The 1,109,392-nt window shown below is 45.6% G+C and overlaps 7 protein-coding genes, 2 long non-coding RNA genes, 82 other non-coding genes and 29 pseudogenes across 102 annotated transcripts in view; 115 read left to right on the forward strand and 5 right to left on the reverse strand.

Moving 5' to 3' along the window:
• The window catches only part of LOC143768036 (uncharacterized), a 22,921-nt gene extending 19,387 nt beyond the window's left edge, over positions 1–3,534 (forward strand). The window contains exon 6 of the mRNA XM_077256693.1: positions 1–3,534. This exon is cut by the window's left edge and continues 555 nt beyond it. Within this exon, the coding sequence (XP_077112808.1) occupies positions 1–200 (200 nt within the window). The 3' untranslated portion in view covers positions 201–3,534.
• Positions 3,535–78,897: 75,363 nt separating this feature from the next.
• Positions 78,898–360,031, reverse strand: LOC143768012 (oocyte zinc finger protein XlCOF7.1-like). Of its 11 annotated transcripts, none has more exons than XM_077256637.1 (7): positions 111,774–111,887; positions 90,235–90,384; positions 89,930–90,109; positions 89,723–89,846; positions 89,545–89,639; positions 89,256–89,346; positions 78,898–80,436 (listed from the first exon to the last, which is right to left on the reverse strand). In XM_077256637.1, the coding sequence occupies exons 1-7, from the start codon at positions 111,798–111,800 to the stop codon at positions 79,247–79,249; spliced, it is 1,857 nt and encodes a 618-aa protein (XP_077112752.1). In that variant the 5' UTR covers positions 111,801–111,887; the 3' UTR covers positions 78,898–79,246. The 11 variants fall into 11 exon arrangements, with proteins under 11 accessions (XP_077112752.1, XP_077112751.1, XP_077112758.1 ...); XM_077256636.1 differs by having other exon boundaries at positions 78,898–80,439; positions 111,774–111,861; XM_077256644.1 differs by lacking the exons at positions 78,898–80,436; positions 89,256–89,346; positions 89,545–89,639; ... (2 more) ...; positions 90,235–90,384; positions 111,774–111,887 and adding exons at positions 328,306–331,045; positions 333,204–333,294; positions 334,160–334,257; ... (2 more) ...; positions 334,847–334,993; positions 359,827–359,985.
• Positions 196,923–775,989, forward strand: LOC143768002 (uncharacterized). Of its 2 annotated transcripts, none has more exons than XM_077256622.1 (7): positions 196,923–197,030; positions 204,151–204,300; positions 204,430–204,609; positions 204,693–204,816; positions 204,900–204,997; positions 205,196–205,286; positions 223,689–225,794. In XM_077256622.1, the coding sequence occupies exons 2-7, from the start codon at positions 204,220–204,222 to the stop codon at positions 225,068–225,070; spliced, it is 1,956 nt and encodes a 651-aa protein (XP_077112737.1). In that variant the 5' UTR covers positions 196,923–197,030; positions 204,151–204,219; the 3' UTR covers positions 225,071–225,794. The 2 variants fall into 2 exon arrangements, with proteins under 2 accessions (XP_077112737.1, XP_077112736.1); XM_077256621.1 differs by lacking the exons at positions 196,923–197,030; positions 204,151–204,300; positions 204,430–204,609; ... (2 more) ...; positions 205,196–205,286; positions 223,689–225,794 and adding exons at positions 742,369–742,410; positions 751,659–751,808; positions 751,938–752,114; ... (2 more) ...; positions 752,700–752,790; positions 773,003–775,989.
• On the reverse strand, positions 274,224–274,652 carry LOC143769352 (uncharacterized). Its single transcript, XR_013214367.1, has 3 exons — positions 274,579–274,652; positions 274,387–274,497; positions 274,224–274,310 (listed from the first exon to the last, which is right to left on the reverse strand). It is a non-coding gene; the product is annotated as an uncharacterized LOC143769352 (long non-coding RNA).
• Positions 280,004–286,670, reverse strand: LOC143769353 (uncharacterized). Its single transcript, XM_077257834.1, has 4 exons — positions 285,602–286,670; positions 281,786–281,836; positions 281,187–281,585; positions 280,004–280,776 (listed from the first exon to the last, which is right to left on the reverse strand). The coding sequence occupies exons 1-4, from the start codon at positions 285,614–285,616 to the stop codon at positions 280,246–280,248; spliced, it is 996 nt and encodes a 331-aa protein (XP_077113949.1). The 5' UTR covers positions 285,617–286,670; the 3' UTR covers positions 280,004–280,245.
• LOC143766712 (uncharacterized) lies at positions 351,037–353,554 on the reverse strand. Its single transcript, XM_077254569.1, has 2 exons — positions 353,509–353,554; positions 351,037–353,034 (listed from the first exon to the last, which is right to left on the reverse strand). The coding sequence occupies exon 2, from the start codon at positions 352,814–352,816 to the stop codon at positions 351,386–351,388; it is 1,431 nt and encodes a 476-aa protein (XP_077110684.1). The 5' UTR covers positions 352,817–353,034; positions 353,509–353,554; the 3' UTR covers positions 351,037–351,385.
• Positions 420,338–422,254, forward strand: LOC143768043 (uncharacterized). The gene is made up of 3 exons (XR_013213782.1): positions 420,338–420,597; positions 421,738–421,934; positions 422,100–422,254. It is a non-coding gene; the product is annotated as an uncharacterized LOC143768043 (long non-coding RNA).
• LOC143771229 (U2 spliceosomal RNA) lies at positions 448,815–449,001 on the forward strand. The gene has a single exon (XR_013215039.1). It is a non-coding gene; the product is annotated as a U2 spliceosomal RNA (small nuclear RNA).
• LOC143770725 (U2 spliceosomal RNA) lies at positions 455,184–455,384 on the forward strand (annotated as a pseudogene).
• LOC143771086 (U2 spliceosomal RNA) lies at positions 456,376–456,569 on the forward strand. Its single transcript, XR_013214982.1, has one exon. It is a non-coding gene; the product is annotated as a U2 spliceosomal RNA (small nuclear RNA).
• LOC143770726 (U2 spliceosomal RNA) lies at positions 462,750–462,950 on the forward strand (annotated as a pseudogene).
• Positions 463,940–464,133, forward strand: LOC143771088 (U2 spliceosomal RNA). The gene has a single exon (XR_013214983.1). It is a non-coding gene; the product is annotated as a U2 spliceosomal RNA (small nuclear RNA).
• LOC143771089 (U2 spliceosomal RNA) lies at positions 465,124–465,317 on the forward strand. The gene has a single exon (XR_013214984.1). It is a non-coding gene; the product is annotated as a U2 spliceosomal RNA (small nuclear RNA).
• LOC143770728 (U2 spliceosomal RNA) lies at positions 471,496–471,696 on the forward strand (annotated as a pseudogene).
• Positions 472,688–472,881, forward strand: LOC143771090 (U2 spliceosomal RNA). The gene has a single exon (XR_013214985.1). It is a non-coding gene; the product is annotated as a U2 spliceosomal RNA (small nuclear RNA).
• On the forward strand, positions 479,064–479,264 carry LOC143770729 (U2 spliceosomal RNA; annotated as a pseudogene).
• Positions 480,256–480,449, forward strand: LOC143771091 (U2 spliceosomal RNA). Its single transcript, XR_013214986.1, has one exon. It is a non-coding gene; the product is annotated as a U2 spliceosomal RNA (small nuclear RNA).
• LOC143770730 (U2 spliceosomal RNA) lies at positions 486,632–486,832 on the forward strand (annotated as a pseudogene).
• LOC143771092 (U2 spliceosomal RNA) lies at positions 487,822–488,015 on the forward strand. The gene has a single exon (XR_013214987.1). It is a non-coding gene; the product is annotated as a U2 spliceosomal RNA (small nuclear RNA).
• LOC143771093 (U2 spliceosomal RNA) lies at positions 489,006–489,199 on the forward strand. The gene has a single exon (XR_013214988.1). It is a non-coding gene; the product is annotated as a U2 spliceosomal RNA (small nuclear RNA).
• On the forward strand, positions 495,378–495,578 carry LOC143770731 (U2 spliceosomal RNA; annotated as a pseudogene).
• Positions 496,568–496,761, forward strand: LOC143771094 (U2 spliceosomal RNA). Its single transcript, XR_013214989.1, has one exon. It is a non-coding gene; the product is annotated as a U2 spliceosomal RNA (small nuclear RNA).
• LOC143771095 (U2 spliceosomal RNA) lies at positions 497,752–497,945 on the forward strand. Its single transcript, XR_013214990.1, has one exon. It is a non-coding gene; the product is annotated as a U2 spliceosomal RNA (small nuclear RNA).
• LOC143770732 (U2 spliceosomal RNA) lies at positions 504,124–504,324 on the forward strand (annotated as a pseudogene).
• On the forward strand, positions 510,509–510,709 carry LOC143770733 (U2 spliceosomal RNA; annotated as a pseudogene).
• LOC143771096 (U2 spliceosomal RNA) lies at positions 511,701–511,894 on the forward strand. The gene has a single exon (XR_013214991.1). It is a non-coding gene; the product is annotated as a U2 spliceosomal RNA (small nuclear RNA).
• Positions 518,077–518,277, forward strand: LOC143770734 (U2 spliceosomal RNA; annotated as a pseudogene).
• On the forward strand, positions 519,269–519,462 carry LOC143771097 (U2 spliceosomal RNA). The gene has a single exon (XR_013214992.1). It is a non-coding gene; the product is annotated as a U2 spliceosomal RNA (small nuclear RNA).
• On the forward strand, positions 525,645–525,845 carry LOC143770735 (U2 spliceosomal RNA; annotated as a pseudogene).
• Positions 532,030–532,230, forward strand: LOC143770737 (U2 spliceosomal RNA; annotated as a pseudogene).
• LOC143771098 (U2 spliceosomal RNA) lies at positions 533,216–533,409 on the forward strand. The gene has a single exon (XR_013214993.1). It is a non-coding gene; the product is annotated as a U2 spliceosomal RNA (small nuclear RNA).
• LOC143771099 (U2 spliceosomal RNA) lies at positions 534,399–534,592 on the forward strand. Its single transcript, XR_013214994.1, has one exon. It is a non-coding gene; the product is annotated as a U2 spliceosomal RNA (small nuclear RNA).
• Positions 535,582–535,775, forward strand: LOC143771084 (U2 spliceosomal RNA). Its single transcript, XR_013214980.1, has one exon. It is a non-coding gene; the product is annotated as a U2 spliceosomal RNA (small nuclear RNA).
• On the forward strand, positions 538,101–538,300 carry LOC143770720 (U2 spliceosomal RNA). The gene has a single exon (XR_013214714.1). It is a non-coding gene; the product is annotated as a U2 spliceosomal RNA (small nuclear RNA).
• LOC143770751 (U2 spliceosomal RNA) lies at positions 544,781–544,952 on the forward strand (annotated as a pseudogene).
• On the forward strand, positions 545,942–546,135 carry LOC143771100 (U2 spliceosomal RNA). Its single transcript, XR_013214995.1, has one exon. It is a non-coding gene; the product is annotated as a U2 spliceosomal RNA (small nuclear RNA).
• Positions 547,126–547,319, forward strand: LOC143771101 (U2 spliceosomal RNA). Its single transcript, XR_013214996.1, has one exon. It is a non-coding gene; the product is annotated as a U2 spliceosomal RNA (small nuclear RNA).
• On the forward strand, positions 548,298–548,491 carry LOC143771102 (U2 spliceosomal RNA). The gene has a single exon (XR_013214997.1). It is a non-coding gene; the product is annotated as a U2 spliceosomal RNA (small nuclear RNA).
• On the forward strand, positions 549,477–549,670 carry LOC143771104 (U2 spliceosomal RNA). Its single transcript, XR_013214998.1, has one exon. It is a non-coding gene; the product is annotated as a U2 spliceosomal RNA (small nuclear RNA).
• LOC143771105 (U2 spliceosomal RNA) lies at positions 550,660–550,853 on the forward strand. Its single transcript, XR_013214999.1, has one exon. It is a non-coding gene; the product is annotated as a U2 spliceosomal RNA (small nuclear RNA).
• Positions 557,333–557,504, forward strand: LOC143770752 (U2 spliceosomal RNA; annotated as a pseudogene).
• Positions 558,494–558,687, forward strand: LOC143771106 (U2 spliceosomal RNA). Its single transcript, XR_013215000.1, has one exon. It is a non-coding gene; the product is annotated as a U2 spliceosomal RNA (small nuclear RNA).
• On the forward strand, positions 564,869–565,069 carry LOC143770723 (U2 spliceosomal RNA; annotated as a pseudogene).
• On the forward strand, positions 571,252–571,452 carry LOC143770738 (U2 spliceosomal RNA; annotated as a pseudogene).
• Positions 577,637–577,837, forward strand: LOC143770739 (U2 spliceosomal RNA; annotated as a pseudogene).
• Positions 584,021–584,221, forward strand: LOC143770740 (U2 spliceosomal RNA; annotated as a pseudogene).
• On the forward strand, positions 585,207–585,400 carry LOC143771107 (U2 spliceosomal RNA). Its single transcript, XR_013215001.1, has one exon. It is a non-coding gene; the product is annotated as a U2 spliceosomal RNA (small nuclear RNA).
• LOC143771108 (U2 spliceosomal RNA) lies at positions 586,391–586,584 on the forward strand. The gene has a single exon (XR_013215002.1). It is a non-coding gene; the product is annotated as a U2 spliceosomal RNA (small nuclear RNA).
• Positions 587,574–587,767, forward strand: LOC143771109 (U2 spliceosomal RNA). The gene has a single exon (XR_013215003.1). It is a non-coding gene; the product is annotated as a U2 spliceosomal RNA (small nuclear RNA).
• Positions 588,758–588,951, forward strand: LOC143771110 (U2 spliceosomal RNA). The gene has a single exon (XR_013215004.1). It is a non-coding gene; the product is annotated as a U2 spliceosomal RNA (small nuclear RNA).
• Positions 589,941–590,134, forward strand: LOC143771111 (U2 spliceosomal RNA). Its single transcript, XR_013215005.1, has one exon. It is a non-coding gene; the product is annotated as a U2 spliceosomal RNA (small nuclear RNA).
• On the forward strand, positions 591,123–591,316 carry LOC143771085 (U2 spliceosomal RNA). The gene has a single exon (XR_013214981.1). It is a non-coding gene; the product is annotated as a U2 spliceosomal RNA (small nuclear RNA).
• LOC143770760 (U2 spliceosomal RNA) lies at positions 593,637–593,850 on the forward strand (annotated as a pseudogene).
• LOC143770754 (U2 spliceosomal RNA) lies at positions 600,329–600,500 on the forward strand (annotated as a pseudogene).
• Positions 601,481–601,674, forward strand: LOC143771112 (U2 spliceosomal RNA). Its single transcript, XR_013215006.1, has one exon. It is a non-coding gene; the product is annotated as a U2 spliceosomal RNA (small nuclear RNA).
• LOC143771113 (U2 spliceosomal RNA) lies at positions 602,663–602,856 on the forward strand. Its single transcript, XR_013215007.1, has one exon. It is a non-coding gene; the product is annotated as a U2 spliceosomal RNA (small nuclear RNA).
• Positions 603,848–604,041, forward strand: LOC143771115 (U2 spliceosomal RNA). The gene has a single exon (XR_013215008.1). It is a non-coding gene; the product is annotated as a U2 spliceosomal RNA (small nuclear RNA).
• On the forward strand, positions 605,032–605,225 carry LOC143771116 (U2 spliceosomal RNA). The gene has a single exon (XR_013215009.1). It is a non-coding gene; the product is annotated as a U2 spliceosomal RNA (small nuclear RNA).
• LOC143770741 (U2 spliceosomal RNA) lies at positions 611,411–611,611 on the forward strand (annotated as a pseudogene).
• Positions 612,596–612,789, forward strand: LOC143771117 (U2 spliceosomal RNA). The gene has a single exon (XR_013215010.1). It is a non-coding gene; the product is annotated as a U2 spliceosomal RNA (small nuclear RNA).
• LOC143771118 (U2 spliceosomal RNA) lies at positions 613,779–613,972 on the forward strand. The gene has a single exon (XR_013215011.1). It is a non-coding gene; the product is annotated as a U2 spliceosomal RNA (small nuclear RNA).
• On the forward strand, positions 614,959–615,152 carry LOC143771119 (U2 spliceosomal RNA). Its single transcript, XR_013215012.1, has one exon. It is a non-coding gene; the product is annotated as a U2 spliceosomal RNA (small nuclear RNA).
• LOC143770755 (U2 spliceosomal RNA) lies at positions 621,631–621,802 on the forward strand (annotated as a pseudogene).
• LOC143771121 (U2 spliceosomal RNA) lies at positions 622,792–622,985 on the forward strand. The gene has a single exon (XR_013215013.1). It is a non-coding gene; the product is annotated as a U2 spliceosomal RNA (small nuclear RNA).
• LOC143771122 (U2 spliceosomal RNA) lies at positions 623,974–624,167 on the forward strand. Its single transcript, XR_013215014.1, has one exon. It is a non-coding gene; the product is annotated as a U2 spliceosomal RNA (small nuclear RNA).
• On the forward strand, positions 625,157–625,350 carry LOC143771123 (U2 spliceosomal RNA). The gene has a single exon (XR_013215015.1). It is a non-coding gene; the product is annotated as a U2 spliceosomal RNA (small nuclear RNA).
• Positions 626,336–626,529, forward strand: LOC143771124 (U2 spliceosomal RNA). The gene has a single exon (XR_013215016.1). It is a non-coding gene; the product is annotated as a U2 spliceosomal RNA (small nuclear RNA).
• On the forward strand, positions 627,519–627,712 carry LOC143771125 (U2 spliceosomal RNA). The gene has a single exon (XR_013215017.1). It is a non-coding gene; the product is annotated as a U2 spliceosomal RNA (small nuclear RNA).
• LOC143771126 (U2 spliceosomal RNA) lies at positions 628,703–628,896 on the forward strand. Its single transcript, XR_013215018.1, has one exon. It is a non-coding gene; the product is annotated as a U2 spliceosomal RNA (small nuclear RNA).
• Positions 629,882–630,075, forward strand: LOC143771127 (U2 spliceosomal RNA). The gene has a single exon (XR_013215019.1). It is a non-coding gene; the product is annotated as a U2 spliceosomal RNA (small nuclear RNA).
• Positions 631,065–631,258, forward strand: LOC143771083 (U2 spliceosomal RNA). Its single transcript, XR_013214979.1, has one exon. It is a non-coding gene; the product is annotated as a U2 spliceosomal RNA (small nuclear RNA).
• On the forward strand, positions 637,760–637,931 carry LOC143770756 (U2 spliceosomal RNA; annotated as a pseudogene).
• LOC143770757 (U2 spliceosomal RNA) lies at positions 644,412–644,583 on the forward strand (annotated as a pseudogene).
• Positions 645,569–645,762, forward strand: LOC143771128 (U2 spliceosomal RNA). Its single transcript, XR_013215020.1, has one exon. It is a non-coding gene; the product is annotated as a U2 spliceosomal RNA (small nuclear RNA).
• On the forward strand, positions 652,244–652,415 carry LOC143770750 (U2 spliceosomal RNA; annotated as a pseudogene).
• Positions 653,401–653,594, forward strand: LOC143771129 (U2 spliceosomal RNA). Its single transcript, XR_013215021.1, has one exon. It is a non-coding gene; the product is annotated as a U2 spliceosomal RNA (small nuclear RNA).
• On the forward strand, positions 654,580–654,773 carry LOC143771130 (U2 spliceosomal RNA). The gene has a single exon (XR_013215022.1). It is a non-coding gene; the product is annotated as a U2 spliceosomal RNA (small nuclear RNA).
• LOC143771131 (U2 spliceosomal RNA) lies at positions 655,761–655,954 on the forward strand. Its single transcript, XR_013215023.1, has one exon. It is a non-coding gene; the product is annotated as a U2 spliceosomal RNA (small nuclear RNA).
• LOC143771132 (U2 spliceosomal RNA) lies at positions 656,941–657,134 on the forward strand. Its single transcript, XR_013215024.1, has one exon. It is a non-coding gene; the product is annotated as a U2 spliceosomal RNA (small nuclear RNA).
• On the forward strand, positions 658,120–658,313 carry LOC143771133 (U2 spliceosomal RNA). Its single transcript, XR_013215025.1, has one exon. It is a non-coding gene; the product is annotated as a U2 spliceosomal RNA (small nuclear RNA).
• On the forward strand, positions 664,492–664,692 carry LOC143770742 (U2 spliceosomal RNA; annotated as a pseudogene).
• LOC143771134 (U2 spliceosomal RNA) lies at positions 665,679–665,872 on the forward strand. Its single transcript, XR_013215026.1, has one exon. It is a non-coding gene; the product is annotated as a U2 spliceosomal RNA (small nuclear RNA).
• LOC143771135 (U2 spliceosomal RNA) lies at positions 666,863–667,056 on the forward strand. The gene has a single exon (XR_013215027.1). It is a non-coding gene; the product is annotated as a U2 spliceosomal RNA (small nuclear RNA).
• On the forward strand, positions 673,537–673,708 carry LOC143770704 (U2 spliceosomal RNA; annotated as a pseudogene).
• On the forward strand, positions 674,716–674,910 carry LOC143771053 (U2 spliceosomal RNA). The gene has a single exon (XR_013214949.1). It is a non-coding gene; the product is annotated as a U2 spliceosomal RNA (small nuclear RNA).
• Positions 675,914–676,108, forward strand: LOC143771054 (U2 spliceosomal RNA). The gene has a single exon (XR_013214950.1). It is a non-coding gene; the product is annotated as a U2 spliceosomal RNA (small nuclear RNA).
• LOC143771055 (U2 spliceosomal RNA) lies at positions 677,116–677,310 on the forward strand. Its single transcript, XR_013214951.1, has one exon. It is a non-coding gene; the product is annotated as a U2 spliceosomal RNA (small nuclear RNA).
• LOC143771056 (U2 spliceosomal RNA) lies at positions 678,314–678,508 on the forward strand. Its single transcript, XR_013214952.1, has one exon. It is a non-coding gene; the product is annotated as a U2 spliceosomal RNA (small nuclear RNA).
• Positions 679,512–679,706, forward strand: LOC143771057 (U2 spliceosomal RNA). The gene has a single exon (XR_013214953.1). It is a non-coding gene; the product is annotated as a U2 spliceosomal RNA (small nuclear RNA).
• On the forward strand, positions 680,710–680,904 carry LOC143771058 (U2 spliceosomal RNA). The gene has a single exon (XR_013214954.1). It is a non-coding gene; the product is annotated as a U2 spliceosomal RNA (small nuclear RNA).
• On the forward strand, positions 681,908–682,102 carry LOC143771059 (U2 spliceosomal RNA). Its single transcript, XR_013214955.1, has one exon. It is a non-coding gene; the product is annotated as a U2 spliceosomal RNA (small nuclear RNA).
• LOC143771060 (U2 spliceosomal RNA) lies at positions 683,106–683,300 on the forward strand. The gene has a single exon (XR_013214956.1). It is a non-coding gene; the product is annotated as a U2 spliceosomal RNA (small nuclear RNA).
• LOC143771061 (U2 spliceosomal RNA) lies at positions 684,304–684,498 on the forward strand. Its single transcript, XR_013214957.1, has one exon. It is a non-coding gene; the product is annotated as a U2 spliceosomal RNA (small nuclear RNA).
• LOC143771062 (U2 spliceosomal RNA) lies at positions 685,502–685,696 on the forward strand. The gene has a single exon (XR_013214958.1). It is a non-coding gene; the product is annotated as a U2 spliceosomal RNA (small nuclear RNA).
• On the forward strand, positions 686,700–686,894 carry LOC143771063 (U2 spliceosomal RNA). The gene has a single exon (XR_013214959.1). It is a non-coding gene; the product is annotated as a U2 spliceosomal RNA (small nuclear RNA).
• On the forward strand, positions 687,898–688,092 carry LOC143771064 (U2 spliceosomal RNA). The gene has a single exon (XR_013214960.1). It is a non-coding gene; the product is annotated as a U2 spliceosomal RNA (small nuclear RNA).
• Positions 689,096–689,290, forward strand: LOC143771065 (U2 spliceosomal RNA). The gene has a single exon (XR_013214961.1). It is a non-coding gene; the product is annotated as a U2 spliceosomal RNA (small nuclear RNA).
• On the forward strand, positions 690,294–690,488 carry LOC143771066 (U2 spliceosomal RNA). The gene has a single exon (XR_013214962.1). It is a non-coding gene; the product is annotated as a U2 spliceosomal RNA (small nuclear RNA).
• On the forward strand, positions 691,492–691,686 carry LOC143771067 (U2 spliceosomal RNA). Its single transcript, XR_013214963.1, has one exon. It is a non-coding gene; the product is annotated as a U2 spliceosomal RNA (small nuclear RNA).
• LOC143771068 (U2 spliceosomal RNA) lies at positions 692,690–692,884 on the forward strand. The gene has a single exon (XR_013214964.1). It is a non-coding gene; the product is annotated as a U2 spliceosomal RNA (small nuclear RNA).
• Positions 693,888–694,082, forward strand: LOC143771069 (U2 spliceosomal RNA). The gene has a single exon (XR_013214965.1). It is a non-coding gene; the product is annotated as a U2 spliceosomal RNA (small nuclear RNA).
• LOC143771070 (U2 spliceosomal RNA) lies at positions 695,086–695,280 on the forward strand. The gene has a single exon (XR_013214966.1). It is a non-coding gene; the product is annotated as a U2 spliceosomal RNA (small nuclear RNA).
• Positions 696,284–696,478, forward strand: LOC143771071 (U2 spliceosomal RNA). The gene has a single exon (XR_013214967.1). It is a non-coding gene; the product is annotated as a U2 spliceosomal RNA (small nuclear RNA).
• On the forward strand, positions 697,482–697,676 carry LOC143771072 (U2 spliceosomal RNA). The gene has a single exon (XR_013214968.1). It is a non-coding gene; the product is annotated as a U2 spliceosomal RNA (small nuclear RNA).
• LOC143771073 (U2 spliceosomal RNA) lies at positions 698,680–698,874 on the forward strand. The gene has a single exon (XR_013214969.1). It is a non-coding gene; the product is annotated as a U2 spliceosomal RNA (small nuclear RNA).
• LOC143771074 (U2 spliceosomal RNA) lies at positions 699,878–700,072 on the forward strand. The gene has a single exon (XR_013214970.1). It is a non-coding gene; the product is annotated as a U2 spliceosomal RNA (small nuclear RNA).
• Positions 701,076–701,270, forward strand: LOC143771075 (U2 spliceosomal RNA). Its single transcript, XR_013214971.1, has one exon. It is a non-coding gene; the product is annotated as a U2 spliceosomal RNA (small nuclear RNA).
• On the forward strand, positions 702,274–702,468 carry LOC143771077 (U2 spliceosomal RNA). Its single transcript, XR_013214972.1, has one exon. It is a non-coding gene; the product is annotated as a U2 spliceosomal RNA (small nuclear RNA).
• On the forward strand, positions 703,472–703,666 carry LOC143771078 (U2 spliceosomal RNA). The gene has a single exon (XR_013214973.1). It is a non-coding gene; the product is annotated as a U2 spliceosomal RNA (small nuclear RNA).
• LOC143771079 (U2 spliceosomal RNA) lies at positions 704,670–704,864 on the forward strand. The gene has a single exon (XR_013214974.1). It is a non-coding gene; the product is annotated as a U2 spliceosomal RNA (small nuclear RNA).
• LOC143771080 (U2 spliceosomal RNA) lies at positions 705,868–706,062 on the forward strand. The gene has a single exon (XR_013214975.1). It is a non-coding gene; the product is annotated as a U2 spliceosomal RNA (small nuclear RNA).
• LOC143771081 (U2 spliceosomal RNA) lies at positions 707,066–707,260 on the forward strand. The gene has a single exon (XR_013214977.1). It is a non-coding gene; the product is annotated as a U2 spliceosomal RNA (small nuclear RNA).
• On the forward strand, positions 708,264–708,458 carry LOC143771082 (U2 spliceosomal RNA). The gene has a single exon (XR_013214978.1). It is a non-coding gene; the product is annotated as a U2 spliceosomal RNA (small nuclear RNA).
• On the forward strand, positions 709,969–710,145 carry LOC143771189 (U2 spliceosomal RNA; annotated as a pseudogene).
• LOC143770807 (U2 spliceosomal RNA) lies at positions 711,129–711,271 on the forward strand (annotated as a pseudogene).
• LOC143770702 (U2 spliceosomal RNA) lies at positions 712,544–712,726 on the forward strand. Its single transcript, XR_013214709.1, has one exon. It is a non-coding gene; the product is annotated as a U2 spliceosomal RNA (small nuclear RNA).
• On the forward strand, positions 718,794–718,970 carry LOC143770703 (U2 spliceosomal RNA; annotated as a pseudogene).
• LOC143770696 (U2 spliceosomal RNA) lies at positions 739,192–739,385 on the forward strand. The gene has a single exon (XR_013214707.1). It is a non-coding gene; the product is annotated as a U2 spliceosomal RNA (small nuclear RNA).
• Positions 775,990–835,074: 59,085 nt separating the features above from the next.
• Positions 835,075–902,165, reverse strand: LOC143767996 (uncharacterized). Its single transcript, XM_077256601.1, has 7 exons — positions 902,128–902,165; positions 846,981–847,130; positions 846,672–846,851; positions 846,486–846,597; positions 846,316–846,407; positions 846,029–846,119; positions 835,075–840,296 (listed from the first exon to the last, which is right to left on the reverse strand). Exons 2-7 carry the CDS (start codon positions 847,056–847,058, stop codon positions 837,763–837,765), a joined length of 3,087 nt encoding a protein of 1,028 aa, XP_077112716.1. The 5' UTR covers positions 847,059–847,130; positions 902,128–902,165; the 3' UTR covers positions 835,075–837,762.
• A 29,030-nt stretch (positions 902,166–931,195) lies between these two features.
• LOC143768000 (uncharacterized) lies at positions 931,196–977,093 on the forward strand. Its single transcript, XM_077256618.1, has 7 exons — positions 931,196–931,369; positions 936,213–936,362; positions 936,492–936,671; positions 936,770–936,893; positions 936,977–937,074; positions 937,255–937,345; positions 973,847–977,093. Exons 1-7 carry the CDS (start codon positions 931,343–931,345, stop codon positions 975,364–975,366), a joined length of 2,190 nt encoding a protein of 729 aa, XP_077112733.1. The 5' UTR covers positions 931,196–931,342; the 3' UTR covers positions 975,367–977,093.
• Positions 977,094–1,109,392: the final 132,299 nt, after the last annotated feature.

Here is a 1,109,392-nt window from a genome sequence, read left to right on the forward strand (position 1 = left end):
CTCACACAGGGGAGAAGCCATTTTCATGTTCAGAATGTGGAAAGTGTTTTACAAGTAATAGGAGTCTTATCACACATCAGAGAACTCACACAGGGGAAAAGCCATTTTCATGTTCAGAATGTGGGAAATGTTTTACAGAGAAAGTAACTCTTGCTAAACATAAGAGATCTCACACAGGGGAGAAGCCATTTTCATGTTAAGAATGTGGGAAATGTTTTAGGCTGGGTTCACATTGCTCTAGTGGCGTCCATTAGACGGACTACGTTACACCGCGGCATAACGCGGTGTAAGGTAGTTCGTTAACGCCGCCATTACTTCCTAGGTCGGACGCATCGCTAGTGCACGCCCACAATGGGCGTGCGCTAGCCACGTGCCGTCATTGATTGATGGACCCTGGAACATGGGCTGCAGCGTTTCCGGGTCTGTCACTGCTAGCGCAGATAGAGCTAGCAGAACTCTATCTGCGCTAGCGATGTGACAAGTCGGCACTTGCGTTAACAGCTGCCCGTTAACGTATGTGCTGAACGGGCTGCTGTTAACGCAGTGTGAACCTAGCCTTACAGAGAAACCAACTCTTGCTAAACATAAGAGATCTCACACAGGGGAGAAGCCATTTTCATGTTCAGAAGGTGGGAAATGTTTTACAAGTAAAAGTGGTCTTATCAAACATCAGAGAACTCACACATAGGAGAAGCCATTTTCATGTTTAGAATGTGGGCAATACCCTCTGATGAAGGAGACAGCAGTATCTCCGTAAAGTGTAAGAGAAACTACGACCCTTTGGACCTCCATACACGAGCAATGAGTGATGTTACACGCCGACTACTCCTACACGTGGCACAAACCACATCTGTTGAGTCACCGACTGGGGCTCCCTACTTTGAGATTTGCTGCAGCGAACTTTTGAGACTTATTTCCAACAGGTCGTGCGAGTATCTTCCCTATACCAGTGGAAATGTAGATGTACAGTAAGTTATTTCCCACAAGGATTTCTACTTGTGTTACAAGTTTAACACCATGCTTCATTATTTGCAAGTATCAATATAAAGCCACTGACACATGACTTTATAATTCGTGCTGCATAGAACTGACACAAGATTAAATGCTACATTATTTTGTTGTCCTGTGGCTAAGGCAACATGGAGAATCAAAACTGTGCATGACTATTGAACTGTGTCTGCCAGCTGTGGCTCATAACTATTAAAGAATTGTCCCTACAAAGGTTTTAACTAAAATTAAGGAAAATTATATAGACAACTCCATTAACAATTGATCTTAGTAAATAACGAACTGTGCCTGCCAACCGTGGTATTCACTTTATCAACTACGGCTATTGGATAACGAATTTTCCTTGCATGGTGTATGATGTTTAACTATATGTGTTTGCTGTTTTGAATATATCCTTTTTATTGTAATTTGCTATGTGTTACTAACCATTCAATTTATCAAGTAGGCATTTGCACAATTAATGGGGATTAGTGTGGATGATATTTTATAGGACTAAATTCAGCAATTATTCACACTATATAACGCAGAGAAGATTTTTATTTTCATTTTAATCTCATTAGTATTACACCACCTCATTAGTTTTTTTTGTCTTGTGCAACATTTATATATATATTTGTCTTTGCGCATATATCCCTTTCCCTAAATGTCCTAAAGGTGAGAATAGCGTGTGTAACAATATCTAAATTCTTGTTTCCAATGAAAATTTTTAGTTGGCTCTTGTTTCTGTGACAAAGAGTTTTCCTGTCAATGCTACATATTATTAATGCATAAAAGTTTCAGTACTTTGAAACATTATTATTTTTGCAAATATAAAGATGCAGAATATTTTGTTGTGCCATTTTCCTGATAATTATTTAGAGGAAACTTAGCAAAGATTCAAATAACTAAAACCTGTCTAAACAATATTGTAAAATACAGTTACAGAAATTGCACTACACCATTTGCTCCTTATTCATTGACAACTCTTTTTTGCTCGTCTCTTGTACTTCTGCATTGGATCATCTCTTACAATTGTCCAACAGTAATCTGCACGCAGTGATGGATTCCATTTGCCTTGATATCTTTTCTCCAAAGTCGCAAAATTTTGGTGAAATCTCTAACCGTGCTTGTCACTCGCTGCTTCACATTTTGGTGGAAAAAAGTAAAGATGCGAATGTAAAAAATTATTCTTGAAGGACATGTTACAGCCAAGATCCTTATATGTTTTGAGGAGATTTTTCACCAACTCTTCATAGTTATCTTCTCTTGAGTTTCCCAAAAAATGTAATTACCACTAATGTGTATGCTATTGTGGAGCCCCAGTGTCCTGGTCGTCACAGTGTCATTGCTTTCCTCACGGGGAGAGTGATGTTACGTTTGGAAGCGATGAAGGATATCCTTCACAAGGTAATCACAATGCACACAACATGTTCACACTCCAGGCCACAAGGGGGAGCTTTTGATCCTATTCCTAGGTGACTCCCCTATACTGTATATATATTGTGGTTTGGAGGGAAAGAGGGAGTTAGTTAGTGCCGGACAGCAGACTGGAGCAGTCTGAGGCAGGAGAACGTATGAGCAGCCATGTAGCCACAATTGCTACAGCTCCTGGAAAGGAGATAATACAGAAGGAAAGGACATCGTTCAGTGAGCGTGAAGGTGAGCGAAGCACAGGAGAGTGATATCAGGAGAGACCAGATACGAGCAGGCTGCCTCCTTCTGAAGCGCAGATTGCCGGTAGCTGGAATACCGAGGTTGTAAGGGACTCTACGACTGACAGCAGAGGCCAGCAGGACAGCTGAACTGCAAGTTACCTGTCCGCCTTAATACCCAGGAGACACAGTGACACCTATAGAGTCCGGGGCATGATAGAGTCACTGTAAAAAGGCTCGATTCACCTGTAATACGGATTTATGTCCTATCCTATATAGGGACAGAGAAGAACAGTGAGGACCTTATCTGAAGCCATAGGCAGTAAGGGACTACAACACCACCGAGCTTTGAGGAAGTCTTTTAACTCCACCTTTTAAAGGGGACTCTGGTTTTGCTTCCAAGCCGGCCAGACTCTGCCTGCCCTGTGATCTGGTGCCCTGGACTGTGGCTGCCTGAAGTCTTCAGTAAACCAGGTAAAGAGACTGCAAACCTGTGTCCTCGTTCTTTACTGCACCACTCACCATCTGCCATCTACACACTGGGAGCCCTGGGGATATACTTCACCTGTGGAAAGTTATACCATCTAGCTGCCATAACATCACCCCAGAGGACCTCTTAAAGCAGCGTTGGTCCCCACTGACCGAATACCACAGGTGGCTTCACGAACATAAACTTTATTCAATTTCCCCCTTTACATGGGCGTTGTGGTGATACGCTACCTGAGTGTGTTGGGGGACACTCACTTGGCACGGGATTCAAGCACTAAGGCATGATATCTCACACAAATCAGTCCATTTTGGTTTATTAATTGTCATAAACCGCACCGTAAGTCGGGTTGTACATCACCAGTTTACATATACACATACTTTAACATGTGTGGCTTTACAAAGCATTCAATAGTCACGCCTTATCTCTCCAGTCACCAAGTGACTGCACAGTTCAGCAACTGTCATATGTTAGCACACAGTTCTTTTCGTTCATGTTATATATCAACGGAACACATTATCCTCGACAGTCTGTTCCAATGGCAGATAAGCTTCTCTGCCATATATTACAGTTCTTTCCCCAATACCAGGGGTTACCTCACAGGAGCTCACACACTGACCCCTGCCAGTGCTAATTCACACAGGGGAAACTGCCTCACTGGGATCACCGTCCTTGTGAGCAGGGCACCTAGGATAGTCCAGACCCACAGTAGGAACTGTAGCTTCCCCAACCCAGTAGCCAACACAGGCTCTAGATGCAGCCTCTCCGTATGCTTTCAGGAAGTCCAGTCACAGGCACTTCCAACACAGGCCTCCAGTCCATGGTCTTACCAGGTGATTCAGGACTCCAGTCCATCCCAGGACAATCCAACACCCTGACCATTCCAGGACTCACACTCTTACCCGGTGCTTGCAGGACTCCAGCCCATACCAGGACAATCCAACACCTCGAGCATTCAGTCCATAGCCTCAGCAGTGCTTCCAGGACTCCAGCCCACTTCAGGGCAATCCAACACACAGGCTATTGCAGGACTCACACTCTTACCCGGTGCTTGCAGGACTCCAGCCCATACCAGGACAATCCAACACCTTGAGCATTCAGTCCATAGCCTCAGCAGTGCTTCCAGGACTCCAGCCCACTTCAGGACAATCCAACACACAGGCTATTGCAGGACTCACAGTCTCTCCAGTGCTTCCAGGACATCTCCACTGCCAGGAGACTCCAACACTGACCGCCCACTCAGTGCCAAAACCCAACCATGTGCTATTCAGGAATCCTATTCACCAGGACTTCCAACACAGGCTTCCAGGGCCTTGCACTTGGACCATTCAGATCCACACACAGGAACCTTGTGACCAACACCCTGGTCACATTACATACCTGTAACCACTCCCCTGGGTGGGAATGTGGGTGTGTGTGGCTAGTTTGACCCTCCCATCTCTCATAACTAGCCCTGCCAATATCCCATTAGAACTACACAATTACTTGTGGGACTACAGGTCCCAGAACACAACATAACTTCAGACTGACAGTGGAGAGTGTCCTCTGCGACACACATACCGGCCATTTATAATCCTGCCGGACTTTCTCTCACCACCACAGTTATACATCCAAGCGCATCCTGCAGCGCGCACACAGCGCCCCCTGGCTGTAACACCGGTCACTGCACCACAGCGCCCAGGGCCACGGATCTCGTCGCCACCATGACATCCCCCTGTGAACACCGGATCCGGTACCGGGTACCCCACGGCCCTGGCAGGCGACTCACTATTCATGCACCTTTTTCCTTGCCCTGCAATAAACTTAGAAACTCCTTATCCTTAAGAAGCTTATGAATCTGAGGTCCAGTAAATACCCCTTCCTTTATCTTTGCTTCACTTAATCTTAAAAATGTATCAATGGGATACTTGAATGCTTTTACATTTTTATGCATTGCCTTTAGAAAGTTATTCATTAGGCCCAACTTGATATGCAATGATGGTACCAAATCTTATGTGGGTCAACAAGTGCTGGTTGCAGTACGTTTTTACTCCATGGCTGAAGTAAACATCAGAGAGTCTCTTTTATTGTAGTGACATACTCTAGCATGACTGTCATGATTCGACTGACGAGTGACCTGGGACCAGAGGCACCTTTCCTGGCTCTAACACTAGGGGGAGCCCTAGCTCACCCTGTTCCCTGGGATGTTGAAGGGCAAGGGCAAAGGTCCCGGCATCTATCTCCTAAATTAGCCCTTCATTTGTCCCCTTCCCCCATCCAGTGAAGAGGCGGCACTACTGTGCACCACAGTACACCAACCCGACAGGGTAACAAAGACAAAGGTAAACTGAAAACTACACACACATAAAATATACACTCACATATAACAGAGGTATTCCCCAGGGTGTGTAAGGAGGGGGAAGAAAGGAAAACAGGGAAGGGTAAGGAATCGCCAACAGTGACTAATAAACTCCTTCTCAAAACCAACTTCTCCGAATCCTATGTATTGCAGCAATTGCTAACTCAGACAAGGACTTGGTAATCGAGCCCAGATTTTATAGGGAAAAGGAGTCGCTAAACGAGCACAGCTAAATGCTGGAATTTCCAACATGGCCGATTTATCCCTTTGATGGAAATATATATAAAACATAGATTTCACTTGCATTTATACTAACAGCTAGTATGTACACTATAATCAATTGCTTAAAATGGCCGCCGCAAACCAGACAGCGTCTTGGGACTTTCCAGACATAAAGAGGAACTGAACATCAGATGTCTCGAGCTGATGTCTCAACTGTTATCCTAATTGCAGGAAAAGGCGACAGTTACACTTTAGTTGCTTATTCAGCCAGTTGCTATGCCTTAACCACAATCTTCCATGTATTCAGATAACCAATAACAGAAAAGATTGACGATATGATTAACTAACCTCCCCTTTCTATATGCAACTATAAAAAAACATGTATGTAGAATGAAACATCAGTGTTGGTGGAATGTTCTTCTTTCACTTTGGTGTACAGTGTCATTCTTGAGCGCTCAAATACATAGCCTAATTGGGAATGACTGCGGCACACACGGGATAGATTTATCCTAACCAAAATTCCTTCACATCTGATGCCTGAACGTGGGGCTGGACGAAACACACGGAGACCCTGCTGATTGGAGACACGGTGGTGTCGGCCTCGGCTCACGGGACAGAGACTGCAGCTCCATAGTAAGGTAAGAAAATTCTGTCATCTTGCCTGAATTTTCCCTGTGCCCATCCTGGGTCTATACCTCTTGCCGGTCAGGTGTAGTCACCACTGCATTCCCAGGTAGTTTAAAAAGTCCACACTAGGGTTGAGCGAAACGGATCGGACAAATTCAAAAATCGCCAAATTTCGGCAAAGTCGGGTTTCATGAAACCTGACCCAATCAAGCGATCTCCGCGCCCAAGTCGCGTTTCATATGACACTTTCACCGCCATTTTTCAGCCAATGAAGGAGGACGCAGAGTGTGGGCAGCGTGATGACATAGGTCTCGGTCCCCACCATCTTAGAGAAGGGCATGACAGTTATTGGCTTGCTTTCTGCGGTGTCACAGGGGGTATAAAGGGTTGTGCACGCCGACCGCCATCTTACTTCTGCCGTTCTTAGCATAGGGAGAGGTTGCTGCAGCTTCATCCGAAGAAGGGACATAGTTAGGGAGGGAAGATTAACCCCCTAACCGCTTGTGCTGTAGCGATTTCCACTGTGCAACACCACCTTTGTTTTGCAGGGACAGTGGAGGCTATATTTTTGTGCATCAGCTCTGTAGCTTATTAGGCTGCCTTATAAGGCTCCCTGATAGCTGCATTGCTGTTTGCATGCTGCTGTGCAAACCAACTGCTTTTTTAAAAGCAAAAATCCTGTTGCTCCTTTCTGCACAGTTATCTTGTTTATTTGTCCACAGTGCACTTTTGTGTGCCGCAGTCCTTTTTATTGCTGCCATACTTGTCATGAGATCATTGTTAGGGAGATTGAAATTGTACTACAGTCCTTGTATTTTTTTCATATATCTTCCAGCCACTTTCTGCCACTTACATTTTGTTGTTTTATACTGGGCCCGAGTTTTGGTTCAGCCTCCCCCAAAAAAAGGGAGAGTCAAATTCTCTCAAAGTGGATATACTACAGTCCTGCTAGTTTGTCGTATATCAGCCAGCCACTTTCTGCCACTTACATTTTGTTGTTTTATACTGGGCCTGAGTTTTGGTTCAGTCTCCACCCAAATAAAGGGAGATTCAAATTCTCACAAAGTGGATATACTACAGTCCTGTTAGTTTGTCGTATATCAGCCAGCCACTTTCTGCCACTTACATTGTGTTGTTTTATGCACAGGGCCTGAGTTTTGGTTCAGTCTCCCCCCAAAAAAGGGATATTTAAATTCTCAACAAGTTTATATACACCTTCTACCTTGTTTTACACTACCATATAACGGTTGTTATTTTGGTTAGATTTTCCAAAAAATGAGGAAGTCTGGTGGAAGAGCCCGTGGGCAGTCGTTGCCAGCTGGTACTGATGGTGGTGGTGGTGCATCTGGTGGTAGTGGGAAAAGCACAATAGCACCTAAGGCTGGAGGTGTTGAGCCAGCATCATCGTCTGGCTACACAAGGCCTCGAAGGCTCCCTTATCTGGGAGTAGGAAAACAGCTTTTAAAGCCGGAGCCAGGGCCGGCATTAGGGGCAGGCAGACCAGGCAGCTGCCTGGGGCCCCCGCTCCTCTAGGGGCCCCCAGCTAGCATCAAGTCATGCAGCCACTATGGGGCCCCTGTGAGGCAGCGGGCCCGCCTGCCACCAGCACTGACTCCCCCGCCACATTGAACTATACTGGCATCTGCCGGTACAGTTCAAAGCAATGATGGAGGAGAGAGCGTCACTTAACGCTCCCTCTCCCATCATTCCCCGCTCTGCCTCTGACACAGCGGGTGCGCGTCATTTCGCACTCGCTGTGTCAGGCAGTGCAGCGGGCTCGGGGAGAGGTAAGGAGCTTGTGTTTTTGTTTTTTATTGGCCTGTGCGGCCATTCTCAGGAGAGAGGCAAGCGGGGGATGTGGGCTGTGCTGTGTACTACTGTATGGGCTGTGCTGTATACTCCTGTGGGCTGTGCTGTATACTCCTGTGGGCAGTGCTGTATACTACTGTGGGCTGTGCTGTATACTACTGTGGGCAGTGCCGTATACTACTGTGGGCTGTGCCGTGTACTACTGTATGGGCAGTGCTGTATACTCCTGTGGGCTGTGCTGTATACTCCTGTGGGCAAGGCTGTATACTACTGTGGGCAGTGCTGTATACACCTGTGGGCAGTGTTGTATACTCCTGTGGGCTGTGCTGTATACTCCTGTGGGCTGTGCTGTATACTCCTGTGGGCTGTGCTGTGTACCACTGTATGGGCAGTGCTGTATACTACTGTGGGCAGTGCTGTATACTCCTGTGTGCTGTGCTGTGTACTACTGTATGGGCAGTGCTGTATACTAATGTGGGCTGTGCTGTATACTACTGTGGGCTGTGCTGTATACTCCTGTGGGCTGTGCTGTGTACTACTGTATGGGCAGTGCTGTATACTACTGTGAGCAGTGCTGTATACTCCTGTGTGCTGTGCTGTGTACTACTGTATGGGCAGTGCTGTATACTAATGTGGGCTGTGCTGTATACTACTGTGGGCTGTGCTGTATACTACTGTGGGATGTGCTGTATACTTCTGTGGGCAGTGCTGTATACTACTGTGGGCAGTGCTGTATACTACTGTATGGGCAGTGCTGTATACTACTCTGGGCAGTGCTGTATACTACTGTTGGCTGTGCTGTATATTACTGTGGGCAGTGCTGTATACTACTGTATGGGCAGTGCTGTATACTACTCTGGGCTGTGCTGTATACTACTGTGGGCTGTGCTGTATACTACTGTGGGCTTTGCTGTATACTACTGTGGGCAGTGCTGTATACTACTGTGGGCTGTGCTATATACCACTGTGTGGGCTGTGCTATATACTAAGTGGCTGTGCTATATACTACTATGTGGGCTGTGCTATATACTATGGGGGTATATTATATTCTATGGGGGAGGCTGTGTTATATACTATGTGGCTGTGTTATATATTTGGGGGATGCATTATATTCTATGGAGGAGGCTGTGTTATATACTATGGGGGGCTGCATTATATTCTGTGGGGGGCTTTATTAGATTTTATGAGGGATGATTGCATCATACCCTTTGATGGGGCTACATTATATTCTATGGGGAGGTGGGCTGTATTATATCTTGTTCGGGGCTACATTATATTCTATGGGGGGGGCTGTATTATATTTATATTCCTTGATGGGTGATTGCATCATACTCTATGAGGGGGCTACATTATACTATATGGGGGGCTGCATTATATTCTTTGGGGAGGTTACATTATACTCTGTGGGGGGGTTACATTATACTCTGGGGTGGCTGCATTATACTCTGTGGGGTGGCTGCATTATACTCTGGGGTGGCGGCTGCATTATACTATATGTGGTCTGAATTATACTGTATCGAGGACTATGGGGAATACATTATACTATATGAAGAACTATGGGGTGCATTATACTATGGGAAGTGAATTGTACTACATGGATGACTGGCGGTGGATGACTCCATTATACTATATGGAGCACTGTGAGGAGTGTATTATGCTATATGGAGGACTATGAGGAGTGTATTATACTATGTGGAGGACTGAGCAGTGTATTTTAGTATATGGAGGACTATAGGGAGTGTATTATACTATGTGGAGGACTGTGGTGCACATTATAATATATGGAGGACTATGGGGTGTATTATACTAAACAAGCAAAGTGCTGCATATTCATTGGGTGATTGGATTGTTTATGCCGGAATAAAAATCCTTGTTCTCAGCAGCACATCGCCGGTGTAAACTGTAGATGTGCTGCTGATAACATGATACTGTATGGTGATCTGTTAGTGATCGTTCTGTCCCCTTCATTCTTTCTCAGATGGTGGAAAGAGGCCGGGAAACAAGCGTCCAACGACTTCAGTATTGTCGATCACACTCGTTTAGCGGCCTGAGATCAGCGCATGTAAATACAACCGAAATGCTTCTGTATGATGTGCAGTATGTTAGCATTTGGGGCCCCATTTTCAACTTTGCCTAGGGCACCACTTTGCCTAAAACCGGCCCTGGCCGGAGCAGCAGGAAAAAGTTTTGGCTTTCCTTGCTGACTCAGCCTCTAGCTCTTTCGCCTCCTCTTCAGAAAGTTCCAAATATAAAAGCAGCGAGTCGTCAGTGGATGCTCCCAGTCAAGAACAAGACATTTCCTTGTGTCCTTCACCCAAACCAAAAGTGAAGGATGCGTCAGGTGACACTACAGGTTACTCCATGGAGCTCTTTACACATACCGTGCCTGGGTTAGAAAGGGAAATTGTTAACAGCCCATTACAAGATGAATCGGACATGGAGTGCACAGATGCACAGCCACAGCTAGATTATTATGCTGTTCCATTGACTCAGATCACTACATTGCCCTCGCAGTGTACTGAGCCTGAATCTGACCCTGGTGAGACTATGGTGCCCTGTCCCGAACGCTATAGCACCTTACACGGTGACACAGAGGAAGGTGCACATGACATTGAAGAGGAGGTGATAGATGACCCAGTTGTTGACCCAGATTGGCAGCCATTGGGGAAAGAGGGTGCCGCTGCCAGTAGCTCAGAAGTGGAGGAGGATGATCCGCAGCAGTCATCTACATCGCAACAGCTGTCATCTGGCAGGCCCATATCAGGCCAAAAACGTTTGTCAAAAACAAAAACAGTTTTAGGACAGCGTGGCCATCCGGTGAAAGTAGCACAGCGTGCAATGCCTGAAAAGATATTCCATGGTAGGAAGAGTGCAGTGTGGCAATTTTTTAACCAAGATCCGAATGATCAGTCAAAAGTTATCGGTAAGAAATGCTCAAAGACCTTTAGCAGAGGGAAGAATCTTCAAAATTTAAATACAATGTGCATGCTTAGACATTTAACCAGCATGCACTTGCAAGCCTGGACTAACTACCAAATATCCCGTACCGTTGGTGCACCTGCTCTGAATGAAGGTAGTCAGCAACGCTACATTGCTTCCCTCACTGTAAGCCCACCAGTTAGGACACCACCAGCAGCAAATGTGGAGGTATCATCGCAAAGCCAAAGCAGTCAGGGAATCACAAGGTTTTTGGTAGGAAACACTGCATGTAGGCCAACATCACGAATACCATCACCAACCCTCTCTCAATCCGCCATGTCCACCACCACCACCGCTAGTTCCACCATATGCAGCTCTCCAGTCCAACTCACCCTACAAGAGACTCTCGTTAGGAAAAGAAAGTACTCATCCTCTCATCCGCGTACACAGGGTTTGAACGCCCACATTGCTATACTAATCTCATTAGAGATGATGCCCTACCGGTTGGTTGAAAGCAAAGCTTTCAAAGACCTGATGGCCTACGCAGTACCACGCTATGACCTACCCAGTCGGCACTTCTTTGCGAGAAAAGCCATCCCATCCCTCCACCAGCATGTCAAAGACCGCATTGTCCATGCACTGAGGCAATCAATCAGTGGAAAGGTGCACCTCAAAACAGATGCATGGACCAGTAGGCATGGCCAGGGACGTTATGTGTCCATCACGGCGCACTGAGTTAATGTGGTGGATGCAGGGTCCACTGGGGACAGCCATACTGGGACAGTTCTGCCTAGCCCATGGTCTAGGAAACAGTTGGCTGTAGGTGTTCGCCACCCCTCCTCCTCTTCCTCCTCCAGAAGCAAAAGCTCGTCCACAGAGCGCAGTCGCACGACCACTCCATCCGCAGCTGCCAGTGTTGCACATGAGGTGTCCCATTATCGAACAGCTAGTGGTAAGTGTCAGCAGGCTGTGTTACAAATGAAGTGTTTGGGGACAACAGACACACCACGGAAGTACTGGCCGAGTACTTGCAGCAAGAAACGGTCATGGCTGGGCAGTGTACATCTTGAGGCAGGCAAGGTAGTCAGTGATAACGGAAGGAATTTTACGGCTGCCATAGCCCTTTCAGAACTGAAACACATACCTTGCCTGGCTCACACCTTGAACCTGGTGGTGCAGTGCTTCCTGAAAAATTATCCGGGGTTACCAGCCCTGCTCCTGAAGGTGCGAAGACTTTGCTCGCACATCTGCCGGTCGCCCGTACACTCCAGCCGTATGCTGAACCATCAGCGATCGCTGAATCTTCCCCAGCACCGCCTAATAATCGACGTTAAAACAAGGTGGAACTCCACACTGCACATGATTCAGAGGCTGTGCGAACAGAGGCATGCTGTAATTTATTTGTGGGAGGATACACATACACGGGCAGGCACTTGGATGGCAGACATGGAGTTGTCTGGTGTGCAGTGGTCGAAGCTACAAGACCTCTGTCAAGTCCTTCAGTGTTTGAGAAATGCACACGGCTTGTAAGTGCAGACGACGCCATCATAAGCATGAGCATCCCACTAATGCGTCTTGCGTATCCTAAAAAGGGACCCCCGCATTATCAAAATGATGACCGATGACGATTACTGGTTGGCCTGCCTCCTGGATCCACGATATAAAGGAAAATTACAAAATATCATGCCACATGAGAACCTTGACCAAATATTGGCTACCAAACAAGCAACTCTTGTAGACCGTTTGGTTCAGGCATTCCCAGCACACAGCGACGGTGATGGTTCTCACACGAGCCGTAGGGGGCAACATGGCAGAGGTAGGTATTAGAGGTGCACAAATCCGAAGTGGCATTGGACAGAGGGGTTTTATGACAAGGTTGTGGAGTGATTTCGCAATGACCGCTGACACAACAGGTACTGCTGCATCGATTCAAAGTGACAGGAGACAGCATTTCTCCAGAATGGTTATGAACTGCTTTTCCTCCCTTATCGATGTTCTCCCTCACACGTCATTCCCCTTTGATTACTGGGCATCTAAAATAGACACCTTGCCTGAATTGGCAGAATATGCATTACAGGTGCTCGCTTGCCCTGTTGCTAGTGTGCTATCAGACAGAGTCTTCAGTGCTGCTGGTTCAATACTGACCGAAAAAAGGACACGTCTGGCTACCCGAAATGCTGATGATCTAACCTTCATTAAAATGAACCAATCGTCGATTTCAAATTATTTGGCCCCACCTTCCCCTGCTGACACGTAGCTTGCCTGAGAAATGTCTTGCTATTGGCCTCCTCTTACTGACTGCTCCAATTCCTCCATTTGCAGCTGCTGAATGTCCACCATAGGCCATATTTATACCTCCCTAAATGGGCTGACTCCCCCCACAGGGCCGTGGTCACCACCTGGCGCAAGCACCCGTGCGAGTGCCGTTTGCCTGGAAAGGTGGGTGTGCCCACTCTTGGGCGACGGCACTGGCACAGGGTCCCTCATAGTACAATGAAGTGTCTCTGACGGTGGTGGTGCACAATCAACGTCAGACACACAGTTGTAATATGAGGGGCCCTGTGCCAGTACCGCCACCCACGAGAGAGTGTTCCCCCCAGCTCGAACAGTGCTCTACCACTTGCAATACTTACCTCTCCCTGCTCCACCACTGTGAATCCTTCAATGGCACTGCCAATACAAATTTGTTGAAATGATAGATGATAGTTAAAATATACAGGGGCCCTGGCCTCCATTTAGACCAGTTAATACTTTACGCCTACTACTACTGTCTGCTACTCAGCAGAGGAGCCCATCCCTGTACCTAGATATGCCACCTGTTTATGTATGAACAATTTTTTGGCAGACATTTAGCCCACTTTATTATTTGAGCCTACTAACTATGTCTGCCACTCATTACAGTTGTCCTCCACTGAACAAAGCAATGCCGCCTGTTTAGTCTTGTTACCAATTTTGAACTGCATTTAGCCCACTTTATTATTTGGGCCTATGTTGTGAATTCTGCTCTTGGGCTCCCATCGGTGGTTATAAGTGGTAGCGCTGCTGCCTGTCATTCACAGCAGTCATCAGGTGTGTCCACTTCGGACTGGGCTATTTAATCTTGCTTCACCCTTTGGTCAGTGCCAGTTGTCCATTGTTCCTGGAGGATTCACATCCTTTCCTGGTCTCTCCTGCTTGCTGTGCATTTCATCATAGATAAGTTCTGGCTTTGCTTTTTGCTGTCCACATGCTGTGGGCTTAATAGTTCAGTTCATTTTCATGTTTGTTTTGTCCAGCTTGGTCTGTGCAAGGATTTGTTCAGCCATGCTGGTATCTCTGGAGATGCAGATATACCCTCCATATCTTTAGTTAGATGTGGAGCTTTTGTATTTTTCTGTGGTGGATATTTTCTAGTATTTTAATACTGTATCTAGCTAGTACGGCCTCCTTTGCTAAATCCTGATTTCAGTCTGCGTATGTTTTTTCCCTCTCCTCTCACAGTCAATATTTGTGGGGGGCTGTCTATCCTTTGGGGGTTTTCTCAGAGGCAAGATTGTTTTCCCTTTTCTTATCTCTAGGGGTATTTAGATCTCCGGCTGTGACGAGGTGTCTAGGGAGTGTTAGGTACATCCCACGGCTGCTTCTAGTTGCGGTGTTAAGTTCAGGGTCTGCGGTCAGTACAGGTACCACCTTCTCCAGAGTGTCCCCCATGCTGCTCCTAGGCCACCATATCATAACAGTACAACTGGCCCACAATGAGTTAATCGCATCTCAGAAGAAGGAAAAAAGAGTGCTGAACCATTTTTTTTTCTGTAGTCTCTTGTGTTTTTTTTTCCTCTTTACCTCTGGGTGGCTCAGGAGTTAGGTGCTGGCATGGATATTCAGGGATTGGTTTCTCGTGTGGATCAACTTGCTGCTAGAGTACAGGGTATTTCCGATTATATCGTTCAGACTCCGGTTTTGGAGCCTAGAATTCCAACTCCTGATTTGTTTTTTGGGGATAGGTCCAAATTTTTGAGCTTTAAAAATAACTGTGAACTGTTTTTTTGCTCTGAAACCCCGTTCCTCTGGTGATTCCACCCAGCAAGTTAGAATTGTCATTTCTCTGCTGTGTGGCGACCCTCAGGAATGGGCATTTTCCCTGGAATCTGGGAATCCGGCTTTGCTTAATGTAGACACCTTTTTTCAGGTGCTAGGGTTATTGTATGAGGAACCTAATTTAGTGGATCATGCTGAGAAGACCTTGTTGGCCCTGAGTCAGGGTCAAGAAGCAGCAGAATCGTATTGCCAGAAATTTAGAAAATGGTCTGTGCTTACTAAATGGAATGAGGATGCCTTGGCGGCAATTTTTAGAAAGGGTCTTTCTGAATCCGTTAAAGATGTTATGGTGGGGTTCCCCACGCCTGCTGGTTTGAGTGATTCTGTCTCTGGCCATTCAGATTGATCGGCGCTTGCGCGAACGCAGAGTTGTGCGCACTGTGCCGTTGTCTCCCGAGCGGAGTCCTGAGCCTATGCAGTGTGATAAGATTGTGTCTAGAGCTGAACGACAAGGATTCAGACGTCAGAATGGGTTGTGTTTTTACTGCGGCGATTCTGCTCATGTTATTTCTGATTGCCCTATCATCTGTGTTTCAATCATTTATGCATGATATCTTTCGGAATTATCTTGATAAATTCATGATTGTATATTTGGATGATGTTTTGATTTTTTCCGATGATTGGGAGTCTCACGTGAAACAAGTCAGGATGGTATTTCAGATCCTTCGTGATAATGCTTTGTTAGTGAAGGGGTCTAAGTGCCTCTTTGGAGTACAGAAGGTGTCTTTTTTGGGCTTTATTTTTTCTCCCTCATCTATAGAGATGGATCCGGTTAAGGTTCAGGCCATTCATGATTGGATTCAACCCACATCCATGAAGAGCCTTCAGAAATTTTTGGGCTTTGCTAATTTTTATCGCCGTTTCATTGCTAACTTCTCCAGTGTGGTTAAACCCTTGACCGATTTGACAAAGAAAGGCGCTGATGTGACGAATTGGTCCTCTGCGGCTGTCTCTGCCTTTCAGGAGCTTAAACGCCGATTTACTTCTGCCCCGGTGTTGAGTCAACCGGATGTTTCTCTTCCGTTTCAGGTTGAGATTGACGCTTCTGAGATTGGGGCAGGGGTCGTTTTGTCTCAGAGGGATCCTGTTGGTTCCTTGATGAAACCGTGTGCCTTCTTTTCCCGTAAGTTTTCGCCTGCTGAACGCAATTATGATGTCGGCAATCGGGAGTTGTTGGCTATGAAGTGGACGTTTGAGGAGTGGCGACATTGGCTTGAGGGAGCAAAGCACCATATTGTGGTCTTGACCGATCATAAAAATCTGATTTACCTCGAGTCTGCCAGATGGCTGAATCCTAGACAGGCTCGATGGTCCTTGTTTTTTTCCTGTTTTGATTTTGTGGTCTCGTATCTTCCGGGTTCTAAGAATATTAAGGCTGATGCCCTCTCTAGGAGTTTTTTGCCTGATTCCCCTGAGGTCCTTGAACCGGTCGGTATTCTGAAAGAAGGGGTCGTCCTTTCTGCCATTTCTCCTGATTTACGATGGGTTCTTCAGGAATTTCAGGCTGACAAACCTGACCGCTGTCCAGTGGGGAAACTGTTTGTTCCTGATAGATGGACTAGTAGAGTGATTTCTGAGGTTCATTGTTCTGTGTTGGCTGGACATCCTGGTATTTTTGGTACCAGAGATTTGGTTGGTAGGTCCTTTTGGTGGCCTTCTTTGTCACGTGATGTGCGTTCTTTTGTGCAGTCCTGTGGGACTTGTGCGCGGGCCAAGCCTTGTTGTTCCCGTGCTAGTGGGTTGCTTTTGCCTTTGCCGGTCCCTGAGAGGCCCTGGACGCATATTACTATGGATTTTATTTCTGATCTTCCGGTTTCCCAGAGGATGTCGGTTATCTGGGTTGTTTGTGACCGGTTCTCTAAGATGGTTCATTAGGTGCCTTTGCCTAAATTGCCTTCCTCTTCTGATTTGGTTCCGCTGTTTTTTCAGCATGTGGTTCGTTTGCATGGTATTCCGGAGAATATTGTGTCCGACAGAGGTTCCCAGTTTGTTTCTAGGTTTTGGCGGGCCTTTTGTGCTAGGCTGGGCATTGATTTGTCTTTTTCTTCCGCATTTCATCCTCAGACAAATGGCCAGACCGAGCGAACTAATCAGACCTTGGAAACTTATTTGACATGCTTTGTGTCTGCTGATCAGGATGATTGGGTGGCTTTCTTGCCATTGGCCGAGTTTGCCCTTAATAATCGGGCTAGTTCGGCTACCTTGGTTTCGCCCTTCTTTTGTAATTTTGGTTTTCATCCTCGTTTTTCTTCGCGGCAGGTTGAGCCTTCTGACTGTCCTGGTGTGGATTCTGTGGTTGACAGGTTGCAGCAGATTTGGGCTCATGTGGTGGACAATTTGGTGTTGTCTCAGGAGAAGGCTCAACGTTTTGCTAACCGTCGTCGGTGTGTTGGTTCCCGGCTTCGGGTTGGGGATCTGGTCTGGTTGTCTTCCCGTCATGTTCCTATGAAGGTTTCTTCCCCTAAGTTTAAGCCTCGGTTGATTGGTCCTTATAGGATTTCTGAGATTATCAATCCGGTGTCTTTTCGATTGGCCCTTCCGGCCTCTTTTGCTATCCATAATGTCTTCCATAGATCTTTATTCTCGCTTTTCGAGGCGGAGGCTTCAGTACCTTGTCAAATGGAAGGGTTATGGCCAGGAGGATAATTCTTGGGTTTTTGCCTCTGATGTCCATGCTGCTGATTTGGTCCGTGCCTTTCATCTGGCTCGTCCTGATCGGCCTGGGGGCTCTGGTGAGGGTTCGATGACCCCTCCTCAAGGGGGGGTACTGTTGTGAATTCTGCTCTTGGGTTCCCTCCGGTGGTTGTTGGTGGTAATACAGTTGTCCCTGGGTTGCAATCCTGGGCAGGTGTCCCTGCTGATTGCAGCTCTGACTGGGGTATTTAGGTGTGCAGGATTCATTAGCCCTTGCCAGTTGTCCATTGTTCTTGGAGGTTTTGCATCTCTGTCTGGTTCCTCCTGACCTGCTGCCAAATCAGCCAAGTGTCTGGTTTTGTTTTTACAGCACACATGCTGTGTGCTTTACAATTCAGTGCTATTTATTGTTTTTTCTTTTCCAGCTTAGACTGTTTTTGGATTTTTTCAGTCAAGTTGGATTCTCAGGAGATGCAGATATACATTCCATGTCTTTAGTTAGATGGTGGAATTTTTGTATTATCTGCTGTGGATATTTTTAGGGTTTTAATACTGACCGCTTAGTATTCTGTTCTATCCTTTCCTATTTAGCTAGCGTGGCCTCTTTTGCTAAATCCTGATTCCTGCCTGCATGTGTCTTTCCTCTAATACTCACAGTCAATATTTGTGGGGGGCTGCCTATCCTTTGGGGTTCTGCTCTGAGGCAAGATAGAATTCCCATTTCCATCTATAGGGGTATTTAGTCCTCCGGCTGTGTCGAGGTGTCTAGGATGTGTTAGGTACACCCCACGGCTACATCTAGTTGCGGTGTCAGTTTAGGGTTTGCGGTCAGTACAGATTCCACCTACTCCTGAGAAAGTCTCATGCTGCTCCAAGGTCACTGGATCATAACACCATACTTACCATACTTCAGCACCTGTAAAAAATGTAAAATAATAAACCGTATACTACCTGTCCGCTGTAGTCCAATTAATAACGAGTGTCCCATGACGATCTCCTTTATAGAACAGTGACATCGGGTGATGTCAATGCTCTATAGGACCTACAGTGACACACTGACAGGAGACAATGGCTCCTGCAGTGCATCACTGAGGTTACCTGAGTTCAGGGTCTCACTTTATGGCATTGCTGTGTAAGAATTTTCCCACACAGCAGTGCCAGAAATGAGACTAGGGACTATTTTATCACAGGGGCATAGGAATTCATTGTGGGGAATACATTGTGGAAGGATACCTTCCATCATTGTATTCCTGGAGAGCGGTCGCATCAGCTGATGCTGCTGCTCTCCACGGGAGATCGTTGAGGGACACTTTTTTAATTGGATTTCTGCGGATCAGGGAGTATAGTGTTTGTTTATTATTTTAATATTTTTTACAGGTGACACTGGCTTCGGGGAACTAAGTGACAAATGGTGAGTATGTACTCTCTTATATGTACTGTATATCTATATGTATGTTGTATCTATGTACTGTATGTGGCATTTTGCATGTCGTATGTTGCATGTCGCCGCATGTCACATGTCGTTGCATGTCACATATTGCATGTCACATGTCGTCGCATGTCACATGTCGCATGCCACATGTTGTCGCATGTCACATGTCACATGTTGCATGTCGGATGTCACATGTCACATGTTGTCAACGCATGTCGTCACATTTTGCATGTCGTCACATGTTGCATGTCTCATGCCGCAATGGTCCCCAACTCTGAGGACTGTTTTTTCCAGCAGGACAATGCACCATGCCACACAGCTAGGTCAATCATTGTGTGGATGAAGGAGCACCATATCAAGACCCTGTCATGGCCAGTCCAATCTCCAAACCTGAACCCCATTGAAAACCTCTGGAATGAATCAAGAGGAAGATGGATAGTCACAAGCCATCATACAAAGAAGAACTGCTTAAAAGTTTGTAACAGGAGTGGCATAAGGTCACCGAAAAGCAGTGTGAAAGACTGGTGGAAAGCATGCCAAGACGCATGAAAGCTGTGATTGAAAATTATGGTTATTCCACCAAATATTGATTTCTGAACTCTTCCTGGGTTAAAACATTAGTATTGTTTCTACATGAATAAGAACTTGTTTTCTTTGCAATATTTTAGGTCTGAAAGCAGTTTCTTTACTATTTTGTTGATTTCTCATTTGCTGCAAATACAAAATTTTTAGCTTTAAAGTTTAAAAACATGTTGTCAGTAGTTTATAGAATAAAACAACAATGTACATTTTACTAAAAAAAAAAAAAAAGCTGATTACTTACCGGTAATGCTCTTTTATTATTGAGTCCATGACAGCGCCACGAGAGAGGGATCCGCCCATAGGAACAGGAAACCTACAGAAATAAAAGGAGGCTGTCCGCCTCTCCTCTTCAGTTGGACTTCAGAGTACCAGACCAACCGCCCAAGTATTAGGACAAAATATAAGTTGTTGTTTTTTTTAATAACCTAATATATATATATATACATACAACCACCATATAAGTGCTCTACTGATATCTAACCTAGGGAGCGTAGTGAGTGGGTGCTGTTGTGGACTCAATAAATGAGCATTACCGGTAATTAATCCGACTTTTAACTCTTCGCCACGACAGCACCCACATGAGAGATTTTCAGAGAACCATCACCTGGGAGGGACCACCATGCTGAGGACAGCTCTCCCTAAGGCTATCTCTGAAGATGAAAGATCCAGTCTGTAGTGGTTATAAAAAGGTAGATTGACATGGCCACGTTGCGGCTTTTTTTCAAGATCAATTGAGATGTCCGCCCTCTCAGCCCAAGAGGATGCCACCAATAACGCTGAATGTCTCTTTATACCCTCCGTAGAATTTTCCCCTTTCACGGAGTATGCCAGGTAGATTGCATCCCTGATCCAACGAGATAAGGTGCCCTTCGTGACCCCGTAGCACTTTCTGTGGCCCTGGAAGGATACAAACAGAGCCATACTCTGTCTCCAGGACCTAGATCTATCCACATATTTCAGGACAGCCCTACTCACGTCTAGGGTGTGAAACTTCTCTTCCTCTGGAGTGGAAGGATTACTAAAGGAGGAGGGAAGAATGATGTCCTGTGAAACTTTGCTGCCACCTTAGGTAGGTATAATGGATCTGGTTTCAGTATAATCTTGTCTTGAGATACTAACAGGAAGGGAGGATCTATGAAAAGAGCCTGGCTATCGCTAACACTTCTGTCTGAAGTCGATGCTACCAACAGGGCTGTTTTTAATGGTATGTATTTCAGGGGAATGGACTCTAATGGGGAACCTGTCAGGGCCTCCAGAACTAAATTAAGATCTCAGGGAGGAACTCTAGAAATGTGAACCAGGTCACTTTGTTCACAAGCTGCGATAAATCGAGAGACCCACCTGTCTCCTGCCACATTATAACCATAAAGGGCTCCTAAGGCAGATACCTGAACCGTTAGCGTACTAACGGACAGACCCAGTTCTCTACCTTTCTGCAGAAATTCTAAAATAGTGTGTGATTGGAACCTCCCTAGAGTGGGTGTTTTACTATAAATTTTTGTTGTAGATTCTTTCCTACTCTGCAGGAGTGTGTTAATTAAGCCCTCCAAAAATCCCCTTAATTTAATAACTGCCTCTCAAGTTCCATGCCGTCAAGTGGAGGCTCTCCACTCAAGGATCAAGGCATGGACCCTGAGAGAGTAGATCCGGGATTGATGGGAGAACCCATGGTCGGTCATGGACATGGCCCGCAGCCAGGAGAACCAATGACTCTTGGGCCAGAACGGTGCGATGAGGATTATCCTTGCTTTCTCTTCTCTGATCTTTCTGATGGCCAGAGGTAGCAGCATTAGTGGCTAGTGGCTAGTGCTAGTTTGAACTGCCAAGAAGCTTGAATGGCATCCAATATCGCCAGATGATCGGCTGTATTCAGGGAGGCAAATCTTCGCACCTCCTTGTTGTCCACCGTGGCAAAAAAGTCTATTTGAGGAATACCCCATAATTCTATGATCTTTCTGAATGTGGCGGTTGAGACACCATTCTCCTTAACGTAGCACATGACGGCTCAGGTAGTCTGCTTTTGAGTTGTCCTTCCCCTTAATATGGACAGCTCACAGAGAAAGTAGATGGGTCTTGGCTAAACTGAAAATTTTTATAGCGGAAGACATCAGCTTCTTTGATTGTGCTCCGCCTTGTCAGTTCACATATGCAACCCCCGTGGTGTTGTCTGACAGGACTTTTACATGCAAACCTCGAAGTTGTGGAAGAAAATGATGTAATACATGACTGATCACGTTCACCTCTTTCAAGTTTGAGGAGTCCTGCATCTCCTCTATGTTCCACTGTCCCTGGGCTAGGCTGTCCCCTATATGGGTGCCCCATCCTTCAGGACCAGCATCAGTGGTGATAATACTGGATGGTTTTATTATCCATGGGACATCTCTAGAAAGATGTGTATCATCCAACCGCCAGGCCAGGGAGGTTAACACTTCTGTAGACAAGGTTATTACTCCCCCCCAGATGACCCCACAAACTTTCTCCTTGCGGAGGACCAGAGGAGGTAAGGGATCCTAGAAGGGACATAGCCTCTCTTAAAGGACATCCGAGGTTTGTCCATTGCTGTCCCAACTTTCGACTTTATGACTGACTTCTTTACCTCTGGAAGCAGACATTTTTGACTTGTGGAATCCAGATAAAGACCCAGGAAAATCTGAAGGGTCTGTGGCACCAGCCTGGACTTCTCGAAATTGATAATCCATCCCAACGCCTGTAGAGACGAAATTGTGTCAGCAAGGCGGTTACTACATTGGGAGGTCGAGTTTCCTACTACTAGAAAATCATCTAAATATGGTATGATCAACGTATTTTGCTGACATAAAAAGGACATCACCTCCAACATTAGTTTTGTGAATACTTGAGGTGCCATAGAGAGACCGAAGGGCATCGCTGCGAACTGGAAATGGCAGACTCTCCCTGCCAAGAATACTGCCACCCTGAGATACCACTGGTATTTCACATGTATAGGAAGATGATAATATGCATCTTTTAGATCCAACCAGGCCATCATACATCTAGGAAATAAAAGTATGATAGTGGGTCCATTGACCCCATCTTGAATTTAAGATTGTAAAGAAAGGTGTTTAACTTCTTTAAATTTATAATGGTCCTAAATGACCCGTCCGGTTTAGAGACCAGGAACAAAGGGGAATAAAATCCCCTTCTTTCCTGACCCACCGGAACTGCTACTAGGATATTTTTCGACACTAAGTTCAGAATTTCTGATTCAAGAGCTATTTGTTGTCCTGGTGACTTAAGTGATGTCAAAATAAATTAATCATGGGGAATTCGACAGAATTCCAATTCCAATCTGAACTTCACTAGTTTCAGGACCCATGTACTTGCTGTTATCTCCTTCCATCTTCATTGGAAAATGTTTTAGTCTGCCTCCTACTGGAGGATCTGGGCTATTGGAACCTACTACCTTTCTGGGAAGAAGGCCCTTTAAACATAGCCCCTCTTTGTTTGACCTCCTTCATTGCCCAACGGTCTCGGCCTTCCAACATCTTCCTTTTGTTGAACGGACGTCTTTTAAACGCTCTCCTAAATAATGGAAGAGATTGTTTAGGGAAACCCTTTTTCCTTTCTACTGCTTTGGTGAGTATTTCATCCAGTACACTTCCGAAGAGAAACTCACCCTGGCACGGGATGGCGCATGTTGTGAATTCTGCTCTTGGGCTCCCTCCGGTGGTTGTTGGTGGTAGTGCAGTTGTCTCTGGGTTGTAATTCAGGGCAGGTGTTTCTGCTGATTGCAGCTCTACTAGGTATTTAGGTGTGCAGGATCCATGAGTCTCTGCCAGTTGTCCATTGTTCTTGGAGGGATTGCATCTCTGTCTGGCTCCTCATGCCCTGCTGTCAATTCAGCTAAGATAAGTGTCTGTTTTTTTGTCTCTGTAGCACACATGCAGTGTGCTTTACAATTCAGTGCAATTCATTGTGTTTTTGTCCAGCTTAGACTTGGTTTGGATTTTTCAGTCATGCTGGATTCTCTGGAGATGCAGATATACATTCTATGTCTTTAGTTGATGTAGAATATTTTGTATTATCTGCTGTGGATATTTTTAGGGTTTTAATACTGACCGCTTAGAATTCTGTCCTATCCTTTTCTATTTAGCTAGAAGTGCCTCTTTTGCTAAATCCTGCTTTCTGCCTGCGTGTGTCTATCCTCTTATACTCACAGTCAATATTTGTGGGGGGCTGCCTATCCTTTGGGGTTCTGCTCTGAGGCAAGATAGAATTCCCATTTCCATCTATTGGGGTATTTAGTCCTCCGGCTGTGTCGAGGTGTCTAGGACGGGTTAGGTACACCCCACGGCTACTTCTAGTTGCGGTGTCAGTTTGGGGTTTGCGGTCAGTACAGGTACCATCTACTCCAGAGAAAGTCTCATGCGGCTCCAGGGTCACCGGATCATAAGAGGCGCAGTTTTGTTTTTGACTGTGTATCTCCCTTCCAACTCTTAAGCCAGAGAGCGCGTCGAGCGGCATTAACTAGACCAGCTGATCTAGCTGCTAATCTTAACGAATCCGCCGATGCATCCTCCAGGAACACCGCTGCTCCCCTGATTAATGGAATGGCAGATAACAATTTGTCTGTTGCTCTAGCTGGTCTATCCATACCAGCATTGATCTTGCCGTGCATGTGCTGGATATGGCTGGCTTAAAGGGAACCTGTCACCCCGTTTTTTGAAGATGAGCTAAAAATAGCGTTAAATACGGGCAGAGCTGGGCGTTACATTAGTGTCTTTTGTGTGCCTTTATTACCCACCTATGCTGCTGAAATACCTTTGTAAAGTCGCCGTTTTCTGCTGTCACTCACGCTGGTCTGGTCCTATGGGCGTGGTGACAGCGCTGTTTCTCCCCCAGATCAGGCTCATCATTACGTTGGTGGCGTAGTGGTGTGCGCATGTCCAACAGAGAATATCCACTGCCCAGGAGATGAAAAAGAGCGCTATTCAGCCGTTTACCGGTGGGCGCGGCCATCTTTCCTGTGGCCACGCGTGCGCAGATGGAGTGCTCTGCTGCCCGGGGCTTCAGGAAAATGGCCGCGGGATTCCGCGCGTGTGCAGATGGAGATCGCGGCGGCCATTTTCCTGAAGCCCCGGGCAGCAGAGCGCTCCATCTGCGCACGCGCGGCCACAGAAAGATGGCCGCGCCCACCGGTAAATGGCTGAATAGCGCAGATCACGCTCTTTTTCATCTCCTGGGCAGTGGATATTCTCTGTTGGATAACAACCCCGCATTCTCTACTGTTAGAGTTGATTGTTTTGATGTGTGTAACAACTCTGCTGGCATCACTACATGGCCTTCCTTCCCTCACACACCATCTTACTCACTGCTCCATGTCATGTTGTGTTCTGTCTGTTGCCAGCTCCATATTCTGTGCCTCTGCTCTCTGCATGCTTCCTGGCTGTGTGCATAGGGGGGCGGCACCAGAACTCTCTGGTTCTTATAGGAATCAGGTGCACCTGTCTAATCTGTTCCTGACCAATTACCAAGAGGCCTCCACTATTTAGGACAGCTCCACCCTGTGGACTGGGCCTGTGCCATGTGTAAACTCAGTTAGTGTTTAGCTTTTTAGCTGCCAGGCCTTGCTCTGTGTTCCTCTTTCTCTGGAGGCTCTACTCCCACTCTCTTTGCCCACACTATGCGCCTGCACGTCCACTGGTGTGTGCTCCTCATGTTCACCTGGGGATGACATGTTTAGCACACTGGCGGATCTGTAATTACGGCTATTTATAGTTACCCAGGGCTTTTTTTTTGTGCATGGTTAATTCCCCACCTGACACTAACAGTACTGCCTCCACCGGCCCCTAGAAGCCATCCAAGTCACTTCTGGGGCACGGAGAGCTCACTGGTCCACCGCACATGCGTGGCCCAGCTTTTCGCTTCCCTGGCACCGCGGCACATTAATGGCCTTACTGCAGATTCTGGCAGCCGGTGCCCGACCCTTCGCTCCAGCATGAGCTAGGGCAGCCTCACCCGGACCCTGGCCTCGCACTATCAGTGACTGTGCTTCTGCCACCCGAGGAATATGGTGACCGGCCCTCCCAGATGAGCCAGATGAGGGGGAAGAATGATGGACAAGGCTCCCCTGACGCTGCTTCTGGAACCGCAGCCGCTGCCGTTCTCAATGGACACTGCACAGGCGGTTGCATTGACCCAGGTATTCTTCTTTCCGCAGGTCCTTCAGTTTCCATAGTAACAGAAAACCAACTGAGGAGGAGATCCAAATCCGAAAAGACTTGGCACTCTAGATTAATAATTATCATATGCAAAAGGTTTATTGATGTGCATCCATAAAGGCAAGTCGAACGTTTTCGGTCCACATCCGGACCTTCATCAGAACAAATATACTAACAAAAAAACAAAATATACACAAAGATATAAATGAATACACTTCATAGTAAATGGATCTTTTTGCATAATAGAATAACAATCATGCACATGTAAATCAAACGAGACAAAAATAAAGAGAAGAACAAACACACGATGTATGTCTTGTGCTAAATTCAAGAGTCCTGAAAAAGAAGAAAATAGTTCAGAGGAAGCCGTGAAGCAACAGTACATAGTGTGCTGGAGGAAGGCTCTATATTGAAATTGAGGAACAAAAACCATGGTGATAGACTGTCCGACGAAAATATTAGTGCTTGGGTGCAAAAAGGATACCGGTATAGCAATATACAAGGAGAGGGTCTCAAAGAGATATGGTGCAGGGAGAAACGCTAATCCTGTCTCTATAAATTCCAATATTGGTAGGGTAGCATGGGGAACAAAAGGGTAACTGTCAAGAAAGTCACAAGTAGTGAATCTGTTCATCACAAACAGATGTAGCACAAGGTATCATATGATAACAGTGGTTATAGACCTCGTCCCCGTGTGATACTGTCAGGGAAATACAGCATATGATAGCACATGGTAGCACATGTTATGGACTCAAGTTAGTGCTGCTGAAAGAAAATGGTTTACTGTGACCCACTGCACCCATGATAATACTGGACACTATTCAAGTCTACGGCAAAGATGGTACCAGAAGTCCAGGATGGAAATTATACAACCTAATATAAGGAACCCGCTTACTAACCAGTAACCAGTACAGACAGTATCGGGCAAGGATCGCTGGTACAGCCGGTTAGATTACCTGGATGCAGAAAGAAGTCCTGTCCACGTAGGCGCACGTGAGATACGACCGGAGTCTGTTTTGCATATGATAATTATTCATCTAGAGTGCCAAGTTTTTTCGGATTTGGATTTGTTGGGCTGGATACCCTACTTGAGCACCTACTCTATACACTACTACGAGTGCTGTGTTGTTCTATTATTACAACTGAGGAGGAGAAGCAGACTGGCCCCCTTTTATTTCTATACGTTTCCTGTTCCTATGGGCGGATCCCTCTCTCATGTGGGTGCTGTCGTGGCAAAGAGTAAAATATACCTATAAAGAGAAAAATCAGAGAAACTGAAACTTTTGCAGTGGTCTCTTAATTTTTGCCAGAGCTGTATGTCTATAATGGCAAAATTCAGTATGAATGTGGTAAACAAGTTATGCAGCAGAAACGGAGAGTGAAACACACGTTGTACCCCAACATCAATAATGAACCGCAGTGAGTTATTGCAGTTATTTTGATAGAACCCGTATTTTTCGGACTATAAGACGCACCCCAAATTTTGGGGTGGAAAATGGCAAAAAAATATTTTATAAGATGGGGTTCTGTCTTATTGTCTGAATATAAGGTATCTTACCTGCGGTCTGGTGGTTTTAGAGCGGGGTCACAGGAGCCATGGTCCCTTCCTCAGGATGTTGGCGGCAGAAGAATCGGGGCAATGCTGCAGTCCCGGGGTATCCCAGCGGTGCGATGCTGTGTGTCCGGTGTCGGCGGTGTGGCAGAGCAGAGTGTGTTGCATAATGGAGCAGGGTCCCTTCCTCAGGGTGCGGGCGGCAGAAATGTGGCAAAGCTGCGGCCTGGTGTCTATGGTGAGCTGAGCCGAGGGCATCATTGGTTTCTCGGCTGCCATTTTTCTGAGACCATGCGTGTTCATATTGAGATCTCGGCTGACCTCGGGATCAGGAAAATGGCCGCCGAAATCTCAATCTGCACTTGTGCGGCCTCCGGCAGCCATTTTCCTGAAGCCGAGGGCCGTCGAGTTCTCAATATGCACACGTACGGCCTCCGAGGACCATTTTTCTGAAGCCCATAGCTTTAGGAAAATGGAGCACGAGAGGTCAGCTGAGATCTCAATCCGCGCACGCGCCGCCTCTGGCGACACACGGCTTCAGGAAGATGGCCCCAGGGAGACCAATGATGCACTACGTACTGCTCACCGCTGACACCGAGCTTCAGCATCGCCACACTTCTGCCGGTTCCCTGAGGAAGGGATGCTGCTACACAACTGCTGCAACCCCAAGTAAGCCTGCGATTGGACTATAAGATGCAAAATACGGTACTTATAAACACTGCAGCCACAGAATAGGCCTTATTGCCCAGCAAAAGTATGGTGATAGCCACCGCCACAACACAATGAGGACTGTACAGACCAATATCGGCTGCATGTGCTTAATAACACAGGACTGTTCCTTCATCGGTCCTCCTGGGCTCAGATTAAACCTTGGATACAGACCAGCTTACCATATTAAAAGGAAACCTGCAGGAAAGAGACACTGGGCTGCTGGAAGATCAAACCAATAACAGTTAGTACATGGATAATAGCCAGAGCATTGAGATGCATGTACATTACTCATCCAGGAGGTCACGTCTATTCCGAATCCTTAGATGTCTAGGCCTCAAGTAAGGGCTGTATATTATGGAAACTAAGGAAATATGCAGCCTGGAAGGGAACATCCCTGCCGTTACCAATGTCAGGCTTCTCATTAGAACTGCTGAAAGGGAAATGTGGATAATCACTCCTGTTTTACTGATGTTAGACACAGAGAGTCTGGACTCTGGAATTGAAGAAAGTGGTGGTGTTTTTACTCGTAAAAATCTCTTGACATGAGAGATTATTTGAAACTGCCTCTATACGAGTCATTAGTCCAGACATTATATATGTTTATATATGTGTCAAATTTTTGTTTGTTTGTTTTTACACAGCCAGGACAGGCTATCCAATCTGGGCTCAGCCGGGGTACAAAATAAAGGCATAAAAGGCAATCTTCTCTGTGATATTTATACACCCAGCCTGCCATGGAGCCAGGAACCCTACTCTATAGCTAGAGAAAAGTAGGTTTCTTCCTATCACAGAGGGTGATTATCTACTGTGAGGCAGTGGGACTATTGGTTCTCAACTGTAAGAGTCCTGGATACAGATTCTTTATCTTAGGAGCCCTGACTGCTGTAAGATCAGCGAGTATGGGATCCTGTGCCACATTACAAGGGTTGCTGAATCGCGACAAGGTACAAAAGAAGGCCATGATGCCGTCCCTGGTAAACATAATACAACAGACTTACGGTACAAGAATCTCTCTCCGGATGTTGATTAAGGAAACTGATCAGATTGCAGTATGTGGAGTCGGGAAGGATTCTTTCTTTCTTTCTACCTCGTGGGATTTCCTGCTCCCAGAACAGTAGTATGACCTTTTATAGGATGAACCCAAAAGACCTATGTCTCCCTTCAAAGCTAACTATGAAAGAGACTTGCCCTTAGCACTCAAGGGCAATAGCTCACTTGAGATTTCTGTTCCAAACAGAAAAAATATTAAATTACTAGGCCAATCCAAGCATAGCTGTTCCCTCATCCAAACCCAGTTGCAAAGAATGAAGCAACCGAAGCTGGATCTGGGTCCAGAAACATGATTACTCTATAACCAGAGTTGAGGCCAGAGACAAAAATGTGAAGTGGTAGGCCGACGATACAATGTGTGGCCATGTTGCCATAGTAACGAGGCACAAGGCAGAAGGTCTAAGCCGGAGGCCCACAGCCAGAGGCAAAAAGCCACAATGCCAGAGGTACTATGAAGCACAGAGGCACCACAATGCACTATGAAGCACAGAGGCACTATGATGGAATTTGATTCACAGAGGCACTATGATGCACAGAGGCACTATGAAGCACTATGATGCAATATGATGCACAGAGGCACTATGAGGAACAGACAGACTATGGCCATTCTTGAAGGTACCAAACAAGAGACCAGGCCCACAGTTACATTCTAAAGAGCAATCTATCAGAATTCAGGATAATCCTCCACTTGTCAGACGGTAGGTGTTATGATTCTAGTGGTAGAGAATCACTGGTATTCAGACTAAGTCTGCAAAAACATAGAACTGCTCTTGGGAGGTGGAAACTAGGCTAACCGCATACCTTATCCTAACACACAACTAGAAGTAGCCGGTGAACGTGCCTACGTTGATTCTAGACGTCTCGAGCCAGCCGGAGAACTGACTACCCCTAGAGGGAAAATAAGACCTCACTTGCCTCCAGAGAAATTAACCCCAAAGATATAGAAAGCCCCCAACAAATAATAACGGTGAGGCAAGAGGAAAACACAAACGTAGAGATGAACTAGATTCTGCAAAGTGAGGCCCACTAATCTAGATAGGCAGAAAATAGAAAGTGAACTATGCGGTCAGCAGAAAACCCTGCAAAAACATCCACGCTGAGTAATCAAGAACCCCCACACCGTCTGACAGTGTGAGGGGAGAATATCAGCACCCTAGAGCTTCCAGCGAGCTAGAAAATCCCATTTTGAGCAAGCTGAACAAAAAACACTAATAATGCAAATGATCCAAAGTATGCAAACAGGACTTAGCTTTTCTTGCATAAGACAGATGGCAAGGAATCAGGAGGAGACCAAATAGGACTGAATACATCGATACCAGGCAAGAGACTGAGTCCTAAGGAGGACTATATAGGGAACACCCACAGATTAATGGAACAGCTGAAGTCCAGGCCTGCAGAAAGACATGACTCATACAATACCATTAGTGACCACAAGAGGGAGCCCCGAAACACAGTTCACAACAGTACCCCCCCCTTGAGGAGGGGTCACCGAACCCTCACCAAGACCCCCAGGGTGATCAGGATGAGCAGCGTGAAAGGCATGAACCAAATCAGCCGCATGAACATCAGAGGCGACAACCCAGGAATTATCCTCCTGACCATAGCCCTTCCACTTAACGAAATACTGAAGACGACGTCTAGAGATACGAGAATCCAAGATCTTCTCTACTACGTACTCCAACTCGCCCTCAACCAAAACAGGGGCAGGAGGCTCAACAGCAGGAACCACAGGCACCACGTACCGCCGCAACAAGGACCTATGGAACACATTATGAATAGCAAATGACGCTGGAAGGTCCAAACGAAAAGACACCGGGTTAAGGATTTCCAAAATCTTATAAGGACCGATAAACCGAGGCTTGAACTTAGGAGAGGAGACCTTCAAAGGAACATGCCGAGAAGACAACCAAACCAAATCCCCAACACGAAGTCGGGGACCCACACCGCGGCGGCGGTTGGCAAAACGCTGAGCCGTCTCCTGTGACAATTTCAAATTGTCCACCACATGGTTCCAAATCTGCTGCAACCTATCCACCACCGAATCAACCCCAGGACAGTCAGAAGGCTCAACCTGGCCCGAGGAAAAACGAGGATGAAAACCAGAATTGCAGAAAAAGGGCAAAACCAAAGTGGCAGAACTATCCCTATTATTAAGGGCAAACTCGGCCAGAGGCAAAAAGGTCGCCCAATCATCCTGATCAGCAGAAACAAAACATCTCAAATAAGTTTCCAACGTCTGATTAGTTCGCTCGGTTTGGCCATTAGTCTGAGGATGAAAAGCCGATGAGAACGACAAGTCAATACCCATCTTAGCACAAAAGGATCGCCAGAATCTGGACACAAACTGGGATCCTCTGTAAGACACAATATTCTCAGGGATGCCGTGCAAACGAACCACATTCTGAAAGAACAAAGGAACCAAATCGGAGGAAGAAGGCAACTTAGGTAAGGGCACCAAATGGACCATTTTAGAAAAACGATCACACACCACCCAGATGACAGACATCTTCTGAGATACTGGAAGATCCGAAATGAAATCCATGGAAATGTGCGTCCAAGGCCTCTTCGGGATAGGCAAGGGCAAAAGCAACCCGCTGGCACGAGAACAGCAAGGCTTAGCCCGAGCACAAATCCCACAGGACTGCACAAAGGAACGCACATCCCGCGACAAGGAAGGCCACCAAAAGGACCTAGCCACCAAATCTCTGGTACCAAAAATCCCAGGATGCCCTGCCAACACCGAAGAATGAACCTCGGAAATAACTCTGCTGGTCCATCTATCAGGGACAAACAGTCTCTCTGGTGGGCAACGATCAGGTCTATCAGCCTGAAACTTCTGCAGCACTCGTCGCAAATCTGGGGAAATGGCAGACAAAATCACTCCCTCTCTGAGAATACCAGCCGGTTCTGAGACTCCCGGAGAGTCAGGCACAAAACTCCTAGAAAGCGCATCAGCCTTCACGTTCTTCGAACCAGGCAGGTATGAGACCACAAAGTCAAAACGGGAGAAAAACAACGACCAACGAGCCTGTCTAGGATTCAGACGCTTGGCAGACTCGAGATAAATCAGATTTTTATGATCAGTCAAGATCACCACACGATGCTTAGCTCCCTCGAGCCAATGTCGCCACTCCTCAAATGCCCACTTCATAGCCAACAACTCCCGATTACCAACATCATAGTTCCGCTCAGCAGGCGAAAATTTTCTGGAAAAGAAAGCACATGGCTTCATCACAGAGCCATCAGAGCTTTTCTGCGACAAAACGGCCCCCGCACCAATCTCAGAAGCATCAACTTCAACCTGGAAGGGAAGAGAGACATCTGGCTGGCACAAGACTGGCGCTGAAGTAAACCGGTGCTTCAGCTCCCGAAAGGCCTCCATGGCCGCAGGAGACCAATTAGCAACATCAGAACCTTTCTTGGTCATATCCGTCAAAGGTTTAACTACGCTAGAAAAATTAGCGATAAAACGACGGTAAAAATTGGCAAAGCCCAAGAACTTCTGAAGGCTCTTAACAGATGTGGGCTGAGTCCAGTCATGAATGGCACGGACCTTGACTGGGTCCATCTCCACAGTAGAAGGGGAAAAAATAAAACCCAAAAAAGAAACCTTCTGTACTCCAAAGAGACAATTTGAGCCCTTCACAAACAAAGCATTATCACGCAGAACCTGAAACACCATCCTGACCTGGTTCACATGGGACTCCCAATCATCAGAAAAAACCAAAATATCATCCAGATAAACAATCATAAATTTATCCAGATATTTCCGGAAGATATCATGCATGAAAGACTGAAACACAGAAGGAGCATTAGAGAGTCCAAAAGGCATCACCAAGTACTCAAAATGACCCTCGGGCGTATTAAATGCTGTGTTCCATTCATCTCCCTGCTTTATGCGCACAAGGTTATACGCACCACGAAGATCTATCTTGGTGAACCAACTATAGGAAAAATCAGCCGCACTCAATTGGTTGAAAGTTCAGCAAACTGTGTAGTTTCTTTATTAACATATACAATAAACATCACCAGGTGCTTTTTTAGGAGGTAAATGGGTGGCGGACTATTCAATTCGGGTAACGTTTCGACCCCAGCGGGTCTTTATCAAAACCTCACTTATGCCAAAGAGGTAGAGGAGAGGAGAAAGAGCCGAGTTCCCATAGGGCAGCTCTGGTGCAGTTGTGTGGAAGCGCGTCCGCCTGGTGGGTGATGTAGCTACATCACCCACCAGGCGGACGCGCTTCCACACAACTGCACCAGAGCTGCCCTATGGGAACTCGGCTCTTTCTCCTCTCCTCTACCTCTTTGGCATAAGTGAGGTTTTGATAAAGACCCGCTGGGGTCGAAACGTTACCCGAATTGAATAGTCCGCCACCCATTTACCTCCTAAAAAAGCACCTGGTGATGTTTATTGTATATGTTAATAAAGAAACTACACAGTTTGCTGAACTTTCAACCAATTGAGTGCGGCTGATTTTTCCTATACTTGGACTATTTTTGTTCATGCCTGCACCAACCCAGTGACAGTGTGCACATCTTTTTCCTGGATTTGGTGAACCAACTGGCACCCTTAATCCGAGCAAACAAATCAGACAACAATGGCAAAGGATACTGAAATTTGACAGTGATCTTATTCAGAAGACGATAATCTATACAAGGTCTCAAAGACCCGTCCTTCTTGGCCACAAAAAGAATCCTGCACCAAGAGGGGAAGAGGATGGGCGAATATGTCCCTTCTCCAAAGACTCCTTAATATAACTCCGCATCGCGGCATGCTCTGGTACAGACAAATTAAAGAGTCGACCCTTAGGAAATTTACTACCAGGAATCAAATTTATAGCACAATCACAGTCCCTATGAGGAGGAAGGGCACTGGACTTGGGCTCACTAAATACATCCTGGTAATCTGACAAAAACTCAGGGGTCTCAGAAGGAATAGAAGAAGCAATAGACACCACCGGAGTATCAATTCCTCTAAGAGGAATAGGAAATTCCAAAGGCTCCAGGACAAAACCACAGCGCCTGGCAAACGACAAATCCATAAGACTCAGAGCAGCACCAGAATCCACAAAAGCCATGACTGGGTAGGAAGATAATGAACAAATTAAGGTCACAGACAAAATAAATTTAGGCTGCAAAGTACCAATGGTGACAGGATTAACAACTCTTTTTAAGCGCTTAGAGCATGCTGAGATAACATGCGTTGAATCACCACAGTAAAAACACAACCCCTTTTGACGTCTATGATTTTGCCATTCGGCTCTGGTCAGAATTCTGTCACATTGCATAGGATCAGGTGTCCGTTCAGACAGCACCGCCAAAGGATTAGCAGATTTGCGCTCCCGCAAACGCCGATCAATTTGAATGGCCAGAGCCATTGAATCATTCAGACCTGTAGGGATAGGAAACCCCACCATCACATTCTTAATGGCTTCAGAAAGACCATTTCTGAAATTTGCGGCCAGGGCACACTCATTCCATTGAGTAAGCACGGACCATTTCCGAAATTTTTGACAATACACCTCAGCTTCGTCCTGACCTTGAGATATAGCTAGCAACGCTTTTTCAGCTTGATTTTCAAGATTAGGCTCCTCATAAAGCAAACCAAGCGCCAGAAAAAACGCATCGACATTCACCAATGCGGGATCTCCTGGCGCCAGAGAGAAAGCCCAATCTTGAGGGTCGCCACGCAAGAAGGAGATAACAATTTTAACTTGCTGAGTGGAATGTGGAATCACCAGAGGAACGAGGTCTCAGAGACAGAAACAATCTACAATTACTCCTAAAATTCAGGAACTTAGATCTATCTCCAAAAAATAGCTCAGGGATAGGTATTTTTGGTTCAGACATAGGACTATGAGTGACAAAATCCTGAATGCTTTGCACCCTTGCAGCAAGCTGATCCACACAAGAAGTCAGAGTCTGAAAATCCATGTCTGCAGCAGAGCTCAAAACCACTCAGAGTATAAGGGGATGGAAGAAGCTAGACAAACTGCAGGAAAAAAAAAAAAAAAAAACCTCAGAACTTCTTTTTAATCCCGCTTCTGCGATGCATTAAACATTTCCTTTTGGGCCTGGTATACTGTTATGATTCTAGTGGTAGAGAATCACTGGTATTCAGACTAAGTCTGCAAAAACATAGAACTGCTCTAGGGAGGTGGAAACTAGGCTAACCGCATACCTGATCCTAACACACAACTAGAAGTAGCCGGTGAACGTGCCTACGTTGATTCTAGACGTCTCGAGCCAGCCGGAGAACTGACTACCCCTAGAGGGAAAATAAGACCTCACTTGCCTCCAGAGAAATTAACCCCAAAGATATAGAAAGCCCCCAACAAATAATAACGGTGAGGCAAGAGGAAAACACAAACGTAGAGATGAACTAGATTCAGCAAAGTGAGGCCCACTAATCTAGATAGGCAGAAAATAGAAAGTGAACTATGCGGTCAGCAGAAAACCCTGCAAAAACATCCACGCTGAGTAATCAAGAACCCCCACACCGACTGACGGTGTGAGGGGAGAATATCAGCACCCTAGAGCTTCCAGCGAGCTAGAAAATCCCATTTTGAGCAAGCTGAACAAAAAACACTAATAATGCAAATGATCCAAAGTATGCAAACAGGACTTAGCTTTTCTTGCATAAGACAGATGGCAAGGAATCAGGAGGAGACCAAATAGGACTGAATACATCGATACCAGGCAAGAGACTGAGTCCTAAGGAGGACTATATAGGGAACACCCACAGATTAATGGAACAGCTGAAGTCCAGGCCTGCAGAAAGACATGACTCATACAATACCATTAGTGACCACAAGAGGGAGCCCCGAAACACAGTTCACAACAGGTAGGTATGATAATGTCTTCTCCTCTGTGTGGGATTTTGACTTCTAATTCCTCATATTTGGTCCTGTTAAAATAAAAAACTTGTATAAACCTCCCATGCTGGCGCGGATCCAGCAGAGTCAGCACTTGCATTTTGTGGGCTCAGGTTATTATGTCACGTGAGCCCTGCGTACAATTAGCGCTCGCGTCACTGTTCTCACCTTCAGACAAAATGGAAAAATAAGAGGAAGTCAAAGAGAATTCGTAGCCCTGGCTTTCAGTTGATGTTCAATATGTCTCAGGGCAGGAACAGTGAAGCTGAGGCTGATTGGGCACAGGGCTCGTGCTATGTAACAACCTTATAGAGTCCCAGGAACATGATTGCCGATACCGCTGGAACAGCACTGACATGGAAGGTGAATATTATTTTGTAGATGAGTTCTAGGATCTCCTGATCATTGATATCCTCATATATCAGGGGGTGAGATGGAGGCCCTGTGATTGGGCTCAGGGGTCTTCCCCATCCCTCAGACACAGGGTCCTGACAGCACTCACTAGAGGTCTTCTTCACTACTGTGTAATCCTGGTTATGGAGAGACACATTAATAAATCTCACTACAGACATTACCAGAGTCTTCACTTCTCCAGTTCTGTCCATCTGTTATTCATATAGATAAGAATTATGTAATGTGACGTCATCACAATCTCTCACCTCTCCAGTAAGCCGGAAGAGGATCTCCAGGGTCAGGAGTAATATCCTCTCTGCCATCTTGTCTCTGTCCATATCCATCTTTGATGGGTAAATCAGGAAAATTCTCTTATATAGAAGATCTTCCCTGAGAGGATCCGATATTGTAGAGATCTGAATGAGAAGAAGATGAGCCAATGTAACATCATAAAATCCTGTGTAATAATACAATTACTGGAGATAATAAGGGAAACATATGAGGAGATTTATTATTTTACGGTATTTAGTTTTCTTCTCAGCTTCTCCTCTCTATGCTCCGCTCCATTGGCCTCAAGGACACCGTTCTCTCTTGGTTCTCCTCCTATCTCTCTGACCGCTCCTTCACTGTATCTTTTTCTGGTTCCTCCTCCTCTCATCTTCCCCTTACTGTTGGGGTTCCTCAAGGATCAGTCCTAGGCCCCCTCCTCTTCTCTTTGTATACCGCCCCTATTGGACAAACAATCAGTAGATTTGGGTCCCAATACCATCTCTATGCTGATGACACCCAATTATACACTTCTGCTCGACGAAGACAGGAGTTATTTGATGCCAATATCTCCATGTACAGTGTGTTTTTCTCTGGATATGATGGTTTTTATTTTAGCATTTTCGCTTTGGCTACTATATATTACATGAAAAACAAAAATATAACATGAATTTGGGTATGTCAGTACTTTGGGAACTTTAAACTGTGTGTGGACCCTGTACTATGAGAGTAATACGTGTTTTCTTGGTTCCCGTCTTTCATATTTGGCTCGTATCTATCAGTGTAAAAGGAACATAACCATGATTCTTATAAAGTGGCAACTAAACCCGAAAAGAGTCTCTGTGCTGAAGTCAGGGCCGGTGTCCACTGGCCATTGAGGACACCAACGCACTCAGGGGGCCCGGTGCATGTGCTCGTGAGTGGCCCAATCATTCTGCTTGAACAGTGCCTCGGGAATTGCAATACTTAGCTCTCCGAACAGTCACAGCACCGAGAGCCGATACATAGCGATGCTGATGAGTCCGGATCTGCGGCCAGCAAGAAGTGAGTATTTCATTATTGTTTTAATGTTTAGAGCTATATATGGGGCCCATAATACTGTATGGAGCGCTATGTGGTGCCCATAATACTGTATGGAGCAATATATGGGGCTCATTATTCTGTATGGAGCAATATATGGGGCTAATTGTTCTGTATGGAACATTATATGGGGCTCATTATTCTGTATGGAGAGCTATGTAGTGCCAATAATACTGTACGAAGCAATATATGGGCTCATTATTCTGTATGGAGCAATATATGGGGCTCATTCTGTATGGAATATTATATGGGGCTCATTATTCTGTATGGAGCGCTATGTAGTGCCAATAATACTGTATGGAGCACTATATGGGGTTCATTATACTGAATGGTGCAATACATGGGACTCATAATTCTGTTTGGAGCAATATATGGGGATCATTATTCTGTATGGAGCAATATATGGGGCTCATTATTTGTATGGAGCACTATGTGGTGCCTATAACACTGTATGGAGCAAAATATGGGGCTCATTATTTTGTATGGAGCAATATATGGGGCTCATTATTCTGTATAGTGCAATATATGGGGCTCATTATTCTGTATGGAGCAATATATGGGGCTCATTATTCATATGGAGCACTATGTGGTGCCCATAATACTGTATGGAGCAAAATATGGGGCTCATTATTTTGTGTGGAGCAATATATGGGGCTCATTATTCTGTATGGAGCAATATATGGGGCTCATTATTCGGTATAGAGCACTATGTGGTGCCCATAATACTGTATGGAGCAATATATGGGCTCATTATTCTGTATGGAGCAATATATGGGACTTATTATTCTATATGGAGCAATATATGGGGCTCATTATTCTGTATGGAGCACTATATGGGGTTCATTATGCTGTATGGGGTAATATATGAGGCTCTTTATTCTGCATGGAGCACTATATGGGGCTCATTATTCTATATGGAGCAATATATGGGGCTCATTATACTGTATGGAGCATTATATAGGGCTCCTTATTCTGTATGGAGCATTATATGGGGCTCATTATTCTGTATAGAGCAATACATGGGGCTCCTTATTGTGTATTGAGCATTATATGAGGCTCATTATACTGTCTGGAGCATTATATGGGGCTCATTATTCTGTATGGAACATTATATGGGGCTCATTATACTGTATGAAGTAATATGTGTCGTCCATATTCTGTATGGAGCAATATATGGAGCTTATTATTCTGTATGGAGTATTATATGGGGCTCATTATTCTGGATGGAGCATTATATAGGGCTCATTATTCTGCATGGAGAAATATATGGGGCTCATTATTCTGTATGGAGCAATATATGGGGCTCATTAGTCTGTATGGAGCAAAGTATGATGCTCATTATTCTGTATGAAGCAATATATGGGGCCCAATATTCTGTATGGAGCAATATATGGGGCTCATTATTCTGTATGGAGCAATACATGGGGCTCATTATTCTGTATGGAGGACTATACTGTCCAGTTTTTGACCTATCTATATATATAATTGTCTAAGGGTTTTTCTGTCTGTCTGTCTGTCCTGGAAATCACGTGTCTCTGATTGGTCGAGGGCGCCATGCCTCGACCAATCAGCGACGGGCACAGCATGGTGACGATGATGTCATAAAGGTTGCCTCGACTAATCAGCGACGGGCACAGTCTGCTGCGAATTCGCCTCCACCAATCAGCGACGGGCACAGTATCGACATAGATGTCATAATTGGTGCCATGGCGACGATGATGTCATAAAGGTTGCCTCAATCAATCAGCGACGGGCACAGTCTGCCGCGAATTCTGGAATCATCATTGTCCATATACTATGGGGACATGCATATTCTAGAATACCCGATGCGTTAGAATCGGGCCACAATCTAGTTAATAATAATAATCTTTATTTTTATATAGCGCTAACATATTCCGCAGCACTTAACAGTTTGCACACATTATCATCGCTGTCCCTGTTGGGGCTCACAATCTAAATCCCCTATCAGTATGTCTTTGGGATGTGGGAGGAAACCCACGCAAACAATGAGAGAACATACAAACTCCTTGCAGATGTTGTCCTTGGTGGGATTTGAACCCAGGACTCCAGCGCTGCAAGGCTGCAGTGCTAACTACCTATTGATATCACTCATGTAATGTAAGATGTAATTGAAATATTTTGCATTGTATTATACCGATATTTCTCTGCCGTATCTGTGCATCATGAATTGTGGTATGTGTTAAAGGGGCCACTGAGACTCTTTTGCCCGGGGCCACCGGAAACCTGGAGCCGGCAGTGACTGAAGGGGTTAATGTCCCCCACGTCTAGTAATGGGGAATCTCCAGCACTTACCTCCACCCGCAGAGCCGCACAACACATATATGGCCGCTCTGTGCACACAGGACCTGTGATGAGGTCACCTGAGGGGAGGAGTCAGGGGGTCACATGATCAGGGGCCTCAGTGTATGCAGGACTCTGCTGTGCTGGTTGTCATGGTGCTGGATGAGGGGAAGTTTATGTGTGGGGTCAGGAGGGGTTTACAGTGGGTTGCCTCTAGATCGGAGGTGATTCCTTGAGCTCCTCATACAGACTCCGTTCTCGCCTTCTCTTCCGGTTTTTTAATGCATTTCTATGGAATTTCTCAAGGTGTTAATGGTGCAGACATCACCGGTCAGACAGGAAGGTTCATTACACTGTTCTATATTTTATGTATTTGGGTAAAATTATTTTTTTTTCTGATTTATAAGTATTACGTTTTTATTGTAATCTAAATAATTATCATCAGCGCTGATTGTTCAGTGTCACCAGAATGTGATGTCTCCTGTCTGTCACTGGTCCTGTCTGCAGCTGCGGCATTGTGAGGAGTGGGCGGGGTTTCACGGAGAGAGGTGTAAAAAAGAGCAACCGACAGTCATCATAACAGAGCGCAACCGACTGTCATCATAAAAGAGCGCAACTGACAGTCATCATAACAGAGTGCAAACGACAGTCACCATAACAGAGCGCAACCAACAGTCATCATAAAAGAGCGCAACTGACAGTCATCATAACAGAGCGCAACCGACAGTCATCATAAAAGAGCGCAACCAGCAGTCATCATAAAAGAGCGCAACCAGCAGTCATCATAACAGAGCACAACCGGCAGTCATCATAACAGAGCGCAACCGACAGTCATCATAACAGAGCGCAACCGACAGTCATCATAACAGAGCGCAACCGACAGTCATCATAAAAGAGCGCAACCAGCAGTCATCATAAAAGAGCGCAACCAGCAGTCATCATAACAGAGCGCAACCGGCAGTCATCATAAAAGAGCGCAACCAGCAGTCATCATAAAAGAGCGCAACCGGCAGTCATCATAACAGAGCGCAACCGGCAGTCATCATAACAGAGCGCAACCGACAGTCATCATAACAGAGCGCAACCGACAGTCATCATAACAGAGCGCAACCGACAGTCATCATAAAAGAGCGCAACCAGCAGTCATCATAAAAGAGCGCAACCAGCAGTCATCATAACAGAGCGCAACCGGCAGTCATCATAACAGAGCGCAACCGACAGTCATCATAACAGAGCGCAACCGACAGTCATCATAACAGAGCGCAACCGACAGTCATCATAACAGAGCGCAACCGACAGTCATCATAACAGAGCGCAACCGACAGTCATCATAACAGAGCGCAACCGACAGTCATCATAACAGAGCGCAACCGACAGTCACCATAACAGAGCGCAACCGACAGTCATCATAACAGAACGCAACCGACAGTCATCATAACAGAGCGCAACCGACAGTCACCATAACAGAGCGCAACCGACAGTCATCATAACAGAGCAACACCGACAGTCATCATAACAGAGCGCAACCGACAGTCATCATAACAGTGCGCAACCGACAGTCATCATAACAGAGCGCAACCAGCAGTCATCATAACAGAGCGCAACCGACAGTTATCATAACAGAGCGCAACCAGCAGTCATCATAACAGAGCGCAACCGACAGTCATCATAACAGAGCGCAACCGACAGTCACCATAACAGAGCGCAACCGACAGTCATCATAACAGAACGCAACCGACAGTCATCATAACAGAGCGCAACCGACAGTCACCATAACAGAGCGCAACCGACAGTCATCATAACAGAGCAACACTGACAGTCATCATAACAGAGCGCAACCGACAGTCATCATAACAGTGCGCAACCGACAGTCATCATAACAGAGCGCAACCGACAGTCATCATAACAGAGCGCAACCGACAGTCATCATAACAGAGCGCAACCGACAGTCATCATAACAGAGCGCAACCGACAGTCATCATAACAGAGCGCAACCGACAGTCACCATAACAGAGCGCAACCGACAGTCACCATAACAGAGCGCAACCGACAGTCATCATAACAGAACGCAACCGACAGTCATCATAACAGAGCGCAACCGACAGTCACCATAACAGAGCGCAACCGACAGTCATCATAACAGAGCAACACCGACAGTCATCATAACAGAGCGCAACCGACAGTCATCATAACAGAGCGCAACCGACAGTCATCATAACAGTGCGCAACCGACAGTCATCATAACAGAGGGCAACTGACATCATAACAGAGCGCAACCAACAGTCATCATAACATGGTGACTGTCAGTGGCGCTCTAAGAGTGCAACCAACTGTCATCATAAAAGAGCGCAACCGACAGTCATCATAACAGAGGGCAACTGACATCATAACAGAGCGCAACCAACAGTCATCATAACATGGTGACTGTCGGTGGCGCTCTAAGAGTGCAACCAACTGTCATCATAAAAGAGCGCAACCGACAGTCATCATAACAGAGCACAACTGACAGTCATCATAAAAGAGCGCAACCGGCAGTCATCAAAAACAGACCCACCGACAGTCACCATAAAAGAGCACAACTGACAGTCATCACAAAACAGGGCAACCGACAATCATCATAAAAGAGCGCATACAACAGTCATTATATAAGAGCACAACCAACAGTCATTATAAAAGAGTTTAACCGACAGTCATCATAACAAGCGCATCCAACAGTCACCACAATACAGTGCCTCCGACAGTCATCATAAAAGAGCGCAACTGACAGTCATCATAAAATAGGGCAACCGACAGTCATCATAAAAGAGCGCATACAACAGTCATTATAAAAGAGCACAACCAACAGTTATTATAAAAGAGTGCAACCGACAGTCTTCATAATAGAGGTTAGCGTGCACTCGGTCAAGATTGCGAGGTGCCGGTGTAATGGACCAAATGGTCCCAGTAATAATAAATATAACTTCCCGGCACACTCATGGTGATATCATGCTAATCAATTTCAAATATTTATTACATAGAATAAATTGGGAGCAAAACAAGTATAAAGTGGAAGCGATATAAACAGACGTTTCAGCTCTGCCAGAGCCTTAATCACTTTCTCGCTTATTCCAAAGTCAAGAGTAAAGTGCAGAGGAAGGAATAGATTTTCCTGCAGTGACCTGAAATGGCTAATATTGTAACACTTCTCATGTGTTATTAATGGGTAGTTGCCCAGAGGTTTTTAAGCGTCTGATGTTGTCTTGATGTATAGTGGCGCTCCCGCGCCTAGCTACTGTGGAGGCCACTTGACTTTGGAATAAGCGATAAAGTGATCAAGGCTCTGGCACAGCTGAAACATCTGTTTATATCGCTTCTACTTTATATTCTTGTTTTTCTCCCAATTTATTCTATGTAATAAATATTTGAAATTGATTAGCATGATATCACCATGAGTGTGCGGTCAAGTTATATTTATTAGTCTTCATAATAAAGTGCAACCCTCATCATAACAGAGCACTACCGACAGTCACCATAACAGAGCGCAACCGGCAGTCATCATAACAGAGCGCAACCGGCAGTCATCATAACAGAGCGCAACCGACAGTCATCATACAAGAGCACAACCGACAGTCACCATAACAGAGCACAACTGACAGTCCTCATAATAGAGCACAACCAACAGTTATCATAACAGAGCACTACCGACAGTCACCATAACAGAGCGCAACCGGCAGTCATCATAACAGAGCGCAACCGGCAGTCATCATAACAGAGCGCAACCGACAGTCACCATAACAGAGCACAACTGACAGTCCTCATAATAGAGCACAACCAAGTTATCATATAAAAGCACAACCGACAGTCCCTCTAATAGAAAGCTACCGACAGTAATCATACTAGAGCGCAACTGACAGAGTCATCAAAACAGAGCGCAACAGACAGTCATCATACAAGAGTGCAACCAGGGTCGCACTGGGTGGACTCAAGAGAAGGAAGAAGGAAAAAAAAAAGTGATGCAGGCTCTTTAAAAATGCAGAAGGCAGAGGCGGGTGCGTGTACACAGTCCCGACCCACTGCAATGACCAGAGCCAGTGTCACCACTCGGCAAACCCAGGTAAGTGCTGGGGGCCCTGGGTGAATGGGGGATGGGACACACACTATGGGGTATGCGAGTCGGGGGAGCCCAGTGCCAGCGCTGGCACGGTGCCGCTCTAATGCTCACCTCCCCTGGTTTATGGCAGCTGTAGTGGCTTCAGCACCCTCTGACTCTGCAATGTCTGAGGGCAGAGGGAGCTATGACATCATCACTGCATGCTCATCCTCTGTGTCCTGAGCATTGCAAAGCCAGGAGAGACACTGAGTGTACCGGACCTGCGGCAGGAACGGCCGAGATGAGTATTTGTTTTTTGAATGTATGCAGCATTACATGGGGCACATAATACTGTATGGCGAAGCATGGGGTCCATAATACTGTATGGAGGAGCATTATATGTGGCCCATGATATACTGTATGAATGAGCATTATATGGGGCCCATAATGCTGTATGGCGGACTATGTGGTTGCCCATTATACTGTATGATGGACTATGTGGTGCCCATAATATTATATAGAGGATTATGTGATTGTCCATAATACTGTATAGAAGACTATGAGGTGCCCATAATACTGCATGGAGGACCATGTGGTTGCCTATTGTACTGTATGAAGGACTATGTGGTTGTCCATAATACTGTATGGTGGAATATGTGGTGCCCAAAAATACTGTATGTGAGGACTATGTGATTGCCCATAATACTGTATGTGAGGACTATGTGGTGCTCATACTGTACGGAGGACTATGTTGTTGCCCATAATACTGGATGGAGCACTGTGTTGTGCTCATAATACTGTATGGAGGACTATGTGGTTGCCCATAATACTGGATGGAGCACTACATGGTGCCCAAAATACTGTATAGAGAACTATGTGATTGCCCATAATACTGTATGTGAGGACTATGTGGTGCTCATAATACTGTATGGAGGACTATGTGGTTGCCCATAATACTGCATGGAGCATTATGTGGTGACCATAATACTGTATGGAGGACTATGTGGTGGCTATATATTGTATTATACCTGTATTTTTTATCTGCACCAGGAATCGTGGCATGTGATACTCATTCGCCCGAGGTCCTTGAAAGCAAACCCTGGCGAAGATGCACATCATAGTAACATAGCTATTATGGTTGAAGGAAGTCCATCTAGTTCAACCCCCTATCACAGCACTTTAAAGAATATCATGATGGCTCAATAAAGGACGTTGTAATTACCGGAATTAAAGTTGTCAAAAAGGACTGGCGGAAGGGTAACTTTATTCACAAAATGTCCAGGGAGGAGAGTCAATGGATTTTTGAAATGGATACCCTGATCCCAAATGGACTGAATAGCGAGATTGAACTTTTTGCGTTTAATAAATGAGTAATGCGCTTCCATGTGCTATAAGCTATATAAACTACTGCAATTTGTACTGCACTATCCCTGAGGAAGAAGTCCGCTGACTTCGAAACGCGTTGGATAGCACCTCTTTCGGTCCTCTGTGCAGTCTTCTCAGCCGTTCACGTGGAACATCACGTGATAGTGACGTCACACGAGGCCCTGCAGCTTCTCTGCGCCTTGTCGGCATAAGCATATGGAAGCGCTGACACGCGCTGAAGATTTGTGCTCACCATTAATGAAGTAAGGGGTGACTGTCACCGGCCGGGACAGACCCTTTTTTCACCCGATTTTTATATGCTGAGCAAAAAGAAGGAACGCAAGGATTTTGGAAGCACAGCTATATCGTCCATCTAGAGGATCTAGATCGTGTCACATGCGGCAACTCAGGTTACCAAGTCGGGAGACTCGGACTGCCAAAACGCCCGGTAAATATTAGTACATAGATTTTTAAGGCAACAGAACAATTGATTTTAAATTGTATAGCCGATGGTAGAGTGTTAAATTAAATGATATAAGCCTAATTCTCACCAACAGATAGAATTTGTGGTATTCCTATAGCGCGGATATATACATATTAACTTACTTCTGGTGGTTGTTCACTTGAATTTGGACTTTTTCGGTAGTTAGGTCCGTTTATCTGCAGCAGTAGGACCACTAGTGTCTAGACACAGTGTGCAGCGCCCGCAGTTGTTGTTTTTTATATAGTTCAACCCATAGCCTAACCTAACATGTTGATCCAGAGGAAGGCAAAAAAAAACCCATGTGGCAAAGGGTAAGCTCCACATTGGGGAAAAAAATTCCTTCCCGACTCCACATACGGCAATCAGACTAGTTCCCTGGATCAACGCCCTATCAAGGAATCTAGTGTATATACCCTGTAACATTATACTTTTCCAGAAAGGTATCCAGTCCCCTCTTAAATTTAAGTAATGAATCACTCATTACAACATCATATGGCAGAGAGTTCCATAGTCTCACTGCTCTTACAGTAAAGAATCCGCATCTGTTATTATGCTTAACCCCTTCACCCCCGGAGCTTTTTCCATTTTTTCGTTTTCGTTTTTCGCTCCCCTCCTTCCCAGAAACATAACTTTTTTATTTTTCCGTCAATATGCCCATGTGAGGGCTTATTTTTTGCGGGACGAGATGTACGTTTGAACGATACCATTGGTTTTACCATGCCATGTAACGGAAAACGGGAAAAAAATTCCAAGTGTGATGAAATTGCAAAAAAAGTGCAATCTCATACTTGTTTTTTGCTTGGCTTTTTTGCTAGGTTAACCAAATGCTAAAACTAACCTGCCATTATGATTCTCCAGGTCATTACGAGTTCTTAGACACCTAACATGTCTAGGTTATTTTTTATCTAAGTGGTGGAAAAAAACTCCAAATTTTACAAAAAAAAAAAAAAAAAAAAAAAATTGTGCGATTTTCCGATACCCGTAGCGTCTCCAATTTTCGTGATCTGGGGTCAGGTGAGGGCTTATTTTTTGCGTGCCAAGCTGGCATTTTTATTGATACCATTTTGGTGTAGATACATTCTTTTGATCGCCCGTTATTGCATTTTAAGGCAATGTCGCGGCGACCAAAAAAACGTAATTTTAGCGTTTTGATTTTTTTCTCGCTACGCCATTTAGCGGTCAGGTTAATCCTTTGTTTTTATTGATAGATTGGGCGATTCTGAACGCGGCGATACCAAATATGTGTAGGTTTGATTTTTTTTTTTAAATTGTTTTATTTTGATTGGGGTGAAAGGGGGGTGATTTAAACTTTTATATATTTTTTATTTTTTTATATTTTTAAACACTTTTTTTTTTAATTTTGGCATGCTTCAATAGCCTCCATAGGAGGCTAGAAGCATGCACTACATGATCGCCTCGGCTACATAGAGGTGAAGTACAGACCACCTCTAAATGGTGGTGTACTTTGAACGCCGACCACAGGGTGGCGCTCAAAGCAATCGGCAATCAACAACCATAGAGGTCTCAAGGAGGCCTCTGGTTGTTATGGCAATGCACCGCTGACCCCCGATCATGTGACGGGGTTCAGCGGTGCGAGCACTTCCGGCCGCGCGGCCGGATGCGGTAGTTAAATGCCGCTGTCAGCGCTTGACGGCGGCATTTAACTAGTTAATGGGCGCGGGTGGATCGCGATTCTGCTCGCGCTCATTGCGCGCACATGTCAGCTGTACAAAACAGCTGACATGTCACGGCTTTAAGGTGGGCTCACCGCCGGAGCCCACCTTAAAGCAGGGGATCTGCCAGCTGACGTACTATTCCGTCAGCTGGCAGAAAGGGGTTAAACCTTCTTTCCTCCAGACGTAGAGGATGCCCCCTTGTCCCTGTCTCAGTTCTAAACATAAAAACATAATGAGGTTTCCATAACAAATCTTGAAGAAGCCCTAATAGATGGGTGGAGTCATGAAGGTGGCTATTTAACTGTAAAACATGGGGTAGCACAATTCTATCTATATAGTGTGCCAGATTATAATAGGTCTACCGGGTGGATTCAGCAGGTGTTTATGCACTTTAGAGAGGTGGTAAAAAAATGGAATGCTAGGATTCTTTATACATAAAAAGTTTTTTCCTTTATTATTAAAAATATTAGACGTTAACCCTTCGGTAATAAGGTCATTGTATGCCCGTATTGAACAAAAATAATTATTATATGAACTTTTCTCATATTAATTTTCACAGACAGAATTCTGCATGCTTCGTTAATATAATCACACGTTTTGGACTACAATTCTTCCCCCCTTTTCCGCTGATCTGATAATAATTGTGTTAGCCGTAGATAGTGCTTTCAATGCCTGTCTTTCTTTTAGAAAAATATTTAGAATTGAGAGTCCTCAGTGGTTGATACCTTTTAATGGCTAACTGAAAAGATGGTAACAAGTTCATGGCAAGTTCATTAGTTGAACACAACAGAACGAGACCCTAATCACAGGACAATAAAACAATCCTTATCTAAGAATTGGCCCAATATTTATGGACGTAACTGTTTATCACCTATGGATGGTAATTCTGCTTCATGTCACCTGGCTTATCCATGGGTTTTTTCCCCTCATTTTTTTTTTTTTTTCCTCTATACTATGGTGTGCATAAATATGTGATTCTTCAGAATGTGTTTGTCTTTGCCTGATGAAGAGACGTATGTAGTCTCGAAAGCTTGCAATTTGTTACCATCTTTTCAGTTAGCCATTAAAAGGCATCAACCACTGAGGACTCTCAATTATGAATATTTTTCTATCCACTGGCTAACACGGTACCAAGATATATATTTTTCTTGTGTCTTTCTTTTAGGCACAGATTATTCTTTTTAGTAAATCTCTTCTTATTAATTTCTTTTGATCATACCGATTTGGACAATTGAACGTTCTGATGACCCTGAACACTGGCACTGTGTGTCATCTGATCTTTTGGTGCCGTTTTTTCAATTGTGAGCATGTATTTAAACCCTGTACTTCTCGGATTTCTGTATATTGTAAGTGGTATGTCCTGATGAAGGGGTCGCCTGAACCCTGAAATGCATTGAATAAACCACGTTGAACTTTTACTATTCCTGGAATTCTTCTTGCAGCAGCGCGGTGATGATCCTCTCCTCCTACTAAGTGTTCACCACGATCACCACTAAGCCCACCGGCATCAGGGACTTATCTTCAGCATTCTGTAATGCTGTAGATAAGCCCCCGATGTATCCTGAAAGATGAGAAAAAGAAGTTATATTATACTCATCCAGGGGCGGTCCCGCTCCGGTCCAATGGGCGTCACGGTCCGGTCCGGGGCCTCCCGTCTTCTTACGATGACGTCCTCTTCTTGTATTCATGCTGCAGCTTCGGCGCAGGCATACCATGTCTGCCCTGTTGAGGGCAGAGCAAAGTACTGCAGTGCGCAGGTGTCGGGAAAGGTCAGAGATGCCCAGCACCTGCGCACTGCAGTACTTTGCTCTGCCCTCAACAGGGAAGACAAAGTATGCCTGCGCCGGAGCTGCAGTGTGAAGACCAGAAGAGGACGTCATCGTAAGAAGATGGGAGGCCCCGGACCGGACCGCGATACCCTTCGGATGGGACCGCCCACCCAGGTGAGTATAATCTAACCTCTTTTTCTCATCTTTCAGGAAACATCTACAGCATTAAGTAGATAAGCCCCTGATGCCGGTGGGCTTAGTTAATTTTCGATTTTGGGGGTGACAGGTTCCCTTTAATGACGTGAGTGACTTTTTGCAGACTGAAGAGTAGGTGTCGCTCTTGTGTCAGAAGGTTGGTCTTGGTAGGAATCAGCAAGAAAGTAAATATGAAGTAAAAAAAATAAAAATAAGAAAAAAACAGTAAAATTTTAGTCCAAAAGTATATTTATGTGTGGCAGGGCTACTTTTTATCTAGCCTTAAGATCACTCTGGGTCTAAATGAGGCAGTATACTCCGTGCTGAAAAAAGAAAAAACTGTATCATGCCCCACAGTGGTTAATGCAAGGGAAAATGGCGTCGGCCTCTTGGAAGCACCGATGGGGGAGGGGCCCCGCTCCATACTGCGCCTCTCACCTCTATCTGAGGAATGGGGGATCTTCAGTCTGCCTCACTGGCGGCCACCGTACACTCCTCTTGCCTCACGCCACTCGGGTGTCGAAGCAGGCCGGGATCAGCGGGGCAGGTAGCCACAGATGTCGGGCACCGCTGTCGCATCACAGCAGGACTCACCCCCATGGGCGCCGCTCCTCTCAACTGCGGCCGGGAAGTCGGCTCGTCTGTGCGGTGACCGCAGACGAACAGTATGGTCGGAGCAACCACAGGAGCCGGTGAGTATCGCAGTCAGGCGTTATTAATGGGGGAGACCTGCGGCACTGTTCCAGAGGGGCCTGGGATGGATCCCGTACTCATGAGGCCCCCGCGCATGGCAACCACAGGGCGCACTCCTCCAGGAGCTTTCCATAGCCTCCAGGACAACCACTGCTGTTCGTTTCCCTCGGGGCACAGGGGGGAAGCAGTTCCCGGCTGATTTTATGCTTAATTGGTCTTTTTAGATCAGGAATTAATCAGGTTTTTTGGCCTGGGGACGGTGGCTAATGAAGCACACATCCGTCTTTGCAGCAACCCAGGCCACGCCCCCTGCTCTCATTTGAACATGGGCAAAATGCTACTCAGACAACATAGGGTGAGGGTAAAATAGTGCAGCAATGCTTTATTGAACCACAAAACAGGCAGATAACACATAGAGCAGTCCCAGCAAAATACCCAAGATGGGACCCATTACAGAGTCTCACTGTAATGCTGCTGCAGCGCAGTGTGCGCAACCTTCACCAGGGGGAGCTGGTGACGGAACAGAGGTTGCGATCTCAGTGTAGCATCACAGTGCAGTAGCGCAGATGCCACTAGGTGGCGAGAGTGGTCAGACGAGCCAACAAACCCCGGTCTGGATGATGACACTCACCCTTCCACGGACTCACTGGGAAAACAGCTGCTGTGACTTCCAGGGTCGCTACCCCACCTGTGGCACACACACACAGAGGAGGTAATGACAAGCATAGGAAGATGACAGTCCATACAAGGTACAAGGCCAGTTGATCTGAGGATCACAACCTGGCTTCTCCATGGTTCAGTGATAGTAAATGGAGCAGATCTGTATTCTTCAGAGGCTGAAAACCCCTATGTTGTTTCATATAGAATGATAGATCCGTGTCCCTTGTGATGATGTTGTGGCTGCTGTCCTGTCTCTTGTCCTTTGGATGTATAGATGTCTTGGCAGAATCTCTCTGGCTGTCTCTCTCTGTCTCTTTATACAGAGGCATGTAACCTATTTTTAGACTTAACAAGTGTCCCTCATTCAGTATTTACATAAATGATAAGAATGGAGATGAGATCAAGTAGGATTACTTGATTATTTAAACAATTTGCAGTTTTTTCTTCTCTGCTTTAGAAGTCAACAAACTGGCTCCATAACACAATGCATAATTAGCAAATCAGCAAATATCAAAAGTGATTTAAGGACAAGCACACAATAAAAGTTAGGCCATGTTCACACTTTGCGGGTTTTGCCGCGGATCCGCGGCGATTTTGATGCTGTGGGTCCGCAGCAGTTTCCATAGCGTTTACATTTACATGTAAACCCTATGGAAACCGCAAACCGCTGTGCACATGCTGCGGGAAAAACCGCGCAGAAACGCAGTGGTTTACAACCCGCCGCATGTCACTTCTTTGTGCAGAATCGCAGCAATTCTGCACCCATAGAAATGCATTGATCCGCTTACTTCCCGCATGTGGCTGTGCCCACGATGCGGGAAGTAAGCGGATAATGTGCGGTTGCTACCCGGGTTGGAGGAGAGGAGACTCTCCTCCAGGCCCTGGGAACCATAAATAGTGTAAAAAAAAAAGAATTAAAATAAAAAATGATGCTATACTCCCCTCTCAGCGCTGCAAGCGGCCATCCGGTCTCAGTTGCTGTGCGAGCAGGGCCTGAGATGACGTTGCGGTCACATGACCGTGACGTCACGAAGGTCCTTCTCGGCACAGCATCTTTGGAACAGGACCGCCGCATGCAGCGCCTAGGAGATCCGGACATCAGAGGGTGAGTATATAACCAATTTTTATTATTTTTAACATTACTATTGATGCTGCATATTGCTGCATATGCAGCATCAATAGTATAGGGGTAAACCCGCAGCGGAAATCGCAAAACAAACCGCGATAAATCTGCAGGGATAACTGCAGCGGTTTTGCCCTGCAGCTTTATCAATTCCGTTGCGGGAGAACCCGCAGAGCACGCCGCAAAGTGTGCACATAGCCTAAATATTCCAGGCTTACACAAACAAAAGTCTATTTTCTTGACCAATCAGAAATCAACACTTAAATTTAAAGCCAATATACAGATAAAATTTGTTTGCTAAAAAATAGTCATCTGGTCAATTAAGATAAAATGCTGCATGTCTTCACAATGCCAAAAGTAAAAAAGATGGTTTTTAAAAATATAAAAAAATATATAAAATCACCCCCCTTTCGCCACATTCAAAATAAAACAATAAAAAAATCAAACATACACATATTTGGTATAGCCGCATTCAGAATCGCCCGATCTATCAATATAAAAAAATAATTAACCCGATCGCTAAATGGCGTAACGAGAAAAAAATGTCAAAACGACAGAATTCCTTTATTTGGTCGCCGCGACATTGCATTAAAATGCAATAAAGGGTGACCAAAAGATCGTATCTGCACCAAAATGGTATCCATTAAAAACATCAGCTCAGCACACAAAAAATAAGCCCTCACCCAACCTGAGATTATGAAAAATGAGACGCGACGGGTATCGAAAAATGGTGCAATTCTTTTATACTTTATCTAATAAAGATGAGTTATTTTTACTGATACAGTGGGTATGGAAAGTATTCAGGCCCCTTTACATTTTTCACTTTGTTTCATTGGAGTCATTTGGTAAATTCAAAAAAGTTAATTTTTTTTTCTCATTAATGTAATGCACACCATCTTGACTGGAAAAAACAGAAATGTAGAAATTTTTGCAAATTTATTAAAAAAGAAAACTGAAATATGGTCATAAGTATTCAGACCCTTTGCTCAGTATTGAGTAGAAGCACCTTTTCAGCTAATGCAGCCATGAGTCTTCTTTTGAATGATGCAACAAGTTTTTCACACCTGAATTTGGGTATCCTCTGCCATTCTTCCTTGCAGATCCTCTCCAGTTCCGACAGTTTGGAAGGTGAATGTTGGTGGACAGCCATTTTCAGGTTTCTCAAGAGATGCTCAATTGGGTTTAGGTCAGGGCTCTGGCTGGGCCAGTCAAGAATGGTCACAGAGTTGTTCTGAAGCCACTCCTTTGTTATTTTAGCTATGTGCTTAGGGTCATTGTGTTGTCGGAAAGTGAACCTTTGGCCAAGTCTGAGATGCAGAGCACTCTGGAAGTGGTTTTCATCCAGAATATCTCTGTACTTGGCCTCATTCATGTTTTCTTCAATTGCAACCAGTCATCTTATCCCTGCAGCAGAAAAACACCCCCACAGTATGATGCTGCCACATTTCACTGTTGGGATTGCATTGGGCAGGTGATGTGCAGTGCCTGGTTTTCCCCACACATACCGCTTAGAATTATCACCAAAAAGTTATACCTTCATCTCATCAGACCAGAGAATCATATTTCTCGTAGTCTGGGAGTCCTTCATGTGTTTTTTAGCAAACTTGATGCAGGCTTTCATATGTCTTGCACTGAGGAGAGGCTTCCGTTGGGCCACTCTGCCATAAAGGTCCCACTGGTAGAGGGCTGCAGTGATAATTGAGTTTGTGGAACTTTCTCCCTTCTCCCTATTGCATCTGTGGAGCTCAGCCACAGTGATCTTTGGGTTCTTCTTTACCTCTCTCACCAAGGCTTTTCTCCCACGTTTGTTTAGTTTGGCTTAACGGCCAAGTCTAGGAAGACTTCTGATGGTCCCAAGCTTCTTCCATTTAAAGGTTATGGAGGTCACTGTGCTCTTAGGAACCTGGAGTACTGCAGAATTTCTTTTGTAACCTTGGCCAGATCTGTGCCTTGTCACAATTCTGTCTCTGAGCTCCTTGGCCAGTTCCTTTGACCTTATGATTCTCATTTGGTCTGACATGTACTGTGAGCTGTGAGGTCTTATATAGACAGGTATGTGCCTTTCCAAATCAAGTCCTATCAGTTTAATTAAACACAGCTAGACTCCAATGAAGGAGTAGAACCATCTCAAGGAGGATCACAAGGAAATGGACAGCATGTGACTTAAATATGAGTGCCTGAGCAAAGGCTCTGAATACCGTATTTTTTGGATTATAAGATGCACTTTTTTCCCCCAAATTTGGGGAGAAAATGGGAGTGCGTCTTATAATGCGTATGTACCTTACCGTTACTGCAGGCCACAGGCTGGGATGAAGGGGTGTCCGGTGCTGCTATCCAGTGCTCTGCAAGTGTCTCCAGTGCCTGGCGGCACTGCGGGGTGTCTGGCGCTGCTGTCCAATGCTCTGCTGGTGTCTCCGGTGCTGCGGGTTTGCGGTTGGTGCTGCCTGATGCTGCCGGGGCTCACCCCGGCAGTCCCATGGTTTCCTGTGAGGTGGACTCTAGGAAAATGGCAGCCAGCGGAGCAGTGCATGCGCAGATGGAAATCTCGGCACCGAGCTCTTGGGAGGTGAGATTTCAGCGCTGAAATCTCATCTCCTGAGATCTCGTCGCCGAAATCTCCATCTGCGTAAGTGCCACCCACCGAGCAGCCATTTTCCTGGAGTCCACCACACAGGAAACCATGGGACTGCCTGGGCTCTGGCCTTTCACAAAATGTACACCCAAGACCGCCGCAGCAGCACTGGACAGCACCAGTCGGGCACTAGCAACACCGGAGACACCAGCAGAGCACCAAGCAGCAGCACCAGACACCCACAGCGGCGCCGGGCACCGGAGACACCAGAAGAGCTCCGGGCAGCAGCATTAAACACCCACAGCATTGCATACCCCTTCATCCCAGCCTCCGGCCTGCAGCATCACCTCACTCCTGCCTCCTCCAGCAGCGACCCTTGGTCCCCGCTTCACTGCAGCCACCACCCCCAGTAAGCAATAAGACGCATGGATTATAAGAAGCACCATCATTTTATTAAAAAAAATGTTTCCTATTTTTCTCCTCAAAATTTGGGGTGCTTCTTATAATCCTGCGCGTGTTATAAAGCGAAAAAGATAGTCCGAATGACCATGTGATAATTCAGTTTTTCTTTTTTAATAATTTTGCAAAAATGTCTGTTTTTTTTTGTCAAGATGGTGTGCAGAGTGTACATTAATGAGAAAAAAATGAACTTTTTTTGAATTTTCCAAATATCAGCCACCAATTGTGCAAGTTCTCCCACTTAAAAAGATGAGAGAGGTCTGCAATTGACATCATAGCTAGACCACAACTACGAGAGACAAAATGAGAAAACAAATCCAGAAAATCACCTTGTCTGATTTGGAAAGATTTTTTTGCAAATTATGGTGGAAAAAAAGTATTTGGTCATTAACAAAAGTTCATCTCAATATTTTGTTATCTATCTATATTTGTTGGCAGTGACAGAGGTCAAACGTTATCTGTAAGTCTTCCCAAGGTTGGCACACACTGTTGGTTGTATGTTGGCCCATTCCACCATGTGGATCTCCTCTAGAGCAGTGATGTTCTGGACCTGTTGCTGGACAACACTTACTTTCAACTCCCTCCAAAGGTGTTCTATGGGTTTGAGATCTGGAGACTGGCTAGGCCACTCCAGGACCTTCAAATGCTTCTTACGAAGCCACTCCTTCATTGCTCTGGTGGTGTGCTTAGAATCATTATCATGCTGAAAGACCCAGCCATGTTTCATCTTCAATGCCCTTGCTGATCGAAGGAGGAATGCACTCAAAATCTCATGATACATGTCCCCATTCATTATTTCATGTACACGGATCAGTCATCCTGATCCCTTTGCAGAGAAACAGCCCCAAAGCATGATGTTGCCACCCCCATGCTTCACAGTAGGTATGGTGTTCTTTAGATGCAACTCAGCATTCTGTCTCCTCCAAACATGACAAGTTGTGTTTCTACCAAACAGTTCTACTTTGGCTTCATCAGACCATATGACAATCTCCCAATACTCTTCTGGATAATCCAAATGCTCTCTAGCAAACTTCAGATGGACCCAGACATGTTCTGGCTTAAGCAGGGGGACACGTCTGGCCCTGCAGGATAAGTCCCTGGCGGTGTAGTGTGTTACTGATGGTAGCCTTTGTTACGGTGGTCACAGCTCTATGCAGGTCATTCACTATGTACCCCCTTGTGGTCCTGGGATTTTAGCTCACTGTTCTTGTGATCATTTTTACCCCACGCTGAGATCTTGCATGGAGATTGGCAAGATTTGTTTTTGCAAATTATGGTGGAAAATAAGTATTTGGTCACCTAAAAACATGCAAGATTTCTGGCTCTCACAGATCCGTAACTTCTATAAGAGGCTCCTCTGTCCTCCACTCATTACCTGTAGTAACGGCACCTGTTTGAACTTAGTATAAAAGACATGTCCACAACCTCAAACAGTCACACTCCAAACTCCACTATGGTGAAGAACAAAGAGCTGTTGAAGGACACCAGAAACAAAATTGTAGCCCTACACTAGGTTGGGAAGACTGAATCTGCAATAGGCAAGCAGCTTGGTGTAATGAAATCAACTGTGGGAGCAATAAAAGACCACTGATAAACTCCCTTGACCTGGGGCTCCACGCAAGACCTCAGCCTGTGGGGTCAAAAGGAGATCGGCAAGATTATGATGGCAAGAGAGTCTACCTATGGAGGAAAAATAGACAGCTGGATGGTCAGATGAGACATACACCATCTCAAACTTCGATCTCATCTGTTAGTGATACCTCTGAACGATCAGCTTCCTCAGTGACCACTAGGTCAAGAATGACAACACGAAATCAGAGAGATTTTACATTCCACCCGTATAGACGTGATGATTATTCGACCATAACTAGAAAGCACAGTAATAAGGTAATTAATCTCAGTACACACAATTTTACTAATATTGACCTGGCACTGTTGGAAAAGGGTCTCTCCTTCTCACCTGCAGCACCATTTGATGTGTTTCAGGCTGTTAAGGATCTTCATCTGTTTGCCAGATCTTTGGTTTTTAAAAAATACTTCTTTGATGGTAATCTGGTCGCACTTTTTCCTACAGAGGAAGAACAAATAGCTCTTCGCACACTGGAAGAACTGGCTGCTGAACATGATACTCCTGAAGGAGGTATGATTCCTACCTCCATTCGTGCTAAGTCCAAAAAATTCCCTCCACTTTCCACATGTCCTAATGTGGATCTGTTTGTGCAATTGGTGACCAAAGAATTTCTTGAGATTCCCAGATACATCTATAATGATAACTTGACAAGGGAGGAGAGGGAGCATCTTCGTGTCCTTCAGTACCTTGGGGATGTAGTATTTAAGCCAGCGGACAAGGGGGGAAATGTGGTTGTGTGGCCCAACGCTATGTATGAAAAGGAGGCCTTTCGTCAGCTTAATAATCGTACTTGTTACAAAAAACTCACATTCAACCCCTTGTCCGCCTTCGCACAACAACTGACTGGTATTATTAGAAATGCTAGGGATGTGGGAACAATCACCAGTGAATTGGCATCAGCATTGGTTGTGAGTGAACCCACTATCCCTACTTTTTACCTTCTCCCCAAGGTTCATAAGGACATGAGGGCGCCCCCTGGTCGCCCAATAATTTCTGGTAGGGGAAACTATCTCGAGAAGGTGAATTAATGGATTGATTCTAAATTACAACCATTGGTGGAAAGTTTACCCTCATATCTTAAGGATACTGGAGAGTTTCTAAGACGCATGGATGGAGTACATCTTGAGGAGGATGAATTATTAGTGACGGCTGATGTCGAATCACTCTATACCAGCATTCGACATCAGGACGGTCTTCAGGCTATTGAGTTTTTCCTGGATATATCCAACTTTTCAATGGAGATCAAGAGTTTGATTTATAAATTGTTGGAATTTTCCTTGACGCACAATTTTTTTGTTTTCAAGGGGTCCTTCTTCCTGCAGCTCCAGGGAACAGCTATGGGGGCTCCCTTTGCCCCTGCTTATGCTAACCTGGTCCTGGGGCTGTGGGAGAGGGACCTCCCCCTGCTGGATCGTCCTGAGTCAATGTGCCGCGTCCTTTTGTGGACGAGGTACATTGACAATATTTTGATGATCTGGCAGGGGTCTATTGCTAGTCTGCAGGACTTCATGACATCTTTAAATAATAATGCTCGTAACATTAAATTGACATACAAGTTCGATGGTAATACCATCGAATTTTTGGATGTTACTTTAAAACGTGATGTTCATGGTGGCCTGCAGACGGCTATCTATAGGAAGCCTACTTCCACTAATCTTTTGTTGCACGCCTCCTCCTCACATCCTAACCATGTCATCCAAGCTATCCCTACAGGACAGTTTCTCCGTTTACGTAGTTTGTGCTTTACAGAAGCAGATTTTCTCTATCAGGCTGATGACCTAAAGAATAGGCTATTAGCCCGTGGTCACAGTAATCGGAGTATTAAAAAAGCGTTCAATAGAGCTAGATATACTCCGAGAGATTCGCTTCTGTATGAGAATAAGGACAAACAAGAACAGGATATTGTCCGGTTTGTCACGAAGTATCATTCCCAATTTCCAATGATGAAAAGGATCCTCCAGAGACCTTGGCATGTTTTAAAAGCTGATCCCGTTATTGCACGCTATTTGCCGGAGAGGGCTGGCATTGCAGTCAGACGGTCTAAGAACCTCAGAGACATGCTGGTCCACAGCCACTACACCGGCGAGCGGGTGTGTACGTTTTTGGACTCTATGGCTGTTCGCGTGGGGTGTTTTCCCTGTGGCCGCTGCGTTGCATGCCCAAACATTGAGAGAGTTGGAGTTTTTCATAATTTCGATGGATCCCGCGAATTTAAAATCAGGAAGAGGATTACATGTTCCAGTAGGAACGTCATTTATATGGTAACATGTCCATGTGAAAAAAAGTATGTTGGAATGACCACTCGCCAACTTAAAACACGTATACGGGAGCATGTTTTGGGCATCGGCGCGGCAGCGGCTGTGGATGACATCACCACACTTAAAACACTGCCACGCCATTTTAAAAGGTTCCATAACTGTGATGTCGGCCTCCTCAGGGCAAGGGGTATTACATAGTTACATAGTTATTAAGGTTGAAGGAAGACTGTAAGTCCATCTAGTTCAACCCATAGCCTAACCTAACATGCCCTAACATGTTGATCCAGAGGAAGGCAAAAAAAACCCATGTGGCAAAGAGTAACTCCACCATGGGGAAAAAAATTCCTTCCCGACTCCACATACGGCAATCAGACTAGTTCCCTGGATCAACGCCTTATCAAGGAATCTAGTGTATATACCCTGTAACATTATACTTTTCCAGAAAGGTATCCAGTCCCCTCTTAAATTTAATTAATGAATCACTCATTACAACATCATACGGCAGAGAGTTCCATAGTCTCACTGCTCTTACAGTAAAGAATCTGCGTCTGTTATTATGCTTAAACCTTCTTTTCTCCAGACGTAGAGGATGCCCCCTTGTCCCTGTCTCAGGTCTATGATTAAAAAGATCATCAGAAAGGTCTTTGTACTGTCCCCTCATATATTTATACATTAAAATAAGATCACCCCTTAGTCTTCGTTTTTCCAAACTAAATAGCCCCAAGTGTAATAACCTATCTTGGTATTGCAGACCCCCCAGTCCTCTAATAACCTTGGTCGCTCTTCTCTGCACCCACTCCAGTTCAGCTATGTCTTTCTTATACACCGGAGACCAGAACTGTGCACAGTATTCTAAGTGTGGTCGAACTAGTGACTTGTATAGAGGTAAAATTATGTTCTCCTCATGAGCATCTATGCCTCTTTTAATACATCCCATTATTTTATTTGCCTTTGTAGCAGCTGCCTGACACTGGCCACTGAATATGAGTTTGTCATCCACCCATATACCCAGGTCTTTTTCATTGACGGTTTTGCCCAGAGTTTTAGAATTAAGCACATAGTTATACATCTTATTACTTCTACCCAAGTGCATGACCTTACATTTATCCCCATTAAAGCTCATTTGCCATTTATCAGCCCAAGCTTCTAGTTTACATAAATCATCCTGTAATATAAAATTGTCCTCCCCTGTATTGATTACCCTGCAGAGTTTAGTGTCATCTGCAAATATTGAAATTCTACTCTGAATGCCCCCTACAAGGTCATTAATAAATATGTTAAAAAGAAGAGGGCCTAATACTGACCCCTGTGGTACCCCACTGCTAACCGCAACCCAGCCCGAGTGTGCTCCATTAATAACCACCCTTTGTTTCCTATCCCTGAGCCAGCTCTCAACCCACTTACACATATTTTCCCCTATCCCCATTACTCTCATTTTATGTAACAACCTTTTGTGTGGCACCGTATCAAAAGCTTTGGAAAAGTCCATATACACTACGTCCACTGGGTTCCCTTGGTCCAGTCCGGAACTTACCTCTTCATAGAAGCTGATCAAATTAGTCTGACATGAACGGTCCCTAGTAAACCCGTGCTGATACTGGGTCATAAGGTTATTCCTCTTCAGATACTCCAGTATAGTATCCCTTAGAATGCCCTCCAGGATTTTACCCACAGTAGAGGTTAAGCTTACTGGCCTATAATTTCCAAGTTCAGTTTTTGTCCCCTTTTTTGAATATTGGCACCACATTTGCTATACGCCAGTCCTGTGGTACAGACCCTGTTATTATGGAGTCTTTAAAGATTAAAAATAATGGTCTATCAATGACTGTACTTAGTTCCTGCAGTACTCGGGGGTGTATCCCATCCGGGCCCGGAGATTTGTCAATTTTAGTTATTTTTAGACGCCGCTGTACTTCCTGCTGGGTTAAGCAGGTGACATTTAATGGGGAATTTTTATCACTAGTCATTTTGTCTGCCATGGGATTTTCTTTTGTAAATACTGATGAAAAAAAGTCATTTAGCATATTGGCTTTTTCCTCATCCTCATCCACCATTTCCCCCCAGATTCTTTTTAAGGGGGCCAACACTGTCATTTTTTAGTTTCTTACTATTTATATAGTTAAAGAATATTTTGTGATTATTTTTACTCTCTCTGGCAATGAGTCTCTCTGTCTCAATCTTTGCTGCCTTGATTTGCTTTTTACAGAATTTATTTAATTTTCTGTATTTATTTAATGCCTCCTCACTACTTACTTCCTTTAATTCTCTAAATGCTTTCTTTTTGTCCCTTATTGCGCCCCTTACAGCTCTATTTAGCCATATTGGTTTCCTCCTATTTCTAGTATGTTTATTCCCATACGGTATATACTGTGCACAGGTCCTATCCAGGATGCTAATAAACATCTCCCATTTTCTTTGTGTATTTTTGTGTCTCAGGATATCGTCCCAGTTAATTGCACCAAGATCCTCTCTCATCCGTTGGAAATTTGCTCTCCTGAAGTTTAGTGTCCTTGTCACCCCCCTACTACCCATCTTATTAAAGGTTACATGAAAACTTATTATTTTGTGATCACTATTCCCCAAGTGACCCCCAACCCTTATATTTGATATGCGGTCTGGCCTGTTGGTTAATATTAGGTCTAGCAGTGCCCCCCTCCTTGTTGGGTCCTGAACCAGTTGTGAAAGGTAATTGTCTCTCATAGTTGTCAAAAACCGATTACCTTTGCTGGAACTGCAGGTTTCTGTTCCCCAATCTATTTCAGGGTAGTTGAAGTCCCCCATAATAATGACTTCTCCTTGAGTCGCAGCTTCATCTATTTGCTTTACGAGGATATTCTCCATTGCTTCCATTATTTTTGGAGATTTATAACAAATCCCTATCAGTAATTTATTATTTTTCCCCCTCCCCTTATCTCCACCCACAGGGACTCTACATTTTCATTAAATTCACCTATATTATCACGCAGGATGGGTTTTAAGGAAGATTTTACATATAGACACACCCCTCCCCCTCGCTTATCTGTACGGTCATTTCTGAACAGGCTATAGCCCTGCAAGTTAACAGCCCAGTCATGGCTCTCATCCAGCCATGTCTCAGATATCCCCACCATGTCATAATTATGCTCCAACAACATTAGTTCTAATTCATCCATTTTGTTGGCGAGGCTTCTGGCATTAGTATACATGCACTTGATGTTACTCTCTGTACCTCTATTCTTTCTTAAATTACTAACTGTTCTAACCCCACCCCCCATGCCACCGCCACCCCCAACTTCCTTATTTGTGCCCAGGTCTCTATCTGCACTATCTTCCCCTCCTATAAAATGAATACCCTCCCCCCCAATCCCTAGTTTAAACACTCCTCCAACCTTCTAACCATTTTCTCCCCCAGCACAGCTGCCCCTTCCCCATTGAGGTGCAGCCCGTCCCTAGCGTAGAGCCTGTAGCCAACTGAGAAGTCGGCCCAGTTCTGCAGGAACCCAAACCCCTCCTTCCTACACCAATTCTTGAGCCACTTATTAACCTCCCTAATCTCCCGTTGCCTCTCTGGCATGGCACGTGGTACAGGCAGTATTTCAGAAAATACCACCTTGGAGGTCCTTGCTTTCAGCTTGCAGCCTAATTCCCTGAAATCATCTTTAAGGACCTTCCACCTACCTCTAACTTTGTCATTTGTGCCAATGTGCACCATGACCGCTGGGTCCTCACCAGCCCCTCCCAGTAATCTGTCCACCCGATCAGCGATGTGTCGGACTCGAGCCCCAGGTAGGCAGCACACACCGTCCGACGATCCCTGTCTTTGTGACAGATTGCCTTATCTGTTCCCCTAATAATTGAGTCCCCCACTACCAGCACCTGCCTGGCCTGCCCTGCTCTCCTATTTCTCTCCTTACTGGAGCAGTCACTCCTCCGGCTTTCAGAGGACATGCCTGGCTGCAGCAGTGCTACCCCTGTACTGGCATCCCCCTCATCTGCCAACTTAGCAAACTTATTGGGGTGTGCCAGATCAGGACTAGCCTCCCTGGCACTCTTCCCTCTACCCCGCCTTCTATCTGTCACCCAGCTAACTGCCACACTGTCCTGCAGCTCCATCCTACCATCCCCCTCCTCATCTATCCCATTGAGCGTCTGCTCTGTGAGCAGAAGACTCCTCTCCATATTGTCTATGGATCTCAGTGTTGCCAGCTGCACATTTAGATCCAGTATCTGGGTTTCCAAACGCACAACGTGCTCACATCTCGCACAGCAGTATGCACCCTCGACCAGCTGGTCAAGGACTGCATACATGTGGCAAGATGTGCACTGGATGGCATTAACAATTGTGGAGCACATTTCCTAATGGGGATTGCACCAGACAGAAACGTTAATTAAAAATAAATACAAAGTATTAATTAAAAACAAAAAAAAAAAACAGAAGCAATTCCTCCCTTGGAAACTCCCTGATTCCAAAGTCACTGAATCACAAGTCACACACTTACCGCCGTTCACACTTACGCTCAGGTCACACTCAGCTCGCTCACACTCGCTGTGCTGAAGATTTATAGATTTTTTTTTTCTCTCTATCTCCCCTCAACAGCAATCCACCTTGCTGTTCAGATGCACTTCCAAAAAGGATCTCTTGGAGGTGGGGATTCGTGGAGGGGGCACTTTTCAGCGGTTGGCCCGTGTTGAGTCCAGGTGGATCTGGACTTTAAACACGGTCCAACCTGCAGGTCTTAATGATAATATCAGCTATGCCCCCTTCCTTTAATTATCTGCCGTCATTGGTACTTGTTGTGGTTTGGCGCCACTTTGGGGTCGTTGTTTTTGGTTTTTAATTGTTTTTAACTGTTTCGTTGTTATCCTAGTGTACTCTGACCTTGTGAAGTTTGCATACCTGTCAAGACCTATCTGAAATCGTCGGATCAAGTTTTTCCTGAGCTTCAAATCTACGTTATCCAGGGACTACGACGTATCCACTAGAAGATTTGTTTGATGGGTCCCTCTATATGTATTGTGCCACCCTTCTTATGTTTATGTATAATGATCTGTATATGGTGGGCATTTTGTATTGTTTGTATATATTTTTTAATTTAGATTGTGTATTGTTTATGGTGCTTAGTTGCGCATCCGTGACTTAGGTTTGCGCTTTAGATGGTTTATGCCCTTGTTGCCCTGGATTAATCCTGGTTGCCATGACGATTTGTTCCAACTTCCCTTTTGGGGTATATAGTTTTTTGGCATTCCCGAAATATGTATATAGGTATTTGGTATTGGGTTAATTTTTCCTTTGGAGGAATGTAGTATTGTATAGAATTGGTTTTTGATAGGTTTCACTCACGTGATTTATGCATACATTATCCGGTTATGGTGGTGTTATTCGTGCCGTCGGGCTCCTCTGCGCCGGCGCGTTCCTGAGGTGGTGGTTGGACGCTTTTGGTCACATGGGGCCCCTGTGATCTCTGGCGTCCTTCGGCTTTCTTTGGGGCACGCTGACGCTACGGTTGCCATGACGCTGTGTGACCACTTCCGGCCTCTCGTTTTTCCTCACTTCTGGGTTTCGTCTTTTTAAACTCCGTGTCTACACACTCTGCATGCCCCCTGACGAAGGTTTGACCACCGAAACGCACGTTGGGGCGGAGGCACTTCCCCAGGAACTTCTGTCCTCATTGCAGTGGGTACCTCTCTGCGGCAGCGTACTTATTATTATTATAGTCTTAATTACAGATGTTGGAGACCGGTAGTCTTATATTTAATTGCTAGTCTGACACAGTATATTGCTAGCTAATTAATACTTACATTACTACGGTCTTAGGAGATTTCCTCTGTTTTTCTCTGCTTGCTGCCTGCGGCATGGTTTCCCACCCTTGATGGATTAGTCCATATACACTCTTATTTATTTTGGGTTTGTTTATTTTTTAGGTTATTTTTTACATTTTGTTTATTTTTTCTGGATTTAGCTGGTATATACTACAAGTATGTGATTAGGATAAGTATTATATTTCTTGGGAACCGTTGTTCCTGTGCATGTGCCTCCTGCTTTTTATTACAGCATCTTCTTTGTGCTGCCATTTGTATATCTCCCTCCTTACACTTTTTTATTGCTAAAAATAAAGTATTTTTTTGATATAATTGTTTGACCATTTATCATCTTTTGCTTGTGTTATTATCTAGAGGAGATCCGCATGGTGGAATGGGCCAACCAGTGGCGTATCAAGGGGGGGGGGAGACGGGGCATGTGCCCCGGGCGCAGCCGACAGGGGGCACCAGCAGGCCGCCTGATGATGTGGCGGTCCAAGGAGGCTCCTTGTCGGCAGCATTCTGCCGCCCCCACACTGAGATACTCACCTACTCCTGGCGCGGTCCCTGCAGGCCTCTGGAGTGGTTCCTGTTGTGGATAAACTTGGCACACACGTGGTCAAATGAAAGTGAGATTTAATTGAAAGAGAGTACATACAATATTGACGTTTCGGTCTCAAATTAGACCTTCATCAATGTACCTCAGGACGAGCGGTGGATGCCGCGTCCGCATAGCACAGCACCGGCACCAAGTGTAGCCTGCTATTTATAGCTGTACCAGCCACAAGCAGAGGGATTAATCTCCTATTAGAACGTCAATCTGTGAAATACTCTGAGAGGTACATTGATGAAGGTCTAATTTGAGACCGAAATGTCAATATTGTATGTACTCTCTTTCAATTAAATCTCACTTTCATTTGACCACGTGTGTGCCAAGTTTATCCACAACATAAGTACGGTTTGGGCACCTACTTGTGCACCACAATTTATAGTAGTGCCTACGGCTATCTTCCACTCTGGAGTGGTTCCCTGACGCCGCAGCTTCTTCCTGTACTGAGCGGTCACATGGTACCGCTCATTACAGTAATGAATATGCGGCTCCACCACTAAGGGACCGCTCAATACAGGAAGAAGCTGCGGCACCGGGGAAGCAGGGACTGCACCACGCCAGGAGCAGTGAGTATAACGGGGAGGGGAGCACTGCGCTGAGCGATAGTCACCTGCTCCTCGTTCCGGCACCGCTGTCTTTAGCATCTTCAGCAGTGACACTGAGGTCAGAGGGCGCGGTGACGTGGTTAGTGCGCGCCCTCTGCCTGAACATCAGTGCAGAAGACGCTGAAGATGGAGCGGCACCGGAACGAAGTAAGGCGAATATTGAAAGTGCCGGGTGCCTGAGCGACGGAGAGGTGAGTATGTGATTTTTTTTTTTTAATCGCAGCAACAGCAAATGGGGCAAGTGTCTATATGGAGCATCTTATGGGGCCATAATCAAGGTTTGTGCAGGATTATATGGGGCTCCTGATTCAATATGGATATTCAAAAACACTTAACCTACTGATGTCTCAATTAATTTTACTTTTATTGGTATCTATTTTAACATTATGGGGATTCAGGAATGTACCTTGGCTTGGTCAGTTTCAATAGAGTTAAGGTTAAAATGGGGAGGTTTGGGGGGGCGCCAAACTGATCCTTTGCCCCAGGTGCAGGAAAGGCTAGATACACCTCTGGGGCCAACATACCACCAACAGTGTGTGCCAACCTTGTGAAGACTTACAGATAACGTTTGACCTCTGTCACTGCCAACAAAGGATATATAAAAAAATATTGAGATGAACTTTTGTTAATGACCAAATACTTTTTTCCACCATAGTTAGCAAAAAAAATCTTGCCAAATCAGACAAGGTGATTTTCTGGATTTGTTTTCTCATTTTGTCTCTCATAGTTGTGGTCTACAAATGATGACAATTACGGGCCTCTCTCGTCTTTTTAAGTGGGAGACCCTGCACAATTGGTGGCTGACTAAATACTTTTTTCCCCACTATATATATATATATATATATATATATATATATATAATTATCCCTTGATTAGAAGATTCACTGAGAAAAGCATAAAACTAAACTTTATCAATTCCAAAAGTAAAACTATACCCAAAATTCACCCCCTGAAGTTTATTCGGAAGGTGACTAATAGAAAAAACATGTACCCCACGTCGCTGTATATAGGGTGAGGTGAAGTATACACACTCGCTCTCCAAGCCTCTCATTTCTACTGGTTTCGTTGGCCTCACCAAAGATGACTCATCAAGAGACTATTTAATATTGACCTATATTCAAGCGAGACTAAACGAAAAAAAAAATAAAATCATGTATCATGTTATCCAAAACAGTCAGAAAACTAGGCATATATTGGCAGATCCCAGACTTCAAACTATATGCTTCGGAAGTGTATAAGCCACTCCAGTGTCAGGAATAGATAGTATGTCAAAATACAGTATACCGATCAGGGTACACTTAACTTCCAGAGATCATTTCCATATTCATACTAAATACCGTATTTTCCGCGTTGTAAGACGCACTTTATTTCCCCCAAATTTGGGGGGGAAATGGGGGTGCGTCTTACAAAGCGGATATACCGCTTACCTTTACAGGCTGGGATGAGGGGGTGTCCGCTGTCGCCCGCCACCACTGCCGCGGTTGTCCGCTGCTGCCCCGGGTGATGCTGGAAACTCTGGTGCTGCAGGGGGCTCTGGCGACATTTTGTAAAAGACCAGAGCCCCCCTGCAGTTCATCCATGCGTTCCTGTGTGACTGACTCCGGGAAAATGGCCGTCGGAATCTTGGGAGATGAGATTTCAGTGCTGAGATCTCATCTCTCGAGATTCCGGAAGCCATTTTCCCGGAGTCAGTCATACAGGAACGCATGGACAAACTGCCGGGGGCTCTGGCCTTTCTCAAAATGACGGCAGAGCCCCCCGCAGCACCGGAGACAGCCCTGCAGCCCCGGAGACAGCCCAGCAGCACCGGAGCCCCCCTGCCAACCGCCTCATGCCAGCCTGCAGCACAGGAGCCCACCTGCAGACCCCCTCATCCCAGCCTGCAGCACAGGAGGCCCGCTGCAGACCCCCTCATCCCAGCCAGCAGCAATGCTCCACTCTTGCCTCCAGAAACGACCCTGGGACCCAGATCCACCGCAGCCACAACCCCTGGTAAGTAATAAGACGCTGTAATAATTATCGGGGATAACTCAGGAGACTATTTGCGTGGAACAAGACAACTACAGTACACAGTTTTATAAGTGGTAAAGTCTATATTATCACACGGTGATTCAAACAGGTGCAGAGAGAAACTCAAGTCCACAACACTTGGTGCAAATAATAAACGCAGCTTAGCAGTCTATAGGAAACTTCAGAGGAAAATGCAATCAAGCAGAAAGTCTATGAAGCATAGTTATTCTTGAGGAAACTTGACACGAATAAATCCTTGTCTTAGTCCAAACACAGATAGATATGCTTATAAGGCAGTTCAAATCATATCTTAGCTCAACCAGGGAGGCCTGGTTAATAGTCTCAGGTTATTGCAGAGCAGAAACAGCTTACATGTCCAGCAAATGCAGATGGAAGTAAACACGAGCAGCAGATGAAGGAGGATTACTGGAACTGGTGTACGCAGCAGGAACTCAGAGCAGAGTAGCAGGATCACCACACAGGTTCACAGGAGCAGGTGTATAGCCAGGGAGTAATCAGAGGTCAGGAGCTGGATGCAACAGACTGAAGGCTGGGGTGGAGTTTTATAGCAGGAAGACACAGTGCACATGAGACAAAAGACGCCATCTTGGAAAAGGGCAGTAATGCACAAAAGGTAAAAAATGTTCAGAGCCTCGACTGGATAGATCGGTGGGCCTGCCTACTTCCTGCTCTGGTTCGGGACCTGGCCTGAATAATCTCATGCGTGACACTCCTTTGGTGGACATATGGCGAGTGTTGCATCCGACGGAGAGAGATTATACCTGTATGTCTAAGGCACACAAGTCCCTCTCACGCATTGATATGTTCCTGGTTGGTGAGTCCCTTTTGTCGGAGGTGGTGGAAGCAACTATAGGGGATGCTGGGATCTCTGACCACACACCTATTATTTTGCTTCTTCGCTGTGGCCGGAACGCACATCAGCCAGGAACATGGAGATTCCCAGCCTATTTGGCTAAGAGCAGAGAGTTTGAGACGTTCCTCAAACAGGAATGGGGTAATTTTGTTGATGACAATATTCAGCATTGGGATGATCCTGTACTCATGTGGGAGACGAGTAAGGCAGTTATGAGAGGGAGAATTATAGCATATGTGGCAGGGAAAAAGAGAAAGGCTGGACAGGAGACGAGAGACCTCCAGACTATGGCCATACTAGCCTATAGACGGTACCTGGGATCTGCTGATCCAGAGGATTGGACACAATGGCAGGATGCTTTATCATTACTAAATGCACATTTGACTAAGATAGCCCAACAGAAAGTGGACTTTGATAAACAGCATTTCTTCCGATGGGGTAATAAAATAGGAACCCTACTGGCTAGACTGGCAAATCCAAGAGGTCCCAGACAGAAAATCCCGCTTCTAGTGGACCCCATTTCAGGGGCTCATCTGACTAATAGTGAGGACATACTACAGGCTGTTCATACCCACTACACGGCTCTTTATTCTACACGGGGAGGAGACATATCTTCTATTACAGATTCTTTAAATTCTTTACAGTTACCTATATTGACAGACTCCCAGCGCACAACCCTTGAGATGCCTATTACATTAATAGAGATACGCTCTGCTATCAAAACAATGGCAAACTATAAATCTCCAGGACCGGATGGTTTACCTGTAGAATATTACAAATTGCTCTCCCCTGATATAGACCCCCTCCTCAAAGACCTACTTAACTATTATTTAGAAGGAGGTGCATCCCTAACCTCTTTTAACTCTGCATTAACTTCCCTAATTTTAAAACCGGGTAGAAGCCCAACACAGATAACATCATACAGACCCATATCCTTGTTGAATCTGGATTATAAGTTGCTGGCAAAGATTATGGCTAATAGAATACAGATGTTTCTCCCCGAGATTCTTTCGCCGAACCAGTATGGTTTTACCCGTGGTAGACATTCGACCATTGCCATCCGCACGGCAATTGCGGCCACTATAGTGTCAGCTAGAAACAAGAACTCTCCTAATATCTTACTCAGTCTGGACGCGGAGGCTGCGTTTGATAGTGTAGAGTGGCATTGGATGCACGCAGTGCTTGAGAATCAGGGATTTGGTGAGAAATTTGCGACATTGATTAGACTTTTATATAATTCACCTAAGTCCAAAATTATAGTTAATCAACAACTAACGGAAGGGGTGGAGTTAACCAGAGGCACTCGTCAGGGTTGTCCACTTTCCCCCATCCTATTTAATCTTGCCCTTGATCCTCTTATACGTGCTTTAGAGTCCCTGCCATTGTTTAAAGGGATACGGGTTGGGAGACTTAGTTTAAAGCTTACGGCATTTGCAGATGATATTTTGCTTTATATTGCCAACCCAGAGGAGGCCCTCCCTGGAATTATAGCCCTTATGGAAAGACTGGGGGCTATGTCCGGCTACTCTATTAACCCAACTAAATCTAAGGCACTTAACCTGCGCGCTTCGCGCAAACCACCATGGGCAGGGTTGTATGCTTTTGAATGGTGCAAAAAGGCATTGCCCTACCTGGGTGTACTTATAACTAAAAACCCTCATGATCTTCAGAGAAGTAATCTTTTTCCTCTTATACAAAAAATTAAAAAAGAACTGGAAGGATGGCAACATTTAACCCTTTCATATTTGGGTCGGGCATATCTGTTAAAAATGATTGCTATTCCACAGATACTTTATTTTATACAATCCCTCCCAATATTGCTTTCTCCTAGTGATTTGCGGGTAATAAATGGTATGTTTCGTACTTTTATCTGGGCAAAGAAACATCATGCTATTAGTATGGACATATTGGAACAACACCCATCAAATGGAGGTATTAATTTTCCAAATTTAGAAAATTACAACCTGGCGGCGCTGCTTCGTTATCTTAAAGACTGGATTCATGATACTTCCATATTCACTAACACTCAAGTAGATCAGAATCTGATACCTCATACCAACTTATTATATCTACTACATACACATAAGGAACTGTTACCCTCCTCAGTGCTAGATAATCCTTTGCTAATGGTGATATGGAGGGTATGGCATAAGTTACGACATAGACTTTCTCTTAATGCACATTCTTCACTTTTCTTACCAATATTTGGGAATCGAGATGTTGGGTTGAGAATGGGAAGGGAGGACTTAGATGCCAGATATCGGGTCGTGACAGTGGGTTCCATATTAGACTCTTCGACACGCAGACCACACTCCTGGTCAATTACTAGGAGATACCTTCCCTTGACAATGGGGTGCCTTGCGAATTGTGCGACCTTGGAAGTCTATGCTATAAAGGTCGGAGAGAGGTTATCGGATATAGATTGGGAAAACCCATTTGATACCATACTACGTAATAGGTCTTCACTATTCCACTCTACCTCCAGATTTTATCTCTTTTTGAAAAAGGGGATGGACTACACTAAACGAAAAGCAGGCCTTCCAAGATGGCTCTCTCGTTTCCCAGCCTTAACCCCAGAGCATATCCTTAAGGCAATGTTTTATGCTTGGAAGGCTTTACCGGCCTCTTCTTATAGGGAAATGTTGCTCAGATTGTACCATGGCACATATATATCCCCACATCGTTCGTTTCTCATGGGCCTATCTCAATCGGCTAATTGTTTAAAGTGTGCAGCTCCTGGGGCAGACCTTTTTCATCAATTTTGGGATTGCCCGGCTATTGTGAGGTTTTGGGGGGAAGTGAGGAGCTTCTGTTTAGATCACCTCTTGAATTATCTACCTTCCACGGCAGAGTGGGCGATTTTGGGAATATGGCCTGGGGAAGCTTTAAGAATTACAAGAGGGGCCAAACGTTTGGCATCTATAGTGTCCATGGTAGGGAAAAAATGTATATTACAACAATGGATAACAGCGGAACCTCCAACACTGATAATGTTTTTAAATAAGCTAAAACATGTGTTCCGTATGGAATGGATAGAGACACAGTTGGGGGAAGATCGTATGGTATCCCGCTTTTTTGATACTTGGGAGAGTTTTATTGACATGTTCTCTGAAGAGGTGAGAATTCATCTTATAGCTTGTTTTGAACAGTCCCCATGGTATATTACTAGGATGGTGGCAGGCGATCCCCCGATCCGATCTAATGGACAGGATAGGGTGGGATAGGAGTGACAAAGCATCAAATAATTGTTGCCAGTGGGTTGGATGGTTTTTACAATGTAAGGATATTGTTGGTTCGATTAATTGACATGATAGGGTGTGACGGAAGCGACATTACACTAAATAATTGTTACTTGTAGGTTATGATAGTTTCAATAATGAAAAGTTACTGTTTGTTTTATAATCTTTATTTTGCTGTTTAAAAATGAAACAAAAAATAAGTTAAAATGAAGGTTATCTTTCCTTTGAATATGTGATACTGTCGAGCTTACTATTCTCATGGTCACTAATTGTATTCACACATGTTTCAACTATTTGATGCCCATGAGACGCTGAATTGTATACTAATGCATGGATCTCTGTATTGCATAATTTTGTGAATATGAATATTATATCCTTCAATAAAAAACTTTTAAAGGAAAAAATGTTCAGAGTCCTGACATTACCCCTCCTTAGAAGCGGCCTCAGGACGATCCTGGACCTGGTTTCTCAGGGAATCTCTGATGAAAACGAGAAATCTTCTGTCGGGCATTGATGTTTTCCACAGGTTCCCAAGAGTCTTCCTCAGGGGGATATCCCTGCCATCTTATCAGATATTGGAGCCGATTCCAGCGAATCCTGGAATCGATAATTTCCTCCACCACAAATTGTTCTTGCCCATCAATCACCACAGGCTGCGGAGGTTGCACAACACATCCCTGGAAGGTATTAGGAGATACAGGCTTTAGTAAAGATACATGAAAAACTGGGTGTTCCTTTCATTGTCCTAGGCAGCCTCAGCCGGCAGGCCACAGAGCTCACAATACCGTTGATCTTGAAAGGGCCAATTAATTTCTGTCCAAGTTTTTGTGAAGGAATGTTTAACTTCAGATTTTTAGTTGCTAACCACACGGAATCTACTACCTTGAACATGGGTGCAGGCTTACGGAATCTATCAGCCGATCTCTTATAACATTCTTGAGCTGTGGTCAGGGATTCCTTCAGAAGCTCCAGATTTTGTCTCATCGCAGTCAGCCTTTCCTCTACTGCCGGAACCGGAGAATTAATTGGAGACCTAGGTAAAATACATGGATGATAACCGAGATTGGCAAAAAAAGGTGTAAATTTAGTGGAGGCGCTCTGAGAATTATTATATGAAAATTCGGCTAACGGCAGCAACTCCAACCAATCATCCTGGAGATGGCAGACATAGCATCTTAGATATTGTTCCAGCGTCTGGTTGGTACGCTCAGTCTGACCATTTGTCTGGGGATGGTAAGCAGAAGAGAGACAGACATTAATATTGAGTGCAGAGCAAAACCCCTTCCAGAATCTTGAAGTGAACTGTACTCCACGGTCAGAGATGATCTCATCCGGAACCCCATGCAACCGAAAGACATTCTGTATAACCAAGTTCACTGTATCTTTAGCTGAGGGGAGGCCGGTGCACGGAACGAAATGAGCAGCTTTAGTCAGGCGATCAACTACCACCATGATTGTATTCATGCCCCCTGATGTAGGCAGCTCCACAATAAAGTCCATTGATATAGACCCCCAAGGGCGGGACGGAACAGGTAATGGTTGTAGAAGACCCGTAGGTGCCACATGAGGAGTCTTGTAACGGGCACATACCTCACAAGAGAGAACATAGTCCTTGGTATCCTTCAGGTAATTCTTCTCTGCTGAGGTTAGTCTACGGGAAAAGAAAGCACAAGGATGTAGCAGACCCTTCTCTCCAGTTCTTTGGGAGAGAATAGCCCCCAAAGCATTATCAGAAGCGTCCACCTCCACAATGAAAGGATGTGTTGGATCTGGGTGTATCAACAGCGGTGCTGATGTGAAACAGATCTTAAGCCGATCAAAAGCTTCTTGAGCCTGTGATGACCACTTAAAGGGCTTTTCCTTCTTTGTCAAGGAAGTAATGGGACGGGGAATATCAGAAAAATTTCGAATGAAGTGTCTGTAGAAATTTTCAAAACCAATAAAACGTTGGACCTCCTCAACGTTCTTGGGTACCGGCCAGTCAAGGATAGCCGGAATCTTACCAGATTCCATGTTCAACCCCTGTGGAGAGATGATATAACCTAAAAACTGTATCTCAGAACGATGGAACTCGCATTTCTCCGGCTTAATATACAGATGGTTCTCTTTCAGACATCTTAAAAGTTTTGACATGTTCTTCATGTTCCTGTAGAGCAGAGGTGTCAAACTGCATTCCTCGAGGGCCGCAAACAGGTCATGTTTTCAGGATTTCCTTGTATTGCACAGGTGATAATTTAATCACCTGCACAGAATGATTCCAGCACCTTGTGGAATGCTAAGGAAATCTTGAAAACACTCATGGTTTGAGGCCCTCGAGGAATGCAGTTTGACACCCCTGCTGTAGAGAGTCAGAAAAGATTAGTATATCGTCCAAATAGATCACTACAAATTGGTCCAACAAATCTCTGAAAATGTCATTAGCAAGGTGTTGAAACGTTGCAGGGGCGTTACAAAGCCCGAAGGTTATCACAAGAGATTCAAAGTGTCCATACCGGCATCTGAATACTGTCTTCCACTCATCCCCTGGATGAATACTCACCAAATTATAAGCCCCACGAAGATCCAGTTTAGAGAACACCTTAGCATGGCGGACTCTTTCCAGTAATTTGGGAATCAGAGGCAAAGGGTAACGGTTTCGTACAGTTACCTTATTGAGTTCGCGATAGTCAACACAGGGTCTCAGGGTCCCATCCTTCTTCTTTACAAAAAAGATAGGTGCCCCTGCTGGTGAGGAAGAAGGACGTATGAAGCCTTTGGCCAGATTTTCATCAATATACTCCTTTAAGGCTTGAAGCTCAGGTGCCGCCAAAGGGTATACGTTACCAAAAGGAATAGCTGCCCCCGGAAGCAGCTCAATGGGACAGTCATAATGCCTGTGTGGAGGAAGCTGATCTGCATTCTTCTTGTCACAGATGTCAGAGAACTCTTTATATGCTGGAGGTACAGAAAATACCTGTACATGTGGTTCCGTAGCCGTGGACTCAGGGACAGCTTCTGTTAGCGCTGAGTTGCTCCTTGTTGGGAAGATAATCTCCTTGGTCTCCCAGTTGATAATTGGGTTCTGAGAACGCAACCAAGGAATGCCTAAAATCACAGGAAAATGAGAAGAAATTAGCAAGAAAGAAAGTTGCTCCTGATGATTAGGCTCCAACAAAATTTCAACGGGTACGGTCTCCCGATCCACAGGCCCAGAGATTAAAGGTGACCCATCCACTGTTTCCATGGTAATTGGAGAGGCTCTTTGCTGAATTTCAATACCATGTTCCTTGGCAAATGCGATATCCATGAAATTGCCACCTGCACAAGAGTCAATCATAGCTGCACTGGAAATCCACTGTCCTGAGCACAGGATCTTAATAGGGAGAGAACAGTGAGAGTTCTTTTCCTTCAGCTCCTTGGGGGGTGAAGTCATAGAAAGTGAATGGAATACAGTGTTTAAAGGCAGGCTACATTCAGAGATGTCAGATTCATCATCACAGTTGTCATACTCCCCTATTGCTGCTAGCACCTTTTTAGGCCGTCTAGGACACTTAGGACAATTGATCAAGAAGTGGTCAGACTGGCCGCAGTAGAAACATAGACTTTCACGAAGGCGATGCTCCCGGCGCTCATTGATCTCACGCCTCTGAACAGAATCAATTTGCATGGGCACCTCCTCCACCTCCCGAGAGGTTTTACCTGCAGGCTCTTTGGAAGGAAGGGAAAACTTAGAAACACGGTTATATGCAGCAAATTTCTCCTGCCTACGCTCAGTAAGGCGAATGTCTATGCGAACACAATGCTGTATAAATGTCTCTAGCTCTTGTGGTGACTCAGAGCGGGCTAGTTCATCTTTTACAATACTAGACAGACCCCTTTTAAAAATAGGCAATTGTGCATAACTGTCCCAATTGGTATCTACCGCTAATCTCCTGAATTCAGTGGCATACTCAATAACAGAACGTTTAGCCTGGCGCAAAGACAACAAAGCAGATTCAGCGGTTGCACGGCGATTAGGGTCATCAAACATTAATGCCATAGCGGCCAAGAAATCATCCAAGTTATTTAACCGTGGGTCACGAGACTCAATCATCGGATTCGCCCAGGCGAGCGCTCGTGAGGTCAGTAGCATTATTACACACAATACTTTGGATCTATCAGTAGGAAAACAGTCAGCATGCACATCAAAATATAGCATACATTGATTCACAAAGCCACGAAATTTGTCGCGATCACCATTAAATCTGAATGGGGGCAACTTAGGTGGGCTAGCTGGTGGCGGTTGCCCAGAGGGTAAAGTCACTTGTGCAGCTATTTGCGTGCTTATGTCCTGAAAAGCCCGTCCATACTGGGACTCTATGCCAGCAAGTTTGTTTTCCTGGGCTGCATGCGGTTGCTTAAGTCCTGCAAAGTTTGTCCAAACACTTGTTGATTGTGTTCAAAGCTTCCAAAATTCTTTTGCAGACCTTCCACATCTTTCTGCAGTGATATAATTATGGAAAACACCTGCTCTAATCTGCTTTCTGCAGTTATTGTTCCAGCAGTCTCCTTTTTTAATGGCTAGATTATCCTGTAATAATTATAGGGGATAACTCAGGAGACTCTTTGCGTGGAACAAGACAACTACAGGACAGTTTCATAAGTGGTAAAGTCTATATTATCACACGGTGATTCAAACAGGTGCAGAGAGAAACTCAAGTCCACAACACTTGGTGCAAATAATAAACGCAGTTTAGCAGTCTATAGGAAACTTCAGAGGGAAATGCAATCAAGCAGAAAGTCTATGAAGCATAGTTATTCTTGAGGAAACTTGACACGAATAAATCCTTGTCTTAGTCCAAACACAGATAGATATGCTTATAAGGCAGTTCAAATCATATCTTAGCTCAACTAGGGAGACCTGGTTAATAGTCTCAGGTTATTGCAGAGCAGAAACAGCTTACATGTCCAGCAAATGCAGATGGAAGTAAACACGAGCAGCAGATGAAGGAGGATTACTGGAACTGGTGTATGCAGCAGGAACTCAGAGCAGAGTAGCAGGATCTCCACACAGGTTCGCAGGAGCAGGTATATAGCCAGGGAGTAATCAGAGTCAGGACTTGGATGCAAGGCAGAATACTCTAGCACAGACTGAAGGCTGGGGTAGAGTTTTATAGCAAGAAGACACAGTGCACATGAGACCAAAGATGCCATCTTGGAAAAGGGCAGTAATGCACAAAAGGTAAAAAATGTTCAGAGTCCTGACATACGCATGGATTATAAGACGCCCCACCAATTTATTAAAAAAAAGTTTTTTTCTCCTCAAAATTTGGGGTGCGTCTTATAATCCGGAGCGTCTTACAAAGCGAAAAATACTGTAATTGCACAGATCTCCCAGGCATTATGGTTGCACATATCCCTAGTCTTTATAAAGATATTGCAATCATTCCCTGACAAACCGCAGCATGACCATTAGTTAGAAGGTGCAAATGATCTTTGGAGCAGGTAAGTTTCTGCAACTGGAGTGGCTTATAAACTTACAAAGCATATAGTTTGATGTCTGGGATCTGCCTATATATGGCTAGTTTTCTGACAGTTTCGGATAAAATGATACATGATTTTAGTTATTTTTGTCTAGTCTCGCTTGAATATAGGTCAATATTACATAAAGTCTTCTGAGTCGTCTTTGGTGAGGTCGATGAAACCCGTGAAAATGAGAGGATTGGAGAGTGAGTGTATAAACGTCACCGCACCCTATACACTGAGATGTTGGGTATATGTTTTTTCTATTAGTTAATTTCCAACTATCCTTCAGGGGGTGAATTATGGGTATAGTTTTACATTTGGAATTAATAACGTTTAGTTTTATCCTTTTTTCAGCAGTCATGAGTCATGACAAGAGACAACCCATTTAAGAAGATCCAATTTAGGTTAAAACTATTCCATCATTATGAACATAAAAAAGGCTTCTCCCCTATGTGACATCTTTGATGTTTATTAACCCCTTCCCGACCTGTGACACCACGTAGGCGTCATGAAAGTCGGTGCCAATCCGACCTGTGACGCCTATGTGGCGTCATGGAGGGATCACGTCCCTGCAGATCGGGTGAAAGGGTTAACTCCAATTTCACCCGATCTTCAGGGACAGGGGGAGTGGTACTTCAGCCCGGGGGGTGGCTTCACCCCCCCGTGGCTACGATCGCTCTGATTGGCAGTTGAAAATGAAACAGCCAATCAGAGCGATTTGTAATATTTCACCTATGAAAACTGGTGAAATATTACAATCCAGATATGGCCGATGCTGTAATATTAACAGCCATGGCTGGAAACCCTGAACTTCCCCCCCGCCACCGCCAATGATCTCCTCCCCAGTCCTCCGTCCTGTGCTCCACTCCCCTCCGTCCTCCTGTTTGCTCCCCCTGCGCTCCGATCCCACCCCCGTGCTCCGATCCCCCCCCCCTCATACTTACCGAGCCTCCCGGAGTCTGTCCGTCTGCTCCCGGGGCGCCGCCATCTTTCAAAATGGTGGACGCATGCGCAGTGCGCCCGCCGAATCTGCCGGCCGATTTGTTCCAGGTACATTTTGATCACTGTGATAAAACCTATCACAGTGATCAAAATAAAAAAAATAGTAAATTAATCCCCCCCCCTTATCACCCCCATAGGTTGTTTCCAAAATTGTGCTGATGTAAAGTAGACATGTGGGTAATGTTATTTATTAACTATTTTGTGTCACATAACTCTCTCGTTTAACAGAATAAAAATTCAAAAATAGAAAATTGCGAAATTTTCAAAATTTTCTCCAAATTTCCATTTTTTTCACAAATAAACACAAATTATTGACCTAATTTTCCCACTAACATGAAGCCCAATAGGTCATGAAAAACAATCTCAGAACCGCTAGGATCCGTTGAAGCGTTCCTGAGTTATTACCTCATAAACGGACACTGGTCAGAATTGCAAAAAATGGCCAGGTCATTAAGGTCAAAATAGGCTGGGTCATGAAGGGGTTAACAGTTGATTTCCAAGTAAAATATTTCCCACGTTAAGAAAACAAAAAAGGCTTCTCCTCTGTGTGACTGCTCTGATGTCTAACAAGACTATCTTTCCGGTTAAAACATTTCCCACATTCTAAACAGGAAAAAGGCTTCTCCCCTGTGTGAGTTCTCTGGTGACCAACAAGATGTGATTTATTGTTAAAACATTTCCCACATTCTAAACAGGAAAAAGGCTTCTCCCCTGTGTGAGTTCTCTGATGGGAAACAAAATGTGATTTCTGTGCAAAACATTTCCCACATTCTGAGCATGAAAAAGGCTTCTCTCCTGTGTGGGTTCTCTGGTGCTTTGCACAAACTGATTTATTGTTAAAACATTTCCCACATTCTGAACAGGAAAAAGGCTTCTCTTCTGTGTGAGTTCTCTGATGAGAAACAAAATGTGATTTCTGTGCAAAACATTTCCCACATTCTGAACATGAAAAAGGCTTCTCTCCTGTGTGGGTTCTCTGGTGCTTAGCACAATCTGATTTATTGTTAAAACATTTCCCACATTCTGAACAGGAAAAAGGCTTCTCCCCTGTGTGGATTCTCTGGTGCGTAACACAATCTGATTTATTGTTAAAACATTTCCCACATTCTGAACAGCAAAAAGGCTTCTCCCCTGTGTGAATTCTCTGGTGTATATCAAGCGCTGATTTCTGTTTAAAACATTTCTCACATTCTGAACAGGAAAAAGGTTTCTCCCCTGTATGAGATCTCTGGTGAATATCAAGAGCCGATTTCTTATAAAAACATTTCCCACATTCTGAACAGGTACAAGGCTTCTCCCCTGTGTGAGTTCTCTGGTGGGTAACAAAATTTGATTTCTGTGCAAAATATTTCCCACATTCTGAACAGGAAAAAGGTTTCTCCCCTGTGTGAGTTCTCTGGTGTATATCAAGCGCTGATTTCTGTTTAAAACATTTCTCACATTCTGAACACGAAAATGGCTTTTTTGCTTTAGGAGCAGTTTGTTTTTTATTGCCTCTTTTTGGACTCTGATTTTCCTTAGTAGTCGGTAATAAATCAGAAGATGAGACCTGCTTCATAGGATCGGATGACAGATCTTTGCTGTGAATTGATGATGCTATATCTGGAGTAATAGCAATCACTTCAGTTGTATCTTGCAGGATCTCAAGATCATTAGATTTAAAAATTGAAGATGTCAGCTGTCCCTCTAATCTCCAGGTACAGTCATCTGCTAAGATAAAAAAATATGTTTTAATAAAATATCCTTGAGTTTTATATTTTTTAACATTTCTACTTAAACTGTCCATAAAAATGGCAAGCTTTGTAAAAAAAACTTTAATAATTTACCAAGATAATGGCAGTCTTGCAGTGTGCTCAAACAACATTTAGCAATACTATAGCGAGAGGAACCCACTTAATTTATAGTGCGTGTCTCCTGAAGCCCAATTTGGGCACTATATGTTGGGTAATAAAATGGAAAATGTGTAATTTTTCACTCTCCAACATCACTACCAAGACAATGACAGTGCACAATCTAATAGAAAACCTTGTTGGATGAACCAGTAGTACATGGTGTTCAACTGTTTGTTCACTCTGCCTCCCAAATATCGAATAAAAAGAAACCAATCTTATGTAGGTGAAAAAAAATACCAATTCTCCTCTCACAAAAATCAAGTCTCCACTCAGGTCCATTATCTGTCAATGGAAAAACAGAGGTTCCCACACTATTAGTGGCTCAAAGGCTATTGAAAAGCAACAAGGTTTCCATAAACCAATTCAGCAAAATCCGCTCTCACTTCTGAGTCTTGCAGTGTGCTCAAACAACATTTAGTATCCCTGTATTTAGCAATACTATAGTGAGAAGAACCCACTTAATTTATGGTGTGTGTCTCCTGAAGCACAATTTGGGCATTATATGTTGGGTAATAAAATGGCAAGTGTGTAATTTTTCACTCTCCAACATACTTTCTGTACATTAACATGCAGTGTGACTGTGGAGTCAAAATATTCACTCCTAAGGATTATAACCCTCAGTGAATGAAAATGGAATCACTTTGTGGGGATTTGGACTGTTCTGGTTTTCTGTCATTTAGTTATATTAAGGCTACTTTCACACTAGCGTTAACTGCAATCCGCCACAATGCATCGTTTTGCCGAAAAAACGCATCCTGCAAAAGTGCTTGCAGGATGCGTTTTTTCCCCATAGACTAACATTAAGCGACGTATTGCGACGGATTGACACACGTCGCAACCGTCGTGCGACAGTTGCGCCGTGTTGTGGCGGACCGTCGGGACCAAAAAACGCTACATGTAATGTTTTTTGCTCACGACGGTCCGCATTTTCCGACCGCGCATGCGCGGCCGGAACTCCGCCCCCACCTCCCCCGCACCTCACAATGGGGCAGCAGATGCGCTGGAAAAATGCATCCGCTGCCCTCGTTGTGCGGCGGAGACAACGCTAGCGTCGGGAACCTCGGCCCGACGCTAGTGTGAAAGTAGCCTAAGGCTTCTGTATTTGATGTGTCTAATCTCATCTGGGATCTGTTCCTTCTGTCCAGCTGGAGTAATCTGCTCCCTACTTCACCCAATTGGAAAGTACCACACCCTACTAAAGCTCAAAGCATATTGCCGGAATCTGCCTGATACAGGCTCTGGTTCAGTCCTCAGTGCTCAGCTTGCGGCTTGTGCATTTGTTTCCTGTTGTGACCGTGGCCCGTTTACTGACTACTGACATTTGATTCTGTATTCTGACCTTCTATTTCTGACCCAGCTACCTGACTATTCTTCTCAACATCTAACACCACAGAATAGCAGGTAACACCATGGTCCAAGCCTAGGGGTCCCTTTGTAAGTCCAGATTCCATGTAAGGGTGCTAAAGGGTGATGAGCGAGGCATTCCTTGGGATATGGAAAGCAGAGACGATAGTGCCAAGCTTGTTCATGGTGGACATCTTTTGAGCTGCCAAGTGACCACGAATAGTGCTCGCAATACATTGTGTCTTTAAACTATTCCAGCAAGATCTGTATTCAAACAGCTAAATGGCGCTCCTTCCCTTCTGAACACTGCCATGTGGCCAGACAGTAGTGTACAACTGTATATAGGGTATTGAGCAAAGCTGGAAAATAATTTGTAAGATCCATTTGCTTTCTATTATTCTTTGTGAAGAATTCCAAACTTACCACTACATAAAGTGACACACGTCAGATATGAAAAATGGGGCCTGACTAGGAACTACTGAAATGATCAAGCTCAACAGTCTTCATCAGTAATAAATGAGTAACTAGTGGTGAAACCTTTTCATTTAATAACATCCGGTAGTGGCTGTTCTCCAGATAGGCAGCTGGAAACTTCATTATTTCTTTTGTGTCAAGCGCTAGTGGATTATCTCTTAATAGTGGTGAAACCTCTCTGGTGTAATTAGCATATGGGTCTCGGAGACTTCACAATCTAAACTATCGTAAGCTCCAATATTTTCGGTCAGATGAGTTTCAAGAAGAAATATTAGGCATCTAAAGAGAACTGTGTATAAGGCCGGTTGCACATGTCCTAATATTTCTGGTACCAGAAAAACCGGTACCAGAGATGTCCATGTGTGTAATACTTGTGGCACAAGTGTGGACACCGTGTGCCGCTCGTGTGCAGCATCAGTACCACATGGACAGCTGGCAGGGAAGAAGCGCTACAGTAAGCACTGTTCTCTGGCGGCGGGTGCTGAAGATGCTCTCATCATTCTCCCCCTGCTGGTGGGAGAATTATGAGAGTTATATTAAAGTCAGAATGATGACAGCAGGTGGGGGCTTTTGGGACTATTACTCCCATCAACCTATACCTGCTTCCGCTAAGAACAGTGACAGCAGGACCGGATGATGGGGGTATTACTTACCCGCCGCCTGAGCTATAACTAAATAAATTAGTGAAAAACCAGGTGTGGGTTCCCCTGTATTTTCTTTAACAAGTCTGGCAAAACTCACAACTGAAGGCTTCAACCCTCAGCTGTCAGCTTCAGCAAGGCTGGTTGTCAAGAATAGAGGGGTCCCCACACTGTTTTTTTAATTATTTAAATAAATAATTTAAAAAAATGACGTGGGAGTCCCCCCCATTTTTGACAACCAGCATTGCTAACAAGCTGACAACTGGGGGCTGGTATTCTCAGGCTGGCAAGGGGCCATAAATATTGACCCCCCAGCCTAAAAATAGCAGACAGCAGCTGCCTAGAAAAGGCATATCTATTAGATGTGCCAATTCTGGTGCTTTGCCTGGCTCTTTCCACTTGCCCTGTAGCGGTGGAAAGTGGAGTTCATATTTGTGGGGTTGATGTCACCCTTGTATTGCGATGTGACATCAAGCCCACTGCTTAGTAATGGAGAGGTGTCTATAAGACACCTCTCCATTACTAAACCTATAGTTATTTGGTAAATAAAGACAGCCAGAATAAAGTCTTTCATTAGAATTAAAACACAACAGTTTTAGTTTTTATTTAAAAATAAGAAACACAGAATTCTCATGGTGATCTGCTGTGAAGTCACTTAGTTTGAACTGTGGTGACCTCATCACTGAATATTTCCCATGGTCCTGATGTCACTGCAGCTCAGCTCGGCTGGGAGCCTCGATGATGTCACTGCTGGTTAATGATGCTGCACATTCACCAGTGGTTCTCAGCTGGGATAGTAACAACTTGGCACCATCCAGGTTGAAAACTAATTATCCCCAGACATGGATTACAGCATGGGACAGAACGACAGACAGGTATGGTATATTGTTGTTTTTTTATTTTATTTTTATTACAGGAGAACGAGGGCTTCACTGGAAATAGGTGTTAGGTGAGTATAACTGTTTGATATTCTTAAATAAAAAAGGAAAACTGTGTTTTGTTTTATTTCTAATAAAAGACTTTATCCTGGCTGTGTCTTTATTTACCATGTTACTATGGTGTTAGTAATGGATAGACACCTATCCATTACTAAGCCATGGGCTTGATGTCACCTGACATTACAAAGGTGACATCAACACCACAAATATAAACCCCACTTGCCACCACCACAGGCAAGTGGGAAGAGCTGGGCAAAGTGCCAGAATTGGCGCATCTAATAGATGTGCCTTTTCTCGGGAGCTGCGGGCTGGTTAATGTTTAACCTGTATTTGTAGTTTTCAGTTATTGAGATTCTCGTGCTTCAGGGTGGTGCTGTGGGTGTGGCTGTGGGTTGGGCTGTAGGCGGGGCTTTAGGTGGTGCTCTGCGTACATATTCATCTGTATTGGCTTATGACAGATCACTGATCCTTCAGTGACCTGCCACCTATTGTACATAAAAAAATTACATCCAGCAAAATGTCACCGACGATGGCGGCACCTGCGCAGTAGCATCTGTAAGTAAGAGATAGATACTACTGGACAGGTGCCGCCAGTGTCATTAGTAAAAAAATGTTTCTAAGCCTCACAATAGCCACAATATTATATACATTATCAACAATAATATAAACACTATTATATGCATTGTGTAAAATAGGGGGCAGGTCACTGAGGGATCAGTGATCTGTCATAAGCCAATACAGATGAATATGTAAGCAGAGCAACACAAAGCCCCACCCCAGAGGACGAGAATCTCATTAACTAAAACTACAAATAACGATTAAACAACAACCACAAGACGGATTTCGTCAACGAAGGTATCATTTTAAGCAGTATAACGGCGCTGACCTGACACGGTGTGTAAGTTACTGTGCACAACCCTGCTGACAGGTTCCCTTTAAATTTAGATCTTAAGCATTTGGAAGAGGCAATGAATAGCTTTTTTTTCAAGACTATCAGGGAGTTACAGACTTACATTAGTCAGGAAGACAAATCTTACCACAATCAAACTATCATACAGAATGAACAGGTAAAAATAAGACATAGAATAAAAAAAAAATGTTACATTCCCAACAACAATGTATCAAAGAATGAAGGAAAAGACCGGGTTTCTCAATGTATCCGCTCTGACCACACACGATGGAAATGTTCTTGAAAGCTTTATTGTGCTGACGCATTTCGTGGCAATCTGCCACTTCCTCAGGGCCATCATACTATATCATTTTTTAGGTGGATAGTGCCTTTCATCAGAGTTTAGATTTTGAAATAAAGTCATTGTAACTGGTGTATGACATTCTCACACTGGAGGGGGTCTTCCCACGGGAAGTGATGTCGGTTTGTTTATAATTGTGATGCCATGAAGATTCTGTATAAAATCACTGCTGTAAACAGACACTGTGAAATCATTGGCCCTGAGAAAGTGGCAGATTGCCACGAAACGCGTTGGCACAATAAAGCTTTCAAGAATATTTCCATCGTGTGTGGTCAGCGCGGATACATTGAGAAACCCGGTCTTTTCCTTCCTTCTTTGTCACATTGGTTCTGCAAGGGGTTGTGACTTTTCACAACCTCTAAAGGTGAGTGCTCCTACCGCGTATTGTCATCCAAATTATCACTTTTATCGTCCTATGTGCGCTCTCTCTCCTTAATTTCAACAATGTATGTAAGAGGGGAGAACACTAAACCTGAGTTGCACTCATTTATGGTGGATCATTGGAGCTACTATTAGTCCTGACCAAAAGCATAGAGAATGTATTAGCACCCCCCATTTCAGGAGAGATTGTGCAGTAATCTGAATTCCTTAGGATGGAAAACATAATGGAATTAATGACGTTTAAATAAATCTATGAAACCAGGACTCGAACCATGCCAACACATCTCCTGCAGGTGTGAATAAATGTATATTACAGCCATCAGCCACGCACACCCTAGAAATATACCATGTGTGATGCAGTGACCCATGCTGCAGCTAGGGGGCGCCATGTGGGCTCCTTAGGATACACATGGAGGCGTAACTGGGTTTGTGAAACAGTGTTCAGCTTAATTGTAAATGGCCGGTATGTGTCACAGAGGGAGTCTGCGCTGTAAGTCAGTATTGTTGTTGTGGGACTTGTAGTTCCATAAGAGTTGTGTTTGTGTTGCTTTAAAGGGAGGCTTACAGGGTTAGTCAGAGAGCTGCCCAGGTCTGACTAACCACACACACATCCCACCTATGGGAGTGGTTACAGGTACATAATGTGACCATGGTTTGGGTCATATGTTTCTGGGGGAGATAGAGTGTATGGACCTGAATGGTCTCTGTGTTCTAAGATCCTGGAAGTAGGATCGGATCCCTGAAGAGCACATGTGAGCCCATGGTTCTGAAGGCCTGTGATGGAAGATCCTTGGAGTAGGACTTCCTGAATAGCACATGGAGAGGCCGTATGTGCAGAGTCTGTGACAGCACTGCGTTGAGGAAGCTACCGTTTCTTCTGCCGGTCTGGACTGTCGTGAGTGCCCTGGTCACAAGGACGGTGATCCCACTAAGACAGTTTCCCCAGGAGAGAGGACTGACAGGAGGTGAGCGTGTGGAGCAGGAGCTCCAGGAAGGTAACCCAGAGTTGGGAGACTGTGTGTTCTGACAAGAGTCAGTTAATGAACTGTGCGGTCACCCATGGTAACTGGACGGAGTAAGGTCCAGCATGTTTAGTGAACGCAACTTAATGTCATGTTCCAGTACAGTGTGTAATGGAATGTTCACGGTACGGTTTATGACTGCATAATAAACCGCATACACTATTTAAGTGGAAATTGTTCCTGTGTGCCTTAAATCTCGCAGCCAAGTGAGTGTCCCCTAATACATTCAGTAAGCGCTATCTTACATATGGTGCTAGATTGCGATCAACAGTCCAGGAAGCACGTGTGGAGGTGGTAGCAGTAACTCGGCGGGATTATGAAGTTTGCTTTGGATTAGCATGTCACCCCAATACATTCAGTAAACACTACCTTACTTATGGCACAGGTGTAATGTTTTTCCTGTAGTTTATCACAATCCTCCTTTAAATTACTGTATTTTTCAGACTATAAGACACACCGCACCAAAGGACGCACCTAGGTTTTAAAGGAGGAAATTAGGGAAAAAAAATTGAAGCAAAAAATGTGGTCAATTCTGTACTTAATATCTCCTATCCTGGTATATATGGTCCCCTGATCCCCTTTTTGATATACATGGCCCCCTCATCCCTACCCTGGTATTCATGGCTCCATCCCATCCTAGTATGCATGGCACCTCATCCCTATCCTGATACGCATGGTCCCATCATCCCTATCCTGGTATGCAAGGCCCCCCATCTCATCCTGGTATGCAGGGCCCCATCCTTATAAGTGACCCCCACCCCCATCCCTATACTGGTATGCATGGCCCCATCAGAAAACAAAAAAAAAATTAGACTTTCCTACCCAGTGCTCCCTTGGAGCCTCCTGCTCCCGTGCCAGCAACTGCGTAATGCTTGTAAGCAGCGCAGAGAACAGCGAGTATTCATGAATATTCATTTCTCTTAAGTATCGGCACACGTGACCGCCGGTAGCAGCAGGAAGTCGGTGGCTGACACTGCGCGCCACTGAAGAGCAAGGAATACTCACTGCTCTTTGCGCACAGTCCCGGCAGCTGTGCTCTGCTTGTGAGCAGCACATGACGTCCCTGCCATGCGCTGCTTACAAGCATATAGCAGTTGCTGAGACCAGAGCTGGACGTTGGGAGGGAGCACCGAGTAAGTAAGTGTAGTGTTTATTTTAATGTTTTCTGATGGGGCCATGCAAACCAGGCTGGCGATGGGGGTGTGGGCCAATTATAAGGATAGGGCCATGCATACCAGGACCGGGGTTGGGGGCCAAACATAACAAGATATTATTATTAAAGAGAAATGAATATTCATTGCCTTCCAAGCCCATTGGCGTGGAATGCAGTGAATATTCATTTCTCTTTAGCAGCGGCAACAGGATTTAGCCGCAGCTGTCGGCTCCAGCCTCCTGTGACCTTCTACTCCGCCGATGATGTTCCCAGACCTGACACTGTCTGTAGGTTACTGTGCACAATCCTGCTGACAGGTTCCCTTTAAATTTAGGTCTTAGGTATTTGGAAGAGGCGGTGGAGAGCTTTTTTTAAGACTATCAGGGAGTTACAGGGAGAGGCAGACCGATCTCACCACAATCAAACTATCATACAGAATGAACAGGAAAAAAAAAAAAAGATGTAGAATAAAAATAATGTTACATCCCCAACAACAACGTATGTATGAGGGGAGAACTCCAACAGTAAACCGGAGTTGCATTCATTTATGGTGGACCATTGGAGCTACTATTCTGAGCAGAAGATTAGAGAAAGTATTAGCGCCCCCATTTCAGGAGAGATTGTGCAGTAATCTAAATTCCTTTGGATCGAAAACATAATGTAATTTATGATGTGGAATGAATCCATGAAACCAGGGCTCGAGCCAACACATCTCCTGCAGGGGTGAATAAATGTATATTACAGCCATCAGCCACGCACAGCTCAGAGATATATCATGGCACAGGGGTAATGTGTTTATGTAGTTGATCACAATCCTCCCTGAAATTAATTACGGTAGTCTGAATACAAATTGAAAAGTCAGGAGAAAGGGAAACTCTGTTGTTATTGTACAGAAATTCACACTTGGCCTCACTGCACATTCAATGTTTTTGATCATAAAAGCAAAGTTTGACCAGAAAGACTGGACCTGGTCTTGTAGGGACCATATGAGCACATTCAGGAGCACAGAAGGGAGAGAAGGAAGATTCATCCAATAAGATATCAGGGTTCTAGGAAGCCAACAGCATCATTACCCTCCGCTTTCTCTTACAGGCCCATTATAATATTTTTCTTCAAGTGATCATCTAACTTGTCAGCACATTCTACGTACGCTGTCATTTGACTTTGTAGTTTACAGATCTGGGTAGGTAACGGTCATCATCTCCTAATCCCAGAGGGTAGGTGGATCCTCCAGGAGGTAAGTTCTATAGAAAAGGGCTTTCAATGCCCAAAGTCATTTGAACAGTTTTGGGTGGTTGAATATGTTGTGGTCTTGAAGTCAATTGTGATCACACTATTGTAATACAGCTGGACTACACCACCGATAAAGCAGCCACAGCCGGTGACTGAGAGGAATCTGTGACTTCTCTGCATTTAGTGGTTACTACTCACCTGGGTTGTCATATGTAGGAATCTCCTCTTTACACCGCTCATCACCCCTCACATATGTCTCTGTAGTATTAATATGGGTCAGATCTTCACCCTGAAACAAATATTGTAAAAGTCGCAGACAGATGGAGAAGTCACATCTATGATCAGCTCTAATCCTGCCATCTCCACCGTTCTCATTACACAAGTATAAAACATAGAATACTGGTGGTTAAAACAAGACTGAGCACAAGACCTTCACAGCCGTCTACACATCATAGGGGAGATCTCATGACACCTTCTCTCCATCTACCTGATGATCAGGAGGAGCATTGGGATCTTGTTTACAGTCCTGTGGAAGAAGAGGACGGGGACATCTCTCTGGTGTTGTCCTCTTACTGGATAGATCTGGAGGAAACACATACAGGAACTGAATTCATTCTTTAAATACAGATAATTATAGGCCGTGTGTATTTAGTCCTGTCTATTACCTGGTGATGTGAGGGGCTGGGGAACCTCCATCATGACGTCCTTGTACAGATCTTTGTGTCCTTCTAAATACTCCCACTCCTCCATGGAGAAATAGACGGCGACATCCTGATACCTTATAGGAATCTGACACATACAATGATACCGTCATCCCCCGATCCCTTCATTAGTGTTACTGTATAATGTCCCAGCATTCCCAGCAGTGTCACCTCTCCAGTCAGCAGCTCAATCATCTTGTAGGTGAGTTCTAGGATCTTCTGGTCATTGATGTTCTCATATATCAGGGCGTGAGCTGTAGGCCCTGTGATTGGGCTCAGGGGTCTTCCCCATCCCTCAGACACAGGGTCCTGACAGCACTCACTAGAGGTCTTCTTCATTACTATGTAATCCTGGTTATGGAAAGACACATAAATCTCACTACAGACATTTCCAGAGTCCTCACCTCTCCAGTTCTGTCCATCTGTTATTCCCATAGATAAGAATGATGTAATGTGACGTCATCAGAACCTCTCACCTCTCCAGTAAGCCGGAAGAGGATCTCTAGGGTGAGGTGTAATATCCTCTCCGCCATCTTGTCTCGGTCTATATCCATCTTTGATTGGTAAATCAGGAAAATTCTCTTATATAGAAGATGTCCACCAAGAGGATCCGATATTCTAGAGACCTGAATGGAGAAGATGACACAATGTAACATCATAAAATCCTGTGTAATAATTCAATTACTGGGAAACATATGAGGAGATAGAACGTGTAGATGTTGTATTCTCTAGTCTTATATGGACTGGAACATAAGTTAAATTGCTGACATCTCCTCCATGTTCCTATTCACTGGCTATGTTACTCACTGCTATGGCAGCTGATTAGATGTAGGAATTACAAGTTCCTTAAGACTGACCAGAAAATACAAGCACCAATGGTATTTTTTTATTTTACAGCATTCTGTTTTTCCCTGACATCTCCTAATAAAACCTATATATTTAGGCCACAGACAACGAGCAGTTTCTTCCTCGGAGTCGGCAGCTGAATATGTTTCTCATAGACTCATCTTCCATAACGCTAATTCTCGTCTCATTTCCCGACCCTGGAATCGGCATTAGTAATACTGCAGGAGATATTCATTACACGTGACAGGAGAAATAACTACTTCATGATGAGGACGACATCTTCATCTTCTACTACGGCTCTAGGAACATATTTGGCCAGAGTCGGTCACTGACTCTATCCCCACCGGCCGTCTATGTGAATGTTTCCCGTCTTTCCCGCACTGTAATCTTCTATCATGTTAGATCTCAGAACAGGAGTTATTTGATGCCAATGTCTCCATGTAGGCTTCCATTTATTACATGAAAAACACCAAAAAAAGGGTGAAAATATTCCAAAAATAGTTATAGTGAAGTGCTGAGGCACCAAATAGAAAGTTTTGACCCAGTATATGGACACCTTGAACCAATATTACAACCTCCACTATAATAAATCTTCAGGGTGGTGCATAGACGTGAGACTATTTATAAGGCCGGGGTCACACTAGCGTATGTTATGTGATGCGAGAGCATCGGATGCAATATGCTAATGACTCTCGGCTCCTGCACTTCCTGCGAGTGGAAGCCGAGTGTCATGCTACTGTGCTCCGAGCCTCTCGCACAGAGAGGATTGGAGCACAGCTGTGGAGGAGGCGAAGAAACTAATTTCTCCATTGCCGGGGTCGGTGTATATCGATCAGCACTCAGATGATATCCTGTGCGCTGTGTCACTCACACCCATAGACTTATATGGGTGTGAGTGAGCCAAGACTCGGCCAAGTCTCGGTGCCAATCACAGCATGCTGCGATTTTCTCGTATGCCGATTCGGCATGAGAAAATAATTGCAGATGTGCGTTGGCCCATAGAGTAACACTGGTCCGAGTGCTATGCGATGTTTTCTCGCATAGCACTCGTCCATGTTATACGCTAGTATGACCCCAGCCTAATCAAGACAATGGAATGAAGAAAATCAGCACTCACCCCTTTTAAAAAATACTTCAGTCCTTTTTAATTTTTATTTGATTCAGGACAATGACAAAAAGTGCTACAGTGCTTTTATCATGGCGGCAGGTGCAGTGATTTAAAAAAAAGACATGACGGACAACGGACGTTTCGGACTTAATTTGCACTTCTACTAGTCCATGTTTCACTGGTCTATGAACATGAACCAGTAGAAGGACTGAAGTATCTTCTAAAAGGGTTGAGTGCTGACTTTCTCCATTCCGTTATCTTGAATACAAAAATAATATTGAGGACGGTGGTACTGTGGGAACATTATACGGTGTGTGGGGGCCAAAAAAGGGGCACCGTACTATGAGAGTAATACATGTTTCCATGGTTCCCATTATAGTTGGGTCGTTTGTATATCAGCAGAAAAGGAACAAAACCATTGTGATTCTTATAAGGAGGCAACACAAAAAAAACCCTAAATATAACATTTTATATCAACCCCACAGTTTGTGACTCTTCAGGGTAAATCGCTATCTCACCATTGGATTAGAGCTGATACTATGAAGCTAAAGTGACTAAAGTGTTCGTCAGAACTGTCCGAGGATTATTAGAGGTGATAGTTTCCACCAATTAGAAGGGACACCTGTGGATACTGGGGTCTTTATGATGCGCCCACAGGGCAATGGGGTACTCTGTACCGGGACCGTTCGCAAGGGGAATGTCACGGTGGCTGCGACCCGGTCCGCGGCCCTGGGCATCAACGTTCAGGCTAGCTTCACATTGCGTTAATGGGTTAACGATAACGGACTGCGTTGCATGGCGAAAATGTCGCAATTAACGCCGTGCAACGGGTCCGTTAGCGCACCCATTGACAGCAATGTGATTTTTGGCTGTAGCGCATCGCTAGCACATGCCATTTTCGGCACGCGCTAGCGATGTGCCGTTCTTTTGTGATGGACCTCGGACGCTGCTTGCAGCGTCCGAGGTGCGCCCGAGGTCCGTCCCTCGCTAGCGCAGATTCGGGATCTGCGCTAGCAGGGACGCTGAACGCTGACCCTAAACAAACATTGCGTTAGCGCAATCCGCTAGCGCTATGCGCTTAACGGATTGCCCTAACGCAATGTGAACCTAGCCTAAAGGGAAAGGTCTTTGAAGGGATAAAGTTTATGGTGACACCACCTGTGGGGTTCGGTCAGGATTGGGACCGACGCTGCATTAGAGGGGTCCCCTTGGGGATGTTGCGGCAGCCCAGATATTACACTTCCCACAGGTGAAGCGGGGTCCCCAGGGGTCCTATGGTGTGTGTGGCGTAGATGTTGTAGCCGTTTAATAAAATGGAGGAGACAAGTAATAAGACTGTACCTGGTTTACTTGTGGGTGACAGGCCACAGTCCAGGGTACCAGGCACGGATGATGGTGGTCCGGCCAGCTCAGAGGCAATTCAGAGTTCTCTTTCCCCAGTATAGGTCCATGAGCCTTTCCCACTTGTGCCTGTCTAAGTGGGGTCCCTGCTGCATGAAGCTTCTTACAGGGTCCTCCAGATTCCTCCTGTCCTGGGACAAGTACCTGCACGACTGGCAGCTTGAGCCTTTTTACAGAAACTCTCAGATGCCCCGGGCTCATCAGGTGCTGCTGTATCTCAGGCGTGGTGTGGGCAGGTGACGTATAGTATAGTGCCCTCTGGTTCTGCTCCGTGTCGTAGAGTCCACGTACGCCTTGGGCTCCCGGTACCCGGTTTCTGCGCTTTAGCTCTGAGGGTGCCCTGCCGCTGTTCCCCTCTGAGCTCTGCTTCTCTCCTGTGCTCCTTCCCTTCCAGCTGCTAAAAATGCAACCCAACAGGTTTCTCCTTCCCAGAGGCTGCAGCTCCCTCGTGGCTGCCAGGCCTCTCACATCTGCTCCAGACATCCTTCTACTTCATTGTCCTGTGTCTAACTGCCTAACTCCTCCTCCAGGTCAGGAAACATATCTGAGAGAAGCTCCCCTGAATCCGGGTATTGAGCTCCCCCTCCTGGCCTGGACTTGAAATGTGTTGCATGTAAGTGATTTACCTGGTGAAGAGAACCCCTTTGCCTCTGAGAATGACATCACCTTCCCTGAAGGAAAAGTAACATCACTGCAGCAACCGGTTACCTGGGGTGCTGCATTTACCTGCTAGAGTTCTCGTGGGGTTTACTCAGTAAAGTGCTGGAATTACTTTCTCCCAAAGGGTTAAATGGCATCTGTAGCTTCAATGTCTTTCTATGAAGCTTCTTCTCTGAACTTTCTTCCTGTTTTCTGCCGTATTTCTATTACTCTCCAGAATCAGGAATGTATTAAGTCTTATTGAAACTGCGGAGAAAGAATCATTTCTAGTTCTGTGTTTCCAGGATTCTTCTTGTGGGAATTGGCTGCGATATCCCCTGTGCAATATATTTCTAGTATTAAAGGGAACCTGTCACCAGATTTGGCAGATACAAGTTACAGCCACCGCCTTTCAGGGCTTATCTACAGCATTCTGTAATGCTGTACATAAGCCCCCGATCCGACCTGCAATAGAAAAAAATTACTTTTATTATAGTCACCTGCGGGGCGGTCTGGTCTGAGGGATGTTGCAGGTCTTGGTCAGGCGTCTCCCATCTTCTTGAGATGCTGCCCTCCTACTTGCTTCATGGCTACAGGGCATCACGCTCCTGAACAGGCATACTTATCTGCCCTGTTGAGGGCAGAGCAAAGCCAGGAAAGGTCAGAGAGGCCCAGCGCCTGCGCACTGCAGTACTTTGCTCTGCCCTCATCAGGGCAGATAAGTATGCCTACCCAGGAGCATGTTGCCGGAGAGCCAAGAAGCAAGCAGGAGGGCGGCATCGCAAGAAGATGGGAGGTGCCAGACCAAGACCTGTGACATCCCTTGCAGGTGACTATAATAAAAGTTATTTTTCTTCTCTTGCAGGTCGGATTATAGAATGCTATAGATAAGCCCTGAAAGGTGGTGGCCGTAACTCGTATTGGCCAAACCTGGTGACAGGTTTGCTTTAATAAGTAGGGGTCTAAGGGGTAACGTTTCTCCTTATGGAGAGTGACATACCAGCTGGCTTGTCAAGGTAAGGAGGCTTATTCGCCGTGCAATGCTCCTCTGGGAAATTAAATATGCAAATTGCCTCTTCTGAGAAAAAGAGGACTTAACTCTATAGCGCCACCTGTTGGAAGTAGCGATCCTACAAGTCACAATCAACCCTTTAACGAGTCGTGCAATATGACTTAGGATAAAAGCCAAATCAGTATCTCAATTTGCAGACACGGTGTTTCGGGCTGTTGGCCCTCGTCAGTGCGAAGCATGATAACTGATTTGGCTAGGTGAGAGGCTCTGGACATGGGGTCTAAGGGGTATCGTTTCTCCTTATGGAGAGTGACATACCATCTCTGGCTTGTCAAGGTAAGGAGGCTTATTCGCCGTGCAATGCTCCTCTGGGAATTTAAATATGCAAATTGCCTCTTCTGAGAAAAAAGAGGACTTTACTCTATAGCGCCACCTATTGGAAGTAGCGATCCTACAAGTCACAATCAACCCTTTAACGAGTCGTGCAATATGACTTAGGATAAAAGCCAAATCAGTATCTCAATTCGCAGACACGGTGTTTCGGGCTGTTGGCCCTCGTCAGTGCGAAGCACGAGAACTGATTTGGCTAGGTGAGAGGCTCTGGACTGGGGTCTAAGGGGTAATGTTTCTCCTTATGGCGATAGCGATCCTACAAGTCACAATCAACCCTTTAATGAGTCGTGCAATATAACTTAGGATAACATATTTATTGCAGCCACTTGGTAAATTCAAAAAAGTTTATATATTTTTTTCTCATTAATGTACACTCTGCACCGCATCTTGACTGAAAAAAAAACAGAAATGAAGAAATTTTTGCAAATTTATTAGAAAAGAAAAACTGAAATATCACATGGTCATAAGTATTCAGACCATTTGCTCAGACACTCATATTTATGTTACATGCTGTTCATTTCTTGTGATCCTCCTTGAGATGATTCTACTCCTTCATTGGAGTCCAGCTGTGTTTACTTAAACTGAAAGGACTTGATTTGGAAAGACGCACACCTGTCTATATAAGACCTCACAGATCACAGTGCATGTCAGACCAAATAAAAATTATGAGGTCAAAGGAACTGGCCAAGGAGCTCAGAGACAGAATTGTGGCATGGCACAGATCTGGCCAAGGTTACAAAAGAATGACTGCAGTACTCAAGGTTTCTAAGAGCGCAGGGCCATCATAATCCTTAAATGAAAGAAGTTTGGGACCACCAGAAGTCTTCCTAGACCTGGCCGTCCAGCCAAACTGAGCAATCGTGGGAGAAGAGCCTTGGTGACAGAGATAAACAAGAACCCAAAGATCACTGTGGCTGAGCTCCACAGATGCAGTAGAAAGATGGGAGAAAGTTCTACAAAAAGTCAACTCTCACTGCAGCCCTCCACCAGTGGGACCTTTATGGCTGAGTGGACCAACAGAAGCCTCTCCTCAGTGCAAGACATATGAAAGCCCGCATAGAGTTTGCTACAAAACACATGAAGGAATCCCAGACTATGAGAAATAAGATTCTCTTCTCTGATGAGACGAAGATAGAACTTTTTGGTGATAATTCTAAGCGGTACAAATGTGTAAAAAACCAGGCACTGCTCATCACCTTCCAAATACAATCCTAACAGTGAAACATGATGGTGGCATCATCATGCTATGGTGGTGGATTTCAGCTGCAGGGACAAGATGATTGGTTGCAATTGAAGGAAACATGAGTGCAGTCACGTTCAGAGATATCCTGGATGAAAACCTCTTCCAGAGTGCTCTGGACCTCAGACTTTGCCAAAAGTTTGCCTTCCAATAAGACAATGACCCTAAGCACATAGCTAAAATAACAAAGGAGTGGCTTCAGAACAATTCTGTGACCATTCTTGACTGGCCCAGCCTGAGACGAGCCGTGACCTAAACTCAATGGAGCATCTCTGGAGAGACCTGAAAATGGCGGTCCACCAACATTCACCATTCAACCTGATGGAACTGGAGAGGATCTGCAAGGAAGAATGGCAGAGGATCCCCAAATCCAGGTGTGAAAAACTTGTTGCATCATTCCCAAGAAGACTCATGGCTATGCTAGCTCAAGAGGTGCTTCTACTCAATACTGAGCAAAGGGTCTGAATACTTCAGACCATGTGATATTTCAATTTTTATTTTTTAATAGATTTGCAAAAATTTCTACATTACTGTTTTTTTTCAGTCAAGATGGGGTGCAGAGTGTACATTAATGAGAAAAAAATTAACATTTTTGAATTTACCAAACGGCTGCAATGAAACAAAGAGTGAAAAATTTAAAGGGGTCTGAATACTTTTCTTACCCACTGTATGAGTATTGGTTCTGGCATTTGGTATCTTCTCGTCATTTGACAATCACTGTATAAGGAACACCCAAGGGATAGGATGCATGCTTAAAAAAGGCATCCGACCCGGAAAAATCACAAAAGGTGCATTTTCACATTTTAACTCCCTTTCCATGATGTCCCCATGAAACGCTGCTTGCGCCGACAGCAGATGGATCTCACGTCACGGTTCTGACAAGATCTTCTCCTGGATTGTTTAATAGGACTTACAGGAGGAACCAGTCCAGAAAGCAGATTATCCAGCGAATATTGGCCACATATTCCTGCAAATTCCCTGATGTGTTATCAATTGTATTCACTAGTGATGAGCGCGCACTAAAATGCTTGAGTGCGCGTTATTTAAATCAAGCAGGTCGGACGCTCAGATCCGAGTACCGACTATAATGGAAGTCAATGAAAAAGCATTTTAACAGAAAACCCTAACAGGAGGGCCTGGGGGGCAGGGAAATCACTGAAATGGATGGAATCAGTGCTCAAATGGAATGTGAACAGCATGGTGAAGACACCTGGACACATATCAGACTCCAAGGTCACTCCTGGGTACTAAAGAAAAAATAATGCGGGGTCCCTTCCAATTTTTGATAACTACACTACACAGCTGACATCAATCCTCAAAATATTACCCCGATTGCCCATGCACCTGGAAAGAGCCAGGCAAATTGCCAGAATTGGTGCATCTAATGTGATGTGCCAATTCTGGGGCTGCTACTGGCTGGTATTTTTAGGCTGGGTAGGGACCAAAATCCATAAACCTTAATATCAGCCCCAGCTGTCTGCTTTACCTTGTCTGGTTATCAAAACTTGCGGGGATCCCACGTCAGTTTGTTTAGTTATTTAATAGGTTTAAAAGTTAACCCCTTCTCAACATGTGCTGTATATATACTGCTGAGCTCCCAAAAGCGCAGTATATATTCGGCGCTGCTATTTCCGGTCACTTCGCTGCATCGTGCAGTGATCGGGTTAAGATGGGATAGCAGACCATCCCTGCATGTATTCCTGGGGGTCTGTAACCCCCCGCTTCGGCAATGTGTCAATAAAGGGACTTTTTACTTAGCGGATGTCGCATGTAAGTGACTTCCGATTGTTTTTTTTAGAAAAAAAAAAATAATAGTAGTTAGTACAGTGTAGTTTTAGAGGAAAAAAAAATTGCACAGAGTAGTGTTAGTGTAGCGGATGTCACAGTGTTTGGTGATGCCTGATTTTGTTTTAGAGAAAAAATTGGACAGAGTAGCTGCATAAGTAAGGAGTTAGCGTCTTTTGTTTGCACAAAAAAAAAATTATCGGCGGGTAATTTCTAGTGCATTAGTGGAGCGTATGTCACATTGTTGGTGATGTTCATTTTTCTTTTCCAAACAAATAATTATTTGCGTTGAGTAAATTTTTAGCGAGTGCATTATTTTGGTGATGTCCGTTTTTCACTAGCACAAAAAAAAATATTTGCTTTGAGTAAATTTTTAGGTAGTGCATCGGGGGGAGCGTATGGTGTATTGTTGGTGATGTCGGTTTTTCCTTTGCAAAAAAAAAAAAATGAATATTAGTGCTGGGCAAATTTATAGGAAGAGGAAGGGCATTAGTGTAGTGAACGTCTTTAATTTTATTTCATACAAACTTTTTTTTTACATCAATTTTTTTCTTTTCAATTTATTTTGCTAAGTGCTTCTTCTAAATTGTTTCTCTCTACTTTTTATAATAAATAGTATCCTATATACAAGCTCCATACACGTGTAAAGCACCACTTACACACACATTCATGGGAAAGATAAAATAAAAATGGCCCATTCATCAAGACGGTATTCACCAGAGGAGGCATATGCTTTTCTTGCCTCCGACACGGATTCAGCCAGTGAGGAAGATCCCACATTCCTTTAGTCCTCCTCCTCCTCCTCCTCATCTAGTTAGGAAGAACCCCTAGTAAGGTGCTCTAGGACACAAGCAACCCCTCCAACAATCAATCCCATAGACATAGAGATTGCACCCCCAAAAAATTATCAGCCCGTCATTCCGGATTTCATCAGCAGCTCAAGAATCCAGTTTGACACTACTGGCCTCACTGAATTTGACTTCTTCAAATTCTTTTTCAGGGAGGAGATAATACATTTATGGTGGCCCAGATAAACTTGTATGCCCATCTATTTTTCACCCAAAATCCCACGTCATCATACACCAGCTGGACCCTTATAGATGCAGCAGAGATGATGACATTTTGGGGAATTGTGCTGCATATGGGCATAATCCGAAAACCAGAGCTTCGTCGGTCCTGGAGTACTGATATTCTCTACAGTACCAATATTCTGTATGGCCATAACAAGTACACGATTTGAAGAGATCCAAAAATGATTGCATTATAGAGATAATGCGCACTGTCCTCCCCGAGACGATACAAAGTTTGATGGTCTATATAAAATTCGGCCAGTGGTTGAACACTTCAGCAGAAAATTTCCTGAGGCGTACAACCTCCAAAGGGACATCGCTATTGATGAATCTCTGGTTCATTTCAAAGGGAAGCTAATATTCTAGCAATACCTGCCCAGTAAGAGGTCCAGGTATGGAATTTAACTGTACAAACTGTCCGAGAGTACCTCAGGGTACACACCCAGATTTAGGGTCTACAAGGGAAAGGACACCCAGATTAACCCCCCTGAATGCCATCCAGTCCTGGGGGGTGAGTGTGAAAATTGTGTGGGAATTGCTGCACCCACTGATGGATAAGGGTTATCACCTCTACATTGATAACTTTCACACCAGCATCCCCCTCTTCAAGGCCCTCTCTATCAGAAGTACAGTTGCTTGTGGTACCATGTGAAAAAATTAAGAGAGGCCTCCCTAAGCCACAAATTGGGCAAATGCTGAGAAAGGAGAAAGCCGAGCCCAATGCAAAAACAACATGCTGGTGGTCAAGGACAAAAGAGATGTCCTAATCTTCACCACCATACACCGTGACAACAGCTCCCTTGTCACTGTTCGTGGTACCACAACACAAGTCCCAAAGCCAGATTGTAACTTGGAATACAATCGGTACATGGAGGGTAGATCTCTCAGATCAGGTCCTCCAACCATACAGTGCCATGCGAAAAGCCAAAGTATGGTAAAAAAAAATTGGTTGTGCACATTGTATAGATGGCACCGTACAATGTTTTTGTGCTGTTCTGATCTGCAGGCAATACAGGGACCTTCCTTCACTTTCAGGAGGTAGTCATCAAGGTCTTAATGTTTGGCACTCAGGGAGGTGAGGGTTCCGGTACTTCTGAAATTGATAGTGCCCGTATTGTCCCAGGTCAACATTTTACAGAACCGATTCCCCAAACTGTGAAGAAAGGAAGATCACAAAAACAGTGCAGAGTATGCTCCAAGAGGGGAATCCAAAAGGACACAATTTACCATTGAGAAACCTGGTCTTTGAATTAAGGATTGCTTCAAAGCATACCACATGTCCACAAATTAATAAAATTAGTTTTTACCCTGTTGACACAACACACTTTTACAATCTGATGTACTCCACACATCTTACACATAATACCACATTATAAATTCATACACTAGTAAAACTAAAAATGTTATAATCATTACTATAAAACTATGCCTCTAGATAAATTCTTTGAGGGATGTAGTTTCCAAAATGGGGTCACTTATCAAGTATCCAAGCAAAAAAAGAGAAGTGTTTCTAGCGAGCGTAGAAGGAACAGTGATAGATCTTCCATTGGGTGAATCATCTCACCAATTGGAAGATTATTTATTATATGACGGGCATGACAAGAGGAAGCTTGTAAAATACTATTTACCTCTGTGAATTTTTTTTATGCGGTGTTACAGATACTATTTCATCTGCATAGCCAGATAAACTAATATCTAGTAAGTTCACAGTCTCGTTATGATGTTGGTAAGTGAATTTCAGAATAAAACAGTTATTATTCCAATAATCAATAAGCCTCGGTATTTCTGATACCTCCCCCTTCCATACTATTAAATACACTTAATTATAAATAAATAAATATATTTTTTTTAATATTGCTTTCAGTTTTGTCCTTATAATGGTTTTATTTGTAGTATACAGCTCTGGCAAAAATTAACCTCTTTCTGACATTAGACGTACTATCCCATCTAGGTGGGTTGGGCCAGTAAGACCACCGACAGGATAGTAAGTCTAATGTGATCAGCCGCGCTCACGGGGGAGCGCGGCCGGGTGTCAGCTGACTATCGCAGCTGACATAGGGCACTATGTGCCAGGAGCGGTCACGCACATTAACCCCTGAAACATTGCAATCAAACATGATGGCAGCGTTTCAGAGGCATAGGGAAGCATCGCGCAGGGAGGGGGCTCCCTACGTGCTTCCCGGAGACCCTCGGAGCAACGCGATGTGCTCCGAGCATCTCCTCCGACCTCCTCCCTGCAGGCCTGGATCCAAATGGCCATGGGGGTCCTGTGGGTACTGCAGGGAGGTCGCTTGCAAGCGCCTGCTCAGAGCGGGCGCTTGCAAGCCTCCAGCAGTGCACGTCAGATCACTGATCTGACACAGTGCACTGCAAAGTGTCAGATCAGCGATCTGACACTCTAGTGTAATGTCCCGTCCCCCCCTCCCGGGGGATGAAAAAAAGTAAAGAAAAAAAATGTACATGTGCGTAAAAAAATTAAAAAATCCTAAAAAAATAAAAAATACAAAAAAAGTACACATTTAGTATCGCCGTGTCCGTAACGACCCAACCAATAAAACTGTCCCACTAGTTAATCCCTTCAGTGAACACCGTAAAAAAAAAAAAAAAACGAGGCAAAAAGTAATGCTTTATCATCATACCGCTGGACAAAAAGTGGAATAACACGCGATCAAAAAGACGGATATAAATAAACATTATAGCGCCGAAAATATCATCTTGTCCCGCAAAAAACGAGCTGCCATACAGCGTCATCAGTGAAAAAATAAAAAAAAAGTTATAGTCCCCAGAATAAAGCGATGCAAAAATAATTATTTTTAAATTGTAAATTGATCTTCTATTCTATAAACTACTGACATGTCTCCGAAGTTCCAAGCAATAAATTTTGTATTTATTTTCTGAAAATGAGAAATTGTCAAAATAACAAAAAATGCATTGCTTGCAGACCTCAAATAATGCAAAGAAAAAAAAGACACGTTCATAATCATTTAGAAAGAACAATACTAATGTTTTAACTCAGGAAGAGTTCAGAAATCAATATTTTGTGGAATAACCATGATTTTTAATCACAGCTTTCACGCGTCTTGGCATGCTTTCCACCAGACTTTCACACTGCTTTTGGGTGACCTTATGCCACTCCTGGTGGAAAAATTTAGGCAGTTCTTATTTGTTTGATGGCTTGTGACTATCCATCTTCCTCTTGATTACATTCCAAAGGTTTTTAATGGGGTTCAGGTCTGGAGGTTGGGCTGGCCATGACAGGGCTTTGATTTGGTGGTCCTTCATCCACACCTTGATTGACCTAGCTGTGTGGCATGGCACATTGTCCTACTGGAAAAAACAGTCCTCAGAGTTGGGGAACATTGCTTGAGCAGAAGGAGTCAACTGTTTTTCCAGGATAACCTTGTATGCAGCTTGATTCATACATCCTTCGCAAAGATTAACATGCTCAATTCCAGCCTTGATGAAGCATCCCCAGATCATCACCGATCCTCCACCAAATTTCACAGTGGCTGCCAGACACTGTGGCTTGTACGCCTCTCCGTCTAACCATTTGATGACCAGGTATTGGGCAAAGCTGAAAAATAGACTCATCAGAGAAGATTACCTTACTCCAGTCCTCTATGGTCCGATCCTTAGGGTCTTTTTTCAAACTTCATCCTGGCTCTCCTTTGCTTCTTATTGATGAAACCTTTTTTCTAGCTTTACATGACTTGAGGCCTGCCTCTAGGAGCCTGTTAAGGACTGTTCTTGCTGTGCACTTCACCATGGCTGCCATTTGCCATTCCTTTTGTAGATCACTTGATGTCATCCTGCGGTTGCTGAGTGACATTCAAATACGATGGCGGTCAACCCGGTCAGTGGACAATCGTTTTCGCCCTCTGCCGGTCTGTAGCTTCGTTGTCCCCAATGTCTGCTGCTTGACCTTGTTGTAATGGACTGTCTTAGAAATTTTAAGGATGGAGGCCACATGACGCTCACTGTGTCCCTCTGCAAGTAAAGCCAGAATTGAGCCCTTCTTTTCCTCACTCTAGGACTTTTCTTTTCAACTCCTTTGGCATGGTTGAAAGTTATTTTTTCATTCCTATTGCTTTTGGGATTTTACTCTTGTTTTGCCATCCAGTCTGTCCTATTGCTAGAGGATTGTGAACACCACAGCAGGTTTTTTTTATACTTTCCTTCATTAAATAAGATTTTGTTCAGGTGATCACCTAATCAGAAGCGCATTAAGTAGAATGATGTGTTCTCTGGTTGGAATTCAACTGACACTGGAATGGAATGACTGTCAGACATGTAGAGAAGCTGATTTTTATAAAACTGTGCAGTGGTCTCTTAATTTTTGCCACAGCTGTAGTTTCCAAAATGGGGTCACTTATGGTTTGTTTTCACAGTTTGGGCACATCAAGGGCTTTTCAAATGTGATATGACGTCCACTCTCAATTCCATCCAATTTTGTGTTCTAAAAGTCAATTTTGTGTTATTTTCCAAGCCCTGCCATGCATCCAAACAGTGGTTTTCCTCCACATATGGGGTATCAGCCTATTCAGGAGAAATTGCACAACAACTTTTGTGGTACATCTTCTCCTGTTACCCTTGTGAAAATAAAAAAAAGGTTCTAAAAGATCATTTTTGTGACTACAGTTAAATGTTCATTTCCACGTTGCTTCAGTTCCTGTGAAGCACCTGAAGGGTTAATAAACTTCTTGAATGTGGTTTTGAGCATCTTGAGGGGTGCAGTTTTTACAATGGTGTCACGTTTGGGTATTTTCTGTCAGATAGGCCCCTCAAAGTCACTTCAAATGTGATGTGGCCCTTAAAAAAAATTGTTTTGTAAATTTGTTGTAAAAATAAGAAATCGCTGGTCTACTTTTAACCCTTATAACTCCCTAACAAAAAAAAATTATGTTTCCAACATTGTGCTGATGTAAAGTAGATATGCGAAAGATGTTATTTATTAACTATTTTGGGTGATATATCGCTGTGATTTAAGGGCACAATAATTAAAAGTTTGAAAATTGCAAAGTTTTCAAACTGACACATTTCCAATTTTTTCACAAAAAACGTCATATTGAAGAAATTTTAGGACTATCATGAAGTACAAACATGTCATGAAGAAAATAATCACAGAATAAGTGGGATCTATTGAAGCGTCCATAGTTATTACCTTATAAAGTGACAGTGGTCAGAAATGAAAAAAATTGGCCTGGTCAGGAAGGTGAAAATAGGCTTCGGGGTGAAGGGGTTAAATGCTCCCTATAGCGCCACATGAAAGACACTAAAGGATACAACTTTATAATCCTTAGGGGGCTGACAATAATCTAAGCGCTCCCTCCTATAACACCTCTCCCTGAGCTGCTTCCTGAGGACGGTGTGCCGAGCATCGCGTCACTGGGTCTTCTATAAACCCGATAACGTGATGTGGCCCGACAGTCACAGTAATACCAGTAGCCAACATGGCTACAACATTACCGTGAATGGCGGACAATCCCCGCATCTTTATTGGCTGGGAACTCGAGCATGGCGCTCCATCACCTGTGATACTCCAGTAACAAGCTTGTCTCGAGGTCCCAGGGGGGGTGCAGAGGGGGCAGTCGCCCCAGGCCCCATGTTCTGAGGGGGCCCACCAGGAGCTACACTACTGTAACTGTATAGGCTGTTATGAACTATACTTTTGGGCTCCCTCTTGTGATTACTCGCGGTATGGCTCTTGGATTTCTTTCCTCAGCTTGGTAGTCACCTGTTCGTTAAGACTCTGGGTGTTTCTATTTAAACTTCCTGGAGTCTCAGTCCATTGCCTGGCATCCATGTAATCAGTCCTTGTCTGGTTGCTCTTGTCTGCTGGTCCTGATTTTTGCAACATAAGCTAAGTCCTGCTTTCTTGTTTTTTGTTTATTTGTATTATTCTGTTTTTTGTCCAGCTTGTTCATAATGTGATTCCTGATTTTGCTGGAAGCTCTTAGGGGGCTGATATTCTCCCCCCATACCGTTAGTCGGTACGGGGGTTCTTGGATATTCAGCGTGGATATTTTAGCAGGGTTTTTCGCTGACCACATAAGTCCGCTTTCTATATTTCTGCTATTATTTAGTGGGCCTCTCTTTGCTGAATCTAGTTCATACTTACGTTTGTCTTTTCCTCTTACCTCACCGTTATTATTTGTTGGGGGCTTGTATCTACTTTGGGGTATTTCTCTGGAGGCAAGTGAGGTCTGTATTTTCTCTGAAAGGGTTAGTTAGATCTCCGGCTGGCGCGAGACGTCTAGAACCAACGTAGGCACGTTCCCCGGCTGCTATTATTTGTGGGCTAGGATCAGGTATGTGGTCAGCTCAGTTACCACCTCCCTAAAAGCTAGTTTTTATGTTTGCAGACTTTGCTGGAGACCCTGAGATCCTCTGCCATTAGGATCACAACAATAGGCATGTCCAGTGCGCCCGTACAGTTGCATTCTGCTGCAGTGCAGGGAGAATCGATCTCTCAGCTCTGCCACCCGGCCGCTATGAGGCCCTTGAGCAGGGGGGGGGGGCCCAGTGCCAGCAGTAGCCACCTCCATCATCGCAAGTTCAGCTGTATTGGCTACATGCCGATACAGCTGACCGCGTTACGCTCCCTCTCCCATCATCCCCCTCTCAGAGTCTGACAACACCGACACTGACAGGGGGGGTCACGATTACGTCATGACCTGGCACCAGCTGTCTGGAGATGTGCGGGCATTCAGAGCAGTAGAGGAACCAGGAAGAAAGGCAAGTATTGGATTTATTTTTTTATGGGGTGCAATTATGCTATATAGTCTTCCTTGGGGGGGTGCATTATATTAGGGGCTGCATTATGCTATAGAGGCTGCCTATGGTGGTGCATTATATTAAAGGGAACCTGTCACCAGGTTTGGCCGAAAAGTGATATGGCCATCACCTTTCAGGGCTGATATACAGCATTCTATAATGCTGTACATCTGCCCTTAACCCGACCTGTAAGAGAAGAAAAATAAATTATACACACCTGCAGGGCGGTCTGGTCAGAGGGGTGTCGCTCTTCTCGGTCCAGCGCCTCCCATCTTCTTATGATCGCCGTCCTCCTGCTTGCTTCATGTGGATGATGCATCACTGTGTTGTCCACACAGTCTCCTCGGCATCACGCTCCTGCGCAGGCGCATTTCTCTGCCCTGTTGAGGGCAAAGCAAATTACTGCAGTGCGCAGGTGCCGGGGCTCTTTGACCTTTCCCAGTTGTTCGCGGTGCCAAGGAGTCTGTGTGGATGATGTAGAGATGCGTCAGCCATGCGAAGCAACCAGGAGGGTGGCATCACAAGAAGAGGGGAGGTGCCGGACCAAAGCCTGTGACACCCCTTGGACCGAACTGCCCCGTAGATGTGTATAATAAAAGGTCTTTTTCTTCTCTTACAGGTCGGGTTGGGGGCAGCTATATAGCATTACAGAATGCTGCATATCAGCCCTGAAATGTGATGGCCGTAACTTATATAGGCCAAAACTGGTGACAGGTTCCCTTTAAGGGCTGCATTATACTATAGAGGCTACATATGGGGGTGTATTTTATTAAGGGCTGCAGTATACTATAGAGGCTGCCTATGGGGGGCTGCATTATACAATATAGAGGCTGCCTATGGGGAGTGCATTATACTATATTGAGGACTATACTGAGGATTGTCTGGTACATTATACTATATGGAGGCTATCTAGGTTGCCATCATACAGTGTGGAGATTGCACTGTTGGAGCTATCAAACAGTTTGGGGGGATACTAAGGGGTATATATGCAGTGAGGGGGCATTAGACTGTAGAAGAGAGCTTCATCCTGTGTCGAGGGGAGCTGTACAGGGGGGAGTCTCAGGACATTTTAAAAAGAAAAGTGGGCACTTACTGTTATAGGGGGAACTCAGGTTACTGTGACTGTCAAAGGGGCACACAGGGCATTATTACTTTCTAGGGGGCAAAATGTGGGCCCTGTTTTCTAGGGCACTTGCACCCAGCATTATCATATCATAGAGGGTTGCTTTAGAATTTAGAGGGCACAGAGAACTACACAGCAGGTGAAGTAATAGGGACACATACGGCAGCAGTGACTCAGTATTGGGGTATCAGGGGCAGTAGTAGGGACACATACGGCAGCAGCGACTCAGTATTGGGGTATCAGGGGCAGTAATAGGGACACATACGGCAGCAGTGGCTCAGTATTGGGGTATCAGGGGCAGTAGTAGGGACACATACGGCAGCAGCGACTCAGTATTGGGGTATCAGGGGCAGTAATAGGGACACATACGGCAGCAGCGGCTCAGTATTGGGGTATCAGGTGCAGTAATAGGGACACATGCAGCAGCAGCTCAGTATTGGGGTATCAGGTGCAGTAATAGGGACACATGCAGCAGCGACTCAGTATTGGGGTATCAGGGGCAGTAATAGGGACACATACGGCAGCAGCGGCTCAGTATTAGGGTATCAGGTGCAGTAATAGGGACACATGCAGCAGCAGCTCAGTATTGGGGTATCAGGTGCAGTAATAGGGACACATACGGCAGCAGCGGCTCAGTATAGGGGTATCAGGGGCAGTAATAGGGACACATACGGCAGCAGCGGCTCAGTATGGGGGTATCAGGGGCAGTAAAAGGGACACATACGGCAGCAGTGACTCAGTATTGGGGTATCAGGGGCAGTAATAGGGACACATACAGCAGCAGCAGCTCAGTATTGGGGTATCAGGTGCAGTAATAGCGACACATACAGCAGCAGTGGCTCAGTATTGGGGTATCAGGAGCAGTAATAGGGACACATATGGCAGCAGTGGCTCAGTATTGGGGTATCAGGGGCAGTAATAGGGACACATACGGCAGCAGCGGCTTAGTATTGGGGTATCAGGTGCAGTAATAGGGACACATACGGCAGAGGCTCAGTATTGGGGTATCAGGGGCAGTAATAGGGACACATACGGCAGCAGCGGCTCAGTATTGGGGTATCAGGTGCAGTAATAGGGACACATACGGCAGCAGCAGGTCAGTATTGTGGTATTAGGTGCAGTAAGGCTACGTTCACATTTGCGTTGTGCGCCGCAGCGTCGGCGCCGCAACGCACAACGCAAACAAAAACGCGGCAAAACACATGCACAACGCTGTGTTTTGCGCCGCATGCGTCCTTTTTTCTATTGATTTTGGACGCAGCAAAAATGCAACGTGCTGCGTCCTCTGCGCCCGGACGCGTGCGCCGCAGTGACGCATGCGGCGCAAAACGCAAGTGCACCGCATGTCTAATAGGGACACATACGGCAGCAGCGGCTCAGTATTGGGGTATCAGGAGCAGTATTAGGGACACATACGGCAGCAGGGGCTCAGTATTGGGGAATCAGGTGCAGTAATAGGGACACATACGGCAGCAGTGGCTCAGTATTGGGGTATCAGGTGCAGTAATAGGGACACATACGGCAGCAGTGGCTCAGTATTGGGGTATCAGGTGCAGTAATAAGGACACATACGGCAGCATTGGCTCAGTATTGGGGTATCAGGTGCAGTAATAAGGACACATACGGCAGCAGCGGCTCAGTATTGGGGTATCAGGTGCAGTAATAGGGACACATACGGCAGCAGCGGCTCAGTATTGGGGTATCAGGTGCAGTAATAGGGTCACATACGGCAGCAGGGGCTCAGTATTGGGGTATCAGGTGCAGTAATAGGGTCACATACGGCAGCAGGGGCTCAGTATTGGGGTATCAGGTGCAGTAATAGGGACACATACGGCAGCAGTGGCTCAGTATTGGGGTATCAGGTGCAGTAATAGGGACACATACGGCAGCAGTGGCTCAGTATTGGGGTATCAGGGGCAGTAATAGGGACACATACGGCAGCAGTGGCTCAGTATTGGGGTATCAGGGGCAGTAATAGGGACACATACGGCAGCAGAGGCTCAGTATTGGGGTATCAGGGGCAGTAATAGCGTCACATATGGCAGCAGCAGCTCAGTATTGGGGTATCAGGTGCAGTAATAGGGACACATACGGCAGCATTGGCTCAGTATTGGGGTATTAGGTGCAGTAATAGGGACACATACGGCAGCAGCGGCTCAGTATTGGGGTATTAGGTGCAGTAATAGGGACACATACGGCAGCATTGGCTCAGTATTGGGGTATCAGGTGCAGTAATAGGGACACATACGGCAGCATTGGCTCAGTATTGGGGTATCAGGTGCAGTAATAGGGACACATACGGCAGCAGTGGCTCAGTATTGGGGTATCAGGTGCAGTAATAGGGACACATACGGCAGCAGAGGCTCAGTATTGGGGTATCAGGTGCAGTAATAGGGACACATACGGCAGCAGAGGCTCAGTATTGGGGTATCAGGTGCAGTAATAGGGACACATACGGCAGCAGTGGCTCAGTATTGGGGTATCAGGGGCAGTAATAGGGACACATACGGCAGCAGCGGCTCAGTATTGGGGTATCAGGTGCAGTAATAAGGACACATACGGCAGCAGTGGCTCAGTATTGGGGTATCAGGTGCAGTAATAGGGACACATACGGCAGCAGAGGCTCAGTATTGGGGTATCAGGGGCAGTAATAGGGACATATACGGCAGCAGAGGCTCAGTATTGGGGTATCAGGGGCAGTAATAGGGTCACATATGGCAGCAGCAGCTCAGTATTGGGGTATCAGGTGCAGTAATAGGGACACATACGGCAGCATTGGCTCAGTATTGGGGTATTAGGTGCAGTAATAGGGACACATACGGCAGCAGCGGCTCAGTATTGGGGTATTAGGTGCAGTAATAGGGACACATACGGCAGCATTGGCTCAGTATTGGGGTATCAGGTGCAGTAATAGGGACACATACGGCAGCATTGGCTCAGTATTGGGGTATCAGGTGCAGTAATAGGGACACATACGGCAGCAGAGGCTCAGTATTGGGGTATCAGGGGCAGTAATAGGGACACATACGGCAGCAGCGGCTCAGTATTGGGGTATCAGGGGCAGTAATAGGGACACATACGGCAGCAGCGGCTCAGTATTGGGGTATCAGGGGCAGTAATAGGGACACATACGGCAGCAGCGGCTCAGTATTGGGGTATCAGGTGCAGTAATAGGGTCACATACGGCAGCAGTGGCTCAGTATTGGGGTATCAGGTGCAGTAATAGGGTCACATACGGCAGCAGTGGCTCAGTATTGGGGTATCAGGGGCAGTAATAAGGACACATACAGCAGCAGCGGCTCAGTATTGGGGTATCAGGGGCAGTAATAGGGACACATACAGCAGCAGTGGCTCAGTATTGGGGTATCAGGGGCAGTAATAGGGACACATACGGCAGCAGCAGCTCAGTATTGGGGTATCAGGGGCAGTAATAGGGACACATACGGCAGCAGCGGCTCAGTATTGGGGTATCAGGTGCAGTAATAAGGACACATACGGCAGCAGTGGCTCAGTATTGGGGTATCAGGTGCAGTAATAGGGACACATACGGCAGCAGCGGCTCAGTATTGGGGTATCAGGTGCAGTAATAGGGACACATACGGCAGCAGTGGCTCAGTATTGGGGTATCAGGTGCAGTAATAGGGACACATATGGCAGCAGCGGCTCAGTATTGGGGTATCAGTAGGATGAGGAGTTTGTGCAGGTTGGGGATAGATGGTGATGGGGCTGCAATATGAGAAGTGAAACGTGTCTTCTCTGCAGATGAGTTGTAGCTGGAAGAAGTTGTCATGTCGGTCTGGGCCAGATGGAAAAGATGGGAAAAATGAACGATTCCATCAGAAAGAACGTCAGCTGTAAGGCTACGTTCACATTTGCGGTGTGCGCCGCAGCGTCGTCACCGCAACAAAACGCATGCGTCGTGCGTCCCTATCTTTAACATTGGGGCCGCATGGCGCCGCATGTACATGCGTTGTCATGCGTTTTGGTGCGTTGTACGCCGCATGCGGCGTTAGGGCGCACCTGTCAGGGCGCGGCAAACGCAACATGTTGCATTTTTTTTGCGGCGCAGACTTTTTAAAAAACGCATGCGTCGTGTTTGCGTCGTCGATGCGCCTTTTTTTCCATTGACTTGTATTGACAACGCAGACGACGTAAGTACTTGCGTCGTGGTGCGTTGTACGACACATGCGTTTTCCAAAAAAAAAATGCAAAACATTGTCTAGACTTTGGGGGGGCGCATGCGGCGCAAAACGCTGCGTTTTTGTTTGCGTTGTGGCGACGACGCTGTGGCGCACACCGCAAATGTGAACGTAGCCTAAGACATTATCTGTAACTGTGCGGTGATCTCTTATATGTTCTGTAGGGCTGGTATCTACCACTGACCATATGGCGGGAATATCCATATTGGTCTTTATATAGAGATTATCTTCAGTAACAGCGCGGTCATCTGCTGAGGTTCTCCTCCACTTAGGGGCCCACTCAGAAGTTTCGCTCCCCTGAACCAAAACCCTAGCTACACCTATGTGTTACATCACTGCTCACACCACACAGAGACCCCAAAAGAGTCTCAGTGCAGAAGGGGTTAATGTCCCCCCCTCAGTAATGGGGAATCTCCAGCACTTACCTCCACCCGCAGAGCCGCACTCCACATATATGGCCGCTCTGGGCGCACAGGACCTGTGATGAGGTCACAGGAGGGGAGGAGTCAGGGGTCACATGATCAGGGGCCTCAGTGTATGCAGGACTCTGCTGTGCTGACAAATTTTAAGCTCGTCTGCTGGTGTTGCTCCTTTAAAGGGAACCTATCACCCCGTTTTTTCCGTATGAGATAAAAATACTGTTAAATAGGGCCTGAGCTGTGCTTTTACAATAGTGTATTTTGTGGACCCCGATTCCCCACCTATGCTGCCGAAATACGTTACCAAAGTAGTCGTTTTCGCCTGTCAATCAGGCTGGTCTGGTCAAAAGGGCGTGGTGTCTTCCCCCAGATCTTGCGTAGTTTTCCGTTGGTGGCGTAGTGGTGTGCGCATGTCCAAGGTCCCGAATCCGCTGCACAGGGGATTGAAAAGAGCGCGATGTGTGCTATTTCATTGGTGATCGGTGGGCGCGGCCATCTTCCTTTGGCCGCGCGTGCGCAGAAGCGGCGCTCTGCTGGCCGCGGCTTCAGGAAGATGGCCGCGGGATGCCGCGCGTGCGCAGATGGAGATCGCGGCGGCCATTTTCCTGAAGCCGCGGCCAGCAGAGCGCCGCTTCTGCGCACGCGCGGCCAAAGGAAGATGGCCGCGCCCACCGAACACCAATGAAATAACGAACAGCGCGCTCTTTTCAATCCCCTGGCAGAGGATTCGGGACCTTGGGCATGCGCACACCACTACGCCACCAACGGAAAACTACGCAAAATCTGGGGGAAGACATCACGCCCTTTTGACCAGACCAGCCTGATTGACAGGCGAAAACGACTACTTTGGTAACGTATTTCGGCAGCATAGGTGGGGAATCGGGGTCCACAAAATACACTATTGTAATGCACAGCTCAGGCCCTATTTAACAGTATTTTTATCTCATATCCGAAAAAACGGGGTGACAGGTGCCCTTTAAGAACAGGTAACATTGCAAAGTGTACAATCCCCCCCATTAAGTGATTGGATCCCCCAGATCTTTCATAGATCTCAGTGATATTACAGACGGGAGATTCCAAGAGCGCTAGATTCAGGGGTAATCCTAGAGCTGACTGAGCCGTGCGCCTCCATCTAAGAGAGCGGCCACAACCCCAGACGAGGCAGCGGCCGGAGCAATGTTATTGATGGAGGGAATTTCTGAGAGCAGCAAATTAATGAGAATGTTTTACTGGAACCTCCTGGGGCATCAAGGAAAACCGTCTCCTATTCCCACCTGGAATCTGAGCCATAATTGCCAAATACGCCGCTCTGTGGTCATCAACCAGAAGAGGCTTATTTACTGGGCCGTATTTAGAGTTTCTGCTGCCCTAGGCACTTTTAGCGCTGCCTCCCCCTTTGGTGAGTATGACACTATCGGCAGTGACTTTGGCAAGAATCGCTGATGTGAATATCGCCTTTTGCAGCAGATCCGGCAGTTTTTCTGCATGAGCCGCGTAACGGATCACTTACAGCAACACTGCGTTCGGCCTCATTCATTCCCTATGGGATTTGCGGCACTTGCCGTGATCTGGCAAATGTGGTACCATACCTCCCAACTTTTGAAGAAGGGAAGGAGGTATAAAGTTTGCGGCGCGCATAGTGCGCCGCGGCAAATTTTAGGCCATGCCTCTGACCACACCCATTTCGCAACTAGTCACATTCATATCCACGTCCCAACCACAGCCATTTAGCACTGCTGATCGCACTGTTTTATCTAATATATAATTGCCTAGAATACTACTTCCTGCAATTTGTGCCAACTTCTGTGGCTTTGTCCGGAGCTATTGTCCGGAGCTATTGTCCGGAGCTAATGTCCGGAGATAAGTGACGTCACCAGTGTCCTACACCCAGGCAGAGCACAGGGGCCCCAGGCAGCATATGGGGCCCCAGGCAGAGCACAGTGGCCCCAGGCAGAGCACAGGGGCCCCAGGCAGCATATGGGGCCCCAGGCAGAGCACAGGGGCCCCAGGCAGCATATGGGGCCCCAGGCAGAGCACAGTGGCCCCAGGCAGAGCACAGGGGCCCCAGGCAGCATATGGGGCCCCAGGCAGAGCACAGTGGCCCCAGGCAGAGCACACACCAAATCGGAGCCCGAGGGGCCCCGCCAACCAAATCGGAGGCCAAGGGGCCCCGCCAACCAAATCGGAGGCCGAGGAGCCCCGCCCACCAAATCGAAGGCCGAGCGGCCCCGCCCACCAAAGCGGAGGCCGAGGGGCCCGGCCCCGCCCACCAAAGCGGAGGCCGAGAGGCCCCGACCACCACATCGGAGGCCGAGGGGCCCCGCCTACCAAATCGGAGGCCGAGGGTCCCCGCCCACCAAATCGGAGGCCGAGGGTCCCCGCCCACCAAATCGGAGGCCGAGGGTCCCCGCCCACCAAATCGGAGGCCGAGGGTCCCCGCCCACCAAATCGGAGGCCGAGGGTCCCCGCCCACCAAATCGGAGGCCGAGGGGCCCCGCCTACCAAATCGGAGGCCGAGGGTCCCCGCCCACCAAATCGGAGGCCGAGGGTCCCCGCCCACCAAATCAGAGGCCGAGGGTCCCCGCCCTCCAAATCGGAGGCCGAGGGGCCCCGCCCACCACATCGGAGGCCGAAGGGCCCCGCCCACCAAATCGGAGGCCGAGGGTCCCCGCCCACCAAATCGGAGGTCGAGGGTCCCCGCCCACCAAATCGGAGGCCGAGGGTCCCCGCCCACCAAATCGGAGGCCGAGGGTCCCCGCCCACCAAATCGGAGGCCGAGGGTCCCCGCCCACCAAATCGGAGGCCGAGGGGCCCCGCCCACCAAATCGGAGGCCGGGGGTCCCCGCCCTCCAAATCGGAGGCCGAGGGTCCACACCAACCAAATCGGAGGCCAAGGGGCCCCGCCCACCAAAGCGGAGGCCGAGGGTCCCCGCACACCAAATCGGAGGCAGAGGGACCCCGCCCATCAAATCGGAGGCCGAGGGTCCCCGCCCACCAAATCGGAGGCCGAGGGTCCCCGCCCACCAAATCGGAGGCCGAGGGTCCCCGCCCACCAAATTGGAGGCCGAGGGGCCCCACCCACCAAATCGGAGGCCGAGGAGCCCCGCCCACCAAATCGAAGGTCGAGGGGCCCCGCCCACTAAAGCGGAGGCCGAGGGTCCCCGCACACCAAATCGGAGGCAGAGGGACCTCGCCCACCAAATCGGAGGCCGAGGGGCCCCGCCCACCAAAGCGGAGGCCGAGGGTCCCCGACCACCAAATCGGAGGCCTAGGGTCCCTGCCCACCAAATCGGAGGCCGAGGGTCCCCGCCCACCAAATCGGAGGCCGAGGGTCCCCGCCCACCAAATCGGAGGTCGAGGGATTCCACCCACCAAATCAGAGGCCGAGGGTCCCCGCCCACCAAATCGGAGGCCGAGGGTCCACACCAACCAAATTGGAGGCCGAGGGGCCCCGCCCACCAAATCGAAGGCTGAGGGGCCCCGCCCACCAAAGCGGAGGCCGAGAGTCCCCGCACACCAAATCGGAGGCAGAGGGACCCCGCCCACCAAATCGGAGGCCGAGGGGCCCCGCCCACCAAAGCGGAGGCCGAGGGTCCCCGACCACCAAATCGGAGGCCGAGGGTCCCCGCCCACCAAATCGGAGGCCGAGGGTCCCCGCCCACCAAATTGGAGGCCGAGGGGCCCCACCAACCAAATCGGAGGCCGAGGAGCCCCGCCCACCAAATCGAAGGCCGAGCGGCCCCGCCCACCAAAGCGGAGGCCGAGGGGCCTGGCCCCGCCCACCACATCGGAGGCCGAGGGGCCCCGCCCACCAAATCGGAGGCCAAGGGTCCCCGCCCACCACATCGGAGGCCGAGGGGCCCCGCCCACCAAATCGGAGGCCGAGGGTCCCCGCCCACCAAATCGGAGGCCGAGGGTCCCCGCCCACCAAATCGGAGGCCGAGGGTCCCCGCCCACCAAATCGGAGGCCGAGGGTCCCCGCCCACCAAATCGGAGGCCGAGGGTCCCTGCCCACCAAATCGGAGGCCGAGGGTCCCCGCCCACCAAATCGGAGGCCGAGGGTCCCTGCCCACCAAATCGGAGGCCGAGGGGCTTCGCCAACCAAATCAGAGGCCGAGGAGCCCCGCCCACCAAATCGAAGGCCGAGCGGCCCCGCCCACCAAAGCGGAGGCCGAGGGGCCTGGCCCCGCCCACGAAATCGGAGGCCGGTCCCCGCCCACCAAATCGGAGGCCGAGGGTCCCCACCCACCAAATCGGAGGACGAGGGGCCCCACCAACCAAATCGGAGGCCGAGGAGCTCCGCCCACCAAAAGTAAGTGCGGCCCCAAAAGTAAGTGCGCCCCCGGGTGCAAAAGTAAGTGCGCCCCCGGGTGCAAAAGTAAGTGCGCCCCCGGGTGCAAAAGTAAGTGCGCCCCCGGGTGCAAAAGTAAGTGCGCCCCTGGGTGCAAAAGTAAGTGCGCCCCCGGGTGCAAAAGTAAGTGCGCCTCCGGGTGCAAAAGTAAGTGCGCCCCCGGGTGCAAAAGTAAGCGCGCCCCCGGCCCCGGGTGCAAAAGTAAGCGCGCCCCCCAGTCCCGTGTGTGAAAAGTGCTGCTGTAAAGCTGGTAGCGCTGTTCAAGCACCATGTATTTCCTTCAGGAAATGCCCATCTAATATATAATTGCCTAGAATACTACTTCCTGCAATTTGTGCTAAGAAAGAACATACCAATATACATAGTTATTGATACATATTATTTATTATTTACATTATTGTTCTTAAGCAAAGAACCGTTGTTGTGGCATTTGCCACAACACGCAAAGTTGTTGTCTGATGTCTTTCATCACTCCCCTCATAAGCATGTTCATGGATCCTGTGTAACTGTACCTTAAATAACAAGAATTGTCAAGAGCTGGTGAGTGCAGCCATTTTTTGTTCTTTCTTACTATTATTTATTAATTGTATTATTCTTACATTTGAATAAATAAAGTATATATGGATTCTAGACTCCCGATTCTTTAGAATCGGGCTGCCATCTAGTATACAATAATTATAAACAAAAAAAAATATGGCCACACAGTGCTCCATACTGTATAATGGCCACACATGATGCTCCATACTGTATAATGGCCACACATGACGCTCCATACTGTATAATGGCCACACATGATGCTCCATACTGTATGACTGCACATGATGCTCCATACTGTATAACGGCCACACATGATGCTCCATACTGTATAATGGCCACACATGATGCTCAATACTGTATAACGGCCACCACACATGATGCTCCATACTGTATAATGGCCACACACAGTTCTCCATACTGTATAATGACCACACATGATGCTCAATACTGTATAATGGCCACACATGATGCTCAATACTGTATAATGGCCACACATGATGCTCCATACTGTATAATGGCCACCACACATGATGCTCCATACTGTATAATGGCCACACATGATGCTCAATACTGTATAATGGCCACACATCATGCTCCATAGTGTATAATGGCCACACAGTGCTCCATACTGTATAATGGCCACACATAGTGCTCCATACTGTATAACGGCCACACATGATGCTCAATACTGTATAATGGCCACACATGATGCTCCATACTGTATAATGGCCACACAGTGCTCCATACTGTATAATGGCCACACATGATGCTCCATACTGTATAATGGCCACACATGATGCTCCATACTGTATAATGGCCACACATGATGCTCCATACTGTATGACTGCACATGATGCTCCATACTGTATAACGGCCACACATGATGCTCCATACTGTATAATGGCCACACATGATGCTCAATACTGTATAACGGCCACCACACATGATGCTCCATACTGTATAATGGCCACACACAGTTCTCAATACTGTATAATGGCCACACTTGATGCTCCATACTGTATAATGGCTCCACATGATGCTCAATACTGTATAATGGCCACACATGATGCTCAATACTGTATAACGGCCACAACACATGATGCTCCATACTGTATAATGGCCACACACAGTTCTCCATACTGTATAATGGTGACACATGATGCTCAATACTGTATAATGGCCACACATGATGCTCCATAGTGTATAATGGCCACACATGATGCTCCATAATGTATAATGGCCACACAGTGCTCCATACTGTATAATGGCCACACACAGTTCTCCATACTGTATAATGATCCCACATGATGCTCAATACTGTATAATGGACACACATGATGCTCCATACTGTATAACGGCCACACATGATGCTCCATACTGTATAATGGCAATTGGCCACACATGATTCTCCATACTGTATAATGGCCACACATGATGCTCCATACTGTATAACGGCCACCACACATGATGCTCAATACTGTATAATGGCCACACAGTTCTCCATACTGAATAATGAGCCCACATGATGCTTAATACTGTATAATGACCCCCCTCCTGTATGCATGGCTCATATTCCCCCCCTGTATGCATAGCTCATATTCTCCCCCTGTATGCATGGCTCATATTTCCCCCCCCTGTATGCATGGCTCATATTCCCCCTCCTGTATGCATGGCTCATATTTCCCCCCCCCTGTATGCATGGCTCATATTCCCCCCCCTGTATGCATAGCTCATATTCTCCCCCTGTATGCACGGCTCATATTCCCCCCCCCCTGTATGCATGGCTCATATTCCCCCCCCCCCCCTGTATGCATGGCTCATATTCCCCTCCTGTATGCATGGCTCATATTTCACCTCCCGTATGAATGGCTCATCTCTCCACCCTACCCCCCGCTCCCATCTTGAATGGTGCGGCTTACCGTCCTCCTTCTTCCCCCCTCCCCTGTACCCCTGTCCCCCCGTCCCTCATATTTACCTGTTCCTCACCGCGCGGTCGTGCCTTCATCCCTCTGGTTCTGTCCCGACTTCCGGCGCAGCACCTTCTTTCTGCATGAGCGGTCATGTGATACTGCTCATTAACCCCTTCCCGACATTTGACGTACTATCCCGTCGAGGTGGGGTGGGCCCGTATGACCGCCGACGGGATAGTACGTCATACGCGATCGGCCGCGCTCACGGGGAGAGCGCGGCCGATCGCGGCCGGGTGTCAGCTGCATATCGCAGCTGACATCCGGCACTATGTGCCAGGAGCGGTCACGGACCGCCCCCGGCACATTAACCCCCGGCACACCGCGATCAAACATGATCGCAGTGTACCGGCGGTATAGGGAAGCATCGCGCAGGGAGGGGGCTCCCTGCGGGCTTCCCTGAGACCCCCGGAGCAACGCGATGTGATCGCGTTGCTGCGAGGGTCTCCTACCTCCTTCCTGGCTGCAGGTCCCGGATCCAAGATGGCCGCGGCATCCGGGTCCTGCAGGGAAGGAGGTGGCTTACCGAGTGTCTGCTCAGAGCAGACGCTTGGTAAGCCTGCAGCCCTGCACAGCAGATCGCAGATCTGGCAGAGTGCTGTGCACACTGCCAGATCAATGATCTGTGATGTCCCCCCCTGGGACAAAGTAAAAAAGTAAAAAAAAAAAATTTTCCACATGTGTAAAAAAAATTAAAAAAAATTCCTAAATAAATAATTAAAAAAAAAATATATATATTATTCTCATAAATACATTTCTTTATCTAAATAAAAAAAACAAAACAATAAAAGTACACATATTTAGTATCGCCGCGTCCGTAACGACCCAACCTATAAAAATGTCCCACTAGTTAACCCCTTCAGTAAACACCGTAAGAAAAAAAAAAAAAAAACGAGGCAAAAAACGCTTTATTACCATACCGCCGAACAAAAAGTGGAATAACACGCGATCAAAAAGACTGATATAAATATACATGGTACCGCTGAAAACGTCATCTTGTCCCGCAAAAAACAAGCCGCCACACAGCATCATCAGCAAAAAAATAAAAAAGTTATAGTCCTGAGAATAAAGCGATACCAGAATAATTATTTTTTCTATAAAATAGTTTTTATCGTATAAAAGCGCCAAAACATAAAAAAATGATATAAATGAGGTATCACTGTAATCGTACTGACCCGAAGAATAAAACTGCTTTATCAATTTTACCAAACGCGGAACGGTATAAACGCCTCTCCCAAAAGAAATTCATGAATAGCAGGTTTTTGGTCATTCTGCCTCACAAAAATCGGAATAAAAAGTGATCAAAAATGGTCACGTGTCCGAAAATGTTACCAATAAAAACGTCAACTCGTCCCGCAAAAAACAAGACCTCACATGACTCTGTAGACCAAAATGTGGAAAAATTCTAGGTCTCAAAATGTGGAGACGCAAAAACTTTTTTGCTATAAAAAGCGTCGCTGGTTTCACACTTGCGTTTTTGTCTGCAGCGTTTTTTGCACAAAAAAACGCATGCGTTTTTTCCCTACATTTAACATTGAAAACGCATGTGTTTTTTTGTACGGGTTTGGTCGCGTTTTCAAACGCATGCGTTTTTTTTCTGCATGCGTTCATTTTCAGAAATACAACCTGCAGTATTTTCTTGCGTTTTTAAGCACATGCGTTTGCGTTAAAAACGCATGCGTTTTTATCGAAAAAAAACAGAAAACACACTGAAAAGCCACCCACCACCATCAAGGTGATAAAGAGATCCAAACCCTAACTCTACCCCTAACCTCACCCCTAACCGTTTAATGAACATTTTCTGACAGTCATAGTGCCACGTATTTCAGTGCCACGTATTTCAGTGCCACGTATTTCAGTGCCACGTATTTCAGTGCCACGTATTTCAGTGCCACGTATTTCAGTGCCACGTATCACGTATTTCAGTGCCACATATTTTAGTGCCACGTATTTAAGTACCACGTATTTCAGTTGCACGTATTTCAGTTGCACGTATTTCAGTTGCACGTATTTCAGTGCCACGTATTTCAGTGCCACGTATTTCAGTGCCACGTATCACGTATTTCAGTGCCACGTGTTTCAGTGCCACGTATCACGTATTTCAGTGCCACGTATTTCAGTCACGTTTAGGGTTAGGGGTAGGGGTAGGGTTAGGGTTAGGGCTAGGGTTGGAGGTAAAGTTAGGGTTAGGGTTGGGGCTAAAGTTATGGTTGGGGCTAAAGTTAGGGTTTGGATTACATTTACGGTTTGGATTAGGGTTGGGATTAGAATTATGGGTGTGTCAGGGCTAGGGGTGTGGTTAGGGTTACCGTTGGGATTAGGGTTAGGGGTGTGTTTGGGTTAGGGTTTCAGGTAGAATTGGGGAGTTTCCACTGTCCAGGCACATCAGGGGCTCTCCAAGCGCGACATGGCGTCCAATCTCAATTCCAGCCAATTCTGCGTTGAAAAAGTAAAACAGTGCTCCTTCCCTTCCGAGCTCTCCCGTGCGCCCAAAAAGGGGTTTACCCCAACATATGTGTTATCAGCGTACTCAGGACAAATTGAACAACAACTTCTGGGGTCCAAGTTCTCTTGTTATCCTTAGGAAAATAAAAATTTGGGGGGCTAAAAATCATTTTTGTGGGAAAAAAAAGATGTTTTATTTTCACGGCTCTGTGTTATAAACTGTAGTGAAACACTTGGGGGTTCAAAGTTCTCACAACACATCTAGATAAGTACCTTGGGAGGTCTAGTTTCCAATATGGGGTCACTTGTGGGGGGTTTGTACTGTTTGGGTACATCAGGGGCTCTGCAAATGCAACGTGACGCCTGCAGACCAATCCATTTAAGGCTGCATTCCAAATGGCGCTCCTTCCCTTCCGAGCTCTGTCATGCACCCAAACAGTGGTTCCCCCCCACATATGGGGTATCAGCGTACTCAGGACAAATTGGACAACAACTTTTGGGGTCTAATTTATCCTGTTACCCTTGTGAAAATACAAAACTGGGGGCTAAAAAATCATTTTTGTGAAAAAAAAAAAAATAATTTTTATTTTCACGGCTTTGCGCTATAAACTTTAGTGAAACACTTGGGGGTTCAAAGTTCTCAAAACACATCTAGATAAGTTCCTTGGGAGGTCTAGTTTCCAATATGGGGTCACTTGTGGGGGGTTTGTACTGTTTGGGTACATCAGGGGCTCTGCAAATGCAACGTGACGGCTGCAGACCAATCCATTTAAGGCTGCATTCCAAATGGCGCTCCTTCCCTTCCGAGCTCTGTCATGCACCCAAACAGTGGTTCCCCCCCACATATGGGGTATCAGCGTACTCAGGACAAATTGCACAACATTTTTTGGGGTCCAATTTCTTCTCTTACCCTTGGGGAAAATAAAAAATTGGGGGCGAAAAGATCATTTTTGTGAAAAAATATGATTTTTTATTTTTACGGCTCTGCATTATAAACTTCTGTGAAGCACTTGGTGGGTCAAAGTGCTCACCACACATCTAGATAAGTTCCTTAGGGGGTCTACTTTCCAAAATGGTGTCACTTGTAGGGAGTTTCAATGTTTAGGCATATCAGGGGCTCTCCAAACGCAACATGGCGTCCCATCTCAATTCCAGTCAATTTTGCATTGAAAAGTCAAATGGCGCTCCTTCCCTTCCAAGCTCTGCCATGCGCCCAAACAATGGTTTACACCCACATATGGGGTATCAGCGTACTCAGGACAAATTGCACAACATTTTTTGGGGTCCAATTTCTTCTCTTACTCTTGGGAAAATAAAAAATTGGGGGCGAAAAGATCATTTTTGTGAAAAAATATGATTTTTTTTTTTACGGCTCTGCATTATAAACTTCTGTGAAGCACTTGGTGGGTCAAAGTGCTCACCACACATCAAGATAAGTTCCTTAGGGGGTCTACTTTCCAAAATGGTGTCACTTGTAGGGGGTTTCAGTGTTTAGGCACATCAGGGGCTCTCCAAACGCAACATGGCGTCCCATCTCAATTCCAGTCAATTTTGCATTGAAAAATCAAATGGCGCTCCTTTCCTTCCGAGCTCTGCCATGCGCCCAAACAGCGGTTTACCCCCACATATGGGGTATCAGCGTACTCAGGACAAATTGTACAACAACTTTGGGGGTCCATTTTCTCCTGTTACCCTTGGTAAAATAAAACAAATTGGAGCTGAAATAAATTTTGTGTGAAAAAAAGTTAAATGTTCATTTTTATTTAAACATTCCAAAAATTCCTGTGAAACACCTGAAGGGTTAATAAACTTCTTGAATGTGGTTTTGAGCACCTTGAGGGGTGCAGTTTTTAGAATGGTGTCACACTTAGGTATTTTCTATCATAAAGACCCCTCAAAATGACTTCAAATGAGATGTGGTCCCTAAAAAAAAATGGTGTTGTAAAAATGAGAAATTGCTGGTCAACTTTTAACCCTTATAACTCCGTCACAAAAAAAAATTTTGGTTCCAAACCTGTACTGATGTAAAGTAGACATGTGGGAAATGTTACTTATTAAGTATTTTGCGTGACATATGTCTGTGATTTAAGGGCATAAAAATTCAAAGTTGGAAAATTGCGAAATTTTCTAAATTTTCGCCAAATTTCCATTTTTTTCACAAATAAACGCAAGTTATATCGAATAAATTTTACCACTAACATGAAGTACAATATGTCACGAGAAAACAATGTCAGAATCGCCAAGATCCGTCAAAGCGTTCCAGAGTTATAGCCTCATAAAGGGACAGTGGTCAGAATTGTAAAAATTGGCCCGGTCATTAACGTGCAAACCACCCTTGGTGGTGAAGGGGTTAAGGTCATGAATATGCGCATATTCATGACCTTAATGAGTGGTACCACGTGAACGCTCATTCAGGAGCGCTGCAGAAGCTGAGACAAGGCATCGCTGGAGCAAGGTGAGTATCGTCTTCAAGGAGGGTGGGTGGGAGGTGGGCGGGCAGCCGGGGGGGGCGGGGACGGTCGAGAGGTGACCCAGCTTTTATAAAAAAAACAACAAACCTTGCTCAGGTGCCGCCCCCTGCATTGTCCCCGCCCTAGGCTCGTGCCCTCACGTGCCTAGTGGCAAATACGGCCCTGTCGATCAGTTTGCATCTGTTCATCTCCCAAACGGTAAATTTGTAAAAATGTTGGGTTTTGATTTCCTACACGAAGCCTCAAACCTATTTTGTGATATATTTGTCCCTGGACTTTAAAAGTCGGCATAAATCTTCTTCCTTAAGTCCAGCTGTCGTACCAAAGGATGTCATCTGGAAAGATGAATTGTATCTCCTAATAATTTGCAGTAAATGCTCAGACTCATGTGTTGTTCCCGACATGTATGAAACAAGTTGTTCAGGAGGTAGAGTTAAAGCTGGCAAACTGACTTTACCATTGACCACCACATACCAGGAGATTTATAGTTAAACTTTTTCGCTTGGCTGTGTTCTTATATTACGTCCATTTTGCTTCTTATGACTTTCAGATGTGACCTATAGTCCTGAATTGGGTCGTAGTGAAACGCTTCCAAACTCAAGTCAGCCTGGATACGTCATTTTGACGACATTCATCCTTTTGTTCAGATGTTCAGCTCTCCTTGATTCAGCCTATCTCATTTATTTCCTTTCAAGCTGGTATTTGCGTTGTTCACTTGTCTCACCTGCTTGAGACAGTTTTTGCTTTCTTAGCTTTTGGATTGACTTGCCCAATAGATGGTCGTTTTTTTGGCATTTAAAAAGAACAGCTCTTATAGTAGTATTATGACCCTTAGTAATCACCTCACACTGACTCACACTGATCAGAGCTATAATAAGTGAATCTATATACACACACACACACACAGCGGTAAATGTGAGACTGCCTCACAGTCAGACTGTTCTAGTTGTCCATAGCAACCAATCACAGCTCAGCTTTCACTTTACCTCAGCAGCTTCAATGCTGAAAGCTGCTCTCTGGTTTCTGTAGGTAACCATAACGATCTTATTATGAGTCAATTCTCATAAATGAGGCCCCAGTTGCTTCTACAACAGCCATTGCTATAATTACTAACTCTAGAGCAACTTATCAGGTTGCTCTACCTTAGTAACTATATGATTGTTGTCCCTTTAAGAGAGACTCTTTGGATGCTGTCCCACTAAATTCTTAGGACCTTTTGGGTAACAACTGTCGCTTTGAATTCATAACACAAACACCCATTTGCTCCTTTATTTCTATAGAGCCTAAATTCTGGGTTCCAAATCTTGTGAAGGGGGAAATTTTGAGTTTAAGGCCATGTTAACACATTGCGGATTTTACCACGGATCCTGTTATGACCTGGTGGTTAAGGAGCAACACTGATATGATCTGGTGGTTAAAGAGCAACATGGGACAAGCTCTGAGGAGGTGGTATCTTTACTGACCGCAGTTCCTAATCCTAACACCAACACTAGAAATAGCCGTGGGATGTTCCTGTTGCTCCCTAGACACCTCGTCACAGCCTGATAACTGACTACCCCTAAAGATGGAAACAGCTATCTTGCCTCAGAGAAATTCCCAAAAGGAAAGATAGCCCCTCACAAATATTGACTGTGAGTGGAGAGGGAAATGACATACACAGAAATGAAAACAGATTTCAGCAAAAGAGGCCAATACTAATCTTGATAGACAGAATAGGAAAGGATACTGTGCGGTCAGTATTAAAAACTAAAAATCCACGCAGAGTTTACAAAAAATGATCTCCACACCGACTCATGGTGTGGAGGGCAAATCTGCTTCCCCAGAGCTTCCAGCTAGCCTGAATATATCATAAAGACAAGCTGGACAAAAAGAAACATAACATGAGCTGAGCAATAAAGTCCACAGCAAATGGACAACAAAAGAACTAGCAAAAACTTATCTTTTGCTGAAATGGACAGGCCAACAGAGAAATCCAAGGAGAGATCTGAATCCAACCCAGAGACATTGACAGCTGGCATGAACTGAAGACCAGAGCCAGGTTAAATAGCAAAGCCAGGAGAGGTGATCAGTGAAAGCAGCTGCTACAGCTAAACTCAAGGAGCAGCAGTTCCACTCGAAACCACCAGAGGGAGCCCAAGGGTGGAACTCACAAAAGTACCATTCACAACCACAGGAGGGAGCCCAAGAATGGAATTCACAACAGTACCCCCCCTTGAGGAGGGGTCACCGAACCCTCACCAGAGCCCCCAGGCCGATCAGGACGAGCCAAGTGAAAAGCACGAACCAAATCGGCAGCATGGACATCGGAGGCAACAACCCAAGAATTATCCTCCTGGCCATAACCCTTCCACTTGACCAGATACTGAAGCTTCCGCCTCGAAAAACGAGAATCCAAAATCTTTTCCACCACATATTCCAACTCCCCCTCAACCAACACCGGAGCAGGAGGATCAACGGAGGGAACCATGGGCACCACATATATCCGCAACAAAGATCTATGAAAAACATTATGAATGGAAAAAGAAGCTGGAAGGGCCAAACGAAAAGACACCGGATTGATAATTTCAGAAATCTTATAAGGACCAATAAAGCGAGGCTTGAACTTAGGGGAAGAAACCTTCATAGGAACATGACGAGAAGACAACCAGACCAAATCCCCAACACGAAGCCGGGGACCAACACACCGACGACGGTTAGCAAAATGTTGAGCCTTTTCCTGAGACAATGTTAAATTGTCCACCACATGAGTCCAAATCTGCTGTAATCTGTCCACAACAGAATCCACACCAGGACAGTCAGAAGGCTCAACCTGCCCCGAAGAAAAACGAGGATGAAAACCAAAGTTACAAAAGAAAGGCGAAACCAAGGTAGCTGAACTAGCCCGATTATTAAGGGCAAACTCGGCCAACGGCAAGAAGGTCACCCATTCATCCTGATCAGCAGACACAAAGCATCTCAAATAGGTTTCCAAGGTCTCATTGGTTCGCTCCGTTTGGCCATTTGTCTGAGGATGAAATGCTGAAGAAAAAGACAAATCAATGCCCATTCTAGCACAAAAGGACCGCCAAAACCTAGAAACAAACTGGGAACCTCTGTCAGACACAACATCTTAATAAACCGGTCACAAACCACCCACCCAGATGACAGACATCTTCTGAGAAACAGGAAGATCAGAAATAAAATCCATGGAAATATGCATCCAGGGCCTCTCAGGGACCGGCAAAGGCAAAAGCAACCCACTAGCACAGGAACAGCAAGGCTTGGCCCGGGCACAAGTCCCACAGGACTGCACAAAAGAACGCACATCCCGCGACAAGGAAGGCCACCAAAAGGACCTAGCAACCAACTCTCTGGTGCCAAAATCCCAGGATGACCAGCCAACACTGAACAATGAACCTCAGAAATTACCTTACTAGTCCATCTATCAGGAACAAACAGTTTCCCCACTGGACAGCGGTCAGGTTTATCAGCCTGAAACTCCCGAAGCACCCGCCGTAAATCAGGAGAGATGGCAGAAAGAATCACCCCCTCCTTGAGAATACCAGTAGGCTCAAGGACTCCCGGAGAATCAGGCAAAAAACTCCTAGAAAGGGCACCAGCCTTCACATTCTTAGATCCCGGAAGAGCCGAGATATAGCTCCCTAAAGTTGCCCATGGGGGGTTTCGCGTCTTTTGACCCGGTTTTGACCCACAAAAACGCGTCCCAGCAAATTTACTTGGGGATATTCTGCAATGTTTTTTCACCCTGAATCCAATGGCACCATTTGTAAGTCTGTAGCTATTTTACTCGCAAAGTTATGGGGGTGCAAACGGGGTATCCCCTAAATGACCTTATATGGCCGCTCTTGGGGGGGTGATGTTCAGCCCCCCTTGGGCCAATGAACACAAAACTTGGTGGGCATGTACCCCTATATGTCTACTACATTCTCACCAAGTTTTGTGTTCATTGGCCCAAGGGGGGCTGAACGGCACCCCCCCAAACGGGGTCAAATGTGGCCCATGGGGGGTTTCGCGTCTTTTGACCCGGTTTTGACCCCCAAAAACGCGTCACAGCAAATTGACTCGGGAATATTCTGCAATGTTTTTTCACCCTGAATCCAATGGCACCATTTGCAAGTCTGTAGCTATTTTACTCGCAAAGTTATGGGGGTGCAAACGGGGTATCCCCTAAATGACCTGATATGGCCGCCTTTGGGGGGGTGCTGTTCAGCCCCCCTTCTGCCAATGAACACAAAACTTGGTGGGCATGTAGTAGCCATATAGGGGTACATGCCCACTAAGTTTTGTGTTCATTGGCCCAAGGGGGGCTGAACGGCACCCCCCCCAAAGGCGCCCATTTGGGGGTCAAAACCGGGTGAAATGGGGGTCAAATGTGGGGTGCCCCCAAACTTTTTACACCCCTGGCCCCCTAGAGTGAGTGTCCCTCTACCCCCACTGAAAGTTTGGGTCGATAGCCCCAAACCGGGCTAAGCAGTGACCTCCCAAATTGACCCCACGTTATCATTCGAGCTCCAGACCGGGAGGGGCATGCATATTGGCATTGTAGCCGTGTTATGGGGTGCATGTAAATCAATGTGCAATATGTTGGCGCTATACAAATATTAATAACAACACCAATAACAATAATAACTTTATTAACATTGTCATCTTTACTGAGCAATCTTTCTCTTCTTGACCCATGTGTGTCCTCTCGGTATTCTTGAGCTTGACATTTTTTGTTTCCTGCAACTCTGAACATCAAATGTGGTGTGTGTCTATATGTAAAATCTTCCTTAAAACCCATCCTGCGTGATAATATAGGTGAATTTAATGAAAATGTAGAGTCCCTGTGGGTGGAGATAAGGGGAGGGGGAAAAAATAATAAATTACTGATAGGGGTTTGTTATAAATCTCCAAAACTAATGGAAGCAATGGAGAATATCCTCGTAAAGCAAATAGATGAAGCTGCGACTCAAGGAGAAGTCATTATTATGGGGGACTTCAACTACCCTGAAATAGATTGGGGAACAGAAACCTGCAGTTCCAGCAAAGGTAATCGGTTTTTGACAACTATGAGAGACAATTACCTTTCACAGCTGGTTCAGGACCCAACAAGGAGGGGGGCACTGCTAGACCTAATATTAACCAACAGGCCAGACCGCATATCAAATATAAGGGTTGGGGGTCACTTGGGGAATAGTGATCACAAAATAATAAGTTTTCATGTAACCTTTAATAAGATGGGTAGTAGGGGGGTGACAAGGACACTAAACTTCAGGAGGGCAAATTTCCAACGTATGAGAGAGGATCTTGGTGCAATTAACTGGGACGATATCCTGAGACACAAAAATACACAAAGAAAATGGGAGACATTTATTAGCATCCTGGATAGGACCTGTGCACAGTATATACCGTATGGGAATAAACATACTAGAAATAGGAGGAAACCAATATGGCTAAATAGAGCTGTAAGGGGCGCAATAAGGGACAAAAAGAAAGCATTTAGAGAATTAAAGGAAGTAGGTAGTGAGGAGGCATTAAATAAATACAGAAAATTAAATAAATTCTGTAAAAAGCAAATCAAGGCAGCAAAGATTGAGACAGAGAGACTCATTGCCAGAGAGAGTAAAAATAATCCCAAAATATTCTTTAACTATATAAATAGTAAGAAACTAAAAAATGACAGTGTTGGTCCCCTTAAAAATAGTCTGGGGGAAATGGTGGATGAGGATGAGGAAAAAGCCAATATGCTAAATGACTTTTTTTCATCAGTATTTACAAAAGAAAATCCCATGGCAGCCAATATGACTAGTGATAAAAATTCCCCATTAAATGTCACCTGCTTAACCCAGCAGGAAGTACAGCGGCGTCTAAAAATAACTAAAATTGACAAATCTCCGGGCCCGGATGGGATACACCCCCGAGTACTGCAGGAACTAAGTACAGTCATTGATAGACCATTATTTTTAATCTTTAAAGAGTCCATAATAACAGGGTCTGTACCACAGGACTGGCGTATAGCAAATGTGGTGCCAATATTCAAAAAAAGGGCAAAAACTGAACTCGGTAATTATAGGCCAGTAAGTTTAACCTCTACTGTGGGTAAAATCCTGGAGGGCATTCTAAGGGATGCTATGCTGGAGTATCTGAAGAGGAATAACCTCATGACCCAGTATCAGCACGGGTTTACTAGGGACCGTTCATGTCAGACTAATTTGATCAGCTTCTATGAAGAGGTAAGTTCCGGACTGGACCAAGGGAACCCAGTGGACGTAGTGTATATGGACTTTTCCAAAGCTTTTGATACGGTGCCACATAAAAGGTTGTTACATAAAATGAGAGTAATGGCCTTGTAGGGGGCATTCAGAGTAGAATTTCAATATTTGCAGATGACACTAAACTCTGCAGGGTAATCAATACAGGGGAGGACAATTTTATATTACAGGATGATTTATGTAAACTAGAAGCTTGGGCTGATAAATGGCAAATGAGCTTTAATGGGGATAAATGTAAGGTCATGCACTTGGGTAGAAGTAATAAGATGTATAACTATGTGCTTAATTCTAAAACTCTGGGCAAAACCGTCAATGAAAAAGACCTGGGTGTATGGGTGGATGACAAACTCATATTCAGTGGCCAGTGTCAGGCAGCTGCTACAAAGGCAAATAAAATAATGGGATGTATTAAAAGAGGCATAGATGCTCATGAGGAGAACATAATTTTACCTCTATACAAGTCACTAGTGCGACCACACTTAGAATACTGTGCACAGTTCTGGTCTCCGGTGTATAAGAAAGACATAGCTGAACTGGAGCAGGTGCAGAGAAGAGCGACCAAGGTTATTAGAGGACTGGGGGGTCTGCAATACCAAGATAGGTTATTACACTTGGGGCTATTTAGTTTGGAAAAACGAAGACTAAGGGGTGATCTTATTTTAATGTATAAATATATGAGGGGACAGTACAAAGACCTTTCTGATGATCTTTTTAATCATAGACCTGAGACAGGGACAAGGGGGCATCCTCTACGTCTGGAGGAAGGAAGGTTTAAGCATAATAACAGACGTGGATTCTTTACTGTAAGAGCAGTGAGACTATGGAACTCTCTGCCGTATGATGTTGTAATGAGTGATTCATTAATTAAATTTAAGAGGGGACTGGATACCTTTCTGGAAAAGTATAATGTTACAGGGTATATATATTAGATTCCTTGATAAGGCGTTGATCCAGGGAACTAGTCTGATTGCCGTATGTGGAGTCGGGAAGGAATTTTTTTCCCCATGGTGGAGTTACTCTTTGCCACATGGGGTTTTTTTGCCTTCCCCTGGATCAACATGTTAGGGCATGTTAGGTTAGGCTATGGGTTGAACTAGATGGACTTACAGTCTTCCTTCAACCTTAATAACTATGTAAAAATGTACCATTTTGTCTTGGCAGTTGAGCTTTTTCCTCAGGGTAACTGTGCATACTGTTATCACATTGCCTAGGCTCCCCACTGGTACCCCCTTCTACTACTGCTATGCCAGCTTGGACTTGATTTCCATGGTCAATATCTTCAACAAGCTTGTAGGCCTGACATATATCTTGCAGTGTCTTCTCCCGGTAATGTTTCTCTGCTGTCACGTTTGAGTGTGTTAAATACCGGGCAAATAGATGCTTGTCAACATCACTGAACCTCTGCACAGTCCATGTCTCACATACTTTTCGGATTAACTGGCTCGTTATATTGGGAAGTCCATACTTACTGTGGTATAGTGCAAGGCTATTGGATAAATTGTAAATGGCTCGCCCAGTGGTGGATAAGAAGAAGGTTTCTGGGTTATTACCATTTATGAGCAGGGGTCTGACCTTTTCAAAGTATACTTCAAACCATCTTTCTTCTTCTTTGTTCAGGACAAAGGTGGCCACTTGCTGTGTTGCAGTTTTATGATTCGTTACGCCAACAACTGCAAGGTCCTCATTGCGATAACAGAAGGAGATCCTTTTCTTCCACTCAGAAACAGTCATATTTATCACTACTCCTGGTCTTTGCAGATGTTTCAGAATGAGTAAGGCCTCTAAGTAATGCAAGACCTCCAACTGATCTGTCTTACCCATGGATCCATTTTCGATGCTCTTGAAGGATCGCAAGAAAAATGGCTTTGCTGTTTGCAGAAGCTGACGGCATTCTGCTGGTGTCTGTTTTATTGTCCTCAGATCTTGGTGTCTTCTAACAACGACCTCTTTAGAGATCCCTTTTGTTAAAGAGACCTGTATGTCGTTAGTGACTTTAAGGAAGAATTCCATAGTCTTAAACATATCATCTTGATTTCCCCACGATCGATTGCTCCCATACATAAGGTAGTTGACATATCTTTGAATATTCTTCAGGTAGTTAAAGCGTGTCTGGCTACTAAGGCCATTGTCACGCAGCGCTGCAAAAAAGTCATGGACTCTACCTATGTCCTTTAAAAAAACAAAACTTACGCTGTTTGGATCAATGTAATAGAGAAAGCGCGCAACATCTTCCACTATTTGTTTGTATCTCTTTAAGTTACATTTGTCTCTTAAGTAAGTTGCAAACTTGTTCACTAATGGGTCATTAAGGGAATGACGTCTATATAAACCAGTCTGCTGCATCTTTACCCTGGTCATGACGGTCCATCTTGTCTGGGCAGCAGTCCTGTTTGTGCATTCTTCTAAGTTGTTGCTGCTGCTGCTGCTGCCGCCGCCGGTGGTGGTTTGATCTCCTCCGGTCTCTTTGTCATCACCACCATTGTCAGCAACCACAGAGCCGTCATACGCATTCTCTTGGCTAGGTTCATAGATATAGTTGTGATCACTTAATTCTTGAGTGTCAGTAGAGCCCTTTATGTCCCCAGCATCATCCGCAGTATCTGGCGAATGGTCCGACGAGGAACTTTCTACCTCCTCTGCCAGATCCTCCTCATTTCTGACAGTCCTTTCACCATTGGCAATTTTCTCATGGTCTGTTGTGGCTGACAGATTCTCAGGGGGGCAAGGAAACTCTTCCTCAACTGGAGCAGCAGATTGGCTGGTAGATGGCTCCTCGCGTTGGACAGTGGTAGTCGTCCTCTCCACTGTTGGCTTGCCTATTATCTTGAATCCTCTATGTTCTAGGAAGAGGACGACGGCTTCAAGGCATCCGAGTGACATTATATGATCATAACGTATAGTTGTTCCTTTGGATGCTATGAGAGCAAGATTATTTTTGGCCACAGAGCAAGCCTCCATCCTCTCCTTGACTCCACAATTTTTGAGACAGTGTCGACGTAGATGCTGTGCAAGTTGGTTTGACGGTTTGTGACAAATTGGACAGGTCATTGTCATTCTGAAGTGCCTAGAAAGAAAGAAAGTAAAAAAATTAAAAAAAATAAGTAAATGCATAACGGGGGAAATATCCCATAGATATATAGATAAGCCGGGACGCCCTCCCCTGGGCAAGCTCCATTAAACGGGCCTACTTTGGGGGGGGGGAGGATTATATCTCAGCTTTCGACCCTGTTTTGACCCCCAAAAACGCCTGCCAGCGCAATAGACGGGAATATTCTGCATTGTTTTTTTCACCATGAATCCCCGCGGTGGGAATGTATCCTTACTTTTCTTTTTTCAAATAAACTTTAAAAAGTATTTGTATTTGAGTTATTCCATGTTCTTTCACACGTGCCTAAAAGGCCCCCCCCCCCCCCCCCGGTATGTGAAAGTGTATATTTTTATGGTCATGCGTTCTAGAGGGTTAACATTAACAACAAAAAACACCCAATGGTTAAGAACAACAGTCAAGACATTAACCCCTTCACGACATGCGCCGTACTAGTACAGCGCATGCCGTGTCTCCCCCTTTGATGTGGGCTCCGGCGCTGAGCCCACATCAAAGTCGCGACATGTCAGCTGTTTTGGACAGCTGACATGTGCGCGCAATAGCGGCGGGTGAAATTGCTATTCACCCGCCGCTATTAACCTGTTAAATGCCGCTGTCAAACGCAGACAGCGGCATTTAACTACCGCATCCGGCCGGGCGGCCGGATCTGACGTCATCGCCGACCCCCGTCACATGATCGGAGGTCGGCGATGCATTAGGATGGTAACCATAGAGGTCCTTGAGACCTCTATGGTTACTGATCGCAGGTAGCTGTGAGCGCCACCCTGTGGTCGGCGCTCACAGCACACCTGCAATTCTGCCACATAACAGCGATCTGATGATCGCTGTTATGTAGCAGAGCCGATCGGGCTGTGCCTGCTTCTAGCCTCCCATGGAGGCTATTGAAGCATGGCAAAAGTGAAAAAAAAAAGTTTTTAAAAATGTGAAAAAAATATTAAAAATATAAAAGTTTAAATCACCCCCCTTTCGCCCCATCCTAAATAAAACAATAAAAAAAAACACAAACCTACACATATTTGGTATCGCCGCGTTCAGAATCACCCGATCTATCAATTAAAAAAAAGCATTAACCTGATCGCTAAACAGCGTAGCGAGAAAAAAATCTGAAACGCCAGAATTACGTTTTTTTGGTCGCCGCGACATTGCGTTAAAATGCAATAACGGGCGATCAAAAGAACGTATCTGCACCAAAATGGTATCATTAAAAATGCCAGCTCGGCACGCAAAAAATAAGCCCTCAGCCGACCCCAGATCACGAAAAATGGAAACGCTACGGGTATCGGAAAATGGCGCTTTTTTTTTTAAGCAAAGTTTGGAATTTTTTTTCACCACTTAGATAAAAAATAACCTAGACATGTTAGGTGTCTATGAACCCGTAATGACCTAGAGAATCATAATGGCAGGTCAGTTCTAGCATTTAATGAACCTAGCAAAAAAAAAAAAACAAAAAACAAGTGTGGGATTGCACTTTTTTTGCAATTTCACCGCACTTGGAATTTTTTTCCCGTTTTCTAGTACACGACATGCTAAAACCAATGATGTCGTTCAAAAGTACAACTCGTCCCGCAAAAAATAAGCCCTCACATGGCCATATTTACGGAAAAATAAAAAAGTTATGGCTCTGGTAAGGAGGGGAGCGAAAAACGAAAACACAAAAACGAAAAAGGGCCGCGGGGTGAAGGGGTTAAGCAAACGCATCTTTCTATCCGTCTATCTCCGGATAGCTCCATAGCGGGTTTACAGCTAATCTTCCTTCTCTGAAGTGAGGTAGAAACAGGGTGGCTGCTGCCATAAACAACTGTTGCTTTTGCTGTGCAGGAGGAAAAAAAAAAAGGAAGTTCCCAATTGATTCTTAGCCGCCGCTGCAGCAACTCACATGAACGACACAGGTGTGAGGGAGGGAGGGAGCGAGAGAAAAAAAAAGGACGATCTCATGCGGGAAGTGAGAGCTTCTTCCATCAGTGAGGCGATGCTGCCATCTTTTGTAACTTTGCAGTACTGCGGCCAATCGAGCGGGAACGGAGCGGTACCAGGCGTAACGTTTGCACCTACCACCTACCACCTACCACCCCCCATAACTTTCCGAGTAAAATAGCTACAGACTTGCAAATGGTGCCGTTGGATTCAGGGTGAAAAAACATTGCAGAAAATTCCCGAGTAAATTTGCTGGGACGCGTTTTTGGGGGTCAAAACCGGGTCAAAAGACGCGAAACCCCCCATGGGCAACTTTAAAGGACCGAGCGATTCGCTGCATCCAATAGGTGGCGCTGTAGAGTAATCGCACTTCTATTCCTCACTCACTGACTAGAACTCTATAGCGGCGGGCGCCCTCTATTGGATGTAGGCGCAATTACAAGGACCTTTACAGAGGCAAGCGATAGATTCGCTACATCCAATAGGTGGCGCTGTAGAGTAGTGGCAGTTCTATTCCTCACTCACTGACTAGAACTCTATAGCGGCGGGCGGGCGCCCTCTATTGGATGTAGGCGCAATTACAAGGCCCTTTACAGGGGCAAGCGATAGATTCGCTACATCCAATAGGTGGCGCTGTAGAGTAGTGGCACTTCTATTCCTCACTCACTGACTAGAACTCTATAGCGGCGGGCGGGTGCCCTCTATTGGATGTAGGCGCAATTACAAGGCCCTTTACCAGGGGCAAGCGATAGATTCGCTACATCCAATAGGTGGCGCTGTAGAGTAGTGGCAGTTCTATTCCTCACTCACTGACTAGAACTCTATAGCGGCGGGCGGGCGCCCTCTATTGGATGTAGGCGCAATAAGGCTACGTTCACATTTGCGTTGTGCGCCGCAGCGTCGGCGCCGCAACGCACAACGCAAACAAAAACGCAGTTGCGTTATGAACAAAAAACGCAGCGTTTTGCGCCGCATGCGCCCCCCCAAAGTCTAGACAATTTTTGCAATTTTTTTGGAAAACGCATGCGTCGTACAACGCACCACGACGCAAGTACTTGCGTCGTCTGCGTTGTCAATGCAAATCAATGGGAAAAAAGGCGCATCGACGACGCAAAAGCGACGCAAACACGACGCATGCGTTTTTTAAAAAGTCGGCGCCGCAAAAAAAATGCAACATGTTGCGTTTGCCGCGCCCTGACAGGTGCGCCCTAACGCCGCATGCGGCGTACGACGCACCAAAACGCATGACAACGCATGTACATGCGGCGCCATGCGGCCCCAATGTTAAAGATAGGGCCGCACGACGCATGCGTTTTGGTGCGGCGACGACGCTGCGGCGCACAACGCAAATGTGAACGTAGCCTTACAAGGCCCTTTACAGGGGCAAGCGATAGATTCGCTACATCCAATAGGTGGCGCTGTAGAGTAGTGGCAGTTCTAGTCCTCACTCACTGACTAGAACTCTATAGCGGCGGGCGGGCGCCCTCTATTGGATGTAGGCGCAATTACAAGGCCCTTTACAGGGGCAAGCAATAGATTCGCTACATCCAATAGGTGGCGCTGTAGAGTAGTGGCAGTTCTATTCCTCACTCACTGACTAGAACTCTATAGCGGCGGGCGCCCTCTATTGGATATAGGCGCAATTACAAGGCCCTTTACAAGGGCAAGCGATAGATTCGCTACATCCAATAGGTGGCGCTGTAGAGTAGTGGCAGTTCTATTCCTCACTCACTGACTAGAACTCTATAGCGGCGGGCGGGCGCCCTCTATTGGATGTAGGCGTAATTACAAGGCCCTTTACAGGGGCAAGCGATAGATTCGCTACATCCAATAGGTGGCGCTGTAGAGTAGTGGCAGTTCTAGTCCTCACTCACTGACTAGAACTCTATAGCGGTGGGCGCCCTCTATTGGATATAGGCGCAATTACAAGGCCCTTTACAAGGGCAAGCGATAGATTCGCTACATCCAATAGGTGGCGCTGTAGAGTAGTGGCAGTTCTATTCCTCACTCACTGACTAGAACTCTATAGCGGCGGGCGCCCTCTATTGGATGTAGGCGCAATTACAAGGCCCTTTACAGGGGCAAGCGATAGATTCGCTACATCCAATAGGTGGCGCTGTAGAGTAGTGGCACTTCTATTCCTCACTCACTGACTAGAACTCTATAGCGGCGGGCGGGTGCCCTCTATTGGATGTAGGCGCAATTACAAGGCCCTTTACCAGGGGCAAGCGATAGATTCGCTACATCCAATAGGTGGCGCTGTAGAGTAGTGGCAGTTCTATTCCTCACTCACTGACTAGAACTCTATAGCGGCGGGCGGGCGCCCTCTATTGGATGTAGGCGCAATAAGGCTACGTTCACATTTGCGTTGTGCGCCGCAGCGTCGGCGCCGCAACGCACAACGCAAACAAAAACGCAGTTGCGTTATGAACAAAAAACGCAGCGTTTTGCGCCGCATGCGCCCCCCCAAAGTCTAGACAATTTTTGCAATTTTTTTGGAAAACGCATGCGTCGTACAACGCACCACGACGCAAGTACTTGCGTCGTCTGCGTTGTCAATGCAAATCAATGGGAAAAAAGGCGCATCGACGACGCAAAAGCGACGCAAACACGACGCATGCGTTTTTTAAAAAGTCGGCGCCGCAAAAAAAATGCAACATGTTGCGTTTGCCGCGCCCTGACAGGTGCGCCCTAACGCCGCATGCGGCGTACGACGCACCAAAACGCATGACAACGCATGTACATGCGGCGCCATGCGGCCCCAATGTTAAAGATAGGGCCGCACGACGCATGCGTTTTGGTGCGGCGACGACGCTGCGGCGCACAACGCAAATGTGAACGTAGCCTTACAAGGCCCTTTACAGGGGCAAGCGATAGATTCGCTACATCCAATAGGTGGCGCTGTAGAGTAGTGGCAGTTCTAGTCCTCACTCACTGACTAGAACTCTATAGCGGCGGGCGGGCGCCCTCTATTGGATGTAGGCGCAATTACAAGGCCCTTTACAGGGGCAAGCAATAGATTCGCTACATCCAATAGGTGGCGCTGTAGAGTAGTGGCAGTTCTATTCCTCACTCACTGACTAGAACTCTATAGCGGCGGGCGCCCTCTATTGGATATAGGCGCAATTACAAGGCCCTTTACAAGGGCAAGCGATAGATTCGCTACATCCAATAGGTGGCGCTGTAGAGTAGTGGCAGTTCTATTCCTCACTCACTGACTAGAACTCTATAGCGGCGGGCGGGCGCCCTCTATTGGATGTAGGCGTAATTACAAGGCCCTTTACAGGGGCAAGCGATAGATTCGCTACATCCAATAGGTGGCGCTGTAGAGTAGTGGCAGTTCTAGTCCTCACTCACTGACTAGAACTCTATAGCGGTGGGCGCCCTCTATTGGATATAGGCGCAATTACAAGGCCCTTTACAAGGGCAAGCGATAGATTCGCTACATCCAATAGGTGGCGCTGTAGAGTAGTGGCAGTTCTATTCCTCACTCACTGACTAGAACTCTATAGCGGCGGGCGCCCTCTATTGGATGTAGGCGCAATTACAAGGCCCTTTACAGGGGCAAGCGATAGATTCGCTACATCCAATAGGTGGCGCTGTAGAGTAGTGGCAGTTCTATTCCTCACTCACTGACTAGAACTCTATAGCGGCGGGCGGGCGCCCTCTATTGGATGTAGGCGCAATTACAAGGCCCTTTACAGGGGCAAGCGATAGATTCGCTACATCCAATAGGTGGCGCTGTAGAGTAGTGGCAGTTCTATTCCTCACTGACTAGAACTATAGCGGCGGGCGGGCGCCCTCTATTGGATGTAGGCGCAATTACAAGGCCCTTTACAGGGGCAAGCGATAGATTCGCTACATCCAATAGGTGGCGCTGTAGAGTAGTGGCAGTTCTATTCCTCACTCGCTGACTAGAACTCTATAGCGGCGGGCGGGCGCCCTCTATTGGATGTAGGCGCAATTACAAGGCCCTTTACAGGGGCAAGCGATAGATTCGCTACATCCAATAGGTGGCGCTGTAGAGTAGTGGCAGTTCTATTCCTCACTCACTGACTAGAACTCTATAGCGGCGGGCGGGCGCCCTCTATTGGATGTAGGCGCAATTACAAGGCCCTTTACAGGGGCAAGCGATAGATTCGCTACATCCAATAGGTGGCGCTGTAGAGTAGTGGCAGTTCTATTCCGCAGTTAACTGACTAGAACTCTAGTCAGACCCCCATTTCACCCGGTTTTGACCCCCAAATAGGCGCCTTTGGGGGGGTGCCGTTCAGCCCCCCTTGGGCCAATGAACACAAAACTTGGTGGGCATGTACCCCTATATGTCTACTACATGCCCACCAAGTTTTGTGTTCATTGGCAGAAGGGGGGCTGAACAGCACCCCCCCCCCAAAGGCGGCCATATCAGGTCATTTAGGGGATACCCCCGTTTGCACCCCCATAACTTTGCGAGTAAAATAGCTACAGATTTGCAAATGGTGCCATTGGATTCAGGGTGAAAAAACATTGCAGAATATTCCCGAGTCAATTTGCTGGGACGCGTTTTTGGGGGTCAAAACCGGGTCAAAAGACGCGAAACCCCCCATGGGCCACATTTGACCCCGTTTGGGGGGGTGCCGTTCAGCCCCCCTTGGGCCAATGAACACAAAACTTGGTGGGCATGTAGTAGACATATAGGGGTAGATGCCCACCAAGTTTTGTGTTCATTGGCCCAAGGGGGGCTGAACAGCACCCCCCCAAAGGCGGCCATATCAGGTCATTTAGGGGATACCCCCGTTTGCACCCCCATAACTTTGCGAGTAAAATAGCTACAGACTTGCAAATGGTGCCATTGGATTCAGGGTGAAAAAACATTGCAGAATATTCCCGAGTAAGGCTACGTTCACATTTGCGGTGTGCGCCGCAGCGTCGCCGCCGCAACGCACAGCGCAAATGTGAACACATGCACAACGCAGCTTTTTGCGCCGCATGCGTCCTTTTTTTCATTGATTTTGGACGCAGCAAAAATGCAACTTGCTGCGTCCTCCGCGACCCGACGCGGGCGCCGCAGGGACGCATGCGGCGCAAAAAGCAAGTGCACCGCATGTCCATGCGCCCCCATGTTAAATATAGGGGCGCATGATGCATGCGGCGCCGCTGCGGCACCCGCCGCTGCGGCGGGCGCCGCTAATGTGAACGTAGCCTAAATTTGCTGGGACGCGTTTTTGGGGGTCAAAACCGGGTCAAAAGACGCGAAACCCCCCATGGGCAACTTTAGGGGGCTATATCTCGGCTCTTAAAGTGGGGTCACTTTGGGAGGTCACTGCTTAGCCCGGTTTGGGGCTATCGACCCAAAACTTTCAGTGGGGGTAGAGGGACACTCACTCTAGGGGGCCAGGGGTGTAAAAAGTTTGGGGGCATTTTGGGGGCACCCCACATTTGACCCCCATTTCACCCGGTTTTGACCCCCAAATGGGCGCCTTTGGGGGGGTGCCGTTCAGCCCCCCTTGGTCCAATGAACACAAAACTTGGTGGGCATGTACCCCTATATGTCTACTACATGCCCACCAAGTTTTGTGTTCATTGGCAGAAGGGGGGCTGAACAGCACCCCCCCAAATGGTGGATGAGGATGAGGAAAAAGCCAATATGCTAAATGACTTTTTTTCATCAGTATTTACAAAAGAAAATCCCATGGCAGACAAAATGACTAGTGATAAAAATTCCCCATTAAATGTCACCTGCTTAACCCAGCAGGAAGTACAGCGGCGTCTAAAAATAACTAAAATTGACAAATCTCCGGGCCCGGATGGGATACATCCCCGAGTACTGCAGGAATTAAGTACAGTCATTGATAGACCATTATTTTTAATCTTTAAAGACTCCATAATAACAGGGTCTGTACCACAGGACTGGCGTATAGCAAATGTGGTGCCAATATTCAAAAAAGGGGCAAAAACTGAACTCGGTAATTATAGGCCAGTAAGCTTAACCTCTACTGTGGGTAAAATCCTGGAGGGCATTCTAAGGGATGCTATGCTGGAGTATCTGAAGAGGAATAACCTCATGACCCAGTACCAGCACGGGTTTACTAGGGACCGTTCATGTCAGACTAATTTGATCAGCTTCTATGAAGAGGTAAGTTCCGGACTGGACCAAGGGAACCCAGTGGACGTAGTATATATGGACTTTTCCAAAGCTTTTGATACGGTGCCACACAAAAGGTTGTTACATAAAATGAGAGTAATGGGGATAGGTGAAAATATGTGTAAGTGGGTTGAGAGCTGGCTCAGGAATAGGAAACAAAGGGTGGTTATTAATGGAGCACACTCGGACTGGGTCACGGTTAGCAGTGGGGTACCACAGGGGTCAGTATTGGGCCCTCTTCTTTTTAACATATTTATTAATGACCTTGTAGGGGGCATTCAGAGTAGAATTTCAATATTTGCAGATGACACTAAACTTTGCAGGGTAATCAATACAGGGGAGGACAATTTTATATTACAGGATGATTTATGTAAACTAGAAGCTTGGGCTGATAAATGGCAAATGAGCTTTAATGGGGATAAATGTAAGGTCATGCACTTGGGTAGAAGTAATAAGATGTATAACTATGTGCTTAATTCTAAAACTCTGGGCAAAACCGTCAATGAAAAAGACCTGGGTGTATGGGTGGATGACAAACTCATATTCAGTGGTCAGTGTCAGGCAGCTGCTACAAAGGCAAATAAAATAATGGGATGTATTAAAAGAGGCATAGATGCTCATGAGAAGAACATAATTTTACCTCTATACAAGACACTAGTTTGACCACACTTAGAATACTGTGCACAGTTCTGGTCTCCGGTGTATAAGAAAGACATAGCTGAACTGGAGCGGGTGCAGAGAAGAGCGACCAAGGTTATTAGAGGACTGGGGGGTCTGCAATACCAAGATAGGTTATTACACTTGGGGCTATTTAGTTTGGAAAAACGAAGACTAAGGGGTGATCTTACTTTAATGTATAAATATATGAGGGGACAGTACAAAGACCTTTCTGATGATCTTTTTAATCATAGACCTGAGAGGGACAAGGGGGCATCCTCTACGTCTGGAGGAAAGAAGGTTTAAGCATAATAACAGACGCGGATTCTTTACTGTAAGAGCAGTGAGACTATGGAACTCTCTGCCATATGATGTTGTAATGAGTGATTCATTAATTAAATTTAAGAGGGGACTGGATACCTTTCTGGAAAAGTATAATGTTACAGGGTATATACACAAGATTCCTTGATAAGGCGTTGATCCAGGGAACTAGTCTGATTGCCGTATGTGGAGTCGGGAAGGAATTTTTTTCCCCATGGTGGAGTTACTCTTTGCCACATGGGTTTTTTTTGCCTTCCTCTGGATCAACATGTTAGGGCATGTTAGGTTAGGCTATGGGTTGAACTAGATGGACTTACAGTCTTCCTTCAACCTTAATAACTATGTAAGATACGAGACCACAAAATCAAAACGGGAGAAAAACAGAGACCATCGAGCTTGTCTAGGATTCAACTGCTTGGCAGACTCAAGGTAAATCAGATTCTTATGATCGGTCAAGACCACAACGCGATGCTTGGCTCCCTCAAGCCAATGTCGCCACTCCTCAAATGCCCACTTCATAGCCAACAACTCCCGATTGTCGACATCATAATTACGCTCAGCAGGCGAAAACTTTCTGGAGAAGAAAGCACACGGTTTCATCAAAGAGCCATCAGAACTTCTCTGAGACAAAACGGCCCCTGCCCCAATCTCAGAAGCGTCAACCTCAACCTGAAAAGGGAGAGAAACATCCGGCTGACGCAACACGGGGGCAGAAGTAAAACGACGTTTAAGCTCCTGAAAGTCCTCAACAGCCGCAGAGGACCAATTCATCACATCAGCGCCTTTCTTCGTCAAATCGGTCAGAGGCTTAACCACACTGGAAAAATTAGCAATGAAGCGGCGATAAAAATTAGCAAAGCCCAAAAATTTCTGAAGGCTCTTCACAGATGTGGGTTGAGTCCAATCATGAATGGCCTGGACCTTAACAATGTCCATTTCAATAGCCGAGGGAGAAAAAATGAAACCCAAAAACAAAACCTTCTGAACTCCAAAGAGGCACTTAGACCCCTTCACAAACAACGCATTAGCACGAAGGATCTGAAATACCATCCTGACCTGCTTCACATGAGACTCCCAATCATCGGAAAAACACAAAATATCATCCAAATATACAATCATAAATTTATCCAGATAATTCCGGAAGATATCATGCATAAAGGACTGAAACACAGATGGAGCATTAGAGAGCCCGAATGGCATCACAAGGTATTCAAAATGGCCTTCGGGCGTATTAAATGCTGTTTTCCATTCGTCACCCTGTTTAATACGAACAGATTATACGCCCCTCGAAGGTCAATCTTGGTAAACCAACTAGCCCCCTTAATCCGAGCAAACAAATCAGAAAGCAAAGGTAAAGGGTACTGGAATTTGACCGTGATCTTATTGAGAAGGCGATAATCTATACAGGGCCTCAAGGAGCCATCCTTCTTGGCAACAAAAAAGAACCCCGCTCCCAATGGTGACGAAGACGGGCGAATATGCTCCTTCTCCAAAGACTCCTTTACATAACTCCGCATAGCGGCATGCTCTGGCACAGACAGATTGAAAAGTCGACCCTTAGGGAACTTACAGCCAGGAATCAAGTTAATAGCACAATCGCAGTCCCTATGAAGAGGAAGTGAACTGGACTTGGGCTCATCAAATATATCCTGGAAATCTGACAAAAACTCAGGAACTTCAGAAGAAGGGGAAGAGGAAATTGACATCAAAGGAACATCACTATGTATCCCTTGACAACCCCAACTAGTCACAGACATATATTTCCAATCCAGCACTGGATTATGTACCTGTAACCATGGAAAACCCAGCACAACAACATCATGCAAATTATGCAACACCAAAAAACGAATATTTTCCTGATGTGCTGGAGTCATGTACATGGTCAACTGTGTCCAGTACTGAGGTTTATTCTTGGCCAATGGCGTAGCATCAATCCCCCTTAAGGGAATAGGGCTCCGCAAAGGCTCCAAGGAAAAACCACAGCGTTTGGCAAATTCTAAGTCCATTAAGTTCAGGGCAGCGCCTGAATCCACAAATGCCATAACAGAAAAGGACGACAATGAGCAAATCAGGGTAACAGACAAGAGAAATTTAGGCTGTACAGTACTAATGGTAACAGACCTAGCGACCCTCTTAGTACGCTTAGGACAATCAGAAATAGCATGAGTAGAGTCACCACAGTAAAAACACAGCCCATTCTGACATCTGAATTCCTGCCGTTCCGCTTTAGTCAAAATCCTATCACATTGCATAGGCTCAGGACTCTGCCCAGAGGACACCGCCATATGGTGCGCAGGTGCCGATCAATCTGAATGGCCAAAGACATTGATTCCTTCAAACCAGCAGGCGTGGGGAACCCCACCATAACATCTTTCAGGGCTTCAGAAAGACCCTTTCTGAAAATTGCTGCCAGGGCATACTCATTCCATTTTGTGAGCACAGACCACTTTCTAAATTTCTGGCAGTATACTTCTGCCGCTTCCTGACCCTGACACAGAGCCAGCAAGGTTTTTTCTGCCTGATCCACAGAATTAGGTTCGTCATACAGCAATCCGAGCGCTTGAAAAAATGTGTCTATATTGAGCAAAACTATTTGGTGAGGAGGGTGCTCACTCAATAAGTCAGAGGTGCTCTGGAAAATTAATACTATAAGAAAAAACTCCGGCACACTACAGTTCTTGAAATGAACAATTCTTTGTTTATTATTCTTTTTTCAAAATATTCTTTTTTCAAAATATTCTTTTAAACGGTGGGATTCCATATATGAAAAGAAACTTCAACAAACTTCTGATGGACATATATCACATAATTTTCAACGTTTCGGCTAAAGAGCCTTTATCAAGAAATAATGTGCTTCTGTAACACATATGAAAGAATATTTAAGACAACAAAACAAAAATAAGAATAAAAAACGTTCAAATGTCGAGACATTTAATGGCATGTCCCTTACTAACGTTATCCCCAACCACCGTGTGAATAATTTAACCATTACATGCTTCATATACCTGAGGAGAATCTTCAAATAACAATGAAAAAAAGAAGGTAAAGGAAACATGTGTACACAAACAAACGAAATAAGTGTTCTTTGATCAAAGGAACATGGATCATAATATGTTCAGCTAACGGCAATTAGAACCACATCATAACTGACTATGTGATGCGCTCTTATAATTCTCAACTTGTTGCTATTGAAGAAATAGAGATCCAGTGAGCATGTATCCCATATATTCAGGAGACTAATAGAACATATAGGGATATATAGGAGCTGTGGAATGGAGTGGAAAACAGGATTTAAAACACTTATGTGTAATGTGAATAAAGAAAGTTGCTATACTTGCAAATGTGCTCTATATATGTTCTATTAGGCTGCTTTCACACTTGCGTTTTTGTCTGCAGCGTTTTTTGCACAAAAAACGCATGCGTTTTTCCCCTATATTTAACATTGAAAACGCATGCGTTTTTTGCACATGCGTTTGGTCGCGTTTTCAAACGCATGCGTTTTTTGTCTGCATGCGTTCATTTTCAAAAATGCTACCTGCAGTATTTTCTTGCGCGTTTTTTTGCCGCGAAAAAACGCATGCGTTTTTTCGCGGCAAAAAAATGCATTGCTGTCTATGTAAACGCATGCGTTTTTAAGCACATGCGTTTGTTTGCGCTAAAAACGCATGCGTTTTTATAGAAAAAAACCAGAAAACACACTGAAAAGCCACCCACCACCATCAAGGTGATAAAGGGATCCAAACCCTAACCCTAACTCTACCCCTAACCTCACCCCTAACCGTTTAATGAACATTTTCTGACAGTCATATTGCCACGTATTTAAGTGCCATGTATCACGTATTTCAGTGCCACGTATGCCACGTGCCACGTATTTAAGTGCCACGTGCCACATATTTAAGTGCCACGTGCCACGTATTAAAGTGCCACGTGCCACGTGCCACGTATTTAAGTGCCACGTGCCACATATTTAAGTGCCACGTGCCACGTATTAAAGTGCCACGTGCCACGTGCCACGTATTTAAGTGCCACGTGGCACATATTTAAGTGCCACGTGCCACGTATTTAAGTGCCACGTGCCACGTATTTCAGTGCCACGTATGCCACGTGCCACGTATTTAAGTGCCACGTGCCACATATTTAAGTGCCACGTGCCACGTATTAAAGTGCCACGTGCCACGTATTTAGTGCCACATGCCACGTATTTAAGTGCCACGTGCCACGTATTTAAGTGCCACGTGCCACGTATTAAAGTGTCACGTGGCACATATTTAAGTGCCACATGCCACGTATTTAAGTGCCACGTATTTAAGTACCACATATTTCAGTTGCACGTATTTCAGTGCCACGTATTTCAGTCACGTTTAGGGTTAGGGTTAGGGGTAGGGGTAGGGTTAGGGTTTTCTTGTTTTTTCTTGTGTTTTCTTGTGTTTTCTTGTGTTTTTCTATAAAAACGCATGCGTCTAAAAAACGCATGCGTTTTACCGCGTTTACATGCGTTTTTCACACATGCGTTTTTTTTAAAAAACGCATGCAGACAAAAACGCAAGTGTGAAACCAGCCTTAGTCTCCTGAATATATGGGATCCTGAACCACCCAGAGATTAAGGGGAAAAAAAGACAAAACAGGCTGCAAAGGAAAAGAAAAAAAAAATGGCTCAGAACTTTTTTTTCCCTCTTTTGAGATGCATTCAACACATTGCGGGCCAGCTGTACTGTTATGACCTGGTGGTTAAGGAGCAACACTGATATGACCTGGTGGTTAACCCCTTCACCCCCAAGGGTGGTTTGCACGTTAATGACCGGGCCAATTTTTACAATTCTGACCACTGTCCCTTTATGAGGTTATAACTCTGGAACGCTTCAACGGATCTTGGCGATTCTGACACTGTTTTCTCGTGACATATTGTACTTCATGATAGTGGTAAAATTTCTTTGATATTACCTGCGTTTATTTGCAAAAAAAATGGAAATTTGGCGAAAATTTTGAAAATTTTGCAATTTTCCAACTTTGAATTTTTATGTCCTTAAATCACAGAGATATGTCACACAAAATACTTAATAAGTAACATTTCCCACATGTCTACTTTACATCAGCACAATTTTGGAACCAAAATTTTTTTTTGTTAGGGAGTTATAAGGGTTAAAAGTTGTCCAGCAATTTCTCATTTTTACAACACCATTTTTTTTTAGGGACCACATCTCATTTGAAGTCATATTGAGGGGTCTATATGATAGAAAATACCCAAGTGTGACACCATTCTAAAAACTGCACCCCTCAAGGTGCTCAAAACCATATTCAAGAAGTTTATTAACCCTTCTGGTGCTTCACAGGAATTTTTGGAATGTTTAAATAAAAATGAACATTTAACTTTTTTTTACAAAAAATTTCCTTCAGCTCCAATTTGTTTTATTTTACCAAGGGTAACAGGAGAAAATGGACCCTAAAAGTTGTTGTACAATTTGTCCTGAGTACGCCGATACCCCATATGTGGGGGTAAACCACTGTTTGGGCGCATGACAGAGCTCGGAAGCGAAGGAGCGCCATTTGACTTTTCAATGCAAAATTGACTGGAATTGAGATGGGACGCCATGTTGCGTTTGGGGAGCCCCTGATGTGCCTAAACATTGAAACCCCCCACAAGTGACACCATTTTGGAAAGTAGACCCCCTATGGAACTTATCTAGAGGTGTGGTGAGCACTTTGACCCACCAAGTGCTTCACAGAAGTTTATAATGCAGAACCGTAAAAATGAAAAATCATATTTTTTCACAAAAATTATTTTTCGCCCCCAATTTTTTATTTTCCCAAGGGTAAGAGAAGAAATTGGACCCCAAAAGTTGTTGTACAATTTGTCCTGAGTACGCTGATACCCCATATGTGGGGATAAACCACTGTTTGGGCGCATGGGAGACCTCGGAAGGGAAGGAGCGCCGTTTGACTTTTCAATGCAAAATTGACAGGAATTGAGATGGGACGTCATGTTGCGTTTGGAGAGCCACTGATGTGCCTAAACATTGAAACCCCCCACAAGTGACACCATTTTGGAAAGTAGACCCCCTAAGGAACTTATCTAGAGGTGTGGTGAGCACTTTGACCCACCAAGTGCTTCACAGAAGTTTATAATGCAGAACCGTAAAAATAAAAAATCATATTTTTTCACAAAAATTATCTTTTCACCCCCAATTTTTTATTTTCCCAAGTGTAAGAGAAGAAATTGGACCCCAAAAGTTGTTGTACAATTTGTCCTGAGTACGCTGATACCCCATATGTGGGGGTAAACCACTGTTTGGGCGCATGGGAGAGCTCGGAAAGGAAGTAGCACCGTTTGACTTTTCAATGCAAAATTGACAGGAATTGAGATGGGACGCCATGTTGCGTTTGGAGAGCCACTGATGTGCCTAAACATTGAAACCCCCCACAAGTGACACCATTTTGGAAAGTAGACCCCCTAAGGAACTTATCTAGATGTGTTTTGAGCGCTTTGACCCACCAAGGGCTTCACAGAAGTTAATAATGAAGAGCCGTAAAAATAAAACAAAAATTTTTTCCCACAAAAATTATTTTTTTAGCCCCCAGTTTTGTATTTTCCCGAGGGTAGCAGGAGAAATTGGACCCCAAAATTTGTTGTCCAAGTTGTCCTGAGTGCGATGATACACCATATGTGGGGAGAACCACTGTTTGGGCGCATGGGAGGGCTCGGAAAGGAAGGAGCGCCATTTGGAATGCAGACTTAGATGGAATGGTCTGCAGGCGTCACATTGCGTTTGCAGAGCCCCTAATGTACCTAAACAGTAGAAACCGCCCACAAGTGACACCATTTTGGAAAGTAGACCCCCTAAGGAACTTATCTAGATGTGTGGTGAGCACTTTGACCCACCAAGGGCTTCACAGAAGTTTATAATGCAGAGCCATAAAAATAAAACAAAAATTTTTTCCCACAAAAATTATTTTTTAGCCCCCAGTTTTGTATTTTCCCGAGGGTAACAGGAGAAATTGGACCCCAAAAGTTGTTGTCCAATTTGTCCTGAGTGCGCTGATACCCCATATGTGGGGGGGAACCACTGTTTGGACACATGGAAGGGCTCGGAAGTGAAGGAGCGCCATTTGGAATGCAGACTTAGATAGAATGGTCTGCAGGCGTCACATTGCGTTTGCAGAGCCCCTAATGTACCTAAACAGTAGAAGCCCCACACAAGTGACCCCATTTTGGAAACTAGACCCCCCAAGGAACTTATCTAGATGTGTTGCAAGAACTTTGAACCCCCAAGTGTTTCACTACAGTTTATAACGCAGAGCCATGAAAATAAAAAATCTTTGTTTTTCCCACAAAAATTATTTTTTAGCCCCCAGTTTTGTATTTTCCCAGGGGTAACAGGAGAAATTGGACCCCAAAGGTTGTTGTCCTATTTGTCCTGAGTACGCTGATACCCCATATGTTGGGGTAAACCCCTGTTTGGGCACACGGGAGAGCTCGGAAGGGAAGGAGCACTGTTTTACTTTTTCAACGCAGAATTGGCTGGAATTGAGATCGGACGCCATGTCGCGTTTGGAGAGCCCCTGATGTGCCGAAACAGTGGAAACCCCCCAATTATAACTGAAACCCTAATCCAAACACACCCCTAACCCTAATCCCAACAGTAACCCTAACCACACCTCTAACCCTGACACACCCCTATGTTGTGAATTTACCTTTTGGCTCCCTCTAGTGGCTACTAGTGATTTGACTCTGGGTATGTCATTCATCCCTTGTATGCTCACCTGGGTCGTTAGGTCAGGGGTGTTGCTATATAAGCTCCCTGGACCTTCAGTTCAATGCCTGGCAACGTTGATATCAGAGCTAATCTGTAGTGCTCTTGTCTACTGATCCTGGTTCCTGTGTTGATTAAGCTAAGTCCGCTTTCTTGCTTTTTGCTATTTTGTTTTTGTTTGCATTTCTGTCCAGCTTGTATATAATCTGTATCCTGACCTTGCTGGAAGCTCTAGGGTGGCTGGTGTTCTCCCCCCGGGCCGTTAGACGGTTCGGGGGTTCTTGAATCTCCAGTGTGGATTTTTGATAGGGTTTTTGTTGACCATATAAGTTATCTTACTACATTCTGCTATTAGTAAGTGGGCCTCTCTTTGCTAAACCTAGTTCATCCCTGTGTGTCATTTCCTCTTACCTCACCGTTATTATTTGTGGGGGGCTTGTATCCTACTTTTGGGGTCCTTTTTCTGGAGGCAAGAGAGGTCTTTGTTTTCCTCTTCTAGGGGTAGTTAGCTCTCCGGCTGGCGCGAGACATATAGCGACCAACGTAGGCATGTTCCCCGGCTACTTCTAGTGTTGGCGTTAGGAGTAGATATATGGTCAACCCAGTTACCACTGCCCTATGAGCTGGATTTTTGTACTTCGCAGACTTGCTGATATTTCTGAGACCCTCGCCATTGGGGTCATAACAGTTTGCCAGGCCATGGAATTCATGGAGATTCCCTGCCCTTGTCTATTGCTTCTTCTACGCCTTCGGAAGTTCCGGCGTATTTGTCTGATTATCAGGATGTCTTCAGCGAGTCTAAGTCCAGTGCACTGCCTCCTCATAGAGAATGTGACTGTGCTATAGATTTGATTCCTGGCAGTAAGTTTCCTAAGGGGAGACTGTTTAATCTGTCGGTACCTGAACATACTGCGATGCGTTCATATATCAAGGAGTCTCTTGAGAAGGGGCATATCCGTCCTTCTTCTTCCCCTCTTGGTGCGGGATTCTTTTTTGTGGCCAAAAAGGACGGATCTTTGAGGCCTTGTATTGACTATCGGCTTTTAAATAAGATCACTGTCAAATTTTAGTATCCTTTGCCGCTGTTGTCAGATTTGTTTGCCCGGATTAAAGGTGCCAAGTGGTTCACCAAGATAGACCTTCGTGGTGCATACAACCTTGTGCGCATTAGGCAGGGCGATGAATGGAAAACCGCATTCAATACGCCCGAAGGTCATTTTGAGTACTTGGTGATGCCATTTGGGCTCTCTAATGCACCTTCAGTTTTTCAGTCCTTCATGCATGACATTTTCCGGAAGTATCTGGATAAATTTTTGATTGTTTATCTGGATGATATTCTGTTTTTTTCTGATGATTGGGACTCGCATGTGGAGCAGGTCAGGATGGTTTTTGAGATTTTGCGTGAAAATTCTTTGTTTGTAAAAGGCTCAAAGTGTCTCTTTGGTGTACAGAAGGTTCCCTTTTTGGGGTTCATTTTTTCCCCTTCTGCTGTGGAGATGGATCCAGTCAAGGTCCGAGCTATTCATGATTGGACTCAACCCTCGTCAGTTAAGAGTCTTCAGAAGTTCTTGGGTTTTGCTAACTTCTACCGTCGTTTTATCGCAAATTTCTCTAGCGTTGTTAAACCGCTGACGGATATGACCAAGAAAGGCTCTGATGTAGCTAACTGGGCTCCTGCTGCCGTGGAGGCTTTCCAGGAGTTGAAACACCGGTTTACTTCGGCGCCTGTTTTGTGCCAGCCTGACGTCTCACTTCCCTTTCAGGTTGAGGTGGATGCTTCGGAGATTGGGGCAGGGGCCGTTTTGTCGCAGAGAGGCCCTGGTTGCTCTACTATGAGACCTTGTGCCTTTTTCTCTAGGAAGTTTTCGCCGGCAGAGCGAAATTATGATGTGGGCAATCGGGAGTTGTTGGCCATGAAGTGGGCATTTGAGGAGTGGCGTCATTGGCTCGAGGGTGCTAAGCATCGTGTGGTGGTCTTGACTGATCACAAAAATCTGATGTATCTCGAGTCTGCTAAACGCCTTAATCCTAGACAGGCCCGCTGGTCATTGTTTTTCTCCCGTTTTGACTTTGTGGTCTCGTATTTACCAGGTTCTAAGAATGTGAAGGCCGATGCTCTGTCTAGGAGCTTTGTGCCTGATGCTCCTGGAGTCGCTGAACCTGTGGGTATTCTTAAGGAAGGAGTTATCTGTCAGCTATTTCTCCAGATCTGCGACGTGTGTTGCAGAGATTTCAGGCTGGTAGGCCTGACTCTTGTCCACCTGACAGATTGTTTGTGCCTGCTAAATGGACCAGCAGAGTCATTTCCGAGGTTCATTCCTCAGTGTTGGCAGGGCACCCGGGAATTTTTGGCACCAGAGATCTGGTGGCCAGGTCCTTTTGGTGGCCTTCCTTGTCAAGGGATGTGCGGTCATTTGTGCAGTCCTGTGGTACTTGTGCTCGAGCTAAGCCTTGCTGTTCTCGTGCCAGCGGGTTGCTCTTGCCCTTGCCTGTCCCGAAGAGACCTTGGACACACATCTCTATGGATTTCATTTCGGATCTTCCGGTGTCTCAGGGCATGTCTGTCATCTGGGTGATATGTGATCGTTTCTCCAAGATGGTCCATCTGGTTCCTTTGCCTAAGCTGCCTTCCTCTTCTGATCTGGTTCCTGTGTTCTTCCAGAACGTGGTTCGTTTGCACGGCATTCCTGAGAATATTGTGTCGGACAGAGGATCCCAGTTTGTTTCCAGGTTCTGGCGATCCTTTTGTGGTAGGATGGGCATTGATTTGTCGTTTTCGTCCGCTTTTCATCCACAGACTAACGGACAAACGGAACGAACTAATCAGACTCTGGAGGCGTATTTGAGGTGTTTTGTCTCTTCTGATCAGGATGATTGGGTGACCTTCTTGCCGTTGGCTGAATTTGCCCTTAATAACCGGGCTAGTTCTGCCACCTTGGTTTCGCCATTTTTCTGCAACTCTGGTTTCCATCCTCGTTTTTCCTCGGGACATGTGGAGCCTTCTGACTGTCCTGGAGTGGATTCTGTGGTGGATAGGTTGCAGCGGATCTGGAATCATGTGGTGGACAACCTGAAGTTGTCACAGGAGAAGGCTCAGCGTTTTGCCAACCGCCGCCGCGGTGTGGGTCCCCGACTTCGTGTTGGGGATTTGGTATGGCTGTCTTCTCGATTTGTTCCTATGAAGGTCTCCTCTCCCAAATTTAAGCCTCGATTCATTGGTCCTTACAAGATATTGGAAATCCTTAATCCTGTATCCTTTCGCCTGGATCTTCCGGTGTCGTTTGCCATTCACAACGTATTTCATAGGTCCTTGTTGCGGCGGTACGTTGTGCCTGTGGTTCCTTCTGCTGAGCCTCCTGCTCCGGTGTTGGTTGAGGGCGAGTTGGAGTACGTGGTGGAGAAGATCTTAGATTCTCGTCTCTCCAGGCGGAGGCTTCAGTACCTGGTCAAGTGGAAGGGCTATGGTCAGGAGGATAATTCCTGGGTGGTCGCCTCTGATGTGCATGCGGCCGATTTAGTTCGTGCCTTTCACGCCGCTCATCCTGATCGCCCTGGTGGTCTTGGTGAGGGTTCGGTGACCCCTCACTAAGGGGGGGGTACTGTTGTGAATTTACCTTTTGGCTCCCTCTAGTGGCTACTAGTGATTTGACTCTGGGTATGTCATTCATCCCTTGTATGCTCACCTGGGTCGTTAGGTCAGGGGTGTTGCTATATAAGCTCCCTGGACCTTCAGTTCAATGCCTGGCAACGTTGATATCAGAGCTAATCTGTAGTGCTCTTGTCTACTGATCCTGGTTCCTGTGTTGATTAAGCTAAGTCCGCTTTCTTGCTTTTTGCTATTTTGTTTTTGTTTGCATTTCTGTCCAGCTTGTATATAATCTGTATCCTGACCTTGCTGGAAGCTCTAGGGTGGCTGGTGTTCTCCCCCCGGGCCGTTAGACGGTTCGGGGGTTCTTGAATCTCCAGTGTGGATTTTTGATAGGGTTTTTGTTGACCATATAAGTTATCTTACTACATTCTGCTATTAGTAAGTGGGCCTCTCTTTGCTAAACCTAGTTCATCCCTGTGTTTGTCATTTCCTCTTACCTCACCGTTATTATTTGTGGGGGGCTTGTATCCTACTTTTGGGGTCCTTTCTCTGGAGGCAAGAGAGGTCTTTGTTTTCCTCTTCTAGGGGTAGTTAGCTCTCCGGCTGGCGCGAGACATATAGCGACCAACGTAGGCATGTTCCCCGGCTACTTCTAGTGTTGGCGTTAGGAGTAGATATATGGTCAACCCAGTTACCACTGCCCTATGAGCTGGATTTTTGTACTTCGCAGACTTGCTGATATTTCTGAGACCCTCGCCATTGGGGTCATAACACCCCTAACCCTAATCCCAACCCTATTCCCAACCGTAAATGTAATCCAAACCCTAACCCTAACTTTAGCCCCAACCCTAACTGTAGCCTTAACCCTAGCCCCAACCCTAGCCCTAATGGGAAAATGGAAATAAATACTTTTTTTTTATTTTTCCCTAACTAAGGGGGTGATGAAGGGGGGTTTGATTTACTTTTATAGCGGGGTTTTTAGCGGATTTTTATGATTGGCAGCCGTCACACACTGAAAGACGCTTTTTATTGCAAAAAATATTTTTTGCGTTACCACATTTTGAGAGCTATAAATTTTCCATATTTTGGTCCACAGTCATGTGAGGTCTTGTTTTTTGCGAGACGAGTTGACGTTTTTATTGGTAACATTTTTGGGCACGTCACATTTTTTGATCGCTTTTTATTCCGATTTTTGTGAGGCAGAATGACCAAAAACCAGCTATTCATGAATTTCTTTTGGGGGAGGCGTTTATACCGTTCCGCGTTTGGTAAAATTGATAAAGCAGTTTTATTCTTTGGGTCAGTACGATTACAGCGATACCTCATTTATCTCATTTTTTTATGTTTTGGCGCTTTTATACGATAAAAACTATTTTATGGAAAAAATAATTATTTTTGCATCGCTTTATTCTCAGGACTATAACTTTTTTATTTTTTTGCTGATCATGCTGTTTGGCAGCTCGTTACTTGCGGGACAAGATGACGCTTTCAGCGGTACCATGGTTATTTATATCTGTCTTTTTGATCGCGTGTTATTCCACTTTTTGTTCGGCGGTATGATAATAAAGCGTTTTTTGCCTCGTTTTTTTTTTCTTACGGTGTTTACTGAAGGGGTTAACTAGTGGGCCAGCTTTATAGGTCGGGTCGTTACGGACGCGGCGATACTAAATATGTGTACTTTTATTGTTTTTTTTATATTTAGATAAAGAAATGTATTTATGGGAATAATATATTTATTTTTTTTTCATTATTTTGGAATTTTTTTTTTTTTTTTTTACACATTTGGAAATTTTTTTTTTAACTTTTTTACTTTGCCCCAGGGGGGACAATACAGATTGGTGATCTGCCAGTTTGCATAGCACTCTGACAGATCACCGATCTGCGAGAAGTACACGCTGCTTCACAGTGCCTGCTCTGAGCAGGCTTCTGTGAAGCCACCTCTCTCCCTGCAGGACCCGGATCCGCGGCCATCTTGGATCCGGGTCTGGAGCAGGCAGGGAGGGAGGTAAGACCCTCGCAGCAACGCGATCACATCGCGTTGCTCCGGGGGTCTCAGGGAAGCCCGCAGGGAGCCCCCTCCCTGCGCGATGCTTCCCTGCACCGCCGGCACATCGCGATCATGTTTGATCGCGGTGTGCCGGGGGTTAATGTGCCGGGGGCGGTCCGTGACCGCTCCTGGCACATAGTGCCGGATGTCAGCTGCGATATGCAGCCGACACCCGGCCGCGATCGGCCGCGCTCCCCCCGAGAGCGCGGCCGATCGCGTATGACGTACTATCCCGACCGTGGTCATGGGGGCCCACCCCACCTCGACGGGATAGTACGTCAAATGTCGGGAAGGGGTTAAAGAGCAACATGGGACAAGCTCTGAGGAGGTGGTATCTTTACTGACCGCAGTTCCTAATCCTAACACCAACACTAGAAATAGCCGTGGGATGTTCCTGTCGCTCCCTAGACACCTCGTCACAGCCTGAGAACTAACTACCCCTAAAGATGGAAACAGAAAGCTATCTTGCCTCAGAGAAATTCCCAAAAGGAAAGATAGCCCCCCACAAATATTGACTGTGAGTGGAGAGGGAAATGACATACACAGAAATCAAAACAGATTTCAGCAAAAGAGGCCAATACTAATCTTGATAGACAGAATAGAAAAGGATACTGTGCGGTCAGTATTAAAAACTAAAAATCCACGCAGAGTTTGCAAAAAATGATCTCCACACCGACTCACGGTGTGGAGGGCAAATCTGCTTCCCCAGAGCTTCCAGCTAGCCTGAATATATCATAATGACAAGCTGGACAAAAAGAAACATAACATGAGCTGAGCAATAAAGTCCACAGCAAATGGACAACAAAAGAACTAGCAAAAACTTATCTTTTGCTGAAATGGACAGGCCAACAGAGAAATCCAAGGAGAGATCTGAATCCAACCCAGAGACATTGACAGCTGGCATGAACTGAAGACCAGAGCCAGGTTAAATAGCAAAGCCAGGAGAGACGATCAGTGAAAGCAGCTGCTACAGCTAAACTCAAGGAGCAGCAGTTCCACTCGAAACCACCAGAGAGAGCCCAAGGGCAGAACTCACAAAAGTACCATTCACAACCACAGGAGGGAGCCTAAGAACGGAATTCACAACAGGATCCGCAGCGTTTTTGACACTGCGGATCTGCAGCAGTTTTCTATGCGGTTTACAGTACCATATAAACCTACGGAAAACCCAATCCGCTGTGCACATGCTGCGGAAAAAACGCGCGTGTTGTTTATTCCTTAGCATCTCAATTCTTTGTGCGGATCTGCAGCGTTTCTACACCCATAGATTTGCATTGTGTCAGCAAAACCCGCAGCAAAATCGCAGATATAAAAAAGATCTGCGGTGTTGCTGCGGATTAGGCTGCTTTCACACTAGCGTCAGTACAGGGCCATCGCGCTGCGTCGGCCCGACGTACCAACGCATACTGTGAAGAAAATGCCTGACGAGGGCAGTGTGGTGCAGTGACCCCTGTGGCAGCTAGGGGGCGCTGTGTGTGCTCTTTGGGATATGCATGGAGGCATATTTGTGGTTATAATGGTGGTGGAACAGAGTCTGGCGGTGTTGTGAATGGCCGATATGTGTCGCAGAGGGAGTCTGCATAGTAAGTCTGATGTAACGTGGTTGTTCTGGGACCTGTAGTCCCTCAAGTTTGTGTAATGATGTATAGTTAGTATGGGTGACTTACTAGGCTAGTTGTGTGAGATGGGCGGGACAAACTAGCCACACATCCACACTCCCATCCAGGGGAGTGGTGAAGGGTATATAATGTGACCAGGGTGTGGGTCACATGGTCTCTGAAGGTCCTGGAAGTATGTGTTGGATTTCCTGGGAGTAGGAAATCCTGAAGAGCACAAACCAGCGTGTTGGATTTCCTGGGAGTAGGAATCCTGAATAGCACCTGGTGGGACTTTGCTATTGGTGACCCGGGTATTGGACGGTCTCAGCTGGGGACGGACGTCCTGAATAGTACCCAGACTGGCCCCCTGTGTGATCCTGTGTAACCTGGGTGTTGGGAGGTCCTGGGGGGAGGACCGGATCCCTGAATAGCACGAGGTGAGGACCGGGATCTGCAGAGCCAGTGTCAGCTACAGTGTGGGGAAGCTACAGTCCTTCGGTGGGTCTGGACTGACTAATGTGTGCCGGCCAGGCAAGTTGGTGATCCCTGTGAGGCAGCTTACCCGGAGGAGTGGACTGACAAGGAGTTAGCAGGTGGAGCAGGAGCTCCCGCCAGGTACCTATACAGACTGTTAGTACTTGTGAAGTTCTATGAACTGTGTGGTCTCCCATGGCAACTGAACGGAGTGAGGTTCGGCGTGATTAGAGACTGGGACCCAGAGTCATATGTGCTGTATGTGCCTTGGGACATTGGTGAGGTGTACGGCATACGGACACCCATGGTAACTGGGAAAAGTGAGAGGTTCAGCATGTTTAGTGTCCGTGAGTCAAAGCCATAATTGAAGTGTTTAAAGCTGCAAGTTAATATCACCAGTTGGTGCCTATTGTGTTCTATGGAATGTATATAATGAACTGTGCATAACCCGGTTTATGAGGCTTAATAAACCGTATGGACTGCTTTGTTTAAAAAAACCGTGCCCGTGTGCTTGAATCCCGTGCCAAGAGAGTGTCCCCCAATACACTCAGTAAGAGCAATCTTACCGCAGCGGAAGCAGTCTTAAGACGTTTCCGCTGCCCCATTGCAAGGTCCGGGGAGGAGGGGGCGGAGTTTCGGCCCACATGCGTGGTCGAAAATGACAGACTAGACGCACAAAAAAAAGTTACATGTAACGTTTTTTGTGCCGGCGGTGCGCCAAAACATGACGCAACCGTCGCATGATGGTTGCGACATGTGGCACTGCATCGGAATGCGTCGCTAATAAAAGTCTATGGAGAAAAATGCATCCTGCGGGCAACTTTGCAGGATGCGTTTTTTCTCCACAACGACGCATTGCGACGTGCAGTGCCCCACGCTAGTGTGAAAGTAGCCTTAGGGTGTCAAAAATGCTGCAGAGGGAAGTGATGTCAGGTGGGAGGAAGTGTGTGGGTGGAGTGTATAGTCGGAAGTCACCGTCATGGAGTCGTATCACCGCATGGGATTGATGTCGGGAGTCTGATTGATCTGGTATGTATGTATGTATTGTAACATTGCGCTTACCACATATGTTTTCTCTCACTCCCGTACAGCGTGATATTGGGGAATACTCTCTTGACACGGGATTAACTTAGTCAGGCACGGTTTTTCACACAAATCAGTCCATACGGTTTAAGCATCATACCGTAACCAGGTTGCACATCAACGGCTTAAAGTATTCACTATTCAAGCCTGTATCACTCCAGTCACCGGGTGATTGCACAGTTCAGTAACTGTCCTTTACCAGGGCACATAGTGCTTTCCCCATACCCAGGGTTACCTCTCAGGAGCTCCTGCTCCGCAGGCTGACTCCTCGTCAGTCCAAGGTCCACAACACAGGTGACCTGTCTGTGTGCTATTCAGGACGTCAATCCCTGGCTGGGACAATCCAACACCCAGGCCACCAGTACCAGAATCCCACCACGTGCTCTTCATGGAAACAGCACTCCCACACCCTGGTCACATTACATACCTGTAACCACTCCCATGGGTGGGAGGTGTGTGTGTGTGTGTGGCTAGTCTGACCCGCCCATCTCTCAGAACTAGCCCTGCCAGCCTCCCTCTAAAACAACACAATTACTTGTAGGACTACAGGTCCCATAACATCCTCACTTCAGGCTGACGGTGCAGAGCGTCTTCCTCTGCGACACACATACCGGCCATTGAGCAGTAACCCAAGGCACACCACAAAAGCATAAAAATGATATACAAACTATATATAGTATCATATGGGGTGCAGATGAGTGGTAGACAACTATATGATTCAAGGAAAGAACAGGTATCACTCCAATTATGCACACCACATATAAAGAAATAACAACGTAATATTGAAAAAATGGAAACAAGATTTTATTAACACGCAACATTAAAACATAATTAAAAACAACAACCATAAAGCCCTGTCCATAACAGTCAATCAATACTCAATACAATAATATGTGCAGCATATAACAAATGATATGACCCAAAATGCTACATGCCTGCCTGAAACCCCCCTAAACTGGATACAGGCTATATATGGCCAGCTGGAGAGAGAACACAAGCCGGCCAAAAAGGATAAGCTCTATATGATCATGTAACTAGCAATGGGCACAAAAACCCCAGAGGCTGGCTAGATGCAAAAATAATGCGGTCATCTTTATGGCTCATGGGACACTAGTACAAGCATGACCTGAACCGACTGGATAATGAAAAAGATCTGAAGGTCACTATGCTAATAACAGAATGCAGCCCAGAAGCAGCCAAAGGGAATCCCAGCAATTGCTGAGATAAATATTACCCAGAGCAAAGTGGTGGCCACAACGGGGTCCGTAGGCAGGCAGGCAAGCAAGCAGGACAAGGGCCAGTGCAGCCCCACGCGTATCGCTTTTGCTGATAGGGCTTCGTCAGGGGAAGTGATAGCGTGTATCCAAAAACTCGTATAAGTACATACCCAATGATTAGAAAAAGACGGCACACCTGTGGCTCAGTGGGAGTGCCGCTAACCGCGCAAGCGCAGAGTGTTGTGATTTTGCTTTTTGCTCCCTCTAGTGGTCATTAGTGATTTGACTCTGGAGCGTCTGTCTTTTTCTATATCCTCACCTGGGCCGTTAGTTCAGGGGCGTTGCTATATAAGCTCCCTGGACCTTCAGTTCAATGCCTGGCATCGTTGAAATCAGAGCTAATCTGTTGTGCTCTTGTCCTCTGATCCTGGTTCCTGTTTTCCAAGCTAAGTCTGCTTCTTTGCTTTTTGCTTTTGTTTTGTTTGGTATTTTTGTCCAGCTTGTTCCTATCTGTATCCTGACCTTTGCTGGAAGCTCTAGGGGGCTGGTGTTCTCCCCCCGGACCGTTAGACGGTTCGGGGGTTCTTGAATCTCCAGCGTGGATTTTTATAGGGTTTTTGTTGACCAGATAAGTTATCTTGCTATATTCTGCTATTAGTAAGCTGGCCTCTCTTTGCTGAACCTAGTTCATTTCTGTGTTTGTCATTTCCTCTTACCTCACCGTTATTATTTGTGGGGGGCTTGTATCTTGCTTTGGGGTCCCTTTCTCTGGAGGCAAGAGAGGTCTTTGTTTTCTTCTCCTAGGGGTAGTTAGATTCTCCGGCTGGCGCGTGTCATCTAGCGATCACCGTAGGCATGATCCCCGGCTACTTCTAGTGTTGGCGTTAGGAGTAGCTATTTGGTCAACCCAGTTACCACAGCCCTATGAGCTGGATTTTTGTATCTTGCAGACTTACACGTTCCTCTGAGACCCTGTCCACTGGGGTCATAACAGTATGCCAGGCCAGTATTAAATGTTTAATGCATTGAAGAAGTGGGATTATAAGAAAGAAAATTTTGAGTTTTTTTTTTCCCTCTCTCATTTTTTTTTTTCTTTTCCCCTTTACCTCAGAGTGGCTTAAGCTTGCTGCAGACATGAATGTCCAGACCTTGATTACAAGTGTGGACCAGCTTGCCGCTCGTGTGCAGGGTATACAAGATTATGTTACCAGAAATCCTAGGTCTGAACCCAAGATTCCGATTCCTGAACTGTTTTCAGGAGACCGATTTAAGTTTAGGAATTTCAGGAATAATTGTAAATTATTTTTGTCCCTGAAACCTTGTTCGTCTGGAGACTCTGCTCAACAAGTAAAAATTGTTATTTCATTCTTACGGGGTGACCCTCAGGATTGGGCTTTTTCGTTGGCGCCAGGAGATCCGGCATTGGCTGATATTGATGCGTTTTTTCTGGCGCTCGGTTTACTTTATAAGGAACCCAATCTTGAGATTCAGGCAGAGAAAGCCTTGCTGGCTATGTCTCAGGGCCAGGACGAGGCTGAGGTGTATTGCCAAAAATTTCGGAAATGGTCCGTGCTGACACATTGGAACGAGTGTGCACTGGCCGCTAATTTTAGAAATGGCCTTTCTGAGGCCATTAAGAATGTTATGGTGGGTTTTCCCATTCCCACAGGTCTGAATGATACCATGTCCCTGGCTATTCAAATTGACCGACGGTTGCGGGAGCGCAAAACCGCAAATTCCCTCATGTTGTTGTCTGAACAGACACCTGATGTGATGCAATGTGATAGAAAAACTGCAAATTCCCTCATGGTGTTGTCTGAACGGACACCTGATTTGATGCAATGTGATAGAATCCTGACTAGAAATGAGAGGAAAATTCATAGACGCCGGAATGGCTTGTGCTACTACTGTGGTGATTCTACACATGTTATCTCAGCATGCTCTAAACGTATATCTAAGGTTGTTAGTCCTGTCACCGTTGGTAATTTGCATCCTAAGTTTATTCTGTCTGTAACTTTGATTTGCTCACTGTCATCTTATCCTGTCATGGCGTTTGTAGATTCAGGTGCTGCCCTGAGTCTTATGGATCTCTCATTTGCTAAGCGCTGTGGTTTTATTCTTGAACCATTAGAAAATCCTATCCCTCTTAGGGGTATTGATGCTACGCCATTGGCAGAAAATAAGCCGCAGTATTGGACACAGGTTACCATGTGCATGACTCCTGAACACCGCGAGGTGATACGTTTTCTCGTTCTACATAAAATGCATGATTTGGTTGTTTTGGGGCTGCCATGGTTACAGACCCATAATCCAGTCCTTGACTGGAAGGCTATGTCAGTGTCTAGTTGGGGCTGTTGTGGTATTCATGAGGATTCCCTGCCTGTGTCTATTGCTTCTTCTACGCCTTCGGAAGTTCCGGAGTACTTGTCTGATTATCAGGATGTCTTTAGCGAGTCCAGGTCCAGTGCATTGCCTCCTCATAGGGACTGTGACTGTGCAATAGATTTGATTCCAGGCAGTAAGTTTCCTAAGGGAAGACTGTTTAATCTGTCGATACCTGAACATACCGCTATGCGTTCATATATCAAGGAGTCTCTGGAGAAAGGACACATCCGTCCGTCTTCTTCCCCTCTTGGTGCGGGATTCTTTTTTGTGGCTAAAAAGGACGGATCTTTGAGGCCTTGTATTGACTATCGGCTTTTAAATAAGATCACTGTCAAATTTCAGTATCCTTTGCCGCTGTTGTCTGACTTGTTTGCCCGGATTAAAGGTGCCAAGTGGTTTACCAAGATAGACCTTCGTGGTGCGTACAACCTTGTGCGCATTAAGCAAGGGGATGAATGGAAAACCGCATTCAATACGCCCGAAGGTCATTTTGAGTACTTGGTGATGCCTTTTGGGCTCTCTAATGCCCCTTCAGTTTTTCAGTCCTTTATGCATGACATTTTCCGGAACTATCTGGATAAATTTCTGATCGTTTATCTGGATGATATTCTGTTTTTTTCTGATAATTGGGACTCGCATGTGGAGCAGGTCAGGATGGTCTTTAAAATTTTGCGTGAAAATTCTTTGTTTGTCAAGGGCTCAAAGTGTCTTTTTGGTGTACAGAAGGTTCCCTTTTTGGGGTTCATTTTTTCCCCTTCTGCTGTGGAGATGGACCCAGTCAAGGTCCGAGCTATTCTTGATTGGACTCAGCCCTCGTCAGTTAAGAGTCTTCAGAAGTTCTTGGGTTTCGCTAACTTCTACCGTCGTTTTATCGCTAACTTTTCTAGCATTGTGAAACCTTTGACGGATATGACCAAGAAGGGCTCCGATGTGGTTAATTGGGCTCCTGCTGCCGTGGAGGCTTTCCAGGAGTTGAAACGTCGGTTTACTTCGGCGCCTGTTTTGTGCCAGCCTGATGTCTCGCTTCCCTTTCAAGTTGAGGTGGATGCTTCAGAGATTGGAGCAGGGGCCGTTTTGTCGCAGAGAGGCCCTGGTTGCTCTGTTATGAGACCTTGCGCCTTTTTCTCTAGGAAGTTTTCGCCTGCGGAGCGAAATTATGATGTGGGCAATCGGGAGTTGTTGGCCATGAAATGGGCATTTGAGGAGTGGCGTCATTGGCTCGAGGGTGCTAAGCATCGTGTGGTGGTCTTGACTGATCACAAAAATCTGATGTATCTCGAGTCTGCTAAACGCCTGAATCCTAGACAGGCCCGCTGGTCATTGTTTTTCTCCCGTTTTGACTTCGTTGTCTCGTATTTACCAGGTTCAAAGAATGTGAAGGCCGATGCTCTTTCCAGGAGCTTTGTGCCTGATGCTCCTGGAGTCGCTGAACCTGTTGGTATTCTTAAGGATGGTATTATCTTGTCAGCTATTTCTCCAGATCTGCGACGTGTGTTGCAGAGATTTCAGGCTGATAGGCCTGATTCTTGTCCACCTGACAGACTGTTTGTGCCTGATAAGTGGACCAGCAGAGTCATTTCCGAGGTTCATTCCTCGGTGTTGGCAGGTCACCCAGGAATTTTTGGCACCAGAGATCTGGTGGCCAGATCCTTTTGGTGGCCTTCCTTGTCTAGGGATGTGCGGTCATTTGTACAGTCCTGTGGGACTTGTGCTCGAGATAAGCCTTGCTGTTCTCGTGCCAGCGGGTTGCTCTTGCCCTTGCCTGTCCCTAAGAGACCTTGGACACATATCTCCATGGATTTCATTTCTGATCTTCCGGTGTCTCAGGGCATGTCTGTTATCTGGGTGATATGTGATCGCTTCTCCAAGATGGTCCATTTGGTTCCTTTGCCTAAGCTGCCTTCCTCTTCCAATCTGGTTCCTGTGTTTTTCCAGAACGTGGTTCGTTTGCACGGCATCCCTGAGAATATTGTGTCAGACAGAGGATCCCAGTTCGTTTCCAGATTCTGGCGATCCTTTTGTAGTAGGATGGGCATTGACTTGTCGTTTTCGTCTGCTTTCCATCCTCAGACTAATGGACAGACGGAGCGAACTAATCAGACTTTGGAGGCTTATTTGAGGTGTTTTGTCTCTGCTGATCAGGACGATTGGGTGACCTTCTTGCCGTTAGCTGAGTTTGCCCTTAATAATCGGGCTAGTTCCGCCACCTTGGTTTCGCCGTTTTTCTGCAACTCTGGTTTCCACCCTCGTTTTTCTTCGGGTCATGTGGAACCTTCTGACTGCCCTGGGGTGGATTCTGTGGTGGATAGGTTGCAGCGGATCTGGAATCTTGTGGTGGACAACTTGAAGTTGTCACAGGAGAGGGCTCAGCGCTTTGCCAACCGCCGCCGCGGTGTGGGTCCCCGACTACGTGTTGGGGATTTGGTGTGGCTTTCTTCCCGCTTTGTTCCTATGAAGGTTTCCTCTCCCAAATTTAAACCTCGTTTTATTGGTCCTTACAAGATATTGGAAATTCTTAATCCTGTATCCTTTCGCCTGGATCTTCCTGTGTCGTTTGCTATCCACAACGTGTTTCATAGGTCCTTGTTGCGGCGGTACGTTGTGCCTGTGGTTCCTTCTGCTGAGCCTCCTGCTCCGGTGTTGGTTGAGGGCGAGTTGGAGTACGTGGTGGAGAAGATCTTGGATTCTCGTCTCTCCAGGCGGAGGCTTCAGTACCTGGTCAAGTGGAAGGGCTATGGTCAGGAAGATAATTCCTGGGTGGTCGCCTCTGATGTTCATGCGGCCGATTTAGTTCGTGCCTTTCACGCCGCTCATCCTGATCGCCCTGGTGGTCGTGGTGAGGGTTCGGTGACCCCTCACTAAGGGGGGGGTACTGTTGTGATTTTGCTTTTTGCTCCCTCTAGTGGTCATTAGTGATTTGACTCTGGAGCGTCTGTCTTTTTCTATATCCTCACCTGGGCCGTTAGTTCAGGGGCGTTGCTATATAAGCTCCCTGGACCTTCAGTTCAATGCCTGGCATCGTTGAAATCAGAGCTAATCTGTTGTGCTCTTGTCCTCTGATCCTGGTTCCTGTTTTCCAAGCTAAGTCTGCTTCTTTGCTTTTTGCTTTTGTTTTGTTTGGTATTTTTGTCCAGCTTGTTCCTATCTGTATCCTGACCTTTGCTGGAAGCTCTAGGGGGCTGGTGTTCTCCCCCCGGACCGTTAGACGGTTCGGGGGTTCTTGAATCTCCAGCGTGGATTTTTATAGGGTTTTTGTTGACCAGATAAGTTATCTTGCTATATTCTGCTATTAGTAAGCTGGCCTCTCTTTGCTGAACCTAGTTCATTTCTGTGTTTGTCATTTCCTCTTACCTCACCGTTATTATTTGTGGGGGGCTTGTATCTTGCTTTGGGGTCCCTTTCTCTGGAGGCAAGAGAGGTCTTTGTTTTCTTCTCCTAGGGGTAGTTAGATTCTCCGGCTGGCGCGTGTCATCTAGCGATCACCGTAGGCATGATCCCCGGCTACTTCTAGTGTTGGCGTTAGGAGTAGCTATTTGGTCAACCCAGTTACCACAGCCCTATGAGCTGGATTTTTGTATCTTGCAGACTTACACGTTCCTCTGAGACCCTGTCCACTGGGGTCATAACAGCAGAGGGTCCAAAGAGCCAGTGAATGAAAAAATGGGACCATACGGAAAGCATAGGATCCAATAGAACCATAGAGAGCCCATCTGTGGAACATCACAATCTAGTAGTACCCAATGTGCTGCTATACGAATCAAGCTATAGACACAACGTCAACATAATATGAACCAGTCCTCAAAAAGAGTTCCAGTTTAAACGTAAAGAGTCCATTTTATTTAGAAGAAAAGTAACTCCCACTCCGGTACGATCTTCAAAGTACTTCATGTCATGACTCAGAGAGAAGAAGGATCCAGGTATGTCCACTCCATAGAGGCACTAGACCATGAAGCAGAGGACCAAAACCAGATCTCATCCCAGGAAGCCCGTAAAGAGGAGTTCTTCATTGAGAACTGCTGGGGCAACAGAGGAAAGATTGAAAATCCAGCGAGATTCTCAACATAACAAGGATGGTTTAAGTGGACCCCCCTGTTGGAAATCTGGATACATTCCAAACCAACCACCTTGGTATTTGCTACCCGGCCCGCATGGTGGGTAAGGAAGTGGGCCGCTACAGGGGTAAGAACTTTGCCTTTAGAAAGATCATTGGAGGCCAGATTAATTGTAGAAAAGTGCTTCTGCACCTTCCTTTGCAACTCCTGCGAAGTTTGACCCACATATATGAGTTGACACGGGCAAATAAGAGCGTAAATAATGCACGTGGTCTTGCAGTTTATGTATGAATAAAGTCTGTGTTGGCTACCATCCCTGGGATGAACAAAAAAGTCCCTTGTGGTACCCATATGCAGCAAATACTGCAACCCCCACAGGCAAAGGAACCCCGGAGTTTGATTCCCCGGTTGGTACTCATAGTTTGTCTCCTATAGTGGCTCCTGGACAACATATCCCTAAAATTAGGAGCCCTTCTGGCTACCAACAGGGGTTGAGCACTGACCACATCAGCAGTTTGAAGGTCTGTCATAAGGATATCCCAATGCCTGCGTAAAATGGCCCTAAGGCTACCCCAGTTGTTATTGTAACCCGTGATAAACCTAGGTTTATCATCACGTACCTTGGTGGACACCAGTAATAGGGAGTCCTGGGTGTGAAGTCTCGCTCGTTGAAATGCTGCAGAGATACTCCTATGTGGGTAGTGCCTTTCTTTAAAGCGATCCATAAGCTTCTGTGCTTCCACTCGAAAGTCCTCATCGGTTGTGCAGTTCCTCCTCACTCTCAGAAATTGGCCAACGGGCACTCCATCCCTGGTGCGCTGTGGATGAAAGCTTCTATAATCCAGCAGGCTGTTTGTGGCCGTCGGCTTTCGAAATAACTTAGTGGAGATAGAACCACCCTCCTCAATCCTTATTTGTAGGTCAAGGTACGTAGCTACGGAGGATGACACAGAGTAAGTCAATAGAATATTATGTGTATTTATATTCCAGGACTCAATAAAACTCCTACATTCCTCCATAGTGCCTACCCAAATAAAGAAAACATCATCGATGTATTGTGACCAGTGGGCAATCCTACTCCTGAAAGCCGATGACGGGTAGACCACCAAGGCCTCCCACCATCCTAGAAACAAACTTGCCAGGGCCGGTGCACACCTGGCACCCATGGCCACACCTGACGTTTGCAAATAGTACGTTCTATCGAATAGAAAGTAGTTGTGCCTCAAGATAAAGTCGAGTAGGTCCACCACCAAAGAATCGTGCATACGATCCGAGTGTTCCACCAAATCCAGAAAATATAGAACCACCGTTATACCATCCTCATGGCTGATATTAGAATAAAGTGACTCAACATCACACGTCACCAATAAAGGCCCTGGCGGAAGTTTCAAAAAGCGACAGATATTAATAAAGTGTGCTGAGTCTTTCACAAAGGATGGTAAGTTCTTAACTAGAGGTTGCAAAAAATAGTCCACGTAGATACAGGCTTTCTCACACAGGCTGCCAATGCTGGCCAGAATCGGCCGGCCCGGCGGCCTGTGTATGTCCTTGTGGACCTTAGGCAACATATAAAACGTTGCCATGGTGGGATATTCAACCCACAAGAACTGAAACTCTTGGTAATTGATGATGCCAAGGTCCCTGGCCCTTTCCAAGAGGGCCCTAAAGCGGACACCAAAAATGGCCGAGGGATCTGACGGAAGCTTTTTGTAAAACCTCTGATCCCCTAGTTGTCGATTGGCCTCTTCCAGATAGAGGGCATGTGGCCAAAGGACCATATTGTCCCCCTTGTCTGCCTCTTTAATCAAGAGTAGGGTTGAGCGAAACGGGTCGATCATTTTCAAAAGTCGCCGACTTTTGGCTAAGTCGGCGTCTCATGAAACCCGATCCGACCCCTGTGCTTGTCGGCCATGCGGTACGCGACTTTCGCGCCAAAGTCGCGTTTCAATGACGCGAAAAGCGCCATTTCTCAGCCAATGAAGGTGAACGCAGAGTGTGGGCAGCGTGATGACATAGATCCTGGTCCCCACCATCTTAGAGAAGGGCATTGCAGTGATTGGCTTGCTGTCTGCGGCGTCACAGGGGCTATAAAGGGGCGTTCCCGCCGACCGCCATCTCACTGCTGCTGATCTGAGCTTAGGGAGAGGTTGCTGCAGCTTCGTCAGAAGCAGGGATAGCGTTAGGCAGGGTCCACTAACCACCAAACCGCTTGTGCTGTAGCGATTTCCACTGTCCAACACCACCTTCGGTGTGCAGGAACAGTGGAAGCTATTTTTTATTTTTTTTTCCTCAGCGCTGTAGCTCATTGGGCTGCCCTAGAAGGCTCCCTGATAGCAGTATTGCTGTGTGTACGCCACTGTGCAAACCAACTGCTTTTTTCAAAGCACATATCCTCTTGTTCCTTTCTGCACAGCTATCTTTTTTGTTTGTCCACACTTTTTATTTAATTTGTGCATCAGTCCACTCCTATTGCTGCCTGCCATACCTGGCTTAGATTACTGCAGGGAGATAGTAATTGTAGGACAGTCCCTGTTTTTTTTTTTTTGTGGGAGATTAAGATTGGCATTTCTGCTACAGTGCCATCCCTGTGTGTGCCATCTCTCACTGAGTGGGCCATAGAAAGCCTATTTATTTTTTCCGTGATTTGTGTTCTAAATTCTACCTCAACACAAAAACACTACATCAATCAGTGGTAGAAAAATATTGGCCTCAGTCAGGGCTTGTGTGCCACTGCTGTGTGTGCTATCTCTCATTCAGTGGGCTATAGAAAGCCTATTTATTTATTTATTTTTTTTTCTTATTATTTGGTTTCTAAAGTCTCCCTGAAAAAAAAAAAATAAATAAAAAAACAGTGGGAGAGTAATATTGCCCTTTCAGCTTGTGTGCCAGTCTTGACTCCTGGGTGTGCCACCTCTCTCTCATTCAGTGGGCCATAGAAAGGCTATTTATTTTTTTGGTTTTTTTAATATTATTTGGTTTCTAAAGTCTCCCTGAAAATAAAAGAAAAAAAACTTAAAAAAACAGTGGGAGAGTAATATTGCCCTTTCAGCTTGTGTGCCAGTCTTGACTCCTGGGTGTGCCACCTCTCTCATTCAGTGGGCCATAGAAAGCCTATTTATTTTTTTTTTAAAATATTATTTGGTTTCTAAAGTCTCCCTGAAAAAAAAAAAAACAGTGGGAGAGTAATATTGCCCTTTCAGCTTGTGTGCCAGTCTTGACTCCTGGGTGTGCCACCTCTCTCATTCAGTGGGCCATAGAAAGCCTATTTATTTTTTTTTTTAAATATTATTTGGTTTCTAAAGTCTCCCTGAAAAAAAAAAAAACAGTGGGAGAGTAATATTGCCCTTTCAGCTTGTGTGCCAGTCTTGACTCCTGGGTGTGCCACCTCTCTCATTCAGTGGGCCATAGAAAGCCTATTTATTGTTTTTTTTAAATATTATTTGGTTTCTAAAGTCTCCCTGAAAAAAAAAAAAACAGTGGGAGAGTAATATTGCCCTTTCAGCTTGTGTGCCAGTCTTGACTCCTGGGTGTGCCACCTCTCTCTCTCATTCAGTGTGCCATAGAAAGCCTATTTTTTTTTTTGTTTTTTTTAATATTATTTGGTTTCTAAAGTCTCCCTGAAAAAAAAAAAAAAAACATAAAAAAACAGTGGGAGAGTAATATTGCCCTTTCAGCTTGTGCGCCAGTCTTGACTCCTGGGTGTGCCACCTCTCTCATTCAGTGGGCCATAGAAAGGCTATTTATTTTTTTGGTTTTTTTAATATTATTTGGTTTCTAAAGTCTCCCTGAAAATAAAAGAAAAAAAACTTAAAAAAACAGTGGGAGAGTAATATTGCCCTTTCAGCTTGTGTGCCAGTCTTGACTCCTGGGTGTGCCACCTCTCTCATTCAGTGGGCCATAGAAAGCCTATTTATTTTTTTAAAAAAATATTATTTGGTTTCTAAAGTCTCCCTGAAAAAAAAAAAAACAGTGGGAGAGTAATATTGCCCTTTCAGCTTGTGTGCCAGTCTTGACTCCTGGGTGTGCCACCTCTCTCATTCAGTGGGCCATAGAAAGCCTATTTATTGTTTTTTTTAAATATTATTTGGTTTCTAAAGTCTCCCTGAAAAAAAAAAAAAACAGTGGGAGAGTAATATTGCCCTTTCAGCTTGTGTGCCAGTCTTGACTCCTGGGTGTGCCACCTCTCTCTCTCATTCAGTGTGCCATAGAAAGCCTATTTTTTTTTTTGGTTTTTTTAATATTATTTGGTTTCTAAAGTCTCCCTGAAAATAAAAGAAAAAAAACTTAAAAAAACAGTGGGAGAGTAATATTGCCCTTTCAGCTTGTGTGCCAGTCTTGACTCCTGGGTGTGCCACCTCTCTCATTCAGTGGGCCATAGAAAGCCTATTTATTTTTTTAAAAAAATATTATTTGGTTTCTAAAGTCTCCCTGAAAAAAAAAAACATAAAAAAACAGTGGGAGAGTAATATTGCCCTTTCAGCTTGTGTGCCAGTCTTGACTCCTGGGTGTGCCACCTCTCTCATTCAGTGGGCCATAGAAAGCCTATTTATTTTTTTTTTTAAATATTATTGGGTTTCTAAAGTCTCCCTTAAAATAAAAGAAAAAAAACATAAAAAAACAGTGGGAGAGTAATATTGCCCTTTCAGCTTGTGCGCCAGTCTTGACTCCTGGGTGTGCCACCTCTCTCTCATTCAGTGGGCCATAGAAAGGCTATTTATTTTTTTGGTTTTTTTAATATTATTTGGTTTCTAAAGTCTCCCTTAAAAAAAAAAATAAATAAAAAAAAACAGTGGGAGAGTAATATTGCCCTTTCAGCTTGTGTGCCAGTCTTGACTCCTGGGTGTGCCACCTCTCTCTCTCTAATTGTGGGCCATAGAAAGCCTTTTTTTTTTTTTTTTTTTTTTAATATTATTTGGTTTCTAAAGTCTCCCTGAGGAAAAAAAAAAAATAAATTAGGTGGGAGATTAATATTGACATTAGTGCTTGAGTGACAGTCCTGTGTGTGTGTCATCTCTGTGATTTTGTGCCACAGAAAACAGAGTGTGTAACATTGTGCCTGATTTTCCTTGTGGTCTCACCAACCTGTTAAGGGATATTGAAATCATACTGAAGTTATAGCTCACCGTGTAAGTTGTTTGACAGCAACAAATAAAGTTACTTTGGTTAAGATTTTAAAACAATGAGGAAGTCTGGTGCAAGAGGTCGTCGTGGGCGTTCATTGTCAGCTGGTAATGATGGTAGTGGTAGTGGAGCATCAGGTGGTCGTGGGGATAAAAATATTCCACCTAAGTCTGGAGCTGTGGAGCCAGTTTCGTCGTCAGGCTACACAAGGCCTCGAACGCTCTCTTTTCTGGGAGTAGGAAAACCGCTTTTAAAGGCGGAGCAGCAACAGCAAGTTTTGGCTTACATTGCAGACTCAGCCTCTAGCTCTTTTGCCTCCTCTTCCGAAACTGTTAAATGTAAAAGCAGCGCGTCGCTTGTGGATGTTCACGGTCAGGGACAAGTCGCTTCCTTGTCCTCCTCAGCAAAAACTACAACAAGAGAGAAGGATGCAGCAGGCGACACAACGGGTCACTCCATGGAGCTCTTTACACATACCGTCCCTGGCTTAGAAAGTGAAACATTTAACAGGCCATGCCCATTACAAGTAGATTCTGACATGGAGTGCACTGATGCACAGCCACAGCCAGAGTACTATGCTGCTCCTTTGACTCAGACCACCACATTGCCCTCTCAGGGTACAGATCCACAATCAGACCCTGATGAGACTATGTTGCCCCGCCACGAACGCTATACCACCGACCGACACAGTGACACAGACGAAGTTGCACACGAGCTCGAAGAGGAGGTAATAGATGACCCAGTTATTGACCCCGATTGGCAGCCATTGGGGGAACAGGGTGCAGGCGGCAGTAGTTCAGAAGCGGAGGTGGAGGAGGGGCCGCAGCAGGCATCAACATCGCAACAGGTTCCATCTGCCGGGCCCGTATCTGGCCCAAAACGCGTGTCAAAGCCAAAACCTGTTGGAGGACAGCGTGGCCATCCGGTTAAAGCTCAGTCTGCAATCCCTGAAAAGGCATCCGAGTCTAGGAAGAGTGCAGTCTGGCATTTTTTTTAAACAACATCCAACTGATCAGCGCAAAGTCATCTGTCAAAAATGTTCAACTAGCTTAAGCAGAGGTCAGAATCTGAAAAGTCTAAATACTAGTTGCATGCATAGACACTTAACCACCATGCATTTTCAAGCCTGGACTAACTACCAAACGTCCCTTAAGGTTGTAGCACCCTCGGCCAATGAAGCTAGTCAGCAACGCAACATCCCTTCCTTCACTGTAAGGCCACCATTTTCCGCACCACCGGCAGTATCTGTGCAGGTTTCTTTGCCAGCCAAAAGCAGTCAGGGTCAGGGAACCACCAGTTTTGTAGGAGGAAATATTGCATCTAGGGCACCGGCGGAAACAATACCGTCTCCAACCGTCTCTCAGTCTGCCATGTCCACCGGCACACCCGCAAGTTCCACGATCTCCATCTCTCCAGTTCAGCTCACGCTACATGAGACTCTGGTTAGAAAAAGGAAGTACTTATCCTCGCATCCGCGTACACAGGGTTTTAACGCCCACATAGCTAGACTAATCTCGTTAGAGATGATGCCCTACCGGTTAGTTGAAAGCGAAGCTTTCAAAGCCCTGATGGAGTACGCTGAACCACGATACGAGCTACCCAGTCGACACTTTTTTTCCAGAAAAGCCATCCCAGCCCTGCACCAGCATGTTAAACAGCGCATCGTCCATGCACTCAGGCAATCTGTGAGTACAAAGGTGCACCTGACTACAGATGCATGGACCAGTAGGCATGGCCAGGGACGTTATGTGTCCATCACGGCACACTGGGTGAATGTGGTGGATGCAGGGTCCACAGGCGACATCAATTTAGGGACAGTTGTGCCTAGCCCACGGTCTAGGAAACACTTGGCTGTAGGCGTTCGCACCCCCTCCTCCTCCTCCTCCTCCTCCTCGTCCTCCTGCAGAAGCTACAGCTCTTCCACAGAACGCAGTCTGCCAACCACTCCATCGGCAGATGACACTGTTGCACACCAGTTGTCCCATTATGGGCCAGCTACTGCCAAGCGTCAGCAGGCTGTATTGGCTATGAAGTGTTTGGGCGACAACAGACACACCGCGGAAGTTCTGTCCGAGTTCTTGCAACAAGAAACGCAGTCGTGGCTGGGCACAGTAGATCTTGAGGCAGGCAAGGTAGTGAGTGATAACGGAAGGAATTTCATGGCTGCCATCTCCCTTTCCCAACTGAAACACATTCCTTGCCTGGCTCACACCTTAAACCTGGTGGTGCAGTGCTTATTGAAAACTTATCCTGGGTTCTCCGACCTGCTCCTCAAAGTGCGTGCACTTTGCTCACATATCCGACGTTCGCCTGTACACGCCAGCCGTATGCAGACCTATCAGCGGTCTTTGAACCTTCCCCAGCATCGCCTAATCATAGACGTTGCAACAAGGTGGAACTCAACACTGCACATGCTTCAGAGACTGTGCGAACAGAGGCGTGCTGTTATTTATTTGTGGGAGGATACACGGGCAGGCAGTAGGATGGCAGACATGGAGTTGTCAGGTGTGCAGTGGTCTAAGATACAAGACATGTGTCAAGTCCTTCAGTGTTTTGAGGAATGCACACGGCTGGTTAGTGCAGACAACGCCGTAATAAGCATGAGCATCCCCCTAATGCGTCTGCTGATGCAAAGTTTGACGCACATAAAGGAGCAGGCGTCTGCACCAGAGGAAGAGGAAAGCCTTGATGACAGTCAGCCATTGTCTGGTCAGGGCAGTGTACAGGACGAGGTAGCGGGCGAAGAGGAGGTGGAGGACGAGGAGGATGATGGGGATGAGTATATTTTTAATGCCGAACCTTTCCCGGGGGCACAGGAAATTGGTTGCGTGTCACGGCCGGGTTCTGGTTTTTTGAGGGACACAAGTGACGTAGATTTGCCTGCAACTGCCCCTCAACCAATCACAACCGGAGATTTGACAACTGGAACTTTGGCCCACATGGCGGATTATGCCTTACGTATCCTAAAAAGGGACACACGCATTACGAAAATGATGAACGATGACGATTACTGGTTGGCCTGCCTCCTTGATCCACGCTATAAAGGCAAATTGCAAAATATTATGCCACATGAGAACTTGGAACTAATATTAGCAACCAAACAATCAACTCTTGTTGACCGTTTGCTTCAGGCATTCCCAGCACACAGCGCACGTGATCGTTCTCACACGAGCTCCAGGGGGCAGCAGACTAGGAGTGTTAGGGGTGCACACATCAGAAGTGGCGTTGGACAGAGGGGTTTTCTGACCAGGTTGTGGAGTGATTTTGCTATGACCGCAGACAGGACAGGTACTGCTGCATCAATTGAAAGTGACAGGAGACAACATTTGTCCAGTATGGTTACTAACTATTTTTCATCCCTTATCGATGTTCTCCCTCAACCGTCATTCCCATTTGATTACTGGGCCTCCAAATTAGACACCTGGCCAGAATTGGCAGAATATGCATTGCAGGAGCTTGCTTGCCCGGCAGCAAGTGTCCTATCAGAAAGAGTATTCAGTGCTGCAGGTTCAATATTAACCGAAAAAAGGACTCGTCTGGCTACCCAAAATGTTGACGATCTAACATTCATTAAAATGAACAACAACTGGATTTCAAAATCTTTTGCCCCACCTTGCCCGGCCGACACCTAGCTTTCCTATGAAAAGCTCTTGCCTGTGAATTACTTTTCTAATGTCTAATTTGCTGCAGCTGATTGTACAGCATACGACATGTTTACACCTCCCTAAATGGCAAAACTCCCCACACGGGGCCGTGGTATCGCGACTTGGCGCAAGCACCCGTGAGACTGCTGTTTGTCTGAAGAGGTGGGTGTGCTCGCTTTTGGTTGACGGCATTGCTACTGGGTCCCTCATAGTACAATGTAGTGTCTCTGGCGGTGGTGGTGCGCACCCAACGTCAGACACACCGTTGTAACATGAGGGGCCCTGGGGCGGTCCCGCCGGCCTCAAGAGAGTTCCCCCCTACCCCAGCTCAAAATGTGCTCTACCACGTGCAAAATTATGTCGCACAGCTCCACCAATCTTTAGTCTATTCGCTGACATCATTCAATGTCTGGCACTGACAATACAAATTTGTAGACATCTATGATGCAACTTAAAGTAGTCTGTGTCTGTGTCCTATATTGGCACCATTAAATAGTTACTGCCAAATTACTATGTCAGAAACTCAGTAGATGAGCCCACCCCTGTACCTAAGTATGCCACCTTTTTTTTTGTTTTGGTTGTTTTGCGAGACATTAACATCTATTTATATTTTGGGAGTACTGGGACAGACACTCCTTGCACTACTCCTCCACTCACCACCAAGCTGCCTGTGTATCCATGTAACCGCTGTAAAGCTGCCATGAGCCTATTGTTTGTTATTTTAGGCCTTTGATAGCCTGTCTGCGGTCCCTACTTTAAATACTCCTCCACTCACCACCAGCTGCCTGCCCGTGTATCCATGTAACCGCTGTAAAACAGCCATGAGCCTATTGTTTGTTATTTTAGGCCTTTGATAGCCTGTCTGCGGTCCCTACTTTAAATACTCCTCCACTCACCACCAAGCTGCCTGTGTATCCATGTAACCGATGTAAAACTGCCATGAGCCTATTGTTTGTTATTTTAGGCCTTTGATAGCCTGTCTGCGGTCCCTACTTGAAATACTCCTCCACTCACCACCAAGCTGCCTGTGTATCCATGTAACCGATGTAAAACAGCCATGAGCCTATTGTTTGTTATTTTAGGCCTTTGATAGCCTGTCTGCGGTCCCTACTTGAAATACTCCTCCACTCACCACCAAGCTGCCTGTGTATCCATGTAACCGATGTAAAACTGCCATGAGCCTATTGTTTGTTATTTTAGGCCTTTGATAGCCTGTCTGCGGTCCCTACTTGAAATACTCCTCCACTCACCACCAAGCTGCCTGTGTATCCATGTAACCGCTGTAAAGCTGCCATGAGCCTATTGTTTGTTATTTTAGGCCTTTGATAGCCTGTCTGCGGTCCCTACTTGAAATACTCCTCCACTCACCACCAAGCTGCCTGTGTATCCATGTAACCGCTGTAAAACAGCCATGAGCCTATTGTTTGTTATTTTAGGCCTTTGATAGCCTGTCTGCGGTCCCTACTTGAAATACTCCTCCACTCACCACCAAGCTGCCTGTGTATCCATGTAACCGCTGTAAAACAGCCATGAGCCTATTGTTTGTTATTTTAGGCCTTTGATAGCCTGTCTGCGGTCCCTACTTGAAATACTCCTCCACTCACCACCAAGCTGCCTGTGTATCCATGTAACCGATGTAAAACTGCCATGAGCCTATTGTTTGTTATTTTAGGCCTTTGATAGCCTGTCTGCGGTCCCTACTTTAAATACTCCTCCACTCACCACCAAGCTGCCTGTGTATCCATGTAACCGATGTAAAACAGCCATGAGCCTATTGTTTGTTATTTTAGGCCTTTGATAGCCTGTCTGCGGTCCCTACTTTAAATACTCCTTCACTCACCACCAAGCTGCCTGTGTATCCATGTAACCGATGTAAAACTGCCATGAGCCTATTGTTTGTTATTTTAGGCCTTTGATAGCCTGTCTGCGGTCCCTACTTGAAATACTCCTCCACTCACCACCAAGCTGCCTGTGTATCCATGTAACCGCTGTAAAACAGCCATGAGCCTATTGTTTGTTATTTTAGGCCTTTGATAGCCTGTCTGCGGTCCCTACTTTAAATACTCCTCCACTCACCACCAAGCTGCCTGTGTATCCATGTAACCGATGTAAAACTGCCATGAGCCTATTGTTTGTTATTTTAGGCCTTTGATAGCCTGTCTGCGGTCCCTACTTTAAATACTCCTCCACTGACCACCAAGCTGCCTGCCCGTGTATCCATGTAACCGATGTAAAACTGCAGTATTTTGCTTATAAAAAAGAAAATACTGGAGAGATATCAAATGCAGACATTTTAACATTAAAAACAAAAACACATACAACAAAAAACTGGTACAGTACAAAAATTGGCCACCAGCTACAAAAACTTTCTCCTGCAAGTAGTTAACTGAAAGGTTTTTTTCCATTGAAAACACAGATATGGCATCCACCGAGTGTTGTCCTGTCGCGTCTTCTTTATATTATTGCCAAGAAGCTGCAACTGAATAAAGCTGAGCTTCTACCTTCTGCCTCTTATTAACTGCTTTTTTTTTTATAAAATTGGCTGTTCCGGCCTACTAAAGGTGAATGTCTGCCCCTGCCTGGTGTTGTCCTCAACTGAATAAAGCTGAGCTTCTACCTTCCGGCTTTGATTAACTGCTGTTTTTAAACACATTGGTGGTGTCGGCCTACTAACGGTGTCTGCCCCTGCCTTCTGTTGTCCTCAACTGAATAAAGCTGAGCTTCTACCTTCTGGCTTTGATTAACTGCTGTTTTTAAAAAAAAAATGGTGGTTCCGGCCTACTAACGGTGTCTGCCCCTCCCTGGTGTTGTCCTCAACTGAATAAAGCTGAGCTTCTACCTTCTGGCTTTGATTAACTGCTGTTTTTAAAAAAAAAATGGTGGTTCCGGCCTACTAACGGTATCTGCCCCTCCCTGGTGTTGTCCTCAACTGAATAAAGCTGAGCTTCTACCTTCCGGCTCTGATTAACTGCAGTTTTTAAACACATTGGTGGTTCCGGCCTACTAACGGTGTCTGCCCCTGCCTTCTGTTGTCCTCAACTGAATAAAGCTGAGCTTCTACCTTCTGGCTCTGATTAACTGCTGTTTTTTTAAAAATTGATGGTTCCGGCCTACTAACGGTGTCTGCCCCTGCCTGGTGTTGTCCTCAACTGAATAAAGCTGAGCTTCTATCTTCTGGCTTTCGGCCTATACTATCAGATATTAAACTGCATTTGGCCTAGTAGTGTGGTTGGGCCCTTGAAACAGTGTCTGCTGCTCTTGGGTTTGCTACTCCACTGAACAAAGCAATGCCGCCTGTTTAGTCCTGTAACCAATTTTGAACTGCATTTAGCCTACTTTATTCTTTGGCCCTATATCTGTTTCCTCTTCATCCTGCCCATTGCCCAGCCACTGCTAGATGAGTCTGCTGGTACATTGACCTAGACCACTACATTCCCCTTGCACTCTACACAGCCAGAATCTGACCCTGCTGAAAGTCAGGTTCCCCTTCCCGCATGTTATACCACCTTACACAGGGACAAAGAGGAAGGTGCAGATGAAAGTGCAGGTTCCTTCATCAGGTGGGGGGGGCATACTCGTTGGCGACGTCACTGGCACAGGGCCCCTCAGAGTACGCAAAAGTGTCGCTGCTGGTGGGAGGCGCCCCCGCCATGCAAACACACATCGCTGTACTTTGAGGGGCCCTGTGCCAGTGCCAATGCGAACGAGTGGCCCCCCCCCTGCTTGCTCAGGATCACAGCACTTGCAACGTTGAAATACTTACCTCTCCCTGCTCCACCGCCATGACACGTAGTCCATGTTTCCTGGGCCCACTAAAACCTTGAACCAGCCCTACCCCCCCACAACTTTTGCCAAATGACCCCCAATTTCCAGTGCCCAACTATTATTATAAAGTTAATTAAGATTGACACGCTTCAGAAAACAAGAATGGATGTTTTTGGCAGTAAAATGTGCACTGTAGGTGTTTTCCTGGCCTCCACTCACTGCCGGCTATGCTTCCCCATTGACTTGCATTGGGTTTCGTGTTTCGGTCAATCCCCGACTTTTAGCGATAATCGGCCGACTTCACTCGACTCGACTCTGGACTAAATCGGGTTTCACAAAACCAGACTCGATCTTAAAAAAATGAAAGTCGCTCAACCCTAATCAAGAGCGAATCATTGTTCTTGAGGTCAGACAAAGCCCGTTTTTCCTCCTTACTCAAATTGGAAGGAAGCAAAGGTCGTAAGGGCATGGACATAATGTCTTTTTTAGTCAATTCAAAGAAGACCCTAATGGATGGAACTAGAGAAAAAGGGGGTGCCACGGTAGACCTGTTATGGTGTGGGAATCGATTCCTACCTCCACCCGACTCATTCTCCTGGAGCAACCGTAAAAGGTCCCGCATGACCTGCTGGTCTGTCTGGTCAAGATCCCTCATGGCCTGGGGCTTGTTGTGTAGGACTCAAAGAACCAGGTGCCTGCAAAACAGATACAAGTCTTTAACCAAAGTAAACTTATCCGCAGCCTGCGAAGGGGAAAAAGTCAAACCCCAAAAAATGACTTAGGGTCCCCCTAAATTTTTTCACCAGAAAGGCTACGCAGACAGCTGTGGGCTGATATTCATAGCCTAGGAAGGGACCATGGATATTTGCCCCCCCCTCCGGCTACAAATACCAGCTCACAGCCGCCCCAGAAAAGGTGCATCTGTAAGATGCGCCAATTCCGGCACTTAGCCTCTCTCTTCCCACTGCCCTATAGCGGTGGGATATGGGGTAATAAAGGGTTAATGTCACCTTTGTAAGGTGACATTAAGCCCGGTTAATAATGGCGAGCCGTCAATAAGACGCCCATCCAGTATCCTATAGTAAACTGTAAATAAAACACACAGACAGTGGAAAAAAGTAATTTAATGAAATAATTACACACACTTGTTGACAAGTCCTTTACTGTAGTCTCAAATCCACCTGAAGACCCTCGTCCTGCAAAAAAGGAAAAAAAAACAAACCATATTCATACTCCCTGTCTGCAGATATCCCATAACTAGTGTCCCACGACGATCAACCATGGAGAACAGACACATCCGGAGATGTGTCTGCTCTCCACAGCCGCAGCAACACTGACAGGAGCTACGGCTCCTGCACTGTGTAACTGCGCATGCGCGAGAGTTTACCGGAGTTCATTGACTCATTTGGTTTATTTTTTGTTTGTTTTTTTTTTCCTAGGGGACCAAGGGCTTTGAGTAGGTGTATGTGCTGTATGGTGAGTATGTACTCTATGTTGTATGTACTGTCTGTCATGTATGTTACATGTATTGTATGTGTATTGTATGTTTTATGTGTTTTACTATCAATTGTACTGAGTTGCCGGACACAGGAACTACTCTCCCATCCTAATACCGGATGGGAGCAGTAGTCCCATATGGCGACTTAGCACAATTACAGTCATGGCCAAAAGTATTCACACCCCTGCAATTCTGTCAGATAATACTCAGTTTCTTCCTGAAAATGATTGCAAACACAAATTCACTGGTATTATTATCTTCATTTAATTTGTCTTAAATGAAAAAACACAAAAGAGAATGAAGCAAAAAGCAAAACATTGATTATTTCACACAAAACTCCAAAAATGGGCCAGACAAAAGTATTGGCACCCTCAGCCTAATACTTGGTTGCACAACCTTTAGCCAAAATAACTGCGACCAACCGCTTCCGGTAACCATCAATGAGTTTCTTACAATGCTCTGCTGGAATTTTAGACCATTCTTCTTTGGCAAACTGCTCCAGGTCCCTGATAATTGAAGGGTGCCTTCTCCAAACTGCCATTTTTAGATCTCTCCACAGGTGTTCTATGGGATTCAGGTCTGGACTCATTGCTGGCCACCTTAGAAGTCTCCAGTGCTTTCTCTCAAACCATTTTCTAGTGCTTTTTGAAGTGTATAGAAGTAAAGTGTATAGAATACTTTTGGCCATGACTGTAAGTGGCGCTATCGTCGCATGGGGACAGATGCACACAGACAGACGCACACAGACACAGACAGACTTCACACACATAGACAGACACACACATACATACTGTGGTGCAGTGACCCCTGTTAAAGGTAGGGGGCACTGCATAATCTCCCCCAGAATATGCATGGAGGTGTATTGAGGCCATTGGAATGCATGGCAGTCACAGGCATAACTGTGGTGATAAGAAAAAGTCCAGCGTTGTTGTGAATGGCTGGTATGTGTGTGTCGCAGAGGAAGACGCTCTGCACTGTCAGCCTGAAGTGAGGATGTTCTGGGACTTTTAGTCCTACAAGTAATTGTGTTGTTTTAGAGAGAGGCTGTGGAGCAGGAGCTCCTGAGAGATAACCCCGGGTATGGGGAAAGAACTATGTGCCCTGGTAATTACAGTTACTGAACTGTGCAGTCACCCAGTGACTGGAGAGAGACAGGCTTGAATAGTGAATACTTTGTAAAGCCATATGTGATGAAGTAATGACCTATGTGTAAGCCGGTGATGTGCAACCTGGCTTACAGTGCGGTTTATGACGCTTAAATAGACTATATGGATTGATTTGTGTGAAAACCCGTGCCTGTCTACGTTAATCCCGTGCCAAGCGAGTATTCCCCAACACATGCGGTAAGCGCAACGTTACATATGGTGCTAGACTGTGGGCAGTGGTCCAGGAGGCACGTGTGGAGTTAATTGCTGTGGCTTGGTGGGGCCACGAGGATTGCAAGCGTCTGGCTGTAACTCGGCGGGGTTACGAAGCTGACAATCGTCTTGCTGTGGATCGGTGGCTCCATGAAGTCTGCGGTGGAGCTGTGCAGAGCCTTGTGCAAAGGAGCTGCAGTTGCAGCAAGAGGTTCTGCAGCAGCCGGAGCTGCAGCAGCAGCGGCTTGTGATCAGTACCTGGAGGTGCCAGTGATTTGTGACTGCAGCAGGAGCTGTGGTAGTACCAGCAGGAACTGGTGAGGTGTCGAAGAAAAAAAACATTGTGGTCCAGATCGTGCTGGCTCTTAAAGGGCCTGTGCTGACCTATATATATATATAGATATATATATATTTTTTTTGTGCGAACTGGTGCCTGAGAGTACCGTGGGGAGTCCGCGGGGTGTACCCCAGGGAAGGGTGGTGTCCCAAAAAAAGGGTCGGAAACCCAATCAGGGATGGTTGCCAAAAAAAGGGGCGGAGTCCCAAAATGGGGCGGTATCCCAAAAGGGAGTAGTTTCCCAAAAAGGGGTGGTGACCCTAAAGGGAGCGGAGTCCCAAAAGGGTGTGGTGACCCAAACAGGGATGGTGGCCCAAAAAAGGACGGCGGCGAATGCAACAATGGACTGTTGCGGAGTTCAGTGTTCGAACAGCACATGTCCAGGATGTTGTACTGACTTTTCGTCTAACAAGATTTCACAGAGCTCTTCTGTAGAAATTAATGGAGAGTGTGTGACTGGACTTCTGGACTCAGGGAGCCTGGTGACCCTGGTGAGCGCCACACTCCCTGTCTATCTGATTCCCGGAAGGAATATGGAAGTCCACTGCATTCATGGGGTCGCTAGGGATTATCCGGTGTCCAGGGTAATCATTGAGGCGCTCACTATTATTTCCAGCCATGATGTCCCTGTAGTCCCAGACTTGCCACTCCCTGCAGTAATAGGCCAGGACTTTGAAAGTTTTTGGGACTTGTGGGAGGAAAGGGGGTGACTGATAATGATAAGGATGCGCCTGCCCATCTTACTGACCTGACGTCACCCGAAGGGTACCACAATGTGACTGAAAATGATGTGGTAGATAAAACAAGTGGAGTTGACACCCGGTTAGAAAGCAACCGGATGGTTCACCATGTTGTGGGGTGGGAGACAGACTCCGGGGGTGACTGTGACATGTCAGTACCAGTAGCAATTGCTAGAGCTGAGTGCGATATTATGCTGTCAGAAGCATTGACACAGGGGTACGATAGTGCTCCACAGGGTGAAGTCAAGATGGCGGTGCCAGCCATACCTGAAAATGTGACCTGTTTAAGTGGGAACTGCTAGTTCCGGGATGACGGATTGGGTGGTGGTGACTCCCATTCAGATGATGACGCCAGTGGAAAAGAGTGCAGTAAGGCTGACTCAGGTACAAACGGCAAGTCTTCCTCCCATCGCTGGATACGAAAGAAAGGCTAAGGGGCTGAACCAGTTGGTGAAGATGTGAATAAAGATGAGGTGACGGAAGATGGTCAAGGCTCCAGAAAACTTTGTGCTGAGGACTTGGAGTGTGTGAGGTACTCTAAAGTCCCAGAGAAATGGGACGAAGCTAAGGATGTCACCGCTGAAACCCAAAAGAGGGCTGAAGGTGACAGTGCTGAGTTCAAGGATGCAGAGGTGAAAGAAGCCACCAAAGGAGTGGGGCCTGAAGCGGATACCTTCTCGTGTGATGAAAACTCAACCCAACCAGAGGATGGGAGAAGCGAGTTAAGGAGGATCGAGGAGGCAGTAGAAACCCGGTTGAAGCAAGAGGCGTTTCGGAGACGGGCTGCTGAGTGCCGAGTGGGTGCCTTGGGGAAAGCAGTGTCTGAGCTCAAAGGTCATATCTGCACCCCATATGATACTATATATAGTTTTTATATCATTTTTATGCTTTTGTGGTGTGCCTTGGGTTACTGCTCAAAGGCCGGTATGTGTGTCGCAGAGGAAGACGCTCTGCGCCGTCAGCCTGAAGTGAGGATGTTCTGGGACCTGTAGTCCTACATGTAATTGTGTTGTTTTAGAGGGAGGCTGGCAGGGCTAGTTCTGAGAGATGGGCGGGTCAGACTAGCCACACACACACACACACACACACACCTCCCACCCATGGGAGTGGTTACAGGTATGTAATGTGACCAAGGTGTGGGAGTGCTGTCTCCATGAAGAGCATGTGGTGGGATTCTGGTACTAGTGGCCTGGGTGTTGGATTGTCCCAGCCAGGGATTGACATCCTGAATAGCACACAGACAGGTCACCTGTGTTGTGGACCTTGGACTGACGAGGAGTCAGCCTGTGGAGCAGGAGCTCCTGAGAGGTAACCCTGGGTATGGGGAAAGAACTATGTGCCCTGGTAAAGGACAGTTACTGAACAGGTAACCCTGGGTATGGGGAAAGAACTATGTGCCCTGGTAAAGGACAGTTACTGAACTGTGCAATCACCCGGTGACTGGAGTGATACAGGCTTGAATAGTGAATACTTTAAGCCGTTGATGTGCAACCTGTTCAGAGGGCCAGGGTCCAAGTACAGGAGTTCCCTAGGAGTGCTGGTTTTACTTTGGAGAGTGATTTTTTATCATCGGCAGAAAGCGAGGTGGACGTCGGATCCGAAGGGGCCGTAAGCGCCGTCCCAATATCACCACGAGTAACCTGATTTGGGGGACGACGACCACAGACCCAGAAACAACACAGGAATCGTCGTAGATATTAGTGTGCCCGTCCTCTGGGGCTGTCTCAGGACCAACGGGGGCATTGGATAACACGTTACAGGTTATTAATCTTTCTGACCATGTTCTTTCCGCTACGGAATTGAGAGTCCTCCAGAATTGAACCAGAAGGGAACTGATGGTAAATGGCAAGTCACTGTAAACAATGTTTCTGTTTGTTTTCACTTTCACCTCTGTAATCTTTCACTTTCTGCTAACTCCCCTGATCCCTAGACCTAGTTAGGAACTGTTCATCTCTTCTTCAATCCTCCCCATCCATCTCACCTCCTCAGAACTGTTCCTCAACATACAATGTTCTGTCTCCAAGCACAGACAGCCCCATCATGCCCTTTCCTGCTCCCACCTGCTAACACTTTCTCTACTCCTTCTCACTGGTGGTGATATCTCTCCAAATCCTGGTCCTCCTCACCACATCCCCACAGTCATTTCTACCTCCCATCTACGCTCTATCACAAACTTCTGTAACCTCTCTAACCTTATACCCATTCACCTAGCTCCTGCTTCCCCAGTCCCACTAACAGGAGCTCTATGGAACGCTTTTGTTACTACCAAACGTTCCTTCCTCGCCATCACCGAAACCTGGCTCACCCCTTCTGACACAGCCTCTCCTGCTGCTATCTCTTATGGTGGCTTCCACCTTTCTCACACACCCCGACCCAGCAGCAAACATGGTGGAGGAGTTGGTTTTCTCCTGTCGGATAACTGCTTCTTCACCCCAATCCCACTGCCACCCTCTGTTACCCTCCCTTCCTTTGAGGTGCACTCTGTGCGCATCTACTCCCCCTCCAACCTCCAAGTGGCTGTCATTTACCGCCCCCCAGGGCCAGCCACCACCTTCTTTGACCACTTCACCACCTGGCTACTTCATTTCCTTTCTGCGGACATCCCCACTATCATCTTGGGTGACTTCAACATCCCCATTGACACTTCCTTCTCAGCTGCCACTAAACTTCTATCTCTCACTTGCTCCTTCGGCCTCACTCAATGGTCTTCTACTGTCACCCACAAAGATGGCGACACACTGAACCTCATCTTCATCCGTCTCTGCTCTCTATCTAACCTCTCTAACTCACCTCTTTCTGACCACAACCTTCTCACATTCTCTTCCCTCTCCATTCCATGTCTACAATCCCCACCCCACAAGCTTTCACAGAACTTGCAGAAATCTTAAACACCTTGACCTACACTCATTCTCTGAATCCCTCCTCCCTCTCACAGATATAAGTTCCTTACACAATGCGGATGATGCTGCTGCTCTATATAACACCACAATAGCTGTAGCTTTGGAATCTGCTGCCCCACTTAAACATACCAAAGCTCGCAAAATCAACAGACCGCCCTGGCACACCAGCCTAACCAAAGAACTGAGGCGAGCTTCCAGGGTTGCTGAGCGCAGATGGAAAAGATCCCACTCCAACGAGCACTTCATCGCATTCAAACAGTCCCTCACTACTTTCAAGACCACACTCGCCACAGCTAAACAAACCTACTTCTCATCTCTCATATCCTCACTGTCTCACAACCCTAAACAGTTATTCAACACCTTCAATTCTCTCCTCCGTCCCCCAGCACCTCCTCACCCCCCCCCCCCCCACTTATCTCAGCTGAAGACTTTGCCTCATTTTTCAAGCAGGAGATTGATAACATCAGAGACAGCTTTGGTCAACAATCCCGAGAGCCCTTCCTCCCTACTTCCCAGCCCTCCACCTCCAAAACCAACTTCTCCACCATTTCAGAAGATCGACTCTCCACTCTACTCTCAAGATCGCATCTCCCCCCCTGTGCACTTGACCCGATCCCATCCCACTTCATCCCAAACCTCACCAGTCTTCATCCCAACCCTAACCCATCTCTTCAACCTATCACTATCAAATGGTGTTTTCCCCTCAAGCTTTAAACATGCCTCCATCACACCTATCCTCAAAAAGCCCTCTCTTGACCCATCCTCTGTATCTAGCTATCGCCCTATATCACTTCTCCCCTATGCCTAAAAACTACTGGGACAACACGTCTACCTTGAACTGTCCTCCCATCTCTCTTCTTGCTCCCTCTTTGACCGCTTACAATCTGGCTTCCGGTCACACCATTCCACTTAAACTGCCCTAACTAAGGTCACCAATGACCTCTTAACCACCAAGAGCAAGCGATACTACCCTGTCCTCCTGGACCTGTCGGCTGCCTTCGACACAGTGGACCATTCCCTATTATTACAGACCCTCTCATCCCTTGGCATCACAGACTTGGCCCTATCCTGGATCTCGTCATCCTGGATCTCGTCATACCTAACAGACCGGTCATTCAGCGTCTCCCACTCACACACCACCTCCTCACCTCGCCCCCTATCTGTTGGAGTCCCACAAGGTTCACTCCTAGGGCCCCTACTCTTCTCCATTTACACCAATGGCCTGGGACAGCTCATAGAATCTCACGGCTTTCAGTATCACCTCTATGCTGATGACACACAAGATCTACATCTCTGGACCAGATATCACCTCCCTACTAACCAGAATCCTTCAATGTCTGTCCACTATTTCATCCTTCTTTTCCTCTAGATTTCTGAAACTTAGCATGGATAAAACAGAATTCATCATCTTTCCCCATCTCACGCGACCCCCCCCCCCAACGAACCTTTCCATTACAGTAAACGGCTGCCCACTATCCCCAGTCCCACAAGCCCGCTGCCTTGGGGTAATCCTTGACGCTGATCTCTACTTCAAACCACATATCCAAGCCCCTTCCACTTCCTGCCGACTTCAACTCAAAAATATTTCACGGATCCATACATTCCTCAACCAAGAATCTGCAAAAACCCTAGTTCCTGCCCTCATCATCTCTCGCCTTGACTACTGCAACCTCCAGCTCTGTGGCCTCCCCTTGAACACTCTCGCAACCCTCCAATCTATTCTAAACTCTGCTGCCCGACTAATCCACCTGTCCCCCCGCTATTCCCCGGCTTCTCCCCTCTGTCAATCTCTTCACTGGCTCCCCATTGCCCAGAAACTCCAGTACAAAACCCTATCCAGAACGTACAAAGCCATCCACAACCTGTCTCTTCCATACATCTGTGACCTCGTCTCCCGGTACGTACCTACACGCAACCTCCGATCCTCACAAGATCTCCTTCTCTACTCCCCTCTTATCTCCTCTTCCCACAATCGTATACAAGATTTCTCTCGCGTATCACCTCTACTCTGAAACCCTCTACCACAACACATCAGACTCTCTCCTACCATCGAAACCTTCAAAAAGAGCCTGAAGACCCACCTCTTCTGACAAGCCTACAACCTGCAGTAACCACCGATCGACCAAACCGCTGCACAATCAGATCTACCCTCGCCTACTGTATCCTCACCCATCCCTTGTAGATTGTGAGCCTTCGCGGGCAGGGTCCTCTCTCCTCCTGTACCAGTTACGACTTGTATTGTTTAAGATTATTGTACTTGTTTTTATTATGCATACCCCTCCTTACATGTAAAGCCCCATGGATTAAATGGCGCTATAACAATAAATAATAATAATAATAACAGGTGCAGGGGTTGCAGTTGCACCCGGGGCCTGGAGCCTAGGTGGGCCTACAAGTCTCTTTGGCCTATAGAAAAAGACTAATGCTATTAAAGATTTAAAATATTAGGGAGTCCTGTTACAGCTTTCACATCGTTGCCCATGAGTTTCAAGTTAGGACACTGGTTATTGTGTTTGGTCTACCGTTATGTTTTGTTTTTGTTTTTTTTTGTCTTATTTGGTGTTTGGCTTTCTTGTCTGTTCCTGGGTTAGGGTAGGGGTGATATCTAAATATATCCCACATTTTTTAAATATTTTCTTTACGATTATTTTGGTGTTGGATATAGTATTTAATGACATTATTGTATTCATTGTAGGTTCATGATTTTCCTGCCATTTGGGACACCGCTGACGAGTCCTATAAGGATAAGTACCACCGGGACATTTGCTGAACGAAGATCTTTAGGGACCTACTGTATATCCAGAATGGGATTCCTGTTCCAGTGCCAGGCAATTGCAAATTGGTAATTATAATGTTATTTCACAATTAATATTATACTTTCTTAAAAGATATTAAGCAGAGATGGAGGTCGGTGAGGGATCGGTTCACAAAATATGTGAACACATGTGACAAAAGCGGATCCTCTCCCAGTCGGAGAACCTTTCCTTTTTATGATGAATTTCAGTTTCTCATCATAAGCAGGACATTACGGAGGTAATTTGTAAACTACAAATACAGAAATCTTTAATTAACGATATATGTAGCCTCTATGTTTCCATGTTGCGTAGCACAGTGGCTGCGTATTGACTGCTGCGTACAGCCGCAGCGTTCAATACGTGGCCTCCAGATGTTATAGCATAGTGGAGGTGATCTTATGAAATCCTGTCTCCACTATGCTTCGAAAGATGGAGGTGTCAGACCTACGTCACCAGACATGCATCGCCTCTTTTGACACAACACCATGTCTATTTATCTTGCGTTGGCGCTTTGACTGCGCAAGATAACTAGCACAGTGTATTGATAGCATGTGGTGATAACGAATGTGTTAAATGAAAACATGCGTTATCACCACACAAACAAAAAAGTGTGCAGCGATTTGGGCGGAGCGGCCTTTCTGCTGCTTCCAAAGCGTTGCTCCTCAGCCGCCTTCTAAAAATACCGTCATAATTAATTATTGTTCTCTTTCTTTCACACAGGACTGAAGGCAACATTTCTCCCCCTGAGCCTCCTGCGGATGACGCATCAGAAAATGGAGCAGGCAGTTCCTCTGGAGCTGGTGGCACCAGTTCTCCATCCGTTACCACAGCTTCTGCTGGTGCCACATCTTCAGCAGCTGCTGCAGGCACATCCTCTTCAGCAGCTGTTGGAGCATCTGGTTCCGCAGAAGCTGTTGTAACGGAGAGGAGAGAAAGAGCTGCCTATCCGGTGGCAGGAGAGCCCAGTAAAAAAAAAAAAAAGAAAAAAAATGAGAATAAACCTGTTCAAATAGCCAATGATACCCTTGATTTGCTCAAAAAATCCTCAACTGAGGATCATTGTGATTTATTTGCATTAACAATTGCTAGGAAGGCTCGCTCACTTCCACCGGATAGGCAGTCAATTTTTAGGTCAATGGTGCAAATGTCCCTCACAGCTTTGGAGGACCCTGCTCCAATTCTTCCTTATGACGAGGTGTTGATGGGGGTGTTTGGACTTTTTCGGACCCTACCAAAACCGCAAGTAAGGGAACCCCAAGCAAGAGAACTTGGCTACTCATACAACCAACCCGCCAGCACTTATTCTTCAGACAGAGGAAACACCCAATGGCTGGGACCCTCACCGACTCCCACTTTCACGACAGATCCTGCTACCTCCTATGGGTACAGGACTATGGGATGGAGGTTATGTGTGCTGGGTATATGGGCACAGGACTATGGGATGGAGGTTATGTGTGATGGGTATGTGGGCATGGGAGTATGGGATGAAGGTTATGTGTGATGGGTATATGGGCACGGGACTATGGGATGGAGGTTATGTGATGGGTATATGAGCACGGGACTATGGGATGGAGGTTATGTGATGGGTATATGAGCACGGGACTATGGGATGGAGGTTATGTGTGATGAGTATATGGGCACGGGACTATGGGATGGAGGTTATGTGTGATGGGTATATGGGCACGGGACTATGGGATGAAGATTATGTGTGATGGGTATGTGGGCACGGGACTATGGGATGGAGGTTATGTGATGGGTATATGAGCACGGGACTATGGGATGGAGGTTGTGTGATGGGTATATGGGCATGGGACTATGGGATGGAGGTTATGTGTGATGGGTATATGGGCACAGGACTATGGGATGGAGGTTGTGTGATGGGTATATGGGCACAGGACTATGGGATGGAGGATATGTATGATGGGAATATGGGCACAGGAATATGGGATGGAGGTTGTGTGTGATGGGTATGTGGGCACAGGACTATGGGATGGAGGTTGTGTGTGATGGGTATGTGGGCACAGGACTATGGGATGGAGGTTGTGTGATGGGTATATGGGCACAGGACTATGGGATGGAGGTTATGTGTGATGGGTACATGGGCATGGGACTATGGGAAGAAGAATCATGATAATTTGTTTCAACAAACACCACTTATTATATAGAAAAATAACCACATGAAATTAACAAATAAATATTATTACATAGAAATCCAAATTGAAATTTAAAAAACAAAAAACAAAACGTAAAACACAATTTTATATTGATCTTGAATTCTTATTACAGATTTTCATAGTGATCTTGGCTTCTTCTCACAACTGTTGGTAGTGATCTTGGCATCTTCTTTTTGGTGGGTCAATCCTGATGCATTCTTCTCTGCTGCCCAACACCAGCACAGGAGTTTTGCCAGTGCACGGCACCTTCTGGACTCAAAGTAGTCAGCAAAGGTTTCTCTCAGACGCACACCCGAGTTGGACGGCCTTCCCAGACTCACGTTGACCACTGGATTAAATACTGGCTGCTGGTACTCCACATCTACGTCAGTGTTGTACTCACGAGCATAGTTGTGGAGGACACAGCAAGCCTTAATCACAGCGTCAATGGTGTCTGTCCAACTGGATGGGTGTGTGAAAGATCCTTCACTGACTACTCATGATCCCGAAGGTGCATTCCACATATCTGCGTGCACGACTCAGCTGATAATTAAAAATCCTCCGCCGGGCATTCAGTCCCCTTTGTGGGTATGGGCGCAGCAGGGTTGTCATTAAGGGAAACACCACACATCCAGTGCCCTTTGTGATCCGATACATCACAAAGGGCACTGGATGTGTGGAACCCGGCAAAGGTCGTGGGGCTGGGAACGTTCCGCAATCTTGAAGAATTTGCAGCCCAATCTTTGATGTTCGCAACACCCGAGAGTCCCCAGTACTACCATAGGCACCAACATCAATGGCAACAAATTTGTAATGTGCATCAGCCACCGCCATCAGGGCCACAGAAAAATACTTCTTATAATTAAAGAAGCATGATCCTGATCATGGTGGCTTCAGCACTCTCACATGTTTGCCATCAACAGCACCTACGCAGTTGGGGAAATTGGCCACAGACTGAAAGCCTGCTGTGACCTGCAGCCAAGTCTCCTCGGTTGGGGAAGGCATCACCATGGGCTGCAACTTCTGCCAGATCACGGTACATGTGCGCCTCACAATTTGAGAGATGGTGGATTTACCTACTCTAAATTGGAGGTGCAGTAATGTATGGCTCTCTCCTGTGGCCAAAAATCTGAAAAGAAAAAAAAAAGATTATTAGAAATGTCACACAAAAATGTAAGGAAACCTGTCAGCAGTTATGGGCAATATAATATGCGTCCAGCACCTTTCATGTCTTATCTAATGCATTCTATAATGGGGGCCTTAGCACCCTGGTCCAACACAAAGGGTATCAAAAAATAAACCGGCAGTCACATCAGATGAGACTTGCAGGTCTGTGTCTGGCCACTCCAGTCTTTTGCCAATGCCACCACACTCCTGCTTGCTTCAACGCTCTACTGCTCAGCCGTACTCATCTGGCCTTTTCAGGGCATAACTAATTCCTGCAGTGAGCAAGCACAAGGAAAGGTCTGAGAGGCCCAGCGCATGCACATCTGCGGAGTTTGCTCTATCCTCATCAGGACACAAAGGACATCTGCGCAGTAGAGCGATGAAGCAAGCAGGAGAGTGGTATCGCAAGAAGAAGGGAGGCGCAGGACCTGGGCCTGTGACACAGCTATCGGATAAGATCAGACGATAGCGCCCCACCCACGGGCATAATCCAAATTATTTTTTCAAATTTGTCTTATCTCCTCTGACCCAGGGGCTTCATTATAGAATGCTGTAGATAAGCCCTAAAAGACGCATCTTATAGCAGCCAAAAATGCTGACAGGTTCCAGGCGTGTTTGACACATGATATTTCAGGTAGCGTAAAACACTGCACCAGATATATCCATGTCCATGTGTCTGTGTGTGCGGCACACCCGAGGCAACCGTGTGCCGCCCATGTGCTGCATCATTCTCACACGAATGGCTACCAGGGAAAAAGCGCTACAGTAAGCGCAGTTAGCGGTGGCAGGTGCTGAAGACAAATCCCATTCTTCCCTGATGACGCTGAAATCATGCCGAGCAGGGGAGAATGATGACAGCATCTTCATCACCTGCCGCCAGGGAACAGCGCTTCCTGTAGCGCTTCTTCACCAGTGCGATGCGTGTCACAAAGAGGACATCAATGCGTGTTCTCCGCGTGCACGTGTGCGGGACACTTTTGGGAACGTGCTAAAGATAAAAATCTAGCATGTCATGTGCATAGACCCATTAATTCGAGTGGGTCTACGTTTGTCAGTGTCTCCGGGACATGTGAAAAATGTCATCACACGTACCGGACACACTGACGTGAAAGAGCCCTAATAACATTCAAACAAAAAAAGTCACTTACCGCAAGGTGATGAGCAGCCTTTCCTCAGCAGAGATGGCCTTCCTCATCACAAGGTCAGATGGGGTGACAAGAATTCCGAGCAGTCTGTCTACAGCAGGGATAGAGAGACGGCAGAAGGAAACGCATTTTTCTGGATATCTGAAAATTTTAAAAGAAATAAAATGGTTAGTTAAATTATGATAACATTTTTTGAAAAACAGTTCATTTGTCTTTCGAGGTTTTGCAACTTACCTCCTCAAATCGGGGTAAAGGACATAAAAGTGGCCCTTCTGTGTGCGCTCTGCTAACAGAGGGTGCACCCACAGTCTTTTGCCCGCACGCCTTCTCCTCTGCTGCTGCTGCCTCTAAAATAAAGACAAATATATATATATATATATATATATATATATATATATATATATATATATATTGGTTAGAACACAACACTGTGAAAAATAGTAAAAAAATACAGATTTTTTTGCATGTACTTTAGCTTACCTGCTGTCTATGATGATTGAGGATTTGCAGCAGCAACCCCAGCATTACAATCCTGTAGGGCCTGCGGAGCTGTATCTGCGGGCTGCGATTTTGGCTACGCTCTGCTCTCTGCTGAGCGCTCTCATGTTCTGAAATGCGTCCGCTCATTGTGGTGTGATTTTCCAAAATGGAGGATGGAAGAAGAAGGGGTTGGACAAGGAAACAACATCATTTTTTTTTCTTACTGAAGTTCAAGCTTTATTTGGTGTCAAAAACGCAGACAATCTGCATGGAAAAGCGCATTAAAAACCGCATCAAAAAGGCACAAAAAACCGCAGGCAAATATGCAACATGTGCACATACCCTTAGGCTGTGTTTCCACGGTCAGCCGCAGCGTCAAACACGCAGCGTCCAGATGTTACAGCATAGTGGAAGGGATTTCTTGAAATATGAACTATGCGTTAAAACATGAGGCAGAACCATGTAAACGGACATGCGGCGCATCTTTTCAAAAAGCAGCATGTCTGTTTACAATGCGGCGACGCTCCGTTGCCGCACCGCAAATTACCCGTGGATAATCATTAGATGCAGTAAAATCGCATCTAATGATTAGTCACATGCGTAGTAACTGCGTAAACGCAGCTTACTACTCATGTCTCCTAATTTACATGCCGGCTTACCTGTCACACCGCCGAAAGTCCCGCATCCACTGCAGTTCTTGCGGTAACTTATCACGAGAACTGTCGTGCACGTGACCGGGGGTTATCTCCGGTCACTAGTCTGGTTCTCACGGTCAGCTGATCAGCTGATTGTGAGAATGCTGCAGTGTAGGTGATCGCTGGAGAGTTATCTCCAGCGATCATCAACAAGCTCTGCTATGTCTGGATGTCAGGCATCCAGATGTCTTGGGACACTCGTTATTAAGGACTGCATCGGACTCAGGGAATATACTGTTCGTTTATTATTTTTCTTTTTTTCCAGGAGACGAGGGCTTCACTTGGATTACCAGTACAATAAAAATATGGTCAAAACTGTGTGGTGTTTTATTTCATTAAAATACTTTATTGTGCATGTGTGTGTTTTATTAACCCTTTCACTACTATAGGATTAGTAATGGTATGTACCTTATTGACGCCTCTCCGTTACTAAGCCGGCTTAATGTCACCTTACAAAGGTGACATTAACCATTTATTACCCCACATCCCACCGCTACAGGGGAGTGGGAAGAGAGAGGCTAAGCACCGGAATTGGCGCATCTTACAGATGCGCCATTTCCGGGGCGGCTGGTGACTGGTATTTGTAGCCGGGGGGGGGGCAATATCCATGGCCCCTCTCTAGGCTATGAATATCAGCCCGCAGCTGTCTGCGTAGCCTTTCTGGCTATTACTTATAGGGGGACCCCACGTCATTTTTTTGTGGGGTCCCCCTTTTTTTTATATCCAGTAAAGGCTAAATGTACCGCTGTGGGCGGATATTCATACCCTGGGCAGCTCCATGGGTATTAACCTCTTCCTAGGCTACAAACATCAGTCCCTCTGTCACTGGCTTTCCCTCTCTGGCGCAGAAAATTGTGCGGGAGCCCATGCCATTTTTCTTTCAAATTTTTTTAAAATTAAATAGATACTGCTTTTAAGGCCGGGGTCACACTTGCGAGAAACTCACACAAGTCTCTCGCCTCAATACCCGGCACTGCCACCACCACTCGGGACCAGAGCGTTCAGCTGCATAGAAATACATGCAGCCGCACGCTCCACTCCCGAGTGCCGGTGACAGTGCCGGGTATTGAGGTGAGACTCGTGTGTGTTTCTTGCAGGGGTGACCCCGGGCCTAACGCAGATTTCGTGTGTGTGTCTTTATTTAAGGCCGGGATCACACATGCGAGAAACTCGGATGAGTCTTGCATCTTAATACCCAGCACTGCTGTCGGCACTCGGGAGCGGAGCGTGCGGCTGCATGTACTTCAATGCAGCTGAACGCTCCGGTCCCGAGTGCCGGCGGCAGTGCCGGGTATTGAGGAGAGACTCGCGTGAGTTTCTCACATGTGTGATCCCGGGCCTAACTCTTCATTAACATTTTATTATGTTTATTGCTAAACATCGGGGTTGGTATTATCTATCTATCTATCTATCTATCTATCTATCTATCTATCTATCTATCTATCTATCATTTATCCATCTATTGTATCTTATCTGTCTATTATATCCATCTATTATCTATCGTATCTATTTATTGTTTCTACTGTGTATCTTTAGTTAGCTTACAATACACACAAATCCGCATGAAAAAAAAAAAACACATGAAAAATGCATCAGAAACACAGGTGACCTGTCAGTGACCTCAGGTGCAGAGTTTACCTGCCTCAAATCCTGATGCAATCCTGACAGTGGAAACATACCCTTACACCTCGTACACACATGGCTCCGCTCCTTACACCTCATACACACACGGCTCCGCTCCGTACACCTTGGACACACACGGCTCTGCTCCATACACCTCGTACACACACGGCTCCGCTCCTTACACCTCATACACACACGGCTCCGCTCCGTACACCTTGGACACACACGGCTCTGCTCCGTACACCTCGTACACACAAGGCTCCGCTCCTTACACCTCGTACACACACGGCTCTGTTCCGTACACCTCGTACACACACGGCTCCGCTCCTTACACCTCATACACACACGGCTCCGCTCCGTACACCTCGGACACACACGGCTCTGCTCCGTACACCTCGTACACACACGGCTCCGTTCCGTACACCTCATACACACACGGCTCCGCTCCGTACACCTCGTACACACACGGCTCCGTTCCGTACACCTCATACACACACGGCTCCGCTCCGTACACCTCGTACACACACGGCTCCGCTCCTTACACCTCATACACACACGGCTCCGCTCCGTACACCTTGGACACACACGGCTCTGCTCCATACACCTCGTACACACACGGCTCCGCTCCTTACACCTCATACACACACGGCTCCGCTCCGTACACCTTGGACACACACGGCTCTGCTCCGTACACCTCGTACACACAAGGCTCCGCTCCTTACACCTCGTACACACACGGCTCTGTTCCGTACACCTCGTACACACACGGCTCCGCTCCTTACACCTCATACACACACGGCTCCGCTCCGTACACCTCGTACACACACGGCTCCGTTCCGTACACCTCATACACACACGGCTCCGCTCCGTACACCTCGTACACACACGGCTCCGTTCCGTACACCTCATACACACACGGCTCCGCTCCGTACACCTCGTACACACACGGCTCCGCTCCGTACACCTCGTACACACACGGCTCCGCTCCGTACACCTCGTACACATGGCTCCGCTCCGTCCACCTCGTACACACACGGCTCTGATCTGTACACCTCGTACACATGGCTCCGCTCCGTACACCTCGTACACACACGGCTCCGCTCCGTACACCTCGTACACATGGCTCCGCTCCGTACACCTCGTACACACACGGCTCCGCTCCGTCCACCTCGTACACACACGGCTCCGCTCCGTACACCTCGTACACACGCCTCCGCTCCGTACACCTCGTACACACACGGCTCCGCTCCGTCCACCTCGTACACACACGGCTCCGCTCTGTACACACTGTAAACCCCTCCTGACCCCACACATAAACTTCCCCTCATCCAGCACCATGACAACCAGCACAGCAGAGTCCTGCATACACTGAGGCCCCTGATCATGTGACCCCTGACTCCTCCCCTCCTGTGACCTCATCACAGGTCCTGTGCGGCTCTGCGGGTGGAGGTCGGTGCTGGAGGCTCCATTATTCTCTGTGGTGTGCGGCTCTGCCGGTGAAGGTAGGTGCTGGAGATTCCCCATTACTGAGGGTGGGGGGGTCATTAACCCCTTCAGCACTGAGGAGACTCTTTGGGGGTCTCTGTGTGGTGTGATCAGTGAGGTAACCGCTGTGGACAGAATGTGGCTGCGCTGGTTCCACATTAGACCCAGTCAGACACCTGCAGGATGAGAGGACAGAAGCCCAGAGTTCTCCCACCATGCGATGATTCCTCTCCCGGCCCCAGCACAATAATGTAGATACTAGTGATGAGGGAGCCGCTCTCCACTACTCGATCGAGAATCGCGGGTGCTTGAGTCCCAAACATGTGGGGATTGCCCGCCATACACGGTAATACTATAGTCATGTGGACTATTATTATTTATTTCTATAGCACCATTGATTCCATGGTGCTGTACATGAGAAGGGGTTACATACAAGTTACAGATATCACTTACAGTAAACTAACAATGACCGACTGATACAGAGGGGCGAGGACCCTGCCCTTGCGGGCTTACATTCTACAGGATTATGGGGAAGGAGACAGTAGGTTGGGGGTTGCAGCAGCTCCGGTGTTGGTGAGGCGGTAGCTTCGGTAGTGGTGAGGAGGCAGCGGGGTCAGTGCAGGCTGTAGGCTTTCCTGAAGAGGTGAGTTTTCAGGTTCCGTCTGAAGGATCCAAATGTGGTTGATAGTCGGATGTGTTGGGGCAGAGAGTTCCAGAGGATGGGGGATATTCGGGAGAAGTCTTGGAGGCGATTGGATGAGGAGCGAACAAGTGTGGAGGAGAGAAGGAGGTCTTGGGAGGACCGGAGATTACGTGAGGGAAGATATCGGGAGATTAGTTCAGAGATATATGGAGGAGACAGGTTGTGGATGGCTTTGTAGGTCAGTATTAGTAATTTGAACTGGATACGCTGAGGGAATGGGGGCCAGTGAAGAGATTTGCGGGGGAGTAGCGAGGAGAGAGATTAATTAGTTGGGCAGCAGAGTTAAGGATGGACTGGAGAGGTGCAAGGGTGTTAGCAGGGAGGCCACAGAAAAGGATGGTGCAGTAGTCAAAGCGGGAGATGATGAGGGCATGCACAAGCATTTTAGTAGATTGACAGTTGAGAAAAGGATGGATTCTAGAGATATTTTTGAGCTGGAGGTGACAGGAGGTGGAAAGAGCTTGGATATGCGGCTTGAAGGACGGCAGAGTCAAGGGTTACTCCGAGGCAGTGGACTTCCGGTACGGGGGAATTGCGATAGATGGGTCAGGTAAGGAAGATCTTTGAGATGGAGGAAAGATGATGAGTTCAGATTTGTCCACATTGAGTTTGAGGAAGCGAGAGGAGAAGGAGGATATGGCTGATATACACTCTGGGATTCTGGACAGCAGAGAGGTGACATCTCGGCCAGAAAGGTAGATCTGAGTATCATCAGCATAAATGTGGTACTGGAATTCATGGAACTTTATGAGTTGTCAAAGGCCAAGTGTATAGATTGAGAAGAGTTGGGGTCATAGAACAGAGCCTTGGGGGACTCCAACAGAGAGGGTGGGTGGCATGAGTAGATAGAGTGGGAGACGCTGAATGTGCAGTTGGAAAGGTATAAGGAGATCCAGAATAGGGCGAGGTCTTTGATGCCAAAGAGGAGAGGGTCTGCAGTAGCAGGCAGTGGTCAACTGTGTCGAAAGCAGAGGACAGGTCTAGAAGGAGGAATAAAGAGTATTGTCCGTTGGCTTTGGCTGTAAGTAGGTCGTTAGTAATTTTGGTCAGGGCTGTCTCAGTTGAGTGATGGGGCGGAAACCAGATTGTACATTGTCAAAGAGCAAGTTAGATGAGAAGTGGGAGGAAAGTTCATCATGGACGTGCTGCTCCGGGAGTTTGGAACCGAATTGGAGCAGCGATATTGGGCAATAGCTGGACATAGCAGTTGGATCGAGGGTTGGCTTTTTAAGGATAGGCGTGATTGTGGCATGTTTGAACGCAGAAGGGAAGGTGCCAGAAGTTAGTGATAGGTTGAAGAGGTGGGTTAGGGATGGGATAAGTGTGGTGAGGTTGGGGAGGAGATGGGATGGGGTCGAGCGCACAGGTGGTGAGGTGCGATTTGGAGAGTAGACAATTAAGCCCCCCTTCAGTGATGTTGGATAGGGAGGTTATGGGGTTTGGGCATTGGTCTGGTATACAAAGGGGTTGTGGTGGTTGAAGACTTGCCTTGTTTGGTCGATCTTATTTTTGAAGTGCGTGGCGACGTTTTGAATAACTGGGGTTGTAGGATAGGGAAGATACGAGGGTTGTGAAGTAGGCCTGTTTAGCAGAGGTGAGAATAGATTTAAAAGCGAGTGTTGCCTGTTTGAATGCAGTGAAGTCGTCTTGCAAATGTGTTTTCTTCCAATGACGCTCTGCAACCCTGGACACTTGCTGGAGCTTTTTATTGGTGTTATTGTGCCAGGGTTGTCTATTGATACGTCGCACTCTGCCATGAACGAGAGGGGCAACCGTGTCAATAGCTGATGCGAGAGTGGCATTGTAGAAAGCAGTGGCAGTGTCTGTGTCGTTGAGTTAGGATATGGATGCCAGTGGTAGGAAAGCCACCTCAAGCCATTTTTATCCCCTCCATCACAGGGGATCGTACATTGAAACATTCCTGAATTTGTGGAGCTTGGTTACAACTTTTAATCAATCTCATGCTACTATCCAAAGACTTTTGAAAAATATTGGTTCATATTGGAAGGTGACCAGATATTCTCAGGTCACATCCCTACCCACCCCAGAATAATTTATAGGCGGAATCGCACACTCCGCAACCTAGTTGCACCCAGCAATACAGTTATTAGCCCCAGTGCCATATCCACGACCCAGCTAACAAAAAATCCCGGCTGTTTTGCTTGCAGATCTGCAAAATGTCTGTGTTGTAACTCCATCAGAAATGGTGTTAAAGAATTCACATCCAATATTAGTAATATTAATTACAGAATCAACTACCATGTTAACTGTCAATACTCATTTGTAATATATCTAATAGAATGCGAATGTGGGCTCCAATACGTTGGCCGTACTATACAGACCATGCACGCAAGACTGAACAAGCATCGCCAAAATATTAGGAATGGTTTTATGATGCACAGCCTATCAAAGCATTTTTTAACCAAGCACCAAAAAAATTTAGAATCTCTTAAACTAACGATTATAGATTTTATACCAGACAATGTATCTGATCGGTATAGGAGCTTGATTAATAGGGAAAGTTTCTGGATTTTTAAGTTGGGGACTCTGGCACCTGAAGGGATAAATATTACCATTGAAAGGGTTAACAAGTGATCTCTCTGTTTTTAAATAATTTTTTATAGTGTTATTTTATTATATGTTGTCTTATTTCGGCTTTTTATCATGTTTTATATTTTAATCAGGTCTAGGGGCTTTATTTAATCTTTTTTATACATGCATAGTTTTGTTCCTATTGTGTTTTTACCATGTGACCTTACTGTTTTATCATGGGACTTGTTCTTATCATGTGACCTGCTGACTGTGAATTTCATTGGATGCTATTTGTTTAAATACCCCTTCCTGCTCTCCATTAATAAACTTCCACCTCATGAAGATGGTTTAACCATTGAAATTCGTTGTGGTTCAACACTAAAATCCGGGTTGTTTTGGTCTCATTTCCAGCCCTCCTAGGACTTATATTACTATTCTTTACTGCATTTTGTATCCTCCTAGAAGGTTAACGGCTGGAGCTGCGGTGGACCTTTTGCGTTCAATTTTAACTGTGACCCTCACAGCACTGCCTAGTGACTGCTTTCTTTTCCCTTGAATTTCAGTGGTGGGATAGAGGCAGAGAGTGTGTGGGCATCTAGGTGTGAAAGGTTTCCGCTGGTGTGCGCATGTTGCTGGACATGGGTGACCGGTGAGAAGGGCAGGGATGACAAAGTGAGCAGACGGAGGCTGGATAGAGGGAGAGGGGAGGTGGTGAAGTTAGATAGAGAGCAGAGACGAGTGAAGACCAGGTCTAGGGTATGTCCGTCTATGTGGGCGGCTGCGGAGGACCACTGAGTAAGTCAAAAAGATGAAGTAAGGGTCAGAAGTTTGGAGGCTGTTGACTGAGGTGTATCAGCGGGGATGTTGAAGTAACCCATGATGATGGTGGGAATGTCAGCAGAGATAAAGTGAAGAAGCCATGTGGAGAATTGGTCAACAAAGGTAGTGGCCGGGCCTGGAGGTCGGTATATGACGGCCACTTGGAGGTTGGAGGGAGAGCAGATGCGGACAGAGTGGACTTCAAAACAGGGTAGGATAAGGGAGGGTAGAGGTGGGATTGGGTTAAAGGTGCAGTTTGAAGAAAGGAGAAGACCCACTCCTCCACCATGTCTGTTGCCGGGGCGAGGGGTGTGGGTGAAGGGGTGGCCGCCATAACACAGCGCATCAGGGGAGGCGGTGTCAGAGGGTATTAGCCATGTTTCTGTGATGCCGAGAAAGGCAAGCTTGTGAGAAGGAAAAAGGTAATGAATCACATGAAGCTTGTTGCAGATTGAGTGGGCATTCCAGAGTGCTCCAGAGAGAGGGAGTAGGGGGGTGGGCATTAGGGGCACGGGTTTTAAGTTGGAAATATTGCGGTAGTTCATATTAGATAGGGAGCGGTAGGAGGGGGTAGTAATGGGAGGCATGAGCTGTGGGGGTCCAGGGTTGGGAGATATGTCGCCAGCAGTGAGGAGAAGCAGAGAAAGGAAGAGCAGGTGGGATAAGGAGAGTGGCCTGCTTGTTTTATGTTTTATTAGGACAGATTTGAGAGGAGGATAGGTGGGTAGGTAAGAGTGAAGGGGAGATGATTATTTGGTTAGAGGGTGCTGGGTTTGTGGATAGCGAAGGAGAGAGAGAATTAGTGGAACAAACAGTGTAAGGGCATATTTAAACATGGTGAAGGAGTAAGATGGGTTAATACAAAAGCTAGATCCAAGTAATAAGAAGTGCTTATTCAGCAGACATACCCAAAAGAGACAGACACATAGTGTGGAGTCTTGACTCCTACCGTGACTAACTTCCGTTTAAATAACTGCATTTCACAATACTTAGCTGCCGTGATACTTTGCTGAGGGGAGACGCATGCCTGCCCCGCATGCATGCCCCCCTGGAATAGACTACTGGCATTACTGTGATTGGCCGACCACATCACGATATCTGGTTTATAGAAGACCCGGAGACGCGATGCTCGGCACACCATCCTCAGGAAGAAGCTATAGGAGGGAGAGCTTAGATTAATGTTCGCCACCCCTAAATATTATAAAGTTGCTTCCTTTTGTCCTTTCATGTGGCACTATAGGGTGTATTTAACATTTTTTAAACTTATTAAATAATTAATTAAAAAACTGACTTGGGATCCTCCCTATTTTTGATAACCAGCCAAGGTAAAGCAGACAGCTGGGGGCTGATATTATCCTGCTGAGAAGGTCCATGGATATTGGTCCGTTCCCAGCCTATAAATACCAACCCGCAACAGTCCCAGAATTGATGCATAACATTAAATCCACCAACTCTGGCACTTTTACTGGTACTTGCCCTGGCGCGTTGGCTATCAGGGTAATATTTTTGCGGATTTATGTCAGCTGTGTATTGTCAGGTGGCATCAATCCCAGCTGTTTGTATTGCAGAGACATCTATCAGACATCCCCATTGCTAACCCAGTAAGCTAAAAAATGCAAAACACACTCCCCTTTTTGCCTATTTATTAGTTTAAAAAAGTCGTGCTAGTCTGAAGCAGTTTACAAGTCCCGACCTGAAAGACATAAAAAGAGAGAAAATAATAAAGACAAGAGACAGTCCATCATTTACCAATTTATTATCTCCACAGCTCCGATGTAGTTCATGGCGTTCCCACGGCGTCCACCGATTCTGTAGTACAACCTATGGAGCCTGAGATAGAAATATAGAAAAAATAATGATGGTGACATTTGTCCAACGTCCACTTTACAACAAGTCACTTTACCGAGTAGATCCCCCCCAGAACTTTAGCAGGTAAAGACCCCAATATCCACAGGTGTCCCTTTAATTGGGGGGAAACTATCACCTCTAATAATCCTCGGACAGTTCTGACAAACATGGAAAAGTGCCCCTTTATGGAGGTGACAGAAAGTCTGTTTAGTCACTTTAGCTTCATAGTATCAGCTCTAATCCAATGGTGAGAGAGCGATTTACTCAGAAGATACAAAAATGATGAGGTTGTTTTAAAAATGTTATATTTGGGTTTTTTTTTGTGCTGTCACCGTATAAGAATCACAATGGTTTTGTTCCTTTTTCGCTGATATATACAAACGACCCAACTATGAAAAACAGGAACCAACGAAACCTGTATAGCTCTCATAGTACGGGGCCCTTTTTTGGCCCTTACACACAGTATAATGTTCACGGTACCCCCATCACCCCCCCACACACTGTATGATGTTGTCACAGTATCACCATATCCCTTCATACTATATGTTTCCACAGTACCGCCATCACCAGTTTTATTTTTTTACATGTTAACATCTTTTTTTGGTGTTTTTCGTGTAATATATGGAAGCCAACGACAAAATGCTAAACAAAATCATCCCAAAGAAAACAAAAACATTGTATATGGAGACATTGGCCTCTGTATCTTCTGTCTTGTTGTTCTTACAAACAATCTTTTCTAAAAGCCTCAAACTTCTGTGTGTGACTCAGACCTGAGATCTAACGTGATAGAAGATTACAGTGCGGGGAAGACGGGAAACCTTTATATAGAGGCCGGTGGGGATGGAGTCAGTGACGGACTCTGGACAAATATGTTTCTAGAGCCGTAGTAGGAGATGAAGATGTCGTCCTCATCATGAAGTAGTTATTTCTCCTGTCACGTGTAATGAATATCTCCTGCAGTATTGCTAATGCCGATTCCAGGGTCGGTAAATGAGGCGAGAATTAGCGTTATGGAAAATGAGTCTATGAGAAAAGTATTCAGCTGCCGACTCCGAGGAAGAAACTGCTTGTTGTCTGTGGCCTAAATATATAGGTTTTATTAGGAGATGTAAAGAAGGAAACTAAATACTGTAAAATAATAAATCTCCTCATATGTTTCCCTTATTATCTCCAGTAATTGTATTATTACACAGGATTGTTATGATGTTACATCGGCTCATCTTCTTCTCATTCAGGTCTCTACAATATCAGATCCTCTCAGTGAAGATCTTCTATAGAAGAGAATTTTCCTGATTTACTCATCAATGATGGATATGAACAGAGACAAGATGGCGGAGAGGATATTACACCTCACCCTAGAGATCCTCTTCCGGCTTACTGGAGAGGTGAGAGATTCTGATGACGTCACATTACATCATTCTTATCTATGGGAATAACAGATGGACAGAACTGGAGAGGTGAGGACTCTGGAAATGTCTGTAGTGAGATTTATTAATGTGTTTCTCCATAACCAGGATTACACAGTAGTGAAGAAGACCTCTAGTGAGCGCTGTCAGGACCCTGTGTCTGAGGGATGGGAAAGACCCCTGAGCCCAATCACAGGGCCTCCACCTCACCCCCTGATACATGAGAACATCAATGACCAGAAGATCCTAGAACTCGCCTACAAGATGATTGAGCTGCTGACTGGAGAGGTGACACTGCTGGGAATGCTGGGACATTATACAGTAACGCTATGAAGGGATCGGGGGGATGACGGTATCATTGTATGTGTCAGGTTCCTATAAGGTGTCAGGATGTCGCCATCTATTTCTCCATGGAGGAGTGGGAGTATTTAGACGGACACAAAGATCTGTACAAGGACGTCATGATGGAGGTTCCCCAGCCCCTCACATCACCAGGTAATAGACAGGACTAAATACACACAGTTTAAAATTATCTGTATGTATAGAATGTATTCAGTCCCTGTATGTGTTTCCTCCAGATCTATCCAGTAAGTGGACAACACCAGAGAGATGTCCCCGTCCTCTTCTTCCACAGGACTGTAAACAAGAAGATCCCAATGTTCCTCAGGATCATCAGGTAGATGGAGAGAAGGTGTCATGAGATCTCCCCTATGATGTGTAGACGGCTGTGAAGGTCTTGTGCTCAGTCTTGTTTTATCCACCAGTATTATATGTTTTATATTTGTGTAATGAGAACGGTGGAGATGGCAGGATTAGAGCTGATCATAGATGTGACTTCTCCATCTGTCTGTGACTTTTACAATATTTGTTTCAGGGTGAAGATCTGACCCATATTAATACTACAGAGACATATGTGAGGGGTGATGAGCGGTGTAAAGAGGAGATTCCTACATACGACTACCCAGGTGAGTAGTGACCACTAAATTCAGAGAAATCACAGATTCTTCTCAGTCACCGGCTGTGGCGGCTTTATCGGTGGTGTAGTGTGGCTTTATCACAATTGTGTGATCACCATTTTGCCTCTAGATCATAACATTCTCCTCCACCCAAAACTGTTCAAATGACTTTGGGCATTGAAGGCCTTTTTTAGAGATCTTACAACATGGAGGATCCACCTACCCCCTGGGATTAGGAGACGCTGAACGTTACCTACCCAGATTTTTAAACTGCAAAGCCAAATGACAGCTTACGTAGAATGTTCTGGCAAGTTAGAAAATAACTTGAAGAAAAATATTATGATGGGCCTGTAAGAGAAAGTGGAGGGTAATGATGCTGTTGGCTTCCTAGATCCCTGATATCTCCTAGGATGACTCTACCTTCTCTCCCTTCTGTGCTGCTGAATGTGATCATACGGTCCCTATAAGACCAGGTCCAGTCTTTCTGGCCAAACTTCACTTTTATGATCGACAACATTAAATGTGCAGTGAGGCCAAGTGTGAATTTATGTACAATAACAACAGAGTTTCCCTTTATCCTGAATGTTGAATTTCTTTTTAAAACCGACTAACTTGAAACAGGGTTGTGATAAACTACATAAAACACTTTACGCCTGGGCCATGATACATCTCTAAGCTGTGTGTGGTTGATGGCTGTAATATACATTTAAAGGGGTTGTCCCCTGTGATGTGGTGCTGTGACAGCGGCACTCAATCAGACCTGGCGTCACTGTCTCCGCCTTCGGACAAACTGAGCATGAAGGGGAAGACAGAGCTGCAGCTCATCCCGGACTTCTTCTTCATGTTCAGTTTGTCCGAAGGTGGAGACAGTGACGCCAGCGCTGATTGGGAGCTGGGCATCACTTGTCATTCTACCGCATCACAGCGCCGCTGCAGCGAGTGCCAACTCCGCTGGAACAAAGCCAGCATGGCAGTTGAGTTTAAGCTTTATTATTTTATCGGGGACGAACATTTAGTTTAAGAAGTGCTTGCCCTAGTGCTGGACAACCCCCTTAATAAATACTATAGATATGCATGTATTGCCAAGTTTTTAACACTAAGGTTCTAATATGGCTTTAAAGAAGGCTACTACTTGTGATATAATGCTTTTTATTTGAAAGTACAAAATTAAAGGAATAGTATGATTGCGAACACTTTGTATATTTTAACATCCAAAGGTTAAGTACATATAAACATCAAATAGATAAAATGATTAAGTATAAAGATTAACTACTTATACTCACATCATCACCAAGCCTCATCCATCTGGAATATCAGAGATACGAGCACCAAGACAGAGAACCCCTGAGAAATTCACAACACTGCATGGGCATCCCCACTTATGCAGGTATCACAACTCAGTACACGTGTACAGGTACCTAACTCTCTGCTTCTAGCTTAGTCATGTTTCTCTGGCCTTATATAGTGATTTACACTGTGTAACTCTGGTTTCACCTTGCCCTTCCCGTGGCCAGCTTTCAAGATAAGATGAAACAGAGATTCCTGGCGAACATCAAACGATGGGCCATAAACTCTGAATATAAAAGCCACAAGAAATAGGTAACTCCACCACAGACAGAGGTTAAATATACCTTCATGTTTTACAAAAACAAACAACAAACATAGAGAAACATAGAACTGTTTGTGAGGTGAAGGCTTTCAGACAATGCGCTAACAGTTCTCAAGATTGTCACTATAAGCGTTCTCTGTTAATGTATAACCAGCAATGCTGCTCTGTAAGGCTATGTCTCCACGTTAAGGCTACGCGGCGTTATCGCCGGAGCGGCGAAGCCCCGCCCCCTTAATGGGACGCGATGGTGCCGGATGTGTACAGTACACATCCGGGATCATCGCACCCCTCGCCATAGGGCCCTGTGATATGCCTTGCGGGGACGCTGCGTCCCCGCAAGGTGTACGGACATGCTGCGTTCTGAAAAGACGCGCAGCATGTCCGGAGTCGCAGGGCCGCCGCGTGCGGGTTTCCACGCATAGTGGAGACGGGATTTAATAAAATCCCCTCCACTATGCTGGAACATCTGGACGCTGCTTGTTTGACGCTGCAGCGTCAAACAAGCAGCGTTTACGTACTGTGGAAACATACCCTAATGGTCTGAATGCATTCTGTATATTTCAATATGGACTCAACATAGAGAAACATAGAACTGTTTGTGAGGTGAAGCTTTCAGACAATGAGTAAACAGGTCTCAAGATTGTGTCACTATGAGCATTTTCTGTCTGTCTGTAAATGTATGACCATCAGTGCTGCTCTGTAATGGTCTGAATGCGTTTTGTATATTTCAATATGGACTCAAAATATCCATTTTTATATTCACACTACAATCCACCCTTGGCTATTTTGAGCCATACATTATTTATACAAGATACCATTCCCTAAGGGGATGGTTTTAGTGGATGATTGACGTAAAGATAGTAATGGAAGTGTACACTGCATACAACAACATGCAAAAATTGCATGCAAAAATTACTATTGTATGTGAAGTTTTGAGTAACATCTTCCATGTCTTTATCTTGAGTAGATACCCCTATCAGCTTTGTCCATAACTGTAATGGGTCGGTATTACCACCGGACAAGTTTCTAATGTATTGGTAGCAGTAGTAGTCTTTGTCAAACACAAATGGCTAGTGTTCATCAGCTGATCCAAGTAAATCCATAGATTTTGTTTGATTTTCCATAAAGCTCCATTTTCCATATTTTGGTCACTCGGCTTTTGGTCTGAAGATCTCTTGGGTAGTGACAGAAGTTGAAATGACCATGCAAACGGTGGCTGCAACGATGCACCATTTCCAGATTTTGATCTAAAAGAAAAAATATATATTACTCTCTGAGATAAAAACTGTCAGTTAACATAAGTTCCCACTTTTATTGCTCGCGTTTCATAACTATCAGCACGTTATCAGCTCCATGAGCAATTACTTCAGCAAGTTCTGAAGGACCTTTCTCTCCCAGGTTTTTACACCATCATTGACAGAATGTGAGGATCCAAATCCTTTATCCAATTTAACCTGATGGGCACCCCTCTGATCTGTGCCCATTGTAGCTTTTTCTCCCAGGTGTCTATATTTCTGGTGTGCCCACTGAGTCAACCAAACAGTCCCTCAGCGGTGTCAGTCTTTTTACTGGATTCAGCGACTGACATTCTGGAATGTTCATCTGCTACTGAGTTGAGTCTTTCCAGTGTACCTGAAGCGCAATAAGCATCAACTTTAACCCCTTTCTGACCTCGGATGGGATAGTACGTCCGAGGTCAGAAGCCCCACTTTGATGCGGGCTCCGGCGGTGAGCCCGCATCAAAGCTGGGACATGTCAGCTGTTTAGAACAGCTGACATGTGCCCGTAATAGGCGCAGGCAGAATCGCGATCTGCCCACGCCTATTAACTAGTTAAATGCCGCTGTCAAACACAGACAGCGGCATCTAACTACCGCTTCCGGCCGGGCGGCCGGAAATGATGGCATCGCCGACCCCTGTCACATAATCGGAGGTCGGCGATGCTTCAGAATAGTAACCATAGAGGTCCTTGAGACCTCTATGGTTACTGATGCAGGCCTGCTGTGAGCGCCACCCTGTGGTCAGCGCTCACAGCACACCTGCATTTCTACTACATAGCAGCAAACATCAGATCGCTGCTATGTAGCAGAGCCGATTGAGTGGTGCCAGCTTCTAGCCTCCTATGGAGGCTATAGAAGCATGGCGAAAGTAAAAAAAAAAAAATGTAAAAAAATATGAAAAAAAAAAAATATATATATATAAAAAAGTTTAAATCGCCCCCCTTTCGCCCCAATCAAAATAAATCAATAAAAAAAATCAAACCTACACATATTTGGTATCGCCACGTTCAGAATCGCCTGATCTATCAATAAAAAAAAGCATTAACCTGATCGCTAAAAGGCGTAATTTGAAACGCCAGAATTACATTTTTTTTGTCGCCGCGACATTGCATTAAAATGCAATAACGGGCGATCAAAAGAACTGTATCTGCACTGAAAAGGTATCATTAAAAACGCCAGCTCGGCACGCAAATAATAAGCCCTCAACCGACCCCAGATCATGAAAAATGGAGACGCTACGAGTATCGGAAAATGGCGGGTTTTTTTTTTTTTTTGCAAAGTTTGGAATTTTTATTCACCACTTAGATAAAAAATAACCTAGTCATGTTAGGTGTCTATGAACTCGTACTGACCTGGAGAATCATATTTGCAGGTCAGTTTTAGCATTTAGTGAACCTAGCAAAAAAGCCAAACAAAAAACAAGTGTGGGACTGCACTTTTTTTGCAATTTCACTGCACTTGGAATTTTTTTCCCATTTTTTTAGTACACAACATGGAAAACCAATGAAGTCGTTCAAAAGTACAACTCGTCCCGCAAAAAATAAGCCTTCACATGGCTGAATTGACGGAAAAATAAAAAAGTTATGGCTCTGGGAAGGAGGGGAGTGAAAAACGAACACGGAAAAACGAAAAGGTCATGAAGGGGTTAAACACCGTCATTTTACTTCTTTCTACAAATGCCCAGATATCTTGCTACAACTCTTTTCCACACATTACAGGATTGTTCCATTCAGCAGTAGTAGGTGCAAGCACACCGGTCTCCTAATCCTGTAATTATTGCGCCCACTGAATGGTTTTGGATTTCCATAAATCAAACAGGCCTCCACCCTTGTATCTACCAAAGCTTTAACATGCTCTCTGCTTTTATTTTTCCATTTAATCACCAAATCTATGTGGGGGCTTCTAACCATTTGTGGGGTGTGGCCAGCAAGTCAATCAATCTTATCTTTTTCCCCATCGATCCTCCATTTCAGATGAAGACATCTTAGGAGGATAAAATGTTGGGATTTGAATTCCTGTCTCAACGATTTGATTTCAGCATAAAGATCCTCAATCCCCGGTGCTGTGGGCTTTGACAGAGATGAAGATGGAGTGGACCCTGTCTCTCCCCGTGTCCTGTCTCGCCCCCACTGTGGAGATTCAGAATCTTTTACTGTAACCTTTTTATTATGTGAAACCCCTGACTTTTTTTATTAAGTCCTCTCTTTTGATACAATTTCCACATCTCGTCCATACCAATCCCGTCTATTTTATCCCTGTGGACGCCATCCTTTATTAAGGTCCTAAACATATATTTCTGGGTAATACGGGTTCTAGGATTGTAATGACTTTTGACATCATCATGCTGCTCTTCAAAGGGAAAATTACCCTTTTGTTTGGGACCCCAATCTAGCAGATCCCTTAACTGTCGAATTGCCTCCAATGTATTAGCGATTGTTTTCCCACTCTGATCTATCAACAGCGTCATCGTGATATGTTCATATGCTGGAGAGGCATTTCTAATGATAAGATCTCTAACAGATACACTTACAACAACTGGCACATAATCATCATAGGTGTTTGCTGAAATAGCTTTTTTCATGACCTCCTCCTTTAGCCTCTGAGCACAATCTTTTAACGTGAACCATGGTTTCTCATTGTGTGGTCAGTCCGCCTCAGATGGCCGCAATGCCATAGCCACAACATCAAGCATACTGCACGCCACATGTAGTTGCTGGATTATCAAGGTACGGAATGCCTCCTTCACTACAGGTTCTGAATTGGACAAATTGTGGGTTATTCAGAGTCCAGTACTACATGAGCCCCCATCTCCCATAATCTGACTGCCCAAGCTGCCAGGGGTTCATTTGTCTTTTGAGAAAAATGATCATGAAGGTCATTAAGCTCCTACTGACTGTAATCTTTTACCACATTCCCATTCTGTTTACCTGTAGCTGTCCCTACAATCCATCTCCGATATATAGGATGGACTTTCACTGGGATAAGAGGAGCATCAATTTCTCTCTTCCCATGGAAATGTTCAGACATGGGATCGGTGATGTTTCGGAGTCAGTTGATTTCCAAACCTCACCATCCCACTGGTCTGGGTTCCACGCTATCCCTGCTTTCGCTATGGCCAAAGCTACTTTCTTTTGTTCACTTCCCCTGTACTCCTTCTGTACTTATACTCGGCCACACGTACGGCAGCCTTTTCTGCAACATGCTAATAACCATCACATCTGTCCATTGACAACTTATTCTGACATCGTGCTATAACAAATGCATTCTGGAAATCACACAGCTGTTTTTCCAATTCCTGGACTTTTGTTAACATATGCATTCTTTTCTCATGCTGTGTTCTATATGCAGACAACAATATCCATCCGGGCCGACCAATAGCAACCAACTCTTTATCTTTCTCCACTTTCACTTTCTGTAGGCATGCAACCACATCAGCAGGTTCAGCAACCTTCAAACATTTGTCCCATGCTTCACCCAAACCAGCACTGTGCGACCACTTGGTTGCCATAAACTGATAGGGAGCCTGTTCCCAACCTGGAATCTCAATAGACTCACTCACAGACACTTTTTTCATAAAGAGAGGCATGTTTTATGCAATATCACACAGAGCCCTGTTAATATTAATAAAAAACTTCTCAGCCTTTTGCGTATCCTGCCGACTATGCCAAATTATGTATTGCCAAGTTTTTAACACTAAGGTTCGGATACGGCTTTAAAGAAGGCTAGTAGCTGTGAAATAACACAATTTTATTTTAAAGTACAAAATTAAAGGAATAGTATGATTGAATAGTATGATTGCGTACACTTTTGTATATTTTAACATACAAAGGTTAAGTACACATAAAGATCAAATACATAAAATATAATAAATATAGTAAATATAAATATTAACTACATATACTCACATCATATTTAACCCTCATCCGTTAGGAATATCAGAGATGCGAGCCCCGAGACAGAGAATCCCTGGGAAATTCACAACACTGCACGGGCGTCCCCACTTATGCAGGTATCACAACACTGTACACGTGTACAGGTACCCAACTCTCTGCTTCTATCTTAGGCTTCTTTCACACTAGCGTCGGCACGGGGCCGTCGCTATGCGTCGGCCCGATGTGCCGACGCACGTTGTGAAAGTAATGCCCGATGTGGGCAGCGGAAGCAGTCTTACGACTCTTCCGCTGCCCCATTGTAATGTCCGGGGAGGAGGGGGCGGAGTTTCGGCCGCACATGCGCGATCGAAAATGGCGGAAACGACGGGCAAAAAAAGTTACATGTAACTTTTTTTGTGCCGACGATCCGCCAAAAGACGACGCAACCGTCGCTCGACGGTTGCGACGTGTGGCCATACGTCGCAATGCATCGCTAATGTAAATCTATGGGGAAAAAACGCATCCAGCAGACAACTTTGCAGGATGCGTTTTTTCTCTCCTAAACGACGCATTGCGACGTATTCAAAACGACGCTAGTGTGAAAGTAGCCTTAGTCATGTTTCTCTGGCCTTAAGGTACCTTCACACTAAACGATACCGGTAGCGATCCGTGACGTTGCAGCGTCCTGGCTAACGATATCGTTGTGTTTGACAGGCAGCAGCGATCAGGATCCTGCTGTGATATCACTGGTCGTTTAGGAAAGTTCAGAACTTTATTTGGTCGTCAGATCGCCGTGTATCGTTGTGTTTGACAGCAAAAGCAACGATGCCAGCGATGTTTTACACTGGTAACCAGGGTAAATATCGGGTTACTAAGTGCAGGGCCGCGCTTAGTAACCCGATGTTTACCCTGGTTACCAGTGTAAAATGTAAAAAAAACAAACAGTACATACTCACCTTCACGTCCCTCGCCGTCTGCTTCCTGCACTGACTGAGCCCCGGCCGTAAAGTGAAAGCACAGCACAGCGGTGATGTCACCGCTCTACTGTTAGCGCCGGCGCTCAGTCAGTGCAGGAAGCGGACGCTGGGGGACGCGAAGGTGAGTATGTACTGTTTGTTTGTTTTTTAATTTACACTGGTAACCAGGGTAAACATCGGGTTACTAAGCGCGGCCCTGCGCTTAGTAACCCGATGTTTACCCTGGTTACCCGGGGACCTCGGCATCGTTGGTCGCTGGAGAGCTGTCTGTGTGACAGCTCTCCAGCGACCAAACAGCGACGCTGCAGCAATCGGCATCGTTGTCTGTATCGCTGCAGCGTCGCTTAGTGTGAAGCTACCTTTATATAGTGATTTACACTGTGAAACTCTGTTTTCACCCTGCCCTTCCAGTGGCTAGCTTTCAAGATAAGATGAAAGAGATACCAGATGAACATCAAACGATGGTCCGTAAACCCTGAATATAAAAGCCACAAGGATTACATAACTCCATCACAGACAGAGGTTAAATAAAACTTCATGTTTTACAAAAACAAACAACAGAGAAACCTTAGGCCATGTTCACACTTTGCGGTTTTTACCGCGGAACCGGCGCAATTTTGCCGCTGCGGGTCCGCTGCAGTTTCCATTGCGTTTACATTTACATGTAAACCTATGGAAACCGCAAACCGCTGTGCACATGCTGCGGGAAAAACCGTGCAGAAACGCAGCGGTTTAAATTCCGCAGCATGTCACTTCTTTGTGCAGAATCGCTGCGATTCTGCACCCATAGAAATGCATTGTTCCGCTTACTTCCCGCATGGGGCTGTGCCCACGTTGAGGGAAGTAAGCGGATAATGTGCGGGTGGTACCAGGGGTGGAGGAGAGGAGACTCTCCTCCAGGCCCTGGGAACCATATTTGGGTGTAAAATGAAGAATTAAAATAAAAAATAATGTTATACTCACCTCTCAGCGCTGCCCGCGGCCGTCCGGTCAGAGTTGCTGTGCAAACAGGACCTGACGTGACGTCGCGGTCACATGACCGTGACGTCACGAAGGGTCCTTCTCGCCCAGCATCTTTGGAGCCGGACCGGGTGCAGCGCCAAGGAGATCAGGACGCCGGAGGGTGAGTATATAACCTTTTTTTTTTTTTTTATTTTAACATTACTATTGATGCTGCATATTGCTGCATATGCAGCATCAATAGTATAGGAGTAATCCCGCAGCGGAAACCGCGGAACAAACCACGATAAATCTGCAGGGATAACCACAGCGGTTTTGCCCTGCAGATTTATCAATTCCGCTGCGGGATAAACCCGCAGAGCACACCGCAGAGTGTGCACATAGCCTAAAACTGAGGTGAGGTGAAGGATTTCAGACAATGAGTTAGGCTACGTTCACATTTGCGTTGTGCGCCGCAGCGTCGGCGACGCAACGCACAACGCAAATGTGAACGTATGCACAACGCAGCGTTTTGTGACTCATGCGTCCACTTTTGCTTGGTTTTGGGCACAGAAAAAACTGCAACTTGCTGCGTCCTCTGCGCCCCCTGACGCATGCACCGCACGACACATGCGTCACAAAACGCAAGTGCAACGCATGTCCATGCGCCCCCATATTAAATATAGGGGTGCATGACGCATGCGGCGACGCTGCAGCGCCCGACGCTGCGGCGCAGAACGCTAATGTGAACGTAGCCTTAACAGTTCTCAAGATTCACTATGAGCGTTGTCTGTTAATGTATAACCAGCAATGCTGCTCTGTAATAGTCTGAATGCATTCTGTATATTTCAATATGGACTCAACATATCCATTTTTATATTTGCACTAAATGACACTGATATATGAATTGCCAAACGTCAATGTGTATGGCAGGGTAGAGTAGTCAGGGGCACACGTACGCTTAAGGAGATGATCAAATATATGATGAAGCCATACTGTGTCTTGGATTTGTACTGTGTTGGATGATGCAGAATCAGCATCGTTCCGGCCAGCAGCGCTAATCCTAAAACCTGCTTGAAAAGGAAAAATCTGCCACCCTGTGACTGCATGATATCACTACACTGCCGGCTCTCTTCTATTGCAAAAAAGAATGATATTATCCAGCATGTTCCTGAGACTTCGGTATCCCGAAGTCTCAGGGATAGCTTTTTTTTTTGCAATAGAAGAGAGCCCGGAGTGAAGTAACATTATGCAGACGTAGGGTGGCAGCTTTTTCCTTTTCAAGCAGGTGGCAGGATCAACGCAGCCGGCAGGAAGGCTGCTGACTCTGCATCATCCAACATAGTACAAATCCAGGACATAGTACGGCTTCATCATTGATTTGCTCAAGTGTACGTGTGCCCCAGGCTACTCTACCCAGCCATACATGTAGACGTTCAGTAATTCGTATACCAGTGTCATTTTTGTATGTAGCGCATATCTATTGTATATATTTACTGCATTTCTGCCCATTACGCACGAGAGCAAGCAGGTGCATCCGCATCTGCAGCTTCATAACACTGACAGGCAGTGGTAATGCCAGTGCAATCAAATTTATGTCCCTGTAATATTCAAAGTGCTGCCCATTGTGTTGGATTATCAATGCAACCCTCTTCTCCAACTCTTGATACACTGATAGCAACACCACGGAATAAATGATAGCATAGGCTTCCAGTATCCATTGTTTCAGATGCTGCACATCTTATATCTTCACAGCATAGACAATTGTCTTCAGATGACCCCAAAGCATCTGAAACAACGTATGCTGGAAGCCTGTGCTAGCATTTCTTCTGCTGTGTTGCTATCAGTGTGTCAAGAGTGGGAGAAGAGGGTTGCATTGACAATCCAACACAATGGGCAGCACTTTGAACACATTTTATAAGTGGTCATAAACTTGTAAATAACTCTTGAAAGAATAAAGTTACGTTAAACCCAAGCACACCATTGTTTTTTTTGTGAAATTCTTAATAAGTTTGTGTCACATGACCCTCTTCCCATTCAAAAAATAAAGTTGGATCCAAAATGGCCGACTTCAAAATGGCCGCCATGGTCACCACCCATCTTCAAACGTTTTCCCCCTCCCATATACTAATGTGCCACAAACAGGAAGTTGATATCACCAGCCATTCCCATTTTATTTAGGTGTATCCATATGAAAGCCCTGATTTCATGGATTCACTTCACTTCATCAATTCATTATGCTTTTGATCCTAAGGAATTCAGATTACTACACAATCTCTACTGAAATGGATACTTTCTCTACTCTTCTGGTCAGAACTCATAGTAGCTCCAATGGTCCACCAGAAGTACAACTGCGGTTTAATGTTGAAGTTCTTCCCCCAAACATTGTCAAATATTTCTTCTTGAAACTCATATAACAGAAAATATTGTCCCTTACGATAGTTTAGATTGCCAAGAGCCACTGAGCCCCATACTCTAATTACCTGTCAGGGAGAGACTAGGTGAGCGAGAGCTAATAACCCGGGCCCCTGCAGTTTCCCTCAGACTAGGGAAATCCTGACTGACCCTCTACCTGGAGTTTACACAGAAGGTGTGCATGTCCAGGCCTCGAACCTCCCCCTGTCTCCTGAGCTCAGCCCTAGGCTGAAACCTCCGCCCACCACTCGGTGAAGATGTTATTCCCCAGTACCCACAGTTAGCACAGACAAGGATAAAGGAAAATATACACCACGCCACAGTCACTCAGGAATACACTATAAATGTGCAGGGCAAAATAAATACAAATATAGGAAGGAGTAAATTAGACAAAGGAAAATACACCACCAGCAACGACTCTCCAACCACCAGCTCTCCTCACCAGACCGAGATAACAACGCACAAGGCAGAAGCTATAATCGGTGACGCCCAAAGATCAGGAGAACTATTTAAAGGCAGTGGGCATGGCCCAGCTTCCAATCCAAGGATTAGGTAAATTAACCCCGGAACAGCTAGATAAAATCTAGCAGACGCCAATGAGCAAATAGTGGTCAAAAGTGGAATTACCGCTGTCTGTCAGACGACCTGGTCTGAACAGCGTCCGACATGACAGTACCCCGCCTTCTACGAGGGACCCAGGGCCCTCACGGCTAATAGGACCCGGCTTGTCCTGATGACGGCGGTGAAACAACCTGACCAGCCGGTCAGCATGAACGTCCGAGGCTGGTACCCAGGACCTCTCCTCAGCCCCATAACCACGCCAGTGTACCAAGTACTGTAAAGTGCGACGCACTACACGAGAGTCAACCACCTTGGAGACTTCAAACTCCAAATTACCATCCACCAAGACTGGAGGTGGCATAGGCGCCACGTCCACAGAACCCACCACCTTCTTTAGAAGAGATCTGTGGAACACGTTGTGTATCTTATCCACCGTAGGGAGCTCCAATCGGTACGCTACTGGGTTAATGACGGCGGTGACCCTAAATGGACCAATAAACCGTGGAACCAATTTAAGGGATGGTATTTTGAGTCTTATGTTTTTTGTGGATAACCACACCCAGTCATCCACACTCAGGTCCGGACCTGGCACACGCCTACTGTCAGCCACACGTTTTTACCTAGCACCCACACTCAATAGGCGCTGTTTAACTCTCCTCCAGACTGATGACAATTGTGTTCCTAACTGGTCCTCCTCCGGAACGCCGGAAGAGCCCCTCTGACTCAAGGTACAAAATTGAGGATGTAGCCCGTAAACACAAAAAAACGGAGACTCCCCAGATGACTCCTGGCGGTGATTATTGATGGCAAACTCAGCCAAAGGAAGAAAGGTAGACCACTCCTCCTGGTTATCAGAGACAAAGCAGCGTAAGTACTGTTCCAAATTTTGGTTCATACGCTCAGTCTGACCATTTGACTGAGGATGAAACGCCGAAGAATGAGACAACTTGATCCCCAGCCGTGAGCAAAACGCTTTCCAAAATTTTGCCACAAACTAAGACCCCCTATCAGACACGATGTCAGACGGAACACCATGAAGTCTGACCACCTCCTGCACAAATACTTGGGCCAGAGTCTTAGCGTTAGGCAACGCAGGCAAAGACACAAAGTGCGACATTTTAGAAAACCGATCAACAATCACCAAGATGACCGTGTTTCCAGCTGATGAGGGCAAATCAGTGATGAAATCCATGGAGATTTCCATCCATGGTTTACCAGGTACCTCAAGAGGAAGTAGTGTGCCAACAGGACGGGAGCGAGGCGTCTTAGCCCTAGCGCACATGGTACAAGCTGACACGTATGAGACCACGTCCTGTCGGATCTTGGGCCACCGAAACCGACGTGACACCAACTCCAAGGTACCTCTAACCCCTGGGTGACCAGCCAGGACAGCATCATGATGCTCCGCCAAAACCTTTAGGCGGAGATGAAACGGTACAAAAGATTTGTTGACGGGAAGCTCAGATGGTACCTCCTCCTGAGCCTCGGCAATCTCAGCCTCAACCTCGGTAGTGAGAGCCGAAACCACAACACCCTTTTGGAGGATGGGTACTGGATCTTCCCGAGGTTCTCCCCCCAAAAAACACCTGGACAGAGCATCCGCCTTGATGTTTTTAGACCCCGGTCTGTAAGTGACCACAAAATTGAACCGCGTGAAAAACAATGCCCAGCGAGCCTGCCTGGGGGACAGACGCTTGGCAGACTCCAAATACAGCAGATTCTTATGATCCGTAATAACGGTTACCTGATGTACCGACCCCTCCAAGAAGTGTCGCCATTCCTCAAAGGCCAACTTAATTGCCAACAACTCCCTGTTGCCGATATCGTAGTTAAGTTCGGCGGACGACCGTTTCTTGGAGAAATAGTCGCACGGACGTAAACCACTCAAAGATGAGCCTTGAGATAGTACCGCCCCCACAGCTACCTCAGACGCATCAACTTCCGCAACAAAGGGTTTAGATACATCTGGCTGCACAAGAATGGGGGCTGAAACAAAACTGTTCTTAAGAAAATCAAATGCGCGCACAGCAGCCTCAGGCCAAACGGAGAAATTGGTACCCTTTTTAGTCATGTCAGTTAGCAGTTTAGCAATGATAGAAAAATCCTTGATAAATTTCCTATAGTAGTTAGAAAACCCAAGGAACCGCTGAAGTGCTTTCAGGTTATCAGGACGTTCCCAATGCAGCACCGCCTGCACCTTAGCAACGTCCATTTTAAAATCAGAAGCAGACACAATATAACCCAAGAAAGGCAACTCTTGAACAGAAAATACACATTTTTCAAGTTTAGCATACAGCTTATTCTCTCTGAGAAGCTTTAACACTTGCCTGACTTGATCTAAATGAGTATCACGGTCGCAAGAATATATGAGAATGTCATCTAGGTACACGATAACGAATTTCCCCAAAACATGCGAGAACACATCATTGATGAAATGTTGGAACACTGCAGGTGCGTTAGTCAACCCAAACGGCATCACCAAATTTTCAAAATGACTCTCAGTGGTATTAAAAGCCGTCTTCCACTCGTCACCTTGACGGACTCTTATGAGGTTGTACGCCCCCTGAGGTCAAGCTTGGTAAACCACTTAGCACCTGCCACCTGGTTGAACAAATCTGGAATCGGAGGCATAGGGTATGGATCACGAACCGTAATCTGGTTCAACTTCCTGAAATCCAAACATGGGCGTAATCCGCCATCTTTCTTCATCACGAAGAAGAACCCTGCTGCCACCGGCGAGGATGATGGCCTGATGTGCCCTTTGCTCAAGCTTTCAGCAATGTAATCTTTTAACGCTTGTCTCTCTGGACCGGAGATGTTAAACATCCTTGCTTTAAGCAATTTGGCCCCTGGTTTAAACCTGATAGAACAGTCATAAGGACGATGTGGTGGCAACTCTGAACAACCCTTCTCAGAGAACACATCCACAAAATCCTGAAGTGACTCCGGAACGCTTGAAGTCACCGCAGCCACACATGTGGCCAGGCAATTCTCCTGGCAGAACTCGCTCCACCGAATTATGTCCTGAGTTTTCCAGTCAATTACCGGGTTGTGCATAGACAACCAAGGAAAACCCCAAACCACCTGAGCAGGAAGATTTTTGAGCACCTTACATGTAACCCGCTCGGAATGTAGAACTCCAATGTGGAGTTTCACCTCAGCCACAAATTCAGTAATCTCCCCCTGAGAGAGAGGAGCAGCATTGATGGTGACCACGCGGATAGGATGAGAGTTTTTCAATCCTAAAACCTGCTGTGCGCGCAAACTCTTCATCAATGAGATTTGTGGCTGAACCACTATCCACAAAAACAGTAATTGGCAGCTCACTGCCGGCGATAAAAACCTTAGCAGGGAGCATGCACTGAGAAACCACCATGGAGGATATACATAAGCTCAGACTGGTCTCCTCCACACCCTCTGAGCTTAGAAGTTTTCCGCCTTTGCGTTTTTCTTAGGCAGCAGAGGACAGATGTTAATAAAATGACCCGTTTTACCACAGTAAAAACAGGCTCCCTGCTTCCTGAGCTCAGGGACTGGACGCTTCACATGTGACACCCCTGCGATTTGCATAGGCTCCGTGGGCTCACCTGCAGCAACCTCACGTGAACCTAAACCTTCTCCCATAGGCAGTGTCTCATGCTCCCCCTGACGCAAACGGCGATCAATGCGGACAACCAGACTCATAGCGGAATCTAGAGAAGCAGGAGTCTCGTACATCAGAAGGGCTTTTTTAACCCTTCCAAAAATCCCATGTATAAACTGACTCCGCAATGCTGCATCATTCCATTGTGTATCGATCGCCCAGCGACCAAATTCAGAACAGTAATCCTCTGCAACTCGCTCCCCATGGCGAATAGAGCGTATCTTAGATTCTGCTAGAGCCATTTTGTCAGGTTCATCGTAGATTTTCCCAAGACAGGAAAAAAAACTCTCCACAGAGTCAAATGCAGCAGAATCAGATGGCAAAGAAAACGCCCATGCTTGGGGATCCCCACTCAACTATGACAACACCAGGCTCACATGCTGATCCTCATTACCTGAAGATATCGGGTGCATACGGAAATATAGTTTGCAAGCTTCACGAAAAGAAACAAATTTACTGCGTTCCCCAGCAAATTTTTCAGGCAAAGGAAATTTAGGCTCAGCAACTCTTCCTGTCGATCCAGCTTGCACATTAGACACTGCTAGTCCCTGTTGCTGTACTGCCCCCCTCAACTCAGTGACCTGTAGGGACAGCGCCTCCAACTGGCGGGTTATGGAAGTCATGGGATCCATGACAAAACACAAAAAAAAACAAGGAAACCCCTTTTTTTTTTTTTTTTTGTGTGTTGTTGGGCCGATTTATAATGTCAGGGAGAGACTAGGTGAGCGAGAGCTAATAACCCGGGCCCCTGCAGTTTCCCTCAGACTAGGGAAATCCTGACTGACCCTCTACCTGGAGTTTACACAGAAGGTGTGCATGTCCAGGCCTTGAACCTCACCCTGTCTCCTGAGCTCAGCCCTAGACTGAAACCTCCGCTCACCACCCAGTGAAGATGTTATTCCCCAGTACCCACAGTTAGCACAGACAAGGATAAAGGAAAATATACACCACGCCGCAGTCACTCAGGAATACACTATAAATGTGCAGGGCAAAATAAATACAAATATAGGAAGGAGTAAATAAGACAAAGGAAAATACACCACCAGCAACAAATCTCCAACCACCAGCTCTCCTCACCAGGCAGAGATAACAACGCACAAGACAGAAGCTATAATCGGTGACGCCCAAAGATCAGGAGAACTATTTAAAGGCAGTGGTCATGGCCCAGCTTCCAATCCAAGGATTAGGTAAATTAACCCCGGAACAGCTAGATAAAATCTAGCAGACGCCAATGAGCAAATAGTGGTCAAAAGTGGAATTACCGCTGTCTGTCGGACGACCTGGTCTGAACAGCGTCCGACATGACATTACCCCAGAGATGTATCACCAATAGTTACTCATTTGTTTTACTGATGAAGATTGTTGATTTGGACAATAATACATCTAATGAAATGATCAATCTTCAGTTTTCAACTACAGTAGTTAGTGCCAAAATGCTCTGATTTAACCCCTTCCCGCAGCTAGTTTTGTCTTCCTAATCATACCTCATTTTTTAAATCTGACGTGTGTCACTTTATGTGGTGATAACTTTGAAATTCATTACAAAGGATAATATGAAACAAATGGACCTTACAAATTATTTTCCAATTTCTGTTGAATACGACGATACCATATATAAGGTTGTACACTACTGACTGGGCACATGGCAGGGTTAAGAAGGGAAAGAGCGCCATTTAGCTGTTTGAAGGCAAATTTTACTCGACTGGTTTGCCGACAAAATTTATTGGGGGCGTTGTTCGTGGTCACCTGGCAGCTCAAAAAATGGCTACCATGAAGAGGCTTGGCTCTATCTACTCCATTTTCCAGATCCAAGGGATTGTCTTGCTCATCACCCTTTAACCCTTCTACACGGACCTGGACTTCCAAAAACTCCTAGGCTTGGGCCATGGTGTTGCCTGCTTTTTTGTGGTGTGAAATAGCAAGAAGAATAGATAGTTGTGTCAGAACCAAGAGGGGAGAGAAAATACAAAGTCAGAATATGCAAAAGTACTCAGTAAACGAGCTGGGTTCACAACAGGAAGCAAATACAAGCTGAGAGCTGAGCACCAAGGACTGAAACAGAGGAGGCCAAGGCTGTATCTGACAGGTTTCAGTAAATCCTTCGAGCTTTAGTAGGGTGTGGTGCTTTCCAATTGGCTGAGGCAGGGAGCAGATTGCTTCAACTGGACAGCAGACTCAATCATACTGCCAGACTAGATGGTACTACTGGTCCCAAGCACCCTAATCATAGTGGCTGAACAGTGCCTATGCTGTCAAGAGCTTCTGTTTCTAACATCTTCTCCATCACCCCTGCTGCCTGCAGAATGAATAAGACAGCGCCTGGTGACAAAAGCAGAAATTGCCGGAGCAGATCCCAGAGAAAATGGGACACACCATTTGCTGAAGCCCTAATATGACAAAATGGCAGAAATCTAGTGCAGTAGAAATCCTCAAAGTGACTCCAATTTGGAAATTATAACCCTTAGTGAATTAATCTATAGTAGTAGTGATTATTTTGACTTCAAATGCACTTTGCGGAAATTAGTTTGCAGTGAATGTAGGAGAGTGAAAATTTCAAACATACCATTTCATTGCCCAACACATAGTGCCCAGATTGTCCTCCAGGACATACGCTCATTGTAAACTAAGTGGGTTCTTCTCATTATAGTGATGGCAAATACATGGATGTTAAATGTGGTTTAGGCATATTGCAAAGCTCAGAAGCCAGGGGGAGATTTGACTTTGGGAGAGCCAATATTGCTGAATTGTTTTACATAAGCCATGTTGCTTTTCAAAATTCTTTGAGCCACTAATAATGTGGACACCTGGCTTCCTCTGACAGATGATGAAATTGAGTAGGGACTTGTTTTTTTGTGAGATGAGAAGTTTTTATTGGTTTAATTTATACTTGCATACATTTTTGGTGGCTTTTTATTCCATATTTGGGAGGCAGGATGAACAAACAGTTGAACCACGCTCAACTGGTTCATCCTCTAGTTTTTTCTATTATTCTGTTAACTGTTATCGTCTTGGTCAATCGTTCAATATCTTTACATAACTTACCATTTTTACGGACAGTTTAAGTTGAAAAATTCAACGATGTTTTATTAAAAAATAATTGTTTTTTTTCTTACCAGATGACTGTACAAGAAGATCAGAGGGACAGCTGACATCTTCAATTTTTAAATCAGATGATCTCGAAATCCCACAGTATGCAACTGAATTGAATGCCAGTACTTCAGATATACCATCATCCCTTCATATCAAAGATCTGTCATCTGATCCTTTGAAACAGGTCCTGTCTTCTGATTTATTACTGACTACAAATGAAAATCAAAGTCACAACATAAGCATTAAAACACAATCTGCTCCTAAAGAAAATAAATCATTTTCACATTCAGAATATCGAAATAGTTTTCCCCTTAAAAAGTTGTTTCTTAAACATCAAGAAAGTCAAACAACGGAGGAAAGATTTTCTTGTTCCAAGTGTGGGAAATGTTTTGAAAGGAAATGTAGTCTTGCTGTACACCAGAGAACTCACACAGGGGAGAAACCTTTTTCCTGTTCAGAATGTGGGAAATATTTTAACCATAAATGTAATCTTGTTACACACCAGAGAATTCACACAGGAGAGAAACCATTTTCCTGTTCAGAATGTGGGAAATGTTTTATAAAGAAATCAGATTTGGTTAAGCACCAGAGAATTCACACAGGGGAAAAGGATTTCTCCTGTTCAGAATGTGGGAAATATTTTAGCAGTAAATTTAATCTTGTTATACACCAGAGAAGTCACACAGGGGAGAAGCCATTTTCCTGTTCAGAATGTGGAAAATGTTTTACAAAGAAATCAAATTTTGTTAAGCACCAGAGAATTCACACAGGGGAAAAACCTTTTTGCTGTTCAGAATGTGGGAAGTGTTTTATCCAGAAATCAGGTTTTGTTAGGCACCAGAGAACTCACACAGGGGAGAAACCATTTTCCTGTTCAGAATGTGGGAAATGCTTTAAGCATAAACCAGATTTTGTTGAGCACCAGAGAACCCACACAGGAGAGAAGCCTTTTTCCTGTTCAGAATGTGGGAAATGTTGTACAAGGAAATCAGATTTTGTTAAGCACCAGAGAATTCACACAGGGGAAAAACCTTTTTGCTGTTCAGAATGTGGGAAGTGTTTTATCCAGAAATCAGGTTTTGTTAGGCACCAGAGAACTCACACAGGGGAGAAACCATTTTCCTGTTCAGAATGTGGGAAATGCTTTAAGCATAAACCAGATTTTGTTGAGCACCAGAGAATTCACACAGGGGAGAAACCTTTTTGCTGTTCAGAATGTGGGAAGTGTTTTAACCATAAATCAGGTTTTTATAGGCACCAGAAAACTCACACAGGGGAGAAGCCATTTTCTTGTTCAGAATTTGGGAAATGTTTTAACCAGAAATCAGATGTTGTTAGTCACAAAATAATTCACACAGGAGAGAAGACTTTTTCATGTAATTTGGAAAATGTTTTACATGGAAATTAACTGTAAATAAACATCAGAGCAGTCACATAGGGGAGAAGCCTTTTCCATGTTCAGAATGTTGGAAATGTTTTTACCAATAAATGTATTTTCTTGAAGTGGTTGTACACTATTAAGGCAATCCCTTGTCATTCCTCATGTTTGGCTTCGTTAACCCCTTTCCCACCTTGAACGTATCCATACGTCCCTGTGACCTGGCCCATATTGATCTGGGACCTATTGATACGTCCTGGTGATTTTGTGCCCACCTGGGCTGTGCACGTGATCAACACCGGGAGTCAGCTGATTCTTACAGCTGACACCCGACACTCAGTGCAAGGATCGGTCCCGCACCACTCCCGGTACTTTAATCCCCTGAGTAATGTTATCGAACTCGATCACAGCATTTCGGGAGCAGACAGAGGGAAGGCGGCCCTTCTGCCCTTGGAGCAGACCACACAACGTCATTGCGAGGTCCCAATCGTTGCCATGGTGACCCAATGCTGTCATGACGACATACGGGTTACCAGACCTAGCAAAGTTGCTTGATCATGCTCAGAGCATAATCGGCAACTTTGTCTGTCAGAGAAGAGCTAACAGTTTAGATAGCATAGAGATGCTCCTGCATCCCTATGCTATACAAGCGATCAGCATGGAAAAAATGAAAGTCCTATAGTGGGACAAAGTAAAAAAAGTTATAAAATCAAGTTTAAAATAAAATTGTAAAAATATATAAAAAACAAAAACTAATAGAAAAATAAAAATATTGTACTCACAAATAAATATTTGTATTAAAAAATATATATACAGTACAGACCAAAAGTTTAAACACACCTCAAAGATTTTTTTTATATTTTCATGACTATGAAAAATTGTACATTCACACTCAAGGCATCAAAACTGCAATTTAACACATGTGGAATTATATACATAATAAGATTGCCTTGTGCAGGCATGTACTACGGAGGACAGAGAATGAAGTTCAATCCAATATTGCGGCCAGCATGCAGCCAGCAGGTAAGGAAAGGGTGAATCAAACACCCGAAAACCCCGCCCCTATGGCTGAAAATTGTTCCCTCCAAATTCAGGTGACAGAGTCCCTTTAATTACTGCTTTGCACACTCTTGGCATTCTCTTGATGAGCTTCAAGAGGTAGTCACCGGGAATGGTTTTATTCAGTCTCCATTACAGCACCAAGAGAGAGCGGATCCGGCCATCAGGGATAGGAAACCTACAGACATAAAAGGGCGGCATCTGTCTCCCGCATCAGTTGGTTTCCTGTCCCTGACAGGCGAACCTCTTCAGGCAGACCTTGTGAAGAAGGTTGAAGAAAAAGAAGACTACCCAGTCCTGGCGGTCCGACGCAGATAGCGAGAGGGCCCCCACCTCGGACTGGCCAGGACGCAGGAAGCAACACACAGCAGGGGGACTGCTTTATGTTAGGTGTCAGCAGAGGGAAGCAGCCTTTGGAACGGCTTGCTTCCTGGTGAGCCTTCGCTGCAGGTACCCGGTAAGTATATGGTACCTGCTCTTGGGGCTGTGTTCTGGTGGGTCCTTCCGGGGCTGGTCACGTCCTGCGGTGGTGGGCGCTTTGATCCGGATGGCGCCGGCATGTCCGGGTGTGTGAAGACTCGCCGCGGTCGTGACCGGAAGTGGCGTTCCCTGGCGAGACTAGCGGCGTACCCGGATGACGCGGCCGGCGGCGCAGTCTGATGATGCGGCCGGGCATGCGCGGTGGAGCCACACCGGCTGGGGGCATATCACTCGCGGTGAATGTGGTGGTGCGGCTGGGGGGGACCCTATTGTCGGCCGGGGGCACGGCCTCGGGAGGGGGAGGCCAATCCTCGCTTTGGTGCCGGGCAGGTCACATGGAGATCCTGCTGACCCACATCTGGGGGCGGTACCGTTGGGGGCATATTTAAAAAAGGAAATGGCGGCTGCTGAGTGTCTCAGACCCATTTCTTCAAATGGAGTCGTCGGAGGCACCGCAGCTGGAGAAGCGGCAGCAGCCTCAGGCCATAGAAGAGACCCATGCTACCTCCCAGCGGCGATCTACTGGCAGTAGTCGCGCTGGTGGAGCCAAAAGCATTCAGAAATTGAGCAAGTCCTTATTCCGTAAAACATCACCGGCCAGGAAGGTCCCCCCACTGACTACGGTACCGTGCACTACGCATCTGGGTAAGTGATCTACGTGAAAGTTCACTTAGTGATCCTCTGCCCCTCTTTATGTTCCCTCTCTCTTTATTAGGGGAGAAAATGTTCCACCAAGGCCAAACACAGGGAGTGTGGCGAGTGTGGGGAACCACTCCTGGATAGTTATGAGAAAAGGTTGTGCAGACCTTGCATACAACGCTTAATAGAGGAGGAGGCCCCTGACCTTACGTCTAAATTAAGAGATATGGTTAGACAAGAAATCAGGGGTTCTATTAAATCCCAAAAGACAGATTTTAAAAAGGGGAAAAAAATTAAATCCCCAGAGTCGGATTTTAGTTCAGACTCGGACCTAAGCTAGGATTCTTCTCCATCTTCCTCTTCATCCATGGACGCTGAATCGGGTCACTGCTGCTTGCCACTAGATAAAATTACTCGGCTGGTTAAAGCAGTAAATAATACAATGGGGATCGAGGAGCCCCAGTCACAGTGGTCCATGCAGGACATAATGTTTAAGGGATTAGATAAAAAACCCTGTAGGTCTTTCCCGGTGATTGATAAAATAAACGCTTTAATTACAAGGGAGTGGAAGAAACCTGAGAGGAAAGGATCGCTCCCACCAGCGTTTAAGAGGAGATACTTCTTCCTCAAAATGGATATCATCCTCATGGGATAAAGCCCCGAAGGTAGACACGGCAGTAGCCAAAGCGTGTAAAAAGACCTTGCTACCATTTGAAGATCTAGGGAATCTAAAAGACCCATTAGACAGGCTGACGTTTTTCTTAAGGGTACTTGGGAGATTGCGGCAGGGTCTCTGAGACCACCAGTTGCGGCTACTTATACAGCACGGTTGTTAATGGTGTGGCTTGGCCGCCTAGAAGATCAACTTAAAAACAAAGTTCCTAGAAATGAGATCTTAGGCTACGTTCACATTTGCGTTGTGCGCCGCAGCGTCGGCGCCGCAACGCACAACGCAAACAAAAACGCAGTTGCGTTTTGAACAAAAAACGCTGCGTTTTGCGCCGCATGCGCCCCCCAAAATCTATACAATGTTTTGCATATTTATTGGAAAACGCATGCGTCGTACAACGCACCACGACGCAAGTACTTGCGTCGTCTGCGTTGTCAATACAAATCAATGGTAAAAAAGGCGCATCGACGACGCAAAAGCGACGCAAACACGACGCATGCGTTTTTTAAAAAGTCAGCGCCGCAAAAAAAATGCAACATGTTGCGTTTGCCGCGCCCTGACAGGTGCGCCCTAACGCCGCATGCGGCGTACGACGCACCAAAACGCATGACAACGCATGTACATGCGGCGCCATGCGGCCCCAATGTTAAAGATAGGGCCGCACGACGCATGCGTTTTGTTGCGGCGACGACGCTGCGGCGCACAACGCAAATGTGAACGTAGCCTTATCCTCCCTTCCTATAATTCAAGAAGCAGCAGCTTTTCTTTCAGCAGATTCGGTGAAATTGGCAGCTAGATCTTCAGCCCTTTCTAATGCGGCCTGCAGGGCTCTATGAATAAAGTGTTGTCCAGGAGATTTGCAGGCCAGATCACAATTATATGGCATTCCCTGTGAGGGGGCGCACTTGTTTGGGCCAGTGCTTGATGAGCTGTTAGAAAAAGCAGGCGATAATAAAAAATGATTTCCCTTCCTAGGAAGACCCTCATACAGACAGGAATACAATAAAGGTTCAACCGCAGGAGATCAAATAGAGAAAGATCCAGATATGACAGTAACAGGACAAGAGGTAGAGGGTATATGTTTAACACCTTCTGGGACTATAAGAAGCCTCAATGACTACTGGGCCAGGTGGGGGGAAGACTTTTAGCCTTCTACCCTGCCTGGTTGAAAATTTCCAATAGCCTGTGGGTCCTTAGTATTATTGCAACTGGTCTAAAGTTCGAGTTCCAAAGGATTCCTCAGGACAAATTTTGTCTAACACCTATCCGTTCTTCTTCTGCAGAACAATTGGCACTGGAATCAGAGTTTCAGGAACTTCAGCAAAAAGGAGTGCTGATTATTGTGCCCACAATACAGAGAGGTAAGGGGTTTTATTCCCCCCTCTTCCTGATTAAAAAACCTGATGGATCTTTCCGTACCATCATTAATTTAAAAGGCCTGAATACATTTCTGCTGGTTCCTTCCTTCAAGATAGTCTGTAAAGATGGCAATAAAACTTATGTTTAACAATTGCTTCACGGTTGTCTTAGATTTGAAAGATGCCCATTATCATGTCCCAATACACGCAGACCACCAACAATTCCTTAGAGTGGCAGTTTCAATTAATGGTACAATAGAGCACTTCCAATACCGAGCACTTCCCTTTGGTGTCGCGGTTGCACCTCGTGTATTCACTAAAATAATGGTAGAAGTCATGGCGCACCTACATGAACAGGACATCTTAATAATTCCATATTTAGATGATTTATTAATCGTAGGACATTCGGAATCACACTGCAATGATCAATTAGGGAAGGAGACTTCAGTGTTGCAGGAATTGGGTTGGGTCATGAATTTTAAAAAATCCCGTTTACAACCCTCTAAAATACAGGAGTTTTTGGGTCTTCTCATAGATTCTAGTAGGCAGGAATGTCGTCTTCCAGATGCAAAAGTGGATAGGATCCAACAACTAGTAACTAAAGTGATTAAAAAACCATCAGTCTCTATAAGAAGATCAATGTCACTGTTAGGATCGCTTACATCGTGTATCCCGGCGGTCCTCTGGGCTCAATTTCACACCAGAACACTACAGTGGGACTTCTTATGTAACACCCGTCACTTGTCGGGTCACCTTGACAGTATTTTTTCACTATCCACTGAATCTATACAATCTTTACATTGGTGGACACATATTCCAAATTTACGTAGAGGTGTTCCCTGGACAAACGATGTGTCCCGAATAGTGACTACAGATGCTAGTCCCAGGGGATGGGGAGCGCACATGGAGGGTAGTTGGGTCCAGGGACTGTGGTCTCAATCTGAGCAAAATTCATCGTCCAACTTAAAAGAATTATTAGCGGTAGAACGTGCTTTAAAAAATTTCCTTATACCCCTACAGGGTAGACATAGATTTTTATCAGACAACCAGGTCACCGTAGCCTATATTAACCATCAAGGAGTGTTACAGAACCCCCCAGCACCCAGAATATGTTATGCAGTTATATGTATGTATAATAGGTTCCATGTGAGTCCCTAATGCATCATCCCACCGGCTGCGCCCCTGGGCAGAGGGAACAAGATATCCCCCTTCTGTCCTTCCCCATCTTTGTAATTCCCACAGTAAATATCGGCAGGCTCCGGCCACCTGCAGCTATTGTAATGTATGTCTGGCCTGCCGCTTTTGAATTGGCCTGCCCTCTGTATCTGTTGTGATATATATACTCTGTGTCCTGTGAGTAAAGAGTTGTCACACTGGAAATACGTGGAGAAGCAGTGATATTTTATATGCGCCCATGTAATGAAGCCATTCCAGTCAGCGTCCTTCATTCAGAATCCAGCCAAAGCAGAGTGGACCTCCTAAAACACGGGGTGGTACTGAAAGAGGTACTCCAGCACAGTAGACCCCGTTACACTGGTGGCAGACAGCGGGATGTGATACCCCATCTACAGGAGGAAAGGAATGAATGGAAAACAACTACCAGAAGTTAAAGTGGACTAAATTAAAAGACCTGGTGGAAGCTCGAGGGTTAATCGCCAGCAACAAAACAAAAGCGGATTTGATAGCAGCCATCATGGAACACGACAGTGCAGCGCCCCCCAATGTGAACGTGGAGGAGACTGAATTCCAGAGGGAGGTAAAGAACTGATTGGCGTTCTATGGCCCAAACTCTGCAGTAGAGCTCATACGAGAGGTGATGGCTGATGTGCGTACGGATCTGAAGGAAAAGATGGCAGAGCAGACCAGGATAGAGCTAGCCAAGATGGAGATGGCAGAGCGGACCAAAATAGAGCTGGCCAAGGTGGAGATGGCAGAGCGGAGAGAGGAGAGTCAGCGAGCAGGGGGAGCTCTGGCCTCCGCCCAGGTACCTTCAACAGTAAGCCACAAAATGATCCAGTATAATGCCTTCCAACAGTTGGGGGAGGCAGAGGAAGATATTGATGGCTTTCTGCAGGATTTTGAGCGGCAGTGTGCCCTTCTTCAAGTGAAGCCGGAGGAACAGGTTCAGATTCTGGCCAGCAAGCTGACAGGCCAGGCAGTGGACGCCTATTGCGGATCAAAGAAGTGATCTTGGCCCGGTATGCGCTGACACCAGAGGCATACCGCCAAAAGTTCCACGGACTTATAAAACGGGTAACCGATACCCACGCTGAATGGGCCTGTAAATTACGGCGGTCACTGCTACAGTGGGTACAAGAGAGCCAAGCAACCACTAAGGAGGACGTCCTCCAGCTCTTCTTGTTAGAGCGATTCTTTAATGGACTAACCCCCGGGACACAGGAATGGCTTCAGGACAGACGACCAATGACTCTTGAGGAGGCCGCTCGTCTGGCCGACGAACACCATGATGCCAGGATGTCTCAGTCGGCCGGATCAAAGATGGTCACTAGGGGTCCTCCCATGGGTCTGGAAGCCCCCAAACCACAGAAGATTGTCGGGGGACCAGCTCAAAACCCGACCTACCACAGTCCCCCTGGGGCGCGATGCCACACCTGCCATCAGCTGGGCCACCTGCAAAGACAATGTCCAAACCGGATTCAGCGTACCCAGTGGCCAAAGGCGGGAACAGCTACCTTCAGCCGGGCCGCTGTACACTGCTACCAAGGCGAAGCTGATCCGGCATTGGGGGCTATGACTAACCAGGGGATGGAAGAGATGGAGGAAGTGCTGCATGAAGTAGACCCCGTGCAGGCGGCCCGGGCAGATAATCGACAACAGCATCGACAGGTCGTTTGGGTTAATGGGAAACGTATGCAGAGACTAAGATTCTGGAGCAACTTTGACCCTTGTGAAGCCTCATCTCATCCGGGACCAAGAGAAGATGGACTGGACAGTGGCAGTCCGTGTAGCAGGGGGAGCTATACATTGACTGTCCACTGCCAGGATTCACCTGAACTGGGGAGTCAGGGATGGCCTGGTTGAGGTCAGCTTGATGGAGGAATTGCCTGCAGACGTCTTGCTGGTGGAAAATGACTTGGGGCCTATGTTGTCTGCCTGCTCGGTCGGCCCTCTGGCTGAGACATATCCTGTGACCACCCGGAGACAAGCTCGAGCTGCGGAGGCGGAATCACACTCAGAGGTGGCCCAGGTAAGACATCCCAGCCCTACACATATTCCCATAGCCAGACACATTTCTTGGGCCACCCCAGCTGAATTTAAGAAGGAGTTACTTGAGGATCCCTCATTAGAGGGATATCGTGGGAAGGCACAGGAGGGGAGAGGAGTACTGGAAGGGGAGCAGTTTGTATGGCAGCAGGGACTCCACTACCGGGTTACCAAGCAGCACCACACAGGGATGAACCCCACTATAAAACGACAGCTGGTAGTTCCCAAGAAGTACAGGCAGGAGTTACTGCGAATCTCTCATGACATACCCTTGGCCGGGCACTTTGGCGTCAGTCGCACCAGGCATCGTCTGACACAAAACTTCTTTTGGCCGGGGGTAACCTATGATGTTTTTCAGTACTGCCAGACCTGTGACAGTTGCCAGCGCATTGGCAAGAGAGGAGATCGCTGCCAGGCCAAATTACGCCCCCTCCCCATTGTGGAGGAACCATTTAGCAGAGTAGCGGTCGATCTGATAGGGCCGTTAGCCAAACCCAGTCAGTCAGGGAAAAGGTATATATTGACAGTGGTAGATTATGCCACACGGTATCCAGAGGCGGTTGCGTTACCTAACATACTGGCAGAGACGGTGGCGGCCGCCCTGCTCCAGGTTTTCTCACGGGTTAGATTTCCCCGGGAGATTATCTCGGACCAGGTACCCAGTTTACAGCAGAGGTGACCAACCAACTGTGGAAGCTGTGTGGCGTAAAGTCCATTAGAAGCGCCCCGTACCACCCGCAAACCAATGGGTTGTGTGAACGCTTTAACGGAACGTTGAAACAACTCATTGGGACTTTTACCAGGACCTACAGGGACTGGGAGAAATTCTTGTCACAGCTCCTGTTTGCCTTGGGGAGGTACCCCAAGAATCCACAGGGTTCTCCCCATTTTAACTGGTATACTGGAGGCGGGTAAGGGGACCCCTAGACTTAGTGCTAGAACACTGGGAAAGGGAGGGCACCATAGAAGGGGTACCTATTGTACCCTATGTGCTGGAATTTCAGGGCCACCTACAGGAGCTGACCCAGGCTGTACATGGGAACCTGCAGGTGGCCCAACGGCGCCAGCGCGTATGGTACGATCGGAGGGCCAGAGAACGCACCTTTGAGATAGGGCAGAAGGTCCTGGTGTTAGAACCCACTAGGCAGAACAAGTTCCAAGCTGCATGGCAGGGACCCTACCAGGTAGTGGGGAAAATGTGCCGACACCACATATAATGTCGCCGATTGTGACGATCCCAGGGTTATCCGCATGTTCCACGTGAACATGCTGAAGCCCTACCGGGAGCGCCCTGAAGAGGTAGTGGCCATCTGTACACCTGAAGCAGAGGATGTAGCCAGACTTCCCTTGCCTGATGTCTTAGGGGAGAGGACTCAGTCTAAAACATGGGACCAGGTACACTGGGGTGAAGACCTAGGTCCCCGGGAGAGACAGCAGGCAGAGGCGTTGTTGAGGCAGCGACAGAGGATGTTTTCAGGGAGACCGGGGTACACCCACCTGGCACAACACAAGGTTGAGACCCAGGATCAGACCGCCCTGAGACAACCCCCATCCGCGTCCCTGAGTCTGTACGAGAAGGGATGCGACAAGAGATACGAGAAATGTTGCGTTTATGGGTCATTGAAGAATCAGTCCCTGGGCATCCCCCGTAGTATTAGTGCCCAAGAAGGATGGGACTACATGGTTTTGTGTAGACTATCGCAGGCTCAATGAGAAAACGGTGACTGATGCGTTTGAATTGGCCTGCCCTCTGTATCTGTTGTGATATATATACTCTGTGTCCTGTGAGTAAAGAGTTGTCACACTGGAAATACGTGGAGAAGCAGTGATATTTTATATGCGCCCATGTAATGAAGCCATTCCAGTCAGCGTCCTTCATTCAGAATCCAGCCAAAGCAGAGTGGACCTCCTAAAACACAGGGTGGTGCTGAAAGAGGTACTCCAGCACAGTAGACCCCGTTACAAAGAGGTACTCTGTCAGGTTCGTTAATGGATGTTGCGGATCGTATTTTTCAGATGGCCGAAAAACATCTACTATCTCTTACCACTCTTCACATAAAAGGAAAGCTCAATGTCGTGGCCGACTATCTAAGCCGCAACAAACTCTGACAGGGAGATTGGACATTGAATCAGACCATCTTCAATCAGATTGCACAATTATGTGGGTGCCCAGACATAGACCTTTTCGCAAGCAAGGAAAACAGAAAGCTACATCGATTCTGCTCCTTAAACCCCAGGGAAAACCCATATGCAGTGGACGCTCTCTTAAATTCATGGCACTTCAATCTCGCTTATGCCTTTCCCCCTCTAAACTTAATCCCGATAGTTCTGAGTAAGATACGGGAGGACAGGGCCTGGGTAATCATGGTAGCCCCTTTCTGGCCCAGAAGGTCATGGTTTCCGTGGCTGAGGAAGATGTCCATTTCCCAGCCTCGGATTCTTCCAGAGATACCAGATCTCCTCTCCCAGGGCCCAATTCTCCATCCACGAGTCGCCAATTTACATCTAGCGGCATGGAATTTGAGAGGTCATTACTAAAAGTGAAGGGTTTTTCTCGAAACTTAGTAAATACATTACCAAAGAGTAGAAAGTTGTCTACGACAAACATTTATGTCAAAATTTGGAAGAAATTTTTAGAGGTCTCAGGGGCACATATTGACCAAAAAATCTGTATTAAAAATTTTTTGGAATTTTTACAGAAGGGATTAGAAATGGGTTTAGCCACAAGCACTCTACTCTCAGGGTTCAAGTGTCGGCTCTGGGGGTGCTGTACAACAGTAGGTTAGCCAGCAATCACTGGATATCTAGGTTCTTCAAGGCTGCAACTAGGTCCAGACCAGTCATTAAGCAGAAGTTGGTTCCATGGGACCTGAATTTTGTGCTCTCAGCTCTAATGGAAGCGCCATTTGAACCTATTGATACTATCCCAATTAAAATCCTATCTTTTAAGGTGGCCCTTTTAGTTGTAAAGGCACAGATGATTGGCCTCGGGGAGACCAAAACATCCAACACCACGGTGACACCATCACGTGTTTCTCAACGCAGTGATCCAGAACACTGCCCCCATCCCTTATGGGAAATATGCAAATGCATGTAGGATAGCTGTTGAGACACCATCACGTGTTTCTCAACGCAAGCAGTGAATAGCCAGACCTTTCCCCGGGAAGGAACAACCACGGGAAGGGCAGCATCCCATAAAGGAAAACATCCAATACAGGAAAACCACCTATGCCAAGCATGGTATCCATCCACAGACAGCTGTTTCGGGGTGTTTGCCCCTCATCAGTGGGGAATAGGAATCTGGCTATTAGGAGCAGTGCCTAGTAAAAGGCTGTGAAGGCACAGATGATTGGCCTCGGGGAGACCAAAACATCCAACACCGCGGAGACACCATCACGTGTTTCTCAACGCAGTGATCCAGAACACTGCCCCCATCCCTTATGGGAAATATGCAAATGCATGTAGGATAGCTGCGGAGACACCATCACGTGTTTCTCAACGCAAGCAGTGAATAGCCAGACCTTTCCCCTGGAAGGAACAACCACGGGAAGGGCAGCATCCCATAAAGGAAAACATCCAATACAGGAAAACCACCTATGCCAAGCATGGTATCCATCCACAGACAGCTGTTTCGGGGGCCCTTTTAGTTGCACAGTTGCACTCACATCCGCAAGAAGTGTTAGCGATCTACAAGCCCTATCTAGACAGCCTCCATACATGCAGTTTAGAGAAGATAGTTATTTTGAAGCCTGATCCTCTTTATCTTCCAAAAGTAGCTTCAAAATTTCATAATTACAGGAAGTGGTTCTACCTTCGTTCTGTTCTAATCCCACTAATGGTAAAGAACGAAAATTCCATTATCTAGATGTAAGAAGGTGGAGATAATTCCCTATTTGTATCCTTTCAGGGAGTTAGAAAGGGGCTTAGAGTGTCCAAAAACACATTAGCTAGATGGATCAGGGAGGCAATTTCTTTAGCTTATTCAGCAGGTGGCGTGCAGATCCCGGAAGGTATAAAAGCTCACTCCACTCAAGCCATGGCTACTTCCTGGGCAGAGAGATCAGAGGTGTCGATTGACGACATTTGTAAGGCGGCCACATAATCTTCTCCATCTATTTTTCTTAAACACTATAGACTAGATCTGGGTAGCTCCTCCGATCTCACGTTTGGGAGAAGGGTGCTTGAAGCAGTTGTCCCTCCCTAGTCTCTTTTACTTCTCTGAAAATCTCTTGTGGTGCTGTCATGGCGCCTGAATAAATACGTAAGCTACTTACCGGTAGCGGTGTTTTTCAGGAGCCCATGACAGCACCCTTATATTCCCTACCCCATTTTCTCGTATGGGTCAACACCCTCTTTTCATTAAGTCCTAAGTATTTTCATCTGGTGAATTGTACTATGTTGTAAATTGTTTATATGCTACTAACCAGGGAGGTCCTCTCATGCTCTGTAAACCAACTGATGCGGGAGAGAGGTGCCGCCCTTTTATGTCTGTAGGTTTCCTGTCCCTGAAAGGCGGATCCCCTCTCTCGTAGTGCTGTCATAGGCTCTTGAAAAACACCGCTACCGGTAAGTAGCTTACGTATGTCACTTCACAGTTGTGCCCTGTCAGGTTTAATAAGTGTGATTTCTTGCCTTATAAATGGGGTTGGGACCATCAGTTGTGTTGTGCAGAAGTCTGGTGGATACACAGCTGATAGTCCTACTGAATAGACTGTTAGCTGCTTTTTTTTCTTGCCATAATACAAATTCGACGTAAAGAATAATGAGTGGCCATCATTACTTTAAGAAATGAAGGTCAGTCAGTCAGAAAAATTGGGAAAACTTTGAAAGTGTCCCCAAGTGCAGTTGCAAAAAACATCAAGCCCTACAAAGAAACTGGCTCACATGAGGACCACCCCAGGAAAGGAAAACCGAGAGTCACCTCTGCTTATGATGATAAGTTTATCCGAGTCACCAGCCTCAGAAATCGCAGGTTAACAGCAGCTCAGATTAGAGACCAGGTCAATGCCACACAGAGTTCTAGCAGCAGGCACATCTCTACAACAACTGTTAAGAGGAGACTTTGTGTAGCAGGCCTTCATGGTAAAATGGCTGCTAGGAAACCACTGCTAAGGACAGGCAACAAGCAGTAGAGACTTGTTTGGGCTAAAGAACACAAGGAATGGACATTAGACCTGTGGAAATCTGTGCTTTGGTCTGATGAGTCCAAATTTGGGATCTTTGGTTCCAACGACCGTGTCTTTGTGGGTCGCAGAAAAGGTGAATGAATGGACTGATTCCCACTATGAAGCATGGAGGAGGAGGTGCGATGGTGTGGGGGTAATTTGCTGGTGACACTGTTGGGGATTTATTCAAAATTGAAGGCATACTGAACCAGCATGGCTACCACAGCATCTTGCAGCAGCATGCTATTCCATCCGGTTTGCATTTAGTGGGACCATCATTTATTTTTCAACAGGACAATGACCCCAAACACACCTCCAGGCTGTGTAAGGGCTATTTGACCAAGAAGGAGAGTGATGGGGTGCTACACCAGATGACCTGGCATCCATAGCCACAGACCTGAACCCAATCGAGATGGTTTGGGGTGAGCTGAACCACAGAGTGAAGGCAAAAGGGCCAACGAGTGCTAAGCATCTCTGGGAACACCTTCAAGACTGTTGGAAGACCATTTCCGGTGACTACCTCTTGAAGCTCATCAAGAGAATGCCAAGAGTGTGCAAACCAGTAATCGAAGCAAAAGGTGGCTACTTTGAAGAACCTAGAATATAAGACATATTTTCAGTTGTTTCACGCTTTTTTGTTAAGTATATAATTCCACATGTGTTAATTCATAGTTTTGATGCCTTCAGTGTGAATGTACAATTTTCATAGTCATGAAAATACAGAAAAATCTTTGAATGAGAAGGTGTGTCCAAACTTTTGGTCTTTACTTGGTCTTTACTGTATAAGCAATAAAAGTACAATTATTTGGTATTGTCGCGTCTAGAACGACCAGACCTATGAAACTGCCCCACTATTTAAACACTTTAGTGAACACACCATAAAAAAACAAATAAAGTTCAAGGCAAAAAAACATGCTTCATTATCATACCGTTGAACAAAAAGTGGAATAAAACGCAATAAAAAAAAACAAATATAAATAAACATGGTACCCCTGAAAATGTAATGTGGCCCGCAAAAAGCAAGATATCATACAGCTCCATCAGCAGAAAAAATAAAAAGGTTCTAGCTATCAAGATAAAACAATCCAAAAATAATTATTTTTTCTATAAAATAGTTTTTGTGTGAATGCGCCAAAACATGAAAAAAATAAAACTGTAGTATCGCTGTAATTGTACTGACCCGAAGAATAAACCTGCCTTATCAATTTTATCACACATGGAACAACATAACAAAATAAAAATTCCTGAAATACTGATTTTTTTTGTTCATTCTGCCTCCCAAAAATCAGAATAGAAAGCAATCAAACAGTGAGTGTCACGTGTCTGATAATCTTACTAATTAAAATGTCAACTCATCCTGCAAAAAACAAGCCCTCACATCACTCTGTGGGCTGAAATATAGGAAAATTTTAGCCTTCAAAATATTGCAATGCAAAAACTAGTTTTTGAAATAAAAAGTGTTTTTTAGTGTGTGACATCAGGCAAACAAACGATATAAATCTGGTATCACTATAATCGCAAAGTCCCCTAATCACTTATACCGCACGAGGAACTTCATTAAAAATAAAAACTATTTTTCACCTGCTGTTTTGTTCATTTTGTCTCAAAAAGATTGCAGTAAGGATCGGCTCACATTTATCCTGCACTCTGTGCTGAGCGCTTACACCAACGTAAATCCCTGAAATATGTGACTCAGACGAAATCCAGGCGGAATATTTTCTATAGTGAGGCAGATGGAGGCACTGTGGATCGGCGGTGTCAGTCTTTTTAGGATTGCATAAAAGTGCCGTCGGCCACAGTTTTGTGCACTTCTGAAAAGGACAATGCTGAACAGAGACCAGACAGAGTCCAGAATAACTCTGCTGCTTCATTATAGTGAATGGATCCCTCGGGGGTTTCATCTGAATCACATCACTCAGAGATTTAGATGGAAACCCCAAAGTAAGTGGTCAGCGTAGAGTGCCGGATAACTGTGATCCCAAACGTTATGTAAAATGTTCCCAGTAAGAGCTTCAAATCAATACACAAAAAAGCAAGTCCTCACTCAGGTCTCTCATCTGTTAATGGAAATATTGGGGGCTTCCACATTGCTGGTAGCACAAAGGCTCTGGAAAAGTGAAATGGCTCCTTGCTTCTGTAAAAAAAATTCAGAAAATTCTCCACTCCCAAATCCAAATGCCCCCGTCCCTTCTGAGCCCCAGTGTGCCTAAACCACATATAGCGTCCACATGTTTGGCATTTCTGAAGCACCGAAAGCCCACCTAACTTACTGGTGCATGTCTCCAGAAGCATGAGCTGGGCATAACATACTGGTCACTACAACATACTGGACACAACAATGACAGTTTGCAATTTTCACTCGGCAACAATCATTGCCGCTTGTTTCTGGAAAACACCCATGGAGTCAAAATCGTCACTACTCCTGTAGATAAATTCCCACAGGGGTATAATTTCCAAAATGTGGTCAATTGAGGGGGAATTCTGCTCTTCTAGCAGATAGGGGATCTGTACATGAAGTCCGCAAACTATTCTAAGAAAATCTGCGCTCCATGAGGCAAATAGCGCTCCGTCTCTCCCTAGTCTCTCCATATGGCTAAGCAGTACTGTACAGCCACATATGGAGTATTGCCACATTCAGTACTAATTGTGGGACAAACTATGGTGTCATGTTTACTCACTTCTTGTGTCAAAATGTAAAATCTGTGGATAAAACAAAGTTTTGGTTGTAAAAATGTAGTTGTGTTTTCTTCACTGCCCAATGATATAAAATTTTGTGACACGTGTTGAATCAACATGATCACTACACCCCTAGATGAGATCATTGAGAGAAGTAGTTTGTACAATGGAGTCACTTATGGGGGTTCTGCTTTTCTGGCAACTCAGGGTCTCTCCTAGAGGGTCAGGGCACCCACAAACCATAACAGTAAAATCTGCACTATAGTATGCGGTCATCCCTTCTGAGCTTTGCACTGTGCCTGAAAAATATTTCCCGATTACATGTTTGATGTAAAAATAATTTCTATTAGCCCGTAGAAAAATTAGAAACTTGGGGCTAAAACAACATTCTAGTAGTAAAAATGCAATTTATTCTTTCTTCACCACTCAATGGTATAAAATTCTGTGAGGCACATGTAATGCCAAAATGATTACTGCACCCCTAGATGAATTCATTAGGGAGTGTAGTTTGTAATATGGGGAGTTTCTGTCCTGGCATCTCAGGGGCTCCGCCAATGTGACATGGCACCCTCAAACCATTCCAGCAAAATCTGAACTCCAATGTGGCACCTCTTCCCTTCTGAGCTGGGCACTGTGCCTCAAAAGAAGTATTATCTCACATTTGGGGTATTGGCATATTCAGGAAAAATTGCACCATACAATTTGTTGTGCAATTTTTCCTGTTACCCTTGTGAAAATAAAAAATTGGGGCTAAAATAACATTTTGTAGGGAATTTTTTTTTTTTTTTTCACGGCTCAACGTTACAAACTTCTGTGAAGCACCTTGGTGTTCAAGGTGCTCACCACACATCTAAAAAAATGCCTTTATCGTTCTAGTTTCCAGAATTGGGACACTTGTGGGGGGTTTCCACATCGGGGGGTTTCCACATCAGGGACTTTCCAAATTGGACATGACGTCCGCTAATGATTCCAGCAAATTTTATATTCAAAAAGTCAAATGATGCTCCTTCCCTTCCGAGCCCTGACATGCGCTAAAATAGTAGTTCTCTCCCTCATATGGGGTATCAAAGTACTCAGGAGAAATTTTACAACAAATTGTATGGTGTAATTTCTGCTGTTACCCTTATGAAACTGCAAAATTTGGGGCTAAAATCAAATTTTTCTGGGGAAAAATGTGATTTTTTTTTTTTTTACATTTTTATTTTCACGGCTCAAAGTTATAAACTTTTGTGAAGCAATTGAGAGTTCAATTTGCTCACCACACATCTAGATCACTTCCCTGAAGGGTCTAGTTTCCAAAATGGTGTCACTTGTGGGGGATTTTCACTGTTTAGTCACATCAAGGGTTCTCCAAATGTAACATGGCGTCCACTAATTGTTCCAGCAAATTTTGCGTTCAAAAACTGAAATGGTGCTCCTTCCGTTCCAAGCTCTGCTGTGTGCCCAAATAGCAGTTTTCCTTCACATTGTCATGATCCAATCCGGGGTTTGTTTTCTGCCATCCTCTCTCTGGACTGGTCATGCAGGTGTTAATACCCTCTGCCTCGTTTTGGAGATGGCTAGCTTTTCAGTAATCTGCAGTCTGCTGGCCAGCATCAGTGATAGTTCATGCTTCCAGGCTAGAGCAGCTGAACCATATACCCTGGTGATCCTTCTGCCTCTGACTTACCATATTTGTGTGACCCGTTCCCCAACCCTGACTTAGTGTACGTCTGGTTAGTTTTCTTACAGTGTATGACTTGGCTTGATCTCTGCACCTCACCTCTTGTTTTCCGTCTCTGATGCCATGTTCCCCGACCGGTTTTCACTCACTTGCTTGTACCCCGACTTCGTCTGACATCTGATGTTTTCGATACCGCGCTCCCGTTTGGCTCTGACTTCTAGCTTGTCTCTGACTACGTACATTGCTGTGACCTCTGGTACTTCTGCTCCTGACAGTTTCTGACTCAGCTCGTCTGACCACTCTTTCATTACATGTGACACCTGTGCGGCTGCTCAGTGTTGCTACACTGTTAGTGTGCAACCTCTCTCACTAGCATCCCCTGGTGGAGGTTGCGCTATACTGCATTGCAGCCGCATCACACACATATGGGTTATTGTCATGCTCAGGAGAATTTACACAACACATTTTGAGGGCCATTTTCTTCCTGTTACCCTTGTGAAAATATAAAATTTGGAGTCTAATGTAAAAAGTTTTGTGGCAAAAAAGTTGTTTTTATTTTTTTTCAACACTTCAAAAATTCCTGTGAAGGACCTGATGGGTTAATAAACTTCTTGAATGTGGTTTGGAGCAGCTTGAGGGGTGCAGTTTTCGGAATGGTGTCACTTTTTGCATATTTTCTGTCATATAGGCACCTCAAAGTCACTTCAAATGTAAGGTGATCTCTAAAAAAATAATTTAATTTTTTGGGAAAAAGGAGAAATTGTTGGTCAAATTTTAACTCTTAACTTCCTAACAAAAAAAAAATGTTTCAAAAATGTGCTGATTTTAAGTAGACATGTGGGAAATGTTATTTATGAACTATTTTGTGTGACATCTCTTTGATTTTAGGGCAAAAGAATTAAAAGTTTGAAAATTGCTAAATTTTGCTAATTTTCACCAAATTTCCATTTTATTTCCACAATTAAACGCAAGTTATATCAATACATTTTAACTACTATCATGAAGTTCAATATGTCATGAAAAATCTTTTTGGCTTATACTATTTGTATATTGTGTTGGAAAATTCAATAAAAATTCTGTTAAAAAACAAAGTCTCCACTTCAATTGTACATGAGTTGTTTCATGTTAAAATCTAAATTAGTGGACTGCAGAACTGAAATCAAGATTCAGTGTCTGTCCAAATATTTCTGGACCTAACTGTATTCATATATTTACATTTTATGAACAAATATTGCATCTCTTGTCCCCACCCCCAAAACAAAACCCAAAATGTCCTCCTACCCCTTTTTCTAACTCCCAATCCCAAAATAGACAAGAACATTCAGTATTGTCAATCTTCCCTCTTTTGTAGACTTCTGGAGATAAAGCATCTTCAGCCTCAGCTTTTTACCTCTCCTACAGTCAAAATAGGGGGAATAAAACACTTTTATTAATCAGTTATGTTTCATTACAGTTTTTTTGTTTGTTTTTTAAAGGGCAAATACGATAAAAAGTCTCCTCCAATTCCATTTTCCCTTCTCCTAATCCAAAATACTTGGGTCAGATTATCTCTCCAGAGACCCGTGTACAGAAATATTCAGGCCCCAGTGCCATGAGCCATTATACAGGAGAATAGCGCTATCTCCATAGTTGTTACACAGGACACAAAGATCAGACAAGGTCTCATATTCAGTCCCCAGCGCCATGCCCCATTATACAGAAGAATAGCGCGATCTCCATAGTTCTTACACAGGACACAGAGATCAGACAAGGTCTCATATTCAGGCCCCAGCACCATGCCCCATTATACAGAAGAATAGCGCTATCTCCATAGTTCTTACACAGGACACAGAGATCAGACAAGGTCTCATATTCAGGCCCCAGCACCATACCCCATTATACAGAAGAATAGCGCGATCTCCATAGTTCTTACACTGGACACAGAGATCAGACAAGGTCTCATATTCAGGCCCCAGCGCCATGTCCCATTATACAGAAGAATAGCGCAATCTCCATAGTTCTTACACAGGACACAGAGATCAGACAAGGTCTCATATTCAGGCCCCAGCACCATGCCCCATTATACAGAAGAATAGCGCTATCTCCATAGTTCTTACACAGGACACAGAGATCAGACAAGGTCTCATATTCAGGCCCCAGCACCATACCCCATTATACAGAAGAATAGCGCGATCTCCATAGTTCTTACACTGGACACAGAGATCAGACAAGGTCTCATATTCAGGCCCCAGCGCCATGTCCCATTATACAGAAGAATAGCGCGATCTCCATAGTTCTTACACAGGACACAGAGATCAGACAAGGTCTCATATTCAGGCCCCAGCGCCATGTCCCATTATACAGAAGAATAGCGCGATCTCCATAGTTCTTACACAGGACACAGAGATCAGACAAGGTCTCATATTCAGGCCCCAGCACCATGCCCCATTATACAGGAGAATAGCGCTATCTCCATAGTTCTTACACAGGACACAGAGATCAGACAAGGTCTCATATTCAGGCCCAGCTCCATGCCCCATTATACAGGAGAATAGCGCGATCTCCATAGTTCTTACACAGGACACAGAGATCAGACAAGGTCTCATATTCAGGCCCCAGCGCCATGCCCCATTATACAGAAGAATAGCGCGATCTCCATAGTTCTTACACAGGACACATTATACCAAGTAGAGAAGCTTCAGGGACAAAGACCCCATCTGGTCCTAACACACAGGGGGCCTGGAGTATCCAGCCACGGGGCCCGAATTCTCTCATTTGTGGCTCCAGCGTTTCTTGTAGAATAAATCCCTTTCTTATACAGTCCTGTAGTAATGACTTTGTTCTCACGTTTTGTAGGAGGGTTCCTCTGACTCCATCTTATGTTATCAATATCTGTGCGAGAAACAAGAAACCGACCACTGCAGCTTTATCTTGGGTGTCCGGTGTAGAGATGCGCAAACTTGTTCAGAAAACGTTTGCCAATCGCAAATTTGGCACAAATGTACCACATTGAGATTCGTGTTCACTTTCATGAGCATTTTTACTCAAACTTGGCAAAATTCGGTCACAGTTTGTTAAATAATTGCATTTCCACTAATGCTTTTGTTATAACTTTGGCTAGGATAGTGTTGCTGGAAGAAGAGTGAGGGGCACGGGGAGACTCGTTTGATGAGGGGAGGGTCTGTGGAGAAGTTAGTTTTGCTGGCACTATTGTCACAGTGCAGAGAGGTTGCTCCTGCGCTAGTGTTGCTGCTGAAAGTGAACTTGTCATTTAAATAGATAGGATTCTGTCCTGTGTGAAATCGATCTTCCAGCATCAAAGTAGGTTGTGCAAAAACTGTGTTGCAGCCTCCACAGGTACTGTTTGCTCCTCAAAATCATTTGTGATAAAACTATTTCAGTGGCAAATCAAAGGTGAGATTCACCGCAGTTAACCGGAAGAATTTCATTGCCATGAATTTGAACTGCGGTGAACTCGCCCCTGCACCATGTTGAGACTTTCTCACGGTGCTAGCGGGGATCTCACATAGGTCACCGCAGTTCAGACCAGCTGGGATTCAGCCTCAGTGATCTGCAGTAACCTCTATGACGTCACCGCTTGTCACCGATATGTGCTCGCAGCAGCTCATTCACCAGTGGTTCTCAGCCTAGACGGTTGCATCTTGGCACTGTCCAGGTTGAAAACTATTAATCCCCAGAAATGGATTACGACGTGGGACAGAACAACGGAGAGGTGAAGAATATTGTTTTTTATTTCTGTTTTATTACGGGCGACAAGGGATTTCGTGAAATTGGGCGTTAGGCGAGAATAGCTGTTTGTTATTTTCAAATAAAAATGGAAAAATGTGTTTTGTTTTATTTCAAATAAAAGACTTTATTCTGGTTGTGTCTTTATTTACCATATAACTATAGGATTAGTAACGGAGAGGCGTCTTATAGGCACCTCTCCATTACTAAGCCATGGGCTTGATGTCACCTGACAATACAAGGTTGACATTAACCCCACAAATATGAACCCCACTTGCCACTGCTACAGGGCAAGTGGGAAGAGCCGGGCAAAGTGCCAGAATTGGCGTGCCTAATAGATGCCCTTTTATTGGGCAGATGCAGGCTGCTATTTTTAGGTTTGGGGAGCAATATCCATCGCCCCTTACAAGCCTGAGAATGCCAACTCCCAGCTGTCTGCTTTTGGCTTGGCTGGTTGTCAAAAATCGGGGGGACCCCACACCATTTTTTTTTTATTATTTATGACTGTTATTAGCAGCAGCTGATGGGAGCAGTAGTCGGGCTGACGCTGTCATTTGACAGCATGGGAACCACGGCTATCTGACTGGCGATGATGATTTTACTGCTCATCAGAAGCAGTGTTTGCCGCACTGTCATGCACATGACCAGTGTTCGATGGGCTGAACACGAACAGTAACACAGACTTCCTGGTGAGGTCCATGTTCGGTGTCTGTGCCTGAAGAGTCGGTGTTTAGTAGACACCAAACTTTACTGTTCGGGTTCACCATCTCTACGCTGGATGAAACAAATATCTTGAGGACTTGAACAATAGGAGTCGGCAAAACAACATAAGGGTGAGAGGCATTCCTGAGGCTACAGAACCTGAAGATCTTCATACAACACGTGAATTGGTTTTCAACTTCATCCTGGGTCAACCTGCATCCCATAAAATAAAACTAAACAGAGCACTCCACCCTATTGGCTTTCAGGCTCAACCGAGTGATGTGATCTCCTGTGTATATGACTTTCAATTAAAGAAGGCCATAATTAGTGATGAGTGAATATACTCGTTGCACGGGTTTTCCCAAGCACGCTCGGGTGGCCTCCGAGTATTTATGACTGCTCGGAGATTTCATTTCATCGCCGCAGCTGAATGATTTACTACTACTAGCCAGCCTGAGTACATGTGGGGATTGCCTGGTTGCTAGGGAATCCCTACATGTATTCAAGCTGGCTAACAGATGTAAATCATTCAGCTGCAAGTCTCTGAGCAGTCATAAATACTCGGAGACCACCCGAGCAACGAGTATATTCGCTCATCGCTAGCAATAATGGCTAAAGCCCGCACTCTTCGTACAACAGACTTTAAAGGGACTCCCAATCAATTATATTCTGACCTCTCCTGAATAACCATCCAAAGAAGAAGACAATTAAAACGATTAAACGGTAAAAAGATTTGAAGTAATGCTGAGGTTTCCCATTTGTGAAATGGAGAAAAAAGACCAAACGAACAATGGTGTGCGCACCTGACACAATGTTATATATCTTTAAAATTTCACCTTTATTTAGACACCTGAAGACATAGTAAATTAAAACACTTAAAACTATGTGTAGAAACATGACAGGAATACAACACCGCCAATATGTAAACAATGTGGGACATATATAGAGCCAAGCTCTACACTAGAGCAAGAGAACCTGGTGATAAACTGAGGCACGTGCTATGAAGACATGTATCCATATCAATTGTCCACAAAACAACATGCAAAGTAGAAGCACATACAACAGTATAGTTATCACTTGTAATGCTGAGATATGTCTGAAAATGTTAGACAATGCACTGAAAAGGATCTCCCTAGGTATATAACCACAAGACAGAGGAGTAACTAGGGTTTTGGTTCAGGGGGCGAAGCTTCTGAGTGGGCCCCTAACCAGGTAACCTTGATTTCAACTCGATAATGCGCCCTAATAGTGGAGGAGGACCTCAGCAGATGACCGCGATGTTACTGAAAATAATCTCTATATAAAGACCAATATTGATATTACCGCCATATGGTCAGTGGTAGATACGAGTCCTACAGAACTGTGATCACAGCACAGTTACAGATAATGACTTACCACTGACATTCTTTCTGATGGAATCGTTCATTTTTCCCATCTTTTCCATCTGGCCCAGACCAACATGACAACTTCTTCTACCCAGGACTCAGTCTGCAGAGATTACAGCAAAGACACGTTTCACTTCTCATGTTCCAGCCCCATCACTATCTATTACCAACCTGCACAAACTCCTCATCCTGCTGGTACTCCAATACTGAGCCGCTGCTGCCGTATGTGTCCCTATTACTGCACCTGATACCCCAATACTTTGCTGCTGCCGTATGTGTCCCTATTACTGCCCCTGATACCCCAATACTTTGCCGTTGCTGCCGTATGTGTCCCTATTACTGCACCTGATACCCCAATACTTTGCCGCTGCTGCCGTATGTGCCCCTATTACCGCCCGATACCCCAATACTGAACCGCTGCTGCCATATGTGTCCCTATTACTGCACCCGATACCCCAATACTGAGCCGCTGCTGCCATATGTGTCCCTATTACTGCACCTACTGTGTGGTTCACTGTGCCCTCTAAATTCTAAAGCACCCCAGTAGTAGAGAATAGGGATCTTTCGTCAAACATAATTTGACAGGTGGGCCCGCCCCTATCAAAGTGTATCAAAGTGTGTAACCCCTCCCCTCCCCGTCTGGCTGCTTTCCCCTTTTGATAGTGTTTGATATTGTTAGCACAGTATTTGATACATTGTTTTTATATCATATTAGATTTTTATTTTATATGTAGTTGATATGAGATTGCTGCTGTAATCAGAGCAATGTATTTTATTCCCAATGATCACATATAGTGCAAAATGATCGTGTTTCTGTGTGCATTCTGTGTATCACAGAGTAGATGTCATGTTCAAGAGCTATTCCATGTTTAAACACAACCAGATGTGCTCATGCAAGACATACAGCAAAACAGATGTGGGAGACATGTCTAGACATCCAGGACAGGTCAAACTCCCACTGTGGGACAGCGATATACCCAACATACATCAAACAGATCAATGACCCAGACATGGCCAGACAGACAGAGCAGATCAATCTCCCACTGTGGGAAATCGATATGCCCAACATACAACAAACACATCAATGGGTCAGATACATCCAGAGAGCCAGAACAGATCAATCAACACAGCGGGGCACCGTCAGAGATCAGCTTAAAATGTTTATTGAAAGATACCAGAAATACATAAAAATAAAAAAGCACATTATAAGGCAGCTTTAGCTAATTGCTAGCAGCCGCTAGCTATCAGCGTGAAACTGACAAAAGACAAACACATTTTTGTTGAAATAGATAATTCCTGCCAGAGCAGTGGATTAAACTTGAAAATTTTGATGACAAAAAATCTGATACGATTCTATCATTTCTCTGCAAGTAAGAAGTGAAACACTGTAAAAGCTTTTTGAATGGTAATCTGCACGCTAAATGATGTAATACATATATGCAATAATGACCCCATACAGTACTATACGTATCCTGGATTTGCTTGTTTTGGTAACAATAAGATTCACAGTTCTTCTTCAGGAATGTCACAAAATCGCGTGGAAAGATAATATTGTCCGGACAAAAGCCATAGCTATCAAAAAATATGCCCATCTTATCATCGCAGAGTACGATCAATATCCAGTGGCGACCAGCTTGATTCGACAGGTCTGTATTCACGATATATGCTGTGGGTCTCTGTGTCACTCTTTCTTCAGGAAGCAAATCACACGGAAACACACCGGCGAATATGCGTTCTGTATAATTATCAGCCTTCAGTACCGCTGTAAGCTGCAGACTGTCCATCGTTACTTAATGAAAATCGTACAAGATCTCTCTCCTATTATTAATTTCCAGAATGGTGTGGTTGACTGCAAAAAATCATATTTATCGTGTGGGGTGTGGGTAGCGCAAACCGGACTTCAGCACGCAGGTTACCTGTTTTAATGAGCGAGAAATGCCCTCCAGGCTCTTGATCAGGTGAGAAATCAAAAGCAAATAGAGTGAATCCAGCCATAAATTCTTCATGATCTATTGCCATGGCACAATCAGCCTTTTGCTTACCAGATATACGGGCAAGCGCCATATACTCTCTGATGGCTAAATCAACATTAAAATTAGGATTTTAAGGTCTCGCGGGTATCTGTTGGCCATCCAGATAGACCCGCTAAATGCTTCATTATCTACAAAGCCCAATATAACAGTTTTTGGTATCTGGCCTAGGAAGAGGTTCTCGTGGTTCGTTATCCGTGTCCCTGTGGCGATACTGTACACTTTCATGCATGTTCGGTCAATAGCATACTTGGCAGTTGCAGATAAGAGGGCTTGACTGTGACCGATTCGGACTGCTGGAGATACCTGCACTCTTTTCACATAGAGAGCCGCTTGTGAGATCTGCACCTTCAGCGGCTCGGCTTTTGCTGACATGAGGCAGAAAGCATCCTTATTTCTTGTTAATTTAACCTTAAGGTCTAGGCCATTCAATATTAACTTTGGTTGATTAAATATATCCCCAAAAATGGGCCCCAAGAGGTCGACGGGTTTTGAGTGGGAAGTTGCATTGGTTCTTTTGACAAATCCTGTATTTGCACCATCCAAGCCACGGTCATTATGATGGCCCGCAGTATCTTTATAGAACAAACCGGCTGTAAATTGTGATGACAGCATCTGCCGCTCCCAGATATGAAAAATTCCAACGGCCCATTGTCTGACAGTGCCGCAGTGTACTTCTACAAATAGTGATTTCTCTATACTTGTTTGTGTTGGTGATATGTCAAAAATATCCAGTTCAGATTTTGCGCACTCTACAGAAGCATCATGCAGGAAAGCCATGATAATTGATTAGAAGATGTCGTCCACAGAGCATCTTACTAGTTTCTGATGATCTGAACTGGATATTTTTGACATACCACCGACACAAACAAGTATAGAAAAATCTCTATTTGTAGAAGTACAACCGGTTGCGGCACTGTCAGACAATGGGCCTTTGGAATTTTTCATATCTGGAAGTGGCGATTATTATTATGATCTGAACAACATGCTGCTGTACATAAATTGCTGCATCGTCAAGCAAGATAATACGGCTATAGCGCGTGTGGCGCTCATAATCTACCCTCTAGCCACTCTTTTTAACCAGGTCGATATTACTCTGGGAGACCAACTTATCTCGCAATCGGACAATCTCTACAGCTATAGAGCGTACATAGAGACCCTTTTAAATTACAGCTCGCAGACGCTGTCATCACAATTTACAGCCAGTTTGTTCTATAAAGACACTGCGAGCCATCATAATGACCGGGGCTTGGATGGTGCAAATGCAGGGTTTGTCAAAAGAGCCAATGCAACTTCCCACTCAAATCCCTTCGACCTCTTGGGGCCCATTTTTGGGGATATATTTCTGATGTGGCTGATTGGTTGAATAAACAAGATACCTACACGCTACACAGACCTGCTAGAAAACGCTTTTTGACAAATAAAATTTACGTCTCGGACATTGATGCGCAGTGGCAAGCGGATCTCGTAAGTTTAATTGACTATTCAAGGGAAAATGATAATGTCAAATACATCCTGACGGTGATTGATACTCTATCGAGATACGCATGGTGCGTGGCCTTATCAAACAAGACTGGTGAAGCTGTAGCCAGATCATTCGAATTAATATTTCAAAATGATAAGCGCATATCAGGGAAATTGCAGATGAATCGCGGCAAAGAATTTATAAATTCATCACTCAAGCAACTATGTAATATGCATAATATTCACCACTTTTTTAACCAACAATGCCGTAAAGGCCGCTATGGTGGAGCGCTTTAATCTCACATTAAAAATCCGTGTGTGGCGCTATCTTACGAAGCATAATACCTTTAGTTACATTGTTATTTTACCAGATTTGACGCGTCTAGCGATATATTTCCAGAAAATACAATTGCAGAGTATACCAATAAATTATCTAAGCCGATTCAGCTTGGATGTCCGTACGAAGTTGCACTAACGGAAATTCAATATCCGCATACATGGTACACATTTGAACAGAATGACGGGAATTTCTATATAGGAAAACGTGGCGATGTGCTAAAGGAATATTACGTAAAGTCGGGGTTTTATTCAACAATCGCTGACCTCATGCGCGCAATTAATGAGAGAATTGATATTTTGAAGCTTTCCAGTGACGGATTTAAGCTGCGTTATGATGATGTGAAGAGGAGCGTCACCCTAACAGATTCGCCATCAATACACTTTGCCCCGGCCACAAATTGGCGCACATTTTAGGCCTCCAACCATACATTGAGGCTTCTGTAGATAATAGCCTGGTTGATCGCAAAAAGATTTATGCAGATATAAAAGATGGATTTTATACATTGTTTGTGTACACAGATATAATACAGCATCTGCTTGTGGGGGACAGCTATGTCCAACTTCTGAGAACCGCTCAGGTAACCGGCAAGAGCGGTGAGATTATCACCCTTCAGTACACAAGACCCGATTACGTGCCCTTATGCAAGCAGCATTTTGATTCTGTGACAATCTCTAATCAGACCAAGGCACACCAGTTAAATTCAAGAATGGAAAAAGTATTGTGCGATTACATTTTAGACCGCAACAGTATTGACACGATAAAATGGTGTCTCAAAGGGTGTATGGAGACCCCACTGTTTATGCCCGCTACTATATTGCTCAGTCGGGGCACGGGCTAGAGGGGTTCAGCGGCTGTGAGTACATGTATGGTTCTGGCCTGGCTGGGATATTTAAAGGCTTATTTTGCCGCGCCGTACCACTTTTCAGAAAAGGCTTAGAATTAGTAAAGCCACACGTGAAGACGGCTGTCAGAAACATTGCTAAAGATGCTGTCACTACTGTCTCATCAGCCCTTATGAATAGGATAAATACACAACCTCAGCAAGATGGTTCTGGGATAATTTATGTTGCTAAAAAAGCACAGAAAAGAAAGAGACGTGCGTGCCCGCCTTTACCGCCGATGCTCATGAATAAAACTACAACCAAGAGACGCCCCCGTCAGCAACGAGTAAGACGCTCTGTGGACATCTTCTAATCAATTATCATGGCTTTCCTGCATGATGCTTCAGTAGAGTGCGCAAAATCTGAACTGGATACCACCGACACAAACAAGTATAGAGAAATCTCTATTTGTAGAGGTACAACCGCCGGTTGCAGCGCTGTCAGACAATGGGCCATTGGAACTTTTCATATCTGGGAGCGACGATTATTATTATGATCTGAACAACACGCTGCTGTACATAAATTGCCGCATCGTCAAGCAAGATAAATACGCCTATAGCCGATGGCTCACTTGTGGCGCTCATAATCTACCCTCTATCCACTCTTTAACCAGGTCGATATTACTCTGGGAGACTGACTTATCTCACAATTGGACAATCTCTACAGCTATAGAGCGTACATAGAGACCCTTTTAAATTACAGCTCGCAGATGCTGTCATCACAATTTACAGCCGGTTTGTTCTATAAAGACACTGCGGGCCATCATAATGATCGGGGCTTGGATGGTGCAAATGCAGGGTTTATCAAAAGAGCCAATGCAACTTCTCACTCAAAGCCGGTCGACCTCTTGGGGCCCATTTTTGGGGATATATTTAATCAACCAAAGTTAATATTGAATGGCCTTGACCTTAAGGTTGTTAACAAGAAATAAGGATGCTTTCTGCCTCATCTCAGCAGAAGCCGAGCCACTGAAGGTACAGATCTCACAAGTGGCTCTCTATGTGAAAAGAGTGCAGGTATCTCCAGCAGTCCGAATCGGTCACAGTCAAGCCCTCTTATCCGCAACCGCCAAGTATGCTATTGACCGAACATGCATGAAAGTGTACAGTATCGCCGCAGGGACACGGATCACGAACCACGAGAACCTCTTCCTAGGCCAGATACCAAAAACTGTTATATTGGGCTTTGTAGATAATTAAGCATTTAGCGGGTCTTATGCTAAAAACCCTTTGCTGTTCTATCACTACCATGTCAGCCATGCGGCTTTATATCTGGATGGCCAACAGATACCCGTGAGACCTTATAATCCTAATTTTAATGTTGATTTAGCCATCAGAGAGTATATGGCCCTTGCCGGTATATCTGGTAAGCAAAAGGCTGATTGTGCCATAGCAATAGATCGTGAAAAATTTATGGCTGGATTCACTCTATTTGCTTTTGATTTCTCACCTGATCAAGAGCCTGGAGGGCATTTCTCGCTCATTAAAACAGGTAACCTGCGTGCTGAAGTCCGGTTTGCGCTACCCACACCCCACACGATAAATATGATTGTTTTTGCAGTCAACCACACCATTCTGGAAATTAATAATAGGAGAGAGATCTTGTATTATTTTAATTAAGTAGCGATGGACAGTCTACAGATTACAGCAGTACTGAAGGCTGATAATTATACAGAACGCATATTCGCCGGTGTGTTTCCGTGTGATTTTCATTCCAGAAGAAAGAGTGACACAGAGACCCGCAGCATATATCGTGAATACAGACCCGTCGAATCAAGCTGGTCGCCACTGGATATAGTTCGTACTCTGCGATAAGATGGGCATATTTTTTTATAGCTATGGTTTTCTCCGGACAATATTATCTTTCCACGCGATTTTGTGTCATTCCTGAACAAGAATTGTGAATCTTATTGTTACCAAAACTCGCAAATCCAGGATACATATAGTACTGTATGTGGTCATTATTGCATATATGTATTACATCATTTAGCGTGCGGATTACCATTCAAAAAGCTTTTACAGTGTTTCACTTATTACTTGCAGAGAAATGATAGAATCGTATCAGATTTTGTGTCATCAAAATTTTCAAGATTAATCCACTGTTCTGACAGGAATTATCTATTTCAACAAAAATGTGTTTGTCTTTTGTCAGTTTCACACTGATAGCTAGCGGCTGCTAGCAATTAGCTAAAGCTGCCTTATAATGTGCTTTCTTATTTTCATGTAGTTCTGGCATCTGGCAATAAACATTTTAAGCTGATCTCTGACGGTGCCCCGCTGTGTTGATTGATCTGTTCTGGCTCTCTGAATGTACCTGACCCATTGAAGTGTTTGTTGTATGTTGGGCATATCGATGTCCCACAGTGGGAGATTGATCTGCTCTGTCTGTCTGGCCATGTCTGGGTCATTGATCGGTTTGATGTACACTCACTGGCCACTTTATTAGGTACACCTGTCCAACTTCTTGTTAACACTTAATTTCTAATCAGCCAATCACATGGCGGCAACTCAGTGCATTTAGGCATGTAGACATGGTCAAGACAATCTCCTGCAGTTCAAACCGAGCATCAGTATGGGGAAGAAAGGTGATTTGAGTGCCTTTGAACGTGGCATGGTTGTTGGTGCCAGAAGGGCTGGTCTGAGTATTTCAGAAACTGCTGATCTACTGGGATTTTCACGCACAACCATCTCTAGGGTTTACAGAGAATGGTCCGAAAAAGAAAAAAAATCCAGTGAGCGGCATTTCTGTGGGCGGAAATGCCTTGTTGATGCCAGAGGTCAGAGGAGAATGGGCAGACTGGTTCGAGCTGATAGAAAGGCAACAGTGACTCAAATCGCCACCCGTTACAACCAAGGTAGGCCTAAGAGCATCTCTGAACGCACAGTGCGTCGAACTTTGAGGCAGATGGGCTACAGCAGCAGAAGACCACACCGGGTACCACTCCTTTCAGCTAAGAACAGGAAACTGAGGCTACAATTTGTACAAGCTCATCGAAATTGGACAGTAGAAGATTGGAAAAACGTTGCTTGGTCTGATGAGTCTCGATTTCTGCTGCGACATTCGGATGGTAGGGTCAGAATTTGGCGTAAACAACATGAAAGCATGGATCCATCCTGCCTTGTATGGAGCATCTTTGGGATGTGCAGCCGACAAATCTGCGGCAACTGTGTGATGCCATCATGTCAATATGGACCAAAATCTCTGAGGAATGCTTCCAGCACCTTGTTGAATCTATGCCACGAAGAATTGAGGCAGTTCTGAAGGCAAAAGGGGGTCCAACCCGTTACTAGCATGGTGTACCTAATAAAGTGGCCGGTGAGTGTATGTTGGGTATATCGCTGTCCCACAGTGGGAGATTGACCTGTCCTGGATGTCTAGACATGTCTCCCACATCTGTTTTGCTGTATGTCTTGCATGAGCACATCTGGTTGTGTTTAAACATGGAACAGCTCTTGAACATGACATCTACTCTGTGATACACAGAATGCAGACAGAAACATGATCATTTTGCACTATATGTGATCATTGGGAATAAAATACATTGCTCTGATTACAGCAGCAATCTCATATCAACTACATATAAAATGAAAATCTAATATGATATAAAAACAATGTATCAAATACTGTGCTAACAATATCAAATGGGGAAAGCAGCCAGACAGGGAGGGGACCACCTGTCAAATTAAGTTTGACGAAAGATCCCTATTCTCTACTACTCACCCCTCTAGAATATAGTAATGCCAGGTGCAAATGCCCTAGAAAACAGTTCCCATAGTTTGCCCTCTATATAGTAATAATGCCCTGTGTGCCCCTTTGATAGTCACAGTAACCTGAGTTCCCCTATAACAATAAGTGCCCACTTTACATTTAATAATCTCCCGAGTCCCCCCCCATCCAGCTCCCCTATACACAGTATGATGCTCTCTTATACACAGTATACTGACCCCTTATGAGCCTCTAAATTGTTTGATGGCTCCAACACTGTAATCCCCACACTGTATGATGTCCCTTTAGATAGCCTCCATATAGTATAATGCACCAGATCATCCTCCATATAGTATAATGCACCAGATCGTCCTCAACATAGTATAATGCACCAGATAGTCCTCACTATAGTATAATGCACTCCCAATTGGCCTACTCTATATTGGATAATGCACCCCCATAGGCAGACTCTATAACACGAGGCAGCACCCACAGTCAGACTCTATAGTATAAGGCAGCACCCCATAGGCAGACCCTGTAGTATAAGGTAGCAACCCCATAGGCAGACCCTGTACTATAAGACAACACCCCCATAGGCAGACCCTATACTATAAGGCAGCACTCCTATAGGCAGACCCTGTAGAATAAGACAGCACCCCCCATAGGCAGTCCCTGTAGTATGACAGTACCCTCATAGGCAGATCCCGTAGTATAAGACAGCACCCTCCCATAGGCAGACCCTTTATTAGGCAGACACCCCATTGGCAGACCTTGTAATATAAAACAGCACCCCCCATAGGCAGACCCTATAGTATAAGACAGACCCTCGATAGGCAGACCCAGTAGCATAAGGCAGACCCCCCATAGGCAGATCCTGTAGTATAAGGCAGACCCCCCATAGGCAGACCCTCTAGTATTAGACAGCACCCCCCATGGGCAGATCCTGTAGTATAAGGCAGCCTCCCCCATAAAATAAAAATACTCACCTCTCTTCCTGGTTCCTGTGCTGCTCTGAGCGCCCGCTGATCTCCTGACAGTGGGCGCCGAGTAGTGATGTCATCGCGCCCGCTGTCAGTAATGCCAACGTCAGACGTTGACAGGGGGATGATGAGGAAAGGAGGGCTCCTTCCCTCATCATTGTGGTCAGCTGTATCGGCTAAATGCCGGTACAGCTGACCTTGCGATGACAGGCGGGGTGCCCACTGCTGGCCCCACCTGCTTAGGGGTCCCATAGCGGCCGGTGGCAGAGCAGGGAGATCGATTACAGGGCTATAGTCTGTTCAGAAATGACGGTACAGATAAGCGAGGGGGAGGTGTGTGTCTATATGTAAAATCATCCTTAAAACCCATCCGGCCTGATAATATAGGTGAATCTAATGAAAATGTGGAGTCCCTGTGGGTGGATATAAGGCAAGGGGGAAAAATAATAAATTACTGATAGGGGTTAGTTATAAGTCTCCAAAAATAATGGAAGCAGCAGAGAATAGCCTCGTAAAGCAAATAGATGAAGCTGCGACTCAAGGAGAAGTCATTATTATGGGCGACTTCAACTACCCTGAAATAGATTGGGGAACAGAAACCTGCAGTTCCAGTAAAACTAATCAGTTTTTGACAACTATGAGAGACAATTACCTTTCACAACTGGTTCAGGACCCAACAAGAAGGGGGGCACTGCTAGACCTAATATTAACCAACAGGCCAGATCGCATATCAAATATAAGGGTTGGGGGTCACTTGGGGAATAGTGATCACAAAATAATAAGTTTTTGTGTATCCTTTAATAAGATGGGTAGTAGGGGGGTGACAAGGACACTAAACTTCAGGAGGGCAAATTTCCAACGGATGAGAGAGGAACTTGGTGCAATTAACTGGGACGATATCCTGAGACATAAAAACGCACAAAGAAAATGGGAGACGTTTATTAGCATCCTGGATAGGACCTGTGCACAGTATATACCGTATGGGAATAAACATACTAGAAATAGGAGGAAACCAGTATGGCTAAATAGAGTTGTAAGGGGCTCAATAAGGGACAAAAAGAAAGCATTTAGAGAATTAAAGGAAGTAGGTAGTGATGAGGCATGAAATAAATATAGAAAATTAAATAAATTCTGTAAAAAAGCAAATCAAGGCAGCAAAAATTGAGACAGAGAGACTCATTGTCAGAGAGAGGAAAAATAATCCCAAAATATTCTTTAACTATGTAAATAGAAAGAAACTAAAAAATGAAAGTGTTGGCCCCCTTAAAAATAGTCTGGGTGAAATGGTGGATGAGGATGAGGAAAAAGCCAATATGCTAAATGACTTTTTTTCATCAGTATTTACACAAGAAAATCCCATGGCAGACAATATGATCAGTGAATACAAAAATTCCCCATTAAAAGTCACCTGCTTAACCCAGCAGGAAGTACAGCGGCGTCTAAAAATCACTAAAATTGACAAATCTCCGGGCCCGGATGGGATACACCCCCGAGTACTGCAGGAACTAAGTACAGTCATTGATAGACCATTATTTTTAATCTTTAACCCCTTCACCCCCAAGGGTGGTTTGCACGTTAATGACCGGGCCAATTTTTACAATTCTGACCACTGTCCCTTTATGAGGTTATAACTCTGGAACGCTTCAACGGATCTTGGCGATTCTGACGTTGTTTTCTCGTGACATATTGTACTTCATGTTAGTGGTAAAATCTATTCGATATAACTTGCGTTTATTTGTGAAAAAAATGGAAATTTGGCGAAAATTTTGAAAATTTTGCAATTTTCCAACTTTGAATTTTTATGCCCTTAAATCACAGACATATGTCACGCAAAATACTTAATAAGTAACATTTCCCACATGTCTACTTTACATCAGTACAATTTTGGAACCAAAATTTTTTTTTGTGACGGAGTTATAAGGGTTAAAAGTTGACCAGCAATTTCTCATTTTTACAACACCATTTTTTTTTAGGGACCACATCTCATTTGAAGTCATTTTGAGGGGTCTATATGATAGAAAATACTCAAGTGTGACACCATTCTAAAAACTGCACCCCTCAAGGTGCTCAAAACCACATTCAAGAAGTTTATTAACCCTTCAGGTGTTTCACAGGAATTTTTGGAATGTTTAAATAAAAATGAACATTTAACTTTTTTTCACACAAAATTTATTTCAGCTCCAATTTGTTTTATTTTACCAAGGGTAACAGGAGAAAACGGACCCCCAACGTTGTTGTACAATTTGTCCTGAGTACGCTGATACCCCATATGTGGGGGTAAACCACTGTTTGGGCGTATGACAGAGCTCGGAAGGAAAGGAGCGCCATTTGACTTTTCAATGCAAAATTGACTGGAATTGAGATGGGACGCCATGTTGCGTTTGGAGAGCCCCTGATGTGCCTAAACACTGAAACCCCCTACAAGTGACACCATTTTGGAAAGTAGACCCCCTAAGGAACTTATCTTGATGTGTGGTGAGCACTTTGACCCACCAAGTGCTTCACAGAAGTTTATAATGCAGAGCCGTAAAAATAAAAAATCATATTTTTTCACAAAAATGATCTTTTCGCCCCCAATTTTTTATTTTCCCAAGGGTAAGAGAAGAAATTGGACCCCAAAAAATGTTGTGCAATTTGTCCTGAGTACGCTGATACCCCATATGTGGGTGTAAACCATTGTTTGGGCGCATGGCAGAGCTTGGAAGGGAAGGAGCGCCATTTGACTTTTCAATGCAAAATTGACTGGAATTGAGATGGGACGCCATGTTGCGTTTGGAGAGCCCCTGATGTGCCTAAACATTGAAACTCCCTACAAGTGACACCATTTTGGAAAGTAGACCCCCTAAGGAACTTATCTAGATGTGTGGTGAGCACTTTGACCCACCAAGTGCTTCACAGAAGTTTATAATGCAGAGCCGTAAAAATAAAAAATCATATTTTTTCACAAAAATGATCTTTTCGCCCCAATTTTTTATTTTCCCAAGGGTAAGAGAAGAAATTGGACCCCAAAAAATGTTGTGCAATTTGTCCTGAGTACGCTGATACCCCATATGTGGGTGTAAACCATTGTTTGGGCGCATGGCAGAGCTTGGAAGGGAAGGAGCGCCATTTGACTTTTCAATGCAAAATTGACTGGAATTGAGATGGGACGCCATGTTGCGTTTGGAGAGCCCCTGATGTGCCTAAACATTGAAACTCCCTACAAGTGACACCATTTTGGAAAGTAGACCCCCTAAGGAACTTATCTAGATGTGTGGTGAGCACTTTGACCCACCAAGTGCTTCACAGAAGTTTATAATGCAGAGCCGTAAAAATAAAAAATCATATTTTTTCACAAAAATGATCTTTTCGCCCCCAATTTTTTATTTTCCCAAGGGTAAGAGAAGAAATTGGACCCCAAAAAATGTTGTGCAATTTGTCCTGAGTACGCTGATACCCCATATGTGGGTGTAAACCATTGTTTGGGCGCATGGCAGAGCTTGGAAGGGAAGGAGCGCCATTTGACTTTTCAATGCAAAATTGACTGGAATTGAGATGGGACGCCATGTTGCGTTTGGAGAGCCCCTGATGTGCCTAAACATTGAAACTCCCTACAAGTGACACCATTTTGGAAAGTAGACCCCCTAAGGAACTTATCTAGATGTGTGGTGAGCACTTTGACCCACCAAGTGCTTCACAGAAGTTTATAATGCAGAGCCGTAAAAATAAAAAATCATATTTTTTCACAAAAATGATCCTTTTGCCCCCAATTTTTTATTTTCCCAAGGGTAAGAGAAGAAATTGGACCCCAAAAAATGTTGTGCAATTTGTCCTGAGTACGATGATACCCCATATGTGGGTGTAAACCATTGTTTGGGCGCATGGCAGAGCTTGGAAGGGAAGGAGCGCCATTTGACTTTTCAATGCAAAATTGACTGGAATTGAGATGGGACGCCATGTTGCGTTTGGAGAGCCCCTGATGTGCCTAAACATTGAAACTCCCTACAAGTGACACCATTTTGGAAAGTAGACCCCCTAAGGAACTTATCTAGATGTGTTTTGAGAGCTTTGAACCCCCAAGTGTTTCACTACAGATTATAACGCAGAGCCGTGAAAATAATTTTTTTTTTTCTCAAAAAGGATTTTCTTAGCCCCCAGCTTTGTATTTTTACAAGGGTAACAGAATAAATTGGACCCCAAAATTTGTTTTCCAATTTGTCCTGAGTACGCTGATACCCCATATGTGGGGGGGAACCACTGTTTGGGCGCATGACAGAGCTCGGAAGGGAAGGAGCGCCATTTGGAATGCAGACTTAAATGGATTGGTCAGCAGCCGTCACGTTGCATTTGCAGAGCCCCTGATGTACCCAAACAGTACAAACCCCCCACAAGTGACCCCATATTGGAAACTAGACCTCCCAAGGAACTTATCTAGATGTGTTTTGAGAACTTTGAACCCCCAAGTGTTTCACTAAAGTTTATAGCGCAAATCCGTGAAAATAAAAATTCTTTTTTTTTTTCACAAAAATGATTTTTTAGCCCCCAGTTTTGTATTTTCACAAGGGTAACAGGATAAATTGGACCCCAAAAGTTGTTGTCCAATTTGTCCTGAGTACGCTGATACCCCATATGTGGGGGGGAACCACTGTTTGGGTGCATGACAGAGCTCGGAAGGGAAGGAGCGCCATTTGGAATGCAGCCTTAAATGGATTGGTCTGCAGGCGTCACGTTCCATTTGCAGAGCCCCTGATGTACCCAAACAGTACAAACCCCCCACAAGTGACCCCATATTGGAAACTAGACCTCCCAAGGAACTTATCTAGATGTGTTGTGAGAACTTTGAACCCCCAAGTGTTTCACTACAGTTTATAACGCAGAGCCGTGAAAATAAAACATCTTTTTTTCCCACAAAAATGATTTTTAGCCCCCCAAATTTTTATTTTCCTAAGGATAACAAGAGAGCTTGGACCCCAGAAGTTGTTGTTCAATTTGTCCCGAGTACGCTGATAACACATATGTTGGGGTAAACCCCTTTTTGGGCGCACGGGAGAGCTCGGAAGGGAAGGAGCACTGTTTTACTTTTTCAACGCAGAATTGGCTGGAATTGAGATTGGACGCCATGTCGCGCTTGGAGAGCCCCTGATGTGCCTGGACAGTGGAAACTCCCCAATTCTACCTGAAACCCTAACCCAAACACACCCCTAACCCTAATCCCAACGGTAACCCTAACCACACCCCTAGCCCTGACACACCCATAATTCTAATCCCAACCCTAATCCAAACGTAAATGTAATCCAAACCCTAACCCTAACTTTAGCCCCAACCCTAACTTTAGCCCCAACCCTAACTTTACCTCCAACCCTAACCCTAACCCTAACCCTAACCCTAAACGTGACTGAAATACGTGGCACTGAAATACGTGGCACTGAAATATGTGGCACTGAAATACGTGGCACTGAAATACGTGGCACTGAAATACGTGGCACTAAAATACGTGGCACTTAAATACGTGGCACTGAAATATGTGATACGTGGCACTTAAATACGTGGCACTGAAACACGTGGCACTGAAATACGTGATACGTGGCACTGAAATACGTGGCACTGAAATACGTGGCACTGAAATACGTGGCACTTAAATACGTGGCACTGAAATATGTGATACGTGGCACTTAAATACGTGGCACTGAAACACGTGGCACTGAAATACGTGATACGTGGCACTGAAATACGTGGCACTGAAATACATGGCACTGAAATACGTGGCACTGAAATACGTGGCACTGAAATACGTGGCACTGAAATATGTGATACGTGGCACTTAAATACGTGGCACTGAAATACATGGCACTGAAATACGTGGCACTGAAATACGTGGCACTTAAATACGTGGCACTTAAATACGTGGCACTTAAATACGTGGCACTGAAATATGTGATACGTGGCACTTAAATACGTGGCACTGAAACACGTGGCACTGAAATACGTGATACGTGGCACTGAAATACGTGGCACTGAAATACGTGGCACTGAAATATGTGGCACTGAAATACGTGGCACTGAAATACGTGGCACTGAAACACGTGCAACTGAAATACGTGGTACTAAAATATGTGGCACTGAAATACGTGATACGTGGCACTGAAATACGTGATACGTGGCACTGAAATACGTGGCACTGAAACACGTGGCACTGAAATACGTGATACGTTGCCCTGAAATACATGGCACTGAAATACATGGCACTGAAATACGTGGCACTGAAATACGTGGCACTGAAATACGTGGCACTGAAATACGTGGCACTATGACTGTCAGAAAATGTTCATTAAACGGTTAGGGGTGAGGTTAGGGGTAGAGTTAGGGTTAGGGTTTGGATCCCTTTATCACAATGATGGTGGTGGGTGGCTTTTCAGTGTGTTTTCTGTTTTTTTTTTCGATAAAAATGCATGCGTTTTTAACGCAAACAAACGCATGTGCTTAAAAACACCAAGAAAATACTGCAGGTTGTATTTCTGAAAATTAACGCATGCAGAAAAAAAACGCATGCGTTTGAAAACGCGACCAAACGTGTACAAAAAAAACGCATGCGTTTTCAATGTTAAATATAGGGAAAAAACGCATGCGTTTTTTTGTGCAAAAAACGCTGCAGACAAAAACGCAAGTGTGAAACCAGCGACGCTTTTTATAGCAAAAAAGTTTTTGCGTCTCCACATTTTGAGAGCTATAATTTTTCCACATTTTGCTCCACAGAGTCATGTGAGGTCTTGTTTTTTGCGGGTCTAGTTGACGTTTTTATTGGTAACATTTTCGGACACGTGACCATTTTTGATCGCTTTTTATTCCGATTTTTGTGAGGCAGAATGACCAAAAACCAGCAATTCCTGAATTTCTTTTGGGAGAGGCGTTTATACCGTTCCGCATTTGGTAAAATTGATAAAGCAGTTTTATTCTTCGGGTCAGTACGATTACAGCGATACCTCATTTATATCATTTTTTTATGTTTTGGCGCTTTTATACGATAAAAACTATTTTATAGAAAAAATAATTATTTTGGTATCGCTTTTTTCTCAGGACTATAACTTTTTTATTTTTTTGCTGATGATTCTGTATGGCGGCTTGTTTTTTGCGGGACAAGATGACGTTTTCAGCGGTACCATGGATATTTATATCAGTCTTTTTGATCGCGTGTTATTCCACTTTTTGTTCGGCGGTATGGTAATAAAGCGTTGTTTTTTGCCTCGTTTTTTTTTTTTTCTTACGGTGTTTACTGAAGGGGTTAACTAGTGGGGCAGTTTTATAGGTGGGGTCGTTACGGACGCGGCGATACTAAATATGTGTACTTTTATTGTTTGTTTTTTTTATTTAGATAAAGAAATGTATTTATGGGAATAATAATTTTTTTTTTTTCATTATTTTGGAATATTTTTTTTTTTTTTTTTTTACACATTTGGAATTTTTTTTTTTTACTTTTTTACTTTGCCCCAGGGGGGAACAATACAGATCGGTGATCTGCCAGTTTGCATAGCACTCTGACAGATCACCGATCTGAGAGAAGTGCAGGCTGCTTCACAGTGCCTGCTCTGAGCAGGCTTCTGTGAAGCCACCTCCCTCCCTGCAGGACCCGGATCCGCGGCCATCTTGGATCCGGGTCTGGAGCAGGCAGGGAGGGAGGTAAGACCCTCGCAGCAACGCGATCACATCGCGTTGCTGCGGGGGGCTCAGGGAAGCCCGCAGGGAGCCCCCTCCCTGCGCGATGCTTCCCTGCACCGCCGGCACATCGCGATCATGTTTGATCGCGGTGTGCCGGGGGTTAATGTGCCGGGAGCGGTCCGTGACCGCTCCTGGCACATAGTGCCGGATGTCAGCTGCGATATGCAGCCGACACCCGGCCGCGATCGGCCGCGCTCCCCCCGTGAGCGCGGCCGATCGGCTATGACGTACTATCCCGTCGGCGGTCATACGGGCCCAGGTCACCTCGACGGGATAGTACGTCGGATGTCAGGAAGGGGTTAAAGAATCCATAATAACAGGGTCTGTACCACAGGACTGGCGTATAGCAAATGTGGTGCCAATATTCAAAAAGGGGACAAAAACTGAACTCGGAAATTATAGGCCAGTAAGCTTAACCTCTACTGTGGGTAAAATCCTGGAGGGCATTCTAAGGGATGCTATACTGGAGTATCTGAAGAGGAATAACCTCATGACCCAGTATCAGCACGGGTTTACTAGGGACCGATCATGTCAGACTAATCTGATCAATTTCTATGAAGAGGTAAGTTCCGGACTGGACCAAGGGAACCCAGTGGACGTAGTGTATATGGACTTTTCAAAAGCTTTTCATATGGTGCCACACAAAAGGTTGTTACATAAAATGAGAAAAATGGGGATAGGGCAAAATATGTGTAAGTGGGTTAAGAGCTGGCTCAGGGATAGGAAAACTGTAAAGGGGGAGGGTTTTACTCCACCATTTACTAAACTTATAGTTACCAAAAGGGGAAACCTCCTTACACCTCTATTGAGGTCCGATATTAACTATTAACGCCAAACTTGGCTATTAACAATTAATATCCACTTAATAATACCACAACGTTATCTATTCCTTATACTATACACTAACTGAGACAAAACCGTGTATCAATAAAGGATATTTATTACACACACACACAAGTCTGCAGTATATAACATACATATATATTTATACTCAAGCTGGTGACTATGAATATATATATATATATATATACACTCACCGGCCACTTTATTAGGTACACCATGCTAGTAACGGGTTGGACCCCCTTTTGCCTTCAGAACTGCCTCAATTCTTCATGGCATAGATTCAACAAGGTGCTGGAAGCATTCCTCAGAGATTTTGGTCCATATTGACATGATGGCATCACACAGTTGCCGCAGATTTGTCGGCTGCACATCCCAAAGATGCTCCATACAAGGCAGGATGGATCCATGCTTTCATGTTGTTTACGCCAAATTCTGACCCTACCATCCGAATGTCGCAGCAGAAATCGAGACTCATCAGACCAAGCAACGTTTTTCCAATCTTCTACTGTCCAATTTCGATGAGCTTGTACAAATTGTAGCCTCAGTTTCCTGTTCTTAGCTGAAAGGAGTGGTACCCGGTGTGGTCTTCTGCTGCTGTAGCCCATCTGCCTCAAAGTTCGACGCACTGTGCGTTCAGAGATGCTCTTAGGCCTACCTTGGTTGTAACGGGTGGCGATTTGAGTCACTGTTGCCTTTCTATCAGCTCGAACCAGTCTGCCCATTCTCCTCTGACCTCTGGCATCAACAAGGCATTTCCGCCCACAGAACTGCCGCTCACTGGATTTTTTTTCTTTTTCGGACCATTCTCTGTAAACCCTAGAGATGGTTGTGCGTGAAAATCCCAGTAGATCAGCAGTTTCTGAAATACTCAGACCAGCCCTTCTGGCACCAACAACCATGCCACGTTCAAAGGCACTCAAATCACCTTTCTTCCCCATACTGATGCTCGGTTTGAACTGCAGGAGATTGTCTTGACCATGTCTACATGCCTAAATGCACTGAGTTGCCGCCATGTGATTGGCTGATTAGAAATTAAGTGTTAACAAGAAGTTGGACAGGTGTACCTAATAAAGTGGCCAGTGAGTGTATATGCACATATACAGATACTGCAACTCTAATACAGTAATATCACTACAGTATGCAGTAATATAACAATATCACACAGTAATGATAATCCACAATATCCAGTAATATCACAACTATACCATAATATAAAAACCACAATTAACAGCCCGATTACCCATATCACACATGCAATATCAGCCCTCCCAATCTATAGCTTACTGACCCTAAGAGGTTACAGGCCCTAGTAAGAAAAGGGGATACAGAGTATACTTATCCACCATCCATGGTGATTGCAGGCACAGCCAGAGAGAGCTCTGAACACACGTGTTGTCCCTTTTATGTGACAACCAAGAAGAGGAGTGTCCAGCCCCAGGTGTGTGGGGATGAGGTCACAAGTCTATTGTCCACTAAGATACACCTCCTCAGTATTTTTCCAGCTCATGGTTCTACAGCAGGCTGGAGGGGGGAGGGCTTTGCTCCATGTGGTATACATGTGGGGAAATATACCCAAAACATGCACTAAACATATCTCTATGTAAAGATATACATTTTGGGTCATTTCCCTTCCTATTACATTCCCCCTGTTGTCGAGAACACGACAATGACATTTGAGGGAAGTGTTGTGCTAGGATTTATTTGCCTATTTAACCCCAAATATATTTATGACAATTCAGGATGGAATGAAGTATAATTCTGCACTTAGGTACCTAGACATCATCCACGAGGCCATCAGCTCTTCCCTGCCGTTCACCGTAACCCACATCTCCATCCACAGAGTACACCCTCTTCTTTCTTGGATTTTAATCAAAGTCTTTTGTTATCAAAGTCTTTTTCTTATGTCTTTTCTCTGTGGTCATGTCGTTACTGGGCTTCAGGTGTCGGCCTATCCCAATGTCATCTTTCTCCAGTTGTGACCAGTTAGGCTCTGGAACGGCTTTACCCTCACAGTCCATAAGTCAGTCAACATCATTCTGTGTGCACCCGCCACCCTGCCAGACTTCACGTTACTCTCCTATAGCTTGATTCAGCAGGATTGAGTATGTCTGGCAAGATGAGACTGCTGGATGTCACAGGCTTTTTTTGTTTTTTGTTTTTTTAACGGACTCAGGCACTGGGAACGACTTTCATCAGACATGCATCAGACACAACTTCCATCAGGCTCTTCTGTAATCTTGATTGAGGATAGTTGATGAGGTTCCTCTATGGACAGATACGCAGATCTTTACTAGGCAGGTCAGAATTTCTAAAGTAGGGAGTGATGTCACAATACCTAAGTGGACTGCGGGAAAATTACACCGTCTAATTCTAACCGACATTCAGTCCATCCCTTACGAACTTCACCATTGTTAGGGTTAAAGTGGCAAATAACTTAGAAGCTGTGGGGACCTGTCCCTACAGAACCTCACTCTTTTTCCCCATTCACACAAAACACATATATTACAATTCCAAAATGCATATAGAGACTTAAGCTAAAATAGCATGGCTGCTACTGATCCATAATGCACATAAAGATCATTGATCCACGTACAGTTGGAGTTATCTACTGGCTGTAAATGCATGAACACCTTCACATGAACACACTTACTGAGTATGTCAATGTACAGGTAGTCCTGGACTTACACCTAAAGTGTCTATATGCACACCTATGGAATTACTACCCAGTAACACAACAATGAATATAACAACATTATTTATATACAATATATATTGGATTCGGGGTAAAGGACTGGATTTTTCTTATGTCCTTAACCCCCTTCTCCGGCTGAGTAACTGGTGCTCAGCCTGACTTCCTTGCAGTTGGGTGTCCATCTTTTGGTTCTCCTGCAGATAATAACAGTCCAATATATATAAAATAATGACCAGAAGGAAAATGACAGGACGAAGTGGCGTTGGATTTTATTACAGTCTCCTCCTCATGGCTGAAATCTGAGAGGAGATGTTTCAGCTAGGCACCAAACGTAAGAGGGGTGTTCTGGAGTCTCTCAGGGGCATCTGGGCAAAGGTCAATACTTCTTCTCTGGAGTGATAGGTGCTCTTCTACATACTGTAGATACCTAAAATGGGACAAAAGGAACAATACGCTCTGGGAGATCTCCCAGTGGAGTTAATAAACATCCTTATTTGATGCTTCCCTGTCCCCCCAAACTCACTCCTTCTTTATACTTTTACTTCAGGGTGACCTCCCCCTGTTGACCTTTCTTCAGCTGCCCAGTAATTAGCTAATGCCTCAACTCTCCTGAACCCCGCAAAATGAATGCAATTTTCTTTTCCTAGTCAATTGCTTCTGTTTTCTATACAGACACCCCTACCAGTTTACCACAATTCAAAAGAGAAACATACAACCCTCGCAGCTACTTAACACCCTAGGAAAACTAAACGTTAAGCTAAGGTGCACTGACCAGGGCCGGCGTTAGGGGCAGGCAGACCAGGCAGCTGCCTGGGGCCCCCACTCCCCCAGGGGCCCCCAGCTAGCGGCAAATCACGCAGCCGCTATGGGGCCCCGGGCCCCTGTGAGGCAGGGGGCCCGCCTGCCGCCAGCGCTGACTCCCCCGCCGCATTGAACTGTACCGGCGTCTGCCGGTACAGTTCAAAGCAATGATGGAGGAGAGAGCGTCACCTGACGCCCCCTCTCCCATCATTCCCCGCTCTGCCTCTGACACAGCGGGTGCGCGCGCACTCACTGTGTCCCAGGCAGAGCAGCTGCAGCCGCCGACACAGGAGCAGCGCGGGCACGTGTGGAGAGGTGAGGAGCTTGTGTTTTTTTTTTTTCTTTTTACTGGACGGGGAGAGGAGAGGGGAGGAGGGGAGAGGAGAGGAGAGGGGGGGATGTGAGCTGTGGTGTACACCACTGGGGGCTGTGCTGTATACTACTGGGGGCTCTGCTGTATACCCCTGGGGGCACTGCTGTACACCACTGGGGGATGTGCTGTATACTACTGGGGGCTCTGCTGTATACCCCTGGGGGCACTGCTGTACACCACTGGGGGCTGTGCTGTATACTACTGGGGGCTCTGCTGTATACCCCTGGGGGCACTGCTGTACACCACTGGGGGCTGTGCTGTATACTACTGGGGGCTCTGCTGTATACCCCTGGGGGCACTGCTGTACACCACTGGGGGCTGTGCTGTATACTACTGGGGGCTCTGCTGTATACCCCTGGGGGCACTGCTGTACACCACTGGGGGATGTGCTGTATACTACTGGGGGCTCTGCTGTATACCCCTGGGGGCACTGCTGTACACCACTGGGGGCTGTGCTGTATACTACTGGGGGCTCTGCTGTATACCCCTGGGGGCACTGCTGTACACCACTGGGGGCTGTGCTGTATACTACTGGGGGCTCTGCTGTATACCCCTGGGGGCACTGCTGTACACCACTGGGGGCTGTGCTGTATACTACTGGGGGCTCTGCTGTATACCCCTGGGGGCTCTGCTGTATACCCCTGGGGGCTCTGCTGTATACCACTGGGGGCTCTGCTGTATACCACTGGGGGCTGTGCTGTATACCCCTGGGGGCTCTGCTGTATACCCCTGGGGTCTCTGCTGTATACCCCTGGGGGCTCTGCTGTATATTACTGGGGGCTCTGCTGTATATTACTGGGGGCTGTGCTGTATACTACTGGGGGCTGTGCTGTATACTACTGGGGGCTCTGCTGTATACCCCTGGGGGCTCTGCTGTATATTACTGGGGGCTCTGCTGTATATTACTGGGGGCTGTGCTGTATACTACTGGGGGCTGTGCTGTATACCCCTGGGGGCTCTGCTGTATACCCCTGGGGGCTCTGCTGTATACCCCTGGGGGCTCTGCTGTATACCCCTGTGGGCTTTGCTGTATACCACTGGGGGCTCTGCTGTATACCACTGGGGGCTCTGCTGTATACTATATGGAGGACTATGGCGTGTGCATTTTACAATATGGAGGACTGTGGTGCACATTATAATATATGGAGGACTATGGGGTGTATTATACTAAACAAGCAAAATGCTGCATATTCATTGGGTGATTGGATTGTTTATGCCGGAATAAAAATCATTGTTCTCAGCAGCACATCACCCTATGTAAACTGTAGATGTGCTGCTGATAACATGATACTGTATGGTGATCTGTTAGTGATCTATTAGTGATGGTTCTGTCCCATCATTCTTTCTCAGATGGTGGAAAGAGGCCTGGAAACAAGCATCCAACGACTTCAGTATTGTCGATCACACTCGTTTAGCGGCCTGAGATCAGCGCAGGTAAATACAACCGAAATGCTTCTGTGTGACGTGCAATATGTTAGCATTTGGGGCCCCATTTTAAACTTTGCCTAGGGCCCCACTTTGCCTAAAACCGGCCCTGGCACTGACTCTAGTTGTATCCTGCATCAGGTAAACGAAACCATGGTGTCCGTACAAGCTTCAAGGTCAGCACACAGTATAACATGACACTCCATGGTGTACATCCGTTATCTGTCCATGCTTAAGGTACCGTCACACTAAACGATATCGCTAGCGATCCGTGACGTTGCAGCGTCCTCGCTAGCGATATCGTTTAGTTTGACACGCAGCAGCGATCAGGATCCTGCTGTGATGTCGCTGGTCGCTGAATAAATTCCAGAACTTTATTTGGTCGTCCGATTGCCGTGTATCGTTGTGTTTGACACCAAAAGCAACGATACCAGCGATATTTTACACTGGTAACCAGGGTAAACATCGGGTTACTAAGCGCAGGGCCGCGCTTAGTAACCCGATGTTTACCCTGGTTACCAGTGTAAAAGTAAAAAAAACAAACAGTACATGCTCACCTGAGCGTCCCCCAGCTTCTGCTTCCTGACACTGACTGAGCGCCGGCCCTAAAGTGAAAGTGAAAGCAGAGCGGTGACGTCACCGCTGTGCTGTTAGGGCCGGAGCTCAGTCAGTGTCAGGAAGCAGAAGCTGGGGGACGCGCAGGTGAGTATGTGCTGTTTGTTTTTTTTACTTTTACGCTGGTAACCAGGGTAAACATCGGGTTACTAAGCGCGGCCCTGCGCTTAGCAACCCGATGTTTACCCTGGTTACCCGGGGACCTCGGCATCGTTGGTCGCTGGAGAGCGGTCTGTGTGACAGCTCTCCAGCGACCACACAGCGACGCTGCAGCGATCGGCATCGTTGTCGCTATCGCTGCAGCGTCGCTTAATGTGACGGTACCTTTACTCGCCTATCTTAGCTCAGTAACAACACCCTTTATCTAATCTAAGATGCACAGGAAAACAAACAAACAAAGTCAGTTTACAGCTGAACTTCAAAGCCTAGGTGAAAACACACCTCCCTACCTATATTAGTTCAAGCAACAAATCAGCGCATCCATGGATGTGACTCTATTATCCTGCGATCTGTGTTACTTTTATCATTATGAATTCTATGGAAACCTGGAGCTAAACCAGTAAATAACCTCATTTACTTCACAGGGGGTCTGATAGAAAACAGCAAAAAACCAACAACTAACAAATCCTATTATCATTGCAATCACATTGCACCTCAGATAAGGCCCTTCTGCCTCCTGTCTAAACCACACTGGTCTAACAATTCATTTCAATAACAAAAGAGCAAACTTAGCAAATAGAAGAAGAATAAAAGAAACAAAAACAAAGCAAACAATCAAAGACCAGATAGAAACTCTTAAGGTACCGTCACACTAAACGACGCTGCAGCGATATAGACAACGATCCGACCAAAACTCGATCGCTGCAGCGTCGTTGTTTAGATCGCTGTAGAGACGTCAAACACACCAACTTCCGAACGATGCAGGAGCGATACAGTGACGTAACAGCGACTCACGGATCGTTCTCGCTGGTTGTTTACTCCATGTCAAACAGCAGTGGTAACGATCTGACAGATTACAAGCGTAGCCAGATAGGTGTGTTTTTCCACTGGGAGACACCCAGGATGTGACGTTCCGGCGTCCCGGAATATAAACCGCGACTCTACAGCGACTGATTCATATTGTTTGAGAGCTGCGTCTTCACGTTCTTCTGCCTATCCAGCGTCCTTCACCAGCTACGATCTCTTCTCCCGTGAACGTTCTGTCCGGAACGCCGTACTCTATACAGCCAGCGTCTTCATTGGTTCTCTTCTTGCACATCAACGGTAAGAAAAATCTTTGAGTTGTTGTTTGTTTCTTTTGTGTATAGTTATGGCTATGTAGCAATGCTTATCTACGTACACAGTATAATGATGTATAAAACATCTCTGGCAGCTATCTTGTGCATCTGGCAAGCGGACGCACAAGATGGAGGCACTTTAGGATGTTGTTTGCAAACTCTTTTGCGCTGTCTGCCATTTTTTTGCACACTTTATGGAAAGGTAAACCAACTCTTTTGTGTCTGCCTTGGCTTGGCTGGCCCTGGCCTGCTCCGCTAGTAAATTGAAACAGCACACAAAATAAAGGTAATAACTTTTTTTTTATAAAACAACTTTTTAAACTTTTTTTTTTTTAAACAAAAAAAACCTAAATCCTCCCACGGCGGTGGGCTAACAGGTGTCGCAGCGTACGTCCCTGCTGTTTCACCTGCTTCAGCAGGCGCTCTGCTGTCCCCTCCAGCCGCTTCTGCTTGGCCAGCAGCTCTCTCACGGTGGACGATTCTGTGGATAGAAGAGGTCGGAGAACGGACGGTGATTACGCTGTAAATACGGCATGTGTGAACATTCCCTGAGATTTACTACACACTCAATTTGGTACTGTCCCAGAGGGCGAGAATGTTTTTTTTTTTTTTTATCGATCTTGTCATTGTCAAATGTAGTGTTGAGCGATACCTTCCAATATGCATTGGTATCGGTATCGGATAGTATCGGCCGATACCGGCAAAATATCGGATCTCGCCGATACCGATACCCGATACCAATGCATTTCAATGGGACGCAAAGTATCGGAATGGTTCCCAGGGTCTGAAGGAGAGGAAACTCTTTCAGGCACTGGGATCCATATTCATTTGTAAAATTAAAAAAAAAAAAAAAAATGGATATACTCACCTCTCTGGAAGTCCCTGGACCTTACCGATGTAACCGGGAGTCTCCGTTCCTAAGAATGAGTGCGTGACGGGCCTTCGATGACGTCGCGGCTTCTGATTGGTCGCGTGACCGCTCATGTGACCGCTCACGCGACCAATCAGAAGCCGCGACGTCATTGCAGGTCCTTCACGGGCTCATTCTTATAGGAACCGAGGCTCCCGGTTACATAGGTAAGGTCCAGGGGCCTCCGGAGAGGTGAATATATCCATATTTTTTATTTTAATTCTTTATTTTACATATGAATATGGATCCGATACCAATTCCCGATACCACAAAAGTATTGGAACTCTGTATCAGAATTCCGATACCGCAAGTATCGGCTGATACCCGATACTTGCGGTATCGGAATGCTCAACACTAGTCAAATGTGACATCCCACCGATAACCCCTCCTACTGTCTGTATACTTACGTAGAAGGGACGCCGGCTGTTCATCCCCGGAAGAGGTGGAAGAGCTGCTCACCTCCCATCCCCTCGCTCGTGCCACAGCTGCCGCAGCTAAAAGGAAGCAAATACATATCTGGTTAACAATTGAACACGCTGTGGTGAAGCACTCGCAGTTTTGGTCACTTACGAATGGTGGCCTCTGGGGAGAATGCCGCCGACCCGGGGGAGGATGATGAGTGGCGGAAGGGTGGTGTTGTGGCCTGCGGTGGGGTGCTATCGCTCCTGGTCCTTACTGCGTCTGTAATGTATACAATATTTTAGCTCCCCTCTAATTTTCCGTATGCAGTAATAAAATTGCAAAGAATGATGGTTAACATACGTGATGTCCCGGGCTGTGGGCTGCCGCTGGTGGCGGATGAAGGCATGCTGGCTGGTGCTGGTGGCTGTTGCCGGTGCCGTCTCTCTAAACAAACATTAAAGAAGCGCAATATTTTGACACCAAAAGTACAGGGCTCCAGAATCAATAAAAATACCTAGGCGCCATTGGCAGCAAAAGTTAGGAGCCAAATGAAATGCTCCCCTCTAATGTCCCGTATGCAGTAATAAAATTGCAATGAATAATGGTTAACATACGTGATGTCCCGGACTGTGGGCCGCCGCTGGTGGCGGATGGAGGCGTGCTGGCCGGTGCTGGTGCCTGTTGCCTGCGATGTCTCTCTACACAAACATGAAAGAACCGCAATATTTAGACACCAAAAGTATAGGCCTCCAGAATGTAAAAAAAATACCTAGGCGCCATTGGCGGCAAAAGTTAGGAGCCAAATGAATTTTTTAGTCGCCAAATGTACATACATATACAGAAAATAGAGATCACTCTTCCCAGTGATGCTAGACTCTGCATTGTCTGGGGGCTCTGGTGTTGAATGGTCTGCCTGGCCTGAGACACGTATTATTGCATAACTAGGAAGTGCCTCACGGCAGCGCGCGTCTCCTGATTCCCCCGCACGGCAATTGCGGACATCCCAAAATTTTATATCTCGGTGGAGATTCTGTAACCCCTGACCTGACCATTTTTCACATTCCAACCCAGAGGTGTATCTAGCGTTTCTAGCACCCGGGGCAAGAATTCATTTCGGCGAACCCACACACACACCGCGCCGCACACAGTACTACGGCATACACACCGCGCCACGCACAATACGGAGCACACACCGCGCCACGCACAATATGGACCACACACCGCGCCGTGCACAATATGGAGCACACACAGCGCCGCGCACAATATGGAGCACACACAGCGCCGAATAACAATACGGAGCACACACAGCAACGCGTCACATACAATACGGAGCACACACCGCGCCGCACACACTACGACGTACACACCGCGCCGCACCCGATTCCCCCATACTGGTACTTACCACGCCTTGTTTCCGTCCGCAACTCTGCCAGAAGCTGTGGGGTCTTGTAGCGGAGGTCAGCCCACTTATTCCGCAGCTGCAGCGCACTGCGGCGGATGCCGAACCTCCTCTCCATTATATGCCGAATGCGGCGCAGCACCTCCTGCTTGTGGAGGTTGGGGTGGGCAGGTCCAGTCTCCAGGCCCTCATAATCCTGGGCATACATTTTTTGCACAAAAAATACAAGTTCAGGCCGCCCCAGAGGAGCTGAACGTTGGCGCGCCGCCATTTTGCCTGTAACAACGCTGAACCACCTAACCACGCCCAGAGGAGGGACTCAGGCGTGTTGCCGCGCGATCCGCATCGCTATAGCGTCTCCGTTTCTGACAGCGTCGCTGTTGTTACGCCGGCTCCAGAAATCCCTTTTTGGCGTTCTTGTTATCAAGCCGCAGCGCTCATCGTCCTTGTTTCTGTGTTTCAGTGGCTTGGGTATCCATGGGGAACGGCTGTTGTGTCAACCCTGTTTATTAGCCATGTATATGTATTGTACCTTTAATCTTTTGTTAACATTTTTTGTTGAGCGGTGCAGCGTCGGACACGCAACGCAGAATGCAAATGTAAATGCATTACCAATGCAGCGTTTTGTGACACATGCATTAACTTTGAAATGGTTTTAGGGGCACCAAAAAACTGCATCATGCGGTGTCCTCTGCACCCTGACGCATGCGTCACAAAACGCTAGGGCAACACATGTCCATGCGGCCCCCATCTTTAGTATAGGGGCGCATGACACATGCATCGCCGCGGAAGCGCCAAACGCAACGCTAATGTTAACTTTGCCTTATAAGCGGCAAAAAAAAATATGTGTAAACGCTACATTACAGTATTGAATGTCTTGTGTCACTTAAACAAATCATATGTAGTAATTTTTTATTTATTTTATTTTTTTTCCTTTCTCAGGTTGCCATGTCTCTTTCGGATGTACCTGTGATTGTTGCGGCTGCGTTGTTGCTAGAAGCTCAGAACCTGCTGGAGGCTCAAGCGCGAAACAATCGTGCAAAGCGACAGCGCCGCATGTGGACCAGACAGTGGCTGCAGAAGAGGAATCAATTGTCCCATATGGGCCTTATAAGGGAACTGCAAGAGAACAACCCACATGATTTCCGGAACTACCTGCGAATGTCTGAGGATTAATTTAATGTGCTGCTTGCAGGTGTGGAACCTTATATCAGGCGGCAAAATACCAAGATGAGAGCTGCTATCCCTGTGGATGAGAGACTGGCTGTCACGCTGCGGTTCCTGGCGACTGGCAGGTCTATGCAAGACTTGCATTACTGCGCAGCTATTTCCCGAACCCTGCTCAGCGTCCTCATCCCAGAGACATGTAAAGCAATTATCTCTGCTTTACACCACACTTACATGCCTTTCCCGGAGACCCCGGATGATTGGCAACAGATTTCCCAGGGATTTGAGCAGCAGTGGCAGTTCCCTAATTGCGGTGGGGCCTTGGATGGGAAACATGTCCGCATCACCCAACCACCACACTCTGGCTCTTTTTATTACAATTATAAGGGTTATTTCAGCGTTATTCTCATGGCCCTCGTTAATGCTAACTATGAATTCATAAGTGTGGCTGTAGGGATCAATGGTAGAGTTTCTGATGGCGGAGTTTTGGAGCACACCGATTTTGGGGAACGCTTGAAAGAACACAAACTGGCCTTGCCGCCCAACAGCGACACTACTGAAAACCTGAACTTTGTGTTTGTCGGAGATGAGGCGTTCCCACTGCATCCCAACCTTCTGAAGCCCTTCTCCCAGAAAACTCTGACACCGGAGCGGCGCATCTTTAATTACCGACTTTCCAGAGCTCGCCGCGTTGTGGAGAATGCTTTTGGCATTATGGCAAACCGATTTCGGGTTTTCCACACTCCACTAAACATGAAACTAACGTCTATTGACTCTGTGGTGCTTGCCTGTTGCGTCCTGCACAACTTTCTCCGCCGCCGTGATGCCAGTGCATACAGCCCTCCACAGTATGTTGACTCTGTTGACCCTGCAAACGGAGATGTAACCCAGGGCGAATGGCGTCTAGACGAGCACAGGGTTTCTGGCTTGGAAAGTCTGGGATCCGGAAGGAACTCTGATGATGCTATGATCTGCAGGGAGAAGTACTGTAACTTTTTCAATGGGCCAGGGGCTGTCCCATGGCAGCATCTTCAGCAGTAGCACAACTGTTGTCATTACGTGTCATAACTTTTAGCATGTATTATGCACTACATTCTTTGGGGTAGATGTGCTCTCGTGTTCCATTTGGTTGAAGACCCATTAAATTCATTTTCTGTTTCAATGTCTACATGAAGATATATCTATCTAGTCACATTACTCAGATATATTTATTCTTATGATTGATACAGAAGCTATGTATGCAACATACTCTAGTTCTGTATCAGACATATGAATCTTGGGAGTCCGCAGCATTGTCTGTCCTCGTGCTTTACTGATTTTAAGATTATATATATATATATATATATATATATATATATATATATATATATATATATATATACACACCCCTGCCATTCCATATGTATCTCTCCCCCCATCACGCTCGCTATGTGTCTCACCCCTGCCATTCCATGTGCAGCGCCCCAGAGTCCTGGTCGCTGCAGTACCGTTGCTCTGCCGCTAAGGGGGGCTATGGTACGTCTGGTGGCACTGAAGGAATTCATCTGACCAGGTATCACATACACCAATGCATTTCACAGTCTACGTGACTATCCCGTAAGCACAGCAGGGGAGGACCGCAACACACAAGCGCTAGCAGGTAGACACAGATTTCCACCTGCAAAGGGAATTCTGGAGGTGCCATCAGACCGGCCGGACTTGCGCAGCCCGGTGAACCGTATTCCGGACTGAGGACCCTGAAACCTACAGTAAAGAGGTAAAGAGACTGCAACCTGGTGTCTTCGTTATTTACTGCGACCGGCACTTCACCCGCACCATAACATCATCCCATACCTCCACCTTTATTGTACGCCCCTCAGCCGGGTCACGGACCGGGCCTAGCCGCCGTGACTACCCCAGGACAGAGACCCAGAGGAACGGTACCGGGTGCCCCTTGGCCCTGCGGCGGTGGGGGCGCTACACATATGTATCTCTCTCCCCATCACACTCCCTATGTGTCTCACCCCTGCCATTCAATGTGTCTCTCTCCCCATGACGCTCCCTATGTGTCTCACCCCTGCCATTTTATATATATCTCTCTCCTCATGACGCTCCCGATGTGTCTCACCCCTGCCATCCCATATATATCTCTCTCCCCATGACGCTCCCCATGTGTCTCACCCCTGCCATTCCATATATATCTCTCTCCCCATGACGCTCCCGATGTGTCTCACCCCTGCCATCCCATATATATCTCTCTCCCCATGACGCTCCCCATGTGTCTCACCCCTGCCATTTTATATATATCTCTCTCCCCATGACGCTCCCGATGTGTCTCACCCCTGCCATCCCATATATATCTCTCTCCCCATGACGCTCCCCATGTGTCTCACCCCTGCCATTCCATATATATCTCTCTCCCCATGACGCTCCCGATGTGTCTCACCCCTGCCATCCCATATATATCTCTTTCCCCATGACGCTCCCCATGTGTCTCACCCCTGCCATTCCATATATATCTCTCTCCCCATGACGCTCCCGATGTGTCTCACCCCTGCCATCCCATATATATCTCTCTCCCCATGACGCTCCCCATGTGTCTCACCCCTGCCATTTTATATATATCTCTCTCCCCATGACGCTCCCCATGTGTCTCACCCCTGCCATTTTATATATATCTCTCTCCCCATGACGCTCCCGATGTGTCTCACCCCTGCCATCCCATATATATCTCTCTCCCCATGACGCTCCCCATGTGTCTCACCCCTGCCATTCCATATATATCTCTCTCCCCATGACGCTCCCGATGTGTCTCACCCCTGCCATCCCATATATATCTCTCTCCCCATGACGCTCCCCATGTGTCTCACCCCTGCCATCCCATATATATCTCTCTCCCCATGACGCTCCCCATGTGTCTCACCCCTGCCATTCCATATATATCTCTCTCCCCATGACGCTCCCGATGTGTCTCACCCCTGCCATCCCATATATATCTCTCTCCCCATGACACTCCCCATGTGTCTCACCCCTGCCATCCCATATATATCTCTCTCCCCATGACGCTGCCCATGTGTCTCACCCCTGCCATCCCATATATATCTCTCTCCCCATGACGCTCCCCATGTGTCTCACCCCTGCCATCCCATATATATCTCTCTCCCCATGACGCTTCCCATGTGTCTCACCCCTGCCATCCCATATATATCTCTCTCCCCATGACGCTCCCCATGTGTCTCACCCCTGCTATATATATATATATATATATATATATTCATTCATACACTATGTGACACAGTAAACAATAAATCAAAATAAATTGTTACATGTAAAGCTTACAAAGTTTATTAACATATTACAACCGTAACTTGGGAAAAATGTGGCTCAGTAACCAAAAGGTAAAAAAAAAAAAAAAAAAAAAAAAAAAAGGAAGGCATAAAGTGCTTATGAAATGGAAGTCTATTGGTTTCTGTCCAAGAACACTACAGCTGCTGATAGTAGTTGTCAATCTCGCTGTACGGCTGTGTGGCCGTAGAAGGTCCTTGCAAATAGTCACCAAAAGAAGGGTGTGGAGGTGGTGTACGGAACTGCAAATGAGGTGGGGCCGGTCTGCGGACAGGAGTGCTGTGAATGGGCTCCTGCTGGGGCCCCCAATAAAGCTGGCCACTGGGCTGACGGTCGCCGATGGTCATCATTGAAGTGTCACTCAGTTTGCCAGCGTCTGCCGCGTTCAACACCTCAAGTATCAATCTCTCCGCGTTTCTTCGCTGGGTCTGGTCCAGACTGTTTAACCGTTCCCCTACGAAGGTTGGAAAGCCGGAGAGCCGGGTTGTGTCATGCTGGATCATTATCTTGTTGGCCAGTGCCAGGAGATCCACCGGTTGACCTGCAGTTGCCTTTCTTTTGCGAGATGGCCGCTTTTCACCTGTCTGCTCCTCAACACACGGGCTTGCGGAGAAATGAGGGGTATTGCTATCGGTCCCTTCCAGTGTATCGAGCTGTTCAGGAGGCACCTGCGAGTACAGAAAAAAAAATAAAAAGTCAATAACATACAAACATCACAGCCCTAAAGAGCCCCCACCTCCCCAACACCTCTATGCCCGTGCGTGGGAAGCAATGAGGAACAGTTATTATCTAGGTAGAAAACCACAGGGGTTACAGAGCTTAACTACTTTTGCCGGCTATACTGCACGATTGTGCGGAAGACAAAAAATTTACATTATAGTAGACTTTAGCAATAAGACAGCATTGTAAGGTTGGGAAGGACTGTTTGGACATAGTTATCTGAACAGGAAGTGGCAACTGTTATTATCTGGTGGATTAAACATGAAAAACGTGAATTATTATAATTGGAAACCATGCAGTCTCACATACATATAAGACACACGGCATCCTACAAGCAGGGAAGCTAGGGGGTACTTACATGCTCGTCAGGAGACTCTTCAGCTGATGGCGCACAAAGACTTGTCACAGTCTGGGCCGGGCGAGGGATTTCCTGGTCCCGTGTGAACGCCAGCAGGTCAAAGTACCACAACTTTGGCACATACACGTCGTCGGCTCCGGCCCCAGACTTCTTGGACTTTTCAACCTTGTTCAGCTCTTTTTTGTAGACTGTGCGGAGAGCCTGTAACTTTTTACGCACAATCGTTTCATCCACAGATTCTGTGGGCTGATGCTCTTTGTGAAGGGCCACCAGCTTCTCGTATGCAGCTCTCTTCAAGTTGCGGTTGCTGTAATCCGCAGACTTTATTTTCCACAGACAGGGCAGGGAGCGGTACATATCAATGAGTGCCCGCACAAATTCATTGTCATTGGTAGACATCTGAAAGAAAGAAATAGTTAAGTTACATTAAGAAATTTAACGCTCAAAATGGCTGCCAACAAGCGCAACAGCGTAATTGTTTAAAAACTTGCACGCTCAAACGGATCTCTGCAGAGATCTCGTATACATCACTCTACAATACACATAAATTAGCATTGCTGCATGGCAAATGAAAAAAACAGCACAAAGATATAACTTACTGTTGTAGTTATGGGATTCAGAATGAAGACGTTGCAGAGTTCTGGATTGCACTGTTGAAGGATACAGAATGAAGACGTTGCAGAGTTTTGGTTTGCAAAATATGACGCACAAGTAGCGGAGGACGCACAAGTGATCCCAAAGGCAAGACTGTATAGAGTCGCGTTTTTATATTTCGGAACGCAGCTATAGATGATCCCACTATGGCCAATCAGCGTTCACAGGTAGATGGTGTCACAGCCAGTCATTCCAGGCCCATTTTAATTAATGTAATGTATTGTTAGAGCCCCCTTAATGTACATGACACCTCCCAGACCGTCATCTTTTGTACTGAAAAGCGTCACCTTTCTTAATTAAATGTTTTGGAAAAGCCCCCTTTTTGTAATGTTCAAAGGCGTCTCGTTTGGTATGTACTGTTATGAGTCATCACCTTTGTTTATGTATGTCACGATTGCATCTCCTTAAAATGAAATCCTATTAAAAGGCGTCCCGTTTTATAATCTCAGTATTGTATGGCGTCTCCTTTTTAATGTGATTTACGTTATAGTGTCTCCTTTTTAGTTGAAATTGAAAAGAAAAGACGTCACCTTTTGTGGCGTAATGATTTAGTCACCTCCCTTGCCATCACGACTGAGGGTGTCTCTTTTTGTAATGTTAAACGCCTACCTGGCTAGAACGAGACGCTGCGACGCCCCCTTTGATCGTTGCTGGCGTCGTTGCTTTTAATGTCAAACATGACGATACAAGCCGACCTAACGACCAAATAAAGTTCTGGACCTCTAGCCCCGACCAACGATATCACAGCGGGATCCAGGTCGCTGCTGCGTGTCAAACTCAACGATATCGTTATTTAGGACGCTGCAACGTCACGGATCGCTATCGTTATCGTTACAAAGTTGTTTAGTGTGACGGTACCTTAAGGGTACCGTCTCACTATACGATTTACCAACGATCACGACCTGCGATACGACCTGGCCGTGATCGTTGGTAAGTCGTTGTGTGGTCGCTGGGGAGCTGTCACACAGACCGCTCTCCAGCGACCAACGATGCCGAGGTTCGCTGGTAACCAGGGTAAACATCGGGTTACTAAGCGCAGGGCCGCGCTTAGTAACCCGATGTTTACCCTGGTTACCAGCGTAAAAGTAAAAAAAAAAAAAAACGTACATACTCACCATCTGATGTCCGTCAGGTCCCTTGCCGTCTGCTTCCCGCTCTGACTGAGTGCAGCCGTACAGTGAGAGCAGAGCGCAGCAGTGACGTCACCGCTGTGATCTGCTCTCATTTTCCGGCCGGCAGACAGAGCGGGAAGCAGACGGCAAGGGACCTGACGGACATCAGATGGTGCGTATGTACTGTTTGTTATTTTTTACATTTACGCTGGTAACCAGGGTAAACATCGGGTTACTAAGCGCGGCCCTGCGCTTAGTAACCCGATGTTTACCCTGGTTACAAGCGAACGCATCGCTGGATCGCTGTCACACACAACGATCCAGCGATGACAGCGGGAGATCCAGCGACGAAAGAAAGTTTCAAACTATCTGCTACGACGTACGATTCTCAGCAGGGTCCCTGATCGCAGTAGCATGTCAGACACTGCGAGATCGTAACGATATCGCTAGAACGTCACGAATCGTGCCGTCGTAGCGATAAAAATGCCACTGTGTGACAGTACCCTTATAATCTGAGTTTACATCAAGACCTCACTAGCCTCCCTGGTTGTAATCGGCCATTTAGAGGAGTCTGCACATGGCTGGGCACAGACTGAGAGAAAATGCCATTATGTCTGTGAAAATGCCTGTGCTCCCTGACAATATTGCTAGGCCCCTCACAATTACATGTGCAGTAACAGTTCCTTGCAATATGTCCAAAGTGACCACATTTAAAACATTTCACAGAATAATATTTCCTCTCCTTCATCGTACCCGGCCATTTGCAGTACCTGGCAATATGGCCGGAGCCAGCACAGACATAACATCTAACGCACGCCATGCCTGATTTAGGGGCCCGGACAGAACATACTTCCTTCTGTCTGGAACTTTTAAACTCTTGCATTACTAAGGATGCACTCTTAACAATGTCACGTTTGCACTTTCTTTGTATTTTGGACAGACTTTGAGCTGCGGTTTTCACAATGGCCACATGTTTCTGTGCCAGCGTTTGGAAATGTCCCTGATCTCTATCTGACTGCTCCCCCCCTGTTCTGGCATAATTAGGTTTCATCATGAAACCATTATTATTGCCAGATTTTTCAGGATCAGTCAGGTTCCGTATCCATCGAGGACAACTTCTAGCCGTGGGGTGAACAGCTGATTTATTTTTAGAATGGTGTACACGCTCATCTTGTGATCTATCATGTACTGGCACATGCTCCCTTACTTTCACGGACTTCTTATTATTGAGCAGTAGATCTTGTCTACACTGCTCAATAATGATGGCTGCATCAGTAAGCGATGGTTCCCTTGTTGCACTCAGCCGAATTGCAGTGTCAAGGTATGGGAATTTTTCCACAAACATGCGGATCATGCCATGGGGAATTCCGATGCCTTTATCCTTTGTAACCTTCCTGTACATCGCTTCAAACCGACTACACAGAGACAAATGCTCATCGTGTATTGTGGGTTTGAACTTTGTCAGAATTTCTGGAGTAACGTTCCAGTGTCCCGTCTCATGAGTAATGAAAGACGTTCTTTCTCATCAGGAAACAAACCATTCCTTGGTTGCGTTCTCCCCATTGCCTCATACCTCTGCACCAGGTGTGTAGGCAACCACAATTTGAACAACTCCATGCGATATTCAGGGACCACAGCATATTTACTGCAATGACCCTCGAATGTATCGCATGCTGTAAACGGATCCACATTGGGATCATATTTCGGGATCTCCTTACAGATCCGTAACAGGAATTTTATCCTTTCCATACTAGGTTTAAGATAAAATTCCTCTGGCCTTTCCGGACAATTTGGCGGATTGCAAGTGGTGTGATCCAATGTCCACCCCCTTCCATATTCCCAACTGTCGTCCTGGCCCTGGAAGCGGCTGCTATGTCTGTTCTCCAATGGGGTTGGAGTGAACTGTAGCTTCCGTTCCACCTGTCCCCTGGTCCCTGAAGCTCCGGATCTTTGATCCACAGGAGACGTGGACTCTGCTGTCATCGTCTCCTCCTGTGCTGTTCCTGAAACACAAACCTGTTTCGTAGGCACGGGCACCACGCTATTTATACCAGGCTGAGACAGATTAGAGATGACCTGATGCAATTCCGCAATGGTTTGCGTCTTTGCAGCCAGATCCTCTCTAAGATTATTCACCAGCGCATCTGTAGATGCGACTCTGTTTTTAAACTCATTTATGTCAGTGTACAGTCGGAGTAGCTCTCTGTCCATGTCAGAATAATAGGTCTCTTTCTCTGAGAGTCTAGATTCCAACATATAGATCTCCCTGCCCCTGTCGGCTGTACACTGGTCACTTTCTTGTAATTGTATTTCTAGTTTGCATACCTGCTTTAGGTTTTCCACACAACAATGGCAGTGGAAGCTATCCGGCTTGGAAACTTCCTCTGCCTTTCTTGTGTTAGCAAGTGTTTCCACATGTTCTGTCCTGCAAATGCTGTCCTCAAAGGTGTACACCAATTTAGCCAGCATTTGGAGGCATTTATTTGTTTTGTGGAATATACTTTTGTTGATAAATAGTTTATCATGTGCGTATGCCTGGTCAAGCAAAGCTGACCAGAGCATGTCTGTGGATTTGTAAGTGTTGGGAAGTATAGGGTTAAATGTACTATTCCTGGCCAGGTGTTTCAGTGTGGAGAAGTTCATACTCACTCGCTCAGTGGCCATCTTGTTCGGTGTGTCTGTTCCTCGGTCCCTGTGCAGCTTGGAAAAGGTCCTTTTCTCCGGATCGCCTTTTCTCCCGATCAGTTGGACTCCCTTGAGAACGACTATGACTCTTTGGAAGATTGGACTGGTAGAGATCACCCCAAACTCTCAAAGATTACCAAGCAAAGGAAAAAGAAAAACGTTAAAAATCAGAAGACTGGGTTCTCTGTTATTGATTTTGTTCCGTGTATAGCTTGTATTGAAAATCTGCGTCACCCGTCTGAACTATCAGCGCTCTCAACGCACAGAATTACACAACAGGGCCCTCACCCTGTATCAATGCAATCTGTCCACGTCCCTCCGGCCTGATCAGTTCACAGATGATGACCAGAAATTCTCACAGCTAAACATGAAAAACAAAAATCTAAACAGTGGGCCTGTAGCTCGCCATTGTAAAAGGGGGAGGGTTTTACTCCACCATTTACTAAACTTATAGTTACCAAAAGGGGAAACCTCCTTACACCTCTATTGAGGTCCGATATTAACTATTAACGCCGAACTTGGCTATTAACAATTAATATCCACTTAATAATACCACAACGTTATCTATTCCTTATACTATACACTAACTGAGACAAAACCGTGTATCAATAAAGGATATTTATTACACACACACAAGTCTGCAGTATATAACATACATATATATTTATACTCAAGCTGGTGACTATAAATATATATATATATATATATGCACATATACAGATACTGCAACTCTAATACAGTAATATCACTACAGTATGCAGTAATAAAACAATATCACACAGTAATGATAATCCACAATATCCAGTAATATCACAACTATACCATAATATAAAAACCACAATTAACAGCCCGATTACCCATATCACACATGCAATATCAGCCCTCCCAATCTATAGCTTACTGATCCTAAGAGGTTACAGGGCCTAGTAAGAAAAGGGGATACAGAGTATACTTATCCACCATCCATGGTGATTGCAGGCACAGCCAGAGAGAGCTCTGAACACACGTGTTGTCCCTTTTATGTGACAACCAAGAAGAGGAGTGTCCAGCCCCAGGTGTGTGGGGATGAGGTCACAAGTCTATTGTCCACTAAGATACACCTCCTCAGTGTTTTTCCAGCTCATGGTTCTACAGCAGGCTGGAGGGGGGAGGGCTTTGCTCCATGTGGTATACATGTGGGGAATATACCCAAAACATGCACTAAACATATCTCTATGTAAAGATATACATTTTGGGTCATTTCCCTTCCTATTACAAAAACAAAGGGTGATTATTAATGGAGCACACTCGGACTGGGTCGCGGTTAGCAGTGGGGTACCACAGGGGTCAGTATTGGGCCCTTTTCTTTTTAACACATTTATTAATGACCTTGTAGGGGGCATACAGTGTAGAAGGTCAATATTTGCAGATGACACTAAACTCTGCAGGGTAATAAATACAGAGGAGGACAATTTTATATTACAGGAGGATTTATGTAGACTGGAAGCTTTGGCTGATAAATGGCAAATGAGCTTTAATGGGGATAAATGTAAGGCCATGCACTTGGGTAGAAGTAATAAGATGTATAACTATGTGCTTAATTCTAAAACTCTAGGCAAAACCGTCAATAAAAAAGACTTGGGAGTATGGGTGGACGACAAATTCACATTTAGTGGTCAGTGTCAGGTAGCTGCTACAAAGGCAAATAAAATAATGGGATGCATTAAAAGAGGCATAGATGCTCATGAGGAGAACATAATTTTACCTTCATACAAGTCACTAGTGCGACCACACTTAGAATACTGTGCACAGTTCTGGTCTCCGGTGTATAAGAAAGACATAGCTGAACTGGAGCGGGTGCAAAGAAGAGCGACTAAGGTTATTAGAGGACTGGGGGGTCTGCAATACCAAGATAGGTTATTACACTTGGGGCTATTTAGTTTGGAAAAATGAAGGCTAAGGGGTGATCTTATTTTAATGTATAAGTATATGAGGGGACAGTACAAAGACCTTTCTGATGATCTTTTTAATCATAGACCTGAGACAGGGACAAGGGGGCATCCACCATGTCTGTAGGAAAGAAGGTTTAAGCATAATAACAGACGCGGATTCTTTACTGTAAGAGCAGTGAGACTATGGAACTCTGTCGTATGATGTTGTAATGAGTGATTCATTACTTAAATTTAAGAGGGTACTGGATGCCTTTCTTGAAAAGTATAATGTTACAGGGTATATACACTAGATTCCTTGATAGGGCGTTGATCCAGGGAACTAGTCTGACTGCCGTATGTGGAGTCGGGAAGGAATTTTTTTCCCCAAAGTGGAGCTTACTCTTTGCCACATGGGTTTTTTTCCCTTCCTCTGGATCAACATGTTAGGGCATGTTAGGGTTAGGCTATGGGTTGAACTAGATGGACTCAAAGTCTTCCTTCAACCTTAATAACTATGTAACTATCTGACACCTACAGACACTAATGACAGTCAGAGCAGGAGCGGCACATGGGAGTTTTCGTATGCCGCTCCTGTGCTATAAATAATTTAAAAAAACAGGTAATTTGAGAAACTTTGTAAGAGTCTTGTATGCAAATCCCACGGTAAAAATTAAAACCTCTGAACCTCTAGGAGTGTCCTTTGTGAACGTTTATATTTGATTTAGCACTTGAACCCTTGGCACACTACTGGGAACAACAGAGGGAATTTGAAGGGATAAAGGTAGGGGTCATGAGGATCAAAGCCTCATATTTTGTGGATGACATAATACTTTACATGGCAGATGTGGAGAGATTTGTCAGAAGTATTAGATCTCTTAGAAATTTTTGTTAGATTTTCAGGCTTCACCTTCAATAAAAGTAAATTTAGAAAATTCTACAATTGTCAGAAAAAGATAGAAATGAGTGCTGGAAGGCTGTGTGACACTCTTGTAGGGTGCTCAAATAGGGTTCCACTCCATAAATAGAAAAAAGGGAATTTGGCACTCCAGCATGAGATGCTGAAATCATAGTAATTTATTGCACATAAAAAAATAATCTAATTATGTAATTGACGTTTCGCCCTATACTGGCCTTCAGAACTAAAATACAACAGATAAATAAAATTATTTATATATACAGTATATCTAATATATAAAGCTGAATGTGTGGTGTGTATGTGTGTATGTCTGGGATTGGCATCTGCACGGTTGCAGCTACAGCCACAAAATTTTGCACAGTCACACGTCTGGACCCCGAGAGAGTCATAGGCTATGTTGTGAGGCGAAATTTTAACCCCGCGTGTTCCAATTCACCAAACAATTTTGCCCCTATCTACATAATGGGGAAAAAGTGAAAGGAAAAGTGTTGGAGGCAAATTGACAGCTGCCAGGTGTGAACAAGGGGGACTTAAAGAGTGAGAGCGATGGCGCCAAAGAGTATATACCGTACAGTTGCTAAGGTGGGGCCCCGACATGGGATACTCACCACACACGGGGATATGAACACACACACAAAATGCGTCACACACTACCACGTGCTTGAACACATATCACCCTCAGCACACATTTCACCACACATACACCAACCTCGCCACATAAAAGTCGAAACACAAAAGTCGCCGCTCAAAACTCGCCATGCGCAAAACTCGCCACATGCAAAACTAGGCTCACGCAAAGCTAGGCTCACGCAAAACTCGCCTCACGTGCAAAACTCACCTCATGGAAAACTCGCCACACGCAAAACTTGCACACGCGGAAAAATTGCCACATGCACAAAAGTTGCAACACATGCAAAAGTTGCCTCACACAAAGCTTGCACATACTCAAAACGCACCACACATAAAACACACACAAGTCTGGTATTATCCTTCAAAAATAAAAATCTGATTAATAAGCAGACAAACTACAAGAGCAACAAATGTACCATATTGGAAATCCGGCAGCTGTCAGTCACAAGACCTGTCTATTATGTGTATGTGTGAGCTAATATATACTGCCAGGGGGGAGGGCTTCCTGTTGGCTGGGGATTTATCAGGCTGCCAATTTAGCTTACAAATATTGAGGTAAAAATACTGAGCAAATAACGTGTGAACGGGGTCTAATACAGGAGCAGATGACACACAGATATATACTATATACAGGGGAGATGACACACAGGTACATACTATATACAGGGGAGATGACACACACATATACTACATACAGGGGAGATGACACACAGGTATATACTATATACAGGAGGAGATGACACACAGGTATATACTATATACAGGAGGAGATGACACACACATATATACTATACACAGGAGGAGATGACACACAGGTATATACTATATACAGGAGATGACACACAGGTCTATACTATATACAGGAGGAGATGACACACACATATATACTATACACAGGAGGAGATGACACACAGGTATATACTATATACAGGAGATGACATACAGATATATACTATATACAGGAGGAGAAGACACTCAGGTATATACTATATACAGGGGAGATGACATGTATATACTATATACAGGAGGAAATGACACACGTATATACTATATAAAAAAGGAGATGACACAGGTATATAGAGGAGGAGATGACATACAGCAGGTATATACTATATACAGGGGAGATGACATACAGGTATGTACTATATATAGGAGATGACATACAGGTATAGAGTATATACAGAAGAGATGACATACAGGTATATACTATATACAGGAGGAGATGACACATGGGTATATACAATATACAGGAGGAGATGACATACAGCAGGTATATACTATTTACAGGGGAGATGACATACAGGTATATACTATATACAGGAGATGACATACAGGTATATACTATATATAGGAGGAGATGACATACAGGTATATAGTATATACAGAAGAGATGACATACAGGTATATACTATATACAGGAGGAAATGACACATGGGTATATACAATATACAGGAGATGACATACAGCAGGTATATACCATTTACAGGGGAGATGACATACAGGTATATACTGTTGTGAACTCTGTTCTCGAACTCCCTCCTGTGGTCAGGAATGGTATTTCTGTGAGTTCTGTCCGTGGGTTCCCTCTGGTGGCTGAAAGTGGAGCTGCTGGTCTTGAAGTGGCTTCCTCAGCTGCATCGTTTAGAACTGGGCTGGTTCCTCTATTTAACTCTGCTCAGATCGTTACTTGATGCCAGCTGTCAATGTATCAGTACTGGTTCAGATCTCACTTGGATCTCCTGATGACCTGTCTACTTCAGCAGAAGCTAAGTCCCTGCTAAGCTCATTGTTGTTCATTTGTGTGCTGAATATATTTCTGAGTACCTGCTAAGTTTCTGTCCAGCTGGCTATCATGATATTGTCTCGCTAGCTGGAAGCTCTGGGTTGCAGAGTGGCACCTACCGCACCGTGAGTCGGTGCGGGGGTTGTTATGACCCCAGTGGCAGAGGGTCTCAGAGATTATAACCAAGTCTGCAAACATAAAAAACCAGCTCATAGGGCAGTGGTAACTGGGCTGACCGTATACCTGATCCTAGCACACAAATAGCAGCAGCCGGGGAACGTACCTACGTTGATTCTAGACGTCTCGCGCCAGCCGGAGAACTAACTAACCCTATCAGGGAAAAGATAGACCTTTCTTGCCTCCAGAGCAAATACCCCAAAAAGTTGGATACAAGCCCCCAACAAATAATAACTGTGAGGTAAGAAGAAAAGACAAACGTAAGAATGAACTAGGCTTTAGCAAAGAGAGGCCCACTAACTAATAGCAGAATATAGGAAGATGACTTATACGGTCAGCAAAAAACCCTGTTAAAGTTTCCACGCTGATTATTCAAGAACCCCCAAACCGTCTAACGGCACGGGGGGAGAATATCAGCCCCCCAGAGCTTCCAGCAATATCAGGAATCACATTTAGTACAAGCTGGACAAAAATAAGAGCAATACAAATAACCAAAAAATAAGGAAGCAGGACTTAGCTTATTTTGCAAAGAACCAGGACCAGCAGACAGGAGCAAACAGAAAGGAACTGATTAGAACGATGCCAGGCACCAGACTGAGAATCCAGGGAGTTTAAGTAGCAACACCCCTGGACTAACGAACAGGTGGGTGCCAAGCTGGGGAAAGACAATCCCAGAGTCATATCACTAGTGACCACAAGAGGGAGCCAAAAAGTCTAATTCACAACAGGGTTTTTTTTGCTCACTCTGCGTGGCTTTTTGTAGTTTTTTGTGCTGACCGCAAAGATCCCTTTATCTATCTTCTGTCTATTTAGTAAGTCTGGCCTCCTTTGCTAAAACCTGTCTCATTCCTGTGTTTGTGCCTTCCTCTTAACTCACAGTCAATATATGTGGGGGGCTGCCCTTTTCCTTTGGGGAATTTCTCTGAGGCAAGGTGAGGCTATATTTCTCTTTAGGGGTAGTTACCTCTCAGGCTGTGAAGAGTCGTCTAGGCAGAGTCAGGCAAGATCCACGGCTAATTCTAGTGTGTGTGATGATAGGATTAGGGCTGCAGTCAGCAGAGCTCCCACTTCCCAGAGCTCGCTCTATTTTGCAGTTTGACTATCAGGTCATTCCAGGTGCTCCTAACCACTAGGTCCATAACAATATACTATATACAGGAGATGACATACAGGTGTATACTATATATAAGGGAGATGATAACTATGTATATAATGAGGGGAAAATGAGAGGTGTGAGGTGAAAATGAGGGGTGTGAGGTGAAAATGAAAAGATGTGAGTGCAAAATAAGAGGAGTGAGGGAAAATAGTGGAGTGATCGGAAAATGACGGATGTTAGGTCAAAATGACAAGTGTTAGGGGGGAATGAGAGGAGTGAGGGGGGAATGAGAGGAGTGAGGGGGAAAATGAGAAATGTGATGGCGAAAATGAGAGGCGTGATGGGAAAATAAGAGGTGAGGTGCTATAACTAACCACAGATATTTACTATGCCCAGGCAACGCTGGGCTCTTCAGCTAGTAGATAGATAGATAGATAGATAGATAGATTCAAACAAAAGCCAGCCTTGAGGGCTTGAGAAAGGCTCAGTTAGAGCCGAAACGTCGGACAGACATGTGGGTGTAATTAAACACTGCACTATTGAATGAGAAACTATGGAGTGCTGCCTGGCTTTTGTTTGAATCTATGGACTGTGGATAGCCGGTGGACGGGCTTCCTGAAGGCTTTGCACCCAGAAGATAAGTTAAAGTGTTGTGCTGTTCCATTTTTTACTACTAGATAGATAGATAGATAGATAGATAGATAGATAGATAGATAGATAGAAAAAGATAAAAAAAGATCACAGCAGCACATGTATATGAATCGGCCATGTGAAAACAAAGACAAATACAAATTTCTCAAAAATATTTTTTCATAAAACTTACAGTTAAAGATGAAATAAATTGTAGGTTTAGCCCAGAGTGACATGTTTTGTCCAGATTCTCTATGGCCCAGCTCCTATCTGCTGTATTTTACTGATCCGTATTATATGGTCTTGTACGGCCGTAGAAAATCGCAGCATGCTGCGATTGTCACCGTATTGCGCAAAAAAAATCGCTAATGAAAGTCTATGGGGGCGAGAAAAATACGGATTACACACGGACCAGCGGTGTGACTTGCGAGAAATACAGACCGGTGTTCTACAGAAAAGCCGGCAATTCAGTGCGGTGTACAGTAAAATCACACTGACAGAATAGAATAGGTAGAATAAATGTGCACACATATGTATACCTGTTCTATGTCAGTGAGACACACATCATATAAATATATATATTATATATATATTTCATACAGCGCTAGATATCATAAAAGCCGGTAATTCAATTGCCGGCTTTTGATACCTCCTTCCCAAACCTGACAGGATATGAGACATGGTTTACATACAGTAAACCATCTCATATCCCTTTTTTTTTTTTTTGCATATTCCACACTACTAATGTTAGTAGAGTGTGTGTGCAAAATTTCTGCACTGTAGCTATTAAATTAAAGGGTTAAATCGTGGAAAAATTTGGCGTGGGCTCCCGCGCAATTTTCTCTGCCAGAGTGGTAAAGCCAGTGACTGAGGGCAGATATTAATAGCCTAGAGAGGGTCCATGGTTATTGGCCCCCCCTGGCTACAAACATCTGCCCCCAGCCACCCCAGAAAAGGCACATCTGGAACATGTGCCTATTCTAGCACTTGACCACTCTTCCCACTCCCGTATGGTGGTGGGATATGGGGTAATGAAGGGTTAATGTCACCTTGGTATTGTAAGGTGACATTAAGCCAGGTTAATAATGGAGAGGTGTCAATAAGACACCTGTTATGATCCTGGTGGTTAGGAACACAAAACTGGCCTGATGAGTAAACCAAAATTAAGGACAAGCTCTGGGAATGTGGGAACTTTACTGACCGCAACCCTGATCCTATCAACACATACTATAGGCAGCCGTGGAGCGTTCCTGACAGGCCTAGACGCCTCTTCACAGCCTGAGAAACTAGCTATCCCTAGAGAGAAACAAAGCCTCACTTGCCTCAGAGAAATTTACCCCAAAGTATAAACAGCCCCCCACAAATAATAACGGTGAGTTAAGGGGAAAACACAAACGTAGAAATGAAAACAGGTTTTAGCAAATGAGGCCCGCTAATCACTAAATAGTCAGAAGATAGCAAGGAATCTGTGCGGTCAGTATAAAATACTACAAAAATTATCTATGGAGAGAATACAAAAAAACCCCACACCGACTCACGATGTGAGGGGCGCAACTCTGCACCCCAGAGCTTCCAGCAAGCAAGAAAATAGCATATAAGCAAGCTGGACTGAACTCATCATATACTGAGAAACATTTTCAAAGAACAATGAGCAAAAATGAACTAGCAAGACTTAGCTTCTCCAGGAGGAGACAGGTCACAAGGGAAGTCCCAGAGAGATCTGACCAGTACTGAATACAACGACAGCAGGCAACAAGTAAAGGTCCAGGTGGAGTTAAATAGGCAGCCAGCATAGCAGAAAATGAGGCAGCTGGAGCCCAGCTACAGATCAGCCGTATCGCTCAAAGCCACCAGAGGGAGCCCAAAAACAGAACTCACAAAGTACCACTCATGACCACAGGAGGGAGCCCGAGAACGGAATTCACAACAGACACCTATCCATTATTAATCCAATAGTACGAAATGGTTAAAAAAACCACACACACATTATTACAAAGTACCGTATTTTCTGGTGTATAAGATGACTGGGCGTATAAGACGACCCCCAACTTTTCCATATAAAATATGGAATTTGGGATATGCCCGCCGTATAAGACGGGGGTCATCTTATACGCCCAGTCATCTTATACGGCGTGTGGTTCCCAGGGTCTGAAGGAGAGGAGACTCTCCTTCAGGCCCTGAAATGCATATTCATGTAAAAAATAAAGAATAAAAATAAAAAATATGGCTATACTCACCCCTCTGAGAAGCCTGGCTGTCACCGCTGCAAGCGTCTGCCTCCGTTCATAAGAATGCAGAGGGTGAAGGACCTGCGATGACGTCGCGGTCTTGTGATTGGTCCGTGACCGCTCATGTTACTGGTCACCTTTATTTTTTACATGAATATGCATCCCAGGGCCTGAAGGAGAGTCTCCTCTCCTTCAGACCCTGGGAACATCCAGGATCGCTCCCTGCACACGCTGTACCCGGCGTATAAGATGACCCCCGACTTTTGGGACAATTTAGGGGTTAAAAAGTCGTCTTATACGCCGGAAAATATGGTACTTTAATGAAAAAAAGACACAGGGTGCTGTAATATTTTATTATTCTCTTAATCCACCTGAAGACCCTCGTTCTGTAAAAAAGGAAAAATAAAAAATCAACAATATCCCATACCTTCCGTCGTTCTTGAACGTCCCACGATGTAAATCCATCTGAAGGGGTTAAATCATTTTACACCCAGGAGCTCTGCTAAAGCAGCTGTGCTCGTGGTTGTAAAACCCCGGGGAATGAATGTAATGCAGGGGAATGACCTGTAGTTACCTTTAGTCGCGGTGATGCGCCCCCTGCTGGATGTCCTCATATGAACTCGAGCCTGGGAAAAGTTCCCATGCTCGAGTTCATATGAGGACATCCAGCAGAGGGTGCATCACCGTGACTCAAGGTAACTACAGGACATTCCCCTGCATTACATTCATTCACAACATTTTACAGACAGGAGCAACTGCATTAGCAAAGCTCCTGGCTGTAAAATGATTTAACCCCTTCAGATGGATTTACATCGTGGGACTGAATGAACGACGGAAGGTATGGGATATTGTTGATTTTCTATTTTACCTTCTTTACAGGACGAGGGTCTTCAGGTGGATTACCAGTATAATAAAATATTAAAACAACCTGTCTTTATTTCATTAAAGTACTTTGTAATAATGTGTGTGTGTTTTTTTAACCATTTCGTACTATTGGATTAATAATGGATAGGTGATAATTGACGCCTCTCCTTTATTAATCTGGCTTAATGTCACCTTACAATAGCAAGGTGACATTAACCCTTCATTACCCCATATCCCACCGCTACACGGGAGAGGGAAGAGAGTGGCCAAGTGCCAGAATAGGCTCAACTTCCAGATATGCCTTTTGTGGGGTGGCTGGCGGCAGATGTTTTTAGCCAGGGGGAGGGCCAATAACCATGGACCCTCTCTAGGCTATTAATATCTGCCCTCAGTCACTGGCTTTACCACTGTGGCGGAGAAAATTGCGCGGGAGCCCACGCTAATTTTTTCCGTGATTTAACCCTTTATTTTAAAAAAGCTACAGCGCCCAAATTTTGCACATACACACTACTAACATTAGTAGTGTGGAATATGCAAAAAAAAAGGGATATGAGATGCTTACTGTATGTAAACCATGTCTCATATCCTGTCGGGTTTGTGAAGGAGAAATGAAAAGCCGGCAATTGAATTACCGGCTTTTCTGCAATCTAGCGCTGAATTAAATATAAATACAGTGTGTGTGTATATATATATATATATATATATATATATATATATATATATATTGTGATATATGTGATGGTGTAGTGACCCCTGTGGTAGCTAGGGGGCGCTCTGGGCGCTCTGCGTGATATGCATGGAGGCGTATCTCTTGTGGTGATATTCGAGGTGTACCTGTAATCGGCAGTGTTATGAATGGCCGATATGTGTCGCAGAAGGAGTCTGCGTAGTAAGTCAGATGTATTGTGGTTATGCTGGGACCTGTAGTCCCTCAAGAGTTTTGTTGCAATGTGTATAGTTAAGTTTGGGTGACTTACTAGGCTAGTCATGAGAGACGGGAGGGTCAGACTAGCCACACATCCACACACACATCCAGGGGTGTGGTTTCAGGTATATAATGTGACCAGGATGTGGGTCACATGGGAGGCGTGTCCGGCAGGTCCTGTGTGAAACCTGTGTGGTTCCTGTGTATGGACCTGGCCGGGGGGATTGTCCTAGGAATGACTAGGGTCCCGGGGATTGTCCTAGGAATGACTAGGGTCCCGAACAACGCTGACCGGTGGGACCGTCCTAGGAATGACTAGGGTCCCGGGGACTGTCCTAGGAATGACTAGGGTCCCGAAGATGCTGGACTGTCCTAGGAATGACTAGGGTCCTGAATGCTGCTGGATTGTCCTAGGAACGACTAGGGTCCTGCAAGCACCAGAGAACGAGGTGAAGGTGCTGGATTGTCCTAGGAACGACTAGGGTCCTACAAGCACCTGAGAACATGGACTAGGCCACCGGCGTGATCCTGGTAACCTAAGGTAACGGGTGGAGGACGGGGTCCAGGACCTAAGCTGATAGGTGGAGGACGGGGTCCAGGACCTAAGCTGACAGGCGGAGGACGGGGTCCAGGACCTGTTGTGACAGGTGGAGGACGGGGTCCAGGGCCTAAGCTGATAGGTGGAGGACGGGGTCCAGGACCTAAGCTAACAGGTGGAGGACGGGGTCCAGGACCTGTGGGTACGAGGTGAGCACCAGGATCTGCGGGGCCGGTGTCTGTTACTGTGTGGGGAAGCTGGAGTCCTTCGGTGAGGTCTGGACTGACTACTGTGTGCCGGACAGGCGAGTTGGTGATCCCGTTAGGCAGCTTACCCGGAAGAGGGTTAACAGAGTGTGGGGAAGCTGGAGTCCTTCGGTGAGGTCTGGACTGACTACCGTGTATTGACCAGGCGAGTTGGTGATCCCCGTTAGGCAGCTTACCCAAAGGCTGTTGGAAGAGTCGGCAAGGTGGAGCAGGAGCTCCCGTCAGGTACCAAAGAGACTGTTGGTGCCTGTTGTGTTCTATGTAATGAACTGTGTTTAAACCCGGTTTATGTGACGTAATAAACCGTATGGACTGTTTTGATATAAAAACCCATGCCGTGTGCTTAAATATCGCGGCTAAGCGAGTGTCCCCCAACACTCTCAGTAAGAGAAACCTTACAATTGGTGGAGAATTTTGGCAACGATCCCGCTAGCACGTGGAGTTAATTGCTGTGGCAGAGCCACGAAGGTGACAAGCGTCGAGCTGTAACTCGGCGGGGTTACGAAAGTGACAAGCGTCGGCTGTGACTCGGCGGGGTCACGAAGGTGACAAGCGGCAGCGGTGGAGCCGTGCAGAGCCGTGTGGAGAGTAGCCGCGGTTGCAACGAGAGGTTCCGCAGTAGGCGGAGCTGCAGTGGCTTGTGGTTGGCAGCACCTGGAGGTGCCGGTTGTGTGTGACTGCAGCGGGAGCTGTGGCGGTACCAGCAGGAGCTGGTGAACTGACATAAAAAAAATAAAAAAAAAAATGTTTTTTTCTTTTTGTGCAGACTCTTAAAGGGCCAGTACAAGCCCAGAGACAAAGGGGTGTACTGTGTGAACTGGGGCCTAAGTGCCATGGGGGAGTCCACGGGGTGTATCCCAGGGAGGGGAATATCCCTAATAGTGAGTGGTGACCCAAATGGAGATAGTTGCCCAAAAGGGGGCGGAGTCCCAAAAAGGGGCGGTAACCCGAAGGGGGGCTGAATCCCGAACCGGGGTGGTGTCAAAAAGCGAAGCACTTGCCCAAGAAGGGGGTGGAGCCAAAAAAGGGGTGGCAATCAGTGAGGAGCCACGTCTGTGTACTTTTTGGCTGGATGGAAAGTGTGTGCGGGGATTGATAGACCCGGGGAGAGAAGCGTCCGTGCTGAGAACCCATCTAGGAGACTTTCTGTCACCTGGGGACGCTGAATGTCTCCTGGTAGCCACTATATATATTGTCGCACCGGAAGTTTCCACATACCGTGAAGTGGCTGTAGATCCGATCTTGCCGTATCCTATGGTAATAGGACAAGATTTGGCAGCACTGTGGGAAAAGGGTGACGTGTTTGTGGGTATAATTTGGATGTCAGTTAGTAATGTTGAGAGTGCGCCCCCTAGAGGTGACAGTCCTAATGTAGGCCTGACCAAGGGAAAAGGTGCGATTGCCCAACTAACTGACCTGACGTCACTTGAAGGGTGCCACAATATGACTGGTAGTGGTCTGTTGGATAAGACAAGTGGAACTGACACCCAGACAGAGAGTGACTTGCAAGGTCAACGTACTGTGGGGTGTGACACAGACTCTACGGGTGACTGTGACCAGTCATGGCCAGTAACAAAGGCAGGTGCCGGGCTGACGGTTGGTGGGGACTCCCATTCAGACGGTGATGCCAGTGAGAAAGAGACAGTGAAAGAATATGCTGAACTCCTGAGACAAGAGGCTGAGCACAGGGTGAATGAGCTGGAGAAGGAAGTCTCGGAGCTCGGAAGTCACCTGTTAACCTGGCAAGGTGAGAGTCAAGCCTTAAAAGAAGATGTGAAAGGGCTCAGAGAAGCATTAAGGGGTCTTCTACAAGAGAAGATGCTGGTCGAAGACTCACATCTGCTAATGCCCATTTTGACCAGGGGTCTGGAAGAGGGTAAAGCTGAAGAAGAGTGGGCGTTAAGAGCCGAACAAGAGAGTCACCCGGTTGTGGCAGATGTCTTGTTGGAAAGGACGATGGCAAAACAGGGGCCGTCCGTTCCGGAAGAAAGTGAGGATCCACTCTTCAAGTGGGTGATAGATGTACCCGAAAAGGCGCAAGATGCATGTACCGGTGAGGGTGTGCATGAAGCCTTTGAAAAGTCAGTAAAAGCGTATGGTGTGCATTGGGCACTAGAGATGAAACAGTTGGTGGTACTGTCGACTAAGGAAGTCACAGTGAAGCGAGGACCTGTCCTGAGGAATACGCGTCTACGGTGCTTACGCATGGAACAGTTGGTCCTGTTGAGGAATGGTGAAGTAACTCGACGTTCGGAGCAAGCCAGCGAAGCTCAAAGTCGCCTGGGCTTGGTGGAATGGCTGATCGCCAAGGAAGAGTTGGAGGCAGTAACTCCTCAGTTAACTCAGTATTGAGTGACCTAGGTGGGAAACCTGGTAGAGAAAATGTAGTGACATTTGGTAACACAGACAAACTGTGACTTAAGGGCCAAAGCTTAAGGCCTACGTGTTGACCGCTGGGGGCGGGGTAACCCAATAAGGGTATGAGTGTGAATGTGGCTCAAAACCGACTGAGATGGTCTTCTTGACTGGTGGGACAAGAGAGTGTGTGTGACCTGTCTCGAGATTTCAGGTGTTTGTCAGGTGTTCAACCCTACGGGTGTGAACAGAGGGGGAGGATATGTGATATATGTGATGGTGTAGTGAACCCTGTGGTAGCTAGGGGGCGCTCTGGGCGCTCTGCATGATATGCATGGAGGCGTATCTGTTGTGGTGATATTCGAGGTGTACCTGTAATCGGCAGTGTTATGAATGGCCGATATGTGTCGCAGAAGGAGTCTGCGTAGTAAGTCAGATGTATTGTGGTTATGCTGGGACCTGTAGTCCCTCAAGAGTTTTGTTGCAATGTGTATAGTTAAGTTTGGGTGACTTACTAGGCTAGTCATGAGAGACGGGAGGGTCAGACTAGCCACACATCCACACACACATCCAGGGGTGTGGTTTCAGGTATATAATGTGACCAGGATGTGGGTCACATGGGAGGCGTGTCCGGCAGGTCCTGTGTGAAACCTGTGTGGTTCCTGTGTATGGACCTGGCCGGGGGGATTGTCCTAGGAATGACTAGGGTCCCAGGGATTGTCCTAGGAATGACTAGGGTCCCGAACAACGCTGACCGGTGGGACCGTCCTAGGAATGACTAGGGTCCCGGGACTGTCCTAGGAATGACTAGGGTCCCGAAGATGCTGGACTGTCCTAGGAATGACTAGGGTCCTGAATGCTGCTGGATTGTCCTAGGAACGACTAGGGTCCTGCAAGCACCAGAGAACGAGGTGAAGGTGCTGGATTGTCCTAGGAACGACTAGGGTCCTACAAGCACCTGAGAACATGGACTAGGCCACCGGCGTGATCCTGGTAACCTAAGGTAACGGGTGGAGGACGGGGTCCAGGACCTAAGCTGATAGGTGGAGGACGGGGTCCAGGACCTAAGCTGACAGGCGGAGGACGGGGTCCAGGACCTGTTGTGACAGGTGGAGGACGGGGTCCAGGGCCTAAGCTGATAGGTGGAGGACGGGGTCCAGGACCTAAGCTAACAGGTGGAGGACGGGGTCCAGGACCTGTGGGTACGAGGTGAGCACCAGGATCTGCGGGGCCGGTGTCTGTTACTGTGTGGGGAAGCTGGAGTCCTTCGGTGAGGTCTGGACTGACTACTGTGTGCCGGACAGGCGAGTTGGTGATCCCCGTTAGGCAGCTTACCCGGAAGAGGGTTAACAGAGTGTGGGGAAGCTGGAGTCCTTCGGTGAGGTCTGGACTGACTACCGTGTATTGACCAGGCGAGTTGGTGATCCCCGTTAGGCAGCTTACCCAAAGGCTGTTGGAAGAGTCGGCAAGGTGGAGCAGGAGCTCCCGTCAGGTACCAAAGAGACTGTTGGTGCCTGTTGTGTTCTATGTAATGAACTGTGTTTAAACCCGGTTTATGTGGCGTAATAAACCGTATGGACTGTTTTGATATAAAAACCCATGCTGTGTGCTTAAATATCGCGGCTAAGCGAGTGTCCCCCAACACTCTCAGTAAGAGAAACCTTACAATATATATATGTATTGACGAACATTTGAGCCCATAAATCCATTAGATGTCGGTTTTGCAAGCCTGCGAGAAAACATCGCAGTACGGATGCCATACGGATTACATACGGAGGATGCCATGCGCAAAATATGCTGGCACACCCAGCCTACGGATGACATACGGATCACTATTTTCGGAACCTTTCTGCGTATTACGGCTGTAAAAAACGGACCGTATTTTCATATGCTGAGTGTGACGCCGGACTAAAGAAAGGACTGTGTCCTGTTAAACTTCACAGGAATACACAGTAACTGCTGAGCAGATAGCAGCTTGTTGTCAGGCAGTCAAGGAGGCAATTATACAATCTCCTCATTAGGAGGAGCCGGTATTCTAAGTGGCTTATTTCAGCCGGGTCCCTGAATACACACAAGAGTGACCACATTGGCGCAAAAATCATGACATGAATTGATACTAGCACATGGCCATGCGGCCATGCGAACCTTTTATAGCTGCAGCAAGTACAGGGCCTTCCTGGAAAACCAATGGGTTTTGCTGCAGTATCTAAGCATGTGACCCTCGATCTCCAATAAGAAATCTTACCCTGGGCATGCTCAGAAGGCAAAAAGCAGGACTTAGTCCCAAAAGCGTCTGCTCGCCGCTGCCCCTCACTGGCTTCAATGGCAGAAGCTGGAAAAGCAGCTGTAACCCTTTGCACAGAGTCAGACTGAGCGAGATCCTTGGACTGACGTCTCCGCTGAGCAGGTTCCACCGGCAGAAGAAGAATGGGAGACCGCAGCGAAGATGGCTCGAGATTCCCCCTGTGCAGAGGTGGGAACTCGACCCCTAACATGGCCCCCTCCTTGGACCTTGCTACGCTCGAAGGCAGCAATGATGTGGGGAGCCTAAATGTGCTCAGCAGGCTCCCAGGACCTGTCCTCAGGACCATAACCCTACCAGTCCACCAAATAAAAATTTTTGCGACGTACCACCTTGCACCCCAAAATAGCGTTCATCTTGTAATCGTCCGTAGATGAACCCGATGTCCCGGCAGATGACTCGGAAACCGTGACATGTATACGGGTTTCAAGAGGGACACATGAAAGGTGATAACCAGGCGTGGCGGAAGGGCTAAACGGCAGACCACAGGGTTAAACTGTTCAAGGACCTTGAAAGGGCCCAAGTAACGTGGTGCAAACTTAGTGGACTCAACTTGCAGCCTTATGTTACGGGCAGAGAGCCACAAAAAGTCGCCAAGAGCAAAGGTCGGAGCGGGGTGCCGATGTGCATCGGCAGAGGACCTCATTCTCTCCTTGGAGGCCCGAGTGGCATCCTGAGGGCGGTCCCAAATATCCCGTGCCTCCACAGCTCAGTCTGCCACCCTGGAGTCAGCAGAAGACACAGGCATAGGCACAGGTACCCGCGGATGCTGACCATAGTTAAGGAGGAATGGGGTTTATGAAGTGAAGTTGGCTACGGCGTTGCTCAGCGCAAACTGCGCCCACGGTAGCAAGGATGCCCAGTCATCCTGCCTGGCTGAGACAAAATGTCGCAGATATGTGACCAAGGTCTGGTTGGCCCTCTCTACCAACCCATTAGTCTCGGGATGATATGCGGAAGAGATTAAACTCAATGCTGAGAAGACGACAAAGCTCTCTCCAGAACCAAGACGCACACTGGGGACCCCGGTCACTGACAATTTTGTCCGGCATACCGTGTAGGCGGAAGATGTTTTATAAATAACGCTGCCAAGGCCCGTGCAGAAGGTAGCTGTGGAAGCAGCACCAAATGCATCATTTTAGAAAAATGATCAGTGATAACCCAAATGATGGGCAGCCACGAGACTTGGGCAAACCCACCACAAAGTCCATCTCCCAGGGCCTGTCTGCCACCGGCAAAGGATAGAGTAACCTAGCTGGCCATTGTTGAGGATTTATTTTTGGCGCAGGAGACACACCCCCAAATATAATCTCCGATGTCACGGACCATATGTGGCCACCAGTACGTCCTCCTCAGCAGTTCAGATGTCCTCTTTGTCCCAAAGTGTCCACCCACCTTGGACGAATGAGCCCAAGAGAGAACCTCCGGTCGCAAATTAATGGGTACAAAAGTCTTGCCCGGAGGCACAGACTCTAGCGAAACCGGAGCTACGGTTCTCAGGCTCTCAGAAGGGACAATAAGCCGAGGCTCCCCTTCCTCCTCCTCAGATGACACAATGGAGTGAGAGAGGGCATCAGCATGAATGTTCTTCTCCTCAGTGAGATAATGGAGGGTGAAGTGAAACCGGGAGAAGAACAAGGACCATCTGGCCTGACGAGAATTTAGCCGCTGGGCTGTTTGCAAATATACCAGATTTTTGTGGTCCGTGAAGACTTGAAAGGGAAAGCGAGCCCCCTCCAAAAGATGTCTCCACTCCGAGAAAGCCAACTTCATTGCTAGCAACTCCATGTCCCTGATGGAATAATTCCTCTCCGCTGGTGTGAAGGTCTTGGAGAAGAAGAAGCAAGGATGCTTCCGACCTTGAGCATCCTTTTGGAAGAGGACTGCTCCTGCATCAACGGATGAGTCATCCACCTCCATTATAAAAGGCTTATCAACATCGGGACGATGTAGGATGGGAGCGCTAGCAAAATGAGACTTAATAGAAGAGAAGGCCCTGGAGACCTCTTCAGACCACAATTTGGGATTTGCTCCATTCTTGGTGAGGGCTACCAAGGGAACTACCAAAGTTGAGAAGTGGGGAATGAACAGGCCATAGTAATTAATGAAACCCATAAAGCGCTGCACCGCTTTAAGAGAATGGGGTTCTTGCCAGTCCATCACAGCCTGTAGTTTGGCAGGATCCATAGCCAATCCCTGGGCAGAGATGATATAGCCCAGGAAAGGTAAAGACTCCTGCTCAAACATACACTTCTCCAACTTTGCAAAGAGGGAATTTGCTCGTAAGATGTCGAAGACTCTGCCAACATATCTCCGGTGGGAATCAATATCTGGAGAGAAGATGAGAATATCATCCAGATAGACTACGACCGAGGTGGAGAGCATGTCCCGGAAGATATTGTTGACAAAGTCTTGGAAAACGGCTGGGGCATTACAGAGCCCGAAGGGCATCACCAGATACTCATAGTGCCCATCCCTGGTATTAAATGCTGTCTTCCATTCGTCCCCCTCATGGATGCGAATCAGGTTATAAGCACCCCGCAGATCTAATTTGGTAAATACCCTTGCTCCCCGTAGCCTATCAAAGAGCTCAGAAATCAGGGGCAACGGGTATTTATTCTTAACGGTGATGGTGTTAAGACCCCTGTAATCTATGCAAGGACTTAATTCTCCTTTCTTCTTCTGCACAAAGAAGAACCCCGCCCCTGCAGGTGACACTGACTTCCTAATGAACCCTCTTGCCAAATTCTCCTGGATGTATTGGGACATAGCTATCATTTCCAGGAGAGAGAGGGGATAGACCTGTCTCTGAGGAGGTTCTGCTCCTGCAAGAGATAAATAGGACAGTCATAGGGACGGTGAGGCGGAAGGGTCTCCGCTGCCTTTTTGGGAAAGACATCTGCATAGGACCAATAGCATTTGGGAAGGGAAGAAAGATCTGCGGGTATCTCGTGGTGGAAACCTGAACGCATTCTCTCACACATCTGCCCTTACATGATTCACTCCAACCCAATATCCTCCCAGAGGTCCACTCAATATGTGGGGAGTGGAAACGGAGCCAGGGTATTCCCAGCAGAATCTCGTTCATTCCCTCGGGAAGGACAAGGGAAATAAATTCCTGGTGGGAAGGGGACATGGACAATGTGAAAGGGACAGTCTGATGTGTGATTTGTGATGGAAGTGTCGACCCATTCACTACTCTAACAGTTACCAGTTTGGCGAGCATCACCAGAGGTATTGCATGGCGCAGAGCAAAAGCAGAGGACATGAAATTCCCCTCTGCTCCAGAATCCACACAAAGCTTGACTGTTAGAGAGGATGAGCCTAACATGATTGTCCCTTTGAAGGACAGTTTGGAGGAAAACGCTGCTGTGTCTAGTTAACCTCCTGCAATGGTTACTAGATGCGATCATTTCCCGACCGCCGTGGACATTTATTGGTGTAATGTCCGAGCTGTTGGCAATTTTTACAAACCACGGGTACTCTAGCGGTCCGAGACTTAGGTCCCGCTCGAGAAACCTCCATGGCCTCATGGGAGTCAGATGCCTGAACAGGAGATTCTAGAGGGCTGGAGAAGGTAGGAGCCAGCCGAAACCTCTGCCTACACTGGGTCCGCTCTAACCTCTGCTCGATAAAACGGAGGTCGATGCGGGTAGATATAGAAATGAGCTCCAGTGTGGAGAGAATCTCCCTGGTGGCCAAGGCGTCCTTCACATGGTCTGCCAGTCCTTTCCAGAACACCGGAATAAGGACTTTATCCGGCAACTCCAGCTCAGAGGCCAGAGTCTGGAATTGGACGGCGAACTAGCTGACCATGGACGAACCCTGTGTTATTGCCAACAATTGGAGCGCGGTATCGTGGGTGACATGAGGTCCCAAAAAGTCCTGTTTCAGAGCGTCCAGGAAGAGAGGAGCACTCTGTACCACACAATCATTACGCTCCCATAGCGGCGTTGCCCACTTCAACGCCCTGCCCGACAAAAGGGATAAAGTAAATCCCACTTTTGCCCGTTCCGTAGGAAAACGTGCAGCCAGGAGCTCAAGATGTATGGAACACTGACTCACGAATCCCCGACATAGCTTACTGTCACTAGCAAACTTGCCTGGAAGCGGGAGACAGGATAAAGTCGGAGCAGGGGTGGCAGAGGACAAACTGCCTGCAGCTAAATTGGCAGCCTCAGCAGCGACTGCGGTAACATCCACAGCTGAGGTTGTGCGCTCAAGAGCCGCCAACCTACCCTCCAGCTGCTGGATGTACCACTGTAGGCGCTGATTGTCCGCCATTTACCAGCCAGACCCTGGCACTAGTATACTGTTAGGGCTGGCGGAATGTACCGAGTAAATATAGAGATGTTATTTGGTGCATTCACAGCCCAGGGTCCACCGTGCAGGAAAAGAACCTGCTGCTGGCAAACGTTGGCACTATATGGCGGTAGAAGCAAACTCTGTTGCTTCACAGAGTTGCTATAAAGAAAGGACTGTGTCCTGTTAAACTTCACAGGAATACACAGTAACTGCTGAGCAGATAGCAGCTTGTGGTCACGCAGTCAAGGAGGCAATCATACAATCTCCTCACCAGAGGAGCCGGTATTCTAATTGGCTTATTTCAGCCGGGGCCTTGAAAACACACACACACACACACACACACACACACACACACACACACACACACACACACACACACACACACACACACACACACACACACACACACACACACACACACACGACTTAGTCCCAAAAGTGTCTGCTCGCCGCTGCCCAGCACTGGCTTCAATGGCAGAAGCTGGAAAAGCAGCAGTAACCCTTTGCACAGAGTCAGACTGAGCGGGATGCTGGGACCGACGTCTCTGCTGAGCAGGCTCCACTGTGGCAGGAAGATGGGAGACCGCAGCGGAGATGGCACGAGATTCCCCCTGTGCAGAGGCGAGAACTCGACCCCTAACAGAAACTAATCTCATATGCGATATACTATAGAGGTAGAAAAATTGGAGCGCCTAGGAAATAATTGTATAGTACATAGCAGAAAGTAGCAGGCAGAATAGTGAAACTCCAGATCGATTGTCAACATTGTAAATACATAGAGGATATAGCCAGAACTAAAGAAGGGCATATAGAGTCAAAAAGAATTAAATACGGTGAGAACAAAACTTTACCAGGTAGTGGGTCAATGCAGGTAACAGTTGCTGTAAAAGCTGAAAGAATAATAATGATTGCTATAAGTCACACAGCCCAGGTCAAATCTGTCCAAACCAAAGCTCAATGCTTGGTAAACAGGTGGAATCAAACAGCCATTCACCAATATAGTCCTGTGCAGAGAGAGGAAGAAGCACAGCCATGCTTGTGAAAGGGCGCTCAGTCTTCAGTTTTGTCCAGTCACATGATGCCGGCATGTGTATGTCACCAGAAGTGACGTGAATGATGACAGATGTCGCCACTGGGCGCCATATTGGTGAGTAACAAGTAACACTTCCTGCTGTTAAATTGTTTCTATGTTTGTTCACATATTATTAGCGTGCCTATATCATCAATGGTGACCTAAACAATGGTGAGCATCGCCCTTAGGTATCATACTAGTGAGAGACCAGGAAGAACAAGTATAGTAAGATCACATGAGCGACCTTTCGCAATGTTCATTTTTGTTATTTCCTGTAAAGTAGTTAAAAATGATATACGGTACATTTCTCTTCATGTTTAGAAAACTGTGTGCAATGTTCCCAATGCTGGAAATCAAAACTAGTATGAAGATTTTGTGATTAACTCATGTTTTTGAACACACTGCTATTATTTTCAACACTACTGTATTTAGGTAATGCTATAGGCAAATAGAGGGAGGGGAAATTGGGGAAAAAATCCTAGTAGGGTGGAAGGTAGGACAGAAGAGCATTTTCAGTGAGGTTTGGAGGGACGCATAGATTAGGATCATGCATAGAGCAATCTTGGCCTTTAATATACCAATATCCAAAAATATGAGAAATCTGACACATTGTCCAAAATGCAAACTTAACCCCTTAAGCCCCGAGGGTGGTTTGCACGTTAATGACCGGGCCAATTTTTACAATTCTGACCACTGTCCCTTTATGAGGTTATAACTCAGGAACGCTTCAACAGATCTTAGCGATTCTGACACTGTTTTCTCATGACATTTTGTACTTCATGATACTGGTAAAATTTCTTCAATATAACTTGCGTTTATTTGTGAAAAAAAACTGAAATTTGGCGAAAATTGTGAAAATTTTGCAATTTTCCAACTTTGAATTTTTATGCCCTGAAATCACAGAGATATGGCGTGCAAAATACTTAATAAGTAACATTTCCCACATGTCTACTTTACATCAGCACAATTTTGGAACCTAAATTTTTTTTGTTAGGGAGTTAAGGGTTAAAAGTTGACCAGCAATTTCTCATTTTTAAAACACCATTTTTTTTTTTAGGAAACCAAACTGATGCGGGAGAGAGGTACCGCCTTTTTATCTGTAGGTTTCCTGTCCTTGGTGGGCGGATCCCCTCTCTCCGTGGTGCTGTCATGGGGGACAGAGAAAATATCCAAGTGTGACACCATTCTAAAAACTGCACCCCTCAAGGTGCTCAAAACCACATTCAAGAAGTTTATTAACCCTTCAGGTGTTTCACAGGAATTTTTGGAATGTTTAAATAAAAATGAACATTTAACTTTTTTTCACATAAAATTTATTTCAGCTCCAATTTGTTTTATTTTACCAAGGGTAACAGGAGAAAATGGACCCCAAAAGTTGTTGTACAATTTGTCCTGCGTACACTGATACCCTATATGTGGGGGTAAACCACTGTTTGGGTGCATGGCAGAGCTCAGAAGGAAAGGAGCTCCATTTTACTTTTCAATGCAAAATTGACTGGAATTGAGATGGGACGCCATGTTGCGTTTGGAGAGCTCCTGATGTGCCTAAACATTGAAACCCCCCACAAGTAACACCATTTTCAAAAGTAGACCCCCTAAGGAACTTATCTAGATGTGTGGTGAGCACTTTGACCCACCAAGTGCTTCACAGAAGTTTATAATGCAGAGCCGTAAAAATAAAAAATCATATTTTTTCACAAAAATGATATTTTCACCCCCAATTTTTTATTTTCCCAAGGGTAAGAGAAGAGTTTGGACCCCAAAAATTGTTGTGCAATTTGTCCTGAGTACTCTGATACCTGATATGTGGGTGTAAACCACTGTTTGGGCGCATGGCAGAGCTCGGAAGGGAAGGAGCGCCATTTGACTTTTCAATGCAAAATTGACTGGAATTGAGATGGGAAGCCATGTTGCGTTTGGAAAGCCCCTGATGTGCGTAAACATTGAAACCCCCCACAATTGACACCAATTTGGAAAATAGACCCCTTAAGGAACTTATCTAGATGTGTTTTTGGAGCTTTGAACCCCCAAGTGTTTCACTACAGTTTACAACACAGAGCCTGGAAAAAAATTTTTTTTCACAAAAATGATTTTTTAGCCCCCAGTTTTGTATTTTCACAAGGTAACAGGATAAATTGGACCCCAATAGTTGTTGTCCAAATTGTCCTGAGTACGCTGTTGCCCCATATGTGGGGGGGAACCACTGTTTGGGCGCATGGCAGAGCTCGGAAGGGAAGGAGCGCCATTTGGAATGCAGACTTAGATGGATTGGTCAGCAGGCATCACATTGCATTTGCAGAGCCCCTGATGTACCCAAACAGTACAAACCCCCGACAAGTGACCCCATATTGGAAACTAGACCTCCCAAAGAACTTACCTAGATGTGTTGTGAAAACTTTGAACCCCCAAGTGTTTCTCTACAGTTTACAACTCAGAGCCGTGAAAATAAAAAAATGTTTCCCACAAAAATGATTTTTAGCCCCCCAAATTTTTCCCAAGGATAACAAGAGAACTTGGACCCCAAAAGTTGTTGTCCAATTTATCCCAAGTACGCTGATACCCCATATGTTGGGGTAAACCCCTGTTTGGGCGCATGGGAGAGCTCGGAAGGGAAGGAGCACTGTTTTACTTTTTCAACGCAGAATTGGCTGGAATTGAGATCGGACACCATGTCGCGTTTGGAGAGCCCCCGATGTGCCTGAACAGTGGAAACTCCCCAATTCTACCTGAAACCCTAATCCAAACACACCCCTAACCCGAATCCCAACGGTAACCCTAACTACACCTCTAACCCTGACACACCCCTAACTCTAATCCCAACCATAAATGTAATCCAAACCCTTACTTTAGCCCCAACCCTAACTTTAGCCCCAACCCTAACCCTAACTTTAGCTCCAACCCTAGCCCCAACCCTAACCCTAATGGGAAAATGGAAATAAATACTTTTGTTTAATTTTATTATTTTTTCCCTAACTAAGGGGATGATGAAGGGGGGTTTGATTTACTTTTATAGTGTTTTGTATAGTGGATTTTTAGGATTGGCAACTGTCACACACTAAAAGACGCTTTTTATAGCAAAAAGTTTTTGCGTCTCCACATTTTGAGACATATAATTTTTCCATATTTTGATCCACAGAGTCATGTGAGGTCTTGTTCTTTGTGGGACGAGTTGACGTTTTTATTGGTAACATTTTCGGACACATGACAGTTTTTGATCGCTTTTTATTCCGATTTTTGTGAGGCAGAATGACCAAAAACCAGCTATTCATGAATTTCTTTTGGGGGAGGCGTTTATACCATTCCGCGTTTAGTAAAATTGATAAAGCAGTTTTATTGTTCGGGTCAGTACGATTACAGCGATATCTCATTTATATCATTTTTTTATGTTTTGGCGCTTTTAAACAATAAAAGCTATGTTATGGAAAAAATAATTATTTTGGCATCGCTTTATTCTGAGGACTATAACTTTTTTATTTTTTTGCTGATGATGCTGTATGGCGGCTCGTTTTTTGCCGGACAAGATGACGTTTTCAGCGGCACCATGGTTATTTATATCCGTCTTTTTGATCACGTGTTATTCCACTTTTTATTCGGCGGTATGATAATAAAGCGTTGTTTTTTGTCTCTTTTTTCTTACGGTGTTCACTGAAGGGGTTAACTAGTGGGACAGTTTTATAGGTTGGGTCATTACGGACACGGCGATACTAAATATGTGTACTTTTATTTTTTAAATTTAGATAAAGAAATGTATTTATGGGAATAATATTTTTTTATTTCTTTATTATTTAGGATTTGTTTTTTCCTTTTTTACTTTGTCACAGGGGGGGACATCACAGATCGCTGATCTGACAGTTTCCACAGCACTCTGTCACATCAGCGATCTGACTTACAGCGCTGCAGGCTTACCAGCGCCTGCTCTGGACCCGGAAGTAGTTCCTGCAGGACCCGGATGCAGCCCCGCGGCCATTTTGGATCCGAGGCCTGCAGGGATAGGAGGTAAGAGATGCTCGGAGCAACGCGATCACATCGCGTTGCTCCGGGGGTCTCAGGGACGCACGCAGGGAGCCCCCTCCCTGCGCGATGCTTCCGTATACCGCCGGAGCACTGCGATCATGTTTGATCGCAGTGTGACGGGGGTTAATGTGCCGGGGGCTGTCCGTGACCGCTCCTGGCACATAGTGCCGGATGTCAGCTGCGATAGTCAGCTGACACCCGAAGAGGGGGCACATGATCTCACCACCCGTTTGTCAAAACGTGGTTATCCTAAAAAGACCATAGCACGTGCTTTTGAGCACTCTCGACAAAGTGACAGACTGAGTCTTTTGGAACCCCAAGCCCAAAGGAATATGCCAACCATCAATCTGATTACGGCATATAATAACCAATGGAGGGATGTTTATAACATCTTGGGCAGGCATTGGGGGATATTGTTGAATGAGCCCAGGCTGCGGCCTTTTTTATCAGATAGACCCAGAATCACCGCTAGGAGGGCCAAGAACCTAAAAGATGTCCTTACCAACAGCCATTTTAAAAGGCCCACTATTAGCCTGGGGACAGGACATAGGTTGAAGGGTACTTTTCCATGTGGAAATTGTAATGTTTGCCCGTACATGACTGCCACTGACTCCCTATCTTTGACGATTTTTCCAGGAGAACTGAAAACGAGGAGGTATTTTAACTGCAGGTCAAGGAATGTCATCTACGTACTGATCTGCACGTGTCCAAAGTTATACGTCGGACAAACATCCCAAGAAGTCAGGCGGAGGGCTCAACAACATATGTCGAACATTGTTAATGCCAAGACGGACATTGAAAAAGGAAAATCCATCTCGTCTGTTGCATCTCACTTTTTGACATACCACAACAGTAGGCACCAGCACATGCGGATTATGGTTGTCGACCAGGTTCTGAGTAATATCCGTGGAGGTGACCTAACGAAAGAACTTCTACGACGAGAGTCACGCTGGATCTTTGACTTGAAAGGTATGTCACCAAATGGACTCAATGAAGAGCTCTTATTTACTGGCTTTTATGCCTGATCTACCGCTTTTGGCTTACCCGGGGTGGACTGTGATTTTGTGATTTTGTCATCGGGTAGTCTTTGGACTGTAATATACTTATATATGTGGTTCACATAATATATTTTTTACTGAGTTCTTTGTACACAATGACATCATAGTACCACATGGCGGATTCCTTTTTCTTAGGCGTACTAGCTTATCATTTAAATTCGTACATTTGTTTGTTCCTATTTGGCAAAAACTTTTTCATCTGTGTTTTTTCTTTCATTTATCATGTGTGTCTGTGTCTTCTTCGCACATTTATATGTGTGGGAACTGTACCATAACGTTATTTGGCAAGTACACAGATACTTTTGTGCCTCGAGACTCCAGCAATACTGTGGCGCCTGTATATTTAGATTACGCTTTGTCTGCATATTTCCAATTTGTTAATAAGATTATATATTATTTATTCTGTTTACGCATCACTTACTCATATGCACATATCTATGTGTTGTCTCTGTTATGGTTCTTTTTCTGTGGTTATATATATATATATATATATATATATATATATATATATATATATATAGTACTGTGTGTATACTTTGCACTCTTGCTCTTAAATATACACAGAGATCAACCTTGCATTGCACTTTGTATATACTATACTACTCTGTTGCGCATGTGAAGTTTTGTATTGTGGGTGACACGTGCAGAAAATGTATTAGTTTTGCTTGGCCGATGGATTGATTGCATTATGCTGTGTGACTGTGGTGCGCAGGCGCATTTAGACACAATCTCGGTCCTATCCGACCGCTCTGCAGCAATCCTTCTGCAACATGCTTGTGCCCACCGCGCATGCGCAGTTCCGGCTATCAATGCAACTTTATTAGTAACATGCTGAGATCGGCGCTTAACAACATGGCCGCGGCCAGCCTACTCCTCGTGCTCCTCCGCTGCTGCTCCAAACAGGTGAATATCGTTCATCTCATTACGAACCTGTATATAGCTCCGTTTAGCATTTCTCACAGTATGCCATTTTTCCCTGAGGAAGCCGCCACAGCAGCAGCGATACGCGTGGGTTTGCACCCCACACCCCCTTCCCCCCTTCCTTTTGCCTCACTTTTTCTCCCATCAGCCTGCACTTGCTTGGTATTCCACTTGCTCCCTTTGGGACCTACAGGGCGTATGTATATACTCATTCAGGCTTTGATTGCAGTGTACTTCTGGTGGGCTCTACAATATTCCCTTGGCCACATAGATTTGGTTTATTGCATGCCCGTATGCATTTTTTCTTCTTTTTGTGCATCTCTCTAGGCCATGTGGTACTATGATACTAAGGCATTCTTCGCATATGCTTGTATTTAGTATTTTTTCAGCTATGTGTTGAGGGGCATATATCTACTGTTTATTGACTTTGATATAACAACCACTAGGCAGGGTGGATAAAAATCAATGTTTTTTAAAAAAAATCGGATTTTTTTGATTTAAATCGGATTTTTTTCAATAAACTGCTTTTTGAGGAAAATATTTTACCATCCAAAGGTTCTTCCATCATGAGATAAAGCTGAGTTGTTTAACTCAGTAGAATAAAGGCTGTATATGTGTAACATTCACAATGCCATGCTCTTCCAGAGGTTTCTGTAGGATGCTGACTATCCAACAAGTTTGGGCATGTCAACTGAATGGAAAAAGAAACTAAACCAAAAGTGAAACCAAGCTAGAAGTGTGGAATTAAAGGGGCAGTATGAACAAAATGTGGAGGCTATTAATAGTTTATACAATTAAGACATGCTGCTTTTAAACACCTACCTATTGCCATATAGTAAAACAAAAAAGATTTTTACTTACTTTGGGGTCCCCCCCTCACCCTGGCGTTAGATCGTTGCCCCTAGTTTCGTCCGTGTAACTATGGGCGCACATGCGCACTGCTCTCACTTCTCATTTTAATCGTGATTTATATTAAAAAAAACCTTTTGATTTAAATCAGTGATTTAAATCATGATTAAAATCATGATTTAAATCGATCCGATTTAAATAGAAAAAAATCTTTTGATTTAAATCGTGATTTAAATCATGATTTAAATCGGCGTGATTTAAATCAATCCACCCTGCCACTAGGTGTCCTTAGCTATACTATTCTATCATAGGTTATTGCACTTTACATGCATCTAGTCTCCCTCTTTGGCAGGGGCGGGGTTGTGGTTTGTCATTCTCCCTATATTAGGAGATGACTGTTTTGCAACGTTGTGCTGTGTTTTGCACTTTTAAATGTTTTTAGTCTTGGTTTCTGTATGAAATGTGTTTGCTGTGCTATTTAATAATAAAAACTAATTTTTTGGTACATATGTATATATATCTCTCCTGATATTTATTTGTGGTGCTCCCATATATATGGACATGATCTTTTGCTCTTTTTGATTATAGTCAGCTGACACCTGGCCGCGAACGGCCTCGCTCCCCCCGTGAGTGCGGCCGATCGCATATGACGTACTATCCCGTCATTGGGAATTAAGTCCCAGGTCACCTTGACGGGATAGTACGTCATATGGGATTAAGGGGTTAAAGATTCCGACTTACTACATGGATTGTGGAGTTGCCCTTAAGTACAAGAATTCTGGAATGACGTAAAGCGTATATTGGAAAATAGGAGTGTTCCTCTATATCTGTTACCATTTCTTTTCCATTACTGGAGAAGAAGGAAAAACGAACCCCAATCTATATATATATAATTGTCTAAGGGTCACTTCCGTCTGTCTGTCATGGATATTCATTGGTCACGGCCTCTGTCACGGAAATCCAAGTCGCTGATTGGTCGTGGGCGTTTTGCCGGGACCAATCAGCGACCGGCACAGTCCAGCAGCGAAATGGCCGCTGCTTACTGCCCTGCACTCAGTGTCCCGTCCATACTCCCCTCCAGTCAGCGCTCACATAGGGTTAATGGCAGCGTTAACGGACCACGTTATGCCACAGGTAACACTCCGTTAACGCTGCTATTAACCCTGTGTGACCAACTTTTTACTATTGATGCTGCCTATGCAGCATTAATAGTAAAAAGATCTAATGTTAAAAAAAATAATAATAAAAAAAAAGGTTATTCTCACCTTCCGATGTGGCCCGCTGTCCTCGGCAGTGCAAGCGGAAGGTTCCGGTGCCAAGGATGCTATGCGAGAAGGACCTGCCAAGACGTCATCACAAGTCCTTAGAGCATAGCATCCTTGGACTTCAAGGGGCCATCAGAAGGTGAGTATATGTTTATTTTTTATTTTAATTCTTTTTTTACCACGCATATAGTGCCCACATTGCTATATACTACATGGGCTGTGTTACATACTGCGTGGGCTCTGTTATATACTACATCGCTGTGCTATACACTATGTAGCTGGGCAATATACTAAATCGCTGTCCTTTATACGACGTAACCTGTGTTATATACTCCGTGCGCACTGTTATATACTACGTCTCTGTGTTATATACTACGTGGCTGTGCAATATACTATGTTGCTGTGCAATATACTACGTGACTTTGCAATATACAATGTGACTGTGCAATATACTACGTGGCTGTGCTGTATACTACGTGGCTGTGCTATATACTATGTGCTGTGTTATATACTACGTGGCTATGCAATATACTACGTGGCTGTGCAATATACGTGACTGTGCAATATACTACGTGGCTGTGCAATATACTACGTGCTGTTATATACTACGTGGCTGTGCAATATACTACGTGGCTGTGCAATATACTACGTGACTGTGCAATATACTACTTGGCTGTGCTATATACTACATGGCTGTGCTATATACTACGTGCATTGTGTTATATACTACGTAGCCATGTTATATACTACGTCGGTTGTGTTATATACTACGTGACTGCAATATAGTACGTGGCCTGTGCTATATACTACCTACATATTCTAGAATACCCGATACGTTAGAATCGGGCCACCATCTAGTATTCCATACAATCTGTGTAATAGCCAAAAGAGGCTTCTTACAATATTAGTTTTCTGAATCTATTCCAAATTGGAGAGAGACAATCGGCCAAGTGACGGCCATATTCCATCTGGAAAGGATGAAAGCAGAACATGATAAGGAGAGATATGGAAAATTGCTTATTATAAAATGGAAAGACTTTGTACTCAGTTATTATAAAAAGGAGGAACTGTTGTGAATTCCGTTCTCGGACTCCCTCCTGTGGTCATGAATGGTACTTTGGTGAGTTCTGTTCCTGGACTCCCTCTGGTGGCTTTGAGTGGAACTGCTGGTCCTTGAGGTTGGCTTTTTCAGCTGCCCTCGTTTATTACTAGGCTGGCTTCCCTATTTAACTCCACTCAGATCGTTACTTCATGCCAGCTGTCAATGTCTCAGTATTGGTTCAGATCTCTCTTGGACTTCTCTGATGACCTGTCTACTCCAGCAGAAGCTAAGTCCCTGTGAGTTCATTTGTTGTTATTGCTGCCTGAATATATTTCTTAGTACTGCTAAATTCTAGTCCAGCTTGCCATCATGATATTTCCTTGCTAGCTGGAAGCTCTGGGGGTGCAGAGTTGCACCTCCACACCGTGAGTCGGTGTGGAGGTCTTTTTGCATACTGTTGTGAATCCGCTTTTTGGGCTCCCCTGGTGGTTGCTGGTGGTACTGGTGACTTGTGTGTACCTTGCTGTCTCAGTTCACCTGCTCCCATCAGTGTTTGGGAGTTTCCTATTTAGCCTTGCTCTCCAGTCATTTCCTTGCCGGTCATCATTGTAACCAGAGCCTTTCGGTTGCATGTTCCTGCTACTAGTCTGCTGATCAGCTAAGTGGACGCTTAGTCCTTATTGTTTTGTATTTTTGTCCAGTTTACAGTTTTGTCATTTTCTGTTGCTGGAAGCTCTTGCGGTCTGAAATTGCCACTCCTGTGTGATGAGTTGACACAGGAGTCTTAAAGTAATTTCAGGATGGGTTTTTGAAAGGGTTTTCAGTTGACCGTGAAGTCCTCTTTTGTATCCTTCTGCTATCTAGTAAGTGGACCTCTCTTTGCTAAATCTACCTTCATACTGTGTATGTCTTTTCCTCTGAACTCACCGTTAATATATGTGGGGGCTACTATCATCTTTGGGGAATTTCACTAGAGGTAAGCCAGGTCTGTTCCTTCCTCTACCAGGCGTAGTTAGTTCTCCGGCTGGCGCGTGGCATATAGGCAGCCGTAGGAATGCTCCCTGGCTACTATTAGTTGTGTGGTAGATTTAGCTCACGGTCAGCTTGAGTTTCCATCACCCGAGAGCTCGTTCGTTATTTTCATGTTTCTGACGTTCCCTTGCCATTGGGAACCACGACAGCATACTCTGCATGGTTTTTGTAGTTTTTTGTGCTGACCGCATAGTTCTCTTTTCTATCCTCTGACTATTTAGTGAAGTCTGGCCTCCTTTGCTAAAACCTGTTTCATTCCTGTGTTTGTGACTTTCCTCTTAACTCACAGTCAATATATGTGGGGGCTGCCTTTTCCTTTGGGGAAATTTCTCTGAGGCAAGATAAGGCTTCTATTTCTATCTTTAGGGGTAGTTAGCTCTTAGGCTGTGAAGAGGCGTCTAGGGAGAGTTAGGTACGCTCCACGGCTATTTCTAGTGTGTGTGATAGGAGTAGGGTTTGCGGTCAGCAGAGTTCCCACTTCCCCAGAGCTTGTCCTTAGTTCTAGTTTATCCATCAGGTCATTCCGGGTGCTCCTAACCACCAGGTCCATAACAAGGAACTTCATAAAATCATGAGGCCTATTGACCAGACCAGTTCGTGTTTACTGGAAGACTTTTGTGGAACATTGGGGAACTTAAATATAGTTGATCCAAATATGGAGGGAAAAGGGGGGAGAGATACCGGCTAACAGAACATTGTATAGAGATTAAATAAGGAAGTGCAACATCCGAGGGGTTACTATGGTCAAGAGAATGATAGGATAGAAGTGAACACTGGAAATATAAATAGTATAGCCTGGATGTCTGGGTGGAGGGAGGAAGTTAGGGAATTATATGTTTGTTTATTTTATTTTTCAATTACTCCATTTGGGATCCTTTCATTTTGAATGGAAGAAAAGGAAACTAAATCTGAGAGTTTGTAAACTAAGTGTATATAATTTTGTTATTTAATTATAGATGTTAAAAATCAATAAAAAGCAATTTTGTAAAAAAAAATTGCTTTTTGTTCAGCAATGGAACCTTGAGTGGTGAGCCTGCATACAGACCATGGAGGTTGAGTGCATGCCTTACAGTTTTCTTTATATCAATTGTAGCTGCTGATTCCAGGTCTTTCTGTAGCTCTCCTCAGGTAATCCTTGGTCTTGGAAAATTTTTTTGTCTAAAACCTGGTCGTGGCCGGTTTATAGTAAAATCATGTTCTTTCAATTATCAGACCACTGCCACAACAGTACTCACTAGAACCTTCAGTAGTTTATAAATGTTTCTGTATCCAATCCCATGAGTATATTTTGCAAGAATAAGGTTGCAAAGGCCTTGAGACAGCTCACTGGTTTTACCCATCATGAGATTTTTTTTGTGTGACATTCTGGTGAGGATTTCATGTCAATAGTAGATTTCATGTCAAACAGAATTTAATATTTAGTACAGAAACCTTTGTTTGCAATTACAGAGGTCAGACGTTTCCCATAGTTATTGATCAAGTTTACACACACATTGCAGCAGGGATTTTGGCCCACTCCTCCACACAGATCTTCAGTTAGTTCAGGTTTCAGTCAGGGCTGTCACCGGGCAACATTAAGTTTCAGCTCCCTCCAAAGTTTTTCTGGAAACTGGCTAGGCCACTCCAGAACTTTGAAATGCTTCTTACGAAGCCACTTTTTAGTTGCCAAGACTATGTTTGGGGTCAATGTTGTGATGGAAGACCCAGCCATGACCCATCTTCAATGCTCTTACTGAGGAAAAGAGGTTGATGGCCATGACCTCATTCATCCTCCCTTCAAAAAGTGCAGTCATCTGATTTCTTTCGCAGAAAAGCACCATAAGGTTTTCCCTATCATGCTTCATGGTTGGGATGTACTCATCCTTCTCACTCAAAACACGGAGTGGAGTTTCTACCACAAAGTTATATTTTGTTCTCATCTGACCACATGACCTTCTTCCATTCTTCCTCTGGATCATCCACATGGTCACTGACAGATTTCCAACGGGCCTGGACTTGTGCCGGTGTGAGCAGGGGAAACTTGTGTGCCCTGCAGGATTTTAATCTATGACAGCATAGTAAGTTACTGACAGTAAGTTTGAGACTGTAGTCCCAGCTCTTTTCAGGTCTTTGACCAGGTCCTGCCATTTAGTTCTGGGCTGATTCCTGACTTTTCTTAGAATCATACTTATCCCTTAAGACGAGATCTTGCAGGGAGCCCCAAATTGAGGAAGATTGACAGTGATCTTGTGTTTCTTCTATTTTCTAATAATTGCACCAAGAGTTGTTGCCTTCTCACCAAGCATCTTGCCTATTGTCCTGGAACCCATGCAAGTCTTGTGCAGGTCTACCCTGGAGCCCATCCCAGTCTTGTGCAGGTCTACAATTTTGTCCCTGGTGTCCTTAGACAGTTTTTTGTTCTTGGCCATGGTGGAGAGCTTGGAGAGTGATTGAGTGTGGGGACAAGAGTCTTCTATACAGGTAATGATTTCAAACAGGTGCAATGAATACAGGTAATGAGTGCAGAATAGGAGAGCTTCTTAATGAAAAACTAACAGGTCTGTGAGAGACAGAATTCTTGCTGGTTAGTAAGTGATGCACTTTTTCCTCTAAAAAAGTGGAGGAAAATGGGGAGTGCGTATTATAGTCTGGATGTACCGGCTCTGGTTGTGTTGGGGAGGTGGGTGAGTGGCATCAGGGGAGCAGCGGGTCACAGGAGGCTGGAGCCGGCTGCTGTGGCTAACTCCTGGGCGCGCTGCTAAAGAGAAATTAATATTCACTGCATTCCACGCCCATGGATGTGGAGGGCAATGAATATTTATTTCTCTTTAATAGTATCTTGGTATGATTGGCCCCCAACCCCGGTCTTGGTAAGCATGGCCGCATCCCCATCTTGTCCTAGTATGCATGGCCCCATCCTTATTCTGGTATGATTGGCCCCCAGCCCGGTCCTGGTATGCATGGCCCCATCAGAAAACATAAAAAAAAGCCAAATCATTACACTTACCTTCCCGGCACTCCCTCAAAGCATTTTGTTCCGATGCCAGCAGCTGCTTTATGCTTGTAAGCAGCGCATGGCAGGGTCATCATGCGCTACTTGCAAGCCGAAGGGCAGCTGCCGTAATACTCATTGCTCTGCACACCAGGACTATGTGTGTGGTGGGCAGTGAGTATTCATTGCTCTTCCGTAGCGTGCACAGTGTCAGCCGCCGGCTTCCTGCTGCTGCCGGGCAGCCACGTGTCTCACTACTTAAGAGAAATGAATACTCACCTCTCTCCATGCCCAGAGAAGTGAATATTCATTTATCTTAAGCAGCTGCACATGTGACAACGGGCAGCAGCAGGAAGGCTCTGGCTGACACTGCACTACTGAAGGGCAATAAATACTCACTACTCTATGCGCACACAGTCCCGGCATGCAGAGCAGTGAGTATTCTGGCAGCTGTGCTCTGCTTATGAGCCAGGCATGACATCCCTGCCATGCGCTGCTTACAAGCATAAAGCAGCTGCTGGCACCGGAACAAGATGCTGCGAGGGGATGCAGGGAATGTAAGTGAAATGATTTACTTTCTAATGTTTTCTGATGGGTCATTCATACCAGGATGGGGGTGGGGCCAATCATAATAATAATGTTTATTTATATAGCTCCAACATATTCCGCAGTGCTTTACAGTTTCAAACACAACAGTCATAAGTAACAATGTTAACAATACAATAATTAAAGCAAAATAAGATGACCCTACTCATGAGAGCTTACAATCTACAATGAGGTGGGGGAGTGTTATGATCCTAGTGGATGAGGATCACTAAATTCCAGCTAAGTTTGCAAAAACATAGAACCAGCTCTAGGGAGGTGGTAACTGGGCTGACCGCATACCAGATCCTAACCGCACACACTAGAGGTAGCCGGTGAACGTGCCTAAAATTCCTAGACGTCTCGAGCCAGCCTGAGAAACTAACTACCCTAGAGAGAAAATAAGACCTCACTTGCCTCTAGAGAAATTAACCCCAAAGATATAGAAAGCCCCCAACAAATAATAACGGTGAGGTAAGAGGAAGGCACAAACGCAGAGATGAAATCAGATTCAGCAAAATGAGGCCCACTACTACTAGATAGCAGAAAATAGATAGTGGACTATGCGGTCAGCAGAAAACCCTGTAAAATATCCACGCTGAATATTCGAGAACCCCCGCACCAACTAACGGTGTGAGGGGAGAATATCAACCCCCTAGAGCTACCAGCACGCAAGGAAATCACATTTTGGCAAGCTGGACTAAAAACATGATAAATACAAATGATCAAAAGTAGCAAACAAAAACTTAGCTTCTCTTGCTAGAGACAGATGGCAGGAATCAGAAGGAATCAGATTTGGACTGAACACATCGATAACAGGCAAGAGACAGAGTCTCCAGGAGAGTTAAATAGGAAACACCCACAGCTTAACGAAACAGCTGAAGGCCCAAACCTGCAAAGAGACCTGACTATACACTACCGCTTGTGACCACAAGAGGGAGCCCAGAAACACAGTTCACAACAGTACCCCCCCCTTGAGGAGGGGTCACCGAACCCTCACCAAGGCCCCCAGGGCGATCAGGATGAGCAGTGTGAAAGGCAAGAACCAAATCGGCCGCATGATCAGAGGCGACAACCCAGGGATTATCCTCCTGACCATAGCCCTTCCACTTAACCAAATACTGAAGCCTCCGTCTGGAGATACGAGAATCCAAGATCTTCTCCACCACGTACTCCAACTCGCCCTCAACCAACACCGGAGCAGGAGGCTCAACAGCAGGAACCACAGGCACCACGTACCGCCGCAACAAAGACCTATGAAACACATTATGAATGGCAAACGACGCTGGAAGGTCCAAACGAAAAGACACCGGGTTAAGGATTTCCAAATTCTTATAAGGACCGATGAAGCGAGGCTTGAATTTAGGAGAGGAGACATTCAAAGGAACATACCGAGAAGATAACCACACCAAATCCCCAACAAGAAGTCGGGGACCCACACCGCGGCGGCGGTTGGCAAAACGCTGAGCCTGCTCCTGAGACAACTTCAAATTGTCCACCACATGGTTCCAAATACGCTGCAACCTATCCACCACAGAATCCACCCCAGGACAGTCAGAAGACTCAACCTGACCCGAGGAAAAACGAGGATGAAAACCAGAATTGCAGAAAAAGGGCGAAACCAAAGTAGCAGAACTAGCCCGATTATTAAGGGCAAACTCGGCCAATGGCAAAAAGTCACCCAATCATCCTGATCCGCAGAAACAAAACATCTCAAGTAAGTTTCCAACGTCTGATTAGTTCGCTCGGTTTGGCCGTTAGTCTGAGGATGAAAAGCCGACGAAAGAGACAAATCAATGCCCATCTTAGCACAAAAGGTTCGCCAGAATCTGGACACAAACTGGGATCCTCTGTCAGACACAATATTCTCAGGGATGCAGTGCAACCGAACCACATTCTGAAAGAATAAAGGAACCAAATCGGAGGAGGAAGGCAACTTAGGCAAGGGCACCAAATGTACCATCTTGGAAAAACGGTCACACACCACCCAGATGACAGACATTTTCTGAGACACTGGCAGATCCGAAATAAAATCCATGGAAATGTGCGTCCAAGGCCTCTTAGGGACAGGCAAAGGCAAAAGCAAACCGCTGGCACGAGAACAGCAGGGATTAGCCCGAGCACAAATCCCACAGGATTGCACAAAGGAACGCACATCCCGCGACAAGGAAGGCCACCAGAAGGATCTAGCCACCAAATCTCTGGTACCAAAAATTCCCGGATGCCCTGCCAACACCGAAGAATGAACCTCGGAAATAACTCTGCTGGTCCATCTATCAGGGACAAACAGTCTCTCTGGTGGGCAACGATCAGGTCTATCAGCCTGAAATCTCTGCAGCACTCGTCGCAAATCTGGGGAAATCGCCGACAAAATCACTCCCTCTCTGAGGATACCAGCCGGCTCTGAGACTCCCGGAGAGTCAGACACAAAACTCCTAGAAAGCGCATCAGCTTTTACGTTCTTTGAACCAGGCAGGTATGAGACCACGAAGTCAAAACGAGAGAAAAACAACGACCAACGAGCCTGTCTAGGATTTAGGCGCTTGGCAGACTCGAGATAAATCAGATTCTTGTGATCAGTCAAGACCACCACACGATGCTTAGCTCCCTCGAGCCAATGTCGCCACTCCTCAAATGCCCACTTCATAGCCAACAACTCCCGATTACCAACATCATAGTTCCGCTCAGCAGGCGAAAATTTTCTTGAAAAGAAAGCACATGGCTTCATCACAGAGCCCTCAGAGCTTCTCTGCGACAAAACAGCCCCTGCTCCAATCTCAGAAGCATCAACTTCAACCTGGAAGGGAAGAGAGACATCTGGCTGACACAAGACTGGTGCTGAAGAAAACTGGCGCTTCAGCTCCCGAAAGGCCTCCACGGCCGCAGGAGACCAATTAGTGACATCAGAACCTTTCTTGGTCATATCCGTCAAAGGTTTAACTACGCCAGAAAAATTAGCGATAAAACGACGGTAAAAATTAGCAAAGCCCAAGAACTTCTGAAGACTCTTAATAGACGTGGGCTGAGTCCAGTCATGAATGGCCTGGACCTTGACTGGGTCCATCTCCACAGTAGAAGGAGAAAAAAATAAAACCCAAAAAAGAAACCTTCTGTACTCCGAAGAGACATTTTGAGCCCTTCACAAATAGAGCATTATCACGCAGGACCTGAAACACCATCCTGACCAGCTTCACATGGGAATCCCAATCATCAGAAAAAAAACAAAATGTCATCCAGATAAACAATCATAAATTTATCCAGATATTTCCGAAAAATGTCATGCATGAAGGACTGAAACACAGAAGGAGCATTAGAGAGTCCAAAAGGCATCACCAAGTACTCAAAATGGCCTTCAGGCGTATTAAATGCTGTTTTCCATTCATCTCCCTGCTTAATGCACACAAGGTTATACGCACCACGAAGATCTATCTTGGTGAACCAACTGGCACCCTTAATCCGAGCAAACAAATCAGACAATAATGGCAAAGGATACTGAAATTTGACCGTGATCTTATTCAGAAGACGATAATCTATACAAGGTCTCAAAGACCCGTCTTTCTTGGCCACAAAAAAAAAAATCCTGCACCAAGAGGGGAAGAGGATGGGCGAATATGTTCCTTCTCCAAAGACTCCTTAATATAACTCCGCATCGCGGCATGCTCTGGTACAGATAAATTAAAGAGTCGTCCCTTAGGAAACTTACTACCAGGAATCAAATTTATAGCACAATCACAGTCCCTATGAGGAGGAAGGGCACTGGACCTGGGCTCACTAAATACATCCTGGTAGTCCGACAAAAACTTAGGGATCTCAGAAGGAGTAGAAGAAGCAGTGGACACCAATGAAGTATCGCCATGAATCCCCTGACAACCCCAATTTGACACAGTCATAGCTTTCCAATCTAAAACTGGATTATGGGCCTGTAGCCATGGCAGACCCAAAACGACAACATCATGCACATTATGCAGCACAAGAAAACGAATCACCTCCTGATGTACAGGAGTCATGCACATAGTCACTTGCGTCCAATACTGAGGCTTATTCTCAGCCAATGGCGTAGCATCAATTCCTCTCAGAGGAAAAGGAAATTCCAAAGGCTCCAGGACAAAACCACAGCGCCTGGCAAACGACAAATCCATCAGATTCAGGGCAGCACCTGAATCCACAAAAGCCATAACCGAGTAGGATGACAAAGAACAAATTAAAGTCACAGACAAAATAAATTTAGGCTGCAAAGTACTAATGGCGACAGGTTTAGTGACTTTTTTAAAGCGTTTAGAGCATGCTGAGATAACATGCGTAGAATCACCATAGTAAAAGCACAACCCATTTTGACGTTCGGCTCTGGTCAGAATTCTGTCACATTGCATAGAGTCAGATGTCTGTTCAGACAGCACCGCCAAAGGATTAGCAGATTTGCGCTCCCGCAAACGCCGATCAATCTGAATGGCCAAGGCCATTGAATCACTCAGACTTGTAGGGATGGGAAACCCCACCATCACATTCTTAATGGCTTCAGAAAGACCCTCTCTGAAATTTGCGGCCAGGGCACACTCATTCCATTGAGTAAGCACTGACCATTTCCGAAATTTCTGGCAATAAACCTCAGCTTCATCCCGACCCTGAGAGATAGCTAGCAACGCCTTTTCTGCCTGATTTTCAAGATTAGGCTCCTCATAAAGCAATCCAAGCGCCAGAAAAAACGCATCAACATTCACCAATGCAGGATCTCCTGGCGCCAAAGAGAAGGCCCAATCTTGAGGGTCGCCACGCAAAAAGGAGATAACAATTTTAACTTGCTGAGCGGAATCACCAGAGCTACGAGGTCTCAAAGACAGAAACAATTTACAATTATTCCTAAAATTCAGGAACTTAGATCTATCTCCAAAAAACAGCTCAGGAATAGGTATTTTTGGTTCAGACATAGGACTATGGATAACAAAATCCTGAATGCTTTGCACTCTAGCAGCAAGCTGATCCACACTAGAAGTCAGAGTCTGAACATTCATGTCTGCAGCAGAGCTCCAAGCCACTCAGAGTATAAGGGGATGGAAGAAGCTAGACAGACTGCAGCAAAAAAAAAAAAAAAAAAAATGTACTCAGAGCTTCATTTTAATCCCGCTTCTGCGATGCATTAAACATTTCTCTTTATGGCCTGTTATACTGTTATGATCCTAGTGGATGAGGATCACTAAACACCAGCTAAGTTTGCAAAACATAGAACCAGCTCTAGGGAGGTGGTAACTGGGCTGACCGCATACCTGATCCTAACCGCACACACTAGAGGTAGCCGGTGAACGTGCCTAAAATTCCTAGACGTCTCGAGCCAGCCTGAGAAACTAACTACCCTAGAGAGAAAATAAGACCTCACTTGCCTCTAGAGAAATTAACCCCAAAGATATAGAAAGCCCCCAACAAATAATAACGGTGAGGTATGAGGAAGGCACAAACGCAGAGATTAAATCAGATTCAGCAAAATGAGGCCCACTACTACTAGATAGCAGAAAATAGACAGTGGACTATGCGGTCAGCAGAAAACCCTGTAAAATATCCACGCTGAATATTCGAGAACCCCCGCACCAACTAACGGTGTGAGGGGAGAATATCAGCCCCCTAGAGCTACCAGTACAGGTGTGTATTTACAATGATGGTCCAGCCATCTTCAGGGGGTGGGGGATAGATGGAAGTAGTGAATGGGCTACACACACACACATGAAATGACTGATTAGTGAACGTGATAGGCCGCTCTGAACAAATGTCTTTTGAGGGAGCGCCTAAAACTATGCAAATTGTAGATGGTCCTAATATCTAGAGGTAGATCATTCAGAGGATTGGCGTAGCACGGGAGAAGTCTTGGAATCAGGAGTGGGAGGTACGGATCAGTGCAGAGGTTAGTCGAAAGTCGTTTGCAGAGTGCAGTGGTCAGTTAGGTTGATAGACCGAAATGAGGGAGGAGATGTAAGGAGGTGCAGCACTGTGGAGAGCTTTGTGGGTGAGAACAAGTACTTTGAGTTGGATTCTATAATGAATGGGCAGCCAGTGTAATGACTGGTGAAGAGCAGACACATCTGAATACCGATTAGCTAGATGGACAACCCTGGCTGCTGCATTAAGGATAAACTGGGACCATGCATACCAGGATCGGGATGGGGGCCAATCATACCAGAATAAGGTTGGGGACATGCATACTAGGATGAGATGGGGGCCCTGCATACCAGAATAGGGGTGGGGCCATGAATACTAGGACAAGATAGAGGCCCTGAATACCAGGATAGGGATTAGGCCATGCATACTAGGATGAGATTGGGGCCCTGCATACCAGGATAGAAATGAGGATGATCATTCCTGCCAGGATAGGGATGAAGAGGACCATTCCTATCAGGATAGGGATGAGGGATCCATGCATACCAAGATAGGGACGAGAGGGCCATGCATACCAGAGTAGGGATGAGGGGACCATGTGTGTCACGGTTCCCACCGTGCTGCCAACAATATGTCACGAATCCCAACAATATGTCAGGCATCCCGGATACCTTGATAACAAGGGGGTTGTTTGATTTCCCCTGGTTCCTTCCGAAGGGGATTTAGCTACATTCCACTTCCCAGTTCCGGTTTGGAACTTGCAGCTCTCAGGCACCCCTTTTACCCTCAGGTCAAATCAGGTACTGCACCTAGGGTAATTAGTCGCCAGAAAGGCTGCCTGCTATGTACTGGTTATTGGGCACACTGCAGAGAGGACGATATAACTACTCCCACTCAGGTGGGAACAATAATTATCTATGCCGCCGGTCACTGCAAAGACGCCCAATTGCACAGAACAAGGTCGCTGCAATCAGCTCCGATTTTCACCAAAGGTTAACGGGTCCAGAGCCAACCCAAATCAGTAGCGTTATTCACCTCAGAGGACCCACAGTTGTATAGAGCATGGAGACAAGTTAGTAAAATTATAAATTTTACTCCATAAAAGATAGGCAGTATTTACAAAAATATTAAAAAGATATTATAAAGAAGACGAATCATGTGTATATCGCAATTACAAATAAAAAGTGATTAACGTTGAAAATTGACTTACAATTCTTCTATATCATCAATGGTACACTGTATCCTGACTGGAGGAGGGGACCTTCCCCACTTATTCTCACGTCAGATTGCACAGCCTGTCGTAGCTGAATCCCCAGCAAAAGACACTGCAAGAATCCTGCTTTACACAGATATTCCCTGCCTAAAGCCCAGGCACTCCCAATGTGGTGACATCACTTAGGGGCTGAAACCTTCCCTTTTCTTACAATATGAAAACTATTTTTTATGCATAAATTGCTGTGTGAACCTCACATAAGTACGACACGATGCTCATGATGTTCCCCACGTCAGGGGCGTTCTGTTAAGTGTAAATATGAAGCCATTACATGAACTGCTTAAGGAGAAATCCGGAATTTGCACTCGTTGCGCATAGTTGCTCGCGCTTTCAGTGGCCGATAGGTCTACCGATAGACATCCGGAATATGTAATTCGTATAGTTCCAGCCCAAATCGGTGCCGCATAAGTGTAACATTAATACGACAAAGAAACTCATGTCTTACACCAGTTCCAACAAGTACTAGATGGGAGGAGGGACGAGTGAGCAGCCTTCGCAGAAACTGCTATTTGCCGGGGGCAATAAAAAATTTTCTTCACGCACACACAGGCAACCAGCAGAGAAAAGAGGGGGGGGCGGAATAGCCCGCAGCGTGTGTCTTATAAAGCTAGGCAGACTCAAACATGACATATTCACATTATCGTGACAATGTATATATCAGGATGTGGATGAGGGGACCATATACCAGGATAGAAGATATCAAGTACAAAATTTACCACATTTTTTGCTTCAGTTTTTATTTCCCTAATTTCCTCCTTTAAAACCTTTGTGAGTCTTATGGTCTGGTGCGTCTTATAGTCCGAAAAATATGTTATTTCATGCAATAAAATGCAATTTAATTATGCAAAAATCATACAATGTTATCACCTGGCTTTTATTTTTAGATTCTGTCTCTTATAGTTGAATTGTACCTTAAAAAAAAAAAAAAAATGCAAGTTTGTAGCTGGAAGAACTTCCAAAAATCGGTATAGTATCCAATAGTTATTTTCTCCATTGTATATATTTTCTCCAGGTCAGAGCTAGTTTTGACAGTGAACAAAAAAATTCTCTCAAGTAATTCATTCTTTACACTCTAGGAATGTTAATGACTTCTCGCTGTGTGGGATTTTTTTATGTTTAAAAGGGTTGTTCTCCACTTGGACAATCCCTTCTCAAGTCTTATATTTGATCCTGTCAAAATAAAAATAATTATTCAAACCTTCCATGCAGATGCAGTTCCAGCAGTGTCAGCACTTGCGTTCATGAAGCTCATGTGAGTTTGTCACGTCATGCGAGCCCTGTGGCCAATCAGCGCTGATGTCACTGTCCCCAACTTCAAATCAAACAATAGGAGGAAGTAGAGAGCAGTCGCAGCTCTGGTTTCCTGTTTATGTACAATACTTCCAAAGGCGGGGACAGTGAAGCCAGCACCGATTGGGCGCAGGGCTTGTGTACTGTAACAACCTCACATGAATCCTGACACCACTGAATTGGCGCTGGCAAGGGAGCTGTGTACGAGTATTTTTGTTTTAACGAGGCCAAACATAAGGAATGACAAGGTGTTGTCCTAGTAGTAAGACAACTGTTTTGAGAAGTTACAATCTTTGGTTAAATATTTCCAACATTCTGAACATGAAAAAGGCTTCTCCCCTGTGCAACTTCTCTGATGTTTATTAAAGAGTTGAATTCCATATAAAACATTTCCCACATTAGGAACAGGAAAAAGGCTTCTCCGCTGTGTGACTTTTCTGGTGACTAACAAGATTTGATTTCCGATTAAAACATTTCCCACATTCTGAACAGGAAAAAGGCTTCTCCGCTGTGTGACTTTTCTGGTGACTAACAAGATTTGATTTCTGATTAAAACATTTCCCACATTCTGAGCAGGAAAAAGGCTTCTCCCCTGTGTGGATTCTCTGGTGGCCATCAAGATGCCCTTTCTGATTAAAACATTTCCCACATTCTGAACATGAAAAAGGCTTCTCACCTGTGTGAGTTCTCTGGTGCTTAACAAAATTTGATTTGTGGTTAAAATATTTCCCACATTCTGAACAGGAAAAAGGCTTCTCCCCTGTGTGGATTCTCTGGTGGTTATCAAGATGCGCTTTCCAATTAAAACGTTTCCCACATTCTGAACATGAAAAAGCCTTCTCCCCTGTGTGAGTTCTTTGGTGTCTAACAAGTTTCCTCTTCTGGTTAAAACATCTCCCACACTTGGAACAAGAAAATCTATTCTCTGCTGTGTGAATTTTTTGATGCTTAAGAAAAGATTCTTTGAGGGGAAAATGATTTATATATTCTAAAAGTGAAAATGGCTTCTCTACTTCAGGACCAACTTGTTTTTTAATGCTTATTTTGTGACTTTGATTTTCCTTAGTAGTCGGTAATGAATCAGAAGACAGGACCTGTTTCAAGAGATCAGACGATAGATCCTTGCTGCGAAGGGACGATGGTATATCTGGAGTAATGGCATTCACTTCAATTGTATCCTGTGGGATCTCAAGATTATCTGATTTAAAAACTGAAGATGTCAGCTGCCCCTCGGATCGCCTGGTGCAGTCATCTGTTAAAAATAAAACCAATTAGTTTTCATAAAAAAATCCTTGAATTTTACATATTTTAACATTTGTACGTAAACTGTCCACAACATGACAAGTTATGTTGAATACGTAATTATTCACTAAGACAATGACAGCTTACAGTCTAATAGAAAACCTCATAGGATGAACCAGTAGAGTGTGGTGTTCAACTGTTGGTCCATTCTGCCTCCGAAATATAGAGCAAAAAGTCACCAAACAATGTTATGTTGAGGAAAATTATACCAATGAACCTTCTACTCATCTCCCCAAAAAAACAAGTCCCCACTCAGGTCCATCATCTGTCAGTGAAAAACAGGTTTCTACATTACAAGTGGCTCAAAGGCTCTTGAAAAGCACCATGGCTTCCATACACCAATCCAGCAATATCCGCTCTCTCAAAGTCAAATTTTCCCCTCGCTTCTGAGCCTTGCAGTGTGCCCAAACCACATTTAGCATCCATGTATAAAGCACGTGTAAAGCGCCATGGAATAAATGGAGCTATAAAAATTAATAATGATAATAATAATGTATTTGGCATTACTATAGTGAGAAGAACCCACTTAATTTACAATGTGTGTGTCTCCTGGAGCACAATCTGGGCACTGTGTTGGGTACTAAAATGGCATATTTGCAATTTTCACTCTCCAACATCCACTGCGTGCTAATTTCTAGAAAGTGGCTCTGGGGTCAACATAGTCACTACTCCAATACATTAATCCCCTGAGGGTTATAATTTCCAAAATGAAGTCAATTTATGGGGATTCCTACTGTTCTGGTTTTCTGCCATTTTCTCATATTAGGGCTTCTGCATATGGCATATGTCCTATCTCCTCTTGGATCTGCTCCTGTGATGTCTGGTTCTGTTACCAGGCACGACCTTACTCATTCTACAGGCGGCACTGGTAATGGAGGAGACATCGAAACCAGAAGCTTTGGGCAACGCAGGCTCTGCCCTGCCACTAAGATTAGGGTGCCTGGGATTTGTAGTACCATCCAGTCTGGCAGTATGGATGTGTGTTGTCCAGCTCCCTGCTCCAGCCAGTTGGAAAGCACCACACCCTACCAAAGCTCGAAGCATATTGCTGGAAGCTGTCAGATACAGCCTTCTCCTCTGGTTAATTCCTCTGTGCTCATCTCCCGGCTTGTTTATTTGTTAACTGTTGTGACCTCGGCTCACTTACTGACTACTCTTGTGTCTTCTGATTTTGTATTTTCTCTGCTCTCCTGGTACTGACCCGATTACCTGACTATTCTTGCTACATCTCGCATCACATAACAGACGGTAACACCATGGCCAAAGCCTAGGGGTCTCTGTCTAGGTACAGACCCATGTAGAAGGGTTAAAGTATGATGAACAAGGCGATCCCTAGGATCCGTAAAATGGAGTAGATAGCGACAAGTCCTTTCATGGTGGCCATCTTTTGAGCTTCCAGGTGACCACGAACAGTGCCCCCAATGCATCGTATCTGCAAACTATTTCTGCAAGATCTGCAGTCAAATAGCTAAATAGCTTCTTAACCCTGCCATGTGCCCAGACAGTAGTGTACAATTGTATATAGGGTGCTGTCAGATTCAAGAGAAGGTGGAAAATAATTTGTAAGGTCCATTTGTTTCCTATTATCATTTGTGAAGAATTCCAAAGTGATCACCACAAAGTGACACACATCAGGTTCGAAAAATTGGGTCCTGATTAGGAACAAAAAAGGACTGCAGGAAGTGGTTAAGTCAAAGGATTTGAGCAGTAACTACTGTAGTAAAACACTGTGACTGAAGACGATAACACATTTACTGAAATAATCAAACTCATCAGTCTTCATCAGTAATAAATGAGTAACTAGTGGAGAAACCTCTCTGGGGTAATTAGAGTATGGGGCTCAGTGGCTCTGTCAAGCGAAACTATTATAAGGGCCAATGGTAGATGTCAGATCAGTTTCAAGAAGAAATATTAGACATTCAAATACTTTTTTTATACCAGTTTAGAGCTGATGTGTCAAAGTTTGGATGGAGGAGAATGTTGAGGTCTAGAGGCAAAATGGTGAACACCCGATTGTGATATGGCCGGACTACACCACCGATAAAGCAGCCACAGCCGGTGACTGAGAAGAATATGTGACTTCTCTGCATTTAGTGGTCACTACTCACCTGGGTAGTCATATGTAGGAATCTCCTCTTTACACCGCTCATCACCCCTCACATATGTCTCTGTAGTATTAATATGGGTCAGATCTTCACTCTGAAAAACATCGTAATAGTCACAGACAGATGAAGAGAAGAGATAGTCACATCTATGATCAGCTCTAATCCTGCCATCAGTTCCGCCATCAGAGCATTACAGCCCTTACTGGCGAATAGGGCCTGGCGAGCAGAGAGGGCCCGCAGCAGGCCGCCTCTCCTCTACGGGCCCCAGCAGCTCAACTGATCATGCATCGTCAGACGCACGGCAAGTTAAAATCTGTTGCCTTGCGGGAGATCACAAGCTGGCAGCTGATGTCAGAGGGCACGATGCCGGCGTATAATGACACTCACATATGATGGCACACTCCTCAGATGTATCAGGTGGAGGACAGCGCTGGACCTCAGCCAGGTCAGGATAAACTTTTTTTTTTGTAAAGCTGCAGTATGACGCTGTATTATACTACTATGGGGGTGCATTATACTACTATGGGGCTGCATTATACTATGAAGTGCATTATACTGCTATGGAGGTGCATTGTACTAATATGGGGGTGCATTATACTACTATGGGGGTGCATTATACTCCTAAGGGGATGCATTATTCAACTATATATGACTATAGGATGCATTACACAGATACAGATTCAGAGTTTTTCAATGAGTGGGCAGTGGGACTGTGGAAGGTTCGAGAGTTGAAGGCGGAGCTGGGGGGTGTAGCCTGGGCAGAGTCCCAAGTGGCCGGAAAGTTTTGCCAGTATGGGACACCGAAATTCCTGGTGGCAGCCCTGCCTGCCATCTGCACCATTCTCATTTCACAAGTATAAAACATATAATACTGGTGAATAAAACAAGACTGAGCACAAGACCTTCACAGCCGTCTACTTATCATAGGAGAGATCTCATGACACCTTCTCTCCATCTACCTGATGATCCTGAGGAACATTGGGATCTTCTTGTTTATAGTCCTGTGGAAGAAGAGGACGGGGACATCTCTCTGGTGTTGTCATCTTACTGGATACATCTGGAGGAAACACATACAGGGACTGAATTCATTATTTACATACAGATAATTATAGACAATGTGTATTTAGTCTTGTCTATTACCTGGTGATGTGAGGGGCTGGGGAACCTCCATCATGACGTCCTTGTACAGATCTTTGTGTCCTTCTAAATACTCCCACTCCTCCATGGAGAAATAGAGGGCGACATCCTGACACCTTATAGGAACCTGACACATACAATGATACCGTTATCCCCCGAAACCTTCACAGTGTAACTGTATAATGTCCCAGCAGTGTCACCTCTCCAGTCAGCAGCTCAATCATCTTGTAGGTGAGTTCTAGGATCTTCTGGTCATTGATGTCCCCATGTATCAGGGGCTGAGGTGGAGGCCTTGGGATTGGACTCAGGGGTCTTCCCCATCCCTCAGACACAGGGTCCTGACAGCGTTCACTAGAGGTCTTCTTCACTACTGTGTAATCCTGGTTATGGAGAGACACATTAATAAATCTCACTACAGACATTTCTAGAGTCCTCACCTCTCCAGGTCTGTCCATCTGTTATTCCCATAGATAAGAATGATGTAATGTGACGTCATCAGAATCTCTCACCTCTCCAGTAAGCCGGAAGAGGATCTCTAGGGTGAGGTGTAATATCCTCTCCGCCATCTTGTATCTGTCCATATCCATCTTTGATGGGTAAAGCAGGAAAATTCTCTTATATAGATCTTCACTGAGAGGATCTGATATTGTAGAGACCTGAATGAGAAGATGAGCCGATGTAACATCATAAAAATCCCGTGTAATAATACAATTACTGGAGATAAGGGAAACATATGAGATTGATTATTTTACAATATTTAGTTTTCTTCTTTACATCTACTAATAAAACCTATTTACACTGCTCAAAAAAATAAAGGGAACACTAAAATACCATATCCTAGATATCACTGAATGAAATATTTCAGCTGCAAATTTTTATTCATTGCATAGTGGAATGTGTTGAGAACAATAAAACATAATTATCAATGTAAATCAAAATGAATATCCCATGGAGGTCTGGAGTTGGAATGATACTCAAAATCAAAGTGGAAAATCCAATTACAGGCTGATCCAACTTCAGTGAAAATGCCTCAAGACAAGGAAATGATGTTCAGTTGTGTGTGTGTTGCCTCCATGTGCCTGTATGACCTCCCTACAAGCCTGGGCATACTCCTGATGAGGCGGCAGATGGTCTCCTGAGGGATCTCCTCCCACACCTGGACTAAAGCATCCGCCAACTCCTGAACAGTCTGTTGTGCAACGTGATGTTGATGGATCATGCGAGACTTGATGTCCCAGATGTGTTCAATCGGATTCAGGTCTGGGGAACAGGAGGGCCAGTCCATAGCTTCAATGCCTTCATCTTGCAGGAACTGTTGACACACTCCAGTCTGGCATTGTCATGCATCAGAAGGAACCCAGGGCCAACCGCACCAGCATATGGTCTCACAAGAGGTCTGAGGATCTCATCTCGGTAGCCTATGGCACTCAGTCTACCTCTGGCGAGCACATGGAGGGCTATGTGGCCCTCCAAAGAAATGCCACCCCTCACAATTACTGACCCCCTGCCAAACCGGTCATGCTGGAGGGTGTTGCAGGCAGCAGATCGCTCTCCAAGGCATCTCTAGACTCCGTCACATCTGTCACATGTGCTCAGTGTGAACCTGCTTTCATCTGTGAAGAGCACAGGGCGCCAGTGGCAAATTTACCTGGTGTTCTGTGGCAAATGCCAATCGTCCTGCACGGTGTTGGGCTGTGAGCACAACCCATGAGGAAAATCACAGCTAGAATAAGATTGTTCCTGTACAGAAAAATTGAACAAAGAAATTCACCGTGTAAAAAATGTACTAAAACAATTACCTTTAATTATGTCTTAACGCAGTAAGGCGATAACAAGGACCACTACCACCATTTAAAAGATACCAGGAGGTGCCTGTACCTATCACTAAACTGAACTGTTCCTACCTACCAGCAGAGGTTGGCACCCTACACCTGCACAATGGCGCCCCCGATCACTGTCGACTGTCCCTCCTACCCCTATCCAGCCCTGTGGGATGGGGAAAGGAATAGGAGGAGAGATACTGAAATGAGAGTTTGTTTGGACAGTATACCACAATTATAGTGACTGAAGAAATTGCTAAGACCGGCACAATAGCAACATGGATCAACATGCACCGTATCATGCAGCACACTATGAAGGGGTATCGTTTCCTTATGTGCTTGAACTCTAAACCCTGCTATTGTTTCGGTCATAGCAATTTCTTCAGCAGCTAAGTAGTCTCTTTATACTATGTATACTTTATTCACTCCTGATGAACCTTGAAAGGGGAAAGGCGTTGAGTGTGTTTCAGAGCTCTTAGGTTTGTTTGTTTTTTTTATAAGTTCTTGATTTGATGACATGTACCTGTTCTTTAACACGCAGCTGAGCCTTATGTGGTTTTGAATATTTTTGGGCTTATTGCTTAACCCCTTTCTGCCATCAGACGTACTGTCCCGTCCATGTGACCTGGGACTTCATTCCCATGGACGGGACAGTCTGTCATACCCAATCAGCTGCACTCAGGGGGAGCGCGGCCAATCGCAGACGAGTGTCAGCCGATTATCACAGCTGACATCCGGCACTGTGACCGCTCCTGACACTTTAACCCCCGAAACACTGCGATCAAACATTCAGGTGGCACAGGGAATTATCACGCAGGAAGGAGGCCTCCCTGCGTGCTTCCCTCAGACCCTCGGAACGCGATGTGATCGCGTTGCTCCAAGGGTCTCCTTCGTTCTCCTCCCTGCAGACCCCAGATCCAAGATGGCTGCGGGGGTCCTTCCATGTCCTGCAGGGAGGATGGCTTACAAGCAAAGTGTCAGATCAGCGATCTGATAATATATAGTGATGTAAGTAGAAAAAAGTTAAAAAAAATTAAATATATACACTGTAAAAATATATATATAAAAAAAAAACCTAAATAAAGAAAAAAAAAATATTGTTCCAATAAATACATTTCTTTATGTAAATAATAAAAAAAAAATCAATAAGAGTACACATATCTAGTATTGCCGCTTCCGTAACAACCCGACCTATAAAACTGTCCCACTAGTTAACCCCTTCAGTGAACACAGTAAAAAAAAAAAACCACGAGGCAAAACACAATGCTTTATCATCATACCGCCGAACAAAAAGTGGAATAACACGCGATCAAAAAGACGGATATAAATAAACATAGTACCGCTATAAAACGTCATCTTATCCCGCAAAAAAAATCGAGCCGCCATACAGCGTCATCAGCAAAAAAATAAAAAAGTTATAGCCCTCAGAATAAACCGATGCAAAAATTATTTTTTATATAAAATAGTTTTAATTGTATAAAAGCGCCAAAACATAAAAAAATTATATAAATGAGGTATCGCTATAATCGTACTGACCCAAAGAATAAAAAACTGCTTTATCAATTTTTCCAAACGCGGAATGGTATAAACGCCCCCCCCCCCCAAAAAAAAACAAAAAAAAAACAAATTCATGAATTGCTGTTTTTTGTTCATGCTGCCTCACAAAAATCAGAATAAAAGGCAATAAAAAAAAATGTCACGTGCCCGAAAATGGTACCAATAAAAACATCAACTCGTCCTGCAAAAAGCAAGACCTCACGTGACTGTGGACCAAAATTTGGAAAAAATAGAATTATTCTTACCGTTAATTCGGTTTCTAGGAGCCTTCCACGACAGCCACCAGGAGGTTGTCTCCATACCCTAATGGGGGACAGGAAGCACGAGAGGTTAAAAGCCCCTCCCACCTCCCATTAACCAGTGACTTACAACTGAACCCATAGCACCGGTTACCTTTTAGGTTCTCAGAAAAAATTTATCCAAGAACATCGGGAGGGAATTAATGCTGTCGTGGAAGGCTCCTAGAAACCGAATTAACGGTAAGAATAATTCTATTTTCTCTAGTAGCCTTCCACGACAGCCACCAGGAGGAATGCCAACCAATTCTGTATTTAGGGGGGGACCACTGCCTGAAGAACCTTTCGGCCAAAGGCAAGATCCCGGTTGGACCAGAAGTCCAATCTGTAATGCTTAGTAAAAGTGTGCAAGGAAGACCATGTTGCTGCCCTGCAAATCTGCTCCGTTGAAGCACCAGCCCTTTCAGCCCAAGAGACAGACGTAGATCTGGTGGAATGAGCTTTTAGGCCCGCAGGAATAGCAATATTCTGAGATAGGTATGCTTCAGAAATGGCTTTCTTTATCCAGTTGGCAATGGTACTCTTCGCTACCTTCTTGCCCTTATTTCTGCCAGAAAGATGAACGAAGAGATTTTTGTCAATTCTGAATGATTTAGTATGTTCCAAATAGTATAGCACTATACGCCGTACGTCCAAGGTATGAAATTTGTGTTCTTCCGGATTTGAAGGATTGTGACAGAACGATGGAAGGACTATATCCTGTGATCGATGAAATTCTGACACTACCTTCGGGAGGAAACATGGATCAGTTCGGAACACAATGGAGTCGTCTCTTATGGTAAGATAAGGCTCTCTCACTGAGAGGGCTTGTATTTCTCCCACTCGCCTAGCCGTAGAAATTGCAACCAAGAAGGCTGTTTTGCAGGACAGAAGCTGTGAGGAACAAGATGACAAAGGCTCGAATGGAGGAGCCGTAAGGCCCTTTAGAACTATATTTAAGTCCCATGATGGTACGAAAATTTGTTTTCTTGGGCAATGCCTTGAGGCTGCGACCATGAACCTCTTTACCCAACGATGATTGGCAAGGTCTTGATCGAAGACAGAGCTCAAGGCTGACACTTGAACTTTCAAGGTACTTGGCTTCAGCCCCAACTCTAAACCTTTTTGCAAAAAATCTAATATCTGCGAGACATTAGGATGGAAAGGGTCAGGTTTATGAGGATGACACCACGAGGAGAATCTATTCCAAATTTTCCCATATATGGCGTTTGTGACGGGTTTTCTGGACTTCTGTAGGGTAGAGATTACAGACTGTGAAAGGCCCTTGGCCCTTAGTACCTGGGCTTCAATAGCCAGGCTGCTAGATTGAACCTTTGTGGTTCCGGATGGCAAAAGGGCCCCTGGCGGAGAAGACCTTCTGCTTGAAGAAAAATCGGACCATCCACCTTCAGTTCTTTTATGAGGTGGTACCAGCTTCTTTTCGGCCATGCCGGCGCTACTAGGATAGTTTGGACTTGATCGTCCCGGATCTTCTGGAGGGTCTTTGCCAGTAACGGTATAGGAGGGAAAGCGTACGCTAGACGAAAACTCCATGTGTGAGCGAAGGCGTCTACTCCTTGGGACCTGTCCTTGGAGTTTAGGGAGAAATATTTCTCGACCTGTGCATTCTGACTTGACGCTAGAAGGTCTATATCGGGAAGTCCCCATCTGTCTGTCAACATTCTGAAGATGTCCTCTTTCAGGCTCCATTCTCCTGGATGCAAGTCGTGACGACTTAGGAGATCTGCATGAATGTTCACTGACCCTCTGAGGTGTATTGCTGATAGTGAGAGGAGATGTTTCTCTGCCCAGCAAAATATTCTGTTCGATATTGCTCTCAACTGGTTGAACTTTGGACTTCCCTGGTGTTTTAGATGCGCAACAGTCGTCATATTGTCCGAATAAATTCTGACATGCTGACCTATAATGAGACTGCTGGCCGCCAGGAGGGCCCTCTCCACTGCCATCAATTCTCTGGAGTTGGAAGAACTGGAACTTTCTCTTCGACTCCAGTGACCCTGGAATGGGATCTGCGAGACAACTGCTCCCCAACCTTTCTGACTGGCATCCGTTGTCACTGTGATCAGAGGATCTTGTACCCAGTTTACTCCTTTTAGCAGGTTGGATTGGATCGCCCACCTGTTTTGTGGTATGTATACCGAAAAGTTCGTCCTGTATAGAATGAGGAACTGACTCCTCTTTAAGCCCCATGGTGTTCCTCACTGCTGATACCAATTCCTCAATGTATTCAGAGGAAAAGAGGTATCTTCTAATTTCCGCAGATTTATGGGGTAAGACCTCCTCCCACTTGGCAGAAGAGGACGTATAAGATGCCTCAGACTCTGACTCGGAATACTCCTGGATTTTTCTCTTTTTGGGGAGAGATGGACCAGGTGAGGATGGTGGCGGCGGTGGAGGTGGGGTGAGCGTGGCCAGAGAGGTCTGAACCTCCTGTCTAACCAGGGAGCGGATCTCCTCAATTAATGAGGGGTGTTCCGCCCGGACGATTTTATCCGTACAGGGTTGGCACAGCTTTTTCTCCCAATCTAGCGGCATTTTTACATTACAGGTGGCACATTTGCGTTTGGTAATGTTTTTAGGGCCAGACTTCACTGCCTGCAAAGAGAGAGGGAGCAGTATAAGAAGGTGTAATGTACTACCTTTAAATGGGACCCATCTCTGCCACACTTACTGGGGCTTGAGGAGCGCTGGGCTCTGCAGCTGCAGGGCAAGACGAATCCATGCTACAGCAGCTTACCTGAGACGTCTTCGCAGCTTATATAGAAAATAAGACTGCACCAGCGCGAGGCAATTTGCCGCCCCTCCCCCTCCGTAGTCCCAGGCAGGCGTGCGAGGATGCAGCGTGCCTCGCACGCCGTTCGGTAATCCATAGGTCTGGTCTGTATCGCTCCTGTGCAGGAGCGCCGACCCGGAAGTGGAGGATCGCCTGACTTCCGGGTCGCCGAACAGCGTGCGTCAGGAGGGGGAGACGCCGGAGAGCTCAGGGAGGCCTCCGGGTGGGCTCACCGGCCAGCTTTGTCCCCGCAAGAGGACGCAGGAGGACCGGGAACACGGTCCCAGAATCCGGAGGAGACGGGAGGCACGGAGTAGGAGGAAGCCCCGAGGGACCCGACCATAGTGCCCGGCAGAAGAATAGAAAAAAACAGGTACACTGCCTAGAGCCGCCGCTGCAGCGCACCCAAAACCTCTCCATGCCCCATGGGGGACAGGAAAGACACTGGTTAATGGGAGGTGGGAGGGGCTTTTAACCTCTCGTGCTTCCTGTCCCCCATTAGGGTTTGGAGACAACCTCCTGGTGGCTGTCGTGGAAGGCTACTAGAGAAATTATAGCTTCCAAAATGTGGTGACACAAACTATTTTTTGCAATAAAAAGCGTCTTTTAGTGTGCGACGGCTGCCAAACATAAAACCCGCTATAAATAGTAAATAAAAAACCCCATTATCACCGCCTTAGTTAAGGAAAAATAATAAAATTTAAAAAAAGTATTTATTTTCCCATTAGGGTTAGGGCTAAAGTTAGGGTTGGGACTAAAATTAAGGTTGGGATTACATATACGGTTGGGATTAGGGTTAGGGGTGTGTCAGGGTTATGGTTGGGATTAGGGTTAGGGGTGTGTTGGAGTTAGGGGTGTGGTTAGAGTTGGGATTAGGGTTAGGGGTGTGTTGGGGTTAGGGGTATGGTTAGGGTTGGGATTAGGGTTAGGGGTGTGTTCGGGTTAGGGATGGAGTTAGAATGGGGAGGTTTCCTCTGTTTAGACACATCAGGGGCTCTCCACACGCGACATGGCATCTGATCTCAATTCCAGCCAATTCGGCGTTGCAAAAGTAAAACAATGCTCCTTCCCTTCCGAGCTCTCTTCTACACCCAAACAGGGGTTTATCCCAACATATGGGGTAGCAGCATACTCAGGACAATTTGGACAACAACTATCGGGGTCCAATGTCTCTTGTTACCCTTAGGAAAATAAAAATTTGTGGGCTAAAATCATTTTTGTGGGACAAAAAAGATTTTTATTTTCACGGCTCTGCATTTTAAACTGTAGTGAAACACTTGGGTTAAAAGTTCTCACAACACATCTAGATAAGTTCCCTGGGGGGGTCTAGTTTACAAAATGGGGTCACTTGTGGGGGGTTTCTACTGTTCAGGTACATCAGGGGATCTGCAAATGCAACGTGATACCCGCAGACAATGCCAAAATCTGCATTCCAAACGGCGTTCCTTCCCTTCCGAGCTCTGCCATGCGCCCAAACAGTGGTTTACCCCCACACATGGGGTATCAGCGTACTCAGGACCAATTTTACAACAACTTTTGGGGTCCAATTTCTGCTGTTACCCTTGGTAAAATAAAACAAATTGGATCGGAAGTAAATTTTTTGTGAAAAAAAGTGAAATGTTCATTTTATTTTTTAAAACATTCCAAAAATTCATGTGAAACACCGGAAGGGTTAATAAACTTCTTGAATGTGGTTTTGAGCATCTTGAGGGGTACAGTTTTTAGAATGGTGTCACACTTGGGTATTTTCTATCATATAGACCCCTCAAAGTGACTTCAAATGTAATGTGGTCCCTAAATAAAAATAAAAAATTGTGTTGTAAAAATGAGAAATTACTGGTCAACTTTTAACCCTTATAACTCCCTAACAAAAAACAAACTCATTTCATTATCTCTCCTCCTATTTCTTTCCCTATCCCACAGGGCTGGATAGGGTTAGGAGAGACAGTCGATGATGAGCGGGGGCGCCATTGCGCAACTGTAGGATGCCAACCTCCATTGGTAGGTAGGAACAGTTCAGTTTAGTGATATACCAGGAGGTGCCTGTACCTCTTTTAAATGGTGGTAGTGGTCCTTAATATCACCTTACTGCGTTAAAAAAAAATTACCTTTAATTATGTCTTAAGTACAGTTTTTACACGGTGAATTTTTTTCTGTGAGTACAACCCCCATCTGTGGACATCGGGCACTCAGACCATCCTCATGGAGTCGGTTTATAACCGTTTGTGCAGACACATGCACATTTGTGGCCTGCTGGAGGTCATTTTGCAGGGCTCTGGCAGTGCTCCTCTTGTTCCTCCTTGCACAAAGGCTGAGCCCCTTCCACATCTCCTGGTGTACTGGCCTGTCTCCTGGTAGCACCTCAAGCCTCTGGACACTACGCTGAGAGACACAGCAAACCTTGCTACAGCTCACATTGATGTGCCATCCTGGATGAGCTGCACTACCTGAGCCACTTGTGTGGGTTGTAGAGTTCGTCTCTTGCTACCACGACTGTGAAAGCACAACCAACATTCAAAAGTGACCAAAACATCAGCCAGAAAATATTAGTACTGAGATGTGGTCTGTGGTCCCCACCTGCAGAACCACTCCTTTATTGGAGTGTGTCTTAATAATTGCCAATAATTTTCATCTGTTGTCTATTTCATTTGCACAAAAGCATGTGAAATTGGTTGTCAAACAGTGTTGCTTCCCAAGTGGACAGTTTGATTTCACAGAAGTTTGATTTACTTGGAGTTATATTCTGTTGTTTAAGTGTTCCCTTTATTTTTTTGAGCAGTGTATTTTAGGCCACAGACAACAAGCAGTTTCTTCCTCGGAGTTGGCAGCTGAATACGTTTCGCATTGACTCATCTTCCATAACACTAAGGATAGGTTCACATTGCGTGTTTGGCGTCCGTTAGACGGACTACGTTACACCGCGGCATAACGTGGTGTAACGCAGTCCATTAACGCCGCCATTAAGTCCTATGGCGGACACATTGCTAGCGCATGCTCACAATGGGCGTGCGCTAGCGATGTGCCGTAATTGAGTGACGGACCCTGGGACGCGGGCTGCAGCGTTTCCGGGTCCGTCATTGCTAGCGCAGATAGAGCATCTGCTAGCTCTATCTGCGCTGGCGCGCTGACATATCGGCACTGGCGTTAATGCATGCGTTGAACGGGCTGCTGTTAACGCAATGTGAACCTGGCCTAATTCTCGTCTCATTTACCGACACAGGAATCGGCATTAGCAATACTGCAGGAGATATTCATTACACGTGACAGGAGAAATAACTACTTCATGATGAAGGCGACATCTTCATCTTCTACTACGGCTCTAGAAACATATTTGTCCAGAGTCCGTCACTGACTCCATTACCACCAGCCGTCTATATGAATGATTCCCATCTTCCCCGCACTGTAATCTTCTATCACAGAGGTCCCCAACTCCAGTCCTCAAGGCCCACCAACAGATCATGTTTTCAGGATTTCCTTTGTGTTGCACAGGTGATGCAATTATCACCTGGGCAAGACTAAGGAAATCCTGAAAACATGACCTGTTGGTGGGCCTTGAGGACTGGAGTTGGGGACCTCTGTTCTATCACATTAGATCTCATGTCTGAGTCACACACAGAAGTTTGAGGCTTTTATAAAAAACTGTCATGCTGCTGCAGTGCAGTATAATGCAACCTCCACCAGAGGGAGCTTGAGAGGGAAGTGAGACTGCGTACTCAGAGAAGCACTGCAGAGCAGCAGCATAGGCACAACCAAGTGCCGAGAGAGTGGTCCAACAAGCAGAGTCAAAAGACAACAATAGGCAGAAGTAATAAAGGGATCAGCAAAACACGTGGTCATGAACAAGCCTCGAGGTTCAGCAACGGTCAGAAGCGGATAAGACAAAGTCAGGAGGCAGAAGAGAGTCCGAATACAAGCCAAGTCAGAAACCAAAGAATCAAGTCCGAAACGCTGGAAAAAGGGCAGACAGAGGGAGTCAGACACGGGGCAAGTCAGGGATCACAGCAGGACAAACCAAGAGCTACCAGAGTCAGGTTCACACGCTGAAGGCAGAACTATAGCTGACACCGCCAGCAGGATGTATGGGAGCTAAATAGCAAACCTGGACCCAGAATGAGGCAGAGCAAAATTAACTTGACATGATCCCCCTGGAAACAGGGCAGACAGGATTAAACTCTGGAATGGATCATGACAACAAGCTTTTTTGTTTCCACAAACACAGCAGACAGAAATTATCTGATCCCAAAGTCTCCATGTTTATGGGATTTATTTCTGGCCTTAGGCTTTCCTATATTACAGGAAAAACACCAGGAAAAAAACCCCCAGATATTAAAAATTATTTTTTTTGACACGATAAACATTTGTTTTACTCTTTTGGGCCCCAGAACAGATTTACACTGCAGGGATGGCACGGGGGCGGCTACACCGAAGCCCTGGCAGTTTAACCACTTGTTGCTGCCAAAATCAAACATAGCATCTAAGAAGGTGTGACAGAGTTTGGCTGAATGCCCTCTGCCCACAAGTACTCGATAGTATGGGGCGGCCTAGTTACTACGATACTTACATGCCTAATGGTGTCTGGGCCTGAAATGTACGAAGGTCTATTAGGCCGGGCCAGAGCCAGCATCCAATAGGACAACCCCTTCTTGATTAATATGTTTGGCCCCGATTATCATAATAAACCCTATTCTCAACTCCCGTGCTGGCGCAGTTTGTATTGTTTAAATGTACCTGTAAATTCTAAATGTACCTGCAATGTTTTCTGAATTAAATAAAATACCTGTAGTAAAACACCCATTAAAGTTCCCTCAATAATACAATACACACGTGTGTGTTTGCGGCGGCGGCGCTCAAAGAGACAAAGAAAACCCAGATATTGTGCAAAGAAAATAAACATTTATTTAACCCAAAAAAATAACTGGGTTTAGGATCGGGGTCTATCTGAGGGTGAGATGTGGTGGACCTTAGGCGTGTGGAGCTGAGGATTGGGTGGTAGTTGATGAAGGGGTTACAGGGGAAGAGGCAACAAATTAAAGGATTGGATCATGGGTGGAACTAGACACATTGGGAGTAGACAACACAGTGGAATCATGGGAATGGATAGACAAACTGGAAGGGACAGACACAAGGGAAGGTAGTGACACATTTGACAACAGAGACACATTGGTAGGTGAGGGTGGAGGTGGTGGGTCCAATTTTAGCAGGGTTTTTTGACTCCGGGTCTTCGTCCTGGTGGAAATGTTATTAGTTTTGGACCTTTGCTTTCTTGGCCGAGTGGGAGTGGTGGCCTCTGTAGCAGTCTTTTGGCGTGGTGCTGGACTGGGCAGCGTGGTGGATGCTTCTGGCTGCAGGGGTAACATAGTAACATAGTTATTAAGGTTGAAGGAAGACTTTAAGCCCATGTAGTTCAACCCAGAGCCTAACCTAACATGCCCTAACCTGTTGATCCAGAGGAAGGCAAAAAAAAACCATGTGGCAAACAGCAAGCTCCACATTAGGGAAAAAAGTTCCTTCCTGACTCCACATACGGCAATCAGACAAGTTCTCTGGATAAACGCCCTATCAAGGAAACTAGTGTATATAACCTGTAACATTATACTTTTCAAGAAAGGTATCCAGTCCCCTGTTAAATTTTAGTAATGAATCACTCATTACAACATCATACGGCAGAGAGTTCCATAGTCTCACTGCTCTTACAGTAAAGAACCCGCGTCTGTTATTATGCTTAAACCTTCTTTCCTCCAGATGTAGAGGATGACCCCTTGTCCCTGTCTCAGGTCTACGAGTAAAAAGGTCATTAGAAAGGTCTCTGTACTGTCCCCTCATATATTTATACATTAAAATAAGATCACCCCTTAGCCTAAATAACCCCAAGTGTAATAACCTGTCTTGCTACTGCAGACCCAGCAGTCCTCTGATAACTGAACTTGGTAGCGTGGTGGGTGCTGCTGGCTGCAGGGGTGCCGACCTTGGGAGCGTCGTAGATGCTGCTGGCCGCAGGGATGATAAAGATGGCAGCGTGGTGGATCTGTGAACTGGAGGCGGGGGTGGTGGAGGATAGTTCGGCACTCTGGGAGTTTGAAAGTAGATGCTCGGCTGCTGGTAATATCTTCCGGCCTGTGGATTGTAACATTGTGACTGCTGCAGCAATACTTGGCTGTAAGCAGCCTGGCAGGCCTGCACGACGTTGATCTGGAATTGAGGCGTAAGGTTTTCTGACATTTCCCGCTCTATTGAAGAAAAAAAATGTCACAGTCTCTCAAGGTCGACTTCCAGGCAATCAAGGCATTTGTTGACATCCTGTATAAGTGTGTTCACATGGGTAAATCCACTATTCAGTCTATCACCAAGCACCTTAATCCCATCCTGGAAGACCGAGCTGAAGTGCATAAACTCGGGCATGAGTGACCTCTCCCAGGCCCTCTGCCGCTGATGAGAAGACCCAACAAGAGCAGCGGCAGAGGGCTGGGAGGGGGGAAAACCGGATGCATCGGCGGCTGCCTCTTCCTGTTAGGCCTGACAGGTTGCTACATCGCTGGTGGATGATTGGGATTGTGCTTGTTCATTGGCTGGTCGATGAGGGTCCGCTCCAACAGAGGACAATCCAGGTTGTGTGGGGAAAAAAAAAGAAAACTTTAGTAAAACACCAAAAAGAGGTTAAATAATAGTAAGACAAAACAAAAGATACTCACGTTCGGGTAGCAAGCGCAGGCATTAGAAAAGCAAGTTTCCGGTGGTATTTGTATTTGCTGAATATCCTTTGAGCAGCACCACTTTTAACCTGGTTCTCCAGGCTCATGTCCTTGTTGAAGAGATCGTTCATCGAGCGCCAACGCACTCTTATTCTCTTCACTGTGGTGGGGAAAGAAAAAGGAAATAATGAATTGTAAAACAATGCACCTACATTTACAGTTTCACTGGTGCATCACACCACATTCAAATACTTACCAAAATCATTTCTGATACCTGGCGTGGCACAGTCCCGATCATGCAGCAGCGATCTGGCCACTTCTTCCCAGAGTCGAAGAATCCCAGCAATGTCGGAGTGCTGACGATCACGGATGTACCACAAGGTGAATTACGTCATCATCTCGCGAGACCGCAATGCATGGAGCGGTCACCAGAGCATCGCGAGGAGCGGGGAAGGCCTGTTCCTGATCCGGGGGCCGACGGACGGTGAGTATAGAATGATTTTTTATTTTTTTTTTTATTATTTTTAACATTAGATCTTTTAACTATTGATGCCGCATAGGCAGCATCAATAGTAAAAAGTTGGTCACACAGGGTTAATAGCAGCGGTAACGGAGTGCATTACACCGCGGCATAACGCGGTCCGTTACCGCTGCCATTAACCCTGTGTGAGCGCCGACTGGAGGGGATTTTGGAACAGACACTGGCTGTGGGGAGGAAGGAGCGGCCATTTTGCCGCCGAACTGTGCCCTCGCTGATTGGTCGCGGCAAAACGGCCATGACCTATCAGCGACCTGGATTTCCATGACAGACAGAGGCCGTGACTAATGAATATCCGTGACAGACAGAAAGACTGAAGTCACCCTTAGACAATTATATAGTAGATTGAATATATATATATATATATATATATATATATATATATATATATATATACACACATACATACATACATATATACACACGCACTGTATATATACTGCATGGAACCAACACAGCCTCCCCATATACTGCATGAGCCCCACACAGCCTCCCCATATACTGCATGAATCCCACACAGCCTCCCCATATACTGCATGAATCCCACACAGCCTCCCCATATACTGCATGAGCCCCACACAGCCTTCCCATATACTGCATGAATCCCACACAGCCTCCCCATATACTGCATGAGCCCCACACAGCCTTCCCATATACTGCATGAGCCCCACACGGCCTCCCCATATACTGCATGAGCCCCACACGGCCTCCCCATATACTGCATGAGCCCCACACAGCCTCCCCATATACTGCATGAGCCCCACACAGCCTCCCCATATACTGCATAAACCCCACACAGCCTCTCTATATACTGCATGAGCCCCACACAGCCTCCCCATATACTGCATGAGCCCCCACACAGCCTCCCCATATACTGCATAAACCCCACACAGCCTCTCTATATACTGCATGAGCCCAAACACAGCCTCCCTATATACTGCATGAGCCCAAACACAGCCTCCCCATATACTGCATGAGCCCCCACATAGCCTCCCCATATACTGCATGAGCCCCACACAGCCTCCCCATATACTGCATAAACCCCACACAGCCTCTCTATATACTGCATGAGCCCAAACACAGCCTCCCTATATACTGCATGAGCCCCACACAGCCTCCCTATATACTGCATGAATCCCACACAGCCTCCCCATATACTGCATAAACCCCACACAGCCTCCCCATATACTGCATGAGCCCCACACAGCCTCCCCATATACTGCATGAGCCCCACACAGCCTCCCCATATACTGCATGAGCCCCACACAGCCTCCCCATATACTGCATGAGCCCCACACAGCCTCCCCATATACTGCATGAGCCCCACACAGCCTCCCCATATACTGCATGAGCCCCACACAGCCTCCCCATATACTGCATGAGCCCCACACAGCCTCCCCATATACTGCATGAGCCCCACACAGCCTCCCCATATACTGCATGAGCCCCACACAGCCTCCCCATATACTGCATGAGCCCCACACAGCCTCCCCATATACTGCATGAGCCCCACACAGCCTCCCCATATACTGCATGAGCCCCACACAGCCTCCCCATATACTGCATGAGCCCCACACAGCCTCCCCATATACTGCATGAGCCCCACACAGCCTCCCCATATACTGCATGAGCCCCCACACAGCCTCCCCATATACTGCATGAGCCCCCACACAGCCTCCCCATATACTGCATGAGCCCCACACAGCCTCCCCATATACTGCATGAGCCCCACACAGCCTCCCCATATACTGCATGAGCCCCACACAGCCTCCCCATATACTGCATGAGCCCCACACAGCCTCCCCATATACTGCATGAGCCCCACACAGCCTCCCCATATACTGCATGAGCCCCCACACAGCCTCCCCATATACTGCATGAGCCCCCACACAGCCTCCCCATATACTGCATGAGCCCGACACAGCCTCCCCATATACTGCATGAACCCCACACAGCCTCCCTATATACACTGTATGTCACCCCACACAGCCTCCCCATGTGCAGCATGTCGCTCCCATAGCCTCCACATGTGCAACATGTCGCCTCCATATGTAGCACCATGTCGCCCCATGTGTACTGCACCATGTCACACCCCCATAGCCCCCCATGCCCACCCAAACAACCCATACACATGAAAAAAGAAAAAAAATAATACCACGTACTCACCTCGGTCCCGTTCCCTGGTGCTCTGCTTCTCTCCCTGCCTCCGCTCACACGCTCATTGGTGGAGGAAGTGGCCGGAGGTCTCTCCACCAAAGGAATCAGCGGCGGGTGCAGCACAGAGCCGCACATGGAGACAGCGAACGGGCAGGCACCGTGCGGCCCATGAACCTCAGATTTACAGCCCACGGCTGTCTCGGACTTTGCCCAGGCCTGATTTAGAGGGCACACAGTACCACACAGTAGGCGCAGTAATAGGGACACATACGGCAGCAGCTCAGTACTGGGGTATTGGCAGGATTAGGAGGTTCTTCAGGTTGGAAATAGATGGGGACGAGGCTGGAAATGTGAGAAGTCAGATATGTCTGGTGTAATCTCTGCAGAGGAGTTCTGGCTGGAGAAGTTGTCATGTCGGTCTGGGCCAGATGGAAATGACGTCAGCTGTAAGTCACCATCTACAACTGTGCTGTAATCTCCTATCTGTTCTGCAGGGCTGAGATCTATCACTATATGTCACCATATGGCGGTAATATCAGTGCTGGTCTCTGTATAGAGATTATTTTCAGTAACAGCACAGTCATCTGCTGAGGTTCTCCTACATCCACTATATATCTGCGAACCAGCAGAGATTGGGGGTGGGTTATGCTGTAGTGTCTCTGCTACATACAGTACATTCATTCTTGGACAATGATGGAACTGCAGTGCGCGACATGTTCTTTGACTTCTCAAGTGATTTCAATACCATAGAAGGGTGGTTTCTGACTTTGTGGATTGGTGCCGGACTAACTGTCTAGAACTAAATGTACAGAAAACCAAGGAGTTGGTGGTGAGTTATAGAAGGAAAAAAGCCGGATTACTCACCGGTAATGCCCTTTTAATGAGCCACGACAGCACCCACTTTGAGAGAGGGACCCGCCCATAGGAACAGGAAACCTACAGAGATAAAAGGGCGGCCCCCCTCTCCTCCTCAGTTGTTTTTCAGAGTACAAGAGGAACCGCCATTGTTAAATTAGTATACATTCTTAATTATTAGTACATTTTATTATATCTATAATCACCCATGAGAATATTTTGTATTAATAACTATACATATCTACAAGGGTGGGAAGTGACAGGGTGCTGTCGTGGCTCATTAAAAGGGCATTACCGGTGAGTAATCCGGCTTTTTACCCTTCGCCACGACAGCACCCACTTTGAGAGACTTTCAGAGACCCTTCACCTGGGTGGGATTACCGTACTAAGGACGGCTCTCCCGAATGCCAAGTCAGAAGCGGAAGACAGATCAAGCCTATAGTGTCTATAGAAAGTTGAAGGCGACGACCAGGTTGCGGCCTTACATATGAGCTCGATGGGAATGTCTTTATTCTCCGCCCACGAGGATGATACGGCTCGAGCTGAATGCGCCTTTACTCCCTCTGGAGGACTTTCGCCTTTTGACAAGTATGCAAGATGGATAGCCTCTCTGATCCACCGGGACAAGGTAGCTTTCGTGACTCCATGGCCTTTTCGATGACCCTGAAAAGACACAAACAGAGCCCTACTCTGTCTGCAAGAGCGGGTTCTGTCTATGTAGCCCAGGACTGCTCTTTTAACATCAAGCATATGTAGTTTTTCCTCCTCTGAATTTGCTGGATTATCATAAAAGGAAGGTAGAAAAATCTCTTGGGCTCTATGGTATTTTGTAGCTACCTTAGGGAGGTATGAAGGATCAGGTTTGAGAACTATCCTATCCTGATATGTTATTAGGAATGGAGGGTCTATAGAGAGGGCCTGGATGTCACCCACTCTTCTGGCAGAAGTTAAGGCTATCAGTAAAGCTACCTTGTATGTGATGTTTTTAAGAGGGATAGAATATAAAGGTTCAAAGGGAGGACCAGATAAGGAGTCTAGGACTAGATTCAGGTCCCAGGGTGGCAGGCGTGGAACATGAACCGGTGTACACCTCTCGCATGCCCTAATAAATCTAGTTACCCATCTATTACTAGCAATGTTAGCACTATAGAGGGCTCCCAGGGCAGACACTTGAACTCTCAGAGTATTAACTGATAACCCCATCTCACGACCTTTCTGTAAAAATTCAAGGATTGGTTTAATAGGAACCTTAGAGAAGGGTTTTGTATAGAAGTTGAGGAATTTTCTCCATACTCTGCTATAGATTAGAGTTGTAGATTTTTTTCTGCTCAACAGTAATGTATTGATTAGTTCTTGAGAAAACCCTCTTAAAGTTAGTATCTGCCTCTCAAGTTCCACGCCGTGAGGTGGAGGCCCTTTACTTGTGGATGGTAGAATGGACCCTGAAAGAGTAGGTCTGTAGTCACTGGCAGAATCCACGGATCGCAAACTGACATCGCTCGAAGACAGGAGAACCAAGGCCTCTTTGGCCAAAATGGAGCTATCAGAATCACCTTTGATCTTTCTTCTCTTATTTTCTTGATCACCAAAGGAATTAGCATCATTGGTGGGAAGGCGTAGGCTAGATCGTAATTCCATGGATACTGGAGCGAGTCTACTAGATCTGGACGATCTGCCACATTCAGGGATGCAAACATTGGTACTTGCCTGTTGCTCCTGGTCGCAAATAAATCTATCTGCGGAAGACCCCAAATGTCCACTATGTTTTTGAATATGCGAGGATTGAGGGTCCATTCTCCCTGGCGGAGCGTGTGGCGACTTAGAAAGTCGGCCCTTGAGTTTTCTATACCTCTGATGTGGACCGCCGTGAGAGATAGAAAATTGGGTTCTGCTAGATCGAAGATGTCTGCCGCTGAACACATGAGACTTTCCGATCGCGTTCCGCCTTGCCGATTTAAATACGCGACGACAGTTGTGTTGTCCGACCGGATCTTGACATGAGAACCTCGAAGCTGAGGAAGGAAAGAATTTAAAGCATAATATACTGCATTTAACTCCTTCCAATTGGAAGACTGCTGAGTCTCTAAAGGAGTCCAGCAACCCTGGGCTATATTTTGACCCAGATGGGCTCCCCACCCCTCTGGGCCTGCGTCAGTAGTAAGTATTTTAGGGGACCTAAATGCCCATGAGACTCCTCTGGACAAATGGACTTTATTTAACCACCAACGAAGTGAATGAAGTACGTCTTCAGATAAGGTGATTTTTGAATTTAGATGTTCCTGGAAATGAGACTGAGCATGAAGCACCTGGTGTTGTAGGGTTCTGGTATGGTATTGGGCCCATTGAACCGCAGGAATGCAGGAGGAGAGAGAGCCCAAGAGAGACATGGCCTCTCTGAGGGACATACGAGGATTTGATCTTGCCGTAGCGACCTTTGAAACTATGATTAACTTTTTGGATTCTGGTAAAAGACATTTTTGACTTACAGAGTCCAAGACTAGTCCTAGGAAGGACTGACGAGTTTCTGGAAGAAGTCTGGATTTTTTGAAGTTTATAATCCAACCTAAGGCCTCTAGCATAAGTTTCGTGAAGATCCGAGGCGCCATAGATAGGCCGAATGGCATGGCCGTAAATTGGAAGTGACGGATCCGGCCTTGTAGAACTACTGCAACTCTGAGATATTGTTGGTGTTCTATATGAATTGGAAGATGATAGTACGCATCCTTCAAATCCAGACCTGCCATAAAGCACCTAGGGAACAAGAGTTTTATAGTAGATCTTATAGATTCCATCTTAAAGGTGTGTTCAACCAAAAAGGCATTTAGTCTTTTTAGATTAATTATAGTACGAAAAGTACCATCAGGTTTTGGAACCAAAAATAAAGAGGAATAAAACCCCCTCCCTTCCTGGTTTATTGGTACTTCGATGAGAACATTCTTTGCCAAAAGGCTCAGAATTTCTAACTGAAGCGCTTCCTGTTGTTCCGGCGCTTTTAGAGATGTTACTACAAAGTTGTCTTGTGGTAATTTAAAGAAATCTAATCTTAATCCAGATTTTATTAGCTGAAGGATCCATTGATTCGAGGTTATATTTTCCCATTGATGATAAAAGAATTTCAGTCTGCCACCTACTGGGTATTCATCACTGATGGTATCTCCCCCGCTTAGATGTTTCAGGATTACTATATAAGGCACCTTTCGGTCTGGTTTCTTTTGTTTCCCACCGATCTTTTTGGGCCTCATACGGCCTCCTCCTGTTAAATGGCCGTCTTCTAAACGCTCTCCTATAAGAAGGAAGAAACTGTTTAGGAAAGCCCTTCCTTCTTTCTCCTGCCTTGTTAAGTAGGTCATCCAGAACCTTCCCAAACAAGAACTCACCCTGGCATGGGATTGAACATAATCTGGTTTTTGATTGTGCGTCTCCCTTCCATCCTTTGAGCCAAAGGGCACGACGAGCTGCATTAACCAGACCTGCTGACCTGGCTGCTAAACGGAGGGAGTCCGCTGAAGCGTCAGCTAGAAATGCTGCGGCACTTTTAATCAGAGGCAAGGATTGAAGAATCTTATCCCTTGTGATCTTGCCTTTCACCTGTTGTTCAAGCTGGTCAACCCAGACTAATAGGGACCTGGCTGTACACGTGCCTGATATGGCCGGTTTAAAAGCTCCAGTGTTTGTCTCCCAGGACCTTTTTAGAAGAGCTTCTGTTTTGCGGTCTAAGGGATCTAATAGAATCCCTGCATCTTCCACAGGTAGAGATGCCGGTTTCGAAGTTGACGCCACCGCTGCATCCACCTTCGGGACTTTAGACCACACTGCCAATTCCTCATCGCTGAAGGGGTAGCGTCTTTTAGAAGAGGATGGGAGAAACCCCTTCCCCTGTTTGTCCCATTCCTTCTTTACAAGGTCTTTAACGGCAGAAACTACAGGAAAAGCTCGCCTCTTTTTATGACCCAGGCCTGCAAACATAATGTCCTGTGCAGATTTAACTCCCTTAGTGTCTGGACACCCCATAGTGTTCCTTACAGATTTTATAAGGTTGTCAATGCTCTCAACTGGAAAACACGCTCCACCTTCATCCTCAGAGGAACTAGGAGATGATCCTGAGGTGTTGGAGGATCGAATTAGGCCCTCTTCAGACTCTGAGCTAGAGATTGGAGATAGGTGCTTAGTGCCCTGCTTTTTCAAGGATTCTGACCCCAGGGACTGTATTTCTTGCCGTATTAAGGCTCTAATATCTGTGGCTGTAACAGCTGCCTCATCCTGTAAGGTCTGGCTGATACAGGATTGACACAGCCTTTTAGAATATGTGTCAGGTAAGGGCTGCCTGCATAGAGCACATTCTTTATGCTTGGATTTACTAGTCCTTTTAGCCTAGGGGAAAATCAGAGAAGGAAGGGATCAGCTTATGGGAAAAGGATTATAACACTCACCCAGTGAAGCTATTATATTCATCATTATACCGGATTAGGAGATGGAGACACTGTGTGGGGTCTGAGTACTGCATCCGTACTTCTTGATTTACTTCTGTGAGTGTCAGATCCATCCATGGAATGACCACTCCGTTTAGCCGCTGACTTTAAGCTTTTAGCGCTACTTTTGTCAGCGCTATCACGTTCCACAGCAAGTGGAAGCTCAGTATCTGCCGGGGACGACATATTGAGCAACTAGCCCTGTGCCCCGGCGTTTTTGAATCGCGCGGTCCCAGGCAGCGTGCCGCGCCCTCCGCGAACCGGAAGTGCACCAACACTTCCGGTTCAATGAAGCAGCGCAGACTTACCCGCGCACCAGAGCCGGCGCTGCTGCTTTCTGGAATCGGCGCCCCGTACACACAGGCTCCCTCCATAGGCCGGGCCTTCCATGCCCGGAACCTGCCGGATAGTGCCCAGACGAGGGGGGAGGCTGCATGCAGTGGCTCCCCCGCCGCTGCTTCCGATGCCGCAGCCCCTGCTGTCACCGAGAGAACCACGCAGGCGGATGTACCGGCTCGGGTAAGAAAAAGTGGAGGCGCTCCAACCACCTCCATCTGTAGGTAATCCAGAGAGTTCCGATAGGAACAGGAAACCAACTGAGGAGGAGAGGGGGGCCGCCCTTTTATCTCTGTAGGTTTCCTGTTCCTATGGGCGGGTCCCTCTCTCAAAGTGGGTGCTGTCGTGGCGAAGGGTAAAAAGGAGGATTACTAAGGCCGGAGTCACAGTACAGGGAGATATGGCTGTGTCTCGCAGGTTAAAAACAAGCTCTGGCACCGGCACTCCGGAGCAGAGCGTGCGGCTCCATGTATTGCTATGCGGCCGCCCGCTCCGCTCTGGAGTGCCGGCACCAGAGCTTGGTTTTAACCTGCGAGACTTGGCCGTATCTCGCTGTGTGGGATCCCGGCCTTACTGATCACTATTGCTGGCCAGGAGGTGGAGAGCTACATATATTTGGGGGTCCACCTTGACAGTAAACTTGATTGGAGGTGTCATACAGAAAAGGTTTACAAGAAGGGAATGAGCAGACTGTACTTTCTTCAGAAGCTCGAGTCGTTCAATGTGCGCAGTAAAATGCTGGAAATGTTCTACCAGTCAGTTGTGGCAAGTGCTAGTGATGAGGGAATATACTCGTTGCTCCGAGTAATTGTTAGTGCTCGGAGACTTAGTTTTCTTTGCAGCAGCTGAATGATTTACAGCTGATAGACAGCTTGATTAAATGTGGGGATTTCCTAAGAACCAGGCAACCCCCACATGTACTCAGGTTGGCTAACAGCTGTAAATCATGCAGCTGAATCAACAAAAACTAAATCTCCGAGTAGTCACAAATACCCGGAGACCACCCAAGCGTGCTTGGGAAAACCTGAGGAACGAGTATATTCGCTCATCACTAGCAAGCGCCATCTTTTTTGCTACCATATGCTGGGGCAGTAGTGTGCGAGTAATGCAAATAAGCTCAAGAAACGTATCAAGAAGTCAAGCGTCGGCCTCCATCTGGACTCTTTTGAGGAGGTATTGGAGGATAGGATTCAGAAGAAGTGTAGGGCTATAATGATCAATAACACACACCCACTATACGAGCTGTCCTTGAGGCAGAAGAGCACATTCAGCAGCCGTCTAATCCTACTACGGTGCAAGAATGTAAGGTTGGGATACTTGTGCAAGTTATGTGTCCTAATATTTTATGTACTGCTGTTTGTATTGCTGCTGTAATACCGCATGTAACGGGGTCTACTGTGCTGTAGTATCTCTTTCAGTACCACCCCGTGGGTCAGGAGGTCCACTCTGCTTTGGATGGAGTCTGAATGAAGGACGCTGGCAGGAATTTCTTGATTACATGAGAGCATATAAAAGCTGACTGCTTCTCCACGTATTTCCAGTCTAAGAACACACTTTATTTACAGCACACAGAATATATAACACAGATACACAGGGTCGGCCAACAGAAAATCAAGCCAGACAAACATTACAATAGCTGCAGGGGGCCAGAGCCTGCCAATATTTACTGTGGTAATTACAAAGGTGAAGGTGGGGGAGGTCAGAAGGAAAATATCTTCTCCAGGAGCGCAGCCTGTGGACTGATGCATTTCACATGGAACCTATTATACATAACATATACTGCACAACATATTCTTGGTGCTGGGGGGTTCTGTAACACCGCAATTTCCTCTGGGATCAATAAAGTGTATCGTAAGGCCGGAGTCACATTACTAGATAACACGGCCGAGGGGTATGCGATAACACCTCACACAGCACTCGGCCCCGTGTTACTCTATGGGGCAGTGAAAATCTGGGATTGATAGCAATGCTTAGCTCACTCGCCCCCATACAAGTCTACAGGTGTCACCCGAGTGAAGGGGGCGCCACCATAGTGTAATCAGGGTTACCTGGTTATGGGGCCACTCAGAAGGTTCTCCCTGATCCAAACCCACTAGATGCCCCCAGAAATGGAGAATCTCCACATCCCTCCACCCGCACTCCACATAGAGAATAATGGAGCCTCCAGCACCGACCTCCACCCGCAGAGCCGCACTCCACATAGAGAATAATGGAGCCTCCAGCACCGACCTCCACCCGCAGAGCCGCACTCCACATAGAGAATAATGGGGCCTCCAGCACCGACCTCCACCCGCAGAGCCGCACTCCACATAGAGAATAATGGAGCCTCCAGCACCGACCTCCACCCGCAGAGCCGCACTCCACATAGAGAATAATGGGGCCTCCAGCACCGACCTCCACCCGCAGAGCCGCACTCCACATAGAGAATAATGGAGCCTCCAGCACGGACCTCCACCCGCAGAGCCACACTCCACATAGAGAATAATGGGGCCTCCAGCACCGACCTCCACCCGCAGAGCCACACTCCACATAGAGAATAATGGAGCCTCCAGAACCAACCTCCACCCGCAGAGCCCCGCTCCACATAGAGAATAATGGAGCCTCCAGCACCGACCTCCACCCGCAGAGCCGCACTCCACATAGAGAATAATGGAGCCTCCAGCACCGACCTCCACCCGCAGAGCCGCACACCACATAGAGAATAATGGAGCCTCCAGCACCGACCTCCACCCGCAGAGCCGCACTCCACATAGAGAATAATGGAGCCTCCAGCACCGACCTCCACCCACAGAGCCGCACACCACATAGAGAATAATGGAGCCTCCAGCACCGACCTCCACCCGCAGAGCCGCACTCCACATAGAGAATAATGGAGCCTCCAGCATCGACCTCCACCCGCAGAGCCATACTCCACATAGAGAATAATGGAGCCTCCAGCACCGACCTCCACCCGCAGAGCCGCACTCCACATAGAGAATAATGGAGTCTCCAGCCCGACCTCCACCCGCAGAGCCGCACTCCACATAGAGAATAATGGGGCCTCCAGCACCGACCTCCACCCGCAGAGCCGCACTCCACATAGAGAATAATGGAGCCTCCAGCACCGACCTCCACCCGCAGAGCCGCACACCACAGAGAATAATGGAGCCTCCAGCACCGACCTCCACCCACAGAGCCGCACTCCACATAGAGAATAATGTAGCCTCCAGCACCGACCTCCACCCACAGAGCCGCACTCCACATAGAGAATAATGGGGCCTCCAGCACCGACCTCCACCCGCAGAGCCGCACTCCACAGAGAATAATGGAGCCTCCAGCACCAACCTCCACATAGAGAATAATGGAGCCTCCAGCACCGACCTCCACCCGCAGAGCCGCACTCCACATAGAGAATAATGTAGCCTCCAGCACCGACCTCCACCCACAGAGCCGCACTCCACATAGAGAATAATGGAGTCTCCAGCACCGACCTCCACCCGCAGAGCCGCACTCCACAGAGAATAATGGAGCCTCCAGCACCAACCTCCACATAGAGAATAATGGAGCCTCCAGCACCGACCTCCACCCACAGAGCCGCACTCCACATAGAGAATAATGTAGCCTCCAGCACCGACCTCCACCCACAGAGCCGCACTCCACATAGAGAATAATGGGGCCTCCAGCACCAACCTCCACCCGCAGAGCCGCACTCCACATAGAGAATAATGGAGCCTCCAGCACCGACCTCCACCCGCAGAGCCGCACTCCACATAGAGAATAATGGAGCCTCCAGCACCGACCTCCACCCGCAGAGCCGCACTCCACATAGAGAATAATGGAGCCTCCAGCACCGACCTCCACCCGCAGAGCCGCACTCCACATAGAGAATAATGGAGCCTCCAGCACCGACCTCCACCCGCAGAGCCGCACTCCACATAGAGAATAATGGAGCCTCCAGCACCGACCTCCACCCGCAGAGCCGCACTCCACATAGAGAATAATGGAGCCTCCAGCACTGACCTCCACCCGCAGAGCCACACTCCACATAGAGAATAATGGAGCCTCCAGCACCGACCTCCACCCGCAGAGCCACACTCCACATAGAGAATAATGGAGCCTCCAGCACCGACCTCCACATAGAGAATAATGGAGCCTCCAGCACCGACCTCCACCCGCAGAGCCACAGGACACCACGTATATGGCTGCTCTATATGTGCACAGGACCTGTGATGAGGTCACAGGAGGGGAGGAGTCAGGGGTCACATGATCAGGGGCCTCAGTGTATGCAGGACTCTGCTATGCTGGTTGTTATGGTGCTGGATGTTTGGGGTCAGGAGGGGTTTACAGTGTGGATATAGCAGAGCCACCAGTGTACGAAGCGGAGCCGCATGTATGAGGTGTACAGAAGTCATTGAGCTGTAGGTTGGATTGCTGCTAAAGGAGAAAAAAAAACCTCTTTAAATCTTCTTCCTTAGCGAGTGTGACCGGAGCATAAGTGCGATCTGAAGTAAGTGTGTGTCTTGTGATTCAGTGACTTTGGATTCAGGGAGTTTACAAGGGAGGAATTACTGAATTGCTTTTTGCATTTTATTAATACTCTAAATTTCTTTTTACTTAACGTTTCTGTCTGGTGCAATCCCCATTAGGAAATCTGCTCCACTATTGTTAATGCCATCCAGTGCACATCTGGCCACATGTATGCAGCCCTTGAGCAGCCGGGCGAGGGTGCATACTGCTGTGCGAGATGTGAGCACGTTGAGCATTTGGAAGCCCGGATTCTGAATCTAAATGTGCAGCTGGCAACACTGAGATCCATAGACAATATGGAAAGGAGTCTTCTGCTCACTGAGCTCAATGGGACAGATGAGGGGGGGATGGTAGGATGGAGCTGCAGGACAGTGGAGCAGCAAGCTGGGTGACAGAAGGCCGGGTAGAGGGAAGAGTGCCAAGGAGGCTAGTCCTGATCTGGCACACCCCAGTAAGTTGGCAGATGAGGGGGGTGCCAGTACAGGCGTATCACTGCTGCAGCCAGGCATGTCCTCTGAAAGCCGGAGGAGTGACTGCTCCAGTAAGGAGGGAAATAGGAGAGCAGGGCAGGCCAGACAGGTGCTGGTAGTGGGGGACTCAATTATTAGGGGAACAGATAGGGCAATGTGTCACAAAGACAGGGATCGTCGGACGGTGTGCTGCCTACCTGGCGCACAAGTCCGACACATCGCTGATCAGGTGGACAGATTACTGGGAGAGTTAGGTGGAAGGTCCTTAAAGATGATTTCAGGGAATTAGGCTGCAAGCTGAAAGCAAGGACCTCCAACGTGGTATTTTCCGAAATACTGCCTGTACCACGTGCCACGCCAGAGAGGCAACGGGAAATTAGGGAGGTTAATAAATGGCTCATGAATTGGTGTAGGAAGGAGGGGTTTGGGTTCCTGCAGAACTGGGCCGACTTCTCAGTTGGCTACAGGCTCTACGCTAGGGACGGGCTGCACCTCAGTGGGGAAGGTGCAGCTGTGTTGGGGGAGAAAATAACTAGAAGGTTGGAGGAGTGTTTAAACCAGGGATTGGGGGGAGGGTATTCATTTTATAGGAGGGGAAGATAGTGACCTGGGCACAAATAAAGAAATTGGGGGTAGCATGGGGATGGAGTTAGAACAGTTAATAATTTAAGAAAGAATAGAGGTACAGAGAGATACATAAAGTGATGTATACTAATGCAAGGAGCCTCAGCAACAAAATGGAGGAATTAGAATTACCGTACTTTTGGACCATAAGACGCACTTTTTTCCTCCTACAATGTGGAGCAGAATGGGTCTTATAGTCCAAATGTATTGGCTCTGGCTGTGGTGGGGATTTGGGGGAGTGGTATCGGAGGAGCAGCAGGTCACAGAGGCAGGAGCCGGCGGCTCTGGCAAACTCCTGTGCCCGTTGCTAAAGAGAAATGAATATGCACTGCATTCCACGCCCATGGGCATGGTGGGCAATGAATATTAATTTCTTCCTGGTATGATTGATTGGCCCCATCCTAGTCCTGGTATCCGTGGCCCCATCAGAAAAGATATAAAAAAAAAAAAGAAAGCATTACTTACCTTCCTCCCAGAGGCATAGCTAGGATTTTGGTTCAGGGAGGGCAAAGCTTCTGAGTGGGCCCCTAGCCAGGTAACCTTGATTACAACTGGGTAACGCACCCTAATAGTGGAGGAGAACCTCAGCAGATGACCACGCTGTTACTGAAGATAATCTCTATATAAAGACCAACATGGATATTACCGCCATATGGTCAGTGGTAGATACCAGCCCTACAGAACATATAAGAGATCACAGCACATTAACAGATGGTGACTTACCGCTGACGTTCTTTCTGATGGAATCGTTCATTTTTCACATCTTTTCCATCTGGCCCAGACCGACATGACAACTTTTTCCAGCCAGGACTCGGCTGCAGAGAATACTACAAAGACACATTTCACTTCTCATATTTTCAGCACGTCACCATCTATTCCCAACCTGCACAAACTCCTCATCCTGCTGATATCCCAATTCTAAGCTGCTGCTGCCATATATGATGCTATTACTGCACCTGATGTGTGGTTCTCTGCCCTCTAAATTCTAAATCACCCCTCTATAATATAGTAATACCGGGTGCAAGTGCCCTAGAAAACAGTGCCCACATTGTGCCCACTGGAAAGTAATAATGCTCTGCGTGCCCCTTTGATAGTCAAGGTAACATGAGTTCCCCTATAACAATAAGTGCCCACTTTACATTTAATAATGTCCCGTCTCCCTCCTGTACAGCTCCTTTATACACAGTATTAACATAGTTATTAAGGTTGAAGGAAGACTTAAGTCCATCTAGTTCAACCCATAGCCTAACCTAACATGCCCTAACATGATGATCCAGAGCTAGGCAAAAAAAACCCATGTGGCAAAGAGTAAGCTCCACATTGGGGAAAAAATCCGTACGGCAATCAGACTAGTTCCCTGGATCAACGCCCTATCAAGGAAACTAGTGTATATAACCTGTAACATTATACTTTTCAAGAAAGGTATCCAGTCCCCTCTTAAATTTTGGTAATGAATCACTCATTACAATATCATATGGCAGGGAGTTCCATAGTCTCACTGCTCTTACAGTAAAGTAAACTATGATGCTCTCCTATACACAGTATAATGCCCCCTCACTGTATAGTATCACCCACACTGTATGATGGCCCCCTAGATAGCCTCCATATAGTATAATGCACCAGATAGTCTTCAATATATTATAATGCGCTCCCCATAGGCCTTCATATAGTATAATGCACTGCCCATAGGCCTACTCTTTTTTGTATAATGCACCCCCATAGGCAGACTCTATAGCATAAGGCAGCCCCCATACACAGACTCTATAGCATAAGACAGCCCTCCTAGGCAAACTATAGCACAAGGCAGCCCCCATAGGCAGACTCTATAGCACAAGGAAGCCCCCCATAGGCAAACTCTGTAGTATAAGGCAGCACCCCATAGGCAGACACTGTAGTATAAGGCAGCCCCCTAGGCAGACTCTGTAGCACAAGGCAGCCAACATAGGCAGACTCTATAGCACAAGGAAGCCCCCCATAGGCAGACTCTGTAGTATAAGGCAGCCCCCATAGGCAGACTCTGTAGTATAAGGCAGCCCCCATACATGGGCAGACTCTGTAGTATAAGGCAGCCCCCATAGGCAGACTATGTATCATAAATTTCAAAAACAGAGAAAAGCAAATTCGGCACTGCTGCACCACTATGGTCTCTTGAACGAATCTGCAGAGACCATTCACACACTATATTAAAGCCACACACCCCAAGGAACGGGTGCTCAATCCTGTATGAATATAGAGTCCAATGGCATAGTAAAATAAAAAAGGAAGGCACTCACCATTACCAAAAGTGGAAGCGCTCCTGCACTTAATGAGGACCCGTTGAAGCGCAGGAGCATGAAACGGCCTTTGTCCGCACTCTCTGCATTACTCCTGAGCTTATGCTTCTTTATCCATGAAATAAAGACTTCCACTTTTGGTAACGGTGTGTGCCTTTCTTTTTTTCTTTTACTGTGCCATTAGACTCTGTAGTATAAGGCAGCCCCCATAGGCAGACTCTGTAGTAAGGCAGCCCCCCATAGGCAGACTCTGTAGTAATGCAGCCCCCCTGTCATGATTCCAATGGCAGGGAATCACCAAAAGGGCAAGCACAAAAATAGGACAAGCTCTAGGGTGATGGAACCTGAGCTGACCGCGATCCTGAACTTAACACAAACACTAACAGCAGCCGGGGAACGTACCTACGGGGACTCTAGACGTCTCGCGCCAGCCGGAGAACTAACTTCCCCTAGAAGATGAAAAGCAGACCTCGCTTGCCTCCTAGAGAAATACCCCAAAGGGATAGCAGCCCCCCACATATAATGACGGTGAATTAAGAGGAAGGCACATACGCAGGTATGAAAACAGTTTTAGCAAAATGAGGCCCGCTACAGCTAGATAGCAGAAGGATACAAAAGAGATCTAGGCGGTCAGCGAAAAACCCTTTCTTCAAAAAAACATCCTGAAATTACTGGGACCCATGTGCCAACTCATGGCACATGGGGAGTAATTTCAGCCCACTAGAGCAACCAGCAGCAAAGATTCATATGTATGCAAGCTGGACTAAAAACATGATAAGGCAGAACACAAAAAACAGGAAAATCAGAACTTAGCTTGTCCAGCAGATTATAGGAGCAGGTAACAGAGGCAAACAGAGACACTCTGATTACATTGATAGCCGGCAAGGTAATGACAGGAAAGCCAGGTTAAATAGGAAACACCCAGCCTATGATGGACAGGTGGAAACCAGAGACAGCAACCCACCAAAGTCACCCAGTACCACTTGTAACCACCAGAGGGAGCCCAAAAACAGAATCCACAACAGTACCCCCCCCTTGAGGAGGGGTCACCGAACCCTCACGAGAACCCCCAGGGCGATCAGGATGAGCTCTATGGAAGGCGCGGACCAAATCAGTCGCATGAACATCAGAGGCGACCACCCAGGAATTATCCTCCTGACCATAACCCTTCCACTTAACCAAATACTGGAGTTTACGTCTGGAAACACGAGAATCCAAGATCTTCTCAACAACATACTCCAATTCTCCCTCCACCAGCACCGGAGCAGGAGGCTCAACCGAAGGAACAACGGGCACCTCATACCTCCGCAATAACGACCGATGGAACACATTATGAATAGCAAACAATGCTGGGAGATCCAAACGAAAAGACACAGGGTTAAGAATCTCCAAGATCTTATAAGGACCGATGAACCAAGGCTTGAACTTAGGAGAAGAGACCTTCATAGGGACAAAACGAGAAGACAACCACACCAAGTCCCCAACACGAAGTCGGGGACCCACGCGGCGACGGCGATTAGCAAACTGCTGAGCCTTCTCCTGAGACAACTTTAAATTGTCCACCACCTGATTCCAAATCTGATGTAGCCTGTCCACCACCACGTCCACTCCAGGACAATCCGAAGGCTCCACCTGACCAGAGGAAAAACGAGGATGAAACCCCGAATTACAAAAGAAAGGAGAAACCAAAGTGGCAGAACTAGCCCGATTATTAAGGGCAAATTCGGCCAGCGGCAAAAAGGCAACCCAGTCATCTTGATCAGCAGAAACAAAACACCTTAAATAAGTTTCCAAGGTCTGATTAGTTCGCTCCGTCTGGCCATTCGTCTGAGGATGGAATGCAGACGAGAAAGACAAATTAATGCCCATCTTAGCACAAAACGTCCGCCAAAATCTAGACACAAACTGGGATCCCCTGTCAGAAACGATATTCTCCGGAATCCCATGCAAACGAACCACGTTCTGAAAAAACAAAGGGACCAACTCAGAGGAGGAAGGCAACTTAGGCAAGGGTACCAAATGAACCATCTTAGAAAAGCGGTCACACACAACCCAGATGACGGACATTTTCTGTGAGACAGGGAGATCTGAAATAAAATCCATGGAAATGTGCGTCCAAGGCCTCTTCGGGATAGGCAAGGATAACAACAACCCACTGGCCCGAGAACAGCAAGGCTTAGCCCGAGCACACACTTCACAAGACTGCACAAAGGTACGCACATCCCTTGACAAGGAAGGCCACCAAAAAGACCTGGCCACCAAGTCTCTAGTACCAAATATTCCAGGATGACCAGCCAATGCAGAAGAATGGACCTCGGAGATGACTCTACTGGTCCAATCATCCGGAACAAACAGTCTTTCTGGTGGACAACGATCAGGTTTATCCGCCTGAAACTCCTGCAATGCACGTCGCAAGTCTGGGGAGACGGCGGACAATATTACCCCATCCCTAAGGATACCAGTAGGCCCAGAGTCTCCGGGAGAGTCAGGCACAAAACTCCTGGAAAGAGCATCTGCCTTCACATTCTTTGAACCTGGCAGGTATGAAACCACAAAATTGAAACGAGAAAAAAACAATGACCAACGAGCCTGTCTAGGATTCAGACGCCTGGCAGACTCAAGGTAAATCAGATTTTTGTGATCAGTCAAGACCACCACACGATGTCTAGCACCCTCAAGCCAATGACGCCACTCCTCAAATGCCCACTTCATGGCCAAAAGCTCCCGATTACCCACATCATAATTCCGCTCGGCGGGCGAGAATTTTCTAGAAAAGAACGCACATGGCTTCATCACCGAGCCATCGGAACTTCTCTGTGACAAAACCGCCCCCGCTCCAATCTCGGAAGCATCAACCTCAACCTGAAAAGGAAGTGAAACATCTGGTTGACATAACACAGGAGCAGAAGAAAACCGGTGCTTAAGTTCCTGAAATGCCTCCACAGCCGTAGGAGACCAATCAGCAACATCAGCACCTTTCTTAGTCAAATCAGTCAAAGGTTTAACAACACTGGAAAAATTAGCAATGAAACGACGATAAAAATTAGCAAAACCCAAGAACCTCTGAAGACTCTTAACAGATGTAGGTTGTGTCCAGTCACAGATCGCCTGAACCTTGACGGGATCCATCTCAATAGTAGAAGGAGAAAAAATGTACCCCAAAAAAGAAATCTTCTGAACTCCGAAGAGACATTTTGAGCCCTTCACAAACAAAGAATTGGCCCGCAGGACTTGAAACACCTTCCTGACCTGTAGAACATGAGACTCCCATTCATCAGAAAAAACCAAAATATCATCCAAATACACAATCATAAACTTATCCAGATATTCACGGAAAATATTGTGCATAAAGGACTGAAAGACTGAAGGAGCATTAGAAAGTCCAAAAGGCATTACCAAATACTCAAAATGGCCCTCAGGCGTATTAAATGCGGTTTTCCACTCATCACCCTGCTTTATCCGCACAAGATTATACGCACCGCGAAGATCTATCTTAGTGAACCACCTAGCCCCCTTAATGCGAGCAAACAAATCAGTCAATAATGGCAATGGATACTGATATTTGACTGTAATCTTTTCAGAAGGCGATAATCTATACAAGGCCTCAGGGAACCATCTTTTTTAGCCACGAAAAAAAAACCTGCTCCCAGAGGGGACGAAGATGGACGAATATGTCCCTTTTCCAAGGACTCCTTAATATAACTCCGCATAGCAGTATGCTCTGGCACTGACAGATTAAATAAACGACCCTTAGGGAACTTACTGCCAGGAATTAAATCTATAGCACAGTCACAATCCCTATGAGGAGGGAGCGAATTGAGCTTAAGCTCCTCAAAAACATCCCGATAGTCAGACAAAAACGCAGGGACCTCAGAAGGAGTAGATGAAGCTATTGAAATCAGAGGTGCATCATCATGAACCCCCTGACATCCCCAGCTTAACACAGACATTGTTTTCCAATCCAGGACTGGATTATGAGTTTGTAACCATGGCAGACCAAGCACTAGTACATCATGTAAATTATACAGTACAAGGAAGCGAATCACCTCCTGATGAACGGGAGTCATGCGCATGGTCACTTGTGTCCAGTACTGCGGTTTATTCATAGCCAATGGTGTAGAGTCAATTCCCTTCAAAGGAATAGGAACTTCCAGAGGCTCCAGACTAAACCCGCAGCGTTTGGCAAATGACCAATCCATAAGACTCAGGGCAGCGCCCGAATCCACATAGGCATCGACAGAAATGGATGACAGTGAACAAATCAGAGTTACAGACAAAATGAACTTAGACTGCAGAGTACTAATGGCAAAAGATTTATCAACCTTTTTTGTGCGTTTAGAGCATGCTGATATAACATGAGCTGAATCACCACAATAAAAACACAATCCATTTTTCCGCCTATAATTTTGCCGTTCACTTCTAGACTGAATTCTATCACATTGCATAGTCTCAGGTGCCTGTTCAGAAGACACCGCCAACTGGTGCACAGGTTTGCGCTCCCGTAAACGCCGATCAATCTGAATGGCCATAGTCATAGACTCATTCAGACCTGTAGGCGCAGGGAACCCAACCATAATATCCTTAATGGCCTCAGAAAGACCATTTCTGAAGTTTGCAGTCAGGGCGCACTCATTCCACTGAGTAAGCACCGACCATTTCCGAAATTTTTGACAATATACTTCCGCTTCATCATGCCCCTGAGAGAGGGCCAATAAAGCCTTTTCAGCCTGAATCTCCAGGTTAGGTTCCTCATAGAGCAATCCCAGTGCCAGAAAAAACGCATCCACACTGAGCAATGCAGGATCCCCTGGTGCCAAGGCAAATGCCCAATTCTGAGGGTCACCCCGCAGGAAAGATATAACAATCTTGACCTGCTGAGCAGGGTCTCCAGAGGAGCGAGATTTCAAAGAAAGAAACAATTTGCAATTGTTCCTGAAATTCAAGAAGGTAGATCTATCTCCAGAAAAAAACTCTGGAATAGGAATTCTAGGTTCAGACATAGGAGTGTGAACAACAAAATCCTGTATGTTTTGAACCTTAGCAGCAAGATTATTCAGGCTGGAAGCCAAACTCTGGACATCCATGTTAAACAGCTAAGGTCAGAGCCATTCAAGGGTTAAGAGGAGGTAAGAAGCAGCTAGACAGCAATTAAGGGCTAGGCAGCAAAACTCTGAGGAAAGAAAAAAAAAAATCCCCCTCAACACTTCTTTTTCTCCTGCTTCAGCCCAAACTTTCGGGCCGGCTATACTGTCATGATTCCAATGGCAGGGAATCACCAAAAGGGCAAGCACAAAAATAGGACAAGCTCTAGGGTGATGGAACCTGAGCTGACCGCGATCCTGAACTTAACACAAACACTAACAGCAGCCGGGGAACGTACCTACGGGGACTCTAGACGTCTCGCGCCAGCCGGAGAACTAACTTCCCCTAGAAGATGAAAAGCAGACCTCGCTTGCCTCCTAGAGAAATACCCCAAAGGGATAGCAGCCCCCCACATATAATGACGGTGAATTAAGAGGAAGGCACATACGCAGGTATGAAAACAGTTTTAGCAAAATGAGGCCCGCTACAGCTAGATAGCAGAAGGATACAAAAAGAGATCTAGGCGGTCAGCGAAAAACCCTTTCTTCAAAAAAACATCCTGAAATTACTGGGACCCATGTGCCAACTCATGGCACATGGGGAGTAATTTCAGCCCACTAGAGCAACCAGCAGCAAAGATTCATATGTATGCAAGCTGGACTAAAAACATGATAAGGCAGAACACAAAAAACAGGAAAATCAGAACTTAGCTTGTCCAGCAGATTATAGGAGCAGGTAACAGAGGCAAACAGAGACACTCTGATTACATTGATAGCCGGCAAGGGAATGACAGGAAAGCCAGGTTAAATAGGAAACACCCAGCCTATGATGGACAGGTGGAAACCAGAGACAGCAACCCACCAAAGTCACCCAGTACCACTTGTAACCACCAGAGGGAGCCCAAAAACAGAATCCACAACACCCCCCATAGGCAGACTCTGTAATAAGGCAGCCCCCATAGGCAGACTCTGTAATAAAGTCAGTCCCCCCATAGGCACTCTGTAGTGTTGGAGAAGGGATTCCTAACCTACTCAGGTGTTCTGTCTTAGTTACTCAAGCTATGAAGCAGTAATCAGAGAGACACACTGCTCGTTGTCTTTTCAAATAGTCTCTGCTTTCATGGGGGAGTTAGGGTGTTCTCTTATAGTACAAGATCAAAGGGAAATGAGGCATTACACAATACTCTGTCAGAAATATGTGTTATACAATGGGTTGTCAAACACATCCTGGGATATGAGATAAATTAGATAAGAGAATGTGGGGGTACTTCAAGCATTTCAATGTGTTCTGGTTAAAAGTTAAAGTTCTCAAGAGAATCTGGATGAAGAAATAGAATTCTTGGGTGATTACAGACCATATTGAAAACAACAACACGTATTTGACAATTTCTGGGAATTGTAGGAACTGACCGTTGGCGATAAGAATGTAGACAGATGATAACTGGAACCTAGGCCATTCTTGTATAATACTATTTTCTTCTATTTTATTCAGAACAGAAGTTAACCACTCCTTTAACAACTCGCCTCTTTTTTTCATCTGGTCTACATTGCCCTTGCTAATCCCTTCCTGTTACTCAGGTCTGCAAGATAACCCTACTTCACAATATACACAGCTTATCCTATAAATATCATGGGATACCAGTCTTACTGCTTATCCATTCAGATTATAATCGTGTTCCTTCTAACCCTATTTCTATCAAGGGATTAATATGAGGGGATGATATAGATATAGTTTTATGACATTATATAATATAGACATTTTTATTAATATATTAAACTATGTGTTAGAATATAGTTTGTTAGTATAATTCATAGAGTCCATATTGTCAATGAGTCTTTGTAAGTTCTCTGTGGGTTCTTTGTCTCTTATCAGACCATTGGTCTTCCACAATACATACAATCAGCCAAATCTACTGAAGTTTGCTTGTTGCAGAATATGTATCCACGTTGGAGTGCGGTTATCGAGGTAGTCATCACTTGGGTTTCCTTTATTATCAAGGTAGTCATCACTTGGGTTTGCTTTATCTCAGAGTCAGTATGGCTTTTAACTTTACGTTTACCTGGAAAACATTTGCAATTAGAACTGAGAATTTTCTTTAAAAGCATAACAAATAACTTTACCATCGCTTTATCATTTCAACTTGTTCTATATCATGAGTAACTCTCATTAGCCCTGAAGGATCTATATAGTGGCATCAGGCAGTTCTTACCACCCGACAGAAGACTCCTTGAGAGGCTGTGATATAATTGTATACCATGGAATGCTGATTAAATATAATAACTATAAGCTGTTTCATGTAGGCTGATTCAACATTTAGAGAATCAAATAAATAATCAGTTATACTATCAAAAGTGTCACCTAGTTGATGCATACCAACACATATTCATAGATGCCTATCTCTGGAAGCTGTATGAAATTAATTTGAGGTAGCTGGAGCAGGTACAATGGTCAGGCGGTGCACTTTTTTCCACATTTAGGCATACACAGATTACGCATCCCTATACGAATCTAGAAGCAGCACAATGGAATTCTGGGGCTTTTACCTGACTTAAAATTGCATTCTTAGACTGATACGTCAGTCCATGAGAAAGGGCACACATAATGAAGAATAGTGCCTGAGGCAAGCAGTACTTACTGTCCGCTCTCCGGTCCTTCCTGTTCTTTAGCACCTGAGTGCCTTTGCCATTCTTCTTTTTCCGGTGCAGAGGCCTGATCTTGCAGGCTCTCGAGTAGTTGTAGCATACGTCCTAACTTTTGAAGATGGGAAAGAGGGACAAAGTTAGCGGCGTGCAAGGCGCGCCGCGGCAAAGTTTAGGCCACGCCTCTGACCACAACCATTCATAACTAGTCACACCCATATCCATGTCCCAACCACACCCATTTAGCACTGCTGATCACACTGTTTCATAAAGAATAATTATAAACAAAAAATATGGCCACACAGTGCTCTATACTGTATAATGGCCACACATGATGCTCAATACTGTATAATGGCCACACAGTGCTCCATACTGTATAATGGCCCCACAATGCTCCATACTGTATAATGGCCACACATGATGCTCCATACCGTATAATGACCACATATGATGCTCCATACTGTATAATGGCCCCACATGATGCTCCATGCTGTATAATGTCCACACAGTGCTCCATACTGTATAATGGGCCCACAATGCTCCATACTGTACAATGGCCACACGATGCTCCATACTGTATAATGACCACACATGATGCTCCATACTGTATAATGGCCCCACATGATGCTCCATACTGTATAATGACCGCACATGATGCTGCATACTGTATAATGACTGCACATGATGCTCCATACTGTATAATGGCTGCACATGATGCTCCATACTGTATAATGACCGCACATGATGCTCCATACTGTATAGTGGCTGCACATGATGCTCCATACTGTATAATGACTGCACATGATGCTCCATACTGTATAATGACTGCACATGATGCTCCATACTGTATAATGACTGCACATGATGCTCCATACTGTATAATGACAGAACATGATGCTCTATACTGTATATTGGCCGCACATGATACTTCGTACCGTATAATGGCTACACATCTACTCCTACACACGTGGCTGTGCTCCGTACACTTTGCACACACGGCTCCGCTCCATACACCTCATACACATGCGGCTCCGCTCCGTACACCTCATACACACACACGTCTCCGCTCCATACACCTCATACACACACAGCTCCGCTCCATACACCTCGTACACACACGGCTCCGCTCCATACACCTCGTACACACATGGCTCCGCTCCATACACCTTGTACACATTCAGCTCCGCTCCATACACCTCGTACACATTCAGCTCCGCTCCATACACCTCGTACACATTCAGCTCTGCTCATACACCTCGTACACATTCAGCTCCGCTCCATACACCTCAGTTTACATCGGCGAAGTGCTGCTGAGAACAATGATTTTTGTTCCGGAAAAAACAATCTGAATATGCAGCATTTTACTTGTTTAGTAAAATATACCCCATAGTCCTCCATATATTATAATGTGCTCCACAGTCCTCCATATAGTATAATACACTCCCTGTAGTCCTCCATATATTAAAATACACTGCTCAGTCCTCCACATAGTATAATACACTCCTCATAGTCCTCTATATAGCATAATACACTCCTCATAGTGCTCCATATAGTATAATGCACCGCCAGTCATCCATGTAGTACAATTCACTTCCCATAGTATAATGCACCCCATAGTTCTTCGTATAGTATAACGTATTCCCCATAGTCCTCGATACAGTATAATGCAGCCCACATATAGTATAATGCAGCCACCACCCTACAGAGTATAATGCAGCCACCCCACAGAGTATAATGCAGCCACCCCACAGAGTATAATGCAGCCACCCCAGAGTATAATGTAACCCCCCATAGAATATAATGCAGCCCACCTCCCCATAATTAATAATGTAGCCACCCATACAATATAATGCAGCCCCCCATAGTATATAACACAGCCTCCCCCATAGAATATAATATACCCCCACAATAGTATATAACACAGCCACATAGTATATAACACGGCCTCCCCATAGAATATAGTATATAGCACAGCCTGCATAATATAGCACAGCCCGCGTAGTAGATAACACAGCCCACACAGTAGTATACAGCACAGACCACACAGTAGTATACAGCACAGCCCGCATAGTAGTATACAGCATAGCCTGTTGTGAATTCCGTTCTTGGGCTTCCTCCGGTGGTTGTAAATCGCACTTTTGTGAATTCTGCCCTTGGGCTCCCTCCGGTGGTTTTAAGTGGAACTGCTGCTCCTTGGATTTAGCTTAGCAGCTGCTTCCACTGATCGTCTCTCCTGCTCTGCTATTTAGCCTGGCTCTGATCTTCAGCCAGTGCCAGCTGTCAATGTTTCTTGGTTGGATTCAGATCTCTCCTTGGATTTCCTTGATAGTCGGTCCTGTTCAGCAAAGATAAGTCCTTGCTTGTTCATTTGTTGTCCTCTTGCTGTGGACTTAATCATTCAGTTTGCTGTTTGCTCTAGTCCAGCTTGTCAGTATTCAATATTCAGTTAAGCTGGAAGCTCTGGGGAAGCAGATTTGCCCTCCACACCGTTAGTCAGGTGTGGAGATCTTTTGTAAACTCTGTGATGGCTTTTTCTAGCTTTTAATACTGACCGCACAGTATCCTTTCCTATTCTGTCTATATAGTTAGAAGTGGCCTCCTTTGCTAAATCCTGGTTTCATTCTGTGTATGTAATTTCCCTTTCCACTCACAGTCCATATTTGTGGGGGGCTGTCTGTCCTTTGGGGATTTTCTCTGAGGCAAGATAGTTTTCCTGTTTCCATCTTTAGGGGTAGTTAGTTCTCCGGCTGTGACGAGATGTCTAGGGAGTGACAGGAACATTCCATGGCTACTTCTAGTGTTGTGTTAGGTTCAGGAACTGCGGTCAGTAAAGATACCATCTCCTCAGAGCTCGTCCCATGTTGCTCCTTAACCACCAGGTCATAACAGTACAGCTGGCCGGCAATGTATTGAATGCATCTCAAAAGAGGGAAAAAAAAAGTTCTGAGCCATTTTTTTTTCTCTGCAGCCTGTTTTGTCTTTTTTTTCCCCTTAATCTCTGGGTGGTTCAGGATTCTGGCGCTGACATGGATGTTCAGGGTTTGTTCTCTCGTGTGGATCAGCTTGCTGCAAGGGTACAGAGTATCCAAGATTATGTTGTTCAGACTCCGGTTTTGGAGCCTAGAATTCCTACTCCTGATTTGTTTTTTGGGGATAGATCTAAGTTCTTGAACTTTAAAAATAACTGCAGATTGTTTTTTGCTTTGAGACCCCGTTCCTCTGGTGATCCCATTCAGCAGGTGAAAATTGTCATCTCTCTGCTGCGTGGAGACCCTCAGGATTGGGCATTCTCCCTTGAGTCAGGGGATCCGGCATTACTTAATGTAGACGCATTTTTTCAAGCGCTCGGATTACTGTATGATGAACCTAATTCTGTGGATCAGGCAGAAAAAACCTTGTTGGCCCTGTGTCAGGGTCAGGAAGCGGCAGAATTATACTGCCAGAAATTTAGAAAGTGGTATGTGCAATTTTCAGAAAGGGTCTTTCTGAAGCCCTTAAAGATGTTATGGTGGGGTTCCCCACGCCTGTTGGTTTGAACGAATCTATGTCTCTAGCCATTCAGATTGATCGGCGCCTGCGCGAGCACAAGGTTGTGCACCATATGGCAGTGTCCTCTGAGCAGTCCTGAGCCAATGCAATGTGATAGGATTTGGACTAGAGCAGAACGGCAGAATTCAGACGTCAGAATAGGCTGTGTTTTTACTGTGGTGATTCTGCTCATGCTATTTCTGATTGCCCTAAGCGTACTAAGAGGGTCGCTAGGTCTGTTACCATTAGTACTGTGCAGCCTAAATTTCTCTTGTCTGTTACCCTGATTTGCTCATTATCGTCCTTTTCTGTCATGGCATTTGTGGATTCAGGCGCTGCCCTGAATTTAATGGACTTAGAGTTCGCCAGACGCTGTGGTTTTTCCTTATAGCCTTTGCAGAGCCCTATTCCCTTAAGGGGCATTGATGCGACACCATTAGCCAAGAATAAACCTCAGTACTGGACTCAGCTGACCATGTGTATGGCTCCAGCACATCAGGAAGATTGTCGTTTTCTGGTGTTGCATAATTTGCATGATGTGGTTGTACTAGGTTTTCCATGGTTACAGGTACATAATCCAGTGCTGGACTGGAAATCCATGTCTGTGACTAGTTGGGGTTGTCAAGGGGTACATAGTGATGTTCCTTTGATGTCAATCTCCTCTCCCCCCTCTTCTGAAGTTCCTGAGTTTTTGTCGGATTTCCAGGATGTATTTGATGAGCCCAAGTCCAGTTCCCTTCCTCCTCATAGGGACTGTGATTGTGCTATTAACTTGATTCCTGGCTGTAAGTTCCCTAAGGGCCGACTTTTCAATCTGTCTGTGCCAGAGCATGCCGCCATGCGGAGTTATGTTAAGGAGTCTTTGGAGAAGGGGCATATTTGCCCCTCTTCGTCACTGTTGGGAGCGGGATTCTTCTTTGTTGCCAAGAAGGATGGCTCCTTGAGACCCTGTATTGATTATCGCCTTCTTAATAAGATCACGGTCAAATTCCAATACCCTTTACCTTTGCTCTCTGATTTGTTTGCTCGGATTAAGGGGGCTAGTTGGTTTACTAACATTGACCTTCGAGGGGCGTATAATCTTGTTCGTATTAAACAGGGTGACGAATGGAAAACTGCATTTAATACGCCCGAAGGCCATTTTGAATACCTTGTGATGCCATTCGGGCTCTCTAATGCCCCATCTGTGTTTCAGTCCTTCATGCATGATATCTTCCGGAATTATCTTGATAAATTCATGTTTGTATATTTGGATGATATCTTGATTTTTTCCGACGATTGGGAGTCTCATGTGAAACAGGTCAGGATGGTATTTCAGATCCTTCGTGCTAACACTTTATTTGTGAAGGGGTCTAAATGCCTATTTGGAGTTCAGAAGGTTTCTTTTTTGGGTTTTATTTTTTCTCCCTCGGCTATAGAAATGGATCCTGTTAAGGTCCAAGCCATTCATGATTGGATTCAACCCACTTCTGTGAAGAGCCTTCAGAAATTTTTGGGCTTTGCTAATTTTTATTGCCGTTTCATTGCCAACTTTTACAGTGTGGTTAAGCCCCTGACCGATTTGACGAAGAAAGGCTCTGATGTGCTGAATTGGTCCTCTGCGGCTGTTGAGGCCTTTCAGGAGCTTAAACGTCGATTTACTTCTGCCCCTGTGTTGCGTCAGCCGGATGTTTCTCTTCCTTTTCAGGTTGAGGTTGACGCTTCTGAGATTGGGGCAGGGGCCGTTTTGTCTCAGAGAAGTTCTGATGGTTCTCTGATGAAACCGTGTGCCTTTATCTCCAGAAAGTTTTCGCCTGCGGAGCGTAATTATGATGTCGGCAATCGGGAGTTGTTGGCTATGAAGTGGGCATTTGAGGAGTGGCGACATTGGCTTGAGGGAGCCAAGCACCGCATTGTGGTCTTGACTGACCATAAGAATCTGATTTACCTCGAGTCTGCCAAGCGGTTGAATCCTAGACAGGCTCGATGGTCCCTGTTTTTCTCCCGTTTTGATTTTGTGGTCTCATATCTTCCGGGATCTAAGAATGTTAAGGCTGATGCCCTCTCTAGGAGTTTTTTGCCTGATTCTCCGGAAGTCCTTGAGCCGGTTGGTATTCTCAAGGAGGGGGTGATTCTTTCTGCCATCTCCCCTGATTTACAGCGGGTGCTTCAGGAATTTCAGGCTGATAAACCTGACCGCTGTCCAGTGGGGAAACTGTTTGTTCCTGATAGATGGACTAGTAAGGTAATTTCTGAGGTTCATTGTTCGGTGTTGGCTGGTCATCCTGGGATTTTTGGTACCAGAGATTTGGTTGCTAGGTCCTTTTGGTGGCCTTCCTTGTCGCGGGATGTGCGTTCTTTTGTGCAGTCCTGTGGGACTTGTGCCCGGGCCAAGCCTTGCTGTTCCCGCGCTAGTGGGTTGCTTTTGCCTTTGCCGGTTCCTGAGAGGCCCTGGACGCATATTTCCATGGATTTTATTTTGGATCTTCCTGTTTCCCAGAAGATGTCTGTTATCTGGGTGGTTTGTGACCGGTTTTCTAAGATGGTCCATTTGGTACCTTTGCCTAAATTGCCTTCCTCCTCTGATTTGGTTCCATTGTTTTTTCAGCATGTGGTTCGTTTGCATGGCATTCCGGAGAATATTGTGTCTGACAGAGGTTCTCAGTTTGTTTCTAGGTTTTGGCGGTCCTTTTGTGCTAGGATGGGCATTGATTTGTCTTTTTCTTCTGCGTTTCATCCTCAAATGGCCAAACTGAGCGAACCAATCAGACCTTGGAAACCTATTTGAGATGCTTTGTGTCTGCTGATCAGGATGATTGGGTGGCCTTCTTGCCGTTGGCCGAGTTTGCCCTTAATAATCGGGCTAGTTCGGCTACTTTGGTTTCGCCTTTTTTTTTTTTAATTTTGGTTTTCATCCTCGTTTTTCTTCAGGGCAGGCTGAGCCTTCTGATTGTCCTGGTGTGGATTCTGTGGTGGACAGGTTACAGCAGATTTGGACTCATGTGGTGGACAATTTAACTTTGTCTCAGGAAAAGGCTCAACGTTTTGCTAACCGCCGTCGGTGTGTTGGTCCCCGGCTTCGCGTTGGGGATTTAGTTTGGTTATCTTCTCGTCAGGTTCCTATGAAGGTTTCTTCCCCTAAGTTCAAGCCTCGCTTTATTGGTCCCTATAAGATTTCTGAGATTATCAATCCGGTATCTTTTCGTTTGGCCTTTCCAGCCTCTTTTGCCATCCATAATGTTTTCCATAGATCTTTGTTGCAGAGATATGTGGTGCCCGTTGTTCCCTCTGTTGATCCTCCTGCCCCGGTGTTGGTTGAGGGGGAGTTGGAATATGTGGTGAAGATTTTGGATTCTCGTTTTTCGAGGCGGAGGCTTCAGTATCTTGTCAAGTGGAAGGGTTATGGCCAAGAGGATAATTCTTGGGTTGTTGCCTCCGATGTCCATGCCGCCGATTTGGTTCGTGCCTTTCACTTGGCTCGTCCTGATTGGCCTAGGGGCTCTGGTGAGGGTTCGGTGACCCCTCCTCAAGGGGGGGTACTGTTGTGAATTCCGTTCTTGGGCTCCCTCCGGTGGTTGTAAATCGCACTTTTGTGAATTCTGCCCTTGGGCTCCCTCCGGTGGTTTTAAGTGGAACTGCTGCTCCTTGGATTTAGCTTAGCAGCTGCTTTCACTGATCGTCTCTCCTGCTCTGCTATTTAACCTGGCTCTGATCTTCAGCCAGTGCCAGCTGTCAATGTTTCTTGGTTGGATTCAGATCTCTCCTTGGATTTCCTTGATAGTCGGTCCTGTTCAGCAAAGATAAGTCCTTGCTTGTTCATTTGTTGTCCTCTTGCTGTGGACTTAATCATTCAGTTCATTTTATGTTTGTTCTAGTCCAGCTTGTCAGTATTCAATATTCAGTTAAGCTGGAAGCTCTGGGGAAGCAGATTTGCCCTCCACACCGTTAGTCAGGTGTGGAGATCTTTTGTAAACTCTGTGATGGCTTTTTCTAGCTTTTAATACTGACCGCAAAGTATCCTTTCCTATTCTGTCTATATAGTTAGAAGTGGCCTCCTTTGCTAAATCCTGGTTTCATTCTGTGTATGTCATTTCCCTTTCCACTCACAGTTCATATTTGTGGGGGGCTGTCTGTCCTTTGGGGATTTTCTCTGAGGCAAGATAGCTTTCCTGTTTCCATCTTTAGGGGTAGTTAGTTCTCCGGCTGTGACAAGATGTCTAGGGAGTGACAGGAACATTCCACGGCTACTTCTAGTGTTGTGTTAGGTTCAGGAACTGCGGTCAGTAAAGATACCATCTCCTCAGAGCTTGTCCCATGTTGCTCCTTAACCACCAGGTCATAACAATAGCCCGCGTAGTAGTATACAGCACAGCCCACACAGTAGTATATACAGCACAGCCCGCACAGTAGTATATACAGCACAGCCCACACAGTAGTATATACAGCACAGCCCACACAGTAGTATATACAGCACAGCCCACACAGTAGTATATACAGCACAGCTCACGTAGTAGTATACAGCACAACCCACACAGTAGTATACAGCACAGACCACACAGTAGTATACAGCACAGCCCGCGTAGTAGTATACAGCACAGCCCACACAGTAGTATAAACAGCACAGCCCACACAGTACTATATACAACACAGCCCACACAGTACTATATACAGCACAGCCCACACAGTGCTCTATACAGCTCAGCCCACACAGTACTATATACAGCACAGCCCACACAGTACTATATACAGCACAGCCCACACAGTACTATATACAGCACAGCCCACAGTAGTATATACAGCACAGCCCACACAGTAGTATATAGAGCACAGCCCACACAGTACTATATACAGCACCTCCCACATAGTACTATATACAGCACAGCCCACACAGTACTATATACAGCACAGCCCACACAGTACTATATACAGCACAGCCCACACAGTACTATATACAGCACAGCCCACACAGTATATACAGCACAGCCCACACAGTAGTATATACAGCACAGCCCACACAGTACTATATACAACACAGCCCACACAGTACTATATACAGCACTGCCCACACAGTACTATATACAGCACAGTCCACACAGTACTATATACAGCACAGCCCACACAGTAGTATATACAGCACTGTCTACACAGTACTATATACAGCACTGCCCACACAGTACTATATACAACACAGGCCACACAGTACTATATACAGCACAGCCCACACAGTAGTTTACAGCACAGCCCGCATCTCTTCTCCTGCCCCCCCCCCCGAGAATGGCCCCACAGTCCAGTAAAAAAAACAAAAACACACTCCTCACCTCTCCTCGTGCCCTGCATTGCTTCCTGCTCCTGTCTCAGCGGCTGCAGTCTGCCCGGGACACAGCAGGTGCGCGATGATATGACGTCATCGCGCACCCACAGTGTGAGAGGCAGAGCGGGGAATGATGGGAGAGAGAGCATCTGTAGATGCTCTCTCCTCCATCATTGCATTCAACTGTACCGGCATCATAGACGCCGGTATAGTTGAATGCGACAGCGGGGGGTGAGTCGGCGGCGGCGGGGGTAGGCGAATCGAGCGGCCCACTACTGGCACCGGGATGGCCAGTCCGGCCCTGCTCACCAGTATAGAGTGCAGTCACAGTCCAGGCTCCTCCATTGCAGACTGTGTCATCCAGCGACCCATACCGATCTGCAATTTAAAATGGCAGCCACCAGTGGCTGCATTAAAAAAAAAATTTTTTAATTAAACAAACTCAATATAGTCAAGCTTAGGTTAAAAAAAGCTGTCATTTTTTTTATATACAAAATAAAAAATCAAGGCCCCTTCCCTTCAAGGGTTCTTTACAGCTAGAGCCGTCAGACTGTGGAACGCCAACCACAAGAAATAGTAATGGCCGACACCATCTTTAAAAAGGGGGTGGATGATTTCCTCAGTACACAAAATTATGGGTTACAGATAATTTAGTGACAAAAATGTATAATTGGTGGAGAAAGGGTGAACTTGATGGACCTACAACTTTTGCAGCATCCCCATGTTTCTGTATGGCGACCCTCACCCCAGGACATTCAGAACTTACCATAAAAAAATCACAAATTGGGGAAAAAAACCATAATTAAAAAAATAATGGTAATGAACTGATTGAGCCGACTGTTAAAAGCGACCTGAGCAAGAGGTAAGAATGAAGAGCAGTCCTCCTGCTGAGCCCCAACAAAACACCTCAAAATGTGTCCCAAAGATTGATTTGTCCTTTCTGTCTGACTGTTGGTTTCAGGGTGTAGGCAATGACAAGTCACTCCCCAGTTTTTTTATAATTTGGAGACAAATTGTATTCCGTTATCAGACGCAATGTTAAGAGGAATTCCATGTAATCTCACACCATGAGAAACAACCTGGAGAGTGTCAGCATTAGGTAACCCTGACAAAGGAACACCCTGAGCCTGTGGACTGAATCACCCCCCGAATAACAGTCTTCCCACCAGACATGGGGGAGATACATGGACAGATAAGTTTATTGTCTTTCTGGAATTGGCAAAGGCAAACTTATGACAAACTTTAGCACGTGCACAAACTTCTCAAGCGGATACAAAATCTTTAATATCAATATTCATAGATGACCACCAAAAAAGCCCAGTAATAGCTTTCTGCATAGATGTGACCCCACTCAAGATGGAATCATGAAACTTCTGTAACAATCAAAAGTACACAACTACATAATATATTACATTTGGACCCAGGAGTGGCGGAAGGAGCCAATAACTGGACTTTATGGCTTTCAGCTTCAAATTCTGAGGATTTACCGAAATCACAATGCCCTTAGTGAGAATGGAGGATGGAGGTTCTGGAGGAGAAACTGAACCAAGACTGCATGATCATGGATATCATGCATCCACCTTCACATTCTTCGACCCGGCCTGAAATTCATAGAAAAATTGAATCTAGAGAAAAATAAGGGCCATCTTGCCTGTCTTGGAGTTAGCCCTTTAGCTGATCAATATACGCTAAATTTCTGTGGTCAGCGACCACAGTGATTTGATGAGCTGCCCCCTCCAGAAAATGTCCGTTCTTTCAGCAGATGAAAATTTTCTCGAGAAAAATGCAAATGACCGCAAATTGGTCAGAGTTTTGGAACCCTGAGATAGAACAGCCCCAACCCCGACCTTCGAAGGATTCACCTCCACAATGAATGGCCCTTAGAGATCAGGTTGGATTAGAACAGGATTAGAAATAACATCACAACAAATCTTCCAATGTAATCGGAGAAAATATCATTCAGAAAGTTGTTGGAGCATTGGAGAATCCGAATGGAGGACGAGATTTCCGAATAATCCTCAGACAGTAAAAACGCTGTTTTCCACTCATCTGCTCCGCTCCATACACCTCGTACACACACGGCTCCGCTACATCCACACTGTAAACCCCTCCTGACCCCACACATAAACTTCCCCTCATCCAGCACCATGACAACCAGCACAGCAGAGTCCTGCATACACTGAGGCCCCTGATCATGTGACCCCTGACTCCTCCCCTCCTGTGATCTCATCACAGGTCCTGTGCGCACAGAAAAGCCAATCCATATATATGCGGTTGTGGCTAAATCCCAGTCGGCTAAAGGCCCAGGTCCTTCTGTGCAGTGGGATTTCGCTTTCTCACACAGAGTCGGCTATTTCCCAGTCGGCAGAGGGACCAGGGCCTTTAGCCGACTTGGATTTAGCCTGCTCTATATAAGAATGCTAAATCCCAGTAGATAGAAGGACCCTCATTGTATATAGATATATATGAATCCTGTCATGTGATTTTTTGCAGTAATATTGAGCCGCAGACTAGATATGACATCTGATTACACATTTATTTATATGTGACAATTATACACACGAATTTTCCCCGTAATCCCAGTGTGTACAATATTCTGCGCCAATCTCATCCTCGTCCCGTTTTATTTACTGGTGATCATTTTTGTAGATCACACAAACACAGATTTTTTTCCATGCATGCACCTAGGAGTGTTTAACCCTCGGGCGATTTTCCGTTTTTTTTTTGTTTTTTTTTAAATTTCCTTCCCATAACTTATTTTTCCATCCACATCGCCATTGGGATTTTTTTTTTTATTTAGGCGGGACGTTCTTATTGATACCATTTTGGCGCGGATACCATGTTTCGATCACCTCATTTCATTTTATTGCAATGTTGCTGCGACCAAAAAAAACGTAATTATGGCGTTTCTAGTTTTTTTCTCATTATGCCGTTTACTGATCAGATTATTTTACATTTTGATTGGTCAGACCTTTCTGATCACGTCAATTCCAAATTTATTTTTTTAAATGGAGCAAAAGCGATATTTTTTTTTCTGATATTTTTCTGATATATGATGTAACTGCATCATGCGTTGTGAAGGGGTCAATACTATAATTATTGTCCAAATGGACCAGGTCCTTCTGCCGACCTGGAAATAGCCGGCTCAGTATAGAGAAAGCTAAATCCCAGTCGGCTAAAGGCCCAGGTCCTTCTGTGCACTGGGATTTCGCTTTCTCACACAGAGTCGGCTATTTCCAAGTTGACAGAGGGACCAGGTCCTTTAGCCCAGTGCTCCCCAACTCCAGTCCTCAAGGCCCACCAACAGATCATGTTTTCAGGATTTCCTTTGTATTGCACAGGTGATGCAATTATCACCTGGGCAAGACTAAGGAGATCCTGAAAACATGACCTGTTGGTGGGCCTTGAGGACTGGAGTTGGGGACCCCTGCTTTAGCCGACTTGGATTTTGCCTGCTCTATATAAGAATGCTAAATCCCAGTAGATAGGACCCTCATTGTATATAGATATATATGAATCCTGTCATGTGATTTTTTGCAGTAATATTGAGCCGCAGACTAGATATGACATCTGATTACACATTTATTTATATGTGACAATTATACACACGAATTTTCCCCGTAATCCCAATGTGTACAATATTCTGCGCCAATCTCATCCGTGTCCCGTTTTATTTACTGGTGATCATTTTTGTAGATCACACAACCACAGATTTTTTCCATGCATGCACCTAGGAGTGTTTTATCCCTCGGGCGATTTTTCCGTTTTTTTTTTTTTTTTTTTTCCTTCCCATAACTTATTTATTTTTCCATCCACATCGCCGTTGTGAATTTTTTTTATTTTGGCGGGACGTTCTTATTGATGCCATTTTGGCGCGGATACCATGTTTTGATCACCTCTTATTTCATTTTATTGCAATGTTGCGGCGACCAAAAAAAAGTCATTATGGCGTTTCTAGTTTTTTTCTCGTTATGCCATTTACCGATCAGATTATTTTACCTTTTGATTGGTCAGACCTTTCTGATCACGTCAATTCCAAATTTATTTTTTTTAAATGGAGCAAAAGCAATATTTCTTTTTCTGATATTTTTATGTTATATGATGTAACTGCATCATGCATTGTGAAGGGGTTAATACTAAAATTATTGGCCAAATGGACCAGGTCCTTCTGCCAACTTGAATTTAGCCTGCTCTCTGTGAGAAAGCTAAATCCCCGTTGGCTAAAGGACCAGGTCCCTGTGAGTGTTTTAATACTAGACCTAGCAGGCTAAAGGAACAGGTCCTTCTGCCAACTTGGATTTAGCCTGCTCACTGTGAGAAAGCTAAATCCAAGTGGGATAAAGGACCAGGTCCCTTGGAGTGGTTTAATACCAGACTTAGTAAGCTAAAACACCAGGTCCTTCTGCCCACTTAGATTTAGCTTGCTGTATATAACAAAGTCTAGTGGGCAGCGCAGTCCAACAGTGATTCACCAATCTGATGCACTGTAATGATCCCACCGGTTCACTGTCGGACTTCCGTACTGTAGTGCCCCTGTGTCACGCAGGGGGCAGTCCGGCAATCCAACCTACTACAATGTTTCCGCCAGGTTATGCGTATTGCCGGTCACTGTGCTCCTTGAGTTCACCTCAAGTGACAGCTCAGAGGGTGCTGTGATAACCGCAAACTGTAATCTCCAGTGACCTCAGAGATGGCGGCTTCCATGCCAGCCTTAGTGTGTGTACGGCGGACACGGGGAGGGGTCACGTTTTATGATGTCACTGTGGCTTCTGTATGTATTGGAGCAGGGGATCATCTTGGGACCTCGATGTGGATTACGCTGGACCTTGTGGATCTCATTGAACCTGCAGGTGGTTTTTTTTTGGGTAAATGGGTGAAAGAGGGTGTCTGTTTTTATATTTTATTTACATGTTTTTAATCTGTGTTTCTTTAGTTTTACTTACAGTGTTAGTAAACGGGGTGTTTCATAGACACCTCTCTATTACTAACCCTGGGCTTGATGTCAGCTGTGATTTTTGACAAATCACAGTTGTAATTATACTTACAGCCCTGGCAAAAATTAAGAGACCACTGCAAAATGTCCAGTTTGTCGGATTTTTCTCTTTATAGGTATATTTTTGAGTAAAATGTAAATTGTTCTTTTATTCTATAAACTTCTGACATGTCTCAGAATTTTCAAGCAATAAATTTAGTATTTTTTTCTAACAAAGAAAAATGGTCAAAATAAAAAAAAAACAGTGCTTTCAGACCTCAAATAATGCAAAGAAAACAAGTTCATAATCATTTAGAAACAACAGTACTATTTTTTTAACTCAGGAAGAGTTCAGAAATAGTGATGAGTGAACGTGCTTGCCACTACTCGTTACTCGCCCGAGTATCGGGGTACTCGGCGAGCAGCGAGCATTTCCGGTATTATTCGGCGGTAACTGCATTCTCCACCCAGCAGTTTTGGCGGACTTTAGAGACCCAATCACGGTGCAGGGATTGTCTGCCTTGCCATGAAACACGGCAGCCATCTTTGTTGTGTCGTGCAGTGATTGGCTGGGCCGCACAGCATCATCCCGAGTATAAGAGACCTGGCGCCGCCCTGCTCGCCGCATTCTGTTCCTGTTTCAGCGAGAATAAGGAGAGCTGCTGCCGAGATAGCGTCAGAATCGTGGTTTTAGAGTTAGTGTAGGTCTGCAACTCTTACATCCACAACTCCTCAGAAACCAACAGTCCTTTTTAGGGCTAATTTGTGAGTCCCGATATTGCAGCGCTAGGTAGGCAGGGCACAGCATATCCACATCAGTGCAAGGCCTGCAGACACTGCATGTGCGTCCATTGCTCCCACTGCATCCCTCCCAAAGCTCCATAACTGCCTGCTGCTGCAGCTTATTTACTGTCTATATACCTATTTTTCCTTCTTTTTTTTTCAAAAATTCCCCCCCCCCCCCAAAAAAAAAAAAATACAGTCTGTTCTGTCAGACTGAGGCCTGTTGAAAAGTTATAGATTGTCAGGCATACGCAGCATAGTTGTCTGTGCGACCCTTGTGCTCCCTTTTTTTTGGTGTTTTAAATTCACTGAAAAAGGCCTCATATATCTGCGTGCTCCATGTTTGGTCATTGGAGGCCGGTGTACTTATTTTTTGACTGTGTGATAGTCATATTCTATACAGCACTATTTCGTATCAAAAAAATTCAAAGGCCACAGATTTGTCAGTGTGGTATTTCCGTTACAGCCGTCATATATCTCTGTGCTCCAAGTTTGGGCATTGGAGACTGGTGTACTTATTTTTTGGCTGTGTGATACTCAAATTATATACAGCACTATTTTGCATAAATTAACTTAAAAAAAAAAAATTGAATACAGTCTGTTAGGTCAGGCTGAGGCCTGCCTGGTGTTTGGGTTTGAAAAATCATAGATTTGCAGGCATACTGATCAGATATTATTTTGCTACTAATAAAGACATTTATGTTGAGCATTTGAAATAGTGCAGTAGTCCATTTAAAATGGTTAAGGCAAAGGGCAACGGACGGGGAAGTGGACGTGATGCTGATGGTGCATCCAGAGGATGAGGCCGTGGGCAAGGTGAAAGTGGGCAACAACAAAGACCCACATCTTCTCGCTCGACATTCCTGTCCCAGTTTCTAGTGGACCGCAGCACACAACTATTGAAGCCAGAGCAGTGTGTAACGGTTGTTGGTTGGATAGCGGATAATGCTTCCAGTCACTTAGCCACCACCACCACCTTGTCTTCCGCACGGTCAAGTCTGAGTAGCCGTGAGTGAGGCCAGGATATTCCTCACCCTGATCCTCCTTCCTCCCACCATACCGAGTGCCCTGAAACAACTGATCCCACACTTGGACACTCTGAAGAGCTGTTCAGTTTTCCATTTCAAGATTCAGAAATCTCTCCCAGTCAACTTGAAGTGGGGAAAGATGAGATCGGATGTAGAGCTGCCCAAAGCTTTGACCAGCCCCAGTCACACGAAGGCAATGGTGGGAAAGTGTCACAAAAGGTGGACCATGATGAGACACAATTTCTAGAAAGTCAGGAGGAGGAGCAGGGTGCAGATGTGGAAGATGAGGTACTGGATGACAGTAACTGACCCAAGCTGGCAGGAGGACATGGGTAGCGAGGACAGCAGCACAAATGGGGAAGGAGGCATATCCCCCAACAGGCAGGAAGAAGCAGTGTGGTGGCCACAGACTAGTGAAGAGTGAAGTTGCCATTCCACCTGTGAGATCTTCCCGAGTCTGGCTATTTTTTACAGACTCTGCCGATAACCCTAAACAGGTCATTTGCAGCACCTGCCATGCCTGCTTCAGCAGGGGTAGCAAAACAACCAGCCTGACCACCAGCATGATCAGGCATATGTAAGCAAAGCACCTGACTTTGTGGGCTGAACCCCAGGCTCGAGGACCACTGCCTGCTGGTCACACCACTGCTTCTTCCACTGTTTTGCATAGAAGCCAATCCCCAGTACACCGTGCATGTGAAGATGCCTCTAGCCCTGCACCTGTTGTGGCCCACAGTCAAGCAGCACCATCAGCAAGCCCGTCCACGTCCTTGACCCAGCACAGCGTTCAGTTGTCTATAACCCAGTCTTTGGAACGCAAGCAGAAATACCCAGCCAACGCCCCACAGGCCACAGTCCTCAATTCTAATATTTCTCTTCTGCTTGTGCTAGAAATGCTGCCTTTTAGGCTTGTTGAGACGGAAGCATTCCGCAACCTGATGGGGGCGGTCATCCCAAGGTACTCGGTCCCCAGTCGCCACTATTTCTCCCGGTGTGCCGTACCGGCATTACACCAGCATGTGTCCCACAACATTACCCGTGCCCTCAACTATGCTGTTACCGGGAAAGTCCACCTAACCACGGACACGTGGACAAGTGCTTGTGGGTAGGGACGGTACATCTCAATGACGGCACACTGGGTTAACATACTGGAAGCCGGGACCCAGTTGGACCTTGGGATGGAACACATCCTCCCCATGCTGAGGATTGCTGGCCCTATGTCAATCAGGGTTGCCCCCACAGTCTACAGCTCCTGCACCTCCTCCTCCTCCTCTTCATCCTCCATCTCTGAAATCAACACATCAGTCAGAAGCTGGAAGCACTGCAGCACTGCCTCAGTCAAGCGGCAACAGGCTGTGCTGAAGCTAATCTGCATAGGTGACAAACCGCACAATGCAGAAGAGTTGTGGACAGCGCTGAAAAAGCAGTCAGATGTTTGGATGACACCACTGAACCTACAGCCAGGCATGGTCGTGTGTGACAATGGCCGTAACCTTATGGCTACTCTGAGGCAAGGTGAGCTCATACACACACCTTGCTTGGCCCATGTGCTTAACCTCTTAGTTCAACGATTTCTGAAAAGCTACCCGGAGCTGCCGGATCTGCTAGTGAAAGTATGCCGTCTGTCTGACCTTTTTAGAAAGTCAGCTACAGCTTCAGCCGCCCTTGCCATGCTTCAGCAGCGTTTTCAGATTCCAGCTCACCGACTATTGTGTGATGTCCCCATCCCCACGCGCTGGAACTCTACGCTGCTGTTATGATCTGGTGGCCCAGGAGCAGCATGGACGAGCTCTGGAGTAGGTGGCCTCTATACTGACCGCAAACCCTGAACTTAACACGCAACTAGAAGTAGCCGTGGGATGTTCCTGTCACTCCCTAGACACCTCGTCACAGCCGGAGGGCTAATTACCCCTAAAGAAAGAAACAGGAAAACTATCTTGCCTCAGAGAAATTCCCCAAAGGAAAGACAGCCCCCCACAAATATTGACTGTGAGAAGAGAGGGAAATTACATACGCAGACTGAAAACAGAATTTAGCAAAGGAGGCCACGCTAGCTAGAAAGAAAAGACAGGACAGAGTACTGTGCGGTCAGTATTAAAATACTACAAAAATCCACCACAGAGAATACGAAAATCTCCACACCTAACTAAAGGCATGGAGGGTAACTCTGCAACTCCCGAGCTTCCAGCTTGGCTGAATAAATCCTTACACAGACAAAGCTGGACAAGAAAAAACATAGCAATTCACTGAGCTATAAAGTCCACCGCATGTGGACTGCAAAAACAAAGCCAGGACTTATCTTTGATGATTTGGACAATCCAGCAGGAGAAACCAAGCAGAGATGTGAATCCTCCAGAAAACAATGGACAACTGGCACTGACTAAAGGATCCAGCCAGAATAAGTAGCCCAGTCAGAATTGGTAGTAAGTGAAAGCACCTGATGACTGCTGAGATCAGCAGCAGTACCACTTACAACCACCGGAGGGAGCCCAAGAGCAGAATTGACAACACGCTGCATATGTTGGAAAGGATTTGTGAGCAGAAGAGGGCCGTTGTTGACTACCAACATCAACAAGGCCATCGAATTTCAGGTCAGACTCCACACATAAGACCTCAGGAGTGGACATGGATGTCAGACATATGTAACATCCTCCAAAACTTTGAGGACTGCACTAAGATGGTGAGTGGCGATTATGCCATAATTAGCATCACTATCCCGCTTCTCAGCATTCTGAAAAACTCTCTGCTCACAATCAGAGAGGATGCATTGCAGGCGGAGCACGAGGACATTGAGCAAGGAAACATACAGGGGGATTACACTCAGCCCAGCCTCATGTCTTCTCAACCTGGATTGGTAGGCAATGAGGAGGAGGAGGAAGAACAGGAGCTACTTTCATGTGCTATAGATGGTACTACAAACACATCTGTATTAGCTTCTGTTCAGTGGGGATGACCTGAGGACAGGGAGGAGGAGGACAGCACCGTCAGTCGTCCTGTTGATGAGGACACGGAAGTGTTGCCTGTTAGCAGTCTGGCACGCATGGCTGACTTTATGTTGCACTGTATTTCACGTGACCCTCGGATTATCAAAATTTTGGGTGACACTCATTACTGGTTGGTGACACTTCTAGACCCACGCTACCAGGAGAACTTTCAATCTCTTCTGCCTGAGGCAGAGAGGTGTACTAAAATTTTGCAGTACCACAGGGCCCTTGTAGCGGAATTACTTAGAAAATTCCCATGTGAGAACGCTGGCAGCAGACGTCAAGAGTTTGTTGTACAACCAAGGACTCCAAGCAAGAGAGAGACAGAAGTACAATCCAGCTCAGGCAGGGGAACAATGGCCAAGTTCTGGGACAGTTTTCTCAGACATTCCCATCGTGGCGGCACAGAGGCAAGGGGCGCTGTCACAAGAAGTGCAATGTTTGGGAAGATGGTGAGGGAGTACCTTGCAGATCGTACAAACATCCTCCGGGATTCCTATGTGCCTTTGAATTATTGGGTATCCAAGCTGGACACGTGACATGAACTGGCTCTCTATACCTTGGAGGTCCTGGCCTGCCCTGCTGCTAGCGTTCTGTCAGAGAGGGGTTTTAGTGCTGCTGGTGGAATTATAACAGAAAAGCGCATCCGCCTGTTAACTAAAAATGCTGACAGGCTGACTCTTATAAAAATGAACAAGGCCTGGATTGGGAAAGACTTCTGTACACCACCAAGTGAAAACAGCAAAACATAACCTCAAATACATTCTCTCTTTTGGGGAGGCATATTCTCATGCACCTCTTCACAATCCCACATGGGTATACGCTTACAGATTTGGTCTGTTTGTTATTATCCTCATCCTCCTCATCCAGAACCAATATATCACCAGGGTGAACGTGGTCTGTACGGTGCATTTTGGCCAAGGATGCTGTGATGGCACTTTTTTTTTTTTTAAAAAAGGACAACACGTTGGGGAACTGGGCATGACATTACATTGGGCCTACTTCTTAACTCGGTCGCCTGCAATCTGTCCTGTATCTGCCAGTAAATCACCAGGGTGAACGTGCTCTGTACGGTGCATTTTGGCCAAGGGGGCTGTGATGGCACTCTTATTTTTTTTAAAAAAGGATCCCACATTGGGGAATTGGGCATGACATTCCATTGGGCTGACTTCTTAACTCGGTCTCCTGCAATCTAAAATGTTCCTGCCACTAGATCACCAGGGTAAACGTGCTCAGTACTGTTATAGGCCGTTGATATTTGGGCTAGGGGCATGCGATGGCACTAGTGCACTTTTAAAAAAGGTACCCCCATTGGGGAATTGTTTGGCAGATCATGCACTGCATTACAAGTCTCAGAGACCCACACCACTACATTGGCCCTAATTCTTAATTCTGTCTCCTGCAATGTCTCTTCCTTATCTCCGACGACATGACCTGGGTGAACATGCTTTGTATTGTTATAGGCCCGTAAAGTTTGGGCATGGGTGGCTGTGATGGCAATAGTATATTTTTAAAAAAGGTACCCCCCATTGGTGAAACCACATCCTTGATGGCAAACACTTCACATTTGTGTACCTTAAAGAGCTCACTGGAAAAGCTCCTTTTTGTGTTGCCTGGTTGCGCAAATTGGACACAAAACACTTCATATAAATTTGATAATGCAATGATGTTAGTTCGGCTCAGTAGTTTATTACAAATATTTCTTTGTCCACTATATTAGTTTCTCTCCTTGAGAGCCATAACTTTGGCTGCCTCAAATGTACAAATGGCGAATATACAAATGGCGATTTGTAAACAAGATTGAAATACTGTACACCAAATGCATTCAGACAATCACATAGCTGCATTTCTTGTAAAACATTTACAGATGTGACAGACAATGCTCATAGTGACACAATCTTGATAAATGTTTGTTTTCTCACTTCAGAAACAGTTTGAAGCCTCTATATGTTTGCTGTTTGTCATTGTAAAACATAAAGGTTTACTGAAAGTCTGCCTGTGGTGGTTTGATCTAAATCCTTGTGGCTTTTATATTCTAGTGGTTTATGGCCACTCGTCTGATGACTCCATGATATCTCAGTTTAACCCTAGAACGCATACCTGGGGCCTCGCAGGCCTGCCAGGTTACTTGTTTTCTATTTTCTGTAAAAGTACTTTAGTTAGAATTTTTAAACTCTAGGTATTCCTCAGGTATATAGTTGTTAGTAATTTCCAGTTAGTCATATTTTTATGTTACACACATTACAGTATAACAACCTTTGTGAAGGAAGCAATTAAGAAAGATTCTCCATTTTGTGTTTTTCGACTCCATTTTGTTGTTTTGATATAAATTTTGTTAGTAGGCTTAAGTTTACAGCTGTTATGAGACTTTGATGAGACCTTGATTGTTGCAACCTCGGTAGAACGTGAGACTGAGGGTGTATTGTTCTACAAGACTTTGACGCACAGATTGTTCCTGCATTCTTATAGGCTAAGAACTGTGAGCGTGTTCTTATGCTGATTGGTTGAAGTATAATTTCTATGACTATGATAAGGGGCTAGAGAGATCAGCTTGATCCCCCCCAAACAGAGACACACGTCTCCGTCTGGTCATTTTCAGTTGCCGGCAACACCTTGTATATTAATTCGGAAATCACTGAGTTAACCGTGAAGGATCACCTTAGATCCTCCCTCAACACCTTTTTTTGGGACTACCCCATATTCACGCACCTGGGGCCTTTTAGGCCTGTACTAGGTTTACATGTGATACTCAATCTTTTTGTCTGTATTGTTGCTGCGGAAGAACTTTTATGACTCTGCTATTGCTGGGAAGAGTGTGGATTCTGCATGACAGCGCTGCTATATTTGTCCAGCAAAGAAGGAAAGAAAATCGGAGCGTTTCTGTTCTACTTGCGGACAAAATGTATGCAAGGAACATTCAGCCGAAAAAATAATATGCGAGAATTGTCGGGGGAATATGTAAAGTTACAAATAAATATTCCTGCACCAAGTTTGCTACAACCAAAAAATGTTTTCATAAAAAATAGAATTATTCTTACCGTTAATTCGGTTTCTAGGAACCTTCCACGACGGCATATGGAGGTTGCCTCTTTGCCCTAATGGGGAACAGGAAATGGAGAGGTTAAAAGGCCCTCCCACCTCCCTCTCACCAGTGACTTATAACTGAAAACCATAGCACCGGTTTACCTTGAATCCCAGATTTAAATCCAGGAGTATAGGGAGGGAACTAGCGCCGTCATGGAAGGTTCCTAGAAACCGAATTAACGGTAAGAATAATTCTATTTTCTCTAGTCACCTTCCACGACGGCATATGGAGGAATACCAACTGATTGGCGCTAGGGAGGGACAACGGCCTGGAGTACTTTCCGGCCGAAGGCTAAATCCTTGTTGGGCATTACATCCAATCTGTAATGCCTGGAGAAAGTATGCAAAGAAGACCATGTGGCTGCCCTGCAGATTTGCTCTGCTGATGCACCTGCTCTTTCTGCCCAGGAGACTGAGGTTGATCTAGTCGAATGAGCCTTGATTCCCACTGGAGGAGTTTTGTCTTGAGCAAGGTATGCTTCTGCTATTGCTTTCTTTATCCAGTTGGCAATAGTACTTTTGGCTACCTTTTTTCCCCTATTTTGTCCCGATGGATGGATAAATAGATTGTGGTCAATTCTGTAAGAACTGGTTTGTTCTAAGTAAAACAATACAGTGCACCTGACATCCAGCATATGGAATTTCTCTTCTTTGGAATTTGCAGGATTTTGGCAAAAAGAAGGTAGAATAATTTCCTGGGAGCGGTGGAAGTCCGATACGACCTTTGGAAGAAAGGAAGGGTCTAGGCGCAGTACTATAGAGTCATCTCGAATGGTTAGGTATGGTTCTCTTATTGAGAGAGCTTGTAATTCTCCCACCCTCCTTGCTGATGTGATAGCCACAAGAAAAATTGTTTTGTAGATTAGGTTTTTCTGGGAGCAGGAGGATAATGGTTCGAAGGGGGGACCTGTGAGCCCCTGTAATACTAGGTTGAGATCCCACAGTGGTACTGTTATTTGCTTCTTAGGGTTCATTCTAGAAGCTGATATCATGAATCTCTTGATCCAGCGATGATTTGCCAGATCCTGATCAAATATTGAACTGAGGGCGGACACCTGGACTTTTAAGGTGCTAGGCCTGAGGCCTATTTCTAAGCCCTTTTGCAAAAAGTCTAGAATTTTTGAAATATTCGGGTTGAAGGGATCCGGCACCTCAGGAAGACAGAAGGATGAAAATTTCTTCCAGATTTATTATATATTGCAATGGTTACAGGTTTCCTAGATTTTTGAAGTGTGGAAACCATTGCTTCTGATAGTCCTCTGGCTCTTAATATTTGGGCTTCAGTAGCCATGCCGCCAGATTCCACTTGTGGGCATCTAGGAGATGGATTGGTCCTTGAGAAAGAAGGTCTTCTTCTATCGGAAAGTGGAGCGGCCCATCCACCTGAAGGTCCACTATCAGGTTGTACCAACTCCTCTTGGGCCATAGTGGAGCTACCAATATGGTAGGCGTTTGTTCTTCTCGCACTTTCTGTAAGACTTTCGCCAGTATTGGGATTGGTGGAAACGCATAAGCTAGCTGGAAATTCCACTTCTGGACCAGTGCATCCACTCCTTTGGAGCCGTCCCTGGGGTTCAGAGAGAAGAATGCTTCGACTTTCGCATTTCGGCTGGATGCAAAGAGGTCGATTTCTGGGAGACCCCATTTGTTCACCAGCATCTCGAAGCTTCGGTTGCTCAGGCACCATTCCCCCGGATGTATGTCTTGGCGACTTAGATAGTCTGCCTGAATGTTGGACGAGCCTTTCAGGTGAACCGCTGTCAGAGATAAGAGATGTCTTTCTGCCCAGGAGCATATCCGGGCAGATATATTCTTCAGGCAATTGTTTTTTGAACTGCCCTGATGTCTGATGTGGGCCACCGTGGTCACATTGTCCGAATATATCCGAACGTGATGTCCCTTGATCAGATGACTTCCTACTAGTAGGGCTTCTTCTACAGCTTTTAGCTCTCTGTAGTTGGAAGATTTCTTGCTTGTTGACTGGTCCCAGAGACCTTGGAAAGGGGTGTGATTTATCATGGCCCCCCAGCCTCTCTGGCTGGCGTCCGTTGTTACTGTGGTCAGTGGGACTTGCGTCCAGCTGACCCCTTTTTGTAGATTTTTTGGGGACATCCACCATGCCAGGGAGGCCTTGACACGACCTGGTGTGTACAACCTCTTGTTTAAAGAACTGGGATGACCGTCCCAATTCTGCAAGATATGTGCCTGAAGAATTCTGGAATGGGCCTGGGCCCATGGTACCGATTGAATGCAGGCTGTCATCGAGCCCACAAGAGACATGCCTTCTCTGACTGTAGGGGATCTGGTGTCCCTGAACGTTTTGACCTTTGATAAAAGGGTTTGACGGTGTTCCACTGGGAGGAAGGACATTTGTTTTGCCGAGTCCAGGAGAACTCCCAGGAATTTCCTGCATTTGGAGGGTCGTAGGTGAGATTTTTCCAGATTCGGCACCCATCCAAGAGATGTCAGGATTTCGAGAGTCCTGGATACATGAGACTCCAGGGCCTGTTTGGAAGGAGCTATTATCAGAAGGTCGTCTAGGTACGGCACTATACAGACGCCTTGCTTCCGGATAAAGGAGACTACCTCCCCCATTATTTTGGAAAATACTCTTGGAGCCGAGGAAATTCCAAATGGGAGGACGTTGAATTGATAGTGCTCTATTAGACGCCCTCTCTGTACAGCGAATTTGAGGTATTGGCGATGTCTTTGGTGAATAGGGATGTGAAAGTAGGCATCTTTCAGATCGAGAGTGGCCATGAAGTAGTGTGGACCTATCAAGGGGATGGCATTCTTCACTGATTCCATCTTGAATCTTCGGTACTTTATATGCCGATTGAGATTCTTTAGATTTATAATGACACGGGACTCGCCCGATGGCTTGGGAACCAGGAATAAGCGAGAGTAGTGGCCGTGATCCCGCTCCGATTCCGGAATCTGGGATATCGCACCTGACATCTTTAGGGCTCTGAGACCGGACGCCAATTTTGACTGATCTTTCAGGGAGGGTAGGGAGGTGACTTTTAGACCCCGTGGGGGGGAGGAAATGAATTCTATTAGGAGACCCTCTTTGATGACATTGAGGATCCAGGGGCAAGAGGTGATGTTTTGCCACTGGGAGTAAAAATTTGAAAGTCTCCCCCCCACTGGATCGAAGTCACCGTTTCTCCTGTTGAGACTGCTGCTGCTGTTGTTGAGGGATGAGGATGTTTCTCCCCCCTCCCTTCGGGTAACTCCACCTCCCGGACTTGCCTTTCCCTCTCTGAGAGGTTTGGGCCTGAAAGGGACGAAAAAACTTCTTTTTGGGAGTTTTTTGTTCTGGGAGGGCTTTCTTTTTGTCGGTTGCTTTCTCCAAGATGTCATCAAGAGAAGGCCCGAAGACGTACTTACCTTTAAATGGTATGGCGCATAACTTGGCTTTGGAGGTGATATCACCAGACCACATTTTTAACCACAGCGCCCTTCTGGCCGAGTTAGTTTGTACTAACGACCTTGCAGCAATTCTGATAGTTTCCATCGAAGAATCTGCTAGGAAACCCGTGGCTCTAAGGAGACTAGGAAGGGAGTCTAACAATTCAGCTCTTGAAGTGCCCTGGGATATGTGAGACTCCAGTTCACCTATCCAGCGGAATAGAGCTCTAGCCACGCATGTTGATGCGATATTAGCTTTGAGGGCTACCGAGGAGGTCTCCCATGATTTCTTTAATAGACTCTCTATCTTCCTGTCCATCGGATCCTTTAATTGTGACGAGTCTTCAAATGGAAGAGCCATTCTTTTAGCCACTCTTGCCACCTGAGAGTCAACTTTAGGGACATCCCATTTGGTCATTTCGCCTTCTAAGGGGAATCTACGCTTCATCTCGGATGGAGTACTGAGGCATTTTTCAGGTAATTCCCACTCTTGGTCAATCATATCAGAAATATTCTGGTGGATTGGAAACCCCACCCGTTTACCCTTAGTTATGCCACCAAACATCTGGTCCTGTATGGACTGGGGTTCTGGCTCCTCCTCCAGCCCCATAGTACTGCGTACTGCGGCTACTAAGTCCTCAATCCAGTCAGAAGAAAAGAGATATTTTCTGGCCTCAGATGTAATAGAGGATGCAGATTCCTCCTGACGACCTGAGGATGAGGCATAAGAGAGATCTGACTCAGATTCAGAATCCTCTTCCTGGATCTTCCTTTTTTTTTGGCTGGAGAGGGTGGCGGAGGGGGTGGCGGAGGGGTAAAGGCTGCTAGGGAGGATTGCACCTCTTGCTTGACCAGGGACCGGATTTCCTCTAGTAAAGAAGGTTGCTCTGCCCTGACAACTTTGTCAGTACAGGTTCTGCAGAGTTTTTTCTCCCATGAAGGTGGCAGCTTAATATTACAGATGGCACACTTCTTTTTAACAGTAGTTTTGGGGGTAGACCTTTCTCCCTGCAATGAGAGGGGAGAGAGAGAGTGATCAAGGATACCCCAAGTTTACTATCTAAGGACCCCTGTCCCTGCGGCACTTACTGTGGCAGGGGCAGCGCTGGGCTCTGCAAGCGCAGGGCAGGTACCGCTCTCCATGACAGGAACAGTCTTACCTGCGACGTTTTCTGGCAGGTTTTATACACAGCGGTATGCACCTGCCCCCAGCGATCACCTCTTCCCCTCCATGGTCCAGCGTGGAGGACGCCGTCCTGCACGAGACACCGCCGGCGGAAGTGCCTCCAGGGAGCGCAGAAAGGACCGGAAGTGACGCGCGCGATCACTTCCAGGTTGCCAGCAGCGTGTGTGGAGGGGAAGGAGACCGGAGAGCTCCAGGAGGACTCCGGTCAGAAACACTAGCCTGCTTTGCCCTCACGGGGGCGCGGGAAGGCTAGGCACAGGTCCCGAGGACACCGCAGCGCAGCGCGACGGGAGCAGCATAGGAGGGGAGGTAAGATACGACCCCATGCTGCCCGGTTATACACAAGCCGACGCTTGTAAGATGCAGCAGTCACCGGCCACCACTGCATACGAAAGTAAACCTCTCCTGTCCCATGGGGAACAGGAAAGACACTGGTGAGAGGGAGGTGGGAGGGCCTTTTAACCTCTCCATTTCCTGTTCCCCATTAGGGCAAAGAGGCAACCTCCATATGCCGTCGTGGAAGGTGACTAGAGAAATATTGCATATAAAATGCCTATATTTGGCGTGCCCATTTACTTACTTTTTTGTTGTTTTATGCACATAATTATGTTTTGAAATATACACATCTTAGGCTGTGTTCCCAGTAGCGCTGGGGTTCGCCAGAAGGGGATCCATAATGGATCTGACCTCCTGGTAACTCCAGCTAAGGCTGCAGGAATGGCGGGATTCCACCAGCCTTAGCTGGGGTCACCAGGAGGTCAGATCCATTACGGATCCCCTCCTGGCGGACCCCAGCGCTAGTTGGAATGCATCCTTACCTTGCAATTGTAAAATAAATTTTGAAAAGTATTTTTGACATTTCCCAGTGAATGCATTTGTAGTGGTTGAAAGCAATGTTAGGGTAAGTCTCCACGTTCAGGATTGCATCAGGATTTGGTCAGGATTTTCCATCAGTTTTTGTAAGCCAAAACCAGGAGTGGGTGATGAATACAGAAGTGGTGCATATGTTTCTATTATACTTTTCCTCTGATTGTTCCACTCCTGGTTTTGGCTTACAAAAACTGATGGAAAATCCTGACCAAATCCTGATGCAATCCTGAACGTGGAGACTTACCCTTAAAGTTGAAAAACGCTTCAAAAACGCTGCGTCTGAACTAAGCCTAAGAGGGAGAGGAAATTTTCGGTCTGGGGTTAAATATTTGGCCTTACAGGCAAGTGATTAACCTACAAAGGCATATTTCGCAGCAAAACCCGTTTTGGTTTCGTTTTAATGTGTTTTTTGTGGCACCGGGAAAAATGGCATGAATCTTGGAAAAAAATGATTAAGGCTGTGAACTAGGAGTCAGGAATTCTTCCAGGGGCGATCCCCATGATGTGCCTGTGTCTTTTGAGCAGTGTTTCCATCATTTTCAAATGTTTTTAGAAATTAAAAGGACCCCCGGGGGGATCGCAGTAAAAATACTCGGGTCTCCCGTAGACTTATATTGGGTTTGCTGTTCTGGCCGAGTACCCGAGTATTCCAATTTGCTCGACCCGAGAAACCGCGCATTTTAGTGCTCGCCCATCACTATTCAGAAATTAATATTTTGTGTAATAACCATAATTTTTAATCACAGCTTACATGCATCTTGGCATGCTTTCCAGCAGTGTTTCACACTGCTGCTGGCGCAAAAATGTAAGCAGTTCTTCTTTGTTTGATGGCTTGTGACTATCCATCATCCTCTTGATTACATTCCAAGTTTTCCAATGGGGTTCAGGTCTGGAGAATGGGCTGCCCATGGCAGGGTTTTGATGTGGTGGGTTCTTAATTTTGGCCAGAGCTGTATAGATTACCCCAATTGCCACTGCACACATGCAATCAGGAAGAGCTGAGTCGATGCTCAAGAATTAGCGCTTCTAATAGATGCTCCATTTCTCGTGCAGCTGAGGGCTAGTCTTATTAGTGTTGGTAGGGGCCAATATCCATGGACCTTCACAGCTTTTTAATATTAGCCCTTAGCTGTCTGTTTTGCCTTAGCTGGTTATTAAAAATGGAGGGGCCCCAATTTTTTGGGTGAGTCCACCCATTTTTTAATAACCAGCTAAGAAAAAGCAGACAGCTGTTCACTGATTAATAGGCTGAAAAGGTAAATGTTTATTGGGCCCTTCCCAGCATAATGAGACCAGCTCACAGCCAATGTGGTCTCGAACTTTCGTGCTGTAAAATGGGGGTAGTAAGCGGTAAAGGTGAAAAATAGAACAAAAAGGGGGAAAGCCGGACAATAGCCCTGAAAACAAATGTGGATAGTAAGATCACTTAAAACAACAGAGAATAAAAAGTAATAATAATCTTGAAAAAAGAGGCATAGGTCCAAATGTAGGAGGAGGTGTAGTAGGTGGATGAGCTTGAGGCGAATGTGGCGATGAAGGTGGAAGAGGCAGGGGATGAGGTATCCAACAGTTTTTTGGAGGGTTTATTAATTTTTTTTTTTTAGGGACAGCATTTAAAAGAACATAGTATAAAATAAAAAAGAACAATGTAGATACAGTAGTCGGATGTCCTAGTGGAGGAGGAGGTGGTGGAGGTGGACTAGCAGTAGGTGGACATTGCAGTGTAGGTGGAAGAGGCAGGCCTGATGGTATCCAACATTATTTTTGTGGATTTTATTTCTCTTCCTTTTTGGTAATGCCCCAAAATAAAACAAATGGCAAATAAAATATAACAATGTCTGGGTGCAGATGGTACATTTGTCTGGTTTGCCAAAGGCAAAGACAAGTCCTGTGGACTCCACTCCTGGTTTCTTTTAATGAATGTGAGAGTGCCCACGTTGGCTTTGGACAGGTGGATGCGCCCATGTGTGATATCCCCTGCTGTGATAAACACATGTTCCAACATTACACTTGCCACGGGGCATGCCGGCACTTCCACGTCAAAAAGTACAAGCCTAGGCCATGTGTCCAGTTTGTAAACCAAGAAGTTAAATGGGCAGACCCATCACTTAGTACATGCAGACGTGTGGACATTGACATGTACTCTTCCACCATGTTGTTATAACGCTGGCACCTGGTTGTATAGACCGTATCAGATGGTGGTGCAGGATGCTGTGGCATGCTGATTCATTTTTTTCACATTTTAGCCATGTTAACCCTCCCTTCTGAGGTGGTGCCACAGCTGCGTTGGCGACTTCCTCCTCCTCTGCCTTGTGTTTCTTCTGTCAGGTGGGAATGCCGTCAGTAGTGCCTCTACCAGCATGTGCTTGTATTCACACATTTTGCCATCCCGCTCCAGTGACGGAACAAATAATGTTACTTTGTCTTTGCAGCAGGGATCCAGCAGGGTGGCCACCCGGTAATCAGTAGGGAAGATCTGGGCAACTCTGCGGTCGTTGCGCAGGCACAGCAGACTGTATTGGCTCATTCCACCCTCTCTCTGTTGGAGTCCCTCAAGGCTCTGTCCTGGGGCCCCTACTTTTTTCCATCTATACCCTTGGCCTAGGACAACTCAAAGTCCCATGGCTTCCAGTATCACCTGTATGCCGATGACACTCAGATCTACCTCTCTCGCCCAGATGTCACCTCTCTGCTGTCCAGAATCCCGCAGTGTCTAGCAGCCATATCCTCCTTCACCTCTCGCTTCCTAAAACTCAATGTAGACAAAACCGAACTCATCATCTTTCCTCCATCTCGCGTATCCCCCCTACCTGATCTAGCTATTATGGTAAGCGGCATCACGCGCTCTCCCACACCTGAAATAAGCTGCCTCGCGGTAACTCTCGACTCTGCCCTGTCCATCAAAACGCACGTCCAAAATCTTGCCACCTCCTGTCGCCTCCAACTCAAACATATTGCCATAATCCGTCCCTTCCTCTGCCCTCAATCTACCAAAATATGCCCTCATCATCTCTCGCCTCGACTACTGCAACATCCTCCTCTGTGGCCTCCCCGCTAACTCTCTTGCACCACTCCAGTCTGTCCTCAACTCTGCTGCCCGGCTAATCCACCTCTCCTCGCTACTCCCGTTTCTCCCCTACGCAAATCCCTCCACTGGCTCCCAATTCCACAACGAATCCAGTTCAAACTACTAACACTGATCTACAAAGCCTTCCACAATCTGTCCCCTCCCTATATCTCTGAACTAATCTCCCAATATCTTCCCTCACGTAATCTTCGATCCTCCCAAGACCTCCTACTCTCCACCACACTTATTCATTCCTCACACAACCGCCTCCAAGATTTCTCCCCAATATCCCTCATCCTCTCGAATTCCACGCCTCAACACGTCCGATTATCCACCACCCTTGGATCCTTCAGACGGAACCTGAAAACCCATCTCTTCAGGAAAGCCTACAGCCTGCAATAACCATTCTGCCGCCTCACCACCACCAGAGCTACTGCACCCCCGACCTTTTGTCTCTTCCCCATTATCCCATAGAATGTAAATCCGCAAGGAAATGAAATTTCAACTCATAGCTGTCAAACAAGTTTATTACAAGACGAATAGTTAGAAATAAAAAATAGTAGTTACTCACCGATAACGGTGTTTCTCTGAGCCCATGACGGCACCACGGAGAGAGGGGATCCGCCCACCAAGGACAGGAAACCTACAGATAAAAAGGCGGTACCTCTCTCCTGCATCAGTTGTTTACTAGAGAACGATGGGAGACTATGAACGGAGACTTTATTATTATTATTAATTTAACATTACTTAGTTGAGATACCGCGTGATTATTTACACTATTAACATAAGGCACTATATTTCTGTGCACACCCAAGAAGTGAAAGGGAGGGAATGTACGGGTGCCGTCATGGGCTCAGAGAAACACCGTTATCGGTGAGTAACTACTATTTTCTCTGACGCCCATGACGGCACCACGGAGAGAATTGCAGAGATTTGTACATTAGGGAGGGACCACCGCTTCTAGAACCCTTTTACCAAAAGTAAGGTCCGAAGAAGAGGAAAGGTCCAATCTATAGTGCCTATAGAAAGTGGACGGTGAAGACCAGGTAGCAGCTTTACATATCTGCTCGATAGAAGCTCCGGCCTTCTCCGCCCAAGAGGTTGCCACTGCTCTTGTTGAGTGTGCCTTGATATTTCCCGGAACGGGTACGCCACTCGCTGAGTATGACAGGCTGATGGCTTCTGTAATCCATCTTGCCAGGGTGCCCTTAGATGCTTTCTTCCCCTTCCGGGGACCCTGGAAACACACAAAGAGAGAGGTATCCTCCCTACTCTCCCTAGTGGCTTCTATGTAATGCATCAGGCATCTCCTCACATCTAATGTATGTAATGCCTCTTCCTCTTTGTTTTTGGGATTAGGACAGAAGGAGGGCAGAGATATTTCTTGCGTCCTATGGAAACGGGATGCCACCTTTGGAAGATATGCTGGGTCAATTTTTAGGATGACCCTATCATCAAGGATTTGTGTGAAAGGGGGGTTAGCGGATAGGGCCTGGATATCACTGACTCTACGTGCGGAAGTGAGCGCCACGAGCAAGGAAGTTTTAAGGGATAAGATTTTGATAGGAGCTTCCGCTAAGGGTTCAAAGGGAGGTTTAGATAATGCTTTAAGCACTAAATTTAGATCCCACTTAGGGGTAACCTTCACAGGTAGAGGTCTTGATCTACCGGCTGCTCTGATGAATCTGGCAACCCACCGATTCCCTGCTAAATCATAGTTGAATAAGGCTCCTAGAGCCGCTACATGTACTTTTAGGGTATTTGTGGCCAGACCCAGTTCTAACCCTTTCTGCAGAAACTCAAGTATGGCTTTAAGGGGGACACCCTCCCCCATTTTGACACCAGAAGATGAAAGAAATTTTTTCCATACTTTCCCGTACTGCTTGGTTGTAACAGGCTTCTTACTTTTGAGCAGTGTAGATACCAGCCCCGGAGAAAACCCCCTGTTTTCTAGTAACTCCCTTTCAAATGCCAAGCTGTCAAGTGCAAATTCTCCACCCGTGGATGATGAACTGGGCCTTGGGAGAGGAGGTTCGGGAGATCCGGCAGTACCCATGGATCGGAGATGGACATTCTCATCATCCAGGAAAACCAAGGCCTCTTCGGCCAGAACGGGGCTATTAAGATTATGTGGGCCCCGTCCTCCCGAATCTTCCTCAGCACTGCTGGAATCAGAGCAACAGGGGGAAAGGCATACGCTAGTGGCTGGTTCCAGGGGATCAGGAACGCATCCAGAGATACCGGGTTCCCCCAAGGTGTTATTGAGCAAAAGGAGTTCACTTTTTTGTTTAGATGGTTTGCGAAAAGGTCTATATTCGGTTTGCCCCATTTTCCTGAGATCTGAGAGAACACTGACTGATTCAGTTCCCATTCTCCCTGTTTCAAGCGAGAGCGACTTAGATAATCTGCCCTGTAGTTGTCCACCCCTTTTATATGAAGGCCTGATAGTGATTGGAGGTTGGTTTCGGCTATGTGGAAGATCGATTTCGTTATCTCCATCAGACTCTGAGAGTGGGTACCTCCCTGGTGATTTAGGTACGCTATCACCACCTTGTTGTCCGACATTACTCTGACATGGTGAGACCGAAGGGGACCCAGGAACTCTAATAGTGCATACTTGACCGCCAGCAGTTCCTTCATATTGGAGGACACCCTCATCAGATGAGGTGGCCAGGCTCCCTGGGCTAACAGGTCGTTCAGGTGTGCACCCCACCCGCTGGGACTCGCATCCGTTGTCACTATCTGTGAGACTGGGGTTACCCATGGGATTCCTTGAGAAAGATTGTCTAGCGATGTCCACCAATTCAGAGACTGAATTGTGCTTGGAGACAAGTTGAGCCGACCTTCTAAATTTCCTTTTAGAGACTTCTTCTGACAAGATTTGCCATTGAAGCTCCCTTGAGTGTAGCTGAGCCCATTGGACTGCCGGGATGCAGGCCGTCATGGACCCCAGGAGGGACATAGCTTGACGGAGAGTTATGTAGGGGGTGTCTCGCCTTTTGGATACTAGATTTATGATGTTCCGAATTTTCCCCTCTGGGAGACGGCATTCTTGTTTTAAAGAGTCCAGCGTAAGACCCAGGTACTCCTGGATTTGACATGGTGATAACCTGGATTTTTTTAAGTTCACTAACCAGCCCAGATTTTCTAGTGAATGTCTGATTGTCTTTAGCTGTTCCTCGCAATGTTGCGGAGAGGAACCGACTCTCAAAAAATCGTCGAGGTATGGCACTATCAGGGTATCTTGCTCCCTCAGGTGAGCCATTACCTCCGCCACTAATTTTGTAAAGATTCGTGGTGCTATAGCCAGCCCGAAGGGAAGGGCTAGAAACTGAAAGTGGCATAACACCCCCCCAATGTAGATGCCTATCTTGAGGTATTTTTGGTGATCTTTGTGGATGGGGACGTGATAATAGGCGTCCTTTAGATCCAGGACTACCATGAAACACGATGGGAACAACATTTTTATTGAGGTTTTTATTGTTTCCATTTTGAAGGACTGAATCTCCAGAAATTTGTTCAGATTTCTCAGATTTATAATTGTCCTGAAAGAACCGTCCGGTTTCTTTCTCAAGAACAGATGAGAGTAAAATCCTTGTCCTCTTTCTTGAAGGGGAACTTCCGTAAGAACCCCTTTGTTTACTAGTCCCATGACTTCTCTTTCCAACGCTAGCTATTCTTCCTCCGAAGACCTTAGCGATGTTGTCATAAAGAAGGGGCGAGGGGTTTTTTGGAACCTCAGCTTCAGTCCTGACTTTATTATACTCAACACCCAAGGACTGCTGGTAATTTTCTCCCAGGCCAAGAGGAAGAGGGACAACCTTCCCCCCACCTGGGGCAAGCTTTCATTGGGCAGGCTTTTTGTTGTCGTTGGGGTTCCTATTGAATATGAACCCCTTGGTCTTGTTTCGCTTATCTTCCCATTTATCTTGATTTTTCCCCGGTTTCCTTCGGAAGAACCTCTTGCTCCGAAAGGGCCTCCTGTATGAAGGGAAACTCAGGGCGGGAAAGGATTTCTTTTTATCCCCAGCTTTCTCCAAGATATCATCTAGAGTGGGCCCGAATAGGAATTCCCCTTCACAGGGGATGGTGCATAATCTAGACTTTGTTTGGAGATCTCCCGGCCAACATTTAAGCCAAAGGGCTCGTCTAGCGGCATTAGAAAAAACCGCCGCCCTTGCTGACAATTTGATTGAGTCGGCTGAAGCATCCGCTAAGAAGGCAGCCGCTCCACGCATAACTGGTAAGGTATTTAGAATAGAGTCACGAGATGATTTGTTTTTGAGTTGGCTTTCTAACTGGTCTAACCATATCATCAGGGAGCGGGATGTACATGCTGCCGCGACTGCTGGTTTAAGGCCTCCACCAGCTGCCTCCCATGAGCCTCGGAGGAAGGCATCTGCCTTTTTGTCCATAGGGTCTTTCAAGACCCCCATATCTTCGAATGGGAGGGCATATTTCTTGGATGCCTTAGCGATGGCCACATCTAGCTTAGGTGCTTTATCCCAAAAGGAGCAAGATTGATCATCGAATGGGTATTTCCTTTTTGGTGTGAGTAGTGTCTTTCTTACGGGTTTTTTCCATTCTTTCTTAATTAAAGCCTGGATTTTTTCATTAAGGGGGAAGGCCCTTCTCTTTTTTTTGGTCAAGCCCCCCAAACATTATGTCCTGCACAGATTTTTTGGGGTGAGAGTCTGCCAACCCCATAGTGCTTCTGACAGCCTTAACCAGACTGTCTGTTTCCTCTAAGGGAAAGCAACTACGCCTCCCAGAGGAGGTCGAGGATGATGATGATGATGCCGAGGAGGAAGAAGAGGTGGAGGAGTCTGAATCCATATCCTCCCCTGAATCACCGGACTCAGGAGACGGGGATCTGTGCTTGGTCTTCCTCCGCTTTTTCCCTCCTTTAAGGGACTTGAAGGTCTCTTCTACCTGAACTTTGATCAGGTTTTTAAGGTCCGCTGCGAACCCGGGGAGGCCCTCTGACACTGTCTGTTGGATACATACACTGCAAAGCCTCTTTTCCCACGAAGATGGAAGATCTTCCCTACACAGAGCACAAATCTTATGCTTAGACTTGCCTGTGCATTTCTTCCCCTATAGTAAGGAAGCACAAAAAATAGGCCCTCACTATCACTAACATTCACGTAGATCACTTACCACCTTATGGACCCATAAATACCGGTTGGGAGTGATCCAATGTCGGTCTATCCTTAGGGCCGGATGCTGTGCTGGAGTCCTTGCTGCGCAGTGATCCAGAACGTCCTTTACCGGTATCCTGGTGCCCTTTCTGGGGACGCTGCCTCTGCTGCTGCTGCTGTGGCGGCGCCGGTGGAGATGCCCTGGACAGGGGAGATGCCTGCTCGACGTCGCTCATTGCTGGTGAACGCTGGTCGGATTCCATAGGAAGCGCTTGCCCCCATGTTTGTGCTCATTAAGTAGTAGTGGAAGGCGCCATTTTTTTTTTTTCTTTTTTTCTCCCCGCGCATGCGCAGTTCCGCCGAGATCGCGCAGAATCTCGCGCCTGCGCCGATCGCCGCGTGTAGCGTGCCACCGCGGCAGCACAGCGCTGTATTCCGCGCGCCTGCGCGGCCCTTCTGCCCGCGCGCCGACGGGAATCCCGGCACGAGCGGTGCCACAGCCAGCCGCGCGTGCGCAGAGACCCCTCTGTCATAATCCCGGGGAATCTCGCGCGTGCGCAGCGGAATCCAAGATGGCGCCGCGCATCACCGTACCTTGTTGCTGGCTTCCCGGAACCCCCGGGAGCTACAGCCCGCAGTCTTACGCCGGAGGAGCAGGATGTAGGCTCCTTATCCACAGAGGGACTCCCCTTGGATCATGCTGCTGCCGGTGAGTCTTACCTAGAGAGGTGGCCATGGTCCAGCCACCTCTCTTCGCGCACCCTAAAGGCCTGCCAGCCCCAGCGGTGGCGCTTCGGGTCACCACACCAGCCGAGGCAGGGGGGCCCCCGCTGCCTGAATCGAGCTGATTGGCCCCGGCATTGACCACGAAGAATCTCTCTTGACGACACCACGGAGGTGAATCTGTAGGTCTCCCATCAAGGACAGGAAACCAACTGATGCAGGAGAGAGGTACCGCCTTTTTATCTGTAGGTTTCCTGTCCTTGGTGGGCGGATCCCCTCTCTCCGTGGTGCCGTCATGGGCGTCAGAGAAAAGAGAAATTATATAAGTATGCATACATACAAATCAATAATAAAGAGTTTTAGAAATCAAAACAATGAATTAAACATTAAAGACAGATTAATGACAAAAACGAAACACATTTTGTACCAAAGTCCCCTGTGCTTTAGCTGCAAAAATTGTATTGTGGTGCTTAAAGGCAACCTGTCACCCCCAAAATTGAGGGCGAGCTAAGCCCACCGGCATCAGGGGCTTATCTACAGCATTCTGTAATGCATTCTGTAATGCTGTAGATAAGCCCCTGATGTATCCTAAAAAATGAGAAAAAGAGGTTATATTATACTCACCCAGGGACAGTCCCGGTCCTGTCCGATGGGCATCGCGGTCCGGAGCCTCCTATCTTCATCAGATGACGTCCTCTTCGTGTCTTCACGCTGCGGCTCCAGCACAAAGTACTGCAGTGTGCAGGCCCCAGGCCTCTCTGACCTTTCCCGGCGCCTGCGCACCGCAGCGTGAAGACAAGAAGAGGAAGTCATCCTAGCAAGATGGGAGGCCCAGGACCGGACCGCGACTTGGATCGGACCGCCCGCGTGAGTATAATATAACCTCTTTTTCTCATCTTTTAGGATACATTGGAGGCTTAACTACAGCATTACAGAATGCTGTAGATAAGCCCCTGACGCTGGTGGGCTTACCTCACCATCGATTTTGGGGGTGACAGGTTCCCTTTAACACAAAGACGGAGGCAGAGCGGACCGAGAGGCAGAGAGCCAGAGCGGACCGAGAGGCAGAGAGGCAGAGCGGACCGAGAGGCAGAGAGGCAGAGCGGACCGAGAGGCAGAGCGGACCGAGAGGCAGAGCGGACCGAGAGGCAGAGAGGCAGAGCGGACCGAGAGGCAGAGAGGCAGAGCGGACCGAGAGGCAGAGCGGACCGAGAGGCAGAGAGGCAGAGCGGACCGAGAGGCAGAGAGGCAGAGCGGACCGAGAGGCAGAGCGGACCGAGAGGCAGAGAGGCAGAGCGGACCGAGAGGCAGAGGGGCAGAGCGGACCGAGAGGCAGAGAGGACCGAGAGGCAGAGAGGCAGAGCGGACCGAGAGGCAGAGAGGCAGAGCGGACCGAGAGGCAGAGAGGCAGAGCGGACCGAGAGGCAGAGCGGACCGAGAGGCAGAGCGGACCGAGAGGCAGAGCGGACCGAGAGGCAGAGCGGACCGAGAGGCAGAGAGGCAGAGCGGACCGAGAGGCAGAGAGGCAGAGCGGACCGAGAGGCAGAGCGGACCGAGAGGCAGAGCGGACCGAGAGGCAGAGCGGACCGAGAGGCAGAGCGGACCGAGAGGCAGAGCGGACCGAGAGGCAGAGCGGACCGAGAGGCAGAGCGGACCGAGAGGCAGAGCGGACCGAGAGGCAGAGAGGCAGAGCGGACCGAGAGGCAGAGCGGACCGAGAGGCAGAGCGGACCGAGAGGCAGAGCGGACCGAGAGGCAGAGAGGCAGAGCGGACCGAGAGGCAGAGAGGCAGAGCGGACCGAGAGGCAGAGAGGCAGAGCGGACCGAGAGGCAGAGCGGACCGAGAGGCAGAGCGGACCGAGAGGCAGAGCGGACCGAGAGGCAGAGCGGACCGAGAGGCAGAGCGGACCGAGAGGCAGAGAGGCAGAGCGGACCGAGAGGCAGAGAGGCAGAGCAGACCGAGAGGCAGAGAGGACCGAGAGGCAGAGAGGCAGAGCGGACCGAGAGGCAGAGAGGCAGAGCGGACCGAGAGGCAGAGAGGCAGAGCGGACCGAGAGGCAGAGAGGCAGAGCGGACCGAGAGGCAGAGCGGACCGAGAGGCAGAGCGGCAGAGCGGACCGAGAGGCAGAGCGGCAGAGCGGACCGAGAGGCAGAGCGGACCGAGAGGCAGAGCGGACCGAGAGGCAGAGCGGACCGAGAGGCAGAGCGGACCGAGAGGCAGAGCGGACCGAGAGGCAGAGCGGACCGAGAGGCAGAGCGGACCGAGAGGCAGAGCGGACCGAGAGGCAGAGCGGACCGAGAGGCAGAGCGGACCGAGAGGCAGAGAGGCAGAGCGGACCGAGAGGCAGAGCGGACCGAGAGGCAGAGCGGACCGAGAGGCAGAGCGGACCGAGAGGCAGAGCGGACCGAGAGGCAGAGCGGACCGAGAGGCAGAGCGGACCGAGAGGCAGAGAGGCAGAGGGGACCGAGAGGCAGAGAGGCAGAGGGGGCAGAGAGGCAGAGCGGACCGAGAGGCAGAGCGGACCGAGAGGCAGAGCGGACCGAGAGGCAGAGCGGACAGAGAGGCAGAGAGGCAGAGCGGACCGAGAGGCAGAGCGGACCGAGAGGCAGAGCGGACCGAGAGGCAGAGCGGACCGAGAGGCAGAGCGGACCGAGAGGCAGAGCGGACCGAGAGGCAGAGCGGACCGAGAGGCAGAGCGGACCGAGAGGCAGAGCGGACCGAGAGGCAGAGCGGACCGAGAGGCAGAGCGGACCGAGAGGCAGAGCGGACCGAGAGGCAGAGCGGACCGAGAGGCAGAGCGGACCGAGAGGCAGAGCGGACCGAGAGGCAGAGCGGACCGAGAGGCAGAGCGGACCGAGAGGCAGAGCGGACCGAGAGGCAGAGCGGACCGAGAGGCAGAGCGGACCGAGAGGCAGAGCGGACCGAGAGGCAGAGCGGACCGAGAGGCAGAGAGGACCGAGAGGCAGAGCGGACCGAGAGGCAGAGCGGACTGAGAGGCAGAGAGGCAGAGCGGACCGAGAGGCAGAGCGGACCGAGAGGCAGAGAGGCAGAGCGGACCGAGAGGCAGAGAGGCAGAGCGGACCGAGAGGCAGAGCGGACCGAGAGGCAGAGCGGACCGAGAGGCAGAGCGGACCGAGAGGCAGAGCGGACCGAGAGGCAGAGCGGACCGAGAGGCAGAGCGGACCGAGAGGCAGAGCGGACCGAGAGGCAGAGCGGACCGAGAGGCAGAGCGGACCGAGAGGCAGAGCGGACCGAGAGGCAGAGCGGACCGAGAGGCAGAGCGGACCGAGAGGCAGAGCGGACCGAGAGGCAGAGCGGACCGAGAGGCAGAGCGGACCGAGAGGCAGAGCGGACCGAGAGGCAGAGAGGACCGAGAGGCAGAGCGGACCGAGAGGCAGAGAGGCAGAGCGGACCGAGAGGCAGAGCGGACCGAGAGGCAGAGAGGCAGAGCGGACCGAGAGGCAGAGAGGCAGAGCGGGCAGAGAGGCAGAGCGGGCAGAGAGGCAGAGCGGACCGAGAGGCAGAGCGGACCGAGAGGCAGAGCGGACCGAGAGGCAGAGCGGACCGAGAGGCAGAGCGGACCGAGAGGCAGAGCGGACCGAGAGGCAGAGCGGACCGAGAGGCAGAGCGGACCGAGAGGCAGAGCGGACCGAGAGGCAGAGCGGACCGAGAGGCAGAGCGGACCGAGAGGCAGAGCGGACCGAGAGGCAGAGCGGACCGAGAGGCAGAGCGGACCGAGAGGCAGAGCGGACCGAGAGGCAGAGCGGACCGAGAGGCAGAGAGGCAGAGCGGACCGAGAGGCAGAGAGGCAGAGCGGGCAGAGAGGCAGAGCGGACCGAGAGGCAGAGCGGACCGAGAGGCAGAGCGGACCGAGAGGCAGAGCGGACCGAGAGGCAGAGCGGACCGAGAGGCAGAGCGGACCGAGAGGCAGAGCGGACCGAGAGGCAGAGCGGCAGAGCGGACCGAGAGGCAGAGCGGACCGAGAGGCAGAGCGGACCGAGAGGCAGAGCGGACCGAGAGGCAGAGCGGACCGAGAGGCAGAGCGGACCGAGAGGCAGAGCGGACCGAGAGGCAGAGCGGACCGAGAGGCAGAGAGGCAGAGCGGACCGAGAGGCAGAGCGGACCGAGAGGCAGAGCGGACCGAGAGGCAGAGCGGACCGAGAGGCAGAGCGGACCGAGAGGCAGAGCGGACCGAGAGGCAGAGCGGACCGAGAGGCAGAGCGGACCGAGAGGCAGAGCGGACCGAGAGGCAGAGCGGACCGAGAGGCAGAGCGGACCGAGAGGCAGAGCGGACCGAGAGGCAGAGCGGACCGAGAGGCAGAGAGGCAGAGCGGACCGAGAGGCAGAGCGGACCGAGAGGCAGAGAGGCAGAGCGGACCGAGAGGCAGAGCGGACCGAGAGGCAGAGCGGACCGAGAGGCAGAGAGGCAGAGCGGACCGAGAGGCAGAGAGGCAGAGCGGACCGAGAGGCAGAGAGGCAGAGCGGACCGAGAGGCAGAGAGGCAGAGCGGACCGAGAGGCAGAGAGGCAGAGCGGACCGAGAGGCAGAGAGGCAGAGCGGACCGAGAGGCAGAGAGGCAGAGCGGACCGAGAGGCAGAGAGGCAGAGCGGACCGAGAGGCAGAGAGGCAGAGCGGACCGAGAGGCAGAGAGGCAGAGCGGACCGAGAGGCAGAGAGGCAGAGCGGACCGAGAGGCAGAGAGGCAGAGCGGACCGAGAGGCAGAGAGGCAGAGCGGACCGAGAGGCAGAGAGGCAGAGCGGACCGAGAGGCAGAGCGGACCGAGAGGCAGAGCGGACCGAGAGGCAGAGCGGACCGAGAGGCAGAGCGGACCGAGAGGCAGAGCGGACCGAGAGGCAGAGCGGACCGAGAGGCAGAGCGGACCGAGAGGCAGAGCGGACCGAGAGGCAGAGAGGACCGAGAGGCAGAGAGGACCGAGAGGCAGAGAGGACCGAGAGGCAGAGAGGACCGAGAGGCAGAGAGGACCGAGAGGCAGAGAGGCAGAGCGGACCGAGAGGCAGAGCGGACCGAGAGGCAGAGAGGCAGAGCGGACCGAGAGGCAGAGAGGCAGAGCGGACCGAGAGGCAGAGAGGCAGAGAGGACCGAGAGGCAGAGCGGACCGAGAGGCAGAGCGGACCGAGAGGCAGAGCGGACCGAGAGGCAGAGCGGACCGAGAGGCAGAGCGGACCGAGAGGCAGAGGCAGAGCGGACCGAGAGGCAGAGGCAGAGCGGACCGAGAGGCAGAGGCAGAGCGGACCAAGAGGCAGAGGCAGAGCGGACCGAGAGGCAGAGCGGACCGAGAGGCAGAGGGAGAGCGGACCGAGAGGCAGAGGGAGAGCGGACCGAGAGGCAGAGGGAGAGCGGACCGAGAGGCAGAGGGAGAGCGGACCGAGAGGCAGAGGGAGAGCGGACCGAGAGGCAGAGGGAGAGCGGACCGAGAGGCAGAGGGAGAGCGGACCGAGAGGCAGAGGGAGAGCGGACCGAGAGGCAGAGGGAGAGCGGACCGAGAGGCAGAGGGAGAGCGGACCGAGAGGCAGAGGGAGAGCGGACCGAGAGGCAGAGGGAGAGCGGACCGAGAGGCAGAGGGAGAGCGGACCGAGAGGCAGAGGGAGAGCGGACCGAGAGGGAGAGCGGACTGAGAGGCAGAGGGAGAGCGGACCGAGAGGCAGAGCGGACCGAGAGGCAGAGAGGCAGAGCGGACCGAGAGGCAGAGAGGCAGAGCGGACCGAGAGGCAGAGAGGCAGAGCGGACCGAGAGGCAGAGAGGACCGAGAGGCAGAGCGGACAGAGAGGCAGAGCGGACCGAGAGGCAGAGCTGTTATGGTTCTCAATGGCAAGAGAACATAGCCCTGCATACATAAGAACTAGCTCTTGGAAGGATGGAAACTAAAACTGACCATGAACTAAACCTGCCGCACAACTAACAGTAGCCGGGTAGCGTGCCTACGTTTTATCCCTAGACGCTCAGCGCCAGCCGGAGGACTAACTAATCCTAGCAGAGGAAAATACAGTCCTGGCTCACCTCTAGAGAAATTTCCCCGAAAGGCAGACAGAGGCCCCCACATATATTGGCGGTGATTTTAGATGAAAATGACAAACGTAGTATGAAAATAGGTTTAGCAAAAACGAGGTCCGCTTACTAGATAGCAGGAAGACAGAAAGGGCACTTTCATGGTCAGCTGAAAACCCTATCAAAACACCATCCTGAAATTACTTTAAGACTCTAGTATTAACTCATAACATCAGAGTGGCAATTTCAGATCACAAGAGCTTTCCAGACACAGAAACGAAACTGCAGCTGTGAACTGGAACAAAATGCAAAAAACAAACAAGGACAAAAGTCAGACTTAGCTGGGAGTTGTCTAGAAGCAGGAACATGCACAGAAAGGCTTCTGATTACAATGTTGACCGGCATGGAAATGACAGAGGAGCAAGGTTAAATAGCGACTCCCACATCCTGATGGGAACAGGTGAACAGAGAGGATGATGCACACAAGTTCAATTCCACCAGTGGCCACCGGGGGAGCCCAAAATCCAATTTCACAACACAGAGCGGACCGAGAGGCAGAGAGGCAGAGCGGACCGAGAGGCAGAGAGGCAGAGCGGACCGAGAGGCAGAGAGGACCGAGAGGCAGAGCGGACCGAGAGGCAGAGCGGACCGAGAGGCAGAGAGGCAGAGCGGACCGAGAGGCAGAGAGGCAGAGCGGACCGAGAGGCAGAGAGGCAGAGCGGACCGAGAGGCAGAGAGGCAGAGCGGACCGAGAGGCAGAGAGGCAGAGCGGACCGAGAGGCAGAGAGGCAGAGCGGACCGAGAGGCAGAGAGGCAGAGCGGACCGAGAGGCAGAGAGGCAGAGCGGACCGAGAGGCAGAGAGGCAGAGCGGACCGAGAGGCAGAGCGGACCGAGAGGCAGAGAGGCCCGAGCGGACCGAGAGGCAGAGCGGACCGAGAGGCAGAGCGGACCGAGAGGCAGAGTGTACCGAGAGGCAGAGCGGACCGAGAGGCAGAGCGGACCGAGAGGCAGAGCGGACCGAGAGGCAGAGCGGACCGAGAGGCAGAGCGGACCGAGAGGCAGAGCGGACCGAGAGGCAGAGCGGACCGAGAGGCAGAGCGGACCGAGAGGCAGAGCGGACCGAGAGGCAGAGCGGACCGAGAGGCAGAGAGGCAGAGCGGACCGAGAGGCAGAGAGGCAGAGCGGACCGAGAGGCAGAGAGGCAGAGCGGACCGAGAGGCAGAGAGGCAGAGCGGACCGAGAGGCAGAGCGGACCGAGAGGCAGAGCGGACCGAGAGGCAGAGAGGCAGAGCGGACCGAGAGGCAGAGCGGACCGAGAGGCAGAGCGGACCGAGAGGCAGAGCGGACCGAGAGGCAGAGCGGACCGAGAGGCAGAGCGGACCGAGAGGCAGAGCGGACCGAGAGGCAGAGCGGACCGAGAGGCAGAGCGGACAGAGAGGCAGAGCGGACAGAGAGGCAGAGCGGACCGAGAGGCAGAGAGGCAGAGCGGACCGAGAGGCAGAGCGGACCGAGAGGCAGAGCGGACCGAGAGGCAGAGCGGACCGAGAGGCAGAGCGGACCGAGAGGCAGAGCGGACCGAGAGGCAGAGCGGACCGAGAGGCAGAGAGGCAGAGCGGACCGAGAGGCAGAGAGGCAGAGCGGACCGAGAGGCAGAGCGGACCGAGAGGCAGAGCGGACCGAGAGGCAGAGCGGACCGAGAGGCAGAGCGGACCGAGAGGCAGAGCGGACCGAGAGGCAGAGCGGACCGAGAGGCAGAGCGGACCGAGAGGCAGAGCGGACCGAGAGGCAGAGAGGCAGAGCGGACCGAGAGGCAGAGAGGCAGAGCGGACCGAGAGGCAGAGCGGACAGAGAGGCAGAGCGGACCGAGAGGCAGAGCGGACCGAGAAGCAGAGCGGACCGAGAGGCAGAGCGGACCGAGAGGCAGAGAGGCAGAGCGGACCGAGAGGCAGAGAGGCAGAGCGGACCGAGAGGCAGAGAGGCAGAGCGGACCGAGAGGCAGAGCGGACCGAGAGGCAGAGAGGCAGAGCGGACCGAGAGGCAGAGCGGACCGAGAGGCAGAGGCAGAGCGGACCGAGAGGCAGAGGCAGAGCGGACCGAGAGGCAGAGGCAGAGCGGACCGAGAGGCAGAGGCAGAGCGGACCGAGAGGCAGAGGCAGAGCGGACCGAGAGGCAGAGGCAGAGCGGACCGAGAGGGAGAGCGGACCGAGAGGCAGAGGGAGAGCGGACCGAGAGGCAGAGGGAGAGCGGACCAAGAGGCAGAGGGAGAGCGGACCGAGAGGCAGAGGGAGAGCGGACCGAGAGAGAAACGGATTTTTTTTTAGTAATTATACTCATCTATCTGACATTATCAGACGCCCACAGTGTCATCCCTTTGGGTCCTGACATGGATTGCGGGGGCACCGCCATTCCACTTGGTGAAAAGAAGTCCAGTGATGTAATGACATCTGCAGGGAGGTCACTGCACTGGGGGGCACAGGATGGGGAAAAGTCAGAATACCTAGAATAAAACAGAAAAAAAAATCATGCAGAAAACTGGATACAAGTAGTGGCTGACACCAGTGGCCACCGGGCTAATACTGACCAGCACAGAGTGTGAGGGGAGGATAAAGCCTGGGACCTGGAGACATTGGTGTAAAGCTGTTTCGCTCCCAGAGGTCATAGGTCAGTCATCAACCTGACAGCATGTGTCCCCAATAATATTAATAATATTAACAGGACCGACTCCTCACCACCAGGCAGAGATTCTCATGCCAAGTAATATCAATCCCTCAGATCTCCATCATCATTCATCCCCTCCCCTGTTCGCCCCCACACACGTAGCACTATACTTCCCTGCACCCCCCACCGCAAGTGACATCACACACACTGACCTGCACAGCACGTGACATCAGCCCCCCACACCACACAGACCCATGCGAGTAACATCAGCCCCATTCTGCAGGTAGACCCCCATGCACGCAGATCCCCCACGCAGGCAACATGACCCCCTTCCCAACAGACACCCAGCACCGCTAGCAAGGAACATGACCCCCTTCCCACTGAGACCCCCAGCATGCAGTCACCCTTCCCCAGGCAGGCCCCTCCAGCACGCAGTCCCATGCAAACAACATCGCCCCATTCTCCCCAGGCAGCCCCATGCAAGCAACATCGCCCCATTCTCCCCAGGCAGCCCCATGCAAGCATCTCCCCAGGCAGCCCCATGCAAGCAACATCACCCCATTCTCCCCAGGCAGACCTCCCCGTCCAGCATGCACATGCAGCCCCATGCAAGCATCACCCCATTCTCCCCAGGCAGACCCATGCAAGAAACATCACCCCATTCTCCCCAGCAGCCCCATGCAAGCAACATCACCCCATTCTCCCCAGGCAGCCCCATGCAAGCAACATCACCCCATTCTCCCCAGGCAGCCCCATGCAAGCAACATCACCCCATTCTCCCCAGGCAGCCCCATGCAAGCAACATCACCCCATTCTCACCAGGCAGCCCCATGCAAGCAACATCGCCCCATTCTCACCAGGCAGACTCCCACTTACCTTATTGTGACTTTGGAAAATGACCCCAAAATACCCCAATTCTTGCACAAAATCCAGCCATGACATCCACAGCCTCCTCCTGTCTGCTCTGCTCTATGGAGGAAGAGGCAAATCCTGCACGAAATCCCGCCATGATATCCACAGCTTCCTCGTGTGTGCTCTGTCTGTTCTATGGAGGAAGAGGCGCCGCCCCTTCCGGTCACATGGGCAGAGGTCCTTTAGCCGACTTGGATTTAGCCTCAGCCTTACCACTAGGGAGCGCTGCTAACAACACAGAACATACACATCACAAGTGTGTGATACCAATAGAGGGCGCTGTATACAACACTGAACATATACACACAGCAGAGGCGAGAAATACCACTAGGGAGCGCTGCTAACAACAAAGAACATACACATCACAAGCGTGTGATACCAATAGAGGGCGCTCTATACAACACTGAACATATACATGCAGCAGAGGCGAGAAGGCTACCTGTACCACTAGGGAGCGCTGCTAACAACACAGAACATACACATCACAAGTGTGTGATACCAATAGAGGGCGCTGTATACAACACTGAACACATTCACAGCAGAGGCGAGAAATACCACTAGGGAGCGCTGCTAACAACAAAGAACATACACATCACAAGCGTGTGATACCAATAGAGGGCGCTGTATACAACACTGAACATATACACGCAGCAGAGGCGAGTAGGCTACCTTTAGATTTGCGTTGTGCGCCGCAGCGTCGGCGCCGCAGCGCACAACGCAAACAAAACACGCGGCAAAACGCACGCTAAAACGCTGCGTTTTGCGCCGCAAGCGTCCTTTTTGGCCGAAAGTTGGACGCAAAAAAAATGCAACTTGAAGCGTTTCTTGCGTCCAACGCTTGCGGCCATGCGGCGCAAAACGCAGCACAACGCATGTCCATGCGCCCCAATATTAAATATAGGGGCGCATGACGCATGCGGCGCCGCTGCGGCGCCCGACGCTGCGGCGCTGACCGCAAATGTGAACGTAGCCTAAGGCTACGTTCACATTTGCGTTGTGCGCCGCAGCGTCGGCGCCGCAACGCACAACGCAAACAAAAACGCAGTTGCGTTATGAACAAAAAACGCAGCGTTTTGCGCCGCATGCGCCCCCCCAAAGTCTAGACAATTTTTGCAATTTTTTTGGAAAACGCATGCGTCGTACAACGCACCACGACGCAAGTACTTGCGTCGTCTGCGTTGTCAATGCAAATCAATGGGAAAAAGGCGCATCGACGACGCAAAAGCGACGCAAACACGACGCATGCGTTTTTTAAAAAGTCGGCGCCGCAAAAAAAATGCAACATGTTGCGTTTGCCGCGCCCTGACAGGTGCGCCCTAACGCCGCATGCGGCGTACGACGCACCAAAACGCATGACAACGCATGTACATGCGGCGCCATGCGGCCCCAATGTTAAAGATAGGGCCGCACGACGCATGCGTTTTGGTGCGGCGACGACGCTGCGGCGCACAACGCAAATGTGAACGTAGCCTAATACCACTAGGGAGCGCTGCTAACAACACAGAACATACACATCACAAGTGTGTGATACCAATAGAGGGCGCTGTATACAACACTGAACATATACACAGCAGAGGCGAGAAATACCACTAGGGAGCGCTGCTAACAACACAGAACATACACATCACAAGTGTGTGATACCAATAGAGGGCGCTGTACACAACACTGAACATATACACGCAGCAGAGGCGAGTAATACCACTAGGGAGCGCTGCTAAGGCTACGTTCACATTTGCGTTGTGCGCCGCAGCGTCGTCGCCGCAACAAAACGCATGCGTCGTGCGGCCCTATCTTTAACATTGGGGCCGCATGGCGCAGCATGTACATGCGTTGTCATGCGTTTTGGTGCGTTGTACGCCGCATGCGGCGTTAGGGCGCACCTGTCAGGGCGCGGCAAACGCAACATGTTGCATTTTTTGGGCGGCGCAGACTTTTTCAAAAACGCATGCGTCGTGTTTGCGTCGTGTTTGCGTCGTCGATGCGCTTTTTTTCCCATTGACTTGCATTGACAACGCAGACGACGCAAGTACTTGCGTCTTGGTGCGTTGTACGACGCATGCGTTTTCCAATAAAAAATGCAAAACATTGTCTAGACTTTGTCTAGACACTTAAAAAAAGCACTATATATATAAAAAAGGGGTTTGGCATTGTCTTTCACAAGGCTATTCAGTGCTGACCAGACTGTGAGGAGAATCTGCTACAAACCTGTAAGTATATATTTCTCTTGAATATTTTTTATTATGTGTTTTATTTTTTGATTTTTGGTCTGTGATATTGTACGGTTATGGCACTGTGGGTTGTTAGTGAAAAATTGTGTTTTTTAATCTGGTTTTGATGTACTTCTGGCGTTATATGCTGGCGTTTCTTGTCTTCGGCCTTGCTTGGTTTAGGATTGGTTTTAATGGATTTTTGGTTGTTCTGGTGTCATGCGGTTGTTCAATGTATTTTTTTTGGCAGATTTTTTATTGTTAAATTTCTGGTGCATGTCTTTTTCTGGTTTCTATTGTTGGGGGTAACCGTATGGCGTTTTCTTGGCTCATGTCTTGCTGTGTTTTATTATGCTGTTGGCATTTTCTTTTTCTTTCCTTGGTTGTCTTTTCTTGCTGGTGGGGGGGCTACATTTATGATGTTTCATTTGTAGTGTATTGTTCCGTGCGGCTATATGCCATTCTATTTTCAATTGTATTTTCCCTTTTTGTTTTTTGTTTTTGTTATCTCTGATGGTTTTACGTCGTTTTCCGTATGGCATATATCTCCTTCCTTGCCTGTTTGCATTGCCAAGTGTGTAGTATAATTTTTTTTTTTTTTTTGGTGTGGCCATTTTTCTATGTAAAATTTCATGTGTTTTCTTTTCTATTTTATGGTTTATATTTTGGGTTGCTGTATTTTTAACAGCGGTTGTCCCGTAATGTTTATTGCTTATTATCTAGAATGGTATTTTTCTCCTTTTCCAGATGTATTTCTGTGGTAGATGTCACCAGATGGTGTTGTTTTGGATCATGTCTTGTTGCTATTGTAAAGTATGACGTGCAGTTTGCTATTTCATTGTGCCTTTTTTTTCCCTGTACAGTTTTTTCATATTTAAAAATTTGGACATTGGTGTCTTTTGTTGTAAAAAATTTTGTTTGTGTCTATTCTTGTATTGTTTCTTCTATTGTGTTCTCTTGCAATGTATGGCGTTGTGGTGTCGCTTTTTCAGTTTGCATTCCCATATCTATCAGTCAACAGTCAATTGTGCTTGTTTTAATTTTTTATGCCAATTTTATTGTTAGCTTTGGATGTGATTTTTTGCTCATTTTTTCATTGCAGAACAAACTTGCAAGAATGACGAGTGAGTCAGAGTGTGAACATAGGCAATCGGCGAGGGGGAGTGCGGTGAGTAATTATGTCCAGTTGCTTAATATTCGCTGCTATTTGTACCATTGACAATAATTTTTGTATACAATTTTTACAGGCTTCTTCAAGTGAGGAGGGGGAAGGCAGTCAGCGGGAGCAGCGAGGTCGGGGCCAAGGTGTTGCGTCAGGCCGGCGAGTGAGTATATATTTTTTGGGATCTTTTTTTTTGAGTAGCATCCTGCTGTGAGGAACATTACATTTGAGGAGCATCCTGTTTTCACTAGGGATGTTTACTAAGTTTAATTACATTATAGCTTTTCAGGGCAGCAAGTATTGGGGGAAGGTAAAGGCCCCGTCTCACATAGCGATTTACCAACGATCACGACCAGCGATACGACCTGGCCGTGATCGTTGGTAAGTCGTTGTGTGGTCACTGGGGAGCTGTCACACAGACAGCTCTCTCCAGCGACCAACGATCAGGGGAACGACTTCGGCATCGTTGAAACTGTCTTCAACGATGCCAAAGTCCCCCTGCAGCACCCGGGTAACCAGGGTAAACATCGGGTTACTAAGTGCAGGGCCGCGCTTAGTAACCCAATGTTTACCCTGGTTACCAGCGTAAATGTAAAAAAACAAACAGTACATACTCACCATCTGATGTCCGTCAGGTCCCTTGCCGTCTGCTTCCTGTTCTCTGACAGTGCCGCCGTACAGTGAGAGCAGAGCGCAGCGGTGACGTCACTGCTGTGCTGTGCTCTCACTGTACGGCTGCAGACAGTCAGAGCAGGAAGCAGACGGCAAGGGACCTGACGGACATCAGATGGTGAGTATGTACTGTTTGTTTTTTTACATTTACGCTGGTAACCAGGGTAAACATCGGGTTACTAAGCGCGGCCCTGCGCTTAGTAACCTGATGTTTACCCTGGTTACCAGTGAAGACATCGCTGGATCGGTGTCACACACACCGATTCAGCGATGTCAGCGGGACCTCAACGACCAAAAAAAGGTCCAGGCCATTCCGACACGACCAGCGATCTCACAGCAGGGGCCTGATCGCTGGTACGTGTCACACATAGCGAGATCGCTACTGAGGTCGCTGTTGCGTCACAAAACTTGTGACTCAGCAGCGATCTCGCTAGCGATCTCGCTATGTGAGACGGGGGCTTTACATAAAGTTGAACTCCCTGCACACAAACATTCCAAAATACAGGTGTTGAAAACATAAATATACATACATCAAATGTCCAAGGATAGGGCAAAGGTACAAATCATGCCAGGTGCTGGTGGTTGTTAATATTTGCATATTTGTAACCTTTTTGTTTTCTAATTTTTCTAGGTTTCACAACGGGACCACATGGAGAGTATTGATGTGGACCCTACTGATCTCCAGCATCCAGGAGCGTGGCCCGTTGTGGGACAGCCGTGACCCCCGGCACATGGACCAGGTGGTGTCGAGGCGTTTGTGGGCAGAGGTGGCAAAGTCACTGTGGGATGGCTTTGACAGTGCCTCAGCGAAGGACAAAGGCAACTTTGGTGAGTATTGCTGATACGCCATGCTGATACGCTGTTATGACCTATCTTGCCAGGATAAACACAACCGTATGTGATGCGATCAACGCCTAAACTTTGCATCGCACACGGTTGTTTTATCCTTTTAAAATGCTAAATATGTAACCTTTTTTTTGTTTGAATTCACAGTTAAAAAGTTGAGGACCAGATGGCGATCCATGAAGGACCGTTTCAATAAGGGGATCCGTGCTGCGGAGGAGCAAGCTCGGAGTGGTGCTGCTGCGGCCAAGTCGGTGCCATACAAGTACAGCAGGGCACTGCAGTTCTTAAGACCGGTCCTTACCCGCCGACAGTAAGTATTTAATCCACATAGCATATTGCACAGCCACATTGTACATTGCCCAGACACATAATATTGCACAGCCACATAGTACATTGCCCAGCCACGTACATTGCGCATACACATAGTATATTGCCAGGCCACTATATCGCAGCCACATAGTACACGTTCTAGCCACGTATCCACATAGTATATTTCCCAGGCACATAGTGTATTGCCCATCCATGCAGTCAGCGTAGCATATTGGCCATCCTTTTTCCCTAGTGGAATGGTATATAGCCCATCATTTTTTTGGTTAAGCGTGAGTCCTTGTAGTCCATGACAGGTTACGTTCTGAGTCAGGGTAGTTCTGATCGCAGGAATAATGATGACGTCTCGATCACATGATCCTAACGTCATGGCCATTCCTGCGATCAGATCAGCAAAGTCAGGGTTTTTTTTTTTGGTTTTTTTAAAAATTTTTCTTGACCTTAAATTTTATACTATTTTTGCGACATAGGCGGCATCAAGAAAGTTTTTTTTGACCAAAAATTTTTTAAAACAATGACAGGGGTATTCATTGCCTTTGGCAGCGGGAATGAACAGTCATTTTCTGCCGTCGGTATGTCCATGATCATTATCGTGAGCCCTAATGGTCATTTGACGATAACAATCAGCAATTTATTATAGGCCACACAGACTGAGAGACAGGGGATTGTAATGTTTTGTTGTGTCATGTAATGTTAATTTTTTTACAGGAGTTGGCGTATGTGATAGGTTATTAATTGAAGACTAATTTTTTCCTTATCTTTTCACAGGACACACAGCAGCACCCTCCAGCGAGCTCGCCCCGCAGGAGCGGACCTTCATGAATCGCCATCTGACCCGTCACAGCCCTCCCACAGCGACAGCAGGCTTGCACCACCATCTGGAGAACCGGCAGCCGGGCCATCAGGTTTTCCCCTGCCCGAGGCCTCTGGCGCACCTTCGTTCGGGAATTCCCGACAGCGCCAGCGTGCCTCGGACAGGCCAGCCATGCCCGAATTTATGCACTTGAGCACGGTTTTCCAGAACTGTTTCAAGGCGTTTAACGATAAAATGGACAGTCGTCTGGACAGTATCGAAAAGCGCCTTGAAAATGTGGAAGCCGAGCTCTCGAATCCGGCCAAACATTTTTTAAGTTCAATTGCTAAAGGCATGGTGGAAAACCTTACGCCGGAACTCCAGATTTCGGTGATGCAGTCCTGCAACAATTCCTACGTGAGGGCTCTGCAGCAGGCTCGGGTCGTGCAGTCAGCGACACTGCCCGTAGTACCGTCGCTGGCTAGCATGACTCCGACTACTGCTGCAGAGTCACTCCAGCCACCCCACCGAGGTCCACGTGCCGAGCGACGCCACCACAGGCACCATACCAGTGTGCCGCCGACTCCTGCTCCTGCCAGGCCCTCATCCTCCCGTAGGAGTGTTTCTGGGGGAGCTGCCGAAGGAGGAAAAAAACACAAACGAAAGAGGAGACACACAGAGGCACAAAGTGAGGTTCTGGCTGCTCCAGTACAGACACCAACATCTCGCCGTGGCTCTAGCCACAGCAGGAGCAGCCAGGGCCAACCAAGAAAATACCAAAGGCTTGTGTTGCCTCCTCCCTCCCCTACAGATGATCCGGTTTCCCCAGTATACCCTGCGGGGGGTTTGGACCTGCCTTCCAGCCTCCTTGACTATGGTTCCTCCTCCTCCTCTTCCTCTCCCCGTCCCCGTTCAAAAACACACACATACCATTCACCGCTGGTAGCGGATGTTGATACCCCCTAAGTTTTTTTCCCCTTTTTTTTCTGTTACCCCCCAATAAAAATTATTTTTTTGAATACAATATTTGTTCTTATTTTCCAGTATACTTCTCGGCAAGTCCCGCCGTGCGCCGTCTACACATTTTGTGCTTCAAACACCTCATATATGCAATGTCAGACACTATTTTTACCATTTTTATGTTGCCTTTTTTGGTGTGTCTCTCATTGCTGTATGAGGTGTTTACAAACAATAAAGTGTATGAGGTGTTTTCAAACACTAAAGGTACCGTCACACTAAGCAACGTCGCCAGCGATCTGTGACGTTGCAGCGTCCTAGGGAGCGATATCGCTGTATTTGACACGCAGCAGCGATCAGAATCCCGCTGTGAAATTGCTGGTCGCTGCTAGAAGGTCTGCACATTATTTGGTCGCTAGGTCGCCGTGTATCGCCGTGTTTGACAGCAAAAGCAACCATACCAGCGATATTTTACACTGGTAACCAGGGTAAACATCGGGTTACTAAGCGCAGGGCCGCGCTTAGTAACCCGATGTTTACCCTGGTTACCAGCGTAAAATGTAAAAAAAAAAAAACAGTACATACTCACATGCTTCCCCCGGCGTCCGCTTCCCACACTGACTGAGCGCCGCAAATTGAAAGTGAAAGCACAGCACAGCGGTGACGTCACCGCTGTGCCCTGCTACTGCCGGCGCTCAGTCATTACAGGAAGCGGACGCCGGGGGACGCATGTAAGTATGTACTTATATTTTACGCTGGTAACCAGGGTAAACATCGGGTTACTAAGCGCGGCCCTGCGCTTAGCAACCCGATGTTTACCCTGGTTACCCGGGGACCTCGGCATCGTTGGTCGCTGGAGAGCGGTCTGTGTGACAGCTCTCCAGCGACCACACAGCGACGCTGCAGCGATCGGCATTGCTGTCGCTATCGCTGCAGCGTCGCTTAGTGTGACGGTACCCTAAGGGTATGTGTCCACGCTCAGGATTGCATCAGGATTTGGTCAGGATTTTAAATCAATATTTGTAGCCAAAACCAGGCGTGGGTGATAAATACAGAAGTGGAGCATATGTTTCTGTTATACTTTTCCTCTAATTGTTACACTCCTGGTTTTGGCTTACAAATACTGATGGAAAATCCTGACCAAATCCTGATGCAATCCTGAACGTGGACACATACCGTAAAGGTACCTTCACACTTAACAATGCTGCAGCGAAACATACAATGATGCAGATCACTGCAGCATCGCTATTTGGTCGCTGGAGAGCTGTCTGTGTGACAGCTCTCCAGCGACCAACGATGCCGAGGTCCCCGGGTAACCATGGTAAACATCGGGTTGCTAAGCGCAGGGCGCACTTCCGATGTTTACCCTGGTTACCAGTGTTAAAGGAAAAAAAAACAAACATATACTCACAATCGCGTCCCCCGGCGTCAGCTTCCCTGCACTGACTGAGTGACGGCCCTAACAGCAGAGCGGTCACATCAACGCTGTACTGTGCATTCACTTTACGGCCGGCGCTCAGTCAGTGCAGGAAGCGGACGCCGGGGGACGCAAAGATGACTATATGTACTGTTTTTTTATTTACATTTTAACACTGCTAACCAGGGTAAATATTAGGTTAATGAGCGCCGCACTAGGCTTCTTAATATTTACCATGGTTACCATTGAAAAACATCGCTGGTATCGTTGCTTTTGCTGTCAAACACAACGATACACGGCGATCTGACAAACATTTATATGGTATGGTATAAATTTGGTCTTTGAAGCAGGGTAGAAAACTTAGAAAATATTTTTTTTAAACAACAACATTTTTAAAACAAAGGTTTCCAATTTTTTATATAAGGCACATTACATTTGTGAACCATAGGTAGATGCCAAATTTGACATAACAAAACCTACCTAAACGGATTACATTTATTGCACATAATGTAGAATTTTTAGCACAGTCACAGTAGAGGTATTTATTGGTGTAGTTAAAACCAGAATACAGTCCAACAGTAACATTAACACTACACCATTTGATCTTGCCATGACCCACGGCAAACATCTGACACAAAATAGGCCGCAAAACGATCCCTCATCTGCGCAATTTTCCACACTTGTCCTCAGAGGATGATCATGGTAATCGGGCAATGGGTTGGCTATTGGTTCATCGAGTTCCACATTCAGTCTCTCTTTGGCCATAATGTAATTGTGGAGAACCACACAAGCCTTCACCACCTCATCCACTGTCTCAGTTTTCAGATTAATGGCGGATCCTAATATCCGCCATTTGGAGACAAGGATGCCAAAGGCGCACTCCACAGTCCTTCTGGCCCTGGACAGTCTGTAATTGAAAACCCTTTTTGTATGGTCCAAGCCCCGACTGGAGTAGGGTTTCAATAGGTTGGCAGACATTTGGAATGCCTCATCCCCAACCACAACCAAGGGCATCGCAGGGCCTTCGGTGTGGGGAAGAGGTCGTGGCTGTGGGAAATTAAAATTGTTCCCATATAATTTTTGGCCCATATCCGACTCCTTAAATGTGCGTGAGTCATTTGCACGGCCAAACGCACCAATGTCCACAGCGAGAAAACGGCAGTCCGCACCGGCAATTGCCATGAGCACAGTGGAACAGTATTTTTTATAGTTGTAGAAAAGGGATCCACTTTTCCCTGGCTTGGTAATCTGAATGTGCTTTCCATCCACTGCGCCAATACAGTTTAGAAACGAACACACTTGGTCAAATTTCTGTGCGTTGGCCAACCAGATTTCGCTTGTAGGGACGGGTAAAAATTCCTCCCGGAGATTATCCCACAAAGCGCGGCATGTCTCAGCAATAATTCCGGAAAGAGTGGAGACTCCAATCCGGAATTGAAAATGAAGGGATCTCAAGGTCTCTCCGGTAGCCAGGAAACTGCCAAGAAATTACATTAAAGTACATTGCAATTTATAAAAGTACATTGACCATACCAAACCCAAATAAAAAAAAAAAAAAAAAAAAAGAAAAAAAAGGGAAGAACATATCACAGTCATTCAAACAGCTACGTACCGTAGAGTCACCAGCAGCCGTTCCTCTGCGGAAATAGCTCTCCGGAGCTGCGTGTCCTGCCTGCTAATGGATCCTTCCACCCGACGCAGAAGATAGCGGAAGCTGTCTCGAGACATCCTGGTATATTCATAATATTTTTCCAGGTTGTCATTCAGTTCGCCAAACAAGCTATGGTATGCTCCACGGCTCTCGCGGACTTCCACGATAGGGTGTATCCAAAAGCGGCGACGACTCCATCTCCGTTTTTCCCTTTCCCTTTGATGAAAACAGGCGACAGCATAGGCATGAGCCAAGGCAAATTCCATCTCCATATCCATGTAGATACTGTCCATGGGACGCTCCATCATGAATACCAGCAAAATGGGAGGAATTCATCTCTGCCAGGGTATATATACACAAATTACATAACACCAACCCTCTTCTAGCCATTGGTGGTCCTTATCTATTGTGTAGACACTTTTTTTGGGGGGTGGGATGAAGAATGACTCACTGCACAAAAAACGCATGCGGAGCAAAACGCTGCTTTTTTTGTTGAAAACGCAACTGCGTTTCCGCAAAACGCAGCGTTTTGCATGCGTTTTGCTGCGTTTTTGTTTGCGTTGTGCGTTGCGGCGACGACGCTGCGGCGCACACCGCAAATGTGAACGTAGCCTAATTTCATGCACTTGTACGGCGCCCTCTATTGGTTATATAACCTCTGTAAGGCTACGTTCACACTAGCGTTGTGCGCCGTTGCGTCGGCGACGCAACGCACAACGCACGCAAAAATGCGTCAAAACGCACGCAAAAACGCTGCGTTTTGCGACGCATGCGTCGGTTTTTGACGAAAATCGGACGCAAGAAAAATGCAACTTGTTGCGTTTTCTTGGTCCGACGCTTGCGGCAAAAAAGACGCATGTGTCGCACAACGCAACAAAAAAAAACGCATGCGTCCCCCATGTTAAGTATAGGGGCGCATGACGCATGCGTCGCCGCTGCGTCGCCGACGCACACCCGACGCACATTAGCTTAACGCTAATGTGAACGTAGCCTAATTTCATGCACTTGTACGGCGCCCTCTATTGGCTGTATAAGGCTGGTTTCACACATGCGTTTTTATCTGCATGCGTTTTTTAAAAAAACGCATGTGTGAAAAACGCATGTAAACGCGGTAAAACGCATGCGTTTTTTAGACGCATGCGTTTTTATAGAAAAACACAAGAAAACACAAGAAAACACAAGAAAAAACAAGAAAACCCTAACCCTAACCCTACCCCTAACCCTAACCCTAAACGTGACTGAAATACGTGGCACTGAAATACGTGCAACTGAAATACGTGGCACGTAAATACGTGGCACGTAAATACGTGGCACGTAAATACGTGGCACGTAAATACGTGGCACGTAAATACGTGGCACGTAAATACGTGGCACGTGGCACTTAAATACGTGGCACGTGGCACTTAAATACATGGCACGTGGCACTCAAATATGTGGTACTTAAATACATGGCACTTAAATACGTGGCACATGGCACTTTAATACGTGGCACGTGGCACTTAAATACGTGGCACGTGGCACTTAAATACGTGGCACGTGGCACTTAAATATGTGGTACTTAAATACGTGGCACTTAAATACGTGGCACATGGCACTTTAATATGTGGCACGTGGCACTTAAATATGTGGCACGTGGCACTTAAATACGTGGCACGTGGCATACGTGGCACTGAAATACGTGATACGTGGCACTTAAATACGTGGCAATATGACTGTCAGAAAATGTTCATTAAACGGTTAGGGGTGAGGTGTAGGGGTAGATTAGGGTTAGGGTTTGGATCCCTTTATCACCTTGATGGTGGTGGGTGGCTTTTCAGTGTGTTTTCTGTTTTTTTTCTATAAAAACGCATGCGTTTTTAGCGCAAACAAACGCATGTGCTTAAAAACGCATGCGTTTACATAGACAGCAATGCATTTTTTTGCCGCGAAAAAACGCATGCGTTTTTTCGCGGCAAAAAAACGCGCAAGAAAATACTGCAGGTAGCATTTTTGAAAATGAACGCATGCAGACAAAAAACGCATGCGTTTGAAAACGCGACCAAACACATGTGCAAAAAACGCATGCGTTTTCAATGTTAAATATAGGGGAAAAAAACGCATGCGTTTTTTGTGCAAAAAACGCTGCAGACAAAAACGCAAGTGTGAAACCAGCCTAACCTCTGTAATTTCATGCTCTTGTACGGCGCCCTCTATTGGTTGTTTAACCTCTGTAATTTCATGCATTTGTACGGCGCCCTCTATTGGTTGTTTAACCTCTGTAATTTCATGCTCTTGTACAGCGCCCTCTATTGGTTGTATAACCTCTGTAAGGCTACGTTCACATTTGCGGTCCTCGCCGCAGCGTCGGGCGCCGCAGCGGCGCCGCATGCGTCATGCGCCCCTATATTTAACATGGGGACGCATGGACATGCGTTGTGCTGCGTTGTGCGCCGCATGGCCGCAAGCGTTGGACGCAAGAAACGCATCAAGTTGCATTTTTTTTGCGTCCAACTTTCGGCCAAAAAGGACGCATGTGGCGCAAAACGCAGCGTTTTAGAGTGCGTTTTGCCGCGTTTTTGTTTGCGTTGTGCGCTGCGGCGCCGACGCTGCGGCGCACAACGCAAATGTGAACGTAGCCTAATTTCATGCACTTGTACGGCGCCCTCTATTGGTTGTATAACCTCTGTAATTTCATGCTCTTGTACAGCGCCCTCTATTGGCTGTATAATCTCTGTAATTTCATGCACTTGTACGGCGCCCTCTATTGGCTGTATAAGGCTAAGTTCACATTTGCGTCTTGCGACGCATGCGTCATGCGCCCCTATCTTTAACATTGGGGGCGCATGTACATGCGTTGTCATGCGTTTTTGTACAACGCACGACGCATGCGTCGTTTGGCCGCACCTGGCGGGGCGCGGTCGACGCTACATGTTGCAGTTTAGTAGCGTCGTAAAAACGCGTGCGTCGCACTTGCGTCACCCGTGCGTCGTAATTGCGTTACAATCCCCATTGAAAGCAATTGACAACGCACGGGACGCAAGTGCGTGCGTCGTACATGCGTTGTGCGACGCATGCGTCGTTAAATAACATTACACAAAAAGTGTCTAGACTGTGTCTAGACAGTGAAAAAACATCCCCCATATATAAAAAACATTTGTGCATTGTTTGTCACTTTTCTGCAGCATACCACAGAGACCAGACCTACCAGAGCTCATCATCTGCTTTCAAGAGATGTAAGTATAGAATGATTCTGCGCATTTTAATGTTTTATTTTAAATTGTTTATTGCAAGTTGTGTATGTAGTTCTGCACTGTGGTTGTGTAATGGACATTGGTGTATTTTTATTCTGGTTGTGATGTATGGCGTTGTATATGATGGCGTTTCATTGTCTCCGGCCTTGTTGATTTTATTGTAAAGTATGGTGGTGTATCCAGGATTGACTTTTCTTTTTTTTTTTTTGGGGGGGGGGGTTGTTATTTTTTTTTCTGAAATCTATTGTGCTGTTTATTTTGGGTTATTCTGTGGATGCGGTGGTTCCACTGTGTTTTTTTTTAAATACAAATATTTTCTTTTTTAATTAGGTTTTGATGAATTTCAGGGCTTCATATGTAGCCGTACTCTTTTATTTATTTTATTTTTTTTCTATTGTAACGTATGGCGGTATGGTTTGCCTTTTCTTGGGGCTTTTTGGAAATCAATGTTGTAAAAATTTTGTTAAAAAAAAAATCTTTGTCTTTTTGGATTAGTACATAGGGTCTGTTGTTTATTTGTTTTGTTATCTTTTCTGGGACTGTTGTATTCTGTTTTTGCTACACTCTGGCATTGTGCCGTCTCTGCCATTGTTTTTTATTTCAATGTATGGCGGTGTGGTTTGCTCAGCGCTTGTTCGGTTGTCATTGTACTATGAGTGCACTGTTCGTTGTGGTCGTAATGTTAATATTTTATTTATATTGCAAACATTAATGTTTTCCAATTATTCTAGCTTTCACAACGGGACCAGGATGAGGGCCTAGACATTGACATCATGGTCGCCTCTATCCAGGAGCAAGGCCCGTTGTGGGACAGCCGTGACCCCCGACACGCGGACCAGGTGGTTTTGAGACGAATGTGGGCTGAGGTGGCAAAATCGCTGTGGGATGGCTTTGACAGCGCTTCACCCACGGACCAAGCTAAATTTGGTAAGTATTGCCGAAATGCCGCTCTGACCCATCAGGCCAGGATACACAACCGTCTGTGATGTGTTCTACTTTTGTAGCATCGCACACGGTTGCGTTATCAATTAAAAAAAAAAGTTTTCTCACCTTTATTTTTTTGTTTGCCTTTTTCACAGTCAAAAAATTGAAGACCAGATGGCGCTCCATGAAGGACCGTTTCAATCGGGGCCTGCAGAAGGCGGGACAGACTCGTAGTGGTGCTGCTGCGGCATGGACATCAACATACAAGTACGGCAGAATTCTTCAGTTCCTGAGACCGGTCCTTGCCCGCCGACAGTAAGTATTTAGTACCTATTCCCACACATTGGGTATTGCACAACATGCATATTCACGTAGTATATTCCCCAGCCACGTAGTTTATTGCCCAGCCATTTATTATATTGCCTAGTGACGTAGTATACAGCACACAGACACATAGTATATTGGCCAGCCACGTGCAATATTTCATTGTGGCGTAGTATATTGCCCATCCAGGTTTATCACAGTTTCCAATAAAATATTAACATAATAGACACGGGAGACCTTGTAGTCCACGGCAGGTTCTGTTCCCAGGGTTGGTCTGATCGCAGGACCTGTGGTGACGTCTCGGTCACATGACCGTGATGTCATGGCAGTTCCGACGATAACCGTAAACCATGGTGGCCGTTACAAACGGCAACCATGGGTGAGTATAGCATGGTAGTTTTTTTTAAAAAAAGTTTTAAATTTTTAATATTGATGCGGCATAGGCAGTGTAATAGTAAAAATTTGGTTACATCTTACGGCGGCAACGGTTACCGCCAGTAAGTGTTTATCGATGACAAAGGGTGGAGTATGCGGGCGACAGGCATTCACTGCGGGGAGTAAGGAGCGGCCATTTAATTCAGGGCTGTGCCCGGCGCTGATTGGTCGCGTCAGCCATGACAGGCAGCTGGCCGTATCAATCAGCAAATAATACCGTTAGGACTGACAGACGGAAGTGACCCTTTACAGTGTGTGATGCAATGTTAACTTTTTATTACACACAGGAGGTGGCGAATGTGAAATGTTATATTTGGTATACTAATGTTTTCCTTATGTTTTCACAGAACACACAGCAGCACCCTCGAGCCTGTTCGGCCCTCTGGAGCGGTCCTTCGTGAATCGCCATCTGACCCGTCACAGCCGTCCCACAGCGAGAGCAGGCTTGCACCACCATCTGGAGAACCGGCAGCCGGTCCATCAGATGTTCCCCTGGCCAAGGCCACTGGCGCTCCTTCCTTCGGATATTCCCGACTGCGTCAGCGGGCCTCGGACAGGCCGCTACTGCCCGAATTTTTACATTTGAGCACGGTGTTCCAGAATTGTTTCAAGGCACTGGGCGATAGAATGGACATAGCTCTGTCCAATATCGACCGGCGCCTTGAAACTATGGAATCCGAGCTCTCGAGGCCGGCAAAACATTTCTTTAGTGCCATTGCAAAGGGCATGGTGGAACATCTTACGCCGGAACTCCAGATTTCGGTGATGCAGGCCTGCAACAATGCCTACGTGACTGCTCGGCAGCAGGCTCGGGTCATGCAGTCAGTGACTACAATGCCTGTAGTACCATCGCTGGCTAGCATGACTCCGACTCCTGCTGCAGAGCACCCACACAGAGCTCCGCGTGCCGAGGGCCGCCGCCGCCGCCGCCGACACCATAGAACCGAGCCCCAAAGTCCTGCTCCTGCCAGGCCTTCAAGGACCCAAAGACGCCACGCAGAACAACACCCAGAGGGAGAGAGAAGAAAACGGCCAAAAACAACAACAGCTCCGGCGGCTCTGGCTGCTCCAATAACAACACAGAGCTCTCGGCCAGGGTCTAGCCGGAGCAGGAGTAGCCAGAGCCAGTCCAGAGTGCCAAGGACACTGGTCGTGCCTCCTCCCTCCCCTCCTGCGTTGGCATTCTCGCCACCGTCGACCACAGGGTGGTCAGACGTCGGCATACCTTCAAGTATTGTTCAGTATGGTGGTTCCTCCTCCTCCACCCCCCCTCCACCCACTCCCAAAGTGGTGGATATCAATCTCCCTTAATTGCCGAAGTTCCTACCCCTTAGAACCTTTCCCCATTTTTCTTTTTGTGTCACCCTTAATAAAATTGTTATTTTGATAACAAAATCGGAGTTTCTTGTTCTAAAATAAGTTGGCAGCAACTCACACCGTGCGCCGTATACACAAATCTTGTGTTTTTAACACCTCATATCTGCAATGTATGACAGAATTTTATCCAGTTTGTTGTAATTTTTTTGTGGGCTGTCTCTCATTATACTATGAGGTGTTACAAACACAAAGAGGATTAAAAAATATATCAATTTTCAGACCTACTGTAAAGGTACCGTCACACATAACGATTTCGTTAACGATATCGTTGCTTTTTGTGACGTAGCAACGATATCGTTAACGAAATCGTTATGCGTGACAGCGACCTACGATCAGGCCCCTGCTGGGAGATCGTTGGTCGCTGCGAATGATCAGGACCTTTTTTTGGTCGCTGATCACCTGCTGTCATCGCTGGATCGGCGTGTGTGACACCGATCCAGCGATGTCTTCACTGGTAACCCGGGTAAATATCGGGTTACTAAGCGCAGGGCCGCGCTTAGTTACCCAATGTTTACCCTGGTTACACGGGGACTTCAGCATTGTTGTTCGCAGGAGAGCTGTCTGTGTGACAGCTCTCCAGCGACCACACAACGACTTAACAACGATCACGGCCAGGTCCTATCGCTGGTCGTGATTGTTGGTAAATCGTTTAGTGTAACGGTACCTTAAGGTTATTGGTCAGGTGAGGTGGTAGCAATGTTCACGTGGCCAAGTGTCGCCACTATTTGACTCTGGACGTATTTCAGCATCCTGAGTTCAATAGTGTTAACTCAATAGAGTTGAGCGAACATGATCGTCTCCCTCCTTGTCAATCAAAACACTTGCAGACTAGTAGCATATGGGCCTCGGCTTCATGGAGTGTGGATTATGATCTGCAGCCACATGTTCAGAGGCTGTGTGACAGGCAGAACACATGCACATCCAAGGCCTATTTGTTGGCCTCGCCATGCATGTGTAGTGCCTGTCACACAGCTGCGGCACATGCAGCGGCAGAAAACCTGCTTCAGCCATCACGCTCCATGATGCCAGGTTCCATATGCAAATAGTCTGCAAGATTAATTGCTTGACAAGGTTGGAGCCGATCATGTTCGCTATTAAAACTATGGAACACACGGCTATGTGAACAATTGGGTTGTTTTGTCAGAGTCAATTTGGGAACTGGTGCTCACATTACTACATTTTGTGGGACACACAGAACATTGGATTTGTTTTAACTTTTTTTTTATTGGCAATAACATTGTAACATAGGGGAGCATTTTTTTTTAAAACAGAAAGGCACAATAAAGAACTTTATGTCAAAACACAACACAGTAGAAAATCACGGTACATTACAACATTTAAAGAACATTGCATTAGGCTGGTAAAATGTCATGGACTCAATAGTGTTTAATTCTTTAAATGACAGTGTTTAGATTTTTATTAATCACAATAAATTTAGTTGCAGTTACAGCAGGATAAAGTACTGTTTCTACATTACACCATTTGATCTTGCCATGACACACGGCCAACATCTGAAACAAAATATGAAGCAAATCGATCCCTCATCTGAGCAATTTCCAAAGTTGTCCTCAGAGGATGATCTTGGTAATCGGGCAATGGTTTTGGTATGGGTTCATCTAGTTCAACGTTGACTCTCTCTTTGGCAATAACATAATTGTGTAGAACCACACAAGCCTTCACCACCTGATCAACTGTCTCAATTTTCAGATTTATAGCGGATCCTAAAATCCGCCATTTGGAGACAAGGATTCCAAAGGCGAACTCCACAGTTCTTCTGGCCCTGGACAGTCTATAATTAAAAATACTTTTTATGTGGTCCAAGCCCCGACTGGAGTAGGGTTTCAGTAGGTTACCACACATTTGAAATGCCTCATCCCCAATCACAATAAATGGCATTGCCGGCCCTTCGGTGTTGGGAAGAGGTCATGGCTGGGGGAAATTAAAATTGTTCTCATATAATCTTCGGCCCATATCAGACTCCTTAAATGTCCGTGAGTCATTTGCACGGCCAAACGCTCCAATGTCCACGGCGAGAAACCTGCAGTCCGCACCTGCAATTGCCATGAGCACGGTGGAAAAATATTTTTTGTAATTAAAAAACAGAGATCCACTCCTTGCAGGCTTTGTAATCCTAATGTGCTTCCCATCCACCGCTCCAATACAGTTAGGGAAAGAACACACTTGGTCAAATTTTTGGGCGTTGGCCTCCCATAACTCTGTTGTTGGATTGGTAAAAATTCCTCCCGGCGATTATCCCACAATGCGCGGCATGTGTCGGCAATAATACCCGAAAGTGTGGAGACTCCAATCTGAAACTGGAAATGCAGGGATCTCAAGGTCTCTCCGGTAGCCAGGAAACTGCCAAGCAGAAAAATAAATAAATTTAATTAAAGTACATTCTTATTAAATAAAATTACATTTTCCATCCCTCCCTCCACACCCCCCCCCCAAAAAAAAAAGTTTATTTAAAAAAAGGGCAGAACATAGAAAGTCCTTCAAATAGCTGCATTACGTACCGTAGAGTCACCAGCAGACGTTCCTCGGCGGAAATTGATCTCCGGAGCTGCGTGTCCTGCCTGGTAATGGCTCCTTCCACCAGACGCAGCAGATAGCGGAAGCTGTCTTGAGACATCCTGGTATACTCGAAATATTTTTCCAGGTTGTCATTTAGCTCGCCAAACAAGCAATGGTAGGCTCCACGGCTCTCTCGGACTTCCACTATAGGGTGTAGCCAAAAGCGCCGATGACTCCTTCTCCTTTGTTTATCTCTTTTCCTTTGCATGAAAGGCGATAGCGTAAGCATTAGCCATGGCAAAATCCATATTGAGGTAGATACTCTCCATGGGACGCTCCATCTTGATGCTGTATAAAAACAGGCAAAATGGGAGGAATTTATCTATGCCGGGGTGTATATACTAAAATTCCATTATACCCTCCCTCTTCTATCTATTGGTGGTATTATCTAGTGTCTAGACACTAATGGGGCTTTGCTTCATGCTATTGGGTGAAAAAATGACATCATTGTTTGACAACGCATGCGTCGAAAAACGCTGCATTTTTAACAAAAACGCAGCAAAAACGCACCAAAAAATGCTGCGTTTTACGACGCATGCCTTAAACGCATGCGTTGAAAACGGTGCATTTAGTGTGCGTTACTAATGCGTCATGCGTTGTGTCGACGACGCTGCGTCGCAAGACGCAAATGGAGCGCTGCTAACAACACAGAACATACACATCACAAGTGTGTTATACCAATAGAGGGCGCTGTATACAACACTGAACATATACACACAGCAGAGGCGAGTAAGCCTACGTTCACATTTGCGTTGTTGTGTGTTGCGTCGGCGACGCAACGCACAACGCATGCAAAACGCATTGTTTTGTGACGCATGTGTCCTTTTTTTGCATGATTTTGGAAGCAAAAAAAATGCAACTTGCTGCGCTGCGTCCTCTGCACACAGACGCGTGCGCCCAAAAAGACGCATGTGTCACAAAACAATGCGTTTTGCATGCGTTGTGCGTTGCGTCGCCGATGCGTCGCCGACGCAACACACAACAACGTCCATGCGTCCCCATGTTAAATATAAGGGCGCATGACGCATGCGGCGACGCTGCGGCGCACAACGCTAATGTGAACGTAGCCTAATACCACTAGAGAGCGCTGCTAACACAGAACATACACATCACAGGTATGTAAGGCTGGTTTGACACTTGTGTTTTGATCCGCAGCGTTTTAGCGCTAAAAAACGCATGCGTTTTTTCCCCCTATACTTAACATGAAAAACGCATGCGTTTTATAGCATGCGTTTTGACGCGTTTTCGGCAGCGCATGCGTTTTTTGATGCGTGCGTTCATTTGCAGAAATGCAACCTGTAGTAATTTCTAGCGGCGTTTTTTTGCCGCAAAAAAACGCATGCGTTTATTCGCGGCAAAAAAATGCATTGCTGTCTATGTAAACGCATGCGTTTTTAAGCACATGCATTTGCTTGCGCTAAAAACGCATGCATTTTTACAGAAAAACACAAGAAAACACAAGAAAACACAAGAAAAAACAAGAAAACCCTAACCCTAACCCTAAACACAAGAAAAAACAAGAAAACCCTAACCCTACCCCTAACCCTACCCCTAACCCTGACAAGCCACCCCCCACCATCAAGGTGATAAAGGGATACAAGCCCTAACCCTAACCCTACCCCTACCCCTAATCCTAACCCTATATGACAGTCAATACTCTTTGAGTTTATATTTTTAGTACTCTATAGCAATACCATATATCTTGGGGTGTCCACATTGAACAAAGCTTTTTAATAGAAGAGTGTCCTGTCACAAGGTCAACATAATAGCCAATTCCTATGGATCCCTAGGGCTAGGGTTAGGGGTAGGGTTAGGGTTAGGGGTAGGGTTTGGATCCCTTTATCACCTTGATGGTGGGGGGTGGCTTGTCAGGGTTAGGGTTAGGGGTAGGTAGGGTTAGGGTTAGGGGTAGGGTTTGGATCCCTTTATCACCTTGATGGTGGGGGGTGGCTTGTCAGGGTTAGGGTTAGGGTTAGGGGTAGGTTTACGGTTAGGGTTTGTATCCCTTTATCACCTTGATGGTGGGGGGTGGCTTGTCAGGGTTAGGGTTAGGGTTAGGGTTAGGGTTTGGATCCCTTTATCACCTTGATGGTTGGGGGTGGCTTATCAGTGACCTGGTGACCAGGACATGCTAATAAAAAGCTACCCCTAACCCTAACCCTAGGGATCCTAACCCTAACCCTATCCATAACCCTAACCCTAACCCTAGCTATTTCTATTTATAGTGGGTTTTCTAGTTGATTTTGATGATTGGCAGCTGTCACACACTTCTCAGCATGCGTTTAAAAAACGCAAATGCATGAAAAAATGCATGTAAACGCGGCAGAACGCCGCATTTTTTAGACGCATGCGTTTTTGCATGCAGAAAAAAAACACATGTGTTTTTTTTAAAAACGCTGCAGATCAAAACGCAAGTGTGAAACCAGCCTAATACTGCTCACCACATAGCACACGTGTGTAGGGCGCTGTATGGCTACGTTCACATTAGCGTTGTGCGACGCAGCGTCGGCGACGCAACGCACAACGCAAATGTAAACGCATGCACAACGCAGCGTTTTGTGACCATTTTTGCATGGTTTTGGGCGCAGAAAAAATTGCAACTTGCTGCGTCCTCTGCGCCCTGACGCATGCACCACAGTGACGCATGCTTCACAAAACGCAAGTGCAACGCATGTCCATGCGCCCCCCCATGTTAAATATAGGGGCGCATGACGCATGCAGCGACGCTGCAGCGCCCAACGCTAATGTGAACGTAGCCTATACAACACTGAACAGACACATCACAACGGTAATACCAATAGAGGGCGCTGCATACACGTCACAGGTATGTACTACAACAAACATTGTGAGGAATAGAATCCTGCTCTGAAATAATTCCACAAATTTTATAAAAACAAAACTGCATTAAAAGATTGGACGTTTTTCTCTGCAGTGGCCAAGAATGTGTGAAACCTTACTTGTTTGAGACCATAGCTTGTCGTTACTCCTAAATGTAATATCTGGGCACATAAATCCCGATGTTGGGAAGTGACATTGTCAGTAACAGGACAAATCCCCTCTTAATACATGAATTAATATGCATAAGACCACCAATAACTATATATATGAAAAGGAAATGAAATTAATTCTATGTAAAAGAAATACATAACATACATTGCAGTTCATCTATGATTTGATATTATACATCACGTATTAGTGGTGAAACAATCTGTTTTATCTAAGTATTTGCAGAGTCCACATTTATTATCGATCTTTACCCGGAAGGATGGTTCATGTTCTTTGTGAATGAGTCGGGGAAATTATATTCTGAATGTTTTAGCTTTTCTTGCCGATCTATAATATTTTGGATAGAATCTTAGGCTACTTTCACACATCAGGTTTTTTTGTTTCAGGCACAATCCGGCAAGTTTTGAAAAAAAAAACGGATCCTTTTTTTAGTCATAGACTTGTATTAGCGCCGGCCGGAGTGCGCCTGATGGGCAGACGTTTCATCCGTTATTTTCCGGATCCGTTCCAATAGTCGTTTCCGGCAGACAGAAAAAACATCTATAGGAACGTATTTTTGACGGGCGAAAAAAGCACACAGTGACAGAGCTGGCCAAAAACGTGCCAAAAACGTGTGAAACGGAGATGTGAAATGATGAATCCGGCCTCCAGATCCAGTTTTCCAAGCATTTCCCATGCAAATCATGCACATTTTTAGGCTACTTTCACGCATCAGGTTTTCAGTGTCAGGCTAAATCCGGCGAATGTTGGAAAAACTGGATCCGGCGCTTCTGGCTGTTTGCTACAATGGAAGCCTATGGGAGCCAGAAGGTGTCCGATCCGGATTCAATTTTTTTAAACTGACCATGCTCCAATTTTTTTTTTATCCAATAATCTAGAGAATCCAATAATCTAGAGATGCTAGCCGGATCCATCGAAGAAACAGATCCGTTGCATCAGTTTTTCACCATCTGCGCTGGATCCGTTTTTTCCAACATTCACCGAATTGTGCCTGATGCTAATAACCTGATGTGTGAAAGTAGCTTAATACCAATAGAGGGCGCTGCTTAGGCTACTTTCACATTTGCGTTAGAATCTGCAGCGCTTAATCCGCAAACGCAAGTACAGGAAAAAAACGCATGGAAGCGCGTACAAACGCAGCGGTTTTTAGGCACATGCGTAAATGCATGCGGTTTTAAAACGCTTCGTTTACATGCTTTTTTATGCGTTTTTTCATGCATTTGCATTTTAGAACGCACGGTGTCAAATTTTACAGGAGAAAAAACTAGATAACCAGACACCGCCAAAAGGACTACAGAGGGCGTGTATTATGGTATCTCTATATATAGACCCTTGGACTGCTGAAATCTTAACAGTTTGCTACTGTATCCTGTGTCATGATGATGGATCTTCATATGGAGAGCTTTTACTTCAACCTGGATCTCAGCATCAAGCTTTTTATTGCCTGTGCGTTTGCTTGGGAGTAACACCGAAACTGTGAAAGACGGAGAAGGACACGGCGTAGGCGTTTTTGGCAACACCCCATTATAGAACTACGTGAGAGCCGTGGTGCATATCACACGCTATATGGCGAGCTTAATGCCAACCCGGAGAAATTCCCGGAAAATACCAGGATGTCGCAAGACTCTTTTTTGGAGTTGCTTGCTCATGTTCAAGGAGTGATCCGGAGACAGAACACCCAGCTCCGTAGAGCAATTCCAGCAGAGGAACGTCTCCTGGTTACCTTAAGGTACGTAATAATTGTAAACAAATGCTAGTCATAATTATTGTTGGTCTGACATGTATTCTTTGCATTTTTGTAAATTATTTTTTCTTTATTTTATTACAGATTTCTTGCAACTGGAGAGAACTTATCATCCCTCCACTTCCAGTACCGGCTTGGAATTTCCACCCTGTCCGGAATACTTTTTGACACCCGATCACCTGTCGGGCTTTGTGGAATGTTCTCCGTGAAGAATTTATACCCATACCCACCGAGGACATGTGGATGGAAATAGCTGATAAATTCTGGACTGTGTGTGATTTCCCCAACTGTTTGGGTGCGGTGGATGGGAAGTACATCCGGATTATCAAACCAGCCAGAACGGGATCACAGTTCTTCAACTACAAAAATATTTTTCAGTAGTTCTCATGGCAATAGCCGATGTGGACTGTCGCTTCATCACCGTGGACACTGGAGCTTTTGGCCGTGGCAATGATTCACAGACTTTCCAAAACTCGTATATGGGTCGACGTGTTTATGGCCAAAAATTTAATTTTCCACAGCCACGACCTCTCCTCAACACCCAAGGCCCACCAATGCCATTTGTAATGGTTGGGGATGAGGCCTTTTAGATGAGTAAAAATCTACTGAAACCCTATTCACGTCGAGACTTGAACCGCATAAAACGGATCTATAACTACAGACTGACCAGGGCCCGAAGAACAGTAGAGTGTGCCTTTGGGATTATGGTTTTAAAATGGCGCATTCTTGCAACAGCCATAAATCTAAAAATGGAGACCGTGGATGAGGTGGTAAAAGCCTGTGTGGTTCTCCACAATTACATTCTGGCTAAGGAGCGACCCACCATTGAACTTGATGAACAAGTTGCAAACCCTTTGACTGATTACCGGCATCACCCGCTGGCTGCAGTCAACTGTTGAAGTTGGCTACATGCGGGACCAATTTGCTGCCTTTTATGATTCTGAGATTGGACATGTGGCATGGCAGGCAGGACAATATGGTGTAAAATGTCCTGTTGGCTTCGGGTCTGTAACAGTTATGTTTTAAATGTTACTAATGTTTGTTGTTAATAAAATACGTGTTTTATTATCTTGCCCATGAGTCCTATGTATTTTCTATACAAACCACTTTGTTTTTTTGGGCTTAGGTTGTTGACGTCATTGCGTCCAGACTCGGTTCACTAGTAGCTATTTGACGCAGACTGAAGAGACGATGGCTGTTTGGTGCCATCACATTAGCTGTATTTGTTCAGTACTTAACATCAGTATTTGTAAGCCAAAACCAGGAGTGGGTGATAAATGCAGAAGTGGGGCATCTGTTTGTATTATACTTTTCCTCACATTGTTCCACTTCTGGTTTTGGCTTACCAATAGTGATGTAAAATACTGATCAAATACTGACAGTGTGACGGCAGCTTACAAAACAGATCTATACTCATCAAGTTGGGTGTTAGAATTAATGAATTAATGATGCACAAATAAATGGCTCATGAATTCATTCTTTCTGACACCTGTCCCGGTGAGTATAGATATGCCTTGTATCACCTACATCGTCCCTTCACTTTGTGTGAAATAGATTTAATGTACAAAGAAGATAAAATGGAGGTAATACAAGGCATTTCTCACCTCACCAGGTCAGGTGTCATTACTAATGATTTTTTGAAGACACGACCTGAGAGTATAGTTCTGCTGTGTATTCAGCTGTGTATTACCACCATTTTGTCTTCAGTCTGCGACACAAAGTCACAGAGTAAACAGAAAGAAGAGGTTTTGGAGAAAATACAAGTACCGTATTTTCCGGCGTATAAGACGACTGGGCGTATAAGACGACCCCCCAACTTTACCAGTTAAAATATAAAATCTTCTTAAAAGTCGGGGGTCTTCTTATACACCCTATGTCGTCTTATAGGGCCGGTGAATATGTGCCTTTTGGGGGGGGGGGGAGTGATCCTGATGCCGAGGGGGCGTCTCACAGGAAAGTGAGTATCCCCCATTACCTTATCGTAGCGGTGCAGCGTGGGGGTCTCAGTGCTGGGAGTGGCGGCGGCGGCTGCTGTGCTCTGGTGCGGCGGCTGCTGTGCTCTGGTGCGGCGGCTCCTCTTCTGTGTGGGGCCTCTGTGCTGTGAGGTGGCGGTGGCGGCGGCATATCTTTATCCAGTTGGGGCTCCTCCGGCATCTCCTTAGCCCTGGAGGCCCCGCCGCAACTCCATCGGTGCAATGCAGCGGCCATTTTCCCGGAGGCAGCTCAATAGGTGCGATGCGGTGGCCTCCGGGAAAATGGCCGCTGCTCAGATTCAGATCTCGTCCCGAAATCTCGGGACACGAGATCTGAATCTGAGCAGCGGCCATTTTCCCGGAGGCCACCACATTGCACCGATGGAGTTGCGGCGGGGCCTCCAGGGCTAAGGAGATGCCGGAGGAGCCCCAACTGGATAAAGATACGCCGCCGCCGCCGCCGCCGCCACCTCACAGCACAGAGGCCCCACACAGAAGAGGAGCCGCCGCACCAGAACACAGCAGCTGCCGCCGCTCCCAGCACTGACACCCCCACGCTGCACCGCTAGGATAAGGTAATGGGGATTACTCACTTTCCTGTGAGACGCCCCCTCGTCATCAGGATCACTCCCCCTCCCCACCCACCATATACACCGGCGTACACGACGATTCCCGGCGTATAAGACGACCCCCGACTTTTAAGAAGATTTTCGGGGGTTAAAAAGTCGTCTTATACGCCGGAAAATACGGTATTATTTTTTTTGGCCACCTCATGTCTCTATACCAAACACACACAAAGCTTCAGTGTTGTACTAACTAACTACTGGAGCTAGGAGGTGGCCCAAAAAAAAGTGTTCGGCGCATTTTTTGATTTGGCGCACGGTGTGTGTTGCCGGCGGCGAAATACACAATTAACCAAACCTTATTGGGGGCAAAAAACATGATTATTTATTTTAACAAAACAAACCAAAATAAAAAATTAACTGTGCCTGCTTGGGGTTGATTGATGGAAATGGGGGGTGTGGAGCTGTGAGGGCTGGCTAACTGTCGACGACACAGGGGTGGCTGGAGAAGGTGTTATAAAATTACTGGGGTCTGGAAATTTGGGGATTGGGCTAGACACATGAGAGGGCAGAGACACACTGGAGGGGTGAGACAAACCAGACATTACAGACACATTGGGAGGTGGGGAGGGATAGCTATCGTCTTTGCGTTTTTTTTGCCTTTCCCTTTCTTAGATCGGTGCAGCTGTTCTGGGAGCTCATTGGTATTGCTCATTGGTATTGGCCTGGCCATGGTAGCCGACCTGTCACGGTGTGCCTGTGCAGCGGCATTGTTGGGGTGGCTGGTAATGTCAGGGCAGTGTCCGGCAGTGGTATTGCTGTTGTGGCGGCGGGGAACGCCAGGGCAGGGTCTGGCAGCGGCATTGCTGTTGTGGTGGTGGTAGTGAAGGCCATGCCAGAAGGCTATGCCAGGGTCCGGCAGCGGAATTGCTGTTGTGGTGGCGGTAGTGAAGACCATGCCAGGTTCCGGCAGCGGCATTCTTGTGGTGGCGGTAGTGAAGGCCATGCCAGTGTCCTGCGGCTGCTGCATGGTGGTGGCAGTGGAGGAGGAAGAGGTCCAAGCAGGAGCAGCGGTTGGTTGTCATGGTAGTGGCGGTGGGCTTTCCTACAGCACTCGGCATGGTGGTGGTGCTATAATGGTGTCCGGCAGTGCTTGGAATGGAGGTGGCCGTGTAGTGGTATGCAGCAGAGGTCGGCATTGAGGTAAAGCGAGGTGGCCCAAAAAAATATGTTCGGCGCATTTTTGGATTTGGCGCACGGTGTGTGTTGCCGGCGGTGAAATACACAATTATCTAAACCTTATTGGGCGAAAAAAACATGAATATTTATTTTTACAAAATAAAACAAAAAAAAAATTAACTGCGCCTGTTTGGGGTCGATTGCCGAAATTGGGGGGTGTGCAGCAGTGAGGGCTGGCTAACTGTTGACGACGCAGGGGTGGCTGGAGAAGGTGCTATAAAACTACTGGGGTTGGGAAATTCGGGGATTGGGCTAGACACATGAGAGGTCAGAGACAAACTAGAAGGTTGAGACATATCAGACATTACAGACACATTGGGAGGTGAGGGGGGAGGGATAGCTATTGTCTTTGTTTTTTTATTGCCTTTCCCTTTTTTGGATTGGCGCTGCCATCCAGGGAGCCTCGTTGGGCTACTGTAATGGGAAGACTAGGTGGGCAAGAGCTAATAACCCGGGCCCCTGCAATTTCCCTCAGACTAGGGAAATCCTGACTGACCCTCTACCTAGAGTTTACACTGAAGGTGTGCATGTCTAGGCCTCAACCCTCGCCCTGTCTCCTGTTTCAACCCTAGGCTGAAACCACCGCCCACCACCCAGTAAAAAGATAATACACCAATACCCACAGTTAGCACAGGCAGGGATAACGGAAAATATACACCACGCCTCAGTCACTCAGGAATACACTATAAATGCGCAGGGCAAAATAAATACAAATATAGGAAGGAGTAAATAAGACAAAGGGAAATACTCCACCAGCAACGATACTCCAACTACTAGCTCACCACTCCAGACCGAGATAACAACGCACAAGACAGAAGTTATAATCGGCGACGCCCAATGTTTAGGAGAACTATTTAAAGGCAGTGGGCATGGCCCAGGTTCCAATCCGATCACCAGGTAAATTAACCTCGGACCAGCTAGATAAAATCTAGCCGACGCCAATGAGCGCATAGTGAACAAAAGCGGAATTACCGCTGTCTGTCGGACGACCTGGTCTGAACAGCATCCGACATGACAGCTACTTTGTATTGGCCTTGCCGTGGTGGCCGACCTGTCACGGTCCATCTGCCGTTGTTGTTGCATTCTTGTGGTGGCGGGGAACGCCAGGGCGGGGTCCGTCAGGGGCATTTCTGTGGTGGTGGCGGGCAACAGGCCTGGGTCCGGCAGCAGCATTCTTGTGGTGGCGGGGAACTACAGGCCAGGGTCTTGCGGCTGCAGCATGGTGGTGGCAGTGGAGGAGGTCCAAGCAGGAACAGCAGTTGTCATGGTGGTGGCGGTGGGCTGTCCCACTGCACTCGGCATGGTGGTGGTGCTATAATAGGGTCCGACAGTGTTTGGAATGGAGGTGGCCATGCAGTGGTATGCAGCAGATGTCGGCATAGAGGTAAAGCGTGACAGTGTGGGCACTGGTGGAAATGCCCCCACTGTCTGCTGAAAATACCAACTCTGCTGCATAGCCTGCACGTAAGCAGCATTGCAGGCCTGCATCACATTAATCTGGAGATCGGGACTAAGGTGTTCCGACATGCCCTGTTCTATCTGATTAAAAAAATTATGTGCTGGCCTCTGGAGGTCGGCTTTCACTTGGGCAAGGGCTGTGGTAACCTCCTGGATATGTGTGCTCATATGACTAATGGCAGTATCCAGTCGGTCACCCATCGCCTTGAGTCCCTCATGGAAGACCGAGCTCAAGTGCAAAAACTCGGGCATCAGTGACCTGTCCGCGGCCCTCTGCCGCTGCCGGGAGGAGCCCATAAAAAATTGGCTAGAGGCAGAGGACTGGGGAAGGGGAACACCTGATGGACCAGCTTCCTGGTCTTCAGGTTGTGTGGCAGGCCCACTTGCTGCAGCGCTGGAGGATGGCTGGGACGGGTCTGTGGCTGACTGATGAAGGACCGCTCCAGAACCTGGGGCCAACAGTGGAGCTCCAAGTGCTGTGAAAAAAGGAAAAAAAAAATTAATACCAAACATTTACAAAACGATAACTCCTGTGGAATATAAACATCGAGATTAAGGCAGAGGTCACACTAGCACTATTTGGACTGAATTTTACATCAGAGTTTGCAAGCCAGGAGTACAACAGTAGGAAGAAAAGTATAATAAAACCACATGCTCTACTTCTGCATGCATCAACCACTCCTTGTTTTGGATTAAAAATACTGATGTAAAATATGAAGAGACGATGGAGGCGATACAAGCCATATCTCTATACAAGCCATATCTATACTCACCAGGACAAGTGCCAGGAAAAATGAATTGAGGATCATTTTATTTGTGCATCATGAATTCATTATTTCTGACACCTGACTTGATGAGTATAGATCTGCTGTGTAGGCTGCCGTCAGACTGTCAGTATTTGCTCAGTATTTCACATCACTATTGGTAAGCCAAAACCTGGAGTGTAACTATGTGAGGAAAAGTATTCAAAGAACACGTGCCCCACTTCTGCTTCTATCAATCACTGGTTTTGGATTCCTACTGATTCAAAATAGTGACCAAAAAATGCTAGCATTACAAAACATATTTTTTTTTCACCAATATACTTATGTTCTTCGTGCAAGGACCGGTCTCAAAAACGCAAGGATGCGGTGGTATTTGTATTTTCGGATCCTTGCTCCAGAACCACTTGGAAGCCGACTCTCTTGGTGCAGGTCCTTGTTGAAGCGGTCCTTCATCGATCGCCAACGTGTTTTGACTTTTGACACTGTTGATAAAACAAAGCATAATAGTTAGGACAATGGTCTTTTGACCGTGGTCACACAACTGTGTGTGCTGAGAAAAAGTAATGACTTTCTATCATCATACACAGTTGTGTGAGCATGGCCAAGGTCTTGGCTGCATCACACTGCATTGCGATACTTACCAAATGCAGAACGGACCCGAGCCGGGGCATTGGCCCAGCCATCCCACAACGCTGTGGCCACCTCATTCCAAAGCCTCCGGATCGTCACGTTGTTGGCGTGCAGTGGATCCCGGGTGTCCCACAACGGGACTCGCTCATGGACCAGGGAGATGAGGTGTTCATTCTCTATGAGGTCCTCATCCCCTTCTGGAACCTAAAAAAAAAAAAAGGACATTAATATTGGAGACATTAACATAAGGAAGACAGAAAACAGAATCAGAGGAATGGCATGAATATTGAAATAAAAAAAAAAATGGTGCTGAAGCAAAAGGGAAAGAAAGAGAGAAGTAGAAAGAAATGAAGAGTCAAGAATTGTAAAATGAGGATACAATAAACAGTCAGCCAGGTATACTTACACGCTGCCGCTGTGCCACCCGACCGTGACTCCGCTGCTCCTGCCCAGTCTCCTGCCCAGTCTCTTCCGCTGTAGAAGAAGTGGTCTGAAAAAAGGAAAATATACATTGTCATATGTGTAGATGTGACAGTGAATACTTACCAATCTGAGGAGGTGAATACTCGCTTCGCTGACATGTTCCCCTTGTGCAGGCCCAGGCGTTTGCTCATCATCATCAGAAGAAGAAGACATTCTGATGTGTGCAGAAAGAAAGAAATGGCAGAAATTAGGACATGTAGAGACACAAAATTGAAAAGAAAGGCATTGGCTAGGATATACTCACATTGTTCAGAGTCTTTTTTCCTCCAAGGTGCTTTCGTCTTTCTGGTATGGTTCTCTGTCTGCTGAGTAGTGAGCTGCAAATGTCCACTACCTTCCTTTATCACCTTCTATGTGGGGGGTGGCCTATCAGTGTCTAGACATGTTTTTCTCAATTGAAACGCATGCGTTCAAAAACGCAAACAAAGGCATGTGCCAAAAGCGCATGCGTTTACATAGACTGCAATGTGTTTTTTGGGCGCAAACCTTGCGCAATCGACCGCATACATTTCCAGGCGGCAAATTGACTCCTCTAAAAATTACTACATGTTGCATTTCCGCGCCCAGATACAGACAACAAACGCGGCAAAAAGCTAAAACACAAAAACGCATGCGTTCCTAGTATTCATTATAGGAATACACAACACTGCAGACACAACTGCAAATGTGATAGAAGCCTAAATTCAACACAGTGCAGCATCAGTCAAAAAAGTCTCACTTGCCAACAATACAGATGAGGTCCTAACATGTTGATTGCTTTCTTAGCACAGTGTATTTTAGTTAGAGAGAGAAAGTCATTTGGAGCAGCAAAGTAGTAATGGAGGACGTTTAGAGCTGAATACATTTTCTGAATAAATTAACAAATATTAGAATAATTATTCCAATTATTGTCATGCTACAGAAGTATCCGTAATGTAAGTTGGCATTACAGATGGCATGGAAGTAAACATTTAGAAATATCTTTAGAAGATATAGACAATTGCTTTTACATCCGTCGTCGTCGCCGCCGCTAAGATGTAGTGTAGTATCTGTTCTTGTCAGTTTAATATCTGATACGTCCCCTATGTGGGGACCACATATTAAATGGCTTTTTGGAACCGGGAGATGGACTAGGAGCTTGCTCTGTCCACTCCACGCATTGACCCGTTCTTGCAGACTTTCCGGGAACAGTGCACATCTTCTCTGATCCGGTTTCTAAAAACAGAATGAATTGAAATCAGCACGAGCAAGTTGTCCTTTAACCCTTTATGGGAATTTGTTTCAGGGTCAAAAAAGCACATTTCTCATGCCAAATGTAACGTTTTGCTTGATTTCTCCTGGCCAATTGCAACATTTTGTGTGCCGTGCCGTGCCGTGCCTTGCTTTCACCTAGGTATGTCAAGCATTGTATTGCATCCAATATGCAAGCAATCAATCAATCAATCAATTAATCAATCAATCAGTCTTTGTAGGTTGCAACAGGTGTGTGAAGATGTAGGTAGGCCTGAATTAGGCCTTTGTTACAGTGTTGATAATATATTGTGCCATCTACAAAATTAGGCGCCCGCCTGCCTGCCTGCCTGCCTGCCTGCCTGCCTGCCTGCTGTCAGCACTTGGTATTTAAATTGAAGTATCCAATGAGTACTTCTGCCATACATAGCACATTTGTGACCACCGCATGCATGAATTCTTTTGGAAAGCATTGTTTCCCTTTTGTGGACCAGACCACCGACTTTCAAATGCGGTGTAGATATGATATGTATTTGAAAAAAAAGGAAAACTGGTGTCTGTGCTGCTCTCGAATCTGCTTGTCTTGTCCATCTGCACCTGTGTGAGGAGGAGGAGTATTCTAATGCCTTTGACCAACCTGGTGCGCTGCCTGCAGTGGATAGAATCTTAGCACGGAACCTTCACGTGCAGTCACAATGGGAGTGGTGGGTGTGTCAAAGTAGGCGGAGTTATGCAGATTCAAAGCGCGTTGTGCGCAGCGTGAACGATCACACACAGAGACACACACACAGACACACACCCACCTACCCCCCCCCCCCACACACCCACACCAGAGCTGTCATTGGGAATACACCCAGAGTTTCTGAAAATGTCTTCCCTGCGGCAATCTTTGGCTATGTCTCCACCACGGGTGTCGGTTGTAGGCCTTAGTGCGGCCCACGCGGCAAAGTGTTTCCAGTATCGCTTCTCGGCCTCATGGCTGCGATCAATCAGTCTAACTGAGAGATTGTAGTCAGGTCGGGTGCTTTCGGTACCCTCTCTCTCGGCCTGGGGGGATCGCTCCTCTTCGGAGGGGCTTCACCCCCCTGCTGCTATAGGGAGAGAGGATTAGTCCGGAGCAACGAGTTGCGATCGCCTTAAAAGGGCGCTAGCCTTTTTTTGTGTGTTTACAGCTGGAGTTCTTTTTCGGAAGGATGCCGGCTGCACTTACCTTTGCATCGGGAGAACCCCGGATGAGGAACACGGTCCGTATCGAGGTCTTGGAGAGATACAGGAAGGAGAAAGAAATCCGCTACGTTTGCAACACCGTCCTTCTTGGGATCCTGGAGTTCGGCAGAGAGGACATCTTCTGTTTTCAGGACAATGAGCAGAAAGGTACTTATACTATTACCTTTAGGAGCCATGGTTGTTGTCAGCAGTTGGTCCAAAAGGTGAATGACAACATCTGTGCTGATGAACTGGAGGGCCTGGTCTTCTCCCTGCTTTTCGTCCAAGAGGAGGTACAAATGATTGTTTTCTTTCCAAATCCTTTTGTTGAAGTATTGGACATTTTAACCTGTTTGCGTCGCTATTGCGATGAAGTAACCTTTCAAGGGAATGTTAAAAACGCCGTTGGTTTCTGGTGTGGCAAGCGGAAATTCCTGGTGCGGCTGAAGAAAAATCCTGAGGGCTTTGGAGGAACAGAGCATCCCCCCTCTACCATCACCATTGGGAAGAGCCGTGGCTACTTATTCTACACAGGTATGCCTATGTATTGCAGGAACTGTGGCAAGATGGGGCATACCCAAGGTAATTGTGTGGAAAGAAGGGCATTCCGCTGCAATAATTGTGGCCAACTCGGACACTTAATGAAGGATTGCCCTCAAAAGAAGGCTTGTAACCTATGCGGGGAGGATGGACATATGTTCCGAGGATGCCCACATAGGACCAAAGTCCGTACGTATGCAGAGGCGGCTGAGAGACCCGTGCCAAGGCAGGAACCAGCTATTGTCCCGGTCCATGCTGTGCTGAATATCCCAGAGACCGGAGTAAGGCCTGAGCCAAGTCCCACTGTTCCTACAGCAGGGGAGGCGGCTGAGAAGGCCAAGGGCGCAGAGGAGAAGGTGGGGACGGAGCAGGAGTGTGGTGGCCCTCAGGGAGGCCCTCCTGTGTCGAAGTCCCGGAAAAAGGGCGGAGGGCGGACCACCCAGAGACTGGAGCAGGGGGACTCTCCCGTTGGGGAGGTAACCCTTGTGTCGAAGGTCTCGAATGAGACTGGTGTGTTGGAGCAGAGCGCCCCCACTATGTTGGCGGTGGGGGGCACTGTGGCGAAGACCCCAGTCTTTCCCAGGGACTCGAGCCAGCAGACCACAGTTTTTTCTCCTACAGGTGATGGTGTGGATACGGTCATCGTGTCAGATCTGGAGGTCCCCCAGGAAGTAAGAGGCCATGTAGCTATCACAGAGGACGACTGCACGAGTGAGCTGTCTGAGCCGTCTGGAAAGAAGCTGCGGGGGGATACTCTTCTGGAGGCCAATCCAGAATCTCCGGATGTGTGTTTTCCCAGCGGAGACATGTGGCTGAACACGGACTCTTCTGGGTATCCACTGCCTGGTTCCTCGGATCCCCAGAACATTGACTCTCTTCCTTCACTGCCAGAAGTGATTGATGATTACATGGAAACCATTGAGGATAGCTCTCCTCCCCCATGACATAAATGCCATCCATGAGGTGTCTCTCACTTAATGTGAGATCTCTAAAGAGCCCTGTCCGCAGGGCTGCTCTTTTTGATTTTTTTGAAACATTAGACTTTGACATATGTTTTTTACAGGAGTGTGGTCTGCAGCATGGAATCCGGTATAACGAGATAAAAAAGGACTGGAAACTAGGGCCCTCTGTATGGTCGGGCTCAAACGAGAACAAGTCTGCTGGTGTGGGTCTGCTCTGCCGAGGTAATAACATCATCATCTCCTCTGTTACTGAGATTGTACCCGGCAGAGCTATCCTAGTACATTTGTGTTTTAATAATTTTAATTTCCGTGTCATTAATGTGTACGCTCCACCAGATAAACAGGAGCGTATACGTTTGTTTGAAATTTTACCGGTTTTCTGTGTAGGGTCATCTCCTCTCTTAATAGCCGGGGATTTTAATTGCCTGAATGTGAATGAGCGCCGAGGAGGGGGTGACCCAATCCGTAAGATAGATAAGTCGTGTTTTTTACTAAATAGCTTGCAGACTGATTTTAAGTTATGCGATGCCTGGAGGTCGCTTTCGCCGACGGACCCAGGATTTACATGGTCCGGTCGGGGAGTGGCTTCCAGGATCGATTTTATGTTTTTATCTGAGGATTTTAGCCCTGTACAATTTGTTTTAATGCCTAATTTATTCTCTGATCATAAAATTTTAAGCTTAAAGATAGAGTATCAAGGAGAGCTGAGGATAAATAGAGGTTTATGGCGCCTGGGAGTCCATTTGCTGGAAGACCCTCAGGTGAGGTCAGACTTCTGTAACGCCTACCAGGAATGGAGACAGCTAAGGCCTCCATATATTAAAATCCTATCCTGGTGGGAAGTGATCAAAGATAAAATAAGGTTTTTTTTTATCAGGGCTGGAAAGAGGAAGGCGCGGCTGAAAAAGCAGATTTATGTAAATTTAAATATGAGACTGCAAACTCTCCATAAATTTAAAGAGATAGGACTAGAGGTGGAAGATGATATTGCAAGCCTAAAAACTGAAATACAATTGTGCCTAGATCAAAAAGGTAAAGAAATAATTTTTAATTCCAAAGTGAAACATTTAGAAGAAGGTGAGAAGTGTACACGTTTCTTTTTTAAAAAAGTGATGGAGAAAAAGGAGACGATCACCTGTCTTGATGGAGAAACAACTGTGGAAGGTATGAAGAAGGTGGCTTTTAATTTTTATAGAGACCTTTTTAGTAAAAAAAGTGTAAATAATGTGTTTTTACAAGATGCTCTTAATATCCTAGATTTTAAGTTAAGTTCTGTAGACCAGGGGTTTTTAATAGATGATGTCAGCATGGAAGAACTTTTTAGTGTTTTTAAAAGTTTTTCAAAAGGGAAAGCCCCAGGAGCAGATGGTCTACCTGTTGAATTTTATTTGACTTTTTGGGATGTTTTAAAGGAGGATCTTTTAGCACTTTTTAAAGAGGTTTTTATGTGTTCAGAGCTGCCGAAGTCATGGAGGAGGGGGATAGTGTCCTTAATTTATAAGAAAAAGGGCGCTCGTGATGACCTCAAGAATTGGAGGCCTATCACCCTCCTCAACATGGATTATAAAGTTTTAGCCAAAATTATTGCTTGTCGTTTTAAAACTGTTATTAATAAACTGATACAACCCGAACAAGTATGTGGAGTACCAGGGAGGAATATTGCTGAGATTTTAAATGTGATCAGAGATGTAATATGGTACTCTAGGGATAGAAGTCAGAGCCTGGCCCTGTTGGCGCTGGACTTTGAAAAGGCGTTTGACAGGGTCTCGCATGAGTATCTTTTTAAAGTTTTAAAACAAATGGCGATCCCCGACATGTTTTTATCTCGTATTATGATTTTATATAATAATGTGTTTTCTCAAATTTCTGTCAATGGCTTTTTAACAGATTTTATCCCGTTGGAATCCGGAGTGAAGCAGGGGTGTCCATTATCCCCAATTCTTTTTATTTGTGCTATGGAACCCCTGCTGTGTATGATCCGGAGAGACAAAGTGGTCCGAGGGGTTCCTATTCCGGGTGGAGGAGGGGCCCAAGTCAAAGTATTTGCCTACATGGATGATGTTACTGCCATCTGTACAGACCCTGCTTCACTTCGGAGAGTGGTAATGTGCACCAATTTTTTTAGTCAGGCTTCAGGTTTTAAAATGAATTTTAATAAAACTGAATGTTTGATTTTGGGTTCCTGGGATACAAATGACCTACCAGCAGTGAAATTGAAGCACGACAATGTTAAAATCTTGGGAATTGTATTTGACGCTAAAAATGATGGACACGTGAGCTGGGAGGAGGTACAACATAAAATAGTGAAAAAACTCTCCTTCTGGAATTTGAGAAGCTTGTCAATTGAGGGAAAAATTTTAATCATTAAATCTGTTTTGTTGCCAATGATGCTTTATATTGCCATGGTATATCCCCCTTCTGAGTTGATGCTAAAAAAACTAACTCGATGTATCTTTATGTTCATTTGGGGATCAAAAATGGAAAAGCTGAGGCGAACGGAGATGTATAAAAAACAACAAAATGGAGGAAAAGATGTCCCTGACTTGCATCTGTATTTGTATGTAAATTTCTTTTGTTTTTGTTTTAAAGTTTTTAACACTAATTCTACTTTTAGTCTGTTTTTAAAATATACTTGTGGTTTTATTTTTAAAAAATGGTTCAGACCATGTTTATCAGCACCCATTTTATTATGCCCGCCCAAGCATTTTATTGTTTTAGAAAAGGTGATAAGGACTCATAAATTAAAGGACTTGGATGCCGATCTCCTTCTGGACAGAAGAAAATTGATGGTTCATCTGAGAAGAGAAGAAGGAGTGTCCCCTGTGAGCAACTTCTCATGGAGTAGATCCAAGCGTGTGTGGAGGAACGTCTTTGGGAAATTCTTGGCCAACATTCACAAAGACCTTGCATGGATGGCTGCCCGCCAGTGCCTCCCAACCAGAGACTTCCAGCATAGGAGAGGCCTGGCGGCGCGGGCAAAGTGCCCAAGAGACTCTTGCCGAGAGGATGAGACTGTTTTACACCTTTTTTGGAACTGCTGTTTTGCACAAGAACTTTGGGGGAGATTTGGGATACTTTTAAAATGGGTATGTGGTCTTAAAGATTTTAGCTATGAGTATGTTTTATATGGACTTTTTAATTGCCCCACTACACACCAGTTCAAAATATGCTGGTGTATAATAAACTGTGCCAAAAATGCAATCTGGAAAGTGAGAAACATTCTACTTTTTAACCGTGATTTTATCTCTGTTAATGATTGTATTAAATTGGCTTTTAGTGAAATGTTTATTTATTTTTTAAAGGATGTTAAAGATGTGGGGAAGAAAGAAGCGAATCGTAGATGGTGTTTTTATATGTGGAATACTGTTTTATATTAAGTTGTTTCATGTTGTTGTATTTTATTATTGTAATTTTTTATGTTTCTTTTGCACAAAAGGTTTCAAATTTTCTTGTTCTATGTCTTATGACTAAATAAAATTTTGTTGAAACCTTATCTGTTCTTGTCAGTTTAATATCTGATACGTCCCCTATGTGGGGACCACATATTAAATGGCTTTTTGGAACCGGGAGATGGACTAGGAGCTTGCTCTGTCCACTCCACGCATTGACCCGTTCTTGCAGACTTTCCGGGAACAGTGCACATCTTCTCTGATCCGGTTTCTAAAAACAGAATGAATTGAAATCAGCACGAGCAAGTTGTCCTTTAACCCTTTATGGGAATTTGTTTCAGGGTCAAAAAAGCACATTTCTCATGCCAAATGTAACGTTTTGCTTGATTTCTCCTGGCCAATTGCAACATTTTGTGTGCCGTGCCGTGCCGTGCCTTGCTTTCACCTAGGTATGTCAAGCATTGTATTGCATCCAATATGCAAGCAATCAATCAATCAATCAATTAATCAATCAATCAGTCTTTGTAGGTTGCAACAGGTGTGTGAAGATGTAGGTAGGCCTGAATTAGGCCTTTGTTACAGTGTTGATAATATATTGTGCCATCTACAAAATTAGGCGCCCGCCTGCCTGCCTGCCTGCCTGCCTGCCTGCCTGCCTGCTGTCAGCACTTGGTATTTAAATTGAAGTATCCAATGAGTACTTCTGCCATACATAGCACATTTGTGACCACCGCATGCATGAATTCTTTTGGAAAGCATTGTTTCCCTTTTGTGGACCAGACCACCGACTTTCAAATGCGGTGTAGATATGATATGTATTTGAAAAAAAAGGAAAACTGGTGTCTGTGCTGCTCTCGAATCTGCTTGTCTTGTCCATCTGCACCTGTGTGAGGAGGAGGAGTATTCTAATGCCTTTGACCAACCTGGTGCGCTGCCTGCAGTGGATAGAATCTTAGCACGGAACCTTCACGTGCAGTCACAATGGGAGTGGTGGGTGTGTCAAAGTAGGCGGAGTTATGCAGATTCAAAGCGCGTTGTGCGCAGCGTGAACGATCACACACAGAGACACACACACAGACACACACCCACCTACCCCCCCCCCCCCCCACACACCCACACCAGAGCTGTCATTGGGAATACACCCAGAGTTTCTGAAAATGTCTTCCCTGCGGCAATCTTTGGCTATGTCTCCACCATGGGTGTCGGTTGTAGGCCTTGGTGCGGCCCATGCGGCAAAGCATTTCCAGTATCGCTTCTCGGCCTCCTCACGGCTAAGATGTAGTGTAGTATCTGTTCTTGTCAGTTTAATATCTGATACGTCCCCTATGTGGGGACCACATATTAAATGGCTTTTTGGAACCGGGAGATGGACTAGGAGCTTGCTCTGTCCACTCCACGCATTGACCCGTTCTTGCAGACTTTCCGGGAACAGTGCACATCTTCTCTGATCCGGTTTCTAAAAACAGAATGAATTGAAATCAGCACGAGCAAGTTGTCCTTTAACCCTTTATGGGAATTTGTTTCAGGGTCAAAAAAGCACATTTCTCATGCCAAATGTAACGTTTTGCTTGATTTCTCCTGGCCAATTGCAACATTTTGTGTGCCGTGCCGTGCCGTGCCTTGCTTTCACCTAGGTATGTCAAGCATTGTATTGCATCCAATATGCAAGCAATCAATCAATCAATCAATTAATCAATCAATCAGTCTTTGTAGGTTGCAACAGGTGTGTGAAGATGTAGGTAGGCCTGAATTAGGCCTTTGTTACAGTGTTGATAATATATTGTGCCATCTACAAAATTAGGCGCGCCTGCCTGCCTGCCTGCCTGCCTGCCTGCCTGCCTGCTGTCAGCACTTGGTATTTAAATTGAAGTATCCAATGAGTACTTCTGCCATACATAGCACATTTGTGACCACCGCATGCATGAATTCTTTTGGAAAGCATTGTTTCCCTTTTGTGGACCAGACCACCGACTTTCAAATGCGGTGTAGATATGATATGTATTTGAAAAAAAAGGAAAACTGGTGTCTGTGCTGCTCTCGAATCTGCTTGTCTTGTCCATCTGCACCTGTGTGAGGAGGAGGAGTATTCTAATGCCTTTGACCAACCTGGTGCGCTGCCTGCAGTGGATAGAATCTTAGCACGGAACCTTCACGTGCAGTCACAATGGGAGTGGTGGGTGTGTCAAAGTAGGCGGAGTTATGCAGATTCAAAGCGCGTTGTGCGCAGCGTGAACGATCACACACAGAGACACACACACAGACACACACCCACCTACCCCCCCCCCCCACACACCCACACCAGAGCTGTCATTGGGAATACACCCAGAGTTTCTGAAAATGTCTTCCCTGCGGCAATCTTTGGCTATGTCTCCACCACGGGTGTCGGTTGTAGGCCTTAGTGCGGCCCACGCGGCAAAGTGTTTCCAGTATCGCTTCTCGGCCTCATGGCTGCGATCAATCAGTCTAACTGAGAGATTGTAGTCAGGTCGGGTGCTTTCGGTACCCTCTCTCTCGGCCTGGGGGGATCGCTCCTCTTCGGAGGGGCTTCACCCCCCTGCTGCTATAGGGAGAGAGGATTAGTCCGGAGCAACGAGTTGCGATCGCCTTAAAAGGGCGCTAGCCTTTTTTTGTGTGTTTACAGCTGGAGTTCTTTTTCGGAAGGATGCCGGCTGCACTTACCTTTGCATCGGGAGAACCCCGGATGAGGAACACGGTCCGTATCGAGGTCTTGGAGAGATACAGGAAGGAGAAAGAAATCCGCTACGTTTGCAACACCGTCCTTCTTGGGATCCTGGAGTTCGGCAGAGAGGACATCTTCTGTTTTCAGGACAATGAGCAGAAAGGTACTTATACTATTACCTTTAGGAGCCATGGTTGTTGTCAGCAGTTGGTCCAAAAGGTGAATGACAACATCTGTGCTGATGAACTGGAGGGCCTGGTCTTCTCCCTGCTTTTCGTCCAAGAGGAGGTACAAATGATTGTTTTCTTTCCAAATCCTTTTGTTGAAGTATTGGACATTTTAACCTGTTTGCGTCGCTATTGCGATGAAGTAACCTTTCAAGGGAATGTTAAAAACGCCGTTGGTTTCTGGTGTGGCAAGCGGAAATTCCTGGTGCGGCTGAAGAAAAATCCTGAGGGCTTTGGAGGAACAGAGCATCCCCCCTCTACCATCACCATTGGGAAGAGCCGTGGCTACTTATTCTACACAGGTATGCCTATGTATTGCAGGAACTGTGGCAAGATGGGGCATACCCAAGGTAATTGTGTGGAAAGAAGGGCATTCCGCTGCAATAATTGTGGCCAACTCGGACACTTAATGAAGGATTGCCCTCAAAAGAAGGCTTGTAACCTATGCGGGGAGGATGGACATATGTTCCGAGGATGCCCACATAGGACCAAAGTCCGTACGTATGCAGAGGCGGCTGAGAGACCCGTGCCAAGGCAGGAACCAGCTATTGTCCCGGTCCATGCTGTGCTGAATATCCCAGAGACCGGAGTAAGGCCTGAGCCAAGTCCCACTGTTCCTACAGCAGGGGAGGCGGCTGAGAAGGCCAAGGGCGCAGAGGAGAAGGTGGGGACGGAGCAGGAGTGTGGTGGCCCTCAGGGAGGCCCTCCTGTGTCGAAGTCCCGGAAAAAGGGCGGAGGGCGGACCACCCAGAGACTGGAGCAGGGGGACTCTCCCGTTGGGGAGGTAACCCTTGTGTCGAAGGTCTCGAATGAGACTGGTGTGTTGGAGCAGAGCGCCCCCACTATGTTGGCGGTGGGGGGCACTGTGGCGAAGACCCCAGTCTTTCCCAGGGACTCGAGCCAGCAGACCACAGTTTTTTCTCCTACAGGTGATGGTGTGGATACGGTCATCGTGTCAGATCTGGAGGTCCCCCAGGAAGTAAGAGGCCATGTAGCTATCACAGAGGACGACTGCACGAGTGAGCTGTCTGAGCCGTCTGGAAAGAAGCTGCGGGGGGATACTCTTCTGGAGGCCAATCCAGAATCTCCGGATGTGTGTTTTCCCAGCGGAGACATGTGGCTGAACACGGACTCTTCTGGGTATCCACTGCCTGGTTCCTCGGATCCCCAGAACATTGACTCTCTTCCTTCACTGCCAGAAGTGATTGATGATTACATGGAAACCATTGAGGATAGCTCTCCTCCCCCATGACATAAATGCCATCCATGAGGTGTCTCTCACTTAATGTGAGATCTCTAAAGAGCCCTGTCCGCAGGGCTGCTCTTTTTGATTTTTTTGAAACATTAGACTTTGACATATGTTTTTTACAGGAGTGTGGTCTGCAGCATGGAATCCGGTATAACGAGATAAAAAAGGACTGGAAACTAGGGCCCTCTGTATGGTCGGGCTCAAACGAGAACAAGTCTGCTGGTGTGGGTCTGCTCTGCCGAGGTAATAACATCATCATCTCCTCTGTTACTGAGATTGTACCCGGCAGAGCTATCCTAGTACATTTGTGTTTTAATAATTTTAATTTCCGTGTCATTAATGTGTACGCTCCACCAGATAAACAGGAGCGTATACGTTTGTTTGAAATTTTACCGGTTTTCTGTGTAGGGTCATCTCCTCTCTTAATAGCCGGGGATTTTAATTGCCTGAATGTGAATGAGCGCCGAGGAGGGGGTGACCCAATCCGTAAGATAGATAAGTCGTGTTTTTTACTAAATAGCTTGCAGACTGATTTTAAGTTATGCGATGCCTGGAGGTCGCTTTCGCCGACGGACCCAGGATTTACATGGTCCGGTCGGGGAGTGGCTTCCAGGATCGATTTTATGTTTTTATCTGAGGATTTTAGCCCTGTACAATTTGTTTTAATGCCTAATTTATTCTCTGATCATAAAATTTTAAGCTTAAAGATAGAGTATCAAGGAGAGCTGAGGATAAATAGAGGTTTATGGCGCCTGGGAGTCCATTTGCTGGAAGACCCTCAGGTGAGGTCAGACTTCTGTAACGCCTACCAGGAATGGAGACAGCTAAGGCCTCCATATATTAAAATCCTATCCTGGTGGGAAGTGATCAAAGATAAAATAAGGTTTTTTTTTATCAGGGCTGGAAAGAGGAAGGCGCGGCTGAAAAAGCAGATTTATGTAAATTTAAATATGAGACTGCAAACTCTCCATAAATTTAAAGAGATAGGACTAGAGGTGGAAGATGATATTGCAAGCCTAAAAACTGAAATACAATTGTGCCTAGATCAAAAAGGTAAAGAAATAATTTTTAATTCCAAAGTGAAACATTTAGAAGAAGGTGAGAAGTGTACACGTTTCTTTTTTAAAAAAGTGATGGAGAAAAAGGAGACGATCACCTGTCTTGATGGAGAAACAACTGTGGAAGGTATGAAGAAGGTGGCTTTTAATTTTTATAGAGACCTTTTTAGTAAAAAAAGTGTAAATAATGTGTTTTTACAAGATGCTCTTAATATCCTAGATTTTAAGTTAAGTTCTGTAGACCAGGGGTTTTTAATAGATGATGTCAGCATGGAAGAACTTTTTAGTGTTTTTAAAAGTTTTTCAAAAGGGAAAGCCCCAGGAGCAGATGGTCTACCTGTTGAATTTTATTTGACTTTTTGGGATGTTTTAAAGGAGGATCTTTTAGCACTTTTTAAAGAGGTTTTTATGTGTTCAGAGCTGCCGAAGTCATGGAGGAGGGGGATAGTGTCCTTAATTTATAAGAAAAAGGGCGCTCGTGATGACCTCAAGAATTGGAGGCCTATCACCCTCCTCAACATGGATTATAAAGTTTTAGCCAAAATTATTGCTTGTCGTTTTAAAACTGTTATTAATAAACTGATACAACCCGAACAAGTATGTGGAGTACCAGGGAGGAATATTGCTGAGATTTTAAATGTGATCAGAGATGTAATATGGTACTCTAGGGATAGAAGTCAGAGCCTGGCCCTGTTGGCGCTGGACTTTGAAAAGGCGTTTGACAGGGTCTCGCATGAGTATCTTTTTAAAGTTTTAAAACAAATGGCGATCCCCGACATGTTTTTATCTCGTATTATGATTTTATATAATAATGTGTTTTCTCAAATTTCTGTCAATGGCTTTTTAACAGATTTTATCCCGTTGGAATCCGGAGTGAAGCAGGGGTGTCCATTATCCCCAATTCTTTTTATTTGTGCTATGGAACCCCTGCTGTGTATGATCCGGAGAGACAAAGTGGTCCGAGGGGTTCCTATTCCGGGTGGAGGAGGGGCCCAAGTCAAAGTATTTGCCTACATGGATGATGTTACTGCCATCTGTACAGACCCTGCTTCACTTCGGAGAGTGGTAATGTGCACCAATTTTTTTAGTCAGGCTTCAGGTTTTAAAATGAATTTTAATAAAACTGAATGTTTGATTTTGGGTTCCTGGGATACAAATGACCTACCAGCAGTGAAATTGAAGCACGACAATGTTAAAATCTTGGGAATTGTATTTGACGCTAAAAATGATGGACACGTGAGCTGGGAGGAGGTACAACATAAAATAGTGAAAAAACTCTCCTTCTGGAATTTGAGAAGCTTGTCAATTGAGGGAAAAATTTTAATCATTAAATCTGTTTTGTTGCCAATGATGCTTTATATTGCCATGGTATATCCCCCTTCTGAGTTGATGCTAAAAAAACTAACTCGATGTATCTTTATGTTCATTTGGGGATCAAAAATGGAAAAGCTGAGGCGAACGGAGATGTATAAAAAACAACAAAATGGAGGAAAAGATGTCCCTGACTTGCATCTGTATTTGTATGTAAATTTCTTTTGTTTTTGTTTTAAAGTTTTTAACACTAATTCTACTTTTAGTCTGTTTTTAAAATATACTTGTGGTTTTATTTTTAAAAAATGGTTCAGACCATGTTTATCAGCACCCATTTTATTATGCCCGCCCAAGCATTTTATTGTTTTAGAAAAGGTGATAAGGACTCATAAATTAAAGGACTTGGATGCCGATCTCCTTCTGGACAGAAGAAAATTGATGGTTCATCTGAGAAGAGAAGAAGGAGTGTCCCCTGTGAGCAACTTCTCATGGAGTAGATCCAAGCGTGTGTGGAGGAACGTCTTTGGGAAATTCTTGGCCAACATTCACAAAGACCTTGCATGGATGGCTGCCCGCCAGTGCCTCCCAACCAGAGACTTCCAGCATAGGAGAGGCCTGGCGGCGCGGGCAAAGTGCCCAAGAGACTCTTGCCGAGAGGATGAGACTGTTTTACACCTTTTTTGGAACTGCTGTTTTGCACAAGAACTTTGGGGGAGATTTGGGATACTTTTAAAATGGGTATGTGGTCTTAAAGATTTTAGCTATGAGTATGTTTTATATGGACTTTTTAATTGCCCCACTACACACCAGTTCAAAATATGCTGGTGTATAATAAACTGTGCCAAAAATGCAATCTGGAAAGTGAGAAACATTCTACTTTTTAACCGTGATTTTATCTCTGTTAATGATTGTATTAAATTGGCTTTTAGTGAAATGTTTATTTATTTTTTAAAGGATGTTAAAGATGTGGGGAAGAAAGAAGCGAATCGTAGATGGTGTTTTTATATGTGGAATACTGTTTTATATTAAGTTGTTTCATGTTGTTGTATTTTATTATTGTAATTTTTTATGTTTCTTTTGCACAAAAGGTTTCAAATTTTCTTGTTCTATGTCTTATGACTAAATAAAATTTTGTTGAAACCTTATCTGTTCTTGTCAGTTTAATATCTGATACGTCCCCTATGTGGGGACCACATATTAAATGGCTTTTTGGAACCGGGAGATGGACTAGGAGCTTGCTCTGTCCACTCCACGCATTGACCCGTTCTTGCAGACTTTCCGGGAACAGTGCACATCTTCTCTGATCCGGTTTCTAAAAACAGAATGAATTGAAATCAGCACGAGCAAGTTGTCCTTTAACCCTTTATGGGAATTTGTTTCAGGGTCAAAAAAGCACATTTCTCATGCCAAATGTAACGTTTTGCTTGATTTCTCCTGGCCAATTGCAACATTTTGTGTGCCGTGCCGTGCCGTGCCTTGCTTTCACCTAGGTATGTCAAGCATTGTATTGCATCCAATATGCAAGCAATCAATCAATCAATCAATTAATCAATCAATCAGTCTTTGTAGGTTGCAACAGGTGTGTGAAGATGTAGGTAGGCCTGAATTAGGCCTTTGTTACAGTGTTGATAATATATTGTGCCATCTACAAAATTAGGCGCCCGCCTGCCTGCCTGCCTGCCTGCCTGCCTGCCTGCCTGCTGTCAGCACTTGGTATTTAAATTGAAGTATCCAATGAGTACTTCTGCCATACATAGCACATTTGTGACCACCGCATGCATGAATTCTTTTGGAAAGCATTGTTTCCCTTTTGTGGACCAGACCACCGACTTTCAAATGCGGTGTAGATATGATATGTATTTGAAAAAAAAGGAAAACTGGTGTCTGTGCTGCTCTCGAATCTGCTTGTCTTGTCCATCTGCACCTGTGTGAGGAGGAGGAGTATTCTAATGCCTTTGACCAACCTGGTGCGCTGCCTGCAGTGGATAGAATCTTAGCACGGAACCTTCACGTGCAGTCACAATGGGAGTGGTGGGTGTGTCAAAGTAGGCGGAGTTATGCAGATTCAAAGCGCGTTGTGCGCAGCGTGAACGATCACACACAGAGACACACACACAGACACACACCCACCTACCCCCCCCCCCCCACACACCCACACCAGAGCTGTCATTGGGAATACACCCAGAGTTTCTGAAAATGTCTTCCCTGCGGCAATCTTTGGCTATGTCTCCACCATGGGTGTCGGTTGTAGGCCTTGGTGCGGCCCACGCGGCAAAGTGTTTCCAGTATCGCTTCTCGGCCTCCTCACGGCTAAGATGTAGTGTAGTATCTGTTCTTGTCAGTTTAATATCTGATACGTCCCCTATGTGGGGACCACATATTAAATGGCTTTTTGGAACCGGGAGATGGACTAGGAGCTTGCTCTGTCCACTCCACGCATTGACCCGTTCTTGCAGACTTTCCGGGAACAGTGCACATCTTCTCTGATCCGGTTTCTAAAAACAGAATGAATTGAAATCAGCACGAGCAAGTTGTCCTTTAACCCTTTATGGGAATTTGTTTCAGGGTCAAAAAAGCACATTTCTCATGCCAAATGTAACGTTTTGCTTGATTTCTCCTGGCCAATTGCAACATTTTGTGTGCCGTGCCGTGCCGTGCCTTGCTTTCACCTAGGTATGTCAAGCATTGTATTGCATCCAATATGCAAGCAATCAATCAATCAATCAATTAATCAATCAATCAGTCTTTGTAGGTTGCAACAGGTGTGTGAAGATGTAGGTAGGCCTGAATTAGGCCTTTGTTACAGTGTTGATAATATATTGTGCCATCTACAAAATTAGGCGCCCGCCTGCCTGCCTGCCTGCCTGCCTGCCTGCCTGCCTGCTGTCAGCACTTGGTATTTAAATTGAAGTATCCAATGAGTACTTCTGCCATACATAGCACATTTGTGACCACCGCATGCATGAATTCTTTTGGAAAGCATTGTTTCCCTTTTGTGGACCAGACCACCGACTTTCAAATGCGGTGTAGATATGATATGTATTTGAAAAAAAAGGAAAACTGGTGTCTGTGCTGCTCTCGAATCTGCTTGTCTTGTCCATCTGCACCTGTGTGAGGAGGAGGAGTATTCTAATGCCTTTGACCAACCTGGTGCGCTGCCTGCAGTGGATAGAATCTTAGCACGGAACCTTCACGTGCAGTCACAATGGGAGTGGTGGGTGTGTCAAAGTAGGCGGAGTTATGCAGATTCAAAGCGCGTTGTGCGCAGCGTGAACGATCACACACAGAGACACACACACAGACACACACCCACCTACCCCCCCCCCCCCCACACAGCCACACCAGAGCTGTCATTGGGAATACACCCAGAGTTTCTGAAAATGTCTTCCCTGCGGCAATCTTTGGCTATGTCTCCACCATGGGTGTCGGTTGTAGGCCTTGGTGCGGCCCATGCGGCAAAGCATTTCCAGTATCGCTTCTCGGCCTCCTCACGGCTAAGATGTAGTGTAGTATCTGTTCTTGTCAGTTTAATATCTGATACGTCCCCTATGTGGGGACCACATATTAAATGGCTTTTTGGAACCGGGAGATGGACTAGGAGCTTGCTCTGTCCACTCCACGCATTGACCCGTTCTTGCAGACTTTCCGGGAACAGTGCACATCTTCTCTGATCCGGTTTCTAAAAACAGAATGAATTGAAATCAGCACGAGCAAGTTGTCCTTTAACCCTTTATGGGAATTTGTTTCAGGGTCAAAAAAGCACATTTCTCATGCCAAATGTAACGTTTTGCTTGATTTCTCCTGGCCAATTGCAACATTTTGTGTGCCGTGCCGTGCCGTGCCTTGCTTTCACCTAGGTATGTCAAGCATTGTATTGCATCCAATATGCAAGCAATCAATCAATCAATCAATTAATCAATCAATCAGTCTTTGTAGGTTGCAACAGGTGTGTGAAGATGTAGGTAGGCCTGAATTAGGCCTTTGTTACAGTGTTGATAATATATTGTGCCATCTACAAAATTAGGCGCCTGCCTGCCTGCCTGCCTGCCTGCCTGCCTGCCTGCTGTCAGCACTTGGTATTTAAATTGAAGTATCCAATGAGTACTTCTGCCATACATAGCACATTTGTGACCACCGCATGCATGAATTCTTTTGGAAAGCATTGTTTCCCTTTTGTGGACCAGACCACCGACTTTCAAATGCGGTGTAGATATGATATGTATTTGAAAAAAAAGGAAAACTGGTGTCTGTGCTGCTCTCGAATCTGCTTGTCTTGTCCATCTGCACCTGTGTGAGGAGGAGGAGTATTCTAATGCCTTTGACCAACCTGGTGCGCTGCCTGCAGTGGATAGAATCTTAGCACGGAACCTTCACGTGCAGTCACAATGGGAGTGGTGGGTGTGTCAAAGTAGGCGGAGTTATGCAGATTCAAAGCGCGTTGTGCGCAGCGTGAACGATCACACACAGAGACACACACACAGACACACACCCACCTACCCCCCCCCCCCACACACCCACACCAGAGCTGTCATTGGGAATACACCCAGAGTTTCTGAAAATGTCTTCCCTGCGGCAATCTTTGGCTATGTCTCCACCACGGGTGTCGGTTGTAGGCCTTAGTGCGGCCCACGCGGCAAAGTGTTTCCAGTATCGCTTCTCGGCCTCATGGCTGCGATCAATCAGTCTAACTGAGAGATTGTAGTCAGGTCGGGTGCTTTCGGTACCCTCTCTCTCGGCCTGGGGGGATCGCTCCTCTTCGGAGGGGCTTCACCCCCCTGCTGCTATAGGGAGAGAGGATTAGTCCGGAGCAACGAGTTGCGATCGCCTTAAAAGGGCGCTAGCCTTTTTTTGTGTGTTTACAGCTGGAGTTCTTTTTCGGAAGGATGCCGGCTGCACTTACCTTTGCATCGGGAGAACCCCGGATGAGGAACACGGTCCGTATCGAGGTCTTGGAGAGATACAGGAAGGAGAAAGAAATCCGCTACGTTTGCAACACCGTCCTTCTTGGGATCCTGGAGTTCGGCAGAGAGGACATCTTCTGTTTTCAGGACAATGAGCAGAAAGGTACTTATACTATTACCTTTAGGAGCCATGGTTGTTGTCAGCAGTTGGTCCAAAAGGTGAATGACAACATCTGTGCTGATGAACTGGAGGGCCTGGTCTTCTCCCTGCTTTTCGTCCAAGAGGAGGTACAAATGATTGTTTTCTTTCCAAATCCTTTTGTTGAAGTATTGGACATTTTAACCTGTTTGCGTCGCTATTGCGATGAAGTAACCTTTCAAGGGAATGTTAAAAACGCCGTTGGTTTCTGGTGTGGCAAGCGGAAATTCCTGGTGCGGCTGAAGAAAAATCCTGAGGGCTTTGGAGGAACAGAGCATCCCCCCTCTACCATCACCATTGGGAAGAGCCGTGGCTACTTATTCTACACAGGTATGCCTATGTATTGCAGGAACTGTGGCAAGATGGGGCATACCCAAGGTAATTGTGTGGAAAGAAGGGCATTCCGCTGCAATAATTGTGGCCAACTCGGACACTTAATGAAGGATTGCCCTCAAAAGAAGGCTTGTAACCTATGCGGGGAGGATGGACATATGTTCCGAGGATGCCCACATAGGACCAAAGTCCGTACGTATGCAGAGGCGGCTGAGAGACCCGTGCCAAGGCAGGAACCAGCTATTGTCCCGGTCCATGCTGTGCTGAATATCCCAGAGACCGGAGTAAGGCCTGAGCCAAGTCCCACTGTTCCTACAGCAGGGGAGGCGGCTGAGAAGGCCAAGGGCGCAGAGGAGAAGGTGGGGACGGAGCAGGAGTGTGGTGGCCCTCAGGGAGGCCCTCCTGTGTCGAAGTCCCGGAAAAAGGGCGGAGGGCGGACCACCCAGAGACTGGAGCAGGGGGACTCTCCCGTTGGGGAGGTAACCCTTGTGTCGAAGGTCTCGAATGAGACTGGTGTGTTGGAGCAGAGCGCCCCCACTATGTTGGCGGTGGGGGGCACTGTGGCGAAGACCCCAGTCTTTCCCAGGGACTCGAGCCAGCAGACCACAGTTTTTTCTCCTACAGGTGATGGTGTGGATACGGTCATCGTGTCAGATCTGGAGGTCCCCCAGGAAGTAAGAGGCCATGTAGCTATCACAGAGGACGACTGCACGAGTGAGCTGTCTGAGCCGTCTGGAAAGAAGCTGCGGGGGGATACTCTTCTGGAGGCCAATCCAGAATCTCCGGATGTGTGTTTTCCCAGCGGAGACATGTGGCTGAACACGGACTCTTCTGGGTATCCACTGCCTGGTTCCTCGGATCCCCAGAACATTGACTCTCTTCCTTCACTGCCAGAAGTGATTGATGATTACATGGAAACCATTGAGGATAGCTCTCCTCCCCCATGACATAAATGCCATCCATGAGGTGTCTCTCACTTAATGTGAGATCTCTAAAGAGCCCTGTCCGCAGGGCTGCTCTTTTTGATTTTTTTGAAACATTAGACTTTGACATATGTTTTTTACAGGAGTGTGGTCTGCAGCATGGAATCCGGTATAACGAGATAAAAAAGGACTGGAAACTAGGGCCCTCTGTATGGTCGGGCTCAAACGAGAACAAGTCTGCTGGTGTGGGTCTGCTCTGCCGAGGTAATAACATCATCATCTCCTCTGTTACTGAGATTGTACCCGGCAGAGCTATCCTAGTACATTTGTGTTTTAATAATTTTAATTTCCGTGTCATTAATGTGTACGCTCCACCAGATAAACAGGAGCGTATACGTTTGTTTGAAATTTTACCGGTTTTCTGTGTAGGGTCATCTCCTCTCTTAATAGCCGGGGATTTTAATTGCCTGAATGTGAATGAGCGCCGAGGAGGGGGTGACCCAATCCGTAAGATAGATAAGTCGTGTTTTTTACTAAATAGCTTGCAGACTGATTTTAAGTTATGCGATGCCTGGAGGTCGCTTTCGCCGACGGACCCAGGATTTACATGGTCCGGTCGGGGAGTGGCTTCCAGGATCGATTTTATGTTTTTATCTGAGGATTTTAGCCCTGTACAATTTGTTTTAATGCCTAATTTATTCTCTGATCATAAAATTTTAAGCTTAAAGATAGAGTATCAAGGAGAGCTGAGGATAAATAGAGGTTTATGGCGCCTGGGAGTCCATTTGCTGGAAGACCCTCAGGTGAGGTCAGACTTCTGTAACGCCTACCAGGAATGGAGACAGCTAAGGCCTCCATATATTAAAATCCTATCCTGGTGGGAAGTGATCAAAGATAAAATAAGGTTTTTTTTTATCAGGGCTGGAAAGAGGAAGGCGCGGCTGAAAAAGCAGATTTATGTAAATTTAAATATGAGACTGCAAACTCTCCATAAATTTAAAGAGATAGGACTAGAGGTGGAAGATGATATTGCAAGCCTAAAAACTGAAATACAATTGTGCCTAGATCAAAAAGGTAAAGAAATAATTTTTAATTCCAAAGTGAAACATTTAGAAGAAGGTGAGAAGTGTACACGTTTCTTTTTTAAAAAAGTGATGGAGAAAAAGGAGACGATCACCTGTCTTGATGGAGAAACAACTGTGGAAGGTATGAAGAAGGTGGCTTTTAATTTTTATAGAGACCTTTTTAGTAAAAAAAGTGTAAATAATGTGTTTTTACAAGATGCTCTTAATATCCTAGATTTTAAGTTAAGTTCTGTAGACCAGGGGTTTTTAATAGATGATGTCAGCATGGAAGAACTTTTTAGTGTTTTTAAAAGTTTTTCAAAAGGGAAAGCCCCAGGAGCAGATGGTCTACCTGTTGAATTTTATTTGACTTTTTGGGATGTTTTAAAGGAGGATCTTTTAGCACTTTTTAAAGAGGTTTTTATGTGTTCAGAGCTGCCGAAGTCATGGAGGAGGGGGATAGTGTCCTTAATTTATAAGAAAAAGGGCGCTCGTGATGACCTCAAGAATTGGAGGCCTATCACCCTCCTCAACATGGATTATAAAGTTTTAGCCAAAATTATTGCTTGTCGTTTTAAAACTGTTATTAATAAACTGATACAACCCGAACAAGTATGTGGAGTACCAGGGAGGAATATTGCTGAGATTTTAAATGTGATCAGAGATGTAATATGGTACTCTAGGGATAGAAGTCAGAGCCTGGCCCTGTTGGCGCTGGACTTTGAAAAGGCGTTTGACAGGGTCTCGCATGAGTATCTTTTTAAAGTTTTAAAACAAATGGCGATCCCCGACATGTTTTTATCTCGTATTATGATTTTATATAATAATGTGTTTTCTCAAATTTCTGTCAATGGCTTTTTAACAGATTTTATCCCGTTGGAATCCGGAGTGAAGCAGGGGTGTCCATTATCCCCAATTCTTTTTATTTGTGCTATGGAACCCCTGCTGTGTATGATCCGGAGAGACAAAGTGGTCCGAGGGGTTCCTATTCCGGGTGGAGGAGGGGCCCAAGTCAAAGTATTTGCCTACATGGATGATGTTACTGCCATCTGTACAGACCCTGCTTCACTTCGGAGAGTGGTAATGTGCACCAATTTTTTTAGTCAGGCTTCAGGTTTTAAAATGAATTTTAATAAAACTGAATGTTTGATTTTGGGTTCCTGGGATACAAATGACCTACCAGCAGTGAAATTGAAGCACGACAATGTTAAAATCTTGGGAATTGTATTTGACGCTAAAAATGATGGACACGTGAGCTGGGAGGAGGTACAACATAAAATAGTGAAAAAACTCTCCTTCTGGAATTTGAGAAGCTTGTCAATTGAGGGAAAAATTTTAATCATTAAATCTGTTTTGTTGCCAATGATGCTTTATATTGCCATGGTATATCCCCCTTCTGAGTTGATGCTAAAAAAACTAACTCGATGTATCTTTATGTTCATTTGGGGATCAAAAATGGAAAAGCTGAGGCGAACGGAGATGTATAAAAAACAACAAAATGGAGGAAAAGATGTCCCTGACTTGCATCTGTATTTGTATGTAAATTTCTTTTGTTTTTGTTTTAAAGTTTTTAACACTAATTCTACTTTTAGTCTGTTTTTAAAATATACTTGTGGTTTTATTTTTAAAAAATGGTTCAGACCATGTTTATCAGCACCCATTTTATTATGCCCGCCCAAGCATTTTATTGTTTTAGAAAAGGTGATAAGGACTCATAAATTAAAGGACTTGGATGCCGATCTCCTTCTGGACAGAAGAAAATTGATGGTTCATCTGAGAAGAGAAGAAGGAGTGTCCCCTGTGAGCAACTTCTCATGGAGTAGATCCAAGCGTGTGTGGAGGAACGTCTTTGGGAAATTCTTGGCCAACATTCACAAAGACCTTGCATGGATGGCTGCCCGCCAGTGCCTCCCAACCAGAGACTTCCAGCATAGGAGAGGCCTGGCGGCGCGGGCAAAGTGCCCAAGAGACTCTTGCCGAGAGGATGAGACTGTTTTACACCTTTTTTGGAACTGCTGTTTTGCACAAGAACTTTGGGGGAGATTTGGGATACTTTTAAAATGGGTATGTGGTCTTAAAGATTTTAGCTATGAGTATGTTTTATATGGACTTTTTAATTGCCCCACTACACACCAGTTCAAAATATGCTGGTGTATAATAAACTGTGCCAAAAATGCAATCTGGAAAGTGAGAAACATTCTACTTTTTAACCGTGATTTTATCTCTGTTAATGATTGTATTAAATTGGCTTTTAGTGAAATGTTTATTTATTTTTTAAAGGATGTTAAAGATGTGGGGAAGAAAGAAGCGAATCGTAGATGGTGTTTTTATATGTGGAATACTGTTTTATATTAAGTTGTTTCATGTTGTTGTATTTTATTATTGTAATTTTTTATGTTTCTTTTGCACAAAAGGTTTCAAATTTTCTTGTTCTATGTCTTATGACTAAATAAAATTTTGTTGAAACCTTATCTGTTCTTGTCAGTTTAATATCTGATACGTCCCCTATGTGGGGACCACATATTAAATGGCTTTTTGGAACCGGGAGATGGACTAGGAGCTTGCTCTGTCCACTCCACGCATTGACCCGTTCTTGCAGACTTTCCGGGAACAGTGCACATCTTCTCTGATCCGGTTTCTAAAAACAGAATGAATTGAAATCAGCACGAGCAAGTTGTCCTTTAACCCTTTATGGGAATTTGTTTCAGGGTCAAAAAAGCACATTTCTCATGCCAAATGTAACGTTTTGCTTGATTTCTCCTGGCCAATTGCAACATTTTGTGTGCCGTGCCGTGCCGTGCCTTGCTTTCACCTAGGTATGTCAAGCATTGTATTGCATCCAATATGCAAGCAATCAATCAATCAATCAATTAATCAATCAATCAGTCTTTGTAGGTTGCAACAGGTGTGTGAAGATGTAGGTAGGCCTGAATTAGGCCTTTGTTACAGTGTTGATAATATATTGTGCCATCTACAAAATTAGGCGCCCGCCTGCCTGCCTGCCTGCCTGCCTGCCTGCCTGCCTGCTGTCAGCACTTGGTATTTAAATTGAAGTATCCAATGAGTACTTCTGCCATACATAGCACATTTGTGACCACCGCATGCATGAATTCTTTTGGAAAGCATTGTTTCCCTTTTGTGGACCAGACCACCGACTTTCAAATGCGGTGTAGATATGATATGTATTTGAAAAAAAAGGAAAACTGGTGTCTGTGCTGCTCTCGAATCTGCTTGTCTTGTCCATCTGCACCTGTGTGAGGAGGAGGAGTATTCTAATGCCTTTGACCAACCTGGTGCGCTGCCTGCAGTGGATAGAATCTTAGCACGGAACCTTCACGTGCAGTCACAATGGGAGTGGTGGGTGTGTCAAAGTAGGCGGAGTTATGCAGATTCAAAGCGCGTTGTGCGCAGCGTGAACGATCACACACAGAGACACACACACAGACACACACCCACCTACCCCCCCCCCCCCCCACACACCCACACCAGAGCTGTCATTGGGAATACACCCAGAGTTTCTGAAAATGTCTTCCCTGCGGCAATCTTTGGCTATGTCTCCACCATGGGTGTCGGTTGTAGGCCTTGGTGCGGCCCATGCGGCAAAGCATTTCCAGTATCGCTTCTCGGCCTCCTCACGGCTAAGATGTAGTGTAGTATCTGTTCTTGTCAGTTTAATATCTGATACGTCCCCTATGTGGGGACCACATATTAAATGGCTTTTTGGAACCGGGAGATGGACTAGGAGCTTGCTCTGTCCACTCCACGCATTGACCCGTTCTTGCAGACTTTCCGGGAACAGTGCACATCTTCTCTGATCCGGTTTCTAAAAACAGAATGAATTGAAATCAGCACGAGCAAGTTGTCCTTTAACCCTTTATGGGAATTTGTTTCAGGGTCAAAAAAGCACATTTCTCATGCCAAATGTAACGTTTTGCTTGATTTCTCCTGGCCAATTGCAACATTTTGTGTGCCGTGCCGTGCCGTGCCTTGCTTTCACCTAGGTATGTCAAGCATTGTATTGCATCCAATATGCAAGCAATCAATCAATCAATCAATTAATCAATCAATCAGTCTTTGTAGGTTGCAACAGGTGTGTGAAGATGTAGGTAGGCCTGAATTAGGCCTTTGTTACAGTGTTGATAATATATTGTGCCATCTACAAAATTAGGCGCCCGCCTGCCTGCCTGCCTGCCTGCCTGCCTGCCTGCCTGCTGTCAGCACTTGGTATTTAAATTGAAGTATCCAATGAGTACTTCTGCCATACATAGCACATTTGTGACCACCGCATGCATGAATTCTTTTGGAAAGCATTGTTTCCCTTTTGTGGACCAGACCACCGACTTTCAAATGCGGTGTAGATATGATATGTATTTGAAAAAAAAGGAAAACTGGTGTCTGTGCTGCTCTCGAATCTGCTTGTCTTGTCCATCTGCACCTGTGTGAGGAGGAGGAGTATTCTAATGCCTTTGACCAACCTGGTGCGCTGCCTGCAGTGGATAGAATCTTAGCACGGAACCTTCACGTGCAGTCACAATGGGAGTGGTGGGTGTGTCAAAGTAGGCGGAGTTATGCAGATTCAAAGCGCGTTGTGCGCAGCGTGAACGATCACACACAGAGACACACACACAGACACACACCCACCTACCCCCCCCCCCCACACACCCACACCAGAGCTGTCATTGGGAATACACCCAGAGTTTCTGAAAATGTCTTCCCTGCGGCAATCTTTGGCTATGTCTCCACCACGGGTGTCGGTTGTAGGCCTTAGTGCGGCCCACGCGGCAAAGTGTTTCCAGTATCGCTTCTCGGCCTCATGGCTGCGATCAATCAGTCTAACTGAGAGATTGTAGTCAGGTCGGGTGCTTTCGGTACCCTCTCTCTCGGCCTGGGGGGATCGCTCCTCTTCGGAGGGGCTTCACCCCCCTGCTGCTATAGGGAGAGAGGATTAGTCCGGAGCAACGAGTTGCGATCGCCTTAAAAGGGCGCTAGCCTTTTTTTGTGTGTTTACAGCTGGAGTTCTTTTTCGGAAGGATGCCGGCTGCACTTACCTTTGCATCGGGAGAACCCCGGATGAGGAACACGGTCCGTATCGAGGTCTTGGAGAGATACAGGAAGGAGAAAGAAATCCGCTACGTTTGCAACACCGTCCTTCTTGGGATCCTGGAGTTCGGCAGAGAGGACATCTTCTGTTTTCAGGACAATGAGCAGAAAGGTACTTATACTATTACCTTTAGGAGCCATGGTTGTTGTCAGCAGTTGGTCCAAAAGGTGAATGACAACATCTGTGCTGATGAACTGGAGGGCCTGGTCTTCTCCCTGCTTTTCGTCCAAGAGGAGGTACAAATGATTGTTTTCTTTCCAAATCCTTTTGTTGAAGTATTGGACATTTTAACCTGTTTGCGTCGCTATTGCGATGAAGTAACCTTTCAAGGGAATGTTAAAAACGCCGTTGGTTTCTGGTGTGGCAAGCGGAAATTCCTGGTGCGGCTGAAGAAAAATCCTGAGGGCTTTGGAGGAACAGAGCATCCCCCCTCTACCATCACCATTGGGAAGAGCCGTGGCTACTTATTCTACACAGGTATGCCTATGTATTGCAGGAACTGTGGCAAGATGGGGCATACCCAAGGTAATTGTGTGGAAAGAAGGGCATTCCGCTGCAATAATTGTGGCCAACTCGGACACTTAATGAAGGATTGCCCTCAAAAGAAGGCTTGTAACCTATGCGGGGAGGATGGACATATGTTCCGAGGATGCCCACATAGGACCAAAGTCCGTACGTATGCAGAGGCGGCTGAGAGACCCGTGCCAAGGCAGGAACCAGCTATTGTCCCGGTCCATGCTGTGCTGAATATCCCAGAGACCGGAGTAAGGCCTGAGCCAAGTCCCACTGTTCCTACAGCAGGGGAGGCGGCTGAGAAGGCCAAGGGCGCAGAGGAGAAGGTGGGGACGGAGCAGGAGTGTGGTGGCCCTCAGGGAGGCCCTCCTGTGTCGAAGTCCCGGAAAAAGGGCGGAGGGCGGACCACCCAGAGACTGGAGCAGGGGGACTCTCCCGTTGGGGAGGTAACCCTTGTGTCGAAGGTCTCGAATGAGACTGGTGTGTTGGAGCAGAGCGCCCCCACTATGTTGGCGGTGGGGGGCACTGTGGCGAAGACCCCAGTCTTTCCCAGGGACTCGAGCCAGCAGACCACAGTTTTTTCTCCTACAGGTGATGGTGTGGATACGGTCATCGTGTCAGATCTGGAGGTCCCCCAGGAAGTAAGAGGCCATGTAGCTATCACAGAGGACGACTGCACGAGTGAGCTGTCTGAGCCGTCTGGAAAGAAGCTGCGGGGGGATACTCTTCTGGAGGCCAATCCAGAATCTCCGGATGTGTGTTTTCCCAGCGGAGACATGTGGCTGAACACGGACTCTTCTGGGTATCCACTGCCTGGTTCCTCGGATCCCCAGAACATTGACTCTCTTCCTTCACTGCCAGAAGTGATTGATGATTACATGGAAACCATTGAGGATAGCTCTCCTCCCCCATGACATAAATGCCATCCATGAGGTGTCTCTCACTTAATGTGAGATCTCTAAAGAGCCCTGTCCGCAGGGCTGCTCTTTTTGATTTTTTTGAAACATTAGACTTTGACATATGTTTTTTACAGGAGTGTGGTCTGCAGCATGGAATCCGGTATAACGAGATAAAAAAGGACTGGAAACTAGGGCCCTCTGTATGGTCGGGCTCAAACGAGAACAAGTCTGCTGGTGTGGGTCTGCTCTGCCGAGGTAATAACATCATCATCTCCTCTGTTACTGAGATTGTACCCGGCAGAGCTATCCTAGTACATTTGTGTTTTAATAATTTTAATTTCCGTGTCATTAATGTGTACGCTCCACCAGATAAACAGGAGCGTATACGTTTGTTTGAAATTTTACCGGTTTTCTGTGTAGGGTCATCTCCTCTCTTAATAGCCGGGGATTTTAATTGCCTGAATGTGAATGAGCGCCGAGGAGGGGGTGACCCAATCCGTAAGATAGATAAGTCGTGTTTTTTACTAAATAGCTTGCAGACTGATTTTAAGTTATGCGATGCCTGGAGGTCGCTTTCGCCGACGGACCCAGGATTTACATGGTCCGGTCGGGGAGTGGCTTCCAGGATCGATTTTATGTTTTTATCTGAGGATTTTAGCCCTGTACAATTTGTTTTAATGCCTAATTTATTCTCTGATCATAAAATTTTAAGCTTAAAGATAGAGTATCAAGGAGAGCTGAGGATAAATAGAGGTTTATGGCGCCTGGGAGTCCATTTGCTGGAAGACCCTCAGGTGAGGTCAGACTTCTGTAACGCCTACCAGGAATGGAGACAGCTAAGGCCTCCATATATTAAAATCCTATCCTGGTGGGAAGTGATCAAAGATAAAATAAGGTTTTTTTTTATCAGGGCTGGAAAGAGGAAGGCGCGGCTGAAAAAGCAGATTTATGTAAATTTAAATATGAGACTGCAAACTCTCCATAAATTTAAAGAGATAGGACTAGAGGTGGAAGATGATATTGCAAGCCTAAAAACTGAAATACAATTGTGCCTAGATCAAAAAGGTAAAGAAATAATTTTTAATTCCAAAGTGAAACATTTAGAAGAAGGTGAGAAGTGTACACGTTTCTTTTTTAAAAAAGTGATGGAGAAAAAGGAGACGATCACCTGTCTTGATGGAGAAACAACTGTGGAAGGTATGAAGAAGGTGGCTTTTAATTTTTATAGAGACCTTTTTAGTAAAAAAAGTGTAAATAATGTGTTTTTACAAGATGCTCTTAATATCCTAGATTTTAAGTTAAGTTCTGTAGACCAGGGGTTTTTAATAGATGATGTCAGCATGGAAGAACTTTTTAGTGTTTTTAAAAGTTTTTCAAAAGGGAAAGCCCCAGGAGCAGATGGTCTACCTGTTGAATTTTATTTGACTTTTTGGGATGTTTTAAAGGAGGATCTTTTAGCACTTTTTAAAGAGGTTTTTATGTGTTCAGAGCTGCCGAAGTCATGGAGGAGGGGGATAGTGTCCTTAATTTATAAGAAAAAGGGCGCTCGTGATGACCTCAAGAATTGGAGGCCTATCACCCTCCTCAACATGGATTATAAAGTTTTAGCCAAAATTATTGCTTGTCGTTTTAAAACTGTTATTAATAAACTGATACAACCCGAACAAGTATGTGGAGTACCAGGGAGGAATATTGCTGAGATTTTAAATGTGATCAGAGATGTAATATGGTACTCTAGGGATAGAAGTCAGAGCCTGGCCCTGTTGGCGCTGGACTTTGAAAAGGCGTTTGACAGGGTCTCGCATGAGTATCTTTTTAAAGTTTTAAAACAAATGGCGATCCCCGACATGTTTTTATCTCGTATTATGATTTTATATAATAATGTGTTTTCTCAAATTTCTGTCAATGGCTTTTTAACAGATTTTATCCCGTTGGAATCCGGAGTGAAGCAGGGGTGTCCATTATCCCCAATTCTTTTTATTTGTGCTATGGAACCCCTGCTGTGTATGATCCGGAGAGACAAAGTGGTCCGAGGGGTTCCTATTCCGGGTGGAGGAGGGGCCCAAGTCAAAGTATTTGCCTACATGGATGATGTTACTGCCATCTGTACAGACCCTGCTTCACTTCGGAGAGTGGTAATGTGCACCAATTTTTTTAGTCAGGCTTCAGGTTTTAAAATGAATTTTAATAAAACTGAATGTTTGATTTTGGGTTCCTGGGATACAAATGACCTACCAGCAGTGAAATTGAAGCACGACAATGTTAAAATCTTGGGAATTGTATTTGACGCTAAAAATGATGGACACGTGAGCTGGGAGGAGGTACAACATAAAATAGTGAAAAAACTCTCCTTCTGGAATTTGAGAAGCTTGTCAATTGAGGGAAAAATTTTAATCATTAAATCTGTTTTGTTGCCAATGATGCTTTATATTGCCATGGTATATCCCCCTTCTGAGTTGATGCTAAAAAAACTAACTCGATGTATCTTTATGTTCATTTGGGGATCAAAAATGGAAAAGCTGAGGCGAACGGAGATGTATAAAAAACAACAAAATGGAGGAAAAGATGTCCCTGACTTGCATCTGTATTTGTATGTAAATTTCTTTTGTTTTTGTTTTAAAGTTTTTAACACTAATTCTACTTTTAGTCTGTTTTTAAAATATACTTGTGGTTTTATTTTTAAAAAATGGTTCAGACCATGTTTATCAGCACCCATTTTATTATGCCCGCCCAAGCATTTTATTGTTTTAGAAAAGGTGATAAGGACTCATAAATTAAAGGACTTGGATGCCGATCTCCTTCTGGACAGAAGAAAATTGATGGTTCATCTGAGAAGAGAAGAAGGAGTGTCCCCTGTGAGCAACTTCTCATGGAGTAGATCCAAGCGTGTGTGGAGGAACGTCTTTGGGAAATTCTTGGCCAACATTCACAAAGACCTTGCATGGATGGCTGCCCGCCAGTGCCTCCCAACCAGAGACTTCCAGCATAGGAGAGGCCTGGCGGCGCGGGCAAAGTGCCCAAGAGACTCTTGCCGAGAGGATGAGACTGTTTTACACCTTTTTTGGAACTGCTGTTTTGCACAAGAACTTTGGGGGAGATTTGGGATACTTTTAAAATGGGTATGTGGTCTTAAAGATTTTAGCTATGAGTATGTTTTATATGGACTTTTTAATTGCCCCACTACACACCAGTTCAAAATATGCTGGTGTATAATAAACTGTGCCAAAAATGCAATCTGGAAAGTGAGAAACATTCTACTTTTTAACCGTGATTTTATCTCTGTTAATGATTGTATTAAATTGGCTTTTAGTGAAATGTTTATTTATTTTTTAAAGGATGTTAAAGATGTGGGGAAGAAAGAAGCGAATCGTAGATGGTGTTTTTATATGTGGAATACTGTTTTATATTAAGTTGTTTCATGTTGTTGTATTTTATTATTGTAATTTTTTATGTTTCTTTTGCACAAAAGGTTTCAAATTTTCTTGTTCTATGTCTTATGACTAAATAAAATTTTGTTGAAACCTTATCTGTTCTTGTCAGTTTAATATCTGATACGTCCCCTATGTGGGGACCACATATTAAATGGCTTTTTGGAACCGGGAGATGGACTAGGAGCTTGCTCTGTCCACTCCACGCATTGACCCGTTCTTGCAGACTTTCCGGGAACAGTGCACATCTTCTCTGATCCGGTTTCTAAAAACAGAATGAATTGAAATCAGCACGAGCAAGTTGTCCTTTAACCCTTTATGGGAATTTGTTTCAGGGTCAAAAAAGCACATTTCTCATGCCAAATGTAACGTTTTGCTTGATTTCTCCTGGCCAATTGCAACATTTTGTGTGCCGTGCCGTGCCGTGCCTTGCTTTCACCTAGGTATGTCAAGCATTGTATTGCATCCAATATGCAAGCAATCAATCAATCAATCAATTAATCAATCAATCAGTCTTTGTAGGTTGCAACAGGTGTGTGAAGATGTAGGTAGGCCTGAATTAGGCCTTTGTTACAGTGTTGATAATATATTGTGCCATCTACAAAATTAGGCGCCCGCCTGCCTGCCTGCCTGCCTGCCTGCCTGCCTGCCTGCTGTCAGCACTTGGTATTTAAATTGAAGTATCCAATGAGTACTTCTGCCATACATAGCACATTTGTGACCACCGCATGCATGAATTCTTTTGGAAAGCATTGTTTCCCTTTTGTGGACCAGACCACCGACTTTCAAATGCGGTGTAGATATGATATGTATTTGAAAAAAAAGGAAAACTGGTGTCTGTGCTGCTCTCGAATCTGCTTGTCTTGTCCATCTGCACCTGTGTGAGGAGGAGGAGTATTCTAATGCCTTTGACCAACCTGGTGCGCTGCCTGCAGTGGATAGAATCTTAGCACGGAACCTTCACGTGCAGTCACAATGGGAGTGGTGGGTGTGTCAAAGTAGGCGGAGTTATGCAGATTCAAAGCGCGTTGTGCGCAGCGTGAACGATCACACACAGAGACACACACACAGACACACACCCACCTACCCCCCCCCCCCCCCACACACCCACACCAGAGCTGTCATTGGGAATACACCCAGAGTTTCTGAAAATGTCTTCCCTGCGGCAATCTTTGGCTATGTCTCCACCATGGGTGTCGGTTGTAGGCCTTGGTGCGGCCCATGCGGCAAAGCATTTCCAGTATCGCTTCTCGGCCTCCTCACGGCTAAGATGTAGTGTAGTATCTGTTCTTGTCAGTTTAATATCTGATACGTCCCCTATGTGGGGACCACATATTAAATGGCTTTTTGGAACCGGGAGATGGACTAGGAGCTTGCTCTGTCCACTCCACGCATTGACCCGTTCTTGCAGACTTTCCGGGAACAGTGCACATCTTCTCTGATCCGGTTTCTAAAAACAGAATGAATTGAAATCAGCACGAGCAAGTTGTCCTTTAACCCTTTATGGGAATTTGTTTCAGGGTCAAAAAAGCACATTTCTCATGCCAAATGTAACGTTTTGCTTGATTTCTCCTGGCCAATTGCAACATTTTGTGTGCCGTGCCGTGCCGTGCCTTGCTTTCACCTAGGTATGTCAAGCATTGTATTGCATCCAATATGCAAGCAATCAATCAATCAATCAATTAATCAATCAATCAGTCTTTGTAGGTTGCAACAGGTGTGTGAAGATGTAGGTAGGCCTGAATTAGGCCTTTGTTACAGTGTTGATAATATATTGTGCCATCTACAAAATTAGGCGCCCGCCTGCCTGCCTGCCTGCCTGCCTGCCTGCCTGCCTGCTGTCAGCACTTGGTATTTAAATTGAAGTATCCAATGAGTACTTCTGCCATACATAGCACATTTGTGACCACCGCATGCATGAATTCTTTTGGAAAGCATTGTTTCCCTTTTGTGGACCAGACCACCGACTTTCAAATGCGGTGTAGATATGATATGTATTTGAAAAAAAAGGAAAACTGGTGTCTGTGCTGCTCTCGAATCTGCTTGTCTTGTCCATCTGCACCTGTGTGAGGAGGAGGAGTATTCTAATGCCTTTGACCAACCTGGTGCGCTGCCTGCAGTGGATAGAATCTTAGCACGGAACCTTCACGTGCAGTCACAATGGGAGTGGTGGGTGTGTCAAAGTAGGCGGAGTTATGCAGATTCAAAGCGCGTTGTGCGCAGCGTGAACGATCACACACAGAGACACACACACAGACACACACCCACCTACCCCCCCCCCCCACACACCCACACCAGAGCTGTCATTGGGAATACACCCAGAGTTTCTGAAAATGTCTTCCCTGCGGCAATCTTTGGCTATGTCTCCACCACGGGTGTCGGTTGTAGGCCTTAGTGCGGCCCACGCGGCAAAGTGTTTCCAGTATCGCTTCTCGGCCTCATGGCTGCGATCAATCAGTCTAACTGAGAGATTGTAGTCAGGTCGGGTGCTTTCGGTACCCTCTCTCTCGGCCTGGGGGGATCGCTCCTCTTCGGAGGGGCTTCACCCCCCTGCTGCTATAGGGAGAGAGGATTAGTCCGGAGCAACGAGTTGCGATCGCCTTAAAAGGGCGCTAGCCTTTTTTTGTGTGTTTACAGCTGGAGTTCTTTTTCGGAAGGATGCCGGCTGCACTTACCTTTGCATCGGGAGAACCCCGGATGAGGAACACGGTCCGTATCGAGGTCTTGGAGAGATACAGGAAGGAGAAAGAAATCCGCTACGTTTGCAACACCGTCCTTCTTGGGATCCTGGAGTTCGGCAGAGAGGACATCTTCTGTTTTCAGGACAATGAGCAGAAAGGTACTTATACTATTACCTTTAGGAGCCATGGTTGTTGTCAGCAGTTGGTCCAAAAGGTGAATGACAACATCTGTGCTGATGAACTGGAGGGCCTGGTCTTCTCCCTGCTTTTCGTCCAAGAGGAGGTACAAATGATTGTTTTCTTTCCAAATCCTTTTGTTGAAGTATTGGACATTTTAACCTGTTTGCGTCGCTATTGCGATGAAGTAACCTTTCAAGGGAATGTTAAAAACGCCGTTGGTTTCTGGTGTGGCAAGCGGAAATTCCTGGTGCGGCTGAAGAAAAATCCTGAGGGCTTTGGAGGAACAGAGCATCCCCCCTCTACCATCACCATTGGGAAGAGCCGTGGCTACTTATTCTACACAGGTATGCCTATGTATTGCAGGAACTGTGGCAAGATGGGGCATACCCAAGGTAATTGTGTGGAAAGAAGGGCATTCCGCTGCAATAATTGTGGCCAACTCGGACACTTAATGAAGGATTGCCCTCAAAAGAAGGCTTGTAACCTATGCGGGGAGGATGGACATATGTTCCGAGGATGCCCACATAGGACCAAAGTCCGTACGTATGCAGAGGCGGCTGAGAGACCCGTGCCAAGGCAGGAACCAGCTATTGTCCCGGTCCATGCTGTGCTGAATATCCCAGAGACCGGAGTAAGGCCTGAGCCAAGTCCCACTGTTCCTACAGCAGGGGAGGCGGCTGAGAAGGCCAAGGGCGCAGAGGAGAAGGTGGGGACGGAGCAGGAGTGTGGTGGCCCTCAGGGAGGCCCTCCTGTGTCGAAGTCCCGGAAAAAGGGCGGAGGGCGGACCACCCAGAGACTGGAGCAGGGGGACTCTCCCGTTGGGGAGGTAACCCTTGTGTCGAAGGTCTCGAATGAGACTGGTGTGTTGGAGCAGAGCGCCCCCACTATGTTGGCGGTGGGGGGCACTGTGGCGAAGACCCCAGTCTTTCCCAGGGACTCGAGCCAGCAGACCACAGTTTTTTCTCCTACAGGTGATGGTGTGGATACGGTCATCGTGTCAGATCTGGAGGTCCCCCAGGAAGTAAGAGGCCATGTAGCTATCACAGAGGACGACTGCACGAGTGAGCTGTCTGAGCCGTCTGGAAAGAAGCTGCGGGGGGATACTCTTCTGGAGGCCAATCCAGAATCTCCGGATGTGTGTTTTCCCAGCGGAGACATGTGGCTGAACACGGACTCTTCTGGGTATCCACTGCCTGGTTCCTCGGATCCCCAGAACATTGACTCTCTTCCTTCACTGCCAGAAGTGATTGATGATTACATGGAAACCATTGAGGATAGCTCTCCTCCCCCATGACATAAATGCCATCCATGAGGTGTCTCTCACTTAATGTGAGATCTCTAAAGAGCCCTGTCCGCAGGGCTGCTCTTTTTGATTTTTTTGAAACATTAGACTTTGACATATGTTTTTTACAGGAGTGTGGTCTGCAGCATGGAATCCGGTATAACGAGATAAAAAAGGACTGGAAACTAGGGCCCTCTGTATGGTCGGGCTCAAACGAGAACAAGTCTGCTGGTGTGGGTCTGCTCTGCCGAGGTAATAACATCATCATCTCCTCTGTTACTGAGATTGTACCCGGCAGAGCTATCCTAGTACATTTGTGTTTTAATAATTTTAATTTCCGTGTCATTAATGTGTACGCTCCACCAGATAAACAGGAGCGTATACGTTTGTTTGAAATTTTACCGGTTTTCTGTGTAGGGTCATCTCCTCTCTTAATAGCCGGGGATTTTAATTGCCTGAATGTGAATGAGCGCCGAGGAGGGGGTGACCCAATCCGTAAGATAGATAAGTCGTGTTTTTTACTAAATAGCTTGCAGACTGATTTTAAGTTATGCGATGCCTGGAGGTCGCTTTCGCCGACGGACCCAGGATTTACATGGTCCGGTCGGGGAGTGGCTTCCAGGATCGATTTTATGTTTTTATCTGAGGATTTTAGCCCTGTACAATTTGTTTTAATGCCTAATTTATTCTCTGATCATAAAATTTTAAGCTTAAAGATAGAGTATCAAGGAGAGCTGAGGATAAATAGAGGTTTATGGCGCCTGGGAGTCCATTTGCTGGAAGACCCTCAGGTGAGGTCAGACTTCTGTAACGCCTACCAGGAATGGAGACAGCTAAGGCCTCCATATATTAAAATCCTATCCTGGTGGGAAGTGATCAAAGATAAAATAAGGTTTTTTTTTATCAGGGCTGGAAAGAGGAAGGCGCGGCTGAAAAAGCAGATTTATGTAAATTTAAATATGAGACTGCAAACTCTCCATAAATTTAAAGAGATAGGACTAGAGGTGGAAGATGATATTGCAAGCCTAAAAACTGAAATACAATTGTGCCTAGATCAAAAAGGTAAAGAAATAATTTTTAATTCCAAAGTGAAACATTTAGAAGAAGGTGAGAAGTGTACACGTTTCTTTTTTAAAAAAGTGATGGAGAAAAAGGAGACGATCACCTGTCTTGATGGAGAAACAACTGTGGAAGGTATGAAGAAGGTGGCTTTTAATTTTTATAGAGACCTTTTTAGTAAAAAAAGTGTAAATAATGTGTTTTTACAAGATGCTCTTAATATCCTAGATTTTAAGTTAAGTTCTGTAGACCAGGGGTTTTTAATAGATGATGTCAGCATGGAAGAACTTTTTAGTGTTTTTAAAAGTTTTTCAAAAGGGAAAGCCCCAGGAGCAGATGGTCTACCTGTTGAATTTTATTTGACTTTTTGGGATGTTTTAAAGGAGGATCTTTTAGCACTTTTTAAAGAGGTTTTTATGTGTTCAGAGCTGCCGAAGTCATGGAGGAGGGGGATAGTGTCCTTAATTTATAAGAAAAAGGGCGCTCGTGATGACCTCAAGAATTGGAGGCCTATCACCCTCCTCAACATGGATTATAAAGTTTTAGCCAAAATTATTGCTTGTCGTTTTAAAACTGTTATTAATAAACTGATACAACCCGAACAAGTATGTGGAGTACCAGGGAGGAATATTGCTGAGATTTTAAATGTGATCAGAGATGTAATATGGTACTCTAGGGATAGAAGTCAGAGCCTGGCCCTGTTGGCGCTGGACTTTGAAAAGGCGTTTGACAGGGTCTCGCATGAGTATCTTTTTAAAGTTTTAAAACAAATGGCGATCCCCGACATGTTTTTATCTCGTATTATGATTTTATATAATAATGTGTTTTCTCAAATTTCTGTCAATGGCTTTTTAACAGATTTTATCCCGTTGGAATCCGGAGTGAAGCAGGGGTGTCCATTATCCCCAATTCTTTTTATTTGTGCTATGGAACCCCTGCTGTGTATGATCCGGAGAGACAAAGTGGTCCGAGGGGTTCCTATTCCGGGTGGAGGAGGGGCCCAAGTCAAAGTATTTGCCTACATGGATGATGTTACTGCCATCTGTACAGACCCTGCTTCACTTCGGAGAGTGGTAATGTGCACCAATTTTTTTAGTCAGGCTTCAGGTTTTAAAATGAATTTTAATAAAACTGAATGTTTGATTTTGGGTTCCTGGGATACAAATGACCTACCAGCAGTGAAATTGAAGCACGACAATGTTAAAATCTTGGGAATTGTATTTGACGCTAAAAATGATGGACACGTGAGCTGGGAGGAGGTACAACATAAAATAGTGAAAAAACTCTCCTTCTGGAATTTGAGAAGCTTGTCAATTGAGGGAAAAATTTTAATCATTAAATCTGTTTTGTTGCCAATGATGCTTTATATTGCCATGGTATATCCCCCTTCTGAGTTGATGCTAAAAAAACTAACTCGATGTATCTTTATGTTCATTTGGGGATCAAAAATGGAAAAGCTGAGGCGAACGGAGATGTATAAAAAACAACAAAATGGAGGAAAAGATGTCCCTGACTTGCATCTGTATTTGTATGTAAATTTCTTTTGTTTTTGTTTTAAAGTTTTTAACACTAATTCTACTTTTAGTCTGTTTTTAAAATATACTTGTGGTTTTATTTTTAAAAAATGGTTCAGACCATGTTTATCAGCACCCATTTTATTATGCCCGCCCAAGCATTTTATTGTTTTAGAAAAGGTGATAAGGACTCATAAATTAAAGGACTTGGATGCCGATCTCCTTCTGGACAGAAGAAAATTGATGGTTCATCTGAGAAGAGAAGAAGGAGTGTCCCCTGTGAGCAACTTCTCATGGAGTAGATCCAAGCGTGTGTGGAGGAACGTCTTTGGGAAATTCTTGGCCAACATTCACAAAGACCTTGCATGGATGGCTGCCCGCCAGTGCCTCCCAACCAGAGACTTCCAGCATAGGAGAGGCCTGGCGGCGCGGGCAAAGTGCCCAAGAGACTCTTGCCGAGAGGATGAGACTGTTTTACACCTTTTTTGGAACTGCTGTTTTGCACAAGAACTTTGGGGGAGATTTGGGATACTTTTAAAATGGGTATGTGGTCTTAAAGATTTTAGCTATGAGTATGTTTTATATGGACTTTTTAATTGCCCCACTACACACCAGTTCAAAATATGCTGGTGTATAATAAACTGTGCCAAAAATGCAATCTGGAAAGTGAGAAACATTCTACTTTTTAACCGTGATTTTATCTCTGTTAATGATTGTATTAAATTGGCTTTTAGTGAAATGTTTATTTATTTTTTAAAGGATGTTAAAGATGTGGGGAAGAAAGAAGCGAATCGTAGATGGTGTTTTTATATGTGGAATACTGTTTTATATTAAGTTGTTTCATGTTGTTGTATTTTATTATTGTAATTTTTTATGTTTCTTTTGCACAAAAGGTTTCAAATTTTCTTGTTCTATGTCTTATGACTAAATAAAATTTTGTTGAAACCTTATCTGTTCTTGTCAGTTTAATATCTGATACGTCCCCTATGTGGGGACCACATATTAAATGGCTTTTTGGAACCGGGAGATGGACTAGGAGCTTGCTCTGTCCACTCCACGCATTGACCCGTTCTTGCAGACTTTCCGGGAACAGTGCACATCTTCTCTGATCCGGTTTCTAAAAACAGAATGAATTGAAATCAGCACGAGCAAGTTGTCCTTTAACCCTTTATGGGAATTTGTTTCAGGGTCAAAAAAGCACATTTCTCATGCCAAATGTAACGTTTTGCTTGATTTCTCCTGGCCAATTGCAACATTTTGTGTGCCGTGCCGTGCCGTGCCTTGCTTTCACCTAGGTATGTCAAGCATTGTATTGCATCCAATATGCAAGCAATCAATCAATCAATCAATTAATCAATCAATCAGTCTTTGTAGGTTGCAACAGGTGTGTGAAGATGTAGGTAGGCCTGAATTAGGCCTTTGTTACAGTGTTGATAATATATTGTGCCATCTACAAAATTAGGCGCCCGCCTGCCTGCCTGCCTGCCTGCCTGCCTGCCTGCCTGCTGTCAGCACTTGGTATTTAAATTGAAGTATCCAATGAGTACTTCTGCCATACATAGCACATTTGTGACCACCGCATGCATGAATTCTTTTGGAAAGCATTGTTTCCCTTTTGTGGACCAGACCACCGACTTTCAAATGCGGTGTAGATATGATATGTATTTGAAAAAAAAGGAAAACTGGTGTCTGTGCTGCTCTCGAATCTGCTTGTCTTGTCCATCTGCACCTGTGTGAGGAGGAGGAGTATTCTAATGCCTTTGACCAACCTGGTGCGCTGCCTGCAGTGGATAGAATCTTAGCACGGAACCTTCACGTGCAGTCACAATGGGAGTGGTGGGTGTGTCAAAGTAGGCGGAGTTATGCAGATTCAAAGCGCGTTGTGCGCAGCGTGAACGATCACACACAGAGACACACACACAGACACACACCCACCTACCCCCCCCCCCCCACACACCCACACCAGAGCTGTCATTGGGAATACACCCAGAGTTTCTGAAAATGTCTTCCCTGCGGCAATCTTTGGCTATGTCTCCACCATGGGTGTCGGTTGTAGGCCTTGGTGCGGCCCACGCGGCAAAGTGTTTCCAGTATCGCTTCTCGGCCTCCTCACGGCTAAGATGTAGTGTAGTATCTGTTCTTGTCAGTTTAATATCTGATACGTCCCCTATGTGGGGACCACATATTAAATGGCTTTTTGGAACCGGGAGATGGACTAGGAGCTTGCTCTGTCCACTCCACGCATTGACCCGTTCTTGCAGACTTTCCGGGAACAGTGCACATCTTCTCTGATCCGGTTTCTAAAAACAGAATGAATTGAAATCAGCACGAGCAAGTTGTCCTTTAACCCTTTATGGGAATTTGTTTCAGGGTCAAAAAAGCACATTTCTCATGCCAAATGTAACGTTTTGCTTGATTTCTCCTGGCCAATTGCAACATTTTGTGTGCCGTGCCGTGCCGTGCCTTGCTTTCACCTAGGTATGTCAAGCATTGTATTGCATCCAATATGCAAGCAATCAATCAATCAATCAATTAATCAATCAATCAGTCTTTGTAGGTTGCAACAGGTGTGTGAAGATGTAGGTAGGCCTGAATTAGGCCTTTGTTACAGTGTTGATAATATATTGTGCCATCTACAAAATTAGGCGCCCGCCTGCCTGCCTGCCTGCCTGCCTGCCTGCCTGCCTGCTGTCAGCACTTGGTATTTAAATTGAAGTATCCAATGAGTACTTCTGCCATACATAGCACATTTGTGACCACCGCATGCATGAATTCTTTTGGAAAGCATTGTTTCCCTTTTGTGGACCAGACCACCGACTTTCAAATGCGGTGTAGATATGATATGTATTTGAAAAAAAAGGAAAACTGGTGTCTGTGCTGCTCTCGAATCTGCTTGTCTTGTCCATCTGCACCTGTGTGAGGAGGAGGAGTATTCTAATGCCTTTGACCAACCTGGTGCGCTGCCTGCAGTGGATAGAATCTTAGCACGGAACCTTCACGTGCAGTCACAATGGGAGTGGTGGGTGTGTCAAAGTAGGCGGAGTTATGCAGATTCAAAGCGCGTTGTGCGCAGCGTGAACGATCACACACAGAGACACACACACAGACACACACCCACCTACCCCCCCCCCCCCCACACAGCCACACCAGAGCTGTCATTGGGAATACACCCAGAGTTTCTGAAAATGTCTTCCCTGCGGCAATCTTTGGCTATGTCTCCACCATGGGTGTCGGTTGTAGGCCTTGGTGCGGCCCATGCGGCAAAGCATTTCCAGTATCGCTTCTCGGCCTCCTCACGGCTAAGATGTAGTGTAGTATCTGTTCTTGTCAGTTTAATATCTGATACGTCCCCTATGTGGGGACCACATATTAAATGGCTTTTTGGAACCGGGAGATGGACTAGGAGCTTGCTCTGTCCACTCCACGCATTGACCCGTTCTTGCAGACTTTCCGGGAACAGTGCACATCTTCTCTGATCCGGTTTCTAAAAACAGAATGAATTGAAATCAGCACGAGCAAGTTGTCCTTTAACCCTTTATGGGAATTTGTTTCAGGGTCAAAAAAGCACATTTCTCATGCCAAATGTAACGTTTTGCTTGATTTCTCCTGGCCAATTGCAACATTTTGTGTGCCGTGCCGTGCCGTGCCTTGCTTTCACCTAGGTATGTCAAGCATTGTATTGCATCCAATATGCAAGCAATCAATCAATCAATCAATTAATCAATCAATCAGTCTTTGTAGGTTGCAACAGGTGTGTGAAGATGTAGGTAGGCCTGAATTAGGCCTTTGTTACAGTGTTGATAATATATTGTGCCATCTACAAAATTAGGCGCCTGCCTGCCTGCCTGCCTGCCTGCCTGCCTGCCTGCTGTCAGCACTTGGTATTTAAATTGAAGTATCCAATGAGTACTTCTGCCATACATAGCACATTTGTGACCACCGCATGCATGAATTCTTTTGGAAAGCATTGTTTCCCTTTTGTGGACCAGACCACCGACTTTCAAATGCGGTGTAGATATGATATGTATTTGAAAAAAAAGGAAAACTGGTGTCTGTGCTGCTCTCGAATCTGCTTGTCTTGTCCATCTGCACCTGTGTGAGGAGGAGGAGTATTCTAATGCCTTTGACCAACCTGGTGCGCTGCCTGCAGTGGATAGAATCTTAGCACGGAACCTTCACGTGCAGTCACAATGGGAGTGGTGGGTGTGTCAAAGTAGGCGGAGTTATGCAGATTCAAAGCGCGTTGTGCGCAGCGTGAACGATCACACACAGAGACACACACACAGACACACACCCACCTACCCCCCCCCCCCACACACCCACACCAGAGCTGTCATTGGGAATACACCCAGAGTTTCTGAAAATGTCTTCCCTGCGGCAATCTTTGGCTATGTCTCCACCACGGGTGTCGGTTGTAGGCCTTAGTGCGGCCCACGCGGCAAAGTGTTTCCAGTATCGCTTCTCGGCCTCATGGCTGCGATCAATCAGTCTAACTGAGAGATTGTAGTCAGGTCGGGTGCTTTCGGTACCCTCTCTCTCGGCCTGGGGGGATCGCTCCTCTTCGGAGGGGCTTCACCCCCCTGCTGCTATAGGGAGAGAGGATTAGTCCGGAGCAACGAGTTGCGATCGCCTTAAAAGGGCGCTAGCCTTTTTTTGTGTGTTTACAGCTGGAGTTCTTTTTCGGAAGGATGCCGGCTGCACTTACCTTTGCATCGGGAGAACCCCGGATGAGGAACACGGTCCGTATCGAGGTCTTGGAGAGATACAGGAAGGAGAAAGAAATCCGCTACGTTTGCAACACCGTCCTTCTTGGGATCCTGGAGTTCGGCAGAGAGGACATCTTCTGTTTTCAGGACAATGAGCAGAAAGGTACTTATACTATTACCTTTAGGAGCCATGGTTGTTGTCAGCAGTTGGTCCAAAAGGTGAATGACAACATCTGTGCTGATGAACTGGAGGGCCTGGTCTTCTCCCTGCTTTTCGTCCAAGAGGAGGTACAAATGATTGTTTTCTTTCCAAATCCTTTTGTTGAAGTATTGGACATTTTAACCTGTTTGCGTCGCTATTGCGATGAAGTAACCTTTCAAGGGAATGTTAAAAACGCCGTTGGTTTCTGGTGTGGCAAGCGGAAATTCCTGGTGCGGCTGAAGAAAAATCCTGAGGGCTTTGGAGGAACAGAGCATCCCCCCTCTACCATCACCATTGGGAAGAGCCGTGGCTACTTATTCTACACAGGTATGCCTATGTATTGCAGGAACTGTGGCAAGATGGGGCATACCCAAGGTAATTGTGTGGAAAGAAGGGCATTCCGCTGCAATAATTGTGGCCAACTCGGACACTTAATGAAGGATTGCCCTCAAAAGAAGGCTTGTAACCTATGCGGGGAGGATGGACATATGTTCCGAGGATGCCCACATAGGACCAAAGTCCGTACGTATGCAGAGGCGGCTGAGAGACCCGTGCCAAGGCAGGAACCAGCTATTGTCCCGGTCCATGCTGTGCTGAATATCCCAGAGACCGGAGTAAGGCCTGAGCCAAGTCCCACTGTTCCTACAGCAGGGGAGGCGGCTGAGAAGGCCAAGGGCGCAGAGGAGAAGGTGGGGACGGAGCAGGAGTGTGGTGGCCCTCAGGGAGGCCCTCCTGTGTCGAAGTCCCGGAAAAAGGGCGGAGGGCGGACCACCCAGAGACTGGAGCAGGGGGACTCTCCCGTTGGGGAGGTAACCCTTGTGTCGAAGGTCTCGAATGAGACTGGTGTGTTGGAGCAGAGCGCCCCCACTATGTTGGCGGTGGGGGGCACTGTGGCGAAGACCCCAGTCTTTCCCAGGGACTCGAGCCAGCAGACCACAGTTTTTTCTCCTACAGGTGATGGTGTGGATACGGTCATCGTGTCAGATCTGGAGGTCCCCCAGGAAGTAAGAGGCCATGTAGCTATCACAGAGGACGACTGCACGAGTGAGCTGTCTGAGCCGTCTGGAAAGAAGCTGCGGGGGGATACTCTTCTGGAGGCCAATCCAGAATCTCCGGATGTGTGTTTTCCCAGCGGAGACATGTGGCTGAACACGGACTCTTCTGGGTATCCACTGCCTGGTTCCTCGGATCCCCAGAACATTGACTCTCTTCCTTCACTGCCAGAAGTGATTGATGATTACATGGAAACCATTGAGGATAGCTCTCCTCCCCCATGACATAAATGCCATCCATGAGGTGTCTCTCACTTAATGTGAGATCTCTAAAGAGCCCTGTCCGCAGGGCTGCTCTTTTTGATTTTTTTGAAACATTAGACTTTGACATATGTTTTTTACAGGAGTGTGGTCTGCAGCATGGAATCCGGTATAACGAGATAAAAAAGGACTGGAAACTAGGGCCCTCTGTATGGTCGGGCTCAAACGAGAACAAGTCTGCTGGTGTGGGTCTGCTCTGCCGAGGTAATAACATCATCATCTCCTCTGTTACTGAGATTGTACCCGGCAGAGCTATCCTAGTACATTTGTGTTTTAATAATTTTAATTTCCGTGTCATTAATGTGTACGCTCCACCAGATAAACAGGAGCGTATACGTTTGTTTGAAATTTTACCGGTTTTCTGTGTAGGGTCATCTCCTCTCTTAATAGCCGGGGATTTTAATTGCCTGAATGTGAATGAGCGCCGAGGAGGGGGTGACCCAATCCGTAAGATAGATAAGTCGTGTTTTTTACTAAATAGCTTGCAGACTGATTTTAAGTTATGCGATGCCTGGAGGTCGCTTTCGCCGACGGACCCAGGATTTACATGGTCCGGTCGGGGAGTGGCTTCCAGGATCGATTTTATGTTTTTATCTGAGGATTTTAGCCCTGTACAATTTGTTTTAATGCCTAATTTATTCTCTGATCATAAAATTTTAAGCTTAAAGATAGAGTATCAAGGAGAGCTGAGGATAAATAGAGGTTTATGGCGCCTGGGAGTCCATTTGCTGGAAGACCCTCAGGTGAGGTCAGACTTCTGTAACGCCTACCAGGAATGGAGACAGCTAAGGCCTCCATATATTAAAATCCTATCCTGGTGGGAAGTGATCAAAGATAAAATAAGGTTTTTTTTTATCAGGGCTGGAAAGAGGAAGGCGCGGCTGAAAAAGCAGATTTATGTAAATTTAAATATGAGACTGCAAACTCTCCATAAATTTAAAGAGATAGGACTAGAGGTGGAAGATGATATTGCAAGCCTAAAAACTGAAATACAATTGTGCCTAGATCAAAAAGGTAAAGAAATAATTTTTAATTCCAAAGTGAAACATTTAGAAGAAGGTGAGAAGTGTACACGTTTCTTTTTTAAAAAAGTGATGGAGAAAAAGGAGACGATCACCTGTCTTGATGGAGAAACAACTGTGGAAGGTATGAAGAAGGTGGCTTTTAATTTTTATAGAGACCTTTTTAGTAAAAAAAGTGTAAATAATGTGTTTTTACAAGATGCTCTTAATATCCTAGATTTTAAGTTAAGTTCTGTAGACCAGGGGTTTTTAATAGATGATGTCAGCATGGAAGAACTTTTTAGTGTTTTTAAAAGTTTTTCAAAAGGGAAAGCCCCAGGAGCAGATGGTCTACCTGTTGAATTTTATTTGACTTTTTGGGATGTTTTAAAGGAGGATCTTTTAGCACTTTTTAAAGAGGTTTTTATGTGTTCAGAGCTGCCGAAGTCATGGAGGAGGGGGATAGTGTCCTTAATTTATAAGAAAAAGGGCGCTCGTGATGACCTCAAGAATTGGAGGCCTATCACCCTCCTCAACATGGATTATAAAGTTTTAGCCAAAATTATTGCTTGTCGTTTTAAAACTGTTATTAATAAACTGATACAACCCGAACAAGTATGTGGAGTACCAGGGAGGAATATTGCTGAGATTTTAAATGTGATCAGAGATGTAATATGGTACTCTAGGGATAGAAGTCAGAGCCTGGCCCTGTTGGCGCTGGACTTTGAAAAGGCGTTTGACAGGGTCTCGCATGAGTATCTTTTTAAAGTTTTAAAACAAATGGCGATCCCCGACATGTTTTTATCTCGTATTATGATTTTATATAATAATGTGTTTTCTCAAATTTCTGTCAATGGCTTTTTAACAGATTTTATCCCGTTGGAATCCGGAGTGAAGCAGGGGTGTCCATTATCCCCAATTCTTTTTATTTGTGCTATGGAACCCCTGCTGTGTATGATCCGGAGAGACAAAGTGGTCCGAGGGGTTCCTATTCCGGGTGGAGGAGGGGCCCAAGTCAAAGTATTTGCCTACATGGATGATGTTACTGCCATCTGTACAGACCCTGCTTCACTTCGGAGAGTGGTAATGTGCACCAATTTTTTTAGTCAGGCTTCAGGTTTTAAAATGAATTTTAATAAAACTGAATGTTTGATTTTGGGTTCCTGGGATACAAATGACCTACCAGCAGTGAAATTGAAGCACGACAATGTTAAAATCTTGGGAATTGTATTTGACGCTAAAAATGATGGACACGTGAGCTGGGAGGAGGTACAACATAAAATAGTGAAAAAACTCTCCTTCTGGAATTTGAGAAGCTTGTCAATTGAGGGAAAAATTTTAATCATTAAATCTGTTTTGTTGCCAATGATGCTTTATATTGCCATGGTATATCCCCCTTCTGAGTTGATGCTAAAAAAACTAACTCGATGTATCTTTATGTTCATTTGGGGATCAAAAATGGAAAAGCTGAGGCGAACGGAGATGTATAAAAAACAACAAAATGGAGGAAAAGATGTCCCTGACTTGCATCTGTATTTGTATGTAAATTTCTTTTGTTTTTGTTTTAAAGTTTTTAACACTAATTCTACTTTTAGTCTGTTTTTAAAATATACTTGTGGTTTTATTTTTAAAAAATGGTTCAGACCATGTTTATCAGCACCCATTTTATTATGCCCGCCCAAGCATTTTATTGTTTTAGAAAAGGTGATAAGGACTCATAAATTAAAGGACTTGGATGCCGATCTCCTTCTGGACAGAAGAAAATTGATGGTTCATCTGAGAAGAGAAGAAGGAGTGTCCCCTGTGAGCAACTTCTCATGGAGTAGATCCAAGCGTGTGTGGAGGAACGTCTTTGGGAAATTCTTGGCCAACATTCACAAAGACCTTGCATGGATGGCTGCCCGCCAGTGCCTCCCAACCAGAGACTTCCAGCATAGGAGAGGCCTGGCGGCGCGGGCAAAGTGCCCAAGAGACTCTTGCCGAGAGGATGAGACTGTTTTACACCTTTTTTGGAACTGCTGTTTTGCACAAGAACTTTGGGGGAGATTTGGGATACTTTTAAAATGGGTATGTGGTCTTAAAGATTTTAGCTATGAGTATGTTTTATATGGACTTTTTAATTGCCCCACTACACACCAGTTCAAAATATGCTGGTGTATAATAAACTGTGCCAAAAATGCAATCTGGAAAGTGAGAAACATTCTACTTTTTAACCGTGATTTTATCTCTGTTAATGATTGTATTAAATTGGCTTTTAGTGAAATGTTTATTTATTTTTTAAAGGATGTTAAAGATGTGGGGAAGAAAGAAGCGAATCGTAGATGGTGTTTTTATATGTGGAATACTGTTTTATATTAAGTTGTTTCATGTTGTTGTATTTTATTATTGTAATTTTTTATGTTTCTTTTGCACAAAAGGTTTCAAATTTTCTTGTTCTATGTCTTATGACTAAATAAAATTTTGTTGAAACCTTATCTGTTCTTGTCAGTTTAATATCTGATACGTCCCCTATGTGGGGACCACATATTAAATGGCTTTTTGGAACCGGGAGATGGACTAGGAGCTTGCTCTGTCCACTCCACGCATTGACCCGTTCTTGCAGACTTTCCGGGAACAGTGCACATCTTCTCTGATCCGGTTTCTAAAAACAGAATGAATTGAAATCAGCACGAGCAAGTTGTCCTTTAACCCTTTATGGGAATTTGTTTCAGGGTCAAAAAAGCACATTTCTCATGCCAAATGTAACGTTTTGCTTGATTTCTCCTGGCCAATTGCAACATTTTGTGTGCCGTGCCGTGCCGTGCCTTGCTTTCACCTAGGTATGTCAAGCATTGTATTGCATCCAATATGCAAGCAATCAATCAATCAATCAATTAATCAATCAATCAGTCTTTGTAGGTTGCAACAGGTGTGTGAAGATGTAGGTAGGCCTGAATTAGGCCTTTGTTACAGTGTTGATAATATATTGTGCCATCTACAAAATTAGGCGCCCGCCTGCCTGCCTGCCTGCCTGCCTGCCTGCCTGCCTGCTGTCAGCACTTGGTATTTAAATTGAAGTATCCAATGAGTACTTCTGCCATACATAGCACATTTGTGACCACCGCATGCATGAATTCTTTTGGAAAGCATTGTTTCCCTTTTGTGGACCAGACCACCGACTTTCAAATGCGGTGTAGATATGATATGTATTTGAAAAAAAAGGAAAACTGGTGTCTGTGCTGCTCTCGAATCTGCTTGTCTTGTCCATCTGCACCTGTGTGAGGAGGAGGAGTATTCTAATGCCTTTGACCAACCTGGTGCGCTGCCTGCAGTGGATAGAATCTTAGCACGGAACCTTCACGTGCAGTCACAATGGGAGTGGTGGGTGTGTCAAAGTAGGCGGAGTTATGCAGATTCAAAGCGCGTTGTGCGCAGCGTGAACGATCACACACAGAGACACACACACAGACACACACCCACCTACCCCCCCCCCCCCACACACCCACACCAGAGCTGTCATTGGGAATACACCCAGAGTTTCTGAAAATGTCTTCCCTGCGGCAATCTTTGGCTATGTCTCCACCATGGGTGTCGGTTGTAGGCCTTGGTGCGGCCCACGCGGCAAAGTGTTTCCAGTATCGCTTCTCGGCCTCCTCACGGCTAAGATGTAGTGTAGTATCTGTTCTTGTCAGTTTAATATCTGATACGTCCCCTATGTGGGGACCACATATTAAATGGCTTTTTGGAACCGGGAGATGGACTAGGAGCTTGCTCTGTCCACTCCACGCATTGACCCGTTCTTGCAGACTTTCCGGGAACAGTGCACATCTTCTCTGATCCGGTTTCTAAAAACAGAATGAATTGAAATCAGCACGAGCAAGTTGTCCTTTAACCCTTTATGGGAATTTGTTTCAGGGTCAAAAAAGCACATTTCTCATGCCAAATGTAACGTTTTGCTTGATTTCTCCTGGCCAATTGCAACATTTTGTGTGCCGTGCCGTGCCGTGCCTTGCTTTCACCTAGGTATGTCAAGCATTGTATTGCATCCAATATGCAAGCAATCAATCAATCAATCAATTAATCAATCAATCAGTCTTTGTAGGTTGCAACAGGTGTGTGAAGATGTAGGTAGGCCTGAATTAGGCCTTTGTTACAGTGTTGATAATATATTGTGCCATCTACAAAATTAGGCGCCCGCCTGCCTGCCTGCCTGCCTGCCTGCCTGCCTGCCTGCTGTCAGCACTTGGTATTTAAATTGAAGTATCCAATGAGTACTTCTGCCATACATAGCACATTTGTGACCACCGCATGCATGAATTCTTTTGGAAAGCATTGTTTCCCTTTTGTGGACCAGACCACCGACTTTCAAATGCGGTGTAGATATGATATGTATTTGAAAAAAAAGGAAAACTGGTGTCTGTGCTGCTCTCGAATCTGCTTGTCTTGTCCATCTGCACCTGTGTGAGGAGGAGGAGTATTCTAATGCCTTTGACCAACCTGGTGCGCTGCCTGCAGTGGATAGAATCTTAGCACGGAACCTTCACGTGCAGTCACAATGGGAGTGGTGGGTGTGTCAAAGTAGGCGGAGTTATGCAGATTCAAAGCGCGTTGTGCGCAGCGTGAACGATCACACACAGAGACACACACACAGACACACACCCACCTACCCCCCCCCCCCCCACACAGCCACACCAGAGCTGTCATTGGGAATACACCCAGAGTTTCTGAAAATGTCTTCCCTGCGGCAATCTTTGGCTATGTCTCCACCATGGGTGTCGGTTGTAGGCCTTGGTGCGGCCCATGCGGCAAAGCATTTCCAGTATCGCTTCTCGGCCTCCTCACGGCTAAGATGTAGTGTAGTATCTGTTCTTGTCAGTTTAATATCTGATACGTCCCCTATGTGGGGACCACATATTAAATGGCTTTTTGGAACCGGGAGATGGACTAGGAGCTTGCTCTGTCCACTCCACGCATTGACCCGTTCTTGCAGACTTTCCGGGAACAGTGCACATCTTCTCTGATCCGGTTTCTAAAAACAGAATGAATTGAAATCAGCACGAGCAAGTTGTCCTTTAACCCTTTATGGGAATTTGTTTCAGGGTCAAAAAAGCACATTTCTCATGCCAAATGTAACGTTTTGCTTGATTTCTCCTGGCCAATTGCAACATTTTGTGTGCCGTGCCGTGCCGTGCCTTGCTTTCACCTAGGTATGTCAAGCATTGTATTGCATCCAATATGCAAGCAATCAATCAATCAATCAATTAATCAATCAATCAGTCTTTGTAGGTTGCAACAGGTGTGTGAAGATGTAGGTAGGCCTGAATTAGGCCTTTGTTACAGTGTTGATAATATATTGTGCCATCTACAAAATTAGGCGCCTGCCTGCCTGCCTGCCTGCCTGCCTGCCTGCCTGCTGTCAGCACTTGGTATTTAAATTGAAGTATCCAATGAGTACTTCTGCCATACATAGCACATTTGTGACCACCGCATGCATGAATTCTTTTGGAAAGCATTGTTTCCCTTTTGTGGACCAGACCACCGACTTTCAAATGCGGTGTAGATATGATATGTATTTGAAAAAAAAGGAAAACTGGTGTCTGTGCTGCTCTCGAATCTGCTTGTCTTGTCCATCTGCACCTGTGTGAGGAGGAGGAGTATTCTAATGCCTTTGACCAACCTGGTGCGCTGCCTGCAGTGGATAGAATCTTAGCACGGAACCTTCACGTGCAGTCACAATGGGAGTGGTGGGTGTGTCAAAGTAGGCGGAGTTATGCAGATTCAAAGCGCGTTGTGCGCAGCGTGAACGATCACACACAGAGACACACACACAGACACACACCCACCTACCCCCCCCCCCCACACACCCACACCAGAGCTGTCATTGGGAATACACCCAGAGTTTCTGAAAATGTCTTCCCTGCGGCAATCTTTGGCTATGTCTCCACCACGGGTGTCGGTTGTAGGCCTTAGTGCGGCCCACGCGGCAAAGTGTTTCCAGTATCGCTTCTCGGCCTCATGGCTGCGATCAATCAGTCTAACTGAGAGATTGTAGTCAGGTCGGGTGCTTTCGGTACCCTCTCTCTCGGCCTGGGGGGATCGCTCCTCTTCGGAGGGGCTTCACCCCCCTGCTGCTATAGGGAGAGAGGATTAGTCCGGAGCAACGAGTTGCGATCGCCTTAAAAGGGCGCTAGCCTTTTTTTGTGTGTTTACAGCTGGAGTTCTTTTTCGGAAGGATGCCGGCTGCACTTACCTTTGCATCGGGAGAACCCCGGATGAGGAACACGGTCCGTATCGAGGTCTTGGAGAGATACAGGAAGGAGAAAGAAATCCGCTACGTTTGCAACACCGTCCTTCTTGGGATCCTGGAGTTCGGCAGAGAGGACATCTTCTGTTTTCAGGACAATGAGCAGAAAGGTACTTATACTATTACCTTTAGGAGCCATGGTTGTTGTCAGCAGTTGGTCCAAAAGGTGAATGACAACATCTGTGCTGATGAACTGGAGGGCCTGGTCTTCTCCCTGCTTTTCGTCCAAGAGGAGGTACAAATGATTGTTTTCTTTCCAAATCCTTTTGTTGAAGTATTGGACATTTTAACCTGTTTGCGTCGCTATTGCGATGAAGTAACCTTTCAAGGGAATGTTAAAAACGCCGTTGGTTTCTGGTGTGGCAAGCGGAAATTCCTGGTGCGGCTGAAGAAAAATCCTGAGGGCTTTGGAGGAACAGAGCATCCCCCCTCTACCATCACCATTGGGAAGAGCCGTGGCTACTTATTCTACACAGGTATGCCTATGTATTGCAGGAACTGTGGCAAGATGGGGCATACCCAAGGTAATTGTGTGGAAAGAAGGGCATTCCGCTGCAATAATTGTGGCCAACTCGGACACTTAATGAAGGATTGCCCTCAAAAGAAGGCTTGTAACCTATGCGGGGAGGATGGACATATGTTCCGAGGATGCCCACATAGGACCAAAGTCCGTACGTATGCAGAGGCGGCTGAGAGACCCGTGCCAAGGCAGGAACCAGCTATTGTCCCGGTCCATGCTGTGCTGAATATCCCAGAGACCGGAGTAAGGCCTGAGCCAAGTCCCACTGTTCCTACAGCAGGGGAGGCGGCTGAGAAGGCCAAGGGCGCAGAGGAGAAGGTGGGGACGGAGCAGGAGTGTGGTGGCCCTCAGGGAGGCCCTCCTGTGTCGAAGTCCCGGAAAAAGGGCGGAGGGCGGACCACCCAGAGACTGGAGCAGGGGGACTCTCCCGTTGGGGAGGTAACCCTTGTGTCGAAGGTCTCGAATGAGACTGGTGTGTTGGAGCAGAGCGCCCCCACTATGTTGGCGGTGGGGGGCACTGTGGCGAAGACCCCAGTCTTTCCCAGGGACTCGAGCCAGCAGACCACAGTTTTTTCTCCTACAGGTGATGGTGTGGATACGGTCATCGTGTCAGATCTGGAGGTCCCCCAGGAAGTAAGAGGCCATGTAGCTATCACAGAGGACGACTGCACGAGTGAGCTGTCTGAGCCGTCTGGAAAGAAGCTGCGGGGGGATACTCTTCTGGAGGCCAATCCAGAATCTCCGGATGTGTGTTTTCCCAGCGGAGACATGTGGCTGAACACGGACTCTTCTGGGTATCCACTGCCTGGTTCCTCGGATCCCCAGAACATTGACTCTCTTCCTTCACTGCCAGAAGTGATTGATGATTACATGGAAACCATTGAGGATAGCTCTCCTCCCCCATGACATAAATGCCATCCATGAGGTGTCTCTCACTTAATGTGAGATCTCTAAAGAGCCCTGTCCGCAGGGCTGCTCTTTTTGATTTTTTTGAAACATTAGACTTTGACATATGTTTTTTACAGGAGTGTGGTCTGCAGCATGGAATCCGGTATAACGAGATAAAAAAGGACTGGAAACTAGGGCCCTCTGTATGGTCGGGCTCAAACGAGAACAAGTCTGCTGGTGTGGGTCTGCTCTGCCGAGGTAATAACATCATCATCTCCTCTGTTACTGAGATTGTACCCGGCAGAGCTATCCTAGTACATTTGTGTTTTAATAATTTTAATTTCCGTGTCATTAATGTGTACGCTCCACCAGATAAACAGGAGCGTATACGTTTGTTTGAAATTTTACCGGTTTTCTGTGTAGGGTCATCTCCTCTCTTAATAGCCGGGGATTTTAATTGCCTGAATGTGAATGAGCGCCGAGGAGGGGGTGACCCAATCCGTAAGATAGATAAGTCGTGTTTTTTACTAAATAGCTTGCAGACTGATTTTAAGTTATGCGATGCCTGGAGGTCGCTTTCGCCGACGGACCCAGGATTTACATGGTCCGGTCGGGGAGTGGCTTCCAGGATCGATTTTATGTTTTTATCTGAGGATTTTAGCCCTGTACAATTTGTTTTAATGCCTAATTTATTCTCTGATCATAAAATTTTAAGCTTAAAGATAGAGTATCAAGGAGAGCTGAGGATAAATAGAGGTTTATGGCGCCTGGGAGTCCATTTGCTGGAAGACCCTCAGGTGAGGTCAGACTTCTGTAACGCCTACCAGGAATGGAGACAGCTAAGGCCTCCATATATTAAAATCCTATCCTGGTGGGAAGTGATCAAAGATAAAATAAGGTTTTTTTTTATCAGGGCTGGAAAGAGGAAGGCGCGGCTGAAAAAGCAGATTTATGTAAATTTAAATATGAGACTGCAAACTCTCCATAAATTTAAAGAGATAGGACTAGAGGTGGAAGATGATATTGCAAGCCTAAAAACTGAAATACAATTGTGCCTAGATCAAAAAGGTAAAGAAATAATTTTTAATTCCAAAGTGAAACATTTAGAAGAAGGTGAGAAGTGTACACGTTTCTTTTTTAAAAAAGTGATGGAGAAAAAGGAGACGATCACCTGTCTTGATGGAGAAACAACTGTGGAAGGTATGAAGAAGGTGGCTTTTAATTTTTATAGAGACCTTTTTAGTAAAAAAAGTGTAAATAATGTGTTTTTACAAGATGCTCTTAATATCCTAGATTTTAAGTTAAGTTCTGTAGACCAGGGGTTTTTAATAGATGATGTCAGCATGGAAGAACTTTTTAGTGTTTTTAAAAGTTTTTCAAAAGGGAAAGCCCCAGGAGCAGATGGTCTACCTGTTGAATTTTATTTGACTTTTTGGGATGTTTTAAAGGAGGATCTTTTAGCACTTTTTAAAGAGGTTTTTATGTGTTCAGAGCTGCCGAAGTCATGGAGGAGGGGGATAGTGTCCTTAATTTATAAGAAAAAGGGCGCTCGTGATGACCTCAAGAATTGGAGGCCTATCACCCTCCTCAACATGGATTATAAAGTTTTAGCCAAAATTATTGCTTGTCGTTTTAAAACTGTTATTAATAAACTGATACAACCCGAACAAGTATGTGGAGTACCAGGGAGGAATATTGCTGAGATTTTAAATGTGATCAGAGATGTAATATGGTACTCTAGGGATAGAAGTCAGAGCCTGGCCCTGTTGGCGCTGGACTTTGAAAAGGCGTTTGACAGGGTCTCGCATGAGTATCTTTTTAAAGTTTTAAAACAAATGGCGATCCCCGACATGTTTTTATCTCGTATTATGATTTTATATAATAATGTGTTTTCTCAAATTTCTGTCAATGGCTTTTTAACAGATTTTATCCCGTTGGAATCCGGAGTGAAGCAGGGGTGTCCATTATCCCCAATTCTTTTTATTTGTGCTATGGAACCCCTGCTGTGTATGATCCGGAGAGACAAAGTGGTCCGAGGGGTTCCTATTCCGGGTGGAGGAGGGGCCCAAGTCAAAGTATTTGCCTACATGGATGATGTTACTGCCATCTGTACAGACCCTGCTTCACTTCGGAGAGTGGTAATGTGCACCAATTTTTTTAGTCAGGCTTCAGGTTTTAAAATGAATTTTAATAAAACTGAATGTTTGATTTTGGGTTCCTGGGATACAAATGACCTACCAGCAGTGAAATTGAAGCACGACAATGTTAAAATCTTGGGAATTGTATTTGACGCTAAAAATGATGGACACGTGAGCTGGGAGGAGGTACAACATAAAATAGTGAAAAAACTCTCCTTCTGGAATTTGAGAAGCTTGTCAATTGAGGGAAAAATTTTAATCATTAAATCTGTTTTGTTGCCAATGATGCTTTATATTGCCATGGTATATCCCCCTTCTGAGTTGATGCTAAAAAAACTAACTCGATGTATCTTTATGTTCATTTGGGGATCAAAAATGGAAAAGCTGAGGCGAACGGAGATGTATAAAAAACAACAAAATGGAGGAAAAGATGTCCCTGACTTGCATCTGTATTTGTATGTAAATTTCTTTTGTTTTTGTTTTAAAGTTTTTAACACTAATTCTACTTTTAGTCTGTTTTTAAAATATACTTGTGGTTTTATTTTTAAAAAATGGTTCAGACCATGTTTATCAGCACCCATTTTATTATGCCCGCCCAAGCATTTTATTGTTTTAGAAAAGGTGATAAGGACTCATAAATTAAAGGACTTGGATGCCGATCTCCTTCTGGACAGAAGAAAATTGATGGTTCATCTGAGAAGAGAAGAAGGAGTGTCCCCTGTGAGCAACTTCTCATGGAGTAGATCCAAGCGTGTGTGGAGGAACGTCTTTGGGAAATTCTTGGCCAACATTCACAAAGACCTTGCATGGATGGCTGCCCGCCAGTGCCTCCCAACCAGAGACTTCCAGCATAGGAGAGGCCTGGCGGCGCGGGCAAAGTGCCCAAGAGACTCTTGCCGAGAGGATGAGACTGTTTTACACCTTTTTTGGAACTGCTGTTTTGCACAAGAACTTTGGGGGAGATTTGGGATACTTTTAAAATGGGTATGTGGTCTTAAAGATTTTAGCTATGAGTATGTTTTATATGGACTTTTTAATTGCCCCACTACACACCAGTTCAAAATATGCTGGTGTATAATAAACTGTGCCAAAAATGCAATCTGGAAAGTGAGAAACATTCTACTTTTTAACCGTGATTTTATCTCTGTTAATGATTGTATTAAATTGGCTTTTAGTGAAATGTTTATTTATTTTTTAAAGGATGTTAAAGATGTGGGGAAGAAAGAAGCGAATCGTAGATGGTGTTTTTATATGTGGAATACTGTTTTATATTAAGTTGTTTCATGTTGTTGTATTTTATTATTGTAATTTTTTATGTTTCTTTTGCACAAAAGGTTTCAAATTTTCTTGTTCTATGTCTTATGACTAAATAAAATTTTGTTGAAACCTTATCTGTTCTTGTCAGTTTAATATCTGATACGTCCCCTATGTGGGGACCACATATTAAATGGCTTTTTGGAACCGGGAGATGGACTAGGAGCTTGCTCTGTCCACTCCACGCATTGACCCGTTCTTGCAGACTTTCCGGGAACAGTGCACATCTTCTCTGATCCGGTTTCTAAAAACAGAATGAATTGAAATCAGCACGAGCAAGTTGTCCTTTAACCCTTTATGGGAATTTGTTTCAGGGTCAAAAAAGCACATTTCTCATGCCAAATGTAACGTTTTGCTTGATTTCTCCTGGCCAATTGCAACATTTTGTGTGCCGTGCCGTGCCGTGCCTTGCTTTCACCTAGGTATGTCAAGCATTGTATTGCATCCAATATGCAAGCAATCAATCAATCAATCAATTAATCAATCAATCAGTCTTTGTAGGTTGCAACAGGTGTGTGAAGATGTAGGTAGGCCTGAATTAGGCCTTTGTTACAGTGTTGATAATATATTGTGCCATCTACAAAATTAGGCGCCCGCCTGCCTGCCTGCCTGCCTGCCTGCCTGCCTGCCTGCTGTCAGCACTTGGTATTTAAATTGAAGTATCCAATGAGTACTTCTGCCATACATAGCACATTTGTGACCACCGCATGCATGAATTCTTTTGGAAAGCATTGTTTCCCTTTTGTGGACCAGACCACCGACTTTCAAATGCGGTGTAGATATGATATGTATTTGAAAAAAAAGGAAAACTGGTGTCTGTGCTGCTCTCGAATCTGCTTGTCTTGTCCATCTGCACCTGTGTGAGGAGGAGGAGTATTCTAATGCCTTTGACCAACCTGGTGCGCTGCCTGCAGTGGATAGAATCTTAGCACGGAACCTTCACGTGCAGTCACAATGGGAGTGGTGGGTGTGTCAAAGTAGGCGGAGTTATGCAGATTCAAAGCGCGTTGTGCGCAGCGTGAACGATCACACACAGAGACACACACACAGACACACACCCACCTACCCCCCCCCCCCCCACACACCCACACCAGAGCTGTCATTGGGAATACACCCAGAGTTTCTGAAAATGTCTTCCCTGCGGCAATCTTTGGCTATGTCTCCACCACGGGTGTCGGTTGTAGGCCTTAGTGCGGCCCACGCGGCAAAGTGTTTCCAGTATCGCTTCTCGGCCTCATGGCTGCGATCAATCAGTCTAACTGAGAGATTGTAGTCAGGTCGGGTGCTTTCGGTACCCTCTCTCTCGGCCTGGGGGGATCGCTCCTCTTCGGAGGGGCTTCACCCCCCTGCTGCTATAGGGAGAGAGGATTAGTCCGGAGCAACGAGTTGCGATCGCCTTAAAAGGGCGCTAGCCTTTTTTTGTGTGTTTACAGCTGGAGTTCTTTTTCGGAAGGATGCCGGCTGCACTTACCTTTGCATCGGGAGAACCCCGGATGAGGAACACGGTCCGTATCGAGGTCTTGGAGAGATACAGGAAGGAGAAAGAAATCCGCTACGTTTGCAACACCGTCCTTCTTGGGATCCTGGAGTTCGGCAGAGAGGACATCTTCTGTTTTCAGGACAATGAGCAGAAAGGTACTTATACTATTACCTTTAGGAGCCATGGTTGTTGTCAGCAGTTGGTCCAAAAGGTGAATGACAACATCTGTGCTGATGAACTGGAGGGCCTGGTCTTCTCCCTGCTTTTCGTCCAAGAGGAGGTACAAATGATTGTTTTCTTTCCAAATCCTTTTGTTGAAGTATTGGACATTTTAACCTGTTTGCGTCGCTATTGCGATGAAGTAACCTTTCAAGGGAATGTTAAAAACGCCGTTGGTTTCTGGTGTGGCAAGCGGAAATTCCTGGTGCGGCTGAAGAAAAATCCTGAGGGCTTTGGAGGAACAGAGCATCCCCCCTCTACCATCACCATTGGGAAGAGCCGTGGCTACTTATTCTACACAGGTATGCCTATGTATTGCAGGAACTGTGGCAAGATGGGGCATACCCAAGGTAATTGTGTGGAAAGAAGGGCATTCCGCTGCAATAATTGTGGCCAACTCGGACACTTAATGAAGGATTGCCCTCAAAAGAAGGCTTGTAACCTATGCGGGGAGGATGGACATATGTTCCGAGGATGCCCACATAGGACCAAAGTCCGTACGTATGCAGAGGCGGCTGAGAGACCCGTGCCAAGGCAGGAACCAGCTATTGTCCCGGTCCATGCTGTGCTGAATATCCCAGAGACCGGAGTAAGGCCTGAGCCAAGTCCCACTGTTCCTACAGCAGGGGAGGCGGCTGAGAAGGCCAAGGGCGCAGAGGAGAAGGTGGGGACGGAGCAGGAGTGTGGTGGCCCTCAGGGAGGCCCTCCTGTGTCGAAGTCCCGGAAAAAGGGCGGAGGGCGGACCACCCAGAGACTGGAGCAGGGGGACTCTCCCGTTGGGGAGGTAACCCTTGTGTCGAAGGTCTCGAATGAGACTGGTGTGTTGGAGCAGAGCGCCCCCACTATGTTGGCGGTGGGGGGCACTGTGGCGAAGACCCCAGTCTTTCCCAGGGACTCGAGCCAGCAGACCACAGTTTTTTCTCCTACAGGTGATGGTGTGGATACGGTCATCGTGTCAGATCTGGAGGTCCCCCAGGAAGTAAGAGGCCATGTAGCTATCACAGAGGACGACTGCACGAGTGAGCTGTCTGAGCCGTCTGGAAAGAAGCTGCGGGGGGATACTCTTCTGGAGGCCAATCCAGAATCTCCGGATGTGTGTTTTCCCAGCGGAGACATGTGGCTGAACACGGACTCTTCTGGGTATCCACTGCCTGGTTCCTCGGATCCCCAGAACATTGACTCTCTTCCTTCACTGCCAGAAGTGATTGATGATTACATGGAAACCATTGAGGATAGCTCTCCTCCCCCATGACATAAATGCCATCCATGAGGTGTCTCTCACTTAATGTGAGATCTCTAAAGAGCCCTGTCCGCAGGGCTGCTCTTTTTGATTTTTTTGAAACATTAGACTTTGACATATGTTTTTTACAGGAGTGTGGTCTGCAGCATGGAATCCGGTATAACGAGATAAAAAAGGACTGGAAACTAGGGCCCTCTGTATGGTCGGGCTCAAACGAGAACAAGTCTGCTGGTGTGGGTCTGCTCTGCCGAGGTAATAACATCATCATCTCCTCTGTTACTGAGATTGTACCCGGCAGAGCTATCCTAGTACATTTGTGTTTTAATAATTTTAATTTCCGTGTCATTAATGTGTACGCTCCACCAGATAAACAGGAGCGTATACGTTTGTTTGAAATTTTACCGGTTTTCTGTGTAGGGTCATCTCCTCTCTTAATAGCCGGGGATTTTAATTGCCTGAATGTGAATGAGCGCCGAGGAGGGGGTGACCCAATCCGTAAGATAGATAAGTCGTGTTTTTTACTAAATAGCTTGCAGACTGATTTTAAGTTATGCGATGCCTGGAGGTCGCTTTCGCCGACGGACCCAGGATTTACATGGTCCGGTCGGGGAGTGGCTTCCAGGATCGATTTTATGTTTTTATCTGAGGATTTTAGCCCTGTACAATTTGTTTTAATGCCTAATTTATTCTCTGATCATAAAATTTTAAGCTTAAAGATAGAGTATCAAGGAGAGCTGAGGATAAATAGAGGTTTATGGCGCCTGGGAGTCCATTTGCTGGAAGACCCTCAGGTGAGGTCAGACTTCTGTAACGCCTACCAGGAATGGAGACAGCTAAGGCCTCCATATATTAAAATCCTATCCTGGTGGGAAGTGATCAAAGATAAAATAAGGTTTTTTTTTATCAGGGCTGGAAAGAGGAAGGCGCGGCTGAAAAAGCAGATTTATGTAAATTTAAATATGAGACTGCAAACTCTCCATAAATTTAAAGAGATAGGACTAGAGGTGGAAGATGATATTGCAAGCCTAAAAACTGAAATACAATTGTGCCTAGATCAAAAAGGTAAAGAAATAATTTTTAATTCCAAAGTGAAACATTTAGAAGAAGGTGAGAAGTGTACACGTTTCTTTTTTAAAAAAGTGATGGAGAAAAAGGAGACGATCACCTGTCTTGATGGAGAAACAACTGTGGAAGGTATGAAGAAGGTGGCTTTTAATTTTTATAGAGACCTTTTTAGTAAAAAAAGTGTAAATAATGTGTTTTTACAAGATGCTCTTAATATCCTAGATTTTAAGTTAAGTTCTGTAGACCAGGGGTTTTTAATAGATGATGTCAGCATGGAAGAACTTTTTAGTGTTTTTAAAAGTTTTTCAAAAGGGAAAGCCCCAGGAGCAGATGGTCTACCTGTTGAATTTTATTTGACTTTTTGGGATGTTTTAAAGGAGGATCTTTTAGCACTTTTTAAAGAGGTTTTTATGTGTTCAGAGCTGCCGAAGTCATGGAGGAGGGGGATAGTGTCCTTAATTTATAAGAAAAAGGGCGCTCGTGATGACCTCAAGAATTGGAGGCCTATCACCCTCCTCAACATGGATTATAAAGTTTTAGCCAAAATTATTGCTTGTCGTTTTAAAACTGTTATTAATAAACTGATACAACCCGAACAAGTATGTGGAGTACCAGGGAGGAATATTGCTGAGATTTTAAATGTGATCAGAGATGTAATATGGTACTCTAGGGATAGAAGTCAGAGCCTGGCCCTGTTGGCGCTGGACTTTGAAAAGGCGTTTGACAGGGTCTCGCATGAGTATCTTTTTAAAGTTTTAAAACAAATGGCGATCCCCGACATGTTTTTATCTCGTATTATGATTTTATATAATAATGTGTTTTCTCAAATTTCTGTCAATGGCTTTTTAACAGATTTTATCCCGTTGGAATCCGGAGTGAAGCAGGGGTGTCCATTATCCCCAATTCTTTTTATTTGTGCTATGGAACCCCTGCTGTGTATGATCCGGAGAGACAAAGTGGTCCGAGGGGTTCCTATTCCGGGTGGAGGAGGGGCCCAAGTCAAAGTATTTGCCTACATGGATGATGTTACTGCCATCTGTACAGACCCTGCTTCACTTCGGAGAGTGGTAATGTGCACCAATTTTTTTAGTCAGGCTTCAGGTTTTAAAATGAATTTTAATAAAACTGAATGTTTGATTTTGGGTTCCTGGGATACAAATGACCTACCAGCAGTGAAATTGAAGCACGACAATGTTAAAATCTTGGGAATTGTATTTGACGCTAAAAATGATGGACACGTGAGCTGGGAGGAGGTACAACATAAAATAGTGAAAAAACTCTCCTTCTGGAATTTGAGAAGCTTGTCAATTGAGGGAAAAATTTTAATCATTAAATCTGTTTTGTTGCCAATGATGCTTTATATTGCCATGGTATATCCCCCTTCTGAGTTGATGCTAAAAAAACTAACTCGATGTATCTTTATGTTCATTTGGGGATCAAAAATGGAAAAGCTGAGGCGAACGGAGATGTATAAAAAACAACAAAATGGAGGAAAAGATGTCCCTGACTTGCATCTGTATTTGTATGTAAATTTCTTTTGTTTTTGTTTTAAAGTTTTTAACACTAATTCTACTTTTAGTCTGTTTTTAAAATATACTTGTGGTTTTATTTTTAAAAAATGGTTCAGACCATGTTTATCAGCACCCATTTTATTATGCCCGCCCAAGCATTTTATTGTTTTAGAAAAGGTGATAAGGACTCATAAATTAAAGGACTTGGATGCCGATCTCCTTCTGGACAGAAGAAAATTGATGGTTCATCTGAGAAGAGAAGAAGGAGTGTCCCCTGTGAGCAACTTCTCATGGAGTAGATCCAAGCGTGTGTGGAGGAACGTCTTTGGGAAATTCTTGGCCAACATTCACAAAGACCTTGCATGGATGGCTGCCCGCCAGTGCCTCCCAACCAGAGACTTCCAGCATAGGAGAGGCCTGGCGGCGCGGGCAAAGTGCCCAAGAGACTCTTGCCGAGAGGATGAGACTGTTTTACACCTTTTTTGGAACTGCTGTTTTGCACAAGAACTTTGGGGGAGATTTGGGATACTTTTAAAATGGGTATGTGGTCTTAAAGATTTTAGCTATGAGTATGTTTTATATGGACTTTTTAATTGCCCCACTACACACCAGTTCAAAATATGCTGGTGTATAATAAACTGTGCCAAAAATGCAATCTGGAAAGTGAGAAACATTCTACTTTTTAACCGTGATTTTATCTCTGTTAATGATTGTATTAAATTGGCTTTTAGTGAAATGTTTATTTATTTTTTAAAGGATGTTAAAGATGTGGGGAAGAAAGAAGCGAATCGTAGATGGTGTTTTTATATGTGGAATACTGTTTTATATTAAGTTGTTTCATGTTGTTGTATTTTATTATTGTAATTTTTTATGTTTCTTTTGCACAAAAGGTTTCAAATTTTCTTGTTCTATGTCTTATGACTAAATAAAATTTTGTTGAAACCTTATCTGTTCTTGTCAGTTTAATATCTGATACGTCCCCTATGTGGGGACCACATATTAAATGGCTTTTTGGAACCGGGAGATGGACTAGGAGCTTGCTCTGTCCACTCCACGCATTGACCCGTTCTTGCAGACTTTCCGGGAACAGTGCACATCTTCTCTGATCCGGTTTCTAAAAACAGAATGAATTGAAATCAGCACGAGCAAGTTGTCCTTTAACCCTTTATGGGAATTTGTTTCAGGGTCAAAAAAGCACATTTCTCATGCCAAATGTAACGTTTTGCTTGATTTCTCCTGGCCAATTGCAACATTTTGTGTGCCGTGCCGTGCCGTGCCTTGCTTTCACCTAGGTATGTCAAGCATTGTATTGCATCCAATATGCAAGCAATCAATCAATCAATCAATTAATCAATCAATCAGTCTTTGTAGGTTGCAACAGGTGTGTGAAGATGTAGGTAGGCCTGAATTAGGCCTTTGTTACAGTGTTGATAATATATTGTGCCATCTACAAAATTAGGCGCCCGCCTGCCTGCCTGCCTGCCTGCCTGCCTGCCTGCCTGCTGTCAGCACTTGGTATTTAAATTGAAGTATCCAATGAGTACTTCTGCCATACATAGCACATTTGTGACCACCGCATGCATGAATTCTTTTGGAAAGCATTGTTTCCCTTTTGTGGACCAGACCACCGACTTTCAAATGCGGTGTAGATATGATATGTATTTGAAAAAAAAGGAAAACTGGTGTCTGTGCTGCTCTCGAATCTGCTTGTCTTGTCCATCTGCACCTGTGTGAGGAGGAGGAGTATTCTAATGCCTTTGACCAACCTGGTGCGCTGCCTGCAGTGGATAGAATCTTAGCACGGAACCTTCACGTGCAGTCACAATGGGAGTGGTGGGTGTGTCAAAGTAGGCGGAGTTATGCAGATTCAAAGCGCGTTGTGCGCAGCGTGAACGATCACACACAGAGACACACACACAGACACACACCCACCTACCCCCCCCCCCCCCCACACACCCACACCAGAGCTGTCATTGGGAATACACCCAGAGTTTCTGAAAATGTCTTCCCTGCGGCAATCTTTGGCTATGTCTCCACCATGGGTGTCGGTTGTAGGCCTTGGTGCGGCCCATGCGGCAAAGCATTTCCAGTATCGCTTCTCGGCCTCCTCACGGCTAAGATGTAGTGTAGTATCTGTTCTTGTCAGTTTAATATCTGATACGTCCCCTATGTGGGGACCACATATTAAATGGCTTTTTGGAACCGGGAGATGGACTAGGAGCTTGCTCTGTCCACTCCACGCATTGACCCGTTCTTGCAGACTTTCCGGGAACAGTGCACATCTTCTCTGATCCGGTTTCTAAAAACAGAATGAATTGAAATCAGCACGAGCAAGTTGTCCTTTAACCCTTTATGGGAATTTGTTTCAGGGTCAAAAAAGCACATTTCTCATGCCAAATGTAACGTTTTGCTTGATTTCTCCTGGCCAATTGCAACATTTTGTGTGCCGTGCCGTGCCGTGCCTTGCTTTCACCTAGGTATGTCAAGCATTGTATTGCATCCAATATGCAAGCAATCAATCAATCAATCAATTAATCAATCAATCAGTCTTTGTAGGTTGCAACAGGTGTGTGAAGATGTAGGTAGGCCTGAATTAGGCCTTTGTTACAGTGTTGATAATATATTGTGCCATCTACAAAATTAGGCGCCCGCCTGCCTGCCTGCCTGCCTGCCTGCCTGCCTGCCTGCTGTCAGCACTTGGTATTTAAATTGAAGTATCCAATGAGTACTTCTGCCATACATAGCACATTTGTGACCACCGCATGCATGAATTCTTTTGGAAAGCATTGTTTCCCTTTTGTGGACCAGACCACCGACTTTCAAATGCGGTGTAGATATGATATGTATTTGAAAAAAAAGGAAAACTGGTGTCTGTGCTGCTCTCGAATCTGCTTGTCTTGTCCATCTGCACCTGTGTGAGGAGGAGGAGTATTCTAATGCCTTTGACCAACCTGGTGCGCTGCCTGCAGTGGATAGAATCTTAGCACGGAACCTTCACGTGCAGTCACAATGGGAGTGGTGGGTGTGTCAAAGTAGGCGGAGTTATGCAGATTCAAAGCGCGTTGTGCGCAGCGTGAACGATCACACACAGAGACACACACACAGACACACACCCACCTACCCCCCCCCCCCACACACCCACACCAGAGCTGTCATTGGGAATACACCCAGAGTTTCTGAAAATGTCTTCCCTGCGGCAATCTTTGGCTATGTCTCCACCACGGGTGTCGGTTGTAGGCCTTAGTGCGGCCCACGCGGCAAAGTGTTTCCAGTATCGCTTCTCGGCCTCATGGCTGCGATCAATCAGTCTAACTGAGAGATTGTAGTCAGGTCGGGTGCTTTCGGTACCCTCTCTCTCGGCCTGGGGGGATCGCTCCTCTTCGGAGGGGCTTCACCCCCCTGCTGCTATAGGGAGAGAGGATTAGTCCGGAGCAACGAGTTGCGATCGCCTTAAAAGGGCGCTAGCCTTTTTTTGTGTGTTTACAGCTGGAGTTCTTTTTCGGAAGGATGCCGGCTGCACTTACCTTTGCATCGGGAGAACCCCGGATGAGGAACACGGTCCGTATCGAGGTCTTGGAGAGATACAGGAAGGAGAAAGAAATCCGCTACGTTTGCAACACCGTCCTTCTTGGGATCCTGGAGTTCGGCAGAGAGGACATCTTCTGTTTTCAGGACAATGAGCAGAAAGGTACTTATACTATTACCTTTAGGAGCCATGGTTGTTGTCAGCAGTTGGTCCAAAAGGTGAATGACAACATCTGTGCTGATGAACTGGAGGGCCTGGTCTTCTCCCTGCTTTTCGTCCAAGAGGAGGTACAAATGATTGTTTTCTTTCCAAATCCTTTTGTTGAAGTATTGGACATTTTAACCTGTTTGCGTCGCTATTGCGATGAAGTAACCTTTCAAGGGAATGTTAAAAACGCCGTTGGTTTCTGGTGTGGCAAGCGGAAATTCCTGGTGCGGCTGAAGAAAAATCCTGAGGGCTTTGGAGGAACAGAGCATCCCCCCTCTACCATCACCATTGGGAAGAGCCGTGGCTACTTATTCTACACAGGTATGCCTATGTATTGCAGGAACTGTGGCAAGATGGGGCATACCCAAGGTAATTGTGTGGAAAGAAGGGCATTCCGCTGCAATAATTGTGGCCAACTCGGACACTTAATGAAGGATTGCCCTCAAAAGAAGGCTTGTAACCTATGCGGGGAGGATGGACATATGTTCCGAGGATGCCCACATAGGACCAAAGTCCGTACGTATGCAGAGGCGGCTGAGAGACCCGTGCCAAGGCAGGAACCAGCTATTGTCCCGGTCCATGCTGTGCTGAATATCCCAGAGACCGGAGTAAGGCCTGAGCCAAGTCCCACTGTTCCTACAGCAGGGGAGGCGGCTGAGAAGGCCAAGGGCGCAGAGGAGAAGGTGGGGACGGAGCAGGAGTGTGGTGGCCCTCAGGGAGGCCCTCCTGTGTCGAAGTCCCGGAAAAAGGGCGGAGGGCGGACCACCCAGAGACTGGAGCAGGGGGACTCTCCCGTTGGGGAGGTAACCCTTGTGTCGAAGGTCTCGAATGAGACTGGTGTGTTGGAGCAGAGCGCCCCCACTATGTTGGCGGTGGGGGGCACTGTGGCGAAGACCCCAGTCTTTCCCAGGGACTCGAGCCAGCAGACCACAGTTTTTTCTCCTACAGGTGATGGTGTGGATACGGTCATCGTGTCAGATCTGGAGGTCCCCCAGGAAGTAAGAGGCCATGTAGCTATCACAGAGGACGACTGCACGAGTGAGCTGTCTGAGCCGTCTGGAAAGAAGCTGCGGGGGGATACTCTTCTGGAGGCCAATCCAGAATCTCCGGATGTGTGTTTTCCCAGCGGAGACATGTGGCTGAACACGGACTCTTCTGGGTATCCACTGCCTGGTTCCTCGGATCCCCAGAACATTGACTCTCTTCCTTCACTGCCAGAAGTGATTGATGATTACATGGAAACCATTGAGGATAGCTCTCCTCCCCCATGACATAAATGCCATCCATGAGGTGTCTCTCACTTAATGTGAGATCTCTAAAGAGCCCTGTCCGCAGGGCTGCTCTTTTTGATTTTTTTGAAACATTAGACTTTGACATATGTTTTTTACAGGAGTGTGGTCTGCAGCATGGAATCCGGTATAACGAGATAAAAAAGGACTGGAAACTAGGGCCCTCTGTATGGTCGGGCTCAAACGAGAACAAGTCTGCTGGTGTGGGTCTGCTCTGCCGAGGTAATAACATCATCATCTCCTCTGTTACTGAGATTGTACCCGGCAGAGCTATCCTAGTACATTTGTGTTTTAATAATTTTAATTTCCGTGTCATTAATGTGTACGCTCCACCAGATAAACAGGAGCGTATACGTTTGTTTGAAATTTTACCGGTTTTCTGTGTAGGGTCATCTCCTCTCTTAATAGCCGGGGATTTTAATTGCCTGAATGTGAATGAGCGCCGAGGAGGGGGTGACCCAATCCGTAAGATAGATAAGTCGTGTTTTTTACTAAATAGCTTGCAGACTGATTTTAAGTTATGCGATGCCTGGAGGTCGCTTTCGCCGACGGACCCAGGATTTACATGGTCCGGTCGGGGAGTGGCTTCCAGGATCGATTTTATGTTTTTATCTGAGGATTTTAGCCCTGTACAATTTGTTTTAATGCCTAATTTATTCTCTGATCATAAAATTTTAAGCTTAAAGATAGAGTATCAAGGAGAGCTGAGGATAAATAGAGGTTTATGGCGCCTGGGAGTCCATTTGCTGGAAGACCCTCAGGTGAGGTCAGACTTCTGTAACGCCTACCAGGAATGGAGACAGCTAAGGCCTCCATATATTAAAATCCTATCCTGGTGGGAAGTGATCAAAGATAAAATAAGGTTTTTTTTTATCAGGGCTGGAAAGAGGAAGGCGCGGCTGAAAAAGCAGATTTATGTAAATTTAAATATGAGACTGCAAACTCTCCATAAATTTAAAGAGATAGGACTAGAGGTGGAAGATGATATTGCAAGCCTAAAAACTGAAATACAATTGTGCCTAGATCAAAAAGGTAAAGAAATAATTTTTAATTCCAAAGTGAAACATTTAGAAGAAGGTGAGAAGTGTACACGTTTCTTTTTTAAAAAAGTGATGGAGAAAAAGGAGACGATCACCTGTCTTGATGGAGAAACAACTGTGGAAGGTATGAAGAAGGTGGCTTTTAATTTTTATAGAGACCTTTTTAGTAAAAAAAGTGTAAATAATGTGTTTTTACAAGATGCTCTTAATATCCTAGATTTTAAGTTAAGTTCTGTAGACCAGGGGTTTTTAATAGATGATGTCAGCATGGAAGAACTTTTTAGTGTTTTTAAAAGTTTTTCAAAAGGGAAAGCCCCAGGAGCAGATGGTCTACCTGTTGAATTTTATTTGACTTTTTGGGATGTTTTAAAGGAGGATCTTTTAGCACTTTTTAAAGAGGTTTTTATGTGTTCAGAGCTGCCGAAGTCATGGAGGAGGGGGATAGTGTCCTTAATTTATAAGAAAAAGGGCGCTCGTGATGACCTCAAGAATTGGAGGCCTATCACCCTCCTCAACATGGATTATAAAGTTTTAGCCAAAATTATTGCTTGTCGTTTTAAAACTGTTATTAATAAACTGATACAACCCGAACAAGTATGTGGAGTACCAGGGAGGAATATTGCTGAGATTTTAAATGTGATCAGAGATGTAATATGGTACTCTAGGGATAGAAGTCAGAGCCTGGCCCTGTTGGCGCTGGACTTTGAAAAGGCGTTTGACAGGGTCTCGCATGAGTATCTTTTTAAAGTTTTAAAACAAATGGCGATCCCCGACATGTTTTTATCTCGTATTATGATTTTATATAATAATGTGTTTTCTCAAATTTCTGTCAATGGCTTTTTAACAGATTTTATCCCGTTGGAATCCGGAGTGAAGCAGGGGTGTCCATTATCCCCAATTCTTTTTATTTGTGCTATGGAACCCCTGCTGTGTATGATCCGGAGAGACAAAGTGGTCCGAGGGGTTCCTATTCCGGGTGGAGGAGGGGCCCAAGTCAAAGTATTTGCCTACATGGATGATGTTACTGCCATCTGTACAGACCCTGCTTCACTTCGGAGAGTGGTAATGTGCACCAATTTTTTTAGTCAGGCTTCAGGTTTTAAAATGAATTTTAATAAAACTGAATGTTTGATTTTGGGTTCCTGGGATACAAATGACCTACCAGCAGTGAAATTGAAGCACGACAATGTTAAAATCTTGGGAATTGTATTTGACGCTAAAAATGATGGACACGTGAGCTGGGAGGAGGTACAACATAAAATAGTGAAAAAACTCTCCTTCTGGAATTTGAGAAGCTTGTCAATTGAGGGAAAAATTTTAATCATTAAATCTGTTTTGTTGCCAATGATGCTTTATATTGCCATGGTATATCCCCCTTCTGAGTTGATGCTAAAAAAACTAACTCGATGTATCTTTATGTTCATTTGGGGATCAAAAATGGAAAAGCTGAGGCGAACGGAGATGTATAAAAAACAACAAAATGGAGGAAAAGATGTCCCTGACTTGCATCTGTATTTGTATGTAAATTTCTTTTGTTTTTGTTTTAAAGTTTTTAACACTAATTCTACTTTTAGTCTGTTTTTAAAATATACTTGTGGTTTTATTTTTAAAAAATGGTTCAGACCATGTTTATCAGCACCCATTTTATTATGCCCGCCCAAGCATTTTATTGTTTTAGAAAAGGTGATAAGGACTCATAAATTAAAGGACTTGGATGCCGATCTCCTTCTGGACAGAAGAAAATTGATGGTTCATCTGAGAAGAGAAGAAGGAGTGTCCCCTGTGAGCAACTTCTCATGGAGTAGATCCAAGCGTGTGTGGAGGAACGTCTTTGGGAAATTCTTGGCCAACATTCACAAAGACCTTGCATGGATGGCTGCCCGCCAGTGCCTCCCAACCAGAGACTTCCAGCATAGGAGAGGCCTGGCGGCGCGGGCAAAGTGCCCAAGAGACTCTTGCCGAGAGGATGAGACTGTTTTACACCTTTTTTGGAACTGCTGTTTTGCACAAGAACTTTGGGGGAGATTTGGGATACTTTTAAAATGGGTATGTGGTCTTAAAGATTTTAGCTATGAGTATGTTTTATATGGACTTTTTAATTGCCCCACTACACACCAGTTCAAAATATGCTGGTGTATAATAAACTGTGCCAAAAATGCAATCTGGAAAGTGAGAAACATTCTACTTTTTAACCGTGATTTTATCTCTGTTAATGATTGTATTAAATTGGCTTTTAGTGAAATGTTTATTTATTTTTTAAAGGATGTTAAAGATGTGGGGAAGAAAGAAGCGAATCGTAGATGGTGTTTTTATATGTGGAATACTGTTTTATATTAAGTTGTTTCATGTTGTTGTATTTTATTATTGTAATTTTTTATGTTTCTTTTGCACAAAAGGTTTCAAATTTTCTTGTTCTATGTCTTATGACTAAATAAAATTTTGTTGAAACCTTATCTGTTCTTGTCAGTTTAATATCTGATACGTCCCCTATGTGGGGACCACATATTAAATGGCTTTTTGGAACCGGGAGATGGACTAGGAGCTTGCTCTGTCCACTCCACGCATTGACCCGTTCTTGCAGACTTTCCGGGAACAGTGCACATCTTCTCTGATCCGGTTTCTAAAAACAGAATGAATTGAAATCAGCACGAGCAAGTTGTCCTTTAACCCTTTATGGGAATTTGTTTCAGGGTCAAAAAAGCACATTTCTCATGCCAAATGTAACGTTTTGCTTGATTTCTCCTGGCCAATTGCAACATTTTGTGTGCCGTGCCGTGCCGTGCCTTGCTTTCACCTAGGTATGTCAAGCATTGTATTGCATCCAATATGCAAGCAATCAATCAATCAATCAATTAATCAATCAATCAGTCTTTGTAGGTTGCAACAGGTGTGTGAAGATGTAGGTAGGCCTGAATTAGGCCTTTGTTACAGTGTTGATAATATATTGTGCCATCTACAAAATTAGGCGCCCGCCTGCCTGCCTGCCTGCCTGCCTGCCTGCCTGCCTGCTGTCAGCACTTGGTATTTAAATTGAAGTATCCAATGAGTACTTCTGCCATACATAGCACATTTGTGACCACCGCATGCATGAATTCTTTTGGAAAGCATTGTTTCCCTTTTGTGGACCAGACCACCGACTTTCAAATGCGGTGTAGATATGATATGTATTTGAAAAAAAAGGAAAACTGGTGTCTGTGCTGCTCTCGAATCTGCTTGTCTTGTCCATCTGCACCTGTGTGAGGAGGAGGAGTATTCTAATGCCTTTGACCAACCTGGTGCGCTGCCTGCAGTGGATAGAATCTTAGCACGGAACCTTCACGTGCAGTCACAATGGGAGTGGTGGGTGTGTCAAAGTAGGCGGAGTTATGCAGATTCAAAGCGCGTTGTGCGCAGCGTGAACGATCACACACAGAGACACACACACAGACACACACCCACCTACCCCCCCCCCCCCCCACACACCCACACCAGAGCTGTCATTGGGAATACACCCAGAGTTTCTGAAAATGTCTTCCCTGCGGCAATCTTTGGCTATGTCTCCACCATGGGTGTCGGTTGTAGGCCTTGGTGCGGCCCATGCGGCAAAGCATTTCCAGTATCGCTTCTCGGCCTCCTCACGGCTAAGATGTAGTGTAGTATCTGTTCTTGTCAGTTTAATATCTGATACGTCCCCTATGTGGGGACCACATATTAAATGGCTTTTTGGAACCGGGAGATGGACTAGGAGCTTGCTCTGTCCACTCCACGCATTGACCCGTTCTTGCAGACTTTCCGGGAACAGTGCACATCTTCTCTGATCCGGTTTCTAAAAACAGAATGAATTGAAATCAGCACGAGCAAGTTGTCCTTTAACCCTTTATGGGAATTTGTTTCAGGGTCAAAAAAGCACATTTCTCATGCCAAATGTAACGTTTTGCTTGATTTCTCCTGGCCAATTGCAACATTTTGTGTGCCGTGCCGTGCCGTGCCTTGCTTTCACCTAGGTATGTCAAGCATTGTATTGCATCCAATATGCAAGCAATCAATCAATCAATCAATTAATCAATCAATCAGTCTTTGTAGGTTGCAACAGGTGTGTGAAGATGTAGGTAGGCCTGAATTAGGCCTTTGTTACAGTGTTGATAATATATTGTGCCATCTACAAAATTAGGCGCCCGCCTGCCTGCCTGCCTGCCTGCCTGCCTGCCTGCCTGCTGTCAGCACTTGGTATTTAAATTGAAGTATCCAATGAGTACTTCTGCCATACATAGCACATTTGTGACCACCGCATGCATGAATTCTTTTGGAAAGCATTGTTTCCCTTTTGTGGACCAGACCACCGACTTTCAAATGCGGTGTAGATATGATATGTATTTGAAAAAAAAGGAAAACTGGTGTCTGTGCTGCTCTCGAATCTGCTTGTCTTGTCCATCTGCACCTGTGTGAGGAGGAGGAGTATTCTAATGCCTTTGACCAACCTGGTGCGCTGCCTGCAGTGGATAGAATCTTAGCACGGAACCTTCACGTGCAGTCACAATGGGAGTGGTGGGTGTGTCAAAGTAGGCGGAGTTATGCAGATTCAAAGCGCGTTGTGCGCAGCGTGAACGATCACACACAGAGACACACACACAGACACACACCCACCTACCCCCCCCCCCCACACACCCACACCAGAGCTGTCATTGGGAATACACCCAGAGTTTCTGAAAATGTCTTCCCTGCGGCAATCTTTGGCTATGTCTCCACCACGGGTGTCGGTTGTAGGCCTTAGTGCGGCCCACGCGGCAAAGTGTTTCCAGTATCGCTTCTCGGCCTCATGGCTGCGATCAATCAGTCTAACTGAGAGATTGTAGTCAGGTCGGGTGCTTTCGGTACCCTCTCTCTCGGCCTGGGGGGATCGCTCCTCTTCGGAGGGGCTTCACCCCCCTGCTGCTATAGGGAGAGAGGATTAGTCCGGAGCAACGAGTTGCGATCGCCTTAAAAGGGCGCTAGCCTTTTTTTGTGTGTTTACAGCTGGAGTTCTTTTTCGGAAGGATGCCGGCTGCACTTACCTTTGCATCGGGAGAACCCCGGATGAGGAACACGGTCCGTATCGAGGTCTTGGAGAGATACAGGAAGGAGAAAGAAATCCGCTACGTTTGCAACACCGTCCTTCTTGGGATCCTGGAGTTCGGCAGAGAGGACATCTTCTGTTTTCAGGACAATGAGCAGAAAGGTACTTATACTATTACCTTTAGGAGCCATGGTTGTTGTCAGCAGTTGGTCCAAAAGGTGAATGACAACATCTGTGCTGATGAACTGGAGGGCCTGGTCTTCTCCCTGCTTTTCGTCCAAGAGGAGGTACAAATGATTGTTTTCTTTCCAAATCCTTTTGTTGAAGTATTGGACATTTTAACCTGTTTGCGTCGCTATTGCGATGAAGTAACCTTTCAAGGGAATGTTAAAAACGCCGTTGGTTTCTGGTGTGGCAAGCGGAAATTCCTGGTGCGGCTGAAGAAAAATCCTGAGGGCTTTGGAGGAACAGAGCATCCCCCCTCTACCATCACCATTGGGAAGAGCCGTGGCTACTTATTCTACACAGGTATGCCTATGTATTGCAGGAACTGTGGCAAGATGGGGCATACCCAAGGTAATTGTGTGGAAAGAAGGGCATTCCGCTGCAATAATTGTGGCCAACTCGGACACTTAATGAAGGATTGCCCTCAAAAGAAGGCTTGTAACCTATGCGGGGAGGATGGACATATGTTCCGAGGATGCCCACATAGGACCAAAGTCCGTACGTATGCAGAGGCGGCTGAGAGACCCGTGCCAAGGCAGGAACCAGCTATTGTCCCGGTCCATGCTGTGCTGAATATCCCAGAGACCGGAGTAAGGCCTGAGCCAAGTCCCACTGTTCCTACAGCAGGGGAGGCGGCTGAGAAGGCCAAGGGCGCAGAGGAGAAGGTGGGGACGGAGCAGGAGTGTGGTGGCCCTCAGGGAGGCCCTCCTGTGTCGAAGTCCCGGAAAAAGGGCGGAGGGCGGACCACCCAGAGACTGGAGCAGGGGGACTCTCCCGTTGGGGAGGTAACCCTTGTGTCGAAGGTCTCGAATGAGACTGGTGTGTTGGAGCAGAGCGCCCCCACTATGTTGGCGGTGGGGGGCACTGTGGCGAAGACCCCAGTCTTTCCCAGGGACTCGAGCCAGCAGACCACAGTTTTTTCTCCTACAGGTGATGGTGTGGATACGGTCATCGTGTCAGATCTGGAGGTCCCCCAGGAAGTAAGAGGCCATGTAGCTATCACAGAGGACGACTGCACGAGTGAGCTGTCTGAGCCGTCTGGAAAGAAGCTGCGGGGGGATACTCTTCTGGAGGCCAATCCAGAATCTCCGGATGTGTGTTTTCCCAGCGGAGACATGTGGCTGAACACGGACTCTTCTGGGTATCCACTGCCTGGTTCCTCGGATCCCCAGAACATTGACTCTCTTCCTTCACTGCCAGAAGTGATTGATGATTACATGGAAACCATTGAGGATAGCTCTCCTCCCCCATGACATAAATGCCATCCATGAGGTGTCTCTCACTTAATGTGAGATCTCTAAAGAGCCCTGTCCGCAGGGCTGCTCTTTTTGATTTTTTTGAAACATTAGACTTTGACATATGTTTTTTACAGGAGTGTGGTCTGCAGCATGGAATCCGGTATAACGAGATAAAAAAGGACTGGAAACTAGGGCCCTCTGTATGGTCGGGCTCAAACGAGAACAAGTCTGCTGGTGTGGGTCTGCTCTGCCGAGGTAATAACATCATCATCTCCTCTGTTACTGAGATTGTACCCGGCAGAGCTATCCTAGTACATTTGTGTTTTAATAATTTTAATTTCCGTGTCATTAATGTGTACGCTCCACCAGATAAACAGGAGCGTATACGTTTGTTTGAAATTTTACCGGTTTTCTGTGTAGGGTCATCTCCTCTCTTAATAGCCGGGGATTTTAATTGCCTGAATGTGAATGAGCGCCGAGGAGGGGGTGACCCAATCCGTAAGATAGATAAGTCGTGTTTTTTACTAAATAGCTTGCAGACTGATTTTAAGTTATGCGATGCCTGGAGGTCGCTTTCGCCGACGGACCCAGGATTTACATGGTCCGGTCGGGGAGTGGCTTCCAGGATCGATTTTATGTTTTTATCTGAGGATTTTAGCCCTGTACAATTTGTTTTAATGCCTAATTTATTCTCTGATCATAAAATTTTAAGCTTAAAGATAGAGTATCAAGGAGAGCTGAGGATAAATAGAGGTTTATGGCGCCTGGGAGTCCATTTGCTGGAAGACCCTCAGGTGAGGTCAGACTTCTGTAACGCCTACCAGGAATGGAGACAGCTAAGGCCTCCATATATTAAAATCCTATCCTGGTGGGAAGTGATCAAAGATAAAATAAGGTTTTTTTTTATCAGGGCTGGAAAGAGGAAGGCGCGGCTGAAAAAGCAGATTTATGTAAATTTAAATATGAGACTGCAAACTCTCCATAAATTTAAAGAGATAGGACTAGAGGTGGAAGATGATATTGCAAGCCTAAAAACTGAAATACAATTGTGCCTAGATCAAAAAGGTAAAGAAATAATTTTTAATTCCAAAGTGAAACATTTAGAAGAAGGTGAGAAGTGTACACGTTTCTTTTTTAAAAAAGTGATGGAGAAAAAGGAGACGATCACCTGTCTTGATGGAGAAACAACTGTGGAAGGTATGAAGAAGGTGGCTTTTAATTTTTATAGAGACCTTTTTAGTAAAAAAAGTGTAAATAATGTGTTTTTACAAGATGCTCTTAATATCCTAGATTTTAAGTTAAGTTCTGTAGACCAGGGGTTTTTAATAGATGATGTCAGCATGGAAGAACTTTTTAGTGTTTTTAAAAGTTTTTCAAAAGGGAAAGCCCCAGGAGCAGATGGTCTACCTGTTGAATTTTATTTGACTTTTTGGGATGTTTTAAAGGAGGATCTTTTAGCACTTTTTAAAGAGGTTTTTATGTGTTCAGAGCTGCCGAAGTCATGGAGGAGGGGGATAGTGTCCTTAATTTATAAGAAAAAGGGCGCTCGTGATGACCTCAAGAATTGGAGGCCTATCACCCTCCTCAACATGGATTATAAAGTTTTAGCCAAAATTATTGCTTGTCGTTTTAAAACTGTTATTAATAAACTGATACAACCCGAACAAGTATGTGGAGTACCAGGGAGGAATATTGCTGAGATTTTAAATGTGATCAGAGATGTAATATGGTACTCTAGGGATAGAAGTCAGAGCCTGGCCCTGTTGGCGCTGGACTTTGAAAAGGCGTTTGACAGGGTCTCGCATGAGTATCTTTTTAAAGTTTTAAAACAAATGGCGATCCCCGACATGTTTTTATCTCGTATTATGATTTTATATAATAATGTGTTTTCTCAAATTTCTGTCAATGGCTTTTTAACAGATTTTATCCCGTTGGAATCCGGAGTGAAGCAGGGGTGTCCATTATCCCCAATTCTTTTTATTTGTGCTATGGAACCCCTGCTGTGTATGATCCGGAGAGACAAAGTGGTCCGAGGGGTTCCTATTCCGGGTGGAGGAGGGGCCCAAGTCAAAGTATTTGCCTACATGGATGATGTTACTGCCATCTGTACAGACCCTGCTTCACTTCGGAGAGTGGTAATGTGCACCAATTTTTTTAGTCAGGCTTCAGGTTTTAAAATGAATTTTAATAAAACTGAATGTTTGATTTTGGGTTCCTGGGATACAAATGACCTACCAGCAGTGAAATTGAAGCACGACAATGTTAAAATCTTGGGAATTGTATTTGACGCTAAAAATGATGGACACGTGAGCTGGGAGGAGGTACAACATAAAATAGTGAAAAAACTCTCCTTCTGGAATTTGAGAAGCTTGTCAATTGAGGGAAAAATTTTAATCATTAAATCTGTTTTGTTGCCAATGATGCTTTATATTGCCATGGTATATCCCCCTTCTGAGTTGATGCTAAAAAAACTAACTCGATGTATCTTTATGTTCATTTGGGGATCAAAAATGGAAAAGCTGAGGCGAACGGAGATGTATAAAAAACAACAAAATGGAGGAAAAGATGTCCCTGACTTGCATCTGTATTTGTATGTAAATTTCTTTTGTTTTTGTTTTAAAGTTTTTAACACTAATTCTACTTTTAGTCTGTTTTTAAAATATACTTGTGGTTTTATTTTTAAAAAATGGTTCAGACCATGTTTATCAGCACCCATTTTATTATGCCCGCCCAAGCATTTTATTGTTTTAGAAAAGGTGATAAGGACTCATAAATTAAAGGACTTGGATGCCGATCTCCTTCTGGACAGAAGAAAATTGATGGTTCATCTGAGAAGAGAAGAAGGAGTGTCCCCTGTGAGCAACTTCTCATGGAGTAGATCCAAGCGTGTGTGGAGGAACGTCTTTGGGAAATTCTTGGCCAACATTCACAAAGACCTTGCATGGATGGCTGCCCGCCAGTGCCTCCCAACCAGAGACTTCCAGCATAGGAGAGGCCTGGCGGCGCGGGCAAAGTGCCCAAGAGACTCTTGCCGAGAGGATGAGACTGTTTTACACCTTTTTTGGAACTGCTGTTTTGCACAAGAACTTTGGGGGAGATTTGGGATACTTTTAAAATGGGTATGTGGTCTTAAAGATTTTAGCTATGAGTATGTTTTATATGGACTTTTTAATTGCCCCACTACACACCAGTTCAAAATATGCTGGTGTATAATAAACTGTGCCAAAAATGCAATCTGGAAAGTGAGAAACATTCTACTTTTTAACCGTGATTTTATCTCTGTTAATGATTGTATTAAATTGGCTTTTAGTGAAATGTTTATTTATTTTTTAAAGGATGTTAAAGATGTGGGGAAGAAAGAAGCGAATCGTAGATGGTGTTTTTATATGTGGAATACTGTTTTATATTAAGTTGTTTCATGTTGTTGTATTTTATTATTGTAATTTTTTATGTTTCTTTTGCACAAAAGGTTTCAAATTTTCTTGTTCTATGTCTTATGACTAAATAAAATTTTGTTGAAACCTTATCTGTTCTTGTCAGTTTAATATCTGATACGTCCCCTATGTGGGGACCACATATTAAATGGCTTTTTGGAACCGGGAGATGGACTAGGAGCTTGCTCTGTCCACTCCACGCATTGACCCGTTCTTGCAGACTTTCCGGGAACAGTGCACATCTTCTCTGATCCGGTTTCTAAAAACAGAATGAATTGAAATCAGCACGAGCAAGTTGTCCTTTAACCCTTTATGGGAATTTGTTTCAGGGTCAAAAAAGCACATTTCTCATGCCAAATGTAACGTTTTGCTTGATTTCTCCTGGCCAATTGCAACATTTTGTGTGCCGTGCCGTGCCGTGCCTTGCTTTCACCTAGGTATGTCAAGCATTGTATTGCATCCAATATGCAAGCAATCAATCAATCAATCAATTAATCAATCAATCAGTCTTTGTAGGTTGCAACAGGTGTGTGAAGATGTAGGTAGGCCTGAATTAGGCCTTTGTTACAGTGTTGATAATATATTGTGCCATCTACAAAATTAGGCGCCCGCCTGCCTGCCTGCCTGCCTGCCTGCCTGCCTGCCTGCTGTCAGCACTTGGTATTTAAATTGAAGTATCCAATGAGTACTTCTGCCATACATAGCACATTTGTGACCACCGCATGCATGAATTCTTTTGGAAAGCATTGTTTCCCTTTTGTGGACCAGACCACCGACTTTCAAATGCGGTGTAGATATGATATGTATTTGAAAAAAAAGGAAAACTGGTGTCTGTGCTGCTCTCGAATCTGCTTGTCTTGTCCATCTGCACCTGTGTGAGGAGGAGGAGTATTCTAATGCCTTTGACCAACCTGGTGCGCTGCCTGCAGTGGATAGAATCTTAGCACGGAACCTTCACGTGCAGTCACAATGGGAGTGGTGGGTGTGTCAAAGTAGGCGGAGTTATGCAGATTCAAAGCGCGTTGTGCGCAGCGTGAACGATCACACACAGAGACACACACACAGACACACACCCACCTACCCCCCCCCCCCCCACACACCCACACCAGAGCTGTCATTGGGAATACACCCAGAGTTTCTGAAAATGTCTTCCCTGCGGCAATCTTTGGCTATGTCTCCACCACGGGTGTCGGTTGTAGGCCTTAGTGCGGCCCACGCGGCAAAGTGTTTCCAGTATCGCTTCTCGGCCTCATGGCTGCGATCAATCAGTCTAACTGAGAGATTGTAGTCAGGTCGGGTGCTTTCGGTACCCTCTCTCTCGGCCTGGGGGGATCGCTCCTCTTCGGAGGGGCTTCACCCCCCTGCTGCTATAGGGAGAGAGGATTAGTCCGGAGCAACGAGTTGCGATCGCCTTAAAAGGGCGCTAGCCTTTTTTTGTGTGTTTACAGCTGGAGTTCTTTTTCGGAAGGATGCCGGCTGCACTTACCTTTGCATCGGGAGAACCCCGGATGAGGAACACGGTCCGTATCGAGGTCTTGGAGAGATACAGGAAGGAGAAAGAAATCCGCTACGTTTGCAACACCGTCCTTCTTGGGATCCTGGAGTTCGGCAGAGAGGACATCTTCTGTTTTCAGGACAATGAGCAGAAAGGTACTTATACTATTACCTTTAGGAGCCATGGTTGTTGTCAGCAGTTGGTCCAAAAGGTGAATGACAACATCTGTGCTGATGAACTGGAGGGCCTGGTCTTCTCCCTGCTTTTCGTCCAAGAGGAGGTACAAATGATTGTTTTCTTTCCAAATCCTTTTGTTGAAGTATTGGACATTTTAACCTGTTTGCGTCGCTATTGCGATGAAGTAACCTTTCAAGGGAATGTTAAAAACGCCGTTGGTTTCTGGTGTGGCAAGCGGAAATTCCTGGTGCGGCTGAAGAAAAATCCTGAGGGCTTTGGAGGAACAGAGCATCCCCCCTCTACCATCACCATTGGGAAGAGCCGTGGCTACTTATTCTACACAGGTATGCCTATGTATTGCAGGAACTGTGGCAAGATGGGGCATACCCAAGGTAATTGTGTGGAAAGAAGGGCATTCCGCTGCAATAATTGTGGCCAACTCGGACACTTAATGAAGGATTGCCCTCAAAAGAAGGCTTGTAACCTATGCGGGGAGGATGGACATATGTTCCGAGGATGCCCACATAGGACCAAAGTCCGTACGTATGCAGAGGCGGCTGAGAGACCCGTGCCAAGGCAGGAACCAGCTATTGTCCCGGTCCATGCTGTGCTGAATATCCCAGAGACCGGAGTAAGGCCTGAGCCAAGTCCCACTGTTCCTACAGCAGGGGAGGCGGCTGAGAAGGCCAAGGGCGCAGAGGAGAAGGTGGGGACGGAGCAGGAGTGTGGTGGCCCTCAGGGAGGCCCTCCTGTGTCGAAGTCCCGGAAAAAGGGCGGAGGGCGGACCACCCAGAGACTGGAGCAGGGGGACTCTCCCGTTGGGGAGGTAACCCTTGTGTCGAAGGTCTCGAATGAGACTGGTGTGTTGGAGCAGAGCGCCCCCACTATGTTGGCGGTGGGGGGCACTGTGGCGAAGACCCCAGTCTTTCCCAGGGACTCGAGCCAGCAGACCACAGTTTTTTCTCCTACAGGTGATGGTGTGGATACGGTCATCGTGTCAGATCTGGAGGTCCCCCAGGAAGTAAGAGGCCATGTAGCTATCACAGAGGACGACTGCACGAGTGAGCTGTCTGAGCCGTCTGGAAAGAAGCTGCGGGGGGATACTCTTCTGGAGGCCAATCCAGAATCTCCGGATGTGTGTTTTCCCAGCGGAGACATGTGGCTGAACACGGACTCTTCTGGGTATCCACTGCCTGGTTCCTCGGATCCCCAGAACATTGACTCTCTTCCTTCACTGCCAGAAGTGATTGATGATTACATGGAAACCATTGAGGATAGCTCTCCTCCCCCATGACATAAATGCCATCCATGAGGTGTCTCTCACTTAATGTGAGATCTCTAAAGAGCCCTGTCCGCAGGGCTGCTCTTTTTGATTTTTTTGAAACATTAGACTTTGACATATGTTTTTTACAGGAGTGTGGTCTGCAGCATGGAATCCGGTATAACGAGATAAAAAAGGACTGGAAACTAGGGCCCTCTGTATGGTCGGGCTCAAACGAGAACAAGTCTGCTGGTGTGGGTCTGCTCTGCCGAGGTAATAACATCATCATCTCCTCTGTTACTGAGATTGTACCCGGCAGAGCTATCCTAGTACATTTGTGTTTTAATAATTTTAATTTCCGTGTCATTAATGTGTACGCTCCACCAGATAAACAGGAGCGTATACGTTTGTTTGAAATTTTACCGGTTTTCTGTGTAGGGTCATCTCCTCTCTTAATAGCCGGGGATTTTAATTGCCTGAATGTGAATGAGCGCCGAGGAGGGGGTGACCCAATCCGTAAGATAGATAAGTCGTGTTTTTTACTAAATAGCTTGCAGACTGATTTTAAGTTATGCGATGCCTGGAGGTCGCTTTCGCCGACGGACCCAGGATTTACATGGTCCGGTCGGGGAGTGGCTTCCAGGATCGATTTTATGTTTTTATCTGAGGATTTTAGCCCTGTACAATTTGTTTTAATGCCTAATTTATTCTCTGATCATAAAATTTTAAGCTTAAAGATAGAGTATCAAGGAGAGCTGAGGATAAATAGAGGTTTATGGCGCCTGGGAGTCCATTTGCTGGAAGACCCTCAGGTGAGGTCAGACTTCTGTAACGCCTACCAGGAATGGAGACAGCTAAGGCCTCCATATATTAAAATCCTATCCTGGTGGGAAGTGATCAAAGATAAAATAAGGTTTTTTTTTATCAGGGCTGGAAAGAGGAAGGCGCGGCTGAAAAAGCAGATTTATGTAAATTTAAATATGAGACTGCAAACTCTCCATAAATTTAAAGAGATAGGACTAGAGGTGGAAGATGATATTGCAAGCCTAAAAACTGAAATACAATTGTGCCTAGATCAAAAAGGTAAAGAAATAATTTTTAATTCCAAAGTGAAACATTTAGAAGAAGGTGAGAAGTGTACACGTTTCTTTTTTAAAAAAGTGATGGAGAAAAAGGAGACGATCACCTGTCTTGATGGAGAAACAACTGTGGAAGGTATGAAGAAGGTGGCTTTTAATTTTTATAGAGACCTTTTTAGTAAAAAAAGTGTAAATAATGTGTTTTTACAAGATGCTCTTAATATCCTAGATTTTAAGTTAAGTTCTGTAGACCAGGGGTTTTTAATAGATGATGTCAGCATGGAAGAACTTTTTAGTGTTTTTAAAAGTTTTTCAAAAGGGAAAGCCCCAGGAGCAGATGGTCTACCTGTTGAATTTTATTTGACTTTTTGGGATGTTTTAAAGGAGGATCTTTTAGCACTTTTTAAAGAGGTTTTTATGTGTTCAGAGCTGCCGAAGTCATGGAGGAGGGGGATAGTGTCCTTAATTTATAAGAAAAAGGGCGCTCGTGATGACCTCAAGAATTGGAGGCCTATCACCCTCCTCAACATGGATTATAAAGTTTTAGCCAAAATTATTGCTTGTCGTTTTAAAACTGTTATTAATAAACTGATACAACCCGAACAAGTATGTGGAGTACCAGGGAGGAATATTGCTGAGATTTTAAATGTGATCAGAGATGTAATATGGTACTCTAGGGATAGAAGTCAGAGCCTGGCCCTGTTGGCGCTGGACTTTGAAAAGGCGTTTGACAGGGTCTCGCATGAGTATCTTTTTAAAGTTTTAAAACAAATGGCGATCCCCGACATGTTTTTATCTCGTATTATGATTTTATATAATAATGTGTTTTCTCAAATTTCTGTCAATGGCTTTTTAACAGATTTTATCCCGTTGGAATCCGGAGTGAAGCAGGGGTGTCCATTATCCCCAATTCTTTTTATTTGTGCTATGGAACCCCTGCTGTGTATGATCCGGAGAGACAAAGTGGTCCGAGGGGTTCCTATTCCGGGTGGAGGAGGGGCCCAAGTCAAAGTATTTGCCTACATGGATGATGTTACTGCCATCTGTACAGACCCTGCTTCACTTCGGAGAGTGGTAATGTGCACCAATTTTTTTAGTCAGGCTTCAGGTTTTAAAATGAATTTTAATAAAACTGAATGTTTGATTTTGGGTTCCTGGGATACAAATGACCTACCAGCAGTGAAATTGAAGCACGACAATGTTAAAATCTTGGGAATTGTATTTGACGCTAAAAATGATGGACACGTGAGCTGGGAGGAGGTACAACATAAAATAGTGAAAAAACTCTCCTTCTGGAATTTGAGAAGCTTGTCAATTGAGGGAAAAATTTTAATCATTAAATCTGTTTTGTTGCCAATGATGCTTTATATTGCCATGGTATATCCCCCTTCTGAGTTGATGCTAAAAAAACTAACTCGATGTATCTTTATGTTCATTTGGGGATCAAAAATGGAAAAGCTGAGGCGAACGGAGATGTATAAAAAACAACAAAATGGAGGAAAAGATGTCCCTGACTTGCATCTGTATTTGTATGTAAATTTCTTTTGTTTTTGTTTTAAAGTTTTTAACACTAATTCTACTTTTAGTCTGTTTTTAAAATATACTTGTGGTTTTATTTTTAAAAAATGGTTCAGACCATGTTTATCAGCACCCATTTTATTATGCCCGCCCAAGCATTTTATTGTTTTAGAAAAGGTGATAAGGACTCATAAATTAAAGGACTTGGATGCCGATCTCCTTCTGGACAGAAGAAAATTGATGGTTCATCTGAGAAGAGAAGAAGGAGTGTCCCCTGTGAGCAACTTCTCATGGAGTAGATCCAAGCGTGTGTGGAGGAACGTCTTTGGGAAATTCTTGGCCAACATTCACAAAGACCTTGCATGGATGGCTGCCCGCCAGTGCCTCCCAACCAGAGACTTCCAGCATAGGAGAGGCCTGGCGGCGCGGGCAAAGTGCCCAAGAGACTCTTGCCGAGAGGATGAGACTGTTTTACACCTTTTTTGGAACTGCTGTTTTGCACAAGAACTTTGGGGGAGATTTGGGATACTTTTAAAATGGGTATGTGGTCTTAAAGATTTTAGCTATGAGTATGTTTTATATGGACTTTTTAATTGCCCCACTACACACCAGTTCAAAATATGCTGGTGTATAATAAACTGTGCCAAAAATGCAATCTGGAAAGTGAGAAACATTCTACTTTTTAACCGTGATTTTATCTCTGTTAATGATTGTATTAAATTGGCTTTTAGTGAAATGTTTATTTATTTTTTAAAGGATGTTAAAGATGTGGGGAAGAAAGAAGCGAATCGTAGATGGTGTTTTTATATGTGGAATACTGTTTTATATTAAGTTGTTTCATGTTGTTGTATTTTATTATTGTAATTTTTTATGTTTCTTTTGCACAAAAGGTTTCAAATTTTCTTGTTCTATGTCTTATGACTAAATAAAATTTTGTTGAAACCTTATCTGTTCTTGTCAGTTTAATATCTGATACGTCCCCTATGTGGGGACCACATATTAAATGGCTTTTTGGAACCGGGAGATGGACTAGGAGCTTGCTCTGTCCACTCCACGCATTGACCCGTTCTTGCAGACTTTCCGGGAACAGTGCACATCTTCTCTGATCCGGTTTCTAAAAACAGAATGAATTGAAATCAGCACGAGCAAGTTGTCCTTTAACCCTTTATGGGAATTTGTTTCAGGGTCAAAAAAGCACATTTCTCATGCCAAATGTAACGTTTTGCTTGATTTCTCCTGGCCAATTGCAACATTTTGTGTGCCGTGCCGTGCCGTGCCTTGCTTTCACCTAGGTATGTCAAGCATTGTATTGCATCCAATATGCAAGCAATCAATCAATCAATCAATTAATCAATCAATCAGTCTTTGTAGGTTGCAACAGGTGTGTGAAGATGTAGGTAGGCCTGAATTAGGCCTTTGTTACAGTGTTGATAATATATTGTGCCATCTACAAAATTAGGCGCCCGCCTGCCTGCCTGCCTGCCTGCCTGCCTGCCTGCTGTCAGCACTTGGTATTTAAATTGAAGTATCCAATGAGTACTTCTGCCATACATAGCACATTTGTGACCACCGCATGCATGAATTCTTTTGGAAAGCATTGTTTCCCTTTTGTGGACCAGACCACCGACTTTCAAATGCGGTGTAGATATGATATGTATTTGAAAAAAAAGGAAAACTGGTGTCTGTGCTGCTCTCGAATCTGCTTGTCTTGTCCATCTGCACCTGTGTGAGGAGGAGGAGTATTCTAATGCCTTTGACCAACCTGGTGCGCTGCCTGCAGTGGATAGAATCTTAGCACGGAACCTTCACGTGCAGTCACAATGGGAGTGGTGGGTGTGTCAAAGTAGGCGGAGTTATGCAGATTCAAAGCGCGTTGTGCGCAGCGTGAACGATCACACACAGAGACACACACACAGACACACACCCACCTACCCCCCCCCCCCCACACACCCACACCAGAGCTGTCATTGGGAATACACCCAGAGTTTCTGAAAATGTCTTCCCTGCGGCAATCTTTGGCTATGTCTCCACCATGGGTGTCGGTTGTAGGCCTTGGTGCGGCCCACGCGGCAAAGTGTTTCCAGTATCGCTTCTCGGCCTCCTCACGGCTAAGATGTAGTGTAGTATCTGTTCTTGTCAGTTTAATATCTGATACGTCCCCTATGTGGGGACCACATATTAAATGGCTTTTTGGAACCGGGAGATGGACTAGGAGCTTGCTCTGTCCACTCCACGCATTGACCCGTTCTTGCAGACTTTCCGGGAACAGTGCACATCTTCTCTGATCCGGTTTCTAAAAACAGAATGAATTGAAATCAGCACGAGCAAGTTGTCCTTTAACCCTTTATGGGAATTTGTTTCAGGGTCAAAAAAGCACATTTCTCATGCCAAATGTAACGTTTTGCTTGATTTCTCCTGGCCAATTGCAACATTTTGTGTGCCGTGCCGTGCCGTGCCTTGCTTTCACCTAGGTATGTCAAGCATTGTATTGCATCCAATATGCAAGCAATCAATCAATCAATCAATTAATCAATCAATCAGTCTTTGTAGGTTGCAACAGGTGTGTGAAGATGTAGGTAGGCCTGAATTAGGCCTTTGTTACAGTGTTGATAATATATTGTGCCATCTACAAAATTAGGCGCCCGCCTGCCTGCCTGCCTGCCTGCCTGCCTGCCTGCCTGCTGTCAGCACTTGGTATTTAAATTGAAGTATCCAATGAGTACTTCTGCCATACATAGCACATTTGTGACCACCGCATGCATGAATTCTTTTGGAAAGCATTGTTTCCCTTTTGTGGACCAGACCACCGACTTTCAAATGCGGTGTAGATATGATATGTATTTGAAAAAAAAGGAAAACTGGTGTCTGTGCTGCTCTCGAATCTGCTTGTCTTGTCCATCTGCACCTGTGTGAGGAGGAGGAGTATTCTAATGCCTTTGACCAACCTGGTGCGCTGCCTGCAGTGGATAGAATCTTAGCACGGAACCTTCACGTGCAGTCACAATGGGAGTGGTGGGTGTGTCAAAGTAGGCGGAGTTATGCAGATTCAAAGCGCGTTGTGCGCAGCGTGAACGATCACACACAGAGACACACACACAGACACACACCCACCTACCCCCCCCCCCCCACACAGCCACACCAGAGCTGTCATTGGGAATACACCCAGAGTTTCTGAAAATGTCTTCCCTGCGGCAATCTTTGGCTATGTCTCCACCATGGGTGTCGGTTGTAGGCCTTGGTGCGGCCCATGCGGCAAAGCATTTCCAGTATCGCTTCTCGGCCTCCTCACGGCTAAGATGTAGTGTAGTATCTGTTCTTGTCAGTTTAATATCTGATACGTCCCCTATGTGGGGACCACATATTAAATGGCTTTTTGGAACCGGGAGATGGACTAGGAGCTTGCTCTGTCCACTCCACGCATTGACCCGTTCTTGCAGACTTTCCGGGAACAGTGCACATCTTCTCTGATCCGGTTTCTAAAAACAGAATGAATTGAAATCAGCACGAGCAAGTTGTCCTTTAACCCTTTATGGGAATTTGTTTCAGGGTCAAAAAAGCACATTTCTCATGCCAAATGTAACGTTTTGCTTGATTTCTCCTGGCCAATTGCAACATTTTGTGTGCCGTGCCGTGCCGTGCCGTGCCGTGCCGTGCCTTGCTTTCACCTAGGTATGTCAAGCATTGTATTGCATCCAATATGCAAGCAATCAATCAATCAATTAATCAATCAGTCTTTGTAGGTTGCAACAGGTGTGTGAAGATGTAGGTAGGCCTGAATTAGGCCTTTGTTACAGTGTTGATAATATATTGTGCCATCTACAAAATTAGGCGCCTGCCTGCCTGCCTGCCTGCCTGCCTGCCTGCTGTCAGCACTTGGTATTTAAATTGAAGTATCCAATGAGTACTTCTGCCATACATAGCACATTTGTGACCACCGCATGCATGAATTCTTTTGGAAAGCATTGTTTCCCTTTTGTGGACCAGACCACCGACTTTCAAATGCGGTGTAGATATGATATGTATTTGAAAAAAAAGGAAAACTGGTGTCTGTGCTGCTCTCGAATCTGCTTGTCTTGTCCATCTGCACCTGTGTGAGGAGGAGGAGTATTCTAATGCCTTTGACCAACCTGGTGCGCTGCCTGCAGTGGATAGAATCTTAGCACGGAACCTTCACGTGCAGTCACAATGGGAGTGGTGGGTGTGTCAAAGTAGGCGGAGTTATGCAGATTCAAAGCGCGTTGTGCGCAGCGTGAACGATCACACACAGAGACACACACACAGACACACACCCACCTACCCCCCCCCCCCCCACACAGCCACACCAGAGCTGTCATTGGGAATACACCCAGAGTTTCTGAAAATGTCTTCCCTGCGGCAATCTTTGGCTATGTCTCCACCATGGGTGTCGGTTGTAGGCCTTGGTGCGGCCCATGCGGCAAAGCATTTCCAGTATCGCTTCTCGGCCTCCTCACGGCTAAGATGTAGTGTAGTATCTGTTCTTGTCAGTTTAATATCTGATACGTCCCCTATGTGGGGACCACATATTAAATGGCTTTTTGGAACGGGGAGCTGGACTTGGAGCTTGCTCTGTCCACTCCACGCATTGACCCGTTACTGCAGTATCTCCGGGACCAGTGCAAACTTTCTCTGATCCGGTTTCTAAAAACAGAATGAATTGAAATCAGCCAGCACGAGCAAGTTGTCCTTTAACCCTTTATGGGAATTCGTTTCAGGGTCAAAAAAGCACATTTCTCATGCCAAATGTAACGTTTTGCTTGATTTCTCCTGGCCAATTGCAACATTTGGTGTGCCTTGCCTGGTCTGGCCTGGCCTTGCTGCTTTCCCCTATGTATGTCACACATTGCATTGCAATCAATCAATCAATCAATCAATCAATCGATTTGTCTTTACTGGTTGCTGCAACAGGTGTGCTAAGATGTAGGCCTGTATTAGGCCTGCCTTTGTAACAGTGTTGCAAATAGACTGTGCCATCTACCAAATTAGGCCCCTGCTGCTGTCAGTACTTGGTGGCGTTTCAATTGAAGTATCCAAGGAGTAGTTCTGCCATACCTACCTACTGCATTTTTGTGACCGACCGCATGAATTCTTTTTGGAAACATTGTCTCCCTCTTGTGGACCACCGACTTTTCAATGTGGTGTATTATATGCATTTTTTAAAAAAAAAAAAAAGAAATAAGTTACAATGGTGCCTGTGCTGATCTTCTTCAATATGCTTGCTTGTCTTGTTCATCTACACCTGTGTGAGGAGTATTCTAATGCTTTTTCACCAACCAGGTGCGCTGCCTGCAGTAGATAGAATCTTAGCCCGAAACATTCATGTGCTGTCACAATGGGGCTGGAGGGTGTGGTCAAAGTAGGTAGGCGTAGTTATGCAGATTCAAAACGCGTTCTGCACCGCTTCAACGAACACACACAGACACACACCCACCCACCTACCTACCCCCCCACACAGCCACCTACCCCCCCACACAGCCACCTACCCCCCCACACACCCACACCAGAACTGTCATTGAGAATACACCCAGAGTTTCTGAAAATGTCTTCCCTGCCGCAATCTTTTGCTAGGTCTCCACAATGGGTGTCGGTTGTAGGCCTTGGTGCGGCTCACGTGGCACAGCGTGCTCAGTATCGCTTCTCGGCCTCATGGCTAAGATCAAGTGTAGTGGCTTGATTGTTGTTGCACTTGGTCTGGCCTGAGGTGCCCAGGGTACCCGGCTCCTTGGCCTGGGGGGATCGCTGCATTTAACAGTGTGGCTTCACCCCCCTGCTGCTATTGGGGAGTCGGATTAGTCCCTGGGCAACGAGAGGCGATCACCCCTGTCACCACACATAGCTGTGGGGGGCAGTCATAAGGACTTTTGAGATGGGCCTTTTCAGGAAGAAGAATTGTCTGAGATTTTTCGTTAAGAAGTTTTCGTTGGATGATCTTTTGGACGAGCAGAAGATTTTGGACTTATTGGAGAAGTACGGATCGGTTGGAAGAATGGACATTCTGTGCATGCAGGAAATTAAGGTGAAGAGAATTTTTGATGTTACTTTAAAGTCGGAAGATAAGTGCTTTTGTTTTTTGGACAATTGGAGAGAAAAATATTCAGATATTTTCAGTGTGAAGGCGTTATTTTTGGGAGAACCAAAGAAATTGATTGTTCAGATGGATGATCCTTATGTGGAAATGAGAGAGGTATTGGAGTATTTGAAAAGAGGCTACGGGATGGTGAGTTTTCACAAGGACTATGTTAATAACATTGGAGTTTGGAACGGTAAGCGGAGATTTCTATGGTGGAAGAGTGAAAATGAAGAGATAAAGACGGGAAAAATAATGGTGAATGGAAAGGTTGGCTTTTTGTATGTAGAAAAAGTTAAGGAAAAGTTGGAGGAAAATATATTTGATGAAGGAAAAATTGAAACGTCTGTGAAGGAAATGGCGGGAAAAAAGATGGCGGACTTAAAAAAGAAGAAAGAGGAAAAAATGAAGATGGAACAGAAAGAGGTTTTGAAGGACCCTAAAAAGGTTAAGAAGGTGGACTTAAAAAAGAAGAAAGAGGAAAAAATGAAGAAAGAACAAAGTGTGGAGAATGTGAGCATAGAGAAGGAAGAGGAAGTTAAAAATTTTACGTCTTTTAGTTTTGAAAGCTGGGAAGAGTTTGAGTCAGCTCTAATGTCTTCCAATGTAGAGTTAAAAGAGAATGTTTGGAAAAAGACGAAGAAAAAGGAGTAAAGGAAAATGTAGTTGTTATTTTTTGTGATGAAGTTTGGTGGTGTATTATACTTGAAAATGTTTAGGTTTCATATATAGAGCTATAGAGTTATTGTTTGTTTATCACAAATATTTTACTTGAGGAATTTTTGTTGTTTTGTGTTCTTATTGTTTTGTAATTTGTTTTATTTTTAAGAAATGGTTTCAAGATGATGAGTCAAACTCATGTTTAATATCGTTTAATACGATTAGTTTTATTTTGAGTTATGACACTGATGAAACTAAAAAAAAAAAAAAAATCTGTTCTTGTCAGTTTAATATCTGATACGTCCCCTATGTGGGGACCACATATTAAATGGCTTTTTGGAACCGGGAGATGGACTAGGAGCTTGCTCTGTCCACTCCACGCATTGACCCGTTCTTGCAGACTTTCCGGGAACAGTGCACATCTTCTCTGATCCGGTTTCTAAAAACAGAATGAATTGAAATCAGCACGAGCAAGTTGTCCTTTAACCCTTTATGGGAATTTGTTTCAGGGTCAAAAAAGCACATTTCTCATGCCAAATGTAACGTTTTGCTTGATTTCTCCTGGCCAATTGCAACATTTTGTGTGCCGTGCCGTGCCGTGCCGTGCCGTGCCGTGCCTTGCTTTCACCTAGGTATGTCAAGCATTGTATTGCATCCAATATGCAAGCAATCAATCAATCAATTAATCAATCAGTCTTTGTAGGTTGCAACAGGTGTGTGAAGATGTAGGTAGGCCTGAATTAGGCCTTTGTTACAGTGTTGATAATATATTGTGCCATCTACAAAATTAGGCGCCTGCCTGCCTGCCTGCCTGCCTGCCTGCCTGCTGTCAGCACTTGGTATTTAAATTGAAGTATCCAATGAGTACTTCTGCCATACATAGCACATTTGTGACCACCGCATGCATGAATTCTTTTGGAAAGCATTGTTTCCCTTTTGTGGACCAGACCACCGACTTTCAAATGCGGTGTAGATATGATATGTATTTGAAAAAAAAGGAAAACTGGTGTCTGTGCTGCTCTCGAATCTGCTTGTCTTGTCCATCTGCACCTGTGTGAGGAGGAGGAGTATTCTAATGCCTTTGACCAACCTGGTGCGCTGCCTGCAGTGGATAGAATCTTAGCACGGAACCTTCACGTGCAGTCACAATGGGAGTGGTGGGTGTGTCAAAGTAGGCGGAGTTATGCAGATTCAAAGCGCGTTGTGCGCAGCGTGAACGATCACACACAGAGACACACACACAGACACACACCCACCTACCCCCCCCCCCCCCACACAGCCACACCAGAGCTGTCATTGGGAATACACCCAGAGTTTCTGAAAATGTCTTCCCTGCGGCAATCTTTGGCTATGTCTCCACCATGGGTGTCGGTTGTAGGCCTTGGTGCGGCCCATGCGGCAAAGCATTTCCAGTATCGCTTCTCGGCCTCACGGCTAAGATCAGGTGTAGTGACCATATAGTTGCTGCCTTGGTCTTGGCTGGAAGGTGCCTGGGGTACCCGGCTCTTTGGCCTGGGGGGATTGTCTCACTTATGGTGGGACTTCACCCCCCTGCTGCTATTAGAGAGCTGGATTAGTCCCCAGGCAACGAGGTGCGATCCCCCGGCGAAAGGCCGAGCCCGTCGTGACGGTAAGCCTGAGCCAAGCCTGCTGCGATGCCATGTGAGTGGCAATTTTCATCTGGCGCCGGCCAGATAAGGAACTCGATTAAGGTCGAGGTTCCGGTAACACATGTCGGTTATGATAACCCTCGAGAGTTCTACGTACAGATTCTGAGGAATCTATTGGGAGTAAAGGAGAGCGACATCTACTGCCTGCAGGAGAAGGGGCAGAACTCGTATGTCTTAACTCTGGCAACCAAGATTGCCTGCCAAAACCTTTACGAGCGAGTTAAGGGCGAGCGTTTCAACAAGCTGTTGGAAGGAGTGGTTTTCACTGCTCTGTATGGCGAGCTTGACGTACCCCTCGTGGTACATATGTTCAATCCTCATGTGGCCCGAGAGGATATTGAACTGTTCCTGAACAGATATTGCACGTCTGTCAGGTTCACGGGGAACGTCAAAGGGAGAAGCGGTTTCTGGAACGGGAAACGACGTTTTATGGTACGTTTCAGACCTGACCCTATGGGTGTAGAAGGCCTTATGCACCCCCCCTCCACAGTGGTGCTGGGGAGAGACCATGGCTATCTGTTTTACAATGGGCAGCCGTTCAGATGTCGAAAGTGTGGCGATTTCGGTCACATGCAGAGTGACTGTAAAAATGAGCGGATGAGTCAGTGCCACAATTGTGGTAAATGGGGTCATGCCTCAAAGGACTGCAAAAACGAAAAGACCTGCAGTAGTTGCGGACAGGCTGATCACCTGTTTAGCAATTGTCCACTGCGGACAAGGTCTCATGGTGGCTCTAGGGCATCTGCGGCTAGTTCCGCGGGGGTCCCTGCTGATGCCAGCAGAGCAAGCTCAGTAGTCGCCGGTGTGAGCTTTGCGGACATCACTGCGGGTCATATGCGGTTTGACTCAGTTGAAGCTCGGACGGTACCCAAGTCTAATGACTCGGCTCCCACAGCCGTAGTGGTACCCGTGCCTACTCCTGCAGGTGTCCAGGTTCCGCCTGGCGGGGAGGGGGCACTTCCTCAGAGATATGAGAAAGATCAAAAAAAGAGGCGTGTATCCAGAGCGGTTGGTGCCATTCCTGATGCCCATCCAGAGGTCCCTGCTGATGACCATACTGACGGTAGATTGGATGCCTGCCCTGAAACCTGTCCGGAGGCCCAACCTGATGCCAATCCAGAGGGACGTCCTGATGCCTGTTTGAAGGATGGAGGCCATGAATCAACTGCTGATCCTGGAGCCGGACCTGCTGGTCACCCTGTTCCTGGGGATACATCTGGCCCTGATGGGGGTATGGACATTCCACAAGCTGCAGAGCCTGGAGAGAACCTTGCGGACCAGATGGATGTCAGTGTCAGTGGTAAGAGGAGCCGTGAGGAGACTCGGGAGGAGGAGTGCCATCCTGAGTCATCCCGTAAAATCTTTCTGGCTGTTTCCTCACAGAGTATTCTCAGCCCAGAAGGGACTAATCAGATAGAGGAATACACAGACTCCGATGATACTGCCAGTTTACTGACTGTGGCCACTTTATCACCTGCAATATCACAGTTTAATGAGTCTGATTCGGAGAGCCAAGAATCGTAAAAAAGACTTAACATGGCAGACATCCGTATTGCCTCACTGAATGTGAGAAGCCTAAAGAGCCCAACTAGGAGGGCTGCTTTGTTTGCATGGCTAATGACTTTGAGTTTTGAGGTCTTTTTCCTGCAGGAGTGTGGTATTGATCATGCACTATCATATCCCAACCTAATTAAAGACTGGACAGCAGGACCCTCTGTCTGGTCAGGGTCGAATGAAAATAAAGCTGCCGGGGTTGGGATTTTATTCAAAGGTCAAAATGTGAATATTTTATCTGTCACTGAAATCATTCCAGGTCGTGCCTTATTAATCCACGTTGTTTTAAATGGTTTTACATGTCGTTTTATGAATATTTATGCATCCCCAGAGAAAAATGAACGTGCCTCCCTTTTTAATGACATATCTTTGTTTTTAACAGGTCCATCTCCAATAATAGTGGGAGGGGATTTTAATTGTGTCATGTTGGGAGAGGGGCGGAGTGGTGGTGATGGTGTTGGAAGAACAGACAAAACGTCTAGTCTGTTAAAACACCTATTGACAGACCTTAAATTATTAGATGTATGGAGGAAGTCCCACCCTTCTGACCCAGGATACACGTGGAAGGGTAGAGGGCTGTCTTCCCGTATTGATTTTATTTTCTGTTCTAATGATGTTTTTAAATCCAGTAACGCAGGGCTGATGGAAAACATCTTTTCTGACCATGTATTACTACATACCAACCTGCAGGTTCCTGGGGATGCTAATGTAGGTAAAGGTATGTGGAAACTGAATACACTCCTTCTAGAAGATGAGTTGGTAAGGGCAGACTTTATAGCCAAATATAAAATATGGAGGGGGCGGAAACACCCAAAACAGAGTATGCTGGGGTGGTGGGAGTGTGTTAAAACTCGTATAAAAGAGTTTTTTATCAAAGTTGGCAAAAGAAAGGCACGTGAAAAAAGGAAATGTTTTAGAGATTTTAATGTCAGGCTGCAGACTCTCCATAGGCTTAAGAAGTGGGGAGTGCCTGGGGTGGATGGCGAGATGGCAAAAATTCAAATTGAAATCCATAAATTCCTGGAATGTAAGGGGAAAGAGGTAATTTTTAATGCTCGTGTAAAATATTTAGAAGAGGGTGAGTCATGCTCAAGGTTTTTCTTTAAAAAAGTCAATGACAAAAAACAAGTGATTGTGGAATTGGAAGGAGAGACTTCCACTGGGGGTATTTTAGAGAAAACCTTTAATTTTTATGATGATCTTTTTAGTAAAAAAAATATTGACGAGACCTCTTTTAATGGAAATCTTAATGTTTTATCTCAGTTTTTAAATAAGGAGGACCAGGAGTTTTTAGAAAGCGATGTTTCAACATCTGAAGTTGAAACTGCCTTAAAGAGCTTTGCTAACGGCAAGGCTCCTGGATCAGACGGCCTCCCTATTGAATTTTATATTTGTTTTTGGGATATTATTAAAAATGATTTCTTACAGGTGGTTAGTGAAGCCTTTATGGCCGACTCTTTACCGTACTCATGGCGAAAAAGCATAATCACCCTCATTTTCAAAAAAGGCGATAGAACAAAACTGGAAAATTGGAGGCCCATTTCACTATTGAATATAGACTATAAAATCCTTGCAAAAATTATCTCTGGCAGATTAAAGATGGTTATTAAAAATGTGATCCATCCTGATCAGGTGTGCGGTATCCCCGGGAGATCAATCTGGGAGCACCTTAACTTAATTCGGGATCTGATCTGGTATCAAAAGGACAGAAAACAACCATTAGCGATTTTATCTTTGGATTTTATGAAGGCCTTTGATAGGGTCTCCCACTTTTATCTTTTTAAAGTTTTAGAAAGGATGGGGTTCCCTAAGTCTTTTATCCAGAAAATATCGCTTTTATACAAACAGTCATGTGCACAGGTTTTAATTAATGGGTTTTTAACTAAAGAGGTGGTGCTTCAGTCCGGAGTAAAACAAGGCTGTCCCATGTCCCCACTTTTATTTATCTGTTCCATTGAGCCACTGTTGTGCCTGCTGCGTCAGGACAAGGTGGTCAGGGGGATCTTTATTCCAGGTGGGGGTGGGCAGCAAGTTAAGGCTCTGGGCTATATGGATGATATATCAGTGTATGGTACCAGCTCAGCATCCATTAATAGAGCAATTTTAATTACGGAAATTTTTAGTGCGGGTTCTGGTTTTAAGCTAAATATTAACAAATGTGACTGTTTGATAATGGGCCAATGGGAATCAGACCCCCCCCGGGTCCTAACACAAACAGTTGGAATCAAGATTCTGGGTATCTTGTTCAACCAGGATAATGATGGTAAAGAAAACTGGGACCTGGTACTCAATAAATTGAACCAAAAAATTTCCCTGTGGCAAATCCGCAAGTTATCAATGGAGGGTAAGATTCTAGTGATTAAAATGGTATTACTTCCCATCATTTTGTATGCTGCTATGGTCTTCCCTCCAAACCCCCTCTACTTAAAGGCGCTTATGAAACCACTGTTTTATTTTCTATGGGGTTCCAAAATGGAGAAATTAAGGAGGGTGGTGGTTTGTAAAAGTAAGAAGAACGGTGGCAAGGCTTTTCCCAACCTGAAACTATTTATTTTTATCAAGTTCTTTGTTTTTTGTTATAAAAACTTGAACAATGTTGGGGCTTTCTCGTGCTTCCTGAGATACGCTACAGGATTCACTTTTAGGAAGCTAAATTTTAGCATGAATACTAACTGCCCTTTCCTTTTATCACCCCCCGAACAATACAGGGTCTTGGAAAGCACCATTTCCGAGTATGATTTAGTTCATGTTGACCGTCAGTTCCTTCTTGACCAGCGGAAGTTAACCATTATCTGTAAGGGTCACGAGGAGATGGAGGACGTGTCCAATTTTTCCATCTCCAGATGCAGGCTAGTATGGAATAATGTTGCCTGTCCAGCCCTTAGTAACTCCCAAAAGGATCTGGCTTGGCAGGTAGTTCATCAGTGCCTCCCAACAAGGGCTTTTCAGCATCATAGGGGTTTGGTGGCCAGTGCCAGATGCCCTAGAGACAGGTGTGCGCCAGAGGAGTCTGTGTTTCATTTATTCTGGGACTGCTCCTATGCTCAGGAGCTCTGGCAAACAGTGGGTACCCTCCTAAAATGGATATGTGGGGTACAGTCCCTAACCTGTGACACAATAATATACGGTATTATTAACTGCCCTACCATGAAACAAGCTCGGGTGGCATGGCTAATGATTAACTGTTTCAAAGAATCAATATGGAAAGTGCGAAACATACTTCTGTTTAAACGTGATGTTATTTCTGTAAATGACTGTATTGGACTGGCACTGTGTGAGATGTATACATACTACCTGCATGACTGTAAAAAAATGGGAGTTAAAGAAGCAAAACGGTTATGGTGTTTACAAATCTGGAACATGTATTTACATATGTAAAGTATATGCTTATTAGTTGTATTTATTTGTGTTCTTAATTTTTTATCAGATTGTTTTAAGCCATGTTTTATTCAAGTGTGAATTTTATTTTACTTGGATTACTTTTAACAACAATGGTTTTAAAATCTGAAGAATTGCAAATGGGTCTCAGCAAGATAAAAGAACACAGTTTTATATGCATATGTATTGTACTGTTTTTATATTTTTACCCTGTTTTATAATCAGATTTGTATTTGTTTTTATGTCATATTTTATTCAAGTCTTTGATTTGTTTGGATTTATGATGTATGTCTGATTTTAATAAACCCTATTTGAAAAGTGATCTGTTCTTGTCAGTTTAATATCTGATACGTCCCCTATGTGGGGACCACATATTAAATGGCTTTTTGGAACCGGGAGATGGACTAGGAGCTTGCTCTGTCCACTCCACGCATTGACCCGTTCTTGCAGACTTTCCGGGAACAGTGCACATCTTCTCTGATCCGGTTTCTAAAAACAGAATGAATTGAAATCAGCACGAGCAAGTTGTCCTTTAACCCTTTATGGGAATTTGTTTCAGGGTCAAAAAAGCACATTTCTCATGCCAAATGTAACGTTTTGCTTGATTTCTCCTGGCCAATTGCAACATTTTGTGTGCCGTGCCGTGCCGTGCCGTGCCGTGCCGTGCCTTGCTTTCACCTAGGTATGTCAAGCATTGTATTGCATCCAATATGCAAGCAATCAATCAATCAATTAATCAATCAGTCTTTGTAGGTTGCAACAGGTGTGTGAAGATGTAGGTAGGCCTGAATTAGGCCTTTGTTACAGTGTTGATAATATATTGTGCCATCTACAAAATTAGGCGCCTGCCTGCCTGCCTGCCTGCCTGCCTGCCTGCTGTCAGCACTTGGTATTTAAATTGAAGTATCCAATGAGTACTTCTGCCATACATAGCACATTTGTGACCACCGCATGCATGAATTCTTTTGGAAAGCATTGTTTCCCTTTTGTGGACCAGACCACCGACTTTCAAATGCGGTGTAGATATGATATGTATTTGAAAAAAAAGGAAAACTGGTGTCTGTGCTGCTCTCGAATCTGCTTGTCTTGTCCATCTGCACCTGTGTGAGGAGGAGGAGTATTCTAATGCCTTTGACCAACCTGGTGCGCTGCCTGCAGTGGATAGAATCTTAGCACGGAACCTTCACGTGCAGTCACAATGGGAGTGGTGGGTGTGTCAAAGTAGGCGGAGTTATGCAGATTCAAAGCGCGTTGTGCGCAGCGTGAACGATCACACACAGAGACACACACACAGACACACACCCACCTACCCCCCCCCCCCCCACACAGCCACACCAGAGCTGTCATTGGGAATACACCCAGAGTTTCTGAAAATGTCTTCCCTGCGGCAATCTTTGGCTATGTCTCCACCATGGGTGTCGGTTGTAGGCCTTGGTGCGGCCCATGCGGCAAAGCATTTCCAGTATCGCTTCTCGGCCTCCTCACGGCTAAGATGTAGTGTAGTATCTGTTCTTGTCAGTTTAATATCTGATACGTCCCCTATGTGGGGACCACATATTAAATGGCTTTTTGGAACCGGGAGATGGACTAGGAGCTTGCTCTGTCCACTCCACGCATTGACCCGTTCTTGCAGACTTTCCGGGAACAGTGCACATCTTCTCTGATCCGGTTTCTAAAAACAGAATGAATTGAAATCAGCACGAGCAAGTTGTCCTTTAACCCTTTATGGGAATTTGTTTCAGGGTCAAAAAAGCACATTTCTCATGCCAAATGTAACGTTTTGCTTGATTTCTCCTGGCCAATTGCAACATTTTGTGTGCCGTGCCGTGCCGTGCCGTGCCGTGCCGTGCCTTGCTTTCACCTAGGTATGTCAAGCATTGTATTGCATCCAATATGCAAGCAATCAATCAATCAATTAATCAATCAGTCTTTGTAGGTTGCAACAGGTGTGTGAAGATGTAGGTAGGCCTGAATTAGGCCTTTGTTACAGTGTTGATAATATATTGTGCCATCTACAAAATTAGGCGCCTGCCTGCCTGCCTGCCTGCCTGCCTGCCTGCTGTCAGCACTTGGTATTTAAATTGAAGTATCCAATGAGTACTTCTGCCATACATAGCACATTTGTGACCACCGCATGCATGAATTCTTTTGGAAAGCATTGTTTCCCTTTTGTGGACCAGACCACCGACTTTCAAATGCGGTGTAGATATGATATGTATTTGAAAAAAAAGGAAAACTGGTGTCTGTGCTGCTCTCGAATCTGCTTGTCTTGTCCATCTGCACCTGTGTGAGGAGGAGGAGTATTCTAATGCCTTTGACCAACCTGGTGCGCTGCCTGCAGTGGATAGAATCTTAGCACGGAACCTTCACGTGCAGTCACAATGGGAGTGGTGGGTGTGTCAAAGTAGGCGGAGTTATGCAGATTCAAAGCGCGTTGTGCGCAGCGTGAACGATCACACACAGAGACACACACACAGACACACACCCACCTACCCCCCCCCCCCCCCACACAGCCACACCAGAGCTGTCATTGGGAATACACCCAGAGTTTCTGAAAATGTCTTCCCTGCGGCAATCTTTGGCTATGTCTCCACCATGGGTGTCGGTTGTAGGCCTTGGTGCGGCCCATGCGGCAAAGCATTTCCAGTATCGCTTCTCGGCCTCCTCACGGCTAAGATGTAGTGTAGTATCTGTTCTTGTCAGTTTAATATCTGATACGTCCCCTATGTGGGGACCACATATTAAATGGCTTTTTGGAACCGGGAGATGGACTAGGAGCTTGCTCTGTCCACTCCACGCATTGACCCGTTCTTGCAGACTTTCCGGGAACAGTGCACATCTTCTCTGATCCGGTTTCTAAAAACAGAATGAATTGAAATCAGCACGAGCAAGTTGTCCTTTAACCCTTTATGGGAATTTGTTTCAGGGTCAAAAAAGCACATTTCTCATGCCAAATGTAACGTTTTGCTTGATTTCTCCTGGCCAATTGCAACATTTTGTGTGCCGTGCCGTGCCGTGCCGTGCCTTGCTTTCACCTAGGTATGTCAAGCATTGTATTGCATCCAATATGCAAGCAATCAATCAATCAATTAATCAATCAGTCTTTGTAGGTTGCAACAGGTGTGTGAAGATGTAGGTAGGCCTGAATTAGGCCTTTGTTACAGTGTTGATAATATATTGTGCCATCTACAAAATTAGGCGCCTGCCTGCCTGCCTGCCTGCCTGCCTGCCTGCTGTCAGCACTTGGTATTTAAATTGAAGTATCCAATGAGTACTTCTGCCATACATAGCACATTTGTGACCACCGCATGCATGAATTCTTTTGGAAAGCATTGTTTCCCTTTTGTGGACCAGACCACCGACTTTCAAATGCGGTGTAGATATGATATGTATTTGAAAAAAAAGGAAAACTGGTGTCTGTGCTGCTCTCGAATCTGCTTGTCTTGTCCATCTGCACCTGTGTGAGGAGGAGGAGTATTCTAATGCCTTTGACCAACCTGGTGCGCTGCCTGCAGTGGATAGAATCTTAGCACGGAACCTTCACGTGCAGTCACAATGGGAGTGGTGGGTGTGTCAAAGTAGGCGGAGTTATGCAGATTCAAAGCGCGTTGTGCGCAGCGTGAACGATCACACACAGAGACACACACACAGACACACACCCACCTACCCCCCCCCCCCCACACAGCCACACCAGAGCTGTCATTGGGAATACACCCAGAGTTTCTGAAAATGTCTTCCCTGCGGCAATCTTTGGCTATGTCTCCACCATGGGTGTCGGTTGTAGGCCTTGGTGCGGCCCATGCGGCAAAGCATTTCCAGTATCGCTTCTCGGCCTCCTCACGGCTAAGATGTAGTGTAGTATCTGTTCTTGTCAGTTTAATATCTGATACGTCCCCTATGTGGGGACCACATATTAAATGGCTTTTTGGAACCGGGAGATGGACTAGGAGCTTGCTCTGTCCACTCCACGCATTGACCCGTTCTTGCAGACTTTCCGGGAACAGTGCACATCTTCTCTGATCCGGTTTCTAAAAACAGAATGAATTGAAATCAGCACGAGCAAGTTGTCCTTTAACCCTTTATGGGAATTTGTTTCAGGGTCAAAAAAGCACATTTCTCATGCCAAATGTAACGTTTTGCTTGATTTCTCCTGGCCAATTGCAACATTTTGTGTGCCGTGCCGTGCCGTGCCGTGCCGTGCCGTGCCTTGCTTTCACCTAGGTATGTCAAGCATTGTATTGCATCCAATATGCAAGCAATCAATCAATCAATTAATCAATCAGTCTTTGTAGGTTGCAACAGGTGTGTGAAGATGTAGGTAGGCCTGAATTAGGCCTTTGTTACAGTGTTGATAATATATTGTGCCATCTACAAAATTAGGCGCCTGCCTGCCTGCCTGCCTGCCTGCCTGCTGTCAGCACTTGGTATTTAAATTGAAGTATCCAATGAGTACTTCTGCCATACATAGCACATTTGTGACCACCGCATGCATGAATTCTTTTGGAAAGCATTGTTTCCCTTTTGTGGACCAGACCACCGACTTTCAAATGCGGTGTAGATATGATATGTATTTGAAAAAAAAGGAAAACTGGTGTCTGTGCTGCTCTCGAATCTGCTTGTCTTGTCCATCTGCACCTGTGTGAGGAGGAGGAGTATTCTAATGCCTTTGACCAACCTGGTGCGCTGCCTGCAGTGGATAGAATCTTAGCACGGAACCTTCACGTGCAGTCACAATGGGAGTGGTGGGTGTGTCAAAGTAGGCGGAGTTATGCAGATTCAAAGCGCGTTGTGCGCAGCGTGAACGATCACACACAGAGACACACACACAGACACACACCCACCTACCCCCCCCCCCCCCACACAGCCACACCAGAGCTGTCATTGGGAATACACCCAGAGTTTCTGAAAATGTCTTCCCTGCGGCAATCTTTGGCTATGTCTCCACCATGGGTGTCGGTTGTAGGCCTTGGTGCGGCCCATGCGGCAAAGCATTTCCAGTATCGCTTCTCGGCCTCCTCACGGCTAAGATGTAGTGTAGTATCTGTTCTTGTCAGTTTAATATCTGATACGTCCCCTATGTGGGGACCACATATTAAATGGCTTTTTGGAACCGGGAGATGGACTAGGAGCTTGCTCTGTCCACTCCACGCATTGACCCGTTCTTGCAGACTTTCCGGGAACAGTGCACATCTTCTCTGATCCGGTTTCTAAAAACAGAATGAATTGAAATCAGCACGAGCAAGTTGTCCTTTAACCCTTTATGGGAATTTGTTTCAGGGTCAAAAAAGCACATTTCTCATGCCAAATGTAACGTTTTGCTTGATTTCTCCTGGCCAATTGCAACATTTTGTGTGCCGTGCCGTGCCGTGCCGTGCCGTGCCGTGCCTTGCTTTCACCTAGGTATGTCAAGCATTGTATTGCATCCAATATGCAAGCAATCAATCAATCAATTAATCAATCAGTCTTTGTAGGTTGCAACAGGTGTGTGAAGATGTAGGTAGGCCTGAATTAGGCCTTTGTTACAGTGTTGATAATATATTGTGCCATCTACAAAATTAGGCGCCTGCCTGCCTGCCTGCCTGCCTGCCTGCCTGCTGTCAGCACTTGGTATTTAAATTGAAGTATCCAATGAGTACTTCTGCCATACATAGCACATTTGTGACCACCGCATGCATGAATTCTTTTGGAAAGCATTGTTTCCCTTTTGTGGACCAGACCACCGACTTTCAAATGCGGTGTAGATATGATATGTATTTGAAAAAAAAGGAAAACTGGTGTCTGTGCTGCTCTCGAATCTGCTTGTCTTGTCCATCTGCACCTGTGTGAGGAGGAGGAGTATTCTAATGCCTTTGACCAACCTGGTGCGCTGCCTGCAGTGGATAGAATCTTAGCACGGAACCTTCACGTGCAGTCACAATGGGAGTGGTGGGTGTGTCAAAGTAGGCGGAGTTATGCAGATTCAAAGCGCGTTGTGCGCAGCGTGAACGATCACACACAGAGACACACACACAGACACACACCCACCTACCCCCCCCCCCCCCACACAGCCACACCAGAGCTGTCATTGGGAATACACCCAGAGTTTCTGAAAATGTCTTCCCTGCGGCAATCTTTGGCTATGTCTCCACCATGGGTGTCGGTTGTAGGCCTTGGTGCGGCCCATGCGGCAAAGCATTTCCAGTATCGCTTCTCGGCCTCCTCACGGCTAAGATGTAGTGTAGTATCTGTTCTTGTCAGTTTAATATCTGATACGTCCCCTATGTGGGGACCACATATTAAATGGCTTTTTGGAACCGGGAGATGGACTAGGAGCTTGCTCTGTCCACTCCACGCATTGACCCGTTCTTGCAGACTTTCCGGGAACAGTGCACATCTTCTCTGATCCGGTTTCTAAAAACAGAATGAATTGAAATCAGCACGAGCAAGTTGTCCTTTAACCCTTTATGGGAATTTGTTTCAGGGTCAAAAAAGCACATTTCTCATGCCAAATGTAACGTTTTGCTTGATTTCTCCTGGCCAATTGCAACATTTTGTGTGCCGTGCCGTGCCGTGCCGTGCCGTGCCGTGCCTTGCTTTCACCTAGGTATGTCAAGCATTGTATTGCATCCAATATGCAAGCAATCAATCAATCAATTAATCAATCAGTCTTTGTAGGTTGCAACAGGTGTGTGAAGATGTAGGTAGGCCTGAATTAGGCCTTTGTTACAGTGTTGATAATATATTGTGCCATCTACAAAATTAGGCGCCTGCCTGCCTGCCTGCCTGCCTGCCTGCCTGCTGTCAGCACTTGGTATTTAAATTGAAGTATCCAATGAGTACTTCTGCCATACATAGCACATTTGTGACCACCGCATGCATGAATTCTTTTGGAAAGCATTGTTTCCCTTTTGTGGACCAGACCACCGACTTTCAAATGCGGTGTAGATATGATATGTATTTGAAAAAAAAGGAAAACTGGTGTCTGTGCTGCTCTCGAATCTGCTTGTCTTGTCCATCTGCACCTGTGTGAGGAGGAGGAGTATTCTAATGCCTTTGACCAACCTGGTGCGCTGCCTGCAGTGGATAGAATCTTAGCACGGAACCTTCACGTGCAGTCACAATGGGAGTGGTGGGTGTGTCAAAGTAGGCGGAGTTATGCAGATTCAAAGCGCGTTGTGCGCAGCGTGAACGATCACACACAGAGACACACACACAGACACACACCCACCTACCCCCCCCCCCCCACACAGCCACACCAGAGCTGTCATTGGGAATACACCCAGAGTTTCTGAAAATGTCTTCCCTGCGGCAATCTTTGGCTATGTCTCCACCATGGGTGTCGGTTGTAGGCCTTGGTGCGGCCCATGCGGCAAAGCATTTCCAGTATCGCTTCTCGGCCTCACGGCTAAGATCAGGTGTAGTGACCATATAGTTGCTGCCTTGGTCTTGGCTGGAAGGTGCCTGGGGTACCCGGCTCTTTGGCCTGGGGGGATTGTCTCACTTATGGTGGGACTTCACCCCCCTGCTGCTATTAGAGAGCTGGATTAGTCCCCAGGCAACGAGGTGCGATCCCCCGGCGAAAGGCCGAGCCCGTCGTGACGGTAAGCCTGAGCCAAGCCTGCTGCGATGCCATGTGAGTGGCAATTTTCATCTGGCGCCGGCCAGATAAGGAACTCGATTAAGGTCGAGGTTCCGGTAACACATGTCGGTTATGATAACCCTCGAGAGTTCTACGTACAGATTCTGAGGAATCTATTGGGAGTAAAGGAGAGCGACATCTACTGCCTGCAGGAGAAGGGGCAGAACTCGTATGTCTTAACTCTGGCAACCAAGATTGCCTGCCAAAACCTTTACGAGCGAGTTAAGGGCGAGCGTTTCAACAAGCTGTTGGAAGGAGTGGTTTTCACTGCTCTGTATGGCGAGCTTGACGTACCCCTCGTGGTACATATGTTCAATCCTCATGTGGCCCGAGAGGATATTGAACTGTTCCTGAACAGATATTGCACGTCTGTCAGGTTCACGGGGAACGTCAAAGGGAGAAGCGGTTTCTGGAACGGGAAACGACGTTTTATGGTACGTTTCAGACCTGACCCTATGGGTGTAGAAGGCCTTATGCACCCCCCCTCCACAGTGGTGCTGGGGAGAGACCATGGCTATCTGTTTTACAATGGGCAGCCGTTCAGATGTCGAAAGTGTGGCGATTTCGGTCACATGCAGAGTGACTGTAAAAATGAGCGGATGAGTCAGTGCCACAATTGTGGTAAATGGGGTCATGCCTCAAAGGACTGCAAAAACGAAAAGACCTGCAGTAGTTGCGGACAGGCTGATCACCTGTTTAGCAATTGTCCACTGCGGACAAGGTCTCATGGTGGCTCTAGGGCATCTGCGGCTAGTTCCGCGGGGGTCCCTGCTGATGCCAGCAGAGCAAGCTCAGTAGTCGCCGGTGTGAGCTTTGCGGACATCACTGCGGGTCATATGCGGTTTGACTCAGTTGAAGCTCGGACGGTACCCAAGTCTAATGACTCGGCTCCCACAGCCGTAGTGGTACCCGTGCCTACTCCTGCAGGTGTCCAGGTTCCGCCTGGCGGGGAGGGGGCACTTCCTCAGAGATATGAGAAAGATCAAAAAAAGAGGCGTGTATCCAGAGCGGTTGGTGCCATTCCTGATGCCCATCCAGAGGTCCCTGCTGATGACCATACTGACGGTAGATTGGATGCCTGCCCTGAAACCTGTCCGGAGGCCCAACCTGATGCCAATCCAGAGGGACGTCCTGATGCCTGTTTGAAGGATGGAGGCCATGAATCAACTGCTGATCCTGGAGCCGGACCTGCTGGTCACCCTGTTCCTGGGGATACATCTGGCCCTGATGGGGGTATGGACATTCCACAAGCTGCAGAGCCTGGAGAGAACCTTGCGGACCAGATGGATGTCAGTGTCAGTGGTAAGAGGAGCCGTGAGGAGACTCGGGAGGAGGAGTGCCATCCTGAGTCATCCCGTAAAATCTTTCTGGCTGTTTCCTCACAGAGTATTCTCAGCCCAGAAGGGACTAATCAGATAGAGGAATACACAGACTCCGATGATACTGCCAGTTTACTGACTGTGGCCACTTTATCACCTGCAATATCACAGTTTAATGAGTCTGATTCGGAGAGCCAAGAATCGTAAAAAAGACTTAACATGGCAGACATCCGTATTGCCTCACTGAATGTGAGAAGCCTAAAGAGCCCAACTAGGAGGGCTGCTTTGTTTGCATGGCTAATGACTTTGAGTTTTGAGGTCTTTTTCCTGCAGGAGTGTGGTATTGATCATGCACTATCATATCCCAACCTAATTAAAGACTGGACAGCAGGACCCTCTGTCTGGTCAGGGTCGAATGAAAATAAAGCTGCCGGGGTTGGGATTTTATTCAAAGGTCAAAATGTGAATATTTTATCTGTCACTGAAATCATTCCAGGTCGTGCCTTATTAATCCACGTTGTTTTAAATGGTTTTACATGTCGTTTTATGAATATTTATGCATCCCCAGAGAAAAATGAACGTGCCTCCCTTTTTAATGACATATCTTTGTTTTTAACAGGTCCATCTCCAATAATAGTGGGAGGGGATTTTAATTGTGTCATGTTGGGAGAGGGGCGGAGTGGTGGTGATGGTGTTGGAAGAACAGACAAAACGTCTAGTCTGTTAAAACACCTATTGACAGACCTTAAATTATTAGATGTATGGAGGAAGTCCCACCCTTCTGACCCAGGATACACGTGGAAGGGTAGAGGGCTGTCTTCCCGTATTGATTTTATTTTCTGTTCTAATGATGTTTTTAAATCCAGTAACGCAGGGCTGATGGAAAACATCTTTTCTGACCATGTATTACTACATACCAACCTGCAGGTTCCTGGGGATGCTAATGTAGGTAAAGGTATGTGGAAACTGAATACACTCCTTCTAGAAGATGAGTTGGTAAGGGCAGACTTTATAGCCAAATATAAAATATGGAGGGGGCGGAAACACCCAAAACAGAGTATGCTGGGGTGGTGGGAGTGTGTTAAAACTCGTATAAAAGAGTTTTTTATCAAAGTTGGCAAAAGAAAGGCACGTGAAAAAAGGAAATGTTTTAGAGATTTTAATGTCAGGCTGCAGACTCTCCATAGGCTTAAGAAGTGGGGAGTGCCTGGGGTGGATGGCGAGATGGCAAAAATTCAAATTGAAATCCATAAATTCCTGGAATGTAAGGGGAAAGAGGTAATTTTTAATGCTCGTGTAAAATATTTAGAAGAGGGTGAGTCATGCTCAAGGTTTTTCTTTAAAAAAGTCAATGACAAAAAACAAGTGATTGTGGAATTGGAAGGAGAGACTTCCACTGGGGGTATTTTAGAGAAAACCTTTAATTTTTATGATGATCTTTTTAGTAAAAAAAATATTGACGAGACCTCTTTTAATGGAAATCTTAATGTTTTATCTCAGTTTTTAAATAAGGAGGACCAGGAGTTTTTAGAAAGCGATGTTTCAACATCTGAAGTTGAAACTGCCTTAAAGAGCTTTGCTAACGGCAAGGCTCCTGGATCAGACGGCCTCCCTATTGAATTTTATATTTGTTTTTGGGATATTATTAAAAATGATTTCTTACAGGTGGTTAGTGAAGCCTTTATGGCCGACTCTTTACCGTACTCATGGCGAAAAAGCATAATCACCCTCATTTTCAAAAAAGGCGATAGAACAAAACTGGAAAATTGGAGGCCCATTTCACTATTGAATATAGACTATAAAATCCTTGCAAAAATTATCTCTGGCAGATTAAAGATGGTTATTAAAAATGTGATCCATCCTGATCAGGTGTGCGGTATCCCCGGGAGATCAATCTGGGAGCACCTTAACTTAATTCGGGATCTGATCTGGTATCAAAAGGACAGAAAACAACCATTAGCGATTTTATCTTTGGATTTTATGAAGGCCTTTGATAGGGTCTCCCACTTTTATCTTTTTAAAGTTTTAGAAAGGATGGGGTTCCCTAAGTCTTTTATCCAGAAAATATCGCTTTTATACAAACAGTCATGTGCACAGGTTTTAATTAATGGGTTTTTAACTAAAGAGGTGGTGCTTCAGTCCGGAGTAAAACAAGGCTGTCCCATGTCCCCACTTTTATTTATCTGTTCCATTGAGCCACTGTTGTGCCTGCTGCGTCAGGACAAGGTGGTCAGGGGGATCTTTATTCCAGGTGGGGGTGGGCAGCAAGTTAAGGCTCTGGGCTATATGGATGATATATCAGTGTATGGTACCAGCTCAGCATCCATTAATAGAGCAATTTTAATTACGGAAATTTTTAGTGCGGGTTCTGGTTTTAAGCTAAATATTAACAAATGTGACTGTTTGATAATGGGCCAATGGGAATCAGACCCCCCCCGGGTCCTAACACAAACAGTTGGAATCAAGATTCTGGGTATCTTGTTCAACCAGGATAATGATGGTAAAGAAAACTGGGACCTGGTACTCAATAAATTGAACCAAAAAATTTCCCTGTGGCAAATCCGCAAGTTATCAATGGAGGGTAAGATTCTAGTGATTAAAATGGTATTACTTCCCATCATTTTGTATGCTGCTATGGTCTTCCCTCCAAACCCCCTCTACTTAAAGGCGCTTATGAAACCACTGTTTTATTTTCTATGGGGTTCCAAAATGGAGAAATTAAGGAGGGTGGTGGTTTGTAAAAGTAAGAAGAACGGTGGCAAGGCTTTTCCCAACCTGAAACTATTTATTTTTATCAAGTTCTTTGTTTTTTGTTATAAAAACTTGAACAATGTTGGGGCTTTCTCGTGCTTCCTGAGATACGCTACAGGATTCACTTTTAGGAAGCTAAATTTTAGCATGAATACTAACTGCCCTTTCCTTTTATCACCCCCCGAACAATACAGGGTCTTGGAAAGCACCATTTCCGAGTATGATTTAGTTCATGTTGACCGTCAGTTCCTTCTTGACCAGCGGAAGTTAACCATTATCTGTAAGGGTCACGAGGAGATGGAGGACGTGTCCAATTTTTCCATCTCCAGATGCAGGCTAGTATGGAATAATGTTGCCTGTCCAGCCCTTAGTAACTCCCAAAAGGATCTGGCTTGGCAGGTAGTTCATCAGTGCCTCCCAACAAGGGCTTTTCAGCATCATAGGGGTTTGGTGGCCAGTGCCAGATGCCCTAGAGACAGGTGTGCGCCAGAGGAGTCTGTGTTTCATTTATTCTGGGACTGCTCCTATGCTCAGGAGCTCTGGCAAACAGTGGGTACCCTCCTAAAATGGATATGTGGGGTACAGTCCCTAACCTGTGACACAATAATATACGGTATTATTAACTGCCCTACCATGAAACAAGCTCGGGTGGCATGGCTAATGATTAACTGTTTCAAAGAATCAATATGGAAAGTGCGAAACATACTTCTGTTTAAACGTGATGTTATTTCTGTAAATGACTGTATTGGACTGGCACTGTGTGAGATGTATACATACTACCTGCATGACTGTAAAAAAATGGGAGTTAAAGAAGCAAAACGGTTATGGTGTTTACAAATCTGGAACATGTATTTACATATGTAAAGTATATGCTTATTAGTTGTATTTATTTGTGTTCTTAATTTTTTATCAGATTGTTTTAAGCCATGTTTTATTCAAGTGTGAATTTTATTTTACTTGGATTACTTTTAACAACAATGGTTTTAAAATCTGAAGAATTGCAAATGGGTCTCAGCAAGATAAAAGAACACAGTTTTATATGCATATGTATTGTACTGTTTTTATATTTTTACCCTGTTTTATAATCAGATTTGTATTTGTTTTTATGTCATATTTTATTCAAGTCTTTGATTTGTTTGGATTTATGATGTATGTCTGATTTTAATAAACCCTATTTGAAAAGTGATCTGTTCTTGTCAGTTTAATATCTGATACGTCCCCTATGTGGGGACCACATATTAAATGGCTTTTTGGAACCGGGAGATGGACTAGGAGCTTGCTCTGTCCACTCCACGCATTGACCCGTTCTTGCAGACTTTCCGGGAACAGTGCACATCTTCTCTGATCCGGTTTCTAAAAACAGAATGAATTGAAATCAGCACGAGCAAGTTGTCCTTTAACCCTTTATGGGAATTTGTTTCAGGGTCAAAAAAGCACATTTCTCATGCCAAATGTAACGTTTTGCTTGATTTCTCCTGGCCAATTGCAACATTTTGTGTGCCGTGCCGTGCCGTGCCGTGCCGTGCCGTGCCTTGCTTTCACCTAGGTATGTCAAGCATTGTATTGCATCCAATATGCAAGCAATCAATCAATCAATTAATCAATCAGTCTTTGTAGGTTGCAACAGGTGTGTGAAGATGTAGGTAGGCCTGAATTAGGCCTTTGTTACAGTGTTGATAATATATTGTGCCATCTACAAAATTAGGCGCCTGCCTGCCTGCCTGCCTGCCTGCCTGCCTGCTGTCAGCACTTGGTATTTAAATTGAAGTATCCAATGAGTACTTCTGCCATACATAGCACATTTGTGACCACCGCATGCATGAATTCTTTTGGAAAGCATTGTTTCCCTTTTGTGGACCAGACCACCGACTTTCAAATGCGGTGTAGATATGATATGTATTTGAAAAAAAAGGAAAACTGGTGTCTGTGCTGCTCTCGAATCTGCTTGTCTTGTCCATCTGCACCTGTGTGAGGAGGAGGAGTATTCTAATGCCTTTGACCAACCTGGTGCGCTGCCTGCAGTGGATAGAATCTTAGCACGGAACCTTCACGTGCAGTCACAATGGGAGTGGTGGGTGTGTCAAAGTAGGCGGAGTTATGCAGATTCAAAGCGCGTTGTGCGCAGCGTGAACGATCACACACAGAGACACACACACAGACACACACCCACCTACCCCCCCCCCCCCCACACAGCCACACCAGAGCTGTCATTGGGAATACACCCAGAGTTTCTGAAAATGTCTTCCCTGCGGCAATCTTTGGCTATGTCTCCACCATGGGTGTCGGTTGTAGGCCTTGGTGCGGCCCATGCGGCAAAGCATTTCCAGTATCGCTTCTCGGCCTCCTCACGGCTAAGATGTAGTGTAGTATCTGTTCTTGTCAGTTTAATATCTGATACGTCCCCTATGTGGGGACCACATATTAAATGGCTTTTTGGAACCGGGAGATGGACTAGGAGCTTGCTCTGTCCACTCCACGCATTGACCCGTTCTTGCAGACTTTCCGGGAACAGTGCACATCTTCTCTGATCCGGTTTCTAAAAACAGAATGAATTGAAATCAGCACGAGCAAGTTGTCCTTTAACCCTTTATGGGAATTTGTTTCAGGGTCAAAAAAGCACATTTCTCATGCCAAATGTAACGTTTTGCTTGATTTCTCCTGGCCAATTGCAACATTTTGTGTGCCGTGCCGTGCCGTGCCGTGCCGTGCCGTGCCTTGCTTTCACCTAGGTATGTCAAGCATTGTATTGCATCCAATATGCAAGCAATCAATCAATCAATTAATCAATCAGTCTTTGTAGGTTGCAACAGGTGTGTGAAGATGTAGGTAGGCCTGAATTAGGCCTTTGTTACAGTGTTGATAATATATTGTGCCATCTACAAAATTAGGCGCCTGCCTGCCTGCCTGCCTGCCTGCCTGCCTGCTGTCAGCACTTGGTATTTAAATTGAAGTATCCAATGAGTACTTCTGCCATACATAGCACATTTGTGACCACCGCATGCATGAATTCTTTTGGAAAGCATTGTTTCCCTTTTGTGGACCAGACCACCGACTTTCAAATGCGGTGTAGATATGATATGTATTTGAAAAAAAAGGAAAACTGGTGTCTGTGCTGCTCTCGAATCTGCTTGTCTTGTCCATCTGCACCTGTGTGAGGAGGAGGAGTATTCTAATGCCTTTGACCAACCTGGTGCGCTGCCTGCAGTGGATAGAATCTTAGCACGGAACCTTCACGTGCAGTCACAATGGGAGTGGTGGGTGTGTCAAAGTAGGCGGAGTTATGCAGATTCAAAGCGCGTTGTGCGCAGCGTGAACGATCACACACAGAGACACACACACAGACACACACCCACCTACCCCCCCCCCCCACACACCCACACCAGAGCTGTCATTGGGAATACACCCAGAGTTTCTGAAAATGTCTTCCCTGCGGCAATCTTTGGCTATGTCTCCACCACGGGTGTCGGTTGTAGGCCTTAGTGCGGCCCACGCGGCAAAGTGTTTCCAGTATCGCTTCTCGGCCTCATGGCTGCGATCAATCAGTCTAACTGAGAGATTGTAGTCAGGTCGGGTGCTTTCGGTACCCTCTCTCTCGGCCTGGGGGGATCGCTCCTCTTCGGAGGGGCTTCACCCCCCTGCTGCTATAGGGAGAGAGGATTAGTCCGGAGCAACGAGTTGCGATCGCCTTAAAAGGGCGCTAGCCTTTTTTTGTGTGTTTACAGCTGGAGTTCTTTTTCGGAAGGATGCCGGCTGCACTTACCTTTGCATCGGGAGAACCCCGGATGAGGAACACGGTCCGTATCGAGGTCTTGGAGAGATACAGGAAGGAGAAAGAAATCCGCTACGTTTGCAACACCGTCCTTCTTGGGATCCTGGAGTTCGGCAGAGAGGACATCTTCTGTTTTCAGGACAATGAGCAGAAAGGTACTTATACTATTACCTTTAGGAGCCATGGTTGTTGTCAGCAGTTGGTCCAAAAGGTGAATGACAACATCTGTGCTGATGAACTGGAGGGCCTGGTCTTCTCCCTGCTTTTCGTCCAAGAGGAGGTACAAATGATTGTTTTCTTTCCAAATCCTTTTGTTGAAGTATTGGACATTTTAACCTGTTTGCGTCGCTATTGCGATGAAGTAACCTTTCAAGGGAATGTTAAAAACGCCGTTGGTTTCTGGTGTGGCAAGCGGAAATTCCTGGTGCGGCTGAAGAAAAATCCTGAGGGCTTTGGAGGAACAGAGCATCCCCCCTCTACCATCACCATTGGGAAGAGCCGTGGCTACTTATTCTACACAGGTATGCCTATGTATTGCAGGAACTGTGGCAAGATGGGGCATACCCAAGGTAATTGTGTGGAAAGAAGGGCATTCCGCTGCAATAATTGTGGCCAACTCGGACACTTAATGAAGGATTGCCCTCAAAAGAAGGCTTGTAACCTATGCGGGGAGGATGGACATATGTTCCGAGGATGCCCACATAGGACCAAAGTCCGTACGTATGCAGAGGCGGCTGAGAGACCCGTGCCAAGGCAGGAACCAGCTATTGTCCCGGTCCATGCTGTGCTGAATATCCCAGAGACCGGAGTAAGGCCTGAGCCAAGTCCCACTGTTCCTACAGCAGGGGAGGCGGCTGAGAAGGCCAAGGGCGCAGAGGAGAAGGTGGGGACGGAGCAGGAGTGTGGTGGCCCTCAGGGAGGCCCTCCTGTGTCGAAGTCCCGGAAAAAGGGCGGAGGGCGGACCACCCAGAGACTGGAGCAGGGGGACTCTCCCGTTGGGGAGGTAACCCTTGTGTCGAAGGTCTCGAATGAGACTGGTGTGTTGGAGCAGAGCGCCCCCACTATGTTGGCGGTGGGGGGCACTGTGGCGAAGACCCCAGTCTTTCCCAGGGACTCGAGCCAGCAGACCACAGTTTTTTCTCCTACAGGTGATGGTGTGGATACGGTCATCGTGTCAGATCTGGAGGTCCCCCAGGAAGTAAGAGGCCATGTAGCTATCACAGAGGACGACTGCACGAGTGAGCTGTCTGAGCCGTCTGGAAAGAAGCTGCGGGGGGATACTCTTCTGGAGGCCAATCCAGAATCTCCGGATGTGTGTTTTCCCAGCGGAGACATGTGGCTGAACACGGACTCTTCTGGGTATCCACTGCCTGGTTCCTCGGATCCCCAGAACATTGACTCTCTTCCTTCACTGCCAGAAGTGATTGATGATTACATGGAAACCATTGAGGATAGCTCTCCTCCCCCATGACATAAATGCCATCCATGAGGTGTCTCTCACTTAATGTGAGATCTCTAAAGAGCCCTGTCCGCAGGGCTGCTCTTTTTGATTTTTTTGAAACATTAGACTTTGACATATGTTTTTTACAGGAGTGTGGTCTGCAGCATGGAATCCGGTATAACGAGATAAAAAAGGACTGGAAACTAGGGCCCTCTGTATGGTCGGGCTCAAACGAGAACAAGTCTGCTGGTGTGGGTCTGCTCTGCCGAGGTAATAACATCATCATCTCCTCTGTTACTGAGATTGTACCCGGCAGAGCTATCCTAGTACATTTGTGTTTTAATAATTTTAATTTCCGTGTCATTAATGTGTACGCTCCACCAGATAAACAGGAGCGTATACGTTTGTTTGAAATTTTACCGGTTTTCTGTGTAGGGTCATCTCCTCTCTTAATAGCCGGGGATTTTAATTGCCTGAATGTGAATGAGCGCCGAGGAGGGGGTGACCCAATCCGTAAGATAGATAAGTCGTGTTTTTTACTAAATAGCTTGCAGACTGATTTTAAGTTATGCGATGCCTGGAGGTCGCTTTCGCCGACGGACCCAGGATTTACATGGTCCGGTCGGGGAGTGGCTTCCAGGATCGATTTTATGTTTTTATCTGAGGATTTTAGCCCTGTACAATTTGTTTTAATGCCTAATTTATTCTCTGATCATAAAATTTTAAGCTTAAAGATAGAGTATCAAGGAGAGCTGAGGATAAATAGAGGTTTATGGCGCCTGGGAGTCCATTTGCTGGAAGACCCTCAGGTGAGGTCAGACTTCTGTAACGCCTACCAGGAATGGAGACAGCTAAGGCCTCCATATATTAAAATCCTATCCTGGTGGGAAGTGATCAAAGATAAAATAAGGTTTTTTTTTATCAGGGCTGGAAAGAGGAAGGCGCGGCTGAAAAAGCAGATTTATGTAAATTTAAATATGAGACTGCAAACTCTCCATAAATTTAAAGAGATAGGACTAGAGGTGGAAGATGATATTGCAAGCCTAAAAACTGAAATACAATTGTGCCTAGATCAAAAAGGTAAAGAAATAATTTTTAATTCCAAAGTGAAACATTTAGAAGAAGGTGAGAAGTGTACACGTTTCTTTTTTAAAAAAGTGATGGAGAAAAAGGAGACGATCACCTGTCTTGATGGAGAAACAACTGTGGAAGGTATGAAGAAGGTGGCTTTTAATTTTTATAGAGACCTTTTTAGTAAAAAAAGTGTAAATAATGTGTTTTTACAAGATGCTCTTAATATCCTAGATTTTAAGTTGAGTTCTGTAGACCAGGGGTTTTTAATAGATGATGTCAGCATGGAAGAACTTTTTAGTGTTTTTAAAAGTTTTTCAAAAGGGAAAGCCCCAGGAGCAGATGGTCTACCTGTTGAATTTTATTTGACTTTTTGGGATGTTTTAAAGGAGGATCTTTTAGCACTTTTTAAAGAGGTTTTTATGTGTTCAGAGCTGCCGAAGTCATGGAGGAGGGGGATAGTGTCCTTAATTTATAAGAAAAAGGGCGCTCGTGATGACCTCAGGAATTGGAGGCCTATCACCCTCCTCAACATGGATTATAAAGTTTTAGCCAAAATTATTGCTTGTCGTTTTAAAACTGTTATTAATAAACTGATACAACCCGAACAAGTATGTGGAGTACCAGGGAGGAATATTGCTGAGATTTTAAATGTGATCAGAGATGTAATATGGTACTCTAGGGATAGAAATCAAAGCCTGGCCCTGTTGGCGCTGGACTTTGAAAAGGCGTTTGACAGGGTCTCGCATGAGTATCTTTTTAAAGTTTTAAAACAAATGGCGATCCCCGACATGTTTTTATCTCGTATTATGATTTTATATAATAATGTGTTTTCTCAAATTTCTGTCAATGGTTTTTTAACAGATTTTATCCCGTTGGAATCCGGAGTGAAGCAGGGGTGTCCATTATCCCCAATTCTTTTTATTTGTGCTATGGAACCCCTGCTGTGTATGATCCGGAGAGACAAAGTGGTCCGAGGGGTTCCTATTCCGGGTGGAGGAGGGGCCCAAGTCAAAGTATTTGCATACATGGATGATGTTACTGCCATCTGTACAGATCCTGCTTCACTCCGGAGAGTGGTAATGTGCACCAATTTTTTTAGTCAGGCTTCAGGTTTTAAAATGAATTTTAATAAAACTGAATGTTTGATTTTGGGTTCCTGGGATACAAATGACCTACCAGCAGTAAAATTGAAGCACGACAATGTTAAAATCTTGGGAATTGTATTTGACGCTAAAAATGATGGACACGTGAGCTGGGAGGAGGTACAACATAAAATAGTGAAAAAACTCTCCTTCTGGAATTTGAGAAGCTTGTCAATTGAGGGAAAAATTTTAATCATTAAATCTGTTTTGTCGCCAATGATGCTTTATATTGCCATGGTATATCCCCCTTCTGAGTTGATGCTAAAAAAACTAACTCGATGTATCTTTATGTTCATTTGGGGATCAAAAATGGAAAAGCTGAGGCGAACGGAGATGTATAAAAAACAACAAAATGGAGGAAAAGATGTCCCTGACTTGCATCTGTATTTGTATGTAAATTTCTTTTGTTTTTGTTTTAAAGTTTTTAACACTAATTCTACTTTTAGTCTGTTTTTAAAATATACTTGTGGTTTTATTTTTAAAAAATGGTTCAGACCATGTTTATCAGCACCCATTTTATTATGCCCGCCCAAGCATTTTATTGTTTTAGAAAAGGTGATAAGGACTCATAAATTAAAGGACTTGGATGCCGATCTCCTTCTGGACAGAAGAAAATTGATGGTTCATCTGAGAAGAGAAGAAGGAGTGTCCCCTGTGAGCAACTTCTCATGGAGTAGATCCAAGCGTGTGTGGAGGAACGTCTTTGGAAAATTCTTGGCCAACATTCACAAAGACCTTGCATGGATGGCTGCCCGCCAGTGCCTCCCAACCAGAGACTTCCAGCATAGGAGAGGCCTGGCGGCGCGGGCAAAGTGCCCAAGAGACTCTTGCCGAGAGGATGAGACTGTTTTACACCTTTTTTGGAACTGCTGTTTTGCACAAGAACTTTGGGGGAGATTTGGGATACTTTTAAAATGGGTATGTGGTCTTAAAGATTTTAGCTATGAGTATGTTTTATATGGACTTTTTAATTGCCCCACTACACACCAGTTCAAAATATGCTGGTGTATAATAAACTGTGCCAAAAATGCAATCTGGAAAGTGAGAAACATTCTACTTTTTAACCGTGATTTTATCTCTGTTAATGATTGTATTAAATTGGCTTTTAGTGAAATGTTTATTTATTTTTTAAAGGATGTTAAAGATGTGGGGAAGAAAGAAGCGAATCGTAGATGGTGTTTTTATATGTGGAATACTGTTTTATATTAAGTTGTTTCATGTTGTTGTATTTTATTATTGTAATTTTTTATGTTTCTTTTGCACAAAAGGTTTCAATTTTTCTTGTTCTATGTCTTATGACTAAATAAAATTTTGTTGAAACCTTATCTGTTCTTGTCAGTTTAATATCTGATACGTCCCCTATGTGGGGACCACATATTAAATGGCTTTTTGGAACCGGGAGATGGACTAGGAGCTTGCTCTGTCCACTCCACGCATTGACCCGTTCTTGCAGACTTTCCGGGAACAGTGCACATCTTCTCTGATCCGGTTTCTAAAAACAGAATGAATTGAAATCAGCACGAGCAAGTTGTCCTTTAACCCTTTATGGGAATTTGTTTCAGGGTCAAAAAAGCACATTTCTCATGCCAAATGTAACGTTTTGCTTGATTTCTCCTGGCCAATTGCAACATTTTGTGTGCCGTGCCGTGCCGTGCCGTGCCGTGCCGTGCCTTGCTTTCACCTAGGTATGTCAAGCATTGTATTGCATCCAATATGCAAGCAATCAATCAATCAATTAATCAATCAGTCTTTGTAGGTTGCAACAGGTGTGTGAAGATGTAGGTAGGCCTGAATTAGGCCTTTGTTACAGTGTTGATAATATATTGTGCCATCTACAAAATTAGGCGCCTGCCTGCCTGCCTGCCTGCCTGCCTGCCTGCTGTCAGCACTTGGTATTTAAATTGAAGTATCCAATGAGTACTTCTGCCATACATAGCACATTTGTGACCACCGCATGCATGAATTCTTTTGGAAAGCATTGTTTCCCTTTTGTGGACCAGACCACCGACTTTCAAATGCGGTGTAGATATGATATGTATTTGAAAAAAAAGGAAAACTGGTGTCTGTGCTGCTCTCGAATCTGCTTGTCTTGTCCATCTGCACCTGTGTGAGGAGGAGGAGTATTCTAATGCCTTTGACCAACCTGGTGCGCTGCCTGCAGTGGATAGAATCTTAGCACGGAACCTTCACGTGCAGTCACAATGGGAGTGGTGGGTGTGTCAAAGTAGGCGGAGTTATGCAGATTCAAAGCGCGTTGTGCGCAGCGTGAACGATCACACACAGAGACACACACACAGACACACACCCACCTACCCCCCCCCCCCCACACACCCACACCAGAGCTGTCATTGGGAATACACCCAGAGTTTCTGAAAATGTCTTCCCTGCGGCAATCTTTGGCTATGTCTCCACCACGGGTGTCGGTTGTAGGCCTTAGTGCGGCCCACGCGGCAAAGTGTTTCCAGTATCGCTTCTCGGCCTCATGGCTGCGATCAATCAGTCTAACTGAGAGATTGTAGTCAGGTCGGGTGCTTTCGGTACCCTCTCTCTCGGCCTGGGGGGATCGCTCCTCTTCGGAGGGGCTTCACCCCCCTGCTGCTATAGGGAGAGAGGATTAGTCCGGAGCAACGAGTTGCGATCGCCTTAAAAGGGCTCTAGCCTTTTTTTGTGTGTTTACAGCTGGAGTTCTTTTTCGGAAGGATGCCGGCTGCACTTACCTTTGCATCGGGAGAACCCCGGATGAGGAACACGGTCCGTATCGAGGTCTTGGAGAGATACAGGAAGGAGAAAGAAATCCGCTACGTTTGCAACACCGTCCTTCTTGGGATCCTGGAGTTCGGCAGAGAGGACATCTTCTGTTTTCAGGACAATGAGCAGAAAGGTACTTATACTATTACCTTTAGGAGCCATGGTTGTTGTCAGCAGTTGGTCCAAAAGGTGAATGACAACATCTGTGCTGATGAACTGGAGGGCCTGGTCTTCTCCCTGCTTTTCGTCCAAGAGGAGGTACAAATGATTGTTTTCTTTCCAAATCCTTTTGTTGAAGTATTGGACATTTTAACCTGTTTGCGTCGCTATTGCGATGAAGTAACCTTTCAAGGGAATGTTAAAAACGCCGTTGGTTTCTGGTGTGGCAAGCGGAAATTCCTGGTGCGGCTGAAGAAAAATCCTGAGGGCTTTGGAGGAACAGAGCATCCCCCCTCTACCATCACCATTGGGAAGAGCCGTGGCTACTTATTCTACACAGGTATGCCTATGTATTGCAGGAACTGTGGCAAGATGGGGCATACCCAAGGTAATTGTGTGGAAAGAAGGGCATTCCGCTGCAATAATTGTGGCCAACTCGGACACTTAATGAAGGATTGCCCTCAAAAGAAGGCTTGTAACCTATGCGGGGAGGATGGACATATGTTCCGAGGATGCCCACATAGGACCAAAGTCCGTACGTATGCAGAGGCGGCTGAGAGACCCGTGCCAAGGCAGGAACCAGCTATTGTCCCGGTCCATGCTGTGCTGAATATCCCAGAGACCGGAGTAAGGCCTGAGCCAAGTCCCACTGTTCCTACAGCAGGGGAGGCGGCTGAGAAGGCCAAGGGCGCAGAGGAGAAGGTGGGGACGGAGCAGGAGTGTGGTGGCCCTCAGGGAGGCCCTCCTGTGTCGAAGTCCCGGAAAAAGGGCGGAGGGCGGACCACCCAGAGACTGGAGCAGGGGGACTCTCCCGTTGGGGAGGTAACCCTTGTGTCGAAGGTCTCGAATGAGACTGGTGTGTTGGAGCAGAGCGCCCCCACTATGTTGGCGGTGGGGGGCACTGTGGCGAAGACCCCAGTCTTTCCCAGGGACTCGAGCCAGCAGACCACAGTTTTTTCTCCTACAGGTGATGGTGTGGATACGGTCATCGTGTCAGATCTGGAGGTCCCCCAGGAAGTAAGAGGCCATGTAGCTATCACAGAGGACGACTGCACGAGTGAGCTGTCTGAGCCGTCTGGAAAGAAGCTGCGGGGGGATACTCTTCTGGAGGCCAATCCAGAATCTCCGGATGTGTGTTTTCCCAGCGGAGACATGTGGCTGAACACGGACTCTTCTGGGTATCCACTGCCTGGTTCCTCGGATCCCCAGAACATTGACTCTCTTCCTTCACTGCCAGAAGTGATTGATGATTACATGGAAACCATTGAGGATAGCTCTCCTCCCCCATGACATAAATGCCATCCATGAGGTGTCTCTCACTTAATGTGAGATCTCTAAAGAGCCCTGTCCGCAGGGCTGCTCTTTTTGATTTTTTTGAAACATTAGACTTTGACATATGTTTTTTACAGGAGTGTGGTCTGCAGCATGGAATCCGGTATAACGAGATAAAAAAGGACTGGAAACTAGGGCCCTCTGTATGGTCGGGCTCAAACGAGAACAAGTCTGCTGGTGTGGGTCTGCTCTGCCGAGGTAATAACATCATCATCTCCTCTGTTACTGAGATTGTACCCGGCAGAGCTATCCTAGTACATTTGTGTTTTAATAATTTTAATTTCCGTGTCATTAATGTGTACGCTCCACCAGATAAACAGGAGCGTATACGTTTGTTTGAAATTTTACCGGTTTTCTGTGTAGGGTCATCTCCTCTCTTAATAGCCGGGGATTTTAATTGCCTGAATGTGAATGAGCGCCGAGGAGGGGGTGACCCAATCCGTAAGATAGATAAGTCGTGTTTTTTACTAAATAGCTTGCAGACTGATTTTAAGTTATGCGATGCCTGGAGGTCGCTTTCGCCGACGGACCCAGGATTTACATGGTCCGGTCGGGGAGTGGCTTCCAGGATCGATTTTATGTTTTTATCTGAGGATTTTAGCCCTGTACAATTTGTTTTAATGCCTAATTTATTCTCTGATCATAAAATTTTAAGCTTAAAGATAGAGTATCAAGGAGAGCTGAGGATAAATAGAGGTTTATGGCGCCTGGGAGTCCATTTGCTGGAAGACCCTCAGGTGAGGTCAGACTTCTGTAACGCCTACCAGGAATGGAGACAGCTAAGGCCTCCATATATTAAAATCCTATCCTGGTGGGAAGTGATCAAAGATAAAATAAGGTTTTTTTTTATCAGGGCTGGAAAGAGGAAGGCGCGGCTGAAAAAGCAGATTTATGTAAATTTAAATATGAGACTGCAAACTCTCCATAAATTTAAAGAGATAGGACTAGAGGTGGAAGATGATATTGCAAGCCTAAAAACTGAAATACAATTGTGCCTAGATCAAAAAGGTAAAGAAATAATTTTTAATTCCAAAGTGAAACATTTAGAAGAAGGTGAGAAGTGTACACGTTTCTTTTTTAAAAAAGTGATGGAGAAAAAGGAGACGATCACCTGTCTTGATGGAGAAACAACTGTGGAAGGTATGAAGAAGGTGGCTTTTAATTTTTATAGAGACCTTTTTAGTAAAAAAAGTGTAAATAATGTGTTTTTACAAGATGCTCTTAATATCCTAGATTTTAAGTTAAGTTCTGTAGACCAGGGGTTTTTAATAGATGATGTCAGCATGGAAGAACTTTTTAGTGTTTTTAAAAGTTTTTCAAAAGGGAAAGCCCCAGGAGCAGATGGTCTACCTGTTGAATTTTATTTGACTTTTTGGGATGTTTTAAAGGAGGATCTTTTAGCACTTTTTAAAGAGGTTTTTATGTGTTCAGAGCTGCCGAAGTCATGGAGGAGGGGGATAGTGTCCTTAATTTATAAGAAAAAGGGCGCTCGTGATGACCTCAAGAATTGGAGGCCTATCACCCTCCTCAACATGGATTATAAAGTTTTAGCCAAAATTATTGCTTGTCGTTTTAAAACTGTTATTAATAAACTGATACAACCCGAACAAGTATGTGGAGTACCAGGGAGGAATATTGCTGAGATTTTAAATGTGATCAGAGATGTAATATGGTACTCTAGGGATAGAAGTCAGAGCCTGGCCCTGTTGGCGCTGGACTTTGAAAAGGCGTTTGACAGGGTCTCGCATGAGTATCTTTTTAAAGTTTTAAAACAAATGGCGATCCCCGACATGTTTTTATCTCGTATTATGATTTTATATAATAATGTGTTTTCTCAAATTTCTGTCAATGGCTTTTTAACAGATTTTATCCCGTTGGAATCCGGAGTGAAGCAGGGGTGTCCATTATCCCCAATTCTTTTTATTTGTGCTATGGAACCCCTGCTGTGTATGATCCGGAGAGACAAAGTGGTCCGAGGGGTTCCTATTCCGGGTGGAGGAGGGGCCCAAGTCAAAGTATTTGCCTACATGGATGATGTTACTGCCATCTGTACAGACCCTGCTTCACTTCGGAGAGTGGTAATGTGCACCAATTTTTTTAGTCAGGCTTCAGGTTTTAAAATGAATTTTAATAAAACTGAATGTTTGATTTTGGGTTCCTGGGATACAAATGACCTACCAGCAGTGAAATTGAAGCACGACAATGTTAAAATCTTGGGAATTGTATTTGACGCTAAAAATGATGGACACGTGAGCTGGGAGGAGGTACAACATAAAATAGTGAAAAAACTCTCCTTCTGGAATTTGAGAAGCTTGTCAATTGAGGGAAAAATTTTAATCATTAAATCTGTTTTGTTGCCAATGATGCTTTATATTGCCATGGTATATCCCCCTTCTGAGTTGATGCTAAAAAAACTAACTCGATGTATCTTTATGTTCATTTGGGGATCAAAAATGGAAAAGCTGAGGCGAACGGAGATGTATAAAAAACAACAAAATGGAGGAAAAGATGTCCCTGACTTGCATCTGTATTTGTATGTAAATTTCTTTTGTTTTTGTTTTAAAGTTTTTAACACTAATTCTACTTTTAGTCTGTTTTTAAAATATACTTGTGGTTTTATTTTTAAAAAATGGTTCAGACCATGTTTATCAGCACCCATTTTATTATGCCCGCCCAAGCATTTTATTGTTTTAGAAAAGGTGATAAGGACTCATAAATTAAAGGACTTGGATGCCGATCTCCTTCTGGACAGAAGAAAATTGATGGTTCATCTGAGAAGAGAAGAAGGAGTGTCCCCTGTGAGCAACTTCTCATGGAGTAGATCCAAGCGTGTGTGGAGGAACGTCTTTGGGAAATTCTTGGCCAACATTCACAAAGACCTTGCATGGATGGCTGCCCGCCAGTGCCTCCCAACCAGAGACTTCCAGCATAGGAGAGGCCTGGCGGCGCGGGCAAAGTGCCCAAGAGACTCTTGCCGAGAGGATGAGACTGTTTTACACCTTTTTTGGAACTGCTGTTTTGCACAAGAACTTTGGGGGAGATTTGGGATACTTTTAAAATGGGTATGTGGTCTTAAAGATTTTAGCTATGAGTATGTTTTATATGGACTTTTTAATTGCCCCACTACACACCAGTTCAAAATATGCTGGTGTATAATAAACTGTGCCAAAAATGCAATCTGGAAAGTGAGAAACATTCTACTTTTTAACCGTGATTTTATCTCTGTTAATGATTGTATTAAATTGGCTTTTAGTGAAATGTTTATTTATTTTTTAAAGGATGTTAAAGATGTGGGGAAGAAAGAAGCGAATCGTAGATGGTGTTTTTATATGTGGAATACTGTTTTATATTAAGTTGTTTCATGTTGTTGTATTTTATTATTGTAATTTTTTATGTTTCTTTTGCACAAAAGGTTTCAAATTTTCTTGTTCTATGTCTTATGACTAAATAAAATTTTGTTGAAACCTTATCTGTTCTTGTCAGTTTAATATCTGATACGTCCCCTATGTGGGGACCACATATTAAATGGCTTTTTGGAACCGGGAGATGGACTAGGAGCTTGCTCTGTCCACTCCACGCATTGACCCGTTCTTGCAGACTTTCCGGGAACAGTGCACATCTTCTCTGATCCGGTTTCTAAAAACAGAATGAATTGAAATCAGCACGAGCAAGTTGTCCTTTAACCCTTTATGGGAATTTGTTTCAGGGTCAAAAAAGCACATTTCTCATGCCAAATGTAACGTTTTGCTTGATTTCTCCTGGCCAATTGCAACATTTTGTGTGCCGTGCCGTGCCGTGCCTTGCTTTCACCTAGGTATGTCAAGCATTGTATTGCATCCAATATGCAAGCAATCAATCAATCAATCAATTAATCAATCAATCAGTCTTTGTAGGTTGCAACAGGTGTGTGAAGATGTAGGTAGGCCTGAATTAGGCCTTTGTTACAGTGTTGATAATATATTGTGCCATCTACAAAATTAGGCGCCCGCCTGCCTGCCTGCCTGCCTGCCTGCCTGCCTGCCTGCTGTCAGCACTTGGTATTTAAATTGAAGTATCCAATGAGTACTTCTGCCATACATAGCACATTTGTGACCACCGCATGCATGAATTCTTTTGGAAAGCATTGTTTCCCTTTTGTGGACCAGACCACCGACTTTCAAATGCGGTGTAGATATGATATGTATTTGAAAAAAAAGGAAAACTGGTGTCTGTGCTGCTCTCGAATCTGCTTGTCTTGTCCATCTGCACCTGTGTGAGGAGGAGGAGTATTCTAATGCCTTTGACCAACCTGGTGCGCTGCCTGCAGTGGATAGAATCTTAGCACGGAACCTTCACGTGCAGTCACAATGGGAGTGGTGGGTGTGTCAAAGTAGGCGGAGTTATGCAGATTCAAAGCGCGTTGTGCGCAGCGTGAACGATCACACACAGAGACACACACACAGACACACACCCACCTACCCCCCCCCCCCCCACACACCCACACCAGAGCTGTCATTGGGAATACACCCAGAGTTTCTGAAAATGTCTTCCCTGCGGCAATCTTTGGCTATGTCTCCACCACGGGTGTCGGTTGTAGGCCTTAGTGCGGCCCACGCGGCAAAGTGTTTCCAGTATCGCTTCTCGGCCTCATGGCTGCGATCAATCAGTCTAACTGAGAGATTGTAGTCAGGTCGGGTGCTTTCGGTACCCTCTCTCTCGGCCTGGGGGGATCGCTCCTCTTCGGAGGGGCTTCACCCCCCTGCTGCTATAGGGAGAGAGGATTAGTCCGGAGCAACGAGTTGCGATCGCCTTAAAAGGGCGCTAGCCTTTTTTTGTGTGTTTACAGCTGGAGTTCTTTTTCGGAAGGATGCCGGCTGCACTTACCTTTGCATCGGGAGAACCCCGGATGAGGAACACGGTCCGTATCGAGGTCTTGGAGAGATACAGGAAGGAGAAAGAAATCCGCTACGTTTGCAACACCGTCCTTCTTGGGATCCTGGAGTTCGGCAGAGAGGACATCTTCTGTTTTCAGGACAATGAGCAGAAAGGTACTTATACTATTACCTTTAGGAGCCATGGTTGTTGTCAGCAGTTGGTCCAAAAGGTGAATGACAACATCTGTGCTGATGAACTGGAGGGCCTGGTCTTCTCCCTGCTTTTCGTCCAAGAGGAGGTACAAATGATTGTTTTCTTTCCAAATCCTTTTGTTGAAGTATTGGACATTTTAACCTGTTTGCGTCGCTATTGCGATGAAGTAACCTTTCAAGGGAATGTTAAAAACGCCGTTGGTTTCTGGTGTGGCAAGCGGAAATTCCTGGTGCGGCTGAAGAAAAATCCTGAGGGCTTTGGAGGAACAGAGCATCCCCCCTCTACCATCACCATTGGGAAGAGCCGTGGCTACTTATTCTACACAGGTATGCCTATGTATTGCAGGAACTGTGGCAAGATGGGGCATACCCAAGGTAATTGTGTGGAAAGAAGGGCATTCCGCTGCAATAATTGTGGCCAACTCGGACACTTAATGAAGGATTGCCCTCAAAAGAAGGCTTGTAACCTATGCGGGGAGGATGGACATATGTTCCGAGGATGCCCACATAGGACCAAAGTCCGTACGTATGCAGAGGCGGCTGAGAGACCCGTGCCAAGGCAGGAACCAGCTATTGTCCCGGTCCATGCTGTGCTGAATATCCCAGAGACCGGAGTAAGGCCTGAGCCAAGTCCCACTGTTCCTACAGCAGGGGAGGCGGCTGAGAAGGCCAAGGGCGCAGAGGAGAAGGTGGGGACGGAGCAGGAGTGTGGTGGCCCTCAGGGAGGCCCTCCTGTGTCGAAGTCCCGGAAAAAGGGCGGAGGGCGGACCACCCAGAGACTGGAGCAGGGGGACTCTCCCGTTGGGGAGGTAACCCTTGTGTCGAAGGTCTCGAATGAGACTGGTGTGTTGGAGCAGAGCGCCCCCACTATGTTGGCGGTGGGGGGCACTGTGGCGAAGACCCCAGTCTTTCCCAGGGACTCGAGCCAGCAGACCACAGTTTTTTCTCCTACAGGTGATGGTGTGGATACGGTCATCGTGTCAGATCTGGAGGTCCCCCAGGAAGTAAGAGGCCATGTAGCTATCACAGAGGACGACTGCACGAGTGAGCTGTCTGAGCCGTCTGGAAAGAAGCTGCGGGGGGATACTCTTCTGGAGGCCAATCCAGAATCTCCGGATGTGTGTTTTCCCAGCGGAGACATGTGGCTGAACACGGACTCTTCTGGGTATCCACTGCCTGGTTCCTCGGATCCCCAGAACATTGACTCTCTTCCTTCACTGCCAGAAGTGATTGATGATTACATGGAAACCATTGAGGATAGCTCTCCTCCCCCATGACATAAATGCCATCCATGAGGTGTCTCTCACTTAATGTGAGATCTCTAAAGAGCCCTGTCCGCAGGGCTGCTCTTTTTGATTTTTTTGAAACATTAGACTTTGACATATGTTTTTTACAGGAGTGTGGTCTGCAGCATGGAATCCGGTATAACGAGATAAAAAAGGACTGGAAACTAGGGCCCTCTGTATGGTCGGGCTCAAACGAGAACAAGTCTGCTGGTGTGGGTCTGCTCTGCCGAGGTAATAACATCATCATCTCCTCTGTTACTGAGATTGTACCCGGCAGAGCTATCCTAGTACATTTGTGTTTTAATAATTTTAATTTCCGTGTCATTAATGTGTACGCTCCACCAGATAAACAGGAGCGTATACGTTTGTTTGAAATTTTACCGGTTTTCTGTGTAGGGTCATCTCCTCTCTTAATAGCCGGGGATTTTAATTGCCTGAATGTGAATGAGCGCCGAGGAGGGGGTGACCCAATCCGTAAGATAGATAAGTCGTGTTTTTTACTAAATAGCTTGCAGACTGATTTTAAGTTATGCGATGCCTGGAGGTCGCTTTCGCCGACGGACCCAGGATTTACATGGTCCGGTCGGGGAGTGGCTTCCAGGATCGATTTTATGTTTTTATCTGAGGATTTTAGCCCTGTACAATTTGTTTTAATGCCTAATTTATTCTCTGATCATAAAATTTTAAGCTTAAAGATAGAGTATCAAGGAGAGCTGAGGATAAATAGAGGTTTATGGCGCCTGGGAGTCCATTTGCTGGAAGACCCTCAGGTGAGGTCAGACTTCTGTAACGCCTACCAGGAATGGAGACAGCTAAGGCCTCCATATATTAAAATCCTATCCTGGTGGGAAGTGATCAAAGATAAAATAAGGTTTTTTTTTATCAGGGCTGGAAAGAGGAAGGCGCGGCTGAAAAAGCAGATTTATGTAAATTTAAATATGAGACTGCAAACTCTCCATAAATTTAAAGAGATAGGACTAGAGGTGGAAGATGATATTGCAAGCCTAAAAACTGAAATACAATTGTGCCTAGATCAAAAAGGTAAAGAAATAATTTTTAATTCCAAAGTGAAACATTTAGAAGAAGGTGAGAAGTGTACACGTTTCTTTTTTAAAAAAGTGATGGAGAAAAAGGAGACGATCACCTGTCTTGATGGAGAAACAACTGTGGAAGGTATGAAGAAGGTGGCTTTTAATTTTTATAGAGACCTTTTTAGTAAAAAAAGTGTAAATAATGTGTTTTTACAAGATGCTCTTAATATCCTAGATTTTAAGTTAAGTTCTGTAGACCAGGGGTTTTTAATAGATGATGTCAGCATGGAAGAACTTTTTAGTGTTTTTAAAAGTTTTTCAAAAGGGAAAGCCCCAGGAGCAGATGGTCTACCTGTTGAATTTTATTTGACTTTTTGGGATGTTTTAAAGGAGGATCTTTTAGCACTTTTTAAAGAGGTTTTTATGTGTTCAGAGCTGCCGAAGTCATGGAGGAGGGGGATAGTGTCCTTAATTTATAAGAAAAAGGGCGCTCGTGATGACCTCAAGAATTGGAGGCCTATCACCCTCCTCAACATGGATTATAAAGTTTTAGCCAAAATTATTGCTTGTCGTTTTAAAACTGTTATTAATAAACTGATACAACCCGAACAAGTATGTGGAGTACCAGGGAGGAATATTGCTGAGATTTTAAATGTGATCAGAGATGTAATATGGTACTCTAGGGATAGAAGTCAGAGCCTGGCCCTGTTGGCGCTGGACTTTGAAAAGGCGTTTGACAGGGTCTCGCATGAGTATCTTTTTAAAGTTTTAAAACAAATGGCGATCCCCGACATGTTTTTATCTCGTATTATGATTTTATATAATAATGTGTTTTCTCAAATTTCTGTCAATGGCTTTTTAACAGATTTTATCCCGTTGGAATCCGGAGTGAAGCAGGGGTGTCCATTATCCCCAATTCTTTTTATTTGTGCTATGGAACCCCTGCTGTGTATGATCCGGAGAGACAAAGTGGTCCGAGGGGTTCCTATTCCGGGTGGAGGAGGGGCCCAAGTCAAAGTATTTGCCTACATGGATGATGTTACTGCCATCTGTACAGACCCTGCTTCACTTCGGAGAGTGGTAATGTGCACCAATTTTTTTAGTCAGGCTTCAGGTTTTAAAATGAATTTTAATAAAACTGAATGTTTGATTTTGGGTTCCTGGGATACAAATGACCTACCAGCAGTGAAATTGAAGCACGACAATGTTAAAATCTTGGGAATTGTATTTGACGCTAAAAATGATGGACACGTGAGCTGGGAGGAGGTACAACATAAAATAGTGAAAAAACTCTCCTTCTGGAATTTGAGAAGCTTGTCAATTGAGGGAAAAATTTTAATCATTAAATCTGTTTTGTTGCCAATGATGCTTTATATTGCCATGGTATATCCCCCTTCTGAGTTGATGCTAAAAAAACTAACTCGATGTATCTTTATGTTCATTTGGGGATCAAAAATGGAAAAGCTGAGGCGAACGGAGATGTATAAAAAACAACAAAATGGAGGAAAAGATGTCCCTGACTTGCATCTGTATTTGTATGTAAATTTCTTTTGTTTTTGTTTTAAAGTTTTTAACACTAATTCTACTTTTAGTCTGTTTTTAAAATATACTTGTGGTTTTATTTTTAAAAAATGGTTCAGACCATGTTTATCAGCACCCATTTTATTATGCCCGCCCAAGCATTTTATTGTTTTAGAAAAGGTGATAAGGACTCATAAATTAAAGGACTTGGATGCCGATCTCCTTCTGGACAGAAGAAAATTGATGGTTCATCTGAGAAGAGAAGAAGGAGTGTCCCCTGTGAGCAACTTCTCATGGAGTAGATCCAAGCGTGTGTGGAGGAACGTCTTTGGGAAATTCTTGGCCAACATTCACAAAGACCTTGCATGGATGGCTGCCCGCCAGTGCCTCCCAACCAGAGACTTCCAGCATAGGAGAGGCCTGGCGGCGCGGGCAAAGTGCCCAAGAGACTCTTGCCGAGAGGATGAGACTGTTTTACACCTTTTTTGGAACTGCTGTTTTGCACAAGAACTTTGGGGGAGATTTGGGATACTTTTAAAATGGGTATGTGGTCTTAAAGATTTTAGCTATGAGTATGTTTTATATGGACTTTTTAATTGCCCCACTACACACCAGTTCAAAATATGCTGGTGTATAATAAACTGTGCCAAAAATGCAATCTGGAAAGTGAGAAACATTCTACTTTTTAACCGTGATTTTATCTCTGTTAATGATTGTATTAAATTGGCTTTTAGTGAAATGTTTATTTATTTTTTAAAGGATGTTAAAGATGTGGGGAAGAAAGAAGCGAATCGTAGATGGTGTTTTTATATGTGGAATACTGTTTTATATTAAGTTGTTTCATGTTGTTGTATTTTATTATTGTAATTTTTTATGTTTCTTTTGCACAAAAGGTTTCAAATTTTCTTGTTCTATGTCTTATGACTAAATAAAATTTTGTTGAAACCTTATCTGTTCTTGTCAGTTTAATATCTGATACGTCCCCTATGTGGGGACCACATATTAAATGGCTTTTTGGAACCGGGAGATGGACTAGGAGCTTGCTCTGTCCACTCCACGCATTGACCCGTTCTTGCAGACTTTCCGGGAACAGTGCACATCTTCTCTGATCCGGTTTCTAAAAACAGAATGAATTGAAATCAGCACGAGCAAGTTGTCCTTTAACCCTTTATGGGAATTTGTTTCAGGGTCAAAAAAGCACATTTCTCATGCCAAATGTAACGTTTTGCTTGATTTCTCCTGGCCAATTGCAACATTTTGTGTGCCGTGCCGTGCCGTGCCTTGCTTTCACCTAGGTATGTCAAGCATTGTATTGCATCCAATATGCAAGCAATCAATCAATCAATCAATTAATCAATCAATCAGTCTTTGTAGGTTGCAACAGGTGTGTGAAGATGTAGGTAGGCCTGAATTAGGCCTTTGTTACAGTGTTGATAATATATTGTGCCATCTACAAAATTAGGCGCCCGCCTGCCTGCCTGCCTGCCTGCCTGCCTGCCTGCCTGCTGTCAGCACTTGGTATTTAAATTGAAGTATCCAATGAGTACTTCTGCCATACATAGCACATTTGTGACCACCGCATGCATGAATTCTTTTGGAAAGCATTGTTTCCCTTTTGTGGACCAGACCACCGACTTTCAAATGCGGTGTAGATATGATATGTATTTGAAAAAAAAGGAAAACTGGTGTCTGTGCTGCTCTCGAATCTGCTTGTCTTGTCCATCTGCACCTGTGTGAGGAGGAGGAGTATTCTAATGCCTTTGACCAACCTGGTGCGCTGCCTGCAGTGGATAGAATCTTAGCACGGAACCTTCACGTGCAGTCACAATGGGAGTGGTGGGTGTGTCAAAGTAGGCGGAGTTATGCAGATTCAAAGCGCGTTGTGCGCAGCGTGAACGATCACACACAGAGACACACACACAGACACACACCCACCTACCCCCCCCCCCCCACACACCCACACCAGAGCTGTCATTGGGAATACACCCAGAGTTTCTGAAAATGTCTTCCCTGCGGCAATCTTTGGCTATGTCTCCACCACGGGTGTCGGTTGTAGGCCTTAGTGCGGCCCACGCGGCAAAGTGTTTCCAGTATCGCTTCTCGGCCTCATGGCTGCGATCAATCAGTCTAACTGAGAGATTGTAGTCAGGTCGGGTGCTTTCGGTACCCTCTCTCTCGGCCTGGGGGGATCGCTCCTCTTCGGAGGGGCTTCACCCCCCTGCTGCTATAGGGAGAGAGGATTAGTCCGGAGCAACGAGTTGCGATCGCCTTAAAAGGGCGCTAGCCTTTTTTTGTGTGTTTACAGCTGGAGTTCTTTTTCGGAAGGATGCCGGCTGCACTTACCTTTGCATCGGGAGAACCCCGGATGAGGAACACGGTCCGTATCGAGGTCTTGGAGAGATACAGGAAGGAGAAAGAAATCCGCTACGTTTGCAACACCGTCCTTCTTGGGATCCTGGAGTTCGGCAGAGAGGACATCTTCTGTTTTCAGGACAATGAGCAGAAAGGTACTTATACTATTACCTTTAGGAGCCATGGTTGTTGTCAGCAGTTGGTCCAAAAGGTGAATGACAACATCTGTGCTGATGAACTGGAGGGCCTGGTCTTCTCCCTGCTTTTCGTCCAAGAGGAGGTACAAATGATTGTTTTCTTTCCAAATCCTTTTGTTGAAGTATTGGACATTTTAACCTGTTTGCGTCGCTATTGCGATGAAGTAACCTTTCAAGGGAATGTTAAAAACGCCGTTGGTTTCTGGTGTGGCAAGCGGAAATTCCTGGTGCGGCTGAAGAAAAATCCTGAGGGCTTTGGAGGAACAGAGCATCCCCCCTCTACCATCACCATTGGGAAGAGCCGTGGCTACTTATTCTACACAGGTATGCCTATGTATTGCAGGAACTGTGGCAAGATGGGGCATACCCAAGGTAATTGTGTGGAAAGAAGGGCATTCCGCTGCAATAATTGTGGCCAACTCGGACACTTAATGAAGGATTGCCCTCAAAAGAAGGCTTGTAACCTATGCGGGGAGGATGGACATATGTTCCGAGGATGCCCACATAGGACCAAAGTCCGTACGTATGCAGAGGCGGCTGAGAGACCCGTGCCAAGGCAGGAACCAGCTATTGTCCCGGTCCATGCTGTGCTGAATATCCCAGAGACCGGAGTAAGGCCTGAGCCAAGTCCCACTGTTCCTACAGCAGGGGAGGCGGCTGAGAAGGCCAAGGGCGCAGAGGAGAAGGTGGGGACGGAGCAGGAGTGTGGTGGCCCTCAGGGAGGCCCTCCTGTGTCGAAGTCCCGGAAAAAGGGCGGAGGGCGGACCACCCAGAGACTGGAGCAGGGGGACTCTCCCGTTGGGGAGGTAACCCTTGTGTCGAAGGTCTCGAATGAGACTGGTGTGTTGGAGCAGAGCGCCCCCACTATGTTGGCGGTGGGGGGCACTGTGGCGAAGACCCCAGTCTTTCCCAGGGACTCGAGCCAGCAGACCACAGTTTTTTCTCCTACAGGTGATGGTGTGGATACGGTCATCGTGTCAGATCTGGAGGTCCCCCAGGAAGTAAGAGGCCATGTAGCTATCACAGAGGACGACTGCACGAGTGAGCTGTCTGAGCCGTCTGGAAAGAAGCTGCGGGGGGATACTCTTCTGGAGGCCAATCCAGAATCTCCGGATGTGTGTTTTCCCAGCGGAGACATGTGGCTGAACACGGACTCTTCTGGGTATCCACTGCCTGGTTCCTCGGATCCCCAGAACATTGACTCTCTTCCTTCACTGCCAGAAGTGATTGATGATTACATGGAAACCATTGAGGATAGCTCTCCTCCCCCATGACATAAATGCCATCCATGAGGTGTCTCTCACTTAATGTGAGATCTCTAAAGAGCCCTGTCCGCAGGGCTGCTCTTTTTGATTTTTTTGAAACATTAGACTTTGACATATGTTTTTTACAGGAGTGTGGTCTGCAGCATGGAATCCGGTATAACGAGATAAAAAAGGACTGGAAACTAGGGCCCTCTGTATGGTCGGGCTCAAACGAGAACAAGTCTGCTGGTGTGGGTCTGCTCTGCCGAGGTAATAACATCATCATCTCCTCTGTTACTGAGATTGTACCCGGCAGAGCTATCCTAGTACATTTGTGTTTTAATAATTTTAATTTCCGTGTCATTAATGTGTACGCTCCACCAGATAAACAGGAGCGTATACGTTTGTTTGAAATTTTACCGGTTTTCTGTGTAGGGTCATCTCCTCTCTTAATAGCCGGGGATTTTAATTGCCTGAATGTGAATGAGCGCCGAGGAGGGGGTGACCCAATCCGTAAGATAGATAAGTCGTGTTTTTTACTAAATAGCTTGCAGACTGATTTTAAGTTATGCGATGCCTGGAGGTCGCTTTCGCCGACGGACCCAGGATTTACATGGTCCGGTCGGGGAGTGGCTTCCAGGATCGATTTTATGTTTTTATCTGAGGATTTTAGCCCTGTACAATTTGTTTTAATGCCTAATTTATTCTCTGATCATAAAATTTTAAGCTTAAAGATAGAGTATCAAGGAGAGCTGAGGATAAATAGAGGTTTATGGCGCCTGGGAGTCCATTTGCTGGAAGACCCTCAGGTGAGGTCAGACTTCTGTAACGCCTACCAGGAATGGAGACAGCTAAGGCCTCCATATATTAAAATCCTATCCTGGTGGGAAGTGATCAAAGATAAAATAAGGTTTTTTTTTATCAGGGCTGGAAAGAGGAAGGCGCGGCTGAAAAAGCAGATTTATGTAAATTTAAATATGAGACTGCAAACTCTCCATAAATTTAAAGAGATAGGACTAGAGGTGGAAGATGATATTGCAAGCCTAAAAACTGAAATACAATTGTGCCTAGATCAAAAAGGTAAAGAAATAATTTTTAATTCCAAAGTGAAACATTTAGAAGAAGGTGAGAAGTGTACACGTTTCTTTTTTAAAAAAGTGATGGAGAAAAAGGAGACGATCACCTGTCTTGATGGAGAAACAACTGTGGAAGGTATGAAGAAGGTGGCTTTTAATTTTTATAGAGACCTTTTTAGTAAAAAAAGTGTAAATAATGTGTTTTTACAAGATGCTCTTAATATCCTAGATTTTAAGTTAAGTTCTGTAGACCAGGGGTTTTTAATAGATGATGTCAGCATGGAAGAACTTTTTAGTGTTTTTAAAAGTTTTTCAAAAGGGAAAGCCCCAGGAGCAGATGGTCTACCTGTTGAATTTTATTTGACTTTTTGGGATGTTTTAAAGGAGGATCTTTTAGCACTTTTTAAAGAGGTTTTTATGTGTTCAGAGCTGCCGAAGTCATGGAGGAGGGGGATAGTGTCCTTAATTTATAAGAAAAAGGGCGCTCGTGATGACCTCAAGAATTGGAGGCCTATCACCCTCCTCAACATGGATTATAAAGTTTTAGCCAAAATTATTGCTTGTCGTTTTAAAACTGTTATTAATAAACTGATACAACCCGAACAAGTATGTGGAGTACCAGGGAGGAATATTGCTGAGATTTTAAATGTGATCAGAGATGTAATATGGTACTCTAGGGATAGAAGTCAGAGCCTGGCCCTGTTGGCGCTGGACTTTGAAAAGGCGTTTGACAGGGTCTCGCATGAGTATCTTTTTAAAGTTTTAAAACAAATGGCGATCCCCGACATGTTTTTATCTCGTATTATGATTTTATATAATAATGTGTTTTCTCAAATTTCTGTCAATGGCTTTTTAACAGATTTTATCCCGTTGGAATCCGGAGTGAAGCAGGGGTGTCCATTATCCCCAATTCTTTTTATTTGTGCTATGGAACCCCTGCTGTGTATGATCCGGAGAGACAAAGTGGTCCGAGGGGTTCCTATTCCGGGTGGAGGAGGGGCCCAAGTCAAAGTATTTGCCTACATGGATGATGTTACTGCCATCTGTACAGACCCTGCTTCACTTCGGAGAGTGGTAATGTGCACCAATTTTTTTAGTCAGGCTTCAGGTTTTAAAATGAATTTTAATAAAACTGAATGTTTGATTTTGGGTTCCTGGGATACAAATGACCTACCAGCAGTGAAATTGAAGCACGACAATGTTAAAATCTTGGGAATTGTATTTGACGCTAAAAATGATGGACACGTGAGCTGGGAGGAGGTACAACATAAAATAGTGAAAAAACTCTCCTTCTGGAATTTGAGAAGCTTGTCAATTGAGGGAAAAATTTTAATCATTAAATCTGTTTTGTTGCCAATGATGCTTTATATTGCCATGGTATATCCCCCTTCTGAGTTGATGCTAAAAAAACTAACTCGATGTATCTTTATGTTCATTTGGGGATCAAAAATGGAAAAGCTGAGGCGAACGGAGATGTATAAAAAACAACAAAATGGAGGAAAAGATGTCCCTGACTTGCATCTGTATTTGTATGTAAATTTCTTTTGTTTTTGTTTTAAAGTTTTTAACACTAATTCTACTTTTAGTCTGTTTTTAAAATATACTTGTGGTTTTATTTTTAAAAAATGGTTCAGACCATGTTTATCAGCACCCATTTTATTATGCCCGCCCAAGCATTTTATTGTTTTAGAAAAGGTGATAAGGACTCATAAATTAAAGGACTTGGATGCCGATCTCCTTCTGGACAGAAGAAAATTGATGGTTCATCTGAGAAGAGAAGAAGGAGTGTCCCCTGTGAGCAACTTCTCATGGAGTAGATCCAAGCGTGTGTGGAGGAACGTCTTTGGGAAATTCTTGGCCAACATTCACAAAGACCTTGCATGGATGGCTGCCCGCCAGTGCCTCCCAACCAGAGACTTCCAGCATAGGAGAGGCCTGGCGGCGCGGGCAAAGTGCCCAAGAGACTCTTGCCGAGAGGATGAGACTGTTTTACACCTTTTTTGGAACTGCTGTTTTGCACAAGAACTTTGGGGGAGATTTGGGATACTTTTAAAATGGGTATGTGGTCTTAAAGATTTTAGCTATGAGTATGTTTTATATGGACTTTTTAATTGCCCCACTACACACCAGTTCAAAATATGCTGGTGTATAATAAACTGTGCCAAAAATGCAATCTGGAAAGTGAGAAACATTCTACTTTTTAACCGTGATTTTATCTCTGTTAATGATTGTATTAAATTGGCTTTTAGTGAAATGTTTATTTATTTTTTAAAGGATGTTAAAGATGTGGGGAAGAAAGAAGCGAATCGTAGATGGTGTTTTTATATGTGGAATACTGTTTTATATTAAGTTGTTTCATGTTGTTGTATTTTATTATTGTAATTTTTTATGTTTCTTTTGCACAAAAGGTTTCAAATTTTCTTGTTCTATGTCTTATGACTAAATAAAATTTTGTTGAAACCTTATCTGTTCTTGTCAGTTTAATATCTGATACGTCCCCTATGTGGGGACCACATATTAAATGGCTTTTTGGAACCGGGAGATGGACTAGGAGCTTGCTCTGTCCACTCCACGCATTGACCCGTTCTTGCAGACTTTCCGGGAACAGTGCACATCTTCTCTGATCCGGTTTCTAAAAACAGAATGAATTGAAATCAGCACGAGCAAGTTGTCCTTTAACCCTTTATGGGAATTTGTTTCAGGGTCAAAAAAGCACATTTCTCATGCCAAATGTAACGTTTTGCTTGATTTCTCCTGGCCAATTGCAACATTTTGTGTGCCGTGCCGTGCCGTGCCTTGCTTTCACCTAGGTATGTCAAGCATTGTATTGCATCCAATATGCAAGCAATCAATCAATCAATCAATTAATCAATCAATCAGTCTTTGTAGGTTGCAACAGGTGTGTGAAGATGTAGGTAGGCCTGAATTAGGCCTTTGTTACAGTGTTGATAATATATTGTGCCATCTACAAAATTAGGCGCCCGCCTGCCTGCCTGCCTGCCTGCCTGCCTGCCTGCTGTCAGCACTTGGTATTTAAATTGAAGTATCCAATGAGTACTTCTGCCATACATAGCACATTTGTGACCACCGCATGCATGAATTCTTTTGGAAAGCATTGTTTCCCTTTTGTGGACCAGACCACCGACTTTCAAATGCGGTGTAGATATGATATGTATTTGAAAAAAAAGGAAAACTGGTGTCTGTGCTGCTCTCGAATCTGCTTGTCTTGTCCATCTGCACCTGTGTGAGGAGGAGGAGTATTCTAATGCCTTTGACCAACCTGGTGCGCTGCCTGCAGTGGATAGAATCTTAGCACGGAACCTTCACGTGCAGTCACAATGGGAGTGGTGGGTGTGTCAAAGTAGGCGGAGTTATGCAGATTCAAAGCGCGTTGTGCGCAGCGTGAACGATCACACACAGAGACACACACACAGACACACACCCACCTACCCCCCCCCCCCCACACACCCACACCAGAGCTGTCATTGGGAATACACCCAGAGTTTCTGAAAATGTCTTCCCTGCGGCAATCTTTGGCTATGTCTCCACCATGGGTGTCGGTTGTAGGCCTTGGTGCGGCCCACGCGGCAAAGTGTTTCCAGTATCGCTTCTCGGCCTCCTCACGGCTAAGATGTAGTGTAGTATCTGTTCTTGTCAGTTTAATATCTGATACGTCCCCTATGTGGGGACCACATATTAAATGGCTTTTTGGAACCGGGAGATGGACTAGGAGCTTGCTCTGTCCACTCCACGCATTGACCCGTTCTTGCAGACTTTCCGGGAACAGTGCACATCTTCTCTGATCCGGTTTCTAAAAACAGAATGAATTGAAATCAGCACGAGCAAGTTGTCCTTTAACCCTTTATGGGAATTTGTTTCAGGGTCAAAAAAGCACATTTCTCATGCCAAATGTAACGTTTTGCTTGATTTCTCCTGGCCAATTGCAACATTTTGTGTGCCGTGCCGTGCCGTGCCTTGCTTTCACCTAGGTATGTCAAGCATTGTATTGCATCCAATATGCAAGCAATCAATCAATCAATCAATTAATCAATCAATCAGTCTTTGTAGGTTGCAACAGGTGTGTGAAGATGTAGGTAGGCCTGAATTAGGCCTTTGTTACAGTGTTGATAATATATTGTGCCATCTACAAAATTAGGCGCCCGCCTGCCTGCCTGCCTGCCTGCCTGCCTGCCTGCCTGCTGTCAGCACTTGGTATTTAAATTGAAGTATCCAATGAGTACTTCTGCCATACATAGCACATTTGTGACCACCGCATGCATGAATTCTTTTGGAAAGCATTGTTTCCCTTTTGTGGACCAGACCACCGACTTTCAAATGCGGTGTAGATATGATATGTATTTGAAAAAAAAGGAAAACTGGTGTCTGTGCTGCTCTCGAATCTGCTTGTCTTGTCCATCTGCACCTGTGTGAGGAGGAGGAGTATTCTAATGCCTTTGACCAACCTGGTGCGCTGCCTGCAGTGGATAGAATCTTAGCACGGAACCTTCACGTGCAGTCACAATGGGAGTGGTGGGTGTGTCAAAGTAGGCGGAGTTATGCAGATTCAAAGCGCGTTGTGCGCAGCGTGAACGATCACACACAGAGACACACACACAGACACACACCCACCTACCCCCCCCCCCCCCACACAGCCACACCAGAGCTGTCATTGGGAATACACCCAGAGTTTCTGAAAATGTCTTCCCTGCGGCAATCTTTGGCTATGTCTCCACCATGGGTGTCGGTTGTAGGCCTTGGTGCGGCCCATGCGGCAAAGCATTTCCAGTATCGCTTCTCGGCCTCCTCACGGCTAAGATGTAGTGTAGTATCTGTTCTTGTCAGTTTAATATCTGATACGTCCCCTATGTGGGGACCACATATTAAATGGCTTTTTGGAACCGGGAGATGGACTAGGAGCTTGCTCTGTCCACTCCACGCATTGACCCGTTCTTGCAGACTTTCCGGGAACAGTGCACATCTTCTCTGATCCGGTTTCTAAAAACAGAATGAATTGAAATCAGCACGAGCAAGTTGTCCTTTAACCCTTTATGGGAATTTGTTTCAGGGTCAAAAAAGCACATTTCTCATGCCAAATGTAACGTTTTGCTTGATTTCTCCTGGCCAATTGCAACATTTTGTGTGCCGTGCCGTGCCGTGCCGTGCCGTGCCGTGCCTTGCTTTCACCTAGGTATGTCAAGCATTGTATTGCATCCAATATGCAAGCAATCAATCAATCAATTAATCAATCAGTCTTTGTAGGTTGCAACAGGTGTGTGAAGATGTAGGTAGGCCTGAATTAGGCCTTTGTTACAGTGTTGATAATATATTGTGCCATCTACAAAATTAGGCGCCTGCCTGCCTGCCTGCCTGCCTGCCTGCCTGCTGTCAGCACTTGGTATTTAAATTGAAGTATCCAATGAGTACTTCTGCCATACATAGCACATTTGTGACCACCGCATGCATGAATTCTTTTGGAAAGCATTGTTTCCCTTTTGTGGACCAGACCACCGACTTTCAAATGCGGTGTAGATATGATATGTATTTGAAAAAAAAGGAAAACTGGTGTCTGTGCTGCTCTCGAATCTGCTTGTCTTGTCCATCTGCACCTGTGTGAGGAGGAGGAGTATTCTAATGCCTTTGACCAACCTGGTGCGCTGCCTGCAGTGGATAGAATCTTAGCACGGAACCTTCACGTGCAGTCACAATGGGAGTGGTGGGTGTGTCAAAGTAGGCGGAGTTATGCAGATTCAAAGCGCGTTGTGCGCAGCGTGAACGATCACACACAGAGACACACACACAGACACACACCCACCTACCCCCCCCCCCCCCACACAGCCACACCAGAGCTGTCATTGGGAATACACCCAGAGTTTCTGAAAATGTCTTCCCTGCGGCAATCTTTGGCTATGTCTCCACCATGGGTGTCGGTTGTAGGCCTTGGTGCGGCCCATGCGGCAAAGCATTTCCAGTATCGCTTCTCGGCCTCCTCACGGCTAAGATGTAGTGTAGTATCTGTTCTTGTCAGTTTAATATCTGATACGTCCCCTATGTGGGGACCACATATTAAATGGCTTTTTGGAACCGGGAGATGGACTAGGAGCTTGCTCTGTCCACTCCACGCATTGACCCGTTCTTGCAGACTTTCCGGGAACAGTGCACATCTTCTCTGATCCGGTTTCTAAAAACAGAATGAATTGAAATCAGCACGAGCAAGTTGTCCTTTAACCCTTTATGGGAATTTGTTTCAGGGTCAAAAAAGCACATTTCTCATGCCAAATGTAACGTTTTGCTTGATTTCTCCTGGCCAATTGCAACATTTTGTGTGCCGTGCCGTGCCGTGCCGTGCCGTGCCGTGCCTTGCTTTCACCTAGGTATGTCAAGCATTGTATTGCATCCAATATGCAAGCAATCAATCAATCAATTAATCAATCAGTCTTTGTAGGTTGCAACAGGTGTGTGAAGATGTAGGTAGGCCTGAATTAGGCCTTTGTTACAGTGTTGATAATATATTGTGCCATCTACAAAATTAGGCGCCTGCCTGCCTGCCTGCCTGCCTGCCTGCCTGCTGTCAGCACTTGGTATTTAAATTGAAGTATCCAATGAGTACTTCTGCCATACATAGCACATTTGTGACCACCGCATGCATGAATTCTTTTGGAAAGCATTGTTTCCCTTTTGTGGACCAGACCACCGACTTTCAAATGCGGTGTAGATATGATATGTATTTGAAAAAAAAGGAAAACTGGTGTCTGTGCTGCTCTCGAATCTGCTTGTCTTGTCCATCTGCACCTGTGTGAGGAGGAGGAGTATTCTAATGCCTTTGACCAACCTGGTGCGCTGCCTGCAGTGGATAGAATCTTAGCACGGAACCTTCACGTGCAGTCACAATGGGAGTGGTGGGTGTGTCAAAGTAGGCGGAGTTATGCAGATTCAAAGCGCGTTGTGCGCAGCGTGAACGATCACACACAGAGACACACACACAGACACACACCCACCTACCCCCCCCCCCCCCCACACAGCCACACCAGAGCTGTCATTGGGAATACACCCAGAGTTTCTGAAAATGTCTTCCCTGCGGCAATCTTTGGCTATGTCTCCACCATGGGTGTCGGTTGTAGGCCTTGGTGCGGCCCATGCGGCAAAGCATTTCCAGTATCGCTTCTCGGCCTCCTCACGGCTAAGATGTAGTGTAGTATCTGTTCTTGTCAGTTTAATATCTGATACGTCCCCTATGTGGGGACCACATATTAAATGGCTTTTTGGAACCGGGAGATGGACTAGGAGCTTGCTCTGTCCACTCCACGCATTGACCCGTTCTTGCAGACTTTCCGGGAACAGTGCACATCTTCTCTGATCCGGTTTCTAAAAACAGAATGAATTGAAATCAGCACGAGCAAGTTGTCCTTTAACCCTTTATGGGAATTTGTTTCAGGGTCAAAAAAGCACATTTCTCATGCCAAATGTAACGTTTTGCTTGATTTCTCCTGGCCAATTGCAACATTTTGTGTGCCGTGCCGTGCCGTGCCGTGCCGTGCCGTGCCTTGCTTTCACCTAGGTATGTCAAGCATTGTATTGCATCCAATATGCAAGCAATCAATCAATCAATTAATCAATCAGTCTTTGTAGGTTGCAACAGGTGTGTGAAGATGTAGGTAGGCCTGAATTAGGCCTTTGTTACAGTGTTGATAATATATTGTGCCATCTACAAAATTAGGCGCCTGCCTGCCTGCCTGCCTGCCTGCCTGCCTGCTGTCAGCACTTGGTATTTAAATTGAAGTATCCAATGAGTACTTCTGCCATACATAGCACATTTGTGACCACCGCATGCATGAATTCTTTTGGAAAGCATTGTTTCCCTTTTGTGGACCAGACCACCGACTTTCAAATGCGGTGTAGATATGATATGTATTTGAAAAAAAAGGAAAACTGGTGTCTGTGCTGCTCTCGAATCTGCTTGTCTTGTCCATCTGCACCTGTGTGAGGAGGAGGAGTATTCTAATGCCTTTGACCAACCTGGTGCGCTGCCTGCAGTGGATAGAATCTTAGCACGGAACCTTCACGTGCAGTCACAATGGGAGTGGTGGGTGTGTCAAAGTAGGCGGAGTTATGCAGATTCAAAGCGCGTTGTGCGCAGCGTGAACGATCACACACAGAGACACACACACAGACACACACCCACCTACCCCCCCCCCCCCCACACAGCCACACCAGAGCTGTCATTGGGAATACACCCAGAGTTTCTGAAAATGTCTTCCCTGCGGCAATCTTTGGCTATGTCTCCACCATGGGTGTCGGTTGTAGGCCTTGGTGCGGCCCATGCGGCAAAGCATTTCCAGTATCGCTTCTCGGCCTCCTCACGGCTAAGATGTAGTGTAGTATCTGTTCTTGTCAGTTTAATATCTGATACGTCCCCTATGTGGGGACCACATATTAAATGGCTTTTTGGAACCGGGAGATGGACTAGGAGCTTGCTCTGTCCACTCCACGCATTGACCCGTTCTTGCAGACTTTCCGGGAACAGTGCACATCTTCTCTGATCCGGTTTCTAAAAACAGAATGAATTGAAATCAGCACGAGCAAGTTGTCCTTTAACCCTTTATGGGAATTTGTTTCAGGGTCAAAAAAGCACATTTCTCATGCCAAATGTAACGTTTTGCTTGATTTCTCCTGGCCAATTGCAACATTTTGTGTGCCGTGCCGTGCCGTGCCGTGCCGTGCCGTGCCTTGCTTTCACCTAGGTATGTCAAGCATTGTATTGCATCCAATATGCAAGCAATCAATCAATCAATTAATCAATCAGTCTTTGTAGGTTGCAACAGGTGTGTGAAGATGTAGGTAGGCCTGAATTAGGCCTTTGTTACAGTGTTGATAATATATTGTGCCATCTACAAAATTAGGCGCCTGCCTGCCTGCCTGCCTGCCTGCCTGCCTGCTGTCAGCACTTGGTATTTAAATTGAAGTATCCAATGAGTACTTCTGCCATACATAGCACATTTGTGACCACCGCATGCATGAATTCTTTTGGAAAGCATTGTTTCCCTTTTGTGGACCAGACCACCGACTTTCAAATGCGGTGTAGATATGATATGTATTTGAAAAAAAAGGAAAACTGGTGTCTGTGCTGCTCTCGAATCTGCTTGTCTTGTCCATCTGCACCTGTGTGAGGAGGAGGAGTATTCTAATGCCTTTGACCAACCTGGTGCGCTGCCTGCAGTGGATAGAATCTTAGCACGGAACCTTCACGTGCAGTCACAATGGGAGTGGTGGGTGTGTCAAAGTAGGCGGAGTTATGCAGATTCAAAGCGCGTTGTGCGCAGCGTGAACGATCACACACAGAGACACACACACAGACACACACCCACCTACCCCCCCCCCCCCACACAGCCACACCAGAGCTGTCATTGGGAATACACCCAGAGTTTCTGAAAATGTCTTCCCTGCGGCAATCTTTGGCTATGTCTCCACCATGGGTGTCGGTTGTAGGCCTTGGTGCGGCCCATGCGGCAAAGCATTTCCAGTATCGCTTCTCGGCCTCCTCACGGCTAAGATGTAGTGTAGTATCTGTTCTTGTCAGTTTAATATCTGATACGTCCCCTATGTGGGGACCACATATTAAATGGCTTTTTGGAACGGGGAGCTGGACTTGGAGCTTGCTCTGTCCACTCCACGCATTGACCCGTTACTGCAGTATCTCCGGGACCAGTGCAAACTTTCTCTGATCCGGTTTCTAAAAACAGAATGAATTGAAATCAGCCAGCACGAGCAAGTTGTCCTTTAACCCTTTATGGGAATTCGTTTCAGGGTCAAAAAAGCACATTTCTCATGCCAAATGTAACGTTTTGCTTGATTTCTCCTGGCCAATTGCAACATTTGGTGTGCCTTGCCTGGTCTGGCCTGGCCTTGCTGCTTTCCCCTATGTATGTCACACATTGCATTGCAATCAATCAATCAATCAATCAATCAATCGATTTGTCTTTACTGGTTGCTGCAACAGGTGTGCTAAGATGTAGGCCTGTATTAGGCCTGCCTTTGTAACAGTGTTGCAAATAGACTGTGCCATCTACCAAATTAGGCCCCTGCTGCTGTCAGTACTTGGTGGCGTTTCAATTGAAGTATCCAAGGAGTAGTTCTGCCATACCTACCTACTGCATTTTTGTGACCGACCGCATGAATTCTTTTTGGAAACATTGTCTCCCTCTTGTGGACCACCGACTTTTCAATGTGGTGTATTATATGCATTTTTTAAAAAAAAAAAAAAGAAATAAGTTACAATGGTGCCTGTGCTGATCTTCTTCAATATGCTTGCTTGTCTTGTTCATCTACACCTGTGTGAGGAGTATTCTAATGCTTTTTCACCAACCAGGTGCGCTGCCTGCAGTAGATAGAATCTTAGCCCGAAACATTCATGTGCTGTCACAATGGGGCTGGAGGGTGTGGTCAAAGTAGGTAGGCGTAGTTATGCAGATTCAAAACGCGTTCTGCACCGCTTCAACGAACACACACAGACACACACCCACCCACCTACCTACCCCCCCACACAGCCACCTACCCCCCCACACAGCCACCTACCCCCCCACACACCCACACCAGAACTGTCATTGAGAATACACCCAGAGTTTCTGAAAATGTCTTCCCTGCCGCAATCTTTTGCTAGGTCTCCACAATGGGTGTCGGTTGTAGGCCTTGGTGCGGCTCACGTGGCACAGCGTGCTCAGTATCGCTTCTCGGCCTCATGGCTAAGATCAAGTGTAGTGGCTTGATTGTTGTTGCACTTGGTCTGGCCTGAGGTGCCCAGGGTACCCGGCTCCTTGGCCTGGGGGGATCGCTGCATTTAACAGTGTGGCTTCACCCCCCTGCTGCTATTGGGGAGTCGGATTAGTCCCTGGGCAACGAGAGGCGATCACCCCTGTCACCACACATAGCTGTGGGGGGCAGTCATAAGGACTTTTGAGATGGGCCTTTTCAGGAAGAAGAATTGTCTGAGATTTTTCGTTAAGAAGTTTTCGTTGGATGATCTTTTGGACGAGCAGAAGATTTTGGACTTATTGGAGAAGTACGGATCGGTTGGAAGAATGGACATTCTGTGCATGCAGGAAATTAAGGTGAAGAGAATTTTTGATGTTACTTTAAAGTCGGAAGATAAGTGCTTTTGTTTTTTGGACAATTGGAGAGAAAAATATTCAGATATTTTCAGTGTGAAGGCGTTATTTTTGGGAGAACCAAAGAAATTGATTGTTCAGATGGATGATCCTTATGTGGAAATGAGAGAGGTATTGGAGTATTTGAAAAGAGGCTACGGGATGGTGAGTTTTCACAAGGACTATGTTAATAACATTGGAGTTTGGAACGGTAAGCGGAGATTTCTATGGTGGAAGAGTGAAAATGAAGAGATAAAGACGGGAAAAATAATGGTGAATGGAAAGGTTGGCTTTTTGTATGTAGAAAAAGTTAAGGAAAAGTTGGAGGAAAATATATTTGATGAAGGAAAAATTGAAACGTCTGTGAAGGAAATGGCGGGAAAAAAGATGGCGGACTTAAAAAAGAAGAAAGAGGAAAAAATGAAGATGGAACAGAAAGAGGTTTTGAAGGACCCTAAAAAGGTTAAGAAGGTGGACTTAAAAAAGAAGAAAGAGGAAAAAATGAAGAAAGAACAAAGTGTGGAGAATGTGAGCATAGAGAAGGAAGAGGAAGTTAAAAATTTTACGTCTTTTAGTTTTGAAAGCTGGGAAGAGTTTGAGTCAGCTCTAATGTCTTCCAATGTAGAGTTAAAAGAGAATGTTTGGAAAAAGACGAAGAAAAAGGAGTAAAGGAAAATGTAGTTGTTATTTTTTGTGATGAAGTTTGGTGGTGTATTATACTTGAAAATGTTTAGGTTTCATATATAGAGCTATAGAGTTATTGTTTGTTTATCACAAATATTTTACTTGAGGAATTTTTGTTGTTTTGTGTTCTTATTGTTTTGTAATTTGTTTTATTTTTAAGAAATGGTTTCAAGATGATGAGTCAAACTCATGTTTAATATCGTTTAATACGATTAGTTTTATTTTGAGTTATGACACTGATGAAACTAAAAAAAAAAAAAAAAAAAAAAAAATCTGTTCTTGTCAGTTTAATATCTGATACGTCCCCTATGTGGGGACCACATATTAAATGGCTTTTTGGAACCGGGAGATGGACTAGGAGCTTGCTCTGTCCACTCCACGCATTGACCCGTTCTTGCAGACTTTCCGGGAACAGTGCACATCTTCTCTGATCCGGTTTCTAAAAACAGAATGAATTGAAATCAGCACGAGCAAGTTGTCCTTTAACCCTTTATGGGAATTTGTTTCAGGGTCAAAAAAGCACATTTCTCATGCCAAATGTAACGTTTTGCTTGATTTCTCCTGGCCAATTGCAACATTTTGTGTGCCGTGCCGTGCCGTGCCGTGCCGTGCCGTGCCTTGCTTTCACCTAGGTATGTCAAGCATTGTATTGCATCCAATATGCAAGCAATCAATCAATCAATTAATCAATCAGTCTTTGTAGGTTGCAACAGGTGTGTGAAGATGTAGGTAGGCCTGAATTAGGCCTTTGTTACAGTGTTGATAATATATTGTGCCATCTACAAAATTAGGCGCCTGCCTGCCTGCCTGCCTGCCTGCCTGCCTGCTGTCAGCACTTGGTATTTAAATTGAAGTATCCAATGAGTACTTCTGCCATACATAGCACATTTGTGACCACCGCATGCATGAATTCTTTTGGAAAGCATTGTTTCCCTTTTGTGGACCAGACCACCGACTTTCAAATGCGGTGTAGATATGATATGTATTTGAAAAAAAAGGAAAACTGGTGTCTGTGCTGCTCTCGAATCTGCTTGTCTTGTCCATCTGCACCTGTGTGAGGAGGAGGAGTATTCTAATGCCTTTGACCAACCTGGTGCGCTGCCTGCAGTGGATAGAATCTTAGCACGGAACCTTCACGTGCAGTCACAATGGGAGTGGTGGGTGTGTCAAAGTAGGCGGAGTTATGCAGATTCAAAGCGCGTTGTGCGCAGCGTGAACGATCACACACAGAGACACACACACAGACACACACCCACCTACCCCCCCCCCCCACACAGCCACACCAGAGCTGTCATTGGGAATACACCCAGAGTTTCTGAAAATGTCTTCCCTGCGGCAATCTTTGGCTATGTCTCCACCATGGGTGTCGGTTGTAGGCCTTGGTGCGGCCCATGCGGCAAAGCATTTCCAGTATCGCTTCTCGGCCTCACGGCTAAGATCAGGTGTAGTGACCATATAGTTGCTGCCTTGGTCTTGGCTGGAAGGTGCCTGGGGTACCCGGCTCTTTGGCCTGGGGGGATTGTCTCACTTATGGTGGGACTTCACCCCCCTGCTGCTATTAGAGAGCTGGATTAGTCCCCAGGCAACGAGGTGCGATCCCCCGGCGAAAGGCCGAGCCCGTCGTGACGGTAAGCCTGAGCCAAGCCTGCTGCGATGCCATGTGAGTGGCAATTTTCATCTGGCGCCGGCCAGATAAGGAACTCGATTAAGGTCGAGGTTCCGGTAACACATGTCGGTTATGATAACCCTCGAGAGTTCTACGTACAGATTCTGAGGAATCTATTGGGAGTAAAGGAGAGCGACATCTACTGCCTGCAGGAGAAGGGGCAGAACTCGTATGTCTTAACTCTGGCAACCAAGATTGCCTGCCAAAACCTTTACGAGCGAGTTAAGGGCGAGCGTTTCAACAAGCTGTTGGAAGGAGTGGTTTTCACTGCTCTGTATGGCGAGCTTGACGTACCCCTCGTGGTACATATGTTCAATCCTCATGTGGCCCGAGAGGATATTGAACTGTTCCTGAACAGATATTGCACGTCTGTCAGGTTCACGGGGAACGTCAAAGGGAGAAGCGGTTTCTGGAACGGGAAACGACGTTTTATGGTACGTTTCAGACCTGACCCTATGGGTGTAGAAGGCCTTATGCACCCCCCCTCCACAGTGGTGCTGGGGAGAGACCATGGCTATCTGTTTTACAATGGGCAGCCGTTCAGATGTCGAAAGTGTGGCGATTTCGGTCACATGCAGAGTGACTGTAAAAATGAGCGGATGAGTCAGTGCCACAATTGTGGTAAATGGGGTCATGCCTCAAAGGACTGCAAAAACGAAAAGACCTGCAGTAGTTGCGGACAGGCTGATCACCTGTTTAGCAATTGTCCACTGCGGACAAGGTCTCATGGTGGCTCTAGGGCATCTGCGGCTAGTTCCGCGGGGGTCCCTGCTGATGCCAGCAGAGCAAGCTCAGTAGTCGCCGGTGTGAGCTTTGCGGACATCACTGCGGGTCATATGCGGTTTGACTCAGTTGAAGCTCGGACGGTACCCAAGTCTAATGACTCGGCTCCCACAGCCGTAGTGGTACCCGTGCCTACTCCTGCAGGTGTCCAGGTTCCGCCTGGCGGGGAGGGGGCACTTCCTCAGAGATATGAGAAAGATCAAAAAAAGAGGCGTGTATCCAGAGCGGTTGGTGCCATTCCTGATGCCCATCCAGAGGTCCCTGCTGATGACCATACTGACGGTAGATTGGATGCCTGCCCTGAAACCTGTCCGGAGGCCCAACCTGATGCCAATCCAGAGGGACGTCCTGATGCCTGTTTGAAGGATGGAGGCCATGAATCAACTGCTGATCCTGGAGCCGGACCTGCTGGTCACCCTGTTCCTGGGGATACATCTGGCCCTGATGGGGGTATGGACATTCCACAAGCTGCAGAGCCTGGAGAGAACCTTGCGGACCAGATGGATGTCAGTGTCAGTGGTAAGAGGAGCCGTGAGGAGACTCGGGAGGAGGAGTGCCATCCTGAGTCATCCCGTAAAATCTTTCTGGCTGTTTCCTCACAGAGTATTCTCAGCCCAGAAGGGACTAATCAGATAGAGGAATACACAGACTCCGATGATACTGCCAGTTTACTGACTGTGGCCACTTTATCACCTGCAATATCACAGTTTAATGAGTCTGATTCGGAGAGCCAAGAATCGTAAAAAAGACTTAACATGGCAGACATCCGTATTGCCTCACTGAATGTGAGAAGCCTAAAGAGCCCAACTAGGAGGGCTGCTTTGTTTGCATGGCTAATGACTTTGAGTTTTGAGGTCTTTTTCCTGCAGGAGTGTGGTATTGATCATGCACTATCATATCCCAACCTAATTAAAGACTGGACAGCAGGACCCTCTGTCTGGTCAGGGTCGAATGAAAATAAAGCTGCCGGGGTTGGGATTTTATTCAAAGGTCAAAATGTGAATATTTTATCTGTCACTGAAATCATTCCAGGTCGTGCCTTATTAATCCACGTTGTTTTAAATGGTTTTACATGTCGTTTTATGAATATTTATGCATCCCCAGAGAAAAATGAACGTGCCTCCCTTTTTAATGACATATCTTTGTTTTTAACAGGTCCATCTCCAATAATAGTGGGAGGGGATTTTAATTGTGTCATGTTGGGAGAGGGGCGGAGTGGTGGTGATGGTGTTGGAAGAACAGACAAAACGTCTAGTCTGTTAAAACACCTATTGACAGACCTTAAATTATTAGATGTATGGAGGAAGTCCCACCCTTCTGACCCAGGATACACGTGGAAGGGTAGAGGGCTGTCTTCCCGTATTGATTTTATTTTCTGTTCTAATGATGTTTTTAAATCCAGTAACGCAGGGCTGATGGAAAACATCTTTTCTGACCATGTATTACTACATACCAACCTGCAGGTTCCTGGGGATGCTAATGTAGGTAAAGGTATGTGGAAACTGAATACACTCCTTCTAGAAGATGAGTTGGTAAGGGCAGACTTTATAGCCAAATATAAAATATGGAGGGGGCGGAAACACCCAAAACAGAGTATGCTGGGGTGGTGGGAGTGTGTTAAAACTCGTATAAAAGAGTTTTTTATCAAAGTTGGCAAAAGAAAGGCACGTGAAAAAAGGAAATGTTTTAGAGATTTTAATGTCAGGCTGCAGACTCTCCATAGGCTTAAGAAGTGGGGAGTGCCTGGGGTGGATGGCGAGATGGCAAAAATTCAAATTGAAATCCATAAATTCCTGGAATGTAAGGGGAAAGAGGTAATTTTTAATGCTCGTGTAAAATATTTAGAAGAGGGTGAGTCATGCTCAAGGTTTTTCTTTAAAAAAGTCAATGACAAAAAACAAGTGATTGTGGAATTGGAAGGAGAGACTTCCACTGGGGGTATTTTAGAGAAAACCTTTAATTTTTATGATGATCTTTTTAGTAAAAAAAATATTGACGAGACCTCTTTTAATGGAAATCTTAATGTTTTATCTCAGTTTTTAAATAAGGAGGACCAGGAGTTTTTAGAAAGCGATGTTTCAACATCTGAAGTTGAAACTGCCTTAAAGAGCTTTGCTAACGGCAAGGCTCCTGGATCAGACGGCCTCCCTATTGAATTTTATATTTGTTTTTGGGATATTATTAAAAATGATTTCTTACAGGTGGTTAGTGAAGCCTTTATGGCCGACTCTTTACCGTACTCATGGCGAAAAAGCATAATCACCCTCATTTTCAAAAAAGGCGATAGAACAAAACTGGAAAATTGGAGGCCCATTTCACTATTGAATATAGACTATAAAATCCTTGCAAAAATTATCTCTGGCAGATTAAAGATGGTTATTAAAAATGTGATCCATCCTGATCAGGTGTGCGGTATCCCCGGGAGATCAATCTGGGAGCACCTTAACTTAATTCGGGATCTGATCTGGTATCAAAAGGACAGAAAACAACCATTAGCGATTTTATCTTTGGATTTTATGAAGGCCTTTGATAGGGTCTCCCACTTTTATCTTTTTAAAGTTTTAGAAAGGATGGGGTTCCCTAAGTCTTTTATCCAGAAAATATCGCTTTTATACAAACAGTCATGTGCACAGGTTTTAATTAATGGGTTTTTAACTAAAGAGGTGGTGCTTCAGTCCGGAGTAAAACAAGGCTGTCCCATGTCCCCACTTTTATTTATCTGTTCCATTGAGCCACTGTTGTGCCTGCTGCGTCAGGACAAGGTGGTCAGGGGGATCTTTATTCCAGGTGGGGGTGGGCAGCAAGTTAAGGCTCTGGGCTATATGGATGATATATCAGTGTATGGTACCAGCTCAGCATCCATTAATAGAGCAATTTTAATTACGGAAATTTTTAGTGCGGGTTCTGGTTTTAAGCTAAATATTAACAAATGTGACTGTTTGATAATGGGCCAATGGGAATCAGACCCCCCCCGGGTCCTAACACAAACAGTTGGAATCAAGATTCTGGGTATCTTGTTCAACCAGGATAATGATGGTAAAGAAAACTGGGACCTGGTACTCAATAAATTGAACCAAAAAATTTCCCTGTGGCAAATCCGCAAGTTATCAATGGAGGGTAAGATTCTAGTGATTAAAATGGTATTACTTCCCATCATTTTGTATGCTGCTATGGTCTTCCCTCCAAACCCCCTCTACTTAAAGGCGCTTATGAAACCACTGTTTTATTTTCTATGGGGTTCCAAAATGGAGAAATTAAGGAGGGTGGTGGTTTGTAAAAGTAAGAAGAACGGTGGCAAGGCTTTTCCCAACCTGAAACTATTTATTTTTATCAAGTTCTTTGTTTTTTGTTATAAAAACTTGAACAATGTTGGGGCTTTCTCGTGCTTCCTGAGATACGCTACAGGATTCACTTTTAGGAAGCTAAATTTTAGCATGAATACTAACTGCCCTTTCCTTTTATCACCCCCCGAACAATACAGGGTCTTGGAAAGCACCATTTCCGAGTATGATTTAGTTCATGTTGACCGTCAGTTCCTTCTTGACCAGCGGAAGTTAACCATTATCTGTAAGGGTCACGAGGAGATGGAGGACGTGTCCAATTTTTCCATCTCCAGATGCAGGCTAGTATGGAATAATGTTGCCTGTCCAGCCCTTAGTAACTCCCAAAAGGATCTGGCTTGGCAGGTAGTTCATCAGTGCCTCCCAACAAGGGCTTTTCAGCATCATAGGGGTTTGGTGGCCAGTGCCAGATGCCCTAGAGACAGGTGTGCGCCAGAGGAGTCTGTGTTTCATTTATTCTGGGACTGCTCCTATGCTCAGGAGCTCTGGCAAACAGTGGGTACCCTCCTAAAATGGATATGTGGGGTACAGTCCCTAACCTGTGACACAATAATATACGGTATTATTAACTGCCCTACCATGAAACAAGCTCGGGTGGCATGGCTAATGATTAACTGTTTCAAAGAATCAATATGGAAAGTGCGAAACATACTTCTGTTTAAACGTGATGTTATTTCTGTAAATGACTGTATTGGACTGGCACTGTGTGAGATGTATACATACTACCTGCATGACTGTAAAAAAATGGGAGTTAAAGAAGCAAAACGGTTATGGTGTTTACAAATCTGGAACATGTATTTACATATGTAAAGTATATGCTTATTAGTTGTATTTATTTGTGTTCTTAATTTTTTATCAGATTGTTTTAAGCCATGTTTTATTCAAGTGTGAATTTTATTTTACTTGGATTACTTTTAACAACAATGGTTTTAAAATCTGAAGAATTGCAAATGGGTCTCAGCAAGATAAAAGAACACAGTTTTATATGCATATGTATTGTACTGTTTTTATATTTTTACCCTGTTTTATAATCAGATTTGTATTTGTTTTTATGTCATATTTTATTCAAGTCTTTGATTTGTTTGGATTTATGATGTATGTCTGATTTTAATAAACCCTATTTGAAAAGTGATCTGTTCTTGTCAGTTTAATATCTGATACGTCCCCTATGTGGGGACCACATATTAAATGGCTTTTTGGAACCGGGAGATGGACTAGGAGCTTGCTCTGTCCACTCCACGCATTGACCCGTTCTTGCAGACTTTCCGGGAACAGTGCACATCTTCTCTGATCCGGTTTCTAAAAACAGAATGAATTGAAATCAGCACGAGCAAGTTGTCCTTTAACCCTTTATGGGAATTTGTTTCAGGGTCAAAAAAGCACATTTCTCATGCCAAATGTAACGTTTTGCTTGATTTCTCCTGGCCAATTGCAACATTTTGTGTGCCGTGCCGTGCCGTGCCGTGCCTTGCTTTCACCTAGGTATGTCAAGCATTGTATTGCATCCAATATGCAAGCAATCAATCAATCAATTAATCAATCAGTCTTTGTAGGTTGCAACAGGTGTGTGAAGATGTAGGTAGGCCTGAATTAGGCCTTTGTTACAGTGTTGATAATATATTGTGCCATCTACAAAATTAGGCGCCTGCCTGCCTGCCTGCCTGCCTGCCTGCCTGCTGTCAGCACTTGGTATTTAAATTGAAGTATCCAATGAGTACTTCTGCCATACATAGCACATTTGTGACCACCGCATGCATGAATTCTTTTGGAAAGCATTGTTTCCCTTTTGTGGACCAGACCACCGACTTTCAAATGCGGTGTAGATATGATATGTATTTGAAAAAAAAGGAAAACTGGTGTCTGTGCTGCTCTCGAATCTGCTTGTCTTGTCCATCTGCACCTGTGTGAGGAGGAGGAGTATTCTAATGCCTTTGACCAACCTGGTGCGCTGCCTGCAGTGGATAGAATCTTAGCACGGAACCTTCACGTGCAGTCACAATGGGAGTGGTGGGTGTGTCAAAGTAGGCGGAGTTATGCAGATTCAAAGCGCGTTGTGCGCAGCGTGAACGATCACACACAGAGACACACACACAGACACACACCCACCTACCCCCCCCCCCCCCCACACAGCCACACCAGAGCTGTCATTGGGAATACACCCAGAGTTTCTGAAAATGTCTTCCCTGCGGCAATCTTTGGCTATGTCTCCACCATGGGTGTCGGTTGTAGGCCTTGGTGCGGCCCATGCGGCAAAGCATTTCCAGTATCGCTTCTCGGCCTCCTCACGGCTAAGATGTAGTGTAGTATCTGTTCTTGTCAGTTTAATATCTGATACGTCCCCTATGTGGGGACCACATATTAAATGGCTTTTTGGAACCGGGAGATGGACTAGGAGCTTGCTCTGTCCACTCCACGCATTGACCCGTTCTTGCAGACTTTCCGGGAACAGTGCACATCTTCTCTGATCCGGTTTCTAAAAACAGAATGAATTGAAATCAGCACGAGCAAGTTGTCCTTTAACCCTTTATGGGAATTTGTTTCAGGGTCAAAAAAGCACATTTCTCATGCCAAATGTAACGTTTTGCTTGATTTCTCCTGGCCAATTGCAACATTTTGTGTGCCGTGCCGTGCCGTGCCGTGCCGTGCCGTGCCTTGCTTTCACCTAGGTATGTCAAGCATTGTATTGCATCCAATATGCAAGCAATCAATCAATCAATTAATCAATCAGTCTTTGTAGGTTGCAACAGGTGTGTGAAGATGTAGGTAGGCCTGAATTAGGCCTTTGTTACAGTGTTGATAATATATTGTGCCATCTACAAAATTAGGCGCCTGCCTGCCTGCCTGCCTGCCTGCCTGCCTGCTGTCAGCACTTGGTATTTAAATTGAAGTATCCAATGAGTACTTCTGCCATACATAGCACATTTGTGACCACCGCATGCATGAATTCTTTTGGAAAGCATTGTTTCCCTTTTGTGGACCAGACCACCGACTTTCAAATGCGGTGTAGATATGATATGTATTTGAAAAAAAAGGAAAACTGGTGTCTGTGCTGCTCTCGAATCTGCTTGTCTTGTCCATCTGCACCTGTGTGAGGAGGAGGAGTATTCTAATGCCTTTGACCAACCTGGTGCGCTGCCTGCAGTGGATAGAATCTTAGCACGGAACCTTCACGTGCAGTCACAATGGGAGTGGTGGGTGTGTCAAAGTAGGCGGAGTTATGCAGATTCAAAGCGCGTTGTGCGCAGCGTGAACGATCACACACAGAGACACACACACAGACACACACCCACCTACCCCCCCCCCCCCACACAGCCACACCAGAGCTGTCATTGGGAATACACCCAGAGTTTCTGAAAATGTCTTCCCTGCGGCAATCTTTGGCTATGTCTCCACCATGGGTGTCGGTTGTAGGCCTTGGTGCGGCCCATGCGGCAAAGCATTTCCAGTATCGCTTCTCGGCCTCCTCACGGCTAAGATGTAGTGTAGTATCTGTTCTTGTCAGTTTAATATCTGATACGTCCCCTATGTGGGGACCACATATTAAATGGCTTTTTGGAACCGGGAGATGGACTAGGAGCTTGCTCTGTCCACTCCACGCATTGACCCGTTCTTGCAGACTTTCCGGGAACAGTGCACATCTTCTCTGATCCGGTTTCTAAAAACAGAATGAATTGAAATCAGCACGAGCAAGTTGTCCTTTAACCCTTTATGGGAATTTGTTTCAGGGTCAAAAAAGCACATTTCTCATGCCAAATGTAACGTTTTGCTTGATTTCTCCTGGCCAATTGCAACATTTTGTGTGCCGTGCCGTGCCGTGCCGTGCCGTGCCGTGCCTTGCTTTCACCTAGGTATGTCAAGCATTGTATTGCATCCAATATGCAAGCAATCAATCAATCAATTAATCAATCAGTCTTTGTAGGTTGCAACAGGTGTGTGAAGATGTAGGTAGGCCTGAATTAGGCCTTTGTTACAGTGTTGATAATATATTGTGCCATCTACAAAATTAGGCGCCTGCCTGCCTGCCTGCCTGCCTGCCTGCCTGCTGTCAGCACTTGGTATTTAAATTGAAGTATCCAATGAGTACTTCTGCCATACATAGCACATTTGTGACCACCGCATGCATGAATTCTTTTGGAAAGCATTGTTTCCCTTTTGTGGACCAGACCACCGACTTTCAAATGCGGTGTAGATATGATATGTATTTGAAAAAAAAGGAAAACTGGTGTCTGTGCTGCTCTCGAATCTGCTTGTCTTGTCCATCTGCACCTGTGTGAGGAGGAGGAGTATTCTAATGCCTTTGACCAACCTGGTGCGCTGCCTGCAGTGGATAGAATCTTAGCACGGAACCTTCACGTGCAGTCACAATGGGAGTGGTGGGTGTGTCAAAGTAGGCGGAGTTATGCAGATTCAAAGCGCGTTGTGCGCAGCGTGAACGATCACACACAGAGACACACACACAGACACACACCCACCTACCCCCCCCCCCCCCCCACACAGCCACACCAGAGCTGTCATTGGGAATACACCCAGAGTTTCTGAAAATGTCTTCCCTGCGGCAATCTTTGGCTATGTCTCCACCATGGGTGTCGGTTGTAGGCCTTGGTGCGGCCCATGCGGCAAAGCATTTCCAGTATCGCTTCTCGGCCTCCTCACGGCTAAGATGTAGTGTAGTATCTGTTCTTGTCAGTTTAATATCTGATACGTCCCCTATGTGGGGACCACATATTAAATGGCTTTTTGGAACCGGGAGATGGACTAGGAGCTTGCTCTGTCCACTCCACGCATTGACCCGTTCTTGCAGACTTTCCGGGAACAGTGCACATCTTCTCTGATCCGGTTTCTAAAAACAGAATGAATTGAAATCAGCACGAGCAAGTTGTCCTTTAACCCTTTATGGGAATTTGTTTCAGGGTCAAAAAAGCACATTTCTCATGCCAAATGTAACGTTTTGCTTGATTTCTCCTGGCCAATTGCAACATTTTGTGTGCCGTGCCGTGCCGTGCCGTGCCGTGCCGTGCCTTGCTTTCACCTAGGTATGTCAAGCATTGTATTGCATCCAATATGCAAGCAATCAATCAATCAATTAATCAATCAGTCTTTGTAGGTTGCAACAGGTGTGTGAAGATGTAGGTAGGCCTGAATTAGGCCTTTGTTACAGTGTTGATAATATATTGTGCCATCTACAAAATTAGGCGCCTGCCTGCCTGCCTGCCTGCCTGCCTGCCTGCTGTCAGCACTTGGTATTTAAATTGAAGTATCCAATGAGTACTTCTGCCATACATAGCACATTTGTGACCACCGCATGCATGAATTCTTTTGGAAAGCATTGTTTCCCTTTTGTGGACCAGACCACCGACTTTCAAATGCGGTGTAGATATGATATGTATTTGAAAAAAAAGGAAAACTGGTGTCTGTGCTGCTCTCGAATCTGCTTGTCTTGTCCATCTGCACCTGTGTGAGGAGGAGGAGTATTCTAATGCCTTTGACCAACCTGGTGCGCTGCCTGCAGTGGATAGAATCTTAGCACGGAACCTTCACGTGCAGTCACAATGGGAGTGGTGGGTGTGTCAAAGTAGGCGGAGTTATGCAGATTCAAAGCGCGTTGTGCGCAGCGTGAACGATCACACACAGAGACACACACACAGACACACACCCACCTACCCCCCCCCCCCCCCACACAGCCACACCAGAGCTGTCATTGGGAATACACCCAGAGTTTCTGAAAATGTCTTCCCTGCGGCAATCTTTGGCTATGTCTCCACCATGGGTGTCGGTTGTAGGCCTTGGTGCGGCCCATGCGGCAAAGCATTTCCAGTATCGCTTCTCGGCCTCCTCACGGCTAAGATGTAGTGTAGTATCTGTTCTTGTCAGTTTAATATCTGATACGTCCCCTATGTGGGGACCACATATTAAATGGCTTTTTGGAACCGGGAGATGGACTAGGAGCTTGCTCTGTCCACTCCACGCATTGACCCGTTCTTGCAGACTTTCCGGGAACAGTGCACATCTTCTCTGATCCGGTTTCTAAAAACAGAATGAATTGAAATCAGCACGAGCAAGTTGTCCTTTAACCCTTTATGGGAATTTGTTTCAGGGTCAAAAAAGCACATTTCTCATGCCAAATGTAACGTTTTGCTTGATTTCTCCTGGCCAATTGCAACATTTTGTGTGCCGTGCCGTGCCGTGCCGTGCCGTGCCGTGCCTTGCTTTCACCTAGGTATGTCAAGCATTGTATTGCATCCAATATGCAAGCAATCAATCAATCAATTAATCAATCAGTCTTTGTAGGTTGCAACAGGTGTGTGAAGATGTAGGTAGGCCTGAATTAGGCCTTTGTTACAGTGTTGATAATATATTGTGCCATCTACAAAATTAGGCGCCTGCCTGCCTGCCTGCCTGCCTGCCTGCCTGCTGTCAGCACTTGGTATTTAAATTGAAGTATCCAATGAGTACTTCTGCCATACATAGCACATTTGTGACCACCGCATGCATGAATTCTTTTGGAAAGCATTGTTTCCCTTTTGTGGACCAGACCACCGACTTTCAAATGCGGTGTAGATATGATATGTATTTGAAAAAAAAGGAAAACTGGTGTCTGTGCTGCTCTCGAATCTGCTTGTCTTGTCCATCTGCACCTGTGTGAGGAGGAGGAGTATTCTAATGCCTTTGACCAACCTGGTGCGCTGCCTGCAGTGGATAGAATCTTAGCACGGAACCTTCACGTGCAGTCACAATGGGAGTGGTGGGTGTGTCAAAGTAGGCGGAGTTATGCAGATTCAAAGCGCGTTGTGCGCAGCGTGAACGATCACACACAGAGACACACACACAGACACACACCCACCTACCCCCCCCCCCCCCACACAGCCACACCAGAGCTGTCATTGGGAATACACCCAGAGTTTCTGAAAATGTCTTCCCTGCCGCAATCTTTTGCTAGGTCTCCACAATGGGTGTCGGTTGTAGGCCTTGGTGCGGCTCACGTGGCACAGCGTGACCACTATCGCTTCTCGGCCTCATGGCTGCGATCAATCAGTCTAACTGAGAGATTGTAGTCAGGTCGGGTGCTTTCGGTACCCTCTCTCTCGGCCTGGGGGGATCGCTCCTCTTCGGAGGGGCTTCACCCCCCTGCTGCTATAGGGAGAGAGGATTAGTCCGGAGCAACGAGTTGCGATCGCCTTAAAAAGGGCGCTAGCCTTTTTTTTCTTGTGTGCTTACAGCTGGAGTTCTTTTTCGGAAGGATGCCGGCTACACTTACCTTTGCATCGGGAGAACCCCGGATGAGGAACACGGTCCGTATCGAGGTCTTGGAGAGATACCGGAAGGAGAAAGAAATCCGCTACGTTTGCAACACCGTCCTTCTTGGGATCCTGGAGTTCGGCAGAGAGGACATCTTCTGTTTTCAGGACAACGAGCAGAAAGGTACTTATACTATTACCTTTAGGAGCCATGGTTGTTGTCAGCAGTTGGTCCAAAAGGTGAATGAACACATGTTTGCTGATGAACTGGAGGGCCTGGTCTTCTCCCTGCTTTTCGTCCAAGAGGAGGTACAAATGATTGTTTTCTTTCCAAATCCTTTTGTGGAAGTATTGGACATTGTAACCTGTTTGCGTCGCTATTGCGATGAAGTAACCTTTCAAGGGAATGTTAAAAACGCCGTTGGTTTCTGGTGTGGCAAGCGGAAATTCCTGGTGCGGCTGAAGAAAAATCCTGAGGGCTTTGGAGGAACAGAGCATCCCCCCTCTACCATCACCATTGGGAAGAGCCGTGGCTACTTATTCTACACAGGTATGCCTATGTATTGCAGGAACTGTGGCAAGATGGGGCATACCCAAGGTAATTGTGTGGAAAGAAGAGCATTCCGCTGCAGTAATTGTGGCCAACTCGGACACTTAATGAAGGATTGCCCTCAAAAGAAGGTTTGTAACCTATGCGGGGAGGATGGACATATGTTCCGGGGATGCCCACATAGGACCAAAGTCCGTACATATGCAGAGGCGGCTGAGGGACCCGTGCCAAGGCGGGAACCAGCTATTGTCCCGGTCCATGCTGTGCGGAATATCCCGGAGACCGGAGTAAGGCCTGAGCCAAGTCCCACTGTTCCTACAGCAGAGGAGGCGGCTGAGAAGGCCAAGGGCGCGGAGGAGAAGGTGGGGACGGAGCAGGAGTGTGGTGGCCCTCAGGGAGGCCCTCCTGTGTCGAAGTCCCAAAAAAAGGGCGGAGGGCGGACCACCCAGAGACTGGAGCAGGGGGACTCTCCCGTTGGGGGGGTAACCCTTGTGTCGAAGGTCTCGGATGAGGCTGGTGTGTTGGAGCAGAGCGCCCCCACTACGTTGGCGGTGGGGGGCACTGTGGCGAAGACCCCAGTCATTCCCAGGGACTCAAGCCAGCAGACCGCAGTTTTTTTCCCTACAGGTGTTGGTGTGGATGAGGCCGTTCTGTCAGATCTGGAGGTCCCCCAGGAAGTGAGAGGCCATGTAGCTATCACAGAGGACGACTGCACGAGTGAGCTGTCTGAGCCTTCTGGAAAGAAGCTGCGGGGGGATACTCTTCTGGAGCCCAACCCGGAATCTCCGGATGTGTGCCTTGCCAGCGGAGACGTGTGGCTGAATTCGGACTCTTCTGGGTATCCACTACCTGGCTCCTCGGATCCCCGGAACATTGACTCTTTTTCCTCACTACAAGTGGTGATTGAGGAGTTGGTGGACATTATGGAAGTCTCTCCTCCACCATGACATAAATGCCATCCATGAGGTGTCTCTCACTTAATGTGAGATCTCTAAAGAGCCCTGTTCGCAGGGCTGCTCTTTTTGATTTTTTTGAAACATTAGACTTTGACATATGTTTTTTACAGGAGTGTGGTCTGCAGCATGGAATCCGGTATAACGAGATAAAAAAGGACTGGAAACTAGGGCCCTCTGTATGGTCGGGCTCGAACGAGAACAAGTCTGCTGGTGTGGGTCTGCTCTGCCGAGGTAATAACATCATCATCTCCTCTGTTACTGAGATTGTACCCGGCAGAGCTATCCTAGTACATTTGTGTTTTAATAATTTTAATTTCCGTGTCATTAATGTGTACGCTCCACCAGATAAACAGGAGCGTATACGTTTGTTTGAAATTTTACCGGTTTTCTGTGTAGGGTCATCTCCTCTCTTGATAGCTGGGGACTTTAATTGCCTGAATGTGAATGAGCGCCGAGGAGGAGGTGACCCAATCCGTAAGATAGATAAGTCGTGTTTTTTACTAAATAGCTTGCAGACCGATTTTAAGTTATGCGATGCCTGGAGGTCGCTTTCGCCGACGGACCCAGGATTTACATGGTCCGGTCGGGGAGTGGCTTCCAGGATCGATTTTATGTTTTTATCTGAGGATTTTAGCCCTGTACAATTTGTTTTAATGCCTAATTTATTCTCTGATCATAAAATTTTAAGCTTAAAGATAGAGTATCAAGGAGAGCTGAGGATAAACAGAGGTTTATGGCGCCTGGGAGTCCATTTGCTGGAAGACCCTCAGGTGAGGTCAGACTTCTGTAATGCCTACCAGGAATGGAGACAGCTAAGGCCTCCATATATTAAAATCCTATCCTGGTGGGAAGTGATCAAAGATAAAATAAGGGTGTTTTTTATCAGGGCTGGAAAAAGGAAGGCGCGGCTGAAAAAGCAGATTTATGTAAATTTAAATATGAGACTGCAAACTCTCCACAAATTTAAAGAGATAGGACTAGAGGTGGAAGATGATATTGCAAGCCTAAAAACTGAAATACAATTGTGCCTAGATCAAAAAGGTAAAGAAATAATTTTTAATTCCAAAGTGAAACATTTAGAAGAAGGTGAGAAGTGTACACGTTTCTTTTTTAAAAAAGTGATGGAGAAAAAGGAGACGATCACCTGTCTTGATGGAGAAACAACTGTGGAAGGTATGAAGAAGGTGGCTTTTAATTTTTATAGAGACCTTTTTAGTAAAAAAAGTGTAAATAATGTGTTTTTACAAGATGCTCTTAATATCCTAGATTTTAAGTTAAGTTCTGTAGACCAGGGGTTTTTAATAAATGATGTTAGCCTGGAAGAACTTTTTAATGTTTTTAAAAGTTTTTCAAAAGGGAAAGCCCCAGGAGCAGATGGTCTACCTGTTGAATTTTATTTGACTTTTTGGGATGTTTTAAAGGAGGATCTTTTAGCACTTTTTAAAGAGGTTTTTATGTGTTCAGAGCTGCCTAAGTCATGGAGGAGGGGGATAGTGTCCTTAATTTATAAGAAAAAGGGCGCTCGTGATGACCTCAAGAACTGGAGGCCTATCACCCTCCTCAACATGGATTATAAAGTTTTAGCCAAAATTATTGCTTGTCGTTTTAAAACTGTTATTAACAAACTGATACAACCCGAACAAGTATGTGGAGTACCAGGGAGGAATATTGCTGAGATATTAAATGTTATTAGAGATGCAATATGGTACTCTAGGGATAGAAGTCAGAGCCTGGCCCTGTTGGCACTGGACTTTGAAAAGGCGTTTGACAGGGTCTCGCATGAGTATCTTTTTAAAGTTTTAAAACAAATGGCGATCCCCGACATGTTTTTATCTCGTATTATGATTTTATATAATAATGTGTTTTCTCAAATTTCTGTCAATGGTTTTTTAACAGATTTTATCCCGTTGGAATCCGGAGTGAAGCAGGGGTGTCCATTATCCCCAATTCTTTTTATTTGTGCTATGGAACCCCTGCTGTGTATGATCCGGAGAGACAAAGTGGTCCGAGGGGTTCCTATTCCGGGTGGAGGAGGGGCCCAAGTCAAAGTATTTGCTTACATGGATGATGTTACTGCCATCTGTACAGACCCTGCTTCACTTCGGAGAGTGGTAATGTGCACCAATTTTTTTAGTCAGGCTTCAGGTTTTAAAATGAATTTTAATAAAACTGAATGTTTGATTTTGGGTTCCTGGGATACAAATGACCTACCAGCAGTAAAATTGAAGCACGACAATGTTAAAATCTTGGGAATTGTATTTGACGCTAATAATGATGGACACGTGAGCTGGGAGGAGGTACAGCATAAAATAGTGAAAAAGCTCTCCTTCTGGAATTTGAGAAGCCTGTCAATTGAGGGAAAAATTTTAATCATTAAATCTGTTTTGTTGCCAATGATGCTTTATATTGCCATGGTCTATCCTCCTTCTGAGTTGATGCTAAGAAAACTTACTCGATGTATTTTCATGTTCATTTGGGGATCAAAAATGGAAAAGCTGAGGCGAACGGAAATGTACAAGAAACAGCAAAATGGAGGAAAAGATGTCCCTGACTTGCATTTGTATTTGTATATAAATTTCTTTTGTTTCTGTTTTAAAGTTTTTAACACTAATTCTACTTTTAGTCTGTTTTTAAGATATACTTGTGGTTTTATCTTTAAAAGATGGTCTAGGCCATGCTTATCAGCACCCATTTTATTATGCCCGCCCAAGCATTTTATTGTTTTAGAAAAGGTGATAAGGACTCATAAATTAAAGGACTTGGATGCGGATCTCCTTCTGGACCGGAAAAAACTGATGGTGTATCTGAGAAGAGAAGAAGGAGTGTCCCCGGTGAGCAACTTCTCATGGAGGAGATCCAAGCGTGTGTGGAGGAACGTTTTTGGAAAATTCTTGGCCAACATTCACAAAGACCTTGCATGGATGGCTGCCCGCCAGTGCCTCCCAACCAGAGACTTCCAGCACAGGAGAGGCCTGGCGGCGCGGGCAAAGTGCCCAAGAGACTCTTGCCGAGAGGATGAGACTGTTTTGCACCTTTTTTGGAACTGCTGTTTTGCACAAGAACTTTGGGGGAGATTTGGGATACTTTTAAAATGGGTTTGTGGTCTTAAAGATTTTAGCTATGAGTATGTTTTATATGGACTTTTTAATTGCCCCACTACACACCAGTTCAAAATATGCTGGTGTATAATAAACTGTGCCAAAAATGCAATCTGGAAAGTGAGAAACATTCTACTTTTTAACCGTGATTTTATCTCTGTTAATGATTGTATTAAATTGGCTTTTAGTGAAATGTTTATTTATTTTTTAAAGGATGTTAAAGATGTGGGGAAGAAAGAAGCGAATCGTAGATGGTGTTTTTATATGTGGAATACTGTTTTATATTAAGTTGTTTCATGTAGTTGTATTTTATTATTGTAATTGTCTATGTTTCTTTTGCACAAAAGGTTTCAAATTTTCTTGTTCTATGTCTTATGACTAAATAAAATTTTGTTGAAACCTTATCTGTTCTTGTCAGTTTAATATCTGATACGTCCCCTATGTGGGGACCACATATTAAATGGCTTTTTGGAACCGGGAGATGGACTAGGAGCTTGCTCTGTCCACTCCACGCATTGACCCGTTCTTGCAGACTTTCCGGGAACAGTGCACATCTTCTCTGATCCGGTTTCTAAAAACAGAATGAATTGAAATCAGCACGAGCAAGTTGTCCTTTAACCCTTTATGGGAATTTGTTTCAGGGTCAAAAAAGCACATTTCTCATGCCAAATGTAACGTTTTGCTTGATTTCTCCTGGCCAATTGCAACATTTTGTGTGCCGTGCCGTGCCGTGCCGTGCCGTGCCGTGCCTTGCTTTCACCTAGGTATGTCAAGCATTGTATTGCATCCAATATGCAAGCAATCAATCAATCAATTAATCAATCAGTCTTTGTAGGTTGCAACAGGTGTGTGAAGATGTAGGTAGGCCTGAATTAGGCCTTTGTTACAGTGTTGATAATATATTGTGCCATCTACAAAATTAGGCGCCTGCCTGCCTGCCTGCCTGCCTGCCTGCTGTCAGCACTTGGTATTTAAATTGAAGTATCCAATGAGTACTTCTGCCATACATAGCACATTTGTGACCACCGCATGCATGAATTCTTTTGGAAAGCATTGTTTCCCTTTTGTGGACCAGACCACCGACTTTCAAATGCGGTGTAGATATGATATGTATTTGAAAAAAAAGGAAAACTGGTGTCTGTGCTGCTCTCGAATCTGCTTGTCTTGTCCATCTGCACCTGTGTGAGGAGGAGGAGTATTCTAATGCCTTTGACCAACCTGGTGCGCTGCCTGCAGTGGATAGAATCTTAGCACGGAACCTTCACGTGCAGTCACAATGGGAGTGGTGGGTGTGTCAAAGTAGGCGGAGTTATGCAGATTCAAAGCGCGTTGTGCGCAGCGTGAACGATCACACACAGAGACACACACACAGACACACACCCACCTACCCCCCCCCCCCCACACAGCCACACCAGAGCTGTCATTGGGAATACACCCAGAGTTTCTGAAAATGTCTTCCCTGCGGCAATCTTTGGCTATGTCTCCACCATGGGTGTCGGTTGTAGGCCTTGGTGCGGCCCATGCGGCAAAGCATTTCCAGTATCGCTTCTCGGCCTCCTCACGGCTAAGATGTAGTGTAGTATCTGTTCTTGTCAGTTTAATATCTGATACGTCCCCTATGTGGGGACCACATATTAAATGGCTTTTTGGAACCGGGAGATGGACTAGGAGCTTGCTCTGTCCACTCCACGCATTGACCCGTTCTTGCAGACTTTCCGGGAACAGTGCACATCTTCTCTGATCCGGTTTCTAAAAACAGAATGAATTGAAATCAGCACGAGCAAGTTGTCCTTTAACCCTTTATGGGAATTTGTTTCAGGGTCAAAAAAGCACATTTCTCATGCCAAATGTAACGTTTTGCTTGATTTCTCCTGGCCAATTGCAACATTTTGTGTGCCGTGCCGTGCCGTGCCGTGCCGTGCCGTGCCTTGCTTTCACCTAGGTATGTCAAGCATTGTATTGCATCCAATATGCAAGCAATCAATCAATCAATTAATCAATCAGTCTTTGTAGGTTGCAACAGGTGTGTGAAGATGTAGGTAGGCCTGAATTAGGCCTTTGTTACAGTGTTGATAATATATTGTGCCATCTACAAAATTAGGCGCCTGCCTGCCTGCCTGCCTGCCTGCCTGCCTGCTGTCAGCACTTGGTATTTAAATTGAAGTATCCAATGAGTACTTCTGCCATACATAGCACATTTGTGACCACCGCATGCATGAATTCTTTTGGAAAGCATTGTTTCCCTTTTGTGGACCAGACCACCGACTTTCAAATGCGGTGTAGATATGATATGTATTTGAAAAAAAAGGAAAACTGGTGTCTGTGCTGCTCTCGAATCTGCTTGTCTTGTCCATCTGCACCTGTGTGAGGAGGAGGAGTATTCTAATGCCTTTGACCAACCTGGTGCGCTGCCTGCAGTGGATAGAATCTTAGCACGGAACCTTCACGTGCAGTCACAATGGGAGTGGTGGGTGTGTCAAAGTAGGCGGAGTTATGCAGATTCAAAGCGCGTTGTGCGCAGCGTGAACGATCACACACAGAGACACACACACAGACACACACCCACCTACCCCCCCCCCCCCCACACAGCCACACCAGAGCTGTCATTGGGAATACACCCAGAGTTTCTGAAAATGTCTTCCCTGCGGCAATCTTTGGCTATGTCTCCACCATGGGTGTCGGTTGTAGGCCTTGGTGCGGCCCATGCGGCAAAGCATTTCCAGTATCGCTTCTCGGCCTCCTCACGGCTAAGATGTAGTGTAGTATCTGTTCTTGTCAGTTTAATATCTGATACGTCCCCTATGTGGGGACCACATATTAAATGGCTTTTTGGAACCGGGAGATGGACTAGGAGCTTGCTCTGTCCACTCCACGCATTGACCCGTTCTTGCAGACTTTCCGGGAACAGTGCACATCTTCTCTGATCCGGTTTCTAAAAACAGAATGAATTGAAATCAGCACGAGCAAGTTGTCCTTTAACCCTTTATGGGAATTTGTTTCAGGGTCAAAAAAGCACATTTCTCATGCCAAATGTAACGTTTTGCTTGATTTCTCCTGGCCAATTGCAACATTTTGTGTGCCGTGCCGTGCCGTGCCGTGCCGTGCCGTGCCTTGCTTTCACCTAGGTATGTCAAGCATTGTATTGCATCCAATATGCAAGCAATCAATCAATCAATTAATCAATCAGTCTTTGTAGGTTGCAACAGGTGTGTGAAGATGTAGGTAGGCCTGAATTAGGCCTTTGTTACAGTGTTGATAATATATTGTGCCATCTACAAAATTAGGCGCCTGCCTGCCTGCCTGCCTGCCTGCCTGCTGTCAGCACTTGGTATTTAAATTGAAGTATCCAATGAGTACTTCTGCCATACATAGCACATTTGTGACCACCGCATGCATGAATTCTTTTGGAAAGCATTGTTTCCCTTTTGTGGACCAGACCACCGACTTTCAAATGCGGTGTAGATATGATATGTATTTGAAAAAAAAGGAAAACTGGTGTCTGTGCTGCTCTCGAATCTGCTTGTCTTGTCCATCTGCACCTGTGTGAGGAGGAGGAGTATTCTAATGCCTTTGACCAACCTGGTGCGCTGCCTGCAGTGGATAGAATCTTAGCACGGAACCTTCACGTGCAGTCACAATGGGAGTGGTGGGTGTGTCAAAGTAGGCGGAGTTATGCAGATTCAAAGCGCGTTGTGCGCAGCGTGAACGATCACACACAGAGACACACACACAGACACACACCCACCTACCCCCCCCCCCCCCCACACAGCCACACCAGAGCTGTCATTGGGAATACACCCAGAGTTTCTGAAAATGTCTTCCCTGCGGCAATCTTTGGCTATGTCTCCACCATGGGTGTCGGTTGTAGGCCTTGGTGCGGCCCATGCGGCAAAGCATTTCCAGTATCGCTTCTCGGCCTCCTCACGGCTAAGATGTAGTGTAGTATCTGTTCTTGTCAGTTTAATATCTGATACGTCCCCTATGTGGGGACCACATATTAAATGGCTTTTTGGAACCGGGAGATGGACTAGGAGCTTGCTCTGTCCACTCCACGCATTGACCCGTTCTTGCAGACTTTCCGGGAACAGTGCACATCTTCTCTGATCCGGTTTCTAAAAACAGAATGAATTGAAATCAGCACGAGCAAGTTGTCCTTTAACCCTTTATGGGAATTTGTTTCAGGGTCAAAAAAGCACATTTCTCATGCCAAATGTAACGTTTTGCTTGATTTCTCCTGGCCAATTGCAACATTTTGTGTGCCGTGCCGTGCCGTGCCGTGCCGTGCCGTGCCTTGCTTTCACCTAGGTATGTCAAGCATTGTATTGCATCCAATATGCAAGCAATCAATCAATCAATTAATCAATCAGTCTTTGTAGGTTGCAACAGGTGTGTGAAGATGTAGGTAGGCCTGAATTAGGCCTTTGTTACAGTGTTGATAATATATTGTGCCATCTACAAAATTAGGCGCCTGCCTGCCTGCCTGCCTGCCTGCCTGCCTGCTGTCAGCACTTGGTATTTAAATTGAAGTATCCAATGAGTACTTCTGCCATACATAGCACATTTGTGACCACCGCATGCATGAATTCTTTTGGAAAGCATTGTTTCCCTTTTGTGGACCAGACCACCGACTTTCAAATGCGGTGTAGATATGATATGTATTTGAAAAAAAAGGAAAACTGGTGTCTGTGCTGCTCTCGAATCTGCTTGTCTTGTCCATCTGCACCTGTGTGAGGAGGAGGAGTATTCTAATGCCTTTGACCAACCTGGTGCGCTGCCTGCAGTGGATAGAATCTTAGCACGGAACCTTCACGTGCAGTCACAATGGGAGTGGTGGGTGTGTCAAAGTAGGCGGAGTTATGCAGATTCAAAGCGCGTTGTGCGCAGCGTGAACGATCACACACAGAGACACACACACAGACACACACCCACCTACCCCCCCCCCCCACACAGCCACACCAGAGCTGTCATTGGGAATACACCCAGAGTTTCTGAAAATGTCTTCCCTGCGGCAATCTTTGGCTATGTCTCCACCATGGGTGTCGGTTGTAGGCCTTGGTGCGGCCCATGCGGCAAAGCATTTCCAGTATCGCTTCTCGGCCTCACGGCTAAGATCAGGTGTAGTGACCATATAGTTGCTGCCTTGGTCTTGGCTGGAAGGTGCCTGGGGTACCCGGCTCTTTGGCCTGGGGGGATTGTCTCACTTATGGTGGGACTTCACCCCCCTGCTGCTATTAGAGAGCTGGATTAGTCCCCAGGCAACGAGGTGCGATCCCCCGGCGAAAGGCCGAGCCCGTCGTGACGGTAAGCCTGAGCCAAGCCTGCTGCGATGCCATGTGAGTGGCAATTTTCATCTGGCGCCGGCCAGATAAGGAACTCGATTAAGGTCGAGGTTCCGGTAACACATGTCGGTTATGATAACCCTCGAGAGTTCTACGTACAGATTCTGAGGAATCTATTGGGAGTAAAGGAGAGCGACATCTACTGCCTGCAGGAGAAGGGGCAGAACTCGTATGTCTTAACTCTGGCAACCAAGATTGCCTGCCAAAACCTTTACGAGCGAGTTAAGGGCGAGCGTTTCAACAAGCTGTTGGAAGGAGTGGTTTTCACTGCTCTGTATGGCGAGCTTGACGTACCCCTCGTGGTACATATGTTCAATCCTCATGTGGCCCGAGAGGATATTGAACTGTTCCTGAACAGATATTGCACGTCTGTCAGGTTCACGGGGAACGTCAAAGGGAGAAGCGGTTTCTGGAACGGGAAACGACGTTTTATGGTACGTTTCAGACCTGACCCTATGGGTGTAGAAGGCCTTATGCACCCCCCCTCCACAGTGGTGCTGGGGAGAGACCATGGCTATCTGTTTTACAATGGGCAGCCGTTCAGATGTCGAAAGTGTGGCGATTTCGGTCACATGCAGAGTGACTGTAAAAATGAGCGGATGAGTCAGTGCCACAATTGTGGTAAATGGGGTCATGCCTCAAAGGACTGCAAAAACGAAAAGACCTGCAGTAGTTGCGGACAGGCTGATCACCTGTTTAGCAATTGTCCACTGCGGACAAGGTCTCATGGTGGCTCTAGGGCATCTGCGGCTAGTTCCGCGGGGGTCCCTGCTGATGCCAGCAGAGCAAGCTCAGTAGTCGCCGGTGTGAGCTTTGCGGACATCACTGCGGGTCATATGCGGTTTGACTCAGTTGAAGCTCGGACGGTACCCAAGTCTAATGACTCGGCTCCCACAGCCGTAGTGGTACCCGTGCCTACTCCTGCAGGTGTCCAGGTTCCGCCTGGCGGGGAGGGGGCACTTCCTCAGAGATATGAGAAAGATCAAAAAAAGAGGCGTGTATCCAGAGCGGTTGGTGCCATTCCTGATGCCCATCCAGAGGTCCCTGCTGATGACCATACTGACGGTAGATTGGATGCCTGCCCTGAAACCTGTCCGGAGGCCCAACCTGATGCCAATCCAGAGGGACGTCCTGATGCCTGTTTGAAGGATGGAGGCCATGAATCAACTGCTGATCCTGGAGCCGGACCTGCTGGTCACCCTGTTCCTGGGGATACATCTGGCCCTGATGGGGGTATGGACATTCCACAAGCTGCAGAGCCTGGAGAGAACCTTGCGGACCAGATGGATGTCAGTGTCAGTGGTAAGAGGAGCCGTGAGGAGACTCGGGAGGAGGAGTGCCATCCTGAGTCATCCCGTAAAATCTTTCTGGCTGTTTCCTCACAGAGTATTCTCAGCCCAGAAGGGACTAATCAGATAGAGGAATACACAGACTCCGATGATACTGCCAGTTTACTGACTGTGGCCACTTTATCACCTGCAATATCACAGTTTAATGAGTCTGATTCGGAGAGCCAAGAATCGTAAAAAAGACTTAACATGGCAGACATCCGTATTGCCTCACTGAATGTGAGAAGCCTAAAGAGCCCAACTAGGAGGGCTGCTTTGTTTGCATGGCTAATGACTTTGAGTTTTGAGGTCTTTTTCCTGCAGGAGTGTGGTATTGATCATGCACTATCATATCCCAACCTAATTAAAGACTGGACAGCAGGACCCTCTGTCTGGTCAGGGTCGAATGAAAATAAAGCTGCCGGGGTTGGGATTTTATTCAAAGGTCAAAATGTGAATATTTTATCTGTCACTGAAATCATTCCAGGTCGTGCCTTATTAATCCACGTTGTTTTAAATGGTTTTACATGTCGTTTTATGAATATTTATGCATCCCCAGAGAAAAATGAACGTGCCTCCCTTTTTAATGACATATCTTTGTTTTTAACAGGTCCATCTCCAATAATAGTGGGAGGGGATTTTAATTGTGTCATGTTGGGAGAGGGGCGGAGTGGTGGTGATGGTGTTGGAAGAACAGACAAAACGTCTAGTCTGTTAAAACACCTATTGACAGACCTTAAATTATTAGATGTATGGAGGAAGTCCCACCCTTCTGACCCAGGATACACGTGGAAGGGTAGAGGGCTGTCTTCCCGTATTGATTTTATTTTCTGTTCTAATGATGTTTTTAAATCCAGTAACGCAGGGCTGATGGAAAACATCTTTTCTGACCATGTATTACTACATACCAACCTGCAGGTTCCTGGGGATGCTAATGTAGGTAAAGGTATGTGGAAACTGAATACACTCCTTCTAGAAGATGAGTTGGTAAGGGCAGACTTTATAGCCAAATATAAAATATGGAGGGGGCGGAAACACCCAAAACAGAGTATGCTGGGGTGGTGGGAGTGTGTTAAAACTCGTATAAAAGAGTTTTTTATCAAAGTTGGCAAAAGAAAGGCACGTGAAAAAAGGAAATGTTTTAGAGATTTTAATGTCAGGCTGCAGACTCTCCATAGGCTTAAGAAGTGGGGAGTGCCTGGGGTGGATGGCGAGATGGCAAAAATTCAAATTGAAATCCATAAATTCCTGGAATGTAAGGGGAAAGAGGTAATTTTTAATGCTCGTGTAAAATATTTAGAAGAGGGTGAGTCATGCTCAAGGTTTTTCTTTAAAAAAGTCAATGACAAAAAACAAGTGATTGTGGAATTGGAAGGAGAGACTTCCACTGGGGGTATTTTAGAGAAAACCTTTAATTTTTATGATGATCTTTTTAGTAAAAAAAATATTGACGAGACCTCTTTTAATGGAAATCTTAATGTTTTATCTCAGTTTTTAAATAAGGAGGACCAGGAGTTTTTAGAAAGCGATGTTTCAACATCTGAAGTTGAAACTGCCTTAAAGAGCTTTGCTAACGGCAAGGCTCCTGGATCAGACGGCCTCCCTATTGAATTTTATATTTGTTTTTGGGATATTATTAAAAATGATTTCTTACAGGTGGTTAGTGAAGCCTTTATGGCCGACTCTTTACCGTACTCATGGCGAAAAAGCATAATCACCCTCATTTTCAAAAAAGGCGATAGAACAAAACTGGAAAATTGGAGGCCCATTTCACTATTGAATATAGACTATAAAATCCTTGCAAAAATTATCTCTGGCAGATTAAAGATGGTTATTAAAAATGTGATCCATCCTGATCAGGTGTGCGGTATCCCCGGGAGATCAATCTGGGAGCACCTTAACTTAATTCGGGATCTGATCTGGTATCAAAAGGACAGAAAACAACCATTAGCGATTTTATCTTTGGATTTTATGAAGGCCTTTGATAGGGTCTCCCACTTTTATCTTTTTAAAGTTTTAGAAAGGATGGGGTTCCCTAAGTCTTTTATCCAGAAAATATCGCTTTTATACAAACAGTCATGTGCACAGGTTTTAATTAATGGGTTTTTAACTAAAGAGGTGGTGCTTCAGTCCGGAGTAAAACAAGGCTGTCCCATGTCCCCACTTTTATTTATCTGTTCCATTGAGCCACTGTTGTGCCTGCTGCGTCAGGACAAGGTGGTCAGGGGGATCTTTATTCCAGGTGGGGGTGGGCAGCAAGTTAAGGCTCTGGGCTATATGGATGATATATCAGTGTATGGTACCAGCTCAGCATCCATTAATAGAGCAATTTTAATTACGGAAATTTTTAGTGCGGGTTCTGGTTTTAAGCTAAATATTAACAAATGTGACTGTTTGATAATGGGCCAATGGGAATCAGACCCCCCCCGGGTCCTAACACAAACAGTTGGAATCAAGATTCTGGGTATCTTGTTCAACCAGGATAATGATGGTAAAGAAAACTGGGACCTGGTACTCAATAAATTGAACCAAAAAATTTCCCTGTGGCAAATCCGCAAGTTATCAATGGAGGGTAAGATTCTAGTGATTAAAATGGTATTACTTCCCATCATTTTGTATGCTGCTATGGTCTTCCCTCCAAACCCCCTCTACTTAAAGGCGCTTATGAAACCACTGTTTTATTTTCTATGGGGTTCCAAAATGGAGAAATTAAGGAGGGTGGTGGTTTGTAAAAGTAAGAAGAACGGTGGCAAGGCTTTTCCCAACCTGAAACTATTTATTTTTATCAAGTTCTTTGTTTTTTGTTATAAAAACTTGAACAATGTTGGGGCTTTCTCGTGCTTCCTGAGATACGCTACAGGATTCACTTTTAGGAAGCTAAATTTTAGCATGAATACTAACTGCCCTTTCCTTTTATCACCCCCCGAACAATACAGGGTCTTGGAAAGCACCATTTCCGAGTATGATTTAGTTCATGTTGACCGTCAGTTCCTTCTTGACCAGCGGAAGTTAACCATTATCTGTAAGGGTCACGAGGAGATGGAGGACGTGTCCAATTTTTCCATCTCCAGATGCAGGCTAGTATGGAATAATGTTGCCTGTCCAGCCCTTAGTAACTCCCAAAAGGATCTGGCTTGGCAGGTAGTTCATCAGTGCCTCCCAACAAGGGCTTTTCAGCATCATAGGGGTTTGGTGGCCAGTGCCAGATGCCCTAGAGACAGGTGTGCGCCAGAGGAGTCTGTGTTTCATTTATTCTGGGACTGCTCCTATGCTCAGGAGCTCTGGCAAACAGTGGGTACCCTCCTAAAATGGATATGTGGGGTACAGTCCCTAACCTGTGACACAATAATATACGGTATTATTAACTGCCCTACCATGAAACAAGCTCGGGTGGCATGGCTAATGATTAACTGTTTCAAAGAATCAATATGGAAAGTGCGAAACATACTTCTGTTTAAACGTGATGTTATTTCTGTAAATGACTGTATTGGACTGGCACTGTGTGAGATGTATACATACTACCTGCATGACTGTAAAAAAATGGGAGTTAAAGAAGCAAAACGGTTATGGTGTTTACAAATCTGGAACATGTATTTACATATGTAAAGTATATGCTTATTAGTTGTATTTATTTGTGTTCTTAATTTTTTATCAGATTGTTTTAAGCCATGTTTTATTCAAGTGTGAATTTTATTTTACTTGGATTACTTTTAACAACAATGGTTTTAAAATCTGAAGAATTGCAAATGGGTCTCAGCAAGATAAAAGAACACAGTTTTATATGCATATGTATTGTACTGTTTTTATATTTTTACCCTGTTTTATAATCAGATTTGTATTTGTTTTTATGTCATATTTTATTCAAGTCTTTGATTTGTTTGGATTTATGATGTATGTCTGATTTTAATAAACCCTATTTGAAAAGTGATCTGTTCTTGTCAGTTTAATATCTGATACGTCCCCTATGTGGGGACCACATATTAAATGGCTTTTTGGAACCGGGAGATGGACTAGGAGCTTGCTCTGTCCACTCCACGCATTGACCCGTTCTTGCAGACTTTCCGGGAACAGTGCACATCTTCTCTGATCCGGTTTCTAAAAACAGAATGAATTGAAATCAGCACGAGCAAGTTGTCCTTTAACCCTTTATGGGAATTTGTTTCAGGGTCAAAAAAGCACATTTCTCATGCCAAATGTAACGTTTTGCTTGATTTCTCCTGGCCAATTGCAACATTTTGTGTGCCGTGCCGTGCCGTGCCGTGCCGTGCCGTGCCTTGCTTTCACCTAGGTATGTCAAGCATTGTATTGCATCCAATATGCAAGCAATCAATCAATCAATTAATCAATCAGTCTTTGTAGGTTGCAACAGGTGTGTGAAGATGTAGGTAGGCCTGAATTAGGCCTTTGTTACAGTGTTGATAATATATTGTGCCATCTACAAAATTAGGCGCCTGCCTGCCTGCCTGCCTGCCTGCCTGCCTGCTGTCAGCACTTGGTATTTAAATTGAAGTATCCAATGAGTACTTCTGCCATACATAGCACATTTGTGACCACCGCATGCATGAATTCTTTTGGAAAGCATTGTTTCCCTTTTGTGGACCAGACCACCGACTTTCAAATGCGGTGTAGATATGATATGTATTTGAAAAAAAAGGAAAACTGGTGTCTGTGCTGCTCTCGAATCTGCTTGTCTTGTCCATCTGCACCTGTGTGAGGAGGAGGAGTATTCTAATGCCTTTGACCAACCTGGTGCGCTGCCTGCAGTGGATAGAATCTTAGCACGGAACCTTCACGTGCAGTCACAATGGGAGTGGTGGGTGTGTCAAAGTAGGCGGAGTTATGCAGATTCAAAGCGCGTTGTGCGCAGCGTGAACGATCACACACAGAGACACACACACAGACACACACCCACCTACCCCCCCCCCCCCCACACAGCCACACCAGAGCTGTCATTGGGAATACACCCAGAGTTTCTGAAAATGTCTTCCCTGCGGCAATCTTTGGCTATGTCTCCACCATGGGTGTCGGTTGTAGGCCTTGGTGCGGCCCATGCGGCAAAGCATTTCCAGTATCGCTTCTCGGCCTCCTCACGGCTAAGATGTAGTGTAGTATCTGTTCTTGTCAGTTTAATATCTGATACGTCCCCTATGTGGGGACCACATATTAAATGGCTTTTTGGAACCGGGAGATGGACTAGGAGCTTGCTCTGTCCACTCCACGCATTGACCCGTTCTTGCAGACTTTCCGGGAACAGTGCACATCTTCTCTGATCCGGTTTCTAAAAACAGAATGAATTGAAATCAGCACGAGCAAGTTGTCCTTTAACCCTTTATGGGAATTTGTTTCAGGGTCAAAAAAGCACATTTCTCATGCCAAATGTAACGTTTTGCTTGATTTCTCCTGGCCAATTGCAACATTTTGTGTGCCGTGCCGTGCCGTGCCGTGCCGTGCCGTGCCTTGCTTTCACCTAGGTATGTCAAGCATTGTATTGCATCCAATATGCAAGCAATCAATCAATCAATTAATCAATCAGTCTTTGTAGGTTGCAACAGGTGTGTGAAGATGTAGGTAGGCCTGAATTAGGCCTTTGTTACAGTGTTGATAATATATTGTGCCATCTACAAAATTAGGCGCCTGCCTGCCTGCCTGCCTGCCTGCCTGCCTGCTGTCAGCACTTGGTATTTAAATTGAAGTATCCAATGAGTACTTCTGCCATACATAGCACATTTGTGACCACCGCATGCATGAATTCTTTTGGAAAGCATTGTTTCCCTTTTGTGGACCAGACCACCGACTTTCAAATGCGGTGTAGATATGATATGTATTTGAAAAAAAAGGAAAACTGGTGTCTGTGCTGCTCTCGAATCTGCTTGTCTTGTCCATCTGCACCTGTGTGAGGAGGAGGAGTATTCTAATGCCTTTGACCAACCTGGTGCGCTGCCTGCAGTGGATAGAATCTTAGCACGGAACCTTCACGTGCAGTCACAATGGGAGTGGTGGGTGTGTCAAAGTAGGCGGAGTTATGCAGATTCAAAGCGCGTTGTGCGCAGCGTGAACGATCACACACAGAGACACACACACAGACACACACCCACCTACCCCCCCCCCCCCACACAGCCACACCAGAGCTGTCATTGGGAATACACCCAGAGTTTCTGAAAATGTCTTCCCTGCGGCAATCTTTGGCTATGTCTCCACCATGGGTGTCGGTTGTAGGCCTTGGTGCGGCCCATGCGGCAAAGCATTTCCAGTATCGCTTCTCGGCCTCCTCACGGCTAAGATGTAGTGTAGTATCTGTTCTTGTCAGTTTAATATCTGATACGTCCCCTATGTGGGGACCACATATTAAATGGCTTTTTGGAACCGGGAGATGGACTAGGAGCTTGCTCTGTCCACTCCACGCATTGACCCGTTCTTGCAGACTTTCCGGGAACAGTGCACATCTTCTCTGATCCGGTTTCTAAAAACAGAATGAATTGAAATCAGCACGAGCAAGTTGTCCTTTAACCCTTTATGGGAATTTGTTTCAGGGTCAAAAAAGCACATTTCTCATGCCAAATGTAACGTTTTGCTTGATTTCTCCTGGCCAATTGCAACATTTTGTGTGCCGTGCCGTGCCGTGCCGTGCCGTGCCGTGCCTTGCTTTCACCTAGGTATGTCAAGCATTGTATTGCATCCAATATGCAAGCAATCAATCAATCAATTAATCAATCAGTCTTTGTAGGTTGCAACAGGTGTGTGAAGATGTAGGTAGGCCTGAATTAGGCCTTTGTTACAGTGTTGATAATATATTGTGCCATCTACAAAATTAGGCGCCTGCCTGCCTGCCTGCCTGCCTGCCTGCCTACTGTCAGCACTTGGTATTTAAATTGAAGTATCCAATGAGTACTTCTGCCATACATAGCACATTTGTGACCACCGCATGCATGAATTCTTTTGGAAAGCATTGTTTCCCTTTTGTGGACCAGACCACCGACTTTCAAATGCGGTGTAGATATGATATGTATTTGAAAAAAAAGGAAAACTGGTGTCTGTGCTGCTCTCGAATCTGCTTGTCTTGTCCATCTGCACCTGTGTGAGGAGGAGGAGTATTCTAATGCCTTTGACCAACCTGGTGCGCTGCCTGCAGTGGATAGAATCTTAGCACGGAACCTTCACGTGCAGTCACAATGGGAGTGGTGGGTGTGTCAAAGTAGGCGGAGTTATGCAGATTCAAAGCGCGTTGTGCGCAGCGTGAACGATCACACACAGAGACACACACACAGACACACACCCACCTACCCCCCCCCCCCCCACACAGCCACACCAGAGCTGTCATTGGGAATACACCCAGAGTTTCTGAAAATGTCTTCCCTGCGGCAATCTTTGGCTATGTCTCCACCATGGGTGTCGGTTGTAGGCCTTGGTGCGGCCCATGCGGCAAAGCATTTCCAGTATCGCTTCTCGGCCTCCTCACGGCTAAGATGTAGTGTAGTATCTGTTCTTGTCAGTTTAATATCTGATACGTCCCCTATGTGGGGACCACATATTAAATGGCTTTTTGGAACCGGGAGATGGACTAGGAGCTTGCTCTGTCCACTCCACGCATTGACCCGTTCTTGCAGACTTTCCGGGAACAGTGCACATCTTCTCTGATCCGGTTTCTAAAAACAGAATGAATTGAAATCAGCACGAGCAAGTTGTCCTTTAACCCTTTATGGGAATTTGTTTCAGGGTCAAAAAAGCACATTTCTCATGCCAAATGTAACGTTTTGCTTGATTTCTCCTGGCCAATTGCAACATTTTGTGTGCCGTGCCGTGCCGTGCCGTGCCGTGCCGTGCCTTGCTTTCACCTAGGTATGTCAAGCATTGTATTGCATCCAATATGCAAGCAATCAATCAATCAATTAATCAATCAGTCTTTGTAGGTTGCAACAGGTGTGTGAAGATGTAGGTAGGCCTGAATTAGGCCTTTGTTACAGTGTTGATAATATATTGTGCCATCTACAAAATTAGGCGCCTGCCTGCCTGCCTGCCTGCCTGCCTGCTGTCAGCACTTGGTATTTAAATTGAAGTATCCAATGAGTACTTCTGCCATACATAGCACATTTGTGACCACCGCATGCATGAATTCTTTTGGAAAGCATTGTTTCCCTTTTGTGGACCAGACCACCGACTTTCAAATGCGGTGTAGATATGATATGTATTTGAAAAAAAAGGAAAACTGGTGTCTGTGCTGCTCTCGAATCTGCTTGTCTTGTCCATCTGCACCTGTGTGAGGAGGAGGAGTATTCTAATGCCTTTGACCAACCTGGTGCGCTGCCTGCAGTGGATAGAATCTTAGCACGGAACCTTCACGTGCAGTCACAATGGGAGTGGTGGGTGTGTCAAAGTAGGCGGAGTTATGCAGATTCAAAGCGCGTTGTGCGCAGCGTGAACGATCACACACAGAGACACACACACAGACACACACCCACCTACCCCCCCCCCCCCCACACAGCCACACCAGAGCTGTCATTGGGAATACACCCAGAGTTTCTGAAAATGTCTTCCCTGCGGCAATCTTTGGCTATGTCTCCACCATGGGTGTCGGTTGTAGGCCTTGGTGCGGCCCATGCGGCAAAGCATTTCCAGTATCGCTTCTCGGCCTCCTCACGGCTAAGATGTAGTGTAGTATCTGTTCTTGTCAGTTTAATATCTGATACGTCCCCTATGTGGGGACCACATATTAAATGGCTTTTTGGAACCGGGAGATGGACTAGGAGCTTGCTCTGTCCACTCCACGCATTGACCCGTTCTTGCAGACTTTCCGGGAACAGTGCACATCTTCTCTGATCCGGTTTCTAAAAACAGAATGAATTGAAATCAGCACGAGCAAGTTGTCCTTTAACCCTTTATGGGAATTTGTTTCAGGGTCAAAAAAGCACATTTCTCATGCCAAATGTAACGTTTTGCTTGATTTCTCCTGGCCAATTGCAACATTTTGTGTGCCGTGCCGTGCCGTGCCGTGCCGTGCCGTGCCTTGCTTTCACCTAGGTATGTCAAGCATTGTATTGCATCCAATATGCAAGCAATCAATCAATCAATTAATCAATCAGTCTTTGTAGGTTGCAACAGGTGTGTGAAGATGTAGGTAGGCCTGAATTAGGCCTTTGTTACAGTGTTGATAATATATTGTGCCATCTACAAAATTAGGCGCCTGCCTGCCTGCCTGCCTGCCTGCCTGCCTGCTGTCAGCACTTGGTATTTAAATTGAAGTATCCAATGAGTACTTCTGCCATACATAGCACATTTGTGACCACCGCATGCATGAATTCTTTTGGAAAGCATTGTTTCCCTTTTGTGGACCAGACCACCGACTTTCAAATGCGGTGTAGATATGATATGTATTTGAAAAAAAAGGAAAACTGGTGTCTGTGCTGCTCTCGAATCTGCTTGTCTTGTCCATCTGCACCTGTGTGAGGAGGAGGAGTATTCTAATGCCTTTGACCAACCTGGTGCGCTGCCTGCAGTGGATAGAATCTTAGCACGGAACCTTCACGTGCAGTCACAATGGGAGTGGTGGGTGTGTCAAAGTAGGCGGAGTTATGCAGATTCAAAGCGCGTTGTGCGCAGCGTGAACGATCACACACAGAGACACACACACAGACACACACCCACCTACCCCCCCCCCCCCCACACAGCCACACCAGAGCTGTCATTGGGAATACACCCAGAGTTTCTGAAAATGTCTTCCCTGCGGCAATCTTTGGCTATGTCTCCACCATGGGTGTCGGTTGTAGGCCTTGGTGCGGCCCATGCGGCAAAGCATTTCCAGTATCGCTTCTCGGCCTCCTCACGGCTAAGATGTAGTGTAGTATCTGTTCTTGTCAGTTTAATATCTGATACGTCCCCTATGTGGGGACCACATATTAAATGGCTTTTTGGAACCGGGAGATGGACTAGGAGCTTGCTCTGTCCACTCCACGCATTGACCCGTTCTTGCAGACTTTCCGGGAACAGTGCACATCTTCTCTGATCCGGTTTCTAAAAACAGAATGAATTGAAATCAGCACGAGCAAGTTGTCCTTTAACCCTTTATGGGAATTTGTTTCAGGGTCAAAAAAGCACATTTCTCATGCCAAATGTAACGTTTTGCTTGATTTCTCCTGGCCAATTGCAACATTTTGTGTGCCGTGCCGTGCCGTGCCGTGCCGTGCCGTGCCTTGCTTTCACCTAGGTATGTCAAGCATTGTATTGCATCCAATATGCAAGCAATCAATCAATCAATTAATCAATCAGTCTTTGTAGGTTGCAACAGGTGTGTGAAGATGTAGGTAGGCCTGAATTAGGCCTTTGTTACAGTGTTGATAATATATTGTGCCATCTACAAAATTAGGCGCCTGCCTGCCTGCCTGCCTGCCTGCCTGCCTGCTGTCAGCACTTGGTATTTAAATTGAAGTATCCAATGAGTACTTCTGCCATACATAGCACATTTGTGACCACCGCATGCATGAATTCTTTTGGAAAGCATTGTTTCCCTTTTGTGGACCAGACCACCGACTTTCAAATGCGGTGTAGATATGATATGTATTTGAAAAAAAAGGAAAACTGGTGTCTGTGCTGCTCTCGAATCTGCTTGTCTTGTCCATCTGCACCTGTGTGAGGAGGAGGAGTATTCTAATGCCTTTGACCAACCTGGTGCGCTGCCTGCAGTGGATAGAATCTTAGCACGGAACCTTCACGTGCAGTCACAATGGGAGTGGTGGGTGTGTCAAAGTAGGCGGAGTTATGCAGATTCAAAGCGCGTTGTGCGCAGCGTGAACGATCACACACAGAGACACACACACAGACACACACCCACCTACCCCCCCCCCCCCCCACACAGCCACACCAGAGCTGTCATTGGGAATACACCCAGAGTTTCTGAAAATGTCTTCCCTGCGGCAATCTTTGGCTATGTCTCCACCATGGGTGTCGGTTGTAGGCCTTGGTGCGGCCCATGCGGCAAAGCATTTCCAGTATCGCTTCTCGGCCTCCTCACGGCTAAGATGTAGTGTAGTATCTGTTCTTGTCAGTTTAATATCTGATACGTCCCCTATGTGGGGACCACATATTAAATGGCTTTTTGGAACCGGGAGATGGACTAGGAGCTTGCTCTGTCCACTCCACGCATTGACCCGTTCTTGCAGACTTTCCGGGAACAGTGCACATCTTCTCTGATCCGGTTTCTAAAAACAGAATGAATTGAAATCAGCACGAGCAAGTTGTCCTTTAACCCTTTATGGGAATTTGTTTCAGGGTCAAAAAAGCACATTTCTCATGCCAAATGTAACGTTTTGCTTGATTTCTCCTGGCCAATTGCAACATTTTGTGTGCCGTGCCGTGCCGTGCCGTGCCGTGCCGTGCCTTGCTTTCACCTAGGTATGTCAAGCATTGTATTGCATCCAATATGCAAGCAATCAATCAATCAATTAATCAATCAGTCTTTGTAGGTTGCAACAGGTGTGTGAAGATGTAGGTAGGCCTGAATTAGGCCTTTGTTACAGTGTTGATAATATATTGTGCCATCTACAAAATTAGGCGCCTGCCTGCCTGCCTGCCTGCCTGCCTGCTGTCAGCACTTGGTATTTAAATTGAAGTATCCAATGAGTACTTCTGCCATACATAGCACATTTGTGACCACCGCATGCATGAATTCTTTTGGAAAGCATTGTTTCCCTTTTGTGGACCAGACCACCGACTTTCAAATGCGGTGTAGATATGATATGTATTTGAAAAAAAAGGAAAACTGGTGTCTGTGCTGCTCTCGAATCTGCTTGTCTTGTCCATCTGCACCTGTGTGAGGAGGAGGAGTATTCTAATGCCTTTGACCAACCTGGTGCGCTGCCTGCAGTGGATAGAATCTTAGCACGGAACCTTCACGTGCAGTCACAATGGGAGTGGTGGGTGTGTCAAAGTAGGCGGAGTTATGCAGATTCAAAGCGCGTTGTGCGCAGCGTGAACGATCACACACAGAGACACACACACAGACACACACCCACCTACCCCCCCCCCCCCCACACAGCCACACCAGAGCTGTCATTGGGAATACACCCAGAGTTTCTGAAAATGTCTTCCCTGCGGCAATCTTTGGCTATGTCTCCACCATGGGTGTCGGTTGTAGGCCTTGGTGCGGCCCATGCGGCAAAGCATTTCCAGTATCGCTTCTCGGCCTCCTCACGGCTAAGATGTAGTGTAGTATCTGTTCTTGTCAGTTTAATATCTGATACGTCCCCTATGTGGGGACCACATATTAAATGGCTTTTTGGAACCGGGAGATGGACTAGGAGCTTGCTCTGTCCACTCCACGCATTGACCCGTTCTTGCAGACTTTCCGGGAACAGTGCACATCTTCTCTGATCCGGTTTCTAAAAACAGAATGAATTGAAATCAGCACGAGCAAGTTGTCCTTTAACCCTTTATGGGAATTTGTTTCAGGGTCAAAAAAGCACATTTCTCATGCCAAATGTAACGTTTTGCTTGATTTCTCCTGGCCAATTGCAACATTTTGTGTGCCGTGCCGTGCCGTGCCGTGCCGTGCCGTGCCTTGCTTTCACCTAGGTATGTCAAGCATTGTATTGCATCCAATATGCAAGCAATCAATCAATCAATTAATCAATCAGTCTTTGTAGGTTGCAACAGGTGTGTGAAGATGTAGGTAGGCCTGAATTAGGCCTTTGTTACAGTGTTGATAATATATTGTGCCATCTACAAAATTAGGCGCCTGCCTGCCTGCCTGCCTGCCTGCCTGCCTGCTGTCAGCACTTGGTATTTAAATTGAAGTATCCAATGAGTACTTCTGCCATACATAGCACATTTGTGACCACCGCATGCATGAATTCTTTTGGAAAGCATTGTTTCCCTTTTGTGGACCAGACCACCGACTTTCAAATGCGGTGTAGATATGATATGTATTTGAAAAAAAAGGAAAACTGGTGTCTGTGCTGCTCTCGAATCTGCTTGTCTTGTCCATCTGCACCTGTGTGAGGAGGAGGAGTATTCTAATGCCTTTGACCAACCTGGTGCGCTGCCTGCAGTGGATAGAATCTTAGCACGGAACCTTCACGTGCAGTCACAATGGGAGTGGTGGGTGTGTCAAAGTAGGCGGAGTTATGCAGATTCAAAGCGCGTTGTGCGCAGCGTGAACGATCACACACAGAGACACACACACAGACACACACCCACCTACCCCCCCCCCCCCCACACAGCCACACCAGAGCTGTCATTGGGAATACACCCAGAGTTTCTGAAAATGTCTTCCCTGCGGCAATCTTTGGCTATGTCTCCACCATGGGTGTCGGTTGTAGGCCTTGGTGCGGCCCATGCGGCAAAGCATTTCCAGTATCGCTTCTCGGCCTCCTCACGGCTAAGATGTAGTGTAGTATCTGTTCTTGTCAGTTTAATATCTGATACGTCCCCTATGTGGGGACCATATATTAAATGGCTTTTTGGAACGGGGAGCTGGACTTGGAGCTTGCTCTGTCCACTCCACGCATTGACCCGTTACTGCAGTATCTCCGGGACCAGTGCAAACTTTCTCTGATCCGGTTTCTAAAAACAGAATGAATTGAAATCAGCCAGCACGAGCAAGTTGTCCTTTAACCCTTTATGGGAATTCGTTTCAGGGTCAAAAAAGCACATTTCTCATGCCAAATGTAACGTTTTGCTTGATTTCTCCTGGCCAATTGCAACATTTGGTGTGCCTTGCCTGGTCTGGCCTGGCCTTGCTGCTTTCCCCTATGTATGTCACACATTGCATTGCAATCAATCAATCAATCAATCAATCAATCAATCAATCGATTTGTCTTTACTGGTTGCTGCAACAGGTGTGCTAAGATGTAGGCCTGTATTAGGCCTGCCTTTGTAACAGTGTTGCAAATAGACTGTGCCATCTACCAAATTAGGCCCCTGCTGCTGTCAGTACTTGGTGGCGTTTCAATTGAAGTATCCAAGGAGTAGTTCTGCCATACCTACCTACTGCATTTTTGTGACCGACCGCATGAATTCTTTTTGGAAACATTGTCTCCCTCTTGTGGACCACCGACTTTTCAATGTGGTGTATTATATGCATTTTTTAAAAAAAAAAAAAGAAATAAGTTACAATGGTGCCTGTGCTGATCTTCTTCAATATGCTTGCTTGTCTTGTTCATCTACACCTGTGTGAGGAGTATTCTAATGCTTTTTCACCAACCAGGTGCGCTGCCTGCAGTAGATAGAATCTTAGCCCGAAACATTCATGTGCTGTCACAATGGGGCTGGAGGGTGTGGTCAAAGTAGGTAGGCGTAGTTATGCAGATTCAAAACGCGTTCTGCACCGCTTCAACGAACACACACAGACACACACCCACCCACCTACCTACCCCCCCACACAGCCACCTACCCCCCCACACAGCCACCTACCCCCCCACACACCCACACCAGAACTGTCATTGAGAATACACCCAGAGTTTCTGAAAATGTCTTCCCTGCCGCAATCTTTTGCTAGGTCTCCACAATGGGTGTCGGTTGTAGGCCTTGGTGCGGCTCACGTGGCACAGCGTGCTCAGTATCGCTTCTCGGCCTCTTGGCTAAGATCAAGTGTAGTGACCATATAGTTGCTGCCTTGGTCTTGGCTGGAAGGTGCCTGGGGTACCCGGCTCTTTGGCCTGGGGGGATTGTCTCACTTATGGTGGGACTTCACCCCCCTGCTGCTATTAGAGAGCTGGATTAGTCCCCAGGCAACGAGGTGCGATCCCCCGGCGAAAGGCCGAGCCCGTCGTGACGGTAAGCCTGAGCCAAGCCTGCTGCGATGCCATGTGAGTGGCAATTTTCATCTGGCGCCGGCCAGATAAGGAACTCGATTAAGGTCGAGGTTCCGGTAACACATGTCGGTTATGATAACCCTCGAGAGTTCTACGTACAGATTCTGAGGAATCTATTGGGAGTAAAGGAGAGTGACATCTACTGCCTGCAGGAGAAGGGGCAGAACTCGTATGTCTTAACTCTGGCAACCAAGATTGCCTGCCAAAACCTTTACGAGCGAGTTAAGGGCGAGCGTTTCAACAAGCTGTTGGAAGGAGTGGTTTTCACTGCTCTGTATGGCGAGCTTGACGTACCCCTCGTGGTACATATGTTCAATCCTCATGTGGCCCGAGAGGATATTGAACTGTTCCTGAACAGATATTGCACGTCTGTCAGGTTCACGGGGAACGTCAAAGGGAGAAGCGGTTTCTGGAACGGGAAACGACGTTTTATGGTACGTTTCAGACCTGACCCTATGGGTGTAGAAGGCCTTATGCACCCCCCCTCCACAGTGGTGCTGGGGAGAGACCATGGCTATCTGTTTTACAATGGGCAGCCGTTCAGATGTCGAAAGTGTGGCGATTTCGGTCACATGCAGAGTGACTGTAAAAATGAGCGGATGAGTCAGTGCCACAATTGTGGTAAATGGGGTCATGCCTCAAAGGACTGCAAAAACGAAAAGACCTGCAGTAGTTGCGGACAGGCTGATCACCTGTTTAGCAATTGTCCACTGCGGACAAGGTCTCATGGTGGCTCTAGGGCATCTGCGGCTAGTTCCGCAGGGGTCCCTGCTGATGCCAGCAGAGCAAGCTCAGTAGTCGCCGGTGTGAGCTTTGCGGACATCACTGCGGGTCATATGCGGTTTGACTCAGTTGAAGCTCGGACGGTACCCAAGTCTAATGACTCGGCTCCCACAGCCGTAGTGGTACCCGTGCCTACTCCTGCAGGTGTCCAGGTTCCGCCTGGCGGGGAGGGGGCACTTCCTCAGAGATATGAGAAAGATCAAAAAAAGAGGCGTGTATCCAGAGCGGTTGGTGCCATTCCTGATGCCCATCCAGAGGTCCCTGCTGATGACCATACTGACGGTAGATTGGATGCCTGCCCTGAAACCTGTCCGGAGGCCCAACCTGATGCCAATCCAGAGGGACGTCCTGATGCCTGTTTGAAGGATGGAGGCCATGAATCAACTGCTGATCCTGGAGCCGGACCTGCTGGTCACCCTGTTCCTGGGGATACATCTGGCCCTGATGGGGGTATGGACATTCCACAAGCTGCAGAGCCTGGAGAGAACCTTGCGGACCAGATGGATGTCAGTGTCAGTGGTAAGAGGAGCCGTGAGGAGACTCGGGAGGAGGAGTGCCATCCTGAGTCATCCCGTAAAATCTTTCTGGCTGTTTCCTCACAGAGTATTCTCAGCCCAGAAGGGACTAATCAGATAGAGGAATACACAGACTCCGATGATACTGCCAGTTTACTGACTGTGGCCACTTTATCACCTGCAATATCACAGTTTAATGAGTCTGATTCGGAGAGCCAAGAATCGTAAAAAAGACTTAACATGGCAGACATCCGTATTGCCTCACTGAATGTGAGAAGCCTAAAGAGCCCAACTAGGAGGGCTGCTTTGTTTGCATGGCTAATGACTTTGAGTTTTGAGGTCTTTTTCCTGCAGGAGTGTGGTATTGATCATGCACTATCATATCCCAACCTAATTAAAGACTGGACAGCAGGACCCTCTGTCTGGTCAGGGTCGAATGAAAATAAAGCTGCCGGGGTTGGGATTTTATTCAAAGGTCAAAATGTGAATATTTTATCTGTCACTGAAATCATTCCAGGTCGTGCCTTATTAATCCACGTTGTTTTAAATGGTTTTACATGTCGTTTTATGAATATTTATGCATCCCCAGAGAAAAATGAACGTGCCTCCCTTTTTAATGACATATCTTTGTTTTTAACAGGTCCATCTCCAATAATAGTGGGAGGGGATTTTAATTGTGTCATGTTGGGAGAGGGGCGGAGTGGTGGTGATGGTGTTGGAAGAACAGACAAAACGTCTAGTCTGTTAAAACACCTATTGACAGACCTTAAATTATTAGATGTATGGAGGAAGTCCCACCCTTCTGACCCAGGATACACGTGGAAGGGTAGAGGGCTGTCTTCCCGTATTGATTTTATTTTCTGTTCTAATGATGTTTTTAAATCCAGTAACGCAGGGCTGATGGAAAACATCTTTTCTGACCATGTATTACTACATACCAACCTGCAGGTTCCTGGGGATGCTAATGTAGGTAAAGGTATGTGGAAACTGAATACACTCCTTCTAGAAGATGAGTTGGTAAGGGCAGACTTTATAGCCAAATATAAAATATGGAGGGGGCGGAAACACCCAAAACAGAGTATGCTGGGGTGGTGGGAGTGTGTTAAAACTCGTATAAAAGAGTTTTTTATCAAAGTTGGCAAAAGAAAGGCACGTGAAAAAAGGAAATGTTTTAGAGATTTTAATGTCAGGCTGCAGACTCTCCATAGGCTTAAGAAGTGGGGAGTGCCTGGGGTGGATGGCGAGATGGCAAAAATTCAAATTGAAATCCATAAATTCCTGGAATGTAAGGGGAAAGAGGTAATTTTTAATGCTCGTGTAAAATATTTAGAAGAGGGTGAGTCATGCTCAAGGTTTTTCTTTAAAAAAGTTAATGACAAAAAACAAGTGATTGTGGAATTGGAAGGAGAGACTTCCACTGGGGGCATTTTAGAGAAAACCTTTAATTTTTATGATGATCTTTTTAGTAAAAAAAATATTGACGAGACCTCTTTTATTGGAAATCTTAATGTTTTATCCCAGTTTTTAAATAAGGAGGACCAGGAGTTTTTAGAAAGCGATGTTTCAACATCTGAAATTGAAACTGCCTTAAAGAGCTTTGCTAACGGCAAGGCTCCTGGATCAGACGGCCTCCCTATTGAATTTTATATTTGTTTTTGGGATATTATTAAAAATGATTTCTTACAGGTGGTTAGTGAAGCCTTTATGGCCGACTCTTTACCGTATTCATGGCGAAAAAGCATAATCACCCTCATTTTCAAAAAAGGCGATAGAACAAAACTGGAAAATTGGAGGCCCATTTCACTATTGAATATAGACTATAAAATCCTTGCAAAAATTATCTCTGGCAGATTAAAGATGGTTATTAAAAATGTGATCCATCCTGATCAGGTGTGCGGTATCCCCGGGAGATCAATCTGGGAGCACCTTAACTTAATTCGGGATCTGATCTGGTATCAAAAGGACAGAAAGCAACCATTAGCGATTTTATCTTTGGATTTTATGAAGGCCTTTGATAGGGTCTCCCACTTTTATCTTTTTAAAGTTTTAGAAAGGATGGGGTTCCCTAAGTCTTTTATCCAGAAAATATCGCTTTTATACAAACAGTCATGTGCACAGGTTTTAATTAATGGGTTTTTAACTAAAGAGGTGGTGCTTCAGTCCGGAGTAAAACAAGGCTGTCCCATGTCCCCACTTTTATTTATCTGTTCCATTGAGCCACTGTTGTGCCTGCTGCGTCAGGACAAGGTGGTCAGGGGGATCTTTATTCCAGGTGGGGGTGGGCAGCAAGTTAAGGCTCTGGGCTATATGGATGATATATCAGTGTATGGTACCAGCTCAGCATCCATTAATAGAGCAATTTTAATTACGGAAATTTTTAGTGCGGGTTCTGGTTTTAAGCTAAATATTAACAAATGTGACTGTTTGATAATGGGCCAATGGGAATCAGACCCCCCCCGGGTCCCAACACAAACAGTTGGAATCAAGATTCTGGGTATCTTGTTCAACCAGGATAATGATGGTAAAGAAAACTGGGACCTGGTACTCAATAAATTGAACCAAAAAATTTCCCTGTGGCAAATCCGCAAGTTATCAATGGAGGGTAAGATTCTAGTGATTAAAATGGTATTACTTCCCATCATTTTGTATGCTGCTATGGTCTTCCCTCCAAACCCCCTCTACTTAAAGGCGCTTATGAAACCACTGTTTTATTTTCTATGGGGTTCCAAAATGGAGAAATTAAGGAGGGTGGTGGTTTGTAAAAGTAAGAAGAACGGTGGCAAGGCTTTTCCCAACCTGAAACTATTTATTTTTATCAAGTTCTTTGTTTTTTGTTATAAAAACTTGAACAATGTTGGGGCTTTCTCGTGCTTCCTGAGATACGCTACAGGATTCACTTTTAGGAAGCTAAATTTTAGCATGAATACTAACTGCCCTTTCCTTTTATCACCCCCCGAACAATACAGGGTCTTGGAAAGCACCATTTCCGAGTATGATTTAGTTCATGTTGACCGTCAGTTCCTTCTTGACCAGCGGAAGTTAACCATTATCTGTAAGGGTCACGAGGAGATGGAGGACGTGTCCAATTTTTCCATCTCCAGATGCAGGCTAGTATGGAATAATGTTGCCTGTCCAGCCCTTAGTAACTCCCAAAAGGATCTGGCTTGGCAGGTAGTTCATCAGTGCCTCCCAACAAGGGCTTTTCAGCATCATAGGGGTTTGGTGGCCAGTGCCAGATGCCCTAGAGACAGGTGTGCGCCAGAGGAGTCTGTGTTTCATTTATTCTGGGACTGCTCCTATGCTCAGGAGCTCTGGCAAACAGTGGGTACCCTCCTAAAATGGATATGTGGGGTACAGTCCCTAACCTGTGACACAATAATATACGGTATTATTAACTGCCCTACCATGAAACAAGCTCGGGTGGCATGGCTAATGATTAACTGTTTCAAAGAATCAATATGGAAAGTGCGAAACATACTTCTGTTTAAACGTGATGTTATTTCTGTAAATGACTGTATTGGACTGGCACTGTGTGAGATGTATACATACTACCTGCGTGACTGTAAAAAAATGGGAGTTAAAGAAGCAAAACGGTTATGGTGTTTACAAATCTGGAACATGTATTTACATATGTAAAGTATATGCTTATTAGTTGTATTTATTTGTGTTCTTAATTTTTTATCAGATTGTTTTAAGCCATGTTTTATTCAAGTGTGAATTTTATTTTACTTGGATTACTTTTAACAACAATGGTTTTAAAATCTGAAGAATTGCAAATGGGTCTCAGCAAGATAAAAGAACACAGTTTTATATGCATATGTATTGTACTGTTTTTATATTTTTACCCTGTTTTATAATCAGATTTGTATTTGTTTTTATGTCATATTTTATTCAAGTCTTTGATTTGTTTGGATTTATGATGTATGTCTGATTTTAATAAACCCTATTTGAAAAGTGATCTGTTCTTGTCAGTTTAATATCTGATACGTCCCCTATGTGGGGACCACATATTAAATGGCTTTTTGGAACCGGGAGATGGACTAGGAGCTTGCTCTGTCCACTCCACGCATTGACCCGTTCTTGCAGACTTTCCGGGAACAGTGCACATCTTCTCTGATCCGGTTTCTAAAAACAGAATGAATTGAAATCAGCACGAGCAAGTTGTCCTTTAACCCTTTATGGGAATTTGTTTCAGGGTCAAAAAAGCACATTTCTCATGCCAAATGTAACGTTTTGCTTGATTTCTCCTGGCCAATTGCAACATTTTGTGTGCCGTGCCGTGCCGTGCCGTGCCGTGCCGTGCCTTGCTTTCACCTAGGTATGTCAAGCATTGTATTGCATCCAATATGCAAGCAATCAATCAATCAATTAATCAATCAGTCTTTGTAGGTTGCAACAGGTGTGTGAAGATGTAGGTAGGCCTGAATTAGGCCTTTGTTACAGTGTTGATAATATATTGTGCCATCTACAAAATTAGGCGCCTGCCTGCCTGCCTGCCTGCCTGCCTGCCTGCTGTCAGCACTTGGTATTTAAATTGAAGTATCCAATGAGTACTTCTGCCATACATAGCACATTTGTGACCACCGCATGCATGAATTCTTTTGGAAAGCATTGTTTCCCTTTTGTGGACCAGACCACCGACTTTCAAATGCGGTGTAGATATGATATGTATTTGAAAAAAAAGGAAAACTGGTGTCTGTGCTGCTCTCGAATCTGCTTGTCTTGTCCATCTGCACCTGTGTGAGGAGGAGGAGTATTCTAATGCCTTTGACCAACCTGGTGCGCTGCCTGCAGTGGATAGAATCTTAGCACGGAACCTTCACGTGCAGTCACAATGGGAGTGGTGGGTGTGTCAAAGTAGGCGGAGTTATGCAGATTCAAAGCGCGTTGTGCGCAGCGTGAACGATCACACACAGAGACACACACACAGACACACACCCACCTACCCCCCCCCCCCCCACACAGCCACACCAGAGCTGTCATTGGGAATACACCCAGAGTTTCTGAAAATGTCTTCCCTGCGGCAATCTTTGGCTATGTCTCCACCATGGGTGTCGGTTGTAGGCCTTGGTGCGGCCCATGCGGCAAAGCATTTCCAGTATCGCTTCTCGGCCTCACGGCTAAGATCAGGTGTAGTGACCATATAGTTGCTGCCTTGGTCTTGGCTGGAAGGTGCCTGGGGTACCCGGCTCTTTGGCCTGGGGGGATTGTCTCACTTATGGTGGGACTTCACCCCCCTGCTGCTATTAGAGAGCTGGATTAGTCCCCAGGCAACGAGGTGCGATCCCCCGGCGAAAGGCCGAGCCCGTCGTGACGGTAAGCCTGAGCCAAGCCTGCTGCGATGCCATGTGAGTGGCAATTTTCATCTGGCGCCGGCCAGATAAGGAACTCGATTAAGGTCGAGGTTCCGGTAACACATGTCGGTTATGATAACCCTCGAGAGTTCTACGTACAGATTCTGAGGAATCTATTGGGAGTAAAGGAGAGCGACATCTACTGCCTGCAGGAGAAGGGGCAGAACTCGTATGTCTTAACTCTGGCAACCAAGATTGCCTGCCAAAACCTTTACGAGCGAGTTAAGGGCGAGCGTTTCAACAAGCTGTTGGAAGGAGTGGTTTTCACTGCTCTGTATGGCGAGCTTGACGTACCCCTCGTGGTACATATGTTCAATCCTCATGTGGCCCGAGAGGATATTGAACTGTTCCTGAACAGATATTGCACGTCTGTCAGGTTCACGGGGAACGTCAAAGGGAGAAGCGGTTTCTGGAACGGGAAACGACGTTTTATGGTACGTTTCAGACCTGACCCTATGGGTGTAGAAGGCCTTATGCACCCCCCCTCCACAGTGGTGCTGGGGAGAGACCATGGCTATCTGTTTTACAATGGGCAGCCGTTCAGATGTCGAAAGTGTGGCGATTTCGGTCACATGCAGAGTGACTGTAAAAATGAGCGGATGAGTCAGTGCCACAATTGTGGTAAATGGGGTCATGCCTCAAAGGACTGCAAAAACGAAAAGACCTGCAGTAGTTGCGGACAGGCTGATCACCTGTTTAGCAATTGTCCACTGCGGACAAGGTCTCATGGTGGCTCTAGGGCATCTGCGGCTAGTTCCGCGGGGGTCCCTGCTGATGCCAGCAGAGCAAGCTCAGTAGTCGCCGGTGTGAGCTTTGCGGACATCACTGCGGGTCATATGCGGTTTGACTCAGTTGAAGCTCGGACGGTACCCAAGTCTAATGACTCGGCTCCCACAGCCGTAGTGGTACCCGTGCCTACTCCTGCAGGTGTCCAGGTTCCGCCTGGCGGGGAGGGGGCACTTCCTCAGAGATATGAGAAAGATCAAAAAAAGAGGCGTGTATCCAGAGCGGTTGGTGCCATTCCTGATGCCCATCCAGAGGTCCCTGCTGATGACCATACTGACGGTAGATTGGATGCCTGCCCTGAAACCTGTCCGGAGGCCCAACCTGATGCCAATCCAGAGGGACGTCCTGATGCCTGTTTGAAGGATGGAGGCCATGAATCAACTGCTGATCCTGGAGCCGGACCTGCTGGTCACCCTGTTCCTGGGGATACATCTGGCCCTGATGGGGGTATGGACATTCCACAAGCTGCAGAGCCTGGAGAGAACCTTGCGGACCAGATGGATGTCAGTGTCAGTGGTAAGAGGAGCCGTGAGGAGACTCGGGAGGAGGAGTGCCATCCTGAGTCATCCCGTAAAATCTTTCTGGCTGTTTCCTCACAGAGTATTCTCAGCCCAGAAGGGACTAATCAGATAGAGGAATACACAGACTCCGATGATACTGCCAGTTTACTGACTGTGGCCACTTTATCACCTGCAATATCACAGTTTAATGAGTCTGATTCGGAGAGCCAAGAATCGTAAAAAAGACTTAACATGGCAGACATCCGTATTGCCTCACTGAATGTGAGAAGCCTAAAGAGCCCAACTAGGAGGGCTGCTTTGTTTGCATGGCTAATGACTTTGAGTTTTGAGGTCTTTTTCCTGCAGGAGTGTGGTATTGATCATGCACTATCATATCCCAACCTAATTAAAGACTGGACAGCAGGACCCTCTGTCTGGTCAGGGTCGAATGAAAATAAAGCTGCCGGGGTTGGGATTTTATTCAAAGGTCAAAATGTGAATATTTTATCTGTCACTGAAATCATTCCAGGTCGTGCCTTATTAATCCACGTTGTTTTAAATGGTTTTACATGTCGTTTTATGAATATTTATGCATCCCCAGAGAAAAATGAACGTGCCTCCCTTTTTAATGACATATCTTTGTTTTTAACAGGTCCATCTCCAATAATAGTGGGAGGGGATTTTAATTGTGTCATGTTGGGAGAGGGGCGGAGTGGTGGTGATGGTGTTGGAAGAACAGACAAAACGTCTAGTCTGTTAAAACACCTATTGACAGACCTTAAATTATTAGATGTATGGAGGAAGTCCCACCCTTCTGACCCAGGATACACGTGGAAGGGTAGAGGGCTGTCTTCCCGTATTGATTTTATTTTCTGTTCTAATGATGTTTTTAAATCCAGTAACGCAGGGCTGATGGAAAACATCTTTTCTGACCATGTATTACTACATACCAACCTGCAGGTTCCTGGGGATGCTAATGTAGGTAAAGGTATGTGGAAACTGAATACACTCCTTCTAGAAGATGAGTTGGTAAGGGCAGACTTTATAGCCAAATATAAAATATGGAGGGGGCGGAAACACCCAAAACAGAGTATGCTGGGGTGGTGGGAGTGTGTTAAAACTCGTATAAAAGAGTTTTTTATCAAAGTTGGCAAAAGAAAGGCACGTGAAAAAAGGAAATGTTTTAGAGATTTTAATGTCAGGCTGCAGACTCTCCATAGGCTTAAGAAGTGGGGAGTGCCTGGGGTGGATGGCGAGATGGCAAAAATTCAAATTGAAATCCATAAATTCCTGGAATGTAAGGGGAAAGAGGTAATTTTTAATGCTCGTGTAAAATATTTAGAAGAGGGTGAGTCATGCTCAAGGTTTTTCTTTAAAAAAGTCAATGACAAAAAACAAGTGATTGTGGAATTGGAAGGAGAGACTTCCACTGGGGGTATTTTAGAGAAAACCTTTAATTTTTATGATGATCTTTTTAGTAAAAAAAATATTGACGAGACCTCTTTTAATGGAAATCTTAATGTTTTATCTCAGTTTTTAAATAAGGAGGACCAGGAGTTTTTAGAAAGCGATGTTTCAACATCTGAAGTTGAAACTGCCTTAAAGAGCTTTGCTAACGGCAAGGCTCCTGGATCAGACGGCCTCCCTATTGAATTTTATATTTGTTTTTGGGATATTATTAAAAATGATTTCTTACAGGTGGTTAGTGAAGCCTTTATGGCCGACTCTTTACCGTACTCATGGCGAAAAAGCATAATCACCCTCATTTTCAAAAAAGGCGATAGAACAAAACTGGAAAATTGGAGGCCCATTTCACTATTGAATATAGACTATAAAATCCTTGCAAAAATTATCTCTGGCAGATTAAAGATGGTTATTAAAAATGTGATCCATCCTGATCAGGTGTGCGGTATCCCCGGGAGATCAATCTGGGAGCACCTTAACTTAATTCGGGATCTGATCTGGTATCAAAAGGACAGAAAACAACCATTAGCGATTTTATCTTTGGATTTTATGAAGGCCTTTGATAGGGTCTCCCACTTTTATCTTTTTAAAGTTTTAGAAAGGATGGGGTTCCCTAAGTCTTTTATCCAGAAAATATCGCTTTTATACAAACAGTCATGTGCACAGGTTTTAATTAATGGGTTTTTAACTAAAGAGGTGGTGCTTCAGTCCGGAGTAAAACAAGGCTGTCCCATGTCCCCACTTTTATTTATCTGTTCCATTGAGCCACTGTTGTGCCTGCTGCGTCAGGACAAGGTGGTCAGGGGGATCTTTATTCCAGGTGGGGGTGGGCAGCAAGTTAAGGCTCTGGGCTATATGGATGATATATCAGTGTATGGTACCAGCTCAGCATCCATTAATAGAGCAATTTTAATTACGGAAATTTTTAGTGCGGGTTCTGGTTTTAAGCTAAATATTAACAAATGTGACTGTTTGATAATGGGCCAATGGGAATCAGACCCCCCCCGGGTCCTAACACAAACAGTTGGAATCAAGATTCTGGGTATCTTGTTCAACCAGGATAATGATGGTAAAGAAAACTGGGACCTGGTACTCAATAAATTGAACCAAAAAATTTCCCTGTGGCAAATCCGCAAGTTATCAATGGAGGGTAAGATTCTAGTGATTAAAATGGTATTACTTCCCATCATTTTGTATGCTGCTATGGTCTTCCCTCCAAACCCCCTCTACTTAAAGGCGCTTATGAAACCACTGTTTTATTTTCTATGGGGTTCCAAAATGGAGAAATTAAGGAGGGTGGTGGTTTGTAAAAGTAAGAAGAACGGTGGCAAGGCTTTTCCCAACCTGAAACTATTTATTTTTATCAAGTTCTTTGTTTTTTGTTATAAAAACTTGAACAATGTTGGGGCTTTCTCGTGCTTCCTGAGATACGCTACAGGATTCACTTTTAGGAAGCTAAATTTTAGCATGAATACTAACTGCCCTTTCCTTTTATCACCCCCCGAACAATACAGGGTCTTGGAAAGCACCATTTCCGAGTATGATTTAGTTCATGTTGACCGTCAGTTCCTTCTTGACCAGCGGAAGTTAACCATTATCTGTAAGGGTCACGAGGAGATGGAGGACGTGTCCAATTTTTCCATCTCCAGATGCAGGCTAGTATGGAATAATGTTGCCTGTCCAGCCCTTAGTAACTCCCAAAAGGATCTGGCTTGGCAGGTAGTTCATCAGTGCCTCCCAACAAGGGCTTTTCAGCATCATAGGGGTTTGGTGGCCAGTGCCAGATGCCCTAGAGACAGGTGTGCGCCAGAGGAGTCTGTGTTTCATTTATTCTGGGACTGCTCCTATGCTCAGGAGCTCTGGCAAACAGTGGGTACCCTCCTAAAATGGATATGTGGGGTACAGTCCCTAACCTGTGACACAATAATATACGGTATTATTAACTGCCCTACCATGAAACAAGCTCGGGTGGCATGGCTAATGATTAACTGTTTCAAAGAATCAATATGGAAAGTGCGAAACATACTTCTGTTTAAACGTGATGTTATTTCTGTAAATGACTGTATTGGACTGGCACTGTGTGAGATGTATACATACTACCTGCATGACTGTAAAAAAATGGGAGTTAAAGAAGCAAAACGGTTATGGTGTTTACAAATCTGGAACATGTATTTACATATGTAAAGTATATGCTTATTAGTTGTATTTATTTGTGTTCTTAATTTTTTATCAGATTGTTTTAAGCCATGTTTTATTCAAGTGTGAATTTTATTTTACTTGGATTACTTTTAACAACAATGGTTTTAAAATCTGAAGAATTGCAAATGGGTCTCAGCAAGATAAAAGAACACAGTTTTATATGCATATGTATTGTACTGTTTTTATATTTTTACCCTGTTTTATAATCAGATTTGTATTTGTTTTTATGTCATATTTTATTCAAGTCTTTGATTTGTTTGGATTTATGATGTATGTCTGATTTTAATAAACCCTATTTGAAAAGTGATCTGTTCTTGTCAGTTTAATATCTGATACGTCCCCTATGTGGGGACCACATATTAAATGGCTTTTTGGAACCGGGAGATGGACTAGGAGCTTGCTCTGTCCACTCCACGCATTGACCCGTTCTTGCAGACTTTCCGGGAACAGTGCACATCTTCTCTGATCCGGTTTCTAAAAACAGAATGAATTGAAATCAGCACGAGCAAGTTGTCCTTTAACCCTTTATGGGAATTTGTTTCAGGGTCAAAAAAGCACATTTCTCATGCCAAATGTAACGTTTTGCTTGATTTCTCCTGGCCAATTGCAACATTTTGTGTGCCGTGCCGTGCCGTGCCGTGCCGTGCCGTGCCTTGCTTTCACCTAGGTATGTCAAGCATTGTATTGCATCCAATATGCAAGCAATCAATCAATCAATTAATCAATCAGTCTTTGTAGGTTGCAACAGGTGTGTGAAGATGTAGGTAGGCCTGAATTAGGCCTTTGTTACAGTGTTGATAATATATTGTGCCATCTACAAAATTAGGCGCCTGCCTGCCTGCCTGCCTGCCTGCCTGCTGTCAGCACTTGGTATTTAAATTGAAGTATCCAATGAGTACTTCTGCCATACATAGCACATTTGTGACCACCGCATGCATGAATTCTTTTGGAAAGCATTGTTTCCCTTTTGTGGACCAGACCACCGACTTTCAAATGCGGTGTAGATATGATATGTATTTGAAAAAAAAGGAAAACTGGTGTCTGTGCTGCTCTCGAATCTGCTTGTCTTGTCCATCTGCACCTGTGTGAGGAGGAGGAGTATTCTAATGCCTTTGACCAACCTGGTGCGCTGCCTGCAGTGGATAGAATCTTAGCACGGAACCTTCACGTGCAGTCACAATGGGAGTGGTGGGTGTGTCAAAGTAGGCGGAGTTATGCAGATTCAAAGCGCGTTGTGCGCAGCGTGAACGATCACACACAGAGACACACACACAGACACACACCCACCTACCCCCCCCCCCCCCACACAGCCACACCAGAGCTGTCATTGGGAATACACCCAGAGTTTCTGAAAATGTCTTCCCTGCGGCAATCTTTGGCTATGTCTCCACCATGGGTGTCGGTTGTAGGCCTTGGTGCGGCCCATGCGGCAAAGCATTTCCAGTATCGCTTCTCGGCCTCCTCACGGCTAAGATGTAGTGTAGTATCTGTTCTTGTCAGTTTAATATCTGATACGTCCCCTATGTGGGGACCACATATTAAATGGCTTTTTGGAACCGGGAGATGGACTAGGAGCTTGCTCTGTCCACTCCACGCATTGACCCGTTCTTGCAGACTTTCCGGGAACAGTGCACATCTTCTCTGATCCGGTTTCTAAAAACAGAATGAATTGAAATCAGCACGAGCAAGTTGTCCTTTAACCCTTTATGGGAATTTGTTTCAGGGTCAAAAAAGCACATTTCTCATGCCAAATGTAACGTTTTGCTTGATTTCTCCTGGCCAATTGCAACATTTTGTGTGCCGTGCCGTGCCGTGCCGTGCCGTGCCGTGCCTTGCTTTCACCTAGGTATGTCAAGCATTGTATTGCATCCAATATGCAAGCAATCAATCAATCAATTAATCAATCAGTCTTTGTAGGTTGCAACAGGTGTGTGAAGATGTAGGTAGGCCTGAATTAGGCCTTTGTTACAGTGTTGATAATATATTGTGCCATCTACAAAATTAGGCGCCTGCCTGCCTGCCTGCCTGCCTGCCTGCCTGCTGTCAGCACTTGGTATTTAAATTGAAGTATCCAATGAGTACTTCTGCCATACATAGCACATTTGTGACCACCGCATGCATGAATTCTTTTGGAAAGCATTGTTTCCCTTTTGTGGACCAGACCACCGACTTTCAAATGCGGTGTAGATATGATATGTATTTGAAAAAAAAGGAAAACTGGTGTCTGTGCTGCTCTCGAATCTGCTTGTCTTGTCCATCTGCACCTGTGTGAGGAGGAGGAGTATTCTAATGCCTTTGACCAACCTGGTGCGCTGCCTGCAGTGGATAGAATCTTAGCACGGAACCTTCACGTGCAGTCACAATGGGAGTGGTGGGTGTGTCAAAGTAGGCGGAGTTATGCAGATTCAAAGCGCGTTGTGCGCAGCGTGAACGATCACACACAGAGACACACACACAGACACACACCCACCTACCCCCCCCCCCCCCCACACAGCCACACCAGAGCTGTCATTGGGAATACACCCAGAGTTTCTGAAAATGTCTTCCCTGCGGCAATCTTTGGCTATGTCTCCACCATGGGTGTCGGTTGTAGGCCTTGGTGCGGCCCATGCGGCAAAGCATTTCCAGTATCGCTTCTCGGCCTCACGGCTAAGATCAGGTGTAGTGACCATATAGTTGCTGCCTTGGTCTTGGCTGGAAGGTGCCTGGGGTACCCGGCTCTTTGGCCTGGGGGGATTGTCTCACTTATGGTGGGACTTCACCCCCCTGCTGCTATTAGAGAGCTGGATTAGTCCCCAGGCAACGAGGTGCGATCCCCCGGCGAAAGGCCGAGCCCGTCGTGACGGTAAGCCTGAGCCAAGCCTGCTGCGATGCCATGTGAGTGGCAATTTTCATCTGGCGCCGGCCAGATAAGGAACTCGATTAAGGTCGAGGTTCCGGTAACACATGTCGGTTATGATAACCCTCGAGAGTTCTACGTACAGATTCTGAGGAATCTATTGGGAGTAAAGGAGAGCGACATCTACTGCCTGCAGGAGAAGGGGCAGAACTCGTATGTCTTAACTCTGGCAACCAAGATTGCCTGCCAAAACCTTTACGAGCGAGTTAAGGGCGAGCGTTTCAACAAGCTGTTGGAAGGAGTGGTTTTCACTGCTCTGTATGGCGAGCTTGACGTACCCCTCGTGGTACATATGTTCAATCCTCATGTGGCCCGAGAGGATATTGAACTGTTCCTGAACAGATATTGCACGTCTGTCAGGTTCACGGGGAACGTCAAAGGGAGAAGCGGTTTCTGGAACGGGAAACGACGTTTTATGGTACGTTTCAGACCTGACCCTATGGGTGTAGAAGGCCTTATGCACCCCCCCTCCACAGTGGTGCTGGGGAGAGACCATGGCTATCTGTTTTACAATGGGCAGCCGTTCAGATGTCGAAAGTGTGGCGATTTCGGTCACATGCAGAGTGACTGTAAAAATGAGCGGATGAGTCAGTGCCACAATTGTGGTAAATGGGGTCATGCCTCAAAGGACTGCAAAAACGAAAAGACCTGCAGTAGTTGCGGACAGGCTGATCACCTGTTTAGCAATTGTCCACTGCGGACAAGGTCTCATGGTGGCTCTAGGGCATCTGCGGCTAGTTCCGCGGGGGTCCCTGCTGATGCCAGCAGAGCAAGCTCAGTAGTCGCCGGTGTGAGCTTTGCGGACATCACTGCGGGTCATATGCGGTTTGACTCAGTTGAAGCTCGGACGGTACCCAAGTCTAATGACTCGGCTCCCACAGCCGTAGTGGTACCCGTGCCTACTCCTGCAGGTGTCCAGGTTCCGCCTGGCGGGGAGGGGGCACTTCCTCAGAGATATGAGAAAGATCAAAAAAAGAGGCGTGTATCCAGAGCGGTTGGTGCCATTCCTGATGCCCATCCAGAGGTCCCTGCTGATGACCATACTGACGGTAGATTGGATGCCTGCCCTGAAACCTGTCCGGAGGCCCAACCTGATGCCAATCCAGAGGGACGTCCTGATGCCTGTTTGAAGGATGGAGGCCATGAATCAACTGCTGATCCTGGAGCCGGACCTGCTGGTCACCCTGTTCCTGGGGATACATCTGGCCCTGATGGGGGTATGGACATTCCACAAGCTGCAGAGCCTGGAGAGAACCTTGCGGACCAGATGGATGTCAGTGTCAGTGGTAAGAGGAGCCGTGAGGAGACTCGGGAGGAGGAGTGCCATCCTGAGTCATCCCGTAAAATCTTTCTGGCTGTTTCCTCACAGAGTATTCTCAGCCCAGAAGGGACTAATCAGATAGAGGAATACACAGACTCCGATGATACTGCCAGTTTACTGACTGTGGCCACTTTATCACCTGCAATATCACAGTTTAATGAGTCTGATTCGGAGAGCCAAGAATCGTAAAAAAGACTTAACATGGCAGACATCCGTATTGCCTCACTGAATGTGAGAAGCCTAAAGAGCCCAACTAGGAGGGCTGCTTTGTTTGCATGGCTAATGACTTTGAGTTTTGAGGTCTTTTTCCTGCAGGAGTGTGGTATTGATCATGCACTATCATATCCCAACCTAATTAAAGACTGGACAGCAGGACCCTCTGTCTGGTCAGGGTCGAATGAAAATAAAGCTGCCGGGGTTGGGATTTTATTCAAAGGTCAAAATGTGAATATTTTATCTGTCACTGAAATCATTCCAGGTCGTGCCTTATTAATCCACGTTGTTTTAAATGGTTTTACATGTCGTTTTATGAATATTTATGCATCCCCAGAGAAAAATGAACGTGCCTCCCTTTTTAATGACATATCTTTGTTTTTAACAGGTCCATCTCCAATAATAGTGGGAGGGGATTTTAATTGTGTCATGTTGGGAGAGGGGCGGAGTGGTGGTGATGGTGTTGGAAGAACAGACAAAACGTCTAGTCTGTTAAAACACCTATTGACAGACCTTAAATTATTAGATGTATGGAGGAAGTCCCACCCTTCTGACCCAGGATACACGTGGAAGGGTAGAGGGCTGTCTTCCCGTATTGATTTTATTTTCTGTTCTAATGATGTTTTTAAATCCAGTAACGCAGGGCTGATGGAAAACATCTTTTCTGACCATGTATTACTACATACCAACCTGCAGGTTCCTGGGGATGCTAATGTAGGTAAAGGTATGTGGAAACTGAATACACTCCTTCTAGAAGATGAGTTGGTAAGGGCAGACTTTATAGCCAAATATAAAATATGGAGGGGGCGGAAACACCCAAAACAGAGTATGCTGGGGTGGTGGGAGTGTGTTAAAACTCGTATAAAAGAGTTTTTTATCAAAGTTGGCAAAAGAAAGGCACGTGAAAAAAGGAAATGTTTTAGAGATTTTAATGTCAGGCTGCAGACTCTCCATAGGCTTAAGAAGTGGGGAGTGCCTGGGGTGGATGGCGAGATGGCAAAAATTCAAATTGAAATCCATAAATTCCTGGAATGTAAGGGGAAAGAGGTAATTTTTAATGCTCGTGTAAAATATTTAGAAGAGGGTGAGTCATGCTCAAGGTTTTTCTTTAAAAAAGTCAATGACAAAAAACAAGTGATTGTGGAATTGGAAGGAGAGACTTCCACTGGGGGTATTTTAGAGAAAACCTTTAATTTTTATGATGATCTTTTTAGTAAAAAAAATATTGACGAGACCTCTTTTATTGGAAATCTTAATGTTTTATCCCAGTTTTTAAATAAGGAGGACCAGGAGTTTTTAGAAAGCGATGTTTCAACATCTGAAGTTGAAACTGCCTTAAAGAGCTTTGCTAACGGCAAGGCTCCTGGATCAGACGGCCTCCCTATTGAATTTTATATTTGTTTTTGGGATATTATTAAAAATGATTTCTTACAGGTGGTTAGTGAAGCCTTTATGGCCGACTCTTTACCGTACTCATGGCGAAAAAGCATAATCACCCTCATTTTCAAAAAAGGCGATAGAACAAAACTGGAAAATTGGAGGCCCATTTCACTATTGAATATAGACTATAAAATCCTTGCAAAAATTATCTCTGGCAGATTAAAGATGGTTATTAAAAATGTGATCCATCCTGATCAGGTGTGCGGTATCCCCGGGAGATCAATCTGGGAGCACCTTAACTTAATTCGGGATCTGATCTGGTATCAAAAGGACAGAAAGCAACCATTAGCGATTTTATCTTTGGATTTTATGAAGGCCTTTGATAGGGTCTCCCACTTTTATCTTTTTAAAGTTTTAGAGAGGATGGGGTTCCCTAAGTCTTTTATCCAGAAAATATCGCTTTTATACAAACAGTCATGTGCACAGGTTTTAATTAATGGGTTTTTAACTAAAGAGGTGGTGCTCCAGTCCGGAGTAAAACAAGGCTGTCCCATGTCCCCACTTTTATTTGTCTGTTCCATTGAGCCACTGTTGTGCCTGCTGCGTCAGGACAAGGTGGTCAGGGGGATCTTTATTCCAGGTGGGGGTGGGCAGCAAGTTAAGGCTCTGGGCTATATGGATGATATATCAGTGTATGGTACCAGCTCAGCATCCATTAATAGAGCAATTTTAATTACGGAAATTTTTAGTGCGGGTTCTGGTTTTAAGCTAAATATTAACAAATGTGACTGTTTGATAATGGGCCAATGGGAATCAGACCCCCCCCGGGTCCCAACACAAACAGTTGGAATCAAGATTCTGGGTATCTTGTTCAACCAGGATAATGATGGTAAAGAAAACTGGGACCTGGTACTCAATAAATTGAACCAAAAAATTTCCCTGTGGCAAATTCGCAAGTTATCAATGGAGGGTAAGATTCTAGTGATTAAAATGGTATTACTTCCCATCATTTTGTATGCTGCTATGGTCTTCCCTCCAAACCCCCTCTACTTAAAGGCGCTTATGAAACCACTGTTTTATTTTCTATGGGGTTCCAAAATGGAGAAATTAAGGAGGGTGGTGGTTTGTAAAAGTAAGAAGAATGGTGGCAAGGCTTTTCCCAACCTGAAACTATTTATTTTTATCAAGTTCTTTGTTTTTTGTTATAAAAACTTGAACAATGTTGGGGCTTTCTCGTGCTTCCTGAGATACGCTACAGGATTCACTTTTAGGAAGCTAAATTTTAGCATGAATGCTAACTGCCCTTTCCTTTTATCACCTCCCGAACAATACAGGGTCCTGGAAAACACCATTTCCGAGTACGATTTAGTTCATGTTGACCGTCAGTTCCTTCTTGACCAGCGGAAGTTAACCATTATCTGTAAGGGTCACGAGGAGATGGAGGACGTGTCCAATTTTTCCATCTCCAGATGCAGGCTAGTATGGAATAATGTTGCCTGTCCAGCCCTTAGTAACTCCCAAAAGGATCTGGCTTGGCAGGTAGTTCACCAGTGCCTCCCAACAAGGGCTTTTCAGCATCATAGGGGTTTGGTGGCCAGTGCCAGATGCCCTAGAGACAGGTGTGCGCCAGAGGAGTCTGTGTTTCATTTATTCTGGGACTGCTCCTATGCTCAGGAGCTCTGGCAAACAGTGGGTACCCTCCTAAAATGGATATGTGGGGTACAGTCCCTAACCTGTGACACAATAATATACGGTATTATTAACTGCCCTACCATGAAACAAGCTCGGGTGGCATGGCTAATGATTAACTGTTTCAAAGAATCAATATGGAAAGTGCGAAACATACTTCTGTTTAAACGTGATGTTATTTCTGTAAATGACTGTATTGGACTGGCACTGTGTGAGATGTATACATACTACCTGCGTGACTGTAAAAAAATGGGAGTTAAAGAAGCAAAACGGTTATGGTGTTTACAAATCTGGAACATGTATTTACATATGTAAAGTATATGCTTATTAGATGTATTTATTTGTGTTCTTAATTTTTTATCAGATTGTTTTAAGCCATGTTTTATTCAAGTGTGAATTTTATTTTACTTGGATTACTTTTAACAACAATGGTTTTAAAATCTGAAGAATTGCAAATGGGTCTCAGCAAGATAAAAGAACACAGTTTTATATGCATATGTATTGTACTGTTTTTATATTTTTACCCTGTTTTATAATCAGATTTGTATTTGTTTTTATGTCATATTTTATTCAAGTCTTTGATTTGTTTGGATTTATGATGTATGTCTGATTTTAATAAACCCTATTTGAAAAGTGATCTGTTCTTGTCAGTTTAATATCTGATACGTCCCCTATGTGGGGACCACATATTAAATGGCTTTTTGGAACCGGGAGATGGACTAGGAGCTTGCTCTGTCCACTCCACGCATTGACCCGTTCTTGCAGACTTTCCGGGAACAGTGCACATCTTCTCTGATCCGGTTTCTAAAAACAGAATGAATTGAAATCAGCACGAGCAAGTTGTCCTTTAACCCTTTATGGGAATTTGTTTCAGGGTCAAAAAAGCACATTTCTCATGCCAAATGTAACGTTTTGCTTGATTTCTCCTGGCCAATTGCAACATTTTGTGTGCCGTGCCGTGCCGTGCCGTGCCGTGCCGTGCCTTGCTTTCACCTAGGTATGTCAAGCATTGTATTGCATCCAATATGCAAGCAATCAATCAATCAATTAATCAATCAGTCTTTGTAGGTTGCAACAGGTGTGTGAAGATGTAGGTAGGCCTGAATTAGGCCTTTGTTACAGTGTTGATAATATATTGTGCCATCTACAAAATTAGGCGCCTGCCTGCCTGCCTGCCTGCCTGCCTGCTGTCAGCACTTGGTATTTAAATTGAAGTATCCAATGAGTACTTCTGCCATACATAGCACATTTGTGACCACCGCATGCATGAATTCTTTTGGAAAGCATTGTTTCCCTTTTGTGGACCAGACCACCGACTTTCAAATGCGGTGTAGATATGATATGTATTTGAAAAAAAAGGAAAACTGGTGTCTGTGCTGCTCTCGAATCTGCTTGTCTTGTCCATCTGCACCTGTGTGAGGAGGAGGAGTATTCTAATGCCTTTGACCAACCTGGTGCGCTGCCTGCAGTGGATAGAATCTTAGCACGGAACCTTCACGTGCAGTCACAATGGGAGTGGTGGGTGTGTCAAAGTAGGCGGAGTTATGCAGATTCAAAGCGCGTTGTGCGCAGCGTGAACGATCACACACAGAGACACACACACAGACACACACCCACCTACCCCCCCCCCCCCCACACAGCCACACCAGAGCTGTCATTGGGAATACACCCAGAGTTTCTGAAAATGTCTTCCCTGCGGCAATCTTTGGCTATGTCTCCACCATGGGTGTCGGTTGTAGGCCTTGGTGCGGCCCATGCGGCAAAGCATTTCCAGTATCGCTTCTCGGCCTCCTCACGGCTAAGATGTAGTGTAGTATCTGTTCTTGTCAGTTTAATATCTGATACGTCCCCTATGTGGGGACCACATATTAAATGGCTTTTTGGAACCGGGAGATGGACTAGGAGCTTGCTCTGTCCACTCCACGCATTGACCCGTTCTTGCAGACTTTCCGGGAACAGTGCACATCTTCTCTGATCCGGTTTCTAAAAACAGAATGAATTGAAATCAGCACGAGCAAGTTGTCCTTTAACCCTTTATGGGAATTTGTTTCAGGGTCAAAAAAGCACATTTCTCATGCCAAATGTAACGTTTTGCTTGATTTCTCCTGGCCAATTGCAACATTTTGTGTGCCGTGCCGTGCCGTGCCGTGCCGTGCCGTGCCTTGCTTTCACCTAGGTATGTCAAGCATTGTATTGCATCCAATATGCAAGCAATCAATCAATCAATTAATCAATCAGTCTTTGTAGGTTGCAACAGGTGTGTGAAGATGTAGGTAGGCCTGAATTAGGCCTTTGTTACAGTGTTGATAATATATTGTGCCATCTACAAAATTAGGCGCCTGCCTGCCTGCCTGCCTGCCTGCCTGCTGTCAGCACTTGGTATTTAAATTGAAGTATCCAATGAGTACTTCTGCCATACATAGCACATTTGTGACCACCGCATGCATGAATTCTTTTGGAAAGCATTGTTTCCCTTTTGTGGACCAGACCACCGACTTTCAAATGCGGTGTAGATATGATATGTATTTGAAAAAAAAGGAAAACTGGTGTCTGTGCTGCTCTCGAATCTGCTTGTCTTGTCCATCTGCACCTGTGTGAGGAGGAGGAGTATTCTAATGCCTTTGACCAACCTGGTGCGCTGCCTGCAGTGGATAGAATCTTAGCACGGAACCTTCACGTGCAGTCACAATGGGAGTGGTGGGTGTGTCAAAGTAGGCGGAGTTATGCAGATTCAAAGCGCGTTGTGCGCAGCGTGAACGATCACACACAGAGACACACACACAGACACACACCCACCTACCCCCCCCCCCCCCACACAGCCACACCAGAGCTGTCATTGGGAATACACCCAGAGTTTCTGAAAATGTCTTCCCTGCGGCAATCTTTGGCTATGTCTCCACCATGGGTGTCGGTTGTAGGCCTTGGTGCGGCCCATGCGGCAAAGCATTTCCAGTATCGCTTCTCGGCCTCCTCACGGCTAAGATGTAGTGTAGTATCTGTTCTTGTCAGTTTAATATCTGATACGTCCCCTATGTGGGGACCACATATTAAATGGCTTTTTGGAACCGGGAGATGGACTAGGAGCTTGCTCTGTCCACTCCACGCATTGACCCGTTCTTGCAGACTTTCCGGGAACAGTGCACATCTTCTCTGATCCGGTTTCTAAAAACAGAATGAATTGAAATCAGCACGAGCAAGTTGTCCTTTAACCCTTTATGGGAATTTGTTTCAGGGTCAAAAAAGCACATTTCTCATGCCAAATGTAACGTTTTGCTTGATTTCTCCTGGCCAATTGCAACATTTTGTGTGCCGTGCCGTGCCGTGCCGTGCCGTGCCGTGCCTTGCTTTCACCTAGGTATGTCAAGCATTGTATTGCATCCAATATGCAAGCAATCAATCAATCAATTAATCAATCAGTCTTTGTAGGTTGCAACAGGTGTGTGAAGATGTAGGTAGGCCTGAATTAGGCCTTTGTTACAGTGTTGATAATATATTGTGCCATCTACAAAATTAGGCGCCTGCCTGCCTGCCTGCCTGCCTGCCTGCTGTCAGCACTTGGTATTTAAATTGAAGTATCCAATGAGTACTTCTGCCATACATAGCACATTTGTGACCACCGCATGCATGAATTCTTTTGGAAAGCATTGTTTCCCTTTTGTGGACCAGACCACCGACTTTCAAATGCGGTGTAGATATGATATGTATTTGAAAAAAAAGGAAAACTGGTGTCTGTGCTGCTCTCGAATCTGCTTGTCTTGTCCATCTGCACCTGTGTGAGGAGGAGGAGTATTCTAATGCCTTTGACCAACCTGGTGCGCTGCCTGCAGTGGATAGAATCTTAGCACGGAACCTTCACGTGCAGTCACAATGGGAGTGGTGGGTGTGTCAAAGTAGGCGGAGTTATGCAGATTCAAAGCGCGTTGTGCGCAGCGTGAACGATCACACACAGAGACACACACACAGACACACACCCACCTACCCCCCCCCCCCCCCCACACAGCCACACCAGAGCTGTCATTGGGAATACACCCAGAGTTTCTGAAAATGTCTTCCCTGCGGCAATCTTTGGCTATGTCTCCACCATGGGTGTCGGTTGTAGGCCTTGGTGCGGCCCATGCGGCAAAGCATTTCCAGTATCGCTTCTCGGCCTCCTCACGGCTAAGATGTAGTGTAGTATCTGTTCTTGTCAGTTTAATATCTGATACGTCCCCTATGTGGGGACCACATATTAAATGGCTTTTTGGAACCGGGAGATGGACTAGGAGCTTGCTCTGTCCACTCCACGCATTGACCCGTTCTTGCAGACTTTCCGGGAACAGTGCACATCTTCTCTGATCCGGTTTCTAAAAACAGAATGAATTGAAATCAGCACGAGCAAGTTGTCCTTTAACCCTTTATGGGAATTTGTTTCAGGGTCAAAAAAGCACATTTCTCATGCCAAATGTAACGTTTTGCTTGATTTCTCCTGGCCAATTGCAACATTTTGTGTGCCGTGCCGTGCCGTGCCGTGCCGTGCCGTGCCTTGCTTTCACCTAGGTATGTCAAGCATTGTATTGCATCCAATATGCAAGCAATCAATCAATCAATTAATCAATCAGTCTTTGTAGGTTGCAACAGGTGTGTGAAGATGTAGGTAGGCCTGAATTAGGCCTTTGTTACAGTGTTGATAATATATTGTGCCATCTACAAAATTAGGCGCCTGCCTGCCTGCCTGCCTGCCTGCCTGCTGTCAGCACTTGGTATTTAAATTGAAGTATCCAATGAGTACTTCTGCCATACATAGCACATTTGTGACCACCGCATGCATGAATTCTTTTGGAAAGCATTGTTTCCCTTTTGTGGACCAGACCACCGACTTTCAAATGCGGTGTAGATATGATATGTATTTGAAAAAAAAGGAAAACTGGTGTCTGTGCTGCTCTCGAATCTGCTTGTCTTGTCCATCTGCACCTGTGTGAGGAGGAGGAGTATTCTAATGCCTTTGACCAACCTGGTGCGCTGCCTGCAGTGGATAGAATCTTAGCACGGAACCTTCACGTGCAGTCACAATGGGAGTGGTGGGTGTGTCAAAGTAGGCGGAGTTATGCAGATTCAAAGCGCGTTGTGCGCAGCGTGAACGATCACACACAGAGACACACACACAGACACACACCCACCTACCCCCCCCCCCCCCCACACAGCCACACCAGAGCTGTCATTGGGAATACACCCAGAGTTTCTGAAAATGTCTTCCCTGCGGCAATCTTTGGCTATGTCTCCACCATGGGTGTCGGTTGTAGGCCTTGGTGCGGCCCATGCGGCAAAGCATTTCCAGTATCGCTTCTCGGCCTCCTCACGGCTAAGATGTAGTGTAGTATCTGTTCTTGTCAGTTTAATATCTGATACGTCCCCTATGTGGGGACCACATATTAAATGGCTTTTTGGAACCGGGAGATGGACTAGGAGCTTGCTCTGTCCACTCCACGCATTGACCCGTTCTTGCAGACTTTCCGGGAACAGTGCACATCTTCTCTGATCCGGTTTCTAAAAACAGAATGAATTGAAATCAGCACGAGCAAGTTGTCCTTTAACCCTTTATGGGAATTTGTTTCAGGGTCAAAAAAGCACATTTCTCATGCCAAATGTAACGTTTTGCTTGATTTCTCCTGGCCAATTGCAACATTTTGTGTGCCGTGCCGTGCCGTGCCGTGCCGTGCCGTGCCTTGCTTTCACCTAGGTATGTCAAGCATTGTATTGCATCCAATATGCAAGCAATCAATCAATCAATTAATCAATCAGTCTTTGTAGGTTGCAACAGGTGTGTGAAGATGTAGGTAGGCCTGAATTAGGCCTTTGTTACAGTGTTGATAATATATTGTGCCATCTACAAAATTAGGCGCCTGCCTGCCTGCCTGCCTGCCTGCCTGCTGTCAGCACTTGGTATTTAAATTGAAGTATCCAATGAGTACTTCTGCCATACATAGCACATTTGTGACCACCGCATGCATGAATTCTTTTGGAAAGCATTGTTTCCCTTTTGTGGACCAGACCACCGACTTTCAAATGCGGTGTAGATATGATATGTATTTGAAAAAAAAGGAAAACTGGTGTCTGTGCTGCTCTCGAATCTGCTTGTCTTGTCCATCTGCACCTGTGTGAGGAGGAGGAGTATTCTAATGCCTTTGACCAACCTGGTGCGCTGCCTGCAGTGGATAGAATCTTAGCACGGAACCTTCACGTGCAGTCACAATGGGAGTGGTGGGTGTGTCAAAGTAGGCGGAGTTATGCAGATTCAAAGCGCGTTGTGCGCAGCGTGAACGATCACACACAGAGACACACACACAGACACACACCCACCTACCCCCCCCCCCCCCACACAGCCACACCAGAGCTGTCATTGGGAATACACCCAGAGTTTCTGAAAATGTCTTCCCTGCGGCAATCTTTGGCTATGTCTCCACCATGGGTGTCGGTTGTAGGCCTTGGTGCGGCCCATGCGGCAAAGCATTTCCAGTATCGCTTCTCGGCCTCCTCACGGCTAAGATGTAGTGTAGTATCTGTTCTTGTCAGTTTAATATCTGATACGTCCCCTATGTGGGGACCACATATTAAATGGCTTTTTGGAACCGGGAGATGGACTAGGAGCTTGCTCTGTCCACTCCACGCATTGACCCGTTCTTGCAGACTTTCCGGGAACAGTGCACATCTTCTCTGATCCGGTTTCTAAAAACAGAATGAATTGAAATCAGCACGAGCAAGTTGTCCTTTAACCCTTTATGGGAATTTGTTTCAGGGTCAAAAAAGCACATTTCTCATGCCAAATGTAACGTTTTGCTTGATTTCTCCTGGCCAATTGCAACATTTTGTGTGCCGTGCCGTGCCGTGCCTTGCTTTCACCTAGGTATGTCAAGCATTGTATTGCATCCAATATGCAAGCAATCAATCAATCAATCAATTAATCAATCAATCAGTCTTTGTAGGTTGCAACAGGTGTGTGAAGATGTAGGTAGGCCTGAATTAGGCCTTTGTTACAGTGTTGATAATATATTGTGCCATCTACAAAATTAGGCGCCCGCCTGCCTGCCTGCCTGCCTGCCTGCCTGCCTGCTGTCAGCACTTGGTATTTAAATTGAAGTATCCAATGAGTACTTCTGCCATACATAGCACATTTGTGACCACCGCATGCATGAATTCTTTTGGAAAGCATTGTTTCCCTTTTGTGGACCAGACCACCGACTTTCAAATGCGGTGTAGATATGATATGTATTTGAAAAAAAAGGAAAACTGGTGTCTGTGCTGCTCTCGAATCTGCTTGTCTTGTCCATCTGCACCTGTGTGAGGAGGAGGAGTATTCTAATGCCTTTGACCAACCTGGTGCGCTGCCTGCAGTGGATAGAATCTTAGCACGGAACCTTCACGTGCAGTCACAATGGGAGTGGTGGGTGTGTCAAAGTAGGCGGAGTTATGCAGATTCAAAGCGCGTTGTGCGCAGCGTGAACGATCACACACAGAGACACACACACAGACACACACCCACCTACCCCCCCCCCCCACACACCCACACCAGAGCTGTCATTGGGAATACACCCAGAGTTTCTGAAAATGTCTTCCCTGCGGCAATCTTTGGCTATGTCTCCACCACGGGTGTCGGTTGTAGGCCTTAGTGCGGCCCACGCGGCAAAGTGTTTCCAGTATCGCTTCTCGGCCTCATGGCTGCGATCAATCAGTCTAACTGAGAGATTGTAGTCAGGTCGGGTGCTTTCGGTACCCTCTCTCTCGGCCTGGGGGGATCGCTCCTCTTCGGAGGGGCTTCACCCCCCTGCTGCTATAGGGAGAGAGGATTAGTCCGGAGCAACGAGTTGCGATCGCCTTAAAAGGGCGCTAGCCTTTTTTTGTGTGTTTACAGCTGGAGTTCTTTTTCGGAAGGATGCCGGCTGCACTTACCTTTGCATCGGGAGAACCCCGGATGAGGAACACGGTCCGTATCGAGGTCTTGGAGAGATACAGGAAGGAGAAAGAAATCCGCTACGTTTGCAACACCGTCCTTCTTGGGATCCTGGAGTTCGGCAGAGAGGACATCTTCTGTTTTCAGGACAATGAGCAGAAAGGTACTTATACTATTACCTTTAGGAGCCATGGTTGTTGTCAGCAGTTGGTCCAAAAGGTGAATGACAACATCTGTGCTGATGAACTGGAGGGCCTGGTCTTCTCCCTGCTTTTCGTCCAAGAGGAGGTACAAATGATTGTTTTCTTTCCAAATCCTTTTGTTGAAGTATTGGACATTTTAACCTGTTTGCGTCGCTATTGCGATGAAGTAACCTTTCAAGGGAATGTTAAAAACGCCGTTGGTTTCTGGTGTGGCAAGCGGAAATTCCTGGTGCGGCTGAAGAAAAATCCTGAGGGCTTTGGAGGAACAGAGCATCCCCCCTCTACCATCACCATTGGGAAGAGCCGTGGCTACTTATTCTACACAGGTATGCCTATGTATTGCAGGAACTGTGGCAAGATGGGGCATACCCAAGGTAATTGTGTGGAAAGAAGGGCATTCCGCTGCAATAATTGTGGCCAACTCGGACACTTAATGAAGGATTGCCCTCAAAAGAAGGCTTGTAACCTATGCGGGGAGGATGGACATATGTTCCGAGGATGCCCACATAGGACCAAAGTCCGTACGTATGCAGAGGCGGCTGAGAGACCCGTGCCAAGGCAGGAACCAGCTATTGTCCCGGTCCATGCTGTGCTGAATATCCCAGAGACCGGAGTAAGGCCTGAGCCAAGTCCCACTGTTCCTACAGCAGGGGAGGCGGCTGAGAAGGCCAAGGGCGCAGAGGAGAAGGTGGGGACGGAGCAGGAGTGTGGTGGCCCTCAGGGAGGCCCTCCTGTGTCGAAGTCCCGGAAAAAGGGCGGAGGGCGGACCACCCAGAGACTGGAGCAGGGGGACTCTCCCGTTGGGGAGGTAACCCTTGTGTCGAAGGTCTCGAATGAGACTGGTGTGTTGGAGCAGAGCGCCCCCACTATGTTGGCGGTGGGGGGCACTGTGGCGAAGACCCCAGTCTTTCCCAGGGACTCGAGCCAGCAGACCACAGTTTTTTCTCCTACAGGTGATGGTGTGGATACGGTCATCGTGTCAGATCTGGAGGTCCCCCAGGAAGTAAGAGGCCATGTAGCTATCACAGAGGACGACTGCACGAGTGAGCTGTCTGAGCCGTCTGGAAAGAAGCTGCGGGGGGATACTCTTCTGGAGGCCAATCCAGAATCTCCGGATGTGTGTTTTCCCAGCGGAGACATGTGGCTGAACACGGACTCTTCTGGGTATCCACTGCCTGGTTCCTCGGATCCCCAGAACATTGACTCTCTTCCTTCACTGCCAGAAGTGATTGATGATTACATGGAAACCATTGAGGATAGCTCTCCTCCCCCATGACATAAATGCCATCCATGAGGTGTCTCTCACTTAATGTGAGATCTCTAAAGAGCCCTGTCCGCAGGGCTGCTCTTTTTGATTTTTTTGAAACATTAGACTTTGACATATGTTTTTTACAGGAGTGTGGTCTGCAGCATGGAATCCGGTATAACGAGATAAAAAAGGACTGGAAACTAGGGCCCTCTGTATGGTCGGGCTCAAACGAGAACAAGTCTGCTGGTGTGGGTCTGCTCTGCCGAGGTAATAACATCATCATCTCCTCTGTTACTGAGATTGTACCCGGCAGAGCTATCCTAGTACATTTGTGTTTTAATAATTTTAATTTCCGTGTCATTAATGTGTACGCTCCACCAGATAAACAGGAGCGTATACGTTTGTTTGAAATTTTACCGGTTTTCTGTGTAGGGTCATCTCCTCTCTTAATAGCCGGGGATTTTAATTGCCTGAATGTGAATGAGCGCCGAGGAGGGGGTGACCCAATCCGTAAGATAGATAAGTCGTGTTTTTTACTAAATAGCTTGCAGACTGATTTTAAGTTATGCGATGCCTGGAGGTCGCTTTCGCCGACGGACCCAGGATTTACATGGTCCGGTCGGGGAGTGGCTTCCAGGATCGATTTTATGTTTTTATCTGAGGATTTTAGCCCTGTACAATTTGTTTTAATGCCTAATTTATTCTCTGATCATAAAATTTTAAGCTTAAAGATAGAGTATCAAGGAGAGCTGAGGATAAATAGAGGTTTATGGCGCCTGGGAGTCCATTTGCTGGAAGACCCTCAGGTGAGGTCAGACTTCTGTAACGCCTACCAGGAATGGAGACAGCTAAGGCCTCCATATATTAAAATCCTATCCTGGTGGGAAGTGATCAAAGATAAAATAAGGTTTTTTTTTATCAGGGCTGGAAAGAGGAAGGCGCGGCTGAAAAAGCAGATTTATGTAAATTTAAATATGAGACTGCAAACTCTCCATAAATTTAAAGAGATAGGACTAGAGGTGGAAGATGATATTGCAAGCCTAAAAACTGAAATACAATTGTGCCTAGATCAAAAAGGTAAAGAAATAATTTTTAATTCCAAAGTGAAACATTTAGAAGAAGGTGAGAAGTGTACACGTTTCTTTTTTAAAAAAGTGATGGAGAAAAAGGAGACGATCACCTGTCTTGATGGAGAAACAACTGTGGAAGGTATGAAGAAGGTGGCTTTTAATTTTTATAGAGACCTTTTTAGTAAAAAAAGTGTAAATAATGTGTTTTTACAAGATGCTCTTAATATCCTAGATTTTAAGTTAAGTTCTGTAGACCAGGGGTTTTTAATAGATGATGTCAGCATGGAAGAACTTTTTAGTGTTTTTAAAAGTTTTTCAAAAGGGAAAGCCCCAGGAGCAGATGGTCTACCTGTTGAATTTTATTTGACTTTTTGGGATGTTTTAAAGGAGGATCTTTTAGCACTTTTTAAAGAGGTTTTTATGTGTTCAGAGCTGCCGAAGTCATGGAGGAGGGGGATAGTGTCCTTAATTTATAAGAAAAAGGGCGCTCGTGATGACCTCAAGAATTGGAGGCCTATCACCCTCCTCAACATGGATTATAAAGTTTTAGCCAAAATTATTGCTTGTCGTTTTAAAACTGTTATTAATAAACTGATACAACCCGAACAAGTATGTGGAGTACCAGGGAGGAATATTGCTGAGATTTTAAATGTGATCAGAGATGTAATATGGTACTCTAGGGATAGAAGTCAGAGCCTGGCCCTGTTGGCGCTGGACTTTGAAAAGGCGTTTGACAGGGTCTCGCATGAGTATCTTTTTAAAGTTTTAAAACAAATGGCGATCCCCGACATGTTTTTATCTCGTATTATGATTTTATATAATAATGTGTTTTCTCAAATTTCTGTCAATGGCTTTTTAACAGATTTTATCCCGTTGGAATCCGGAGTGAAGCAGGGGTGTCCATTATCCCCAATTCTTTTTATTTGTGCTATGGAACCCCTGCTGTGTATGATCCGGAGAGACAAAGTGGTCCGAGGGGTTCCTATTCCGGGTGGAGGAGGGGCCCAAGTCAAAGTATTTGCCTACATGGATGATGTTACTGCCATCTGTACAGACCCTGCTTCACTTCGGAGAGTGGTAATGTGCACCAATTTTTTTAGTCAGGCTTCAGGTTTTAAAATGAATTTTAATAAAACTGAATGTTTGATTTTGGGTTCCTGGGATACAAATGACCTACCAGCAGTAAAATTGAAGCACGACAATGTTAAAATCTTGGGAATTGTATTTGACGCTAAAAATGATGGACACGTGAGCTGGGAGGAGGTACAACATAAAATAGTGAAAAAACTCTCCTTCTGGAATTTGAGAAGCTTGTCAATTGAGGGAAAAATTTTAATCATTAAATCTGTTTTGTTGCCAATGATGCTTTATATTGCCATGGTATATCCCCCTTCTGAGTTGATGCTAAAAAAACTAACTCGATGTATCTTTATGTTCATTTGGGGATCAAAAATGGAAAAGCTGAGGCGAACGGAGATGTATAAAAAACAACAAAATGGAGGAAAAGATGTCCCTGACTTGCATCTGTATTTGTATGTAAATTTCTTTTGTTTTTGTTTTAAAGTTTTTAACACTAATTCTACTTTTAGTCTGTTTTTAAAATATACTTGTGGTTTTATTTTTAAAAAATGGTTCAGACCATGTTTATCAGCACCCATTTTATTATGCCCGCCCAAGCATTTTATTGTTTTAGAAAAGGTGATAAGGACTCATAAATTAAAGGACTTGGATGCCGATCTCCTTCTGGACAGAAGAAAATTGATGGTTCATCTGAGAAGAGAAGAAGGAGTGTCCCCTGTGAGCAACTTCTCATGGAGTAGATCCAAGCGTGTGTGGAGGAACGTCTTTGGGAAATTCTTGGCCAACATTCACAAAGACCTTGCATGGATGGCTGCCCGCCAGTGCCTCCCAACCAGAGACTTCCAGCATAGGAGAGGCCTGGCGGCGCGGGCAAAGTGCCCAAGAGACTCTTGCCGAGAGGATGAGACTGTTTTACACCTTTTTTGGAACTGCTGTTTTGCACAAGAACTTTGGGGGAGATTTGGGATACTTTTAAAATGGGTATGTGGTCTTAAAGATTTTAGCTATGAGTATGTTTTATATGGACTTTTTAATTGCCCCACTACACACCAGTTCAAAATATGCTGGTGTATAATAAACTGTGCCAAAAATGCAATCTGGAAAGTGAGAAACATTCTACTTTTTAACCGTGATTTTATCTCTGTTAATGATTGTATTAAATTGGCTTTTAGTGAAATGTTTATTTATTTTTTAAAGGATGTTAAAGATGTGGGGAAGAAAGAAGCGAATCGTAGATGGTGTTTTTATATGTGGAATACTGTTTTATATTAAGTTGTTTCATGTTGTTGTATTTTATTATTGTAATTTTTTATGTTTCTTTTGCACAAAAGGTTTCAAATTTTCTTGTTCTATGTCTTATGACTAAATAAAATTTTGTTGAAACCTTATCTGTTCTTGTCAGTTTAATATCTGATACGTCCCCTATGTGGGGACCACATATTAAATGGCTTTTTGGAACCGGGAGATGGACTAGGAGCTTGCTCTGTCCACTCCACGCATTGACCCGTTCTTGCAGACTTTCCGGGAACAGTGCACATCTTCTCTGATCCGGTTTCTAAAAACAGAATGAATTGAAATCAGCACGAGCAAGTTGTCCTTTAACCCTTTATGGGAATTTGTTTCAGGGTCAAAAAAGCACATTTCTCATGCCAAATGTAACGTTTTGCTTGATTTCTCCTGGCCAATTGCAACATTTTGTGTGCCGTGCCGTGCCGTGCCGTGCCGTGCCGTGCCTTGCTTTCACCTAGGTATGTCAAGCATTGTATTGCATCCAATATGCAAGCAATCAATCAATCAATTAATCAATCAGTCTTTGTAGGTTGCAACAGGTGTGTGAAGATGTAGGTAGGCCTGAATTAGGCCTTTGTTACAGTGTTGATAATATATTGTGCCATCTACAAAATTAGGCGCCTGCCTGCCTGCCTGCCTGCCTGCCTGCTGTCAGCACTTGGTATTTAAATTGAAGTATCCAATGAGTACTTCTGCCATACATAGCACATTTGTGACCACCGCATGCATGAATTCTTTTGGAAAGCATTGTTTCCCTTTTGTGGACCAGACCACCGACTTTCAAATGCGGTGTAGATATGATATGTATTTGAAAAAAAAGGAAAACTGGTGTCTGTGCTGCTCTCGAATCTGCTTGTCTTGTCCATCTGCACCTGTGTGAGGAGGAGGAGTATTCTAATGCCTTTGACCAACCTGGTGCGCTGCCTGCAGTGGATAGAATCTTAGCACGGAACCTTCACGTGCAGTCACAATGGGAGTGGTGGGTGTGTCAAAGTAGGCGGAGTTATGCAGATTCAAAGCGCGTTGTGCGCAGCGTGAACGATCACACACAGAGACACACACACAGACACACACCCACCTACCCCCCCCCCCCCCCACACAGCCACACCAGAGCTGTCATTGGGAATACACCCAGAGTTTCTGAAAATGTCTTCCCTGCGGCAATCTTTGGCTATGTCTCCACCATGGGTGTCGGTTGTAGGCCTTGGTGCGGCCCATGCGGCAAAGCATTTCCAGTATCGCTTCTCGGCCTCCTCACGGCTAAGATGTAGTGTAGTATCTGTTCTTGTCAGTTTAATATCTGATACGTCCCCTATGTGGGGACCACATATTAAATGGCTTTTTGGAACCGGGAGATGGACTAGGAGCTTGCTCTGTCCACTCCACGCATTGACCCGTTCTTGCAGACTTTCCGGGAACAGTGCACATCTTCTCTGATCCGGTTTCTAAAAACAGAATGAATTGAAATCAGCACGAGCAAGTTGTCCTTTAACCCTTTATGGGAATTTGTTTCAGGGTCAAAAAAGCACATTTCTCATGCCAAATGTAACGTTTTGCTTGATTTCTCCTGGCCAATTGCAACATTTTGTGTGCCGTGCCGTGCCGTGCCGTGCCGTGCCGTGCCTTGCTTTCACCTAGGTATGTCAAGCATTGTATTGCATCCAATATGCAAGCAATCAATCAATCAATTAATCAATCAGTCTTTGTAGGTTGCAACAGGTGTGTGAAGATGTAGGTAGGCCTGAATTAGGCCTTTGTTACAGTGTTGATAATATATTGTGCCATCTACAAAATTAGGCGCCTGCCTGCCTGCCTGCCTGCCTGCCTGCTGTCAGCACTTGGTATTTAAATTGAAGTATCCAATGAGTACTTCTGCCATACATAGCACATTTGTGACCACCGCATGCATGAATTCTTTTGGAAAGCATTGTTTCCCTTTTGTGGACCAGACCACCGACTTTCAAATGCGGTGTAGATATGATATGTATTTGAAAAAAAAGGAAAACTGGTGTCTGTGCTGCTCTCGAATCTGCTTGTCTTGTCCATCTGCACCTGTGTGAGGAGGAGGAGTATTCTAATGCCTTTGACCAACCTGGTGCGCTGCCTGCAGTGGATAGAATCTTAGCACGGAACCTTCACGTGCAGTCACAATGGGAGTGGTGGGTGTGTCAAAGTAGGCGGAGTTATGCAGATTCAAAGCGCGTTGTGCGCAGCGTGAACGATCACACACAGAGACACACACACAGACACACACCCACCTACCCCCCCCCCCCCCCCCCCACACAGCCACACCAGAGCTGTCATTGGGAATACACCCAGAGTTTCTGAAAATGTCTTCCCTGCGGCAATCTTTGGCTATGTCTCCACCATGGGTGTCGGTTGTAGGCCTTGGTGCGGCCCATGCGGCAAAGCATTTCCAGTATCGCTTCTCGGCCTCCTCACGGCTAAGATGTAGTGTAGTATCTGTTCTTGTCAGTTTAATATCTGATACGTCCCCTATGTGGGGACCACATATTAAATGGCTTTTTGGAACCGGGAGATGGACTAGGAGCTTGCTCTGTCCACTCCACGCATTGACCCGTTCTTGCAGACTTTCCGGGAACAGTGCACATCTTCTCTGATCCGGTTTCTAAAAACAGAATGAATTGAAATCAGCACGAGCAAGTTGTCCTTTAACCCTTTATGGGAATTTGTTTCAGGGTCAAAAAAGCACATTTCTCATGCCAAATGTAACGTTTTGCTTGATTTCTCCTGGCCAATTGCAACATTTTGTGTGCCGTGCCGTGCCGTGCCGTGCCGTGCCGTGCCTTGCTTTCACCTAGGTATGTCAAGCATTGTATTGCATCCAATATGCAAGCAATCAATCAATCAATTAATCAATCAGTCTTTGTAGGTTGCAACAGGTGTGTGAAGATGTAGGTAGGCCTGAATTAGGCCTTTGTTACAGTGTTGATAATATATTGTGCCATCTACAAAATTAGGCGCCTGCCTGCCTGCCTGCCTGCCTGCCTGCTGTCAGCACTTGGTATTTAAATTGAAGTATCCAATGAGTACTTCTGCCATACATAGCACATTTGTGACCACCGCATGCATGAATTCTTTTGGAAAGCATTGTTTCCCTTTTGTGGACCAGACCACCGACTTTCAAATGCGGTGTAGATATGATATGTATTTGAAAAAAAAGGAAAACTGGTGTCTGTGCTGCTCTCGAATCTGCTTGTCTTGTCCATCTGCACCTGTGTGAGGAGGAGGAGTATTCTAATGCCTTTGACCAACCTGGTGCGCTGCCTGCAGTGGATAGAATCTTAGCACGGAACCTTCACGTGCAGTCACAATGGGAGTGGTGGGTGTGTCAAAGTAGGCGGAGTTATGCAGATTCAAAGCGCGTTGTGCGCAGCGTGAACGATCACACACAGAGACACACACACAGACACACACCCACCTACCCCCCCCCCCCCCACACAGCCACACCAGAGCTGTCATTGGGAATACACCCAGAGTTTCTGAAAATGTCTTCCCTGCGGCAATCTTTGGCTATGTCTCCACCATGGGTGTCGGTTGTAGGCCTTGGTGCGGCCCATGCGGCAAAGCATTTCCAGTATCGCTTCTCGGCCTCACGGCTAAGATCAGGTGTAGTGACCATATAGTTGCTGCCTTGGTCTTGGCTGGAAGGTGCCTGGGGTACCCGGCTCTTTGGCCTGGGGGGATTGTCTCACTTATGGTGGGACTTCACCCCCCTGCTGCTATTAGAGAGCTGGATTAGTCCCCAGGCAACGAGGTGCGATCCCCCGGCGAAAGGCCGAGCCCGTCGTGACGGTGAGCCTGAGCCAAGCCTGCTGCGATGCCATGTGAGTGGCAATTTTCATCTGGCGCCGGCCAGATAAGGAACTCGATTAAGGTCGAGGTTCCGGTAACACATGTCGGTTATGATAACCCTCGAGAGTTCTACGTACAGATTCTGAGGAATCTATTGGGAGTAAAGGAGAGCGACATCTACTGCCTGCAGGAGAAGGGGCAGAACTCGTATGTCTTAACTCTGGCAACCAAGATTGCCTGCCAAAACCTTTACGAGCGAGTTAAGGGCGAGCGTTTCAACAAGCTGTTGGAAGGAGTGGTTTTCACTGCTCTGTATGGCGAGCTTGACGTACCCCTCGTGGTACATATGTTCAATCCTCATGTGGCCCGAGAGGATATTGAACTGTTCCTGAACAGATATTGCACGTCTGTCAGGTTCACGGGGAACGTCAAAGGGAGAAGCGGTTTCTGGAACGGGAAACGACGTTTTATGGTACGTTTCAGACCTGACCCTATGGGTGTAGAAGGCCTTATGCACCCCCCCTCCACAGTGGTGCTGGGGAGAGACCATGGCTATCTGTTTTACAATGGGCAGCCGTTCAGATGTCGAAAGTGTGGCGATTTCGGTCACATGCAGAGTGACTGTAAAAATGAGCGGATGAGTCAGTGCCACAATTGTGGTAAATGGGGTCATGCCTCAAAGGACTGCAAAAACGAAAAGACCTGCAGTAGTTGCGGACAGGCTGATCACCTGTTTAGCAATTGTCCACTGCGGACAAGGTCTCATGGTGGCTCTAGGGCATCTGCGGCTAGTTCCGCAGGGGTCCCTGCTGATGCCAGCAGAGCAAGCTCAGTAGTCGCCGGTGTGAGCTTTGCGGACATCACTGCGGGTCATATGCGGTTTGACTCAGTTGAAGCTCGGACGGTACCCAAGTCTAATGACTCGGCTCCCACAGCCGTAGTGGTACCCGTGCCTACTCCTGCAGGTGTCCAGGTTCCGCCTGGCGGGGAGGGGGCACTTCCTCAGAGGAGATCTGAGAAGGATCAAAAAAAGAGGCGTGTATCCAGAACGGTTGGTGCCATTCCTGATGCCCATCCAGAGGTCCCTGCCGATGACCATGCTGACGGTAGATTGGATGTCTGCCCTGAATCCTGTCCGGAGGTCCAACCTGATGCCAATCCAGAGGGACGTCCTGATGTCTGTTTAAAGGAAGGAGGCCATGAGTCAACCGGTGATCCTGGTGCCGGATCTGCTGGTCACCCTGTTCCTGGGGATACATCTAGCCCTGATGGGGTTATGGACTTTCCACAAGCTGCAGAGCCTGGAGAAAACCTTGCGGACCAGATGGATGTCAGTGTCAGTGGTAAGAGGAGCCGTGAGGAGACTCGGGAGGAGGAGCACCATCCAGAGTCATCCCGTAAAATCTTTCTGGCTGTTTCCTCAAAGAGCCTTCTCAGCCCAGAAGGGACTAATCAGATAGAGGAATACACAGACTCCGATGATACTGCCAGTTTACTGACTGTGTCTACTTTATCACCTCCAATATCACAGTTTAATGAGTCTGATTCTGAGAGCCAAGAATCAATAAAAAAGACTTAACATGGCAGACATCCGTATTGCCTCACTGAATGTGAGAAGCCTAAAGAGCCCAACTAGGAGGGCTGCTTTGTTTACATGGCTAATGACTTTGAGCTTTGAGGTCTTTTTCCTGCAGGAGTGTGGTATTGGTCATGGACTATCATATCCCAACCTAATTAAAGACTGGACAGCAGGACCCTCTGTCTGGTCAGGGTCGAATGAAAATAAAGCTGCTGGGGTTGGGATTTTATTCAAAAGTCAAAATGTGAATATTATATCTGTCACAGAAATCATTCCAGGTCGTGCCTTATTAATCCACGTTGTTTTAAATGGTTTTACATGTCGTTTTATGAATATTTACGCATCCCCAGAGAAAAATGAACGCGCCTCCCTTTTTAATGACATATCTTTGTTTTTAACAGGTCCATCTCCAATAATAGTGGGAGGGGATTTTAATTGTGTCATGTTGGGAGAGGGGCGGAGTGGTGGTGATGGTGTTGGAAGAACAGACAAAACGTCTAGTCTGTTAAAACACCTATTGACAGACCTTAAATTATTAGATGTATGGAGGAAGTCCCACCCTTCTGACCCAGGATACACGTGGAAGGGTAGAGGGCTGTCTTCCCGTATTGATTTTATTTTCTGTTCTAATGATGTTTTTAAATCCAGTAACGCAGGGCTGATGGAAAACATCTTTTCTGACCATGTATTACTACATACCAACCTGCAGATTCCTGGGGATGCTAATGTAGGTAAAGGTATGTGGAAACTAAATACACTCCTTCTAGAAGATGAGTTGGTAAGGGCAGACTTTATAGCCAAATATAAAATATGGAGGGGGCGGAAACACCCAAAACAGAGTATGCTGGGGTGGTGGGAGTGTGTTAAAACTCGTATAAAAGAGTTTTTTATCAAAATTGGCAAAAGAAAGGCACGTGAAAAAAGGAAATGTTTTAAAGATTTTAATGTCAGGCTGCAAACTCTCCATAGGCTTAAGGAGTGGGGAGTGCCTGGGGTGGATGACGAGATGGCAAAAATCCAAATTGAAATCCATAAATTCCTGGAATGTAAGGGTAAAGAGGTAATTTTTAATGCTCGTGTAAAATATTTAGAAGAGGGTGAGTCATGCTCAAGGTTTTTCTTTAAAAAAGTTAATGATAAAAAACAAGTGATTGTGGAATTGGAAGGAGAGACCTCCACTGGGGGCTTTTTAGAGAAAACCTTTAATTTTTATGATGATCTTTTTAGTAAAAAAAATATTGACGAGACCTCTTTTATTGGAAATCTTAATGTTTTATCCCAGTTTTTAAATAAGGAGGACCAGGAGTTTTTAGAAAACGATGTTTCAACATCTGAAGTTGAAACAGCCCTAAAGAGCTTTGCTAACGGCAAGGCTCCTGGATCAGACGGCCTCCCTATTGAATTTTATATTTGTTTTTGGGATACTATTAAAAATGATTTCCTACAGGTGGTGAGTGAAGCCTTTTTGGCCGACTCTTTACCGTACTCATGGCGAAAAAGCATAATCACCCTCATTTTTAAAAAAGGCGATAGAACAAAACTGGAAAATTGGAGGCCCATTTCACTATTGAATGCAGACTACAAAATCCTAGCAAAAATTATTTCTGGCCGTTTAAAGATGGTTATTAAAAATGTGATCCATCCTGATCAGGTGTGTGGTATCCCCGGGAGATCAATCTGGGAGCACCTTAACTTAATTCGGGATCTGATCTGGTATCAAAAGGACAGAAAGCAACCATTAGCGATTTTATCTTTGGATTTTATGAAGGCCTTTGATAGGGTCTCCCACTTTTATCTTTTTAAAGTTTTAGAGAGGATGGGGTTCCCTAAGTCTTTTATCCAGAAAATATCGCTTTTATACAAACAGTCATGTGCACAGGTTTTAATTAATGGGTTTTTAACTAAAGAGGTGGTGCTCCAGTCCGGAGTAAAACAAGGCTGTCCCATGTCCCCACTTTTATTTGTCTGTTCCATTGAGCCACTGTTGTGCCTGCTGCGTCAGGACAAGGTGGTCAGGGGGATCTTTATTCCAGGTGGGGGTGGGCAGCAAGTTAAGGCTCTGGGCTATATGGATGATATATCAGTGTATGGTACCAGCTCAGCATCCATTAATAGAGCAATTTTAATTACGGAAATTTTTAGTGCGGGTTCTGGTTTTAAGCTAAATATTAACAAATGTGACTGTTTGATAATGGGCCAATGGGAATCAGACCCCCCCCGGGTCCCAACACAAACAGTTGGAATCAAGATTCTGGGTATCTTGTTCAACCAGGATAATGATGGTAAAGAAAACTGGGACCTGGTACTCAATAAATTGAACCAAAAAATTTCCCTGTGGCAAATTCGCAAGTTATCAATGGAGGGTAAGATTTTAGTGATTAAAATGGTATTGCTTCCCATCATTTTGTATGTTGCCATGGTCTTCCCTCCAAACCCCCATTACTTAAAAGGGCTTATGAAACCACTGTTTTATTTTCTATGGGGTTCCAAAATGGAGAAATTAAGGAGGGTGGTGGTTTGTAAAAGTAAGAAGAACGGTGGCAAGGCTTTTCCCAACCTGAAACTATTTATTTTTATCAAGTTCTTTGTTTTTTGTTATAAAAACTTGAACAATGTTGGGGCTTTCTCGTGCTTCCTGAGATACGCTACAGGATTCACTTTTAGGAAGCTAAATTTTAGCATGAATGCTAACTGCCCTTTCCTTTTATCACCTCCCGAACAATACAGGGTCCTGGAAAACACCATTTCCGAGTACGATTTAGTTCATGTTGACCGTCAGTTCCTTCTTGACCAGCGGAAGTTAACCATTATCTGTAAGGGTCACGAGGAGATGGAGGACGTGTCCAATTTTTCCATCTCCAGATGCAGGCTAGTATGGAATAATGTTGCCTGTCCAGCCCTTAGTAACTCCCAAAAGGATCTGGCTTGGCAGGTAGTTCATCAGTGCCTCCCAACAAGGGCTTTTCAGCATCATAGGGGTTTGGGGGCCAGTGCCAGATGCCCTAGAGACAGGTGTGCGCCAGAGGAGTCTGTGTTTCATTTATTCTGGGACTGCTCCTATGCTCAGGAGCTCTGGCAAACAGTGGGTACCCTCCTAAAATGGATATGTGGGGTACAGTCCCTAACCTGTGACACAATAATATACGGTATTATTAACTGCCCTACCATGAAACAAGCTCGGGTGGCATGGCTAATGATTAACTGTTTCAAAGAATCAATATGGAAAGTGCGAAACATACTTCTGTTTAAACGTGATGTTATTTCTGTAAATGACTGTATTGGACTGGCACTGTGTGAGATGTATACATACTACCTGCGTGACTGTAAAAAAATGGGAGTTAAAGAAGCAAAACGGTTATGGTGTTTACAAATCTGGAACATGTATTTACATATGTAAAGTATATGCTTATTAGATGTATTTATTTGTGTTCTTAATTTTTTATCAGATTGTTTTAAGCCATGTTTTATTCAAGTGTGAATTTTATTTTACTTGGATTACTTTTAACAACAATGGTTTTAAAATCTGAAGAATTGCAAATGGGTCTCAGCAAGATAAAAGAACACAGTTTTATATGCATATGTATTGTACTGTTTTTATATTTTTACCCTGTTTTATAATCAGATTTGTATTTGTTTTTATGTCATATTTTATTCAAGTCTTTGATTTGTTTGGATTTATGATGTATGTCTGATTTTAATAAACCCTATTTGAAAAGTGATCTGTTCTTATCAGTTTAATATCTGATACGTCCCCTATGTGGGGACCATATATTAAATGGCTTTTTGGAACGGGGAGCTGGACTTGGAGCTTGCTCTGTCCACTCCACGCATTGACCCGTTACTGCAGTATCTCCGGGACCAGTGCAAACTTTCTCTGATCCGGTTTCTAAAAACAGAATGAATTGAAATCAGCCAGCACGAGCAAGTTGTCCTTTAACCCTTTATGGGAATTCGTTTCAGGGTCAAAAAAGCACATTTCTCATGCCAAATGTAACGTTTTGCTTGATTTCTCCTGGCCAATTGCAACATTTGGTGTGCCTTGCCTGGTCTGGCCTGGCCTTGCTGCTTTCCCCTATGTATGTCACACATTGCATTGCAATCAATCAATCAATCAATCAATCAATCAATCGATTTGTCTTTACTGGTTGCTGCAACAGGTGTGCTAAGATGTAGGCCTGTATTAGGCCTGCCTTTGTAACAGTGTTGCAAATAGACTGTGCCATCTACCAAATTAGGCCCCTGCTGCTGTCAGTACTTGGTGGCGTTTCAATTGAAGTATCCAAGGAGTAGTTCTGCCATACCTACCTACTGCATTTTTGTGACCGACCGCATGAATTCTTTTTGGAAACATTGTCTCCCTCTTGTGGACCACCGACTTTTCAATGTGGTGTATTATATGCATTTTTTTTTAAAAAAAAAAAGAAATAAGTTACAATGGTGCCTGTGCTGATCTTCTTCAATATGCTTGCTTGTCTTGTTCATCTACACCTGTGTGAGGAGTATTCTAATGCTTTTTCACCAACCAGGTGCGCTGCCTGCAGTAGATAGAATCTTAGCCCGAAACATTCATGTGCTGTCACAATGGGGCTGGAGGGTGTGGTCAAAGTAGGTAGGCGTAGTTATGCAGATTCAAAACGCGTTCTGCACCGCTTCAACGAACACACACAGACACACACCCACCCACCTACCTACCCCCCCACACAGCCACCTACCCCCCCACACAGCCACCTACCCCCCCACACACCCACACCAGAACTGTCATTGAGAATACACCCAGAGTTTCTGAAAATGTCTTCCCTGCCGCAATCTTTTGCTAGGTCTCCACAATGGGTGTCGGTTGTAGGCCTTGGTGCGGCTCACGTGGCACAGCGTGCTCAGTATCGCTTCTCGGCCTCCTCATGGCTAAGATCAAAGTGTAGTATCTGTTCTTATCAGTTTAATATCTGATACGTCCCCTATGTGGGGACCATATATTAAATGGCTTTTTGGAACGGGGAGCTGGACTTGGAGCTTGCTCTGTCCACTCCACGCATTGACCCGTTACTGCAGTATCTCCGGGACCAGTGCAAACTTTCTCTGATCCGGTTTCTAAAAACAGAATGAATTGAAATCAGCCAGCACGAGCAAGTTGTCCTTTAACCCTTTATGGGAATTCGTTTCAGGGTCAAAAAAGCACATTTCTCATGCCAAATGTAACGTTTTGCTTGATTTCTCCTGGCCAATTGCAACATTTGGTGTGCCTTGCCTGGTCTGGCCTGGCCTTGCTGCTTTCCCCTATGTATGTCACACATTGCATTGCAATCAATCAATCAATCAATCAATCAATCGATTTGTCTTTACTGGTTGCTGCAACAGGTGTGCTAAGATGTAGGCCTGTATTAGGCCTGCCTTTGTAACAGTGTTGCAAATAGACTGTGCCATCTACCAAATTAGGCCCCTGCTGCTGTCAGTACTTGGTGGCGTTTCAATTGAAGTATCCAAGGAGTAGTTCTGCCATACCTACCTACTGCATTTTTGTGACCGACCGCATGAATTCTTTTTGGAAACATTGTCTCCCTCTTGTGGACCACCGACTTTTCAATGTGGTGTATTATATGCATTTTTTTTTAAAAAAAAAAAGAAATAAGTTACAATGGTGCCTGTGCTGATCTTCTTCAATATGCTTGCTTGTCTTGTTCATCTACACCTGTGTGAGGAGTATTCTAATGCTTTTTCACCAACCAGGTGCGCTGCCTGCAGTAGATAGAATCTTAGCCCGAAACATTCATGTGCTGTCACAATGGGGCTGGAGGGTGTGGTCAAAGTAGGTAGGCGTAGTTATGCAGATTCAAAACGCGTTCTGCACCGCTTCAACGAACACACACAGACACACACCCACCCACCTACCTACCCCCCCACACAGCCACCTACCCCCCCACACAGCCACCTACCCCCCCACACACCCACACCAGAACTGTCATTGAGAATACACCCAGAGTTTCTGAAAATGTCTTCCCTGCCGCAATCTTTTGCTAGGTCTCCACAATGGGTGTCGGTTGTAGGCCTTGGTGCGGCTCACGTGGCACAGCGTGCTCAGTATCGCTTCTCGGCCTCCTCATGGCTAAGATCAAAGTGTAGTATCTGTTCTTATCAGTTTAATATCTGATACGTCCCCTATGTGGGGACCATATATTAAATGGCTTTTTGGAACGGGGAGCTGGACTTGGAGCTTGCTCTGTCCACTCCACGCATTGACCCGTTACTGCAGTATCTCCGGGACCAGTGCAAACTTTCTCTGATCCGGTTTCTAAAAACAGAATGAATTGAAATCAGCCAGCACGAGCAAGTTGTCCTTTAACCCTTTATGGGAATTCGTTTCAGGGTCAAAAAAGCACATTTCTCATGCCAAATGTAACGTTTTGCTTGATTTCTCCTGGCCAATTGCAACATTTGGTGTGCCTTGCCTGGTCTGGCCTGGCCTTGCTGCTTTCCCCTATGTATGTCACACATTGCATTGCAATCAATCAATCAATCAATCAATCAATCAATCGATTTGTCTTTACTGGTTGCTGCAACAGGTGTGCTAAGATGTAGGCCTGTATTAGGCCTGCCTTTGTAACAGTGTTGCAAATAGACTGTGCCATCTACCAAATTAGGCCCCTGCTGCTGTCAGTACTTGGTGGCGTTTCAATTGAAGTATCCAAGGAGTAGTTCTGCCATACCTACCTACTGCATTTTTGTGACCGACCGCATGAATTCTTTTTGGAAACATTGTCTCCCTCTTGTGGACCACCGACTTTTCAATGTGGTGTATTATATGCATTTTTTTTTAAAAAAAAAAAGAAATAAGTTACAATGGTGCCTGTGCTGATCTTCTTCAATATGCTTGCTTGTCTTGTTCATCTACACCTGTGTGAGGAGTATTCTAATGCTTTTTCACCAACCAGGTGCGCTGCCTGCAGTAGATAGAATCTTAGCCCGAAACATTCATGTGCTGTCACAATGGGGCTGGAGGGTGTGGTCAAAGTAGGTAGGCGTAGTTATGCAGATTCAAAACGCGTTCTGCACCGCTTCAACGAACACACACAGACACACACCCACCCACCTACCTACCCCCCCACACAGCCACCTACCCCCCCACACAGCCACCTACCCCCCCACACACCCACACCAGAACTGTCATTGAGAATACACCCAGAGTTTCTGAAAATGTCTTCCCTGCCGCAATCTTTTGCTAGGTCTCCACAATGGGTGTCGGTTGTAGGCCTTGGTGCGGCTCACGTGGCACAGCGTGCTCAGTATCGCTTCTCGGCCTCCTCATGGCTAAGATCAAAGTGTAGTATCTGTTCTTATCAGTTTAATATCTGATACGTCCCCTATGTGGGGACCATATATTAAATGGCTTTTTGGAACGGGGAGCTGGACTTGGAGCTTGCTCTGTCCACTCCACGCATTGACCCGTTACTGCAGTATCTCCGGGACCAGTGCAAACTTTCTCTGATCCGGTTTCTAAAAACAGAATGAATTGAAATCAGCCAGCACGAGCAAGTTGTCCTTTAACCCTTTATGGGAATTCGTTTCAGGGTCAAAAAAGCACATTTCTCATGCCAAATGTAACGTTTTGCTTGATTTCTCCTGGCCAATTGCAACATTTGGTGTGCCTTGCCTGGTCTGGCCTGGCCTTGCTGCTTTCCCCTATGTATGTCACACATTGCATTGCAATCAATCAATCAATCAATCAATCAATCGATTTGTCTTTACTGGTTGCTGCAACAGGTGTGCTAAGATGTAGGCCTGTATTAGGCCTGCCTTTGTAACAGTGTTGCAAATAGACTGTGCCATCTACCAAATTAGGCCCCTGCTGCTGTCAGTACTTGGTGGCGTTTCAATTGAAGTATCCAAGGAGTAGTTCTGCCATACCTACCTACTGCATTTTTGTGACCGACCGCATGAATTCTTTTTGGAAACATTGTCTCCCTCTTGTGGACCACCGACTTTTCAATGTGGTGTATTATATGCATTTTTTTTTAAAAAAAAAAAGAAATAAGTTACAATGGTGCCTGTGCTGATCTTCTTCAATATGCTTGCTTGTCTTGTTCATCTACACCTGTGTGAGGAGTATTCTAATGCTTTTTCACCAACCAGGTGCGCTGCCTGCAGTAGATAGAATCTTAGCCCGAAACATTCATGTGCTGTCACAATGGGGCTGGAGGGTGTGGTCAAAGTAGGTAGGCGTAGTTATGCAGATTCAAAACGCGTTCTGCACCGCTTCAACGAACACACACAGACACACACCCACCCACCTACCTACCCCCCCACACAGCCACCTACCCCCCCACACAGCCACCTACCCCCCCACACACCCACACCAGAACTGTCATTGAGAATACACCCAGAGTTTCTGAAAATGTCTTCCCTGCCGCAATCTTTTGCTAGGTCTCCACAATGGGTGTCGGTTGTAGGCCTTGGTGCGGCTCACGTGGCACAGCGTGCTCAGTATCGCTTCTCGGCCTCCTCATGGCTAAGATCAAAGTGTAGTATCTGTTCTTATCAGTTTAATATCTGATACGTCCCCTATGTGGGGACCATATATTAAATGGCTTTTTGGAACGGGGAGCTGGACTTGGAGCTTGCTCTGTCCACTCCACGCATTGACCCGTTACTGCAGTATCTCCGGGACCAGTGCAAACTTTCTCTGATCCGGTTTCTAAAAACAGAATGAATTGAAATCAGCCAGCACGAGCAAGTTGTCCTTTAACCCTTTATGGGAATTCGTTTCAGGGTCAAAAAAGCACATTTCTCATGCCAAATGTAACGTTTTGCTTGATTTCTCCTGGCCAATTGCAACATTTGGTGTGCCTTGCCTGGTCTGGCCTGGCCTTGCTGCTTTCCCCTATGTATGTCACACATTGCATTGCAATCAATCAATCAATCAATCAATCAATCGATTTGTCTTTACTGGTTGCTGCAACAGGTGTGCTAAGATGTAGGCCTGTATTAGGCCTGCCTTTGTAACAGTGTTGCAAATAGACTGTGCCATCTACCAAATTAGGCCCCTGCTGCTGTCAGTACTTGGTGGCGTTTCAATTGAAGTATCCAAGGAGTAGTTCTGCCATACCTACCTACTGCATTTTTGTGACCGACCGCATGAATTCTTTTTGGAAACATTGTCTCCCTCTTGTGGACCACCGACTTTTCAATGTGGTGTATTATATGCATTTTTTTTTAAAAAAAAAAAGAAATAAGTTACAATGGTGCCTGTGCTGATCTTCTTCAATATGCTTGCTTGTCTTGTTCATCTACACCTGTGTGAGGAGTATTCTAATGCTTTTTCACCAACCAGGTGCGCTGCCTGCAGTAGATAGAATCTTAGCCCGAAACATTCATGTGCTGTCACAATGGGGCTGGAGGGTGTGGTCAAAGTAGGTAGGCGTAGTTATGCAGATTCAAAACGCGTTCTGCACCGCTTCAACGAACACACACAGACACACACCCACCCACCTACCTACCCCCCCACACAGCCACCTACCCCCCCACACAGCCACCTACCCCCCCACACACCCACACCAGAACTGTCATTGAGAATACACCCAGAGTTTCTGAAAATGTCTTCCCTGCCGCAATCTTTTGCTAGGTCTCCACAATGGGTGTCGGTTGTAGGCCTTGGTGCGGCTCACGTGGCACAGCGTGCTCAGTATCGCTTCTCGGCCTCCTCATGGCTAAGATCAAAGTGTAGTATCTGTTCTTATCAGTTTAATATCTGATACGTCCCCTATGTGGGGACCATATATTAAATGGCTTTTTGGAACGGGGAGCTGGACTTGGAGCTTGCTCTGTCCACTCCACGCATTGACCCGTTACTGCAGTATCTCCGGGACCAGTGCAAACTTTCTCTGATCCGGTTTCTAAAAACAGAATGAATTGAAATCAGCCAGCACGAGCAAGTTGTCCTTTAACCCTTTATGGGAATTCGTTTCAGGGTCAAAAAAGCACATTTCTCATGCCAAATGTAACGTTTTGCTTGATTTCTCCTGGCCAATTGCAACATTTGGTGTGCCTTGCCTGGTCTGGCCTGGCCTTGCTGCTTTCCCCTATGTATGTCACACATTGCATTGCAATCAATCAATCAATCAATCAATCAATCGATTTGTCTTTACTGGTTGCTGCAACAGGTGTGCTAAGATGTAGGCCTGTATTAGGCCTGCCTTTGTAACAGTGTTGCAAATAGACTGTGCCATCTACCAAATTAGGCCCCTGCTGCTGTCAGTACTTGGTGGCGTTTCAATTGAAGTATCCAAGGAGTAGTTCTGCCATACCTACCTACTGCATTTTTGTGACCGACCGCATGAATTCTTTTTGGAAACATTGTCTCCCTCTTGTGGACCACCGACTTTTCAATGTGGTGTATTATATGCATTTTTTTTTAAAAAAAAAAAGAAATAAGTTACAATGGTGCCTGTGCTGATCTTCTTCAATATGCTTGCTTGTCTTGTTCATCTACACCTGTGTGAGGAGTATTCTAATGCTTTTTCACCAACCAGGTGCGCTGCCTGCAGTAGATAGAATCTTAGCCCGAAACATTCATGTGCTGTCACAATGGGGCTGGAGGGTGTGGTCAAAGTAGGTAGGCGTAGTTATGCAGATTCAAAACGCGTTCTGCACCGCTTCAACGAACACACACAGACACACACCCACCCACCTACCTACCCCCCCACACAGCCACCTACCCCCCCACACAGCCACCTACCCCCCCACACACCCACACCAGAACTGTCATTGAGAATACACCCAGAGTTTCTGAAAATGTCTTCCCTGCCGCAATCTTTTGCTAGGTCTCCACAATGGGTGTCGGTTGTAGGCCTTGGTGCGGCTCACGTGGCACAGCGTGCTCAGTATCGCTTCTCGGCCTCCTCATGGCTAAGATCAAAGTGTAGTATCTGTTCTTATCAGTTTAATATCTGATACGTCCCCTATGTGGGGACCATATATTAAATGGCTTTTTGGAACGGGGAGCTGGACTTGGAGCTTGCTCTGTCCACTCCACGCATTGACCCGTTACTGCAGTATCTCCGGGACCAGTGCAAACTTTCTCTGATCCGGTTTCTAAAAACAGAATGAATTGAAATCAGCCAGCACGAGCAAGTTGTCCTTTAACCCTTTATGGGAATTCGTTTCAGGGTCAAAAAAGCACATTTCTCATGCCAAATGTAACGTTTTGCTTGATTTCTCCTGGCCAATTGCAACATTTGGTGTGCCTTGCCTGGTCTGGCCTGGCCTTGCTGCTTTCCCCTATGTATGTCACACATTGCATTGCAATCAATCAATCAATCAATCAATCAATCGATTTGTCTTTACTGGTTGCTGCAACAGGTGTGCTAAGATGTAGGCCTGTATTAGGCCTGCCTTTGTAACAGTGTTGCAAATAGACTGTGCCATCTACCAAATTAGGCCCCTGCTGCTGTCAGTACTTGGTGGCGTTTCAATTGAAGTATCCAAGGAGTAGTTCTGCCATACCTACCTACTGCATTTTTGTGACCGACCGCATGAATTCTTTTTGGAAACATTGTCTCCCTCTTGTGGACCACCGACTTTTCAATGTGGTGTATTATATGCATTTTTTTTTTAAAAAAAAAAGAAATAAGTTACAATGGTGCCTGTGCTGATCTTCTTCAATATGCTTGCTTGTCTTGTTCATCTACACCTGTGTGAGGAGTATTCTAATGCTTTTTCACCAACCAGGTGCGCTGCCTGCAGTAGATAGAATCTTAGCCCGAAACATTCATGTGCTGTCACAATGGGGCTGGAGGGTGTGGTCAAAGTAGGTAGGCGTAGTTATGCAGATTCAAAACGCGTTCTGCACCGCTTCAACGAACACACACAGACACACACCCACCCACCTACCTACCCCCCCACACAGCCACCTACCCCCCCACACAGCCACCTACCCCCCCACACACCCACACCAGAACTGTCATTGAGAATACACCCAGAGTTTCTGAAAATGTCTTCCCTGCCGCAATCTTTTGCTAGGTCTCCACAATGGGTGTCGGTTGTAGGCCTTGGTGCGGCTCACGTGGCACAGCGTGCTCAGTATCGCTTCTCGGCCTCCTCATGGCTAAGATCAAAGTGTAGTATCTGTTCTTATCAGTTTAATATCTGATACGTCCCCTATGTGGGGACCATATATTAAATGGCTTTTTGGAACGGGGAGCTGGACTTGGAGCTTGCTCTGTCCACTCCACGCATTGACCCGTTACTGCAGTATCTCCGGGACCAGTGCAAACTTTCTCTGATCCGGTTTCTAAAAACAGAATGAATTGAAATCAGCCAGCACGAGCAAGTTGTCCTTTAACCCTTTATGGGAATTCGTTTCAGGGTCAAAAAAGCACATTTCTCATGCCAAATGTAACGTTTTGCTTGATTTCTCCTGGCCAATTGCAACATTTGGTGTGCCTTGCCTGGTCTGGCCTGGCCTTGCTGCTTTCCCCTATGTATGTCACACATTGCATTGCAATCAATCAATCAATCAATCAATCAATCGATTTGTCTTTACTGGTTGCTGCAACAGGTGTGCTAAGATGTAGGCCTGTATTAGGCCTGCCTTTGTAACAGTGTTGCAAATAGACTGTGCCATCTACCAAATTAGGCCCCTGCTGCTGTCAGTACTTGGTGGCGTTTCAATTGAAGTATCCAAGGAGTAGTTCTGCCATACCTACCTACTGCATTTTTGTGACCGACCGCATGAATTCTTTTTGGAAACATTGTCTCCCTCTTGTGGACCACCGACTTTTCAATGTGGTGTATTATATGCATTTTTTTTTAAAAAAAAAAAGAAATAAGTTACAATGGTGCCTGTGCTGATCTTCTTCAATATGCTTGCTTGTCTTGTTCATCTACACCTGTGTGAGGAGTATTCTAATGCTTTTTCACCAACCAGGTGCGCTGCCTGCAGTAGATAGAATCTTAGCCCGAAACATTCATGTGCTGTCACAATGGGGCTGGAGGGTGTGGTCAAAGTAGGTAGGCGTAGTTATGCAGATTCAAAACGCGTTCTGCACCGCTTCAACGAACACACACAGACACACACCCACCCACCTACCTACCCCCCCACACAGCCACCTACCCCCCCACACAGCCACCTACCCCCCCACACACCCACACCAGAACTGTCATTGAGAATACACCCAGAGTTTCTGAAAATGTCTTCCCTGCCGCAATCTTTTGCTAGGTCTCCACAATGGGTGTCGGTTGTAGGCCTTGGTGCGGCTCACGTGGCACAGCGTGCTCAGTATCGCTTCTCGGCCTCCTCATGGCTAAGATCAAAGTGTAGTATCTGTTCTTATCAGTTTAATATCTGATACGTCCCCTATGTGGGGACCATATATTAAATGGCTTTTTGGAACGGGGAGCTGGACTTGGAGCTTGCTCTGTCCACTCCACGCATTGACCCGTTACTGCAGTATCTCCGGGACCAGTGCAAACTTTCTCTGATCCGGTTTCTAAAAACAGAATGAATTGAAATCAGCCAGCACGAGCAAGTTGTCCTTTAACCCTTTATGGGAATTCGTTTCAGGGTCAAAAAAGCACATTTCTCATGCCAAATGTAACGTTTTGCTTGATTTCTCCTGGCCAATTGCAACATTTGGTGTGCCTTGCCTGGTCTGGCCTGGCCTTGCTGCTTTCCCCTATGTATGTCACACATTGCATTGCAATCAATCAATCAATCAATCAATCAATCGATTTGTCTTTACTGGTTGCTGCAACAGGTGTGCTAAGATGTAGGCCTGTATTAGGCCTGCCTTTGTAACAGTGTTGCAAATAGACTGTGCCATCTACCAAATTAGGCCCCTGCTGCTGTCAGTACTTGGTGGCGTTTCAATTGAAGTATCCAAGGAGTAGTTCTGCCATACCTACCTACTGCATTTTTGTGACCGACCGCATGAATTCTTTTTGGAAACATTGTCTCCCTCTTGTGGACCACCGACTTTTCAATGTGGTGTATTATATGCATTTTTTTTTTAAAAAAAAAAGAAATAAGTTACAATGGTGCCTGTGCTGATCTTCTTCAATATGCTTGCTTGTCTTGTTCATCTACACCTGTGTGAGGAGTATTCTAATGCTTTTTCACCAACCAGGTGCGCTGCCTGCAGTAGATAGAATCTTAGCCCGAAACATTCATGTGCTGTCACAATGGGGCTGGAGGGTGTGGTCAAAGTAGGTAGGCGTAGTTATGCAGATTCAAAACGCGTTCTGCACCGCTTCAACGAACACACACAGACACACACCCACCCACCTACCTACCCCCCCACACAGCCACCTACCCCCCCACACAGCCACCTACCCCCCCACACACCCACACCAGAACTGTCATTGAGAATACACCCAGAGTTTCTGAAAATGTCTTCCCTGCCGCAATCTTTTGCTAGGTCTCCACAATGGGTGTCGGTTGTAGGCCTTGGTGCGGCTCACGTGGCACAGCGTGCTCAGTATCGCTTCTCGGCCTCCTCATGGCTAAGATCAAAGTGTAGTATCTGTTCTTATCAGTTTAATATCTGATACGTCCCCTATGTGGGGACCATATATTAAATGGCTTTTTGGAACGGGGAGCTGGACTTGGAGCTTGCTCTGTCCACTCCACGCATTGACCCGTTACTGCAGTATCTCCGGGACCAGTGCAAACTTTCTCTGATCCGGTTTCTAAAAACAGAATGAATTGAAATCAGCCAGCACGAGCAAGTTGTCCTTTAACCCTTTATGGGAATTCGTTTCAGGGTCAAAAAAGCACATTTCTCATGCCAAATGTAACGTTTTGCTTGATTTCTCCTGGCCAATTGCAACATTTGGTGTGCCTTGCCTGGTCTGGCCTGGCCTTGCTGCTTTCCCCTATGTATGTCACACATTGCATTGCAATCAATCAATCAATCAATCAATCAATCGATTTGTCTTTACTGGTTGCTGCAACAGGTGTGCTAAGATGTAGGCCTGTATTAGGCCTGCCTTTGTAACAGTGTTGCAAATAGACTGTGCCATCTACCAAATTAGGCCCCTGCTGCTGTCAGTACTTGGTGGCGTTTCAATTGAAGTATCCAAGGAGTAGTTCTGCCATACCTACCTACTGCATTTTTGTGACCGACCGCATGAATTCTTTTTGGAAACATTGTCTCCCTCTTGTGGACCACCGACTTTTCAATGTGGTGTATTATATGCATTTTTTTTAAAAAAAAAAAAGAAATAAGTTACAATGGTGCCTGTGCTGATCTTCTTCAATATGCTTGCTTGTCTTGTTCATCTACACCTGTGTGAGGAGTATTCTAATGCTTTTTCACCAACCAGGTGCGCTGCCTGCAGTAGATAGAATCTTAGCCCGAAACATTCATGTGCTGTCACAATGGGGCTGGAGGGTGTGGTCAAAGTAGGTAGGCGTAGTTATGCAGATTCAAAACGCGTTCTGCACCGCTTCAACGAACACACACAGACACACACCCACCCACCTACCTACCCCCCCACACAGCCACCTACCCCCCCACACAGCCACCTACCCCCCCACACACCCACACCAGAACTGTCATTGAGAATACACCCAGAGTTTCTGAAAATGTCTTCCCTGCCGCAATCTTTTGCTAGGTCTCCACAATGGGTGTCGGTTGTAGGCCTTGGTGCGGCTCACGTGGCACAGCGTGCTCAGTATCGCTTCTCGGCCTCCTCATGGCTAAGATCAAAGTGTAGTATCTGTTCTTATCAGTTTAATATCTGATACGTCCCCTATGTGGGGACCATATATTAAATGGCTTTTTGGAACGGGGAGCTGGACTTGGAGCTTGCTCTGTCCACTCCACGCATTGACCCGTTACTGCAGTATCTCCGGGACCAGTGCAAACTTTCTCTGATCCGGTTTCTAAAAACAGAATGAATTGAAATCAGCCAGCACGAGCAAGTTGTCCTTTAACCCTTTATGGGAATTCGTTTCAGGGTCAAAAAAGCACATTTCTCATGCCAAATGTAACGTTTTGCTTGATTTCTCCTGGCCAATTGCAACATTTGGTGTGCCTTGCCTGGTCTGGCCTGGCCTTGCTGCTTTCCCCTATGTATGTCACACATTGCATTGCAATCAATCAATCAATCAATCAATCAATCGATTTGTCTTTACTGGTTGCTGCAACAGGTGTGCTAAGATGTAGGCCTGTATTAGGCCTGCCTTTGTAACAGTGTTGCAAATAGACTGTGCCATCTACCAAATTAGGCCCCTGCTGCTGTCAGTACTTGGTGGCGTTTCAATTGAAGTATCCAAGGAGTAGTTCTGCCATACCTACCTACTGCATTTTTGTGACCGACCGCATGAATTCTTTTTGGAAACATTGTCTCCCTCTTGTGGACCACCGACTTTTCAATGTGGTGTATTATATGCATTTTTTTTTTAAAAAAAAAAGAAATAAGTTACAATGGTGCCTGTGCTGATCTTCTTCAATATGCTTGCTTGTCTTGTTCATCTACACCTGTGTGAGGAGTATTCTAATGCTTTTTCACCAACCAGGTGCGCTGCCTGCAGTAGATAGAATCTTAGCCCGAAACATTCATGTGCTGTCACAATGGGGCTGGAGGGTGTGGTCAAAGTAGGTAGGCGTAGTTATGCAGATTCAAAACGCGTTCTGCACCGCTTCAACGAACACACACAGACACACACCCACCCACCTACCTACCCCCCCACACAGCCACCTACCCCCCCACACAGCCACCTACCCCCCCACACACCCACACCAGAACTGTCATTGAGAATACACCCAGAGTTTCTGAAAATGTCTTCCCTGCCGCAATCTTTTGCTAGGTCTCCACAATGGGTGTCGGTTGTAGGCCTTGGTGCGGCTCACGTGGCACAGCGTGCTCAGTATCGCTTCTCGGCCTCCTCATGGCTAAGATCAAAGTGTAGTATCTGTTCTTATCAGTTTAATATCTGATACGTCCCCTATGTGGGGACCATATATTAAATGGCTTTTTGGAACGGGGAGCTGGACTTGGAGCTTGCTCTGTCCACTCCACGCATTGACCCGTTACTGCAGTATCTCCGGGACCAGTGCAAACTTTCTCTGATCCGGTTTCTAAAAACAGAATGAATTGAAATCAGCCAGCACGAGCAAGTTGTCCTTTAACCCTTTATGGGAATTCGTTTCAGGGTCAAAAAAGCACATTTCTCATGCCAAATGTAACGTTTTGCTTGATTTCTCCTGGCCAATTGCAACATTTGGTGTGCCTTGCCTGGTCTGGCCTGGCCTTGCTGCTTTCCCCTATGTATGTCACACATTGCATTGCAATCAATCAATCAATCAATCAATCAATCGATTTGTCTTTACTGGTTGCTGCAACAGGTGTGCTAAGATGTAGGCCTGTATTAGGCCTGCCTTTGTAACAGTGTTGCAAATAGACTGTGCCATCTACCAAATTAGGCCCCTGCTGCTGTCAGTACTTGGTGGCGTTTCAATTGAAGTATCCAAGGAGTAGTTCTGCCATACCTACCTACTGCATTTTTGTGACCGACCGCATGAATTCTTTTTGGAAACATTGTCTCCCTCTTGTGGACCACCGACTTTTCAATGTGGTGTATTATATGCATTTTTTTTTAAAAAAAAAAAGAAATAAGTTACAATGGTGCCTGTGCTGATCTTCTTCAATATGCTTGCTTGTCTTGTTCATCTACACCTGTGTGAGGAGTATTCTAATGCTTTTTCACCAACCAGGTGCGCTGCCTGCAGTAGATAGAATCTTAGCCCGAAACATTCATGTGCTGTCACAATGGGGCTGGAGGGTGTGGTCAAAGTAGGTAGGCGTAGTTATGCAGATTCAAAACGCGTTCTGCACCGCTTCAACGAACACACACAGACACACACCCACCCACCTACCTACCCCCCCACACAGCCACCTACCCCCCCACACAGCCACCTACCCCCCCACACACCCACACCAGAACTGTCATTGAGAATACACCCAGAGTTTCTGAAAATGTCTTCCCTGCCGCAATCTTTTGCTAGGTCTCCACAATGGGTGTCGGTTGTAGGCCTTGGTGCGGCTCACGTGGCACAGCGTGCTCAGTATCGCTTCTCGGCCTCCTCATGGCTAAGATCAAAGTGTAGTATCTGTTCTTATCAGTTTAATATCTGATACGTCCCCTATGTGGGGACCATATATTAAATGGCTTTTTGGAACGGGGAGCTGGACTTGGAGCTTGCTCTGTCCACTCCACGCATTGACCCGTTACTGCAGTATCTCCGGGACCAGTGCAAACTTTCTCTGATCCGGTTTCTAAAAACAGAATGAATTGAAATCAGCCAGCACGAGCAAGTTGTCCTTTAACCCTTTATGGGAATTCGTTTCAGGGTCAAAAAAGCACATTTCTCATGCCAAATGTAACGTTTTGCTTGATTTCTCCTGGCCAATTGCAACATTTGGTGTGCCTTGCCTGGTCTGGCCTGGCCTTGCTGCTTTCCCCTATGTATGTCACACATTGCATTGCAATCAATCAATCAATCAATCAATCAATCGATTTGTCTTTACTGGTTGCTGCAACAGGTGTGCTAAGATGTAGGCCTGTATTAGGCCTGCCTTTGTAACAGTGTTGCAAATAGACTGTGCCATCTACCAAATTAGGCCCCTGCTGCTGTCAGTACTTGGTGGCGTTTCAATTGAAGTATCCAAGGAGTAGTTCTGCCATACCTACCTACTGCATTTTTGTGACCGACCGCATGAATTCTTTTTGGAAACATTGTCTCCCTCTTGTGGACCACCGACTTTTCAATGTGGTGTATTATATGCATTTTTTTTAAAAAAAAAAAAGAAATAAGTTACAATGGTGCCTGTGCTGATCTTCTTCAATATGCTTGCTTGTCTTGTTCATCTACACCTGTGTGAGGAGTATTCTAATGCTTTTTCACCAACCAGGTGCGCTGCCTGCAGTAGATAGAATCTTAGCCCGAAACATTCATGTGCTGTCACAATGGGGCTGGAGGGTGTGGTCAAAGTAGGTAGGCGTAGTTATGCAGATTCAAAACGCGTTCTGCACCGCTTCAACGAACACACACAGACACACACCCACCCACCTACCTACCCCCCCACACAGCCACCTACCCCCCCACACAGCCACCTACCCCCCCACACACCCACACCAGAACTGTCATTGAGAATACACCCAGAGTTTCTGAAAATGTCTTCCCTGCCGCAATCTTTTGCTAGGTCTCCACAATGGGTGTCGGTTGTAGGCCTTGGTGCGGCTCACGTGGCACAGCGTGCTCAGTATCGCTTCTCGGCCTCCTCATGGCTAAGATCAAAGTGTAGTATCTGTTCTTATCAGTTTAATATCTGATACGTCCCCTATGTGGGGACCATATATTAAATGGCTTTTTGGAACGGGGAGCTGGACTTGGAGCTTGCTCTGTCCACTCCACGCATTGACCCGTTACTGCAGTATCTCCGGGACCAGTGCAAACTTTCTCTGATCCGGTTTCTAAAAACAGAATGAATTGAAATCAGCCAGCACGAGCAAGTTGTCCTTTAACCCTTTATGGGAATTCGTTTCAGGGTCAAAAAAGCACATTTCTCATGCCAAATGTAACGTTTTGCTTGATTTCTCCTGGCCAATTGCAACATTTGGTGTGCCTTGCCTGGTCTGGCCTGGCCTTGCTGCTTTCCCCTATGTATGTCACACATTGCATTGCAATCAATCAATCAATCAATCAATCAATCGATTTGTCTTTACTGGTTGCTGCAACAGGTGTGCTAAGATGTAGGCCTGTATTAGGCCTGCCTTTGTAACAGTGTTGCAAATAGACTGTGCCATCTACCAAATTAGGCCCCTGCTGCTGTCAGTACTTGGTGGCGTTTCAATTGAAGTATCCAAGGAGTAGTTCTGCCATACCTACCTACTGCATTTTTGTGACCGACCGCATGAATTCTTTTTGGAAACATTGTCTCCCTCTTGTGGACCACCGACTTTTCAATGTGGTGTATTATATGCATTTTTTTTTAAAAAAAAAAAGAAATAAGTTACAATGGTGCCTGTGCTGATCTTCTTCAATATGCTTGCTTGTCTTGTTCATCTACACCTGTGTGAGGAGTATTCTAATGCTTTTTCACCAACCAGGTGCGCTGCCTGCAGTAGATAGAATCTTAGCCCGAAACATTCATGTGCTGTCACAATGGGGCTGGAGGGTGTGGTCAAAGTAGGTAGGCGTAGTTATGCAGATTCAAAACGCGTTCTGCACCGCTTCAACGAACACACACAGACACACACCCACCCACCTACCTACCCCCCCACACAGCCACCTACCCCCCCACACAGCCACCTACCCCCCCACACACCCACACCAGAACTGTCATTGAGAATACACCCAGAGTTTCTGAAAATGTCTTCCCTGCCGCAATCTTTTGCTAGGTCTCCACAATGGGTGTCGGTTGTAGGCCTTGGTGCGGCTCACGTGGCACAGCGTGCTCAGTATCGCTTCTCGGCCTCCTCATGGCTAAGATCAAAGTGTAGTATCTGTTCTTATCAGTTTAATATCTGATACGTCCCCTATGTGGGGACCATATATTAAATGGCTTTTTGGAACGGGGAGCTGGACTTGGAGCTTGCTCTGTCCACTCCACGCATTGACCCGTTACTGCAGTATCTCCGGGACCAGTGCAAACTTTCTCTGATCCGGTTTCTAAAAACAGAATGAATTGAAATCAGCCAGCACGAGCAAGTTGTCCTTTAACCCTTTATGGGAATTCGTTTCAGGGTCAAAAAAGCACATTTCTCATGCCAAATGTAACGTTTTGCTTGATTTCTCCTGGCCAATTGCAACATTTGGTGTGCCTTGCCTGGTCTGGCCTGGCCTTGCTGCTTTCCCCTATGTATGTCACACATTGCATTGCAATCAATCAATCAATCAATCAATCAATCGATTTGTCTTTACTGGTTGCTGCAACAGGTGTGCTAAGATGTAGGCCTGTATTAGGCCTGCCTTTGTAACAGTGTTGCAAATAGACTGTGCCATCTACCAAATTAGGCCCCTGCTGCTGTCAGTACTTGGTGGCGTTTCAATTGAAGTATCCAAGGAGTAGTTCTGCCATACCTACCTACTGCATTTTTGTGACCGACCGCATGAATTCTTTTTGGAAACATTGTCTCCCTCTTGTGGACCACCGACTTTTCAATGTGGTGTATTATATGCATTTTTTTTTAAAAAAAAAAAGAAATAAGTTACAATGGTGCCTGTGCTGATCTTCTTCAATATGCTTGCTTGTCTTGTTCATCTACACCTGTGTGAGGAGTATTCTAATGCTTTTTCACCAACCAGGTGCGCTGCCTGCAGTAGATAGAATCTTAGCCCGAAACATTCATGTGCTGTCACAATGGGGCTGGAGGGTGTGGTCAAAGTAGGTAGGCGTAGTTATGCAGATTCAAAACGCGTTCTGCACCGCTTCAACGAACACACACAGACACACACCCACCCACCTACCTACCCCCCCACACAGCCACCTACCCCCCCACACAGCCACCTACCCCCCCACACACCCACACCAGAACTGTCATTGAGAATACACCCAGAGTTTCTGAAAATGTCTTCCCTGCCGCAATCTTTTGCTAGGTCTCCACAATGGGTGTCGGTTGTAGGCCTTGGTGCGGCTCACGTGGCACAGCGTGCTCAGTATCGCTTCTCGGCCTCCTCATGGCTAAGATCAAAGTGTAGTATCTGTTCTTATCAGTTTAATATCTGATACGTCCCCTATGTGGGGACCATATATTAAATGGCTTTTTGGAACGGGGAGCTGGACTTGGAGCTTGCTCTGTCCACTCCACGCATTGACCCGTTACTGCAGTATCTCCGGGACCAGTGCAAACTTTCTCTGATCCGGTTTCTAAAAACAGAATGAATTGAAATCAGCCAGCACGAGCAAGTTGTCCTTTAACCCTTTATGGGAATTCGTTTCAGGGTCAAAAAAGCACATTTCTCATGCCAAATGTAACGTTTTGCTTGATTTCTCCTGGCCAATTGCAACATTTGGTGTGCCTTGCCTGGTCTGGCCTGGCCTTGCTGCTTTCCCCTATGTATGTCACACATTGCATTGCAATCAATCAATCAATCAATCAATCAATCGATTTGTCTTTACTGGTTGCTGCAACAGGTGTGCTAAGATGTAGGCCTGTATTAGGCCTGCCTTTGTAACAGTGTTGCAAATAGACTGTGCCATCTACCAAATTAGGCCCCTGCTGCTGTCAGTACTTGGTGGCGTTTCAATTGAAGTATCCAAGGAGTAGTTCTGCCATACCTACCTACTGCATTTTTGTGACCGACCGCATGAATTCTTTTTGGAAACATTGTCTCCCTCTTGTGGACCACCGACTTTTCAATGTGGTGTATTATATGCATTTTTTTTTTAAAAAAAAAAGAAATAAGTTACAATGGTGCCTGTGCTGATCTTCTTCAATATGCTTGCTTGTCTTGTTCATCTACACCTGTGTGAGGAGTATTCTAATGCTTTTTCACCAACCAGGTGCGCTGCCTGCAGTAGATAGAATCTTAGCCCGAAACATTCATGTGCTGTCACAATGGGGCTGGAGGGTGTGGTCAAAGTAGGTAGGCGTAGTTATGCAGATTCAAAACGCGTTCTGCACCGCTTCAACGAACACACACAGACACACACCCACCCACCTACCTACCCCCCCACACAGCCACCTACCCCCCCACACAGCCACCTACCCCCCCACACACCCACACCAGAACTGTCATTGAGAATACACCCAGAGTTTCTGAAAATGTCTTCCCTGCCGCAATCTTTTGCTAGGTCTCCACAATGGGTGTCGGTTGTAGGCCTTGGTGCGGCTCACGTGGCACAGCGTGCTCAGTATCGCTTCTCGGCCTCCTCATGGCTAAGATCAAAGTGTAGTATCTGTTCTTATCAGTTTAATATCTGATACGTCCCCTATGTGGGGACCATATATTAAATGGCTTTTTGGAACGGGGAGCTGGACTTGGAGCTTGCTCTGTCCACTCCACGCATTGACCCGTTACTGCAGTATCTCCGGGACCAGTGCAAACTTTCTCTGATCCGGTTTCTAAAAACAGAATGAATTGAAATCAGCCAGCACGAGCAAGTTGTCCTTTAACCCTTTATGGGAATTCGTTTCAGGGTCAAAAAAGCACATTTCTCATGCCAAATGTAACGTTTTGCTTGATTTCTCCTGGCCAATTGCAACATTTGGTGTGCCTTGCCTGGTCTGGCCTGGCCTTGCTGCTTTCCCCTATGTATGTCACACATTGCATTGCAATCAATCAATCAATCAATCAATCAATCGATTTGTCTTTACTGGTTGCTGCAACAGGTGTGCTAAGATGTAGGCCTGTATTAGGCCTGCCTTTGTAACAGTGTTGCAAATAGACTGTGCCATCTACCAAATTAGGCCCCTGCTGCTGTCAGTACTTGGTGGCGTTTCAATTGAAGTATCCAAGGAGTAGTTCTGCCATACCTACCTACTGCATTTTTGTGACCGACCGCATGAATTCTTTTTGGAAACATTGTCTCCCTCTTGTGGACCACCGACTTTTCAATGTGGTGTATTATATGCATTTTTTTTTAAAAAAAAAAAGAAATAAGTTACAATGGTGCCTGTGCTGATCTTCTTCAATATGCTTGCTTGTCTTGTTCATCTACACCTGTGTGAGGAGTATTCTAATGCTTTTTCACCAACCAGGTGCGCTGCCTGCAGTAGATAGAATCTTAGCCCGAAACATTCATGTGCTGTCACAATGGGGCTGGAGGGTGTGGTCAAAGTAGGTAGGCGTAGTTATGCAGATTCAAAACGCGTTCTGCACCGCTTCAACGAACACACACAGACACACACCCACCCACCTACCTACCCCCCCACACAGCCACCTACCCCCCCACACAGCCACCTACCCCCCCACACACCCACACCAGAACTGTCATTGAGAATACACCCAGAGTTTCTGAAAATGTCTTCCCTGCCGCAATCTTTTGCTAGGTCTCCACAATGGGTGTCGGTTGTAGGCCTTGGTGCGGCTCACGTGGCACAGCGTGCTCAGTATCGCTTCTCGGCCTCCTCATGGCTAAGATCAAAGTGTAGTATCTGTTCTTATCAGTTTAATATCTGATACGTCCCCTATGTGGGGACCATATATTAAATGGCTTTTTGGAACGGGGAGCTGGACTTGGAGCTTGCTCTGTCCACTCCACGCATTGACCCGTTACTGCAGTATCTCCGGGACCAGTGCAAACTTTCTCTGATCCGGTTTCTAAAAACAGAATGAATTGAAATCAGCCAGCACGAGCAAGTTGTCCTTTAACCCTTTATGGGAATTCGTTTCAGGGTCAAAAAAGCACATTTCTCATGCCAAATGTAACGTTTTGCTTGATTTCTCCTGGCCAATTGCAACATTTGGTGTGCCTTGCCTGGTCTGGCCTGGCCTTGCTGCTTTCCCCTATGTATGTCACACATTGCATTGCAATCAATCAATCAATCAATCAATCAATCGATTTGTCTTTACTGGTTGCTGCAACAGGTGTGCTAAGATGTAGGCCTGTATTAGGCCTGCCTTTGTAACAGTGTTGCAAATAGACTGTGCCATCTACCAAATTAGGCCCCTGCTGCTGTCAGTACTTGGTGGCGTTTCAATTGAAGTATCCAAGGAGTAGTTCTGCCATACCTACCTACTGCATTTTTGTGACCGACCGCATGAATTCTTTTTGGAAACATTGTCTCCCTCTTGTGGACCACCGACTTTTCAATGTGGTGTATTATATGCATTTTTTTTTAAAAAAAAAAAGAAATAAGTTACAATGGTGCCTGTGCTGATCTTCTTCAATATGCTTGCTTGTCTTGTTCATCTACACCTGTGTGAGGAGTATTCTAATGCTTTTTCACCAACCAGGTGCGCTGCCTGCAGTAGATAGAATCTTAGCCCGAAACATTCATGTGCTGTCACAATGGGGCTGGAGGGTGTGGTCAAAGTAGGTAGGCGTAGTTATGCAGATTCAAAACGCGTTCTGCACCGCTTCAACGAACACACACAGACACACACCCACCCACCTACCTACCCCCCCACACAGCCACCTACCCCCCCACACAGCCACCTACCCCCCCACACACCCACACCAGAACTGTCATTGAGAATACACCCAGAGTTTCTGAAAATGTCTTCCCTGCCGCAATCTTTTGCTAGGTCTCCACAATGGGTGTCGGTTGTAGGCCTTGGTGCGGCTCACGTGGCACAGCGTGCTCAGTATCGCTTCTCGGCCTCCTCATGGCTAAGATCAAAGTGTAGTATCTGTTCTTATCAGTTTAATATCTGATACGTCCCCTATGTGGGGACCATATATTAAATGGCTTTTTGGAACGGGGAGCTGGACTTGGAGCTTGCTCTGTCCACTCCACGCATTGACCCGTTACTGCAGTATCTCCGGGACCAGTGCAAACTTTCTCTGATCCGGTTTCTAAAAACAGAATGAATTGAAATCAGCCAGCACGAGCAAGTTGTCCTTTAACCCTTTATGGGAATTCGTTTCAGGGTCAAAAAAGCACATTTCTCATGCCAAATGTAACGTTTTGCTTGATTTCTCCTGGCCAATTGCAACATTTGGTGTGCCTTGCCTGGTCTGGCCTGGCCTTGCTGCTTTCCCCTATGTATGTCACACATTGCATTGCAATCAATCAATCAATCAATCAATCAATCGATTTGTCTTTACTGGTTGCTGCAACAGGTGTGCTAAGATGTAGGCCTGTATTAGGCCTGCCTTTGTAACAGTGTTGCAAATAGACTGTGCCATCTACCAAATTAGGCCCCTGCTGCTGTCAGTACTTGGTGGCGTTTCAATTGAAGTATCCAAGGAGTAGTTCTGCCATACCTACCTACTGCATTTTTGTGACCGACCGCATGAATTCTTTTTGGAAACATTGTCTCCCTCTTGTGGACCACCGACTTTTCAATGTGGTGTATTATATGCATTTTTTTTAAAAAAAAAAAAGAAATAAGTTACAATGGTGCCTGTGCTGATCTTCTTCAATATGCTTGCTTGTCTTGTTCATCTACACCTGTGTGAGGAGTATTCTAATGCTTTTTCACCAACCAGGTGCGCTGCCTGCAGTAGATAGAATCTTAGCCCGAAACATTCATGTGCTGTCACAATGGGGCTGGAGGGTGTGGTCAAAGTAGGTAGGCGTAGTTATGCAGATTCAAAACGCGTTCTGCACCGCTTCAACGAACACACACAGACACACACCCACCCACCTACCTACCCCCCCACACAGCCACCTACCCCCCCACACAGCCACCTACCCCCCCACACACCCACACCAGAACTGTCATTGAGAATACACCCAGAGTTTCTGAAAATGTCTTCCCTGCCGCAATCTTTTGCTAGGTCTCCACAATGGGTGTCGGTTGTAGGCCTTGGTGCGGCTCACGTGGCACAGCGTGCTCAGTATCGCTTCTCGGCCTCCTCATGGCTAAGATCAAAGTGTAGTATCTGTTCTTATCAGTTTAATATCTGATACGTCCCCTATGTGGGGACCATATATTAAATGGCTTTTTGGAACGGGGAGCTGGACTTGGAGCTTGCTCTGTCCACTCCACGCATTGACCCGTTACTGCAGTATCTCCGGGACCAGTGCAAACTTTCTCTGATCCGGTTTCTAAAAACAGAATGAATTGAAATCAGCCAGCACGAGCAAGTTGTCCTTTAACCCTTTATGGGAATTCGTTTCAGGGTCAAAAAAGCACATTTCTCATGCCAAATGTAACGTTTTGCTTGATTTCTCCTGGCCAATTGCAACATTTGGTGTGCCTTGCCTGGTCTGGCCTGGCCTTGCTGCTTTCCCCTATGTATGTCACACATTGCATTGCAATCAATCAATCAATCAATCAATCAATCGATTTGTCTTTACTGGTTGCTGCAACAGGTGTGCTAAGATGTAGGCCTGTATTAGGCCTGCCTTTGTAACAGTGTTGCAAATAGACTGTGCCATCTACCAAATTAGGCCCCTGCTGCTGTCAGTACTTGGTGGCGTTTCAATTGAAGTATCCAAGGAGTAGTTCTGCCATACCTACCTACTGCATTTTTGTGACCGACCGCATGAATTCTTTTTGGAAACATTGTCTCCCTCTTGTGGACCACCGACTTTTCAATGTGGTGTATTATATGCATTTTTTTTTTAAAAAAAAAAGAAATAAGTTACAATGGTGCCTGTGCTGATCTTCTTCAATATGCTTGCTTGTCTTGTTCATCTACACCTGTGTGAGGAGTATTCTAATGCTTTTTCACCAACCAGGTGCGCTGCCTGCAGTAGATAGAATCTTAGCCCGAAACATTCATGTGCTGTCACAATGGGGCTGGAGGGTGTGGTCAAAGTAGGTAGGCGTAGTTATGCAGATTCAAAACGCGTTCTGCACCGCTTCAACGAACACACACAGACACACACCCACCCACCTACCTACCCCCCCACACAGCCACCTACCCCCCCACACAGCCACCTACCCCCCCACACACCCACACCAGAACTGTCATTGAGAATACACCCAGAGTTTCTGAAAATGTCTTCCCTGCCGCAATCTTTTGCTAGGTCTCCACAATGGGTGTCGGTTGTAGGCCTTGGTGCGGCTCACGTGGCACAGCGTGCTCAGTATCGCTTCTCGGCCTCCTCATGGCTAAGATCAAAGTGTAGTATCTGTTCTTATCAGTTTAATATCTGATACGTCCCCTATGTGGGGACCATATATTAAATGGCTTTTTGGAACGGGGAGCTGGACTTGGAGCTTGCTCTGTCCACTCCACGCATTGACCCGTTACTGCAGTATCTCCGGGACCAGTGCAAACTTTCTCTGATCCGGTTTCTAAAAACAGAATGAATTGAAATCAGCCAGCACGAGCAAGTTGTCCTTTAACCCTTTATGGGAATTCGTTTCAGGGTCAAAAAAGCACATTTCTCATGCCAAATGTAACGTTTTGCTTGATTTCTCCTGGCCAATTGCAACATTTGGTGTGCCTTGCCTGGTCTGGCCTGGCCTTGCTGCTTTCCCCTATGTATGTCACACATTGCATTGCAATCAATCAATCAATCAATCAATCAATCGATTTGTCTTTACTGGTTGCTGCAACAGGTGTGCTAAGATGTAGGCCTGTATTAGGCCTGCCTTTGTAACAGTGTTGCAAATAGACTGTGCCATCTACCAAATTAGGCCCCTGCTGCTGTCAGTACTTGGTGGCGTTTCAATTGAAGTATCCAAGGAGTAGTTCTGCCATACCTACCTACTGCATTTTTGTGACCGACCGCATGAATTCTTTTTGGAAACATTGTCTCCCTCTTGTGGACCACCGACTTTTCAATGTGGTGTATTATATGCATTTTTTTTTTTAAAAAAAAGAAATAAGTTACAATGGTGCCTGTGCTGATCTTCTTCAATATGCTTGCTTGTCTTGTTCCATCTACACCTGTGTGAGGAGTATTCTAATGCTTTTTCACCAACCAGGTGCGCTGCCTGCAGTAGATAGAATCTTAGCCCGAAACATTCATGTGCTGTCACAATGGGGCTGGAGGGTGTGGTCAAAGTAGGTAGGCGTAGTTATGCAGATTCAAAACGCGTTCTGCACCGCTTCAACGAACACACACAGACACACACCCACCCACCTACCTACCCCCCCACACAGCCACCTACCCCCCCACACAGCCACCTACCCCCCCACACACCCACACCAGAACTGTCATTGAGAATACACCCAGAGTTTCTGAAAATGTCTTCCCTGCCGCAATCTTTTGCTAGGTCTCCACAATGGGTGTCGGTTGTAGGCCTTGGTGCGGCTCACGTGGCACAGCGTGCTCAGTATCGCTTCTCGGCCTCCTCATGGCTAAGATCAAAGTGTAGTATCTGTTCTTATCAGTTTAATATCTGATACGTCCCCTATGTGGGGACCATATATTAAATGGCTTTTTGGAACGGGGAGCTGGACTTGGAGCTTGCTCTGTCCACTCCACGCATTGACCCGTTACTGCAGTATCTCCGGGACCAGTGCAAACTTTCTCTGATCCGGTTTCTAAAAACAGAATGAATTGAAATCAGCCAGCACGAGCAAGTTGTCCTTTAACCCTTTATGGGAATTCGTTTCAGGGTCAAAAAAGCACATTTCTCATGCCAAATGTAACGTTTTGCTTGATTTCTCCTGGCCAATTGCAACATTTGGTGTGCCTTGCCTGGTCTGGCCTGGCCTTGCTGCTTTCCCCTATGTATGTCACACATTGCATTGCAATCAATCAATCAATCAATCAATCAATCGATTTGTCTTTACTGGTTGCTGCAACAGGTGTGCTAAGATGTAGGCCTGTATTAGGCCTGCCTTTGTAACAGTGTTGCAAATAGACTGTGCCATCTACCAAATTAGGCCCCTGCTGCTGTCAGTACTTGGTGGCGTTTCAATTGAAGTATCCAAGGAGTAGTTCTGCCATACCTACCTACTGCATTTTTGTGACCGACCGCATGAATTCTTTTTGGAAACATTGTCTCCCTCTTGTGGACCACCGACTTTTCAATGTGGTGTATTATATGCATTTTTTTTTTAAAAAAAAAAGAAATAAGTTACAATGGTGCCTGTGCTGATCTTCTTCAATATGCTTGCTTGTCTTGTTCATCTACACCTGTGTGAGGAGTATTCTAATGCTTTTTCACCAACCAGGTGCGCTGCCTGCAGTAGATAGAATCTTAGCCCGAAACATTCATGTGCTGTCACAATGGGGCTGGAGGGTGTGGTCAAAGTAGGTAGGCGTAGTTATGCAGATTCAAAACGCGTTCTGCACCGCTTCAACGAACACACACAGACACACACCCACCCACCTACCTACCCCCCCACACAGCCACCTACCCCCCCACACAGCCACCTACCCCCCCACACACCCACACCAGAACTGTCATTGAGAATACACCCAGAGTTTCTGAAAATGTCTTCCCTGCCGCAATCTTTTGCTAGGTCTCCACAATGGGTGTCGGTTGTAGGCCTTGGTGCGGCTCACGTGGCACAGCGTGCTCAGTATCGCTTCTCGGCCTCCTCATGGCTAAGATCAAAGTGTAGTATCTGTTCTTATCAGTTTAATATCTGATACGTCCCCTATGTGGGGACCATATATTAAATGGCTTTTTGGAACGGGGAGCTGGACTTGGAGCTTGCTCTGTCCACTCCACGCATTGACCCGTTACTGCAGTATCTCCGGGACCAGTGCAAACTTTCTCTGATCCGGTTTCTAAAAACAGAATGAATTGAAATCAGCCAGCACGAGCAAGTTGTCCTTTAACCCTTTATGGGAATTCGTTTCAGGGTCAAAAAAGCACATTTCTCATGCCAAATGTAACGTTTTGCTTGATTTCTCCTGGCCAATTGCAACATTTGGTGTGCCTTGCCTGGTCTGGCCTGGCCTTGCTGCTTTCCCCTATGTATGTCACACATTGCATTGCAATCAATCAATCAATCAATCAATCAATCGATTTGTCTTTACTGGTTGCTGCAACAGGTGTGCTAAGATGTAGGCCTGTATTAGGCCTGCCTTTGTAACAGTGTTGCAAATAGACTGTGCCATCTACCAAATTAGGCCCCTGCTGCTGTCAGTACTTGGTGGCGTTTCAATTGAAGTATCCAAGGAGTAGTTCTGCCATACCTACCTACTGCATTTTTGTGACCGACCGCATGAATTCTTTTTGGAAACATTGTCTCCCTCTTGTGGACCACCGACTTTTCAATGTGGTGTATTATATGCATTTTTTTTTAAAAAAAAAAAGAAATAAGTTACAATGGTGCCTGTGCTGATCTTCTTCAATATGCTTGCTTGTCTTGTTCATCTACACCTGTGTGAGGAGTATTCTAATGCTTTTTCACCAACCAGGTGCGCTGCCTGCAGTAGATAGAATCTTAGCCCGAAACATTCATGTGCTGTCACAATGGGGCTGGAGGGTGTGGTCAAAGTAGGTAGGCGTAGTTATGCAGATTCAAAACGCGTTCTGCACCGCTTCAACGAACACACACAGACACACACCCACCCACCTACCTACCCCCCCACACAGCCACCTACCCCCCCACACAGCCACCTACCCCCCCACACACCCACACCAGAACTGTCATTGAGAATACACCCAGAGTTTCTGAAAATGTCTTCCCTGCCGCAATCTTTTGCTAGGTCTCCACAATGGGTGTCGGTTGTAGGCCTTGGTGCGGCTCACGTGGCACAGCGTGCTCAGTATCGCTTCTCGGCCTCCTCATGGCTAAGATCAAAGTGTAGTATCTGTTCTTATCAGTTTAATATCTGATACGTCCCCTATGTGGGGACCATATATTAAATGGCTTTTTGGAACGGGGAGCTGGACTTGGAGCTTGCTCTGTCCACTCCACGCATTGACCCGTTACTGCAGTATCTCCGGGACCAGTGCAAACTTTCTCTGATCCGGTTTCTAAAAACAGAATGAATTGAAATCAGCCAGCACGAGCAAGTTGTCCTTTAACCCTTTATGGGAATTCGTTTCAGGGTCAAAAAAGCACATTTCTCATGCCAAATGTAACGTTTTGCTTGATTTCTCCTGGCCAATTGCAACATTTGGTGTGCCTTGCCTGGTCTGGCCTGGCCTTGCTGCTTTCCCCTATGTATGTCACACATTGCATTGCAATCAATCAATCAATCAATCAATCAATCGATTTGTCTTTACTGGTTGCTGCAACAGGTGTGCTAAGATGTAGGCCTGTATTAGGCCTGCCTTTGTAACAGTGTTGCAAATAGACTGTGCCATCTACCAAATTAGGCCCCTGCTGCTGTCAGTACTTGGTGGCGTTTCAATTGAAGTATCCAAGGAGTAGTTCTGCCATACCTACCTACTGCATTTTTGTGACCGACCGCATGAATTCTTTTTGGAAACATTGTCTCCCTCTTGTGGACCACCGACTTTTCAATGTGGTGTATTATATGCATTTTTTTTTAAAAAAAAAAAGAAATAAGTTACAATGGTGCCTGTGCTGATCTTCTTCAATATGCTTGCTTGTCTTGTTCATCTACACCTGTGTGAGGAGTATTCTAATGCTTTTTCACCAACCAGGTGCGCTGCCTGCAGTAGATAGAATCTTAGCCCGAAACATTCATGTGCTGTCACAATGGGGCTGGAGGGTGTGGTCAAAGTAGGTAGGCGTAGTTATGCAGATTCAAAACGCGTTCTGCACCGCTTCAACGAACACACACAGACACACACCCACCCACCTACCTACCCCCCCACACAGCCACCTACCCCCCCACACAGCCACCTACCCCCCCACACACCCACACCAGAACTGTCATTGAGAATACACCCAGAGTTTCTGAAAATGTCTTCCCTGCCGCAATCTTTTGCTAGGTCTCCACAATGGGTGTCGGTTGTAGGCCTTGGTGCGGCTCACGTGGCACAGCGTGCTCAGTATCGCTTCTCGGCCTCCTCATGGCTAAGATCAAAGTGTAGTATCTGTTCTTATCAGTTTAATATCTGATACGTCCCCTATGTGGGGACCATATATTAAATGGCTTTTTGGAACGGGGAGCTGGACTTGGAGCTTGCTCTGTCCACTCCACGCATTGACCCGTTACTGCAGTATCTCCGGGACCAGTGCAAACTTTCTCTGATCCGGTTTCTAAAAACAGAATGAATTGAAATCAGCCAGCACGAGCAAGTTGTCCTTTAACCCTTTATGGGAATTCGTTTCAGGGTCAAAAAAGCACATTTCTCATGCCAAATGTAACGTTTTGCTTGATTTCTCCTGGCCAATTGCAACATTTGGTGTGCCTTGCCTGGTCTGGCCTGGCCTTGCTGCTTTCCCCTATGTATGTCACACATTGCATTGCAATCAATCAATCAATCAATCAATCAATCGATTTGTCTTTACTGGTTGCTGCAACAGGTGTGCTAAGATGTAGGCCTGTATTAGGCCTGCCTTTGTAACAGTGTTGCAAATAGACTGTGCCATCTACCAAATTAGGCCCCTGCTGCTGTCAGTACTTGGTGGCGTTTCAATTGAAGTATCCAAGGAGTAGTTCTGCCATACCTACCTACTGCATTTTTGTGACCGACCGCATGAATTCTTTTTGGAAACATTGTCTCCCTCTTGTGGACCACCGACTTTTCAATGTGGTGTATTATATGCATTTTTTTTTAAAAAAAAAAAGAAATAAGTTACAATGGTGCCTGTGCTGATCTTCTTCAATATGCTTGCTTGTCTTGTTCATCTACACCTGTGTGAGGAGTATTCTAATGCTTTTTCACCAACCAGGTGCGCTGCCTGCAGTAGATAGAATCTTAGCCCGAAACATTCATGTGCTGTCACAATGGGGCTGGAGGGTGTGGTCAAAGTAGGTAGGCGTAGTTATGCAGATTCAAAACGCGTTCTGCACCGCTTCAACGAACACACACAGACACACACCCACCCACCTACCTACCCCCCCACACAGCCACCTACCCCCCCACACAGCCACCTACCCCCCCACACACCCACACCAGAACTGTCATTGAGAATACACCCAGAGTTTCTGAAAATGTCTTCCCTGCCGCAATCTTTTGCTAGGTCTCCACAATGGGTGTCGGTTGTAGGCCTTGGTGCGGCTCACGTGGCACAGCGTGCTCAGTATCGCTTCTCGGCCTCCTCATGGCTAAGATCAAAGTGTAGTATCTGTTCTTATCAGTTTAATATCTGATACGTCCCCTATGTGGGGACCATATATTAAATGGCTTTTTGGAACGGGGAGCTGGACTTGGAGCTTGCTCTGTCCACTCCACGCATTGACCCGTTACTGCAGTATCTCCGGGACCAGTGCAAACTTTCTCTGATCCGGTTTCTAAAAACAGAATGAATTGAAATCAGCCAGCACGAGCAAGTTGTCCTTTAACCCTTTATGGGAATTCGTTTCAGGGTCAAAAAAGCACATTTCTCATGCCAAATGTAACGTTTTGCTTGATTTCTCCTGGCCAATTGCAACATTTGGTGTGCCTTGCCTGGTCTGGCCTGGCCTTGCTGCTTTCCCCTATGTATGTCACACATTGCATTGCAATCAATCAATCAATCAATCAATCAATCGATTTGTCTTTACTGGTTGCTGCAACAGGTGTGCTAAGATGTAGGCCTGTATTAGGCCTGCCTTTGTAACAGTGTTGCAAATAGACTGTGCCATCTACCAAATTAGGCCCCTGCTGCTGTCAGTACTTGGTGGCGTTTCAATTGAAGTATCCAAGGAGTAGTTCTGCCATACCTACCTACTGCATTTTTGTGACCGACCGCATGAATTCTTTTTGGAAACATTGTCTCCCTCTTGTGGACCACCGACTTTTCAATGTGGTGTATTATATGCATTTTTTTTAAAAAAAAAAAAGAAATAAGTTACAATGGTGCCTGTGCTGATCTTCTTCAATATGCTTGCTTGTCTTGTTCATCTACACCTGTGTGAGGAGTATTCTAATGCTTTTTCACCAACCAGGTGCGCTGCCTGCAGTAGATAGAATCTTAGCCCGAAACATTCATGTGCTGTCACAATGGGGCTGGAGGGTGTGGTCAAAGTAGGTAGGCGTAGTTATGCAGATTCAAAACGCGTTCTGCACCGCTTCAACGAACACACACAGACACACACCCACCCACCTACCTACCCCCCCACACAGCCACCTACCCCCCCACACAGCCACCTACCCCCCCACACACCCACACCAGAACTGTCATTGAGAATACACCCAGAGTTTCTGAAAATGTCTTCCCTGCCGCAATCTTTTGCTAGGTCTCCACAATGGGTGTCGGTTGTAGGCCTTGGTGCGGCTCACGTGGCACAGCGTGCTCAGTATCGCTTCTCGGCCTCCTCATGGCTAAGATCAAAGTGTAGTATCTGTTCTTATCAGTTTAATATCTGATACGTCCCCTATGTGGGGACCATATATTAAATGGCTTTTTGGAACGGGGAGCTGGACTTGGAGCTTGCTCTGTCCACTCCACGCATTGACCCGTTACTGCAGTATCTCCGGGACCAGTGCAAACTTTCTCTGATCCGGTTTCTAAAAACAGAATGAATTGAAATCAGCCAGCACGAGCAAGTTGTCCTTTAACCCTTTATGGGAATTCGTTTCAGGGTCAAAAAAGCACATTTCTCATGCCAAATGTAACGTTTTGCTTGATTTCTCCTGGCCAATTGCAACATTTGGTGTGCCTTGCCTGGTCTGGCCTGGCCTTGCTGCTTTCCCCTATGTATGTCACACATTGCATTGCAATCAATCAATCAATCAATCAATCAATCGATTTGTCTTTACTGGTTGCTGCAACAGGTGTGCTAAGATGTAGGCCTGTATTAGGCCTGCCTTTGTAACAGTGTTGCAAATAGACTGTGCCATCTACCAAATTAGGCCCCTGCTGCTGTCAGTACTTGGTGGCGTTTCAATTGAAGTATCCAAGGAGTAGTTCTGCCATACCTACCTACTGCATTTTTGTGACCGACCGCATGAATTCTTTTTGGAAACATTGTCTCCCTCTTGTGGACCACCGACTTTTCAATGTGGTGTATTATATGCATTTTTTTTTAAAAAAAAAAAGAAATAAGTTACAATGGTGCCTGTGCTGATCTTCTTCAATATGCTTGCTTGTCTTGTTCATCTACACCTGTGTGAGGAGTATTCTAATGCTTTTTCACCAACCAGGTGCGCTGCCTGCAGTAGATAGAATCTTAGCCCGAAACATTCATGTGCTGTCACAATGGGGCTGGAGGGTGTGGTCAAAGTAGGTAGGCGTAGTTATGCAGATTCAAAACGCGTTCTGCACCGCTTCAACGAACACACACAGACACACACCCACCCACCTACCTACCCCCCCACACAGCCACCTACCCCCCCACACAGCCACCTACCCCCCCACACACCCACACCAGAACTGTCATTGAGAATACACCCAGAGTTTCTGAAAATGTCTTCCCTGCCGCAATCTTTTGCTAGGTCTCCACAATGGGTGTCGGTTGTAGGCCTTGGTGCGGCTCACGTGGCACAGCGTGCTCAGTATCGCTTCTCGGCCTCCTCATGGCTAAGATCAAAGTGTAGTATCTGTTCTTATCAGTTTAATATCTGATACGTCCCCTATGTGGGGACCATATATTAAATGGCTTTTTGGAACGGGGAGCTGGACTTGGAGCTTGCTCTGTCCACTCCACGCATTGACCCGTTACTGCAGTATCTCCGGGACCAGTGCAAACTTTCTCTGATCCGGTTTCTAAAAACAGAATGAATTGAAATCAGCCAGCACGAGCAAGTTGTCCTTTAACCCTTTATGGGAATTCGTTTCAGGGTCAAAAAAGCACATTTCTCATGCCAAATGTAACGTTTTGCTTGATTTCTCCTGGCCAATTGCAACATTTGGTGTGCCTTGCCTGGTCTGGCCTGGCCTTGCTGCTTTCCCCTATGTATGTCACACATTGCATTGCAATCAATCAATCAATCAATCAATCAATCGATTTGTCTTTACTGGTTGCTGCAACAGGTGTGCTAAGATGTAGGCCTGTATTAGGCCTGCCTTTGTAACAGTGTTGCAAATAGACTGTGCCATCTACCAAATTAGGCCCCTGCTGCTGTCAGTACTTGGTGGCGTTTCAATTGAAGTATCCAAGGAGTAGTTCTGCCATACCTACCTACTGCATTTTTGTGACCGACCGCATGAATTCTTTTTGGAAACATTGTCTCCCTCTTGTGGACCACCGACTTTTCAATGTGGTGTATTATATGCATTTTTTTTAAAAAAAAAAAAGAAATAAGTTACAATGGTGCCTGTGCTGATCTTCTTCAATATGCTTGCTTGTCTTGTTCATCTACACCTGTGTGAGGAGTATTCTAATGCTTTTTCACCAACCAGGTGCGCTGCCTGCAGTAGATAGAATCTTAGCCCGAAACATTCATGTGCTGTCACAATGGGGCTGGAGGGTGTGGTCAAAGTAGGTAGGCGTAGTTATGCAGATTCAAAACGCGTTCTGCACCGCTTCAACGAACACACACAGACACACACCCACCCACCTACCTACCCCCCCACACAGCCACCTACCCCCCCACACAGCCACCTACCCCCCCACACACCCACACCAGAACTGTCATTGAGAATACACCCAGAGTTTCTGAAAATGTCTTCCCTGCCGCAATCTTTTGCTAGGTCTCCACAATGGGTGTCGGTTGTAGGCCTTGGTGCGGCTCACGTGGCACAGCGTGCTCAGTATCGCTTCTCGGCCTCCTCATGGCTAAGATCAAAGTGTAGTATCTGTTCTTATCAGTTTAATATCTGATACGTCCCCTATGTGGGGACCATATATTAAATGGCTTTTTGGAACGGGGAGCTGGACTTGGAGCTTGCTCTGTCCACTCCACGCATTGACCCGTTACTGCAGTATCTCCGGGACCAGTGCAAACTTTCTCTGATCCGGTTTCTAAAAACAGAATGAATTGAAATCAGCCAGCACGAGCAAGTTGTCCTTTAACCCTTTATGGGAATTCGTTTCAGGGTCAAAAAAGCACATTTCTCATGCCAAATGTAACGTTTTGCTTGATTTCTCCTGGCCAATTGCAACATTTGGTGTGCCTTGCCTGGTCTGGCCTGGCCTTGCTGCTTTCCCCTATGTATGTCACACATTGCATTGCAATCAATCAATCAATCAATCAATCAATCGATTTGTCTTTACTGGTTGCTGCAACAGGTGTGCTAAGATGTAGGCCTGTATTAGGCCTGCCTTTGTAACAGTGTTGCAAATAGACTGTGCCATCTACCAAATTAGGCCCCTGCTGCTGTCAGTACTTGGTGGCGTTTCAATTGAAGTATCCAAGGAGTAGTTCTGCCATACCTACCTACTGCATTTTTGTGACCGACCGCATGAATTCTTTTTGGAAACATTGTCTCCCTCTTGTGGACCACCGACTTTTCAATGTGGTGTATTATATGCATTTTTTTTTTAAAAAAAAAAGAAATAAGTTACAATGGTGCCTGTGCTGATCTTCTTCAATATGCTTGCTTGTCTTGTTCATCTACACCTGTGTGAGGAGTATTCTAATGCTTTTTCACCAACCAGGTGCGCTGCCTGCAGTAGATAGAATCTTAGCCCGAAACATTCATGTGCTGTCACAATGGGGCTGGAGGGTGTGGTCAAAGTAGGTAGGCGTAGTTATGCAGATTCAAAACGCGTTCTGCACCGCTTCAACGAACACACACAGACACACACCCACCCACCTACCTACCCCCCCACACAGCCACCTACCCCCCCACACAGCCACCTACCCCCCCACACACCCACACCAGAACTGTCATTGAGAATACACCCAGAGTTTCTGAAAATGTCTTCCCTGCCGCAATCTTTTGCTAGGTCTCCACAATGGGTGTCGGTTGTAGGCCTTGGTGCGGCTCACGTGGCACAGCGTGCTCAGTATCGCTTCTCGGCCTCCTCATGGCTAAGATCAAAGTGTAGTATCTGTTCTTATCAGTTTAATATCTGATACGTCCCCTATGTGGGGACCATATATTAAATGGCTTTTTGGAACGGGGAGCTGGACTTGGAGCTTGCTCTGTCCACTCCACGCATTGACCCGTTACTGCAGTATCTCCGGGACCAGTGCAAACTTTCTCTGATCCGGTTTCTAAAAACAGAATGAATTGAAATCAGCCAGCACGAGCAAGTTGTCCTTTAACCCTTTATGGGAATTCGTTTCAGGGTCAAAAAAGCACATTTCTCATGCCAAATGTAACGTTTTGCTTGATTTCTCCTGGCCAATTGCAACATTTGGTGTGCCTTGCCTGGTCTGGCCTGGCCTTGCTGCTTTCCCCTATGTATGTCACACATTGCATTGCAATCAATCAATCAATCAATCAATCAATCGATTTGTCTTTACTGGTTGCTGCAACAGGTGTGCTAAGATGTAGGCCTGTATTAGGCCTGCCTTTGTAACAGTGTTGCAAATAGACTGTGCCATCTACCAAATTAGGCCCCTGCTGCTGTCAGTACTTGGTGGCGTTTCAATTGAAGTATCCAAGGAGTAGTTCTGCCATACCTACCTACTGCATTTTTGTGACCGACCGCATGAATTCTTTTTGGAAACATTGTCTCCCTCTTGTGGACCACCGACTTTTCAATGTGGTGTATTATATGCATTTTTTTTTTTAAAAAAAAGAAATAAGTTACAATGGTGCCTGTGCTGATCTTCTTCAATATGCTTGCTTGTCTTGTTCATCTACACCTGTGTGAGGAGTATTCTAATGCTTTTTCACCAACCAGGTGCGCTGCCTGCAGTAGATAGAATCTTAGCCCGAAACATTCATGTGCTGTCACAATGGGGCTGGAGGGTGTGGTCAAAGTAGGTAGGCGGAGTTATGCAGATTCAAAACGCGTTCTGCACCGCTTCAACGAACACACACAGACACACACCCACCCACCTACCTACCCCCCCACACAGCCACCTACCCCCCCACACAGCCACCTACCCCCCCACACACCCACACCAGAACTGTCATTGAGAATACACCCAGAGTTTCTGAAAATGTCTTCCCTGCCGCAATCTTTTGCTAGGTCTCCACAATGGGTGTCGGTTGTAGGCCTTGGTGCGGCTCACGTGGCACAGCGTGCTCAGTATCGCTTCTCGGCCTCCTCATGGCTAAGGCTACGTTCACATTTGCGTTGTGCGCCGCAGCGTCGTCGCCGCACCAAAACGCATGCGTCGTGCGGCCCTATCTTTAACATTGGGGCCGCATGGCGCCGCATGTACATGCGTTTTGGTGCGTCGTACGCCGCATGCGGCGTTAGGGCGCACCTGTCAGGGCGCGGCAAACGCAACATGTTGCATTTTTTTTGCGGCGCCGACTTTTTAAAAAACGCATGCGTCGTGTTTGCGTCGCTTTTGCGTCGTCGATGCGCCTTTTTTCCCATTGATTTGCATTGACAACGCAGACGACGCAAGTACTTGCGTCGTGGTGCGTTGTACGACGCATGCGTTTTCCAAAAAAAATGCAAAAATTGTCTATACTTTGGGGGGGCGCATGCGGCGCAAAACGCTGCGTTTTTTGTTCATAACGCAACTGCGTTTTTGTTTGCGTTGTGCGTTGCGGCGCCGACGCTGCGGCGCACAACGCAAATGTGAACGTAGCCTAAGATCAAAGTGTAGTATCTGTTCTTATCAGTTTAATATCTGATACGTCCCCTATGTGGGGACCATATATTAAATGGCTTTTTGGAACAGGGAGCTGGACTTGGAGCTTGCTCTGTCCACTCCACGCATTGACCCGTTACTGCAGTATCTCCGGGACCAGTGCAAACTTTCTCTGATCCGGTTTCTAAAAACAGAATGAATTGAAATCAGCCAGCACGAGCAAGTTGTCCTTTAACCCTTTATGGGAATTCGTTTCAGGGTCAAAAAAGCACATTTCTCATGCCAAATGTAACGTTTTGCTTGATTTCTCCTGGCCAATTGCAACATTTGGTGTGCCTTGCCTGGTCTGGCCTGGCCTTGCTGCTTTCCCCTATGTATGTCACACATTGCATTGCAATCAATCAATCAATCAATCAATCAATCGATTTGTCTTTACTGGTTGCTGCAACAGGTGTGCTAAGATGTAGGCCTGTATTAGGCCTGCCTTTGTAACAGTGTTGCAAATAGACTGTGCCATCTACCAAATTAGGCCCCTGCTGCTGTCAGTACTTGGTGGCGTTTCAATTGAAGTATCCAAGGAGTAGTTCTGCCATACCTACCTACTGCATTTTTGTGACCGACCGCATGAATTCTTTTTGGAAACATTGTCTCCCTCTTGTGGACCACCGACTTTTCAATGTGGTGTATTATATGCATTTTTTTTTTTTTTTTAAAAAGAAATAAGTTACAATGGTGCCTGTGCTGATCTTCAATATGCTTGCTTGTCTTGTTCATCTACACCTGTGTGAGGAGTATTCTAATGCTTTTTCACCAACCAGGTGCGCTGCCTGCAGTAGATAGAATCTTAGCCCGGAACATTCATGTGCTGTCACAATGGGGCTGGAGGGTGTGGTCAAAGTAGGTAGGCGGAGTTATGCAGATTCAAAACGCGTTCTGCACCGCTTCAACGAACACACACAGACACCCACCCACCTACCTACCTACCCCCCCCCACACAGCCACCTACCCCCCCACACACCCACACCAGAACTGTCATTGAGAATACACCCAGAGTTTCTGAAAATGTCTTCCCTGCCGCAATCTTTTGCTAGGTCTCCACAATGGGTGTCGGTTGTAGGCCTTGGTGCGGCTCACGTGGCACAGCGTGCTCAGTATCGCTTCTCGGCCTCATGGCTAAGATCAAGTGTAGTGGCTTAATTGTTGCTGTGCTTGGTCTGGTCTAAGGTGTCTCGGGTACCCGTTCTCTCGGCTTTGGGGGATTGCCTTTGTAACAGAAGGCTTCACCCCCTTACAGCTATAGGGAGACGGCTTAGTCCCGGGACAACGAGAGGCGATCACCCACCTGGCACTGTTGTGCTGAAGGTTTCCTGATCGTGTTTGGAGCTTTGAAGATGGAGTCGATTCCAGAATATGCCCGAGAGCGGAATGCTGTTCGTTTTATTATGGACGAGTCGGTGCGCAGGGAGAAAGGTTTGAGATTTCTAACCATGGAGCTTCTTCTCGGTCTTTTCCAAATACCGAAAGAAAAGGTACTTACGGTGATGGACTATCCCAAGAAAGGTTATTATGACGTTACTCTGGTAGATGAAAAAGCTTATTCTGATTTTGCGGATCATTATGAAAAGGTTAAACGGAATGCTCTGCTGACTGGAGTGAGTGTCATACCTCACTTCAGGAGACGTAACAAACTGATTATAGTTAAAATGTACTCTGGCTTAGTGGAGGAGGAAGATATCAAGACTTTCTTAAGTATGTATTGCTTGGAAGTTAAAGGTGAAGGGAAAATTCTTAATGAATTTGGTTTTTGGACTGGAAAAAGAAAATTTATGTGTAAAATGAAAAATAATCCGGAAAAACCTGGTGAATATGTGCTACCACCTGCGAGATTTAAGCTTGGTAGAGTGACCGGAGACTTGTTTTTTGCTGAAATGGGAACTTTCTGCAGAAATTGTAAAGAGTATGGTCATGATAGAATTAATTGTGAGAAAACCATGTGCTCAAAGTGTGGTGAACAAGGTCATGTCTTTTCAGAATGTCTAAAAGAAAAATTATGCAATTTATGTAGAAGGCCTGGGCACGTGTTCCAGGACTGTCCTAAAAGGAAAAAAGAAGATAAGCAAGAGCAAACCCCTGTGAGTGAGAGTAATGTGGAAGAACCAAGCCCTAAAGTAAAAAGAACTCCAAGAAAGGTTGAGGTGCCTCTGCCACCGGTAAAGGTAATTCCTGCAAAGGAAGAACCTGAGGTAGAGGGTATGGAAACAACAAGTGGAGATTATGAATATCTCAAAACTAAGGTTATTACAAGTATGAAGGCAAATTTTAATCGTTTTGTAGACACGTATAAGATACCTAAATGGCTAATTGATAAAGTCAAGTCTGAAAGGGGACATATATCCCCAGAAGATATGGCTCTTATTATTGAGCATGCAAAGAAGGGAGGAATGCACTAATTTGTTGTTATTTCTGTGTACATGTATTTGTTTTCTGTTTTAATTAGTTTAATAAATTTAATATGGCTGAAATATGATGAATGACGTACGACTTGGTGAGTAACTTTAACCATGTCGCGTCTCTCTGACGCAGCCATTAAAAAAAAAATCTGTTCTTATCAGTTTAATATCTGATACGTCCCCTATGTGGGGACCATATATTAAATGGCTTTTTGGAACAGGGAGCTGGACTTGGAGCTTGCTCTGTCCACTCCACGCATTGACCCGTTACTGCAGTATCTCCGGGACCAGTGCAAACTTTCTCTGATCCGGTTTCTAAAAACAGAATGAATTGAAATCAGCCAGCACGAGCAAGTTGTCCTTTAACCCTTTATGGGAATTCGTTTCAGGGTCAAAAAAGCACATTTCTCATGCCAAATGTAACGTTTTGCTTGATTTCTCCTGGCCAATTGCAACATTTGGTGTGCCTTGCCTGGTCTGGCCTGGCCTTGCTGCTTTCCCCTATGTATGTCACACATTGCATTGCAATCAATCAATCAATCAATCAATCAATCGATTTGTCTTTACTGGTTGCTGCAACAGGTGTGCTAAGATGTAGGCCTGTATTAGGCCTGCCTTTGTAACAGTGTTGCAAATAGACTGTGCCATCTACCAAATTAGGCCCCTGCTGCTGTCAGTACTTGGTGGCGTTTCAATTGAAGTATCCAAGGAGTAGTTCTGCCATACCTACCTACTGCATTTTTGTGACCGACCGCATGAATTCTTTTTGGAAACATTGTCTCCCTCTTGTGGACCACCGACTTTTCAATGTGGTGTATTATATGCATTTTTTTTTTTTTTTTAAAAAGAAATAAGTTACAATGGTGCCTGTGCTGATCTTCAATATGCTTGCTTGTCTTGTTCATCTACACCTGTGTGAGGAGTATTCTAATGCTTTTTCACCAACCAGGTGCGCTGCCTGCAGTAGATAGAATCTTAGCCCGGAACATTCATGTGCTGTCACAATGGGGCTGGAGGGTGTGGTCAAAGTAGGTAGGCGGAGTTATGCAGATTCAAAACGCGTTCTGCACCGCTTCAACGAACACACACAGACACCCACCCACCTACCTACCCCCCCCCACACAGCCACCTACCCCCCCACACACCCACACCAGAACTGTCATTGAGAATACACCCAGAGTTTCTGAAAATGTCTTCCCTGCCGCAATCTTTTGCTAGGTCTCCACAATGGGTGTCGGTTGTAGGCCTTGGTGCGGCTCACGTGGCACAGCGTGCTCAGTATCGCTTCTCGGCCTCATGGCTTAGATCAAGGTGAATAACCCTGGTCTGGGCTGCGGGGTTTTCTTGGCGTGGAGTTTCTCCGGCGTCCGTGAGTGGCGATCTTGTGCTTCGGGCACTCTTTGCTGACATGGCAGCTATTCGCAACACTGTGCGTTTGACCATTTCTCCGGAAAAGAAGTATGGCTTGCAGCTTTCCTTCATCGTGGAAGACATCCTCAAGGAACTGGCACTTATCGATTTGGGTAAAGTCTTTTGTATCCAGGATTTTCCATCTTCCGGTCAGTACGATATTACCTTTTATCAGGAGGAGGATTGTTTGAACTTTTTTCAGCTCTTGAGGGAGAATGTGGATCATCCTTCATTGAAGTATGTGACTGTGGCTCCTCTTTTTTCTATAATTGAGAGGCCTTTGCTTCTGCATTGCTATAACCCCTTTATTGACTCTGCCTTGTTGAAAGCCTTTCTTGCCAGATATTGTTCGTCTGTGCGAATGGGGCCGATGCAGCGAAATTGCTTTGGGGTGTTCAATGGGAAGCATAAATTCTGGGTACGCTTTAAGCCTGACCCAGACGGCATAGGGGGTATAATGCATCCCCCAGCAAATTTCTCTGTTGGTGGTAATAAGGGATTTTTGCATTACCCTGGTCAGCCGACCTTTTGTAGGACATGTTTCCGATATGGGCATGTGAAAGAGCAATGTACCCATGGCACTACATGTAGGAATTGCAAGAGGTCGGGACATGAAACGGCTGGTTGTCCTTATCCCCCGGCTTGTGATTTGTGTGGGAGCCGTGAACACACTTGTAAGATGTGTCCGGGGCTTAGGCAGCAGTATGCTTCCGATAAGGCCCGTTTTGCTAGACAGACTGCCAGGTTGTTTGCCACGCCTGTCGCGCCTGCTGAAGGCCAGACTGTCTTAGCTGCGGAGGAGGCGGGGCCGGAAGTTGGAGTGAGTCCTGTCTTAGACTCTCTGGAAAAACCTGATGTGGGTAGTAGTACCGTGGCTCCTGTGGAATCCATGGAGTTGCAATTGGTGGCTGAGAGTGAGGAAATTCCTGTGGTGGAGGCTATAATAGCTAGTCCGGAAATGGTGGAGGAGACGCCCGGTACAAGTCTGGCGGAGTTTGATAGTCCAAGCATGGAGGCTCAGGAAGATGTTGGTGCTTCTGCAGAGATTCTGCAGTTTGAATCCCCCGATATTGACTTGTCTTCTTTGTTTGTTAAAGCAGAGAGTGCTGCTTTTGTTTATCAGGCAGTGTCCAAAAAGTCAGCTGCAAAACCGGTGAAGAGGTTGAAGAGGAAGGATATCAAGCCTATTGTAACTGAGAATCGTTTTGACATACTTGGAGGTGATGTAGTTCTCCCCCCTGAGCTCCCTGACCCTCTTCTCCTTCCGGTGATGGCTCCAGTGTCTCCGGGGCAAGGTTATCTCAGCGATGAGAAGGTGGCTGACCTGGAGAGGTTAACTGGCTTCCCCAGTGGAACTTGAATGCTTGGTGTTTTTTTCTTTTTTTCCTGAGATAGCTATATGGCTATGCGTTTAAAAATCATCTCTCAAAATGTGAGAGTTTTTCAGTCTCCAGCTAGGCGTGCAGCTATTTTGGATTTTTTGAGTTTGAAAGGGGGTGATATTGTGTGTGTGCAGGAGTGTGGTCTGAATAGGTGTCCTAAGAAGAATGAATGGAGGTTTGGTGAGGCTATTTGGTCTTTTTCTTTGGTGAATAAGAATGATGGGGTTGGGGTATTGTTTAGGAATAAGGATATTGTGTTAAAACAAAGTGTTGTGGTGGAGGAGGGAAGGTGTGTATGTCTGCTTCTTTCCTATAGGGGGTGGGATTTTAAGTTGATTAATATTTATGCACATACTGATAAAAATGCCAGGCTTGCTCTGTTTGATAAACTGGGTTTTTTTTTGCATGGCAAACTTCCAACTTTTGTAGTGGGGGATTTGAACTGTATCCTGGAGAAAGACGCCAGGGCTGGGTCTTATGTATCCAGGGTAGATGTTACAGGTAACAGGTGGAAGCAGCTGGTGTCTGATTTTTCACTTAAAGATGCAGTGGAAGTTAGTCCTGGCCCTTTTACTTACCATGCGGATGATGGGTGCACTGAGTCTCGTTTGGATTTTTTCTTTTACACATCTTCTGCGGTTAAATGTGTGAAGTATGAGCAGGAGCGGGTGGGGTTTTCTGATCATGAATGTTTGTCTGGAGTGTTTGAGGTTCATAATTTTTTCCATGGCCGGGGTGTGTGGCGGATGAATGTTAGTATGTTGCATGATGTGAATGTAAGGAGGGCGTTTGAGAGAAAGTATGCTTTCTGGTGTAGGAAGAAAGGTTGTTTTTCAAATCTTTTATTGTGGTGGGACTGGGTTAAAATTAAAATAGGTGGTTTTTTCAGGCACTTGGGATATGCAAGGGCAAGGAATAGGAGGTTGCTGTATAAGAGGCATGCTGGGAGAATTTCTTATTTGCATAAATGCAAATCTTTGGGTTTGGATGTGCAGAATGATTTGGAGCGGGCAAAAAAGGAGATGAATGGTTGGTTTGGAGAGGAAGGTAGGAAGATTATTTTCAGATCAAGAGTGGAAGTGAGAGAGAAAGATGAAAAATGTACTCGTTTCTTTTTCAAAAAGATGTGTAGTGGTGGTAGGGATATGAATGTGTTGTTGGATGGGAACAATTGTGAGGTGCGTGGTATGGAAGTTTTGAAGGTGGTGGCTGAATTTTATAGTGGTTTATATGAGAGGAAAGTTTGTGATTTGGGTGTTGATGATGAGTTTTTGGATGTGATAGAAAGGTTTGTCCCGGAGGGTGAGTTTCAGTTCCTAATGGGGGAAGTTACAAAGGAGGAAATTGGAGGGATCGTTTCTAAGGCAGCCAAAAATAAAGCTCCTGGTCATGATGGGATTCCTTGGGAATTTTATGTGAAGTACTGGGATGTGATTGGTGGTGATGTGGTAGAAGTGATGAGTATGATTTTTGGGGGTGCTAGGATGACTGAGAGTATGAAGCAAGGTGTAGTGGTATTAATTTTCAAGAAGGGTGATAGGCGTATTTTGGGTAATTGGAGACCCATTACTCTTTTGAATACTGACTACAAAATTTTTTCTAAACTAATGGCAAATCGTATGAGAGAGGTGGTGGGTCATGTCATACATGAAGATCAGGTTTGTGCAGTGCCTGGTCGAAAGATTCATGATAATGTGGTGTTAGTACGGGATATGTTGGGGGATTGTAAAGCTAGGAAGTGTGGTGTGATTGTTTGTGCTTTAGATTTTGAGAAAGCGTTTGATCGGGTGGCTCATGTGTTTTTGTTTAAAGTGTTGAGGCGTATGGGGTTTCCAGATAGGTTTGTTGATTTGTTATTTGGTATGTATGAGGGGGCTAAAAGTAGAGTGTTGGTGAATGGTTTTTTTACTCTTCCCTTTGACATTTTTTCTGGGGTAAGGCAGGGGTGTCCTTTATCGCCCATCTTGTTTATATGTGCTATTGAGCCGCTTTTGGTGATGTTGAGAAAGGATAAGGTTTTTAGTGGTTTTTTTGTTCCGGGGAGTGATGGAAGGTGTTTGAAAGTGTTGGGTTATATGGATGATATTTGTGTTTTTTGTGATTCGGTTTGTGAAGTTGCTAGGGTGAAGTTATTGGTTAGTCTTTTCTGTATTGCTTCTGCTTTTAGGATTAATTGGGGGAAAAGTAATATGAAGGTTTTTTTCAAACATGTTTCTGTAGCGGAGTGTGGTATGGTATTAGCTGGTGATAGTATTAGGGTGTTGGGAGTGGATTTTAGTGAGAGTTTGAATGGGGATGAGTGTTGGGTGGAATTAGGACGTAGGATTTCTAAGAAGCTTGATTTTTGGCGTTTAAGGGATTTGTCCTTTACTGGTAAAGTGCTTGTTGTTAAGAGTGTTATTTTGCCCATGATTTTATATATCGCTCTGGTGTTTCCTCCGTCTAACGCGATGCTAAAAAAGGTTAATCGGATTTTGTTTTTGTTCCTATGGGGGTCTGGAATGGAGAAGGCAAAGCGTGAGGTATTGGTGAAGAGGAGGGAAGTTGGAGGACTGGATTTTCCCAATTTGGAGGTTTTTCTGGGGATTAATTATATTGGTTTTTTTGTTGGGTCTCTTTCTAAGTCTTCCAAGACTGCCTGTATGTTGAGGTACTTGGCAGGTTCTGTGTTGGGTCGTTTGAAGTGGGTGGTTCCTGATAAAAGTAAGCCCTTTGGTTTTTTTTGTCCTGAATGGTATTTGTATGTTGAACGTTTTGTGAGGAAGTATAGATTGGAAAATGTAAGAATGGAACAGTTTGTAAGTATGAAAAAGTCAATTAAAAGGATGTGTGTGGATGGATCTATATGTGAGATTGATGGTTTGAAATCGGCTGAGGCGGAAGCCCTGTGGGGGAAAGTTTCTAAGTATGATGTGACTAATAAGCAGAAGGATCTTGTTTGGATGTCTTTGCATGGTATTTTACCAGTCAGGAGTGTGCAGAAGAGGAGAGGTCTTGTGCCTTCTGAAAGGTGTCCTAGGGTTGGATGTGGAGATGATGAGGATGTATGTCATGTTTTTTGGTCTTGTAGGTATGCAAGAGAGGTTTGGAATAGATTAGGCAGGATGTGTTCGGGTTTGACTGGGGTTAGGAGGTTGAACTTAAGAATTGTTATGTTTGGTCTTTGTAGGTTGAGTAGGAGAAATGATAGGTTGTTATGGTTGTTTTTGACATGTGTGAAGGAAGTTTTGTGGGATGTGAGGAATTTGTATGTCTATAAGAAAGAAGTGTTTGAGATAGATGATTGTGTGAGAATGGTACTGGATAAGTTGTATTTTTGCTATAAGTGGGATGCTGATAGAGGTGTGGATGCTGAAGGTAACTGGAAATTTTTGAAGTGGAAGCATTGGGTGGCGGGTGTGTGAATTTTGATGGTTTTTTATGTTATTCTTATGTTATTCTGCTGATCTTGTATTATGGATTGTTTTGGTGTGCTAAATAAAATATGGCCATTATGATGAGTTTTGTGATAGTCTCGTCAGGTGGTTTCGCCCTTCTGGGTTCGACTCCTGACTTTTGACTATGTCTGAAACCTGAATGGTTTTATAAAAAAAAAAAAAATCTGTTCTTATCAGTTTAATATCTGATACGTCCCCTATGTGGGGACCATATATTAAATGGCTTTTTGGAACAGGGAGCTGGACTTGGAGCTTGCTCTGTCCACTCCACGCATTGACCCGTTACTGCAGTATCTCCGGGACCAGTGCAAACTTTCTCTGATCCGGTTTCTAAAAACAGAATGAATTGAAATCAGCCAGCACGAGCAAGTTGTCCTTTAACCCTTTATGGGAATTCGTTTCAGGGTCAAAAAAGCACATTTCTCATGCCAAATGTAACGTTTTGCTTGATTTCTCCTGGCCAATTGCAACATTTGGTGTGCCTTGCCTGCCTGGTCTGGCCTGGCCTTGCTGCTTTCCCCTATGTATGTCACACATTGCATTGCAATCAATCAATCAATCAATCAATCGATTTGTCTTTACTGGTTGCTGCAACAGGTGTGCTAAGATGTAGGCCTGTATTAGGCCTGCCTTTGTAACAGTGTTGCAAATAGACTGTGCCATCTACCAAATTAGGCCCCTGCTGCTGTCAGTACTTGGTGGCGTTTCAATTGAAGTATCCAAGGAGTAGTTCTGCCATACCTACCTACTGCATTTTTGTGACCGACCGCATGAATTCTTTTTGGAAACATTGTCTCCCTCTTGTGGACCACCGACTTTTCAATGTGGTGTATTATATGCATTTTTTTTTAAAAAAAGAAATAAGTTACAATGGTGCCTGTGCTGATCTTCAATATGCTTGCTTGTCTTGTTCATCTACACCTGTGTGAGGAGTATTCTAATGCTTTTTCACCAACCAGGTGCGCTGCCTGCAGTAGATAGAATCTTAGCCCGGAACATTCATGTGCTGTCACAATGGGGCTGGAGGGTGTGGTCAAAGTAGGTAGGCGGAGTTATGCAGATTCAAAACGCGTTCTGCACCGCTTCAACGAACACACACAGACACACACCCACCCACCCACCCACCTACCTACCCCCCCCACACAGCCACCTACCCCCCCACACACCCACACCAGAACTGTCATTGAGAATCTTTTGCTAGGTCTCCACAATGGGTGTCGGTTGTAGGCCTTGGTGCGGCTCACGTGGCACAGTGTGACCACTATCGCTTCTCGGCCTCATGGCTAAGATCTAGTTGGGGGAGCCTGACTGGGTCTTTGCTGGGAGGTTTCTCTGGGGTCCTCCTTTGTGGGGACCCTGAGTAAAACGATTGGCGATTGTTCGGAGTGCGGCGGACCAGTGCTATAATGGCGGGACGTGGCATGAAGGATACTATACGGTTCCAAGTGAAGCCGGATTTCCTGACGGAGGTATCAATGAAAGTTTTTGTGGAGGAGATTCTCTTTAAGGTGTTGAAACTCACCGTGGAAGATGTGGATGTGCTTCAAGACTTTCCAAATCAAGGTACTTATGACTTGACTCTTTATGGCTATAATGCATGTGTGAATGCGGTGGATCGGTGGATAAGAAGTACTAACCCTTTCTTGGAGAAGATCAGAGTGTTGGCTTTGTTTAAAGATATAAGAAGAATGTTGGTGGTGCACATGTACAACCCAAGGGTTAAAGATGAAGTCATATTAGCCTATTTGAGTCGTTTTTGTGAGCAAATTCATGGTGGCGAGAGACTTAAAAACTCTTGGGGGATGAGGAATGGCAAACGGAGGTTTTTTGTTGTTTTTAAGCAAGAAGAAGGAAGTTTGCACGGTTTCAAGTGCCCCCCTGCCACTTTTTCTATTGGTGGAGAGAGAGGGTTTTGCTATTTTGAAGGACAATTGCAGTATTGCCGCAATTGCTGGCAATATGGACATGTGAAGGAGGAATGTGGTAAGGGCAAAGTCTGCAGGATCTGTGGCAGGCCTGAACACCCTGACGCCAAATGTACTGTTAGCAGGGTATGTGACTTATGCGGTGTGGCCGGACATATGGCGAGGAACTGCCGCACCAAAGATGGCCGCCGGCTTTTTTCACAGGTGGTGAGAGCGGATGAAGGGAGAAGAAAGGTGGTGACTGAAGAGGAGTCTTGTGTTACACAGCAGCAGACGGTTATGATTGCCGGTGAAACATCAGCTGATGTTGGTAAAGAGGGAGACTTCCTGCAAGTGATACAGAAAGGGGTAGTGGATGGAGCTACAGTGGCGCTCCCCATCGACTCTGAGTGGGGGGATGTAGACCAAATGGATACTGTTCCAGCAATGGAGCAGGTACAGAGCTCCCCAGGGGAGTCACCGGGTGGGATGGAGGAGGCTGGGTCTGTTGTTTTGCCTCAGCAAGTAAGTAATCTGGAAGATATGATAAATACTGTGGTTGAGGAGTTGGAGGCTGAGGTGGTGAGCCCTATAAGCAGGTGTTCAGATGATGATGATTTAACACCGGCTCAGAGGCAGGTGACAAGCTCATATATGGAGGCAGTGCCGGGGGGCTCGGACTCTAAGCGGTTATGTTTGGAGACTGAGAACCGTTATAGTGTACTGTCTAGGGAGGGCGAGTTGGAGTTTTCAGGGAGCGCTGGGGAGGATGGATCCCAGGGTTCGCCTGCAATAGAATTTTTGGAGAGTGATCGGGTGGATAGTTTTATCAAGGTTAGTGGATATAAGTAGTAGTCTTCAAAATGGTCATGATGGATAGGAGAATTGTGTTGTTTTTTTTCCTTTTTATCATGAGTTTAACTGTTGCTTCTATTAATGTTAGGAGTATTTGCTCAGAGATTAGAAGAGCTACTGTTTTTGATTATTTGCAAGGAATCCATGCGGATATTTTTTGTCTTCAGGAGTGTGCACTGAAGAGCACACCCCATGAGAGTGAATGGAGCCATGGTAAGTGTTTTTGGTCCCCTGCGTGCAGTAATAAGAATGAAGGCGTTGGGATTTTATTAAAAAATAGCAGTATTAATGTGTATGATTTTAAGGTTATTGTTCCTGGGCGTTTTATTATCTTAGAATTTGAGTTTTTAGGGAAGAGGAGTCGAATTTTTAATGTGTATGCTCCAGCGGAGAAACAAGCCCGTGTAAGTTTTATGGAGAACTTAAAATTATATATGCCAGGGCGTATTTTTACAATAATAGCGGGTGATTTTAATTGCATACGCAATGTTTTGGATCGTGAAAGTGGGGGGGAGGTTAAATTGGATGCCACTTCTAATGTTCTAAATAATATTATACAAGATGTGCGCTACCAGGATGCAGGGTTGTTGGTGGACGCTAAAGATAAATTTACATATGTGGCTGAGAGTGGTCTTTGTAAGTCTAGAATTGATTTTATATTAGTATCTGAAGGGGTTAAAATTAGCAGATGCCGTCACTTGGCAAATGTGTTTTCTGACCATAGAATGGTGTGCGCTGAAGTATGTGTCTCAGAATCTATTGCCTTTGGCAGGGGAATGTGGAAATTGAACACCGTTTTGTTGCAAGAAGAATCTGTGTTGCAGGAATTTAAGACTCTTTTTAACTCCTGTGTGAACAAGCAAGGGGATTTTAGTAATGTAGCAATATGGTGGGATTGGGTTAAAGAAAGGATAGCATGTTTTTTTAGGAGGGTGGGGTGTCAGAGGGCTATGCAAAAGAGGGAAAGAGATGCATTATTGGTAAAAAGGCTGGAGACTTTGAATAAATTCAGAAGTGTGGGAGTAGATGTAGAGACGGATCTGAATAATGTAAAGATGGAAATTAAGAAGGGATTGGAGGAACGTGGGAAAAAGATTTTGTATCAGTCTAAAGTGCTGCATTTAGAGGAAAATGAACAATGCTCAAGGTACTTTTTTAAGAAAAATTTTAATGCAAAAGGGATTTTTACTTCAGTCCTGGCCTCTGACGGGGAGAAATTTGGGGAGGATATGGTTAGTGAAATCAGTAGATTTTATGGGGATTTGTTTGGAGCAGATGGAGCTGCCACGGATAAGGAAATCAAAGAGTATGTTGATGTTTTAAAAAATAATATTCCTGAGGAGGAGGTGGGGTTTTTGGGAATGGATGTTACGGAGGAGGAGGTGAAGCGGGTGGTCGATAGTATGGCCAGGGGAAAGACCCCTGGTTGTGACGGACTTCCAGTGGAATTTTATTCTTTATATTGGCCGATTTTAAAGGAACATTTTATGAAAGTGATGGGTTATATTTTTAATACTGGGGTCTTGTCTGATTCTATGAGGAAAGGGGTGGTTACTTTGATTTATAAAAAAGGAGATAGGAGGGAGGTTAAGAATTGGAGGCCTATCACACTATTAAACTGCGATTACAAGATTTTTTCTAGGATTTTGGCTAGCAGAATTAACAAAGTGATTCATTATATGGTGGGTGAATATCAGACTTGTGCGGTCCCAGGAAGAAGAATGACTGATAACTTATTGCTTTTACGTGATATGATATTTTATGCAAAGTCTGCAAATTTTCCTTTGCTTTTAGAATCTATAGATTTAGAAAAAGCATTTGATAAGGTGTCCCATCGGTTTATGTTTATGGTGTTAGCTAAAATGGGAATACCTGAAAAATTCTTAGGGCTTATAAAATGTTTATATATTAATGCTAGCAGTCAGATAATTGTTAATGGTAATATAAGTTCCTCAATTGCAGTAAGGTCGGGGGTAAGGCAGGGGTGCCCTTTGTCACCCATTTTATTTATATGCGTCATGGAACCTTTTTTATTGAGTTTGCAAAAAGACAAACATGTGGGTGGGTGTTTTATTCCAGGGAGTGGTGGTCAAAGGGTTAAGTCCCTGGGCTATATGGACGATGTGGTTTTAATTGGAGGGTCTCAGGCTGATTTAAATAGAGCAAACTTACATTTGAGGATCTTTTGTGCAGTGGCGGGTATGTCTGTCAATTGGGGCAAATGTCAATTGTGTAATTTTGGGAGGAAGGTTCCGGTTAAAGTGGATGGAGTTATACAGAGGGAACATATTGAAGTGTTGGGAACAGTTTTTGAGGAAGATTTAAAAGGAAAACAGAATTTTGAAAACTTGGAAAGTAAAATTGAGAAGAAGCTCTCTTTTTGGAAGCTACGTAACTTATCTTTAAAAGGTAAGGTGCTAATAATTAAGTCTGTGTTGTTACCTTTATTTTTATATTTTTGTACTATTTTTCCGCCTGGGAAACTCTGGCTCAAAAGGATGACAAGGAAAATTTTTGGTTTTTTTTGGGCATCAAAGATGGAAAGGATTAGGAGAGTAGTAGTAATGAGCAGACATGAGTTGGGGGGCTATGACTTTCCAAATTTGGAGTTTTTTTTGAGTTTGCACTATTTATTGTTAACGTTTAGAGCTTTTAAAGGGGGTGGAAGGGTAGCGGATTTAATGTTTTATCTGGCAGGTGGAATGATGGCTAAATGGGAATGGTGCACTTTAACTTTAAATCGACCTAGATCTCATGTGATACCATCTTTTTACGTTGTAGTCAAGTTGTTCTATGAATCAAGAGGCTTTAATAGTTTGGGATTACCTGACAAAAAGAAAATGGTAAAGCACTTTAGGCAGGGGGAAGTGCAATGTGAGGTTCCGTTTCTGAATACAGCTCAATCGGCTACTATATGGAAGCTGTTTAAAATCCCAGGGGTAACAGGAAGACAATTGGACATTGCATGGTTGGCTATACACGGAGCTTTGCCAACAAAGGCCTTTTTACAGAGAAGAGGGATGAAAATTGCTGAAATGTGTCCAAGGGAGGGATGCAAAGGGATTGAAGATTTACCTCATTTACTTTGGTCTTGCGGGTATATGTGTCAGGTTTTAAAAATATTAAGAGGTTTTATGATGAAATTGTTGGGGTTTAATGAACTGACTTATGAGGTTATTCTTACCGGGCAGGATTTTGACAGACAACAAAATGCAAGAGTGATGTGGGTTTTCCTAACAATTTTAAAGGAAGTAATATGGGATGTGCGGAATCTATTAGTTTTTAAAAAAAACTGATGTATTGCCAAATGATGCTGTCAAACTTCTTTTATCTAGGCTTTTTATTGTGTATTTATATGACAAGAAGAGACTAGGAGAGGATAAAGCGGAGCAGGTATGGCACTTCTCTGTATGGAATGTTTTAGTATGAAATGTATATGATGGTATAATAGGTGTACTGTATATATGTATGCAAATAAAGATACATAATAAGATGTGCTAAGATGTAGGCCTGTATTAGGCCTTTGTAACAGTGTTGCAAATAGACTGTGCCATCTACCAAATTAGGCCCCTGCTGCTGTCAGTACTTGGTGGCGTTTCAATTGAAGTATCCAAGGAGTAGTTCTGCCATACCTACTGCATTGTTGTGACCGACCGCGCATGAATTCTTTTTTGAAACATTGTCTCCCTCTTGTGGACCACCGACTTTTCAATGTGGTGTATTATATGCATTTTTTAAAAAAAAAAAGAAATAAGTTACAATGGTGCCTGTGCTGATCTTCGATATGCTTGTCTTGTTCATCTACACCTGTGTGAGGAGTATTCTAATGCTTTTTCACCAACCAGGTGCGCTGCCTGCAGTAGATAGAATCTTAGCCCGGAACATTCATGTGCTGTCACAATGGGGCTGGAGGGTGTGGTCAAAGTAGGTAGGCGGAGTTATGCAGATTCAAAACGCGTTCTGCACCGCTTCAACGAACACACACAGACACACACCCACCCACCCACCTACCTACCCCCCCACACAGCCACCTACCCCCCCACACACCCACACCAGAACTGTCATTGAGAATACACCCAGAGTTTCTGAAAATGTCTTCTCTGCCGCAATCTTTTGCTAGGTCTCCACAATGGGTGTCGGTTGTAGGCCTTGGTGCGGCTCACGTGGCACAGCGTGCCCACTATCGCTTCTCGGCCTTTTGGCTAAGATCAAGTGCAGTGACCTTACGGTTGCTGCCTTGGTTTTGGCTGAGAGGTGCCTGGGTGGATTGTCTCACCTCTGGTGGGACTTCACCCCCCTGCTGCTATTGGGGAGTCGGCTTAGTCCCCTTGCATCTGGTTGCGATCTCCAGGCTATAGGCCTTGTCTGTGGCTGACGACCCTCGTGGTGGAATCTTTTTTTCCTGTGGTATCCTATACCGACAGATCTTCAACAATGAATTTCGTGAAGAATTCGATTCGGATGACCGTGGACCCGAGCAACGTGAGGAAGAACACCGTTGTTTTCATCATTCGGGATGTTATTGAGGGAAAAGCTGGAGCAAAACGAACGGAAATCTTCAGCTGCAACGAGTTCCCTCGGCAAGGTAACTATGATGTTACTTTTGTGGATCAGGATGTTTGCCTGAATGTTTACGAGTGGCTTCGGAACAACGCTGATGATCCTATTCTTGATGGAGTTGCTTGGATACCCTTGTTTGGACTGCAGGAAAAGGAGGTAACTGTCACGGTGTATAACCCCTTTACAGATCCTGCGTTGTTACAGAGCTTTCTCTCTCAATACTGTGACTATGTGAAAATAGGAGAGCGGCAGGTCAATATTTTGGGAATTTTCAATTGTAAATATGTTTACCGAGTAAAGTTGAGAAGGGACCCTGACTGTGTGGGGGGTTTCAGACACCCTCCTGCAAACTTTTCTGTGGCAGGTCATAGAGGGTTTTTGACCTACCCAGGACAGCCCCGATTTTGTAGGAGATGCTTTTCTTTTGGGCATATACAGGCGGAGTGCAACAAAGGACAGTGCTGCCGTAACTGTAAGAAAGAGGGGCATACTGCTAATCAATGCCCTTCGCCTAAGACCTGTGATGTGTGTGGGAGTGGTGACCACATGTACAAGGACTGCCCCAAGAGTGCACCTAGGCGGTCGGACAAGGAGCAGATGGAGGAAGAGTTGGATAGGAGGGAAAGGGCAAGAGTTGCAAAAGAACTTGCAAAGAGAGAGAGGGAGGAAGAAGAGGGGAGGAGGCGGAGTGCAAGTAGAGCCACACCCCCTCCAGATCCAGAGAGTGTGAGTCTGAGGCCGAGATATACGGCAGAGAAAGAGGAAAAAAAGGAGGAAAAGAAGAAGAAAAAGAAGGAAAAGGAGTGGAGGAGGGAAGAGAAGGAGTTTCGGAAGGCAGTTGCAGAGGTGGAGGCGCAGTTTCCTGAAATGGAGGTGCAGTTGCCTGAAATGATGGCCTTTAGTGAGGCAATGGACGCCGCGGAGAGCGATGCGCAGATTTCTGAGGTTGATAGCCCTGAGCACCTGTCTAACCCTGAACATATTGAAGAGTTTGTTTCAGATGACGATAGAGTTGCAAAGAAGAGCCGGCGGGAGGATGATGGAGACAGCGAGGAGGTGGAGAGCAGTGCTCCTCTGAGAAAGACTGGTCCTGCGAGAAGGAGGAGTGAGGGTGGTGAGGTCAGTGGGTCAGACACTTGCTGTTCGATTCAGATGGTGGAGGAGGATAGTGGTGATGCTGGATAGTGTTGCTATATAGTGCACTAAATGTGCTGTTGTTTTTTTTCTCTTGTGAGCTTTGGCTTAGGCCAAAGGCTTTTATTTCTTGAGTATTTTAGCTGAAGTGTGTTTTTTTTGTAATATGGGGTTTAGTATAATTTCACAAAATGTTAGAGTCTTTAAAAGTAACGTTAGAAGAGCTGCAATTTTTGAGTTTTTGGCTATGCAAAATGCATCTATTTTTTGTCTACAGGAATGTGGGGTAGTGGATGGTGTGAAAGGGGATGAATGGTCTTATGGTGCGTCTGTGTGGTCAGGGAGTGCATGCAATAAGAATGATGGGGTGGGAATTTTAGTTAAAGGGAGGGAAGTGGCTTTGAGTGACTATCTGGTGATTGAGGTAGGGAGGTGTATTTTGGCTAATTTTGAGTATAGGAATGTAAAGTTTTGTGTTATAAATATTTATGCGCCAGTTGATAAGAATGAGCGTAAGGATTTATTTGAAAAAGTCAAGCTTTTTGTGCCAGGGAGGATGCCTGTAGTGATTGTGGGGGATATGAATTGTGATATGGGGAAAGTGAATGTGGATGTGTCAGGGAAAGCTTTGTTGGAGTTAGTGAGTGATTTTGATTTGAGTGATATGCAGCGTGTGTGTAATGTGAGTCCTGTGTTGAATACTTTTTTTTCTGAGAGTGGAAGGGTGCAGTCTAGGTTGGATTATTGCTTTATTTCAAAAAATATAATTGCTGTTGATTATAAGCAAGAAAATGTTTTGTTTTCTGATCATGTGTGTATGAAGTGTGAGTTGGACATAAAGGTTGATGGAGTGTTTGGGAAAGGGTTGTGGAAGTTAAATGTGAAGTTGTTAGAGAGTGAGGATGTGAGAAAGGAGTATGCAAGACGGTATGAAGGGTGGCGTGAGTGTAAAAAGGGTTTTGGGAATGTTTGTGGTTGGTGGGATTGGGTGAAGAGACAAACAAAAATGTTCTTTAGAAGTTTAGGGTATAAGTTTGCAGCTATTAAAAGAGAGAATTTTGTTAGGTTGAATGCACGTTTGAGTGTATTGTATAAGTTGAGGGAAGGAGGGATGGAGGTGGAAGAGGAAATATTACAGGTGAAAAAGGAAATTAATGATTTTTTGTTAGAAAAAGGGAAGAGTATAGTTTTTAGAGCAAAAGTTGACAAAATGGAACATGATGAGAAATGTTCACGTTTTTTCTTTAAAAAGGTGTTTGGGAAGAAACAGAGTATGAGTGTGCTGAATGGGGAGGATGGAAGAGAAGTGAGTGGTGAGGATATGTGTGAAGAGGTGGCTAAGTTTTATGAGGAGTTGTATGCAGTGAAGTGGAGGGATGAGAGTTTGGAGAGTGATGTGTTAGGTATGTTAGAGAGTAAGTTGACTGAGACGGAAAGGGAGAGTGTGATGTGTGAGGTGACTAGTGATGAGGTGTGGAAGGTAATAAATAGTATGGCGCTAAATAAGACGCCAGGGGAGGATGGTCTCCCAGTAGAGTTTTATCGAGTGATGTGGGATGTGATTGGTAATGATTTTGTGGATGTATTTAAGTATATGTGGGCAAATATGGAGGTGGCTGAGAGTATGCGTGCGGGGATGGTTGTGTTGATACCTAAAAAGGGGGATTTGAGGAGTCTGAGAAATTGGAGGCCGATAACATTATTAAATTGCGATTATAAAATCTATGCAAAGTTAATGGCGAATAGGATGCGTGATGTGATAGAGAGTGTGATTGGGGATGAACAGTGTTGTGCGGTACCTGGGAGGCGTATACATGATTGTGTGTGTATGCTGAGAGATTGTTTATGGGACTGTATGGGGCGAAAGAAGAGTGTGTTTTTGTTGAGTTTAGATTTTGAGAAGGCGTATGATAGATTATCGCATGGGTTTTTGTTTAGAGTGTTGTTAAGAATGGGTTTTCCTGCTGATTTTGTTGGGCGAGTGAGGAGTTTATATAAAGATATTTACAGTTGTGTTTTGATGAATGGTTTTGTGGGAAGGAGAGTGAATGTCTTTTCCGGAGTTCGGCAGGGGTGTCCTTTATCCCCTGTGGCCTTTATTTGTGCAATCGAACCTTTGCTTTGTATGCTGAGGAAAGATAAGGTGATTCGGGGTGTGCATGTGCCGGGTGGAGGGGGTAGGGAGTGGAAGGTTAGTGGTTATATGGATGATGTGTGTGTATTGTGCGATTCTGAATGTTCGGTGAGGCGGGTGAAGTTATTAGTGTCCTTTTTTTGTGGTGCGTCAGCATTTAAAGTTAATTGGGAAAAGAGTGAGTGTAAGGTTTTTGGAAATGGTGTTTTAAGTAGGGATGTTGGAGTGAATGTGGTTAATGGGCCTATTAAAGTATTGGGTGTGAAGTTTTCAGAGACATTGGATGGGAAGGAAAGTTGGGGTGATGCGAAAGAGAAGGTTGAGCGGAAATTGTGTTTTTGGAGGTTGAGAAATCTTTAGTTATTAAGAGTGTGGTGTTGCCGATTTTTTTGTATATAGCAGTAGTGTTTCCACCAGGGTCTATGTGTGTGAGGAGTTTGAATAGGATTCTGTTTGTGTTTTTATGGAATTCGAAAATGGAGAGGGCTAGGAGAGATATTTTGGTAAAGAGATTGGAGAAAGGTGGGTTGGGTTTTCCAAATTTGGAAGTTTTCTTTGGTGTGAATATTGTTGTTTTTGTGCTGAAAGTGATTAGGGCGGATGGGAAGTTTTCAACTATGTGTAGGTATTTGTTTGGAGCGTATTTGTTTAGGTTAAAATGGAGGGAAAGGGATTTGAGGTGTCCTGTTGCTTTTGAGGTGCCGGTATGGTATGTGTGGGTTTATAAGTTTTTGGTTAAGTGTGAGTTGTGTGATGTGGATGTAAGATTGATGGAAAAGAAGAAGGCTGTGTATAGGATGATTGAGTGTAGAGAGATAGAGTGTGACATCAATATGGTTAGAGGGGCTGATGTGCAAAAAGTGTGGAAGAAAGTACGGATGGATGATATGACAAATAGACAGAGTGAAATTGTGTGGCAGTCATTGCATGGAGTTTTACCAGTAAGAGAGTTTCAGAGAAATAGGGGTTTAGTGAGGAGTAGGGTTGGGCGACCTTGACTTTTTTATGGTCGAGTCATGTTTCACGAAACCCGACTGTTGGAAAAGTCGAGTCGGGCGAAATCGTCCGATTACTGCGCAAAGTCGAGGATCGGCCGGAACACGAAACCCTATGCACGTCAACGGGGATTTTTTTTTTTTTTTTTTTTTTCTCTCTCTCTCTCTCGCTCTCTCGCTCTCTCGCTCTCTCGCTCTCTCGCTCTCTCTCTCTCTCTCCTCCGTCCCAGCACAGAAAATTTCGTTTTGCACATTCCAAATCGCTACTGCGCACAAGCGATAAAATGATGATAGACGTGCACGCCCTAACCCCTATGCCATCACTCTGCCCACGCTCCTTCATTGGCTGTAAAATTTGCGCTAAATGCGTCATACGAAACGCGACTTTGGCGCCAAGATCGTGTACCACATGGCCGACCCCACACAGGGATCGGGTCGGGTTTCATGAGACGCCGACTTTACTAAAAGTCGGCGACTTATGAAAATGAACGATCCGTTTCGCTCAACCCTAGTGAGGAGTGAGATGTGTCCGAGAGAAGGTTGTGGTGGGAGTGAAAGTGTAATACATATGTTTTGGAATTGTCAGTATGCTAGAGAAGTGATTGGTAGAATGGGTCCTTTGTGCAAAGAATTGTGTGGTGTGAATTTTTTATCCTTTGAGTTGTTCATGTTTGGTTTAGGGCTGTGTGATGGAGTGAAGGAGAGAGTGTTGTGGGTGATGCTTGCATGTATAAAGGAAGTGTTATGGGATGTGAGAAATGTGTATGTGTTTAAGAGGAAGAATATTTGCGGCGCGCCCCCACACCGCCGCAGGGCCGAGGGGTACCCGGAGCCGGGCCTCTGGGATCTCAGTCCTGGGGTTGTCACGGTGGCTAGACCCGGTCCGTGGCCCTGTCCGTCAGTGGGGGACGTCCGGTGAAATAGGTGCTGTTAACGGTGGTATAGCGGTGCAGTTGTGGGGTGCAGGTCGCGGTAAATAACGAGGACACCAGGTTGCAGTCTCTTTACCTCTTTACTGAAGATGTGGGAGACCTCAGTCCAGAGCGCTGTTAACTGGGTTTTCAGAGACCGGCCGGTCCAACGACACATCAGGAGCTCTCTTTACAGGTGGGAATCAGTATCTACCTTCTAGCGCTGTGTGTTGTAGTTCTTCCCTGCTGAGCTCCCGGGATAGTCCTCACAACTGTTTCTTTCTGTCTCTACTGTTCCTTCTCCGTCCTCCAGTTGATATGGTAGGACGCACCCGTATGACGGGGTAGGCCTGGAGTTCTTCCGGGACCCTAGAGTCGCCCCTCTCCCACAGCTGCCTCCGTTGTCTGCTTAGGTGTTAAGTGAGACAGCCAACCTGTAGTTAGCTGCCCTGCCGTGGTTTGCAATGTACTTAAAGTCTCTTACTTGCTCGGCGTTCCGGCCACCGACTGTTTGCGCCTCAGAAGGATGTTGCCTCGGTCTAACAGCAAGACCCCTTCTGGTATTTCTCCTTTTCTGTATTCCCGTTGTTTACTGGTTAGTTCCGCTCTGAGGAGTCTGCCAGGATCCCATCCCTGACAGGTCCTCTCACTAGCTCTTCCCAGCTACTTCTCCCTGTCTTCCTGTCCAACCCCCAGTTTTACCAGAGTTGTGAGGAGTGGCCTACTAGATAGGACCACCCCCCCTGGTGGCCGGAGTGTGAAGTGTGGTGTGAGTGTACCTGATCAGAGAAACTCCCTAGTGCAATCAGACGCACCATAGCTCCCCGTAGTGGCGGAGCCACAGCACTGCAACAACCAGGACTCTGGGGTGCTGCACTCCCCCCCGGTTAAATCCAGTACTCCGGGACTGGGAAAACAAGAACAATAATACATGTTAACAGAAAACACACAAATTTTTGAAATAGCATAACAATTGAACATAACAGAGCTTCCCTTTACGGGAGGTGAGGATTCTTGAACGTTGCGAAAGTTTGGTCATGCACAGTTTATGACTCTCAGTTCAGTGGTTGAAACAGCGGGGACCCCGGGTAAACAAAGGGGCCCCCCTTGTGGAAGTTTTTGAGCAATTCACCGTCCATTACTCTAGTGTCCATTTAAAAACCTGTAACAAAGGATATGCATACAAACATTTTCAATTACATAGCAGCCCTATCAATACCTCCAAGTTTTGTAGCGGAGGGGAGTTTGATTTTGAGTGCTGCGTGTGGACCTTCGCAGCGCAGGGGTTGCTATTGGTCTAACAGGGCCCGCTATGTTTGCTACCGCTGGTGTAGTGCGCTGTTTTCTAACTACACTTCTAGTGAGTCTGGGTAGCACTGGCAGGTTGGGGCTCTCAGAGCTGCTGCTATCAACAGTGGGTACGGCAGGCTCACTGATAGCAGAGGGAGGATTTGCCGGTTCAACGGTTGGCATGGTTTCTTCAGGCAAGGCTTGTTGAGGTTGCGGGACCGGATGATCTGGTACCACCATTGTTTCTGGTGGGTCCGGCTGTGGAAACGTTAGAACAGGTACCGCGATGGCCTGATTTATCTGAGTCCAGGACTGGGGAAAGTCACCAAGGACAGTATGGAACATCTTCTCCTTTTCCACCGGCGGGGAGATTTCTGGGGCCGTGCCCCTCTCTTTCAACTTATCGGGGCAGACCTTAAGGTGATCCCTGGATACCGCTGTCGAGGTCTCCCCTCTGTCCTTGCTGATGAGACAGACCTTAGTGTTGTCGAAGTCGGATGGCAAGATGGTATACGGTTCCGCTTCCCATTGGTCATCAAGCTTGTGTAACCTCCTCTTTCGTTTAAGCACTTGCTCACCAGGTGACAGGGGAATCGCAGGAGCGTGTTGATTGTAGTCCCTTTCTTGTTTCTGCCTAGCCTGGGCGAGACTTCTCTCCACACACTCCTGTACTTCGCTGTATCTTCGCTGCCTTTCTGTATCCCAATCTGCCTCCGGCGAGGTATCTTCGGGTACTAGGACCCCCATGTCCAGATCAACGGGTAACCGACTAGACCTTCCTCGCATCAGGTACGCTGGAGTACAGTTGGTGGAACTTACTGGGATGTGGTTGTACATATCCACCAAGTCAGGCAACTTTGTCGGCCACAGGTTCCGTTCCTCCACAGGCAAGGTCTTCAATAAATCGATTACTACCTGGTTCATCTTCTCGCACATCCCGTTGGTTTGGGGGTGGTACGGTGTAGTTCTGATCTTCTTACACCCGTACAACTGGCAGAATTCTTGGAACACTTCCGCTTCGAATGCAGGCCCCTGATCGGTCAGTACTTTCTCTGGGTAGCCATGGGGTCTACAAAAGTGCTGCTGGAAGGCCCTGGCGGCAGTCCTAGCTGTTAGATCCTTGACAGGCACAACCACCAAAAACCTGGAGTAGTGGTCCACGATGGTAAGGGCGTAGATATAGCCCGACCGGCTAGGCGTCAGCTTCACATGATCCAGCGCGACCAGTTCGAGCGGCCGTTTGGTGATGATAGGCCGCAGGGGAGCCCGTTGACTGTCACGGTCCTTCCTTCGCAGACTACACGGACCACACTCTCGACACCACTTCTCAATGGTTCTCTTCATGCCAATCCAATAGAACCTCCCTCGGAGCAGCTTCTCCAGCTTCCTCCATCCGAAGTGTCCGGCTCCATCATGGTAGGCTCCCAGAACCATGGGCGCATCTCGCCTTGGCACCACTATCTGCCACACCAATTCATGAGTACGTGGGTCGATGCTCCTCCTGCACAACTTGCCATCATGGATAAACAGTTTGCTTCTCCCCTTCCACAGCTGTTGAGTTTCTTGTGGATCATCTGGGCCAGGGTGCAACCCAGCCTGCGTCAAGAGTTCCTTCACCTGACGGACCGCGGGGTCACTATCCTGGGTTTCTGCCCATCCGTGGTGGGGCAGGGGATTCAGCGTGGCATCTGGTTGGTTCTTGTGCCTGTTCTTCACATGGTGAGAGTTCTGAGTGGCTTTGGGGCGATGGAAGGCAGGCAGCTCCACCTCTTCAAGTGCCTCCGGGTCTTCTCCCACTTCTGGTAGATTGGGCATTCGGGACAGAGCATCGGCATTGGCATTCTGGTGTCCTGCCCGATATTTGATGGTGAAATCATAGTTGGACAGCCGGGCCATCCACCGCTGTTCCAAAGCCCCGAGTTTGGCAGTACCCAGATGCGTTAGCGGATTGTTGTCCGTGAAGACGGTGAATTTCGCGGAGGCCAGGTAGTGCTTAAACCTCTCTGTCACTGCCCAGACGAGGGCCAGGAATTCCAGCTTAAAGGAACTATAGTTGTCAGGGTTCCTTTCCGTGGGACGGAGTTTCCTGCTGGCGTAAGCGATCACCCTTTCTTTGCCGTTCTGAACCTGGGACAGCACGGCTCCTAATCCCACATTACTGGCATCTGTGTACAGCACAAACGGTTGATCGTATTCGGGGTAAGCCAGTATCTCTTCTCCCGTCAGTGCCGACTTCAAACAGGTGAAGGATTCCTCCAGCTCTTCGTTCCAATCAAAGGGGGTTTTCCTCCCCTTGGTCTTCTTTGGTTGGCCCACCAGCAGATTTTGCAAGGGTGCGGCCTTCTTGGTGAAATCCTTAATGAATCTCCGATAGTAACCTACCAACCCGAGGAACTGCCGGACTTCGTGGAGGTCACTAGGCTTTGGCCAGTCCTTGATCACTGTGACCTTGTCGGGGTCTGGGGCCACTCCTTCAGCGCTCACCACATGGCCCAGGTACTGCACTTTAGGTTTGAGCAGATGACACTTGGACGGTTTCACCTTTAAGCCGAATTTGGACAGGGCTTCGAACACCTCGGCCAGGTGCTTCAGATGGTCTTCGTAGGTCTTAGAGAAGACAATGACATCATCCAAATACAGCAGCACAGTTTCAAAGTTCATGTGTCCTAGGCAGCACTCCATCATCCTCTGGAACGTTCCTGGAGCATTGCACAGTCCGAAGGGCATGTAGTTGAACTCGCAGAGACCCATTGGTGCCGTGAAGGCCGTCTTCTCCTTGTCCGCCTCCGCTACAGGAACCTGCCAGTACCCACTGGTGAGATCTAAGGTAGAGAAGTAGTTAGCAGATTTTAAAGCAGCCAGAGATTCCTCTATCCTGGGCAGTGGGTATGCGTCCTTATGTGTAATGCGATTCAATTGCCTGTAATCAACACACATCCTCATTGTACCATCTTTCTTTTTAACGAGGACTAACGGAGCTGCCCAGGGGCTACAGCTGTCTCTCACCACCCCAGCCTCCTTCATTTCCCGCAACATGTCCTTGGCACACTGGTAATGAGCTGGGGGTACAGGGCGATATCTCTCTTTTATGGGTCGATGATCTCCCGTGGGGATGTGATGTTGGATCCCTTTCACCTGCCCAAAATCTGAGGGGTGTTTGCTGAATACCTGCTCGTACTCGTGTACCACCCTGTAAGCCCCCTGTATTTGATGAGACGGGGTGGAGTCAGTGCCCACATGCAGTTCCCGACACCAGTCTTTCGAGTGCTCTGCAGACCTTTGTTCTCCGCCACGTTTGACGGGACCAAGGGTTCAGGTGTCTGTATTACACTATTATTGACAGTGAACAATTTGGCGAGCGTGGTATACTTGGTTAGGTGGACCTCCTCCTCCCCACAATTGAGGACACGTACGGGCACTCTCCCCTGTCGGACGTCAACCACCCCCCGGGCTGTCAGAACAGTAGGCCTATTGTCTGAATATACAGGTTCCACCAAGGCCTGGTAGTCCTTACCCCTGAGGCCTATGGCTGCTCGACACCATATTAACATTTCACTCTTGGGAGGTATCGCGATGGGGTTTGAATCACTTACAGTGACACGACCAATCTCACCCCCAGTCAGCTCTACCTGCTGTCTCTGCATCAGAGCTCTGATTTCCTTCTGCAGGGCACGTAGCTCACTGTGGCCAGCGTTTTCTGCCACCTGTTGCAACAAAACAATCACTTCTGCAAGACAATTTTCTATAACATTAGTACCAAGAGTCATCATGGGATTACATTCTCGACGATCAATATCTATAATCACAATCCCTTGGGCTTTCAATTCCACCCGCCCCACTTTGATGGTGACCTCCTTATACCCCACTTGTGGCAACGGCTGACCATTACTGGCGATTATGGTGAAATCATCGTCAGGGCCACGAGTAATATCAGCGTCCTCCCAATACCGTTTGTAGAGCACGTAAGGTATAGTCGTCACCTGAGAACCGGTGTCCAGCAAAGCATTCAAGGGGATTCCATCAATCACTACAGGGAGAACTGGTCGTCCTCCAATATACTTGGTTCTCCAATGCTGCGGGCCTGACCGTCCTACTCCTGGGGGTTGGCCCTTTGCCCCAGGGGTTGCTCGTTTAAAGGACAGTACCTTGCAAGATGGCCCACCTGATGACAGCGGCGGCAGATGGGTCGTCCATCCTGGTGGAAGCGATCGTCGGGCCGGCTCCTGGTCGGCGGAGTCCTCCTCCGTCGCATCCAAGGGACATCCTCCGGGCTGGAAGCCAACTGGATCTTCTCTTTGGGGGCCTCCTGTAGGGACTGCACCGTCCGGGCCAGGGCAGCAACGCTCTTGGTTAGCTCTTGCATCTGGAGACGGAGTCCTGCAGGGGAGTCGTCCTCGAAGCTCTGGGCGTCGGCCTCCGCGGCAACTGAGGTATCCGATGCCACCTCCTGGTGGTAGGTGAGAGCGGGGCGCCTGGGTGGCACTGCGCGGCTGGGCTGCCGCTCCTGCAATGCCTGGATAGCTTTATCTTTAAACTGCGCAAAAGTCAAGTCTGGATTTTGCATGGCCAGGAAGTGCAATTGGCCCCGCTGGTGACTGCACAGGAGCCCCTCGATGAACCGCTCCTTCAGGATTTTATCCTCATCCTGCATGCTGCCGGGGTCACTCTGCTTAATGGCCCGCATCGCTTCCTGGAGATTAAGGGCATAGTCCCGTAAGCTATCTTGCGACCTCTGTTTGCATCCATAGAAAGTCAGTTTAATCTCTGTGGCAGTGCGAGTATCAAAGGTGGCTTTAAGCTTGGCAAAAATCTGTTGTGCAGTTCCTTTATCCTCAGCGGGCCAGGATTTCACTTCTCTCAGAGCCGCCCCAAAGAGTTGACCGGTTATCATATGGACCTTCTGAGGCTCGGTTAGGGGATAGAACTCGAGTAGGCTGCAGAGCCCTTCTTTAAAGTCAGTGAATGTATGCGCCTCCCCAGAGTATCGTGGGAGCCAGGTCGCTCCGGGCAGGTAGGGCATGGAGAAGGGCATTATGGCTTTTGCGTTAGCGGCGGTGTCCGACTGGCTGATGGGGGCAGCGGGCTCTGCGGCAGCCAGTGGCGGTATTAGGGCCGCGGCTTCGCCCGCTGCGGGGACCGGAGCTGCCCCTGCGTCCGCGGCTGCGACCGCCACCTCCTCTCCTCCCGACTCGGACATGGCCGTCCCTTCCTCCCACTAACCTGCTGGAGGTCGGAGTTCCTCTTCCGGGATTGGCGTCTCACCGCGCTTTCCGTTCCGCGCTTCTTTTGGCCGATCCCGCCCACGTAGCTAAGGCTCCTCCCTCCGCGCGCGGCAATGGCGAATTTTGGCGGTAACTTTCCGCGGCAAGCAGTAGCACACAGTTCTCTCAATAAAGTACAGTTCAAGCACGACAAATCACAGTCTCTAGGCACACATGACCTGATTCTTCAGGCTTAAGTAGATCCTGTTCGTGACGCCAAGTTGCGGCGCGCCCCCACACCGCCGCAGGGCCGAGGGGTACCCGGAGCCGGGCCTCTGGGATCTCAGTCCTGGGGTTGTCACGGTGGCTAGACCCGGTCCGTGGCCCTGTCCGTCAGTGGGGGACGTCCGGTGAAATAGGTGCTGTTAACGGTGGTATAGCGGTGCAGTTGTGGGGTGCAGGTCGCGGTAAATAACGAGGACACCAGGTTGCAGTCTCTTTACCTCTTTACTGAAGATGTGGGAGACCTCAGTCCAGAGCGCTGTTAACTGGGTTTTCAGAGACCGGCCGGTCCAACGACACATCAGGAGCTCTCTTTACAGGTGGGAATCAGTATCTACCTTCTAGCGCTGTGTGTTGTAGTTCTTCCCTGCTGAGCTCCCGGGATAGTCCTCACAACTGTTTCTTTCTGTCTCTACTGTTCCTTCTCCGTCCTCCAGTTGATATGGTAGGACGCACCCGTATGACGGGGTAGGCCTGGAGTTCTTCCGGGACCCTAGAGTCGCCCCTCTCCCACAGCTGCCTCCGTTGTCTGCTTAGGTGTTAAGTGAGACAGCCAACCTGTAGTTAGCTGCCCTGCCGTGGTTTGCAATGTACTTAAAGTCTCTTACTTGCTCGGCGTTCCGGCCACCGACTGTTTGCGCCTCAGAAGGATGTTGCCTCGGTCTAACAGCAAGACCCCTTCTGGTATTTCTCCTTTTCTGTATTCCCGTTGTTTACTGGTTAGTTCCGCTCTGAGGAGTCTGCCAGGATCCCATCCCTGACAGGTCCTCTCACTAGCTCTTCCCAGCTACTTCTCCCTGTCTTCCTGTCCAACCCCCAGTTTTACCAGAGTTGTGAGGAGTGGCCTACTAGATAGGACCACCCCCCCTGGTGGCCGGAGTGTGAAGTGTGGTGTGAGTGTACCTGATCAGAGAAACTCCCTAGTGCAATCAGACGCACCATAGCTCCCCGTAGTGGCGGAGCCACAGTACTGCAACAACCAGGACTCTGGGGTGCTGCATATTGAAGTTAGAAATACTGTGAAGGTGATTTTGGGGAAGATATATGTTTGTTTTTTGTGGGATAAGAAAAGGAAGGGGGAGGTGGATGCGGAGGGAATTTGGAAGGTGAAAAAGTGGAGATACCTTGTAGATACTTCTTGATTGTTTTTTTTCTGATGCTGTATTATGTCTTTTAAAAAATGAATTTTCCAATGATGATGGGAACAGCTTTTGTGTTTTGGATTTGACGCAGCTGTTTGGGATGTTTCTTTGGTCTTGGATTTCTGGACCGTAGATTTTCCCATCTGAGGGAAGCAAAAAAAAAAAAAAAATCTGTTCTTATCAGTTTAATATCTGATACGTCCTCTATGTGGGGACCATATATTAAATGGATTTTTGGAACAGGGAGATGGAAGAAGAGCTTGCTCTGTCCACTCCACACATTGACCCGTTATTGCAGTATCTCCGGGAACAGTGCACTCCTTCTCTGATCCGGTTTCCAAAAACAGATTGAATTGAAATCAGCGCAAGTTGTCTTTTAACCCCTTACGTGAATTCTTTTCAGTGTCAGCGAAGCACATTTCAGATGTCACATGTAGCATTTTGCTTGATTTCTCTTGGTAAAATGGATAAAGCAGTTTTATTCTTCGGGTCAGTACGATTACAGCGATACCTCCTTTATATCTTTTTTATGTTTTGGCGCTTTTATACAATAAAAACTATTTTATATAAAAAATAATTATTTTTGCATCGCTTTATTCTGAGGACTATAACTTTTTTATTTTTCTGGTGTTGGAGCTATATGGGGGCGCGTTTTTTGCGGGACAAGATGACGTTTTCAGCAGTACCATGTTTATTTATATCAGTCTTTTTGATCGCATGTTATTCCCAGGGCTGCCACTAGAAATTTCGGGGCCCCATACTGGCAAAATTTTCAGGGCCCCCTTGAGACTCCACCCAGGCTCCACCCCAGCCCCGCCTCCATGCTCCACCCCTCAAACTGTCCACAGTCCCACCGCTCTCTCTTGGAAAAACTCCACTTCTCACCTATCACACATTAACAGTTCCCATCACCAGATCACACATATAGCCGACAGCTTTTGTTTTGGCCAAAAGATTTTTTAAGCCGCCACCATAACATGGTAGACCCTTTTGGCCGGGCTCTACTCTACTGTAACCTATTAAATATTTGTTAAAATATGCAATACAATTTAGGTATATTTTTATTTATTATGATGTGTGCAAAACTGTAAAGCGCTGCGGAATATGCTAGCGCTATATAAAAATAAAGATTTATTTTTCAATTTTTAAAATGACCAATAATATCACATACAAGGAACAAATACCGCAACACCATGACCAGACCACATATTACCACCACATAGTGACTGAATACTACAATTCTGATCAGTAATAAAAAAAAAAGCACCATACTATCACCACGAGTGCCAGTATTCACAGGAGATCTGTACTTCGTATGCAGTGTCTGTGTACAGATAATACAGTGATCACCAGTGACATTATATACAGGAGCTCTGTATATAGTATACAGTGTATAGTGTCAGTGTATAGGTAACACTGACTCACCAGTGACGTCTCTAGGTGAAGTCCTTCATCTTTCATCCAGCACAGACTGCCATCACTTCATCCAGCCAGGACTCGTCTCTTCGTCTCTGCAGGAAATAACAGTTATCTCGAGCTCCGCTTGTAGAACACATTACTTAATTTTTCCCAAATTCTACATTACACCACATGAAGAAAAAGAGGCGACATAGTATCACTCTACACAGTAACAGGACCCCCCCCCCCCCATTTAAAACAGTATCCTCAAAAAATAAAATAAATACATCACTGCAGTAATAATATCCCTAAATTAGTCCCTATGGTAATAATATTCCCCATCCTGGCCAACGTGTGTCTCATTCCTGGCGTCAGCCGTATGTTCTCCCATCCTGCCCTCATGAGTATCCATTCTGCCCCATATGATCTCCCCATCCTGACCCATTTGTCTCCATCATATCCATCCTGTCCCATGATCCTGCACGATCTGTCTCCAATTCTGCCCCCAGTGTCTCCAATCATGTCCCCATGTCTGCAATCCTGCCACTTGTCTCCAATCATGCCTCCTGTGTCTCCATTCTCCCCCATCTGTCTCCAATCCTTCCCCATCTGTCTCCAGTCATGCCCCCATGTCTTTCATCATACCCCGTATCTCCATTCTGCCCGTGTCCAGCATTCTGCCCCTTTGTCCAGCATCTCTGCCCCTGTGTCCAGCATCTCTGCCCCTGTGTCCAGCATCTCTGCCCCTGTGTCCAGCATCTCTGCCCCTGTGTTCAGCATCTCTGCCCCTGTGTCCAGCTTTCTGCCCCTGTGTCCAGCTTTCTGCCCCTGTGTCCAGCTTTCTGCCCCTGTGTCCAGCTTTCTGCCCCTGTGTCCAGCTTTCTGCCCCTGTGTCCAGCTTTCTGCCCCTGTGTCCAGCTTTCTGCCCCTGTGTCCAGCTTTCTGCCCCTGTGTCCAGCTTTCTGCCCCTGTGTCCAGCTTTCTGCCCCTGTGTCCAGCATCTCTGCCCCTGTGTCCAGCATACTGCCCCCTGTGTCCAGCATCTCTGCCCCTGTGTCCAGCATCTCTGCCCCTGTGTCCAGCATCTCTGCCCCTGTGTCCAGCATCTCTGCCCCTGTGTCCAGCATCTCTGCCCCTGTGTCCAGCATCTCTGCCCCTGTGTCCAGCATCTCTGCCCCTGTGTCCAGCATCTCTGCCCCTGTGTCCAGCATCTCTGCCCCTGTGTCCAGCATCTCTGCCCCTGTGTCCAGCATCTCTGCCCCTGTGTCCAGCATCTCTGCCCCTGTGTCCAGCATTCTGCCCCCGTGTCCAGCATTCTGCCCGTGTCCAGTATCTCTGCCCCTTTGTCCAGCATTCTGGCCCCTGTGTCGCATTCTGGCCCCTGTGTCGCATTCTGGCCCCTGTGTCGCATTCTGGCCCCTGTGTCGCATTCTGGCCCCTGTGTCCAGCATTCTGGCCCCTGTGTCCTGCTTTCTGCCCCTGTGTCCAGTATCTCTGCCCCTTTGTCCAGCATACTGCCCCGGGCCCCCTCCTCCCCCTCCCCCTGGATCGCCGCTCTCAAAAAAAAAAAAAAAAAGAGTTCTTACCTTGCCATGCTCCTGCGGCGGGCGATGCTCACTTCCTCCACGCAGGTGAAGGACGCACTTCAAATATTGATTTAATGATAGAATATTTATTTTTTTATTATTATTTAAAAAAATATATTTTTACAATTATTAAATTTTTTTTTTTATACTTCATTCTATCTTTTACACTTTGTCCCACTATGGGACACTCATTTTGTGCAGGCTGATGGCCTCTATAGCATGCAGATGAAGCAATATCTGCACTCTGTGCATACACTGAGGCCCCTGATCATGTGACCCCTGACTCCTCCCCTCCTGTGACCTCATCACAGGTCCTGTGCGCACAGAGAAGCCGTATATGTGGAGTGCGGCTCTGCAGGTGGAGGTAGGTGCTGGAGATTCCCCATTACTGAGCGCGGGACGTTGACCCCTTCAGTACAGGGCCGGCTCCAGGTTTTTGTGGGTCCCGGGTGAAAGAATCTCAGTTGCCCCTTTAACACATACCACAATACATGATGCACAGATACGGCAGAGAAATAGCGGTACTATACAATGCAAAAGATTTCACTTCTTACATTACATGAGTGATATCAATAGCTCGGAAATTGGACATTATAGTCGTCCATGCAATATAATGGGCCCCGTATAATTCTCCATATATTGCTCCATATAATCCTCCCTTCTCCTCGCTGGCCGCAGGTCCGGACTCCTCAGCGTCGTCATCTACTGGCTCTGCACAGAGGTGTAGCTAGGGTGTTGGTTCAGGGGGGTGAAACTCCTGAGTGGGCCCCTAACCAGGTAACCTTCATTACAGCTGGTGACGCCCCCTAATAGTGGAGGAGAACCTCAGCAGATGACCGCGCTGTTACTGAAAGTAATCTCTATATAATAATTGTCTAAGGTCCACTTCTATCTGTAACGGAAATCCCGCATCGCTGATTGGTCACGCCCGGCCAGCCACGACCAATCAGCGATATTGGGGCAGGATTTAACCCCTTCACCCCGGCGCTTTTTCCGTTTTTTCATTTTCATTTTTCGCTCCCCTCCTTCCCAGAACCATAACTTTTTAATTTTTCCGTCAATATGGCCACGTGAGGGCTTATTTTTTGTGGGACGAGTTGTACTTATGAACGATACCATTGGTTCTACCATGCCGTGTAAAAGAAAACGGGAAAAAAATTCCAAGTGTGATGAAATTGCAAAAAAGTGCAATCTCACACTTGTTTTTTATTTGGATTTTTTGCTACCTTCACTAAATGCTAAAACTAACCTGCCATTATGATTCTCCAGGTCATTATGAGTTCATAGACACCTAACATGTCTAGGTTATTTTTTATCTAAGTGGTGAAAAAAAATTCCAAAATTTGCTTAAAAAAAAATAAAATAAAAATTGTGTGCTTTTCCGATACCCGTAGCGTCTCCAATTTTCATGATCTGGGGTCAGGTGAGGGCTTATTTTTTGCGTGCCAAGCTGGCGTTTTTAATGATACCATTTTGGTGTAGATACGTTCTTTTGATCGCCCGTTATTGCATTTTAATGCAATGTCGCAGCGACCAAAAAAATGTAATTTTGGCGTTTTTATTTTTTTTCTCGCTACGCCATTTAGCGGTCAGGTTAATCCTTTGTTTTTATTGATAGATCGGGCGATTCTGAACTCGGCGATACCAAATATGTGTATGTTTGATTTTTTTTAAATTGTTTTATTTTGATTGGGGCGAAAGGGGGGTGATTTGAACTTTTATATATTTTTTTATTTTTTTTATATTTTTAAACACTTTTTTTTTTAAATTTTGGCATGCACAACTCGATCGCCTCTGCTACATAGAGGTGAAGTACAGATCACCTCTATGTAGCAGAAATGCAGGTGTACTTTGAACGCCGACCACAGGGTGGCGCTCAAAGCAATCGGCCATCAACAACCATAGAGGTCTCACGGAGACCTCTGGTCAGGGGCGGAACTACCGGGGTCGCAGAGGTCGCGGCTGCACCAGGGCCCGGGCCCAAAAGAGGGCCCGGTGCCGCCGCGACCTCTGCGACCTGAGGTCAACTTGTCAGGGTATCTCCGTGAGCGCACGCTGCACATTTCGTCCTGTAAATTCAGTGTTAGGCTGAACCCACGGGCTTCCGTACACGCTGTGGGGGAGGGGCCATGCACGTCGCAGTTCCGTACACCAGGCTGAGATTGCCGTCAAGCGAGTCACATGCTGTTGTCATCACGTGACAGGACGTGAAGGTGGCCAGCTGTACGGTTTGTCACTGGTGGAGCGTGGTGTCGTGCAGAGGGAGGCATGGATAAGCTGCGGAGGGTCCTGAACGGCCATGAGGACGAAGAGAGGGGCCTGCAGCTCAGGTACGGGCTACTAGTCATCTTATGCCGGATGTCCGCCCCGCTCCATAAGGGGCGTGCTGTGCTGCAGGCAGATGACCGGGCTTGGATGGGTTACAGCTGGTTTACCCTGTCGGAGACGCCCCACGTGTATTATATATCCGGCCTTGGCCCTGTTAGACCCAGAATGCACTGCTTCCAGCTCAGATATTCGGCCCCTGCAGTGTATATAGGTGACCACTCACACACAAAGCTCTATACTATCTGCCCCTGCAGTGTATATAGGTGACCACTCACACACAAAGCTCTATACTATCTGCCCCTGCAGTGTATATAGGTGACCACTCACACACAAAGCTCTATACTATCTGCCCTGCAGTGTATATAGGTGACCACTCACACACAAAGCTCTATACTATCTGCCCTGCAGTGTATATAGGTGACCACTCACACACAAAGCTCTATACTATCTGCCCTGCAGTGTATATAGGTGACCACTCATACATAAAGCTCTATACTATCTGCCCCTGCAGTGTATATAGGTGACCACTCACACACAAAGCTCTATACTATCTGCCCTGCAGTGTATATAGGTGACCACTCATACATAAAGCTCTATACTATCTGCCCCTGCAGTGTATATAGGCGACCACTCATACATAAAGGAATTGCAATAGATATTTACTTCTTAGTTTAACATTGTATGCGTGTGTCTGTATATCATTTTTTTTTTTTTGGGGGGGGGGGGGGGGGCCCATTCAAAAGTTCGCACCGGGGCCCGCAGGACTGTTGTTACGCCCCTGCCTCTGGTTGTTATGGCAATGCACCGCTGACCCCCGATCATGTGACGGGGGTCAGCGGTGCGAGCACCTCCGGCCGGGAGAGCTAGTTAAATGCCGCTGTCAGCGCTTGACGGCGGCATTTAACTAGTTAATGGGCGCGTGCGGATCGCGATTCCACTCGTGCTCATTGCGCGCACATGTCAGCTGTACAAAACAGCTGACATGTCGCGGCTTTGAGGTGGGCTCACCGCCGGAGCCCACCTCAAAGCAGGGGATCTGCCAGCTGACGTACTATTCCGTCAGCTGGCAGAAAGGGGTTTAAAGGGAACCTGTCACTCCGTTTTTTGATGATGAGCTAAAATAGCGTTAAATAGGGGCAGAGCTGGGCGTTACATTAGTGTCTTTGTGTGCCTTTATTACTCACCTATGCTGCTGAAATACCTTTGTAAAGTCGCCGTTTTGTGCTGTCACTCACGCTGGTCTGGTCCTATGGGCGTGGTGACCGCGCTGTTTCTCCCCCAGATCAGGCTCATCATTCCGTTGGTGGCGTAGTGGTGTGCACATGTCCAACAGAGAATATCCACTGCCCAGGAGATGAAAAAGAGCGCGATCTGCGCTATTCAGCCGCTTACCGGCGTGCGCAGATGGAGCGTTCTGCTGCCCGGGGCTTCAGGAAAATGGCCGCCGCGATCTCCATCTGTGCACGCACGGAATCCCGCGGCCATTTTCCTGAAGCCCCGGGCAGCAGAGCGCTCCATCTGCTCACGCGCGGCCACAGGAAAGATGGACGCGCCCACCGGTAAACGGCTGAATAGCGCAGATCGCGCTCTTTTTCATCTCCTGGGCAGTGGATATTCTCTGTTGGACATGCGCACACCACTACGCCACCAACATAATGATGAGCCTGATCTGGGGGAGAAACAGCGCTGTCACCACGCCCATAGGACCAGACCAGCGTGAGTGACAGCAGAAAACGGCGACTTTACAAAGGTATTTCAGCAGCATAGGTGGGTAATAAAGGCACACAAAGACACTAATGTAACGCCCAGCTCTGCCCCTATTTAACGCTATTTTAGCTCATCTTCAAAAACCGGGATGACAGGTTCCCTTTAAACACCGCTTCAATTTTTACTATTAATAGTAGAAAGATATAATGTTAAAAATAATAATAATAATAATAATAAAAAAAACATTATATTCTCACCTTCCGGCATCCGCGCCAGCCTTTCCCGCTTCTCTTGACGCTCCGGTCCCAAGAATGCATTGCGACAACGACCCGTGATGATGTAGCGGTCTCGTGAGATGATGACGTAGCGGTGTCGCGAGACCGCTACATCATCACGGGTTATTTCCGCAAGGCATTACTGGGACCGGAGCGTCGCGAGGAGCATCGCTGAAGGCCTGGTCTGGATCCAAGGGCCGCCAGAAGGTGAGTATATAACTATTTTTTATTTTAATTCTTTTTTTTAACAGGCATATGGTGCCCAAAATGCTATATACTACGTGGGCTGTGTTATATACTGCGTCGCTGTGCTCTACACTATGTGGGCTGTGCTATTCACTGTTCCAAATTATTATGCACATAGAGTTTCGGAGTGATAAGGTTAGAATTTTTTTGTTTGTCATTTAAACTCATTGATGGTGATGTGTGTCAGGGCTCTTTATATCACTGAAAGCAATTGCAGATACCTGTGCAAATTAGTTTGGCAGGTGTGTCCAAATAAAGGCAAGACTACTTAAGAAGGCTGTTCCACATTATTAAGCAGCCTACATTTTTGGTCAAAATGGGAAAGAAAAAGGATGTGTCGGCTGCTGAGAAGCAACAAATTGTGGAGTATTTAGGTCAAGGCATGACTACAATCAACATTGCCAAGACACTTCATCGTGATCATCGCACAATCAAGAAGTATGTAGCTGATTCCCAGCACACACGTGTGCATGCTGATAAGGAAAAATTGAGGACTCTTTCCAACAGGCAATTGCGTAAGGTTAAAAGAGCCGCTGCAAAAATGCCTTGTCATAGCAGCAGACAAGTTTTTGAAGCTGCTGGTGCCTCCAACATCCCCAGAACAACAAGATGCAGGGTCCTTCAGAGGTTTGCAGCTGTGCGTAAGCCATCCTGTCGACCACCTCTATCCACTGCACACAAGCAGAAACGGCTCCAGTGGGCCAAACGATACATGAAGACTGACTTCCAAACTGTTTTGTTCACCGATAAGTGCCGTGCAACGCCCGATGGTCCAGATGGATGGAGTGGAGGATGGCTGGTTGATGGACACCCCATGAAAACACGGCTAAGGCGCCAACAATGAGGAGGTGGAGTAATGTTTTGGGCTGGAATCATGTGGAGTGAGATTGTTGGCCCCTTTATGATCCCTAAAGATGAACTCCATAATCTATGTGGAGTTTCTAAAACAACACTTCCTGCCATGGTTCAAGAGGAAGCTTTCCGCAGCAAGATCATTTTCATGCATGATAATGCACCGTCTCATGCTGCAAAAAACACATCTGCATCTCTGGCTACTATGGGCATAAAAGAGGACAAACTTATGGTGTGGCCACCATCTTCCCCTGACCTCAACCCCATTGAGAACCTCTGGAGCATCATCAAAAGGAGTGTCTATGATGGCGGGAGGCAGTTCACATCTAAGCAACAGGTCTGGGAGGGTATTCTGTCCACATGCAAAACAATTGAAGCAGAAACCATCCAAAAACTGACAAATTCAATGGACGAGAGAGTTCAGAAGCTTCTTCTGAACAAGGGGTCCTATGTGCAAATGTAACATCACCTAGAATAAAGTTTTCACTTGAAAACTGTTTGATTTCATTTTGAAATAAGCTGATAATGCTTATAACTTCACAATTGACCATTTTTTTGTTCAAAATAAAAAAAAAGTTGAAAACTCTGCTGTGCATAATAATTTGGAACATGCATTTTGAGTGTTTATTTTTTTTAAAAAGATTGTGTTTTCATAGGCAGTTTGTTCCAAAACATTGCAATTATACTAGAATAGTAGATGACTGGAAAATAACAATGACTGCAATTCAGATAGGTAATTTAGAGAAAATATGAGGAAATATTATTTGCATAATAATTTGGAACACAGTGTGTACTACGTGGGCTGTGTTATATACTACGTGGGCTGTGTTATGCTGCGTCGGCTGTGCTATATACTACGTGGGCTGTGTTGTATACTACGTGGCTGTGTTATATACTATGTGGGCTGTGTTATATACTACGTGGGCTGTGCTATATGCTACGGGGGCTGTGCTATATGCTACGGGGGCTGTGTTATATGCTACGTGGGCTGTGTTATATGCTGCGTCGGCTGTGCTATATACTATGTGGCTCTGCAATATACTACGTGGCTGTGCTATATACTACGTGGCTGTGCTATATATTACGTGGCTATACTATATACTACATGGCTGGGCTAGATACTACATGGCTGTGTTATATACTACGTAGCTGTGCCATATACTACGTGAGCTGTGCTATATACTACGTGCCTGTGCTATATACTACGTGCCTGTGCTATATACTACGTGCCTGTGCTATATACTACGTGCCTGTGCTATATACTACGTGGCTGGGCTATATACTACGTGGCTGCGCCATACACTATGTGAGCTGTGCTATATACTACGTGGGCTGTGTTATATGCTACATGGGCTGTGAGACTCTTTTGCCCGGGGCCCTCAAAAACCTGCAGCTGGCCATGGCTTCACTTATTGGTCGTGGCTGGCCGTCCGCGAACAATCAGCGGCAGGTGCAGTCCGGCCATGAATTGACGTGGAATTTGAACCACGCTTTGCTAATTGTTTGCGCCCGGCCGGCTGAATCCTGTGTATTCATTGCATTATTCTGAAATCTTCATAAATAAATGACATACATATTCTAGAATATCCGATGCGTTAGAATCGGGCCACCATCTAGTCTCTATATAACGACCAACACTGATATTACCACCATATGGTCAGTGGTAGATACCAGCCCTACAGAACATAAAAGAGATCACAGCGCAGTTACAGATAATGACTTACCGCTGGCGTTCTTTCTGATGGAATCTTTCACTTTTCCCTTCTTTTCCATCTGGCCCAGACCGACATGACAACTTCTTCCAGCCAGGAGTCGTCTGCAGAGAATACTACAAAGACACGTTTCACTTCTCATATTTTCAGCCATCAATATCTATTCCCAACCTGCACAAACTCTTCATCCTTCTGATACTCCAATACTGAGCCGCTGCTGCCGTATGACCCTATTACTGCACCTGCTGTGTGGTTCTCTGCCCTCTAAATTCTAAAGCAATCCTCTATAATATAGTAATGCCAGATGCAAGTGCCCTAGAAAACAGTGCCCACATTGTGCCCCCTAGAAAGTAATATTGCCCTGTGTGCCGCTTTAATAGTCACAGTAACCTGAGTTCCCCTGTTACAATAAGTGCCCACTTTACATTTAATAATGTCCCGAGTCTCCCCCTGTACAGCTCTCTTATACACAGCATGATGCTCTCTTATACACAGTATACTGACCCCTTAGTAGCTTCCAAACTGTTTGATGGCTCCAACACTGTATGATGGCCCGCTCACTGTAATCTCCACACTGTATGATGGCCCGCTCACTGTAATCTCCACACTGTATGATGCCCCTCTAGATAGCCTCCATATAGTATAATGCACCAGATAGTCCTCAATATAGTATAATGCACCAGATAGTACTCAATATAGTATAATGCACCAGATAGTCCTCAATATAGTATAATGCACTCCCCATAGGCCTACTCTATATTGTATAATGCACCCCCATAGGCAGACTCTAGAGCACAAGGCAGCACCCATAGGTAGACTCTGTAGTATAGGCAGCACCCCTATAGGCAGACCCTGTAGTATAAGGCAGCACCCCCATAGGCAGACCCTGTAGTATAAGACAGCACCCACATAGGCAGACCCTGTAGTATAATACAGCACACCCATAGGCAGACCCTGTAGTATAAGATAGCACCCCCATAGGCAGACCCTGTACTATAAGGCAGCACCCCCATAGGCAGACCCTGTACTATAAGGCAGCACCCCCATAGGCAGACCCTGTACTATAAGGCAGCACCCCCATAGGCAGACCCTGTACTATAAGGCAGCACCCCTATAGGCAGACCCTGAAGTATAAGACAGTACTCCCATAGGCAGATCCTGTAGTATAAGACAGCACCCCCATAGGCAGACCCCCCATAGTCAGACCCTGTAGTATAAGGCAGACCCCCCATAGACAGACCCTGTAGTATAAGACAGTACCCCCATAGGCAGATCCAGTAGTATAAGACATCACCCCCCATAGGCACACTCAGCGGGCGCCAGGCAGTGACTCATCGCGCCCGCTGTCAGCGTCGCCGACGTCAGACGCTGACAGGAGGATGATGGAGAAGGAGCGCTCCTTCCCTCATCATTGCGGTCAGCTGTATCGACTGTACAGCTCACCTCACGATGACAGGCGCATCTGTTCTGCCCCAGAGGGTAACTGTATCGGCGTGCTGCGCGTGCCGATACAGTTACAGTGGCGTAGCTCCGGGTGGGCTCCCTCAGAGCACCGGGCCCTGGGCGCCCGCACCCTCTGCCCCACCGGTAGCTAGGCTACAGACTGTGACTGTTCAGAGCAGAAGATGCCACAGCGGACGAACGGGGAGAAGTAAGTATTGCAAGTACTGGGGCCCTCAGTAAGTGAGATGGCGGGCACTCACGAGCACAGGCATCGGGCCCCTTAGTGTACCGGTGTCCCCAGTGGTGAGTGGACGCCGCCTGACTTCAGCACAGAGACTCTTTCAGGGTTTTTGTTAGATACAAGCTAAATATTGAAGACAGGAACCAAGGAAACCTGTATTACTCTCCTAGTACGGGGCCCCTACACAATATAGTGTTCCCACAGTGCCGCCAGTCCCAATTTTATTTTTTTATTCTGTTTTTCATGTAATATATAGAAGCCAAAGCAAAAATGTTAAAAAAACACAAAATATCCAGAGAAAAATAAACACTGTACACAGAGACATTGGCATCAGATATCTCCTGTCCTGAGATCTAACTTGATAGAAGATTACAGTGCGGGGAAGACGGGAAACCTTCATATAGAGGCCGGTGGGGATGAAGTCAGTGACCGACTCTGGACAAATCTGTTTCTAGAGCCGTAGTAGAAGATGAAGATGTCGTCCTCATCATGAAGTAGTTATTTCTCCTGTCACGTGTAATGAATATCTCCTGCAGTATTACTAATGCCGATTCCAGTGTCGGTAAATGAGGCGAGAATTAGCGTTATGGAAGATGAGTCTATGAGGAACGTATTCAGCTGCCGACTCCGAGGGAGAAACTGCTTGTTGTCTGTGGCCTAAATATATAGGTTTTATTAGTAGATGTAGAGAAGAAAACTAAATACTGTAGAATAATAAATCTCCTCATATGTTTCCCTTATTATCTCCAGTAATTGTATTATTACACAGGATTTTTATGATGTTACATCGGCTCATCTTCTTATTCAGATCTCTACAATATCGGATCCTCTCAGTGAAGATCTTCTATATAAGAGACTTTTCCTGATTTACCCATTAAGCATGGATATGGACAGAGACAAGATGGCGGAGAGGATAATACACCTCACCCTAGAGATCCTCGTCCGGCTTACTGGAGAGGTGAGAGATTCTGATGACGTCACATTACATCATTCTTATCTATGGGAATAACAGATGGACAGAACTGGAGAGGTGAGGAATCTAGAAATGTCTGTAGTGAGATTTATTAATGTGTCTCTTCATAACCAGGATTACACAGTAGTGAAGACCTCTAGTGAGCGCTGTCAGGACCCTGTGTCTGAGGGATGGGGAAGACCCCTGAGCCCAATCACGGGGCCTCCACCCCACCCCCTGATACATGAGAACATCAATGACCAGAAGATCCTAGAACTCGCCTACAAGATGATTGAGCTGCTGACTGGAGAGGTGACACTGCTGGGAATGCTGGGACATTATACAGTAATGCTAGGAAGGGATAGTGGGATGACGGTATCATTGTATGTGTCAGGTTCCTATAAGGTGTCAGGATGTCGCTGTCTATTTCTCTATGGAGGAGTGGGAGTATTTAGAAGGACACAGAGATCAGTACAAGGACGTCATGATGGAGGTTCCCCAGCCCCTCACATCACCAGGTAATACACAGGACTAAATACATACGGCCTATAATTATCTGTATGTAAAGAATGAATTCAGTCCCTGTATGTGTTTCCTCCAGATGTATCCAGTAAGAGGACAACACCAGAGAGATGTCCTCATCCTCTTCTACCACAGGACTGTAAACAAGAAGATCCCAATGTTCCTGAGGATCATCAGGTAGATGGAGAGAAGGTGTTATGAGATCTCCCATATGATGTGTAGACGGCTGTGAAGGTCTTGTGCTCAGTCCTGTTTTATCCACCAGTATTATATGTTTTATACTTTTGTAATGAGAACGGTGGAGATGGCAGGATTAGAGCTGATCATAGATGTGACTTCTCCATCTGTCTGTGACCTTTACAATATTTGTTTCAGGGTGAAGATCTGACCCATATTGATACTACAGAGACATATGTTTGGGGTGATGAGTGGTGTAAAGAGGAGATTCCTACATATGACTACCCAGGTGAGTAGTGACCACTAAATGCAGAGAAGTCACAGATTCTTCTCAGTCCCCGGCTGTGGCTGCTTTATCAGTGGTGTAGTCCGGACATATCACAGTCGTGTGATCACCATTTTTTCACTTGAACACAACATTTTCTTTCACCCAAAATTGATCAAATGATTTTGGGCATTGAAAGCCCTTCTATGGAGCATCCAACCTGCAGGTCCCTCCTTTGTAAATAAGAAATCAATGACTGTTACCTGTCCAGATCTGTAAACTGCAAAGTGAAATGACAGCAAACGTAGAATGTGCTAACAAGTTAGAAAATCTTTCAAAGTAACTTTTATAATCGACCTCTAAGATAGAGATGAGCGAATATGTTCGAAAAATGATTGCCAAACATAAATTCGACACGAATATGGCACATTCTGATTCGTTATTGGGAGCAGAAGCAAATTTTTATAAAATCGGAAAAAATCAGTGTCTGAAAATATTTGCGTTGCCACTAAATATCTTGATACGTTTGAATAGGATAGTGGTGATGTATCATGAGCAGCGTGGGGCACGTGTTTGATGAGGGGAGTGGGTGAGGAGAGCTCAGAGGAGCGGTGTGCTTGTAAATTGTATTTTTCTTTATGTGAGCACATTGCAGATAGCCAATCAGGGCACAGGAAACGCCCACAATGTCCTGACACAATGTCTTGTGTCATTGGCTTCTGAGATCACATGTCCTTCTCTATATAAAGAGGTGACATCTTGTTTTAGTGCCATTTTGTCACTAGCACAGCGCAGAGAGGATGTTCCTGATGCTGGGCCTAAGAGCTGATAGAAACAAGCAGCTAGCTATCTAGCTAAAAATCTAAGTCAGATAGTTTAGATGGCTAATGTCCTGTGTGGATGTGAAATCGACCTTCCAGCAGAATTTTTTTTGTACCATTTCTGAATTCCACAGACAAAAACAGCAGGGCACATTTAACCCTCAACTGGCGAGGTGGGGATTTTGTCACGCAACTAGTGATGTGGGGGATTTCTAAATAAGAGATATTTTTACAGAAAATGCAAAGATCACGTTTTCTTATTGGCGATTGATTACACATGAGTATAACAAATTTTTGACACCCACAAGTATCGGAAAATGTAATACTTTGATAAAAATAAAGAAGTTTTAAAAATTTTAAAATGTACAAAAAAGAATTACATGAGTGGTGATGTGGGGTTCAGCAAGGCCAAAACAGCACTTAGCGACAGCTAGCTCTGTTATGCGTGGCCAGAAGAGAGAGGCCTTGACGACATCCTGTTGACAAGGAAATGGATGGAAGCTAGTGAGACACGTAGCCTCATACCAGCATTTTTCAATGAATGGCAGCCGAATACAAATTCCCTGGGGTGTGGCAAACCTCACCTCACCAGTTGAGGGTTAATAGAAGTGTGTTGTGCACACTTTCTAAATCTTATATTTTCAGTTGCTAAACGTGATACAGCACGCGATATTCCTTGTTATTTAGTGGCGGTGAAATTGTTCTGTGATTTGACTTGTTGCACAGTGAAAAAAAAAACATTTTTGGCAGTTGCTAACGTGATTCAGCATGCCATATCTCATCTTGTCATTTAGTGGTGGTGAAATTCAACTTTCTGCACAGCTGTTGCAGAGTAAAAAAAAATTTTTTTTCGTTGTTTCACGTGATACAGCCCGCCATATCCCACCTTGTCATTTAATGGCGGTGAAATTCAGCTGTGTGCAGGGCTTATACAGAGGTAAAAAAAACCTTTTTTTTCTGTTACTAAATGTGATGCAGGCCACTATACCCTACTTTCATTCAGTGGCGGTGAAATTGTTCTATGATTTGACCTGTTGCACAGTAAAAAAAAGAATTGCAGTCCCTAACGTGATTCAGCATGCCACATCCCACTTTGTCATTCAGTGGCAATGAAATGGTTCCATGTGCAGAGATGTTGCACAGTAAAAAAAATATTTTTGCAGTTGCTAATGTGATTCAGCACGTCATGTCCCACCTTGTCATTTAGTGGTGGTGAAATTCAGCTGTGCAAAAATCATGCAGAGTAAAAAAATATATATTTTTTTTCTGTGACAAACATGATACAGCAGGCTAGATCTGAGTTTGAAATTGTTTTGGGCATTTATTCTATTGTATACAGGCCTCATCCACAGTAAAAAAATACTTTCTTCTGTTAGTTAGGTCATACAGCAGGCCAGATGTCAGTTTGAAATTTGTGGGTGCTGATATTCTTCATACTGGGGTACACGATTAAAATCGAAATTGGTTTTCTCACTATCGTGCTACTTAAAGCAGGCTACATTTCCTCGTTTGATTCTTTGGTGCACATATTGCTGTCCATACAGGTATACACATGATAAAATATAAATTTGTTCTGTTACTATCATGCTCCAAAGTTTGGCCACATCTGAAGTTGTAATTCTTTGTGCTTAGATTCTTCTGTATCCAAAGCTCGTCGACAGTAAAAATATATATTTTTTCTGTTACTACCGTGCTACATAAAGCAGGCCACATTTTATCTTTTAATTATTTGGGCCCCTATTGTGCTCCAGCCAGAAGCCTACATTTCACAATATAAATTATTTGTGCTAATAGCGTGGTCTTTAACACTCGGAGCTTTTCTCGGTTTTGCGTTTTCGTTTTTCACTCCCCTTCTTCCCAGAGCCATAACTTTTTTTTTTTTTCTGGAAATATGGCCATGTAGGGCTTGCGTTTTGCTAGACAAGTTGTACTTTTGAACAACACCATTGGTTTTGCCATGTCGTGTACTAGAAAACGGGGAAAAAGTGCAATTCCACACATATTTTTTGTTTTGCTTTTTACTAGGTTCACTAAATGCTAAAAATGACCTGCCATTATGATTCTCCAGGCCATTCCGAGTTCATAGACAAAAAAAACAAGTCTATGTTCTTACATATCTATGTGGTGAAAAAAAAATTCCAAGCTTTAAAAAAAAAAAAAATTGTGCCATTTTCTGATACTCGTAGTGTCTCTATTTTTTGTGATCTCGGGTTGGGTGAGGGCTTATTTTTTGCTCAGCGAACTGACATTTTTATTGATACCATTTTGGTGCAGATACGATCTTTTGATCACCTGTTATTGCAGTTTAATGCAATGTTGCGCCGACCAAAATAACATACCGTATATACTCGAGTATAAGCCGAGATTTTCAGCCCACTTTTTTGGGCTGAAATTGCCCCTCTCGGCTTATGCTCGAGTCATACCCGGGGGTCGGCAGGGGAGGGGGAGCGGGGGCTGTCTAATTATACTCACCTAGTCCAGGCGCGGTCCCTGTAGGTCCCTGGCTTCCCCGGCGCCGGCAGCAGCAGCTTCAGCTTCTTCCCGTACTGAGCGGTCACATGGTGCCGCCCATTACAGTAAATGAATATTCGGCTCCACCTCCCATAGGGGTGGAGCCGCATATTCATTACTGTAATCAGCGGTACCATGTGACCGCTGAGTACAGGATGAAGCGCTGCGGCGTCGGGGAAGCGGGGACTACACAGCGCCAGGACCAGGTGAGTATACGGGGAGGGGAGCGCAGCGCTGGGCGATAGTCACCTGCTCCTCGTTCCGGGTGCCGATCTGTCTCCAGCACTGATGCTGAGGTCAGAGGGCGCGGTGACGTAGTCAGTGCGCGCCCTCTGCTGAACATCAGTTCTGGAGACAGCTCGGCGCCCGGAACGAGGAGCAGGTGACTATTGAAAGTGCCGAGGACCTGAGCGACGGAGAGGTGAGTATGTGATTTTTTTTTTTTTTTTATCGCAGCAAATGGGGCAAGTGTCTGTATGGAGCATCTATGGGGCCATAAGGTTTCTGCAGCACTATATGGGGCCATAACATTTCTGCAGCACTATATGGGGCCATAATGTTTCTGCAGCACTATATGGGGGCCATAATGTTTCTGCAGCACTATATGGGGACCATAACATTTGTGCAGCATTATATGGGGCCATAATGCTTCTGCAGCACTATATGGGGCCATAACCTTTGTGCAGCACTATATGGGGCCATAATGTTTCTGCAGCACTATATGGGGCCATAACATTTGTGCAGCACTATATGGGGCCATAATGTTTCTGCAGCACTATATGGGGCCATAACCTTTGTGCAGCACTATATGGGGCCATAATGTTTGTGCAGCACTATATGGGGCCATAATGTTTCTGCAGCACTATATGGGGCCATAACATTTGTGCAGCACTATATGGGGCCATAATGTTTGTGCAGCACTATATGGGGCCATAACGTTTCTGCAGCACTATATGGGGCAAGTGTCTGTATGGGGCCATAATTAACGTTTGTAGGGCACTACGGTATATGGGGCAAGTGTGTGTATGGAGCATCTTATAGGGCCATAACATTTGTGCAGCACTATATGGGGCAAATATCTTTATAGAGCATCTTATGGGGCCATAATCAGCATTTGTGCAGCATTATATTGGGCAAGTGTGTCTATGGAACATCTTATGGGGCCTTTATTAAACTTTATGCAGGATTATATGGGGCATATTTTAATATGGAGCATCTTATGGGGCCATCATAAACTGCATGGAGCATTATATGGGGCTCCTGATTCAATATGGATATTCAAAAACACTTAACCTACTGATGTCTCAATTAATTTTACTTTTATTGGTATCTATTTTTACTTTTGACATTTACCGGTAGCTGCTGCATTTTACACCCTAGGCTTATACTCGAGTCATTAAGTTTTCCCAGTTTTTTGTGGCAAAATTAGGGGGGTCGGCTTATACTCGGGTCGGCTTATACTCGAGTATATACGGTAATTTTGGTGTTTTTACTTTTTTTCTCTCTATGCCATTTAGCGATCAGATTATTCCTTTTTTTAATTGATCCGGTGATTTTGAACCCGGTGATACCAAATATGTGTATGTTTGATTTTTTTTTTTATTATTGTTTTATTTTGAAAGGGGGGTGATTTGAATCCTCCTCGGACAGTGATATAGGGGGCCGACCATGTTTCCCAACTTTGGATGTAGAAAGACTGGTCAAAGCAGTCCGGTCTACAATGGGCCTTAAGGAAGAGAAAACACCTAGGTCATTAGAGGATGTCATGTTCGGTGGGTTGGAGGAAAAAAGGAAACACACATTCCCTGCAATGCGAAAATAAAGGCATTGATTGATAAAGAATGGAAAAGGCCTGAGAGAATGAGTACTTTACCTCTTTCATCAAAAAGGAGGTACCAGTTTGAGGAGAATGACTCCGAAGCTTGGGAAAAAAATCCCTAAAATCGATGGTGCCGTGGCTAGATCCTTAAAAAAATCATCCCTACCTTTAGAGGACTCGGGCGTACTAAAAGACTCGCTAGATAAACGGCAGACGGCTTTTTAAGACACGTCTGGGAAGCGACTGCAGGGTGATTAAAACCAGCAATAGCTGGAACATGTACGGCCCGTGCTCTCAGGGTATGTGCACACGTTGCGGATTTCTTGCAGAAATTTCCTGAAGAAAACCGGAAATTTTCTGCAAGAAATCCGCATTTTTTTTTTTGCGTTTTTTTTCCGTTTTTTTCGCGGTTTTTTAGCATTCTGCAAGCGTAATTAGCTTGCAGAATGCTAAAGTTTTCCAAGCGATCTGTAGCATCGCTTGGAAAACTGACTGACAGGTTGGTCACACTTGTCAAACATACTGTTTGACAAGTGTGACCAACTTTTTACTATAGATGCAGCCTATGCAGCATCTATAGTAAAAGATAGAATGTTTAAAAATAATAAAAAAAATAAAAAAATGCTTATACTCACCCAGACATCTCCTCAGCGGCGTCCGTTCCTCTTCCTATAGCTGGTCTGTGCGCACAGGACCTTCCGTGACGTCACGGTCACGTGAGCGGTCACATGACCGCTCACGACCAATCACAGGACAGTGACGTCATCGGCAAGGTCTTTCACCGCACACCAGCTACAGGAACCGAAGCGACAGCGTGCAGTGGAGGCGGGAAGACATCGAGGGTGAGTATAGGACTGTTTTTTATTTTAATTCTTATTTTTTGACCACTTATATGGTACCCAGTGCGTGGAGGAGAGTCTCCTCTCCTCCACCCTGGGTACCAACCGCACATAATCTGCTTACTTCCCGCATCGTGGGCACAGCCCCATGCGGGAAGTAAGCAGATCAATGGACCCCTAGGTGTGCGGAATCCCCTGCAATTCCGCATTTTAATGAACATGTTGCTTTTTTTCCGCGATGCAATTTTTTTCGCGGAAAAAAAGGCTACATTTGCACAAAAAATGCGGAATACACTTAAAATAATAGGAGGCATATGTAAGCGTTTTTTTCGCGTTTTTATCACGTTTTTATAGCGAAAAAACGCGAAAAAAAACGCGAAAAATACTTAACGTGTGCACATAGCCTCATGATCTGACTACAGCAGATAAAGGATCAGCTGAGAGATAAAGTGCCAAGAAACAATATCTTAGTAAATATGACCTTAGTGCATGGAGCAGCAGCTTTCTTAGCAGATTCCTCAGCGGATAATGCAAGATTAACAGCCAGAGCAGCGGGCTTGTCTAATGCGGCAAGAAGAGCCCAGTGGCTCAAAGGGTGTCCGGGGGATTTACCGTCCAAACATAGACTGTGCTCCATCCCGTGTGATCGTCAATTCCTTTTTGGTAAAAAATTGGAATACATTTTGGATCAAGCAGGGGATAGAAATAAAGGCTTTCTCTGTTTTCATGTAGAGTCGAAAAAGCCTTCCTTTGGGAGAAGATTTAATAGAGGTCATCCCCAGGACATAAGAGAAATTGGGACTTTAAAGAAAAAAGAGGGTCAGGCTGCATGTTCAAAGGGTCCTCTACATCATCAAAAAATCTCCCCAATGACAGCAGATCGGAGGTAGAGGGAAGGCTCTCTCTCTTCCTCCCTGCCTGGGTAAACATCTCCCCCAGTTTGTGGGTATTAAACATAATCAAAGACGGTTTAAAAATAAAATTCATCCGTCCACCCAGGCAAAACTTTATAATGACACCCTGAAGGAAGTCCCAGCAGGAAAAATCGGCTCTGGAGACTGAGGTCTCGGGACTTGTTCCGAAACAAGTTCTACAGGAAGTCCCGATTCAGGAGGAAGGAAGGGGATTTTACTCCCCCCCCTCTTTTTGATACAAAAACTGGATGGTTCCTGGAGAACCATAGTCAACCTGAAGAAGCTCAATCAGTCGGTAGAGTATTGCTCCTTCAAGATGGAGTCTATTCACACGACCACAAAAATCTTGTTCCAACACTGCTTCATGGCAGTGATAGACTTAAAAGATGCCTATTACTATATCCCAATCCATTGGGAGTATTGCAAGTACCTGAGGGTAGCGCTTTATGTCCAAGGTCAGGTCAAACATTACAAGTATACAGCCCTTCTGTTCAGCCTGTCTACAGCTCCAAGGGTCTTCACCAAAGTAATGGCCAAAGTAATGTCATACCTTCGATCCCGGGACATAGTAATTGTTTCATACCTGGTCGACTTCCTTGCGGTAGGGAGGTCGGAGACGCACGGTACCCACCAAGTAAGAGAAGTGACGTCAACTCTAATAGAGTTAGGATTGATAATAAATACCCCCAAGTGAAGATTAGTGCCAGAAAAAGTGCTATCCTTCCTAGGGTTAATACTGGACTCTGAGGCTAAGTGCACACGTAGCAGAATTGCCGCGGAAATTTCCGCGGCAATTCTGCGCCTCCTGCCGCGGGTATATCGCATGCAGAATTTGCATGCATATACCCGCAGAAAACTAGCGTTTTGCAAGCGAAATTAGCTTGCAGAATGCTAGAGTTTTCCAAGCGATCTGTAGCATCGCTTGGAAAACTGACTGACAGGTTGGTCACACTTGTCAAACATACTGTTTGACAAGTGTGACCAACTTTTTACTATAGATGCAGCCTATGCAGCATCTATAGTAAAAGATAGAATGTTAAAAATAATAAAAAAAAAAAAAAAAAAAAGGTTATACTCACCTCAGCGGCTTCCGTTCCTAATGCTGTGTGTTCAGGACCTTCCATTGACATAGCTGTCACGTGACCGCGGTCATGTGACCGCGACGTCATTGCAGGTCCTTCACACACACCACGGAAGAAGGTCGGGCCGCCAGAAGGTGAGTATATCGCTATTTTTTATTTTAATTCTTTTATTTTTTACCAATTATATGGTGCCCAGTCCGTGGAGGAGAGTCTCCTCTCCTCCACCCTGGGTACCAACCGCACTTGATCTGCTTACTTCCCGCATGGTGTGCACAGCCCCGTGCGGGAAGTAAGCAGATCAATGCACTCCTATGTGTGCAGAATCGCCGTGATTCCGCAATTTTAATGAACATGCTGCGTTTTTTTCTGGATTGCGATTCCGCTCAGGAAAAAAATGCAGCATGTGCACAAAAAATGCGGATTGCATTCTGTTACATAGGATGCTTAATGTTAGCGTTTTTTTCGTGGTTTTATAGCGTTTTTATAGCGAAAAACCGCGAAAAAACCGCAAAAAATCTGCTACGTGTGCACACAGCCTGAGTGACAGCTCTGCCTCCTGCCAGAGAACAAGGTAATCAAGATAAGGAACTTGGCTCCTACAGCAATACAACAGCCAGCAATGACACTAAGAAACGCAATGTCCCTACTAGGCTCATTAACATCATGTATAATAGCGGTAGGGTGGGCACAGTTTCACCTAAGACAGCTGCAGTGGGAAGTTCTGTCAGCGCAGAAATTATTGAAAGGACATTTAGAAGGAAAACTATATCTTTCCTTGGGCATAAAAGATTCCCTAATCTGGTGGACTGTGAAGGAGCATTTGACATCGGGGGTCCTGTGGCAAAAACCAGTCAAGGACATTATTACAATCGATGCAAGTGGTACAGGTTGGGGAGCACACCTGAGATTCCACTCAGGACAAGGAACCTGTTCCTAGCTAGAAAGGAGTCACGGTTCGAATGTGAAATAACTGTGGGCAGTGGAAAAGGCCTTGAGACATTTTCTCCCCTTGCTCCGGGGGCCTGGAGTCATGTCGAACAATTGAGCAGTGGTGGCTTATATCAACCACAAAGGGGGGACGAGGTCCCGGGGGCTCATGGAGGCGTCAGATCTACTATTCCAATTAGCGGAACAATACCAGTTATCTCTCACGGCACTACATATAAGGGGCGTTGAAAATACACAAGCAGACTTCCTGAGTCGCAGAGACTTGAGACAGGGGGAATGGTCCTTAAATACTCAGGTTTTCCAACAAATAGTGCAAAATTGGGGCAAACCAGAGATAGACCTGTTTGCCACCTCACACAACAAAAAAGTCAGGAAGTTCTGCTCCCTAAATCCATGGGAACATCCATTTGCTGTAGATGCGCTACAAATACCCTGGAAATTCTCTCTGGCCCACGTGGTCCCCTCGATGGCAATGATTCCGACAGTAGTCCAGAAGATCAGAGAGGATCAAGTGAGGGTAATCCTTATAGCTCCGTTTTGGGCGAAGATGCCATGGTTCTCCCTTCTAAGGCAGATGTCAATTACAGATCCATGGATCTTGCCAGAAGTTCCAGACATGCTTACCCAGAGACCAGTGATCCACTCTCAAGTGGAGAAAGGGGTGTTCGGATGTGCGACACTGCGAGTGTTCGGTGGTGCAGGGGTTCCGCCGACATTTTGGGAAAGCCCGGAGCCCCCTTACTTTCCTGATTTACTTGTGGACTCTGGGAAAATGGCCGCTGGGGGCGGCGCATGCGCAATCTCATCTTCTGAGATCTTGGAGTTGAGATGTCCATCTGTGCATGCGCTGCCCCCGGCAGCCATTTCCCAGAGTCCACCTCAATTTAAACCATGGAAGTGCAGGGGTCCCGGGCTTTCACAAAATATCGGAGGCACCCCCACACCACCGATCACTTGCAGTGTTGCACCTTCAAACACCCCCTCATCCCAGCCTGCAGCATTGCGCCACTCTTGCCTCATCGAGCAGCAACCCTGGGACCCTGCTCCACCGTGGCCAGTAAGGTGTACTCGAATTATAAGATGCACCCCCATTTTCCCCAAATAATTTTTTGGGAAAAAAAGTGCGTCTTATATTCAGAAAAATACGGTATTTATTTTTTTTACTCACTTATATTGCGTCAATAATTTCACAGCACTTTACAGATATTAATGTCACTTTCCCCATTGGATCTCACAATCTAAATTTCTTATCAGTATGTATTTGGAGCGTGGAAAGAGAAATGACTACCGGAGGAAACCCTCGCAAACACGGGGAGAACATACAAACTTCTGTCCTTGGTGGGGTTGGAACACAGGACTCCAGCACTGCAAGGCTGCTAATATTTTTGCATTGATGAGTCAATGTTCCCAGGGTTGGAAGCCTATCACTGTGATACACACACTGTGTGCATCACTGCTGTCTTGGGGAAACCCATTGTCAAGATTGTCAAGCATGTTTTGATACTGCAGCATGGGCGCATCCCTTTCCGGGGGGGGGGGGTAGCAATTGGCAAAATGTACTTTTGTATTGTGGATCCAACAGACTGGCAACCTGATTGTCGGAACGATTTCGAATCCCAACAATATGGGCAACAATGTTGCAGATAGTACTGCAAGAAAGCGCTTATGGGCCGGTCTCTTTCATGAGGTCCAAGTCTATAGTCTGTTGGTAGCAGGATAGCACTTAAGCTTGCTTAATCCATCCCCCTGGGCAACCACTGTTAACTGACAGAGCACTGACCACTGACAGAGAGTGAATAATTATCCTCTTCATTACCTAACTGTTGCGCATCCATCAACTCTTCCTCCTTGTCCTTGTCCATTTGTTTCTCCAATGGCAACCACCAGTGAGACAACAGACTGGAACTTAGCGATATTGTTAACCATTCCTCATCCTCCTCTGCTTCCTCCTCTTCCCCCCGGGACCACCACCACCCCCTCCCACAGACTATTCATAGTGTGATCCAGCATGTAGATGACCGAAATAGTGATTCTGATGACAGCATCGTCAGCACTAATCATCTTAGAAGCCATTTCAAAAATGTGCAGAAGGGTGCAGAGGTCCTTCATCTGTGCCAATCTGTAAGTGTGAATTTGCACCATGTCCATACTGCGTTGTGCCAGGCTATACAAAATGTCATACTACACCAGGTCTTGGAGCTGATACAACAGTCGCTGCAACATGTGCAAAGTTGAATTCCACGGTGTTGTCACATCGCATATCAATCAGTTAACCGAGAGGCATACCAACTTAAGAGGAATGCTGTAAGTGAGCACACAATGACAGTGGTTTCTGCAGCATGCGAGCCGTTCAAGGCACATGTGTGTGGTTGCCCTCACGTAGGGCCGCCACCAGGTTTGCACCAGTATCACACACGGCCTTCCCTGGCTCCAGGTTCAGTGGAGAAATCCAATGCTTAGCATGGATAGTTGTCCACAACTTTTGATTTGTATGACTGCGATCTCCAGGTAATATTCATTTAAACACTGCCTGATTGCATTGAGCCCTGGCTGCGCAGTACGGAGGTGGGGGGGATTCTTTCTGCAGTGTTGGATCGTGTGTCTCATTAAGGTAGAGGTTGAGGGCGTAGGTGGAGGCCCTAGAGGAGGTGGAGCAGGCAGAAGTACTGGAGGAAGTGTTAGAGGGCCTCCTCCACACTCAACTTTCCCCTCTCCAGTCCATCCTTAATGCAGCAGCCAGGGTCATCTATTTGGCTAATCGCTACCCAGACGCTTACGCTCTGTGCCTGTCATTGCACTGGCTGCCCATACATTATAGGATCCAATTTAAACTGCTTGTTCTCACCCACAAAGCTATTTACAGAGCCGCACCCCCCCCCCTCTTCTCCCTCATTTTTGTTTTTCAGCCTACCTTCTTGTTAGGCTCCGAAAGCGAATTTTGACTAACATCCACCCTAATCCGTACCTCACACTCCCATCTTCAAGACTTCTCACGTGTTGCACCAATCCTCTGGAATGTTCTACCCCAAGAAATTAGGACTAACCACAACTTACAGTTTTAGGCACTCCCTAAAAACACGTCTGTTTAGGGCGGCCTATCACGTTCCCATATTGAAGTCCTTATACACTGTTCAAAAAAATAAAGTGAACACTAAAATCCCACATCCTAGATATCACTGAAAGAAATATTCCAGTTGTAGGTTGATCCAACTTCAATGGAAATGCCTCAAGAAAAGGAAATGATGCTCAGTAGTGTGTGTAGCCTCCACGTGCCTGTATGATCTCCCTACAATGCCTGGGCATGCTCCTGATGAGGCGACGGATGGTCTCCTGAGGGATCTCCTTCCTGACCTGGGCTAAAGCATCCGCCAACCCCTGGACAGTCTGTAGTGAAACGTGATGTGACGTTGGTGGATGGTGCGAGACATGATGTCCCAGATGTGTTCAATCGGATTCAGGTCTGGAGAAAGGGCGGGCCAGTCCATAGCTTCAATGTCTTCATCTTGCAGGAACTGCTGACACACTCTAGCCACATGAGGTTCGGCATTGTCCTGCATTAGGAGGAACACACGGCCAACCACACCAGCATATGGTCTCACAAGTGGTCTGAGGATCTCCTCTCGGTTTCTAATGGCAGTCAGGCTACCTCTGGCAAGCACATGGAGAGCTGTACAGCCCTCAAAAGAAATGCCACCCCACACCATTACTGACCCACTGCCAAACCGGTCATGCTGAAGGATGTTGCAGCCAGCAGATCGCTCTCCACGGCATCTCCAGACTCTGTCACGTGTATCACATGTGCTCAGTGTGAACCTGCTCTCATCTGTGAAGAGCACAGGGTGCCAGTGGCGAATTTGCCAATCGTCCTGCACGGTAGTTGGGCTGTGAGCAGAACCCCCATCTGTGGACGTCGGGCACTCAGACCATCCTCATGGAGTCGGTTTCGAGCCTAAAAACAAATCTGTTTAGGGTGGCCTATCACGTTCCCTAATCAAAATCCTTTTTACATAGATATATACCCTATTCTCTACTTCTTTGTACATAATTCGCCATCAAACTCAACCCTACTTAAAAGCCTCATGCAGCCTTTATCTTCCCCCCCATTTCCTCGATGGCTGGACCATCATTGTAAATAACCACTTGTACTTTGTCACCCCCACCTCATTGTAGATTGTAAGCTCTGAAGAGCAGTGTTTTCATTATGTTTGCTTTAATTGCTTGATTATCGTAAACTTTGTAACTTTTGACTGTTTTTTTTATATGAACTGCTGACTTGTAAAGCTCTGCGGAATATGTTTGTGCTATGTATGTATAAAGGTTATTATTATTAGTAAATTGAATATGGTGAAGTTCAAGCGCTTAGCTTTGGCATGTTTAGGTGGAAACAATCTTTTGCATGAGCACAATTGCACAAATGGGGACTGGCTGCTGTGCTGACATAAGGTGGAGTAGGGTGAACACAACTAGCTGCTGGACTGTGAGAGAGGTGCAGGCAGAGATGTTACGGTGGATTGAGAAAGATGGGATGTGCTTGGTATGTAAGATCAGTCAAAAGCCGCAGGCATGTCCACTTCCATATCAGCTGATGGACTCTCACTCACCCCGACTGTAGCAGGTAAACAAGTCGAGTTTCTGCGGCCGGAGACCTGTGTGACAACACTTGCCAAGGTGAGGAAGGAGGAAGAATCAGAAGATGCAGTTGATGTGATGGACGGTGGTTGGCGAGGCCTACTAGTCTGCATTTTAGCACAGTGAGATTCTAAGATTAACGCATGTTGTTCGCGCATGTGCCAGTTCATGCATGAAGTATTCAAATTGTTGCATTATTTTAACTCTATTCTGTCGTTTTTAACAAAGTTGGCAGATAATGTGATTTCTGTCATTTTTCACAGTCTGAAAAAAAGAGCCAAGCTAGGCAACTGCAGACTCACAAACTCTGCTGGCCTCTGATATGTTTGTGGTTGAGGACGCATTGCTTGTTGTAGTTGCATAACTCTGTGTCTGCCGGAAGCCACAACATAACCTCCTCGCCTTCCTCCTCTGCTGAGCTACTCAGCTGCATGCCTCTGGGTTTACACCAAGTGGGATCTACTACCTTATCATTCTCTCTGTTCTCCCACTCCTTACCCCGAGAGACACCCTCCTCCTCTTGCCCTGACATCACAGAACAGTCCGCGTGAGCCTAAAGTATCTGAGTCTCATCACGATGAACCCCACCCACTGGGGTTAACATCTGTTGACGACAATTTAAATTCTGCTTGGACCCTACTTAATACAGCTCAGGATCAAACTGAAAAAAATGTGGGCATTGGTGCAGATGATTTCCTCCTCTTATGAATCTTTGGAGTACTCTTCCAGTGCCCATGGCATAGAATGTGTGATCGATCTGCAGATTCAGACATCTGTGGTTCCCTTCAGTCAGTTGGAAGGTTAGAGAGTTGTGACATGGGGAAAACAAGGGTAATTGGTGGGCCACTTCTGAGGACTACTGTGTGTGATGTTAAGGTTGGAGGAAGAGGAGGAGAGGCCACTTGATGCAGCTATTGCAATCTACTGGAACACATGTTCTTTCTGGCCCTCCTCTACAAAGCGTACCGCTGTGTGGCTGCCAAAGAAAGAGAGTGGAGTAGCCAGTCAAATAACAAAAGCTGGAAAGTTGCTGCGCAATTGCTCACTGCAGCAAAACAAACCCACTTCTCATCTCTCATATCAAACCTGTCTCACAACCCTAAAGAGCTATTCAGTACTTTCAGTTCTCTCCTCCGTCCACCAGGTTCCCCTCCCTCTCCCCTCATCTCAGCTGAAACTTTACCTCATTCTTCAAGCACAAGATTGACAATGTAAGTCAAAGCTTTTGCTTAAAGTCCCCACAGCCCCTCCTCATAAGTATTCAACTCTTCTCCTCCAAAACCAACTTCACCATCATTGAAGATCAACTTTCCTCTTTACTCTCCAATCATGTCTTACCACCTGTGAACTTGACCAAATAAAGTCCCACCTCATTGCAAACCTTACCACAGTCTTCATCTCAAGCCTAACTCACCTCTTCAACCTGTTACTAACAACTGTTGTCTTCCCCTAATGGTTCAAAAATACCTCAATCACACCCATCCTCAAAAAGGCCTCCCTTAACCCATCCTCTGTATCTAGCTCTCACCCCATCTCACTTCTCCCCTTGCCAACAAACTACTGGAACAACACGTCCATTGTGAATTGTCCAACTACTTCTTTTTGCTCCATTTTTGACCACTTACAATATGGCTTCCAACCGCCCCATTCCAATGAAACTGCCCTGACTATAGTCACCCACAATGTACTGACCCCCAAATCTAAACAACGCTAGTTTTTCCTTCTCCTGGACCTGGTATCTGCCTTTAACACAGTTGACCATTCCCCTTTACTACAGTCTTTCTGATGTCTTGGCATTACAGACTTGGCTCTTTCTTGGATTTCCTCATACCTAACAGACAGGAATTTCAGTGTCTTCCACTAAAACACCACCTCCTCATCTCATCCCCTATGTGCCAGTGCCTTCCAAGATTCAATTGTAGGCCTGGACACTATGCTTAGGGCGTGCGCATGCTCCCTTCCTCTTAAAGTAACAGTATGCATTGCCCTAAGGTGTCCCCAGCCAATAGCTGGGTTACACCTTCTATTTAAGGCTCCTCCAATATGGAGGTGCCTGAGCAATGTTGTTAGTTTTCCTTGCATTCTTGCTAGATGTCAGCCCCCCAGGTCCGCCCGTCTGCTTGTCTACCCTGTACCCATCTGCTCAGACCTGTCTGGTCTCTTCTGTCCATCAGCTGGTCCAGCTTGTACCTGCCAGTGCTCCTCTAACACTTGGTCTAGCCCACACCTGCCACTGCCCATCTTTGTAACACACGGTCCAGTCTGGACCTGCCAGTGCTCTTCTGTTCCTCTGCCGGTCCAGCTTGCACTTGCCAGTGCCCATCTGTGTAACATCCAGTCCAGCTCGCACCTGACAGTACCTGTAAGTGACTGTTTGTGTGACCTGCTAGTGCACGTGTGTAGCACCTAGTCCAGCCTGCTCCTGCCAGTGCTCATTTGTGTAACTGCCAGTCCAGGTCGCATCAGCCAGTGCAAATCTGTCTAACACCCAGTCTAGCCCGTACCTGCCAGAGCCCATCTGTGTAACAACCGATCCAGCCTGCACCTGCCAGTGCCCATCTGTGTAACACCCAGTCCATTTCGCACCTACAAGTGCCCATCTGTCTAACATCTGGTACAGCCCTCACCTGCCAGTGCCCCTCTGTGTAACACCTGGTAAATTCTGCACCTGCCGGTGCTTTTCAGTTCCTCAGCTGGTCCCATCGGCACCAGTGGTTCCAGTGTCCCTACAGTGCCTGCCTGCAGTCTTCATCCCTCCTTCAGGCTGTACCAACCTACCCACTCTAAGGTGTCAGCTTCCACCCTCTGTAGGTCAGCCCTGAAGTAGTGCCTGGTACCAGTTCCTTGTCCCTTCTTGGGTCATGGGTGTTTGCCTGCTGCTGCTTATCCAAGGTCGGATTTGGTAGGCCACCTAGTTACGCCCCTCCAGACTTTCCGAGGGCTATAGCACAGTGGTTCCACAACCTTGCTTGTTACAGTCTCCATCTGTTGGGTTGGCTGTAGTGGAAGAGGTGTCTGTCCCCATTATACTAGTTTTACTCTAGTGAAATTGATGCCACTTTAGTAGTGTTTGCTACTAATTTTTGGAAATGTGTAGACTCCTGGTTGGGTCTCCTTCATATTTGTTGCCTGCAGCAGTAGGCCTCAGAGACTGGCAGGCCTCCACTTTCTTTTGTCAACTACCCATGTTACTATCCTTACAATTTTCTGACAATAGCAGTCTATGAAACTGATATTTGTACCATCTGATTATGGCTGAGCATAAAGGCAGGTTGAGCTGTTGCATGGGGTTTCAGAGCTCCCAGCACAGCAGGTCTATGCCGATGCCTCACCCATCTCATCTTAATTTGAAGTTCAATTCAAAGCTGTAAATGCTGGCCCAGACCCTGATACCTCATGCATGGCTTAGTTTTGCTTTTCCATGCTAAAATTTGTACTGTGGGTGAATTGAGGCCACTTTTCTGGTGTCTGCCCACAATTTGATGTGTTGTCAGCTTTTGGGCCCGTTTGAACTTGTGTATGCGTTTGTTTTTGCCTCCCATTGACTCCAATGGCGTTTGGCTATGTTCGGCGAATAAATTGGAGAGTTTTAATAAATAAATACTCTAATTACCCCAGAGAGGTTTCTCCAGTATTTACTCATTTATTACTGATGAAGTCTGTTGAGTTTGATCATTTCAGTAGATGTGTTATTGTCTTTAGTCACAGTTTTTGAAAACTGTAGTTAGTGTCCAAAATCATCAGATTTAACCACTTCCTGAAGTTTTGTGTTCCTATTCAGGCCTTATTTTTCAAATCTGACATGTATCACTTTATGTGGTGATAACTATTGAATTCTTCACAAAGAATAATAGGAAACAAATGGACCTTACAAATTATTTTCCAACTTCTCTTGAATGTGACAACACCCTATATACAGTTTTTCACTACTGTCTGCGCACATGGTAGGGTTCAGAAGGAAAGCAGCATTCAGCTATTTTTATTTAAACTTTTTTTTTTTCTTATTTAAAAAACCTCAGAATAAACAGCATATACAGTATTAACAGGATATGCATCAGATTATGTTATCTATGCTAACAGATATCAATACATGACACAATTACAAATATTACATCATATTTTGAATAGTATCTTTCACTGTAAAATATTACAATATATTAATGTATAACTATATATTTTACACAATTAGGACACTGCACTCATCCATTTATTAGGACAATAAGCAATTTGGTGGACTTAATGATTTAGAGGCTAGAAATGGTGATACACTCATTGGTTCTTTTGCATCGGTAATCTTATCTCATGCTGTTGAAAAGTTGAAACCTATCAGGGTACATAACGTGAAATTGAGGAAGCTAAAACCTTGGGAGATGGGTGCGTCAGAGGTGAATCACACCACTTCTCCCAGATTCTATGGAGTTTTTGGGGACATTTTCTATTCCTATACTCTATATTCTAATACGGTATTATATCTACAAATTTATTCCATTGATTAACGGAAGGTGCTGTTTCCCCCCACCCATCTCACCCATCTCACCCATGCCACCCATCTGGCAAGGAAAAGAGTCTAATAAGAATTCTATCATAATGTGGCCAAATTTCCTCATCCAAAATTCCCAACACACAGTTTCCGCACACAATCAATCGGTGCCCCAATGATTCTTGATAATGTAGAAACCACTTCATTCCTCCAATATCTCATCACTGCACAGTTCCAGATAAGATGCCAAAAATCCGCCCCCTATTCCCACATCTATGACAACCATCAGAGGATAATCCATCAAGCCTATATAGTTTGGATGGGGTAAGGTAAGATTGATGTAAGATATATAATTGTATTAATTTATTATTTAGTTATTGAGGTTATCAATTGTCGCAATTTGCCTTCCATGGGAAGTTGAGTGGATGCAACTTTTAAATTAAGCACAAAAGTATATAGTGTGGAAATTACACCCGTAGGGCCCTGGGTAGTAAATACACCTATTAGTGGGTATCTCAATATCCACATTCTGGGATGTGGGAACTGGTGCGTAATAGCATATCTCATTTGCAGATATGTATACAAATACCTATCCTATATTTTGTATGTATTTGATCAAATGATAACTGTACTTCATTTTCAAATACCTTGTCCGGTACCGGTGTTGTTATTCCTTATTGCGTCCAGGACATAAAATCTTGTAATATCATACGATGTGGAAACTCGGGGTTGTCCCATAACTGAGTCTCATCCACCGTTTACTTTCTTTCCAGATCTGTATTGCAAGTTCCCGCACAAATAGAAATCCTTGTGGTGGTTCATAGGATCCCTCCAATATTGCCCATATTGAAATCCTATTTAAAAGTTGCAAAATATCAGCCTCCACATTAGACGGCTTATCGTCCCTCAACCAACTTTTTAAATAATGCAGCTGGCCAGCTAGATAATATAAAAATAAATCAGGTACTGCATGTCCGCCCTGGCACTTTCTGTAGGTCTCTGTCAGGCGCGAATAATACTACAGAAATAGGGAGTTGGGACCATTTCTCACAGTTTTGTTTCATTATCTCACTGAGAGGGTATATGTTATCTATCAAATCTATAATATCTATTAATATTTATACCAAGATATTTAAATTTGAGTCCTTGTAAACCATATTCCGAGGGTCCAGGTATATTCTCAGTAAGTGAGGATTTGTACCAATTTATTTGAAGACCTGACTGTTTGATTAAACTGATTGCTCTTGGAAGGGATTGCTCTACTCCCAACAAGAAAATAATTAAATAATCCAACCTTATCCAATCTGGAAGATGTAGACAGATCATACAGAAAAAGAAAAAAACAAACACTGGGCAAATAAATAGATTGTGTCCAAAGTTATGCATAGAGTGCAGCCCCTTGCAGAATAGGCTCAAATTCATATGCAAGGAAATGCATGAGGTAGTAATGTAGAAAATCAGATTGTCATAAATAAAGTGCAAGGTGCAAATAACTAAAGTGCAAAGAAGGACACAAACAAAGTATCTGGATGGTTCTGGGGTTTGTCTCTTGTAACTCCCAGAAAAAAAAGTTAAATTAAATGTATAATAGAATAGGTAGATAAAATGACAAGAAATAAGTGATTCATAGGAGAGTCCAGAGACAAAAGTACATTATAGCACAAGGTCAAATAGGTAATTATCAGCAATTATAGACAATATCATGCAAGGATATGAGGATAAATCCAGGCCAAGAAAAATATCACATATAAATACCCAGGGTCCAGAGGGCTCTAATGTATCTCCTTAAACGCATACACTGGATACAGTATACTAGGAACACTATAGCCCTCTGGACCATAAATAATGTGGACACCCTCTGTTTTTCCACAGACAGATGACGGACATGAGTTGGGGTTTATTTTTTGCTGGATCAGTAGCAGTTTTTATTGGTATTATTTTCGCCTACTTAACAATGTTAGGTGACTTTTTATTCCATATTTGGGAGGCAGAGTAAACAAACAGTTGACCACCACGCTCTACTGGTTCATCCTATGAGGTTTTCTATTAGACTGTGAAGTATTATTGTCTTGGTGAATAATTCAATATTTTTATATCACTTGCCATTTTTATGGTTAGTAAGTATAAATGTTCAAAAATATGAAATTCAAGGATATTTTATTCAAAAATAATAATTGGTTTTATTCTTGGCAGATTACTGTACGAGAAGATTAGAAGGACAGCTGACATCTTCAATTTTTAAATCAGATGATCTTGAGATGCCACAGAATACAATTGAAGTGAATGCCATTACTCCAGATATACCATCATCCCTTCACAGCAAAGATCTGTTATCTGATCCTTTGAAACAGGTCCTGTCTTCTGATTCCTTACCAACTACTAGGGAAAATCAATGTCACAAAATAAGTAGTAAAAAACGAATGGCTCCTAAAGTAAAAACAGAATATGGAAATAGTTTTCCCCTCGAAATGTCTTTTCTAAGGAAAGCAAATTGTATCAAACATAAAAAAAATCACACAGTAGAGAATATATTTTCTTGTTCCAAGTGTGGGAAATGTTTTACCAAGAAATCAAATTTGGTTATTCACCAGAGAACTCACACAGGGGAGAAGCCTTTTTCATGTTCAAAATGTGGAAAATGGTTTAACCGGAAATCAACTTTGGTTAGTCACCAGAGAATTCACACTGGGGAGAAGCCTTTTTCATGCTCAGAATGTGGGAAATGTTTTAACAGGAAATCAGATCTTGTTAATCACCAGAGAATTCACACTGGAGAGAAGCCTTTTTTATGTTCAGAATGTGGGAAAAGTTTTACCCGGAAATCTCAAGTTGTGCTACACCAGAGAACTCACACAGGGGAGAAGCCTTTTTCATGTTCAGAATGTGGAAAATATTTTAACCGGAAATCACGTTTGGATAGTCACCAGAAAAGTCACACAGGTGAGAAGCCTTTTTCATGCTCAGAATGTGGGAAATGTTTTAACAGAAAATCAGATCTTGTTAATCACCAGAGAATTCACACTGGAGAGAAGCCTTTTTTATGTTCAGAATGTGGGAAAAGTTTTACCTGGAAATCTGAAGTTGTGCTACACCAGAGAACCCACACAGGGGAGAAGCCTTTTTCATGTTCAGAATGTGGAAAATATTTTAACCAGAAATCACGTTTGGATAGTCACCAGAGAAGTCACACAGGTGAGAAGCCTTTTTCATGCTCAGAATGTGGGAAATGTTTTAACAGAAAATCAGATCTTGTTAATCACCAGAGAATTCACACTGGAGAGAAGCCTTTTTTATGTTCAGAATGTGGGAAAAGTTTTACCTGGAAATCTGAAGTTGTGCTACACCAGAGAACCCACACAGGGGAGAAACCTTTTTCATGTTCAGAATGTGGGAAATGTTTTAACAGAAAATCAGATCTTGTTGCTCACCAGAGAGTTCACACTGGGGAGAAGCCTTTTTTATGTTCAGAATGTGGAAAATCTTTTAACCAGAGATCAAGTCTTGTTGGTCATCAGAGAATTCACACCGGTGCAAAGCCTTTTTCATGTTCAGAATGTGGAAAATGTATTGCACTAAAATCAAATTTTTTAAAGCACCAAAGAATTCATAGAAGTAAGAAAACGGTTTCATGTTCAGAATGTGGAAAATGTTTTACAAAGAAATCAAATCTTGTTACACATCAGATAACTCACACATAAGTGAAGCCATTTTAATGGGAAATGTTTTGTGAAGAAATAATCTCTTCTTAGTCACTAGAGCAGTCGCACAGGTGAGAAGCTTTTTTAGATTCTTAATGGTGGAAATGTTTTACTTGGAAATACACACTAAGCAAGAAAAAAAATCTTGCTAATAAGCGAGTGCATCTTATAGACTGGAGGCAGGTTCCTGGGACGGAAGAGAACAATAACACAGTGCTCTTCCTGATCACTGAGAGAACTGCTCTCTCCTCCAGCCCCACACTTATGTAATTGATTTGTGCAGAGCAGGAGAGGAAGGTACTGGGACCTGCACAGAGGCTGCACATCCTAAGTGAGCAGCTAAAGAACTTTTCACCCGCTAAGTTCAAGGCCCTTTCAAATCATGTAACACTGTTTTACATATTTTCAAAAGGTTGTCAGGTTCAGTTATTAAATGAGCCATTTCTAAATGATTTTGATCTCCTGAATTCAAATCTGACAATACAATTTTTCAGTTTTTTAGTTTTCTCGTGTTTCTAGGATAAAGTTTTTCTTTTACTGCTACAAATAATTAATGCATAAAACATTATTACTTTTGCAAATATAAAGATGCAGAATATTTTGTGTGAGGAGTTGGCCACTTACTATAGACTATTGGACCAATGCATGTAGAGCGGAATCCACTGCTCTAAGTGATGCAGACTTTTTCCAGCACGGTGTACCAGTTACGTCAATCTTATTGTTGTGTTTTATTAGACATTTGCTTGCTTGCCAGTTCAGCCTCAGAAATCAATCTTTCCATACAGTGACAGTAAGCAGAGGAAGACGTAGTTGGATCTTATGTAAACATAAGGCCAGAAAGGATATTTCTACAGGTAACTGTAAATCAGTCATTCTTTCAATCTCATCAGTATGTGAGGGGTCTCAAGCCATTGTTCTCCCAGCCACTAGGCCCATTGTGTGGCTATGTATAGTAGACCCAGGAGAGCCATCACCACTGGGGGTCTTGCATGCAATCCCATGTGATGAGTTTCTGGAATATTCTTCATTCTTTGAGCTAAAACCAATGTTTACCAATGTTTATGGGGAAGGGTGCGAACACTTCTGCCAATTCAGGGGGCTGATCACAGAGAGAGGAAAGGAAGACACATGTATTGTCAAGGAATTGGTGGAGTGACGTCAACGGGCAGGAATCTATCACTGAGGTCCTGAAGCACATGGATGAATGGCCTATGGAGTTTGGAGATCGGTTGTTGGCTGACGGAGTGTGATTTCAGTCAGCTAGAGAAACATAGGCTGTGACTGCACACTATACTCGCAGGAGATACCAAAAGCTGTGGGCCAACCAAAGTTGGGAGACAGTGGCTATCACCTGGTACAGGGGCAGTGGAACTACCGATCCTGGGTTGGGAATTTGTGGACTGAGGACATTGTATTTTGGCTATCTACCTAGATTTGCTGTATAACCGTGGATAGCAGAAATAAAGCTAGCTGCATCGTTAACCTACCAGGTTGATTATTACAACACACAACATCAAACCTTCACATTTTGTTATGCCAATTTTGTAATATTTATTCAGATGAAACATACCAACCATATCAAATAACTAAAACCTGTCTAAACAATATTGCTGTAACGACTCTGTTGTTGGGTATTCCGGGAACAGGGGTTCTTTTGCTTTCCCTAATGCTAGTGGTGCCCTAGCTCGCCCTGTTTCCCAACTTACTTCAGATGGTGACACCGGCACCACATACCTTGCCTTAGCTCCTGAATATGCCCTCTGTTTGTACCCTCCGCCCACCCAAGGAAGAGGGGAGTAGTAGTGTACCGTAATACACCAACCCGACTAACAAGGTAATACAAATAGGTATAAAGGAAAATAGCAATCATACAAAAATACACAAACAGAGGTAAACACCAGGGAGTGGAGGATGGGATAAAACCAAAGTCAGAGAAGGAGAAGATTAGCACACAACCAAAACCATGCAACAGTCTCAAATCCACCAAATGACTTCTCAAACAACAACAAAGCACCATCTCCTAGCCATGCAACATAAGCTAGCTTTGACAATGGGTGCTTGTGAGGGCCCAGATTATATAGTAGATAGGAGTGGTTAACTGAGAAGCTGAGAGCCTTAATGCAGGAAAGCTTTAAAGAGTAGAGATGGGTGGGCACCTGGATGTTCGGGTCCAGCCGAACACTTACAAAAACTCCAGGTTCGGGTATCAGCACACCCGGACCCTATTCACTTGAATGGGAGGCCTGAACATCTAGTGTTTGCCATGCTGTCATGTGCATGACAGTGCGGCAAACACTGCTTCTGATCGGCGGTGAAATCATCCCCACCGGTCAGAAAGCCGTAGTGCTCGCACTGTCAAAAGACAGCGTGAGCGCTTAACTTGATTGGAGGTATGAAGATTGCCTCCGGTCACTGGTGTCAGCTGATGGTACTACTGCTCCCATCGGCCTATGCGTGCTGCCACTAATAACTCCCATCAGCCGCTGCTGTGGTCATTGTTTTCATCAGCTGGCTCCTGCACTGTAAAGAAATAATTAAAAAAAAAACGGCGTGGGTTCCCCTGTATTCTTGATAACCAGGCAGGCAAAACTAACAGCTGGGAGCTGCAACCCTCAGCTGTCAGCTTCAGCAAGGCTGGTTATCAAGAATAGAGGGGTCCCCAAGCCATATTTTTAATTATTTAAATAAATAATTTAAAAAAACAGCGTGGGGTCCCCCCATTTTTGACAACTAGCCTTGCTAAAGCTGTTAGCTGGTATTCTCAGCCCATTTTAAAAAAAAAAATAAAAAAAATTGTGGCTCTGGGAAGAAAGGGAGTAAAAAATGAAAATGCAAAACCCAAAATACCTCTGGATGCTTTGCCTGCCTCTCCTCACTTGCTGCTGCTACAAGGCAAGTGAGGAGAGGCAGGCAAAGCACCAGAACTGGCGCATCTAATAGATGCGCCTTTTCCGGGTGGCTGCAGGCTGCTATTATCAGCTGCTATTGTCAGCTTTAGCAAGGCTGGTTGTCAAAAATAGGGGGGACCCCACGCTGTTTCTTAAAATTATTTATTTAAATTAAAAAAATATGGTGTGGGGACCCCTCTGTTCTTGATAACCAGCCTTGCTGACAGCTGAGGGTGGTAGCCCCCAGCTGTGAGTTTTGCCTGGCTAGTTATCAATAATACAGGAGAACCCACGCCCAATTTTTTTTTTTATTATTGATTTACAGCGCAGGAGCTAGCTGATGAAAGCAACCATCAGTCGCTCCTGATCTCGCTGTTATTAGCGGCAGTAGGCATCAGATGATGGGAGCAGTAGTCCTATCAGCTGACAGCTGACAGTTACCGGAGGTAAACTTTATACCTCTGATCACAGCTGAGCACTCACGCTGTCTTGACAGTGTGGGAACCGCGGCTCTCTGACTGGCAGGGATGATTTCACCGCCGATTAGAAACGGTGTTTGCCGAGCTGTCATGTATATGACAGCACGACAAACACCCGGTGTTCGGGCAGCAGAACCCAAACAGTAACACAAACTTCCTGGTGAAGTCCATGTTCGGTGTCCGTGCCCGAATAGTAGGTTTTTGGTACAGACGCTGAACTTTACTGTTCGGATTCGCCCATCTCTATACAAGAGCTCTCAACTGAGCATATTAACCCCTGCACTTCTAAAATACACTTGCACCATTTTATATGAAGTTGAAGTGCTTCTAAACAGTTCATGAGTAGGAGAAGTCAGATGCTGCAGTCTTCTGGCTCCTTTCTGTCGCAGTAAACCCATGACAATTGTGAATTCTAAAGTTATAGAAATTTCATTGCAAAATTTGGTCCTCATTCAGTGACAACTCTTTTTTGCTTGTCTCTTGTACTCCTACTCCTGCATCTCTTGCAGATTACTGTTGGTCAAATTGTAAGTATTGGTGGATTTTATTTTCCTTGATATCTTTTCTCTATAGCCGAAATATCTTGGTGAAATCTCTCACTGTGCTTGTTGCTCACTGCGCCGCAGTTTGGTGGAAGAACTTCTGTATGCGAATGTAAGAAATGCATCTTTAACCTTTTCCTGACATTGGACACATCCATACGTCATGGTCATCTGGTACTTACCGACCTTTGACTTATGGATACATCATGGGGATCTCCCAGCCACAGGGGCTCTGTGCACGATTGCCACCGGATATCAGCTGATTCTGACAGCTGACACCCGGCACTGAGAGCAGGCATTAATAAACCATAGTGGAGTGCTGAGCAAGGAAAATCCAGCAGTGCAGCATTAAAATCCATCGATATATGAAAAAGGTAAATCCAGATTCAGAGCGCCTGTGTATAATGTCACTGTTGATTACTGTATTACCTGTACACTGTATACTATATACAGAGCTCCTATGTATAATGTCACTGTTGATCACTGTATTACACTGTATGTACAGGGTTCCTGTGTATAATGTCACCGATGATAACTGTATTACCTGTACTCTTACACTATATACAGAGCTCCTATGTATAATGTCACTGTTGATCACTATTACCTGTACACTGTATACTATATACAAAGCTCCTGTGTATAATGTTTTTGGTGATCCCTGTATTACCTGTACACTGACACTATATACAGAGCTCCTGTTTATAATGTCACTGGTGATCACTGTATTACCTATACACAATATAGACATATTGTGTATAATGTCACTGGTGATGCCTGTATTACCTGTACACTGACACTATACAGAGCTCCTGTGTATAATGTCACTGGTGATCACAGTATCACCTGTACACTGATGCTATATGCTGAGGTCCTGTGTATAATGTCACTGAAAATCAATATTACTTATACACTCTATACAGAGCTCCTGTGTGTAATATGTGAAAAAACACGGCACTCAGGAAGGTTACTTGTAGGTGCTCAAGTAGAGTGTCCAGCACTTGTATCAAATGTTCAAAATAACTTGCCATTCAGTTTTTTGAAAAGAAACGTTGTGTTTCGAACAAATCTTGAACAAATGTTCTTTTGATCTGATGACACTGACCCTCTCCTTCCTGCAGAAAATCCTCTATATAGTGAACACCCAAATATCGGCTATAGAAAACCAGTTGTCAAGCACTATGTCACAAGAGGAAGTCTAAGAACTAAAGGCCAAAAATCAAGAACCTGTACGAGGCCATTGGCATGAACCGGAGAAGAAAAAGAGGCACAAATTCTTAAGAGACTCGGAGGACTACCTACAAAATCATGTCTATCAATGGCAAAACACTCAGCGTTTTTTCAGGCGTCGAACCTCCCAGAGCTCTTCTGGCTCAACAGACAGCAGGTCCGGCTTAATGAACACCTCAACTACAAACCCGTTTTTAGGGAACAACCGAGGCTGTTCAAGAGGAAGACGAGGCAGGGGGGCCAATGCTGCCAGGGACACCAGGGGCCACATGACGACCAGATCTCAAGTAGGCAACTCCACTAGTCATAAATATTTCCTCCAAAAATTTAGACACACATCAGCTATCACTTCTGCAAAAAGACCTATATTTTTGCCCAGCTTATAGAGTTAATTTCTTCTAACTTAATCTAGACCTTCAGAGATTCTTTCGTAATCTGAGATTGAAAGTACACTATTCAAAAATCACTGTACAGACGAACCCTAGGGATAATCCCGCTCTACTACAATTTAAGGAACTGGGATTGCGGACACCCAGTACATATATGCCACCTATGGACAACCCTCTGGTGGAAACCTTCATCTCCCTAGTGGAGAGGGATGTAAACGTATTTAATCGGGAGGTTAACCAGGGGAAGTTTCACTACCAGACCAATTTGACACCTATGGAAAAAACGGTATTGGACAAATTGTCATCTGATAAGTCCCTGATTATAAAACTGCCTGACAAGGGTGGGGCAATCATCATTATGGACAAAACAGACTGAGCTCCATAGGCAATTAAGTGACACTGCTGTATATGAGGCCATCGCGCAAAACCCCACAAACACAATAGCCAATAAAATACTGACAGTCTTGGACTTTCACACACAACAGGCCACTATTGACAAGAAACTTACACAATACAAAATACACAAGAGGTTACACAATCCTCCAGGATGTCCCATAGTCTCATCTACTGACTCTATCCTTTCTCCTCTAGCCATAACACTGGAGAAAATACTGACACCATTGACTAAACTTTCCAAGTCATTTTTACTTGATATCATCTAATTCATTAGATTCATAAAGACACTGGGTCCACTTCCCTCCTCTGCCATACTCACCACTTGGGACATGAGTAGTTTATACACTGCCATCACACATGTGAAAGGGATGAGGGCCACTGATAGGTTATTAACGGAAGCGGGTGCAGACCCAAAGATGAGACAGTTCTGCTCAGATTTACTGGGTTTGGTCCTCATGGAGAGCTATTTCATGTTTCAGGACACATTTTATATCCAACGGCAGGGGATTGCCATGGGTTCCAATGTAGCGCCCTCTTATGCAGTAGCCTACATGGTGGCTTTCAAAGAAGATCATGTCTTTAACGACCCATCACTTCAACAGCACTCCATAATTTGGTGGAGATTCATAGATTTTATTTTTTGTATCTGGAGCGAGCCGGTGGGGACACTCCTCCTTTTTGATACTTATATCAACAATGTTTGGCCCGAATTGAAATTTACACTCCAGTACAGTACAGAAATCAGTTTTCTTGACACCATGATACACAAAAGTACAGGAGGTGAACTTTCCATTGACCTCTATTCCAAACTCACTGACATAAATAGCTATTACATTACAACAGCTTCCATCCCCGACAATAAAACAAGCTATCCCAAAATCACAATTTCAAAGAGTCAAAAGAATAGTGGCCAAAGAAGACATAAAAAATTAAAGATTAGATGAGATGGAGAAGAAGTTCACCAGTAGGGGTTATCCCACCCAACTATTGACCACAGCCAGACAGTCCGCTCCTAAAAATAGAACCTCGGGTGCACGCATACCATTGTCAACACCTATCACCCCTACACCAAGCGGGTTCAGGCCACAATCCACAGGCACTGGAACATCCTTAGTAGGAGTTATCCGAACACCCCTGAGTTCCAGCAACCTTTTTTTACCTGTTTCCGTTGCCCCACCAACCTCAGGCATAGGTTGGTAAGGGCGGATGTTGGCTCGAGCACCAGAATACCAAGGCGAGTGTTCCTATGGACAAAAAAAACAGGGAACATTTCAAAGAGGCAACCAGATATTCCACTCTCAAACGGGACAAGGAATCTCTATCAAAGGCTACTATACGTGTGAACGTGTGAATCCACACATGTCTACATGATCAAGTGCCCCTGTGGCCTAGCTTACATAGGGTAAAATACGCAGGCAGTGAAAGACAGGAAATCTCAACACAAGTCTTATATAAGATGCAATAGGTATCACCTCCCCCTCCCACATCATTTTCAAAGAATGGGTCACAACATAGCGCAATTAAGGTTCCAGGTTTTGGAGCATATCGACCCCGGCAGAAGGGGTAAAAACAGGACAAAGATACAGAAGAAAAGAGAAGCTTATTGGATTTGTACCTTACAAACGTTGGAACCCAAAGGACTAAACAAAGACTATGATACCTCGAGCTTTCTGTAAATGGATTAATTGGACTGTTCATTGAATATTCATATTTAAAACAATTATTTATGGTATATTGACTAGGATTTGTTGTAATTAACATTTCTCTTTTTTTTTCCAATAGAATCGCTAGCCCCTCCTTCTTCTTTCTCTCTGGGCACCCCCATGCTTTCCATGGTAGAGTATAGAGTTGAGCGACTTTTACACTTTTAGGATCGAGTCGGGTTTCGCGAAACCCGACTTTGTCAAAAGTCGGGTCGGGTGAAATCGGCCGATTACTGCGAAAAGTTGGGGATCCGACTGAAACACGAAACCCAATGCAAGTCAATGGGGAAGCAAAGTCTGCATTGAGTGGAGGACAGGAAAACACCTACAGGGCCCATTTTAATGCCAAAAACATCAATTCTTGTTACTTAAGCTTGTCAATCTTAATTTACCTTACTATAATAGTTAGGCATTGAAAATTGGTTGTCATTTGGCTAAAGTTGGGGGGGTAGGGCTGGCTCAAGTTTTTCGTGGGCCCAGGAAACGCGGACTACGTCACAGCGGTGGAGCAGGGAGATGTAAGTATTTCAACTTTGCAAGTGCTGTGATCCTGAGCAAGCAGGGGGGGCACACTCATTCGTGCCCCTCAAAGTACGGCAGTGTTTGACGGCGGGGCACCTCCCACCGGCAGAGACACTTTTGCGTACTATGAGGGGCCCTGTGCCAGTGATGTCGCCAACGAGTATGCCCCCCCACCTGATGAAGGAACCTGCACTTTCATCTGCACCTTCTTCTTTGTCCCCGTGTAAGGTGGTATAGTATGCGGGAAGGGGAACCAGACTTTCAGCAGGGTCAGATACTGGCTGTGTAGAGTGCAAGGGGAATGTAGTGGTCTGGGTCAATGTACCAGCAGACTCATCTAGCAGTGGCTGGGCAATGGGCAGGATGAGGAGGAAACACAGATATAGGCCCAAAGAATAAAGTAGGCTAAATACAGTTCAAAATTGGTAACAGGACTAAACAGGCGGCATTGCTTTGTTCAGTGGAGGACAACTGTATTAAGTGGCAGACACAGTTAGTAGGCCCAAATAATAAAGTGGGCCAAATAAAGTTCAAAATTGGTAACAGGAGTAATCAGGCGGCACTGTTTTGTTCAGTGGAGAACACCAAGGAGCGGCAGACACCGTAAGTAGGCCCGACCAAACTAGTAGGCCAAATGCAGTTTCATATTCTATATACAGGCTGAAAGCCTGAAGATTGAAGCTCAGCTTTGATCAGTGGAGGAGAACACCAAGGAGCGTCAGACACCGTTAGTAGGGCCCAACCAAACTAGTAGGCCAAATGCAGTTTCATATTCTATATACAGGCCGAAAGCCTGAAGATTGAAGCTCAGCTTTGATCAGTGGAGAACACCAAGGAGCGGCAGACACCGTAAGTAGGCCCAACCAAACTAGTAGGCCAAATGCAGTGTCACATTCTATATACAGGCCGAAAGCCTGAAGATTGAATCTCAGCTTTGATCAGTGGAGGAGAACACTAAAAAGCGGCAGAAACCGTTAGTAGGGCCCAACCAAACTAGTAGGCCAAATGCAGTTTCATATTCTAAAAACAGGCCGAAAGCCTGAAGATTGAAGCTCAGCTTTGTTCAGTGGAGGAGAACTGTTGTGAATTTGCATTTTGCTCCCTCTAGTGGTCATTAGTGATTTGACTCTGGAGCTTCTGTCTTCTCCTATATGCTCACCTGGGCCGTTAGTTCAGGGGCGTTGCTATATAAGCTCTCTGGACCTTCAGTTCAATGCCTGGCATCGTTGAAATCAGAGCTAATCTGTTGTGCTCTTGTGTACTGATCCTGGTTCCTGCTTGTTAAAGCTAAGTCTCTTTCTTGCTTTTTGCTTTTGTTTTGTTTTGTATTTTTGTCCAGCTTGTTCCAATCTGTATCCTGACCTTTGCTGGAAGCTCTAGGGGGCTGGTGTTCTCCCCCCGGACCGTTAGACGGTTCGGGGGTTCTTGAATCTCCAGCGTGGATTTTTATAGGGTTTTTGTTGACCAAATAAGTTATCTTGCTTTATTCTGCTATTAGTAAGCTGGCCTCTCTTTGCTGAACCTGGTTCATTTCTGTGTTTGTCATTTCCTCTTACCTCACCGTTATTATTTGTGGGGGGCTTGTATCTTGCTTTGGGGTCCCTTTCTCTGGAGGCAAGAGAGGTCTTTGTTTTCTTCTCCTAGGGGTAGTTAGATTCTCCGGCTGGCGCGAGTCATCTAGCGATCACCGTAGGCATGATCCCCGGCTACTTCTAGTGTTGGTGTTAGGAGTAGATATTTGGTCAACCCAGTTACCACTGCCCTATGAGCTGGATTTTTGTATCTCGCAGACTTACACGTACCTCTGAGACCCTGTCCACTGGGGTCATAACAGTATGCCAGGCCAGTATTGAATGTTTGATGCATTGCAGAAGTGGGATTATAAGAAAGAAAATTTTGAGTTTTTTTTTTTTCCCTCTCTCATTTTTTTTTTTTTTTTTCTTTTCCCCTTTACCTCAGAGTGGCTTAAGCTTGCTGCAGACATGAGTGTCCAGACCTTGATTACAAGTGTGGACCAGCTTGCTGCTCGTGTGCAGGGTATACAAGATTATGTTATCAGAAATCCTAGGTCTGAACCCAAGATACCGATTCCTGAACCGTTTTCAGGAGACCAATTTAAGTTTAGGAATTTCAGGGATAATTGTAAATTGTTTTTGTCCCTGAGACCCTGTTCGTCTGGAGACTCTGCTCAACAAGTAAAAATTATTTCATTCTTACGGGGTGACCCTCAAGATTGGGCTTTTTCGTTGGCGCCAGGAGATCCGGCATTGGCTGATATTGATGCGTTTTTTCTGGCGCTCGGTTTACTTTATGAGGAACCCAATCTTGAGATTCAGGCAGAAAAAGCCTTGCTGGCTATGTCTCAGGGCCAGGACGAGGCTGAAGTGTATTGCCAAAAATTTCGGAAGTGGTCCGTGCTGACACATTGGAACGAGTGTGCACTGGCTGCTAATTTTAGAAATGGCCTTTCTGAAGCCATTAAGAATGTTATGGTGGGTTTTCCTATTCCCACAGGTCTGAATGATACTATGGCCCTGGCTATTCAAATTGACCGGCGGTTGCGGGAGCGCAAAACCGCAAATTCCCTCATGGTGTTGTCTGAACGGACACCTGATTTGATGCAATGTGATAGAATCCTGACTAGAAATGAGAGGAAAATTCATAGACGCCAGAATGGCTTGTGCTACTACTGTGGTGATTCTACACATGTTATCTCAGCATGCTCTAAACGTATAACTAAGGTTGTTAGTCCTGTCACCGTTGGTAATTTGCATCCTAAGTTTATTCTGTCTGTAACTTTGATTTGCTCACTGTCATCTTATCCTGTCATGGCGTTTGTAGATTCAGGTGCTGCCCTGAGTCTTATGGATCTCTCATTTGCTAAGCGCTGTGGTTTTATTCTTGAACCATTAGAAAATCCCATACCTCTTAGGGGTATTGATGCTACGCCATTAGCAGAAAATAAACCGCAGTATTGGACACAGGTTACCATGTGCATGACTCCTGAACACCGCGAGGTGATACGTTTTCTTGTTTTGCATAAAATGCATGATGTGGTTGTTTTGGGGCTGCCATGGTTACAGACCCATAATCCAGTCCTGGACTGGAAGGCTATGTCAGTGTCAAGTTGGGGCTGTCGTGGTATTCATGAGGATTCCCTGCCTGTGTCTATTGCTTCTTCTACGCCTTCGGAAGTTCCGGAGTATTTGTCTGATTATCAGGATGTCTTTAGCGAGTCCAGGTCCAGTGCATTGCCTCCTCATAGGGAATGTGACTGTGCAATAGATTTGATTCCAGGGAGTAAATTTCCTAAGGGAAGACTGTTTAATCTGTCGGTACCTGAACATACCGCTATGCGTTCATATATCAAGGAGTCTCTGGAGAAAGGACACATCCGTCCGTCTTCTTCCCCTCTTGGTGCGGGATTCTTTTTTGTGGCTAAAAAGGACGGATCTTTGAGGCCTTGTATTGACTATCGGCTTTTAAATAAGATCACTGTCAAATTTCAGTATCCTTTGCCGCTGTTGTCTGACTTGTTTGCCCGGATTAAAGGTGCCAAGTGGTTCACCAAGATAGACCTTCGTGGTGCGTACAACCTTGTGCGCATTAAGCAAGGTGATGAATGGAAAACCGCATTCAATACGCCCGAAGGTCATTTTGAGTACTTGGTGATGCCTTTTGGGCTCTCTAATGCCCCTTCAGTTTTTCAGTCCTTTATGCATGACATTTTTCGGAACTATCTGGATAAATTTTTGATCATTTATCTGGATGATATTCTGGTTTTTTCTGATAATTGGGACTCACATGTGGAGCAGGTCAGGATGGTCTTTAAAATTTTGCGTGAAAATTCTTTGTTTGTCAAGGGCTCAAAGTGTCTTTTTGGTGTACAGAAGGTTCCCTTTTTGGGGTTCATTTTTTCCCCTTCTGCTGTGGAGATGGACCCAGTCAAGGTCCGAGCTATTCTTGATTGGACTCAGCCCTCGTCAGTTAAGAGTCTTCAGAAGTTCTTAGGTTTCGCTAACTTCTACCGTCGTTTTATCGCTAATTTTTCTAGCATTGTGAAACCTTTGACGGATATGACCAAGAAGGGCTCCGATGTGGCTAATTGGGCTCCTGCTGCCGTGGAGGCTTTCCAGGAGTTGAAACGTCGGTTTACTTCGGCGCCTGTTTTGTGCCAGCCTGATGTCTCGCTTCCCTTTCAGGTTGAGGTGGATGCTTCAGAGATTGGAGCAGGGGCCGTTTTGTCGCAGAGAGGTCCTGGTTGCTCTGTTATGAGACCTTGCGCCTTTTTCTCTAGGAAGTTTGCGCCTGCTGAGCGAAATTATGATGTGGGCAATCGGGAGTTGTTGGCCATGAAATGGGCATTTGAGGAGTGGCGTCATTGGCTCGAGGGTGCTAAGCATCGTGTGGTGGTCTTGACTGATCACAAAAATCTGATGTATCTCGAGTCTGCTAAACGCCTGAATCCTAGACAGGCCCGCTGGTCATTGTTTTTCTCCCGTTTTGACTTCGTTGTCTCGTATTTACCAGGTTCAAAGAATGTGAAGGCCGATGCTCTTTCCAGGAGCTTTGTGCCTGATGCTCCTGGAGTCGCTGAACCTGTTGGTATTCTTAAGGATGGAGTTATCTTGTCAGCTATTTCTCCAGATCTGCGACGTGTGTTGCAGAGATTTCAGGCTGATAGGCCTGATTCTTGTCCACCTGACCGACTGTTTGTGCCTGATAAGTGGACCAGCAGAGTCATTTCCGAGGTTCATTCCTCGGTGTTGGCAGGTCACCCAGGAATTTTTGGCACCAGAGATCTGGTGGCCAGATCCTTTTGGTGGCCTTCCTTGTCAAGGGATGTGCGGTCATTTGTACAGTCCTGTGGGACTTGTGCTCGAGCTAAGCCTTGCTGTTCTCGTGCCAGCGGGTTGCTCTTGCCCTTGCCTGTCCCTAAGAGACCTTGGACACATATCTCCATGGATTTCATTTCGGATCTTCCGGTGTCTCAAGGCATGTCTGTTATCTGGGTGATATGTGATCGCTTCTCCAAGATGGTCCATTTGGTTCCTTTGCCTAAGCTGCCTTCCTCTTCCGATCTGGTTCCTGTGTTTTTCCAGAACGTGGTTCGTTTGCACGGCATCCCTGAGAATATTGTGTCAGACAGAGGATCCCAGTTCGTTTCCAGATTCTGGCGATCCTTTTGTAGTAGGATGGGCATTGATTTGTCGTTTTCGTCTGCTTTCCATCCTCAGACTAATGGACAGACGGAGCGAACTAATCAGACTTTGGAGGCTTATTTGAGGTGTTTTGTCTCTGCTGATCAGGACGATTGGGTGACCTTCTTGCCGTTGCCTGAGTTTGCCCTTAATAATCGGGCTAGTTCCGCCACTTTGGTTTCGCCGTTTTTCTGCAACTCTGGTTTCCACCCTCGTTTTTCTTCGGGTCATGTGGAACCTTCTGACTGTCCTGGGGTGGATTCTGTGGTGGATAGGTTGCAGCGGATCTGGAATCTTGTGGTGGACAACTTGAAGTTGTCACAGGAGAGGGCTCAGCGCTTTGCCAACCGCCGCCGCGGTGTGGGTCCCCGACTACGTGTTGGGGATTTGGTGTGGCTTTCTTCCCGCTTTGTTCCTATGAAGGTTTCCTCTCCCAAATTTAAACCTCGTTTTATTGGTCCTTACAAGATATTGGAAATCCTTAATCCTGTATCCTTTCGTCTGGATCTTCCTGTGTCGTTTGCTATCCACAACGTGTTTCATAGGTCCTTGTTGCGGCGGTACGTTGTGCCTGTAGTTCCTTCTGCTGAGCCTCCTGCTCCGGTGTTGGTTGAGGGCGAGTTGGAGTACGTGGTGGAGAAGATCTTGGATTCTCGTCTCTCCAGGCGGAGGCTTCAGTACCTATTCAAGTGGAAGGGCTATGGTCAGGAAGATAATTCCTGGGTGGTCGCCTCTGATGTTCATGCGGCCGATTTAGTTCGTGCCTTTCACGCCGCTCATCCTGATCGCCCTGGTGGTCTTGGTGAGGGTTCGGTGACCCCTCACTAAGGGGGGGGTACTGTTGTGAATTTGCATTTTGCTCCCTCTAGTGGTCATTAGTGATTTGACTCTGGAGCTTCTGTCTTCTCCTATATGCTCACCTGGGCCGTTAGTTCAGGGGCGTTGCTATATAAGCTCTCTGGACCTTCAGTTCAATGCCTGGCATCGTTGAAATCAGAGCTAATCTGTTGTGCTCTTGTGTACTGATCCTGGTTCCTGCTTGTTAAAGCTAAGTCTCTTTCTTGCTTTTTGCTTTTGTTTTGTTTTGTATTTTTGTCCAGCTTGTTCCAATCTGTATCCTGACCTTTGCTGGAAGCTCTAGGGGGCTGGTGTTCTCCCCCCGGACCGTTAGACGGTTCGGGGGTTCTTGAATCTCCAGCGTGGATTTTTATAGGGTTTTTGTTGACCAAATAAGTTATCTTGCTTTATTCTGCTATTAGTAAGCTGGCCTCTCTTTGCTGAACCTGGTTCATTTCTGTGTTTGTCATTTCCTCTTACCTCACCGTTATTATTTGTGGGGGGCTTGTATCTTGCTTTGGGGTCCCTTTCTCTGGAGGCAAGAGAGGTCTTTGTTTTCTTCTCCTAGGGGTAGTTAGATTCTCCGGCTGGCGCGAGTCATCTAGCGATCACCGTAGGCATGATCCCCGGCTACTTCTAGTGTTGGTGTTAGGAGTAGATATTTGGTCAACCCAGTTACCACTGCCCTATGAGCTGGATTTTTGTATCTCGCAGACTTACACGTACCTCTGAGACCCTGTCCACTGGGGTCATAACAGAGAACACCAAGGAGTAACAGACATTGTAAGTAGGCCCAACCAAACTAGTAGGCCAAATGCAGTTTCATATTCTATATACAGGCCGAAAGCCTGAAAATTGAAGCTCCGGTTTGTTCAGTGGAGGATAACACCAAGGAGCGGCAGACACCGTTAGTAGGCCCAACCAAACTAGTAGGCCAAATGCAGTTTCATATTTTATATACAGGCCGTAATCCTGAAGATTGAAGCTCAGCTTTCATCAGTGGAGAACACCAAGGAGCGGCAGACACCGTAAGTAGGCCCAACCAAACTAGTAGGCCAAATGCAGTTTAATATTCGAAATATAGGCCGAAAGCCTGAAAATTAAAGCTCAGCTTTGTTCAGTGGAGGATAACACCAAGCAGCGGCAGACATCGTTAGTAGTGCCCAACCAAACTAGTAGGCCAGATGCAGTTTAATATTCGAAATATAGGCTGAAAGCCTGAAAATTGAAGCTCAGCTTCGTTCAGTAGAGGATAACACCAAGCAGTGGCAGACACCGTTCGTAGGGCCCAACCAAACTAGTAGGCTAAATGCAGTTTAATATTCGAAATAAAGGCCGAAAGCCAGAAAATTGAAGCTCAGCTTTGTTCAGTCGAGGATAACACCAAGGAGCGGCAGACACCGTTAGTAGGGCCCAACCGAACTAGCAGGCCAAATGCAGTTTCATATTCTAAATACAGGCCGAAAGCCTGAAGCTCAGCTTTGTTCAGTGGAGGATAACACCAAGCAGCTGCAGACACCGTTAGTAGGGCCCAACCAATCTAGTAGGCCAAATGCAGTTTCATATTCTATATACAAGCCGAAAGCCTGAAGATTGAAGCTCAGCTTTGATCAGTGGAGGAGAACAACAAGGAGCGGCAGACACCGTAAATAGGCCCAACCAATGTAGTAGGCCAAATGCAGTTTCATATTCTAAATGCAGGCCGAAAGCCTGAAGAATGAAGCTCAGCTTTGATCAGTGAAGGAGAACACCAAGCAGCGGCAGACACCGTAAATAGGCCCAACCAAAGTAGTAGGCCAAATGCAGTTTCATATTCTAAATGCAGGCCGAAAGCCTGAAGAATGAAGCTCAGCTTTCATCAGTGGAGGAGAACACCAAGGAGCGGCAGACACCATTAGTAGGCCGAACCAAACTAGTAGAACAAATGCAGTTTCATATTCTATATACAGTCCGAAAGCCTGAAGATTGAAGCTCAGCTTTAATCAGTGGAGGAGAAAACCAAGGAGCGTCAGACACCGTAAGTAGACCCAACCAAACTAGTAGGCCAAATGCAGTGTCATATTTTATATACAGGCCGAAAGCCTGAAGATTGAATCTCAGCTTTGATCAGTTGAGGAGAACACCAAGGAGCGGCAGACACCGTTAGTAGGGCCCAACCAAACTAGTAGGCCAAATGCAGTTTCATATTCTAAATACAGGCTGAAAGCATGAAGATTGAAGCTCAGCTTTGTTCAGTGGAGGATAACACCAAGCAGCGGCAGACACCGTTAGTAGGGCCCAACCAAACTAGTAGGCCAAATGTAGTTTCATATTCTAAATACAGTGCGAAAGCCTGAAGATTGAAGCTCAGCTTTGATCAGTGGAGGAGAACACCAAGGAGTGTCAGACACCGTAAGTAGGCCCAACCAAACTAGTAAGCCAAATGCAGTTTCATATTCTATATACTGGCGGAAAGCCTGAAGATTGAAGCTCAGCTTTGATCAGTGGAGGAGAACACCAAGGAGCGGCAGACACCATAAGTATGCCCAACCAAACTAGCAGGCCAAATGCAGTTTCATGATCTATATACAGGCTGGAAGCATGAAGATTGAAGCTCAGCTTTGATCAGTGGAGGAGAACACCAAGGAGCGGCAGACACCATAAGTAGGCCCAACCAAACTAGTACGCCAAATGTAGTTTCATATTCTATATACAGGCCGAAAGCCTGAAGATTGAAGCTCAGCTTTGATCAGTGGAGGAGAACACCAAGGAGCGGCAGACACCATAAGTAGGCCCAACCAAACTAGTAGGACAAATGCAGTTTCATATTCTATATACAGGCCGAAAGCCTGAAGATTGAAGCTCAGCTTTGATCAGTGGAGGAGAACACCAAGGAGCGGCAGACACCGTAAGTAGGCCCAACCAAACTAGTAGGCCAAATGCAGTTTAATATTCGAAATATAGGCCGAAAGACCGAAAATTGAAGCTCAGCTTTGTTCAGTGGAGGATAACACCAAGCAGCGGCAGACACCGTTAGTAGGGCCCAACCAAACTAGTAGGCCAAATGCAGTTTCATATTCTATATACAGGCCGAAAGCCTGAAGATTGAATCTCAGCTTTGATAAGTGGAGAACACCAAGGAGCGGCAGACACCGTAAGTAGGACCCAACCAAACTAGTAGGCCAAATGCAGTTTCATATTCTAAATACAGTCCGAAAGCCTGAAGATTGAAGCTCACTTTTGTTCAGTGGAGGATAACAACAAGCAGCGGGAGACACCGTTAGTAGGGCCCAACCAAACTAGCAGGCCAAATACAGTTTCATATTCTATATATAGGCCGAAAGCATGAAGATTGAAGCTCAGCTTTGTTCAGTGGAGGATAACACCAAGCAGCAGCAGACACCGTTAGTAGGGCCCAACCAAACTAGTAGGCCAAATGCAGTTTCATATTCTAAATACAGTCCGAAAGCCTGAAGATTGAAACTCAGCTTTGATCAGTGGAGGAGAACACCAAGGAATGGCAGACACCGTAAGGAGGCCCAACCAAACTAGTAGGCCAAATGCAGTTTAATATTTGAAATATAGGCCAAAAGCCTGAAAATTGAAGCTCAGGTTTGTTCAGTGGACGATAACACCCAGCAGCGGCATACACCGTTAGTAGGGCCCAACCAAACTAGTAGGCCAAATTCAGTTTCATATTCTATATACAGGCCAAAAGCCTGAAGATTGAAGCTCAGCTTTGTTCAGTGGAGGATAACACCCAGCAGCGGCATACACCGTTAGTAGGGCCCAACCAAACTAGTAGGCCAAATTCAGTTTCATATTCTATATACAGGCCGAAAGCCTGAAGATTGAAGCTCAGCTTTGATCAGTGGAGGAGAGCACCAAGGAGCGGCAGACACCGTAAGTAGGCGCAACCAAACTAGTAGGCCAAATGCAGTTTCATATTCTAAATACAGTCCGAAAGACTGAAAATTGAAGCTCAGCTTTGTTCAGTGGAGGATAACACCAAGCAGCGGCAGACCACCGTTAGTAGTGCCCAACCAAACTAGTAGGCCAAATGCAGTTTCATATTCTATATACAAGCCGAAAGCATGAAGCTTGAAGCTCAGCTTTGATCAGTGGAGGAGAAAACCAAGGAGCGGCAGACACCAAAAGTAGGCCAACCAAACTAGTAGGCCAAATGCAGTTTCATATTTTATATACAGGCCGAAAGCCTGAAGATTGAATCTCAGCTTTGATCAGTGGAGTAGAACACCAAGGAGCGGCAGACACCGTTAGTAGGGCCCAACCAAACTAGTAGGCCAAATGCAGTTTCATATTCTAAATACAGTCCGAAAGCCTGAAGATTGAAGCTCAGCTTTGACCAGTGGAGGAAAACACCAAGGAGTGGCAGACACCATAAGTAGGCCCAACCAAACTAGTAGGCCAAATGCAGTTTCATATTCTATATACAGGACGAAAGCCTGAAGATTGAAGCTCAGCTTTGAACAGTGGAGGAGAACACCAAGGAGCAGCAGACACCATAAGTAGGCCCAACCAAACTAGTAGGCCAAATGCAGTTTAATATTTGAAATATAGGCTGAAAGCCTGAATATTGAAGCTCAGGTTTGTTCGGTGGAGGATAACACCAAACAGAGGCAGACACTGTTAGTAGGGCCCAACCAAACTAGTAGGCCAAATTCAGTTTCATATTCGAAATATAGGCCGAAAGCCTGAAAATTGAAGCTCAGGTTTGTTCAGTGGAGGATAACACCCAGCAGCGGCAGACACCGTAAGTAGGCCCAACCAAACTAGTAGGCCAAATGTAGTTTCATATTCGAAATATAGGCCGAAAGCCTGAAAATTGAAGCTCAGCTTTGTTCAGTGGAGGATAACACCAAGCAGCGACAGACATCGTTAGTAGTGCCCAACCAAACTAGTAGGCCAGATGCAGTTTAATATTCGAAATATAGGCAAAAAGCCTGAAAATTGAAGCTCAGCTTTGTTCAGTAGAGGATAACACCAAGCAGTGGCAGACACCGTTCGTAGGGCCCAACCAAACTAGTAGGCCAAATGCAGTTTCATATTCTATATACAGGCCGAAAGCCTTAAGATTGAAGCTCAGCTTTGTTCAGTGGAGGATAACACCAAGCAGCTGCAGACACCGTTAGTAGGGCCCAACCAAACTAGTAGGCCAAATGCAGTTTCATATTCTATATACAGGCCGAAAGCCTGAAGATTGAAGCTCAGCTTTGATCAGTGGAGGAGTACACCAAGGAGCGTCAGACACCGTAAGTAGGCCCAACCAAACTAGTAGGCCAAATATAGTTTCATATTCTAAATACAGGCCAAAAGCCTGAAAATTGAAGCTCAGCCTTGATCAGTGGAGGAGAACACCAAGGAGTGGCAGACACCATTAGTAGGCCCAACCAAACTAGTAGGATAAATGCAGTTTCATATTCTATATACAGGCCGAAAGCCTGAAGATTGAAGCTCAGCTTTGATCAGTGGAGGAGAACACCAAGGAGCGGCAGACACCGTAAGTAGGCCCAACCAAACTAGCAGGCCAAATCCAGGGTCATATTGTATATACAGGCCGAAAGCCTGAAGATTGAAGCTCAGCTTTGTTCAGTGGAGGATAACACCAAGCAGCAGCAGACACCGTTAGTAGGGCCCAACCAAACTAACAGGCCAAATGCAGTTTCATATTCTATATGCAGGCCGAAAGCAGGAAGATTGAAGCTCAGCTTTGTTCAGTGGAGGATAACACCAAGCAGCGGCAGACACCATTAGTAGGGCCCAACCAAACTAGTAGGCCAAATGCAGTTTCATATTCCAAATACAGTCCGAAAGCCTGAAGATTTAAGCTCAGCTTTTATCAGTGGAGGAGAACACCAAGGAGTGGCAGACACCGTAAGTAGGCCCAATCAAACTACTAGGCCAAATGCAGTTTCATATTCTATATACAGGCCGAAAGCCTGAAGATTGAAACTCAGCTTTGATCAGTGGAGGAGAACATCAAGGAGCGGCAGACACCATAAGTAGGCCAAACCAAACTGGTAGTCCAAATGCAGTTTAATATTTGAAATATAGGCCAAAAGCCTGAAAATTAAAGCTCAGGTTTGTTCAGTGGAGGATAACACAAAGCAGCAGCAGACACTGTTAGTAGGGCCCAACCAAACTAGTAGGCCAAATGTAGTTTCATATTCGAAATATAGGCCGAAAGCCTGAAAATTGAAGCTCAGTTTTGTTCAGTGGAGGATAACACCAAGCAACGGCAGATACCGTTAGAAAAGCCCAACCAAACTAGTAGGCCAAATGTAGTTCCATATTCTATATACAGGCCGAAAGCATGGAGATTGAAGCTCAGCTTTGATCATTGGAGGAGAACACCAAGGAGCGGCAGACACCGTAAGTTGGCCCAACCAAACTAGTAGGACAAATGCAGTTTCATATTCTATATACAGGCCACAAGCCTGAAGATTGAAGCTCAGCTTTGATCAGTGGAGGAGAACACCAAAGAGCGGCAGACTCCGTAATTAGGCCCAACCAAACTAGTAGGCCAAATGCAGTTTCATATTCTAAATACAGGCCGAAAGCCTGAAGATTGAAGCTCAGCTTTGTTCAGTGGAGGATAACACCAAGCAGCAGCAGACACCGTTAGTAGGGCCCAACCAAACTAGCAGGCCAAATGCAGTTTCATATTCTATATACAGGCCGAAAGCATGAAGATTGAAGCTCAGCTTTGTTCAGTGGAGGATAACACCAAGCAGCGGCAGACACCGTTAGTAGGGCCCAACCAAACTAGTAGGCCAAATGCCGTTTCATATTCAAAATACAGTCCGAAAGCCTGAAGATTTAAGCTCAGCTTTGATCAGTGGAGGAGAACACCAAGGAGTGGCAGACACCGTAAGTAGGCCCAATCAAACTAGTAGGCCAAATGCAGTTTCATATTCTATATGCAGGCCGAAAGCCTGAAGATTGAAACTCAGCTTTGATCAGTGGAGGAGAACATCAAGGAGCGGCAGACACCATAAGTAGGCCCAACCAAACTAGTAGGCCAAATGCAGTTTAATATTTGAAATATAGGCCAAAAGCCTGAAAATTGAAGCTCAGGTTTGTTCAGTGGAGGATAACACCAAGCAGCAGCAGACACCGTTAGTAGGGCCCAACCAAACTAGTAGGCCAAATGCAGTTTCATATTCTATATACAGGCCGAAAGCCTGAAGATTGAAGCTCAGCTTTGATAAGTGGAGGAGAACACCAAGGAGCGGCAGACACCGTTAGTAGGGCCCAACCAAACTAGTAGGCCAAATGCAGTTTCATATTCGAAATATAGGCCAAAAGCCAGAAAATTGAAGCTCAGCTTTGTTCATTGGAGGATAACACCAAGGAGCGGCAGACACCGTTAGTAGGGCCCAACCAAACTAGTAGGCCAAATGCAGTTTCATATTCTATATACAGGCCGAAAGCCTGAAGATTGAAGCTCAGCTTTGTTCAGTGGAGGATAACACCAAGCAACGGCAGACACCGTTAGAAAAGCCCAACCAAACTAGTAGGCCAAATGTAGTTTCATATTCTATATACAGGCCGAAAGCATGGAGATTGAAGCTCAGCTTTGATCATTGGAGGAGAACACCAAGGAGCGGAAGACACCGTAAGTTGGCCCAAACAAACTAGTAGGACAAATGCAGTTTCATATTCTATATACAGGCCAAAAGCCTGAAGATTGAAGCTCAGCTTTGATCAGCGGAGGAGAACACCAAGGAGCGGCAGACACCGTAAGTAGGCCCAACCAAACTAGTAGGCCAAATGCAGTTTCATATTCTAAATACAGGCAGAAAGCCTGAAGATTGAAGCTCAGCTTTTATCAGTGGAAAAGAACACCAAGGTGCGGCAAACACCGTAAGTAGACCCAACCAAACTAGTAGGCCAAATGCAGTGTCATATTCTATATACAGGCCGAAAGCCAGAAGTGTCATGATTTCCCAATGGCAAGGAAATAAAAAAATAACAAAACAGACTAGCTCTCGGGTGATGGAAACTAAAGTTGACCGTGACCTGAACCTGACACAACACTTGAAGCAGCCAGGGAGTGTTCCTACGATGCCCTAGACACCACGCGCCAGCCGGAGATCTAACTACCCCTATCAGAGGAATATACAGGCCTGTCTTACCTCAAGAGATGTACCCCAAAAGGAGATAGCAGCCCCCCACAGATATTGACGGTGAGTTCAGAGGAAATGACATACGTAGGATGAACAGCAAGTTTAGCATAGAGAGGTCCGCTAACTAGATAGCAGAAGGATAGGAAAGTGTTACTTCACGGTCAACTTAAAACACTACTCAAAAACACCATCCTGAAATTACTTTAAAACTCCAGTGACAACTCATGCCACTGGAGTGGCAATTACAGTCCACAAGAGCTTCCAGCTGCAGAGAGTCACATTACTGCAAGCTGGACAAGTAGTTAGCATAAACTCAAAACAAAATTCAACTTAGCTGAACAGGAACTTGAGGCAGGAGAATGCAACAGAATGCTACTGATACATTGTTGGCCGGCATAGGACTAACAGCCAAGCAGCCTTAAATAGGAAACTCCCCTAATGGGTGGCAACAGGTGAGCAGGGATAGCAGAAAGCACACAAGTGGCACTACCATCAAACACCACCGGGGGAGCCCACAAACAGAATTCACAACAGTACCCCCCCCCTTAAGGAGGGGGCACCGAACCCTCACCAGAACCACCAGGGCGATCTGGATGAGCACTGAAATGCACGAACCAAATCAGGAGCATGAACATCGGATGCTGTCACCCAGGAATTATCCTCCTGACCATAGCCCTTCCACTTAACCAGATACTGAAGTTTCCGTCTGGAAACACGGGAGTCCAAGATCTTTTCCACCACATACTCCAATTCACCCTCGACCAGCACAGGAGCAGGAGGATCAGCAGAAGGAACAACCGGCACCTCATACCTCCGCAATAACGACCGATGAAAAACATTATGAATAGTAAACGATGCTGGGAGGTCCAAACGAAAGGACACAGGATTAAGCACCTCCAGAATCTTATAAGGGCCGATAAACCGAGGCTTAAACTTAGGAGACGAGACCTTCATAGGAACAAATCGAGAAGACAGCCACACCAGGTCCCCAACACAAAGACGAGAACCAGCACGCCGATGACGATTAGTGAACTGTTGAGTCCTCTCCTGGGACAACTTCAAATTGTCCACAACCTGTCCCCAAATCTGATGCATCCTATTAACCACGGAATCCACTCCAGGACAATCCGAAGACTCCAATAGACCGGACGAAAAACGAGGGTGAAACCCCGAATTACAAAAAAATGGAGAAACCAAAGTGGCAGAACTGGCCCGATTGTTAAGGGCAAACTCTGCCAACGGCAAAAAATCAATCCAATCATCCTGATCAGCGGACACAAAACACCTCAAGTAAGTCTCCAAAGTCTGATTAGTACGCTCAGTCTGGCCATTAGTCTGAGGATGGAATGCAGACGAAAAAGACAAATCAATGCCCATCCTGGCACAGAACGCCCGCCAAAATCTAGACACAAACTGAGTACCCCTATCAGACACTATATTCTCAGGAATACCATGCAAATGCACCACATTCTGAAAAAATAGAGGAACCAGCTCAGAGGAGGAGGGCAACTTGGGCAAGGGTACCAAATGAACCATCTTGGAAAAACGGTCACACACCACCCAGATGACAGACATCCTACGAGAAACAGGAAGGTCAGAAATAAAGTCCATAGAGATGTGCGTCCAAGGCCTCTTAGGAATAGGCAAGGGCAACAACAACCCACTAGCCCGAGAACAGCAAGGCTTGGCCCGAGCACAAACATCACAAGACTGCACAAACATACGCACATCTCGAGACAAGGAAGGCCACCAAAAGGACCTAGACACCAAATCCCTGGTGCCAAAAATTCCAGGATGACCTGCCAACGCGGAAGAATGAACCTCCGAAATAACTCTACTGGTCCAGTCATCAGGGACAAACAGTCTACCAGGCGGACAGCGATCAGGCCTATCCACCTGAAACTCCTGCAATGAGCGTCGCAGGTCTGGGGAGACAGCTGACAATATCACCCCATCCTTCAGGATGCCAGTAGGTTCGGAATCACCAGGCGAGTCAGGCTCAAAACTCCTAGAGAGGGCATCCGCCCTCACATTTTTAGAACCAGGCAGATATGAAACCACAAAGTTAAATCGGGAGAAAAATAACGACCAGCGCGCCTGTCTAGGATTCAGACGCCTGGCTGACTCAAGATAAATCAGATTCTTGTGATCAGTCAAGACCACCACCTGGTGTCTAGCACCCTCAAGCCAATGACGCCACTCCTCAAATGCTCACTTCATGGCCAAGAGCTCCCGATTTCCAACATCATAATTTCGCTCAGCGGGTGAAAACTTCAGAGAAAAAAAAAAACTTTTCTAATCCTTTCCTGCTTTAGTGCATGGTTTTAACACATTGGCCGGCCAAACTGTCAATATTTCCCAATGGCAAGGAAATAAAAAATAACAAAACAGACTAGCTCTCGGGTGATGGAAACTAAAGTTGACCGTGACCTGAACCTGACACAACACTTGAAGCAGCCAGGGAGTGTTCCTACGATGCCCTAGACACCACGCGCCAGCCGGAGATCTAACTACCCCTATCAGAGGAATATACAGGCCTGTCTTACCTCCAGAGATGTACCCCAAAAGGAGATAGCAGCCCCCCACAGATATTGACGGTGAGTTCAGAGGAAATGACATACGTAGGATGAACAGCAAGTTTAGCATAGAGAGGTCCGCTAACTAGATAGCAGAAGGATAGGAAAGTGTTACTTCACGGTCAACTTAAAACACTACTCAAAAACACCATCCTGAAATTACTTTAAAACTCCAGTGACAACTCATGCCACTGGAGTGGCAATTACAGTCCACAAGAGCTTCCAGCTGCAGAGAGTCACATTACTGCAAGCTGGACAAGTAGTTAGCATAAACTCAAAACAAAATTCAACTTAGCTGAACAGGAACTTGAGGCAGGAGAATGCAACAGAATGCTACTGATACATTGTTGGCCGGCATAGGACTAACAGCCAAGCAGCCTTAAATTGGAAACTCCCCTAATGGGTGGCAACAGGTGAGCAGGGATAGCAGAAAGCACACAAGTGGCACTACCATCAAACACCACCGGGGGAGCCCACAAACAGAATTCACAACACAGAAGATTGAATCTCAGCTTTGATCAGTGGAGGAGAAAACCAAGGAGTGGCAGACACTGTTAGTAGGGCCCAACCAATCTAGTAGGCCAAATGCAGTTTCATATTCTGAATACAGGCCGAAAGCCTGAAGATTAAATCTCAGCTTTGTTCAGTGGAGGATAACACCAAGCAGCGGCAGACACCGTTAGTAGGGCCCAACCAAACTAGTAGGCCAAATGCAGTTTCATATTCTATATACAGGCCGAAAGCCTGAAGATTGAAGCTCAGCTTTGATCAGTGGAGGAGAACACCAAGGAGCGGCAGACACCGTTAGTAGGGCCCAACCATACTAGTAGGCCAAATGCAATTTAATATTTGAAATATAGGCCGAAAGCCAGAAAATTGAAGCTCAGCTTTGTTCAGTGGAGGATAACACCAAGATGCGGCAGACACCGTTAGTATGGCCCAACCAAACTAGTAGGCCAAATGCAGTTTCATATTCTAAATACAGGCTGAAAGCCTGAAGATTGAAGCTCAGCTTTGATCAGTGGAGGAGAACACCAAAGAGAGGCAGACACCGAAAGTAGGCCCAACCAAACTAGTAGGCCAAATGCAGTTTCATATTCCATATACAGGCCGAAAGCCTGAAGATTGAAGCTCAGCTTTCATCTGTGGAGAACACCAAGGAGCGGCAGACACCGTAAGTAGGCCTAAACAAACTAGTAGGCCAAATGCAGTTTAATATTTGAAATATAGGCCGAAAGCCTGAATATTGAAGCTCAGCTTTGATCAGTGGAGGAGAACACCAAGGAGCGGCAGACACCGTTAGTTGGGCCCAACCAAACTAGTAGGCCAGATGCAGTTTAATATTTGAAATATAGGCCGAAAGCCTGAAAATTAAAGCTCAGCTTTGTTCAGTGGAGGATAACACCAAGCAGTGGCAGACACCATTAGTAGGGCCCAACCAAACTAGTAGGCCAAATGCAGTTTCATATTCCATATACAGGCCGAAAGCCTGAAGATTGAAGCTCAGCTTTCATCAGTGGAGAACACCAAGGAGCGGCAGACACCGTAAGTAGGCCCAACCAAACTAGTAGGCCAAATGCAGTTTAATATTTGAAATATAGGCCGAAAGCCTGAAAATTAAAGCTCAGCTTTGTTTAGTGGTGGATAACACCAAGCAGTGGCAGACATCGTTAGTAGGGCCCAACCAAACTAGTAGGCCAAATGCAGTTTCATATTTTATATACAGGCCGAAAGCCTGAATATTGAAGCTCAGCTTTGATCAGTGGAGGAGAACACCAAGGAGCGGCAGACACCGTTAGTAGGGCCCAACCAAACTAGTAGGCCAGATGCAGTTTAATATTCGAAATATAGGCAGAAAGCCTGAAAATTAAAGCTCAGCTTTGTTCAGTGGAGGATAACACCAAGCAGTGGCAGACACCATTAGTAGGGCCCATCCAAACTAGTAGGCCAAATGCAGTTTAATATTCGAAATATAGGCCAAAAGCCAGAAAATTGAAGCTCAGCTTTGTTCATTGGAGGATAACACCAAGGAGTGGCAGACACCGTTAGTAGGGCCCAACCAAACTAGTAGGCCAAATGCAGTTTCATATTCTATATACAGGCCGAAAGCCTGAAGATTGAAGCTCAGCTTTGTTCAGTGGAGGATAACACCAAGCAACGGCAGACACCGTTAGAAAAGCCCAACCAAACTAGTAGGCCAAATGTAGTTTCATATTCTATATACAGGCCGAAAGCCTGGAGATTGAAGCTCAGCTTTGATCATTGGAGGAGAACACCAAGGAGCGGAAGACACCGTAAGTTGGCCCAAACAAACTAGTAGGACAAATGCAGTTTCATATTCTATATACAGGCCAAAAGCCTGAAGATTGAAGCTCAGCTTTGATCAGTGGAGGAGAACACCAAGGAGCGGCAGACACCGTAAGTAGGCCCAACCAAACTAGTAGGCCAAATGCAGTTTCATATTCTAAATACAGGCAGAAAGCCTGAAGATTGAAGCTCAGCTTTTATCAGTGGAAGAGAACACCAAGGTGCGGCAAACACCGTAAGTAGACCCAACCAAACTAGTAGGCCAAATGCAGTGTCATATTCTATATACAGGCCGAAAGCCAGAAGATTGAATCTCAGCTTTGATCAGTGGAGGAGAAAACCAAGGAGTGGCAGACACTGTTAGTAGGGCCCAACCAATCTAGTAGGCCAAATGCAGTTTCATATTCTGAATACAGGCCGAAAGCCTGAAGATTGAAGCTCAGCTTTGTTCAGTGGAGGATAACACCAAGCAGCGGCAGACACCGTTAGTAGGGCCCAACCAAACTAGTAGGCCAAATGCAGTTTCATATTCTATATACAGGCCGAAAGCCTGAAGATTGAAGCTCAGCTTTGATCAGTGGAGGAGAACACCAAGGAGCGGCAGACACCATTAGTAGGGCCCAACCATACTAGTAGGCCAAATGCAATTTAATATTTGAAATATAGGCCGAAAGCCAGAAAATTGAAGCTCAGCTTTGTTCAGTGGAGGATAACACCAAGATGCGGCAGACACCGTTAGTATGGCCCAACCAAACTAGTAGGCCAAATGCAGTTTCATATTCTAAATACAGGCTTAAAGCCTGAAGATTGAAGCTGAGCTTTGATCAGTGGAGGAGAACACCAAAGAGAGGCAGACACCGAAAGTAAGCCCAACCAAACTAGTAGGCCAAATGCAGTTTCATATTCCATATACAGGCCGAAAGCCTGAAGATTGAAGCTCAGCTTTCATCAGTGGAGAACACCAAGGAGCGGCAGACACCGTAAGTAGGCCCAACCAAACTAGTAGGCCAAATGCAGTTTAATATTTGAAATATAGGCCGAAAGCCTGAAAATTGAAGCTCAGCTTTGTTTAGTGGTGGATAACACCAAGCAGTGGCAGACATCGTTAGTAGGGCCCAACCAAACTAGTAGGCCAAATGCAGTTTCATATTTTATATACAGGCCGAAAGCCTGAATATTGAAGCTCAGCTTTGATCAGTGGAGGAGAACACCAAGGAGCGGCAGACACCGTTAGTAGGGCCCAACCAAACTAGTAGGCCAGATGCAGTTTAATATTCGAAATATAGGCAGAAAGCCTGAAAATTAAAGCTCAGCTTTGTTCAGTGGAGGATAACACCAAGCAGTGGCAGACACCATTAGTAGGGCCCATCCAAACTAGTAGGCCAAATGCAGTTTAATATTCGAAATATAGGCCAAAAGCCAGAAAATTGAAGCTCAGCTTTGTTCATTGGAGGATAACACCAAGGAGCGGCAGACACCGTTAGTAGGGCCCAACCAAACTAGTAGGCCAAACGCAGTTTCATATTCTATATACAGGCCGAAAGCCTGAAGATTGAAGCTCAGCTTTGATCAGTGGAGCAGAACACCAAGGAGCGGCAGACACCGTAAGTAGGCCCAACCAAACTAGTAGGCTAAATGCAGTTTCATATTCTAAATACAGTCCGAAAGCCTGAAGATTGAAGCTCAGCTTTGAACAGTGGAGGAGAACACCAAGGAGCGGCAGACACCGTTAGTAGGGCCCAACCAAACTAGTAGGCCAAGTGTAGTTTCATATTCTAAATACAGGCCGAAAGCCTGAAGATTGAAGCTCAGCTTTGATCAGTGGAGGAGAACACCAAGGAGCGGCAGACACCATTAGTAGAGCCAAAAAACAAGTAGGCCAAATGCAGTTTTATATGTTATACATGCCGAAAGCCTTAAGATTGAAGCTCAGCTTTGTTCAGTGGAGGACAGGTGTAATGACTCGAGTGGCGCAGACAGACACACGTAGAAGGCCTAAAATAAAAAAGTAGGCTAAATTCAGTTCAAAATTGGTAACTGGAGTAAAGTGGCGTCATTGCTTTGTTCAGCGGAGGACAGTTGTAATGAGGGGCAGACACAGTTTGTAGGCCCAAAAAAGTAAGTAGGCTAAATCCAGTTCAATACTGGTAACAGGAGTGAACGAGCGGCATAGCTTTGATCAGTGGAGGACAGCTGTAATGTGTGGAGCAGACAGACACAGGTAGTAGGCCTACAGTAAAAAAGTTGGCTAAATGCAGTTCAAAACTGGTAACAGGAGTGAACTGGCAGCATTGCTTTGTTCGGTGGAGGACAACTGGAAGAAGTGGCTGACACAGTTAGTTGGCCAAAATAGTAAAGTGGGCTAAATGTCTGCAAAAAAAATGTTCCTAAATAAACAGGTGGCAAAGCTAGGTACAGGGGTGGGTTCCTCTGCTGAGTAGCAGACAGTGGTAGTTCTCGCACAGTATTCACAGGTCTAAATGGAGGGCAGGGCCCCTGTATATTTTTACTATCATCTATCATTTCAACAAATTTGTATTGGCAGTGCCATTGAAGTATTTAACAGGACAGACTAAACTGGTGGAACAGTGAGAGGTAAGTTTTGCAAGTGGTAGAGCACTGTTTGAGCTGGGGGGAACACTCTCTCGTGGGCGGCGGTACTGGCCCAGGGCCACTCATATTACGACGGTGTGTCTGACGTTGGGTATGCACCACCACCGCCAGAGACACTTCATTGTACTATGAGGGACCCTGTGCCAGTGCCGTTGCCCAAAAGTGGGCACACCCACCTGTCCAGGCAAACGGCACTCGCACGGGTGCTTGCACCAAGTGATGATCACGACTCAGTTGGGGGAGTCAGCCCATTTAGGGAGGTGTAAAAATGGCCTATGGTGGACATTCAGCAGCTGCAAATGGAGGAATTGGAGCAGTCAGTAAGAGTAGGGCCAAAAGCAAGACCTTTTTACAGGAAAGCTACGTGTCAGCTGGGGAAGGTGGGGCAAAATAATTTGAAATCCATGATTGGTTCATTTTAATGAAGGTTAGATCATCAACATTTTGGGTAGCCAGACGAGTCCTTTTTTCGGTCAGTATTGAACCAGCAGCACTGAATACTCTTTCTGATAGCACACTACCAGCTGGGAAAGCAAGCTCCTGTAATGCATATTCTGCCAATTCAGGCCAGGTGTCTATTTTAGATGCCCAGTAATCAAAGGGGAATGACAGGTGAGGGAGAACATCAATAAGGGAGGAAAAATAGTTCGTAACCATACTGGACAAATGTTGTCTCCTGTCACTTTGAATTGATGTAGCAGTACCTGTCGTGTCTGCGGTCATTGCAAAATCACTCCACAACCTGGTCATAAAACCCCTCTGTCCAATGCTACTTCTGATTTGTGAACCTCTAACACCTCTACCATGTTGCCCCCTGCAGGTCGTGTGAGAACCATCACAGCCGCTGTGTGCTGGAAATGCCTGAACCAAACGGTCTACAAGAGTTGCTTGTTTGGTAGCCAATATTTGCTCACGGTTCTCATGTGGCATGATATTTTGCAATTTCCCTTTATAGCGTGGATCCAGGAGGCAGGCCAACCAGTAATCGTCATCGGTCATCATTTTGATAATGCGGGGGTCCCTTTTTAGGATACGCAAGGCATAGTCAGCCATGTGGGCCAATGTTCCAGGTGTCAATTCACTGCTTGTGCTGGGTTGAGGAGCACTTTCTGGCAAATCAACATCAGTTGTCTCCCGCAAAAACCCTGTACCTGACCTTGCAACGACACCAGTTTCTATTGCCCCCTGAGAAGCTTCCTCCTTCCATAAATATTCATCCCCATCATCATCCTCCTCCTCCTCCTCTTTGTCCGCCACCTCGTCCAGGAGAGTTCCCTGGGCAGACAATGGCTGACTGTCATCAAGGCTTCCCTCCTCCTCGGCTGCAGATGCCTGCTCCTTAATGTGCATCACACTTTGCATCAGCAGATGCATTAGTGGGATGCTCATGCTTATGATGGCGTCGTCTGCACTTACCAGCCGTGTGCATTCCTCAAAGCACTGAAGGACTTGACAGAGGTCTTGTAGCTTCGACCACTGCACACCAGACAACTACATGTCTGCCATCCAAGTGCCTGCCCGTGTATGTGTATCCTCCCATAAATACATTACAGCTCGCCTCTGTTCGCACAGCCTCTGAAGTATGTGCAGTGTGGAGTTCCACCTTGTTGCAATGTCGATTATTAGGCGGTGCTGGGGAAGCTTCAACAATCGCTGATGGTTCTGCATACGACTGGAGTGTACAGGTGACCTGCGGATGTGCGAGCAAAGTCTTCGCACCTTCAGGAGCAGGGCTGGTAATCCCAGATAACTTTTCAGGAAGCACTGCACCACCAGGTTCAAGGTGTGAGCCAGGCAAGGTATGTGCTTCAGTTCTGAAAGGGCTATGGCAGCCATAAAATTCCTTCCGTTATCACTGACTACCTTGCCTGCCTCAAGATGTACACTGCCCAGCCATGACTGAGTTTCTGCTGCAAGAACTCACCCAGAAATTCCGCGGTGTATCTGTTTTCGCCCAAACACTTCATTTCCAACACAGCCTGCTGATGCTTACCACTAGCTGTTCCATAATGGGACACCTCGTGTGCAACACTGGCAGCTGCAGATGGAGTGGTAGGGTGACTGCACTCTCTGGACGAGCTTTTGCTTTTGGAGGTGGAGGAGGAGGAGGGTTGTCGAATGCCTACTGCCAACTGTTTCCTAGACCTTGGGCTAGGCAGAACTGTCCCACTATGGCTATCCCCTGTGGACCCTGCATCCACCACATTAACCCAGTGCGCCGTGATGGACACGTAACGTCCTTGGCCATGCCTACTAGTCCATGCATCTGTTGTGAGGTGCACCTTTCTACTGACTGATTGCCTGAGTGCATGGACAATGCAGTCTTTGACATGCTGGTGGAGGGCTGGGATGGCTTTTCTCGCAAAGAAGTGTCGACTGGGTAGGTCATAGCGTGGTACTGCGTAGGCCATCAGGGCTTTGAAAGCTTCGCTTTCAACCAACCGGTAGGGCATCATCTCTAACGAGATTAGTCTAGCAATGTGGGCGTTCAAACCCTGTGTACGCGGATGAGAGGGTGAGTACTTTCTTTTCCTATAGAGAGTCTCTTGTAGGGTGAGCTGGACTGGAGAGGTGCATATGGTGGAACAAGCGGTGGTGGTGGTGGTGGACATGGCGGATTGTCATGATTCTCAATGGCGAGAGAACATAGCCCAGCATATATGAGAACTAGCTCTTGGAAGATGGAAACTATACTGACCATGAACTAAACCTGCCGCACAACTAGAAGTGGCCGGGTAGCATGCCTACGTTTTTTATCCCTAGATGCCCAGCGCCAGCCGGAGAACTACCTAATCCTAGCAGAGAAAAAGACAGTCCTGGCTCACCTCTAGAGAAATTTCCCCAAAAGGCAGACAGAGGCCCCCACATATATTGGCGGTGATTTTAGATGAAATGACAAACGTAGTATGAAAATAGGTTTAGCAAAATCGAGGTCCGCTTACTAGATAGCAGGAAGACAGAAAGGGCACTTTCATGGTCAGCAGAAAACCCTATCAAAACACCATCCAGAAATTACTTTAAGACTCTAGCATTAACTCATAACACCAGAGTGGCAATTTCCGATCACAAGAGCTTTCCAGACACAGTAACGAAACAGCAGCTGTGAACAGGAACAAAATGCAAAAACACACAAGGACAAAAGTCCAACTTAGCTGGGAGTTGTCTGGTAGCAGGAACATGCACAGAAAGGCTTCTGATTACATTGTTGACCGGCATGAAACTGACAGAGGAGCAAGGTTATATAGCGACTCCCACATCCTGATAGGAGCAGGTGAACAGAGGGGATGATGCACACAAGTTCAATTCCACAAGTGGCCACCGGGGGAGCCCAGAATCCAATTTCACAACAGTACCCCCCCCTCAAGGAGGGGGCACCGAACCCTCACCAGAACCACCAGGGCGATCAGGATGAGCCCTATGAAAGGCACGGACAAGATCGGAGGCATGAACATCAGAGGCAGTGACCCAAGAATTATCCTCCTGACCGTATCCCTTCCATTTGACCAGATACTGGAGTTTCCGTCTGGAAACACGAGAGTCTAAGATCTTTTCCACAACGTACTCCAACTCACCCTCAACCAACACCGGAGCAGGAGGCTCAACGGAAGGCACAACCGGTACCTCATACCTGCGCAACAATGACCGATGAAAAACATTATGAATCGAAAAGGATGCAGGGAGGTCCAAACGGAAGGACACAGGGTTAAGAATCTCCAATATCTTGTACGGGCCGATGAACCGAGGCTTAAACTTAGGAGAAGAAACCCTCATAGGGACAAAACGAGAAGACAACCACACCAAGTCCCCAACACAAAGCCGAGGACCAACACGACGACGGCGGTTGGCAAAAAGCTGAGTCTTCTCCTGGGACAACTTCAAATTGTCCACCACCTGCCCCCAAATCTGATGCAACCTCTCCACCACAGCATCCACTCCAGGACAATCCGAAGATTCCACTTGACCGGAGGAAAATCGAGGATGAAACCCCGAATTACAGAAAAACGGGGACACCAAGGTGGCAGAGCTGGCCCGATTATTGAGGGCGAACTCCGCCAAAGGCAAAAAAGCAACCCAATCATCCTGATCCGCAGACACAAAACACCTCAAATATGTCTCCAAGGTCTGATTAGTCCGCTCGGTCTGGCCATTAGTCTGAGGATGGAAAGCAGACGAAAAAGACAAATCTATGCCCATCCTAGCACAGAATGCCCGCCAAAATCTAGACACGAATTGGGTCCCTCTGTCAGAAACGATATTCTCCGGAATACCATGCAAACGAACAACATTTTGAAAAAACAGAGGAACCAACTCGGAAGAAGAAGGCAACTTAGGCAAGGGAACCAGATGGACCATCTTAGAGAAACGGTCACACACCACCCAGATGACAGACATCTTCTGAGAAACAGGCAGATCCGAAATAAAATCCATCGAGATGTGCGTCCAAGGCCTCTTCGGGATAGGCAAGGGTAACAACAATCCACTAGCCCGAGAACAACAAGGCTTGGCCCGAGCACAAACGTCACAAGACTGCACAAAGCCTCGCACATCTCGTGACAGGGAAGGCCACCAGAAGGACCTTGCCACCAAATCCCTGGTACCAAAGATTCCAGGATGACCTGCCAACGCAGAAGAATGAACCTCAGAGATGACTCTACTGGTCCAATCATCAGGAACAAACAGTCTACCAGGTGGGCAACGATCAGGTCTATCCGCCTGAAACTCCTGCAAGGCCCGCCGCAGGTCTGGAGAAACGGCAGACAATATCACTCCATCTTTAAGGATACCTGTGGGCTCAGAATTACCAGGGGAGTCAGGCTCAAAACTCCTAGAAAGGGCATCCGCCTTAACATTCTTAGAACCCGGTAGGTACGACACCACAAAATTAAACCGAGAGAAAAACAACGACCAGCGCGCCTGTCTAGGATTCAGGCGCCTGGCAGACTCAAGGTAAATTAAATTTTTGTGGTCAGTCAATACCACCACCTGATGTCTGGCCCCCTCAAGCCAGTGACGCCACTCCTCAAAAGCCCACTTCATGGCCAAAAGCTCCCGATTCCCAATATCATAATTCCGCTCGGCGGGCGAAAATTTACGGGAAAAAAAAGCACAAGGTCTCATCACGGAGCAGTCGGAACTTCTCTGCGACAACACCGCCCCAGCTCCGATTTCAGAAGCGTCGACCTCAACCTGAAAAGGAAGAGCAACATCAGGCTGACGCAACACTGGGGCGGAAGAAAAGCGGCGCTTGAGCTCCCGAAAGGCCTCCACAGCATCAGGGGACCAATCAGCAACATCAGCACCCTTCTTAGTCAAATCAGTCAATGGTTTAACAACATCAGAAAAACCAGCAATAAATCGACGATAAAAGTTAGCAAAGCCCAAAAATTTCTGAAGACTCTTAAGAGAAGAGGGTTGCGTCCAATCACAAATAGCCTGAACCTTGACAGGATCCATCTCGATGGAAGAGGGGGAAAAAATGTATCCCAAGAAGGAAATCTTTTGAACCCCAAAAACACACTTAGAACCCTTCACACACAAGGAATTAGACCGCAAAACCTGAAAAACCCTCCTGACCTGCTGGACATGAGAGTCCCAGTCATCCGAAAAAATCAGAATATCATCCAGATACACAATCCTAAATTTATCCAAATAATCGCGGAAAATGTCATGCATAAAGGACTGGAAGACTGAAGGGGCATTTGAAAGACCAAAAGGCATCACCAAATACTCAAAATGGCCCTCGGGCGTATTAAATGCGGTTTTCCACTCATCCCCCTGCTTGATTCGCACCAAATTATACGCCCCACGGAGATCAATCTTAGAGAACCACTTGGCCCCCTTTATACGAGCAAACAAATCAGTAAGCAGTGGTAACGGATATTGATATTTAACCGTGATTTTATTCAAAAGTCGATAATCAATACACGGCCTCAAAGAGCCGTCTTTCTTAGACACAAAGAAAAAACCGGCTCCTAAGGGAGATGACGAAGGACGAATATGTCCCTTTTCCAAGGACTCCTTTATATATTCTCGCATAGCAGCGTGTTCAGGCACAGACAGATTAAATAAACGACCCTTAGGGTATTTACTACCCGGAATCAAGTCTATGGAACAATCGCACTCCCGGTGCGGAGGTAGTGAACCAACCTTGGGTTCTTCAAAAACGTCACGAAAGTCAGACAAGAATTCAGGAATCTCAGAGGGAATAGATGATGAAATGGAAACCAAAGGTACGTCCCCATGAGTTCCTTTACATCCCCAGCTTAACACAGACATAGCTTTCCAGTCGAGGACTGGGTTATGAGATTGCAGCCATGGCAATCCCAGCACCAAAACATCATGTAGATTATACAGCACCAGAAAGCGAATAACCTCCTGGTGATCCGGATTAACACGCATAGTCACTTGTGTCCAGTATTGTGGTTTATTACTAGCCAATGGGGTGGAGTCAATCCCTTTCAGAGGTATCGGAGCCTCCAATGGCTCCAAATCATACCCACAGCGTTTGGCAAAGGACCAATCCATAAGACTCAAAGCAGCGCCAGAGTCGACATAGGCGTCCGCGGTAATAGATGACAAAGAACAAATCAGGGTCACAGATAGAATAAACTTAGACTGTAAAGTGCTAATTGAAACAGACTTGTCAGGCTTCTTAGTACGCTTAAAGCATGCTGATATAACATGAGTTGAATCACCACAATAGAAGCACAACCCATTTTTTCGTCTAAAATTCTGCCGCTCGCTTCTGGACAGAATTCTATCACATTGCATATTTTCTGGCGTTTTCTCAGTAGACACCGCCAAATGGTGCACAGGTTTGCGCTCCCGCAGACGCCTATCGATCTGAATAGCCATCGTCATGGACTCATTCAGACCCGCAGGCACAGGGAACCCCACCATAACATCCTTAATGGCATCAGAGAGACCTTCTCTGAAAATCGCCGCCAGGGCGCACTCATTCCACTGAGTAAGCACAGACCATTTGCGGAATTTTTGGCAGTATATTTCAGCTTCATCTTGCCCCTGAGACAAGGACATCAAGGCCTTTTCCGCCTGAAGCTCTAAATGAGATTCCTCATAAAGCAACCCCAAGGCCAGAAAAAACGCATCCACATTGAGCAACGCAGGATCCCCTGGTGCCAATGCAAAAGCCCAGTCTTGAGGGTCACCCCGGAGCAAGGAAATTACAATCCTGACCTGCTGTGCAGGGTCTCCGGCAGAGCGAGACTTCAGGGACAAAAACAATTTGCAATTATTTTTAAAATTTTGAAAGTGAGATCTATTCCCCGAGAAGAATTCAGGCAAAGGAATTCTAGGCTCAGACATAGGTGCATGAACAACAAAATCTTGCAAATTTTGTACCTTTGTGGCGAGATTATTCAAACCTGTAGCTACACTCTGAAGATCCATTTGAAACAGGTGAACACAGAGCCATTGAAGGATTAGAAGGAGAGAAAGAGAGGAAGGCTGCAGTATAGGCAGACTAGCAAGTGATTCAATTAAGAGCACACTCAGAACTAGAGGAAAAAAAAAAAAAAAAAAATTGTAGCAGACTTCTTTTTTCACTCCTTTCTCAGCCAGAAATTTAACCCTTTTTTGGGCCGGTCAAACTGTCATGATTCTCAATGGCGAGAGAACATAGCCCAGCATATATGAGAACTAGCTCTTGGAAGATGGAAACTATACTGACCATGAACTAAACCTGCCGCACAACTAGAAGTGGCCGGGTAGCATGCCTACGTTTTTTATCCCTAGATGCCCAGCGCCAGCCGGAGAACTACCTAATCCTAGCAGAGAAAAAGACAGTCCTGGCTCACCTCTAGAGAAATTTCCCCAAAAGGCAGACAGAGGCCCCCACATATATTGGCGGTGATTTTAGATGAAATGACAAACGTAGTATGAAAATAGGTTTAGCAAAATCGAGGTCCGCTTACTAGATAGCAGGAAGACAGAAAGGGCACTTTCATGGTCAGCAGAAAACCCTATCAAAACACCATCCAGAAATTACTTTAAGACTCTAGCATTAACTCATAACACCAGAGTGGCAATTTCCGATCACAAGAGCTTTCCAGACACAGTAACGAAACAGCAGCTGTGAACAGGAACAAAATGCAAAAACACACAAGGACAAAAGTCCAACTTAGCTGGGAGTTGTCTGGTAGCAGGAACATGCACAGAAAGGCTTCTGATTACATTGTTGACCGGCATGAAACTGACAGAGGAGCAAGGTTATATAGCGACTCCCACATCCTGATAGGAGCAGGTGAACAGAGGGGATGATGCACACAAGTTCAATTCCACAAGTGGCCACCGGGGGAGCCCAGAATCCAATTTCACAACAGCGGATTGAGAGAGGGTTGGTGATGGTATTCTCGATGCTGACCTACATACAGTGTTTCCTACCAAAAATCTTGTGATTCCCTGACTGCTTTGGCCTTGTGATGATTCACATTTGCTGCTGGTGATGTCCTAACCGGTGGGCTTACAGTGAGGGAAGCAATGTAGCGTTGTTGACTACCTTCATTCTGAGCAGGTGCACCAACGGTACGGGACGTTTGGTAGTTAGTCCAGGCTTGCAAGTGCATGCTGGTTAAATGTCTACGCATGCACGTTGTATTTCAATTTTTGACATTCTGCCCTCTGCTAAAGGTCTTTGAGCATTTCTTACAGATAACTTTGCACTGATCATTTGGATCTTGGTTAAAAAATTGCCACACTGCACTCTTCCTACTATCGAATACCTTTTCAGGCATTGCACACTGTGCTGCTTTAACTGGATGACCACACTGTCCTAAAACTGGTTTTGTTTTCGACACACGTTTTGGGCCTGATACGGGTCTGCCAGATGAAAGCTGTTGCGATTTTTATGCCTGCTGCGGCTCATCCTCCTCCGCTTCAGAGCTACTGCCAGCGGCACCCTGTTCCCCCAATGGCTGCCAATCTGGGTCTACAACTGGGTCATCTATCACCTCCTCTTCAATGTCCTGTGCACCTTCCTCTTTGTCACCGTGTAAGGTGCTATAGAGTTCGGGATGGGGCACCATAGTCTCATCAGGGTCAGATTCTGGCTGAGTACACTGCGAGGGCAATGTTGCGATCTGAGTCAATGGAACAGCATAAAAATCTAGCTGTGGCTGTGCATCTGTGCACTCCATGTCCGATTCATCTTGTAATGGGCTGTGAACTATTTCCCTTTCTAACCCTGGCATGGTATGTGTAAAGAGCTCCATGGAGTAAACTGTAATGTCACCTGCATCCTTCACTTTTGCTTTGGGTGAAGGACACAAGGAAGCGACTTGTTCCTGACCGTGAGCATCCACTGCTTTTAAATTTGGAACTTTCGGAAGAGGAGGCGAAAGAGCTAGAGGCTGAGTCAGCAAGGAAAGCCAAAACTTTTTCCTGCTGCTCTGGCTTTAAAAGCGGTTTTCCTACTCCCAGAAAAGGGAGCCTTCGAGGCCTTGTGTAGCCAGACGATGACGCTGGCTCAACAACTCGAGCCTTATGTGCTATTTTGCTTTTCCCACCACCATCATTACCAGCTGGCAATGACAGTCCACGGCCTCTTCCACCAGACTTCCTCATTTTTGGGAAAGTGTAAACAAACTGTCAACTGTTATATGGTACTGTAAAGCAAGGTAGAAGGTGTATGTATACTTGTTGAGAATTTAACTCTCCCTTTTTATGTGTGCAAGACTGCTGCAAAAATCAGGCCCACTATATTACACTACACAGTATAAGTGGCAGAAAAAGGCTGGCAGATATACGCCAAACAGAACTGACCCAGATGCACTTAGTGGCAATATAAATCTCCATTTTTATTTGTGGGAGACTGCAGCAAAAATAAGGCCCACTCTATTACACTACACAGTATAAGTGGCAGAAAGTGACTGGCAAATATACGCCAAACAGAACTGACCCAGATGCACTTAGTGGCAATAAAAATCTCCCTTTTTATGTGTGGGAGACTGTGGCAAAAATAAGGCCCACTGTATTACACTACACAGTATAAGTGGCAGAAAGTGGCTGGCAGATATACGCCAAACAGAACTGACCCAGATGCACTTAGTGGCAATATAAATCTCCCTTTTTATGTGTGGGAAACTGCGGCAAAAATAAGGCCCACTGTATTACACTACACAGTATAAGTGGCAGAAAGTGGCTGGCAGATATACGCCAAACAGAACCGACCCAGATGCACTTAGTGGCAATATAAATCTCCCTTTTTATGTGTGGGAGACTGCTGCAAAAATAAGGCCCACTGTATTACACTACACAGTATAAGTGGCAGAAAGTGGCTGGCAGATATACGCCAAACAGAAGTGACCCAGATGCACTTAGTTGCAATATAAATCTCCCTTTTTATGTGTGGGAGACTGCTGCAAAAATAAGGCCCACTGTATTACACTACACAGTATAAGTGGCAGAAAGTGACTGGCAGATATACGCCAAACAGAACTGACCCAGATGCACTTAGTGGCAATAAAAATCTCCCTTTTTATGTGTGGGAGACTGCAGCAAAAATAAGGCCCACTGTATTACACTACACAGTATAAGTGGCAGAAAGTGACTGGCAGATATACGCCAAAGAGAACTGACGCAGATGCACTTAGTGGCAATATAAATCTCCCTTTTTTTGTGTGGGAGACTGCGGCAAAAATAAGGCCCACTATATTACACTACACAGTATAAGTGGCAGAAAGGGACTGGCAGATATACGTCAAACAGAACGGACGCAGATGCACTTAGTGGCAATATAAATCTCCCTTTTTATGTGTGGGAGACTGCAGCAAAAATAAGACCCACTGTATTACACTACACAGTATAAGTGGCAGAAAGTGGCTGGCAGATATACGCCAAACAGAACTGACCCAGATGCACTTAGTTGGAATATAAATCTCCCTTTTTATGTGTGGGAGACTGCGGCAAAAATAAGGCCCACTGTATTACACTACACAGTATAAGTGGCAGAAAGTGGCTGGCAGATGTATATACGCCAAACAGAACTGACCCAGATGCACTTAGTGGCAATATAAATCTCCCTTTTTATGTGTGGGAGACTGCAGCAAAAATAAGACCCACTGTATTACACTACACAGTATAAGTGGCAGAAAGTGGCTGGCAGATATACGCCAAACAGAAGTGACCCAGATGCACTTAGTTGGAATATAAATCTCCCTTTTTATGTGTGGGAGACTGCGGCAAAAATAAGGCCCACTGTATTACACTACACAGTATAAGTGGCAGAAAGTGGCTGGCAGATATACGCCAAACAGAACTGACCCAGATGCACTTAGTGGCAATATAAATCTCCCTTTTTATGTGTGGGAAACTGCGGCAAAAATAAGGCCCACTGTATTACACTACACAGTATAAGTGGCAGAAAGTGGCTGGCAGATATACGCCAAACAGAAGTGACCCAGATGCACTTAGTTGCAATATAAATCTCCCTTTTTATGTGTGGGAGACTGCGGCAAAAATAAGGCCCACTGTACTACACTACACAGTATAAGTGGCAGAAAGTGGCTGGCAGATATACGCCAAACAGAACTGACCCAGATGCACTTAGTGGCAATATAAATCTCCCTTTTTATGTGTTGGAGACTGCGGTAAAAATAAGGCCCACTGTATTACACTACACAGTATAAGTGGCAGAAAGTGACTGGCAGATATACGCCAAACAGAACTGACGCAGATGCACTTAGTGGCAATATAAATCTCCCTTTTTATGTGTGGGAGACTGTGGCAAAAATAAGGCCCACTGTATTACACTACACAGTATAAGTGGCAGAAAGTGGCTGGCAAATATTTGCCAAACAGAACTGACGCAGATGCACTTAGTGGCCATATAAATCTCCCTTTTTATGTGTGGGAGACTGCTACAAAAAAAAACAGGCCCTCTGTATTACACTACACAGTATGAGTGGCAGAAAGTGGCTGGAACACATAAAAAAAGGGGACTCTACTACAATAACAATCTCCCTACAATGATTTCAGGACAAGTATGGCAGCCAGCAATAAAAAGGACTGCTGCACACAAAAGTGGGGACAAATAAACAATAGAACTGTGCAGAAAGGAGCAACAGGACTTTTGCTTTTAAAAAAGCAGTTGGTTTGAACAGCGGCGTACAAACAGCAATGCAGCTATCAGCGAGCCTTATAAGCTACAGCGCTGATGCACATAAATCTAGCCTCCACTGTCCCTGCAAAGAAAAGGTGGTGTTGGACAGTGGAAATCGCTACAGCACAAGCGGTTTGGGGGTTAATCTTTCCTCCCTAACAATATCCCTGCTTCTGACGAAGCTGCAGCAACCTCTCCCTATGCTCAAATTGGCAGAAGTAAGATGGCGGTCAGCGTGCACGCCCCTTTATAGCCTCTGTGACGCCGCAGAAAGCAAGCCAATCACTGTCATGCCCTTCTCTAAGATGGTGGGGACAGAGATCTATGTCATCGCGCTGCCCACACTCTGCCTCCACCTTCATTGGCTGAGAAATGGCGCTGAAAGCATCATACGAAACGCGACTTTGGCGCGAAGATCGCCGACAGCATGGCCTATCCCACACTGGGATCGGGTCGGGTTTCACGAAACCCGACTTTGCCGAAAGTCGGCGATTTTTGAAATTGTCCGATCCGTTTCGCTCAACCCTAGTAGAGTATATTAGCTTCTTTAAGTTTCCATTGCTTATAAGTTTAAAGTCAGACTCCTGCTAATATGTTTTTTCTTTAATAACCTGGTGCAAACACGCTTATCCCTCTACCACCAATAGTGGCATAATACCAGCCCTGCAGTTGGTTAAGGCCTCTTTCACACTTCTGTTTTTACAATCTGCACAGGATCCATCAAAATAATGAAATGACTGATCCTGTGCAGATTGTAAAAAACGGGTGCACTGGGCCCGTTTTTCTGACAGACCCGTTGAGGCTATGTGTACCTGTTATGTATGCGACTTTGCAGTGGTTTTCCGCTGCGAAAATGCATACACAACACAACCCAGGTTAAAAATAATTAAAAAAAATAAAAAAATCACAGTATTCTTACCTTCCTACGTCTGCGCAGCGTTACCGATGCTCGCGATGCTCCCGGCAGCTAGGGTTCCCAGTAATGCCTTGCGTGCAATGACCTCTGATGATGTAGCGGTCTCTCTGCATTACTGGTAACGCTAGTTGCCGGGAGCATCGCGAGCATCGGTAACGCTGTGCGGGACGCCGGAAGGTGAGAATATTGCAATTTTTTATTTTTAACATTATATCTTGTTACTATTAATGCTGTATAGGCAGCATCAATAGTAAAAAGAATGAGAGAGCGAGCGAGAGAGAATTTCCCTGACACGAAATTCTTCCATGCATGCTCAGTTTCAAAAGACGGAACCCGTCGCTGTGTTCCTGCTTTTGACAGTCAACGTCCATAGGTTTCCATTATAGCCAACGACAGGCAGCGCAGGATCTGTCGCTGAGTGATTTTCCGACGTACAGAAAAAAATGTTCCTCTGTGCATTGTCCCCGCCCGACGGACAGCAATTTTCCGATGGATCCAGTGCACGATGGATGAAACGGATGGCCATCCATCACAATCCATCGCTATTACAAGCCTATGGGAAGAAACAGGATCCAGCAGAAAAATTTGCTGGATCCTGTTTTTTCCAAAATCGATGGATTTCGACGGGAGCTCAAAGACGGAAGTGTGAAAGAGGCCTAACATCCTTCATCCAGTGCGGTAGCGCTCTTTACCCGGGTCTAATTACATCTTTGTCCACAATTATATCGTAAGATTACACTAGAAACATATGGCTTTAAGCGCAGTAAGACTTCCCACAAGCACTGTGGATTTATTCAATCCTCTCCACTGATACTATACATCTATTAAATTTAAGGGCATGATGCCAGACTCTGTAATGTCTGTTATGATCCGGTGGCTTTGGAGCCGCATGAGACTTTCTCAGGAGAAGTGGAATCTGTACTGACCGCAAACCCTGAACTTAACACTGCAACTAGAAGTAGCCGTGGGGTGTGCCTAACAAAACCCTAGACACCTCGACACAGCCGGAGGACTAAATACCCCTATAGATAGAAATAGGAACACTATCTTGCCTCAGAGCAAAACCCCAAAGAATAGGCAGCCCCCCACAAATATTGACTGTGAATAGGAGAGGAGCAATACACACAGGCAGAAAACATATCTCAGCAAAAGAGGCCACTCTAGCTAAACAGGGAAAGATAGGACAGAATACTAAGCGGTCAGTAATAAAACTCTAAAAATATCCACAGCAGAAAATACAAAAGGTTCCACAATCTAACTAAAGACATGGAATGTATATCTGCAACTCCTGAGAATCCAGCAAGACTAAGAAAATACTGATACAATCTAAGCTGGACAAAAAAACACTGAATAGCACTAAGGGTATGTGCACACGTCCGGATTTCTTGCAGAAATTTCCTGAAGAAAACCGGAAATTTTCTGCAAGAAATCCGCATTTTTTTTTTTGCGTTTTTTTTCCGTTTTTTTTCGTGGTTTTTTTAGCATTCTGCAAGCGTAATTAGCTTGCAGAATGCTAAAGTTTTCCAAGCGATCTGTAGCATCGCTTGGAAAACTGACTGACAGGTTGGTCACACTTGTCAAACATAGTGTTTGACAAGTGTGACCATCTTTTTACTATAGATGCAGCTTATGCAGCATCTATAGTAAAAGATAGAATGTTTAAAAATAATAAAAAAAATAAAAAAAATGCTTATACTCACCCGCAGACAGCTGATATCCTCACCGGCGTCCGTTCCGTATAGATGGTGTGTGCGCGCAGGACCTTCCATGACGTCGCGGTCACATGACCGGTCTCGACCAATCACAGGACGGTCACAGGTCCTTCACCGCACACCAGCTACAGGAACCGAAGCGGCAGCATGCAGCTGAGAGGCGGGAAGACATCGAAGGTGAGTATAGGACTATTTTTTATTTTAATTCTTTATTTTTGACCAATTATATGGTGCCCAGTGCGTGGAGGAGAGTCTCCTCTCCTCCACCCTGGGTACCAACCGCACATAATCTGCTTACTTCCCGCATGGTGTGCACAGCCCCGTGCGGGAAGTATGCAGATCAATGCACTCCTAGGTGTGCGGAATCCCCGCAATTCCGCATTTTTAATGAACATGTTGCTTTTTTTTCCGCGATGCGATTTTTTCGCGGAAAAAATCGCAACATTTGCACAAAAAATGCGGAATACACTGTAAATAATAGGAGGCATAGGTAAGCGGTTTTTTTTCGCGTTTTTATCACGTTTTTATAGCGAAAAAACGCGAAAAAAAACGCGAAAAATCCTGAACGTGTGCACATGGCCTCAATTGTTAAGCACACAGCATGTGTGTAACAAAAACCAGACACTTATCTTTGCAGATTTGGCAGCAAGGCAGGAAGGAACCAGGCAAGGACAAAACCTCCAAAAACAATGGTCAACTGGCAAGGACCAATGAATCCTGCAAGCCTAAATACCCCAGTCAGAACTGCAATTAGCAGAAACACCTGACCAGGACTGCAACTCAGGGACAACTGCATTACCACCTACAACCACCGGAGGGAGCCCAAAAGCAGAATTCACAACAAATGTCCACACATATCGTTTTCACATCAGTGCGCAAGCGCTCACAGTCCTGCCCACACCCGTGACCGCGATGACGCACGGTGTCACGTGATACAAGTCACCCGGCATTTAACCAGGAAGTAAACGCCGGATAGACAGCACATACCCCTGGCGACAGAGCTCACACACAGCAGAAGCGCTGACTCTCCTGACCGGCTTACAGGTATTACACCGTCTCACACTACAGGAGGATTTCTATTAAAATCTAATGGACATTACACTTAACCTTGGTTCCCATTGTAAGAGCGCAGGTCCCTGCCGACTACCAGCAGTATCCCATGGACATATAGCCCTGATTATAGCAGACCCTGAGCACCAGGTGAAAAGCTTTCTACCATGACACATGGTGTACTTTTCTCTTGGCTCCACAAATTAACATAGCATGTTCCACACAATACTGTGAGTTTGACTATATTCATATTGACCTGATGTCATTGCCATCTCATACTTAGAGTACACATGCTTATGTTGCATCGCTGCATGATCCTTAACATTCTCATTTTTTCAACCATAGCAAATACAATGAGCTTATAACTACATCTGATTTCCCTTTTGAAGCCCCTTAAATCTCCCTTTGAGACACTTATACTCGAGGAGAAAATATTCCACACCACTGAACCAAGTGCTATTGGAACTTCTCTTTCCTCTACCTTGAAGCACTAATATCCTTTTTCCAAGTATAGTGCTGCACACCTTTTTGCGTTTTTTCTCTCTTAGATCAAATGCTATATAATATACCGCAGTGCTTATATAATGTTGACAACCTAACATAGTTATTAGGGTTGAAGGAAGACATTAAGTCCATCTAGTTCAACACATAGCCTAACCTAACATGCCCTAACATGTTGATCCAGAGGAAGGCAAAAAAAAACCCCATGTGGCAAAGAGTAAGCTCCACCATGGGGAAAAAAATTCCTTCCCGACTCCACATACGGCAATCAGACTAGTTCCCTGGATCAACGCCCTATCAAGGAATCTAGTGTATATACCCTGTAACATTATACTTTTCAAGAAAGTCATCCAGTCCCCTCTTAAATTTAAATAATGAATCACTCATTACAACATCATATGGCAGAGAATTTCATAGTCTCACTGCTCTTACAGTAAAGAATCCGCGTCTGTTATTATGCTTAAACCTTCTTTCCTCCAGACGTAGAGGATGCCCCCTTGTCTTTGTCTCAGGTCTATGATTAAAAAGATCATCAGAAAGGTCTTTGTACTGTCCCCTCATATATTTATACATTAAAATAAGATCACCCCTTAGTCTTCGTTTTTCCAAACTAAATAGCCCCAAGTGTAATAACCTATCTTGGTATTGCAGACCTCCAGTCTTCTAATAACCTTAATGGCTCTTCTCTGCACCCGCTCCAGTCCAGCTATGTCTTTCTTATACACTGGAGACCAGAAGTGTACACAGTATTCTAAGTGTGGTTGAACTAGTGACTTGTATAGAGGTAAAATTATGTTCTCCTCATGAGCATCTATGCCTCTTTTAATGCATCCCATTATTTTATTTGCCTTTGTAGCAGCTGCCTGACACTGGCCACTGAATATGAGTTTGTCGTCCACCCATACTCCCAGGCCTTTTTCATTGATGATTTTGCCCAGAGTTTTAGAATTAAGCACATAGTTATACATCTTATTACTTCTACCCAAGTGCATGACCTTACATTTATCCCCATTAAAGCTCATTTGTCATTTATCAGCCCAAGCTTCTAGTTTACATAAAACATCCTGTAATATAAAATTGTCCTCCCCTGTATTGATTACCCTGCAGAGTTTAGTGTCATCTGCAAATATTGAAATTCTAAATAAGTATACCCCCTACAAGGTAATTAATAAATATGTTAAAAAGAAGAGGGCTCAATACTGACCCCCTGTGGTACCCCACTGCTGACTGCGACCCAGTCTGAGTTTGCTCCATTAATAACCACTCTTTGTTTCCTATCCCTGAGCCAGCTCTCATCCCACTTACATATATTTTCCTCTATCCCCATTATTCTCATTTTATATATCAACCTTTTGTGTGGCACCGTATCAAAAGCTTTGGAAAAGTGCATATACACTACGTCCACTAGGTTCCCTTGGTCCAGTCCGGAACTTACCTCTTCATAGAAATTGATCAGATTAGTCTGACATGAACAGTCCCTAGTAAACCCGTGCTGATACTGGGTCATGAGGTTATTCCTCTTCAGATACTCCAGTATAGTATCCCTTAGAATGCCCTCCAGGATTTTACCCACAGTAGAGGTTAAGCTTACTGGCCTATAACTTCCGAGTTCAGTTTTTGTTCCCTTTTGAATATTGGCACCACATTTGCTATACGCCAGTCCTGTGGTACAGATCCTGTTATTATGAGGTCTTTAAAGATTAAAAATAATGGTCTATCAATGACTGTACTTAATTCCTGCAGTACTCGGGGGTGTATCCCATCCGGGCCCGGAGATTTGTCAATTTTTGTGATTTTTAGACTCCGCCGTACTTCCTGCTGGGTTAAGCAGGTAACATTTAATTGGGAATTTTTATCACTAGTCATATTGGCTGCCATGGAATTTTCTTGTGTGAATACTGATGAAAAAAAGTCATTTAGCATATTGGCTTTTTCCTCATCCTCATCCACCATTTCACCCAGACTATTTTTAAGGGGGCCAACACTATCATTTTTTAGTTTCTTACTATTTATGTAGTTAAAGAATATTTTGGGATTATTTTTACTCTCTCTGGCAATGAGTCTCTCTGTCTCAATCTTTGCTGCCTTGATTTGCTTTTTACAGAATTTATTTAATTTTCTGTATTTAGTTAATGCCTCATCACTACCTACTTCCTTTAATTCTCTAAATGCTTTCTTTTTGTCCCTTATTGTGCCCCTTACAGCTCTATTTAGCCATATTGGTTTCCTCCTATTTCTAGTATGTTTATTCCCATACGGTATATACTGTGCACAGGTCCTATCCAGGATGCTAATAAACGTCTCCCATTTTCTTTGTGTATTTTTATGTCTCAGGATATCGTCCCAGTTAATTGCACCAAGATCCTCTTTCATCCGTTGGAAATTTGTCCTCCTGAAGTTTAGTGTCCGTGTAACCCCCCTACTACACATCTTATTAAAGGATACATGAAAACTTATTATTTTGTGATCACTATTCCCCAAGTGACCCCCAACCCTTATATTTGATATGCGGTCTGGTCTGTTGGTTAATATTAGGTCTAGCAGTGCCCCCCTTCTTGTTGGGTCCTGAACCAGTTGTGAAGGGTAATTGTCTCTCATGGTTGTCAAAAACCGATTACCTTTGCTGGAACTGCAGGTTTCTGTTCCCCAATCTATTTCAGGGTAGATGAAGTCCCCCATAATAATGACTTATCCTTGAGTCGCAGCTTCATCTATTTGCTTTATGAGGATATTCTCCGTTGCTTCCATTATTTTTGGAGACTTATAACAAACCTCTATCAGTAATTTATTATTTTTTCCCCCTCCCCTTATCTCCACCCACAGGGACTCTACATTTTCATTAGATTCACCTATATTATCACGCAGGATGGGTTTTAAGGATGATTTTACATATAGACACGCTCCTCCCCCTAGCCTATCCATTCGGTCATTTCTGAACAGACTACAGCCCTGTAAGTTAACAGCCCAGTCATGGCTCTCATCCAGCCATGTCTCAGATATCACCACCGTGTCATAATTATGCTCCAACAACATTAATTCTAATTCGCCCATTTTGTTGGCGAGGCTTCTGGCATTAGTATACATGCACTTTATGTATCTCTCTGTACCTCTATTCTTTCTTAAATTATTAACTGTTCTAACCCCACCCCCATGCCACTGCCACCCCCAACTTCCTTATGTGTGCCCAGGTCTCTATCTGCACTATGTTCCCCTCCTATAAAATGAATTCCCTTCCCCCAATCCCTAGTTTAAACACTCCTCCAGCCTTCTAGCCATTTTCTCCCCCAGCACAGCTGCACCTTCCCCGTTGAGGTGCAGCCTGTCCCTAGCGTAGAACCTGTAACCAACTGAGAAGTCGGCCCAGTTCTCCAGGAATCCAAACCCCTCCTTCCTACACCAATTCTTGAGCCACTTATTAATCTCCCATTGCCTCTCTGGCGTGGCACATGGTACAGACAGTATTTTGGAAAATACCACCTTGGAGGTCCTTGCTTTAAGCTTGCAGCCTAATTCCCTGAAAACATCTTTAAGGACCTTCCACCTACCTCTAACTTTGTCATTTGTGCCATTGTGCACCATGACCGCTGGGTCCTCACCAGCCCCTCCCAGTAATCTGTCAACCCGATCAGCGATGTGTCGGACTCGAGCGCCAGGTAGGCAGCACACCGTTTGACGATCCCTGATTTTGTGACAGATTGCCCTATCTGTTCCCCTAATAATTGAATCCCCCACTACCAGCACCTGTCTGGCCTGCCCTGCTCTCCTATTTCCCTCCTTACTGTAGCAGTCACTCCTCCAGCTTTCAGAGGACATGCCTGGCTGCAGCAGTGCTACCCCTGTACTGACACCCCCCTCATCTGCCAACTTAGCAAACTTATTGGGGTGTGCCAGATCAGCACTAGCCTCCCTGGCAGTCTTCCCTCTACCCTGCTTTCTAACTCTCACCCAGCTTGCTGCCTCACTGTCCTGCAGCTCCATCCTACCACCCCCACTCATCTATCCCATTGAGCATCTCCTCAGTGAGCAGAAGACTCCTTTCATTTTGTCTATGGATCTCAGTGTTGCCAGCTGCACATTTAGATCCAGTATCTGGGCTTCCAAATGCACAACGTGCTCACATCTCGCACAGCAGTATGCACCCTTGACCTGCTGCTCAAGGATTACATACATGTGGCAAGATGTACACCAGGAGACGTGGAGGGGGCCGTAGGAGAGCAACAACCCAGCAGCAGGACCACTACCTCAGCCTTTGTGCAAGGAGGAACAGGAGGAGCACTTCCAGAGCCCTGCAAAATGACCTCCACCAGGCCACAAATGTGCATGCGTCTGTACAAATGGTTAGAAACCAACTCCATGAGGATGCTCTGAGTGCCAGATGTCCACAGATGGGGTTTGCACAAGTGGCAAATTCGCCACTGGCGCCCTGTGCTCTTCACAGATGAAAGCAGGTTCACACTGAGCATATGTGACAGACGTGACAGTCTGAAGACATCGTGGAGAGCGATCTGCTGCCTGTAACATCCTTCAGCATGACCGGTTTGGCAGTAGGTCAGAAATGGTGTGGGGTGGCATTTCTTTGGAGGGCCGCACAGCCCTCCATGTGCTCACCAGAGGTAGCCTGACTGCTATTAGGCCTGACTGCCATTAGGTACCGATATGAGAACCTCAGACCCCTTGTGAAACCATATCCTGGTGCGGTTGGCCCTGGGTTCCTCCTAATGCAGGTCAATGCCAGACCTCATGTGGCTGGAGTGTCAGCAGTTCCTGCAAGACTAAGGCATTGAAGCTATGGATTGGCCCGCCTGTTCCCCAGACTTGAATCTGATTGAACACATCTGGGACATCATGTCTCATACCATCCACCGTCACGTTGCACCACAGACTGTCCAGGAGTTGGCGGATGCTTTAGTCCAGGTCTGGGAGGAGATCCCTGAGGAGACCATCCGCCACCTCATCAGGAGCATGCCCAGGCGTTGTAGGGAGATCATACAAGCAAGCGGAGGCCACACACACTACTGAGAATCATTTCCTTGTCTTGAGGCTTTTCCACTGAAGTTGGATCAGCCCAACTTCGTTTTCCACTTTTATTTTCAGCATCATTCCAACTCCAGATCTCTGCGGGATATTAATTGTGATTTACGTTGATCATTTTTAGGTTTTATTGTTCTCAACACATTCCACTATGTAATGAATAAAGATTTACAACTGGAATATTTCATTCGGTGATATCTAGGATGTGGGATTTAACTATGAATGAACACATGTGGAATTATATACTTAACAAAAAAGTGTGAAACAAATGAAATTATGTCTTGTATTCTAGGTTCTTCAAAGTAGCCACCTTTTGCTTTCATGACTGCTTTGCACACTCTTGGCATTCTCTTGATGTTCAAGAGTTAGTCACCGGAAATGGTTTTCACTTCACAGGTGTGACCTGTCAGGTTTAATAAGTGGGATTTCTTGCCTTGTAAATGGTGTTGGGACCATCAGTTGTGTTGTGCAGACGTTTGGTGGATACACAGCTGATAGTCCTACTGAATACTGTCCAATTTGTATTATGGCAAGCAGAAAGCAGATAAGTAAAGAAAAATGAGTGGCCATCATTACTTTAAGAAATTAAGGTCAGTCAGTCCGAAAAATTGGGAAAACTTTAAAGTGTCCCCAAGTGCAGTTGCAAAAACCATCAAGTGCTACAAAGAAACTGGCTCACATGAGGACCACCCCAGGAAAGGAAGACCAAGAGTCACTAGCAGCAGACACATCTTTACAACAACTGTTAAGAAGAGGCTTTGTGCAGCAGGTCTTCATGGTAAAATAGCTGCTAGGAAACCACTGCTAAGGACAGGCAACAAGCAGAAGAGACTTGTTTGGGCTAAAGAACAAAAGGAATGGACATTAGACCAGTGAAATTCTGTGCTTTGGTCTGATGAGTCCAAAGTTGAGATCTTTGGTTCCAACTACCGTGTCTTTGTGCGACGCAGAAAAGGTGAACGGATGGACTCTACATGCCTGGTTCTCACGGAGAAGCATAGAGGAGGAGGTGTGATGGTGTGGGGGTGCTTTGCTGGTGACACTGTTGGGGATTTATTCAAAATTGAAGGCATACTGAACAAGCATGGCTACCACATCATCTTGCAGAGGCATGCTATTCCATCCGGTTTGCTTTTAGTTGGACAATCATTTATTTTTCAACAGGACAATGACTCCAAACACGCCTCCAGGCTGTGTAAGGGCTATTTGACCAAGAAAGAGAGTGATGGGGTGCTACGCCAGATGACCTTGCCTCCACAGTCAACAGACCTGAACCCAATCGAGATGGTTTGGGGTGAGCTGGACCGCAGAGTAAAGGCAAAAGAGCCAACAAGTGCTAAGCATTTCTGGGAACTCCTTCAAGATTGTTGGAAGACCATTCCCGGTGACTACCTCTTGAAGCTCATCAAGAGAATGCCAAGAGTGTGCAAAGCAGTCGTCAAAGCAAAAGGTGGCTACTTTGAAGAACCTAGAATATAAGACATAATTTCAGTTGTTTCACACTTTTTTGTTAAGTGTATAATTCCACATGTGTTCATTCATAGTTTTGATGCCTTCAGTGTGAATGTACAACTGTCATAGACATGAAAATACAGAAAAATCTGTAAATGAGGTGTGTCCAAACTTTTGGTCTGTACTGTGTGTATATATATATATATATATATATATATATATATATATATATATATATATCTTACACTCAATAAATCAATAAATACGGTGCACTTAATCTCATTTCAACCTTGATAGTGACACTCTTAAGATACATTTTATTCTATGATGGCACTTTTGCACATAGCCACTAGATGGAGCAACAACATTTGACATTTGCCTGAATTTTTATATCTACACATGGTTTACACAAATTATATTTTCTTGTCTTAACTGTATACTATTTAATATTATAAGCTGTGTATTTGTGTAATTATTTGTATGTATGCATGATTGTGTACATACATGATTGTAGCTTCAGGGAACTGAAGGTAACTGGATACAGTTACTGTAAACAATGTTTCTGTTTGTTTTCACTCTCACCCCTATAATCCTTCACTTTCTACTAACCACTAGTCCCTACACCTAGTAATGAACTGGTCATCTCTTCTTCAATCCTCCCCATCCATCTCCCCTCCTCATCTGAACTCCAAATACAGACAGCCCCCTCATGCACTCTCCTGCTTCCACCTGCTAACACCTTCTCTGCTCCTCCTCACTGCCGGTGATATTGATTCAAATCCTGGTTCTTGTCACCACAGACCACAGACAGCCCTGGCACACCAGCCTAACCAAAGAACTGAGACTGACTACCAGGGTTGCTGAGCGGAGATGGAAAAGATCCCACTCTAATGAGCACTTCATTGCATTCAAACAGTCCCTCACTACTTTCAAGGCCACACTCGCTGCTGCAAAACAAACCTACTTCTCATCTCATATCCTCCCTGTCTCACAACCTTAAAGTTATTCAACACTTTCAATTCTCTCCTCCGTCCCCCAGCATCCCCTCCCTCTCCACTCATCTCGGCAGAAGACTTTGCCTCATTTTTCAATCAGAAGATTGATAACATCAGAGACAGTTTTGGTCGACAACCCCCATTGCCCTTCCTCCTAACTGCCCAGCCCTCTTCCTCCAAAACCAACTTCTCCACCATTACAGAAGATCAATTCTTCACTCTACTCTCAAGATCACATCTCACCACCTGTGCACTTGACCCGATCCCATCCCACTTCATCCCAAACCTCACCAGTCTTCATTCCAACCCTAACCCATAACTTCAACCTATCACTAACAACTGGGGTTTTCCCCTCAAGCCTTAAACATGCCTCAATCACACCTATCCTCAAAAAGCCCTCTCTTGACTCATCCTCTGCATCTAGCTATTGCCCCATATCAATTCTCCCCATGCCACAAAACTACTGGAACAACACGTCCATCTTGAACTGTCCTCCCACCTCTCTTCCTGCTCCCTCTTTGAATCTGGCTTCTGGCCACATCACTCCACTGAAACTGCCCTAACTAAAGTCACCAATGACCTATTAACTGCCAAAGCCAAGCGGCACTACTGTTATGACCCCAGTGGACAGGGTCTCAGAGGAACGTGTAAGTCTGCGAGATACAAAAATCCAGCTCATAGGGCTGTGGTAACTGGGTTGACCAAATAGCTACTCCTAACGCCAACACTAGAAGTAGCCGGGGATCATGCCTACGGTGATCGCTAGATGACTCGCGCCAGCCGGAGAATCTAACCGCCCCTAGGAGAAGAAAACAAAGACCTCTCTTGCCTCCAGAGAAAGGGACCCCAAAGCAAGATACAAGCCCCCCACAAATAATAACGGTGAGGTAAGAGGAAATGACAAACACAGAAATGAACCAGGTTCAGCAAAGAGAGGCCAGCTTACTAATAGCAGAATAAAGCAAGATAACTTATCTGGTCAACAAAAACCCTATAAAAATCCACGCTGGAGATTCAAGAACCCCCGAACCGACTAACGGTCCGGGGGGAGAACACCAGCCCCCTAGAGCTTCCAGCAAAGGTCAGAATACAGATTGGAACAAGCTGGACAAAAATACAAAACAAAACAAAAGCAAAAAGCAATGAAGCAGACTTAGCTTGAAAAACAGGAACCAGGATCAGAGGACAAGAGCACAACAGATTAGCTCTGATTTCAACGATGCCAGGCATTGAACTGAAGGTCCAGGGAGCTTATATAGCAACGCCCCTAACTAACGGCCCAGGTGAGGATATAGGAAAAAACAGACGCTCCAGAGTCAAATCACTAATGACCACTAGAGGGAGCAAAAAGCAAAATCACAACAGTACCCCCCCCTTAGTGAGGGGTCACCGAACCCTCACCACGACCACCAGGGCGATCAGGATGAGCGGCGTGAAAGGCACGAACTAAATCGGCCGCATGAACATCAGAGGCGACCACCCAGGAATTATCTTCCTGACCATAGCCCTTCCACTTGACCAGGTACTGAAGCCTACGCCTGGAGAGACGAGAATCCAAGATCTTCTCCACCACGTACTCCAACTCGCCTTCAACCAACACCGGAGCAGGAGGCTCAGCAGAAGGAACCACAGGCACAACGTACCGCCGCAATAAGGACCTATGAAACACGTTGTGGATAGCAAACGACACAGGAAGATCCAGGCAAAAGGATACAGGATTAAGAATTTCCAATATCCTGTAAGGACCAATAAAACGAGGCTTAAATTTGGGAGAGGAAACCTTCATAGGAACAAAGCGGGAAGAAAGCCACACCAAATCCCCAACACGCAGTTGGGGACCCACACCGCGGCGGCGGTTGGCAAAGCGCTGAGCCCTCTCCTGTGACAACTTCAAGTTGTCCACCACAAGATTCCAGATCCGCTGCAACCTATCCACCACAGAATCCACCCCAGGGCAGTCAGAAGGTTCCACATGACCCGAAGAAAAACGAGGGTGGAAACCAGAGTTGCAGAAAAACGGCGAAACCAAAGTGGCGGAACTAGCCCGATTATTAAGGGCAAACTCAGCTAACGGCAAGAAGGTCACCCAATCGTCCTGATCGGCAGAGACAAAACACCTCAAATAAGCCTCCAAAGTCTGATTAGTTCGCTCCGTCTGTCCATTAGTCTGAGGATGGAAAGCAGACGAAAACGACAAGTCAATGCCCATCCTACTACAAAAGGATCGCCAGAATCTGGAAACGAACTGGGATCCTCTGTCTGACACAATATTCTCAGGGATGCCGTGCAAACGAACCACGTTCTGGAAAAACACAGGAACCAGATCGGAAGAGGAAGGCAGCTTAGGCAGAGGAACCAAATGGACCATCTTGGAGAAGCGATCACATATAACCCAGATAACAGACATGCCTTGAGACACCGGAAGATCAGAAATGAAATCTTACTGTTGTGATTTTGCTTTTTGCTCCCTCTAGTGGTCATTAGTGATTTGACTCTGGAGCGTCTGTTTTTTCCTATATCCTCACCTGGGCCGTTAGTTAGGGGCGTTGCTATATAAGCTCCCTGGACCTTCAGTTCAATGCCTGGCATCGTTGAAATCAGAGCTAATCTGTTGTGCTCTTGTCCTCTGATCCTGGTTCCTGTTTTTCAAGCTAAGTCTGCTTCATTGCTTTTTGCTTTTGTTTTGTTTTGTATTTTTGTCCAGCTTGTTCCAATCTGTATTCTGACCTTTGCTGGAAGCTCTAGGGGGCTGGTGTTCTCCCCCCGGACCGTTAGTCGGTTCGGGGGTTCTTGAATCTCCAGCGTGGATTTTTATAGGGTTTTTGTTGACCAGATAAGTTATCTTGCTTTATTCTGCTATTAGTAAGCTGGCCTCTCTTTGCTGAACCTGGTTCATTTCTGTGTTTGTCATTTCCTCTTACCTCACCGTTATTATTTGTGGGGGGCTTGTATCTTGCTTTGGGGTCCCTTTCTCTGGAGGCAAGAGAGGTCTTTGTTTTCTTCTCCTAGGGGCAGTTAGATTCTCCGGCTGGCGCGAGTCATCTAGCGATCACCGTAGGCATGATCCCCGGCTACTTCTAGTGTTGGCGTTAGGAGTAGCTATTTGGTCAACCCAGTTACCACAGCCCTATGAGCTGGATTTTTGTATCTCGCAGACTTACACGTTTTTCTATCACATTGCATCACATCAGGTGTCTGTTCAGACAACAACATGAGGGAATTTGCGGTTTTGCGCTCCCGCAACCGCCGGTCAATTTGAATAGCCAGGGACATGGTATCATTCAGACCTGTGGGAATGGGAAAACTCACCATAACATTCTTAATGGCCTCAGAAAGGCCATTTCTAAAATTAGCGGCCAGTGCACACTCGTTCCAATGTGTCAGCACGGACCATTTCCGAAATTTTTGGCAATACACCTCAGCCTCGTCCTGGCCCTGAGACATAGCCAGCAAGGCTTTCTCTGCCTGAATCTCAAGATTGGGTTCCTCATAAAGTAAACCGAGCGCCAGAAAAAACGCATCAATATCAGCCAATGCCGGATCTCCTGGCGCCAGCGAAAAAGCCCAATCTTGAGGGTCACCCCGTAAGAATGAAATAACAATTTTTACTTGTTGAGCAGAGTCTCCAGAGGAACAAGGTTTCAGGGACAAAAACAATTTACAATTATTCCTGAAATTCCTAAACTTAAATCGGTCTCCTGAAAACAGTTCAGGAATCGGAATCTTGGGTTCAGACCTAGGATTTCTGATAACATAATCTTGTATACCCTGCACACGAGCGGCAAGCTGGTCCACACTTGTAATCAAGGTCTGGACATTCATGTCTGCAGCAAGCTTAAGCCACTCTGAGGTAAAGGGGAAAAGAAGAAAAAAAAAAAAAAAAATGAGAGAGGAAAAAAAAAAAACTCAAAATTTTCTTTCTTATAATCCCACTTCTGCAATGCATTAAACATTTAATACGGGCCTGGCATACTGTTATGACCCCAGTGGACAGGGTCTCAGAGGAACGTGTAAGTCTGCGAGATACAAAAATCCAGCTCATAGGGCTGTGGTAACTGGGTTGACCAAATAGCTACTCCTAACGCCAACACTAGAAGTAGCCGGGGATCATGCCTACGGTGATCGCTAGATGACTCACGCCAGCCGGAGAATCTAACTGCCCCTAGGAGAAGAAAACAAAGACCTCTCTTGCCTCCAGAGAAAGGGACCCCAAAGCAAGATACAAGCCCCCCACAAATAATAACGGTGAGGTAAGAGGAAATGACAAACACAGAAATGAACCAGGTTCAGCAAAGAGAGGCCAGCTTACTAATAGCAGAATAAAGCAAGATAACTTATCTGGTCAACAAAAACCCTATAAAAATCCACGCTGGAGATTCAAGAACCCCCGAACCGACTAACGGTCCGGGGGGAGAACACCAGCCCCCTAGAGCTTCCAGCAAAGGTCAGAATACAGATTGGAACAAGCTGGACAAAAATACAAAACAAAACAAAAGCAAAAAGCAATGAAGCAGACTTAGCTTGAAAAACAGGAACCAGGATCAGAGGACAAGAGCACAACAGATTAGCTCTGATTTCAACGATGCCAGGCATTGAACTGAAGGTCCAGGGAGCTTATATAGCAACGCCCCTAACTAACGGCCCAGGTGAGGATATAGGAAAAAACAGACGCTCCAGAGTCAAATCACTAATGACCACTAGAGGGAGCAAAAAGCAAAATCACAACACACTACTCAGTCCTCCTCCTCCTAGACCTGTCCTCTGCCGTTGACACAGTGGACCATTCCCTACTATTACAGACCGTCTCATCTCTTGGCATCACTCACTTGGCCCTATCTTGGATTTCGTCGTACCTAACTGACTGGACATTCAGCGTCTTCCAGTCGCACACCACCTCCTCACCTCGTCTCTTATCTGTCAGAGTTCTGCAAGGTTCAGTCCTAGGGATTCTGCTCTTCTCCATCTATACCAGGGGTGGGAAATCTTTTTTCTGCCAAGGGCCATTTGGATATTTATACCATCCTTCAGGGGCCATACAAACTCCGCCCACAAAGTATATCCTGACTTTGGCACTGGTGTCAGGACATAATCTTTCATTGCATGCCCTTCAGTGTTCAGTAGTGAACACTTCATGTGTGTGCTAACAGAGCAAGAAGAAATGAATGATCTTGTGGCAATCAAAATACAGCTCCATGCCCAAGAATGAGGTCCCTGAGAATCTGCTCAGGGGCCTGATAAAAGGTCATTAAGGGCTGTAAATGGCACTGAGGTCTGAGGTTCCCCACTACTGATCTATACCTTTGGCCTTGGACAGCTCATAGAATCCCATTGTTTTCAGTATCATCTCTATGCCGATGACACACAGATCTACACCTCTGGACCAGATATCACCACCCTACTAAGAAGAATCCCACAATGTCTGTCTGCTATTTCATCCTTCTTCTCCGCTAGATTTCTTAAACTTAATATGGAAAAAACAGAATTCATCATCTTTCCCCCATCTCCCTTGACTCCCCCAACAGACCTATCCATTAAAGTAAATGGCTGCCCACTCTCCCCAGTCCCACAAGCTCGCTGTAATTCTTGACACTGATCTCTCCTTCAAATCACATATCCAAGCCCTTTCCACTTCCTGCTGACTCCAACTCAAAAATATTTCCCGGATCTGTATATTCCTCAACCAAGAATCTGCAAAAACCCTAGTCCATGCCCTCATCATCTCTTGCCTTGTCTACTGCAACCTCCTGCTCTGTGGACTCCCCTCTAACACTCTCGCACCCCTCCAATCTATTCTAAACTCTGCTGCCCAACTAATCCACCTGTCCCCCCGCTATTCCCCAGCCTCTCCCCTCTGTCAATCCCTGTACTGGCTCCCCAATACTCAATGACTCCAGTTCAAAATCTTAACCATGACATACAAAGCCATCCACAACCTGTCTCCTCCATACATCTGTGACCTCGTCTCCTGGTACATAAGTGCATGCAACCTCCAATCCTCACAAGATCTCCTTCTCTACTCTCCTCTTCCAACAATTGCATACAAGATTTCTCCTGTGCATTCCCCATACTCTGGAACTCTCTACTCCAACACATGAGACTCTCGCCTACCGTAGAAACCATCAAAAAGAACCTGAAGACCTACCTCTTCCGACAAGCCTACAATCTGCAGTAACCATGATAGACCAAACCGATGCACGACCAGCTCTATCCTCGCCTACTGTATTCTCACCCATCCCTTGTAGATTGTGAGCCCTTACGGGCAGGGTCCTCTCTCCTTATGTACCAGTCGTGACTTGTATTGATTAAGATTATTGTACTTGTCTTTTATTATGTATACCCCTCCTCACATGTAAAGCGCTATGGAATAAATGGCGCTGTAGTAATAAATAATAAAAATTGATTAGCACTTCTGTCTCTGTAAAAACAATCCCCTTTAACCCCTTTCCGACATAGGGTGCAAATGTACGCCGATGTCGGACTCCCTCCCTTTGATGTGGGCTCCGGCGCTGAGCCCACATCTTTCCTGGCACGTCAGCTGCTTGGAACATCTGACATGTGCCCGTAACAGCCTCCGACAGTGGCATTTAACGCGTACTTCCGGCAAGCGCACTGGAATTACCGCCCATTGGTGACCCGTCACATGATCGCGGGTCACCGATGGGTTGGCATGACAACCAGAGGTCTCCAGCAGACCTCTATGGTTGTCACTGCCAGATTGCTATGAGCACCACCCGGTGGTAGGCACTCATAGCAAGTGAGAAATTCTGCTACATACAGGTGATCTGATCATTGCCTCTATGTAGCAGAGCCAATTGGGTTATGGCAGATTCTAGTCTCCCATGGAGACTATTGTAGCATGCCTGTGAAGACATGGGGGGTTGGTGGGTGCCCCAGTCCACTAGCCGAAACCGCAGAAACCAGGGATCATTCCGTTGAACTCCCACTCTCCTTTAACATGGGCACAGAAAACACAGGGTAAGGATAAAACAGTGTTGCAATGCTTTATTGAACCACAAAACAGGCAGACAACACGTAGAACAGTCCCAGCAAAATACCCAAGATGGTGCCCATTGCAAAGTCTCACCCTTCCGCTAACTCACCGGGATAATAGCAGTGGTTACTTTAGCTCTTCCAGGGTCAGTACCTCACCTGTGGTATGCACAGAGAGGTAACGACAGGCGTAGGAAGATGACAGTTCATTTAGTCCATACAAGGTAAAAGGCCAGTTTATCTGAGGATCACAACCTGGCTTCTCTAAACGTATCCATGGTTCAGCGATGGTCAATGGAGCAGATCTGTATTCTTCCTTTTGAGCCTGAAAACTACGAGGTTGTTTCCTGTGGAATGATAGATCCGTGTTCCTTGTGATGGAGCCATCATGTAATATGGCTGCTGTCCTGTCTCTGGTCATATGGATGTCTTGGCAGAATCTCTGTTTGTTTCTGTCAGTCTCTTTATACAGAGGTATGTAACCTATTTTTAGACTTCACAAGTGCCACTCATTCAGTATTTACATAAAGGGTAAGAATGGAGATGAGATCAAGTAGCATTACTTGATTATTTAAATATTTGCATAGCTTTTCCCTCTCTGCTTTTGAAGTCAACAAACTGGCATGATAACACAACGCATAATTAGCATATTAGCAAAAATCACTAGTGATCAAGGATAAGCGAGCAATAAAAGTCAATATTAGCAGCTTACACAAACAAAAGTATTTTCTTGACCAACTAGAAATCAACACTTAAATATGAAAGATAACATACAGATAAAATTCTATTATTCTTGGTTTGCTGAAAATAGTTGTCTGGTTAGTTAAGATACAATGCAGTATGTCTTCACAATGCCAAAAGTAAAAAAAAGTTTTTAAAAATATTAATAAAAAATAAGTAAAAGTTCAAATTACCCCCCTTTCGCCCCATTCAAAATAAAACAATAAAAGAAAAAATCAAATATACACATATTTGGTATCTCCGTGTTCAGAATCGCCCGATCAATATATAAAAAAATTAACCTGATCTCTAAACGGCGTAATGAGAAAAAAGTCAAAACACCAGAATTATGTTTTTTTTGGTCACCACAGCATTGCAATAAAATGTAATAACAGGCGATCAAAAGATCATATCTGCACCAAAATGGTATTCATTAAAAATGTTAGCTCGGCATGCAAAAAATAAGCCCTAATCCAACCTGAGATCATGAAAAACGGAGACGCTACTGGTATAGGAAAATGCCACAATTTATGTTTTTTTACTAAACTTTGGAATTTTTTTCAGCACTTCAATAAAAAAGAACCTATACATGTTTGGTGTCTATGAACTCATAATGACCTGGAAAATCCTAATTGCCAGTCACTTTTAGCATTTAGTGAACATGGTAAAAAAAAAATAACAACTGTGATTGCACCTCGATTAGAAGATTCACTGACAAGAGGATAAAACTAAACTTTATTAATTCCAAATGTAAAACTATACCCATAATTCACCCCTGAAGGTTAGTCAGAAGGTGACTAATAGAAAAACATATACCCCACATCTCAGTATATAGGGTGAGGTGATGTATACACACTCGCTCTCCAAGCCTCTCATTTCTATGGGTTTCATCATCCTCACCAAGGACAACTTATCAGGAAACTATTTAATATTAACCTATATTCAAGTGAGACTAGACAAATAAAACCCTAAAATCATGTTATGCGAAACAGTCAGAGAACTAGACACATATTGGTAGATGCCAGACTTCAAACTATATACTTCATAAGTTTATAAGTCACTCCAGTGTCAGGAATAGATAGTATGTGATAATAAAGTAAATACTACTCAGGGAACACAACTTCCAGAGATAATTTCCACATTCATACTAAATAATTGCACAGATCTCCCACACATTATGGTTGAACATATCCCTAGTGTTTATAATGGTATTGCATTCATTCCTTGACAGACTGCAGCCTGGCCATTAGTTAGAAGCTGCTAATGATCTTTGAAGCAGGTAAACTTTCCCTGAGTGGTATATATTGGGCCGTCTGAAAAATAAGTTTAGTCTAGGGCAATTTGTCTGCACTACTAATTGACAGCTGTTACAAAACCAAACTAGGGCAGTCCCTATAGGAGGAAAACACAATAATCATACTGTATTTTCATATACTTTCTATTCCTCACTGACAGCCACTGAAGTGGCTTATAAACTTACCAAGTATATAGTTTGAGATCTGGGATTTGCCTATATGTGGGTAGTTTTCTGACTGTTTTGGATAACATGATACATGATTTTAAGTTTTCTTTTGTCTACTCTCACTTGAATATAGGTCAATATTAAATAAAGTCTCCTTTGGTGAGGATGACGAAACCCATAGAAATTAGATGCTTGGACAATCAGTGTGTATACGTCACCTCACCCTATATACTGAAACATGGGGTATATGTTTTTTCTATTAGTCACCTTCTGACTAACCTTGAGGGGGTGAATTATGGGTATAGTTTTACATTTGGAATTAATAAGTTTTGTTTTATCCTTTTGTCAGCAAACATGATGAATGACTCGACAACCTCTTTAAGAAGATCCAAATTTGGTTAAAACAATTTCAACATTCTGAACAAAAATGAGGCTTCTCCCCTATGTGAGATCTCTGATGTTTATTAACAGTTGATTTCTAAGTAAAATATTTCCCACATTAAGAAAATGAAGAAGGCTTCTTCCCTGTGTGAGTTCTCTGGTGTATTACAAGATGAGCTTTCTGGTTAAAACATTTCCCACATTCAGAACAGGAAAAAGGCTTCTCCCCTGTGTGAGTTCTCTGGTGGCAATCAAGAACTGATTTCCGGTTAAAACATTTCCCACATTCTGAACAGGAAAAAGGCTTCTCCCCTGTGTGAGTTCTCTGGTGACTAACAAGATGTGATTTCCGGTTAAAACATTTCCCACATTCTGAACAGGAAAACGGCTTCTCCCCTGTGTGAGTTCTCTGGTGATTAACAAACTGTGATTTATCTGCAAAACATTTCCCACATTTTGAACATGAAAAAGGTTTCTCCCCTGTGTGAGTTCTCTGATGGCGATCAAGATTTATTTTCCATTTAAAACTTTTCCCACATTCTGAACATGAAAAAGGCTTCTCCCCTGTGTGAGATCTCTGATGGCTATCACGATTTATTTTCCATTTAAAACTTTTCCCACATTCTGAACATGAAAACGGTTTCTCCCCTGTGTGAGTTTCCTGGTGGTTAACAAACTGTGATTTATGTGCAAAACATTTCCCACATTTTGAACATGAAAACGGCTTCTCCTCTGTGTGAATTCTTTCGTGTATAACAAGACTGAATTTCTGGATAAAACATTTCCCACATTCTGAACAGGAAAAAGGCTTCTCCCCTGTGTGAGTTCTCTGATGGCGATCAAGACATATTTTCCATTTAAAACATTTCCCACATTCTGAACATGAAAAAGGCTTCTCCTCTGTGTGAATTCTTTCGTGTATAACAAGACTGCATTTCTGGATAAAACATTTCCCACATTCTGAACATGAAAAACGCTTCTCCCCTGTGTGTGTTCTCTGGTGGCTATCAAGAATCGATTTCCGGTTAAAACATTTCCCACATTCTGAACAGGAAAAAGGCTTCTCCCTTGTGTGAGTTCTCCGATGCCTAGCCAGAACCGATTTCTGGTTAAAACATTTCCCACATTCTGAACAGGAAAAAGGCTTCTCCCCTGTGTGAGTTCTCTGGTGGTTATCAAGAGTTAATTTGTGCTTAAAACATTTCTCACATTCTGAACAGGAAAAAAGCTTCTCCCTTGTGTGAGTTCTCCAATGCCTATCAAGAACCGATTTCTGGTTAAAACATTTCCCACATTCTGAACAGGAAAAAGGCTTCTCCCCTGCGTGAGTTCCCTGGTGGTTATCAAGAGTTAATTTGTGCTTAAAACATTTCCCACATTCTGAACAGGAAAAAGGCTTCTCCCCTGTGTGAGTTCTCTGATGGCGATCAAGACTTATTTTCCATTTAAAACATTTCCCACATTCTGAACATGAAAAAGGCTTCTCCTCTGTGTGAATTAATTTGTGTATAACAAGACTGCATTTCTGGATAAAGCATTTCCCACATTCTGAACATGAAAAAGGCTTCTCCCCTGTGTGTGTTCTCCGGTGGCTATCAAGAATCGATTTCCGGTTAAAACATTTCCCACATTCTGAACAGGAAAAAGGCTTCTCCCTTGTGTGAGTTCTCCGATGCCTAGCCAGAACCGATTTCTGGTTAAAACATTTCCCACATTCTGAACAGGAAAAAGGCTTCTCCCCTGTGTGAGTTCTCTGGTGGTTATCAAGAGTTAATTTGTGCTTAAAACATTTCTCACATTCTGAACAGGAAAAAAGCTTCTCCCTTGTGTGAGTTCTCCAATGCCTATCAAGAACCGATTTCTGGTTAAAACATTTCCCACATTCTGAACAGGAAAAAGGCTTCTCCCCTGCGTGAGTTCCCTGGTGGTTATCAAGAGTTAATTTGTGCTTAAAACATTTCCCACATTCTGAACAGGAAAAAGGCTTCTCCCCTGTGTGAGTTCTCTGATGGCGATCAAGACTTATTTTCCATTTAAAACATTTCCCACATTCTGAACATGAAAAAGGCTTCTCCTCTGTGTGAATTAATTTGTGTATAACAAGACTGCATTTCTGGATAAAGCATTTCCCACATTCTGAACATGAAAAAGGCTTCTCCCCTGTGTGTGTTCTCCGGTGGCTATCAAGAATCGATTTCCGGTTAAAACATTTCCCACATTCTGAACAGGAAAAAGGCTTCTCCCCTGTGTGAGTTCTCCGATGCTTATCAAAAACCGATTTCTGGTTAAAACATTTCCCACATTCTGAACAGGAAAAAGGCTTCTCTCCTGTGTGAGTTCTTAGGTGGTTAACAAAATGTGATTCCCGTGTAAAATATTTCACACATTCTGAACATGAAAATGACTTCTTTGCTTTAGGAGTAGTTTGTTTTTTAATGCCTCTTTTGTGACTTTGATTTTCCTTAGTAGTCGGTAATGAATCAGAAGATGGCACCTGTTCCATAGCATCAGATGACAGATCTTTGCTGTGAAGGGATGATGGTATATCCGGAGTAATAGCATTCACTTCAGTTGTATCTTGTAGGATCTCAAGATCATCAGATTTAAAAATTGAAGATATCAGCTGTCCATCTGATCTCCTGGTACAGTCATCTGCTAAGATAAAAAAACAATTATTTTTTTAATAAAATATCCTTGAGTTTTAAATTTGCAAACATTTCTACTTAGCTTGCCATTTTTATGGACAGTTCATGTAAAAAAATGTAATTAATTTACCAAGATAATGACAGTTCACAGTCTAATAGAATACCTTATAGGATGAACCAGTAGTGCGTGTTTGTTCATTCTGCCTCCCAAATATTGAATAAAGAGAAGCCAATCAATGTTAATTAGGAGAAAATAATACCAATTCTCATCTCACAAAAATGTCCCCACTGAGGTCCATCATCTGTCAATGGAAAAACAGAGGCTCCCACACTATTAGTGGCTCAAAAGCTGCTGAACAGCAACAAGGTTTCTATAAACCAATCCAGCAAAATCCGCTCTCAATTCTGAGTCTTGCAGGGTGCTCAAAGAACATTTAAGATACTTGTATTTAGCAATATTATAGTGAGAAGAACCTACTAAAGCACCAAGTGTTGGGTAATAAAATGGAAAATGTGTAATTTTCACTCACCAACATCCACTGTGTGTTAATTTCTGGAAAGTGTCTGTGGTGTCAAAATATTAACTCCTCATGTAGATTATAACCCTCAGTGAATTAATTTATAAAATGGAATCACTTTATCTGGATTTTGACTATTCTGGTTTTCTCTCAGTTATATTAGGGCTTCTGCATATGGGGTGTCCAATCTCATGTGGGATCTGTTCCTGCTGTCCAGCTGGTGTAATCTGCTCCCTACTTTAGCCAATTGGAAACTACCACACCCTACTAAAGTTCAAAGCACATTGCCAGAATCTGCCAGATACAGCGTTGTTCTCCTCTGGTTCAGTCTTCTGTGCTCAGCTTGCGGCTTGTGTTTTTGTTTACTGTTGTGACCAAGGCCCGTTTACTGACTACTCTTGTGTCTTCTCATTCTGTATTCTGTCCTTCTGGTTCTGATCCAGCTACCTGACTATTCTTCTTGCCATCAAACACCACAGAATAGCAGATAACGCCATGGTCCAAGCCTAGGGGTCCCAAGGTAAGTCCAGATCCATGTAAGGGTGCTAAAGGGGGATCAGCAAGGCAATCCTTGGGATATGGAAAGCAGAGAAGATAGTACCAAGCATGTTCATGGTGGATATCTGGATATCTTTTGAGCTGCCAGGTGACCCAATACATTGTGTCTGCAAACTATTCCAGCTAGATCTGCATTCAAATAGCTAAGGCTGGTTTCACATTTGAATTGAGTTGAGCTGCGGAGGGCTGCGTAGTTCCTCCATTAAGCCCCACCCACTGCCGCACCTCTTCCATTCAGCTCTGCCTACGTCAGCATACACCCTGTGTACCTATCTTTAACATTGGGTACGCAGGCCATGCGAATCAATGCAGATGCCTCCGCATGCGTCGTTGTGATGCTGAGCCGAACTGCATCGAACGCAACATGTTGCATTTTGTTGTGGTCAGCACAGCATCAAAATGACGCACGCGGAGGCATCTGCTTACATTCGCATGGCCTGCGTACCCATTGTTAAAGATAGGTGCGCAGGACGCATGCCGACGTAAGCAGAGCTGAATGGAAGAGGCGCAGCAGTGGGCGGGTCTTAACGGAGGAACTACGCAGCCCTCCGCTGCTCTGCCCAATGCAAATGTGAAACCAGCCTAAATGGCGTTCCTTCCCTTCTGAATACTGCTATTTGCCCAGACAGTAGCCTACAATTGTATGTAGGGTATTGTGCGAAGTTGGAAAATAATTTGTTAGATCCATTTGTTTTCTATTATCCTTTGTGAATAATTCCAAAGTTATCACCACACGTCAGATTTTAAAAATGGGGCCTGATTAAAAACACAAAACTGGCTGCGGGAAGAGGTTAAATCAGAGTATTTTGGACACTACTGTAGTCGAATACTGTGACTATAGACAATTACACATCTACTGAAGTGATCAAACTCAACAGTCTTCATCAGTAATAAATGAGTTAGGCTGGGTTCACATTGCGTTAATGGGTGATCGCTAACGGACAGCGTTGCACGGCGAAAATGTCGCAATTAACGCCGTGCAACGGGTCCGTTAGCGCACCCATTGACAGCAATGTTAATTTCGCCAGCAGCGCATCACTAGCGCGTGCCTTTTTCGGCTCGCGCTAGTGATGTGCCGTTCTTCTGTGACGCGCCTCGGACGCTGCTTGCAGCGTCCGCGGCGCGCCCGAGGTCCGTTCCCCGCTCTCGCAGATCGGGGATCTGCGAGAGCGGGGACGTTAACGCGACCCACAAACGCGATCCATAAAAATACATTGCGTTAGCGCAATCCGCTAGCGCTAGCGCTAAACGGATTGCCCTAACGCAATGTGAACCTAGCCTAACTAGTGGTGATAGTGGTGATAAGTCTCTGGTGTAATTAGAGTATGGGTCTCGGTGACTTCACAATCTAAACTATCGTAAGGTCCAATATTTTCTGTCAGATGAGTTTCAAGAAGAAATATTACACATTTAAAGAGAACTGTGGATAATAGTGCAGAGCTGAGATGTCTTAAAGGGAACAGGACAGCAGGATTGTACACAGTAACCTACAGAATGTGACAGGTTGTCGCCGTTATACTGATTACTGATTGGTTGATGAAATCTGTCTTGTGGTTATAAATCTGTATTTATAGTTTTCAGTTATTGAGATTCTTGTGCTTCGGGGTGGAGCTGTGGGCGGCCTGTGGGCAGGGCTTTATGTGGTGCTCTGATTACATATGGATCTGTATTAGCTTATGATAGGTTCACTTTAAATTTCGATCTTAGACATTTGGAAGAGGAGATTAATAGCTATTTTTAAGACTATCATAGAGTTACAGACTCACATAAGTGATGCAGGACAATCCCACCACAATGAAACTAGCATACAGAATGAACAGGTAAAAAAATACATGTTTTTATTCTATGTTACATCCCCAACAACAATGTATGTACGAGGGGAGAACTCCAACAGTAAACCAGAGATGCACTCATTTATGGTGCACCATTGGAGCTACTAGGAGTCCTGACCAGAAGATTAGAGAAAATAATATTGCTCACATTTCAGGAGAGATTGTGCAGTAATCTGAATTACTTATGATCGAAAACAATGTAATTTATGATGTGGAGTGATTCCATGAAACCAGAGCTTGAGCCATGCCAACACATCTCCTGCAGGCGTGAATAAATTCATATTACACCCGTCAGCCGCGCACAGCTTAGAGATATATCATGGCACAGGAGTAATGTTTTTCCTGTAGTTGATCACAATCCTCCTTGAAATTAGTTTTAATACAAATTGAAAAGTCAGGATAAAAAGAAACTCTGCTGTTATTGTACAGAAATTCACACTTGGCCTCACTGCACATTTAATGTTGTCGATCATAAAAGCAAAGTTTGGCCAGAAAGACTGGACCTGGTCTTGTAGGGACCATATGATCACATTCAGCAGCACAGAAGGGAGAGAAGGTAGATTCAGCCAATGAGATACCAGGATTCTAGGAAGCCAACTGCTTAAATACCCTCCGCTTTCTCTTACAGGCCCATAATACTTTTTTCAAGTGATTTTCTAACTTATCAGCACATTCTATGTGCTCTGTCATTTGGCTTTGTAGTTTACAGATCTGAGCAGGTAATGGTCAGCATCTTCTAATCTCAGGGGGTAGGTGAATCCTCCAGGTGGTAAGTTCTATATATAAAAGGGCTTTCAATGCCCAAAGTCATTTAAACAGTTTTGGGTGGAGGAGAATTTTGTGGTCTAGAGGCAAAATGGTGATCATGGTAATATGGCCGGACTACACCACCGATAAAGCAGCCACAGCTAGTGATGAGCGAATATACGCTTTACTAGAGATTTCCCTAGCAAGCTCGGGTGACCTCCGAGTATTTTTTAGTGCTTGTAGATTTAGTTTTCATTGCCGCAGCTGAATGATTTACATCTGTTAGCCAGCATAAGTACATGTGGGGGTTGCCACATGTAATCAAGCTGGCTAAGAGATGTAAATCATTCAGCTGAGGGGAGGAAAACTAAATCTCCGAGCACAGGACTGGCGTATAGCAAATGTGGTGCCAATATTCAAAAAATGGGCAAAAACTGAACTCGGTAATTATAGGCCAGTAAGCTTAACCTCTACTGTGGGTAAAATCCTGGAGGGCATTCTAAGGGATACTATACTGGAGTATCTGAAGAGGAATAACCTTATGACCCAGTATCAGCACGGGTTTACTAGGGACCGTTCATGTCAGACTAATTTGATCAGCTTCTATGAAGAGGTAAGTTCCAGACTGGACCAAGGGAACCCAGTGGACGTAGTGTATATGGACTTTTCCAAAGCTTTTGATACGGTGCCACACAAAAGGTTGTTACATAAAATGAGAGTAATGGGGATAGGGGAAAATATGTGTAAGTGGGTTGAGAGCTGGCTCAGGGATAGGAAACAAAGGGTGGTTATTAATGGAGCACACTCGGACTGGGTTGCGGTTAGCAGTGGGGTACCACAGGGGTCAGTATTGGGCCCTCTTCTTTTTAACATATTTATTAATGACCTTGTAGGGGGCATTCAGAGTAGAATTTCAATATTTGCAGATGACACTAAACTCTGCAGGGTAATCAATACAGGGGAGGACAATTTTATATTACAGGATGATTTATGTAAACTAGAAGCTTGGGCTGATAAATGGCAAATGAGCTTTAATGGGGATAAATGTAAGGTCATGCACTTGGGTAGAAGTAATAAGATGTATAACTATGTGCTTAATTCTAAAACTCTGGGCAAAACCGTCAATGAAAAAGACCTGGGTATATGGGTGGATGACAAACTCATATTCAATGGCCAGTGTCAGGCAGCTGCTACAAAGGCAAATAAAATAATGGGATGTATTAAAAGAGGCATAGATGCTCATGAGGAGAACTTTACCTCTATACAAGTCACTAGTTCGACCACACTTAGAATACTGTGCACAGTTCTGGTCTCCGGTGTATAAGAAAGACATAGCTGAACTGGAGCGGGTGCAGAGAAGAGCGACCAAGGTTATTAGAGGACTGGGGGGTCTGCAATACCAAGATAGGTTATTACACTTGGGGCTATTTAGTTTGGAAAAACGAAGACTAAGGGGTGATCTTATTTTAATGTATAAATATATGAGGGGACAGTACAAAGACCTTTCTGATGATCTTTTTAATCATAGACCTGAGACAGGGACAAGGGGGCATCCTCTACGTCTGGAGGAAAGAAGGTTTAAGCATAATAACAGACGCGGATTCTTTACTGTAAGAGCAGTGAGACTATGGAACTCTCTGCCGTATGATGTTGTAATGAGTGATTCATTAATTAAATTTAAGAGGGGACTGGATACCTTTCTGGAAAAGTATAATGTTACAGGGTATATACACTAGATTCCTTGATAAGGCGTTGATCCAGGGAACTAGTCTGATTGCCGTATGTGGAGTCGGGAAGGAATTTTTTTCCCCATGGTGGAGTTACTCTTTGCCACATGGGTTTTTTTTGCCTTCCTCTGGATCAACATGTTAGGGCATGTTAGGTTAGGCTATGGGTTGAACTAGATGGACTTACAGTCTTCCTTCAACCTTAATAACTATGTAACTATGTAACTAAAAAATACCCGGAGGTCACCCGAGCATGCTAGGGAACTCTCGAGTAACGAGTATATTCGCTCATCACTAGCCACAGCCGATGACTGAGAAGAATCTGTGACTTCTCTGCATTTAGTGGTTACTACTCACCTGGGTTGTCATACGTGGGAATCTCCTCTTTACACCGCTCATCACCCCTCACATATGTCTCTGTAGTATTAATATGGGTCAGATCTTCACCCTGAAACAAATATTGTAAAAGTCACAGACAGATGGAGAAGTCACATCTATGATCAGCTCTAATTCTGCCATCTCCACTGCTCTCATTGCCCAAGTATAAGACATAATACTGGTGAATAAAGCAACACTGAACACAAGACCTTCACTCTCGTCTACACATCAAAGGGGAGATCTCATGACACCTTCTCTCCATCTACCTGATAATCATGAGCATTGGGATCTCCTTGTTTATAGTCCTGTGGAAGAGAAAGGGGACATCTCTCTGGTGTTGCCCTCTTACTGGATGGATCTGGAGGAAACAGAAACAGGGACTGAATTCATTCTTTACATACAGATAATTATATGTGTATTTAATCCTGTCTATTACCTTGTGATGTGAGGGGCTGGGGAACCTCCATCATGACATCTTTGTGACCTTGTAAATATTCCCACTCCTCCATGGAAAAATAGACAGCGACATCCTGACACCTTATAGGAACCTGACACATACAATGATACCATCATCCCCCCGATCCCTTCATATTGTTACTGTATAATGTCCCAGCATTCCCACCTCTCCAGTCAGCAGCTCAATCATCTTGTAGGTGAGTTCTAGGATCTTCTGGTCATTGATGTCCTCATGTATCAGGAGGTGAGGTGGAGGCCCTGTGATTGGGCTCAGGGGTCTTCTGCATCCTTCAGACACAGGGTCTTGACAGCGCTCACTAGAGGTCTTCTTCACTACTGTGTAATCCTGGTTATGGAGAGACACATTAATAAATCTCACTACAGACATTTCCAGAGTCCTCACCTCTCTTGTTCTGTCCATTTGTTATTTCCATAGATAAGAATGATGTAATGTGACATCATCAGAATCTCTCACATCTCCAGTAAGCCGGAAGAGGATCTCTAGGGTGAGGTGTAATATCCTCTCCGCCATCTTGTCTCTGTCCATATCCATCCTTGATGGGTAAATCAGGAAAATTCTCTTATATAGAAGATCTTCACTGAGAGGATCCGATGTTGTAGAGACCTGAATGAGAAGAAGATGAGATGATGTAACATCTTAAAAATCCTGTGTAATAATACAATTACTGGAGATAATAAGGGAAACATATGAGATTTATTATTTTACAATATTTAGTTTTCTTCTTTACATCTACTAATAAAACCTGTATATTTTAGGCCACAGACAACAAGCAGTTTCTTCCTTGGAGTCGGCAGCTGAATACGTTCCTCATAGTCTCATCTTCCATAACGCTAATTCTTGTCTCATTTACCGACACTGGAATCGGCATTAGCAATACTGCAGGAGATATTCATTACACGTGACTTGAGAAATAACTATTTCATGATGAGGCTTTTAAAAGCTTTTTTGTTTCCACAAACACAACGGACAGATATTATGTGATCTCAAAGTCTCCATGTACAGTGTTTTATGGGGTTTATTTCTGGTCTTAGGATTTCCTATATTACAAGAAAAACACCAGAAAAAAAGATATTAAAGGGAAGATACCGCGTTTGTAGATCATTAATAAATCAATGTAATGTAGCATAACATGCTGTTATAACCAAGTTTTGATTGCATTTTAAACATATTTCGTGTGTTATAGGAGTTTAAAGAAGGCACTTGAGGATGACCTCTTGCTTTCACAGTAGCAGCACGACACTTTCAGTGTCATAATACGGCACCCCATGGTCAAAGGAGAGAACAGACTGACGTGGACCCTATCTATTCTAACAAAAATTGTCACTGCTGTGAACTGGGCACGCCTCTGTGGTTTTCACAATTCACAGTAGTGGGAGTGTTCTGCTGTAGTGATGAGCGAGTATACTCGTTGCTCGGCTTTTCCCGAGCACTGCTTGGGTGATCTCCGAGTATTTATTAGTGTTCGGAGATTTCGTTTTCATCGCCTCAGCTGCATGATTTACGACTGCTAGCCAGGCTGAATACATGTGAGGAAAGCCTGTTTGTTAGGGAATTCCAACATGTATTCAGTCTGGCTAGAAGACTGAAATCATGCAGCTGAGGCGATGAAAACTAAATCTCCGAACACTAACAAATACTTGAAGATCACCAGAGCAACGAGTATACTCGCTCATCACTATTCTGCTGCCATATTCATGAAGCCCTCAGATCTTCTAATATAAGCAGCACTGCTTCCAGCAGAATAGATCCTAGATTGATGGCTGAGGGGAATAAAATGCAGGAGAAAAGTACAGGCAGAATATCAGAGACATCAAGGAGGAACAGTGTACCATTAGCATTATCAGAACAGGAGCTTTCAGCTGCTGGGCAGGAGTTGTGATTCATCCCTCAGTAAGATAAGGAGCTGCAGGTCTGCAGTGAATGGCCAGACATTGTGGAGGGGGGTGAGAGAATCATGTAATCTGGGTGAGAGACTGATGGGAGAGAGAGAGACAGTAACTGCTGGTGATGGCAGATAACAGGGCAGTCACACACAAAATGGTGCTGCCCTGTGATGTCACTCTTCATTTTGCCCCAGGGATACTAGACAACCCAAAAGGGGAGGGAAATGGTGAGGTCAGCAGTTACTGCCCCAATGTTTCAGCTAACAGGAAAGCTGGTAAGTCTTTCTATAGCTGCTTGAGCGGGCACACACACCGCTCTGGATTCCCCCTTGAGCCGCGGTCATTACTAGTTTCAGGTAATATGATGGCCGTCTAATTGGGCGAGTTGCACTACATTATGGTAGTGGAAACATGCAGCAAATAATGATGATGTTATAGCTATCTGCAATCTTGTGAGACTTATACCTGCATTTGATTTATAGGATTATATATGCAGCAACAGTGCCATACATATTTTTAATAATTCTGCGGTATCTTTATCATGTTACTAACTGTGGCAAAATATTCTGCACTCCTATTAAGGAAATGATTTTTTTTACATTTACATTCTTGGGGTTTCTAGGAGGTGTTGCGTGCCTTGATGCTTAGCAGCAATTTACACATGGTTTGTCCCTACATCTGTGCCTATACCTGTTTTAATAATAAAGTTTAAAATGTTGTTGATATTTTTTGGACTGTGTGATGTAGCGATGTCCTTGCTGTGCAGTGAATAGGCAGTGACCCATATAAAGTTCAAATAAAGTCTTGTTTATTTCACAGTATACTCACAAACCGGAAAAAGTAAGCAAACAAGTCCTTCGGTATGCAGCCGGGAAAAATAACAACAGTCCACAATCCGTTGCCGTGAACGTATTACACCACCGTGTAAGCTGGGCTGTCAGGCTTTTCAGGCTCTGCCTGGCCCGTGTTGCACCACATGGACAGAGCTCCTCATAAAGCTCCTGCTAGGTCTGACTCCCAGACCAATACTGACACACCCAAACTCTCTTGCAGGGTTTTTTTTTTTCTTTCCTCCAGATTCTATGGCCATGGGCCACTATAAGATCTGGGCTGGAGGAAACGGACCGGCCCCACTACCTTCCTGCAGTCCGTTTCAAAAATAAAAGCCCATACCAGGTTTTCCTGAATAATTTCTGGGTCAAATAACTTGATCCAGTTCACACTCACTTTTATTCTTCCCTGTGTCTCACAGGCAAACCTGCTGTGAGCACAGGGCACTCCAGCGGATCTAATATGCTTCTAAGCACATCCTGGGGGATACATAGCGACCCTCGCATATGACACCGGTCACTGCCTTGTGGGGTTGAACATTTGTCAGCATACATGGTGCCCATGACAGGGCATCCACATTTCCCTGTGATTTCCCAGCCCGATGTTCCACAGAGAAGCTGAAGTTTTGTAGGGACAAGAACCATCTGGTGACTCGGCATTCCTCTCTTTTGCATTTCTCATCCAGACAAGGGGTGAATGGTCCGTTACCAACCGAAACTGACGCCCGAGCAAATAGTAGCGTAGGGACTCCAAGGCCCATTTAATCGCCAAGCACTCCTTCTCCACTACGCTATAATCTTTCTCTGCCGGGGTCAGTTTCCTGCTTAAATAGGTGACTGGATGCTCATCCCCGTTCACCTCTTGCGACAGCACCGCTCCTAAGCCTACCTCTGAGGCATCGGTTTGCACAATAAAGGTTTTCTTGAAGTCGGGGCTGATGAGGACCGGCTGTCCACACAACGCCGACTTCAGAGACTGGAAAGCTTCCTTTGCTTGAGGATTCCACTTGACCATCACCGTTTTCTTCCCTTTTAACAGGTCCGTTAGGGATGCCGATTTACCAGCAAAATTGGGTATAAATCGACGGTAATACCCAATGATGCCAAGGAATGCCCTCACTTGTTTGGTACTTAAGGGCTTGGGCCAGTTTTGAATGGCCTCAATTTTGTTCACTTGAGGTTTGATCACCCCTCGGCCGATCACGTATCCTAAGTACCGGGCTTCCGTGAGACCTATTGCGCATTTCTTTGGGTTTGCTGTTAACCCTGCGGCTCTAAGAGACTCCAGCACTTCTTGTACCTGGGACAGATGGGTATCCCAGTCGGTACTAAAGATGACTATGTCATCCAAATAGGCCGACGCGTAATCTCTATGTGGCGCTAACACAATGTCCATCAGCCTCTGGAATGTGGCCGGAGCCCCATGTAACCCAAAAGGTGAGACAACGTATTGAAAGAGACCCTCTGGGGTTATAAAAGCAGTCTTTTCTTACGCTGACTCTGTTAAGGGAACCTGCCAGTAACCTTTCGTGAGATCCAGCGTGAAGTACTGTGCCTTCCCCAGTCTCTCAATTAGCTCGTCCACCCGTGGCATGGGATACAGGTCAAATTTTGACACTTCATTTAACTTCCTAAAGTCATTACAGAAGCGTAATGACCCATCAGGTTTTGGTATTAGTACAATGGGGCTAGCCCACTCACTTCGGGACTCCTCAATGACTCCCAACTGAAGCATTTGCTTTACCTCGGCCGCGATGGCTTGTCTTCGGGCTTCTGGCACTCGGTAGGGTTTCATCCGCACCTTTACCCGGGGCTCAGTGACAATGTCATGCTGAATCACTGAGGTTCGCCCCGGCAGCTCTGAGAATACATCCATATTCTGCTGTACCAAAGCTCGAGCCTCCCGCCGCTGCTGTTTTGTGAGGTCATCATTGACTTTTACCTCACACCCAGCTGTGTCCTTGGTGAGTGCCAGAGGGACCTCCGATTGTATGACCGTAGTTGCTTCTGTGACCAAACATTCTCGGTCCTTCCAGGCCTTTAGCAGGTTTACATGGTACAGCTGCTCGGGTTTTCTTTTCCCGGGTTGGTACACTTTGCAATTCACTTCCCCCACCTTCCCCCGTATCTTATAAGGCCCTTGCCACTTGGCCATGAGTTTACTCTCTGGGGTGGGTAGTAGTACCAACACCCGGTCTCCTTCTTTAAAGGTCCTGACCGTGGCCCTTTTATTATATGTACGGCTCTGAGCGGCCTGGGCATCCAACAGATGCTCCTTTACTATGGGTTGCACGACCGCAATCCGATCCTGCATACTTGCCACATACTCGATAACACTCTTATGTGGAGTGGGCTCCTGTTCCCACGTCTCTTTGGCTACATCCAGCAGTCCCCTCGGGTGCCTGCCATACAATAGCTCAAACAGAGAGAACCCCGTGGACGCCTGCGGTACCTCACGTATGGCGAACATTAAATATGGCAATAACATCCCAATCCTTCCCATCCTTGGCGACCACCTTTTTGAGCATGGCCTTGAGGGTCTTATTAAACCTCTCGACCAACCCATTGGTTTGTGGATGGTACACTGACGTACGTAACTGTTTAATTTGGAGCAATTTACAAAGCTCCCTAGTCACTTTAGACATAAAAGGGTTCCCTGATCTGTAAGGATCTCCTTGGGAAGCCCAAGGCGACAAAACATGGCAAACAGTTCACGGGCTATAAGTTTAGCCGAAGTGTGCCGGAGCGGTATTGCCTCTGGATACCGGGTGGCGTAGTCTACAACTACTAATATGTGCTGGTGGCCCCGGGCGGATTTTACTATTGGTCCTACCAGATCCATCGCTATCCGCTCAAAAGGTACTTCTATGATGGGTAAAGGCACTAATGGACTCCGGTAGTTCGTGGTGGGTGAGGTTAGTTGACACTCGGGACATGTGTCACAGTACTTTTTAACCTCAGCGTAGACACCAGGCCAAAAAAACCTCTGTAATATGCGCTCTAACTTTTTTTGGCCCCCAAGTGCCCCCCCCCAACATGTGAGTGTGAGCCATGTCGAGCACCGCCCGACGATAGGGTTGGGGCACTACAGGTTGTTCCACCACCTCATCCCGGATTTTATCAACCCTGTACAGTAACTCCTGGTTGATCATCATCCGGGGAAACTCCTTTTCTGCACCAGGTTGTTGTGCAACCCCATTTACCTCTATTACTCTGTCCCTTGCCCGGGTCAGAGTGGGATCCTGGAGCTGGGCAGTCCCAAACTTACCAGATGACACCTCCAGCTCATGAATTGGTGGATTCTCTTCCACTTCTGCCAACACCTCTAGGGAAAACCTATCGGGATTACACACTGTCCCTATCGTGGCGACCCCTACGGCAGGTGTCCCTGACTCGGGATCTTCGGGTTCTGCACCCGGAATGCTTTTTACCCTGAGAGGGTTAACTCTGGTCTCCCAGAGGGACCAGAACAAGGGCAAGTCCCATCACAGTCCCATACGGAAGAGTCTTTACCACTCCCACCACATGTTTTATCTCTCCACATGGGGTGGAGAATGTGACCTCCGCAGTCCGGTACTCTCAGAGGTCCCCATGTATGCACACTACCCCCACCTTTCGTCCATTAGGACTGTCCCCAGCAACCAGGGACCCGTGTACGAGGGTCACCAAGCTCCCCGAGTCCAAGAGAGCATCCATCTGGTACCCGTTATCGAGTACTCTGCACAGCCGAGGTTTGGTACCGGCAGGGTCTGTAGTGGCAATGCAGACTGGCTGGGCATACATAGACACCCGGCGGGTAAACCCGCAGTCCATGGGTTGTTGTTAGGGGGCAATTAGCAACCACATGTCCAGGTTCTTGGCACCGCCAACACGTAATGACACTGGCACAAGGTAACCTTGGGGCCAGTTTAGGGGACACAGGTCTGTGGTCACTCTCCTTCCGAGACAACCCCTCAGCACGGACTCGGTCCGGTTTTGTCCCAGTGGAGGGTCGTGGACTTTTCTCAGACTCCTGAGCTGGCGGAGCCTTTCGTGACAGCCGAAGCGGAGCAGTGTCCCGTATAAAGTCCTGGGTGGCCTTATATCGCTCTATCAGACCTACAACCTGGTCTAGGGTACCCGGGTCCCCTTGACCCACCCAACGCTGTATGGCTGCTGGCAGAGCCCTCACCAGTCGGTCGATCACCACCCTCACCACTATCTGACTTGTGGTTAAAGTCTCAGGTTGGAGCCACCGTTTCACAAGCTGCAGTAAGTCAAAAATCTTAGACCGGGCAGGCTGGGCTTCCACAAAAGTCCAAGAAAACACCCGTTGAGCTCTCACATAAGTATTAACCCCCAGTCGGGCAAGGATCTCACCTTTTAGCTTGGAATAGTCCTGGGCATCCTCCCGACTGAGGTCAAAGTAGACCTTTAGCGCATCACCCCTCAAGAACGGAGCCACAACTTCAGCCCACTGTGCTGCTGGCAGATTCTCCCGCTCTGCCGTGCGCTCATAGATGGTGAGGAAAGCTTCCACGTCATCTTCCGGACTCAGTTTCCTCAAAGCGGAGCGGACCTTGTCTCGGGCATCACAACGTTCCGGGTTCGGTGCTGGAGGTGCCTCACGCAGGGCTGTAATTTGCTGCAGTAACAGGTTATTAGTTTGTTGCTGTTGTTGCTGTTGTTGCTGTGTGAGGACCAGCTGCCTCAGGATCTCCTCCATTTTGTCTGTAGGCCTGAATTGTAATGTAGCAGGCTTAATAACAGACATGCAAATGGTGTTGGGGTATGCCTTAATTCACACTGCCCGCATTCTCCACCATATGTGATGTAGCGATGTCCTTGCTGTGCAGTGAATAGGCAGTGACACATATAAAGTTCAAATAAAGTCTTGTTTATTTCACAGCATACTCACAAACCGGAAAAAGTAAGCAAACAAGTCCTTCGGTATGCAGCCGGGAAAAATAACAACAGTCCACAATCCGTTGCCGTGAACGTATTACACCACCGTGTAAGCTGGGGTGTCAGGCTTTTCAGGCTCTGCCTGGCCCGTGTTGCACCACACGGACAGAGCTCCTCATAAAGCTCCTGCTAGGTCTGACTCCCAGACCAATACTGACACACCCAAACTCTCTTGCAGGGGTTTTTTTTTTCTTTCCTCCAGATTCTATGGCCATGGGCCACTATAAGATCTGGGCTGGAGGAAACGGACCAGCCCCACTACCTTCCTGCAGTCCGTTTCAAAAATAAAAGCCCATACCGGGTTTTCCTGAATAATTTCTGGGTCAAATAACTTGATCCAGTTCACACTCACTTTTATTCTTCCCTGTGTCTCACAGGCAAACCTGCTGTGAGCACAGGGCACTCCAGCGGATCTAATATGCTTCTAAGCACATCCTGGGGGATACATAGCGACCCTCGCATATGACACCGGTCACTGCCTTACAACTGATACATCTTTTTTGCTTTGTTGCAAATGTTTTTTGATATAGCTGCTTGAGGTCTAAAACGGAAAATGCTCCCCCAAGTGGTAATTATATATATTTGTAAGAAAATATATAATATTTTTCATATAGAAATGTTTGCAAACATTGCATTAATACAATTTAATTACTATTTTAAGCTTAATTTCACAAAAAAAAACAAAGTACAAGAAAACTGGTGGCACCTTCCCTTTAAAATGTTTCTAAAGAAAATTGGTTCCAACAATTCTTGTAAAAAGAAAAAAACATGGAAAAAGCAGAAGACACATTTTATTTTTCACACAATAAACAATTGTTTAAAAAAAAAATTAAGATGCCCTTAATCTGGTAGACTGGGACAATATCCTCAGAAATAAGAATACAGATAATAAATGGAAAATGTTTAAGAACATCCTAAATAAGCACTGTAAGCGGTTTATACCTTGTGGGAATAAAAGGACTAGAAATAGGAAAAACCCAATGTGGCTAAACAAAGAAGTAAGACAGGCAATTAACAATAAAAAAAAAGCCTTTGCACTACTAAAGCAGGATGGCACCATTGAAGCTCTAAAAAACTATAGGGAGAAAAATACTTTATCTAAAAAACTAATTAAAGCTGCCAAAAAGGAAACAGAGAAGCACATTGCTAAGGAGAGTAAAACTAATCCCAAACTGTTCTTCAACTATATCAATAGTAAAAGAATAAAAACTGAAAATGTAGGCCCCTTAACCCCTTTCTGCCAGCTGACGGAATAGTACGTCAGCTGGCAGAACCCCCGCTTTAAGGTGGGCTCCGGCGGCGAGCCCACCTTAAAGCCGCGACATGTCAGCTGTTTTGTACAGCTGACATGTGCGCGCAATGAGCGCGAGCGGAATCGCGATCCGCCCGCGCCCATTAACTAGTTAAATGCCGCTGTCAAACGCAGACAGCGGCATTTAACTACCGCATCCGGCCGGGCGGCCGGAAATGACGTCATCGCCGACCCCCGTCACATGATTGGGGGTCGGCGATGTGTCAGGAAGGTAACCATAGAGGTCCTTGAGACCTCTATGGTTACTGATCCTCGGTAGCTGTGAGCGCCACCCTGTGGACGGCGCTCACAGCACACCTGCAATTCTGCTGTGTAGCAGCAATCTTATTACCGTGCCGCACAAGAGGTTGGTACACAAAATGAGAATGCTTGGTCTGGGGGAAAATGTGTGTAAATGGGTTAGTAACTGGCTTAGTGATAGAAAGCAGAGGGTGGTTATAAATGGTATAGTCTCTAACTGGGTCGCTGTGACCAGTGGGGTACCGCAGGGGTCGGTATTGGGACCTGTTCTCTTCAACATATTCATTAATGATCTGGTAGAAGGTTTACACAGTAAAATATTGATATTTGCAGATGATACAAAACTATGAAAAGCAGTTAATACAAGAGAAGATAGTATTCTGCTACAGATGGATCTGGATAAGTTGGAAACTTGGGCTGAAAGGTGGCAGATGAGGTTTAACAGTGATAAATGTAAGGTTATACACATGGGAAGAAGGAATCAATATCACCATTACACATGGGAGGGGAAACCACTGGGTAAATCTGACAGGGAGAAGGACTTGGGGATCCTAGTTAATGATAAACTTACCTGGAGCAGCCAGTGCCAGGCAGCAGCTGCCAAGGCAAACAGGATCATGGGGTGCATTAACCCCTTCCCGACATGTGACGGAATAGTACGTCACATGTCGGGACCCCCGCTTTGATGTGCGCTCCGGCGGTGAGCGCACATCAAAGTCGCGACATGTCAGCTGTTTTTTACAGCTGACATGTGCGCGCAATAGCGGCGGGTGAAATCGCGATCACCCGCCGCTATTAACTAGTTAAATGCCGCTGTCAAACTCAGACAGCGGCATTTAACTACCGCATCCGGCCGTGCGGCCGGATATGAGCGCATCGCCGACCCCCGTCACATGATCGGAGGTCGGCGATGCTTGTATATTGTAACCATAGAGGTCCTGGAGACCTCTATGGTTACTGATCGCCGGTGGCTGTGAGCGCCCCCCTGTGGTCGGCGCTCACAGCACACCTGCATTTTAGCTACATAATAGCGATCTGATGATCGCTGTTATGTAGCAGAGCCGATCGGGCTGTGCCTGCTTCTAGCCTCCCATGGAGGCTATAGAAGCATGGTAAAAGTTAAAAAAAAAAGTTAAAAAAAATGTGAAAAAAATAAAAAAAATATAAAAGTTTAAATCACCCCCCTTTCGCCCCAATCAAAATAAATCAATAAAAAAAAAACCCAACCTACACATATTTGGTATCGCCGCGTTCAGAATCGCCCGATCTATCAATAAAAAAAAAGCATTAACCTGATCGCTAAACGGCGTAATGAAAAAAAAAATCGAAACGCCAGATTTACGTTTTTTTGGTCGCCACGACATTGCATTAAAATGCAATAACGGGCGATCAAAAGAACGTATCTGCACCAAAATGCTATCATTAAAAATGCCAGCTCGGCACGCAAAAAATAAGCCCTCACCCGACCCCAGATCACGAAAAATGGAGACGCTACGGGTATTGGAAAATGGCGCAATTTTATTTATTTATTTTTTTGCAAAGTTTGGAATTTTTTTTCACCACTTAGGTAAAAAAGAACCTAGTCATGTTAGGTGTCTATGAACTCGTACTGACCTGGAGAATCATAATGGCAGGTCAGTTTTAGCATTTAGTGAACCTAGCAAAATAGGCAAGCAAAAAACAAGTGTGGGATTGCACTTTTTTTGCAATTTCACTGCACTTGGAATTTTTTTCCCGTTTTCTAGTACACGACATGGTAAAACCAATGATGTCGTTCAAAAGTACAACTCGTCCCGCAAAAAATAAGCCCTCACATGGCCAAATTGACAGAAAAATAAAAAAGTTATGGCTCTGGGAAGGAGGGGAGCGAAAAACGAAAACGGAAAAACGGAAAAAGCTCCGGGGGTGAAGGGGTTAAAAGAGGTCTGGATACACATGATGAGAGCATTATACTGCCTCTGTACAAATCCCTAGTTAGACCGCACATGGAGTACTGTGTCCAGTTTTGGGGACTGGTGCTCAGGAAGGATATAATGGAACTAGAGAGAGTACAAAGGAGGGCAACAAAATTAATAAAGGGAATGGGAGAACTACAATACCCAGATAGATTAGCGAAATTAGGATTATTTAGTCTAGAAAAAAGACGACTGAGGAGCGATCTAATAACCATGTATAAGTATATAAGGGGACAATACAAATATCTCGCTGAGGATCTGTTTATACCAAGGAAGGTAACGGGCACCAGGGGGCATTCTTTGCGTCTGGAGGAGAGAAGGTTTTTCCACCAACATAGAAGAGGATTCTTTTCTGTTAGAGCAGTGAGAATCTGGAATTGCTTGCCTGAGGAGGTGGTGATGGCGAACTCAGTCGAGGGGTTCAAGAGAGGCCTGGATGTCTTCCTGGAGCAGAACAATATTGTATCATACAATTATTAGGCTCTGTAGAAGGACGTAGATCTGGGGATTTATTATGATGGAATATAGGCTGAACTGGATGGACAAATGTCTTTTTTCGGCCTTACTAACTATGTTACTATGTTAACTCTTTTGGGCCCCAGAACATAGATGTACACAGCAGGGACTGCACAGGTGCGGTTGCAACAAAAACCCTGGCAGTTTAACCACTTGCAGCTGCCAAAAGCAAGCATGGCATTTAAAAAGGTGTGATAGAGTTTGCCTGAATGCCCTCCTCCCCCAAGCACTTGATAGTATGAGGCGGCCTAGTTACTATGATACTTACATGCCTAATAATGGTGTCTGGGCCTGCAATGTACGAAGGTCTACTAGGCTGGGCCAGAGGCAGTGTCCAATAAGTTACCTTTTAGCGCCCTCATACACATTAGACTAAAGTTACATGAAAGCACTGATTTCGAGGGGTTTGGTTGACTATATAATGTATTTGATGATGTCAGGCCAGAGAAGGATCTGGCATCCTGAATTTCAGAGTGTAGTGAAATATGTATATGTATGGATGTATGACCAGAAGTAAATTAACATCTGTCCTGAGACTGCAGCCTTCACAAAGATCGCAACATATGTTATCCTGAGAAAGGCAGCTTCCTGGCTCCAGTAACGCCAGGGGGTTTTGCTGTGAACACACACAGAATTTGAAACACTTCACACCTTCTGACTCCTTTGAACAGACATACCAATTGCAGCATGACACTGTATATTTACTCTGAGAAAGAAAGATTACACGAAGTGTGTTCAAAGAATAATAATGTACTCATTGGTAAAATAGCCAGGATCCAGTCACAAACCAAGGATTAGAATATTAATTTGAGAGGCTGGTCTAGAAATCGGGCCTCCAGGTTGACTCTATAAATTAGGCCTTTACACATAGAAAGCTGTTCACAGTGAGGGACAGCCAAGCTGGTGTGATTCGTTCCATATCCCTCCCCCCCTCAGGGGAAGAATACCAGACTGCAAAGTTTGATATTTCTGTAAGTTTTCTCCCTTCTATTTTAAAATAGACATATTTGTATGTCACTTTTTATTTCCATATTTTGATATATTTCATTGTAAGCACTGTACCTTTTCTATTAAAGCTTAAAACCTTAATAAGCCTTGTATTGTCTAAAGCAGAGGTGTCAAACTGCATTCCTCGAGGGCCGCAAACAGGTCATGTTTTCAGGATTTCCTTGTATTGCACAGGTGATAATTTAATCAACTGCACAGAATGATTCCAGCACCTTGTGGAATGCTAAGGAAACCTTGAAAACACTCATGGTTTGAGGCCCTCGAGGAATGCAATTTGACACCTCTGCTCTAAAGAATCCATAGCCTTAGGGTACTGTTACACAGTGCAATTTTGATCGCTACGACGGCACGATTCGTGACGTCGCAGCGTCGTATGATTATCGCTCCAGCGTCGTAGACTGCGGTCACACTGTGCAATCACGGCGCTGGAGCGATGCCGAAGTCCCCGGGTAACCAGGGTAAACATCGGGTTACTAAGCGCAGGGCCGCGCTTAGTAACCCGATGTTTACCCTGGTTACCAGCGTAAACGTAAAAAAAACAAACAGTACATACTTACATTCCGGTGTCTGTCCCCCGGCGTTCTGCTTCTCTCCACTGTGTAAGCGCCATAGCCGGAAAGCACAGCGGTGACGTCACCGCGTCACCGCTGTGCTCGCTTTCCGGCCGGCAGGCGCTCACAGTGCAGAGAAGCTGAGACGCCGGAGGACAGACACCGGAATGTGAGTATGTACTGTTTGTTTTTTTTACGTTTACGCTGGTAACCAGGGTAAACATCGGGTTACTAAGCGCGGCCCTGCGCTTAGTTACCCGATGTTTACCCTGGTTACAAGCGAACACATCGCTGGATCGGTGTCACACACAACGATCCAGCGATGTCAGCGGGTGATCAAGCGACGAAAGAAAGTTCCATACGATCTGCTACGACGTACGATTCTCAGCAGGGTCCCTGATCGCTGCTGCGTGTCAGACACTGCGATATCGTATGGATATCGCTAGAACGTCACGAATCGTACCGTCGTAGTGATCAACATTGCACTGTGTGACAGTACCCTTACAGTGTGTGACCCTGCTGATTGGAGACAGTAGCAGTAAGATTTCCAGGACTCATTGCCCGTGTGTTCAGTGAGTGGTGGCAGCGTGAATGAGCAGGTGTGTGAACTGTGTCCGGGTGTGAATTATGCTCCCATTGCAGCATAGGACAGAGGTTGAATGCTGGACTGAGGGAGAGGAGATAGATTAACCCTTGCAGGCACAACCCCAAGTCATGTGCTGAGAAAAAGGTACTTGACACAGAGGCTAATCCGTTTGATCTTCCTGTAGGTAATCCCCTCTAGAGGAGTCTGGAGGCGACTCTCTCATACAGACCACAGGAAAGCTGGTATATTTCTGTGTATGAAGGAGTCGGGAGAGAAAGCCATCTGCCAAATGACCATTCAGCCAACACTTATCTCATGTGTATTAGTATTACACTGACAAGCAGTGATCATACACGGCATTACAGTAGTACAGTACATCACCAGAGCCATCAGAGGCTTGTATGTTGTATGATCACAGTAATCAGAGGTGTTTAAAAAAGGTTTAAAGTGAAAAAATCATAGTTTTAACTGCAGCGCCCCAGAGTCCTGGTCGTTGCAGTACTGTGGCTCCGCCACTATGGGGAGCTACGGTGCGTCCGATGGCACTGAAGGAGTTCATCTGATCAGGTATCACAGACACCAATACATTTCACAGCTGGGCCTCCGGGGGGAGCTAAGGGTGCTATTCATTAGGCCACTCCCCACCATAGTGGGTAAACTGGGGGTCAGGCAGGAAGTTAGATCAGAAAGCTGACTGGATTGGACGAAGCAACACCTGGTGGCAGAGGGTGTTGTGGAGGAAGAGACAGGAGGGTCTCTGTCAGGGGTGGGATCCTGACAGAGGCTTGGCATTGGAAAGAACGTAACGGGTTCGCGCCTGCTCCGGGAAGCGGCGGTGCCCAAGAAAGGACTAGAAGCGAGATAGATTGTGCTGAGTGAGAAACGAGATCAAGCAATAGGAGAATACCAGTAGGGGTCGTGCTGTAAGACCGGAGCAACACCCTACTGAGGCGCACTACCGGTGGCCGGAACGCCGAGGGAGTATCATAACATTCAGCTTCAAGCAATACTCTAAACAGCGGCAGGACAGTCAGTTTAAGGCGGGCTGTCTCACACAAATCACCTATGAAGTCTTGGGGGGCACCTTGTGGAGAAGGGCGACTCTAGGGTCCCGGAAGAGCTCCGAGCCTACCCGTCAAACGGGTGCCGTCCCAACCAGAACAACAGGGAGGGACGGAGGATTAGAAGAACATCATGTAATCGAGTTGTGAGGGAACTTAAGAAACAGACACAACGGTTGTGGGGACTTTCCGTAAGCACAGCAGGGGAGGACCGCAACACATAGCGCTAGAAGGAAGGCACCGATTTCCACCTGTGAAGTGAGCTCTGGAGGTGCCATCGGACCGGCCGGACTTGCGCAGCCTGGTGAACCGTATTCTGGACTGAGGGCCCAGAGATCTTCAGTAAAGAGGTAAAGAGACTGCAACCTGGTGTCCTCGTTATTTACTGCACCGCACCACCACTGTCATTTATACGTATTATAGACTGTGCGCCCCACGGAAGGGTCACGGACCGGGCCTAGCCGCCGTGACAACCCCAGAGCAGAGACTCAGAGGCCCGGTACCGGGTAACCCCTCGGCCCTGCGGCGGTGGGGGCGCTACAACTTGGCGTCACGAACAGGATCTACTTAAGCCTGAAGAATCAGGTCATGTGTGCCTTGGAACTGTGATTTACTGTGCTTGGACTGTACTTTATTGCGAAGACTGTGGATTGTCACTTGCCGCCAAAAGTTCGCGCCAAAACCGCCGCCATTACAGCGCTGAGGAGAGCGCAGGAGAAGAAGAAGGGCGTGGAAGTGGGCGTGAACAAGCTGAAGAGCGCGAAAGACAATGGCCGCCCAGTCTAAATATCTCGGCCCCTTGAGGACGTGTCCGTCAGCAGCCGAGATCCGCCTCCTGATCCTCAATGGTGGGCAGAGACAGAGAAAACGAAACCGCCCACGAAGGAGAGAGCGGGAAAAGGACCAGGAAGAAGAAGTGAGCGACATGGAGGACGCCATGGCGAGCCGCCCGGAGCCGGAGCGTGGGGTCGGAGCAGAGGACTCCCCCAGTCACCCGGAGGGGCACCGCAACCAGGCCTCCACCACTGATGCTGAATTCCTGCAGGCCGGAGTGGACGAGCTCAGCGACCGACCCCGGCGGACGCAGCTGAGCACTGAGGCCGGGTGGAAGAAGGCCATCATCAGGAGCCTCACCAGACATCTGTCGGCAGCCTCATCTGGTCCGGAGCAAGTAAGAAGTTCCAGCGCTCCGAAGCCAGAAAGCAAGGCCCTGCCGGAAAGCGAGGTGCTGCAAACGGAGATGATAACGTCGCAGCACAAGGCCCCGCAACCAGCGTTCCAGACCCCAGTGGAGACGGAGCAGACCGGCACCGGAGGGACCGCATCGGAAGCAGGTATGAAGGACGACCCTGCCCTGACGACCGACACCACTCCAGTGACTGCTAGTGCCACAGCTGCTGATTCCGTTCCAGTGACTGATCTTGCAGCAGCCGCTACCTCTGCTGCAGCAAATGCCCATACTCAAGCTGCGCAGACCTCCATCGCTGCGCATGATTTAACCGTACATGCAAGACGGATTAACGGCGTTTGTCCAGCACTGGGTGTAACCCTGGACCTCACTCTTCCCAGGCCAGGAAGGGTTAAGTGCCAGGTGCAGCCCTGGAAGCCGTCCAACTAAACCTCGGAAACCTGAAACTGTACATAGTTAACTGTTTGTTTCCCTGCTTTTGCTGCTTTAAACCCGACTAGGGTTAACTCTTAAAGGGATCCCTTTGTTTACCCGGGATCCCTTCCTCTGCTTTTGCTTTTGTTTCCTGTTTCCTCATTGTTGAAAAGAACTGCTGAATCATGAACAGTGCATGATACAAACTGCTTGTAAATAGTTTGCACCTTCTTAAAGGGGCTTCTTACTGGTTCTACTTCAAAAAGGACTCTTTGTGAAGATACCACACTGGAACCTTTGCTGAGTATGGACTGGTAGCTTGAGAAGGCGTGCTACCTCATAGAGACTTGGTCCCCTCTTAAAGGGGATGTTCATTTGTTACGCTTAAACTGTGATATTGCTTTAAGACAGGAAGCAATAATGTCTTGATCAAAGGAAATGATGATAATGTTTATATGAGAAAAGTTATATGTGTTTAATTAGTTAAATGTGAAGAAATACTGATGATGTGCTCTGAGAAGAAAAAGGTGAAAGATAGAAGAAGGATGCAGTGGACCCGTAGGGATAGACGTGGTGTCCAGCATGCATGATAGGAAGAAAGATAATGAGAAGGTTTAATGTTCGATAGAAAATGTTTTTGATAATGCTGATAGATAGTTAGGATAGAAGGTAAACCCTGAGTCCTCATAGGAGTCATGTAGAGATGACTTAGTGCTCTTAAACTGAAAGTAATGTTATGTTCTATACTGTGTATAGTAGTTGAAAAGGCAGTAGGCCCTGGCTGAACGGGGCGGTCCTGTAACAGAAAGGAGAGGCAGTAGGTCTGGTGCCGATAGGACAGGCGGTCCTGCAGATTTAAAGAAGGAGAACGAAAAAGTTAAAATACCTTATAATGTGATTATAGGAAGGTCTTTAGTGGATTAAGAGTGTATGTCCTTAAAGGCAAAGTTAAATTATTGTTCAACAATTTTTGCACTTAGTAGAATACCCGGTTGGGTAAGAAAAGTTAATTATAGCATGTTGCTATGATATTTTACCATGTTTGTAACGTTCAAGTGTCCTCACCTCCCATAAAGGGAAGCTCTGTTCAAATATGCTTATTGTTATTGCACTCAACAAAATTGTATGTCTTTTTGCTAACTTGTATTGTTGTTTTCTTCCCAGTCCCGGAGTACTGTGTTTAACCAGGGGGGAGTGCAGCGCCCCAGAGTCCTGGTCGTTGCAGTACTGTGGCTCCGCCACTATGGGGAGCTACGGTGCGTCCGATGGCACTGAAGGAGTTCATCTGATCAGGTATCACAGACACCAATACATTTCACAGCTGGGCCTCCGGGGGGAGCTAAGGGTGCTATTCATTAGGCCACTCCCCACCATAGTGGGTAAACTGGGGGTCAGGCAGGAAGTTAGATCAGAAAGCTGACTGGATTGGACGAAGCAACACCTGGTGGCAGAGGGTGTTGTGGAGGAAGAGACAGTAGGGTCTCTGTCAGGGGTGGGATCCTGACAGAGGCTTGGCATTGGAAAGAACGTAACGGGTTCGCGCCTGCTCCGGGAAGCGGCGGTGCCCAAGAAAGGACTAGAAGCGAGATAGATTGTGCTGAGTGAGAAACGAGATCAAGCAATAGGAGAATACCAGTAGGGGTCGTGCTGTAAGACCGGAGCAACACCCTACTGAGGCGCACTACCGGTGGCCGGAATGCCGAGGGAGTATCATAACATTCAGCTTCAAGCAATACTCTAAACAGCGGCAGGACAGTCAGTTTAAGGCGGGCTGTCTCACACAAATCACCTATGAAGTCTTGGGGGGCACCTTGTGGAGAGGGGCGACTCTAGGGTCCCGGAAGAGCTCCGAGCCTACCCGTCAAACGGGTGCCGTCCCAACCAGAACAACAGGGATGGACGGAGGATTAGAAGAACATCATTTAATCGAGTTGTGAGGGAACTTAAGAAACAGACACAACGGTTGTGGGGACTTTCCGTAAGCACAGCAGGGGAGGACCGCAACACATAGCGCTAGAAGGAAGGCACCGATTTCCACCTGTGAAGTGAGCTCTGGAGGTGCCATCGGACCGGCCGGACTTGCGCAGCCTGGTGAACCGTATTCTGGACTGAGGGCCCAGAGATCTTCAGTAAAGAGGTAAAGAGACTGCAACCTGGTGTCCTCGTTATTTACTGCACCGCACCACCACTGTCATTTATACGTATTATAGACTGTGCGCCCCACGGCAGGGTCACGGACCGGGCCTAGCCGCCGTGACAACCCCAGAGCAGAGACTCAGAGGCCCGGTACCGGGTAACCCCTCGGCCCTGCGGCGGTGGGGGCGCTACATAACAACCAGAAAAAACATAGTTACTAACCAATATCGGTATTTCTCTGAGCCCATGACGGCACCACGGAGAGAGGGGATCCGTCCCACAGGGACAGGAAACCTACAGATAAATAGGCGGTACCTCTCTCCCGCATCAGATGGTTTACAGAGCATTAACGGAACTTCAGACTGGCAACATGAATGGCTATACAAAATATTTAACATTAATATAAGCTTAAAAGAGGCACCACTTGGATATTTTCCAAACTAACTAATTTCAGTGTGCACACCCACACATGAATTGAGGGAATGTATGCGTGTCATCGTGGGCTCAGAGAAATTCTGTTATCGGTAAGTAACTATGTTTTTCTCTTTCCCCATAACGGCACCACGGAGAGAATTTCATAGATTGTACATTAGGGGGAAACCACTGCCTCCAGAACCCTTGTCCCAAAGGTAAGATCTGAAGAAGCGGCCAGATCTAGCCGATAAAGAACGTAGAGGGAGAAGACTAAGTAGCGACTCTACAAATCTGTTCTATCGAGGCGCTGGCTCTCTCTGCCCAGTAAGTCGCCACTGCGCTGGTTGAATGGGCTCTTATCTCCTCCGGAATGGCTACCCCACATGAGGAATATGATAGGGTGATATTATCTCTTATCCACCTGGCCAGCGTGGCTTTTGATGCTTTTTGTCCTTTCCATGACCCTGGAAGCATACAAAGAGACCTATCCTTCCTACACTCCCTCGTAGCTACTGAATTAGTCATCTCTTTACATCTAACGTATGTAGGACTTCCTCCCCCTTATTTTTGGGATTGCCAAAGAAGGAAGGCAGGGATATTTCTTGCGACCTGTGAAACCGCAATGCCAGTTTTAGAAGATAGGCGGTGTCATTTTTAAGGACAACTCTATCCTCCAGAATCTATTAGAAAGGTGAGTATGCTGACAAAGCCTGGATATCGCTAACTCTCTGTGCAAACGTTAAAGCTACAAGTAGGGAGGTTTTAAGAGATATAATTTTCAGTGAGGCTTCAGACAGGGGTTCAAAGGGAGCCTTAGTTAGCGCAGTAAGGACTAAATTTAGGTCCCAGGGCGGAGCAGAATGAAGGGAAATAGGTCTGGATCTACTTGAAGCCTAAATAAACCTCGCTACCCAACGGTTCCCGGCCAGGTCATGGTTGTATAGGGCCCCCAGAGCTGCAACCTGAACTTTCAAGGTGCTTGTGGTAAGACCCTGCTCCAAACCCTTCTGTAGGAATTGTAAGATTTTGTTTTTGGAACTTCACCACCTAGATTGGCCCCGGAGACCGAAATAATTTTTTTTCAAATCCTCCCATATGTCACGACTCCCGGGTATACTGCTGCTGGGAAAGCTGTGTGCCGCAGCAAGGGAGCTGAGGGCAAAGCGGCAGGGAACTCACCGGGTAGCAAACAGGACCTGAACCACATGGCAGGGTAGGAGGTGGTCGAGGGCGGCACTAGACACTGGGGTGCAGAGGAGACGATATACACTGGAGAGTAGTTAAACGTGCCAAGATCAAAACCAGGAGATAGAGAGGTAACCAAGGGGTGAGATGGAGGGATAGTCAGAAAGGGAGCCAAAGGTCAGAAAAGCAGCAGAGCAAACAAGCAGAGTAAGGGCCCCTTCACACTGGTCGATTCTGCTACGATTACGACGCATTTGCGTCATATTCGACATCGCAGTACGAGCTCGTAGCCAGCGGTCACACTCTACGATGTTAACGCTTTTTCTGACGTAGTTGCGATGTGAACGTCACGCGTCGCAATCGTACGCTACCCTTCACACCGCCATAGTCCTACGACTCCGAGCGTGACGTATTACCAGCATGGGCGTGCTAAAACGTCACGCCCAATCAGGAGACAGGTACGCGGAAGCCCAACCCACGTAGTCGCATTACGAGCTCGTATGACCGCCGTCACATACTACGATTTCGACCGCCACAGCGGGACATTTACGACGAAAGAAAGTTCTGCTCTTTCTTTCACATCGTACGATGCTGGGCTGCGTCGCAAATCGTAACGCCATGTCACACTTTGCAACCTCGGAACGAGGACGGATAAACGTCACAAATCGAACGCTCGTTCAGACTTTGATTGCACAGTGTGAAGGGGCCCTTAAGCACAGAGAGCAAATAAAGCAAATGAAAACCGAGTACACACTCAAGGGGTCAGGTACACAGACTAAACGAAAGTATAGGTGACAGGGAATCCCAGTCTGGAGTGTGTATAAATACCCCTCCCAGATACAAAGAGAGGACAGCAATATTAACGCTGAGAGAGCAGGATATGAACCATGTCCAATACCATGACACCTTACGCCTTGGTAGTTATAGGTTTCCTACTTTATTGTAGAGTGGCAACTAAATTTGGAGAACCTCTTATTGCTCAGATGTGACCTTTCAAGTTCCATGCGGTCATATGCAAGTTTTCTACCTGCGGATGAGCCACCAGCCCTTGGGACAGCAGATCTGGGATGTCTGGGAGAACCAAAGGGTGTGAGATGGACATCTCCCTCAGCCACGAAAACCATGTCCTTCTCTGCCAAAAAGGGGCTATTACGATCACCCTTGTGTTGTCCTCTCTAATTTTCCTCAGCACTAAGGGAATCAGGGCTATTGGCGGAAAGGCGAAAGCTAGATGGTAATTCCAGGGTATCGTAAAGGCGTCTAGAGCAACTGGGCTCCCTCAGGGATCGATTGAGAAGAAAGCCTCTACTTTCGACTTCTGACTGTTTGCAAACAGGTCTATTTCTGGCCAACCTCAATGTTCTGCGATCTGATTGAATACTGTCTGGTTCAGCTACTACTACCCCTGTCTCAGTTGTGTTCGACTTAGGAAGTTTGCCGCCCAATTTTCTGTACACTTTATGTGAAGTGCTGACAAAGCCTAAATTGGCCTCTGCTAGATGAAAGATGGACTTTGAAATGTCCATCAGAGACCGAGATCTGGTGCCCCCCTGGTGTTTCAGATACACTGTGTTCCAAATTATTATGCAAATTGGATTTAAGTGTCATAAAGATTTAATTGTTTTGTTTTTCAAATAAACTCGTGGATGGTATTGTGTCTCAGGGCTCAATGGATCACTGAAATCAATCTTAAACACATGTGATAATTGGTTTTCCAGGTGATTCTAATTAAAGGAAAACTACTTAAAAATGATGTTCCACATTATTAAGCAGGTCACAGTTTTCAAGTAACATGGGAAAGAAAAAGGATCTCTCTGCTTCTGAAAAGCATCAAATAGTGCAATGCCTTGGTGAAGGGATGAAAACATTAGAAATTTCCCGAAAACTTAAGGGTGATCATCATACTGTTAAGAGATTTGTAGCTGTATCTGAGCACAGATGTGTTTGTGCTGATAAAGGCATAATGAGGAAGATTTCTGCCAGGCAAGTTCATCGGATTAAGAGAGCAGCTGCTAAAAAGCCATTACAAAGCAGCAAACAGATATTTGAAGCTGCTGGTGCCTCTGGAGTCCCTCGAACCTCACGGTGTAGGCTCCTTCAAAGGCTTGCTGTGGTGCATAAGCCTACTATTCGGCCCCCCTTAAACAGTGTTCACAAGCAGAAATGGTTGCATTGGGCCCACACATACATGAAGACTAATTTCCAAACAGTCTTGTTTACTGATAAGTGTTGAGCAACCCTGGATGGTCCAAATGGATAGAGTGGTGGATGGTTGGTGGATGGCCACCATGTCCCAACAAGGCTGCAACGTCAGCAAGGAGGTGGAGGAGTCATGTTTTGGGCCGGAATCATGGAGAAACAGCTGGTAGGGCCCTTTAAGGTTCCTGAAGGTGTGAAAATGACCTCTGCAAAGTACAGTATATAGAGTTTCTGACTGACAACTTTCCTCCATGGTATAAAAAGCAGAAACGTGCCTTCAGGAGCAAAATCATCTTCACGCATGACAATGCACCACCTCATGCTGTAAAGAATACCTCATTGGCTGCTATGGGCATAAAAGGAGATAAACTCATGGTGTGGCCACTGTCATGATTCCCCAATGGCATGGGAACATCAGAAACACAAAATAACAGACTAGCCCTCGGGTGATGGAAACTCAAGCTGACCGTGACCTAAATCTACCACACAACTAACAGTAGCCAGGAAGCATTCCTACGGCTGCCTAGATGCCATGCGCCAGCCGGACAACTAACTACGCCTGGAAGAGGAAGGAACAGACCTGGCTTACCTCTAGTGAAATTCCCCAAAGATGATAGTAGCCCCCACATATATTAACGGTGAGTTCAGAGGAAAAGACATACACAGTATGAAGGTAGATTTAGCAAAGCGAGGTCCACTTACTAGATAGAGGAAGGATACAAAAGAGGACTTCACGGTCAGCTGAAAAACCCTTTCAAAAACCCATCCTGAAATTACTTTAAGACTCCTGTGTCAACTCATGACACAGGAGTGGCAATTTCAGTCCACAAGAGCTTCCAGTAACAGGAAAAGACAAACTGTAAACTGGACAAAAAATACAAAACAAAAAGGACAAGAGTCCACTTAGCTGATCAGCAGACTGGTAGCAGGAACATGCAACTGAAAGACTCAGGTTACAATGATGACTGGCAAGGAAGTGACTGGAGAGCAAGGCTAAATAAGGAACTCCCAAAACTGATGGAAGCAGGTGAGCTGAGGCAGAAAAGAACACACAAGTCTCCAGTACCACCAGCCACCACTAGGGGAGCCCAAAAAGCGGATCACAACAGTACCCCCCCTTAAGGAGGGGGCACCGAACCCTCACAAGAACCGCCAGAGCGACCTGGATGAGCCCTATGAAAGGCACGAACCAAATCCGAGGCATGAACATCAGAGGCAGTTACCCAAGAATTATCTTCCTGACCATAGCCCTTCCATTTAACCAGATACTGGAGTCTCCGCCTGGAAATACGGGAGTCCAAGATCTTCTCTATAACGTACTCCAATTCACCCTCAACCAGCACAGGAGCAGGAGGCTCAGCAGAAGGAACCACCGGCACCTTGTATCTCCGCAACAACGACCGATGGAAAACATTATGGATAGCGAAAGATGCCGGGAGGTCCAAACGAAAGGAAACAGGGTTAATAATCTCCAAAATCCTATAGGGACCGATGAACCGAGGCTTAAATTTAGGAGAAGAAACTCTCATTGGGACAAAACGGGAAGACAACCACACCAAGTCCCCAACACGAAGGCGAGGACCAACCCGACGCTGGCGGTTAGCAAACCGCTGAGTCCTCTCCTGGGACAAATTCAAATTGTCCACCACTTGTTCCCAAATCCGATACAACCGATCCACCACAGCATCTACTCCAGGACAATCCGAAGACTCCTCCTGACCAGAAGAAAAACGGGGATGAAACCCCGAATTGCAAAAGAAAGGGGAAACCAAAGTGGCCAAACTAGCCCGATTATTAAGAGCAAACTCCGCCAACGGCAAAAAGGCAACCCAATCATCCTGATCCGCAGACGCAAAACACCTCAAATACGTCTCCAAAGTCTGATTAGTTCACTCCGTCTGGCCATTAGTCTGAGGATGGAAGGCAGACGAAAAAGACAAATCAATGCCCAACCTGGCACAGAATGCCCGCCAAAATCTAGAAACGAACTGGGTACCCCGATCAGAAACGATATTTTCAGGAATACCATGCAAGCGAACCACATTTTGAAAAAACAAAGGAACCAACTCAGACGAGGAAGGCAACTTCGGCAATGGCACCAAATGAACCATCTTAGAAAAACGGTCACACACCACCCAGATAACAGACATCCTCTGAGAGACAGGAAGATCAGAAATAAAGTCCATCGAGATGTGCGTCCAAGGCCTCTTCGGAATAGGCAAGGGCAACAACAACCCGCTAGCCCTAGAACAACAAGGCTTGGCCCGAGCACACACATCACAAGACTGCACAAAAACACGCACATCTCGAGACAGAGATGGCCACCAGAAGGATCTAGCCACCAAATCCCTGGTACCAAAAATTCCAGGATGACCCGCCAGCGTAGAAGAATGAACCTCTGAGATGACTCTACTGGTCCAATCATCAGGAACAAACAATCTACCAGGTGGGCAGCGATCAGGTCTATCCGCCTGAAACTCTTGCAAAGCACGTCGCAGATCTGGGGAAATAGCGGATAATATCACCCCATCCTTAAGGATACCTGTAGGTTCCGAATCACCAGGGGAATCAGGCTCAAAACTCCTAGAAAGGGCATCTGCCTTCACATTCTTAGAACCTGGTAGATATGAGACCACAAAATTAAACCGAGAGAAAAACAACGACCAGCGCGCCTGTCTAGGATTCAGGCGCCTGGCAGACTCAAGATAAATCAGATTCTTGTGATCAGTCAAAACCACCACCTGATGTCTAGCACCCTCAAGCCAATGACGCCACTCCTCAAATGCCCACTTCATGGCCAAAAGCTCCCGATTACCGACATCATAATTTCTTTCGGCGGCAGAAAATTTTCGAGAAAAGAACGCACAAGGTCTCATCACTGAGCAATCGGAACTTTTCTGCGACAAAACCGCCCCCGCTCCGATCTCGGAAGCATCGACCTCAACCTGAAAGGGGAGAGAGACATCAGGCTGGCGCAACACAGGGGCAGACGAAAAGCGGCGCTTAAGTTCCCGAAAGGCCTCCACAGCGGCAGAGGACCAATTGGCAACATCAGCACCCTTCTTAGTCAAATCCGTAAGAGGCTTAGCAACACCAGAAAAACCAGTTATAAATCGACGATAAAAATTAGCAAAGCCCAAGAACTTCTGAAGACCCTTTAGAGAAGTAGGCTGCGTCCAGTCACAAATAGCCCGAACCTTGACAGGGTCCATCTCAACAGAAGAAGGGGAAAAAATGTACCCTAAAAAGGAAATCTTTTGAACCCCAAAAACACACTTAGAACCCTTTACACACAGAGAATTCTCCCGCAAGACCTGAAAAACCCTCCTGACCTGCTGAACATGAGACTCCCAGTCCTCAGAAAAAATCAAAATATCGTCCAAATACACAATCATAAATTTATCCAGATATTCACGGAAAATATCATGCATAAAGGACTGAAAAACTGAAGGTGCATTAGAAAGGCCGAAAGGCATTACTAAATACTCAAAGTGGCCCTCAGGCGTATTAAATGCGGTTTTCCACTCATCCCCTTGCTTAATTCGCACCAAATTATACGCCCCACGGAGATCAATCTTGGAGAACCACTTAGCCCCCCTTATGCGAGCAAACAAATCAGTAAGCAGCGGCAACGGATACTGATATTTGACAGTGATTTTATTCAGGAGTCGATAATCAATACAAGGCCTCAGCGAGCCATCCTTTTTAGAGACAAAGAAAAACCCAGCTCCTAAAGGTGATGAAGAAGGACGAATATGTCCCTTTTCCAGGGACTCCTTAACATACTCTCGCATGGCAGCATGCTCAGGTACAGATAGGTTAAACAAACGACCCTTTGGAAATTTACTGCCTGGAATCAGATCTATGGCGCAATCACACTCTCTGTGGGGAGGGAGAGAACCAATTTTAGGCTCTTCAAAAATATCCCCAAAATCCGACAAAAATGCCGGAACCTCAGAGGGAATAGATGACGAGATAGAAACCAAAGGTATGTCCCCATGAGCCCCCCGACATCCCCAGCTTAACACAGACATAGTTTTCCAGTCCAGTACTGGGTTATGAGATTGCAACCATGGTAATCCAAGCACTAACACATCATGTAAATTATGCAACACGAGGAAGCGAATCATCTCCTGATGGTCTGGAGTCATACGCATAGTCACTTGCGTCCAGAACTGTGGTCTATTACAAGCCAGAGGTGTAGAATCAATACCCTTCAGAGGTATAGGAACTTCCAGAGGCTCCAAATCAAACCCACAGCGCCTGGCGAAGGACCAATCCATGAGACTCAGAGCGGCGCCAGAGTCCACATAGGCATCCACGGTAATAACTGATAATGAACAAATCAGAGTTACAGACAGAAGAAATTTAGACTGTAAAGTGCCAATAGAAACAGACTTGTCAACCTTCCTAGTACGTTTAGAGCATGCTGATATAACATGCGCGGAATCACCACAGTAGAAGCACAAGCCATTTTTGCGCCTATAATTCTGCCGCTCGCTTCTTGACAGAATTCTGTCACATTGCATTTTCTCTGGCGTCCCTTCAGAAGATACCGCCAAATGGTGCACGGGTTTGCGCTCCCGCAAACGCCGATCAATCTGAATCGCCATTGTGATGGACTCATTCAGACCTGTGGGCGTAGGAAACCCCACCATGACATCCTTAACGGCATCAGAAAGGCCTTCTCTGAAAATTGCCGCTAGGGCACACTCATTCCACTGAGTAAGCACAGACCATTTACGAAATTTTTGGCAGTATATCTCAGCTTCATCTTGCCCTTGAGACAGGGCTATTAAAGCTTTTTCAGCTTGAATCTCCAAATTAGGTTCCTCATACAGCAACCCTAAAGCCAGAAAAAACGCATCCACATTGAGCAACGCAGGATCCCCTGGTGTCAATGAAAATGCCCAATTTTGAGGGTCACCTCGCAGCAAAGAAATCACAATCTTAACCTGCTGAACAGGATCTCCAGAGGAGTGAGGTCTGAGAGAAAGGAATAATTTACAATTACATTTGAAATTCTGAAACCGAGATCTATCTCCGGAAAATACCTCAGGTGTAGGAATCTTAGGTTCAGAAATAGGAGTACGTATAACATAATCTTGTAAATTCTGAACCTTCGTAGCAAGATTATTTAAACCTGCAGCCAAACTCTGAGAGTCCATCCTTAAACCGGAGAGATCAGAGCCATTCAAGGATTAGAAGGAGAGAAAGGCAAGGCTGTAAATAGAGCAGAAATACAACTGAGCCAACTAAGTAGCAAACATGTGAGGAAGAAAAAAAAAAAAAAAAAAAATCTACAGACTTCTTTTACTCTCCTTTCTTCTGCCAATTACTTTAACAGTGGCCGGTCATACTGTCATGATTCCCCAATGGCATGGGAACATCAGAAACACAAAATAACAGACTAGCCCTCGGGTGATGGAAACTCAAGCTGACCGTGACCTAAATCTACCACACAACTAACAGTAGCCAGGAAGCATTCCTACGGCTGCCTAGATGCCATGCGCCAGCCGGAGAACTAACTACGCCTGGAAGAGGAAGGAACAGACCTGGCTTACCTCTAGTGAAATTCCCCAAAGATGATAGTAGCCCCCACATATATTAACGGTGAGTTCAGAGGAAAAGACATACACAGTATGAAGGTAGATTTAGCAAAGCGAGGTCCACTTACTAGATAGAGGAAGGATACAAAAGAGGACTTCACGGTCAGCTGAAAAACCCTTTCAAAAACCCATCCTGAAATTACTTTAAGACTCCTGTGTCAACTCATGACACAGGAGTGGCAATTTCAGTCCACAAGAGCTTCCAGTAACAGGAAAAGACAAACTGTAAACTGGACAAAAAATACAAAACAAAAAGGACAAGAGTCCACTTAGCTGATCAGCAGACTGGTAGCAGGAACATGCAACTGAAAGACTCAGGTTACAATGATGACCGGCAAGGAAGTGACTGGAGAGCAAGGCTAAATAAGGAACTCCCAAAACTGATGGAAGCAGGTGAGCTGAGGCAGAAAAGAACACACAAGTCTCCAGTACCACCAGCCACCACTAGGGGAGCCCAAAAAGCGGATCACAACAGGCCACCATCTTCCCCTGACCACAACCCTATAGAGAACCTTTGGAGTATCATCAAGCAAAAGATCTATGAGGGTGGGAGGCTGTTCACATCAAAACAGCAGCTCTGGGAGGCTATTCCGACTTCATGCAGAGAAATACAAGCAGAAATTCTCCATAAACTCACAAGTTCAATGGATGCAAGAATTGTGAAGGTGATATCAAAGAAGGTGTCCTATGTTAACATGTAACTTGGCCTGTTAGGATGTTTTGGAGTTAAATAGCTTTTCTGTTCAGTGAATGTGACCTCCTAATGCTGCAAATTCCACAAATTAGCATTTTCAGTTCATTAAAACATATCAAATGTTTAGAAATTCTACTGTGCCTAATAATTTGGAACAGTGCATTTTAAGTTTTTATTCATTTTGGAGATTATACTGTTATCATTGTGAGGTTTCTTCAATAAAATTCAATGTATACTCTAATGGGTGATGACTTTTATTAGACTGACTGTCATTTGCACCAACCATTTAGGAAAATCTGAGAAAAATTTTATTTGCATAATAATTTGGAACATAGTGTATGCTACTAACACTTGGTTGTCTGAGAACACTCTCACATCGTGGGACTGAAGGGGGCTTACAAAATGAACGAGGGCGAGTTTTACCGCTAACAGCTCTTTCATGTTTGATGAAGCTAATTTTTGTTCCTCTGACCAAGGTCCCTGGGCTATCTGATCTCTCAGGTGGGCTCCCCACCCCCAGGGGCTTGCGTCCATGGTTAAGATTTGGCATATTGGCCACACCCAGGGAACGCCTCTTGCTAAATTGTTTGTATCGGTCCACCATTCTAGAGAACGGGCCATTCTTGATGAGATGTTTAACCGCCCTTCTAAATTTCCGCCTAGAGGTGTTCCTGCTTCTAATATTTCCCATTTTTGTTCTCGGATATGGCTTTGAGCCCACTGTACCATTCGAATACAAGCTGTCATTGATCCTAGCAGTGATATTGCCCCCCATAAGGTGGTGACAGGGAAGTGTCTCATACATGACGTCAGCTGTATCATGTTCTGAATTTTTCCCTGTGGGAGATGATGTTCTAGTTTGTTTGAGTCTTGAATTATTCCCAAGTATTCTTGCACCTGACTCGGTATGATTCAATATTTGGGTAAGTTTAAGGCTGGAGTCACACTAGCGAGTTTTACAGACGTAAGAGCGCAGAAAATACGTCCGTAAAACTCGCCAAACAAACGGCACAATTATTCTCAATGGGGCTGCTCCTATCAGCCGTATATTACGGTTCAGTATTATACGGCTTTCTACGGCCGTACAAAATCGCAGCATGCTGCGTTTGTCAGCGTATTGCGCAAAAAAAATCGCCAATGAAAGTCTATGGGGGCGAGAAAAATACGGATTCCACACGGACCAGCAGTGTGACTTGCGAGAAATACGCAGCGGTGTTAGTGAAAAGTCGGTAATTCAATTGCCGGCTTTTCATTTCTCCTGCCTAAACCCGACATGATATGAGACATGGTTTACATACAGTAAACCATCTCATATCCCCTTTTTTTTTGCATATTCCACACTACTAATGTTAGTAGTGTGTATGTGCAAAATTTGAGCGCTGTAGCTGCTAAAACAAAGGGTTAAATGGCGGAAAAAATTGGCGTGGGCTCCCGCGCAATTTTCTCCGCCAGAGTGGTAAAGCCAGTGACTGACGGCAGATATTAATAGCCAGGAGAGGGTCCATGGTTATTGGCCCCCCCGTGGCTAAAAACATCTGCCCCCAGCCACCCCAGAAAAGGCACATCTGGAAGATGCGCCTATTCTGGCACTTGGCCACTCTCTTCCTACTCCCTGTAGCAGTGGGATATGGGGTAATGAAGGGTTAATGCCACCTTGCTATTGTAAGGTGACATTAAGCCAGATTAATAATGGAGAGGCGTCAATTATGACACCTATCCATTATTAATCCATTTGTCTGAAAGGGTTAAAAAACACACACACACATGATTAAAAAGTATTTTAATGAAAGAAACAAACAGGTTGTTTTAGTATTTTATTGCTCTCTCAATCCATCCGGAACACCCTCGCTTGGCAAAATAATAAACACACAATATACATACCTTCGGATGTCCTGTCACGTCCCACGAGGTAATCCATCTGAAGGGGTTAACTAATATTACAGGCAGGAGCTGCGCTAAACCACTCGCTCGTGCCTGTAATCCCCGGGTGCTGAAAGGAAAGCAGAGTGATCTATACTTACATTGAGTCGCGGTGAGGCGCCCTCTGGTGGATTTCCTCATGAACTGCAGCCTGGGAACTTTTTCCCACGCTCCAGGTCATATGAGGACATCCGGTAGAGGGCGCATCACCACGAATGAAGGTAACTATAGGTCATTGACCTACATTTCCTTCATTCGCCGGGGATTACAGGCCCTAGCACACAGCTGCATTAGCAGGGCTCGTGCCTGTAAAATATTTTAACCCTTTCAGATGGATTACCTCGTGGGAGGTGACAGTACATCAGAGGGTATGTATATTGTGTGTTTATTATTTTGCCAAGCGAGGGTGTTCCTGATGGATTGAGAGAGCAATAAATTATTAAAACAACCTCTTTGTTTCTTTCATTAAAATACTTTTTAATCATGTGTGTGTTTTTTAACCCTTTCAGACAAATGGATTAATAATGGATAGGTGTCATAATTGACGCCTCTCCATTATTAATCTGGCTTAATGTCACCTTACAATAGCAGGGTGGCATTAACCCTTCATTACCCCATATCCCACCGCTACAGGGAGTGGGAAGAGAGTGGCCAAGTGCCAGAATAGGCGCATCTTCCAGATGTGCCTTTTCTGGGGTGGCTGGGGGCAGATGTTTTTAGCCACGGGGGGCCAATAACCATGGACCCTCTCCTGGCTATTAATATCTGCCGTCAGTCACTGGCTTTACCACTCTGGCGGAGAAAATTGCGCGGGAGCCCACGCCAATTTTTTCCGCCATTTAACCCTTTATTTTAGCAGCTACAGCGCTGAAATTTTGCACATACACACTACTAACATTAGTAGTGTGGAATATGCAAAAAAAAGGGATATGAGATGGTTTACTGTATGTAAACCATGTCTCATATCATGTCGGGTTTAGGCAGGAGAAATGAAAAGCCGGCAATTGAATTACCGGCTTTTCACATATATCGCGCTGAATTAAATATAAATACAGAATATATATGTGTCTCAATGACATATATATATATATATATATATATATATATATATACACACTGTATATATGTTTTAACGGACATTTGAGCCCATAAATCCATTAGATGTCGGATTTGCAAGCCTGCGAGAAAATATCGCAGTACGGATGCCATACGGATTTCATACGGAGGATGCCATGCGCAAAATACGCTGACACACCCTGACTACGGATCACTATTTTGGGAACATTTCTCCGTATTACGGCCGTATTATGGACGTATAATACGTTCCGTATTGTCTTACGCTGAGTGTGACTCCAGCCTAATAGTCAGCCTAGACTCGTCAGTGTTCTCATAACTTTGTCTAGCTGTTCTTTGCAGTGATGAGGGGAATTGCCTATTACCAGGAGGTCATCCAGATATGGAACTATCAGAGCATTTTGTTCTCATATGTGGGCCATAACTTCCGCCATTATTTTGGTAAATACCCTCAGGGCAATGGCCAAGCCGAATGGGAGAGCTCTGAACTGGTAATGCTTTAATTCCCCCTGAATTGTGACTGCTACCCGGAGAAATTTGCGATGGTCCTTGTGGATGGGTGCATGGTAGTACGCATCCTTCAAGTCTCACATAGTCATAAATCAAGCTGGAAAAGCATTCTTACAGATGATTTTATTGTTTCCATTTTGAAGGGTTGAGTTTCCAGAAATTTGTTCAACTTTTTTAAGTTTACTATTGCCCTGAATGTCCCATCCGGTTTCTTCCTCAAGAAAAGAGGGGAATAAAACCCTTTGCCTCTTTCTTGAAGCACATGCTTCTCTCTACACCTAGAATTTCTTTTTGCAGGGCTAACTGTTCATCCTTTGCTGACCTTTGTGGATTTATTATGAAGGAAGGGGGTGGGGGAGAATGAAACTTTAGCTAGTTTTATTATATCCAAGATCCACATACTTCTGGATATCTTTTCTCAGGCCGGGAGAAATTAAGCCAACCTTCCTCTGACCTGGGGAACACCTTCATTGGGGTTGTTTTTTGTTGTCAAAGGGCCTGTTGAAAATGAACCCCTTACCTCTATTTCTTTTATCCTCTGTTATGCAGTAACCCATATTACAGCCAGGGGACACTGTGTTTGCGCTTCAGGATGCACTTGGAGGCATAATTATGATGGTGAATTAGGGACTGGAATTATTGTAAATGGCCGTTATGTGTCGCAGAGGTTCTCTGTGCTGTAAGCCGAAAATGATATGTTTATGCTGGGACTTATAGTTTCACCAATGTTTGCTGTGTTTACTTATAAGGGAGGCTTATAGGGTTAGTCAAAGAGCTGAGCGGGAATTGGCTAACCACACATACACCTCCCACCTATGTGGGTGGTTACAGCTACATAATGTGACTAGGGTTTGGTCACATGGTGGAGAGTGTATGGATCTGTTTGGTCCATGTGCAAGGTCCCGGAAGCCTATGTGTTGGGAGTGCTATCTCCCTGAATAGCACGTGGTTGGGCTTTGGTTCTGGTGACCTGGGTGTTGGACGAACATCCTGAATAGCACCCGGACAGGCCACATGTGTGTGCAGAGCCTGGGACGGCCCTACACTGAGAAAGACGCCATCCTGTTGAGGACCTTGGACTGATCTGGAATCTGCCTGTGGAGCAGGAGCTCCTGAAAGGTAACCCCGGCTATGGAGAAAGAACTATGTGCATGTGTAAGCCGGTGATGTGTAACCTGGCTTACGGTGCGGTTTATGACATTTAAAAAAAAACATATGTACTGTTTTGTGTGAAAACCACCATGCCTGACTACGTTAATCCGCTGCCACGCAAGTGTTCCCCAACACAAACAGGCACAATGCCACACCTCCCACCCATCCTTGTGACCTTTTGGGGGTTTCCTCTGACTGAACCTCCTGTTCTGAAAGGGCCGTCTGTAGGACTGGCTGGATAACCCAGGAAAAGATTTCTTTTTATCTCCTGCTTTGTCCAAAATGTCTTCTAGTATAGGTCTAAATAGGAATTCGCCCTCGCAGGAAATGGCACATTATTTTGATTTTGTCTGCAGGTCCCCTGGCCAGCACTTGAGCCATATGGCTCGCCTCGCAGCATTAGAAAAGATAGAACTAGCCGCTAGCCTGACCGAGTTTGCCAATGCATCTGCTAGAAATGCTGCTGCTCCTCTCATTACAGGGACCGAATCTAGAATGGTTTCTCTAGGGACTTTTTCTTTCAACTGTGACTAAGTGATCCAGCCATATCATCAAGGCTCCGGCTGTACAATGTGGTGGCTATAGCTGGTTTTAGCCCCCCAGCGGCCTCCCAGGAGCCTTTTAGAAATGCTTCTGCCTTTTTATCCATAGGGTCCTTCAATGTCCTCATGTCCTCAAAAGGCAGGGCAAATTTCTTGGAGGCTTTTGCTATCGCCACATCCAGCTTTGGCGCTTTTCCCAAAAAGAGCATACCGGGTCTTCGAAGAGGTACTTTCTCTTTCGGGTTAGATTCCTTTTTTTCTGGTCTCTTCCACTCCCTTTTAATTAGGGACTGGATTTTTTCATTTACTGGGAATGCTCTCTGCTTTTTCTGCTCTAGACCACTAAACATTAAGTCTTGGACTGTTTTCTTGGGACGTGAGTCTACTAGACCCATGGTTGTTCTGACAGCTTTAACAAGAACCAGACGAGCGGTGGACTCCGCGTCTGAGGAACCTATCCTAGCACCTCAGCGGCTTCACAACAGCCAGGGTCTCTTATTTGGCCGGACTAGGTGACAACCTTCAGCCATCTACACACTATACTAAGTTACTGTTGTGAATTTACCTTTTGGCTCCCTCTAGTGGCTACTAGTGATTTGACTCTGGGTATGTCTGTCATCCCTTGTATGCTCACCTGGGTCGTTAGGTCAGGGGTGTTGCTATATAAGCTCCCTGGACCTTCAGTTCAATGCCTGGCAACGTTGATATCAGAGCTAATCTGTAGTGCTCTTGTCTACTGATCCTGGTTCCTGCTTGATTAAGCTAAGTCTGCTTTCTTGCTTTTTGCTATTTGTTTTTGTTTGCATTTTTGTCCAGCTTGTATATAATCTGTATCCTGACCTTGCTGGAAGCTCTAGGGTGGCTGGTGTTCTCCCCCCGGGCCGTTAGACGGTTCGGGGGTTCTTGAATCTCCAGCGTGGATTTTTGATAGGGTTTTTGTTGACCATATAAGTTATCTTACTACATTCTGCTATTAGTAAGTGGGCCTCTCTTTGCTAAACCTAGTTCATCTCTGTGTTTGTCATTTCCTCTTACCTCACCGTTATTATTTGTGGGGGGCTTGTATCCTATTTTTGGGGTCTTTTCTCTGGAGGCAAGAGAGGTCTTTGTTTTCCTCTTCTAGGGGTAGTTAGCTCTCCGGCTGGCGCGAGACATCTAGCGACCAACGTAGGCATGTTCCCCGGCTACTTCTAGTGTTGGCGTTAGGAGTAGATATATGGTCAACCCAGTTACCACTGCCCTATGAGCTGGATTTTTGTACTTCGCAGACTTGCTGATTTCTCTGAGATCCTCGCCATTGGGGTCATAACAGTTTGCCAGGCCAGTATTAAATGTTAAATGCATTGCAGAAGCGGGATTATAAGAAAGAAAGTTCTGAGTTTTTTTTTCTCTCTCTCATTTTTTTTTCTTTTCCCCTTTACCTCTGAGTGGCTTGTGATTGCTGCAGACATGAATGTCCAGACCTTGATTACAAGTGTGGACCAGCTTGCTGCTCGTGTGCAGGGCATACAAGATTATGTTACCAGAAATCCTATGTCAGAACCTAAGATACCGATTCCTGAACTGTTTTCCGGAGACCGATTTAAGTTTAGAAATTTCAGGAATAATTGTAAATTGTTTTTGTCCCTGAGACCCTGTTCCTCTGGAGACTCCGCTCAGCAAGTGAAAATTGTTATTTCTTTTTTACGGGGCGACCCTCAGGATTGGGCTTTCTCGCTGGCGCCAGGAGATCCGGCATTGGCTGATATTGATGCATTTTTTCAGGCGCACGGTTTGCTTTATGAGGAACCCAATCTTGAGATTCAGGCAGAAAAAGCCTTGCTGGCTATGTCTCAGGGCCAGGACGAGGCTGAAGTGTATTGCCAAAAATTTCGGAAATGGTCCGTGCTGACCCAGTGGAACGAGTGTGCATTGGCTGCAAATTTTAGAAATGGCCTTTCTGAAGCCATTAAGAATGTGATGGTGGGTTTTCCCATTCCCACAGGTCTGAATGATTCCATGGCCCTGGCAATTCAAATTGACCGGCGGTTGCGGGAGCGCAAAACCGCAAATTCCCTCATGGTGTTATCTGAACAGGCACCTGATTTAATGCAATGTGATAGAATCCTGACTAGATATGAGCGGAAAATTCATAGACGCCAGAATGGCTTGTGTTACTACTGTGGTGATTCTACACATGTTATCTCAGCATGCTCTAAGCGTCTTACTAAGGTTGTTAGTCCTGTCGCTATTGGTAATTTGCAACCTAAGTTTATTCTATCTGTAACTTTGATTTGCTCACTTTCATCGTATCCTGTCATGGCGTTTGTAGATTCAGGTGCTGCCCTGAGTCTTATGGATCTGTCATTTGCCAAGCGTTGCGGTTTTGTTCTTGAGCCATTAGAAAATCCTATCCCTCTTAGGGGTATTGATGCTACGCCATTGGCAGAAAATAAACCGCAGTTTTGGACACAGGTTACCATGTGCATGACTCCTGAACATCGGGAGGTGATACGTTTTCTTGTTCTGCATAAGATGCATGATTTGGTTGTTTTGGGTTTGCCATGGTTACAGACCCATAATCCAGTCTTGGACTGGAAGGCAATGTCAGTGTCAAGTTGGGGCTGTCATGGAATTCATGGAGATTCCCTGCCCGTGTCTATTGCTACTTCTACGCCTTCGGAAGTTCCGGCTTATTTGTCTGATTATCAGGATGTCTTCAGCGAGTCTAGGTCAAGTGCATTGCCTCCTCATAGGGAATGTGACTGTGCAATAGATTTGATTCCAGGCAGTAAGTTTCCTAAGGGAAGACTGTTTAATCTGTCGGTACCTGAACATACCGCGATGCGTTCATATATCAAGGAGTCTCTGGAGAAGGGGCATATCCGTCCTTCTTCTTCCCCTCTTGGTGCGGGATTCTTTTTTGTGGCCAAAAAGGACGGATCTTTGAGGCCTTGTATTAACTATCGGCTTTTAAATAAGATCACTGTCAAATTTCAGTATCCTTTGCCGCTGTTGTCAGACTTGTTTGCCCGGATTAAAGGTGCCAAGTGGTTCACCAAGATAGACCTTCGTGGTGCGTACAACCTTGTGCGCATTAAGCAAGGAGATGAATGGAAAACCGCATTCAATACGCCCGAAGGTCATTTTGAGTACTTGGTGATGCCATTTGGGCTCTCTAATGCACCTTCAGTTTTTCAGTCCTTTATGCATGACATTTTCCGGAAGTATCTGGATAAATTTTTGATCGTTTATCTGGATGATATTCTGTTTTTTTCTGATGATTGGGACTCGCATGTGGAGCAGGTCAGGATGGTTTTCAAGATTTTGCGTGAAAATTCTTTGTTTGTTAAAGGCTCAAAGTGTCTCTTTGGTGTACAGAAGGTTCCCTTTTTAGGGTTCATTTTTTCCCCTTCTGCTGTGGAGATGGACCCAGTCAAGGTCCGAGCTATTCATGATTGGACTCAACCCTCGTCAGTTAAGAGTCTTCAGAAGTTCTTGGGTTTTGCTAACTTCTACCGTCGTTTTATCGCTAATTTTTCTAGCGTTGTTAAACCGTTGACGGATATGACCAAGAAAGGCTCTGATGTGGCTAACTGGGCTCCTGCTGCCGTGGAGGCTTTCCAGGAGTTGAAACGCCGGTTTACTTCGGCGCCTGTTTTGTGCCAGCCTGACATCTCACTTCCCTTTCAGGTTGAGGTGGATGCTTCGGAGATTGGGGCAGGGGCCGTTTTGTCGCAGAGAGGCCCTGGTTGCTCTACTATGAGACCTTGTGCCTTTTTCTCTAGGAAGTTTTCGCCGGCAGAGCGAAATTATGATGTGGGCAATCGGGAGTTGTTGGCCATGAAGTGGGCATTTGAGGAGTGGCGTCATTGGCTCGAGGGTGCTAAGCATCGTGTGGTGGTCTTGACTGATCACAAAAATCTGATGTACCTCGAGTCTGCTAAACGCCTGAATCCTAGACAGGCCCGCTGGTCATTGTTTTTCTCCCGTTTTGACTTTGTGGTCTCGTATTTACCAGGTTCTAAGAATGTGAAGGCCGATGCTCTGTCTAGGAGCTTTGTGCCTGATGCTCCTGGAGTCGCTGAACCTGTGGGTATTCTTAAGGAAGGAGTTATCTTGTCAGCTATTTCTCCAGATCTGCGACGTGTGTTGCAGAGATTTCAGGCTGGTAGGCCTGACTCTTGTCCACCTGACAGATTGTTTGTGCCTGCTAAATGGACCAGCAGAGTCATTTCCGAGGTTCATTCCTCAGTGTTGGCAGGGCACCCGGGAATTTTTGGCACCAGAGATCTGGTGGCCAGGTCCTTTTGGTGGCCTTCCTTGTCAAGGGATGTGCGGTCATTTGTGCAGTCCTGTGGTACTTGTGCTCGAGCTAAACCTTGCTGTTCTCGTGCCAGCGGGTTGCTCTTGCCCTTGCCTGTCCCGAAGAGACCTTGGACACACATCTCTATGGATTTCATTTCGGATCTTCCGGTGTCTCAGGGCATGTCTGTCATCTGGGTGATATGTGATCGTTTCTCCAAGATGGTCCATCTGGTGCCTTTACCTAAGCTGCCTTCCTCTTCTGATCTGGTTCCTGTGTTCTTCCAGAACGTGGTTCGTTTGCACGGCATTCCTGAGAATATTGTGTCGGACAGAGGATCCCAGTTTGTTTCCAGGTTCTGGCGATCCTTTTGTGGTAGGATGGGCATTGATTTGTCGTTTTCGTCCGCTTTTCATCCACAGACTAACGGACAAACGGAACAAACTAATCAGACTCTGGAGGCGTATTTGAGGTGTTTTGTCTCTTCTGATCAGGATGATTGGGTGACCTTCTTGCCGTTGGCTGAATTTGCCCTTAATAATCGGGCTAGTTCTGCCACCTTGGTTTCGCCATTTTTCTGCAACTCTGGTTTTCATCCTCGTTTTTCCTCGGGACATGTGGAGCCTTCTGACTGTCCTGGGGTGGATTCTGTGGTGGATAGGTTGCAGCGGATCTGGAATCATGTGGTGGACAATTTGAAGTTGTCACAGGAGAAGGCTCAGCGTTTTGCCAACCGCCGCCGCGGTGTGGGTCCCCGACTTCGTGTTGGGGATTTGGTATGGCTGTCTTCTCGATTTGTTCCTATGAAGGTCTCCTCTCCCAAATTTAAGCCTCGATTCATTGGTCCTTACAAGATATTGGAGATCCTTAATCCTGTATCCTTTCGCCTGGATCTTCCGGTGTCGTTTGCCATTCACAACGTATTTCATAGGTCCTTGTTGCGGCGGTACGTTGTGCCTGTGGTTCCTTCTGCTGAGCCTCCTGCTCCGGTGTTGGTTGAGGGCGAGTTGGAGTACGTGGTGGAGAAGATCTTAGATTCTCGTCTCTCCAGGCGGAGGCTTCAGTACCTGGTCAAGTGGAAGGGCTATGGTCAGGAGGATAATTCCTGGGTGGTCGCCTCTGATGTGCATGTGGCCGAATTAGTTCGTGCCTTTCACGCCGCTCATCCTGATCGCCCTGGTGGTCTTGGTGAGGGTTCGGTGACCCCTCACTAAGGGGGGGGTACTGTTGTGAATTTACCTTTTGGCTCCCTCTAGTGGCTACTAGTGATTTGACTCTGGGTATGTCTGTCATCCCTTGTATGCTCACCTGGGTCGTTAGGTCAGGGGTGTTGCTATATAAGCTCCCTGGACCTTCAGTTCAATGCCTGGCAACGTTGATATCAGAGCTAATCTGTAGTGCTCTTGTCTACTGATCCTGGTTCCTGCTTGATTAAGCTAAGTCTGCTTTCTTGCTTTTTGCTATTTGTTTTTGTTTGCATTTTTGTCCAGCTTGTATATAATCTGTATCCTGACCTTGCTGGAAGCTCTAGGGTGGCTGGTGTTCTCCCCCCGGGCCGTTAGACGGTTCGGGGGTTCTTGAATCTCCAGCGTGGATTTTTGATAGGGTTTTTGTTGACCATATAAGTTATCTTACTACATTCTGCTATTAGTAAGTGGGCCTCTCTTTGCTAAACCTAGTTCATCTCTGTGTTTGTCATTTCCTCTTACCTCACCGTTATTATTTGTGGGGGGCTTGTATCCTATTTTTGGGGTCTTTTCTCTGGAGGCAAGAGAGGTCTTTGTTTTCCTCTTCTAGGGGTAGTTAGCTCTCCGGCTGGCGCGAGACATCTAGCGACCAACGTAGGCATGTTCCCCGGCTACTTCTAGTGTTGGCGTTAGGAGTAGATATATGGTCAACCCAGTTACCACTGCCCTATGAGCTGGATTTTTGTACTTCGCAGACTTGCTGATTTCTCTGAGATCCTCGCCATTGGGGTCATAACAGTTACATCCTATGAGTAATTGCATCCTCCTCTCATTTACCACTATCATTCTCCCTCAAGGGGCCTTCTTCTGCACCTCATTCAGGTCTGCATCCTAAATTTAAGGACTTTTTGCAACAATCTAATTGGCACAAGCATGTGACTGATGAAAGCCCAGTGTGGGGCTGAAACGTTTCCAGTGCTACTTCTCATAATAAATCTACAAAATATACTGAAGTTGAGTGTGAGACTTCTTTCATACTGCACTTTATGGTTTGGGTACCTAGTCTCTGCACCAGTATATAGCAGTGCACACGGAGTTTCTTCTTATAGCTTTAACAAGAGCGTCTGTCTCCTCTATCGGGAAGCAGCTGCGACCCCCTTCTGAGGATGATGAAGAGGAAAAGGGAGATTATGAATTGCTTGAGTCAGACAAGTCGCTCCCCACTCACTAGAACTTGATTCAGAGGACCTGTGTCTGGACCTACGTTTTTTACTTGAGCCCTTAAGGGCTTTGAAGGTGTCTTCTACTTCTACCTGATTTTTGATTAGCGTTCTCAGGTCTGATGCAAATTTTGGAGTCTCTTCAAAAATTGTTTTCTCTATGTAGGTAGTACAGAGCCTCTTTTCCCACCTGGTGGGTAGCTCCTCTGTACAGAGCGCACACGTCCTATTCTTGGACTTTGCTATACATTTCTTCCTCTATGAGAGAAGATAACAGGGCCTAATTTAAAAAGTGGACTTTCACGAAGTTCACTTACCATCCTGTAGAGAGAAAGATACCGGCTTTGGGACAGGGACTATTCGCACGGATGGATCCTCTTTTGGCCTGGTGGCTCTACTGGAGCCTCTGCTGCACTGAGACCCTGAATGGCTGCCGCCGCTGCGTTGCTGGGAAGAAGCTTCTCCCACTTGTTTCTCCTGCCCCTGCAGTTGCTGGCGTTGCCGCTGTTGGCGCTGCTGCTGCAGTTGGTTCCCATTATGAGGGGACAGGATTTGTAAGACCTGACCCACTGGCTGCTCCTGATCACTCATGGTATTCAGCTCCTTGAAGCACTGTTCCCCGCAAGTCTGCTAGTTTAAATCCCTTTCAGGGCCACCCCACTACTTCCGGTGATGCAGTATGCCAGAATTACTGGATTTCCCAGTGATGTCCCACGCTAATCGCGTCATTAGATCTGCGCATGCGCACTACTGATTTCCCAGTAGCGCCTTGTGGTTTGCTCGTGTCATAGGGGGGCGCGCACAGCCGCATCCTGGCATAGCGGCGCCAGCACACTTCGAGAGTCCGGCAGCATTCCAGTGAGGCAACCACTGTCACTTAGTCGCCCCATAATGCCGCCATGCTCTGCAGCGCACCCGGCGATTTTTGCTGGAGCCTTTGCTGTGATAAATCTGGGAGAAGCAGGCTCGGATCTTTTTCTTCGCTGCCTCTCCTGCACACCCTCAAGGTCCGCTGACCCCAGCGGTGACGCTTCGGTCAACCACCCCAGCCAAGGCAGGGAACCCCCGCTGCCTGGGTCAGACTGGTCGGCCCCCAGCATCCCACAACGATCTACAGGTACGTCCCACGTCGACTGTAGGTTCCCCATCAGGGACAGGAAACCAACTGATGCGGGAGTGAGGTACCGCCTTTTTATCTGTAGGTTTCCTGTCCCTGTAGGGCGGATCCCCTCTCTCCGTGGTGCCATCATGGGGGAAAGAGAAACAGTCATTGAACAATGTCAATTAAGTCACATCCATAACAACTTTATTATACTCTATTACCCTATACACAGTGGAGTAGATAGAAATCACAGGTCCTACAGCAATAACTGGAATTGGGCCCCCAACCTCAAGAGGGAAAAAAATAAAATAAAAAATATATTAGTAATGTCACCTATGTGCCCCCATATATTAGTAATGTCACCTACAGGTGCTTCTCATAAAATTAGAATATCATCAAAAAGTTAGTTTATTTTAGTTCTTCAATACAAAAAGTGAAACTCAGGTATTATATAAATTCATTACAAAGAGAGTGATCTACAGCTCTGGAAAAAGTTAAAAACCCACTGCCTGCAAAATGTTCAGTTTGTCTGATTTTCCTCTTTATAGGTATATTTTTGAGTAACATGTACATTTTTCATTTATTCTATAAACTACTGACAACATGTCTCGGAATTTCCAAGCAATACATTTTGTATTTTTTTTCTGAAAAGGAGAGGATGCCATAATTAAAAAAAACAGTGCTTTCATACCTCCAATAATGCAAAGAAAACAAGTTCATAATCATTTAGAAACAACAATACTAATGTTTTAACTCAGGAAGAGTTCAGAAATCAATATTTTATGGAATAACCATGATTTTTAATCACAGCTTACAGGCGTCTTGGCATGCTTTCCACCAGTCTTTCACACTGCTCCTGGTGCAAAAATTTAAGCAGTTTTTTGTTTGATGGCTTGTGACTAGCCATCATCCTCTTGATTACATTTCAGAGTTTTTCAATGGGGTTCAGGTCTGGAGATTGGGCCCATGACAGGGTTTTGTGGTGGTCTCTTAATTTTTGCCAGAGCTGTATTTCCAGTGTTTATTTCTGTTAATTTTGAGGATTATGGCTTACAGCCAATGAAAACCCAAAAGTCATTATCTCAGTAAATTAGTATAATTAACAAAAACACCTGCAAAGGCTACCTAAACATTTTAAAGGGCCCTTAGTCTGTTTCGGTAGGCACCACAAACATGGGGAAAACTGCTGATTTGCCAGATGTCCAGAAGGCAGTCACTGACACACTCCACAAGGAAGATAAGTCACAAAAGGTCATTGGTAAAGAAACTGGCTGTATCCAAGCATATTAATGGAGAGTTGAGTGGAAGGGAAAAGTGTAGTAGAAAAAGGTGCACAAGCAACCGGGATAACTGCAGCTTTGAGAGGATTTTTAAGAAAAGGCCATTCAAAATTTTGGGGGAGATTCACAAGGAGTGGACTGCTGCTGGAGTCATTGCTTCAAGAGCCACCACACACAGAAGGAAATGGGCTACAAGTGTCGCATTCCTTGAGTCAAGCCACTCATGGCCAATAGACAGCGCCAGAAGCATCTTACCTGGGCCAAGGAGAAAAATACCTGGACTGTTGCTCAGTGGTCCAAGGTGCTTTCAGAGGAAAGTAAATTTTTCATTTCATTTGGAATCAAGGTCCCAGAATTTGGAGGAAAAGTGGAGAGGCACACAATCCAAGCTGCTTGAGGTCTAGTGTGAAGTTTCCACAATCAGTGATGGATTGGAGAGCCCTGTCAACTGCTGGTGTAGGTCCACTGTGTTTTATCAAGACCAAAGTCATCGCAGCCATCTACCAGGAAACTTTAGATCACTTCATGCTTCCCTCTGCTAAGCTTTTTGGAGATGAAAATGTTATTTTCCAGTTGGTCTTGGCACCTGTCCACACTGCCAAAAGTACCAATACCTGATTTAAAAACAACAGTATCACTGTGCTTGATTGGCTAGCAAACTTGCCTGACTTTAACCCCATAGAGAATCTATGGGGTATTGTCAAGAGGAAGATGAGAGACACCAAATCCAACAATGCAGACACACTGAAGACTGCTATCAAAGCAATTTGGGCTTCCATAACACCTCAGCAGTGCCACAGGCTGATCGCCTCCATGACACGCTACATTGATGCAGTAATTGATGCAAAAGGAGCCCCGACCAAGTATTGAGTTCATTAACTGGACATACATTTCAGTAAGCCAACATTTCGGATTTTAAAATCATTTTTCAAGCTGGTGTTATAAAGTATTCTAATTTACTAAGATGATGACTTTTGGGTTTTCATTGGCTGTAAGCCATAATCATTAACAATAACAGAAATAAAAACTTGAAATAGATCACTCTGTTTGCAATGACTCTATATAATACATGAGTTTCACTTTTTGCATTGAAGAATTGAAGAACTGAAATAAATTAACTTTTTGATTATCGTCTATTTTTGTGAGAAGCACCTGTAGGTGACATGACTAATATATGGAGGCACATAGGTGACATTACTAATTTATGGGGAACATAGGTGACATTACTAATATATGGGGGCACATAGGTGACATTACTAATATATGGGAGCACATAGTTGACATTATTAATATATGGGGGCACATAGGTGGCATTACTAATATATGGGAGCACATAGGTGACATTACTAATATATGGGGCACATAGGTGACATTACAAATATATGGGGCACATAGGTGCTCTGTTGTGACTGGGCTCCTCCCACATGAGCTCATACATGATCTGATTGGCTGCTCAGTGTAGTGAGAGCACACATGATCTGTGATTGGCTGCTTGGTGTAGTGAGTGCAGTCACAGACACTGGACAGTGGTGGATGTCCGGCAGCAGCAGGCGCAGAGGCACTCTGGTCAGGCACTGGCAGTGATCTCAGGTTAATAACAGGACGATTTCTACGTCCCATTAATTCCTTTAGTTCCTGCTGCTCTACAGTGGCAAAGTAATAATTTAAATCTGAGGCAGGCAAAAACTGTGGACAGATCCTAGTATATGTGAAATAATATAACCTGTCAAAAAATGGGAAGCATATACCAAAATAAAAGAATAATTTTTATTATTAAAGTACATAGGTAAAATACATAAAAATAGATAGGGACATAGTTGCAAAACTAACCACTTACAAATGAATGCTCAGAAATATCTAGTGCTAAATAGTCCATCACAATTCAAAAAGGATAACTGACACATTGCCTGAGCAAATGAATCATTTTCAGATGGGAAGTCCCCAGACTTCCCCTGGGATAAAGCTAACGCAAAACGCGCGTCGGGGTCTAACTGTGCAGCCTACAGTCTGCTCATAAGGTTAGTTCCACCACCTCAGCACTTGCTGCCTTACACTCTTTGTACATTTAGGTATAATCTTGGCTGCAGCACCTGTTAGCAATCACCAGCACTTTATTGATTTCTTGGCTGCTATATATACTTTTTATATTGTAAGGCATTCTGCCTACCACAAATCATATATGACACTCATTTTTGCCTAGATTCTGTGCATTTTTGCATTTTATACACCTTGGAAAAATGTTGCTGTTATATTAACCAGCAAATCATAAAATATCTTTTTTGCACACCATAGTTGTATTTGCCTTATACTTATATTGGCACTGTGAGTAAGGCTTATTGCCTACCCTAATCTAATGCAGATACTTCTTAGTGTTACCATCTGAAAATGATTTATTTGGTCAGGCATTGTGTCAGTTATGCTTTTATTTTGGTATATGCTTCCCATTTTTTGATAGGTTTGGAAGTGACAATACACCTAGGCCATTTTTTTTTGTTCATGTGAAATAATAGTAGAATAAAACAGCAGCAGTGACTCACACACACGGCCTTTATAACCGCATAAGTGTGCAATCATGGAAGGCTACCTTTTTTTTTTCTTTTATTTCTGCTCTTTCATTTTTCCCTCCCCTTCTAAGAGCTGTAAGGCTATGTGCACACGTAGGAAATGTGGTGCAGAATTTTCTGCACTAAATCTGCATCACCTGGCAGAATCCGCAGGAGCAGATTTTCTGCAGTTTTTGTGCGTTTTTGTTGCGGATTTTGTGCAGTTTTTGTGCATATTTTACCACTGCGGATTTTTATCATGGAGGGGTGCAGAAACGCTGCAGAACTGCACAAAAGAAGTGACATGCACTTCTTTTAAATCTGCAGCAATTCCGCACTGATTTTTCTGCACCATGTGCACAGCTTTTTTTTTTACCATTGATTTACATTGTCACAGTGCGGAACTGCACCTTTTCTGCGCAGAAAAATCTGCTGCAATTCTGCACGAAATCAACAACGTGTGCACATAGCCTAATTTTGACTTTGTCAGCGGGAAAATAAAAAATGTTGTGTGGACTTTTGTGGACACGTTTATATTTGACAGGTCAGTAACTCCGGTACTTGTGGTGACAGTTTCCACACGTACCGGAGACACTGACACACACACAGACCCAATGATGAATGAGTCTGCGCACATGTGTGTGTTCCGAATCACACGGACACATTCAAGTCAATGAGTCCATGTGACAGGTACTTCACATGGATGCCATCCGTGCAACACATTTCAGAGCCTGGGAATCAGTGTACAGTTTACTCTGTTCCCAAGTGCAAAGTGCTGAACGCTGCCCTCATCATGGTTCCCAGCCAGACTAGGACAAAAAAGCAGCCCTGCCACACAAATCCCACCAACCCACATACTATAACACATCCCACCCCCGATCAGTGGATTTCCATTTACTTACTCCAGAGATTTGGGTTTTTGTCAGTGCCGGAGTGGCGCTTCAAGTGTGAACCCCCTAGCCCCAGTAATATTCTCACCCTCCAGCATCTTCCAGAATGGCCAGGACAAGGTTCTCATAGACTTGTACTGAAATGTGACCTCGATGCCGCTCCATAAAACACTTGAGCTGCGGGAAGGTCACTTATCACAGAAGACAAACAGTGGAAGGTGACTATGAGACAGGGGCAGCATACTTCCATTTAAAGCACCACTCCAGTTGTGCAAAAAAATGATGGAGTGGTGCTTTAACCCCTTTCCGAGATCGTGCGTACATTTACACCGAAGTCCGACTCCCTTCCTTTGATGTGGGCTCCGGCGGTGAACCCACTTCTTTCCCGGGACATATCAGATGCTTTGAACAGCTGACATGTGCCTGGAATAGCCGGTGGTGGAATCGCGATCCATCCGCCGCTATTAATCCGTTAAATGCCGCTTCCGCAATCCGTAATTGCACCGGAAATCCGCCCACATCACATGATCGCAGGTCACCGGTGTGTTGGCATGACAACTGGAGGTCTCCTGGAGACCTCTATGGTTGTCATTGTCGGCTTGGTGTGAGCGCCACGCCACTCAGTGGTCAGTGCTCATAGCAAGTGAGTAATTCTGCGATCTGATCATCGCCTCTATGTAGCAGAGCCGATCAGGTTGCTGCAGCTTCTAGTCTCCCATGGAGACTGATGAAGCATGCCAAAAGTTAAAAAAAAAAGTTTTTAAAAATATTTTAAAAATAAATATATAAAAGTTCAAATCACCCCCCTTTCACCCCATTCAAAATAAAACTATAAAAAAAATCAAACATACAAATATTTGGTATCGCCGCGTTCAGAATTGCCCGATCAATAAAAAAAGAAAATAATTAACCTGATCGCTAAACAGTGTAGCGAGAAAAAAAGTCAAGACGTCAGAATTACGTTTTTTTGTCACTGCGACAATGCATTAAAATGCAATAACGGGCGATCAATAGATCGTATTTGCACCAAAATCGTATCAATAAAAACTTCAGCTCGGCATTCAAAAAATAAGTCCTCACCCAACCCGAGATGTCAAAAAATGGAGGCACTACAGGTATTGCAAAATGGCGCAACTTTTTCACTATAAAAAAGTGGTAAAACCGCCAAAAATAACGCATACATTAAGCATCCTATTATTAGAGTGCAATCCGCAATTTTTGTGGACATGCTGCGTTTTTTTCTGCAGCGGAATCGCATTTCGGAAAAAAACGCAGCATGTTCATTCTTTGTGTGGAATCGCGGGGATTCCACACACATAGGAATGCATTGATCCGCTTACTTTCCACATGGGGCTATGCCCACCATGCGGGAAGTAAGGGGATCATGTGCGGTTGGTACTCAGAGGAGACTCTCCTCCAGGCCCTGGGAACCATATAATTGTTAAAAAAAAAGAATTAAACGCGTTCCCAGTAATGCCTAGCGGCAATGACCCCAGATGAGTAGCGGTCTCGCAAGACCACTAGGTCATCACAGGTCATTGCCGCAAAGCATCCTTGGGAACAGGAGCATCGCGAGGAGCGGGAAGACTGCCGGGGACACCGGAAGGTGAGAATATCACGATTTTTTACTTTTTTTTTAATTATTTTTAACATTAGATCTTTTTACTCTTGATGCTGCATAGGCAGTATCAATAGTAAAAAGTTGGTCACACTTGTCAAACACTATGTTTCACAAGTGTGACCAACCTGTCAATCAGTTTTCCAAGCAATGCTACAGATCGCTTGGAAAACGCTAGCATTCTGCAAGCTAATTACGCTTGTAAAATGCTAGGGTTTAGCGGGAAAACGCATGTTGATTCCGATTTCCCGTGGCAGGGAGTTCTGGAATTTTTGCGACAATTCCGGACGTGTGCACATAGCCTTAAACAGGTTTTCCAAGGTTTATTTTTGTTTGGCCATAGGAATATAAAAAACAAACCAATAATTACAATCCACAAGTGCAATGCAGCCTCTCTGACAACAGGACAGGAGAAGTGTATATATACAGAATAAGGCCCTGTTCACATGTTCAGTATTTTGCCTCAGTAGTTGTAAACCACAACCAGGAGTGGGTGATAAATACAGAAGCGGTGACGTGTTTCTATTAGACTTTTCCTCGCATTGTTCCCCTACTGGTTTTGGCTATAAATACTGAGGTAAAAAACTCACCAAATACTGAAAGTGTGAATGTGGCCTTAATACAAATACTGCGAATTACACCCAATATACAGGACAGGAGAAGTGGCACTGTGCAGAGGGTGGGTGGTGGCTCCACACTATTTACTACATGTGTGTATTGTACCAGTACGAGGACTATGTAGCAGTACGTCCTGTCGAGCTTTGATATAGTTATTTAGTGGGCTCTGGAAAAATGAAGAGACCACCACATCAAAACCCTGTCATGGGCAGCCCAATCTCCAGACCTGAACCCCATTGAAAACCTCTGGAATGTAATCAAGAGGAAGATGGATAGTCACAAGCCATCAAACAAAGAAGAACTGCTTAAATTTTTACACCAGAAGCAGTATGGAAGACTGGTGGAAAGCATGCCAAGACGCATGAAAGCTGTGATTAAAATCATGGTTATTCCACAAAATATTGATTTCTGAACTCTTTCTGAGTTAAAACATTAGTATTGTTGTTTCTAAATGATTATGAGCTTACTTTCTTTGCATTAGTTGAGGTCTGAAAGCACTGTTTTGTTTTGTTTTTTTTAGTTTTTTAAATTGACCATTATTGTTTGTCAGAAAAAAATACAAAAATTATTGCTTGGACAATCAGAGACATGTAGTCAGAAGTTTATAGAAGAAAAGAACAATTTACATTTTACTCAAAAATATACCTATAAAGAGAAAACTCAGAAAAACTGAACATTTTGCAGCGGTCTCAATTTTTGCCAGAGCTGTAATTTGTAGTGCGGAGTCCACACCATATACAGAGCTCCACACTATATACTGTGTTATAAAGCATGGCATGGAGTGGGGCGTATATTATATAGTGTAGAGATGTGCCTGTGTATATAATATAGAGTCCACGCCATGAAATATACACACAGCACCATATTATATACACATATCTACACTATAAAAATACACAGCACCTTACTATATGCTACAGTTGTGCTCAAATGTTTACATACCCCGGCAGAATTTATGCTTTCCATTTGTAAGAAAATGCCTAATTTGATTACCTTGGCTTATCTATGGACTCATCACACTTCCCACCCCCTAACAAATGTCCTCCTGTAGTGTTCTTTAAATGTTGTGCTTGTTTCTTATTAATCTATTTGTAATATTGCCTGAAGAAGGAGCCACTGTGCTCTGAAAGCTGCAAACATATTATTTTCTGGTTAGCCAATAAAGGTATCACTCCTAGAATACTTCTGTCATCATTGGGCAGAAAAGTTTTCACATCGATTTTTCTGGCTAACACGGTACCACAATACAATTTGTTATTGTACATCATTTCAGAGAACATGAATGATAATACCAACACTTTTTCTCCACTCATGGTTAGTGGATGGATGAAGCCATTTATTGTCAGACTACTGTGTTTTTTTTTCTTTTTAAATCATAATGACAACCCCAAACATCCAAATGACCCTGATCAGAAGATCACATACCCCATTTATTAAAGGGAACCTGTCACCCCGTTTTTTCAGTATGAGATAAAAATACCGTTAAATAGGGCCTGAGCTGTGCTTTACAATAGTGTATTTTGTGTACCCTGATTCCCCACCTATGCTGCCGAAATACCTTACACCTTACCAAAGTCGCCGTTTTCGCCTGTCAATCAAGGTGGTCTGGTCAAATGGGCGTGGTGAAATCGCTGTTTCTTCCCCCAGATCTTGCTTATCTTTCCGTTGGTGGCGTAGTGGTTTGCGCATGCCCAACTGCCGAATCCACTGCGCAGGTAAAGAAAAAGAGCGCGATCTGCGCTATTCCCCTGGTTATCGGTGGGGGTGGCCATCTTCCTGAGGCCGCGCGTGCGCAGATGGAGTGCTCTGCTGCCCGGGGCTTCAGGAAAATGGCCATGGGATGCCGCGTGTGCGCAGATGGAGATCGCAGCGGCCATTTTCCTGAAGCCGAGTTTTCACTGTTTGGGTGCATGGCAGAGCTCGGGAGGGAAGGAGCGCCATTTGGAATGCAGACTTAGATGGATTGGTTTGCAGGCGTCACGTTGCATTTGCAGATCCCCTGATGTACCCAACAGTAGAAACCCCCCACAAGTGACCCCATATTGGAAACTAGACCTCCCAAGGAACTTATCTAGATATCTTGTGAGAACTTTGAACCCCCAAGTGTTTCACTACAGTTTACAACGCAGAGCCGTGAAAATAAAAAATCTTTTTTTCCCACAAAAATGATTTTTAGCCCCCCAAATTTATATTTTTCCAAAGATAACAAGAGAACTTGGACCCCAAAAGTTGTTGTCCAATTTGTTCCGAGTACGCCGATACCTCATATGTTGGGGTAAACACCTGTTTGGGCGCACGGCAGAGCTCGGAAAGGAAAGAGCACTGTTTTACTTTTTCAACGCAGAATTGGCTGGAATTGAGATCTGCCGCCATGTCGCGTTTGGAGAGCCCCTGATGTGCCTGAACAGTGGAAACTCCCCAATTCTACCTGAAACCCTAATCCAAACACACCCCTAACCCTAATCTCAACGGTAATCCTAACCACACCCCTAACCCTGACACACCCAACCCTAATCCCCACCGTAAATGTAATCCAAACCCTAACCCTAACTTTAGCCCCAACCCTAACCCTAACTTTAGCTCCAACCCTAGCCCCAACCCTAACCCTAACCATAGCCCTAACCCTAGCCCTAATCCTAAAATGGAAAATGGAAATAAATACATTTTTGTAATTTTATTATTTTTCCCTAACTAAGGGGGTGATGAAGGGGGGTTTGATTTATTTTTATAGCATTTTTTATATCGGATTTTTATGATTGGCAGCACACTAAAAGACGCTTTTTATAGCAAAAAAGTTTTTGCGCCTCCACATTTTGAGACCTATAATTTTTCCATATTTTGGTCCACAGAGTCATGTGAGGTCTTTTTTTTTTGCGGGACAAGTTGACGTTTTTATTGGTAACATTTTCGGACACGTGACAGTTTTTGATCACTTTTTATTCCGATTTGTCTGAGGCAGAATGACCAAAAACCAGCTATTCAAGAATTTCTTTTGGGGGAGGCGTTTATACCGTTCCGTGTTTGGTAAAATTGATAAAGCAGTTTTATTCGTCGGGTCAGTACGATTACAGCCATATCTCATTAATATCATTTTTTATGTTTTGGCGCTTTTATACGATAAAAGCTATTTTATAGAAAAAATAATTATTTTGGCATCGCTTTATTCTGAGGACTATAACTTTTTTATTTTTTTGCTTATGATGCTGTGTGGAAGCTCGTTTTTTGCAGGACAAGATGATGTTTTCAGCGGTACCATGGTTATTTATATCCATCTTTTTTGATCACGTGTTATTCCACTTTTTGTTCAGCGGTATGATAATAAAGCGTTGTTTTTTGGCACGTTTTTTTTTTTCTCTTACGGTGTTCACTGAAGGGGTTAACTAGTGGGATAGTTTTATAGGTCGGGTCGTTACGGACGCGGCATACTAAATATGTGTACTTTTATTGTTTTGTTTTTTTATTTAGATAAAGAAATGTATTTATGGGAATAATATTTTTTTTTTTAATTTATTTAAGATTTTTTTTTTTTTACACATGTGGAAATTTTTTTTTTAACTTTTTTACTTTGTCCCAGGGGGGGACATCACAGATCGCTGATCTGACAGTTTGCACAGCACTCTGTCAGATCGGCGATCTTGCTTTCATTGCTGCAGGCTTACCAGAGCCTGGTCTGCACCCGGAAGTAGTCCCTGCAGGACTCGGATGCAGCCCCGCGGCCATTTTGGATCCAGGGCCTGCAGGGATAGGAGGTAAGAGACCCTCGCAGCAATGCGAACACATCGCGTTGCTCCGGGGGTCTCAGGGAAGCACGCAGGGAGCCCCCTCCCTGCGCGATGCTTCCCTATACCGCCGGAACACTGCGATCATGTTTGATTGCAGTGTGCCGGGGGTTAATGTGCCGGGAGCGGTCCGTGACAGCTCCTGGCACATAGTGCCGGATGTCAGCTGGGATAGTCAGCTCACACCCGGCCGCGATCGGCCGCGCTCCCCCCGTGAGCGCCGCCGATCGGCTATGACGTACTATCCTGTCACTGGGAATTAAGTCCCAGGTCACCTTGACGGGATAGTATGTCATATGGGATTAAGGGGTTAATACTGTGTATTATAACATCAATGAAAGCTTGAAGTCTATTGTGGTAGTTGTGGATGAGGTTCTTTATTTCCTCAGATGGTAAAGCTGCCCACTCTCCTTGGGAAAAAGCCTCCAGTTCCTGTAAATTCCTGGGCTGTCTAGCATGAACTGCACGCTTGAGATCTCCCCAGAGTGGCTCAATGATATTGAGGTCAGGAGACTGAGATAGCCACTCCAGGACCTTCATTTTGTTCTGCTGTAGCCAACGACAGGTCGACTTGGCCTTGTCAGGACTCTGAACATTTTTTACCTTTTGTGCATTACTGCCCTTTTCCAAGATGGCGTCTTTGGTCTCATGTGCACTGTGTCTTCCTTCTATAAAACTCCACCCCAGCCTTCAGTCTGTGCTAGAGTATTCTGCCTTTCATCCAGCTCCTGACCTCTTATTACTCCCTGGCTATATACCTGCTCCTGTGAACCTGTGTGGTGATCCTGCTACTCTGCTCTGAGTTCCTGCTGCATACACCAGTTTTCCAGTAATCCTCCTTCATCTGCTGCTCGTGTTTACTTCCATCTGCATTTGCTGGACATGTAAGCTGTTTCAGCTCTGCAAAAACCTGAGACTATTAACCAGGCCTCCCTGGTTGAGCTAAGATATGATTTGAACTGCCTTATAAGCTTATCTATCTGTGTTTGGACTAAGACAAGGACTTATTCGTGTCAAGTATCCTCAAGAATAATTGTGCTTCATAGACTTTCTGCTTGATTGCATTTTCCTCTGAAGTTTCCTATAGACTGCTAAGCTGCGTTTAATATTTACACCAAGTGTTGTGGACTTGAGTTTCTCTCTGTACCTGTTTGAATCACCGTGTGATAATATAGACTTTACCACTTATAAAACTGTGTCCTGTAGTTGTCTTGTTCCACGCAAAGAGTCTCCTGAGTTATCCCCTATAATTATTACAGGCCTTGTGATTTGGGTCGTTGTCATGTTGGAATATCCAAGTACGTCCCATGTGCAGCTTCCAGGCAAATTACCTTGTTCCAGAAGTTTTGAGGCTTGTTTCTTTGCTGTTATGCATATTGTAGGAGAAATACTTTGTGGCATTTGCACAGTAATGGCTTTCTTCTGGCGACTCGACTATGCTGCCCATTTTTCTTCAAGTGCATCTTCAAGTGCATATTGTGCATCTTGAAACAGCCATGCCGCTAGTTTTCAGAGAGTCCTGTATTTCAGCTGAAGTTATTTGTGGGCATTTCTTTGCACCCTGAATAATTTTCCTGGTAGTTGTGGATGACATTTTTGTTGGTCTACCTGACCGTGGTTTTGTTTTTACAGAGTCCTTGATTTTCCATTTGTTAATCATAGTTTGCACGCTGCCGACTGGCATTATCGATTGCTTGGATATCTTTTTGTATCCCTTTTCTGTTTTATACAGTTCAACTACCTTTTCCCGTAGATCCGTTAACAATTCATTTGCTTTCCTCATGACTCACAATCCAGAAACATCAGTGGCTGAAAAATGCAAAAGTCTGTCTGGATCCCAGAAACCCACTCAGTTTTTATGCACACCCACTGATTACAAGCAAACAGGTCACAGGTGAGGATGTTACCTTTAGGAGCCATTCACACCCATTTGTGTCAACCTCTGTGCATGTTATCAGGCCAAAATCACCAGGGTATGTAAACTTTTGAACAGGGTCATTTGAATGTTTTGGGGTGTCAGTATGATTTAAAAAGAGAAAACACAGTAGTTTGACAAATGGCTAGACGCCTGTACAGCTGTATAATGAGGCTCAGGCTTTATAGTGAAGGGGCTGGAGCGAGGGCCTGTTCCCAGGAGCTACAGTCTGAGAAATGGCTAAAAAGCCCCCACCAGACTCCTGTACAGCTGCATAATGAGGCCCAGGCTTTATAGTGAAGGTACTGGAGTGAGGGCCTGTTCCCAGGAGCTACAGACTGAGAAACGGCTAAAAAGCCTCCACTAGGCTCCTGTACAGCTGTATAATGAGGCCCAGGCTTTATAGTGAAGGGACTGGAGCGAGGGCCTGTTCCCAGGAGCTACAGTCTGAGAAATGGCTAAAAAGCCTCCACTAGACCCCTGTACAGCTGTATAATGAGGCCCAGGCTTTATAGTGAAGGGACTGGAGCGAGGGCCTGTTCCCAGGAGCTACAGTCTGAGAAATGGCTAAAAAGCCTCCACTAGGCGCCTGTACAGCTGTATAATGAGGCCCAGGCTTTATAGTGAAGGGACTGGAGTGAGGGCCTGTTCCCAGGAGCTACAGTCTGAGAAATGGCTAAAAAGCCTCCACTAGGCCCCAGTACAGCTGTATAATGAGGCCCAGGCTTTATAGTGAAGGGACTGGAGCGAGGGCCTGTTCCCAGGAGCTACAGTCTGAGAAACGGCTAAAAAGCCTCCACTAGGCTCCTGTACAGCTGTATAATGAGGCCCAGGCTTTATAGTGAAGAAACTGGAGCGAGGGCCTGTTCCCAGGAGCTACAGTCTGAGAAATGGCTAAAAAGCCTCCACCAGACCCCTGTACTGCTTTATAATGAGGCCCAGGCTTTATAGTGAAGGGACTGGAGTGAGGGCCTGTTCCCAGGAGCTACAGTCTGAGAAACGGCTAAAAAGCCTCCACCAGACCCCTGTACAGCTGTATAATGAGGCCCAGGCTTTATAGTGAAGAAACTGGAGCGAGGGCCTGTTCCCAGGAGCTACAGTCTGAGAAATGGCTAAAAAGCCTCCACTAGGCCCCTGTACTGCTTTATAATGAGGCCCAGGCTTTATAGTGAAGGGACTGGAGGGAGAAAAGTGGGGAAAGTAGCACAATGTGCAAGAGCCGGACTGCTCATTACTGACCTGCAGAGCAGCCGCCACATATATGGCTGCTATGTGCCCAGACTCAGGACCTGTGATGAGGTCACAGGAGGGGAGGAGTCAGGGGTCACATGATCAGGGGCCTCAGTGTATGCAGGACTCTGCTGTGCTGGTTGTCATGGTGCTGGATGAGGGAAGTTTATGTGTGGGGTCAGGAGGGGTTTACAGTGTCGATGTAGCAGAGCCGTGTGTGTACGAGGTGTATTCCGCAGAGCCATGTGTGAAGGAGGTGTACGGAGCGGAGCCGTGTGTGTATGAGGTGTACGGAGCAGAGCCGTGTGTGTAAGAGGTGTATTGAGTGGAACTGGTGTGTACGAAGTGTGCAGAGTGGAGCCGTGTGTGTATGAGGTGTACGGAGCCTAGCTGGTGTGTATGAGGTGTACGGAGCGGAGCCGGTGCTTACGGAGTGTATGTAGCAGAGCCGTGTGGTTACGAGTTGTGTGTAGCAGAGCCGTGTGTATGAGGTATATGGAGCGGAGCCAGTGTGTGTGAGGTGTACGGAGCAGAGCCATATGTTTATTATGTGTACGGAGCGGAGCTGTGTGTGTACGGAGCCAAGCTGTGTTCCATGTTTTGGTTCATTTAATAAGTAGATTTGATATAAAACAATGATTGGATCCATCTGAATATCACATGTTTTGTTCTCCAATATTTCCTCTCTATTATTCCTATCTGTGTATTATCGTCTTGTGTCTTTTTCCTTCTCCCTAATATTATACTCTGCTCTGCACAGGGCGTCTTGCTAAAGATTATGGACTACAAAGCCCAGGAACGGTCTTGACTCGTTCACATAAATCCGGTTTTCAGTAACGAAGCACCAACAACTGGCGGCTCTGGGGCTCAGAGTATGAAGGATTTTAAGGCCGGCGTCACACTAGCGAGTTTTACGGACGTAAGAGCGCAGAAAATACGTCCGTAAAACTCGCCAAACAAACGGCACAATTATTCTCAATGGGGCTGCTACTATCAGCCGTATATTACGGTTCAGTATTATACGGCTTTCTATGGCCGTACAAAATCGCAGCATGCTGCGTTTGTCAGCGTATTGCGCAAAAAAAACAACAATGAAAGTCTATGGGGGCGAGAAAAATACGGATTCCACACGGACCAGCAGTGTGACTTGCGAGAAATACGCAGCTGTGTTAGTGAAAAGCCGGTAATTCAATTGCCGGCTTTTCATTTCTCCTTCACAAACCCGACAGGATATGAGACATGGTTTACATACAGTAAACCATCTCATATCCCCTTTTTTTTTTGCATATTCCACACTACTAATGTTAGTAGTGTGTATGTGCAAAATTTGGGCGCTGTAGCTGCTAAAATAAAGGGTTAAATGGCGGAAAAAATTAGCGTGGGCTCCCGCGCAATTTTCTCCGCTAGAGTGGTAAAGCCAGTGACTGAGGGCAGATATTAATAGCCAGGAGAGGGTCCATGGTTATTGCCCCCCCCCATGGCTACAAACATCTGCCCCCAGCCACCCCAGAAAAGGCACATCTGGAAGATGCGCCTATTCTGGCACTTGGCCACTCTCTTCCCACTCCCGTGTAGTGGTGGGATATGGGGTAATGAAGGGTTAATGTCACCTTGCTATTGTAAGGTGACATTAAGCCAGATTAATAATGGAGAGGCGTCAATTATGACACCTATCCATTATTAATCCAATTGTCTGAAAGGGTTAAAAAAACACACACACACATAATTAAAAAGTATTTTAATGAATTAAACACACAGGTTGTTTAAGTATTTTATTGCTCTCTCAATCCATCTCAAGACCCTCGCTTGGCAAAATAATAAACCCACAATATACATACTCTCTGATGAACCGTCACGTCCCACAAGGTAATCCATCTGAAGGGGTTAAATTATTTTACAAGCAGGAGCCCTGCTAATGCAGCTGTGCTCGTGCTTGTAAGCCCTGGCGAATGAAGGAAATGTAGGTCAATGACCTATAGTTACCTTCAGTCGCGGTGAGGCGCCCCCTGCAGGTTGTCCTCATATGAGCACGAGTGTGGGAAAAAGTTCCCAGGCTGCAGTTCATGAGGACATCCACCAGGGGGCGCATCACCGCGACTGAAGGTAACTATAGGTCATTGACCTACATTTCCTTCATTCGCCGGGGTTTACAGGCAGGAGCACAGCTGCATTAGCAGGGCTCCTGCTTGTAATTACCGGCTTTTCACAGATATCGCGCTGAATTAAATATAAATACAGAATATATATATATGTGTCTCAATGATATATATATATATATATATATATATATATATATATATACTATATATATGTTTTCCCGAACATTTGAGCACATAAATCCATTAGGTTTTGCAAGCCTGCGAGAAAATCTTGCAGGACGGATGCCATACGGATTACATACGGAGGATGCCATGCGCAAAATATGCTGACACACCCTGCCTACGGATCACTATTTTGGGAACATTTCTCCGTATTACGGCCGTATTATGGCCGTAAAAAACGGACCGTATTGTCTTACGCTGAGTGTGACGCCGGCCTAACATTTTGATAAAGCAATCCACTCTTTAAAGGGAACCTGTCACGCCCCTCAGGCATTTGCAACTAAAAGAGCCACCTTGACCAGCACTAATGCTGCATTCTGACAAGGTGGCTCTTTAGTTCGGGTCCCTGGCTGTTGTGAACTGTGTTTCTGGGCTCCCTCTTGTGGTCACAAGCGGTATTGTATAGTTTTGTCTTTCTTCTGGCTTGGACTTCAGCTGTTTCGTTAGGGCTGTGGGTGTTCCCTATTTAGCCCTCTTGGAGCCTCAGTCTTGTGCCGGTCATCAATGTATTCAGTCCAAATCTGTTTCTTCCTGATTCCTGCCATCTGTCTCTAGCAAGAGAAGCTAAGTGTTGTTTTTATACTTTGGATCATTTGTCTTATTCATGTTTTTTTGTCCAGCTTGCCAAAATGTGATTTTCTTGCTTGCTGGTAGCTCTAGGGGTGCTGATATTCTCCCCTCACACCGTTAGTCGTGTGGGGGTTCTTGAATATCCAGCGTGGATGTTTTACAGGGTTTTCTGCTGACCGCATAGTCCACTTCCTATTTTCAGCTATCTAGTCTTAGTGGGCCTCACTTTGCTGAATCTGATTTTCATCTCCATGTTTGTGTTTTCCTCTTACCTCATCATTATTATTTGTTGGGGGCTTCCTATATCTTGGGCTTAATTTCCCTAGAGGCAAGTGAGGTCTTCTTTTCTCTCTAGGGGTAGTTAGTTCTCCGGCTGGCTCGAGACGTCTAGGAATTGTTTAGGTACGTTCACCGGCTACTTCTAGTTGTGTGTTAGGATTAGTTACCACCTCCCTAGAGCTGGTTTTTAGTTTTGCAAACCTAGCAGGAATACAAGAGATCCTTTCCCACTAGGATCATAACAGTATGACCGGACAAAAAGGAAATGTTTAATGCATTGCAGAAGCGGGATCAAAAAGAAGTTCTGAGTAGATTTTTTTTTTTTTTTGCTGCAGTCTGTCTAGCTTCTTTCATCCCCTTATACTCTGAGTGGCCTTGAGCTCTGAGGCAGACATGAATGTTCAGGCTCTGATTTCTAGTGTGGATCAGCTTGCTGCAAGGGTGCAAGGCATTCAGGATTTTGTCACTCGTAGTCCTATGTCTGAGCCAAAGATACCTATTCCTGAGCTGTTCTTTGGAGATAGATCTAAGTTCCTGAATTTTAGGAATAATTGTAAATTGTTTCTGTCTTTGAAACCTTGTTCCTCTGGTGATTCTGCTCAGCAGGTTAAAATTGTTATTTCTTTCTTGCGTGGCAACCCTCAAGATTGGGCCTTCTCTCTGGCGCCAGGAGATCCTGCATTGGTGAATGTTGATGCGTTTTTCCTGGCGCTTGGATTGCTCTATGAGGAGCCTAATCTTGAAAATCAGGCAGAAAGGGCTTTGCTGGCTATCTCTCAGGGTCAGGATGAAGCTGAAGTGTATTGTCAGAAATTTCGGAAATGGTCCATGCTTACTCAATGGAATGAGTGTGCTCTGGCCGCAAATTTCAGAAATGGTCTTTCTGAAGCAATTAAGAATGTGATAGTGGGGTTTCCCATCCCTACAAATCTGAAGGATTCTATGACTCTGGCCATTCAGATTGATCGGCGTTTGCGGGAGCGCAAATCTGCTAATCCTCTGGCGGTGCTCTCTGAACAGACACCTGACTCTATGCAATGTGACAGAATTCTGACCAGAGCCGAACGGCAAAATCATAGACGTCAAAATGGGTTGTGCTTAGTGTTGAGCATTCCGATACCGCAAGTATCGGGTATCGGCCGATACTTGCGGGTATCGGAATTCCGATACCGAGATCCGATACTTTTGTGGTATCGGGTATCGGTATCGAAACAACATTAATGTAATAATGTGTAAAAGAGAGAATTAAAATAAAAAATATTGCTATACTCACCTCTCCGACGCAGCCTGGACCTCACCGAGGGAACCGGGAGCGTTCTTTACTTAAAATTTGCGCATTTACTTCCTTACGTGAAGTCCCGGCTTGTGATTGGTCGCGTGCCGCCCATGTGGCCGCGACGCGACCAATCACAGCAAGCCGTGACGTAATTTCAGGTCCTTCAGGATTTTAAAATTACGTTCTGGCTTGTGATTGGTCGCGTCGCGGTCACATGGGCGACGCGACCAATCACAAGCCGTGACGTCACGGGAGGCTGGACACGCGCGCATTTTTAAAATGCGCGCGTGTCCAGCCTCCCGTGACGTCACGGCTTGTGATTGGTCGCGTCGCCCATGTGACCGCGACGCGACCAATCACAAGCCAGAACGTAATTTTAAAATCCTGAAGGACCTGAAATTACGTCACGGCTTGCTGTGATTGGTCGCGTCGCGGCCACATGGGCGGCACGCGACCAATCACAAGCCGGGACTTCACGTAAGGAAGTAAACGCGCAAATTTTAAGCAAAGAACGCTGCCGGTTCCCTCGGTGAGGTCCAGGCTGCGTCGGAGAGGTGAGTATAGCAATATTTTTTATTTTAATTCTTTATTTTACACATTAATATGGATCCCAGGGCCTGAAGGAGAGTTTCCTCTCCTTCAGACCCTGGGAACCATCAGGGATACCGTCCGATACTTGAGTCCCATTGACTTGTATTGGTATTGGGTATCGGTATCGGATTGGATCCGATACTTTGCCGGTATCGGCCGATACTTTCCGATACCGATACTTTCAAGTATCGGACGGTATCGCTCAACACTAGTTGTGCTTTTACTGTGGTGATTCTACGCATGTTATCTCAGCATGCTCTAAACGCTTAAAAAAAGTCGTTAATCCTGTCGCCATTGGTACTCTACAGCCTAAATTTATTTTGTCTGTGACTTTAATTTGTTCATTGTCTTCTTACTCAGTCATGGCTTTTGTGGATTCTGGTGCTGCCCTGAGTCTGATGGACTTGTCGTTTGCCAGGCGCTGTGGTTTTGTCCTGGAGCCTTTGGAATTTCCTATTCCTCTTAGAGGAATTGATGCAACGCCATTGGCAGAGAATAAACCTCAGTATTGGACGCAAGTGACAATGTGCATGACTCCTGTACATCAGGAGGTGATTTGTTTTCTTGTACTGCACAATTTGCATGATGTCGTCGTTTTGGGTCTGCCATGGCTACAGGCCCATAATCCAGTTCTAGATTGGAAAGCTATGACTGTGTCAACTTGGGGTTGTCAGGGAATTCATGGCGATGCTCCGTTGGTGTCTATTGCTTCTTCCACTCCTTCTGAGATCCCTGAGTTTTTGTCTGACTACCAGGATGTATTTAATGAGCCCAGGGCTAGTGCCCTTCCTCCTCATAGGGACTGTGATTGTGCTTTAAATTTAATTCCTGGTAGTAAATTCCCTAAGGGACGACTCTTTAATTTATCTGTGCCAGAACATGCCGCGATGCGGAGTTATATCAAGGAGTCTTTGGAGAAGGGACATATTCGCCCATCCTCTTCCCCTCTTGGTGCAGGATTTTTTTTTGTAGCCAAGAAAGACGGGTCTTTGAGACCTTGTATTGATTATCGTCTTTTGAATAAAATCACAGTTAAATTTCGGTATCCTTTGCCATTATTGTCTGATTTGTTTGCTCGGATTAAGGGTGCCAGTTGGTTCACCAAGATAGATCTTCGCGGTGCGTATAACCTCGTGCGCATTAAGCAGGGAGATGAATGGAAAACAGCATTTAATACGCCCGAGGGCCATTTTGAGTACTTGGTGATGCCTTTTGGACTCTCTAATGCTCCTTCTGTGTTTCAGTCCTTCATGCATGACATCTTCCGGAATTATCTGGATAAATTTATGATTGTTTATCTGGATGATATTTTGGTTTTTTCTGATGATTGGGATTCCCATGTGAGGCAGGTCAGGATGGTGTTTCAGGTCCTGCGTGATAATGCTTTGTTTGTGAAGGGCTCAAAATGTCTCTTCGGAGTACAGAAGGTTTCCTTTCTGGGTTTTATTTTTTCCCCTTCTACGGTGGAGATGGACCCAGTTAAGGTCCGAGCCATTCATGACTGGACTCAGCCCACGTCTGTTAAGAGTCTTCAGAAGTTCTTGGGTTTTGCTAATTTTTACCGTCGTTTTATCGCTAATTTTTCTGGCGTGGTTAAACCTTTGACGGATATGACCAAGAAAGGTTCTGATGTTACTAATTGGTCTCCTGCGGCCGTGGAGGCCTTTCGGGAGCTTAAGCGCCGGTTTACTTCAGCGCCAGTCTTGTGCCAGCCAGATGTCTCGCTTCCCTTCCAGGTCGAAGTGGATGCTTCTGAGATTGGTGCAGGGGCTGTTTTGTCGCAGAGAAGCTCTGAAGGCTCTGTGATGAAGCCATGTGCTTTCTTTTCAAGGAAATTTTCGCCTGCTGAGCGGAACTATGATGTTGGTAATCGGGAGTTGTTGGCTATGAAGTGGGCATTTGAGGAGTGGCGACATTGGCTCGAGGGAGCTAAGCATCGTGTGGTGGTCTTGACTGATCACAAAAATCTGATTTATCTTGAGTCTGCCAAGCGCCTGAATCCTAGACAGGCTCGTTGGTCGTTGTTTTTCTCCCGTTTTGACTTTGTGGTCTCGTACCTGCCTGGTTCGAAGAACGTGAAGGCTGATGCTCTTTCTAGGAGTTTTGTGCCTGACTCTCCGGGAGTCTCAGAACCTGCTGGTATTCTCAGAGAGGGAGTGATTTTGTCTGCCATTTCCCCAGATTTGCGACGAGCGCTGCAGGAATGTCAGGCTGATAGACCTGATCGTTGCCCACCAGAGAAATTGTTTGTCCCTGATAGATGGACCAGCAGAGTTATTTCCGAGGTTCATTCTTCGGTGTTAGCAGGGCATCCTGGGATTTTTGGTACCAGAGATTTGGTGGCTAGGTCCTTTTGGTGGCCTTCCTTGTCATGGGATGTGCGTTCCTTTGTGCAGTCCTGTGGGATTTGTGCTCGGGCTAAGCCTTGCTGTTCTTGTGCCAGCGGGTTGCTTTTGCCCTTGCCTATCCCGAAGAGGCCTTGGACGCACATTTCCATGGATTTTATTTCGGATCTTCCAGTGTCTCAGAGAATGTCTGTCATCTGGGTGGTGTGTGATCGTTTTTCTAAGATGGTCCATTTGGTGCCCTTGCCTAAGTTGCCTTCCTCCTCTGATTTGGTTCCTTTGTTCTTTCAGAATGTGGTTCGTTTGCATGGCATCCCTGAGAATATTGTGTCTGACAGAGGATCCCAGTTTGTGTCCAGATTCTGGCGATCTTTTTGTGCTAAGATGGGCATTGATTTATCTTTTTCGTCGGCTTTCCATCCTCAGACTAATGGCCAAACCGAGCCAACTAATCAGACGTTGGAAACTTATTTAAGATGTTTTGTTTCTGCTGATCAGGATGATTGGGTGACTTTCTTGCCACTGGCCGAGTTTGCCCTTAATAATCGGGCTAGTTCTGCTACTTTGGTTTCGCCCTTTTTCTGCAATTCTGGTTTTCATCCTCGTTTTTCCTCGGGTCAGGTTGAGCCTTCTGACTGTCCTGGGGTTGATTCTGTGGTGGATAGGTTGCAGCGGATTTGGAACCATGTGGTGGACAATTTGAAATTGTCACAGGAGAAGGCTCAGCGTTTTGCCAACCGCCGCCGCGGTGTGGGTCCCCGACTTCGTGTTGGGGATTTGGTTTGGTTGTCTTCTCGGTATGTCCATTTGAAGGTCTCCTCTCCTAAGTTCAAGCCTCGCTTTATCGGTCCTTATAAGATTTTGGAGGTTCTTAACCCGGTGTCTTTTCGTTTGGACCTCCCGACGTCGTTTACCATTCATAATGTGTACCATAGGTCTTTGTTGCGGCGCTATGTGGTGCCTGTGGTTCCTGTTGTTGAGCCTCCTGCTCCGGTGTTGGTTGAGGGCGAGTTGGAGTACGTGGTGGAGAAGATCTTGGATTCTCGTATCTCTAGACGGAAGCTTCAGTATTTGGTTAAGTGGAAGGGCTATGGTCAGGAGGATAATTCCTGGGTTGTCGCCTCTGATGTTCATGCGGCCGATTTGGTTCATGCCTTTTACGCTGCTCATCCTGATCGCCCTGGGGGTCTTGGTGAGGGTTCGGTGACCCCTCCTCAAGGGGGGGGTACTGTTGTGAACTGTGTTTCTGGGCTCCCTCTTGTGGTCACAAGCAGTATTGTATAGTTTTGTCTTTCTTCTGGCTTGGACTTCAGCTGTTCCGTTAGGGCTGTGGGTGTTCCCTATTTAGCCCTCTTGGAGCCTCAGTCTTGTGCCGGTCATCAATGTATTCAGTCCAAATCTGTTTCTTCCTGATTCCTGCCATCTGTCTCTAGCAAGAGAAGCTAAGTGTTGTTTGCATACTTTGGATCATTTGTCTTATTCATGTTTTTTTGTCCAGCTTGCCAAAATGTGATTTTCTTGCTTGCTGGTAGCTCTAGGGGTGCTGATATTCTCCCCTCACACCGTTAGTCGGTGTGGGGGTTCTTGAATATCCAGCGTGGATGTTTTACAGGGTTTTCTGCTGACCGCATAGTCCACTTCCTATTTTCAGCTATCTAGTCTTAGTGGGCCTCACTTTGCTGAATCTGATTTTCATCTCTATGTTTGTGTTTTCCTCTTACCTCATCATTATTATTTGTTGGGGGCTTCCTATATCTTGGGGTTAATTTCCCTAGAGGCAAGTGAGGTCTTCTTTTCTCTCTAGGGGTAGTTAGTTCTCCGGCTGGCTCGAGACGTCTAGGAATTGTTTAGGTACGTTCACCGGCTACTTCTAGTTGTGTGTTAGGATTAGGTATGCGGTCAGCCTAGTTACCACCTCCCTAGAGCTGGTTTTTAGTTTTGCAAACCTAGCAGGAATACAAGATATCCTTTCCCACTAGGATCATAACACCTGGCACTGCTGCAATAATCATTTTTTGAAGTTTTTCCCTCATACCTCAAAATCGCCAGGGGGACAGGTCTTTCCCCCCCCAATCCAGATGCCTCACAGCCGTCACTCATGGCCTCTGCGCGTCGGGTGCCGCCTCCTCTTCCTTCATTAGCGTCCCCGGCGCCTGCGCTGTAAGTTTGAAGGGCAGCACAACTGCGCATGCCCGAAAAAAAAAAAAAACAGTGCAGGTGCCGGGAATGCTAATAAAGGAAGAGGAGGCGGCGCCCGGAGGCCCTGAGTGAAGGCTGTGGTGCGTCTGTGTCAGGGGGTAAAGACCTGCCCCCGGGACGATTTCAAGGTATGAGGGACACATTTCAAAAAGGATTATTTCAGCAGTGCCAGGAACAAGAACTAAAAGAGCCACCTTGTCAGAATGCAGCATTAGTGCTGCACAAGTTGGCTCTTTTCGTTACAAATGCCTGGGGGGGGGTGACAGGTTACCTTTAAACAAACCAAAACCTGGGGGAACAAAGCTTTCCTGGAAATTATCTTGCCAAACTATGAATCCTGAGAGGATTGTGGATACGTGAGAGATCTTCTCTTATTGAGGACCAGGAGTTCATCAATAACTGGAAAATATTTCCAATAACAGCTCGAAGAAATTCATGGAGCTTCTCATTGAGTTTAATAGCAAAACCCTATTAAATATTCAACATAAACGGGATGAAGCATTTAAAGTGACAGGTAAAAGTTTGGGCACCCCTGGTCAAAATTACTATTATTGTGAACAGTTAAGCAAGTTGAAGATTAAATGATGTCTAAAAGGCCTAACATTAAAGATATCACATTTCCTTTGTATTTTAGGCAAATATCTATATATTGCCATTTTTAATATTTTAAAAATTACAAAAAGGAAAATGGGCTGATGCTAAACTTTGGGCACCATTTGTGTGCAGAGATAACCTTGACCCAGGTTTCACACCTTAGCCTGTTAGGCTAGGGTCACATTGCGTTCTGTAACCGCGTTTAACGGACTACGTTACACCGCGGCATAACGCGGTGTAACGTAGTCCGTTAACGCCGCCATTGCCTGTAATGGCGAACGCATCGCTAGCGCATGCCCACATTGGGCGTGCGCTAGCGATGTGCCGCCATTTGAGTGACGGACCACGAACGCTGCTTGCAGCATTCGTGGTCCGTTCCTCTCTAGCGCAGATTGGGGATCTGCGCTAGCGGGATCGGCTAACGCGATCCCCTTTGGGACATTGCGTTAGCGCAGTCCGTAGCGCTATGCACTAAACAGACTGCCCTAACGCAATGTGACCCCAGCCTTAGGGTTATGGCTTGTTAACTATCATTCTTAGGAAAGGTGATGCCAATTTCCCAGCTTTATGAAAACCTAGCTTCCTCTAACCTTGTGTCAAAAAACAGCAGCCATCAGTTCTTCTAAGCAGCTCCATAGTGCTCTGAAAATGAAAATGGTGGAGGCCCACAAAGCTGGAAAAGTCTATAAGAGGATAGCAAAGAGTTTCATTCAAGTTGCCCTTTCCTCAGTTCAAAATATAATTAAGAAATGGCAGTTAACAGGAACAATGGAGGTCAATATAATATCTAGAAGACCAAGCACAATTTAAGTGAGAGCTGCTCACGGGATTGCTAGAGAAGCGAATCAGATCCCCCTCTTGAAAAGACCTTCAGAAAGATTTAGCAAAATCTCGAGATGTTCTACATTGTACTACTGTTCAGAGATACGTGCACAAATATGACCGCCATTGAAGAATCATCAAAATAAAACCTCTCCTGCACCCTCACCATAAAATTCAGCATTAAAAGTATGTAAAAGAACATCTAAGGCTATGTGCACACGTTGCGGATTTAGCTGTGGATCCGCAGTGGATTGGCCGCTGTGAATTCGCAGCTGTTTTACATGCGTTGTACAGTACCATTTTAACCTATGGAAAACCAAATCCGCAGCGCACATGCTGCGGAAAATACCGCGTGGAAACGCTGCGTTGTATTTTCCGCAGCATGTAAATTCTTTGTGCGGATTCCGCAGCGTTTTACACCTGTTCCATAATAGGAATCCACAGGTGTAAAACCGCAGGTGAAATCCGCACAAAAAACGCAGGAAATCTGTGGTAAATCCGCAGGTAAAATGCAGTGTGTTTTACCTGCAGATTTTTCAAAAACAGTGCAGAAAAATCCTCACGAAACTGCAACGTGGGCACATAGCCTTAACAAACCTGATGCATTTTGATAGTAAGTCCTGTGGACTGATGAGGTTAAAATATAACTCTTTGGCCACAATAATCAAAGGTATGTGTGGAGAAAAAGGGCACAGAAATTCAGGAAAAGAACATCTTGCCAACCATTAAGCAATAGGGTGGATCAATCAAGCTGCAGCCAATGGCACGGGGAACATTTCATGAGTAGAAGGAAGAATAGATTCAATGAAATTTCAACAAATTCATGATGCAAACATAATAACATCTGTGAAAAAAAGCTGAAGTTGAAAAGAGGAAGAGGATGGCTTCTACAACTGGATAATGATCCAAAACACATGTCAAAATCCACGATAGACAACCTCAAAGGGCCCAAGCTGAAGGTTTTACAATGGCCCTCACAGTCCCCTAATCTGAACATCATTGAAAATCTGTAGCTAGACCTCAAAATAGCAGAAGATGCAAGACGACCCAGGAATTTCACAGAATTGGAAGAATTTTCCAAGTAACAATGGATGAAAATTAGTGATGAGCGAGTATACTCGTTGCTCGGGTTTTCCCGAGTATGCTCGGATGTTCTCCGAATATTTATAAGTGCTCGGAGATTTAAATTTCGTCGCCTCAGCTGCATGATTTAGGGCTGCTAGAGAGGCTGAATACATGTGAGGAATGCCTGTTTGTTAGTGAATTCCCACATGTATTCAGGCTGTCCAGCAGCTGTAAATCATGCAGCTAAGGCTACGAATACTAAATCTCCAAGCACTAACAAATACTCGGAGACAACACGAGCGTGCTCTGGAAAACTCGAGCAACGAGTACACTTGCTCATCACTAATGAAAATCCTTCAAACAAGAATTGGAAGACTCTTGTCTGGCTTCAAAAAGCATACTCAAACTGAGTGAATAAACCAAATCAGAACAACTATATACAATATAGAATTTTATTAATATTAAAATATGAATGACATAAAAAGAGGGAAACCAAATGACAAAATATGCAAAACCACAGCACAATAATTGTAGTGGGTACAAAGACACAATTACAACCTCATATTTCAACAAAACCCCATAACAATAGCCTATACATTGATTTCAAGTGTAAATTGCAAACATGCATAATATATAATATATGAAAAGGCAAGAGAGAGAGAGAGAGTGGAAAAATTATAAAAATATAGCAATAGTCCGTAGCCTGTGGCTCCTGTTACTCCAACGCACCTAGTACTGGCTTCCTCAAGGAGTGGGGTTTTGTTGAAATATGAGGTTGTAATTGTGTCTTTGAACCCACTACAATTATTGTGCTGTGGTTTTGCATATTTTGTAATTTGGTACCCTCTTATTATGTCATTTATATTTTAATATTATTAATACAATTCTATATTTTATATAGTTTCTCTCATTTGGTTATTCATTCAGTTTGAGTAGGCTATATTATTATTATTTATTTATATAGCACCATTGATTCCATGGTGCTGTACATGAGAAGGGGTTACATACAAGTTACAGATATCACTTACAGTAAGCAAACTAACAATGACAGACTGATACAGAGGGGCGAGGTCCCTGCCCTTGCGAGCTTACATTCTACAGGATTATGGGGAAGGAGACAGTAGGTTGGGGGTTGCAGGAGCTCCGCTGTTGGTGAGGCGGTAGCTTCGGTAGTGGTGAGGAGGCAGCGGGGTCAGGGCAGGCTGTAGGCTTTCCTGAAGAGATGAGTTTTCAGGTTCCGTCTGAAGGATCCGAATGTGGTTGATACTCGGATGTCTTGGGGCAGAGAGTTCCAGAGGATGGGGGATATTCGGGAGAAGTCTTGGAGGCGATTGGATGAGAAGCGAATAAGTGTGGAGGAGAGAAGGAGGTCTTGGGAGGACCGGAGATTACGTGAGGGAAGATATCGGGAGATTAGTTCAGAGATATATGGAGGAGACAGGTTGTGGATGGCTTCGTAGGTCAGTATTAGTAATTTGAACTGGATACGCTGAGGGAATGGGAGCCAGTGAAGAGATTTGCAGAGGGGGGAAGCGGAGGAGTATCGAGGAGAGAGATGGATTAGTCAGGCAGCAGAGTTAAGGATAGACTGGAGAGGTGCAAGGGTGTTAGCAGGGAGGCCGCAGAAAAGGATGTTGCAGTAGTCAAGGCAGGATATGATGAGGGCATGCACAAGCATTTTAGTAGATTGAAGGTTGAGGAAAGGACGGATTCTGGAGATATTTTTGAGCTGGAGGCGACAGGAGGTGGAAAGAGCTTGGATGTGCGGTTTGAAGGACAGGGCAGAGTTGAAGGTTACTCTGAGGCAGCGGACTTCTGGTACGGGGGAAAGCATGATGTCATTGATTGCGATAGATAGGTCAGGTAAGGAAGATCTATGGGATGGAGGAAAGATGATGAGTTCAGATTTGTCCACATTGAGTTTGAGGAAGCGAGAGGAGAAGAAGGATATGGCTGATAGGCACTCTGGGATTCTGGACAGCAGAGCGGTGACGTCTGGGCCAGAGAGGTAGATCTGAGTGTCATCAGCATAGAGGTGGTACTGGAATCCATGGGACTTAATGAGTTGTCTCAAGCCAAGTGTATAGATTGAGAAGAGTAGGGGTCCTAGAACAGAGCCTTGGGGGACTCCAACATAGAGAGGATGGGATGAGGAGGTAGTGTGGGAGACGCTGAATGTGCGGTTGGAAAGGTACAAGGAGATCCAGGATAGGGCGAGGCCTTTGATTCCAAAGGAGGAGAGGATCTGTAGTAGGAGGCAGTGGTCAACTGTGTCGAAAGCATAGGACAGGTCTAGAAGGAGGAGTACAGAGTAATGTCCATTAGCTTTGGCGGTAAGTAGGTCGTTAGTGATTTTGGTCAGGACTGAGTGATGGGGGCGGAAACCAGATTGTAGATTGTCAAAGAGCAAGTTAGATGAGAGGTGGGATTAAAGTTCAGAGTGGACGTGCTGCTCCAGGAGTTTGGAAGGGAATGGGAGCAGTGATATTGGGCAATAGCTGGACATAGCAGTTGGATCGAGGGTTGGCTTTTTAAGGATAGGCGTGATTGTGACATGTTTGAAAGCAGAAGGGAAAGTGCCAGAAGATAGTGATAGGTTAAAGAGGTGGGTTAGGGATGAGATAAGTGTGGTGGTGAGGTTGGGGAGGAGGTGGGATGGGGTCGAGCGCACAGGTGGTGATGTGCGATTTGCAGAGGAGACAATTAAGCCCCCCTTCAGTGATGTTCGATAGGGAGGTTATGGGGTTTGGGCATTGGTCTGGTATACAAAGGGGTTGTGGTGGTTGAACAATGACTTGCCTTGTGTGGTCGATCTTATTTTTAAAGTGTGTGGCAAAGTCCTCAGCAGAGATGAGGGAGGATGGAGGGGGCAGTGGGGGGGCGGAGGAGGGAGTTAAAGGTCTTGAATAACTGTTTGGGGTTGTAGTATAGGGAAGAGATGAGGGTTGTGAAGTAGGCCTGTTTAGCAGAGGTGAGAGCAAATTTAAAAGCGAGTGTTGCCTGTTTGAATGCAGTGAAGTCGTCTTGCAAGTGTGTTTTCTTCCAACACCGCTCCGAAACCCTGGACACTTGCTGGAGCTTTTTAGTGGTGTTATTGTGCCAAGGTTGTCTATTGAAACGTCGCACTCTGCCATGGACGAGAGGAGCAACTGTGTCAATAGCTGATGCAAGAGTGGGATTGTAGAAAGCAGTGGCACTGTCTGTGTCATGGAGTGAGGATATGGATTCCAGTGGTAGGATAGAGTCAGAGAGTGTGTGGGTGTCTAGGTGTGCAAGGTTTCTGCGGGGGTGCGCATTTTGCTGGACATGGATGACCGGTGAGGAGGACAGGGATGAGAAGGTGAGCAGATGGTGGTCGGATAGAGGGAGAGGGGAGGTGGTGAAGTTAGATAGAGAGCAGAGATGGGTGAATACCAAGTCTAGTGTATGTCCGTCTGTGTGGGTGGCTGCGGAGGACAACTAAGTCCAAAGGATGAGGTAAGGGACAGAAGTTTGGAGGCTGTTGATTGAGGAGTATCAATGGGGATGTTGAAGTCACCCATGATGATGGTGGGAATGTCAGCAGAGAGAAAGTGAAGAAGCCAGGTGGAGAATTGGTCAATAAAGGCAGTGGCCGGGCCCGGAGGTCGGTATATGATGGCCACTTGGAAGTTGGAGGGAGAGTAGATGCGGACAGGATGGACTTCAAAAGAGGGGAGGATAAGGGAGGATAGAGGTGGGATTGGGTTAAAGGTGCAGTTAGAAGAAAGGAGAAGACCCACTCCTCCACCATGTTTGTTGCCGGGTCGAGGGGTGTGGGTGAAGTGGAGGCCTCCGTAACACAGCGCAGCAGGGGAAGCGGTGTCAGAGGGTGTTAGCCATGTTTCTGTGAGGCCAAGTTTTAACAGTTGTATGTCTTTTGCACTTTGTCATGTGGTTGATATAACGGGAGGAGCTTGTCCTGGACTAAGGTATATCACTCACCATCATATCCTCTGACGTATAGACCCATTGAAGTGCTAAGTGGCGCGAAACGGCGTCGTCTTACACCAGCTCGCACATCCCAGCAACCTGTTCCTCTGGCCATGACATTTTAAAGTTTGAATAAAGGATGAAGTTTTAACCCCTTTCTGACATTGGACGTACTATCCCGTCGAGGTGGGGTGGGCCCGTATGACCACCGACGGGATAGTACGTCCAGCGCGATCGGCCATGCTCACAGGGGAAGCGCGGCCGAATGCGGCCGGGTGTCAGCTGACTATCGCAGCTGACATCCGGCACTATGTCCAAGGAGCTGTCACGGACCGCCCCGGCACATTAATCCCCGGCACACCGCGATCAAACATGATCGCGGTGTGCCGGCGGTACAGGGAATCATTGCGCAGGGAGGGGTCTCCCTGCGTGCTTCCCTGAGACCTCCAGAGCAACGCGATGTGATCGCGTTGCTGCGAGGGTCTCCTACCTCCTTCCTCGCTGCAGGTCCCGGCTCCAAGATGGCCGCGGCATCCGGGTCCTGCAGGGAAGGAGGTGGCTTACCGAGTGCCTGCTCAGAGCAGGCGCTGGTAAGCCTGCAGTGCTGTGTTGCAGATCGGTGATCTGACAGAGTGCTATGCAAACTGTCAGATCACCGATCTGTGATGTCTCCCCCTGGGACAAAGTAAAAAAGTAAAAAAAAAATTTTCCCCATGTCTAAAAAAAAAATAAAAAAAAATTTCTAAATAAAGAAAAAAAAAATATATTATTCCCATAAATACATTTCTTTATCTAAATAAAAAAAAAAAACAATAAAAGTACACATATTTAGTATCGCCGCGTCCGTAAGGACCCCACCTATAAAACTATATCACTAGTTAACCCCTTCAGTAAACACAATAGGGGAAAAAAAAAACCGAGGCAAAAAACGATGCTTTATTATCATACCGCTGAACAAAAAGTGGAATAACACGCGATCAAAAAGACGGATATAAATAACCATGGTACCGCTGAAAATGTCATCTTGTCCCGCAAAAAATGAGCTGTGATACAGCATCATCAAAGAAAAAATAAAAAAGTTATAGTCCTCAGAATAAAGCGATGCCAAAATAATTATTTATTCTATAAAATAGTTTTTATCGTATAAAAGCGCCAAAACACAAAACCATTATATAAATGAGGTATCGCTGTAATCGTACTGACCCGAAGAATAAAACTGCTTTATCAATTTTACCAAACGTGGAACGGTATAAACGCCTCCCCCAAATGAAATTCATGAATAGCTGGTTTTTTGCCATTCTGCCTCACAAAAATCGGAATAAAAAGCGATCAAAAACTGTCACATGTCCAAAAATGTTACCAATAAAAACGTCAACTCGTCCCGCAAAAAACAAGACCTCACATGACTCTGTGGACCAAAATATGGAAAAATTATAGCTCTCAAAATGTGGTAATGCAAAAACTTTTTTGCTATAACAAGCGTCTTTTAGTGTGTGACGGCTGCCAATCATAAAAATCTGCTATAAAAATGCTATAAAAGTAAATCAAACCCCCCTTCATCACCCCCTTAGTTAGGGAAAAATAATAAAAATTTTTTTTTATTTATTTCCATTTTCCCATTAGGGTTAGGGCTAGGGTTAGGGCTAGGGTTAGGGCTAGTGTTATGACCCCAATGGCAGAGGGTCTCAAAAGTACATACCAAGTCTGCAAACACAAAAAACCAGCTCATAGGGCAGTGGTAACTGGGCTGACCATATATCTAATCCTAGCACCACAAATAGCAGCAGCCGGGGAACGTGCCTACGTTGGTTCTAGACGTCTCGCGCCAGCCGGAGAACTAACTAACCCTAGAAGGGAAAAGATAGACCTTTCTTGCCTCCAGAGAAAAGACCCCAAAAGTTGGATACAAGCCCCCAACAAATAATAACGGTGAGGTAAGGAGAAAAGACAAACGTAAGAATGAACTAGGTATTTAGCAAAGAGAGGCCCACTGACTAATAGCAGAATATAGTAAGATGACTTATATGGTCAGCAAAAACCCTATCAAAAATATCCACGCTGGATATTCAAGAACCCCCGAACCGTCTAACGGCCCGGGGGGAGAACACCAGCCCCCTAGAGCTTCCAGCAAAATCAGGAATCACATTTAGTACAAGCTGGACAAAAAATAAGAGCAAAGCAAATAACCAAAAAACAAGGAAGCAGGACTTAGCTTAATTTTGCAAGATCCAAGACCAGCAGACAGGAGCAAACAGAAAGGAACTGATTACAACGATGCCAGGCACTGGACTGAGAAACCAGGAAGTTTATATAGCAACACCCCTGGACTAACGACCCAGGTGGGTGCCAAACTATGGAAAGACAATCCCAGAGTCATATCACTAGTGACCACAAGAGGGAGCCAAAAAAGTCTAATTCACAACAGGCTAGGGTTAGGGCTAGGGTTAGGGTTAGGGTTAGGGTTAGGGCTAGGGTTAGGGCTAGGGTTAGGGTTGGGGCTAAAGATAGGGTTAGGGTTGGGGCTAAAGTTAGGGTTAGGGTTTGGATTACAATTACGGTTGGGATTAGGGTTGGGATTAGAGTTAGGGGGTGTGTCAGGGTTAGGGGTGTGGTTAGGGTTACCGTTGGGATTAGGGTTAGGGGTGTGTTTGGATTAGGGTTTCAGGTAGAATTGGGGAGTTTCCACTGTTCAGGCACATCAGGGGCTCTCTAAATGCAACATGGCGTCCGATCTCAATTCCAGCCAATTCTGCATTGAAAAAGTAAAACAGTGCTCCTTCCCTTCCGAGCTTTCCCGTGCGCCCAAACAGGGTTTTACCTCAACATATGGGGCATCAGCGTACTCGGGACAAATTGGACAACAACTTTTGGGGTCCAAATTCTCTTGTTACCCTTGGGAAAATATAAATTTGGGGGGCTAAAAATCATTTTTTGTGGGAAAAAAAGATTTTTTATTTTCACGGCTCTGCGTTATAAACTGTAGTGAAACACTTGGGGGTTCAAAGTTCTCACAACACATCTAGATAAATTCCTTGGGAGGTCTAGTTTCCAATATGGGGTCACTTTTGGGGGTTTCTACTGTTTGGGTACATCAGGGGCTCTGCAAATGCAGACGTGACGCCTGCAGACCAATCCATCTAAGTCTGCATTCCAAATGGCGCTCCTTCCCTTCCGAGCTCTGCCATGCGCCTAAACAGTGGTTCCCCCCACATATGGGGTATCAGCGTACTCAGGACAAATTGGACAACAACTTTTGGGGTCCAATTTATCCTGTTACCCTGGGGAAAATACAAAACTGGGGGCTGAAAAAGAATTTTTGTGAAAAAAAAAAAAAATTATTTTCACGGCTCTGCGTTATAAACTAGTGAAACACTTGGGGGATCAAAGCTCTCAAAACACATCTAGATAAGTTCCTTAGGGGGTCTACTTTCCAAAATGGTGTCACTTGTGGGGGGATTTAATGTTTAGGCACATCAGGGGCTCTCCAAACGCGACATGGCATCCCATCTTAATTCCAGTCAATTTTGCATTGAAAAGTCAAATGGCGCTCCTTCCCTTCCGAGCTCTGCCATGCGGCCAAACAGTTGTTTACCCCCACATATAGTGTATCGGCGTACTCAGAACAAATTGCACAACAACTTTTGTGGTCTAATTTCTTCTCTTACCCTTGGGAAAATAAAAAAATGGGGGCAAAAAGATGATTTTTGTGAAAAAATATGATTTTTTTTATTTTTATGGCTCTGCATTATAAACTTTTGTGAAGCACTTGTTGGGTCAAAGTGCTCACCACACATCTAGATAAGTTCCTTAAGGGGTCTACTTTCCAAAATGGTGTCACTTGTGGGGAGTTTCAATGTTTAGGCACATCAGGGGCTCTCCAAACGCAACATGGCGTCCCATCTTAATTCCAGTCAATTTTGCATTGAAAAGTCAAATGGCGCTCCTTCCATTCCGAGCTCTGCTATGCGCCCAAACAGTGGTTTACCCCTACATATGGGGCATCAGCGTACTCAGGACAAATTGGACAACAACTTTTGGGGTCCAATTTCTTCTCTTACCCTTGGGAAAATAAAAAAATAGGGGCAAAAAGATAATTTTTGTGAAAAAATATGATTTTTTATTTTTACGGCTCTGCATTATAAACTTCTGTGAAACACTTGTTGGGTCAAAGTGCTCACTGTTGTGAATTCTGCTCTTGGGCTCCCTCTGGTGGTTATAAGTGGTAGCACTGCTGTCTTCAATCACAGCATTTCATCAGGTGGGTCCACTTAATGCATTTCGCTATTTAGTTTTGTTTGACCCTTTAGTCAGTGCCAGTTGTCCATTGTTCTTGGAGGATTCACATCTCTGCTTGGTCTCTCCTGCTTTGCAGTTCATTTCTACAAAGATAAGTTCTGGCTTTGTTTTTGCAGTCTGTTGTGAGTTTACTTTTTGCTCCCTCTAGTGGTTACTAGTTTTTTGACTCTGGTTTTTCTGTCATTCCTTTTATCCGCACCTGGGTCGTTAGTTAAGGGTGTTGCTATTTAAGCTCCCTGGACCTTCAGTTCAATGCCTGGCAACGTAGTTATCAGAGCTAGTCTGCTGTGCTCTTGTCTACTGATCCTGGTTCCAGTTATATCAGCTAAGTCCGCTTTTTGCTTTTTGCTATTTTGTTTTGGTTTTGTATTTTTGTCCAGCTTGTTCCAAATATATATCCTGACCTTTGCTGGAAGCTCTAGGGGGCTGGTGTTCTCCCCCCGGACCGTTAGACGGTTCGGGGGTTCTTGAATTTCCAGTGTGGATTTTGATAGGGTTTTTGTTGACCATATAAGTTACCTTTCTTTATTCTGCTATCAGTTAGCGGGCCTATCTGTGCTAAACCTGGTTCATTTCTGTGTTTGTCATTTCCTCTTACCTCACCGTTATTATTTGTGGGGGGCTTCTATCCAGCTTTGGGGTCCCCTTCTCTGGAGGCAAGAAAGGTCTTTTGTTTTCCTCTACTAGGGGTAGCTAGATTCTCCGGCTGGAGCGTGTCATCTAGAATCAACGTAGGAATGATCCCCGGCTACTTCTAGTGTTGGCGTTAGGAGTAGATATATGGTCAACCCAGCTACCACTGCCCTATGAGCTGGATTTTTGTATTCTGCAGACTTCCACGTTCCTCTGAGACCCTCGCCATTGGGGTCATAACAGTTTGCCAGGCCAGTATTAAATGTTTAATGCATTGCAGAAGAGGGATTATAAGAAAGAAGATTCTGAGTTTTTTTTTTTTCTTCTTCCCCTTTACCTCAGAGTGGCTATGCTTGCTGCAGACATGAATGTCCAGACCTTGATTACAAGTGTGGACCAGCTGGCTACTCGTGTGCAGGGCATACAAGACTATGTTATCAGTAATCCTAGGTCAGAACCTAAAATACCGATTCCTGAACTGTTTTCCGGAGACAGGTTTAAGTTTAGGAATTTTGTGAATAATTGTAAATTGTTTTTGTCCCTGAGACCCTGTTCATCTGGAGACTCTGCTCAGCAAGTAAAAATTGTTATTTCGTTCTTACGGGGCGACCCTCAGGATTGGGCTTTTTCGCTGGCGCCAGGAGATCCGGCATTGGCTGATATTAATGCGTTTTTTCTGGCGCTCGGTTTACTTTATGAGGAACCCAATCTTGAGATTCAGGCAGAAAAGGCCTTGCTGGCTATGTCTCAGGGGCAGGACGAGGCTGAAGTGTACTGCCAAAAATTTCGGAAATGGTCCGTGCTGACACATTGGAATGAGTGTGCACTGGCCGCTAATTTTAGAAATGGCCTTTCTGAAGCCATTAAGAATGTTATGGTGGGTTTTCCCATTCCCACAGGTCTGAATGATACTATGGCACTGGCTATTCAAATTGACCGGCGGTTACGGGAGCGCAAAACCGCAAATTCCCTCATGGTGTTGTCTGAACAGACACCTAATTCGGTGCAATGTGATAGAAAAATCGCAAATTCCCTTATGGTGTTGTCTGAACAGACACCTGATTTAATGCAATGTGATAGAATCCTGACTAGAAATGAGCGGAAAATTCATAGACGCCGGAATGGCTTGTGCTACTACTGTGGTGATTCTACACATATTATCTCAGCATGCTCTAAACGTATAGCTAAGGTTGTTAGTCCTGTCACCGTTGGTAATTTGCAACCTAAATTTATTCTGTCTGTAACTTTGATTTGCTCACTGTCGTCTTTTCCTGTCATGGCGTTTGTAGATTCAGGTGCTGCCCTGAGTCTTATGGATCTGTCATTTGCTAAGCACTGTGGTTTTACTCTTGAACCATTAGAAAATCCTATTCCTCTTAGGGGTATTGATGCTACGCCATTGGCAGCAAATAAACCGCAGTATTGGACACAGGTTACCATGTGCATGACTCCTGAACACCGCGAGGTGATACGTTTCCTGGTTTTACATAAAATGCATGATTTGGTTGTTTTAGGGCTGCCATGGTTACAGACCCATAATCCAGTCCTGGACTGGAAGGCTATGTCAGTCTCAAGTTGGGGCTGTCGGGGTATTCATGGGGATTCCCTGCCTGTGTCTATTGCTTCTTCTACGCCTTCGGAAGTTCCGGAGTATTTGTCTGATTTTCAGGATGTCTTCAGTGAGTCTGAGTCCAGTGCACTGCCTCCTCATAGGGACTGTGACTGTGCTATAGATTTGATCCCAGGCAGTAAATTTCCTAAGGGAAGACTGTTTAATCTGTCGGTACCTGAACATACCGCTATGCGTTCATATATCAAGGAGTCTCTAGAGAAAGGACATATTCGTCCGTCTTCTTCCCCTCTTGGTGCGGGATTCTTTTTTGTGGCAAAAAAGGACGGATCTTTGAGACCTTGTATTGATTATCGGCTTTTAAATAAGATCACTGTCAAATTTCAGTATCCTTTACCGCTGTTGTCTGACTTGTTTGCCCGGATTAAAGGTGCCAAGTGGTTCACCAAGATAGATCTTCGTGGTGCGTACAACCTTGTGCGCATTAAGCAAGGTGATGAATGGAAAACCGCATTCAATACGCCCGAAGGTCATTTTGAGTACTTGGTGATGCCTTTTGGGCTCTCCAATGCGCCTTCAGTTTTTCAGTCCTTTATGCATGACATTTTCCGGAAGTATCTGGATAAATTTTTGATTGTTTATCTGGATGATATTTTGGTTTTTTCTGATAATTGGGATTCGCATGTGGAGCAGGTCAGGTTGGTCTTTAAAATTTTGCGTGAAAATTCTTTGTTTGTCAAGGGCTCAAAGTGTCTCTTTGGTGTACAGAAGGTTCCCTTTTTGGGGTTCATTTTTTCCCCTTCTGCTGTGGAGATGGACCCAGTCAAGGTCCGAGCTATTCTTGATTGGACTCAGCCCTCGTCAGTTAAGAGTCTACAGAAGTTCTTGGGTTTCGCTAACTTCTACCGTCGTTTTATCGCTAATTTTTCTAGCATTGTGAAACCTTTGACGGATATGACCAAGAAGGGCTCCGATGTAGCTAACTGGGCTCCTGCTGCCGTGGAGGCTTTCCAGGAGTTGAAACGCCGGTTTACTTCGGCGCCTGTTTTGTGCCAGCCCGATGTCTCACTTCCCTTTCAGGTTGAGGTGGATGCTTCAGAGATTGGAGCAGGGGCCGTTTTGTCGCAGAGAGGCCCTGGTTGCTCTGTTATGAAACCTTGTGCCTTTTTCTCTAGGAAGTTTTCGCCTGCCGAGCGAAATTATGATGTGGGCAATCGGGAGTTGTTGGCCATGAAATGGGCATTTGAGGAGTGGCGTCATTGGCTCGAGGGTGCTAAGCATCGTGTGGTGGTCTTGACTGATCACAAAAATCTGATGTATCTCGAGTCTGCTAAACGCCTTAATCCGAGACAGGCCCGCTGGTCATTGTTTTTCTCCCGCTTTGATTTTGTTGTCTCGTATTTACAAGGTTCAAAGAATGTGAAGGCCGATGCTCTTTCTAGGAGCTTTGTGCCTGATGCTCCTGGAGTCGCTGATCCTGTTGGTATTCTTAAAGATGGAGTTATCTTGTCAGCTATTTCTCCGGATCTGCGACGTGTGTTGCAGAGATTTCAGGCTGATAGGCCTGAGTCTTGTCCACCTGACAGACTGTTTGTCCCGGATAAGTGGACCAGCAGAGTCATTTCCGAGGTTCATTCCTCGGTGTTGGCAGGTCACCCGGGAATTTTTGGCACCAGAGATCTGGTGGCCAGGTCCTTTTGGTGGCCTTCCTTGTCAAGGGATGTGCGGTCATTTGTGCAGTCCTGTGGGACTTGTGCTCGAGCTAAGCCTTGCTGTTCTCGTGCCAGCGGTTTGCTCTTGCCCTTGCCTGTCCCGAAGAGACCTTGGACACATATCTCCATGGATTTCATTTCTGATCTTCCGCTATCCCAGGGCATGTCCGTTATCTGGGTGATATGTGATCGCTTCTCAAAGATGGTCCATTTGGTTCCTTTGCCTAAGCTGCCTTCCTCTTCCGATCTGGTTCCTGTGTTTTTCCAGAACGTGGTTCGTTTGCACGGCATCCCTGAGAATATTGTGTCAGACAGAGGATCCCAGTTCGTTTCCAGATTCTGGCGATCCTTTTGTAGTAGGATGGGCATTGATTTGTCGTTTTCGTCTGCTTTCCATCCTCAGACTAATGGACAGACGGAGCGAACCAATCAGACTTTGGAGGCTTATTTGAGGTGTTTTGTCTCTGCTGATCAGGACGATTGGGTGACATTCTTGCCGTTGGCTGAGTTTGCCCTTAATAATCGGGCTAGTTCCGCCACCTTGGTTTCGCCTTTTTTCTGCAACTCTGGTTTCCATCCTCGCTTTTCTTCGGGTCATGTGGAGCCTTCTGACTGTCCTGGGGTGGATTCTGTGGTGGATAGGTTGCAGCGGATCTGGAATCATGTGGTGGACAACTTGAAGTTGTCACAGGAGAGGGCTCAGCGCTTTGCCAACCGCCGCCGCGGTGTGGGTCCCCGACTACGCGTTGGGGATTTGGTATGGCTTTCTTCCCGCTTTGTTCCTATGAAGGTCTCCTCTCCCAAATTTAAACCTCGTTTTATTGGGCCTTACAAGATATTGGAAATCCTTAATCCTGTATCTTTTCGTCTGGATCTTCCTGTGTCGTTTGCTATTCACAATGTATTTCATAGGTCCTTGTTGCGGCGGTACATTGTGCCTATAGTTCCTTCTGCTGAGCCTCCTGCTCCGGTGTTGGTTGAGGGCGAGTTGGAGTACGTGGTGGAGAAGATCTTGGATTCTCGCCTCTCCAGGCGGAGGCTTCAGTACCTGGTCAAGTGGAAGGGCTATGGTCAGGAGGATAATTCCTGGGTGGTCGCCTCTGATGTTCATGCGGCCGATTTAGTTCGTGCCTTTCATGCCGCTCATCCTGATCGCCCTGGTGGTCGTGGTGAGGGTTCGGTGACCCCTCACTAAGGGGGGGGTACTGTTGTGAATTTACTTTTTGCTCCCTCTAGTGGTTACTAGTTTTTTGACTCTGGTTTTTCTGTCATTCCTTTTATCCGCACCTGGGTCGTTAGTTAAGGGTGTTGCTATTTAAGCTCCCTGGACCTTCAGTTCAATGCCTGGCAACGTAGTTATCAGAGCTAGTCTGCTGTGCTCTTGTCTACTGATCCTGGTTCCAGTTATATCAGCTAAGTCCGCTTTTTGCTTTTTGCTATTTTGTTTTGGTTTTGTATTTTTGTCCAGCTTGTTCCAAATATATATCCTGACCTTTGCTGGAAGCTCTAGGGGGCTGGTGTTCTCCCCCCGGACCGTTAGACGGTTCGGGGGTTCTTGAATTTCCAGTGTGGATTTTGATAGGGTTTTTGTTGACCATATAAGTTACCTTTCTTTATTCTGCTATCAGTTAGCGGGCCTATCTGTGCTAAACCTGGTTCATTTCTGTGTTTGTCATTTCCTCTTACCTCACCGTTATTATTTGTGGGGGGCTTCTATCCAGCTTTGGGGTCCCCTTCTCTGGAGGCAAGAAAGGTCTTTTGTTTTCCTCTACTAGGGGTAGCTAGATTCTCCGGCTGGAGCGTGTCATCTAGAATCAACGTAGGAATGATCCCCGGCTACTTCTAGTGTTGGCGTTAGGAGTAGATATATGGTCAACCCAGCTACCACTGCCCTATGAGCTGGATTTTTGTATTCTGCAGACTTCCACGTTCCTCTGAGACCCTCGCCATTGGGGTCATAACAGCAGTCCACATGATGTGGGCCTTATAGTTCAGTGCATTTCTATGTTTTGTCTAGTCCAGCTTGGTCTGTATAAGGACTTGCTCATCCAAGCTGGTATCTCTGGAGATCTCTGGATCTCTGGATATACCCTCTATATCTTTAGTTAGATGTGGAGATTTTGTATTTTCTGTGGTGGATATTTTCTAGTATTTTAATACTGACCGCATAGTACTCTGTCCTATCTTTTCTATCTAGCTAGAAAGGCCTCCTTTGCTAAATCCTGATTTCAGTCTGTGTATGTTAATTCCCTCTCCTCTCACCGTCAATATTTGTGGGGGGCTGTCTATCCTTTGGGGATTTTCTCTGAGGCAAGATAGTTTTTCTGTTTCTTTCTCTAGGGGTATTTAGTCCTCCGGCTGTGACGAGGTGTCTAGGGAGTGTCAGGAACATCCCACGGCTACTTCTAGTTGCAGTGTTAAGTTCAGGGTCCGCGGTCAGTACAGGTACCACCTTCTCCAGAGTACGTCTCATGCTGCTCCTAGGACACCAGACCATAACAGCTCACCACACATCTAGATGAGTTCCTTAGGGGGTCTACTTTCCAAAATGGTGTCACTTGTGGGGGGTTTCAATGTTTAGGCACATCAGGGGCTCTCCAAACGCAACATGGCGTTCCATCTCCATTCCAGTCAATTTTGCATTGAAAAGTCAAATGGCGCTCCTTCCCTTCCGAGCTCTGCAGTGCGCCCAAACAGTGGTTTACCCCCACATATGGGGTATCAGCGTACTCAGCACAAATTGTACAAACACTTTTGGGGTCCATTTTCTTCTGTTACCATTGGTAAAATAAAACAAATTGGAGCTGAAATAAATTTTGTGTAAAAAAAATGTAAATGTTAATTTTTATTTAAACATTCCAAAAATTCCAGTACCATGTAAACCTATGGAAAACAAAATCCGCAGTGCACATGCTGCGGAAAAAAATGTGCAGAAACGCTGCATTGTTTATTCCACAGCATGTCAATTCTTTGTGCGGATTCCGCTGCGGGTTACACCTTCTCCATATTAGGAATCTGCAGGTGTAAAACTGAAGGTGGAATCCGCACAAAAACCATGGTAAATCCACAGTAATTCCGCAGTGAATCTGCAGGTAATCCATCCCACCTACGTTGTGCACATACCCTAACTTTAGCCCCAACCCTAACCCTAACTTTAACCACAACCCTAACTTTAGCCCAGCTCACTTTAGCCCAACTCTAACTCTAATGGGAAAATGGAAATAAATGCATTTTTTTAAATTGATTATTTTTTCCTAACTAAAGAGGTGATAAAGGGGGGATTGATTTACTTTTTTTTATTTTGATTACTGTCATAGGGCCTATCACCGTGATTAAAATAATCCAATAGGAAAATATCTCCTATTGTTGCTGGCTGCCGGCCGGCAGATCTCGGCGGGCTCACTGCACATACGCTTGCCATTTTCTCCCGGAAAAAGCCGGCGGCCCGGGGGACTTCAGGGGGGCTTGCAGGGAGAACATAGGTACTGTGGGGGGGGGGGAGCCTGTTTCTTTCTTTCCTATTAAATGGAAAATAGGACCTTTTTTTGCGGTCACCGTTATACCAATAATAACGGCGATCACAACATCGGGGTCGGTAAAAACCAACCAGAATCATGTTTTCTGGGGTCTTGGCTACCCCTGGCAACCGAGACCATGGATAAATTCTGACGCTGGGGGGCGCTATAACCTTAAACCTCAGCACCGTTAAAGAGCGGCGCTGTGGTTTAAGTGCCCTTAACTGCCGTCGTTAGAAGGCGTATCGGCGATTGTTAAGGGGTTAACTGTAACTGTCATCATTCTCCCCTGCTTGCGCCGGCAGAGCAGGAGAGAATGACAAGAGCCGTGTTCAGCACCCGGTGCTGGGGAACAGCTCTTTCTGTAACGCTTCTTCCCTGGCGCCCGTACTTGTGGTACTGATGCGGCACACGTGTGCCATAAGTATTACACACACGGACACTGACATCTCCGGTACCAGAAATATCAGGACGTGTGAAAGAGGCGTTATAGCAGGTTTTTATGTTTGGCAGCCGTCACACACTAAAAGACGGTTTTTATTGCAAAAAATAGTTTTTGCATCACCACATTTTGACCACCATATTTTTCCATATTTTGTCCCACAGAGTCATGTGAGGTCTTGTTTTTTGCGGGACGAGTTGACGTTTTTACTGGTACCATTTTCGGGCACATGACATTTTTTGATCGCTTTCTATTCTGATTTTTGGGAGACAGAATGAGCAAAAACCAGCTATTCTTGAATTTCTTTTGCGGGGGCCTTTATACCGTTCCGCGTTTGGTAAAATGGATAAAGCAGTTTTATTCTTCGGGTCAGTACGATTACAGCGATACCTCATTTAGATCCTTTTTTATGTTTTGGCGCTTTTATACAATAAAAACTATTTTATATAAAAACAATTATTTTTGCATCGCTTTATTCTGAGAGCTATAACTTTTTTATTTTTCTGGTGTTGGAGCTATATGGGGGCTCTTTTTTTGCGGGACAAGATGACATTTTCAGCGGTACCATGTTTATTTATATCTGTCTTTTTGATCGCGTGTTATTTTGTTCGGTGGTATGATGATAAAGCATTGTTTTTTGCCTTGTTTTTTTTATGGTGTACACTAAAGGGGTTAGCTAGTGGGATAGTCTTATGGGTCGGGTGGCTACGGACACGGGGATACCAAATATGTTACTTTTTGTGTAGATTTTTTTTTCTATTCAAATATTGATTTAATGATAGAATAAATATTTATTTTTTCATTATTATTTAAAAAAAAAAATATTTTTACAATTATTACATTTTTTTTATATACTTCATTCTATCTTTAACACTTTGTCCCACTATGGGACACTCATTTAGTGCAGGCTGATGGCTTCTATAGCATGCAGATGAAGCAATATCTGCATTCTGTGCATACACTGAGGCCCCTGATCATGTGACCCCTGACTCCTCCCCTCCTGTGACCTCATCACAGGTCCTGTGCGCACAGAGCAGCCGTATATGTGGAGTGCGGCTCTGCAGGTGGAGGTAGGTGCTGGAGATTCCCCATTACTGAGCGCGGGACGTTGACCCCTTGAGTACAGGGCCGGCTCCCGGTCTTTGTGGGTCCCGGGGGAAAGCATCTCAGTGGCCCCTTTAACACATACCACAATACATGATGCACAGATACGGCAGAGAAATAGCGGTACTATACAATGCAAAAGATTTCACTTCTTACATTACATGTGTGATATCAATAGCTCGGAAATTGGACATTATAGTCGTCCATGCAATATAATGGGCCCCGTATAATTCTCCATATATATTGCTCCATATAATCCTCCCTTCTCCTCGCTGGCCGCAGGTCCGGACTCCTCAGCGTCGTCATCTTCTGGCTCTCTGCACACAGGTGTAGCTAGGGTGTTGGTTCAGGGGGGTGAAACTCCTGAGGGGGCCCCTAACCAGGTAACCTTCATTACAGCTGGTGACGCCCCCTAATAGTGGAGGAGAACCTCAGCAGATGACCGCGCTGTTACTGAAAGTAATCTCTATATAATAATTGTATAAGGCCCACTTCTATCTGTAACGGAAATCCCGCATCGCTGATTGGTCACGCCCGGCCGGCCACGACCAATCAGCGATATTGGGGCAGGATTTAAACACCGCTTCAATTTTTACTATTGATGCTGCCTTTGCAGCATCAATTGTAGAAAGATATAATGTTAAAAATAATAATAATAAAAAATAACATTATATTCTCACCTTCCGGCGTCCACGCCAGCCTTTCCCGCTCCTCGTGACGCTCCGGTCCCAAGAATGCATTGCAGCAACGACCCGTGATAACGTAGCGGTCTCGCGAGATGATGACGTAGCGGTGTTGCGAGACCGCTACATCATCACGGGTTATTGCCGCAAGGCATTATAGGGAACCGAAGCGTCGCGAGGAGCATCGCTAAAGGCTTGGGCTGGATCCGGGGGCCGCCAGAAGGTGAGTATATGACTATTTTTTATTTTAATTCTTTTTTTTAACAGGGATATGGTGCCCACAATGCTATATACTACGTGGGCTGTGTTATATACTACGTGGGCTGTGTTACATACTGTGTGGGCTGTGTTATATACTGCGTCGCTGTGCTCTACACTACATGAGACTTGCTATATACTACGTGGCTGTGTTATATACTACGTGGGCTGTGTTATATACTACGTGGCCTGTGTTACATACTGTGTGGGCTGTGTTATGTACTGCATCGCTGTGCTCTACACTACGTGGGCTGTGCTATATACTACATGGCTGTGTTATATACTACGTGGGCTGTGTTATATACTGCGTGGGCTGTGCTATATACTACGTGGGCTGTGTTATATACTACGTGGGCTGTGTTATCTGCTGCGTGGGCTGTGCTATATACTATGTGGCTCTGCAATATACTACATGCCTGTGCTAAATACTATGTGGCTGTGCTATATACTACGTGCCTGTGCTATATATTACGTGGCTATGCTATATACTACATGGCTGGGCTAGATACTACGTGGCTGTGTTATATACTGCGTGGGCTGTGCTATATACTACATACTGGGCTATATACTACGTGGCTGTGCTATATACTACGTGGGCTGTGTTATATGCTACGTGGGCTGTGAGACTCTTTCGCCCGGGGCCCTCAAAAACCTGCAGCTGGCCATGGCTTCACTTATTGGTCGTGGCCGACGGACCGCGAACAATCAGCGACAGGCGCAGTCTGGCCGCGAATTGACGTGGGATTTGAACCACGTTTCGCTAATTGGTCGCGCCCGGCCGGCTGAATCCTGTGTATTCATTGCATTATTCTGAAATCTTCATAAATAAACTACATACGTATTCTAGAATATCCGATGCGTTAGAATCGGGCCACCATCTAGTCTCTATATACCGACCAACACTGATATTACCGCCATATGGTCAGTGTTAGATACCAGCCCTACAGAACATATAAGAGATCACAGCACAGTTACAGATAATGACTTACCGCTGACGTTCTTTCTGATGGAATCTTTCACTTTTCCTGTCTTTTCCATCTGGCCCAGACCGACATGACAACTTCTTCCAGCCAGGAGTCATCTGCAGAGAATACTACAAAGACACGTTTCACTTCTCATATTTTCAGCCATCACTATCTATTCCCAACCTGCACAAACTCCTCATCCTGCTGATACCCCAATACTGAGCCGCTGCTGCCGTATGTCCCTATTACTGCACCTGCTGTGTGGTTCTCTGCCCTCTAAATTCTAAAGCAACCCTCTATAATATAGTAATGCCAGATGCAAGTGCCCTAGAAAACAGTGCCCACATTGTGCCCCCTAGAAAGTAATATTGCCCTGTGTGCCCCTTTAATAGTCACAGTAACCTGAGTTCCCCTATTACAATAAGTGCCCACTTTACATTTAATAATGTCCCGAGTCTCCCCCTGTACAGCTCCCTTATACACAGCATGATGCTCTCTTATACACAGTATACTGACCCCTCAGTAGCCTCCAAACTGTTTGATGGCTCCAACATTGTATGATGGCCCTTTCACTGTAATCCCCACACTGTATGATGGCCCCCTCACTGTAATCTCCACACTGTATGATGCCCCTCTAGATAGCCTCCATATAGTATAATGCACCAGATCGTCCTCAATATAGTATAATGCACCAGATAGTCCTCAATATAGTATAATGCACTCCCCATAGGCCTACTCTATATTGTATAATGCACCCCCAATGGCACACTCTATAGCACAAGGCAGGACCCATAGGCAGACTCTGTAGTATAGGCAGCACCCCTATAGGCAGACCCTGTAGTATAAGGCAGCACCTCCATAGGCAGACCCTGTAGTATAAGACAGCACCCCTATAGGCAGACCCTGTAGTATAAGGCAGCACCCCCATAGGCAGACCTTGTACTATAAGGCAGCACCCCTATAGGCAGACCCTGTACTATAAGGCAGCACCCCCATAAGCAGACCCTGTACTATAACGCAGCACCCCCATAGGCAGACCCTGTACTATAAGGCAGCACCCCCATAGGCAGACCCTGTACTGTAAGGCAGCACCCCCAGAGGCAGACCCTGTACTATAAGGCAGCACCCCTATAGGCAGACCCTGTAGTAAAAGACAGTACCCCCATAGGCAGATGCTGTAGTATAAGACAGCACCCCCATAGGCAGACCCCATAGGCAGACCCTGTAGTATAAGGCAGACCCCCCATAGGCAGACCCTGTAGTATAAGGCAAACCCCCCATAGGCAGACCCTGTACTATAAGGCAGCACCCCTATAGGCAGACCCTGTAGTATATGACAGTACCCCCATAGGCAGATCCTGTAGTATAAGACAGCACCCCCATAGGCAGACCCCCCATAGGCAGACCCTGTAGTATAAGGCAGACCCTGTAGTTTAAGACAGTACCCCCATAGGCAGATCCTGTAGTATAAGGCAGACCCCCCCATAGGCTGACCCTGTAGTATAAGACAGAACCCCCATAGGCAGATCCAGTAGTATAAGACAGCACCCCCATAGGCAGACTCTGTAGTATTAGGCAGCACCCCATAAAAAAATAAATACTCGCCTCTCTTCTTCCTAGTTCCTGCGTTGCTCTGAGCGCGCGCTCATCTCCTGACAGCGGGCGCCAGGCAGTGACTCATCGCGCCCGCTGTCAGCGTTGCCGACGTCAGACGCTGACAGGAAGATGATGGAGAAGGAGCGCTCCTTCCCTCATCATTGTGGTCATCTGTATCGGCTGTACAGCTGACCTCGCAATGACAGGCGCATCTGTTCTGCCCCAGAGGGTAACTGTATCGGCGTGCTGCGCGTGCCAATACAGTTACAGTGGCGTAGCTCCGGGTGGGCTCCCTCAGAGCACCGGGCCCGGGGCGCCCGCACCCTCTGCCCCACCCGTAGCTAGGCTACTGACTGTGACTGTTCAGAGCAGAAGACGCTACAGTGGACGAACGGGGAGAAGTAAGTATTGCAAGTACTGGGGCCCTCAGTAAGCGAGATGGCGGGCCCTCACGAGCACAGGCATCGGGCCCCTTAGTGTACCGGTGTCCCCAGTGGTGAGTGGATGCCGCCTGACTTCAGCACAGAGACTCTTTCAGGGTTTTTGTTAGATACAAGCCAAATATTAAAGACAGGAACCAAGGAAAACGTGTATTACTCTCCTTGTACGGGGCCCCTACACAATATAGTGTTCCCACAGTGCCTTCAGCCCCAATTTTATTTAATTTTATTCTGTTTTTCATGTAATATATAGAAGCCAAAGCAAAAATGTTAAAAAAACACAAAATATCCAGAGAAAAATAAACACTGTACACGGAGACATTGGCATCAGATATCTCCTGTCTTGGTTCTTACAAACAATCTCTTATAAAAGCCTCAAACTTCTATGTGTGAATCAGACCTGAGATCTAACGTGATAGAAGATTACAGTGCGGGGAAGACGGGAAACCTTCATATAGAGGCCGGTGGGGATGGAGTCAGTGACCGACTCTGGACAGATCTGTTCCTAGAGCCGCAGTAGGAGATGAAGATGTCGTCCTCATCATGAAGTCGTTATTTCTCCTGTCACGTGTAATGAATATCTCCTGCAGTATTACTAATGCCGATTCCAGTGTCGGTAAATGAGACGAGAATTAGCGTTATGGAAGATGAGTCTATGAGGAACGTATTCAGCTGCCGACTCCGAGGAGGAAACTGCTTGTTGTCTGTGGCCTAAATATATAGGTTTTATTAGTAGATGTCAAGAAGAAAACTAAATACTGTAGAATAATAAATCTCATACAGTATGTTTCCCTTATTATCTCCAGTAATTGTATTATTACACAGGATTGTTATGATGTTACATCGGCTCATCTTCTTCTCATTCAGGCCTCTACAATATCGGATCCTCTCAGTGAAGATCTTCTATATAAGAGAATTTTCCTGATTTACCCATTGAGCATGGATATGGACAGAGACAAGATGGCGGAGAGGATAATACACCTCACCCTAGAGATCCTCTTCCGGCTTACTGGAGAGGTGAGAGATTCTGATGAAGTCACATTACATCATTCTTATCTATGGGAATAACAGATGGACAGAACTGGAGAGGTGAGGACTCTGGAAATGTCTGTAGTGAGATTTATTAATGTGTCTTTCCATAATCAGGATTACATACTAGTGAAAACGACCTCTAGTGATCGCTGTCAGGACCCTGTGTCTGAGGGATGGGGAAGACCCCTGAGCCCAATCACGGGGCCTCCACCTCACCCCCCGATCCATGAGGACATCAATGACCAGAAAATCCTAGAACTCACCTACAAGATGATTGAGCTGCTGACTGGAGAGGTGACACTGCTGGGAATGCTGGGACATTATACTGTATACACTATACGCTGTATATGCTAGGAAGGGATCGAGGGTGACGGTATCATTGTATGTGTCAGGTTCCTATAAGGTGTCAGGATGTCGCCGTCTATTTCTCCATGGAGGAGTGGGAGTATTTAGAAGGACACAAAGATCTGTACAAGGACATCATGATGGAGGTTCCCCAGCCCCTCACATCACCAGGTAATACACAGGACTAAATACACACGGCCTATAATTATCTGAATGTATAGAATGTATTCAGTCCCTGTATGTGTTTCCTCCAGATCTATCCAGTAAGAGGACAACACCAGAGAGATGTCCCCGTCCTCTTCTTCTACAGGACTGTAAACAGGAAGATTCCAATGTTCCTCAGGATCATCAGGTAGATGGAGAGAAGGTGTTATGAGATCTCCCGTGTGAAGGTCTTGTGCTCAGTCTTGCTTTTGTCCCCCAGTATTATGTTTTATACTTGTGTAATGAGAACGGTGGAGATGGCAGGATTAGAGCTGATCATAGATGTGACTTCTCCATCTGTCGGTGACTTTTACAATATTTGTTTCAGGGTGAAGATCTGACCCATATTGATACTACAGAGACATATGTTTGGGGTGATGAGTGGTGTAAAGAGGAGATTCCTTCATATGACTACCCAGGTGAGTAGTGACCACTAAATGCAGAGAAGTCACAGATTCTTCCCAGTCCCCGGCTGTGGCTGCTTTATCAGTGGTGTAGTGCGGCCATATCACAGTCGTGTGATCACCATTTTTTCACTCCAACACAACATTTTCTTTCACCCAAAATTGATCAAATGATTTTTGGCATTGAAAGCCCTTCTATGGAGCATACAACCTGCAGGTCCCTCCTTTGTAAATAAGAAATCAATGACTGTTACCTGTTCAGATCCGTAAACTGCAAAGTGAAATGACAGCAAACGTAGAATGTGCTAACAAGTTAGAAAATCTTTCAAAGTAACTTTTATAATCGACCTCTAAGGTAGAGATGAGCGAATATGTTCGAAAAATGATCGCCAAACATAAATTCGACACGAATATGGCACATTCGGATTCGTGATTGGAAGCAGAAGCAAATTTTTATAAAATTGGAAAAAATCAGTAAGATTTGTTAAACAGTGTCTGAAAATATTTGAGTTGCCACTAAATATCTTGATAAGTTTGACTAGGATAGTGGTGATGTATCATGAGCAGCGTGGGGCACGTGTTTGATGAGGGGAGTGGGTGAGGAGAGCTCAGAGGAGCGGAGTGATTGTAAATTGTATTTTTCCCTTCCCCCATGACGGCACACCTGAGAGAGGGGATCCGCCCAGTCAGGACAGGAACCCTACTGAAAATAAAAGGGCGGTACCTCTCCCTCGCTTCAGTTGGGTTTCCTGTCCTGACAGGGACCCTTGTGCTGAACACGGCGGTTCGACTTACCCAGGTCCCGTCCCGGCGTGGAAGAACAGGCAGCGCCTGTGCGTCGGAGGTTCGGGTCCTGGAGGCGCCGTCCGCAGGTCCCCCCGGGTCACTGCGTCCGTGCGGGCGTTGTGCAGCATGGTTGGAGGACCGGGTTCCTTCCATGGCTGCCACGCCGCCCACCCCTCTCTGCCGGCGCGGCGGCCGCTTCCGGGTCGCTCTTCTGACGTCGCACGTCAGGCCCGCTGTGAATGGGCGTGCCCGTGTGACGTCGGAGGCAGGCGCCGGATCCAAGATGGCGGCGCCCATGAAGAAAACGCCGGCCGGTGAATGAAGACTCCGGCGGCATGGCAGAGAGGGGGAGGGATCACTATTGGGCACCGGAGAGGCGGGGAGTGCAGTGGTCGCCCCATAAAAGGGTGCTGGACCACAGAAGACGCGCTCATGTCCAAAAACTTCGCCATGGAGGTAGGACAACAAGAGCAGCTGCAGCAGTCTTCTTCACAGCAGCAGCAGCCGGAGCTCTCACCAGATGCCTTGCCGAGCCACCAACATACCAGGAGCAGCCGCTCAAGTGGTAAAAACAGTGGTCGTTCCGTCCGGCAAGATTCGTCAACGTCCAGGAGGGACGCTTCACGTGCATCTGTCCAGCCTCAAAAATCGGGGTCCAGGAAAGCTACCGGTAAAACAAAGAACCGAGAGTGTGCCCTTTGTAAAAACCCGCTCGCAGTGCAGTATCGGAAGGATCTCTGTGCTGACTGCATAAATAAGACTATTCAAGAAGAAACCCCTAATTTCACCACTAGCCTTAAAGCCATAATACAGGCTGAAATAAAAGACTCCTTAAAATTGGCCCTTAGCGAACCAAGAGGGGGAAGCCGTAGGGCGTCTACAGAGTCGGATACCTCTCAGAGACAAGGGAGTCATAAAACATCCCGATCTCCCTCTACTTCCCCAGCCTCGGTCCACTCTTCAGATTCCTCCTCGGACAGTGATTCAGGAGGTCGTCCGTGCCTTCCCACGGAGGACGTGGACAAATTAGTCAAAGCAGTTAGGTCTGCAATGGGCCTTAAAGAGGAGAAGACACCTAGGTCACTAGAGGATGTCATGTTTGGTGGCTTAGAAGAGAGGAGGAAACGCACGTTTCCAGTTAATGCAAAAATAAAAGCATTAATTGAGAAAGAGTGGAAAAGACCTGAAAAAATGGGTTCTTTGCCCTCTTCATCCAAAAGGAGATATCCCTTTGAAAATAAAGACTCTGAACCTTGGGAAAAGATCCCCAAAATTGACGGAGCGGTAGCCAAATGCTTAAAAAAATCATCCCTTCCATTAGAAGACTCGGGTGTTCTTAAAGACCCGCTTGACAAAAAAGCAGATGGTTTTCTCAGACATATCTGGGAAGCCTCAGCGGGGGGCCTGAAGCCAGCAATCGCTGGAACTTGTACGGCCCGCGCTCTGATGGTCTGGCTACAGCAGATAGAGGATCAGCTAAGGGACAAGGTACCCAGATCCGACATCCTTGCCAATATATCCTTGGTGCAAGGGGCAGCAGCCTTTTTAGCAGACTCTTCTGCGGATTCCGCAAGACTAACGGCCAGAGCAGCGAGCTTGTCTAATGCGGCAAGAAGAGCCCTCTGGCTCAAAGGTTGTCCGGGGGATTTACCATCTAAACACAAGCTGTGCTCCATCCCATGTGATGGCCAACTCCTCTTTGGGAAAAAACTTGAAGAAATCCTGGAACATGCAGGAGATAAAAAGAAAGGCTTTCCCAATATCCCTAAAGAGTCCAAAAAACCCTTTTTTCGGAGGAGAAGATTTAATAGAGGTCGCCCCCCAGGAGAAAGAAAAAACTGGGACTTTAGGGATAAGAGAGGCTCAGGCTACATGTTCAAAGGGCCCTCTACATCGGCAAAGAAATCCCCCCAATGACATTACGCCAGAAGTGGGAGGAAGACTCTCCCTCTTCTTTCCGGCCTGGGTAAACATCTCCCCCAGTACCTGGGTCATAAATATAATCAGAGACGGCCTCAAAATAAAATTCACCTGTCCACCCAGACGAAACTTTATTATAACTCCCCGAAGAAAGTCCCAGCAGGAACAATCTGCCCTAGAAGCCGAAGTCCTGGGACTTATCCACAAAAAGGTTCTTCTGGAGGTTCCGGTTCAGGAGGAGGGAGACGGGTTTTACTCCCCCCTCTTCTTAATCCAAAAACCGGATGGTTCTTGGAGAACTATTATAAACTTAAAAAAACTCAACCAATCCATAGAGAACTACTCTTTCAAGATGGAGTCTATAAATACGACCATAAAACTCCTTTTCCAACACTGCTTCATGGCAGTAATAGACTTGAAAGATGCGTATTATCATATACCAATGCATCCGGAATATCAGAAATACTTGAGAGTAGCTCTCTATGTCCAGAACCAGATGAAACATTATCAATACACAGCCCTTCCGTTCGGTCTGTCTACAGCTCCCAGGGTGTTCACCAAGGTGATGGTGGAAGTAATGTCATACCTCCGGTCCCGGGATGTAGTCATTGTCCCATATCTGGACGATTTCCTGGTAATAGGAAGATCAGAGTCCCACTGCACTCATCAAGTATCAGTGGTAACATCAACTCTAAGGGAGCTGGGTTGGATAATAAATATCCCCAAGTCCAGACTGCTGCCAGTAAAATTACAGTCCTTCCTGGGGTTAATACTGGACTCCGAACGTCAGCTCTGCCTTCTTCCAGAAAACAAGGTAGACAAAATAATAAATCTGACCGGTACAGCAATACGCCAGCCGACAATGACTCTGAGAAAGGCAATGTCCCTTCTAGGCTCGTTAACATCGTGTATTCCGGCAGTAGAATGGGCACAATTCCACCTAAGACAACTACAGTGGGAAGTTCTCTCAGCCCAAAGACTGCTAAAAGGGCATTTAGAAGGAAATCTATGTCTCTCCCTGGGCGTAAGGGATTCCCTAGTTTGGTGGACTGTGAGAAACCACCTGACAATGGGGGTCCGGTGGCAAAATCCGGTCATAGACATTATCACGACCGACGCAAGCGGTACAGGTTGGGGGGCTCACCTGAGGTCTCACTCTGTACAAGGGACCTGGTCCATACGAGAAAAGAACTATGGATCAAACGAAAAAGAGCTGTGGGCAGTGGAGAAATCCCTAAGACATTTTCTTCCTTTACTCCGGGGTCGCCATACTCGAATCCTGACGGACAATCGAGCAGTGGTGGCGTATGTCAATCATCAGGGGGGAACGAGGTCCAAAGGCCTCATGCAGGCATCAAACATACTCTTTCAACTAGCAGAACAACACCTGTCATCTCTGTCGGCATTGCACATCAAAGGCACAGAAAACACTCAAGCGGACTTCCTGAGTCGCAGAGGCTTAAGGCAGGGGGGATGGTCATTAAACCCCCAGATATTTCAACAAATAGTCCAAGCCTGGGGCACACCAGAGATAGACTTGTTCGCCAACTCCCACAACAGAAAAGTCAGGAGGTTCTGCTCCTTGAATCCGAGAGAACATCCCTTCGCAGTAGATGCCCTACTGATACCTTGGAAGTTTTCTCTGGCCTACGCATTCCCCCCGATAGTGATGATTCCAGCTGTGATCCGGAAGATCAGAGAGGATCAGGCGAATATCATCTTCATAGCTCCTTTTTGGCCAAGGAGACCTTGGTTCTCCCTTCTAAGGCAGATGTCGGTAACAGACCCATGGATCCTGCCAGAGGTTCCGGACCTGCTAACCCAGGGCCCAGTGACCCACTCTCAGGTGAAGGGCTTCCATCTCGCAGCCTGGAATTTGAGAGGGCGTTACTAAGTCGCCAAGGATTCTCTCCAGGGTTAGTCTCCACCCTGTTGAAAAGCAGAAAACCCATAACCTCTAGAATCTATGGTAGGACATGGAAAAAATTTCTCGACTTCCTGGGGGAACCATTGGGGGAGGTGGCTCCAATAGGTCCTATCCTAGAGTTTCTGCAAGCAGGATTACATCTTGGGTTAGCAACCAGCACCCTTAAAGTTCAGGTTTCTGCCTTGGGGGCCCTATATAATTGTAATCTTGCCTCAAATAAATGGGTCTCACGATTCATAAAATCTTGTAGTAGATCTCGGCCAGTTATTATCCCAAAAATCCCTCCTTGGGATCTAAATTTGGTCTTAGAAGCCCTGACTAAACAGCCCTTTGAGCCTTTGCAGGAGTTATCACCTAAGTTACTTACCCTTAAAACAGTTTTACTAGTAGCCTTAACATCGGCACGTAGGGTAAGTGATTTACAGGCCCTGTCAATATGCCCTCCTTATACTCAGGTTTTTGATGACAGGATTGTTCTAAGACCAGACCCGGCTTATCTCCCCAAGGTGGTTCAAAAGTTCCATAGGAGTCAGGAGATTACTTTACCATCTTTCTGTAGTAATCCTAAAAATCCAGGGGAACAAAGGTTCCACATGTTAGATGTGAGAAGATCTATGTTACAATACATGTCTGTGACTAATCAGTGGAGGAAAGACCAAACCCTATTCGTAGCCTTTCAGGGTAGCAAAAGAGGGTGCGGGGTAGCTAAAAGTACCATTGCTAGATGGATCAGGGAGGCCATTAGTTTATCCTATTCTGCAAGTGGCACTCCGGTTCCTGACGGCATCAAGGCTCACTCCACCAGAGCCGTGGCTACCTCCTGGGCAGAGAAAGCTGAGGTATCAATTGACCAAATTTGCAAGGCCGCTACCTGGTCCTCACCCTCAACTTTTTTCAAACACTACCGGCTAGACCTTTCCTCCTCTGCTGACCTAACCTTTGGTAGAAGGGTGCTCCAAGCGGTGGTCCCTCCCTAAGGTTTCATTCTACAAAATTCTCTCAGGTGTGCCGTCATGGGGGAAGGGAAAACACCAAGGTTACTTACGGGTAGCCGGTTTTTCCGGAGCCCATGACGGCACCCGTATATTCTCCCCCTTTTTTTCACCCTTTCGGTGTGCACTATTGTTTTGGGTGTGTTTAGTTAATATAATGTGGTGTTGGATTGCCATGTATACTAACCAGGGGGGCCTCTCATGCTCTGAAAACCAACTGAAGCGAGGGAGAGGTACCGCCCTTTTATTTTCAGTAGGGTTCCTGTCCTGACTGGGCGGATCCCCTCTCTCAGGTGTGCCGTCATGGGCTCCGGAAAAACCGGCTACCCGTAAGTAACCTTGGTGTTTTCTTTATGTGAGCACATTGCAGATAGCCAATCAGGGCACAGGAAACGCCCACAATGTCCTGACACAATGTCTTGTGTCATTGGCTTCTGAGATCACATGTCCTCTATATAAAGAGGTGACATCTTGTTTTAGTGCCATTTTGTCACTAGCACAGCGCAGAGAGGATGTTCCTGATGCTGGGCCTAAGAGCTGATAGAAACAACCACCTAGCTATCTAGCTAAAAATCTAAGTCATATAGTTTAGATGGCTAATGTCCTGTGTGGATGTGAAATCGACCTTCCAGCAGAATTTTTTTTGTGCCATTTCTGAATTCCACAGACAAAAACAGCAGGGCACATTTAACCCTCAACTGGTGAGGTGGGGTTTTTGTCACGCAACTAGTGATGTGGGGGATTTCTAAATAAGAGATATTTTTACAGAAAATGCAAAGATCACGTTTGTTTTAATCGTTGTCTTATTGGCGATTGATTACACATGAGTATAACAAATTTTTGACACCCACAAGTATCGGAAAATGTAATACAGTACTTTGATAAAAATAAAGAAGTTTTAAAAATTTGAAAATGTGCAAAAAAGAATTACATGAGTGGTGATGTGGGGTACAGCAAGGCCAAAACAGCACTTAGCAACAGCTAGCTCTGTTATGCGTGGCCAGAAGAGAGAGGCCTTGACGACATCCCGTTGACAAGGAAATGGATGGAAGCTAGTGAGACACGTATTCTCATACCAGCATTTTTCAATGAATGGCAGCCGAATACAAATTCCCTGGGGTGTGGCAAACCCCACTTCACCAGTTGAGGGTTAATAGAAGTGTGTTGTGCACTGCTTCTATTGTGCTCCGTGCACAAGTAGACCTTTCTAAATCTTATAATTTCAGTTGCTAAACGTGATACAGCACGCAATATTCCTGTTATTTAGTGACGGTGAAATTGTTCTGTGATTTGACTTGTTGCACAGAAAAAAAACATTTTTGGCAGTTGCTAACTTGATTCAGCATGCCATATCTCATCTTGTCATTTAGTGGTGGTGAAATTCATCTTTCTGCACAGCTGTTGCAGAGCAAAAAATTTATTTATTTTTTTGTTTAACCCCTTCATGACCCAGCCTATTTTGGCCTTAATGACCTTGCCGTTTTGCAATTCTGACCAGTGTCCCTTTATGAGGTAATAACTCGAACGCTTCAACGGATCCTAGCGATTCTGAGACTGTTTTTTTGTGACATATTGGGCTTCATGTTAGTGGTAAATTTAGGTCGATAATTTCTGAGTTTATTTGTGAAAAAAACAGAAATTTGGCAAAAATTTTGAAAATTTCGCAATTTTCACATTTTGAATTTTTATTCTGTTAAACCAGAGAGTTATGTGACACAAAATAGTTAATAAATAACATTTCCCACATGTCTACTTTACATCAGCACAATTTTGGAAACAAATTTTTTTTTTGCTAGGAAGTTATAAGGGTTAAAATTTGACCAGTGATTTCTCATTTTTACAACAAAATTTACAAAACCATTTTTTTTAGGGACCACCTCACATTTGAAGTCAGTTTGAGGGTTCTATATGGCTGAAAATACCCAAAAGTGACACCATTCTAAAAACTGCACCCCTCAAGGTGCTCAAAACCACATTCAAGAAGTTTATTAACCCTTCAGGTGTTTCACAGCAGCAGAAGCAACATGGAAGTAAAAAATGAACATTTAACTTTTTAGTCACAAAAATGATCTTTTAGCGAAAAATTTTTTATTTTACCAAGGGTAAAAGGAGAAACTGGACCACGAACGTTGTTGTCCAATTTGTCCTGAGTACGCTGATACCTCATATGTGGGGGTAAACCACTGTTTGGGCGCACGGCAGGCCACGGAAGGGAAGGAGCGCCATTTGACTTTTTTAATGAAAAATTGGCTCCAATCTTTAGCGGACACCATGTCGCGTTTGGAGAGCCCCCGTGTGCCTAAACATTGGAGCTCCCCCACAAGTGACCCCATTTTAGAAACTAGACCCCCCAAGGAACTTATCTAGAAGCATAGTGAGCACTTTAAACCCCCAGGTGCTTCACAAATTGATCCGTAAAAATGAAACAGTACTTTGTTTTCACAAAAAAATTATTTTAGCCTCAATTTTTTCATTTTCACATGGGCAACAGGATAAAATGGATCCTAAAATTTGTTGGACAATTTCTCCTGAGTACGCCGATACCTCATATATGGGGGTAAACCACTGTTTGGATGCACGGCAAGGCTCGGAAGGCGAGGCGTGCCATTTGACTTTTTGAATGGAAAATTAGCTCCAATCGTTAGCGGACACCATGTCGCGTTTGGAGAGCCCCTGTGTGCCTAAACATTGGAGCTCCCCTACAAGTGACCCCATTTTGGAAACTAGACCCCCCAAGGAACTTATCTAGATGCATAGTGAGCACTTATAACCCCCAGGTGCTTCACAGAAGTTTATAACGCAGAGCCGTGAAAATAAAAAATAATTTTTCTTTCCTCAAAAATGATTTTTAGCCCAGAATTTTTTATTTTCCCAAGGGTAATAGGAGAAATTGGACCCCAAATGTTGTTGTCCAGTTTGTCCTGAGTACAATAATACCCCATATGTGGGGGTAAACCACTGTTTGGGCGCACGGCAGGGCTCGGAAGGGAAGGCACGCCATTTGGCTTTTTGAATGGAAAATTAGCTCCAATCATTAGCGGACACCATGTCGCGTTTGGAGAGCCCCTGTGTGCCTAAACATTGGAGCTCCCGCACAAGTGACCTCATTTTGGAAACTAGACCTCCCAAGGAACTAATCTAGATGTGTGGTGAGCACTTTGAACCCCCAAGTGCTTCACAGAAGTTTATAACGCAGAGCCATGAAAATAAAAAATAATTTTTCTTTTCTCAAAAATGATATTTTAGCCCACAATTTTTTATTTTCCCAAGGGTAACAGGAGAAATTGGACCACAAAAGTTGTTGTCCAGTTTCTCCTGAGTACGGTGATACCCCATATGTGGGGGTAAACCACTGTTTTGGCACACGTCGGGGTTCGGAAGGGAAGTAGTGACGTTTTGAAATGCAGACTTTGATGGAATGCTCTGCGGGCGTCAGGTTGCGTTTGCAGAGCCCCTGATATGCCTAAACAGTAGAAACCCCCCACAAGTGACCCCATTTTGGAAACTAGACACCCCAAGGAACTTATCTAGATGTGTGGTGAGCACTTTCAACCCCCAAGTGTTTCACAGAAGTTTATAATGCAGAGCCGTGAAAATAAAAAATAATTGTTCTTTCCTCAAAAATTATGTTTTAGCAAGTAATTTTTTATTTTTGCAAGGGTAACAGGAGAAATTGGACCCCAACAGTTGTTGCCCAGTTTGTCCTGAGTACGCTGGTACCCCAAATGTGGGGGTAAACCACTGTTTGGGCACACGTCGGGGCTTGGAAGGGAGGGAGCACCATTTGACTTTTTGAAAGCAAGATTGGCTGGAATCAATGGTGGCGCCATGTTGCGTTTGGAGACCCCTGATGTGCCTAAACAGTGGAAACCCCTCAATTCTAACTTCAACACTAACCCCAACACACCCCTAATCCTAATCCCAACTGTAGCCATAACCCTAATCACAACCCTAACTCCAACACACCCCTAACCACAACCCTAACCCCAACACACCCGTAACCCTAATTCCAACCCTAATCCTAACCCTAATCCCAACCCTAACCCTAATCCCAACCCTAACCACAACTGTAACCCCAACACACCCCTAACCCTATCCGTAACCCTAACCACAAGCCTAATCTTAACCCTATTTCCAACCCTAGCCCTAATTCCAACCCTAACTCTAATTCCAACCCTAACCCTAAGGCTATGTGCCCACGTTGCGGATTCGTGTGAGATTCTTCCGCACGATTTTTGAAAAATCTGCAGGTAAAAGGCACTGCGTTTTACCTGCGGATTTACAGCAGATTTCCAGTGTTTTTTTGTGCGGATTTCACCTGTGGATTCCTATTGAGGAACAGGTGTAAAACGCTGCGGAATCCGCACAAAGAATTGACATGCTGCGGAAAATACAACGCAGCGTTTCTGCACGGAATTTTCCGCACCATGGGCACAGCGGATTTGGATTTCCATAGGTGTACATGGTACTGTAAACCTGATGGAAAACTGCTACGAATTTGCAGCGGCCAATCCGCTGCGGATCCGTGGCCAATCCGCTGCGGATCCGCGGCCAATCCGTTGCGGATCCGCGGCCAATCCGCTGCGGATCCGCAGCCAAATCCGCACTGTGTGCACATGCCATAACCCTAACCCTACCCCTAACCCTATCCCTACCCCTAGTTCTAACCCTAGTTGAAACCCTAACCCTAGTGGAAAAAGAAAAAAAAATATTTTCTTTATTTTATTATTGTCCCTACCTATGGGGGTGATAAAGGGGGGGTTTATTTATTATTTTTTTTATTTTGATCGCTGTGATAGAACCTACCACAGCGATCAAAATGTACTTGTAACGAATCTGCCGGCCGGCAGATTCGGCGGGCGCACTGAGCATGCGCCCGCCATTTTGGAAGATGGCGGCGCCCATGGAGAAGACGGACCGACACCGGGAGCCTCGGTAAGTATAAGGGGGGGACATCGGGGCACGGGGGGGCGTCGGAGCACGGGGGGGTGACATAGGAGCACGGGGGGGAGCGGACAGGAGGACGGGGGAGCAGAGCACAGGACGGAGGGGACTACGGGACAGATCGGTGGCTTGGGGGGGTGATCGGTGGGGTGGGGTGGGGGGTCACTTCAGTATTTCCAGCCATGGCAGATGATATTGCATCGGCCATGGCTGGATTGTAATATTTCACCAGTTTTTTAGGTGAAATATTACAAATCGCTCTGATTGGCAGTTTCACTTTCAACAGCCAATCAGAGCGATCGTAGCCACGGGGGGTGAAGCCACCCCCCCTGGGCTGAAGCACCACTCCCCCTGTCCCTGCAGATCAGGTGAAATTGGAGTTAACCCTTTCACCCGATCTGCAGGGACGCGATCATTCCATGACGCCACATAGGCGTCATGGGTCGGATTGGCACTGGTTTTCATGACGCCTACGTGGCGTCATGAGTCGGAAAGGGGTTAACGTGATACAGCCCGCCATATCCCACCTTGTCATTTAATGGCGGTGAAATTCAGCTGTGTGCAGGGCATATGCAGAGGTAAAAAAAAAACATTTTTTTCAGTTACTAAATTTGATGCAGACCACTATATCCTACTTTCATACAGTGGCGGTGAAATTGTTCTATGATTTGACCTGTTGCACAGTAAAAAAAAGAATTGCAGTCCCTAACGTGATTCAGCACGCCACATCGCACTTTGTCATTCAGTGGCGGTGAAATGGTTCCATGTGCAGAGATGTTGCACAGTAAAAGAAATATTTTTTGCAGTTGCTAACGTGATTCAGCACGTCATGTCCCACCTTGTCATTTAGTGGTGGTAAAATTCAGCTGTGTGCAAGAATCATGCAGAGTAAAAAAATTATTATTTTTTCTGTGACAAACATGATACAGCAGGCTAGATCTGAGTTTGAAATTGTTTTGGGCATATATTCTATTGTATACAGGCCTCATCCACAGGAAAAAAAAATACTTTCTTCTGTTAGTAATGTCATACAGCAGGCCAGATGTCAGTTTGAAATTTGTGGGTGCTGATATTGTTCTTCATACTGGGGTACACATGATTAAAATCGAAATTGGTTTTCTCACTATCGTGCTACTTAAAGCTGGTTACATTTCCTCGTTTTATTCTTTGGTGCACATATTGCTCTCCATACAGATATACACATGATAAAATATAAATTTGTTCTGTTACTACCATGCTCCAAAGTTTGGCCACATCTGAAGTTGTAATTCTTTGTGCTCAGATTCTTCTGTATCCAAACCTCGTCCACAGTAAAAATATTTTTTCTTCTGTTACTACCGCGCTACATAAAGCAGGCCACATTTTATCTTTTAATTATTTTGGGCCCCTATTGTGCTCCACCCAGAAGTCCACATTTCACAATATAAATTCTTTGTGCTTATAGCGTGGTCTTTAACACTCGGAGCTTTTCTCGGTTTTGCGTTTTCGTTTTTCGCTCCCCTTCTTCCCAGAGCCATAACTTTTTTTTTTCTGGAAATATGGCCATGTAGGGCTTGCGTTTTGCTAGACAAGTTGTACTTTTGAACAACACCATTGGTTTTGCCATGTCGTGTACTAGAAAACGGGGAAAAAAGTGCAGTGAAATTGCAAAGAAAGTGCAATCCCACACATGTTTTTGTTTTGCTTTTTACTAGGTTCACTAAATGCTAAAAATTACCTGCCTTAATGATTCTCCAGGTCATTCCGAGTTCATAGACACCAAACATGTCTATGTTCTTACATATCTATGTGGTGAAAAAATTCCAAACTTTAAGAAAAAAATTGTGCCATTTTCCGATACTCGTAGTGTCTCCATTTTTTGTGATCTCGGGTTGGGTGAGGGCTTATTTTTTGCTCAGCGAACTGACGTTTTTACTGATACCATGTTGGTGCAGATACGATCTTTTGATCACCTGTTATTGCAGTTTAATGCAATGTTGCACCGACCAAAATAACGTAATTTTGGTGTTTTTACTTTTTTTTTCTCTCTCTATGCCATTTAGCGATCAGGTTATTCGTTTTCTTTTTTTTAATTGATCGGGTGATTCTGAACCCGGCGATACCAAATATGTGTATGTTTGATTTTTTTTTTTTATTATTGTTTTATTTTGAAAGGGGTTGATTTGAATCCTCCTCGGACAGTGATATAGGGGGGCGAACATGTTTCCCAACTTTGGATGTAGAAAGACTGGTCAAAGCAGTCCGGTCTACAATGGGCCGTAAAGTAAAAGCAGAGCACAGCGGTGACGTCACCGCTGTGCTGTGCTTTACGGCCGGCACTGACACAATCAGTGCGGGAAGCTGACGGCGAGGGACGTGACAGACACCGGAATGTAAGTATGTAGTGTTTTTTTTTTTACATTTACAATGGTAACCAGGGTAAACATCGGGTTACTAAGTGCGGCCGTGCGCTTAGTAACCCGATGTTTACCCTGGTTACCCGGGGACTTCAGCATCGTTGGTCGCTGGAGAGCTGTCTGTGTGACAGCTCTCCAGCGACCACACAACGACTTACCAACGATCACGGCCAGGTCGTATCGCTGGTCGTGATCGTTGGTAAATCGTTTAGTGTAACGGTACCCTAAGAAACGTAATGTCCCTACTAGGCTCATTAACATCATGTATAATAGCTGTAGGGTGGGCACAGTTTCATCTGAGACAGCTGCAGTGGGAAGTTCTGTCACGCAGAAATTATTGAAAGGACATTTTGAAGGAAAACTATATCTTTCCTTGGGCACAAGAGATTCCCTAATCTGGTGGACTGTGAAGGAGCATTTGACATTGGGAGTCCTGTGGCAAAAACCAGTCAAGGACATTATTACAATCGATGCAAGTGGTACAGGTTGGGGAGCACACCTGAGATTCCACTCAGTACAAGGAACCTGTAGAAAGGAGTCACGGTTCGAATGTGAAAGAACTGTGGGCAGTGGAAAAGGCCTTGAGACATTTTCTCCCCTTGCTTCGGGGCCGCCATACTCGAGTCATGTCGGACAATTGAGCAGTGGTGGCTTATATCAACCATCAAGGGGGGAGGAGGTCCCGTGGTCTCATGGAGGTGTCAGATCTACTATTCCAATTAGCGGAACAATACCTGTTATCTCTCACGGCACTACACATATAAGGGGCGTTGAAAATACACAAGCAGACTTCCTAAGTCACAGAGACTTGAGACAGGGGGAATGGTCCTTAAAGGGAACCTGTCACCTGAATTTGGTGGGACAGGTTTGCGGTCATATGGGCGGGGTTTTCGGGTGTTTGATACACCCGTAAACCCCGCCCATATGACCGCAAACCTGTCCCGCCAAATTCAGGTGACAGGTTCCCTTTAAATACTCAGGTTTTCCAACAAATAGTGCAAACTTGGGGCAAACCAGAGATAGACTTCACACAACAAAAAAGTCAGGAAGTTCTGCTCCCTAAATCCAAGGAAACATCCATTTGCTGTAGATGCCCTACAAATACCCTGGAAATTCTCCCTGGCCTACGTGGTCCCCCCGATGGCAATGATTCCGACAGTAGTCCAGAAGACCAGAGAGGATCAAGCGAGGGTAATCCTTATAGCTCCGTTTTGGGCGAAGATGCCATGGTTCTCCCTTCTAAGGCAGATGTCAATTACAGATCCATGGATCTTGCCAGAAGTTCCAGACATACTTACCCAGAGACCAGTGATTCACTCTCAAGTGAAGGGCTTCCATCTGGCAGCCTGGAATTTGAGAGGGCACTACTGAATCTCCAAGCATTCTCACCAGGGTTAGTCTCCACCCTGTTGAAAAGTAGAAAACCTATCACATCCAAAATATACGGTAGAACATGGAAGAAGTTCCTAGACTTCCTGGGGGAACCGTTGGAGATGTAGCGCCGGTGGGACCTATCCTATAGTTTCTACAGGCAGGGTTGCAACTCGGTTTAGCAACTAGCACCCTCAAGGTTCAAGTTTCAGCCCTGTGGGCCCTATATAACTGCAACCTAGCTTCCAATAAGTGGGTGTCTCGGTTCATAAAGTCTTGTAGTAGGTCTAGGCCGGTCATTGTCCTGAAGATCCTTCCCTGGGATCTGAATCTGGTCTTGGAGGCTTTAACCAGAAACCCCTTTAAGCCTTTACAGGAGTTATCACCGACGTTACTTACACCTAAAACAGTATTGCTGGTAGCCTTAACATCGGCCCATAGAGTGGGCGACTTACAGGCCCTGTCTATATGTCCTCCATATGCGCAAATTTTTGAAGACAGAGTAGTTCTAAGACCAGATCCAGCCTATCCCCCCCAAGGTAGTCCTTAAGTTCCATAGGAGTCAAGAGATCACCTTACCATCATTTTGCAATAATCCTAGGAACCCAGGGGAGCAAAAGTTCCATACATTAGACGTGAGGAGGTCCATGTTACATTACTGGACCATAACTAGTCAGTGGAGGAAAGCTCAGTCCCTATTTGTAGCCTTCCAGGGTAGTAAAAAGGGGTATGGGGTAGCTAAAGTACCATTGCCAGATGGATCAGGGAGGTCATTAGTTTATCCTACTCTGCGAGTGGCACTCTGGTTCCTGAAGGCATCAAGGCTCACTCCACCAGATCCGTGGCTACCTCCTGGGCAGAGAAGGCTGAGGTATCAATTCATTAGATTTCTAAGGCCGCTACCTGGTCCTCACCCTCAACCTGGTCCTCACCCTCAACCTTCTTCAAACACTACCGGCTACATCTATCTTCCGCTGGTGACCTAACCTTTGGTAGAAGGGTGCTGCAAGCGGTGGTCCCTCCCTAAGGTGTTTCATTCTACAAAAGTCTCTCAGGTTCGCCGTCATGGGGGAAGGGAAAACACCAAGGTTACTTACTTGTAGCCGATTTTTCCGAAACCCATGACAGCACCCCTATATTCCTCCCCTTCATCACTCCTTTGGTGTGCACTATAGTTTGGGTGTTTTTAGTTCATATAATGTGGTGATGGTGCAGCACCCCAGAGTCCTGGTTGTTGCAGTACTGTGGCTCCGCCACTATGGGGAGCTATGGTACGTCTGATTGCACTAAAGGAGTTTCTCTGACCAGGTAACACTTCACTACACTTCACACTCCGGCCACCAGGGGGGGTGGTCCTATCTAGTAGGCCACTCCTCACACTATGGTAAAACTGGGGGTTGGACAGGAAGACAGAGAGAAGTAGCTGGGAAGAGCTAGTGAGAGGACCTGTCAGGGATGGGATCCTGACAGACTCCTCAGAGCAGAACTAACCAGTGCACAAAGGGAATACAGTAAAGAGGAATTGGGACCAGAAGGAGGTCGTGCTGTTAGACCGAGGCAACATCCTTCTGAGGCGCAAACAGTCGGTGGCCGGAACGCCGAGCAAGTAAGAGACTTTAAGTACACTGCAAACCACGGCCGGACAGCTAATTACAGGTTGGCTGTCTCACTTAACACCTAAGCAGACAACGGAGGCAGCTGTGGGAGAGGGGCAACTCTAGGGTCCCAGAAGAACTCCAGGCCTACCCCGTCATACGGGTGCGTCCTACCATATCATCTGGAGGACGGAGAGAGAACGAACAGTAGAGACAGAGAGAAACAGTTGTGAGGACTATCCCGGGAGCTCAGCAGGGAAGAACTACAACACCCAGCGCTAGAAGGTAGACACTGATTCCCACCTGTAAAGAGAACTCTTGATGTGCCTTTGGACCGGCCGGTCTCTGACAACCCTGTTAACAGCGCTCTGGACTGAGGACTCTAAAACCTTCAGTAAAGAGGTAAAGAGACTGCAACCTGGTGTCCTCGTTATTTACCGCAACCTGCACCCCACAACTGCACCGCTACACCACCACTTATTGCACCGGACGTCCCCCACTGACGGACAGGGCCACGGACCGGGTCTAGCCACCGTGACAACCCCAGGACTGAGACCGAGAAGCCCGGCTCCGGGTACCCCTCGGCCCTGCGGCGGTGTGGGGGCGCTCCAACTTGGCGTCACGAACAGGATTTACTTAAGCCTGAAGAATCAGGTCATGTGTGCCTTGGAACTGTGATTTATTGTACTTGGACTGTGTATTGCAATTTACCGCCAAAATTCGCCATTGCCGCGCACGGAGGGAGGAGCCTTAGCTACGTGGGCGGAACCAGCCAAAAGAAGCGCGGAACGGAAAGCCCGGTAAGACGCCAATCCCGGAAGAGGAACTCCGACCTCCGGCAGGTTAGTGGGAGGAAGGGACAGCCATGTCCGAGTCGGGAGGAGAGGAGGTGGCAGCCGCGGATGCAGGGGCAGCTCCGGTCCACGCAGCGGGCGAAGCCGCGGCCCTAATACCACCACCAGTTGCCGCAGAACCCGCTGTTCCTCTCAGCCAGCCGGACACTGCCGCTAACACAAAAGCCATAATGCCCTTTTCCATGCCGTACCTGCCCGGAGCGGCCTGGCTCCCACGATACTCTGGGGAGTCGCATACATTCACTGACTTTAAGGAAGGGCTCTGCAGCCTGCTCGAGTTCTATCCCCTGACAGAGCCCCAGAAGGTTCATATGATAACCGGCCAACTCTTTGGGGCGGCTCTGAGAGAATTGAAATCCTGGCCCGCTGAGGATAAAGAAACTGCACAACAGATTTTTGCCAAGCTTAAAGCCACCTTTGATACTCGCACTGCTACAGAAATTAAACTGACTTTCTATGGATGCAAACAGAGGCCGCAGGATAGCTTACGGGACTATGCCCTTAATCTCCAGGAGGCGATGCGGGCCATTAAGCAGAGTGACCCCGGCAGCATGCAGGATGAGGATAAAATCCTGAAGGAGCGGTTCATTGAGGGGCTCCTGTGCAGTCACCAGCGGGGCCAATTGCACTTCCTGGCCATGCAAAATCCAGACTTGACTTTTGCGCAGTTTAAAGATAAAGCTATCCAGGCATTGCAGGAGCGACAGCCCAGCCGCGCAATACCACCCAGGAGCCACGCTCTCACATACCACCAGGAGGTGGCATCAGATACCCCAGTTGCCGCGGAGGCCGACGCCCAGAGCTTCGAGGACGACTCCCCTGCAGGACTCCGTCTTCAGATGCAGGAGCTGACCAAGAGCGTTGCTGCCCTAGCCCGGACGGTGCAGTCCCTACAGGAGGCCCCCAAAGAAAAGATCCAGCTAGCCTCCGGACCAGAGAATGTTCCCTGGATGCGACAGAAGAGGACCCCACCGACCAGAGGCCGGGACAGCGATCGCTTCCATCAGGACGGACGACCCATCTGCCGCCGATGTCACCAGGTGGGCCATCTTGCAAGGTACTGTCCTTTAAACGAGCAACCCCTGGGGCAAAGGGCCAACCCCCAGGAGTAGGACGGTCAGGCCCGCAGCATTGGAGAACCAAGTATATTGGAGGACGACCAGTTCTCCCTGTAGTGATTGATGGAATCCCCTTGAATGCTTTGCTGGACACCGGTTCTCAGGTGACGACTATACCTTACGTGCTCTACAAACGGTATTGGGAGGACGCTGATATTACTCGTGGCCCTGACGATGATTTCACCATAATCGCCAGTAATGGTCAGCCGTTGCCACAAGTGGGGTATAAGGAGGTCACCATCAAAGTGGAGCGGGTGGAATTGAAAGCCCAAGGGATTGTGATTGTTGATATTGATCGTCGAGAATGTAATCCCATGATGACTCTTGGTACTAATGTTATAGAAAATTGTCTTGCAGAAGTGATTGTTTTGTTGCAACAGGTGGCAGAAACCGCTGGCCACAGTGAGCAACGTGCCCTGCAGAAGGAAATCAGAGCTCTGATGCAGAGACAGCAGGTAGAGCTGACTGGTGGTGAGATTGGTCGTGTCACTGTGAGTGATTCAAACCCTATCGCGATACCCCCCAAGAGTGAAATGTTAATATGGTGTCGAGCAGCCATAGGCCTCAGGGGTAAGGACTACCAGGCCTTGGTAGAACCCGTATATTCAGACAATAGGCCTACTGTTCTGACAGCCCGGGGGGTGGTCGACGTCCGTCAGGGGAGAGTGCCCGTACGTGTCCTCAATTGTGGGGAGGAAGAGGTCCACCTAACCAAGTATACCACGCTCGCCAAACTGTTCACTGTCAATAATAGTGTAATACAGACACCTGAACCCTTGGTCCCGTCAAACGTGGCGGAGAACAAAGGTTCTGCAGAGCACTCGAAAGACTGGTGTCGGGAATTGCATGTGGGCACTGGCTCTACCCCATCTCATCAAATACAGGGGGCTTACAGGGTGGTACACGAGTACGAGCAGGTATTCAGCAAACACCCCTCAGATTTTGGGCAGGTGAAAGGGATCCAACATCACATCCCCACGGGAGATCACCGACCCATAAAAGAGAGATATCGCCCTGTACCCCCAGCTCATTACCAGTGTGCCAAGGACATGTTGCGGGAAATGAAGGAGGCTGGGGTGGTGAGAGACAGCTGTAGCCCCTGGGCAGCTCCGTTAGTCCTTGTTAAAAAGAAAGATGGTACAATGAGGATGTGTGTTGATTACAGGCAGTTGAATCGCATTACACATAAGGACGCATACCCACTGCCCAGGATAGAGGAGTCTCTGGCTGCCTTAAAATCTGCTAACTACTTCTCTACCTTAGATCTCACCAGTGGGTACTGGCAGGTTCCTGTAGCAGAGGCGGACAAAGAGAAGACGGCCTTCACGACACCAATGGGTCTCTGCGAGTTCAACTACATGCCCTTCGGATTGTGCAATGCTCCCGGAACGTTCCAGAGGATGATGGAGTGCTGCCTGGGACACCTGAACTTTGAAACCGTGCTGCTATATCTGGATGACGTCATAGTCTTCTCTAAAACCTACGAAGACCATCTGAAGCACCTGGCCGAGGTGTTTGAAGCCTTGTCCAACTTCGGCCTAAACGTGAAACCGTCCAAGTGTCATCTGCTGAAACCTAAAGTGCAGTACCTGGGCCATGTGGTGAGCGCTGAAGGAGTGGCCCCAGACCCCGACAAGGTCACAGTGATCAAGGACTGGCCAAAGCCCAGTGACCTCCACGAAGTCCGGCAGTTCCTCGGGCTGGTAGGCTATTACCGGAGGTTCATTAAAGACTTCACCAAGAAGGCCGCACCCTTGCAAAACCTGTTGGTGGGCCAACCAAAGAAGACCAAGGGGAAGAACACCCCCTTTGACTGGAACGGGGAGCTGGAGGAATCCTTCACCTGCTTGAAGTCGGCGCTGACGGGAGAAGAGGTACTGGCTTACCCCGAATACGACCAACCGTTTGTGCTGTACACAGATGCCAGTAATGTGGGACTAGGAGCCGTGCTGTCTCAAGTCCAGAAAGGCAAAGAAAGAGTGATCGCTTACGCCAGCAGGAAACTCCGTCCCACGGAAAGGAACCCTGACAACTACAGTTCCTTCAAACTGGAATTCCTTGCCCTTGTCTGGGCAGTGACAGAGAGGTTCAAGCGCTACCTGGCCTCCGCGAAATTCACCATCTTCACGGACAACAATCCGCTAACGCATCTGGATACTGCCAAACTCGGGGCTTTGGAACAGCGGTGGATGGCCCGGCTGTCCAACTATGATTTCACCATCAAATATCGGGCAGGACACCAGAATGCCAATGCCGATGCTCTGTCCCGAATGCCCAATTTACCAGAAGTGGGAGAAGACCCGGAGGCACTTGAAGAGGTGGAGCTGCCTGCCTTCCATCGCCCCAAAGCCACTCAGAACTCTCACCATGTGAAGAATAGGCACAAGAACCAACCGGATGCCACGCTCAATCCCCTGCCCCACCACGGATGGGCAGAAACCCAGGATAGTGACCCCGCGGTCCGTCAGGTGAAGGAGCTCTTGACGCAGGCTGGGTTGCACCCTGGCCCAGATGATCCACAAGAAACCCAACAGCTGTGGAAGGGGAGAAGCAAACTGTTTATCCATGATGGCAAGTTGTGCAGGAGGAGCATCGACCCACGTACTCATGAATTGGTGTGGCAGATAGTGGTGCCAAGGCGAGATGCGCCCATGGTTCTGGGAGCCTACCATGATGGAGCCGGACACTTCGGATGGAGGAAGCTAGAGAAGCTGCTCCGAGGGAGGTTCTATTGGATTGGCATGAAGAGAACCATTGAGAAGTGGTGTCGGGAGTGTGGTCCATGTAGTCTGCGCAGGAAGGACCGTGACAGTCAACGGGCTCCCCTGCGGCCTATCATCACCAAACGGCCGCTCGAACTGGTCGCGCTGGATCATGTGAAGCTGACACCTAGCCGGTCGGGCTATATCTACGCCCTTACCATCGTGGACCACTACTCCAGGTTTTTGGTGGTTGTGCCTGTCAAGGATCTAACGGCTAGGACTGCCGCCAGGGCCTTCCAGCAGCACTTTTGTAGGCCCCATGGCTACCCAGAGAAAGTACTGACCGATCAGGGGCCTGCATTCGAAGCGGAAGTGTTCCAAGAATTCTGCCAGCTGTACGGGTGTAAGAAGATCAGAACCACACCGTACCACCCTCAAACCAACGGGATGTGCGAGAAGATGAACCAGGTAGTAATCGATTTATTGAAGACCTTGCCTGTGGAGGAACGGAACCTGTGGCCGACAAAGTTGCCTGACTTGGTGGATATGTACAACCACATCCCAGTAAGTTCCACCAACTGTACTCCAGCGTACCTGATGCGAGGAAGGTCTAGTCGGTTACCCGTTGATCTGGACATGGGGGTCCTGGTACCCGAAGATACCTCGCCGGAGGCAAATTGGGATACAGAAAGGCAGCGAAGATACCGCGAAGTACAGGAGTGTGTAGAGAGAAGTCTCACCCAGGCTAGGCAGAAACAAGAAAGGGACTACAATCAACACGCTCCTGCGATTCCCCTGTCACCTGGTGAGCAAGTGCTTAAACGAAAGAGGAGGTTACACAAGCTCGATGACCAATGGGAAGCAGAACCGTATACCATCTTGCCATCCGATTTCGACAACACTAAGGTCTGTCTCATCAGCAAGGACAGAGGAGAGACCTCGACAGCGGTATCCAGGGATCACCTTAAGGTCTGCCCCGATAAGTTGAAAGAGAGGGGCACGGCCCCAGGAATCTCCCCGCCGGTGGAAAAGGAGAAAATGTTCCATACTGTCCTTGGTGACTTTCCCCAGTCCTGGACTCAGATAAACCAAGCCGTTGTGGTACCTGTCGTAATGTTTCAACAGCCGGACCCGCCAGAAACAATGGTGGTACCAGATCATCTGGCTCCACTACCTCAACAAGCCTTACCTGATGAAGCCCTGCCAACCGTTGAACCGGCAAATCCTCCCTCTGCTATCAATGAATCTGCTGTACCCACTGTTGATAACCGCAGCTCTGAGAGCCCCAACCTGCCAGTGCTACCCAGACTCACTAGAAGTGTAGTTAGAAGACAGCGCACTACACCAGCGGTAGCAAGCATAGCGGGCCCTGTTAGGCCAATAGCAACCCCTGCGCTGCGAAGGTCCACACGCAGCACTCAAAATCAAACCCCCCTCCGCTACAAAACTTGGAGGTATTAATAAGGGCTGCTATTTAATTGTAAATGGTTGTATATACATCTTTTTGTTACAGGTTTTTAAATGGACACTAGAGTAATGGACGGTGAATTGCTCAAAAACTTTCAAAAAGGGGGACCCCTTTGTTTACCCGGGGTCCCCGCTGTTTCAACCACTGAACTGAGAGTCATAAACTGTGCATGACCTAACTTTTGCAACGTTCAAGAATCCTCACCTCCCGTAAAGGGAAGCATTGTTATGTTCAAGTGTTATGCTATTTCAAAAATTTGTGTGTTTTCTGTTAACATGTATTATTGTTCTTGTTTTCCCAGTCCCGGAGTACTGGATTTAACCAGGGGGGAGTGCAGCACCCCAGAGTCCTGGTTGTTGCAGTACTGTGGCTCCGCCACTATGGGGAGCTATGGTACGTCTGATTGCACTAAAGGAGTTTCTCTGACCAGGTAACACTTCACTACACTTCACACTCCGGCCACCAGGGGGGGTGGTCCTATCTAGTAGGCCACTCCTCACACTATGGTAAAACTGGGGGTTGGACAGGAAGACAGAGAGAAGTAGCTGGGAAGAGCTAGTGAGAGGACCTGTCAGGGATGGGATCCTGACAGACTCCTCAGAGCAGAACTAACCAGTGCACAAAGGGAATACAGTAAAGAGGAATTGGGACCAGAAGGAGGTCGTGCTGTTAGACCGAGGCAACATCCTTCTGAGGCGCAAACAGTCGGTGGCCGGAACGCCGAGCAAGTAAGAGACTTTAAGTACACTGCAAACCACGGCCGGACAGCTAATTACAGGTTGGCTGTCTCACTTAACACCTAAGCAGACAACGGAGGCAGCTGTGGGAGAGGGGCAACTCTAGGGTCCCGGAAGAACTCCAGGCCTACCCCGTCATACGGGTGCGTCCTACCATATCATCTGGAGGACGGAGAGAGAACGAACAGTAGAGACAGAGAGAAACAGTTGTGAGGACTATCCCGGGAGCTCAGCAGGGAAGAACTACAATACCCAGCGCTAGAAGGTAGACACTGATTCCCACCTGTAAAGAGAACTCTTGATGTGCCTTTGGACCGGCCGGTCTCTGACAACCCTGTTAACAGCGCTCTGGACTGAGGACTCTAAAACCTTCAGTAAAGAGGTAAAGAGACTGCAACCTGGTGTCCTCGTTATTTACCGCAACCTGCACCCCACAACTGCACCGCTACACCACCACTTATTGCACCGGACGTCCCCCACTGACGGACAGGGCCACGGACCGGGTCTAGCCACCGTGACAACCCCAGGACTGAGACCGAGAAGCCCGGCTCCGGGTACCCCTCGGCCCTGCGGCGGTGTGGGGGCGCTCCGGTTTTGCCATGTGTACTAACCAGGGGGGCCTCTTATGCTCTGTAAACCAACTGAAGCGAGGGAGAGGTACCACCCTTTTATTTTCAGTAGGGTTCCTGTCCTGACTGGGCGGATCCCCTCTCTCAGGTGTGCTGTCGTGGGTTTCGGAAAAAAACGGCTACCGGTAAGTAACCTTGGTGTTTCTTGCTCAAGTTTGATCAGTAACTGGTGGATGAGTGACAGGTGTAGCCATGGTGCTCTGAGAGCTGTGCTAAATTCAGGCAACACAAATGAAGGAGATCCAACTTGGATACCAAACATTTCCAAAAATTATGGACAGATACCACTAAAAGTGGCATCAATTTCTTTTTATTTTGTGGTGTATCAGACGCACCCCAAATTTTGAGGAGAAAAATAGGAAAAAAACCTTTTTTAATAAAATGTTGTTGCTTCTTACAATCCATGCATCTTGTTGCTTACCGGCGGTGGTAGATGCTGTGAAGCGGGGTCCCAGGGACGCTGCTGGCAGAGGCAGGAGTGGGGCGATGCTGCGGACCCCAGACTGGGAGAAAGGGGTGTTCGGATGTGCGACGCTGCGAGTGTTCAGTGGTGCAGGGATTCCGCCGACATTTTGTTAAAGCCCGGAGCCCCCTTACTTTCGTGGTTTACTTGTGGACTCTGGGAAAATGGCCGCTAGGGGTGGCGCATGTGCAATCTCATCTTCCGAGATCTTGGAGTTGAGATGTCCATCTGTGCATGTGCTGCCCCCGGCAGCCATTTCCCAGAGTCCACCGCAATGTAAACCATGGAAGTGCAGGGGTCCCGGGCTTTCCCAAAATATCAGCGGAGCCCCCACACCACCTATCACCCGCAGTGTTGCACCTCCAAACACCCCCTCATCCCAGCCTGCAGCATTGCGCCACTCTTGCCTCATCGAGCAGCGACCCTGCTCCACCGTGGCCAGTCAGGTAGACTCGAATTATAAAATGCACCCCCATTTTCCCCAAATAATTTTTTGGGAAAAAAGTGCGTCTTATAATCCGAAAAATACGGTATTTATTTTTTTTACTCACTTATATTGCGTCAATAATTTCACAGCGCTTTACAGACATTAATGGCACTTTCCCCATTGGATCTCACAATCTAAATTTCTTATCAGTATGTCTTTGGAGTGTGGAAAGAGAAATGACTACCGGAGGAAACCCTCGCAAACACGGGGAGAACATACAAACTTCTTGCAGATGCTGTCCTTGGTAGGGTTGGAACACAGGACTCCAGCGCTGCAAGGCTGCTAATATTTTTGCATTGATGAGTCAATGTTCCCAGGGTTGGAAGCCTATCACTGTGATACACACACTGTGTGCATCACTGCTGTCTTTGGGAAACCCATTGTCAAGACTGTCAAGCATATTTTGATACTGCAGCATGGGCGCATCCCTTTCCGGGGGGGGGTAGCAATTGGCAAAATTTACTTTTGTATTGTGGATCGAACATACTGGCAACCTAATTGTCAGCACTATTTCAAATCCTAACAATATGGGCAAAAATCATGTTGCAGATAGTACTGCAAGAAAGCGCTTATGGGACTGTCTCTTTCATGAGGTCCAAGTCTATAGTCTGTTGGTAGCGGGATAGCACTTAAGCTTGCTTAATCCATCCCCCTGGGCAACCACTGTCAACTGACAGAGCACTGACCACTGACAGAGAGTGAATAATTATCCTCTTCATTACCTAACTGTTGCGCATCCATGACCTCTTCCTCCTTGTTCTTCTCCATTTGTTTCTCCAATGGCAACCACCAGTGATACACCAGACTGGAACTTAGAGATATTGTTAACCATTCTTCATCCTCCTCTGCTTCCTCCTCTTCCCCCCGGGACCACCACCACCCCCTCCCACAGACTATTCATAGTGTGATCCAGCATGTAGATGACCGAAATAGTGATTCTGATGACTGCATCGTCAGCGCTAATCATCTTAGTAGCCATTTCAAAAATGTGCAGAAGGGTGCAGAGGTCCTTCATCTGTGCCAATCTGTAAGTGTGAATTGCACCATGTCCGTACTGCGTTGTGCCAGGCTATGCAAAATGTCATACTACACCAGGTCTTGGAGCTGATACCACAGTCGCTGCAACATGTGCAGAGTTGAATTCCACGGTGTTGTCACATTGCATATCAATCAGTTAACCGGTAGGCCGAAAGATCTTTATACCAACTTAAGAGGAATGCTGTAAGGGAGCACACAATGACAGTGGTTTCTGCAGCAGCGCATCCAGACTGGGACAGTGGCGGAGGAATTGCGGTACCATCAGTTGAACATGCGAGCCGTTCAAGGCACGTGTGTGTGGTTGCCCTCGCGTAGGGCCGCCACCAGGTTTGCACCATTATCGCACACGGCCTTCCCTGGCTCCAGGTTCAGTGGAGAAATCCAATGCTTAGCATAGATAGTTGTCCACAACTCTTGATTTGTATGACTGTGATCTCCAAGTCATATTCATTTAAACACTGCCTCATTGCATTGAGCCCTGGCTGCGCAGTACGGAGGTGGGGGGGATTCTTTCTGCAGTGTTGGAACGTGTGTCTCATTAAGGGAGAGGTTGAGGGTGTAAGTGGAGGCCCTAGAGGAGGTGGAGCAGGCAGAAGTACTGGAGGAAGTGTTAGAGGGCCTCCTCCTCACTCAACTTTCCCCTCTCCAGTCCATCCTTAATGCAGCAACCAGGGTCATCTATTTGGCTAATCGCTACCCAGAGGCTTACGCTCTGTGCCTGTCATTGCACTGGCTGCCCATACATTATAGGATCCAATTTAAACTGCTTGTTATCACCCACAAAGCTCTCCACAGAGCCGCACCCCCCCTTCTTCTCCCTCATTTCTGTTTTTCAGCCTACCTGCTCGTTAGGCTCCACAAGCGAATTTTGACTAACATCCACCCTAATCCATACCTCACACTCCCATCTTCAAGACTTCTCACGTGTTGCACCAATCCTCTGGAATGTTCTACCCCAAGAAATTAGGACTAACCACAACTTACACAGTTTTAGGCGCTCCCTGTTTAGGGCGGCCTATCACTTTCCATAATTGAAGTCCTTATACACTGCTCAGAAAAATAAAGGGAACACTAAAATCCCACATCCTAGATATCACTGAAAGAAATATTCCAGTTGTAGGTTGATCCAACTTCAATGGAAATGCCTCAAGACAAGGAAATGATGCTCAGTAGTCTGTGTGGCCTCCACGTGCCTGTATGATCTCCCTACAATGCCTGGGCATGCTCCTGATGAGTTGGCGGATGGTCTCCTGAGGGATCTCCTCCCCGACCTGGGCTAAAGCATCCGCCAACCCCTGGACAGTCTGTAGTTAAACGTGATGTGACGTTGGTGGATGGTGCGAGACATGATGTCCCAGATGTGTTCAATCGGATTCAGGTCTGGGGAATGTGCGGGCCAGTCCATAGCTTCAATGTCTTCATCTTGCAGGAACTGCTGACACCCTCCAGCCACATGAGGTCTGGCATTGTCCTGCATTAGGAGGAACACGGGGCCAACCGCACCAGCATATGGTCTCACAAGGGGTCTGAGGATCTCCTCTCGGTTTCTAATGGCAGTCAGGCTACCTCTGGCAAGCACAGGGAGGGCTGTGCAGCCATCCAAAGAAATGCCACCCCACACCATTACTGACCCACTGCCAAACCGGTCATGCTGAAGGATGTTGCAGCCAGCAGATCGCTCTCCACGGCATCTCCAGACTCTGTCATGTGTATCACATGTGCTCAGTGTGAACCTGCTTTCATCTGTGAAGAGCACAGGGTGCCAGTGTTGAATTTGCCAAGCGTCCTGCACGGTGTTGGGCTGTGAGCACAACCCCCATCTGTGGACGTCATCCTCATGGAGTCGGTTTCTAGCCTAAAAACACATCTGTTTAGGGTGGCCTATCATGTTCCCTAATCAAAATCCTTTTTACATAGATATATAGCCTATTCTCTACTTCTTTGTACATAATTCGCCATCAAACTCAAAAGCCTCATGCAGCCTTTATCTACCCCCCCATTTCCTCGATGGCTGGACCATCATTGTAAATAACCACTTATACTTTGTCACCCCCACCTCATTGTAGATTGTAAGCTCTGAAGAGCAGGGTTTTCATTATGTTTGCTTTAATTGCTTGATTATCGTAAACTTTGTAACTTTTGACTGTTTTTTATATGAACTGCTGACTTGTAAAGCTCTGCGGAATATATGTATAAGGCTAAGTTCACACTGCGTTAGCAGCAGCCCATTCAGCACATACGCTAACGGGCTGCTGCTAGCGCAAGTGCCGGCGTTTGCATCCTGCTAGCGCAGATAGAGCTCTGCTAGCTGTATCTGCGCCTGCAGTGACGGACCCGGAAACACTGCAGCCCGCGTCTCAGGGTCCGTCACTCAATGACGGCACATCGCTAGCGCACGCCCATTGTGGGCGTGCGCTAGCGATGCATCTGCCATTGCATTCAATGGCGGCATTAACGGACTACGTTACACCGCGTTATGCCGCAGTGTAACGTAGTCCGTTAAACGGGTCACACTAACGCAGTGTGAACCCAGCCTAAAGGTTATTATTATTAGTAAATTGAAGATGGTGAAGTTCAAGCTCTTAGCTTTAGCATGTGTAGGTGGAAACAATCTTTTGCCTGAGCACAATTGCACAAACGGGGACTCGCTGCTGTGCTGACATAAGGTGGAGTAGGGTGAACACAACTAGCTGCTGGACTGTGAGGGAGGTGCAGGCAGAGATGTTACGGTGGATTGAGAAAGATGGGATGTGCTTGGTATGTAAGATCAGTCAAAAGCCGCAGGCATGTCCACTTCCATATCAGCTGAAGGTCTCTCACTCACCCCGACTGTAGCAGGTAAACAAGTGGAGTTCCTGCGGCCGGAGACTTGTGTGACAACACTTGCCACGGTGAGGAAGGAGGAAGAATCAGAAGATGCAGTTGATGTGATGGATGGTGGTTGGCAAGGCCTGCTAGTCTGCATTTTAGCACAGTGAGATTCTAAGATTAACGCATGTTGATCGCGCATGTGCCAGTTCATGCATGAAGTATTCAAATTATATATAAAGAATTAGAACTCAGCCACATATAAGTCCAAAGATGGACAAAACAAAAACTCCCCAACAATATATATGATAATCCGAAAAAAGGAGTCATAGAGTTGTCTTTAGAGGTACAAAAAAGTAACATGTTTATTAACAACCATTCATATTAAAATGCTAATAGTAGAGTACACACTCAGGGTCATAACAGAATAATGCTGTGAATCATGGAAACAGGTAAACAAAGTCCACAGTTCACACCTACAGTATACGCCTTGAGAGCCCAGGTAAACACAGTGAGTAAGTGGCAATACCAACTTACTAATCCCACCCAAAATACATATAAGGTGAAAGACTAACAATATGTAAAAGACCGGGCCTCACCCATGTTAGACGTGGTGTGTACCAGTGGAACCGCCAGCCCCCTGGTGAGGCCCGGTCTTTACACATTGTATTTACATATTGTTAGTCTTTGACCTTATATGTATTTTGGGTGGGATTAGTAAGTTGGTATTGCCACTTACTCACTGTGTTTACCTGGGCTCTCAAGGCGTATACTGTAGGTGTGAACTGTGGACTTTGTTTACCTGTTTCCATGATTCACAGTATTATTCTGTTATGACCCTGAGTGTGTACTCTACTATTAGCATTTTAATATGGATGGTTGTTAATAAACATGTTACTTTTTTGTACCTCTAAAGACAACTCTATGACTCCTTTTTTCGGATTATCATATGAAGTATTCAAATTGTTGCATTATTTTAACTCTATTCTGTCGTTTTTAACAAAGTTGGCAGATAATGTGATTGGTGTCATTTTTCACAGTCTGAAAAAAAGACCCAAGCTAGGCAACTGCAGACTCGCAAACTCTGTTGGCCACTGATATATTTGGGGTTGAGGACGCATTGCTTGTTGTAGTTGCATAACTCTGTGTCTGCCGGAAGCCGCAACATAACCTCCTTGCCTTTCTCCTCCTCTGCTGAGCTACTCAGCTGCATGCCTCTGGGTTTACACCAAGTGGGATCTACTACCTCATCATTCTCTCTGTTCTCCCACTCCTTACCCTGAGAGACAGAACAGTCCGCATGTGCCTAAAGCATCCGAGTCTCATCAGGATGACCCCCACCCACTGGGGTTAACGTCTGTTGACGACGGTTTAAATTCTGCTTGGACCCTACTTAATACAGCTCAGGATCAAACTGAAAAAAAGTGGGCATTGGTGCAGATGATTTCCTTCTCTTATGAATCTTTGGAGTACCCTTCCAATGCCCATGGCATAGAATGTGTGATTGATCTGCAGATTCAGACATCTGTTGTTCCGTACAGTCAGTTGGAAGGTTAGAGAGTTGTGACATGGGGGAAAACAAGGGTAATTGATGGGCCACCTCTGAGGACTGTACTGTGTCTGATGTTAAGGTTGGAGGAAGAGGAGGAGAGTCCACTTGATGCAGCTATTGCAATCTACTGGAACACATGTTCTTTCTGACCCTCCTCTACAAAGTGTACCGCTGTGTGGCTGCCAAAGAGAGTGGAGTAGGCAGTCAAGTAACAAAAGCTGGAAAATTGCTACGCAATTGCTCACTGCAGCAAAACAAACCCACTTCTCATCTCTCATATCATACCTGTCTCACAACCCTAAATAGCTATTCAGTACTTTCAATTCTCTCCTCCACCAGGTTCCCCTCCCTCTCCCCTCATCTCAGCTGAAACTTTACCTCATTCTTCAAGCAGAAGATTGACAACGTAACTCAAAGCTTTTGCTTAAAGTCCCCACAGCCCCTCCTTTTAAGTACTCAACTCTTCTCCTCCAAAACCAACTTCACCATCATTGAAGATCAACTTTCCTCTTTACTCTCCAATCATGTCTTACCTCCAGTGAACTTGACCAAATAACGTCCCACCTCATTGCAAACCTTACCACAGTCTTCATCTCAAGCCTAACTCACCTCTTCAACCTGTTACTAACAACTGGTGTCTTCCCCTAATGATTCAAAAATACCTCGATCACGCCCATCCTCAAAAAGGCCTCCCTTAACCCATCCTCTGTATCTAGCTATCACCCCATCTCACTTCTCCCCTTGCCAACAAACTACTGGAACAACACGTCCATTGTGAATTGTCCTCCTACTTCTTTTTGCTCCATTTTTTACCACTTACAATATGGCTTCCTACCACCCCATTCCAATGAAACTGCCCTGACTATAGTCACCCACAACCTACTGACCCCCAAATCTAAACAACGCTAGTTTTTCCTGTTGTGAATTCTGTTCTTGGGCTTCCTCCGGTGGTTGTTGGTGGTAATGCAGTTGTCCCTGGGTTGCAATCCTGGGCAGGTGTTCCTGCTGATTGCAGCTCTGACTGGGGTATTTAGGTGTGCAGGATTCATTAGCCCTTGCCAGTTGTCCATTGTTCTTGGAGGTTTCGCATCTCTGTCTGGTTCCCCCTGCCCTGCTGCCAAATCAGCAAAGATAAGTGTCTGGTTTTTGTTTCTGCAGCACACATGCTGTGTGCTTTACAATTCAGTGCTATTCATTGTTATTTCTTGTCCAGCTTAGACTGTTTTTGGATTTTTTCAGTCAAGTTGGATTCTCTGGAGATGCAGATATACATTTCTTGTCTTTAGTTAGATGGTGGAATTTTTGTATTATCTGCTGTGGATATTTTTAGGGTTTGCGGTCAGTACAGGTTCCATCAACTCCAGAGAAAGTCTCATGCGGCTCCAAGGTCACCGGTTCATAACATTTTCCTTCTCCTGGACCTGGTATCTGCCTTTGACACAGTTGACCATTTCCTTTTACTACAGACTTTCTGATGTCTTGGCATTACAGACTTGGCTCTTTATTGGATTTCCTCATACCTAACAGACAGTAAATTCAGTGTCTTCCCCTAAAACACCACCTCCTCATCTCACCCCCTATGTGGCAGTGCCTTCCAAGATTCAATTGTAGGCCTGGGCACTATGCTTAGGGAGTGTGCATGCTCCCTTCCTCTTAAAGTAACAGTATGCATTGCCCTAATGTGTCCCCAGCCAATAGCTGGGTGACACCTTCTATTTAAGTCTCCTCCAATATGGAGGTGCCTGAGCAATGTTGTTAGTTTGCCTTGCATGCTTGCTAGATGTCAGCCCCCCAGGCCCGCCCCCGCCCGTCTGCTTGTCTATCCTGTACCAATCTGCTCAGACCTGTCTGGTCTCTTCTGTCCAACAGCTGGTCCAGCTTGCACCTGCCAGTGCTCCTCTAACACTTGGTCTAGCCCACACCTGCCAGTGCCCATCTTTGTAACACACGGTCCAGTCTGGACCCGCCAGTGCTCTCCTGTTCCTCTGCCAGTCCAGCTTGCACTTGCCAGTGCCCATCTGTGTAAGATCCAGTCCAGCTCGCACCTGACAGTACCTGTAAGTGACTATTTGTGTGACCTGCTAGTGCACGTGTGTAGCACCTAGTCCAGCCTGCTCCTGCCAGTGCTCATCTGTGTAACTGCCAGTCCAGGTCGCATCAGCCAGTGCAAATCTGTCTAACACCCAGTCCAGCTCATACCTGCCAGAGCCCATCTGTGCAACACCTGGTCCAGTCTGCACCTGCCAGTGCCCATCTGTGTAACACCTGGTCAATTCTGCACCTGCCGGTGCTTTTCTGTTTCTCAGCTGGTCCCATCGGCACCAGTGGTTCCAGTGTCCCTACAGTGCCTGCCTGCATTCTTCATCCCTCCTTCAGGCTGTACCAACCTACCCACTCAAAGATGTCAGCTACCAACCTCTGTAGGTCAGCCCTGAAGTAGTGCCTGGTACCAGTTCCTTGTACCTTCTTGGGTCACGGGTGTTTGCCTGCTGCTGCTGCTTATCCAAGTTCGGATTTGGTAGGCCACCTAGTTACGCCCCTCCAGACTTTCCGAGGGCTATAGCACAGTGGTTCCAAAACCTTGCTTGTTACAGTCTCCATCTGTTGGGTTGGCTGTAGTGGAAGAGGTGTCTGTCCCCATTATACTAGTTTTACTCTGGTGAAATTGATGCCACTTTAGTAGTGTTTGCTACTAATTTTTGGAAATGTGTAGACTCCTGGTTGGGTCTCCTTCATATGTGTTGCCTGTAGCAGAAGGCCTCAGAGACTGGCAGGCCTCCACTTTCTTTGTCAGCTACCCATGTTACTATCCTTACAATTTTCTGACAATAACAGTCTATGAAAGTGATATTTGTACCATCTGATTATGGCTGAGCATAAAGGCAGGTTGAGCTGTTGCATGTGGTTTCAGAGCACCCAGCACAGCAGGCCTACGCCGATGCCTCACCCATCTCATCTTAATTTGAAGTTCAATTCAAAGCTGTAAATGCTGGCCCAGACCCTGATACCTCATGCATGGCTTAGTTCTGCTTTTCCATTCTAAAATTTGTACTGTGGGTGAATTGAGGCCACTTTTCTGGTGTCTGCCCACAATTTGATGTGTTTTGGCAGCTTTTGGGCCCGTTTGAACTTGTTGTGTATGCGTTTGTTTTTGCCTCCCATTGACTCCAATGGCGTTTGGCTATGTTTGGCGAATAAATCGGAGAGTTTTAATAAATAAATACTCTAATTACCCCAGAAAGGTTTGTCCACTAGTTATTCATTTATTACTGATGAAGTCTGTTGAGTTTGATCATTTCAGTAGATGTGTTATTGTCTTTAGTCACAGTTTTTGACTACTGTAGTTAGTGTCCAAAATCGTCAGATTTAACCACTTCCTGAAGTTTTGTGTTCCTACTCAGGCCTTATTTTTCAAATCTGACATGTATCACTTTATGTGGTGATAACTATTGAATTCTTCACAAAGAATAATAGGAAACAAATGGACCTTACAAATTATTTTCCAACTTCTCTTAAATGTGACAACAACCTGTATACAGTTTTTTCACTACTGTCTGAGCACATGGCAAGGTTCAGAATGAAAGCAGCATTCAACTATTTTTATTTAAACTTTTTTTTTTTTTTTTAATTAAAAAACCCCTCAAAATAATTAGCATATACAGTATTAACAGGATATGCATCAGATTGTTAACAGATATCAATACAGGACACAATTACAAATATTACATCATATTTTGAATAGTATCTTTCACTGTAAAATATTACAATATATTAATGTATAACTATATATTTTACACAATTAGGACACTGCACTCATCCATTTATTAGGACAATAAGCAATTTGTCAAACTTAAGGACTTAATGATTTAGAGGCTAGAAATGGTGATACACTCATTGCTTCTTTTGCATCAGTAATCTTATCTCATGCTGTTGAAAAGTTGAAACCTATCAGGGTACATAACGTGAAATTGAGGAAGCTAAAACCTTGGCAGATGGGTGCGTCAGAGGTGAATCACACCACTTCTCCCAGATTCTTTGGAGTTTTTGGGGACATTTTCTATTCCTATACTCTATATTCTAATACGGTATTATATCTACAAATTTAGCCCATTGATTAACGGAAGGTGCTGTTTCCCCCCACCGATCTCAATGCTATCACTTTCCTGTAGGGTTGAGCGAAACGGATCGGACATTTTCAAAAGTCGCCGACTTTCAGCAAAGTCGGGTTTCATGAAACCCGACCCAATCCCACTGTGGGATCGGCCATGCGGTCGGCGATCTTCGCGCCAAAGACGCGTTTCATATGACGCTTTCCCCGCCATTTTTTCAGCCAATGAAGGAGTGTGGGCAGCGTGATGACATAGGTTCCGGCTTGCTTTGTGCGGCGTCACAGGGGGTAAAACCGCCATCTTAACGTTTGGGATATAGAGATTATCACACTGCCAACACAAACTTTGCAGGGACGGAGGAGAGAGAGAGAGAGAGAGAGAGACTTTACTCCCCCAATGACTTACATTGGGTTTCGTGTTTCGGTCGATTCCTGACTTTGCGCGATAATCGGCCGATTTGACTCGACTCGACTCGACTGAAAGTCGCTCAACCCTACTTTCCTGGCAAGGAAAAGAGTCTAATAAGAATTCTATCATAATGTGGCCAAATTTCCTCATCCAAAATTCCCAACACACACAGTTTCGGCACACAATCAATCGGTGCCCCAATGATTCTTGATAATGTAGAAACCACTTCACTCCAATATCTCATCACTGCACAGTTCCAGATAAGATGCCAAAAATCCGCCCCCTATTCCCCACATATATGACAACCATCAGAGGATAATCCATCAAGCCTATATAGTTTGGATGGGGTAAGGTAAGATTGATGTAAAATATATAATTGTATTAATTTATTATTTAGTTAATGAGGTTATCAATAGTCGCAATTTGTCTTCCACAGGAAGTTGAGTGGATGCAACTTTTTAATTAAGCACAAAAGTATATAGTGTGGAAATTACACCAGTAGGGCCCTGGCTAGTAAATACACCTATTAGTGGGTACCTCAATATCCGCATTCTGGGATGTGGGAACTGGTGCGTAATAGCATATCTCATTTGCAGATATGTATACAAATACCTATCCCATATTTTGTATGTATTTGATCAAATGATAACTGTACTTCATTTTCAAATACCTTGTCCAATGTTGTTATTCCTTATTGCTTCCAGGACATAAAATCTTGTAATATCATAGGATGTGGAAACTCGGGGTTGTCCCATAACTGAGTCTCTTCTACCATTTACTTTCTTTCCAGATCTGTATCGCAAGTTCATGCACAAATAGAAATCCCTGTGGTGGTTCATAGGATCCCTCCAATATTGCCCATATTGAAATCCTATTTAAAAGTTGCAAAATCTGAGCCTCCACATTAGACGGCTTATCGTCCCTCAACCAACTTTTTAAATAATGCAGCTGGCCAGCTAGATAATATAAAAATAAATCAGGTACTGCATGTCCGCCCTGGCACTTTCTGTAGGTCTCTGTCAGGCGCGAATAATACTACAGAATAGGGAGTTGGGACCATTTCTCAAATTTTTTTTAATTATCTCAGTGAGAGGGTATATGTTATCTTTCAAATCTATAGTGGGCTTTTATTAATATTTATACCAAGATATTTAAATTTGAGTATTTGTAAACTATATTCCGAGGGTCCAGGTATATTCTCAGTAAGCGGCATCTGAGGATTTGTCCCAATTTATTTTAAGACCTGACTGTTTGATTAAACTGATTGCTCTTGGAAGGGCTTGCTCTACTCCCAACAAGAAAATAATTAAATAATCCAACCTTATCCAATCTGGAAGATGTAGACAGATCATACAGAAAAAGAAAAAAACAAACACTGGGCAAATAGATTGTGTCCAAAGTTATGCATAGAGTGCAGCCCCTTGCAGAATAGGCTCAAATTCATATGCAAGGAAATGCATGAGGTAGTAATGTAGAAAATCAGATTGTCATAAATAAAGTGCAAGGTGCAAATAACTAAAGTGCAAAGAAGGACACAAACAAAGTATCTGGATGGTTCTGGGGTTTGTCTCTTGTAACTCCCAGAAAAAAAAGTTAAATTAAATGTATAATAGGTAGATAAAATGACAAGAAATAAGTGATTCATAGGAGAGTCCAGAGACAAAAGTACACATTATAGCACAAGGTCAAATAGGTAATTATCAGCAATTATAGACAATATCATGCAAGGATATGAGGATAAATCCAGGCCAAGAAAAATATCACATATAAATACCCAGGGTCCAGAGGGCTCTAATGTATCTCCTTAAACGCATACACTGGATACAGTATACAGGGAAGACTATAGCCCTCTGGACCATAAATAATGTGGACACCCTCTGTTTTTCCACAGACAGATGACGGACATGAGTTGGGGTTTATTTTTTGCTGGATCAGTAGCAGTTTTTATTGGTATTATTTTCGCCTACTTAACAATGTTAGGTGACTTTTTATTCCATATTTGGGAGGCAGAGTGAACAAACAGTTGACCACCACGCTCTACTGGTTCATCCTATGAGGTTTTCTATTAGACTGTGAAGTATTATTGTCTTGGTGAATAATTCAATATTTTTATATAACTTGCAATTTTTATGGTTAGTAAGTATAAATGTTCAAAAATATGAAATTCAAGGATATTTTATTCAAAAATAATAATTGGTTTTATTCTTGGCAGATTACTGTACGAGAAGATTAGAAGGACAGCTGACCTCTTCAATTTTTAAATCAGATGATCTTGAGATCCCACAGAATACAATTGAAGTGAATGCCATTACTCCAGATATACCATCATCCCTTCACAGCAAAGATCTGTTATCTGATCCGTTGAAACAGGTCCTGTCTTCTGATTCCTTACCAACTACTAGGGAAAATCAATGTCACAAAATAAGTAGTAAAAAACGAATGGCTCCTAAAGTAAAAACAGAATATGGAAATAGTTTTCCCCTCGAAATGTCTTTTCTAAGGAAAGCAAATTGTATCAAACATAAAAAAATTCACACAGCAGAGAATATATTTTCCTGTTCCAAGTGTGGGAAATGTTTTACCAAGAAATCAAATTTGGTTATTCACCAGAGAAGTCACACAGGTGAGAAGCCTTTTTCATGCTCAGAATGTGGGAAATGTTTTAACAGAAAATCAGATCTTGTTGCTCACCAGAGAACTCACACAGGTGAGAAGCCTTTTTCATGTTCAGAATGTGGAAAATGGTTTAACCGGAAATCAACTTTGGTTAGTCACCAGAGAATTCACACTGGGGAGAAGCCTTTTTCATGCTCGGAATGTGGGAAATGTTTTAACTGGAAATCTGATGTTGTGCTACACCAGAGAACCCACACAGGGGAGAAGCCTTTTTCATGTTTAGAATGTGGGAAATGTTTTAAGAGAAAATCAGATCTCGTTACTCACCAGAGAATTCACACAGGAATGCAGCCTTTTTCATGTTCAGAATGTGGAAAATATTTTAACCAGAAATCACGATTGGATAGTCACCAGAGAAGTCACACAGGTGAGAAGCCTTTTTCATGCTCAGAATGTGGGAAATGTTTTAACAGGAAATCAGATCTTGTTAATCACCAGAGAATTCACACTGGAGAGAAGCCTTTTTTATGTTCAGAATGTGGGAAAAGTTTTACCTGGAAATCTGAAGTTGTGCTACACCAGAGAACCCACACAGGGGAGAAGCCTTTTTCATGTTCAGAATGTGGAAAATATTTTAACCAGAAATCACGTTTGGATAGTCACCAGAGAAGTCACACAGGTGAGAAGCCTTTTTCATGCTCAGAATGTGGGAAATGTTTTAACAAAAAATCAGATCTTGTTAATCACCAGAGAATTCACACTGGAGAGAAGCCTTTTTTATGTTCAGAATGTGGGAAAAGTTTTACCTGGAAATCTGAAGTTGTGCTACACCAGAGAACCCACACAGGGGAGAACCCTTTTTCATGTTCAGAATGTGGGAAATGTTTTAACAGAAAATCAGATCTTGTTGCTCACCAGAGAATTCACACTGGGGAGAAGCCTTTTTTATGTTCAGAATGTGGAAAATCTTTTAACCAGAGATCAAGTCTTGTTGGTCATCAGAGAATTCACACCGGTGCAAAGCCTTTTTCATGTTCAGAATGTGGAAAATGTATTGCACTAAAATCAAATTTTTTAAAGCACCAAAGAATTCATACAAGTAAGAAAAAGGTTTAATGTTCAGAATGTGGAAAATGTTTTACAAAGAAATCAACTCTTGTTTCACATCAGATAACTCACACATAGGTGAAGCCATTTTAATGGGAAATGTTTTGTGAAGAAATAATCTCTTCTTAGTCACTAGAGCAGTCGCACAGGTGAGAAGCTTTTTAGATTCTTAATGTTGGAAATGTTTTACTTGGAAATACACACTAAGCAAGAAAAATAATCTTGCTAATAAGCGAGTGCATCTTATAGACTGGAGGCAGGTTCCTGGGACGGAAGAGAACAATAACACAGTGCCTTTCCTGATCACTGAGAGAACTGCTCTCTCCTCCAGCCCCACACTTATGTAATTGATTTGTGCAGAGCAGGAGAGGAAGGTACTGGGACCTGCACAGAGGCTGCACATCCTAAGTGAGCAGCTAAAGAACTTTCCACCCGCTAAGTTCAAGGCCCTTTCAAATCATGTAACACTGTTTTACATATTTTCAAAAAGTTGTCAGGTTCAGTTATTAAATGAGCCATTTCTAAATGATTTTGATCTCCTGAATTCAAATGTGACCATACAATTTTTTAGTTTTCTCGTGTTTCTAGGATAAAGTTTTTCTTTTACTGCTACAAATAATTAATGCATAAAACATTATTACTTTTGCAAATATAAAGATGCAGAATATTTTGTGTGAGGAGTTGGCCACTTACTATAGACTATTGGACCAATGCATGTAGAGCGGAATCCACTGCTTTAAGTGATGCAGACTTTTTCCAGCACGGTGTACCAGTTAAGTCAATCTTATTGTTGTGTTTTATTAGACATTTGCTTGCTTGCCAGTTCAGCCTCAGAAATCAATCTTTCCATTCAGTGACAGTAAGCAGAGGAAGACGTAGTTGGATCTTATGTAAACATAAGGCCAGAAAGGATATTTCTACAGGTAACTGTAAATCAATCATTCTTTCAATCTCATCAGTATCTGAGGGGTCTCAAGCCATTGTTCTCCCAGCCACTAGGCCCATTGTGTGGCTAGGTATAGTAGACCCAGGAGAGCCATCACCACTGGGGGTCTTGCATGCAATCCCATGTGATGAGTTTCTGGAATATTCTTCATTCTTTGAGCTAAAACCAATGTTTACCAATGTTTATGGGGAAGGGTGCGAACACTTCTGCCAATTCAGGGGGCTGATCACAGAGGGAGGAAAGGAAGACACATGTATTGTCAAGGAATTGGTGGAGTGACGTCAACGGGCAGGAAATCTATCACTGAGGTCCTGAAGCACATGGATGAATGGCCTATGGAGTTTGGAGATCGGTTGTTGGCTGACGGAGTGTGATTTCAGTCAGCTAGAGGAACATAGGCTGTGACTGCACACTATACCCGCGGGAGATACCAAAAGCTGTGGGCCAACCAAAGTTGGGAGACAGTGGCTATCACCTGGTACAGGGGCAGTGGAACTACGGATCCTGGGTTGGGAATTTGTGGACTGAGGACATTGTATTTTGGCTATCTACCTAGATTTGCTGTATAACCGTGGATGGCAGAAATAAAGCTAGCTGCATCGCTAACCTACCAGGTTGATTATTACAACACACAACATCAAACCTTCACATTTTGTTATGCCAATTTTGTAATATTTATTCAGATGAAACATACCAACCATATCAAATAACTAAAACCTGTCTAAACAATATTGCTGTAACGACTCTGTTGTTGGGTATTCCGGGAACAGGGGTTCTTTCGCTTTCCCTGACGCTAGTGGTGCCCTAGCTCGCCCTGTTTCCCAGCTTACTTCAGATGGTGACACCGGCACCATATACCTTGCCTTAGCTCCTGAATATGCCCTCTGTTTGTACCCTCCGCCCACCCAAGGAAGAGTGGTGTAGTAGTGTACCGTAATACACCAACCCGACTAACAAGGTAATACAAATAGGTATAAAGGAAAATAGCAGTCATACAAAAATACACAAACAGAGGTAAACACTGGGGAGTGGAGGATGGGATAAAACCAAAGTCAGAGAAGGAGAGGATTAGCACACAACCAAAACCACGCAACAGTCTCAAATCCACCAAATGACTTCTCAAACAACAACAAAGCACCATCTCCTAGCCATGCAACATAAGCTAGCTTTGACAATGGGTGCTTGTGAGGGCCCAGATTATATAGTAGATAGGAGTGGTTAACTGAGAAGCTGAGAGCCTTAATGCAGAAAAACTTTAAAGAGTAGAGATGGGTGGGCACCTGGATGTTCGGGTCCAGCCGAACACTTACAAAAACTCCAGGTTCGGGTATCAGCACACCTGGACCCCATTCACTTGAATGGGAGGCCTGAACATCTAGTGTTTGCCATGCTGTCATGTGCATGACAGTGCGGCAAACACTGCTTCTGATCGGCGGTGAAATCATCCCCACCGGTCAGAAAGCCGCAGTGCTCGCGCTGTCAAAAGACAGTGTGAGCGCTTAACTTTGATTGGAGGTATGAAGATTGCCTGCGGTCACTGGTGTCAGCTGATGGTACTACTGCTCCCATCGGCCTATGCGTGCTGCCACTAATAACTCCCATCAGCCGCTGCTGTGGTCATTGTTTTCATCAGCTGGCTCCTGCACTGTAAAGAAATAATTTTAAAAAAAATGGCGTGGGTTCCCCTGTATTCTTGATAACCAGCCAGGCAAAACTAACAGCTGGGAGCTGCAACCCTCAGCTGTCAGCTTCAGCAAGGCTGGTTATCAAGAATACAGGGGTCCCCAAGCCATATTTTTAATTATTTAAATAAATAATTTAAAAAAACAGCGTGGGGTCCCCCCATTTTTGACAACCAGCCTTGCTAAAGCTGTCAGCTGGTATTCTCAGCCCATTTTTAGAAAAAAATAAAAAAAGTTATGGCTGAGAATACCAGCCCCATGCTGTCAGCTTTAGCAAGGCTGGTTGTCAAAAATAGGGGGGACCCCACGATGTTTCTTAAAATTATTTATTTAAATTAAAAAAATATGGTGTGGGGACCCCTCTGTTCATGATAACCAGCCTTGCTGACAGCTGAGGGTGGTAGCCCCCAGCTGTGAGTTTTGCCTGGCTAGTTATCAATAATACAGGAGAACCCACACCCATTTTTTTTTATTTATTTATTTATTTACAGCGCAGGAGCTAGCGGATGAAAGCAACCATCAGTCGCTCCTGATCTCGCTGTTATTAGCAGCAGTAGGCATCAGATGATGGGAGCAGTAGTCTTATCAGCTGACAACTGACACAGTTACCGGAGGTAAACTTTATACCTCTGATCACAGCTGAGCACTCACACTGTCTTGACAGCGTGGGAACCGCGGCTCTCTGACTGGCACTGATGATTTCACTGCCGATCAGAAACGGTGTTTGCCGAGCTGTCATGTATATGACAGCACGACAAACACCCAGTGTTCGGGCAGCAGAACCCAAACAGTAACACAAACTTCCTGGTGAAGTTCATGTTCGGTGTCCGTGCCCGAATAGTAGGTTTTTGGTACAGATGCTGAACTTTACTGTTCGGATTCGCCCATCTCTATTCAAGAGCTCTACACTGAGCATATTAACCCCTGCACTTCTAAAATACACTTGCACCATTTTATATGAAGTTGAAGTGCTTCTAAACAGTTCATGAGTAGGAGAAGTCAGATGCTGCAGTCTTCTGGCTACTTTCTGTCGCAGTAAGGCTAGGTTCCCATTGCGTTAATGGGTGAGCGCTAACGGACAGCGTTGCACGGCGAAATTAACGCCGTGCACCGCGTCCGTTAGCACTCCCATTGCCCGCAATGTTGAAGCGCATTGCTAGCGCGTGTCATTTTCGGCACGCGCTAGTGTTGTGACGATCTTTTGTAGCACGCCTCGGACGCTGCTTGCAGTGTCCGCGGCGCGCCCGAGGTCCGTTCCCCACTCTCGCAGATCAGGGATCTGCACTAGTGGGGACGTTTAACGCGACCCCGAAAAAGACATTGCGTTAGCGCAATCCGCTAGCGCTTAGCGCTAAACGGATTGCTCTAACGCAATCTGAACCTAGCCTAAACCCATGACAATTGTGAATTCTAAAGTTATAGAAATTTCATTACAAAATTTGGTCCTCATTCAGTGACAACTCTTTTTTGCTTGTCTCTTGTACTCCTACTCCTGCATCTCTTACAATTTGACCAACAGTAATCTGCAAGTATTGATGGATTCCATTTTCCTTGATATATTTTCTCTATAGCCGAAATATCTTGGTGAAATCTCTCACTGTGCTTGTTGCTCACTGCTCCGCAGTTTGGTGGAAGAACTTCTGTATGCGAATGTAAGAAATGCATCTTTAACCTTTTCCTGACTTTGGACACAGCCATACGTCATGGTCGTCTGGTACTTACCGACCTTTGACTTATGGATACACCATGGGGATCTCCCAGCCACAGGGGCTCTGTTCACGATTGCCACCGGATATCAGCTGATTCTGACAGCTGACACCTGGCACTGAGAGCAGGCATTAATAAACCATAGTGGAGTGCTGAGCAAGGAAAATCCAGCAGTGCAGCATTAAAATCCATCGATATATGAAAAAGGTAAATCCAGATTCAGAGCGCCTGTGTATAATGTCACTGTTGATTACTGTATTACCTGTACACTGTATACTATATACAGAGCTCCTATGTATAATGTCACTGTTGATCACTGTGTTACCTGTACACTGTATACTATGTACAGGGTTCCTGTGTATAATGTCACCGATGATCACTGTATTACCTGTACACTGACACTATATACAGAGCTCCTATGTATAATGTCACTGTTGATCACTATAACCTGTACACTGTATACTATATACAGAGCTCCTGTGTATAATGTTTTTGGTGATCCCTGTATTACCTGTACACTGACACTATATACAGAACTCCTGTTTATAATGTCACTGGTGATCACTGTATTACCTATACACAATATAGACATTGTGTATAATGTCACTGGTGATGGTTGTATTACCTGTACACTGACACTATACAGAGCTCCTGTGTATAATGTCACTGGTGATCACAGTATCACCTGTACGCTGATGCTATATGCTGATGCAGCGCCTCAGAGTCCTGGTCATTGCAGTACTGTTGCTCCGCCACTAAGGGGGGCTATGGTACATCTGATGGCACTGAAGGAGTTCACCTGACCAGGTATCATAGACACCAATACACTTCACAGTCTGGCCTCCAGGGGGAGCTAAGGGTGCTATGTATTAGGCCACTCCTCACAATCTGGTAAAACTGGGGGTTAGATCGGAAGTTAGACAGAAGCTGACTGGGTTGGAACCAGGCAACACCCTGTGGCAGATGGTGTTGCAGGGGAAGATTCAGGGGGGTCCCTGTCAGGGGTGGGATCCTGACAGAGGCCTAGCGAACAGAAAGAATGTTACGGGACCGCGCCTGCACTTCATTGCAGTGGTATCCCAGGAAGGGACAAGAAGCGAGGTCTATTGCGAAGAGTGAGAAACGAGATCAACGCAATAAGGAGAAAACACCAGTAGGAGTCGTGCTGTAAGATCGAGGCAACATCCTACTGAGGCGCGTAGCCGGTGGCTGGAAATGCCGAGGAAGTATTGGCTCCAAGCCTTGCTTCAAACCAATGGCAGGACAGTCAGTTATAGGCGGGCTGACTCACCTAAATCACCTAAGCAGACATAGGGGGCAACAGTGGGAGAAGGGCGACTCTAGGGTCCCGGAAGAACTCCAGGCCTACCCGTCATACGGGTGCGTCCTAGCCATGTCATCTGGGGGATGGAGAAGAACATCAGAATCAGTTGTGAGGGAACATCAGAAACAGACACAACAGTTGTGAGGACTATCCCGTGGTGCTCAGCAGGGAAGGACTACAACACACAAGCGCTAGAAGGAAGGCACAGATTTCCACCTGCAAAGGGAACTCTGGAGGTGCCATCGGACCGGCCGGTCTCGGACAGCCATGTTAACCGTACTCTGGACTGAGGATCCTGAAGCCTTCAGTAAAGAGGTAAAGAGACTGCAACCCTGTGTCCTCGTTATTCATCGCACCTAGCACCACACTCCATCACTCTCGACTTTTATTGGACGCCCCTTAGCAGGGTCACGGACCGGGTCTAGCCACCGTGACGATCCCAGAACCGACACAGAGAGGCCCGGTACCGGGTACCCCTCGGCCCTGCGACGGTGGGGGCGCTCCAACTTGGCGTCACGAACAGGATATACTTAAGCCTGAAGATTCAGGTCATGTGTGCCTTGGAACTGTGATTTATTGTGCTTGAACTGAGACTTATTGCAAAGATTGTGCATTGCCGCTTGCCGCCAAAAATGCCCGCCAAAACCGCCGCCATTACAGCACTCCGAGCAGCGCAGGAGAAGAAGAAGGGCGTGGAGTGGGCATACCTGAGCTGGAGAGCGCGAAAGGCAATGGCCGCCCAGTCTGACTATTTCTCTGTCCTGGGGACGTGCCCGTCAGCATGGGAGATCCGCCTCCTGATCCTCTATGGCGGGCGGAGACCGAAGAAACAAAACTATGACTCAGATAAGGTGGGACTGGAGACCAGAGAAGGCCTACGGAAAAAGATGGCCCCGCATCGACCCCCGTCACCGGAGGATTATTCCGATAAGCCCCCGCTGGAGGATTTGGACCCTGTTATGATCCGGTGACCTTGGAGCCGCATGAAACGTTCTTTGGAGTGGGTGGAAACTGTACTGACCGCAGATCCTGAACTAACACCGCAACTAGAAGTAGCCGTGGGGTGTGCCTAACAAACCCTAGACACCTCGACACAGCCGGAGGACTAAATACCCCTATAGATGGAAATAGGAATACTACCTAGCCTCAGAGCAGACCCCCAAAGGATAGGCAGCCCCCCACAAATATTGACTGTGAGTAGAAGAAAAGACATACGCAGGCAGAAAACAAGATTTAGCAAAAGAGGCCACTCTAGCTAAATAGGAAAGGATAGGACAGAATACTAGGCGGTCAGTATTAAAACACTTCACAAAATATCCACAGCAGATAATACAAAAACTTCCACAATCTAACTAAAGACGTGGAGTGAATATCTGCAACCCCAGAGAATCCAACACAGACTGAGAAAATACTGACACAATCTAAGCTGGACAAGAAAACAAAAGAATAGCACTGAATTATTAAGCACACAGCATGTATGCCAAAGAAACAAAACCAGACACTTATCTTTGCTGATTTGGCAGAAAGACAGGAGGAACCAGGCAGAGGTCCAACACCTCCCAACAACAATTGACAACTGGCAAGGACTAATGAATCCTGCATGCCTAAATACCCCAGTCAGAACTGCAATCAGCAGATACACCTGACCAGGACTGCAACTCAGGGACAACTGCATTACCACCTACAACCACCGGAGGGAGCCCAAAAGCAGAATTCACAACAATACCCCCCCTTGAGGAGGGGTCACCGAACCCTCACCAGAGCCCCCAGGCCGATCAGGACGAGCCAGATGAAAAGCATGAACCAAATCAGCAGCATGGACATCAGAGGCAAAAACCCAAGAATTATCCTCCTGGCCATAACCCTTCCATTTGACAAGATACTGAAGCCTCTGCTTCGAAAAATGAGAATCCAAAATCTTCTCAACCACATACTCCAACTCCCCATCAACCAACACAGGGGCCGGAGGATCAACAGAGGGAACAACGGGTACCACATATTTCCGCAATAAAGATCTATGGAAGACATTATGGATAGCAAAAGAGGCCGGAAGTGCCAATCGAAAAGACACCGGATTAATAATCCCAGAAATCCTATAAGGACCAATAAACCAAGGCTTAAACTTAGGAGAAGAAACCTTCATAGGAACATGACGGGAAGACAACCAGACCAGATCCCCAACCTGAAGCTGGGAACCAACACACCGACGACGGTTAGCAAAACGTTGAGCCTCCTCCTGAGACAACACCAAATTGTCCACCACATGAGCCCAAATCTGCTGCAACCTGTCAACCACCGAATCCACACCAGGACAGTCAGAAGGCTCAACCTGCCCAGAAGAAAAACGAGGATGAAAACCAAAATTACAAAAGAAAGGCGAAACCAAAGTAGCTGAACTAGCCTGATTATTAATGGCAAACTCGGCCAATGGCAAAAAGGCCACCCAATCATCCTGATCAGCAGACACAAAGCATCTCAAATAGGTCTCCAAAGTCTGATTAGTTTGCTTGGTCTGGCCATTTTTCTGAGGATGAAATGCAGAAGAAAAAGACAAATCAATGCCCAGCTTAGCACAAAAGGCCCGCCAAAACCTAGAAACAAACTGGGAACCTCTGTCAGACACAATATTCTCCGGAATACCATGCAAATGAACCACATGCTGAAAAAACAACGGAACCAAATCAGAAGGCGGCAATTTAGGCAAAGGCACCAAATGAACCATCTTAGAAAACCGGTCACAAACAACCCAGATAACCGACATCCTCTGGGAAACCGGAAGATCAGAAATAAAATCCATAGAAATATGCATCCAGGGCCTCTCAGGGACCGGCAATGGCAAAAGTAACCCACTAGCACGGGAACAACAAGGCTTGGCCCGCGCACAAGTCCCACAGGACTGCACAAAAGAACGCACATCACGTGACAAGGAAGGCCACCAAAAGGACCTACCAACCAAATCTCTGGTACCAAAAATACCAGGATGACCAGCCAACACAGAACAGCGAACCTCAGAAATCACTCTACTAGTCCATCTGTCAGGAACAAACAATTTCCCCACAGGACAGCGGTCAGGTCTGTCACTCTGAAATTCCTGAAGAACCCGCCGTAAATCAGGGGAAATAGCAGAAAGGACCACCCCTTCTTTCAGAATGCCGACCGGCTCAAGGACCTCAGGAGAATCAGGCAAAAAAACTCCTAGAAAGGGCATCAGCCTTAATATTCTTAGAACCAGGAAGATACGAAACCACAAAATCAAAATGGGAAAAAAAGAAGGACCATCGAGCCTGTCTAGGACTCAGCCGTTTGGCAGACTCGAGGTAAATCAGATTCTTATGATCGGTCAGGACCACAATACGGTGCTTAGCTCCCTCAAGCCAATGTCGCCACTCCTCAAACACCCACTTCATAGCCAACAACTCCCAATTGCCGACATCATAATTGCGTTCAGCAGGCAAAAACTTGTGGGAGAAGAAGGCACACGGTTTCATCAAGGAACCAACAGAATCCCTCTGAGACAAAACGGCCCCTGCCCCAATCTCAGAGGAGTCAATCTCAGCCTGAAATGGAAGAGAAACATCCGGTTGGCGCAACACCGGAGCAGAAGTAAATCGGCGTTTAAGCTCCTGAAAGGCAGAGACAGCCGCAAAGGACCAATTTGCCACATCAGCGCCTTTCTTCGTCAAATCGGTCAAGGGTTTAACCACGCTGGAGAAATTAGCAATGAAACGGTGATAAAAATTTGCAAAACCCAAAAATTTCTGAAGGCTCTTCACGGATGTGGGTTGAATCCAATCATAAATGGCCTGAACCTTAACCGGATCCATCTCCATAGATGAGGGAGAAAAAATGAAGCCCAAAAAAGAAACCTTCTGCACCCCAAAGAGGCACTTGGACCCCTTCACAAACAAAGCATTGTCACGAAGGATCTGAAATACCATCCTGACCTGTTCCACATGAGACTCCCAATCATCGGAAAAAATCTAAATATCGTCCAAATATACAATCAAGAATTTATCAATATAAGTCCGGAAGATATCATGCATGAAGGATTGAAAAACCGATGGAGCATTAGTGAGCCCGAATGGCATCACAAGGTATTCAAAATGGCCTTCGGGCGTATTAAACGCAGTTTTCCATTCATCACCCTGTTTAATACGAACAAGATTATACGCCTCCCAAAGGTCAATCTTAGTAAACCAACTAGTCCCCTTAATCCTAGCAAACAAATCAGAAAGCAATGGTAAAGGGTATTGAAACTTGACAGTGATCGTATTCAAGAGGCGATAATCAATACAAGGTCTCAAGGAGCCATCCTTCTTAGCAACAAAAAAAAATCCCGCTCCCAACGTTGAAGAAGAAGGCCGAATATGCCCTTTCTCCAAAGACTCCTTAACATAACTCCGCATGGCGGTATGTTCAGGCACAGACAGGTTGAAAAGTCGGCCCTTAGGAAACTTACTACCTGGAATCAAGTCAATCGCACAATCACAGTCCCTGTGCGGTGGAAGGGAACTGGACTTGGGCTCATCGAATACATCCTGAAAATCAGACAAAAACTCTGGAATTTCAGAAGAGGAAGAAGAGGAGATTGACATCAAAGGAACATCATTATGAACCCCCTGACAACCCCAACTAGTCACAGACATAGACTTCCAATCCAACACAGGATTATGTACCTGCAACCACGGAAAACCCAGCACGATAACATCATGCAAATTACGCAACACCAGAAATCGACAATCTTCCTGATGGGCTGGCGCCATGTGCATGGTCACCTGTGTCCAAAACTGAGGCTTATTTTTTGCCAAAGGTGTAGTATCAATCCCCCTAAAAGGAATAGGGTTCTGCAAAGGCTGCAAGGGAAAACCACAACGCCTGGCAAACTCAAAATCCATTAAGTTCAAGGCGGCGCCTGAATCCACAAACGCCATGACAGAAAATGATGACAATGAGCAGATCAAGGACACCGATAACAGAAATTTAGGTTGTACAGTACTGATGGTAAATGAACTAGCGATCGTCTTTGTCCGCTTAGGGCAGACTGAAATGACATGAGAAGCGTCGCCACAATAATAACACAACCTATTCTGACGTCTGAATCCTTGTCGTTCCGTTCTAGACAGAATCCTATCACACTGCATTGGCTCAGGACTCTGCTCTGAGGATAACGCCACAGCGCACACAGTTCTGCGCTCCCGCAAGCGCCGATCAATCTGAATTGCCAGAGACATAGAAGGAAACCCCACCATAACATCTTTAACGGATTCAGAAAGACCCTTTCTGAAAATTGCCGCCAAAGCATCATCATTCCATTTAGTCAACACAGACCATTTTCTAAATTTCTGACAATACAATTCTGCCGCCTCTTGACCCTGAGACAGGGCCAACAAGGTCTTCTCCGCTTGATCCACAGAATTCGGTTCATCATATAATAATCCTAAAGCCTGAATAAAGGAGTCAACATTAAGCAAAGCAGGATTCCCAGATTCCAGGGAAAATGCCCAATCCTGTGGATCACCACGCAGCAGGGAGATGACGATTTTAACCTGCTGAATGGAATCACCGGAGGATCGATGTCTCAGAGCAAAAAACAGTTTACAATTGTTTTTAAAACTTAAAAATTTGGACCTGTCACCAAAAAACAAATCAGGAGTAGGAATCTTCGGCTCTGAAACAGGAGTCTGAACAATATAATCAGAAATACCCTGTACCCTAGCAGCAAGCTCGTCTACACGAGAAGCTAATTCCTGAACATCCATGCTAGCACAAGACTCCTCAGCCACCCATAGATAAAGAGGGAAAAAAAGACAAAACAGACTGCAGAAAAAAAAATGGCTCAACACCTTTCTTCCCGTCTTCTGAGATGCATTTAACTCATTACTGGCCAGTTGTACTGTTATGATCCGGTGACCTTGGAGCCGCATGAAACTTTCTTTGGAGTGGGTGGAAACTGTACTGACCGCAGATCCTGAACTAACACCGCAACTAGAAGTAGCCGTGGGGTGTGCCTAACAAACCCTAGACACCTCGACACAGCTGGAGGACTAAATACCCCTATAGATGGAAATAGGAATACTACCTAGCCTCAGAGCAGACCCCCAAAGGATAGGCAGCCCCCCACGAATATTGACTGTGAGTAGGAGAAGAAAAGACATACGCAGGCAGAAAACAAGATTTAGCAAAAGAGGCCACTCTAGCTAAATAGGAAAGGATAGGACAGAATACTAGGTGGTCAGTATTAAAACCCTTCACAAAATATCCACAGCAGATAATACAAAAACTTCCACAATCTAACTAAAGACGTGGAGTGAATATCTGCAACCCCAGAGAATCCAACACAGACTGAGAAAATACTGACACAATCTAAGCTGGACAAGAAAACACAAAAGAATAGCACTGAATTATGAAGCACACAGCATGTGTGCCAAAGAAACAAAACCAGACACTTATCTTTGCTGATTTGGCAGAAAGGCAGGAGGAACCAGGCAGAGGTCCAACACCTCCCAACAACAATTGACAACTGGCAAGGACTAATGAATCCTGCACGCCTAAATACCCCAGTCAGAACTGCAATCAGCAGATACACCTGACCAGGACTGCAACTCAGGGACAACTGCATTACCACCTACAACCACCGATGCCGATGGGGCATCCTCTGCCTGAACGGTCCCCAGCCCGTGTGCCTCCCGCAGGAGAGTGGAGTGGCGCCAGAGGAGTTACCCCAAGTGGGGGTACTGAGTGCCGCGACCCCCAGGGAGGCCGCCTCACCTCTGCACCAGACCCGGCCGCCACTGCGACCACTGGTACCCCAGCGTTCCCGCCGCCTGGCCCCAAAGCACCCGGGGGCCGGACCTGGGGCCCTTCCCTTGGGGAGAATATAGGAACCACCTGGTTGCGGAGTTCCAGCGGGAAGTGGAGCGGGAGGCGTGAGGCGAGCTGCTGGAGGGCTCCCTGCCGAAATGGGGCGTCGTAATCGTCTACCAGCCCCAGGAAGGGAAGGGCTTCGTGCAGGAGATTGGAGCAGCCCTGAGGGTCCGCATCACCCGGGACGAAGTGGCGCCCTGCCTGTGTGGAGACAGCGCCAAGTCCCTCCTGAAGCCAGGAGATGTGGTGACGTATCGCCGACGTCTAAAGGGAAGCAGCTGGTGGGCTCGGGATATGCAGCGCTGTACGGCCGTGCTGGCGGTATCCCGAACCGAGGGGGAGGAGCTTGCCACTGAAGCAGCTGCTGCAGCCTCTGCTGCCGCCGGCATCATCCATCGACCCATGCAGACACTCATCGCAGCGCACGAGCTGGTCGTGCAGAAGACCCAAACCCATGGGGTACACCTGGCATCAGGAGTAGGCTTGGAGTCCAGCCTGCCTGGGCCGCAGAGGGCCACCTGCCAGGTGAAGCCTCGGTGGAGGCCGCCAGAACCTGAGTAAGCATAAATGCTTTACAGATGTATATAGTTAACTGTTTGTCTCTCCATGTGTTTCTGCTGCTACAACCCGATTAGGGTTAACTCTTAAAGGGATCCCTTAGTTTATCCGGGATCCCTATTTTTGTTTTATTTTGTTTTGTTTTTGTTTATCACTGTTGAAAAGAACTGCTGGATCATGAACACTGCATGATTACAAACTTATTGTAAATAGTTTGAACCTTCTTAAAGGTGCCCCCTACTGGTTTTACAAGAAAAAGGACTCTTTGCGAAGAATCTGTTCCTGGAAACAGTACAAGAGTCCCTGCCTTACACGAACTTGCAGCTTGAGAAGTTGCGCTACCTCCAAGAGACTTGGTTCCCTCTTAAAGGGAACGTTCACCAGTAGCACTTAAAGTATAATGTTGCCTTAAGAGAAGTAGTAATAATGTTTATATGTAGAAGTAACATGTAGTTAGGCTACGTTCACATTTGCATTGTGCGCCGCAGCGTCGGCGACGCAACGCACAACGCAAATAAAAACGCAGCAAAACGCATGCAAAACGCTGCGTTTTGCAACGCATGCGTCCTTTTTTTGGTTGATTTTGGACGCAGCAAAAATGCAACTTGCTGCATCCTCTGCGCCCGGACGCGTGCGCCGCAGTGACGCATGTCCATGCGCCCCCATGTTAAATATAGGGGCGCATGACGCATGCGGCGACGCTGCGGCGCCCGACGCTGCGGCGCAGACCGCAAATGTGAACGTAGACTTAGCTGGTTAATTGTAAGAAAATGTTTGATAATGTTGTTAGAGGTTGAGGACAAGGAAGTGAACCCGTACGGGGTTAGATGGCGAGTCCTCCTAGGAGCCATACAGAGATGGCTCAGTGATCTTGTGCTGAGAGAAGGTTGATAAGTCCTATACTGTGTATAGAAAGAGAAAGGCAGTAGGCCCAGACGAGGAACTAGGCAGTCCTGCAAAAGAGCGAGAGGCAGTAGGCCTGGGGCAGATAGACAGGCGGTCCTGCGAATGAAAAGTTGGAAAAACGAAGAAAAGCTGATTAGCATTGTAGTGTTTTATGAGTAGTGTTGAGCGATACCGTCCGATACTTGAAAGTATCGGTATCGGAAAGTATCGGCCGATACCGGCAAAGTATCGGATCCAATCCGATACCGATACCCGATACCAATACAAGTCAATGGGACTCAAGTATCGGACGGTATTCCTGATGGTTCCCAGGGTCTGAAGGAGAGGAAACTCTCCTTCAGGCCCTGGGAACCATATTAATGTGTAAAAGAAAGAATTAAAATAAAAAATATTGCTATACTCACTTCTCCGAAGGAACCGGCAGCGTTGTTTGCTTAAAATTCGCGCTTTTCTTTCCTTACGTGAAGTCCCGGCTTTGTGATTGGTTGCGTCGCAGTCACATGGGCGACGCAACCAATCACAGCAAGCCGTGACGTAATTTCAGGCCCTTAAGGATTTTAAAATTACGTCCCGGCTTTGTGATTGGTTGCGTCGCAGTCACATGGGCGACGCAACCAATCACAAGCCGTGACGTCACGGGAGGCTGGACACGCGCGCATTTTAAAATGCGCGCTTGTCCAGCCTCCCGTGACGTCCCGGCTTGTGATTGGTTGCATCGCGGTCAACCAATCACAAGCCGGGAGGCTGGACACGCGCGCATTTTAAAATGCGCGCTTGTCCAGCCTCCCGTGACGTCCCGGCTTGTGATTGGTTGCGTCGCGGTCAACCAATCACAAGCCGGGAGGCTGGACAAGCGCGCATTTTAAAATGCGCGCGTGTCCAGCCTCCCGGCTTGTGATTGTTTGACCGCGACGCAACCAATCACAAGCCGGGACATCACGGGAGGCTGGACAAGCGCGCATTTTAAAATGCGCGCGTGTCCAGCCTCCCGGCTTGTGATTGGTTGACCGCGATGCAACCAATCACAAGCCGGGACGTCACGGGAGGCTGGACAAGCGCGCATTTTAAAATGCGCGCGTGTCCAGCCTCCCGTGACGTCACGGCTTGTGATTGGTTGCGTCGCCCATGTGACTGCGACGCAACCAATCACAAAGCCGGGACGTAATTTTAAAATCCTTAAGGGCCTGAAATTACGTCACGGCTTGCTGTGATTGGTTGCGTCGCCCATGTGACTGCGACGCAACCAATCACAGGCTGGGACTTCACGTAAAGGAAAGAAAAGCGCGAATTTTAAACAAAGAACGCTGCCGCTTCCCTCGGTAAGGTGCAGGCTGCGTCGGAGAGGTGAGTATAGCAATATTTTTTATTTTAATTCTCTCTTTTACACATTTTTACATTAATGTTGTTTCGATACCGATACCCGATACCACAAAAGTATCGGATCTCGGTATCGGAATTCCGATACCCGCAAGTATCGGCCGATACCCGATACTTGCGGTATCGGAATGCTCAACACTATTTATGAGTAGGTCTTTAGTGGGTTTAGCTTATACGCCCTTAAAGAAAAAGTTAGTTTTATAGTAAGCCTTTAGTGGATTCAGCTTATACATCCTTAGAGGCAAAGTTAAATTATTGTTCAGAAATTGCACTAAGTAGAATACCCGGTTGGGTAATAGAAATTATTTATAGTATGTTATTTAAAATATTTAACCATGTTTGTAACGTTTAAGAGTCCTCACCTCCCATAAAGAGAAGCACTGTTCTTATTACTTATTACTTGTTATTGCATTTCAAAAATTGTATGTCTTTTTGCTGACATGTATTGTTGATTTCTTCCCAGTCCGGGAGTACTGGATCTAACCGGGGGGAGTGCAGCGCCCCAGAGTCCTGGTCGTTGCAGTACTGTTGCTCCGCCACTAAGGGGGGCTATGGTATGTCTGATGGCACTGAAGGAGTTCACCTGACCAGGTATCACAGACACCAATACACTTCACAGTCTGGCCTCCAGGGGGAGCTAAGGGTGCTATGTATTAGGCCACTCCTCACAATCTGGTAAAACTGGGGGTTAGATCGGAAGTTAGACAGAAGCTGACTGGGTTGGAACCAGGCAACACCCTGTGGCAGAGGGTGTTGCAGGGGAAGATTCAGGGGGGTCCCTGTCAGGGGTGGGATCCTGACAGAGGCCTAGCGAACAGAAAGAATGTTACGGGACCGCGCCTGCACTTCATTGCAGCGGTACCCCAGGAAGGGACAAGAAGCGAGGTCTATTGCAAAGAGTGAGAAACGAGATCAACGCAATAAGGAGAAAACACCAGTAGGAGTCGTGCTGTAAGATCGAGGCAACATCCTACTGAGGCGCGTAGCCGGTGTTCGGAAATGCCGAGGAAGTATTGGCTCCAAGCCTTGCTTCAAACCAACGGCAGGACAGTCAGTTATAGGCAGGCTGTCTCACCTAAATCACCTAAGAAGACATAGGGGGCAACAGTGGGAGAGGGGCGACTCTAGGGTGCCGGAAGTACTCCAGGCCTACCCGTCATACGGGTGCGTCCTAGCCATGTCATCTGGGGGACGGAGAAGAACATCAGAATCAGTTGTGAGGGAACATCAGAAACAGACATAACAGTTGTGAGGACTATCCCGTGGTGCTCAGCAGGGAAGGACTACAACACACAAGCGCTAGAAGGAAGGCACAGATTTCCACCTGCAAAGGGAACTCTGGAGGTGCCATCGGACCGGCCGGTCTCGGACAGCCGTGTTAACCGTACTCTGGACTGAGGATCCTGAAGCCTTCAGTAAAGAGGTAAAGAGACTGCAACCCTGTGTCCTCGTTATTCATCGCACCTAGCACCACACTCCATCACTCTCGACTTTTATTGGACTCCCCTTAGCAGGGTCACGGACCGGGTCTAGCCACTGTGACGATCCCAGAACCGAGACAGAGAGGCCCGGTACCGGGTACCCCTCGGCCCTGCGGCGGTAGGGGTGCTCCACTGAGGTCCTGCGTATAATGTCACTGAAAATCACTATTACCTATACACTCTATACAGAGCTCCTGTGTGTAATATTTGAAAAAACACGGCACTCAGGAAGGTTACTTGTAGGTGCTCAAGTAGGGTGTCCAGCTGTTATGACCTGGTGGTAACGGAGCAGCACTGATATGACCTGGTGGGAACAGAACAGCACTGATATGATCTGGTGGGTACGGAGCAGCACTGATATGACCTGGTGGGTATAATAGATCATGGACAAGCTCTGAGGAGGTGGTAGCTTTACTGACCGCAATCCCTAATCCTAACACAAACACTAGAAATAGCCGTGGGACGTTCCTGTCACTCCCTAGACGCCTCTTCACAGCCTAAGAACTAACTACCCCTAAGATGGAAATAGAAAACTATCTCGCCTCAGAGAAACTCCCAAAAGGAAAGATAGCCCCCCACACATATTGACTGTGAGTGGAGAGGGAAATGACAAATGCAGGGATGAAAACAGATTTTAGCAAAGGAGGCCAACACTGACTAGATAGGCAGAAATAGGAAAGGGAACTGTGCGGTCAGTATATAAAACCTAAAAAATCCACGCAGAGATTACAAAAATAACCTCCACACCGACTCATGGTGTGGAGGGGCAATTCTGCTTCCCCAGAGCTTCCAGCTAGCCTGAATATTTCATAATGACAAGCTGGACAAAAAGAGACATAACTTTAAACTGAACAGTAAGTACAAGAACTAGCAAGAACTTATCTTATGCTGACATGGACAGGCCATCAGGGAAATCCAAGGAGAGGACTGAGTCTAACCTAGAAAAACATTGACAGCTGGCATGAATTACAGACCATAGCCCTGTTAAATAGCAAGGCCAAAGGAGCCGATTAGTAAAGTCAGCTGCCAGGCCAAACTCCAGGAGCAGCAGTTCCACTCGAAACCACCAGAGGGAGCCCAAGAACGGAATTCACAACAGTATCCCCCTTGAGGAGGGGTCACCGAACCCTCACCAGAGCCCCCAGGCCGATCAGGACGAGCCAGATGAAAAGCACGAACCAAATCGGCCGCATGGACATCGGAGGCAAAAACCCAAGAATTATCCTCCTGGCCATAACCCTTCCACTTGACCAAATGCTAAAGTTACCGCCTCAAAAGACGAGAATCCAAAATCTTCTCCACCACATATTCCAACTCCCCGTCAACCAACAACGGAGCAGGAGGGTCAACGGAGGGAACCATGGGCACCACATATCTCCGCAACAAAGATCTATGGAACACATTATGAATGGAAAAAGAAGCAGGAAGGGCCAAACGAAAAGACACCGGATCAATAATTTCAGAAATCTTATAAGGACCAATAAAAAGAGTCTGAAACTCAGGGGAAGAAACCTTCATAGGAACATGACGAGAAGACAACCAGACCAAATCCTTAACACGAAGCCGGGGACCAACGCACCGACGGCGATTAGCAAAACGTTGAGCCTTTTCCTGAGACAACGTTAAATAGTCCACCACTTGAGTCCAAATCCGCTGCAACCTGTCCACCACAGAATCCACACCAGGACAGTCCGAAGGCTCAACCTGCCCCGAAGAAAAACGAGGATGAAAACCGAAGTTACAAAAAAAAGTCGAAACCAAGGTAGCCGAACTGGCCCGATTATTAAGGGCAAACTCGGCCAATGGCAAAAAGGCCACCTAATCATCCTGATCCGCAGACACAAAGCATCTCAATTAGGTTTCCAAGGTCTGATTGGTTCGCTCAGTTTGGCCATTTGTCTGAGGATGAAATGCCGAAGAAAAAGACAACTCAATGCCCATTCTAGCACAAAAGGACCGCCAAAACCTAGACACAAACTGGGAACCTCTATCAGACACAATATTCTCCGGAATGCCATGCAAACGAACCACATGCTGAAAAAATAATGGAACCAAATCAGAGGAGGAAGGCAACTTAGGCAAAGGTACCAAATGGACCATTTTAGAAAACTGGTCACAAACCACCCAGATGACAGACATCTTCTGAGAGACAGGAAGATCAGAAATAAAATCCATGGAAATATGCGTCCAGGGCCTCTCAGGAAGCGGCAAAGGCAAAAGCAACCCACTAGTATGAGAACAGCAGGGCTTAGCCCGGGCACAGGTCCCACAGGACTGCACAAAAGAACGCACATCCCGTGACAAGGTGCCACCAAAAGGACCTGGCAACCAAATCTCTGGTACCAAAAATCCCCAGATGACCAGCCAATACAGAACAATGAATCTCAGAAATTACCTTACTAGTCCATCTATCAGGAACAAACAGTTTCCCCACAGGACAGTGGTCAGGTCTATCAGCCTGAAACTCCTGAAGCACCCGCCGCAAATCAGGGGAGATGGCAGAAAGAATCACCCCCTCCTTGAGAATACCAGCTGGCTCAAGAACTCCCGGAGAATCAGGCAGAAAACTCCAAGAAAGGGCATCCGCCTTCACATTCTTAGATCCCGGAAGATACGAGACCACAAAATCAAAACGGGAGAAAAACAAAGACCATTGAGCCTGTCTAGGATTCAACCGCTTGGCAGACTCGAGGTAAATCAGATTCTTATGATCGGTCAAGACCACAATGCGATGCTTAGCTCCCTCAAGCCAATGACACCACTCCTCAAATCCCCACTTCATAGTCAACAACTCTTGATTGCCGACATCATAATTACGCTCAGCAGGCGAAAACTTTCTGGAGAAGAAAGCACACGGTTTCATCAAAGAGCCATCAGAACTTCTCTGAGACAAAACGGCTCCTGCCCCAATCTCAGAAGCGTCAACCTCAACCTGAAAAGGGAGAGAAACATCTGGCTGACGCAACACAGGGGCAGAAGTAAAATGACGCTTAAGCTCCTGAAAGGCCTCCACAGCCGCAGAGGACCAATTCACCACATCAGCACCTTTCTTGGTCAAATCGGTCAGAGGTTTAACCACAGTAGAAAAATTAGCAATGAAGCGGCGATAAAAATTAGCAAAGCCCAAAAATTTCTGAAGGCTCTTCACAGATGTAGGTTGAGTCCAATCATGAATGGCCTGGACCTTAACAGGGTCCATTTCAATAGCCGAGGGTGAAAAAATGAAACCCAAAAAAGAAACCTTCTGAACTCCAAAAAGGCACTTAGACCCCTTCACAAACAGTGCATTAGCACGAAGGATCTGAAATACCATCCTGACCTGCTTCACATGAGACTCCCAATCATCGGAGAAAACCAAGATATCATCCAAATATACAATCATAAATTTATCCAGATACTCCCGGAAAATATCATGCATAAAGGACTGAAACACAGATGGAGCATTAGAGAGCCCGAAAGGCATCACCAGATATTCAAAATGGCCTTCGGGCATATTAAATGCTGTTTTCCATTCATCACCCTGTTTAATACGAACAAGATTATACGCCCCTCGAAGGTCGATCTTGGTAAACCAGCTAGCCCCTTTAATCCGAGCAAACAAATCAGAAAGTAAAGGTAAAGGGTACTGGAATTTGACCGTGATCTTATTGAGAAGGCGATAATCTATACAGGGCCTCAAGGAGCCATCCTTCTTGGCAACAAAAAAGAACCCCGCTCCCAACGGTGACGAAGACGGGCGAATATGCAACCTTCTCTAAGGACTCCTTTACATAACTCCGCATTGCGGCATGCTCTGGCACAGACAGATTGAAAAGTCGACCCTTAGGGAACTTACAGCCAGGAATCAAATTAATAGCACAATCACAGTCCCTATGAGGAGGCAGGGAACTAGACTTAAGGTACCTTCACACGAAGCGACGCTGCAGCGATAGCGACAACGATGCCGATCGCTGCAGCGTCGCTGTTTGATCGCTGGGGAGCTGTCACACAGACCGCTCTCCAGCGACCAACGATGCCGAGGTCCCCGGTAAACCAGGGTAAACATCGGGTTGCTAAGCGCAGGGCCGCGCTTAGTAACCCGATGTTTACCCTGGTTACCAGCGTAAAAGTAAAAAAAACAAACAGTACATACTCACCTGCGCGTCCCCCAGCGTCTGCTTCCTGACACTGACTGAGCTCCGGCCCTAACAGCACAGCGGTGACGTCACCGCTGTGCTTTCACTTTCACTTTAGGGCCGGCGCTCAGTCAGTGTCAGGAAGCAGACGCTGGAGGACGCGCAGGTGAGTATGTACTGTTTGTTTTTTTTACTTTTACGCTGGTAACCAGGGTAAACATCGGGTTACTAAGCGCGGCCCTGCGCTTGGTAACCCGATGTTTACCCTGGTTACCAGTGTAAAACATCGCTGGTATCATTGCTTTTGCTTTCAAACACAACGATACACGGCGATCGGACGACCAAATAAAGTTCTGGACTTTATTCAGCGACCAGCGACATCACAGCAGGATCCTGATCGCTGCTGCGTGTCAAACTAAACGATATCGCTAGCGAGGACGCTGCAACGTCACGGATCGCTAGCGATATCGTTACAAAGTCGTTTCGTGTGAAGGTACCTTTAGGCTCATCAAATATATCCTGGAAATCCGACAAAAACTCAGGAACTTCAGAAGAAGGGGAAGAGGAAATGGACATCACAGGAATATCACTATGTATCCCTTGGCAACCCCAACTAGTCACAGACATAGATTTCCAATCCAGTACCAGATTATGTACCTGTAACCATGGAAAACCCAGCACAACAACATCATGCAAATTACGCAACACCAAAAAGCGAATATTTTCCTGATGTGCTGGAGCCATGTACATGGTCAAATGTGTCCAGTACTGAGGTTTATTCTTGGCCAATGGCGTAGCATCAATCCCCCTCAAGGGAATAGGGCTCTGCAAAGGCTCCAAGGAAAAACCACAGCGCCTGGCAAAGTCTAAGTCCATTAAGTTCAGGGCAGCGCCAGAATCCACAAATGCCATTACAGAAAAGGACGACAATGAGCAAATCAGAGTAACAGACAAGAGAAATTTAGGCTGTATAGTACTATTGGCAACAGACCTAGCGACACTCTTAGTACGCTTAGGACAATCAGAAATAGCATGAGCAGAATCACCACAGTAAAAACACAGCCCATTCTGACGTCTGAATTCCTGCCGTTCCGCTCCAGTCAAAGTCCCATCACATTGCATAGGCTCAGGACTCTGCCCAGAGGACACTGCCATATGGTGCACTACCTTACGCTCACACAGGCGCCGATCAATCTGAATGGCCAGAGACATTGATTCATTCAAACCAGCAGGCGTGGGGAACCCCACCATAACATCTTTAAGGGCTTCAGAAAGACCCTTTCTGAAAATAGCCGCCAGGGCATCCTCATTCCATTTTGTAAGCACAGACCACTTTCTAAATTTCTGGCAGTAGATTTCTGCTGCTTCCTGACCCTGACACAGAGCCAGCAAAATTTTTTCTGCCTGATCCACAGAATTAGGTTCATCATAAAGCAGTCCGAGTGCTTGAAAAAATGCATCGACATTGAGCAATGCAGGATTCCCTGGCTCAAGGGAGAATGCCCAGTCTTGCGGGTCTCCACGGAGCAGAGAAATAACAATCTTCACCTGCTGAACGGAGTCACCAGAGGAACGGGGTCTAAGAGCAAAAAACAATCTGCAATTATTTTTGAAGTTCAAAAATTTAGATCTATCCCCAGAAAACAAATCAGGAATAGGAATTCTAGGCTCAGAAACCGGAGTCTGGACAACATAGTCTTGGATACTCTGTACCCTTGCAGCGAGATGATCAACACGCAAGGACAGACCCTGAACCTCCATGTCAGTACCCAAATCCTGAACCACCCAAAGATTAAGGGGAAAAAAAAAGACAAAACAAGCTACAAAAAAAAAAAAAAAATGACTCAGAACTTTCTTTTCCCTCTTTAGAGATGTATTTAACACATTGTGGGCCAGCTGTACTGTTATGACCTGGTGGTAATGGAGCAGCACTGATATGACCTGGTGGGAACGGAACAGCACTGATATGACCTGGTGGGTATGGAGCAGCACTGATATGACCTGGTGGGTAAAATAGATCATGGACAAGCTCTGAGGAGGTGGTAGTTTTACTGACCGCAATCCCTAATCCTAACACAAACACTAGAAATAGCCGTGGGACGTTCCTGTCACTCCCTAGATGCCTCTTCACAGCCTAAGAACTAACTACCCCTAAGATGGAAATAGAAAACTATCTCGCCTCAGAGAAACTCCCAAAAGGAAAGATAGCCCCCCACACATATTGACTGTGAGTGGAGAGGGAAATGACAAACGCAGGGATGAAAACAGATTTTAGCGACTCACGGTGTGGAGGGGCAATTCTGCTTCCCCAGAGCTTCCAGCTAGCCTGAATATTTCATAATGACAAGCTGGACAAAAAGAGACATAACTTTAAACTGAACAGTAAGTACAAGAACTAGCAAGAACTTATCTTATGCTGACATGGACAGGCCATCAGGGAAATCAAAGGAGAGGACTGAGTCTAACCTAGAAAAACATTGACAGCTGGCATGAATTACAGACCATAGCCCTGTTAAATAGCAAGGCCAAAGAAGCCGATTAGTAAAGTCAGCTGCCAGGCCAAACTACAGGAGCAGCAGTTCCACTCGAAACCACCAGAGGGAGCCCAAGAACGGAATTCACAACATCCAGCCCTTGTATCAAATGTTCAAAATAACTTGCCATTCAGTTTTTTGAAAAGAAACGTTGTGTTAATTCATTATGCATCCAGACAATAAGTTGAATGTTTTCGTTCCAACAAGGACCTTCATCAGAACAATCTTTGTCCAAGTGAGAAAATTTATATATGGGTGAAAAGAAAACAGAAACTAAATTTAAATTATCTGTCAATAATGCACAGTAATTATATGTAATAGAGTAGTCTCATCAAATAATATGTCAAAAAATAATAACAATAACATTATGGTTGTTGCTGCGATAACCATATTCTAAGGAAGAAAGCATCAGGTTGTCAACATTATATAACCCCTTTGGCACCAGGTTATTAAAGAAAAAACATATTAGCAGGAGTCTGACTTTTAAAGGGAACCAGTCACCCCAAAATTCTAAAATGAGCTGCGACCACCGGCATCAGGGGGTTATCTCCAGCATTCTGCAATGCTGTAGATAAGCCCCCGATGTATCCTGAAAGATGAGAAAAAGAGGTTATATTATACTCACCCAGGGGCGGTCTGGGTCCGATGGGTGTCGGGGTCTGGGGCCTCCCATCTTCTTACGATGATGTCCTCTTCTTGTCTTCACGCCGCAGCTTCAGCACAGGCGTACTTTGTCTGCCCTGTTGAGGGCAGAGCAAAGTACTGCAGTGCGCAGGCGCCGGGAAAGGTCAGAGAGGCCCAGCGCCTGCGCACTGCAGTACTTTTCTCTGCCCTCAACAGGGCAGACAAGACGATAGGTGGCACCGGACCGCAACACCCATTGGACCTGGAAAACAGCGGGACCGCCCCTGGGTGAGTATAATCTAACCTCTTTTTCTCATCTTTCAGGATACATCGGGGGCTTATCTACAACATTACAGAATGCTGTAGATAAGCCCCTGATGCTGGTGGCTGCAGCTCATCTTTGATTTTTGGGGTGACAGGTTCCCTTTAACATATAAGCAATCTACCGGAGCCGCAGCGTGAAGACAAGAAGAGGACGTCTGTTATGATCCGGTGACCCTGGAGCCGCATGAGACGTTCTCTGGAGTAGGTGGAACCTGTACTGACTGCAATCCCTGAACTAACACCGCAACTAGAAGTAGCCGTGGGATGTACCTAACACGTCCTAGACACCTCGACACAGCCGGAGGACTAAATACCCCTATAGATGGAAAAGGGAATTCTATCTTGCTTCAGAGCAGAACCCCAAAGGATAGGCAGCCCCCACAAATATTGACTGTGAGTATAAGAGGAAGGACATACGCAGGCAGAAAGCAGGATTTAGCAAAAGAGGCACTTCTAGCTAAATAGAAAAGGATATGACAGAATTGTAAGCGGTCAGTATTAAAACCCTAAAAATATCCACAGCAGAAAATACTAAATATTCTACATCTAACTAAAGACATAGAATGTATATCTGCCTCTCCAGAGAATCCAGCATGACTGAAAAATCCAAACAAAGTCTAAGCTGGACAAAAACACAATGAATTGCACTGAGATGTAAAGCACACTGCAAGTGTGCTACAGAGACAAAGAAAACAGACACTTATCTTAGCTGAATTGACAGCAGGGCATGAGGAGCCAGACAGAGATGAAATCCCTCCAAGTACAATGGACAACTGGCAGGGAATCATGCATCCTGCACACCTAAATACCTAGCAGAGCTGCAATCAGCAGAAACACCTGCCCTGGATTACAACCCAGAGACAACTGCACTACCACCAAGAACCACCGGAGGGAGCCCAAGAGCAGAATTCACAACAGTACCCCCCCTTGAAGAGGGGTCACCGAACCCTCACCAGAGCCCCCAGGCCGATCAGGACGAGCCAGATGAAAGGCACGGACCAAATCAGCAGCATGGACATCAGAGGCAAAAACCCAAGAATTATCCTCCTGGCGATAACCCTTCCATTTGACCAGATACTGAAGCTTCGGCCTTGAAAAACGAGAATCCAAAATCTTCTCAACCACATACTCCAACTCCCCATCAACCAACACAGGGGCAGGAGGATCAACAGAGGGAACAACGGGCACCACATATTTCCACAATAAAGATGTATGGAAAACATTGTGGATGGCAAAAGAGGCCGGAAGGGCCAAACGAAAAGACACCGGATTGATAATCTCAGAAATCCTATAAGGACCAATAAACCGAGGCTTAAACTTAGGGGAAGAAACCTTCATAGGAACATGACGGGAAGACAACCAGACCAAATCCCCAACCCGAAGCCGGGAACCAACACGCCGATGACGGTTAGCAAAACGTTGAGCCTCCTCCTGAGACAACACCAAATTGTCCACCACATGAGCCCATATCTGCTGCAACCTGTCAACGACAGAATCCACACCAGGACAATCAGAAGGCTCAACCTGCCCCGAAGAAAAACGAGGATGAAAACCAAAATTACAAAAGAAGGGTGAAACCAAGGTAGCCGAACTAGCCCGATTATTAAGGGCAAACTCGGCCAATGGCAAGAATGCCACCCAATCTTCCTGATCAGCAGACACAAAGCATCTCAAATAAGTTTCCAAAGTCTGATTAGTTCGCTCGGTTTGGCCATTTGTCTGGGGATGAAATGCGGAAGAAAAAGGCCAATGCCCAGCCTAGCACAAAAGGCCCGCCAAAACCTAGAAACAAACTGGGAACCTCTGTCGGACACAATATTCTCCGGAATACCATGCAAACGAACCATATGCTGAAAAAACAACGGAACCAAATCAGAAGAGGAAGGCAATTTAGGCAAAGGCACCAAATGAACCATCTTGGAGAACCGGTCACAAACCACCCAGATAACCGACATCCTCTGGGAAACCGGAAAATCTGAAATAAAATCCATAGAAATATGCATCCAGGGCCTCTCAGGGACTGGCAAAGGCAAAAGCAACCCACTAGCACGGGAACAACAAGGCTTGGCCCGCGCACAAGTCCCACAGGACTGCACAAAAGAACGCACATCACGCGACAAAGAAGGCCACCAAAAGGACCTACCAACCAAATCTCTGGTACCAAAAATACCAGGATGGCCAGCCAACACAGAACAATGAACCTCAGAAATCACTCTACTAGTCCATCTATCAGGAACAAATAGTTTCGCCAGTGGACAGCGGTCAGGTTTGTCAGCCTAAAATTCCTGAAGAACCCATCGTAAATCAGGGGAAATGGCAGAAAGGACCACCCCTTCCTTCAGAATGCCGACCGGTTCAAGGACCTAAGGAGAATCAGGCAAAAAACTCCTAGAGAGGGCATCAGCCTTAATATTCTTAGAACCAGGAAGATACGAGACCACGAAATCAAAACGGGAGAAAAACAGGGACCATCGAGCCTGCCTAGGATTCAGCCGTTTGGCAGACTCGAGGTAAATCAGATTTTTATGATCGGTCAAGACCATAATACGGTGCTTGGCTCCCTCAAGCCAATGTCGCCATTCCTCAAACGCCCACTTCATAGCCAATAACTCTCGATTGCCGACATCATAATTGCGTTCAGCAGGCGAAAACTTACGGGAAAAGAAGGCACAAGGTTTCATCAAGGAACCAACAGAATTCCTCTGAGACAAAACGGCCCCTGCCCCAATCTCAGAAGCATCAACCTCAACCTGAAACGGAAGAGAAACATCCGGCTGACGCAACACCGGGGCAGAAGTAAATCGGCGTTTAAGCTCCTGAAAGGCAGAGACAGCCGCAGAGGACCAATTCGTCACATCAGCGCCTTTCTTCGTCAAATCGGTCAGGGGTTTAACCACACTGGAGAAGTTAGCAATGAAACGGCGATAAAAATTAGCAAAGCCCAAAAATTTCTGAAGGCTCTTCACGGAAGTGGGCTGAATCCAATCATGAATGGCCTGTACCTTAACCGGATCCATCTCTATAGATGAGGGAGAAAAAATGAAGCCCAAAAAAGAAACCTTCTGCACTCCAAAGAGACACTTAGACTCCTTCACAAATAAAGCATTATCACGAAGGATCTGAATTACCATCCTGACCTGTTTCACATGAGACTCCCAATCATCGGAAAAAATCAAAATGTCATCCAAATATACAATCATGAATTTATCAAGATAACTCCGGAAGATATCATGCATGAAGGACTGAAAAACAGATGGAGCATTAGAGAGCCCGAATGGCATCACAAGGTATTCAAAATGGCCTTCGGGCGTATTAAACACAGTTTTCCATTCATCACCCTGCTTAATACGAACTAGAATATATGCCCCTCGAAGGTAATCTTAGTAAACCAACTAGCCCCTTTAATCCTAGCAAACAAATCGGAAAGCAAAGGCAAGGGGTATTGAAACTTGACCGTGATCTTATTCAAGAGGCAATAATCAATACAGGGTCTCAAGGAGCCATCCTTCTTGGCAACAAAAAAAAACCCTGCTCCCAAAGGAGAAGAAGATGGCCGAATATGCCCCTTCTCCAAAGACTCCTCTTAACATAACTCCGCATGGCGGCATGTTCTGGTACAGACAGGTTGAAAAGTCGGCCCTTAGGGAACTTCCAGCCTGGAATCAAGTCAATAGCACAATCACAGTCCCTATGCGGTGGAAGGGAGCTGGATTTGGGCTCATGGAAAACATCCTGGAAATCTGACAAAACTCAGGAATTTCAGAAGAGGGGGAGGAGGAAATTGACATCAAAGAAACGTCATCATGAACCCCCTGACAACCCCAACTAGTCACAGACATAGATTTCCAATCCAACACCGGATTATGCACCTGTAACCATGGAAACCCCAGCACAATAGCATCATGCAAATTATGCAACACCAGAAAACGACAATCTTCCTGATGGGCTGGCGCCATGCACATGGTTAGCTGTGTCCAAAACTGAGGTTTATTTTTAGCCAATGGTGTAGCATCAATGCCCCTCAAAGGGATAGGACTCTGCAAAGGCTGTAAGGGAAAACCACAACGTCTGGCAAATTCTAAGTCCATTAAATTTAAAGCGGCGCCTGAATCCACAAATGCCATGAAAGAAAATGACGATAATGAGCAGATCAGGGTCACAGATAACAGAAATTTAGGTTGTACAGTACTGATGGTAACGGAATTAGTGATTCTCTTGGCACGCTTAGGGCAATCAGAAATAACATGAGCAGAATCGCCGCAGTAAAAACACAACCTATTCTGACGTCTGAATCCTTGTCGTTCAGCTCTAGACACAATCCTATCACACTGCATAGGTTCAGGACTCCGCTCGGAAGACAACGCCATAGTGTGCACAACTCTGCGCTCACGCAAGCACCGATCAATTTGAATGGCCGGAGACATAGAATCACTCAGACCAGCAGGCGTGGGGAACCCCACCATAACATCTTTAACGGATTCAGAAAGACCCTTTCTGAAAATTGCCGCCAAAGCATCCTCATTCCATTTAGTCAGCACAGACCATTTTCTAAATTTCTGGCAATACGATTCTGCCGCTTCTTGAACCTGACACAGGGCCAACAAGGTTTTCTCAGCATGATCCACAGAATTAGGTTCATCATACAATAACCCAAGCGCCTGAAAAAAGGTGTCTACATTAAGCAAGGCCGGATTCCCAGATTCCAGGGAAAACGCCCAATCCTGAGGATCGCCACGCAACAGAGATATGACAATTTTAACCTGCTGGATGGGATCACCAGAGGAACGGGGCTTCAGAGCAAAAAACAGTTTACAGTTATTTTTAAAGCTCAAAAATTTGGATCTGTCCCCAAAAAACAGATCAGGAGTTGGAATTCTAGGCTCTAAAACCGGAGTCTGAACGATATAATCAGAAATACCCTGTACTCTAGCAGCAAGTTGATCCACACGAGAAGCAAGTCCCTGAACATCTATGTCAGCGCCAAACTCCTGAGCCACCCAGAGGTAAAGAGGGAAAAAAAAACACAACAGAGTACAGAAAAAAAAATGGCTCAGCACTTTCTTTCCCTTCTTCTGAGATGCGGTTAACTCATTGTTGGCCAGTTGTACTGTTATGATCTGGTGGCCTAGAAGCGGCATGGGACGTACTCTGGAGAAGGTGGTATCTGTACTGACCGCAGACCCTCAATTTAACACCGCAACTAGAAGTAGCCGTGGGATGTACCTACCAGTCCTAGACACCTTGACACAGCCGGAGGACTAATTAACCCTATAGATAGAAAAGGGAAAACTATCTTGCCTCAGAGAAAATCCCCAAAGGATACACAGCCCCCCACAAATATTGACTGTGAGAGGAGAGGAAAAAACATACACAGACTGAAAACAGGATTTAGCAAAGGAGGCCAATCTAGGCTAAATAGAAAGGATAGGACAGAGAACTATGTGGTCAGTATTAAAATACTAGAAAATATCCAACACAGAAAATACAAAAAGTCCACATCTGCTAAAGACATGGAGGGTATATCTGCCTCTTCAGAGATTCCAGCTTGGCTGCATAAATCCTTACACAGATTAAGCTGGACAAGAAAAAACATGAAATGCACTGAACAATAAGGCCCACAACATGTGGGTTGCAAAAACAAGCAGAACTTATCTTTGTTGAAATGAACAGCAAGCAGGAGAGACCAGGAAGGGAAGTGAATCCTCCAGAAACAATGAACAACTGGCACTGAATAAAGGGTGAAGCCAGACTAAATAGCCCAGTCCGAAGTGGACACACCTGATGACTGCTGTGAAGGACAGACAGCAGCGCTACCACTTATAACCACCGGAGGGAGCCCAAGAGCAGAATTCACAACACGCCAGGTAGGCAGCACACTATTTGGCGATCCCTGTTTTTGTGACACATTGCCCTATCTGTTCCCCTAATAATTGAATCCCCCACTACCAGCACCTGTCTGGCCTGCCCTGCTCTCCTATTTCCCTCCTTACTGTAGCAGTCACTCCTCCAGCTTTCAGAGGACATGCCTGGCTGCAGCAGTGCTACCCCTGTACTGGCACCCCCCTCATCTGCCAACTTAGCAAACTTATTGGGGTGTGCCAGATCAGGACTAGCCTCCCTGGCACTCTTCCCTCTACCCTGCTTTCTAACTCTCACCCAGCTTGCTGCCTCACTGTCCTGCAGCTCCATCCTACCACCTCCCCCTCATCTATCCCATTGAGCATCTGCTCAGTGAGCAGAAGACTCCTTTCCATATTGTCTATGGATCTCAGTGTTGGCAGCTGCACATTTAGATCCAGTATCTGGGCTTCCAAATGCACAACGTGCTCACATCTCGCACAGCAGTATGCACCCTCGATCTGCTGCTCAAGGATTGCATACATGTGGCAAGATGTACACCAGGAGATGTGGAGGGGGCCGTAGGAGAGCAACAACCCAGCAGCAGGACCACTTCCTCAGCCTTTGTGCAAGAAGGAACAGGAGGAGCACTGCCAGAGTCCTGCAAAATGACCTCCACCAGGCCACAAATGTGCATGCGTCTGTACAAACGGTTAGAAACCGACTCCATGAGGATGCTCTGAGTGCCAGATGTCCACAGATGGGGGTTTGCACAAGGGGCAAATTCACCACTGGCACCCTGTGCTCTTCACAGATGAAAGCAGGTTCACACTGAGCACATGTGACAGACATGACAGAGTCTGAAGACGTCGTGGAGAGCTATCTGCTGACTGTAACATCCTTCAGCATGACCGGTTTGGCAGTAGGTCAGTAATGGTGTGGGGTGGCATTTCTTTAGAGGGCCGCACAGCCCTCCATGTGCTCACCAGAGGTAGCCTGACTGCCATTAGGTACCGAGATGAGATCCTCAGACCCCTTGTGAAACCATATGCTGGTGCGGTTGACCCTGTGTTCCTCCTAATGCAGGACAATGCCAGACCTCATGTGGCTGGAGTGTCAGCAGTTCCTGCAAGATGAAGGCATTGAAGCTATGGATTGGCCCGCTCGTTCCCCATACTTGAATCCGATTGAACACATCTGGGACATCATGTCTCGTACCATCCACCAACGTCACGTTGCACCACAGACTGTCCAGGAGTTGGCGGATGCTTTAGTCCAGGTCTGGGAGGAGATCCCTTAGGAGACCATCCGCCACCTCATCAGGAGCATGCCCAGGTGTTGTAGAGAGATCATACAAGCACACAGAGGCCACACACACTACTGAGAATCATTTCCTTGTCTTGAGGCATTTCCACTGAAGTTGGATTAGCCTGTAACTTCATTTTTCAATTTGATTTTCAGCATCATTCCAACTCCAGATCTCTGTGGGATATTAATTGTGATTTACATTGATCATTTTTAGGTTTTATTGTTCTCAACACATTCCACTATGTAATGAATAAAGATTTACAACTGGAATATTTCATTCGGTGATATCTAGGATGTGGGATTTAAGTGTTCCCTTTATTTTTTTGAGCAGTGTATATACATATACTTCAAGAGCTTCAAGAGGTAGTCACCGGGAATGGTTTTCACTTCACAGGTGTGACCTGTCAGGTTTAATAAGTGGGATTTCTTGCCTTATAAATGGTGTGGGGACCATCAGTTGTGTTGTGCAGACATTTGGTGGATACACAGCTGATAGTCCTACTGCATAGACTGTCGAATTTGTATTATGGCAAGAAAAAAGCAGATAAGTAAAGAAAAACGAGTGGCCATCATTACTTTAAGAAATGAAGGTCAGTCAGTCCGAAAAATTGGGAAAACTTTAAAAGTGTCCCCAACTGGCTCACATGAGGACTGCCCCAGGAAAGGAAGACCAAGAGTCACCTCTGCTTCTGAGGATGTTTATCCGAGTCACCTTCCTCAGAAATCGCAGGTTAACAGCAGCTCAGATTAGAGACCAGGTCAATGCCACACAAAGTTCTAGCAGCAGACACATCTCTACAACAACTGTTAAGAATAGGCTTTGTGCAGCAGGCCTTCATGGTAAAATAGCTGCTAGGAAACTACTGCTAAGGACAAGCAACAAGCAGAAGAGATTTGTTTGGGCTAAAGAACAAAAGGAATGGACATTAGACCAGTGAAAATCTGTGCTTTGGTCTGATGAGTCCAAATTTGAGATCTTTGGTTCCATCCACCGTGTCTTTGTGCAAAGCAGAAAAGGTGAACGGATAGACTCTACATGCCTGGTTCCAACAGAGAAGCATGGAGGAGGAGGTGTGATGGTGTGGGGGTGCTTTGCTGGTGACACTGTTGGGGATTTATTCAAAATTGAAGGCATACTGAACAAGCATAGCTACCACAGCGTCTTGCAGCGGCATTCTATTCCATCCAGTTTGCGTTTAGTTGGACCATCATTTTTTTTTCAACAGGACAATGACCCCAAACACACCTCCAGGCTGTGTAAGGGCTATTTGACCAAGAAGGAGAGTGATGGGGTGCTATGCCAGATGACCTGGCCTCCACAGTCAACAGACCTGAACCCAATCGAGATGGTTTAGGGTGAACTGGGCCGCAGAGTGAAGGCAAAAGGGCCAACAAGTGCTCAGCATCTCTGGGAACTCCTTCAAGATTGTTGGAAGACCATTCCCGGTGACTACCTCTTGAAGCTCATCAAGAGAATGCCAAGAGTGTGCAAGCCAGTCATCAAAGCAAAAGGTGGCTACTTTGAAGAACTTAGAATATAAGATATAATTTCAGTTGTTTCACAATTTTTTGTTAAGTATATAATTCCACATGTGTTCATTCATAGTTTTGATGCCTTCAGTGTGAATGTACAATTTTCATAGTCATGATGAAAATACAGAAAAATCTGTAAATGAGGTGTGTCCAAACTTTTGGTCTGTACTGTATGTATATATATATATATATATATATATATATATATATATATATATGTGTGTGTGTATGTATTTATCTTACACTCAATCTAATATATAAAGCTGAATGTGTGTATGTATGTGTGTATGTGTGTATGTATGTCCGGGATTGGCATCTGAACCGTCGCAGCTACAGCCACAAAATTTTGCACAGTCACACGTCTGGACCCCGAGAGCGTCATAGGCTATATTGTGAGGTGAAATTTTAACCCCGCGCTTTCCAATTCACCAAACAATTTTGCCCCTATCTACATAATGGGGAAAAAGTGAAAGGAAAAGTGTTGGAGGTGTCGCAGCTACAGGCACAAAATTTTGCACAGTCACACGTCTGGACCCCGAGAGCGTCAAAGCTATGTTGTGAGGTGAAATTTTAACCCCGCGCTTTCCAATTCACCAAACAATTTTGCCCCTATCTACAATGGGGAAAAAGTGAAAGGAAAAGTGTTGGAGGCGTCGCAGCTACAGGCACAAAATTTTGCACAGTCACACGTCTGGACCCTGAGAGGGTCAAAGCTATGTTGTGAGGTGAAATTTTAACCCCACGCTTTCCAATTCACCAAACAATTTTGCCCCTATCTACATAATGGGGAAAAAATGAAAGGAAAAGTGTTGGAGGCAAATTAACAGCTGCCAGATGTGAACAAGGGGGACTTAAAGAATGAGAGCGATGGCGCCAAAGAGTATATACTGTACAGTTGCTAAGGTGGGGCCCCGACATGGGATAATCACCACACCACCACGGGGATATGAACACACACACAAAATGCGCCACACACTACCACGTGCTCGAACACATATACCACCCTCAGCGCACATATCACCACACATACACCAATTTCGCCACATAAAAGTTGAAACACAAAAGTCGCCGCTCAAAACTCGCCACGCGCAAAACTCTCCACATGCAAAACTCGCCACACGTGCAAAACTCACCTCATGGAAAACTCGCCACACACAAAACTTGCACACGCGGAAAAATTGCCACATGCACAAAAGTTGCAACACATGCAAAAGTTGCCTCACACAAAACTTGCACATACTCAAAAGGCACCACACATAAAACTCGCGCGAAAAACTCGCCATGTGCAAAACTTGCTGCACACAACTTGCTACACTAACCTGTCACATGCAACTCGACACAAAAAGTTGCTACACGCATGTCGCCACACAAAACTCATGTCACAAAAGTCGCTACATGCATGTCGCCACACGCAACTCAACACACACAACTTGACACACGAAACTCGCCCTAAAACACACACAAGTCTGGTATTATCCTTCAAAAATAAAAATCTGATTAATAAGCTGACAAACTACAAGAGCAACAAATGTACCATATAGGAATCCGGCAGCTGTCAGTCACATGACCAGTCTATTATGTGTATGTGTGAGCTAATATATACTGCCAGGGGGTGGGTGGGCTTACTGTTGGCTGGGGATTTATCAGGCTGCTAATTTAGCTTACAAATACTGAGGTAAAAATACTGACCAAATAACGTGTGAACGAGGTCTAATACAGGAGGAGATGACATACAGATATATACTATATACAGGAGGAGATGACACACAGGTATATACTATTTACAGGGGAGATGACACACAGGTATATACTATATGCAGGAGGAGATGACACACAGATATATACTATATACAGGAGAGATGACACACAGGTATATACTATATAGAGGAGGAGATGACATACAGGTACATACTACATACAGCAGGAGATGACATACAGGTATATACTATATACAGAAGGAGATGACACAGGTATATACTATATACAGGAGCAGATTACCTACAGGTATATAGTATATACAGGAGGAGATGACATACAGGTATATGCTATGTATAGGAGGAGATGACATACAGGTATATACTATATACAGGAGGAGATGACACACAGATATATACTATATATAGGTGAGATGACACACAGGTATATACTATATACAGGAGATTACATACAGGTATATACTATATATAGGAGGAGATGACATACAGGTATATACTATATACAGGGGAGATGACACACAGCAGGTATATACTATATACAGGGGAGATGACATACAGGTATATACTATATACAGGAGATGACATACAGCTGTATACTTTATATAAGGGAGATGACAAACATGTATATACTGAGGTGAAAATGAGAGGTGTGAGGTAAAAATGAAAAGGTGTGAGTGCAAAATGAGAGGAGTGAGGGAAAATAGTGGAGTGATCGGAAAATGACAGATGTGAGGTCGAAATGACAAGTGTTAGGGGGAATGAGAGGAGTGAGGGGGAAAATAAGAGGAGTGAGGTGGAAAATGAGAGGTGTGAGGGAGAAAATGAGAGATGTGAGGGGGAAAATGAAAGATGTGATGGGAAAATGAGAGGCGTGATGGGAAAATAAGAGAAGTGAGGTGCTATAACTAACCACAGATATTTACTATGCCCAGGCAACGCCGGGCTCTTCAGCTAGCTTAGATTTACAATCTCCATGCTTTTCTAATGGTCAACTTTATGTGGCCTGTTCAAGAGTTGGAACGGCCAAAAATCTGTTTGTCTTTGTACCTGAAGGAAAAACTAAGAATGTCGTTTATCAAAAGGCTCTCGAATAAGTAGTAGAAGATTACTTCACATTACTTGGCCAATTTAGTTAAATCTGTGTGGAATATCTCTGGTGTTGAAATATATGTTGTAAAATGCTTCTATTAGCTTAGTTTTTGCCTTTTAATAATTACATTTCTATCTATTTGTTTTGTGGTTTTTTTGTGCAGAATAAATTTTTGTTAACACATTCTATTTTGCTAACAGCAGTAATTACTCCGGGCGAAGCCGGGTAGTACAGCTAGTAAATCAATAAATACGGTGCACTTAATCTCATTTCAACCTTGATAGTGACACTCTTAGGATACATTTTACTCTATGATGGCACTTTTGCACATAGCCACTAGATGGAGCAACAACATTTGACATTGTTTTTTCCATCTTTTTACTAGCACTTGCTGTCCACTGTGATTTTTTTGCAACAGAGTGGTTTTGGTTTTACTGTGCTTTTTTGTGTTTTCAAGTCTCTTGGTGGTGTGAACATGTCTTTACTGGCTTGTTCACTGTGCGCGCAGCTCATGTGTTCTGGTTCTACATAACTGTTTTCTTGTTTCTACAAGACTGGGGAGGCCTCCACCCCTCTTTTTTTGAGCTGTGCGCACAGGAGCCGTTCTGTCCAACGTGTCCACATGGACATTCCTTTTCTGAATCCTGCTCATACAGTTATTGTACATATGACCAGGTTTTAAATACATCAGATAGGGATCACATTCATTAGTTAGGACTGCTGTGATATGGGTATACCTTGGCGATTGGTACAGCGGCTTAATATACATTTTTTGCAAAAAACGTATCAACCAAATACCCTGTTTTTTCCATCTTTTTACTAGCACTTGCTGTCCACTGTGATTTTTTTGCAACAGAGTGGTTTTGATTTTACTGTGCTTTTTTGTGTTTTCAAGTCTCTTGGTGGTGTGAACATGTCTTTACTGGCTTGTTCACTGTGCACGCAGCTCATGTGTTCTGGTTCTACATAACTGTTTTCTTGTTTCTACAAGACTCGGGAGGCCTCCACCCCTCTTTTTTTGAGCTGTGCGCACAGGAGCCGTTCTGTCCAACGTGTCCACATGGACATTCCTTTTCTGAATCCTGCTCATACAGGTATTGTACATATGACCAGGTTTTAAATACATCAGATAGGGATCACATTCATTAGTTAGGACTGCTGTGATATGGGTATACCTTGGCGATTGGTACAGCGGCTTAATATACATTTTTTGCAAAAAACGTATCAACCAAATACCCTGTTTTTTCCATCTTTTTACTAGCACTTGCTGTCCACTGTGATTTTTTTGCAACAGAGTGGTTTTGGTTTTACTGTGCTTTTTTGTGTTTTCAAGTCTCTTGGTGGTGTGAACATGTCTTTACTGGCTTGTTCACTGTGCGCGCAGCTCATGTGTTCTGGTTCTACATAACTGTTTTCTTGTTTCTACAAGACTGGGGAGGCCTCCACCCCTCTTTTTTTGAGCTGTGCGCACAGGAGCCGTTCTGTCCAACGTGTCCACATGGACATTCCTTTTCTGAATCCTGCTCATACAGGTATTGTACATATGACCAGGTTTTAAATACATCAGATAGGGATCACATTCATTAGTTAGGACTGCTGTGATATGGGTATACCTTGGCGATTGGTACAGCGGCTTAATATACATTTTTTGCAAAAAACGTATCAACCAAATACCCTGTTTTTTCCATCTTTTTACTAGCACTTGCTGTCCACTGTGATTTTTTTGCAACAGAGTGGTTTTGGTTTTACTGTGCTTTTTTGTGTTTTCAAGTCTCTTGGTGGTGTGAACATGTCTTTACTGGCTTGTTCACTGTGCGCGCAGCTCATGTGTTCTGGTTCTACATAACTGTTTTCTTGTTTCTACAAGACTGGGGAGGCCTCCACCCCTCTTTTTTTGAGCTGTGCGCACAGGAGCCGTTCTGTCCAACGTGTCCACATGGACATTCCTTTTCTGAATCCTGCTCATACAGGTATTGTACATATGACCAGGTTTTAAATACATCAGATAGGGATCACATTCATTAGTTAGGACTGCTGTGATATGGGTATACCTTGGCGATTGGTACAGCGGCTTAATATACATTTTTTGCAAAAACGTATCAACCAAATACTCTGTTTTTTCCATCTTTTTACTAGCACTTGCTGTCCACTGTGATTTTTTTGCAACAGAGTGGTTTTGGTTTTACTGTGCTTTTTTGTGTTTTCAAGTCTCTTGGTGGTGTGAACATGTCTTTACTGGCTTGTTCACTGTGCGCGCAGCTCATGTGTTCTGGTTCTACATAACTGTTTTCTTGTTTCTACAAGACTGGGGAGGCCTCCACCCCTCTTTTTTTGAGCTGTGCGCACAGGAGCCGTTCTGTCCAACGTGTCCACATGGACATTCCTTTTCTGAATCCTGCTCATACAGGTATTGTACATATGACCAGGTTTTAAATACATCAGATAGGGATCACATTCATTAGTTAGGACTGCTGTGATATGGGTATACCTTGGCGATTGGTACAGCGGCTTAATATACATTTTTTGCAAAAAACGTATCAACCAAATACCCTGTTTTTTCCATCTTTTTACTAGCACTTGCTGTCCACTGTGATTTTTTTGCAACAGAGTGGTTTTGGTTTTACTGTGCTTTTTTGTGTTTTCAAGTCTCTTGGTGGTGTGAACATGTCTTTACTGGCTTGTTCACTGTGCGCGCAGCTCATGTGTTCTGGTTCTACATAACTGTTTTCTTGTTTCTACAAGACTGGGGAGGCCTCCACCCCTCTTTTTTTGAGCTGTGCGCACAGGAGCCGTTCTGTCCAACGTGTCCACATGGACATTCCTTTTCTGAATCCTGCTCATACAGTTATTGTACATATGACCAGGTTTTAAATACATCAGATAGGGATCACATTCATTAGTTAGGACTGCTGTGATATGGGTATACCTTGGCGATTGGTACAGCGGCTTAATATACATTTTTTGCAAAAAACGTATCAACCAAATACCCTGTTTTTTCCATCTTTTTACTAGCACTTGCTGTCCACTGTGATTTTTTTGCAACAGAGTGGTTTTGATTTTACTGTGCTTTTTTGTGTTTTCAAGTCTCTTGGTGGTGTGAACATGTCTTTACTGGCTTGTTCACTGTGCACGCAGCTCATGTGTTCTGGTTCTACATAACTGTTTTCTTGTTTCTACAAGACTCGGGAGGCCTCCACCCCTCTTTTTTTGAGCTGTGCGCACAGGAGCCGTTCTGTCCAACGTGTCCACATGGACATTCCTTTTCTGAATCCTGCTCATACAGGTATTGTACATATGACCAGGTTTTAAATACATCAGATAGGGATCACATTCATTAGTTAGGACTGCTGTGATATGGGTATACCTTGGCGATTGGTACAGCGGCTTAATATACATTTTTTGCAAAAAACGTATCAACCAAATACCCTGTTTTTTCCATCTTTTTACTAGCACTTGCTGTCCACTGTGATTTTTTGCAACAGAGTGGTTTTGGTTTTACTGTGCTTTTTTGTGTTTTCAAGTCTCTTGGTGGTGTGAACATGTCTTTACTGGCTTGTTCACTGTGCGCGCAGCTCATGTGTTCTGGTTCTACATAACTGTTTTCTTGTTTCTACAAGACTGGGGAGGCCTCCACCCCTCTTTTTTTGAGCTGTGCGCACAGGAGCCGTTCTGTCCAACGTGTCCACATGGACATTCCTTTTCTGAATCCTGCTCATACAGGTATTGTACATATGACCAGGTTTTAAATACATCAGATAGGGATCACATTCATTAGTTAGGACTGCTGTGATATGGGTATACCTTGGCGATTGGTACAGCGGCTTAATATACATTTTTTGCAAAAAACGTATCAACCAAATACCCTGTTTTTTCCATCTTTTTACTAGCACTTGCTGTCCACTGTGATTTTTTTGCAACAGAGTGGTTTTGGTTTTACTGTGCTTTTTTGTGTTTTCAAGTCTCTTGGTGGTGTGAACATGTCTTTACTGGCTTGTTCACTGTGCGCGCAGCTCATGTGTTCTGGTTCTACATAACTGTTTTCTTGTTTCTACAAGACTGGGGAGGCCTCCACCCCTCTTTTTTTGAGCTGTGCGCACAGGAGCCGTTCTGTCCAACGTGTCCACATGGACATTCCTTTTCTGAATCCTGCTCATACAGGTATTGTACATATGACCAGGTTTTAAATACATCAGATAGGGATCACATTCATTAGTTAGGACTGCTGTGATATGGGTATACCTTGGCGATTGGTACAGCGGCTTAATATACATTTTTTGCAAAAACGTATCAACCAAATACTCTGTTTTTTCCATCTTTTTACTAGCACTTGCTGTCCACTGTGATTTTTTTGCAACAGAGTGGTTTTGGTTTTACTGTGCTTTTTTGTGTTTTCAAGTCTCTTGGTGGTGTGAACATGTCTTTACTGGCTTGTTCACTGTGCGCGCAGCTCATGTGTTCTGGTTCTACATAACTGTTTTCTTGTTTCTACAAGACTGGGGAGGCCTCCACCCCTCTTTTTTTGAGCTGTGCGCACAGGAGCCGTTCTGTCCAACGTGTCCACATGGACATTCCTTTTCTGAATCCTGCTCATACAGGTATTGTACATATGACCAGGTTTTAAATACATCAGATAGGGATCACATTCATTAGTTAGGACTGCTGTGATATGGGTATACCTTGGCGATTGGTACAGCGGCTTAATATACATTTTTTGCAAAAAACGTATCAACCAAATACCCTGTTTTTTCCATCTTTTTACTAGCACTTGCTGTCCACTGTGATTTTTTTGCAACAGAGTGGTTTTGGTTTTACTGTGCTTTTTTGTGTTTTCAAGTCTCTTGGTGGTGTGAACATGTCTTTACTGGCTTGTTCACTGTGCGCGCAGCTCATGTGTTCTGGTTCTACATAACTGTTTTCTTGTTTCTACAAGACTGGGGAGGCCTCCACCCCTCTTTTTTTGAGCTGTGCGCACAGGAGCCGTTCTGTCCAACGTGTCCACATGGACATTCCTTTTCTGAATCCTGCTCATACAGGTATTGTACATATGACCAGGTTTTAAATACATCAGATAGGGATCACATTCATTAGTTAGGACTGCTGTGATATGGGTATACCTTGGCGATTGGTACAGCGGCTTAATATACATTTTTTGCAAAAAACGTATCAACCAAATACCCTGTTTTTTCCATCTTTTTACTAGCACTTGCTGTCCACTGTGATTTTTTTGCAACAGAGTGGTTTTGGTTTTACTGTGCTTTTTTGTGTTTTCAAGTCTCTTGGTGGTGTGAACATGTCTTTACTGGCTTGTTCACTGTGCGCGCAGCTCATGTGTTCTGGTTCTACATAACTGTTTTCTTGTTTCTACAAGACTGGGGAGGCCTCCACCCCTCTTTTTTTGAGCTGTGCGCACAGGAGCCGTTCTGTCCAACGTGTCCACATGGACATTCCTTTTCTGAATCCTGCTCATACAGGTATTGTACATATGACCAGGTTTTAAATACATCAGATAGGGATCACATTCATTAGTTAGGACTGCTGTGATATGGGTATTCCTTGGCGATTGGTACAGCGGCTTAATATACATTTTTTGCAAAAAACGTATCAACCAAATACCCTGTTTTTTCCATCTTTTTACTAGCACTTGCTGTCCACTGTGATTTTTTTGCAACAGAGTGGTTTTGGTTTTACTGTGCTTTTTTGTGTTTTCAAGTCTCTTGGTGGTGTGAACATGTCTTTACTGGCTTGTTCACTGTGCGCGCAGCTCATGTGTTCTGGTTCTACATAACTGTTTTCTTGTTTCTACAAGACTGGGGAGGCCTCCACCCCTCTTTTTTTGAGCTGTGCGCACAGGAGCCGTTCTGTCCAACGTGTCCACATGGACATTCCTTTTCTGAATCCTGCTCATACAGGTATTGTACATATGACCAGGTTTTAAATACATCAGATAGGGATCACATTCATTAGTTAGGACTGCTGTGATATGGGTATACCTTGGCGATTGGTACAGCGGCTTAATATACATTTTTTGCAAAAAACGTATCAACCAAATACCCTGTTTTTTCCATCTTTTTACTAGCACTTGCTGTCCACTGTGATTTTTTTGCAACAGAGTGGTTTTGGTTTTACTGTGCTTTTTTGTGTTTTCAAGTCTCTTGGTGGTGTGAACATGTCTTTACTGGCTTGTTCACTGTGCGCGCAGCTCATGTGTTCTGGTTCTACATAACTGTTTTCTTGTTTCTACAAGACTGGGGAGGCCTCCACCCCTCTTTTTTTGAGCTGTGCGCACAGGAGCCGTTCTGTCCAACGTGTCCACATGGACATTCCTTTTCTGAATCCTGCTCATACAGGTATTGTACATATGACCAGGTTTTAAATACATCAGATAGGGATCACATTCATTAGTTAGGACTGCTGTGATATGGGTATACCTTGGCGATTGGTACAGCGGCTTAATATACATTTTTTGCAAAAAACGTATCAACCAAATACCCTGTTTTTTCCATCTTTTTACTAGCACTTGCTGTCCACTGTGATTTTTTTGCAACAGAGTGGTTTTGGTTTTACTGTGCTTTTTTGTGTTTTCAAGTCTCTTGGTGGAGTGAACATGTCTTTACTGGCTTGTTCACTGTGCGCGCAGCTCATGTGTTCTGGTTCTACATAACTGTTTTCTTGTTTCTACAAGACTGGGGAGGCCTCCACCCCTCTTTTTTTGAGCTGTGCGCACAGGAGCCGTTCTGTCCAACGTGTCCACATGGACATTCCTTTTCTGAATCCTGCTCATACAGGTATTGTACATATGACCAGGTTTTAAATACATCAGATAGGGATCACATTCATTAGTTAGGACTGCTGTGATATGGGTATACCTTGGCGATTGGTACAGCGGCTTAATATACATTTTTTGCAAAAAACGTATCAACCAAATACCCTGTTTTTTCCATCTTTTTACTAGCACTTGCTGTCCACTGTGATTTTTTTGCAACAGAGTGGTTTTGGTTTTACTGTGCTTTTTTGTGTTTTCAAGTCTCTTGGTGGTGTGAACATGTCTTTACTGGCTTGTTCACTGTGCGCGCAGCTCATGTGTTCTGGTTCTACATAACTGTTTTCTTGTTTCTACAAGACTGGGGAGGCCTCCACCCCTCTTTTTTTGAGCTGTGCGCACAGGAGCCGTTCTGTCCAACGTGTCCACATGGACATTCCTTTTCTGAATCCTGCTCATACAGTTATTGTACATATGACCAGGTTTTAAATACATCAGATAGGGATCACATTCATTAGTTAGGACTGCTGTGATATGGGTATACCTTGGCGATTGGTACAGCGGCTTAATATACATTTTTTGCAAAAAACGTATCAACCAAATACCCTGTTTTTTCCATCTTTTTACTAGCACTTGCTGTCCACTGTGATTTTTTTGCAACAGAGTGGTTTTGATTTTACTGTGCTTTTTTGTGTTTTCAAGTCTCTTGGTGGTGTGAACATGTCTTTACTGGCTTGTTCACTGTGCACGCAGCTCATGTGTTCTGGTTCTACATAACTGTTTTCTTGTTTCTACAAGACTCGGGAGGCCTCCACCCCTCTTTTTTTGAGCTGTGCGCACAGGAGCCGTTCTGTCCAACGTGTCCACATGGACATTCCTTTTCTGAATCCTGCTCATACAGGTATTGTACATATGACCAGGTTTTAAATACATCAGATAGGGATCACATTCATTAGTTAGGACTGCTGTGATATGGGTATACCTTGGCGATTGGTACAGCGGCTTAATATACATTTTTTGCAAAAAACGTATCAACCAAATACCCTGTTTTTTCCATCTTTTTACTAGCACTTGCTGTCCACTGTGATTTTTTTGCAACAGAGTGGTTTTGGTTTTACTGTGCTTTTTTGTGTTTTCAAGTCTCTTGGTGGTGTGAACATGTCTTTACTGGCTTGTTCACTGTGCGCGCAGCTCATGTGTTCTGGTTCTACATAACTGTTTTCTTGTTTCTACAAGACTGGGGAGGCCTCCACCCCTCTTTTTTTGAGCTGTGCGCACAGGAGCCGTTCTGTCCAACGTGTCCACATGGACATTCCTTTTCTGAATCCTGCTCATACAGGTATTGTACATATGACCAGGTTTTAAATACATCAGATAGGGATCACATTCATTAGTTAGGACTGCTGTGATATGGGTATACCTTGGCGATTGGTACAGCGGCTTAATATACATTTTTTGCAAAAAACGTATCAACCAAATACCCTGTTTTTTCCATCTTTTTACTAGCACTTGCTGTCCACTGTGATTTTTTTGCAACAGAGTGGTTTTGGTTTTACTGTGCTTTTTTGTGTTTTCAAGTCTCTTGGTGGTGTGAACATGTCTTTACTGGCTTGTTCACTGTGCGCGCAGCTCATGTGTTCTGGTTCTACATAACTGTTTTCTTGTTTCTACAAGACTGGGGAGGCCTCCACCCCTCTTTTTTTGAGCTGTGCGCACAGGAGCCGTTCTGTCCAACGTGTCCACATGGACATTCCTTTTCTGAATCCTGCTCATACAGGTATTGTACATATGACCAGGTTTTAAATACATCAGATAGGGATCACATTCATTAGTTAGGACTGCTGTGATATGGGTATACCTTGGCGATTGGTACAGCGGCTTAATATACATTTTTTGCAAAAACGTATCAACCAAATACTCTGTTTTTTCCATCTTTTTACTAGCACTTGCTGTCCACTGTGATTTTTTTGCAACAGAGTGGTTTTGGTTTTACTGTGCTTTTTTGTGTTTTCAAGTCTCTTGGTGGTGTGAACATGTCTTTACTGGCTTGTTCACTGTGCGCGCAGCTCATGTGTTCTGGTTCTACATAACTGTTTTCTTGTTTCTACAAGACTGGGGAGGCCTCCACCCCTCTTTTTTTGAGCTGTGCGCACAGGAGCCGTTCTGTCCAACGTGTCCACATGGACATTCCTTTTCTGAATCCTGCTCATACAGGTATTGTACATATGACCAGGTTTTAAATACATCAGATAGGGATCACATTCATTAGTTAGGACTGCTGTGATATGGGTATACCTTGGCGATTGGTACAGCGGCTTAATATACATTTTTTGCAAAAAACGTATCAACCAAATACCCTGTTTTTTCCATCTTTTTACTAGCACTTGCTGTCCACTGTGATTTTTTTGCAACAGAGTGGTTTTGGTTTTACTGTGCTTTTTTGTGTTTTCAAGTCTCTTGGTGGTGTGAACATGTCTTTACTGGCTTGTTCACTGTGCGCGCAGCTCATGTGTTCTGGTTCTACATAACTGTTTTCTTGTTTCTACAAGACTGGGGAGGCCTCCACCCCTCTTTTTTTGAGCTGTGCGCACAGGAGCCGTTCTGTCCAACGTGTCCACATGGACATTCCTTTTCTGAATCCTGCTCATACAGTTATTGTACATATGACCAGGTTTTAAATACATCAGATAGGGATCACATTCATTAGTTAGGACTGCTGTGATATGGGTATACCTTGGCGATTGGTACAGCGGCTTAATATACATTTTTTGCAAAAAACGTATCAACCAAATACCCTGTTTTTTCCATCTTTTTACTAGCACTTGCTGTCCACTGTGATTTTTTTGCAACAGAGTGGTTTTGATTTTACTGTGCTTTTTTGTGTTTTCAAGTCTCTTGGTGGTGTGAACATGTCTTTACTGGCTTGTTCACTGTGCACGCAGCTCATGTGTTCTGGTTCTACATAACTGTTTTCTTGTTTCTACAAGACTCGGGAGGCCTCCACCCCTCTTTTTTTGAGCTGTGCGCACAGGAGCCGTTCTGTCCAACGTGTCCACATGGACATTCCTTTTCTGAATCCTGCTCATACAGGTATTGTACATATGACCAGGTTTTAAATACATCAGATAGGGATCACATTCATTAGTTAGGACTGCTGTGATATGGGTATACCTTGGCGATTGGTACAGCGGCTTAATATACATTTTTTGCAAAAAACGTATCAACCAAATACCCTGTTTTTTCCATCTTTTTACTAGCACTTGCTGTCCACTGTGATTTTTTGCAACAGAGTGGTTTTGGTTTTACTGTGCTTTTTTGTGTTTTCAAGTCTCTTGGTGGTGTGAACATGTCTTTACTGGCTTGTTCACTGTGCGCGCAGCTCATGTGTTCTGGTTCTACATAACTGTTTTCTTGTTTCTACAAGACTGGGGAGGCCTCCACCCCTCTTTTTTTGAGCTGTGCGCACAGGAGCCGTTCTGTCCAACGTGTCCACATGGACATTCCTTTTCTGAATCCTGCTCATACAGGTATTGTACATATGACCAGGTTTTAAATACATCAGATAGGGATCACATTCATTAGTTAGGACTGCTGTGATATGGGTATACCTTGGCGATTGGTACAGCGGCTTAATATACATTTTTTGCAAAAAACGTATCAACCAAATACCCTGTTTTTTCCATCTTTTTACTAGCACTTGCTGTCCACTGTGATTTTTTTGCAACAGAGTGGTTTTGGTTTTACTGTGCTTTTTTGTGTTTTCAAGTCTCTTGGTGGTGTGAACATGTCTTTACTGGCTTGTTCACTGTGCGCGCAGCTCATGTGTTCTGGTTCTACATAACTGTTTTCTTGTTTCTACAAGACTGGGGAGGCCTCCACCCCTCTTTTTTTGAGCTGTGCGCACAGGAGCCGTTCTGTCCAACGTGTCCACATGGACATTCCTTTTCTGAATCCTGCTCATACAGGTATTGTACATATGACCAGGTTTTAAATACATCAGATAGGGATCACATTCATTAGTTAGGACTGCTGTGATATGGGTATACCTTGGCGATTGGTACAGCGGCTTAATATACATTTTTTGCAAAAACGTATCAACCAAATACTCTGTTTTTTCCATCTTTTTACTAGCACTTGCTGTCCACTGTGATTTTTTTGCAACAGAGTGGTTTTGGTTTTACTGTGCTTTTTTGTGTTTTCAAGTCTCTTGGTGGTGTGAACATGTCTTTACTGGCTTGTTCACTGTGCGCGCAGCTCATGTGTTCTGGTTCTACATAACTGTTTTCTTGTTTCTACAAGACTGGGGAGGCCTCCACCCCTCTTTTTTTGAGCTGTGCGCACAGGAGCCGTTCTGTCCAACGTGTCCACATGGACATTCCTTTTCTGAATCCTGCTCATACAGGTATTGTACATATGACCAGGTTTTAAATACATCAGATAGGGATCACATTCATTAGTTAGGACTGCTGTGATATGGGTATACCTTGGCGATTGGTACAGCGGCTTAATATACATTTTTTGCAAAAAACGTATCAACCAAATACCCTGTTTTTTCCATCTTTTTACTAGCACTTGCTGTCCACTGTGATTTTTTTGCAACAGAGTGGTTTTGGTTTTACTGTGCTTTTTTGTGTTTTCAAGTCTCTTGGTGGTGTGAACATGTCTTTACTGGCTTGTTCACTGTGCGCGCAGCTCATGTGTTCTGGTTCTACATAACTGTTTTCTTGTTTCTACAAGACTGGGGAGGCCTCCACCCCTCTTTTTTTGAGCTGTGCGCACAGGAGCCGTTCTGTCCAACGTGTCCACATGGACATTCCTTTTCTGAATCCTGCTCATACAGGTATTGTACATATGACCAGGTTTTAAATACATCAGATAGGGATCACATTCATTAGTTAGGACTGCTGTGATATGGGTATACCTTGGCGATTGGTACAGCGGCTTAATATACATTTTTTGCAAAAAACGTATCAACCAAATACCCTGTTTTTTCCATCTTTTTACTAGCACTTGCTGTCCACTGTGATTTTTTTGCAACAGAGTGGTTTTGGTTTTACTGTGCTTTTTTGTGTTTTCAAGTCTCTTGGTGGTGTGAACATGTCTTTACTGGCTTGTTCACTGTGCGCGCAGCTCATGTGTTCTGGTTCTACATAACTGTTTTCTTGTTTCTACAAGACTGGGGAGGCCTCCACCCCTCTTTTTTTGAGCTGTGCGCACAGGAGCCGTTCTGTCCAACGTGTCCACATGGACATTCCTTTTCTGAATCCTGCTCATACAGGTATTGTACATATGACCAGGTTTTAAATACATCAGATAGGGATCACATTCATTAGTTAGGACTGCTGTGATATGGGTATACCTTGGCGATTGGTACAGCGGCTTAATATACATTTTTTGCAAAAAACGTATCAACCAAATACCCTGTTTTTTCCATCTTTTTACTAGCACTTGCTGTCCACTGTGATTTTTTTGCAACAGAGTGGTTTTGGTTTTACTGTGCTTTTTTGTGTTTTCAAGTCTCTTGGTGGTGTGAACATGTCTTTACTGGCTTGTTCACTGTGCGCGCAGCTCATGTGTTCTGGTTCTACATAACTGTTTTCTTGTTTCTACAAGACTGGGGAGTAGGGTTGAGCGACTTTCATTTTTTTAAGATCGAGTAGGGTTTTGGGAAACCCGATTTTGTCCAGAGTCGAGTCGAGTGCAGTCGGCCGATTATCGCTAAAAGTCGGGGATCGACCGAAACACGAAACCCAATGCAAGTCAATGGGGAAGCATAGTCGGCAGTGAGTGGAGGCCAGGAAAACACCTACAGTGCCCATTTTAATGCCAAAAACATCCATTCTTGTTTCTGAAGCTTGCCAATCTTAATTAACTGTATAATAATAGTTGGGCATAAGGAATTGGGGGAAAGTTGTGGGGGGAGTAGGGCTGGCTCAAGTTTTTCGTGGGCCCAGGAAATGCGGACTACGTCACGGCGGTGTTGCAGGGAAAGGTAAGTATTTAAAAGTTGCAAGTGCTGTGATCCTGAGCAAGCAGGGGGGGCCCACTCGTTCGCATTGCCACTGGCACAGGGCCCCTCAAAGTACGGCGGTGTGTTTGCATGGCGGGGGCGCCTCCCACCAGCAGCGACACTTTTGCGTACTCTGAGGGGCCCTGTGCCAGTGACGTCGCCAACGAGTATGCCCCCCCACCTGATGAAGGAACCTGCACTTTCATCTGCACCTTCCTCTTTGTCCCTGTGTAAGGTGGTATAACATGCGGGAAGGGGAACCTTACTTTCAGCAGGGTCAGATTCTGGCTGTGTAGAGTACAAGGGGAATGTAGTGGTCTAGGTCAATGTACCAGCAGACTCATTTAGCAGTGGCTGGGCAATGGGCAGGATGAGGAGGAAACAGATATAGGGCCAAAGAATAAAGTAGGCTACATGCAGTTCAAAATTGGTAACAGGACTAAACAGGCGGCATTGCTTTGTTCAGTGGAGTAGCAAACCCAAGAGCAGCAGACACTGTTTCAAGGGCCTAACCACACTAGTAGGCCAAATGCAGTTTAATATCTGATAGTATAGGGCGAAAGCCAGAATGTGGAAGCTCAGCTTTGTTCAGTTGAGGACAACACCAGGGAGGGGCAGACACCTTTAGTAGGCCGGAAAAGCCTATTGCATTTTTTAAAATGGTAATTTGGAGCAGAAGGTTGAAGCTCAGCTTTATTTAGTTGAGGGCAACACCAGGGAGGGGCAGAAGCCGTTAGTAGGCCCTAACCACCATTTTTTTTTTTTTTAAAACCACTTAATGAGAGCCGGAAGGTTGAAGCTCAGCTTTATTTAGTTGAGGACAACACCAGGGAGGGGCAGAAGCCGTTAGTAGGCCCTAACCACCATTTTTTTTTAAAAACCACTTAATGAGAGCCGGAAGGTTGAAGCTCAGCTTTATTTAGTTGAGGACAACACCAGGGAGGGGCAGAAGCCGTTAGTAGGCCCTAACCACCATTTTTTTTTTTAAAACCACATAATGAGAGCCGGAAGGTTGAAGCTCAGCTTTATTTAGTTGAGGACAACACCAGGGAGGGGCAGAAGCCGTTAGTAGGCCCTAACCACCATTTTTTTTTTTTTTAAAACCACTTAATGAGAGCCGGAAGGTTGAAGCTCAGCTTTATTTAGTTGAGGACAACACCAGGGAGGGGCAGAAGCCGTTAGTAGGCCCTAACCACCATTTTTTTTTTAAAACCACTTAATGAGAGCCGGAAGGTTGAAGCTCAGCTTTATTTAGTTGAGGACAACACCAGGGAGGGGCAGAAGCCGTTAGTAGGCCCTAACCAAAGTTGAAGGCCAAATGCAGTTTAATTTCTGATACTATAGGCCGAAAGCCAGAAGGTGGAAGTTCCGATTTAGACAGTGGAGGACAATTTGAATTAGGGACTGCAGACAGACTTAGTAGGCTGTCCCCTGTGGACCATGCATCCACCACATTAACCCATTGCGCCGTAATGGACACGTAATCTTCCGTGGCCATGCCTACAGGTCCATGCGTCTGTTGTCAGGTGCACCTTTGTACTCACAGATTGCCAGAGTGCATGGACAATGCGGTCTTCTACATGCTGGTGGAGGGTTGGGATGGCTTTTCTCGCAAAAGAAGTGTCGACTGGTTAGCTTGTAGCGTGGTACAGCGTAGTCCATCATGGCCTTATTAATAGTAAATAAAATATATAACTAGGCTCTATGAACTTTTAAATAGGTTCCAGGGGTACACGGGCAGCATTGGTGTGGTCAGTGGAGGAGTATTGCAAGTAGGGGCTGCAGACAGGCTATCAAAGGCCTAAAATAACAAACAGTAGGCAGTCATGGCAGTTTTACATCGGTTACATGGATACACAGGCAGGCACTCCAGGCAGCATTGTGCTCAGTGGAGGAGTATTGCAAGTAGGGGCCGCAGACAGGCTATCAAAGGCCTAAAATAACAAACAGTAGGCAGTCATGGCAGTTTTACATCGGTTACATGGATACACAGGCAGGCACTCCAGGCAGCATTGTGGTCAGTGGAGGAGTATTGCAAGTAGGGGCCGCAGACAGGCTATCAAAGGCCTAAAATAACAAACAGTAGGCAGTCATGGCAGTTTTACATCGGTTACATGGATACACAGGCAGCTAGGTGGTGAGTGGAGGAGTATTTAAAGTAAGGACCGCAGACAGGCTATCAAAGGCCTAACATAACAAACAATAGGCTCATGGCAGTTTTACAGCGGTTACATGGATACACGGGCAGGCAGCTTGGTGGTGAGTGGAGGAGTATTTAAAGTATGGACCGCAGACAGGCTTCGAAGGCCTAACACAATAAAATGGGCTGGCTGTAGGCACTTTAAAATTGGTTCCAGGGGTACACGGGCAGCAGTGGTCTGGTCAGTGGAGGCCTAGTGGAAGGAGGGACCGCAGACAGGCTTCGAAGGCCTAACACAATAAAATGGGCTGGCTGTAGGCACTTTAAAATTGGTTCCAGGGGTACACGGGCAGCAGTGGTCTGGTCAGTGGAGGCCTAGTGGAAGGAGGGACCGCAGACAGGCTTCGAAGGCCTAACACAATAAAATGGGCTGGCTGTAGGCACTTTAAAATTGGTTCCAGGGGTACACGGGCAGCAGTGGTCTGGTCAGTGGAGGCCTAGTGGAAGTATGGACCGCAGACAGGCTTCGAAGGCCTAACACAATAAAATGGGCTGGCTGTAGGCACTTTAAAATTGGTTCCAGGGGTACACGGGCAGCAGTGGTCTGGTCAGTGGAGGCCTAGTGGAAGGAGGGACCGCAGACAGGCTTCGAAGGCCTAACACAATAAAATGGGCTGGCTGTAGGCACTTTAAAATTGGTTCCAGGGGTACACGGGCAGCAGTGGTCTGGTCAGTGGAGGCCTAGTGGAAGGAGGGACCGCAGACAGGCTTCGAAGGCCTAACACAATAAAATGGGCTGGCTGTAGGCACTTTAAAATTGGTTCCAGGGGTACACGGGCAGCAGTGGTCTGGTCAGTGGAGGCCTAGTGGAAGTATGGACCGCAGACAGGCTTCGAAGGCCTAACACAATAAAATGGGCTGGCTGTAGGCACTTTAAAATTGGTTCCAGGGGTACACGGGCAGCAGTGGTCTGGTCAGTGGAGGACTAGTGGAAGTATGGACCGCAGACAGGCTTCGAAGGCCTAACACAATAAAATGGGCTGGCTGTAGGCACTTTAAAATTGGTTCCAGGGGTACACGGGCAGCAGTGGTCTGGTCAGTGGAGGACTAGTGGAAGGAGGGAGCGCAGAAAGGCTTCAAAGGCCTAAAATAACAAACAATAGGCTCATGGCAGTTTTACAGCGGTTACATGGATACACGGGCAGGCAGCTTGGTGGTCAGTGGAGGAGTAGGGACCGCAGACAGGCTATCAAAGGCCTAAAATAACAAACAATAGGCTCATGGCAGTTTTACAGCGGTTACATGGATACACGGGCAGGCAGCTTGGTGCTGAGTGGAGGAGTAGTGCAAGGAGTGTCTGTCCCAGTACTCCCAAAATATAAATAGATGTTAATGTCTCGCAAAACAACCAAAACAAAAAAAAAGATGGCATACTTAGGTACAGGGGTGGGCTCATCTGCTGTGTTTCTGACATAGTAATTTGGCAGTAACTATTTAATGGTGCCAATATAGGACACAGACACAGACTACTTTAAGTTGCATCATAGATGTCTACAAATTTGTATTGTCAGTGCCAGACATTGAATGATGTCAGCGAATAGACTAAAGATTGGTGGAGCTGTGCGACATAATTTTGCACGTAGTACAGCCCAGTTTGAGCTGGGGTAGGGGGGAACTCTCTTGAGGCCGGCGGGACCGCCCCAGGGCCACTCATGTTACAACGGTGTGTCTGACGTTGGGTGCGCACCACCACCGCCAGAGACACTACATTGTACTATGAGGGACCCAGTAGCAATGCCGTCAACCAAAAGCGAGCACACCCACCTCTTCAGACAAACAGCAGTCTCACGGGTGCTTGCGCCAAGTCGCGATACCACGGCCCCGTGTGGGGAGTTTGGCCATTTAGGGAGGTGTAAACATGTCGTATGCTGTACAATCTGCAGCAGCAAATTAGACATTAGAAAAGTAATTCACAGGCAAGAGCTTTTCATAGGAAAGCTAGGTGTCGGCCGGGCAAGGTGGGGCAAAAGATTTTGAAATCCAGTTGTGGTTCATTTTAATGAATGTTAGATCGTCAACATTTTGGGTAGCCAGACGAGTCCTTTTTTCGGTTAATATTGACCCTGCAGCACTGAATACTCTTTCTGATAGGACACTTGCTGCCGGGCAAGCAAGCTCCTGCAATGCATATTCTGCCAATTCTGGCCAGGTGTCTAATTTGGAGGCCCAGTAATCAAATGGGAATGACGGTTGAGGGAGAACATCGATAAGGGATGAAAAATAGTTAGTAACCATACTGGACAAATGTTGTCTCCTGTCACTTTCAATTGATGCAGCAGTACCTGTCCTGTCTGCGGTCATAGCAAAATCACTCCACAACCTGGTCAGAAAACCCCTCTGTCCAACGCCACTTCTGATGTGTGCACCCCTAACACTCCTAGTCTGCTGCCCCCTGGAGCTCGTGTGAGAACGATCACGTGCGCTGTGTGCTGGGAATGCCTGAAGCAAACGGTCAACAAGAGTTGATTGTTTGGTTGCTAATATTAGTTCCAAGTTCTCATGTGGCATAACATTTTGCAATTTGCCTTTATAGCGTGGATCAAGGAGGCAGGCCAACCAGTAATCGTCATCGTTCATCATTTTCGTAATGCGTGTGTCCCTTTGTAGGATACGTAAGGCATAATCCGCCATGTGGGCCAAAGTTCCACTTGTCAAATCTCCGGTTGTGATTGGTTGAGGGGCAGTTGCAGGCAAATCTACGTCACTTGTGTCCCTCAAAAAACCAGAACCCGGCCGTGACACGCAACCAATTTCCTGTGCCCCCGTGAAAGTTTCCGCATTAAAAATATACTCATCCCCATCATCCTCCTCGTCCTCCACCTCCTCTTCGCCCGCTACCTCGTCCTGTACACTGCCCTGACCAGACAATGGCTGACTGTCATCAAGGCTTCCCTCTTCCTCTGGTGCAGACGCCTGCTCCTTTATGTGCGTCAAACTTTGCATCAGCAGACGCATTAGGGGGATGCTCATGCTTATTACGGCGTTGTCTGCACTAACCAGCCGTGTGCATTCCTCAAAACACTGAAGGACTTGACACATGTCTTGTATCTTCGACCACTGCACACCTGACAACTCCATGTCTGCCATCCTACTGCCTGCCCGTGTATCCTCCCACAAATAAATAACAGCACGCCTCTGTTCGCACAGTCTCTGAAGCATGTGCAGTGTTGAGTTCCACCTTGTTGCAACGTCTATGATTAGGCGATGCTGGGGAAGGTTCAAAGACCGCTGATAGGTCTGCATACGGCTGGCGTGTACAGGCGAACGTCGGATATGTGAGCAAAGTGCACGCACTTTGAGGAGCAGGTCGGAGAACCCAGGATAAGTTTTCAATAAGCACTGCACCACCAGGTTTAAGGTGTGAGCCAGGCAAGGAATGTGTTTCAGTTGGGAAAGGGAGATGGCAGCCATGAAATTCCTTCCGTTATCACTCACTACCTTGCCTGCCTCAAGATCTACTGTGCCCAGCCACGACTGCGTTTCTTGTTGCAAGAACTCGGACAGAACTTCCGCGGTGTGTCTGTTGTCGCCCAAACACTTCATAGCCAATACAGCCTGCTGACGCTTGGCAGTAGCTGGCCCATAATGGGACAACTGGTGTGCAACAGTGTCATCTGCCGATGGAGTGGTTGGCCGACTGCGTTCTGTGGAAGAGCTGTAGCTTCTGCAGGAGGACGAGGAGGAGGAGGAGGGGGTGCGAACGCCTACAGCCAACTGTTTCCTAGACCGTGGGCTAGGCACAACTGTCCCTAAATTGATGTCGCCTGTGGACCCTGCATCCACCACATTCACCCAGTGTGCCGTGATGGACACATAACGTCCCTGGCCATGCCTACTGGTCCATGCATCTGTAGTCAGGTGCACCTTTGTACTCACAGATTGCCTGAGTGCATGGACGATGCGCTGTTTAACATGCTGGTGCAGGGCTGGGATGGCTTTTCTGGAAAAAAAGTGTCGACTGGGTAGCTCGTATCGTGGTTCAGCGTACTCCATCAGGGCTTTGAAAGCTTCGCTTTCAACTAACCGGTAGGGCATCATCTCTAACGAGATTAGTCTAGCTATGTGGGCGTTAAAACCCTGTGTACGCGGATGCGAGGATAAGTACTTCCTTTTTCTAACCAGAGTCTCATGTAGGGTGAGCTGGACTGGAGAGCTGTAGATCGTGGAACTTTCGGGTGTGCCGGTGGACATGGCAGACTGAGAGACGGTTGGAGACGGTATTGTTTCCGCCGGTGCCCTACATGCAATATTTCCTCCTACAAAACTGGTGATTCCCTGACCCTGACTGCTTTTGGCTGGCAAAGAAACCTGCACAGATACTGCCGGTGGTGCGGAAAATGGTGGCCTTACAGTGACGGAAGGGATGTTGCGTTGCTGACTAGCTTCATTGGCCGAGGGTGCTACAACCTTGAGGGACGTTTGGTAGTTAGTCCAGGCTTGAGAATGCATGGTGGTTAAGTGTCTATGCATGCAACTAGTATTTAGACTTTTCAGATTCTGACCTCTGCTTAAGCTAGTTGAACATTTTTGACAGATGACTTTGCGCTGATCAGTTGGATGTTGTTTAAAAAAATGCCAGACTGCACTCTTCCTAGACTCTGATCCCTTTTCAGGGATTGCAGACTGAGCTTTAACCGGATGGCAACGCTGTGCTCCAACAGGTTTTGGCTTTGACACGCGTTTTGGTCCAGATACGGGCCCGGCAGATGGAACCTGTTGCGATGTTGATGCCTGCTGCGGCCCCTCCTCCACCTCCGCTTCTGAACTACTGCCGCCTGCACCCTGTTCCCCCAATGGCTGCCAATCGGGGTCAATAACTGGGTCATCTATTACCTCCTCTTCGAGCTCGTGTGCAACTTCGTCTGTGTCACTGTGTCGGTCGGTGGTATAGCGTTCGTGGCGGGGCAACATAGTCTCATCAGGGTCTGATTGTGGATCTGTACCCTGAGAGGGCAATGTGGTGGTCTGAGTCAAAGGAGCAGCATAGTACTCTGGCTGTGGCTGTGCATCAGTGCACTCCATGTCAGAATATACTTGTAATGGGCATGGCCTGTTAAATGTTTCACTTTCTAAGCCAGGGACGGTATGTGTAAAGAGCTCCATGGAGTGACCCGTTGTGTCGCCTGCTGCATCCTTCTCTCTTGTTGTAGTTTTTGCTGAGGAGGACAAGGAAGCGACTTGTCCCTGACCGTGAACATCCACAAGCGACGCGCTGCTTTTACATTTACCAGTTTCGGAAGAGGAGGCAAAAGAGCTAGAGGCTGAGTCTGCAATGTAAGCCAAAACTTGCTGTTGCTGCTCCGCCTTTAAAAGCGGTTTTCCTACTCCCAGAAAAGAGAGCGTTCGAGGCCTTGTGTAGCCTGACGACGAAACTGGCTCCACAGCTCCAGACTTAGGTGGAATATTTTTATCCCCACGACCACCTGATGCTCCACTACCACTACCATCATTACCAGCTGACAATGAACGCCCACGACGACCTCTTGCACCAGACTTCCTCATTGTTTTAAAATCTTAACCAAAGTAACTTTATTTGTTGCTATCAAACAACTTACACGGTGAGCTATAACTTCAGTATGATTTCAATATCCCTTAACAGGTTGGTGAGACCACAAGGAAAATCAGGCACAATGTTACACACTCTGTTTTCTGTGGCACAAAATCACAGAGATGACACACACGCAGGACTGTCACTCAAGCACTAATGTCAATATTAATCTCCCACCTAATTTATTTATTTTTTTTTCTCAGGGAGACTTTAGAAACCAAATAATATTAAAAAAAAAAAAAAAAAGGCTTTCTATGGCCCACAATTAGAGAGAGAGAGGTGGCACAACCAGGAGTCAAGACTGGCGCACAAGCTGAAAGGGCAATATTACTCTCCCACTGTTTTTTATGTTTTTTTTGTTTTTTTCAGGGAGACTTTAGAAACCAAATAATATTAAAAAAACCAAAAAAAAAAAAGGCTTTCTATGGCCCACTGAATGAAAGGGAGAGAGGTGGCACACCCAGGAGTCAAGACTGGCACACAAGCTGAAAGGGCAATATTACTCTCCCACTGTTTTTTTATGTATTTTTTGTTTTTTCAGGGAGACTTTAGAAACCCAATAATATTTAAAAAAAAAAATAAATAGGCTTTCTATGGCCCACTGAATGAGAGGGAGAGAGGTGGCACACCCAGGAGTCAAGACTGGCACACAAGCTGAAAGGGCAATATTACTCTCCCACTGTTTTTTTAGGTTTTTTTTTTTTTTTCAGGGAGAATTAGAAACCAAATAATATTAAAAAAAAAAAAATAGGCTTTCTATGGCCCACTGAATGAAAGGGAGAGAGGTGGCACACCCAGGAGTCAAGACTGGCACACAAGCTGAAAGGGCAATATTACTCTCCCACTGTTTTTTTATGTATTTTTTGTTTTTTTCAGGGAGACTTTAGAAACCCAATAATATTTAAAAAAAAAAATAAATAGGCTTTCTATGGCCCACTGAATGAGAGGGAGAGAGGTGGCACACCCAGGAGTCAAGACTGGCACACAAGCTGAAAGGGCAATATTACTCTCCCACTGTTTTTTTATGTATTTTTTGTTTTTTTCAGGGAGACTTTAGAAACCCAATAATATTTAAAAAAAAAAATAAATAGGCTTTCTATGGCCCACTGAATGAGAGGGAGAGAGGTGGCACACCCAGGAGTCAAGACTGGCACACAAGCTGAAAGGGCAATATTACTCTCCCACTGTTTTTTTAGGTTTTTTTTTTTTTTCAGGGAGACTTTAGAAACCAAATAATATTAAAAAAAAAAAAAAAAAAAAAAAAAATAGGCTTGCTATAGCCCACTGAATGAGAGATAGCACACACAGCAGTGGCACACAAGCCCTTACTGAGGCCAATATTTTTCTCCCACTGATTGATGTAGTGTTTTTGTGTTGAGGTAGAATTTAGAACACAAATCACGGAAAAAATAAGTAGGCTTTCTATGGCCCACTGAATGAAAGGGAGAGAGGTGGCACACCCAGGAGTCAAGACTGGCACACAAGCTGAAAGGGCAATATTACTCTCCCACTGTTTTTTTATGTATTTTTTGTTTTTTTCAGGGAGACTTTAGAAACCCAATAATATTTAAAAAAAAAAATAAATAGGCTTTCTATGGCCCACTGAATGAGAGGGAGAGAGGTGGCACACCCAGGAGTCAAGACTGGCACACAAGCTGAAAGGGCAATATTACTCTCCCACTGTTTTTTTAGGTTTTTTTTTTTTTTCAGGGAGACTTTTGAAACCAAATAATATTAAAAAAAAAAAAAAAAAAAAAATATAGGCTTGCTATAGCCCACTGAATGATAGCGCACACACAGCAGTGGCACACAAGCCCTGACTGAGGCCAATATTTTTCTCCCACTGATTGATGTAGTGTTTCTGTGTTGAGGTAGATTTTAGAACACAAATCACGGAAAAAATAAATAGGCTTTCTATGGCCCACTCAGTGAGAGATGGCACACACAGGGATGGCACTGTAGCAGAAATGCCAATCTTAATCTCCCACAAAAAACAAACAAAAAAAAAAAAAAACTGTCCTACAATTACTATCTCCCTGCAGTAATGTAAGCCAGGTATGGCAGGCAGCAATAGGAGTGGACTGATGCACAAATTAAATAAAAAGTGTGGACAAACAAAAAAGATAGCTGTGCAGAAAGGAAGGAACAAGAGGATATGTGCTTTGAAAAAAGCAGTTGGTTTCCACAGTGGCGTACACACAGCAATACAGCTATCACGGAGCCTTCTAGGGCAGCCCAATGAGCTACAGCGCTGAGGGGAAAAAAAAAAAAAAATAGCTTCCACTGTTCCTGCACACCGAAGGTGGTGTTGGACAGTGGAAATCGCTGCAGCACAAGCGGTTTGGTGGTTAGTGGACCCTGCCTAACGCTCTCCCTGCTTCTGATGAAGCGGCAGCAACCTCTCCCTAAGCTCAGATCAGCAGCAGTAAGATGGCGGTCGGCGGGAACGCCCCTTTATAGCCCCTGTGACGCCGCAGACAGCAAGCCAATCACTGCAATGCCCTTCTCTAAGATGGTGGGGACCAGGATCTATGTCATCACGCTGCCCACACTCTGCGTTCACCTTCATTGGCTGAGAAATGGCGCTTTTCGCGTCATTGAAACGCGACTTTGGCGCGAAAGTCGCGTACCGCATGGCCGACAAGCACAGGGGTCGGATCGGGTTTCATGAGACGCCGACTTAGCCAAAAGTCGGCGACTTTTGAAAATGATCGACCCGTTTCGCTCAACCCTACTGGGGAGGCCTCCACCCCTCTTTTTTTGAGCTGTGCGCACAGGAGCCGTTCTGTCCAACGTGTCCACATGGACATTCCTTTTCTGAATCCTGCTCATACAGTTATTGTACATATGACCAGGTTTTAAATACATCAGATAGGGATCACATTCATTAGTTAGGACTGCTGTGATATGGGTATACCTTGGCGATTGGTACAGCGGCTTAATATACATTTTTTGCAAAAAACGTATCAACCAAATACCCTGTTTTTTCCATCTTTTTACTAGCACTTGCTGTCCACTGTGATTTTTTTGCAACAGAGTGGTTTTGATTTTACTGTGCTTTTTTGTGTTTTCAAGTCTCTTGGTGGTGTGAACATGTCTTTACTGGCTTGTTCACTGTGCACGCAGCTCATGTGTTCTGGTTCTACATAACTGTTTTCTTGTTTCTACAAGACTCGGGAGGCCTCCACCCCTCTTTTTTTGAGCTGTGCGCACAGGAGCCGTTCTGTCCAACGTGTCCACATGGACATTCCTTTTCTGAATCCTGCTCATACAGGTATTGTACATATGACCAGGTTTTAAATACATCAGATAGGGATCACATTCATTAGTTAGGACTGCTGTGATATGGGTATACCTTGGCGATTGGTACAGCGGCTTAATATACATTTTTTGCAAAAAACGTATCAACCAAATACCCTGTTTTTTCCATCTTTTTACTAGCACTTGCTGTCCACTGTGATTTTTTTGCAACAGAGTGGTTTTGGTTTTACTGTGCTTTTTTGTGTTTTCAAGTCTCTTGGTGGTGTGAACATGTCTTTACTGGCTTGTTCACTGTGCGCGCAGCTCATGTGTTCTGGTTCTACATAACTGTTTTCTTGTTTCTACAAGACTGGGGAGGCCTCCACCCCTCTTTTTTTGAGCTGTGCGCACAGGAGCCGTTCTGTCCAACGTGTCCACATGGACATTCCTTTTCTGAATCCTGCTCATACAGGTATTGTACATATGACCAGGTTTTAAATACATCAGATAGGGATCACATTCATTAGTTAGGACTGCTGTGATATGGGTATACCTTGGCGATTGGTACAGCGGCTTAATATACATTTTTTGCAAAAAACGTATCAACCAAATACCCTGTTTTTTCCATCTTTTTACTAGCACTTGCTGTCCACTGTGATTTTTTTGCAACAGAGTGGTTTTGGTTTTACTGTGCTTTTTTGTGTTTTCAAGTCTCTTGGTGGTGTGAACATGTCTTTACTGGCTTGTTCACTGTGCGCGCAGCTCATGTGTTCTGGTTCTACATAACTGTTTTCTTGTTTCTACAAGACTGGGGAGGCCTCCACCCCTCTTTTTTTGAGCTGTGCGCACAGGAGCCGTTCTGTCCAACGTGTCCACATGGACATTCCTTTTCTGAATCCTGCTCATACAGGTATTGTACATATGACCAGGTTTTAAATACATCAGATAGGGATCACATTCATTAGTTAGGACTGCTGTGATATGGGTATACCTTGGCGATTGGTACAGCGGCTTAATATACATTTTTTGCAAAAACGTATCAACCAAATACTCTGTTTTTTCCATCTTTTTACTAGCACTTGCTGTCCACTGTGATTTTTTTGCAACAGAGTGGTTTTGGTTTTACTGTGCTTTTTTGTGTTTTCAAGTCTCTTGGTGGTGTGAACATGTCTTTACTGGCTTGTTCACTGTGCGCGCAGCTCATGTGTTCTGGTTCTACATAACTGTTTTCTTGTTTCTACAAGACTGGGGAGGCCTCCACCCCTCTTTTTTTGAGCTGTGCGCACAGGAGCCGTTCTGTCCAACGTGTCCACATGGACATTCCTTTTCTGAATCCTGCTCATACAGGTATTGTACATATGACCAGGTTTTAAATACATCAGATAGGGATCACATTCATTAGTTAGGACTGCTGTGATATGGGTATACCTTGGCGATTGGTACAGCGGCTTAATATACATTTTTTGCAAAAAACGTATCAACCAAATACCCTGTTTTTTCCATCTTTTTACTAGCACTTGCTGTCCACTGTGATTTTTTTGCAACAGAGTGGTTTTGGTTTTACTGTGCTTTTTTGTGTTTTCAAGTCTCTTGGTGGTGTGAACATGTCTTTACTGGCTTGTTCACTGTGCGCGCAGCTCATGTGTTCTGGTTCTACATAACTGTTTTCTTGTTTCTACAAGACTGGGGAGGCCTCCACCCCTCTTTTTTTGAGCTGTGCGCACAGGAGCCGTTCTGTCCAACGTGTCCACATGGACATTCCTTTTCTGAATCCTGCTCATACAGTTATTGTACATATGACCAGGTTTTAAATACATCAGATAGGGATCACATTCATTAGTTAGGACTGCTGTGATATGGGTATACCTTGGCGATTGGTACAGCGGCTTAATATACATTTTTTGCAAAAAACGTATCAACCAAATACCCTGTTTTTTCCATCTTTTTACTAGCACTTGCTGTCCACTGTGATTTTTTTGCAACAGAGTGGTTTTGATTTTACTGTGCTTTTTTGTGTTTTCAAGTCTCTTGGTGGTGTGAACATGTCTTTACTGGCTTGTTCACTGTGCACGCAGCTCATGTGTTCTGGTTCTACATAACTGTTTTCTTGTTTCTACAAGACTCGGGAGGCCTCCACCCCTCTTTTTTTGAGCTGTGCGCACAGGAGCCGTTCTGTCCAACGTGTCCACATGGACATTCCTTTTCTGAATCCTGCTCATACAGGTATTGTACATATGACCAGGTTTTAAATACATCAGATAGGGATCACATTCATTAGTTAGGACTGCTGTGATATGGGTATACCTTGGCGATTGGTACAGCGGCTTAATATACATTTTTTGCAAAAAACGTATCAACCAAATACCCTGTTTTTTCCATCTTTTTACTAGCACTTGCTGTCCACTGTGATTTTTTGCAACAGAGTGGTTTTGGTTTTACTGTGCTTTTTTGTGTTTTCAAGTCTCTTGGTGGTGTGAACATGTCTTTACTGGCTTGTTCACTGTGCGCGCAGCTCATGTGTTCTGGTTCTACATAACTGTTTTCTTGTTTCTACAAGACTGGGGAGGCCTCCACCCCTCTTTTTTTGAGCTGTGCGCACAGGAGCCGTTCTGTCCAACGTGTCCACATGGACATTCCTTTTCTGAATCCTGCTCATACAGGTATTGTACATATGACCAGGTTTTAAATACATCAGATAGGGATCACATTCATTAGTTAGGACTGCTGTGATATGGGTATACCTTGGCGATTGGTACAGCGGCTTAATATACATTTTTTGCAAAAAACGTATCAACCAAATACCCTGTTTTTTCCATCTTTTTACTAGCACTTGCTGTCCACTGTGATTTTTTTGCAACAGAGTGGTTTTGGTTTTACTGTGCTTTTTTGTGTTTTCAAGTCTCTTGGTGGTGTGAACATGTCTTTACTGGCTTGTTCACTGTGCGCGCAGCTCATGTGTTCTGGTTCTACATAACTGTTTTCTTGTTTCTACAAGACTGGGGAGGCCTCCACCCCTCTTTTTTTGAGCTGTGCGCACAGGAGCCGTTCTGTCCAACGTGTCCACATGGACATTCCTTTTCTGAATCCTGCTCATACAGGTATTGTACATATGACCAGGTTTTAAATACATCAGATAGGGATCACATTCATTAGTTAGGACTGCTGTGATATGGGTATACCTTGGCGATTGGTACAGCGGCTTAATATACATTTTTTGCAAAAACGTATCAACCAAATACTCTGTTTTTTCCATCTTTTTACTAGCACTTGCTGTCCACTGTGATTTTTTTGCAACAGAGTGGTTTTGGTTTTACTGTGCTTTTTTGTGTTTTCAAGTCTCTTGGTGGTGTGAACATGTCTTTACTGGCTTGTTCACTGTGCGCGCAGCTCATGTGTTCTGGTTCTACATAACTGTTTTCTTGTTTCTACAAGACTGGGGAGGCCTCCACCCCTCTTTTTTTGAGCTGTGCGCACAGGAGCCGTTCTGTCCAACGTGTCCACATGGACATTCCTTTTCTGAATCCTGCTCATACAGGTATTGTACATATGACCAGGTTTTAAATACATCAGATAGGGATCACATTCATTAGTTAGGACTGCTGTGATATGGGTATACCTTGGCGATTGGTACAGCGGCTTAATATACATTTTTTGCAAAAAACGTATCAACCAAATACCCTGTTTTTTCCATCTTTTTACTAGCACTTGCTGTCCACTGTGATTTTTTTGCAACAGAGTGGTTTTGGTTTTACTGTGCTTTTTTGTGTTTTCAAGTCTCTTGGTGGTGTGAACATGTCTTTACTGGCTTGTTCACTGTGCGCGCAGCTCATGTGTTCTGGTTCTACATAACTGTTTTCTTGTTTCTACAAGACTGGGGAGGCCTCCACCCCTCTTTTTTTGAGCTGTGCGCACAGGAGCCGTTCTGTCCAACGTGTCCACATGGACATTCCTTTTCTGAATCCTGCTCATACAGGTATTGTACATATGACCAGGTTTTAAATACATCAGATAGGGATCACATTCATTAGTTAGGACTGCTGTGATATGGGTATACCTTGGCGATTGGTACAGCGGCTTAATATACATTTTTTGCAAAAAACGTATCAACCAAATACCCTGTTTTTTCCATCTTTTTACTAGCACTTGCTGTCCACTGTGATTTTTTTGCAACAGAGTGGTTTTGGTTTTACTGTGCTTTTTTGTGTTTTCAAGTCTCTTGGTGGTGTGAACATGTCTTTACTGGCTTGTTCACTGTGCGCGCAGCTCATGTGTTCTGGTTCTACATAACTGTTTTCTTGTTTCTACAAGACTGGGGAGGCCTCCACCCCTCTTTTTTTGAGCTGTGCGCACAGGAGCCGTTCTGTCCAACGTGTCCACATGGACATTCCTTTTCTGAATCCTGCTCATACAGGTATTGTACATATGACCAGGTTTTAAATACATCAGATAGGGATCACATTCATTAGTTAGGACTGCTGTGATATGGGTATACCTTGGCGATTGGTACAGCGGCTTAATATACATTTTTTGCAAAAAACGTATCAACCAAATACCCTGTTTTTTCCATCTTTTTACTAGCACTTGCTGTCCACTGTGATTTTTTTGCAACAGAGTGGTTTTGGTTTTACTGTGCTTTTTTGTGTTTTCAAGTCTCTTGGTGGTGTGAACATGTCTTTACTGGCTTGTTCACTGTGCGCGCAGCTCATGTGTTCTGGTTCTACATAACTGTTTTCTTGTTTCTACAAGACTGGGGAGGCCTCCACCCCTCTTTTTTTGAGCTGTGCGCACAGGAGCCGTTCTGTCCAACGTGTCCACATGGACATTCCTTTTCTGAATCCTGCTCATACAGGTATTGTACATATGACCAGGTTTTAAATACATCAGATAGGGATCACATTCATTAGTTAGGACTGCTGTGATATGGGTATACCTTGGCGATTGGTACAGCGGCTTAATATACATTTTTTGCAAAAAACGTATCAACCAAATACCCTGTTTTTTCCATCTTTTTACTAGCACTTGCTGTCCACTGTGATTTTTTTGCAACAGAGTGGTTTTGGTTTTACTGTGCTTTTTTGTGTTTTCAAGTCTCTTGGTGGTGTGAACATGTCTTTACTGGCTTGTTCACTGTGCGCGCAGCTCATGTGTTCTGGTTCTACATAACTGTTTTCTTGTTTCTACAAGACTGGGGAGGCCTCCACCCCTCTTTTTTTGAGCTGTGCGCACAGGAGCCGTTCTGTCCAACGTGTCCACATGGACATTCCTTTTCTGAATCCTGCTCATACAGGTATTGTACATATGACCAGGTTTTAAATACATCAGATAGGGATCACATTCATTAGTTAGGACTGCTGTGATATGGGTATACCTTGGCGATTGGTACAGCGGCTTAATATACATTTTTTGCAAAAAACGTATCAACCAAATACCCTGTTTTTTCCATCTTTTTACTAGCACTTGCTGTCCACTGTGATTTTTTTGCAACAGAGTGGTTTTGGTTTTACTGTGCTTTTTTGTGTTTTCAAGTCTCTTGGTGGAGTGAACATGTCTTTACTGGCTTGTTCACTGTGCGCGCAGCTCATGTGTTCTGGTTCTACATAACTGTTTTCTTGTTTCTACAAGACTGGGGAGGCCTCCACCCCTCTTTTTTTGAGCTGTGCGCACAGGAGCCGTTCTGTCCAACGTGTCCACATGGACATTCCTTTTCTGAATCCTGCTCATACAGGTATTGTACATATGACCAGGTTTTAAATACATCAGATAGGGATCACATTCATTAGTTAGGACTGCTGTGATATGGGTATACCTTGGCGATTGGTACAGCGGCTTAATATACATTTTTTGCAAAAAACGTATCAACCAAATACCCTGTTTTTTCCATCTTTTTACTAGCACTTGCTGTCCACTGTGATTTTTTTGCAACAGAGTGGTTTTGGTTTTACTGTGCTTTTTTGTGTTTTCAAGTCTCTTGGTGGTGTGAACATGTCTTTACTGGCTTGTTCACTGTGCGCGCAGCTCATGTGTTCTGGTTCTACATAACTGTTTTCTTGTTTCTACAAGACTGGGGAGGCCTCCACCCCTCTTTTTTTGAGCTGTGCGCACAGGAGCCGTTCTGTCCAACATGTCCACATGGACATTCCTTTTCTGAATCCTGCTCATACAGGTATTGTACATATGACCAGGTTTTAAATACATCAGATAGGGATCACATTCATTAGTTAGGACTGCTGTGATATGGGTATACCTTGGCGATTGGTACAGCGGCTTAATATACATTTTTTGCAAAAAACGTATCAACCAAATACCCTGTTTTTTCCATCTTTTTACTAGCACTTGCTGTCCACTGTGATTTTTTTGCAACAGAGTGGTTTTGGTTTTACTGTGCTTTTTTGTGTTTTCAAGTCTCTTGGTGGTGTGAACATGTCTTTACTGGCTTGTTCACTGTGCGCGCAGCTCATGTGTTCTGGTTCTACATAACTGTTTTCTTGTTTCTACAAGACTGGGGAGGCCTCCACCCCTCTTCTTTTGAGCTGTGCGCACAGGAGCCGTTCTGTCCAACGTGTCCACATGGACATTCCTTTTCTGAATCCTGCTCATACAGGTATTGTACATATGACCAGGTTTTAAATACATCAGATAGGGATCACATTCATTAGTTAGGACTGCTGTGATATGGGTATACCTTGGCGATTGGTACAGCGGCTTAATATACATTTTTTGCAAAAAACGTATCAACCAAATACCCTGTTTTTTCCATCTTTTTACTAGCACTTGCTGTCCACTGTGATTTTTTTGCAACAGAGTGGTTTTGGTTTTACTGTGCTTTTTTTTGTGTTTTCAAGTCTCTTCGTGGTGTGAACATGTCTTTACTGGCTTGTTCACTGTGCGCGCAGCTCATGTGTTCTGGTTCTACATAACTGTTTTCTTGTTTCTACAAGACTGGGGAGGCCTCCACCCCTCTTTTTTTGAGCTGTGCGCACAGGAGCCGTTCTGTCCAACGTGTCCACATGGACATTCCTTTTCTGAATCCTGCTCATACAGGTATTGTACATATGACCAGGTTTTAAATACATCAGATAGGGATCACATTCATTAGTTAGGACTGCTGTGATATGGGTATACCTTGGCGATTGGTACAGCGGCTTAATATACATTTTTTGCAAAAAACGTATCAACCAAATACCCTGTTTTTTCCATCTTTTTACTAGCACTTGCTGTCCACTGTGATTTTTTTGCAACAGAGTGGTTTTGGTTTTACTGTGCTTTTTTGTGTTTTCAAGTCTCTTGGTGGTGTGAACATGTCTTTACTGGCTTGTTCACTGTGCGCGCAGCTCATGTGTTCTGTTTCTACATAACTGTTTTCTTGTTTCTACAAGACTGGGGAGGCCTCCACCCCTCTTTTTTTGAGCTGTGCGCACAGGAGCCGTTCTGTCCAACGTGTCCACATGGACATTCCTTTTCTGAATCCTGCTCATACAGGTATTGTACATATGACCAGGTTTTAAATACATCGGATAGGGATCACATTCATTAGTTAGGACTGCTGTGATATGGGTATACCTTGGCGATTGGTACAGCGGCTTAATATACATTTTTTGCAAAAAACGTATCAACCAAATACCCTGTTTTTTCCATCTTTTTACTAGCACTTGCTGTCCACTGTGATTTTTTTGCAACAGAGTGGTTTTGGTTTTACTGTGCTTTTTTGTGTTTTCAAGTCTCTTGGTGGTGTGAACATGTCTTTACTGGCTTGTTCACTGTGCGCGCAGCTCATGTGTTCTGGTTCTACATAACTGTTTTCTTGTTTCTACAAGACTGGGGAGGCCTCCACCCCTCTTTTTTTGAGCTGTGCGCACAGGAGCCGTTCTGTCCAACGTGTCCACATGGACATTCCTTTTCTGAATCCTGCTCATACAGGTATTGTACATATGACCAGGTTTTAAATACATCAGATAGGGATCACATTCATTAGTTAGGACTGCTGTGATATGGGTATACCTTGGCGATTGGTACAGCGGCTTAATATACATTTTTTGCAAAAAACGTATCAACCAAATACCCTGTTTTTTCCATCTTTTTACTAGCACTTGCTGTCCACTGTGATTTTTTTGCAACAGAGTGGTTTTGGTTTTACTGTGCTTTTTTGTGTTTTCAAGTCTCTTGGTGGTGTGAACATGTCTTTACTGGCTTGTTCACTGTGCGCGCAGCTCATGTGTTCTGGTTCTACATAACTGTTTTCTTGTTTCTACAAGACTGGGGAGGCCTCCACCCCTCTTTTTTTGAGCTGTGCGCACAGGAGCCGTTCTGTCCAACGTGTCCACATGGACATTCCTTTTCTGAATCCTGCTCATACAGGTATTGTACATATGACCAGGTTTTAAATACATCAGATAGGGATCACATTCATTAGTTAGGACTGCTGTGATATGGGTATACCTTGGCGATTGGTACAGCGGCTTAATATACATTTTTTGCAAAAAACGTATCAACCAAATACCCTGTTTTTTCCATCTTTTTACTAGCACTTGCTGTCCACTGTGATTTTTTTGCAACAGAGTGGTTTTGGTTTTACTGTGCTTTTTTGTGTTTTCAAGTCTCTTGGTGGTGTGAACATGTCTTTACTGGCTTGTTCACTGTGCGCGCAGCTCATGTGTTCTGGTTCTACATAACTGTTTTCTTGTTTCTACAAGACTGGGGAGGCCTCCACCCCTCTTTTTTTGAGCTGTGCGCACAGGAGCCGTTCTGTCCAACGTGTCCACATGGACATTCCTTTTCTGAATCCTGCTCATACAGGTATTGTACATATGACCAGGTTTTAAATACATCAGATAGGGATCACATTCATTAGTTAGGACTGCTGTGATATGGGTATACCTTGGCGATTGGTACAGCGGCTTAATATACATTTTTTGCAAAAAACGTATCAACCAAATACCCTGTTTTTTCCATCTTTTTACTAGCACTTGCTGTCCACTGTGATTTTTTTGCAACAGAGTGGTTTTGGTTTTACTGTGCTTTTTTGTGTTTTCAAGTCTCTTGGTGGTGTGAACATGTCTTTACTGGCTTGTTCACTGTGCGCGCAGCTCATGTGTTCTGGTTCTACATAACTGTTTTCTTGTTTCTACAAGACTGGGGAGGCCTCCACCCCTCTTTTTTTGAGCTGTGCGCACAGGAGCCGTTCTGTCCAACGTGTCCACATGGACATTCCTTTTCTGAATCCTGCTCATACAGGTATTGTACATATGACCAGGTTTTAAATACATCAGATAGGGATCACATTCATTAGTTAGGACTGCTGTGATATGTGTATACCTTGGCGATTGGTACAGCGGCTTAATATACATTTTTTGCAAAAAACGTATCAACCAAATACCCTGTTTTTTCCATCTTTTTACTAGCACTTGCTGTCCACTGTGATTTTTTTGCAACAGAGTGGTTTTGGTTTTACTGTGCTTTTTTGTGTTTTCAAGTCTCTTGGTGGTGTGAACATGTCTTTACTGGCTTGTTCACTGTGCGCGCAGCTCATGTGTTCTGGTTCTACATAACTGTTTTCTTGTTTCTACAAGACTGGGGAGGCCTCCACCCCTCTTTTTTTGAGCTGTGCGCACAGGAGCCGTTCTGTCCAACGTGTCCACATGGACATTCCTTTTCTGAATCCTGCTCATACAGGTATTGTACATATGACCAGGTTTTAAATACATCAGATAGGGATCACATTCATTAGTTAGGACTGCTGTGATATGGGTATACCTTGGCGATTGGTACAGCGGCTTAATATACATTTTTTGCAAAAAACGTATCAACCAAATACCCTGTTTTTTCCATCTTTTTACTAGCACTTGCTGTCCACTGTGATTTTTTTGCAACAGAGTGGTTTTGGTTTTACTGTGCTTTTTTGTGTTTTCAAGTCTCTTGGTGGTGTGAACATGTCTTTACTGGCTTGTTCACTGTGCGCGCAGCTCATGTGTTCTGGTTCTACATAACTGTTTTCTTGTTTCTACAAGACTGGGGAGGCCTCCACCCCTCTTTTTTTGAGCTGTGCGCACAGGAGCCGTTCTGTCCAACGTGTCCACATGGACATTCCTTTTCTGAATCCTGCTCATACAGGTATTGTACATATGACCAGGTTTTAAATACATCAGATAGGGATCACATTCATTAGTTAGGACTGCTGTGATATGGGTATACCTTGGCGATTGGTACAGCGGCTTAATATACATTTTTTGCAAAAAACGTATCAACCAAATACCCTGTTTTTTCCATCTTTTTACTAGCACTTGCTGTCCACTGTGATTTTTTTGCAACAGAGTGGTTTTGGTTTTACTGTGCTTTTTTGTGTTTTCAAGTCTCTTGGTGGTGTGAACATGTCTTTACTGGCTTGTTCACTGTGCGCGCAGCTCATGTGTTCTGGTTCTACATAACTGTTTTCTTGTTTCTACAAGACTGGGGAGGCCTCCACCCCTCTTTTTTTGAGCTGTGCGCACAGGAGCCGTTCTGTCCAACGTGTCCACATGGACATTCCTTTTCTGAATCCTGCTCATACAGGTATTGTACATATGACCAGGTTTTAAATACATCAGATAGGGATCACATTCATTAGTTAGGACTGCTGTGATATGGGTATACCTTGGCGATTGGTACAGCGGCTTAATATACATTTTTTGCAAAAAACGTATCAACCAAATACCCTGTTTTTTCCATCTTTTTACTAGCACTTGCTGTCCACTGTGATTTTTTTGCAACAGAGTGGTTTTGGTTTTACTGTGCTTTTTTGTGTTTTCAAGTCTCTTGGTGGTGTGAACATGTCTTTACTGGCTTGTTCACTGTGCGCGCAGCTCATGTGTTCTGGTTCTACATAACTGTTTTCTTGTTTCTACAAGACTGGGGAGGCCTCCACCCCTCTTTTTTTGAGCTGTGCGCACAGGAGCCGTTCTGTCCAACGTGTCCACATGGACATTCCTTTTCTGAATCCTGCTCATACAGGTATTGTACATATGACCAGGTTTTAAATACATCAGATAGGGATCACATTCATTAGTTAGGACTGCTGTGATATGGGTATACCTTGGCGATTGGTACAGCGGCTTAATATACATTTTTTGCAAAAAACGTATCAACCAAATACCCTGTTTTTTCCATCTTTTTACTAGCACTTGCTGTCCACTGTGATTTTTTTGCAACAGAGTGGTTTTGGTTTTACTGTGCTTTTTTGTGTTTTCAAGTCTCTTGGTGGTGTGAACATGTCTTTACTGGCTTGTTCACTGTGCGCGCAGCTCATGTGTTCTGGTTCTACATAACTGTTTTCTTGTTTCTACAAGACTGGGGAGGCCTCCACCCCTCTTTTTTTGAGCTGTGCGCACAGGAGCCGTTCTGTCCAACGTGTCCACATGGACATTCCTTTTCTGAATCCTGCTCATACAGGTATTGTACATATGACCAGGTTTTAAATACATCAGATAGGGATCACATTCATTAGTTAGGACTGCTGTGATATGGGTATACCTTGGCGATTGGTACAGCGGCTTAATATACATTTTTTGCAAAAAACGTATCAACCAAATACCCTGTTTTTTCCATCTTTTTACTAGCACTTGCTGTCCACTGTGATTTTTTTGCAACAGAGTGGTTTTGGTTTTACTGTGCTTTTTTTTGTTTTCAAGTCTCTTGGTGGTGTGAACATGTCTTTACTGGCTTGTTCACTGTGCGCGCAGCTCATGTGTTCTGTTTCTACATAACTGTTTTCTTGTTTCTACAAGACTGGGGAGGCCTCCACCCCTCTTTTTTTGAGCTGTGCGCACAGGAGCCGTTCTGTCCAACGTGTCCACATGGACATTCCTTTTCTGAATCCTGCTCATACAGGTATTGTACATATGACCAGGTTTTAAATACATCAGATAGGGATCACATTCATTAGTTAGGACTGCTGTGATATGGGTATACCTTGGCGATTGGTACAGCGGCTTAATATACATTTTTTGCAAAAAACGTATCAACCAAATACCCTGTTTTTTCCATCTTTTTACTAGCACTTGCTGTCCACTGTGATTTTTTTGCAACAGAGTGGTTTTGGTTTTACTGTGCTTTTTTGTGTTTTCAAGTCTCTTGGTGGTGTGAACATGTCTTTACTGGCTTGTTCACTGTGCGCGCAGCTCATGTGTTCTGGTTCTACATAACTGTTTTCTTGTTTCTACAAGACTGGGGAGGCCTCCACCCCTCTTTTTTTGAGCTGTGCGCACAGGAGCCATTCTGTCCAACGTGTCCACATGGACATTCCTTTTCTGAATCCTGCTCATACAGGTATTGTACATATGACCAGGTTTTAAATACATCAGATAGGGATCACATTCATTAGTTAGGACTGCTGTGATATGGGTATACCTTGGCGATTGGTACAGCGGCTTAATATACATTTTTTGCAAAAAACGTATCAACCAAATACCCTGTTTTTCCATCTTTTTACTAGCACTTGCTGTCCACTGTGATTTTTTTGCAACAGAGTGGTTTTGGTTTTACTGTGCTTTTTTGTGTTTTCAACATTTGACATTTGCCTGAATTTTTATATCTACACATGGTTTACACAAACTATATTTTCTTGTCTTAACTATATACTATTTAACATTATAAGCTGTGTATTTTCTAATTTTTTGTATGTATGCATGATTGTACATTCAGGGAACTGAAGGTAACTGGATACATAGTAAATATAAGAAAACTGACTGAACAGCAATATAGTCTGAACTGGTGCATAACCAGAAAAGACATATAGTAAATAGATCAATGGCTGCACTCAAAATTTACTGTGCTAAGGCAAGGAAATGTGCAATACATGAAATGTGAATAGCATTATGGCTTGGGAAATGTATGAAAAAACACATGAGATTCTTAGCACAAGATTTGGCCAAAAGTTGTGAGCCCATCCACCAAACGTCAAGGTAATCTCAAAACGGATGGGTACCGGAGCTGACTGCCTAGTGTGAACACTTACCTATGGCTAATAACATGGTAAAGCCTGCTTTTATAGGAAGCTCAGAACCAACTGTGTCTGGATGTAATTAAAATCACAGCATGGTGAAGGGCGGGGCGTTCAAGTCAGAAAAAATAGTACATAGTAAATATTAGAAAACTGACTGAACAGCAATATAGTCTGAACTGGTGCATAACCAGAAAAGTCATATAGCAAATAGATCAATGGCTGCACTCAAAATTTACTGTGCTAAGGCAAGGAAATGTGCAATACATGAAATGTGAATAGCATAATGGCTTGGGAAATTTATGAAAAAACACATGAGATTCTTAGCACAAGATTTGGCCAAAAGTTGTGAGCCCATCCACCAAACGTCAAACTCTTAGGATACATTTTACTCTATGATGGCACTTTTGCACATAGCCACTAGATGGAGCAACAACATTTGACATTTGCCTGAATTTTTATTTCTACACATGGTTTACACAAACTATATTTTCTTGTCTTAACTATATACTATTTAACATTATAAGCCATGTATTTTGTCATTATTTGTATGTATGCATGATTGTACCTTCAGGGAACTGAAGGTAACTGGATACAGTTACTGTAAACAATGTTTCTGTTTGTTTTCACTCTCACCCCTATAATCCTTAACTTTCTACTAACACCACTAGTCCCTACACCTAGTAATGAACTGGTCATCTCTTCTTCAATCCTCCCCATCCATCTCCCCTCCTTATCTGAACTCCAAATACAGACAGCCCCCTCATGCACTCTCCTGCTTCCACCTGCTAACACTTTCTCTGCTCCTCCTCACTGCCGGTGATATTGCTTCAAATCCTGATCCTCGTGACCACATTCCCACAGCCATTTCTACCTCCCATCTATGCTCTATCGCAACTTTCCGTAACCTCTCTAACCTTATACCCATTTGCCCAGCCCTTGCTTCCCCAGTCCCACTAACAGGAGCACTATGGAATGCTCGCTATGTCTGCAACAGACCTTCCTACATCCATGATATTTTCATTACTCATAAACTTGCTTTCCTCGCCATCACCGAAACCTGGCTCACCCCCTCTGACACAGCCTCTCCTGCTGCACTCTCGTATGGTGGATTCCACCTTTCTCACACACCCCGCCCCAGCAGCAAGCATGGTGGAGTTGTTTTTCTCCTGTCAGATAACTGCTCCTTCACCCCAATCCCACTGCCACCGTTACCCGCCCTTCGTTTGAGGTGCATTCTGTGCACATCTATTCCCCCTCCAACCTCCATTTGGCTGTCATTTACCGCCCCCAGGGCCAGCCGCCACCTTCCTTGACCACTACACCACCTGACTACTTCATTTCCTTTCCACGAACATCCCACTATCATGGGCGACTTCAACATCCCCACTGACACTTCCCTCTCAGCTGCCACTAAACTTCTATCTCTCACTTCCTTCTTCGGCCTCGCTCAACTGTCTTCAGCAGCCACTCACAAAGATGGCCACATTGGACCTCATCTTCACCCGCCTCTGCTCCCTATCTAACTTCTGTAACTCACCTCTCCCTCTTTCTGACCACAACCTACTCACATTCTCTTCTCTCTCCACTCCTTGTCCACAATCCCCACCTGACAAAGTTGCACACCCTCGCAGAAATCTTACACACCTCAATCTACACTCACTGTCTGAATCCTGTCTCCCTCTTACAGGCATAAGTTCCCTACACAATGCAGGTGCCGCAGCCACTCTATATAACACTACAATAGCTGTAGCTCTAGAATCGGTCGCCCATCTCACACATACCAAAGCTTGCAAAATCAACAAACAGCCCTGGCACACCAGCCTGACCAAAGAACTGAGACTGGCTACCAGGGTTGCTGAGCGGAGATGGAAAAGATCCCACTCCAATGAGCACTTCATTGCATTCAAACAGTCCCTCACTACTTTCAAGGCCACACTCGCTGCAGCAAAACAAACCTACTCATCTCATATCCTCCCTGTCTCACAACTTTATACAGTTATTCAACACTTTCAATTCTCTCCTCCGTCCCCCAGCATCCCCTCCCTCTCCACTCATCTCGGCAGAAGACTTTGCCTCATTTTTCAATCAGAAGATTGATAACATCAGAGACAGTTTTGGTTGACAACCCCATTGCCCTTCCTAACTGCCCAGCCCTCTTCCTCCAAAACCAACTTCTCCACCATTACATAAGATCAATTCTTCACTCTACTCTCAAGATCACATCTCACCACCTGTGCACTTGACCCGATCCCATCCCACTTCATCCCAAACCTCACCAGTCTTCATTCCAACCCTAACCCATAACTTCAACCTATCACTAATAACTGGTGTTTTCCCCCAAGCCTTAAACATGCCTCAATCACACCTATCCTCAAAAAGCCCTCTCGACTCATCCTCTGCATCTAGATATCGCCCCATATCAATTCTCCCCATGCCTCAAAACTACTGGAACAACACGTCCATCTTGAACTGTCCTCCCACCTCTCTTCCTGCTCCTTCTTCGACCGCTTTCAATCTGGCTTCCGGCCACATCACTCCACTGAAACTGCCCTAACTAAAGTCACCAATGACCTATTAACTGCCAAAGCCAAGCGGCACTACTCTGTCCTCCTCCTCCTAGACCTGACCTCTGCCGTTGACACAGTGGACCATTTCCTACTATTACAGACCCTCTCATCTCTTGACATCACTCACTTGGCCTTATCTTGGATTTCGTCGTACCTAACAGACTGGACATTCAGCGTCTCCCACTCGCACACCACCTCCTCACATCGTCTCTTATCTGTCAGAGTCCTGCAAGGTTCAGTCCTAGGGATTCTGCTCTTCTCCATCTATACCAGGGGTGGGAAATCTTTTTTCTGCCAAGGGCCATTTGGATATTATACCATCCTTCGGGGGCTGTACAAGCTCCGCCCACAAAGTACATCCTGACTCTGGCACTGGTGTCAGGACATAATCTTTCATTGCATGCCCTTCAGTGTTCAGTAGTGAACACTGCATGTGTGTGCTAACAGAGCAAACAGGTGCCGTCCCAACCAGAACATCAGGGAGGGACAGAGGATTAGCAGAACATCATCTAATCGAGTTGTGAGGGAACTTAAGAAACAGACACAACAGTTGTGGGGGACTTTCCGTAAGCACAGCAGGGAAGGATCACAACACTTAGCGCTAGTAGGAAGGCACCGATTTCCACCTGTGAAGAGAACTCTGGAGGTGCCATTGGACCGGCCGGACTTGCGCAGCCTGGTGAACCGTATTCCGGACTGAGGACTCAGAGATCTTCAGTAAAGAGGTAAAGAGACTGCAACCTGGTGTCCTCGTTATTTACTGCACTGCACCACTACAGCGTCACCACCATCATCCACACCTGTTATTCACTGAGCGCCCCACGGCAGGGTCACGGACCGGGGCCTAGCCGCCGTGACAACCCCAGAGCAGAGACTCGGAGGCCCGGTACCGGGTACCCCTCGGCCCTGCGGCAGTGGGGGCGCCGCATATACAAGGTCTCAGAGAACCATCCTTCTTGGCCACAAAAAAAAAATCCTGCACCAAGAGGGGAGGAGGATGGGCGAATATGTCCCTTCGCCAAAGACTCCTTTATATAACTCCGCATCGCAGCATGTTCTGGTATAGACAAATTAAAAAGTCGTCCCTTAGGGAACTTACTGCCAGGAATCAAATTTATAGCACAATCACAATCCCTATGAGGAGGCAGGGCACCGGATCTGGGCTCATCAAATACATCCTGGTAGTCCGACAAAAACTCAGGGACCTCAGAAGGAGTGGAAGAAGCAATTGACACCAAAGGGACATCGCCATGAATCCCCTGACAACCCCAACTTGACACAGACATAGCTTTCCAATCCAAAACTGGATTATGGGCCTGCAGCCATGGCAGACCCAAAACTACAACATCATGCAAATTATGCAGCACAAGAAAGCGAATCACCTCCTGATGTACAGGAGTCATGCACATGGTCACTTGAGTCCAATACTGAGGCTTATTCTCAGCCAATGGCGTAGCATCTATTCCCCTCAGTGGAATAGGAAATTCCAAAGGCTCCAGAACAAAACCACAGCGCTTGGCAAACGACAAATCCATAAGATTCAGAGCAGCACCTGAATCCACAAAAGCCATAACCGAATAGGATGACACAGAACAGATTAAAGTAACAGACAAAATGAACTTAGGCTGTAAAGTACCAATGGTGACAGGTTTAGCGATTTTTTTTAAGCGCTTAGAGCATGCCGAGGTAACATGAGTAGAATCACCACAGTAAAAGCACAACCTATTTTGACGTCTATGACTTTGCCGCTCAATTCTAGTCAGAATTCTGTCACATTGCATTGCCTCAGGTCTCTGTTCAGAGAACACCGCCAGAGGATGCGCAGATTTGCGCTCCTGCAAATGCCGATCAATCTGAATGGCCAAAGCCATTGAATCACTCAGACTTGCAGGCGTGGGGAACCCCACCATAACATTCTTAATGGCTTCAGAAAGACCTTCTCTGAAATTTGCAGCCAGGGCACACTCATTCCATTGAGTAAGCACTGACCATTTCCGAAATTTTTGACAGTACACCTCAGCTTCATCCTGACCTTGAGAGATAGCCAGCAAAGCCTTTTCTGCCTAGTTCTCAAGATTAGGTTCCTCATAAATCAGTCCAAGCGCCAGAAAAAACGCATCCACATTCAGCAATGCAGGATCTCCTGGCGCCAGAGAGAAAGCCCAATCCTGAGGGTCGCCGCGTAACAAGGAGATAACAATTTTAACTTGCCGAGCGGAATCACCAGAGGAACGAGGTCTCAAAGATAGAAATAATTTACAATTATTCTTAAAATTCAGAAACCTAGATCTATCTCCAGAAAACAACTCAGGAATAGGTATCTTTGGCTAAGACATAGGGCTATGAACAACAAAATCCTGAATATTTTGCACCCTTGCAGCAAGATGATCCACACTAGAAGTCAGACTCTGAATATCCAGGTTTGCAGCTGAGCTCAAAACCACCCAGAGATTAAGGGGATGAGAGAAGCTGGACTGACTGCAGCAAAGGAGAAAAAAAAAATAAAATTGTACTCAGGACTTCTTTTATCCCACTTCTGCGATGCATTAAACACTTTTTTGGGCCTGCTGTACTGTTATGATCCCAGTGGCTGGGGATCACTAGAAATACCAGCTAAGTTACTGAACAAAGAACAAGCTCTAGGGAGGTGGTAACTGGACTGACTGCAATCCTGATCCTATCCAAACACACTAAAGGTGGCCGGTGAACGTGCCTAAAATCCTGGACGTCTCGACGCAGCCTGAGAAACTGACTACCCCTAAAGAGAAAGCAAGACCTCACTTGCCTCAAGAGAAATAACCCCAAAGATATAGGAAGCCCCCAACAAATAATAACGGTGAGGTAAGGGGAAAAGACACACGTAGGAATGAAAACAGATTCAGCAAATGAGGCCCGCTAATACTAGATAGCAGAAGACAGATAGTGAGCTGTGCGGTCAGCAGAAAACCCTACAAAATATCCACGCCGAGAACTCAAGAACCCCCACACCAACTAACGGTGTGGGGGGGAGATCTCAGCCCCCTAGAGCTACCAGCAAGCAGGGAAATCACATATTAGCAAGTTGGACAAGAAATATATTGAACACTGATGATCAAAAAATGAACAAACGGAAACTTAGCTTCTCTTGAAGAGACTGGTAGCAAGGTAGTCAGAAGGAATCAGAGTAGCACTGAATACATTGACAGCAGGCATAGACTGAGAGTCCAAGTGAGCTTAAATAGGAAACCAGCCCACATATAACGAGACAGCTGATGCCAGTCACAAACCTGGAGAAAGATAGCACTCACACAGTACCACTTGTGACCACAAGAGGGAGCCCAGAAATAGAGTTCATAACAGTCCAGGCTATTCATGACTGGACTCAGCCTACATCTATTAAGAGTCTTCAGAAGTTCTTGGGTTTTGCTAATTTTTACCGTCGCTTCATCGCTAATTTTTCTGGCGTGGTTAAACCCTTGACGGATTTGACCAAGAAGGGTTCTGATGTGACTGATTGGTCTCCTGCGGCCGTGGAAGCCTTTCAGGAGCTGAAGCGCCGGTTCTCTTCAGCTCCAGTCTTATGTCAGCCTGATATCTCTCTTCCTTTTCAGGTCGAGGTTGATGCTTCTGAGATTGGAGCAGGGGCTGTTTTGCCGCAGAGAAGCTCTGATTGCTCTGTAATGAAGCCTTGTGCTTTCTTTTCAAGAAAGTTTTCGCCTGCCGAGCGGAATTATGATGTTGGTAATCGGGAGTTGTTGGCTATGAAGTGGGCATTTGAGGAGTGGCGACATTGGCTCGAGGGAGCTAGGCATCGTGTGGTGGTCTTGACTGATCACAAAAATCTGATTTATCTCGAGTCTGCCAAGCGCCTGAATCCTAGACAGGCTCGTTGGTCGTTGTTTTTCTCCCGTTTCGATTTCGTGGTCTCGTACCTGCCTGGTTCGAAGAACGTGAAGGCTGATGCTCTTTCTAGGAGTGTTGTGCCTGACTCTCCGGGAGTTTTGGAGCCCTGCTGGTATCCTCAGAGAGGGAGTGATTTTGTCTGCCATTTCCCCAGATTTGCGATGAGTGCTGCAGAAATTTCAGGCGGATAGACCTGACCGTTGCCCACCAGAGAGACTGTTTATCCCAGATAGATGGACCTGCAGAGTTATTTCCGAGGTTCATTCTTCGGTGTTGGCAGGTCATCCTGGGATTTTTGGTACCAGAGATTTGGTGGCTAGGTCCTTCTGGTGGCCTTCCTTGTCGCGGGATGTGCGTTCCTTTATGCAGTCCTGTGGGATTTGTGCTCGGGCTAAGCCTTGCTGTTCTCGTGCCAGCGGTTTGCTTTTGCCTTTGCCTGTCCCGAAGAGGCCTTGGACGCACATTTCCATGGATTTTATTTCGGATCTTCCAGTATCTCAGAGAGTGTCTGTCATCTGGGTGGTGTGTGATCGTTTTTCCAAAATGGTCCATTTGGTGCCCTTGCCTAAGTTGCCTTCCTCCTCCGATTTGGTTCCTTTATTTTTTCAGAATGTGGTTCGCTTGCACGGCATCCCTGAAAATATTGTGTCTGACAGAGGATCCCAGTTTGTGTCCAGATTTTGGCGGATCTTTTGTGCTAAGATGGGCATTGATTTGTCTTTTTCATCGGCTTTCCATCCTCAGACGAATGGTCAAACCGAGCGAACTAATCAGACGTTGGAAACTTATTTAAGATGTTTTGTTTCTGCTGATCAGGATGATTGGGTGACTTTTTTGCCATTGGCCGAATTTGTCCTTAATAATCGGGCTAGTTCTGCTACTTTGGTTTTGCCTTTTTTCTGCAATTCTGGTTTTCATCCTCGTTTTTCCTTGGGTCAGGTTGAGCCTTCTGACTGTCCTGGGGTGGATTCTGTGGTGGATAGGTTGCAGCAGGTTTGGAACCATGTGGTGGACAATTTGAAGTTGTCACAGGAGAAGGCTCAGCGCTTTGCCAACCGCCGTCGCGGTGTGGGTCCCCGACTTCGTGTTGGGGATTTGGTATGGCTGTCTTCTCGGTATGTGCCTATGAAGGTCTCCTCTCCTAAATTCAAGCCTCACTTCATCGGTCCTTATAAGATTTTGGAAATCCTTAACCCGGTGTCTTTTCGTTTGGACCTCCCAGCGTCGTTTGCCATTCATAATGTGTTCCATAGGTCTTTGTTGCGGAGGTATGTGGTGCCTGTGGTTCCTTCTGTTGAGCCTCCTGCTCCGGTGCTGGTTGAGGGCGAATTGGAGTACGTGGTGGAGAAGATCTTGGATTCTCTTATTTCCAGACGGAGGCTTCAGTATTTAGTTAAGTGGAAGGGCTATGGTCAGGAGGATAATTCCTGGGTTGTCGCCTCTGTCCTGGTTGTCACCAGTGTTCAATATGTTTCTTGTTTGGTGATTAGTCCTTGTCCAGCTTGCTAGTATGTGATTTCCTCGCTTGCTGGCAGCTCTAGGGGGCTGAGTTTCTCCCCTAACACCGTTAGTTGGTGTGGGGGTTCTTGTATTCTCAGCGTGGATATTTTGCATAGGGTTTTCTACTGACCGCACAGTTCCCTATCTGTCTTCTGCTATCTAGTATTAGCGGGCCTCATTTGCTGAATCTGTTTTCATTTCTACGTTTGTATTTTCCCCTTACCTCACCGTTATTATTTGTTGGGGGCTTCCTATATCTTTGGGGTTATTTCTCTGAGGCAAGTGAGGTCTTACTTTCCCTCTAGGGGTAGCTAGTTTCTCAGGCTGTGTCGAGATGTCCAGGATTTTAGGCACGTTCACCGGCTACCTTTAGTGTGTTTGGTTAGGATCAGGTTTGCGGTCAGTCCAGTTACCACCTCCCTAGAGCTCGTTCCTATGTTCAGTAACTTAGCTAGTCCGTTTGGTGATCCTCAGCCACTAAGGATCATAACAGGGACCTATTTCAGCTATGGAAAGTTATACCATCTAGGTGCCATACCATCACCCCAGAGGAACCCTTTAAGCAGCGTCGGTCCCTACTGATCGAATACCACAGGTGGCGTCACGAACAAACTTTATTCCTAAAACCCCTGTAAGGACATTCCCTTTGACATGGGCGCCCAGGGCCACGGACCAGGTCGCAGCCACTGTGACATCTCCCTGTGAATACCGGACCCGGTACCGAATACCCCACTACCCTGGCGGGCGTTCCACATGGACACCTTACTCCACCACTCGGGTACCTTGAACCTGTAAAAACAGATGAATCTTGAGAAAGGCAGATTTGCACCGAAATGATGATGATTTAAACACCTCTGTATTCATATGGGTCTATTATCTGAAATTGTGGATTTTCTTGTTTCAGCACAATAAAACGTTAGATAAATTTTTATCTTGTGCCGGAGTTCTACCATTTTGATCTATTGACTTTTTACTCCAGAACACCCATTCAAAAGTAAGCACCCCATTTCTTGACTGTAAATGCCAAATACATTGATTCTAAATGTGGTTTGGGCACACTGCAAGACTCAGAAGCGAGGGAGAAGTTTGACTTTGGGGGAGCGGATTTGCTGGATTGGTTTATGGAAGCCATGTTGCTTTTCAAGAGCCTTTGAGCCACTAAAAATGTAGAAACCTCTGTTTTTCCTTTGACAGATGATGGACCTGAGTGGAGACTTGTTTTTTTGTGTAAGATGAGTAGAACTTTTTATTGGTAGTATTTTTTTTCTACACAACATTGCTTGGCTTTTTATTTCATAGTTGGGAGGCAGAATGAACAAACAATTGAACACCACGCTCTACAGGTTCGTCCTGTGAGATTTTCTATTACGCGGAGAACTGTCATTTTCTTGGTGAATAAGTCAAATTTTTTACATAACTTGCCATTTTTATTGACAGTTGTAATAGAAATGTTCAAAAATATTAAGTTTGAGGATATTTAATTGAAAAATAATTGGTTTTTATTTTTGGCAGATGACGATGACTGTACCAGGAGATCTGAGAGACAGCTAACATCTTCAATTTTTAAATCAGATAATCTTGAGATCCCACAGGATACAATTGAAGTGAATTCTATTACTCCAGATATACCATCATCCCTTCACAGCAAAGATCTATCATCTGATCCTTTGAAACAGGTCCTGTCTTCTGATTCATTACCGACTACTAAGGAAAATCAAATTCGTAAAATAAGCATTAAAAAACGAACTGCTCCTAAATCAAAGATGCCGTTTTCACCTTCAGAATATGGAAATGGCTTTCCCCTTGAAAAGTCTTTTCTTAAGCATCAAGCAATTCCGACAGCAGACAACAGATTTTCTTGTTCCAAGTGTGGGAAATGTTTTAACCAGAAATCAGATTGTGTTAGACACCAGAGAATTCACACAGGGGAGAAGCCTTTTTCCTGTTCAGAATGTGGGAAATGTTTTAACCAGAAATCAGATTTTGTTAGACACCAGAGAATTCACACAGAGGAGAAGCCTTTTTCCTGTTCAGAATGTGGGAAATGTTTTAGCCAGAAATCACAACTTGTTACACACCACAGAATTCACACAGGGGAGAAGCCTTTTTCCTGTTCCGAATGTGGGAAATGTTTTAGCCAGAAATCATATCTTGCTATACACCACAGAATTCACTCAGGGTAGAAGCCTTTTTCCTGTTCCGAATGTGGGAAATGTTTTAATGACAAATCATATCTTGCTATACACCAGAGAATTCACACAGGGGAGAAGCCTTTTTCCTGTTCAGAATGTGGGAAATGTTTTATCCGAAAAACGGTTTTTGATAACCACCATAGAATTCACACAGGGGAGAAGCCTTTTTCCTGTTCAGAATGTAATAAATGTTTTGACCGAAAATCGGTTCTTGATTATCACCACAGAACACACACAGAGGAGAAGCTTTTTTCCTGTTTAGAATGTGGGATAGGTTTTAACCATAAATCAGATTTGCTTAAGCACCAGCGAATTCACACAGGGGAGAAGCCTTTTTCATGTTCTTTATGAGGGAAATATTTTAAACTGAAATGGTAGTTTTCTTAAATGGGTTGTTATCATGTTTGGCCTTGTTAAAATATAAAAAAAATCATATTCACCTTATGTGCCAGTGCTGTTCCAGCGGTATCGGCAATCGCGTTCCTGGGGCTCATATGAGGTTGTTACATCACACGAGCCTTGTGCCCAATCAGCCCCAGCTTCACTGTCCCTGGCCTCAGACTTATTGAACATCAACAGGAAGCCAGGGTTGCAGCTTCCTTATTGACTTCCTCTTATTGTTGGATTTTGTCGGAAGGTGAGAACAGTGAAGCCAGCGCTAATTGGACACAGTGCTCAGGTGACATAACCTGAGCCCCCAAAACGCAAGTGCTGACACTGCTGGATCGGCGCCAGCATGGGAGGTTTATACAAGTTTTTTATTTTAACAGGAATAAACATGAGGAATTAGAAGTCAAAATCCAACAAAGAGGAGTTATCATACCTAGAGTGTGAAATATTATTTACTGGAAAATTGTATTTTGTTGACCATCAAAAATAACTCTGAGAAACAATATACGTTATTGACAAATTGTACAAAAACATAGACCAGCCAGACGTATTATTGAATGAGAAGGGGAAATCACTTTAGAACTTGCCATATTTCTTGGACTATAAGACACATCTTTCCATTACGTCCCTCCACACCGCACCATAGAGGTAGACCTTCCTTCCCCTGTAGCGGGACAGGATTGCAGAGAGGTTAAAAGGACCCTCCCTTCTCCACCCTCCAGTGTTTTTTCCTGTTCCTACAGGGGATGGTTGTATGAGAGGTTGCTCCTAGAGTGAAGATAGTCCTACAACGTCAACAGGCAAAGGGGGATCTCGGCCTTCCCTTCCACCTGCCAGTCCCACGTTGCTGGCATCTGTGTACAGCACAAATGGTTGGTCATATTCTGGGTAGGCCATTACCTCATCTCCCATGAGAGCCATCTTCAACCAAGCGAAGGATCCCTCCAGCCTTTCGTTCAAGTCAAACGGGGTATTCTTAACCTTGGTTTTCTTACATTGGCCCAATAACAGGTCTTGCAGTGGTGCGGCTATCTTGGTGAAGTCTTTAATAAATCTTCTGTAGTAGCCTACCAACCCGAGGAACTGTCGGACTTAATTGATGTTGTTTGGCTTTGGCCAGTCTCTGATCACGGTGACCTTGTTAGGGTCTGGTGCCACTCCTTCAGAGCTTACCACATGGCCCAGGTACTGTACTTTGGATTTCAACAGGTGACATTTAGATGGTTTTACCTTTAGGCCAAAGTTGGACAGAGCTTCGAACATCTCAGCCAGGTGCTTCATGTGGTGTTCGTATGTCTTGTTGAAGACAATGACATCGTCCAGGTACAGCAAGATGGTTTCTAAATTCTTGTGCCCGAGACAGCACTCCATCATCCTCTGGAACATTCATGGGGCGTTGCACAGTCCGAACGGCATGTAATTGAATTCTGAGAGACCCATTGGTGTTGTGAAGGCCATCTTTATCTACCTCTGCCACATGAATCTGCCAGTACCCACTGGTGAGATGCAAGGTGGAAAAGTAATTAGCAGATTTTAAAGCAGCCAAGGATTCTTCGATCCTAGGTAACGGAACGGGTATGCATCCTTGTGTGTTATGCGGTTTATCTGCCTGTAATCAACACACATTCTCATTGTGCCGTCCTTTTTCCTGACAAGGACTAATGGAGCTGTCCAGGGGCTACAACTATCTTGAACTACTCCAGCCTCCTTCATCTCTCATAGCATACTTTTTGCACACTGATAATGTGTTGGAGGTACAGGCCGGTACCTCTCCTTAATGGGTGGATGCAGCGTCGGACTGGGGTGTCTGGGGCCCACCAGAGGAATGGACTCTAGGGGCCCACCCTACAGCTATATGCAAATATCTGTCATTATAGTGGAGCATCGGCTGTAAAACACCGGCGGCTGCTGCACATCTACCGTGTACCCCAATAACTGGGATGTATAATTACGGTAGTTTACATTAATGGGGTTCTTGGTTAAAACAAGTTATCACTGATCCATGGGCTCCACAGGATAGGTGATCGCTTAGATCCGACCATTAGAAATTGCACCGATCGGAAGAATGGGGAAGTTTTATCCCTGACAGGACACTTTTATCACTATTTTAAAATGCAGCGGCAGGTGGGATTTCTGACCGCAGCTCCATTCATTCTCTTTGGGGCTTCCAGAAAAAAACAAGTGCAGCCACTGAGGGAATGAATGGATCAGTGATCTAGTCGGACATGCCACTCCAGTCTAATGGGGATAAAAAGTTCCACATTTTGCGGAGTGGGTCCAAGCAGTCAGACCCCCACCAATCAATACGTTATCACTTATCCTGTGGAGAGGTGATTACTTTTTTCCACAGGAAACCCCTGTAAGTGCATCTCCGCCGCTGTGTACAAAGCATTACAACTTAATGGAAATAAAGAATCTTCTCCTAATTAATATCAGAGAGAACAAATGACCGCCATACACAACACAATCCACTATACCAAGACCAATAATACCACATACAGGAAGAAATACCACCACACCATGACCAGACCACATAGTGACCGAATAATACTACATACAAGGGACAAATACCACCGCACCATGTCAAGACCACATATTATCACCACTTGGTGACCAAATAGCACATACAAGGGACAAATACCACCGCACCATGTCAAGACCACATATTATCACCACTTGGTGACCAAATAGCACATACAAGGGACAAATACCACAACACCATTTGCAGACCACATATTACCACCACTTGGTAACCAAATAGCACATACAAGGGACAAATACCACAACACCATTTCCAGACCACATATTACCACCACATAGTGACTGAATACTACAATACTGATCAGAAATTAAAAAAACAAAAACAAAACACAATACTATCATCATAAGGCTGCCGTCACACTAGCAGTATTTGGTCAGTATTTTACCTCAGTATTTGTAAGCCAAAACCAGGAGTGGAACAATCAGAGGCAAAGTATAATAGAAACATATGCACCAATTCTGCATTTATCACCCACTCCTGGTTTTGGCTTACAAATACTGATGTAAATTACAGACCAAATACTGAATGTGTGACGGCAGCCTAAGTGACATTATACACAGGAGATCTGTACTTAGTATGCAGTGTCTGTGTAGAGGTAATACAGAGATCACTGGTGACATTATACACAGGAGCTCTGTATATAATGTATAGGTAATACAGTGATCACTGGTGACATTATACACGGGAGCTCTGTATATAGTAAACAGTGTATAGTGTAAGTGTATAGGTAACACTGACTCACCAGTGACGTCTCTAGGTGAAGTCCTTCATCTTTCATCCAGCACAGACCGCCGTCACTTCATCCAGCCAGGACTCGTTTCTGCAGGAAATAACACAGTTATCTCGAGCTCCGCTTGCAGAACACATTACTTAATTTTTCACAACTTCTACATTACACCACATGAAGAAAAAAAGGAGATATAGTGTCACTCTGCACACTAACAGGACCGCCCCCCCATTTAAAACAGTGTCCTCAAAAAATAAAATAAATACATCACTGCAGTAATAATATCCCTTAATTAGCCCCTATGGTAATAATATTCCCCACCCTGGCCCCGTTTATCTCATTCCTGGCTCCAGCCATATGTTCTCGCATCCTGCCCTCATGAGTATCCATTCTACCCCATATGATCTCCCCATCCTGCCCTATTCTGTCTCCTTCGTATCCATCCTGCCCCATGATCCAATCCTGCCCCATGTCTTTCATTCTGCCCATGCCTCCAGTCCTGTGTGTCCAGCAATCTGCCCCAGTATGTCCAGCATTGCCCCCAGACAGTGTGTCCAGCAATCATCCCCAGTATGTCAAGCATATTGCCCCAGTGTGTCCCGCATTTCCCCCAGTGTGTCCAGAAATCTGCCCCAGTGTGTCCAGCATATTACCCCAGAGTGTCCAGCATTGCCCCCAGACAGTGTGTCCAGCAATCTGCCCCAGTGTGTCCAGCATATTACCCCCAGTGTGTCCAGCAATCTGCCCCAGTATGTACAGCACTGCCCCCAGTGTGTCCAGAAATCTGCCCCAGTGTCCAGCATTGCCCCCAGACAGTGTGTCCAGCAATCTTCCCCAGTATGTCAAGCATATTACCCCCAGGTTGTCCAGCAATCTGCCCCAGTATGTCCAGCAATCTGCCCCAGTGTCCAGCACTGCCCCCAGTGTGTCCAGCACTGCCCCTAGTGTGTCCAGCAATCTGCCCCAGTGTCCAGCATTGCCCCCAGTGTGTCCAGCAATCTGCCCCAGTGTGTCCAGCAATCTACCCCAGTGTACAGCATTGCCCCAGTGTGTCCAGCACTGCCCCCAGTGTGTCCAGCAATCTGCCCCAGTGTCCAGCACTGCCCCCAGTGTGTCCAGCAATCTGCCCCAGTGTGTCCAGCAATCTGCCCCAGTGTCCAGCATTGCCCCCAGTGTCCAGCATTGCCCGCAGTGTGTCCAGCAATCTGCCCCCAGTGTCCAGCATTGCCCCCAGTGTGTCCAGCAATCTGCCCCAGTGTCCAGCACTGCCCCCAGTGTGTCCAGCAATCTGCCCCAGTGTCCAGCAATCTGCCCCAGTGTCCAGCATTGCCCCAGTGTACAGCACTGCCCCCAGTGTGACCAGCAATCTGCCCCAGTGTCCAGCATTGCCCCAGTATGTCCAGCAATCTGCCCCAGTGTCCAGCACTGCCCCCAGTGTGTCCAGCAATCTGCCCCAGTGTCCAGCATTGCCCCCAGTGTGTCCAGCAATCTTCCCCAGTGTCCAGCATTGCCCCCAGTGTGTCCAGCAATCTGCCCCAGTGTCCAGCATTGCCCCCAGTGTGTCCAGCAATCTGCCCCAGTGTCCAGCATTGCCCCAGTGTCCAGCACTGCCCCCAGTGTGACCAGCAATCTGCCCCAGTGTCCAGCAATCTGCCCATGTCCAGCATTGCCCCAGTGTACAGCACTGCCCCCAGTGTGACCAGCAATCTGCCCCAGTGTCCAGCATTGCCCCCAGTGTGTCCAGCAATCTATCTGCCCCATTGTCCAGCAATCTGCCCCAGTGTCCAGCATTGCCCCAGTGTACAGCACTGCCCCCAGTGTGACCAGCAATCTGCCCCAGTGTCCAGCAATCTGCCCCAGTGTCCAGCATTGCCCCAGTGTCCAGCACTGCCCCCAGTGTGACCAGCAATCTGCCCCAGTGTCCAGCAATCTATCTGCCCCATTGTCCAGCAATCTGCCCCAGTGTCCAGCATTGCCCCAGTGTACAGCACTGCCCCCAGTGTGACCAGCAATCTGCCCCAGTGTCCAGCAATCTGCCCCAGTGTCCAGCATTGCCCCAGTGTGACCAGCAATCTGCCCCAGTGTCCAGCAATCTGCCCCAGTGTCCAGCATTGCCCCAGTGTACAGCACTGCCCCCAGTGTGACCAGCAATCTGCCCCAGTGTCCAGCATTGCACCCAGTGTCCAGCAATCTATCTGCCCCATTGTCCAGCAATCTGCCCCAGTGTCCAGCATTGCCCCCAGTGTGTCCAGCAATCTGCCCCAGTGTCCAGCATTGCCCCAGTGTACAGCACTGCCCCCAGTGTGACCAGCAATCTGCCCCAGTGTCCAGCAATCTGCCCCAGTGTCCAGCATTGCCCCAGTGTACAGCACTGCCCCCAGTGTGACCAGCAATCTGCCCCAGTGTCCAGCATTGCCCCAGTGTACAGCACTGCCCCCAGTGTGACCAGCAATCTGCCCCAGTGTGACCAGCAATCTGCCCCAGTGTCCAGCATTGCCCCAGTGTACAGCACTGCCCCCAGTGTGAAAAGCAATCTGCCCCAGTGTCCAGCAATCTGCGCCAGTGTCCAGCATTGCCCCAGTGTCCAGCACTGCCCCCAGTGTGACCAGCAATCTTCCCCAGACTTACACCCACCCACCCCCGCCGCCACCGCACCCGCACCGGCTTATGTCCTCCTTCAGCCCCCAGTACCCCCGTCCTCATACTCACCTGTCCCACACACTGCACGGCCGTGCCGACATCCCTCGCGCTCTGTCCCGACTCCCGGCGGCAGCGCAGCATCGCATCTGCTTCCTGCTTGTGCGGTCATGTGATACTGTCATTAAGGTCATGAATATGCGCATATTCATGGCCTTAATGAGCGGTACCATGTGACCGCACAAGCAGGACGAGCTGCAGTGCAGACGCCGAGACCATCGCTGGAGCAGGGTCCTGGTGAGTATCGTCTTCAAGGGGGGGCGGGCGGGCGGGCGGGGGCCCTGGAGCAGTGGGGGCCCTACCAGCAGGTGTCTGTGCCTGGGCCCACCGGAGGATCCTCCGGTTCTCCGGTGGGCCAGTCCGAGCCTGGGTGGATGACTATCCGTGGGGATATAATGTTGAACCCCTTTTACCTGCCCAAAATCTAGTGGGTGTTTGCTGAATATCCGTTCATACTCATGGACTACCCGGTAAGCCCCATGTTTCTTGTGTGATTGGGTAGAATCTGTGCCCACTGCCCACGTGTAGCTTCTGGAACCAATCCTCTAATTGTCCTGCAGAGCCATTGTCCTCCGCCTGGTTGGACGGGACCAAAGGTTCTGTTGCCTGTACCACATTATTATCAACAGTAAACAGTTTGGCAAGTGTGACATCTGGTTAAGTGAATCTCTTTCCACAGTTAAGGGCACGTACTTGTACCCTCATTTTGTGGACTTCAACCACCCCTCTGGCTGTCAGGATTGTGGGCCTACTGTCTGAATACACAGGTTCTACCAGGGCCTGGTAATCTTTACCTCTGAGGCCTATTGCTGCCCGACACCATATCAACATTTCACTCCTGGGGGTTATTGCAATGGGGATTGGATCACTCACAGTCACTCTGCCAATTTCTCCACCAGACATTTCTACCTGCTGTCTCTGCACCAGAGCTCTGATTTCCTTTTGTAGGACTCTCTGCTCACTGGAACCAGCAGTCTCGGCCACCTGTTGTAACAAGATAATAACCTCGGCAAGACAATTTTCAATCACATTAGTCCCAATGGTCATCATAGGGTTACATTCACGTCAGTCAATATCAACAATCACCATTCCTTGGGCCTTTAATTCTACCCGCCACGTGCATGGCAAGATCAATGTTGGTATGGATAGACCAGCTAGAGCAACAGATCGAGCAGAATGTGTCCAGGGACAAATTATCTGCCATTCCATTAATCAGGGGACCGGTGGTTTTCCAGGTGGATGCATTGGCGGATTCGTTAAGATTAGCAGCTAGATCAGCTGGTCTAGTTAATGCCGCTCGACACGCTTTGTGGCTTAAGAGTTGGAAGGGAGGTACGCAGTGAAAAACAAAACTCTGCGCCATCCCATGCCAGGGTGAGTTTCTCTTCGGAAGTGTACTGGATGAGATACTCACCAAAATGGGAGAAAGGAAAAATTGTTTCCCTGATAAATCTCTTCCATTTTATAGGAGAGCATTTAAAAGACGTCCATTCAACAAAAGGAAGATGTCGGAAAGGCCGAGACCGTTGGGCTACAAAGGAGATCAAACAAAGAGGGGCTATGCTTAAAGGACCTTCTTCCCAGAAAGGTAGTAGGTTCTAATAGCCCAGATCCTCCAGTAGGAGGCAGACTAAAATTTTTTCACCAAAGATGGAAGAAGATAACCGCAAGTACCTGGGTCCTGAACCTAGTAAAGTTCGGATTGGAATTGGAATTCTGTTGAATTCCCCAATATTCATTTATTTTGACATCACTTAAGTCACCAGGACAACAAATAGCTCTTGAATCAGAAATTCTGAACTTGGTGTCCAAAAATGTCCTAGTAGAAGTTCCAGTGGGTCAGGAAGGAAAGAGTTTTTATTCCCCTTTGTTCCTTGTCTCTAAATCGGACGGGTAATTTAGGACCATTATAAATTTAAAGAAGTTAAACACCTTTCTTTACAATCGTAAATTCAAGATGGGGTCAATTAGATCCACTATCAGACTCTTATTTCCTAGATGTTTGATGGCTGGATTGGATCTAAAAGATGCATATTATCATCCTCCTATACATGTCAAATACCAATGGTATCTTAGGGTGGCAGTGATCTTGGCAGGGAGAGTCTGCCATTTCCAGTTCGCAGCAATGCCCTTCATTCTTTCTATGTCACCTCGAGTATTCACAAAACTAATGTTGGAGGTGATGTCTTTTTTTCTGATTGTAGGAAACTCGACCTCCCAAAGAAGTAACCGCCTTGCTGACACAATTTCATCTCTACAGGCATTGGGATGGATTATCAATTTCGAGAAGTCCATGCTGGTGCCACAGACCCTTCAGACTTTCCTGGGTCGTCATCTGGATTCAACAAATCAAAAATGTCTGCTTCCAGAGGTAAAGAAGTTAATCATAAAGGTGAAAGTTAAGACAGCAATGGACAAACCTCGGATGTCCTTAAGAGAGGCTATGTCCCTTCTAGGATCTCTTACCTCCTGCATTCCGGTGGTCCAATGGGCACAGTACCATACCTGGGGGTTGCAGCATGAGGTCCTCCACATGGAAGAAAGTTTGCGGGGTCATCTGGAGGGACTAATAACCTAGTCTACAGAAGTGTTAACCTCCCTGGCCTGGTGGTTGGATGATACCCATCTATCTAGAGATGTCCCATGGGTAATAAAACCATTCAGTATAATCACCACTGATGCTAGTCCTGAAGGATGGGGCACCCATATAGGGGACAGCCTATCACAGGGACAGTGAAACATAGAGGAGATGCAGGACTCATCAAACTTGAAAGAGCTGAACGCGGTCAGTCATGTATTACATAATTTTCTTCCACAGCTTCGAGGTTTGCATGTAAGAATCCAGTCAGACAACACCATGGCGGTTGCATATGTGAACCGACAAGGCGGAACACGATCAAAGAAGCTGATGTCTTCCGCGGTACAAATTTTCAGTTTAGCCAAGACCCATCTACTTTCTCTCTCAGCGGTCCATATCAAGGGAAAGGACAACTCAAAAACAGACTTACTGAGCCGTCATGTGCTACATCAAGGAGAATGGCGTCTCAACCGCCACATATTCCGAAAGATCGTATAATTATTCCTCAAGTAGACCTTTATGCCACAAAGAAGAATAAGCAGGTGGGGAGATTTGCCTCCCTGAATACAGCAGATCATCCAGAGATATTGGATGCCCTTCAAGCTTCTTGGCACTTCAAACTAGCATATGCCTTTCCGCTAATAATGCTGCTACCTTTGGTCATCAGAAAGATCATGGAAGAGAAAGCAACGATAATCCTCATCGCACCATTCTGATCCAAGAGGCCTTGGTTCTCCTGGCTGCAGGTCATGTCCATGACCGACCCATGGGTCCTCCCATCGATCCCGGATCTATTCTCTCAGGGTCCATGCCTTTATCCTCAAGTGGAGAGCCTCCACTTGACGGCATGGAACTTGAGAGGCAGTTATTAAAATTAAGGGGATTTTCGGAGGGCTTAATTAACACACTCCTATTTTAGAATTTCTGCAGAGAGGTAGAGAACTGGGTCTGTCCGTTAGTACACTAAAGGTCCAGGTATCTGCCTTAGGGGCCCTTTATGGTTATAATGTGGCAGGAGATAGGTGGGTCTCTCGATTCATCGCAGCTTGTGAATGAAGTGACCAGGTTCACATTTCTAGAGTTTCTCCCTGGGATCTAAAGTTAGATCTGGAGTCCCTGACAGGTTCCCCATTTGATCCATTAGAGTCCGTTTCCCTGAAATACATATAATTAAAAACAGCCCTTTTGGTAGTATTGACTTCAGCCAGAAGAGGTAGCGATATCCAAGCTCTTTCCATAGATCCTCCCTTCCTGTTAGTATATCAAGACAAGATTATACTGAAACCAGATCCATTATACATACATAAGGTGGCAGCAAAGTTTCACAGGTCACAGGAGATCATTTTTCCCTCCTTCTTTAGTAATTCTTCCACTCCAGAGGAAGAGAAGTTTCACACCCTAGATGTGAGGAGTGTTGCAGAGTGCGTTTTCTTGCAGTCACCGCTGTAGTTAGGAAAGCTTCAATCAGCAAGATATCTTGAGTAAACAGTATTTACTTCATACTGGTAAACATAAGGTACAATTCAGTGTCACATAGTCCGTGCACACTGAGGCATAACACATTCAAGAAGAATAACAGGAAGAAGCAGGAAGTAAGAAAAGCAACCAACAACAACAGAGAGTTTCCCTCTCCACATTACAGCAAGTATATTACATTACACACTATCGCCATCTGCTGTCTGGTTAGTGTAAAGTCCTCCTTTCACTTATAATAAGTCCTAATCTGTTGCATATGCCAACACCCTTTCTCAACAGTAAGGACTTATTCAATCAAACCCAACTTTTTTATTAGTCTCTGATGTTTATCAGCATTCAACGCCTTCGTGAGGATGTCTGCTGTCATTTCTTCAGTAGGACAGTACTCTAACTTCAAGACTCCTTGTTCCTGATTATCTCTCAAGAAATGATATTTCACATCAATATGCTTGGTTCTTGGATTGACTCTTTCCATCTGAGCAAGAACAAGACATCCTTGATTGTCCTCTTTCAGTTTTGTTGGTGCCAACTGTGGTTGTCCTAATTCTGTCAACAATTGTCTTAACCACAGTACTTCTTGACTCGCTTGTGCTTGTCTTGTATGAGAGACGTTTTGGTGGTTTTCCTTTGTTCTCTCTCATTGAACATCTTGGTTCTGTGTCTGTTTGTAGATGTGATTCTTTACTTTCAGTATTTTGTTCTTCATTAATTTCTGCTTCTTTCTCATCAGATATTTCTTCAGTTGTGTCACTATTGGTTTTCTCATTTTTTGTTTCAACTGAAATCATAATGTCTTCATTTAAATCTTCAATGAATGTCACACTGTTACTCACCGTAACTCTGTCTGTTTTGGGATCTAGGATTCTGTATCCTTTGCAATTTTCACTATATCCAACAAATATTCCTTCCATGGATCTGTTTTGAAGTTTGGAACGTTTTTCTGTTGGAATGAATATGAAAACTTTACATCCAAAAACTTTTAAATGATTGACACTTGGTTTCATACCTTGCCACAGTTCATATGGAGTTTTTGTCAGTTTTCTGGAAAAAAGTCGGTTCTGTAGATATGTAGCTGTCATTGCTGCCTCGCCCCAATATTTCTCTGGTAGTTTGGAATCCGTCAGCATACATCTTATCATTTCTGTTAGAGTTCTGTTTTTCCTTTCTGCTACTCCATTTTGTTCAGGTGTGTATGGAACCGTTTTCTGGTGTTTTATTCCATTTTGTCTTAAGTAGTCTTCTATTCTGTGACCTGTAAATTCACCTCCATTATCACTTCTGATGACAATTGGCTTCCTTTGAATTTTGTTACTTGATCTTGTTACATAGTCTACAAGTTTATCAAAAACTTCACTTTTGTTTTTAATTAAGTATGTGACTGTGTATCTTGAGTAATCGTCTATAAAAGTCAACATGTATCTATTGCCTCCTGATGTGGTCACTTTCATGGGTCCACATACGTCAGTATGCACCAAATCAAGTGGTCTTTTGCTTTTCATCTCACTTTCTTTTGGAATAGATATCCTTGTGGCTTTGGATTTTATACAACATTCACATCTTATGGTAATTGAGCAATCTGATATCTTTAAATCTTTTGTCAATTCCTTTCTCTGTAGTTCCCTTATACTGTCAGGGTGTCTATGTCCTAGACTTCTATGCCACATGTGAATACAGTTTTTGTGATCATGTGTTCACATGTTCACACCTTCATCTGTTTCTTTGGTGTGTCAAAATGATATAATTGTTCATCTGCCTTGACTTTGGTTATCACCTTGTTTCCTGCAATAATTGCACACTCATTGTCTTTGAATTTCACTGTAAGTCCTTTTGCTGTTAAACGTTTCACAGATAATAATCCGCCTTCCAATTTTGGAACATACAACACATCTTGTACAAGTATCTTTGAATCTTGCCCGAACTTGTTTGAACAATTTAGCATACCTTGTCCGATACCTTCTGCGGTTATTTTGCTTCCATCTGCAAGATAAATGGCTTCTTTCTTATCTAAATCAAGATCAGTAAAGAAATTCTTGTCACTTGTCATATGACTCGTTGCTCCTGAATCAATAAACCAACCAAGTGATGATTTCTTGTCTGTTACTTTAAATGTGCCATTCCAATTATTCTCACATGAATCGGAAAATGTGTTTTTTACTTTCTGTGTATGCTTTTTATGTTGTAATTTTTGTTGTTCTGCTTTCCATATGGTACAGTCTTTCTTTAAATGACCTTTTTTCTTACATTTGAAGCATTCTCTTCTCTCTTTATTATAAGGTTTTTTGAATTCTGTAGCTTTAAGAGCGTTTTCACTGTCCTTTTCAGAAGAAGAATCATTTCTTTGTTCTATTCTTCTCTGATATTCATCTATTAGTCTTGTTTTCACAAAATCTAATGTAATGTCAGTTTCTGGTCTCGTCTCAAGGGCATTTATCAAGGCTGTATACGAATCTGGTAAACTGCACAACAATATAGCTGCTACATGACTTTCTTTAACATCTTCACCAATAGATCTTAGCTGTGATATCACTTCCATCATTGAGAATATGTGCTTCTGCATATCATCATTTGCACTCAATCTCATACTGTACAGCTTTCTTAATAAAAATAACTTGTGATTCAAGCTAGGTCTTTCATACAGTTTTCTTAATGCTTCCCACATTCCCTTAGCTGTTTCTTCATTTCTTATATGTATTAATTGAGCATCATCCACTAATAAGCTAATGGTGGCTTTAGCATGTATATTCTTTTTATCCCATGTCTGATTATCTTGATCTGGTCTTGCTGTAACAATTACTTCCCATAGATCATCCTTAGATGAACAACATCTCTACTTTGAATTTCCATAACTGATAATTTTCACTATTCAGTTTAGCTACTGTAAATTTCAGTTCTGTGTTACTCATCATCTTTATATAGTCTTACTTGTTTAGAGAGTTGTACTGAATATATTCTTCTGTATGTCCAGCTCCTGGGAGGATGAATTCCTCTGTCACTCTGTGTCTGGATTTAGTTTCTTCTGTTTACAGAGCTTATCTGTGTGCTCCATTGTTATCTGGGGTTATAAACCAGGATCCTTCTGCCTTGTAGTGCAGACCTGTAGTGTCTGGGGTTCTGGGCCCATAACCTGTCACAGAGTGCGTTTTCTTGCAGTCACCGCTGTAGTTAGGAAAGCTTCAATCAGCAAGATATCTTGAGTAAACAGTATTTACTTCATACTGGTAAACATAAGGTACAATTCAGTGTCACATAGTCCGTGCACACTGAGGCATAACACATTCAAGAAGAATAACAGGAAGAAGCAGGAAGTAAGAAAAGCTACCAACAACAACAGAGAGTTTCCCTCTCCACATTACAGCAAGTATATTACATTACACACTATCGCCATCTGCTGTCTGGTTAGTGTAAAGTCCTCCTTTCACTTATAATAAGTCCTAATCTGTTGCATATGCCAAAAGGAGGGCTGTCCTGAAATATATAGTTAGATCTAGGGCCTGGAGACAGAGTAGGGCTTTGATTGTATCCTTCCAGGGCTACAGAAAGGGGTACGGGGTCACAAAGGGCACCTTTTCTTGTTGGATCAGGGACGCAATCTACCTGTCATACTCCGCGAAAGGCAAAAATTCTCCGGAGGGTATAAATGCGCATTCAGCGCGAGCAGTGGCATCCTCTTGAGCTGAGAAGGCAGACATCCCAATTGAGTTTATATGTAAGGCCGCAACATGGTCATCTCAATCTACCTTTTATAACTACTATAGACTGGATCTTTCATCTTCTTCAGAGCTAGCCTTTGGGAGAGCTGTCCTCAGCATGGTGGCCCCTCCCAGGCTATGGTTCTCTGAAAATCTCTCCTGTGGGTGCTGTCGTGGCGAACAGTAAAAAGCCGGATTACTTACCGGTAATACTCTTTTAATGAGTCCGCTACAGCACCCACTCACTACTCTCCCTAAGTTAGATATAAGTAGAGCATTTAATGGTGGTTATATACTGTGTATATATATATACAGTTAGGTCCATATATATTTGGACAGTGACAACATTTTTCTCATTTTGGTTATAGACATTACCACAATGAATTTTAAACAAAACAATTCAGATGCAGTTGAAGTTCAGACTTTCAGCTTTCATTTGAGGGTATCCACATTAAAATTGGATGAAGGGTTTAGGAGTTTCAGCTCCTTAACATGTGCCACCCTGTTTTTAAAGGGACCAAAAGTAATTGGACAGATTCAATAATTTTAAATAAAATGTTCATTTCTAGTACTTGGTTGAAAACCCTTTGTTGGCAATGACTGCCTGAAGTCTTGAACTCATGGACATCACCAGACGCTGTGCTTCCTCCTTTTTGATGCTCTGCCAGGCCTTCACTGCGGTGGTTTTCAGTTGCTGTTTGTTTGTGGGCCTTTCTGTCTGAAGTTTAGTCTTTAACAAGTGAAATGCATGCTCAATTGGGTTGAGATCAGGTGACTGACTTGGCCATTCAAGAATATTCCACTTCTTTGCTTTAATAGACTCCTGGGTTGCTTTGGCTTCATGTTTTGGGTCATTGTCCTTCTGTAGTATGAAACGACGACCAATCCGTTTTGCTACATTTGGCTGGATCTGAGCACACAGTATGGCTCTGAATACCTCAGAATTCATTTGGCTGCTTCTGTCCTGTGTCACATCATCAATAAACACTAGTGACCCAGTGCCACTGGCAGCCATGCATGCCCAAGCCATCACACTGCCTCCGCCGTGTTTTACAGATGATGTGGTATGCTTTGGATCATGAGCTGTACCAAGCCTTCGCCATACTTTTCTCTTTCCATCATTCTGGTAGAGGTTGATCTTGGTTTCATCTGTCCAAAGAATGTTCTTCCAGAACTGTGCTGGCTTTTTTAGATGTTTTTTAGCAAAGTCCAGTCTAGCCTTTTTATTCTTGACACTTATGAGTGGCTTGCACCGTGCAGTGAACCCTCTGTATTTACTTTCATGCAGTCTTCTCTTTATGATAGATTTGGATATTGATATGCCGACCTCCGGGAGAGTGTTGGTCACTTGGTTGGCTGTTGTGAAGGGGTTTCTCTTCACCATAGAGATTATTCTGCGATCATCCACCACTGTTGTCTTCCGTGGGCGCCCAGGTCTTTTTGCATTGATGAGATCACCAGTGCTTTCTTTCCTTCTCAGGATGTACCAAACTGTACATTTTGCCACTCCTAATATTGTAGCAATTTCTCGGATGGGTTTTTTCTCTGTTTTCACAGCTTAAGAATGGCTTGTTTGACCTTCATGGAGAGCACTTTTGACCGCATGTTTACTTCATAGGAAAACCTTGCAAATGCAAGCACCACACCTCAAATCAACTCCAGGCCTTTTATCTGCTTAGTTGAGAATGACATAATGAAGGGATTGCCCACACCTGTCCATGAAATAGCCTTGGAGTCAATTGTCCAATTACTTTTGGTCCCTTTAAAAAACAGAGTGGCACAGGTTAAGGAGCTGAAACTCCTAAACTCTTCATCCAATTTTAATATGGATACTCTCAAATGAAAGTTAAAAGTCTGAACTTCAACTGCATCTGAATTGTTTTGTTTAAAATTAAATTGTGGTAATGTCTATAACCAAAATGAGAAAAATGTTGTCTCTGTCCAAATATATATGGACCTAACTGTATATATATATATATATATATATATATATATATATATATATATATATATATATACAGTCATGGCCAAAAGTATTCACACCCCTGCAATTCTGTCAGATAATACTCAGTTTCTTCCTGAAAATGATTGCAAACACAAATTCTCTGGTATTATTTTCATTTAATTTGTCTTAAATGAAAAAAACACAAAAGAGAATGAAGTAAAAAGCAAAACATTGATAATTTCACACAAAACTCCAAAAATGGGCCAGACAAAAATATTGGCACCCTCAGCCTAATACTTGGTTGCACAACCTTTAGCCAAAATAACTGCGACTGTTGTCAAATTTCCAACCAAATAATAGTATTGTTTTGCTTATTTATAAGCCCCTTAGTGCAGAGCCAATCTGGTACTTAATGACCAAGCCAATTTTTACAATTCTGACCAGTGTCACTTTATGAGGTAATAACTCTAGAACGCTTTAACAGATCCCGCTGTTTTTTCGTGACATATTGTACTTCATGGTAGTGGTAATATTTCTTCGATTTTACTTGCGATTATTTATGAAAAAAATGGAAATCTGGCGAAAATTTTTAAAATTTTGTAATTTTCAAACTTTGTATTTTTATGCCATTAAATCAGAGAGATATGTCACAAAAAATAGTTAATAAATAACATTTCCCACATGTCTACTTTACACCAGCAGAATTTTATAAACAAAATATTTTTTTGTTAGGGAGTTATAAGGGTTAAAAGTTGACCAGCAATTTCTCATTTTTACAACACCATTTTTTTTAGGGACCACCTCACATTTGAAGTCATTTTGAGGGGTCTATATGATAGAAAATAACCAAGTGTGACACCATTCTAAAAACTGCACCCCTTAAGGTGCACAAAACCACATTCAAGAAGTTTATTAACCCTTTACGTGCTTCACAGGAACTGAAACAATGTGGAAGGCAAAAATGAACATTTAACTTTTTTTCCAAACATTTTACTTCAGAACCATTTTTTTTTTAATTTTCACAAGTGTAAAAACAGAAATTTAACCATAAATTTTGTTGTGCAAATTCTCCTGAATACGCCGATACCACATATGTGGGGGTAAACCACTGTTTGGGAGCACCGCAGAGCTTGGAAGAGAAGGAGCGCCGTTTGACTTTTTCAATGTAGAATTGGCAGGAATTAAGATCGGACGCCATGTCGCGTTTGGAGAGCACCTGATGTGCCTAAACAGTGGAAACGCTCCACAAGTGACACCATTTTGGAAATTAGACCCCTTAAGGAACTTATCTAGATATGTGGTGAGCACTTTAAACCCCCAGGTGCTTCACGGAAGTTTACAACGTAGATCCGTGAAAATAAAAAATCGCATTTTTTCTACAAAAATGATTTTTTGCCCCCAAATTTTTATTTTCAGGAGAGTAACAGGAGAAATTAGACCAGAAAAGTTGTTGTGCAATTTCTCCTGAGTACGTCGATACCTCATATGTGGGGGTAAACCACTGTTTGGGTGCACCGCAGAGCTTGGAAGAGAAAGTGCCGTTTTACTTTTTCAATGTAGAATTGGCTTGAATTGAGATCGGACGCCATGTCGCGTTTGGAGAGCCCCTGATGTGCCTAAATAGTAGAAACCCCCCACAAGTGACCCCATTTTGGAAACTAGACCCCTTAAGGAACTTATCTAGATGTGTGGTGAGCACATTAAACCCCCAAGTGCTTCACAGAAATTTATAAAGTAGAGTCGTGAAAATAAAAAATCCTTTTTTTTTCCTCAAAAATGATTTTTTAACCTGCAATTTTGTATTTTCTCAAGGGTAACAGGAGACATTGGACCTCAAAATCTGTTGACCAGTTTGTCCTGAGTATGCTGATAACCCATATGTGGGGGGGCACTGTTTGGGCACCCATCGGAGCTCGGAAGGGAAGGAGCACCGCTTAGAATTCAGACTTTGATGGGATGTCTGCGGGCGTCATGTTGCATTTGCAGAGCTCCTGATGTACCTAAACAGTAGAAACCCCCCACAAGTGACCTTATTTTGGAAACTAGATCCCCCAAAAGAGCTTATCTAGATGTGTGGTGAGCACTATGAACCCCCAACTGCTTCACAGAAGTTTATAATGTAGAGCCATGAAAATAAAAAAAATCATATTTTTTCCACAAAAATGATTTTTTCACCCCAAAATTTTTACTTTCACAAGGGTAACAAGAGAAATTGGACCCCAAAAGTTGTTGTCCAATTTGTCCTGAGTATGCTGGTACCCCATGTGTGTGGGGGAACCACTGTTTGGGCACACAGCAGAGCTCAGAAGGGAAGGCGTGCCGTTTTGGAATGCAGACTTGATAGAATGGTCTGCAGGCATTATGTTGCGTTTGCAGAGCCCCTGATGTACCTAAACAGTAGAAACCCCCCACAAGTGACCCCATTTTGGAAACTAGATCCCCCAAGGAACTTATCTAGATGTGTGGTGAGAACTTTTAATGCCTAAGTACTTCACAGAAGTTTATAATGCAGAGTCGTGAAAATAAAATAATTTTTTTTCCACAAAAAATTTTTTTAAGCCCCCAAGTTTTTATTTTCACATGGGTAACGGGAGAAATTGGACCCCAAAAGTTGTTGTCCAATTTATTCCGAGTACCCTGATGCCCCATATGTGGGGGTAAACCACTGCTTGGACGCACGGTAGAGCTCAGAAGGGAGGGAGCACCATTTGACTTTTTGAGCGCAAAATTGGCTTTCGTGTTTGGAGACTCCCTGATGTACCTAAACAGTGGAAACCCCCCAATTCTAACTCCAACCCTAACCCCAACACACCCCTAACCCTAATCCCAACCCGATCCATAATGCTAATCACAACCCTAACGATAATCACAACCCTAACCCCAAAACAACCCTAATCTCAACCCTAACCATAACCCTATTCAAAACCCTAAATCCAACCGACCCCTAATCCTAATCTCAACCCTAACCTCAAACCTAACCCTAATCCCAATACACCCCTTATCCCAACCTTAACCCTAATCCCAAACCTAACCCTAATCCCAAACGTAACCCTAATGCCAACCCTAACCCTAATACCAACCCTAATCCAAACCCTAACCCTAACTCTAACCCTAACTTTAGCCGCAACCCTAGCCCTAACTTTAGCCCCAACCCTAACTTTAGCCCCAACCCTAACCCTAAATTTAGCCCCAACCCTAACCCTAGCCCTAACTTTAGCCCCAACCCTAGCACAACCCTAACCCTAGCCCAAACTTTAGCCCCAACCCTATCCCTAACCCTAGCCCTAAGGCTACTTTCACACTTGTGTCGTGTGGCATCCATCACAATCCGTCATTTTGGACAAAAAACGGATCCTGCAAATGTGCCAGCAGGATGCGTTTTTTTGCCCATAGACTTGTATTGCCGACAGATCGCCACACTGGATCCGTTGTGTTTTGGCGGACCGTCGTCACAAAAAAACGTTCAATGTAACTTTTTTTGTACGTCACAGTTGGAGCACCCCCACCGCCGCAGGGCCGAGGGGTACCCGGTACCGGGCCTCTGAGTCTCTGTTCTGGGGTTGTCACGGTGGCTAGACCCCGGTCTGTGGCCCTGCTGAGGGGCATCCAGTGAAAGGTGGTGCATGGTGGTGTTGTTGTGGTGTGGTGCTGGTCGCAGTAAATAACGAGGACACCAGGTTGCAGTCTCTTTACCTCTTTACTGAAGGCTTCTGGATCCTCAGTCCGGAATACGGTTAACCAGGCTGCGCAAGTCCGGCCGGTCCGATGGCACCTCCAGAGTTCCCTTTGCAGGTGGAAATCTGTGCCTACCTTCTAGCGCTTGTGTGTTGTGGTCCTCCCCTGCTGTGCTTACGGGATAGTCCCCACAACTGTTGTGTCTGTTTCTGAAGTTCCCTCACAACTCGATTATGATGTTCTTCTTCGTCCCCCAGATGATATGGCTAGGACGCACCCGTATGACGGGTGGGCTCGGAGTTCTTCCTGGACCCTAGTGCCGCCCTTCTCCTGTTGTTGCCCCCCTATGTCTTCGTAGGTGATTTGGGTGAGACAGCCCGCCTATAACTGACTGTCCTGCCATAGGTTTGAAGTATTGCTTGGAGCCTAGTAGTTCCTCGGCGTTCCAGCCACCGGCTGCGCGCCTCAGTAGGATGTTGCCTCGTCTTACAGCACGACTCCTACTGATATTCTCCTTGTTGCGTTGATCTTGTTTCTCACTCAGCACAATAAACCTCGCTTCTTGTCCTTTCTTAGGGCACCGCCGCTATCTCGTGCAGGCGCGGTCCCGTAACGTTCTCTCTGTTCGCTAGGCCTCTGTCAGGATCCCACCCCTGACAGGGACCCCCCTGAATCTTCCCCTGCAACACCCTCTGCCACAAGATGTTGCCTGGTTCCAACCCAGTCAGCTTTCTGTCTAACTTCCTATCCAACCCCCAGTTTTACCAGACTGTGAGGAGTGGCCTAATACATAGCACACTTAGCTCCCCCTGGAGGCCAGACTGTGAAGTGTATTGGTGTCTGTGATACCTGGTCAGGTGAACTCCTTCAGTGCCATCAGACGTACCATAGCCCCCCTTAGTGGCGGAGCAACAGTACTGCAACGACCAGGACTCTGGGGCGCTGCACATCCGACATTTATGACCGCGCATGCGCGGCCGTAACTCCGCCCCCTCCCCCCAGGACATGGACTGGGCAGCGGATGCGTTGAAAAACTGCATCCGCTGCCCATGTTGTGCACAATTTTCACAACGTATGCGACGGCTTGTACTGACGCAAGTGTGAAAGAAGCCTAACCCTAACCCTAGCCCTAACCCTAAATTTAGCCCCAACCCTAACCCTAAATTTAGCCCCAACTCCTCTAGCTGCCGGCCGGCAGATCATGGTGGGCGCACTGCTCATGCGTCCTCCATTTTCTTACCGGATGAAGAAGCAGGAGGGGACGCAGGAGGACCCAGGGACACCGGTAAGTATAACAGGGTCCCCGAATCCCCCTATTTCTTTGTCCTCTGATGTGCGATCACATCAGAGGACAGAAAATGACACCTGTTGTGAATTCCGTTCTCAGACTCCCTCCTGTGGTCATGAATGGTACTTTGGTGAGTTCTGTCCTTGGACTTCCTCTGGTGGCTTTGAGTGGAACTGCTGGTCCTTGAGGTTGGCTTTCTCAGCTGCCCTCGTTAATTGCTATGCTGGCTTCCCTATTTAACTCCACTCAGATCGTTACTTCATGCCAGCTGTCAATGTCTCAGTATTGGTTCAGATCTCTCTTGGACTTCTCTGATGACCTGTCTACTCCAGCAGAAGCTAAGTCCCTGCTAGTTCATTTGTTGTTACTGCTTCTTGAATATATTTCTTAGTACTGCTTAATTCTAGTCCAGCTTGCTATCATGATATTTCCTTGCTAGCTGGAAGCTCTGGGGGTGCAGAGTTGCACCTCCACACCGTGAGTCGGTCTGGAGGTCTTTTTGCATACTCTGCATGGTTTTTGTAGTTTTTTGTGCTGACCGCATAGTTCCCTTTTCTATCCTCTGACTATTTAGTGAAGACTGGCCTCCTTTGCTAAAACCTGTTTCATGCCTTTGTTTGTGACTTTCCTCTTAACTCACAGTCAATATATGTGGGGGCTGCCTTTTCCTTTGGGGAATTTCTCTGAGGCAAGGTAAGGCTTATATTTCTATCTTTAGGGGTAGTTAGCTCTTAGGCTGTGAAGGGGCATCTAGGGAGAGTTAGGTACGCTCCACGGCTATTTCTAGTGTGTGTGATAGGAGTAGGGTTTGCGGTCAGCAGAGTTCCCACTTCCCCAGAGCTTGTCCCTATTTTTAGTTTAACCATCAGGTCATTCCGGGTGCTCCTAACCACCAGGTCCATAACAGTACAGCTGGCCCACAAAGTGTTAATGCATCTCAAAAGAGGGATAAGAGAAGTTCTGAACCCATTTTTTTTTCTTTGCAGTGTGTTTTGTTTCTCTTTTCCCCTTAACCTCTGGGTGGTTCAGGACTCAGGTGTAGATATGGATATTCAAGGTCTGTCCTCTTGTGTGGATCAACTCACTGCAAGGGTACAAAGCATTCAAGATTATGTAGTTCAGAATCCGATGTTAGAACCTAGAATTCCAATTCCTGATTTGTTTTCTGGGGATAGATCTAAGTTTCTGAATTTCAAAAATAATTGTAGACTGTTTCTTACTTTGAAACCCCGCTCCTCTGGTGACCCCATTCAGCAAGTAAAAATTATTATTTCTTTGTTACGTGGCGACCCTCAAGACTGGGCATTCTCCCTTGCGCCAGGAGATCCTGCATTGCTTAATGTAGATGCGTTTTTCCTGGCGCTTGGATTGCTTTATGACGAACCGAATTCAGTGGATCAGGCAGAGAAAATCTTGCTGGCTTTGTGTCAGGGTCGGGATGAAGCGGAGGTATATTGCCAGAAGTTTAGAAGATGGTTTGTGCTTACTCAATGGAATGAGTGTGCCCTGGCAGGAATTTTTAGAAAGGGTCTTTCTGAAGCCCTTAAGGATGTCATGGTGGGGTTCCCTACGCCTGCTGGTCTGAATGAATCAATGTCCTTGGCCATTCAAATTGATCGGCTTTTGCGCGAGCGCAAAGTTGTGCACCATTTGGTGGTGTCCTCTGAGCAGAGGCCTGAGCTTATGCAATGTGATAGGACTTTGACCAGAACTGAACGGCAAGAACACAGACGTCAGAATGGGCTGTGTTTTTACTGTGGTGACTCCACTCATGCTATCTCTGATTGTCCTAAGCGCAGTGAGCGGTTCGCTAGGTCTGTCACCATTGGTACTGTACAGCCTAAATTTCTTTTGTCTGTTACTCTGATTTGCTCTTTGTCGTCCTACTGTTATGACCCCAATGGCAGAGGGTCTCAGAAATAATTACCAAGTCTGCAAACACAAAAAACCAGCTCATAGGACAGTGGTAACTGGGCTGACTGTATAACTAATCCTAGCACCACAAATAGCAGCAGCCGGGGAACGTGCCTACGTTGGTTCTAGACGTCTCGCGCCAGCCGGAGAACTAACTAACCCTAGAAGGGAAAAGATAGACCTTTCTTGCCTCCAGAGAAAAGACCCCAAAAGTTGGATACAAGCCCCCAACAAATAATAACGGTGAGGTAAGAAGAAAAGACAAACGTAAGAATGAACTAGATATTTAGCAAAGAGAGGCCCACTGACTAATAGCAGAATATAGTAAGATGACTTATACGGTCAGCAAAAACCCTATCAAAATTTCCACGCTGGATATACAAGAACCCCCGAACCGTCTAACGGCCCGGGGGGAGGATATCAGCCCCCCAGAGCTTCCAGCAAAATCAGGAATCACATTTAGTACAAGCTGGACAAATAAATAAGAGCAATGCAAATAACCAAAAAACAAGGAAGCAGGACTTAGCTTAATTTTGCAAGAACCACGACCAGCAGACAGGAGCAAACAGAAAGGAACTGATTACAACGATGCCAGGCACCAGACTGAGAATTCAGGAAGTTAATATAGCAACACCCCTGGACTAACGACCCAGGTGGGTGCCAAACTAGGGAAAGACAATCCCAGAGTCATATCACTAGTGACCACAAGAGGGAGCCAAAAAAGTCTAATTCACAACATCCTACTCTGTTATGGCATTTGTGGACTCAGGCGCTGCCCTGAATTTGATGGACTTGGAGTTTGCCAGGCGCTGTGGTTTTTCCTTGGAGCCTTTGCAGTATCCTATTCCATTAAGGGGAATTGATGCTACGCCTTTGGCCAAGAATAAACCTCAGTACTGGACTCAGTTGACCATGTGCATGGCTCCTGCACATCAGGAAGATATTCGCTTTTTGGTGTTGCATAATTTGCATGATGTGGTCGTGTTGGGTTTGCCATGGCTACAGTTTCATAATCCAGTATTGGATTGGAAATCAATGTCTGTGTCTAGTTGGGGTTGTCAAGGGGTACATGGCGATGTTCCATTGATGTCAATTTCTTCTTCCACTCCTTCTGAATTCCCTGAGTTTTTGTCGGATTACCGAGATGTATTTGATGAACCCAAATCCAGTGTCCTACCTCCTCATAGGGATTGTGATTGTGCTATTAATTTGATTCCTGGTAGTAAGTTTCCTAAGGGCCGACTTTTCAATTTATCTGTGCCAGAACACGCCGCTATGCGGAGTTATATAAAGGAGTCCTTGGAGAAAGGGCATATTCGTTGGGAGCAGGGTTCTTTTTTTGTGGCCAAGAAGGATGGTTCTCTGAGACCCTGTATAGATTACCGCCTTCTTAATAAAATCACGGTCAAATTTCAGTACCCTTTGCCTCTGCTGTCTGATTTGTTTGCTCGGATTAAGGGGGCTAGTTGGTTCACCAAGATAGATCTTCGAGGGGCGTATAATCTTGTGCGTATTAAACAGGGCGATGAATGGAAAACAGCATTTAATACGCCCAAGGGACATTTTGAGTATCTGGTGATGCCATTCGGGCTTTCTAATGCTCCATCTGTGTTTCAATCCTTTATGCATGACATCTTCCGAAAGTATCTGGATAGATTCATGATTGTATATTTGGATGATATTTTGGTCTTTTCGGATGATTAGGAGTCTCATGTGAAGCAGGTCAGAATGGTGTTCCAGGTCCTTCGTGCTAATTCCTTGTTTGTGAAGAAGTCTAAATGTCTCTTCGGAGTTCAGAACGTTTCCTTTTTGGGCTTCATTTTCTTTCCCCTTCTACTATCGAGATGGACCCTGTTAAAGTCCAGGCCATCCACGATTGGACTCAGCCTACATCTGTGAAGAGCCTTCAGAAATTCCTGGGCTTTGCTAATTTTTACCGTCGCTTCATCGCTAATTTTTCTAGTGTGGTTAAACCTTTGACTGATTTGACAAAGAAAGGTGCTGATGTGGTGAATTGGTCCTCTGCGGCCGTAGAGGCTTTTCAGGAGCTGAAACGTCGTTTTTCTTCGGCCCCTGTGCTGCGTCAGCCAGATGTTTCGCTCCCTTTTCAGGTCGAGGTGGATGCTTCTGAGATTGGAGCAGGAGCTGTTTTGTCTCAAAGAAGTTCTGATGGCTCTGTGATGAAGCCATGTGCTTTCTTTTCTAGAAAGTTTTTGCCTGCTGAGCGTAATTATGATGTTGGCAATCGGGAGTTGCTGGCTATGAAGTGGGCATTCGAGGAGTGGTGACATTGGCTTGAGGGAGCCAAGCACCGCGTGGTGGTCTTGACGGATCACAAGAATCTGACTTATCTCGAGTCTGCCAAGCGGTTGAATCCTAGACAGGCTCGATGGTCGCTGTTTTTCTCCCGTTTCGATTTTGTGGTCTCATACCTTCCTGGTTCTAAGGCTACGTTCACATTTGCGTTGTGCGCCGCAGCGTCGTCGCCGCAAGAAAACGCATGCGTCGTGCGTCCCTATCTTTAACATTGGCGCCGCATGGCGCCGCATGTACATGCGTTGTCATGCGTTTTGGTGCGTTGTACGCCGCATGCGGCGTTAGGGCGCACCTGTCAGGGCGCGGCAAACGCAACATGTTGCATTTTTTGGGCGGCGCAGACTTTTTAAAAAACGCATGCGTCGTGTTTGCGTCGTGTTTGCGTCGTCGATGCACCTTTTTTTCCATTGACTTGCATTGACAACGCAGACGACGCAAGTACTTGCGTCGTGGTGCGTTGTACGACGCATGCGTTTTCCAATAAAAAATGCAAAACATTGTCTAGACTTTGTCTAGACACTTAAAAAAAGCACTATATAGATAAAAAAAAGGGGGTTGGCATTGTCTTTCACAAGGCTATTCAGTGCTGACCAGACTGTGAGGAGAAAAGACACAGAGGAGAATCTGCTTGCCAAACCTGTAAGTATATATTTCTCTTTGCATATTTTTTATTCTGTTTTTTCTTTCTTGATTTTGATTTAATTTGTGCAATGTTTGGTGTGTGGTATTTTACGGTTATGGCACTGCGTGTTGTTATTGAAAAATTGTGTTTTTAATCTGGTTTTGATATACTTCTGGCATTATATGCTGGCGTTTCTTGTTTTCGGCCTTGCTTGGTGTTTTAATGGATTTTTGGTTGTTCTGGTGTCATGCGTTTGTTCAATGTCTTTTTTTTGCAAGATTTTTTATTGTTTAATTTCTGTTGCATGTCTTTTTCTGGTTTCTATTGTTGGGGGTATCCGTATGGCGTTTTCTTGGCTCATGTCTTGCTGTGTTTTTTATGCTGTTGGCATTTATTTTTCTTTCCTTGAGTGTCTTTTCTTGCTGGTGGGGGGGCTACATTTATGATGTTTCATTTGTAGTGTATTGTTCCGTGCTGCTATGCCATTCTATTTTCCTTTTTTTTTTTTTTTTTTCTTTTTTATCTATGATGATTTTACGTCATTTTCCGTATGGCATATATCTCCTTCCTTGACTTTTCATTGCCAAGTGTGTAGTATAAATTTTTTTTTTTTTTTTTTTTTTTGGTGTGGCCATTTTTCTATGTAAAATTTCATGTGTTTTCTTTTCTATTTTATGGTTTATATTTTGGGTTGCTGTATTTTTAACAGCGGTTGTCCCGTAATGTTTATTGCTTATTATCTAGAATGGTATTTTTCTCCTTTTCAAGATGTATTTCTGTGGTAGATGTCACCAGATGGTGTTGTTTTGGATCATGTCTTGTTGCTATTGTAAAGTATGGCGTGCAGTTTGCTATTTCATTGTGCCTTTTTTTCCCTGTACAGTTTTTTAATATTTTTTTTTTTTTGGTGTGGCCATTTTTCTATGTAAAATTTCATGTGTTTTCTTTTCTATTTTATGGTTTATATTTTGGGTTGCTGTATTTTTAACAGCGGTTGTCCCGTAATGTTTATTGCTTATTATCTAGAATGGTATTTTTCTCCTTTTCAAGATGTATTTCTGTGGTAGATGTCACCAGATGGTGTTGTTTTGGATCATGTCTTGTTGCTATTGTAAAGTATGGCGTGCAGTTTGCTATTTCATTGTGCCTTTTTTTCCCTGTACAGTTTTTTAATATTTAAAAATTTGGACATTGGTGTCTTTTGTTTTAAAAATTTTTTTGGGTCTATTCTTGTATTGTTTCTTCTATTGTGTTCTCTTGCAATGTATGGCGTTGTGGTGTCGCTTTTTTCAGTTTGCATTCCCATATCTATCAGTCAACAGTCAATTGTGCTTGTTTTAATTTTTTGTTCTTTGGATATGAATTTTTGCTCATTTTTTCATTGCAGATCAAACTTGCAAGAATGGCCAGTGAGTCAGAGTGTAGGCAATCGGCGAGGGGGAGTGCGGTGAGTAATTATGTCCAGTTGCTTAATATTCAATGCCATTTGTACCATTGACAATAATTTTTGTATTCAATTTTTACAGGCTTCTTCAAGTGAGGGGGAAGGCAGTCAGCGGGAGCAGAGAGGTCGGGGCCTTGATGTGGCGTCAGGCCGGCGAGTGAGTATATTTTTTTGGGGATTTTTTTTTTGAGTAGCATCCTGCTGTGAGGAACATTACATTTGAGGAGCATCCTGGTTTCACTAGGGATGTTTACTAAGTTTAATTACATTATAGCTTTTCAGGGCAGCAAGTATTGGGGGAAGGTAAAGGCCCCGTCGCGATTTACCAACGATCACGACCAGTGATACGACCTGGCCGTGATCGTTGGTAAGTCGTTGTGTGGTCACTGGGGAGCTGTCACACAGACAGCTCTCTCCAGCGACCAACGATCAGGGGACCGACTTCAGCATCGTTGAAACTGTCTTCAACGATGCCGAAGTCCCCCTGCAGCACCCGGGTAACCATGGTAAACATCGGGTTACTAAGCGCAAGTCCGCGCTTAGTAACCCGATGTTTACCCTGGTTACCAAAAAAAAACAAACAGTACATACTCGCCTTCTGATGTCCGTCAGGTCCCTTGCCGTCTGCGTTCCTGCTCTGACAGTGCCGCCGAACAGTGATAGCAGAGCGCAGCGGTGACGTCACTGCTGTGCTGTGCTCTCACTTTACGGCCGGCAGACAGTCAGAGCATGAATCAGACGGCAAGGGACCTGACGGACATCAGATGGTGAGTATGTACTGTTTTTTTTTTTACATTTACGCTGGTAACCAGGGTAAACATCGGGTTACTAAGTGCGGCCCTGCATAGTAACCCGACGTTTACCCTGGTTACCAGTGAAGACATTGCTGGATCTGTGTCACACACACCGATTCATCGATGTCAGCGGTACCTCAACGACCAAAAAAAGGTCCAGGCCATTCCAACACGACCAGCGATCTCACAGCAGGGGCCTGATCGCTGGTACGTGTCACACATAGATCGCTACTGAGGTCGCTGTTGCATCACAAAACTTGTGACTCAGCAGCGATCTCGCTAGCGATCTCGCTATGTGAGACGGGGGCTTTACATAAAGTTGAACTCCCTGCACACAAACATTCCAAAATACAGGTGTAGAAAACATAAATATACATACATCAAATGTCCAAGGATAGGGCAAAGGTACAAATCATGCCAGGTGCTGGTGCTTGTTAATATTTGCATATTTGTAACCTTTTTTTTCTCGAAATTTTCTAGGTTTCACAACGGGACCACATGGAAAGTATCGATGTGGACCTCCTGATTTCCAGCATCCAGGAGCGTGGCCCGTTGTGGGACAGCCGTGACCCCCGGCACATGGACCAGGTGGTGTCGAGACGTTTGTGGGCAGAGGTGGCAAAGTCACTGTGGGATGGCTTTGACAGTGCCTCAGCGAAGGACAAAGGCACCTTTAGTGAGTATTGCTGAGACGCTGTTATGACCCATCTTGCCAGGATAAACACAACCGTGTGTGATGCGATCAACGCCTAAACTTTGCATCGCACACCGTTGTTTTATCCTTGTAAAATTCTAAATATGTAACCTTTTTTTTTTGTTTGCATTCACAGTTAAAAAGTTGAGGACCAGATGGCGATCCATGAAGGACCGTTTCAATAAGGGGCTCAGGAATGAGGAGGAGCAATCGCGGAGTGGTGCTGCTGCGGGCAAGTCTGTGCCATATAAATATAACCGGGCACTACAATTTCTGAGACCGGTCCTTACCCGCCGACAGTAAGTATTTAATCCACATAGCATATTGCACAGCCACATTGTACATTGCCCAGACACATAATATTGCACAGCCACATAGTACATTGCCCAGCCACGTACATTGCGCATACACATAGTATATTGCCAGGCCACTATATCGCAGCCACATAGTACACGTTCTAGCCACGTATCCACATAGTTTATTTGCCAGGAACATAGTGTATTGCCCATCCATGTAGTCAGCGTAGCATATTGGCCATCCTTTTTCCCTAGTGGAATGGTATATAGCCCATCATTTTTTTGGTTAAGCGTGAGTCCTTGTAGTCCATGACAGGTTAAGTTCTGAGTCAGTGTAGTACTGATCGCAGGAATAATGATGACGTCTGGATCACATGATCCTAACGTCATGGCCATTCCTGCGATCAGATCAGCAAAGGTTTTTTTTTTTTTTTTTGGTTTTTAAATTTGTTTCTTGACTTTAAATTTTATACTATTTTTGCGACATAGGCAGCATGAAGAATTTTTTTTTTGACGATGACAGGGGTATGCATTGCCTTTGCCAACGGAAATGAACAGTCATTTTCTGCCATAGGTATGTCCATGATTGTTATCGTGAGCCCTAATGGTCAGCTGGCGATAACAATCAGCAATTTATTATAGGCCGCACAGACTGAGAGACAGGGGATTGTAATGTATTGTTGTGTCATGAAATGTAATTTTTTTTACAGGAGTTGGCGTATGTGATAGGTTATTAATTGAAGACTAATTTTTTCCTTATCTTTTCACAGGACACACAGCAGCACCCTCCAGCGAGCTCCCCCCTGTGAAGCGGAACTTCATGGATCGCCATCTGACCCGTCACAGCCCTCCCACAGCGACAGCAGGCTTGCACCACCATCATCTGGAGAACCGGCAGCCGGGCCATCAGGTTTGCCCCTGCCCGAGGCCTCTGGCGCACCTTCGTTCGGGAATTCCCGACAGCGCCAGCGGGCCTCGGACAGGCCAGCCATGCCCGAATTTTTGCACTTGAGCACGGTGTTCCAGAACGGTTTCAAGGCGTTGAGCGATAAAATGTCCAGTATCGAACGGCGCCTTGAAAAGCTGGAAACCGAGCTCTCAAATCCGGCAAAACATTTTTTAAGTACAATTGCTAAAGGCATGGTGGAAAACCTTACGCCGGAACTCCAGATTTCGGTGATGCAGGACTGCAACAATTCCTACGTGAGGGCTCTGCAGCAGTCTCGGCGCATGCAGTCAGCGACACTGCCAGTAGTACCGTCGCTGGCTAGCATGACTCCGACTACTGCTGCAGATCCACTCCAGCCACCCCACCGAGGTCCACGTGCCGAGCGACGCCACCACAGGCACCATACCAGTTTGCCGCCGACTCCTGCTCCTGCCAGGCCCTCATCCACCCGTAGGAGTGATTCTGGGGGCCGTAGGAGTGAATCTGGGGGAGCTGACGCAGGAGGAACAAAACACACAAAAAAGAGGAGGCACACAGAGGCACACAATGAGGCTCTGGCTGCTCCAGTAGAGACTCCAACTTCTCACCATGGCTCTAGCCGCAGCAGGAGCAGCCAGGGCAAAAAAAAATACCAACGTCTTGTGTTGCCTCCTCCCTCCCCTACAGATGATCCGGTTTCCCCAGTATACCCTACGGAGGGGTTGGACCTGCCTTCCAGCCTCCTTGACTATGGTTCCTCCTCCTCCTCTACCTATTCCCCTCCCCGTCAAAAAAAACACCAATACCAGTCACCGCTGGTAGCGGATATTGATCCCCCCTAATTTGTTTCCACTTTTTTTTCTGTTACCCCCCAATAAAAATTATTTTTTTGAATACAATATTTGTTCTTATTTTCAAGTACACTTCTCGGCAATTCACGCCGTGCGCCGTTTACACATATTATGTGCTTCAAACACCTCATATATGCAATGTCAGACACTATGTTTTGCTTTTTTAATTTTACCTTTTTTTGGGTGTCTCTCATTGCTGTATGAGGTGTTTACAAACACTAAAGTGTATGAGGTGTTTTCAAACACTAAGGGTATGTGTCCACGTTCAGGATTGCATCCGGATTTGGTCAGGATTTTAAATCAATATTTGTAGCCAAAACTAGGAGTGGGTGATAAATACAGAAGTGGAGCATATGTTTCTATTCTACTTTTCCTCTAATTGTTCCACTCCTGGTTTTGGCTTACAAATACTGATGAAAAAACCTGAGCAAATCCGGATGCAATCCTGAACGTGGACACATCCCGTAAAGGTACCTTCACACTTAACAATGCTGCAGCGAAACAGACAATGATGCAGATCACTGCAGCATCGCTATTTGTTTGCTGGAGAGCTGTCTGTGTGACAGCTCTCCAGCGACCAACGATGCCGAGGTCCCCGGGTAACCATGGTAAACATCGGGTTGCTAAGCGCAGGGCGCACTTGCGATGTTTACCCTGGTTACCAGTGTTAAAGGAAGAACAATAAACATATACTCACAATCGCATCCCCCGATGTCAGTTTCCCTGCACTGACTGAGTGACGTCCCTCACAGCAAAGCGGTCACATGAACGCTGTGCTGTGCATTCACTTTACGTCCGCCGCTCAGTCAGTGAAGGAAGCGGACGCCGGGGGACGCGAAGATGAGTATATGTATTTTTATTTTTACATTTAACACTGGTAACCATGGTAAACATTGGGTTACTAATCGCGGCCCTGCGCTTGGTAACCCGATGTTTACCCTGGTTACCATTGTAAAACATCGCTGGTATCGTTGTTTTTGCTGTCAAACACAACGATAAACGGCAATCTGACAAACCAATAAATATGTTATATGGTATGGTATAAATTTGTACTTTGAAGCAGGGTAGAAAACTGAAGAAAATTTTTTTATTAAACAACAACATATTAAAAACAAAGGGTTTTTCAGATAAGGCACATTACATTATTGAACTATAGGTAGATGCCAAATTTGACATAACCAAACCAACCAAAACGGATATTGCACATAATGTAGAATTAGTTTATTACCATATTATATTTTTAGCACAATAACAATACAGGGATTAATTGGTGTAGTTAAATCCAGAATAAAGTCCAAGAGTAAAACATAAACACTACACCATTGTATCTTGCCATGACACACGGCCAACATCTGACACAAAATAGGCCGCAAAACGATCCCTCATCTGTGCAATTTCCACACTTGTCCTCAGAGGATGATCCTGGTAATCGGGCAATGTGTTGGCTATGGGTTCATCCAGTTCCACATTCAGTCTCTCTTTGGTCAGAATATAATTGTGGAGAACCACACACGCCTTCACCACCTCATCCACTGTCTCAGTTTTCAGATTAATGGCGGATCCTAATATCCGCCATTTGGAGACAAGGATGCCAAAGGCGCACTCCACAGTCCTTCTGGCCCTTGACAGTCTATAATTGAAAACCCTTTTGGTGTGGTCCAAGCCCCGACTGGAGTAGGGTTTCAGTAGGTTGGCAGACATTTGGAATGCCTCATCCCCAACCACAACCAAGGGCATCGCAGGGCCTTCGGTGTGGGGAAGAGGTTGTGGCTGTGGGAAATTAAAATTGTTCCCATATAATTTTTGGCCCATATCCGACTCTTTAAATGTGCTCGAGTCATTTGCACGGCCAAACGCACCAATGTCCACTGCGAGAAAACGGCAGTCGGCACCGGCAATTGCCATTAGCACAGTGGAAAAGTATTTTTTGTAGTTGTAGAAAAGGGATCCACTTTTCCCTGGCTTGGTAATCCGAATGTGCTTGCCATCCACCGCGCCAATACAGTTTGGAAACGAACACACTTCCTCAAATTTCTGTGCGTTGGCCTCCCAGATTTCTCTTGTAGGGACGGGTAAAAATTCCTCACGAAGATTATCCCACAAAGCGCGGCATGTCTCAGCAATAATTCCGGAGAGAGTGGAGACTCCAAACCGGAACTGAAAATGAAGGGATCTCAAGGTCTCTCCGGTAGCCAGGAAACTGCCAAGAAGAGAAAGAAATTATTACATTAAAGTACATAATTTATAAAAGTACATTGTAATTTATAAAAGTACATTGACCATACCAAACCCCCCCCAAAAAATAAAAAAATAAAATAAAAGGGAAGAACATATCACAGTCATTCAAACAGCTACGTACCGTAGAGTCATCAGCAGCCGCTCCTCTGCGGAAATAGCTCTCCGGAGCTGCGTGTCCTGCCTGCCAATGGATCCTTCCACCCGACGCAGAAGATACCGGAAGCTGTCCTGAGACATCCTGGTATATTGGAAATATTTCTCCAGGTTGTCATTGAGTTCGCCAAACAAGCTATGGTATGCTCCACGGCTCTCACGGACTTCCAAGATAGGGTGTATCCAAAAGCGGCGACGACTCCATCTCCGTTTTTCCCTTTCCCTTTGATGAGAACAGGCGACAGCATAGGCATGAGCCAAGGCAAATTCCATCTCCATATCCATGTAGATACTGTCCATGGGACGCTCCATCATGAATACCAGCAAAATGGGAGGAATTCATCTCTGCCAGGGTATATATACACAATTACATAAACACCAACCCTCTTCTAGCCATTGGTGGTCCTTATCTATTGTGTAGACACTTTTTTTTGTGGGTGGGATGAAGAATGACTCACTGCACAAAAAAACGCATGCGGCACAAAACGCTGCGTTTTTTGTTACAAACGCAACTGCGTTGTCCAAAAACGCAGCGTTTTTCGCGTTTGCACGCATGCGGCGCAAAACGCAGCGTTGTGCATGCGTTTGACTGCGTTTTTGTTTGCGTTGTGCGTTGCGGCGACGACGCTGCGGCGCACAACGCAAATGTGAACGTAGCCTAAGAATGTGAAGGCTGATGCCCTTTCTAGGAGTTTTGTGCCTGATTCTCCGGGAGTCCCTGAGCCAGCTGGTATTCTCAAAGAGGGAGTAATTCTGTCTGCCATCTCCCCTGATTTGCGGTGGGTGCTGCAGGAGTTTCAGGCTGATAGACCTGACCGTTGTCCAGCGGAGAGACTGTTTGTCCCTGATAGATGGACTAGTAGAGTTATTTCTAAGGTTCATTGTTCGGTGTTGGCTGGTCATCCTGGGATTTTTCGTACCAGAGATTTGGTGGCTAGGTCCTTTTGGTGGCCTTCCTTGTCACGGGATGTGCGTTCTTTTGTGCAGTCCTGTGGGACTTGTGCTCGGGCCAAGCCCTGCTGTTCTCGTGCCAGTGGGTTACTTTTGCCCTTGCCGGTCCCGAAAAGACACATGTTTCCATGGATTTTATTTCAGATCTTCCTGTCTCTCAAAGGATGTCTGTCATCTGGGTGGTTTGTGATCGCTTTTCTAAGATGGTCCATTTGGTACCCTTGCCTAAATTACCTTCCTCCTCTGATTTGGTTACACTATTTTTTCAGCATGTGGTTAGTTTGCATGGCATTCCGGAGAACATTGTGTCTGACAGAGGTTCCCAGTTTGTCTCTAGGTTTTGGCGGTCCTTTTGTGCTAAGATGGGCATTGATTTGTCTTTTTCTTCAGCTTTCCATCCTCAGACAAATGGCCAAACCGAACGAACCAATCAGACTTTGGAGACCTATCTGAGATGCTTTGTTTCTGCTGATCAGGATGATTGGGTGACCTTCTTGCCATTGGCTGAGTTCACCCTTAATAATCGGGCTAGTTCGGCTACTTTGGTTTCACCTTTTTTTTGCAATTCTGGTTTTCATCCTCGTTTTTCTTCGGGGCAGGTTGAACCTTCTGACTGTCCTGGGGTGGATTCTGTGGTGGACAGGTTGCAGCAAATTTGGACTCACGTAGTGGACAATTTGATGTTGTCCCAAGAGAAGGCTCAACGTTTCGCTAACCGCCGTCGCTGTGTTGGTCCCCGACTTCATGTTGGGGATTTGGTTTGGTTGTCTTCTCGTTATGTTCCTATGAAGGTTTCTTCTCCTAAGTTTAAACCTCGTTTCATTGGTCCTTATAAGATTTCTGAAATTCTCAATCCTGTGTCGTTTCGTTTGGTCCTTCCAGCTTCTTTTGCCATCCATAATGTGTTCCATAGGTCGTTGTTGTGGAGATATGTGGCGCCTATGGTTCCCTCCGTTGATCCTCCTGCTCCGGTGTTGGTCGAGGCGAAGTTGGAGTATGTGGTAGAGAAGATTTTGGATTCTCGTATTTCAAGATGGAAGCTTCAGTACCTGGTTAAGTGGAAGGGCTATGGTCAGGAGGATAATTCCTGGGTTGTTGCCTCCGATGTCCATGCTGCCGATTTAGTTCGTGCCTTTCATTTGGCTCATCCTGATCGGCCTGGGGGCCCTGGTGAGGGTTCGGTGACCCCTCCTCAAGGGGGGGGTACTGTTGTGAATTCTGTTCTCGGACTCCCTCCTGTGGTCATGAATGGTACTTTGGTGAGTTCTGTCCTTGGACTCCCTCTGGTGGCTTTGAGTGGAACTTCTGCTGCTCTCATTTATTGCTATGCTGGCTTCCCTATTTAACTCCACTCAGATCGTTACTTCATGCCAGCTGTCAATGTCTCAGTATTGGTTCATATCTCTCTTGGACTTCTCTGATGACCTGTCTACTCCAGCAGAAGCTAAGTCCCTGCTAGTTCATTTGTTGTTACTGCTTCTTGAATATATTTCTTAGTACTGCTTAATTCTAGTCCAGCTTGCTATCATGATATTTCCTTGCTAGCTGGAAGCTCTGGGGGTGCAGAGTTGCACCTCCACACCGTGAGTCGGTGTGGAGGTCTTTTTATTAGGGTTGAACAATTAATAAGTGTTCAATTCTCTAGTTGCCTACTCCTGGCCTAATGGATATTGATCATGTGCACTAAAGAAATACACCAGACACAGTCAGCTGTAACTCTTCTTGATCAATGTGTGGCTCAGCTCCAAGAAGCGATTTATTAGTCAAACACAATGTTATATATCTCCTGTAAGGGGGCTCGGTTAGTTCTAAAATGGGAGTGATCGGATGTATTCCATTGGTTAGTGGGTTGGGCATGAGCAAGTCCATGGGCGGATCCATGAGGTCATCAAGGTGGGTTGGTCCGTGAGGTCATCAAAGTGGGCGTCACTGTGGGTGGATCCATGAGGTCATCTGGGTGGGCGTCATCTTGGATACCAGACCGCATGGTCTGCTAAAACAGGAAATGGCAGCCATCTTCAGTGTCTTCATTGTTCATATACCAGAGCACATGGCTCTGGTAGAGGAGATGGCAGCCATCTTAAGTGTCTTACTTTGTCTGAGGAAAACTTATGTAAGGTTAAACAATACATGTTATGGGTTGCTTCCCTCCATTACCTTATGTGTTGAGGTTAATTAAGTATTTGATCTTATGGCTCTCCTCAACAGTCCCCCCTAAATACTTTATTAACCTTTTCTTTTATCTTGATCCCACCGTGGTTCCCTAACCCATCGATGTTAAGTGTTATTATGACATCAGAGGCTTCATGACAATATGGATGCTATAGACACCAGAGAATGTGTGACTAATTATGGGTATATCGGAGCGTGTTACCAGTGTCCTCGGGACTTCCCTACCTGCTGGATCTATTACTCTCCAATCTCCCATCTCCATGGTTACTTACAGTAAAATACACATGTGACTAACCCTGTTGTACACATCCTAGATCTGACCGTCTTGCCCGGGAGGGGGAATTGGAGTTTTCACCAGTTTGAGACAAGTTTTCCCTTGTGGAAAACCTCCCTTTGTAGCTGGACTTTGACAAGCAGGTCAGATCCTACTCTGTCCCTACCTGTCTAACAAATTTATAATGTGAGAGATGGATCCAGGAGGCGCTCAGCAACCCTGACTGAAGTAGGAGTAGTCAGGAGCACTTAGTAGGGACCCTTAAATCTCGACTCCAGGAATGTCTTTTCGGATGGACTTCTTTACTAGCATGTAGTCGCCAGGTTAGAAAGTATGGGTACCGTCACTGGAATCTGGACCTGGAATGGATGATAAAACTTGTACATGTGTTATTGACAGTTCTTTAGTAACAAGAATTGCATAATTTACAAGAGTATCACTTCCTAAGGCTAGCTGTTGGGTCAAAAATATTGACCCAATCTCGGAGGCCCCCCCAAAAAGAATCTCGTATGGTGTGAGTTTAGTGGGACCCCTTGGAGTGTTTCTGACTGAGTATAAGGCAACGTGCAAAATGTCTGTCCAAGTCTGACCTCCTAACTGGCTTTCAGTATTTTATTTTTGAAGGTGCCATTCAGTGTTTCTACTTTCCCACTGCTGTGTAGGTGATATGGAGTATGTAAACCCAAATCCGCTCCCACCAGTGCCCATAGTTCCTTAGTCAGTGCTGCAGTGAACGCAGGTACTTGGTCACTCTCAATTACCTCTGGGACCCCATATCTGCATACTACTTCAGTCATCAGTCTCTTAACAGTCACTCTGGCAGTCATGTTGGTTACTGGATAGGCTTCGGGCCATCCTGAGAACATGTCAGTCACTACCAGTACATACTCGTACTTCCCTACTTTTGGCATTTGAATACGATCGATCTGAACTCTCTGAAAGGGATAAAGTGGTTTAGCCAAATGTTTCTGAGTAACTTTCTGAGGCGGTGCTGGATTGCATGTTGCACACACAAGGCAGGACTTGCAATATTTTTGGGTGACAGTAGAAATCCCAGGTGCCATGTAAATCTTCCAAATTAGGTCATTCATCTGATGTCTTGTCTTGATGTAGATGGATAATCCTCATAAGAGAGGCTTTAGTCCCTTCTTCAGTGTCTTGTGACACGTACACCGCTGCTTTCTCTTTCCTAAATGGATCCACAGCATAGGTTTTTTTTTCTGTTTTGTCAGCAAAGAAGTTCCCCCTTGCTTCTGGAGAATCCAATCTCCCGTGAGCTTTGATCTTGATCACTGCAACCTCCAAAGGTAGATCTAGAGCGGCCACAAGTTCTTGTATGATAGCAGCATGTTTTACAGGAGTTCCACTGGACGTTAGGTATCCTCTGGCTGCCCAGATACTGCCGACGTCATAAGCCACTGCAAAAGCGTATCTTGAATCCGTGTAGATGTTGACCACCTTCTCCGTTGCTTCCTGACAAGCCAGCGTCAAAGCTTTAAGTTCCGCTTCTTGTGCAGACGTGCGGTGGTAGGGATCCGGCTGAGATGACCTGGTCATGTGTAACCATGGCATATCCCGTATGGAATCTTCCTGTTTCATCTGCAAATCTGGAACCATCAGTGAAGAACGTCAGGTCAGCATGTGGGAGTGGGTCTTCAGACACGCTTTTCTGGGAGGCTACTTCTTCATGCATTTGTTCAAGACAGTCATGATCCTCTGAGTGTGTAGAGGCATCTTCTCCGAGAGCATCAGTATCATCCACATCCCCCTGGAAAGAGGAAGCAGCGTGGACGGGTTTGAAGATGCTGCAGCGGACAAGAGTTACATTGTCCGGAACCAAGAGCAAACATTGGAGTCTCATATGATGCTGCACCAACAGATGTTTAGGTTCCAACAATAGCAATTATGTCATGTGGAGCCATTAAGAGAACTGGATGTCCTCAGATGATATCAGGATTTGGGATTCAAAAAGCTGGTGCAGACTGTATGGCCTGTTTCGGAGCGTAGAAAGCTTCCACAGATTCAGTACATAGTGGAAACGCTGACGTCTTGAGGTCATCGTACAATGGCTGCATCAGCTTTGAGGCATCTGGAAACCTTTGGCAACAATAATAATTGATAGGTCAGCCAACTCATCCGAGGCCCTTGTCTTAGGTTCTTGGCAGAACTCAACACCAGAGTCCCATGTCTCGTCATGCTCCTGTAGAAAGGCATCTGCTCTTTTTCTGGATCTAGAACTTGGTTCAACAGAGTAGCAGCTTGCTGGGGTGTAAACTTGACATAGATGGTGGGCTCCTCAGACATGAGCATTGGCACTGTTGGCGGTGGCACCTGAAGCGGGAGCAGAGATGGCACCGGGAGTGCAGATGTAGTCCCTTGTGTATGAGGAGCCGGAGGAGGTAACAGTCCTGGAATGAAGGGCTCTATTTGGGCAGCTCCAGTATCATGGTATGGGCTCCAGGTGACGCAGGCAGTCTTAAAAGCTTTAACAGTCCTGTCCTCATTAATGCGAGTTATTGCTGCACGAAGTTGTTGAGCACTAACGTCTGGATGAATAGGGTCATAAGTAGGGGTCACAGCATGTATGATCATTCTACACAGGAAGATTGCCAGCTTTAGTCACCGCTATGTCCCCAACAGCTATCTGACCACGTGACTCAACAATGATTTGACTGTCAGCTTGAATAGTCGCCCCTCCTGCTTCCACTATAGCTCTAGCTACACCTCCATTGTGCTCTAACCGAGAATTGGCAGCATTAACAATAGCGTCTGTCTCCATTGTTGTTATATCACCCTTTCCCACCACTAACAAGGGTCCCTCAGGAAGTTCTTTTTCAAAAATAGGTTGCCAACATTCCCTCCCCTTTGTGCTTCCTGTGCTATTGGTATCCCCCTCCCACATTGAGCCCCCCCTTGATACAGTCGCCACCGTCCCATACAGGTGTGCGCTTGGCTGCGAGACAGCCTGTGAGGTACTGGGCATAGGGTTATGTAGACTGCATGAGAGTGCTGTTGTGGAAGCATTGGGAGGAGAGGCCGCTGCTTGGAGCATCTCATGTGGGTGTGCGGCTAAATTGGCAGTGGAAGTGACAGTAGAAAGGGTAGGTGCTGGGGACGATCCAGGTGGGAGGACTGCTGGATTCACAACAGGAGTGATAGAGGAAAGGGTTGGTGCCCCATTGGAAACAACAGAGATAGGAAACATGGGTAAAGCCTGTTCACTTCCCGAAGGAATATAGTATTGGCCGTTAGTGGTCATTACTGGGTAACAAGGATTTGGTGATGTGGCGTGTAACCTTAATCTGAGATGTTCACCACCAGGAGCAGCACATTCGCCATCCACAACATGGCTGCCGTCAGAATTAACACCTTTGCCATTCACAAGATGGCCGCCGTCAGAATTATATTTACCACCACCAAGATGGCCGCCGTCAGAATTGTTTTTACCACCAACAAAATGGCTGCCGTCAGAATTGTATTTACCACCAACAGAATGGCTGCCGTCAGAATTATATTTACCACCAACAAAATGGCTGCCGTCAGAATTGTATTTACCACCAACAAGATGGCTGCCGTCAGAATTGTATTTACCACCAACAAAATGGCTGCCGTCAGAATTATATTTACCACCAACAAAATGGCTGCCGTCAGAACTATATTTACCACCAACAAAATGGCTGCCGTCAGAATTGTATTTACCACCAACAAAATGGCTGCCGTCAGAATTGTATTTACCACCAACAAAATGGCTGCCGTCAGAATTATATTTACCACCAACAAAATGGCTGCCGTCAGAATTGTATTTACCACCAACAAAATGGCTGCCGTCAGAATTGTATTTACCACCAACAAGATGGCTGCCGTCAGAATTGTATTTACCACCAACAAAATGGCTGCCGTCAGAATTGTATTTACCACCAACAGAATGGCTGCCGTCAGAATTATATTTACCACCAACAAAATGGCTGCCGTCAGAATTGTATTTACCACCAACAAGATGGCTGCCGTCAGAATTGTATTTACCACCAACAAGATGGCTGCCGTCAGAACTATATTTACCACCAACAAAATGGCCGCCATTACATTTACCACATGGCTCTGGGCCACCATTTTGGCTGCTATCACATTTAACACATTCGCCATTAACAAAATGGTTTTGTAATACACAACTCAAAACTCTATTCTTTCTATTCCTTTTCTCTTCTACCCAATTTCCAATTTTCTCCTTTTTTTTTTTTTTTTTTTATATATACAGACTTTCAGAGACTCTTTCTCCTGCCCTAGCAATAGACAACAATCCATTATCTTCTAGGATACCTTTTCTTTCTTTCTTTTTTTTTTTTTCTAAGACAATCTTCCACTCCAGGGGCTGTAACCATCCCCCTTCTGGCATTCCACACAATTTCCACTAATGTGCATGAGTCTAACTTGCCATCTGAATTTGGCTTAGTGCCCATACGGCAGAACTGCATTACTTTCTCCATCTTTCTATAGATACACAGTATATATATCTATCTATCTATCAAGATAACAAACACCAAACAAACAATAAGACGGGGGAGATGACTCAAACCTGAGATTCTAAAGGGAACTGAGTCTGCAGTACCCAGTTCCTATTGCTTCTTGTCACGTGGTCCCTGTCTGACTTCCGTGCTCCGTACTTTACAAACCAATTATTCCCTACTTTGTCAAATTGCTCCCTAACTTACCGGTCCCCGTGCAGAGTCAACTCACTCGATGTCACGGGGCAAAAAAAGAAAAACTATAAATTTAATTGGCCCAAACTGAGCCAACTCGCTCCAAGTTTCAATGAGCCGCTACACAATTTATTATGCCCGAACTGAGCCAATTCGCTCCAAGATTTACCGGGTCCCCCTAGGCCGAGTCAATTCACTCCAGGTCCTAGTCCTCTTGTACAGAACTGAAAATCTTATCACAGGCGACAACCGTATACCACAGACAAAAATTATTATTATTTTTTTTTTTTTCTACACTTGCTTTCTTTCCTTCTTTAAAAACAAAACCTGTTTTTCTCGTCCTACCACATGCTTTTCTTTCTGTAAACAAACCTGTTTATTCTTTCCTAGTAACCTGCTTTGTTCCAAACACAATGCTTTTCTTTAACTACCAGTACATACCCTATTTTTCCTGTTTTATCACTTGCCTGTAGCCCTCTGTAAACACTTCTATTTGTCATCTCCCCTCTTCACAACATGTAACAGGCAGTAGGCAACTAAAACATGTGACGGTTCTTGCAATTAAATGACCAGCAGCGGAGATACCCTTTCTGCCGTCTTACAGATACCAAGAAAACCGGACACGGTCAGGCAATCTGCACAGGATACCCCGAAAGACACAGGTAAAGACTACAGATTATAAAAATCAGCAGACTTACCGTGTTCTGTTAAAGAGGTGATCAGTCTCCAGATTCGGGGTACTCAGTGCATCCAGCCGTTCCACCCGCCGGTTTTACAGGGTTCAGGACTCTCCTCTGCTGGCCCCACGTTGGGCGCCAAATATTAGGGTTGAACAATTAATAAGTGTTCAATTCTCTAGTTGCCTACTCCTGGCCTAATGGATATTGATCATGTGCACTAAAGAAATACACCAGACACAGTCAGCTGTAACTCTTCTTGATCAATGTGTGGCTCAGCTCCAAGAAGCGATTTATTAGTCAAACACAATGTTATATATCTCCTGTAAGGGGGCTCGGTTAGTTCTAAAATGGGAGTGATCGGATGTATTCCATTGGTTAGTGGGTTGGGCATGAGCAAGTCCATGGGCGGATCCATGAGGTCATCAAGGTGGGTTGGTCCGTGAGGTCATCAAAGTGGGCGTCACTGTGGGTGGATCCATGAGGTCATCTGGGTGGGCGTCATCTTGGATACCAGACCGCATGGTCTGCTAAAACAGGAAATGGCAGCCATCTTCAGTGTCTTCATTGTTCATATACCAGAGCACATGGCTCTGGTAGAGGAGATGGCAGCCATCTTAAGTGTCTTACTTTGTCTGAGGAAAACTTATGTAAGGTTAAACAATACATGTTATGGGTTGCTTCCCTCCATTACCTTATGTGTTGAGGTTAATTAAGTATTTGATCTTATGGCTCTCCTCAACATTTTTGCATACTCTGCGTGGTTTTTGTAGTTTTTTGTGCTGACCGCATAGTTCCCTTTTCTATCCTCTGACTATTTAGTGAAGACTGGCCTCCTTTGCTAAAACCTGTTTCATTCCTGTGTTTGTGACTTTCCTCTTAACTCACAGTCAATATATGTGGGGGCTGCCTTTTCCTTTGGGGAATTTCTCTGAGGCAAGGTAAGGCTTATATTTCTATCTTTAGGGGTAGTTAGCTCTTAGGCTGTGAAGAGGCGTCTAGGGAGAGTTAGGTACGCTCCACGGCTATTTCTAGTGTGTGTGATAGGAGTAGGGTTTGCGGTCAGCAGAGTTCCCACTTCCCCAGAGCTTGTCCCTATTTTTAGTTTAACCATCAGGTCATTCCGGGTGCTCCTAACCACCAGGTCCATAACAGACACCGCTTTTTTGTTTTTTTGCGGCCGCCGGTAAACAGTTAATTACCGGCGATCGTATTCAGCCTGAGGATCCAGTGAGCTTCACAGTTCAGTAATGCCAGTCTGCAATCTCCCCTTCCGAATGAACAATTTACCATTTCAATGCCACAAAATTGAAAGTCCTTTAAGTCACCATTTTGTTCTCTTAGGAAATGTTTGGACACATTGGAGGGGTTAATGGCCTGGGGTCTCCTATGTGCTCATTAATTCTCTGCTGTAATTTACTGGGGTGCAGCCAACAGATCTGACATTACCTCTGTGTAGTAAGTTATAATGGTTTCAAAACTCCAATTAATACTAATTACTGATATATTGATATGGTTTCAATCAATTATAATATATATTATACTTTCACGGAGGTTAGCAAAAGGTCATTGAAGGTTAAATGTTCAACCAGATGGTCAACTGAAACAAGGAATGCAAATGACCGGTCATTTAGTTATTAGTAAATGTATTTGTTGTCAGTAACTGACCAGTATTTGTTAGTAACTGACCGGTTTAAGGAGGTTTCTCCCTGGCACTCCAATGAAGATCAAACCTTTTAACTGAAATACATTGGATGCATTAGGATTAGTGATGAGCGAGTATACTCGTTGCTCGGGTTTTCCAGAGCACGCTCGGGTGATCTCCGAGTATTTGTGACTGATCGGAGATTTCGTTTTTGTTGACATAGCTGCATGATTTGCGGCTACTAGACAGCTTAATTACATGTGTCGATTCCCTAGCAACCAGGCAACCCCCACATGTACTCAGGCTGGCTAGCAGCTGTAAATCATGCAGCTGTGTCAACAAAAAACAAATCTCCGATCAGTTACAAATACTCGGAGACCACTTGAGCAACGAGTATACTCGCTCATCACTAATTGGGATATAAAACAGAACTGAACATTTTAGAGGGGAGACACAGATACAGAGGAGACATGTGACATCTAGAGACAGAGAGAAAGCATGATGACCTCTACCATAATAATGTAATGTTTGAATAATGTAGTTTATTATTTAATCCTATTATTTATTAAGTAAATTCAATTTCCAGGTCACCACCTGACAGCACCATGGAGGACGTCCTTCTCATCCATAGTGGGACAGGAAACCACGAGAGTTTAAAAGCACCCTCCCCCTACCGCCCTTCAGTGTTTTTCCTGTCCCACTGTGGATGGGAACGACAAGAGTTCGTCCGTCCGTCCCGTGCAGAGTGAGGATCTGGGGGGGGGGGCTCGGCCTCTTCCTTCCCACTACAAGACTCTGCCATGCTGACACCCGAGTCATAGGGTCCCTCAGCAGCACCAGTGTAGCACTGCTCCTGGTTCAGGGTCGCTTCCCCCTGGGGGGGCTCTCGACCCTTGGCGCAAGACCCCGATGTACCTGTCATTTGAACGCCTCTGCAAGGTGCACCCTTAGCAAGCGGATTCGGGGATAGTGCCGCAGGTCATCTTGGAGGCGGCCGGTCTGTCTGCAGGATCCAGGAGGACAGCGGGTCCCCGCTTCTGGATCGCGCTCCTGCGCGAGTCACTTCCGGTTCGCGGCTGCCTCGCACGACACTTCCGGGTTGCAGCCGGCAGCATGGGGCAACGTCTTCTCTCCTCCTACTCCTTTGGCCGTCAGGAGGACCGGGACAGGGCGGCAACAGCATAAATGTATGTGTGGGCTATGGGGGTTACTAGCTAACCGGCGGCATGGATGATAATGCAAAACCCGAGATACTGCAGGAGCCCCAGGCGCATGCAAGTCTCAGGCAGGGGCCTGCTCCCTCACTTCTTCACTAAATCATATAGGCCTATGCAACATTTTTATATTGTGTGTTATAGGGCTTGTCCACTTCGGTAGCTAAGAAGTCTGGGAAGTACAAGAAATATCCCATTTGTGCCATAAGACTTAAGGACTCCTGGCAGAAGTCTCTCAGCGAGTCTTGCACCAGCCGTATTGTGGTAGAAGAACAGGCCTCTCTCATGATGAATATGAGAGCCACTGTCAGAGAGGAGGTACAGGCCTCAATATCTGGCTTAACATTTCCCTTGCACATCCAGTCTGACCCCGAGGATCCACAGAGATCCAAGAAAAGGCAGAGAGAATCAGATCTGTTGTTCGAGGACAGCTCTTTTGAATCAGATCTGGAAGAGGAAGAGTTATGCAGGGATCCTCCAGAGAGGGAAGAAATATTTGTTTTCATCTAATGATATAGAAGAGCTTCTGGGAGCGGTTAGACAGACTATGCAGATTGAGGAACCGGCATCTACTCCGACAGTTCAGGACAAAATGTTTGGGGGGCTACGTTCTCAGATCTCAAAAGTCTTTCCCGTTAATGCCCATATACGTTCTATGATTTTAGAAGAATGGGAAGAAGCGGAAAGGAGGTTATCAATTCCAAGAGACTTCAGGCTCCGCCTGCCTTTCGATCATAAAGAGGTCAAGGACTGGGAAGATATCCCAAAAATTGACATTCCTCTTGCAAAGGTTTCTAGGAGAACCACCATGCCATTTGAGGATTCCTCTAATTTAAAGGAGTCGATGGATCGCAAGGCGGATGGGCTCTTAAAAAGAGCCTGGGAAAGCTCAGCGGCGGTAATCCACACAAATATAGCGGCAACATCTGTGGCGCAGGCTATGCATTTGTGGGTAGATGACTTGAAAGATCAGTTGTCAGCTAGAACCCCTAGAGAGACCATTATAAAAGCAATTCCTCTACTAAAGCTAGCGACCGGCTTTCTAGCAGATGCTACTGCAGAGTCGGTTAGGTTCACAGCTAGAGGCCAGTCTTTATCAAACGCAGCTAGGAGGGCTATATGGTTAAAAAACTGGTCAGGTGATGTTCATTCTAAAAATAAGCTGTGCTCCATCCTTTTCTTAGGGGGTAGAGTCTTTGGACCCATTCTTGATGATATTCTGGAAAAAGCTTCAGATGAAAAAAAGGGGTTTCCAAAGGAAAAACATAGAAAGTATCAGCCCTTTCGCAGGCCCTATTATAGTCAAAGATCAGACTATAGGGGTAAGGGAAAGCAGGGGAGATGGAGCTATCAAAAAGGGGTAGAAAATAGGAACAAAAATAGGAATTCAGGTCCCTCGACCTCTAGATCAGAATTTCGAAGGAAATGACGCCATCAGAATAGGGGGGTGGCTGTCGAACTTCCGGATAGAGTGGGGGAAGATCACCAGAAGTCCTTGGGTTCTCCAGGATATTTCCCAGGGGTACAGAATAGAATTCGACACCCTTCCCCCAGAAAATTTTTTTGTGTCCAACGTCCATCTCTCTTCAGTCTCCCCTATTTGGTTGGACATCCAGGATTTTCTGCAAATAGCAGCAATATCCTCCTCAGGAGATAGGAAGGGGTCATTACTCGGGCCTCTTCTCTATAAGGAAGCCTTCAGGGGAATCCAGAACTATAATAACAGCAAAGAAGAAAAATGCAGATAGCACTCACCGGTCCTTAAAACTTCATCCTTTATTCAAACTTTAAAATGTCATGGCCAGAGGAACAGGTTGCTGGGATGTGCGAGCTGGTGTAAGACAGCCGTTTTGCGCCACTGAGCGCTTCAGCGGGTCTATACGTCAGAGGATATGACGGTGAGTGATATACTTTAGTCCAGGACAAGCTCCTCCCATCACATCAACCACATGGTAAGACTGGTCCCTAAGGGCGCATAGATCCTTTTTTTTTTTTTTTTCTCTTCTCCCTGCTACAGGCCAAGCCAGGGATAATAGTAACTCCCCGACAAGTTTTTACTAAGAAATTGTTTCTCCGGTAATGTGACACAGGTGTTGTCTTTCTTTTCTCTTTGCTATACAGACATTTTGATCCAAATAATGTGGCAATGTTTTTAACAGTTTTATGTCTTTTGCACTTTGTCATGTGGTTGATATGACGGGAGGAGCTTGTCCTGGACTAAGGTATATCACACACCGTCATATCCTCTGATGTATAGACCCGTTGAAGCGCTAAGTGGTGCAAAATGGCCATCGTCTTACACCAGCTTGCACATCCCAGCAACCTGTTCCTCTGGCCATGACGTTTTAAAGTTTGAAGTTTTAAGGACCGGTGAGTGCTATCTGCCTTTTTCTTCTTTGCTGCATACACCCTGTTTTTGCATGAGCACCCGGAGTCCATAGAGGCGGTCTCTATCCGGAAAGCACTCCATTCAGCATATGGTTGTCTGGCCACACAGCATGACCCTGGTATCGTCGACGGGGTAGTCTTATAGGACAAGACCCACCCCCACCCACCTCTTCTCCCACCGTGGCCCCCAATTATCATTCCTATAACAATAAAGACACAACATCATTAATTCTTTGGAATGATATAGGCCACAGTAGCCTTATTTATTAAACATTAACAATAAATACATAAATACAAAGCAATCATAACATTTTTAAAGACTAGAAGGAGTCCTCGGAGCCCCAAGAATCTGGTGATTGACAACCCATACCGTGAACGTACGTAACACCAACTTTACTCCCAGCCGTTCAAAACCCTGGCTCGGGAGCACCAAAAAACCCACCCAAGGGTTCCCTGTTCACGGTAAAAAATCCCAGGAGATCCGGCCACCCCTGCCGGAACTCCCCAACCACCATTCACCAGATTCAAAAGACACCAACACCAAAACAGAGGAGCCATAAGCCAAAATGGATCCCCAAACCAATTTATTACCAACTCCCAGGACTCCCCCCAGCCGCCACGGCCACAATGACCCAAAGTAAAACACCCTTGCAATAAATGGACAGAAACATAACACAACCATCTCTTCTTTATTATTATTTTTTTTTTTTTTTTTTATAAAAAATAGAAAAACAACAATAGGGCGGGAGGGCGGGACTGCTCTCGATTCAAAAGTGCGGGAAGTGAATGGACCCACCCCCCAAACTCCCATAAATCCTCAGCCACTAAACCTTCCCTCCCCTTTCATTAACCCCTTACCTACCCCACTCCCCCCCATTGTCATGCAGGCCTTCGCCTACGCCGTGGGGGGAGGGGGTACGGCTTGCTCCGGCCTTTACTTGACCCTGGTATCGTCGACGGGGTAGTCTTATAGGACAAGACCCACCCCCACCCACCTCTTCTCCCACCGTGGCCCCCAATTATCATTCCTATAACAATAAAGACACAACATCATTAATTCTTTGGAATGATATAGGCCACAGTAGCCTTATTTATTAAACATTAACAATAAATACATAAATACAAAGCAATCATAACATTTTTAAAGACTAGAAGGAGTCCTCGGAGCCCCAAGAATCTGGTGATTGACAACCCATACCGTGAACGTACGTAACACCAACTTTACTCCCAGCCGTTCAAAACCCTGGCTCGGGAGCACCAAAAAACCCACCCAAGGGTTCCCTGTTCACGGTAAAAAATCCCAGGAGATCCGGCCACCCCTGCCGGAACTCCCCAACCACCATTCACCAGATTCAAAAGACACCAACACCAAAACAGAGGAGCCATAAGCCAAAATGGATCCCCAAACCAATTTATTACCAACTCCCAGGACTCCCCCCAGCCGCCACAACGAGAGGCCCTTTGAACACCTCAAAGGCCCGAGACCCCACCACTCCGAAAAAATATAGCCCGTTCAATGCCCTCCTGAATAGCGAGGGCCCAAAAATCCATACCCACCGCATTCAAATGGACCCCATCAGCCAACCAAAAGGCCCCTTCCCCTTTCTCCAGTTCAAAATGCCGAACCGCCACGCCTCCATTCCTGACCACAAAACCCGATACCGCCCGATTGACCTTTATCCGGGCTTTATTCAACCTGTCCAAGGACCTCATATTCCTCCATCGCTTGCGCGGCACGATATCTGACCAAATAACAGTCAACCCGGGGTACAATACCCACAAACGCAGACAATCCTGCTTGATATCCTTTATCAAGTCCCGAAAAGGTCGGGCACCCAAGTCATTACCCCCGACGTGCAATACTAAAACATCCGGAGCCCTGTCCAGGCGAACACTATCGGTAATTTCTTTTAAAACTCTACGCCAAGTCAATCCCCTAAAACCCAACCAACGTATTACCGCCACCTCGCGACCGAAACCCAGTTGCCGCCCATCGTTCCGCAAGTCAGCCCGCTGCGCTCCCCAATGGACGTATGAATGGCCGAAAATCCACACCAACAGCGGCGAGGAACCTGAAAAACACAACACGAAAATCAAAGCAACACGACCAAAAACAACAGACATCAAGCCACCCACCTTCCAAAGACACACCTCCGTTTACGGGCGCACGTAGCTCCGATATCTATCAGAGCGCCACCTGCCAATGCGCTGAATTACCGGAACCCCAAGGCCCCCCAACGCCGCTTCAGTCGCCGCCCCAATCCTGAAAGAGTGAGGAGCGAACCCGCCTACCTCCAGGCCCAGCAACCCAATCGTCTTTCTAAAAATCGCCGTAAATTGATACCGGGACAACGAGGAACCGTCCCTGTGGCATAACAACGACCGATCACGACTAGGCAGCAATTCCCAAAAATTCGCTAAACAGGCGACAGGGCACATCACCGAGCCTGGAACAGCACCTAACACAATCCTGCTACCCCTCCCTTCCTGATCGGACTTAGACCGCCGCAACCACAACTCGACCGACCCTGCCGATAAAAACACATCACGAGCCAACAAACCTCCCATCACATTCTTGCTAGGTGAAACCAACTCACCCACTCGAAAAGCCCCAAAAAAGGCTAAAGAAAAAGCTAGCCGAAATAAACGCAATTCAAACCCCGACACACAAACCGAAGGCAAAACCCCGCCCAACCTTTCCAACAAGCTGAAAGACACGGGACGTCTGGCATCAATGCGCCGCGGCCGCCGCCGAAAACCCTTCACCGCTTGTTTCACCAGAAAAACCTTAGTTAAATCCAATTGACCACATAATTTAAAACCGAATGCCAAACCCGACATAACACGAGACACCTTAGCAGGAGACCAGCCCTCTGCAGCTCCACGACTCAACCAGGACAACAACACCCCAGTCTGCTCCTGCTCGCTCGGCCCACAACCGACAGCCCGCAACAACTCCACCCACTCCAGCCAAATAGCCTTGTAAGCCTCCCATGTTCTAGGAGCCAACGACGACTTGATCAATGCCTCCGCGTCTCGAACACCACAAGCCAAAGTTCTGCAGGGCATTCCAACCCCGCGGCCTCCGCATCTGGAACCAGTGACCGAAAACGTTCGAACTGTGAACGAGAGAGAGAGTCGGCAATGGAATTATTAGCCCCAGGAACATGTGTCGCCGTTACATGCGCGTTCAACCTCAAACACGATAAAACCAGCTGTCTCAACACACGCACCACGGGGGGCGACGAAGCCGACAAATTATTTATCGCACAAACCACCCCCATGTTGTCACAATAGAAACGAACACGCCTGTTTCGAAAAACCTGTTGCCACAAATGCACCGCCACCAAAATAGGAAAAATTTCCAAAAGTGCGATATTCCGAACCAAACCGGCAGAAATCCATGAAGTCGGCCACTGTGCCGCGCACCATTGTCCCTGAAAATACGCACCGAAACCTGACCCCCCGGCCGCATCAGTAAACAATTCCAACGACTCATTGTCAACCACCCCCTCCTGAAACAACGACCGGCCATTGTAGCTCTCCAAAAAACAACTCCACACAGTCAGATCGTCCTTATGGTCAGCCGACAACCGCACAAAATGATGAGGAGCACGAACTCCAGCCGTAGCCATAGCCAACCGCCTAGAAAAAACTCTGCCCATAGGCATAACTCGACAGGCGAAATTCAGCTTACCAAGGAGCGACTGCAACTCCCTCAATGACAACTTCCGCAACCGACGAGCCCGCAGCACCTCCTCCCGCAAAGCCACCACTTTGTCAATGGGCAACCTGAACTCCCACTGAATGGTATCAATTACGATACCAAGAAAAGACAAGCACGTACTCGGGCCCTCAGTTTTACCCGGAGCCAACGGCACTCCAAAACGATGCGCCACGAGTTCTATTGCTCTCAAAATCTTCCTGCAACAGTCCGACCCAGCCGGGCCGACGCACAAAAA

This window comes from Ranitomeya variabilis, chromosome 4 (assembly GCF_051348905.1).
Source record: "Ranitomeya variabilis isolate aRanVar5 chromosome 4, aRanVar5.hap1, whole genome shotgun sequence".
NCBI classification, from domain to species: Eukaryota; Metazoa; Chordata; class Amphibia; order Anura; family Dendrobatidae; genus Ranitomeya; species Ranitomeya variabilis.

What these genes read in the sequence shown, in the direction of transcription:
- LOC143768012 (XM_077256634.1), bottom strand. Translation starts at nt 90,417, where the DNA reads ATGATGTTACATTGTGTCATCTTCTCCATTCAGGTCTCTAGAATATCG. An exon ending in ATGCTCCTCCTGATCATCAG is followed by an intron (nt 89,347 to 89,544) that starts GTAGATGGAGAG and finishes TATTTGTTTCAG; the next exon opens with GGTGAAGATCTGACCCATAT. An exon ending in TCCTACATATGACAACCCAG is followed by an intron (nt 80,440 to 89,255) that starts GTGAGTAGTAAC and finishes TTTTTATCTTAG; the next exon opens with CAGATGACTGTACCTGGAGA.
- LOC143769353 (XM_077257834.1), bottom strand. An exon ending in TGAATCCCATAACTACAACA is followed by an intron (nt 281,586 to 281,785) that starts GTAAGTTATATC and finishes TCTTTCTTTCAG; the next exon opens with ATGTCTACCAATGACAATGA. An exon ending in AAGAGTCTCCTGACGAGCAT is followed by an intron (nt 280,777 to 281,186) that starts GTAAGTACCCCC and finishes CTGTACTCGCAG; the next exon opens with GTGCCTCCTGAACAGCTCGA.
- LOC143766712 (XM_077254569.1), bottom strand. Translation starts at nt 352,816, where the DNA reads ATGGACCCTCAATCCTCGCATATTCAAAAACATAGTGGACATTTGGGG.
- LOC143768002 (XM_077256621.1), top strand. Translation starts at nt 742,384, where the DNA reads ATGTGGAGTGCGGCTCTGCAGGTGGAG. An exon ending in ATGTTCCTGAGGATCATCAG is followed by an intron (nt 752,502 to 752,699) that starts GTAGATGGAGAG and finishes TATTTGTTTCAG; the next exon opens with GGTGAAGATCTGACCCATAT. An exon ending in TCCTACATATGACTACCCAG is followed by an intron (nt 752,791 to 773,002) that starts GTGAGTAGTGAC and finishes TATTCTTGGCAG; the next exon opens with ATTACTGTACGAGAAGATTA.
- LOC143767996 (XM_077256601.1), bottom strand. Translation starts at nt 847,058, where the DNA reads ATGGATATGGACAGAGACAAGATGGCGGAGAGGATATTACACCTCACC. An exon ending in TCTTCCGGCTTACTGGAGAT is followed by an intron (nt 846,852 to 846,980) that starts GTGAGAGATTCT and finishes CTCCATAACCAG; the next exon opens with GATTACACAGTAGTGAAGAA. An exon ending in TTGAGCTGCTGACTGGAGAG is followed by an intron (nt 846,598 to 846,671) that starts GTGGGAATGCTG and finishes TGTATGTGTCAG; the next exon opens with GTTCCTATAAGGTGTCAGGA.
- LOC143768000 (XM_077256618.1), top strand. Translation starts at nt 931,343, where the DNA reads ATGTGGAGTGCGGCTCTGCAGGTGGAG. An exon ending in GTGCGGCTCTGCAGGTGGAG is followed by an intron (nt 931,370 to 936,212) that starts GTAGGTGCTGGA and finishes CTTCTCATTCAG; the next exon opens with GCCTCTACAATATCGGATCC. An exon ending in TTGAGCTGCTGACTGGAGAG is followed by an intron (nt 936,672 to 936,769) that starts GTGACACTGCTG and finishes TGTATGTGTCAG; the next exon opens with GTTCCTATAAGGTGTCAGGA.